This window comes from Callospermophilus lateralis, chromosome 10 (genome assembly GCF_048772815.1).
Source record: "Callospermophilus lateralis isolate mCalLat2 chromosome 10, mCalLat2.hap1, whole genome shotgun sequence".
NCBI classification, from domain to species: Eukaryota; Metazoa; Chordata; class Mammalia; order Rodentia; family Sciuridae; genus Callospermophilus; species Callospermophilus lateralis.
This window is the reverse complement of record NC_135314.1, coordinates 44,467,884-45,429,782: the sequence shown is the minus strand read 5'-3', so window position 1 is coordinate 45,429,782 and position 961,899 is coordinate 44,467,884. Positions and strand designations below refer to the sequence as shown.

Here is a 961,899-nt window from a genome sequence, read left to right as displayed (position 1 = left end):
TTGGCCAGCCTTGTGCCTTCCCCAGGACCAAGTCAACAAACTGAGACCAGAGGAGCAGCCGCTCTGGCATGCAGGGTAAAGCTATTTCTGTTTTTTTGCAAGCACGCCATGGGCAGAAGCTATGTTCAGTGGTCCCAAGAATCTAATTTCCCACCTGTCCTATCTGCTGGGCACTGCAACTTGACAAGGGATGGATTGTTGTTCCCATTGTTTTGTTTGTTTGTTTGGTTTGGTTTGGTTTTTTGTTTTTTTCTACATAGAAAATAAAATGTTATAGAGGCCAAAGACTTCATCTTGAATTTTGCTCAGGGCCAAAGGCAATGAATATGAAACTCTTAACTCTGGGAAACAATTTTTGTATCAGTTTTCAGAGTTCCTTCAATGCAAGAATCTTAAAAAGTTTTAGGGCTACAAAATATTATAAACCATTCAAGCCAGTGGTTCTTCATCTAGTTTGGTAAAGAGAACTTTCAGCAATTGGAAAAAAAAAATCCCAGCTTTTTCTACTTTATTCGCAATTTGGGGAGTGAAGGGGACTGTCAGAAATGCATCTGTGGATGTTCTTGTCTGCATCCACTTCCATTCCTTTATTTCTGAACTTTTTCATTTTGTAGAAGGGGAACCATGAGATCCAGAGAGGAGGCTGACTCTTATGAAGACCAAAGCTAGGTGGGGTCCTGATGCACCAGATGTCCGGATTCATAGCCTTTGTAACACAACACATTATGCCCTTCCATTCTTGTTCCTTTTTCGTTGTCTTATTGTCCCCCCTTTTCCTATGATCTCCTCCTTAGTTGCTCTCTCTTTAATTCTCATGTTGTAATTCTTCATAGCCTGTTTCTTTTTTTTGCTTTCCTCATCCCACTCTTCTTTCCTCTTTCTTTCTGCCCTGTGCCTCAGGCACCCACTCCATCGATCAGGCTGAGCTCTGGGACCCTCTGAACAGGTCACCAGCCCCTAATGCATATCATACCTAAAGCAAGGAGAAGATACAGTTGCAGAAATAAGTGGAGAATATACAGTTGCAGAAATAAGTGAAATCAAAAAGAAAATCCTGGCCCTTTCCTCAAGTAGTCAGTTCAGTGCAAATGGATCATTTTGCACTAGACAGGTTAAGAAAAAAATGATGACAGAAAGGTATCAAAACACAGAAAACAATTCTGTAGATGAGTGGCTCTCGAAAGCATGATCCAAAGACCCCCGAGATTTCTGAGAATGCTTCAGGAGGTCCATAAGGTCAAAATTATTTAAAAAATAATACTAAGATGTTATCTACCATTTTCACTGAGTTACCATTTGCACTTAGGTACAAAAACAATGACCGATAAAATCACTGGAGCCTTAGGATATACAGAGGCTGTGACATCAGTGAGGACCATTTTCTTCAATGTCTTACATGAAGCAGTTATTTATTTCATGAAATTTAGAGACCTTATTAAACAGCTTCTTATATTCTATGACAAATACAAAATGGGCATAAAACACATCTATATACTGAAGGATACACGTTGTGTCAAGACAAAGAAGTTATAGAATTGACATTCAAACATTCTATGACTTTTTCATGAAATGTCATCTTTATGTGGAAGAACTGATAAACTATTGTTATTTAAATCTAGATATTTGCAGAGATTTTCTTAGTAGTGAACCAAGTAAGGCTGCCTCTTCAAAGGCAAACCAAGAATACCTTTTTCCTATCATGAATTCAATATCACAATAAAAATTACTGTTAGAAAAGTTATATCTACCATCATCAACTTGGCAGTTTCCAAATACTTAAGATTTTTCTGATTAGCCAGTTCCAGAGACTCAGGAGGCTGAGGCAGGAGGATCACAAGTTTGAGGCAAGCCTCAGAAGTTCAGCAACTTAGTGAGATCCTGTCTGCCTCAGAAGTTCAGCAACTTAGTGAGATCCTGTCTCAAAACGAAAAAGTAAAAAAATAAAAAATAACAAAATAAGAATGTAGTTCAATGGTAAAATGTCCATGGTTAAATCTCCAGTGAAAAAGAAAAAATGCAGATTATATTAGGGCTGATACTGAAATTTGTGACAATTTGAATTTTGGAATGAAATATGCCAACATTTGAAAGATTGACAAAAGTCAGTGAACCAATATTTTCCAAATGGTCAGTACCTAGTGTTGTAACACCACCCATAGGGAAAATATCTACTTAAAATATGTGATGGACTAGTGGATTTTGATATAACTGAATAAAAAATGATCATTAATATGGTTCCAGATTCTAAATACAACTAATCCTTAAAACAGCAACCACATGTCAAGTTTTGATGTAGCAAAGTTTCCACTATTATCTCAAAACACTATTAAAATATTCCACCCTTTCTAACATATTTGTATAAAGCAAAAGTTCCTTCATCTACTTCAACTTAACAACATACTGTTGCAGATTTAATATAACAGAAGATAAGAAAATCTTATGTATTCAATTAAGCCAGGCTTTAAACAGACTTGCAAAAATGTAAAATAATACCACTTTTTCTTTTGGAAATTTTGTGAACTAATGAATATTTTAATTTCTCAGCTTTGACTTCTAACACACTAAATATGAATAGATCTAATTCATGTAAGGAAAAGCCCTTCAGAGTCCTTAATACTTTTAATGCACATAAAAAGGATGTAAGGCCAAAACGTTTGAGCATCACTGCTGCAGACTATTTTGTAAAAAGAAGGCAAAGATAAATCAGAGACAGATGAAGAACTCCTAGAGATCCACTCCAGCCAAGGGAAGAGGGACCAGCGAAGTCTTCACAGAGGACGTTAACAGGAGAGAAGCCCAAACAAAAACAACCTTCAAAAACAAACCCCAAGAAGAGGCAGTGGGGACTGTGGTTGGTGGTTGGTGCCTGCTAAGCAGAGGTTATATATGGAGCCAAGAGCAGGCATTCCATTAGGCACTGCTGAGCTACGATATGTAGAGCGTCACGAGAGAAGCCCCTTTTAAGGTTGGTGCTCAATAAATGTTTGCCGGGTGAAACTCTATGTGAAAGCAATGATTCACCAAGCCATGGATGGATGTAGCTCTGTCTTATCTACTTATCTACATATTCTACAGAATATATGAGAATATTTTGTAAATACAACTAATAGAGGTCAAGAGAAATTAGATGAATGATGCCAAAGTGCAAATCAGAGACAGACTTGGGTCCTGATCAAACTGCTCTTGCCTGGCTCCAAAGTCCGCTTCATAGAACATTTTCTTCTGAAGTCGAGCCCTGGCCAAGATTCCTCTGTCCCAACTTGAGAAGGACACTGAGTAAATAAGGATAAGTCGGACACAAGCTTTGAGACTCATGTGAATACTCATTCCCTGGTAAGAGCAATGAAGATTCAGAGGTGGAACTATCCTGCTCTTATCCTCAGAGCCTCATGAACAAGACCTTCATGGGGGAGAAACCCATCTGACCAAGCCTTAGGGAGCTCAGTTCCACTTTAAGTACAGAGCACAGAGATGGGCCCCACCCAAAGCCGGTGAAGCTTTCCAGAGGGACAAAAGGTTTGCGAGTGATGCAAGAGATGTTCAAAGAATGGGCAGTGATTAAATTCAGAGCACTAATTCATGAATTCAAGGCTCTTGAAGGGCATTGACCCTGTCTTATTTGCCTCTAGATCATTCATCACAGTGTCTGTCACAGGAAAGACTTCCCATAAATGTCTGAGGAGTTGCTCTGAATGCAAGGATAAGGAAGAGAGGGACTGCAAAAACACAATTTTCTTTGCTCTGGTCTGTGACTCCCCACTCTTTCTTTGTCCACCATTAGAGATCTTGACAGTTTTTAGCATAAAAATCTGCCTCCAGAAGACAACCTCTCTTGGACCTGCAAACAAAAGGGAAAAGGTGTCTAGATTTTTGCAGACAAAACCTTGCAGGTATCCAGGATACATGAGATGGCTGGCATTGATGATCAAATGTGTTTCACCTTCACACAGACTCTGTGTCATCTCTGTCTCAGCAAACAAGGGCCATAGGAATTGCACTGGGACCTGACTCATAAGCCAGACTCTGTGAGGAAGGCTACAATCAATACATATGACACAAGTCTGGTACAATGCTCTGGAACTGGGGGAGTATCCACAGAACTGATGCCAATCATTTCCCAAGGTCATGCATCCTTCTCCTCCAGGATGGGTGGACCTGCTCTTTGCCTCCCTCCCTACCTCAACCAGAGCAAGGAGGAGGGCTTCATTAATAGATGATAGCAAGGGGATTGTGATCCCTAAAGAAGGGATATTATGTGGTTCTCTCACCTCCCCTGATATCCAGATAATCAGCACTATCTATCATCTCTAAAATCACCCAAATTTAAGACAATTCCTCTTTGGGGAGTTGGCTGCCAATACAAATGATATCAGAAGAGAATTAATTGTGCCTCAGTGAACTTTAGTTCTATAACTCTCAGAGCAACATAATCAGAACAAATAATGCAAACTTAAGATGCAAGCAGGAATCAATGAGGAGGTGGAGGAATTTCACCAGATTAAGTAGCAAGTCAAACTCCACATTAAAGACTTGAAAAAAGCCTGTCAAACTGGGTCTTCCTAAAGCACCATTCAATAGGGACTCAAAGAGCATGTTGAACAGATATCTTTTGTATACAAAGCGTAAATTGTGGGCAGGCATCATGGTAGTAAAAGAGGAAATGTAGCAGATAGTTATGCAATGTTAAGAGAAATATAAGAAAAGAGGAATCTTACTGGAAAACTCCTGTGAGACTCAGGTAGACTGTGGCCTCCTTCATAGAACCTGCCCATACTGCCCTGACTCAGGCTGAGACCCCTATCATACGATACCCCTTAGATAACCCTATGATAATACATAGAACACATTGTAGTACTCTATTTCCAAAAATTTCTCCCCATTGGACTTCAGTGGTCCCTAAACTCAGGGATTCTGTGGAATTATTTTTGTTTTCCGGGGTTTAAGCCTAGGGCAAGGTTCATGGTAGGAGCTAAGTGCTTTTAGGATTTGTATTTTCAGCAAGATTCAAGTCACAAATTGAAAAATGAATGACTGATGGAAAATAGAGGTAGGCTCAAACAAGGCTGATGTCCCAGGGGCTGCTCTGGCAGTGACCTGCTAGGCTGCTGACTTTTCCCAGAATAATACCGCCTGATGTTAATAAAAGACAAAGGCCCATGGAGACATGGTAAACACTGAGAAAAGACTTTGGTAAGTACAGGAAATAAGGATCGCATTTCCTTTTCAAAGTAACTACCTTTAAAAGCAGGAGGAAACTTTTTTTTTTTTTTTTTTTTTTTTTAGTGTGAGTTTCCAATTTCCCAGAACACAACATGTTGGAAATTAATGGTGGCCTCGACCAGAATACAGATGGCTTCACCTGTCTTTCCATTGTCTGTCCACGTCCTGAAAATGAAAGGAAAAAATCCTTGAGATGAAAGATCACCTAAAACTGCAAATTCAAATCAGCAAGTTTCCAATATTTAAATGGCTTCTTTGGCATCCAAATAAATATTACTAATTAAATTCCTGTAAGCTCACACAAGAAGAGATGATTTTATTCAGATCACAGAAACAATCCATACCACACAGAACACAATGTTTCCCCAATAATATTATGAAAATCTGCCGCCTCTTTGGAAGCCAAAATTAATATTCCTCCTGTTCTCCTGGGTCAGATCTGTAAGGTCACTCCAGCCAGAGCTCTCTCTGAATGTTGAAGGCTACTCAATTAATCTTCTTGTTTACAGAGATTTGAGAGCATTTAAGGAAGGTCAGAAAAATAAAACCAAGCAAAACACAGCTGAATTCCCCACTGTCCTGTGAGTCCTACCTACACTCATTTTCTCTTCCCCCTTTCCCTTGTTTCTTTACTTACTTTTTGTCCCTATATTCTCTTTCTTTTGTTTCTTCTTTCTTCTCTTCCTCTTTCTCCCCCTCTCTCTTTTCCTCTTTATTCTATCTCCATTCTTTTTCTATTATACAGATTTTGACTTTGGGGTAGCATCCAATTGTCTTGTATCTATTGCCTGCATCTTTAGCATCCTTTCTTTTATTTATAGAAGAGTGAAGAGACAGGGATTGTCAGAATTTAGAAATGTGTTCATCAATTTAAGAAAATTAGAGAGCACTGAAAAAATGAAGAGGAAAATCTGATGTGGTTTGGATGTTCAAAAAAAAAAGTCTTTGCCAGGTTGTGTCCATTAAATAGGTTAATACATGTGTTGCACTTAGAACCGTGCCTTACATGAACTGAGTCATCAATGACATTAATTTTGTGGTCCTCATTCTTAACACTAGGCTGGTCAGCTGTCCCCCTGGAGAAAAGCACGATCTCCAGCTAAAAGCAGTGTCTGCACTGAAGTGAGACGGGCCAGATGTAGAATCCTCACACCTGCACTCTGAGCAGCATATGTGCCCCTTACCCAAAGTCACAGGACCAAAGAAGCAACAGGTAATCAAAACTTTTAAAAAAGAAGAAAAACATTTGAAGAAAATCAATACAGGGCTGGGGATGTGGCTCAAGTGGTAGCGTGCTCGCCTGGCGTGCGTGCGGCCCGGGTTCGATTCTCAGCACCACGTACAAACAAAGATGTTGTGTCCGCTGATAACTAAAAAATAAATATCAAAAAATTCTCTCTCTCTCTCTCTCTCTCTCTCTCTCTCTCTCTCCTCTCTCACTCTCTCTTAAAAAAAAAAAAAAGAAAATCAATACAAGTGAGAAGCCACTGACATAACAAATACAAGGATTGGAAACTGAGTTAATCAAGGACACAGACAAGGACGTTTAAGATAAAGATTAATATCTTCAGGATGATTGAAGAGAATTTTACATCCATGAAGAAGCAGTGGCTAGGGCCTTGCTGCTTACAGTAGGGTTTGCAGACCAACAGCTTCCCTGTCATCTTTCCAGGTGATGTTAGCAGCACATACTCTCAGGCCATACCCTTGTCTAAAACAAGACTCATAAGTTATTAGCATGCCCATTTTGATTAGAGGAGCACTAAGGAGCAGGCTCAGCATTTGAAGTATAGATTAAAAAAAAAACTATAGTTAACAAACAGAAATAGATGCCACTGAACTAGTAATTACAGAGTCAAAAGACCTAGTCAACAGAGTCTCCCTGAGTGCTGCATGTAAGTGGATAACAAAACTAAGTGGAGAAAAGAAAGGAAAAAACATTTTTCTTAGCATCTAAACTACCAGTCAAACAAGAAAAATAAGTAATTTCACACTGCAAGGATTCAGAAAAAATGCCACCTTCATACCCTCTAGAAAGCAACAGGTACTGAGTAGATAAAGAAAATGCGGTATATACACACAGTGGAATATTATTCAGCCATAAAGAACAAAACTATGGCATTTGTAGGTAAATGACTGGATCAGGAGACTATCATGCTAAGTGAAATAAGCCAGTCCCGCAAAACCAAAGTTGTTCTCTCTGATATGTGGATGCTGACACACAACAGTGGGAAGAGAGGGAAGAAGAGAAGTTCATTGGATTAGACAAAGGGAAATAAAGGTAAGGTAGGGAAGATGGGAATAGGAAAGACAGTAGAATGAATTAGACATAACTTTCCTATGTTCATATATGAGTTCACTACCAGTGTAACTCCACATCGTGTACAACCACAAGCATGGGAAGTTACACTTCATGTATGTACAATATGTCTCAATGCACTCTACTGTCATGTATATCTGAAAGAACAAATAAAAATATCTTAAAGAAAACATCTATTTATGTTCTTGAAGATATCTGAAAGAATTGTGTGAAGCAAAAAGAAAATATATCAAAAAGTAAAATAGCATAGACAAGAAATGGAAGTGAATAAATGAAGTAGGAAATCTAGATTAGGTTTAAGTCATCTTGTTGCACAGCCTTGATCCCAGATCACGTCTAAATGAAAGGTGTAGAGTGCTGAGACGGAAGAGAAAAGGAAAGAATTACTAAGACTCTAATCTTGTTTAGAAGAAGACAGAATTAGTGAGTCTAATTATAGTATCATGAGCAATAATACCTATTCTAGAAAATAATAATAATAATATGTAATATTAATACTAACTTTAGAAAAAAATCCAACCCCTATTGAAAGATACATATCAATGTTACCTGAGAAGGTAGAGAGAGAGGTGAGGAGAAAGGAGGATATTGTATGGGGACTAGAATTAGGTATTTTTGAGGTGGTCAAAATGTTCTTTACCTTAATTGTTTGTGGAAATTAAATGCTTTTATAAATTTATCAAAATGTATCAATTTATGTTATCAAACCAATACATGTTATTATATACAAACAAAATTATATGCAAACATTGTATTATATACAAACATGTACTATATACAAACAAAATTTCAATAAAGGTGTATTTAAAAATGCATGTCCTATATATAAAGTAATTACCAAAATAATAAAAATTAGATGCACCACTTTCAAAGCACTAGAAGAAGAAAGGAGATGGAGAATCTTGAGTAACAACAAATACAAGTAAAGAGAATAAAAACAACTCAGGATAATAACCAATATTTATTCTGCACTCATTCTTTGTCAGGCAGCTTTTTAGATATTTTATATATAATAAAGCCTTAATCCCTAAGGAAGTCAGTGAATTAAGTACAGATATATATATATATATATATATATATATATTATTTTTTCATTTTGTGAATGAAGAAGCTAAAATCCAAAACTTTATGTAACTTAACCAATATCAAACATCTAGTATGGCACAGCAGAGGTTCCAAGTCAGGTCACATCCACATTCTATCTTACCACTCCTCGTCACAAACAAAAACATAGAATAAAGTAGAGAAACAATTGCAAAAATGTCACTTATCAAAGCAAGAGTTTGTAGTAAATTTTCTTATTATAAGGTCAGAAACTAAGATTTGTTAAAGAAAAATAAAGCTTAAGCTATGTTATTTACAAAAGAAAAGCTTAAAACAAAAAAAAAGTACAAAGAAGTTGAAAATGAAAACATGTAAAAGATCTACCAAGGAAATATTTTTTTTAAATAGCAGGTATTATTAATGTTAATATTAATGTAACAAAGAATTGAAGGTGATGAGTATTTTAAAATTCAAAGATGAATAGTTTAAATTGACAAAAGATACAACTCCACAAGGGAAAATAAAGCTACCATTAAGTTTGTACAGTCATCACAGATTCTAAATATATAAAGAAAAATTATGATTTGGTTAGTAAAAGATTTTTTTTACTTACTTTCTTAGTAATTGATATTTTAGGTAGACCAAAACTAATAAGGATGATTTCTTCCAAATACTTTTTAAAAAGTTGTTAAATTTTCACATAAATACTAGAATCCTGGAAATTAGTCATTTCAAGCTATACTGACCTTATTATATTGTATGGGGACTAGCATTGGGTAGTCCCCATAAGGATATGAATAATTTTTTATATTTTTTTAAAAAATTTTGCATGATGTTAGAGTATATTTTGAAATATACATACATAAAATAAGTATAACTTGTTTCAATTAGGATCCCATTATTGTCGTTGTGCATGATGTGGAGTTACATGGGTCGTGTATTCATATATGCAGATAAGAAAGATAAGTCTGATTCATTCTACTGTCTTTCCTATTCCCATGCCCCCTACCTTCTTTTAATTCCCTGTTGTAAAGTCCAATGAACTTCTGACCTTCCCTTCCCTTGTTGTGTGTTAGCATCAACATATCAGAGAGAACATTCTGCCTTTGGTTTTTTGGGACTGGCTTATTTCACTTAGCATGATATTGTCCAGTTTCATCCATTTGCCAGCAAATTTCATTCTTTTTTATGGCTAAGTAATATTCTATTGTGTATATATACCACATTTTCTTTAGGATCTGAATAATTTTGACTAACAAAATATATATTGCTCCAAACACTCTACATATTCACAAAAATTGACCTTTTATCAGGCAACAACTAATCTTCAGTAATTTCTATAAAGCAAAAATTACATAGGGATCTGAATCTCTGATCTATACTTTATAGTTAGAAATTAAAAACAAAAGGTAGATATCCTCTTCAGAAAAAGATAATCCACTTAGAAATATTAAAATATTCTTTCAAATAACACCTATTTAAATGTCAAAATGAATGACAATGATAACTCTTCTGTCAAATTTTGTGGGTTGTAACCAATGTAGCAAAGTAATCTTGAGAGTAATCAGTATGTTCTGAAATACATTTGCTATTAAACAAGGAATACTCAAGTTAAGTTAACCACACATCTAATTTAAAACATTTTAAAATAAAGGTGAAAATATTTAAACACAACTGAAAAGGAATTACTACATAGACAATAAATATGAATTTTAAAAAATTTAGGGTTATCCAATAACCCTAAAAGTTTTCTTTTTTAATAATCTGGATCAAAACAAAAAGATATAGGGCTTCTAAACTCAAAGGGATTGTCCGAGGTCAGTATAGCTACTAATTTCCAGGATTCTAGTATTTATGTGAAATTTAACAACTTTTTAAAAAGTATTTGGGAGAAATTGGTATCGACAATGAGTTTCTTTAAAATATAATTTTAACACCTTTTAGACATTGGAACTGTACCTGACTTTGGACCAATCACAAAACCAAGCAGAGCCACCAATTATACATATACATATATCACCTTGTTAATATAGACTAGAACAGCCTGTGTGAGGGAACTGTAAAAGGAGAAACTGTATTGTTTTAAAAGACATTAAATTGTATAAAATAACTTGCTCTGTTAAAAACCACAGTGTTTTGATTTAGTACTTAAATGACACTTTTGTAGGGTAAATTATCTCTAAAGTCTAATATATGACTTCAATATAAATAATATTTTATTGTATTAAAGAGTACTATATTGATTTGCCCAAGTTTCGTATCTTAGTAAAGATATTACCTACCTTGGATTTGTACTTTACGATTTAACATGCTGTATCCTGAGCTGGTTATGTTAACTAAAAACATGAAGTCATTACCTGGAAAAACAAAAAGCAAAGGAGTCCCCAGTTCCAAAACAAAAAGTTGTTGCCAATAAGGAGATTTTCAAAATGTTAGGAGAACATTATAAGTTATGCCAGTAAATTTGGAAATCTAAACAAAACCATACGAAAATCTGGGTGCAGTGGTACATGCCTATAATTCCAGCAACACAGGAGACTGAGGCAGCAGGATTGTAAGTTGGAGACCAGCCTCAGCAACTTAGTGAGACTGTGTTTCAAAATAAAAAAAATAAAAATAAAAAGCATTTGGGATGTAACTCAGTGATAAAGCATCCCTGGCTTCAATCCCCAGTAACAAAACAAAACAAAAAAAAAATCGTTACCAATATGGAGATTTTCAAAATGTTAAGAGAATGCTATTTATGTGTTAAGCCAGTAAATTTGGATTTCTAGACAAAATTTCCAACAGAATATCCTGAGATATTATAAAAATAATAATCACAAATCTTTCCTTCAAACTAATACCAGGTGATTTTATGGATTACTTCCCCAAATCTTCAAGGAAATATTCCAAAGTACTTTTGAATGGACAGCTTCCCATTTGATTCTATAATAGTAGAAAATTCTGATATCAAATCATAGAATGTTAGTTCCCAAATCACTCAATTAACTTATAAACACAAATTTTTAAAATACAAAACCAAATTTCTTAATTGTACCTTTAACTTTTAAAAGTGTTAGGTAAATATATAATAGGTAGATAGAGATCAGCGTGAATAACATACATAAATGGATATATCTGAGAGACTATGTGTGTGTGCATTAGCAGTTGGAGAGATCTCAGTAGTAATTTAATCTAATAACCCATTTTAAAGAAATTGATGTTCAAAAATTAGTATTTTTTTACTCAATTGTTACTGCAAGTAAGAGACAATAATTTACCCTCTAACTCAAATACAAACCTTTATTTGTTACTTGAGATGTTCTTTAAAGAAAGTCTTTTATTCCTTCCTTCCCCTCACCTAATACACAGATAACAAATACTCTCTGAATTTTGACTGGATATAGAGAATGAGATGATAGCATGTAGACAGAGGTGCTTTAAGCATAGTTTAAATATGTAAACTTGTGATAACTGAAAGAAACTTAGGTTATTTGGAAGCAACCCAACATTTCACAACAAAGTTAAGGAGAAAAGTCATAATCTTTCTTTGTTAGTGAAAAATATTGGGGTTCCTTAAACCATGGTTCTGAATTTTGAAAGCACTAAAATATTCTTATAGATGTCTTACGAAATCTCCCAAAACTTCTCAGTGTGTATTACCTGTCTCAATTTGTTTCCTATTCTGGTAACCAATAGAGGGAAAAAGAATTTTCTATATCAAGAGATCTTCAGAGGATATGATATACTGAAAAACTATGAGATTCACATCTTATTAAAACCTCTAATGACATAAAAGTAGAAGGAAGTTAAAAACAAAAACAAAAAAAGTTAAGACACACATTCTGTAGAATCAGAGTAATCCTTCCAAGCATTAAGATTAAAAATATGTAGTTCAACACTATTGGTTTTTTCATTCATTAATTCACTGCACAAATGCTTATCTCCTTTGAGATAATTTCTATGATAAGTGCTAAAATATATAACAATTACCAGTGGTCCCGTTCTTTAAAATTTGCTCTCTACTTGGCAAAATACATAAAACAGAATATAAATGATTCCTATGTGCCAAAGTAGATGTGTTCAGCACCTGGTTTTCCTAAAGCAGAATTTGGTCTTTCTCCAGTAATAACTGAAATAGAATTGAATCAGATATGACCCCTCTCCAAAAAAAGCCTACTATTTGATGAGGGGAAGACACACACAAACACACACACACACACACACACACACACACACACACACACAAGAAAGGATGAGAATGGCTTAAGTGGTAGAGCTGTCCAGAACAGGAGGATACTTGTAGCTGGAAAGATGAAGACTTCCTTCAAGAGATTAAAGTTGGCCTCAAAAAATGTGTAGGATTTGCATAAACGGAGATGAAGGAAGTGATTAAAGATGGAACAGTATTTTTTAAAAAGAAAGAAAGGAATAGAAAAAGACAGGGCACATATTTGAAGGGCCATTTTCTCCACTTGAAAGTTATAAGGAGATCAGATAAAAAAATATAATTTGGAACTAGACAGTGGTAGTGAACACCACCTGAACACCAAGCTGATGGAGCAACACTACTGTCCAAACCCATTTGTTTTACTAAAATCAAAATGAATGAAATAAATGCTTATCCTAATATCCGGGTGAAATTTTTTTCTTCAATCAGTTTTCTAAAAGCAACAATAGTTATACCTCTAAATGTTTCATTCTGGGCCAGGTCATCTATCTTGGGCAGTGCCAGCAACTATAAAGCTGCTGATTCTATCCACAGCCTGGAAAGAAGACGGCAATCTTGACATAAATCTTTGGTTTTATTGATCTTCTATGTGCCCAAGGCCCATGTGCCTCTTGACTGGGCAGAGGAAGCTGCTGTCTGGTCCCTATTGAGAGAGAACTACATACTAGGACTTTCTCAGAAAAGAATGATCCAGTTCTGCAGCAAACACCATCTGTTATCAGGGAACAGAACTACTCTGGCAACAGCCTGAGTCTCCTGGAATTTCATCATGCACCACACATTCAACACACACGGACACAACACCAGGTCCAGACATTAAATCAAGCTATGTCCCCTAACCACCAGACATTTTTCCTTTTTATTCATAACTACTTATGGATCCACAAGTTTCATGGCTTTAAATGGAGCAATTAGCTTACAGCCAAAAAAGCTCATTGACAGTATACACACCTTCGGGCAGTGAGCCTTCTCCACCCGCCACCCCACCCCACCAATAGGACCTTGATGCATAAGCCCAGCTTAGCAACCCAGCCTGGCACGTGTTGTTTTATTTTGGCTTGTTTTGTTTTTTGAGTCTAGCCTGTATGACCTTATGCTTTATGTGAACTTACACACACCACTCAGTCCTTATTAAGAGCGTGATAATAATTGTGTCTTTGTTACATAATTGTTGTAAGGATTACATGAGAATAAGCTTGCCACTGTGCTTGGTAAAGTATGTGCCCGTATGGTCAGTCACTGTTATTTAACATATTTTATTAAGCAGCTACTATTTATGAGGTGATAGAAATGACAGAGATACAAGGTATATTAGTAAGGGTTCTGTAGAGGATTAGAACTAACAGGAGGGAGGTATGTGTGTGTGTGTGTGTACACGTGTGTGATTAGAGAAAAGGGTATTTATTAGATTGGTTTACGTGATCAGAAGCTGAATGGTTCCACAACAGCCATCTGGATGAAGGAAGCAGTAGCTGCTCAGTCCAAGGAGCTGGAGCCTCAGAACAAGAAGGATCAATGATGCCACCCCAGTCTTGGACCAAAGGCCTAGAAACTCCCTAGAGAGTCATTGATCCCAGTCTGCTTTGGAGTCTGATGTCCTCAGGTGATCACAGCAGCAATCAAGAAGAATCCATCTCGCATCTGCGGCTGCTTCCTTGTTCTTCCAACATTTTATTGCAACCAAGCCCCAACTTATCAGACTGTGCTGCCCACACTTAGAGAGGGTCTCTGCTTCAGTTTGCTGTCCCACATGCAAATCATTCCTAGACACCCTCACTGAGGCTTTCAGAAGTCTTGTAATCTTAGGCATCTCTTAACCCAATCAAGTTGACCATTCAGATTAACCATCACACAAGGTGTCTCCTGAAACATTTGGGTAGGATCAAGCGTGATAACAGTTTGTACTGGGTGTATCTACGTTCTCTGCCCTACCTGGCATCAGATAATGTGATACGCTTAAATAGCTTTACAGATCAGCATCAATTTGGCCATGTCACAATGTTCTAATCAGGGTGGGGATGGGAAGGACAGCAGTACTGAAAGAGGCTTTAGTTAAGACATAGCTCTCTCTAGAGGCTGACTAGGAATGAAAGAAGCTATATTTAGACCAATTAAACTTTCTTTAAATTAGGTTGACAATTTTGATTTTAAAGGGTAGAAAAGACCCTTGGACTTCCTTCAGATTCATGTCAGAAGAAAGGAAATAAGAGAAATAACAGAGAGGAGTTCTTAGGCAAAGACCCATGAAACAATTACTGAACAGTGTGTTTACAAGGATGTCTCCTCATTTTTATGTAGCATATGTCTTGAAAAGTTTTTGATTTTGTAAGTCCTCTTCACAAGCTCATATCTATGGGTATTTCTATTCATGTGACTTTATAAAGTCACATGTTTCTATTGGGGTTGATAGTGTCCGTTATTAGAATAAATATGACTGATAACACAATGACAGTCAGTGCTGTTCACTGAGCACCTACTGTGTCCCTGAAACATTGTCAGCTTTGCCTTGCCTTGAACAACAGGACGGGAGATGTAAGGAGGCTCATTGCGCACATGAGGAAGCTGAGGGTCATCTTGGTGACGAGACTGGTCCAGAGACACACACACACCCAGTAAAGGACAAAAGTAACTTTTGAAGCTGGACCTGCCAAGCATCACGAATAACATGGAATGGGCTTATAGTTCATGTCTAGAATGTAGCATAGAAACTTCATATGAGCACTTGGGAAATATTGAATTCACTGACAAAAGAATGTTAAGCTGGGAGTTTAATCCTGTTAGACCCAGGAGAATCTTAGAGATCAAATTCAAAATCCTTGTTTCCCAGATTGGAAATTTTGGATCTAGAGATGAAAGATAACTTATTCAAGGCAACAAAATTAAGAAAAAAAAAAAAGCTAATATAAAAATTTAGGTCACCTAAACCCTGCTGTAATGGTTCCTGAAGGACCACTGTCCGACCACGAGTCAGCTGCAGTGACCATGAGACATCTGCCTGGACCTCTCCTTTCTTCCCTGGGCTCTGCTAGGTCTCCTCTCCTGTTCCCAAGCCCCTGAGAGGAGGCTCACCACTTCTGCTCCACCCCTGGTTAGAAGCCCAACATCCATGCCAGAGCAGTCAGAGTTTCCAGGCCTCTGGCTGCAAGGCTGTGTGTGCTGGCTTCTGTGACAGGACCAGTGACAAGCACCTCCTCCCTGACAGTGTCACCTTTGGTCACAAAGGCCCCAGTGGTTATGTTTGTGCCAAGAATCTCACAAAATATTTTTAAACAGGTCTGCCAGCTTTTGCACTGCCCCACCCCCACTAATTATAGGCGGAAACCCAGTCAATGGAAAATATGAGGCTCCAGCTTGTCTTCTCCTTTTCCTTGTCCTTCTTTTTCTCACACTCTGTCCTGCCCAGACCTCCTTTCTCTCCTCTCAGATGTAAAACAAAAAACTTCTGTGCGTGTGTCTGGCCACAAACACAAACACTTGCTCTGTGTGCCTGTGCGTGTGTGTGTGTGTGTGTGTGTGTGAGTGTGTGTTTGCTCGCATGTGTATGAGCAGCAGGGAAACAGTAAACGAATATTCTGCTGTTCTGGGAATAAATTTGCTGGCCTTTTGAAGTGTCAGTCACAGTTTATGACTGTTCCAGCTGCACCTATAAAAGTTCTGACCACTGGAATTTACCTAAGCTTAAGAATCTCAAGATAAATTATAAAGTTTGAAACAGAATCAGTCTGACCAAATTGCAGTGAGTGGCAGGACACCTGAGAGGGCCCGTCTCTGTTGCTCGGTGTGAGATGTCACAAGTCTTAACTTGGATTTGTAATCAATTTGAAGTGACTCCGTTAACAGGATGTGTGTGGGTAAACCCAGAAGACTGCCTTCGACCTTGAAGAGTTGGGTGACAAAATTTACCAAATGTTGTCTGGCCTCCTGACAAGACACCTAACATTCTTCTAGGTTTTCATCTTGCTGGATAAATCTGCCTTTAAGAAAAAAAAAAAAAAAAAGTCAAGAAGTTCTACAATGAGTGAAGCACCATGTTCCACACTTTTCATCGTCTCCTTTGTAATCTTCCCCAAAGCCCAGAGAGGTTACTTAATGCTCTGTCCCAAGTCATGCAGCCCAGGGAGGCAAAGTCAGGCAAGGACCAGGTCTTCACACTTCAAACAGCATGCCACCCCAGGTACATACCTACCTCCAGGCCACTTTCCATATATGAGAATGCACTGGCACCGTGTTCTTAACCTATGTGTCCCCTCTTGTCTCTTCCCATTAAGGGGTTCTTCTGTGGAGAGATATATGGTCCACTTGTTCCACTCAGCAGAGGCCAGCTAAAGAGCTGGAGTTTGGAGGGAGAGCACAAAAAATATGCCAGGTACAAAATGTTTATAACCTTGGTGGTAAAATGTGAATCCCTAAGCAAGCCAGACACCAACTCGAGGAGGTTCTTGGTCAAGGGCCAGATGGGTGCCACAGAAAATTCTTGCCATTTCATATTTAAACTTTTGACCTCATAGATGAGGTCTTGAAATATAATTAAAGGATGGAGTTCATGTCTCAGAGGTTAATAAAGATCTACTTGTTTATTTTTTCACTCTAGTGATTGCTTATTTTAATACCAGGAAATGTGGAATGCAGAATGCCAACCAAAACCAAAAAAAATAAAAATAAAAATATTTTAAAAACCAAGAATCAAACAAACACCAAAGAATTTTGTTTTAAATTAATATTAGTATAGGGTAGATATTGCTTTAGCAATATTAGCAATGAGAAGAGATCATGAAAATGAAAAACATTTAGTTTGTACTTATTTCTAAACTGTGCTGGATATTGGTAAAAAGCAATATAAGTTAATCTTAAATCAATCGATCTTACAATCTAGTGTGGAACATAAATAAGTAAGCAAGCAATTACAGTAGAGTCTCATGATAATAATTATGGCTACCTAGTATGTAGCAGATACCTGGCTAATGCTTTACTTGAGTTATAAACAAAATGTTTTAAGTAGATGTTATGATCACATATTACCACATACTATTATTATTATACAAAAATAAATTAATAAAATAGACTCAGAGACACTTAAAACTTATTTAAATGACACCTAGTGTTGGGTGACACCAGGATATTTAAACCTAATCTGCCTGAATTCAAAGACATGAATTCCTGGCTACATAATACATCATAATATATCTGTCACCATCAGATCCTTGTCTTTCATACAAACCTGAATTTATACAGCAGAAGAATTTAGAGGCAGACATGGTGTCACATGCTTATATTCCCAGCATTTCAGGAGGATGTGGCAGGAGGATCACAAATTCAAAGCCAGTCAGCCTTAGCAAAAGTGAGGTACTAAGCAACTCAATGAGACCCTGTCTTTAAATAAAATACAAACTAGGGCTGGGGATGTGGCTCAGTGGTCAAGTGCCCCTGAGTTCAATTCCCGGTACAAAAAAAAAAAAAAAAAAAAAAAATAGAGATGCTAATAAGACAGAGTTTAGATTGCAATCTAGCTAGGAGCAAAAGTTTTCATTGCCAATTACAGGTTTTCCCTCCTCCCTTCATTCAGTAGGAAGTATATAAATCCAGAATGCATCTCCAGGTCATGCTAACTACAGAGGCATACTTATAGGAAAAGGTGTTTTAGGAGATATATTGAGACCAGTAAAGCTCTTCAGAGCAAAAGAATTGGTGCATGACTATCTTTTGGGGGGAAGAGACACTGACTTTGCTTCAGGTACACTATAGTAAATTTGAGCCACCATATTTTGGGTTCTGTTTAGGTGCAAAGCTAACAGTTCTCCAACTAAAAGAAAGTATCTGGTAAGTCAGATACCTAGTATTTTAAAGTTGACTGATAATTATCCCACCCGTAATAAGTGTGTGAAAAACATGAGATGCAAATGTTTCTAGCAAGAGAAACAATCTATGATGGGTTTAGTCTCTGGAATTTAAACCCAAAGGAGTTTTGCCACTGAGATACATTTCCAGCCTTTTTTTTTTTTTTTTTTGAGAATGTGAGACAGAATCTCATTAAGTTGCTGAGAGTGACCTTGAGTTTGCAATCCTCCTGTCTGGGTCTCCCAAGTTGCTGGGATTACAGGTGTGCATCCCTGGACCTGGCATATAGTCACTTTTTAATTGAATTATAATTAACATACAGTAAGATGCACACATTGTACTTGTTCAATCTCATGAGTCTTGACAATCTTACTCATCTGTTTTACTCACTCTCCCAAACAAAATGTACAATATTTTTATCACCCCCCAAAGTTTCCTTATAATCTTTCCAGAGTTTTCCAGAGAGACAGGGATTTTCTGACTCCCATCCCATCAAAAAAAAAAATAGGGCAGCATTGCGTAGTCATGGGGCACATCAATGTTTAACTTAATAAGAAATTGCAGAACACTTTACATCACTGCTGATACGTTTTGCCTGTTCTTGGACTTTAAAACAATACAATCGATGAGATATATATATTTGCATCTAGTTTCTTTCAGTTAATATGATATTTTTAAGATTCAGTCATATTGTTATATGTAAGAATAGTTCATTATTTTTTATTAGTATTCCATTGAAACAGTAGATCACTTTCCTATTATTGTTTTATGATCCAATGCAATGGACATTTGTAATATTTCTGGATTTTAAGTTTTATTAATAAGACTCCAAGAAACATTGTTGAAGTCTTCTGTGGACTTTTCATATGTTTGGAGTTAAAAAAAAAATAGGGCAGCATTGCGTAGTCATGGGGCACATCAATGTTTAACTTAATAAGAAATTGCAGAACACTTTACAATTGTGCATCACTTCAGACTCCCATCAGCAATGTATGAAAGTTCCAGTTGCTCCGCCTCATCACTGGCATTTAGTGTTTTCAGTCTTCTGGATTATTTTTTAATATCTACAGTTTATCTCCTTGTAGTTCTTATTTTAAACATTAACTTTCTCATATGCTTATTGGCTATCCATATATAGTCTTTTGAGACGTGTTGCTCATTTTTCTGTATATGACAATTTAATTTGTTTTCCAACTGGATTCTAAGTGACAATATTTAGCTACATTTATGCATCTATCATTCCCAGTAAAAGTAGTGATGAGTTTGTCTAGATGGCCCGTTCATGTCTTCCTGCAAATCACTGGGCATGTTTTCTTACATTACCTTATCACTTTCAGTAATGATCTGTACATTTAAAAAAGGGGGAAGAAACGACCATAAAGCCCAGGGCTTAACAGCAGTGTTCCATATGAAACCATTAAACCACTTACTAACCATCTGCTCATGGCAATGAGCCCATTCTGGTTTTATATGGTATATTTTTTTATATATTAAAAAAGGAACAGTCTCAGAGACAGATAATACACATGTGTTAAAATATGATATTCAATCAGCAGCTTACACTTGCTGAGAATGGAGCAAACTAAACTTGCACTCATAGGCCATTACAATTGAAAAGAAACTTTGAGCTCATCCAAGTGAACATACTTAATGTTTTAGAAGAGAAGACTGGGGCCCATAAGCTTAACTACTTTCCAAGTCAAGAACAGAACACAGATAATTTTACTTACAGTACAGTGTTCTCTTTCGTATATTGTCATGCATTTAGAAAAATTGTTCCAGTTTATAGTCAAAATTAGAAGAGAAAGTCTAAACTCAGTAGATATTTAGAAAAAAAAATGTGAAATGGACAAATAAAAACCAACAGAAAGGCTTCTTCGACTCACTGAAAAATTATGGAAGCCAAATTCCCTTCACCTCATTAACCATGTGGCTTTAAATAAATCATTCCATCTTACTATTTTAATATCCTCACCTGAAAATTGGAGTTAAAATAAATACCCTGTTATATTCAGAATCAAAACTAAAGTGTAAATCAGGAGAGCAATTGAAACAGAGGACCTGCTGGTTTCCAGAGCTGAAAGCCCAACGTAGGATTAACAAGGCAGTGGAAGCAAAACCAGATGATTGTTAGAGGCTAGAGATTTTCACTGCACGGGGTAATTGCGTGTGTAAAGTATGACAGGAAATAAAACTGCTTCCAACATTACCCCTGGAAGGTGTGATCCCAAGGAAGGAGGACCACAAAAACGCAGACTGATGTGGATCTAAGCCAGGCCATCCACTGTCTCTAAAATCACCTAAGAACTAAATCCCCAAAGCGCTATTAAAAGATCAGGCTCAGGACCAGGTACACAGGGATGTAATGCCTACATAACTACAGGAGGAAGAGAAACAGAAGCATTCCTGGACTCAGAATGGGCCCCTCTGCCCGACTTTTAAAACTCAAGAAGAAATCCAAAGTGAAGAATGCAGCCAATGAAATCAACAATCAGAACAATGAATTTACTAATTGTGAAATTAAGCTTAAGAGGCAATATGAGGAAAACTTTAAGATAAGAAGGTTAGGGTATTCAAGGAGAAAAAAGGAATAAGTAAAATGGTACAAATATATGAAAAAAAGAATATACAAGAATAGCTGGATATAAAAGTTACATTAATAAATGAACTTAAAGAGAGAGCAGAATATAGGTAAATTGTAAATATGAAAGAACTTTCATAAAAGTATATACATATACTTAATGAGAGTTCCAGAAGAATAGAGAAAACTCAAATAAAATGTCAGAGAGTTTTTCAAACTTAAAGCACAAAATAAATCCTTATAATAAAAAAAATGCTAACACAAATTAATAAAGGCAAATCTATACCATGTCTCATTTTAATAACTTTGCAAAACTTCAAGGATAAAAAGGTGAAATTCAACAAATAGAAAAAATTACACCAACTTCTTTTTTTTTTAGTTCGTTCAGAATCATTTCATTTCTTTATTTAAAAATCAAAACTTTTGAGTAGTTAAAAACAGTTCCAAAAATCTACCCTTAGATTTTATATACAATATTTTTAAAAAGCCAATTAATTTTTTTAAAAAAAAATATTTTATATACAAGACATTTTTAAAAATTATAGACATTCCATGCCACCCAGTTCTTATTTGGATTTAGGATTTATATCAGCTATGTTAAAAGCTATACAATCCCTGAGAAAAAATAAAACAACTCATTCCAAAACATATAGGGAATTAGAGAAGACCTGAAACAATTATGAATGTTTTTCAGGAATGCTGTTAATATATTAACATGTCATATTATTTTATCACTTATTATAGTACCAACAAGTTCCCAAAAATAATATAGTCAATTTAAAGTTCTAAAGGAAACTTGATTCACAATTTGAATTTCCCATTAAACTATCATTATCACTTAAAGTGAGAGTAAAAGATTGGGGATGTATATAGCTGCCTAACATACCCAAGGCCCTAGGTTTGACCTCCAGCATGGCAAAACCAAAAAAGAATTAAAAAAAAAAAAAAAACAGAACCCCCCAAAAGAAGAAGGTAAAATAAGTGAAATAATATGGAGAAAACTCCAACATATATTGATAACTACAAAAAGTGAGCTACAGGGGCTAGGGATGTAGCTCAGTGGTAGAGTATTCACCTAGCATGCACAAGACCCCGAATTTGATCCCAGTACCACACACACACACACACACACACACACACACACACACACTAAAAGGGAAAATATTCACGTCATATACACTATTTTTTAGTATATATAGCAGCTTATATATTACTTTTGTGTATATTTTGCCTTAGAAATCAGGAAAAAGAGCACATTTGTACTTATTTTCCCTAAAACATACATTGGAAGGGAAAAAAATAATAATACAATCGCTCACTTATGCTGGGTGAGTAGGATAGGGGAACATAATACTTTATGAGCATACTTCTTTGAAAATTATTTTGGCATATGTACTCATGTGAATGATCTAAATATTCATAACATAAAATTAAATCAGGAAAATGAGAACAGAAATAGGAAAATCAAAACCAAACAGAAACAACTGCAAATAAACCTGCCTCTTCTGGAAAACATAACCACTGTAACTGAGGGGTGGGGAGCACTATTCAAGTAACAGTTCTGTCCTTTGTTTATATACTTTCCATCCAAGGAGAAAGGTAAGAGCTGCAATAGCACCTTAAATACTTATTGTTTTGTTTTCATAGTGTTTTGAGTGTGATAATACTCAAGGAATTATGTGTGTGTGTGAATATGGGTTATTGGACTGAAGAAAAGATTAATATATGAATATGGTTGGGAGCCAGGACTCTTCTTGGAAGAATAAATACAAATGCAGAATAGCAGGGAGGCAAGGAAAAAACCCATAAGGATTCAATGCAATTGGAAGAACCGGTATAAACTCATGATTCCAAATAGATATCCATTTCCTAGGTCTGTCCACGGAAAGATTATAAAATAATGACACCCCTAAAGCAGTGAACACGCCTATTTCTCAGATCTCAGTTTTAAATACTATTCCCAATAAAGACACCAGTACTCCTTTTTAAAAAAAAAAAAAATAGCTAATTTGAGAACTGGAGCAGGGATCTCATGCCAGAGAGGAAAAAAAAATGCCTTTTGAGACTTGGAAGCATTAACAATACAGAGAAAATACATAGAAACATGCTGAAAAGGGTGCCCATTTTAAGATCTGGACCCATTTGAGTATCAAAATTAATTTTAAAAAAGTTGTGGATTACAACCAATTAAACATGAGACTCCAACTAGTAGAAACTACAGATAGGTAGATAGATAGCTGATAGCAACAAACAACAATGGAACTTGGGTGGAGGGAGGAGTTTTGTGAGGGACAAGATGCAAAATCTAAAGTACAGCATTACAAATGATTTAAAATATAAAAAAGAAAGAAATTGGGAAACTAAATGCTTGCAGCCACGTGATCAAAGCAAATATTACTAATGAAGGGTCAACAGGCATCATGAGCCTTTGGATGTGCTACCCCAAGAAAGATGCCTTTTCATTTATGGAGTACGTAAACCAGAAAGGAAAAATCTGCATTTTTATCACAAGGAAACCTCAGAAAAACACTCACTGATAATCAATATTTAAAATGGCTGGGTTTCCCGTCACGTAATGCACGTTCCTGGGGAACCTGACGCTAAACCATTCGTAGACTACCTGCTTCTGGGTCGGGGTTTCGTTTGTGGCAGAGCAGCTCCCTCGCTACGATCTATTGAAAGTCAGCCCTCGACACAAGAAACGAAAAAAAAAAAAAAAAAGAAATAAAGAACAAAATAAAATTTAAAAAGGCTGGGTTTTATTTTTCAAAATTATTAACGACATGAGAAACAAAGAACAGATGAGTATTAAAGGATAATAAAGAGACATGACAACTAAATGCAATTTGTGGCTTGATTTGTGTCCTGAAGTGAGTCAGTCAGAGCAATCGATTACTCTGGAATAGGATCTGTGTTGTATCAGTGTTAAATTCCTCAAGACATTGATGAAAGTATGGAAGGCTTAAGTGATGGGTCCATTTATTATGCCTCTTTCTTCATAACATTTTAGAATCAAGTGCAGTCAGAATGTTAAATGTCCCTCTTTTCCCACCTTCATCCCTATTCAGTCTGCCTGGTAGGGTCAACATTTCACATTTCCTCATCACAACTCAACTAACTTAGACTTAACTTCATCATCCAGGCATATGCCAATGAGCCAAGGAGGAGAGAGATGATACCAGGATCTACAGTCTGCCATCTGCCCAAATCCAGCTCCATGAAGACTCCTTTATAGAGAGTTAGTCCCTGATTGTGTTTGTGGGAACCAAAACAGCTTTGGATTGAACACACAGGCTAATTAGTAGATTTGGAACCTTAGAAACCTTCATTATATTATAATACCACTTCATCTTCTGAAGCTCAAAAAATGTATAACTCTGTTCATTAATTTATTACAATAAGTGCATCATCTCTACCTTTGAATACTCTCAGGCTATTATTACATGCCCAGAGGTGTCAGGCAGAGGATGACTCGTAATAATATTTTTACTGAAGAGATTACTCTGTATGCACACTTGTGTGCTATTGTGAATGACACTTTCTGTACCTGTGTGCTTGTCTCCTTCAGTAGTGTATGTATGTGCATACAGATGCATGCTGATGCTTACAGATTAAGTTCATGTCTTCCTGCAAGTGTATGGCATCTGTGTGTCCATGTGGGTAAGTACCTCTGCATTAGTATACTACAGTGTGTGCATTTATATAATAAATACTGTTAAGAAAAAAGTGGATGAACAATGTATCTGTTAAGGATCTCTTTCATTCCAAAAATTGTTTCAAGCAAAAAGGAAATTTATTGGCTCATTTAAGTGTCCAGACTTAACTTTCAGTTTTCATTTGGAAAAGGGGGAAAAGGGAAAATGAACAGAATTAATTTAGAATTTTCTGACCTTGTGATGTAAATCTTTTCTTTGGTTACCTGATGTGGTATCCTCCACTAAGCTTCCTATAAGGCTGTTTGTTTGTTTGTTTGTTTGTTTGTTTTGGCTTTTAGCCTCTTTGCTTTCAGACAATTCCTAAGGCAAATAACAAAAGTCAGAGTTTTGGCAGATCAATATATTGGGAACCAGAATTGACCTGGGCATTTCTGCCATCTAGCAAGTGACCTTTCTTCATCTCCTTAACTCTTAGCTTTGTGGCCAATATCTTGACCAAAGGACAATTTGAAACAATAGGCCTCTAGGGATTCAAACTTCCCCAAGCCTTAATTCAATCACCTGCTGCTCTTGGGTCTCTACCTTTGATTACACTAGCTTTAGAATGAGGGAAATATCTGCTTTTCAACAACATATAACTCTTGGGTACTCAACAATCAGATTTCAAGCTACAAGTGCAAAGAACTTTCTTAGCAAAACTGTTATTATCCTATTTTTTATCTTTTACTCTGTTACTTTGGTTTAAATTTTTTATTGAGATTATTTTAGATTCACATGAAATTGTAAGAAATAATGCAAATACATCCCTAAGACGCTTTGCCCAGTTTTCCCAGTGATAACATTTCAAAACACCATAGCATGCTATCCTAACCAGAATATTTACATTGATATTATCTATGGAGCTTAATCATTTTTCCATAATTAATTAAATACAATTTTACTTGTACTTATTTTTGCATGTATTAATTTTGTGTGCATGTGTGTGTGTGTGTTCAATTCTCTTCAATTTACCATGTGTATAGTTTCATGTATTCACCACCACAGAAAATATACTCAATGATTATATCACCAAAGCATGCCTTTGTGTGTATTTTTTATGACACACACCTCCCTCCTGACTATGCTTTCTCCATCCTCATTTCCTAGAAACCATTGATTTTTCCTCTATTCCTGAAATTCTGTCATTTCATAAATGTCATATAAACTCAGTATATAACCTTTTGAAATTATTTTCTCAATGATTCCTTGGAGACACTTTAATGTTGTTGTATGTGTCCCTTGGTGTTTATTCCTTTTTATCGCTGAGTAATAGTCCATGTTTTATATGGTCCTCAGTTTGTTTAACCACCTGCTGAAGAACATCTAAGCTATTTCTATATTGGGGATATTACAAAGAAAGCTTCTCTCAATTTGTATGCAAATTTCAAGGGATTATACATTTTCATTTCTCTGGAATTAATGTTCAAGAGTGCAATTGCTGGGGCATATGACAATTTCCTGTTTGTTTACTTTTAAGTTAAGCATTTTGTTTTTGATCACTCTCCCTACATATGCAATAAGGTCAAAATAAAGAGACCCTGCACCATTTACCCAGTTTCCCACAATGGTAAGATCTTACAAAACAATGATACAATATCATAACCAGGATGTTGACTGACATTGATGTAGTCAAAATACAGAATATTTCCATCATTAAAATGATCTGTTATAGTCCCCTTCAAACTATAGTCACTGTCCTCTAGCCCATTTTTCTCCTTAACCCCCCACAATCAGTGATCTGTTCTTCATTTCTATAATTATGTTATTTCAAGAAAAGCATTTAAGTGGAATCATACAGTTTGTTAACTTGTGGGATTGGCTCTTATTTCTTCACTCAGCATAATTATCTGAAGGTTTATCTAGACTGTTGCATGTATGGAAAGTTTGGTTCATTTTGTAGCTAAGCAGGTTTGATCCAATTTGTTTGACCCTTAACTCATTGAGTGAAGTCTGAGTTGTTTTCCTTTTGGGCCATTTTGAATAAAGCATTTATAAACATTCAGGTGCAATTTTTTGAATGAACGTAAGTATTCAGTTCTCTAGATAAATGCTCAGGAATGCAATTACTAGATCAAATGGTAGTTGCACACTTTATTTTTAAGAAGGTCTCGATTTGTTTTCAAAAGTAGCTATAAAATTTTGCATTTCCCACCAGCAATGTATGCATGATCAAATTTCTTCATATCCTCCAGTATTTAGTATTTTCCCCACTTTTTTATTTTAGCCACTTTTGATAGGGCTATATTGGTATCATAGTTTGATTTTAATTTTCTGAATGGAAATGATGATGAACATTTTTTTATGTGATTAATACATCCTCCTTGATGAAGCATCTGTTCATATCTTTTGCCCATTTTTAATATTTGTTGATTATTCTTAAGTTTTGAAAATTCTGCATACTAGTCCTATATCCAATATGTGGTTTGTAAATGCTTTCTCCTGGTCTGTAGCTTGTTTTTCATCCTTTTAACAGGGTCTTTCACAGATCAAAACTTTTCATTTTCATGAAGCTTTTTATGTCATTTTTTCTTTTTATGGTTAATACTTTTGGTATTAATTTCAAGATTTTTTTTTTGTCTAACTCTGATCTGAAGATTTTCCTTCTACTTTTTCCCTAAAAGTATTATAATCTTATATTTTACACTTAGGTCTGTGACTTGTTTTGACTTAATTTTTGTAGAAGTTCAAAGATTTAGAACAGAATTCAAATTTTTTCCCTACGGATGTCCAATTCTCACATTGAAAATGTTTTAATTCTATCATTGAATTACTTTTACACCTTTGTCAGAAATCAGTTGGGCGTAACTTAGGAAAATCTGTGGAATAGAGCAGAAGCAGTGCTTAGATACAAATTTATAGCATCGAAGGTACATGTTAGAAAAAGAAGAAATAATTTAACTTCCATCTTAGGAAACTTAAAAAATAAAGCAACTTAAATGCAAAGTAAGCAGAAGAAAAACCATCTGAACAGAAATACCTGGAGTTGAAAACTAGAAACAGAGATAATCAGCAAAACTGAAAGGTAGTTCTTGGAAGAAATCAATAAATCGATTGATGAGTGAGCTTTTGCCTCGGTGTACAGAATACCTGACAAGAACAACTTAGAGGAGGAAACATTTCTTTGGGACTCCCAGTTTCAGAGGTCTTAGTTCATAGATGGCTGACTCCATTGCTTTTGGCCCCAGGTGAAGCAGCACATCATCACTGGGGAAGCACCCAGCAGAAGGAAGCTGCTTCCCTGTGGCAGCCAGGAAACAGTGAAAGGAAGAGGCGGAAGGAAAAACAAGCCTCCCAGGGCCCACACCCTCATGACACACTTCCTCCAGCCATGTTCCTCTTTTCCACAGTTACCACCCAGTCACTCCATTCAAACTAGGATGGACTGATTAGGTTACATCCCTCATAAGCCAGTCACTTTACCTATGAACATTCCTGCCTTAACAGGAATGTGGGAGACACCTCATGTTCAACCATAACAATATGCCTCTAGTGAGGCTAAGAAAAGAGAGTGGAAGAGACAGAACACAAATTATTAATATCAGGAAGTAAAGCGAGAGCATCATCACACATGCCATGGACATTGAAAGGATAAATAAAAGGAATCTGAAATGCCGCACATTTCATAGATAACATGAACCAATGCCTTGAAAGATATAATCTACCAATACTCACACAGAGAAAACACAATCTGAATAGGCCCCTATGTATCTAAATAAAAAGTAAAAATAAAGAGACCCTGCACCATTTACCCAGTTTCCCATAATGGTAAGATCTTACAAAACAATGGTTCAATACCATAACCCGGATGTTACGAATAAATAATTAATAGCCTTTCAAAACACAAAGTACCAAGCCCAGATAGCTTCACTGGTAACTGCTATCAACTACTTAAGGAAGAAATTCTATTGATTTCCTAGAGTCTCTTCTAAAAGATAAAAGCAAAGAGAATATTTCTTCACTGATTCTATGAGGCCAACATAAGCTAGATGAGTTTGTTACAATTAAAGGTAACTCCAGACCAATATCACTCATGAACATAAATGCAAAAACACTGAATAAATAATAGCAAATTCCATTCAGTAACACATTAAAACATTTTATACATCATGACCAAGTTGGACTTATTCCAGATATGCAAGACAAATTTAATATTCAAAAAATTTAATGTTATCCATTACATCAAAAAAACTAAAGAAAAATCATGTGATCCTATCAATAGAAATAGAAAAATCATGTGACAAAATCCAGTGGATAATTGTGACAAAAACTCTTAATGAAATAGGAATAAAGGAGAACTTCCTCAACTTCATAAAGATCATCTTAAAAATCATAGTTAATATCATACTTAATGTAAAAAATCAGGCCTTTTCTCTACTCATAACCTTCCAAACAAGACCTAAAAAATGCTGCCTCTCACCCCTGATTTTCAATATTGTATTAGATGTCAGAACCAATTCAGTCAGTCAAGAAAATGAATTAAAATTATACAGACATAAAAGGAAGATTCTTTCATATTCATGTAGAAAATAATAAAAAAAAATTTCAAGATAGACAATTTTAGCAGGACTATAGGACACAAATATATAAAACCATTTGCTCTTCTGTATACCATCAGTGAACAAATAGAATTTGAAAATCAAACACACAGTTCCATGAGTATCTCAAAAAATGCAATACTTTAGTATAAGTCTAATAAAATACATATATAAGAAAAACTATAAAATGCAGATAAAAGAAATCAAAGAAAAAGTAATAAATGGAGAGAAATTCCATGTTCATGGATAGGAAGATTCAATACTTTCAAGATTTGTTTTCTTCCCATCTTGAACTATAGATTCAATGCAATGCCAATTAAAATTCCAGTAGGTTACTTTGTGATGATCAGTGAATTCTTCTAAAGCTATATGGAGAAACAAAAGACCCAGAACAGTCAATATACAAATTGATTAATAGAACAGGACAGAAAGCCAAGAGGAAAAAAAAACACTCAAATATAGTCATTCAATCTTGGAAAAAAAATAATAAAGCAAAGGCAATGCAATCAAGAAAATGCAGTCTTTTCAATGAGTATTGCTTGAAAAACTGGACATTCACATGCAAAAAACAGTGGGAGAGTGGAATACACACAGACTTTGCACTTTCACTAAATTAACCTATCTGCCACTTTGGAAGACAGATTGACACATTTTTACAAAACTAAATATACTCTTACCATCAGATACACCAGCCTCCTTGGTATTTAACCAAATGAGAAGAAAACATATCTACACAAACACCTAAAAATAGAAATGCGTATAATTGCCAAAATTTAGAAGCAATGAAGATATTCTTCAATAGGTGAATGGACAAATAAGTGTGCTACTTCTATACAATTGACTATCTATCATATGGTGTTACCAAGCAATGAACTATCAATTCATGGAAAAATTAAAATCCTTTTGCCAAGTAAAAGAAGACAATAGTGAAAGGCTATATAGAATGATTCCAAATTTATGACAATGCGGAAAATGTTAGAAATATGGAAACATTAAAAACATCAGTGGCTTCCAGGAGTGTAGAAGGAAGAGGGATAAACTGGAAGAGCACAGAGGATTTTTAGTGCAGGATACTATCTAGTATGTGCTATAATGGTAGATACGTGTCATACATCTGTAGAAACACATAGAATGTGGAATTCCAAGATTAAGCCCTAATGTAAACTATGCACTAAAGGTGATAACAATGTGTCAGTTGTTTAAATTGATTAATTGATTACAATGATTAAAACAAATTACTTCACTGGTTTGGGATGATGACAGTGGGGGGAGCTACATATATAAGTGGGGGAAAAGGTATGTGGCAATGTTCCATACTTTCTGCTCAATTTTTTTGTGGACAAATTTGCTCGTAAAAAGTCAGTTGTGTGGGTCTATATCCAGGTTTCTCTATTCTATTTTATTGATCTATGAGTTTATCCCACCACCAATACTACAGTGTATTTTGACTATTGGAACTATAAATGTGTCTTAACATTTGATAGAATCATTATCTCACTATCTTCTTCCTCTTCAAATTGTTTGGGCTAGTTTAGGGGCAATGATTTTCAAAAAAAATTTTAAATAACCTTCTCTCTATATATAAAATATATTTGGGGGTATCAATAGATATTACATTAAAAATTAAATCAATTAGGGAAGACGTGACATCTTCAGTATGGGTCATCCAATCCTTGAACCTGGTACATATTTCTATTTATTTAAATATTATTTAATTTGTTACATCATCATTTTGTGATTTTAAGCATATATATTCTGTACCTATTTTGTTAAATGTATACTTTAGAGTGATCTTAAATAATATTTCATTTTGAATCCATTCAATATTCATTTTCAATATAGAGATATATAATTTATTTTTGTGTTTTAATCTTACATCCAGTAACCTTGCAGTGAAACTGTTCAAAAATTCCTTATGCTTCTCCAAATTTATATCTCCTTCCTCCCCACTTATTAATTCTAGGAATTTGCTTTCTTTCTGCTGCAGTCTGGCTGGGCACAATTCAGGAGCCACTTGTCAAAAGAAACAAACTTTATTTTTAGAACCACACACGCCAAACAAAACAGCTCCTCAGGAAAAACCCTCAGAGCCCAATTGCCACCACCGGCTTCCCACGAGCCTCTCCCTCCTCAGGAAAACCTTCCATAACAGGTATTGTCCTCCATTTAGCACAGCTTTACACATATTAGCCCAATCTGCTGGCGTCATGTTCAAGTTGTTAATGGATTCGACCAAGCTTACAGTGAAGGATGCTTGAGGACCATAGGTTGTTACAGCCTCTTTTAGCTGCTTCACTATTTTGAAATTTAAAGCATGGTGAATTCGCCAATCGGCCTCAAGAGCAGGAGGAGGGGGGGAAGTTGAGAGGCTAGGAGGCATCCCAGTAAAATCAAGAGCAGTCAGGGCATACGTTGATACAATACAAAAATGTAGCCCATGGCTTTTTAAGGAGGAGTTGTTAAATATATCACAATGGAACCATCATGGTGAAGATTTAAAAAGAATAGAAAAGAAAAGCCCAGGAACTCTGCCAGTTGGCACATTGACATTGTGGGCGTTGGTATCTGGTTTGCTTAGTCCAAAGCCTTCAGTTCAGACAAAGATAGAGGAAGAAAGCTTAGAGCAGAAAAAGCCATCAGGGGAAAAGTTACAAAAGGAGACTGCTACTAACAACTTTCTATCACCAGAGGGCGTAAGTGGCCAACCAACAGCACCACCTCTACAGGAGACTGCTACTACACCTTTCTATCACCAGAGGACGTAAATGTCCAACTAACAAGGCCACCTCCATATGCTGGGAGGTCCCCAACCCCCGCAGTTGATAGTTGTGATCCTGAGACAGGATCTCAAGTATTAACATGCCCTGTATTTGAGGCAGGAGGGCAGTGAATTCACCATGCCTTAAATTTCAAAATAGTGAAGCAGCTAAAAGAGGCTGTAACAACCTATGGTCCTCAAGCACCCTTCACTGTAAGCTTGGTCGAATCCATTAACAACTTGAACATGATGCCAGCAGATTGGGCCAATATGTGTAAAGCTGTGCTAAATGGAGGACAATACCTGTTATGGAAGGTTTTCCTGAGGAGGGAGAGGCTCGTGGGAAGCCGGTGGTGGCAGTTGGGCTCTGAGGGTTTTTCCTGAGGAGCTGTTTTGTTTGGCGTGTGTGGTTTTAAAAATAAAGTTCATTTCTTTTGACAAGTGGCTCCTGAATTGTGCCCAGTCAGACTGCGGCATCTTTCTTTTTCTTTCTTCCTTTTTTGCTCTGTTCTTTAGATCTGTTAGGATTTCCTATGTACGTATCATGTCATCTTCAAATAGTGGAAGTTTTATCATAATAAATGTTTGGAAGTATGGAGTATTTTTCTTTCTGCACCAATTAACATATCTTTTAATTTGCCTTTATGATATGATTGCTTTTCAAGTGTTAAATCCAAGTTTCTTATCTGAAATAATTTCCACTTGGTCATAGTAAAAATATATATAGCTAGCTGATAGATGATAGATATGTAGAGTTTGTTAATATTTTGTTCAGAATTTTTATGTCTAAAATTATGAAAGATATCATTCTATAGTTTTATTTTAATTACTCTTTCTTTTTTGTGTATGTGCCATCCTTTGATTTTGATATCAGCGTAATACTAACCTCATAAAGTAAAGTAGAAAGTGCTTCTTCTTCTCTTTTCTCAGGAAAAGATGCATAAAATTGCTGTTAATTCTTTCTAAATATTTGGCATTATTCTACAACAAAATTGTCCTCTTTTCAATTTTTTTTATCACTAGTTTTTTAACTATAAATTAATTTTAAATGATTCCATGGCTATTCAGAGTCTTATTTCATTTTCATTGAATTTTGGTATTGACTGAATGCTTAGGAATTTGTCTAAATGTTTTTAGTTGTTGAATTTGTGAGCTAAAGTTTTTCACGTTATTCCCTTGTTTGCATTTTAATGATTGTAGATCTGTCATGATATCTGCTATTTTATTTCTAATATTAGTGATTTATGTCTAATCTCTTTTTATTTTCATCAGAATTTCTAGGGATTTGCTTTTGGTTTTGTTGACTTTGTCTATCTTTTCCTATTTTACTTTGTTTTCATATTTGATGGTGCTGGGGATTAAATCCAGTACATTGTGCATTCTAGGCAAGTGTTCTAGTACTCGGGGTTTCCTCCAGTCCTCATTTCTTATTTTAAATTTCATTGATTTCTACTTGGTGTCTATTTCCTTCCTCCTGTCATCTTTGTGTTGATTTTACTCTTTTCTTCTAATATCTTGAAATAAGAAATTCAGATTGCTGGTTTGAAATATTTTCCTTATGTGCTAAAAAGAGTTAGCTCAACACCCCTCAACTGCTTAAACTTTACTCACTCTATAAAGCCCTGTTTTGTGATACAGCCTTCACCAACTCTGGGAAATTAAGAGTTTGGAATGTTCCAACTGCTAGGAATGTTTTGAACACTTGAAATCTTAAAACTTATTGTACCTGTTTACCTATATACTTCGTGCAAACAATGAAATGTATGATAAACAACTGTCTTTCCTGGGGCTTTGGAGTTTCAGTGTTATACAGACACTATAGGTCTATGTGACTGATTCACAATAAAAACCTGAGACTCCAAGGCATAGGCAAGATTCCCCAGTAGGCAACACTTCATGCATACTGCCACAATTCACTATGTATCCTGCACAACTCTGCTAAGAGAAGATTCCTGTGCCTGGTTTCCTCCATATTTTGCTCTATTAAACTTTCACTTTATTTTTCCAGGTAACTTTTTACTATAGTGATCCACAACCATAAGTATATAACTTACAAGTTCTATGGTCTCTTCTAATGAGTCACCAAATGAGGAGTCGTCCTGGGGACTCCTAAACACACCTTCTTTCTAAAATAAGAATTTAATGCCACAAATTTGCCTCATATTACTGCTGTATATACATTGTGTGTGAGAGATTTCAATTTAATTTGTTTCTATGCATTTTAAATTTTCTTAAAAATTTCTGACAAATGAAATATTTAGAAGTTTGTTAATTAATTCACATGTTTAGAGATTTTCTTGCTGACTATTTTCTACCTGTTTTTAGCTTGATTCCATGTGGTTAGTGAACACACTTTAGATGATTTTGATTTTTACAATTTGGAGGATCTGGTTTTTTTTATTTATATATGACAGTGGTATGCATTACAATTCTTATTATAAATATAGAACACAATATTTCATATCTCTGGTTGTATAAAAAGTATATTCACACCAATTTGTGTCTTCATACATGTATTTTGGATAATAATGATCATCATGTTCCACCATCATTTCTAACCCCATGTCCCCTCCCTTCCCCTCCAACCCCTCTTCCCTATCTAGAGTTCGTCCATTCCTCCCATGCTCCCTCTCCATATCCCATTATGAATCAGCCTCCTTATATCAAAGAAAACATTTCACATTTGTTTTGGGGGAGATCGATTAACTTCACTTAACATTATCTTCTCTAACTTCATCCATTTACCTGCAAATGCCATGATGTTATTCTCTTTTATTGCTGAGTAATATTCCATTGTGTGTATATGCCACATTTTTTATCCATTCATCTATTGAAGGGCATCTAGGTTGGTTCCAGAGTTTAGCTATTGGAAATTGTGCTGCTATAAACATTGATGTGGCTGTGTCCCTGTAGTATGCTGTTTTTAAGTCCTTTTGGTATAGACTGAGGAGAGGGATAGCTGGGTCAAATGGTGGTTCCATTCCCAATTTTCCAAGAAATCTCCATAGTGCTTTCCATATTGGCTGCACCAATTTGCAGTCCCACCAGAAGTGTAGGAGTGTACCTTCTTCCCCACATTCTCACCAACACTTATTGTTGTTTGTCTTTATAATAGCTGCCATTCTGACTGAAGTGAGATGAAATCTTAGAGTGGTTTTGATTTGCATTTCTCTAATTGCTAACGATGATGAATATTTTTCCATATGTTTGTTGATTGATTGTATATCATCTTCTGAAAAGTGTCTGTTCAGGTCCTTGGCCTATTTAATGATTGGGTTATTTGGATTTTGGTGGGGGTTTGTGAGTGTGTGTGTGTGTGTGTGTGTGTGTGTGTGCGTGTGTTTAACTTTTTCAGTTATTTATATACCCTAGAGAGTAGTGCTCTATCTGAAATGTAAGGGGTAAAGATTTGCTCCCAAGATGTAGGCTCTGTATTCACTTCACTGATTGTTTCTTTTTTTGAGAAGAAACATTTTACTTTGAGTCCATCCCATTTATTGATTCTTGAGTTTCATTTTTGCATCAAAGGAGTCTTATTAAGGAAGTTGAGGCCTAATCCCACATGACGGAGATGAAGACCTACTTTTTCTTCTATTAGGCGCAGGGTCTCTAGTTTTATTCCTAAGTCTTTGATCCATTTTCAATTGAGTTTTGTGCATGGTGAGAGCGTTTTAATTTCATTTTTTTTGCATATGGATTTCCAGTTTTGCCAGCACTATTTGTTGAAAAGGCTATGTTTTATCCAATGCATGTTTTTAGCACATTGGTTTAATATAAGATAATTGTAATTTTGTGGGTTAGTCTCTGTGTCCTCCATTCTGTACCATTGGTCTACCGGTCTGTTTTGGTGCCAATACCATGCTGTTTTTGTTACTATTGCTCTGTAGTATAGTTTAAGGTCTGGTATAGTAATGCCACCTGCTTCACTCTTCCTGCTAAGGAATGCTTTAACTATTCTGGGTCTCTTATTTTTTCAGATAAATTTCATGACTGCTTTTTCTATTTCTATGAGGAATGTCATTGGGATTTTGATCAGAATTGCATTAAATCTGTACAGTGCTTTTGGAAGTATGTCATTTTGATAATATTAATTCTGCTTATCCAAGAGCAATGTAGATCTTTCCATCTTCTAAGGTCTTCTTTGAATTCTTTCTTTAGGTTTCTGTAATCTTCATTATAAAGATCTTTCACCTCTTTCATTAAGTTGTTTCCCAAGGTTTGTTTTTTTTTAAGCTATTATAAATGAAGTAGTTTTCTTTTCTGAGGATTTCTCACTGATATACAGAAATGCCTTTGACTTATGTGTGTTGATTTTATATCCTGCTTCTTTGCTGAATTCATTTACTAGTTTTAGAAGTTTTCTGATGAAACTTTTAGGGTCTTCTAGGTATAGAATCATATAATCATCAAATAGTATCAATTTGAGGGTTTTTTTGTGTATCCCTTTAATTTCTTTTGTATGTCTAATTGCTCTGGCCAGTGTTTCAAGAACTATATTAAATAGAAGTGGTGAAAGAGGGCATCCCTGTCTTATTCCAGTTTTAGAGGGAATTCCTTCAATTTTTCTCCATTTAGAATGATGTTGGCCTGGGGCTTAACATAGATAGCCTTTACGATGTTGAGATATGTTCCTGTTATCCCTAGTTTTTCTAGTATTTTGAACATAAAGGGGTGCTGTATTTTGTCAAATGCTTTTTCTGGGTCTACTAAGATAATCATATGATTCTTATCTTTGAGACTATTGATGTTGAACCAACCTTGCATTGCTGGGTTGAATCCCACTTGATCATGGTGCATGATCTTTTTGATATGTTTTTGTATTCAATTTGCCAGAATTTTATTGAGAATTTTTGCATATATGTTTATTAGAGATATTGATCTGAAGTTTTTTTTTATGTGTCTTTGCCTGGTTTTGGAATTAGGGTGATATTGGCCTCATAGAATGAGTTTGGAAGTGTTCCCTCTTTTTTTATTTCCTGAAATAAATTGAAGAGTATTGGTATTACTTTGTCTTTAAAGGTCTTGTAGAACTTGGCTGTGTATCCATCCGGTCCTGGGCTTTTCTTGGTTGGTAAACTTTTTGATGGTATCTTCTATTTCATCATTTGAAATTGATCTGTTTAAATTGTGTTTATAATGCTGATTCAATTTAGGCAAATTATATGACTCTAGAAATTTGTTGATGCCTTTGATATTTTTTATTTTATTGGAGTACAAGTTTCCAAAATAATATCTAATTATCTTCTTTACTTCTGTAATGTCTGTCATGATATTTCCTTCTTCATCAAGTATATTAGTAATATGAATTTTCTCTCTTTCTTTGTTAACATGGCTAAGGGTCTGTCAATTTAATTTATTTTTTCAAAGAACCAACTTTTCATTCTGTCAATATTTTCAGTTGTTTCTTTTGTTTCAATTTTATTGATTTCATCTCTGATTTTAAATATTTCCTATCTTCTTCTGTTTTTGATGTAGATTTGATCTTCTTTTTCTAGGACTTTAACATGTAATGTTAAGTCATTTATTAGTTGACTTTTTATTCTTTTAAGGAATGAACTCCATGCAATAAACTTTTTTCTTAGAACTGCTTCCATAGTGTCCCAGAGATTTCAATATGCTTTATCTGTGTTCTCATTTACCTCTAATTTTTTTTTTAATCTCTTCCTTGATGTTTTCTGTAATCCCTTGTTCATTCCATAGCATATTATTTAGTTTCAGGTGTTGAGTAGCTTTTATTTATTATTTTATCATGGATTCCTAATTTCATTCTATTATGATCTGACAGAATGCAGGGTAGTATCTCTACATTTTTATATTTGCTAAGAATTGCTTTGTGGCATAGTATATGGTCTATTTTAGAGAATGATCCATGAGTTGCTGAGAAGAAAGTGTGTTCTCTCATTAAAGGATGAAATATTCTATATATGTTGGTTAAAATTCTAAGTTATTGATTGTATTATTGAGTTCTATATATTTTTGTTGTTGTTGTTCAGCTTTTGTTTGGAAGCTCTATCCAGTGATAAAAGAGGTGTGTTAAAGTCACCCAAAATTATTGTGTTGTGGTCTATTTAACTCTTAAACTTGAGAAGAGTTATTTAATGAATGTAGATGCTCCATTGTTTGAGGCATATATATTTATAATTGTTAAGTCTTGTTGGTGCATAATTCTCTTGAACAGTATGAAGTGTCCTTCTTTATCCATTTTGACTGACTTTAGTTTAAAGTCTACTTTATTTGATATGAGAATGGAAACCCCTGTTCCTTCCACAATCCATGTGAGTGGTATGATTTTTACCAACCCTTCACCTTCAGTCTATGGATGTCTTTTCCTATGAGATGAGTCTCTTGAATGCAGCATATTGTTTATTCTTTTTTTCTATTTTTTTAAATCTAAACTGCTGGTTTATGACTTTTGATTGGTGAGTTTAGGCCATTAACATTCAGGGTTATTATTGAGACATGATTTGTATTCTCAGTCATTTTTGTTTATTTTTGGTATTTAACATAACTTTGTTTCTCCTCTGATTATGTTTTCCTTTAGTGTAATCCCTCCCTCTGCTGATTTTCATCATTGTTTTTCATGTCCTCTTTATGGAATATTTTGTTGAGGATGTTTTGTAGTGCAGGCTCTCTAGTTGTAATTTTTTTAACTTTTGTTTATCATGGAAGGTTTTTATTTCATCATCAAATCTAAAGCTTAATTTTGCTAGATATAAGATTCTTGGTTGGCATCCAATTTCTTTCAGAGTTTGGTATATGTTGTTCCATGGTCTCCTGACTTTGAGTGTCTGGGTTGAAAAATCTGCTGAGATTTCCCCTATATGTGATCTGATTCCTCTCTCTTGCAGCTTTTAAGATTTTATCCTTATTCTGAATGCTAGGCATTTTCATTATAATGTGCCTTGGTGTAGATCTGCTTTAATTTTGTACATTTGGTGTCCTATAAGCCTCTTGTATTTGGTTTTCCAATTCATTCTTCATGCTTAGGAAATTTTCTGCTATTATCTTCTTGAAGAGATTGTGCATTCCTTTGGTTTGAAACTCTGTGCCTTCCTCTATCCCTATAACTCTTATATTTGGTCTTTTGATGCTGTCCCATAATTCTTGGATATTTTGTTCATGGTTTCGTACTATCTTCACCGTGTGATCAGCTTTATTTTCCAGATTGCATACTTTGTCTTTTGCTACCTGTATTTGCTCTCTTATCTCTTTGTTGGAGTGATCAATTTTTGCCTGTATTTGCTCATTTAGATCATTCTTTAATTCACAGATCATTTTAATTATGAACCTTCTGAATTCCTTCTCTGACATTTCCTCAACTTTGCTGTCCATGAGTTCTGTTATTGTAGTATCCTGGTTTGTTTGGAACACTTTCCTCCCTTGTTTTTTCATGTTGTCTATCTTTCTTGCAGTGTGGATCTTGTAGTACCCATACAGATTGTCTGTACCTCACCTTGATGTTGGGCTTCCAGATCCTGCTGGTGTCCCTCAATGTATGCTACTGCAACTAAAGGTGGTGGCAGCAATAACCGAGGTAACTCGAGATAATAGTGGCGGTGCCCCAAGATCAATATAATGTTTTATTGAGATGGGGCTGAAAGGGTGAGCCTTACATTCTCTTTGTGATGCCTTCTCTGAGATGCAGCTGCTTGTAGGCCCTGTCTGTTGTCAAAAAGGTAGGGGCTCCTGTGTGGGGAAGGCTATGGCAATGATTGCAGTGTCCCAAGTTGGAAGTGCATTAGGCTTAGGCTCCTGGAGTGGGGAGGGGGGGCGAACTTGGACCTACCCTGAACCTAGGTCCTGCACAAGACAGATTTGGTCTAGGCCTGGACTCCTGCAGTTGTCGGCTGGTCAGAAAAGGCGACCTTGTGCCAGAGGCTGGGCTCTGGTAGATGCTGCCAGTGAAGGGATGGACCCAGGCCTTATTATGAGCCTGGGCCCCACACAGGCCAGTGTGGGTAGATCTGGGCCACCAGCTTGACCCCCCATGGTAGTCTGCTTGTCAGAAGGATCAGTGCTAGGCCAGATGCTAGGCTCTGGTGGGTGTCTGCCCTGCTGGTGAAGGGGCAGACCTGGGTCTACTGTGAGCCTGAGTCCCATGCCGGTTGGTGTGGGCATTCTGGGCTGGGTCTTGGCTCCCGCAGTAGTCTGCTGGTCCTGGAGGATCTAGTTTACACCCCAAAATATGGCAAATCTAGTTGAATATTCTGTAGTCACTTGAAAAAAAGTTTATCCTGCTGATATATGGAAGTTCTTGTATATGTCAATTATATACTATGATTGTGCATTTTACATCTTGTAAATACTTTCTGGTTTTATGAGTTCTATCAGATGCTGAGAGGAATTGTTGAAGTACTGAGCTATAATTGTCTACTTGTCTATTTGTCCTCTATCAGTTTTTGATTATGTATGATCATATATTTTGAGAATCTGTTGTTTGATGTGTACACACTTATAATCATATTTTCTTAGTAAATCAATTCTTTTGTCATTAGGTAATGAAAATTTTTCTCTAGTAATTTTTTTTTGCTATAAAGTCTATGTTCTTAAACATTAATATATACCCACTTTGTTTATTTTTGCTTATATGTTAACTTAGTATATCTTTTCCATTCTTATATATTTAATACACCTAAGTCATTGAATTTGAAGTGGATTTCTTATAAATTGTACATACTTGTGTCATTTTGCTTTGTCCATTCTGCCAATCTCTGCCTTTGGTCTAATCAGAGCAGTTACATTTAGGGTAATTATTGATGAGATAGTACTTAACCCTGATGTCCTATTATTTGTTTTCCATTTTTTTCCTCTTATTTTTGTTCCTTTGTTTCTCTTTTCTTGCCTTACTATGGGCTACACAAGAATTTCCTGTTATTTCATTCTGATTTACATATAGTGTGTTTAAGAGTATTTCTTCATATACATTTTTTAGTGTTTTCTTGGAGTATTATGAAAGCTATATTGGCTTATCACTTTCTACTGACATCAACATTTGAAATTTGGAAAGCTCCCTTCCATGTAGATCCTATTACCTTCTCCACTTTTAAATATAATTGTTCTAAGTGTCAGAGAGTTTCAGACATTTTGTTCTGACCATCTGAATTATGACTTAGGAAAATCATGAAACAGATAGCATTGTGTGTATTTACATTTCTGCTCTTTCTGTTTCTCCTTCTTTCTTCCTAATACTCCACTATTTGTTATCATTTTTCTCTCCACCCACAATAATCTTTAACCAATATTTAAGAATAAGTCTTTCAACAACAAATTATCTTACCATTCCTTCATCAGAGAATATTCTAAATTCTTATTCATTACTAAAATCTATTTTCACCAAATTAGAAAACATGCATTTAATGGTTTTCTTTCAACACTTGAAAAATGCATTGCCTCAACCCTCAGACCTCCATGGTGAAAAATCTATTATCTAATAGATCAGAAATCTATTATCATCCAAATTAGTGTTCTCCTATAAGAACTATTCAATTTCTTTCTGGCTGCTTTCAAGATTCTTCTTTGAGCTGGGGTTTAGATCAATGATAGAGTCCTTACCTAGCATGCCTTGGGTCTGATCCCAGCACTGCAACACACACACACAATGTTTCTTTATCTTTAATTATGATGATTTTTGGTGTGAATTTGAGGATATAATTATTAGCTTTTTATCACTATAATGAAATGCCTGACAGGTTACTGATAAAGTAAAAGGGTTTATTTCGCTAATAATTTTGAGATTAAAAGTCCAAATGGTATAGTGTAGACTCTGGCAGAAGGTCCTATGGCAGACTTCAGGATTGTGTACAGGAAAGTGATCACATCTTGATCCAAATGAAGAAAGAGGGGCTAGCCTTGTTCCTTTTATAACAACACTCATGCAAGAAATCAAGCATTGCAGAATAAATGTTCTTTTTTCTTTTGAGGACAATGGTCCTAATGACAAAACAAACAAAGATTCTTTTCCATAGGCTCTACCTTTGAAAGATTTTAGCACCTCTTAATAAAACCTGAGAACTAAATCTCCAACAAGGTACTCTTGGAAGAGCACCCAAGTCATGCCCAAACTACACCAGAGCCTTTATCCTGTTTGGAGTTTATTAGCTTCTGGAATATTAAGTTCATGTTTCTTGCCAAATTGGGGTATTATTCAGCTGTTATTTCTTTAAATATTTCAATTTCATTATTATCCCTTGGGAACTCCAATAATTCTATTGTCCTCAACTATCCTGTTACTATAAAGCCCACCCCAAAAGTCTCTAACGTCTAATATTCTACTTTTTAGTTGTGTATTTTCTACTTGGTCTTTTTTTTTTTAAAAGAAGAAGAAGAAGAAATTTATTTCTTTGCCGAGGTGTTCTATTTTTTTTTTTCATTTATTTCAAAAGAATTTGTGACTGATTGTTGAGTCACTTTTATGTGGATTCTTTAAAATTCTTGACAGATAATTCCAATATCTGATTCAACTCACTGTCATTATGAGTTGATTATCTTTTCTCATTCAAGTTGTAATTTTATTAATTCTAGGTATGACAAGTGAAATATTATTGAATCTTGGATGTTTTACCTATTATGTTAAAAGAATCTATGTCTTATTTTAATCTTTTCATTATTACTCTGTTTAGATTTAGCATGCTGATAAGTCCTGGTCTTCTATTTGGGACTGTGATCCTAATGAAAGTTTAGTGCTCAGGGACTGTGCAGTGTTATATTTGTCAGTTTGGTTTTTGTGACACTTCTAGGACTTCCACTTGTCCCTGATGGCTTTACCTGAAATGGTGGACCACAGAGGAGCTGCTAGCTGGAGAAGGGAGTCAGAGCTATGGGCACAGAGAGGCTTATTGACTTATTGGTCTTATTGAGGTAGGGTCCAACATTGCTGGAGTAATAGAAAGTGCTTTAAAAGCTGGGCAACAGCAAGGAAATACTAATTAAAACTACATTAAGACTCCATCTCCCACCAGAATTGTAATCATCAATACAAATAATAATAAATGCTGATGAGGATGTGTGCAAAAAGGAACTCTTTTTTAAAATATTTATTTATGTATGTATCTTTAGTTTTAGGTGGATACATTAGTTTGTTTTTATGTGGTGCCAAGGATTGAACCCAGTGCCTCATGCATGCTAGGTGAGCACTGTACCACTGAGCCACCACTCCAGCCCCCAAAAGGAACTCTTTAACACTATTAATGGGAGGGTAAATTAGTATAGCCTCTATGGAAATCAATATGAATATTTCTTAAAAAAAAAAAAACTAAAAGGAGAATCATGATATGGTCCAACTAAACCACTTTTCAGTATTTATCTGAAAGGATTATAGTCAGCAATACTGTAGAGATACATGCACTCCCATTTATATTACAATGCGGTTCACAATAACCAAGTTATAGAATCGCTCTAGGTGCCCACCAACAGATGGATGGATAAAGAAAATGTGGTATATATACACAATATACTCCTTTATTAAATCATAAATAAAACTGACATTATTTCATTTGCAGGAAAATGGATGAAACTCAAGATCATGTTAAAAGAAATAAGTCAAATTCATAAAGACAAATATCATGCTTTCTTTCATATGTGGGAGCTAGAGGGAGGAAGAAAAGGACATCGTGAATCTAGAAGGAAGACTATTAGTATGGAGGAAAAGGAGAAGGAGAGGAAAAAGAAAGTTGATGAGGAATAAAGTTGATCAAATTATATATATATATAATTATATATGTGTGTATATATATAATATATTATTATATATAAGATATTATTTTATTTATTATATATATAAAATAATATCTTACATAATATCTTATATATATATAAAATAATATCTTACATATATATATATACATAATATCGTATATATATATATAAAATAATATCTTGTCCAGATATTATTCTCTTTTCACCAATGGGCCAGGTTTAATCTCAGTTGTTTTCTTTCTTACAGAGCCTTGCTGAGGTCATAGGAAGTAGCAGTAGACTCTAACATCATGATAAGTATTGCATACATCTCAAAAGGGTGGAAAGCTCTCTTTGTCTTTCACCCAACTCAGCTAGTTGTACATTTTGTGACTGATAACTTGTAACATCTCACTTCCTGGAGCATTTCAATACCCACTAAATTATGAACTATAATCAAAACAAGTTAACTACAATAAAAATAGATCTTATGTTAATGAGAGGGCCAACCACAAACTTGAAGTGGAGTAGGTTGAATAGGTGATCCTAGTGATACCGCCAGTTACTGGTGACTAGTCCTGCTTTCCCACATGTTGAAGTTTGAACATTAGAGAAGCAGGCCGAGGCAAGCATATGAAGCAGGGTTTATTTTAAAAGGGTAACACAGACTTCTCCCTTGAGGGAGAAGGGGACCATGGCTGGTATCCTAAGAGGTGAGGTGTTCTGCCCTTTTTATATATCCTAGGATTCCTTTGTTCTCCTGTATTTTCCCCCTTATCTTTCTCCTTCCTGCATACGTGATTAGGTCCAGGAATGCTCAGTGGGGTGGCCAAAGGGTGGGAAACAGGTGGGCTGAAGGGGAAGGGCTGGGTGGAGCAGCCAAGGACACTTTAACAACCTTATAGCTCCCAGTAGGGAGGGGAAATTCCTGGGAGAGGTTACCTTGGCATCAGGTTGGAGCAGGGGCAGGTTCTTGATAGGATCCCTCAGGGGACAGTCTCCAACTTCCCAGACTCACTCAAATTGGCCTCTGAGATCCGACCTGACTCGACTTACCTATCTACACTGACTGCCTTTCTAACTCTGGCTTCACTAGAAGTCCCAAAATTAGCCTAAGAGCCTCATCAACCTCACCCTTGAAATGAACGAACAGAAACTTTTTGTTTTTCCATCTTAGGTCACTCAGTCAAAACTCAAATTACCAGAAGAAAGGGCTTCTTTGCCTTTATTTACCAGGGACCCATTTTTTAGCCAAAAGAAAACAGAGTTCAACAGAGCAGACAAAGGGGATTGAAGGGAAGGGAAGGGGGATGAGAAAAGGAAAAACTGTGGAATGAATCTGACATAGCATTCCTATGTACAAATAGGAATATACCACAGTGAATCTCACCATTGGGTACATCCACAAGAAATTAATTTTAAAAAATAATTATAGGTAAATGGAAGAAAGATCAAAGAGGGAAGGGAGAAGGAGGTGAGGAAAGGGAAGCAGAAGGAGAGGTACTGGATTCTGAACGTGTTATATTACATGCTTTTACAAATATGTCAAAATGGATTCTACTGTCATGTATAACTAAAAAGAAACAATAAAAAAATAAGGCAGAGCTCATTGATTCATATGGTTTTCGAGATTGCACAGAATGTAGAAGAAATAATGTCCCCAAATATCTTCCCAGTACTCCTTTAATTCCTCAACTGCACAAGTTTTTCCATTTTGTCTATGTCACCACTATTGTAAATCATGCCTTCAAATTTTCATGCCCAAAATAATGTATTCTTTTAACTGAACAGTTGTAAAAATTCTTTATATTGTACATGATAGAAATTCAAGCTAGTTCAAGCATACAAATAGAAGCATTAACTTTATGTAACAAAGAATTACAAAGCAAAACCTCAAACAGAGGAAGATCTACAGGTTCAAATGTGATTGGAACTCAGCCTCTCCTCCCTATTTCTCACCTCTCCCTGATTGATCTTTAATCTGCCATATAATATTTGGCTCCTTATCATACTTCTTATCACAAGATTCTTTATGACCTTGTACTTCCATAGCTCCATCTCCTGTGTTACTTCAGAGCCTAACAAATTACACTTCTGATATCCTCCAAACGTGCTTCACCTGGAGCATGTTGCTCACTCACCCTCTTGGACTACTAATTCCTCTGACACCTTCCTCTTCCTGAAGCTGGAACAGTTTCCCCTTCTTCAGTGACTATTGTTGAAATTATTATTTATTCTGCATGCAATTTATAAAAATGTCTTCATTTGCACTTAGATATTGTTCTAAGAACACCATATCAGTAACAGCTAATGTGTAAGAATATGACATCTGGAGCCAACTCATCAAGGTTTGAATCCCAGCTACATAACTCTGGCTATGTCAAATTCTTTAACCACCCTGTGCCTCAATTTCTTTATCCATAAAATTGAAATTAAAATATTACCTATCTCACAGCTTTTTTTTTTTTATTAAGGCTTTAAGTGAGCCAGTATCAAGAACTCAGAACTGTGCTAGTACATAGAAGTGCTGTCATTGAGACCTCCATATAATTTAGAGTCAGGACTATCCCAAAATCCTCACAACAATCCTGTGAATGAGATACATTATTGTCCATATTCTAGACATTAGGAAACTTAAATATGAGGATGTTAGGTAACAAAATCACAGAGTTAATAAGTGATGGCACCAGAAATGATCCTTATCTGCCCTGGGACCCCTACTGATTATTGGAGTCCCAGTGCTTAGAAATGCAAAACTAGAGATATTTCTAAAAAGTACATAGTCTGAAGGAGACTTTTTTTGAGTCTGAAGCTGCTAGATTATGCTTGCAAATGTGTCTCTGTGCGTTTGGGACTTTCTCAATGCTTCTTAGCATGCCTTCTAGTTAAAATATTGGAGGTCCATTCCATCAATTCAGCCTGAACAGGGTAAGTATAAATTGTCCTTCAGTTCCCTATTTTCAGGGATAAAGACTGAGTGTTATTGTAAGTTAGTCACATCCTGGGTAAATCATCTCCATAGACAACCTACCACTTTCTCAAGTATCCCCCAAAAGCTCAAGTGTGAGACAATGCAAGGATGTACAAAGGATATATTTTTTTTTTAATTATGAAGGATGTAGCCTAATCCACTGAGGGATTAACTGGGTGGTAAGTACAGGCAGGTAAGGTATAGCTGGTAACTGGGAGCATGCCTTTGGGAATTGTATTTTTGCCCCTGGTGAATGGATCTCTCTCTCTCTCTCTCTCTCTCTCTCTCTCTCTCTCTCTCTCTCTCTCTCTCTCTCTCTTTCTCTCTCCCCCCTTCCTGGTTTCCGTATTCTGAGCTGCTTTTCTCTAGTACTCCCATTTGCCATAATGTTCTGCCTCATCTCTGACCCAGAGCTCTGAAGTAGGCCTACTATGGACAGAACCTCTGAAATTGTGAACCCCAAATAAACTTTTTCTCCTGATGGTATTTTTAGTGGGCCCCATAAAGGGTTAGATGAAGTTATAAATATCAACGATGCCTGGTTTAGTGTTTGGTGCCATCTGATAAAAACCAACTAATTTTTTAAATTTCTACCTGATGATTATTTTGTAGGTTGAGGCCAAACTACAGTGTAGAGATTCCCTAAGTCCCCATTCCACCCCTTAATCACACAAAAGGGAATGCATTGACAAATTTGTCAATAATGGCTTCAAGGAATGCAAAACGTAGGGTAACACAAAATGCAGAGGAAGAATGCAGAAGTCCAGAAAAAAGTCTTGAAATACATATATTCTTATGTTAACATACATGTAAAAATATGAATTGTGTTTCAGAAATGAAAACTCTGCCCTGTTGTTATCTATCAACAGATCATTTTCTCTTGATGTTTTATTTAATTTTGTGTTTCAGTGAGAAGTTTGTCCACAGTTGTTAACACCTTTTTTTTTTTCTTTTGATATTGGGAACTGAACTCTGGAGCAGTTCACCATTGAGCTACATCCCCAGACTTTTATTTATTTATTTATTTTAAGACAGGGTCTTTCTAAATTAAGTTGCCAAGGCTGGCCTTGAACTTCTAATCATTCTGCCTCATTCTCCCAAGTTTCTTGAGATTACAGGCATGCACAACCATGCTCAGGACTGTAAACACTTTCTATCCTGGTCCAGTAGTGAAACAGCCTGTTTGAAGAACTTGCAGGAGGTGATGGGGTTAGAAAAACAAGGCCACAGATTGTGTAAAAGAAAAAAAGCAATCATGGCTCTATAGAAAGCACATCCTTTTGTACATGCCTTCTTATTATAATCTCTGATGATTTCTGTTATTTTTATTGCTTTGTGTCTAGACAAAATAAAATTGCTAGAGGTTTACAAAATGATTTCCAATCCAAAAATCTTCTTTTTCATGTTACAGCCCAGAGGGGATATTTTCCTCTTTAATGATTTAGACCTGAAGAGACTGGGTACCAATGTGAATGCAAGCAAGCATTTCATGACTGAAACATATATCATATACTGGCAGCATAAACAGGAATGAGCCCAGGGCCTCAAATGCCACTCTGTATGAAACATTTTGGATTCACTCACTGATTCCCAAGGAAGATTTTCTTACTCAGCCTATGCCATGTTCCCAGCAACTCCCCAATCCTAATGGGCCTTAGAGAGCTTAGAGAAAACATGATAGATGTGATGTCAAGCCATTAATTTAGTAATGCTTCAAGGGGGAAGCAAGAGTGATTAATTCTTACACTTCAGAAATTATTATCCCAGAGGGTGGGGGGGAACCTCAAGATGCAGTTGGAAGAGGAGAAAAAAAAAATCTCAGACACTGGGGATTATATATCATCTTCAATATTCACATAGCAGCATTGATGCTTTCCAAAGTTTGGCCATCATTTTGATTAGTAGTTTGAGACATATAGCCCCATAGGAATAGGTGTGAACAAGAAGGAAAACTGGAAACCTGCCTTGCTGCAGGACGACTTATGCAAACTGTTCATCTGTCAGCAGTGAGGGATCGTCTCAAGCACTCCAATTAGCATCGTCTGTGACCTTATCGTGTTCAAAACCAACACAGTCCTTGTCATGGGAATCCCATGTAATTCTTGACCTCAAGGAGCTTATAAACAAGCAGGAGAATTAGCGCATGTATATAAATAATTATGAGGCAAAGGGAAATGATGCAATCAGAGAGAGAGAGGGAGAGAGAGACAGACAGAAAGAGAGAGAGATTACTTCAACTGGGAGAGAGCCTGGAAATGCTTTTCATTCATTTACTCAGGATTTACTGAGGCCTGTGTCTGTTTCTTGGGCCTGGTACTTTACCTGAAAGGAGTTAGATACAGATGAGGAAGAAAGAGAACAAATGGGAAAATACCTCTGATCATACTATAATGAGAGTAGACATGAAGTGCTCTAAAAATGAGTGAAAAATGAGTGAACAAACTAAAAGTGGCAGCAGCGATGTCTAGGATAAATAAGAAAAAGTGACAGTAGGTATGTCCTCACACAAGAGGAAAGTGGCGGGGTGGGGAGGGAACACCACTGCAAACAGAAGAAACAGCACATACAAAGGCAGGAGGCTGAAAGGCCAGGGTAAAGCAGAGCAGTGGGAGAGTTCTTAGAGCCAAATCCTGGATGGTATCAGAAATGTCATTCATATCTACTTGCATATCATTACGAATTTCATGAACACCAGCTTCAGGGGGAATTTTACTCCTCATAGCTAGCACCCACCAACCCTATTGGAAGGACCATCCTCACATGGTCAGAATCTGTTTTCCTGCAGAAAAATAAGAGCCTGCCTGGTACTTCCCATCCTCCCATCCCCACCCTTGCCCCTGCTGGGGAATTTGGGAGTGATGGGTGAGGAGTATGAATGCTCTAGGTCTTCCGCACCCAAGGGGGAACCTCTCTGTGAGCCGATCAATAGTCCCCAAGGCTCTCCTATGAAGATGAACCTGAATTGCCCTCCAGTCCCTGTCTTGATACTGTGCTGTCTCTGAGCCTCCTCTTCTGAGTCACACCTCCCTACTTCCCTTCCTTGGAACACAAGGCCCTAAGACTCCATTTCACAAGGGACCCCGACCTCAGCAGGGAGCATTAAGGTTTTAGAAAGAAGAAAAAATGGGAGCTAAACTAGAAGAAGGCAAAAAGATACTAAGCACTGAGAGATCTCTTCCTCTAGTCAATTGGTAGCATTGAAAGAGAAATTCTGGCCTAAGGATACACTTAATTTTTAAACTTTTAATTTAGTATCAAGGAACAATATAACAAACTCCCAGGCACAATTTCATTTGAAAGATAATTTAGTTAGGTCAAATATATATTTAAAATTTGATAGATGGATGAGGGATAATACACATGTTAAATCTCTCACTTTGGTATCCAATTTTTTTAGTATCCTTCTGTATGACTTGGCCTTGACAGAAAGAGCTATACCTTTATTTTCAGGAAAAAAAGTAAAGCTGCCTGTATTCCAAGATCATTTTCTGCCTCCAATAGGGGCTTTTCTCACTCTTTGTATTTTGCCCCCTCCTTTCTCAGTTTAATGAAGACCTAAGTGATTTTATATCAATTTTGGTGGTGGTTTGGTGGAGAACAGTTAACAGAGTTGACTAATAGACAAAAACTGTCTTCCCTGGGCAAATGCCACTTCAGGAGAGGCCTAATGGAAAATATATTTAATTCCAAAACTTTTTTTAAAAAATAAACCAGCAAATCTGTTAGAGAAGCCTTAGAAATCCTGTTATGATATTTCTGTTACATAATCTTTTAATTTTCCCCTAATTTGTCAAATGAATCTTTTTCCTATCACTTCATTTTCTTGCTAGGTTCTTGACTTTAAGAATTCCCGCAGTAATTAACTGTTCCCTACAACTCAGATCAAGAAAAAAAGAAATTTTTTTAGATACCTCCCAGAGGAATAAGATTAGCTCTGCCTCACATATTTAATCCCAATATCCTTGTAACTGTTCTACAAAACATATCTGATTATCAGATTTACTGAATTAATGAATTGCCTTTTCATTCGTTGAGTTCACACAGGATAGATATACCTCGGCATCTCACAGAAACAAGGGGTCTGCAATAACGTCTTTCTACCAACCAGTGGGCCATGAAATTAAATTCTACTGTCATTGATCTAGAAATTCAGTGTGCATGAAAAGAACCCCTGCCCTCCAACCAAGACTTATTGAGGCTTAGTCAGTTTTCCGTAATTATAACAAATACCTGAAGAAGTCAACTTATAATGAGAAAAGGTTCGCTTTGGCTCACAGTTCTAGAGGTTTCAGTCAATGATCATTTGGCCTCATGGCTTTTGGGAAAATCCTCACATCATGGTGAGAGCATGTAGTGGAACAAAATTTCTCATTGCCAGGAAACAAAAGAGAAAGAGGAAGGGACCAGTGTCCCACAATCCCCTTTAAGGTTATGTCACCTTTTCAAAGTTCCATAAGTTCCCAAGAATGTCAGCCTGGGACCTAACCTTTAACACATGGGCCTTTAGGAAATATTTAAGATCTAAGCCATAACAGGACTTTTTCTTAGTTTCCCCAACTTCTTGGCCCCATGCTATGCCGCTTATCTAAGATCTCAAAAGTCCACTGAGATCGTTCTTGACAATCTCATTTCCAGGAGTTGTTCCCCCTCACTGAGGCCCTGCACTCTGGTTCTGCCTTTCTCTTAATTTAGGGCAGTACCTTCCAGCTGCTGGGTATTCCCTTCCCTTTCCCCTCTGATTTAGCTTTCCCTTTCTGACCCTTTCTGATCCTTTTCCCTTTCTGATCCTCAAACCCAAACTTGTCTCCTGCCACTGCAGTCCATGTTGCTGGGATCCAACTAGATGCAAGAACTTTATATTGTTTCCATTATAACAAAAATGAGTTTTATTGTTTGGATATATAATCTAGGAAAATGTTTAATAACAATAACAAAGATACTATTCCATGCAGTGTTCAAATATTTTCCCACTTTAGAGATTAAGAAACTGAAATGTAGAGAGTCCAAGTAAACTGTCACAAATGCTAAATAAGTGACACAATCAAAACTGAATCCAAACATCAATTTCCAATATCTGTCATCTTTTCCTCTTACACTGGACCACAAAATATATAAATCCTAATCTTATTATTTAGAAGAATATGTTCTTAGACTTACAGTCCTTATTTTCCACTAGTGTTGTGAAATACACAAGTCACTCTCCCATGCAGATGAGATGAAAAGTTGGGTCTGGAATAGATAAATATACTGCAATTCTTGCAATAGAGTGCTATGTGGTTAGCAATTTGATTGCATTAGTACTAAAAATAAAATATTTGGGGGGACAGTCCTTTGGTGTTCTTAAAACTGAAACATCATGTTTACCATTCAGGATGTTTTTCTTAGTATAATGCTTTAAAAAAAATACACAAGCACTGATTAAAAATAGACTTCAACCAATGAAGTTACACAGTTAAATAAACTCTCTATGAGTATATTTTTTGCTTATATAGATAAATCAGATCTTCCAGGGTAGCAGAGTTTCATCTGGTCATTTTCCAGAGATAATAATAAATATTCCAATCACCTGAAAGAGATAGTTTTCTTCACCCAGAATAAGCATTACTCTCAAAAAGCCAATCACACTTTAACACAGAATACAACACTATGGTCCTTTCATATTGTACCATTATTATATTGCTCTGAGCATATCATGCCCCTTCTCAAAACCATCCAGTGGCTCTCTGTTCCTATAGAAATCCAAATATTCTGTCATTTAAGTTTCTTCCCAGTCTTATTAACTAGCTTTTCCAAATGTCTTCCCCACTGCCTGCATCTTAAGACCATTGCTCTCTTCTAAACACAAGAGTTCCACTCTGTCTTTGCTCATACTCTCTTCACCTGGGTAACCTCTTCTTCTTTGCCATAATTACATAATTAAAACGTACCTGTCCTTCAAGGTTCAGCTCAAATTCCTTCTTGTCCATGATGCCCCATCTAATCTCTGCAGCTCTGAATTTGCTGTGACACTTGGCTTATCTCTTTCTTATAGCACAGATTGGAGTCTACTGTGTATTTATTCATTTAAGTTCACATCATCTCTCTCCTTTTTCCTCTCCCTCCCCTATTAATTTCTTGAGGAGATGAACTGATTTGAGAGGTCAATATTTATTTATTTGTTTACTTATAAAATATTTTCTATATATCTATCCTGTGCTTACATCTCTATAGGAAACACAGATACCACTAAAATATTCATATCTGATCATTAGATAGAAAAATGAGACATGAAAATAGTCAAGTTCCTGTCTAAGTCCCACTACTGGGTATAGTTCAAATGCTGTAAATGGCACTCATCTTTCAAAGACCTCGTCATTTCAACAAACCCAGCTTTCTCCTCTAAATGAAAGTCACTTATTTTAATGACATCCTTGTGGAAACTTTGGCTCTAGTCGGTAGCCATCTTTGAATCACAACCCAGCTACTGGTTTCAAAGGGTGATTCAACCAGTAGCCCCAGGCAGAAATGTCAATGTCACAGTGCCCTTCCTCAATTTGAAAGAGTAGGTATCAGGGGATTCCTGTGCCACTGCAGTGCCTAAATTGAGCTGGTGAAAAACATATTCTCAATATACATAAGCCAGTCCCTGGAGGCAGCTGTCACCCCCAAATTCAGCAGAGTTTGGCTTTGGTGACAGTCTGCTTCTTAGTAAGTCAACAAATTGTTCTTCCACCTAGGGTGAAAATATGAAAAGTAAAGAGAATATTTAATGTCATAGAAAGCCAGATCATATAAAGAGTCTGCATGATATTTAGTCCAACCTTGCCTTTTTTTTTTTTTATAGGCAGAATAACCAACAGTAAGAAACGTTTTGGAACAAGGTCACAAAGAAAGTTAGTGTCAGTGTCAGAAGCTTCCCTACAACTGATACCCTCATTCTCAGTCTCAGGGATTTCTCACTGTTCGTCAGCTTGCATATGTCAGTACTTCCTCTATATTGTTCCCATAAAGAAGGTTTTATTTTCATAAATCTCAGATACAATTAAGCCCTATGCTCAAGTCATTATTTTCTGATTCAAATTGGCCTTGTTCTTTGCTTGGATTTAAGCTTTATATACTGTACTTATGCTTTCTTTCTTTCTTTCTTTCTTTTCTTATCCTTCTCCCTCTTCTGAACAGGACTCATGTAATTGTGAAGTCATTGAAAGAGATCGGTAGTGTCAAAGTATTCACTTTTGCTTTACAAAAATATCTGGAGAATAAACCGTAGGTGAACAGCAAGGTCAGTGTCTGGTTATAAATGATGACAGGAGCTGGGGGAAGTGGTGCATATCTGTAATTCCAAAAATTTGGGAGGCTAAGACAGGAGGATCACACATTTGAGGACAATCTTAGCAACTTAGCAAGACCCTGCCTCAAAATTAAAATGTAAAATTGCTGGGAATGTGATTTAGTTTTAAAGTACTCCTGGGTTCAATCCCCAGTAGGGAAAAAAAAAAAAAAGAGGTGGTGACAGGAACCAGGCCTCCTCTGCTTGTTTTAGCCATCTCCTTTAGCAGGGCTTTGGGCTGAGACCAGAGTTTTAGCACCAGCTTGGCTCATGAGTCACCATTCAGCTCAGACATGTAGCTCTCTGGACCTTAGTTTCTTCATCTGTAAAATAAGTTTCCCCCAGCCTTAGCAGATCACATGTTATAATATGGTACTTTATCAAAATTCCTGAAGGGACTATTTTCTGTTTTGTAGCACACTTTTCTTCAAGCATCATTGAATTCTTTTTCACTAGGGATTATGAAGTATGCCCCAGGCAACTGACATACAGGGTGAATAAACAGTCAGACGTCCTGGATGTGAGCATCAACGCTGATACCTGCTAGCCTAGAATTTACATGACTGCTCCTGAACTCTGTTTGCTCATTTGTAGACAAAACATCTTCCTCTTTTCCCTTCATTCAAAAGATACTTATTGAAAACCTATAATGAAATAGGGTTGGTGTGAGGTTTTCAAGATGAGGTTTTCTAAGCTATCTATAAATTATGCAACATTGTACAGATGGAAAATAGTATCAAGACTTTTATCTACCTCTGAATTAAAACTTTTTATATGTCTAGCAGAACTAAATGACTCAAAAGGAGATAAAACACATATTGAGATACTAGAAAATAACTATAGCCAAAAGGGAGAATTGACAGAAAAATTTATCATGGGTAACAATGGTGTCTCCCACACATTGAAAAAAAAAAATACATTGAACTTTTCATCATGGGTTTTCACCATTGATCCACCTTTGACTTTCTGATATGAATTTTATGATGTAGGATACTTTCTCAAATCACAAAGATTAAGTCATTTTTACTCTTCAATGTGTATGGCCTCTTAAGGATTTAATCATCAGAAAGCTGAATTCACTTCAACACCGGTTTATGGAGCACCTATTGGTTCAGAAACAAACTTCTCAAGTTGGTGGCAACAACCCAGAAAGATGCCAAGGTTGGAGGAAGGAAAGTTAATTCTTATGTCAGAATCAAAATTATTAAGAGATGCTTAGGTTTTGTGTCTGGTTTTATATTTGACATTCAGCATCCTGAGGAATTAAACAGACCTGCAGCAATAGGGATGGCTCACTGTGCAGGACAGTTTCACGGTCTGCTGGGTTTTGCACCAACACTTCACTGTGTTTGAAAACCTGAGCCGAGAGCTCCCAGAAAAAACTATATTCCCTTCTACCACCAGAGGGTCCCATCACCAGATAACAGGGCAGAGAACTGATGATATCCCAGGAAAAGGGTAAGATAGGAAACCTGCTTGCACCTCCCCACTTGGAGATGGAAACAGAAGCTGTGAGCACCTTGTCCGTGCCTCCTGTGTGTTTTCAGTTTTCTCCCTCATCGGTAACAATGGTGTCTCCCACGCATTGGGTGCTACATTACATGTTACTGGTTTAAGCCTCCCCAAATCCTGGGAAGTAGCTAATATTGCTATTCTTGTGTTACAAATATGGAAACTGAGGCTAAGCATGGTTAAACAATTGGCTCAAATCGTGCAACTGGAAAGGAACTTTTGTCTCAAGATCAAAATTCTTAGCTTCCCTGTTAACTGCATAACTCAAGCAGCTTTTCACTTATTGTCATGGGCTTGGAGGTGGGTCTAAGGAATGCGATGACTGTGCTACATGAGAATCCATCTTGTGAAACCCTGTGTCTGGGGACATAAGTGAGAAGAGAGGAAAGATGTGGGAGAGGATAAGAGAGAGGGAGCAGAGGAGCCCAGTTACATCCCCAAACTGCTCTGGCTGGCTTGCACTTCAGTTATTCCCCGATTCTGTGAATCATATCTAGAGCTGTGATGTGATCCAGATAAAGTGACAGTGGGTTCAAGCTACAACCTCTCTCAGTTCAATAATTGAGACAAGTCACAGGAAGAACAAAAGACCCATGGAGGGAGTGCCCAGGGCCAAACAGGCCTTAGAAGCCTCCTAGGAAATAAGGAATAGTTGCCAAACCCTAGGCAAAGTTGCCTGAAAAGCTTCCCCAGAGGTAGAGAGGGGGAATTATACTGAGGACTACACAGTGTCTTTGTAGGCTCATCACCCAATTCAGTCCCCAGGGACTGGTGCCCAAATGATGAGGAAAGAAAACACCCTGAATGGGGTGTTTTTACCCAAGGTCTCTTTAAGGCTTTGGGAGTCAGGGGTCCTAACACTATGGGATCAGTGTATCATACCAGGTGCAAGTGTAGCAGAAAAGATTGTCCCCATTTCAGAAGACATCTGTGGGGTTAGCACCAGGACCAGGGTGGCACCAGCTGTAGCTGCCAACAGAGCAGTTTTCTTACTAGTGAGAAGAATGCCATTATGATCCCGCTGATAGATGCCAGGAGACTATGCTGCCACAGGGAGTGAATCCAAGGCCTCAGGTAATATACTGAGAGTAAGAGAAGACGGCGTCCTTGGTATAACCCTCAGGGCACCATCCATAAGGGACACCGGTAGCAGGAACAGTGATCAAATTGTCAGTAAGACAGGTACTTGGGCAACCAAGATTGAAGAGGCTTACTTGCTGATCCATGAGATGTTCCTGTTGGCAGGGGAAAGGGATTGAGAGAGGAGTAGAGGTAACATATTTCACTAATTTCTTTCATTTCTAGGGAGAGAGAAAAGTGCATTTAATTTTCATGAAATTTAATTCATTTTCATTAAAATCCATTTCTTTTCTTCATCACAGTGAAAACATACAGGAGAAGACAATATTAATAAGGAACATGCTCTTCAATTCCTGAGTTTCATATAGAGAGAGTAGGTCCCCAGGAGCCATAGTGATAGATTTCAAGTCACAGTCCCCAGTGGGAAGAGCTTGCCTGGCTCTCTGAGAATGGAATGCTGTGTCTTGAAGTAGTGGATTCATGGCCTGGTTCCAGTAGATTCTTGAGGTGAGCTTATTAGGGAATGGCTGTTTATAAAGAAAATTCCATAGCAACCTAGCACTGCATTAGTGAACTTGAACTTTTGATACCATACCAGCTCTAATATTTTGTAGTTTGTTAAAAAGTAAAAGAAAAAAAAAACGAAAGAAAAAAGAAAAAGAAAGAAAAACCTGGAATGGAAAGGAGATAACAGAATGATCTCCTTTCTGAGGAGCCATCTGGATCAGGATAAGCTTCACCTATTTCCCTGGCTTTCAGGACATGACAACAAAATAATTTTGCATTCTCTCTTAATAACTTAGTATTCAAAACAACAGTTTTGCTCCAACTGAAAAATCTGTGGCCTCTCCGTATGACTTCACGGCCATACCCCCTTGCGAAATTGCATCCTTTTCACTACACAAAGGGAAAGCACCAGAGAGGTCTCCAGATTTCTCTGCAGCCTCCACATCTCTGAGCGATGTCATGAATTTCTTTCATGCGATTGTCACTAAAGCCTTTGTTCTATCCTTTGGGTTAAGTATTGTCTTCACACTGAGGTAACAGCCACTTTCCTAAACATTAGGAATCCACTGAATGTCTAATACCCTCTCATATATTTACCTTCCCGGATAGTTTCACAACAAGGTACTGAAAATTTTGGACAGTGCCAGGGACAAGGTATATCTGAGCCTTGACATTGCCACAGGATTGTGGTAGAATGGGTGATGGTTGCTTCCTTCTTCCAGAAGATGCAACAAAGAATACAAACCTGAGGACCCAGCCAGCCAATTCTGGCATCACTATGCTGTTTCTTTCTGAATTTTTCTGCCCAAATGACTAAGCCTGATAGCGTATACAACCCTGTGTAAGTAACCCTGGGGAATAGACCTAGGAGAGGACTTTCTCGATCACAGGGTGTATATATATATACTTCACTTGCCCACAGACAGTTCTCCAGAATGGCTCACCAGCTTACACTCCCAGCAGGGCACAAAGATTCTCATTTCCCCACATCTGTGCCAACAATGGTACCATCTGACTTTCTAGTTTTTACAAATCTGATGGGTGTAAAATGAGTCTCATTGTGGTTTTAATTTATATCTCTCTGATTATTTTCAATGTTGGGGATCCCTTGGTGGATATGTAAGTCTTTTGGATTTCCCCCTCCACCCCCCACGAATTGCCTGTTCAGGTTCTTTGCCAGTTTCTCTCTTTCTCTTGTTTATTTGCAGGAATTGCTTAATTACTCTAGATATTAATCCCTTGTCAGTTTTAAATGTTGTAATTATCTTCTCCCAGTCTGTCACCCATCTGTTACCTTTTATCTACAGTGCCCTTCATTGAACAAAAATTCTTAATTTTTACATAGTCAGATCCATGTATTTTTCCTACTATAGTTTTAATTTTGTATATACTGTTCAAGAAATAATTTCCCATCCAGAAGTCACCAAGGTGTTCTCATTAGTTTATAATTTATCTTTACATTTATATTATTATTACATTTTATGTATGAATGTTAATCCATTAGAAAATTTATCAAATTTCATTTTCTGCATTTATTAAGCCAGTTATGCCAATACTATAGGCTAAAAAATGTTTCTTTCCTGATCTATCAATGAATGTTATATCAAAGAACATTATATAACTTATAACCCAAACTGGGAAAGACTTGGAAGAACAAAAGTACATTATTTGTAATTTCACAAAGTCAATAGGCATAAAGTAGAAGTTTCTCAGACAAACTGAAAAAAAAACCACCTCAATTTTGCATATTATTTCACATGGGACTGTGTATGGCTCGTCAATCTATCCATTGTTCTGTTTGTGTGTGTGGCATGTCACTTTTTCTTATGGTTTTGTAATATTATAAGGTAGGGAAAAATATTTCCTTTTCCTTGGACTTTGTTTCTCAAAATATATTTCAGAGCTCATGTTATAAGTTTCACTGTAAAATATTTTACTGGAATTTCCTGAACTCTTTATTTATTTAATTTGGGAAAATTTGACATTTATAAAATGGAAAATTGTCAGTTGTTATATCCCTGAACATAGTTTAGCTCCTCTTTCTTTCTTCTTCTTCCTCCTTTTTTTTTCTTTAGATGAGGGGTTACTGTGTTGCTCAGGCTGTCCTTAAACTTATGACCCTTCCACTTCGACCTCCTGACTAACTGGGATTTCAGGTGCACACCACCAGACTTGGCAAAACATCTTTTATCTCTACCTTAACTCAGATCTTTTGAGAGAGATGTTAATTTATTTATATCTTAGGGTTGGTATTGGTATATTATGAATGATGAATATAGTCTACTTATATATCACTGGTGAAAAGGACACTGTTGTATGTTGTAAGATGATTTTTTTATACAGAACTGCTCATGCTGTTCTGCATCAAATAATATAGAAAATAGTATAGAAAACAATGGTAGATTCCATAAATTATTGTTATTTGAAACTGTCCCCTGATATTGATACTTCACTATTGTTTTATTGTTGTATAGGTTATGTTCTCCATTATTAGGCTAACTAGTAGTAGTGAGATAAGCTTTCTTTTCTTATCTGAAATATATCTAAAGTTTCTTCTTTTAAAAAGATGCTGGCTAAAAGTTTCTCATAATGACCTTCAACTAATAAATAAGATTCTCTACTTGATTTTGTGGAAAATTATATTTAAAAAAGAAATTCAATATTATTTAATAATTTTTCTACCCCTAATAAATTAAGCATATGATTTGTTTAATTAGTGAATTAATACTGTTAATTTGATAGATTTTTTCTGACAAGAGGCCCAGGTCCATCCCGTTACCAGCAGACATCCGCCAGGGCCCAGCCTCTGGCACAGGAATACCCCTTCCAACCAGCAGACTACTGCGGAGGTCAGGCCCCGCCCAGATCTGCCCTCACCTACTTGCGCAGGATCCAGCTCAGTGAGGGTCCAAGTTCGCCTTCCCAACCTGGGATCCCAAGCATAACTCACTTCATCTTGGTGCATTGCAGTCATTGCCATAGCCTTCCCCCGACAGTAGCCCCTACCTTTTTGACAACAGATAGGGCCTACAAGCAGCTGCAACTCAGAGCAGGTATGACAAAGAGAGTGTAAGGCCCACCCTTTCAGACCCAACTCTGTAAGAAATTGCTTCCATCTTGTGGCATCTCCACTATTCTCTCAAGTTACCTCAACTATTGCTGCCAACACCTTTAGTTGTTGTAACATACATTTAGAGACACCAGCAGGGTCTGGAATCCCAATATCAGGGTGAGGTACAGATAATCTGCATGGGTACTACAAGATCCACACTGCAAGAAAAGAAGACACATAGACAACATGAAAAAGGAAGGGAGGAAAGTGCCCCAAATAAAACAGGATTCTACAATAACAGAACTCATGGACAGCAAAGTTGAGGAAATGTCAGAAAAGGAGTTCAGAAGGTCCATAATTAAAATGATCTGTGAATTTAAAGAATGGCCTAAATGAGCAAATACAGACAAAAATTGATCACTCCAACAAAGAGATAAGAGAGCAAATACAGGTAGCAAAAGATTACTTCAAGAAAGAGATAGATTCTGAAAAAAAAAGTCAGAAATCCTTGAAATGAAGGATAGAATAAACCAAATCAAAAACTGAATAGAAAACATAACCAGCAGACTAGATCACTTGGAAGAAAGAACATCAGATAATGAAGACAAAGTATACAATCTGGGAAATAAAGTTGATCACACAGTGTTTTGAACAACCAATAAAAAAAAAAAAGAAAAAAAAAAAAGAAACCATGAACAGAACATCCAAGAATTATGGGACAGCATCAAAAGACCAAATCTAAGAGATACAGGGATAGAGGAAGGCACAGAGTTTCAAACCAAAGGAATGCACAATCTCTTCAAGGAGATAATAGCAGAAAATTTCCTAAGCATGAAGAATGAATTGGAAAATCAAATGCAAGAGGCTTATAGGACACCAAATGTACAAAATTACAGCAGATCTACACCAAGGCACATTATAATGAAAATGCCTAGCATACAGAATAAAGATAAAATCTCAAGCAGCAAAAGAGAGGAATCAGATCACATATAGGAGGAGACCAATTAATATCTTAGCAGATTTTTCAACCCAGACCCTCAAAGCCAGGAGATCATGGAACAACATATACCAAGCTCTGAAAGAAAATGGATACCAACCAAGAATCTTATATCCAGCAAAACTAAGCTTTAGATTTGATGATGAAATAAAAGCTTTCCATGATAAACAAAAGTTAAAAGAATTTACAACTAGAAAACCTGCACTACAGAACATCCTCAGAAAAATTCCACAAAGAGGAAATGAAAAACAATATTGGTAGATTTTCTGATATGAAAACCTCCCTGTATTACCTAGATTAGCTATATATGAGTGTAATGTGTACTGTTTTATAGGTAAAAATTGTTGCAAATTGTAATCTAATGATTCCCTTAAGATTTTCACATGTACATTCATAAATAAAAATTTTCCTATCATTTTCATTCAGTCTAAAATAAATGTTGCACTAACCTCAGAAAATTATTGGGTACCTTGACCTCTTTTATCATTTCATTGTCTAGAACAATTTTTATAAGAAAAGAATTGTTCAGCTCTTAAAAGATTTGTTTTCTTTCACTGCATTTCTTAGAAGTCACTTGTAAAATATCCAGGCCCAGAATTTGGAAGGGTGGTGGTAGGTGTAAAGTTGAGGAGTTTACTAATAACTATTTCAGTTTCTTTTATAATTTTAGACATTTCAATCTTTATATTTCTTCTGATTTGGGGATATTGTTTAAAAACTGGTCTATTCTATCTAGGTTTATCATTTTATAGATTCTATGAAGAGCATTTGCTGTCTTTATAATCTCCATTATACATATAGTTATGCTAGAAAATTCTATATTACATCTACTTTAGATTACACTTTCATTCTGTATTTTGCTTATTTTCATCTTTTTCTCTTTTATTCCTTGATCAATACTACCAGTAATATCAGATATCTTTATATTTTATTCATCTTTCCAAAGAATTCACATTTATTTGCTCATTCTCATAGATAATCATTGTTCCTTATTTCATTAATCTTATTTTCTCATTATTGTCTTCTTCCTCATTTGTCTGGAATAGTATTATACTGTTGCTGTTTTTTTTTTACATTCTTCAGTGGAAAGATCATTTTCTTTATATTCTTATAGATACACTTAAAGCACCAAATTTTCTTCTAAATTCTGTTGTTTTAACCTTTTATGTCTTGTCAGAACACATAGTTTTCAAGGAAGAAGAAGAAAACATTTCAAGCTTTGTCTATTATTTTATTTTATTCTATAAGAGTTCTGTGAGTTATTGTTTTATGTATTTGATATACTTACTGAAAATAAATGCTTATGACTATTACATATTGTTGGTATACTGTTTATGTTACCAATATATTATATCTGTCTCTTCATAATGATGATTTATCTATTTCTAATTTAGTTCACTTTGAAATTCATGTTCTGACTTACTATTCAATCATCTTAGTCTAGCATCTTTTATATCTTTATTTTTAATATTCCTGCATACTTTTGAATTAAGTATCTTATATGATAGCATAGGAGTAGATCTTATTTTTAATCCAGTCTGAAAGGAATTGCTTTTGATTGGTGAGTATAATCCATTTAGATTTACTGTAAAAACTTCTTTGCTAGAACTTATTTATACCTGTGTTCAAGACTTCTATTTGTTTCCTCCTTTTCCTCCCAGTATTCATTTCATTGGATAGAACAAATTTTCTTCTGGTTGTTTGGAGATTATTCATTCTATTATTAATATTCTAGGGTTATTCTTTTTTTCCCCCATTTATATAAATATCTTTTTTAAAAAATTTTTTTCATCTTTCATACATTTGATTCATGTGAGTTATGCTTTTCCATTTTTACCCCAAATACAAATTGCAGAATCACATCAGTTATACATTCACAATGTTTACATAATGCCATATTAGTGACTGTTAATTATTAAGACACATACCTACATTTAAATCATCAGTGTTTAAAAAGCTAATCAATATCTGAGTCTTTTTCTCAACCAGAGCAGTGCTCTCATGTACGTTGTATCTCCCGCTGTAGTTCAACAAGCCTTGGGATCATTAATATCTATAGAAAAGAATATTCTACACCTTTTTTTCATAAAAGAACAATAACTTTGCTATTTTCTTAGTTGTCTCCAATATCCATTCTCCCTCCTTCCTATAGCACCAGAGCTCCTGGATTTAAGTTTAGCTCACAACCACCCAAAGACTAAATTTCCAACCTCCACTGCAGCATGACCAAATTCTGGTCAAAGATATGGGAGGAAAGATGTGTTCAATTACTGGAAAATTTCCTAAAGAGAAGAAGCATGACCTTTCTTTTCCTCTTCCTTCATCCAACTGCTGAAGCATGTGTGGTTAGGAGACATTCTAGACCATAAATGAGAGCAACACTTTTAAGATGGAAGACTTCCAAAATACAAGCGTTCAGGATTCTTGGCAATTCGTGACCACACTATCCCTAGACCATCTACCAATTAATTCGCATGTGAGAGAGAAACATCTCGTCCCATGGATATGTATTTTCTACTGCTTCTATAAAAAAAAATTACCATAATCCTAGTGGTTCAAAGGAACTTACATTTATTTTCACAGTTTTGGAGGTCAGAATTCATGAAGACTGGGTGTAGACAGGACTGTATTCCTCCTGGTGGGCCCTGGTGAAGCAGCTGCCTTCCTGCCTTTCTCAGAAAGAAGTTGCCTGCATTCCTTGGGTCAGGACCCCTTCCTTGCATCCTTTCAATCTCCACTTCCCTCCTTCTGCCTCCTTTTCTGATTAACACTCTCTTCCTTCCCTCTCAAAGGATCCTTGTGATTACATTGGGCTCACTTAGAGAGCCCATGGTATTTTTCCCATCTTAAAAAGTGCAACTTCATCACACCTGCCATGTAAGCTAACAAATCGAGGTTCCAGAATTTAGGCTGTGGGTGATGCAGTCTACCAATCACACCTAGTTTAAAACACTGTTATTTTGCATCTTATACATAACTAGACCTGAATTGTAGTGGATCAAGTAAATTAATTCAATCTTCTTCTGCTTATATGTTTTTGTGAAGTCTGTATGAGCAGCAGCAAAATGAAATCTATCCCATTCCTAGAGATGATCAGAGTGGTGATCTGTTGCCCCTTCCTCATGCTTGTAGGAGAAGTTGTCCACTCCATTGGCACAGGAAGGAGCAGGAAGGATTGAAGCCAATCCCTCCCTTCTCTTCTTCTCATTTGGGCAAATGGCCTACATTTTATTTTTAGTAAATTTAATTGGGAATAATGATTGGAGGAATGTGGAAGTGAATTTGGCTTTACCCCAAAGTCAAATTATCTAATCCAGATTAATTAGGAAATTAAGATTTCTGATTCAAGAAACTATAAAAATTTATATGAGGAAGAAGTTCAATTGATATCTCTATGATGGTGTTGCCAGATAAAATAAAGACCCTGGTTAAATTTGAATATAAATTTACGTGAGTGTTCTTTTAGTTTGGTTTTTGCTTGGTTTTGAATTCGTCTTTTGCAAAATCTGGCAAAAAAAAAAAAAAAAGCTATTCAGAAACCCAAATTGTCATCTCATCCAGTTCCTTCATTTTATGATGAGGAAATTGAAATAGATGATGAAATAATATCTCTCATATCTAGAGAATGAAACCCAAGCCTTGATCTTCTGACTCCTTTTCTTAGGGGAAGCCAGAGAATGTCAGGAGTATTCAGATAAAAGAGCAGAGGAAAGGAAACTCCTCTGACTACTACTCCTTGACCTAATTATGTAAAAATATCTTCCTCAAATTTAGAACCCAGCTTCCAAGTCATTTGTGAAGCCCTGTACTGCATTGCCTTTCTGCTGTTCTTCCTAAACTCATTAACCCATTAATTAAGATTGCATGGACCTGGCTCAGGAAAAGCCTATTGAGTTGCCTTTGTCTGTTCCACAATAAATGACAGCACAGAAGACAGGTTGGCATTAATTATGTTAAAGACCTATTCCTCTGTATTGATGTTAGTTCACATGGAAAGTTTTACAACATTGACATTCTATACTGTTTATTCCCTGCTCTTTTTATCAGAAGCAGCAGCATCATAAAACATTGCACCTTTAAATGAACCACATTTCCAGGTGCCTGTTTTTGGCTGTGGAAGTCACATCTCACCCACTGATTTTTTTTTTAACCCCCTTTAACTAATTTAAATTTCAATAACAAGGTATCATTTTCTCTGGCTCCCTTAGAGCAGGATAGCAAACATTATCATATTAACAATTTCAGAGTAGACAAAGAAGCTCAATTTTCATTGAACCTCTTCCCAAAGTGTTCACTTAACCTAAAATAAATTTTCACTTCCAACCCACTAAATCACTTTTTTCTTTTTTATTGAAAACACTTATTCAATTTCACCTTCAATAGGAAATAGACCATGACTGGGGATAGGGAGAATGCTTGGTGTTTTCATTAAAATGCTTATCATAATCTGCTCTGCAGGAAAGCTATTTATGCAACTGCCTGCTTCACCTGCTGGATTGAGTGCGCCTTGAGGGCAGGGGTCATCTTTTACTCTAGCACATACAGAATTCATAAAGAACTATCACTTATTGAGCACTTCACTGTTTACCAAGACAAATGATCATGCTAACTACCATTTATTGGGCTTGTACTTCAGGCAATATGCTCAACACCTTATCCCAGTATATCACCACAATGATGCTATGATGAGAAATATCACCACACCCAATTTACAGGGGGAGGGGACAGGTAAAATACAAACAGCTTGAAATTGCTAGAGGGACATGGGACTCTAGATCTCTTCATTAAGTGTCTATTGCTTTCTTAACAGTTGAGTATAATAATGAAGCTCTCATTATCCTTTTTTGTCCCCTGGATATTGCCAAGGAACACATAAGCAATGCATGCTATGCCAAGGAGAGTGGAAAATGACCCTTTCAACCTAGAGAAGAGAGAGTTAAAAGACATCTCTGATGACTTGATTATCTGGCCTTTTGCTTTTCTTCCACACTTGTAAACAATGTCAGGAATGCCTAACTGTCTACCTCATGCACCAGGATTACGTGGCCAATAGAGCATTGGATTTGGGGTCACAAAATTTGCAGCCCTGATGCTGTTCTCCTGGCAACCACACTTTAATTTCCCCATCTGTAAAGTCATGGGATTGAATTATGTAATCAAAGTCTCCTTCCAGCTGTATCTCCCTCTGATTCACTAGAATACAAGTTTCCTGAGAAAACCCAGGATGTGGCATATATTAAACCCTCAACAATAAATGCTTAATGAAATAATGAATAAACGAGAAAAATTACCTCTATGTCAGTTCTCAGGAATCAGAAATAAGGTGTTCCTTTACTTGGAGGCATGAGGGATGCAAGCTCACTGCTCACAATGTTAGCACTTTTAAGCCTTCCAACACTTCCATCTGGCCCTGATTTTCCATTTTCCCAATTTGGAACAACTTTTCCCATCCATTGGAATCACTTCCTTTCTTATGTTTACAAAACATATGATTTGGGGATTTTACATAATTCATCCAAAACACAGACTAAACTCAAATTGAGTCCAAATACCATCCACCAAGAAGCATGGAAGATTGCAGTGGATATATGATTCTGTAAGCCTTTGAAAACCTAGTGAGGAACTTCAACTCGACAATATTTTTAATCACAATAATATTGCCCCTGATGGCTTGTCTTGCATGCACCATGCATGTGTATCTATTTCTACACAGACTTTATAGTGTTTTGATTCATTATAGCCTGGTTGTTCAAGTGAATGTAGAAAAATGAGATTTTTTGCATAGTTCTGATTTTCTATTTATATACCTTAGTATTCCAGATGTAAATTTTTAGAACAGCTGCATCCTCAAGACAAAAAACATTTTATTCGTTGCTTATAGACATTCTGAATACTGGTGGGGTATTTTGATTTCTTTTGGCAGGGTCCCAGTAGGCCGAGTAGATCAGGGTGAGTGGACATCTAATTATTTACAATAGTCATCTTGAGATATAAATGTAGTGGAAGTCACAGGAGTCATCAGTAAAATATACTTTTATTTTAGGTTGGTCAAAGCAAAAGGAAAGTGTTGATTGGGGATTTTTTTCCTAGTGCTTTCCCACCTTCACTGTATAATTAAAGAGTTATATAACAATTCATGCCAAGTAGTTTTCTAAACACCTTACATATTTTAATTCATCTAATACTCATAACACTTTCATCAGTTCATATTACTTATAAAGAATCAAAAGCCTAGTGAAGTAAAGTCCTTTTTTAAAGTTTTTCAGCCACCAAAGTGGCCTAAATCAGTTTAAACACAGACCCCCTACCATAGCATATTGCCTCTGGAATGCTGGTTGTTAGTATTTGGTGGTTTCCTTGTGGACCTCTTTGCCCTGCATCTTGCAATCCCCATAATCCAACCCATTCTTTGACAGCATGATCTCTCAATAGTGAAAATTTTGCCATGTCATTCCCCAGCTCCTGATTCATCAGTATCTCTTATCCATCCTCCCATATGAAGTGATGCAGCCTCTTCCTGCTTCTCCAACATTCCACAACTCTGCCCCAATCTCTCCTTTCTACCTAATTTCCTAAATCTCTCTCTCCACAAATCTTCTGTTCCAGCTAAATTTAGATCCTAGTTGCTCTTGTAATCTAATTGCTCCATCCCTGAACATACCTACCTTAACAAGAGTTTTGGGGAATACCTCATATTCAATCCATAACGCCATCTGTGAGTCACAGAATCATACTATGGGAAAATGCTAGAAATAAGTAAGATATTTATTCCTGTTGACAAATAACTTTGCATTAATAAATGAACAGAAACAAAGGACCACACAGTGTTAATAATTAGTAGGAAAGATTACAGGGTGATTTTAGTTTGTTTAATGCTTGTTTGGGCTCCCAAATTTTCTTTGATGATCCAGTACTACTTTTAGAAACAGGGAAAAAAAGAAAAAGAATTTTCACTGAATGAAATTCCTAGTTACCCTGTTTCCCAAGCTCTTCCTTTTAGGATCTCTACAGGTTTGCCTCCCCCAGTGAGCACCATTTTTGCTCTGCTCCCTTATCTAATACCCACATCCTCTTAAGCATCATTTACACTCACTAGGTCAATTTCCTTTCCCTCAGACAAGTGAAATAAATTAACACTATCAATAGGAGTTAATAAGTTAAAAGGGTTAAGTGTTCCAGGATCCTACAACAGGATTATAGTCCTGGTGACTACCAATAAGCCATGAAGGGACAGGCGAGACCAGAGAAGACCTGAAGTCACTTTCCAGGATGCTTTTTGTGAATTAATGACCTTACTCTGTCCTGGAGCAAATAATTAGTCCTAAGGTATAAAATGGAAAGTTACAGCTGAATAACAAAGTCCTAGTTTACCCCTATGTCCCTCTCTTAACCACATTTACTCACCTACTCATTATATCCAGGATGAGGAAAGAGGTCTTAAAGAGATAGATAAAGTATTGTGATGTCCATGTCTCACTTTGCTGGGGGGGTAATGTACAGTAATGCCCAAGGACTCTATTCAAACAGACCTGATGTTTTTATTTGTTTTGTTTTATTTAGTACAACTTAAGTTTCAGATGGACTTTCCCCATGCCAAATCCCTTTTTCATACCCATTTCAGTTTGGTTATTTGTTTGTTTAATGCAGAGTTTATTTAATCCAGAGTTCATAAATACTGAAATCCATTGTTCTTGTAGCAAGTACAGTCTCTTATAACAAAGAGTAGATCCAAATTAATAATTCCATTACTGGGCTGAGGAAGTAGCTCAGTGGTAAAAGCACTGGCCCTGCACAGACATGGGTTCTATCCCCAACACCACCAAAAGAAAAAATTGAGAGAACTCCATTACTTTAGAGCCTCCCAAGGAATCCTCACACCCACAACAGAGTAAAAGTTAAAATTCTTGTCTTAAAAGGACATGGAATACCTATTAATTTCTCATTGAGATCTTCCACCATTGAGTTAACAGAATTTGAGTTCTGATCTGTATTTCAGAAACCCAGGCCAGGGTTATGTCTCAATTAATGATTCTCAATCTTGGCTGCATAATGGAATCACCTGTAAAGCTTCAACTATTACTAATGCCCTAAGAGATTTTGATTTAATTGGTCTGGGATGTGGCCTGAGCATAAAGTGTTTATAAGATCATCAGGTATTTCCAATATGCAGCTAAAGTTGAAAACCACTGCTCATAGTGTGCTCCCTTTTCCTAATGACCAACTGCCGACAGGCAAGGTTTCATTGACAATGAACAGAGGAATAGAAGATGCCCACAGTGTTCATCCCAGCCTTTTTTCCCCTGACTCATATGCATGCAGATACACACTTAGCCTAACTATTATTTAACCGATGGCTGCTGACTCCATGTAAAGCAAGTTTCCTTAAACATTTTCTCAAAGGGACAGATAGTAAATATTTTGGATTTTTCATGCCACATAGACTCAATACAGAGTCAGAGTCCTAAAGAGAGATGAGTGGTCTATAGCAATTACTCAACTCTGCCATTAAAGAATGAAAAAAAAAAACATAAAAATATGTGATCAACATGCCTGGTTGTATTCCAATAAAACATTATTTCTAAGTATAGGCTCTTTCCTTATAGACTCAGGTTTGCTCACCGCCAATGCAGAGTTCTAAAGGATATAAGGCAGTTACTACATCTTTTAAATTGGAGCTACAGTGTTTCTAATGGCAGTGGTCTTTAGAATTCCATTACAGTTGTCTACATGTATTTACTGAGAGAAGGAAATACTGTTGCTACAGAATGGACTTCCCTTGCCTGCTGCTGCTGCTGCTATTGAATAAAGCCGCTCTCTCAGGTCAGAAGTCACGGTTGTTTTCCAAGAGCTTATATCCACAAATGTTTAGTCCTGCTCTGCTATTTCAACAGGTGGGAATCTGTCCCTGTAGACACCTTGAGCTCCTTCTCTGTAGCAATATTGCATCACCTGGCACTTTCCAGGTTGTTGTATTACATGCTCCATTCAAACTCTTTTACATCCACTAGAGCTGTGATGATCACTGTTCAGATGTTAAGATAAAAAGCTGAGACTCAACACATATTATAAGGCAGAAAATAAACTTGAACCTGGATCCTGTGACATCACCAAAGTGTGTTGCTGCAGGGAAAACTGCATGTGAATTCAAACAGCGCTATATTCAAATTCACTTGGTAGTTTTTTTAATCTTGAGCAAGTTATTCAACCTCTCAGAATTTTTATTCCCTTAACTACTAAAATATGACTAACAGCAAATACTTAGTTTGGGGATTATTTTGAGAGCTACAGATAAAATATGAATAGTGTTCCAGGCACTAGTAAGTGCTCAACAGTGGCAGCTGCCCCCACCACTACTATTAAAACTGCTGCTGCTGTTTATGAACTTTCTGTTTTGCACTTCTTCCATTCACTACTACATGCTTCATTGTACTTGGCATAATACTGTTAATTCAGTAAGTAAGTGCCCCATTAATGCTGAGTAAATTTAATTAGTTAGCTAATGAGATGGTCATATAGGTCTGTATCTGAAAGGTCCTTCTACCCTAGGCCTTTAAAAACTAATGAAAATTGTTATACAAAATACATGTATGAAGATGTGAGGGGGGAAAAAAAGAATAGAATTACCCTAGATTAGGTAGAGAGAAGTGATGGGAGGGGAGGGGAGGCATTGGGGAGATAGGAAGGATAGTAGAATGAAACAGACATTATTATTACTGTGTGTATATATATGTGACTTCATGACCAATGTGATTCTGCAACCTGTATACTCAGAAAAATGAAAAATTATATCCCATCTGATTCAAATGTATGATATGTCAAGGTCATTGTATTGTCATATGTAACTAAAACAAATTAAAAAAAAGAAAATATGCCAAAGGTAAAAAAAGAAAAATTGATGATTCCTTTTTAGAAAGATAACTCGTAATTAGAATTTGTTTCTCAACCCAAAGTGATTCTCCTTAGGCAAGTGGACTTGCCCAGAAACACTTCTATAAACAACCTTAAAGAAAAGAATAGCCAGGAATAGTGCTACATACCTGCAGTCACAGCTACTCCAGAGGTTGAGGCAGGAGAATTTCTTGGATCCAGGAGTTTGAGAACAATCACAAAAAAGTCCATCTAAAAATAATAATAATAATAGAAAAAGGAAAAACCTCTGGGTGATTTATTAATTTACTAATAGAATTATTATCAACTAAATATCAATGTAATCAAAGTTGCCGGCAGGATTTTACAGATTGGTAGATGTTTAACTTTGGCTGCATAATCAGTAAAAATGATAACTTTCTCCTGAACTAAAATTTTTCCTGGAAGACACCCCAAAACACCCCTGAAGAGCTTTGGAGTGGTCAAGAATTCAGCCTTAGAGTGATTTAGCTCATTCAAGTTCCCATACACCTCTCATCTGCTCCACTAGGAAATCAATGAATTGAATAATTAAAACATACTGAGTATGTATCATGCTTTACTGGGCACTGAGGTGATGAAAGAAGCAAAAAACATGGTCCATGGGTCACAGCAGTTTGCGGTCTAATGAATAAAAACAAATGGAAAATTCTGAAACAGACTTTAAAATATGCTGTCATTAAAAGGGAGCCATGTAGGTTGGGATAGGCAGAGAAAGCTCTGGAGGGTAAATTGCCAGATGCAGATTTCTAGTGGCCAATGTACTTTACTGAGAACAAGAGGCTGAGCAGGCATTGGGAGGGGAGGCTGGTAATAGGTAAAAGAAGATGAAGCTTTACCAAATAGCTCAAAAGGAGGTCTGAAGTACAAGTTTGTGAAGGGTTCTGCTCCATGAAGTCATGCAGAGATTCACCCTGTCTTTTAACTCTCCTCTCCTCTATGTTATTGCCATCCTCAGAATACAGCCAGAGGATGAGTGCTAAGAGAGAAATGATCACAGGAGGAAGGGTTTTATGGGCTCTGCCAGGAAGCTGGCACATCACTTCTATTCTTGTTTCATTGGTCATAACTTATTCATGCTGTCACCTTTAACTACAAGGAAGCCTTAAAATTTAGTTTATCTATACACTTAAGAAAGAGAAAATGACTCAGTATTAAAAAAAAACATTAGCAACCTTTACTACAGGGAACCATTTTGATTATTGACAAACTTCGGGTGGCTCTTTTTTAAATATATTGATAAAGGCAAAACACAAAGTTCTATCCAGTGACTGCACCAAACTCAAAATACAGGCTATGTAGTTTAATCTTCTTTGTCCCATCTGGAAGTATCTTCCTATGGTCCAGTGACCTCTGAGCTACATGTAATGAATGATGGTGGGATAAGAATTACCAAAATAGAAATACCTACTAAGAATAGGGAAGAATGAGAGACACACTGAAGTATGTGGTCCATTTCAATTCCTAAGCTCCTCTAAGAAGGTATTTTGAATGTCACCTACTAAAGGAATGTGTGTGTGTGTGTGTGTGTGTGTGTGTGTGTGTGTGTGTACCAATTGACTGGATGCTGGTACTGCTCTTGCCCATTTGTTTCTATAGCCCCTGGAGGGTCTTCTTTGTCCACTATCCTCTGTGGCCACATCTCAGATGAATGTTTGTATTCTTTTAGTGCAGTCCAAATTTCCTGCCAAGTTCCTGTAATGCAATATGAATGCCCAAAAGAAATAGAAAGTCATTTCAATACTTGATCATGATTTCCTTAACAATAAAATGCACTAGAAAATTCGGTATATTTGTGACCAATTTGTTCTTATCAGTTCCTCAAGCAACTACTCACACTCAAAGTTTTTCTAGATGAAAATACACATGAGCATCAGTGAGCATAAAAATGGGGAGAATTAACATAAATATATGTTTATATTTGCATATAAATATAGACATATATTTGCATTTAAAAGTGATCAATAAGAAACATAAATACAGAGAACAAGGGAAAATAGAGTGAGTAGAGACAGAGGTGACAGCCAGATTTTCAATGTATGCCTATTAATAATGTCTGAATATTTGGACCACATAAATGTATTACTGTTTCCAAAAATTAAGAGCCATTAAAATGAAAACCTGGTACTCACATGTATTCAACTATCCTATCTTCCTTTGGCTTTTCGCAGCATCTGTTTTTCATAGGCTTCACATTCAATGTCTGTTTTCACCGAATTCTACCCAGGTGAAGGTGTTGGCAGATTTAACCACGGTCAAGAGTCAAATGGAAAGATTCATTCCTGGATCCTCAGCCTAATGGTGTAACCCTTCTCTGCTCTCAGGGGAGGGTTGGCAGTAACTAATCGTAGAGCCATGGCACCTGAAACGGTTATTACAGCAGAGACAACTTTGAGAAAGAACTGAATATAAAGAGTGGGTTATGATATCCCTTGGCATACAAAAAGAAAGGGGGGGAGGGGTTTAAAAGTAGCATCTGAGTAAGTAGAAGGAACCGGGAAGGACTTATTAGATCACTATGCCACTGTGATTCCAACCCAGTCAAAGGTCAGACTAAATCTTTAGTTCATATTTGGCCACCAAAGATGCAGCAAGAAACTACATAACACAATTTTTTCTTTTAGTTTCATCAGTATAAGGTAGAATCTAAAATTAGACTTTAGACTAATCATCTATAGTAGAACTCCAAGAATTTCAAAGCACAGTCTTAAAAAGACAGTATCACCTTGTTCTATATGGTTCCAGAGAACAGAGCTGAAATTTTAGGTGAAAGTTCCAAAGATAAATTTTGTCCCAAGCTAAGGTTTTAACCTAATTTTCCATGGATGTGATGGACTCCTTTTCCATTTTGAGGAGGGAATGACATAGAGGCATGAAGGTCCACTAGTTGGAGGTGCTGTGGGAGCCATTGTGACTACATGATCACTAAGTCCATTTCAACCTTGAGGCCCTATGACTCATGCCTTGTAGGTGACGCTGGCTCTCTTTCCCCTCTTCCCGTCCTTTCTGTGCCTCTATTTGAATACCAGTCCACAGGACATGGCGTGGACCAAATGGTAAGTGGTACATAAACACAAGCATTACCTCTAAAACCACAACTGCAGGGGACAGTGGCATGTGGAAGAAAGAAATTTTGTTATGCTTTTAACATACCTAAGGGGACAGACTAAAGGCCCATATTTCATTCTTCATTTTGAAGATTCAAAAGCCATAAGAAATAGTGTGTTAGTCAGCTCTGAGTTGCTGTAAACAAAATACCTGACAAGAACAAATTAGAATAGGAAAAGGTTATTTGGGCTTATAGTTTCAGAGGTCTTAGTCCATGGCCAGTGAACTCCATGCTCTGGGACTGAGTTGAGACAGAATATCATGACAGAAAGGCACCACAGAGAAAACTGCTCATCTCTCTTAAGCAGCTAGAAACTGTGAAGCTGAGATAATGAGAGGAAAGGACTGGAGAGAAGTCAAAGCCTTTCAGGGCATGCCCCCAGTGACGTACTTCCTCCAATTAGGTCACACCTCCCAGTAGTCCACTTAGCCATCAATCCGTTAATCCATCAAATGGATTAATATACGAATGAGGTCAGAACCCTCATGATCCAATCAGTGCTTAAAAATCCCTACCTCTGAACACATGAGACTTTGGGAAATATTTCAGATCAAAACCATAACAAATATTAATAGCTAATATTTATTGAGTTCTTTCCATATATTGCCAGGTGCATTGAAGTGTTTTCTATGTATTAAGTCATTCAATCCTCTTGAAAGAGGTAGGCTTTGAGCAATTCCTTAAAAAGTAAACAAGACACTGGCAGTTCAATAAAGTGAGCAGGTAGAAAATAGTGCCTGATTTCAGGTTCTGGGTGAAGCCAGCACTAGCTCAGAGTAAGGTTCTAATAATACCCTCAAATCTTCTATTGTTGTGGAGAAATCTGGTAGAAATATTCCTCAAATGAAGAGTCATGTTTCATAAAACTCCTTGGGGTAGTCATTCATCACCATGCAGCTCCCAGGGGAGTGGAGTGAGCAGATTTTCTTTAAAGTTGTGGAGTTTACAGAGGCATTGGGAGAGGTTCGTTATTAAGTATTCTGTTCTATAGCTACAGTTGTTAAACCTTCGGGGATAAACTTAAAAACTTTTGTTGTGGTTGTTGAGCATAAAGATAAATCGACTGAGCCAATCAGTTTGGCAAAACTCTTCACAGTTCAAGAATTCATAACTAGGAATTGCAAATAACTTCACACCACAAACTCCTAAGGAAGAGTTTATATACTAACAGCAAAGAAGATAAAGACAGAGGATACAAGACAGGCATCCTGGGTTTATGTCCAAGTTTTGCAACATGTGAGTTTACAGCTTTTGGACACAGTCCCCAATCCTCACACTCAGCAAGGCTATGGGGACCAATGTGGAGAGGCATAGCCTTTATCCCTCTTCAAGAAAGGTCTTGAGGCCCCCAACCGCTGGGATTGCTGTCACAAACAGCCTTCAGCTGTCAACCTTTCAGGGGTGGCCTCAGATGCAGAACTCCCTGGTCTAAGGTAACTTTCCTCCTCATGTGACACATGTCCAAGAACTGATGGAGGCAGGGCTTCAGGGCTGTACAGACCTGGCTACTACAAAATGGGAAGATTCTAATGGACCTCTCTATCTCCAGAGCTCCTGTGTTGTTGGCCAAAGCTACCAGCAAACAGAATTCCCATATTGCAGTTCCACATCTCTCTATGCACTCTTCTTTACCTGCCTCCTGCTTCCTATAGGCGTGGCCCTGATGGTAAAATCCCTCCCTAGTAGTCATCCTGTAAGGTGATCTCTGTATCAGCTTCTCTTCTAGATAAACCAGCCTTTCATAGGTCATGAATCACTGAGCTAGGACTTACCTGCACCAACTTTCTTTTTTTTTTTAATGTTTATTTATTTTTTTGTTTTTAGTTGCACACAATGCCTTTATTTATATGTGGTGCTGAGGCTCGAACCCAAGGCCTCGCACATGCTAGGCGAGCGCTCTACCACTGAGCCCCAACTCCAGCCCCGTGCACCAACTTTCAATAAAACAAAGTTTAGGTATGTACAGAGGGACCTCAAACAAAGTAATTTACCTATAGATCTCAGTTCCCCATCTAAAAAATAGGGACACTGCAGACAAGTGCTCTTCATTTCTGTAAATCTATATGCTATATAGAATCTGTCCAGTGGCCTGGCAGAACAGGCACCCATTTCTCACTTAGTGTGAATCTAGGAACAGGAAAATTCACCCTGATTAAAATATTACCATTCAAGCTCAGCTCTCTGGTCCCTACAGCATCCTACTTCTGCTCCATGATTAAACTTCACATCTTCCCATCTTCACAGCAAGTATATAAAAAAGTCCCTGTGAAATTTACAGACATATTACTTCTATTCATTAAAACAGTCTTTGGAGTAAAAAAGAAAAAGAAAAACATACTATCCTGGCATCTGTAGAAGTGCTGTAAATGTGGAAAACAAATATCTCTGAGTTAGGTATCTGTATCAGGGCAGCCTGAGTACATGAGGAAGGGTGCTACATACTTAGTACTCTTCAATCTAAACCTTCCTTTTCTTAAACCAGAATCCTGTGGGCTGAGGAGTGCTGTGGAGCCAGTTCTAGAACTTAGAAGACCTAATCCTAACCCAAAGGCTTCAACAACCAGCTGTGCCACATGAGGCAACTTGTGCACAGCAAGCTGAACTAGCTAAATTAATCTTCAGGAAAAAAAATTGATATTTTAGCAATTTGCCTGTTTTGCTCCAAAGAATATTGGGAAGATTAAGCAAATACAAAAACACTTTGATAAGAAAAACAGCAGCACATACATATAATGCAATGGGTCATTTCTGTATTTCCAGTCTTCACAGTCAGAAGATTCCTAGTGTACGAGCTCATCTTAAGTATTGCTTAAAACAAAGGTGCCTATGGTCTGTCTTTTCCCCCACCTCTGGCTCCAAAATTCAAATGCTAAGACCTAGCACCCTAATGACGGTAAAACTAGGTGAGGCCTTTGAGAAGTGATCGGATCCTGAGGATGGGGTCCTTGTGAACAGGATTGAAAACCTTATCTAAAATTCCCAGGGGAATTATCCCCTTCCACTAAGACAGTGACTGGAGGCAGAGTCCATGAAGAATGGGGCCTCCCCAGTGAGTCTGCCATTGCCTTCATCTGGATGAATATGACTTATTGTATTCTGTGATAGCAGCTCAAACAGATTGAGGGTCAAATTTCCATAGGAAAAAGTTCATTTGGGAGCATGGAAGGTCGGTATTTTATATTTGTTGCGATTTCTATAGCTCACGTGTCGCTGTACTTGAAGGAAGGAAGGAATGCATGTCCCTTCTTGGGAAGATTTGGTGTATTATATTATTAATATTCCCCCAAATTAATTTTTGATTTTAATGTGATTTCAGTTAAAATTCCAACTTCATTTTACAATGTGAAATAATTTGGGGGACTTATGTGTTCAGATTAGAGAGGTACAATTATTTAAATACATGATACTGGGGGAAAAATATAGATACGGATAAATAAAATAGAGAAGAAAGTTCAAAGACAAATTAAGTACATGTAATAATTTTGTACACTAAAAATGAGGCAGGTTTCATTTTTAAAATTCATCCATCTCTACACTTATATATGAATTTCTATAGATATACCTCAATAATTTTAGGATAGGCATTTTAATGTAAAGGAGAAACAAAGGATTGAAGAGTTAAATAAATAGTATACAGCAATTATTTAACTATTTTGGGAAATAAAAATCTGGATATTACACTTCTCCCAAACTGTGAAATAAATTATGTTTAATTAACCCTTTAAAAATATGGTTGATATTGGGCTGGGGGTATAGCTCAGTTGGTAGAGCGCTTGTCTCACAAGCACAAGGCCCTGGGTTTAATTTCCAGCACCAAAAATAAATAAATAAATGAAATGGTTTATATCTATATGATATTTGGATGAAGAAGACAGATACTATCTAGTAAAATATGTAAATATTGAATCCAACAACAAAACCAATTGATAAACTAAATCAGATTGAAGCATAAGTTATAGCAGGTATTTACTACTAATAATCAAAAGAAAAAAGACAAATATTTCAATAGAAAAATGGCCTATGGCTAACTTTTACATATATCACATTCATTCTATTCAACAATTTTTAAAGTCATTTTAATTAATAAGTATTCATTTTTATTAATTTATTATTTATATATGACAGCAGAATACATTACATATAGAGCACATTTTTCATATCTCTGGTTGTATACATTCATACCAATTCATGTCTTCATACATATACTTTGGATAACAATGTCCATCACATTCCACCATCATTTCTAACCCCATGCCGCCTCCCTTCCTTTCCCACCCCTCTACCCTATCTAGAGTTCATCTATTCCTCCCATACTCCACCTCCCTACCCCACTATGACCAAGCATCCTTATATCAGAGAAAACATGCAGCATTTTTTTTGTTTGTTTGGTTTTTTTTCGGGGCGGGTGGATTGGCTAACTTCACTTAACATTATCTTCTCTAATTCCATCCATTTACCTGCAAATGCCATGATGTTATTCTCTTTTATTGCTGAGTAATGTTCCATTTTTGTGTATATATGCCACATTTGTTATCCATTCATCTATTGAAGGGCATCTAGGTTGGTTCCACAGTTTAGCTATTGGGAATTGTGCTGCTAATAAACATTTATGTGGCTGTGTCCCTATAGTATGCTGTTTTAAAGTCCCTTGGGGTATAGACCTGGGAGAAGGATAGCTGGATCAAATGGTGGTTCCATTCCCAGATTTCCAAAAATCTTCATACTGCTTTTAATAATCTTCATACTTCATACTTCATACAATTTGCAGTCCCACCAGCAGTGTATGAGTGTACCTTCTTCCCTACATCCTCACCAACACTTATTGTTGTTTGTATTCTTTATAGCTGCCATTCTGACTGGAGTGAGATGAAACCTTAGAGTAGTTTTGATTTACATTTTTCTAATTGCTAGAGATGATGAACATTTTTTCATATATTTTTTCATTGATTTTTGTATCATCTTCTGAGAAGTGTCTATTTAGGTCTTTAGCCTATTTATTGACTGAGTTATTTGTTTTGTTTGTTTGTTTGTTTGGTGCTTAGCTTTTTGAGTTCTTTATATACCCTAGAGATTAGTGTCTATTTGATGTGGGAGGGGTAAAGATTTCCTCCCAAGATGTAGGCTCTCTATTCACCTCACAGATTGTTTCTTTTGCTGAGAAAAAACTTTTTAGTTTGAGTCCATCCCATTTATTAATTTTTTATGTTAATTCTTGTGCCATCGGAGTTGTATTAAGGAAGTTAGGGCCTAATTCCATATGATGGAGATTAGGACCTACTTTTTTTTCTATTAGACACAAGGTCTCCGGTTTTAGTCCTAAGTCCTTGATACATTTTGAGTTGAGTTTTGTTCTTGGTGAGAGATAGGAGTGTAATTTCATTTTGTTCATGTGGATTTTCAGTTTTCCCAGCACCATTTGTTGAAGAGGCTATGTTTTCTCCAATGCATGTCATTGGCACCTTTGTCTAATATAAGAGAACTGTAGTTTTGTGGGTTAGTTTCTGTGTCCTCTGTCCTGTACCATGGGTCTACTGATCTGTTTTGGTGCCAATACCATGCAGTTTTTGTTACTATTGCTTTGTAGTATAGTTTAAGTTCTGGTATAGTGATACCACCTGCTTCACTCTTCCTGCTAAAAATTGCTTTAACTATTCTGGGTCTCTCATTTTTCCAAATAAATTTCATGACTGCTTTTTCTGTTTCTATGAGGAATGCCATTGGGATTTTGATCAGAATTGCATTAAATCTGTACAGTCTTTTAGTAGTATGGTCATTTTGATAATATTGATTCTGTCTATCCAAAAGCAAGTTAGATCTTTTCATCTTCTAAGGTCTTCTTTGATTTCTTTCTTTAGGGTTCTGTAATTTTCATTATATAGAACTTTTACCTCTTTCATTAAGTTGATTACCAATTTTTTTAGGCTATTATAAATGGAGTAGTTTTCCTCATTTCCTTTTTTCAGGATTTGTCACTGATATACAGAAATTTTGATTTAAGGGTGTTGATTTTATAACCTGCTATATTGCTGAATTCATTTACTAGTTTGATGCAGTCTGGCTGGGCACAATTCAGGAGCCACTTGTCAAAAGAAACAAACTTTATTTTTAGAACACACACACCGCACCACACAGCTCTTCAGGAATTCCCTCAGAGCCCAACTGCCACCACTGGCTTCCCACAAGCCTCTCTACCTCCCACTGGGTTGTGTGGGCGGAGTCAAAAAAGTCTCCCAATGAGCAGCACCGTGGTCTGAAAGGGTGGGGAAACAGCCCAATGAGCATCACCGCAGAGGAGCCAATCAGCTGCCAGCTAGAAGTTTGCTGGGGCCGCTGTGAGCCAATCATCAGCTGGCAGCTGGAAGTTTGCTGGTGCCCCTTCGGCTTTGGCTCTCAACACTAGTTCTAGAAGTTTTCTGGTGGAACTTTTTAGGTCTTCTAGGTATAGAATCATATCAGCAAATAGTGCCAATTTGAGTTCTTCTTTTCCTAAGTGTATCTCTTTAATTTCTTTGTCTGTCTAATTGCTCTGGCCAGTGTTTCCAGACTATGTTAAATAGAAGTGGTGAAAGAGGGCATCTCTGTCTTGTTCCAGTTTTTAGAGGGAATGCCTTCAATTTTTCTCCATTTAGAATGATGTTTTCCTGGGGCTTAGCATAGATAGCCTTTATGATGTTGAGATATGTTCCTGTTATCCCTAGTTTTTCTAGTGTTTTGAACATGAAGGGGTGCTATATTTTATCAAATGTTTTTTCTGCATCTATTGAGATGATCATCTGATTGTAATCTGTAAGTCTATTAATGTGATGAATTACAATTATTGATTTCTGTATGTTGAACCAACTTTCCATCCCTGGGATGAATCCCACTTGATTGTGGTGCATGATCTTTTTGATATGTTTTTGTATTTGATTTGCCAGAATTTTATTGAGAATTTTTGCACCTATGTTCATTAGAGATATTGGTCTGAAGTTTTCTTTTTTTGATATGTCTGTGCCTGGTTTTGGAATCAGGGTGATATTGGCCTCATAGAATGAGTTTGGAAGTGCTTCCTCTTTTTTCTATTTTCTGAAATAAATTGAAGAGTATTAGTATTAGTTTGTCTTTAAAGGTCTTGTAGAACTCGCCTGTGTATCCATCCAGTCCTGGGCCTTTTTTAGTTGGTAGACTTCTGATGGCATCTTCTATTTTGTCGCTTGAATTAATTTGTTTAAATTGTATATTTCATGCTGATTCAATTTGGGCAAATTATATGACTCTAGAAATTTGCTGATGCCTTCAATATTTTCTATTTTTATTGGAGTAACAAATTTTCAAAATAATTTATAATTATCTTCTTTATTTCTGCAGTGTCTGTTATAATTTTTTTCTTTTTCATCACGTATGTTAGTAATATGAGTTTTCTCTCTCCATCTCTTTATTAGCATGGCTAAGGGTTTGTCAATTTTATTCATTTTTTTCAAAGAACCAACTTTTTGTTCTGTCAATATTTTCAGTTGTTTCTTTTGTTTCAATTTCATTGCTTTCAGCTCTGATTTTAATTATTCCTTTCCTCTACTGCTTTTGGTGTAGATTTATTCTTTTTCTAGGACTTTGAGATGTAATTTTAAGTCATTTATTTGTTGACTTTTTCTTCTTTTAAGGAATGAACTCCATGCAATAAACTTTCCTCTTAGAACTGCTTTCATAGTGTCCCAGAGATTTCAGTGTATTGTATCTGTGTTCTCATTCATCTCTAAAGATTTTTTAATCTCCTCCTTAAGGTATTCTTCAATCCAATGCTCATTCAGTAGCACTATTTAGTCTCCTGGTGTTGGAGTAGCTTTTTATTTCTTATTTTATCATTGATTTCTAATTTCATTCTATTATGATCTGATAGAATGCAGGGTAGTATCTCTACTTTTTTGTATTTGCTAAGAATTGCTTTGTGGCATAATATATGGTCTATTTTAGAGAAGGATCCATGTGCTGCTGAGAAGAAAGTGCAATCTTTTGTTGAAGGATAAAATATTATATATATATATATATATATATATATATATATATATATATATATCAGTTAAGTCTAAGTTATTGATAATATTATTGAGTTCTATAGTTTATTTGTTCAGCTTTGTTTGGAAGATGTATCTAATAATGAAAGAGGTGTGTTAAAGTCACCCAAAATTATTGTGTTTTGGTCTATTTGACTCTTGAACTTGAGAAGAGTTTATTTGATGAATGTAGATGCTCCCTTGTTTGGTTCATATATATTTATAGTTATTAAGTCTTGTTGGTGTATGGTTCCATTGAGCAGTATGTAGTGTCCTTCTTTATCCCTTTTGATTGACTTCAGCTTGAAGTCTACTTTATTTGATATGAGGATGGAAACCCCTGCTTGCTTCCACAGTTCATGTGAGTGGTATGATTTTTCCCAACACTTCACATTCAGTCTATGGATTTCTTTTTCTATGAGTCTCTTAGGGGCAGCATATTATTGGTTTTTTTTTTTAATCCAATCTACTGGTCTATGTCTTTTGATTGGTGATTTTAAGCCATTAACATTCACGGTTATTATTGAGACATGATTTGTATTCCCAGCCATTTTGTTTATTTTGGTATTTAATGTGACTTGGTTTCTCCTCTGATTAGACTTTCCTTTAGTGTAATCCCTCCCTCTGCTTATTTTCATCATTGGTTTTTATTTCCTCTTCATAGAATATGTTGCTGAGAATGTTCTGTAGTACAGACTTTCTAGTTGTAAATTCTTTTGTCATTTGTTTATCATGGAAGGTTTTTATTTCATCATCAAATCTAAAGCTTAATTTTGCTAGATATAAGATTCTTGGTTGACATCCATTTTCTTTCAGAGCTTGGTATATGCTGTTCCATGATCCCCTGGCTTTGAGGATCTGGGTTGAAAATTCTGCTGAGATACAAATTGGTTTCCCCCTATATGTGATCTGATTCCTCTCTCTTGTGGCTTTTAAGATTCTACCTTTATTCTTATGCCAGGCTTTTTCATTATAAAGTGCCTTGGTGTAGATTTGTTGAAATTTTGCACATTTGGTGTCCTATAAGCCTCTTGGTTTTGGTTTTCCAATTTATTTTTCATGCTTGGTAAATTTTCTGATATTATCTCATTGAAGAGATTGTGCATTCCTTTGGTTTGAAACTCTGTGCCTTCCTCTATTCCTGTAACTCTTATATTTGGTCTTTTGATGCTGTCCCATAATTCTTGGATGTTCTGTTCATGGTTTCTTACTATCTACACTGTGTGATCAACTTTATTTCCCAGATTGTATACTTTGTCTTCATTATCTGATGTTCTTTCTTACAAATGATCTAGTGTGTTGATTATGTTTTCTATTCAGTTTTTTATTTGGTTTATTGTATCCTTCATTTCAAGGATTTCTGACTTTTTTTTCAGAGTCTTTATCTCTTTCTTGAAGTAATCTTTTGCTACCTATATTTGCTCTTTTATCTCTTTGTTGGAGTGATCAATTTTTGCCATTTTGGTCATTTTTTAATTCACAGATTATTTTAATTATGAACCTCTGAACTTGTTCTCTGACATTCCCTCAACTTCTCTATCCATGGGTTCTGTTATTGTAGTATCCTGGTTTGTTTGGGGCACTTTCCTCCCTTGTTTTTTCACATTGTTTATGTGTCTTTCTTTCTTGCAGTCTGGATCTGAGATATTACAGTTTCTTCCCTATATTTTTGCAGTACCCATGCAGATTGTCTGTATCTCACCTTGATGGGCCTCCAGGCCCAGTTAGTGTCCCTCAATGTATGCTATTGCATCTAAAGGTGGTGGTGGCAATAGCCAAGGTAACTAGAGATAATAGTTAAGGGCCCCAAGATGGAAGCAATGTCTCACAGAGATGGGGCTGAAAGGGTGGACCTCACACTCTCTTTGAGATGCCTGCTCTGAGATGCAGATTGGTAGGGGTGTTCCTGTGCTGGAAGCTGGGATCTGGTGGGTGCCTGCCTGTGAAGGGATGGACTCTGGCCTACTGTGAAACTGGGTCCCACGCAGGTTCAAATGGGTGGTTCTGGGCTGGGCCTGACTTCCTGCGGTAGTCTGCTGGTCAGCAGGGGCAGTCCTGGGACAGAGGCTGAGCTCCTGCGGGTGTCTGCAGGTGGAGAGATGGACCCAGACCTACTGTGAGCCTGGGTCTCATGCAGGTCCATGTGGGTGAATCTGGGCTGGGCCTGACCTAAGGACTCATTTTTTTATCGAACAGATAAGTGTGTTGTTTTTTTCTTTTTCCATTGTAATATGTGAATTTGGCTTGGGTAACAGGAAATATTCAGCTGATGGGAGAATACTTTGGTATAACCAAAGCCTTAACTTGTATCTTCTAGGTTATTTGAGTTGCAAATCCAACTGGTAGAAATTTATCCTAAATGGATAAGCATAACAGCAGGAAACACATGTGTGAAAGATTGTTCATGACAGAATGATAACTAGTGGAATTAGAAATAATCTAAATATCCAAGAAAGTAAAGAAAAGTCTGGAGGAATAATATGTAAGCCCTCAATCTATTTCTAATGCATCCACAAAATGGAATTTTATAGACATTTAAAGTGTTTAGTGAATTTAAATGCTATTGTTTCTTGCCAGACATTTTTCTAACTGCTTTTCATGTGCTACCTCACAAAATTCTATGAAGTATGTATCATTTACCATCCTCCATGAGGAAACCAGGGCAATGAAGTGAGTTTGACTTGTGTTCTTAAATGTAGCAGGATGGATGAAGTACATAGTCAAGCAATCTGGCTCCCAGACATGTTCCTAACTACTATGCAAGTCCACATTGTGGTGGAGAAGGAAGTGCTGTAAGGAAGTGCTTTGCTCACTTCAGAATAGCATCTTTTCTGTGCCACTTATCCTAGGTAGGGTATAAGCACTCCAATAAATTAATAGTGCTCAGATTCCAGCAGCTGCCCTTCACTCACAGAAGTCCAGGATCCTTAGCTTTCCCTCACCTACACCCTGTCCAATTCAACAGCCCATCAGTGATCTCCACCTTCAAAGTAGGTAACAAATCTTTCTTCTTCCCCTGCTCCCTCCCCAGAACAAGCGACCTCTTACACTCACCTGAACAACCCCAACACCTCCCTAACTAGTTTCACTACCTTTTTCTTGGCTTCAATGATTTTTTCCATGCAGCAGTAAAACAGATTTGTATTTTAATGTAATTTAGACCGTATCACCCTCTTTCCCAAAACCATCTAGTGTCTTCACCCAAGTTCTTTACCATGACCTATAAAAGCCTAGAATGCTCTGGACCCTTCCTACCTTTCTAAATCATGAAATACTTATTATACTTGTTTTGTATGTTCCAGCCATAATGGCCTGCTTTATGTTTCCCAAACAACCCAACCTCCTTCCCACGTGGGGCCTTTATATAACTAATCACTCTTTCTTGCCCTAGCCTCCTCAAAACTGGTTCCTTCTGGTATTTCTAGCTGCACTTTACATTCTATGTCCTTACAAAGAACTTTCCTTAACACCCAATTTAAAATGTACTCTGTGGGAAACTCAAATTACTAAAATCTGTAATGAAAAACGGAATATCATGACAGATACTACTGATGCATAGAAGATAATTAGAAACTATTGTGAAAGTTTATACTTTAATAAAACAGAAAATCTCAATGACACCAACAAATTTCTAGAAAATATGATCTGCCCAAACTGAACCAGGAGAATACACACAATTCAAGCATATCAATTTTAAGCAATGCAATAGAAGACACCATCAAAAGCCTACCAACCAAGAAAATCCCAGGACCAGATGGATTCTTAGCCGAGTTCTACAATACCTTCAAAGAAGAATTAATACCAATACTCCTCAATTATTCCATGAAATAGAAAAGGAGGAAACCCTTCCAAACTTATTCTATGAGGCTAGTATCACACTTATACCTAAGCCAGACAAAAACACAACAACAACAACAAAAACTTCAGACCAATATCCCTGATGAAAATAGATACAAAAATTCTCAATAAAATTCTGGCAAATCGCATACAGAAACATGTTTTAAAAAGAGTGCAGGGGCTGGGGTTGTGGCTCAGTGATAGAGCACTTGCCTAGCATGTGTGAAGTACAAGATTCGTTGCTCAGCACCACATATAAATAAATTTTTTTAAAAAAATAAAGGTCCATTGACAACTAAAAAATATTTTCAAAAAGATAGTGCACCATGATCAAGTGGGGTTCATCCCAGGGATGCAAGGTTGGTTCAATATATGGAAATCAATAAATGTCGGTCATCACATCAATAGACTTAAGCATAAAAATCATATGATGGTCTCAATAGATGCAGAAAAAACATTTGATAAAATACAACACCATTTCATGTTCAGAAAACTAGAAAAACTAGGGACAGTAGGAACATACCTCAACATTGTAAAATCTATAGATGGATATGCCCAAGGCCAACATTATTCTAAATAGAGAAAAATTGGAAGCATTTCCTCTAAGAACTGGAACAAGGCAAAAATGCCCTCTCTCTCCACTATTATTCAACATAGTACTTGAAACTCTAGCCAGAGCAATTAGACAAGACAAAAGAAGTTAAAGGGATAAGAATAGGAAAAGAAGAACTCAAACTATCACTATTTGCCAACAACATGATTCTTTACTTAGAAGATTCAAAGAACTCCAGTAGAAAACTTCTAGAATTAATGAATGAATTCAGAAAAGTAACAGAATATATAATCAATGCCAATAAATCAAATGCATTTCTATACATCATTGATGAACTCCCAGAAAGAGAAATTAGGAAAATTAGCCCCTTCTTTATAGCCTCAAAAAATCAATCAATCAATCAATAAAATACTTGAGAATCAATCTAACAAAAGAGGAGAAATACCTATACAATGAAAACTACAGAACAATAAAGAAACACATGGAAGAAGACCTTAGAAGATGGAAAGATCTCCCATGTTCTTGGATAGGATGAATTGATATTTCAAAATGACCATATTATCAAAAGCATTATACAGATTTAATGCAAATCCAATTAAAATCCCAACAACATTCCTCATAGAAATAGAAAAAGCAATCATAATAATCAATTTCAGGAGAAAAAGTATTTGATAATTACCTACATTGTTTTCTGATCAAATTTTGTAATAAAATATGGAATAGGAATAGATGGATACACCACTTGGACTTCTGATCCTTTGTATGCGTCTTTTCCTCTCTTCCAGCAGTTCTTAGAAAATTCTGTTTGTCCATGGTATTCTGGGTCTTTTTCTACTTATTGTGATAGCCACTTTCAATATGAAAAATCAAGTTCTTTGCGTCTCAGCTATTTAAAGAATATATATATTGCTATTAATTTGTTTCTCCCTGTTTAGTGTGGTCTTTCTTTCTGGAACTCCTAGTTGTTGGAGCTTATCATTTGGCCTTTTCCATTTTCTCTCTTATTGACTACCTTATTATGATTTAATTCTAATTTCCTGGTTAATTCCTTAATTTAATATACCAACTATTCTTTAGTCATTTTTTACCATATTATCAATTTTTCAAAAGCTCTTCTGTCCTCTAATTGTTTTGTTTTTAAATACATGAAACACCATATTCTTATTATTGAGAGGATCTATTTTCTCTTATCTCTGTGAAGATATTATTTATAACTTTTAAAGTGACTTCTTTCATTATTTTCTTCAAGTTCCTATTTGTTATTTTATTTTAGTTATTTAGTCTGCTTTGTGACAAGCTTTTGCTGTTTTCCTTTTTTCTTAAAATTGTCCATTTCTTTCCTTTTCCAATATTTCTATTAGTCTAAGGCTTTTTTTCCTGTTACTGTTTAACAGTTCCTTATATATTAAGGAGATTATCTCTCTGCTTTAGGCAATTATTTTACAACTAAATAATATTTTTTTAATTTGAATATCCAGACATTTTTTAATTAACATGTGTTTAATATAGTAATCATTTTATTTTGGAGATTTTGGTAAGACTTAGGACAATCTTCCATAATATGTAATTGCATTTTATAAAATTTATGTTTTTTAAAACTTTAATGGTTTCTTTCTCTCTCTCTCTCTCTCTCTCTCTCTCTCTCATTTATATTATTAGTGTATCTTGAATTAATTTTGGTGTAAAAAGTGAGGTAAATATTCTACTTCATTTATTTCTTAAATGGCTAGGCACATGCCCTAATATAATTTCTTGAAAAGTTCACATTTATAATGTCACTGGTATCAGTTAGGGTTTCATTGGGTTGGATATCTTAGAAACCTGGTCAAAGTTGGTGAATCAAATAGACTGTGCTCTACATTTAAACAGGATTGGAGAACTAAATTCCTGGACTAGGTTTTGTGATACCATTAACATTCCAGTCTCTTTCCAACCTCGTCTCCTTATTTCTTTATTCTTATTATTTCCTCATGTTGCATAAAGGCTGATTGACCCCTCACCTAAAACCTCCTATTCAGACAAGAAGATGTTGGAGAAAAAAAAGAAGAGAAAGAAGAAAAATGTAGTGGAAAAAGATGGTGTCAGTGGTAACAAGGATGGATATTCAGCGCCTTTAAAACAAAGAAATGTTATTTCCAAATCCCCAGTAGACAGCTACTTATATCTTTGTGGAAATTTGTATTTTATGGATTATATTTACTACTAGAAAATCTTTAAAGCTGCACATATTGCTAACCCGAACAAACATCAGCGTTCAATTAATAAAAGAGAAAGAATAGATTTTTAGATACGTAGCTTACAGATGGGTTTTAAATTGTTACAAGTATGTAAGATGGATGCCTACTGCATTCAATTATTCATGAGTTAGTAATTCAGAATATTTTATAAAACTGGGAGAGCATGTGAGAGTTAATTGTACTTAAAAAGGAAGAAAAAATCAACAAACAAGGTAACTACCAACTCCAGGGAAAACAAAGGAATGTACAAAAATGTATGTTTTGTCTCAATAATAACAATAATAATAATGCTGTCTTGCTTTTATAGTTATAATGTTAAAAAAAAGAAATCTTTCTGATCTTACGAGATAAAAATCACAATTTCAAATGTAGCCTTTAAAGGTTTCACTTTTCCATTCTTGGTCATCTTCTGGGATACAGGCTACAATCCATCCTGAACTTCACTGAGAAGACTAGAAAGAAGAATATTGACACTCTGTATTTAAGTGGACATCACATTAATTAGGATGACTCTTAAGCCTAACTTTTCCCTACAGTATCCTGGGCAAGTGGCTTTTTTGCTTCTCTTTGAACATATTCACTGACAGGGGGCTCACCACACTTGATGCTGACAGTTCATTCAATTTCTGGACCTCTCTAATCACTGCCAAATGATTCTTAGAATCAGGTTTAAAGTTGACCTATTTTGATTTATTCATTTCTTTCTACTTCCTTAAGTTCTATAGAACACACCGCATTCCTCTTAAGGAATAGTAATCAATTATCTAATACTCTTGTTAACCTACCAACTTACTCTCCTCCTTACTTAAATTCTTCAGATCCTCTGACCATTTTCCAATGAGATAATTTTATACTCCAGTGATAGTTTGGACATCTTATTTTGAATGAACTTCATCTGGTTAATGTCCCTATTAAAATATGGTACCAACACATTGTCAGACAGAATGAGAAGAAAATGTGAAAAGCCAAGGTTTCACATTACATTAGGAGCCACCCTGTGATATGAATGCTTCCTTATGGGTCCCTTGGTGGATCTTTCTGACAAGAGATAAAATTGTTGACTTTTATAAAAAAAAAAACTGTGCATTCCACCCTATAAGCCTTCACCAAGCACATTTCCCCATCCACTCACAATAATATTTTCAAAATTCCAAAGTGTAGACTTTAAGTTGGAAGGAACAAGATCTGAGTGCACCATCTTCTTTTTTAGGAGTCAAAACGAATTATAAACTAAGATACTTTACCACAATCCTAAATATCAAATGACCCCAGGATGAAATCACTTTCCCATACCCCATCCTAGTCCCAAGGAAAAGATATCCAAATTTGCTGGATTCAAACAGCCAGGAGCTGTTTCTGATCTGCAGTTTCTGTGAGTGTTCTTTTCCTCCGTGTCTACTCATTTCTGTTCTTTGTACTCATTTAGAACACACTAATGGAAGTAGCCTGCCACGTGGCTTTCCTTTTTGCCACTCTTGCTCAGGAAATGTGATTAAAGAACTTGGAGTGGGCTATTTTATGCACAAATATTCAGACAGTCTCTTAGCAATAAATGGCTGTCGCTTCTATTATCTGTCTGGCTCTGAGTTCTATTATCTGTTGTGAATTGGTGCAGGGCTCTGTAAAACAGTTTTTAGGCAGCCTCATTACTTCCTTCCACACCTTCTGCTCCATCTGAGAGTGCTGCTGCTGTGATTGCTGGGTAATGTTTGCCATTAGACAAGGCACATAAAAGAATCAAGCTATGACTAATTCACTTGATGGCTGTGTGCCCTGTGTCATGCTCATTAACACATCTCGACTCCGTTATTAAAGAGAATCACAGAGCAGACCTCAGCAGCTCACATTTATACTATAGGCTGCTTTATTTTTCCATCAGAGCCACGTTCTTATTGCTGACTCGTCCTAAGCACCCTTACTTTCAACCCCAGACGGATTTCCTCCTACCACCCTTATCAAGTATTTCATTTGATAAATGCTTATGAAAATCTGTTCCAAGAGCAGCCTTTACATTATCTAAAAATGGGGATTTATGGTCTCACCAAATCAGTCAATCAGCTAATCATCTGAAAAGTCATTCAGAAATACTCTTAGAAGTTCAAAGAGGGAAAACAATAAAAATAACACCTTGAAATATTTGCCAAATATAACCATTATTTCATTTGAGATTCACAGTAACCCTGTATGGAAGGTTGCATAAATAGTACTCTACTCTTAGCTTTAACATTAAATCATACTTCAGAGGAGCTTATCTACAATGCTCAGCAAAATACAAAGGAATAGAATTATTTCTGTTTAGAGTTCTCAAACTTAGTGACTGAAGTAGTAGCAAAAATAGAGAGAGACGGAAAGACATACAGAGACAGAGAGAAAGAGACAGAGAGAGACAGTCAATCTTTTCCTTAGTACTGACTCATATCTGATCTAAGGCTGCAGAGGTATGAAATGGACTTAGCTGCCTGAGCTGCATTGATCTTTACCTCCAACTACAAAATCTTAAGTCCTGACACTTTGAAGTTTTTATGGTAATGATTAAAGTTGTTCACTACTGTGTAGATACCCTCTGCTTCTGAGTACATGGACGATTGCACTTATCTACCTGTCAAAGTTGGGCATGGCTGTGGCTTGATATGACTATGAAATATGAGTGGAAGCTCTTTTTAAAATTTATTTATTTGTTATAATTTCTTATATGAGACAGCAGAATGCATTTCAACTGATAGTACACAAATGGAGCACAATTTTTCATTTCTTTGGTTGTACACAATGTAGAGTCACATCATTTATGTCTTCATACATGCATCTAGGGAAATGATGTTCATCTCATTCCACCATCTTTCCTGCCCCCATTCCACCTCCCTTACACTCCCTCCCCTTTGCCTTATCTTCCTCTATTTCTCCCATGCTCCCCACCCCACCCCCATTATGGATCAGCATCCACTTATCAGAGAAAACATTCAGCCTTTGGATTTTTAAGATTGGTTTACTTCACTTAGCATTATATTCTCCAACTCCATCCATTTACCTGCAAATGCCATGATTTTATTCTCTTTAATGCTGAGTAATATTTCATTGTGTATATATACCACAATTTCTTTATCATTCATCTATTGAAGGGCACCTATGTTGGCTCCACAGTTTAGCTGTTGAGAATTGAACTGCTATTTATGTGGCTGTGTCACTGTAGTATGCTGTTTTTAAATACTTTGGGTATAAACCAAGGAGTGGGATAGCTGGTTCAAATGGTGGTTCCATTTCAAATTTTTTAAGGAATCTCCATACTGCCTTCCATAATGATTGCATCAATTTGCAGACCCACCACCAATGTATGAGTGTGCCTTCTTCACCACATGCTCAACAACACTATTTTTTGTATTCTTGAGAGCTGTCATTCTGACTGGAGTGAGAGGAAATCTTAGAGTACTTTTGACTTGCATTTCTCAAAATGCTAGAGATGTTGAACATTTTTTTCAAATATTTGTTGATCAATTGTTTATCTTCTGAGAAGTGTTGTTCAGCCCATTTATTGATTAGTTATTTATTTTGGGGATGTTAAGGTTTTTTAGTTTTTTTATAAATCCTGAAGATTGGTGGTCTATCTGGTGTACATGTGGTAAAAATTTGCTCCCAAGATGTAGGCTCTCTATTCACCTCACTTATTATTTCTTTTTCTGAGAAGAAGCTTTTCAGTTTGAATCCATCCCATTTATTGATTCTTGATTTTATTTCTTGTGCTTTGGGAGTCTTAAGTGGAAGCTTTAACTGCAGATGCAGAAAAGAAATGTAGACACAGGTTGACTGGATAAAAAAGAAATCCCTGAGCTTAAAGTCAAAAGTTCAAGTCCACTCAAGGACATGAGTTCTGTCAGATGCCATGTAGTTGTTGCCAAGATTTGTCACTACACAAAGAAAACCATCTGGTGAAGACAGTATATTTTGAAATATAATTTATGCTTTGTTCATCAATGCATGCATCCTGGTTCAATGTTGTGCCCAATATCAGGCTACCTCCTCTTAATTTACACCAAAGTACTTTATGAGAAAGCTAAATCCCTTGAATTCAAATCTCACATTTTTAATTATCTGTGACATCACTTCTCTAAACATTTTTTTCATCTTTAAAATGTAAAAAAAAAAAATTCTTGGCTACATTGGCCTTTAAGAGATCTATTTTTATAAAATACATAGAAGTACATAAATGGTACTCATAACAGGGACTAATAGCATTCAAACATGAAGAATTGAACTTGACAGTTGACCGATCCCACCAGGAAGTATGCATGTCATGCTTGAGAGCAGCATAAATGACCTCTTTACAAAATAAGTGGTTTGGGAAGATTCACAAAGGTGAGTTATACATGTTCCAGAGTAATAAACGAGATATATACGTATAATTTTTATTTTCAAGCAACATAAATTTGATTTGAACTAGTTTGAAAGAGACTGAGGCAGAGATTGAAATATAATGGTAATTGGTTCTCCCAAACAAAACAGGAGTTGAGTTGGTGAACCCTGAGAGAAGAGGGAGGAGGCTAGACTGAAACAGCTAGAATCAGGGACTAGAACATGAGCACACACCTCTCTCTTCCCATATCTTTTTCTTTTACACTGTTTTGTTTTGTATGTATCACTTTCCTTTCCTCCTACTGCAAATTAGCCTTTTCCCAATAATAAGAAAGATTGCTGTCAATAATTCTTAAATATTTCCATCAAAAGACAAAGACACTCTTTTTCAATTAAATTTCAAGGAGTACTAAGAAGAATTCTGAGTAATTCTGAATGACCATTTAGGAACGTACCTCTAGACCAATAAACTGTTTTTCCAAGGTGAAGAAAAACACTCTGATTGGCCTATGTATAATATGTTCCATAAATGGAACAATAAACTGTGGCCAAGGTGGGATCCACATCATAAAAAAATCATAGTAGTCTAATTAAAACCAACTGGTCATAATGAAAGAAGAAACAGAAAAGAAGTGTAAAGGTTAGAAAATAGTGAGATGTCTTCATCAGGTAGTACCTTACAGTGAAACCACTGAGAAAAACATTAATAATGAAAACAAACTTCACACTCCGGTAGGAGAGGGAATACATGTTATTTTTATCACATGTTCAATGGTAAAATTTAGCCACGTACTGTTTTTTTATAATTTTCTTTTTTTATAATTTTTTTAGTTGTAGATGGAAACAATACCTTTATTTTATTTATTTATTTATTTATTTTTTGTGGTGCTGAGGCTTGAACCCAGGGCCTCACACATGCTAGATAAGTGCTAAACCACTGAGCTACCCCCACAGCCCCAGTACTTTTAATTATTTGAATGATTTTCCAGAAAGGCAGACTGCCTGGACCAACTGGATGTTTTCTTGTCCATTATCTCTCCTATTATAGGGCACCACTCATTTAACTCAATTATAGGGACACTTCCATAAACTATAAGCCTTCAAACTATATTTCTCAGAATCCCCTTTGTTATATGTATCCAGGTTTCTATCTGCCAATAAGAAATCACATGAGATCTCAGAAGGCAAAGTGATTGAATGATCAGGCAGCCATATAAGTGGCCAGAGGCAAGTTACATAGCATACCAAGAGAGTTAATTGGGAAATATCTCTGAGACACATAGTAGCAATTTCCTGGTGAATTTTTTGCTCATTACAGGGTCTCATGCTGTCTTTCTGATATTTTGATATACCATTCCTGATCTTTCCTTTCCCAGGCAATCCCTATCATCTAAATTAAACTTCATTATTTCTCTTCTAACAAATAGCATTGTAGTAGTTATTCAGTTAGATGCAGGTACAGAGATGCTAGCCTGGTTGACTATAAAGCACTTTCAAAAGACATGAATACAGGTGGGGCAGGGAAAAAGAGAGAGAGAGGGAGAAGAAAGAGAAGGAGGAGGAAGAGGAGGAGGAGGAGGAGGAGGAGGAGGAGGAGGAGGAGGAGGAGGAGAAGGAGGAGGAGAACTGACTGAATCCCCTAAGAAGTAATGTAGCAAGTCCCAAGGTCCTACAAGAGAGGGCATATTTTCCTATAAAATGTTTGAGATTTGTTTCCCTTTGTTATAAAGAATATAAGTAGAACAATTGGTGAAATTTGGATAATATTTTTCAGATTAAATAATATTATATCCAAGTTAAGTTCCTGATTTTGATCATTTTATCTTGGTTATGTCAAAGAATATTCTTGTTTTTAGAATGCACACATTGAAGTTGATAGGATTTGCAACTTACCATGAGATGATTCAAAGAGACTGAATGGATAAAAAAAAAGGCAAGAAGAAAGAAGGAGGGAGAGAGGGAAGGAATAAAAAAAAGAAGCAGGAAGGGAGAGAGGGAAGAAAGAAGGGAGGTAGAAAAAGAAGTTAATGTGTTAACTACTTGGAGAAATATGAATAAAGAATAATCAGAAATGAGTTGTACTATTTTGCAAATAATAAGTCTAATAGTATTTCAAAGTAAAATGTTAGAAACTTCCATTTCCAGAAGATAGAATCAATGTTCTTTTTCTTATTCTGCCTGCCAAGTGCAACTAAGACCTCTGGACATTATGCATAAAACAAACATCTCCTCTGACAGAAGATGGTAGAAAGAACTTAGGACCCAAGAGACAATGCAGTGGTAAGTTCTCTAGGTTTTCTTTTTGTCTGGTATAATTCAGCTATTATGGCGTAGAAGATGAAAACCCAGAAATGCCAAAGGACACAGACAAAAATAAATTTAAAAAGCCCCACTAAAGCTTCCTATAGCTAGCCACAGGGTCTGGAACAGGAGAACTTAGTAAGACAGAATACTTTTATAGTAACCAATCTAAGCCACCTATTTTTCATATTACAAAACAAATATATAAATAAAAATTCTACTGCCCCATTTCTCCCACATGAGACCAAGTGTGGAACCTAGATTTCCAACCTCATCTGGCTAAATAAGGTACCTCAACTCCTTGCATGAGTAGTTGCTGAAAAGGCCAACTCAGGAGCTAGAACATGTCTTCCATCCCCTTAGTGTCAGCCAAAACTACAGGGGGAACCTGGTCTTCCACACCAGCTAAAAATAAATGAAGCACCACTCTCACTTTTCTCAGAAGTCAGATTGCTAGAGGAAAACCTGAGAGAATTTTTACCACTGCCCATTAGTTTAGAGACCATCATCTTTATCACCACTGCTCAATTGAGTGAGTAGAGGACACATCCCAATCAGTACCAATGCACTCTTGACTCTCCCAGTCAAACAGATATTTACCAAGGCTCCCCAAAAGAGAGGTGGATATGGATCTCTTGAATCAACCCAGCTAGAGGGAGGAATCAACCATTTTGTGTGTCAATGGAGACTGATGGGTAACAAAGTAGTACCCTTCCATTCCCCACCCTCAAAAGTGGTGTCACAAAAAGCAAGTTAAAACAGGAAATTTGTGTATGATCCAGTTTCTCATAACCTTCACTCCCAAAGTGTCCAGATTTAAATAGTAAAAACAAACAAAAATATACACTCAACACCAAGTATCAGATGATATCAAACTGAATTAAAAAGACAATCAATAAATACAACATGAAAATGACAGTAGTATTAGAATCATCTGATAAATATTATGAAGTAAAATGTGTTTCAATGAACAATTATGAACAGAGTTGAAGCAAATGAAAAAAGAAAAAGTCCCAGCATAGAAATAAAAGTTCTTGGCAAGAAATTGAAAGTATTTAAAAAGAACCAAATTAAACTATTAGAACTTAAAAATATAATAACTGAAACTTAAAAAAAGAAGAAAAACAATGATGGGTTCAATAGTATGATGGAGGGTTCATATGAATTGTTGAACTTTAAGGACAATAGAAATTACCCATGCTGAACAACAAAGAAAGAACAGACTGAGGATATGAGCAAAAGATCTAAAATTGTTGCAACTGGACTACTAGAATAAAAGGAATAAAAGAGTGGGACAAAAAAATACTTGAAGAAATAGTACCTGAAAATCCCCCAATATGGAAAAATATATAAATGTATTCAAGAAACTGAATAAATTTCAATGAAATTTATTCATATCACACAAAGACACATAATAGTAAAGTTTTGTAAACTGAATATACAGAAAAAAATCTTGTAAACAGTGAAAATTAATAAAGCCCTACCTACATAGGAGGGAAAAATTCAAATAACAGTGGGCTTTTCATCAGAAATCATGAAGGTCAGAAGGAATTAGCACAACATTTTCAAATGCTTAAAGAGAAGAGTTTCCAGTTCAGAATTTAACACCAATGAAAAATATTTTTTCAGGAATGAAAGGAAATAAGACATTCTCAGATGCAGGAAAATTAAAAGAATTTGTCACCAAAAAAACCAATCATAGCAGAATGACTAAATAAGTTCTCTTAACAGAAAAGAAATGATTGAAAGGGAATCTTGGAACATCAGAAATGAAGAAAACACATGGTAAGCAAAACTATGGGTAAATAGAATAGTTTTTTTCACCTAGAGTTTTCTAAACCATGTTAGATGGTTGAAGAAAATGTTGCAATACTATCTAATGTAGACCTAGACATATGTAAAAGAACATATATTTTAAAAATGTATCGCAAATAGGGAGGGTGACTAAATGTAAAGGAAGGTAAATGAAATGGTAAAATGATGATACCAGTAAACAGTGATAAATTATGTCTATATAGTATAAAACATATACCAACCACCAAAACAGCTAAATAAAGTGTTAGCACTAAAAAAAAAAAAAAGCTTAAGAAAAGTCAAAATGGAATTCTAAACAAAATTCAAGAAATCCATAGAATGGCAGGAATAAAAAAAATAGAATAAACTAAAATGCAAAATGGAAAATTTAATCTTGAGATTAATAGTTACATTAAATATAAGTACTCTAAATACATTGATTTTTTTTAAAAAAAGGCAGAGATTGACAGAGAAAAGAAGACACTGAAAAGAACTGCTCTACTGATGTTGTCTTACCATCTGTGTACATTAATCAAGACTCTGATATTAGAGAAATGACACATGATCAATGGTTAGAGAACATTAAACAGACTCACAAACATATCTAAGTGATTTTTTACAAAAATGCAAAAGCAATCAAATGAAGGAAAGGTATCCCTTTCAACAAGTATTGCTGGAGTAATTGGACATTCCTAGACAACAAGCAAACCTCAATTTCATTTTTACATCTCCTATAAAAATGAACTCAAAATAAATAATGGACTTAGTACAAAGTTTAAAACTATGAAACTTTTACCAATAAATGTAATAAGAGTAAGCCTTGAATATCTTGGGCTAGGTAAGAGTTCTTAGAACTGAAGCTAAAGGTATAATCTATAAAAATGATACAAGTGAAAATCAAAATCACAAACTTTTGCTCCACAAAAGACCCTATTAAGGGGAGGACAGAACAAGCCACAAACTAGGAAAAAATTGCAACTATGTATATAACAAAGGAGTAATATCTATAAATAAAAACCCTTACAACTCAACTATAAAAATAAACCCATGAAACTATGTCCAACATCATTGGCCACAGAGAAATCGAAATTGATGTCAAAATGAGTTAGTATACACACCTATCAGAATGGCTAAAATAAAGAATAGTGGCAACATCAAATGTTAATGATAATGCTGAGAGACTGAATCATTCACACATTGCTCTGGTAATGTAAAACAGTACGGCCATTCTAAAAAACCATTTGACAATTTAAAAAAGAAATCTAGGCATGCAACTACTCTACAACCCAATAATTAATTGCACTCCTGGGCATTTTTCCCGAAGAGATGAAGACTTACATTCATACAAAAACCTGTACACCAATGTTTATGGCACTATATTATTTTGCTGGTGCTGCCGATTCACAAAGGACCACAGCTGGGTGGCTTAAACAATGGAAATTTATTGTCTTGGTTTTGGAAGCTGTAAATCTAAGATCAAGGTTCCAGTAGGTTGCTTCCTTCTGAGGGTTATGAGAGAAAGTCTGCTCCTCGTCTCTCACCTCACAGCTGTTGGTTTATTAGCAAACCTTAGTACTCCGTGGCTTATAGAAGCACTGCCCCTACCTCTAGCTTCATTTTCACATGGTGTACTCTATGTGTTTATGTCTGTCTTCAAATTTGACCTTTTTTTTTAATAAGAACACTAGTCAGGTTGCATTAGGGTCCATCCCAATGACCTCAATTCACTTGCAAAGAGCAAATAAGGTAACTGGAGGTTCAGACTTCAACATATGAAGTTTAGGGAACATGATTTAACCCATTAAAAACATCTTTATTTGTAATAGCCCATAACTGGAAACAACCCAGATGTCTCTCAATAGGTTAATGTTTAAGCAGACTAGGTACATCAATATCATGGATTATTAGTTACTAATAAGAAGGAAAAATTATTGATATATGCAAATACCTGGATGGATTTTCAGGAAGTCACACTAATTGTAAAACTCCAATTCCAAAATGTTATATGCTACATGATTCCATTTATATAAACATTCTTGACAAGACATATTTGTAGAAATAGAACATAGATAGTGGTCACAGGGCTGAGGAGGAGGGGGGATGTGAGGAAAATTGGATATAGTTAAAAGGGCAACACAGGGGGTCCCGGTGGTAGTGAAGTGCTCTGTACCTTCATGGGATCAAACTCAATAACTTGATTGTAATATTATACTAGAGTTTTCCAAGATGCTAACATAAGTAAAAACTGTATAAAAAGCACCCAAGATCTCTCCATATTATTTCTTACAACTGCATGTCAATTTTAAATTATCTGAAGATAAAAATTTAAATAAATAAAATGTTTCAAAAAAAAGTTCATGCTGTTTTTCCCAGATTTAATAGTTATATATGATAAAAGCAGAAGACTTAGCAAACAGTATAATACATGGAGAAATATTTTAAAAATCATTTTTATTCTAACATAAAGTTGGGCTATTAATTCTAAACAGCAATGAAGTTACAATAAATATGTGACATAAGTAACATCTGAGATCACCTTAAAATGTAGGTAAGGTTGAGTCAAACATACTCTTGCTACCATCTTCCTTTCAAATGTGCTGTGAAAATTCAGTCTCCTCCAGCTCTCTTTTCATACCTGGAGGTAGGAGCCACGATCCCTCTGTTTCTGAAATCCTGCAGTAGTTGCATCAGTTCCATTAATGGATCATTTACCAGTTCCGCTCACAGCAAATCCAGTGACATGGCACTCCTCCCCTTCCCCGACACTCTATTTTCTTGAGATGTGTGTGTATATGTATGCTTTACAAATGATCAATGGAAAGTGGCTGAGGAGAGCACTGTATCACACCAGCAAAAATACATTCAGATTGAACACCAGACTTCTTTCTTTCTTAGAAGCCCTTGGATTCTTCCACAACTAGGTATTGTCACTATCTGCTTTTCTCCCAAGTTCTTCAGTCCTTTAATTTCTCATGCTTTTCTATCCCTCCCCTAACATTCCTCCCCACACAACCAAATTTATGATCATAATTTATTCAAAGAAGTGTTGCCTTTTTGTGATGTTGTTATCTTAGCTCCTAATAGCCCATGATCTCTAAGCAATACCTTTCCACTAAAAGGTGTCAAGAATTTTTCTAAACCAAGACATTCTCTTCCTTAAAAGAAGTTATTATGCCATTTGTTAGGAAAGTCAATTTGTTTCTCATACTATACACTTTCTACTAGAAGTACATGCTCTCAGTAGATACAGCTGGTCCTGTGTCATGGAGACATACCTAAAGACAGAAGTAATTAATTATCCTGATCTGTTTTTATTTTTATTAATTATCCTGAATGTTTTTTTTTCTGAAACATTTCCAATATTGGTCTCTTTGAAACTGGTCTCATTTTGGGAAAAGAGGGCATCTCAACAATCATTATATGAAAAATATAATAGGTAAGGATATATGTGACTATAATTCCCCCTTTTCTCTAGTTAATCAAGCCCTAGCATTGCTTAGCAGTATTAGGCCAAATCTCCAAGGACTGATCATGGTGGCGGTTATGGCCTGAATTTCGTCTCACCCAGAATGCACACATCAGTCTTAAGCCCCACTACTTCAGAATGTGACTGTATTTGGAGACAAAATCTTTAAAAAGTCGTCAAGTTAGGATAAATCCATTTGGGTAGGCTTTTATCCAGTGTAACTAAAATCCTTATAAAAAGAGATGTGGAAACAGACACACATAAAGAAAATACCATGTGAAGAGAGAGAAAGAAGTCAGCCATTTACAAGCCAAGAAGAGATCTCAGAAGAAGCCAACCTTGCCAACCTCCCCCTAGACCCTGGGATTCTGAGGAAAAACTTTTTGTTCTTAAAACCAACTAATTTGTGATACTTTCCCATGGAAATCCTAGTAAATTAATACATCGGGTCCAGTCAACCATGCAAATTTGTCTTTTCTTTGCATGTGACCCAGTTAAGGAAAATTGGATATAAGGGAAAGTCTTTCTAGACTTTAAAAAGTCTTCTGTTTTTCCTTAAATGTTATTCTATAAACTTTGGAACTTCAGCTACCATCTTGAAAACACAAAGGAAAGAACAAAAGTTCAGAGTCATTGATCTTAATCTTTGCAATTAACGGTTTATGGATCCAATCCCCAAACTGCTAATCTCTAGATATCTTACTTTTTAATAAATCTCAATAATAAATAATAAATCTCAATTGTTGGAGTTGAGTCTCACAGGTAGATTCTCATCTGCAGCCAAAAGCATCAAAAAATGTTACATCTCCAAACATTCAGTTTTCACATGAAGTCAGTCCACTTGTTTGCCTAGAATTTGGAAGACTCACTTTAAGACACAATATTAGTATAGCAATAAAAAAAATGAATTTCATTCCATCAGAATGGTGGAGGGAAATGGACTGAATTACACTAGGAAAAAAAAAATATTGCAAGGTATCTAAAGTCATCTGGTAGTCATCCCCCTGCCCCATCTGGGCATGTCAATTCCTTCATTCAAGAGACATTTATCACTAGGAAAAAAAAAATATTGCAAGGTATCTAAAGTCATCTGGTAGTCATCCCCCTGCCCCATCTGGGCATGTCAATTCCTTCATTCAAGAGACATTTATGAGTATCACCTATGCACCTGGCACTACTTCCATTTCCACTGAAAGGGAAATCGAGCCTTGAACTGAATCCAGTCAATATTTTAGCAAGGCTCAATCCACTGAGGAGTAGAGACACAATCCTGCCCTGTTTTGGGGGGCTCCAAGAGCAACCACGCACTTTCCCTTTCATCTTCTGCCCCCACACCAGGTAGAGAGTCCTGCTCTTATAATATCTGACAATGCCTGAAAAAAACATCAAATGTCATGGTCACTTGTAGTCACAGAGGGACTGTGCCATTGGGAGATGCTGCTCCAGAGAGCAGCCCACTGGCACAGGCCACCCTCTGGAGGGTAATCACAGCTGGCACCAGGGAGGCATAGTCACTTGCCCCTCTCCCTTAGTCTTGTAGCTCCAGAGGTGGGAGAACAGGAACAACAGCTGACACAATGGGTGACAAGTTAAGTCATCTCTCTGAACCATGCAATTCATAAGGGGAGTGAGGTGGGACAAGGAAAATAAGACCTTTTTTTTTTTTTTTTTTTGTCTTTTATATTCTTGTTTTTGTGAAGAGAGCCAAGAAATCATTATTTTCCTTCCAGGTGCCCAATAACTGAAAAGCCACTTTTGAGGGCACCAACACTGCCATCTCAGTATTGTTGTTGCCTCACCGAAGGGTGGATAGGGACTGGCAGTTAGACCCTGTTTTAATTGGCCTCCTCCTGGAAGCGAAAGAGCCAAACGTTTGTGGGATGTTTATTCGAGCCAGTTTCAAAGTAATAAAAGTGCATCTTTGATACACAGAGTTTATGTCCTTCATAAAAATGCTAATTACAATCTTTGCTGAGAGGAGTGGCAAGAATGCTTTCCCCCTTCGGCTTTTTAATGTGAATATGGTTGTACTATGTAGATAACCTTGTATTCACTAAAAAGGGACAACATTAAGTCCTCTCACAGCCTTGCAAACCCCACTCCAAGGTTTCTACCTCAGTGCTTCTGGGAGCATTCAAACTCTTTTCATGGAAAACTGGAAAGCAATGTATTTGTTTCTTAAAAAAAAAAAAAAAAAAAAAAAAAAAAAAAAAAAAAAAAACTCTTAATACAAATACACAGGGGGAGCTCACAATATTTTTTTCCTTCAATAGGTATGTTTTTCCAAGGTCAATTTAGAGGTTCTTCCTATTTGGCTGAGAAAAACTGGAGCCCCAATAACTAACAGCGTTCACAGCCCTCTCTGTGGCTTGGAAACCTTCCTCAACTACAGATGCTACAAGAAGCTGCTGATGTTTTTCCAGGGCCCCACTGTTTGCTTCTCTTGCTACAGAGAAGGAAGACAGAGTGATGAGTGAGGTTTTATTTGTCCTGGGGGATGACTCATTCAGCAAGAGTTTCCGACCCAGAATTCTAGCCTTTCTTTGCTCTATTCATACCACCCTACCCCCATCCCCTTTGATTTTTCTGTCCTCAGGCAGGTTTCCATTCACCCTCTCCTGTCATCTTCTCCCTCAAATCTCAAAATATAACAAGACTTTTCTTTAGAAAGTCAGCCTTCCCACAATTGCACTCAATTTACTCTGGGAACTTGTTTAAAGGGCAGGGGTTTTGAAACATGATCAACAAAATAATCAGTTCTGGATTACATTAAATAGCATCCTTCCAGACTGAGCCAAGCCTTAAGAGGGAAAACAGCTCCCTTCCATCCCTCCTGCCATGAATGGGACTCTGTGTCTCAAAAACTTTTTATTGAATATTTCCCGAAATGATGTCTGTCTTTCCAGAGGGAGAATATGCAGTCTTTCTCAGAACTCAGACCCATCTTGGGTCCAAATGCACTCAGGTGTTGCTCAATAGTTCAGGCTACTCTCTGAAGCGGCGCAGTATCTCTACAGCAAGCACGCTGCATTCTCAGGAAGGCTGGGGATTTTCTTCTAAAAAGGGTCAGGTGAGAGGACATATGAAGGAATCAAAGTACAGCGGCCTAACAGAACAAAACATCGAACAACTAGCGAAGTCTGATTACAGGCTTGCAAATACTAGACATCAGATATTGAAATTCGCACTTATAAAATGATTTCCTTATATCCTTTCCTTACTATAACATGGACAAGATTCAGTTCCTTAGAACTGAATCATTCTTAGAACTTGCTTTTCCCATCTGAAAATTGGACAAAAGAACGAAGGAATAGCAAAGAGTAATGTTCTGAAGATGGCTGTTGCCCAGCTTCATAATGCATTGCTTTTTATTCTAGGTCACACAATAAATACCCGTATGGAAAATCTCTCTTCTGCGTGTTCTAAGTCCAGCATAATCCAGTAAGGACACAGGATTCCAGGTTAATATAGGCTTCTGAGGACTGTGGCTTTAAGGAGGCAAGAGCAACAAGGACTGAGTATTAGGGAAAACAGGACTTTACCTCAAGGAAGATTGCTGTAATCATGAGGTTTAGGACAAGGATAGTGTCATGTAACCCATGACACAGCCAGATCAATCAGAATGGAATGCTATATTATCCCAGAGAAAGGCCACCTGATGGCAGTGATAAGGGGGCAGAGAAAAAGCCTGCTGTGAAAGGTTTCAGGGGCAGGGGTCTCCCTAGATGTGTCAACATCTGCGTTAATCTAGACGTCTCTTCAATTAGTCAAGTGAAGAATGGCTGGATGTAGTGAGGTCAAGAGAGAAACCTCACTGCAGATCCCTCCACAGCCTGGTGTGAGGGACAAGCACAAAACCATGTGAATGACGGATGAGTGAATGCAGTCAAACTTTGCTTAATGACAGGGAAACCCTCTGAGAAATGCATCCTTAGGTGATTTTATCACTGTATGGGCATCAGAGAGCCCACTTTCATGAACTAACAAGGCTCCGATATGATCGTATGTATCATAAGATACAGAATCTTGTGATACTTAAGTAGGTGATATAATCCTGTAGCCCATCATTGACCATATGTCATCATGCAGCACATGACTGAAAATAGATGACATGAAATGGACAGGTAATGATGAGGAATTTGAGAAGAAAAGTGACAGTCAGATAAATGAATATGGCGATGACCAGAAGACAGACAGAACTGTGACTTCCCCTGGTTTTTGCCCTATGGTCACACTAAAAGCATTATTTTATTTTTTATCTATCAATATGATTGATTGATTGATTGATTGATGGACATCTTTCCCCATGAGAACAGATACAAATTCATCTGTCTTGACCACTTCAGTATCCCCAGTACATGGATGTCTGACATGTCATAGATATCCAATCAGTACAGCACAGGCATTGAATGAATGAGCATATTGATAATGAATGTGTAACCTGTAAAGAAGCCTAGAGCAATAGTAGCAGGGATATCAGAGGTGTACCCACACCAGTCATCTTGAGGTGTTAAAATCAACATCATTTGGAAACACGTCAGACTTGGAGCATGGGTCGGGGTGCAAAGGTCACAGCTTTAGTAATTATGTGTCTAGGAGAATGATGCAGGTTTGGGTTGGGATGGGAGACCACATTCTCAGGAGCAAGAACAGGTTCAGGTTCAGAAGGAGATGAGGTTGGTTTTGGTTCTATTAAGTTGGGATAGGGATGGGAATCCTGTTCAAGTGGTCCAGAAGAAAATATTTTTTAAAAAAATAAATAAGAGGTACAGAAGATGTGAAAATACAGAGCTGACATTCAGAAAACAGGAAAAAGTTAAAGAGAAATTTTTCACCTGTGGAGGGGTGTAGTTAAAGCACTGGGCAAGGTTGAGCTTGTCCAGGAGGGAAGGTAAAGAAGAAAAATCAAACAAGGCAGGGCCTTAAGAAAGTGTCTGAAGTTTGGGAACCAATTCTTGATCTCCTGATCCAGTTATCTGATCTCCCATGCATCCAGCTGACCCAAAAAACAATGCAGATCCTTGTCCTGCCTAGGGACATGAGTCCTTTAAATGCATACCGCATGCCAGCCACTAACTACAATCACCAGTTCTTGCATCAACCACTAACAGCTTCTGAGTGGCTTAGAGATTGCCACTTGAGGCTGCATATTGCAAACTTATTTTTCCCACTGATGCCATTTAGTTTCTGATGATGTTATTAAAATGAAAGGATTTTTTTAATGAGCTGGGAGGGAATCCACTTAACCAAATTGTTCATAAAAGGAATAAAACACATCAAGACTGCTTTGCGCCAATCCACCAATATAGGATCCTGCCGTTGCAAGAACCTTCTTATATAAATATTTACAAGGAGAGTAAAAAAGGAAAGTGGTTTGGGGAGCCACCAGATGGAATAATACAAGAACAAACTTGAACACAGTCAAAATGGGCTTCTCCAACAACAGGCAAAGAAGAATCTCCCAGTGCCTGGGAGTGAGAAAGAAAGAATATGAAGTTAAAAGACAAGCGGCTTCTAGCCAAGCTTTTCTGGGGAATTCATTTCAGCTAATCTCTAAAAACTGGGTTTTTATTTTTGTTAAATCTTTAAAAACTAGTTTGCAATTAACTCCCTAATAATATTTATGAGTTAATTCATTATCCATCATCTCTCCACCAATAACAATCTTTTCTCTCTTCCAAAGTCTTTCAAAAGATGCAGTTTAGGAACTTGGGAGTCATTTAGAAAGAAAGAAGTCACCTCCAGGTTGTCTTCCCCAGCCTCCCTGGCTGGTCCTTCAAGTTTCATTTCTGAGGTTGCAGAGTTTATATTGCCACACAAGAGCCTATGTGAGCAGTTTCCATTTCTTCATCTGCCTTGAGTAGAATAATGACAAATAAAGGAGTTTGACCCAATATGTCTATTATATAATGTTTTTCAACTCTTCTCCTGCCCTCCCTTCCCCTCTCACTGGCTCCCCTATGCAAACCTTTACCCACTCAGAGCACATTGGAAGCGAACTTGGCTTCCAATGCATTTTGCAAATAAACCACAAAATAACATGATTGTAAAAATGTTAGCTGCAACAGTAATAAATAAGCAAATAAATAAGTGTGTAACCACAGAGCCTTGTCTGGCTCCTCAGCTCTCTGACCACAGCAGCCCTCTGCTGTCTATCCTCACAAGGGAGTGAGTGAGGAGGCCCAGGAAGCAGGAAGATACCTCTTCCTTGCAGGGATCTCACAGGTGAGATTTGCAAAGAGATCGATCTTCCTCTCATTGTAAGGCAGAAAGTTCTGTGTGGGAGCTACTGAATGATGAGAATAGTGTCGTGGGAGAGGTAGGCATCTTTCACCTTGGTTTCAGAGTCTTCTGTGGTTTGTGAACACCTAACAGAGGCAGCCCCTGAGCCTGCATTGCATACATGGGCCATCTCATTTTCCTCTTTGGCAATCCTGAGAAGTGGGCATGATTAGTCCCAGTTTGCAGATGAAGAAACTGAAGCCCATCAAAAAAAACAAACAGCATAAGGACTACAGCAATTTCCAGATGCTATGAAATCTCCATAATGATTGGAGTGGGAGAGAGACACTGTGATTCCCCTTCCCGGGGCCGCTACTTTTAAGCCTGGCTGTTAAGATGTTCCCATTTCTTAAGGTTTGGGAATTAAAACACCAAAGCCTAAATGCCAAACTTGCCAGTTGTTTTACTTATTATTCTTTAAAATCCTAATGGTCCCACACTTCTCTTCACCAGAAGACTGCTGTAGCTGGTAGAATTTTCCCAAGGGTACAGCTAGTACAGGCCAATCCAAGACCAAATGAGAAATTAAAAGCTGGGCATGGAGCTGAATAATAGAATGCAAATTTTTCAATTCAGGGCCAGTATTCAGCAATATTTTACACCCCACGATAGGGCTAAAACATTAAAAATTGAAAAAGCCACTAATGTTTAAAATGTACAGAACCAGCAACCTAATAGGCCCTTTGGACAGTGCCCCGTGTCACATAGCCCTAGAGGACCGTATTCACTACATTGTCTGTCTAGATAGTGCTCTTTCCCCAGGATTGCATAGTATACATAAACTGCAGAACCCTTCAGGACAGACAGCCTCTCTTCAGGAAAGTACAAGATAATAAACAAACAAGGAAAACAAAATGGCCTCAATTTATCAACCAAGTGAGAGGGACAGATGCACAGGCAAAGGATGACTGGGTAGTTGTAAGTGCTATGCATGGATTACAATAAAACCACTGCTCAGTTTACCAAGCATGCTCACATTTGTTTATGTCTTTGGTTGCTTGGGTTGAGTAAGGTCACTATCCCCATTTTCACTGGCTGGGTTGAGTAAGGTCACTATCCCTGTTTTCCAAATGGGGAGACAGAGGCTTAGAGAAAGGACTTGGCTTTTCTAAAATCTCCTGCTCTTTTACATAGAAGCCAAGACCAATGCCCAAGTTCCTCACTTCCACCTCAGAGCTCAGCCCCTGCCACTGACTGCCACGCTGGAAATGCTGTAGAAGAGGCTTCCGTGGGGAGCTTCCAAGTGCCAGATATGAGAGGGAGCAGTGGAAAGCCACAGTCAGGGGAGAAGGAAAAGAAACCTGAGAAATGTGAGCGCTGTAGAGATGATGAGGAGACTGGAAGAGTCAGGCACACAACTTTATTGAAAGTCAAACCAAGTTATTCCTTCTCCAGGACACAGCATTCCAAATGCTAAAGGTCTATGGCTTTAATACAAATTTTATTTAATTCACTTGGCATGGGACTCTTTCTAAAAGCATTATGCATTTGTCTATCTTCTAAAACAAAGCATAAAGAAGACAATTTAGTCTTTTGGTGGGAGAACTAGAGGCTGTCACTTTCTTCACTGAATTCTACTATATGATGCCATTCTAGAGGACTCTAAATTTAAAGAACCAGTTGACTCCACACTCAACTCAGGTTGCTGTGATTTTTTAGTTGGGGGGGGGGCTCTGGTAGAGTTTTTTTTTTTTTTCTTTTCTTTTCTTTTCTACCTCCTCTCTTACCGAGACACCAATCTGTTCTTTTCTCCATTTTCAGTAAGCCTGCCTATAGTAGCCCCTTTTCCCACTCTTAAAATGCTATTGTGGGTCTCATATTTACCAATAGGGAGCCTCTTTTATTGGCAGCTTGTGTAAACTAGAATTAATCAAGCTGAGTATAGGGCCACAGTCCATTGGCAAGTGATGTAAACTTTGGTGTGTGAAGCTGGAGCCCTTCTTATATCCTTGGCTCATTCGCTAGGTTGATTTGGGCTTTTTTTGGTGGGTGACCTTTAAGATCTAACTCAAATAAAACCTCTCTGGAGAAGCACCTATGAACTTCCAGCAGACGCTGGGGACAGAGAGGGAACTGTCTTCCTTGGGTTTATTGCAATGAAACTTTAAAGACAGATATAAATCATTTGTCTTGCTATCTGTTCCCCAACCAGGGCTTTGTCAATAATATCCATATAAATGTTATCCTCAAATGAAATTCACCCTAGGAGAAGGAGCAAATGGGAGAAAGAGAAAGGAGAGAAAGTTGGTGGGAAATAAAGTTAGATAAGAAGGTGGGGAACGGGGAGAAGAAGAAAGAAGAGAAGACACATTGTCCCTTAGCCTTGTCCATTTTCCCAAAGTAGCAGCAGCACAAAGTCAAAGTCCATTTCTGGGAATTCCTTCGCCTTTTGCTAGATTCTATCTAGAATCTAACTACTGTAAAAGCTGCCATCAGAACTAGGACAGGGGGACAAGAGCAGGAGAGAGGGACCAGACCAAACAGGGCACATGGGTGAATTGCCCTCCCAACCCCACGCCATGACCACCAGAAAAGACACCAAGAAGCAAGTGGCCACTGCCTGGAGGCTGCAGGGTGGAGGGAGCGGCCCAGCTGGCAGGAGACAATGCTCTCCTGTGGTTGCGGGCTCTGCCCTTTCCTGCTCCAGGCAGCTCGGCTCCATGGCGCTGAGCTTGTCCTGGGGTGAACCCTTCCAAGGCCCTCCTGCTTTTAGACAGGTATTCAAATGAATGAATGTTTTATTTTAAAAGACTTTGTTTAAAAATATGGTCTCAGAACATTCTCTGTTTCTCTCCCTCTCACTCACCAATGCCAGTATGAGAAGACTGTAGGCCAGTGCGAAATCAACACCATCAAAGCAATTAAACGTTGGTTGGACTCCCAATATATGCCCCATGAATATCCCTGTTTTGGAACTTTCCACAATTTGTCTTCTTTTAAACTTGTTGTTGAGTACCTCGAAATGCTCCACAGGACATGGATTGTGATACATCAGAGCATCGTGTCAATGTGTGCAGGGTGGCACTGGCACATGGAGTGTCTGCCCCATTAAGCTCTTAAGGTTTCAATTGATAAGGCTGCCAAGGTGGGTGCTGTAGTTTTGGCCTTTCCAGGACCTATTTTCTCATATTTAGGCAACAACATGTCACTTTTTTCTTTAGGGAACTGCCTGCCCTTTCTCAATCCATACCACTTATGAAGAACTGCCCTGGCTCTTCTAAGCATCAGCAGTACAGTTACCCAGGCTGGGCCTGTGGCCATAAATAGTCACAGTTGCCACCATGATTGAGTAATAGACAGGCACATGCCTATTTCAGTCCAGAGTCAATCCTGAGGTTTTTGCCAAAATTACTTGGAGGCACAAAACAAAACTTTGGATGAAATTTACTGAACTGATAGGATAAACCTGAAGCTGCTGAGAGGCAACAATGAAAAGCGATGCCTAATAAAGAAATCAACGTGGGAGAAATCATAGCTGATAGAAGAGAAGTATTGTTCTGATTTTTTTTACTTGATACCTGTTGCAATTGTTCAATCATGTGCCTGAAATGTGTTGGTTTTATTTGTTTTGTTTTGTTTTTTACCTATTTGAGTTGGATTTCTCAGAATTGCAACCCAGAGTCCCAAGTAATACAGATACAGAAAATAAATGCAATTTTAAATTCCTGCTTTTATAATGTTTTATAGGTTGCTAACACTGTCATATGCGCCATCTCTTTTAAACATCAAAAAGTGGCCATTATCATGCTCCCTTTTTACTATATTAGACAGTGGAGGTAAACTAATTTACCCAAACTCTGGTGGTGAGTAGGTCCCTGAGACAGAAGACAAATCCTGCAGTCCTGCTCTCAATTCAGTGGCATTCATCCTTAATTCGGGGATTTTACAATCATATACAGGAGACAAGCTGAGTCCAAGTATAAAGTTAAACAATACAAAACCAGGCAGTTCGTACGATGGTGAGATATACCTAATGAGGCAGCAGCATTAGTTTGCCAGTGAAATTGATGGCCCTTTAGAGTAAATGATTTGTGCATTCAGAGGGAAAAGCATGCTGAGGCTTGGCCAGCATTAGGAAAGCATGTGTTGTTCAGTTTCCTAGAGGATTTTAAGGCATCTTGGCATGTTAGAGCTGGAAAGTCTTTTAAAATTTTTCTAGTCCAATCCCATCTTTTTGTAAGGAAAGGAAACAAGACTGTAAGAGAAAAGGGCTTGTTATAATTATTGATCACTCATTGGTTATCTATTAAGCGCCAGGCTCTGTTTATGTACAAACAACATTGCCAATGCTCACGGCCACATTGCAAGATAAATATTATTATCTCTAATTTTAAGATTTGGAAAATAAAACTCAAAGTTTCTTCCCTTGGTTCCTTTGTATAAGCCAGGCTCTTGTTTCAATTGTCCTTTCTTTACTTATACAAATGAGGAGCACCTACTCATTCATAAAACAACCCTGATTACCTCTTTCATAGACTTGTTTGCCCTTTACCCTTCTCTCTCTCTCTCTCTCTCTCTCTCTCTCTCTCTCTCTCTCTCTCGCCACTCAAGTCCCCAGACTATGAGTTCCTGGAGGTTAGATACTGTGTTTTATTTGACTTTGTGTATCCAGTGCCTAAGGAAAAAAAAAATGACACCAAAGAAGATGAGAGGAGAGAGAGAAAGTCAAGAAAATATGGAGGACCACAGACTTAGACTTAGGGAAATATCCAAAGTTATAAGGCAGAGAAAGAACAGGCTGTGAAAGAACAGAAGGCCAGGCTGGAAGTGTAGGAGAATGAGAGAAATCTTGAGTCAGAAGAAAGATAGGCAATGCTGAAGAGGGGTACAAGATAATGGTACTGGAGCAAAGTTTGGGTAATGGATAAACATACTGGTTTCGCAATCTGCTGGAAATTCTCAGAAGAAATTCTCAGAGGATTCAGAATTATTGAGAGAAATGCTTTTCTCTGCAATCAATCTGGAGGCTCTATGAAGTTGAGCAATGGTACAATTATACTTCTGTATCTAGTTTGCCTAAATGATCTAGGTTGAAAGACCCTCATAGATTCTAGTTTCCATCTTCAGAGCACGAACTGGTTTTTGCAATTTAGCTGTCATTGGGGAAAAACCAGCACAGTGATGATGAAGCACATTTTATATGTCAAGGACATTAGGATCCAAAATCAAAGCACAGACTGAATGGATAAAGAAGGTTCACAAGCACTTAAACTCACAGATAAGAGCTTCTTAATGGAATACTTTAAAACATCTAATTAATTAGGAACTATATCCCTGATTTTGGTTCTTGCAGTCCGGGAGTCAAACCAAGCCATTTTATAGAATGTATCCTAATGCCACTATCAGAGACCCAGACCTGGGTAGATTGGCCTGGGTTCTGTCCCCAGAAGGCGGGAGGAGCATCTATAAGAAGGCCAAAGTTCTCACTTCAGCACCTCTGTTTACCAGATGTGTGTTGGTTGGACAAGATATTTTCCCCTCTGGGAGATTCATTTTCCTTATCTGCAAAGTGGGTAGGTTGGTGTGGGGAATTTAATAAGCTATTGGCTTGAAAATTTCTTTGTAAACTCTAATATGCTATGCCAACACTGCAAATCGCTCGTGCAACAGACATCCTCTTGTTACCAGTAAAGACAAATCATCAACATAGTTCCCACGTTTGCAACCCCAGCCCATATATCCAATTCTTCTTTACTTTTTTTCTGAGTCTTAGGACTCACGATCTCAGTATAAGTATCTCCTAAAATAGGGACTTTATTTTGTATCCTTTCGTTACCTATTTATTGAAGAACCATGATATATTAAATGCTATTCTAGGTACTAGAGATATAAAGGGGACAACAACTGCTGGGAGCCACAGCCAATTAATATGATGCATGGCATTTTTGATTGAAAGGTGATGCCAGCTAGCCATTGAGATGATATGATTATGTTAAAAATTACATTCATATGGATACCGGACTCCTGCTGCGGGACTCCTGGAGAGTTCCCATTGGTTGGGAAAGTACAGTAGGAGGGAATTCCGGGGAGGCGCTTGCGCTGGAGTTCCGGAAAGGAGCAGCAGAACGCCGTGTGGGTGGATCGGGAAGCTTCCCGGGCGGACGTGTTATTGGCGGTTCTTTCAAATAAAGTTTGTTCCTGTTTGAGTGGCTCGTGATCTTGTGCCCAGCCAGACAGCGGCAACTGGTGGCCCTGTACGGGGAGCGCCTGAAGCTTGGAGGTGAGTAAAATTGCTCGCCCCTGAGGGAAGGCGACAGAATGGGTGACCATTTCAAAAAACAATGTGTTCTTCTTTTGATTTATTTTGTTTTTGTTTCAAGCTGCCTATCCCTAGAATTTTCTCAGGCAAACTGGGAAAAATGGTTGGCTCAAGGCTTGAAGTTGTTTGGCCCGGAGAAAGAGAAAATTGATACAACTATTCTTTGCTCCGTTTTTGTTTCATTCTGTTTCGGGTTTGTTTTATGCTACCTAACTGGGTTGCGTTACCTTTATAGTAGATTAGAAACTAGTAAAAAACAAACCGAAAAACTGTTAAGTAAATTGTTAGAGGTCCAAACTGTGGTAGAAAACATGTCAGGTCAAGCAAAAGAGAAGGTCTCTCCAGCTAGTCAGACAGAGGAAAATTTGAAGAAAGAAAGCTTAGAGGAAAAACGACCATCAGTTGGGGAGTTACAACAGGAGGCTGCTACTAACTCCGTTCTATCACCAGAGGGCGTAAGAGCTGAGCGGCCCTCAATTCCTGTAGTTAATGCACAAAATCCTAAGGCAAGATCCCAAAGACTAGCATGCCCTGTACTTGAGCAGGCAGGAGGGCAACGAATTCATCGCGCTCTAGATTTCAAAACAGTAAAGCAATTAAAAGAGGCTGTAACAACCTATGGCCCGCAAGCACCCTTCACCATAAGCATGGTTGAATCTATTACCAACTTAGACATGACACCAGCAGATTGGGCTAACATGTGTCGATCTGTGCTAAATGGAGGACAATATTTGTTATGGAAGGTTGCCAATGAGGAATTCTGCATGGAGACAGCTAGGCGAAATACAGCAGCCGGTTACCCTCAAAGAAATCTGGAGATGTTGTTAGGAAAGGGACCTTATGAGGGTCAACGGCAACAAATTGAATATGATCCTGGTGTATACGCACAAATTGCTGCAGATGCAGTTAGGGCATGGAAAACTTTACAGGGGCATGGAGATTTACAAGGACAGTTATCTAAGGTAATACAAGGAACTAACGAACCTTACGCTGAATTTGTAGATAGGCTTATTCAGACAGCTTCTAGGATATTTGGAGATGTAGAACAAGCAATGCCATTTATAAAACAACTGGCTTATGACCAAGCAAATCGTTGCTGCAGAGAGGTCATTAGACCATGGAAACATGAAGATTTAAACACATATATTAAATTATGTAGAGACATTAATGAACAAGGACAAGTCTTAGCAGCAGTACAACAGGCTTTAGATGCCAGGCCAAAAACATGCTACAATTGTGATCAGACAGGACATTTTAAAAGGAATTGTCCCATAGGAGGAGGGTTTAACAAAGCTAGGTATCAAAGAAATAGAATACCAGGTATTTGCCCACGATGCCGTAGAGGGAGACATTGGGCTAATGAATGCCGTTCTCAAACTACCATAGAGGGCACTCCGTTATCAAAAAACGGACAAGGATCAAGTGTTTACCCACGATATCGTGGAGAAAGGCATCAGGCTCCATTGCCAAAAAACGGACTGGAGGGCCCAATGCTCCGGGGCCCAAAACCACAAATATACGGGGCAATGGAGGAACCCAACAGCACCATCAAGGTAGTGCCCAGGACACATTATCCATTAAATCCCTCATCAGACAAACTAGAGGGAGCGCAGGGCTGGACATCTGCGCCTCCGCAAGAGCAGTACTAACTCCAGAGATGGGAATTCAAATTATTCCCACAGGAGTAAAAGGACCTCTTCCCCAAGGAACGGTAGGCTTATTATTGGGACGCAGTTCTTCCACACTAAAAGGACTTATGATAAGTCCCGGGGTAATTGATCCCGATTATGAAGGTGAAATAAAAATTATAGCTAGTTCTCCAAGAGGCATATCAGTTATCTCACCAGGGGATAGAATAGCACAGTTACTAATAATACCCAGCCTACATGATAAATTTTCTAGTCGTACTGTAGAAAGAGGTACCAGGGGATTGGGCTCCACAGGTGTAGATTGGGCTATGCTGTCTTTAAATTTAGATTCTCGCCCCATGCTAAAACTAAATATTCAAGGATACGACTTTAATGGGCTACTGGACACAGGTGCAGACCTTAGCATCATATCTAGTCAGGAATGGCCAAAACATTGGCCATTACAACAAGCCACTCAAACGCTTCGAGGCCTAGGAGTGGCTACTAATCCCCATAGAAGTGCAATGGTATTAGATTGGAAGGATCCTGAAGGATGTGAGGGAACTATACAGCCATATGTATTGGATCATCTTCCTATAAATTTATGGGGACGAGATGTCCTAGATCAATTAGGTTTAACGTTAACAAATAACATCAATCCTAATGCGCCCACTACTAGGGCTAAACAAGGTTTTAAAAAAGAAAAAAGATTAGGAAAACAAGGACAAAATATAGCAGCACCAATTCAAATAGATCAAGGAACAGACAGACATGGGTTGGATTTTCAGAAAGGGCCACTGAGACAATAAAAATTACTTGGAAATCAGAAAGACCAGTGTGGGTTCCTCAGTGGCCCCTGACTAAAGAAAAGATACAAGTAGCCCATGATCTGGTTAAACAACAATTAGCGAAAGGACATATACAACCTTCCATATCTCCCCATAATACTCCCATTTTTGTTATTAAAAAGAAATCTGGTAAATGGAGATTATTACAAGATTTAAGAGCCATTAATAATGAGATGGTTATTATGGGACCTGCTCAATCAGGGATTCCCCAATTGTCTGCTTTACCAAAAACCTGGTATGTTTTAGCTATAGATATTAAAGATTGTTTTTTTTTCAATTCCTATTCATCCTGAGGATAGTCCACATTTTGCATTTACTATCCCTGCACTAAATCATGAAGGTCCTGATCAGAGATATGAATGGAAAGTACTCCCTCAGGGGATGGCTAATAGTCCAACTATGTGTCAAATTTATGTTAACAAAGCAATCCAACCACTTAGAAATCAAAATCCTGAACTACAAATATTTCACTATATGGATGATGTATTATTGGCACATAAAGATAAAAACATATTGCTGGAATGTTATGCCACACTTACAAACTTATTAAAAAATTATAATCTAGAGATAACAATAGATAAAGTACAATTAAATCTTCCAATTAATTATCTAGGAGTCCTGTTATCCTCAACCATGGTCCGTCCACCAAAAATTCAAATACGAGTAGATCAACTCAAATCACTTAATGACTTTCAAAAGTTATTGGGAGACATAAATTAGATAAGGCCTTATCTAGGCATACCAACAGGAGAGCTAGGACCTTTATTTGATATCCTAAAAGGTCCATCAGATCCAAATTCACCCCGCATGCTAACGCCTGAAGCAAGAAAGGCATTAAAAATCATTGAAACATATATGGAAAATATGCACTTGGATAAAATTGATATAAGTTTGCCTTTATTATTTATTGTACTACCAACAAAAAATATTCCTACAGGAGTATTTTGGCAAGAAGGTCCATTATTGTGGATACATTTATCTTATTCTCCTAATACTATTCTTACTAGATATCCTGAGGCTGTAGGACAATTAATACTCAAAGGAATAAAAGCAGCAAAGGGAGTGTTTGGGATTTCTCCCAATAAAATTATTACTCCATATACTATGGATCAAATTGATGAGTTAGCCAATGAGTTAAATACTTGGGCAATAATCATGTGTAAATCTAATGTTTCATTTGATAATCACTTGCCATCTAATCCTTTGTTGTCTTTTTGGTCTAAGCATCCTGTAGTTTTTCCAAAAATGACAAGAAAGACCCCTATCATGAATGCTCCAAATATATTCACTGATGGGTCAAATAATGGTACAGCAGCAGTAGTTACCCCTGATCAAACTTTTACATTTTTAGTACCCAAACAATCAGCTCAAAAGGTAGAGCTTAATGCAGTATTACAAGCTTTTATGATGTTTAAAGATTCTGTATTTAATTTATTTTCTGATAGTCAATATGTAGTTAATGCTATAGTATCCCTTGAAGATGCAGGTAGGATTTCCCCTTCTTCTACTGTTTTCTCTTTGTTTTCCACTATACAAAGTCTAATCTGGGACAGAAAAGATCCATTCTTTATAGGACATATCAGGGCACATACAGGATTGCCTGGAGCCCTTAGTTTAGGCAATGAATTAGCAGATAAATCTACACATGACATACATATTTTCTCCACAATAGAAGAAGCTATAAATTTTCATAAAAGGTTTCATGTCAATGCTAATACTTTACAAAAACGTTTTAAAATAACTAAAGAACAAGCCAGACATATAATAAAACAATGTCAAAATTGTGTGACATTTTTACCACAAGTTAATCTTGGAGTCAATCCTAGAGGACTGATACCTAACCATATTTGGCAGATGGACGTCACACACTTGCCAAAATTTGAAAAATTAAAATATTTGCATGTTACAGTTGATACTTCTTCTGGATTTTTGATGGGCTCCCTTCATGCCGGAGAAAAAACTAAAGATGTTATAGCTCATTGCTTACAAAATTTTGCCACTGTGGGCGTTCCAAAACAGTTAAAAACAGATAACGGTCCCGGTTATGCTTCTACCTCTTTTAAACAATTCTGCTCATCATTTGGCATTACTCACATAACAGAAATTCCATACAATCCACAGGGACAAGGCATAGTTGAAAGAGCTCATCAAACTATTAAAATGTACTTATTAAAACAAAAGGAGGGAATTGGAAAGGGGTATATATCCCCCAAAGATAAACTTAAAATAACCCTCTTTACTCTAAACTTTTTAAATTTGGATTCATCAGGACTTAGTGCTGCGGAAAGGCATATGTATCCAAAAAATGTGCATAAGCCTAAAGTTCTTTGGAAAGATATTCTAACAGGACAATGGAAAGGTCCTGACCCAGTAATTGTCTGGAGTCGGGGCTCTGTTTGCGTGTTTCCACAGGGAGAACAGCAGCCGATTTGGATTCCAGAAAGACTAACTAAAACGATTTCTACAGATCAAAAAGAAGATAATTTGACTCAAATCCATAACAGCTGATATCCAGAACTCCAGCTTGGCCATTCTTACATCTGCGACTGATTAACCAGGATGCTTTTTTCAATATCTATTTTATTATTGCATTTTTCCATATCATAGGTTCTATTTTATTTTTGAGCTCATACAGACCTAGGTTGATGTTTTTCTGATCAGTTTTATTTTTTAACTGTGGAGTTTTTAACATTGCAATGGAGATTTCACCTAGGTGAAACTACAAGGCCTTTACTATTGTCTTATGTGTTGTATGTTATATGTGCACACTTCTGTTTTGTGTTATGTGTCTATATGTGCGTATGTCCATAGATCATATATGAGGAGTGCTCAAAAAAAAAAAAAAAAAAAAAAAAAAAAAAAATGGATCCAAGTACTTTTTATTATTCACGTCATTTTAATGGTTTAATTTAAATTGGGTAAACAGCTGTTAAAAATTATTTTAATATGTGTACAAATAAGCAGGTTAACAAATCTGTTTGTTTATTTTCATCTTTCCTTTTCATTATATTTAATAATTCTGTTCAAGATAATGTAAATTGTTCTAAAAAAAAAAAAAAAAATGTTTTCTTAGTACCTGTTAAAATGTTACATTTTTTTTCTTTTTCTCTTTAACATCATTGTCAGAATTCTTATTTTTCATCCCAGTGCCGGTGAAGACAAAGATGAAACCAAACTACAACTTCTTCGATAATTATCACAACAAACTGTATAAACTGATATATCAATGATCTTGGGAGGAAATGGACATATTGATAGATTCCTCCACTTTGAACTGCTTACAAAACTTGCCTGGACTATGTATCACTTGTATGCACTGTGATCTATCCGTTGATACAACAAATTATGGTAATGCTGGCGTATCTTTGCTGATGTGTCACCAGTGATGCAATTTTCCCTAGGAGTCGTCAATTGATGTGGTGTTGTGGCATTTCTGTATCCTCCTCCCTTCTACTAGTGATGGTCTAATTTTGGGGGCCAACAGAGGTGAGGCAAAGAACCTCACCCCCCCACTGGCACCAAGGCCAAATCTGGGGGCCAACAGAGGTGAGGCAAAGAACCTCACCCCCCCACTGGTGCATAGGCCTATCCACAATTATGGCTATTTGCTGGACCGGTAGTCAGTGACGGGTATGATCCAATTGCAATGGTATCAACCTAAGACAGGAGGCTGACGCCTAAAGGTCAGTTTTCCAATGACGGGTAAGAACCATATGTTGAATTGGACAAACCTAACAGGCACGGTCCCTAGCCACATTACTTGCTTCTTAATTAAACAGAAGGGGGGAGATGCTGGGAGCCACAGCCAATTAATATGATGCATGGCATTTTTGATTGAAAGGTGATGCCAGCTAGCCATTGAGATGATATGATTATGTTAAAAATTACATTCATATGGATACCGGACTCCTGCTGCGGGACTCCTGGAGAGTTCCCATTGGTTGGGAAAGTACAGTAGGAGGGAATTCCGGGGAGGCGCTTGCGCTGGAGTTCCGGAAAGGAGCAGCAGAACGCCGTGTGGGTGGATCGGGAAGCTTCCCGGGCGGACGTGTTATTGGCGGTTCTTTCAAATAAAGTTTGTTCCTGTTTGAGTGGCTCGTGATCTTGTGCCCAGCCAGAATAACAATGACCTTACATTCCTATGTCCTATGTTTGACACGAACTAACTATTTAATCTTTTTTAAAAGTTTTATTTGCTCATTTACTCTTTTTAACATCACAATGAGACATGTTACCTCATGTCACAGATGAGAACACTAGGACTTTAAAAGTTTTGAAAACTTGCCCAAAAATCACACAATAGCTTAGTAGTAAAAGCAGAGACTAGGACTGGCCATATTGCCTGACGCTAAATCCTGCACATGTGACCACTGTGCTCTCCTGCCACAACAGGCATGGTCATTGCTCTAGCAGAGTTTACAGACTAACCAAGGATGCAGGTAGAGCAACATACCACCAGAATAATCACTGTCATGGGAAGGCCCTGGAAATGGCAACTCCTCCAGAGAACAGAAACTTGGAAACACGTTGACCCTCACCTGGGAGCCAGAAACTGGTGTACAAGACAATTTGTACATCTAACTCTATGCCTTAAATACTTAAATATTTTCCTCTGAAATATTTACAGTTGTTCAGATATAATCATAATACTACTCCCTCACATTTATATAAGACTTGATGACCTGTTTGCAAGATATTGAATATGCACGGTCTCATTTGATCCTCCCAGCAGTGATCTGAGATGGGTGGATCTGAGACATTCCCATTTTACACAGGAGGAAACTGAGGCGCTGAGAGAGAGGGCTACTGGCCCTGATGAACCCACTTGGTGGATGGCAGATCAGACTAGTGCCCAAGCCTTGCTAATGTCTAAGTTCAAAACATGTCATCTAGCTTCTTTGTCAAAAGCTCTGAGAAATTGAATTACTTCTCTGGTCAAACCTACAGTTGTTTTACAAAACACCTCAAAGTAGGGTTTGATGTTCTGATTTCAACAAATGTATACCTTTTTTTTTCTTTCAAATACAAGAACTTTGCATATATAGTCATGGCTTTTGTGATTTCTATCCAAGCACTTTCAGGTTCAGAGTTTTGAGAATTTTGTACTCTCAGGATTTCTTAGCCATTGACTTTGATCGCCCCTGACCTTGTCTAATGTGATCATCTAATGTGATCATTTTGGTCCTTTTAAACATTTCTGGTCACAGTTCATATCACTTCTGGAGGCCTGGCACAGGCAATGCCCTTCAGTATCAGAAGCATACCATATTTATTTCCCAGGGCAAAGAGAGCCCTCCAAGCAGATTCTTCTGTGGGTCCAAGCTTAAGACTAGCATTAGGATATGAAATTGATTTTCAAGCATCTTGAAAAAGAGTCCTCAGAGACTTTGAACACATTTTCCTTGCAGACTGTAACCAATATGGTTTTAAATATTAGAAAGTGTTTTTATTTCTACCTTCTCACCTTCTTTCCCTTCTTCACCAAAAGGCACCCAGTCATCTACCCAGGGGAAACTCTAGGCAAGCAGTGACTTTTATGGTAATTGGCACTTGAGAAGGGACAAAAATTATAACAGACATGTATTTGTCTCAGTGGTCATGAGTGATAAGAAGGTGAGGAATGACTGGATTTTATACAAAGGCTCAAGAACTCACAAAGCTATTAATTTATGGCCCATTCCTTCTAACTGTTATCAAGGGTTGTTCATACAACCAAACATCTTCAAGTTTGATTTCAGTCACTCCTACGTATACTGGAGGATTTCTAGAAATACCTAAACTGAACTATATATACCTCTTCTTGAAATGCATTGTGATCTATTTTATCAACCTCCACATTTGATTATGTGATCTGACAAGTGTGAGTATCTTTTCAGTAGCAGCAGAGCAGAAATCCAGTTCAACCTATGAAGCCCTGGGCATGTGATGATCACTAGGAGTAGGGCAGGTTGAACCAGGACCACAGTGAGAATACACATCTTGAGAACTCAAGGGTATCAGGCAAGTCACTGGACATCCCTACTGTGCAAGCCACTAAATCCCTCCACCATCCTCCGGGTTATCCTTTCAAAAATACAGCTCTGATCATGACACTCCACAGCTTGAAAATCACCTTCCTACCTTACTCCCTCATAGTCCATGTTCTTCCCTGTCTCCAGGCTATTGTCCATGCTAGGCCGTCTACCTGGAATGTTCCTCTCTGGTTTCTTTTTCCCTGGTGAACTCCTACCTCCTATTCTCTGACAAGTACAAATATTACCTCCTCTGAGAAATCTTCCCTGACTGCAGGTTTGGTTCATTGTTCCTTCCTGTGTTCCCTTAGCAATTTGTACAAACCCCTAGGGTAGCATTAAGTGTGCTGCATTACAATGTTTTTCCAGGTCTGTCTCTGCTATAGTTCAGATCTCGAATTTCTCCCAAAGGCCTGTGTATTAAAGGCTTGGTTCTCAGCCTGACACTGCTGCAAAGCACTGGAACCATTAAGAGGTGAGGTGAAGTCTGGTGGGAGGTCTCAGGTCACTCTGGGAGTGTCCTTGAATGAGACTGTGGGAAGCCAGTCTTCCTCTCTTTCTGCCTCTGTTTCCCAGCCACCAAGAGGTGAGTCGCTTTCTTGTCATGCACTCTCACTATGACACAATGCCTTGCCATAGGCCGAAAAGCTACAACCCAACTGACCATGGACTGAAACCTTGAGTCAATAAATCTTTCCTTTTTCAAGTTGATTTATCTCAGGTATTTGTTACTATAATAGAAAGTTGATTGATAGCTTCTCTTTCACTAATTAGACTGGAATCATGCTGATACAGCCTCAAAGTCTGACACAATGACTGACAGAGAGCAGGCAGTTAAACATTTGACTAAACAAAAAAAAAAATAGAGAAAAAAGGGAAAGAAAGGAGGAAAAGAAGGGAGGGATAAAAAGAAGATGGGAGGGAGAGAGGGAGAAAAGGAAGGAAGGAAAGAAGGAACTGATTAAGAAGTAATGGAAGAAAGGGAAGGAGATTTTTCCAAATGACCACCCCATATGAAACAGGAATAATCTCTCCTCCCCCTCCACATGTATGGAGAATCCATATTTATTTCACAGTCTCTCAATTAAGTTACTTATTTGGATCTAATAAGACATTTATTGACTCTTGGTTTTCTATTGATTCTGAAGAGGCCCCTAGGAAGATTTAATAAGTGTAGAAAAGATAAATAAGTGTACAGGTAATAAACTCTAGATTACATAAGCAAACATTACTTAATTACATTCCTATTAATATACTGACTCTGTAATGAATTTTTGAGGCATTTAATTATCAATTTGACAAGATAATCTAGGAGTAGTTAATGATTATACCAGTAAATTGTTTTAAAAAATCACTGACAATTATTAAGTCTCGTAACAGACATCAAATTAACTTGCTAGAGCTGTCTGGTTAAATAGACAGCAGTTAATTATGAGGTACTTACACATGCCTCAAATTTTAATATCCAAGTCTTTTTAAGAGTGAAGTGTCAAAGGTGTTGTGTAAGGGAGCAGTTTACCCATGGAGAATACTCAGGCTCCATACGGTGTGATCACTGGACAAGCAGGAGCATGATCCTAGCCTAGTTTGTCCCACTTTTCGTGGTGAAACAGGAAGATGGAGCTCCAATAACAAGACAAGTGATTCGGGATTGTGGACTATTTGACTTATCTTTTTCAGAGGGAACCATGAGACATGACCAGACCATATAAGCTTAGGGTAATATTCACTATCTCATGTGCATTGATTACAGGCCTGACACTGTGCAAGGTGCATTGTATAGCTTATCTCTTCAAATCGTTGAAAGATAAATAATCCCACACCTATATGCAGGTTCTCCTTGGAATGCTACTTAAAGAGAGAGAACAAGAAATCTCACATACCAGGCCACTGAGGTACTTCATCAGAGCTTAGAACAGTAGCTGACAGCTGCTGGCCACACTGGCTATAGCAAGACAGAGAGAAGCCATCTCTACTTTCTAGGGGCCCAGTGTACCTGTGTTTCAGCCTTTCATCCACCAGACTATGTGGGTCCACAGGATTCCCTACCTGTCTTCTGGGATGGGCCAGTTTTCATCCAGTAAACAGTAGAAAGGAGGAACAGTTCTAGATTTGACACTTTTCCCGGAGACCGCCTTATCCATTCCACACATTCTATCATCATTTTTATATGACTTACTCTTCTTCAACAAAATCCAGGTTTCTTAGGTCCCGTTCCTCTCTGCTGGTTCTCACAGTGCGGAGTACCACAGCTGCTGGCACAAAATAAACATTTTAAAACTTATTTCTTCAGCCAAACTGAATTAAGTTGAATTGGACTGGATTAAGTCCTACGGGACTGAATTGGACAGAACCAGGTTGAACTGGACTTTAAAAGGAGGAAGAAAACATGTTAGAACTTACATTGCTTTTAGGCCAACGTATTTTCAGTGATAGCGAAGCAGTTCACTGTTCATGGATCCTGTATCCAGACTGCCCAGCTTCAAACCTCTGCTTTACCACCTCCAGCTCTGCGATTCGGTACGCTGCTCGAGCTTCCTGTGCCTCCCTGAGTAAAGCAAGGAGAATGCAGCACCCACTGTGCAGGGTTGCTCGGAAGAGTACTTTCAGTGAATTCACTTTATACAGCCCACTGAAATAGTGCCTGGCACAAAGAACAGACTACCTAAGTGTTTCTAAAGTAATATTTGAGGATTAAAGTGATCCCTTTGTATCATTTGCTCTTTATATGTGACAACTCAGATCACATCTGCCAAAGGACTAGACCCATTTATCCAATAAGAAAACAGGATCATAAAAACAAATGAAGAACAAGAATCAAGCCTAAGTGGACATACGTGGCTGTAAGACTTGGGCTGAGTTTTGTCTTTTCAAAGCATGTTTCAGCTCAGGGTGCCTTTTCCTTATGATATCACTGGAGGTTTTAATATATGGTCTGGAGACACTGTATGCTGTTGGTTGTTGTGCTGCAGGAGTGAAGTAAAGTCGGATTGTACTTGGTATTATTGGAATAGCTTGTTCTTACCCACGACTCACCAAAGAAAAGGACTCTAGCCTGGATTAAGTTGAAATATCTGTGAGGTGTTACGATCAAATTCACCTGAGTAGGGAAGGTACAAAGCCTGAATTCTAGCCCTGGCTCACACTCTAACATTTATGGTAGTAGCAATGAATATTTAAGTATGACTTTAATTCCAGCAACTCAGGAGGTCAAGGCAGGAAGATGGCAAGTTTCAGGGCAGCCTCAGCAACTTAATGAAACCCTCAGCAACTTAGAAAGACCCTGTGTCAAAATAAAAAGAACTGGGTTCAATTCCCTGTACCAAAACAACAGTAGATTGTAAGTAAATTTTATTGAGAGCTTACTCTATGTCATATGTTGTATTTGTATCATTTCAACCTCAAAACAAACCTTAGGCATAAATTCTTTATTATCATATTTTCAGGAAACTGAGGCATGGTGTGAGTAAGTGGCTTATTCAGGGTCAGACTGCTGGCAGGTCTTGTAATACATCCTACTGAGCTCAAAGACACTATCTAACTTCAAACATCTAGAGTCCAAAGAGCTCTTTCCAAATCCTCACTACTCTGAATGGTGATTCTGCAGTTCCAGGCAACAGTAAGTCAAACCCCAGCCATTTCACAGTCTCCTAGAACACCAGAGTTGAAAACCTCATAAGCTGTTGCACAATGTGGGGCTTATAATCATTAAAAGAATGAAACAAATGAAAAGTTGGCAAAAGATAAAACACCCAAATCCTCCCCAGTTCATCAATTTTTTGTATGCATTTGCTATGTTTATAATTAGGAGGCTCATTCCATTTTGTATTTTTTCTTCTTCACTTAATATACTATCATGAACATGATTCCTTATTGCTATCATTCATAATTATCATCCTTCTTGACTGTATAAACAATCAGTAATAACTAACAAATGATATTGGTCCAAAACATCACAATAAAATGAGTACCTGGTTGCTAAGTAATTAAGGTGTTCTTAGTTGTTTTCTACTATATTCAATGCTGCAATGAACATCTCTGCCATGAGACATGGCCATACCATATAAGCTTAGGATAATATTCACTATCTCATGTGCACTAATTACAGGCCAGACACTGTGCAAGGTGCATTGTATAGCTTATCTCTTCAAATGGTCAAAAGATAAATAATCCCACACCTATATGTAGGTTCTCCTTGGAATGCTTACTTAAAGAGAGATGCTTCCACTGTGTGTCTTCTGCAGAAGACAAGGCCAAGTCAAAGGATATCTCTATGCTTGTGGCTCTTGCACTTTGTAAAAAGTATTACACTGTTAAAATCTCAGGATATTGAATACAGTGTTGGGTTCTATATTTTGAGTGGATATGTCTGGTTTGCCAAGGTGAATAAGCAATAATTTCAAGAGGCCTTGGAAACTGAATTGTGGGTGCCTGGCTCTTAGGCAAAGGTTATCTACTGGCAAGGGGGAAAGAATCTGTGAGAAATGCCTGCAAAACAGACTACAGGAATAAGGAAAGACCATACAAGAATATTAAAAAGACTAAACCCTCAGATTAGAACTCAGAAGATATTAAAAAACAGTTCTCTTGGATCTCTCTTTGATATCTTAATCTAATTACACTTCAATGTCAGCTAATCAGAAAATTTGATAAAAGCTGAGAATCATATAAACACATATATTTTAACTTAAGACATTCATTGCCGCAGCAAAAGGTCCTGAGTTTTACTCCACCAGTAGGGCCAACGCCTTTCTTTAAGTATGGATTTTCTCTTTCCAGAATTTCATCTAATTTTTCTTGAATAAAATACTCCATAGTGCATCTTCTATTATTTCTACTTTCAAGTGGTTGGGTTTTTTGTTTGTTTGCTTGCTTGCTTGCTTGCTTTCCTTGTGTTTGTATTAGGGAAGAAATTTTTTTAAACTTGCAGAATTTGTTTAGAGTTCAATCTTTGTATTACTCTTTTGCAGTTGTCTAATCCACAAACTAATTTTAGAGCATCTTTTCATCAACTCATCCTCCATTGAGCCTTTCTGAGGAAATGAACTTAGTTTTATGGAAATAGTACTTTTTATTTTCACATTAATATTTCAAATGCTCACAGTATTTAAATATATAATTATATTAACTAATATAAGTGGCATGATAGGTTTCGGGGGAACTCAACTTGTGCCCCTTCGCAGGAACACAATTCAACTCATGGGAGAAACAAGCAGCAGAACATAGAGAGCAGCCTGCCACCCATGAGAACTCATTACTGATGGGCATCAATAGAATATTTTACAAAGAGAACGAAGGACTTCCGTTGGTTAAGTGAAGTTAAATCTACTGAACAAATTGGGCACTCCTCAAAATGGAAAAGGAGAAACTGAGAGCTAAATCCTTGTACTCTGAAATTCACCCAGTATTTATCTGTTGTCTCTACGTCAATAAGGGGTTCATTCCAGGTGAAATATGCTGGAAGATTCGAGAGGATCTTGAACTGAGAGCACCAGCAAAAGGTCCTGAGTTTTACTCCAAGCTTTACTTCAAACTCACTGATGTTAGGGAAACACTTCTATTCACTTGGCTTAGGTTCCTTGTTTGTAAAATGAGACAATTTGACTAGGAAATGTCTAAGGTTTGTTTACAGTTTCAAAAACAGAGTCTGTTGTCCTCATTTTCTTGGCCTTTTCCCCTTCCGTCCACCACAGGGGTTGACCACTAGGGGTCAGGCTTTTTACATTACTCCTCTTAAGAACTCAAGTCTTGGAATTTTTTTTTAACTGGGAGGAAACAGGCGAGGTCTTCCAGCCAGGCAAGTAGTGCCACATCTAAACTCTTTCAACATGTGAGATTCTGTTATATTCTTAAAGATTTCTAAGAAACAGAGGTTTCATAACCCTCTTTTCCAGGAGGTTCCTAACCTAGATTCCTCCAAAGTAATTTCAATCTATCTCTTACCGCAGTGTCTCTGCAGAAGCTGTTAATCACTATTATCCTCTGGTAAGATATGCATTCTTCTGAGCAAGAACCAGCTAATGTCTTAGTTTCTTTCTTTTTTTCTTCTTTTTTAAAAATGTAGTGCTAGGGTTGAACCCAGGGCCTCATGCATGCTAGGCAAGTGCTTAACCACAGAACATTCTCCCCAGCCCCTGTTAACTAGGGTTCCAGGAACAAGTGAGGATAATAAGCCTCCAACTTAAGTAACTAACTGAAAATCACATAACCAGTGAAAGACTAGGCCAGGATCAAAACTAGATCTTACATAAAATCCCAAAGCCATGCACTCACCACAAAGGTACACTGTCTCTGGAGTGGTGCCCCTCCCAGTGTCTGCCCAAGAGGGAGAACCAGTCAAGGAATGGGAGCTGGGGAGGAGGACTGTAGGACTGCTGAGATGCAATGGATCCATAGCTGCCTTGGTCACCCGGACCACTGTTGGTAATCGGTTAAAGTCACCTCAAGAAGCCCTTGGCATCTCTCAGTGCAGGCTTCAATATGAAGTGGCAAAAGTTGAAGCTTTGTAGAGGAAGCAGGAGGCAGTGAACTCCAAAGTAGCAACTCACACATGTAGTGCCGTATTGGATCAGAACTTGGGAAACTCATGAGCTCCACCCTAACCCGATAACAGCTGCAAATGTTTATTTTATTTCTCTAACATCTGGCCGGTCCCTGTGTAAACAGAATGAAGGCTCAGCATGGGGAAAAGGCTCCGAATGGCCCACTTCTCAGTCTCTTAAGGGTACAGTGAACTGCGACAGAGTCTGGGTTAGGAGATTCTTTTCAATTTCATGGAGATTTAGGCAGCAGTTTCCAATGTCGGTCTGTTTTCTGTTGCTTTAACTGAATGTTACAGGATGGTTAATTTATAAAGAAAATAAACTTATTTCTTACAAAGTCCAAGGTCAAGGGTCCACACGTGGTAAGAGCCCTTTTGCTGGTGAGGACGCTGCAGAGTTACAAAGTGGCACAGGCCATCACATAATGAGACAAATCAGGCTGCTAGTTTGGGTCTCTCTTCCTCTTCTTATGAATCCACAAGTGCAATCATGTGGGTCTCATCCTCACAACTTCATCTACCCTAATTATCTCCCAAGTACCCACCTCCAAATACCATTAACACATGACTTTAGGGATTATTTCAATATGGATTTTAGAGGCAGCAAACATCTAGACCTATGAGCATTTACCTATGAGTCTCCATGCCATTGTACATAAGGCAGTGAACAAAATGTAAGTTTAGGTCATAATAAGACTTCTGGATTGAAGATTGGATGAGTCAGTTGCCAATCAGGGCTCTATCAATAACTGATCAGGAAACTTTGGGAAAACTATTCTTTCTAGGTCTTATTTCATCTTTTGGGTTGTAAGATGGCTGATTCTTCTTTAAGGTTTTATCAATCTTAACTCTTCAGTTTTGGGGCATAATTCTAATACTTACCACATTACTATGTTTATTCAACAATAATATTGATATTGATATGATATTCCTAGCCACTGCCTCTTCCTTTGTTTACAAGATACTTCAAAGATTTCAGTCCCTCCAAATATTTTATGTCAAATAAATTTCACATTTGTCTCTCTCCTAAGGAACATGTTAGGACTAACATTGTTGTTAAAGACAGAATTCAATCTATCCACTATTGCTTCTGTTCAAATAGCTAATTAATGAAGCAAAGTCTTCTCCTTACTCAAAGTTATACAGAAATCTAGGTGTTTGATGAGCCAGATTTTTAATGTGAAGCATTTGACTTTGATATGCAAATATACCTTAATTTTTTTTTTACTTTCATTTCCCCCCCCCAAAAAAAAAAGTGGTTCCAGCGTAAACACAGGTCTTGTTTGAAATAAATATACTATTATCCTTGATAAGTAAAATGCAAACAAAATAATGTATCATGAATTTACAAATATACCTTGAATAATAAAGAATGTTGACTCAGTTTGGTAGGCAATGAATGACATTAGAAATTGAGTTAATTCAAAAAGTTACTCTTTGTAAATCATTAAGTAGGCCTCAAGAATAAGGTAAGATTCTGAACTTTATGTCAGTTCCCTGGGCTGCATTTCTCCTCTTTAACTCCTGTTTCTTTACTATATAATGTTTTAGGTTGAAGTTATGAAATAAATTAATATAAGGGGAATGAGAAAAGTACAGGCAAGAAGACCTCATGGTCTGAATTCACCTTATTTGGGGATGCTATTTAGAAAGAATTTCCCAGAGTGAGGATATTTCTTTCAAGAAAACCCCACTCTTCTTTCTCTGGGAGTTCCAGTTGGCCCCTTTTCCAAGATGGCTGAGGATGTTGGGTCCTGCTCCAATCCAGCAGAGGGCGCTCTTGGAGCAGATTTGGTGATGATTGTGGTTAAACTCTGGGAGGACAACCTCTGCCTCCTTCACCAGAGGGCTGCCTGAATGTTATCTGAATCCTAGGCTGACCTAAAAGACAGCTAGTTGGTCCTTCTTGCATCACCTTCCAAAATCTTGCTAGTGATTCGGTTAAACTCTGATGCAAACCCTGTTTTTCAGTTCTACCTTCTGTGTCTCCTATTGAGGAAGAAAAGGACTAACTGATCCTCAAAAAATATAAATGAAATAAGATATGTGATATCCAGGCAATTGCAAGTAAAGCTAATGAAGACTAAGAAATCAGGAAAAGGTTAGACAAAGTAATGTGCCAGAGTGAGCCAAATCTGCTTAAGCAAAGTCACTCTCAACCTCTCCTTACCTTCTCATCCACAAGAGAATTCATAATTTTCTTTTTTTTTTTTTTAATGTGGTGGCCGATATTATGGACAGAGCCCAGATACAGACACAAAATGGACATTGTGCTAGGAATGGGTAGCGCAGATCCACAAAAGTCTGAGCCCAAGAATGATGTAATCAAAGCTTAGCAACTGGGTTGCCTAGCAAGATTTATCCATTGCAACTCAGGGACCAAGCACTGACTTGTAGGAAAATAAAAGAAAGAAAATTTTTAAATGAGCACCAAAGAGCAGTGGAGATCTGAGCTCCAACCCTGACTCCAAGACTTCTTGCACTGTCTTTGGTCAAGTCCTTTAGTCAAGTCTCTTTTAGCCTCAGTTTCTGTATCTATTGGGTGACAGAGCTGAACTATAGGATCTGTCAGATTCATTTCATATTTTGTATACAGAGTTATGAGTTTCTGGCATTGTAGAAATTATAAATTAATGTTTCCTTAGGGGATCCATGTAAGGCAGATCGAGGATAGCTGATCCTTTAGTCACTATTCAGTGAATAGATGTGAACTTCAGAGGGGAGAAGGGCGTGCTTAAGAGACTTCTAGCCACATCCTCTTCCAATCTCTATATGCCATTCAGCCATCAGCAGCATGCAGGGGCGGTGTCCATTTTTCAGCTGGTTTATGCTTCCAAGATGGAATGATGGAGCTTAATCAGCCAATCGATGTAGACTTTGCCTTTTCTGCAAATAGAAGAAAAGCACTAAGGATAAACTTCAAAACTCAACTACTCTCCCCTATTATTTAGTAAATGCTGAGACACAGATCTCAAGACCACATAGTAATTGGTAGAATAAACTTGGATTCTGGTGTCTTTATAGGCTAAATGTAACTCCTACCCAATAACCTCCTTATTCACTAATCCCCATAACCTTAACAGGAGTATTTAAATTTTCTTCTCCCAATTATCTTTGGGTCCTTACGCTGCTTAGAGATAATCACAATCCCTTCAAACCCGTTCATGCAAAACTGCACCTCAAATACAGGAGCATTAAGTCAGTAGTTTCAAAGGAAGCTACTTTCACCCATGGTGCCCTGAAACCTGGATCTTTTGTTTCTGCTGAGGTTTTGGGAGGGCTTCTGTCAGTTTGTTCACTATTCATAAGTAGATTCATTGCTACACTTCCTGCTCTGATTTAGGTCCAGCTGATTCTTTGTTTACTCATTTACTTATATATGTAAACCTACTTTACCAATATTTGAAGTTTATAACAAAAATCACACATAAAAAAAATCACACATTGGGTTTTTAAACCCAACTATAAAACAGGAGCATAGATACAAATATTCTGAAACTTCAAGAAATCAGTACAAACAAGAAGGTAACCAAATTAAAAAAAAAAAAAAAAAAAAAAAAAAAAACTTGATATTTTCTTTTTACTATGTGAATTCACTGAGAAATTATCTATGTGAGCTTATGTGAGTTTTTACTTAAGGCCATTAAGTAACTTAGTAGATGCTATTCTGACAACACTATTATGTCAAAGAAACTTCTCCATGCCAATCTTACAGCAACTTTACTACATACTGAAACCGTACTTCCCAGTTGTACTTCCAAGGCATAATTCTGAGGCATCCAAGCCACTAGCCTGGTTGGTATAAGGCCTCCTGGAGATCCAATGTAAGATAAGGGGGGATCTGAAAATCTGAGGAACCATGAATAAGCATGAACCTCCAACAGTCTTTTCAAATTCAAGCTGTCTCAGTTGGACTAGGAAGTGAAGAGCAGACAAGTCTAGACAGAGGTTGCTGGCCAGGCCCTGAGATGGAGATGTGCTGTGCTGTGGCCTAAATAAAAATCTTTGCGCTCTGAATACCCAAGAAGTCCTTCAGACCTGCCTGAGATATTGAGATAGGTCAGGCTTCTTCCCTGAGGATCAAGTTTGTTGGATGTCTTTCTGTTCTAACAAAGCAGTAACCTCATTCCCACCTCTTCCCCCCAACCAACCATGTGCGTGTACATGTGCACAAACACATACCACACACACACACACACACACACACACACATCATTTTCTTGTGCTTTTTACTGCAGAATTAGAACATATTAGAGCTGTTCCTGGATTAATCTAGGTACTTAACAGAGATGGAAACCAAACCTCAGCAGAAAGCTATTTGCTTAGCGGGTGACAGACCCCAGCTCATTTCTGTCCCTCAATCAGACATGTCTCACTGGAACACACTGTGTATCCTGCCTCAGCCTGTACCACCAGTTCCACTGGTCTCTCATGGCCCTCAAGGGAATCCCAACAGCCCAGTCTGGCATCACAGCCCTCCACCACATCTCTACCTCCATGTTCCCCCTCTTGACTGCTAGCCACTGACTTTCTCAGATACCCTGGCTTCCATTCAGACAGACCAGACTCATTCCCACGTCCTGGAGACAGATTCCCCTGCCCATCTAGTTTCTATATCATAGTTTCTATGATGCTGTTCTCAGTAAACTGGAGTGTCCAGAAACAGCCTGTAAACTAGTCTCCCACACCATCCACATGTGCTTATCCACAAAGTCAAAAACAGACTCACAGCTTATTTTCATTCTTAATAATATTTTTGTGCAATTAGCAAGTCTTGAAGCCTCTCAGCCCCCTCCTGAATGATAGGAATGGCAAATAAACACATTTTATAGGGGAGATGAAGGAAGTGAGACCCAATGCCAAGAAAGGGCACATGATTCATCCCCAGCAAGCAGTGAGTCAGAGGGGAAGATGACCCAGGCTTCCTGACCCTGGAGTTGGTGACCCATTCACAAGGCCAGGCAACTTGCCTACTGTTATTTCCAAATGCTGGACATCTTCTTTCAAAACCCTATACTCACAGCAACAGGCTGGCTTTTGTAAAAGAGAAAGGGTCCTTGTCTTTCCTAACTTCTGATCAGAACGGAGACTGTTAACTACATATTTTATAATAAAGGAAATGTGAGCTTTCCAAGTTGTGGCCTCCTCCTTAGGCAACTATGTAAACACAGGTAATCCTGGAAAGTTGAACTGCCAAAACAATTGACCAAGGCTGAAAGTGAGTACTTTATCCCATAGGCCAGGTTCTGACCTCTTTTGGTGTTGGAAGCCCATTTCTCATGTCTAGAGGCAATTCTACTAGTTGGGAGCTGGAAGAATGGGAGGGGCTGTCATAAACTACTTCTTGTTGAGCCAGGGCATTTTGAAATCCTGGAAAGACTTGTCAAAAAGAAAGTGGCAATAGGTCTTTCTACAGTCCTTCCCCACAGAAAAGGAAGAGGAACAAATGGGAGACTGCCTCCAGAAGGGTGCTGAGAGGGGTAGGGCCCACCCCAGGGAACCGGGTAAAAAAGTTCTTAAATGCTCTTCAAGGGAGTTCACTACATTTACCAAGCTCCTACTAAGGTGCCATGTCCCTGGGTAAAGATCCTCAGTAAGGTAACCATATTCTATATCATCTAAACCAAATACTTCAGAATGAAAGAGGGAGCGATTAATTGTTACAACAGGACAAAAGGTATAAACTGGGAAGGCCAGTCAAGATAGACGATGACAGTGGCCTTTGTCATCAAAGTTGAGGTCATCAAAGATTCTCTATCCACAGAGAAGAATCCATTATATAGAAAGGCCAAAACAGGCACAAACATGGCACAGCCCAAGACTGGTTGGTTATGAAAAAGTCCCTAGGGAGAGTTGAAGGAAAAAGAGATCACGTTGAGAAAGAGGAGTTGGCATTTGAGCTGAGCTTTAAAGGATACAAAGGATTTAAATGTGTGACAAGAAGCCAAGTAGAGACCATTGGATCCAGATCATTTAAAGATTCTTTTAAAGAAAGCGTAACCAAGGCCCCTTTTGTGTCAGTAAAGACCTCTGTGGGGCAGAGAGGTTTGGGGGTTGGTCCATTAATGGCTACAACTGAAGGCTTGGTGGACCACGGAGAGGTGGGCAAGAAGGGAGCTCAAGCCAGGCTGGGCTTGGTTTTAATTGGCTAGAAGGCACCAGGGGCAAGTTGCCCTCCATTCATAACTGTGGTTGCACCTTGGGTTTTCCCTGTCCTGGAACCCACATCTCAGAGGCTTTGCTAGTCCCACCAGGCCACCACCTTCCCTCCCTGGAGCAAGGGAGTCCCATTTGAGGAACTGCACCACCTACAGCTTCTGGTTTCAAGACCCAGCACTTTCTCTGACCATTGGAGAAGTGGGTTTGGACATGAGGAGAAGTGTCTTTTGGGCAATCCAACAGGGCCAGCAAACTTGAGGGGGGTGGATTGTAGGGGCTCTCCCCTTGGTGAACAGTCATCCTTTGAAGCTCCCTGGTGAGACCACTCCTATACCTGCGATTAGGACTAAACACAAGTCCAGAGTCACTTTGGACCTTGGGACTTTGAGAAATGAAGGTCAAGTTGGCCAGGGAAAGACTTTCTATTTAGGGAGGGCCGCATTATTTTTTAGGTAGGCCAGGAAGGTGTTGTTATGGTGAACACTTAAGGGATAATGGAACTAAAGAGCAAAGAAATAAGTGACTCACGCAAGGTCACATAGCAAGTGACAGCTGTGACTTGAACTCAAATCTGTGCAAGACAGGCCTGTAGTCATACAGCAGCCTCCCAGCTTGCCTTCAGAAAGGAGTAGGAGGCAAAGAGGAAGGGAAGAGGAGGGGGAGGAGGTGGAGCTAGCAAGGAGAAGAGAGGGAGGGATGGATTAGGAGGAAAGGCGAAACCCTTCACTCTGGGTGAAGGAACAAACCGAGAATTTTTCCCTTCGCCCCACTCCCTTATTTCCTCCCTGACCCAAGAAAATGGGTCTGAGGCTGTGCGGTAGGGAAGCGCTGCCGGGTAACGTCTTTCCAGAGGCGCGAGCGTGGCCCTGCGGGGTTGCTGGGCCTTTCAAAGGCCACTTGTAAACTCTGATGCGGCGCAGAGGCGGCCGGGAGGAGCTGGGGCCCGGGCCAGGAGGAGGGGATGGCCTGCCTTTGGTGACTAGAAATCAAAGCAGCCAACCTTGGGCTTTTTCTTCCCTTCACACTGAGGCACTTTTATTGGTGAGATGAAGGGAGGCAGAGCGGGCCTACAGTCCTCGCTTTGCTTTTGGAGGTTAATGACCCAGTTAGCAGCTCTTGGCTGCGTTTCCGACATTTTGCAGACATCAAGCCCCGCGTCTCTGCCAAGTACATTCTGTTCCCTGGAGCTCATCCAATGCATCTCAGATTACTATGTAATGCGACAAAGAGGGAGAGGTGGCTGGGAGGGACGGCAGAGAGCGGGGCGGGGTGAGCACGCGGGAGGGGAGAGGGCGGGACGCAGGAGCCTTCGGGCGGGGAAGGGGATGCCACTCTAAATTTAGCTGCCCTCTTGGGAACGCATCCCTCAAGGTGCTTATTTACTGCACAAGAGTGATCGCAAAGTGAAGGTATGGCGGGCCCTCTCCAGGAATCCTGCGGTGCTGAGAGCGGTGCCCGGGACCGGGAGGGGAAGGATGGGGGTGGGGAGGAGATCGCTGGAGACTCCTGGCGGGAAGGGCAGGGAGGTGGAATTCGAAAGGGGCGGGGTTAGGGTTCAGCCCCGCCCCCCGATCCTTCCCCCACCCCCTGCGCCAGCTCCGGCGGCGCTGCTGCCTGCGCGCTAATTATAGACGTGAATGGAAAGCAGCGGCTTTTGAATGATCGCGTGCTCGTGCTGCCTTAGGAGTCTGAGGAGCAGGTGCGCTACCCCGCTACATACAGAATGGTTCATTTAAAAGCCCTCTGTCACGAACGCACTCTTACTGATAAACACGAATCCTTCTCGCTCTGTCCTACCACCCGTGATGGATTCTAGAATTGGTCTTGAGCCTGAGAACTCAGGACAGAGACAAGATGACTATGTCCACCTCTTTCACCTCCATCCTTAGAAATCTCTTACTGGATGAGAAGAGCCCCAGGTCTTTTCTTGCTGTTCGAAGGTAATAGCTTGTTATACAAGTGGAGAAACTAAGGCTGAAAAATGTCCTGGGACATGTCTATGAGGCAGTGCAGAGCTAAAATGAAGCACCAGTCTTTGCCTCTCCATTAATATTATGATGTTGGATTTTGAAGCAAGACTAGGTTTCAACACCATGAACTTCTAAGCATGGACCTTTGGCATATAAAGATCCCCTTTCTCTCATGGTTCGGTACCTGCCTGCTCATGCTTCCTACCACTCCCACACAGAGAACTTGCTAAGGCTTGGCAGATTCTCATTGATAAGTTTTATATTTCCAAGTCTAGAAACTGGGTAAGGCTAAAGACTATGCCCATTTTTTCCCTTCAGTTATGTGTGAATAATCTGCTGTGCCCTTTTGTCAGCAATACCCTTCTATGAGGAACTGTAGAGTGAGCAAAACCCAAACTTTTCTTCCCTGTTAGCATCTTCATGCACCTTGTGCTCAAGTTAGCTAAAACTTTTCATGAACATGGTGGCTTAATCCGGTCTGTAAATGCACAGTGAAAAAGCCATATGCCCATTTTACTGAGTCCCTCTAGACATAACTTGGAGGGAGGGAGGTGCTTGTTTACAATCATTTGCTGATGAGTATTGAAATTGGGAACCAAAACCAGGGCTCCTACCTCATCCTGAGCGGAGTTCAGCACTCATGCTTTGGTTTGTAAATCATGAATCTGCTTACTCATAAAGAGGGATCTTTGTAAGGATCCAGATATCTACACTGTGGCTGCAGGTTTCCTAGACAATAGGTTAAATTGGGCATAGACAGCTTCCTTCTTATCTGTATGGAAGGCTCCAAACTCAGTCATTGAGTCAGATTTTAGATAACAAAGCCAGTCCTACTCACACCTGGACCAATCATCACCTCACCTTTGCTGATCACTCTGGACTCTGCGCTTTGCCTGTGACCCCAGTGGCTATCACTATAACATCAAGATTTCTACCTGTGAATATGGATAAAGAAGCAGCATCAAATACCATGATAAAAGAGAAGTGGAAAGGAAATAATCATGAAGGATATTTTAATTGTTTTTTTTTTTATTATTGCTTCTTTGAAACAAGGACTGTGTCTCACTCTTCCTGTATACACAAGGTTCATCCCAATCCACTAAACATAAAAGGCACAGAAAAATATTCAAAAATCACAACTCTCACATGCTGCAGAAAGGTGTACATCCCTTGGCTGGGACTTGTTAGTCTCTCTGATAACAAAGATGAGTAATTAAGAATACCAGCTTGCTTCTACCAGTCCAGCCTCAGAGCTGATGGTTGTAAAATAGTGACAAGTTACTTAATCTCTCATCTGCAAAATGGACATGATTATACCTCATCAAGATAGTTCAGAGGAGTGCTAAGTAAGGAAAGGAGAAGAATACTCACATGGTGAATGAATGTCTGTCTCTACAATCAGACTACCTAACTTGGCATATGAATTCAACCTTTTGATTCACATAAGCTGTTAAAACTCTATATTCCTCAGTTTCTTCATGTATAAAGTCAGGATAATATTACTACATATTCTATAATATTGTTGTGTGAATTAAGTGAGTTAATAAATATAAATGGCTAAAAATGCACAGATTTTAAGTAGCCATCATTTCTTTTAGAAGTGAATGAAAAGTGAACAATGTAATATGTAGAAATTTCCTAGCATAATGCCTAACAGAGTCAGTGCTTGGTCAAATAATCTTTGTATTATTTTCTTATTTGTAGGATAGATTTATAATAATTCCCCTCACACAGGATTGTTCTAGGATTAAATTAGAAACTATATATGAACACTTTATGGATCTATATACTATCTGTTCAAAATTCCGCTATTAACTTTAGTTTTAAGCCACTGATTCAATGAACATTACTCTGTGTTCACAGTGCCTAACTGGTCCTATTTGAAATAGAGGTGAAAAAAAATATATCCACACCTTCAAGGTGGGGTTAAGTAGGTAAGGGTGTATGATAAATACACACACACACACACAAAAATTATGTAACACCAGGCAAAGGGTGATGAACACTGGTTAGTACAATACAGGAAAAGCCACAAGCATCAGACAAGAGTAAGCAGATACGCCCAGCTGGGGGTAGGGAAGATATTCAGGAGTGATTGAGGGTAAAGGAGCATGAACAGAGCCTGGAAGAAGTAGCAGGATTTTGACATGTGGAAACAGAGGTGAGAGAAATTCCTGTAAAGAGATCAACAAGAGCACACCTATGAACAGAAAGGGAGTATTCAAAAAAGTGCAAGTTTCCAGCATTCAGAGAACAGCCCCAGCAGAGAAGGGGCAGAAGCAGAGTGAGACTACAGACCAGGGAGATGGGCAAAGAGCCTAGGTACCCCAGAAGCCAAGGCCAGCCCAGGAGGGCCACTTGATTCCCTCTGATGACAAGGAGGGCAGCTGTGCTGACAACCTTGGGATGATGATTCACGCTCAAACTGCAGAATCTCACGTATTTGAGGTGGAGAGAGTGGAGGAAAGGCTCCCTGAAGCCAGAAGTAAAGCCACAGGAACTAGGTGGCCCAACAGCACCCCTCCACGTTAGTAATTATTATTTACTTTCATGTGTCATCCTTTACATAGGTTTATAAGCTCCATGTGAGTTGGAAATGGAAGTTCCTCCCTCCTTTTACATACCACAGTGACTGGCCCATAGTAGGACCTGACATAAATGCAGAGAGCAAATGGACACTCCCTTGACCCCAAGGCTAAAAGGACCTCCAGAGAATTCTCCAAGGGGTTTCTTCTACTTTTAACTTCAGCAAACAGATGGTTCCAGAGCAATAGAGAAAGAGTTTAAATTTCACTAAACAGGAGACCAGGACTTGTTTCATGACCCCTCAACTGTATTTATTTTTTGAAAATTAGAAAGACCTGGGGAAGGAAAAAAAATGAAACCTAGAGCCAAAATAAAATTCCTCCTATAATTCTTCATCTCTTAGTTATTTGAATAGCCATTTTCTGGTTTTAGTCTTCCTCTTCTAGGAAAAAAATGCAAAAGAAAAGAAGGAAGGAAGAGAAGAAAAGAAACTTGCTCAAGAGAACTGTTGAGTTTAGGCAACTGGTTTTATTGTCTTCTAAAGGCCTCTATGACCTGGAACCCTTCCCAGTTCCAGTTGGGAAGCAGAAAAGAAATCCAACTGGTTTCAGTGGTTGAGGATTTAGGGCAAGCAGCTGATAGAAGCACTGCCCACTGTCCTGTCCTGACCTTTTAAAAAGATCAGTGTCATTGCTTTTCTTCTGTACTTGGGAAGGCAATTTGGGGCTGCTTGTGAAACAGGGGCAAAAAAACATAGGGAGGGAGAGAAACAGAACCCACAGTGATTGAGCTCAACTCTTTAGTGTTATTAATTGAAAAAGAAAGGAGAAAGAGAAAAAGAAATGACTTATCCAAAGTCACCAGGCTCATAAGTGATGAAGGGCAGGACCCAAGACTTATAATTTCAAGTTTAGTGCTCTTTTCATATTCCATGATTCTTAACTTTAATGGAAAATTCATTTTTTTCATTTATTGTTTTCCTGAAAATGAGGTAACTTTGAGAGAAGTGAACCTGGGTTTGAATCCCAGTTCTACTGTACACTACCTTTTTAACTTTGAGTCAGAACCCAGATCTTCTATAACTATAGAAGTCATAACTATAGCCAGTATTACCGAGCACCTATTTTGTGCCAAGCTCAGAAAAGTTAAGAAATTGGCCCAAGGCAGTACAAGTTACAAGTGGCAGAGCCAGAGTTTGAACTCAAGTTTGTCTTATTCTAAATAAAATTCCCTAAAATTTCCAGTGTAGCACACTGCTTCTATATGCCTTAGCTTTCTTGTCTATAAAAATACAGGGTTATTTTTAAGAATGTTGTATAAAGCATCGAACATAGCACTAGACATACAGTAGATGTTCTATAAACAGTAGCTAATATTACTTTGAATGCATTGTGTTATACCTTATATCTTACCATTTTGATTATATTACTCACAAATATTAGCTATTATCATCATCACACTCATTAGCCCTCCCACCCAGGCTCAAGGAAGGGGTTGTATTCCAAACATGGAATATCCAAGCAGAACAATTCTGCAAGGCAGGATGGGGACCCAACATGCTCACTAGTGCTGGAAAGCTGAGCCAGACAGGTCAGATATGACAAGAGCAGCCCCGTCCACTCACAAATCCAGGTATAGGAGCCTTATGGATTGTCCTAACTAGGGGCCAGAGTACAGAGATTTGGGGTTGGCAATGCCTACGTTGGGCAGGCTACAACTTCTGAAAGACCAATTCACAGGAGCAGATTCCAGGCTACCATGTCTGGCAAAAGAAAGACCAGGCTTTAGCTAGGAAGAAAAAGAACATAAAAACCATAAAATCCAGTTGGAAGGAATAGAGATTTACACTGGATCTAGGACTTCTGAACATGACAAATGAGTCTCTTCTCCTACTATGATTATAAAAGCCAATAATACCATGAAAAGTCGCTGATGGATATATTCACTTGGAGTGAAAATACAAAAATACATTCATGGAAATGATCTCACCAATTTCAGGACAGTGGGTTTCAAGGTAGAAGATGGGAGGAAACAAGGGAGAGGAAGAGGAAATGCAAGGTGGGGGCTTAACTATGTGTGTCATGTTTAATTTCTTTTAAGAAACCAGAGATCTAAGGCAAATAAGGAAAAATGTCAGCATCTGTTAATTCTGATGGCGAGTACATGACATCTGTTATATCCTTTCTGTATGATTACATATTTAATAATTTAAAATAAAAACAAAGTGGTAAATAGATTTAAAAGCTAATAAATTTTGTTAATATGTATTGGTATGGAAAATCTGGGCATTTTATGAATAACAACATAAGAGGATAATGACTTTTAAATTGTGTGATGTTGGCTAGCTGATGTGATAGTTCCTAATTATAGCAACAGGTTTTACTCCCATGAGAATTTATAAAGGATGTTTACAGTAGGTTTGCACGCTGGCAGCCCATGTGTGTGTGTTGGGAGAATTTATGGAGTAGTCACATCACGTCATTTAGCCAACTATTTCAAATGATGACCTGGCTGGTCAGAAATTTACATTTTAAAAGATGAATCAGGGTCTGGAATTCTTGTATGGAAAAGAAAGCCTAAAAAGACTTTTGAACAATCCAAGCTAAGTTACTAGTTCCTCAGTCTAAAATTTGTGGATGGAAGACCAGCAAGGATATAGAACTGAGCATCACCATCAAACATTGGATGTCATTGACATTTATAGTACACTGTCCAGTGATAGCAGGATACTCATTCTTTTCATAGAGAACATTCACGAAGATAAACCATATTCTGGGCCATAAAAGTTATGGATGTCTCCCTGGTCTCCCATCAAACAGAGTCCTTCATAACCTCACTCAGAAACAAGTTTCATTTTACATAATATTTGGACACTATCTTGAGACTCTGGCCACAACATGATGGGAGAGAAGGCAGAATTGTCACATGATGGGCAACATCCGTTAATAATAGCTGGGGCCAAACCATTTGGGAAGAAACAGAAAAGCTATAAAGTTACAAGGGCCCAGGACACAGCAGTCTGGAACCATCTAGTTCAGAGGTAAATAGCTAACAAGCCTAGAAATGCCCATGGGTTTCTTGTACTCATATTTGCAGTGACTTAGTAGAAAGAGCAAAGAGTCAGCTAAAAAGGGTTTGGCTTGTCTCTGCCACTAATCCACAATGGGTTGTGAACCAGTCCCTTTCATTTCCCCTTTCTGGGGACTAACTTCCTCTTGGACTGTAGTGACTAGATCATCAAACTGATTTCTACTTCTACCTTTCTGACACTATTTTTATGTTTACTCTAATTCCCCTAGGTCTTCAAGGAAAGGATTAATTCTTGGTAATCTTCCTATGAAAAGGCAGGAGATGGTATGGGACCTTAGAGGGCATATTTGCTTACATGGACTGGAATATTTTCCCCACAGTGCTGGATATGCTCAGACATATCCCGAAGGGTTCCACAAGGACATATTTACAAATAGCTTCCAAAAAGCAGTCAAATAGCAAAATAAGCCTTGCAAGAGAAATTCTGTATACCAGACAATTTAATTCTGAACAATAGACCACATGAGGGTGTATAAATAACTAATTATGCTGGACAACATGAACAGCTTTTTTGGATGATTGCAAAATTGGGGAGGAAGGAAATGTGATGGGTATTTATATATTTGGGCTTCAGTCAAAGATTTCATATTCACTCTTAAGCAATTTGACTTGCAAAATTAGCTCAGACTAGAACATGGTCAAACAACTTGAAACTGGCGGAAAGTCTGCTACCCCAGGGGAATGGTTTGTGTCCAGGCATCTGGGGAATGGAATGGAGTCTTGGATGTGTTTTCCTGCAGTCTCTACTGCATGTTTGTTGGGTGGTACCTTGGTCCTCGCAAGAACCTACAAAAAGAAGTAGAGGCAATTCAGGAGCATTTGTAATCAGGGTTTCAATAGGAATTCCAGCTCACCTTGTTATCACACAAGCAAAGACTGCTGAACACCAATTCTGCATTTTTTCTAGATCTCCGCTGTGTTGTCAATACTATGTCATGGCGACAGAGACTGAATCGCTGCAAGGTACATGGGCCTACCTTACCCACTGGTACATCTTGACACTGCCTCTGCCTTTGGTAGCTACAATGAGGTGCTCAAAAATATTTGTTGGGCCAATGAATTATTGAATTAAGTGAATAACAAACAGCCCTCACCAAAATAAAATCCTTGGCCTAAAGGATGGTTTAAAACTGCTAAATTTATTCTAGTAAAGAGAAGGCTTCATTATGCACTATCTCTGATGTACCAAAGGCTCTGTGAGCACAGAGGGGACAGAGTTAATTAATTCTGACCGTAGGGATTGGCAAGCGTCTTTCCTTCTGCTTCAGAGACTCTTCACATGCATTTCTCCATTCTTGCTCACTGCCTAAATCCCGTTAGTGATTGGTACTGGCAAAAATAGCCATGAATCAGACTGACATGGTGGCTCATAGTCCATTGCAAGAGTAGACTTTAAACAAACACATAAATACTAATAGTGAGTTGTGCTATATATGTTCGAGGAAAAGAATATGCGCTAAGGTAGAAGGATGCAAGGGTGGGGAGGAAAGGATATGATTTACATCTATGAAGTTAGGGAAGGCTATTCTGGAAATCATGTTTCTAAGATGACTAGGATCTGGGTGTGATACCTGGGATGTGTAGTAAGTATTTTAAAGTTGTTTAGCAAATAAATGAATTAGTCTTTACATAGGAAGGGTGAACTGAGCAGAATCTCGAACTCAACATTTTAACAAAGAAATTTGAACAGGATTTTGACCAAGAATTATGGGAGAAGGCAATAAACCTCCGATTTGTACCTGGAAGGGTGGAGCAGTGAGCAGAGACTGCAAGCACAGCCAAAGGAGGAAGAACTTGACATGGAAATAGCAGAGGTTGGTGAGGACATCTGGTGTTTGAGATTGCTGAAGTGACACTAATGGAAAGATTCATCAGAAAGAGATCAGGACGATAACATAGATTTAAGTAGCATCTGCCCAGAGAAAGCATCTGGAGTTGGTGAGCCAACTCAGAGTACCAAGAATGCCTTTGGACCAACACCTTCCTTTTTTCCCTATGCAGTAACTCAAACAATGGTGCCAGAGAAGGATTTCAGAATGATCCAACTTCTGGAACCCTCTACCTGACTCCTTTGCCAGACGTGGGTGGTAGAGGCATGCTCTGCCTATCATTGGATATCTGTCACACACATAAGCATTTACTCTTGGCTCCTGGAAAAATCACCTCTCCACTTTGAAGACTTTCTTGACTATGTCTCCTCCAGCTGTGCTCCCAACCATACATGAACTTCAGGCTTGCCCCCTTTAACTATCTCCCACTCACACCCAAAGTGGCCAAAGGTATCCTGGATATACTGAATCTCAAGTCGCCATTAAGGAAATGAGGGAAAACATATCCCGTGCAGAGCTAGAAAAGAATTCTCCTAAATGTAGAAAACTCAGCTTTGACTGATAGAAAAATTGCACTGAACTTAACTAATGAGGGAACCACAAGTGCCAGACAGGTATGAAAGATTTCTCAACGTGCAGGGTACCCCGGGGTTAGTGGGCCATGGTGAGCCATAGACCATTGTTTCTCACCAGTCATTTAGAGTCAGGAGTGGGAATGGCTGAGTCCAGAGTGAAATAGCCATGCTCAGCTCTTAGTTTTTCCTTGAAAGAGAAAAACAAAGGCAGGATAACAACAAAACCAGCTGTTTCCTTCAGGAACCCTGTTGCAGCAGAATGGCTCCTCTCAGATAAGCCAAGAATGGAGCTTTTAAATTACTACCAACAAGAACAAAGGGTCAGAAGTTCCTAGAATTACTTCCTCCTTGAGTCCAAGAAGCACAGGGGCAGCACAGTGTCTGATGTGAAATGCAAAGTGATTTTTAGCCCTGACCCACACACTTAATTCCTTTGCAGTACTTGACAACTTCAGGAGATGAAGGCGGATCCTGCCCTAATGGCTAACAATCAGGACAAATCTTTTGTTCTTTAAATACCCCAAAGGGTTTAGCTTGAGCTTATGTTACTGTAAGGCAGTCGGTTCTAGGCTAAGACCATGGCACTCGCCTTGACCTCTAGAAGATGCTCACGGTTCTCTTCTCCATTGCAAAGTTACTTTCCTTGTCTTTGATGTTGATAGTCTTCTCTCTCCCATGGGAGGCAGCAAAATGTGCTGAGAAAAGGCCTGAGTTCAAAACTTGCTCTGCCACTGATAAAGTCTCTCAGGGCCTTGGTTGTAAGTGTCAAAACCAGGGGGTGATTCTTGGCTGAGAAATCTCAAGTTGTTCTGAGGAGTAGATGATTAAACCTGTTGGGTAATTTTCTTCAACCTCCAATGTGCTCTGTTTTCCTTTACGGTCATGAAGTATCAGCAAGAGGCTGTTACTTCCCTTACGGGCAGCTTTCCATTAGTCTCTGTCTCAATCTACCATGGAACTAACAAAGAAATACATCTGTGGAGCACAAGACAATCAATGCCTTCAGTATGTAAAAGCTGCTTCTGCTGTTCATATTAGAACAAATAAACAAGAAAGGAAAGTAGATTTATTTCCCCCATTAATAGTTCCTAACAAAGCACAGCCAAACAGATGCAGACAGTTGGATCAACCACCCTTGCCCAGAATGTTCTCCACATTAAGAGAGTTCATTAGGCTGCAGAGGAACTTGAGACCAGATGTTTTGGGGCTTAATCCATTTCCCAGTTAGGTGACACCCACTAGGTCACCTCACTTTCCACAATGTCCTAATAATTTTTAACTAAATCAACAATAACAACCTACGAAAAGACTTATTAAGTGAGGTAGTAACTATAGAATTGTCACTTGGTGGGTCCCCAAGCATATCTGGGTTTTCTCCTTCCTCCAGGGGCAGAGAAATGAAATAATATCTAAGGTTTAGGTAGCATTTATAATATAGTCACTGTTCTAAGAACTTTAGTTACATTGACTCATTTAGTCTTCACAACAACTCTGTGAGGAAGAATAACGTTGCCAATCCCACGTGACCTCAGTGAGATTCAGGACCCACCAGGACAGCCCAGGCAGTCTGACTCAGAAGCTGAGTGCTCACCCACCAGGCTGCAGTGTGGCCTGTGACTATGGATCCTAATCCACGTGGTCCTTCCGGCTTTATATTCAGAGGTTTAGCACAGAGTTTTTTCTCCCCTTATTAATACGAAATGACTTCCTAGTACATATATACTCTAATTCAGTTTTTAATATCACAAAAGTACTTTTCCTGTCATTTGCGATGATTCAGCTTATGACAAGCTTGTTAATTAAATGTTAGGTGTTTTTTTTTTTTTTTTAACCTCCACTTAAATGTCCCTTGGAATGTTCCCACACATCAGGCAGTTATTTATGATTTGAGGGATAGTAACATCTGTGTAAACTGAGGTTAGAATAACAATGATTGAATGGATTTAAGTGACTAGGTAATGGGGGAAACCAACAAATAATTGGGTATTTACAACAGAAGGTCAGGTGCAATTTCTGAGAGGGCTCAGTCAGGTCCGTTCCAGAAGCCTTTATTCAGTCTTTTCTTTCCCCCAAACCAACCCACTATGGAGCAGGAAAGGAAAGACCAGGTCTACATTTGCTTATGAAAAAAGTTCTGATCTGATCTACCCTGGCACTTCAAAAGATGCTATTGTCTACAGAATTAAATCAACCTTGGTTGGGCCTAGGAGTCCTCCACCTTTGTCTGGCTCCAAACCATTTCCCCATTACTCTCTTCCACCCAACTCATCTTCTTGCTCTTCCCCCAAAACATTGAGCTCTTCATTGCTCAGGTGGGGCCCTCCCCCTGTGATTCTGCCTCAGGTCTAGTGAATTTTCAGGCTTCTATTTAAACTATACCTTCCCTACATGTATGTCCTAGGTCCTACCAGTTCAAATTTGATATTTTTCTTCCCTATGTTTCCCATTACACAAACTATAACTTCTACTTTAAAGCTGATCCCTGATCATCTTGCATTAAATTAATATAAGTGCCTATTGTTCCACCAGAGTGCACTCCCAACTGGCATGGTGAAGGTCACATTCATCTCTGAGCAGTCCTTCATTAACACAATTCCTGGCAAGAGAAAGCTTTCAATAAATTTTGGTTTATGTGGATTGAGCTTCTTAAACAGCAGAATTAAATTATTTGTGACTTTGCTTCCACCTGCAAGTCCACTCCTAACAACTAAAGCAGCCAGTGAACTCTTCTCAAAGCAACCTTAGGAGAGTACACACATCAATCTCTGAGAGCCAGAGGGAGAACTCAACCTTAAGTATATTTGAAGATGTATTTAACTAAAGAAAAGAGTCATTCCACCAGAAAGCATGACTGTGATTTCTCCTATTATCCAGAGTATGAATAAGAATTATCATAATGATAAATTAGTGTCAGGAGTCATTTATTTTTAGAAAAGACAATTAATAAGGCACAATGAAATATTATTTATAGAATGTCATTCAGGCATTCTTTACTCATACTCCCTAATAGTAATTAACTTTATGGCACTTTATAGTTGGTAAATCAATTTGTAATTTCATCTTTATATCAACACAGAGAAGCTCATTGCCAATTTACAGTTAAAAGAACTGAGGTTTAGGCAAGCAAAGACACAACAAACTATTAGGAACTAGAGATGAATCTCAAACCAGGATCCCTGACTGTGTCCTGGGTTCTCCTCTCCCAGCATTGCCAAAGGTTTCTGGAGCCTCCTGAAGGTAAGTCCTGCATGCATATCTGTGCTGCCCCAACATTCTTGAGTGTTCTTTATATGTCTCAGTGCCAAGGAATCATTCACCAATGCAATTCATTTTGCAGAAGCCTCTAGACCTCTCATGACCCTTCAGAGACTTGCTTTGGATTATTTTATCCGTATCCCTGCTTTCAAGAAATAACCTATATCCCAACTCTCTAAACCTCTCCTTCTTTTCCCTATTTCTGCTCAATAAACTGTCCTATTTTTATAAAACGAAATTAGGCCTATAACTAGACTCAGAGATGGGACTGTTGTAAATGAGCTGAGTCTCTTGCTACTATAGGAGAGCATTAACTGATACTCTAAGCTCCCCAGTGCCTAGAACAGAGCTTGGCACAGGAAATTTGCTCAGTATACAGTTGCCATTGAGATAAGTAATAAAACCGGAAATAATAATAAGCAAAACCAATAAAAACCAGAGCAAGAATTATTGAGAGTTGTTGCCCTAAAGTGGGTGGGAAGGGGGAAAATTAGAATGCTGCTGCCTCTGTTGCTTCCTTCTGCAGTATTTGGCTTTTGGTGGAGTCAGCCTCATCTAACTGAAGGCTTTGCTCAGCCTTCCTTCATGAATATTGTCCCCCATCATACCTGAAAACCACCCCATGGGAAGCACAAAGACACCGTGTCTACACCTGTTTTAACCACGTATGTACCACTTTAATAAAAGTTTAAGCACTTAATGTTTTGTTAATCAGTTTATGTTCTTTGTAACTTGTGGAATCTGGATTGCAATAGCAAAGAACCAGATGCTTCTGGCAGGAGCCCTTCCTTCCATTCTTCCTGTATCCTAGAATGATGATGGCAAAAATGGAAGAAATAAGCAAACAAATGCTAGCAGAAGGATACATTCCCTTTTCACACGGTCAACACTGTTTCCTTCAGGTGATTACCTGGACCTACTCCCTGACCTGTTCTCAGAGTACACAGCAGCCCCAAACCACTGCCCATGTCCTCCTGTCCAAATTGAGTTTCAGGTATCCTGAGCCCTAGAAGGCAGCACTGTCCTCTGCAAAGAGTGCAGGGAAAGTCCCTCCAGGCTGGCCAAACAGGACATTACATGTGACATTGACTGGCCTGACCACTAATGCCGATAGGGAAGACATGTCATACTGGAAATGAGATGATTCCAGCAAAAGTTCAACGTCAGTGTCTGAGTGTGAAGTGAAAGAAAAAGAAGTCAAAGGACAGTGGGTGGAAGTGAGGAGGACTGTGCTCTGTCCTGCTGCCAGCTGGCTGTGAGTCCCTGAAGGAACCGTTTGTTTGTACCAAAGGCTGATCCCCCATGAGTGGAAGATAAAACCCTGCCTGGCCAACTCCACAGTGTTGTCATGAGGATTGAAGGAGATCTTCAGTGTGACAAGTTTTAAAAACTCAAAAGTTCTGTACATCTTAAAAGATTTTTAATGTCAAATGTTGGGTTAGAAAGAGAAGTAGAAATTGGCTTTTCTACCTGGTCTGGAACTTGGAGTCATAAAACAGCTAACCCTGCAGCTTTGGGGAGAAATCCTGGCCTCCTGCCTCTTGTCCCAGTTGTTTCAATCCAGCACGTTACTCTAGAATAGAATGCATCATATACATGTCAACTGTAGAATCAAACCCAGAGGGACCCGTTGCCACTCTGCTGCCTCCTCCCTGCCCCTGGACATGGAAGATGAGTGTGCTGACTATGAAACCCAGGACATCTCTCAGGTCTGAGCTTCAGAGTCAGACAGAAAATAGACTTTCAAGACCCACAGTGTCTGGGAGGTTCCATGGCATTTAGCTGAATCCCAACAGCCCTGTGTGACAGGTGCTGTCACCCCATTTCCAAGATGAGGCCTGATGTTAGGAGAGATGAGTGAGTTACTCAAGTCTACAGGATTCCAAGGCCTGAGCTCCTGGGCCCCATGGCCACTGGACATGGGATAAGGAAACCCACCTACAAAGTGCCACGCTGGGCTGGGCCAGTGGGGATCAACAGACCCAAATCCCCACTCTCCATAAAGCACTTACTCTCCAGGGACATTTCAGAGGCTTCTGGGAGGGGCATTCTTAACCCAGTAAAAGTGGTGCTGGCAGCTTGGAAGGTAAATTTGACAGATTTTTACCTTCTCAGATAGTTTCCTGGCTTCTCCACTGCAGGTGCTCTTACATGGGACTGTTATACCCATGACAAATCTCAAGACCTCTCCATGCAAAGAACCCTCTCCAGGTGGCACACCCACCTCAGCCTCTCTCAGGCTCAGTAGGCACACCTGAACAGGTTCCCAACCAACCAAGGATCCTCCAAAGGCATCTGGACTCCCTACAGACATCCAGGGACATAAGTGGTTCTAAAAGGGATCACCTCTTGATCTTTGGTCAGGTGGGATTCAGAAGAAAGGGCTGGCATACGAGGAGTTGGGCAGTTACTGTGTTCTCTGAGACACTGTAGTCCAGAACAGATGACAGTTGCTGTAGGGGCTCCTTTTTCCAGGAATTTCACTGTATCTCTGGACCTGGAGCCAAGACTAGGATTCCAGGTGGGACATGCTTTTCTCTGCCAGTTATAGGGGCGGGATGTTCCTCAGGCATCTCTACCTCTCACAGATAGCTGTGCATGAGGACAACCCATAGGCTCTTCAGCTCCCACTCTGGGCTGCAGGGTTCCTCATAGCTGCTCATAGCCTCCTCTGGACTCTGACCACAACCTGGGGCTTCGAGGTCTGGGCTCTGGCAAGTCAGGCACTGTGGCTCTATAAGCCTCAGGGCCACAGGCCAGGCTGATCCTGTAAGGAAACACCAAGTCTAGGCCCATTTTCTCCAGCCAGGCACTGTTGGGGAGAGTCTCGAGGAGCCTGGAAGTAATGGGTGGCCAGATCAGGGCTGCACGAGGCACATAGGCAGAACCTACTGCTGAGACCCCTTTTGTGGTGGTCTCTTTGAGAAAATAAGGAACAGGTATCTTCTCCTGGTCTCTGACAGCAGGCTGGAAGGATCTAGATCCGTATTCTGAAGGGGCAACTGGATACAGCCAGGACAGGCAGGGACCCTTACTGGGCCTGTACACACAGACCATGGCAGAGCTCTCTGGGTCTATAATCTGCCCTATCAGCCCCTCAGCAGGCTGGGGGCCAGAGGGTTGTAGCATAATAAGGAACAGTTAGAGAATTTCAGATCTCAGGATCCAAGGTGCCCTAGATAGAGGGTTTGGGGCACAACCTGGCTTGGAGATGGCTCAGGAAAAAAAAAAATTGTAGATCTTGTAGCAGCCAGGGAGAGGGAAAAGATTGGGTAACCCCCGCAACATAACTGGGCTTGGATGGCCACATTGTTTAGAAAGAAGCCCATGAGTCTCTTGTTCTGAGCTTCCCTGAGTCAGGTAGAAGAGCCACTTCTGAGCAGAGTCCTAATAAATTCTTCTCATAAAATCTAGGAATCCACAGGTAAAAGGGCCAGGCTGTGGAGTGTGGTTTAGAGCCCCTAGACTGGCCAGATTAGGAGGCCTAAAACTTTCAACTCTCATAAACTCTACCTCCAAGCCACTTTCCCTGAAGCCTTGTGGCTGGACTGGTCAGGAGAACAAAAGTCTAGGCAACGGGAGAAGACTGCCAGCCAGGTGCTGTCAGAAGCCTCCCAGGCGCGTCCTGGGCAGAAAGCGGGGCATGGTCAGCCTGTTGGGGAACAAGTGGGTAGATTCAGGCAGTAATCAGGCCCAGAGAAAAAAAGAAAGGCACTTCTTGGTTGACTTTGTACTAGCAAGAAGGCAGGACACCATTCCAAGAGAATTTGTAAAGGCAGGTCCCCAAGCAAAGCAGGAATGGGATGGGGCCCTGGTTCTAAGTGCAGAGAGATAAGATTGGGCCCTGGATCAAAGCGACCCAGCACTGCATCTTGGCTTCAGTACCCGAACCAAAAAAGCAAGTCAGCAGCTAGGCTGACTTGGTGCTAATTACCTGGAGCTACTGACCTAAAACGTCTTAAATTCTTACTAACAGTTTCTTTAATAAAAATAAGATGTACCCACTGCAGAGCCAAAGGCAAGGCCAAACCTTTTCAGGGCTCAGAGAGAATCTAATACGAGTTACCAAAAGGAAGCATAGCAAGCCAGGAGGGTCCCTGTAGAGCCCCAACTCCTTCTCTACTTCCCTGTTTGACTTTTAATAAAACCTACTACCTCCCTGAGCCTCAGTCACTTGTGTGTGGAATAAGGGTGTTGGATCCCAGCAGTCAGCCACCCTGCAGCGTGTGAAGCCCAGGGTTCCAAGAAGGGGCCTCATAGACCCTACTGGGGGCAGATGGGAGAGAAGCCAAGAAAGGGAGAGCAGAACCTCAACCCACAGCCGCCTGGAGCAGTTCTATTTTAGGTTAAGTATGTTGGGTTTCTATATAAGATTTTATTTGGAAGCACAACAAGAAAAGGAAAGGAATGAGGGAGAAAACAGAGTAAAGGAAAGGAAGAATAAAAGACAGGAGTGTCGAGCTAGATACCTCTGCACTCTGTTCCAGGCTGCTGCTTCCTCATTCACCCTGACACTATCCTGCCACATTCTCAAGAGCCACTTCAGTTCCTCACTGTCATCCTCTCAGGGAAGAATCCATACATAAGCCCAGGAAAAGCCACCGCTTAGATCTCATTTCCCAGCTCTGAAGAGTGCTGGCTTGCAGAGAAGGTAATTGGGGAGGGTTTTGTGGGCTGAGCAGGAGGAGACCTGAAGCCCTGAGCTGTAAATCAGGCTCAGAGGTTTGGATTCCCTGCAGCTTGACCTTCAGATGCCCCCTAGCCTCCAGAAACCTTCACACTCACTCCCAGGCATAGGGAAACATGCCCAGCTTCCAGGCTGCCCCTGGAAGCCGGGCCCACTTGGAGGAGCTGTTTTGATTTTTCAGGAAACACTGTTCCTAGCCAAAGTGTCCCTCCCAAGAACAACACAGGCAGGGATTTTCTACGTGCTTGGGGGAATGAAGGCTTTGAGAGGCCTTTTGCCATTCCCAGGCCAGAGAGACCCACAGATAACATCCATACCTGAAATAGTACACGTGGTTCATAATTCTCTTTTTGTTCGAAATGCCTCCCACCCTTGCCAAACTCTGGGCTTTCTGGCATATTTTAGACAGTCTTGCTCTACCATGACCCTCCCTGTGTGGTACATCTCTCAATCCCCAGCTTTCAAGTCCAGGAATTCCACAAGGGCTCAGAGACACTAGGAATCCAGAGGAACTGAGTATTTCCTTTGTACACACACTCGATCCAGGGAGAGTGCTCGCCCCTCACATAAGAGGCAGGTTTGTTGAAACTACCTAACAGCCTAGGGTAGCAGAAGAGCACTGGACAAGGAGTCAGGAGAGAATTCCCTAGACCCGCCCCCTCCACTTAGGCTTGAAGGAGTCACTTCCTCTTTCCAGGTTTGTTCCTCTTCTGTAAAAATGAGCACTTTCTTCCATTCAATGAATCCACATTTGTCACAGGGCCACTCTCTGGTGACATGGCTCTTCCAGAACCAAGGTCAGAGCTCAAAGCAACACAGGAAGTTGGCATTGCACAAATTACTCTGGAGATCACTATGGTATCTGATGTCAACATCAGTTTTACCTCTGGTGGCACTGTCTGAAGAAATAAACCAGACACATCCTCGACCCTCTGAAATCTCAGCAACACGAAAGAGAGTGAGGCCAAGGGCAGCCCCCTTATGAGGTGTTCTGACCATGGTTATACCCAGCCCCTTGGGGGACACAGAGAGGTGTCTCCCAGGAGAGGTGATATCTAAGTTCAATTTTAAAGGCTGAGCACTTCTTTGACAGACAAAATGGGGAAGGAAGAATGTGGAGAGGTGAGAGTCGGAGGAATTTCAAGAAATTCCCCAATGACAAGAGGTTGTGGGATGAGAAGGGAAGGGGAAGTGAGAGATTAAGTAAATGATGCCTCTAGGGGCCTGTGTATGTCAGGCTATGGGGTTTAGATTTATTCTTTCCTGAACAAAATGAGGAACCACTGAAATGCAGGGGAATAACATAATCACATAAATCATTTATGTTTTAAGAAGCTTCATTCTGGCTGTCTTGCAGGGCATGGTGTCATGAGGAAAAAAAAAAGAGAGAGAGAGAGAGAGCAGAGAGAACACTCAGGAAGCAAGAAGCAAGAGGTGACAGTGGCCCAAATTGTGTCAAGCACAATGAAGAAGAAGGAATTGAAATCAAAGGATATAGTAAGGGCTGTTACTGAATGAGCATTTTCCATTTCTAACTTTCTAGGACTCTGCAGCTAAAGAAATCTTCCGCACGCATCTCACCTCCCATTTTTACCCACCCTCCTCCCACACACTGTGAAGTCTGGCTGGCCCCTCCCACTCCTCCGCTGCTCCTGTGAGGCTTAGATAATAGGTGTGGCAGCAGGCCCACGCATTCCCGCCATCTTCTCCACCAGCACGTTCTGCTGCCTGAGCAGTTGGCCGCCGCCATGAGTGTTAATTGGAGAGACATCTGAAGTGACCAGACTGGTTACGCTGCCGCCATGATAGACACACTCCATCTGCTCCAACCAGGCGCCTTTCAGCACACACGAGCCCGGCCTGATTCCTTGTGCCCAGGACTTGTTAGAAGTTAGACTCCGAGAAGTTAGATTCATAGGCTTTTCAACGGAAAACTGCCTCAGAGAACACTGAGTCCACACCCTCTGGTTTGATGAGGAGGAAAAAAAGGCCAAGTCTCGCCCAGGATTCAGAGAGCATGGCCAGGCCTCCTGAGCTGGTCCTCTGCCCTTGGCAGGTTGATTGGATGTAAAGCTGGGAGGACACCCATACAGTTTCCTGCACGGGTTTTTCTCAAAACTTTCTGCTAACTACTAAGTGGCTGTGACTTGACTTTAGGACAACATTCGTCATTGAGCCTATCAATTTCTGGAAATTTTTAATTCAATTTATTGTATTATTGTAGCCTGGAGCATGGGGTTGAGTTCTTTGTCTCGCAAATTCGAGGAATGAAATCCATAGACACAAAGGTGAGAGCAAGGTATCAGAATTTATTAGAGTAACAGAAAGAAAGCAGAGCTCCCAAAGGGAAGGGCTCAAGAGAGGGATACCCAGAGTGGCTGTTGTCTAGGGGGTTATATAGATTTGCACCGTTAAGGGGGCTAGCCCCTTACCCAATGCTGGGTAAGGCAGTCTGTATGCACAGCTCTTCGTGTGGTCCAATCAGGTTACAGCGCCTTTTTTTTTTTTTTTTTTTTTGGTGGGGACCTGGGTACCAGGCAGTAGATGTATCACTAGCAGTTCTTTTTTTTTTTTTTTTTTTGCCTCCCACTCTCTGCTTACACAGAAGTTGGCCTGACCTTGATGAGGTCTGGCTCGTGTCTGTAGTTTCTCAGCCCTGCTACGCAGAGAAACCTGACCTCAAAGGAGTCCAAGTTTCCTGCCCATTCGTTTTAACCATTTCTCCTGCCTCATTATCTAGCAGAAGGGACTTTGGAAATCATCTGGTCCAGTAGTTTTCTCATTGGTATTTTGTTATTTGTTTTGTTTTGCTTTAAGTGAGAGAAAGCCTTAATCAGTTGATGAAACTGAGTCTTAGAAAAGGGAGCACTTGGACATTCATGGAAAAATGAGTAAATACCAAAGTGTGACTAGAACAAAACCCTCTAACCTCCACATGCACATTTTATCATGTTCTTCACAACAATCCCCATTGCTATCTACTCCCTGGCTCTAATTGGTAGGGACAGAGGTGAGTAGAGGCTAGCTCAGAGATCCATAACAAATAAGCAATGGATATATATCTTTCTCATTTCAAGCCCTAAAATCTTTCAGTAGACTCTTAAAATTACCTGATTGTGGTATGATGTAATTATTAATGCACCACCTACAAAATCCCATGTTTACTTTGAATATGGTCTTGTGTGCCTATTTTACAGAAGAATTAGAGAAAAGAGAAATAAAGTCCCATGCAGTCAATGAGTGTCAGGGCCCAGAGGCAGCTGTCTCAGTCAATGTTTGGATGCCCATCTTGGACCGAAGACCACTGGATCTTATAGGAATTGTTCATGCTGGGTCAGCTCCCTCTGGGGACTAAATTCCAGTGATGAATAATAACATGAAACCCCTTGTTGCTAAGCTGCAGCATTAACAAACAACATGGAAACTTCCTTGATTGTAGTGCATCAACAAGGGAGATGGAAGTCATTAAAGAGACCAGTCTGGGACTCTAATTAACTAAGAGCAAAAGCATCATGAAGAACTAGCAGCTAAAGAGGAGAGCCATCCTTCTGACAACCCCAGACAGCCTCATCTTGTTTTCCTCTACTTCCCCAGATTCTTAGAAGGTAGATGTATTTGGGCCAGCCATGCCAAAGGATGCAGGCAAAAAAGTCAGCAAGGTTTTATGATGAGATACCAGGCAACCAGGCAGCACATTCTAAAAGAAACCTGGTCATCTGTAGGCTAGAGGCAGATCTTCCACCTAGAGGAGAGAGGGAGAGCGAGGCCCTTGAAGATGTGGTAAGCATGGCTTTTCATGGAGCAAGGTTCCGAAGGCATTCTAATGTAGCCTGTTTTTTTATTATGTGGATCGAGCCACTTGACAATGACAGTTGCCTGATTCTTGGAAGCAATGAACAACTTTCCTATGACAATGATAGTGATAAAAATAAAAAGCATTGCAGCAATGTTTATTAGCATCAATATTATACTAAAATCACCATTATAACTTTATAGACAGGTAACACATAAAAACAGCTTTTGTTCTGCAACATCCCTTACTGATTATTATCACAACTGCTTTTCAGAAAATTCAAAAGAGATAGGAGGGGCAGGAATGATGGTTACACCCAATTTACAGAAGAAACTGAGACCAAGACACTACAAGTGGATTGTCTAAATTGCATGATGATAGTGGTTGAGCAGCCAGGATTTGGAGAGGGAGAGTGGAGGAGGAAAATTTAATAATTTAGACCTGCTAAGTCCCAATGAGGAAAGATGCTGAGTTTTCTTTGGAAAATATGAATGATAGGGGCTGGGGATGTGGCTTAAGCGGTAGCGCGCTCGCCTGGCATGTGCGGGGTGCTGGGTTTGATCCCCAGCACCATATAAAAATAAAATAAAGATGTTGTGTCCACCGAAAACTAAAAAATAAATATTAAAAATTCTCTCTCTCTCTCTCTCTCTCTCTCTAAAAAAAAATATGAATGATAGTTCATCCTTCTGGACTATGAAATTGAAAAGCTAGTCTACTTGATTGGGAGTCAGAACCCAAGAAATCCAGGTGTGGATGTGTAATGTAACTTAAAAGGGACACTCTGAAGAATAAAAGCTCCTGGGCTGTGAGTATGAGGTAGACAAAATTCATAGTTGCCTTGGTCATGGCTACATGACAGAAGCTACAGAACTGATAAAGAATTAATAAGTGGCGTGTACACACACACACCTCTAGCAAAGCTCTTAAGGCCATGCTTGCATCTTTCCCATGTCTCTCCCCTGCTCTTCCTCTGATGTGAGCTCCTTGATGTCCAACACTATGTCTTTTCCTTCCTTGTATCCTTGATCCCAGCCACACAGTAGTTGCTCCATATTTGTGGAATGAATGTATGAGTAAATAAATAGGCGAGTGCAGTGGGAGGCCATTGACTGACAATTCATTGAGCATCATTTCTAACTGAAGTAACCTGCTTCCCCATGCTGAGAAATTTACTTCCATGTATCTTTCTTTACTAGGGCACTCATGTTTACTGTCTTGGAAAGTTTAATGAGACCCTTAAGAATATGGAGTGTGGATGATAAGAGGTTAAATAATAGTATAAGCCCCAAAGACATACTTAATAAATCCACCCCCCACCCCCCACCACTGCCAAAGCTCCCATTAGGCTGGCAGCATCACTAACCTGATGAAAACCAGCCACCTGAAATGATGCCCACACACCTGTTCCAGCCCACCCGGATTCATATACACAACTTCCTTCTGGTTCTGGGACCTCACTCAAAAGACCATTTGATTTAATTCAAATACCCAAAAGATAGCATTTGTTTTAAATTCAAAGGCACACTAGGCATCTACATGTGCAGAGCCCAATGTTAGACATCAAGGGGGTAAGACAATTAATTTGATTGGTCCTTGTTGTCAAGGACCTTATAATATTAAGGATACTATAGTATCCAGCAAATAAAAACAGGCTCTATTTTGTGTGTGTGTGTGTGGTGTTGGGGATGGAACCCAGAGAATCACATTTGCTAGTTAAGCACTCTACCACTAAGCTCTATCCCCAGTCCCCCATATCAGGCAAATAAATAAATCAATGCTAATTAGCAGGTATTCATTTGCTATTGCAGTTTTAACAAATTACTACAAAGTTAGTGCCTTAAAATAACACAAAATGATCACCACACTATTCTGGAGGAGAGGAGTCTACAGCAGGGTCTGCAGGGATATGTTCCTTCCAGAGGCTCTCAGAATCTCTTTCCTTGTCTTTCTCAGCTCCTCAAGATAGTCCTTGACCTCCAGCTCCTTCCTTTGTCTTCAAAACCAGCAGTGTAGCATCTTCTCTCCCTCTCTGACCTTCTGCCTCCCTCTGTTAAGGACATTCCTGATTGCATGGGCCCATCTGGGTAATGCAAGGTTATTTCCTCATTTCAAGGTCCTTAACCTAATTGCCTCTGCAGAACTAACCTTTTGCTATGTAAGGTAACATATTTGCAGGTTCAGGGTATTAGGATATGGGTAATATTGGATGTCATTATTTTGATTACCACACAAGGGACCAATTAGGAGCTTTGGGAACACTAAAAAAGTCAGAGTGAATTCCAGCAAGAGGCCTGGGGACTAAGAACGGTGTCACAAGAAAGCAGCATTTGGACTGATCTTGCATAATAGGTCAGATTTTGACTGACAAGAAGGCAGAGGGCTCAGGAACAGATAATATAGTGTGAGAGTAAAATAAGATATTTGTGAGTGTGTGAGAGGGAGGCATCAGGAGAAGAGGCAAATGATATTGTCTGCACTGGAGAAGACCATAAATGTCATGTGAAACTGAGTTTCCTACACAGAGAGAGAATCCAAACATATTGAGGACTATTGCACATTCTTAAAAATCATTTTACCAACAGTACACCTGATGTACAAGAGAGAAAATGAGGGCAGGATGAACAGTTTGAAATTGTTACAGAAGCCAGACCAGTAGATAAGGATCCAAACCACAATGAGGCTGGGAAGAAGGAAAGACTTAGAAACTGAAGATGTAAATTTGTCAGGCTTTAGTAGATAATTTTATATAGGTGAGAAACCTTAAAAAGAAATGAGAAACTAGAGATATAAATGCAATAACTTGAATTGATGTTCTAACATCAATTGCTAATTAGATAAACAATTAGCCAAAATGTGTGTAGGGAAAGGACAGTTTGGAAAGAGAGTGAATAAGTTTACTTTAGGATATTGGTTGGATCTAAGCTATCTCTGGGGCACCCAGGTGGAAATGCCAACACATAGATAGAATTTTAGAGCCTTAGAGGACCAACTTTCAGATGTATCTTAACAGAGAGATCAGAACTCTTTATCTAACAGTCATCTGTTTTTTCTTTCCTTCCTTCCTTCCTTCCTTCCTTCCTTCCTTCCTTCCTTCCTTCAGACTGAAAAGAAGTAGTATAAGAGGACCTGCTACTATCCCCACCCCATTAGACATGGCATTGCTACATTTTAAATGAGGGAGCCTGTGCAGGTGCTGCCTTCAGAGAAGCAAAAGCAGAACTCCTGAGATCAAAGATAGCCAGTGTGGGACTCAGGCCTATGAACAGAGTCCAGAAGAGTTAGCAAGAAAATAAACCTTAACAGAAGCTGGCCTTGCTCTTCTTTCTATGTGTGTGTTCAGTTAAACTCTCCTTGGACTTTCCTGCCTCCATGATTTATGGACTCTCCTTCCACTTAGATTATTCTTTCCTCCTCTCCATCATGGCTCAGCTCAAATGTTACCTCCTCTGAAAAGAGTTCTGTGGTTCACCTCCAAGGAAATAACTCTTTTCCTTACTATTGTTTATATTTCTTTTGTAATTATCTGCACTAGTATTTATTACTTATTACTTTGCATTATAATCATCTTTATATTTAAGGTTCTTCCCTCACCAAACTCAGTTTTCTTGAGGACCCTGACTGCATAATTTCTTTTAGCACCTTACAAAATGACTTCTACACTGTCAGTGTTCCACAAATTCAGATGAATGGGTACAAAACTTCAGGGTGCATTTGTGCTGTTCTCTTCCTTCTCTCCTACCCTTTAATAGATTTGTGTGTGTGTGTGTGTGTGTGTGTGTGTGTTTTAAAGCAGGATTAACTCTTAGAAAACTCCCATAGTATCTCTCATAGTTACTTTCTGAATAACCAAAAACTCAATTGTTGTTGGACTCAGTCATATGACTTATGACTTAGAGCAGAGATACTTAGAATAATGAGGTTTGGGTTATGCTTATGTTGGACAGATGTGCCACAGGAGCTTAAGGACCACTCAACCTTGGCTCAGAGGTGAGAGAAGAGATGCTCCTTGGACCCCGGAGAGAAGAGGATCTAGGCCACAGCAGGAAAAATCTTGGTTAACTGAACAGATGTGAATTCTGATTAAGGAGAAAACCGACATAGGCCAGAGGGTACAGCAGAGGAAGTCTCCAGACCGGGATGCAGGGCCTAGGTTGATTTCGAATTAGCTCTGTTACCAAATTTTCCCCTCACTGCCTCGTTCTTATCCTTCTAGTTTCAGTCCAGATGTCACCTGCTCAGAGTGGCCTTCAGGGACCACCCACACAATGAAAGTACACTGCCATTCCATATTTTATTTGTTATGACACCAGTGTAGTACATGAAATCATTTCCATGTTTGGTTGTTACTTCCTGATTTTGGGCAAGAACTCTGCCTATCTGGTTCCTATCAGGTGCCCCATAATTTGTGCTTGCCATATTGTTGGTACTCAATATTGTTGAGATTGGATAATAAGAAGAGATGGTCTCTAAGAAAGTTCTGTGTCTTCTAATTGTACAACATTTCATTCTGTATATCTCTGATGTCCTTGGAAAGTCTGAGATAAAATATGAATTTAAGGCCCCATCGTGAATGTAATGGATTACTCTTTAGTACACTGTAGTGGTTGACCTAATCAGTTCTCATGCTTTTTAAAATAGTATCAATCATATCCCTTGTTTTTGTCAAAGCCTGAAATTAACAGCTTATTTTCTAGCTTAACCCCACAACTACTTATGGGGGAAAGTAGTAGTATTCTTTTTTCATAAGGGAGGAAATTTGTAAGCTTAGTGGGTTAAGGGTTTTTTCCCAGAACTTTACAACTGGACTTGAGAGAGGCAGTGCTCAACTCCAGGTCTAGGGATCCCAAGTCCTATGCTTTTCCATTATGATTTATACATTGCTCCCTAGACATAATAAAGGCAAATCTCTGTATTTTATGAGAGACACTGTTTGAGAAGCCAGTTTTCCAGTCTATAGTTGTTAAGTCTTTCATACTGGCATAAACAGATGGGTTCATTGGGTCATTTAATTTTGTTCTCTGACAATGCAAGATTAGGCCAACTCTGTCAAAATATTGGGCAATGAGATCAAGGGACTTTGATCTCAGAAAGAGGGAATGTTAGAGTTTAAGATTGCAGAGAAACCAGATATCACGAACATTTTTGTTTTAATCCCAAGAGAGAGAACACCAAGGTCCAGAAGAGGAAGTAACTTCCCAATTCTCCTGACTCTAGGTCATTTGGGCATACTCAACATCTCTTGAAGACAAGGGGCAATCAGAAGTCAGTCTTCTTCGAAAGGAGTGAGCCAGGACTGCATTTCCTATAACCCAGTAGGTAAAGCCTGAATTGAGAGGCAATAGAAAGAAGAGCACCCTTGCTTGTGGAGTAGGTAGAGTGAGATTCTGTGTTTCTTAGAGCAAACTCCATGGCAAAGATGCTCTCAGGAGCCTGGGAAACTAAAACTTCCATCCCTTGAAGAGTGAGTGTGATACCTGAGGGTGTCTGCTCCTAATCATGATCAGGTGGGCCGGAGGTAGGCCTGACCTTTGTCACCTGTACACTCAGGAAGAGTCTGAAGAGCACCCGCAGGTAAACCTGAGAGGTGCACCCTTGGGGGAAATCATCTCAACGGCCCCAGATCTGAATAGCCTCTAAAGGATACAAGGTACAGAAGGTTTTCTCTGGACTCACTGAAAAAAAAAAAGGTAGACATTAACTCTTATCCATAATTTTTTTCAATTGCAGAATATTCAGGACAGCCAGGGAAATTAAAAGTGATTTACTGTGTGACAGACACTTGTAATTTGGAACCCTATTGTTTATCTCTACTTCTAGAGAAGCAGACTGCTTTATCAATAAAGCAAGGAAAGGGTGTTTTCTGATAATTTGACATTAAACAGTACTTTCTGTAGTAGGAATTAAGATACTGTGCAAATAACCACATTTTATGCTTTCTTTAATGTTTTTATGTCACCCCATCACTCCACCCTGCAGACAATTCTTAAGGGAAAAAAACAGGGACTCCTTTATTCATTCACCAGCTAATGATCAAGACTTAACTTGAAGCTAGGAGCTGTGCTAGGTACTGGAAATGTGAAAATTTTGGGCAGAAGGGAAAGATGGAGACTCAGGACTAGGACATGATTTGCCAAGAAGCAGGAAGTTCTTAAGTGGGGAAATTGGAACTCAAACCCAGCTCTGCCATGTGGCTTTGGGCTCTTCACTCATATACCCATGCCTTAACACCCTTCTCTCCCTTCTCTCCTGCCTCCCTGTCTCTCTTCTTTTCTTCTCCTGATTTACATATTGCTAAATGATGAAATTATACAGTACATAATTCCACAGCAACTCTGCTGCTTAAAAAAAATTTGGGAATGGAGTAATTAGGCAGAAAGGATTCTCAATTAGGCAGTGGATTCTGTTTCTAAAGCAGTAAATGGGGAAGAGATTTTTTTTTTTTTTTAACTGTCTCTTGAATATATTGCCATGAAATAATCGTGGCCTAGGAGAAAGCAACATAGCTCGGACCTGGAACTCTGGACAGGTCCTGAAATGCTATTCTGCATCTTAGTTTTCTGCCTAGTTTTAAATGACGGGGTTCGGAACCTGATGCCCCAAAGTATGGCACATTGTTATGCTGAGTATTTTGAATTGAAAGAGGCTGGAAGGGTCTCAGGAGCAAAGTCATTCAGATCTTCTCTTGTCCTTCTGTTTCTTATCCTTCATTCTTCCACTGAAGCGATTCATGGAAACTGTAATTTCTCTTCCAGTGGATCATAGAATCTGGAACCCCTCTCCTCTAAAGTCAGCCATGAATCCTAGAAATGCTCTCTGGGCTCCCTTCTCCTTTGAAGACCCTCACATGGCTAGTATCCTGCCCCATATCCAGGAGGAAGGAATGCCATACAGAGACCAAAAGTTGGATATTCAGGCCTTTCTGTTTCTGCGTCTGTCAGCTACCATTAAGCCATATCCTGTTGTTCAATCGCTTTTCTACACAGGTAATCCCAGAAGTAGACAGTTTTCCCTGGGGTATTTGGGTCTCCATTTCTGAAGGCTTCCATGACATGTAAAACTTTGATGAAACACACTTATTACTATACTTTTCTCCTACAGAGTCCTTTAGATTTCAAAAGCAGCCTCCCACTGTAGGATCTCTATCAGCAAGGTGGTGGGCAGCAAAGACAACTGCTTTATTCCCAGTTACCTTCTCTAGTTTTCTTTGTTTATTTTAAGACAGGAAATGTGACAAAAGAGAGTGTGATTTTTTTTTTTTTTTTAAACTGGGCTCAAGTCCTCTGTATTTTAAAAGTCAAATGAACTGTACTCAACCCATTTCAGAAAGGGTTTTTGATTACAATTGTAGGGTTTGCTGTTCTGAAGGTACGCAGTCCTAGAATTTCCTGAATAAGAATAAGTTATGCTTGTTTCCTTTTCTCCTCCTTCTCTTCCTTCCTTCTTTCCTTCCTTCCCTCCCTCCCTCCCTCTTTCCTACCTTCCTCTTTCTCTCTTGCTTTCTTCCTCCTTCCCTCCTTTCCTCCCTCCCCTCTTTTCTTTTCTCCTTTCTCTTTTTCTCCTCTTCTTCTTTCCCCTTCTCCCACTTTCTCCTTCTACTTCTCTTTCTCCTTCATGTCGGCTGCAAATATTTTCTCTTCCTGGGTACATAGGTAGAATTCCTTGAGAGAACGGCTGCTCTTTAATGGGGAAAATGCTTTAATCAGCATTTTGGCTACTATATAAGGACGGGGCCAAGGCTCATTCTAGAAGTGTGAATTAAGCCCTTGAAAAGATAAATTACTTTACATAATAACATGCACTGGTCTCTTCCTCACACTGAGATTTCTATTTGCACTTGAAGAGATTTCTGGTGTCCTGGGAAGGTTGAAAGGGTAAGTGCTTTGGTGATAGGATTGGAGAAAGAACTATTTTTAGAGAGGGAGGCATTTGGGAGAAGAAGCCTCCAGTAAGGTACTCCCTCGGAGGGTGGATGCCCATAAGCTACAATATCAGTGAAGTCTGAGATATGTCTTTTAAGTAATTTCCTATTCTATGTCTCTTCATTATCCAAATCTTAGAGTCTTGCATAACAGCCCATGTCAGTGGAGCAAGAGGAAGTGAGCAGATCAGGAGAAGGTGTTGATTCTGTGATCCTAATGAAGAGGTGTGCAAAGATGATGTCCTTTGCCAGAACTGGGGACAAGGAAGACAAGAGTGACTGGAGAGAAGTTAGAATAGATCTCTAGAGAGTTAAATGCCAACTGGAAAGCAGAAAAGGTCATCTTTCTCTAAAATCTTTCAAAGTACTGGATCTCTTGCAGTATAATGGAAAGGGAGTGTAATATTGTATTTGGATATAGCAGTTAGAGTGACAGCTTAGAAGACTAAAGTTATAGGGCCAACTGGACCCATGAAGATCCTCTGACTCTGTTCCAAATTTGGATAAAGTTCACAGCATCTGATAGGTATTACCTAAAGAGGTTTTTTTCCCAGGCTCCTCTGTGCTGGGAAGCAGCAGAAAATGATGGAAAATAAATAGGGTTTCCAGGGCTGGTCCTGAATTCCTGACACAGCACCTCCAAGGTGGGTAACATTGCAGAATATCCCTCTCTGATCCTTAGTGGGTTAGGGAATGTTGAGTAATCTCGCCCCATGGAATAATAGTGCATGAGAGGAGGTAACGGTTTGAATTGTTTAGGATGTTGTAGGAGGTAAATGAAAGATGAATTCCTTTATTTAAGAAGGAATGTTTTTGGTGTCTAATTGAGAAAGAGTTGCCATAAAGAGAAGGGAGCAGATTTACAAAACTTACCTCTTCTGTGTGGCATCAGAGGATGTAACTAGAATCAGTGGGTAGAAATGATAAGTTTATTGTTGCTCCACAAAAACAGTGGGGGTGTGGGGAGCAGTAACTGTGGAGCTCAACAGAATGTGAGTTCCTTGTCACTCGAGATAATCAAGCAATGACTAAACAACTCTTTGGAAGACAAGCTTTAGTGGGAATTCCAGATGTCCATAAAAGCAAAGCAATTAAATCTCTTAGGTCTTTTCCTGAGGTGAAATTTTACACTTCTGAATGTTCTCCCTTTTCTTTGGCAGCAAGAAGGAAAACCCAACAAATATTACTTTATTTGCAAAGAATTGTCTCTGACCAAAGGAAAATAAGCCAAGATGTATTAACTTTAAAGATCCTGACTTTCCTCCAGCAGAGGTATTATGTATTACATAAACACAAATAGCTTTGTATTCTACCGCTAGGCTGTGAGTTCTAGGGAATTGTTAGAGAAAATCGTAGGTTGAGTTTAGATTGAATGAAAAAGAATGGGTCTCATGGTCCCTTAGATCTTCTCATGCAAAATAAAAATCTTAAAGGGTTGTAAAACTCTTCACAATGGGATAACATTTTTGCCAGTGTTTGATTTTCTGCGTTGTCCTTTGGAAGATAAGACATTTCTTCAGTGTGGGCACTAGTAGGAGGTCATTGCTTCTCCCAAATTCTGCATATTGTGGGATGGACTATGCCTTTGCCTTACGGGCTAGTAGAATCTGCCAACTGTCTTTAATGGGTAAGCACCACAAAATTAAATGGATTTCATGCCCGACTTTAAAATGTAAAGCTCGGCCAACCCTTTGAGGTTGATGTATCTTAATATTTGCAAGGAAAGCAGAGGTTTTCCTATGAAATCTTGGCAAGATTCAGTCAGACTAAAGTCACTCTAAGCACATGACGTGAAAATCAATGACAAAAGGATCTCATGGGTACTTAGGCATTGTTTTATAATTTTGCTAATTAAAAATGTATAATGTGCAATTTTGTAATTGGTTACATGACTGCCTCAGGAAGGAATCGAAGAATCCACATGAAAGAAACAAGAGCATTAGATATTGTCTATGGTTTAAGGGAAAAGATCTAACCCAATGGTTTAAGGAAATAAGTACTGTAACTTCTTTTCTAAGTTTGATGTAAAGCCAACCCTCTGTATAACACAGATGTGCTTTGGTGCATGTGAGTGGAAGGCCAGAAATTTGCAGTGGAGAAACCTGAGGAAGTGCTATCATTTGGATATGCTTGGGGGTCCCTCCAGGGTCCATGTGTTGGGAACTTGATTCCTGGAGTGGTGGTACTGGGTCTTGGTAGCACTTTCAAGAGGTGAGGCTTAGTAGGAGTTCCTTGGACCATTGATAGCATTCCCTTGAAGGATTAAGGTAGTTCTCCTGTGACCACTTGGTAGTTCTTGTAAGAAGGTGGTTATAAAAGGAGCACGTCTGGCCCCTTCTCTCTCCATGCCCTAGTTCGAAGTGTAGCACCTGACCTCTACAGCACTCCTACCATCTGCATTGGGCACTCACCACAGGCCAAAACAGTGCACTTGGAACCACCAAACCTGTGAGTTACATAAACCTACACACACACACACACACACACACACACACACAGAGCGGGGGGGGGCGGGGATAAGACAAATCTACTATACAAGTAATAAATTGTAAAATTATTAAATTGTGCTGTTCAGGAAACTGGAGAATACAACTGAAATATGAATGAGCTGTGGGGCAGAATTTTAGGCTGTCAGGTCAAGGTTGCTCCCTTTCTGCTCTTGAAAAATACAGGACAACAGAACGTTTCAAGGACACGGAACAAGCATCAGGCTGTATTGCATTTTTCAAGTATAAAATGTGTGAATGCCGTGGACATAGGATCCATTTCCATAATTCATAATGCTCAGGACAAAAGCTAAGGAGGCAGCTTGAGTCCTAGCTGAACTCGGACCTCTCAGAGGGGAGACTCCAGCCTCCTTTAAAGCTCTCATTTGCAGAAGCACTTACAGATCCCTCACCAGACCCACTGCTATCAGCCCAGCTATGCCCAGCAAAATGACTGCACTGAACTGTGTAGAGGTTGTGCTCTTGGAAAGTAATGTAGAAACTCCTTGAATAAAGAGAGCCAAGGAGCAATAGATCACTTCCTGTGTTCATTTCACAGGGAAAGGCAATATTTCAAGGAAGTAGATGTTTTACATCTACACAGTTTCCACTTAGCCTCTGACCTACTGTTAACTGTAAATCTGATGACTACCCAGCCATCAGCTTCCAAGATAGCTTCTCTGTCTCTGAATAAAGCAATGGTAGTAATGTGAATTGTTGGGAAATTGAAGTGATGGAGGAAGGAAGGGTATGGTTGTGTGTGTGCACAGGTGTGGATGTGCATACCTCCTGGAGCTCTCGGTATATAGTGATCATTTCTTCTTGGTGCCTCTACCATCACAAATTATGGCTTAGGAATCAGTTATAAAAACAACATTATTTTAGAATGCTGTTCATTTTAATGTTGGATTTCAATCTTGTTTCTAGCCACCAACAGGCTAAGTGACCTTGCCCAATCCATCAAACACATCTGAGTCTCCCTTTCTTGTAGAGTATTTATTCCACAAAGACACATACAGCACCCACTCAGAACAGGCTGTGTGCTAGCTGCCTTGAGGATGAGGAAAAGAAGAAAGAAATAAAGATAAACAAAACACAGTTCTTTCCATCAAGTTCTTTAGTAGACTACTTAATTCTTAAAACTCTTCTCACTTGGCTTCTATCTCTTAGCTTATATGGTATCATTTTCTTTCTTGTGACCAGGTCCTGCATAGCCCCATCCCCAGTTTCATCTTTGCTTTATACACAAAAGCATACTCAAACCCTCAGCTTCGCATGTCACCTTCTATATTCTCATTTACAGAACCACAAAGACACATCCTGCTTACAGTCCCTGACATTTTTTATTTAAATCCCAATAGAATCATTCATCTCACTTAATAGAGCTATCACATTTATCATTTTACTTTTATTTTTGTCCTTTCATTAACGACCATCTCTCCTGCTTGACTAAAACTTCCACATGGGCAAAGCTCATGTCTGCTCTCTCTGTAATCTATTTGCTGAATCTAGTATGCTGCCTGATATACAGTAGGCACTCAACATTAGTTATGTGAGTGAATTGATAAATATTAGGTTTGTACTCTGCTCTTTTCCAGTGTATTTTTCCTAGGAATTATTTAGCTCAATTGCCTTTCTTCATAGATGGGAAATCTTAGCTCCCAAAGGAAAAAACAATTATTCAGGAATATATTCTATGTTAGATGCTGAAGAATAACTAACTAAACACCAGGATACCTGTCTCCAGGAAAGGAACCCAGGGCTGTTTCATGCCATTCTTTTTCCATTTGGGGTGTCATTGAAATATAGTTGAAATACCTCAGGCAATAACAATGTGGGAAACAACAACAACAAAGCGGGGGTGGGGCAGGAGAAGTTTTTTTTTTCACAAAAATTTGATAAAGTAACTATATACTATCTCAGTTTCCAGAGATAGCTTTCCCTCCAGATGTCTCCCACTTATAGTTGGGAGTGCCGAAGAAGAAACTGATGTGGACTCACAAAGCAGAGGGTCAGTAAAAGCCACAACTCATGCACCTTGTTCTTTTGTTTCTTTCTCTTACTCCTCCATCCATGAGTGATTCCTGAAACTGCAACTGCAGGAATCTCCCTGCTTCCTCTCAACATTGTGAGAAAATCAGGATGGAGTCAAGGTTCCCGTCCTCAAAGTTTCCTGTCTGCACAATGCTGTCACTGGTTTCCTGAAGAAGGATAGGAAGCCTCTCCTCCCTCCTCCATGTTTTAAGTCCTCTGTAATCTGTGCTTAGTCTCACAGAGGCTTGTGCAGAACAAACAGATCTTATCGGCCTCAAACCCTTCTTTGCACCTAAGCCCCAAACCAGCACCCCTGATAACCCGAATCATCTTTCCCAGGACAAAGCACCAACCAAAGTCTATAAATGAGTATTGGTGGGGATGGGGCTTGGGGAGAAAGAAGTGTTGTCTACATTGTTTCAGACTAGACTCCAGCCATCAGGAACATCTTTTTTATTAGTCACTGGGCTGAGGCAGCTAGAAAATTCAGATTCACCGACAATAAAGCTGACACCAGTGTTCTTCTGCCTCATAACAAAGACATTTTTACTGGATTCAAAGTGTCCCAGGGGAAGTTACCTCTTATCTTGCAGGGCTTCCTTTTTATCGTTTTGCATCTTGCACTGAGTGCAGTCCATTAGGCTTGTCATGGAGGCTTCCACAACTCATGTTTAATGTTTATAGCACATTCTGTGGATTAACTCAAATTGACATCGCCTTGACATCAAAATGAACACTTGGAGGGTTGGTTAGTTTTATATGTCAAGTTGACTGGGCTAAGGAGTGCCCAGATAGTTGCTAAAAAATTTTTCCTGGTTGTGTCTGTGAGTGCATGCAATCGTTTGGGTGCATCCCCTCCAAAGTTCAGTTATGGCCAATGCAGTAGTATTAAGAGGTGGGGCCTTTAAGGAATGATTAGGCCATGAGGGATCTGCCCCCATCCATGGGATTAGGTGCCCTCAAAAAAGGGCTTAATAGAAGGGATTCATCCCCTTTGTACCCTTCTGCCTTCTTCCGTGTGAGTACACAGCATTCCTATGCTCTGGAAGGCACAGTGTTCAAGGTGCCATTTTGAAAGCAGAGAGCAGTCAGACTCTGAAACTTAATCCTCAGCTTTCCTGCCTGTGGAACAGTGAGAAACAAATTTCTGTCTTTATAATTTACCAAGACTATGGCATTTTGTTATGGAAGCACAAAATGAATTCAGGATGTTTCTGGGAGAGAGCAGTATTTAAATCAGTAGACTAAGGAGTATCCACCTTCCCCATTGTGGTTGGGCATGTTCCAGTTTGTTGAGGGCTTGAATAGAAATAAAATGAAAAGGAAGAATAAGGGAAATTTTTCTATCTTTTTGAACTGGAACATCTATGTTCTGCCCTTAGACACGAGAGCTTCTGATTCTTGGGTCTTTAGACACAAATTCAATTACACTACAGGATTTTCTGGTTCTCTAACTTTCAGACAACAGATGGTAGGACTTCTCGGCCTCCACAATCATGTGAACTAATTCATGTGTGTGTGTGTGTGTGTGTGTGTGTGTGTGTGTGTGTGTGTATTGGTTCTGTTCTCTGGAGAACCCTGAGTAATTTATGCTTGGCTAGAAATCATGCCAGACTGAAGGATGGTGAAATAGAACAAAGCCCTACTTGGTCTCTTGTAGTAAGATCCTGGTGGCTAAATGGAGTTTTTCTACTCTTTTCTCCACCTTTTAATTTACCCTTTTATTTACTCATTCATGAGGATTTTGGCTAGGATTTGAGATACAAAAACCCAACGTTGGCCTCAAGATATACACATAACCCAGTTATATTGAACATATGACAACAGAAAGCATCTAGCCTCTAGCATAGTACAAGCTGCAAACTGGCCATTAGGGTATCAGACAGAGAAGCAGGTAGAACCCACATGTTGGGGAACACAAGTCAACTCTAAGAAGATCTGAAATTAAGATGGAAATGCCAAAGCAAGATAAAAAATGGACAATAGAGGCCTGGAAATTGGGAGTGGGCAAAAAGATGGCTTAGCAGGACTAGACGTTGGGCAAAACCACCTATGTGTATTTGGTTTTAAATAGAAGCAATCCAGGAGAAAGGAAAGAGTGTGCATGAAGATTGGAACATGTATAGCACAAGTGGACTCCCAGAGAGAGTTGGGCTGGCATAATCAGCAAACCAGTGGAAGCAGCTCAGACCTGTGATGGGCCTTGAAGACCACTTTGCTGCCTTGAATTTGATGTGGTGCTAGTTTTATAATGCCCGATTTATTTGGTTTTATGGCGTATCTAAGTAATTTATTGAAAGCAATTATGAGCAGATCCCTGGACTCCACCAATTCTCCCTATTGTCTGAGGACTCCCAATGCTGCAGATAGAGAAGGCAGGCAAAGAGAGCTACACTGAGAACTACGGATGTGGTGGGGAAGTGGAAACCAAGCCGACATTTGGTGTGTTGTAGCATTCCCAGCTCTGGTTTAACACAAGCGATGTGTTTCACTCACAAACTGGCACTGAGAGCTCATTTACATTTAAATAAGAGGCTTGTTAATGCCAGCAGGAGGACGCTGTCAATGCCAAGCCTGGTTCAGGATTCCTGCCAAGGAGTTTCTAAGAGCATCGCTCTAGGAAACTCCCCCAGAAGAGAAGCAAGCATGCCTTCTCATTAAGACAGCTCCGCCACAGTGACATTTGCCTCAGAGCGGCAAGCCTTTGGCTGGGCTAGAAGCAAGTTGTTGAGTCTTGGAAAGTTAGCTGTTGCCAAGACAGTCGTTTAGTTCAATTTGGCTCCACGCACACTCAGAGACCACCTGGCACGTGGTGCCCTGGTTGGGAGTATGGCTAATTCCTGCCCTCTGGCACCTCCCAGGCATGTTGGCAGGACCAGGTGTTCCTAAGAAGCATGTGCAGAAGATCATGCTACAATATGAAGAGTCAAGGTCAGACAACTCTTACCATTGAAAGACTCTCCCTCATGCAAACAGAAACACGTTGGTCTTAAGCGAATTGTGCAGTCACATGCCTACAGATGCCAAGCAGGGAACATGCATGAGTGAAGTGGCTATTTATAAAACCCTCAGAAGTTGCTGGGATTGGGGTAACCTGGAAGGTACCTGTCTAGTCCAAAAGAGTAACCCCTACTCGGCAAGAACTGAGCTTGGATTTTATAAATATGGATCATGTCCTAAGTTGCTTGAAGATTAATGAGGCAGACAGACATTAAACAAGGCTGACAACACAGTTTATAAGTGCCAACCCAGGGAAGTAAAAAGCACTGTAGAAGCACGTGGAAGTAATAGAGGCATATAACCCAGCATCTAAGAAACACAAAGGAACTGAGGTATTAGTTCAACCTGAAGGACGAGCAGAGGTTATTCAGAGAAGGATGGGTGAAAAGAAAGGGAAGAGCCAGGACAAAAGCTTTGAAGCAAGAGAGAACAAAGTCATTTGAGAAGTTAAGGAAATTTTGATGGAAGGAACTTAGAGTTCAGGGTAGGGAAAGGATGGAGAGGTAAGCAAGACTAGGCCCAGTAGGGTTTTCTAAGCCACTGAAAGCATTTGAACTTTAGCCTCAGAGCAATGAGGTTAAGCAGAGGAGTGACAAGGTCAGGACTGATGCTAGAAGCATTCTCTAAAGGTAACATAAGCCAATGCTGATGCAGGAAGCGGCTTGGTAGATAAGGAAGCTTGCAGGACTTGAAGTCAGACAGCCATAGGCTCTGGCTCTAGCCCCACAGCTCTGTGAACACGGGCAGTCTTCATTTGCCTATAAAATGGTGAAAATGTATATGGGCATTCGTGAACTACTGGGAGAAGGGAACTGTCATTCCTGCTGATTGTCTGGGAAAACAGTCAATTGTTATTTAAACCTTCTTGTCAGGGTTTTTGACACCATGTATCAGAATTCTTAAGAACACATATTCTCTTGGACATTGCAATTACGTTTATAATATTTAGCCTAAGGAAAAAGTGAAGGATGTATGCTAATATTTAGCTACAACAGTGTTCAATGTAGTGTTGTTTATAAGAGTCAGAAAATGTGGGGGAAGGATTTAAGTCTTGGCCAGCTAGATATACTCAGTTTTTTTTTTTCTTTATCCTGCTGAGGTCATTTTTTTTCTGTTTACTAATTTTTTTAAAAAAATGTTCTAATTAATTATACATGACAGTAGAATGCATTTCAACACAAATGAAGCAAAACTTCTCTTTCCTCTGGCTGTACATGGTGCCGAGTCACACCAATAGTGTAATCATACAAGTTTATAGGGTAATAATGTCCATCTCATTCCACCATCCTTCCCATCCTCTCCCTTCCCTTCACTCCGCTCTGCCCAATCTTAAGTTCCTTTATTCTTCCCTATGCCACCCCCACATCTGCTTATCAGAACCGCTGAGGTCATTTTGACCTATACTATTCAAGTAAGATTGAGTCAGCCCCACAACTTATGTACAGTGAAAACCTTATGACCCAAATCCCAATTCTCCTAGTTGCCTCTGCCTGCAAATTCTTTTTAATTCTCCATCCATATTCTGGCCCTTCTCTGGCCATCCCTTTTTTTGCAATAAGCCTTCCTACTTAATACTGCCCAGCCCAAATACCCTTCAGTCCCCCAGGTACCTGGACATAGGCAGGGAATATGGTCAGCTTTTCCTGAGAGTTTGGGCAATGGAGGGGTTGACATCCTAGCAGACAAACATCTTGCTTTGTGCCTCCTTGCTCCTCTCTTTCTGTCTAATTTGCTCTTATTTTTAAGGATTTCTTCATTTCTTCTTCTTCTTCCTCCTCCTCCTCCTCCTCCTCCTCTTCCTCTTCTTCTTCCTCTTCCTCCCTCCCCCCCCCCCCTCCTCCTCCTCCTCCTTCTTCTTCTTCTTCTTCTCTTCCTTTGAGATTCTAGGGATTGAACCGAGCACCTCATGCAAGCTGGGCAAGCACTCTACTACTAAGATATACTCCTAGCCCCTAGGATTTCTCATTCATTGTCTGCTCTTTGGCTACCCATACCTAAGCTATTTACTCTTCTTCATATTTTCACAAATTTATGCGGTTCACTCTTCTCAGTCCCCACTCAAGCCTAACCAAAGACTCATGAACAGGTTCCACTCAGGGTCTTACCTATTAACAGCACAAAAATGTCAACATGTTTTAAGATTCCACTGCTTCCCTTGCTCCCACAATGGTCTCAGTAATTGGAAGGAAACAGTACGTGGCTTTATTTCCTTATTCATGTGACATGTCAATCTCCTCCCATTTTCGAAAGCAAAAGAGGAATGATAATGCTGGTACTCCCCTTGGAAATAATCTCAAAGTCCATAAATTGGGCACAATATAAACCATGTACAGCTATGCAACAGAGCACAATGAAGCAAATAAGAAGATGTTGTAGGTATGTTCAGGATATGGTTAAAGGAGAATGTTCAGCATATATGATTATGTGGAAAGTGAAAACAGAAAATAATATACCACAATGTAATTTAAGTGTTTTCTTTTTAAAATTTTGCTGCAGTAGCAGTACTAGGGATGAAACCCAGGTTCTCACACAGGCTAAGCCAAGTGCTCTACCACTGAGCTACATCTTTAGCACACTCACCATTTTAACCATTTAAACATGTATATTCACTTACATGCATGCAGGAAAAACCCCAGAAAAAAAATGGTATCGCTGGCTATGTCTAAAGCAATGGCTGTCAATGAAAGTAATACTTTTCCCCTAGGGGGCATTTGGCAATGTCTAGTTTCCCATGTTTGATTGCTCCAAATGAGGGCAGATGTACTAATGGCATCTAGTGGGTAGAGGCCAGGGATGCTGCTAACCATCTGATAATACACAGTATAGCCTGAACAACAAAGCATTATCCAACTCCAAATTCAATACTGTCAAGGTTGAGAAATCCTGCTCTTGATGATGGGTTCATGGAATACTAAAACTTTCTTTGTGCTTGTTTGTACTTTGTATTTTTTTCCACAATGAGCATATAGATTTTGTGTAATCTTTTTTAAAAACACATTAAGAGAGCCCTTCTGAAAAAGAGCTAGAGAAAATGCCTATATATTTGCCACAAAATAACTCATGAAAAAGTACTTTAGCACAGTGTCTTAGGTCCCTTGCCACCACATTCCCTTTCTCTAAACACTGTCCTTTTAATTGAGGATCCAATACCCCAGATGTGGCATATGACACTCTCACTGACTATGCTACTAGTTATGCTGCCTAACATGGTCCAAGCCTTTTGGGCATTGTTGTCCTGTCGTAAACTCAGTGAATCTGATGTTATCTGATTGTCACATATGTGGTCCCCTGAAGCATCTTTTCAGAACCAAAGAGGTAGAACAGGTGTCTAGCTAGAGGAGACAGGTTGCCTGGCACATCTAGAGTTCCAGGCTACTGAGCCTCCATTCATAGAGATCTTGTTCATTGTCTCAAAAAACCTTTGCTAGAGAATGGTTCTTGTGGTCATCAAAATGTGTTTGCTAGGAAGCTTAATCACTTGAAGAAGTAGTTTATAGCCCCCACAGACTCATCAGCTGTGAACATTAGCCCTAATTAGTAGCTGAAAATAGTGATGATTTAGCAGAGCCTCTGCATTTGATGGCTGTGGTTTTTGGGCCACCAATCACAGTTGAAAAGAAAAGGAGACCGTTTCTGCCATGTAATGGATTCTTCTTCCTAATTCCCAGGGAGCTGAAAGGTCTTGTGGAGGATGGCTTTTCCTTTGACCCTAAAACTGCTGGAAACTCGGAGGTTAGAGAAATGACTCACAGCATGAGAAAAATGAATCCCACAGTTGGTAGGGGCTTTGGTTGATTTTCCAAGGGGATCTCTGTGTGTGCCTCCTTATGAATACTCTAGCTTCCAACAACTAAAGGAGCTATTGCTCTCAGAGAAGGAAATTGTTCCCCTTTGTCCAGGGATAGTAGACTTTCTCTGAAAATAACAGGAGACAATTGACCCCTGATGCCATCAGATAGACTGGGGGAAAGAAGAAGCTGACATTGCTTACTGTTCAAAACAAAGCCTAATGGTAGAAACTTAATTACAGCTAGAAGGAGTCAGGTAAGACAGTCACACCTCCCAAAGTTCTAGAAAGAGATAGTGGAGAAAATATCAATACTCCACTCAGTCCAAAAGACTTAAATCAAGACAACTTTTGTTATCCATCATCTGCCATGGGTGGTGGGAGAAGGGCCCCATCTTGTCTCCCAGAGGCACTGTTGATGATTTAGCAGAGCCTCCGCATTTGATGACTATGTGTTTTTGTTTGTTTGTTTGTTTGTTTGTTTGTTTTTGCTGTACCCTCCATTTCCAATCCTGGAATTCAGCCCCAGAGCTTTGGTTCTGCTCATTTTTCTTTCTAAAGGAAGTCATTCCAAGTCATGTCTCCAGTGATCTAGTGTACGTGGAACAAGGCTCCGAATCCCTCTACTCTATGCAAACACTACTCATTTCCCCAAGGACAGAACTAAGAAGAATAGTCTCCAGGGAGGCAGAAGAAACTGTTGCTAGCTCACAGGTGTGAGGACTTGTTTTTGAAGGAACAGAGCTCCTGAAGAAGTGGTGCATTCACGTCCAGCCTAGACCCTGTGGTTGGGGGCGTCCTGGTGATGCTGCAGATATCAGCATAGACAGGGAAAGTGTTGGCTCCTCACTCATAGACCTAGGAAAGGTCCTTTCTGACTTGGATTGCAGTATTATTTATTTATTTATTTTGAGAATAACTCAGAACAACACAATCAAAAAAAAAAAAAACTTTTGTTAAACTTAAGGGCACTCTTGGGAGTTTGGTTTCCCCCCCCACCTCTCTCTTCTACTTTTCTTTGTCTTAAGTGGTTATGATGTGAGGAAGTCATTCTGTCCAGAATGTGAAGTGTAACAACAGCTTGGAACTTTTCCACTGTACTGAGGCGAGGGAAAAAAAAAAGCCGGAGGAAGTAATATTAGTCAGTATTTAGTCACACTTGAGAACAATGGGATAGTTTAGGTTGGCTTGACATCACACATTTTCAACTCATTATGGCCAAGATGAAGCCCTTTCAGTTGAGAAATTTCATCCTGTGTTTGAAGGGATTCAAGTCTTCCTTCTAGCTTCCCCCATTAGTTTAAGAATATAAAATCGTTCTTCACAGTCCACAAGGGAAAAAAGATTTTGCATACAAACTAAGAGGAGTTAGGACAAGAAAACAACAGAGTGGAAAATATCTCAGAGACCACAAAGAACAAGTCCAAACTGGCCACTCTTCCTCTCCTCCTGGAGAGTTGTCATTGACTTCCCTTTGCTCTACAACTATACCTCTGTCTCTATTTTCTTTAGGGAGCACTCCAGAAAGAGAGGACTTCTAGTCCTTACCATCCCATACAGAAGCCCTCATTTATCTAATTGTCCATTTAGCTCATATTTATTCAGGCCAGTTCTATGCCTAGTACATGCATACAGGGGAGAGTATACCAACCCACCTAAATGGAAGCTGAGTAGAATTTTAGTTTTAGTTTCATATATCTATCCTAGCATATATGCTGTTCAAAGTTGCATAGGAATACATCAGAGTGACATACATCAGAGATTTCCTGGAAGGGGTAACTTGTGGGCTGGGTCTTTGAATATGTAGTGTCAAAGATGAACAAAGCAGACAGCACATTTTTTAAAATTATTTTCCCCAGTAACTGCTGATGGCAGGGGAAAAGAGCTGAGCTTTTTTCCCATTTGTGCAGAGATGACTGGGCATTTTAGAGCCATATTGAGGGAGTAGAGATGGGGAGTGAGTGAGGGCTCAGGCATGGTCAGAAAAGTGAAAAATTACAATAAGTGGCTGACTGTGTCTGCTAACTGCTAGAATCAAATTTGGGATACTGTTTTTTCATAGAGACTGGAGACCAAGGCCCTATTCTTCCTCCTTCCTGATGATTACATTTAGAAGAAATGGCTTTTGGGGAGTCTGAGAAATATGCCTAAGTTTTAGGAAAAAAAATAGATAATAGATGTCAGAGAAAGGATTTATGTAAATACTTGAGGAGGGAGTCAGGGACCTATTGTCAGGTCTTGGCTAGAACCAATGGTAAATTCTTTTTTCAGCCAGGGGCTTTTCTAGTCAGGAGCTCAAATGTGAGCTACATTGTCCCCGGGATGCCGCCTTAGGCTACCAGAAGTCACATGGGGGTTAGTCAAGTCTTCAGTGAAGGGTTCAGACAGTCATTGTGTGGCAATAGTTCTTGCAGAGTTCTCAAGCAGTGCCAATCAAGAAGGGAAAGGAGCAGACTCAACACAGAGCAGTTAACTACAAAGGCGCACTCTGTTTGAGAGTGGAATGTGGTTTCATGGCGGGTGTGTTGGGGAGAAGTGGGAATAAAAAAAAGCCAGAAAGGTAACCTGAAGACAGCAAAGTCATGCTAAGGAATTTTTACTGTGTCCTAGGGATAACAGAGACAAGGCAAAGGTTCAGTTCAGGAGGATAGTGAGGCCAACTTGTGGCTGGGAATGCCAGGCTGGTTACGGTGGAGAATGGTTTAGAGGTGGTGGTGAAGGGTGAGTTCAGAAAGACTGAGACAGGAAGATGAGTGAGAACTCTGTGGAATGTTTTCCCAGAGTAGTAGAAGAATGAACAAGGGCAGGGTGGATCAAGTGAGGGAGATGGGTATGAAGGAGAAAGAAGGTCAGGATGCAGGAATGAGAGAGGGGGATCTGGGGTAAAATCGAGGCTTTGGTGCTGGGTGACACAATAAATACATAGACTTATTTGACATAACCATCTTAGTTCTGCTTCTTCCTTCATATTTACTGGGATGATTCCCTTTATTAGAGAATTGGTATGGAGGAAGGCTCTTTGATCTGAATTTAAGGATTTTGCTTGTGGGACTTTATGTAAAATTATCTACCATTGTTGGTGTTACGTCATAAGGAAGGAATGAGAATTTTTTTGACTTCCTGAGCAAAATAGCCAGACAGAAAGAAACGAACTTGGGAGAAGTTGAAGGAGAATCAATTTAATTCCATTGGATAATCACTTATTTAGGGTTGATATTGTGCTTGTCTGCACTAGATACTCTGGGTAGAGGGGGCCTAAATTATAGAAATAATTTCCTTTCTGGAGGAATCTTGGTAATAGTTTGGGTAGGCAGATGTACACAGCCAAGGAATGGTAAGGTGATCATTCGCACTGCAGTCAGAAAATGCAAGAAGGAGTGATCAATTTCAAGAAAGAAAAAAAGTGAAAACTTCACAAAGAAAGGTCCTTATAAAAGATTCCAGAGGCAGAGAGTGTGGGTAGAGATAGAAAGACAATCTATAATTGCATGATCCACATTAAGAGCATTGCTCCCCATCTTCCAGTCATTCTCATCTACATTCACTAAAGGATTTGTTTTTAAGATTTTGCACAAACAAACAAAACCAAGAAGTAGTCCTAGGGCTTCTCTTATAGTGATCATTAAGAAAATATTGAGCCCTTAATTCTGTACTGAAGTATGAAATGGAAGTACAAGGGGAAATTTCTTCCATTGCCTTCTTTTAAAACTCTTTATTATCAATTTCTTGATGAACATATAGAACTTATTATGATGTATAATAATAAAATGGCTGGCAAGAAAACCATAGCCCAACTAAAGAGAGAAGAGTATTAACAATACCATTGAAGCTCCCATATGACTTTTACCAACCATCCCTTCTTCTAACTTCCCCAGGATATGTTTGTGTGTGTGTGTTTTTTGAAACAATGTACTTTTATTTTTAAGTTTTCTATAAATGATGTCATATCACTATATTTTTCTGTTTTTCCCACTTGATATTATGTTTCTAATAATTTGCTATGTATATATTTACATATATATGTATATAGTAAATAGGTTTTTTTTCTTTGAGATGGGGTCTCCTTATATTGCCCAGGTGGGTCTTGAACTCTTGGTCTCAAATGATTCTCCTGCCTCAGTGTCCTGAGGAACAGGACTATAGGTATGTACCACCATACCTGGCATATTGATTTATTCAACTATAGTTGAATATAACATTCTCTTGTGGGAATATTCTATAGTTTATTCAGCAGTACTCTGTGGGTACACTTCAGTTTTGCACTTTTATAAACAATGGAGCTATGTACATCATAGTACATATCTTTGCATGTGGACAAGAGCAGACTCACTAGTTCTTATAGTTTGGATCTGGAATGTCTCCTAAAGTTTCCCTAAGGACTTGCTCCCTGAGTGGCACTACTGGGAAATGGTGAAATCTCTTAAGAGATGGGACCTAGTGGAGGATTCAGGTCAACCTGGGCATACCCTCAAAGGAGATTGTGTGATCCTGGTCTCTTATTTTCTCTTTCCTTGTTTCCTGGATTTCATTAAGTGAAGAGCTTGCCCACCATGTGCTCCTCATTATGACGTGCTGCCTTGCTGCAGGCCCAAAGTAGCAGGGCCAACTAGTCATAGATTGGAACCTCCCCCCTCAACCTGCTAGCCCAAATAAATATTTTCTCTTTAAAGGTTGATTATCTCAGGTATTTTTTTATTAAAAGAAAGCTAATACACTATGCTAATAAGACTAGTACATCATTATCTTTACTAGATAATATTAAATTATTTTTCAAAGTGATTTTTAACAATTTACACTCTCTTTCTGTATATAAATACCTATTGCTCTATATCATCTCCAATACTTGGCATTATCAGACTTTTCGAATATGCTGATATGGTTGGTATCAAATGCTAACTCATGTTAATTTTAATTATCATTACCATAATAACCAGCTTAATTCTTTCATTGTCAATTGACCATGTATATTACTTTTTCCATGAAATGTCTGCTCTTGTGCCCATTTTTCTATTGAATTTTCTTTTCCTTAGGAATTTATTTTTTAATATTCTGGATCGTAATCCTTTGTCATTATTATATCTGGCATATAGCTTTTCCCAGATTGAAACTATTATGAGTCTTTTCATTAACTAAATTTATTACTTTTAATGGAGCTTAAATTGTTCATTCTTTTAGTTATAGCTTTTGTGGTTTGTATTTTCTTCAAGAAATATTTTGTAATCTTAAAAGTCATAAACATTTTAAAAATAGGCTTTAAAGATTTGTTAACATGAGGTAAGCATTAATTATTACTTTTCCATATTAAAAAATTATCTCAAAATCTATTCTTTTCACAATATTATTTATCAAATTACCATAAATGAATGATTTTGTTTAAGGATTCTCTGTCATGGTCCATGTATATTTTTATCTTTTAAAAATGCAGATAATATATTGTTTAAATGACCTTAACTTCATAGAAAATCTTATTTAATAGAGATAATTATTCTTCTTTGTTGTTCAAAAACATCTTGAGTATTTTTATATTTGCTTTTCTATGTCCCTTTTACAATTAGCTTGTTTATGAAAAATTCTGGTGAGTCATATGAGAATTCCATTAAATCTCTGACTCAATTTAGGGAAAATTTACATTATTGTGATACTATTTTCCTTTTTTTGAACATGATATATATTTCCATTTATTCAGATCTTCTTTAATGTCTTTCAGTAAAGTTTTATTTTCTTTTAAAAAATGTTTTAGGCAATCTACATTTTTTGTTGCTATTATATATGGTTTATTAAAAAACTGTTTCAAACTGTGACTGTTGTCTACATATTAACATACCCAAATGGATTGTGTGGGGTATAGTGTTATGTCTAGCAAACTTGCTGAACTCTTTGATAGTGTGCTATTATTTTGAGTTTGTGTAAAATTTTCTATAGTTGTATCATCTATAATTAATGGATATTTGTCTTCTTGCATTCCAATTTTTGTTTTACTCATGTTATCTATTATAGCTATAGTGAAGACCAACTAGAGTCTTCACTATAAAGCTGAATAGAAGTAGTTAAAATGGAATTAAAAGTATAAAGTCATTCAGTTATTTATGATGAGTGTAGAAAACATCTTGTTTATGATTTGCAGTAATTATTTCTTATATGTGACCATTTGGGATGATTTATATAGAAAATCTTTATTCAGTTAAAGTTTCTATTCCTAGTTTGTTAAGTTATATATGCCTTATTTTAACATTCTTTTCGTTATGGACCTACTGAGATACTACCATACTACCAGGATTTTTCTGTCCTCCTCAACCCCCCTGGTGCTGAGGATCAAACCCAGGGCTTCATGCATGATAAGCATGTGTTCCACTACTGACTTATATCCCCAGCCTAAGAATTTTCTGTTTTGTCCTGTGACTTACATAGACTTTAATGTTCAGTTACTTCGAAGTTTATGCTAGAACTGGGCAGAACTGAGTCAGGAGCCAGGACTCAAGATCCAGTCTTGTCATTAATTTGTGTCCTTGGGAAAGTATCTTCTTATCTCTGAGACTTGATACTCCTTCATAAGACTGAGTAAATTGTCTATAAAGACCCTTCTATTTCTCATATTCCATAAATAAGAACGAATGAATGCATGTGTAGTGTTAGACTGCAGAGAGCTGAAGGGGAGATGGCAAAGAACATAAAATGAGTGGTGGAGAAAAACAGGGGAAGGGAAGACAAGATTACATCTTCGATGTCCTTTTTGTTTACAACTTTCTGGTAATAAATTATGAATATCCTGAGTCTCAGTGATTTACCTGCTGTTTGTTCAAAAATACATCTTGTATCTGGCCGCATTTTTCAGAGTCCTCCCATCTGGAGTTCTCAGATGTTCTAGCATTTGTACGCTGAGACATGCTACTAAAAAGATAAAGCTTGAGGCCTAGGTGGGAAAGAGAAGGGGTACTTTTTTCCCGATATTCACAAAAGGAGATACACATATGCTTTTGTTCTAGTTCTTTCTAGGGTTTAATGAATGGAGTGTCTTGATTCTCCTAAAGACCTGCTACTTGAAAAAGTGAAAAAAGTATTTATTAAATGAATGGAATTCTTGGCTTATTAACATTCTCTTACTAGCATAATCTTCATCTACAAAACAAAGGTAAAATTTTCAGAGAACTATCGAAAATGTTGTAAGGGCAAAGTTTTGAAAAAGGTGAGTTACTCTCCTCTGGTCTGATTCTTACTTTTCTTTCCAGGTAAGGATTTGTACTCATATCTATCAGCCCACCTAGAATCTAGATTCCTTGAAAGTAGAAACTGTTTTATATCTGTATCCCTCAACATGCCTAGTGCATAGTAGGTTTTCAATGTTTAACAAGTATGCCAGGTACAGATGTAATACAAGTGTAAAAAGTCAGCCAATTGCTGATGAGGATGGAAACTTCCACCCCCAGCAACCACTCACTTGGATCCAGCTTTAAAAGGGAGAAGTTATTTATTTGCAGGGTTCAGACTGAGAGTGGTGAAGTGATTTGAGAACACGTCAGACCTCAGCTCAGCTGTGCTCCCAGGGAAGAGTGGGGCTTTCACACTCTGTGGCTTCATGCTTGCTTCAAGAGACATTCTGGTTCTCTGAGGACCATATGGAAAGCAAATGATGTAAAAAATGAATCACAGTAAGGGGTTACAAGAAAAAGAAACAGAGATTATCTGACTCAAAAAGAATTCCACACATAGGCAAGTGAATGTAATAAGAAGTTTATTGGATTTCTAAATATAATCAAGTCATTGCCGATCTTTTACAGAAAAAAAATACGATTTCAAATTTATTCTTATAGAGCACTGGAAAAACTTAATTGGTAGAAAAAAACTGATAGAAAGTAAATAAAATCATGTTTTAATATAGTTGAATAATGTATAAATACAAAAGAAAATACCCAAATCACTTGCTTATAATAGGCTTTATTCTCTTATTTTCATAAGGAATCATGTGTGCTATTCTGGATGTGTTAGTGATGGTTCATGACGTAGTGAATAAATGCAACTTTCTCAAAATAAAGTAACAAACAGACACCTGCATTTTAGGAATACCATGGCTCTGTCAAAATCACATATGTGAAAATAAAATCATATTTCTGTGTGTCTTTCTCTGAAGCCAGGGAGGCTATTCAATGTCTCTCAGCACCTGCTCTTGGTAGTTACATTCAGCATACAGAAGGCCTGGCTTCTTCCTGACTCCTCCTTGTACTTCATCTATTCACTTTCAAACATCTTTTAACCTTTAAATAAAACTATCACTTCTTCTCCCCCAACTCAGTTTTACCAAATGGAAGTAAACGGGGGCAAGCTATGGAAGACAGATCCCATGCCACTGCGGTCAGACACGATTCTGTATTCCACAGAAGGAGCCCCTTACATAACTAGGGGGTGAGTGGAGGATCATCAGATTGAGATCTAAAGCAAGGCCATGATGTGGTCTTTTCCAGATCATTTGTTTCTTTCCAAGGAGAAAGACATCTGCAATCCAGTGCCTTTATGACATTACAGAGAGATTTCTGAACTCTTCTAGGACTCAAATGTGATTATCCCCCAAATTAAAAATGACTAGGGTTGAAATTGGATAAAGTAAAAACAGAAAAGGAACATCAACAGGAAGGATGACATTTTTAGTGAAGAGTATCACCTTTCTCCAAAGAATTGACCAGTCACCTGACACAATGGTTACTAAAAAAGGTTGTCATACTCCTGAAATTATTAAACAGTGCTCTGTTTTGCACACAGAGCATAAGGGGCTCCTTATGTGGAAAACAGAAGGGTGGCTGACAGCAATGGCACACTGGATCTGTCTTCCAGAGCTTGTCCCCCTTTAATTCCATTTGATGAAACTGGATGGGGTGGGAGAAAACTTTGGGACCATCAGGACATCAATAGCCTCCTTGGAGAAAGACTAAGTGGACATATCACACTTCCCTCAAACAGAGGCATATTCAAAGTGTCTATGGAGCCAACTGACTTAGAAGGAAAGGGAGCGGCTTGGCAAGTGTAATCTGCCAGCTGGTTGAGTCAGACGACACATTGAGAACAATCTTTTTTGGAATCATGTCCTCCCTTCAACCCTTCTACAGTCGTGTACTGTCTGTCTGCCTCATCCTATCTACCTGGACCCTCTCCTGCTGCCAACACTGGTTAGAATCCATTCTTCTGAGCTATGTTGTTGTTTTAGTAACAATATCAATAGTTCTTCTGACGCTGACAGAACTATGGAAACAAAAGCCATCAAATAGCATGCACTACTATCTTTAGGAGTCAGAGTAAAAATGCTCTAAGAATCTGGCGGAGACATTTGGACCCCTGAGCCTCCAATTCCCACAGCCAAGACTTTTCTTTAGTTTTCTCCGGTAGCCTGAGAGATAAAAGAAGAAGAAACATGCTGACACTCTAAATCCACCAATGCTTAGTTTATAAAACACACAGATGACACATATCCTAATGCAAACCTGGATCCATTAATTCATTTAAATGTCTTTTTTTCCTGACTGAATCTTCCAACTCCACAGAGCAAGTACAGGAAACCTCAACAATATGCCACCATTCTTGGGATATAAATAAAAAGTGGCTGTATCAGCAAGGAACACTCTGGGAATGCGCTTGCAGCCCATTCTATGGTAGCCACTCAAGGGGATATTGGATGTAAGTGACTTTCTCCCATTTGGTGTGGTTTCCATTCTCAGTACCTACTCCTTCTGATGGTATGCTTTTGAAGGCTGAGCAGTACGACTCTGGGTACCGTGTGTACATACATATGTAGGAATAACGTTTATGTTTCTCAGAATAGGCACTTTTTGAAGGCAGTAAATCTAAAAGTAAAGTTAATAGAGCCTATATTTAGTGCTCCTCTTCTCACTTTGCTGATGTGTATGCTGAACAGAAGATCACAGATTTGAGTTAGTCTCGCAAAGAGGCCGGAGTCGGCAAGTGGCTATATTCAGAGCTGGGGAAGTCTTGCCAACTCTACTCTAGCTGTTAAGATGCAGATTTGGAGAAGGTGCAGTCATTTTCTCAAAGGTGATGGCACAGAAAGAGAAGAGCCTGTGACGAAGCCATGAAATAAAGGCTTGGTTATGTGGCATGGAGAAAACTACTGTCTTCTGGCTAAGCATCTCCCTGACACATCTAACTTCTCCCTTTCCTTTCCTTTTGTTTTTAAAATACATCTCATAATTGCACATATTCCCATGATTAGCAGTAGAGAAAGAGAGGCCCCAAATCTGTTGGAGTAATGATAAAGGTGTAGGTTAAAAGAAAAAGCAAAACAAAAACCAAAATAATTCCCTGCATCAAGAATATGCAAATATTCAATACTATATCCAGCTGTCAAAGTTTTACATCTGAGTCTAAATTTTCACTTAAGGCACATTATACCACACGATCATCTTATTCATGCTAAAGAATCAGACAATCATGTGTCATCTTTAATTCTATTTGCTCTTTGATGTGTTTCCTGAAAAAGAATGAAGACATAATTCAGGTTTTTAGAGGGGAAATATTCTAACTGTGTTTAATGAGGAAATAATTCTTGGATAATTTGCTCATCAGCTTTCCCAAGGGAATAAATGGGTAGTAAAAGGAAGAAAGTCATTTAATAATGATTTTGCTACTACTTCACTATAAAATATTGATAAGATTTAGTTTCTGGGGTCCTACATATCTTTCATCATGGATTCATTGCAGTTCAGTCTTTTTACTTGAGTGAGATGGATGGCATGATCCATGCTGGCTCAATTGGCTACATAGTGGGAGGTCTGAGGTACTAAAGCTTTTTAGGCACAGTAACCCTGATTTGTTGATGCAGCTGACATCCTTCTAGCAACTCAGCAGAAAGTACACAGGGTTAGTGAAGTGCACATGCTGCCCAAATATCAACTCCCTTTTATTATTTGGTGGTGAGAATATGAAGTCATTTCTCTTGTTTGCATTTAAGTTATGAAAATCCCCTTTCTTCTCTGAGGCTGTGTCTGAGGGAATGGAACATGTTAGGTAGATACATCATATCCTGACTATGTTAGCCTCCAATTTCTGTTTTGCAATTACTAAGGGAGCATCACAGTCACCCAAACAGAAAACAGAGATGAGACAGAACTGGATTTTCCTTTCCCTTTATATTTAAGTCTCCCCCAAGACAGACCAAAGGGAAAAAAAAAAAGAGAAATATGTCTAGGAAAAGCTAGCTTTTCCCATTTTGCATTTTCTAAAGTAGTTCAGAAATTGAGTTAAATAATTGGGTGAGGAAAGATATTCAGGCTGAATATTTACTCCCTTCTGATGGAGGAAATGGATTTAGGAAAGCAACCATTCTTCCTGTGTCTCAGTATGAAGCAAAGCAGGCACCATACAAAATGGCTACACAATGCATAGATAATAATGGCCCAAGAATAGTTCTTTACCCTTTTCTTGACAGATAGAAATATATAAAGAGGGAATCAAGCAAGAGAGATAAATACCTTAGTTTCCACCCCCACCTCAAATTGCTTTGGCATATTTTAAGAGATAAATGGATCCATACAAAATTTAAATAGGTTTTTCTTTTCTTTTTTTGTCAGCTACAAAAATGGGTCAGGACTTGGAATTATCAATTTCCTGGCCTGAAAAACCCAAGTGTTTTAAAATAAGATTTCTCTTTTGGGGGAATTAGCTTTCTTGGAAGGGGTGTGTGTGTGTGTGTGTGTGTGTGTGTGTGTGTGTATTTTAAAGACAACACGATTGTGTACTTCTTAAATTGGGGAGAACTATAGAGGATGTAAGAAAAATTTTTTTCATTAGTTTTTTTTTCTTTACATTATGTAAAGATAAGTCAGGGTTTGTAGCTGATTTGTAAAGAAATCTGAAAAAAAGAGTGGCTTTTCTTTTTTTTTCTTTTTTTAAATAAAGAGCTGCTTTTTCATATTTGCTTCTTTGTTGTCTTTCATTCCCTCTACTAAGATGTCACATTTCTGCCTGAGTCTTTACTCAGGTGTACTCACCTAGATAATTCTGAAGGGTGTTCAATTGTTGCTTCTGTTAATCTATCCCTAGGGCAGAGCACTTCATCTATGTCCCAACACTTCTACTCTATCAGCCATGACATTCATCACACCTCACAGGAAGACAGGTGCTTTTGAATGTGACTTCTCAGCCCAGGCCTCCCCCAACTCTACTTGTGCTGCTGGTGTCTCCTGTACTTCTCGGGTAGAAAGACTGGGCAGGGGTGAGAGGCCATTTGTTGCTTAACTTGGCTCTCCTTGATCCCAGAGAGTAAGCACATGAATGGTGAGACTGCCTTAACAGATGGAGCTAGACTCTAGGAGGGAAATGCCAAGGAAAAGATCAAAAGTTTCCTAGATTTAATATAGGAGATCTAATGTAGAGAAAGAATATTTTTCTTTCAGTCAATTCACAGGTTACAATTTAGGGCACGCAGCTGGAAGAAAGAGAGGAAATAAAAAGCCAAAGAGTACACCCCACAAGGCACATCATCTTCCTAAGGGATGCATGCAGCTCAAGAGGAAGAAGGCCCATTTGTTGAAATGCTATAAGAGCAACTTCTGGAATGTACACGGAGGCCTCCAAGAAGGTTATTCAGAAAGAACATAGTACCAAGCTCCTTGTGATAAGGACATATCAATCATAAAGCTACAACAGCCTGGGAAGTCCAGTGTATCAAATGGCAAAGCCTAAGTCTTAGAAATGCCATTGGTCCCATAGCATTTGTTCAGACATTTCAAGGCCATGGGCTGGTGGGATCACAAATGTCTGTCATGACAACCTGACGGGTTCTCATATTGTGTGGATTTAAAAATGAATACACATTGTTTACCTATAGCAGTTTCTGCCTGGGCAGGTCATACATCATGATCCACAGCAGACAGGCTGTCTTAAGGATGAAATCACCTCTGCATGTCACTGAGTTGTAAATGATATTGTCTCAGCTGATGTTCTGAACCTGGCAGTTCTAGAGAGGTTTTCACTTCATGTGATATAAACTCTGGGGAAATCTGTGGCCATGCGCTTCTCTGCCAGTGGCCTTTCCCTCATTCCCATCTTCATCACAATCAGAGATGACACAGAAGGTGTGTGTGTGTCTGTGTGTGTGTTCTAAATGACCCCACACAGCATGGCACACATTGGATTTGCCACTGATAGCTACATGGCCTCTGGGAACATCCCTGAATTATTTCTAAAAGGGAGAGCAGCAGTCTATGAGCAGTATGTACACTGTCCCCTGACAGAGTACTGGCAAGACCTATCTGCCACTTATCAGCTACCTAGTTTTTAGCAAGCCACATAAAGATTTTGAACCTCAGATTTCTCCTCTAAAATAAGGTTATTAATAACCTTCCTCTTAGGGCTGTTTCATGTATGAAGGCAGTTAATAAATAACTTAAATACTAATTATCAAGAATTAGTATTTTAAACCTCAGAAAGCCACTCCCAGGTGCTGCCCAGGAAGGCTGAGGGCAGACTCCTCTTATAGGGGATCTCTAATGTAAAGTTGGGATAGAGGAAGTCATAGTCCTTGTCCTCCTAGAATCTAAAGAATATTAATTCAACTAAATAGTAATCCAGGGCAATAAGAAAGAATATATTTTTCTACATAAAACGATAGCATAACATAACCCCATCTCCCCAGAATGATATCCTTTTGCACAGAACTAATCAGAAATAATGAATTTTCTATAATTCCATTACCTTTTGCATGTGATTTTTTCCTTGTTAAGAGTTTAAGATTGCACACTGACATTTCCCAACATTTTTAAGGTCATCAGCAGCAGATCAGATAAATGGAATGTATTGTTCACAGGTTAGTTACTGGAGAAGGGCATGAAGCTATATAACAGCTCTCAGAACAGTCTGTCATTTGAATAAGAAAATAAAACCAACAAAAATCTCGTAGATGCTAATACCTGACCCTCAGACAATACTCTGAACTATTTTAGAGACATTTAAAGATTTTTATAATCTTCAACTAAAAAGTAATGCTTCGTTTAAAAACAAAACAAATACAATGCAAGGAAAGTGGAGGAAGCAGCAACACTTTACTAAATAATGATGCAGGTTTATTTTGTGGCACCAAGAACATAAGATGCAAAGTTTGGTTCTGTTTAAAGTCAGGGGGTGCCTAGAAGGAAGGAGGAAATGGAAGACCCCAGGGGTAATGAGTTCCTTGACAGAGGTGCTGTTTAATCAGAGATAGGATTAGCACCAGGACTCTCCTATTGTGCCTTAAATACTCTTCCTTCAACTTCAAATCAAATTGGTTAATCAACTCAAGATTTCTAATCAAATTACAATTCTCATCAGATTTCATGTCCTCCATGAAGCTTTCCAGATGCCACTGGAAGGATTGACTCTCCTGCCACACCCTCTTCTATGGGTGGGTTCAGGTTGAACCTGTTTGATCTTATTGTGGGTGACTTGAATTGAAGTCACTCAGGGGCCGATTCTTTTACAGTGATTAGGCAACGATTATTAAAGTGAGAAGATGAATGAGGGATAAAGACTAAACTTGAGAGGAATTATGGATCCCTAAAGATAGGAGAAGGGATTGTCTTGGTCTGAAGGGCAACATCCCTAAGCATAAACATTTGAGCATGGAACAAAGGGAAGTGAATCTCAATGAAAAAAAGAAAAAAGAAAAAAGAAAAAAAATTCAGGAAATATTTATGTAGAATTTAAAAGTGCCCCAAACTCCTCTCAATCACTATGAGAGCATACACAAGAAATGTCCTGGTCTTGAGAAGACAGGGTTGAAGGGAAAAGGCTGAAGAGACTTTATGAATTGACCGCATGGGACTCTCAGGGATGGCACATGCATTAGATTATTTCCTACTTTCAGAACGGCTTTGATTTCGTCAGCATCAAAAATTGTACCCTCTGGGTGATTCCAATTCCATTTGCTTTTAAACCTAAACATAGTGTTTTCATATAACCTGACCCAGGATGATTGCTAAGTTTCACCAAATAGATTGAAAGAGAATTAGGAAATATTTTGGAGTTCTGCTGATCAAAGGAGGAGCAGAAGAGTAGTGGGAGTTGATGTTGTATTAATAAATGAGGAATAGTTGAGAATTGGTGATATTAGACCTAAAGAGACAAAGATTTAGCCATTAGATTTTGGTCTGTAGTTTGGTTTTGTGTAGCTCCAGAGGTAGAATGGACTGCTGTAAGTAGTACTCCATACTGGACAGTCTAAGAAGATTTGGGATGGGAATTAGGAAAATAGCAGAGGAGAGTCAGATATTCACAAAGTCCATGATTCTCTTTATTTAGGTACAACATTGGTGTCTGGGGTTGACTGGAACTCTCCATACTAGTGTAACATGAGATAACATGGCGACCCTTGCCTCATTCTTAGTAGAACATTCTACTCTTAGGGTTGAGAACTGAATTTCAAAGCTACATTTGGTAATAAGATGATTAAATGCACTTGTGGCTCTTCTACAAGATGGCTAGGGAATGCCTATTAGAGCTAGATGAATAAGGTTTTCTCTTGTCACTCTTCAAATGGATGAATATCTTGGAAAATTTAACTAAGCCATACAGTAGGAAAGGCTTACTGCAAGTAAAGTATTACAAAGGAATTAGCTGCAGGGTGTTCTTTCTCTAGTATATATAAATATTGGAGAATATTGACTTTTGCTCTTAAGAAAGGCTAGAAGTAGAGTTATTTATTACCGTGGTTGGAGACTGTTATAAATTAGACAACAATCAGAAAATAAAGAGCAAAGGTTTTAGAAATTTCTTTATAACTTCAATCATTGGAATAAAAATCTATCTTTCACAGAGCTCTTCACAAAATAAGCCATATGCATGCTGGCTAACTAAAATAGAGCCTACAACTTACTGCAAATGAAATAGGAAAGTTAAATAGAGAAAGGAATTAGGATTTTTTTTTTTCCTGTAGTGAAGAAACATGCCTCTGATTCATGTTCCAACAAAAAATCTGGTGCTGACCCATCCCCTGAAAATATTGTGATTCAATTATTAAGATTTAATAGTACAGTTATAGGCTAAGTGCTGATATGTGTTAAAATTTTGGAAAGATGATAGTTCTTCCTTCCCAAAAGGAAAATTATGAAGTTTCAATAGAATACAATACAATCATATGCTACCAGCAAGACCATAATTATTTTGTGGTCAAAATGATTTTGGATTTAAAAACAAAATCTTAACCTAGACTTACAAAGATTACTTGGCATAAAGTGTAGAAAATTAGACCAGTCATAAATGAATTTACCGAGATTCTGTTATCAAGAGTCTTATAAAATTCCTTAAAATACAGCTGAAAGCCTCTATTACCTCATCTCACTCTATGAATAAACAAATCCTGAAATGTATGTCCCTGTAAAGAAAGATTTCTGGATGACATATATTTTCTGGTACCCTTCCTCCCTTAATCTAATCATGATTCCATAAGGATCAGAATGCATTGACTTAATTTATGAAAAGCTCAAATAGGGCAGCATTAGTAGGCAAAAGGAAGGAAGGAGTGAGGAATGTAGGGAAAAGGGTAAGGTAGGAAGGAGAGATTAAGAATTCTCACCAATCACAGCAGCTTTGGTCAGATTATCTTTTAAAGGTTTTGGCAAAGCTCTGCTAACCCTCATGAGAAGAGTTCCCTTCTGACCATATCTGTCTAGTAATTAACTTGACCTGAAATGTTCATGGTTGCACCACTTTTGTGGTTTTCTCAGAACCAGGATTCTCAAATTGTTCTGTTCGCTAGTAAGTAAAACAATTGACAAAGTTAAGGCAATTTTTATAAACGGATATGCTGAATGGATGGGAAGGCTCAATTTCAAATCCCTTGTCTTGATTATTCAACTACAACCAGAATAAGTCAAATCATGAACACTAACAGCATCCAATATGTCACCTTCTGGTGTAAGAATATTTTCAAAATTTAGGGACCCATGAGGTCCTTTCAAAAGGAGGGAAGAAATACTATTAGACTACATTAAGATAAAAGTTCAGACTTCTTTAAATTTTTAGAATTTTTAATTTAAATTTTTTTTGTTAAGTATAGATCTTTGAGATTTGGGGATTATTATTTGTTATTGACTCTGGTGAATTATCTACAGTAGTGTAAATACATTATTTAAAAGTAAGGCACAAGCATAGGTTGCTTTTGGATTGTCTCCCATGAAAGTGCACCAAAAGAGCTATCCCAGGAAATGGACTTAAGGCACATTTTGCAGAGGTATCTTTTTCAGTTTGCTGGTTTCCTACAGATGGTTAAAGTAGGGGTATGGGATATGCTGTCATATTTCATTCATAACACACATGTACTGTAGCTCTAGGCAACAGATGGACAATCGCTTGTTTAAACTACAAATGTGAAATACTAAGGTAGAATAGCAATATTTCTAGAAATGTATATGGAAAAAAATGCCTTTCCAAGCCAAGAGGAATGGTGAGAGGCTGTGAGGTTACATCAGTGTTTCCCTGATCTCCCTAGCAGCTGCCATAATTTCCCCAACACCCTTCAAAACTTGAAAATGGAAGGATCAGGGGGCAGCCGACACAGATTTGACAAGAGAAGCCCAAACCATATCAAATAGAAATAACACTGTTATTCCTGACTGGTTCACATTAATAGGATTTTTACTAACTAGGAAAATGGTGGGAAGTTATGTTTTCAGAGCCCTGTCTATATTCTATCAACTCTTTAGTGTATCCTCATTGAAAAAGCACTCTCTTTCTTCCTCTGGACCCAAATACAAAATAGTTGTTTAATGTAAAGTTTCAGATTCTTTAAACACCACTATAAACATCTTTGTAGAATCTTTCACAGAAAACAGTTAGTGTTGACAAGTCTACCTTATTAATCAGCATATTCTCCATGAAGTAATTTTGATCACAGCAGTTGCACCCACAAAAACAATATGTTAATGATAAGGAAAAAAACCCCACATCTTTAAGTTGCAAAGATGTCAGCATTTCACAACCTTGACCTTATGTTGAGACACATGACTTATTTTTGTATTTTAAAGGTGATCTGCTTCCAAACAGACTCCACATTGAGTCCGTTTGAGCTGGGAATCCAAAAAAATTAAGAATCTTATTTTGGTCTTGGGGTAAAGGTCAGTGGCACAGTGCCTGACCAGCATGCACAAAGCCCTGGGTTCAATCCTCAGAACTGCAAAAAAAGAAAAAAAAATGTCTTATTTTGAAATGGTCTATAGAGGCCAAGGAGTAGTGGGATTTCTTTCCTTTTCCATGTGTCCATTTTATACAGAAATACCAAACATTAGTGCTTTTGATATTTTTTAAAACTAGTATAATTTTACAAACTTTTTCCTATAGGCTATGATTTTTTTTCTATTACTTATGTATTTAAATGATATCAAGACAATACATCAAAAGACAATAAGTATACTTAAGATAATATGATTTTTTAACTCTCTCTTATAGGCAAGATTTCATGTAACTAAAACAGTAAAGAGTGACTTGACATTGTTTAAATCAAATGATTAATAGAAAGACAAGAAAGTAATAGAAATCATATATTTAAGAAGTCCTAAAATAAAATATGATAGGATCCTTTCCTTATTAGACATTGTGAAAGAAAAAATCTAAATCTAAATACTTTTGTATATGTCTGTGTGCACATTCATTTTTATAAAAGTATAAGTCTATATTAAAAAGAGATTTACTTTAAAAATCTTTGGTAAAGACACTCTGAGGTTATGTGATAAGAATGCACTATAAAGATCATAAGCAAGCAAATTTCTGCTGGCAGTGCCACAGTGGTGGGCCTGTGACAGTATCATCTTAAAACTTTCTTTTGGCATGTAAACATTTGGTTAAATAAGAACTTAAATTTAACAAGTAGGATGTTATTGCATTTTGATAGTATAAATATTTCATAATTTCTTCCCCTTTTGGCAAAATTTCTAATAATATGACTGCATTTCCAGAGATAAAAACTTTCCCTCAATACATTGGACTCTTTGCTTTTGGCCTAAAGACAATTTCTCCGAAGTATTTCAGAGTAAACGTGAATGAATCACCTTAAGCAGGCTATATTAGCACCCCAATTGTCTAATAGTCAATGCTAAAGGCATCAGTACACGCTGGCCTTTAATTTAGAGCACAGGAATTCTTGAGACATTTTATCGTAAATTCACATGTCAGCCCTAAGTGGATCTCATTATATTTCACATTATGAGAAATATAAGATCCAAGATAAGAGAAGGAAGGTAAGAACAGTACAGTGGTCAAAGGAAGCTCTTGCAATTTATAACTTTGGTGGTTCTAACACAAAACCATTTGCTGATAAAAGAAAATAAGCCACAGATTAATTTATATGAGCTGTAGTGACCACAAGTTGAACAATATCTTATTTTTTTAAAAATCACTTTTATGATGATTCGTATTCAAGTAAAACAAACTTGACAAGAATTCCTGAGGCATAGGTTGTAGTTTAAAACATGAATAAAATAATTTCTCATTTGTGTTCTGGATGTTAAAAATTAAAATTTTTTAAAATTCAAGGTAGACAACCTTCACTTTCATGGTTATGAAAAGATATTTGTGGAATAAAGGAAGGGAACACAGGGATTCATTATATTATTATTATTTATACCTTCTTGTATATTTAAAATACTCCATAATTTAAAAGTATATACTCATGGGGAGATACGAAGAAAGGTTTAAGAAATCTCATCCCAAAATACTTAATTAGTTTACAAGATGGCAACTTGCCATTGCTAAGCTAGGTGTCTTTCCTTAAATGAAACATGCTAGAACTTAATAAATATGGTTCTGCAGTTGGCAAGCAAATGTTTCACTGGCTAATAAGAGTTTGAATAAAGATTCTAGGCAGAGATTCTGCATATTTTTAGCTCAGAAAGACAATTTTTTTCAGTGATTGTCTTTGCAAGTGTGGTATAAATGTCACATTGATGATATGAAAATGTCTCCTGCAGCATGTAATTTGAGTTGCAGAAGGATTATGAGAATAATAAAACTGTGCTTTCACAATTCTTTTCAAGATTTCCTCTATTTTTTTTTTAATGTAAACTAAACAAAGCCACACAACTTCATTTTTGTGTGCTCCGATTTGCAATTGGTGGCACAAAAACAGACCTGGGTCTAGGAGGTTACCAAAAAACAAACAAACAAACAACAACAAAAAAAAAAAAAAAAAAATGAGAGAGGAAGAGAAAAAAAAAAAAAGCGTTTGAACAGTTTTTTATGGGTATCTTCCTCTAGAGAAAATGTCGATTTTGGTGGCTGTGTTCAGTTATTGGAAAAAAAAATACTATTTCTTAGGTGAAAAGCAGGATGGTATTGGAAATATTACAAATGCAAGTTTGTCTGTATTGGATCTAGGTAGGGTAAAAAAGAAAAATCTTAAGACAGTATTGTGGGATAATAATGGACTTTTCAAACATACCCCACAAATGCTGTGTGTGGCATGTTCTTCCTGTACTTTCTTCAGAAAATGACTGAAGCTTGGTTCTGTTTCCCCACTCATTAGCTATTGGCCGATAACTGTTTTCAAATGAGCCTTGACCAATAGTCACTACAGATTTTAAATTTGGATGGTTGAAAATTAAATTTGTTTTAATTGACATATTTTACAAGTTAAATTGTTTACAGCCTAACATAGAAATTGTGTATTTTTTTCTCCAAGGGACACGAGTAGTGAACAGAAAAAAATACACTTTCCAAGACATAACAAAATCATGGCTAAACTTTAGAGTCACATGCAATGTGGAAGTAGTAGGATGAAGACTTCTGAAAGCACCTGTGAGTTGGCAGAGTGACCCAGGAAAAACTGTGTGACAGCAAATACCACTCTAAAAAAAGCCATTCAACCAGATGAAAAGTGAGACAAACATAGGGATTAAAAGTTACAGGAATGCAGAAGTGAATGGGATGGAGTATAATCTGTGCAAAAATGTGGAAGTACTTGGAACAAAGGCCCATCGAGGCCCTACATGATTAAATGTGAAATGTGTATTTGGTAAGAACATTAAAAAAAAAAAACAAAAACTCATCATCTATGTGTTTCTACAGAAAGTTTAACAGCAAATGAATCACGGAGACCATCCCATAATTTGATTGCCTTGCCCCCATTTTCCTAATTTTTTTCCTTATCTCTTTCTGTGTTTCATTCTTCGCAGCGCCGTGCACTAAGCTGTTAACAGACCACTGAATCTACAGGTCGGTGCTCGCCTTGGCGGTTAACACTCTGATGCGCGTAGAATTGCAGGTCTTACAGAGGATGTGTCCATCCAAGGGGTAGCAGCCTTGGTTGTCTCCTTCAGATAAGAGACCACCACAATCCTAGGAAAAGCAAGACACATGGACATAACATAAATGAAAATGTAAGGACATTCATGAAACCCAATTCTTTTAGTGTTCTATTCAAGACCTCCAAGACCTGGCGTCTCACAACCTCTCCGGCTTCATGTAATACTGACCCACTCTGTCACTTCCCTCAGTTTATAACACAGTGTACCTTAAATTAAACTGGATAAGAGGTGGGGGACATGAGTACAGATGAAGTGAAATGACCTTTTTGAAGTCACTGACTATAAAATCCAAGTATAAAAAGGGAAGAGCTATGGATTTCAGCACCCAGCTAGAAGTTTACTCCCCAAACAACAAGAAGAGTATAAAATTAGAGCCTTAATTCATCTTTACCCTTTATCTCAGTTTAAGAATCTCAAAAGGAATACATAGCTGCAGGTGTGTATGTTTTTGGCTAATTCTGAGCAAAAGCTAATCGAGAGATTCCTGCCAAGCAGAAGAGCCACCAACAGTTCAATTATATTCAATTGTAGTAAGAAAATAAAATATTGGAGCAATAGTTTGTTGTCCTTTCTAATGCAGAGAACAGGGTGTAGAAGGATAAATGTTAGACTGGGATACAGTTCTATCACTGCCTTCTCCCTGCACATAGGCCCACTCCACTCTGAAAATAATTCCTACATTTTCTACATTACCAAGGTGCCAAGAGGGTCAAAGTGAGTAATGGTTGTGTATGTATTCTGAAAAAATTTAAAGAGCTACAAACTATTATGTTACTGTTGACAGCCCCTCTGAGAGTTTACTTTGGAAAGTGTTATGTAGCAGTTAAATGCTAGCCCTTGACTCTGGAGGATATGGAAATTTGTTTGGAAAGTACATTCAGAAAAGTTCACATAGTGGTGTGTGCCCTTGCAAACTTAAGAAGAAGACACAGAGGCTGCACACCTTGCCTCTGCTGTCCACCACAGTGGCAAGGAGGCTATGGGGCTCATGTCTACAAGAGATGAATAATGAAATTCAAGTTTAAAGAGGGCATGGCCCAGAACACACCAGCAGCCACAGTTATGTTCCACAGGAAGTGGGGCTTTGCCAAAAAGAACAAGTGGATGGACATACTGCCATTCTACAGGCTTTTAGGAAACTGGGTAAAGGAAATAGAGCCTCTTTATCATAGTAAAAAGAAGGATTTTTCATGGGTGGCATGGTTTGAAGCCTTTAATGAGCTATGGTCTATAATCATCTGCACATCTTAAAGCACCCTGTGTGCCTGGAATCTTAAAGCCAATGGAGACTGGCAGAGCAGCCAGTGCAGCCTCTGCGCTTTGCACATGGGAAATGGGAGGAGCAGAGGGAAGTGGTCTGTCCAGTGTGACACAGAATTCCTGGCAGGACTAGGACAATGGCTGGCTCTCTTCTAATTCAGTGTTCTTTCTGTTTTATTTCTAAAAATTTCTCTGCATTTTAAAGCAAACCTAATTTGTACAGCTGCCATTTATTCTGAGGAGGAAGGTACATTTGATGCAACTCTTAGTGCAAAAGCCAAGAACATCTAAAAGGCAAAGCCTACTGGTGTGTACATCAAGAATGTGAGGAATGTCGGGAAGCTCTTCTCTGAGCCTCAGTTTCTCCATCTGTAAAGTAATTCTAAAGTATCAGTTCTTAGGAGTCATAATTCAGGCCATGTTAAAGATAATGGATGGCTGTTGTTGTTCTCTTTACTTCCCCAGTCATAAAACCTTGTTTGAAAGCTGTTAGTTTTTTATTATCTCTTCTCATGTTAAGGATGAAGAGAGGCTTGAAACTTGGGCTCAAGGGCAAAACAAAGCACACTGCATAAAACAGATGGTCAGTTTCTGCCAGGGCAGTGAGTGGAATGAATGCAGTCCCCGAGAGCCAGGGTGGTCCTCAGAGCCCTGCCAGCTGGTGTCCTGGGGAGATCTTGTAGCCAGACTAGACAACCAATCTCATGTGGATGTGAGAATAAGAAAGCCCATTATTATCTATCCCAGATAGAAGAAGGGACTAAGTGCCAATCTCTGCAGAGCTACTAGTAAATAAAAAAAAAAAAAAAAAAACTGTGGCAAAGAAGTGGATCCAGGTAAAACTAAGATAAGAAAATGTTTTAAAATTGCTATCGGAATGTGGTAGCCTTTCAATATTCAAATTATAGGACTTGCTGCATTTTGCTGTATTAATGGCTACCTGACCCTTAGGCCTCAACCTACTTCCTCTGAGAAGATTCTCTTGTAACTTCAGCCTGGATTGCAGGTTAGCTTTATGTATTACCACACTACCTGTCATCTTTAGCAGTTGTCTGACCTCTTGTTTTTAAGTGCCTAGTCAATGCTTGCTGATAAATAAATGAATCTCCATGACCTCAAACAAGAAGCTCCAACCCTTCTGAAATAAATGACTTCTTATCCTTTTCAGTGGGTAACAATGGCATCTCTACCCTATAGAAGTAGTTAACCAAAGCCATTAGAGTCAACGTGGAACAGTCATAAAATAATAATGATTCCATTTCTCACTAATTAAATAATTAACAATTTACAATGTCCTTTAATATACAGTTTTGTATTTCAGTCTCACAGTCATATTTGGGATAGTTATGAATTTGAGCCCTTGGACAAGTGGAAAAATTGGGACTCAAAGTGGTAAGGTAACTTAGCCAATGTCATTTGTATTATATGCCAGTATCAGATCTAAAACCCAAGTCTGATAATACAGGCTTCAAAGTATTTCCAGATTTAATAATTGCTACATTTATGAACACTCAGCTCTGATAGGCCTTTTAAAGCCTGTCACACCACTGCAGGGTGTGCGGCGCCCACCACAGACCTCACAGCGGTAGCAGTGCACGTGGAAGTCACGATCCAGAGCCACAATACGAACAGTCTCCTCCTGGCCAGGGGCAGGCATGATAGGCTCCTTGCACACAGAACATCGAGGGGCAAATTTCCTGAAAATGGAGAGATCATTCTGTTTAGATACTAAGCGTAGATCCTGATCAAAAGTGAGACACAGAAGGAAAAACAAAAGATGAAAGTCTGGATTTGGGATGCCTGCTCTGCATTTCCTGTGTGACCACAGCGAGTCACTCTACTTCTCTGGGTCTGCTTTCTCCACTGTAAAATGAGAAAGTTAGACTGTTGAGGTCCCACTGGATGGTACATACTGTGACATTTGATGAGGTAGAAGAGTGAGTGTGGGATTACTTTGCAAGAAGGGCAGACTCCTGACATAAGCCCTAGGCTAAACAGGGGGAAGCAGGTCCCAACAGGCCCAATCTTGGCTTTGACTTTGGCTTCTAGACATTTTTTAATGTATTCATTAAGCCCTGGACAAATATTCTGAAATTGGTATCTTTGCCTCCTTTCCAATCATTAGAACCTCTTTCTTGGAAATGAGTCTTAAATTCCAACAACCAACACAAGAAATCTTATAGATAGCCCTTCAAAATAGCAGAGGCTAGTGAATTGAAATACACATTGCATCAAACATAAAATGACCAAATCTGCATTCTCTACATTCTGGTTTTGTGAAAATTTTGTTTGAAAAGTTGAAGAGCTGTCAGTTCATTGCACTTAAAAGGATTTTAGCACAATTAAAGGCTATGCATATATAAACACACACACACACACACACACATATACATATATGTTTAATAAACATATACATACATATACATTTGCATATATTTTTGAGACTTTTGGTGAAATAATTTCAATATTTCTTAATTTCTTAATATGACCTATTGTCCCCAATACTTTTTCCCCCTCATAACAGATTATAGGCTGCAAATATAGGTCACTCACCCATCTGTATTTCTGGAAATCTGGGGTGGCATTTATAAGGTGTGAAATGAGATATGATTTGAAATGGACCTGTATAAGAACTGAAGAGATTTTTTAAAAAGAAAAAGAAACTGGGCAACTCGATTTTTTCATGGTAATCGTTTCAAGATTAATGATGTTAAAATTTATCTATTTGTAATGAGACTTAAAAGGAAATAATGATAGTAATCTAATACTTTGCAGAGCACTTTATGGTTGTCAAGGCATTTTTACATACATTATACTCTATATGTACATATTAATTTTCCTGGCAGCACCCAAAAGGCATCTGTATGGCTGCAATCTAAATAAATATGAATTAAGCAGGAGATCAATTGATTGCTATGAAAGAAAAATTAAAAGGATCATGGTAGAACTGCAGTAGTAATCAGAGTTATTATAATTGGTATTTTATGTAAGAAGCTTATACCGTGGCAAAAATATTGCTTTGGACTACCTGATTATTTTTGAATCTGGGTCATCAGTAGTGAAAAAAGCAGACTTCTGATATCCACTGCAGAATTTCTTTTCCCCAAACCCATTGGGACTATAAACTCTGTAAGTGCAGAAATGTGTTTTGCTTATTATTTTATCTATTAGCGTCCCCCAACTTCATAAGCAGAATTATTTACTCTTCCAGGATACATTTTTTTTAATCCAAATTATCTTATTTTTGTAGTAATTATGTACACCTCTTTGGGGGTCATCACTAATCTGTGAGTTCCAAAGGATGTGACTTTGCTCTGTCTCTGACTACCAAGACTGGTCCAGAAAGATGAAATCTGATTTAATGAAGTATCGGCCATATTTCTCTATAAGAAAGATGTTATTTAGCTTTTATGTTCAATTTTCTTTGAAAAGACATAAACTGTACTCTTTGTTGTGCTCAGTAATGATTCTTTTCTACCATTTGGCCTCATTTCCATGATGGGCAATAACAAAGTGAAGAGAGAGAGGAGATACTCCACAAAGTTCCTGGGCTGGCAATTTTAGAAGAGCTCAAAATTCCTGGTGGTGTCTCTCAAGGCTAAGTTCACTGAGTGAACAATAACCATAATAATAAAAATAAACTTGATGAGAACCCTTTTGATGATTGTAGCTGCCATTCATCGAATGCTCATCACATGCCAAGTTCTGTTATGTACTTCATCTACTTAATATTACTTTCTATTGACAGTAACATTATGAGATAGTCCTTTTATCATTTCTACTCTACAGTCAAGACAGCAATGATCATTTCTCATATTCAACATATTTCTGGCTATCAGCAAGTGGATGCTGATTAAACAAACAAATGGGTCAGTGTGATATCCCTACTAAGAAATCAAAGAGAGTGGAACAAAGCTCAATGCTCTTGAGTCTGTTTTCTGGGTTCCCTCACTGCACTGATGCTGGAAATATAGAAAAAAAAAAAGGAGGGGAGATCCTAGCCCCCTGAGAGGGAGTCCTATATATTCCTATATTTGTTCTATTAATATGGGTGTATATGTATGTATATGTATGTGTGTGTGTCTTAGTTTTTTCGTTGCTGTGCCTAAAAGGATCTGACCAGAACGACAGTAGTAGAGGAAGAGTTTATTTGAGAGCTTATGGTTCAGAGGTCTTAGTCCACAGAAGGCTGGCTGTTCCTCAGGGCTCAAGGTGAGGCTGAACATCATGGTGAAGTTTGTGGCAGATGGAAGCAGCTCACATCATGGTGATCAATAAGCAGAGAGACAAAAGTCCACTCTTCAGATACAAATATATACCCAAAGCCATGCCCCAATTCCCACCTCTTCCAGCCACACCCTACCAATTCAGGGATATAACCCAATCATTTCTTCTTCAAAGTTTCTTGCATTGTCTCACATGTGAACTTCTGGGGGATACCTCACATCCAAACCATAACAGTGTGTGTGTGTGTGTGTGTGTGTGTAATCTAACTCATTTCAAAAATAATTTAAGGTGGGTGCTGTAAAACTTGATACATATATATGTATGTTTCACTACAAATCAGGCAGTGAGTGGTAGGTACTATCTAGTGCAGACTTCGGAAACTTGTCCAAATACAGAGAGGAAGGTATGAATTCCAACGTGGGGATAGGAGGGGTGAGATCAGAGAACTCTTCTTAGAATTAATGGTAATTGGATTTGGGCTGTAAGGATGGCCATGTTGGTGAAATGGGAAAGTGTGTGTGTGTGTGTGTGTGTGTGTGTGTGTGTATGTGTGTGTGTGTTGATGTGAGTTAAGTTGGTTTGCCAGGGAACTGAGTTCACAGTTGTCATCTGAATTGACACCTGTGAAAGAGTTCATGCCCAAAGGGATGGGGACATAAGCCAACTTTGACCAGAGATGTTATATAGAGAGTGCCCATTAGCAAGGCCTCAAGATTCTGCACTTTGAATGACAAGCTTCTGAGATACCACTTTTGAGGCCTTGCCAGTAGACATCCCCTGCATTCCCTGTCAGGAATTTCCTTGCTTCCTGCTGAATTCACTCTTCAAATTCTGCTTCCCTGAAGCCTGCTGGTCCCAGAGCCACTCCCTGTCTTCTGTCTCCCTGTGTTTGTCTCATGGCGCTGCCTTTCTGCCCTGCAGTACTGTTATGCTGCACACTCTGCCCTCCTCTTGGCAAGCTCCTGGCCCACAGGGACTTCTCTCTGTGTATGTCTGGGCAATTTCTCCCTCGTAACTCTTTCCTTCAGCCCTTAACACAGTACTTGGCACACAGAGGGTTCTCTGCAAGTACAAGTTGAACTGAATTGAAATGTTTTCTAAAAGTCCACAAAGGGAGATCCATTAGAAGGATCAAAAATACTCCCCCTCCTCTGGCCCAAATCTCTCTGAAGGAAGCAACTATGTTCCTGGTCCACCTCTCCTTGGCCTCACAGTGCCCACCTGGTGCTGGAGACTTCTAGCTGCTTTATGCTCTAGTACTTTCAAGGCTCAGAAGAAAGTGTTTTGGAAAATGTTCTCTAGTTTTCCCTCTTGTAAATGGGGAAAATATCAAAAAGACTCCACTCCCCCCATACAAACCTGCAATTATTCAGACAATATTATTTAAAGAAAGAATTTATATTTTAATATACTGAATTCGTGTGGAGGGGGGATAGCTGGGGTTTCAGTTTTTCTTCAGCTGATCAAATCTGGTTTTCTGAAGCTTTCAGACCCACCCACTTACGCCACCAGTCGCAAGTCTCTAATTATGCTCCCCACCACTGGAAATGAAAGATAAATGGCATAGATATAAACTTACATTTGTCAGAATTGATTTCCTGTTTTAATTGAGGGGTGTAATACATCAGTCTTTTCCAGCAACAGAAACATGTGTGCTCTGATTATATCTATCAGTCTTTCTTGGATTAGGGTAAGTCTAAGAAAGGAACGAAACAGTGACAGAAATACACTCCCCATTGGTATCTTTTCACTTCCCTTAAATAGATGCAGGTTTTTTTTTTCCATGTGTAATTACGAGCTAAAAATATCAATAACGTGAAGTACAATTTATGCTGTGACTGCCCTTTAAAAGCAAACCCTTCCTTGTCTAATTCAGGTTGAGAATTTCTGCCTCTGGGTTCTTCATTTTTTTTTTTTTTTAATTCATTCAGCCTTATATCTTTTGGTGAGGTTTTCACTTTCTCTGCTACTTGGAAAGTAGTCAGGAAACTCATTTTTAAAATATGAGGCAAAGGTCCCCAAACTGCTTGTGGAAAGTACCTCCTGGCTGTTGACAATCAACAGTGGTGAAAATGAACCCACAAGACTGAATATTTGAAGGCCATAAAACAGACACCCAGCGGCGAGCAGTGTGAGCCAGTCTCTCGGACAGCCTCACCAGCCCTCCGCAATGCCATGCCCGGATCTTCAGAGCCAAGTATGAAAAAAGTCCGTATCTCCCATCAGCAAGAGGCAGCAATAGCTTTCGTAAGGATCTCAAAGACATGGAACGCATGTGATCAATTAACCCCCTAACAAACTGGCCAAATCAATCTCAGTAAAATACAAAATGGTATGATTTTCTCAGAAACCCCAGCTATCATAGAGGAAAGAGGGACCTACAAATGAGACAAATGAGGAAGGGGGGACTTATTTTTCCAGGCCCATAACTTAGCAGCCATGATCTTGAGGTTCCACTTTCTAACCCTCCTCAAAAGGCCCACAAGATTGCACTGATCAATTTCATCATGAAAACATCCTAGGAAGAGAAGATCTTGGTCGGAGAAGAGGTTAGGGAAAGCCACCAACATGCTGGCAGTGGAATGGTATGGGCATGGTATGAAAGAGGCTTGCATTAGTGAGGGGGATGCCTGTCCTGTGTGTCTGGCCACAATAACCTCCCACCTGTACAGTGGTGGGGATGTAGATGCTCTCACAGTTGAGAGGCTTTTCTAAGGTTTCATCTACAGACCAAATTGAAGATCTCAGAGAAGTAATTTGCCCAACGTCACACCACTTGTTCTTGTTTAGGCCAGGATCTTGCCTCTTTCTAATATGTACACTTTGTGGTAGAGTCTACTTTTTCACAACAAGAGCCACATAAAGACAGCATGGACAGGCCCCAGAGAAACCTTGAAACAGAGGCCTGAATGGCTGGCCACATAGGTTACCTGATATTCATTCTTGCATTAGATGAGAGGGTGAGGAAACATGCTCCTTACAGGTCTTACTAAATCCCTAGAGTCTACAGCTCTGAGAGAGAAGAATGTGCAGCCCAGATGGCGGGAAGTAGGAACAGAGGACTAGCAGGTTGATGGGGGGAGTGGGGTGCCTACTTGTGGAAGTCCTCAATGCAGTGAATGAGTCCGCCAGCATCCACGGTGAATGGGATGCCATCCAAACTGCGGTGGCACATCACACAGGTGAAGCAGTGAGGATGATAGGCCTTCCCGGTGGCACGGAGAATCCTCTCCATGATGGGCTTGGAACACACATTGCACTGCTCCAGAGTATTCTGAGGAGACAAAGATACTGATGTTAGGGTGGGGCTGGGAGAGCTCTATATGAATGTTTTTAAAACATACTGGCTCACTACGTTTTTAAAACATACTGGCTCACTTGCTTATCATTATATTCTGAGAAAGGCAGAGTGCATCTTTATTACAGAGAGAAGAAAACACAATTAGATGGATCAGTGACTTTTCTAAGGTCATCCAGGTAGTGGGCAGCAGATCCACATTTAGACCACAGGCTTTCTGAATCCTACCTTATTCCACTACAGCAAGGGGGATAGCAAACTTTTTTGTGAACTAAATATTTCTGGTTTTGTCATAACAACAGAATTTTGTAGTTCAAAAGCAACTAGAGACAGCACCTAAACAAGTGAGCATGGTTATGTTCCAGTAAAACTTTATTTACAAAAACAGGTGGTGGGCTAGAGGTGGCCCATGGTTGTAGCTAGATCATGGAACCATAATACACAGGCACTCCACCTGCAAAATGCTTTACTGTTACTTTTAAAATGTGGTTCATTATCAAAGACTTGCAACAGGTATATCAAGGCTCCTTACTTTTTAGAGAGTGGTCTGTCTGATGAATGAGACAGTCACACTGGCTACAAAACCCAAATCAGAGCAATGAGGCTTCCAGTCACTTAAGACTTTAATTCAAACACCCTCTCCAAGTTTAAGGTTCATGAACTCAAGATAGAAATGTTGAAAGTAGTGGGTGGGAATTAACAAATTCAATTAATCCGGCTTTAAAAATATGCTGAGGTTTAAAAATACACACCACCTTTAAAACATCCCATTTAGTGAGTCAGCACTCAGAAGATCAACTGTTAACTTTCCATCTTCCCCCAGAATCCTGTGCTTTCACCAAATAGTCGTTTCACGTGTAATATTTTTTTATTCCAATGGAACTATCTGGATGAATCAATGGAATCTGGAATACACATAGGGTGTGGATACCATTAGAAACATGCAGAACCGGATGGGATGTGGAAATTGAGGAACTGCCCTCTTACCATAAGAATCTTTAAATGACTGTGAGGCAAGACATGATTGTATGAAGGTCATTAGTGTCCTGATACCTCCAGGTCAGAGGGCTTCCTAGAAGACCCTACTTGGAATGAACTGCTTCTTTCTCTTTCTTTCCTGAATACTTTTTATCCATTTTGCTTCCATACTTACTGTGTGAACTTTTAAAACACGTTTGTGCACATGTCTAAATCTTCTACTAGACTGCAATTTCATGAAAGGAAAGGGACTATGTCTTAAAAATATTTATCTGTCCCATATTTCACACAGAGTATCACTGCCTGGAATTAAGATAAGTCAGGATGAACATGTGCAGAAAGAATGAATGAAGGAATATTGTTTCACTCCACCCTGGCAGCACAGTGCTGCCCCACTCTCCCAGCTCTGGGATCTATCCCAAGATGAATTGGTAAATCCATCATCATCCTCCCGTCAGAGCTGCGGTTGCCCGAGCTTCTGAAATTGCTTGGTACGCCTCTGGCCACAGTCTAAACTCATGGAAACTATTAACCTATTTTTTCCCCCATTTTGAAGTGGTAAAATTAAAATAGCAGAAGAGCATAGGATGAGAGTCTGGAGCTGATGATGGTCTGGAGAAGGAGGGTTCTGTTTCTTTTCTATACTGGAGATCTGAGCTAATGTGGCTAGAAATTGTCTTCCCAGAGCTTGTGTTTGTTTTGCTTCTCTGTGGTTTTTTTTTTTTTTTTTTTTTTTTTTTTTAAATCTAGCTCTATAATGGAGTTGAACAAACCAGAAAATGCTTGATCAGAATATGTTTTTGTTTACACTGAGGCTTGGCTGCAAGATTCAGCTCATTTACTCAAAACCAGTGGCAATATATAAGGCTTAATGGTTTCTAAGGAAAAACTTTATGGCCTATAGAAGCTCTGCTCAAAGCACAGGTAATCTGAACATTTATGCTACATAGGAAAATAAGTGCAAAATATGTCTAAAATCTGCCTATCACAAAAGTTCGCCCATATCAGAAAATGAAAGTTCTAGGAAAACAGTAATCACACAGATTGGGCTAGTAAATAATGGGGCCAGTGAATGATCATACACTAACCTTCATTAGACACCTTCTTCTACTCTGTTTCTCTTTTTCAGTCTCCAGCTACCCACTAGTAAGTACCCTTAGGCAACTTTTCTGAGAGAAAAGGTAGAATCTCTCATGGTGTCAGGAAGGGAAGCACAAGAGTTCCTACAGTCCAGGCTGCCATCTCACAGGTGAGCAAACACACCTGGAGAACCGATCAGCTGGATCTGAGTCATGGAGCTCATGAGTTGTAGGGGGGAGTGGTATCCTAGTGTCCACTAATTCCAGTACGTCAGTGGTACCCTGACTTCCAATAATTCAGAGAGAGGTCTGACAAATTCATGAGGTACCCACAAAGGAAGAGAGCTGGTGGATGAAAAACATGAATTGTCCTGACTTTGTCCACATACATTGGTATGATCTCTTGGGTATAAAATTCTTTTCTCTAGAGCTTAGTTTTCTCAATGGTAAAATGATGATCAATTCCAACTCTGCAATTTTAATTGCTGTTATTTATTACTATTAACAACACAGGAAAACAGTAAACGTTTCCATTATCAGAGATGTACTAGAAACAACTACATAATTCCTTAATAGAGGTTGGGGGATGGGGGTTATCTGTTAGAAACCTGGGCTATGTTACCTTGACAATGTCTTTCCACTAATAATTTCAGAAATTGCTAATGATAGAATTTCTAGGACCACAAAGAACACCTTCTTATACATGGTTGTTTTCTAGAAAAATTTTAATAGAATAATTAGAAAGGAGATATCTCTTACATATGTCTATTCAAAGCAATCTTGTATGTGGAACAGGGTGCCACGTTTGATAGATGGGAAGTTAAGATGAAACTGCACACACTCCAGCTTAAGGACCTTCAAAATCAGCAGAGGGCTTTGTGACCTTCATTGAGCCCTTTCCTTATGGACTCCACTTTCCAGCTGCCACACTGAGCTGTTTGGCACATTTTTAATAAACAAAATTCTTCTATAAGCTAAGACTAGCTCATTTCCTTTGCCTAGAGAATGTCTTCTCATTCCTCAAACATGAAACTCAAATGTCATCTCTTCTTACAAAAAAAAAAAAAAAAAAGAAAAGAAAAGAAAAACTAAAACCAAAAACAAAACTTTCCTAATTCTCCTTCTGTTATATTACAAATAAAACAAGTCACTTTCTCCACTTACGACTGATTTTATGGTGCTTCTCCTATGGCACCTCCAGGTTCCCTCCCCCATGAAACCACATTCTGAAGTTGTGTAGATTCTGAAACAGATATTTCTGTACAGAAGTTATTGAGGAGTGTCCTTGTAATCACTATCTGTGGGAAAGTACAGAAGAACCTGGGTGGAGAGGGAAAAACTGACAGCTGGGATTGCCAGGAAGAAATGTCATTCAATGGAGCTAGAGGGTAGGGCCTTTATATCCCTGCATCTACTAATCAGAACATACAGGTTATTCCCAATAAGGAAGTGTGATGCTGGGTGATGTGGTTCCCTTCGATTGGGGATAATTCTCATGGAGGGACCCAGCTATGAATGAAACCTGTCAATGCTGCCACCAGCTGGGAGAATGACAGTCTCATAAAGAAGCATCTGGAGCTGGGTGTAGTGGCACATTCTTATAACTAGCAGTTCAAGGGGCTGAGGCAGGAGGATTGCAAGTTCAAAGCCAGCCTCAGCAAAAGCGAGGTACTAAGCAACTCAGTGAGACTCTGTCTCTAAATAAAATATAAAAAAGGGCTGGGGGTGTGGCTCAGTGGTTGAGTGCCCTGAGTTCAATCTCTGGTAACCCCCCCTAAAAAAAAAAAAAATCAAGAGTAGTATCTGGGCAGCATACTATATCATCACATCATCCACAACAGTAACCAGCCTTGCCCAGAGCCTACATAGTAAGGAATTGGTAATCAGCTGCATAAGGCCTTATTGCCTAAGCTAAATAAAGAATCTAGATTTCATTCTTTTTGTAACAGGCACTGTTTGAATTTTTTTTTTTTTTTTACAGAAATGTTTTAGGCAGTTATTCCAGTGAAGGTATGGTTAAAGTGAAATGATTTAAGAGTAGCAGAGAAGAAGCAAGAAATTAGTCGTTAAAAGGCACAACTTTTCTGAAATGATGGCGATGCATTTGCAAGAAAAAAAAAATTTAAGGAAAAAATAAAAAGAAGATCACAAACAAACCTTGAACACAAAACTCGCAAATGCAACTGTTTTTAAATTAGAGATACAATCTGGTTGTAGCTTTTCTATCCTTGGATGTTGTATAAATAACTTTCCTAATTCACAGGCAGAAGAACTGGAAGAATCATATGAATATAAATGAAGCATATAGGCAACATAAACATAAACTACTAGTGAGATGATAAAGAAGATAGGACTATTACTATAATTAATATATTACAGAAGTATATATGTGACCAATGTTGAGTATTTTCAATGAGGAAACATAGTATCTGAAATTCAGAAGACTCTAAAGTAATTATTGCCATTTAGATATGCTAAATTTTTATTTCATAAAACTAAAAGGTGATCTTATATTCATTCAGTTTTTTTTTAAGGTAAAAAAGTAGTATTGTGAAATAGGATCTTGGAACAACAAGGGTAATATCTCATGTTTTAGATATAGTTTTAGTATTGGGATAATAAGAAAAAAAGAGGGAGAGTTAGAAAATATGAGATCTTGAAAAGTTCTATAAGATTGATGTAGTCCAGGAGTTTATAACTCTCCTCATGACTCCCTCTGAAGCTTTTGCTTAAAGAAACAGTTCGTCAAGGAAGCGCATCTAAAGGAGGTCAAACTCATTTTGGGCTGGAGAGTGTGAAAGGGTGCAGCCTGGAGGAGGATTTGCATTGCATAGTTTGAAAACCATGAGTCTTAATTCCAGACTCAAGAAAATGAGACAAAGATAGCAAATACAACTGGTGTAGATTGAGGGTTAGAATACATGCCTCCTAATTCCCTGTCCAGTAGAGAACACTTCTGTTAGATCACACTATATCTGTTCTATATTTCAGTAGACATAACTCCACATTGCAAATAGAAGGCACTCTGGCTTACCACTTGCGAGTTACATATAAAGTAAAGACAGAAGGCATGTCAAGATCTTGAGTTTGTCTCCCAGATGCCTATAGTATAAGATATAAAACTCATTATGGGATCCCCAGCATCTACAACAGTGTGCTTGCATAAAACTGATGCTCCCTACATTTTGGTTAAATGATAAAGTAATGAACTCTGGATGAGTACTTTACATACAATATAATTATTCTGAGTAGCCATAAAAAACAATTCTCCAGTTCAAAGATTCTCATCCGGCAAGCTAAGACACAGTATGGTTCAAGTGAGTTCCAGGGGTACCATATCTGGAAGGGTTAGGAGGGGCCAGAGGTTTCCAGAACCCCTGTGTGGTCACCTTTGATCAGGAGAAGCTTCATTCATTTACTCCTGTGTGCTGAATGAATACCATCATTTTCTACAGGAACCATGATATGAAAAAAACCTGGGAGGTGCAGATCTAGTGCTGGTATTCCCCTCAGAATGGCAATAGGGTTTTGTAAAGAAAGAATAGAACTATGACTCAGCAAATGTCTCTTGAAATGCCACGGTAATTACTTAAATTCAGATAATTATATTACCTAACTTCATTATGTAATATAAACTGATTCTATATTTTGATTCTGAAAATCAAGAAGACCTCTCAAATGATGGCAGTAATTTTGAGTTTCCATTGCAGATGAAGACATCATTTTATCTTGGTGGTTCTCCTAGTGAGCCTGGAGTACAACACCCTCCACACCTCTGCCTCCCTGTGAAGCATGCATTTCTTGAAACAAGTTTTTCTGCTCTTTGGAAATGCCTTCCACCTATATCTATATCTTAATCAAAATCTATATTGGTATGGTATCTGTGTCTAATAGTGTTTCAAAATAGACTGAAAAAAATAGTAGCAAATTTAATGTTTTCCTATCTCTATGACTATAATTTTCTAATCAGAATCAAAATTCCTCATTTACAGATGAAAATTCTAATCTTACTAGATAGGAAAATTGTAAAAAAAAAAAATGACAAAAACCCATCTGTTAGATAGCATCAAGTACTTAAAATTTATGTTCTTTTGGCATTATGATTCCCCTTCCTCACAAAAATGACAGCTATGAAACACCTGAAAAAATATACTCTGCATGCATAATAAGAATTATAATGCATTTTGCTGTCATTTATTTAAAAAATAAAATCAATTAAAAAATAAAAAATAAATTAAAAAAAAGAATTTCAACTTGTACTTTTCTTTCCAAGTATAACTTTTTGTATCCAATGCCTAAATTCTTTTTCAACAAACTTTTCATAAGCTTCTCTGAGAGCAGATCTGACTCCCCATTTATTCTAACATTGCAGAAAACCTGGAGAGTTCAGCAAAGTGTTGAAGTTCCTGGTAGGTTTGGAGGAAGAGAAGACAACCCACCATTCCCGACCTTAGAGGTTGCCAATGTAATGGGAGAGGTCAACACATATATGAAGAACTGATTCCAGGCAAAGGACATAAGAAATGGCTATTAGAGAGGGATGAGTTACATGTGATGGTAACCCAGAGGAGAGAGTAATTACTTATGAATGGTTAAACAGTGGGCAGTGTGGTAGTGGTTTATGACTCTAGGAATCTTTCTAGGTGGGATTTGAGTTGGCACTTGAAACAAACTTATTTTAACATTCTTTGGAATTAATGTGGCTATCACAAGACCTTTATTATCTAAACTTCTTTTAGCAAAATCACAGATAGTCCTGGACTGAAACTAAATTCCTTTCTCAGGTAGGATATTGTAACAAATCTGTGTTAGGGCAGCATCAGTGAAGGGGAACTTAACATTGAGCATTCGAGTGTCAACAGACAAGATGAAAGTAAAAATATTAACAGAGTTTAGAAAAAAATTTACATGATTAAATGAATACATAGACTAGCTTTAAAAATAAGACATATCCCCTAAAATCATAAGGGGTGGGGGACAAAGGAAAGGACAAAAAGATTAGAACCATTAGGCTATTTTATTTAATTTTGCCAAAAACCACAAATCACATTCTTCACAAAGTAAATTTTGCCCCATTGTTTTCTTAAACCCTAGGGTTGGAATTGCAATCTGAGCTTCAGTAATTCAGAAAAAAAAAGTCTCAAATGAAGGACATTCAGTTTATCTGTTCTTAAGGTTTGAAGAGGTGACATTTTAACTTAAAAACTTGTAAGCCAGGTGGCATGCTAGGTCTTCCAAAGCACTGTTTTTTTTTTTTTTTTTTTGAATGTCTCATAATCCTTGAGAAATAAAGGGAGGTGAGACTTGATGATTATGCACCAACTCTTCATGCCAGGGGCAAATTAAAAGATCACAGAATTCCATTGAGACTATTGTGAGAGGAGCAGAAAAAAAAAAAAAAAATAGAATTCCTTTCCTTCCAAGCCAAGTCAAGTCAGAGAAATGCCTTTACAACATCTTCCAAGTATAGTCTTGTTAGAACTTATTCACTTGAGACTACAGCAGAAGATCTGTGATAAACAATAAGTGACTTAGTGATGAATTCAGGAGATCTGGGTTTGAAAGTCTTGACTTTCTGGCCTTTGGTTTTATCATCTCCTGACCAAGATGGGAAACATCTACAATGCAGTGTTGTAAGAATTAAGTGAGATTCACATATATTGAAGCGAGTTCCCAGTGCTTGGCTATATAATGTTATTTTTTCTGTAATTCGTCTTACAAATTCTAAGGGCTAGGAAATATATATTTAATTAACTGGAATTTTCTGGTCATTTAGTGGAATGACCTAATCACATCTAAGTATATTCTTCCACTTTCTCCTTTACAATTAATTCTCTTTTGTTTTATATCTCTCTCTTCTTTAAAAAAATATAGATTATCTGAGGAATTTTGTATGGGATGCTCTGGGATAACTAGGCAATGCAGCAGGAAATGGGCTGCTTCTTACTGAAGACACTTTCTCCTTGGTTCCTTAAGAGTTTTGTGGAAAGGCTGTTCCATGTATTAATAAAGGTATTATTATACCCGGAAATCATATATTTCTTGGGAAAAGTAATTTGTAATCCCTTATATGCCCAAAACAAAAACTGAAATCTTGACTGGATAGAGTCAAAGTTCACCAAGTATACTCAAACAGGACCTGAATCTCCACACCCATCTGGTGTATGTGTAGAATGGCAGAATTTTTACCTTGGTATATGCCACATATCTATAATCATGGTCAGGATTTGAGCCTATATTCTCTAAAAAACACTGTGTGTTTGTGTGTGTGTGTGTGCGTGTGTTTTAATTTTTTGCTTCATACTTTCTTTTCAATTAATAAGTTTCTCCCCATCTTTGTATCTAGGTGCATATATTGGCGATAACACTGAATGCAGTTATTAATCGTTAGTATGCTGCTGATCTATAGCTTTTCATAATACATAGTTGATTTGGCTTGAAAATTTTGCTTCAATCATCTTTTATAGACCTCAACCTTCTATACTAGGACACTGACTTCAGGGAAGTGGATTTGCCCAATGCATCCAATTGGGTAAAAATCTGGGCCAAGACTGGGAAGTCACAGTTTATTCAGTAGTCTTTTCCCAACCTCCTGACTGGATTCTTCTTGTAGTACCAAAGCTTCTCTTTGATATCTGGCCTTTGTTAACAACAAGAATATGACAAAATTAACGTAATTATTTATATCACTAATAAAAAATCATAAAGCTGAGTATACTGCATCGTGTGGACTTTGCTACCATCAAAATAAGACTCTTGCACACTGAAAATATGGAGGCCCTCTGGGCAGAACTCAGAGGAGATAATCCTACCCTCAAGCTGCATAGGATGATGCTTGGGTCTAGGTCTCTGAATTCTTTCTATTGGCAACCTGTAAACAGAAGTTATTAATAGGCACTCAGACCAGTTCCATTGAGGCAGTCACTTTCCAGAAAAGCTTAAAAACACACATCCCACTACTTGAGTACCAATGTTCTCATCTATAGAATGGATACTAGGCTTTCTTCCTTATCTACCTCCCAGACTGTGAGAATTACACAAGATAAGGAATGTAAGAAGCACTCTTTAAGAAGGCAAAGAGACATAAACATTGTTATAAAGCTTCTTTCTCTGGGAAGAATTTGCTGTTGGAAATGAGAACTGTCTTGAATCACAAGCCTTGTGAATAATCAACTGAACCTACTTTCTAATACTTTCAGTCCTGAAAAGAAACAATTATCAGATACACACATAGGTACACATAATCCTTCTCCTATTGAGACTGGAAAAAGATAGATTTTTAAATTTTAATTTTGTCATTTTGTTTTCAACAAAATTTTTTTCTTTATATTATTCTTGGTTTATGTACCTGTATCACCTAATAAAGTGGTGGACAATTACATATTATCCATTTAGAGTGCATACAGGGAAGTCACAGAATGTGTAGTTTGTGGCATTTTGTGGCAGATGCACTTGGCAGGTCCCCCCCTCGCCCCCACTCCCCTGGCTTTTTTTTTTTTTTTTTTTAACTGTGATCCTTCCTGTACCTATGAAACACCGTCCTGACAGTCCTCAGTCTTAGGTGTAGAGTGGACGGGAGGCCTTGATGGGAGAAAGACCTCTCTTTGGATCACAAAACTATTTGAAACTAACATTGCTGAAATAGATGTTTATGGAGACCCTGCCTGGTTCAGTGACAAAGAGAGAGGAAAGGCTCTACTCTGGTCTTGCCAAGGCCAGCTACCAGCTGTGAGGCCATGCACAGTGAGCCCCTCTGGACCTATGTTTTTTGCCTTTAAAAGAAGGAACTTAAGTTAATAGATCTCTTGACACAGATTGAAGTCTGAACAAAAGCCTCAATGGCACAACGTTCCTTTTCTCCTTCACAACTTCATCCCCAGTTCGCAGAACAATGCCTGCCACATAGAAGGATCTCCATTAAGTCAATGAATGGATGATCATTTGGGAATCCTCCAGAGATTCCTCTTACCTGTAGGACTTATTCCTGTTCGTAAAACCCGTATTTCATCACCATCTTCAGCCTTCTATCACTGCCTTATTTATGAGTCTCATCTTTTGAGCCACACTCTACCCTGTCTGTTGCTCAGAGTCCTTAACACTACGTATTATCACTTCATAGCACTTTGCTGCTGCTTTGATTCTGTTTCTCTCTCACCAGTCTGTTCAATACACCACCCCATTCCCTGCCTTTGGAATAGTACTCAGACAGACTATGCACTCAGTAAGTGTTTGTTGCAGGAAAACAAAACAAAGCAAAACAAAACATATCAAGTGGCATTAAATAAACTAACACAATAGGTGTCTTCCAATTCTAGGGTTCTTTGACTTCATATCAGCATTAGCACATTTTTCAAAAAAATTAGTGCTACAGATTTTCTTAAGAGTATGTGATCTGAGATCTCACACCACACAGCAGGAAGGACAATGCTCCTTTTACTTACAGCATTTGTCTACCCCATGTGCCAGACCTATCCAGGAGAAAATTGAGAAGCTGAGCTTAAGTGATGGTGCTTTCAGCTCTGTGTATACATAGTAATGACTGCCTGCCTGCACATTTCAGATCAGAATTAAACCACTATGAATCATCCATTAGATTCAAGATCTGCAAGCAGAGACTAGAAATGTTCCCAATACCATTCTGCTCACAAGTCAGTTTGCTTCAGAGTTGTCTGAAACTCAGCCCTGCCAAGATGTTTATTTTCTACCTGGTTTATGAATTGCAATTACTTCCTAAATTATAGCAAGCCACAAGTGGTCTGAGCCAAACAATGAGGGTCACAGAAGGTTTCTCCTTGTACTCCTGGGCATGACAGAAAAGCTCTTTGAATCAAACTTGATCTTCTTTCAAAAGAAAAGGAAAACTTGAAGCCTGTAACTCCTGGGAGTGGCAAAGAGAACAGCCAGAGGGCCATGAGCTAACTTCAATTCTCTAGAGATCAGTTGAACAGATTTGGCAATCATTTGGCTTCTGTTGAAAACAAGGCCTTCTAATTATACCTCTGCCAATAAAGACAAAAGACAGCACGGCTCAGAAAGGTCATGATGACATGCTAATATCATGACTGTGGCCTGGTAGTATCCTTCTGAGTAGGGTGCTGTTGATTCATTTGTCACATACCCATCCTGGAGCCCATTCATGAGAAAGGAATCTCATAAAGAGCTCAACAGGGATCTGGAGAAGTGATTTGCTTCTTCCCTTAAATTGAATCTTGGTTGCAATATTTTCTGACACTAGAAATAAAGTAATTCCATGTTTTCCTTCCTCTTTCCACACCCCCCACCACACCAAGAATGGTTTAGAAAAACTAGGTAAGGAAGGTACAGACAACGGATAGTCTTTTCTATTCTATAACTGCTGAGAACAAAGGAGACAGAAAATACAGATGTTTGTGCCTTACTGCTGCAGACGTGTGGTGGACTAACTCAGAGTCTCTGGAATGCAAATTTTCTTTCACAGTTTAGCAGTCTTTTTTGGATTTCAGCACAGTGAACTAACACTTTCCTGGATTCCAAGACCTCCAGAGAACCAGATGGATGAGAGGAATTGGGAAAAAGAACCCACACTGCTTGAAAAAGGTATGATTTTCTCACTCTGCATTCAGCCAAAAAGCTCTGAAAATTAGAAGAGTGAAATCACTTTTGGTTTGTTCAAATGCATGCCATGCTAGAGTTGTTTGTGGTGAGGAAAAAAGAAAAAAAAAAAAAAAACCCAGTGTGATTTGATGATTTGGAGTCTGTGTTCAGTTTAAGCGAGGAAGAAAACTTTCACAGAGATGATATGTTTACTATCAAAGGCAGGAAAGGATGTGCATGGCACAGATTACTCGAGAGGATCATTCTATTGCCTGTCTTCCAAAGTCAGCGACTGTCTCCCAATGCCAAACATTTTAGCTTGACATTCACGGCCCTTCAGGATATCCTCTCACCTTCCCTTTCCAGGCACCTCCCCCACCATCCCACGCCCAACTCAGTCTTCATTTGGATCCAACTCAGTGGATCCAAACTTTGTAACACTCCGTGTTCCTTTTCTTGCAAGACTTTCCATCCACTCTTTGGCTACTTAAGTACTTTTTATTTTTTTTTATTTTTTGGTACCAGGGATTGAACTCAGGGGCACAGGACCACTGGGCCACATCCCCAGCCCTATTTTGTATTTTTATTTAGAGACAGGGTCTCACTGAGTTGCTTAATATCTTGCTTTCTCTGAGGCTGGCTTTGAACTTGTGATTCTCCTGCCTCAGCCTCCTGAGCCGCTGGGATTAATATTTTTCTTCTTGATTAGTTAGTTAAATGCCTCAACTTTTAGGGCATAATGTTTGTGAACGTTACCTCCTTTATTGATCATCATCCCACTCTGTTTTTCCACAGCACTGTTCGACCTTCTTTATGGCAGGGACCTGCACAGATCGCTAATCTAATGCCATGACAAATTGCAAAGTCCAAAGATGACCACACCAAAATGTATCCTTATTCCACAATGGACTAAAAATAGTCCATCAGCAAGAGCTGGGTCCTAAGACCACTGCCTGACCAATGGGATGCTGTCTTAGTGATGTTCTATGACTCACAAAATGTATGGTTTTCTCTTGAAAAACATAACTTTGGAGCCCTGAGTTGCCATGTGACTATTTGGGCTATCCCTGAGCTACCATGTTGCACAGATCACATGCTAATAGAGGGTGATAACTGGAAGTCCCACTTGCTCCACACAAGCTATTGAAGTATTTCTGGCTATGTGTAGGTGAACAAGCCTTTGAGAGACCTCAGTCCAGAAACATCCTGAGAGACACCATGCTAGAGTTGCCTAGTTGGGATGCTATCAGATTCCTGAAAAGTGGAAGATAATAAACGATGATTGTTCCTTCAGCTGCTAAGTTTTGAAGTGATTATAAGGCTATAGTAATAAAAATATACATACCACTTATATATAGTAGAAGTTGTCTACTGAATAAATGTTTGAATGAATGCTTGAATGACTATTAAAGTTTGAACACAGACACATGAAATTAATGCAACTTCATGAAGCTAGTTAGGTTTATTCAAAATGCTAGGACATATTGAGCAACAATAATGACCAAATTCTAGAGGAAAAACTAAAAATAGAGGTTCCTCTTTAGTACAGGGGCAGTGAGCTTCTAAATAGTGCAAACTATTGTTTATTCCATGAGAATACAATGGTACAGGAATATATGTATATAATTAATTTTCTTCAAAAGTATCCACCACTATTATTCACATCTGTAGATTCGAAAAGACAGTAGCTTTCTTTTGTGTGGCTGGCAATGAGGGCAAATTATTTCTTTAATTGTATAGTCAAAGAAATTGTGAAGAGGCTAGAGTGTCACATAGAATCATGGAGAAATGTCACAGTGGGTAGGATCTTAGGTGCTTCTGTCCCAGTTATCTGATCCACGAATTCTCTTGAATATTTTTAGCCACTTAGAGGTTTGTCCAGCCATTGAACAAACCTGCTTATAGCAGGTCCAGGGACAGTGGACTCTCTTGGAAGGTATCAATTCCATTGGTAAATTTTAGAGCACTATAACTAGCCCAAGTTTCTGCCCTCTCCAGACAAATCAGTTGCTTCTTCTATGTAACAATCCTAGTGACTGTTGAAGCTTTTAGATTCTTTTTTTTTTTTTTAAACTGGGTAGCCATCTGGACTCTTTCCATCATTCCTTATGGGATATTTCTGTCCTTTTGTCCTATAACCACTCTCCTCTATGCATGTTCTAATTTGTCCAGGTTCTCTTCAACATGTGGGGCCCAGTGTAGTGTACTCTTGGCCCCATAGCCAGTGTGTTTCTGGTGTACTCCTTCCTATGGGAATGCAGGAAAAGACTGCATTTACTTTTCTATGGTCCCTGATATTATTATTGTTTTGATTGATCATGAGATCAAACTGTATCCTCTAAAAGACCTTTAAAAAATAAGTAACTATCAGATTAGGACAGGTATCATGTTCAAATAGTTATTAAAAAAATAAGATTTGACTTGTCCCTCTTAGATTATCTTGTTGGATTTGGCTCACTATTCCATATAATTAAACAATGATATTTTACATATTACAAAATCTCTTTTGTCCTTTACCTCAAACCAGTAAGTTCAGGTTAGATAAACTTCATAGCTAGAGTCTTGCCACTGTTAAAATATGTCTTATGTCAGAGGTAGCACCGACTTTCTTTCTCCTAAATCCCATCAAGTACCAAGTCCTATTAATTTTTCTCACTAAATATTTTAATTCCATTTGTTATTGCCTGTCTTTACCATTTTAGTCCATCACTTCTCACTAAGATAATCACAACCATCCCCAATTGGTCGTTCAGCCTCTCCATTTCTCTGGACTTCATATTGACCTGCCTTAACACAGCAAACACATTAGATACACTGAAACATCTACAAGAATCAAAGATTTAGTTTAAGAATTAATAACTCCTAGATCTGTTCAGTTAGTAGCTCTGGGGTCGAAGCTCAGACACCTGTAACTTTAAAAAAGTTAAACTTTAAAAAAGTTCTCTGTGCCAGAGCCCCAGAAAACTCAAGATTGGCTGACAGACTATGCAGCTTGATAAATCCGCCATGGATATCGGAAAGACTGTTTTTTCAAGAAGTCAGATGCCTTTTTATTCCTTCTGGGAAACTTACATTGTCTTCTGCTGGAGACAGGAAGAAGGGAGGAGAAAGGAAGAAGGGAACTGATATTTGTAGCACTAGATACCTATTCAGTACTAAGCTAGGCTTAGCTCCTTCATGAAATGAACCCATTTATTTCTTAAAACACATCCAGGATGATGATATTGCTACTATTTTTAAGACAAACCTGAAGCATGGAATTTTAAAAATGATTCATATGTATGCAGATTCACAAGTTGGTAGGTAGGAATTAAACAAAGGTCTGAGTGACTCCTAGGACCAAGGGGTTAACAAAACAAGCATTTCTTAATCAAAAGGAAAATACTGCACCCAATATGAACATATAAAATGATAAATTTATACGTATTTTAAGTGTTCTTACAGGCTTCTTAATTAAGGATCACATTGCTAAGAATTAAAAAGCTATGGTGTACTAAAAAGAACATTGGAATTGGTGCCAGGAAATGAGATACTAATCCTTGAAACCTCACCAATTTCCCAGAGTAGTATACCTTGACAATTGTTTCCCTTCTTTCTGAGGAGCCTCTGAAATATAGCTAAGGATATGGTTGAATGGAATGATATAGATTCCTCAGCCTTCCTTGCAGTTATGGGACTTTAATGAGGGTGGAATGAAGTGTCCTCAGAGGCAAGGAGAAGGACCTCAGCCCTCTGGAATGCAGAAGCAGGCAGCTATTTCCACTCAATGGAAGCCACATGCTGAGAGTGGCAGAGAAGCCCAGCAGGGGGCTGGTCCCTTCCCCCTAGTGTCCTGGATCACCCATTTCCTTCAGTGAGAAAGAAATGGACATTGTCTTATTTACTGTCTGTTTTCTATCACTCCAGCTGAACCTAATCCCAATTACCTTATTCACTTTATGATCTGAGTCAAATTATTCTCTGTGCCTTGCTTTTCTTACTTGTGTAATACTTTGGACAAAGTGGTACCTAAGATCCATTTGAGATCTCACATTCCCTATGATTGAATGACGTGCTGCCAATAAAACAGGCACAATATATCTCCTTCTTTGCCTAGAACTTACAAATGGATCTCCCTCTGTCTACATGAGGAAGCCAGCTCTCTCAAGTGGGAACAACTTTCACAATTTAAGGCTGCTAGACAGCCATTTTCCCATCTACCTGTATTCTAGCCAAATCAGATTACTTGCAGTTCTCTGAACATATACTATACTTTTCCCTCTGGGAGCTTCTCTCCATGTTACTTGTCTCACTTAGATCTCTGAGCATTCTAGTCAGAAGTGCCCTCTTTGAAGCCTTTCCCCAGTAAGGCCGCCACAAACACAACTGTATTCTCTCTACATTCAAGAAACTTTTGCAGGTAGAGTCTTGTGGCCTTCGTTACTCATGTTTCAGTTTTGTGTATATGTTATCTCCGCCATATTTTGAGTTCCTTGGAATGAGACCAAGTCTTAGTTCCTCTTCTGAACCCCTACCTAGCACAGTATCTGGCAGGAATGGTAGGCATTCAATAAGTGTTCTTTGACTAATGAGTGATAAAATGCGACTACAAATGCAAAAGAATTGACTTTGCTGAGGTTAACAATGTGGATCCTCATCTGGTTTAGGCGAGGCTGGACTTCATGGAGAAAAGTAGGTTTAGAAGACAAAGGGATAGTCTGGAAGTTAGGGGCAGTAATTATAGCCATTTTCTTATCTGAACCAAACGAGCAACAATAATAAGTACTTTGTAGTCAGTCAGCATCTCTCTCAGGTGAGCTCTCAGTCCATCACAGATAAAATCTCCTTCACCTTGTGTGTGAATCAGCTTGTCCCAAGGTCAGAGTCTGCCTTTGGCAGAAGCAACAGACTCAAGAGCTCCCAATTCTCATGTTAGTGCCCCAAGTTCCAGAGCACACTGTCTCTGTTAATAGTGTTCTCCTTGTCAAGGGCACAAGAGGTATACACTGGAGAAGAATTGTGAAAGAAATTGGCTGCGAGACCTGTTTTGAAATGCTTCTCACATAGTCAGATTTGATCAAGGACAGCAAATCACAGATACCAAACAGTATCTGAAGAGGGCCCCATTCCAAATTTCTAGACAAATGTCCCTTACACATGAAAAGTTACTGGTTTTATTTGTTTATTTTTGTAACTCAGTAATCCTCCTTCCAGTCCACTGAATTTTTAATCTCTTTCAAGTTTTTCCACCTGCTTCTACTGACAGGGATATGACTGCCCTGTGATTTTCGAATTTGGGGCTATCTGGACCCTGACCACTGTATCAAGAGACATTTCTCCATACAGAGGTTCTTTCTCACAATGCAGTACAGAATGTGGTCACTCAATAAACATTCTTAGTATGTATGCCCACCTTGATTCTTTACTGGAAAATAATATGTGCCAGGCCTTTAGAATATAATTTTCTGGATCTAATCACATCTTGTTAAGATATAAGGTCATAGTAAAAAGTCTTAGACCCTGTAAATGTGAAAATGAAGTTCACACTTTATTTCAGAAGTGCTCAAGTTCATGTTTAAAGTTTTGCACTTCAGTAAACATTATAGGAACTAATTTTGATGTTATAAGGGGAAGTAGTAAAAATAAAAATGCCCATGGAATTACCTTTATTGGGTCCATACTTATGTGCCATGAAGTTTACATGCATTACCCAATATCTTCAAAACATGTTATGTTAAAAATATGTTATGTTAAAAAGTCATGTTAAAAATAACATGACTATACCCAATTATGGAGGGGTTAAATGATTTGCTCAGAGTTGCTCAAATTGGCATGTAGCTGAGTGAATATTAAATAACTAGTCTTTGTCCTTTTTAGGTCCATGTGCCTTCCACTCACTCTACTGCAAAGACAATGTCCAAAGAGATGGACAGTAAATACAGTTGATAGTTCTCTAATTCAATTTTGCTTAGAGTTGGAATTTTGAATTTACCACTATATCTGGGTAAATATGCTAATCTCTAAATTTCCTTGTTACCTAAAATGATATTATCAGCTTAAGAGAAGCTACAAAAATATCCTTCATTGTTGAATTCTCTCCAGTCTTTTAAATAAGGGATGGAGAGAGAAATAGTAAATTCATAATGTAGTTTTGAAGCATGATAAAAAGTATGAAAAAGTACGCTATTCATGGCTAGCTTTGCAGATTATTTGTATTCTACAAACTTGAAAAATACAGGAAATTTTAAGACCTAGCACTTTTTATGGAAGTCCTTCTTATAGTATGCTCTTCAGACGACATTCCTTCCTTAGGTTCTAAGTCTATACAAGGAAGTGTGGGGTGGATGAGAAAGAGGGATCAGAGACATCATATGAAGTAATCTGATGCTTTGGATACTCCGTCACAGAGATACACAAGACAGGGACTATGGGAACAGCTGAGGAAGATGAGGTGTTTGGAGCCCAAAGGAGCAATTTCCTGAAGGATGACAGGATGTTGAAGATGAAAAACCTGGCAGGACCATCTAGTCCAACCAAGTAATGGTACTGATGAAAGAAGCTGAGACCGGTTTCAAAGTGGCAAGTTACACTATTAAAACAGAACAGCAGAGCTTTCATTTGAACCCAAATCTCTTGATTCTCAGGCCAAGGCTCTTCCCACTTCCACATGACACTATTAGAAATGGTAGAGGAATAAATTACTATTAAAGAAGCAAAGGGGCATACTCAATGCACTAGGGTGGTGTTAGGGACCTGCATGGCCAATAGTCTGAGGTCCTTGTTACTGACAAGTAGCAATATTTGGATTTGACCCAAATATTCAGTACTTGTATTCCCACGTTTCTCACTTACATAAATTCATGACAAAATAAAAAAGAGAAGAATGGATAAACTAATTATAGTATATTTGTAAAATGTGGTATATTCATGGAATACTCAACAACAAAAAGAAACAGATGGCTGATACAAAAACATGGAGAAGTGGATGAATCTCAAAATCTGCACATTGAAACAAGCCAGATACAAAATATAAATATGGTATAATTCTACCCTTATCTGAATTAAAAGAACTATGGTAAAAGAAGTCAGGAAGTAATTGCCTATGAGGGTGGCAGGTGGACTGGATTGGAAAGTGTTATAAAGGAACTTTCTGGAAGGATATATACAATTGTCCAATCTCATCAAACTGACTACTCATGATCTAGGTATTTTATTACATATAAATTATGGATTAAATGAAAAAGAGAAAAATGTAAGAAGAAAACAAAACAATATTTAAGAAGCATTAATAATATAACTCATTTAACTAATATAAATGTGTTCGCTAGGAAAGGGTTTAAGACTTTGCAGACAAATAAATGAAAATTTTGCTTTTTATTTTTTATTTTTTTAAAGAAAAAAAGGGACATCATTATAAAGGGCCTGATCTCTTTCCTTACCACTTTAAATACTTCAGTTTTGTTTCTTTGAGTACTGTGGATGGAACCCGAGTACTCACACCTGCTAAATGAGTGGTTTACCACAATGACATACATCCCATCTTCTCCTTGCAACTTTAAAAAACTACTAATCATAACAACCTTTTTTTTAACATAAGGGAATTATAGTCTTTCACTCAATGATTTACACTGGATAGTTAGGAAAACAGATTCAGAAGGTGCAGGTTTATCATTAAAAGAGACTGGAGTAGAATATGGCTGTCCAAGTTTTCAGTATCAGATCTTCTTACTGCACCACACTGCCTCGTGGCTTGGGAGATGCTGTCTACCTAGTCCTTTAGACATCCAGCTTCATAAAGCACTGTGACTGAAAATATCAAAGGCATAAAGGTATAAGTAATGTGGAGTCTTTTTCTAAGGTGTCTTCCATGTGACTGACAAAAAGACTTCACAAAGATTGCGACTTTTATGACAGGCTGGTCTCAGTGAAGAGCTTACAGCATGACCCCAGGCCTGATGCTTTTCCAACTCTCTGGCCATGCCAGGGACACTCTGATGGCCCACACAGCTCCTAGCAACTCTTGTGTTGGTACCAGAAAGGAAGAAGGGCAAGTCCCAAAGACAGCACCATTTTCCTAAGTGGTTCAGATGCCTGCAACAGCAGGTCACTCCACCGTTAGTGCAGAACAAGCCTGAGCTTGCTTTGGAGACTGGAGGGAGCCAGAAACAAGGCTGGAGATGGAGAAGAATGCTACTGGATTTCAGAGCAGGCTGGGATACAACCACTGGCATGCCCAATTTCATAGCACCCACAAACTGCTTCACTGGCAACTTCTTCATCTGTAAAGTGAGAATAGTAATGGCCTATATGTGGTTGAGACAAATAAAGGGGAGGGTCTAAGCTGAGGTTCAGCCCTCTACAAGTGCAAGGATTCACTGTGACAAGAGATGGCATCACATATTCCTAAAGCTTGGAAATCACTCCAGGACTATATTTTGTATTTTCAATGTCTGGTCCTCTAGGCCTAAGAAGATGTGGTTGCATGTAGGTAAAACACAGGTTCCAGCCTTCCTAACTGTCCTTTGAAATCACAAAGACTAGTTTCTGAATAGATAAGGAGTATGACAAGAAACAGATAAGGAGTATGACAAGAAATCTCACTGAAAATCTCACCAAACAATTGACCTTGCGTTTTTTTTGTTTTGGTACTGGGGATTGAACCCAGAGGTACTTAACCATTGAACTACATCTCCAGTCCTTTTATTTATTCATTATTTTTTTAAATTAATTTTTATTGTTGGTTGTTCAAAACATTACATAGTTCTTGATATATCATATTTCACACTTTGATTCAAGTGGGATATGAACTCCCATTTTTACCCCGTATACAGATTGCAGAATCACATCAGTTGCACAACCATTGATTTACATATTGCCATACTAGTGTCTGTTGTATTCTGCTGCCTTTCTATTCATTATTTTTTGAGACAGGGTCTCACTAAGTTACTGAGGCTGGTTTTGAATTTGGGATCCTCCTGCTTCAGCTCTCTGAACTGCTGGGTAACAGAAGTGCACCATCACACCCCCAGCTTAATCTGGGAGTTTTTAGAATACAAGTGAATAAAAAAACAGCAGTTTCGGGGGAAAAAAAAATCCACTTCATTCTAATGATAAATCTGTCTTGGGTATTCTAGGAAGTAGGACTAGAGTAACACCATTTACCCTACATTAATTTGATGGGCACATTTTTATATCTTATAAGTAAAGTAGCAATTTATAATTTTCTTTATGTGGGTAGTAAAACTAAAGTTCAGAAAAATTAAGTAACTTTTGATGAGTTGTGTGACATTTAAATGCTGAAGCTGCTTTTTGTACTCAGGCCTGTCTGACTCAACACTATGGTCCACACCCTCTCCCTCCTCTGCCTTGCTGTTTACTCAAATAAATAACCCCTTCAGCAGATGTGTTAGCTCAGTCTTGCAATGATTACCACATTTGCTGCTAGTACTAGGAGTAATGTGCAAGTGCTTGTGGGCTCTAAATAGAATAAACACCAGTTATTCTTGTTTGCATCATAAGGGAACTGTGGGTCTTGAAATCTAACCTAGAGTAACAATTGAGGCTTGCAGTGAGCTTTTAGATATTTAGATAAGACTCTATTAAAGCATCCATAAAAGCATTTCCCTGTTCATATACCAGAGTATCAGCCAGTTTCAGAGTTTAAAGAGATGTTGAGTAGCCCAAATGCTTTTCCCCATTGGTAGGTACAGTCATGTTCTCTTTTTTTCCATAAGAATTTTAAGGCAAGAGAGGAAATGCCCTTGGTGAATCTCACAAGGAGACAAGAGTGTGAAAGTTACCATGGTAAATTGTGACTCCTCTCCCGACTTCCACTTCCAGGGTCTCAGAATTTGTATTTCAAATTTGCAAATGGGAAATGAGAACCACTGTATGAAATGGAACCACTTCCATCCTAAGGCTGTACATTTTCAGGGACCAAAGTTCTTTCTAGATTATTTTGAGAGAAAAAGACAGCGAGGGACCACAGGCTAAATAAACCAAGCTTTTTTATACAAAGCCAGCTACATCAAATGGTAGGACCACCATGGCCTTAGGGGAAAGAACATGCATTGAGGAGTTTCATAAAGTGCATATCATGACTCTCTCCATTATTCAGAAGATAATTCATGTCACCAAGTCCTTTATCCTCCTAGGAGTCTTTTTTCATCTGTAAAATGTAGATCAGAATACATCTGAGAACTGGTAATAGAGTTAGAACACTAAAGTGAAAAATTAAACACTTATTGTTGTACTAGAACAATATTAAATGATATTTTCAACAATAGAATTGTAATATAATAAAGTATTTTGTAAGCCATAAAATGCCAGGCAAATACTGGCCATCATTTGAGATTTTTATTAATTGAAGTTAGTTGACAAAACAAGACTCGGAATATAAACCACTAGGGACAGTGTTTTTAATAACATCAGTCTGCATATGTGGAGTTTGCACAGGGCAACCTATGGCCCCAAGCTCTTCCACACTTTCCCACACCAGATGCTGAGGGAGGGAGACAGCCTTCTAAGGCTCCTGAATTGCCTAAGGCTAAAAGGACACACTGCCAGGATTCAGATCCAGATCTTGTAAAACCAAGGCGCGGGCTTCTCTTCATTTCATTAGCACTTCGCCTCCTGTTTTCTGACTCTTAGGCAATGATCCCTTTCCATTTCCCAACGTATCTTTGTTAAGTTTCTCTTTCCCAAAGTAATGACGATATTTAGAAAGACCTCAAAGGGGGAAAATACTTTGGAAAGCAAGGCTGCAGGCTAAGAAAAAGCAAACCAGCCACTGAACTTGAAATAGGGGCCATTTCAAGATTTATAATAAAAGATGTAGACACAGTTATTCGGAGTTCCTCTGTTGGTTGTGAGGATGACTGTTGTTCTTTCTCTGAACCCAAAGCAATCCCTATTCAGCTATGAACACAAGGCACGGAGCCTCTCGATTGGCAGTGAAAGCAGCAACACTGGAAATGAAGCGGGCATCCCTTGAGCCAGACAGTTCAGTGTCACAAAACGGAGTAAAATCATGTTTTTACGAAAAAAAAAAATGGTGATGATACTCACAGTACCTTCGTTAAGAACACTTCACACCCCTAATTCATTCACTGATCATAAATAAGGCAAATGTTGGCCTCTTCATGTAAATAATAAGGATTTAGATAGGATCCTGAGTAGCCTGTTCAGCTATGAGGGTTTATGATTTTATGTCACAGGAACAAAAAAGTTAGGCAATCAAGCATAGCTATAAAACCCAGGAATTGAGTCTCATGAACCCAATGTCATTTGTGAGAAGATATTGAAATTCTAACTGTGTAATTAGAAATATTTTAATTTCTATTCATTCGGGCTTCACTGAAAGTAACACAAAACATTTATGGAATATTAGAAAGCAATAAGGAAGAGGGACCAATTAAATGTCTTATGAAAACCTAGGAGGTACATCTAATAGAATTAAGCAGCTCATGGAAATCAAACTAGAATATTCCTACATGAGTTCATTCATGCATTGAGCCCCTATTGTGTGCAAAGCATAATTATAAGCCCTGCAGGGACAAAGTGAAGATCAAGATTATGGATACCGCCCTTGTCAAGTTGCTCACATAGAAACAATGAGAGAGAACTCCTTACAGGATTGGAAAGTTGACAACACTGAAAACTCATGTGACACCAAGCACTTATTATATAAGTCTTGGGCAAATAGGACAGCTTTAAGACTGGCATCAATTATTGCCACAGAGATAAAAACACACAGGAATGTTCCCTGTTTGCCCTCTTACAAGCCTATAGACTAAAGATAATAATCTTTTATTTTATGCTTAAAGAGACAACATCAAAGAATTTTAAGGCTCAAGATGTGAGGAAGTCAAAGCTTACACAAAAAGAAATCAAAACAGTAGGTTGGCAGTAGATACATCTTTCTTTATCTTCTTCGTCTCCTTTAAAGAAAATAAAAATAAACATTTTCTGGAGTTTTGAAAAATCTAACATGACCCTACAGTACTGAAAATAAGTAGTATATGAAATTTATGTGAAATAAAAGGCAATACTGCTTGTAAGTACTTGTCATAAATCCTGGAAGACAGATGTTCATAAGACATGTACTAAAGCCCTTGCCTACTCATGGAAAACACAAAGAAATTCATAGTAACAAGGTACACGTGAGAAAATTTATAATGGTTTCCCTTCAGCATAAACTATTGTTCCTTTCATGTGAAGATGGGGCAGAAGGTTTGTGTTTCATTACAGAATTGCTACATTGTTGGTGGACACATTCTGACACAGGTGAGTGTGAGTGCAGCCATCCTGTCCACAGGATGCACCTCTATCCATACCAACCTGGCACATTTAATCACCTTAACAGGGGTCCTTTGCTGTGGCTACTGCCGGTAGCCACTGGATGCTTCTTGTCCTGTTTATCACTAGCCTAATACCTGATTCTCTAATAGGGTCAGGACCCTGTGAATTATTACATCTAACACTGGATTAAATTCGCCTTCTTGTGGGCTAGTTTAAGAATGAGAATAATGGATATGTGTTCGTAATCAAAATGAGAATAGTCAGTGAGACAAATACAATGAAATAGGTAGGAGTTAGCTTCCTCATACATTCTTCCCAGGACTCTTGGCAAGGCAATTCTTCTCTTAAGGCTTGGTTGCCTCATCTGTAAGCAGGGAAACCTGAAATGAGTTGTCACTCTCTTTGAAATGTAATACTCATTCATCTCTGATTTGTGGTGACACATTTCCATCTGTTAGCATGGATTTTCACTGATCACCCAAATACACTTACTGGGTGTCCTGGATGCTATGGCAAGATCTAGGATATTATTATCTGGTTTATGGAAAAATGAAACCTAAGAACATTCATTCACTGGGGAACTGAACAAGTTGTGGAACATAGGGATTCTGTGAATCCTGTGCTAGGCACTGGGGTTATAACAACCAAGACAAACTGGTATCCTCCACTGCAAGAGTTCACCACCCAGTTGTAGGAAACTAAGAGACTAAATAAGTAAATTAAAATTTTCGGTAGTGTGTTATGGTTTGTTGGTAAAAGGTCTCCTAGGATTAGACAAGAAAGCAAGTAGATAGATCCCTTGATTGATAAAGGTTAATAGAACCATATCTGAATCACTGAGAAAATTATCCAAGTTGAACCCCAAGGAACCAGGCTCAAATAGTTCACGCTAACATTCAAGTTAGCACCAGATCAAAGGCCTAGATTGGAAAATCAAAATCAAAACCAAAAATCAAACAAAACCAAAATATTCCAAAAAAAAAAAAAAAGGCAAAAATCAAATTCCTGAAATCATGGACAAAACCTAGGTTTGATGAAGAGTGAAGATACAAATTGCAACACTGATAGCACCTTTCTATATTATATGTTCCTGCCATTTGATATCACAAAAACATGCATTGTCAGTCTGGCAAGAGAATGAACCGTGCCTTGAGAAAGATAACAACCGAGACTTAGTGTAGGGATCAAATAGAAAAGGTTACAGAATTTGACTGTGCAGGATTTTGGTTTTAATAATGGAAACTTGGTCTTGCTCTTCCTGAAGGAGGGCAAAGAAACTTCCGACAAAATAAGTATACTTTCAATAGTAATGCGACCAGTGTTACATCAACAGATCTATGAAATATGCCTTATAAGATACATGTAAAAAACACATTTTTCTCTTCTAAATGAAGAGAATGAAGACCTGTAAATAGTCTATACTACAAGAATTAACAGTGCCTGCTGGGACATCCTTGAATGGATAGATTAAACAGGCTGACACTTTCTTGGGCTTTTGGGGATTCATTTAATTCTTGGTGGTTCGTGGTCATAGACAGGACTCTAGAGAAAATAAACAACTTTGGGGCTGACTAAAGGGGCAAAGTGGCTGGATTTGGAAGTGAAGACATTTTGCTGAGTGAAATCTTTCATCAGATAAACTGCCAAGCTCCAGCAGCCCTTCAAGAACCGAGAAACATGTTCAAACCCGTTTTGCCTGCAGACAGAGGGATGCTAATTGCTTTACCCAGATTCTCTTGAACCTTCTTGCATGTAGCAGCATAAAAATAGCCAAGCTGTGTACACTGCCTCTAGGATCCAACCCTCCACCTGTGGGAAGGGATTCATGTTTCAACGCTGTCTCATTGCCACAGGTTTGCTTTGGAGCCTAATTACCAACTAAGTTTGATGACAACATAACTGGCTCCAGGGGTTGCTTGTTCCTACCAAACAAAACAAAAAACAAATTCCTGAAGCAAGACCTGAAATGTGCCACTGGGAATACAGAACCAGTGATGCAATCCCAAACCGGGGCTGGTCTCCTCCTTATCTCTGCATCAGCAGCTTCCTTGAAGAGCCTGTCTCCATCGTGGACCAGCTTTGACAAATATTTACTGACAAATGACTATTATTTTAATAATTATAATCATTTGCCATCATTTGTTGATTTACAGCCAACGAACATGTTCATAGACGCTATCTCACTTGATGGCCACAACTCTGTAGGGAAAGCACATAGAGCAAGGCTCATTAACTGATTTAAATGGGGTAAAAGTTTATATTGCTGGCAAGTGGTAAAACTGGGAGCAAGAGATCGAGTGTTATCAACCTGTCACATGCATTCTCTTCTAGTTGGCCAGAAAGAAGGCAGGCTCACAACTGTTAGAAAGCCACGTGGGGTAGTTCAGAGACAAAAGAATAAGGAGTCCCTCCCTCAGTCTTCCTAGGAATTCAGGGTATTCCCTGGGCTGCCTCTGAAGAGTGCATTACCCACAGTGGAGCTGAACTTGACAATTCACATGTTTAATACAGAAATGACTATTCTGTAAAATGGTAGTCCCCAGACCCTGAATGACCACCCACATAATTGGAACACATAATAAAGGGAGCTCCTTTGTTGGGTGGGATTTTTTTCAAAATACTATTGGTTCAGAAAATAGTAAAGGGTATATTGCATTAACTTTTGATTGCTGCTTAACAATCTTAGTGGCTTAACATAACACACATCTACTATCCTGCATTCCTGAGGGTCTGGGCATGGCTTCACTGGGTCCTATGATCAGTCTCACAGGCAGCAGTCAAGGTGATGACTGAGAGAGGCACTGTTGTCTGAGGATTAACTGGGGAAGTCTCTGTTTCCAAGCTCATTCAGATTGTTGGCAGAACTCATTTCCTTATGTGCATATAATTCAGGGTCCAGACTTTTGGCTGGCTGTCAGCTATAGGCATTTTTGATCCTAAAGGCCAGTCACAGTTTCTCACCTCATGGGCTTCTCCCACCCGACTCCCAAGTAGACTCTTTTTTGGTTTGTAGAGATGGACCCTTATGTAATATAATGTAACCACAATTAGGTCATATCCTGATACCTTTGCCTTCTTCTATTGATTTGAAGCAAATGACAGACTCACCCAGTACTCAAGGAGGAGGGAATTATACAAAGGTATAAACACCAGGAGGTAGAATTATTTGGGTTTGCCCAAGAGCCTGTCCTCCATAACTGTCAATGTAGAAAACTCAAGGTCCTTCTCCCCTTGCCTTTCCAGTGTTTTAGAATAAATATTACACCTTTTGGTGGCTCAGTGATAGAGCACTTGCCTAGCATGTGTGAGGCACTGGGTTCAATTCTAAGCACCACATATAAATAAATAAAGTCCACTGACAACTAAAAATAAATATTAAAAAAATATTATGCCATCCATCAGGAAACACATATTTAGTACCATATTTATGAGATCCTCCTTTATTTTTCTGAGGGGAAGTGGTAGTAATGCATATCTAGGTAGTGAGGGCTTATTAGAATAGATGACCTGCAGTAGTCTTCTTTTTTTTATCTTTATTTTTATATGTTTATTTTTATGTGCTGAGGACAGAACCCAGGGCCCCATATGTGTGAGGCAAGCGCTCTACCACTGAGCTACAACCCCAGCCCTGAAGTAGTCTTCTTTATAATACATGTCAAGGTCCATGAAGCTTTATTTATCTCATGTTTAAAGAAAGTGTGGCTAATTTATCATGGAGGGAGAGTTTGGATTGAGAGTCATTAGACATGGGTTCTCATCTGGTTCTTCAATGGATTAGCTGTGTGATCTTAAGCGAGGTACATCCAGAATTTCCAGTTCTCAAATTAAGTTGAAGGAAAAACTATGAATATTGAGAGATCTATCTGACCTGGGTCTCTATTCTATCAATTAGTATATATCTAACACTAAAAAGGTGGGCAATCAGGCTCTCAGGGTTATCTTCTGTGGAATTCCCTATTTGGAAAGTGTGCCCTGGTCAGATGGTGAAGAGAGGGGATGTACCCATGTACCCATATAGATACCAAAAATGTTACTTTAAATCCAGGCAGGTGGGATGGGAATAAGACCTGCTCAGACTGAAAAGATTCAGGAATCTCAGCAATTGTTGAGATTTTTTTTTTTAGTAGGGAACTCCCTTGTCTATTGATGGCTGGAACCGAAATGTTTTGAGCACTAATCCTTGATTTTGCCCTCAGATAGGTGTTTAACTATGTTCGTGATCCTTTGAGTCTTTGCAGATTTCTCGCCTCACAGCTACAGTGGCGTTGCAATGTCTTCCAACTCTGATGATTTGGATCATAATCCATTAAAATATGAAGCTCTTGCCTGACAAAATCTCCTGGTAGATTCTGGAGAGCACAACAATAGAGAAATCTTAGTGTCTACCTACAGATTACTTTTATAATTCAGGGCACAGATATTTGTTGCAAATATTACTCAGCTTATTTTTCCACGAGTCTATTAAATACCTTAGAGTCTATTAAGTACCTATAATTTTGACATTCCACAAAATTTTCATATTTCCAATTCCCAGTGAATGATTTGTGAAGTAACTGTCAGTTTGACAACAATCCAGGATAACTACAGAATAGGTTCCTGGAGTCTGCAAAGAACTTGGCCCATAATACTGGGCTTCTTATATAATAAGACAGATCTACATGTTAGTTTTAGCATCACTGATTTTGATAAGTAGATGTAGATGTACAGACCTCTGGAGTTTGCTCAGTGTATTAGAATTTGCCCAGAAACATACCCTTCTCCCCTATTTACCAAGCATGTTTATCAGGAAGGGGGGTACTTTGAAAAATAATATCTAGATACCAGGAGTTGTATAAACTCTAATTTTTATTTTATAAGTTTAAATCATTAAAAGTGAGTTCCTCATTCCTATATTCTGTATAATCAATGCAATCCCTTACTTGTCTTTTAATCATCAAACTATACCCAGAAGTCAGGGCAAGCAAGAGTTACTTTAATTTATAGAAGTGACAAGCTTTAAGGCACTTCTCATGGTGAGTCACATGGTGAGTAACTAGCACAGCTAGGGTGAGAATTCAGGTCACCCAACTGCCAAGCATGAACTTTCTCAAGCCACGATACGGGTTCAGATAGTAGATCCAGGTGTCAATGCTACCACTTTTAGTCACATGTACTTGAATTTTTCATTTCACCGCTTTGAGCTTCTGTTTTCTTAGTAGTAACAAGCAGATGGGAATACTGGAGGTTTGCAACTAACATAGTAGTTCCAGAGATCAACAGGGAAAAGGCATGATGTTAGGTATTCAACTAGAAATTGCTAACTTATAGAACAGTTACCACTGGTGTTCTGGGGGCCGGCATAGAGGTTTTGGGAAGGAAATGGGAGACTCCTACCAGACAGAAAGGGTGAAGATAGTGTGCAAGTGGAGCAAAGCTCCAGGGGTTAACTGGATCTACACCAAGTGGATATATGAAAAGCTTCTGTGGATGAGTCAGTGAGACAAGGACCATGATTTTGGTGCTCTGTCAAAGATTGAAAGGTAGGGTGATTAGGAGGTAGGGAGAGAGGGTGAAGAGAATGCAGCCCTGTTTCCATGTGACACAACAATGAGGGAATTCCGGGAGGGTTCTACAAATTGGCATTAACATGTGATTATTGTGCCTAGAAAAGGGGAATCCCATTTGTTTCTAATTCAGAATCTTCTACATGATGGGCAGTATGGAGAGCAGAGACACAATCAACATATGGTTCTTTTCTTCAAAATTTCGCTATGTAGTAGGAGAAAAAGATGAACATGTAGATGCTTTGAGAAAAATGGAATATTAGATAATAATATCATATACACAACACACACATACATATATATACATATATATATACACACACATAATATACTAAAAACATTTTTAATAATAAGAAAAACTGAAAATCATCAAGTGTTAACAGGGGACAAGCCCTGTGTTGAGTGTGTTACATGTACCATCGCATTTAATCCCTACAACAACCTAAGGAGATACCAATTTCCCTTATTTCCTGAGGACCAGTGTGTTCTGAGAACCTGTACAGGTCACATGACTGGAAAGGAAGGGGCTGAGATTCTAATTCCAGCCCAGGCTGATTGGCTCTGGAGCTGAGATCCTCATCCCTTTATCATCCAGCACTTTCTTTTACTTTCTTTTTTCTAGACTATTCTTTTTTTTAAAAATTTCTTTTTTATTTCTTACATGACAATAGTGGAATGCATTACAATCATATTTTTCTATAGCACTTATGACCTTCCAATATGCTATGACACGAAATATTTTGTTTATCATTTGCTGGCTAAAGTGTAAGCTCTGCTAGAGCAGGGGCATTTGTTTTGTTCACTGCAGCATCCTCACAACTAGAGTGGTGCCTAGAACATAGTATGTGCTTGGTAATTTCTGTTGGCTGGATAAATGAATAAATGCTAACAGATCATTTTTTCCTGTTGTCTCATCGTTAGAGAAAAAAAAATAGGTCAGGTGGAAATATTCAGGAGAGGGATGAGATGCACTATAAAAAGGTAGATAGAAAGGAAGGTTAGAGAATGGAAAGAGTTATCCAGATAAAGAAAGATGGAAAAGCAGGTGGTTGGGTAGCAGATGGGAGGAACAGGGGTTGTACATGGGTCAGTGAAGGGGATGATGAGAGATTTACAGTCCACATTCCACTAGGCACTCAGCTCAGAAAGCTCTGAATTCACTCATGTGATGCTCTATTACATAGTTGAGGAAAGGAATCTCCCCGACCCACCACTTGGCTCCTGACATGGTCTCCTACTGCTGGATTGCAGGATTCCCAGCAGCCCCCCTCCTTGGTGAGCTGTGGGAATGTTGGCCAGCTTCAAATACTACTTCCTTTTGTACTGCAAATGGCTTGCCAGTCTGAACATAAGTCATTAATTGTCTTTTACCCAGTATAGTACTGAGTAGACTTCCTTCCTAGGTTTCTACTTTGCTATGCAGAATAACCATATGATGGAAGTCATCAAGTTTTTTTCTAAGTTGCTGTTATTTTGTCTGAACTATTTATATTAGCAGACATACAAATGTATGGGGTCATAGGCTGTGCAATAGGAAACTGTCTTACTGTAACATGTCTGGGTCATGATAATGTGAGTGCCACAACTCTTCTAGCCTTGCTTCCAAAGAACCGACCGTCTTTTCAACAAATGGTGCCAGGCAAACTGGATATCCATAGCCTATCTCTCACCCTGTACAAAAACCAACTCAAAATGGATCAAATACCTTCACAAACCACCTGAAAATTCCAAACTATTAGTGGAAAACACAGGGAATACACTACATGATAGAGGTATAGGCAATGATTTTCTAAACAGAACTCCAATAGCTCAGGAAAAAAAAAAGTAAGAATCAACAAATGGGATGGGATTAACTAAAAAGCTTCTGCACAGCAAAGGAAACAATTGACAGTCCACAGAACGGGAGAAAATCTTTTCTAGCTCTTCATCTGACAGAGGATTAATATCCAGAATATATAAAGGACCAAAAAATGGGACATCAAAGGAAGAAGAAATGCATTAAATACATGGGCAAATGATCTGAACAGACACTTCCAAAAGAAGCACAAGTAGCCAATAAATATATTAAAAAAATGCTCAACATCTTTATCCATCAGGGAAAACTTCACTGAGATTCTATCTCGCTCCAGTAGAAGACTATTATCAAAAAATACAAAAATAACAACTGATGCAGGGAGAGAGGGTCAGTGACACAAGGTGGGTGTGGGGAGGTGTAAACTAGCATGTCCACTATGGAAAACAGTATGGAAGTTCCTCAAGAAACTAAGTATAGACCCACCATCTGATTCAGCTATACCATTGCTGAGTGAACAGCCAAAGGAAAAGACATCAGCATACAAAAGATACACCTGCATACTTATCTTTATTATGGCATGATTCACTATAGTGAAGTTATGAAAGCTTAGGTGCCTGCCAACAGATGAATGTATAGAGAAAATGAGGTTAATATATATGTGTATGTGTATGTATGTGTATATGAAGGTACATATGTACATGTGTGTATATACATATATACATGTGTGTGCATAGATGTGTATATGTGTGTATACATATACACATATACACAGTGGGATACTATTCAACCATAAGAAAGAGTGAATCATTTGCTGGAAAATAGAATAAGAGGTCATCAAGTTAAGCTAAATAAGCAAGACACAGAAAGGTAAGTATTATATGTTTTCTCTTTTATGTGGGAATAAAAATAAGTAAATAAAAAATAACCCCAAAACAGAAGAATAACTCCTAGGGAAGAAGAAGGGAACTGGGAGGAGGAGGGAGGGAGGATAAGAAAAAAGAGGGTAGTAGTGAAGGTGGGTATGATTAAAATATGACCTATTTGTAATGCTTTGAGCAACTAATAAATTTCTGATGTTTAGAAAAATATGATCCATGCACACATGGAAATGTCTCAGTAGAACCCACTAATTTATACAGTTAACATGAGTTAATATTTATAATAAAAATCAAGTTGTAAAAATTTCATTTATAGTATCGTTGGAATATTATGCATTCATGAATAAGTATAACTGAAGCCATCTAAAAATGTTAAATGAACAAAATACAATGAAAGTGGGGGAAAAAAACAATGCTGGGCTGGATTCCAGATCTAGTGTATAAGTTTTTTCACTATGAAAAACAGTATGGAGATTTCTCAAGAAACTAAGTATAGACCCACCATCTGATTCAGCTATACCACTATTTTTCACTCACTCCTATGATTCAGGAGAGTTGCATCTAAATTTTGGTTTACTCATTTGAAAATGAAGATGATATGGATGGGCTGGTAGTGGCCAGACATCATGTCAATTTTAATATCCCATTCTGTTAATATTTAAATTCTTTGGATCTCCTGAACAATCCATTTCTTTTCAACAGGCTCAGTCAAGGGAACTGCTTGCACTAGCTTTCAACATACAGTTTCTGCTATTTATTCATTCAACTTACTCAGTAAGTATTCTTCGAACAGCTACGTTGCCTGAAGAATTGCCCTAAATTTGATCTGGAAGAGACAATATGAGATATGACAAAACCCTACCATTATCATTCAATTTAGTATCTGGTATTACAGAATTCAAAATAACAACAAAGTAAAAACATAAGTCAGAAAGCGATTGAGGCTGTGTATGGTGGCACACACCTGCAATCCTAGCTACTTGGGGGTCTGTGGAGGGAGGAGTGCAACCTGAGGCAACTTAGCAAGACTCTTGTCTCAAAAAAATATTTTAAAAATGGGATGGGGATGTAGCTCTGCAGAAGAACACATATCTGGGTTTGATCCCCATTAATGGAGGGAAAACTAAAGGGATTGAGGAAGACATAAGAAAGGGATGGCAATGAGAAAGGGAGTCCACAGGAGAAGACTCTTTCTTTCCTCCAGGACTATTAGGGCAAAACCTTTTCCCAGGAAGGGAGATTTGAAGTGGGTCTCAAAGAATAGGACACAGCTGGTGGTGGGTGGTAAAGAGGATGGAATTCTGGGAATTCCAGAGAAGGTGAGTTAAGACAGGATGATGAAAGACTTATTGCTAAGGGAGTAGGGTGTGGGAAACAGAGTCTGCAGTCAGGCCACAGTGGGGCTAGAGTGTACTCTACCCTATCTAGATACTTCTTGATAGATAACACTATGTGTTTTGAACACTAAGTCACATTCCATTTTGTCAACAGTCTTCTACTGAGTGAAATATCTATCCCAAGACATACTGACCATGCAGTACTAATCATAGGGTAGAACTTTCCAGATGAAACCTTGGATTAATTATTGCTGGAAGATAATGGAACAAGAATCCACATGAGGATGGCATGGTTGCTTGTAAGTACACTTGCAGAAACCAAAGCATATTTTGTTAGCTCCCCTATCCAAACCAAACCTAAATTGGATCCATTTGCAAAAAGGTAAAAACCTTCAGTGTATAAGAAAACATGAGCTGTTCTCTCTCCAGAGGTAACCTGTCTACTGGAGAGTCTGGAAGTGCTTGCAAGTGTACCGTTCTCACCAGGCAGTCCTCTGGCAGCTGCTCCTGATCCAAAATAAGTGAGAGGCTATAGAGTACAAGCTGTACTCTACATAGAGCTGCACATAAAGACCCAGGGGAGGGGAGGGTGAGAGGAGAGGCTGAGGGGGCGGAGAGAGGAAAGAAAGGCTAGGTATGATTATGTCACCAGGTATCCTTGGCAACCAGAAAACATCTTGTACATTCTGTTGAGAGTTCAGCAGCACATGGAAGGAAAACGTGCCCTACTTCTTTCTATCAACCTCAACAGCATGAGAACAGGACATCTCTAAGCCTTAGTCAAGGCAGGAGCCGAGATTTCCAAGGTCCCTAAATCTTAAGCATTTGGCAAAGATAAATAAATAAATAAGATACATATAAGTTGGAGAGAGAAAGAGACAGAGGTGAGTGTGAGTCTGTGTGTGTGTTTGGGGGAGTGTGTGTGTGTGTGTGTGTAGGCATGTGTGTTTGTGTTTATGAGAAGGGGTACCGCAGTGTGGTGGTAAAAGAAGCTTCCACGGTACAGAAGTTCAGAAGGAGGTATTGTGAGGCTTTGAGGTTAACTAGTTCTAAAGGTAGCACCCAATCAACTCAAGGGTTGGGTGGATATCTTGCAAGGAAAAGGCTCAACTCAAGTAGCTCACACTTTGTAGAGTCAGGACACATGTGTTTGAAGTGTGAATCTAATGAACACAACTTGCTATATACTCAGCTTGTCAGGCCACAGGATTCTGGGAGATAAAAAGCAATGAAGTTTATGTGTCCTTGCTCCAAAAGATGAAAGAGACATCTGGAAAACTTGCCTGTCCAGCCTGGGATCCAGAATAGCTTTAGTTGATAGCCTCCCTTGCTGCCTTTGTCATAGATACCCAGAAAAAAACAAGCAAGGCTTCCTTATACTGCTGAGGAATTTGGGAAGCCCAATAACAACGATCATGTTTGGATGTCCACTACTAAGCATGCCAGTGGCCAAGCAGTTACAACTAATTTAGAGCTAATACTTGAATGGAACTTATAATGAACCAGGAACCATTCTACGTGAGATCTATGTATATACATATGTATATATTTGCAGATGTATATATATATATGCATATGTGTTAATGAGTATACATGAATATGTATGTATTTGTATACACACATACTAGAATTTTAATTTAATTCTTACACTGACTCTGTTATAGGAACTCTTAGTATCCTTGTTGTAGATAAGAATACTAAAACACACAAAAAAGGCAGCAGTTTGCCAAGACCTGCCATCTACGCAGTGGCAGAACTGCAATTTGAAATAATCCTGTTTAGGCTGGAAACAAGGAGGCCAAATTGCCATGCATGAAGAAAAAAATGTACTTTCACACACATGTGAGCTCCAGTATGAGCATGCATATATGTGCATGAGTGCACACTCATGCACACACTCAGAGAAAGGCTGCATCTATACAGAGATGAGACTGAGAACACAAAGGTGGCATAAATGGCCACCACTTATGACTTCACCATAAGACAAACACCAAGATATTACTAATTACCACTAGCGTTGTTATGTGCTTGTGTAGTTCATAAAGAACTTCTAAAATCAGACATGCACATAGAATGCGCACAGAGAATTCTGTTTATGGGGTATCAAACCAGAAGCAGAAGTGATTAATGTTTTCTGTTAAGGATGCAGCTGCTCCTGGTGACTTAGGATGAATTTCTGCCAATCCATAATAGCAACTCAATTCTCAGATGTCCCCTGTCCTCTCATTCCCAATACCACTACTCTCCCCGACATTAGGCTTCTAAAGCCTAGTACGCCATCATCACCTTTGCCTTTGAAGGCTAAATGTATGGAGACTGGGAGGTTTCATTTTGGAACTCAGACGAAGCTAGATAAATGTGTTAAAGATGACACTGGACATAAGATCCTTAGAAATGATTCTGACAGAATTCAGAATAAGCACGTCCACTGATTCCACATCTGTGGTGACACAGCTGACATGCTCTTCAGCAGGAAATAGCCACTCTCTCCTCTATGCCAGGTTCACAGTCTTACATGTGGCTCAAGGAAAGCCAGAGGTTTTTGAGGCCTGTACTAAGCCTCGCAGCTCAGAGCCGAATTCAAAGAAACACCTTCTAAACTCCAACTGCAATTCCCAGACCCCTGGAAGGGGCTACCACTCTAGGTCAGCACCCTCCACTATGATTCGCTGCAATATGGAATACTTCTTCACTGTCCGGTGTGGTAGTCACAAGCAACATGTGAGTGAAATGTGGATTGAAATGAGTCTTAAGTGTGAAGGCTGAATTTCAAATTTTATTTACCTTTCATTAGTGGCTAGTGACTACCATATTGGGCAGATGTTTCTAGATCATCTAGACCAGAATCCTCATTTTATTCCCACCAGGTACCACCTCCTTCAAACCTGTCAGCAAAGGAGCGAATGTACTTTCAGAGCAAAACACAGGGCTACTTACTGCTGAGAAGTCTTACATCCAGTCTCACGGTAGTCACAATTATGATATGACCCTTGTGATTGTTATTCTGGCCCTCCTTCCACTTAAAAACACATTTCTGAGATGAAAGTGTGACACAAATAGATTGCTGTGAGTCAAATCATGACCATTAACCTCCTATTTCCCTCTTAAAATTAATGACTTTGGTAGTAGAGTATGCTTAAGATCAAATGGGTTTGCAAGCCGGCAACAGTAGCAACAAGAAAAGTCAGCCACAGAGATCAGACAGATATACACAGGCAAGAATATAAAAGTTTAAGACTGACAAATAACAGGATTGGCAAGTTGAAGACATAATTTGAGGATCACATGTTAAAAATAACTATTAATAGCATAAACTTTTTGGACTAATAAAAATCATGTTAAAAATCCCACTAGAATCTTTAACAACAGACCACTAGAATTCTACATCTTCCTTCTGTTATTCTCTGAATTTATTTTAACTTCAGTTGTTCTTCGTCTTTCTATTCTAAAGCAGTTATAGATTGTCATAAAATCCAAAAGTATTCTAGAGTCATGGGAATGTAAAAAAACCTCAGCAAAACAAAACATTTTAATTTGTTTTACTTGTTCTTTTTTTATTAACATTTACAACATAGAAGTTGTGTTTGTTTTTTCCTACCCCCCCCCCCCCACAAATCTGTACCCAATAAAAAATGTTTCCAAACCGGGATGCCAAGTTTCCATCCAAATACCATTTTGTTTAATATCCCTGGGTGAACCCTCCCTAAAACAACGATTTGCACTGAAGCTTGGTGTACTTGCTTTTACAAACAGCAAGATAAACCCACTGCAGCCCTCTGAGCCCCCAACCCTACACAGCATTAGGAAGGGATCCTTCAGAGGACAAAGGCCCAGTTCTGCACAGTCAGTGGCCTCTCTGTCTCTGGCACGAGGGATCAGAAGTTGCTTTCTGATCCTGAAAACATTTATTTTCATTTATTCCTTTGAGAAGGGCCGAGATGGGGGCTGAGGATAAGGCTCAGTGGTAAAGCACTTGACTAGCATGTGTGAGGCCCTGGGCTTGAACCCCCAAGCATCAGAAACAAAGAAAAAAGGAAAGATAAAAAAAGAAAAAGGAAGGCTGAGAAGTTTCACACCTCTTTGCCCTATTACCTTGATTGCTATCTTGGCTTCTTCCTCTGTGGCTCACATATTGGCAGGAATTCTAAATAGGGTTCTTGGAAGGAAGTAATTGAATCAGGAAATGTGCAAGTCTATCTCCAAAGAAAAAGCAATGTCATGCATCCCATGACCAGCCTTTTGTAAGGGACTGCTCCCCTCCCCAGAAAGCTACCCTAGTATCAAGTTTACAGTTTTCTGAATATAAAAAAAACAAAACAAAAATCTATGAAGGGGGATTTACTTTGGAGGGATTTCATGCTGACATAAGAAAGAATTTCCTGTACATATGGTCCCCAATTTTAGACACAATGCATTCCTGGAAATTGTATCATAAAGCAGATCACCAGAAGGGAAAGCTGTGATTTTGCCTGCTTCTTTCATTCAACAAACATCTACTGAATGCCCACTGTATCCCAGGCACAATGACAAGTTCTGCCCAGTTCCTATAAAAGGGCCTAAAAAATGATCCATGCACCTGAACCGTTAAGGTCACAAGAACAGAAATCAGAGCTTATGAGTCTGTGTCGAATGAGCAGCCCAGCACAATGAACAAGAGTAGAATCCTATAGTACCCAAAATGGTGACAGAGATGTCTTATTTCTGCCTTATTTTCTGCTAAGGCTGAATCTTGAAAGCCTCTAAAAGACCCCTGTGTGAAAGTCTTGGTGGTGCTATTTGGAGGTGGTGGAATTTTCAGAGGTGGGTCTAGTGGGAGGCTTACAGGTCATTGGTGGTGTGCCCCCAAGTAGAAGTGTGGGTCTCTGGCCTTTCCACTTTCTCTCTTGCTTCCTAGTTACAAGATGAGCTAGTTACGCTCTCACCATGAAATGCTGCCTTGCCAAAGACCCCAAAGAAACAGAGCCAAGCCAGCATGGACTGGAACCTCCAAAACCGTGAACCAGAATAAACCTTTTCTCTTTATAAGTGAACATTTCAAGCATTTTGTTATAGTGAGGGAAAGCTGACTAATATACTTCCCAAGCAGACTCCAAGCATCCTGTCAACATGTGCAATGTACCACTTGGCAACCCGTTATCCCCACAGAATTTCAGTGCTCTCTTCAATATACTGCTCCTACTCTCTCTTGATCCTTTTCTTTTGGAGTTTATCTCAGATCCTTGTGAGGCCTCCAGTCTCCAAATCTAGGCTTTCTTCTCCTAGCCCAAGTAGATGGCCTCAGTTTTTTGTATCCGAGAAGACAGTGTTCATATGCCACATTCCCCAGTATTTTTCTACTTCACCTCAAATAGTCCTTATCATCATTTCATGCCTGTGTGTTCCTTCTGTTTCAGAAAAGGAAGTGGACTCAATCATTTCCAAAATAAATTGGTCAACTGTTAATGACCCTTTCAATAACAAAGCCAATGCTAAAATCTATGAGAGTTCTTTATTACATTCTGAGACTTTAGGAAGAGCAGAAAATAGTCATTTCTCTACATACCAGAGATAAATGAGACATCGGGGAGCAGACAGCATTGTAGGGGGATGGTAGTGTCCTTCTTACAGATAAAATTATCCTACATTAAAAGGATCCCATAGATCACAACTTATTAGGCAAGATAAAAAATGTATTAATGCCCCAAAGTTACTTAAAGATGTTTTCTGCAAACTCAATGGTTAAAAATAGAGAAAAGGGTAAATAATGGAGTTTACCATGAGTAGAAATATTATGTAAATATAAAAAGCCGAGTTCTGAGAGAATATTTCTAAGAGCACATGGGAAATTGTCTCTGGGAATAAAATAAGTTTGGAATAAAAACAGACTCATAGAATAATCAAGTTGTACCTAAGTATGTAAATACATGTCTAAGAAGTAGATTAGCAGGTTAGTTATTTTAAATGTTTATAGTGAATGATGAATAAATTACAAGTGATCTGAAATTTCTTTATCCTTTCAGGGGTATGTTTTCTGCAAAAATAATTTTAAAAATATTTAAAACAATGAACTTCAGTGTTGGAATCACCTGGGGAATTTTCGAAATACTAATGACTGGTCCCACTCCAGATAGTCTGATTTCAGTGGTCAGGGTTTGCTGCCAGAGTAACAGAGCTTTAAAAGCCACCCAGATAATTCTATCTAGCTATCACTAAGAACTGCTGCTTTTAAAACATATTTCATTTCAACTAAGTTCCTTCTTTAACTTAAATGTATACTTTCAAGAGAGTGTGACTTGCATTGTAACTGAAAGTCACATTCATTAGAATTCTCGCAACTAAAATCTGAAAGAAAAAAATAAGTCTACAGAGAAAAATGGAAGAAAAAGATGGTTATTATAACCGAACATTAAATTTAGGCTTGTGGTTTCTGGTAGTCAGGGCAAAGATGAAAATAATGTGAAATTAAAAAAAAAGAAAGATAATGTCTGTTAAGGAAGCCTAGAACTAAATTCTAGTAGGAGATTATCATGCATGTTTAAAAAATTACATTGACTTGGTGAAACACATTTTCAGTTTCATAGAAACCTTTTCTCTCTTCTCCCTCTTTGTTTCTTTTCTTTTGGGACCTAAGGATTGAACCCTAGGCATGCACTGAACCACTAAGCTACAGCCCCAACCCCTAGAGACACATTTCGTGCATAAGTTTCTTATGCTGACTTCTTATAAAAGTCAAAGAAAATATTAAGTTTTGATTTTGTGAAAGTATTTTGGGGTGAATTCAGCTAAGTGGACTAGGTGATAATATATTTAATTACAACAAAAAGGATTATTCAGGAATGCTGAAAACAAAAGCTTACACTTTTTCCCCCACTGAACATCCATGTATCTGCAACACAGAATTTAAATTCTTAAGTTTAGCACTTTCTGATATATAGAAAAGACAGATTTCGGAAATTAAGTCAGGGATACACTGGGGTGAGGAGGAGTGAGGAGCAGCAAACACAAACAGAAATATGATAATTCACATCTGCAAATATGAAAGTAGGTTTTTGGGGAAGAATACTTGATGTGAACTTTTGGGAACTGTTTTCCTCCTGTTATACCAAAGGATGCTCACAGACAAAAAAATAAAAAATAAAAAGAAACATACACTTAACTTTTCAGTGATGACTTTTGAAAACTATAAATATTTGACGTGAAATTTTTAGGTTGTGTCTCCTCTGGTCTTTGCTCAACACCCACATGCGTGTTAATAGACACAAACACACAACCAGCAAGTATAGTAAAACATTTACAAGGGGGATTTTTTTTTTTTTTTTTACTTTTAACACATAAAAGTAATGATTTATTGCCAACAGCACTTAATGTGATGAATTTAGAAATGTGATTACCACACTTCCTTGGAAGAATCTGGTCAAAACAAAACTAACCCTATTACACAACAGTGAAAACAGCTCCAGAGCTGTGTGGACCATTTAATGTGTAGCTGAAATCATAAATGCTGTGTAAATTCTGAAACCCCTGACCTGTGTCAAGTGGGACACTAGCTTCTCTTTCAGATGACAGACCCGAAACTGTTTCCCCCAGGATGATATCTCTAGGCTTGCAGCATAGAAGCTGCTTCATGCGCAGATGTGGTCACACCAAGATCATGCTCACATACCTTTCCGTTGACTAACAGACATGGGTCTGCCATTCAAGATTCTCCAGGAACCAGTCCTGAATACCCTTTCTGCCTCAATTGCTTACTTCTGTCCTTTGCATGTCCACCCCACTGGTTGAATGACTACCACCCATGTATCGATCTTCCCTACCTCTTAACCCTTGATTGACTCTTTATTCTCCCTGTTCCTTCCCATCTAATAACACCTAATAAAGAACCTACTCGGTTTTAAAGAGCTGGCTCCCACTTCTTCCTCAAAGTATTCCCTGATTACCTAGTTGGAGGAAATTTCTTCCTCATCCAATTTATATTTCTATTGTAACTCCCTTTGAAGTCAACTTTTCTTTTATTTGTAATGTACTTAAATTTTTTCCTTCCTCTTGTAAACTTCCAGAGGGTAGGTTCATGTTGTGTGGTTGCTGTAGTTCCTACAGCAAGGCACAGAAGGTATTCAGGTTATTATTTAAAAGTCCTTGGAAATTTAAGGCCCACTTAATCAAATGGAGTCATACAGGAATAACAGATGGCAAAACTTCTTAAGTTATATATACACACTTACACAGGTGTAACACATTCACAAACACATACACATTACAACTCTTCAAAGATAAGGAGGAAGAAAAAAACTGAATCTCAGGACAAGTATCAGACCCTTTATTTTTGAGACTAGTCATTTTTTCCACTCTGACAACCCCAGCTGAACTGAAAACAGATCGAACCATAAAAGGCTGGGAGGAAAGCTGATGCAATATTATGTGTTTATAGAGAGTCAGGTGCTTCAGGTATAATCCAATAGGAACAATTCTGCAAGGGAAAGACCTACCCTCCTTTTTTTTATTTGAAGAAACTGAGCCTCAAGGAGGTTAAACAATTTTATTTGTACAAGACCACATTGCTCAAAACAATAAAGTGGGATTTAAATCCTGGGCTACAGAACTATAAAACCTAGACTCTTCCACTCTCCTAATCTTCCTCTCATATATACATAGTTAAGAATTTAGCTGCAGATTAATGAAAGCTTGATTCTCATAGTACTGTATACCTTTGCAGGGCTTTAGAGGAACCCCTGTTCAGTTGACCTGCAAACATGAAACCCTGGCAATTGCTAGGAGACTCCAGGGAGGAAATAACTTGAGAGAAAAATACCAGTGGAAACGATTACAGCATACATAAGAGATTGAAATTATTACAATGAGGAGACATTAGTCTGATAGACTAATCACAAAGTATACGAGTTACAAACAAACATTAGTAGCTATATGAGAAGAATGAAAAAAATCATTGATTAGAGGTTGCAATAGAATTTGGAAAACCATGAACTTGCTCTCGTGTCTTGAGCAAGTCATTTCTCTCACTGGGTGGTTGTTTGAGCTTGTTTGCTTCAAATAGGGGTTGATTATATAGGATTTCCAATGCCCTCTTTAGTTCTAACATTCTTTAAGTCCAAGGCTAATTGGTTGACCTACAATAAGCCTCTCACTAGTTATGAAGAAAGATTCTGCTCATGCCTGCACTCTGGACATTATTTGATGTGCATCAAATGATAATTCATACCATCTTCCCAAAGATGTTTTTCCTAAAAAACAAACAAACAAACAAACAAAAAATAGTGGCAATCCTTTGGAGATGCTCAGTTAAAACTCCAAAAGAACAAAACTAAAAACTATTCCATAGGTGTTTAAGGTAATTTCCTCCCTGTTTTCCTTTGCGGTGAGTTCAGACATCACCTTATGCTGTAGTAAGTTTCTTCTCTTCAGAAGAAACTTTGGAATTTCGAGCTCTGAGACAAACATAGGGTCTGGTTTTCCATTTCTGTTTTGTATACGAAGTGAAGTTGCAACCCTTTTAAATTCAAGCAGAACTGCTCCCCATACCACAGACCACAAGAATTCTGCCAGGGCTGGGTTTTATTTTGGGGTGGAGAGGAGCAGTAGCAGCAAAAAGACTTGTAAAATGGAAGAAGGTGTGATATTCTTTAGAAAAGGGATGGACTGCCAGGAGCAGGAAGGATGAGAAGACTTGGCAGCCTATTGGAAACAGCTGCAGAAGAGGCATCCAGTGTGTTGTATTAATTTGTACATCTCTATACTACAGAGCTAAGTGCTTTCACAGCCCTTTTGAAATCTGAAAATGGATTTTCCATTCATCCAGAACTATGCATTGGCTCAAACTAGCTCTTGTTCAGAGAGGTCATCCAGCAGGTCGTTGCCCATTGTACATGGGAGTCAGCAAGTGCTGCTGAAGATCTGTAGAACTGCTTCACATCCTACTCCAACACACTGGTCTGGCTGCCAGTGCCTAAAACACAGGGCATTCATATAAGCTATCAAGAAAAAAAAAAATGAACCCATTTGCCCTGAAAATTTTGCATTGGCTTCTATATAAGTTCATTTTAAACCTATTTGAAATCAGTTCTCTCTTTTCAAGTTCCTCCTCTTCATTATTTACAATAATGGTTTCCATGCAACAATCAAAAAGACAAAGGAATGACAGGGTACACTGCTTAGCCTTGAGAAGAAAAAAAAGAATAAAAAAAAATAGTTTTCCTTTACCAATTCTTATCAGTGTTTTATAAGTAATTCGGGTTGCAATATGTCTATTAGGTACTTAGTTCTGTGATAAATGTCGGGGATTATTTGAGATTTTTATAGCATATAGGAAGACAAGGTTAGTTATTTCATGCAACTTGGTCTTGGCTTCCCAAATACTTTCAAGTTCTGTTTACTTCCTGGCAAGTAAATAAAAACATTATTTTTGACACTGAATCTAAATGACAGAGGACTTCAGAAAACAGGGACAGCAACTAAGAGATATCTCAGGAAATATTTCATTAAGAGAATGGATTCGAATGTATTATATTCAGAGGGAGGTATTTACCTGCCCTACTTAAGAAGTGGAAATGGGAAGATCTGAAGGCAGTATCTCAGGCTTAGATAATGAGAATAAAATAAATAAATGATCACGAGATAGAAAAGTACCTATAGAGCATTTTATACTTTATTACAGTTTCTGACTTATTTCATTTGAAAAAAAAGGTTCAAAATGGCAGGAAAATTTACTCAGTTGAAAAAGAGCTAAACTAAACTTTAAAAAGGGTTTGGGATGTAGCTCTCCAGTAGTCTGCTTGCCTAGCACGTGTGCATTTAATCCAGAGCACTAGAAAAACAACCTACATGTGCATGCGTGTACACACACAAACACATGCACAAACCTAAACTAGAGGGAAAAAATGACATAAACATGATGTACTTTCACTTTTCTCCCTATAAAATTTGGATTTTCTCTGAATAGAATGAAAATAAAACAAGAGATTTGTTGATGCAAACACCCTCAGTAATGAAATCTGCTTTCCTGTGTCCTACAGGATACTGCCTGCAGCCCAACACTGCTTGAGGTAGAGAAAGCAGCTAGTCTACTCTGAATAGTTGCCAAGGGAACAGCCAGTGCTTTATGACATTATGGTCAGATGAGGGGGAAGCGGACTGACCCTGTAACAATGCCAGGAGAAGCCAGCTGCTTGGAAAATCACAATGATTATCCAAAGACTTCTTTCAAAACACACACACAACAACAGAAGAGCCAAATGAACATATATGACCATGAAAATAAAATTTTGTTTTTTCTAACATGTCTACTGTGCAGTTCTGGCCTAGGCATAAAAGTCAATTACTGCTGCTGTTTTTTTTTTTTTTTTAATAGTAAGATTCCCCTGTTATTTTGTCTGATTCGGATATATAATCTCAAGTCCAGACTTATTTTAACCAACATCAGCCAGAAAGGAAATGAGTCTAAGTTGAAGTGCTTTAAAAGCGAATGTCTACCTGGTTCTCCAGTCCTTAATCATCTTGCTCTCTTCACAGAATACTCTGGGGGATAGATACAAAACCTGGAACATCTAATTGAGCCTGTATTGTATCACTGTGTTCAATGCAGTGGCAGAAAGTTATCCAGGTGGTCGAGGAGCTGGCTTTGATATAGGAGATAGGGCTGGCTTTGGAACTAAATCCAAACAGCATAATAAGGCTTTGTGATCCATATGGTAAATATCAGAGTGAAGTGTGAGGGGCACTAAATTCTCATCAATCCAACGAGTAAGTACTTATTTAGTGCTTGGATCCTAACAGGTGTTCAATGCATGTTAGCTGAAGAGAATAATGAGGACTTATTAAGGTGTTAGTCTGTGTGAGGAACTAGGTTGACTGCTTGACATGTGTTTCCTCACTTATTCATCAGTTAGCTCAGGAAGGAGGACATGTTGTCATCATCCCCATTTAATAGACAGAATACTGAGTCTTGGAGGGGGGAACTTGCCCAATGTCCCCCAGCTCATGGGCAGAGACATCTTTTGGGCCCTGCTTTCAACTACTCTGAGAGATGGTCTCTCCAGGCTGAGAGAGAAACAATGCAGGGCCTCACTTTCCACACTAAGTAACAGAGGAAGCACATTGGTTTCTGTCTTCTTGGAGATGATGCAGTAGTCTGCATTTAAATCTCTCTCTCTCCCTCTCTCTCTCTCTCTCTCTCTCTCTCTCTCTGTGTGTGTGTGTGTGTGTGAACTGAAGAATAGACAGATAACTCACCCAAGCCAGAATGGATCTGCTACCACATGAGAGGGAAGAATGCTGAGGGGAACAACAGAAAAATTCTAAACCTACTTGACCTGGAGGAAGTCATTTAGTTTATTTGGGAAGGAATACATGGAATCTAAGTGAGGCGGCAGTTGGATAGAACTTCAATTATTAGAAATAAATAGAAAGGCTTAATGCTCTAACCCAGATCAATTTCCAGAGGAGTGTGGGCTATAGCATCTTCAAGGATGTAAAAAAGGGGAGGAGAGATTTATTTACTCCCAGGATTCTAATGATCTTCACCTTTACTTGTTTTTATCTTTCAAATTTTTTTTTTGATGTTGTAGATGGACACAATACCTCTATTTTATTTATTTATTTATTTATTTATTTATTTATTCATTTTATTTAATGTGGTGCTGAGGATTGAACCCAGTGCCCCACACATGCTAGGCAAGTGCTCTACCACTGAGCTACAGCCCCGGGCCCTCACCTCTACTTCTGAATTGAGCTAGTGCTAGGAAATGATAATGGTGAAGTGAAGTAAAAATTTTCCCAACATAATGTAGTTGTTTTGACTCTGACACTATCTTAATGTAGATTTGAGGGCAACACTCTCACCTATTAAAATGAGAAAGTTGAACCAGATGATCCCTTAGCCAAAGGCCCTTGAGCATCTCCTAACAGGACACTGGGATGCACTGCCCAGGACAAATTAAATGAATGCTTTGTTAACCAAATCCCTATAGAGAAGAATTTCCTTTACAACAAGGTGTATTTGTTCAAGTAGGTCTTAATGCAACAGCATTAACCTTGTAAAGTCTGGCAATGCTGAAAGACCAGAGTACAGGCTTTGTATGGTGTCTAGAGTTATCAAGGCAAGAATTTAATAATGCACATAGAAAAGGGCCTAGAACTCTGCCCGCCAAATAGTGGACATTCATTTGAAGAGTCACTCAGCATGAATGAACGAACACATGAGTATTGATTAAGAATTTGTACTCTGGAGACACAATCTAGAATGAAATTTTATTATCACTTATTAGTTTTTCGATTTATGGTAACCAACTTTTCAATTCTGATATTAATTAGACAAGAAGAATAATTGTCCTGGGTATTCAAATTGATTATATTATGCTACGTGCATGTATTAATGTGCCTCAATGAAACACACTACTTTGTATAAATATTATGCACCAATTAAAAAAAGAAAAGGAAGAAAAAAAGAACATGGTTGACCATTACTTATGCAATTGTGGCCAGCTTTAATTCGATTAATGCAAAGAGTACACTTGGAAGGTTCAGATATAAAATACATTTGAGATAAAAAAATCATATTCTCTACTCATTATATTCAACTCCCCCAATGCGAGAAGCATGTCATTATTTCTTTGATTATTATGACATTCAAAATCTTTTCATAAGAAAGAATGGCAAATGTACTGATTTATCATGATTAAATAAGATCATACATGCAAAATTCTTAGCACAATCACAGCAAAGAATGAAATGATAGTATTGAGAAACCTAGATGGGCTTGTGAGATTGAATACATGGATGGATGTTCCTGGAATTAAATAGCCAGTTTTGTATGCCTCACACTGGAGGCTAGTATGTTCATGCATATAAGAATATGTGTAGGGCATAATTTTGATTATTCAAATATCTTTATTTTTTATGCAGTGCTGGAGGTTGAACCCAGACCTTTAGTGCATGCTAGGCAAGAATTCAACCACTGAGCTATACACCTCAGCATAAAAAGATCATTTTCTAACTCAGTTTGTGAATTCTGTATGTGTCTTTAAGCTCTAAGTGCTACAGCTATTGCTAGGACTGGCTTACAAATTGGGGAAAACAATAGAAAACTTCACACTAAAAAACTGAGTGCTTCAGAAGCTATGTTCTGTTCATAATTACCTATCTGCATAATTACCCTTACTACTTTGGGTTTACTCTCCTCCCCTTTCCCTATTTTCATTAATTGATACTTTTAAAAGACAGGATAAAGGACACAAAAATGAGGACAGAAACTAGGCACAGTGGTGCACACATGTAATCCCAGCTACTTAGGAGATTAAGGCAGGAGGACTGCAAGTTCAAGGCTAGCCACAAGAACTTAGTGGGATGCTGTCTCAAACTAAAAAAAAAAAAAAAAAAAAAAAAAAAAAAAAAAAAAAAGCTGGGGATGAAGCTCAGTGGTAGACTGCTGGCCTAGTAAGTGCAAGGCTCTAGGTGGCGGGGGCAGGAGTTAATCCCTAGTATCATATGTGCACACAGAAAATGTAAACATTTTTTCTCTAATCAAACCTGTACCTAGTATGTTAAATATATGAGTAAAATATATTGGATGCAATATACCAAAAAAGTAGAGAAAATATAATTAGTTTTTGTGTATGGGGGAGAAACTTAAAAAATTACCCATGAAAAGGGTAAAAGTGTCACTCTAGGGTTAGTCCCTTGAATTATTTAATAATCACATCTACAAAAAGCACAGTAATCTACCTCATCAGTGAAGATTTTGGAAAGTATTTATTTGGTTTTTAAAATATAATCTTTAGAAAATCCTCAATATGCACAAGAGGAGGGGAAAAATAAACACAGATGCGAAAGAAACAAACTGAATTGTGCTTTTTTGGGGTCCTCCTAGTCATTTTTGCAAATGCCTTCAAAGTATGCATTTAGATCTTTTTATGTTCTGATTACATTCATCATTAAAACATTGGGTAAAATCCACCACAGCTACCATTGTGGAATTGGAGGTTTATGCTAGTTGCACAAAGTATGCTTTCAGAAGTCTCTGGTTGCATGAAGACTGCTATTTGCCCACTGGCATTGTAAGCACCACACAGAGGAAAAAACAGAGTAGCCAGGATTCTCTAGATTGTATTTTATTCCCTGCCTAGATCATATCTGTATAAATTACATTTGATTTTGAAAAGCAAAATCAAATCTCATATATTACCAGAGTTCAACATGTCCCTTTTCTGGGCTTCAGTTTTCTCATCCACAAGTGGGAGTTTGGACCCAGGAACCCGTAGGGGGTTAACATCGTGAATGGCGCTAAGACTAATTCTTCTAGGGTGAAAGAACCAGATATCACCAGCAATTGATATAAAACAAGGTCATGGGTTTCTTCCTAATACAAAGAGTTCTCATTGAACAAGGCTTAAGACTACATTGATGTTAGATAATAAAAACAGTGTGAATGATGATGTTAAGTAAAATTTATTGAGCACTTAAAAGGTATAGGATGCTGCATTATTTCACTTATGTTGGGGTTACTATTATACAGAAAGGAAAAGCATTTATCCAACTAGGAAGTAAGAGCCATGACTGAAGCCCAAATCTCCAGATTCTGGTTCTTAGTTACTATTTACACTGTGGATACTTATTTATTTAGTTATTTTAAAAAAATTTTTTTAGTTGTCATTGGACACAGTATCTTTATTTTATTTATTTATTCTTTTTGATGCTGAAGATTGAACCCAATGCCTCACACACGCTAGGTGAGTGCTCTATTGTTGACCCACAACCCAGCCCTACACTGTAATATTTAAAGGTCCATATCAAATGATATCTTCTTCAATATGCTTTTATTGATTTTTCTAATTATGATTTCTTTCTCTACTCTTTCTCTCTTTTTTTTTTAAATACAGCACTTGGTCATAGTCTGTCTTTCAAGCTCCTTAATATAATTGATTTCTCCTTTGCCTTTCAGTTCCTAAGTACCTATTATTATAACAGGTTCTCAGCTGATGTTTTGAGATACGAATATCCTCAAGCTCTATCATGACACAACCTGAAAGATGTTGTATGGGTAAATCCACATAGGTACAGTCATCTGATCCTTGACAAAGGCACTAAAAACATGTTGGAGAAAAACAGCTTTTGAACAAATGGTCCTGGCAAAACTGAATACCTAACTGCAGAAGAATGAAACGAGACTCTTATCTCTCACCTTGCCCAAAAGTCAACTCAAAATGGATCAAAATTTCTGGCCTAGGTATTAGGCCAGAAACTTTGCAACTGTTAGAAGAAAATGGAAGGTCAACACTCCAACACAGACTCACAGACAACTTTTACAATAGGATTCCTAAAGCTCAGAAAATAATAATGATTAATAAATAGGATGGCATCAAATTTAAAAGTTTCTCCATAGCAAAGGAAACAAGAGCATGAAGACAATCTTTGAAAGCTACTTTTCCAACAGAATATCAATATCCAGGATATAAATAACTGAAAAAACTTACTACCAAAAAGAAAAAAAATCAAATAATCCAATCAATGAATGGGCAAATGAACTAAATAGATACTTGTCAGATATAAGTAACCAACAAATATTTGAAAAAAATGCTCATCATCTTTATCAATCAAGGAAATACAAATCAAAGCAATACTGAGATTTTATCTCACTCCATTAAGAATGACATCCATGAAGAATTGCAAACAATAATAAATTCTGGTGAGGATGTGAGGGAAAGGCAACACTTGTATACCATTGGTGGGATTGTAAATCACTGTGAAAATCAGTATGGTAGTTCCTCAGAAGACTAGACATGGAACTCAGTATTTATCCTAAAGAATTAAAGTCAGCATATTAGTGAAAACAACAGTCAAAACAACCAACAGAAACAGATTCCAAAAGACAGATGCTGGAAGTATTGAATAGGAAATTTAAAATACTGTGATTAATGTTAAAGATTCTAGTGGAAAAGGAAGAAAACATGTGATCAGCAGAGACACAGAGACTGTCATGTGAGAGTATGTCTAATTCTCTGTGAGAAGACTAAAGTGGAAATGATAGAGATGAAAAACATAGTAATAGAGAAGAAGATACCTTATGAACATTAGTAAACTTGAAGGTGGGTCCATAGATATCAAGTAAACTTGAACATAAGAGTGTGTGCATGCATACACACACACACACACACACACACACACACACACACACCGTAAAAACAGAAAAGAGAAAAATATGTGAAGAGGGAGTTAAAGACTATAACAGAAAACCCAAGAACGGTGGAACAATATCAAGCATCATGTATATTTACAAGACACTAATTATAAATAAAGCAAATTAAAACTATAACTACATAGATCAGTAAAGTAGAGGCAAGGGAATAGGAGGAGAGAGAAGGGGAGGGAAATTACTGGACACTGAATTAGAACAAATTACATTTCATGCTTTTATAATTTTGTAAAAATAAATTCTAATGTTAGGTATGACTAAAAAGAACCAATTAAAAAAAAAAAGCCTGACATCTTCCTGATTCCCTATTTTACCATTTCCCACCATGATGCCAGTGGGCCCTCACCTGAACAGATATTAGAATTGAACAGATATTAGCTTCATAATCTTAATGTCCATAGCTGTGAGCTAGCTTTTAACTAGCTTCTAAACTTTTAAGCTTCTTTCCTTCTGAAGCCTCAGATATTGTGTTATAGCAACACAAGACTAACAGAGTGCTAAAAAAGTCTAAATAAATAAACAATTTTTTCCTTATTTATAACTGATCTAAAAGCAGTTCAAAGCAAAATTGACAACAATTTGTTATGTATTCACAGCATATCTATAAGTAAAAATAATGATAAGAAGAGTATAAAGGTTGGCAAGATTAGGAACACACTATTGTAAGGTCCTGAGACTACTCAGAAAGTGGCATAATACAACATGAAAATACATATTGATTAGTAAAGAATGTATATTGTTAATCAAAGAACAACATTAACATTAAAATTCTGGGCATAAATAATACATTGTGCAAATAAAATGGAAATATGAAAAACAAAATCTAAAGAAAGGTAGAAAGAGAAAAATAGAACAGATGGAAAAGTAACAAAAGCCACTGAGGTGGTGAATTTTAATCCAACTATATAAGTAATCCATTTAAAATATATACATTATAGAATGTAAACAAAAGGTTGGTAAAGAAAGCTGTATCAATCTCATTTAGAGTTAAGAAAAAGAATATTTTTATGGTCAAAGAGACACGTTTTATAAAGATGAAAGGAACAATTTTAGGGTCAGGAAAACATAGAAATCCTAAGTGTGTGCACTTAACAGTAAAGCTTCAAAAGACATTAACATAAACAAAGTCAACCACACAGCTGAACAGCAAATAGTGAATCTAAATATACACTGGGGGTTGAGTCCTCTTTGCTCAGTAACTAACAGAAAAAGGAGAGAAAAATCAATAAAGATAGAGAAGATGTGTACAATGCTATCATCCAATTTAACCTGATATATATAGAATACTCTATCCAACAACAGGAGAAAGGCATAGAGTATTCACCAACATAAATGACATTCTGGGACATAAGACAAATCATAACAAGTTTAAACAAACTGAAGTTATACAAAGTATGTTCACTGGCCACAAAGAAATATTCCAGAAGTCACTATCAGAAAGGTATAAAAAATATCCACATATTTGGAAACTAAGCAATATATTTCTAAATAACTCAGGGATCTAAAGGGAAATATTTTGAATAAAATGAAAATATAAAAATGAAAAAATGTAAATATAAAATGCAAAAATGTATAGGATGTAGCTTAATCAGAGCTTATTGACTGAATGTTTATATTAGAAAAGACAAAAGATCTTAAATCAACAATTGAAACTTTAACCTCAAGGAAATATAAAGATAAGAAGAAGGAAAAAAAACCTAACTAAACCTGCTGCAAGCAAAAGGAATGAAATAATAAAACACAGAAATCTGTAGTTGAGAGCTGAAAACAGGAGAGAAAAATCAATGGAACTGAAAGCTGATTCTTGAGGCAAAACATCCACAAAATGGAAATACTCCATCCAGACTGACCCAGGGGAAAGAGAAATAAGACAGTCGTGGTGAATATCATGAATGAGAGAAGAAACACTGTCATAGTAGTTACAGACTTAAAATGATAATAAGGAAATACTGTAAACCACCACCATTCCTATAAATTTCAGTCTTTAGGATGAAATGGATCAATTTCTTGAGGAATATGAACTGTCAAAATGTTCTTAAGAATAAATCAAATTTGTACATAAAAGTCTTCTGATAAAGAAAACTCCAGGTCCAGATGACTTCACAGGCAAATTCTACAAACATTGAAAGAATAATGCTGATTCCACATCAATTCTTCCAGAACAATGAAAGAAGAGAGAAGACATGTCCCCCTTTTTTGGGAGATCAGCATTTCCCTGATATCAAACCAACAAAACAAATTGCCAAAAAAGGAACCTATGGACCAGTAGCCCTATCATAGATGCAAAACTCTGTAACAAACGACCAGCAAATTAAATCCAACAATATTGAAAACAATTAGTACAACAACACAATTAGGGCTTATTTTGGTAAAGATATAATGATATAATATTAAAGAGTAGTGAATGCCTTCTACCATACTAATAATCTGTTGAAGAAAGTATCATTAGTGTATTAATTGATGCTGAAAAGCATTTGACAAAATTCAATCCACTTTTAGGATTAAATCGCTCAGAAAAATTGAAATATAAGGGAGCTTCCTCAACTCCATAAACAGCATTATTAAGATCATAGGATACAGGATCAATGTATAAAGATCAAGCTTTTCTCTATATGGTAACAATGAACAGTTAGGAAATTGAAAATATATATAAAAGTAGCATTTATAAAGGCACCCCAACTATGAAATAACTCATTAAGTATCTTTGTAAATATACACAAAATTTCTTTGTGGACAACTGTGAAACAATGATTACAGAAATTAAAAATCTAAGTAAATATAATACAAATATTTTTGTATATATTTTTGAAACAAATAATATATTAATGAATTGGAAGACTCAATATTATTACTTTTTTGGAGGACTGGGAAATTATTTGAAGACTTGGTATTATTAATATGTCACTTCTCCTCAGAGTGATCCATAGATTTCAGCACAATTCCAATCAAAATCCCAGCAGGATTTTTTGCAAAAACTGATTAAAAAATTCATATGAAAAACAAAGTAACTAGAACAGTCAAAATAATCTTGAAAAAGGAACACATTATACAGCCTGTTTTTCAGATTTACTACAAAACTCTTATCATCCACACAGGGAGCGAACTGGAGAATAGACACACATATTGATTGAAGGAACAGGACAGGGAATCCTGAAATAGACCTTTGTATCATGATCTAGATCATTTATATGGTTGAGAGAATGAAAGAATGATAACCCACATAAATTTAATTAATTTACAATAAAATGGTGTTGAAGCAATTGGGCATCAACATTAAAAAAGAAAGAAAGAAAAAAGTGAAACACTGATCCATATATTGTTCACCTTATATAAAGATTAACTTGAAATGAGCAAAGACCAAAACAGAAAACTTCTAGAAGAAAATTAGTGAACTATGACTATATCTAAAATCTTACAAGAGCCTCAAAAACATAACAGGAAAAAAGAAAGCTGCCTAAAAAAAACATCTACAACAAAAGTAGATAAATGAATACGTTGTGTTAAAAGCAGGAATGGTGGCCTTCTTGGGTACAGAAGAGACAGGGTTGGGGTGAAGGAGGCTTCCTCCTGTGTTACTGCTAGTATTAACTTCTCTTCTCAGGGTGGTGGTCTAAAAGCACTTACTTTGTGATAATTTAGCCAAGTTTCATCAATATGTGAATGTGCCTGTATTTAATATATTACACATAAGACCATTATTTTAACAGAAACACAATGGGTGTCATCCCATTTTTGAGTCCTGGTTCTTCACATAAAAGGAGATTCAACTAGACCATCCTAGTTCCTTGCTTTGAGAAAAGTTGGGAGCCTATTGAATACTTCTTAGAATGTAATTTTGTTGGTCTACTGTTATGTGCCTGGAATTGATAGTTTGCATTTCTATCACTGATTTTGTAAGTTAGAATGAAGAATTAAAATTCTTCATAAAAGTAATATGATCCCTAAATAGGCCCCTAAAAGGGACTACAAAGTTGTAATCGAGAAGCACTGTTCTCCCTAGGTTATCTCTGACCTCATCTCCTACTACTCTCTAGTTTGTTCCCTTCTCTTCAGCTACTACTACTACTATTACTACTCTTTAAGATCCTCCAACATTGAAGGAACATTCCCTTATGGCTTTTAAGTCATTGCATAAAGATGGTCTTCTCAAAGAAAGTCTACCCTGATGGTTCTGTTGCAAAGTGCAACCTTCATCTTTGCTATGCTTATATTTGTTTCTATAGCATGTATCACCATCTAATATGTTATACTGTTTGCTTTTGTATTATGTTGATTTTTTGTTATTATTTTATGTCTTCTCCCCTCTAGAAATGAGAGGATCTTAAAGGCAGGGGTTTCTGCTTGTATTGTTCTCTGTTACATCCAAAGACTCTAGAGTAGCTGCTGATTGAACTGAATGAATAATTGTGACATGACATTTTATTATAAATAATAAAAATAAAAATTTTAAAGAAAATAAAGATTTCTGAGTATACAAAGGAAGGTCATATATTATCTTATCATATAAATATCCACTGCTTTTCCATTAAAAAATCTGTTTTGAATAAGTCTTTGAAAAATCTATCATATTAAGTCTTATTTAATGATTAAACTGGTATAACAGAACTCTGTAGATAAGTGCAGAAACTAGGTCCTTCTTAAAAGGTACACAGAAAGAAACATTGAAAAGAAAGCCCTCAGGCTACTACTTTGACCATTTAGAGTCATTATTTTGCTCTTATTTCAGAGAGAATGAAAGAATGAGTGCCACAGCTATATCTTTTCTTTTTCCCTTTTTAGATCCAAAATATGAAACTGGGAAAAAGCAAGCTCATTTCAGAAGAGCCTGGAAATAAAATATCAATACTCTCCTACATGATAAAGTAATATGCTAAAATAAAAACATATTTAATTACTGCAGCTACTGCTGAAACTAGCAATCTTTTAACATTATAACGAAGGGCAATAGATACTCAGATAATTCTTTACATTTTTGTACAACATGATTCTATTCTCAAAAGGTAAAAACAGTCATTTTCCATCCATTTCCATCCTAGTCAGGACGTCAATGTGTGCATTATTACTCTCATTGAAAAAGAGAAGAAAGAACTGAAGGTTAGAAGTTAAAAGGAGCCAACCAAGGTTGCCCAGCAGGGAATGGCAAAGTGGGGAAAAGTATTCACAGTAGGCGTCAAGACACTAAGGATCTGGTATTAGCTGGCTGAATGTCTACATAGATGCTCTCTCCACTAACAGAATTGAAAGTTTGTATCAAATCAGCTCCTCACAACTGTGGACAGCATATTCCTGTTGGCCCTTTGAGTTAGCAAAGTCTTCATATGAACACATCATCTATGTATTCAATTAAGTAGCAGATAATAAATAAGTAATTCTGCACCATAATAATAAACAAACAAGCTCTGAGCATTGCTTATAGATGAGTACCACAAGTTTCCAAATATATGTTGAAGTTATTATCAGGAATACAATTCATATTGCTAGGAATATATGATGGAATTCATGACAATACTGTTAGTATCTTATGCATATCAACAGATATGAACCATATAGTTTGTATTACATGGGTGTTTGCAATAAAATAAGAACTTACTTAATCTCTAAAGGCTCTTCCAATTTGAAAAGTCTAAGCTACAGAGCCTGGGACAGATCTCTTTATGACAAATCTGAGTTCTGTCTCCCTTAGGAGTTTTTTTTTTTTTTTTTTTTTTTTTTTTGGAGTTTTTGAATACGTCTTTTTAGCCTCAGGAGCCACTGCTTCATCTCAAGCTCAAAGCCTAAGATGAAATGCAGGTAAAAACTGAGCTACTCTGCCTGATCAACATTTGTGATTGGCACAGAGGAAGGAGACTTAGGATACCCGGGAGCCCTGCCCTCCAGGCTGCTTCTCCCCACCCACACTATTCTCCAAGGAACTCATAGGTCACTGTGGAGCAGTTTCAAAATGGGATAAAACTCATATAACTTCCAATTCACTGATTAGAAAAACATGAATAACCCAATCCCTGCAAATGGACAAATAATGGGAATAAGGAAGGTGGTTACTTAACATAGGAAATGATGTTAAACTCACTAAAAATCCTTTAAAATGCAAATTAAAACATGAAATCCTGTTTTTAGACAACCTTTTTGGCAAACATTTAAAAGATGGAACATGCTCAAGGTTAGTGAAAGTATGGGGACTCAGATGATCTTATACAAGAATGAATCAAGGCCCTCTTTTGAGAGGGCTGTTTTGGTAGGTATCAAATGGAAGTGTGCATGTATTTTTGATTCTGCAAGTCTATCCCAGATATCTATCTTGTAGAAAGTGTCAAAACTTCATGAAGATAATTGCACAAAGATATTTGCCTTTAATGGCAAAAAATAGAAAACAATGAATACATATAAATTATTATCAATAGGGAACTGACTGAGGGAGTTATGGATTGTACATCCTACAGAATTCTGTGACACCATTAAAATTTAAGACTAAAACCCATATGCACTATCATTCTGAGAAAGATACCAGACCTATACATTGTTGGGGAAAAATGTAAAAAGAAGATGCAGAATGATATGTATCTCACTGTGTGCACATAATCTGCATATATTTATTTTCATGGTGTATAAAAAATTCCAGAAGTAGATACACAGACCTTTTTAACAGTGCCTTTGTCTAGGAAGAGGTCTTGAGAAGAATTTTACTCTTTATTTTAGAAACTTCTATAAAATTTGGTTTGAGTTGGAAGATGAATTACTTTTGTGATAAGAAAATTAAAAGAAAAGAACACTGTAGTGTATCATCTGTCTTTAGACATATAAGTTGTTCAAATAAGGAATCTTAAGCCTGAATATATTAAGCTCAAGACCCTGGGTCTGTTCCCCACTGATACATATACACCTCTTTGCTAGTAAAGCCTATAAAATTAAGATAGCCAGGCACACTTTATGGGAAGTTAAGCACTTATACATTCTGAAGACAGAAAACATGAAATAGTTCTAATAATGAACAGAAGGATTACAACTATAAAAAAGGATTTAGTGGCATTAATAAAGAACTTCCCTTAAAACAGCAAGTCACTGTTAAAATAATTAATTGAGCAAAGAGTACATGGAAAGGGAAATCAGTCAATGGAGAAGCCTGGAGGTTTGCAGTGGCCTGCATGTCTTGCCTCAACGACTCATGCAAAAAATATCTCTGTGAAAAAGTGGATCAGCATACAAGTCCATAAAAAGAGAGCTTTAAATTTTAAGTGGTTTTGTATCTACTGTGAATATAAAGGTTAAATGGGTATTATAAGAGCAATAATTCTTTCTGATTAAATTTTTATCCAAAGATGGAGTAAAATGTTCAAAGGGAAGTACAGACTCTGTCAACAGTTACTGGAGATGCTGTGAGAGTTAAAATCAAACTGACTGAGCAGGGGCTTTTATTTATTTATTTTTTTAAAGCAAAAGGTGATGTTGTAAAATTGGAACCTTATTGCTGAGGCAGACTGAGTGAAAACCTGTTAAAAGGCAGTTGACTAATTCTGGATTATTTTTATTATTGCAAAGACTTGGCTTACACTGAAGAGGAAAGAAGCAAAACAACCCCACACACATGTAGCTGAACTGGCAATTAAATAATTATTCATCACAAATAGTTAATCACCCTGTTAAGTGAAGAGGGTGGAACCCAAACTGCAGCTGTATTTTAAGATACTGAGCATGAAAATTCACTCGCAAGTGACAGAGTTCATAAAATCTAAACATAAAATCTAGACAGAAGCTTCATAGAATTCAAAACCTCCCTTCTCTTAGGCATTCATTCCCTTAATTCTAGTCAACATCTTCGCAGCTCAGGCTCCCTAATTTGTCATGAGTGCCTGACCATGTCAACATGTGGTCACATTAAGGTCTCACTAAAGTGTTGCCTGACACGAGGTATTACATATCATCAATTTCTCCCACCTCCCTGAGTAGTATTGCAAAGCAACCACATTTTGAGTAGTATCTCAAAGCAATCAAACAGCCAAGTGTTTTATGTACACTTTAGATGTACATAAAAGAACTGGATCCTGTCCAGGGCAAAGCAATGAAGATGAACATAGGGAGAAAGCTGCAAAGCTGACCTGTGAGGGAAGAGAAAATGAACTTGGATGTTTAGCCTGGAGAGAAAACTGTTGATGGGAGAACTGAGATTTATCTTCAAATGTCCAGGACAGAGAGCAGACATTATTTTGTTCCTGGAGGGAGCAAGATTTATGAGTTCCACTGGCTACTGTATGAGAAAGCATGTTATGCAGCATCAAGAGAGCTGGTCCTAGAGACTGATTAAACTCAAGTTGGAGTTCTCTCTAATATCTATTCTAAATGGACAGGCTGCCCAAGCTCTCTAGGTCTGTTTTCCCCTTTACTGAATAGGATGCATCAGAGTACCTATCCCAAGGGATGAAATGCACCTCATAAGTATTCAATGACTTCTTAAAATGATCACTGTTACTTGTAGTTTATGTGTAATGCAAACGTTAAATGCTAACCACAGAAACACAATGTATGAACGATATAAAATGCTCTTTCTGAGTACTTGTGTCAGGCCCTACCCTGGAGTTCTCTTGAAAGTTTATTCCTCAAGAATGAGATATTCTCATTCTCCTCATGAAGAAGGTAGATGGTCTGAGGAAGTTAATCAACTTGTCCAAGTTCACAGATGTTTTCACCATAGAGTTCAGCTTGAGCTTAATGCTTCTTGACCTCAAAACATTTTTTCCCTCTAGAAGGAGCTCTAGGAAATAGAAATCAAGATATGTCATAGGTCTTTCTCTCAAAAGCTGCTCTTATAGAGAATATAAGATATACACACATAAATGCACAAGCATGTAAATTAAGATAACCTATGTCATAAAATAAGAGAGAGATGACTTCCAACTTAGGAGATAAAGGGGAACTTTAGGGATAAGATGGCAATGGAACTGGTTGTATAAAATTCAGACAAAAAGATGTGGATGGGCATTTTAATGCCTGGCAAAGCAGAGGTCAGGAAGAGATGGGACTTCTCAGGGAACACAAAGCAGGTCATGATGGTTGGAGTATAGGATGTGTGAAATGAGGTGAGACTGAATGATGCAGGTCAGAGGCAAGGCTTTGATCTCTCCAATATGTCTGTATCTAGAAGATTTCATAATGTTAATCTGTGGGCCACAGTTAATCTATAGGAACACTCACTCTTTAAGCCTCAGAGACAGACTGGACTGGAATAACTTCAAAATGCTTTACCACCACCTTCAATTATCAATTACACTCTTTTCTACAGGATGCACCGTTATCCTTGACCTGTAAATTACACTGAGGAAGAACATTCTGACGGCTCGACCTAGGCTTTCTGGCAAACCCAAAACTAAGACAGACTTCATATCCTGTGGGTTTTGCACCCCCTGCCTTGTCAAGTCACCAAAGCTCTCAGTCACTAGTCTGGAGTTCGGGGTTGTTTGGGTTTCCATGACAACTGGTTAAAGACAAACCATCCAACAGTTATTCTGTTCCTTGGGGAAAAATAAATTACCCAATTCATTGTTAGAGGTGGGAGTTTTGAGCTCCAATTTTAAAATTAGTTCATTTTAGAAGATGAAAAAGGCCATTTCAGTGAGGAGAAAAGAAGAGGAAGTCTAAGAGATCTGGTTCAATCCGAAGGGATATTTTCAACATTATAAAGAAGGGAGAACTATAATGAGATCCGTGTAGAAAAGTGGAAGGTACCCTGACCTGGGAACAAGAAGGATCTAATCTAGACCTGTTTTTTTTTTTTTTTTTTTTGAAAACTTTGTCAGAAATCTGTTAAGATGGAATCAGTTAGTAGAAGAAAGGACTGGAAATGGAGCTCCAAATCCAAAGCGTCTTTCACTAAGTCATGTGGGGGGACATACACAGCTGGGCTCACATCTGGGACAGGAAAAACCTTTCCCTTCTCAGGTTGTGTTTTTAGCTCAGCTGTGTTTAGCTCAGGCTCATCTTACAATTTAGCTCTAGGAAACAATGAGGAGAGCCGGAGAGATGTGGAACACATGGTGTGTGGCTAAAAACCACAACGCTTAGGGAAAAGGTTCTGCCATCCACTTACTCATGAAGCTGCTTCCCTATCCCCCCTACTGCCAAAGATCTTTCAGGAAAAGCCTGTGATGGATGAGTGGTGTAAGAAGTAATAAAATGGCTGAACTTTCTTTTACTTTTGGGAGAAAGGCCAACAAGCTCAGCAAGGCCGGCGTTCTTCATGGCCCACCTCTCACACACATCTGGCATCACGCTTCTCCCTCAATCTCAGCTCTAACCGCATGAGCCTTCTTTCAGTTCCTAGGTCAGCAGGCCACCCTGTCTGAGATGTCTAAACTCCTACACGCTCCCCGAAGCTCAGTAGAGTCCCACTTCCTCAGCAGAGTCTGCCCTGACCCCTCCAGTCTAGGTCAAGTTCCTTTGTTCTACTTCTCCTGGGACAATGCCCCCCCCCCTTTTTTTTTTTTTTAAAGATTCTGTCCATTTCCTTATTAGAAGAGAAACTTCCAGGGATCAGGCACTAGTCTGCTTTTGCTGACCACTGAACTCCCAGCTTTCATCTGAGCTTTTTTGTTGAATAACTGAACAAATATATATTTTTTAATCTCTCTATAATAAAAGGTAATACCCAATAGTCAATGTGGAAGAATTAGATGTTAAATTATCCAGCTGGGGGAAACTAGATCTATTTATTGGTCATGAATTCAAATGAGATCATTATAGAAAATATAAAAAAAGAGACAAAAAGAATTATATAGAGAAAGATAAATAAGACATGAAATCTGATTTGGAAAATTCCAGGAAGGTATACCCATTCAAATTGAGCTCTGATGATGGTGGTGGTGAAGGAGAAGGAGAGAGGGAGAGGAAGAAGAAAAGGAGAAGAGGAGGAGGAGGAAGATGAGGAAGGGGAACATCAGCTACATGTGCATCTAACCACTTCCTCTTCTTTTTGGGCACATAGTATGGACATATTTCCAAGTCTTCCTTGGAACTACAGCCAAGTGACTAGTCCCAGCCAATGAAGTATCACTAAAGGAACACTGTGTTATGCTTCCAAGTATGGCCAGCAGTCATTACCACCACCACCTCACTAGCTTTTGGATGCTCTCTCTTCCCTCATCTGCCAGATGCAGAGAATATAGCCCAGGCCACCTGGGCTCTGGAGAATGGTGGAGTCAGTGGTGAAGCAAGCCCATGTCCCTGCATTCCCAAGTAGAAAGCAGCTGCTCGACACTCACTCAATGGCATATTATCAGAACGAATCAACTTCTATTGTGTTAAAGCACTGAGCTTTGGAGGTTTGTTTGCTATAGCAATTAACAATATTTGCCCAAATAATATGTAAGACATTAAGGAAATCACACACACACACACGCACGCACGCACGCACGCACGCATACTTATGTAGATTCATAATTGAGCTACCTTTCCTCTTAACACTTTCAGTAAGCAAAAGGATATGTAAGTATAAGGGTAGGTCTGATGAATTAAATCTACTTCCAGCATAGCTGTTCACCCAGTTCTGCTATTCCATTGCTGCTGTGGTCTTAGAACTACAGGTTGGGACTGGATCTCATTTCTGCTTTGTATAGCTCTTTTCCAATGTGGAAGGCAATTCTTGCCATAGCCAGGTTGTCAACAGCCTTGACCTAAGACCTTCTTTAGTGAAAATAAAGGAGGATCCCTTTAGGTATGCTTCTGAGCATATATTAACGGTTATCAAGTGCTTTCTTGAGAAGAATCCCAAAGCCATGGCTTTTTCAATGAATCATTTTTCTAACACAAAAAAGTTGTTTTGAAAAAGGTCACTCTCTTTTATCGCCCCTCCTTGTCCTCTAATATGAGTTCAGCTAAAAATAAATTGGGAGCAAGAGAGTGGTAGGACACGATGACAAAGTTACTTAATCTGCAGTTGTGGAAAATGCCAGAAAATTTGAGAGAATTCACCTTTTATGCTAGTGGTAATTGGGGACTGGGGAGTTATTTTCTTCCTAAATGAGCCATTGAAAGTTAGCCTTTTATGTCATATTTGATTACTAAATTATTTGAAGTAATAATAAATGTCAATGTCTGTGCCTCACTTTTAGAGATTCTGATTTTATTGTTATGGGTTGGGATCTGGCCATCAGAATTAAAAAAAAATCTGGTGTAGATGCAGTCAGAATAGAAACAGCGAGACACACCTCAATGTAACTACCAATATCAATATAAATTATCCATGTATAAATAATATACCTCAGAGAATAAACTCTAATATGCTTATGAAGATAGCTCCTAAAATCAAGCTGAATTCATTGCCTGAAGAAAACTATCTTTTCTTGCCATGATTTCTGCCCATTCAAGTCTATAAAGTTGGAGGCTCACGAGGAGTCTCAGTGAGAAAGGGCTGGCTGGAGGTCATACATAAACAAGTCACTTTATTACACAGAAGACCCAAGCCCCTTTCAGGTACAGAGATGTGAGTTGCATGAGGGCTGAGATGACCATACCATTTCCAGCTCTGTCCCAACACTGACAATACTGGCCCCAGGAGCTTAGGCTATAACTCCTAAAGTTTCTCTCACTGACAGTGTTATGGTTTAGATATGAGGTGTCCCCCAAAAGCTCATGCGTGAGACAATGCAAGAAAGTTTGGAGGTGAAATGATTGGGTTAGGAGTACCTTAACCTAATCTGTGTGTTGATCCATTGATAGGGATTAACTGGGTGGTTAACTGCAAGCAGGTAGGGTGTGGCTGGAAAAGGTGGGTCATTAGGGGTGTGCCTTTGGAGTATATATTTTGTCCCTGGTCTGCGATGTGTCTCTCTCTCTGCTTCCTGATTGCCATGTCCTGAGCTGCTTTCCTCCTCCACACTCTTGGGCCATGATATTCTGCCTCACCTTTGATCCAGAGCAAGGGAGTTAGCCATCTATGGAATGAGACCTCTGAAACCATAAGAACCAAAATAAACTTTTCCTCCTCTAGAATTGCTCGTCAGGTCTTTTGATCACAGTAGTGAAAAAGCTGACTACAAGAGACAGTAAACACAACCAAATGAAAGGCTAGAAAAACTGCTCACATACCTATATGTGAAGAGGACGTCCCTCAAGAAGACTTGAATACCCCTTTGCTTAATTAATAAGGTGCATATGCCCCATACATGTAGGCTTCACATCAAGGGTAGACGGGCAGCTACTCTTGCTTCAGAACATTAGTGAAACGATTGGTTAGATCCATGATTGAGCTGCAGTTTCTCCACTAGCACAATGAGAAAGGAAGGTTCAACTTGGGTATCTTTAAAATCTCTTTGTTCTATCAAAAGAAACTTCTCTCTGCCTCTAAAGCTGTCTGCCAGCTGCTCAGAGTTGCTTAAAGCTAACAGACACCACAGCTGGGCTTCCTGTGATGTGGACCAGTGCCCACCAGAGGGACTAGAGGCACACTCACTTGCAGTCCCCAGTCCTGACTACTTCTCTGTGGAAGATTCAAGACTCTGCCACTTCTGTTTTTCTCTAAGAATCTTCCATCGCACCAAATGTAGAGGATGTTTAAGACTACACTTAGCATCATCTTTGCCCTACACTATCCATACAGATGATACTCGGATGCAGTGCTTCAGGAAATCCCAAAGGTCTAATTATCAGGGTGGGTGGCTGAGCACAGAAACCCACTTCAATTTTACTTTCTTTCCTCCAGAGTTCAATATGTATTATGAATGGGGACGAAAAGGAACCAGTTAACCTCAGCTATTCTTCCTTGCTTTTTGCCGTTTCTGCTTTGCCTCACAGTCAGCCAGGTTTACTTACTCCTCAAAGAAATCACTGGGCTTTTAGATGTATCGCATGGATAAGGTAGTTCTGCCAGCTAACAGCAGCTCTTGGAAAGCAGAGGGAAGGAATGATTCTAAAATGCAGTCAGTGCAGGCTTGACTTCTTGCCCCCAAACTTTAACAAGTGGTTCGTGGGAACCTTGGATAGAAAGGCAGGATTCAGGTCCCCACTTCTCACCAGCAGCCAAATGCTTAGTGCAATGTGAAGTGAAGAAAGTGAGTTTCATCAGGTGGGAGGAGAGGGAGACATTATAGCACTGCCTGCTCATGCTGAATCCATCTGATTTTTGTCTGAAACTAGGGAAGATGGAAAACAATTCTCAAAGGGGGAATCACTGCAGGTGTTCTACTTTTTCCTGAATAAGGAAAGGGCATAAGATTGTTATTTCTGAAGGGCATAAGATTTTTATCCCTTATGCTGTCCAAAAATTTGATAATAGGATACGCATGATTAGACTGCACATAGAGCTGGGGTGAGGAAACAGAGTAGGGGAGAAGGCAGTGGAAAGAGAGCCTGGAATAGGAGCAAAACTAGGGTACTTGATTGGTTTAGAAGACCATAGGGTTTGTCTTGTCTTCGTGCCAACATCACTAGAGCTGATCCATTCAGTATACACTAAAAAGCATCTCATCTCGGTGTCAGATTATGGCAGGGGATTAGTAGCCTTCTCAGTACTACAGGAGGATATAAATTTTCCCTGTCCTCAAGGAGTGGGATGCAGTCAAGCAAAACCAGAATCCACTTAAAAATGACAGGTGCTATGAAGGTGTGGTCCCCTGCTTAAGGGCAGTCTCCTAGGCAACAGCTCAGCCAGGTGGGCCCAGCTTTCCTGATTCCTAGTGCGAGATACTTTCATACATATCATATCAGACATGTTATAGTAACTGTTACAAAAAAAAAAAAAAAAAACCACCACTATGGATGAAGTAACGTATTAGGTAAAAAAAGCAACTGGGGTTAGAGTAGCCAGGGATGTGGAGGATCATCAAAGTCTGCTGGGATGGAGTCAGCAAGGATGACAGCAGCCACAGAAACTGAGAAGGGGCTGAGAGGGCTGATGACACAACACTTGAAAGTCAGCAGACCCTGATTCATTCCAGTCTACATGATTACAGGAGAGATGGAGAGAACCTACAAGAAAATAGAAGACTGCTGGAAAGATTCAGAGGAAATGACTAAAAGTTTTAGAAGTGAGGGGCTGTGCAGAAGGGTTATAGAAAATGAAACCATTTAGCCAGTACAAGACCCTTTACCCCAGACACTCCTTTAGCTTAAGTGTAGGGCTTCCGGGTCAATGATGTCATCTTTGTTCACTTCAACCCCTCTGTCTAGAAACGTATTAAGTGATTACTATGTAGAATGCGAAGGGGAATAAGATCCCATTCCTGACCTTAGAGAGAACCAGTGTTTAATGGGCTGCAGGAGAAATAGATAATTTAAATACAAACGTCTAAATGCTGTGATGGGGTCAAGCAGGAGATTCTATCACAGAATGCTGGGTATGGTAAAGAATCACTTTCATTCTTGAGGAAAAACTGATATCTGAGGCTGGAAGGAGGATAATTCTTGGCTAGTGATGGAGATGAAAGTAAGGAAGTTACATATTCCATGAAGGGAAAGTATTTACTTGCCCAGTGCCAGAAGAAAGAGATAGTCTCCCCACTTCAGAAGTGTGTGAGTACACACATGTGCATGTGTGTATGTGTGTGTGTGGTTATAGCCTTTTTATATGCTACTTGAGGAGTATAAAATTTTTCTTCAAGGTGATGAAGTCATTCAAAGAACTCTGAAGGAATGTGCCAAATAAATGATGAAGCAGAAGTATAACATCTGAAGTTGATTAATGAGTGGATGAGAGGAGAAATGGAAAAAGGGCAGAAGTCCAGGACAGCTCCCATGCCTCTAATCAGAGCACCTAGGAAGTGCCATTTACCGAACAGGAACACAGAGCGGAAAGGTTTAAAAGGGGGGAATCCTGGCTTCCAAGTGCAGCGTCACACCGTGAACCTACAAGCTTATTTAGGAAGGACTGTCTGGGAAGCTGATATTCATAGTCTGGAGCCCAGAGAGAGATCTGGGCTGCAGATCTTGGCCACAGAGTTTTCAGCACACAGATGATATTTGTAGTCATGGGAGCAGATGAAATCACTCAGCAGTGCAGAATGAGACCAGATGAGGGATTAGGGCAAAACTCAGTAAAACACCAAGTTCAAGGAATGAAGAAAGGAAGGGAAATCTATTAAAAAGAGTGGGAAGTTGTGAATGTGGTGGTAGGAAGAAGACCCAGAGTATACGGTATTACAGAAGCCAAATGAAGAAAATGTGTCAAGATAGTGTCAACATCTTTAAAGGCTTTAGAGGGATGAAGAATAGAAAGGACTGAAAAGGCTTCAGTGCGTTCAGAACCCAAAGCGGTCACTGGAAATGAGGAGCGGGGTGTAAGTGCAGCCATGGGACAGAAACCAGATCACATGGAGCTGAACTGTGGGTTGGAGGTGAGAGAGCAGAGAGAACAAAGCTCCGTGTGTGTGTGTGTGTGTGTGTGTGTGTGTGTGAGAGAGAGAGAGAGAGAGAGAGAGAGAGAGAAAGTGACAAAGGGGGAGAGATAGAGTTGTGGAGTTGTGCAAGGGCTTTTCATTTTCATTTTTATTTCTCTATGTATTAATGATTAATTGACTTTTAGCAACTAAAACAAGCATTTTTATTTTAAATACACAAATGTCATTCTTTAATGAATTAAACATTAAATTTTCTGATAACTGTAGATTCACCTGAAGTTGCAAGAAATCATGCAGAGATCCACAAACTTTTTATCCATTTTCCCCCAAGGATGAAGCTATACATGTATAGTATGAAATTATGACAAAGAATATTATATCGATACAATCTTACTCAGATCTTCCAGTTATACTTCTACTCATTAGTCCATGTGTCTATGTGTATGCACATGTACATGTGTGTATTTAATTTTATGGCAATTTTATCACCTATAATGGATGGGTGTGTCTGCTACCACAACTAAGATACAGAGCAGGTGCAGCCCACAATGATCTCTCTATTTCTCTTTTGTAATTGCATCTACTTCTCACCCCTAATGCCTGTAGCATAGAGTTCCCTGCTTCCCATCCCTATCTCTGGACAATCACTAATCTGTTCACCATTTCTATAATGTCATTTCAAGAACAATATACAGAGAGTCACACAGTATGTAACCTTTCCCCTCACTATAGTACTCTTTGGAGAAGTTGTTGCATATATCAATAACCCTTCCTTTTTATTGGTAAACAGTATTATAGGGTAAGAATGTACCACAGTTTAATCATTCACTTGCTGAAAGATATCATTTTCCAGGTTGGGGCTATCATAAATACAGCCACTATGAACAGATATCTGAGTGAACACAAGCCTCCATCTCTCTGGGATAAAAACCTAGGAGTGCGATAGATGAATTATATGCTACTTGTAAGTCTAGCTGTAAAGGAGACTCCCAAATTCCTATCCAGAGTGGTTGTACTATTTTGTATTCCTCCAGCAAAGTATGAGTGATCCAGTATCTCCACATCCTCTCCAGCACTGATGTTTAGCATGATTAGCTATTAGGGAAATGCAAATTAAAACTGTGATGAGATACCACTACATACCTACAAAATGGCTAAGATAAAAAATGGTAACAATGCCGGCAAGGTTTCTATTTGAGATATATCAGCATACTCAAAAAGGATGGGAGGAAATGAGAGTGACTAAAAAGAAAATGAAGGAATTTATAAGGAACCAAGAAAAACTGGACCCTTTAGGGGTCATGAAAAGAGAACAAGATAGCAAAGGAAACTGAAAATTAGATAAAATATAAAATCAGGAGTCTGGGGGTGGTAAGAAAGTTGGGATGAAAGCTTTTAAGGATGCAATGACCATCCCTCACTAAGATATCCCATTGAATAAACACTGATCTAGAATCATGGTTCCTGTAATATGGAAGTCACTGATGCCAATGTGGTCAATAGAGGAGTGGAGGAGACAGGGGCCAGGCAAAAGGAAAGGCAGAATGCCAGATGAGAAAATGAGGCAGCATTTCTAATAACTGATTTTTTAGCCTTTTGCTGTAAAGAAATCAATAGCTACAGGCAGCTGTGGAACCAATAGAGGAAAATAAGGACCACTGCTAAAATATAACCTGATGCTGTTGAGAAGAATCCAATTCAGAGGGAAAGGCAGAAGGTGTAAGATAAAGGATGAATAATCCATGAAGTAATGGTCCTGAGAAGATGATGAGAGAATGAGATCACAGCATATATTTTGACCAACTAGCATTTGATAATCTAACAGATCATATTTGATAGCAGAATTTGAGGGAGTTTCTTCTGGTAGCTTCCATTTCTATTATGAAGAATGAGGCAAGAATATCTCTTGAGAAGGAGGCAGTGGGGATGAGGGTAATTAGAAATCAGGATAGATCACATATGTATGAAACACTCGAGAGCAGAATGTAGGGGTGCAAAGTGGAATCAAGGCCTAGATCCGGTTTAGTCACAACTTTTAATGATATCCTTGTGCTTAGCTATGTGTTTTCTCTAGCAACCTTCAACTGCTTTGGCAACCAAAAGAAGTGGTTGGGTTCGTTGAGACTGAAATATTGCCAGAGAAGTGTAACAGGACAGAGGGGACAAAGATTGAGGGAAGACATTATAATAAAAATTCTGATGGAATATTTATATCTATTTGACAGAGAAGGTATGATCTCAGAGATCCATTAGGAGGCAAGAACTGTGTTAGGCACTTAAACCCCAATGAACTCAGTCAGTCTTTCTGATAATCCAACATGATAAGTACCTCCTTTTATCAGCCTCCTTTAATGGACAAGAAATCCTTGCTTTAAAGATCCAAAGAATCCTGATCCCTGCCATTTCATTTCATAAAGTAGAAAGTGGCAGGGTCTACATTCAAACAGATGTCTCTTCAATTTAAATGTTGAGCTTTATATAACATTTTGTGGCTTTCTGTATGTGGAGACTGAGCCAAATGGCAAGGATGGTCCTGAACGTCAAGAGATATTGAGTTTGGATTTTTGGATTTTGATGTTTCTGATACATATTTGCGATTGCCAATAATGTCAAGTTCACTTTAACTGAAAAAGGGATAGACTGGCATCACTAGATAATTTCTATCCAGCACAAATGAATAACTATGATCCTTTCCCAAGAAGGTAAGATATTGTGGGGGGTTGGTGCTCAGTATGTCATGGATGCTTGTACAAAGAGGTCCTTTCCCTTTGTTTCACTTTCATGCTGTCTTTCCAGGTCACCCTCTCCACCCCACAGTCAATGACAAATGGGCTCTGCATAGCGTCTCTGAGGAGTACCGGTCTGGTTTCTGCTCCCTTCCTTTCAGTGACAGGATGCTGGGTACCCTTTACATGCCCACCTTCCTGTTTTACATAAGGGAGAAACTGAAAACCTGTTTTATTCTCCCCCTGGGTTCTGTCCAACAGATACACACAAGACCCCTCTAACCTCCCTCTTGCCCACAAACTGTCCAGTGCTTGCAGTCTGGGTCCAGAGGGCCTTTCAGAATCTAAATCTATGATCTAAATGTAACTGGACAAGGAGATTGCTCAATCCCCTCTGAGAGTGTGATCCATTGCCTAACAGAAGAATGCGTCTCCTCCATTACTGGAATCAGCTGCCCAGTACTGGGGTTACTGGAAAGAGCTGTTGCGATGGGACTCTTGATTAAATATGTGACTTTTCCTGGAGTCCTCTGAAAGGGACTTGGGCTCTATCTGATAAAGACATGAATCAGAAACAATGTGTGATAAGGAAGGTAGAAGGTGGTTTTGAGGTGGGATGGCTGGGGAGTCAGCTATTTATTGCTGTGACCAAAAGATCTGACAAGAACAATTAGAAGAGGAAAAGTTTATCTTGGCTCATGGTATCAGAAGTCTCAGTCACAATCTCAGTACACAGTCCCATTGCTCTGGGCCTGAGGTGAGGCAGAACAACATAGCAGAAGGGCCTGGTGGAGGAAAAAGCTCAGGACATGGCACCAAGAAGCCGAGAGAGTTCTGCTCACCAGGGACAGCATCTAAACTCCAGAGGCATGCCCCTAGTGACCCACCTCCTCTAGTTACATCCTACCTGCCTTTAGTTACCACCCCTTTAATCTCTACCAGTAGATGAACTCACTGACTGGATTATAGATGTCATTATCTAATCATTTCACCTCAGGATCTTCTTGCATTGTCTCACACATTAGCTTTCCGGGGATGCGTCATATCTAAATCATAACAGGAGTGATATTGGTGAGATTAGGAAGGTTTTTTTTTTTTAGGTTAGAAGGGAGGAAATAAGGAGGACGAGTAGACTTTTATTAAAGTCTACTTTAATGAGTGTGAGCTTGGACTTCTGCATGACCATGCCACTGGCTGCAGGGCCTTGTGGAGCCTAGTAGCCTGAGATTGACTTTGTTCCCTCACTGCAATGCCATTCACTTGGGAATGTCACCCTCTTCTGAAGTCCCATTGCTCTCAGTCCTGAGGATGAATTTGGACACAAAGTGAGCCTTCTGTTGAAAGTGCTTCAAGGGGTTCCATTTGCTGCTTCAGCTCTGACCCTCCCCAGGCTGCTTGTCCTCACATTATTGCAGATTCACTCTGCTTAACAGAGAGACTTCAATGCTCTAAAGAAACACTGCTCAGAGCTTCTAGAAACTCACAGGTTTGATTTCAAATCTACCAAAAAAGTCCTTGAATATGGTCGACACCTCTGATATGGGTACATAAATCAGAACTCTCTGTCCTCCCAAACCATTTACAAATATATCCTATCCAGGAAAAAAAAACTAAGAAGTGACAGAAACTGACTTACAGATGTTCTGGTCTAAGTGACAAGGTTTTTAGCCATAATACCTTGCATTTAGATCCTCTGACTCCTCTGAATTTTATATATGTCTATGTTTATACACACACACACACACACACACACACACTCACACACACTCTCAAATTTAGTTTGGAAATGTTTAATAAAATGAAAAGCACCAAATAGCTATTATCATTCTTTAACTCAACAATTGATGAACTCCACTTACACCAAGAATGCTAAAGATGTAATGAGCGAATGAGTTACTTCTGGAATGAGATGAAACACATAGTTTAAAAACAATAGAAAATGATGAACATCATCCATTTTCTTTCACTTCTACTTAAAATTGACTGGAGAGAATAAGGCCTAGTACAACACCACCTCATCTTACTCCACTTCAATTAGATGTGTTATACAATTATTCTTCAACTTTAAAGCACATCAGATATCTCAGACTCTTCTTGTTTTGTTGCTACACCTGTTTGTTTTTAAAATGAAGTTCCATATGTCCCATTAAGTCCATTTCTTCATTTAAGAGAATGGAAATTCTACTTTCCACACTAGAAATATATAGTCATGCTAGATCAATCCAGAAGTAGTCAGGATAAGGAGAGGCATACCAGGACAGACAACAAAAAGATGAATGATCTAGAACTTAGTCTGAACAGGAGAAGATTCAGATGGACTTGAGAACTTAAGGTTGTCAAGTGGAAGATGTATTAGCAGTCTTCTCAGGATCATGAGTGGATATTGTAAGGAAATAAACTTCTGTCCAAAACAAGAAATAACTTTATAACTTTTAGAGAATCCAACAAAGGAAAATTTGCTTTGAGAGCTAGCAAATTTCCCATCACTGGAACTACATGATTTTTTTTTTTAAACAACTATAATGATAAATCCATTGCAAAATCACTTTGCAAAATCTGTTGCAAAAAGACCCTTGAAGAATGAGTAAGCACCCCTCTGTTTCTATTGTACATTGTTCACTTGGTTATATGACACAAAATGAAAGAGAACTGCTTATTCCAAGATCCACCCATAGAAAGTCAACCAAATGGCAAAAGTAATGAGCTTAAAGGAACTTTTCACATTCTAATCTGCATTGTCTAATCCATGCCAACAGCCCCACACTGATAGTGATCATCCTGTTTCTCTCATACCTTCCTGATTATCTTTTTCTTTTTCTTTTTTTTTTTTTTTTTTTTTTTTGGCACTGGGAAATGAACCCATAGCACTATATGACTGAGCTACATCCCCAGACCTTTTCATTTTTTACTTTGAAACAGGTCATCTCACTAAGTTGCTGAGTCTGGCCTTGAACTTGCTATCTTCTTGCCTGGGCCTCCCAAATCACTGGATTTATAGGCATGTGCCACTGTGCCTGCTCCCTTCCTGGTTTTCTGCTATCAACTGTGCTTAATGAAATAACTCATTGCCCATAAAGTCTGCTTTGCAGTTTATTTCTACTTATCAAAAGAATTTGCAACATGAAGTTTTTCCAACATCCCTATCTCTTGATCACATTATCATCATGCACTTTTTCAGAAGGGGAGGTGGTAAACTACTTCAAACTGGATGAATTTCTATAAGTGCAGTAACATCCCTCAGTTTTTAAAGGGCATCTTTTTTTTTTTTTTAAGTTGTCATTTGAATTCAAACTCTTTGGAAAACATGCATAATAATCTTAATGATCCCATTGAGTAGTTTAAATTCAAATTGTGTAGCATTTGAAATACCATACTGGCAGCACTTTCCATAAATTACTCTCAAATTCAATACATCTCTAGACACACACACACACACACACACACACACACACACACACTCTGTTACAAGTACCATATTCAAAAATCTTTAAATTACAGTATCTTGTCTCACTTAAATTTTCACTTGGTTGGTATATTAGTGCTATAGTGTCTGTTTATAAATTTCTAATTTTTCTAAAAAAATAACTTTTTTGGCAGACATACATTTTTATATCCTCTCAGAGTAAATGGAACTCTCCTTTCTGGTAGGGTTTCTGGCTTGGGCATGAATGTGTGCTTACAAATGTGTGTCTTGATGTTCAAACCTGATTTACGCACTTACCTTTCAATTCACTGAATACACTAGCACTTTTAGGAAATAATAGGAGGCTGAATCAAAAGTCAACTCCTACTGGCGAGACTACTCCCTAGAGTCTTTATGATGAGCTCTAATCCACAGCAGAATTGGATTGATTACAACTCAGGAATTTAATGATTAAAGGAATGAAAATCCTCTTGGACATAAAAGATCCCATTTTCACTTCATATCTTGTATCTTTCAGAAACAGTATTTGTTCACCAAGCTTACCAGGAAGATTTTAGAAGTGGGGAAATGTACATAAATGAGCTATGAAGTATTCAAATTATAATATGTGACCCCCAAAAAGGTAATATAGAATGAAGGCTTCCTGCAGTAGAACTCCAAGCCTGTGCAACTCACAAGCCTAATCACAACTTCATCAAGGAAAAATTCCTCCATGAACTTGACAATAGGGACATTCTTTGCTTTTGAATTGTACTGACACCCATCCCTCTCTGCTAGAAAACTGCTGCATGTTTGATTCCACTTAGAACATCAATGAAACAGTAAAGATAAGATACTTGGAAATAATTAGAATCTTTGAGACTGATTAAAGACTTTTTGATGTATTAACAGCTCCTACTGAATGTAACAATTCACTGACTTAAGAGTTCCTCCAAAGACAATCTTCTAAACTGCAAAACCTGGTTGGACACAGTTGGTTAAAAGAGACTTTCATAGTGTTGAGTAACTTAGTATTTCACAATTGTTGCAGCATGAAGTTATTTACTTTCCTTGAAAATAATTTTAAAGAGCTAATTCAAATCTGTAACTTAAAGTCTGTTATGCCTATGGACCAACATAAAACTTCTCCAGTGCTCTAAAAGCCAGAGGGTAAAATGACCAGCATCATCAACAAATATTAACATAATACTAGTGGAGTTTGAAGCCTATGCAAGGAGCCCCAGAGAATGCATGGGGGCACAGGACATGGTAAGACACAATCTGTTTGGGAAGATGGGACCCTGGCAGGCTTAGATAAGCTGCAAGAAAATTAGCCCCCATCTTGCATACCCTAATCCAAACTTTCCCAAATAGAAAATTCCCTTTATGTTATTTATTCTAGATTTCCATCTATCTGTTTGGCTGTTGATCTCATTCCATCTTTGAGTGATTGGTGATTCTTTAAAAAAAAAAATTGCCCCCCCAAGTGCCCATTAATATGAAGTAATGCTTAGGCAGGCAATTGAAGTGCAGAGTTCAGAAAACTAGATTCATGGTCAGAAAAATGCATGTCAGCGCCCTGTGTTTCAGTGTTTTACTGAGAATCACTTCTTTCACATCTAATCTAGAAATGACACCTGCCTTGTAGAATTGTGAACATCAAATGAAAAAAAGTACTTTGGGCACATGCATGTAAGATATTATTATGTTAAGCGATTGGTACAGGTGTTAACTGCTAAAGGATGTATAATTAATGTAGCTAAGAAACAGGTAGATTATTAAATAAAGTTGCCAACACCGGGGCTCAGAAAATGATACCCTGTAGTAAGGTGCTTTGGCACTCTGAGTACTTTGAACTCAAAAGACTGGAAGGCTCGAAACCCACATCTGCCTGACCTTCTCCTGCCTTCCTGCTTCTTCTCCCCACAGGGAAGGGCTTTCTCTGCTTTCCTTATCTGACTAAACACAGAAGGAAAACAATTGTCAGGAGTCCCTTCCTGGAGAATCTCATCAACAAGGGAAGATTAATGGTATTGCAGGAGAGAAGACTGAAAGTCAACAATGGCCCCCATAGACTTTACCACAGACTCTACCCCCTTTTCTTCTAAAGGCCCATTCATTTTCCCTCAAATCACTTACTCTCCCATAAATGGCCTACATCCCTCTCCATTCTCCCTTAAAAAAGTATGAATGCGTCTAGATCTGAGCTTTTGGATACTCACTTTTCTTTCTTGTGATGCCCCCATATGCTTAATAAATTTGTATGCCATTTCTCCTGTTAATCTGTCTACTGTCAGTTTATTTCATAGACTCAATTAGCAATCCTTCAGAGGGTAGAGAGCCATTGTTTTTCTCCTCTACACTTAATATTATTCAACAGTAATTGGGAGCTAAGTTATTCTTTCCCCAAAATATCAAATAATAAACAGGTTATTATAGGATTTAGGAAATTTACAAGGTTCTTTTACTTGGAAAAACTGCACCCTCACTGGGTCTGGATTACTAATCTGCAAAAAAGGACCTTGGATTAGAGGATCTTCAAGGTTTCTTTCTAGTTTTGATGGCATGAAGTTTGGCTTCTGCTCAATTCTACCAACAAATGATCTTGAACTGTCTAGAGATGCCGTGTGTGTGTGTGTGTGTGTGTGTGTGTGTGTGTGTGTGTGGTGTTTAAGCCCCTATAAGGTTTAAAGTATCCACTTATCAGCAAAGGAATGACAAGATCAATGTGGCTCTTGTTTTCTTGAGGTTTTAAGACAAAGAAATTTGGTCTCTATATTAAATTCCATTATCATCTAAGGAAGACTCTCATTGAAGCAAAAATAGTGTAAACCAGAACATATCTTTTACCTCTTCTACCCTCCTCTTTCCTGCAGAATAATACATATATAATGAAGGCTTGATAAATCCCTAATGACCAGGCTGATTTATTTTCCTTTCATCCTGGGAGTTTTAATGCAATTTAACCTGGAAAACAATCATTTAGAAATTGAAATCATTCTCATTCTTTCTTTTCACCCTATCAAATCCAACTCCACCTTGGGAGTCTTGTTCAAATACTACTTCCTCTGGGAGGTCTTTCTTGAGGCTGGTTTGCAGTACAGAACATGTCCTATTCTCTGAGCCCTGACCACTGCCTGAGTCTCTCTGACAAAAAAAAGTCAGGTGACTTTGGCTTGTACTGTATTTGTCTGCATGTGGACCCCTTCCCAGTCATGCAAGGGCTCTGTGAGAGCATGGACCAAGTTCCATGCTGCTCTGTAACCCCACAGTACTGAGCACAGTCCTGTGCAACTGGAATGTGCTCATTCAATGTCTCTTACAATTGGCAGATAGTCCATTCTTCATTTAAAAATATTCAAAAAGCATATGCTTAGCTGCTCACTTTCCCCAAGGTGCCACAGATAGCAATCCCCACCTTTTCCCGGATCCTCCTCCATAAGAACTGAGTTGCCCTTGAGGGAAATCTGACAGCACAATTTCACAAAAACAACTTTCTTCATCTTATTTTACTTTGAACTTAATTAATAGTAATGCTTAACCTGCCACGTCTTAATTACATTGGCAAGTTGGTGAGGTTTATTGATCCATGCATGAGGAGTTAATTCCAAAAGAGACTTGACAGAAAGCACTTTCTGGGAGAACACATCGTTATTCCAGCAGCTTTGCTGGAATGACCCCCAGATGCTGCCCAGCCAGACTCAGGCCAGTTTGGCTCCCTGCCACTTGTGCCAATTTCCTAATGAATTAATAGGAATGTGCAATAACTTTCTGTAAAAACAAAGTCTCTCTCTTTTTCTTAAAAACAAGATGAGACCTAGCAGGTAAAATGTATCCTTAAAGGAGAATATACAATGTCTTAAACACTGATAGGGCCTTACTGAATGTTCAGCAAAATTCCTTAAAGGCAATAGAATATTCAATACATACTTGTTAAGTAACTAAGTGTTTGGCTTCTATACCTAGAAAAAGGGGATATTCTAAACAATACTCCACCAACTAATAATTATGCACTCACAGATCTATGGTTAAAAGATTTAATTAATCGTTAGGTATGTTTCCTAAATCCATCCATAGAAACCATAACCCTCCATCTGATAGTATTTGGAAATGCAGTCCTTGGGAGATAATTAGGTTTAGATGAGGTTGGTAGTCATTGGTGTCCTTATAAGAAGAGATCTAAAGAGTATGCTACTCATCATCCATCTCACCCACCTTACCATGAGAGGACATAGTGACAAGGAGGCCTTCTACAAAACAGAATCAGCACTCACACCAGAACTCTATCATGCTGGCTCCCTGCTCTTAGATTTCCAGCCTCTGGCACTATTAGAGAATAAATATGTTGTTGAAGTCATCCAGTCTAGGTATTTTGTTTAACTGACAAATATATTTATTAAAAAAAAAAGAACCAACAAATGTCCTAACTACTCCTTATGCTGAGCAGTATTACTTTGGGTATTATTTGGGGGAAATGCAGAGTAACATTTGGGGATAGACAGGGAAAAGAGAAATGAAGAACAACAGAAAAAAAAAAAGTGAGCTGTTTTCCCTAAGGAGCTCATAGTCCATACAAGGGTGAGATTATCTATCTATATGAGTTAGTATGAGATTGAAGAAGAGAGGAAATATGAACACAAAATGGATAGACAGAAGTCCTAGAAACACAAAGAAGGAAGTACATGCAGTCAGCTAGAAGGAGCTACAGAAGGACTCTCAAAACCAAGGTAACCAAGCTGAACCTTGAAGCTGTGAAAAGGCGCTTTGCTGATTAAAACAAAAGCCTTACCCGAGCACAGGTCCTCTTTTTTTTTTTTTCGTTGTTGTTGTAGTAAATGGACACAATACATTTTTATGTATTTATTTTTATGTGGTGCTGAGGATCAAACCCAGTGCCTCACACATGTGAGGCAAGCACTCTACCACTGAGCTACGACCTCAGCCTAGCACAGGCACTCTTTTAGCAAGAATTCATTTAAAAGCAAGGTAAAAGCTAAGGACTGGAGCCCAGGAGTCCAAAGTTCTGCTTTAATCTTTATTGTCCAAAGTCTGCAACTTTCTAAACCTTGATTTTGTTAATTTATAAAGAATGATGATAATGTTCCCATTTATCTCTGGGGGGTGGTTAAAAATAAATATGTGGCATTAGGACTTCCTGGCTGAAGATCCTGAATTCCCTTCCCATAGTATTTTTCTTTGAGGCCCAACACATGTAGTACTTTAAACTTTGTGGAAAAACTATTTGTATATGTGTTATGCTTTATAATAGAATTTATTTAGAATGTTTTCCTTAACTGGAGTAAAAATAATAAAAGCTCACTTTTTTAAGGAATACATTTTAGAAGGTTTATGTCTCATGAGCCGTATTAATTTAAATTGCCTCAAATGTCTGTTAGCATTATCCAAAAGCTCATAAAGTAAAAATAACTTCTCTGGAAGAGGTTTCTTATCTTTCAAAAGTAGCTGATACAGTTTAAAATCTCATCACATTTGGGTGTTTGTGATTTTTAGGTTGCTTAAAAAGTCCTCAATGTATCCATCTAATTGTGACATTCTAAGCAAGAGTCCCCTTCTTTGGATCTCATTTTCTCTCCTGTAAAAGTAGGAGGCTGAATTACTAAATAATATCTAACTTAACAAAAAAAATTCTTTGAAGATATTCAATAACAGGCCCTTGTCCCTGTGAGGTGTTCTAAAAGGGAACCTGCCTTACTGTAATGGTGACGTCAGTCTATGCTGGCATACCCTATTCTGCAGCGGAGTGGACTGAAGAATAAATCTGGGAAGTAGACTTCATTTATTTATTTACTTTTTTGTTTAGTTAAGCAGTGGTGGGAGGGAATCAGCATGTCATGTTCAAAGTCATCAGGAAATCAGAAAACTTTCACTCAAACTCCTTGGGAACTTTCGTGTGCAAGGAGAGTGTGGTTTTGACCTTGAGTACAGCAGCTCTTATGATAATTCTATGGCTGGAAGCTAGACAGCTGGCTTCATTCTCACATCTTTCCCCTCAATCTTTATATTTACATTTCAGCAATGACTTTGCTCATAGATTCCTGGAGCCAAGTTTTTCTCTTCCCTTCTAACTCTCACATAGAATTTCAAGTCCAAAGTGCACCAAAGGGCAAGTAAAGGGCACACTAACCAAACACTGAGAGGAGACACTGGTATGGACAAGTAGAACCAGGTCACCTTCACACTCTCCTAACTGTGAAAGCAATGACAGGCTCACCTACCATGATAAGCACTACAGAAAAGACAAAGAAGAATCAAATGTGACCCCCCACACACACACTCTTTGAGGGGTTTAGAACAGTAAAGGAATGTGTTGAGGACTCCAAAGACTCTCTAATACCAGTTATAATGAGGTTAAAAATTAGGAAAGAAGCGGAAATAAAAGCCTTGCAGATTCAAGGAAGCCTCCTTCTAGTTGGGGAAGTTCCAGAAAGCTTTTGAAAGCTGGAATTGTTCAAGATTTTTAAAGGTTGGAGATGGGAGAAGACATGAGGCAGATAATAGTCTAGACATGGACAGAGAAGCCTTAGACACATCCATGTTCAGGAGAAGAGAATCCATGGTGGGCAAGCAGTATAAAAGGAACATAGAGGAAAGAGATGGGAGATAAGGGGGGGAAAGTGTTTTGGGGTCACTTCTTGAATGAGCTGGGCTGGAAGTATAGATATATAGGTATTTAAATCTGAATGTGAATAAGACTCCCACTCCAACCATATCCCAGAACTGTGAAAGGCACAGCGTTTCTATCCTCTTGTGCAGCCATTCTAGGAAAAGTTCAGAATTTTATTATTTTAACGAGGACTTCAGGGTGATTCCAAAGCAGGTGACCTCTGACACGTTTTAAGAAAACCAAGCTTCCAGAGTCTCATCATTTGTCATCCCCCAGACTCCATGAGCTCTGAAACCAGCAGCATGTTCTTTGGTGATTCAAGTCAGGGAAAATTCTCCTTTGCAGATTTTTGCACATGTGTCCTTTCAGGATAGGTCCCAGTGCACTTACTTACTGCTCAAAGCCCTTACCATGACTGTTGCTCATCCCTGTTCTCTCTGAATCTTCATGTAACTATATAATCATGAGAAACAGTACTTACATTTTATGCATGGGGAAACTGAAGCTAAGAGAAATGGGTGGAAACAGAATAGTAACTGATCAAGCTGGGTGTGGTTTTAATTTCCATAGTCTATTTTTAAAATTATCTGTTGCCTTATAGCAAACCCCTGAACATCTTACCTAGAATCCTTGAGCTTACTTTCAAGTTATTTGTAAGATTGATTTTCTAGCATAAACACACACACACACACACACACACACACACACACACACACCCTCTGCCATTGAAAGGACATATAAAGCTATAGACATTTCTGAGGGTATGGGGAAGTCAGAAGATCCCCCTAACACAGCTTCTAAGCTATAGTTGGCTAATTATAATTCCTTTATCCATTAAGAGACCTAAGATAAATATGAAAGAAAATAAGGAATAGGCTCCTTCCCTATTTTCTTTCCATCCTTTTATCTCTAAAGTAGGAAGTTTACTGAACCACTGCCAACAATTCACTCAGCCTAATGAAGTGTATAAGTAATGGGATTAAATAATCTTAAACCATTATTACAGTGGCTTGATGCTGACATTCATCCAAACTCTGCAAACATCGAGTGGTGAGTTCATGCTTGATTTTAAAAATAAACAAACTGGGGCAGTGGCAAGGTTCTAGCATAAAGTTTCAGAGGCATTTAACCTGGAAATCTGAGACCCTTCATTCTGGCTAGGACTGAGGCAAACACTGTCCTACTTCTACACTCTCCAACCCAAATCCACTAAATCCAACATTTTCTAGGGATGTCTCTTAGGACCTGGAGCCACATATGGTTAAAATTCTTTGTGTTGGTCCCAAAGAAAGCAGCTCTTTGAAGACATCATCAAGGCTCATGGTTTCTATTCCTGCCTCTGCCATTAATAAACCGTATAACCTCAGGCAAATCAGTCAGCTTTCTTGGGCTTTAGCTTTCTCAGCTATAAAATGACGTTATTGAATTTCTAAGGTTCCTTCTGGTCTTTAGAAAGCATTCTAATTCTATGGCAACAGAAGTGAATATAGTTTGGGATAGGAACGAGGAGGAAAATGCTATGTTCAGGTAGGTCTCTTGGTTGTTCTGGGAAATCTACTTTCAGGTCTGTGCTTCCTTTCCTTGCCAGTAAGTGCTGCCTTGGAGCTTGCAGGGATGTTCTGAGCAGTCACCAAGATCAGCGAAGGGCTGGGGGTTATTCAGGGAAAGGGGATAAATTAGACCCATTGCAAAGGACAGTGCAGTAAATATTCATCCCCCCACTAAAATTATTGTTGCTCTTGTAGAATAACAGGGTGATATATAAATGACCAAAAATAAGACAGTTTCCAAAGGATGCTCAATCCCCAGATCATTCTGTACATGAGTTAATTACTTTTGCAAAGTTCTATAACATTCTTCACTTAGATTATTTATATCTTTAAAGTTTTAGCTAGATATTTTGTAATTTTTGTTGCTTCTGTATAAGGATATTTTTCCTATTATATATTCTAAACCTAAACTTGTAATTTTTATTTTATCAGATTGTTAAGCTTTCCTTATTTACTCTTTAGATTTTTCAGATTTTCTAGAAAAATAATCATATCACATATAAATATTTATACATCCTACTGTTAAAATGTTGAATGAAAAGTATCAGAAAATATGAATGAGATACAGTGCCATTTGTTTAAAATTAAGGAACACTATATGTGAACAATACTATATAAAGTTTAGAGTTCTGTATCAAAAATATAAAGAAATGCATGGATAATAACTTCTTAAATAAAAAACAAATTTAGAATAGTGGTTATATCTGTATAGGAATTTTGGAAATGTGATCATAAAATAGAACCCAGAGGACTTCAACTGAGTTCCTTATGTTTTATTTCTTAAATTGGATGACAGGTACAATATGACCTTTATCATATTCTTCTCTGTAGAAACATAACTAATAAGCAGAAATACACACACACATATATTTAACTTTTTCCTTGTTTCCCAATTTACATTAAAGATTAGAACATGAAGAACATTAATAAACAGGAGAGGCTGTGCATACCTAGACCTAGGGGGAAGGAAGGCTGGCCACGACTTTATTTTTTTGTCTTCTCCTGCCAGATATATATATCTCTTTTTTCCTTCTATTTTACATAGAGCTTGTTTTGTGTCATCATAGTTGTTTTCTTTTTTAAAATAAAAATGTGTAATAAATTTTATAAAATGTACTTTCAATGAAAAGCATCTATGGAAATGAAAAGTTTTTGTTTTCCAATTTGATATACCAATATAACTAGTTAAAGTTTCCTACTATTGTCCTAACATTGTAATTATGGAAGACCTTGGAATGCTTTATTATGTGGTATCCAATCGACTAATGTTTCATCTGGGATCTCTGCATTTGTGAAAGTGAGATTAACATAGTGTTTTCTTTTGGGGGTGACCTAAGTTAGGTATTACCACCAGGATCAGGCTGGTTTTATAAAATGATTTGGGAACCTTCTCTCTTGCTAGGCTCTGAAAGCTGAACTAGCACAGGAATCATTTGTTCTTTGAAGATATGAAAAATCCTGTTAGTGAAATTTCCTGGGTCTTTCTCAGGTAGCAGTTCTGACTTTCATCCATGTTTATGAGGTTAGATGAGTTTTTATCCCTGCATATTTCAGATTTGCAGAGAAAAGAGTCTCTTCTATAAGAATTTAAATGTAATGATTTAAAAATATTCTCTAGACTTTTACTAAGAGCTTCTTTTTAATTGTAATTTTCTGTAACTTTTGCTTTTCACTTTTTTATTTTTACCACATTTATTTTATTACTCTTTTCAAAAAATCATCTTTTAGACCTAAAAATTCTAGTGATTTTTTCATTTATGGATAATTTTTCACTTAGCAAATTCCTTCTTTCTTTAGGTTGCTTTTTGTGTAATTTTCTTAGGTTAATTTGTATGTACTCCTTGTTCCAGCTAGTGATCATGGCATTGCCTGGAATTCAACTTGACTACATCGCCCTTTTCACCAGGCAGGGTTATCCTCATCCCTACTTTTCGACAACTCCTTAAACTGAAAGGGGGTTTATATATTTGTCCCATTATATATCTTGTTGTTTTACTGAACTGATCTGTAACTCTGTTAGCCAATGTAGGAGCTATCTACAATTTTCTCTTAGGCTTTTATATGATAAATGTTTTTCTAATTCTTCTGTGGTCCTTTTGTAAAGAAGATATAATTTCTTTAGCTGCAGAGATCAACTGACTTTGATTATATCAATCTTATTAATTTTATTCAGCCCCTAGAATTGATTGGTCAAAGCCTGAAAGAAGTATGTCAAAGTTTTATAAGATATGCCTTTACCATTTTCATCTCATATTTTATCAATGTTTTCTAGTATAAATTTCAAGGTACTAATTTTTAATGTTGGGCTTGTCCCCATTGGGTACAATATAGTCATTAATAAAATACAGTTCTTAGGTCTAGCTGGTAATTTTGATAATTTTGTCCTAAACGGTATTGTGTCTGTTTTTCATATTATAGATATTTGATATTTTGTTTTGAAAACTATTCTTTTAAGGATAATATTAATAATATTGAATTCTAATATATCTTTTTTATTTTCTATGTTTTTTATGAGTAGTTTTATTGGCTCAATGCTTGTCAAATAAGGGTTCTTATTTTATCTGGATCTCCTGCACAGCATATTTGATTAACTTGTTCATTTGATAGAATATTTCTTTGAGTGACTCTTCCTGAAAGGGTATGTAGGTAATACATGTTCTTTTTGGATGTCCATGGAATATTTAAGAGACTATTTTTGAGCAATGTTTGATGAAATATCCTGTAACAAAACAAATTACTAACTAGTATGTGTGGTATGATTCATAGGATGTGAAAATAAACATGTGGAGATATATCTGTATCTGCATCTGTATCTGTATCTACCTGTATTTGTCTATACTATATCTCTATCTAGCTCCATACATTTAGGTATATAAAAATAGAAAAAGAATATGCAGTTAACTATTCTATTCAGATGAAAAGATAACATACCTTTTTTCTTCTATTTTCTAATGAGCATATAATACTAAAACATTTCTTTTAAATAATTACTACCACAAAATTCATTGTGATTTTAAAACTTTCTCTAAAATGAAGGTGAAGGTACATCTCTAAAATTCAAATTTTGGATTAACCTTTTAAAGAAATTATGAGGAAATAATTAGTAAAAAGGAAACTTAGCAACAACAAATGATATTTCCAGTGATTTTTATTAGGCAAATAGAAAGGGCTGGACTTGGAAATCAAGGCAGGCCAGGGTCAAGTCCTCAATCTGTTATACATGCTCTCTGGAACTGCACAAACTGAGATTTTTTTGAGACTTCGTTACTTGACATGGGAAATGAAAGCAAAAATAATTGTAATTACTTTTTAGGATTACTTGAGAATAACTGTAGTGGTTTAGATATGTGGTATCCCCAAAAGCTCCTGTGTGAGGAGGAGACTACTTTGAGGTGAAATGATTGGGTTATGATAGACTTAACTCAATCATAGGACTAATTCCCTGATAAAGATAGCTGAGTGGTCACTGAAGGCAGGTAGGGTGTGGCTGGAGGAGGTGGGTCATTGGGGGCGTGCCTCAGGGGGAAATATTTTGAGTTGAGTCTGTTTCCTGGTGTGATATCTTGAGCTGCTTTCCTCTACCGTACTCTTCTGCAATGATATGTGGCCTCACCTTGAGCCCTAAGGAATGGAGCCTGCTGTCTGTGGACTGAGACCACTGAAACCCTGAGCATCCAAATAAACTCTTCCTCCTCTATAATTGTTCTTGACAGGTCTTTTAATCACAGAAGCAAAAGAACTAAAACAATTAACATATTTTTTTTAAAAAGTGCTTTGTAAAAGTTAAAGCGTTAAACAAATGTTCATTGTTGTTATTATTTTTATCTCTAAAGGCAGTTTTTGCTTCATAATTTGAGGTGTTTCAGGAAGAGTAATCTGTAAACACTAACAAAGACCGTTTTTCACCTGCCATTCTGCAATACTGGAAGGCATGATGCAAGTGATTATCAGTTAAAATCCTGGAAACGGTAGGTGCTGATGACAGCTGACTGTAGATGTGAGTGTGTGTGTGTTGGGAGGGGGGATGGCAGGATCTTCATGTATTCAGGAAGTTGAACATTAGCTGCAGGCTGGGAGCATGACCAGGCAATAAAGAGTAAGCCGGAAGCACTCTTCCTAGTCTTCATTTTGTCTTTTACTTTATAACCATCAAAGGTGCATTTGTAAAATGAGACTAACAATCTCCCCTCATCTATTTCACATGGCTCTAATATCTACGATAACATGTAATAAAAGATGCTCAGGAGCACTGTAAAATGCTAGATTCTAATGAATGGGAGAGATGATGTTTCAGAAGTTAGTGTGGTTACACCTGGCAAAGGAGTGTTTTGACTTTTTTTTTTCCTTTTTTGAGCCAATTTTTTTCTTCCTGGGAGAGTAATGGTGAGATGAGGATAAAATATCAAGAAGAAAGTGTGTGTGATATGTGGTGTGTATACATATGTGTGTGCTGTGTATGATGCATGCATGTTATATGTTCTATGCATGTTTGTGGTGTGTGGCATGCATGTGGTGTGTATATAGTGTGTGTGTGAGGTATGTGTAATGTGTGTGCTGTGTGAGAGGCATGTGTGTGTGGTATGTGTAAAGCGAGTGGTGTGTGTGATGTATGTGGTGCACATGTGGTGTGTGTGTAGTGTGTAGTGTGTGATGTGAGTGATATGTGGTATGCATGTGGTGTGTGTGTGTGTGTGTGTGTGTGTGTGTGATGTGTGGTGTATGTGTGTGCAGTGTGTGGTTTGTGTATTAATGTGTGTGTAGTGTGAGAGAGATGACAAGACAGAGAAAAACACATCTCATCTTAGAAGATGAGACCAAAGGCAAGCAGTTAAGAAAAGAGAAGGGAAGTTCATGTGGATTTAAAAGATTTAGTCCAAACTCCCAGTTCCTGTTCCAACACCCATATAAGGCACTGGCTACAAGTGCTTTTAAAACATTTTATTAGGAGAACTTGAATTTATAAAGGACAGCTTTCCTGCAGAGATACAAAACCCAACCTTTTACTGGAGGTTGAAAAGTTAGACTGTTTTAACTGCAGCCATTTAGTGACACAAGAGAGTAAAAGTCTGCTGGTGGGCTGGCCACTAATGTGCCAAGTTCATGTACCTCAGAGCTTAGTCTCCTTTGGAGCTGGCCTCCTGTTTCCAGAGGCCCTTTAGTCACTAGGATTTCAGCTCTAATAAAAATGTCTTAACAACTTCCACCTTCAGTGTTAGGAGTTGGACTCCGACCACTCTGTGTAGGAGCCCTGGTTTAGGGGAGACTCCTCGGCTGCCATTTGGTAAACACTTTGGTGAAAACTTTTTATGTGCTTTGTTCTAGGCCAAGGCTCCTTGTCAGTGCTAAGAGGAAAACAACACTGATTGTGTTAAATCTCTGCTTACCAATAAGCTGGTCTCAGGGAGGGCAGAGGACATACAAGGGGGGAGGCATGACTACAGAAATCGACGTAAGCAAAGCGTGAAGCTCTTCTTCTCTTACTTGTTCTCATGTTCCTCCTACTACATCAATTTATTTTGGGATTTCTATCGTAACTACAGCCAGGATACTTCTCCAAACTTAAAAAGGGTTTCTAAATTGGATCACATATTACTAAGGGCAAAAGGTGATGATAGTCATATTATTAATCAGATTAGGCCCTCATATTGGTAAATGGTTTAATGACATACAAAATATCATACTTGTTCTCTCCCTCTCTTTGAGAATAGGAAATATCTTCCTTTAATAAATGTGAGCACTAGTACTCAGAAGATGAATGATTTACTCAAGGTCATACCAAGAGAGTCACCATTACTTAAGTAGATGCTATTTATAACACTTTACTTCCCAAGGAAGTTTGAGTGCTTAATTTTAAATTGTTAATTTTTTCAAAACTTTATGAATGCTTAAAACTAAGCTTTTAAAAAGATGTCAAAGTAGAAAGGCATCTCAGTGACACCAAACTCTAAAAACATCTCATCAATTTTGATAATAATTATAAGAATGTAAATTAAATAACTGTGACATAATGCACTTTTTAAATTGGTTCAAAATAAATATAACTAAACCTCTCCAATAGGGAATAGGATACATTTAATAAGTATCCTATTCCCTATTGGAGAGGGTCTCATTACTGCTGATGGTCCTGTAAACTGGAAAAATCTTTCTAAAGAAATGTAGCAAAGTAAAGCAAAGTCTTCTGAATTGCTCTGCTCTTGATTGGTAAGATAAATTTAAAATTAATCTATGGAAGTAATTTAAAAAATATAAAAATTTTACTCTGTTTCCTGTAAGCCTGTTATTTACAATGCTAAAAGATTGGAAAATTTCTAATATCTTTTGAGTGAGAAATGGTTTTAAAATATAGCATGTAAACATAATATAAACCTAAAGAGATAAAAAGCTAAAAATGAAGATGATTACCAATAAAAAGCTATGTACATATTTATATTAGGTTAACAAATAGGGAATAGAAAATCAAATGTGTGTAGGGAATTACAATGCCATATTGAGTAAAATATATTTAAGTACAGCTATTTGTGCACAAGGATGAAGAATTCAAGAGACCTTAGAAACATATCTGCAATTAATAAACCAAATCTGAAGACATTACTTGTGCATTTTACCTTAAAATAATTTAAATGTTTCATTTAACTATGCTCTTAGATTTAATCCAGTTTTTTTCCAGTTTACAGGATCCTCAGCAGTAATGAGACCACTAGACCTATTCCCTATTGGAGAGGTTTAGTTATATTTATATAATCTTAGTTATATTGATCTTTATCAATAACCAATTTTGGCAGAAATAAATTTAGTTTATATTAGATGGGTTTCATTCCTAGATTCAGTGTCACACATGGGTGGGTGGTCACTACACAGAAATAATTCACTAAGCTACTCAATATGGCATTGTAATTCCCTACACATATTTGATATTCTATTTCCTATTTGTTAACCTAATATAAACAATATACTTATTCTGTCAATGAAAAAAAAATAAACAAAAGAAAGGAATCCTGACTGAAATCCAGGGACTGAGTTTTCTCTGCTTCATAAAGAATGTCTTTTAACTCCTGGTTTCGTACAGTTGTAAAAGAGGCAGTTTTGCTGGATCACACAGAAAGTTCTTCCTGTTCTAAGGCCTTTGGTTCTTTAAAACACACATGTCTAGGACTGTCCTTAAAAAAACCAAAAACAAAAACAAAAAAACAAATTGTTCTGTTTAATTCTTTCTGTTTCCCCAACATCTTTTTAGTTCTAGTGTGCAGCTTATTGGACTTACGCAAATTTAGAAGAAATTAAACTGCTAGTATACCCATCTGAGGGTATGAGTGCTGTGTTGAACTCTGCAATCAATGCTGAACAAAGGTCCCTGGATAAAGCTTAACTGAATTCTGGTAAGAATTAAATTACATTTTAGAGTCACTATGTATAGATTTCATTTAAAAAAAAACTTGATTAAATGTTCTTATGAAGGGGGATATTAAAAAGATGGTAAGGATTTCCATTATTTGAATTCACCCAGTTCTTCCATGTCTGTGATTAAATATCTCCCAGATAGTTTTCCTTGCTATAAGCAGAGTACATTAATATACAACCAAAGCAGAGGGGGTAGTATGCTGAAGACCCTATGCCTCGAAGAGAGATTGAAACCTGAGCCCACTGTAGAAACTCTCCTGATTTTGTCATATTGGCCTTTCTTCGGTCTTATTACACAAGCAAAGCATTAAAAAGTGGGAAGAAGTGTTATGTCTGAGAGCTAAAACAACTTCCTGGTGAATCTCACTGCATAGGTAAGGTTCTCAGGTTCAGAAACAGTGATGAGGATTCAAACGTTTTGGTAAAATTAATCTTAGAATACCATGTATTCCACTACTGTTTCCGGACAAGGCAAAGGGTGTTTTACTAAGATTGCTTCATTTCATCTTCTGTAGTCTTTGGGGGAAATACTGAGCAAATTGAAGCCTTAGAAAGATGAAGTAATTTACACAGGGAGACAAAGTATTAAGTGATGGAAACGAATTCAAACTCACAAGCTCCTCATACTGTTACGTTGTTTTCTGATAATGTATTTAAGAGTTTTGGTTTATAAAGGATGAGAAGAACGGGCGAAGAGGGCTGTCACAAGAAAGTCATTAAAGTGGCCAAGAGTCAACAATGTAGTCAAAAAAGGATGAAACAGAAAAGCTATAAAAACAAAACAAAACAAAAAACCACACACAACCATATGTAATTTCTTAGATTAGGAACAAATGGGACTGGGGTGCCTCTGCAGGCTCTGCTGACATCACTGTCAAAGCTCTTGTAGCAACCAATAATTTCGTAGTGGTGGTTCTAAGTTATTGTCAATGATAGTTCATGTAGTCCACACGAAAAGGCTAGGAAATATACAATGCTTTTTTATTTTCAATGAAGATCCCAAAAGGTGATATTTGAAATATTTGAATGTCCTATAGTGGTAAGCTTTCATTTGCCCTACTTTCTTTTAGATGTCATCGCTCTTTCCAGATCAGCAGGACATTATTGTGTTCATCTTTATGTTTTGGACAAACTAAAACCATGTGGTATTTGCACAAGATATGAGGCTGTGGGTAACTGAATATAGCCATGGCTCTGACACTATGACAGAACATAAGAAGTTACTCTCCCTCTCTCTGTTTCTGTGTTCTCACTTCTAAAGAGATAAATTAGGCAAATAGTCTGAAGATTTTTTTTTTCACCTCTAAAAATATATGGCTTTTTAATGACACTACATGTATTTAAATTGCCTCTGGGAGAAAAATGAAATAAAATTGAGCCTAATAGATGCAAAATGATATGTAATCCTTCATAGTCTTAATCTTGAACTTTTGGAACTGTGCTACAAACCCCAACATTACAATGAGTTAAAGTTACCAGGTTATGGCAAAATACCATCCAGGCCACAAACTCCAATAAACATTGAATTTTGGAAATTTTCCAAAGCTGTGACTCCCAACACCTCACACCAAGGCTTTTTTGATGCTGCAATACCTCGGCATGAAGGGCCAAATCATTACTCTTTTGTGAGTTGCAAAAAAAGTAGTACTTTTATTCACCAACACATGTTAGACAGGCAGATCAAAATCATGCAGAAAGATAGCAAAATAAGGTACTTTAGATTTTTTTAAAAGTTTGTATTTAGTTATCCAATTGTTCTACTAGAGAATAACATAATAGATTAAGTGGCCCTGCAAAAAATCTAAGATAATATGAGTATTTTTCAGCCTCTCAGCTATGTTATTAAAATACAGGTTTTTTTCTTTTAAAAAAGAAAACAATTATTAGCTCAGTCGGTATTACTGTTCATTTCTCTTTAAGGTGCTCTATAATTCAGGGTTTCTCTGCATCATTGAAAAATCTGTTGGATAAGGCTGGTAAGAAATATTCTGGGTAGAAAAGTAGTCCAGAAGTTTGCAAAGATTCCCTAAAAATACTGGCTTTCAAATGCAGGGTGAGATTTACTAGCAAGAGGTAGACTCTGCTACTGGAAAGCCTTCTGATGCTTTCAGGAGGATACCTGCTAGTTTGGCATACATGCCTAAAATCCACAAGTTGGTGAACTTCTCAGCTGAATCACTAAATGAAAAGCAGCCCCACCCCGATGCACATTTCTGACCTCATATGAATGGGGAATACAGGGGGACATCTACAGTATGCCTATTTACATATACACATATATAAACACACACACATTATAACATTGGGTGAGAAATAAAGCTTAGATGGCTACATTTCTGTCTGGAGTGACTGGCATCAGGCCAAAGCACCTGAAGAGCAAAAATGAAAGCACTTACAATGTAGCAGGGCTCACAGTATGCTTTCTTTTCAACAGCATAGAAGGGCTGCCCTCGGAGCTTGTTGTTGCAGATGATGCAGGTGAAACAATCCACATGGAAGACCTGATCCATGGCAGTGCATCCTGTACCTTCCCCAACTACATTTTCCCCACAGCGAGCACAGCGGCCTGAAAGAAAAAGGGGAAGAATTGTTGAGGACAAAGAAGTGCTTTGATCCTTCTGAAGAAGTCATTGTACAGGAGACAGCAGATTTGTATTGTCAGCAGCAGCAAAAGAACCACCGCCACCACCAGTAAAGTCACTTTCATCCTTTGAAAGGCCAGCATGATGGGGATTTTACACGAGTTAATTGACAAAATTGACCAAAGGTCCCAGAGAAAGTGATGGACTAGAACTCAGGTCTCTGATTTTGAGGCCATCATCTGACTCCAGTCACACTTGCATATATAAGAGGGGTATGAGTCAGGATGTTTGGACTAAAAGGCACAATCTACAAAACAGTCCAGGAAAGCTTCTCCTTGGAGAGTCTGTATATACAGGTGGAATGGGAGAGATCTGGATCCACACTTGAACTTCAATTCTTTTCACAAAAGCCCTGGTTGTCAAGCCTCTGCAGTCAGCCCCCAGTGACGGGCACACTACTCTAACTGCAAAAAAGTTCTCTTTCACACTTAATCAGATACTGCTACCCAGTTGTTCTAGGTCTATGTCTTCTGGAGCCTCATAAAACTAGTCTCATCTATTGGACCTGACCATGTAAACACGTACAATTCACCGAGCATGGCCTCAGAGTCTGCTCTTAGTTTGCATATCCCTCACTCTGCAGTGGTTCCACATACTGTGGGGTTTTGAGTCACTTGTGGTCATGGTTGTCATTGTCCATCCAGTGGTCTGCAAAGCTACTGCATTCTTAAATTGATTAAAGGGGCATCTGGTCCATACATGGACACAGAGTTAGGTTTAAGTTTTAAATAATAACAACGAAATATAATTTTGAAACAATTTTGTCAGCAAGAGGCACTGTGCTGGTTGTATGTTCATCTCTATCTGGCTTTGTCATGGGAATTTGGAGCAAGAGGTTGGGTCTGCATCTAGTATGCATCTTTATTCTTTGTCTTTACTAAATTAAAAACAATCCTAACAGGTACTGAGAACACGGGGAATGTCAGCAAGAATTTGCAGTCTTTTCAACAAAACTTGTAGCAAACCTAGTGCTTCTCATGCCAAACATTTCTTCTTGGGGCATCTATGTATTAACTCATATTCACAATCCATGTGTAGATACTGTTATTATTCTCTATGCCTTAGAAAACTAAGGCATGGAGAATGTTTAACATCAAGTCCAAGCAGTCTAGCTTTAGTGCCTATGCTCTTCACCGCTCTGGTAAATTGCCCCCTCCCAGTTCTGTGCACCAAGTTTAACACAGATCCAACACTATGGAGCATTATGGGGACATTTGTCAGAGAAAACTGCTCTCAACACTACATCATTTTGGATTGACAATCATTTCTCACTCAAAAGTGGGAGAGCTAAATGTTTCAACTTGGGAGAAAAGAAGTAAATATACTTCTAGTTCTCTCTGGTTGTATTTGGCCCTAGAAAGCATTTCTTTATATTCTGTTGCAGGATCAGAATGTCTCTGACATAAAGCTCAAACTATCTAAGCAATAAGAACTATCAAATGCTGGCAAGAGTTAAGCTCTTAGAATCTGAGCTATCTCTACTACAGTTGATATTCTTATGAAGTCTCAATATTATATTCCTGACATTTGATAAAAATTTTGTAATAAGCATTGTGTATGGTTTTACAAACCTCTTTCTAAGAATTAACTTGTACCTGTTTTTATTATAAGGTGTAACTTAGAAAGATATCTTTAAATTTTTCTACATTCCCTGTTAACAGTAAGAAAATCACATTATTTTATATGTCACCACGTTCATGGTTATTGTGAAAACAGAAAAACCAAAAACTTAATTGGTTTACTAAAAGTTAAGCATGCTATGTTTGAAAATGAGGCTGAAATTCTGAGCTTCATGCCACCAACTGACAAGATTTCTTTCCAGAAAACATACTGGGCACTTTTAAGGGCCAGTGGGATGACCAATCCATATGACTACTAAAAACACTGAATTCCTATGAAAACTCGAATGTTGTATTACACATTTGTGAAATGCTGGTTGGTAAAATTATTTTTCTACATTATTATTTCCCTTTCTAGAAGTAAAAGGATCATGTAATAAGATATCAGGGACCACCAGGGATCTTGTGGACCACACTTTGTAATAACAGTTTGGGTGGATTAGTAATGATTTTTGGTCATAGCGGTCTGCTAAGCTGTTAAAGCTGGCAGTTTCAGTCTAGGCTATGAATTTCTAAAGTATAATACCTGGAATCCAAGAGCTTCCACCTGCATGATTTGTAGAGAGTTTGATAGCTATCCATGAGAACTGGGTGGTCAGTGTCAATCTCTGATTTAGAAGGAAAGGTCCAGCTGAACAGGTAAGCTTTGAAATTTTCCATGAATTCAACAGACATCAAATGTCTACTCTTTGTCCAGGACCACAGTCAGATTCTGTGTGACATGCAGAAATGGAATTGGCGCTGTCAGCACCTTTTATAGTCACTTTGAGACTTACCTACATCCAACATGCACATGACAAAATATGCCTGTTGGATGTATGTTGTAGAAGAAAGTATTATGAAAATATGGAAGGAAAATCACATTGAGAGGGCTCAGTAACAACAAGCATTTGAATTCAGTCTTAAAGGATGGAATTTTGTCAGGTGGAAATGAAAGAGAAAAAAATATTCTAGATTTTCCAAAGAGATTCTGAATGTTGGTTTACAAGAGGCAAAATTGCTGCAGTGATAGCAAAAGAGGCTTTAGTCTTCTCAGCTCTGAGAGCAGATGGACTATTTCATTAAAAAAAAAAAAAAAAAAGAAAAAAGAAAAAAGAAAAGAATAGAAAAGAAAAAGAACAACAACAAAAAACTTTTCCTTTAGGGTATGTTGAATATTTTTCCAGAGTGGGTCAGGGTAATATGCTCAACCCAGACATGACTCTGGATTTTTCTGCCTCTCATATTTTTCCTATTTTGGGGATAAATTAGGGACACTAGCCTAGAGGGCAGTCAGTCTGGCACCTCAAAATTCACAAGGCACAGAAAAAAGAGTGAAGAACAAAAATTAAAAATAGCTCTACACATCAGCAACACAGAGAAGGTGCCCAAAACGTTCCCTTTTCACATTAACAAGAATTTACAAACTATGCCTTTCAGAGAAGCATTCAGAATGAAAAGACACTCAAGCAAAATGTATTCTTGCCTCTAGAGGGACTTACAATACACATATTAAAAGCACACCATGACTTAAATGCCCACCTTAGACAAGTATCTCTGGACTTTTAAACAAGGAAAAACGAGAAATGGTACCAAACTTCAAGGTATCAGAACATGAAAGAAACACATCAAATGTGTTGATTAGGAGACAGTAAGAGGTTACAACTCAGACTCCAGCCTTCTGTGGGGAGCTTCCTGTGAACATGTAGTACAATAAATCAAAAGAACCAGTGGCAGAGGACAGATAGCCTGCAAATTTTGTTCATGAATAAAGTCCCACAAGCCATGCATGCTGAAAGTATGTGAGTGTGTGTGTGTGTGTGTGTGTGTGTGTGTGTGGCTTTTATGGTCTGGTCTGGGGTGCCAGCCAGGGATTTTTCCTACCCCTCTTTTCCTTTCTACCATTCTGTAACAACCCATCACTGTCTCTTTAGCACTTACTTTCTATCACTGTGCCTACTATCAGGTTTTTTTTCATGGACCATTGCAATGACTTCCTCCTTGTTCTGATGTCTGTGATTTACTTTCTGTTACAAACGGAAAAGCTTTATGGAAGTTTTAATAAGTGAGCTGAATACGGGGGGTAAGATTGAATTCAAACAAGTCATTTTTAGGCAAGTGGAGAATAACATTCTAGGAAAATCATCAGATTGAGCAAGGGAACTAGAGTAGGAGAATATGAGTTTTCATGCTTATTTTCTTTTTTCTTTTTTTTTTTTTTGTAGTTTGCATTCACTTTCTTCACTTGTGCAAATAAACGTTTTTATTTAAAAATGTTTTCCCAATGATCACCACGTGCTTCTTTTGAAATGGGATCAAAGTATCCATAATCATTTTTAGAACTGGTGCCATAATATGGGGATGAGATACTTCCAAATGTGCCCATAATTCAACATTAAAATAAAGTAGTAAATTTATGCCAATATCAAGCCTGGTCACTTTTGTTTTCATATTTTCCTTGCTATTAGACTTATAGAAAATTTGGTTATAAGGAAAACTAATAGTCTACCTCTAAATATTATAATGAATTGAAGCTCTATATGCCAATGTATATATCTATTTTCTCAGTAACCATCTTCTTTAATTCATTCTGAAAAAAAGTCCTTTATAAAAATTTTAATCAACAAGACTATATAAAGGTAGTTTGAAAAGATGGAAAAGTATTCCTAGAAATAAGATGGGCTCCAATTAACTGTACTTATGGCCAAGGAGTTATCTTCCTGGAGCACAGCCTCAATTAAGCTGATTCAGAAATTATCTTCCACTGATGATATGAGAAGACATTAGAACAAATTTGCATCCTTTATGTGACAGTCCCATATGACATTCTCTGAGGGTTTTAATATGATGGCATTTTCTAATCACCTAAGTTTTTATTTCATGGGTCCCTGTAACATTAATGAATGAAATAATTAAACTGCCTATTTTCTAGGACATGGATCCTAAACCTTGTTTGTATATTGCAATCATCTGGGAAACCTTTAAAAAATTACTAAATGCTGTGTTCTGGGTCCAGAGATTCTGATTTCCCAGGTCTAGGATGGTTCAGGAGTGAAAATGATATAAGCATTTCAGATGATTCTAATGTTTGGCCAAATTGAGCCACTGGTCTAAGGGATACCTATTTCTATACTACTTGTCAGAATAAATATTGACAAGATTGCCCAAACAGGTTTCTTCTGCATGCAAAACAGACTGCTCAACCATAAGTTGAAAAAATGGAAGTTTCTATGGCATTATAATATATACAGGTTTTTTTTTTTTCCAACAAGAATAAACACCTTAAGACTGTTGTTAGGTGTTAGTTTAAAGTTTTCAATGGGTCTCCATCCATCCAAAATACATGAACAGAATGAGCTAAATTTTCTTTTAAGATATTTTGCTAGCATTTAGTCAGAGAAACTAGCTCCTTTGTATTAATTAGAACATTCCTACAGAACATGCTTCTTATGTGTTTTCAATGTATTTATCAATGTGATCAATCATATGGAAGAACTGCATGACTTTAAACAACACAGACTCCACAAAGAATGTCCACTGATAGTCATTTAACGTAGGATATCAGATATTGTATCATAGAATAAACTGAGTTTTTACCATTTTCTTGGACTCTATCTTTAAATAGTGTAGCAATATCCAGAATCCCATGGTAAGTGCCATTTGGATCTGTGGATGCTGAAGACCTGATCATTTCTTAAAAGTTAGACTTTAGGACACATCCACTTCATTAAGTTACTGCTTAGATGGTCCTTACAGAGATACCTACAGATTCAACTCATACATGGAGAGGAGGAAAGAGGAGCCTGTGAATGGCTGTTCCCCTCTCTCCTTCGTCTCTCTCTCTCTCTCTCTCTCTCTCTCTCTCTCTCACACACACACACACACACACACACACACACAGAGGAGAGAGAGAGAAGGAGCAAAGACTATAAGAGACTGCTATAGTCCTAGGACTAGTGGTAGATAAGAGACTTTTAGAGACAGGTTATAAAACACTTTAATTCAGAAAAAGATACTAAGTTAAGGTCAAACAAACAAATAAACTAACCCCACACATGCACATGAAAACCAAACCCAAGAAGCTGTCAGGAAGAGAAGTTCTGGAATGGGTGGTAAAGGCCTGAGTGAGAAACTAGAAGAAATGAAGTGAAGGCTGAGCGATCTCCTGAATAAGGGAAGTGATTATGAAATCTGACCATAACATGATTCATTTATAGACATATTTGCTTAGGTTAGATTTTCAGGTAAAGACATACACTGAAAGGGGGAATCCCACACAGGGTGGCCAAAGGAAGCACATTTTATTTGATTTAAATATCTACACTGTGAAGAAGCAAACAACAAAACAATAATAACAACAACAACAACAACAACAACAAAAAACAAAACCAGAAAATTGCTATGTTTTTCTCTGGGCCAGACTCTACCCTAAGCTAATACTCTCTCAGTCCTATTAATGCTTATCTACCATTATTCTTATCTGGTAGATAAGAAACCAAGTCTAAGTTACCTGGCCTAGGTCTCCAGGGAAGAATGCAGTGTGGCTATGATAGGAGACAGGTCTGACCTCTAAAGCCCATTTTCTTAAGCAGCGTATATTTTACTATGAACACATTTTATTATTCAATCATAACTCTGTTATCAGCATTGCTTAGGGACAGGGCCCATTTCCACCCCCTGGGAAAGAAGAAGGATCAGTTCAGCATCCCCAAGCCCCGAATCTCAGAGATTTTAGTGAACATCACTATCTGTGAAGGGCCTTCACAGTGGTCTTAAGTGTGAATATTATTTAAATACTGGCTTTCCATCAGGAAAGCTTTGGGGGAAAATACTGATGCTCACACACTACATCCAGAAACTGATTTAATTTTTCCTAGCTGGAACCCTGAGATAATGATTTTTGGAGGTTCTTGGGTCAATCTCATGCAGTGAATTAGAGAACCACTGTTGTACCGGGGAACTCTGGGCTTGTATGTTCCACAAAGAGTAGTCTTTCCTGCAGTGTCAGAAGACAGTGGTGGCTAGTGCCAAAAGCCCTAACAGAGAACTAACTTAATATCAGGTTGACAGAGGCAGAGATTTGGGCACCATTGATCCTGGTCCTGACCTTCACTAAACTAATCACACACTCACAGTAGTCATGACCATAACTTTTGGAGGACCTTCCATTTTCAGGAAGAGAATCAGAAACAGAACAAAATAAAAACACCACAGGCACCACCAATAAACAAAGAAGAAAGAAATACTGCTTTTCAGTTTGGGATATTATGTTGTGCTCTGTTTAAATAAAGTCAGATATGTCACTGAGGAGAGAAATCATAACTATAAGACTTGCTGTTACTGCCTACTGACCATGAGCAGCCGAAACAAGTTTCCTGAATTTAAAAGACTGGAGTTCCTTGTCTCCAAATCAAGCAGCTGAGTAGGTTCTTTCTCTAGACTGGAGGCTGTATGCTATGTTGAGTCATCCATTCAACTATCTGTCAAACCCTCTATGAATGCACTGACCTAGTCTCCATTCTGTGCCAAATACAGTGGTCACACCTTTTAAAGTCTCTGTAGAAAGGAGATGAAAACAGATCCCTTAACTCCAGCTGTGAAGGTGACATATACAAAGTGCTTGGTAGAAGCCCAATATTGCCTTCCAGCTATAGGAGAAAGAGGACAATCTTCAAAACTAAGAGCCCATAATACACAGGACCAGAAAGATACTTGTCCTAGATTACTCCCTTTCACAACAGTCAATGTGCCAGTTACACAGGGAGCCACATCTCTTGAGACCATTAGGTAAGACTTATATTTATCAATTTATTATTAGTGAAATTCAGTGCTAGGAATCCAGTTCCAATCCTACCAAAATTTGTGGACCCTACAGTGACAATGATAGTCAACATCTACTCAGCGATTGTTGTGTGTTGGTGTAAGTATTTAAATGTATTTCCTCACATAATCCTTCCAAGATTCTATAACTAGGTCCTATTATTAGTTCATTATAGTTGAAGAAAAGGTGGTATAGAGGGATTAGAACCTTGCCCAAGGCCTCGGAAGTCACTACTGAAGCTGCAATTAGGGCCTAGGTAGTGTTGATTTTGGAGCCTACTTCCTGAAAGGTCTGCTTATTAACTTTAGAAATCCAAAATTCCAAAAACATCTGGCCTGGCAGGAAACTTAAATAAAACTCAGAACATCCCTGATAGGAACATTAATATCTCTTTTTGACAAAGCAAGATTTTTTTCAAGTTGATTTACACACACACACACACACACACACACACACACATTCTCATATTCCCACTATTTTGGTGGGGGTGGGTACTGGGGATTGAACCCAGAGACACTGCACCACTAAGTTACGTCTTCAGCACTTATTTTTTTTTTGAGACAGGGCCTCACTAAGTTGCTGATGCCAGCCTAGAATTTGCTATCCTCCTGCCTTAGCCTCCCAACTCACTGGAATCATAGGTGTGCACTACTGATCCTGGCTTGTCATATTCCCACACTTAATACTTAATCTCTTCTTCTATGTTTAACATCTATTCCATGTATGACCCATAAGAAGAAAAAGCAGTACTTACTAGTAGAGTTATAACAGCTGTGGAACAATTATTTTTGAGTTATGATTTGAATTTGCTCCATGGTATGTCTCATGGAAATTTGTATTACCCTCAGTTCCACTTGAAGGTTAAATGTGCCCACTTACTTTTAGCTCTTATGTTAGAAAATCTCCACATTTATTCTGGTTATTTTAAAGTAAACTGAACAATGAGGTGACCCAGGGTGGTTTTTCTAAAGTAACTGTTTTTAAGCACCCAGTGGCAGCATGGTCTTCATCATGATGTTAACAAGAGTTCTTTATACCATTTAAGCATACATTCTTACTCATCCATTGATGTGACACTTCAATGATCCTTGTAGGCAGAAAAGCAAGCGTTACGTTCATCTTCATTTTAGCAATAAAAAAACTGCTAAGATAAAAAGATTTAATGACCAATAGGACCAGTGAGGAGTTCAATATATGATAAAAGATTTTTATCCAAACAACTCAGAAAAAAGAATATGCTCAAAATGAGGTGGAATCCATGTACATAATGTGTAATAAGCATGGCAACATGAAGACATAACTTCTCAGTCTCAAGGACTGTACGAAAATGGTTTACAGATGAAAGAGTATGACTCATTTTATAAAAGGGCTTTAGGTTTTCTCAAGGGTCCCTCTTATCTTCTTGTGTCATAAAAGAAGAATGCAGAAACTAAACTGATCCTTTGGAAAACAGCAATATTGCGCGCACACACACATGCACAAGCACACATACCCTTTTATGTAAAGGAGTCAGTATTTCACTGGCAGTTTCCTCTAATAAGCATATTATCTTTCTGTCTTAGACAAGAAATGTGCTATGGATGGAATGTGTCCTCTCTAAGGTTCAGGTATCCAATGTAATGGTATTAGGAGGTAGGGCCTTGAAGAATTGAGTGGCTTCTCCCTCCTGAATGGATCAATCCCTTACACAGAGGCTCCATGCTACAACATGCTAGCTTGCCTTTCTGCCATCTGCCATGTGAGGATCCAGTGACAAGGCGCCATTCCTGGAAGCAGACAGCACCTTCACTAGACATCAGAACCCTGCTGATGCCCTGTTCTCAAAATCCCTATGCTCAAGGAATGCAAGAAAATAAATTTTTTTTCTTTATAAACTACACAGACTTGGGTATTCTTTAACAGTGTCATGGAAAAAATAAGGCAATGTATGACTACTTAAAGAAAGTCTACCTTATAGTACTTGCCTCCGTGGGGGACACAAATTTACAACATAGACTAAAAAGGAGAACATACAATTTATAACTAACATTATTTCCAGCTATATGAAGATTGAGAGTAATCCATAACATTCAAATAGAACTTCATAATTCTTATATTCTCATTTGAATCTTACAATAACTAATAAATAAATAAGACAATAACATTATGTAAGACTTGAGAAGTAGGTAGCAGATCTTATAATTCAAGCCTCATCTGGTGAGTGATCTTTGAACTAGATCATATTACTTGCACACGTGGTCCTGGACCCAGAGATAGGAAATAGCCTCAATTGACACAACTTCCTTGGGAAGCCAATTAGTCTCTTTTGGGCTTTTCCTTCTGCATTTAGTGCCAAAATGCTCATAATGCACTGTGAAGAGAATTTAAGTCATCTTAGAATGTGTAGAAAATTTAGAAAGGATCTAGTCCCACCTCCTTATTCACAGATGCAAAAACCAAGGCTAAGAGAGAGATTATGCCTTGACTAAGACCCAATAGGAAGCCAACAACAGAGACAACATCTGAATGCAGGCTTTTGAGGGCTTAGTAGAGAGACCTTTCAATCTGCATAAAACTATCTTCCAGGTGTGTTACCTTAAATATTAGTTTCTTTCCACTAGTAGGTGCTGTTGCCTGAGGATATGGATTTTCTTCCTCCAAATAATGGTAAAATTTTATTGTAAATGGAAGTATTGTGTGGGACATCGTCAAGTCTGAGAAGATGACTCCTACATGATTTCAGAACAACATTAAATCCATTACCATCTGAACTAGGACAATCACCTTATTTCTCTCTGAAATCCTTTGTTGTATTCTGGATTTGTACATCTGTTGTATTCTGAAAATCTCAGAAATGACAGAAAGAGGTGAGGTAATAGGTTCTGCAGAGGAATACCTTGGACAAGAAAGACCTGACTCTAATCCTTGTGTGACCATATCTGGTAAAACAAAACAAAACAAAACAAAAAAAACAATTGTTTTACACTTTGGTGTTGTTATTATACTCATTTGATGGGAAGGTTCTACTTTCACTTGATTATTTATTTGTTTAAATAAGTACAAATCACTTAAGTGGGATAAATGATAAATATGTGGACAAAAGAATTTGATTTTGGTCCTATCTGCACAATATAAATGATCTGTGACTTTGGATAAGCTATTTCATCTGTTGGAGCCATATGTGGAATGGGCATTGTAATCTCATTCCTAGGTACTTCAAAGTATTGTTGTTACTACAAAATATAAGACACTCCTCTAAGATGCATGTTTTGTTATAAATATCAATATAAGTCACATGCAAAATATAGCAAAATGTACTTATATATCTGGAACTACCATACAGTGACCACATTCTAAAGAATTTCTATTCCACATCTACAAAGTGGAATGCAGGGCTGATATGAGTAGACAGACTTCGAGGAGATGAGTGTCCTAGAAATACTGGCAGTGTCATTATTCAGTTGGTAGGTGAATGCCATGTCACACATAGTGGACAATGGAGCTCAGAGGGCTACCCACGGGTGTGGAGTCTTAGGATGTCAGGCCATTCCACTGTGCAGCTCAGTGGAGTCCTCCTCGCTAAACTGCTGTCTGCATCTCATTCCATTTCCAGCGCTTGCATAGCAACACTGAGCTTTCTGAGTGCCGAAGTGACGTCTAGGGAACAGTTATTAATATACGTATGTGTGCACACAGTATGTGAAAATATGCAAGATTGAAAGCGATTAGTGTATTACTTTTAGGTAATACTTCCCACCGGGACTATGCTCCTGGAAAAATTCCTCTCCCTCTACAGAAGCTTGCAGAGTCATCTGCTATCACTTACCAGAATGTTTGGGATAAAAATGGTGTCAATTTTAAGGAAACACACGTCTCAATTTTCTTTGTTAACATTTGAATAAAACATGAGGTTTCTACTTTTCCCCCTCTCCTCTTTCATTCAGAGAATAAGTCCCTTCACAATCTTGCTTTGTGTGAGAGAGAAAATAGTTACCCTTCTTTGCCACCTCCAGATTAGCAGAATCACTGAGTTTTTAAGGAGAAAAGTATGAATTCCGTTCTAATGAACTCCATAATTTCTGAGGTACGGAGCAATGCTTTGCCATAGAATATAGTAAGAAATCTCCTTTCTACGCAGAGTCCTGAAAGATCATCAGAGACAGTGGCAGAGGAAAGGCACAGGGAGTGCCAAAGGAATAATTTGACTGGGACTGCAGAAACAATATCTGGACCATACGAGACTCTGAAAAAATCAGAACATTGCCTAGGGAGCCATGCACCTGAGCCGGCCATGTATTCCCTCTGTAGCTCCCTTCCATAAAGTGAATGCCTGGAATCAGTAGTATTTCCAAAGACCAGAATTCAGTTCTTCATTATAAGATAGATTTTTATAAGACAAACACATGGACTAAATATAGAGTCAAGCTAAGAGTCAAGGGAACCTATTCAAGGGGAATTCCTGGGCAGCTCTTCAAGACCCCAAATTCGTTGAAAGGTTATAAAACTTATGGAAATGGACATATTTTATTTATGTCACTGGAATGTTTCTGGGCAATTCCCCTTATACTAAAGTCGTTTTCATATTTAGATAATCATGTTCAGTAAACATACGTAATTTTTACAAGATGACTGGGTTTATCAGGCACTTGGGGCCTGATAACTAGTGAGATAAGTCATGGGCCCTCCCTTATTATGGCTTACAGGGAGCTCCCAGAAACCATGTAAACCCACAGAAAGTGCACAAAAACAGAGAAGCTAGTAATGGGCTTTTGCATCAGCTCCTGCTATGTGATTTTTATTTGATTTTCTTAGGCAAAAGATATCACACAGGGGGAGTGCAAAGTTGAAGGTCTTTAGCAGCGATTTGGACTGCAAACACAGCTTGGCATTATCAGCATTCTGTTAAGTTCAAAGAAGAGATAGTTACAACAAATACAGCTTGCTTTATTCTGAAACAAAACTGTGCACATATTTGTGGCCATACTACTAATTAACCTGTAGATTGTTCCTTTCATCTATTCAGTATGTTTTTCTCCCTCTGGTTACAACATGTTGGGGTTATTTTTTTGCCATCTGGAATATACTCAAACTGTTCTCTTATAGGCACTAGAGAGAGATTGGTACAAATGATTAAGGGATTGGAGAAACTGACTTGTACAGAAAGATTAAAGGAGCTATCTATGTGCATATAACAAGGCTGAAGGATGACTAAGGAGTGTCATGATGACGGCCTATAAATATTTGAAAGGTGTAAACACTGAGGAATAATTTAGCTCGGTGCAGGTGGTACAACTGGGAGTGATGGTGTATCTTAAAGAAAAGGGAAGATCTTTCTAAAGAAAAATTTAAATGCTTAAGATCCTACGTATGGGTTAGAGCAAAATGGAACATGAAGGGCAATATCAAGAGCAATAGAACGAGAGCTAGAAGATTTTCTAGGTAACATTTTTTTCTAGGTAACCTTGGGAAGGTCACTTCACTTCCATGGGCCTTAGTTCCCTCTTTCATAAATGAATGTGTGAACCAAAGGAGATATGTAGATTTTTTTCAGTGTGCTATGATGCACCCTAAGGACTTTGAAAATCCTGCTAAATTGCTAGGGAATAGGAAGAAGAGTAGAGAAGAGCAGAAAACCCCTTCACCAGTCTCATCTCTATATTATTAGTTCCCTCAGAATAACTTCTGAGGAATTTACCAACTCAAAGAAATTTACTGATTTAAAAATTTGAAAACATATATTAGAGATTGGTTTTAAATCCTTTCTATTCAAAAACATCCTGACAAGACAGAACAATCACTAAAGATATGTGTTCATAAAATATTTACGGAGTGGCTACTATGTGCCAACAAAGAAGACAGGGCAGTGAGAGGGAAGTGCCTGTTGCTCTCCCAGAAGTCATATCCTAAATGCAACTCTACTGCAGGATTGCCCCAAATTCACAAATGACTAGAGAAATAACTCATGTCACTCCTAATAAGATTGAACATAATTACTTCAATTTAACATTTATTGAGTACCTATCAGTCTTAAAAGACTCATGATAATAAGAGGGCCAATATTCATATTAAACAAAAATCAAATGCCTACTATGCATCAGGCACTGTGAGTTAAACTAGGATATGAAGATGAGTGAGACCTGGAATCTGCCTCCCCTGAACACATGGACACATGTAATTATATATAACATAAAGAAGGCTATGGACAGATTCATACAAAAGATGCCATTGGAGTCATATAAAAAAATGAATTCTTTCTAGAAATGGGATTGGGTTGGGGAAGGCTGCTCATCAGATCAAACTTTAGAAGAGAGATGGTGGAATCAAACTATGAAAACCAAAAACATTTTACCCAAGTAGAGAAGCAGGAAGGGAAAAGCTCTCTAAGTTAAGGCAAGGGTGAAAACAAACAGAAGTGAAATTGCATGCCTCCTGAAAACCTAGGGGCAGGTTGGCTGATTGGTCATAGTGATGCAGTTGAGAGTTAATATGCTCTGCATTTAGCAGTGGGGTGCCTGGATCACCTCTCCAGCTCATCTGTAATACACACTGACTGGAGCTTGACTGTTTGATGGCCTGACTGCTTTTCCCGACTGTTCTGCTACTCTCAAGTATGTCTGTCCACCTCCTCAACCCAACCCCGACACAATGTACCATGAAACACGGCCTCCATTTCATCCCAAATGCCTCTTGGGTGTGTTGACGCAACCAGTCAACACCCAGATCCCATCTTCAGTCTCATCTGCTAACAGAGTCAGCTGTAGTTGATTCCAAACCTGCTCATGCCATTTGAACTTGCTATTCCACCATTAATTACACAGATTAATTAAAAACAGAGAACCTAACATGTTAAGGCCCCAACGCCTCAAAACAAAAGAGTGAAGATGTTATTTTCTTAAAATAAATTCTAAACAGAATGTGCTTTGAAAGAGTTCCATAAAGATTTTTTCACCAATGAAAAAAAACGTAAATTGTTTAATGAGGTACAGATAAGCAAACTATAAAATATTAGCACACACAAAAAAGCATAAACTTCCAAAGTGTTCTGTTCTCACTTTGTTTCAGAAATGTCTTTAAGCTTATTCTCCTTTAAAGAAACCCAACTGAGGGGCTGGGGCTGTGGCTCAGTGGTAGAGTGCTCGCCTGGCACATGTGAGGCGCTGGGTTCGATCCTCAACACAACATAAAAATAAATAAATAAATAAAGATAGTATGTCCAACTACAACTCAAAAAAAAAAAAAAATTAAAGAAACCCAACTGAAATGTGTAGAGGATCCAGAATTTGCATACCAAACCTGAGGTTAAAAGCCCCCACCCAAGTATGCAGTGGTGATACCTCAAAACTATTGGTAAAAATACACTTTTTGTTATTTAGTAAAACTAACTTTATTGAGGTATAATCTACATGCAATAAATAAGAACAATTTTAATAAATGTGTAGGTTGTTCTTGTAACTACCACTATGATCAAATTCTAGAATATTTCTGGTACCCTAAAAAGTTTCCCTGCGTTCCAGTATAGTCATTCCTCCCCAAACCGTAGCCTAAGAAAACCACTGCCTGTTTTCTATCAGTATAGATTAGTTTTTTTTTCTTCCCTAGGATTTTATAAAACTGGAATTTCATACTATACTATTTTGGGGGGAGAGGATGCCTCTGGTTCTTTTGGCTGAGCCTTGTGTCCTAAAGGTCTTTCCATGTTGTTGTTCATATTATTGGTCCATTTCCTTATCACCGATGACTCACATTTTTATTATATAAATAGGAAACAATTCATTTATATTGATGGATATTGGGGTAGTTGCCAGCTTTTGACCATTACAAATAAAGCTGTTGTGAATTTCTGTGTCTAAATCTGTATGAGTAACATTTCACTTGATTTGGGTCAACTTAGGAAGGGAATTTCTGTCTTTTATGTTGCAGGTGTGATTAATTTTTGATGATGCTACCGAACTGTTTCCTAGAGTGGCTGCACTATTTTACATCCTTACCAGCAGTGTAGGAGAATTCCAGGTGCTACACCTTCTAGTTAATAGTTGGCATTATCAGGGTCTTACTCTCAGCCATTGTAATTGATGTGGAGGTACCTCATGGGGTTCTCTGAAGAACTAAAGATATTGAGTGCTTTTTATTTGCTTATTGGTTATTTGTATATATTCTTTAGAGAAGGGTCTGTTTGAATCTTTTGCCTGTATTTAATTTGTCTTCTTTCTACTCTTATTAAGTCATAAAAATTATGTCTGTATTCTGGATATAAGATTTTTGTCAGATACATACTGTTATCCAAACTTTCTCCCCATATGTGGCTTGATATTTCATTTATAATTATGTCTTTTGAAAAACAAGTTTTAGAATATTTATGAACTCTATCATTTTTTTCCTTTATGGATTTTCTTGTATATCCTTTAAGAAGCCTTTGCCTAACCTGAAGTCATAAGCATTTTCCATTTTCTTGTGTATGTTTTTCAGCTTTAGAGTTTACATTTAGCTTTTTTGATCCAAAATATAAACAAGGCCTTTACAATGAAAACTACAAAACTTTGCTGAGAGAAGTTAAAGAAAATCTAATCAAAAAAGAGATGTACCATGTTCATATGTTGGAAGACAATATTGTTAAAGTGTCAATTCTCCTCAAGTTGATTTATTTGAGCAACATCATCTTGGTGGGTTTTATGGGCAAAAATTAATAAGCTTATTCTAAAATCTATATGGACATGCAAAAAGATGTAGCATATTCCAATAATTTTGAAAAAAGAAGAACAAATTTTGAGGAGTTAATCTAAGGGATGTCAAGATTTGCTCTAAAACAACAGTAATCAAAAAAGTGGGGGGCTGGGATTGTGGTTCAGTGGTAGAGCACTCTGCCTGGCATGCTCGAGGCTCTAGGTTCGATCCTCAGCACCATATAAAAATAAAAGAAAAGATTAACATTAAACAGAGACATGAGGTGGGACGGAAAGGGAGAGAAAAGGGAAATTGCATGGAAATGGAGGGAGACCCTCATTGTTATACAAAATTACATATAAGAGGTTGTGAGGGGAATGGGAAAATAAACAAGGAGAGAAATGAATTACAGTAGATGGGGTAGAGAGAGAAGATGGGAGGGGAGGGGAGGGGGGATAATAGAGGATAGGAAAGGTAGCAGAATACAACAGTTACTATTAGGGCATTATGTAAAAATGTGGATGTGTAACCGATGTGATTCTGCAATCTGTATTTGGGGTAAAAATGGGAGTTCATAACCCACTTGAATCTAATGTATGAAATATGATATGTCAAGAGCTTTGTAATGTTTTGAACAACCAATAAAAAAATAAAATAAAATAAATAAATAAATAAAATAAAGGTATTGTGTCTAACAAAAAAATAAATAAATAAATCTTTTTTAAAAATGGGGTAATTGATAGCTACAAGCATGTGATAAAAAGATAGTTTTAAAATTAAATTATGTAATAGATCTCTCTCAAAGATTCCCAAATTCAAAATACCTCTTGATTAGTTCAGTGGACTCAAGTACATTGAATAAGATTCTGTATTTCATAAACTACATGGTTTTAAATTAAATAACATGTTTGGGAAAACATCATGCTTCCTTTAATTATTTTCTCTCTGAAGATATTAAAAACCAGTGCTTTGATTTTTTTTTTTTAGGGTGAAATATCCTTATGCCTTTTAATTTATTTTCCCCAGAAGAGCATTTGGGTATATTTTAGGAAATGATTGTTTTGCCTCAAGTTTGTTTCTTTGCTAAGGGTAATAATTGTGCATGGTCATGAAAACTGGGAAATAGGCAGAGGATCAACAGACAGTTTTTATCAAGAAATCAGTGTTAAGCAGACACACACACACAAAAAAACCCACATTATTTTTCTTGGTGGAGTAAAGATGACAATCATTTTTGCAACTTACAAAAATTAAATTAAAAAATACTTCATTATGATGAAGTCACCTCTCCTGGATCACTCCAGAAAGGCATGGATTTTACAGCCTGCTGAGCACATCCAATAAGTTTAACTGTGCGATCATAACCTGAAGACAAAAGACTTCTAAATGGTCCTTTCCTTATGATTTCAGGCTTATTTTTCATTTCTTACCATTTACTGTGCTTAAAATATTTAAAGTAAGTTATGAGGCCCTAAATTATATGTACTCCTTATAAAACAGTGTTCTTCACTAACAAGTGAATGTAATTTTTCTAGCACTGCTGAATAAAATATTCATAATGGATTAATTTGAAAGGATAGAGACACAATTAAACGTAATTTCTCTTTATTAAAATTGATGTAGGATATTGGGCTTGGTTAGGCATGCTGAATAGAAAATATGAATGTAGCAGAGCATAAAACATATTGCTTTCTTGCAGGCCTAAAACGTAGGAAAGAGTTCAATCTAAAGTCCACAGGTGGATGCATTTACTCATTGGTGTTATTATGAGCAAAGTAAAGCTCAGAACCCATTAGGCAACATAGTCTCTACTGCAAAAGTAACATTTAGCAAACTAGAACCCCAGAATAATTGACTTGATGATGTCTGCCTTACTACCTACATTAGCTCTCATATTGAGAACCTGGACTCTTGCTGACATAATGAGGCTGTTAGTACATGTAGGATACATTTTGCCTTGGATAAACATGGATAACAGTACTGTAGGTTTCTATAGATAGTCAGATTGAGAAGAAAAAAAGCATTTTTAAAAAATAACTCTGTAGTATCAACGAACTCAAGACAATGATGACCAATGGAAAATAGTCAAGAGGACATTTCCCCTCAAGAAATGCAGTACTCATAATACCTAAGAAATAACATTCAGAGATATTGTAAAATGGTGCTACTGACACAGTCAAACTGTGTTATTTTCATGCAAGCATAAGGGCTCCTTCCAAATCTGGGCTTTAAGTGTAGGCTGACTATAACCAAAAGATTCTGGTGTTTAGCAGGTTCACAGGTAACAATGGCTACATCCACATAGAGCTGGCTTATCAAGGATCTTTGTAAGGTAATAAATCCCATTTTCAGTTTTACAGTTTCTCCATGAATAAACCAACTTTTAAGAACTTCTTACCACCTCTCTTTGGTTTCCCCAGAATTTTATCACCCAAGAAATCAAAAGTCTCCTGTTTAAGAACTATAGAATGTGATCCTCTACAACTTCTAAGAACTAGCAGAGACTGTGGATTGGTTTCCTACCTGCCTCATGGTTTCTACCCTCTCTCAGTTATCCTCCTTTTTTTTTTTTTTAAAGAGAGAGAGAGAGAGAGAGAGAGAGAGAGAGAGAGAGAGAGAGAGGGAGAGAGAGAGAGAGGGAGTTAGTTTTAATATTTATGTTTTTAGTTTTCGGCGGACACAACATCTTTGAATGTGGTGCTGAGGATCGAACCCAGACCGCATGCATGCCAGGCGAGCACGCTACCGCTTGAGCCACATCCCCAGCCCAGTTATCCTACATTTTTAATGCTCTGCAATTCATTTTTTCCAGTCACATTTTATTATTCAAAGCATGTGAAGCCTTTCTTTATATCCCCAAAGCATATGTAATTTCTCATCTCTTCATGTTATTGAGAGATTTTCACTCTACTCAGGCATTTATATTAATTCAGTTTATGTTAAAGACATTTATAAAATTCTCTAATCCCACCTGTAAGATTTTGAGGAACATTTATAACAGAAAATGTTCATTTATGTATTTTATGGGGATCCCAATCAATGCCTGATATCCCAAATCAGTATACATGGTAGCAGGCCATCAATTTTTCAAGATTCAGAAGATTTTTCAAGAAAGGAGCTTGATAATTATTCCACCGAATGTGCTCATAGCACTAGTTGAAAGGTACATTGTTAATTGGTTTATGGGAATTATGCCTTGTGTATGTCAAATGAAGGAATAAAATAAATGTAACTTTCACAACAAAAGTCAAATATATATATAGCACCAGGGACCCAATTAAATGTTCAAAATTTAGAATTAGGGGATACCAGAAAGTTTGGCAGTAGCAAGTAAGAGACTATTTACACTGATGAAAAGCAGCCCTATGTTCTATCAAGTGACTATATCTGAAAATAGGGATCCATTGCAAATATATAAGGATCACAGTAAATTACAGAGTTTTCACTTTGCCACTGGGGTAGAATACAATTCTCCATATAGTCTTCTAAATCATATTACTCTGTTTAAAGAACAACTAGGAGTAAGTTTTCCAAAATCATCTTATATGCTTTTATAGCTTGGCTCTTTGTCACTTACCAGTGTGTGACCTTGTACAAATCACCCAACCTATCTGCCCATAAGCTGCTTCACCAGTATAGTAAGGGTATAATAGTATCTTCTTAATTAGAGTCACTGTGGGAATTATCCAAATTAATATGTGTAAAATATTACCTGTACTGTGGGAATTATATAAGTTCATACATAAATTTGCATACAAAGCATATAGATCAACACATACAATGCACATATTTGTGGATTGGCTAAGAACTAGCACGTCCATAAGTGCTGTCTTTATTGTTATTGTTATTGCTAAGGAACCTACGGATTCGCTACATGGCCAGTTCTCATCATCTGCAAATAACACTTCTGGGAACTCATTCGCTGTAACATTTTATTTCCTAATGATGACAGTCAGCCTTCTGGATTAAGATACTGAACTAAACACAAATGCATTCTAGAACTATGCTGGGGGGAGGTAAACTAAACATATAGCAAATACAACAAAGAATGATAAAAAGTGTATAGCAGAAAAATAGAGAACATATGAGGGAGAAGGAAGTTATAAAAACCAAGATATTTCAATATATGTCTGTAATACAGGAAGCAGAAGAGAGCAAGGTGGTTAGGTGGAATATGCCATATCCTGGAATAAGGTAGAACAAAGCTCAGAAGAAGGTAAAAAGAAAGGCTATCGTGTAGCTCATTTAAGCAGCATAGATTCAAAAATGGGCATTCAAATATGATGATTAGAATTACAGTCTGGGTAATTGGAAAAGGTGGTCTAAGGCCTCCATGGTTCCCTACCTGGGGATACTGCCTCACTTCCTAAGTCTACTAAACATATAAGAAGTCCATCCCTGAAACATTCATCAATCAACCCTAGCCTAAGTCATCCCAAACTGCATCTGATGAAGAAATGATGTCTGACATTAAAACTGCTTAAGACCTGAATAGCCACCTCCTCCACATCACAGCTGAGGCCAAGTGGGGAAGGGGACACAGCCTCAGCAATTCCTAGGATCTCTTTCAGAAGAGTGCAAAAGAGTGATCAGGAAGGAGGAGTTCTGAAATTAACCCACAAGAAGTACAATCTGGTCTGTTAAACTGGGCACCATGGTTGGCAGGCCCATAGGTATACCCAGAAGGACTCTTGGGTAAAATACAGGCTTGTAGAATCCTTGGGCCAGAAGAGGCAACATCAACAAGACTTGTTTCTTAGTGATGAGCCAGGACTGGAATCCATCTCCCGTCTCTCATGGGATGCAGGAACCTCTTCACTCTTTCACTTGCAACTCCCCTCCCTGTTCCCTCATACATTTCTTTTTCTTATTTCTATCATTTGTTGTTGTTTTTTTTTTAAATCTTTCACAATGAAGAAACTAAGAAAACATAAATCACATACCACCTGATCATTGATCTCTTTACATTTTCTTAGAATTTCTGGAAATATTTTTACATACTTTTTCTTGATAATTGATTGTAGATGGGCAGATGGACAGAATGCATTTATTTTATTCATTTTCATGTGGTGCTAAGGATCAAACCCAGTGCCTCACATATGCTAGACAAATGCTCTGCCACTAAGCTATAGCCCTAGCCCTTACAGAAGTTTGATCACATTAAAAACACAAATTTATTTCCCCCCCTAATAGAATATTTTTCCCCCAAACTTAAATTCATCAAATATTGTCTTTTAATGCAATCTCATTATTTGGGGTCTATAATATTTTATATAACACATCTTCTAATTTTAGTCATTTAGACTTTTTTGTTTGTGAGTGTGGGGAGCCACCTGTGAAAAACACATGAGGATCTTTTCTTGGCATGTAGCCAGGGAGATTTTAGGTTTAAACTTGGGAACTATCTGTAGCTCTCCCATGCAATAGATTGCCCAGGGCACATGACCTTTATCTTCTGCAAGATCTCTCATGGTCGCTCCCGAGATGGGCATAACCCACTGGGAACTGGACAGTCCATCTGTAACCTTTTTTGGAGAAGAATATTCTATGGAAGTTCTTTGATGTCCCCCGATATAAATAAAGTAGGTGCGGACTCCATTTTGCCATAGTATAGAAGCTCGATCTCTGTGATTGGCTAACCTGTCCCACCCCCACTTTTTGAAAATATTTTCTGTGTCCTGTGTTTTTTTTCGTTGTGCTATTTTTCTTAGCTTTTATTTCTCAGCCAGCCCATTCCACTGAGGGGAACTCCATTTCCACTGCCTGTGTGGGATGTGGGTGAGACCTGAGTGAACATTTTCATAAACAAAACTTTTTCAAATTTATATTTATTTAGAATAAATATAAATATATTATAAATATATATATATATATAATATAAATATATATAAATATACACAGTACTTTCAAATGACACATAAAACTTGTACATCTTTATGGGACACCATGTGGTATTTGGATAGATGTGCACAATGTTCAAATCAGGGTAAATTTTATCTCATAAACCATAAGTCTTTCCTTTAGATGAAATCAATCAAAATAATTTCAACTGACATTTCTGAAATATATAGTACATCATCATTACTTGTAGTCACTTTGTGATAGAATACCAGAATGTCTTTTTCCTATCTAGCTATGACTTAGTACCCATAACCAATCTTTCTGCAAACTTTCCTCCCCTTTACTTTCCCTAGATTTTGGCAATCACCATTCTACTCTCAATTTGTATGAGATCAACTTTTATACGTTCCACCTGTATGAGATCAGGTGGCACTCACATTTCTGTGAAATACTTTACTTAAAATAATAACATCTAGGTCCATCCATGTTGTAGCGATATGTCCGAATAGTATTCCACTTACATACATACAAGTACCAACTCCATCTATCTACCTACCATATATATAGGTGGTATCGTATATATATATACACATACCATATATATATACATATAGTGGAGTACGTAACACATTATCATTCTTTATTCACTAGTTGACAGACACTTAGCTTGTTTCCATTTCTTGGCTATTGTGAATAGTGCTGCAATTAACCTGGGACCATAGCTGTCTCTTATACATATTGATTGCATTTTTGGGGGGGTATCTACCCAGTAGTGCGAGTGCTGGAACATTTGGTAGTTATGTTTTTTTGGAAAGAAAAATTCATAATATTTTCCATAATAGCTATATTAGTTTACATTCTCAACAAAGTGTTCAATCCTTTTCTTCACATCCTCATCATCATTTTTAACCTTTTGTCTTTTTTTACAATAGACATTCTCACTATAGTGCTGTGATATCTCATTGTGGTTTTGATATGTTTTTCCCTAATGATGAGTAATATTGAGCATTTTTCATGTACTGTTGGCCATTTGTGTATACTCCTTTGAGGGGAACAAAGTGTTATACATTATAATGTCTGACTACAAAATATACTACAAAACTGTAAAAATCAAACAACCTATTATTGGCATAAAAATGAACACATGGACCAATCAAAAAGAATAGAGATACTAGAAGTATAACTACACATCTACAGCTAACTGATCTTTGATGAAAATGCTAAGAACATACATTGGAAAAAAAATGACTATCTTTTCAATAAGTGCTCCTGGTAATATTGGATATTCACATGCAGAGGCAAATAAATCCCAAACTCTCATCAGTTACAAAATCAACTAAAAATTGATTAAAGACTTAAATGTAAAATCAGAAAATATGAAGGTTCTGGAAGAAAACATTAGGGAAACACTTCAGCATATTGAAATGGACAAGGATTTTTTTTAGATATGACTCCAAAGCACAGGAAGAAAAAGCAAAACCAGTCAGCTTTACATCAAATAAAAAAGTGACATCACAGCAAAGGAAATAACCAATGGAGTAAAAACAAGATCTAGAGAAAATATTTTCAAACAATACATCTGACAAGGGGTTAATATTCAGAATGTGTTAGGAACTCAGATCAATAGTAAAGTACAAACAACCAAATTTGTAAATATGTGCAACAGATCTAAAAAGACATTTCTCAAAGGAAGTATATATAATACAATTCTTCCAATTCATGAACATGGGATGTTTTTCCATTTTTTAGCAACTCTTTGATTTCTTTTTCATCAACGTTTCATAGTTTTTAGTTGTAGATATCTTTTACTTCTTTATTTAAATTTATTTAGAGCTAATTAATTGATTAATTGATGATTTATTAGAAAAGCATTGCTTTCTTTTTTTAAAAAACAGAGAGAGAGAGAGAGAGAGAGAGAGAGAGAGAGAGAGAGAGAGAGAATTTTTTTAACATTTAATTTTTTAGTTTTCGGCGAACACAACATCTTTGTTTGTATGTGGTGCTGAGGATCGAACCTGGGCCGTACGCATGCCAGGCGAGTACGCTACCACTTGAGCCACATCCCCAGTCCCAAGCATTGCTTTCTTGATTTCCTTCTTCTGGATACTTCATTATGGGCATATAGAAATGATACTGGTTTTATATGCTGATTTGGTATTCTGCAACTTTGCTAAACTTGTTTATTATTTTAATAGGTTTTTGATATCTTTGGGTTCTATGGAAGATCATGTCATCTTCAAAGAGTGACAATTTGGCTTCCTCCTCTTCAATTTGGATAACGTTTGCTTCCTTCTCTTGCCTAATTGATCTGGCTAGGACTTTCAGTACTATGTTGAATAAAAGTGTCAAAAGTGGACAGCTTTATCTTATTCCAGATCAGAGAGAAAAAGCCTTCAGTGTTTCCTCCTTCAGCATGATGTTAGCTATTGTTTAATTATATGAGGATTTTATTATGCTCTGATATATTCCTTCTATACCAAATTTGTTCAGATTTTTTTATCATTAAGAGATGTTGAATTTTAACAAACTTTTTTTCTGTATTTGTTGATATGATATGAATTTTTTCCTTCATTCTGCAGACATAGTGAATCAAATTTGGTGGTTTTTGTAAGATGAAACGTCCTTGCACATCTATGAGGAATCATACGTGATCAAGGTGAATAGTCTTTTCAATATGCTGTTGGATTTAGTTGCTAGAATTTTGCTAAGGATTTACCAAGGATACTGGACTGTACTTGTGTCCTTATCTGGTTTTGTGATTTCAGTAATGTTTGCCTTGTATAGCCAGTTTGGAAGAATTTTATGTTCTTGAATATTTTGGAACAATTTAAGAAGAATTGGTATTAGTTCTTCTTTAAGTGTTTGGTAGAATTTTACAGCAATCTCATCTGCTTCTGGGATTTTTTTTGAATGGAAATTTTTGTAATTATTCATTCTCATTACTAGTTATGAGTCTGTTAAGGTTTTTCTATTCCATCATGATTTAAACTTGATAGGATGTGGGTGTCCAGGAGTTTGTCCATTTCTTTTAGGTTAGCATAATAATCTTTAATGATCATTTGTCTGTCTATGGTGTCAGTTTTACCATATTATTTTCATTTCTGAGTTTATTTATTTGGGTAGTCTCTATTATTTTCAACTGTTTGTCTATTTCATTTGTTTTTCATGAACCAGTCTTCAATTCATTGATCTTTGTAATGTTTGTTTATAGTGTCTAGTTCATTTACTTAATTTCTAAATCTATATTAATTCTTCCCTTGTACTAATTTTGGTTTGGTTTGTTCTTGTTTTTCTAGTTCTCCAAGGAATGGTGATGCATTGTTTATCTGAGAACTTTCTATTTTCTTCACGTGGTACTGATTGCTGCAAATGTCCCTCTTAGTGCTACTTTTTCTGTATTCCAGAGGTTTGGCTATACTGTATACATTTCCATTGTCTTCATGGAAGGGTTAAATTTCCTTCTTAACTTCTTCCTTGATCCATTGATTGTTCAGAAGTAAGTTGTTTAATTTCCATGTGTTTGTATAGTTTCCAAAGTTTTTCTTGTTATTGACTTCTAGTTTTATTGCATTGTGGTCAAAAAGGAAAATTGGTAACATTTCAATATTTTAGAAATATTTGTTAAGACTAGTTTTGTGGCCTACCCATATGATCCATCCTGGAGAATGTTCCATGTGCTGTTAAGAAGAATGCATATTCTGCAGCTGTTGGATGGAATGTTCTGCAGACGTTTGTTAGGTCCATTTGGTGTACAGTACAGTTTAACTCTGCTGTTTCTTTGTTGATTTTATTATTTGGATGATCTGTCCATAGCTGAAAGTGAGTTTTAAAGCCCTCTACAATTACTGTAGTGGAATCTGTCTTTCCTATTAGGTCTATCAATTGTCACGTTTTATATTTAAATACTCCAATACTGAGTGTAGATATTATGTACTAAAAACTCAAACTCAGGGCCTTATGCACGCTAATCAAGTGCTATGCCACTGAGCCATACCTCCAATACTTATAGTATTTAAATTTTCTTTTTGCTGAATTGACCCCTTTATTAGTATGACCTGTGTAATAAAATGACTTTCTTTGTTTCTTTTTCTGTTTTTGATTTAAAGTCTATTATATCTGATATAAGTATATCTACTACTGCTTTCTTTGGACTCAATTTTCATGGAGTATTTTACTATATCCCTTCACTTTCAATCTATATATGTTCTTGGAGGTGAAGTGAGTTTCTTATAAGCAGCATATAGTTGGGTCCAATTATCCATTCAATTACTTTGAAGTAAAGAATTTAACTGTTCAATTACTTTGAAGTAAAGAATTTAACTGATTTATAATTAAGATAATTGTTGATAGGGAGAGTCTTTCTATTCCTGAAAATTTATATTTAAATACTTCTCTATCTATTATCTATCTATCTATCTATCTCTCCATCCATCCATCCATCTATTCATTTATCCATTTCTCTGGTTTGAAAGGTATCACTTAAAGTTAAGAAATATTCCCAGATAGTTTTCTAGAAATGCTGGGCTAATTTGCACTCTGAGCAGCTGCAAATGAGAGTAGTTTCTTTCATTAAATCTGTGCTAATTTATAAGTAAAAAGTAGATCTCAGTTGTTTTAATTTTCATTTCATATTAGTATAAAATTTACTTTAATTATGCATTTGTATTTCCCTCTTTAGAAATAGCTTATATTTCTTATCGTTTTTTTTTTGCATTTTTGCCTGAAAAGGTTCATATGAATATTAATCCTTTGCATATCATGTTTATTGAAAATATAATTCCCATTTATTGGTTTCTTAATTTTGTCTCAGATAATCACATATGGTTAATTTTTGTTGTCAAATTTATTGACAATATCTTTGTGATTTTTTCCTTATTGCTTTATAAATGTAAAGCATGAAGAGAATCTTTTCTCAATATTACATTATTATTTATATTTCACCTTGTTTTGTAAGGTTGTTAACTTTTTAAATACTGGATTCTTTAATTTGATTGGGTTTTGCATATTGTTCATGTTTAATGTATTCCTTTTTTGATGATCCACAGGCATCATTTTTAAAATAGTTTAAATGTTCAGGAGAAGTTTGTGGCTGGTCTTCTTTACCCCTCCTAATTGATCCACTGGAGGAACCACCCGTGAATTAGTTGAGGGTCTTCACTTTGTATGGAGCCAGGGAGATTGAGATTTGGCATTGGGAACTATTTTGTAGCTCCTCCCATTCAATGGATTGTCCAATGCATGTTACCTCTATCTCTGCTCTTTTAGGAAGACCGCTCTTGTAGCTCTGGAATTAGGCATAACCTATTGGAAACTGGACAGCCCACCTTCTACTTTATTTGGCAAAGAACATTCCATGGAAAACCTATGATATTTTCCCATATAAATAAAGTAAGTGTGGGTTCCATTACTTTCTCTTTTCAGCGTGGAAGCTCAATCCTTAAGATAGGGTAGTCCATCCTGCCCCCAGTTTTTAAAATTACTTTCTATGTCCTGTGGTTTTTTTCAACATTTTCTCTTTCTTAGCTTTTATTCTGCAGCCAGCCCATTCCACCCAGAGGGACCTCCATTCTATCACCTGTGCAGGCTGCAGGTGAGAATCCACTCTCTCTATTCTGCCTAGATGAACTACCTCTTCCAAATGGGCTTTCCCTCTCTCATAATATTTTACCTTTGTTGTGATTGTTTGATGAGTCATCTGGCCACTCCCATGTTTACTTTTGCTGCCTGGAGACTTTAACACTTGTTTAAACACACAACCACTTCATGCCATTGGTTTGTAATTCTATGGCATATTGTTGTGGAAAATTTGGCAGTGCCTTTTCTTCATATCTTTAAATGTATTATTGCATTTCACATTCTGAAACTGGATCATAATAAAGGTGACTTGATCTGGCTAATTCATTTAAGTATTTTGTCATTTATACTTATAAAAGAGCTAATGTTGATATAATTAGGACTGCTCTTCTGAAAGATTAATCAAGCTAATTAATTGCCTGAAATAAACACAGAGCAACCTTTGAGGAACAAGGACAGGAAAACTCAAGGCTATTGGGTCAGTGCAGGATGCAATGATATAGGCAGATAAGGCATAACTAGAAGAATCAGACTTAATAGTATGTTTTAACATCTGGAGATGAATCAGGTAAACTATCTGTTTAAAAATAATTCTATTCATGATCCATAAAGATTTGAACTATTCTGAACTGAATCACACATGTATAATTTTCAAGGGTGAAATAACTGACTGCTAGGTTCACATGTAGAGAATGGCTCTGGAATTCAGGGCATGGGGTGACACTGAGTGGCTCCAATTTCAAGAAGGGCTCAATACCCTCAGGCTCTTGACCATATGCTCCCCAAACTTATGAGTGTTCCTCCTGGACTCTTTACAAACTTAGCAAATGTATCCTTTCCATTGAAGTCTCTGGGATAGATGACTATCTTCACAGGTCATCTAATCCATGCACCTGCCTTTAGGCAGGCCTGCTCTTAAAACCACCCAGACAGATGGTTCTTTGCTGTTCTCAAAATTCCCCAGGGAAGAAGCTTCCACAGGCTTCTACAATATTTCATTCCTATGTCTCCGAGTCACCCCTAGGACACTGAATCCTAAGCATTTAGTTAATAGCAGGTGGCAATGAGACAACTCTTTGTCTCTCCCTGAGGAATTGGAAGTTGGCCAAATTAGCCATGGGGCAATTGCCAAAGTGTACAGGAACCCCAATGCTGCTCTGAGCTTTACAAATATCAAGTTAAGTGAGGGTATTTAGTGTTCCCAGCTGACAAAATACCAAATTCAGCAATGAGCTGGACAAGTTTCATAATGCTTAGTCAAGAATTTGCATTTAGGTAATAAATTTCAAGGCTAAGCCCATTCATTTGATTTAAAAAAATTAAAAACAGAAAGACAAAAATGCCTTGGAAATAAGTTTCTAGATAATTCTTAGATGGAAGAACAAATGAATCATTAAACATTTTAATGAAAGAAAAATATCATCAGAACTTTTGTGATACAGATAAATTCACAAAGGAGTATCTACAAACTAAAATGCTTTAACAAAATGAAATAAATAAATGAACCTTCAGATTAAGATCCTGCAAAAATGAATGAGTAGTCTAAATCAAAGTAGGTAATACAGATTAATAAGGTTAGACATTAAAATTATGAGACAAAACTGCAAGTTTATACACACACATACACACACACACACAAGAAATTTTAAGAAAAAAGGGGGGAAAAGTTAAAGTAAAAAGGGAGATGTAAAGACAAAAGAGATATTTTGAAAATTATAAGTGAGCAATATGCCTGCAACATGCTAATAGCTAAAAGTGTTGATGAAATGTATGATTTTATTCCAGCAAAATGTAAACTAATGGATTCCAATAGAAGTAACCCTCCTCAAAAACAAAAGAAAAAAGAAAAAGCAATCTAATAATTGCTGAAAAATGTAACCAGTGAGAAATAAAAACAAACTAAAACATTGAACAATAGCAAGAAAAAGTGAAATTAAATTGGAATAAAGTTATCAAGGAAGGAAAAATCACAATTGTTAAAGGTTATGAAATAATTTGAATAAGCAGAGAGAATAATATGTTAAAGAGGAGAAGCTTAATTTTTGGTGGGGGAGTACTGGGGATTGAACTCAGGGACATTCAACCACTGAGCCACATCCCCAGCCCTATTTTGTATTGTATTTAGAGACAGGGTCTCACCGAGTTGCTTAGTGCCTCGCTAAGTTGCTGAGGCTGGCTTTGAACTCTCAATTCTCCTGTTTCAGCCTCTCAAGCTGCTGGGATTACAGGCATGTGCCACCATGCCAGAAGAGAAGCTTAATTTTTTAAAATGGATTTTAGCACAGATCTATAAGCAACATGAGATAGTAAATTGTATTTTTACACAAGCTTTTGTGTCTTTATTGAAGCATGCTATCATGTGTATGTACATATGAACATACATGTACACAGTTTTGATGAAGAAAAGCAAAATTCCTGAGACAGAGAATTCTTAATTCCAAACACAGTCACTCCATAAGACAGAAAGTGAGGAAGTTGCTTTTAGTCTATACCCATATACAGTCATAAATGAGAGTTGATGAAAATTTAGACTACTGTTCAAATATTTACCCTACAGAAACAAAAGTCAAGCCCTCTGTGGACATGACCTCCACAGGAAAAGCTCAAAAAACAGTTCCAGAACTTTCTAACTGTTGGACTTCCTTACTTTGATACCCATTACCAAAGTAGTGCTGGTCCAGCTTTTCTGTCTGGCCCAAGTAAGAGAAAATTAATTACCTCTATGGTGGGATAATAGAATGAAGAAGATAAGAAAAGACTCTTCTAACTCTAGCAGTTTATAGTTTAAAGAACATTTCACAGCTATTATTCATCTTGATCAAAACCCCAACACTATAGGGGGCTTTTTTAGCTTCATTTGATGAAAAAATATGAACAGGAAGTTTAAGAAAAATTTACTTTTTCTCTCTTTAATAGGATTTTCTTTTATAACCACTATTAGTCAATCTAATTGCCATAGCATTAATATAGCAAAGCAGTTCATAGAAGAAGGAACTCTGGATTGCAAATGCAAGTGTTCCTTTAAGACTATCAAAACACATGCCTTCATATTCTTCTTAGTTAGATCTTAAAATAACTATTCATTTTTGAATTGCATCTGACCTGGTTCTCATAGTTGGAGATAAACGTTTCCATTTGTGGACCATGTTTGTTTTTCAATTCAGAAAGATCCTATGCTGTGATGAACCTATCCTTTCCTATAGATAGTATCAGTCATAAGATTTCTTAATTTCTTTTAGTCTTCTGTGTTGCTTTCTCCTGCTCAATTCTGGGACTCCTGATTTAAATAGTCTCACAAAACAAACCTGTTTCATAAGACTAACATGAGGGGGTGAGGAAGCAGGTGGGCCATTTTTTCCTGCTGATCTCTTTTCTTTACCCATATATGCTTTAACACATTTACTTTTCCCCTCATCTTCTTTCCCTTGCTCCTTTTTTATTTTTTCTTCCAGCAATTCTCTGTGAATTAAAGGAAGGAAAGAAAGGAAGAAAGGGAGGGAAGGAGAAAGGAACATAGGAACAGAGGAAAGAAGAAAGAAGGATGGATGTATTGGATGGGAGTGACCAATGTCAAGAAAGATTATGGCTGGGCTTCTAATAATTTATGGCCTTCGATGCACTATCAAAAAGATTAGGTTACTTGGGAATTAGCCAATTTGTTCTAGCTAATCTAGAACCTTCAATGGTAGTCAAGTCAAAATGACCTATAGTGAAATATCAGCATAGTGGAAATATTAGTAACATTAAAAACCTATAGGCAAGGGGACTGGGGTTGTGGTTCAGCTGTAGAGTACTTGCCTAGCACGTGTGAGGTGCTGGGTTGAATCCTTGGCACGACATAAAAATAAATAAAGAAAATAAAGGTATTGTGTCTGACTACAATTAAAAAAGAAAATATTATTTTTTAAAAAAACCTGCAGTCAAATCTGAAATTTATCTTTAGTTAAAGATCAGAATTCACAGCAAAAGTTTGGTCTTTTAACAAAGAAAATGATTGGGGCTCCCACACATGTATACCATTGTGATCTCTCACAGATCACTGAACATTTTTCCAGAACAGCACTGTAGAAGGCATCCAAAAGATGACCATGTCCTAATATTTGATTCCTATGAATAAGTTACTGTACACAACAACAGAGACTTGACAGATATAATTAAAGATCTTGAGATGGGGAGATTATCTGAAATGATCTAAGTAGGCTAATCCAATCACTTTAATTCCCCTTAAAAACTAGAGAATTTTCCCAGCGTTGGTCAGAGGAAATTGTTTCTATGAAAAAATAATCAGAGATGCTATGTTGGGGGGCTCTGTAGAAAGAAAGAGAATAAAGTCAAGGAATGTAGGAAGCCTCCATCATAAAAAAGAAAAGGCGGGCGGGGGATGTGGCTCAAGCGGTAGCGTGCTCGCCTGGCATGCATGCGGTGGGGGTTCGATCCTCAGTACCACATACAAACAAAGATGTTGTGTCCGCCGAAAACTAAAAAATAAATGTTAAAAAATTCTCTCTCCCTCTCTCTCTCTCAATAAATAAATAAATAAATAAATAAATAAAATAAAAATTTAAAAAAGGCAAGGAGGATCCCATCCTAGAACCTGTAGAAAGGAATGCAATTGCTGACATCTTGCTTTTAGCCCAAGAAGACTGATGATGGACTTCAATTTACAACATAGCAAGATAACAAATGTGTATAGCTTTAAGTCCCAGGTTTGTGGTCATCTGGTATAGCAGCAATAGGAAACTAATAGAAATATTATAAACCAATATGGATACAATCCTTTACAGTGATAAAATTCCATGATGCAAATCATATTACACCAATTTGAGCATCAAGAAGGTGGGAGGAGGCCTAAGGTATTCCTTTTTTGCCCACACAACCTGTTCTGTCCCCATTTGAAAGATGATTTAAACTAAGGTTACAGATGATAAATTCAACCACGGTTCCTTACTAATTTCCGGCTATTCTCCTTTGGTGGTTTCCCAGTTAAAAGTGAGCACAGCACTCCCCATCCCTGTTTTATGGGAAACACATTCTAAGAATTCCAGTGGATGCCTGAACCCACAGATATTACCAAGTCTTATCATATAATGCTTTTTCCATCCAAACTTATTACTCATGGTGGCATAATTTTTTCAGTTTAAGAATGAATTCCTTTTTTGAAATTTTAAAATTTGTTTTAATTAGTTATATATGATAGCAGAATGTATTTATGCATTTTAATATATCATACATAGATGGGATAAGATTTATCTCATTCCTGTCAGAATGGCAATCATCAAGAATGAGTTCTTTATTTATTCACATTTTTCATGGATATTAGATTTGTTCTTACTACAGATTTTTTAGCAATGTTAGCACATACTTTTTTTTTTATTTCCATATGTCAAGAATTTCTACCTTTTAACTTAAAGGAAGCACTTTACAACTTCCTGTTTACCATGTCTGAATTTCCAATATCATTACTTTTCATTAAGAAAAATAGGGTTAACCAAACTCAAACACTTTATTAGTGCAACAATAGATCTGGTCATTAAGACTGCTGCCAAGTGACTAACCAGCAAGTACCAATGTGGTCATAGCAGTGAGTATACTGGACAAAGGGGAGACTCATATTCTAGTGGGGGGCATGACATTGTGAGATTTCATCACACTAACAATGTGTAATTTGATATTTATATATTGCATATTTCTAGAATTTTCCATGTAATACTTCTGAGTCACAGTTGACTGAAAGTAACTGAAACTGTGTTAAACAACATAGTGGATAAGAAGAGACTACTATACTAAGATATTTTATCTTGGGATAATTTACTCAATTCATAACTACCAAACACTTGGTAAATAAGCAATGCAAAAAAGGAAACAATATGTTTAAGGTTAATGGAAAGAACCAGTGTTAGCCTGTGCACTGCCACATAGTGGCTGCGGCTTAAATTCCGGTTTGTCTCAGGATATCATTTTCTTCATCAGAAAAAAAATGACAAAAAGCATGAGATGACTTCCAAGGTACTTTCCACTCTAAACACATATGAATTCTTAAGTAGGCATCAGGACCTTCAATCATTTTCTGCTTGAAGGTGCAAGCAGCAGAAACAACAGATGTATGCACGTGCACCCAAAGATTTTCTGAGAATCTGCTTATATTTTGCAAGTGAAAAGTAATCTTTAAATCTATATGCACATATATCTGCACTTTTAAATCTGATGGTTCTCCTTCAGTTGAATCTGGTGGATTCTTCGCATAGTAGTATTCCCATAGAATTGCTGATATGCAAAAATCCAAATGCATACACAACACACCAAAAACACAGTTGACTTGATTTGAATTTCTGCATACCTAGACACTTCCTGTTTTGAACCATGAGAAAAAGATAGCAATATCATCTTTCTTACCCCACAAATCCCTCTACATCTGCTATCATGAAATTTCTAGCCAGGTTTATACTCAGTGAAGTGACTTTATAAAATTATTCAGGCTATTAGAAGAGTTAAATGGCAACAGAAGTAATTACCCCTTGTTTTTTATAAGCCACTAATATATCTTTGCCCACTACAATAGAAATTATTTAAAAGCAGTCAAGAATTTTCCATTTTGAATAAGAAAACATCCCAAAGACCCTTTCTATGACATGAAATTGTGCATAAAATTTCTATCACATAAAATTGTGCATTGCTGGGTCTCAGATATTCTATCTCCATGCATAACCCCCATCACTTCTCCCTCCACTCACCATCACTTTTGGTCTCACAGAAGATTTGTTATGAAGTCGGCAACATGTTTTACTGTGCCGGACACGCCAAGCTTTCTTACCCTCCGTTCATTTGCAAATATTGATTGTTCTAAATGCAACATCTTTTTTTTTTTTTTTTAAATCTCTCTCTTTACTAGGGGAAAATTTCATTCCTTCTTGAAGACTTGGCTCAGATATCAATATTTAATCTACCATTTTCCTCGATGGGCCCCAGACATTCTTTCTTATAGTCATATGTACACAGTTCCTTTATTATATTTATAACTTAGAAAGAAATTAGTGTGTGTGTGTGTATGTGTGTGTGTATTTTAATTCTCAATTCTCTATTAGTCTGTGAATTTCTTTGGGGTAAAGACCTTCAAATTCCTTCATGGTCCCTTTATTTTTTTCCCAGAAAATATTATAACAACTCTGTTTCACCTCACGTATGTTTTTGATGGACAGAGGGTAAAGGTTCTCCATAATACTCACTTAACAAACACACCAAATAATACTCCAATCTACTGTGTCATTACTAGACATACTGACTCACTATGGAAGAAAGAGAACAGAAAATCTAGGAGATAATTCTTTTGCTGGTTTTCACCATCTCTGCTATTTGTTCTATTATCAAAGGAATAGAAATTGAAAACAGACATACAAAAAGCTATGTAACCCACAAAACTACTATTATGAAAATGATGAATTGCTACTTAACTAGACCAAAATGAATAGGTGAAAACTGGAAAAATATAATGAACTTGTCCTCTCTTGACCAAAGGATGTGCTATGGGATCCCAGGCAAATTAATCACTCTTTTCCCTTTAACTTCTATTCCTCTACAACCATTCAATAAAACACAGTACATTCTACTGTTTTGTGGAATAAATAAGAAAACTGCCTAACATCAAAAGTTAGAAGATGCAAGTTCTGCATGAAGATATGTCATAAAGGAGCTGTGATCTTGTGTACATTGTTGCCACTCCATGGTTTTATTTTCTTATCTGTGCCATGTGAGAAGATTGAACTTGATGAGTAATTCTCAACCGATTTTTCCTTTCCATCACAACAGGGAAATATGCCATACTCAGCTAAATTTTCTCAGAGTGATGGTATTTTCTCAGTGGTGGTGGGTTTAAAGTGGTATCAGTATTCAGAATCCCAGGGTATGCACAAGGTAGGTGTGTGTGGGTGTATGGGTTTGTCTAGCGATAAAGTTCCCGTGGGTGATTCAATCTTCATGCTGAGAACCAAGAAACTCAGGGTCCCTTCAGACCCAACAGTCTATGATGTCATAATTCCATGTATCAGTAGAGACAATGGCACAGAAAGGATAGTAGTCTAAGATGGAGACTGAGTGCAAAATAAAGTAGTTACTTGAGAGAAGTGTCCTCAATGCAAATATTTCATTGTTCAGTAAAGAGAAACAGAGACTTGATTTAAAAAGATGGAGGTTGTGCCTCTTAAAAATCTGTGTGACCTTGGACAAAGTCTCAACTGTCCAAAGACTTAATTCTTCTGTAAAATCCAGATAAGAATAACTGCCTGCTGGGAGGATGAAGCATGGTCAGGGGTCAAAGTGTTCAACTTGAGGCTCAGCTCAGAGTCAGCATTCAGCAAAAGGCTGTCAGCATTCAGGAGGTTAACTTGTACCACATGTACAAAGATGAATGAGAAAATCCCTGCTTAAGGCTTAGGGTTCCATTTATGATATAAAATGTCAGATAACTCCACCCCAGTCTGGACTGTCTAAGAACTTCTGTGAATGAAGTGAATAGCAAATTTTAATATGTTTTTATAATTACTCAAGGACCCAAGAAGAATTAGTTTATACTTTAACACCTTAACTAGAAGTTACAGAAGAACTAACCTAACCTATGGTCAACATTTGAGATTGGTTTCAAGTTTATACCCTTAAAAAGTCCAATTAACTTACGTCATGATGTTCTGATACTCTTGATACTGCAACAATGTGATGAACAATTATTGAACACTGTGTGCGAAGCACTGTTGTAAGTAACATACCAGAAACACTGCTATAATCATAGCTACTACACAATGTGTAAACCTGTACAAATGGAGGTAAAATTTGCTCCCTGGAGCAGAGTGAAAACTCAATTCCAAGTAGCCAAGGCCCAGATCTCAAGCTTAGGGCTTCTCATGAATGGTGGGTAAGAAAAGAATCCCTAGACAAGCTGATAGGAAATCTTAATGCTAGACCTGGGGGTCTCTGAAAAAATGATTTCCTTGTTGGTGGAAGTTTTCATGTCCAAAACTAAGGAGTTGGGATTAAACCTAAGGTCCTCTTCTGTGAATTTCTGATTCAAACTAGCTTTCAAACGACAAGGATTGGAGTCTGTGGAAGAGCCCTCACCCCCATCTCTCTCTTGATTTTTACTGTTTTAGCTGCTGCTTTCTTTTTTTTTGTTGTTGTTTTTTCCTGGCATGTGTTATGTTGGCAACACAAACTATTGTGTATAGATCCATGTGTTTATAAATGTTTATGCTGCTCTATTTATTTCCTTTCTTAAAAAAGAAATAATTTATAAAACAAAAGAATGCAATGGAAACAAAATTAGGCAGACCAGGTTTTGCCAAGAGGGACATCACAATCACAGCTATTCACCAGGCCACTTCTACCTACCCTGCTGTATCATTTACTATCCTCTTTTGCTGCTTAATTTTTCCCTGTGACACACCACTATCTGACACACTCAATATTTTACTTATTTACATGGTATCTTTCTCTCATTTCTAGAATATAAGGCCCATAATGGAGGTTTGCACTAATGCCTAGAATAGCACATGCACACAGCGGGTGCTCAATAAATACTGATGAATAAAACTAAACTGCTTTCCAACAGGACGGATCTTAGACTGATGGCATCATCACTACTGAACTTCTGTTTTTTTTTTTTTCATCTTACTTAATGATAGTTATTCACCCAAGATAGAAGCCCAAGGATAAGCCTTAACCTATCCCTCCCACTCTTCCCTGGTGCCCCCTCTGCAGTCCCTCCAAACAACATGACTGCCTTTCATCAGGCCATGGTCCTTTTAGATTAGTGCCAAGGAAGTCTCCCACATCCTCTCTGTTCCCTCCACACCTTCTCCCTTCAGGACCCAGAATCATCTTTAGTCAGTAACTTGTCCTTTTTCTGTTTAAACCCCTCATGGATGCTTAGGGTCTTCAGAAAGGCCCTAGACTCTTAGTAGAAAATACAAAGTGATTTTGATCTGGCCATGATCTTCCTTTGATTCTCCTTTCTCCTTCCCATACCCTATTCTTCAGTTGTGCTATACTTTTTCCAATTCTCTGTTGGCTCTATTTCAACTGAACTGTTTGTGATGCTCTTGAGTTCATGGTTTACCTAGAAAATTCTATTAACATTCAGCCCCAACATCATCTATATGAAAAAAACGCTTCTCTACTTTTTCAATCCTAGTACGTCATTGAAAGTTTTTTTTTCCTTCCATGGTATCAGTAAATTCCAATAATACATTTACATACTATAATTGAATAATTTGTAATCACTTCTCTATTTTGTAGTCTAATGTTTAATGGAAGAACCTGACACAGTGCTTGGCACATAGTAGGCCTTCAATAACTATTGGATACATAAATGAATGAAGGAATAAAGAACACCAGAGACAGTTCCCATCTATAAATCCTTAGCCTTCTCATTTAAAGAACATTTACACATAAAATCAGATCCCCAGTCCTTACCAATGACCCCAAACCTAGAATTCTTCTAGTCTTACCTAAATAAATCTTGTGACCTGTCTAGGGTTTCTCTTGACCTCCAAAGAGAATGCAAAGCTGAGCTCATTCCTTCTACTGGTGTCTTCTTATGGGATCTCCAAATGAAAGTCCATCTTAAGGTCATCAGTGAGAATATGGCCATTGCACCAAATTTGGATCACAATTAGATGCACACACTTGAATTGTATTTCCTTGATATGCCAGAGAAGATCCAGAAGCAAGGCACCCCCATGTCAACTGTTACCAGAGATGCTGAGCACTACACGATCCAGAACAGTAGGATGTGGGATGAACTGTTCCCAGGATTGCTTCAGAGGCACAAGGAAAGTTTTCTTTAGAAGTAGGGTGTCACAACAGCTGCCTGAAGACACCACACATCCAAAATTAGGAGTGGGAACTAAGTCGAAGAATCAGTTAATCAGTGTCTTGCTTCCTGAACCACCTTAATGAAATAAAATGCCAGAATTCACAGATACATTGACACTCCTGCTGATGGCCTAAAATAGCATCAACTTCCGACTGAGCGAGCCAATTGCTAGCTATTGCCTTGAACTCTTTTGCCTGATGAGATGTCAATGGGCTGACCTTATTTTCAAGATGAGTTCCTTTCTCCTTGTTCTCTTTCATTTCCATCTTGGCAGTGAGACTAGACCTGATTTTTCTAAGATTCACCAGATTAGAAGACAGCACTATGATAGATTGTTAAAAATCAAAAGTAACTATTTCCATGTGTTAAAGAAGACATCACTGGATTGGGACAAAGTATGGGGAGAAGGGAGTTTCTGAGCAAAAACACTGCTAAAATTACAATGACCAGGTCCAATCAAGCTCAAGAAGGAACACAGGAATGGAAATACACATGTCAAGTGCTATTAACAAAAAGAGTATTGCCTTCAGCAATTGGAGTAAGTGGACAAGGTAGGCACTATTACCCTTGTAGAAAAGCCTTGAAGACCCTGGCCCTGTAGATATCCAGCATAGTATAAACACAGCAATAACATATCTGGATTTTTTTCTGCTGTCTGGTCAATGGTGTGACCATTCAATCAGTAGAAATCACATCACTCCTTTAAAAAAAAAATTCCCAAAGAGAAGTAGAGGGAGCAATGGAATAGGATTTGGCAGAAAAGTCATGCAATAAGCATAGATCTTAAAAATCTAATTTTTTGCTAAGCCTCAGTTATCTAACTTTCTGTAAACTATAGTTGTGGGTATTCTGTATGTAGGGGTTAAGGCCCAGGCTCAGTTCTGGGTTCAAATTGTAATTCCAATTGCTATACCCTTAGAAAATTACTTAATTTCTCCTTGCATTAGTTTTTTCATCTGTACCTACTTCATAGGGTTATGGTCAAGACACATGATTAAGGCAAGTGAAATTCATGATATTTTGTAAATGTTCAATACATGCTACTCTTATTTTAAACAGAACTAATAGTGTCAGTTTTTAACATAAAATCATAATGGAGAAACTTATTGTAAAATAAAGATCTTGATGGAATGGCATTAAGGGAAGTTTTAAAATCCACAAATTTTAGTTCCTCATTTTGAATGTTAGAGAGGCAGAAAAATGCAAGGTAAGAAAAAAGTGGTCTTTTTAATTTTTTTTTCCAGTGATCTTACAGTGTAAAAGATAAACACGGAAACATGTATGAGAGTAATAAAGGCCTTAACAGCTACGGATAAAATACAACAGGGAGGGCTGGGGTTGTGGCTCAGTGGTAGAGTGCTTGCCTGGCATGTGTAAGGCATTGGGTTCGAATCTCAGAACCACATAAAAAATAAATAAATAAAACAAAGGTTTTGTGTCCATTTATAACTAAAAAATATTTTTTAAAAAATGCAATAGTGATACAAGTGAGAAAAAAATTGGAAACTGTTCTCTAAAGGGTAGTTTACAGTGTCTTGGAAATTGTTCTCCAAGGGGTTGGTTGGTGTCTTTTTATTAGTTCAAAATATTTTTTAAAGCAACATTCACAAGCCAAATAGATCATATATATTGTCCTAGAATCCAGAAGGGCAAAGTCTTCACTGTTTTCATTAATCACATCAGTACCCCCAGGTCATTGAGGTTCATTCAAGAAAGCAGCAATTCCACCCTGACCCCAGGTTTCTGTTGGTTTGCTATTCCCCTGATCCGTATCACCTGGCAAACTAACACTGAGAGCAAATGTTCAATAGAGAGGTTAATTTCTGACTGCCCTTTAATTGTTCAATGGAGATCAAGGTAGGTTTCTGAATGATTGGGGCAATGATGACTGATGGGCCCAAAACTCTAAGATTGGAATGTTTTAACCAAGGCAGAAAAAAGACAATTTCGGATGACTATTCACAAACAAAAAATTAACTAGGTTTTTGTACTACCTACAATTCTCAGCTTAGTAGAAATGGACTCTTTGTTCTATTGAAAAACACTCCGTATTGATTATGCTGACGCTGACAGTAAAGCTTTGTGGTGGCTTATTTTCTTTAATTTTTTCTTTATATCTCTGATGAGAAAGTAGGTTATGATTCATCCAGTACAATCTGAGTCAAAATTCATTTTGTCTTTTTTCAATTAGATCTTTTGCCTTCCACATTAAAAAGCAAGAGTACTTTGCTCAGCAAATGAGAACATTGTGGTATATCTTGGTGTGTTGCTTTCTCACACACAATGACTGAAAAACACTTTTTATATTCTCTAATGATATTGCAATAACAAAAGAACATCATAAGAACACACAAAGTGTTAATTCAAATAGAGACAAACATAACCATTAAGGATTCAGAGAAATGTTTATTATATACTAATCATATATGGCATAAATCAAACCAGATGTTGCCTGGGGAGGAAATACTAACATCTCTTACAGTTTTGGTCTTCTGTATATAATTTAGGAAAGATTTACACATATATTTCTCTCTCTCTCCCTCATATACTAGGGATCAAAGTCAGGAGTTCACATTTGCTGATCAAGTGCTCTTCCACTGAGCTACATCCCCAGCCCTGGATTTATCTCTTAACCTCTCTTTGGATAAGTTAGTTTTTCTGGCAAAAGAATCCTAATCTGAAGACTGCTAAAAGAATGGTTTTCAATAATATGTAAAAAAAAAAAAAAGTTCCAAGAATACCACAAAGATCAAATGTCACCAATGTCACAGAGAGAAGACACAAGGATATATACTTGGGTTTCTTGATTCCAAGTCCAGTGCTCATTTCACTATGCCATCTATCAACAGATGAATTATTCATTTTTATGATAGGGTTGTAACATCTACACTAAATACCATTGGCACATTAATGGGTACCAATATTAATATCACTTACCTATGCCAAGTACCATTAGTGAACAACATTATTGACCCAGGAAATCCTTAAATAGAGTATTGCTATACATCCAACACTAGAGCCTGGCATTCTTTATTTTTATTAACTGGCACTCAAAGCTGCTTTCAATGCAGTGAACTTCCTCATAAACCCCAGGAAGCAGGGAACAGTACCAAGCAGAACATAAAAAGGTCCAGGAAATATAATTCCTTTTTTTTTTTTTTTCTGCCAATTCTTCTTTGGGACTCTGAAGCAAGTAGTATTGTAATTTTACATGGAGGAGCTGTTTTTCCAATCCATATACATTATAGTATATATAGAGGACAAAACACTGAAAGTGTTTGAGGCAAAAAAAAAAAAAATTAGGGGCAAAAGGATAATAAAAGATTATATAGTTTCATCTCCTAATATGAGAGATAAGACCCAGGAAAAAGGAGTTGCCCTAAGATGTCACAGTGAATCAGTGGGACCTGTGAGGCCCTGAGGGCCTCTGAAGGCCGACACAGGGTCTTTGTACTATCTCACTGCCTAGAATGATGATCTGAAGACTCCATGTATCCAAAAAATGTCTATTTTGTACAACATTCTCAACAGGTAATATCGGGGACCTCATTCCTACCATGTTTTCCCATCATTCTGTCTTGCTAAATGATACACACATTTCTCAATATTTTAAACTTTAACTGGTTCATAAATGAACACTTTAAATTTAAAAAGTATTTAATCCAATATCTTTCAGGGAATAAAGCAATTACTATTTAAGTCACAAAACCAAATTATGTACATTATTGACATGTATGAAGACTAAAGTAGATTTAAAAATTAATTGATTTAAAAAATATCTAGAAAATAATAGTATGGGTAGTTTTTATGCATTGTAAGAATTATGAAAGTGCCTTTGAGGACTGAAGAATGGGGAGCTCTCAAGCTAAATGACTTGTAGGTGCCTCTAACTTTGTCATGATTATAAGGCTGGACAGGAGAGTAAGGGAAACTCAATAGAGGTTAAAAGCTCATTTCCATCACTCATGCCCAAGGCATCTTCTTCTTCAGCAAGTTACCCCTGTGCAGTGTTGCTGTAATCTCTTACTGAATTTTAACAAATGATGTTTAGTGCCATGTAGGAGTGGGGTCAGGTCCAGAACTCATACAAAGTGAAGGATGACAGAGAATCAAATGAGGACTGAGAACAGAGCCATGCAGTACTGCAGTGAATCTGAAATTTAATGCAGCATGATAAACATCAGAATCACGATCAGGGGGAGAATCGGGATACAATCATTAACTGGGAGCAGCTTCTGGGAATTCCTGTTTTAGGGGCTTTGGCTACTGGTTTGCTTGTTTTTCTTTCAAAGCATTGATCTATCTTTTTGGGAACAGAACTATAGGCAGTGTGCAACAACTCTGTCTTTATGTTGTAGGATTCAGATGGGAACCCTTTAGCATTTCCCACTGCACAGGTCAGTCAGTGCTGTGGCAGAATCCCCTAAACCTGGATGGAGAGGAATGAATTTTTCTAGCACCAATTGTGAAATTTGTTCCGCATCAAAGCCCTTGGCACTAAAGGACTTAAAAAATGGCTTCGCTCCTTGGCCACTGCACTGCTTCATGTCCATCATCTCCCAAAATACACACTACAATGATTGGTGTATAGTAGGCACTCAGTAAATATTTGTAGATGAATGAATCTGCTCAATTAAAAGTACAACAGATGCCTACCAAGTAGAACTCCACAGATGTTCAAACAATGGCTTTGCTGACAGTCAATTAATTATGCCTCTGACAATTCTAATGTCACTTCAAAGTCTGGAAGGAGATAATCATCTGTGTGCTTTAGAGAAAGTGCAGGTTGTGGGAAGGAAGGGTGGTTTGGAGGGGAAAGTGCAGGTTGTGGGAAGGAAGGGTGGTTTGGAGGGGAAAAGAGTTAAGTTCTCGGTTAAGTGCGTTTAGATCAGAAAATGCCTAATTAGCACTTGTAGGCTCAGGTCTCAGCTCTGTTCACATCTCAGTACATAATCCTACACAACACACTAACTGAAACCTTTTTACCTTATACAATGCATGCACCACCAGTGCTTTCTCTCCCAGAATTTCAAATTTGTTTCCACAGTTAACAATCAATGAATGTTCAATTATGCAGTAGGAGTTTCATTTCTTCTTTTGTTTTCTTTAAAAAAAAAAAAAAACTCTTTTCTGATTGTTTTAGTTGTAGTTGGACACACTACTTTTATTTTACTTTGATGTGGTGCTAAGGATCGAACCCAGTGACTTTCATATGAGAGGCGAGCACTCTACTACCACTGAGCCATAACCCCAGCCCTCATTTTAACTTTCCATTCTTCTGATTAAGACATGGTGATCAAATGTAACTGGATGAGTGGATAGCTACTGTTTGTATCAAGACTGTATAAAACACCATATGTGGGAGTTGTGGGTGGTGGTTCATGGCCTAGAAGGGGTCAAATTCAAGTGGGTGAGCTTTCAGGACTGGTTGCTATGGACAACTCACATAAATATGGGGAGAAAGTCTTTCTTTTAGTGTGATACCCTGTTCATTTGACCCCATTCTATTAGAATGGGAGAAAACTGCAGCATTAAGAGACTGTCTTTGGAATCAAGATTTACAAACCAAATTCAAAGTAGGGAAAAATGTGATCTAGTACTTAAAAATAAAGTCTCAATCATGTAACCATTCCATCTACCAAATCAATCCCTAAATTTTTTTGAAGACATGCAAAAAGAGATCTAATCCAAGGGTGTTAATCTAATTTTAACTTAAGTTCAATGAATGTAGCAATCATATTCTATTCTGCTGTATATAGATTCTCCAATGCTCCCTTAAGTGATTAAAAACTAGGAGGAAGATTGCCTAGCATGTACAAAGCTCTGGGTTCAATCGCCATTGAGAGCGAGAGCGAGAGCAAGAGAGAGAGAGAGAGAGAGAGAGAGAGAGAGAGAGAGAAGGAGAGAGAGAGAGAGAGAGAGAGAGAGTGTGTGTGTGAGAGAGAGAGAGAGAGAGAGGGAGTGAGAGAGAGAGAGAGAGAGAGAGAGAGAGAGAGAGAGAGAGAGAAAGTGTGTCCCAGGGATAAATTCATGAGTCTGTCACTAACTAGTAACTTGTGATCCTTTAAAACTTATTTTCATCTTCTCAGGGGTTTTTCCTAGTCTCCAAGATCCCCACCAGCTCTAACACTTTATGATCTATAAAGTGATACATAAATTCCTGTTAAATAAATGAAGTACTTCCTCTCTGCATTTTAGTATATACCAGGTCCTGTCACAAGGAATGGGAATGTCTGCTCACGATTTTCATATAGTAGTTCATGAATCCATTAGCCCTATGAAACGTCCTGTGTGGCCAGGTGTTGTTCAAGGAACAGGGATGGGGATGATACAGAGAACTAAAGTAATTGCTTCTCTTCTTCAGGCTTGCATTCTAGTAGAGAAGATGGTAAGTATTAAAAGTATATACACTTGATGGAGACTGTGAGAAAAATGATATTGGAATCTCTTTGTTTTATTTGTATTTGAAAATTATGAAGTTTGGGGAAATAGATATACATAGGCACTAACAAGTTATTGATATTGTTTTATTACTTTTAAGGGCAATGTGTTCTTACCAAGTTTGAATAAAGTGTATTCAGGTCTGAATCTACAAAAATAACAGACCCAGCCTACTTCTTCACCTTTGTAAATAGCCCTCTCATCCTCTTTCTACCATCAGACTAATTTCTATTCTTTATTCAGAAAGAAAATTATAGCTGTAGTTTTCAAAATACTCCCACAGGTATATGACCTTGAATGACTCATTTGGGCTTTAATTTTCTGGAAAATAAAAAGTTATCTGAGATAACTTTTAAATTCTTCTTTACTACTAAAGTCTAGGATCCCATCAATGCTTAAAAACATACTAGCCAAATTAATTAAAAATTTACGTGTGCTAGGATGGAGTACATAAAATGGTCAGGATTATTATTTATTTAGTGCTGTAAACATATACTACTCTAAGCAAACATTTTACCAGAAGTGACCACCGCAAAAGGAAACATACCTAATATATCTCATTAACTACAAAACATTCTATTCCTATGACCGACAGATACCTTAAGAAGTTGGAGAGAAACAAAACCAGGAAAACCACTTTCCCCCCCAAATCAATACAACCTTTTCTTTAAACCACTCATTTTCTAATTTTTCTTCCATTGTGGCCTTGAGGGTTTTAATTAATTAGGTCATTTATCTGTGAAAACACGATTCTTAAGGCCTCAGATTCAATCTGTACTGAAGACAGCTCCCCACCTGGAGTCATTTCCCAGTTTGTAATTGACAGAAACACGTTGGAAATCATTTTCTTGTCACATAACAATAAAAACAATGAAGTACAAATTACTTAGCACCTCTCAGTTAAGACCCTCCAAGCACTTTTCAAAGCAATCACATTGTTCCTTGTACAAAATAAAACACTAAAATACAGAGTATGTCAACTGATCTATCTTAAGGTCTATGATCAATCTGGCAACATGATGTAGAGAGATCAGAATTTGAAGTCAGTAGGCCTGGGATACAGTACAATTCTGCTACTTACTGGCTCAATGACATGTGGGGGAAGTGGGGGTTCCTGGGGAGTAGAGAGCCTCTTAATCACTCAGACCTTGGGTCTCTTCGTATGCCAAATGGGGACAAATATACTGTCTGCTTGTTTTGAAGGGCTGCCATCTAGCTCAAATGACATGAAAAACATAAAATAACTTTGAAAGCATCATATATTAGCTCTAACAATGACAACTGGGGTATGAGGGATAGGACTAAAAATTAGATAAAGAGGCTGACTCCCAAGCCACTTAGATGCCTAAGTCACAGAATATCAGAGTTACACAGTAGCTGTGAAATATAATCTTATCATTCATTGGTTGTTTCAGTACCTTCCACTATCTTCACCAAGAAAGGGTTATTGGGTTTTGGCACAGATTTTTCCAAGGACTTTGTTTTGTCTATTAAAAAAAAAAAAAGTCCTTTCAATATTCTGAATGGAAATTTGCCAACTCCCTCTTCCCATGCCTACGTTGCTAATTTTGGAACCACAAATATTAAGTCAAATTCCTTTTACCTATGGCAGTCTTCCAATAATAATCAAGCAGGGCTTGAAGCTTCCTCCTTTTATAATATCTTCAACTGTACCTCAAATGATAGCTCCTCATTTCAGTATCTTTGTCAAAGTGTTCTAGACATGCACACTTGTCAACTAGTCCAACTAGTAAAGGGAGGAAATGCACTTTTGTCCCTTTTGTTATGGAAAGTCTGTTTCTATTCATGAATGTCCTTTGAGCTTCCATTTTCATTTCCATTAAGAAAATAATGTGCACCAAGTATGGTGAGTTGGGATTTCCATTAAAGTAATGATAGCACATTCCTATTCACTCCTTTCTTCTCTTGAGCCTTTGCATGTGTCAATGTCTCTGATGCCTCCTGTCTTCTTCTTCCATCCAGCTTCCCTCTGGAAGAGTAAAACCTAGCTCTACTAGAACAATCTCCTGGATTTATGCAAAAAAACAAAAACAAAAACAAAAACAAAACTCAATATTCCCCACTAACAATGCTCAGAGATAAACAAATTCTCTTAGGTAAATGCCAAGTTCTGTGAAGAGAATTTACCTAGTGCTGCTCTGAAAGCATAGTGATTCTTCAAATAGCTCACTAAACAATTTTAAGACTCACACACTTCATTTTTTTTTTTTTTACAAGAAGGAACAAGACAACACCATATAAACAATGCCAAGATAATTATGGCTTCATGCTTAAAAATATGCTGTCAGATATTTTCAGTCCATCCTCAGATTATTATAACATCCACTTCCAGAGACACTGTATTCCAACAGTGTTGTTTTCAGCCTTGGGTTACACAAACCTAGTTTAGTCTCAGCCAGAATACTGCTAATGAAAATCATGCCATGGTCACGGGCATATTCACACGGGAGCTTTTACATACAAACATGCTTCTCCTTAAAGATGAATGAAAGCACAGATGTTAGAAGCTCTGTGTCAACATGGAAAACTCGGGTAATTTTAAAGAGATGTCTCAAGGTTAGTGAGAGATGATCACAGCTTTCTTTATATTTCCCCCTCAAAACTGCCTGGAAAAGATAAGCTTCAGAGCTGGCAACTAGCAATGTAGGCTTCCCCATTTTCTAGCAGTGATACCCATTCATTTTAATAGCTAATTAAAAAAATTTTCCTCTCTTCTTCTTTAAAATTCTAAACTTGCCCTAAATTATAATAAGTTATAGTTCATTACCACTCGTTCATTCTAAGCATCTATCACTAGAACTGAGAATCTCTTCAAGTATAAACATAGTTTTCTAAGAAAATAGGTTGAACCAAGATGTAAGCACTTGAGCCAAGTCCTGTGGCCTTGCTACAAATCAACTGGACTAAAGGCCCAGTGCCTGTTCACTCAGAGAAGAGTTTCCCCTACCTCCAACTTCCTTCTGTGTTTCCTCTCTGCCAACTACAGGGCAGAGTTTAGAGCCCCCCTTAGTGACACCCTTGTCAATGTAAAGAAATCTAGAAAACCAAAAGAGATATCTGAGTAGATAGTAAATGTGAGCAACATAGAGACTTTATCTTTCCTTGGAAGACAGGGCTCAACCAATTGCTCTACCATGGTTCACCCTCTGTCGCATTTACCTAATGATGTAGTAGATAATGTTCTCAACTTATAATGAAGATGCACAGGGAATTACATGGAAACACTAATACTAGCACCATTTCAAAAGAAATCACTTAAATATAGATCCTGCTGAGATGCACTTGAGGGTTCTTGCTTGTGATATTTTAATAAGCACTGATTTGACAAAAAAGGATGACTTATGATTCTCAGTGATTTGCCTTTCCCCAGTCAACTACAGTGAGCTAACAAGGTTGATGAGGTAGCTTTGTGGGTGCTATCTCCCTAAGGTACATATCAGAGCTATGGCAAAAAGCCTTTTTAAGTGTGCTCTCACGTAATTCGAGATGTTAAAGACAGGTGAAATAATCATCGGAGCCACTGAAGTCCAGAATACAAAACATAGCCTAGGGTATAAGTGGTCCTTTTGACTCTCCCTTGAAGAAGGAAAAGGAGGATATGATATCCAAAGAGTCAATTGTGGATGGTTTGAGCTGACAGCTTTAGCCTTCCTATAATGTTAAAGAATCAGAATAAAAAAGAAATCATAAGTGAGTTCAAATCCTGAAATCATCAGCTACCTAACCTTGAACAATTCATTGAGCCTCTCTGAATCTCTGTTTCCTTATCAGCAAATGAAGACAAAATTGCTAGATCTGTTAGTCCCAGCAGCTGGGACTGGGCTTTTTAAAAAATTTTTTATTTGTTTTAATTAGTTACACATGACAGTACAATGACCTTGACATATCATACATTTGAATCAGATGGGATATAATTTCTCATTTTTCTGAGTGTACAGGTCGCAGAATCACATTGGTCATGTAGTCACTTACATACACACAGCAATAATAATATCTCTTTTATTCGGCTGTCCTTCCTTTCCCCCCTTCCCTTCCCCCTCCCCTCCCATCACTTCTCTCTACCCAATCTAATGTGACCCACTTCTTTTAAACTGTGGAGTTTTAGGTAAATACCAGCCAGTGTCATCACCCTGCCATGATCCTCATCTCACCAAGAACGGGAACACATGTGTCTGGTAAGGAAATAGGTATATGGAAAAGGGGATTTTAAAGACTCACTGTAGTCATTAAGAAAGCAAGTTTAGAAGATCATAGGAATGTCACTCTATCCACACAAGGATTAATTCTTAAGATAATTAATATGTGACAGATTTCAATACATTTTGGGGGAAGGGGAGTGTCCTTGTAAGTCCATGCTTACGGCATCTTGGGTTTTAACTTGAGGTGAGTCCACTTTCTTCACATTTATCTCTACCTCGCTCTACATATCCCTCTCTATCTCTATTTCAAAGATGGTTGTAGACATAATGACTGACACTCTACCCTATATTACAACACAAAACTCCTAAAAACAAGGATATTTTCTTACATAACTGCAATACACTTTTCATTATGAACTAAAGAAATAAAAATTGAAGTGTTTTCCAAAATACAGTTTATATTAAAAATCCTCTAACTTTGCCCCAAATCCTTTATAGGTTTTTGTTGTTGTTGTTCATACAGAATCCATCAAGACTCATGCTTGCATTTCAGCGGCATGTTTCTTTGGTCTCTTTTTATCTAGAACAGTCTTTGTCTACATTGACAACTTTATTTTTTTTCATTGTAGATGGACATAATAGCTTTATTATATTTATTCTATGTGGTACTGAGGATCAAACCTAGTGCCTCACACATGCTAGGCAAGCACTCCACTGCTGAGCTACAGCCCCAGCCCATACAGACAACTTTGAAAAACTCATGACAGTTTTCTTAAACAATGTCCCATTGTCTGAGTTTTTAACATGTCCTAACGGCTGGATGGCAGTTTCATACTTCAGGAAGACCTCTACACAGGTGATGTGTATGGCACATGGCACTCTGCCCTATACGGGTGATGCTAACTTTCATCACTTGGATTTAGATAGTTTCCAGTAGCCCTCTCCACTGTAAAGGTACCTTTTCTCTTATGTACTTAAATCATCTGTGAGGTGATTTTTTTGAAACCCCTCCCAATTCTATTAATCATACCATAATTATAATATTCTTCAAATACAAGTAAAAATGATTACAAGTAATAAGAGGCTCCCTAAGGAAAAAAAATAGCAATATATTTATGAATCATGCCACTTACGGGGGAAAAAACCAGTGCCACAGAAAGTAAGGGACATGACCAGAGGGAGCCTACTCTACTGACACCACTTATAAGTAATTCCCACTGACTCCCTGAAGCAGCTAGTGTAGATAGTGATAGATCCAGCTACTATACAGTAGTCTAGCTAGAGATCTTTGACCTGAAAGCACACAACAAGCTTCAACAAATCAGCTCCTGTTTCAATGAAAACTCCAGTATTAAATAAAAATGATGGATTAAAAAAATTAGGCAATGGGACTTGGTTGGGGTTGGGATGGTATTGTAAGGGAGAAGCTTTTTTTTTTTTTTTTTTTTTTAAAAGGGTGGTGCTTGGTTGGCAATGCTATTTTCAGCCCAAAATAGGCCTAATGTGAAATTCAGATAGAGAGCAAAGGGGGAGTTTATCCATGTCTGTTGGGTCAAGTCCTCCTGGCCCAAACACAATGCTAAGTAATCTTCCTTCTCTTGTCTTCAGACAGATGTATCAGACATAGAGAACATCTCTTCCATCCTTATGTGGCACCTAAGTCACACTCAACGCAGAGTTGACATCCACACTGAAGTCCCATCTTTGTGAGTCTTTCCCACCTGTCCCAGGAGCCTGTGAATCCCCTGAGGGAACAGCTTCTGCACGTGTGTTGCACTATGGCCTAGCAAAGTGGAAGGCACAGAGACATTTCATGGGAAGCATTTAAAGAGTGGAACAGTAAATAATGGTTCTGTTAAAATGTCCTTTGCCTCCGAACTTTAAGTTGCCAGTAAAAGTAGAGTGGGTATTCCACTCAGGCACTCTGGCTGGGAGTCCATGGTCTTAACCACTACGGATGGGACAGACCCCCTGGTATGCATCTCAGCAATATGCAACGACTTGTTACAGACTATAAAGTCCTTAGCCTTCAGCCAGGGTTTGAAAGCCTTTTACAGATCAGTCCTGATCTATTTCACCAATGTTTTCCCTCAAAATTTGCTACTTCCCACATGGGCCTTTCACTCCAGTAGTTTTCTTCCTTAGTATTCAAAAATTCCTCTCATCAAAAATGAGTTTACTTCTCTCCTATCTTCCTACTTTCTAGCTTAATTCTAAAGACTAGCTTGATTTTAAAGACTGAGTTGTTAGACTCAGAGGCTAACAACTTCACAAACACCTTTGCACTCCTGCTTCTGGATGTTTCCTCTTCTTTTTCTGAATCCTCCAACAACATTGGCTGCATTTTAATTGAATCAACTGTCATTTTCTGTCTTGTGTTATAATAAAACACCACAACTCTGCACAGATCCTATTAGGCTTTAAGTACTTTTTATTTTAAAAAATTTTTCCACTTTTTTTTTCTTGTTGTTGGTGCACTATACCTGTTCATAATGATGTGATTTGTTGTTGTTCATACAATAGAACAATATAATTTGGCCAATAAGTACTCTCAGTACTTCCCCTTTCCTTCCCACCTCCCACCTCTTGGTCCCTTTCAGCTACTGATCTCTGTTTTTTATGAGATCAACACCTGCCTTTCTTTTCCTTTTTTTCTCTTTAGTTTCTAAATGTGAGAGAAAACATATTACCCTTGGTCTACTGAGTCTGACTTACTTAACATGATGATCTCTAGGTTCTACTCGTTTTCCTGCAAATGACATAATTTCATTTTTCTTCATGGCTGAGAGAAATTCTATTGTGTATATATACCACCTTTCCTTTATCCATTCATCTGTTGATGGACACCTAGGCTGGCTCCATAGTTTGGCTATTGTAAATTGTCTAAGCATATTTTAAAGGTTAAGACTCATGTCTGCTCCCAGCATTACCCTGGAGGGTGTATGTCTTTGGATGTTTTCCACAAAAGTACATTCTCCTTCATCAATCCTGACTCAAATTATATTTTGTTTATTTTGTGTTCTTAGAAGAGAGTATCTATCCCTTATTTTCCATCTATCTGAAGCTAGGCTCCTCATAAACCTTTTTCTTTTGGGGGACTGGGGACTGAACCAATGGGTGCTTAACCACTGAGCCACATCTCCACCCCTTTTTTAATTTTTTATTTTGAGACAGGGTATCACTAAGCTGCTAGGGCCTCCATAAATTGCTGAGGCAGGCTCTGAACTTGTGATCCTCCTGCCTCAGCTTCCTGAGTCACATGCGCCTTGGCATCTGGCTTCATAAATTCTTTTTTAAATGTGCAGCTTGGCTAACTCTCCCCTTCTCCTATACTGTCTATTTTAAAGATGCAGGCCTTGATCCTGGATTCTAATAGAGTCCTGCTTCAACTATTAGCTGCAAAATACTTAATATTTCTGCACCTTAATTTTCTAATCTGGAAATGATAACAGCATCTACTTCCCAGGGTTGTTTTTCTGTAAGGATGAAATAAAGTTAATTTCTGTGAAGTACATAAAATAGTGCTGCTGTATCATAAACACTCAATAATAAGTTAGCCATCTTTCTTTTTTTAAAATTTTCCCTCATGGTTAGTAATCTCCATTTGGCAATGATTATTTACCAGTTAGTGACACATGTTCTACTGTTGCTAAGAACTTAAATTTAAATCAAGCATTATTGATGGGTTTTTAATGGGCATATCTTATTTTCTTAAATAAACTGCAAGCCTCAAGAGCATTGGAGAACTTTGACTACTGAGCATATCCTACATGCCAAGAACTTGGCTAAGTGCTTTCTATAAATATTTCATTCATTACTCACAATAACAGTATAAGATAGATATTATTCCCATATTATAGATAAAACAAAAATAAATGTTTAGAGAGTAAAAAATTTGCTCAAGTTTTCTAAGCTAGTACATAGTAGAGCTATGACAGTTCCTGAACACAGAGGTAGTAATTTTTATCTGTTACCCAGAATGTTCAACAAGTCTTCATTAATATAGTCACTGTCCATGTTCAATTTTCTTCATTGCTATTTATTTCATTGCTATGATATTTGAAGCATATACACTTGGAAGTCAGTTTTTCATTTTTAATCTATTCAAATTCAGAGACCTTATTTTTCATTTTTAACATGCTTTGTTTTTTTAAAAGTTTATATCCAATTGCAGTATATACCTTCCTCCCACTGTCATGACAAGAGCATGATAGACTTTTAATATATTTTCATATAACTGGAGACCTCCTTTGGCTTTTTGTTGTGCTTCACTCTTATCCATGCATTTGTGCCAATCTCCATCAATTAATGTTCATCTTTATTGCTATGCTTCTTTGGATTCATAACTGATTCTCTAGTGAATTTACTAGTTTTGAAAGAAAAGCTAGAGAATATTTGCTGTACATGTTTGATTTACCAAGATGGGAAATGGGGCTCCGGCAGATGAGGGGAAGGCTCTTAGTGCTTAGCCAGCCATGGGCACAGAGGGACTAGAAGCAGACTTCTGTATTCCCACTCATGTGCTCTTCGGCTAAGCTGCACTGCCACCTGCATACAAATAAAGGCCATGTTTTTCACATCCCAGTTCCTCCCACTCCATTCACTATGTGGCTTTGGGCCAGTGCCCTTAGTTTACCTTTCATTACATATTCCCAAATAGGAAGCAAGGGGGAAGACAGGAAAATAGGAAATATTTGAAGAAGCAAAAGCCCTCTGCAATTTTCCCACCTTTGAGCCTTTACTCAAATTGCACCCTAAATGGTCTTTCTCCACATGTCCTTAAAGCAACTACTCAAAAAGCGGTCCTCAGATGGGTGTTTGACTAAGAAATGTTTGTCATCCTGGGGTGAGACAAGCAAAGAAACAGAGAATGAGTGTTTAAAACCTCCTATAACAGCTTGTGTAATTTTTTTTAATCTCTCAAATTTAATAAAATTTGGTTTTTCACACTGTATTTTTTGGTATTTTATATTTTTAATTTATTTTCCTAGTAATTAATTTTGATTATATGCTGCAAAAACATTGGTCTCCAATAGATGAGAAGGAAAACAGTCTTTACCATAGAAAATTTGAGACATTGGTTTGAAAGGTCCAGGTTCAAGTGCCACCAATTCTTTTATAAAACATTCCTGATGTTCCTGATTGAGCTTTTAAAATTTGTAACATCTGACCTTAGCCTTCTTATGGCTATTACCACTTCTTAACTAGACTAGTAATTATCTGCATGTTTGTCTTAATGCTTTTGAACCATTACAACCACTCTGACAAATTATGTGTCCATGGTACCTTGTAATTGGCATATAATTCATAATTTTGTATTCTACTAATGGACTGGAAGAATTAACTATTCTTAGTTATTTGCAGTTTTAAGGAAGGAGGAAGTTAAAAATACAAAGGGAACATCGTCACCTAAATTTGGACAAGGAAAAGATTTGAGAGTATGGAGTTGAGATCATACTCAGTTCCACATTCTATACGTGTCTCTTAGAACAGTGAGAAACTTGAATGTACACAGAAATCTGATTTGTTTTCCCTAATGGATAGCTAACAAATGGTCAAAAGTTAAATCTTAAAATCATATTTATGGGCTATGGATGTAGCTCAATGGTAGAGTGCTTGTCTAGCATGCACAAGACCCTGAGTTAGATTCCAAGCACTGGCTTCAATAAAGAAATAAAGTGTGTCTCAAGAAACTGAGAACCAAGGCAATTATAGTTCAAATTAAGTAGTTTCCCATTTATGATAGTATCTAACACAATCCTCACAATTAATCAGTGATGAGTGCATACACATCAACTCTCATGTATCCAGACTCAAATACTTTATCAGCAAAGATGATGACACTATTTAGTAAGAAAAGTGGAATAGGACATTTACTTTAGAAGTCATCGCTAAACCCCACCTACCAAAGTATTCATCCGCAGGTGGATTTTCCATGTCATACAGCATCTTTTTGGTTAGGTGCTCGAGCTCATCTTCTGGGCGGAATGAAGGAGGCATAGATGGAGGCCCCATAGGCCCTGTGTGTCCACCCTGAAAGGCAGAAAGGATACAGCCCCTTTAGGTGAAGTCTAGAATCAACCAAGGTAATTAGTGTGTGCACTTGGGAGGAAAACCACTAGCTTTGCTTGTTTGGAGACTTAGGGCATTAATTATTTGTGTGATGTCTAAGTAAGACATTCTTATTCAACATATGTGAGAATGTTCTCTATAATAATTTTCCATTTTTTGAAATGTATAGAGAAGTCTTTGATGTTGGGCCCAACATTACCCTGGAATTTTATTTCACTGTTGAAATATTTGGATTGGAGACTGGAAAGATGTAAAGAAACTCTGGCCTGCATCAGGTAACAAAAAAATACAACTGGGTGATCTGAAGAATCATCAATTTCCTCATTGTGAGATAGGAAATTGAGTCCCCAAAAGAACAAGATAGGGCTCTTTATGGTAACATCAGCACAAGGGACCAGCCCCCAGACTCATTCTTTGACTTGATAAACATTAATGGCAGATCTAGGCTCCTCTGAAATGCAAATATTACCTGCCCAATACAGTTAGTATGTGGGCTAGTGACTTCTTTAACCCGCACATTTATTCTTTTGCTTATTTGTTTAACCACTTATTCTTACAATGTCTATTTTGTGTAATATCTGCAAGCAGTAGGGAATTTCCAAGATAGAGTAGGCACAGTGCTTGCCTGGAGATGACTGGACTCAAGTGGGAGGGAGAAACAGCACACATGACTAATGATAAGAAGCAGAGTACATTGTTGGGCATATACATAGATATGAACATTGGATGAGTGACTTTCCAGTATTAATAGACTTTAAATTGTGCATGTGCTATCTACTTCTAGGAAAATTATTTGGAAATACTCAGATAAGTATATAAAATTATATGACCAAGACTGATGACAGGAGCTATATTTGAGAGGGGAACAAAAAGTAACAATGTAACTAACCATTAAATGGATCACATAAAGGATCATTTTAGATACAAATCTCTATGTACAAACTTGTGAAGATGACAACAGCATCTTAGCAAATTCAATTGCGTAATAGGATGGCTAAGTGAAACCCCATTTTTGTGAAGTGAGTATAATTTGTCTAATTACAGATCTATACAGAGACATGAAAAAAAATCTGAAAGGGCATATTGTTAAAGGTTCCCCCAATCCCTGGTGTGAAATTCTAGGGGAGTTTTAATTGCTATATTTATTTATTTTACAGTATGTAGTTCTACTTTTGCAATTCATGAAGTAGAACTTTTGTTTAATTACTATGATGGCTTGAAGTGATAAGATTTGCTGGATACCACCAAAATCATGCAAAATGCTCCCAACCCAGGTCAAGTGGGGAATTCTGACTAGCAAAGGTTCAGAGTTACAAGCAACCTGTGTGAGTACGAAGAAGTACAAGTGGTTCAGTGTTTCAGTCTGGAGGGTGGGAAGAGAGGAAGAGGGGGCTCACTGCTGCCTTGGCACACTGAAGTGTTTAGAGCTTCTCAAGGACTGTGAGCCCATAGGTGAGACCAGGAACAACTCTCAAAATCTGCTGAGCTACTCCTCTTTTGGTCAAAAAAAAAAAAAAATGGTATTCATGAAAACACAGAGAATTTGCTTAAGACTCTAAGTAGTTCACAAACTACAAGGAATGTATCTGGATGTTCTCAGGAACATCCAGAACAGAAGAAACTCTGATAAGGGTTTTTATTAGAGGGATGATATAATCAAATATAGAAAGTTCTGTCCTGGGTGTAGAGTGAATAGTAAGGCTCTGAGACCAGATCCAGATGGGAATTTGCAGTCAGAGTAAAGGGTATATTACATGGCTTATCATTATAGCTGGAAAGAGACTTGGCTATAACACACCTTAGAGTCCTTAGGTAGTCTTACGAATCTCATATAACTTCAGGTTCCCTTCTGTGCCAAGAGTTTACCAATGCACCCCACAGTGTTTGTGAGAAATAAACTGGGATAGCCTGCATCTCATGCAATAGAGGGCTTAGCTACTTTTAGATTGTTGCAATGAAGGGGCACGCCTTGAATCTTGAGAGGGCATTATCCCAGTTCAGGAAGCAAAGCTGAAAACTTGGACATGAAAGTGACCAGTGACCAGGCTTGCAATAAAGGGAGAACTGCAACCCCAAATATGGTGTCATCTCTATCAAAATGCCATGGCTCCCTCCTCCCCCACCCCTAATCAAACACTGCTTCCTATAGAACAATTCTGGAAAAGTACAAAATATTACCTCTAATAACAATGGTGCTGACTGTTTTAATTAAGTCAACAATTATTACAGAGCACCTCATAATTTCTGCTTCCAGACTAAGGGGAGATCCACAAGGAATGGACACAATATATTATTGTCAAAGACATATATGTCATTGTCTTTCAATAGTAACAGGAAGGTGAACATGTCATCTATAAATCTAAGCCAGAAATTCAGATTCTACCCCTTAGTACATACATTTCAAGTGGAAGTCAAATTTTAAAGTATTTTCTTTGTCAGTGTTTTACAGATTAAAAAGAAAAATGCACCATTCCTTTGATTCTCAGAATATTCCTTCTTATTTCTTTGCTGTACGTTTTCTGAAATAATAAACTTGAAAAGGCTTTTTATTTTTTAGATTCTACTTTGGTATACAGATGCCGTTCTGACTTATGATGGGGAATGTTCTGAAAAATCCGCTGTAAGTTGAAAACACCGAAAGTCAAAGATGCCTTTAATGTAGCTAACTGAGCCTCACAGCTCAGTCTCACAGCTCAACCTCACAGGGAACTGCAGAGTGCCGGCATTTAACCCCGTGACCAGTGGCTGAGTGGGAGCTGTAGCTTGTCACCTTTGCCTGGAATCTTCAGAGAGCATCCCACTGCTTATCGGCAGCCCAGAAAAAGATCAAAATTCCAAATATGAAGCTGTGGTTTCTACTGAACACATACCACCTTTACACCACAAAAAGTAGAGAAATTCTAAGTAGACCCAGGGGAGGCTAGAGACCACCTGTAATATTAATCATGGATTACTGGTATTTCTGTGAGGAAAGGCCTCAAAAGATCATTTCTTAGTGCTTTTGAACTTTATTTGTCTATTGGACTCCCTTCCTCCATTACCTATCGCTTAATACTTACCACCTGGGGATAAATATTGGGAAAAATACAAGATCTTGTCTTGTACAAGAGTTGTTTCTCACACCAAGAAAGATGGCCTAGGCCTTTCAGTATTCAATCCTCACAGGAGTAATCTAGTCTTTGCCTCATTTGGATAAACAGACTCCCCTCCAATTTCTCTCCTCTAGTTGTGTTCAGGATTATCATGTCCTAAGAAAATGAACAACTCTGCCAGCTTATCGATTAGTAAACAACTTTTAGTGTCGTGGATAAGCAATAAAGCACACTTGAAAATTGTGGAGGGGCACTGGAAAGGGATGATTTGCATTATTTTCTTCTATATTCCGTCAAGAGCCAAAGTGTGAGTAGTAGCAGCAAAATATTCTCTGTGGCATGATAATTCCTCACTTGTTCATGTCCCTTTTCCAGGTTCCTACTTTCACATGCATACACTCTCAAATGCATAAATGGCAGCCATGTATGGTATGAGATCCTGTTTTAAGGATGAGGAAATTGAGGCTCAAAAAGATAAGTAAGTGACCCTGTGTGAGGTACCATTGCTGAGAAGTGGCAGAACCCTGAATGAAATTGGGGTTTGCCAAGTGGGGCATATTTCTGTGGCACTGCAAGGCCTTAGGGTTCAGATGCCATTATTTGCATCTTGTTCTTGGAGGGCCACTGCTCAACAGATCTTGTGAAAAAATATAAACAAATCCTTTCGTCTTTTCTTCTAAGAAAAAGACATTCGAGTACTGATATTAATCACTAGTATATATGTTCTTTGAAATATCTGGACCCCTTAGTAAAAACAAAATAATATTATATAATCCACAGGTGAGTTAACAAGTAACAGATTTCTGAGGACTCCTTCAAAATTTTCTTAACGTTTTCTTCCTAAGAGATTGCCAGGATCCAAGAACTGGTAATAAAAAAAAAATATATTAAGAGTTTCTACCTCTAACAAAACACAGTTTAAGAAGAAAAGGGCGTGAAAAAAGAGAATTACAAAAACATTTGTAAGCACTAAGACACAGGAATAGATTCCTGTGTGCTATGAGATGGGAAAAGCAAAGGGAGGGGAAAGGAAGGAGAAAAGATAGAAAGTGATGTCCAAAACAGTTATTATAAAGGATCATACATATCAGCAAAGCTGTTAGGAAAACAGAGGAGAAGCAGAACTAGGATAGAGTATGGAATGTGGACTTTGATCAATGTCAAGACTGTGTTTTAGGTTATAGAAGATCATTAGAAGATTTTGAAATGGTGGTTGCCTTTAGCAAAGAAGCAGACTGGCAAATATCTTCCAACACCAAGGCCATTTAAAAATGCAACCAGACATTGTGGTATTACTCAGCAATTGAATGGCTAACAGACTTAAAATGGTCTCTGAATATGTACTTCGTATGGCAGATACTTCTGAACTGAACACAACTTCTTTCCTCTCCTTTCTGGGCATGCAGCTAGACTACAGCTTCCCTTCCCTATTGCAATTAGAGGTGGCCATGTGAGGCACAAGAAGGAGGGAGCTTGGGCCCCAAGTTACCACAAGGAGGGAAGCCATCCACTCACCAGGTGACCTGCCTTAAACTATTTCATGGGGGAGACTGAAAATAAACATGCTCAGAAGCTAATGAGTGAAAGACATGGAAAAGTGATTTTTATTTTCTATATATGTTTCTATATTTTCTTTTTTCTACATTTTTTTTCTTAGATACAAAACATTCAAGTAGCTACAACCAATTCTTTGCCATTCCTTCTTCCTTGCTACAAACCTAGGAGATTGTCATTCAAAGAAATACTTAATATAATGCCCAATTTGCAGTCACATGCGGGACTGTGTTAATGGGAAATAATTTCTACAAAAATAAAAATATGTACATGGATGGAATCCTTGGTGAACAAAGAAATTCCACCAGATTAAAAATAACGTGAATAGCAATACCCATCATATTTCTACAACACTTTCTGGTGTTTGAAGTGTTTTATGCATTCTTACATAGGATGTAAGTGATTTGTGTGTTTCTACATGGTTACAGAAGACCTGACTATTGAGAATCACTTTCATCTTACTTTTGCCTTTAACTTGCCCAGTGACTTTGATCAAATCACTTCCATTTCCTGGGCCTCAGTTTCTTCACTGTGTAAAATGATATTTTCAAAGAGTTCTTTGATTCTACTCTATCATATTTGTATGCCCATAATCTGCAGAGCACATATCATTACTGAACTTTAGAGTAAAATCACAGATATTTATATTCATGGATACTTTGTAGTCTATAAAAACAGACACACTGAGTAAGTGGAAACCTCATTATTATAGAGATTTCCATTTACAAGGGGATGTAAGTCACTTGTCAGCATCTTCTGAAACACCCAGAACTTCATTCAGCATTCTGAATCTGAGTAAGCCGCGGGCAGTTCACGGGGTTTCTGCAGCCCACTGAACTTTCGCTACACTTGTCTTATGAAATCAAGAACATACAAAGGTTAGCCACCTGATGCTACCATGCTCTTCCTTTGGTGGAGAAGCAAAAATCCCATTAAACTTTCTAAAAAAAAAAAAAAAAAAAGGAAGCCTGGTAAACAGCCAAGACTCCCAGAATACCTCACCACCTTGAATCTGTCACAACTCTTTCAACATATGTGCTAAAGGATCCATTATAAAATGGCTACCCCACACCTGTGGCCAGCCCAGTTACTCTGACAGTGGCCTTGTTGGGGGTCACTTTTTCTTACTGTTGATTTCTTAGTTCTATAGTGCTAGATAACTTGAACTTACTGCAAATCTGAACCTTACCAGAAAAATACCACCGAAATAGATAACATGAAGAAAAGGCAGCCAAAATATTCAGGAAGATTACATGATAATGAATACTCTACCACTCTGGGTACCAGAGATGCTCATTTTTCTTGTCCATTTGTAATGATGTACAAGAGGTTCCTTCTCTCAGAGGGAAAATGACTTCAATTACATGTTCTTGAAAAAAGAAGCATTGAAATTATCTTCTTTTCAAAAGGTAGAATTAGCCCCATTTTAGAGCTGAAAGCCTGCCAGAAAAAAATATATATTTCTGATATTTTCGTTCTCCCCACCGCCCATTTAGCTGTGTCAAGTTTGCAGTTTGCAATTTTCTGTGGCTGCTTCTACGTTCTCTCACTGACTATCATACTCTAATCTCAACGTCTCACTGTGTAAATGGGAAAAGCATCCCTTCTGGCCAACACAGATGATTTGATGGACACCTGTTCTGTTTCAGGTTAAAAGGCGTGAGCCTCAGAGAAGTCAGTCAGCAGGTAGGAAAAAGAGAGAACTGCCTGTTTGCTAACAGCACATAAATTCATATTCGTCACAGCCTTATAGGGGCAGGAAAGCATGCTTTTGGTTCTTCTGTTCAGAAATTCCATTTTCAGGAAAGATGGATGGTATGCACACGAAGAGGAAGACTCAGAAATTAAAAAGTTCGAGTCTAGCTGTGAAACCCATTCCCAGTCAGCCTTCCACTTTCAAAAGCTTGATTTTCTTATAACCTCTAAGGGTCTCATCTTCCTTTTCTCATGTCATGCTTGATGGTTCGAAATCTTCTTTCTTAAGCCAAATTTGCAGTAATGGGCAAGGACTGAGGATTCTGAATTTCAGCAAGATGGAGGTGCCAAGAAGTTACTGACTTTTGACTGAGGGGCCTTTGTATTTGCACAACAAGGCCTTATGGTGCTCTAGGCTGGGCTGAAGGGAGGCAGACTCTCTTCACACCTACCTCTCCATCTCTATAGGTCAAGGTAGCTTCAAGAGTGCTGGGGCTTGGAGTATGCCAGCTCTTAGTCCTCCTGTCTAGATACTCTTTATGTTATTATTAAGGATCTGCTTTTCTATTATTGATTTTCTCATATATAAGCTAAAGGATAATAATATCTAATTCATATTCAGAAGCATTGTAAAATATTAAACACCAAATAAACGGCAATTGTAATTACCAGGAGGGACTGGTAGAAACCACTAACAAAGGTGATTTTCTTTTTGAAAGTGGAATATTTGCAGAATAGGTTCTCTCCAGCAACTCTCCAATTTCCTATCTGCTGATAAAGTACTTCAGTGTAGCATGCCTGAGTTTCACATTAATCCATGCTCTAGCGAGTGATGTAATCTCTCTGAGTACTTTCAACGATAAATCTTGAAATACATGACATTTGGTGAATGTATGCTTTGCGGGCCCTTCAAATTGTTCACCTTTCTACATCCTAGCCTTTGGCACCAAAACATAAAGTAATGACGTAAGCCCCATGGCCATTCAGAGCAGAGCAGCCTCCCTCGTGCTTCCTTGTCTGGATGAGCTCCAGGCAGACAAGGCACAAGGACTGATGTTACCTGTCCTGGTAGACAAGAAGCAGGAAAGGGGAGAAGCAGGATCCCCAGATCTTCAAGGTCCGAGATAATCCTCTTGCTGACCTGATTCACAGTACTTACTTTCCTGCTTCCTGCTCTGAACCTCCAAGGGGTCCTCCTTAAAGAGAAAGCAGGTTGCTTCTGTAGAGTAAGAAGATCTTTCTCAACTAGCTCTATGGGAGGCTAAAAGAAGCTGTTTTAAGAATACTGTGGCTAAACTCATTAATTAGGCTTTATGCATGTTATGTAAAAGGGATTTGATGTTAACAAAGGTAGGTGAGTTACAAGATGCTGCTCCCATTGGTTGGCTTCAACTCAACCAGAGCAATGATATAAATGTTTGACAAATGCAATGAACTTGTTTGCTTTCAAACTAAGCCATGTTTTAGTGTTTGCTGCTCTCCACTAGTATCTGGCAGTGACTTTCCCTGGGAAGATGCTCCATCTTTATTTGGTTGTCTGGAACAATGCAAGGGCTAGCTGTGCCAATGCTGGGAAGAAAGATGTCATCACTCATTGTTCCATATAAAAGCTCTGCATCCCATTAACAAAGGGCTCTGAAAAAACACTTTTCAGAAAAAAATGTAGTGCTTCCCATAGTGTTTCCAGCCTGGACTATGGTTCAATACCCGTCTGTTAAAAATGTTGGTTTCCCAGTCCCTTATTACAAACTATTTAGATTGTCTCTTAATTTTTGCTATTAGGATGTTAAGAAAACAGGAGCATATTAAAATAGTACATCCGATAATTTCAAATGTAGAAAAATTTATCTGTAAGAGTGCCTATATGTGAGTATAAAAAATCAGATACTAGAAGGAAATATACCAAAATGTTAATGAAGCTTATGTCAGGATGGTGGGATTATGAGTAATTTATTTTTTCTTTATAAGATTTTTAAATGATTTAAATAGAACATAGTAAAAAGTGGATGCTCACAGAAAATAACAAGCACACTTTTGAAAACACAAGGTTCTTAGTATTTCTAGCATGATGCCAGGAGAGAATGGAGAACCCAAAGTGCAAATGAATTGAAAAAAATGAAGGCACCTAGATTTTCAGTCTATATGCACAGAAATACTTTCCTACTGTACAAGCTGTTTCTATCTAGTGGGATTGACAGATGCCTGAACATGACACAAGACACTGAAATAACATGCAAATCAATTTTCAGTTTTAATATGCAAATATGATGCTTGGCACATCACTTTCCATGGCTGAGGTAAATTTCTGTTTTTGAGATTTTCGTGGGAAATGCACACCAGCAAACAAATGGTTAACTCCCCATAAATCACCTAACACAAGGTGGTTTTCATTTGAGTCAAAGGGGTTCTTGCTCAGAGACTCAAGACATCTAAAATGCAAAGAAAGGGCATGTGTTTTGTTCAATAATAATGCCACCCTCAGCTAACAAGTCTACCCTCTGACAGACACACTGACCACACTGGATTTCTAGACCTGGGCAGGGAAGCAGGCAAGGTGACTAAGTGAGAATAACAGAAAAGGGACTTTTTGTTTAACCTGTGAAAATCAAATCAAAGTAGCTCAACATGGTGGGAAGTTCAGTATCCAGCTACAGGCAAAGAGGAAGCAGTCCAAAGTCCTTATTTATTCAAGCAGTGCAGCAAACTGCAGCCTTTGGTTAGATCTAGATTAAATTATCCACAAATACTAGTAATTAATTGGGTGTTAAGGCACTCATCAAAATGAATGAGATGCATCTAGTTTAAGAAATTTGTAATCCAGTCAGGAAATCAAGGCATACGAGGGAGAAGTAAAGGAACAAAGTGAAAAAACAAATGTGAATAATAATCAGAACAACTAAGATGCTTGTGTCCATGTTCTGGGTTCTCCTCGCTAATGTTCAAATCCTATGTCCACTACTCACAAATCATGTGACTCAGGGCAAGATTTTATTTCACTAAGTGTTAGTTGCTTCAATCACAAAATGGGATCAATAGGATTTATCTCATGAGTTAAATGGGATGGTCCATGTACCCTATTTATTTCAATGCTGATTTAGAAATTAATTTTATCCTTAAAGATATATCCTGCTGTATGAATCTTATGCAAATATATCACCAAATGATATGGATTCAGAGGAGAGAGAAGTCCTGATGGGCTGACTATACCAAAACATGTCAAAATGATAAGGGGCTTGAATCAGGACTTGGAGGAGGGGTAGAATTTACAGAGGAGCTGCTGGGCTTGGTGGTATGTGTCTGTATCTCTGTTGCTCAGGAGGTTAAGGCAGGAACATTGCAAGTTCAACACCAGCCTCAGGAACTTAGTGAGGTCTTAAACAACTTAGCAAGACCTGTCTCAAAATAAAAAAATAAATAAATAAAATAAAGTAAAATGGCTGGGGATATGGCTCAGTGGTTAAGTACATTGGGTTTAACTTTCTTCTGCAAAAAAAAAAAAAAAAAAAAAAAAAAAAAAAAAAAAAATTCAGAGGCACTAAAACAGCTTTCTAGTCCATCACAGAATTTAAAACCTTTCACATTTCTTTGCTCCTTTAGAGTCTACAAGGAGCTCAATGCAATACTCACAAATACTAGATTATTTACAGTATAATAAACTCCAAAGCATGATATTATTGTTTATTTTTCTTTCTTCTCTCTCTTTTTTTGGTACAAAGAAACAAACCAAGCTAGTGGCTTGTTAAGCAACTATATGTCAAATGACTTAGCCAAAATCGAAGTGGCAGAGCCAGGAGTTAAACACGAGTCTTCTGATCCAAGCTCAGTGTTTTTCTACTAATTTACAGATGCCTCTATATATTCATTTAGAAATATGAAACTTACATGATCTATCATAAAGGTTAATCAAGGCAGTCAACCTCACTGATTAAAGCGTGATGCTAATTATATCAGAGGTTGGAGACTAACGTGGCCCTTTTACTTTCACAAACACTGATTGTGGTGTAATGGAGAAAGTGTGGGCTTTGGGGGCAGAACAACCTGGTTCAACATTTTACAAGTTTTAAAAAACTTAGCATTAGAGTCTTCACATAAAGGGGTGGGGTGGGGGCGGTCAGGCAGGTGAGAGAGGATGGATGGCTTTGTTTCAGAGCCATTGTGAGCAACACCTGAGGTGGTACATGACCCATGCTGGATTTAACAGTGGCTCATGATTATTTGTATTAAATGATCACAAGCAGCCTGTCAGGTCTGAGCTGTGGTTGTCTTTCAAATGTGTTAGGAAAGTGGATGAGAGAACATAAATGACTTAGTATCATTCGTCAGCACTGAAGCAGAGGGGAAGAAAGATCTTTCTCCAAAATCGGATCTAATGACTAGCAACATTTATTATTTCAAATCAATCATAAACACAATTAAAATCATACTATTCCTATTAAAGGACTTTCTTATGGTTTTTCACAAATTCTGACAGGGGGAAATGCATTAGTGTTTCATTTATATATTTATTGATTTATACTTTATGAAAATGAAAATAATAAAGGTACACTGAGTGTTTATTAGGTGCCAAGCAATGTTCAAAACATTTTACATTAATCAACTCATTTAATTACCTGATCGGCCTTATCAGGTAGTTACTGTACTGATTTTACAAATGAGAAAACAGATGTATGAAGATCATCTTGATAGTAAGTAGAGAATCTGCAATTTCAATCCAAAACATCATGTTTGACCACAACTCAAATGCATTTTTTTCCAGTGATATTTTACAGCTTACCTACTTATTTTTAGAGAATTTAATCATATTCTGCCAAATCTTGAACCATCAAAGGAAATTTTCTTAAAGACAAGTACAACTTTCATGATCTATTTCCTCTGTGCTCAAAGATGGCAACCAAGGATGGAAGGAGCACCCCAGGACACCCTGATGCAGATGGTATGAGACAAAACATTGAGACATATGTCCATTTTTTATGTCTCCACTGATTCAGCAAAATTGTAGAATGTTCTTCAAAAGACTATTTCCTTTATCAATCTCAGACACAAACTGGAGGGTTAAGGTTAATTCTTGAAATGGTAAAATAAAATAATGAAGAGTACTGTCCCTGGAGGTGGGCAAAGGAAAAACAAGTAACAGGCATTCATATTCTTTCATACAGAAACACTAAAAGACGGTGCAGTTTACCAGGGACCCAAGGGATACATTTTTCTTCTGGGTTCTGGGCTAACCAGGAATAAAAGACTAAGACCATATTCTATAAGAACTAAGGACTCTTTAAAATGTGGAGGCAGCTATAGAACCCTTTCACTATGTGGATTATCGGAAACAGAAACCAGTGGAGTGAGAAAACAGAGACAAGAAGAGGAACTGAGTTATTCAAGGTCATCTAGAAAATGATGGGTAAAATCAAGAAAGCTCAGATCAAGAAAGCAAGTCTAATTCAAAACTAGTTTAATCCTGTTTCCACCGTGGAAGCCTCACTCAGAACAGTGACGCATTCTGGATGTTCTGTAAAGTATGCTCATTCTTGGCAAAAAATGTTGGGAGCCCAAATCTACATTTATGCAGCCTTCTGAGATCCTGAGATGGAAGTTGCTATAAAGTGAAAATCACTGCTGTTATTCTCGGCGAGCCTGCACAGACTGACAACAGCTGGCACAAACAGATGTGGCCCACAGAGAATTCTTCAGGCAGTGCTGGGGCCATCTCTGTTCAAGTTTCCTTTTCCTCGACTAACAATGGGTGTTTCTCTTCATTCTATGAAGCCCCCATGGGTTTCTTGTTACACAGGTGAGTTCAAAGCTCTAAGAATCAGATGGGCCTCAATCTGTCCTCTGCCCTTTTGTTTCAGTGACTATTTCCTAGTAACGTGACTTTGAAAGAAAAATACCTCATATATGGAGAGAATTTTCTTCATCAGAGGCCTTATACAATGCTGGGAGTTGCAATAATTATATTTATGGAGCTACTACTCTCTTCATGTACTAATCTCCTTTAACCTTTGAAGTAAGTCAAAAGGATGAGAACTTTTGCTACTGCACTTTGCAGATGAGGACATTGTGATCACAGAGATGCTAAATAACATGCTCAAGGTCACGGAGCTGGTATGAGAAGGAGCTAGGATTTATCCCCAACCACACTGATTCTACAATCTGCTTCCCAACTTCATGGAGACTAGGAAGGACAGGATCCAAGGTGTCACTTCCATCAGAATTAAATGCATTTGATGTAATTAAGTATTGTAAATATGCAGAATTATTATTATAATACCACCATAAAGATCATCAAAAACTTTATGTGTTTCACCACCTCCATAATTCTACCTAGCTTAGTAACAACTGGAAAGCAAGTTATTACTGGTTTTATCCTTTTTCTAATCAAGAAATATAATGCAGTGACCCGGGTCATTCAGCAGCACTTTAACCCTCCTGACAATGCTTAATATCAGGGACTCAGATGCTAATGTTTCTTGACTATAAAGAGAGGCTTTTGGAGAAAAGCAAGTAACTGATGTTATAGTACATCAAGCATGTGAAGGATCACATTGTTTCACTTATACGATGCAACCCAGCAAGCCTCTAATCGACACTAAACTAAATATAACCAAGGTGATGGTTGTCAAGAACACATTCATCCCAAGTGCTTTCACTGAGTGCTTTCACTAAGTGCTATGGTGAAAAAACTAATGAGATATATGATCTCTAGGAGATACAGTAGGAAATACTAGACATAGATAGAACAATGCAAAACAATCGTGTGTTCTCAGAACACAGAGAGAGGGGAGATATTGCAGTTGTGTACTGAAAAGGACGCACACAAGAGAAGGTGGTCTTTGAACTAGATCTTGTACAAAGGTAGAATTTGGACATATAGAAAAGGAGCAAAAATGGCATCTTTGGTGAAGACTTGAAGAGGCATGCACAATCAAGGTGGCAGCATCTTTCCTTTCAGGCCCACAGCTCTTAGCTGCCTCCACGTTCCTTTTCGTTTGACTCATCATGCTTTGAATAAAGAAGTCTGTAATATTTAGTGTAGGTGAGGGAACTGTCTGCTCCTATAGTCAATACAGACATGAGGCGGCCCAGGGCCATGGTCAGCAGATCATTCCAGGAGCCTGGCACAGAAGGTCAGCTGCTCCAGACTCAGGCAGACGTTACTCGCTGAAATGAATGCTTCTTGTTGCTAATCTCAATAAGTGATTACTTTAATGAGAGGCTGAAGAAAATGAGGCTTCAAGTGATTGTAGTGGTTTCTGATAGCAACAACTCAATGCTCAGAGGAAGGCCAGGGTGGAGAATATAGGGTGTCCTGGGATTTTGCTGCATGGGCTATTCTGCTGTATGAGGGGTAACAAGAACAATGGAAGTTGGGTTTCTTTTCTAGTCTTCTGAGTGTTCCAGAGAGTGATAAAAAGTATTTTTCATGTGCTGTCTTTACGTAAGAGCTTAGCTGTGAGCTTCCAGGAGTATTCCCTGTCCACTCCTTAGGCGCCCGTGTCAGGGGGGACAAGGCACCATTATGCAGTGCCAACATTATCATAAAAGCCAGACTGAAAGAACTCAATGTGCTTTACTGACTCTGTGATTTAATAATTATAAATAGCAATTAGAAGTCAAGAATTTCTTTTTCTTTTTTTTTTCCCCAACAAGAAAAATACATAGAACCTGAGGACAGAGCTGTCTGGCCATTATTGAGTTCTAGGTTCCTCTTTGTCTATATAGCATTTAGCAAACTGGCAATCATATCACCTCTCTCGGCCCAGCTTCCTGAAATGTGTTTAATCATCTCCAACCTCCTCATGTACATATTTCTTGCAAAAAGCTCAGAAGCAGGAGAAGTAATAGGACTCAAGTATTGGGGGAATAGCAAATATGCCTAAAGGGAACTCTCAAATCAATTGACATCCTCATCTTCATCATCTTTATTTATCATCATTACAGTTAAAATTTATTGAGACAGGTCCTATTCCATATAATTCAGATGGAACTCACTGCCCTGCAACTGGATGTGATGGTTACCCTTATCTCTCTCCTTCACAAAGAGGAAATTAAAGAACAAAAGTGTAAGCAGAACACTCAGGGCATGGGCTAGATTTCCATGACTCCCATAGTCCATGGTCTTAACCCCTGTGCCACATGGAGTATGACAAGTGTGACATTGTCTTTATCTGTTTTCCTTTCTCTACCTTCCAAACTTTGGGTTATGTTATTATATTTCACTCATAACTAAAAATGAAAATCTGTTAATCCAAATTGTATTTACCAAGCAGGCACAAGGCGCCAGGGTGGCAGATACTGCATTAGTCAGCACTTTGATTATAAAGGTAAGGACAAACTTAGAAATGCAAAATACCGCATGACACATATTTTAAAATGACATCAGGTGCAGCTGAAGTTGTTTCTCTCCAGGAAAAAAAAACACACACACACACACACAAAAAAAACGTATACAAGTGTCTCAAAGGTGGATACCAAGGGTCTTAGATGAAGACACAAACAGTGATACAAGGTAACTATAATAGCCTATTTAAAACATACAGGCTTGGGACCAAATAAATGTTCTAAGAACTACATTTTGTTAGCTGCCTTCTACAAAGAAGAAATGGAGGCTCCGGAAGTTAAGTAGTTAGCTATAGTCATAACAGGTAATGCAGGTAGAGCAAGATTCAAATCCAGGTCTGCCTGACACTTACCTCTGTATTCATACTCAGCAACTACCTCTAGAAGAGGGAGAATGGTGTAGAAGAGGAGAACACCTCCATTGTTCTTTCATTCTACCTGGTTCTGACTACAGGGGTTTGGGTAAGTATTTATAGAATGTATCTAAATTTTACACAGCTATTTATCATCCTTTAGAATGTGTTATTGCTTGTGCTTGAAGGGAACACAGAAATTAGGCCAACCTCTCCATTCCAACTTGTAGATTAAAGAAACATTGAACAATTTTTTTGGAACATTAGAAAAATTACAGGTAAAACTGGGAAATAAAAGCAAACTTCTCAAACAAATGAAACTGCATATTGTTTTTCATTTCAACAGACACTTCAGGCTAGCATTATTATGGCAAACTTAGAAGTTTATAGACTTAGGTTTACCAATTTTAATTTTTGAAGAAAAAACAGCAAGAAGATCAAATGATGAGTTAAGATGTCATGCATTTTAGCAAAGCACTGGACTCAGAAACCAATGGACTGGGATTGGAGCCCCCGATGTCCACTATTCTAGTCATATGCCCTAGCACATGTCACCCAATCTCTATCTCACTGGCCTACTTTGGACCACAGTAGGTTTGAAGATGACTAGCCCTTGGGATCATCATGAAAATCTTTAAGAGTTTGCTAAATGTACATATTGACAATAACTTTAATGGAAGACACTGCCCATGATGGAATACGTTTACCTTGTGATCAAAGCCGAGGGAATAGACACAGTGATTTCACAGGTCAGAGAAGCATAATAGACTTTAAAACCCTATTCAGCCTTAGAAGAAATGGAGGTTCCATTTCTTTCTAAGGTAACTCTCTGAGCCAAAAAATGAGCTCAACTCTTGATGCACCATCATGTGTTAACCAGATCAACAGTCCTATTATTTCTCTCATGTTTCCTTGGAAAAAATAGCCAACCTCTCACCAACAGCCACTACAGTGAGCTATATGACTTTGAGAAGCCACTTCACTTTTCCAAGTCTCAATATCCCCCCAGTGAAGGGTATTAATTGCCACCCTGAGGACCTCAGAGACACTTTGTAGGGAAGGAGTGAATAATGAATTGCAAAAATGCTCTGAAAACAATAAAGTGTCAAACAAAGACCACAGATAGCCAAGACCTCCCCTTTAAGCCATTGTGAGAAGGACTTTGTCATCTGCAAATACAATTGATTACATAAGGACAAACTAATCAAGTTTTCCTGCCAAGATTTGTTGCCCTTGGTGATATAAAAGCATTTTGGCCAGAGAGGAAATTTCGTCATTTTCTTTTGACTTTGGTTCTGACTTTTGCAAGATGTATGCCTGGGATTCAGAACAGAACTCTTGATCTTGACTGCCAGTTCACAACCGGGAGTAGTGACTTGACCACAGTCTAAGCAAGAATGGATCTGCTGACCACCAAAACTAGGTATCAGGCAGACCTACTGTTGAAATCTTCCCAACCCTGAGGCACTACAGACAAGCAAGCCCTCCAGCAAGGCAGGCAGCGGAAGTGCTCTATGTGCAAACCATGAGCCAGGCATTGTGATAGAGAAAGAGTGATACAGACTGCCAGCTGTGGTAACCACATCTCTTCCTCCTGTTAGGTCTGTGCACATCCCTGGTGAGGCCAGCAATCTTAGCCTCAGTTTAGAGATCAGTTAACTGATGTGCAATAGTGAAAGTAATAGAGCTAGGACTGTAATCTAGGTTTAGCTTTGAAATGTATGCTTTTTCTCAGATGAACACAAGTGCCTGCCCTCCAGGAGCTCACAATCTAGTGGGGAAGGCAGAAAGGCAACTCAATAGACTGTGAGCTCCTTGAGGGCAAGGACCATTTGTTATTATGTCTTGCATCTTCACCAAGCATGATATCAGCCATGCAAAAAGGCGCTCATTGAGTGTTTGCTGGATGGAGGAGCCATGATAAGATGGTTTCCTCTATAAAATACAAATATTGCTTCTCTGTCCTCACAAACCTTTTCTGGTTCCTCTTTATCAATACCCAGAGCAGAACGTAGAAAGCACTTTCAATCCTCTCTTCACACTCTCGTATGCCATGATCCCCCTCCACATCCTCTGTGCACTACCTCAATCTTCCAAATACAGTGGCATCCTCCAACACACCTTGCTGAATACCTTGGGGTGTTCAACAAATGTTTATTGAGTGAACCAACAAATCCTAGGAGGGATCTATTTCCACTGTGTCTGAGGTATGAACATAAGGCCTATGAACATCAAGGGTAGATCTATAGCTGTAGGCATCTAGAAGGCTTCACAGAAGACAAGGCGATTGATTTGAGCTGCTTAACTCTAAAATCTCAAAGACTGGATGACATTGTGTAAAAAAAAAAAAATCCAATCCTCTTTTACATTAATTAGACAAATGACATCAGAACAAAACATTGTTCTTTAAATCAGAATATAAGCTATGCCAAATTCTATCTGCTCATAAAGGATATGGGTTCCAGCCAAAAGTCCATCATATAGATTATTGTTTTTCTTCTCCCAAGTACTTAGGGAAATTAAGTCTTCTTTGGCATGCAGGGCCTCTCAGCAAGGTCATGGGTTCTTCTGCAGTGGTGCCTGGGGCAGTTAAGGTAAGACTTCAGCCATCCTTGAAGATAAGAGAGCTGTGCTTGGCCTAGATGGCATGGGAGTATTTAGAGTTTTGGCGGAGAAATCATAAAGGGTCAGTAAGAATGTTAGGATACCCCAAAGCTAGCTCTCTTACCCTTGAACCCAGCAACAGACTAGACCACAGTATATGGGAGGAGGTGGCAGGAGATCTTTTGTACTGTGAGAACTCAGGCATCGCTCAGTTTGCTCACGTGTAAAATGCACTAGATAATTTCCCATAACTGGGAAATGGGAAATGAGAGAGCATGAAGAGAAAAGATGAGTTGTAACTAAGTACAGGAGATTGAAAACTCAGAGCCTGACTCAAGTTCTCAATCAATACCTGTAACTACATATATGCCAGGTTCCCTCACTTTTCCCCAAGTCTCTCTTAACCTCTGCCTAATATCTGTTTGAAGAATATAAAAACAGCTCTCACATACTTAGTGTTGAAGTTATGCCTCCCCCTTTTCTTTTTCTTGTTTTCTTTTTCAATTTTTTGGTACTTCCTGCAAGTGCCACACAGATAAGAAATAGTGGAGGTGAAGCTTTAAGCGGCTGTACGCTTGTTGAGTCCTTGCTTTAGGGTGATTTTTTCCCACGGTCATCCTCAGGGTTTTCCCCATTTTCTTCCTCGGTTTGCCCACCTTCTGTCTATACCACAGGTTTTAAATCCGGGCTGCCCAGCAGAATCACATGGGACGCTGAAAACACATCAAAGTGCCTCCCCAATAAGACCAATTAATTAGTTCAGCATCTTTGAGGTGAGGCCCAGGAAATGAGTTGGTTAGAAGGCTCCTCAGATATGTCTGAAGGGCAAATGGGAACAAGAACAACTGCTAGTTAAACATGGGACGTCATATGGTATATTCACTTTCTTTTATACTTTCTGGCATTTATTTGGAGAGTGGTTCTTCTACCCAGTGTCCATGCTGCCTATTAGATTTCTCCCCAGAAACATAACCATAATATTTTCAGGAGAAAGTGTAGGGGTGAGTTGGAGGAACCAACCTGTGTGTAACAGAGCCTAGATTTTCTGTGCATTCTATTTGTCATCACTGTCTTGATAAACCTGTGGCTACATTGAACAAAACAAGCACTTTGGCAGGATTTATCTTCATATTGCATGATATTATCAATAATAATAAAGTTACATTTATGGGTCACTTACGTGTAGGGCAAGAGGCTAAATATTTCATGTAGATTATTAAATTTAATAATACGAAATCCCTGTGAGGTGAGGCAAATATGTCTCCATTATCCAGATGAGAAAATTTAGGATTAGGAAGGGGAACCATGTGTGACAGCATTCTGGCCCAAGGCTTCCTGACCCCAAGTCTCCACTCGGACACAGTAGACACAGCGCTCCCAGGCTTCATCATGTGCAGGGAACACAAGGCTCTCCATATGTGGTGGATGTCATTGTCAAGAAAGGGATAAGCCAGATGTTATTTTGCTTAAGTAGAGAAGTAGTCTGCGTGAAGATGAGAATGTGGGCAACCTAGGGTACATTGCCTCTACTGGGGCATAAGGTTGTATTGAAGCAGACGGCTTGACAGCCCTGGAGGGCATGGTGTGGCCTGCTCAGTTGCATTCATACATTCAAGGGTGTTCTCTCAGGCTGGTAAGTGTAAGCATTAGTTTCCTGACCTCAAATGGAGTGTTGTGTGGACACAAGGCATAAACTGATTATGCTGTTCTCAGACCTAAAATTGCCTAATGATCCCACTTAGATAATCACGATGAGGTGGCTGGACTCCTTCTTTGACCAAACTCGGGCACTAAACTTTGTTCTCAATCTTATCTTTCACTTTCACAACCTTACTCTTCCAAACCAATCTACTCATTAGTCTCAACACTAACTTGGAGACCATTTCTCACTTCAAGGTCATTGCTCATACTGTGCCCTATGCTCTGAACATCGAGATAGACATTCCCTAGCATCCTTGGTAGTGTCAGTTCTGCTAGTCTTCAAATCCTCTTCTGAATGTCCTGTTCCTTAATACTTTGAGCTCATTGAAAACTTTTTTTTTCTTTTGCTCCCTCAAATCATGGCAGAGTGATTAAGAGCACATACACAAGGGCTCAATGCCTGATCCCACTACTATTACTGTGTTACCTTGGGCAGATTACTTACCCTCTTTGTGCTTCAGCATTCTTATTGCGAAATGGAGATAATTTTAGGACTCACAATTCCAAGGGCTATGAGGATGATGTGGATTAGCACAGCACATGGAACAGTGCTTGACTTACAAGTACTTTATAAATAAGTAGATACTTATCTCCAAGGCATCAGTTACTAACTAGCCAGCAGAGTAGTTACATTGCTTTTGTACTTTGTAGGGGCACTTAGGAATTTGTTTCATTAATGGCTTCCATACTTCCCATAGCATGCACCCAACACCTAACCAGAGAAGGCAACCTGCAAATACTCACCGAACTGAACTGTGCTGAACTATCAATATGATAACATTCCTGTGATTTCTCAGAGGGGGCACCAAAGAAAGTGCCTTTGGCTAAGTTTGAGCACCTTTGATATCCTATATCATGCTCCCAGTAACACATAAGAGAGAACTAGTAAAACGGAAATTTTGTTTTCATTTCAGTGTTGTATAATTTTGATTTCATATTAACATGCCTCAGGGAATAAAATATGTATTTACATAAAAATTTCTGGTAATGGCATCTTGAAAAGCAATTAAATGAAACAGATTCCATTTGCTGAGGGCTCTGTTTATAACACTAGGTGTGTGACAGCGTCCTGATGTGAGACCTGGACAGTCTTCATCATGAGCCATCAGTGAGAGCCCTGGCTCTCCTTCAGCTTCTGGGGTATAGAGACATCCTCAGAACACAGAAGAACCCGTTCCACATTAGACACCCTGACAGAACTCCAAGGGCAGGGTGAGCAAAAGTGTTTTATAATGTGAGAAACTTTTCCAGCTTTCTACCTGCCCTCCTGCCCCAAATATTCTGTAGAGAATTTATCAAGAAAGGACCGGGTGGAAATTTTAGAAATCATGTATGTTAAGTTAGTGTTTCTCAACATGCTGCTCATGGACCCCGGGGGTGCCCATGATATCTATCTAGTGAAATTTTAGGAGTTGTTTTTAAACTTTCAAAAGGCTAAAAATATACAAGAATTCACCTGAAATTCAACTGTTCATTGATAGAATGTCAAATCAGTACAGCAGGATGGGTTATGTCACTCTCCATAGATCTGATTGGCCAATACCTAACTTGAAAAAAGAAATGTACATTTACTTAATAAATCCGACTTGGCTGCAGAAACTTTGGCACTAGGGGTTCCAATTCCAAAAATTATATGAGGTTCTTTTATTGATGAAAAGACCCAGCCTGAGATTGAAATGGCACAACTCAGGTTCCCTGACTTCGAGTCTCGTGTCCCTTCAATTCTACTATAGCTGACTGGAAGGTCAGCGCAAGGATGTTTTTGTGTAAGGCTGATGTCATAGACGCAATGGCTTTGTATCTGAGGAGTGAGACTTTGGGCCCCTCCCACTGTGCACTGACACTGGCTTTTCTGTTAACATAAGCTGCAAATATATGGACCTAGAAACCCACAGTCATGCACACAATCTCCCCACCCCCAATACAACTCTGTTTTTTTTTTTTTTTAATTTACCACTCATTTGAAACAAATTTCAAGGGATTTCCCACAGTTGAGGCCCTGTGCCTTTCTGTCAGAATAGGAAAAAATAAGGGTTTATAGTCAAAAACCCAGGCAGGCGAGGCAGATGGACACAGAGGCTCATACAAACTGTTTCCCTAGGAAACCAGGCAAAAAAGCAGGATCTTACCCAAATATAGAACTGGCAGTCAAAATGTGGAAATAGAAACTTTGAGTTGTGGATGGGTGGGACACCCCAATAGTCCATCCCTGCAAACCACATACAGGAGGCGAAATCAGAGTTTGGGCACGTTTCACAGGGTGAATCCACTAAGCCTTAGAGGACATGCATTTTCTCAATGATAATTCCAGGAAAAGAAGTACACACAGTATTTCTGTGAGTCTCCTGAGTCATTTATGAGAAAGGGAAAGGGAAAGAAACGAGACTCACAACAGCGAGAAGCCAAGTCCGAGGCCTGCAGTCTGACTCATGGTCAAATGGAGAACCCGGCTTGTGCATTTGCATAGACTAGACATCCCTTTATCTCATTACCGTATGTCTAAGTAATAAGAAAATAGGCCTTAGAGGGTTCCTGGGCTACAGAGTCTGTAACATCATGATGACTTAAGATCCACTTTGTACAGCTTCTCACTGACTCACTCCTACCCACATGGGCTTTAGATTAAAAAACGAATGCTAGCTTTCCTTTGCACTTTATGATCCTGTGTCACTTATACCTTATTCACATTTGTAGCCATTCTGTTTTAAAATAAAGGAAAACACAGAGGGGCCTGAGAATAGAAAGTGACTATTGCCAGCCACACCTGTATTCTGCTGCCAAGTTTGACATACATGGCCCTCTTTTCTTTTAGGCATTAGGGCCTTAAGGGCTGCTCTTTCCTGGCTGATGTGTATGTGCCAAATCTGTCTCCCATGATGGACAAAGACTGCATGTGGTGATTGGGCTCCTGTTTCAGTAAAATACACGGCATTTCATTTGGATTTCAAAGTGATTATTGACTAACTCGAGTATTTAGTACAACTTAGAAATTTGCATGGGTGTTTATTCTGCTTGCAAAGTGAGCTACAATAAGGGAAAATAGAAACTTTATTTTTTTTTTCCAACCACCCAGCCTAATCTAACTCCTGAAGTGCCTGCTCTTTCTTCCCTCAAGCCCTGTGCATTGCCAAAGTACCCATAACAAATGTCACTGCATGTTGCTTGCCTGGCCAAGCAGCAACCCTGACAGGCACCTGGACAATCAGGACAGGAACAGCCTACACAAGAATTAACGAGACTGGAAAAGTACGAAGGGAGAGCTGCATGGTGTGCTTGTGCGTGCACTGACACATAATGCTAATAAAGGCAAGAAGATGGAACAGCAAGGCTTCTCCTCCTAAAAATCACACAATCTGCATTACCATTGGATTCAGAAGTCAGTGATTTCTTGAGTATGCATCATGAATTTAAATTTGGAAACAATTTTTTCCTTGCGTGACATTTCTTGCTTTGCTATTAATACAGCAAATTCCCAGAAGACAGAAAAGAAAGAAGATAGAAATAGAAAACCTGAATTCACATCTTGGCCTGGCTCTAGTAACTAGCTATGTAACCTTGAGTAGGTCTCCAGGCCTCAGTTTTGCTATCTGAAAAAAAAAAAAAAAAAAAAAAAGAAAGAAAAGGAAGATATAATACTCAGTTTTGCTATCTGTGGAAAAAAAAGAAAGAAAAGAAAAAAGAAAAGGAAGATATAATACTCACTTATTTTATTAACATTGGGTGAGTATGGTAAAGACTAAGTCAGACTATTCTCAGTCATTGAACACATTTTATTGAGTTTTTCCTCCTTGCCAGGCACTGTTCAAGGAACTGACCATAGAGCAATGAACACAATGAAGTCTCACCCCTTATAGAAATTAAATTTGTGTATGAGTGCAAGAGGGCATGTGTGTATATATGTGTGTGTTAGAGACTAGCACAATACACACACTACACAGGTGCCCACATATATAAGATTCCCCTGAACACAGCATCAGGATAGTGATGAGTAATACAGAAATATATGCAAAAGAACTTTGTAAATAGCAAAAGAACATATAAGTTGAAAGTATTTGTTAATGTTATCATATTAATGTTCAAGACATAAAATTTTTATAGTTATAATGTCTACTTCCTTCCTTCCTCCCTCCCTTCCTTCTTTCTTTCCTTGAATGTTAGTTAAGAGCATGCTTTGAAAACTGCATGGGTGTGCAGTTCCATAATGGAATAAAATAAATTGGAAATAGATCCTGCTTAGGGAGCTTAGATCCTGCATGGGGTCTTACAAGATGGCATAAAGATAAGGCATTAAATATACTACTATTGCCCATGTACAATGTAACAAAAGATACCATATACATTCTTGGACAAAGACACCATTTTCCATTTGAGAAAGGAAGGCTTATAGAGGGGGGTGGAAATGCAGAACCTGGGGTAGAGGAGACTGTGCCAGGCAGAAAGGAAGAAGAAAGCAAAGACAGCATACCCTAAGTAGGACCGGTGACACTGAATGGTTCCCAGGGTACAAAAGGGAAATGTACCTGGGGAGATGGAAGAGGGGATCTGCCAGATGCCCCAAGGTGGAGCTACATTCTTACTTATGTCTTAGCTACACAGATTGCAACAGGACATCCTCCCTAGGGAGGATCTTGCCCTCCAGTTTTGGTCTTAACCACAGTCGAACAAGATTTGCGCATTCTTAATGAGACATTCCCCAATTTTGAAGATTTTGGTAACTCTCATAGAAGCTGATATTGGGTAACAATGCATGCTGGTCCTTTCAAAGATACTAAGTAAAGCAAGTAAAAGCACTTCATCTATTACATGTACAGCTTGTCACTTGGTAAATAACAGAAGTTTAGAGAAGCTGAGGCCTTTCAAACAAACTTTAGCAAATTATTATTACTTTTCTTTTTGCTGTTAAGAGTCTGAATACTTCATTGTCATTTTCTGCTGCTGACCTGGGGGTAAGGTAGGTTAAGTCAGGAAATGTTCTCCCACAACGGCAGGCATCTGAAATATGAAGTTAGAGAAGTAAGTTATGCTTTTTGGCTTTCTTTCAAATACCCTTCTTATTATGAAGGGTGTGAACTGGAAATAAAGATGTCTTCTTTCATTTGAAAGATTGTGAGCATTCTTGCTTGATAGTCCAAATAAATGGATGAAAGCTGCCAACCGTATGTGGCTTCAAATCAGCTTGTTCTTAAAGTCACAGAGAACTGAGACAATCTGAAGCAATCCAATTTAGAAGCATTTCTCTAATTGTTACAATTTAAGAACAAAATCCTAGCAGAGGGTGAGGGGTAAGTAAGAGCCCACAGTCAAAGCCTACATTTCCAGATTTCCTGAGTTAAAAAAGAAAAGGAAGATGATGAAGGAGGAGGAGGAAGAGAAGGGGAGGGCTCTGCAGCCACAATTTTAGCAGAGCTCTTTGTATGCAAAATAGTAATTGAAAACAAAAGCCAGAATAAAGCATGTTTTTCCTCTGATGGGTATTCCTTTGGGCCCCTTTTAATGCTTATTGACTCCTATTCACCAATAATGCTAATGACCATTAGTTATTTCTTCCTCAAAGAGGAGATTGGAACCAATAAACATTAGAAGGTGGTGGGAAGACTGTTGTGAGAGGCAGCTCAGTGACAGCAGAGATGACAGCTGACAGCCTGAGGGGAAATGAGAGAAAAATTACTGAATTTAAGCAAAGCATAATAATAGATGGTCATGGCAATGACCTTGAGTCATCCTGAGGTTTCAAGTGCACACAAAGTTCTCCTTAAAAAGAACAGAAAGGGGCAATGCATTTGATTAAGATTCATACTCAAAGCCATTACAATTGTTTATTATTATTAATTTTGTCTCTGATGGAGAAAGGAACTTTGAGTTTTATGGGAAAGTCAGGTGTAAGGGGCAAAGTGACTATACAGAGCATCCAGGGGACACATTCATGAGTACATGCAAATGACCCAGGTGACTAAGTGTGTTTTCAACAATAATCACAGACACACACAGACACACACACACACACACACACATACTTGCGCAGCTTGTACACAGAGAAATAGACAATATTCAAAGTGTTGGCTAATTAAAGCAAAATCATGGCAAAGACCAAAATTAAAATGCTCATTTGTAGGGTTAAAAGTTAGAGACAAAAGAAATGCCAATGTCATGATTTTTAAAATAGATGAAAGAAGGTGACAAGGTGACTCCTATTATATTCTTGACAGCAAAAAAAAAAAAAAAAATGAGTGAACATCCTGTAGGGTGGGCTCTCCAAGGTGCCTCCAAGGTTAGTAGTTGGCCCACAGTCACAAGGCCTATTGGTGAAGGGAGTCCAGGTCCACTGAGTTCTGAGGCCACATTCCTTCTTCTGCCTGGTTACTTCATCCTTAATCAGAAGGATCTCTTTTTTAGTGGTGCTGGGAATTGAACCCAGGGCCTTATGCAAGCAAGGCAAGCACTTTACCAACTGAGCTATAACCCCAGCCCATTTACTCAGAAGCTTTTCTACCAAGGCCTCATGATTTCCACAAGTTTGCCAGCAACTTTCCATATTTTCTCATTCAATCCTTCCAACCAATCTGCAAAACCAAGAGATCACTACTCCCTATTCTTCCCATGAAAAAAATAAGTTTTTAGAAATGTTGTTACCTATCTATATCAGCAGATTTAAAACCCAATTTCTCACATTTATGTCTAGACTTCTTTTTGTGTATCTTTTTCTTTTTTTTCCCCAAAGACTCAGTCTAACCTACTTATTTCTCTTTTTACCTGTAAGTGCAAATTCTAGGTCTTATTCATCTGCATATCCCTCATCATATCTAAAATAGTGCATGGGACATAGTGGGTGCACAGAAAATATTCACAGCTAAATATATGTATGTATAGGGTGTGTGTGTGTGTGTGTGTGTGTGTGTGTGTGTATATATATATGTACATGTGTGCGTATATATGAGAAGCTTCTGATTAATGGACTAGGGCTATAGCTCAATTGGTAGAGTGCTTGCCTTGCTTGCACAAGGCCCTGGGTTCAATCCCTAGCACCACCAAAAAAAAGAGAAGCTTCTGATTAAGGATGAAGTGTGTGTGTGTGTGTGTGTGTGTGTGATAATATCACACACACATACACATCAAATGTAAAGAGCATAAAGTTTAGAATGAGAAAGACTAGGATCATGTCTCTTTCCTGCCATTTCTCAGCTATGAATCTTTGAGCAATTCCTCATAACCTTCACGATTTTTCTGCTTACTAGGAAGGCAGAAGTATACAAGGTATTCTAGGCCTAGGAAATAATCGATACTTGATACTTCATTGGTTAGGTTACAATCCAATTGATTTCTCCACATTCTTTTGGTGACCCATTCAGAAATGCTTTAGAAAGAGTTTAACAAGATGCTTATCCTATAAAAATAAATCTGAGATTTATATACATACATATATAGAGACATTTATATATAGACTCATATAAACATATATATCTTTATACCAAATGTAATGTCCCCTCAAGGGAAGAAGAGATTAGTTTGTCACACTATGTCACACTAACATTTGAGCATTCCTAACCACTCCTTCATTCATTCACTTGGCATTGAAGAAGGCCAATTGCAAGTAATGGAAACTGAGGTTTCAGATAAGAGGCCTTTTGTTGATATTAGAACCCAACTATAAAACTATGTGTTAAGGGCTGGGGTTGTGGCTCAATGGCAGAGCACTTGCCTCATACATGTGAGGCACTGGGTTCAATCCTCAGCATCACATAAAAGTAGATAAACAAAATAAAGTATTGTGTCCTTGTATAACTAAAGAAATATTTTTAAAAAGCCTATGTGTTAAGAGTTACAAAGAAAAAAAGTACTTAAAGCTCTGTTTCTTGGATCATTTCAAGGAGCAATTAATCTTCCATTTGTTTGGATGGGAATGCAGATGAAAGGTTGGCAATTTCTTATGTAAATCAAATCACTCTGGCCATATTTAGAATATTCCAGTGTTATAACTTGTTTCAGCATTTCAGAGTCCTCTGCTACCTCCACAAAATGTCACACCTCATTCCCAGATTTTCTGTCCTCTAGTGAAACATATCACCTAGATGTGTGTGAGGGGGAAGAGGCACACATTTGGACACATCCAGTAGTTCCTGCTGTACTCCCATGACATTCTTCAGGCTGAAGAATGGCCCTGTATGAAAGCTGCTTCATACAAAAACTTCTTTTTATGTGACTTTAAACTGAATTTAACTAACACGCAATGGCAGAGCAGCTCACAGAATGACCTCTTCCCCATCTCCCATTTCCCAGCAGAAGCTCTGATAAGCCATCTACAGCATAGCCACGGGAAGATTTAAAAATAGCTTTTCAGGCAACTCATCTTCATGCAACTCAACTGGATTCAACAAGTATATATCAACAGCTTTCCACCTTATTTAACTCCTTTGTAGAATAAGGGAGTATCTCTCTTGACAGATAATCAGAAATTGAGAATCAGATTTATGATGTACACAAAGCTACAGATGAATCAGATCTTAAATGAAAAGACCCTTAATGATTTTGAAGATAAGGGTATCAAGCCACTTTTACTTAGTATCTATTATGTAGAGCATAAAAAGATGAAGAAAATGATAGATTCTAAAAATAGCATCATATTGTCAATAAAATTGGCCAGGGCCTCTGCATCAGGGCTTCATGGGCTATAAGAGGCGTGTTGACCAGGGCTGCAGTCTCAGATAACCTGAGTTTTACATGGGGAAGGATCTGCTTTGTTGTTTACAAATCTGTTCCAACTTTCAGTTCTTGCAGGCTGCAAGACTGAGGGCTTTGGTCTCTCGCTTGCTACTAGCTATCCTCAGCAACTTAGCCCATGGATGTCTCTACAGGTCAGCTCACAACAAGCAGCCTGTTTCTTGAAAGGCAATGAGGAGGCGAATCCCTTCACAGGATAAATGTTACATCTTATATAACGCAATTGCATGCAAGTAATAAAGTACACTGGTGACCCTTGCTGTTTCTTTGTGTCAGAGCAAGTCACAGGCCCTTCCTGCACTCCAGGAGAGGGCTCACACACCCTGGATAACATGGGCCTAAGTGGGGGGACACCTAGGAGTCTGCTGGCTTTAATATCATTTTCTGCCTTCTGCTTAAACGTTTATGAGGACACATTGGACATAAAGAAGAGCAGAGGAGATTTCATTTTCTGAAGGATAAGGGACTTCAAGTGTTGATACAGACTTTACCTTCTTGGTTTGTTTAAAACAGTGTGGATTTTTTACATTTGTCAAGGACAAAGACATATGATAAAGAATAGAGAAAACACTTTTGTTTCCTTTTTTTTTTTTCTCCAAAATCCTTAAAAATATAACTCCTATAACAGGGTTAGAAAACAGGTTTTTGTTTTTCTCTTTTTGAGACAAATTCATCCTATTCTGAAGTTGAACCCTGTCCTCAACTTCAGTGTTAATGTCCATGTGTGTCCTTGATTCACCTACCTACCTACCTATCTGCCTGCCTAAGAGGTGGAGACACCCAGAGTAGACAACTGAAAATGTGTGAAAGTTGGTATAAGCTGTTCTTTTTTTTAGGTGTACTTAGCTAGCTATTTTGATAACTTGGTGTTTTGTTGCAGAAAGGCAAAGGAAGGTTCTGTTTAGATCATTCCATGAACATATAGTTCTTCAAGGATTGAGTTCCTCTTTAAAATACCATATTTTCCTCTACTATAGCCACAGACAAACTCTAATTTGGAGCCTAATAATCTTACGTCTAACACTTGTATTCTTTAATCAAAAAGGAGGTTCCAATGAACCAAACTTAAAACTGGCTTTCAAAATAAGGAATAAAAGATCGTAGAAATGAACATATTTTTTTAAAAAAGAAATAAAAACTGAAAGTGAAGAATTCAGAATTCAGAATACATAATTCCAGGATGTTTTCTATAACAAGGTCAGGCTTCAACACTTTTGAGGAGAGTGCATATGCCTCTTCTGATGCATATGAAAGAGGTTAATATATGCCTCCGTAGTGCAAAGAGGCAATCAGGGCTTGCTGAGAACTTCAGATTCATTAAATGTTGTACTTGAAATAATGTTTGATTATCTCCTAGCCCCATCCCTACAATTCCAGTAGGACATGTACACTTAATGGTGGAAGTTGAACTGGTGGCTATCACCACCAGTTTATATTTTGTCATTTATATACAGAGGATATAAATCACTCAGAAGGAAGAAACTTGAAGCTGTTTCTCCAATTTTCTAGGCCCTATTCATAGTCATTTGTTTCTGTTTCTGTCCCTTTCTTTTCTTTCCTTCTCTTCTTCTTTCTTTCTTTTTTTGTGCTTACTTTTTATTGGTTACATTTTGAACAGATAAGGAGGTCAATTAATGAGAATGGAGATCCTAGCACCTGTCCAGATCTTGCCACAGCCACCCAACCCCACTCCCTCAGCAAAGGCTTCTTAGTACCTCACAGACCACAAAGCCTTGACACATTACCAAATCTCTACAAATGAGTCCAATCAGTACTATAAGTCTGAAATGATTTTTTTCATTGTTCAATTCTTCCATCTTTCCACCTACCATAGAACGGAACTCCTCTTCTTCTTTATAAATATAAATATAACTAAGCCTAAAGCTGGTGTATAGAAATCGCTTTAAAATATTTCTGGATTATTCCTATAGCCTCATATTGTGATTATTCTAAATAGCCCAGGATCTGAATGGCACCATTTTGCCAATGACTTGGATAATGAATGCAATATTAATACTCCATTTGCATGCTTCTAATTTCAAAGTCAGCCTGCATCGTCAGGGATTACAAACTTTGAAGTAATAAATGCATCACAGTTTCTGAAGGCTCCATCACTTGTTCTTCTGTATGGTCTTTCCATGAAGTAGAAAGAGCACAGACTTTGAAGTCAGAGATGCCTAAGGTTCAAAGCCTAGCTTTGCTCCCATCCCCATGCAAGGTATGGAATACTTCTAAGTTTCAAATTCAACATTATGAAATGAAATGGTACTCTACACCTAGCAGGGTGGTTATGAAGAGAAAATGAGAAATTGTGTAAGAAGAAGCCTGGCCTGGTATTTGTTGCAAGTAAGTACTTATTATATGGTATTTTTCCTTCCATACTTTCAATAATAGCATAGCATTTAGTTAATTCAGCTAGTTAGGGCACAATAGTGTTAACAAAACCAACTGAGGTTTACAAATGAAAAGTTTCCTAATCTAAATTATACTGTGGTATGTTCGAAGATTTAAATGCATGATTGTGTACCCAAGGCAGGCTGGAGAAGGGAGGAAAGCCAAGTCATTCTCACTACGAATGGAAAGTAAGAGGAGAGAAGGGAAAGGAATTGAGCATAAAATGGTGAAAATCTGCTCTAGGTTTGCTCTGGGTTCAGTGTACAGTGTGAAGCTCTGGATTTAGTCCCCAGCACTGCAACAAAACAAACCACAAAACACAAAGGTGAAAATTTACCCTATGTGTTTGCAAAAATGAAGTTGACAACATTGAGTTGAAGAACAGGAAGAGGAAATATTAATAGAAACTTCATAGATATGGACTTCTTCGTTTCAAAACTGAGTTATAAAGTTTCTAGCCATACTCTTTGTAAAACTGCTACACTTCTAGGGTACCAGGCTCTGTTAGTCAGCTTTGCATTCCTGTGATCAAAATATCTGACAAAAACAACTTTAAGGAAGAAAATTTTCTTTTGGCCTCACAGTTTCAGAGGTTCAGACATGGCTGGCTGGCTTATTGCTCTGGGCATGAGATGAGGCAGAACTTTATGGTAGAAGGGTGTGATAAAGGAAAGGTACTCAGCTGCTCAGCTCATGATAGCTAGGAAGGGGAGAGAGAGACACACACACACAGACAGAGAAAACCAGGGACAAGACATAATCTGCAAGGGTGTGTCCTCAGTAACCTACTTCCTCCTGCCATGCCCCACCTGCCTAAGATAGTCCATTCAAATTGTTCATGCCTTAAGAGGATTAATTTGCTGTTCATAATTTAATCATTTCACTCTGAATATTTCTGTACATGAGCTTGAGGGACATTAAAGATCCAAACCATAATACTGGGGTACTATATGACCAGTAACCAGGTATCACTGGTTATAAAAAGGGGCCATTCAATATGTGGGAGGGTTGTTAGATGATTTCAGCAAACCAAGAGCTCAATAAGACATTCCAGGTAATTGTTGTGTTTTGGCATATCCACTGAACACCATGTGGCTACCATGGATAGAGAATTTTTTTTAAAAAATATTTTTTAGTTGTACATGGATGCAGTATCTTTATTTTGTTTATTTAATTTATGTGGTGCTGAGGATTGAACCCAGCTCCTCACACATGGGAGCCAAGCGCTTTACCGCTGAGCCACACCCCAACCACCAATTGGGAATGTTTTTCCCTACACTGTTCAGAATGAAATGCAGAATACCCAAGGGGTACATTTTATCAGACATCTTCTGAAGACACTGAATATTAGTCAATCTTCTTTGAAGGCAAGAGAAAAAAAATATAAAACTGGTTAACACAAAAGTTAAATAAGGAAGTTGCAAACTTTCCTCAAGAGACTGTGTTGGTCCTGTTTACATTCTAGATGGCTACTTTTCAGTCATTCTACCAAGAACCCACCCTCTTCCGGTTTTAGCAAGGCATGCTAAGTTTTCACTTCCTGTCTTTAAAATTAAGCAAGGACAACTTGGTCCATATTCTCTATGCCAGGAGGCTCAGAAAGGTCCACAGAATCCAGAATCTCTTCTAAGGAGAAAAAGAATGGCCGTGATCCATGGGTTCCTTATCTATGAATCCTGCCAAGTATCCCCCGAATCCTTGATGTTTTCAAGCCCCAGACCCCCCAAAAATGAGTTTAAGTATTATTGATATAGCTGATACTAATTCTAAATAAGCAAGAATAGAGAGAGTGTTGTGTCCATTAATTACAGTCTTCAAATGGCAAAAACATTATATTTAGTAATGTACACTAATGTTGAAGTAGGTGAACAGTATCTATCTTCTTTTAACACTATTTTTTTACAGGTTTCTTGTTTGTTTTCCCCCATGGAGAGCACTCACAGGACCATGTAAGTTGGCAAACTCACAGGGACCCTTGGAGTGAAGAGAGGGCAATTCTTTATCATAAATTTGCCTGGCTCACATTGAACTTCTCCTAGCTAGAAAGAAACTTTCTTATACTTGAACTTCCACAACTTTTTTTTTTTTTAATTTGTATCCCTTAGAAGCATATTCATCATATCCAATGAAGTTATTTATAAGTTATTTCCTTTACTTGAACAGATAGGCCACATTGCATCCACATTAGTGTGCCAAATGGGACTTCAGACAACTTGGGGATTCTCGGTATGTAAGTACCGAGTAGAAGCAGAGCAAAATAAAACAAAATATTTTTAAAAACATTAGTTTCATTCCACAGATATAGAAATTTGAAGTTCAATTTTACATAGTAAAGTAGAAAGTGATTCATATATTTTGTTGACTCAATTCCTCCAGTTCCTCTCCTACAGGGTCCAGATCTTTAGAAGAAAAAATACGCTATTGTTTTAGCAGCTGCTTCAGGAGCAACTCTAGAATGTGTTGTCAAAGCAGTGGAGAGAAGGCAACAAACTGTGGAAACAGGCAAGTCAAACTCAGCAAAGTGCCAGTCTTTAGAGGAGTGGCTGGGAAGGGCAAGGATGGCCGTTCCATTCCTGCCTGCAGGGGCCCCTCCACCCAGGCACAGGGAATAAGGTCAGCAACAAATGGAAATAAACTGGTGCAGTAAAATCACCTTCTCTCACCCCAGCTGTGAAGAAGGGATAAACATAAAGAGTATTCTTATTCAGGTCCTTTAACCCTTCCTATCTCCACCCAATAACAAATTATAAATAAAAAAAAAATGTGCCATAAGCAAAAGAAAACTAGAGTCTAGAAGACAATGCACGGAACTTAAGTGGGTGAGTCCCAGGGAATGATAGGATGCGTGCATCCTCGACTTTTTTCCACATCAGTCTGCATTTGGTGATTTTCTAAAACAACCCTTTTAACAATCAAAAAGTGAAAGACATTAATGCTCATCATCAACAGAATTTGGACAACGCCTACCGTTTGTGAGTACTACGAAAGATTGTAAACCTGAGTCTTGCCTTCCAGGAAAGCAAATAGCTTCCTTATTTCTGCACCACCCAGTTTTTAAGATTCTTGTAAGGTCATTGCAGACTCACTCAGTCCCTAGACACATCAACTGAGAGCACAAAAGCATTCCCAATGCAAAAATCAAGATTAATGGAGGATTTTCAAGCACCTGTATCTAAACAGTGATTGGTACAGAATATCTTCTCACTCTTCAGTAACAGCATTACTGGAGAGCACTGAAAAATACTTATTTTCTTCATAATTAGGTATCCTACAAATGCAGTAAATGATGTAAAAAAAAAAGAGCACAATGTTCAGAGCTGTCATTTTCAGATTAAACACTTAGTCAACAATGCATTGGAGTACGACCTGGTGTTAAAGCCATTTGGGGCCTGATGGCTTGCTTCTATACTTTCATGAAGTCAGCAGCCTATCAATAATTTACCTAAAGCAGACTTGCTGCATTCAGGACAGAATGGGTCAACCTCTCTACAGCCGTTACCTTCCAAAATGCAAGTAAAGAACAGCAGACAATTAAATAGAACTCCTTCCCAAAAAAGGTATGCAACTGCCTCTCTCGATTCTTATAAATCATGATTTTGGGAGCAAAGTGGGGAGCAATGGGACAGACACTTAATACTAACAAAAATGGGTCTCTTTATATTATGTCAAGACATGCTCTTCCTATTACCACAGAGAGGAAAAGGGGATTGAAACGACTTAGCCAAATAGACTTGTGGTCTTCACAAAGAACATGGCTGATTTTTAAAATTTCATTAAATACTGAAATACAATAAGCTAAAGGGAAATCCTGATGATTTTGCTGAAATATCTATATGTCAACTCTTTATACATTTTACCTTGATTGCAAAGGGACTCATGAAACAAGGGATAAGGGGTACTAGGACAAAATAATTATTCCTTGTCAATTTATTAAGTGAAAGAGTCAACTCAAGTCCAATGGAGGTAGTTTGCATGACTACAAACTATTTCTCTTAGGTTTTCAATGTGCAGTGTTGGGAAAATAACTATCATTCAAGGTAGATTTTGATAATTGCTGTAAAGGAGGCAGAGCCATCTTAGAATGCGTGGCACTTGACTGAAGAGTTAAAAATTGGAATGACTTTAAGAGGCAGAGAGAACAAGCCAGAAAGAGCTAAACTGCATAAACAAATATGTGGAGAAGGTACAATTTATGTGGAATATGTGGGAGGAACTGAAATTGGCCTATTAGGTTAGAAACCTGTAACTAACATGAAGCAGCAGTGAGAACCAAGGCCAATAAGGCAATGGAAGAAAATGATGGAAACCTTAGGGTGGCAATGGGGACAGCATTAATCATGGTACTGAGCAAAACAAAAAGTCTGTGGCCAATGCAATGTGACAGTTCAGAATCTCTTGACTTCATTTTGTCACACCCCCACCCCTACGAGCTATCCAGTTTGAAGGCAAAGAAGGCTACGTCTAAAAATAAATGTAATCTTCAAATATGCTTGTGGCCAAAGCTTAGCACCAACCACATGTGTTGAATCCAATAGCAAAATTATAAAGGGGAAGAGGAAGTAACGTGTGTGCCAATAAGGAGGTGAGTTTAGTTCAACATGAGATCCCGTCTCAAAAATGCCCCCATCTGGAATTAGTTCAAACCCCAACCACTGGCCCGAAGTAGCCTTGAGTAACTGCGAACACACAGAACCAAAAGGGTAGGCAGTCTGTTGGCTTCAGGGATAAACACCTAGGTTTGCATCCTGAATATCTTATTAACATTTCCCATCTCTGTGACTGTTGGCACAGCCTTTCCTTACTCAGAGGCTTCCTTTTCCAATCTGCAAACAAGGATTTTGAAGATTCAGGGCATGTTTTTCAACTTTAATAATCTGTCTTTAAGTGTTGCATGCTCTTGAGTAGGTAAGATTCTCATCACCAGTCTCAGGGTGGACATACCATTCGAAATGTCCTCTTCCGTGTCACAATCCTGTTGTTTCTGCTCGGTGTCAAATGGCTCCCATTCCCTACTGCTTCCCTTTGCAATTTTCCTAAAAGTAAACTTCCATGTTCTCTTTCTCCACAGGTCTATAAACTGCTTTAAGATTCTGCTGGACTCATGTTTGTATTCTACAGAGCTCCTAGCCCAAATCTTACGAACAGTGGTCACTCAATAAATATTTGTGGAATGAAAGAATGAATAAAATGCCAGTTTTTGACTGAGGTCTAGGTTTTATTCACACACACAAAAAAAAATTTTCCAGAAAAATCTTGGAGGAAGTAGTAACAATAAATATCAAGGAAGAACATCGCTGCTCGTGTTATTTTTACATTTGGATATTTCCAAGGATATTTGCAGGAGGGAAAAAGAAAAAGACGATTGTCCAATGGAAAAAAACGGCAAATCATTCAGTAATCTTGAACGGTGCCAGATTGTAATTTCTAGCTAAAGGCTTTATTCACAGATTCATGCATCAGAGAGAAGTATGAAGCCTGAGGACCTATCGTCCAATCTTGCCTTTATGCTCAAATACCTATTAAGAAACAGACAGCATTTTGGCTGTTTGAATGCTACTGCAAAGTCTTGAATTAGAGCCCTTTAGCACTAAAACTTACTTGTTTGGAAGCAATTACACATACTGCACTTCTTAAGGCTTACAAATCTTTACCACCTGAAAAGTTAAAGAGTTCCTGGAGAAACCCCATTGCAGAGGTGGCTTAACACTTACTTATGGAATTTGCTTTACACACCTACCAACACCCATTCTGCATGTCATATGGTGGGTGTGAACTAAATGAATTACTATTGTACATTGTTCATGTTACAGGCATAAAATTATAAGCGCTTCAATCTTCAGAGTAAAAAAAAAAAAAAAAAAAAAAACAACCCCAACCCCACCAGGAAATAGAAAAAAAAATCTAATTTAACACATCATCTTTAAGAATAAATGAGGTTACAAATCTACATTTGGAAGAACAGAATCTAGTCCATATGTACCAGATACCATTTTTTTTTTTCAAACTTAAACTCCGGATTCCAAAATGTATACTCTTTCTCTATACTGAGGTAACAGCTTGTCAGAGAAATGTGGCAAGCAACAGCAGGACTAGCACAGCAGATGGGGCGTATTTTTATACCGGCTTTAAGTGATAATGTGAGTTTACATAGGGTCATCCTAAATATTGTTTAAGTGCATGAAATGACTCGAGTCACTGTCTAACCTTGAGTAGGCTGTTTTGCTTTCGGTTCTCAGTCTCAATTTGTTGCCGTCAAGGCTTCGTCAAGAGAAGTCTATCTTTTCTTTGAAATAGGAGCCGCACAAATTTCTATGATCTTCTCTTTTCAGATTCTTGCACACATTTTACGCAGACATTAAAAATAAATATCAAAACTACTTTCATGAACACTGGTCTGCCCATAGGTTACAAATGGTATGTATTCCAAGAGGGGAGGAAAATAAAAGTGTTAGGTGGTGAGGATGGGAATCTTTTATCCTAATCTCAGCTCTTCTAAGTGACTCCAGAGTATCTCTGAGCTGCTGTTTCCACATCTGGAAGATGTCAAAAGGGAACTCCTGTAAAACACTGATCAAGGCTTTGAGGGTTCTTGTCTTCCCCTCTTGTGGCACAGCCTATTTTACTTGCTGCTAAAATGGACAGGTTTTGATAACCTCTAACTCCAACTTCAAAAGATTGCATGGGTTATAATCAGCACAATTTCCTTTTAGTTCATTCACAAAGAAGAATACATATCATCTTAAGAAAATATTGTGGAAGCCTTGAGAGAGTGATCACTCCTATCAATGCCTTTCCTGTGCAGGCATCCTCCAGGGGCGAAGTCCCAGACTCTAGAAACAGTGGCTTCTCCAGGTATCTCCCATGGGGAGTGATGTATTGGAAGAGAGCAGGTGGAGGTTTTGAGATTCCAGCATGATACTGGGTACTGTTTCCTTTGTGAATCTCCTCTGTCCTCTTCCAATCTAACGCAAACAGAATGTGAGCATGCAGAGGTCAGGGATTTTATTATTTTGTTCAACACTGAATCCCAGTTGTCTAGAAGAGTGAGTGGCATATAGTAGGTACTCAAAAAATATTTACTGAATGACTAGCAAATGACAAGTCCATTTAAACACACCCCTTTCCCTCTTCCCTGCTTAAAAAAAAATCATTATTCTAAAGAGAATATGCTCTGTTTCCTCTACAAGGATATACCATGTGCAGAATTAGGTATCATCTAAGTTTAGACTGGACTTTTAAGTTTGAATGAGGCAGAGTGCCTAAGAGTATGCCATTCAGACTCACAGTCCCCTTTTCTCTCCATTTAGCCACTCTGTCCCAATCAAACCTACAAATCCAGAGGCCCAGGTCTCTTATTTGAACAAGGGCAACGCTGTGTGAACATTTCTGGTCCTTCAAGTTCCACTTGAAGGAGTGGAATGATAAAACAATACTTTGGAGAGTCACTGGATTTAAATGAGATCAAGTCATAACTTAGGAAGCAGAGAAGTAAGAACTTGTTCTTAGGTCTCTTGACTACAAATATGAATATGTGATTGGCTTCCTACGTTATAAAACACTACAGAAATACTAATAGTTACTAACATCATAATTCTTGAGTTATAGGCTTCTTGAGTCAGCACACAATTAACTTATTCATCTAATTATGAATGAATTGGCCAGTACTTGATAATAGTGTCTGGCATAGTCGGCATTCTGAGCTTGAATGGCTGGACAGATGAATAAAATCATGAAATCTTAAAAGGGATAAATGGAAATGACTGCATTTTTTCTAGAACATTAATTATAGACAGGATGGATCAGCACCTGACAAATAAAGGCAGAGGCTAAGATAAAACCATGTCCTAAAGGCAAAATTTACTACAATGCAAATTTATAATTCCCCACATGTTCAACAAAAATGATCCATGTTACAAAGGAAAAGACAAATTGGCATATATATATATATATATATATATATATATATATATATATATATTTAAACATATTTAGGAAAAAAGGAATATGATAATATGTTTAGAGATGAAATTTCCAATATTATAATAAAGCAATAACTACTTAAGAGAGAATTATGTAAAAAGTTGAAAAGTCATTTGTCAGAACCCATGTTTTTCCTTTATGCTGAAATTCTACCCTTTAGATTGTATGAAAGTTTTACATTTTCTAGAAGTTGACCATGTTTTACATGCTATGTTGCAATGAATGTCTGTAGCATGAACAGAAATGGGGCAGGTACTATATATACAATAAGTTTCTACACTGAATTCCAATAAACTGAAATAGAGGTCAAAAGGGACACATGGCAGCAAAATCCAAATTTGAGAAGGATGCGTTTAGGAAAGATAAGCAACAGTACACAACAACCCTTAATCATAATCACCTTAGTATCCTAAAAATCTAGACAGTGGTTCATTACAGATGTGGGGAGGGAGGGTATACAAGCCTCTCTGGGGCTTAATGCACTGGGTGTGTGTGTGTGGGGGTGTCACACACTTTAATGATGGGCAGTGGGTGCCAGGTGTGGTCATGTCCTGCCATGCAGGGGACACTGCTACCCAGTGAGGCACTGTCACACAGTTTCTTGCCCTCAATGCCAGCAATACACGTCAAAAAACAACAACAACAAAAAACCAGACTACACACTTACTCCCCCAGTTTTCTCTACATTTTATCCCTGGCAACATTACTTTACCTATCACATGAAAAAACAACGGTCACAAAGATAACTACTATAGAACACAAAACAGAAGATACTGTAATTTTCAAAATTATTTAGGTATCTTATTGTTTCACTTGAGGTTTGAGAGAAGGAGCCAGTGTATCTCCTCTATTTCTCCATCTCTGTTTCTCTATCTCTCACTCACACACCTCTCTAATGGTTAAAAAATCATGGTTAAGGTGAGTATAATTTTTACAAATTATTTTTAGCAGGCCACTGAGTGACAGTGTTAGAATACACAAGATGTAACTTCAGAGTTGTTTGAGTAGAGGCAAAGATCCTTTGATAGAGAAATAGGTCAATTGAAATATCATGTGTGATTTTTGTTTCTTCCTTCCTTCAAACAAGGCTATGGGACAGCTTCTAGTTTTTATACATGAACAGCATATCACCATGAGTAATAGATAAATCTTCACAGAGCTTCATCTCTAACAGGGGTGCTATGACATACATTAAATAAATTTAATATGGAAAAGATTAAAACTTCTTTTAAAGGTGTAGGATAAACAATTTAGAGGGAGGCAATCATTTCATCTCAAGGATCTGAAAAGGCTCACAGGTAACACCTGAAACAAAATGCTCCTGCTCTACCCTTACTGTGGCTCCTTGTCATGGCCTTGTGTTCTAAACAAACACACAGGACATAGATCATGCTGCAGGTTTAAGTAGTAATATGCTTGATACAAAAGTGAGGGGGAGAAGAACAACACCATGTTTGAAAGAGTTTATCTTTCATTGATTAGGTACAAGGAGATTTTGAGGGTAAAAGATGAAACTGCCTATGGAAACATTTCATTTACCTAACAGCTTGAAATATTTACTATAGATTATCTGTTATATAACTCCCCCCCCCCTTCTTGAGTTTATGTTCTGAAAGTAAAGGAAACTTAAAGCCTAAATGCCAGGGGTACCAGAGCCCTTTAATGAGATCCAAGACACCTGCACAGCAAGTGATCCTAGGACACCCAGCCACAGACAGCTGAGGTACAAGGCAAGTTCACACTGATTTTCATTCCCCCTCTAGTTTGCAGTGTTTCTCCCCTGCCCCCGGGCTTCCCCCATTTTTTCCAGGGGACTTGTACTGGCTCTGTTCTGTTTGGTGACACTTTGTCAATGAGATACATTCCATTCAGTTCAGAAGTTCATTAAATTCAGATAACACACCATTCTTGTAAGCTGACTGATGTTTATTAATGTAACATGCGACACAAATAATACAGCAGGGAATCTGAGCTTTCCTTTGCATCATTCAGGCATCTAGAATAATACAGTTCATCTGCAATTCATCAGGGGCTTATAATATTATTTACATATTTAAAGATTTCTTGAAAGTCACATGCCTTTGAGAAATTCAGGAATGTGTGCACAAAGATAAATCACATATAAGCAATGTGCTGATTCACTCATCCCTAAATAGCTTTAATTTTTATGCCTGCATTATGAGGGGATGAAGAAGAAAAGGGATAGAGGAGAGACAACCAAAAGATCTTTATGTAATTAAGCTTTGGGTATTGAATACCATGTTTGAGATTATTAACAAAGACAATAATATTAACCTTTACATTTAAATAGTAAGTGCAATTTTCAAAGCATGTCCTTCTGTTTGTTATCTCATTAAGCTGGGTTTTTCTCCAGTGCTTTTCTGAGGAATGAAAACAAACACAAATTAAACAAATACTATCTACCTGGCTTCCATCGCTCACATAGCCTGGCCAGCAGGAAGGATTTTCAAGTGTACAGAATGAAAGAACTGAAAAAGAAGTGCGTGATGCACAGGACCCCTCTGGCTCCTTGAGTTTCAATAATGGTTTGTGTCAATTGAATCCATTCAGATAATAACCAGCTCAACGATGCTACAGAACTTCAGGAATAAAAGGGCTAGCAAGTTTAATTCCAGAAACATTGATGAAATGTCTCCTTTTCCCTTAAGAAGCTTATGGTTTAGGAAGAAATAAACAAGCAAGATGTCTGCGTAACTGAGAGAAATGATTCAAATATTTTTATTGTCTCCATTGAGAATGGAGTGAACAATTTCCCTTTCTCTCCCTTCTCTCTTTCTAGCTACACTAATAACAGGTGTTGAAATGTCAGTGTGTGTGCATGTATATTGCAAAAATAGTCAAAACTTTTACTTAAGATTTGTTAAAAAAAAAGTTTAAGCTCTCACTTAGCATTAGAATATTCTTTTTATCCCCCCAAAACTGCTATCTATAATGTGAATGAAAAAGAAATAAAGAGTTCTTTAAGAAAAATGAGCTCTCCTCAAATTAGTCTTTTAGACCTATTTCAGGACAGGAATATCATGTATTCACTGAGGAGACATAAAATTGGGGAAAGAGATAATAATCCTGTGATTAGTAGCCTTAGAAGCATCTCACAATTCCTGAGAACAGAGGCAGGTAAGAAGTTTGAGAATGGAATCAAACAAACAAACAAACAAAAAACCATGCAGACAAATGCACAAACATGACTGAGCTATATACAATTCCATTTCAATTACATCCTAATATTTTGTTTTTGTGCTGTTGATTGAACCCAGGACCTTGCACATGGTACTCAAGTGCTCTGCCATTCATCCATGTCCCCAGCCCTCATGTGACTGTTTTAAAAGATGCAAACAATGTTGGCCAGAAGACACTGGATCCTATTATAAGCTATGGAAAAGCTATGGATAAGCAGTGAAGAATAAAGGGGAAATGGATTGAAACAATAAGGAATAAAAGTCAGAGGCAAATGAATTGCAAAATCTTTTCTAGTTCTCAAACTGTGTTCTGTGTGTATGTGCAGGGGAAGAGATTGTGTGGTACAGGACTCAGACTACAAGCAGACCAACAATATAAAGAAGCCTGGTGGCAAGAATTCTTTCCAGGCTGTGAGATGGAGCAGAAACTTGTAGCAATCCATAGGAAATGAAGAACTTCTTTGCTTCACTAGGGCTTTAGCCCCAGGCTACCAACTTGCCTACTTGCCTGCCAGACGCCTATTTTGTATCCATCTAACATGGGAAAATAACTGTAGAAACCTTTTTTTTTTTTTGAAAAAATGAATGGCAAATGAATGTATCAAAGGCACTTGAAGTCCTCTGTTAGCAACCTGTGAGCAACACAAATAACCACATGTGATAGCTTACTTGATGATTACACAGATTCAGGGGCAAAGATTTGTAACCTGTTTTACAGATGACAAACTGAGGTTCTGAAAGAAGATGTAACCTGTAAAGATTGCACTGCTCGGAATCTACTCAGTCCAGGACTCCTGACTTTGATTCAAATGCTGTACCCACTGTGTCATGTTCTAATCACTCATGTTCACTGATCATTAAGTCCTTATGAGACAGAGAAATACATCATACATAACCCAATCTAATGCTAAAGAAAAAAGTACAACCACTACAAATGAAGTTTTCTTATACCATTAAATGACCCATCAAGATACACTACTATTTGTTAACATTTACTATGAATCTAGAATCTATCTGGAAACAAAGTTCAGATGCAGGGTAGGATGCCAGGTCTGTGGTTGCCAGGAGTACCTTGTTTTTCCTGAAAGGACATTAAAAATCTCTAAGTCACTCCATCATTATTTCACTAAATCCACTCTGCAACTTTCAAACCTAAATATTGTGTGGAAATGGGGCCCCAGAGGATCATCAAACAACTCTTCTGCCTTCAAGGCAAACATAATTAACCTAAAACACCAGGCTGCCGGTCCAGCAATAAAGCCAACAGAAAGAATCAGGCTGTGGCACCCGAAGTCCTGAGGGATGTTAAGATAATCCCCAATGAATGCCCAGTTTCCCGACTCTGGAGGGAAATGAGCGAATACTGCCCCAAATAGGAGTCACTAAAAAGGCAAAAATACGTATGGATGAGGCTGGGGTTGTAGCTCAGTGGTAGAGTGCCTGCCTTGTGTGCAAGTGTGAGGCACTGGGTTCGATCCTCAGCACCACATAAAAAATAAATTAAGTAAAGATATTGCGTCCACCTACAACTAAAAAAATATATATGTTAAAAAAAGTGTGCTTAAAAATACATATGTCTGTCATAACCATATCTTTATTCTTAGTCCATAGATAATGTCTAAGGTTCCTGAATACAAGGACAGAAAACATGCATTTTTCTTTTCCCAAAACATAAAGCTATGCAAATGCCAGGAAAATACAGCTAAGAGTGTCCTGTATGAAGTGGGACTGAGTGGAGATAGGAGGAGCACAGAAGGGAGGATGTTTGTTTTACGCTGATTAGTTCTATTAGCTTGTTAAGCTGGTGGCATGTATTACTTTAATTAGAAAATAAGGTGGAGAAGTATGAAACATTTATCCATGTTTAAATGACAAGAACATTGGTTTCTCATTTATCACCACTGTCACTGTGTTGATTAATAAACAAATACTTCAGATAACCCTGAGGCAGTCAAGGAGTCTGTAGGTTAATGGGGACATCAGGATTACACACATCGAAGCTGGACTGTTATACATTTTTTATGTGGCACTTTTCAGGTTACAGAAACCAGTCTCACAAGGATGTTAAGAGTGGGCCAATAAATTGCTATTGGTATGGAAAAAAGAACTGTACCTCTATCTGGAGGAATCTATGAAGGTCGCAAACATGTGGTATTCTTTGGTTTAGCCAACTTGGATTTGTTTGTAAGGCATTTTTTAACAGATGACAACTTTATTAGAAGCAGAGGAATGAATGCAATGGGTCATTATGTGTGAGGATCAGCTCTTCAGTTGGATTCAGTAAACAGTAGGGACCACGAAGGAAACTGGGAGCAAAGACTGGTAAGGTTAAAAAAAATATATTTGAGTATTAGGCTCTAGAGTACAGACCTGTTCCTATAGTTGTAGGAAGCTGTTCAAAGATAAATTAATGAGTAACAAAGTGACAAACCCAAAATGAAAAGAGCATATAAAATGTAAGAAAACTAGTGGTAAAGCTAAATTTACACCAGCCTGTGATCAATGATTTATAATATCGAGGAGAGCCAAGTACAGCAAATAATGTAAAGGCAAAAAAAAAAATTAAAGTTGTAATGATAGTCACACAATCCCTTGCCATTCTAATATTATTTCTCATCCAGATCAAAGTAAAACAACTGTAATACATTCCTTTTACTCTCTGCTTTTGAATATCCACACCTTGACAGTTCTTGGGCACTTACGAATCCCTATGGTATTAGGGAGAAAGTGCACACTGGAGGAGGAAGAGGAAGATATAATTGGATTTAGATACGATATCCTCAGACAACTTTAAACCTCCAAACAATTCAGCAATTAATAAAATACCTGAAGACTTGCAAAATATTCATGGACACAGTCCAACATGGACTGTAATTGAAAAGCCCTGTGAGAAAGTAGGGATCCAGTGTTATTTTCAAAGGAGGTAACAGAATCTCCCTTTTGAGAGCTATAGAAAGAGTGGTTGGCTAGAAGCAGGATTATGTAGTAGTAGAAAGACAAGTGATACTGGAAAGCTTGGGCTGGAATTCTCACTTCCCAACTGATTGGTCAGGTGACACTGTCTCCTCATCTATCCCACCGATAGAGTGTTGTAAACCTCCAGGGGCGACTTCAGGTGAATGAGCAATGCCAAAGTATTCTACACTATTATTTTGTCAAGTGGGGAGATTTCACAGGACCTTCATTCCATATGGAGAAAATGAGTGTGACTGCTCATGATCACACGTCTAGACAGTAGGGAGGTTAAGACCAAGGGCTCCAGGATCCCTCCAGATTTAAGCACCAGAAATGGTTCACCTGTCACTAGTACAATAAGGACACTGTCTGATGTCATTTGCTATAATTTGGGAAAAACTGAAGCTTCGTCTCAAGGCCTTGGCAGGTGAGCAAAAAGGTTGTTGCTGTTTTTTCCAACACTTTGTTTTTAAATGTAATTGTTTGTTTGCCTTTTTTGAGTCCACACAATCTGTTCTTTGATTTGGGATCTCAAACAGTTTGCTATTGCTTCACGGTTTTGAAGATCGGTTTTTAAAAAATGAAACCAACTTGCTGTCACAGACTGTGAGCTCTATGGCAGCCAATATTTGCAGGCATAGCAAGTGGAGGGAGGTCTTCCAGCCTGTCTTCAGGACCCTTACTTTGAGTCTTGGCAGAGCTTGTGTGTTCCTGGGCAGGGGTCTTTCTCTTAAAATTCAAAGTGCTTACTAAATGTAAGATTTTTCATTGCTTGCAATTTGCACCAGGGAACACTAAAGTCATTGTTAAAAGTTGAATACAAGCTGGGCATGGTAGCAAATGCCTGTAATCCCAGCTACTAGGGAGGCTAAGGCAGGAGGATTGCAAGTTCAAGGTCAACCTTGGAAACTTGGCAAGACCCTGTGTCAAAGTGACAAAAATTTTAAGTGGCTACAAATGAAGCTTAATGGTAGAGTGCTTGCCTAGCATATATAAGGCCCTGGGTTCAATTCCAATTATCACAAGGGGTAAAGAAAAAACTGAATGAAAGAGATTTCATCTGAAAATTTTAAAACAATGTTGGCATAATCCAATTTATATAAACTTGCAGATGGATTAGTTTTCCTTAATGCCTAGTAGATATCATCTCCTATCCTTTGAGAAGGACTCATTAGAACTACTAGAATTTTAGAATCTCAAGGTTAAAAGCAACCTCCATGGTAATCTATTCAACCACAGCTCTATTCCATTTAAGGAAAGATCCTCAATGAGATGTCCCAGCCTCTCCGTGGATGGTAACCACACTGTTTTCAAAAGCAATGGCATTTTGTTTTGGAGAGCCAGAGTTTGGATTTCTCATCATTGAGTGAATCTATGCTTCTTCCATGTTCCTTATCCACATCATTATTCCATTGTGACATTTATTAAATAATCTTATTAACTGTACCTGTGTCTTCTGTCTTATTCATTTTATAAAACCCATTTCATGCTTCATTTCTTTCTCAAAGTAGACCAGGATCATTCTACCCTTCTCTTATGTTTCTTTCTGATAGGACTTTACCTGCCAAACTCAGAGCTCGTTTCTAGGTGCTGCTAGGAAAGAGACCTTGTTTTCTAGGCATCTTCTTATTTTGTAGTTAAAAACAAAGCAAAACAAGACAGGGGTGTATTTTAGACCCACATTGATATTCAACTGATAGAAGAACGTGCAAAGGGTCAGTTCACACTAAAGAAGTGCATCATGGCCTTTACTGCAAAGAAACCACGAGCCTAAGAGTAGTTCACTGTGCACCTTCTGTTGTTAGCTGACTCCCCAATGATATGCATGCCTGTGGATGATATATAATTTATACCATTTTCTTTTACATGTATATACTTTTTTCATATAAATTCTGTAATTTATATAATTACCCTTTTACAGGATACTGGCCCAACCTTAGAAAGTTCCTGGACTACATATTCTTTTGGTTCATCACCTGAGTATGATTGGAATTGTTTCTTCTCTCTCTGCTGGATCTACCTTCCTCATTCCTGACTCACTGAAGTACAGCAGGTTGGAGTATTGGGGATTTATTTGTGAAGGGATTCTTACACTTGAAGATGCAGACTCTGTAATCTTCAACGGCACATCCAGGAGGAGACTTACAAGCTACTGAGGACTGTGCAGAAACTCAGCAGGACTGAGAAATATTGATGGACTCATCATTTTTGCTGAGTGCAATGCCTAAGCACACATTATTTGGAGAAAATTGTGGAAAATTGTTCCATTTGGTTTTGCCATTGATTTGTGGAGACTGTGGAGTATATGTCAGTACACACACAACTCAGCCAGAAAGAGTTTCATCATCTGCATTTTAAGGATGTTGTTGATTTTTTCACAAAAAATGTGGGATCTTGAAGTAAAATGTGGTTAAATTAGCAAGATATAGCATTTTTTAAGGCATGTTAACGAACATAAACAAACAATCTCCAGAACTCTTTACCTCCCTGTTTGCTCATTTTCCACTCCAGAAATGTCCTTTTCTTTATACTCCCTATTAGGGGCATTGATTGCCCAAACTCAGCTGGCAAGACCTAATCAGCACTATTTTCCTTTGGAACCTCCTTACAACTCCTAATGGATGACATTCCTCCTCATGGTACTTAATACACTTGGCCTTCTATACCCATTTGTGTACTAGCGCAAATCAATTTTTACATGAATAATTTTTTTCCAAGTTCCAGGTATAAAGGGGTCCTCAGGAACTCTTTTTTGGTTTTTTTTTTTTTATTTACAAAGTTTAAAACTAAGAACACGGACATTGTATATAGCAAACAGCTCACAGAGGTCAGGCGATACTGGCAGGTAAACCCTCATTCCATGCTACCACCAAGCAATGGCAGCTATGGCAGATCACTCTATCAGTTCTAGTTACCAGGGTTAAGCACAAATGTTAGAGCACAACCAATTAAACACTGGTTGATTTTACCTCTAAGACCCATGAACAGATATTATCTAATCTACTGATTCAAGTTTGTCATTTTTTATTTAATCAAAAAGGAAATGGAAGGTCAAAATGCAAAGAAGCAAAAACTAACACAGCAAATAAATTTACCTCACAAATCTAGTGACTGAACACTGTACACATAACCTTCATTGGGCACATTAAAGAAGGTGCATGAGAAATGCCCATGAATGCACACTCAAAAGTAAAGTGAATTTAGTAAAAGTATGTATGCATTTGGCTGGGAGTATAGCTCAGTGGCAGAGCATTCACCTAGCTTGCAGGAGACCCTGGGTGGGATCCCTCACACAGCAAAAAATGCATCCAAATAAATAAAAAATAAATAAGAACAACGTGTGTGTGTGTGTGTGTGCAAACTTTCACTTGCCTTTTACCATGAGTCTTCTGCTTTAATTTGGACTATCTCTTAGGGAGGAATGACTATAGTTCAAGAGTTTCTTTGTAATTCATCTGTTTGGAACTCAGGAATTCATCCTCTCATAAAAACAGTGCTATAACTGGATGTTAGGTTCACAGGCTAATCCAAATATTCTATTAAATCCATAATTATGTCAAACAAAATAAAGACATGGTATGACAAGTTCAAGAGAAAAGTGATGATAATAAAAATAATAACTAAAAATTACAGAGACAGAAACTGCTCTAAGAACTTCTCATGTGCTCATTTAATCCTTATGACAAAAGCCTAATTTATATTCCTTTTCATAGATGATGCACAGAGAGGTTAGAAGAGGTCCAGAGCTAATAAATGAAGCCGCAAGATCACAACTATAACAGTGGATTTCAAAGCCCATCTCCTAACCTCTGTGCTTTATTTCTTCTTGCTAAGAAAAAATATACTGAAAGCTCACCTTCTCACTTGCTAAGGCAAAAGTAGACGGCAGAATCAGTCCTTCTGCTGAAAGGGCAGAAGGAAAAGGGGACATTTTTACACCAGTGTTAGAGATTTCTATGGCCTAAGAACTGAGGCCAAAATTAAGGCTTTGAGGGTCACAAATCTTGAACATTTGGGACTAAAAATTTGGAAAGAAGACTGAGCATGCATATGTAGAAGAAGCATCTGGACAGTGCTCTATAGGGGATGCAAGATGGAGACCAATGGTTACCAGCACTGTGAATATTGGGATCCCACTGTCTTCCCTCAATAGCAGGGGGCATTTAAACAGGTTCTCCTTCTGGAGAACAATCAGTTGTAGAGGGGGATATGGGCAATGGAGAAGGGGAAAAATAAGACAAAGTAGAGAAATCTCCATGGAAAGTTGAGAGTCTTCCAACAGCCTAGCGAAGGCAGCCATATGTCTGTAAGGGGAAAGTGCAGCCCACTGTTGCTTTAGCTAACAGCACGTTCAATAATGTCAGGTGCAAAAGCAAATGTATTGGCAATGTATGAAAGAAGACAGGTTCCTATAGTACAAAGTCAAAGGCCCTTTTCTCCTGTATTTCAGACCAATTACAAATTGCAAGGAGTATGTGTAGACTTAGGCCAGGGAGGTTTGACTCCAGGGAACTGTTCTGTGGCTTTAGAGTGAGCTGTAGGGTCAGGTCAGTTTTACTGTTTACAAACAGTGGAACCCTGAACAAGACTTTTTTCCTTAATAAAATGGGGGAAATGGTTACAACCAATCTCTACCGTATAGGTCAAAGATACAAAGGATTTAATGGTATTTCATAAACTATGATACCGTATTAGCTGCCAAATTTTATTTTCTGATACAGTCGAATCTTCTAGAAAATTGTTTGTAAACTTGAACATATCTCAGAATTGTCTAAAAGAATTAGACATTTCAACTCTACACTATCCAGAATTCAAAGTAGACAGACAACCCCTCTTCAAGGCCTACCCCTCTGTAGCCTCTGTCACCAGGAGCAGGATTTGCCGATGTGCATGTCCATCTCACGTCCACCTCCAATAACACACTAGGAACTACAGGAACATAGGCTGTGCTATCATTGTCTCAATATCCTGGCATCTGACAGAAATTACTAAAGTGCATTATATCCTAGGAATGAGCTGATTGAGGGAGAGTGGTAATTATGTGAATATTTTATCCAACATCTTTTAGCCAACGTAATTGCATATGTGTGTTTCTTTTGGATTGTTCTGAATTTTACTATGAGTTCCAGAATGACATGTGGTATAAAATGAAAATATCATTGGGGACAATATAAATTTTTATTATTCTCCTTTAGGGATTAATAAGTTTTCATAGACAAGCAATCATTTGCCATAAAGAGACAAATAGGAAGTGTTATAGAGTTTGTGGACCATTCCATCTCCCTGAAAGTACTCAACTCTGCTGCATAGAGATCAACTACAGACAACACCCAAACAAATGAGCATAAATGAGTTCTAATACACATTATTTACAAACACATTAGTGGATTAAATTTGGCCCAGGGCCACCATATGCTGATCTTGTTCTAGATATATAACATGAAGCCCCCTTTCTCCCATTTCTAATAATTCTAAGTTGCTCATATCACGTGAAATATTAAGTGTCAAATACCCTATAGCTCGATGACCAGTCTCAAAATGTAGTCAAACATTTCAACACCTGTGAAAATGCTTGTGCCTCCTTATTTCCAATAGCACTCGGTATTCATCCATTAAAAGCCAATGACAAGGACAGAATGTAATAGAAAAGGCAAGCAGTACTGCTAATGCATACATCCTTTAGCTGTGAGAGACAGAAGCCTTGGTCTTACACAGAGAGAAGCATTCAACATTAGCAGCAGCGATGTTGTTCCTGCTTCATGCTTGTACTATCTGACACAGAATGAATACACAGCAAACATGCTTGAAAGAGCCGATGAGTGGACGTGATTCCAGTTCATGAGGTCTTTCTCACTATGGACAGAGTTTTTGATAATGACGCCCCATCAAGCAGCTTTACAGGCTTTTTAACTCTATTATGGACCCACAACATTTTTTCTGTTGTTTTCTCTCCAATATTAAACTGTTAATGTCTAAATGATTCTGTACTGAGGATGTAGCAGAATGTCTGCAATGTACAGAGCATAAATGTTTATAGGATGAATGGACGGAGGGGTGCCAAGCACCAGACAGAGTGTGCCACTGAGTGATAAATCTACCCTTATCTGAATCATATCAGGAGAAGGGAATTCCAGAGAGAGATATACAGATATGAATATTAAATAGCTTCAGTGCTATCGAAAAGGAACGGGGTGGAAGCCTGGTTAACAAATGTGCCCTATGGCTAAGGCGAATTCCCTCCAAAGGACTTCATCAAAGCTTCCTGTTTCTTTTTATTTTATTTTATTTTATTTTTTATTGGTTGTTCAAAACATTACAAAGCTCTTGACATATCACATTTCATACATTAGATTCAAGTGGGTTATGAACTCCCATTTTTACCCCAAATAGAGATCGCAGAATCACATCGGTTACACATCCACATTTTTACATAATGCCATATTAGTAACTGTTGTATTCTGCTACCTTTCCTGTGTGTTTCAATAGTTCCTCATTTATTATGGTACTTAATTTAAGAAAGAGAATTCTTTTAGTACACATTTATCTCTATTCCTTGATTATGAACCTCTCAAAGACAGGAATCAGTCGACTCAGGAATTACTGTTGATTCTTCTCTCTGTCTCTCGGACTCCACTTCATTTCTTCTGTGGCTAATTGCAAGTCTTGATATAGTAAAGACCTCCATAACTATTTGAGGATGAAAGGATTTGGGATGCTGGACAAAGGAATGTATATACTTTGCTATCACTTCAGGATTACAAAGAGGGTTTTTATCTAGGTCACAATTTCTGCTGTGCTTATCACTTCCCACAGGGCACTGGGTTTTACTGCAGGAGCTATAAGTTCTATTATGGTCTGCTTAGACTCCTTTGGAGAGGCTGAGATGAGGACTGAAACTAAAGAAGCATTAGATCTCACAGGGCCATGGCTGTAACCCAAATGCTAGAATGCTAGACTCTCTACTCTGGCAAACAGTCCAAGACCCTTCCTCCAAGGGAAAAAAAAAATAAAACATATATATATATATATATATATGTGTGTGTGTGTGTGTGTGTGTGTGTGTAAGTATTTATACTGTAATAACAATCTGGGTTAAGCATCATCCTTTACTTATAAATGGCACGATCAGTGCATGATGCACTAGAAACTTAAAGCTATTTTAACTTTAGGGTTTTGAGAAATGTAAAATTAATTAGTCTATTGCTATTGATTGTTTTTTTGTATCTGAGATTTCTTTTGTTGCCTTGACTTAAGATATGGAATAACCTTGGTACAAATAGAACATTTGTGCCATTAAACTGAAAATAACAATGAAAGTAACATTTTGACCAGATTACGCAGCGATAAAAACATTTTGTAGCAAACACTTCATATAAAGAATTAAAGAACCAAAAAAACACTCTTTTCCCCTTCTGAAGCATTAAAGAAAAGAGGGAAGACCTTTTCAGAGAGAAAGAAAAAAAAAATATTTTTGACATGTGCATCTTAGCTTGGTTACAAGAGCTAAGAAACCAACACAACCTAGCAACATGCTGGCCCAAACTGGCCAACAATAAAATAGAAAGGGGAAAAAATAAACCCTCAGTGCCAGATCCACCTCAAGTGGAAATTTTCTTGATGCTTGAGCACTAGAGTCAACACAAAACTCTGGAGAAATTCCCCAGCCTCAAGAATACTTGGAAAAAAATACCCAAATGAGACTATAATATAGTTAAAAAAATGGTACCATGTTAAAAAAAAAAAAAAGAGATTCAAGAGGTGAGAGGACTGGGGAGAACAACAGAAGCAAAGAAGGAGGGAAAGGGCAGCAATGGCCAGAGGAGATATCTCAATGGGAGCAGAGTCCAGGCCTACAACTGAAGAGCTCCTGATTCCCTTTGGTGATTATTCATTATCTAAAAGAAAAGCCTTATAAACTGGTCAGGAACACTAAGTGGGATCTAACTTCCCAGCATGATTTGGCATCAGGTAAACCCCTGTGAGCTACCCTGGATGCTCAGGAGCCTGGGTTTTTCAACTCCAGTGTGGGAGGAAGGAATGGGCTTCGGTGACCCATGCTGATGGTCAAAAATGCTCACCATCCTTTCTGTAGCCTGCAAAGCCTGAAGGGACACATGGAGAACTCAGTTTTTTCAGGTGAAGTCTAACCTCAAGTCAGTTACATCATGTTCTTAGATCAATTACTATTATAATGCAGAGCACCAATTTACTAATAAAATATGAGGAAAACAATTTCTTATATATATAGTATTATTGTCTACAAAGAAAGCCCTTTCTCTGCCAGGCATGGTGGTGCATGCCTGTAATTCCAGGGGCTTGGGAGGCTGAGGGCAGGAGGATTGCTAGTTAATAGCCAGCTTCATCAAAAGCAAGGCACTAAGCAACTCAGTGAGACCCTGAGAGGACTGGGGATATGGCTCAGTGGTCTGAGTGCCTCTGAGTTCAATCCCTGGTACCCACCCTCCCGCCCTTGACAAAAAGCCTTCTCTCATTGAGCACAACCTTTGCCCTCACAATAGCATCGTAAAGAAGGTCTACAATAATTATTTCAGACATAAAAATCAAAACAGTGAGGTTCAGCAATGCCAAATGACTTAACCGAAGTCCTATCTTTGACCGCGAGCTCTATGTGAGGCCACATTATACAGCTGCCTTCACCTAGTGTGGCCTCATCTTTAATTATGAAAGAGTAATGTTTTTTTTTGAGGAGGGAAAAAATATGCTCAGATATTGAAGGCAAAGAAGAGAAAGATGAGGCCAGGACAACAGGCCATATCAGGGGAATAACCGGTAGTGACCGTTTTCTTAGAGGAATGTGCTTGAGGAAAGCTCCAGTGCTCAGATGGTCTTTGTTAAGCTCATGTGGCCAGGGTGGGTGTGATGTCTGTTCCGAGGTCCCCATAATAACCAGCACTAATGTGAATGCCCTCCCTGTCTCAGAGCCCCACCTTTTTTGTTGTCATTTAAGGGTACCCAAGGGGAGACAGTGGGGGATGGCAGGGAAAAGTTTCTCCTAACCTTGGAAGGGCATCAGTACCAGCTGTGTCCTGAGGTGTAAACATCCTAAATCAAACAAAACCCAAGAGAGAGCAAGAGAGAGGAGCAAGTGAATCAAGGCTCCTGTTTACCGTTGTTCCTGGCAAATATTTTGTTACCAATGAAAGATCCATTCATGAAGTCCTATCTCCCAATTAACAAGCCCTTTCCACCACAGAGCACAACAGAAGCCCTTCGCAGATCCAGCCAGATCCCCTGATGCAGTAAGGACTGTGTGTGGACCACTGCTGGCATCTGCAGGTAGGCCATGTCCTGCACAGGTTGGGCCCCCAGCATATTGCAGTGGGGGCAGGAGCATGAGGAATCCACTGTGCTCATCCCCGTTTTCTTCTGACAGTGAGGGTGATTCAGAATAGAAGTTGAACAGTCTGAAATAGGAATTCCAATTGCGTAAGAGAAAAGGTGAGTGAATGAAAGAAAGTAAATATTGGTTGAACATCTGTTATGAGCCTGGCATCAGGTCAGACACTAACAATGTTATCTCATGTAATAAATGCCAGCATTTTGCTTGGCACATATTATGCACAGTGAGGCTCAAGTGACCCCACTAGATACAAATGTGCAGGAAGGGCCAAAGAGATTTGCACTGATTTAAAAAACAGTGCTGAGTCTTTTATGGCTTCCTAATGATTTGTTGGGCTTATGCATATAACCCTGAGTACAATGTGATATAAAGAGAACTATATTTTAATTTCAGTTCAGAAACTTTTTGGTATTCTGTCAAATGGGGGCATTTGGCCAAATAAGATAAGATTCTATTTATTTATTTATTTATTTATTTATTTATTTATTTATTTATTTATTATATTGGGGTTAACTACCTAGGAATGCTTTAACACAGAGCTACGTTCACAACCATTTAAATATTTTATTTTGAGATAGTGTCTCATTAAGTCGCTGAGGCTGGCCTTGAACTTGTGATCCTCCTGCCTCAGCCTCTTGAGTAGTTGGGATTATAGGTATATACCACTGGGTCAGGCTTTCTAAGCAAGACAACAGATCTGGTTAATATTCCAGTTCTGCAGAACTCTAGGAACTTCTTCTATCTAAATTCAGCAAGGTAACAGATACCCAGGGTAAACCTACATGAACATAACTTCCCAGGTAATCTTACTTCAATAGGCTTCAGTTGCCTCATTCATAAAAAGAAGATTCTAAAAACTCTGTCTAAATATATTCACAAGTTTTCCAGCAGGATCACATGAGTTTATAGTACATTTTAAACAAAGAATTATTTTGCAAATGTTATTAGTGTTCTTGTTCCCCCAAGGGCTGTCTCGAAGTATTCCTGATCATTCACTGGCAGCCAAAATTGTCTCAATAAACGAACTCTAGGTATGAGTCTGTATATGGTATAACTGGCTTCAGGTGACCAATCAAGGTTAGTACCAATTATCCTTGGCTTTCCCAGCATAACACCACATAATATTCATATGATATTTATTCCTGCCAACAAACTTTTCATATAGGGAAAGGATTTTTCTCTAATTTATAGGTGAGTGCAAGTACACAATGTCAAAATCAAAAGAATATCTTGGACATGATTTAGTTTTACTTCTTTGTTTAAATTTAGAATAATAAACAAAGTCTTTTCAAATATGAAAAAATTTTAATTGGTTATTTCTTAGCATAGATCAATGTACATTGATTCTTTGTATTTATAGTTTTGTATGATTGTTCTTTTTTATTGTTTTTTGGGGAAAAGTTTTTTATTGGTTCTTTTTAGTAATACATGATAGTAGAATGCATTTTGATAAATTATATAAGATATATATATCTTATTCTAATTAGGATCCCATTCTTGTGGGTGGCAAAATGGTGGGATTCACTTAGGTATTTTCATATATGCACATTGGAAAATTATGTTAGATTTATTCAACTGTCTTTCCTATTCCTATCTCCCTCCCTTCCTTTCATTCATCTTTGTCTAATCTATTGAACTTTTCTTCTTCTTCTCTCCCCCTTTATTGTGGTTTAGCTTTCACATATCAGCAAAAACATGTGACCTTTGGTGTTTTGGGACTGGCTTATTTCACTTAGCTTGATAGTCTCCAGATCCCTCCATTTACTGGCAAATGTCATAAAGTGATTCTTCTTTATAAACAAGTCTTGGGAGATATGGGCACAGGAGACTAAGCTGTAAAGGTAAGTTTGGTACTTGACTTATACATAATAGTTAGATACTTGCATTTTCCTGCAAATTTTACTAAATTTTACATTCATTCATCTGATATAAATTAGTTAAATCCCCATTTAAACATTTCTTTTTCTTTTTCAGTTTTTTAGGATTGATATATGGCAAACAGGATAAGGTAAACTTTATAATTCTTTCAGAGTAATTGAAGCATACCCAAATTTTCTTCTAAATGCACTATACTTTTATAAATATTTTCCTCTAAATAAGAAATGAAAGGCTAAGTATACTTCTCTGGACTTATTCATGAACACACAGAACCACAGGCAAAACTGGTGTTTGAAAGGATCCACGTTCCACGCTACAGCTCCTATTAAGCACCTGTCCCCTAATGAAGAGTGACTGATGAAACCACATCTGATGTTGAGCCTTGTATGTCCTACTAGGGATGAGGACAATACTCTGAATACATAGCTCTCAAAACTGTATTAGTGAAGAATTGTTAAAGGACTGGTGATGGGCACACAAATGAAGAAGAGATGGAAGGGATTTGTAGGTATGGATTTCAAGGTACCTAAAGAAAGCCATATAAGAAAGGCTGCCCCCTTCCTTCTGCCTGCCTGCTGCCCTCCTTTCATTCTTTTCTTCATTGTATTTTAGGTAGAAAAAGAGTTCCAGAACTTGGAAGCAGAACCAGGGTTCAGAGGTAATGGCAAAGAGCTCTCAGCTGTTCGTAAATGCGATGACTTGCTTTGGAAGTTAGTAAATGTCACACTGCTGGGAACAAGTGAAGCTTGTGACCGAGTACATACTATCTGCCAGAACTGGGCTAAGTGTTTTCATATGATTTTTTTTCATTTACTCTTTACGATTCTTTGCTCATTAAATGTATACTATTTTGCAAACAAGATGGCTGAATTTTTGAGAGACTTGGTAAACTCAATGTCACACAGATAACAGAAAGCAAAGTCAAGCTCAGTCCTACCTGATCTTAAATTGTATGCAAAAAGAAATCCTTTTTTTTTTTCCTTTTTTTTCCTCTGAAACTTGCACCAACCTATAACCTACCTTATAGTGGACGCTTCCCACAAATACAAGGTTCAGAAGAACTGGTTGTCCTTTTATTGAGTTAATGAATCTTTCAATAGTTGGTCCTTTCCTCTTAGTGGAGATTCCTTTTTGTGATCTTCCTCTCTTATAAAAAAACACTTCTCTTGGATTCCATATTATCCAACATCATCTTGCAGTGTTCAGTTCCAAACCCTATTTTAGAACACCCCCCACTTTAAAAAAAATGTGAATGAAAAGTAAAATCATTGCAGGAAGAGGAGAGATCTATTGCTAGGGTACATATCAGCAATGTTGAGAATACTTTTCTTTGTGACACTGAAGAATCTCCAAATCCAGGGGTTCTTCTAATCTGAAGAGAGCAACACGTCTCAGCTCGAGTTATTTCAGTCTGTTCTCAGAGTCTAGAGTTCTCCTGAGCTCTACTAAGGTGCTCAAAATCCTTATTTGGCTATATCTTCCCATAAGATGGTACCTACTAATCAAAGTTTCTTTAGTTTCTCCACTAGAACCCTTCGTTCCAGCTGTCCCTGTTATGTCTGGATTCCAATCTTGTAAAGTATATTTTCACTTCTCCTGCCTTGGCTCTTTTCATTCCTCCAAACGATAATGAAACTTTTCTTCTACCTGAATTCTTCTTATTAAAGTCTAGCTTGGATTCTTCCTCCTTTCAGAATTCCTTTGAAACATAGAATAAGCTTATTTCTTTATCCTTTCGTAAAATATCAAGACTATGAGAACTTTAAGAGAAGATATAATCTAATTTCTCTTTCCCAGTACTAATATTGCCTAAAAGTTAAATATTTCATGGCTATTGCATGATGATGTTTATATTTTCATTAAAATCCCTCTATCATAACCAGCTAGGTATTCTGTCTTCCTTTAAATAGTAAGGACTTTCTCTCTTTCTACATTGGTATTATTTTCTGTTTTTAGACATTGTTATATGGGTTATCACTGGTTTCTTCCCAATAGACTGTGTGTTACTAAAGGCAAAGAATCCAATTGTTTTCTATAAGTTCCAACACAATGCTCTGCACATAGAAGTCATTTCGTAAAAAAGTATTGCATCTATTTCCTGCAAAAGCATGAAGTACTTAAAAGAGATGGCTTCAAAGCATCCCATGGTCTGCCAGAATCCCAAACTGTATAGTATAGGGCAGGCGGCATCACATCTATACTCCCAGGCTGCTTATATACTCCATCCCAAAATGTATTTGAGGACATTTGATTTTCTTTTGGATGAATCCACAATTAAGAGATACATCATTTTTTAAGGGGGGGGGGTCTTTTTCTTTTTTAAGTTGAGTTAGGATTTTTGATACATCTTTTTTTAAAATATAAGGATATCAGGGAGCTTCACAGAGGTTCATTCTCAGAATTTTTTTACAGTTTATATTAAACAATGTGATATTATCTGTCTCCGTCATCCTGGGATGTTGTTCCCAATTGGTGAACCCTAGGTTCAGTACATATTTGAATCTCATAGCATAAAAAAGGTCAAGAAATGTCAGTCTTGGAGCCTAAAATGGCCCAGTGTCAGGATAAATAGAAGAGTAAAAAATAAACTGACTCCAGTAAAGTCAATTGTCTAATATTTGCCACAACCTTGCTGCATTGGCCCTAGGTCCACCTTCAAGCTCTGAAAATTTATTTGCTCTTCTGTAAAATGTCTTGGCTATTCACTGAAAATTCTAAAGGAAAAAGGGCATTTGTCTTCAAAATATCGCTTCTATCCATTCTCAATTCTCCAAATTCCTTCTTTTCATACCCAGGCTTATAGATTTGAAGGTAGGTTTTATGCCATCTAGCACCCCAAGCTCAGTATTTCCTTCCTGCTGTTGACCCTTGAGCTGAAGCTGCTGTTAACACCTCACTACAAGCCTGAAGGATGAAGCCAGCACACTTTGAATCCTTAACACTGAAAGGTCAGTCTGCTGAAGAGCGACTTTACCAAACACCACATGAGGACATTTATTCCATTTCTTAGTCCGACACTGTGTGTGGCTGCAGGAAAGTTGTTGACTACTAAACGTTAACCAAACATCCTATTTTTAGAAGAATATTTAGCTCCATCTTTATAGTGTCTGGACTTGTAACTAGCCATTTCTCTAACATTAAGCTGAGCCACACAAGAAAATTACTACAGTGATAATATTTCCAGGGCACAGTGAGTCACTCTAAAATGTCTAAAATGGGAAATAAATAATTTGTGAGGATTTGTTGGCATAATGAGAAGGAGGGCACTCTACTATGGGTGTTCGGTAGTAATCCTCAGGGTTTAACCCCGGGGGAAATGCTCGACCCTAAGAAAGTGGAGAGGTTAGCTTTATTTTAAATACTATTTTAGGGTTATGAATAAGGAAGTAAGAATGGGCAGATGCCAGTATCACCAATAATTATCAAGCCGAACTGCTGTAAGTAGCAAGAATGCGGTTTGCTTCTGATGGGAACAGGCACACTTTGGAAGAAGAATGATCCGAGTCACTCCACCAGCTAGGAAAGAGGCTGAGAACCAAAGCTCTCTGAATTCAAATCCCAGGCCACACAGAAAAAAAAGGGGTTTCTATCAAAACAGGCCTAATGTCACTGCTATTAGGGGAGGCTGCCTGGTCCCCATGTGATTTAACAGAACTCTTGTGTCTGCACTTCCTCCATCTGAAAACCTTCCTTTTGCTCCCAACTTTACCTGAGAGTGGGGGAAAGAAAATTAAAACAAAACATGCAAAGTGTTTACAAAGGCAATGGTAATATACCTGTCTTCCTTGTGGCCAACACTATTTTGATCGAACCTAAGCTTCTTTAAAGATCATTCTCCAACAAACATTTCTCTACAATTTTGGTCTTTTCATAGGTGAAGCAAAAGGAAAGGATAAAAGAAATGAAACCCAAAACACTATTTACTCTCCCAGCAGAGCAGCATGGTGTAAACAAAAATAATAGTTATGCTACCAGATTCTGAACCCTCATGGTGCTGCTACAGAAAATAATTTTAATGGTGAGCCAAAGAGTCTTGCAAAACACACAACGAAGCCATAATAAAATGGGATACTTATCCTGTTGCTGTGATTAGACCACTTCCATTCAATAATGGTAACTAATGACTTGTTTTTCCTTCGGTATTAGGAGCCCTATTACTGTGCTGAACATAACATACCTCATTTTGTTTTCCTAACTATGCTTGTTTCTCTCTCTCTGATGAATGCAATTCGATATTTATGAAATCACATAAAAATACTGTATAATCCTCCCCATTACCCCTTCCCAAATTGTATAAAATTATTTAGAGGACAATAGAATAATGTACACTCCAATGCATGCATCTTTTCCTCTAACCACTTCCAGCAGATCATCCCCCACCCCGCTTTTTCACTCTCTCTGGCTGGAGAACACACTGTACTTTGGAGATAATTGACTGTGGAATATGATGATGTTTATTCAAAAACAGGTCACACCGACTGCAATTTGAGAGTCTTCCTTTATCCTCTTACTTATTCTCATCCAAAGAAAATGCATAGTACTGTTTCCCACAAATCAGAAATGTGGAATCTTAATTACTTCCTTAGACTTAACCTGCTGAGAAAAATCCACTGCAAATGTGTCCTTATCCCCGAAGATTGTGGCGGTTCGGGAAACTCACCCTAGATTATTCATTTAGAATGAATTGCCATGAGAACAAGTGTGTGTTCATACCATTTTAACAGGATGTTCTACTATTTCTAAAAGAGCACATTATGGCATTAGATTTTATTTTCTCAGAAATATTACAAGTGCATAGTAACTATTCCTATCTGGGAAGCTGTGATGGGAAAGAAAACATGAGTTGTCAATAATATTTGTCATGGTATGAAAAAGAAGATCTTGAGGTCAAACTTTTACTACCATCTGCTGCCAGCTACTATCTTATTAAGAAATTCATTAAAGGAAAAAATGGAATCATCAAAAAGAAAAAGGTGGTAATCAATGAGAAGTGTGTTCCATGCAAATAAACTTCTGTTATAAGCAACATATCCATATTGTATAGGTTAGATTTTCATCCTTTAAGGTGACTTTCCTGGGATGTCATTGGGGCTTTAAGTCCTCAATCTATAAAATTATTCAACTTTCACTTCTAAGTGTAGGCCAGGCACTGGGTAGAGCAGGTGAGGCTGTGGGCATATTGTACCAACAAAGAAGCCACCTGGCTTTATTCACAGGTAACTTTTCAACACAGAATTCTTGATCCAGCCTAGGTCTCTTTTCTGTATGTCACAAAATTTTATTTTTTTTGTCACCCTGATAAATGACATCCCTCCAACACTGAACCCAAATCAGCAATTAGAATTTACTTTGACAAATGTTTACTGAATGCTTATTGTGCCATTTGGTAGATGCTAAGTTAAGAAATAAATGTTCACTCTTTCAACTGAAGAACACATCATTCCCCCACACCCTAGGACATCTCATTTCTCACTGTACCAAATTACAAATTACAGAACTTCTGGATTTCAATGTTTCGGGAATGGTATATGGAGTGCTGATTGGTTGAGGCAATCCTCCTCTCAACATATGGAGCATAGCCCCGTATAGACTCAAGTAGCATCATCTATATTTCCCTTTTACATGCATATGCAGGTCTTGTCTGGTTCAGAATGCCCTGTTAGAGCATGTCAAAATAATCTGACAAAGCCTGTTCTCAACTTGTTTGTGGGGAAAGAAGAACCAAACGTACTGGTAACCCCTCTTGAGAACAAGCTGTGTTATGAGAGTTATGTTGTACAAGTCAAAAAAAAGGGGGTTTAGAAATGCATCCAAATTTTTAGTATTTGTCTAGATAGAACACAAGCTTTCTCAACAGCTTTCACTGATACCCAAAAAAAGCATACCACCAAACAGAACCTTCCTCAAAACCTGAATATGAGATTAGAGGCTTTGGACAGCTTAAAGAAGTTACAAAGCTACTTCTTCTCCTTCCAGATGTTATTTAACACAATATATATACTTTAAATATGGGAATCCATAATGTTTGCAACTAGCAATAAGAATGATTTCAATCCCACAACTTTTCAGATGCGTCTTGGAGTAGGACGATGGAGTGACTGAGAACAAGAACCAGATGATGGGCTGGGAAATGTCTTCTGGTCTCGTCCCTATTCTATCCTCCACACCAAGCAGACCTGGAGGAAATGCTTCCATGTATTAGTTTCCTCACATGTTTCTTCTCCCATTGAAACCTTTTAGGGAAGAATTATCTTCCCCACTTCTGCATGAACAGCATCTGAGACAGGGCTAGGTACACAGCTTGCGCTCAATAGGTGTCTGTGGAACCAGTGAGAAAAACAGGGCTTTGACCCATATTCTATAACTCCCCTCCAATGCTAAACTTTAGATTGGCCAAGAAAACACTAGCATGGTCGCTTGAGTGGCTGAGAAAAGGAATGAAAGAAAGATTTGATTCCTGAGTCTGAGACACTAGTCCTTCCTTTTTATTAAGATTTATGTAATTGCACATTGTAGGAAATATTTTCATTCAGTCTTCTGTACAGATCCCCTTAAAACACATGTCTTGTGCTGAACTAGACTGACTGAAGTGGATAGTTCAGTTATGGTCTAAGCAAAGTACACAGTAAATCTGATAGTTCAATGGGAGACAGAATAGGCCACGTCAGGAACAAGACAACAAAAATGAGATCAAAAAGTTAAAAGCCGTTAAATTAACTTCCATGACCCAACTCAAAAAAGTAAAAGGAAGAGCTCTACGTTATATAACATACAGAAGAACTATCCGTCAGAGATGGACCTGGGAAAAATAGCTCAATAAATAACTATATGAATGATATACCAACGCATTTTTCAATTATATCCCTGCTATTTTACTTGTAAATTGTATGACTGCATTACCTGCATTTGTCAAGAATGATGGATTCTTTTTGTTGGCATGCTACTCTTCACCCTATCTGATTTTATTTTAATATATCCATGCCATTAGAATAAGCTATCTGGAGAACATCACCATGGGGAGCAAAATTATGTGAAATCTAAAGTGTTTCAAATGAGAGTATTCATTCACTGTAAATAGAGGAGCAGCTTTTGTATAGTCTTGCCTATTATTACTTCTAAAAACTCAGTATACAGATAGTATAATGGAGAGTTGTGTTAATACTGCTCACAGAGCTGTTATCTGCCACCATTAAACCTGACGATGACAGTTACGTCACCATTACGTTTTGTCCTCATATTATAGTAAGAAAAGTCATGGAAGCCACAACAAAATCAATACAAGAGAATTTTCATGTTATGAGCAAAGAATTGTATTTTAGCAGTGCAGTGGGAGGTGACCTACTGAATTTTGTTTAGAACGGTTGGTGCCTACGTATCAGCCGTCGTGGGTATTTCACTAATGCAGTTCCCTGCCCTCAGGTGCTCACAATCCAGTATGTTGGTGACGACATATCTTATTTGCAAAGAGTAAAAGAACCAACAGATCTTTAGGACTAGGAAAAATTATGCAACAACAGCATTTAAATATCCTTATTAGTTCTGCTGCCAGGTCACAGTAGATGATGCTGGCTCAACCACTTGCCTCACATTTCATGTAAGTGACACACTTTGTTAGACACTTTCTCTGGGCTAAGGAGAGCTCAGAAGGTCAGGCATAGACGGACTTGTAGAGAAGAAGAGTCATAAAAATAAGCACACAAAATAGAGAAGCAAATGGGATTCAAAGACAGCAGGAACTACTGTGGAGGGAAACTGAGGTCGAGGGAGAGAGAAGGAACAAGTCAAAGCAGAGTTGCAAAGGAACTATCAAATATCCACCCATTCATCCATGAGTGGGATCACTGAAGCGTGAGGTCTCAGTGGAAAAGTTACCTGGAGCCCATTTCTGGTGAAGGGGAAAGGATAATTTCATTTAGATGTTGTCACAGAAAGTAACTGTGGCTGCCTAGAACAGCAGTATGATTGGATGTTCTGAGACATAATCTTGAAAAATAAAAATGGCAGAAAACTCTGGAGGCCATACTGCTACAACACTGAGGTGATTACCAAACCCTGAATTTAAAAGGTATTTTGTTTGCTTTGCCACCACCTTGGGCAAGTAACCAAACAGAACAATACATGTTACCAATGTAGAATATGTCCAGTAGAAGTGCCACTATAGGCAGTACCAGCCCCGTGGAATGACTTTCCCTCTACCCAGTTTCCCCAGTCCCATCCCAGCCAGCCTTTAGGCCATATTAAATGCCACTTCCTTATAAAGGATTCCCTGAACATTCAGTTGAAGTGAACCCTAAATCATCAGGTCATCCAATAGATTTTGTCATTGGCCACTTTGGCTACCCATTTGTTCTACCTTGTATTGTCAATATTATCCCCACATGTCATTCTCACATGGGGTCCAGAATACAGTATATACTAAATCAATATTTGAGTAAGAGAGAGGTGCGAGGAGGGAAGGAGGGAATAAGTGAAGGAATTATTATTTCTAAACAAGCACTTTGGGAAGAGTAGAAGAAATACTTTTAAATGTGGGTTGAGAAAGAAAGAAAAGAAGCTCAGAGGCCCTCATGTGCATCTGCTCCTTCTAAGGAAGGTCCAATGAGGGGCCCAAACAATGTGTCACTTTTCACTTTCCACTCTAACTGTCCCTTTGTCACATGTTTATGTGGGGGATGTCAAGGGAATTTGGAAACTTGGTTAGGGGAAGTTGAGTTCAGTGGAATATTTTTACAAGGTTTGCAGTCACCATGGTGCATACTTATGTCATTGCCAGTGGTCACTGCATAGGAAGGAGCTCCTTGAATACCTCTAAAGGCACTGTGCCCACTACCCTCCTAGCTCAATGGTGTGGGAGCCAGAAGTCATGACAGGAACATATCCTACAACATTCAGCAGGGGAATGATGCTGGTGGAGGAGAGAAGCAGGCACAAAGGATATGGAAACACAAATACAATCTGCTGAAAATTCTACCAACAGACAGATGTGTAAAAGTACACACCCAGAGAACTACTTGGTGCACAAGGAGACATTACCTCTTATCAGGACTGTGCTCGATAACATACTGGAAACAATTACAAATGCACCACTGATTTAATTTCTTTTTTTGATGTGAATTGCACGGAGCAGAATTTATCAGCTTAAGAACCTGCACTAGGGCTGGGGATGTGGCTCAAGCGGTAGCGCGCTCGCCTGGCATGCGTGCGGCCCGGGTTCAATCCTCAGCACCACGTACAAACAAAGATGTTGTGTCTGCCAATAACTAAAAAATAAATATTAAAAACTTCTCTCTCTCTCTCTCTCTCTCTCTCTCTCTCTCTCTCTCTCTCTCTCCTCTCTCACACTCTCTCTTTAAAAAAAAAAAAAAAGAACCTGCACTAATAGTAAGTTTTTTTAACAGTTCACAAATAAAGGGAACTTGATGGATATTTTCCCAAGTTTGATAATCACCTTATATTTTATGTTTCATTACAAATAAAAAGTTATGCAAAATGAAGGAAGTTTCCCAAACTTTTAATATCAGTACTAATAAATTTCCATCAACCATGCTAGAGACTTTCTACTTTCTTTATAGAAAATAATAAAAATTAGGTTGTATGGAGAGGTGATAAACAAATACACAGTCGCAAAATTTACCCCCCAAAATCAGGCATTGAATTAATAAAAATTCTGTTGTTTTTTTTTTTTTTTTGATTTTGTGATTTTTTGAGGCCTTTTATGACTTTATTATTAGAGGGTGGTCCATTTGCTTTTCTCATTAGAAATGAGTATTCATTTTCTTTTATAATTGCTGTGGGCTAAATTATGCACCCCCTACTTTAATAGGTAATTAAGTTAAAAGGAAATCACTAGGGAAGACCCTAATTCAATATGATGGGGAAGATACAGCAAGAAAGCAGTCACCTATGAGCCAAGGAGAGAGAGAGAGCATGAGCTAAGGAGAGAGAGGAGGGCCTTAGCAGAAACCAGCTCTGCCAGCAACTTAATCTCAAAACTTCCCAGCCTCCAGAACCATGAGAAAATAAATGGCTGTTTCTTAAGTCACTGGGTCCGTGAAGCTTTGCTATAGAATCTCTAGCAAATTATTACAATAATTGTTCATAATCTGGCATTTTAAAAACAAGTTCTCAAAGTTATAAACTTCATAGTTATAGGTACACATAAACACACAAACACACACACACACACTTATAAATTAATCACACAGTATTATATTTAGTGTATCAACTATAGTAGCTAAAGTCAGTGTGGCTTCATCAGAAATCCTTACTTTTTACATATCTTATCACTGAGCAAGTATTTTGGATTGATTTTACATGTCCTTCTTTGTAAATGGTCTCCTGCTTTATACATTAGTAACTGCCAAGTGCTTCACAGAATTGAATCATTTAATACAAATATTTACTTGGCTTCTGAGTTACATGAAACCCTATCATCATAGAGTCACCGTCTGCAGATTCCTGTCAGATGGAATATTAAAGAATTCCATATCAGCTTGAGCCTTTCATTCAGTTTCCTGATTACTGATTTTCCTATCCTTCAGCTTACATGTGCAGCAATTCCAAGGAGGTGTTCCATAAGCAAAAATGTTGGGAACTGTGATTTCTCCCATGTTCCGTATATCCCATATTGTTTTGTTTCATGGTCAAGGGGTGAGGATGCCTTGATCAATGATGTGTGTGAAATCATGCAGTAACTTGCCTTCTCTGAAATGTGTCATCATCTGAATATGGGACAATTGTTCTTTCTCTAATCATTTCCATGTGTTCTTTTTGAGGATCGGATGAAATGCTGGATACAAAAATATGTTACTTTAAAATGTTCCCTGTTATTTGATTAAAGGCAATACCCATCAACATGGGCATATAATTATTTTCAATCTTCCCAAATTAGAGGTTTCAGAGTTGTTTTAAAGTCCAGCATAGGCTATGAGACTTTGGATAGTCATTGTCTTAGCTTTAAATTTCATGTGAATGGGAAGGATGGCTTGTTAGAAAAGTGGAAGCAGCATATTTATTTAATCTCTGATAGTATATAAACCAAAGAATTTCTTATCACTGAGCAAGTATTTTGGGTTGATTAAGAAAGTTATGGGTCAGTAGGGCTTTGTTATCAGTTAATACTGAGAATACAATGGTAGACTTTTGTTAATAGACAATGCTAACAGCAAGAATAAGGGGATATGGAAATCAACGACTTCCTCTTCATGTAACAGCCTTTTGCTAACAGACAGGCCCTTGCAATAGAAATCAACCTGGGGAAGGAGAAGAAAGGGGAAGAAAGGAAGCAAATGAACAAATGTCAGCATGCTTATGCTTGCATCTCTGAAGAACCTGGTCCTAGAGCCCCAGAACTGTCACAGAAGGCTCACCAGTCCAGGACTATTCATGTGACCAGGTTTACACTTCCTTGGTTTCCCCAAATAAGGCTCTCCAAACAAACATGGCCCAGGCTCACTCACTGGGCATTTTCCCTCCAGTAATGAAACTCCATGTTCTGTCCAAAGGTTTCAGAAATGACAGGTTTGGGGGTATTTATTCATTTATTTAATTTTCTCTCAGGCCAGATCTGTTTTGCATCAATGGGAAATGTGATTAGTAAATGGAACATTCATTTTGTTCGACTCATTCTAAAATTCAGGTGTAAATGGCCTGGATGTTACAGCATATTTTAACACTTCCATTTCCTTTACCCTTTTACAATCTCTTCTGTGATGACATAAAATTTTCACACTAATGTACAAAATAGTGTTATACTCCTGGTATTTGGCAAGAAGTTCACATGATTGAGTAAAATCCTATTGCTCTCAAAAACCTGATCATTGCTAGTTTTGCTAGTCTTTCCTTCTCAGTTGGAGATCTTGTGTTTATGCAGTCAACTGGGACTTAGGAGGACTATACCTTATCCTGTGTCTCAGAGGTCAGTGGTGCTTTCCTCTCTGAGGTTCAGCATTATGGACTATTCTCTCTCTCATTCTTAATTCCATTTCACAGACCACCAATCATACACTTAGTCTGCCAGTTGATTCATATCTGCCTGGCAAGGACACACTGGAAGATGAAAACCGAGAGAGGGTCTGAAGCGTTCTATTAGAAAATGTCTAGGAAGATCTCATGCAGACACAGTAATACAATAGCCTCATGTTACTATGGAACATGAGCAGCTTAGCATCCAGGACCTGGTCAAGATCAGCAGACAACTAGAATTAAGGTTTAAAGGTGGTTTGTTGCACATCAGTGAGGATTTTTGTTAACATTCTTTTATGAAGAGGCACTGTCATAGGTAAAAACGGGAGGGCAAATAGTCTTCGGTGAGTAACCTAATATTTCTCTGTTTCCTACCAATGTGAACAATCATGATTGAGATAGAACCTGCACATATATTTTTTTTTTGAGGGTGGACTACATGAGGCAATTCTTGTGAAGTTATCACACAGAGAAATCATAACATATCTTGGGTGTTCTCTAAGACTCACACTTGACTTCTTTTAATACTTGACTTTGCTTATATTTATAAAAGTTCAGAATACAAAGAATTTCTGGATCAGGAAAACTACTTCATCTCTCCATGTGTCAGTTTATCTGATAAATGAAAATTATAATAAAATCTAGTTGAAAGTTGTAATGGGAAAATAGAACCGAACCAGGGAAAGAGCCTAGCATAATACTAACAAAAATAACCAGTATTGTCAGGCTATTAACCAACAGAACTCTAAAGCATTTAACAAGACCCTCTATCATTTAAATTTTTAGTCCCAGTCTCTGGCTTAAACCCTTCAAAGTATAAGGATGATCCTTCATGTAGATGTGGAATTTTATCATCAAAAATGACCTCTACACCTGTCATCACACTTGAGGCCAGAGTTTTTCTTATAGTTTGGAATTCAAACTCAAGTAGACACCACATGGGTTAAAGGGAAGCCTGGGAAGCTTCAGTGGCAGAAGATGGGTGAGGTGTGGAATATAAAACTTGAGGAAATCATACATGAAATGAATGTCACATATGAAGCACACCAGGACTATATATCCTTTCCCACACAGCCAAAGCCATGTCACAGCAGTGCCAAGATACATGAACAAGCTGTGTTCAGAGGGTGATTGTGAGAACAACACCTGCTCATTTACTAAGCACTTGCACAGCATCTAACAATCCAGGCAAATTCCTGCTCTTCTGACATATTCTAGGGGAAATGAACAAAGAACAAATGATTCAAATATATAACATGTTAGGTGATCAAAAATTTTGAAGGAAAGTAAAAGAGTATAGGAGAATGGAGACTTCAAGGTACAAAAGCACATGAGGCAGAGTGGTCAGGAAGCCTTCTCCAGCTAAATAATATTCAGATGAAGTCTTACAGAAAGGGAGGAAATGAGCCATATGCATATCTGGTTGTTCCAAGCAGGAGGTACAGAAATGCAAAGTCCCTGAAATACTGGAATGTCTGATTGCAGACTGGCTGGAGCAGAGTGGAAGGAAATGGGAATGTGAGTTCAGAGAGTAGATGTGTAGACAGGGAGCCAGGTTCTGGAAGCCCAGCGCCGACATTTTCTCAAGGGAAGAGTTTGAATGGGATCGTGAAATAATATGACATATACAGGACTGCTCTGCAATGGAAACAAGATGAAGAGAGACTAGGGTGGCAGCAGCAGAGCAAGATAGGGTGGGGCTTGCTCAGAGCATGAGTGGCAGAATTGGTAGAAGGAAAGAGATTTTAGATATATTTTAAAGGAAATATGGAAGCATTCGCTGTGTGAAATACCAGAGTCAAGAATGAGTTCAGGGATTGGGCCTGAGCTCCAGGAAGAACAGAATCACCATTTTTGGAAAGAACAATAACTGTATGTAAGAGGAAAAGTGCGGGGAGACTGGGAGGTAACGTCTCCATTACTGACCACGGATGATGAAAGAAGCTTCATTGGGCTGGATGAAGCAAAGGCAAAGCCTCTCAAACTGACCACAGCAAAAGAAAAAGGACTACAATAATGCAGGCTGGAAAATTAACTTCAGTTCTGGAAACAGATTGCATCTAAATGAAGATGAACTTATTGGTAAAGTGAACTAGGATCTGAAGGGTAGAAGAGATCAAGAACATACCTGGAAAAAAAATAGATTTTTTTTTTCTATTTAAAGTCCCACAGAACTTGTGGATTCATGTCAATTTAATAAATGCTATTTCACATAATGACTGATTGACTGATTCATTCATTCTGGAATGCTTAATACACAAAAGACATTATGTTAGGCATACAAAAATTGAAATGAAAATAAATTTGGTTTCTACTCTCGAAGAACACACATTTTCACTTGGGTAGACATACAACATGATTAAAATTAACTGGGGTGGGAAATATGTAGCAGAATTAGGACTCTCATACAAGTGCAGATAGGAAATGTAGTGTTATAAACTATGTTGCTCCTTTGGAAAGCAGTCTAAGTTCTATGCAATAAAGTATTATTCAAAAAGAAAAAGAAAAAGAAATGAAGTACTCATACATACTACAAGATGGGTGAAACTTGGGAAACATTAGGCAGTGAAGAATCCAATCACATATGACAATATATTGTCTGATTTGAAATGCCCCAAACTCGTAAATATATAGATTAAAAAAGTAGTTGATTAGTGGTTACCTACACTTGGAGGGTTTGGAGAAAATGGAAAGTGATTGCTAATGGATATGGGTTTTTTTTTCTGGAGTGAGGAAATTGTGATGATGGTTACACAATTCTTCTAATATCCTAAAATAAAATTTAACTGTATACTTTTAAAAGGATAAATTCTATGATGATCAATGATAACAATAAAAATACTACTCATTAAAAGTATCTAATATTATACATATTATCATAAAAGAATGAAAATGTACATAAGAAATCCAGAGAAAAGATAAATTAATAATAAAGGGATTTGGTGAACAGCTAAGCTTCTCTAAGAGGTTCATACCAGAGTTAAATAGGAGTTTGCCAGGCTTAGAGAAACAGGAAGGAGAAAATATCCTTCAAGAAGCAGGCTAGTTTTTAATTTTGGTTGCTACTTCTTTCCTTTCTGAAAACTGCACTAACTATTGCTATACAATCCAGCCTAAGATCTACTGGATAAGAAAGAATAGTTGAAGGATATCCAAATAATTTTGAAGAAAATTTAAGTTTTGCAAAAGTTCTTTCCATATTTTTGATGTGGGGCCAGAAAACTTTTCCTGGGGAAGGGTATGTAGGTTGTGTTTTGAGCTTTGTATGTCACATAGTTTCTGTGGAACCTTCTCAGCTCACTGCTGCACTGTGACAGTAGCTAAAGATAATGCCTAGATCACTGACTATGGCTGTCTCCTACCAAGTATCATTTATAAGACTAAGTAGTAGCAGGTGAGATTTAGCAGGACCATAATTTGCCTGGTTCAGTTCCATATTTCCAGGATGCCTTCCTGAAATCCTCTCCAATTCTCACTTTCCTGTCCTTGCAGACACCACTAGTATCAGTTGCCTTCTGGATAAACTGCTTTATTAACATTTGTGTCCTTTGGTTGGGATGGATTGCAGGATTAAAACAGGGTTTCCATATACCCTGTGCTCTACTTTCTATCTGACATATTCCACAAAGGCCCATGTATTAAATGCTAGTTCTCCAGTACCATTGGGAAGTGGTGGAAACTTTAAGAAGGGCCTAGTGAGAGGTCATTAGGTCCTGGACAGAGGGCCTGCCCTGGGACTGAGGTACCTCAGTCTCTTCCTCCTCTCCATTTCATAGTTCAGTCCTGAGGTGATCAACTTTGTTTCTCCATAGGCTCCCTGCCACAATGTACTTCCTTACCACAAGTTCAAAAGAAGTGGGCCTTTCCTCATAAGTTGATTACCTTAGGTATTTGTTATTAGAATGCTAACGAACACACTATTGACAGTACTTATATCCAAATTCAACTTAAAGACTACGTCAAACAAAGAATAGCTAATAGATTCATAACAAGTACAACCAGTGCACTTATATCTTGTTCTTTCATTTCATAATAATTCCTATATGTACACTAAAAAATAAAGACAGTATCTATATTTGAGGACTTATAAATATGCCAAATATTAATAAAGACTGAATAAAATGGTGCCTATGAACTTGAATTTGGATTTATAGTTTCACGTCCTTATTTCTTAATGTAACATTTACTAAATCTTTGATTTTGAATAATATTAAATAAATATTTTGATCCAGAAACATAACTCTAATTTTCTTATTTTCTAAACTTGGCTGGGCAAAAGGGGTAGTGAATGTCTGGCCAACTATACAGTGAGTGAACACATGTAAACAGAGACAGGAACAGAGGCAAGTCGCAGAGCAGAGGAACACCGGGGTGGTCTTAGTGAGAACCTAAGTTCTCATCCTCCCTTGGGCATTAGGAGGTGGTGAGATCCTAGAAAAGTTGCCTCTTGAACATATGGTAGAGTTTTCACCATATCAAAGTACTTGGTGAATTTTGTATACGATTATAAAAGTGTTCTATGTTGTTATTATACATTTCAAAATGTTATTTTAAGTAAGCAACCTTCTGAAACAAACCGATCTGTATTTTCTAAAGAACATTCCTTGAATTCCAAGATGAACTAGAATAAATACCATATTATTTGCTAAGACTCTTTGTAAAAGTTGGATTTTCCATCTTTCACAAAACCAAAGGGCTAAAATCACAATCAAATCTTTGTTTCTGGGACAATGACATTTTTGGACTTGTACCAGTTGAAAATATTTTGATGTCTGCTACAGGAAACTTTCTAAGATACTGCATGCAAAGTATGTCAAAGATTTTCTCTTCATCACTGACACTATATACTAATAATGGTCAAATTTCTGTTTACTGGAGATGAGAACAACTATATCCTCTCATCTGAAATAGGACAGTATGAATGTCTGCAGCTGGGCAACAAGGAAATAAGATTCCTCAAGGGAACAATCAGTAAGTAAGGTAGTTGTTTTACGATGAAAATGGAATAAAACAAAGACCAAACTGATAAGTTGAAGTGAGTTCTCTCACTCTGTAAAAATTTAAAAAATTACCAGAATCTTCTGTTAAAATTATTTATTTAAAATTTCAAATACAAGGGGAAACTGGGATGTTTCTTAACCTCCAAATATGAAAAATATCAGACAAATAAATAATATTTACAGACATTTCTTAGTGTACTGGGATATCTATCCTGATGATAACATTTAAAATCAGTAGGGAGAGATTATGGAATAAGTCAATATCTTAGAGAACCTAAGAAAAAATTTTTCATAGGAGTAACTGTGAGATAGAACAAGAAACATTAGAATAGGAGCCATTTTCTACTATCAAGAGTCCTTACAAAAACGAATATGGAGTTATGTACAAAGCTAAGAGAAAAGATCATTTTGGCAGCTGGGCGTGGTGGCCCACGCCTGTAATCCCCAGCAGCTTGGGAGGCTGAGGCAGGAGGATAGTTAATTCAAAGCCAGCCTCAGCAAAAGCCAGGCACGAAACAAGTGAGACCCTGTCTCTAAATAAAATACAAAATAAGGCTGGGGATGTGGCTCAGAGGTCTGAGTGCCCCGAGTTCAATCCCTAGTTACACCCTCCCCCACCCCGACACACACACACACACACACAAAGATCATTTTGGCAATATTAATATTCTACTTTTTAAAGGCCATTTACTATTCATTTCACTTGTCCTAGACTATTCTTAAGCAATACTGAGAAGAACTGTGTGGTATAGAAAGAAGAGTTTGTTTCCTACTCAAATGTTCCACTTACCAATTATATATCTTTTTACGTTTCACAGCTATTCAGGCCTCAATTTTTTTTTCATCTAAGGGTATATTACCTAGTGATATTGCATGTTGTTTATATGTCTGACAATTTTTGTAGGTTAGTCTATGGATATGGAGAATAGAGGATCTTATTTTTTCTAGTTTGCAAATTTAAAAAATACCATTTCTTCAGTTAGGAAGTAAATATTTTAAATATAGGAAGTTAATTAATGGAGAGACAGTTATTCATAAAGAAAATAAAGATAAATTGTTTGCAGATGAAATGATCAGGTAGAAGAAGAGACTAAGAAATCATAAAGAAGCTAATAGAAGTATTAAGTTCAACAAGGGCACACGATGCAGATCAACATGCAAAAATTCATCTGTATTTCTCCATAATAATAATATTTTTTTTGCAAAGCAAAATTTTAAGGTACCATTTATAAGAGCATCCAAAAATATTAAATGCTTAAGGCAATTTTAAAAATTACAAAATTTTAATACATCATTGAAAGAAATTAATGAAGACCTAAGTAAACTACAGATATACCATATGCGTGAGTTGGCAAACAATGTTGTTAAGTTATAAGCTGTTTTCAATTTGATCTAGATTCAACACAAACCCGATCAAAATCACCACAGGCTATTTTACAGAAAAAAATAAGCTAATGACAAAATTTATGTGGAAATGAAAAGGACTTAGAACAAAGTTCTCTTCTGAAAGAGAATAAAGATAATGTACTTTTGTTGCCTGATTTCAAAATGTACAGAAAAGTGAGTGATCGAGATAGTGTGACATTGACTTATGGAGATATATATATATCTGATGAAATGGGAAAGTCCACACAGACACACACAATTAACTTTTGTCAAAGGTATCTAGGTGATCAAAGAGAGAATAGAAGTATTCCATCCAATTACATTAGGGAAAAATAAAATAAAAGAACAATTGGGGAAAAAATGAATTTTGACACTTATTCCAAATCAGGCACTCAATTAACTTGAAGTGAATCACAAACTTAAATTTACATTTTTTAAACATATAAGAAAAGAAGAGAATAAAACTTTGGTACCTCACATAGGCAAATATCTTAAGAAATACAAAGTACAAACTATTGAAGACAAAGTGTTAAATTGACCTTCACCAAAATTAAAAATGCCTGCTCCTTCAAAACCAAAATAATGACAATGAAAAGATAAGTTACAGATGAAGAAAAAATATTGCCAATGCATTTGTCTAAGGACTCTTATTCAGAATATAGAAAGTACTCCTATAAATATCATAAGAAGAAAAAATATTTTAAAAATGGGGAAAATATGAATGGCCAATACATGTATGAAAGATGTTCCACATAATTATTCAAAAGGTAAATGTAAATGTGCACCACAATGAGATGCAATCATATAACATGAAAATGGCTAAAAGACTGATAATACCAGGTACTATTAGAATCAGGGAAAAACTAACTGAACCTGATCCCAGTCTTCTCTCATACATACTGATAAGATGTAAAATGGTGTGTTGTGGCTTTTATTGTATGTTTTTTGTTTGTTTGTTTTTCCTTTGTTTGTTTTTGTGGTGCTGTGGATTGAACACAGGGACCTGAGCTGGCTAGGCAAGTAATTCATATATCCCTAGCCCTCCATCCTTATATTTATGCTATAGTTTGGATAGGTGATGTTCCCAAAACCTCATGTGTGAGACATTGCAGGAAATTTCAGAGGTGAACTCATTGTGTTATGAGAGACTTAACTTGATCAGTGCATTAATTCACAAATAGAGATTAACTGGGTAGTAACTGTAAGTAGGTAGGTATATATTTTGTTCCTGGTCTGCAGTCTTTTTCTCTCTCTTATTGCTTCCTGGTGCTATGTCCTGAGCTACTTTCCTCTACCACACTCTTTCACCATGGTGTTCTGCCTCATCTCAGACCCAGAGCAATGGGATTGGTCATCTATGGACTGAGACTTCTGTAATTGTGAACCCTCAAATAAGCTTTTCGTCCTTTAAATGTTTATTGTCAGGTTTTTTGGTCACAGTGGAAAAAAAGTTGACTAAAACTATTTAATTCAGGAAAAATGAAAGTATGTATATACAAAGATTTGTACATAAATGTTCAGAAAAATTTTACTTATGACTCAAAGTGGGAAAAGATAATCCCCTCATACAGGTGAATTGTCAAGAAAGGGTAGTGTATCCATACAATGGAACACTGCTTAGCAATAAAAATGAACTCTTGATACACACGATGTGAACACATCTCAAGTATAGTGAGTTGAAAAAAAAAAAACAGAAGCAAGATGTATGTTATAGGATTCCACTTAAACGAAATTCTAGAATAGCAAAAGAAAAAAAAAGACAAAGAAAAAAGAAAAGAATCTGCATTGTTGGAAAACAAGAACGGTTGCCTGGGGTTAAAGGTAGAAGGAATTTACCATAAGGCACAAGAGAGTTCTGTGTGGTAGTTTAAATCTTCCATGCCTTGATTATAATGATAGTTACACAGATGCATACCTTTGCCCCAAGTTATTCAATTAAAATGGGCACCTTTTATTGCATGAAATCAAATCTTAATAATATGAATCAACTAATTCTATGAACATAGAAGGGGAGGGGACAGAAAGTGAAAAAGATTCTGTGTATGTATGAAAACTAATCTAGCTACTTTGAGTATTGAGCAGATTTGTGTTTTTGCTGAACAACCTAGTATTACTTATTTTAGGATGGCAAAGGAAATTTCTCTCAGCATATTCATTAAGGATGTACTGGGGCTGGGATTGTGGCTCGGAGGGACAGTGTTCACCTCACATTCATGAGGCACTGGATTCGATGCTCAGCACCACACTAAAAAAATAAATAAAATAAAGATATTGTGTCCACCCATAACTAAAAAAAATACTTATTAAAACCAGAATGTATTAATATGTCAATAATGTCTTAATAGTAATATTCTTGTTTAGTGAATATACTTAAAGGAATTTAAGCATCAAATAATAATAATAAATAGTAGTAGTAGTAGTATTTGAGCTAAAATAATAAAAACTAATAATAATTCTCTGTATCAGTTACTCTGAGGGACACAAAGGTTTCAGATACTATCTAAAACTTGGAGTTAAATTGACTCTGGGGAATATATTGGTGGAGAATGGTTACATAAATGATGGTAGTATAATAAGAGTATAAAAACTTCCAAAAAAAGAAGAAGAAATAATGTGCAACTTGATTTTAAGAAGAGGAGAAGTCTTCATGAGAAAGATTAACACTTTACCTGGGACTTCATGGGTCACATTTGAATATGCAAATATTTTCTTCACTTGGGGGAGGACTGAGAAAGAATACCAAGAAAGAGAGCTTAGTGTGCAAAGCTATAGAGAGAACTAACAAAAAACAAAACTTATCAACTGGAAGCCTAGATGCTCAAAGGGGGAGATAAAACTGGAAAGCCAGTAGGGGTTTCAGTGTATTCCTTGTATGTCAATGTAACTGGAGACAGCTTCTTGAAGTTTCTGAAAAGGGTAATTAATGCTAAGGGGAGCACCAGTAATACAACTAATTAATCTGACACTAGGTATAAGATAAATGGGGGTGAAGAGTGGCTAGAAGAAGAGATACTTGATAAGAAGCCATCCCAAAAGCATGGGTGAGAAATGAGAACTGAATTCAATAGGGAGTGGAAAAGAGAATTAGATTTTAGACATGGTGGAAACAAAAAGCATTTGGGGATTAATCTCATGTGTATAACAGTGAAGAGGAGATCCAGATCTAAAACTCATCCTCGCCTCCAACCTAAATCTCATCTTCATTAAGCTTACTTCCATGTCTACTTGTGTCATGACCATACCAGAGCCACATCCAATGGTGCTGATATGGAGCTCCCGCCACCCAAATACTCAAAAATACTAAGATCCAGGGGATTGCAAAGGAAAAACCATAAGGACTATCTTTGGAAGTCCTGATTTGGAATTGTGGCTCTCCCAGGAATTTAACATGTGACCTTAAGTGGATAATCTCATCCCTGAGCTTTTGAATCTTCATCAGTAATAGAAATAAAATCTTCTGCCTATGTTTAATATTCACAGACATTTAGGAGGTACACTAACTGAAAAGTTCTGTCCAAAAGGAATTACAAAATATTGTCACCGACCTCCTTGAGCCATGTCTTCCATTCTCATCTTCACACATGTTCAGATATTGGCAACTGACATGAGGTGTGGGTACATTTATATGTATATCCACATGTGTGTGTGTGTGTGTGTGTGTGTGTGTGTGTGTGTGTGTTTGTATCTCCATCCCTATTGCAAAATATTTAGCACAGGGAATGCTATCAAGAAGGTTCTCTTTAAAATGCCAGCAATGTCTTTTCAGTGCACCCAATATACAAGTTATTATAAGAAACTTAAGCACCCTGATGTTACTGGAATGTCTGAAATGGTACTATATCAACACTCCCAAATATAGGTGTCTCTTCAATACTGACCCTCACAGTTCCTCTTCTCTGAACCATTAAATATTCCTCAAACATCAAATCTAAATGAAAAGAAATGATCTATTCTCACTTTTGAGGAGAAATATTTTATGCTAGACGGAGAGATGGTTTGAGGACCTTTAAGGTCTCAGTATTCTGAAGGATGCCTTCAAGGAAATTTCAATAATAGATGATTTTAGAATTTAACATAACCTCCATAGGTAGGATAAATTCACCAACTTCTGTAGTGTGAGCAGAACACTGCTTTCATGTACTACATGGCAAATATCTGCTCCTGTAACATAGCTGAGGTTGACCTAGATTCCGTTTTAAGATAAGAAAAAGGGTCTTAAGGTGCTTTGCTACTGTGGGCTTGGAATCATGACTGGTCAATAGGTTCTGGCTCTGGCACTTTTAAGCTAAGCCACCTTCTCTGAATATTGAAGAAACTACATAACTTACCTCACAAAGATGTGAAAATAATGCATGGGACAAAAATCCGGTGAATAACACAGAAGCATGGAATTAATATATTAGCTTTTCTAACTCAGCAGAGAGAAAAGATTCCACTGTATCTTTAAGAGGATTTCCAGCCAGAAGGCAACATTTTTCCCTTATAAAGACTTGCTTATAACAACATTTTTCAAGGAACTCAGCTCAGATGGTACAGGAAACACATTATGGCCTACTGCACCATGCAAATTCACTGCTCAGCACATTATGGGAACACAGATATAATCCTGGTCCCCTAAGCCTTGTAGGTTCTGATTTTATCTTTCTTCCTTTTTCTCTCTCCCCCATTCCCTTCTTCTTTCTCTTCTTTTGTATGCACTACAATGTAAGAACAGTAAAGCAGCTTATCTCCAATATATCATTTTTTTATTTTTCTTCAGTGGGTTTAATGCCAAATTCCCCAGAAATTTGCAATTTTATAAAGTATCACTGTTTCCAGATATAAAGGTAACTTTTCCATCAGTGACCAAAAAAAAAAAAAAAAAATAGAAATAAATAAAAGACAGTGGAAAAGCTAATAGCCCTAACTTGGCAATTATTTAGCCCTTGGAAATTTCCAAGCCCTTTTGCAATTATTAATTAATTAGTGAAGATGACGTTCCCACTTTACTGAGGTTGAAAGCAAATAAAGAGGTCTAAAAGTTTTCCTCAAATTGAAAGTGGAATATCAAGGAAGAACTCACGCAAGTAGTTACATCATTAAGCCAAATAGAGTCAAGATGTAGAAAATAAGGTCAACTGTGCCCAGGTGCAGTAGAACAAAGGAATGTTCTCCTCAAGACCAACTGGGAAAAAGCCCACTCCTCCATCAGACCAGGCACCCACAACACACACAGAATATATCTTGTAGCTGTATCAGTCCCTTTCTCCCTTTCCCAAAGCACAGACAGATGGCTAAATGTCAACCTCTAGCCACTCCCCTTAATAATCACAGCGAAAAGTACATAATCTGATTCTCATTTTTAAAATGCTCAATTGAATATGATGTGAAAACACGACACTGTTGAAAAACAAATATTTAAAAAATTTAAAAAGTGATATGAAATCCGCCGATTTCCAAAATCTGTAATAGTGTAATAGATCATCTTGAATAACTACTTTACTCACATAGTAAACAAAATGAAGTTGCATGATTTCTGGTGAGTAGTTAATAAAAATTCATTCCATCACCCAAAGCAGGATGATGAAACAGATTTAATGTTAAGGATGTGGCTGGACTCAAGTTCTTAGATTCAGGCTTTACAATGAACTCGGATTCTTTTTCCTCTGTTGTTTCTGAATGTTTAACAGGACTAGCCTGAGGATTCAATGTGGTAACTGGTAAACAGAGCACTTGAAGATTGGCTCAATCAAGGATTCCCTCCAAGTAGATGGGAAGCTTTTACTATCTCCAATGTAAGGTTCCCCAAGTGGGATAACAGCACCCTCAGAGACTGTCTCTTTTCCTTTTGATTATCATCCTTTGAGTCAGGTTGTCTTGGCCAAGGCAAAATTGCTTACCTATTAGAACTTAAATGGTTCTACCCACTGCTCCAACTAACTATTTTATTTTATTGTAATCTTGACTTATTGCAGTTGCAAAAAAAAAAACCAGTGAGGTAAAGTTCAATAATCTTAATTTATCTAAACTGGTTTCTTTCTGGGGCAGGGGGGACTAATGTAAATCTACTATCATGTTAACAAACGCAAGTCATACAGATTGTCTATTTTAGATAAGCCTGCTTTAAAAAACAAACACAAAACCCATTTAATAACATTTATCATCATAAAGAGACAATGTTTTAAAATCACGTAACATTTTAACTTGGAATCTTGATATTGGACAATGATCATGGCTGTTCCACTTTGTATAATGGTTATGCATGATGTTGACAGATTCCTCCAAGCCCTTCACAGGTCCCATCTAGGAAGGTCTATAGTTCTCTAAGGAACCTGATATTCACTTAGAAAACTATTAATAGAGCAGAAACTTACATGTGAGAAGAATGGTTTAGTAGATACCCTGAAGGAAATTTTTGTTATGAGGTTGAGTATGAGAATGGATCTGTCTGGAAATTGACAATCTTGTCAAAACTATGGAAAGGAATGAAATATAGATACATAATCCAACCTTCCATCCAACACATCCCCTCAGTTACGATTCAGCTGTAGACTAATGGAAGGCTTTCAAATTCCTGATACCTCACAGTTCTAACTGAAAGGAAAGGCTGGAAGCGAGCTCAGTTTCTTCGCTTCACCATTTCCAGTAATTCTCATTGGTTCCTCTGTCATGGTGGGAGTAAAAAATATGGTGTTGGTTTAGTACTAATAGAAAATCCCTGTTGTTGTCAGTGGGATGTTGAGTATTATGCCTTATGTAGAAAGAGGAAGAAATTGAATGTACTGACTAAAAAGGTCAAAGAGCAGAAGATAACTAGTATTCATAAAGGATTTTTAAGCATTGCTTCGTGGGTTAAAGGGTGAAAAGTGAGATTTTTCTTGGAGGATCAGTCATGTGAATAAACAAGGGGCAACAGACCAGTCCTACTGTGCTGCGACTTCTCTGAGCAAACTCTGAGGTTGTCTGCCTTGCTGAAATCCTTTTGGCCTCGGCCATCTCCTGAGTCCTTGGCCACTTGTTCTACCCCTGCAACCACTGTGGAGCCAACACATGGGCACAGCCCAATAGCAGCTCACCTCAAACCTACCCTGCACACTTCCCACTTAAAGATCTGGGAATGTTCTCTATCTGCTAAAGTGTAAGATGATGCATGCTTATTTAATATGTAAGCAAATGAAACTTGTGTGAGGAAATTCCTGCTCCAAAGAGGGTTGCTTTGATGAACAGGAAGATAATTTTCTCTTTCTTTGCAAAAACAGATTTTCCTGAGATACTATGGTTGATGTGGCTTTTTGGGAGATGATCCTTTAAGAATGAGCAATTGGTTGCACCTGCTACTACACAGTAGCCCCACTGATGACATATTTGCATATAAAATCTCTCTCCTTCCTACTTTACTCTCATCCCTGGGATTGTATTTGCTAATGAAACAACAGAGTAGCCTGTGCACTTTGGCCATCAGCTTTGCTTTCTGGTGAAGGTGTTCTAAGTGAGGCCCACCTTTCCCCCATCACTGTGTTCATGAATTTCTTACCTTTGGCTGCAGTGGTGGCGAGGGGGCTGATACGGGATCTGTGATATAGGTCTTCTTGGAACCAGGGCCTGGATACATCCCAGCGGTGTTCTGGGTCCCCATCACAGGAGGAGTGTACCCTTGTTCTCGCTTCCAGGTGTTTGGGTGACCTTGCAGACCATAGGCAGGATCAGAGTCATTTCTGCCCCCATAGGCAGACCCTCCTCCATAATAGGGTTCATAATAGCGTCCTTGGTTGGGGGCATAGCCATACCCAGGCTCGGGTTGAGGTCCTGGTGGTGGAACGTATGCATAATCTGTGCCTCCCCGGCTTGAAGGAGGTGGACACTGCCCAGAGGCAGGGCCTGGCTGAGTGTTATAGCCATGGGACCCTGGGCCATAAATCTGTCCAGATGAAAGGCCACCCATGTAATGAGGGCTAGGCTGGGCTGACTTCACTTGCACATTGAAGGTAGGCCTTGAAGGGGTGGATGCCGTGGTGTAGGAGGCTGGGACTGGCTGAGGCTGGGGTTTGAGTGTTCCAATTGGAGTCACAGGGATGGGGCCAGCCTGGGGTGCAGGCTGTGGCTTCGTTGCAGACTTTTTGGTTGCTGTAAGAGGAGGTTGGTTTGGGATGACCATTCTCTTGTGTCCTGTGACAGGAGTGGAGACTGGAGGAGAGGCTGTTGTACTAGTAGAGCCCTAAAGAAAGAGAGGGAGGGAGGGAGGGAGGGAGTGTGTGGGGGAAGGGAGTGTGTGGGGGGAGGGGGGGAGAGAGAGAGAAAGAGAAGAAAGAATTGCAAAGATTATCACCAATGAAACAGAATAAAAATCTATAAATTAACAAATATTAATAACTTATTGCTATTTATGATTTAAGATGTGTAATACACATAAGGCATGGTCCTACCCTCAAAGAGACTAATGCAAAGATCAGTTGTGATTCTCTGCACTACCGGTAAACAATTAAAAAAGGAAATCAAGGAGATAAGTCCATTTATAATAGCATAAAAATTAAGAAAACACCCAGGAATAAACTTAATATGGTAAATTACATATGTATATACTATAAACTATAAAACATTGTTGAAATTATGTATTCATAAACTGAGAGACTTAATGTGCCAAAAATGTCCTTACTAACTACAATTATATATAGATTCTTTATAATCACTATCAAAATCCCAATAACATTTTTATAGAAATAGAAAAAAAATTCTAAAATTCAAATGGAGCCATAAAAGATCATGAATTGCCAAATCAATATTGAGAATCAAGAATGAAGCTGAATGAACTACAATTCAAATATAGCACAAAACTACAAGAATCTAAACATTGTGATACTGATACAAAGACAGACAGACCAGGAATACACACTAGGGAAAGTGCAATCTCTTAAATAGGAATCGAGGAAACTGGATATCCATGAGCAAAGAAATGAAAGTGGACCCTTACACCATCAACTAGAAATTGATTAAAGACTTAAAGATGCAAAAGACTTAAGACCTGAAACTAAAAAGATCTAAAGGAAAACACAGAGGTGTAAAGCATCATTGGTTGCGGCAACAATTTCATGGATATGACGTCAATAAACATGGCAGCACGGACAATGGAAACAGAAATAAACCAATAGGGCTATATAAACTAAAAAAGTTCTCTGACACAGCTAAGGAAAAAAATCAACAGAGAGAAAAAGCAAACTACAAAATGGTAGAGAATAGTGCAAATCACATATCCAATAAGGGGTTAATAGTCAAACTACATTCATCATGAGTTCATTCACAAGACATTAATTAGAAAACACAACTATGGTTAAATGGCAGAAAGATCAGTAGAGGAAAGGGAGTAGAGGGTGTGGGAAGAGGGGAAGGGAGGGAAAGGTACTGGAGACTGAATTAGAACAAGATGTATCCATGCTTTTATAATTATATCTAAATGGATTCTACTATTATGCATAACTAAAAGGAACCAATGAAATGTTTCCCCATAGCAGTCAGGATACCTATTAATAAAAATGAAACAAAAGTAATATTGGACAGTAAGTTGGAACTCTTGCACACAACTGGTGGGAATGCAAAGTTATGCAGCCACTAATAGAAAATAATTTGGAGGTTCCTCAGAAAATTAACATAGAAATTTCCCTTAGAAATATTTACTCAATACAGTTGAAATCAAGATCTCTAAGAGATATCAGCACTCCTTGTTCACTGAAGCACTAGTCATAATGGCCATTAATAGTTAAATAGATAAAATGTGTCATACATATACAATGGAATACTATTCAGCCTTTAAAAAGATGGAAACTCTACAATATGCAAGAACATAGATTTACTTTGAGAGCATTAGAATAAGAAAAATGCCTCATTCACAGAGAGACAAATACTATATGATTCCACTATATGAAGTATCAAAGACAGTCAAACCCATAGAATCAAGGGGTGGATGGTAGTTGCCATGTGTTAGGGAGAGATTGAAAGTGGAGTTTTAGTCAAGAAATTTTACTCAAGTAACATGAATTAGCTCTAGAGGTCTGATGTTTGATTTTTGCCTCTGGTCAACAATGATACATCATACAGTTCAAATTTTGTTCAAGTAGCAAGACAAGAATGTATGCTATTATCCTGACTTGAGCAAATGCAAATCTGAGTGCTTGCACCAGGAAAAAGATGAGCCACAAGAGGTGCATCTGGCCTGTTCTTGTGTTCTGGCCACACCGACCCTCCTTCAGACACACATTCAACAGTCACTATGTGTCAGCTCCTCTACCACATTATCAAGTTCTCTGGGACAGGGAGACATCTACTATTCATCCAAACATACTAGTCACCTTCCCTAACCTCACAGAGTTCGACATATTGAAGATGCTTGGAAAATGACTAATAGAAAAAAATGCCATATTAAAAAGTTCTGAGTCTCAAAAAATTACATATATGTGTATTTATAGATGAGCATAATATTTAAATGTGCTTGATTTTCAAAATGAAAATGTTAAATCGTGATAGAAATTCAAGAATTCTTACAAAAATAAAAATTAAATGTCAAAAATATATGCTTGGAAACACCAGATAATCCAAGTAAAAAAGGTTCACTATGTGAATCTTTAATTCAATTAACTGAATATGCGGACCAATAAGTGTTGCTAGGTTTTTTTTGACCTTAAGAAATATAAATAAACAATTCCTGGTCTTCACCCCTTCCACATCCAATGAGGTAAAATATATGTAAAACCTCAAGGGGAAAAATACGTATAAATATAGGTATTTATATATATATTAAAATACACAATTTTTAAACACATAGATATGATCTGTAAAATATTCAAAAACATACCAGAATAGATACAACAGAATTTATAGCAGAGTTGAGGAAAATCTTCTCATCCCCCCCCAAGAACTTTAGTAAGCAGATATTCCTAGAAGCAGGCAATGGCTCCTGAAACAGTGGTCTGATGCCTTCACTCAAAGCCTTTAGGAACGGAGTGTGTGTGTGTGTGTGTGTGTGTGCATGCGCGTGCTGTGTTCAACAGAAAAGAGAGAAATTTGTCCAAAGAGTTGATTCTGAGGAGTAAGATCTACATTAATTCTTTTCTGGGTACTTGCAAACACGACTGGCTTTACTTTCCAAACTGTGGCTCTGAATATCCATTGTGGGGCAGACTTTAGAGCTGCAGTAGTTAGGATGTCTGTCTCAGTGCAGTTGCTCAGTCACTGTCTCCATTTATAGCTGGGAAATATGAACTCTGGGTTTTTGATGATCTTGAGTCATCAAAGAAAGCAAAGTTTTCCCTCTTTCATTCAATTTTATCTCTGGGGAAAAAAATTTATAGCTTATGTGGTTGAATAGAAAAATCTACCCTTAATTTTTTTTCTAGGTTCAAATTGTTTTTTTCATGCCCTTTGTTACAGAAGGTCAGATTCTTATCTGGTACTTCTTTAGGAATGTCTTAAGCATATGCATGTGTGTGTGTGTGTGTGTGTGTGTGTGTACACACACATATACATATGCACATATATTTTATATATATGTGTATATGTGTGTTATATATATATATATATAAAATACACACACAGAGAATGAACTGCTTACTAAAGGAAAACTACATACATTTCTATTGGGTTCTATCGAGACCACCTTCAGGCAGAAGGGAGAGAATAATCCACCAAGCTAGCATTACCCAGCCTGCTTAAATTATAAGTAAAGGACAAGTTTGCCCCATAAAACGATAATATAAAAAAATGAAAAGGAGGAAAACTATTCAGTAGCCTAGAACTTAACAGACAACTAAATCTAGAATTATAAGGTCACTAGGAAATTACAGATGGGACACATGGTTTGTGGAAAAGATAGCTCTTAAGACTCAGGACTCCCCACCCCAGTAATGATGCACTCAAACTATGTCTTCTCAAGTAGTTTACTTATTCATGCTTATTTAGGTGCAGAATAGCCAGGAGGGACAGGGCGCTTATCCATGGATGACAGAGCTAGAGCTGTCATCTCCTCTAGGTTCAAGAATACAAGGGAAAGAGCAGTTATGTCAACCAAAGAACAGAATTCTGAAGAGGAGACCACTCAAGAGAGGACTAGGGGCCCTCTTTGGCAGGCAGGTAGAAAGGTTAGAATCAGCCAGCCACAGGAAGATATGTAGCACAAGACGCTTCTGGTATCTCTCAAGGGGCCCTATTTTCATCTTGGGTTTGGTAAAAATGTATTTTGTCCCCTAATAATTCAATGTGGATGATGCCTCTTCAATCATCATGATAATAAAAAGTCCCTATTTTTTCCCAAACTCCCTGTGATTAGTAGGTACTTTCCTCTCCAGTCTTGAACCACTGGAAATGGAATGTTCACTAAGTGACCCTGAGATTTTTTTTTTTCCAACACTATAGCTGGACCAACCTAAATCACCAGAAAGCTATACATCTATATCAAATTGAATTGGATATAATGACAAGACAATTTTCTAGTCTTTCTGTGAAATTGCTGCTAATGACAACAGTCAACATGTCATCCTGTATCCTGTGACTAACAATCCCTTTCATCTGTCTCAGGACCCCTTCTCAAGGATCAAGTTCACAATGTGAAGCACTTGCTATATTATGAAGTTCTCAATTTTCTATCTCTAGACTTCATCTGTATTGTGAATCATAGGCAGAAATATTTAATTGTCTATTCCATGTGTCTCGTTGGATGTCTCATATGCTTTTCAGACTTCAGAAATTAAATTATGATCATCTTCCCTGAATTCTGCTTTTGTCTGATGCTCTTATCCACCCAGTTGCTACTCAAATTATAACAAAGGAAGTCATTCCTGTGCCTCTCCTGCCCTTCCCATTCCAGCACTAAATCATAACTCTTAAATATGTCCATATTTCACCTTTCCCACTACTGCAACTCAGATGATACCAACTGCAAGATAACACAATTTTCATGGGAAATTTTCCAATAGCATCCAAACTGGTCTCTGAGTGTTTCCTCTTGTTTCCCATCAATGAAACCCTCCTTCTATAGCCAGAGTGATGTCTCTGGAATGTACATCTAATCACATTATTTTCCCATTTAAAAGTCTTTAACCTTTGGGTGGCATGATAGACTCAAATCTACCTCTGCTGCCTCTCCTTGAGAATGTCAGGTTATCTAAATAGGATCTTCATTCCAATTCAGTTTGCCATACTCTCTCACTTCTCAGAGATAACTAGGGACTGGTCGCTTTTATTCAAGATGCTTTCCCAATGGCTTTGAACTATCATAGCACATAGTAGGCATTTCAGAAATGTTTGATGAATGAATGAAAGATAGTCTTCCAAGAAGAAATGCATTCCTCTTGACAGATTATAACCAACCATACAAAATTTGAACTACCTAATTTCCCTTATTGACTTGATAATTAAGAAACTGTGATAAATTTGATGCAAGCTTAATTACAGTAATGACATTAGTTTCCTCCTTTCTCTAAATAGTTTAATGAATTTATTTCTGGAATTTATTAATACTATTCTCTTTCCAAGAAGCATTTGAGATGTTTATTTTCATTTTAATGGTCAACTGAAAAGTTCTCCTTGATGATTATTCAAGTCCCCTCAGGCAAGAGCTATGGGGACATATTTTAAATACACTTAGCAAGATAGCAAAGGAACTATTGCATTTTAAAATACTTTTTTTAAATCACAGGTAGTGACTGAAATAAAACACCCTTTGAATTAACAAACAGGTAATCAAAGTACCTCAAACTCCAGAAACACAATCCAAACTATTTATTAAGTAAAAATTTATTGAAAGTCAGCCCTATTCAGGTACTGAACTAGTTACTAGAGGCACAAGACGACAAAGGAAATCAAAGTTAATGCATTTAGAAAATTATTATTTAATATTTTATGAAAAATTCCATAAGATGAGCAAAAATGATTTCAACTTGGGAAATTTTCTAAAGTAACAGCAGGTGAGAATACACAAAAGCTCAAAACTCCTACATCATATATTGGTTCCAGGTAACTAATGACACCTGGAAGATGTCAAATCATAATGTAAATATTAAAGGAAAAAACACAGAATGTAGGTTCAACTGGTTATATAATACAATCAAAGCTACCTACAGCAATACATCCAGCGAATGAGAAGTAGGCAAAATACGGTTGATTTGTTAGAAGGTTAAAAGTATTTCAGTTTCAATTATTTTTTCATGACAATCATTTCAGGTTATTTGAAGAAACTTGATGAATATTTAAGTTGGAGTTATTCACTTTGGTTATTGCAATAGCAGGAAACAAAGTAAAACACCTATATTGGTTAATTATAAAAGTATATATTAATAGCAACAAACATTTATATAGCAGTTTCTGCATGTAAACACTTTGTGTTGAATGTATTTTATCCTCACAACTACTCTTGAGACAGGAAATATTATTGCCCCTATTTTCCAGAGAAAAATGGTGAAGCCCATACAGATGAATTGCCTATGGTTTCCAACTAGCAGGTTGCGAATTCAGGATTCAAACCCAAGTAGTCTGGCCCCATGTCATGGTTTTAAAGATCATTCTACCTCTCTCAGGTAACAAAAGAGTCAGAGCAAATGTATAAAAGCATAAAAGACCTTTTCGGTCTATCTATAATTTTCCTATTGATCAAGATATGGATATAGAAAAAAACATTTACTTCCTAGAAAAAATACCAACCAAATAAATGGGGCTACATACAGCAAATAATACTCAGTGTCCATATCCGAGAAACAATGGAGTGACATTGACTGTGAAACCTGAGGAGCACATACTCTGCTCAATGGCAGCTGAATGCTATTCATGGAACACGGATCCAATATTCCTATTCTGACTTCAAGGTTTTGCTGAAGATTTTTGTTTTGTGAGAACACTAGAAAGCCAAAGCATTTCTGCAGGTCAAATGTAAGGCAGGAGATGCACTTTACAAATATATTTGTAAAACCCCTGGGCTTGAATCCTGGATTTGCAACCATAGACAATTCATCTCTCTGGGCTTCACCATCTTCCTCTGGAAAATAGGGACAATAATATTTGCTATCTGAAAAGTAGTTGTGAGAATAAAATACATTCAACACAAAGTGTTTACATAAAGTAAATGCTATATCAGTCACAGTGAGGCTAACCAGTGTAATAAAGAACTGCTACGCACTAGAATTCCAGAGACCCAAAGAGTATAGGAACTCAACCGATTTAGGTAGTTTGATCTTGTATCCTGCTACTTGACTAAATTTGTTTATCAGCTCTAGAAGTCTTCGGTTGGAGTTTTGGGGTCTTCTAAATATAGAATCATGTCATTGGCAAACAGGGGTAATATGACCTCTTCTTTTCCTATTTGTATTCCTTTAATTTCCTTCTCTTGCCGGACTGCTCTGTCTAGAGTTTCAAGGACTATGCTGAGTGGGAGTGGTGAGAGTACACAGACTTGCCTTGCTCCTTCCTGTCTTTAGAGGAAATGCTCTCAGTTTTTCTCTGTTCGTTATGATAATGGCCTTGGATTTGTCCTATATGGCCTTTACAATATTGAGGTAAGTTCCATCTATCTCTAGTTTTTCTAGTGTTTTAAATATGAATAGGTGCTATACGTGGCCAAATGCTTTTTGGGTATCTATTGATATAATCATGTGATTCTTGTCCTTAATTCTATATATGTGGTTAATTACATTTATCGGTTTCCATATGTTGAACCAATCTTGCTTCCCTGGATGAAATCCATTCGATCAAGCTGCACTATCTTTTAAAAAATGTTTTTGTATGCAGTTTGCCAATATTTTATTAAGATATCTGCACCTATATTCAGCAAGGATACTGGCTTGAAGTTTTCTTTTCTTGATTGATCTTTGTCTGGTTTTATCCACAGAGTGATACTAGCTTCATAGAATGAATTGGGTGGTGTTCCCTCCCCTCCTTTTCTATTATACTTCACTCGTGAAGGCAGTTATCAAGAATACAAATAATAAGTGTTGGTGAGAATGTGGAGAAAAAGGTACACTCACACATTGTTGATGGAACTATAAATTGGTGAAAGCAATTTGGAAGGAGGTATGGAGATTCCTCAAAAAACTAACTCAGCAGCCATATCAACAGTTAAGCAGCATAATTCATAATACTGAAGATATATAAACCAAACTAGATGCCTTTCAATAGATAATAAAATTTCTGCATCTGTACAATTAAAGACAAATGCAAGCACAGATTACCTGCTTCACTTATAATGCAACACCTCTTTGACTATTTAATTCATAATTTCTTTCTAGCACTGAACAGGAAAATGACTTAATTTTGCTTTCTTGGACATCCTTGATAATCACCTCCAATGCTTTGGGTTCAGTACCACAACTCCTTTCCTTACCCACTTTGGGCATTCATGCTATCTATTCCAAAGATGACCCCATGAGCTGGAAAACAACCTATTAGATATAGAGTACAGTCTGCACCCTTTTCAAATCTGACTTCATGACAGCATAGGTTAAGCTTTTAAAATACAGATTATTATAGACACACCCACTCAAGAGACTAAAATCTGGAAATCTGAAAAGGTTAAGAAAATGATTCTCATCAAAAGCAGAGTTCAAAACCAGATTTTGGTTCTGTTGTTAAAGCAGAAGAGGGAATCTTTCCTGGAGCATGGGCTTTGAGTGATCGGAGTGGATTTCAAAGGAGAATTTCATTAAATTTAGAAACTAATTTATTCTTTTTCTTTAAAATATTATGGTAAATCTGTCCATGGGTTGATTTAGTGATACGTATTCAGAAAACTAAGAAATTCTATACTTTTAAACTAATAATCTCATTTCTAAGAATTTAAACTAAGGAATTGACCACAGATGGCGTAAATGTTTAGTTTCAAGGATCATGCATTGTAATTTGTAGAAGTGAAGGATTATGGGGAATTTACATAGTTCAGTAAATGAGGATTATTTAAATAAATTATTCTGGTATAATCACATAATGGAAAGCTATGGAGCCATTAAAAACCATTCTGTGAAATTATTTAAAAAACATCAATAATTCCTTTCCTTACCACAAATACCAGAAATTCCATGTCTGGGCATACTGCTAAAGAACTGAAAGCAAGGACATAGATATTTGTACAGTCATGTTCACATATTCGCATTATTTGTAGTAGCCCAAAGGAAGAAGCTACAGCATTCACTGATGAATAAGTGGATAAATAAAATGGGAGCCAGGCATACATGCAACAAAATACTATTCAGCATCAAAAAAGAAGTGAATTCTGACCCAGTTATAACAAGGAGGAATCTAGAAGACATGCAAAATGAAATGACCCAGTAACAAAGGTACAAAATTGTATGAATGCAATTACATAAGGTACCTAGAGTTGTCAAATTGGTAAAGACAGAAAGCAGAATGCAGCTGCCAGGACTGAAGTGGAAGAACAGGGAGTAATGTAATGGGGTGACATTTCTATTTGGGAAGATACATCTGTAGACATGGATCCTGGTGATCAATGCACAACAGTGTAAATGTACTCAACAATACTGAACTGTATATTAAGAGAAATTGCAATGGGAAATTCTAGGTTATGCATATTTTATCCCTGGAAAATAAAAATAAACAACAATAAATAACATGTCAACCATCTCATGTCTTAAAATCAGGTTAGGAAACTGTTTCATGTCTGTTCATCAACAAATGCACCATCTGTCTCTCACACAACATATGCATACATATGTAGCTAAAAGGATTTATTCCTGGACTGGTCACAGTGGTTTTTTTTTAAGTAGGGTATTTTTGGGGTATTCTGTATACTTCCCCATTTCCCAAACTTCCTACCATAACCACATATTCCTTTTGAAATCAAAGGGAGAAATAAATAACATGTCATATCTATACATTTTTATGTACAACATAAATATATATAAATGTATAATTATATATCCTCCATAATACAAATTTCTTATAAATATATAAATTAATACATATTTAAAATAAAGTTTAAGAAACACTTACATTATTTTACAAACCAAACACCAAAAAAAAATAATTATAGTATTCTAATTTCCATGGCCACATACATAGGAAAAAAAGGAAGAAACAGCCAAAAATTAAAAGTGGTTTAAAAGTATTGTTAAAAGGCTAAAATTTTGCACTGGGCGATACATTTAAGGAAAAAAAAATTGTTTTCATCATCCTCTTCTTCTTCTTTTTTTTCATATTTTTCACATTAAAGACAGAAGTCCAATCACAAATGGTAATTAGAAACTGGTGATGAGTCTCAAATATTACTCTCAAAATAAAAACACACAATTTTCATGGGTGCCACTGAGCTTAAAACATCACATGCTTGATGGGCACGTGAACCCCTCACCACACACACACACACACACACACACACACACACACACACACACACACGAGCCTTCCATGGGGCTCTCCTCAGACAGCCACAGGTCTCAAAATCTTCTGTGCATCACATCAGCACTTGCTCATTTCACAGTGCTGTGCTCTGCAAACACACACCACTGCTAGTGACGGGCTATTCTTAATAACTTCTGAGGCAGAAATAGCAGAAACAGTATGGTCTGATGTGGCACTCCAGAGCGGGTTTTGTCTTAGAAGCCTTTCCGTTTAATTAATTCTCACAACACTTCTGAAGGGGTATAAAATACTGTGAAGACAAGCGGTTCCCTGGACAACTGAAGACACCAATGCCAGTATGTCAAGTTGTTTTCTCAGAAATAAAAATCAAGTCAAGTGGGAGCACTTAGATGCTACCTTGAAATTCTTCCCTTCCTATTCCCCAACTATTAAACAGAGAAGCAATAATCCAGGTGAGGCCCTGCACTTCCATGTTCATAAAACTAGCCTGTCATCTTGCTGAGCCAAGAGAGCTAGCATTTCAAGGAGTGCCTCCCCCGCCCCCAGATAACTTTCAAATGAGATGATATGTCATCAGTTTTGAACTTGAGAGGTCTCCAAGGTTTTTGTTTATATAAATACACATATAGTATAGTACACTGAGTTCCTAGCATGCATGTGTCTGGAACTGGATAAAATGCCATTGTGATGAGGGTTAATTCGATCTGAGCTTATTCTGTAACCTAGGAATGTAGTAAGAAAGGACCTATTTCCATGGCAAGCAATCTGCTTCCCTGAATCATCCCCTAAAGGGCCCCGCACTTTTCTCCAATCAGACCAAGGGTTTAGTGAAAAATTCCAAGAGCTGAACCCCTTAGCTGAGAAATAACAAAACCCAATCCTGTGAGAACAGTACAAATGCACTTTGACATGACCAGTAGCAGTGAACACTAGATAATTCTTTTGGTGGGTAAGTTTTCAATGATGGGCTATTAAAATGCTCTCAAATTAGGTTATGTATCTTAAGGGAAAAAATAGAAGATGGTTAAGAAAATCATGACATACTATCTAGTGAAATGTCATGCAGTTGAAAATTAAGGGAGCATGTATTCCAAATAATGGTCTATGAAGAAAAATAAAATAGGAGTGCCTATGTATATGGACAAAAATTGTAAACCATTTATGTTTTAAGGTTGGTAGATACCTCTAAGATTTAGCAATGTGATTGGATGATACAAATATGCTTATACTATAGTGTTTCTACTTGATTTTGTGATTCCATCTACTAATTACTAATCAGTAGTTCCAGTTATCACTCTTAGCTTATTGGTACTCTAATCCAGTCCACTATCATTGCTGACCTAAGTTACTGAAATAAACAAATAAGAAAACACATTTATATGAACATTTGTTAAACAAACTGATCTCTTATTGTCCTCCAGTACATACTGTAGACTGCAACCAGAATGTTTCTAAAACTGAATTCTGAATCTTGCATTCTTTCATTAAAATTTCTCAAGGTCCTCATTGCTGTTAGGATGAAGTTCAGATTCCTTCATAGCAAAACTTCTGTTCATTCTCACCAGCCTCCTCTCTTACCTCCCTCCATGTGGAATTCATAGTCCCAGCCCTTCTGTGCTTACCCTGACTTGAATCCTTTCCAATCTGCTTCTGTCTCCCACCTCCTACCGAGAATTCATCCTTCAGATTTCAAATGAAATGACACCTCTTCAGGGAAGCCAGCCTTGATCCTCCAAGACAGGTAAGGTCCCTGCACTAATAGTTGGTACCCCTTTTACGATAGCCCTCATCCATTCTTTTGCATTTATTCCTTCAGCATTCACTATCTTCCCCATTATGTTAGATGTGTTAAGAGCTTTGTCTTTCTAGTTCAACATTCTAACTTTTCTAGGCCCAACACACAGATTTTCCTTAACCTATGTTCTTTAAAAGATGAAAGTTATTTCAATAGCATGTTATGGTCAAATTCCACGAGAGAATAAGTATTTGGCAAATAATAATGGCAGGAGTTGACTAAGTTATAAATGTCTCATACTCTTCTTTATCAGTTTTGTGAAGTTGAACCGTAAACCCATGCATCTAAGAAATATTTGGGATGAACAGTCAATCTAATATTAAAATATTAGATTGAGTTTTTGCATTTTGGGTTTCTTAGCTGTAGGTAACAGGAAATGTGGTGAGTCTGGTGAGCAATTTTGGTTTATAATCAACTGCTCTTATAGAACAGATCCTTCCAGTCTCTCACTGCTACTCCAAAGCCATTAAAAGACAGATGAATAAAACCGCACAATTCCCCCCCCCCCCCCGGAAATCTCTGTGTCCTGTAGGGGTCTCTCCTTTGGAAATGTATATCAGTGGTGAGAATTAAAATGTGAACATCTTGGAGACAAGAGTGTGAGAGTTAATTATTTTCAAAGGAATTTTAAAGAAGAAAAAGATGACTGATTTGTGCATAATTAAAACATATAACATTCTTTACAGAATCATGGAATACTAGAGCTGAAAGAAACATGAAGGTCGTACATTTCCATCTTCTCAAGGAAACAGGCTCAGATAAGATTTGCCCAAAGCAGTAAGGCTTTGAAAGTGAGGACTAGAGCCACCATTCTAGAATTTGTTCCTACCATTCCACCAGAATGACCAGGTTTACTAACAAGTCACAAAAAGGCAACAGACCCTGTTTTGTTTTTCAACCAAAATGGACCTCAGTGCATAGATATTGGGAGGCCAAGATGGACATCACTAGCCAGGTTTGAAGGGACAGGTTGGGCTGTGTTTTCATACAGGAGTTTCCAAAATAGTAGTGGAATTCAGTAAGGGAAGCCACGTGTGTGAGTAAGTGGCTATATTTGCTTCAGTGGAAACAAACAGACCCCCGTTCACATATTTCCAAAGGAATTTGGGTGATGGAAAGCAAATAAAAGAGGAATAGGTGATATATTACAGTCCTCAGAGAATTCCACGTGCAAAGCTTGCTAAAACCTGTATAAAATACTGAAAGGACACCATGTTTACAGCTCATTGGGCTCATAGCAGAGTCACTGGATGCTTATTCAGTTTTTTTTCCCTTTGCAGAAACATGCTCATTTAAAAATGATCACTGTATTATTATGATTTGAATACATGTCAAGCGCATTATATATAAGGGGAAAAAGTTTTTCTCCTAACATATTTGTTCTCAGAAATGGAGGCTGTTTGTCCACTTATTGTAGATGGATAAAAGGGCTGAATCATAGAAGGGTATAATTTCTAAGGAGAGAGCACTTTGCCACAGAGTGGGAGGAAGGGTAGAAAATGTTTTCATAAAGAGTGACTATTAGGGACAAATAAGAGCTCTATTCACCAAACCTGTACACATCCCTTTATCCTTGTAAAACAAGCTATGAAAGCACATAATGACTAACTGCAGCAAAATTACTCACATTCTAACTTTGCATAATCGCTAAAATGGTTCTGGTTTTTTAGCCCTCCCCCTTCAACAATTCTGCACTCTTAAATTTTTTTTTTTTCAACCACAGCACAAATGGTTATAGCAAACGAGTGTACCAGGCACATCTGCTGTTCCAGAAAGAATTCACTCTCCTGTGCCAAATCCACGTCTATCGGAAGAAATAAAAATAAATTGCGAGCAGGTTCAGCAAATGCCCGGATAAATCCCACAGTGACCACACGGGGTAGATTTCATTTCTCTAGTAGCTGTGGCCTGAAAGGGTGAGGGGAAGGAGGAGTGATCTGGAAGCCAGGGTTGCTCTCAGCCCTGTCTTTCTCACTCAATATGAGTCTATAGTTAAGGTAGTAGCTCCTTTCTCTATTTTCTGGGTAACTATTTGAAAAAGAGGATTGTATTCGTAGCCTCAGAGAAGGGAAGGGCGATTGCTACATGTTTTGTGGTATACGAACAGTCTTCTTAAAAACAGTAGAGGCAGGAGCAATGACGGTTTGAACTCTCCCCCAAACACCCCTTGCTATTTATATTTTTGAAACTTTTCTGGTGAGAGTCTGTTTGATATTTTTGATCATGCAGTGAAGTAAAAGTCCTAGAACTTGGGGGTGTTCAGGGATCTAACACTTTCTCTTTGCTAGGTCGCCAGTGTCAGCTGGAAGTTTGAGTCCTGACCATGGTCAGAGTGATCAGGCTCCATGGGAGGGACTTAGGGCTTGGCCAGGAGCAGGGGACCAGCATCACTGCAGAAGTCTTTATCTTCAGGGACACACAGCAGGTGAAGTCCAATCACTGAACGTGGAAGAAGCAAAATGAAGACCTAGCTTATCCTTTCCCCTAGCAAACAACAGCAAATTCAAACACAGATACTCTTTGGGACATTATTTCAAATTGGAACAAGGCCTGAAAATATTTGGCTTGAAGAAATTCACTTTTATTATTGTTTGGGTCTCGATTTCCTCTTTATAAAATGAAAGGATTTGACTGCACTAATTCAAAGATTCCTGGTAACTGAAGGTATCTAAGAGTGCCTTTGATCTCAGATAAGCTCTGATACCCGAGATTCTTTGGAATGGCATGAAATGAGACCCTTGTCATTCTGACACTGTTTTCAAGATTTATTTTTACAATTCTCATGATCTATATATGTTATAGTATGCTAAATCCTAATGCTATAGTGTCACAAGGAAATCAAATGATCTAAACTTGCACTTAGGGCACGATTGAAGCCAATATGTCCATATGAAGAACCAAACCAAAACTATGGGTGGTGACATGAGTACAAGGAACATTGGTATTTTGCTTTTGTCTTCTGTCATTTTCTTTTATAAAATGAGCACATATTCTTACATTGAAAACAAAATAGCTTGATTTACAAAGAAAATCAATCACACCTTCAAATGTCTTCTCCCTTTCAGTCAGCTCACTGTATTTCCCCCAACGACCCCAAAACAAAGAAATGTGTTAGTTAATTGGCTCTAAATGTATGACTTTAGAATTTATTTTTGAAAATGATGTCATTCATATAGTCATCTACAATTTAATGACCATCTCCTAAATACCAGGAATTTTGCCAGTTACAGGGTGAAAAGTTACCATTCCTGGCCTCAGTGACTTAATAAAGTGTAGCCAGGGAAACAGGCAGGAAACCAGTGGAAACTACTCAGATTCCCAGAAGTCTGACAATCCTTACTTGGAACACAGTGATTCCCCTGCAACCTATTTATTTTTGTAAACACTGAGCTGAGTTCCAACCAATCAAACAACACTAGCCTAGGAGGTAGGAGACCAGAGTGTTTCACTCCATTCTGAATTAGTGAAGAATTTTAGACAGCTTCCTATGTTTGTGACTTAGAAACTTACCCTTCAAGATGCTGGCTAAAGATGCTTTTCATACTTTACTTGGACAGCTGAGTTCAGGCATCTTCCCCCAGCCTGCCCTTCCATGAATCTCAGATAAATGTAATCACCTGGGATATTCTTACACATTTTAGAGTCTGAACAACATTGTTCTAAATTACATAACTCAAAAGTAGGGACCATGTTCTGATATTATTCTTTTTTTAGCTTTAGAAGTGGATAGCACAAAAACTAAACCAAAGTAGGGCATCAAAACATCACTGAGCAATGAATGAATGAATAATTCAATGAATGACTATATTCAAGTATGAAGTTATTCCCCGTTTTTTAAAAATTGATTTTATTTTTTAAATACCCGACAGCAGAATGCATTACAATTCTTATTACACATATAGAGCACAATTTTTCATATCTTTGTATATAAAGTATGTTCATATCAATTCCTGTCTTTATACATGTACCATTTTCTTGATTTACTTCATATCTTGTGCGTGCGTGTGTGTGTGTGTGCGTGTGTGTGTGAGAGAGAGTGTAAGTGTCTATTGTGTATGATTCTCTGTGGTTTCAAGGATTACTAGCATTATATAAATACAAGAACATGATATATGGCCTCAGCCACAGCATTATTTGGTGAGAAAAGTGGAAAGAAGAAAAAGATGAAACAATCAGTATAAATGATCCTAAACCTTAGAACTGTATCTTAGTTATTCATTCTAAATTTCCTTGTTCAATATCTTAGCAATAAAAATCATCATCATCATCATCATCACAAAAATAAGCCCGGGGCTGGGGATATAGCTCAGATGGTATAGTGTTTGCCTCACATGCACAAGGCCCTGGATTCAATCCCCAGCACAAACAAACAAACAAGCAAGACAAGCACAGTGGTGCACACCTATAATCCCAGGGGCTCTGGAGGTTGAGACAGGAGGATTGTAAGTTAAAAGCCAGCCTCAGCAAAAGTAAGGCACTAAACAACTTAGTGAGACCCTGTCTCTGAATAAAATACAAAATAGGGTTCGGGGTGTGGCTCAGTGGTTGAGTGCCCCTGAATTGAATCCCCAGTACCCTCCAATAAATAATAATAATAATAATAATAATAATAATAGCAGCAAAACATACAATTTCCTGCAAGTCCCATCCTCAGACAGTAGGAACTAAACTATTCAAAATATTTTTATAATAAAAATATATTTTAATTTTGACTGTTTTATTCCTGTGACTCATGACATTTTAATAATGTCAGTCACTGTTAAGAACTGTGACTGAGGTCAGGTGTGGAGAAGCACAATCATAATCTCAACTACTGTGGAGACTGAGGCAGGAGGATGGCAAGTTTGAGGCCATCAGAGCAACTTAAGGAGACCCTGTCTCCAAATAAAATAAACAGCCCAGACATGGTGGTGCACTCTCATTGGCTCAAGAGGCTGAGGCAGGAGGATTGCCAGCTCGAGGCCAGCTTCAGCAATTGAGTGAGGCCCAAAGCAACTTAGTGAGACCCTAGCTCTAAACAAACAAATTTAAAAGGGCTGGGACTGTGATTCAGTGGTTAAGCACCCCTGGGTTAAAAAAAAAAAAAAAAGCTGTGAATGAGAGCTAAGCAAGCTTCCATGTCAGATACATTTTCTTCATTAAAATAAAAACATTTTTGTTATAGAAAATATGGGAAATACTAATTTTTAAATAAAACCCTTAATTCAAAACTTTACTGATAGCAATTTTAAATTTTAATAACTTTATCTGCAATCTATTTTTTTCTATTTACTTACATGTATATTTGTGTGTATGGAGTATTTGGGCACCATATGTGTGTGTGTGGTTGGAATGGGTATAGTGTTTAAATGTGCACTGTCTTTACATACAGTTTTATATCTTATTTTAAATTTAACATTACATCACAGATCCAAAAAAATTAAAAATCTGCTAAAAAAGTAGAGTGTGGTACCCAAGAAGTCAATTTGCTTTAATAAACATGAACACTCCAGTGCAACAATGTCTTACTTATCGTACATATTTAATTTAAAAATTAAGACCAGAATGCAACACATGTAGATTTTTGTACTGGCCCATGTGAAGAGATTATGCTATAATCTCTTCACAAAAAGTTTGTTTCTGATGAGAAGAATTTGAGGAGATAAAACAGCATATGAAAATGCCATACATGCACTTCTCTCAAAATGCAAACTCCCACCTACTCGCTTCTCATGCACAGCAGGTAATCTTTTTTCAATCAGCCACATAAAATACATTAAATCAGAGCCATACCACATACCCCACTGTCAAATGCTCTGATATTGAATACCAACAGCCTTGTTGTCTCAGGAAAGTTAATATTTGAGTCAGAGCATTGAAGAGTAGTCATTCATTGTAGTTATTATCATTATTATTATTATCATCATCACATTTCTTGTACATCTGTAACAGTACATTGGAGGAAGCTAATGGTAGAAGGGCAGATCAGGTTGTATTATGGAAATATTGCGTAACCATATGCTTATTTAGAGTATAAAAGAGTCAGTGTAGAAGTTAGTGCTGTCATTCAGGCAGGAAATGAGGAGGCCTTAATAGGACACAGAGCTTGAAAGGAAGACACTCCAGGAGAGTGAACCATGGAGCTCACAGTTGTAGAAATGTTTCAGCAAGTCTTTACTAAAATATTTTACTTTGTACAGTATTTCCGCACATGAATGGTATGGAGCAAATAAATTCCACTAGTGTGGCTGAACTGATGGAAACCAAGAAAATATATGTGAAATGGTGTTTATTAGAAATATCCTCTGGAAAGCAGTATGGAGATTGCTTGGAAAACTTGGAATGGAACCACCATTTGAACCCAGCTATCCCACTCCTCAGTTTAAATTAGAAACAGCATACTACAGGGACACAGCTGTATCAATATTTATAGCAGCGCAATTCACAGTAGCTAAATTATAGAACCAACCTAGTTGCCCTTCAGTGGATGTATGCATAGGGAAACTTTGGAATATATACCCAATGGAACATTACTCAGCTTTAGAAGAGAAAAAAATCATGACATTTGTAGGTAAATGGATGGAGTTAGAGAAATATCATGCTAAGTAAAGTAAGCCAATCCCAAAAAACCAAAGACCAAATGTTTTCTTTGATATGAGGATCTTGACTCATAATGGGGATTGTAGGGGAGGGAGCATGGGAGGAATGGAGAACCTTAGACAGGGCAAAGGGGAGGGAGGGGAAAGGAGGGGAGAAGAGGGTAGGAATAATGGTGAGATGAGTTAGACATGATTATCCTAAGTACATGTATGAAAACACAAATGGAATGAAAACACTTTGTGTACAATTAGTGTCTTGAAAAATTGTGCTCTATATGTGTAATATGAAATAAACTACATTCTGCCATCATGTATAACAAATTAGAATAAATTTTAAAAGATGCCAAATAATCATGAAAATAGGGATACCAGTAAAATAGAGCAGGGGGATCAAGGGGAGAAAAGAGCAGATGAAAGGGGATATGCTGGGTAATGAAATTGATCAAATTATGCGCATGTATGAATATGTGACAATGGAGCCTACTATTCCATGTAATTCTAACACATGAATAAAAACTTTAAAAAGAAAAAGAAATATCCTAAACAAAATTGACGAGGAGAAATCATGGGATAATTCCATGTTAAAACTAAAAGACTAGAATCTGGTAGTCAAATTGGATGATGTTCTTCACATTTAGTGGTCTATAGATCGTTGAGAGGATGACTTGTTTCTTTCATTTAAGGAAACACAATCACCACAGTGTTCATGCATATATCTGAACAAAGGGTCTAGACAATTTTGTGGAGAAGCATTAACATATGTTTTCATGTGACCTGAGTAATTTTTACTCTGGCCTCAAAGATAACTTTGACTCCTATTCTGAAAGCTATCATCTAGCTGAGGAAATTCCCATATTAACCCTGAGTGGGAAGGCGCTATCTCAGAGAACACTACAAATATCTAAAATGATAACGTATTTTAATACATATACTGATTAGTTTTGTTTAGTTTATCTAAAACTGGGGATTTGAGAAGAGAACATTAATTTGGACTGATTAAGGCAGGCATTTAAACTGATGTCTGAATCTAGACTCTGGCTCCCAAGTTTTTGTGAGTGACATTTCTCTTCACTACATACCTGAAATAAGACCGCAAAAATTAGACCAGGACAAACTGTGAAGGGTAACATCTGCCTTTAATTTTAGTTGACAATTAATCTGATACAATTAAGGGACAAATATTAGAGCAAAAGAAGGGCAGGGGAGGGACACACAGAGCTGAAAATAAAAATACATTATGGGGAGAGCAATTACTTTCTGAAGAGAGGGAACTGCTATTTCATTAAGAGTAAGGGCACACACACCTCATACGCAAATTACTTCTGTTTAGCTGGGGGTGGGGGGAGTGGGTAACATTTTCAAAAAGTCTTAAAAGGCAGTTTGCAAAATGTTATTTTCCCAAAGCCCTGTTGTCATAGTTGTATACACTATTCTGTACCCATAGATGATCTCAGTTTAAGAGAGAATATTTTTAAACATCAAAGTTTTTTTTGTTTTGTTTTTGTAGTGCAATTTAAAATTCTTTCCTCACAGGACAGCTATGGGAATTTAATTATCATGTTAACACATTGTGAAAATTAAAACAACATCAAGGATGCCACAGAAACAGAAGCATGACCTTCCATTCATTAAGAACCAACCCAGTCCAGTGTACTGCATGCTTGGAATTATCATTGTTTGTGTTGTTTCAGGTTTTTAAAGAGTTAGAGGAGGGTGGGAGCCCAAAGCAAGTGGGTTCATTATTCCCTAAACCTCTTAAAGATTGAGCTCACTGAAAAAAAACAAGAAAACTATTTCATTTTAAAGGAAAAATAAATAATACTAGATCCTACAAGACTCCTTACTGATACAAAGCTATGAGTATGCTGCATCTGGCCCATGATCTCTTAATCTAAATTCAAAATTCCACAGACACAAAGCACATAACCACTTTAGGAAAGGCTGTTTCAAAACACACTGCCTTTTAATTAGCCTATTATACAAAAATTATGGTAATTTCTTAATAAAGTTATGGAAACAGACCACATTATTAATTGTATTGCAACTATAATATTTAATTAAAGATGCATTATGTTGATAGAATTTAGCATCTGGCACTCCGGTTTTGCAGACCATATAGGGTATCAACATGGAAATAAACTATCAGGATAAATGCCCTTTTGTGCTGCAGGCTTCAGGAGAGTTGACTTTCCTTACAACACCACCAAAGTCTACTCTATTTTGTTGGAAATGTCTAGGGTGAAAGGAGAAACTTAGAGGTAATTATCACATGCTGTATTTCCCAGGGTTCTGCAGGTTCATTTCTCTTTAACAGACTTTTCCATAAGTGTGCATAGTGAAATGTGTGCTGTTTTGTGGACCCTTCACACACAATCAACTGTTGGTAATTTCCAAAACACTCTAATGACTTTTATTAGCTCAACACCAAGCTGTCTTCTGTATACTTCCCCAAACTTTCCAGATTCCTTTCTAATGTCAATTAAACATAGTCACTGTGGATTAATGAGACCTATTTAGGAGCAATTCATAATTTACTGCACTCCTACTGTTCCCTGCAGGGCTTTTTTTTTCTCCCACTAAACCATAATCATATCTCATTACCTTTGCTTCATGACTATGTTTTGGTTTAAATTTTGTCTTTGGCATTTAGTTAAGAAAAATACTCTTCATAATATGTATAGAACCTTTCCCTCTCAAATATATCAAATCAGAATGTCTACAAAGTAAAAACACTGCAGGTGACTTAAATTTAGATAGCTAAACTCAAAAACAACAATAAAAACAATACCATAGAAGGTTTTGCTCCTCTCTGTGATGGAAGTGATTTCATGCTTCTATGAAAACTGAAACAGACCTGCATACAGCCACTTGGTTAGGTAGCGATTACCTTCTCCACTTAAAAGCAGACTGCAGAAATCTTTACTCTTCATTCTGTCCCAAGGAGACCCTCTGCAAAATAACACTAATCTTTCATCTCAAGATGCTGCCAAAGACTATACTCTAAAATACCTTGAAGACAGATGAATACGGTGTTATCTAAAGTACTGCTCACTCTCTTCACATACATATGTATAGAAACATACATATATGCGTACCTGCATTCACATACCTTTTATATACTTTAATAAAACAAAGAATATTGGAAATTATGATATAAAATGAGTACAGTTATGTGTTTTCCATTCCCTCCTTCCCCATGAAATACCCTTAGAAATATAGGCTGATCTCTAGGCAGGATTTTCAATTATAAACGGTTTTGACCTTTTCACCTTCAGAATTTTAAAACCTGGATTTGTAGCCTAGGGGCAAAGTGGGACCTATATCTACACTTGAGGACTAAAAGAACAACCCCCGAGCCTCCCATGTGACTCCATTCAGTGAGAGAAAGGAACTTTCTGTCTCTTCCCTTCCTCACTGGGGGGCAGTGCTCTCAGAGTCTGGAGAGTCTCATTCAGTTGCCAAGGAAGTGGTTCAACTCACAGGTCAGCTTCCAAAGGAGGCAGGAGGAGAAAACCACGTAAAATAACCTGACATCACCAAAAATAAAATGATTAGGCTTAGGGGTGGAAAAAAATGTAAAAGGAAACAGGTTAAGATAATGAATTTTAACAACCTGAAAAAACCTGTCTTTAAAAAAGAAAAAATAGGCCTTAAAATACTAAAGGCAAAAATCAGGAAAGGTGGGACATGCTTTTTTTTTTTTTTTTTTTTTTTTTTTTTTTTTTATCTTTTATTGATTTTATTTTTTTTAAATACATGACAGCAGTGGAATGCATTATAATTCTTATTACACATATAGAGCATAATTTTCATATCTTTGTATATAAAGTATGTTCATACCAATTATGCCTTTATACATGTACTTTTTTGAATTACAATTCTTAATACACATATATACCACAATTTTTCATCTCTGTTTGTATATAACGTATGTTGACACCCAATTCAAGTCTTCATACATGAACTTTGTATAATGATGTCCATTACATTCCACCATCCTTGCTATTTTTATTATTTCCTGACTTCTACTGATTTTTCTGTTAGTTGTTCTTCCTTTTCTAGGTCCTTGAGATGTAATGTTAGATTATTTATTTGGTATCTTTTTATTCTTTTAATATATGAGTTCAATGCTATGACCATAACTCACATGAATCAAATGTATGAAAGATAAAAAAAATATAAAAATAAAAAATTAAAAAAAAAAACCAGTAACTCCTTAAAAAAAGTAAAAAAATAAAAACAAACAAAACCCTTCTCAATGAAAAAAAAAAAAAAAGTTTTTTGAGTTCTTTGTATATCCTGGATATTAATGCCCTGTCTGAGGAGCAGGTGTCAAAGGGACATGCTTTTTAAAACTCTGAAGGCTGAGGCAGGAGGATTGCTGGAGCACAGGAGTCTGAGGCCAGCCTGAACAGCAGAGTGAGAAAGAACCCCATCTCAAACAATAAGTAAGTAAGTAAATAAATAAATAAACTTAAAGGGAAGTAGTTCAATAAGCTCTACCATTCTAATCGAGGGTTCTAAACTCTGACTGAGGGTTCTCTGCACAATTATAAAACAGATTATGCCATGTAATTTATTTCTTCATTTGTTCCTTTAAGTTGCCCAGTGAAATGGAGGTTCTTAGAGAAGATCAAACTCCATGTTATTTAGTAGTCCTCAGTGGAAAAGGGATTAAGAAAAAAAGAAAGAAAGGGAGAAAAGAAAAAAAAAGTTCTAAATTCTTGAAGAACTGATGCTTCATTTCAACTATATGAACAACTTTAGTCCAAGTTTTTGAAAGTGTTGTAGAAAGGTCACATAAATGAAATTTTACAGGGAGGGGGAAACTTATATGATAGAAGGTACCTAAAACATCTTCATCGGTTCAAATATTAAAAAGGAGGTTTCCATACTACTTTACTTCTCATCTGGGGCTGAGAATTAGTACGGAAAGTGTTGAAAAATCAAGACCCAAATATAGAAAAAAATTTTAAAAAGCAAGGGAACATTATTCATGTAGAAATGAATAATTTTGTTATAATATGGGGAATGAGCCATACCAATAAATAAAAAAGCATAATTTAAACAGAAAATGTCCTTTGATTGTGTAAAGTTATGGCCTGTTTCCCTCCTCCTCCTCCTCCCTCTTCTCTCTCTCTCTCTCTCTCTCTCTCTCTCTCTCTCTCTCTCTCTCTCACACACACACACACACACACTTTAAAATGATAAACAGATTTAACTTTTTTCCCCTAATTTTAAACTGGAAAGAGTAACTTACTTTTTAAAGAAAAACCCTCTAATTTTTTTTTTTTTCTTATCAGAGAACCTCTTTGTCAGTTTTAACAGCAGATTAATCACTTTCGCAACCCACTGGAGAAGTTTTCTGGAAAGCATAGCAGCAGGCAAGTGTAAATGACAGTATTACTTTTCCTGCAGCTCAGCCGCCTACAAATTCTCTCTCATCCATGACTCAGCATGAGGTAAAAGGAGCTAATGAAAAGGGCCATGTTTCCTTTTAAAAATTGTGAACTTTTCTTTTAGTGTGCAGAACTGTTAGAAAAAAAATTCCCCAAAATACTTGACAGAAAAGTGAAACAAAATGAATGAATGCTCATTACTTATATACCTAGAAATTTCTTCTAAGCAATGCTAAAAATAGGATTGTTGTCTGCCCCCCAAACTCAAGGCCTAACACTGTAATCATCTAGGGATTTAGTACAAACATTTCTATTTTACATTTGCAGGACTAGGGAAGGAGGGAGAAGGGATAGAACTATTGCTTTGCTGAAACCAAGTGTTAGGAGGAAAAGAAACAAAACATCCAACTTTGTGGTCAAGAGAAGGGACTTGTCCTGGGGCTTTCCCTCCTTGTAAAATACCACTTGATTTGATTGTGTAAACAGCTATCTAGAGGTAGTCAGCTTCCTAGGGAGGCATTACAGAGGCAGGAGAATTATATTTTATGTTTTCTTCTACAGAAGGAAAGTTGTGGTCATTCTGCTGGAAAAATGTATGTGCACCAGTGAGACAGTCACATTATAAACATATTTACTAAGCTCAGTCTTTGCTAGACTGTGCTAATAAATGTGAGGCAGCAGGAACTGTTAGCTTCACAAGATGTTCAAGGTCAATCAATGTCCCTCATGATACTTATAATGGGTAGAGTAAGTACAATCATTTGGGAGAAGCAGATAGTGAGGGAGCATTTATAGGGTGCAAAGTGTGGGACTTAGGACATGCAAGGACAAAGACACAGGAGAACACAGCAAGGACATCTAAACTAAATTAGACCAGAAAAGGCTGCTGAACATTCTAAAGGGAAATGAGATCTATGTTGAGACGTGGCAATAAAGGGCTGGGGGCATGAACAATGTCCCAGGCAGAGACTAATATATGACTGGGGGCAGCTGTGTGCTTTTGGGAAGCTGAGAAGTGGCATTCTTTGGCCTTAGCGTGGAGCACCAAAGAAGCGGGGTAAGAGAAAAAGCCAAAGAGGCTCACATCTGAAGGGAAGCACTATGACCTCCTATATTACATGTGGAAATAAACAGAAAAAGGGTTATTTGTCCAAGCTCACACAGCATGCAAGTGAGATTCAAACTCATTTCTATTTCCTGTTTCCTTAATCACTGTTAAAGGGATGGGCTAAAGAGATAGATGTTAAACAGGGGAGTAATATAGTCAGATTTGCATTTTACGTACAGCTTGATGGACAGATTGGGGTAGTGGGTGAGTGAATGGCTAAGAGGAATCCGATTAGAAGAGTCTCACCCATTGTACGTGAGAGTGATGGTGATCTGAAATCATCTACTATCAGTGGAGAGGGAAAGAAGTAGGAAGATTTGTCAAACATTTAGGAGATAAGATTGATAAGAAGGGATAGAAGAGTCTATACAAATCCTGTCCGAACTTCTGGTGTGTGAAACTGGTTAGATAGTGGCACCATTTAACAAGGAAAACACAGAACAACAAATTCTGGGGAAAATCTGATGAATTTAATTTGGACATATTAAGGCTGTGATTTCTATGGCATATCCAAATGCACCCAGCCAATAAGTAGTTAAAAGAATCTGAATCTAAAGGGCAGGAAAGCTTGGTGGAATAATCTATATAATGATATGGCAAACTGGGAGTTAGTGCCATAGCTACAAACCAAATGAGAGAAGTGGAACAAGAATAGGCTCTAGGAAAGGTACCCCAATATCTTCACTCAAGAAAAATAATACGTAAGGAGAGGCAACGAAGAACTAAGGAGATTCCTAAAATGGAATTGTTCAGAAAGGGGGTCAGAAAACCAAAAGAGCATGGTGTGCAATAATCCTGAAACTTTGGCAAGATGGCTTGAGGGAGCCACAGGTCTGCACAGGGGCAGGGATATCTCGTGAAAATCTAGATAAAGCCTACTGAGAGATGAGTAAAGGAGTGGCCTGAAGAACTGAATCACCTGAATCACAGACTTTAAGTTGGAAAAGAAATACACATGAGGACTGTGGAAAAACAGAAACAAAGGTAAGAGGAGACAAATGTTCACACAGTAGGAGTTGCAGGAGAGAGAAAGGTAGAAAAATATGGGGTCGTGACTGGGGTGAAGGCTAAGTTTATGATTGTGGAATTAAATTACAGTCAAGTAATGATAAGATCCAGGGATTTGGAGACTTCAAATGAATGGAAATGAGAATCACAAAAAATGAGAGGGCAAAGGATTGAGAGGCCAGTGAGTTGGACCATGAACTCTCCCACCAAGACCTAAAGACCAGGGTTTGCCAGCAGAGAGGGAGGCCTTTGCCCAGTGGTTAATAACTGAAGGCCAGAACCAGATCATGTGGAGAGAACAGCATTTTAGTTAAATGTCTTTAACCTCCAAGCAGAATGTAAACATAACAGGAGATCGCAACTGTGGTTAAGAGCACAGGCGGGATGACAGTCAACTCTGCAGTTTGCATCTTAGCAGGAACACAAAAGATTTATTTGACAAACAACAGTTCTATGCCCAAGGCAGGTGGGCCAAGCCTCTGGGTTTCCTAGCATGCCAGAGGTAGAGTGCCTCTTTGTCCACAGTTACTGGCCTTGCAAACACTAATCTAGGTGTGGTTGCAAAGCCATGTGATTAAAGCCCAAAACAAATCAGTTGACTTTAGGGAAGGCAGATTATTCTAGATTCCTGGGGTGGGCATGATTCAGTTCAAAGGCCTTCAGAAAGGAGCTGAGGATTCTTTAAAAGGGAAGAAATTCTGCCTGTGGATAGCAGCCTCAGCCCCTGCCTGCCCTTCCCAGTAAAAGTCATATCACCTAATCAGTCCGCACAACCATGTGAGCTACTTCCTTGCAATTAGTCTCTTTTCTATTGCAACTACTCTCTTAAAATATATCTCCTGCGGGTTCTGATTCTCTGGCAAAACCTTCCATAGGCGTTATCAAACAGGCTGATTTTTAACTTAGGTTAGAACACAAATCATTCATAAGGCTTGTCCATGTTGTTGTAAGACTAACATGTGGATCGCTCTTGCTGCATAATGATTTCCACCCTAACAAGAATGGAAGGTTGCTTGTGAAGAGACATGCCCTCTACCATGAGCAGAGGACACTAGGACTGCATGATCCTACCAGGCTTTCAACAAAATGGGGATTTCTTCTACCCCTTCAAGGTTTCAGTCATCCCACAAGGAGAAGAGAAGCAGTTATACAACATAGAAAGCTACCAAAAATATCTGTATAGACAATGAAGTAATTAAAGACAAGATGTTTTGGGTTATCCTTTGTAAAATTTGGAAACAAGCGATCTATTGAGAAAAATAGAAATGTTTTGGGTTATCCTTTGTAAAATTTGGAAACAAGCGATCTATTGAGAAAAATTTCAATAGCATCATCCTCATGGAAAGTATGACAAGAGGGTAGTACCTTTGGTAAAATTGCTCTTGGGGCCTAATTCAGTTTGGCACAATAGTACTATGGTTTACATAAACAAGGGTTTAACCTGAGCTCTTAACTCACTGTGGTTTTTAAAATATCATGAGATTAAGAAATATTAATAAAGTTATATATATATATATATATATATATATATATATATCCAAATGTACTAAAATTTATTCATATATGTATGTATATATGTATATGTGTGTGTGTATGTAGATATGTATGTGTGTGTGTGTGTGTGTGTGTGTGTGTATGAACACCAAATTACTGTTTTTCCATTTTTTATGTGATAATTTGAGTTTAATCTTCCCTCATTGACCCAGAGATATGATGAGCATGTATGATCTTTCTGTGCTAAGATACTTAGGACAAAACAAAGGATTTAATATCCCAGCATGACATCCTTATTCTACACATAATAACTGAAGTTCCAAGGTGGCCTGATAACTTTTATAGAGTCACAGAGATTGGATAGGGCTGGTTCTAGAATGCAGGTTTACCATCTTTTTCCCAGTATTTTTTCTACTACACAGTGCTGGGTAACAAAGTTTTTAAACACACACACACCTCCATATTCCTAGCTCTCCCCACCCTTAGCAAAAACCCCAGGGATGCTTTTGGCAGGATTCAGAGGCTGCTTTGGCAACCCTAAGCACATTCCTGGAATCCATGTGCAAATGCTGGTCAGCAGAGCCTGCTTCATTCCCTTTTCGGTATTACTCACTCCTTAAAGGTTAAGTGTATGTGAATTATCATAAGTTTATTTTTACTCTTGATCACCCCCTTTTTTGGTAAGTGATCACTGACTACCAAGCACAGGAAATACATTTCACTGAATGATTTTCTAAAATCAAAACTCCATCTGGGCTGGAACAGAGACAGGTTTAGGGATGATCATTTATAACATTAATACCAGCTATACTAAGCCACTGAAAAATGCTCAGAGTGGGGAAAAGACCTCCACCTTTTCCTGAAAATACTTCCAATGCTGAATCTTGGCTACTCTGCAGGCCAGGGTGCTGCCTGCAATTACAGCAGAGGCAGCTGGTGATCAGGTCCTGATTTGGTGCACTACAGAGGGCCAAGGGCCAGAAGAGGAACCAAATTAGAATGTAGGCCTTCCATAGCACATGTCCTAATTGTGGTCTCACTTGGGCATATCAAATTGAAAAAAAAAAAAGGAAAAGGTCAGAGGGTGAACTGGTAAAGTCACTCTCTTTAAAGTGAGAAACAATACTTACCCTTGAGATATTCTTAATTCAAAAATCTGCCCCTTTTTTCTCTGGATTAAATCAATATTGTAAAACAACAGCATTACATGAACTGATGGTGAAAATATTCAAATAAAAGAAGCAGAAGTATAGCAGGGATGGTCCTGTAAAGGGGGAAGCAAACCCATACCCACAGCAGACATTCAGAGAGATGGGGAAATAAATTACATGAGCCCTGGCTGGAGAAATCCAATCAGTGAAGATCTTCCAGGTAAGTTAAAAGAAGGGAAGGGAAGAGGAGGAAAGTGACAGGGAAGTGAGGGGAGGGAAGAGAACCTTAACAGCTGCTCAACTTGAACCAGACTGGTGCCCAAACATTCTCTCTGCAGGGTAGTGGAAAAGGAGAGGCCACCATTTGTTAAACACTGAAATTCATGTTAAAGTGCATAGTTATATCTTTGTTTTGAGATAATTTCAAGCACTGGATCAATGATATATGATGCAAGGAGATCAAATCCTTTAAGAATATCTCATTTTTCTAGCAAACTCTATTTAAGATCTAGCTTTAACAATTTCTGCTGTGATAGATGGTGCGTAATAAAAAGACACAAAGAAAGAGAGAAGGAGGAAAGGGAGAAGAAGGAGGGGGAAGGAGAGAGGAGATGTAGGGAGGAAGGAGAAAGAGTACAGAGGGTAAAGGAGACAGGAAGAAACTTGATCACAATTTTTAATCTGCGTTTGTAAGTATTTATTGCTAAAGGGTGTTTTTTCCTTTGTTGAATACATTGCACGAGTGTTTCACTATACACATATAATTATATAAATGAATTAAAATATATGTGCCATAGTTTTGATCTGGAAAGTCCCCCAAATGCCCATGTGTTAAAAGCTTGGCCGCCCACCTCCGGTGCTATTAGGAGGTGGCAGCACCCTTAGGAGCTGAGGCCTAGTAAGAGGAAGTTAGGTCATTGGGGGTCGGGGAGTACCCTGGAAGGAGATATTGGGACCTTGATCCTTTTCCGTCTCTTCTGCTTTCCAGCTGCTATGAGATGATCAGCTTTCTCCACCACTGTGCTCCCTACATCACATGGTCTCCTTGCCACAGGTCCAAAGCTCAAGGCCAACTGACTATGGACTGAAACTACCAAAATTTGGAGCCAAAATAAGTCTTTCCTCCTTACAAAGTTGATTATTTGGGGGATTTTGTCACAGTGACAGCTAAAACAATACATAGAATATCATATATACATTTATAAAAATACATAAATTATAATACATATATAATGCAAAAGCAAAGTAGGCACATTATGGAAACTTTAGAGATATACAGAGAAGTGTAGAAAGAAGCCCATCTCAAATCTCAGAAATAACCACTATCAATGTGTATTTCCCTTTAGATTTTCAAAAATATGCATAAGTTCTTATGTGGGTATGAAAATATATACCCAATTCGGATAATATATAGATTTATAGCTAAGAGAAAAATATATTAGATGTGAAGAAACTAGGGTGTTATTTCTCATTTCATTTAAGAGAAAATCAGATGAGAAGAATTTGGAACTCTCAGGGAAATAAAAACAGAATTAGGATTTTAAAATTCAAGACCCTAAAACTATATATATGGAATAGCAAAGATAGACCCAGATTAAGTCTTACATAGCTAGAATCAGAGAGAAGGAATATGAGATAGCTGATCACAAGAATAACAGTGCTGTCTTACGTGAGATTACTTTATGACTTCACAACTCAGCATTGTAGCCAATATTACTGTCGTTTCATCTTTACCAAAGAGAAATGAAGCTCCATGATAACTACACTGATTAAGGACTCCAACCCAGTATGTGTTGGAGTCAGTACTTGAATGAATATCTTATGTTTATTCATTTTATTCATTTCTGGGGATTTAACTTAGAGCCTGTACTAAACCATACCTTTAGCCCCTGAATGAATATCTTAAAATAAATTATTTTATAGGTGGAAAACCTAACATGGAATGTGTAATGTTTTCTGAAGATGCATCATTCTTCCCCATTTTGAACGAATTATGCTTCTGGAAATCTGCTCAAGGGTGATGAAGACAGTCATGGAACCATCACCCACCAGATAAGGGCAGCCCCCATCTTCTCCCTCACTCCCATCATTTCAGACAGGACTTTTTTTTTTTTTTCAAAATGACAATACTACTGATGTTAGAACTTCAAATTCAGATTCATTATTTTTGTTTTTGTTTTCTGTGATACAGAAGTCAGACCTTGAGACACTGTCATATCAAAAAAATAAGCACTGACCTGCAAATGTGGAATTCTGTCCCCAAAACTCATCATCACATAATAGTCCTACAAATTAACCAACCATTTCTTCTAGCTTTCCCTTTACCACCCACTTCCATAAAATGGATAATAAGGAAGGTGAAGAAAGGTGATGTTTGACGTGCCTGGCACTTGCCTTACACAGAAGGAAGTGACTCCAACACTCTTCCAGTCGGCCATTTGCCTTCACAGGAGGGAGCTGAGGACCATTCCCAGAGTCCTTCCCCCGAAGCTGGTGCCACCAGGCTGAGCCCTGGCTATACCATTTCAGTTCTGTCTAACTTCTAGGTATTATTTTAAAAACCTGACAAATCAGGTTGAAACAAAGCAAATTCTTGGCCTATCAGAAGCCTGTGATGATCCAAAGTCTGTCAAAGACCTGAGACCCGTCCTGAACCAAGAATGGACTGAAATCAATGGCCTAAAGTGAAATATGAATCAGCCAAGTAGCCTGAGCCTCAGGGATTTTGCTGTTTTGTTTTCTTTTTCTTCTTCTTCTTCATCTTCCCCCCCCCCCCCCCGGGGAGTGGGGAGTAAAATAGATGAGAATGATCCTGAATGGAATTAAGGCAACAACTGGTGAGAACCCATTTCTCAGCATCTTTCAATCAAGAAGTCCACATCATCAGCAATACTAATTTAATAAAACAGAGTGACAGTGCTATAATTGGATTGCCATTCTAGCTAGTGGGTTTCCAGGGTAACCGTGTTCTCACCACAAATAAAATCCACCTAGAAGCAAAAAGACTAAGGGTTTGGGAAGAGTAAGAATCAAATGAGAGGTCAAGAATTTAGGCTGAGGAGAGCTATTCCAAAAGCATATTAGTTCCAGTGGACAGGATTCAAAATCACAGCCCTGACACGCAGAAGCTGCGTGATTTCAGAAAAACCATTTAACTTCTCCAGACTCTGCTTCTTCATCTATAAAATGAACATAATAAGGTACCTGTCTCCCAGGGTCGTTACAAGAATAAAACAGGGAACTTAACAGTAATTGGTACATTTTAAACTCCGACAAAATGTTAAGAACAACGACAATAACACAAGTCCAATTATGACAGATGTCCTTAAATCGAGATATTCAGAAGCTTGCAAAACTAGAAAAATAAGTTTTGTTTATTTTTAATTTATAATCCTGAAAGCTTTTGGGAAAAAAAAAAAAAAAAAACCTAAAATGTCTTTTAAAACCATGTTGTCTTACAGCGGTGCTCTTGTTATTACTGACTCCACAGTCCTGACTTCTGGGAACACGCTGTCATGTCAGAGGCAATTCAGCAAGTCCTAATTGAGGAGGGCCACGGCTTTTCAGGCCACAAATTAAGGATGGGGAAATTGTCCTTGCTTAGGGTGTAACAGCTAACTGGAATGTTTCATAGCCATAAATACAGCAGGCCCATTTAGCACATTTTCCCTTAGGGAAAGACTCATCTGCTGAAAAAGTAGCCTTTATGAAGAAAAAGGGGAATGCTCCCTTTGAATAAAAAGAGGATCAGAGGACAAAAATGATGTCCTTAAAAGATCATGTAGTTTATGAATTTTAAGAAGGCGGATGTCTTTTGGAATATCTGTTACTATTAGAAAAGTTATCTGAAGTCGAATAAGCATTCCTTTCCACGGCAAGATCCGCCCCCACCACACCAGCAATTAAGCTGGCAAAGGGGAAGGACAACGAATACAGACCTGTGCTCACACTCAAAAAAACCACAACTTTTAGGTACCAAAGAGCAAAGCAGCAAGAAAGATAAAAGTTTGAGAGCAAGAACACACACGCACAAAAAAAGTTTCTGTTGTCCTAAGATTAAATGCTGAGGCAGGAAGAGATACTATTCTTGAATCAAGTGAGAAAAGATGGTAAAGTGCGATATTAAAATGCAGCACACTGGAATAAGTTTGCCTCTATAAAAACTGTTATGTTCTGTATGTGATTTAAATTAATGCCTATATTTGTGGGAGATAAAATTAAAATGAAGATAAATGCTGCCAGCATATAGCGTGTTCGCTGGAGCAATAAATAAGGCAGTGAAAGGTATTTTACATTTCAGTCACATCTATCCAGACAGGGAGTTCAAAGCACTTGAGGAACATTTGTTAATTAAATGCTATAATAGATTTGTGAGGGACCCAGACGGTTATTATATGTGTTTTTCAAAAAGAGACAGGGAGGTTAAGGAATTCAGGGTCCTCTGGATGTTGCTGAGGACGCCCAGGGTACTGAAGATGTGCTTTCTAGCTAGTTCTGGCACTTTCTCTGCCTGACTGTAGGGCCTAGAGACAGCTCTCCTGTACTGCCACATAACAGACCTCAGACATCTCTGTTCATTAAGTACCAAAGTGGCAGGCAAGGCTATGGGTTTCCCTGGGGAGAAGGGCAATGATGTTGAGACACATTAAGAACACATGTCTCCTTTCCCCTCCTATGTTGCAAAAGTGTCCCATGAAAGACTGAATACTGTCACAGCATTTAACCCCAGGTCGATGACTTGTCTAACATATTATTAGTGTTGCCCTCTTTTCAGAAGAAGATCTCCAATTTTGTCCTCCACCTGTCCTCTTGAACCCTCCTCAGCAGAATGTCACCAGCTGATTGTTGTCCTCCTACCTTGTTACTCCTGTGTCCTACAAACCCAAGGAATAAGAACAATGTTCAAGGCTCTGCTTCACAAGCAGTCAGGTTAACTCAAAAAGTACAATCAAATGAGACTGAGCATGCACTGATAATTGTATATTACTCATTGATGACTGTGGTCACTGTGTTCTTCTAGTTGTATAAATATTAGAAATTTTCCAACTTTGAAAATTTAAACAAGTCAAGAGGAGGCAGATCCACGGAAACCCTGGCACCCTTGGCAGCCCCCTTTCCTGGGACAATCCCTATCTACTGAACTATTGGATAAGTCATTGTCTTAGCTCAGAGAGGACCCCTATGTTCTGCAGATGAGGCAGCAGGAGAAGCACAGCAGTCACCTTTTCTGCAGATCATTCTAGGCTGTTCCAGGTGGAACTTTAGGAAGCCTTAAGAATCACCTAAACCATTCTTCTTTTTTGGAGAACAGATTCTCAACTATATTTGTTTCCTCCTTTTACAATTAAAAAAAGAAAAAGAGCATTCCAGGGCATGGGATAGAGCACAGTGGTAGATTACTGCCTAGAATCGACAAGGCACTGGGCTTGACTCTAAGGAGGAAAAAGGCATTCAATCCATACAGTTTGAGAAACATGTGAATGCAAGAGAAGCAGAGTCCCTGTTCTGCCTTCTTTATTCAGGGTAGCCTACCTCTTTGGCCTTGGTTTCTCAGCTGCGTAATGATGATCTTGATCATATCCACTTCATCAGGACTAAAGGACACTGCCCGTGAAAAGCTTGAGTACCAGTGCCTGGTACACAGTAAATATTCCATGACTGCTAACCATTATTAGTAGTATTACAAATGTTGCTGCAGTCATTATGCTATTCTCCAAATACTTCAGCTCTCTGCTTTCTGACACCATTATGGCTAAGGAGAGTCACGTGAATAATGGTGTCTAATGGGCTGTGAGCCTAAGTGACGAGCATTACATTCAGACCAATGCAAACAACTGCCAGTTCAAGATCCTCAGTGCTCTTTCACTCTGGGATGGGGAACAACAGTGTTTGAAAGGGTGACTTTTGGGGCTGGGGATGTGGCTCAAGCGGTAGCGTGCTTGCCTGGCATGCGTGCGGCCCGGGTTCGATCCTTAGCACCACATACAAACAAAGACGTTGTGTCCGGCGAAAACTAAAAAATAAAATATTAAAATTTCTCTCTCTCTCTCTCTCTCTTTAAAAAAGAAAAAAAAAAAAAAAAAGAAAGGGTGACTTTTCCATCAAACTGCAAAGGCTTCTTTTGAATCTATGATGGACAAGCAGCACAAACAAGGAAAAAAAAAAGTTTGCTTTAAGCACTGAGATTTGGGGATTACTTGTTTCTACAGTGTTACCTGTACTATGTGGATGGATACTTCCTATTTACGTTTAATACATGCTTGCTCTTCTATTATTCAATTTCATCTTCACAATTCAGATAAGAGGATAGGGCATGTGTATTTAGTGGACACAAATTCCATTCCAACTGAGTGCAACATTTATTGAATGAACTTAGGGAAGGTCATATTGATATAGTTTCAAGTTAAGTTCTTCAGATTTTTGTTAAAGCCAAATTATTTTTTCAGTGTACTCTACTCATATTCAAAACCTTAGAGACAGTCCCTTAACCCTGATAATGTACTGACCAACAGTTACATCTACCTAAATATTAATGAAATCACTAACACTTTCTGAGTGCTCACTAAATATGTCATCCAATCCAAGATTCTACTGATTATAAAATGTACCATTAGCTATTATACCATTAAAAACAAAAATTACTGCCTTTTAAATCATGACATAGTGCTTTTTATTAATTTTATTATTATATACTTGTTGAAAGAAATGACTTAAAATTATTTACCCATAGCATACTTTACCCTCCTGCGGGGCTGACAAATTTATAAGCAAAGTAAATTGAAGGATTCCTAGCATTCCTAAAATTTTGTCACATTTAGACTTCATCCCTTTGAATCATTTTTTTTCCCCTGAAAATCATGACATCTATGTGTTCCTCCAAAATATACTGTCCTCTGCACCAGCAAGAATAATGACAAAAGTGAGGTCTGTTATTGTCAATGGGATTTTCTCCCATGCTACTGATCCCCATAGTCAGCAAGTTTTGATGAGCATGAGCAGACCAGGACAACTACAACATGACTGCCACCTGACTGACAATATTAATCAGAAATGTTAACATCTGTAAATCAATATGGGTTTTAGAATTCATGAAGTATAACTAAAGGAGAGAGAGAGTACTCTACTGATCTATGTGCAGCTCTGATTACTCCTCACAACTGTATGAGGTAGGCACTGTGTTTTTATGATCGGCATTCTCATGACTTCTTTGAAGTAAGGAACTGAAGCATGGGAAGATTAAGACATTCTCTGGATGTTATGCAGCTAGCAAGTAGAGGATACAGAGGATCCCAGCTAAGGAGTCTGGCATCTTTAATGTAGCTGCTCTTAGCAATTGGGCAGCAAGCCTTCTCCTAAGAGCAATTAGTTCAGCTTTTTATTCTTTTTTTTTTTTTTTTTTTAAAGCAGGGGAGAGTGAGGACAAAAGAATTGCAAACCAAAGAAAGTGCATCATCATTTAAGTCTCCAGTTTTCACATTGGCATGTTTACTTTGTTTAGAGAAAACCAAAGAGAAGGTTGACTCCAATACTACTGCCAGCCCATTTTTCAAATACATGAATGAGTTAGTAGACTCTGTGTGTGTGTGTGTGTGTGTGTGTGTGTGTGTGTGTGTGTGTACACCTAGAAAGAAGTACTGTTCTTTTTTTTGAAAGTATGGAAGATATGTACTGGGAGCATAGTCCATAACAGCTATACCCACCAAAACATACATGCAGTAAAAAAAGGCTTTATTATGGCTGGGGTTGTGGTTCAACAGTAGAGCGCTCGCCTAGCATGTGCGAGGTGTTGGGATAAATAAATAAAATAAAGGTATTGTGTCTGACTGCAAATAAAACAAATATTATTAAAAAGGCTTTATTACTTTTTGTACCCATATTGGTGCCTATGTTTATACATGGACATTATCTTTGTAAAGAAAAAAAATAACACTACTAAACATTTGAAGGCCAAAGTGTGCTTGATCCTCATGGAGCATGAAATTAGACTTAATCTGTGCCCAGAAGGGGAAACCTCATGAACAAGTATAACAATTGATTTTTTTTTTAGCAGTTCTTTATCTCTTTTTTAAAGGACAGTTAGCACAACTGAACAATTACTTAGGAGGTACAATACAAAGCTTTGAGCATAGCTCTTTATTCACTTATCAAATGAGTATAATAATTTGCTATAATTCTCCCTCCTGATTATATACAGTAGCTATTTCATTCCCTAAATAATATCTTGCACTTTTTTTAAGAAGTTGTTTAAATTGCTTAGGAGGAGAATATTAGGCTCAATTTCTTTGAAGGGTAATATAGTGGGAGTGACTGTATAATTATCTCTACCGGGCTTTCACCCACCATACAATGGCGTCTACTGTATCTATTGCTTTCCTGTTGAGAACTCCAGCTAATCCTACTAACTAGCACACAGGAGAATGAGGCAGGCAGATTTTATTTTTAACTTGGGACTGAGAGAATAGGAGAAAGAAATACTAGGACTGAGCAAATCCGTTGTACTTGCAATTTTTATTTTAAGGCATCTCAGATACATGTGCTACCACTAGTTATGGCCGTTATCTGTGCTTCAGTGTTCTACCTGGTACTCTATTATGCCTACCAGTAGCTGTCCGTTAAGCCACTCCACAGCTCAGTATTTTCTGCTTGATGATTACTAATCTATTCTGGATGGGGAGCTTTATTTTAAATTGATGTGGATTTTATTCTTTAAATGCCATGCACTCCAAACGCTTCTTCATATATACTAACTTTAAAGAGAAAAAAAATTTCAATGACTTACAGCAGAAAGTTTAACACAAGCCTTAACCAATACATCAGGAATTCTCCTCTCCAAAGTTGTTCGATAGTCTATGTGTCTTCCTCATACAAAAATAGAGAACTTCAGGGTGGGTCAGGGCAATCTCATGTGGGGGACCAAAGATTGACACAATGCCTGGAACTCTGGAACTCTCACTTTTCTCCTGCCCCAAATTATAAATAAAACATTCTACTAACTTCACACAGAAGCTAGAATTTACAAGTTCAAACAAACTATGTTATACTCCTGAATTAGTGAGGATGTCAGATTGCTACCACTCAAAAACAACTCCTAGGAAACAGAAGTCACCATTCATTTACAAATTAATTACCACTAAGGTTAACTCAAAGTTACCTAGGGTTGGAATAAAAATCAGGAGGAAAGAACATGAGATTTCTAAACATTTTAAAGTTAGATGAAGCTAATGGTTGTACTACTCTATAAATACATTACAAATCACTGAATTGGAAAAAAGCAAAATTTGTTTGCCAAATATCCCTCTTCAGTAACACACCATCAGTATTTTCAAGTATGCCTTGAGTTATTAATTCCTATATTTAGCCTTTAGAGCCACACTGCCTTGGTTCAAAGACTAGATATGCACACTGACTACCTTGGTGAGTTACACCTCTCTGGGCCATAATTTACACATCGGTAAAATGACAGCCTTGTCCCTGAGTTGTTATGAGAATCAAATGAATTAACACAGAGAATTGAGATAGTAAGCTTCTTAAGAAAGGTAAGTTATCATTTAGTATGTTTGTTAATTATATTTTTTAAATAGGAAACAGAATTTGACCTAAAATCCTGGCTAGAACATTACTATCTGGGACAATGGTGATAACACCCTCCAAGTTTTCTTTCAGAATCCAGGGCCTCTCCCCTCAAAAAATATCAAGAGTCATCTCTGTAAAACACACCTCTAATTTCCTCTCACAAACCTCAAGAATGCACCAGTTTTCATCCTTCAGACTACCTTCTTCCCCCAGATTCCTACAGGACTAGGTATACAACAAAGTAAGTCTACTGTTCTGAATCCATGTATACATTGCCCCTCCACTGTTGCCAATGTATTTGCTCAAATACATTCTTTCTCTGTTCTACTTACTCCTTCTTCAAGGATTTCAAATTCCTCATGCAGCTGAAATTACCACTCTTTTATGCACATCTTACTCTTAAAATTGCAATTCTTCTTAGACTAAATGTGGCTCCTTGTGTGACCTAACTGTAAATGTCACATCTGCCCGCTGGTCTCCTCCTTCTTTGTGACCTCATAGCAGGACATATCCATCTCGGCTGAAGCATGCTTGGATAGACTCCTCCCTGCAGGCTCCACAGCAACCATTCTTTCCATGCTGTGCCATGTGGTAAGAGAACAATGAGTGGCTGCGCATAGCTTGTATCTCACCAGAAAAACTCTCCCTTCTCTATTTTCTACATTCCATCAACCTTTCAAATACCTACAGTTGTCTCCAAAACCCATTTAGAGATGAACACTTTTCAAAAACCTCCCAAGTTTCCCAAGACTAGGTGTGCTTTGTCTTACCCATGTGTTCCCAAGGTACCTCATGACCCTGAATACCTATGGGTTGACATCTCCCTCCTAGATGCATGGCTTATAATACCATATGGAAAACTGTCTGTTAATGGACCTCTTCTGACAGGTTAGGTTTTGTAAAACTGCTATCAATTTCTATAAACATAGGACCTATAATGTTTCTGGCACATGGCAAATGCTGAATAAATATTTGTTAAGTGAATATATTGAAATCACTTTTAAAAATAATTTGAGATGGTGCATTAAAAGATAAGCTAATTATATCTCAAAAAAGTTATTTTAAAAAACCCAAGTTACCTGACTACCTTTTTCACTGTACCTTAACCTCTCAGATGCTTATGGGTCTGTTGTAGAAAGTTGTAACTACAAGATGCTCAATTATGTTTGTGAAAATTTAGTGAAAATGAAATATTATTCAAAATTCAGAGTGAACTGCAAGTTGAACCAATTAACAGGAAGCTCTTCAGTAGGTAAATTGATAAAGATATCACAGTTCATAGTTTAGAAAATCATCTATTTTAAAATTCCCATTTTACAAATAAGAAATGGGGTCCAGTAAAAAATGTGAATTAAGATGTGAATTAGCCAGCATGCCAAAAGCATGCCCTCTCCCTAATTAATATAATTTAATGGCATCATATAGATTTTTGTCATTGATGCAGTCAGATGTGGGCTTATAAGTAAGGACAAGGCCCTGAACTAATTTTTGCTGCAGAAAGCCCTTATTGGAAATAAATAGATCACCAACTTTTTTCATGATCAGATTAAATAGGTGTTGATATGCATGACAAGAAGAATACATAAATTCTTGGCTTTTTATGCATCACTATTTGATGGGCTATTTCAAGACAGAATTGATATTTCTAAGCAGCTGATGTCAAGAGAGCCAATACCAAAGAACCACAGAAGTGGAAATAAATCACTAGTGATTTGTTTTCTGGAACAATTCCATCCAGTATGAAAAGTTACCACTTTCCAGTATTGGAAATTTCCACTTAGAAGGTTTTAAGATTTAAAAAACCCTCTAAAACTGATACCTAGGAGTAGGTATGTGGCTCAACTAGATATTACTAGCACTACATGACATTAGAAAACTAGGGGGAAATCTTTTCATATCCTCAGTCTTCAGTATACTCCTCTGAAAAGGAGGATGGAAACAATCTATGGGTTGACATGTCCCTCCTAGATGCATGAATTTCTCTATAGCATCTAAAAAAACAAGCTTCTACATTGTGGTAAAGAATGCTCAACTTACTGGGTGCAATGATGCATAGCCTGTAATCCCAGTGGCTCAGGAGGCTGAGGCAGAGGATTGCAAGTTCAAGGCTAGCATCAGTAATTTAGGGAAACCCTAAGCAACTTAGCGAGACCTTGTCTCAAAATAAAAAAAAAAAAAAAAGGATTGGGGATGTTGCTTAGTCATTAAGCACCCATGGATTCTATACCTGATGGGAGGGAAGGAGCTCAAATACTTTGCTCCTGAGGAAAAAAAATCTAGCATCTGCTCTCTGAATCCAAAGTCACAGGTATCTACTCCCTCTCCAGAGGACCCAAGATGGGTATTCCCATGGCTTATCTCAACTCATCCCAGTTCCTTTAAAGACCAGAGCTCCTTTCTGCATTGCAAGACTTGTAGTATTATACTGCAAGTGCAAGTTCTCAACTTGACCTTGAGGTATTCACTTCAGCAGTCAACTCCTCAGAGGAACCTGGCATGACCTTCTTAGCAAACATCATGCCAGACATCTCCTGAGGCTCATTCTGTCCTGTTTCACTCTGAGTTTATTTGCTAGATTACATCTTCCCATTTCCTCAATCTCCATTCATTAAAGTTAAGTCAGATAAAGAGCATTGTGTGCCTGAATTCATGCCTCATTCCTAGGACTCACAGTTCACATCACATAGTAGGACTCAATTAGTGGTGTGAAAAATGAAGAGAGAAAACAAGTTGAGCTGGGCTTGTTGGTGCATGCCTATAATTCCAGCAACTCAGGAGGCTAAGGCAGGAGGATCTCAAGTTCAAGGCTAGCCTCAGAAACTTAGTGAGGCCCTAAGCAACTTGGTGAGACCCCTGTCTCACAATAAAAAATAAAAAGGGATAGAGATATAGCTAAGTGGTTAGCACCCCAATTTCAATCCCTGGTAACAAAAAAAAAAAAAAAAAAAAGAAAGAAAGAAAAGAAAACTTAGATGTTCCAGTTATGTAATCTCTGGCAACTCATTCAGTCTCTATTTTTTCAAAGACCAGAAATCCTAAGTATATTCTGCTTCATAATGCAGAAGTCAATGACATTAGAGACAGATGCTTTACAAACTATAAACCTGGCATTCAGTCAATGATAATAACAGTAACTTTGTAAGACCTACTATGTCACCAATGCTTTTCTAAGAACTTCATACATCTTATGTGATGTCTCTGTACAGGAAATGCATAACTGCTTTTTGTTTTGTTTACCACTTAAGAAATAACTGGTGCTAGTTAATCTATGACACAGTGGTTTGTTTTTCAATTACAAGATGCACTCCAATCTTAAAGAAATTGAATTGTAAAAACACAGATGCTTCATACAATAGAAATACTACAATATGATACATTTAATGCTCCTAAGAATCTCATGAGATAAATATTATCACCAAGCCCACTTTAAAGATGTAGAAATTGAGACACAGTGAGGTTAGCTTCTTCAAGGTTATACAACAAGCTTTAAGGATGATGAAAAAACATTTAACAGGGTCTCATAAAGCTTTACAGCATCAATTCTCAAAAACCCATAAATGCTAAGAGTTAGGTTTGTGTCTCTAAATGATACAATTCAACCAGGAAATTTTCCTCATTGAAGTGTATGGTGTTCTGAGCTCTAACAATTCTTACAGCATAAGTATTATGAAAATCAAAGATAGCAGTTTTAAACAATGAACTTCAAGTTTTTATAATTTGCATCCTCTTTGCATTTATATAACTCAGTTTGTACCAGGCCAATTTGCACTCATTGGGATTTTGCTTTTAAGTTTTCCTAATCCTTTTTTATCTGTTCTCTGTACTCATAAAGATACGATAAGCTCTTCTGGAGATGACAGTCTATTTGTTTTTCGATCTCCTTTCTCTCCTTTTCTACTGTCTCAGGCTTGCTCTGAGCTTATGGGCATTAAATAAATGTTGCTGACTAATCATACCCCACAACACCATATATAAAAAGACATGACTCAGACATGCCGTTATTGTGAGTTTTTCAGTAGGGTTACTAGCAATCTTGGTGTAATTTGTGCAGTGAGAGAATATGGTTTCTTCCACTGAGCAGAAACATCCAGTGGAGGTAGGGAGGTGACAGGGATCAAAAGCAACGTGCACAGCACATTTTGGAGATGTGACTATGATTTCACCAAGACATGATCGTCCAACAGAGAGCTTGGACTGATCCGAGCAGATATTTTATTTAAAAATCTGAGTTTTATAATGAGGTGAGGTGAAATAGCTAATAAAGCTAGGATGACACCTCTGAAAGGATAGCACAGTCTCTACTCATGCTCATTTTCAAAAAACATAATTTTGTGTATAAAATCACCTCTAATCTCAGAAGAGTTGTTTGCCAAGTCCTGCTCTCACATGTGAAAATCAAGGCCTGTGACATATCGAATCACCTGGGAAATTCTCACATACTTAGCAATCATGGCATAAGCCTTGTTATATTGTCTTATAATCTTGCCAGGGAGGAGTGAAAAGAAACACAAGCATGTAATTTTCTAATTTTTCCCCATCAAAGACGTTAGATAATTGAGAGCTACTGAGAATATAAATTTAAACCTTGCTAATCCATGTTCTCATCAAATAAAAATTCCTATTAATTACACCAGAAAACCATGCTTCCCCACATATGTGTTAAGAACGAAACACTGTTCCCAAATCCCTCTGCTCCGAGGTCTGGGTGATGCTCCACAGTCAACCACACCATCTCTTTGAGGTAGATAGAGATCATATGCCTGTCCTGGCACCACCTACAAGAGTTTGAAAGTTTTGCAATGAAAAAACTTTCATACATTTTCTAATGGTAAATGTTTATAAAAACAACCATGAGGCCTAGTAGAAGTTCCATTTCAGTCAAAAATAGTCAATGTTTTTTTCATGATTTCAGTATCAAATGTGTTTTATTCTATTTGGTTTAGCATAATAAGATACAATATGCATTTGACAATATATTTATGAACCAACATAAATCCTATTGGGGATTTTTAAAAACTGCTAGCAATATCAGTTTGGAATGGATAGAAACAGAATGACAAGTAATCAAAGCCCTAATAATATCTCACAAATGTTTTGTAATGTGCTCATTGCTGTGTTAATCCTACTTATCAGAAACTTGCAGAAAATGTGTTGGCAGAATATATTCTGCTAATTCATATATATATATATATATATATATATATATATATATATATATATATATACACACACACACACACACACACACACACACACACACACATATATATATACATATATATACACACTTTGAAAGAATGTTTGTGTTTGAACAGGAGTTTGCTCATCATGTCCTTATAGATGTGTTTATGTCTGAAGAGGTGTGTTCACATCCTCATAGGTGTGTTGTGTATGAAGGATGATGTTCATCCATGTGTACCCACAGTGAAGAAGTGTCAGGAGAGCCAGATTCTTGTGCTAAGACTACAGTACATAAGCTTCCAATAAACCACTCTAGATAATGGTTTTATCATCCATAAAGGGAAAACAAAAAACCTTGTTGTGATACTCCTTAAAGAGTCATTCAAAAATAAATATTGCTTGAAATGCATACCTTTCATAATGACCTTTATTAATCATGGTCCTATGGGAAGATGCTCATTTTAAAATGCTAACTAACTTGCCAAGAGATTAAAGCATCCCTTTCAATGTTGGGATCAGCCAAAATAACTATGTTACAATTCACTTTAAATTTTGTTAAGTAGACACAAAACACTGCAGTGTGGTGTTCTACTGTCACCCAAGCAGGCCTGAATAAACTTTGTATAAATCTGAAGATTAGATACACACTCCCTTCCATAAATAAAGAATGCAAGACAGCTACTGAATGGTTTTATAGATAAACAGTTTTAAAGCCAGAATGCAAACTAGTAAAACGTGGATCTAGAGGGCACTGAGAGGAAGAGCTCTCTAAGCTAAGGCACTTGTTAACTTGCAAATATTTGGGGAGAAGTCAAAGCCTGAAATATCTGGTTCACTCTGACATAATAAGCTCTCCCTGCTCCCTACCATTGTGACTATTCACATCTGCTCAGCAACAACCACCACCTACCTGCACTACTTGCCCCACTTCTACATATATTGTCATATACCCTGCACACTACAGTCCTATTTTAATTATATATGCTTAGCCTTCTGGAATCTCCTTGCCTTTAGGAGAAATCTAGTCATTCCATCATCATCCCATCCATAAAACCAAACAGCTATTCCAGAAAGGAGGCTAGATCCCTAAATTAGACCTTGAATTGCCATCATAAAATGAAGACAGGAAGTTCATTTCCTACTTCTCAGTTGTTCCATATAGAAGGATGATCCCTGGAGAAACAGTTGTGACATCTGTCTATGCCTCCCCCTCACTCCTCAAAGGAGAAGCGGTGGTTTAATAGATTAGAGAAGCTAGGGAAAACCACACGGCAGGCAGATCTGCCTTAGACCCCTTCACCATTTAAACCTGTTGCCCGCAAGATCATGCTTCTCTGCTTCTTCAAACTCCAAACTGACATAGGGCAGCCTCTTACTAGTAGAGGACTGCAAGTGACATTGCTGGCCTCTATCACTAGGGCAAGCCCCTCCATTACAGGTATAGCAGTCATGCTTTCCCTTGGCCCAAAGCTGCCATCTGTCATTTAGTGTGCTTTTTGTCAGTCACAGGGCTGATACCCTGGGCTCATCTGTCTGATGCATCCTGCATTTCTTACTGGCTTCTGCATGTGAGTAGAGAAGAGGGGTTCTACTTATTGCTTCCCCTGAAGTCACAGCAGTTAAAACTCTGGTACCCTTGTGGTCTTGTTTTACCCATAGACAGACTCTCTGCTAACCTTTAATTTGAAGTGACTTGTGATGTTCTTGCTTTTTGATTTTTGTTTGTTTGTTTGTAGGACTGGATTTATATAGATTTACAGAAAGCAGAAAAATGCTATGCTGAACTGATCATCTGGTTTCAGGTTGAGTCTCAGAGCTTCACCACAATCTTTTCCTACATATTGTGTCACATACCAGGGGCCCACCTGAATGCTGCTGGCTCCTCATCACCCATGCCTTTATTGACACATGACACTCCTCTCTACTTTTTTTTTTAAAGAGAGAGAGAGAGAGAGAGAGAGAGAGAGAATTTTTTTAAAAATATTTTTTAGTGTTTAGCGGACACAACATCTTTGTTTGTACGTGGTGCGAGGATCGAACCCGGGCCGCATGCACACCAGGCAAGCACGCTACCACTTGAGCCATATCCCCAGCCCATCCTCTCTACTTTTGAGGGGAGTTAAGCTATGCAGAATGATTGCTTTCCTCTGGTTAGTCCCTTCTGTTTCTATAGATGTGTACAGATGTACTCATCCTTTCTCTAGGAATCAAGGGAATATAAATGCACTCATCCTTTTTCCAGGAATCCAGGGAGACATGTCTAATCTCTATGCTAAGCAAACACTTCCACTCATGTTCTTGCCTGCAGTCCCAGCTACCTTCTGCAGAGCTTTGCACTCTGAGCCACATCCCTCTCCTTACTCACTAGAATCTCCCACTCCACAAATACCTTCTCCTGAGCACGTCTCACTTTTCCCTAGGGACAAATGTAGTGAGAAATTAACTTTGGTCCTCCTCTTATCTTAATCTACTTTCCTCTCTTGTTTAGGAAAAAAAAACATATTGAAAAGATGGAAAACCTGAACTTAGAGATAAAAACTAAACTTATATGAAATTCCATTGCTGGTTAAAGTGATGTCAAAAACTCTATCTAATTCTCCTGAAGGCATCTTGAGCATGCTGATTTGAAGACTACATCTTCAAACTTTTCTGCTTAGCTTAGTTTAAGAAATCCATAATGACAGAGGAGCACATAAAATGTTGAGTCTCTCCCACACCCACAACTCTGTTTAGGCAAAGAGCCTCAAAAACTTGTTCTAATAAATACATTGCCACAGTGGTGTAACAGGTATTTCTGAACTTTGGCCACAACTAATTGGATTGGAGATTAAACCAAAACCTGACCAGATACCCATGAGTTGTGCTGGGGGAAGAATTCCTTCCCAATTTGTACTGGAGAAGAACCAGCTAAAATACAGGCCTACTGCTTCGGGCGTTTGAGTTCAAGAGAAAGAACTGGGAGAAGGAGGGATTGGAGCAAAAGTCAGAGAAGTAGGAAGAAGCCTTGAGGCAGCATAGGATAGAGGATCATGAATATCCTGATGTCCAGAAGAAGAAGAAAGAGAAAGAATCTCCAAGGAGCAGCAATAGTAAACAGAAGGAAAAACTGAGGGAAGCTATGTCCTTGTCTAACACCAGACAAGGAAACACTGTACGTTTATTTATTAAGTTTTGACAAAATTAGCTACTGTTGTGTCTTCAACAATATTTCAAGTCTTTATGAAGCCAGGCTGTCCAGATGCTGACATAGTTTCTGTACTTCTTTTTTCTTCTTTGTCTGCTTCCCATAAATTCTCATCATCCAAAGTCATCTAAGGTAACTTTAAGCCTGACTTGGCTTTGCAACCTGAAAGGACCTAACTAAAAGCGACCTGAGAAACAATTTCTTTATTCTAAAAGAACGAAGGAAGACAAACATGATTCTGAACCCACTGGTATATTATGGTTTTAAAAATGACTACACCTATTAATGGGACAAATAAAAAATAGAAGGATAGGGGTGAGAGCTTGTGTCTCTTGCTTGCAATGTACAACATATTGTCTGTGATTTTAGAACTATTGTGACGATGGTCTCCTGTAATGTCTAATTCATAAAAAGCTATTCAGACTACCTCTATTCTCTCATGTACTCAGATTTTCAGTGGTACCTCTTAATTACCTTCAATGTGACCATCTGGAAAAGGCAGAAAGAGTCAGGATGGCTTGAAAGTGGACTTTACTCTCTGGACTTTCATACCATATAATCACTACTGAGAATTCAGTTATACATTTTAAAGCCCAATTATGTAGAACACTTGCATCTTAACAAAGAATAAGCAAAAAATCTTTTTTTAGTGCATTTCTACATTTGCATTTTTAATCATGGTAGATGTTTTTATTGCATTAAGTACCTTGTTCTATCTCAGTGAAGAGTGGTGGTTGTTTTAAATAAACAAAACTATTACAAGAATACCCTACCTTCTTTCACAGTAAGTGCCTCTATCCAAACCACAGTACCATGGAAAATAACCTCCCCAACATTTACTTTCCTGGCCACAAGTGTCTGTTTAAAGAAGAGTCTGGATTGGTCTAAACAACACATCCCCAAGTAGCTAAGGGGAAGCCTTTAAGTCCAGGTTGATACCATGAGCTAATGTGAAGATTCTAACATTTGAGACAGAGTAATTCCAGTTACTCGTGTACACAAAGATAAGTGAAGAAGCTCATCTTAATATTGTTTATAATAAGGAAAAGCTGAATCCCATCAATACAAAAGAATAAGTAATGGTACACTTTTTAAAGGAATGCTATATAAATGTTAAAAAAATATATATGGAAAATTCCTTTTTACTAACACAAAAACAGAGGAAAAGAGTAAATAAGAAAAGTATGTGATACCCTTTTTATATTGACAAGTGATTGAGAAGATGTACAACAGAGAATAAGATGGTCATTTTGAGTTGGAGGGACCTAGGTGCTGTTGAGGAAGACTTTTAACTTTCACTCCATATGCTTGTGTGTATGTGTGTGTGTGTATGTGTGCACGTGCATGCGCGTGTGCTTGCGTGCAATGCATGCACATGTGTGCCAGGGATTGAACCCAGGGGCACTTAACCACCGATCTACATCACCAGATCCAGCTGAGGCTGGCTTTGAACTCACAATCGTTCTGCCTCAGCCACTAGAGCTACTGGAATTACAGGGGTGCACCATTGTGCCCAGTTCACTCCATATACTTCTGACTGGAATCAGTTGTGAAGATAATTTATTCACATTCTACATGCATAATAAAGTGCATTACTGAAGTGAAAGAAGAGTGCCTTTGATGTGCTCCAGGGTACCACCCAGGTTTGAATGGTGAGCCTGCACAGAGCAGTGAGATAACTATTGGATTCCAAATCAACAGGATCAGGCATGAGGCCCAGCTCTACCACTTCAAAGGCAGGACTTGGTACAACTCACTCAACCTATGTATAACCCTAGGTTGATAATTTCTGGCCAGGAAAACTCACAGACTTGATGGGACAATGAACATAAAGTGACTCTGCAAATTGATGACCCTATGGTAATATCAATAATAAAACTATTGCTCATATTACTTGACTTCCCAAACTTGTCTGGAGAAAAAATGCTAAGTTTATGACAATCAATCATTTGTTTTCAATTCCTCCTTTTGAGTCATGCTATTATATCTTCTCTGTCTCCTTTTACTAAGGTCTGAAATTAAAACAAACATCAAATTGAGGCCGTAGGATTTTATTTTATCTGTCACATACTGCTGTCATTAAACATACTTGAAATGAGTGGGTTTAGTTCAAATAAAACTGCTTCTTTCCCAAACTCAACAAACATGAAGTAGGGGAAAGGAAGCTTGCACTTGAATTGCATTCAGAAGAGCTACACATTACATTTTGAGGAGAAGATCCATCTGGCAGGCTGACATAGCAATGAGTTTTTTTTAATTGTTAGGTCAGGCAAATTACAGATCCAGGCTGTCAATTCTTTCCTGGAGATTTTATTTTGTCATTGGTAGCTCATTAAAAAAAATCTGCTAGTTATTCTGTGTAAGAAAACCAACTTCCTTCCTTCTTAGGTCTTAGGTAAGCATGTGGCAACCCAGTTGAAGCAACAACTGAGCTCCAACTATGGTGGAATTCTGCTTGGTAGAAATTCAAGAATGAATATATCCCAAATCCTGTACAATAGGAGAGAGAAGCTATTACCCTAAATGATACTCATAAGAATCAACAATATTGGTATGTTTGATTTTCTCTCTGTTTTATAAAGTTCCTTACCAAATCTTAATTTTTGTGTTTTTATCTCATTGGCTGAAGTAGAAAGAGCAACAGTTCGTCAGGCTACCCTGCAAAGGGCTGAGTGCACATTATATCTGTGCATGGATCTGTGTACATACTGCGGAGACCTCCACACTGAGCCCAAATCACCCTTCTCTCAATTTAATTTCTATTGCTATCATTTCCATGCACAATAGATTCTGTGGCTTCCCTTTCTCATTAGAACCTGCACTTTCAAATTTCCATGTCTTCACTTAGTAACAGTTTTCACTTCTAGAATGTCTCTCTTCTAAAGTTTATCATGTTTTTATTACATTTCACATAAAAATCTGTGGAATAAGTAAAGCCTCCTAACCTTATCTGCAGTAGGTATTTCCCTGATTTTTTTTAAAAAATTAAGGACAGTAGTATAACATATTTGTAAGTATAACATGCTGGAGAATTTGCTAGGGTGGAAAAGAACCTTAGTCATGATCTAGTGTAACACCATATAGAAGATGAACCAGATGTTCATGGAAGTGAAATGAGTGATTTGCCAAAGTCAAATAATTGTTGGGAGAGGAGGGTGAGGAATGCTCTTCTGACATTTAGTCCAGTGTTTTTTTCTACACCATGCTGTTTCCTTACATTTTTGAGTAACGGCTGGGACGTGCACTGACAAGCTCAGTAGATTAGTAAGCATGGGATGGAATTTCATTAAAGAGAGTGGTAAAAAAAAATCAAGGCTGTTTATTAAAATGAATTTATTTCTTTGCCATTGACTGCCTACCAAGACAAAGCTCAAAATAATGTATACCTAGATGTCCAGTGGATCTCTTTTGCTTTTTACAATGAAGAAAATATTTGCTCCGAAGCTCTGTAAAAGTCAATGGCTACTGTAAATTTCTATACCAAAGTGAGCTTTATAAGCAACTTAAAGTTATAAATAGTCATGCATGCTTGATACCAACAGGGGATTAGTCCAGGACCCCTAAAGATATCAAAACCTGTGGATGCTCAGTCGTTATTTAAAATGTCACAGTATTTACATATAAACTAGGTACATCCTTCCCTATATTTTAAATCATTTCTAGGTTGTTTATAAGGCATCCTAAAATGTAAATGATATGTAAATAGTTGTTATACTATTTTGTTTAGAGAATATTGACAAAATACAAGTCTGTACATGTAAAATACAGATGCAATTTTTTTAAGAAAATATTTTCAATGTGCAGTTGGTTGAATCCACACATACACAACACATGAACACAAAGGGCATTTTAGATAATGATGGAAAAGTGGATTTTACAAGATTAAAAAATGTTTCAAATTTCCATTTAATTCTCATGCAATAAAAAGAAGAAAGATTTATTTAGGACTAACGAGTGCACCAAGATTCTAACTTGGAATGGGAATTACACTTATACTCAGAAGAGGACTTTGGTCTGGAGAAGGATGCTGCTTGAAATCCAGGCTATGTAGGTAGCACTTATTACAGGACATGAGCAAATGATTTCTCAGCCTGTTTCTTCATTTCCAAGATATGGACAAGAATCCCCATCTTCAGGCCTTATGGTGGAACTTCAGTACTAACAGATACATGAAGATACTTCATAAACTCTATGACAGTAGGTAAATGCACTGAATTATTATCAAGAAAGAGGGCAGGCCCTTAAAGGACCTCTAGGTCAGCCAGGCTCAGAAATGTTTCATGGTTCCTGTTTCAGGAGCATTGAACTTCCAATTCTGGGAAAGGAGGAGACGCAGAAGAGAATAGTCTTCAATTTCTGAACATCCAGTAACTAAAGTATATGTGAATAGACCTAAATAATCTACACAGCTCCAGTGAGACCTAATGGAAAGGACTGTAACTCAAATATGCAGAGGAAATGACTTGGTATGGATCAAAGAGTAGGTTACTCTAAGAGTCAGGACTGGAAACCAGGTCTGCAGGATCCTACTTGAGGATTCTTCCTTTTACAATTTATTTTGCAGAAGGCTATGGAACAAAAGGAGAAACACATGAATAAACTGACACTACAATGTTGCAGATCACTGGGTAGCGACTTGAGGTGACACTAAGTTCGGTGAAGTATGGAGTGAATGCTGAAGGACCATTTTCCCCTCATTATTTGCACAGTGAAAGACCCCTTAGTGGTTGCATAGCAGAGAGAAAACAGTGCTTCAGTGACCCTGGACACATATAGGAAGGGAAGTATACCCGCACCTATTAGGATGCAGCTAGGTGCTAGATGTCTTCGATGCATTCTTTTTTATAATTCTAGTCATGTTAAAAAGTAAATATGCTTATTTCTGTTTTACCCAAGAGAAGATTAGAGTCTAGAGAAATGAAATATCCTCCAGCACTCCCAAGGCTGCTAAGTGGTAGAACCAGAATCTAGGTCCAGACACCAGCGTAAGAACAAAGGCTCTTTCTGTTTGCTGATGGTCAGCCCCATTCCATGTGGTAGCCCAGCAGATGGAAGGGTCTGGGGCCTCGGAATTAGAAGGTAAGGAAAGCTGCTGTGGTCAGCTGGCATTCAAAGAAGAAAGTCGTTTGGGGAACAGTGTGACATTCACATTTTCTGAAGTGAGTTTATGTGAGGTAAGTGTTTTTTTATTTTCTCAAATGAAAATCGGAGGATTCTGGTTTACCTTTTCTAAAGTAAACATATTTCTCTTGTGGTAAAAGAATAATAAAATTTGCATCAATATAAATATAGCAGAGTGGGTGAGGAGTCAGAATGACTTGGACAGAGGGGCTAAAGTGAGGCCTTGTTTCCAGGGGTGAGTGAACAGTTGATTCCACTCACTCCCGTGGAAGTGAGCAACAACACCTCCTCAGTGGCTTTCTTTCCTAGACACAGTGCTATATACTCTAGCTCCAGGTCTCCTGTACCTGCAGATCTTACGACACCATCATCTTTAACCCATAAATGTCAAATTATATTACTGACTTATCATCATAACGTCTCAAGTCTTTCTCACTTAGTGCATATTTCACATATCATTTGACACTCTAATGAGATCCTGAACAGGTTACATTACATATACATCTGATAGAGTATTGAGGACTCAATTTTCACCATCATTGAACAGCTTTATGCAATACACATACTCAAAAATGTATGAATAATCAGGTGCTTGAGATCATGACAGTGGGCCAATGATGAGCTGAATGCTGAGCCATATGTCATCAAAAGGGATTATCCCCCTTCTACCTAAGATCCCAGTCCCGTGTGCTTGGTGGAAAGAGGCACTGGAAATAAACTAGTTAAACTCCTACATGCCATAGCCAGGGAGCCCAGGGCACAAACTGAGGCAAAAACATGTTCAAAGTCACAGAAGTAGAGAGGGGTACAGAAAGACATTAGAATCCAGATATTTTTGTTTCTGAATCTCTACAATACTTTCCTATCCTTCATTTGAGACAAAAATTCAAGATCTTTGTATTATGAAAAACTCATTTATCCCTTTGTATTCATAAAAGAACAAAAGTTTTGCTGCTCAGACCACAGCAGAGTCATGCACACAGTAGTCAAAAATATAATCAAACATAATTAATGTAACCCATTATCCTTTGTACTCATCCTTTGATCTTTAGAAAATAGGCATTTTGGTTCTGATTTTATTTAGAATAGAAAGTGGGAGGTAAAAATGGCAAAATAACTATAGTCTGGTAGTCCTGGTAACTCTATTCACTAAATTTTTCAATAAGAATGTTGAAGGTTTGATTTTTTCCTCATTTGTCCTCATTTGTTCAGCAATCATCTGCTGAGTGCATAACCTATATCAAGTACCAAGTGTTTGATGCAACGGGAAATACAGAAATGGAAGTACACACAAACATGCTCTCTACAATTAACAAGTTTCTAGTCTAGCATAGGAAATAGAATTCACACAGTTCACCATAATTGCAATAGAGTATAGAATGTGACAAGTGCCAGGAAAAAAAAAATGTGTGCATCAACTCAAATGAGATGGAAGGCAGATTCCAAGGTAAAAGGGGAAGGGAGATGCTGTGAGTAGACAGTGAGAGGAATCAGAAGTAGATGATATAAAGAGGGAAAAGAGCCAAGCCCGGTAGCATACACCTGTAATCCCAGTGGCTCAGGAGGCTGAGAGAGTAGGATCACGAGTTCAAAGCCAGCCTCAGGAAAAGTGAGGCACTAAGCAACTCAGTGAGACCCTGGCTCTAAATAAAATACAAAAATAGGGCTGAGGAAGTGGCTCAGTGGTCGAATAACCCTGGTTTCAATCATTGGTACCAGAGAGAGAGAGAGAGAGAAGAAAAAAGAGAGAAGACTGGGAAGGTGGGAAGTTCTAGTGCCCACTGTAGAGGACTGCAAACGAATGGTAAAAACCAGTGCTTCAGTGACCCTGCACACATACAGGAAGGGAAGTAAACCTGCACCTATTAGGATGCTGCTCAGTGCTAGATGTCAGAAGTCAGAGGATTACATATAAAGACACGAGAATTAGTCTTGATAATTCTGTTATGCATTCGTTTAACTAGAATTAAGGAGTCACTTCTTTGTGGTAAGAACAACGATGATCCTTACTTCCAGCTATTTTGAAATTATCCATACAATATTGTTAACAATATTCACCTGACTGTGTGATGGAATACCAGAATGTATTTTTTCTATGTAACTATAATTTTGTACCTGTTAAACAAATCTGTCCCTATCCCATCCCCAGGCACCATGCCCTCCCTAGCCTTGGGCAGCACCTGTTCTACTCTCTGTGTCTATGATATCAGTTCTTTATATTCCACATGAGTGAGATCACACACAGCATGAATATTTGTCTTTCTGTGCCTGGTTTATTTCATATTAAATAATGTCCTCCAGGTGCATCCATGTTTTCACAAATTACAAGATTTCATTCGTTTTATAGCTGAATAGTATTTCATTGTATATATGCCATATTTTCTTTATCCATTCTTCTAACTGTGGGCATTGAGAATGAGTCTATATTTTAGTTATTGTGAATAGTGCTGCAATAAACATGGGAATACAGAAATCTCAAGCCCCAAATACCAGAAGTGCCTAACTTTGCATAGGTTTCTCAGAAACCTGTGATCTTGGGAAAAACTACATGGAAGCAACTTAATCACAGTGTGGTCAATTTGTGTAAGAATGAAAACGGACCAAAACATTAAAAAAAAATAGAAGAAAAACAATACAGAGGTGAGAAGATTAGGCTCAAATTTATCTTTATAATGATGTAATATTTTCTGGATAAAAACATGTAAGACTAGAACATTTTTGATAATTTTAGTGGCTCTTTTATTATTAATCATTAAATAATTATTGGTCATTTACTATGTGACAGACACTGTGCTAAATGCTTAACTCATCCAATCTTTCCCTAACCCTGTGAAGCAGAAAACATCACTTCCTTCCTTTCAAAAGAAGAAAACAAAAACTAGCCAATATGGAACTAGAATTTAACTGCAGACAGTGTAACTCCAGAGCTTCCAGTTGCTACATTTGTGACCTCCATACCTTGACAAAAGCAAAGCAAAGCAATTGGGAACAAAGAGCTCAGAAGACTGATGAGAACAGTTTCTGTCAAGGCCACCTCTATCAAACACTAAATCTGATGGTTCAATTTTTAATTCTCATTATAGTTGACCCAACAGTACAGATAACAGGATCACTCACTCTCTCTTGAAGTACATTTTCCACTTTGATTCCAGGAATTATTCTTCTTTGGTTCTCTTTCTACCTCAAGAATTCTCCTTTGGTTCTCCTCCTATAGATCCCCCTCTCTCTACCTTGGGCAAGAAATCTTTTAATAATTTGGGCTGGGGTTGTGGCTCAGCAATAGAGTGCTCGCCTAGCATGAATGAGGCACTGGGTTCCATCCTCAGCACCACACAAAAATAAATCAATAAAAATAAAGGCATCGTGTCCACCTACAACTAAAAAATATTTTTTAAAAAGAGTTCCTGTTTCTGTCCATGGCACAGAAATATTGGCCCTAGGTTTAATCCATTGCCTTAGGTGATGTCACATCATCTCAAAGTTTTAAAGTATCTACTGACTCCTAAATCTATATCAAGTCTAGACATTGCCCTTGAACCCAGACTCAAATATACAATTATTTACTAAGCTAACTTCCTGGAACTCTTAACAGATAACTCAACGATAACAGACCCAAAACCAAACCAAATTTTTGATGATCTTTTTTCCCTTTCCCTCAAAATAACGAAAATGGAAATGTAACTATTTCTCTCACTATCTCCTGATATCTCAGTAAATGGTGTCTCCATTCTTCTCATTGCTCAGGGATAAAAATCTGAGTCATCTTTGACTCCCTTTTTTTTTTTTTCTCCTATTCTTCATCTAATCTATTTACACAAATTAATGATTTTACCATAAAAATACATGTAGAACCACATACTTCCTATTACTTTCTTCAATACCTACTATACCTAGTGAGTCCAATCAATTCATATGTTCAGTTAGTCAAGATTATCACCACAGGGGTTGCAGTTGTAGCTCAGTGGTAGAGTGCTTGCCTTATGTGTGGGAGGCACTGGATTTGATCCTCAGCACCACATTAAAAAAAAAAAAAAGTCTTGTGCCCATATACAAGTAAAAACATATTTAAAAAAAAATTATCACCACATGGTCTATTCTGCACCAAGCTGCCTTAGAGACCCTTATTGTAAATCTGATTATATGACTCTGTGCTTTCTGTCTCCTTCCAAGTATGCGTCTGAGTTCCATGTGATGAATAGGGTCACTTTCATTTCTATGCCATTTCCTTTTCTCATTTTCCTTAGGATCAATCACCTGGCTGTAGCCTACCTTGGCTACATTACTCTTTCTTAAAAATACTAGTTGCCAGGCATGGTTTTCTCTCATGGATGCTAACACGTTAGTGTTTCCCTCCATCTGAAATGCTCACATAGCTACATGGCTAACTCCCTCAATTTTTACTTATTTATTTATTTATTTTTGGTAGTATTGGAGATTGAACCCTCCCTCCCTCCCTCCCTCCCTCTCTCCCTCCCTCAACTATATCCTCAACCCTTTTTATTTTTTATTTTGAGACAGGTCTGGCTAAGTTGCAGAGACGGGCCTTGTACTTGTGATCCTCCTGCATCAAACTCCCACATAGCTGGAATGAAAGGCCTGTGCCACCACATGCAGCTCATTCCCTCATTCCCTCCCATTCTTGGTGTCTTTGATCAAATACCATTGTCTCATAAGACTTTCACAAACTACTGGATATAAAACAGCAACCTCCACTTGACTCCAACCAGCCCTCTGTTTCTCTCTACCTTTTATCTTGCCTCATTTTTCTCTGTAAAATTTAATTGGATTTAAATTACCTGTTAAACTTGTTTACCTGTTTGTTTACTTGTTATCACTCCCCTACAGGAATATGAGCTCTTAAGGAAATATTCTGTTTTATTAATAGCTGCACCCTCATTCTCTAGAAAACAGCTTGCCACTCAAAAAGGGTCCAATAAATATGTCATAATAACAAACAAATGACTCCTCTGGTTACTCTTATTGAAGTTCTAGAAATAAGACTCTACTTTAAGAATTTAATAGCATAAAAAGTAATGTAGCAGTGTAAGCACTTCTAAAAGTGGTTTGTTGATTTAGAATCAAAGTAAAATATTATATGTCACCATAGATTTGGATTGTGAGTCATAGACTATTAAACTTGGGAGGCAGCTGTGCTGGACTAGAAAGAGAGTAACTGGAGTCAGGTGACGATGGCTGTAGCCCTGGCAGCGCCACCAAACTGCTGTGTGACTTCAGAGAACCAGCCTCTTGCTAGAGGGTTCTCCTACTTCTGTGATCTGCTATAAATTCTATGACCATTCATTCAAAAGATACTCTTCCTGGGTTTGTTTACAGGACATATTTCACTGTTGTCAACTCTATTTGCAAGTTAAGAAAGAAATCACATTTGAAATTCTGTGGCATTTCTGAAAAATTATGTCACATCATTAACACATAAAGTAGGGAGTAGAAGAAGGTTCTTCCTCTTCATGCACCACAGTGGGTGTTAGATAATATCAACTACAACATAGAAGGAACAAGTATTCAGGATGTTAAACTCTTTCAGAAAAACATTTTTTTAAAGCATCAAATTCACACATGAAAAACAACTTGTAGTTTTCCTCAGAATGTACTCATTCTCCATTTTTGATATACAGTCTCACAGATGCATGAGATGCGAAATTCTGTTTTCTCATAAGTAGTAGAGGTGACCTTTAAAAATACACCCCCTTGTTTTATTCTCCAGCCTGTAATCCCATGAAGATCAAAGCCAGCTTGCTATTCTGCATTAACATTTCTGTGATCAGATACAGTGTGGGCTCCACGATTCTATCTGTGTCAAGACATTTCACACAAATGACTCACTAGGTAGAAGCTCAGGCACTGAACACCACTCTGACACCATCTCCTCTGGGTTGATTCCACCTCAGTAGTGTTATAAACGAACATCCTGTTTAGCTGCTTTCCTCTGCAACATAACTGTGTAATTGGAACTGACTGAACAATAAATCTCTATTTCCCTGTTCCATCAGAAGAATCTTTCAATTTAGTAGGTTCCATCTATTCGTCAGCTCCTCTGCATTACAAGTCATTCTTGAACAGGTACACAAGTTAATGGCCCACTCTTACATTAAAGGCACAGGAAGCATAGCCAATCCTTTCATTAGACTTCATAAATCTATTTCTTAGGGACCCCCAAAGAAAACTGGGTGTCGCTTTTGTGCTGAATATATGAGTTCGTCCACATGTTCATTTGTGTTATATTAACTTCAAGAAACAAAAACTCAATGTGCTATCATTCTAAGGAATAAGTATCTCTTTGTCCTCCCCCAACTGTTGCCAGGGTCCAGTTTTCAAAATCTGAGACAACTCTTCCATATGAAGATTGTATGGTTTAGATATGTTAGATATGAACCCCAAGGGTTCACCTATTGGAAGCTTGGTCCCCAATACAGTAATGTTAAAAGGTGATGGGAACTTAAGTATAATATCATTAGGTATTGAGGAAATGCCCCTGGAGGGGATTAAGATAGGTTTCCTAGGATTCCAGATATGCTTGAACATCTTATCTCGCCACATGCTTTCTCTTTGTAAATGCCCCCTCCATATCTGAATTTTCGGGATGGACCTAATCTCATCATACAAGTCCTTAAAATCAAAGAACTCTTCCTAGCTGTAGTCAGATGGAGACATGACTAGGAAACAAAGGTCAGCCAGATACAATGTTGCTGGCTTTAAAGATAGAAGAGTACATGAGCCAAGAAATATGAAAAGCTGCAAAAGGTAAGGATAGTGATTCTGCTCTAGATTTTCCAGAAAACAGAGCAGCTCTGCTCATACCTTTGTTTTGATCCAGTTGACACCTGGACTAAACTTCTGACCTACAGAACTCTAAGGTAAAAAAAAAAAAATAGTCTTGTTTTAAATGACTAAGTTTGTGGTACTTGGTTAAAGCAATAATGCACCACTAATCTTTTGACCAAGTCCCCTCCCAGCCTCTGAGCTTTACTCATGTTTTGTAACCATCTAATGTTCCTGGTAAAATCCTTTCTGTACCTGCCATAAAGCTTTCCAGATGATATTTAAATCATCAATAAGTGACTGCCCTCACAACCCCAGTTTCCACCATAATGCTCACACTTTGAATTTAGTCAATTCTGGGTTGCTAGCTCCCTATCACTGGTGCAATAGACCTCCTGCAGAAATCAATGCAGTACTTCTATAAATATATGTTCAGTAAATGATTCTCAGAAAATATTAAAATATAATAATTTAGAAAAATATTAAATATTAGCACTAGAAACAGCTTTAGAAATTTTCAAGTAAAACCCTTCATTTGAGAGACAGGGAAACAGAAGCCCAGAGATATGAAAGACCCATGGATGCAATGGAATAATCTTTCATTTGGTTGATATTCAAACTATTTGCTCTAGCTTCTCCAGATTTTCAAGGACCTCCAAGACGGTATCAGATCTTTGTAACTTGGACTTTTACAATTCCTCACTTCTCATAACCTATTTCTAAGACAAATGTAACTGCTAATGGTTTCCTGAAGTGGTTTATGCTAGCCATCTCTGCCCCCAGATCACTATGACCCATACTATTGCATGCCCAAAGTTGACTGGTAAATAAAGGACAGTCCAAATGGAAAATTCTGTCTTTGGCCAAAAATGATTCTTTGTAGTATTATGCTTCCAATCTAAAATGTCCCCCAAAGGCTTATACGTTAAAGGCTTATTTACCAATGTAGCAATGTTCAGAAGTGGGGCTTTTGGGGAAGTAATTGCACCATGAGGGCACTGGCCTGATAGGGGATTAGTCCATTGATGAATTCATAATCTCAGTGAACTATAGGGAAGTGGCAGAAACTATAGGATATGGAGTCTAGTTGAAGGAGTGGGCTAGTGGAGGTAGACCCCTGGGGACTTTATCTTGTCCCTGGTTCCTTCTCTGCCTTTCTTGATTTCATGACTGATATGGGATGAGCAGCTTTCCTTTGCTACACCCTTCTGCCATCATGTTTCTGCCTTGGAACCAGCCAATCTCATTCTGAAACATCTAGAACTGATCAACAAAATAAACCTTTCCTCCCCTATATTAATTTTTTCCATGTATTTTTACAATGACAAAAAGTTGGGTTAACACAAATATCCACCAGATTGTCTCCTCATACCAATGGCACACCAGCCAATATAACTCCACATGAATCCTTCTCCTCTATATTTTATATTAGTGTATATCATATTTTCCTGACTAAAACATAAGGTCCATAAGAGAAGATTCATTTTTATAGCCTTAAGACTAACATAACATACATTCCATATATGCCTGTTAGTTGGAGAAAGGCTAAAATATTTTTTTAAAAAGTATTTGTATACATTGCATATTGCATTAGCAGCTTATTTTATTATTAAATATCATTTTAGAAAAGATCATTTGAGCACTCTTTATGGGTTCATACTTTAGGCATTACTTCTCTTTGTAGAAATATATACAGTTTTTAGTGAAAATGTACTATGTACATTTTGAAAAAATGTACACTTTGAAAAAGAACTATGAGGCATGCATAAGATTGAAATCTTTGTAATGAAAAACCTGAATTCCTTCTGTAAAGCAACAAGATCCCCAAGGCTCATAAGGGGACACTTGGCCAAGAGATATTTCAACACCTAATAATGTTTGGAAATATAAAAAAGCACTTTCATTTATAACATCTATTATAAAATACAACATTATGAATTGGGCAACAGAGAAACCCTGAGAGCCATTAGCCAAGTAGGTATGACAATTTCCTGCCAGCGTACCCCATGTTGCTTAGAGGAAGGACTCCTGGAAATGGACTTGCCTTGGACATTTTACAGAGACATTGCATGTAAGGTGACCTTGCTCAAGGACCAGGGCGGATCCAGGTTTAGGGCGGATCAGGGTTTAGGGCTCTCCTTGGGTTTAGGGCGGTTCCAGGTTTAAGGTATACCCTGCTGGGAATAGGGCGTATCCTGCTGCCTCAGGCATGCCCGCTCCTGGAGTTCCCGTTGAGTTCTCGTGGGATTCAGAGAGTTTTGGGGATCCAGAACGTGGAACTTGGCAGAGAACGTGGATTTCCCCAGACTGTGTTTGTAGAGGGCCGGTATGAGATCGGGAATAAAGAATTGCTGTTTGTATCTACAGGCTGTGAGTGGCTTGTGATTTTGTGCCCAGCCAGACTGCGGCAGGACACTTGGCCAAGAGATATTTCAACACCTAATAATGTTTGGAAATATAAAAAAGCACTTTCATTTAAAACATCTATTATAAAATACAACATTATGAATTGGGCAACAGAGAAACCCTGTCTCCATTCTGGAAATGAGATAGTCATTTCTTGTCATGCTCTTGTATGCCTCACCAACTCCAACCAACAGCCTGTCTAGTCAATATATCAGTAAACTGAAGCCTGTAAGTACAGACCAGTTAATACTTGCTTTACTAAAATTTCAATTACAAAAAAATGAATGAGTATTAAGGCCATGACAACTATGTGTAGTATCCAAAGACTTGTTTGATTTTCCAGTGTTACATGGCTATCAACTGCATTATTTATTACTCTGTTCTACCACAAATTACACTTTTTTTTAAGTTATCACAAATGGCTGTTTGTAAGAGGAATTTTGTTTACAAAAATCATGGAGCAGATCAAATGGGGTTTCTGATAAGATTCTGATAAAGTTTTCCACTAAAGTTTGCTTTTGTAAAGCAAAGATCAATTTTTTTTTTCTTACCATGAAATTACTGCATCATCTGAGAACTACAGGAATGGATATCCTCATGACCAGTGTTCAAATCAGTGGTATTAATATGATAATAGGAAATCACATACAATTTTCTAAAAAAAGTAGAAATTAGTGTTCAGCACTCTGGTGGTTTGGATCTGAAATGTCTCCCAAAGATTGATATTTTGAAGATTTAATCCCTAATGCAGCAATGTTTATAAGTGGAGAATTTGAGAAGTGGTAGGATTATGAGAGAGTTAACCTCATTGATGGATTATCCATGAGGAATTCATAGCTGAATGAACAATTGGAAGAGAGTGGTGAAATGTAGTTTGAGGAAGCACATCACTGGGATTATGCTCTGGGAAAGCTATTTCTTGTCCCCATGCCCCATCCTCAGTTTCCTTGCCACCATGAGTTTAACAGTTTTGTTCCTCATGCCCTTCCACCATGTTCTCTCTCACCACATTCCCATAAACAATGGACTCAGCTGATTATGGGCTGAAACCTCTGAGACCATGAGCCAAAATAAATCTTTCCTCCTTCATATGTTATTTTCTCAGATATTTTGTCACAGCAATGAGAAACTAACACAGGCACTAAATGTTTTAACACATACCAAATAAAATCTTTTTATTGACATAAATTGAAGAATAAGGACAAAGAATAGATGTGTGAACCTGCAGCCATTTATTATTTATTACCCACTTTGAAAAAGAACTATGAGGCATGCGTAAGATTGAAATCTTTGTTTGTAATGAAAAACCCCATTAACTTGTGAAGAGAGGGAAACAGGTAACATTGAAGGACTCAGTGTTACTCAGTCTAAGGAAAACTGAGTTTGCATTTACCAGGTTTATCACTCTTTTTCTGCATCTCAGATGCAACAAAGTACCATGGTACAACTTTTAGACTAAAGCCAGAATTCACTGATAGTCAGACTCTAAGTTGCCCAAAATAGATAAAAATATTATCATTATTACTTTTTAGCTGTAGTTGGACACAATATCTTTATGTATTTTTATATGGTGCTGAGTATCGGACCCAGTGCCTCACACGTGCTAGGCAAGTAATCTATACCGCTGAGCCACAACCTCAGCCCTGATAAAATTATTATTTTTTTAAAAAAGAACACTGTTTGCTGGTCTCTGAGTTATCAGTCAAGCCAATATCCATTTATCCCATCAGACAGAGGCTCTTTGGCACAAGGAGAAAAGATATATATAGGCAGAAGCCCCACAGTGTTAAGTTCCCATCCATTCATTTTTTTTTCTTAGAGCTTCTAAAAATATATATATTATGGAGCTTTAATATACAAGGAAGATGATGTATTCCAGAAGTTAAATCAAAAAAGAAAAACAGGAGTTGATAATAAGTAAAATAAAATAAAAAAAAGAAAAAAGCATAAGCTTCTCTTCAACTATCCACCAACTTTTGGCTTACATGGCAAACTGCTTTTTATTGGCAGATCTCACAATTATTCTCATAAATTTGAAACCTCTAGAAATATCAAATATAATTCCAGACTAACAGTGGGGTACCTATTGTTACCAAATCACTGGGTCAAATAATTTCTTTTCTTGTCATTATTGTGGGAGACTTGGTTTCTTCTCAATTGGGTCTGAGCCCTTGTGCCAAGCAACTGTTGGTGATTATTCAACTGGATCATGGAAAGAGGCCAATTTAATACTAGAGCTCCTTAGAGCTGCCTGATGCCGACACCCGCTGCTTCCTGATGGGATTCACTATTCATGAACTATGTAACGAGAGGGGTGTGCCTTAACAATGTGAAGGCCAAGTCAGTTTCCCACCCAGGCACTGCTGTCCTCTGTAAGACTGGGGAACTGAATCCAGATGACCTCCAAGGACTCTCACTTTGGAGTGCTGGAACAGAGGAAAGTTGAAATGTATAGCTTTCCAAAGAGGCCTCTTTCATGACTACCATCTAAGCCCTCTCCCAGTTTCTGCCTTGGTCTCCTTCCTACCTTTTAGATCCAAATCAAATCTACCCTGATCCTTCTGGAATAGCACACACAGTGGCTGACAATTTTTATACTCATGGCCCTCTTCCTTTTCTGTCTTGTCTTTCCTCTTCTTCATTCCAAGGATTTCTAAATTTATTATCCTTATATTCAATGCAGAAAAATAAAGCAGGAGCCTAATTAAAAGTTTTAACCAATTCATGGATAAAAAGAGAGTAAGCACTTCAATTCCTACACAATGATCATTTGCTCAACTCCCTGAATCCATGAATTGTGATCTCCTCAAAACATATACCTCAAGAGATTGTGAAAGGGAGTGGAACACACTGGGGTTGATTCAACTTTTAAGGTGTTAGGTGGACCAAGCTGTGTGTCTTCCTCAAGGAATGGAATTTTCATGGAATGTTTTCTGTAAGAGTTCGAGGGGCTCTGGAATCCAAATCCTTGGTTTAGAAAGGGAAATACTGGAACAATACATATTAGTAGCATGCCCACTTAAAACCAAGTAGCAAGTTAAAAGCAGAATCAGAATTTGCCTGCTTTCTACCACATTGTCTTCTGGTTCTTTTAGTCTCTCATTTTCTTTTAGATGGGCTTTGACCCATAGAAATAGAGCATAGGATCAGCGGGAGAGTACTGTGGCTGATCTCACATAACAGTGGCTTCCTTCCCACGGTAGATTGTAAAATGATCAGTAGACCTTTCCTGAGTGTTCCAACATAAGACATGGGGATTTAGCACAGTACAATGGAGTAGTCCTCATAACCTAGAGAAGGAGAGGCATTAAGGTTGACTCTGGGCTGAACAAGAAGATGCTCAGCTTTGCTTCAGAGGCATAACTCCATATTTCAACCAGAACTGCTCCACCTTAGCCATTTTATACAACAAACTTCCCACTGAAAGTTCATTTGAACAGAGTTCCTAGCTATGGAAGATCACTTAAAATGTCTGAAATATGTTGAGGTTTGGAAAACGGAATGAATTCTGTGGTACACATTTAGTGAGAATTAAGGCAAGTAATTTCACATGTCTGAGCCACAATTTTATCAAATATCAGATGAATTAACAATGAATTGACAATAAATTCATACATAGTTTGTAATAAGAGAGAGATGAGCTTTGCACGCAGTAAAACACTTACAAATCATGAATATTAGCCCATGATACTGCTGTGGACATGTCCAGCAGCTTTATTAAAAAGCAATGCCAGGGCTGGGCTTATGGCTCAGTGGTAGAGTGCTTGCCTAGCATGTGTGAGGCACTGGGTTCGATTCTCAGTACTGAATATAAATAAATGAATAATAAAAAAGAGGTCTATCAATATCTAAAAAAAATATTTTTAAAAAAGAAGCAATGCCAGACCAAAAATTAATGACCCTATAGGGCCTAGTCACTTGTGACTGGTATGATTTTACCTTGAGTGTACTCAGGACTTTGGAGTCCCTTCTCGATGGGTTTCAGATGAGTTACTGGCACTGAGGTATTTGTACTGAGGACAGATAGATAGCGGGATTACAGAGAAATTTAATATTGTGCGTGTTTGCTGTTTGTTGCCTGAGATTCCTGGTACTGAGTCATCACTGTGTATATAAAGCAGACAGGAAGGCAGAGGAGGGAATGAATTTGCAGAAACATAACTACCTGCCTTCCTTTCCAGGCTTATCTCATGACACTTGCCCTACATTTCCTGAGTTTCAATCAGCTGAACACTTCCAGTTCCTAATATATCTGCTTAAATGCCATCTTGGAAAAGCCTCCTCTGATCTCTCCCTGAGGGTACTGGGCACCTTATTCTGTGAATCTATAGAGCCTTTTTCATACATTCTTATCACACATTTATAATATATCATGGGTCTATACATCTGCTTCTTATAATAGAATTCCATTATGGGGTCAGAAAAAGTGAAACTGTGAACCTCTTGATTTGAATCTGCATTGTCTTGCATATAGTAAGGAGTTAACAATTACTGCTCCAATAAGAAGTATATCATTAAATGAATAAATAAGCTTCATAATTGATACAAGCATACACACAGTATACTGGGTTTCTTTAACTGGTAAAAATCCCAGTACAGGGGCTGGGGTTGTAGCTCACTGGTAGAGCACTTGCTTAGCACATGTGAGGCACAAGGGTTCAATCCTCAGCACCACGTAAAAATAAATGAATAAATAAATTAAATAAAGGTATTGTGTCTACCCACAACTAAAATATTTTAAAAAGTTGGCTCTTTAAAAAAAATCCTAATACAAATTAATTAGTTGATTGTAGAGACTACCAGAAGGAGTATCAGATAGCTAAATGGCAAAACAAGAATAAATACCCTCTTGATTTCATTAGTTTTTAGATATCTGCTCTTATCTCCTATTTTCTTTTTCTTTTTTTAACTTATCTTTTCTTACTCAGCTGTTTTCCCTGAATTTCTCCAGATTCCCATAAGTTTTACTAAATTAAAGGCAAAATCATTATGATCACCATAAACCCTACAGGGTACCAATGAAATATTAAGTTATTGGTTTTCTCAGGGCTTCCTAGAATTGTTTCTGGGGCACGCCCAGAACAGATCCAGCACTCTAATAGGCAACACTAAACCTACATATGACTCTTCTTTATTCAGGTTGCTGTCTAGTGCAGGCCTATCCATGTTCTCTAGGAGAGATACGGAAGTGAGGATGAGAATATTGATGGCTAAGAGAATGGTCTGGATGAGACTTGACAGAACATGGATGTGACATAGAAACAAGCTGGCAGAAGGGTTAAAAGTTGGATTCCAGAAATAAAACACCTAAACTTAATCTGAATTTTGACACTTCTGAGCTAGTTTGACCTTGGGCAAGTTATTGAACATCTCTGTGCCTTGCTTTTGTCATCTGCCAAAATGTGAATAACTAACTATCTCACAGTGTCATTAAGAGAATTAAGTGAACTTTAATTTAGAAATTACATGTTTAGCATATAATAAGTATTCAACAAAAGGAAACAAATACAAATTATTATAATATGAAAAACTGACACAATATAAGATAATACAATACAATGACAGGTTGTACTTTCCAACAATGGTCACAACAGTATTTCTGGAATACTTGCTTGAACCTTGCATGTAGAATCTTGCTATTATCACCATCAAAAGGTAGAGTCTAATCTTTTGATCTTAAACTTGGGTTGGCCTTTGTTACTATCTCAACCAATAGTGTATGGTGAAATAACTTTATATATGACATCTAAAACTAGGTCATAAAAATGTACACATGACCACCTTGCTCTCATATGATCCTTGATCTTGGAGTTAAGCCTCCATATAATTGGGTACCCTAGTGGTCTGTGGAAAGACTCACGTGGAGAGAAACCAAGATCCTTAAAGGTGGGACCTGCCAATGATGAGTCATGCTTTTGAAAATGAATCTTCTGCAACCAAGTAAGCCACCTGAGCTGATTTCATAGACTAGAAATAAGCTGGCCTCATGAAGCAATTAAAAAAATTGCAGATTTGTAAGTGAAGTAAACAATAGGAAGTTTGGGGTAGCTTGTCATGTAATAATAGATGACTGATACAGATGTAGAAACATATGCAATTATATTTAAAATTATATTTATGTGAACTGGTTTACTGCTCATTCCCTTTAGATTCTATTCTTCTCAGAATATACCATCTGCCTCTTGTTGGTGCCTTGATTTAATACAACTACCTGGTACTACAAGAAGACTGATATTTACACCACATCACTGTAGACAGTGAGTCTAACCTCAACCTCTTCTGTGGTAGGAGGATTCCTAAGATGCCCTCTTCTGGCCTGCCCACCCTTGCATAATACTCTTTCCCCAAGCCTGTGCTAATAATCCTGGTTACTTACTACTAACTAAAATAATATGCTAAATAGAATGCGATGTCATTTCAGTGTTTAGGTTACAAATGATTAGGGCTTCCATCCTGTGAACAGATCTACCTATATTGCCTTCTCCTCTTCCGTGCTTTGATGTAATGAACTACTGGGTTCGAGAGGTCCATATGACAAGGGAGAGAGAGCAGTCTCTGGCCAACAGCCAGCTAAAAATTACAGCCCTTAATTCAATAGCCTGAAAAAAAAAACTCCAAAAACCTGATAAGAGCCACCTGAACATGGAAGCAGATTCTTCTCCAGTCAAGCCTCTAGATGACAGCACAGACTCTGGACCAATATCCTGACAGTCTTGTGGATCGTGAAATGGATGGTGATGCTCAGCTGTGTCCAGATTCCTGACTCACAATCAACTATGAGGAAATGTCCCTTTAAGCTGCAAAGTTTTAAAGGAACATTTTGTATTAAAAAAGAGAACTAGCATTTCTTCATATGAATTATAAGGGAGAGTCTCTGAAAATCACTGGAGAGTAACTCACCCAAAACATGAAAGCCTCTCCAACTCACAATCCCTGAAACTCTCAATGAATCTATTCTGGGGGATAAATGAAAGGATAGTATTTGTATAAACAGAAACACAAGCCCAGAGAAAAGCCAAAGGTCCAGTGAAGAGCAGCCATGTCCTACAGAAATGGCAAAGAGAAAATTTCCTGCATCAGAATGAAATGCAAACATCAGTAACACATGAGGCAAGAAAGGGAAAAATCTTACCAAATAGAATAAGGTCAATGGCAATACTTGATGCAGATCTCCTCCACAAGATGAGGAACAGTGTGCAAAAGTTGCTTTATAATTCTAAGATCACAGACCCTGAGGGTGAAAGGAATGAGAAAGAACTAGCACCCTTTGCAAATGGGGACTTGAGGCTTAGAGAGGACACCTGACTGACTCACAACCTGTTGGTGGCACAGCTCGGAAGAGAATCCATTGTTCTTGGCTTAATTCAGTCCTCTTTCTAATGTCAAATGCCAAAAACCTGAGGAAGGCATCTCAGACAAAATAACAACTCATTTATTTCATTCTTCATAAAATGTGATTTATAGGGTATCTTACATAAAAGGATTTTAGGAGAAAAATTAATAATACATGTATATGTGTCTGAACACATCTCACTGTATGAAAGAGCTTAGATGCATAAATGATAAATGATAAGCTTCTGACTGTTTACTTTAAAAAGCAGGAGATTAGGAGATAAAGCAACTTTGGAAAGCAATGAAAGGATTCTGTGCAACAGGAGAGTAGTTTATAATGTACTATTTCCTCACTGAAAACAGAAAAGACAATATTTACTGTAGCTGAGCAGGGGAAAGATGTGCCTATCATAAAATAGATTATGTTTAACATGATATTTTCATCTGATAACTGGGATGAGTATGAAAAATAATATTTGTATAGCACTTCATCATTTACAAAGCACTTTGATGCAAAGTATGTCATTTATTTCTTGCAACACCATATATGGTAATCAAAGGAGACATTAATTTCATGGAAAAAGAAAATAAGGTTCAGAGAGATAAAATAACTGACATTCATATTTCCAAAAAGAATAGAGCCTGAAATTGGAGTTCTAGCTCTCTAAATATAAATGCTGAGACAGGAATTATAAATGATAATATACTATATAATTGCTAAGAAAGATTTGGAGTATTCCTCCTATACAAAAATGATCATACCATAAATTTATATAATGTTTCTTGGTTAATTAACAAATATTAAAAAAATTAAAACTATAAAAAAAGAAGAGCAAGAGAAAATTATTCCCTATTTAAAAAAAATAAATAAAGGCATATTCCAGATTTGTCTGAGTTCAATGTAGTCATGGAAAGACACTTCTCTGAGTTAATTTCCTCTAGAAAATGAGGACATAAACCTAGTGTCTGTTGTTAACTCTAGAGCAAGCCTTAGTGTGAGAGAATGGAGGAAGGGATTGCTTGATTGACAAGAAGTTTTGAAGGATTCTCAAAGTGTGGTCTACATAATAGCATCATTTGGTAATTTCTTTCAAATAGAAATTACTGAATTCCACTCCAGACCTACTGAATCAGCAATGGGGTGGAGCCCAGCAATCCAGCTTAGCTTTCTTCCAGGGCATTCCAATGAATAGTAACTATTGCGTTACTGCTTTACTCTCTGTGCAGGTGAGGAATCAGAACAATTTATATCAATAAGCCAGTGATAGGCTTGTTAAATTATGACAAACTCATAATCTATGAGTCACAAGTTTTGTTTTTTTTTCATGGAACTGTGTGTTCACTTGTCAGGATTATCTTGTAATTCACAGAAATAGATGATGACAATTTGTGCATCTGTCCTATGATAGGACGAGATTGGTTATGGCTCTAGCTCTGGCTTTTGAGTTCATACATAAGAAACCACTGATATAAGCAAAGGGACTGGGAAAAGGCCAAGGACAACTAGATTGCTCTTGAAAATTATAAGTCATACCCAGCTAAATGAGATAATCCATTTCAGACACTAGATGAAACACCACACACCAAATTTATAAATTGATCTTTTAATATAAAAGTAATAACTCAGACAATTTAAAAATAAGCAACCTGCTCCCAATAAGATCTGCAAATGCTTATAGTGCTGACTATATGCCAAACATTGTTTCAAGTGTTTTACACATGGTATCTCATTACGAATGACTATTTAAACTATTAGTGTCCTCATTCCAATACTAGGAGATAGAAACTATAAGTATCTTCATCATAGATGCAAGAAAGCTGAGACACAAAGACTTTTTGGGACTTAACCCACGTGACATTTGAATCCAAAGTAGTCTGGTCCTAGAATCCATTATTTCAATTACTACAATTCAGTGACTCCTCAATAACCTTAAACTCTGAAGTTAGCTGCAGAACATCCTGAACATGATAAATTTGAGTTTAAAGTATTTTGAACATCACAAACTTGGCCCTTCAATTTGCAGCTATTTCCCTCTGGTTGTTTATAAGGACTCCTATCAACTTCAACCAGTCTAAAACACCTCTAGAGAAATAGCAAAAGGACAAAAAGAATATTAATACAGTCTTTCTTTAACATAAGGCAAGAGTCATACCAACTCAAAGCTACCATGAGCATGAAAAATCATTTAATTATGTAAGTCTAATTTATAACATTAAAACCACCCCTAGATATTTTTGCCAACCATGAATGCTCTGGACGTCTTAAGACTTCTTAACAAACTGCATATAAATTTAATTAAGCTGCTACTCTTGTTTGTTTTTAAACAATGTCATTTTCTTTAAAGGCTGAGGAAGTCAAATCTCCTTCTGTTGAGCCTCAGTATTTGATCCATAGCTCTTCCCAGTGTTCATCAGAGTTTTATTGATATTCATAAGGACCATGTTCCAAGGTAATTGAGGGTCCTCTAATGAAGCATCTACACCAGCCATCAAGGTAGAGTGTAAAGCCATGATTGAGACAAAGTAGTTTGCCTTAAGATAGAAATAGTCAACTGGGGGTCTTGAAAAGATGGAGGTATTCCATTCTTCCTTCTAAGTTTTACAGCAAGGAATAGAAAATTCCAAGAACAAGAGATCTTAGAATTCTGTAACCAACAATGAAGATATTATGAAATTCCTAGCAACATTTATACTGATTCTACCATCTGTTGCCTGAATTCCTTTCTAGCATTATTACCAAAATTCATTTGATCAAGATGATGGGGGTGACAGCAACAGTATTAATAGAGTTTATTATGTACAAGATAGTGTGTATTCATACATTAAACACATATCCATTATTCCATGTGAGGTTTATGTCAACTCTGTAGTGTGTTATTAACTCAGAATACTGAGGTTTAAAGAGTTTAAATAACTCACTTGGTTAATGCCAGAATGTCATTTAAAGTGCCCCCCAATGAAAGAAAACTTGCCATATCCCAAGACAACCTCACTGAACTCCAACTGCCATTACTGTTAGAAAAATATTAACTTTATATCACTGTTGTCTTCCTCAGCAACATCTAATATTGGTCTTGGTTCTGCTCTGTTAAGTTCATACTTTCAGCAAACGACTTCTCCCAAGTAAGGAAGGCAAAGAGGGACCACCAGCTCCTCCTATTATCCAGGCAGGTTTCTTCCTCTTCCTGTTTAATTAGCATCCTAAACAGACATCCTTACTGGGATCTACACTCAGTATTATATTTGCTAGTTTGCATTTTCCCCCAATAGACTATAGACTTCTTTCAGGTAGGGGTCATCACCAATGTCATCTGTGTATTACAGAGACACTGTTCAACACATAGCTTTTCTATTTATTTCATTAATATTTTAGTTCAGATATAATTCATATACCATAAATTCTATGCATTATAAATGTGCACTTCAGTGACTCATAATATGTTCAATAATTGTGCAACCAATATCACTACCTAATTACAGAATATTTTCATCATTCCCAAAAGAAATCTGGTAACCAAAATTAGTGGCTCCATTCTCCCCTCTCCACAGCCAATGGTAAATAATAAAATCTTTCTGTCTATGGATTTGCCTATTCATATAAATGAGGTAATAAAACATGTGGCCCTTTGTGTCTGGTTTCTTTCACAGAATATGTTTTGAGGTTTTGTCCATGTTAAAGCACACATCAGTGTATCATTTCCTTTTAAGGCTTGATAATATTAAATTTTATAAATATACATTTTGTTCATCCGTTAATCATTTGGTGGATATTTAGATACAACTCTTTGGCTATTATGAATAACTTTGCTATGTACAATTATGTAATGAAGTTTTTGTGGCCATGTTTTAATTTTTTTGGATAGATACATAGTAATAGAATTATTTGATCATGTATGAACTACATTTAATGTTCTGTAGAGCTGCCAAACTGCAGTCAAAATGTTACACCATTTTATAATCTACCAGCAGTGTATGATCATTTTAGTTTCTCTACCTCATTGCCAACACGTTATTGTATGGGTTTTTTGTTATTATTATAGCTATTTTAGAGGATGTAAAGTGGTATTTCATTGAGGTTTTGATTTGCATTTCCCTGATGATTAATAGTGTCAAGCATCTTTTCCTAGGCTATTAACCACTTGAATTTTTTTGAGAAATATCTATTCAGATCTGTTGTCCATTTTTAATTGGGTTAATTGCTCTTTATCACAACCATCTTAATATATTGTAGATACAATTCCTGTATCAAATATATGACTTAAAAAATATATTCTCACACTCCATAGGTTTCTTATTTACTTTCTTGATGGTGTCAGTATAGAACTGCTTAAATTTGATGAAGTCCAATTTATCTATTTTTTTTCCTTTGTGTTTCCCATGTCTATGAAACCACTGATTAATACAAGGTCATGAACATTATTAGTCCTATGATTTCTACTAATAGTTTTGTAGTTGTAACTTTTGTATTTGTGTCATTGACCCATTGTAAATTAATTTTCAAATGTGACATGCAGAAGGGGTCCAACTTCACTATTTTGCATATATATACCCAGTTGTTCCACCAACACTTCCTATTTTCAGTGTCTTGACACCCTATTGAAAATCAGTTGACCACAAATATAATGTTTTTTTCTGGCCTCCCAAATTTATTCCATCAATCAATATGTGTATCTCATTCCAATAGCACATTCCTTGATTCCTGTAACAAGTGATTACATTTCAAAATCAGGCAGTGTGAGTTTTGTAGTTTTCCTCATCTTTTTTCAGATTTATTTTGGGTCCCTTGAATGTCCATCTGAATTTAAGATCTATTTATCAATTCCTACCAAAAAGTCAGCTGGGATTCTGATAGGGATTGTTTAGAATCTATTTATCTAAATAGGATGCATGCCAATTAACATAGTAAATCTTCCAAGCAATGAACACTTTGATGCAGTCAGGGCTACCTTAATATAGCTCTCAAATCAACAGAGGTTTTATGCTTTAATAGTCAATGGAAAAAAGAAAAAATGAGCAGATAACCAGTAAATAAGAGTGGGAATCCAACTACTACTGAAAATACTTATACAATGTTCACCTTCTTGAATCCCACTTCCCTTCTCAACAAGCCACCTTTCATAAATCACAGTTTTTAAGATAGAGCTCAGTCTCTTTTGTCATATTATTACCCACGAATTCTCTTGTTTCTTTACCCTTTTTCCATGACCAACAGTGGTAGAAAGGTGATGAGCATGAATGATACTTCTCTATACACATTATTCCTTCAGAAGGTACTTCAGGAAACTTGTTTTAGCAGAGCTGCACACACACACCACCCTGATTCCCAATCTGCCCCAACCTCCTACTGTTTCTGAGATCTGATCCACAAGTGACTATAAAATAGGTTTTCCCATAATCAGAAGTTAAACAACATAATTTTAGCAATTAGACCAGTTGATGAGAAAAGAAGCTTTAACATTAGTATTACATAGAATATTAAGGCATCTGGGATGCTGTTTAAAAACTGTTTCCTGGCTTTGACTGCCTTCTAAGGATCAAGTTAGCATAAAGTGGCCATTTGGGAAATAAAATATCACCCTTTGTCAGCTGGGTGGTAGAGCGAGCACAGAAGATACTGGGTATTACTAAGAAGCTTAGCACCCCTTGCAGGATGCAAGATGTATCAATATCTTTGCAGAGTGGTACATCATCGATATGGAATTAGAAAGAGTTCAAGACACTTCAAAAATGTTTTGGATTATGGGCTCACACATCTGACCATAAGCAATTCAAGCTCTATAAAATAACCTAGATCAAAGGATCAGAATATCCTATTCTTTAGTTCACTTTAGATCTTATAATTTATTAATGCCAGCAGAATATGTCACTTTAATGGATCCGTTGTTTACCATCAATATACACAAAGAATCCATTTAGAATTCTATTCTGTCTCTTACAAAAAATAAGTTTACATATCTTTAAAGATGTCGTTGGGTACATAAATGTATATAAAGTTAATTTTCATTCAAAAAGCATGGTTTAGACTTAGGAAATTAGTTAAATTTTGAAATGGCTTATAATTGATATATATTGGTTTTATTTCAAACACTGGGTCAGGAAGTATTAGAAAAAGCTCTGTAAAGAAAGGAAGAGATAGATCTTGGAGACTTCCTTTAACCAAGCAGAGCTTCCTTGTAGTCAAAGCAAAAGAAGCATATAATAATTCTATTTAGTGCGCTATATGTGCAAAAAGAATTATAATGCATTCTACTGTTATATATATAATAAATGATTCTACACAGTGTTTATTTTATTTTTTAAATTAAGAATATGTCAACATATCTGCTAGGTTTTTTTTTTGTCTCCTATCAGTGAATCCAAGAAATTTATCATATTGATAATTTTAAGGAACAGTAACATAATGGTTCTCTTTAGAAGTATAGGAGAAAAAAACTTGATGTTTATATCTATGTTATCCCAATAATAGAGAATAAGGATAGTATTGGATTAGGACAACATCAACATCATCTCATCAACAAAGTACATTGGCTTCTAGTGATAAAAAACGATCTAGGGGTTAAAGCTAGACATTTTAGATGAATCAGGTGCTACTATTAGTTCGCCCTTGCAAAAAAATCATCCACCGCAACTGTAGTTAACTTTTTTATTAGTGGAAATACATGTTTATTAAAGAAATGCCAGAATTTTTTTGTCATGTGCTTTAACTGCATGTCAATACCAGATTTAATTTCTAGCATATTTCTAAAGCAGAAATGTTCAGAATTTATGACAACTTTAATTTATTTATTCAGCAAACATAAATTTGCGTGCCTCTTATGTGCCAGGAAACAAATGATAATCTTGCCTCAGGGATCTCATAGTCTGGTATTTATTACAATTATTTCTTTGGTATTCTGACTTAAGCAATTTTACAATTTATTTTGTCTCTACTGGGTATATTCTGTGAGATCAATTGTCGAGAGATTTTGTTTTACATTGGACTAATTTGTGATTCAGTATGATGAAACACAAGTCAATCCCCTTCTGTGACACTGGCCCTCATAAAGTCAACATGGCTTAGGTACATTAGACTATAAGTTCCAAAATGCACAAGTGACTCAGTTGCATTTCCACACGAGAACTATAGCCATTGGATCAATAGCAGCACATGCCCGATTTAGATCTTTTATTTCAACACAGTCCAGGCTATGGTTTCAAAAGAAAATAGCTATTTTCCAATTATGAAATATAGTGAACTGAATTTTTAGTTTTGTAATTAATATATCCACTGAAAGACAATGTTTGGTTTTCCTGGTAATTTTTTCCTGCTTTGAATAGAACTTGAACAGTTAAACCCCAATATGATGTTTTGCATGAAGGGCTGACCAGTTACTCCCCATGCCAAATGCTGATAAGCAGAATTAGTTATTAAATATCTCCAATCTTAAGTCTGAAGAGATCATCATTTTCAAAATTAAGCTTCAGTTTGATTATAAAGCATATAAAGAAACATGTATCAAAATGGACAACACAATTACTATAGATTATCAGAGACATGGCTTTTTTTCTATTAAAACATAATAATCTTGTGCATTTTCCATAGCTGAGTCAAATCATCTTGAGAAAAAGAAATGTAGCTGTATTTGTAGTCTGTTGCTTATTTGCTTTTTAAACTAGAAAATAAAAGAAAAAGAAAAAAAGGACCATGGGGTTTTCAGGGCTAAGGCTACTACCAAAATAGTATTTAAACAGTGGGAGAGGAAAAAAGAAATAGGAAAGCCAGTCTTGACAAGAACGCTCTTTAATTTTGCAAATGTGATGTGTGCTTTTGCCTGGACATAGGGCTAATTATTTCCACTAAGATGCTGCTATAAAATAGAAACACTCAAGAGGCAGCTTTGTGCATTTCTTTGTAAACCAATGCCTGGATTGAGTGATTCAGTGTAATATAACAGAATCATCTCTGAGCCAAGGACCCATCAAAGTCCAGTAAACAAACCACAGTGAAAGGCTACCGCAGGGACCACGGCTGAGGTACCACAGAAGGCACCCTCCTCCTTGGCTTTAGGAGAGCAAGGGCTCCATGTCACTTTTCAGCAACTATGTGCTCAGTTGCCTCTCCAGTCACTGCTGGGAGCTAATATCTCCTCAAAACAGGGACATGTGAAAAAAAGACATTTTTGTGCAATTGTTTTGTTGGTATGCAATGCAAGGTAAATTTTGGGAGGCTAAATTTCTACTAAAAATATTATATTAAATGGCACTCAAAATAAAATTTAGGGGCTGGGGGATGTAGCTCAGTGGGGAAGCACTTGCCTAGCATGAATGAGGCCCTGGGTTCAATTCCCAGCACCAGGAAAAAACAACAACAAAAAAACAACGAAAAAAGTTTAAAAGCTAACTTGGATTATGCTGGTCACATAAGACATGAACACAAACATCATCCTTTTAAAAAGAAAGAAGAGGAATAAACAGTATTGAGATGCAATTATTTGTAGTCTGAAAATTAACTGTCCATCATCAAGCCTATAGCATGCAACTGTGAGTCAGCCAACCACTCCTCCACCCCGGCCTCATTGTTATTTAACTGTGGAGGTCTCCTGGCAGGTAGAGACTAACTCAAAATAATGCAGATGCTATAAACTTGGGCATTGCAAAGAATTAGATCCCTTTTTCTCTTAAAGTGGTATTCTTCACATGTTATTTTACTGTGTTCCAGTTAACATCTTACATATTAACATCTTAAAAAATGAGGTTTCTGGCATTTTTCAACTTTTAATATAGCACTCAAACAAAGTTATAGTAAACAGGTATACAGACAAAATTGTAGTAAACAGATATACAGACAAACCCATTTCTCTACAAACCATGTAAATTCTTTTATTCTATTCTCTTCTTCCACACAGAAATATCTATTTCCTCTCTCAATTCTCAAAAAGGCTGATTAAAAATCAGTGAGGTCCCCTGTCTGCAAGGACAGCCTGTGTCTTGTCACACAGCACCCGCCTGTTACAGTTTTCATTCCTCAGTAGCCTGAATGGTCTTAATGTGAATTTAAAATTTTTAATTACTAACTAATCTGCCCTGGAGCTGTTCATGATTTTTGCAAGCTAAAACACAGAGCACAAGAGAAGGAGAAGATCCATGGCACCACAAGTCTCCACCCTGATTACACTGCATCCAAACCCGCGGGCCACATGATTCCTAATAAAAAGCTTTCAATAGGACACATAACCCCTGAAGAAGTTTCTCAGGCTGCCTAATAGATTACTGCTCTGTGGAAGGCACCTCCTGTGGGAGCACTGGGATTGCAATTGCACATGTATCCACGTGACCACACAGCATTTTAAGTACTCAGTTTCCAAACAGACCAAGAAGTTACAATCATTTTTACATGCTTTAAGTGATGAAGTTAAATATATCACTTACAGGATAAACAGCCTCTGAAATGATCAGCTCAAAACTTCAAAGACCTGAATCTTGAAAGCAAACTCCAGACACATGCAAATAACCCCAAAATGAAATGGGAAGGATTGCATAGGCTGTTCCTATGAACCAACAACTTCTTGCAGCCCCAGAACAATATTGTATCTCTGTGAAAGGGAGATGGATGGTACTAACCATGCCCATGGTAGAAATACAGTAGTGAAAAAGAATCTCAGACTGGTAGTGTGGCCAAGTTCATATGGAGCTCTTTCTAGAGAGGTGATTCCATGGAATTGAAAAGACAGTGTACTTGTGTTGGCACACTTTCAGTCAAAGCTCCTGTCTTTATCATTACAATGTCTCCATTTTTTTTTTCAAATTAATTGAAGAGGGAAATCTCAGTTGTTTTCTCTATCCAACTCAGAGAGTCTTCATTTTTTGAGCAGGGGGCGGGGGGTGGTGGCGGGGTTGGGTACTGGGGATTGAACCCAGGAGTGCTTAACCACTGAGCCACATCCTCCAGTTCTTTTTTATATTTTACTTAGAGACAGGGCCTCACTAAGTTGCTTAGTTAGGGCCTTCTCAGTTGAAGAGGCTGGATTTGATCTCATAATCACTCTACCTCAGCCTCCTGAACTGGTGGATTGGAGGCATGTGCCATGTGCCCAGTTAAAGCCTTCACATTTGATAGCATACATTTGGGGTTTTTGTCATACAACAACCAATATTCTGACATCAAGTGGATGTCCTACAACTCAATCCAATTCTGACACTATGTACCTGCAGTTACTGTATACCCTATGGGTTAAAGGCTCACCTCACACACTGCCCCCACTTTACACATCAACCCAAACAATGATCCACCAAGTTACTACCCACATTTCTATTGAACTTAGCAACAAAATGGAGGTATTCAAAATCAGGTTTGATAATTTGCTGCAATGGCTCAGGACAACACTCCTTTAAACTTACCTGTGTATTAAAAAAGATAAAAGGTCCATATGAATGGGTGGATGAAGAGTACACAGAACTAGGCCTGGAAGGTCCTAAGTGCAGATGCTTCTGTCCTGGTGGAGTGAGTTGAAGGGTGCCACCTTCCTGCCATATGCATATGTTCACTGACAGGGGACCTATCTGAACTCTCTCTTATGGAATTTTTACAGAATTTTCTTCACAGAGGCATGATCAATCATTAATCAACCTCCCAGGGTCTCCTCCCCGCAGGATAAAGGGTGGGAGCTCAAAATACCAGGCTTCCACTCAAAGCTTTGTCTTCCCATCTAGGACCCCTCAAGATTCACCTCATTATGACAAGGGATGTGTCTATCACCCAGGAAATTCCAAGAGGGTTAGGAGCTCTAGGTTAGAAAACAGGGTCAAAAACAACCACATCCAAATGTCTCAAATCTGTTCTTCTAAAACTACTAGCTAATATGCACATTTTTAAATGCTGAAAGAGTTTAGTTTCTACTACTACTGAGGTACATTAATTGTATAACTTTGTTCATATATGCATCATGAATATATATTTATGGAAATCATGCAAAGTTTGCTGAAGGTTTTATCCCCAAATTCACTGTGTCCAGAAACACATTTGCTATCCCCAATAAATTTCTCCTCCTTAATGTGACATCAGTAACTACAGGTACATAGTGTCAGAATTGGATTGAATTATAGACATTCACTGGGTGTCATCAAGAATTGGCTGATGTATGAAACAAAAAACAAAGAAAAAACAAACCAAAAGCTACTAGGTACTAAGTATACTTGATTTTTTCTCATATGATGTTTTCCTTTAGACTTTTATACTCCACACTGAATAATTCAGTTAGTACAATAGCAAAGAAACATTATTCAACATCCCTGTACTTTCTTATTCCTATTACTCTGGTACCTTGATTCCAATGTGCTTCCTGTAACACATACAGCTATGTGAGTGCAAAAGTTTCCTGCTCCATGCAACCCTTGCAGAAACTAAAAATGTAGAAGGTACAGTGTTGACATTACCATTTTTTTTTATCTCTGAACAGTTTTGTACTGAGTCACATGATAACATAAGTGTAAGTGAGGCCCTTTTGTGTCACTCTGGATTATTTATGTATTTCTCTATTCTATAAGATTAGGAATTACTCTAGACTAAGGACTAACTCTTCTATCTCCAATACCTAATCCATGTTAGGTAACTCAATGTTCATTAAGCAAATTACTGGATGAACAGATGAATATGTAGAATTAGGCTACATTGCCTAAATAAACATATGGATGAATAAGTGAACAGAACTCAATATGGAAAATCTGAGGGTGGGAAAGGTCCCTTTAGAAAATGGAGGGAAATGCTTCAGTAAAAACCTATTTTCAAAAGCTCAGGCACTTCTTCACAGTTACTATGTGAGTAGAGTTCCCTGAAACATCTTACTGAACAAATATACCACATATACACAATCCCCCCCTAGATCCATGAGTCAAAGCAGCTTCACAAAGGTGATTCAGAGGTAGATTTGGGAAAACATATAACACATGCTTGACTCACGAGAAATCAGAGACTTACTAGCTTACTTGAGGTGATCAGGTGACTCACTAGGTTTTGAATTTGAAATTTGCTTTGGCTCAAAAACAGAAACTTCAAAGTTGTAGGTTAATAGTCTATGTTTCTAGGATTTTTCAAATACCTTTTAATTACAACAGCACAGTCTACTGTAGACATAATCTCCCTTTGTCACGTACATTTAATATTTTAAGCATGTGATTATTGTTCTCACAGTGTATAATTATATTCACCAATAAATACTAACACATCTAATTCAGTTCCATCAGAGTGAATATAATTCAGAAGGATGAGATCTATCTTCTAATTAACTCTTTCTTCCCTATATTGGAATAATTAAAAATAATAGGATGGATCATCCTTTAAATTCGGAATGGAACAGGCAGATTATAAGTAGATTTTGCCTCAATTATGGATATAGTCAACTTAGTGTTAATCATAATTATTTTGTTAAACCTTCTGAATGTTTTTTTCTTTATGGGAAAGCCATACTCAAGGGAAACTGTCACTTACATGACTAATTTCAATGATAAAATATGAAAGATATAAATATGCCTGATATCTTCAATCTGGTTTTAAAACTGAAAGCCAAACACAGGCCTAAATTTAAGGTCCAATTGGGCTCATACAGTGTAGTAAAAAACAAGCTACTTATCTCTTGGGCCTTCATTTCCTCATCCATGAAATAAGCACACCATTTATATATCAGAGTTCTCTGTATCTCACCCAAGTGAGAGTCTATGTGAAAGTGCTTCACAATCAGTCAACTGCTGTCCAAATAATAACAGTGATTCTGAGTTTGTGTGCACAGTACGATTGCTCAAACAATAACATCACTGCTGAATAAACCCATTAAAATGTAATGGTTTATGGGAGGCATGTGTAGACATCACCTTAAAGAATGAAAGCTACACTAAGTGAAAACCTCATGGCATAATCTTATCCATATATAACCCTCTAGATTTTAAGACTTTGGAGCGAGAAGATGAAAGCAAAATCCCACTAAAATAATAAGACAGGAATGCATAGAAGCATTCGGGCATAATGTGACTGAGATCAGTGGCAAAGACAGTCTTGCTGCCATAAGAAACTAGACTAAAGGTATTTCATCAGGTGGAAATGGAGAGTTGATGAATATCATCAAATCATAAAGCATGGGCCTACTGGAAAAAAATTTCTCAAACCTGGGTCCATCTTCCTGCAGAATTGGCCTTGTTTGCTATGTTCCTTTTGTGTCACTTAGTGAATTTGAGCTTTCGCCTAGTTGATCACCTTCAAGTATTCCCTATCACCTACAAATGAATCTGTCTTCCAAACTATCCTATAGTCTGCTGTAGGAAACCATCCAGCCCCCACAACACTTCAAGCCTCCAATGTTTTATTTCACAACTCCGAATGCTTATCCTTATCTGAAGGCAGCCTTGGCCACCCCATCCTGGGTCAGTAAAAATCTATTTTCTAAGGTTCTTCTTCCTTCTTGTTTAAAAAACCAATGCCATTCATCCTTCCAGTAACATGGAAAACTTCTGATGAGAATTTTCAGATTTTCCACCTTTGAAAGCATAAATTGCTCTCTTCCTTGTGCTTTAGAGTATGAACCACAGTTTACCTTACATAATACTAGGGGCTACTGAAAGTTGACAACCGAGTCATATATGTCTCTCTCTTTCCTGTTCCTGTGAGTTCCCACAAAAGACCACAATGCCAGCTATATACCAACAGCTCAGTCTATGTTCGTAGAAATGAAGGACACTTTTACTACTAACAGGACTGGAAGAGCCACAAGCAAAGATAGGTAAGGAAGAGCTAATCTCCAGTATGTTTTGCCTTGTGCCCCCACATATCTGACAATTCCATTATCTGTGTAGAAAAGGTAATGGGAATGTGTCTAAAGAGAACAGAACTGCAACCTTATGTGCAGTTAAGTATTAGCATGACTGACAGCAGAGACGCAGGACTGCTTTTTAATTCATGAAAGGAATCATTGTTAATACAGCAGCTGCCGCTCAAGAATTGGAGTGGGACTCAGAGTGGTGTACACACTGTCACTTAGTCAAGCATACCTCACAAAAGAGTCCAACAACACAGTGACAAAAATACTTGTCCAATCATATGCATCTAGAGTTTTGATGGCTGTCTTCTAAGGACTTAGCCACAAAACAGATCTGTCATGACCCTCAGAGAAGAAGAGAATGATAACTAGGTTTGGAAGAGAAGCTTTCAAAATGCAAATAATAAACCAAGATGTAGGAAAAATAACCCAATTCCAAAGTAAGCAAAAATAGCAAAGAAAAAAAATATTAACAAGGCACCATTTGCACTTAAAAAAATAAACAGAATAATTACTATCATCTAATTCTGGTGAATTTGAGAAGAAAGTGATATATTCAAATGGCTGGTGCCAATATTAACTAGTCCCAACCTTCAGAAGGAAACTAAAGAATCTAGTCATTCTCCTCCATGTGGGAATCCCAGTGTTAGAACTCTGAGGCAGAGAAATAGCTCCAAAAAAATAAAAATACACATGAACAAGTCCCTTGTAGCTTTGCTCATAACAAAAATGGAAACCACCTCAATGTCCCACACAAGAAATTTCTTATAAAAGAACTCCTCATGATAAGTCAGATTTATAGAGACTGTATAACATATAATATCCATACTGAAAACCAGAAAACAGAGCAATGGCATAAAAAGAGACTCACTTTTCAACAATATTTTTGAATAACATTATCGTGTTATTTTAAAGGAAATTACTAATAAAATCACCTTAAGAAGTTTCTGCCCGTTCATTAGCACATATTGGCATGAAGTAAAAACCCAGCTTAGATTATTGACTCTAAGAAGATCAAAGAAGAATGACAGAGTCAAAGGAAGTAGCTTGATCTATGAGAGGGAGAAGAACACCTGCAGGTAGCCACGTGGAGTGACCACAAGGGCAGCACTCACCGGTGGAGGCCGGGGCTTGTAAGGGGAACTGCACTCGAGGTCAGCGAGGATGCTGGTCAAAGAGTCTATCTCTGCATCCAGGCTGGAGCGCCTCTCCTCAAGGGTCTTGCCTCCAGGATTTCCCTGCTAGAAAAAAACAAGCACATTAAAAATAAATAATTTTCCATGGATAGCCTTATGAGTTCAAATCAATCAAGCTTGCACTCTGTTTTTCCAAGTTGTTTTTTTCCTGACACTATCATGCATTTTTTTAATTCTTAAAGATTTTCATTAAATCTCATTGAGCTAAGGTAGAATTATCCCTTTTGACAGAAAAGAAAAACTAAAAAAAAATTTTTTTTCCTAAGACCGTATGATTATTTTAGACATAATATTATCCTTGCACCTAAGAGGCAGACCAATTGAGGAGCTATCTCAGGCTCTCTGCACTCAGAAACTAGAGTGTAGAATGATATTTTATTGGAGTAGCAATGGGCAAGAAAGAGAGAATCACTGTCCAGAAGAAAAAAATCAGCACTTGAAGACATGAGGGCACGAAAGAGTTTGGGTATCTGGGGTCAGCAAGGCCCAGGAATGCACCTAAAACATGAACTAAAAGAGACCATACAGGCTCTGGCGATGGGCTGCTGAGGAAGAAGTCACAGTGAGCACTAAGGATGGTTGGGGATCTCTTGATTTTATGCATCAGTACTCCCAGATAGCTGCACTCAGTATCAATAGGATGAGAGATGGGGCAATAACACTGCCACAGGACATTGCCAAGAACTGTGATCTGGTTTGGGAAAAACAAGTAAAGAGTATGCCTAAACTTTAAGGCAAGGATATATGAAGTGAGGTAAACCCATGATTTGGAAGCAAGACAAGATAAAAAAATCTTTTAAGTTGACAATGTAATAATGATCATCTATGCCTGATGCACATCTAACAGTCAGTCCATCACTCAAAGTGCATCTTTAGAATCCCAGGAGAAATAAAACAATAGGCAGTTATTATCATCTAATGAATCTAAAAGGACTTATTGAAGGACGACAAATGTCAGGATAGTGTTTAATGCCAGCAAGAGCCTAGAAAAGGCATTAGCCAAGCATATAGAATATCCTCAGTAACAACAACAAAAATCTGGTGCCCTGGCAGGCTACCATTAAACCTCACAATGCTTGAAGTAAATAGGTTGTTTGAGAGAATATGTGACATCAGGCATAATGCATAATAGCATTGCCTATTAAGAACACTAGTTCCTTTTTTACTAGTACACTGCTTACCAAGCCAGCTTCCCCGAGTCCTGGAATTTATTAATTTATTTGTCTGTGTAAAAGCAACTTAATGGGATCTGATGCATCTGTAAACCTGTTATGAATTCAGCCAGGAATGAATCCCTCCTGGACCTGATAATATCAGCTCTCTATGAAGTTGTAGCCGTAGAACAAGACCTGGATTGCCACTTGCCTCCTAAGCTAATTGGGTGTCCCTGTTTCTAAGACTTATTGAAATATGAGTATCTCTTATCATATGGCCTAAGTAGCCATCTTGTGATTTTTCTAAGTCTCTGTATATATCGTTACCAGCTGCTACATTCTTCTATCACCTCAATAATATGTGGTATCATCTAAGCACTAAGCTTCTTGGGCACTTGTCTATTGATGATTAATCTCTCCCTAAGAGGTAATGGAAGTTTCCTGAGGGCAAGGACTTTGTCTGGTTTGGTCCTCATTGCTTCCCCCGAATCTTGCTCAGGGACCTGACCCACGTAAGTGTTCAATGAGTATTTGGGGGTCAATACTTTAACAAATAATGATTTTGCCATTGGTCCAGCCATAAACCTTTATCTTTTTTATTTATTTTTTTTTTGAGAGAGAGAGAGAGAGAGAGAGAGAGAATTTTTTTTAATATTTATATTTTAGTTTTTGGCGGACACAACATCTTTATTTGTATGTGGTGCTGAGGATCGAACCTGGGCCACACGCATGCCAGGCGAGCACGCTACCGCTTGAGCCACATCCCCAGCCCAATAAACCTTTATCTTATCAACATCTTTGGATTAAATGCAGCTTGAGATATAATAAGAAGCAGTGAGGCTCGAGTGTCTTATATAAAAAGGGAGCCAAAAAGTCTCAGTGTGTATGCACACGTGTGTGTGTGTGCATGCCGGTGTGAATATGTATGTCAGCCTGGATAACACAAAGTTCATGTTGGGCTTGTGAAATAAAAAGATTTTCCTCAGCACCCTTTCCTCAGCCAAAAATGTAAAAAATGTTTTTAAAAAATGGCACTTTAATAGTATGGTTGTGTTTTTCTCAGAGTCTGAGTTTTCAGTCTAACTAAGTTTTAAGGCCAGTGGCTCTTTGTCCTAGAGGTTTTCAAGGAGCTAATCCCTCTACTCAATGTTAGAATCTGTAAACAAGTCTGGATGGCACCTGGCAAAATGCCAGAGGGAGTGGTTTGTGAAGTAAGGTCATCTAGCCATTAAGTGTGGAGATTTGTTATTGGGTGACTGCTGTATCTAGTTTATGTAAATTAAGAGAAGCTGTGTGGAATGTATAAATACCTCTGTTGTCCTAAAATAAAGGGCTCCTACTCCTGCTGTATCAACGTACAAGTTTTTCGTCAACCCCCCCCCCCCCCAGGAGTTATTTTGCTACAGCCGGACTGCAGCAACTCAAGGTAATTCCATCTTTATCCCAAAGGGCATTAATAACTATGAAACACCATGGAATTATAAAAATAAAGCCCCTTTAACATTTAAAATGCAAGTAAACACACTGATCAATGGGTCCCAGAAAAGCAAGACACTGGGAAGACAAATTAGAAGCAGTTGAATTTGATTTTCTTGGTTGTGGACGTAAAATATTATCATAAATTTGAATTCAAAAAATAAATTTCTGAGTACACACAGATAGCACACTATGTTGGCCAAGACAGTGGACTAGAGTCTGTTACAGTTTTCCCTGGACCACAGTTTCTTCATCTGCAAAATGAAGAGAACATTACCTGCCCTGCCCACACCAGAGGGATGTTACAAGATTCAGATAAGAAAATGGATGGGAAAATACTCTATAAATTGTAATGTGCCATAATTATGATGATTTTCATAAATGGCATTAATTGTAGCAACTAGTGACTATAAATTTATAGGAATAATATAGCTATTGTTAATTATTCTTCTTCTTAAGGGAAGCATCATCCATTAAGTGTTCCCTAGGGGTATCAGCAAAGAGACAGGATATAATCAGGACTTAAACATCTGTACTTGACTGTAGTAGAAAGTATATCAACTGCCCATGCTCTAAGTCCATGGGATATCTAACCACAGAGATTCAAAAGTCACAGAATTACCCTGAGCTATACAATGAAACAAGTAATTATGGCATGCAACCAGTCCATGCTTGTAAGATTTCAACTGATTTCCAGCCTCCTTCTCCTCCTTTCCCTCTAAACTGGACTCGCTGCCCATTTTCAGTTTCTCATATTAGGTTGATGCAATTTATTAACAAGTTCCAGCCTAGTGCTCTGGAATTTTCAGCAACCCCCCCACCCCCGGCTGCTCCATCTGACTTTATAAAAATAGCTTTGCTTCTACATTTTAATCACCATTATGAAGAAGAATAGGACTCTTTCTCACATTCTTCAAATAACTGAAGTCCTACCCAAGTTCCAGCCCCAACCCTTCTCTTCGTATTCTCATCTACTGTCTATGTACCTTTAGATTTACGGGCTGTCTTGTTGTTCTTAGTACTTTATACTTGTTCCCAGCAGCCATAGTCTTATAACCAACTACCAGAATTCTACAGATGTACCAACATCTTCCTCTTATCTTACTGTCTCTGCAGCTCTGCCAGTCACCTGATGGGTAAATTACCTGAAGGAGGCGAAGTAAGAACAAAGAAGACTGTGCTACTTACTGTCTACTCTTTCTTCTAGGTAATCACACAGACTCTAATAAGGTGGTCGACATAATCCTAACAATTCTCGTGCTCTTCAAACATAACTAGAAATAGCCCATTGTCTAAGTCAGGATTCTATCAACAAACAAACTAAATGCCTGTATCAAAAGTTAGCATGTAGGACATGTATTTTGAAGATGAGTTCCAAGTTGTAGTAAGGGAATTCAGAATTAAACAGAGGAGAGAAAAGACAACTGAAAGATGTGGCCATTCTGGTATACAATGGTATTATAAAGGTAATATAGATTGATTACCAGTAATAAGGCATGAAAGAATATTTGTATTTATTATTCATTCTTCATATTCAAACATGTTAAAAAATAATCTCACAGAAAAGTTGAATGAGCAGGAAGTAAGTTTCACACACATACCCTTCACTCAGATTCACCAACAGCCAACAATACTTGCCATACTTTGCTATAGTTGCTGTTTATCTACATAAATTCTATTTGTTGTTATAATTAAATCATTTGTAAAATGTTCTAGAAACCTCCCCTCTCTGCCTGTGCACATCTTAGCTTAAAAATCCTAAAAATTCCTAATTTTTTTCATTCCATTATTCCATCCAAGAAATTTAATGTAGGTACAGTAATATCTAATACGTATGCATTGTCGAATTTCACCAGTGGTCCTGGTAATCTTTTCATCTATGAACATTAACTTCCATTCAAAATAGAACCAAAGATCACACACTGAAGTGACATATCTTTGTAGTCTAATTTAGCACAGTCTCTTAGCTTACCTTTGTTTTCCACAAAATAAGTATTGAATAAATGTTAGTTACATAGTCATTACTTTGACCACAGTCTCAAAATTAATGCTTTGATTGATATCAATCGAGAATATAGTTTTATTATAACTCTTTTGGTCAAAAGTAAAAGTGATGAGGGGCTTCAGTAAACGGGGTTCCTATGCATCTTAACATGTACAGTGATGCCAGGAATCAACTTTGAATATCATTAAGCCTTGATGAGTGCTCTCAAGCAGTAGTGTATACTGAAGAATCTACAAGGCTTGATTTATCAGTCACTTTCTGATTCTGTGAGTCTGGGGTGAGGCCCCCAAACTTTCATTCTCAGATGATACTGATGACGCTGGTCTGAGGACTATGCTTTGTGAACAACTGTTCTAAGTGGATTTCTAATAAAATGAACCTTTGAGAGAGAAAGAGGGCAGGGACAGAGAGGGAGGGAGGGAGGGAGGGGGGGGAGAGAATAAGTGAACATATAATTTTGTCTTCAAACTAATCGTGTTATGTCATATTATTAATGATGTCATGAAAATACCAATAGATACATCCAAATAATGGGTAAGCAAGATCTGCACAAAAAATAATAATGGATACAGTATGATTAGTATTTATTATAATTCCCATGATATATAATATAACCAGCCTTTTCACATTATTTCTGATACTGTTGAGACAGGTGGCATACATCAATGAGGATTATAGCAAATATGATCTACTTACCTAGTAGAAAGGCCACTTTATTGAATGAGACTCAACATGTTGAAAATTGGGGACAAAATACCTTAATTCATGTTAAGATGTGTATCTTTTCCCCACTTATTTAGATGAAGTGCTCACCTTTCCAAAAACCTGCTTATTATATCTCATCAAATGTACCCTCTCTTTCAGGACATTACTAATAATCCTACTGATTGGATAACCTAACACTTCCTTTTAAAAAAAAAATATGTTTTTTAGTTGTAGGTGGATAGAATACCTCGATTTTACTTCTATGTGGTGCTGAGGATCAAACCTAGTGCCTCACACATGCTAGGTGAGTGCTCCACCACTGATCCACAACCCCAGCCCATAACCTGGGCTGGGGGTCTTCTTTGCCTATCCCTCTGCAATACCAGTGATCACAGCGTGACTCTCATCATTCATTTGTATGAATGGCTTCTCTCTCACACTGTTTTTTTGTCTAAGTCGTATGCAGTCTAAAGAATGCCTGCTCCCCAACTTCGTAGAATTAACAGAGTAGTGGTTGACATTGCTGGCCCTTTGTGACTAGTAATATCTAATATACTATATTCTTTGAGATTTGTTGTCATTACATGTTGAAGAGACAGAAATTTAAAAATAAAAGTAATTCCCTTTCCTAAGAAGCTAACAGCAATACAATTCAACATTTTTAATGTGCAAACAACATCAAACTCAAGTCTCCTGATTGTCCAAGGTCATCAACTGCACAAGTTAAGGGCAGTGGGAAAAGGTGCCTCAAAAAGCCAACTGTGGAGTAAACATGGTAGCATTCATAATAGAGGAAGCATCTTCAAGATTTGATGTGAAATCACAGCTTGTCAACTGGGAATATAGCACTGAAATAAATAAATCAATAAATATTTTTTATATAAATGAAGAAGGAAACATCCGAAGGTAGAATTGTTCGTAGGTCTGGTATACTTACAGCAAAAATCATCAAGACAGAACCTGCACCCCAGGCTTGGGAAAGCTTCAATTCCTCTTTTTCCTTCTCAATCCTAACACTCATAAAATTGATAATATTTGGCCCACTCACATTTTCTTTAAAGGAAATAGCCTTATATCCTGCCCTTATTGCTCAAAGATCCATATTTTGGATCATGAGACTGTACTTCAGAACACTGAGGCTCACAGAACCAAGGTTGGGCACCTGAGCAAAGGTCCATAAGCATGTTAGTAAACCTAACCTTTGGTCTGTGACAAGAAGATAAGATAGGCAAATAATCCTCCTCCTCTTATAAATCTGAAATGAGAAACACGTAACAAAACTGCCATAGGGATGAGCTATGGCCATGACCAACTGAACAGAGGATGTGCATGGCTAATTATTAACAATCAAAACATACAAGGAAATAGAGACCCTGTCATTAGAGAGTGGAGAATAGTGGATGTGCAAATAATTTTTTTAAAGAATTGACAATGAGAAGAGGATGAAGAGAAAGGGAGAGAGAAAAACTGAATGGAAGGAAAGAAAGATGATAAGCATTCAGTCACAGATGTGCCTCTGACCTTGATGCCAGATTTCAATCATAGGATCCTTAAGGTTCACTCCAATAATCAGAGATGCTCCAGGGGCCATTATTTTACAAAATCAGCCTACTGGAGCCACCAGCACATGGCCACTCCTTCACAGGGAGGACATGAGGAAGCCAGGTCTACCAACAAACTTTCTGTCACCTTCCCTTTGGGAAACTCAGCTGTTACCCCTGTAAAATGAGGGGCAGTAACCTTAAAGATCGTCTTTTATTTTTTAACCACCAATAATGCTCAAATCTATAATGACATTCCATAACTTGCCTGCCACTATCTTTGCTGCCCACCATCAATAGGACCAAACTCACCAGAGTGAGATCAAGTCAGCATTTAAGCCAAATGGGTTAAAGTGGTTTATATTGAGTATATGGACACAAGCAGTCTCATTGTTCACTGCTCTATTCAGAAAAGAAAGCAAAATCTAACCAACAGAGGTTAAAAAAAAAAATTACTTTTTCATTTTATTTACCTACTTATGAATTATTTCTAACAAATTGCAACCTTTATAAAACAAATATTAAACTATATTCTTAAAGGCCTCTTGCAATTAAAACACAGGTTAAGTTGAATGAGAATAGCTATATAATAATACATAACAATACATATTTATCAATCTCTCCATCAATAAAATAAGAACCATAAACATAACCACCCCAGACATTATTTGACAGTAGGATATATAATTAGCACCCTCTTTTAAGCAGCAGAGACATCTGATATCCAGAACCTCATTATTTGAAATAGGTAAAAAGCTGCTTTGAGTCAAGTACCAGTAGAGGAAGCCTAGGTTTCTACCCACAGGGTCCTCCCTACCTTGCCCAGTAATGTACCTTGAAGCATGCCTGTAAAAGAGAGCTTGAGGACAACTGCTGTGAATGATCTACATCAAGTTTAGAGGATGAAATTGGTGTCTGAGAGCCACCTGGCCAATCAGTCCACACATAGGAAAAGTATATATGTGTGTATGTACACACACACCACACACACTATATCTATATCTATCTATATCTATATATGTAGAGAGAGAGAGACACATCCCCATAAAATCAACAGGAGTCATCAGTGTTTCCCTAGGAATCCTTTATATAACGCAATTACCAAGAAAAAATACAATTAGTAGATATGAGTTTTAAAAGATAGAGAAAAGATACCTTGTTTTTTTCATTAAGGAAAGTTTCATATCTGGGGGAGTCAAGAATATGCACAATAATTGAACATATAAATTAAACAGTTACTAAAATATTTTTCATCCTTACTGCACTGTGCAGTAGAAAATAAAACATGACAGGTAATTTTGCTATTGACTTTATTTTAAAACTTCAAGGAAGATAGTTTTCTTGTTTTGCATTTTGATAACACAGGTCTAATGAGCTGGAGTATGATACATTATTTTAAAAGCCACTTTACACATTTCCCAACATTTGGAATCTTAGTAGTTTGGCATTAACTTTATATATTAGCTCATCATTCTCAAAGCTTTTCTCCTTTGAACCCTTTCAATGACCCTTCAAAATGTTATTACCCAAGTAGTAAAGCAAGAACAAGTGTTGAGTTCCTATACCAAGCATTCCGTGTCGTATAGCCAGAGCTGTAACACTAAGGAAATGCCATCCAAGTGGATGGTGGGTGAGGAATTCCTGTAAACATCTATGGCTCTGCTTCTATGTATCAAGCACCATTGATCAGGATGTGCAGATAAAGTATGCTGGGAAAGTGATTATAAATGATTAGCACAGAGAAAGGAAGTCAGGCTCATGAGGTAATAGAACTAAAGACATTATTTACCTTGTCTGAGATAATAGTTCACTGAAGGTTCAGAAAGAGGAGTAAAACCTTGACACCTTATACTCTAAAACATCTTCTTCAAAGTAATATCTTGTAGACTACTTTAACTGGCTGCTTTAAGAACCCATGAAATAAAAAGTTACTCTCACTCCTTCTTCCAGATGAAAAAACCTATGGAAGAGAGGAAACACGACACTGTCCACAGACTTCCAGTCTCACTGGTGAGACTAAACCAAAAAACTACTGCAGAAGGAAAGAGCCCATCTTAAAGCCTTTTCAGAATGCAATATATATAAGTAGTACAGAAATTCCAGGAAGGGGGAAATCAGAATGCCTTAGATACAAAGACACTGGAGACAAGAAGGGCCTCTGCTCCCATCTGTGCCAAAAGGAAACAAAGGACCAGAAAGCTTAAGTGATTTACAAATGATTAAACAGCCAAGTGATGACCATGGGACACTGAGTTCTGTATCAATGCTTCCTAGCCCCAGTCCTCCTACTCAAAATGTGCTGTCAGTGTAAGAACATAGTGTAGTAATTTTCCTAAGAAACTTAAACATGGGTCAAAGTCAGAATATTTAGGAGTGCTGACCCAGAAATGTGATGCTTGTTACCTGCCAGTGTAATCCCAGAACCCTCTGTGGTAGACAGGGAGGAGGGTATGTAAGTAGAGGGAATAGACAAGCAGTTTCCTCAGTGTTTTGCCCCAGCTTTGCCACAGGTGACCAGGGTAACCCTGGGTACATCACTCTCCCTCTCTGAGCCTCTCAACAGCAAAATAAGAGGTTTGGACTTGGTCTCTTCATTTTCATCCCATATAAAAAGTACTGTTATTCTAACACATTCACATAAATGCAACCTATCTGATATTAACAAAGAACTTGAAGTATTTATAGTTTTGTTTTTGAGTTTTTCTTTTTCCTACTTCTAACCCCTTACTGGAACCAAATTACTCTATTTCTGTTTAGTTTCAACATTATTTTTATTATTGAAAAGACAGAACCCATACAACAGAAACTAATAGGATAGAATCTGACATACTCATTTCAAAAATAGGGCTATTGGTAACAATTTTGTAGAGGAAACATATACTGTTTTGAAAGCCACTAGCTGGTTAGTGGAAATGGAAATAGAGGTGAGAGTGACAGCATTTGAGCAAGAAGTCAGGAGAAGAATCCTCAAAATATAAGCTATGCCTAATCATGAAGGCTTAGAATGGGAGAGATATGGGAGGAATTATCTAAAACCCCAGTAATCATATTTTTTTGGTACGAAAAGATGCATCAGATCCATTATGAGCATCCTCAATTTGAGCATCATTTTCTCTTGGCCAAATTTCCTGTTTCAAGGCAGTTCTGGTAAAGATCCTACAAGCCAGCAGCATTTCTAGCCAGGTAAACAGTCTACCACACTGGGCCTGGGACAGTCACCTTGGGGACCTGGGAGGGGCCCTTAGCTCCTTCTGCACTGCCACTGTTAGTAAAGGAATGCTTAACTTTAGGAAAGCACTTTCACAAGCACCTCACTGCATTTGCCCAGCATTCCTAGAGATTGGTAAGAGTTATTCTTCTTGTTTAACAAAAGAGGAAAACAAAGATCAGAAAGAAAGAGAGACTCTTCTAGGGTCACTCATGTAGGAAATAAAAAAATTATAATTTGGGACCCAAACATTGTGTTCCAAAGCTCTTGCACTTGCTTGACATCCAGCTGAAAATGAAGAAGGGGAACAGTCCTGCCTGTAAGCTCAAACCGAGATTATAAGAGCGCATTAGGTTACCAAGAATTAGGTCATGGCTGTAACTATAATTAAAAAGGCAAGATCCAACATTTTCTTTCATCTTCTACTTCCCCATTTGGGATAGTTTTATTCACTTTTCCATAAATATTTATCAAATATTAAGAGTACAGGAACCAGAAGTTCAGGGAAGAAAGGAAGGAAGGGAGAAAGGGAGGAAGGAAGGAAGGGAGGGAGGAAAGAGAAGGGAAGGAAGGAGGGACTGAGAGAAAGGGAAATCAGTAATTCTCTGCCCTCCAAGTGAATACAGCTGCATTAGAGGCACTAGTTTATCCACAAATGGCCACATTAAAAGACAAAATACATGTGGGTAAATATATGAAGCACATGATGTTAGAGAAAAAAGAGAGGAAGAAGAAAGAGCAGCTAAATAGAGAAATTGGAGAGAGTGAGCTGCATGGGTGCAGTGTCAGTTGAGAAGGCCTTGGATGGAGAAAAAAAATATTTAAGAAATTTACTATATGAGCATAAAGACGGAGAGGATTTCCACACCGCCTGAGAGCACTTGGCAAACACAAGTGTTCTCTGAGGTACAAATAAGAGTAAGTGCAGACTCAGATGGTCAGCTATGATCAGACCATTCAGGTGTGCAGACCCTAGGCATAGAAGGAGGTGGCTCTGGTCCAAGGTACAGATCTCTAAAGGATAAACACAGTCACCGTGACGAAGGAGAGAGTGGGCAGGGGTAATTGTATCTTGGGACTTAGTGTTGATGTGGGAACAAACACAGGGTATGAATCACATATATTTTAAGCAGTGCACAGACAATTTACATTAACACTCTCAGCAGGAATTCCTATTTTTATAACAAAGGTTGCCATTGATAAAAAGCGAGTATAGAAACATATCAGAAAACTATTGATCTCACATGATCAGGAATACGTGTGATTTCCACAACATGAGGAACAAGCATGGCTAGATCACACAAACATCTCCACCTTTGAACACAAAATTATAAATTAACAGACTGCAGTGACTAGTCTGTCACTTCACTAGATAGAGGCTGAAAAAAGTCTAAAGAATGCAAGGAATGATGTTGTCTCAACCTCACTGTTTTTGTCCCAACTTAAAAATCCTCTCTCTCCTCCAAAATGCTGCTCATGCCCAATTGCAATCTTTCCTGACAAATATTTCCTTTTGCACTGGCTGTGGAGAGTCAAGTGACAATCAAAGTTTTGCTATTCACCTAGGGTCAGTTCACTCCCCAGTCTATATAAAAGAAACAAGATGCACAATAAAGGAATAACAAAATGCTAAATTGTCCCTTCCATCTTTCCTTCCCCACCTCTCCACCATTTTTACATGAATGCTTTACTTAAAATGTGTCATACTTAAACCAGGTCTGGAGGCTCTACAGCCATATTCAAATGTTTTCAGTGTTGCAAAGCTTTCCACCTGTGTTTCAAACTCAAAAGTGAAATGTAGGCCCTACTAGATTTAAACAGAAAGGATTTAAACAAGCATGAGGTTTGACCAAGTCATATAATGTACTTTCAGATTCTGCTTATGAAACAGGGGAATGTAAAACCAGCTCCAAAACGGCATCTTTAAGACCAGGTGAAATCAAGAACTGGCATTTAAATGTCCATTAGAATGTTAAGCAGGCAGCAGCCCTTCTGTAAATGTTCACTGGTGGTATGTTCCCTAAAATAGAGGATTATAAGATCATACCAGGTGATTTTGAGGAGACCCTAATAATATGAAATGCAAAGTTTGTCTCAGAGTTGCTCTAGATTTCAGTAGCCAAAGGAAGTTCTTATAATAAGGCAAAGCTGGGGTAGCAAAGGGAAGCTGAGCATCCTCTGGAGATAGAAGCATCTCAGATGCCCATTAAAGGGGGGCAGTCTTAGCTTTTACCCTCTTGATTTAACAGTTTAAACACATGAAGGCAGGGTCTACTCATCTGCATTTAATAAACCTTCTGTGCCTTCCTCAATTCTTTTCCATAATAAATTTAAAATCTGCTGGCCTAAAATTTGGCTGCCTGTTGTTAATTCAAGTGCTAACAACAACTGGAACAATTTAATTAAAATCCCACAACTCTGAACACATTTAAGAATTCTTTAGTAATGTGTTCTAACCCAGTTCCCAGGGACAGGGAAAATACTTCTCTCTCATTCGACAGTTCTGTGTTCTCACCCACAGTGCCAGAAAAGCAAACACAATCTACTTCACTTCTCCTCATTTGTAGAAATGGCAAAGATGTTTACCACCTCCAAGGGGTGCTGTGAGTTTCCATTTATTGGTGTTTATAAATCTACTGAGTGTTCTAATAAATCAACTATAAGTTGGTATTATTCATAGCACCCTGTTGGAGCTTAATACATATTCAATTAAAAAACAATGACAACAATACAGCAGTATCCACAAATCAGCATTAATTATACCAATGCATTATTCTCACCCTACTCCCTCAATTTTATCAAAGAAGAGCTGCTTATGTATGTTGACTGTATGTACACCCTCTCTCCTTAAAGAGGAACAATATTGCTGTTATCAACATTTCCTCTAGTAATGTTCACATCATCCTTGCCTCAGAGTTTCTGATTTTTTGTAGGATTTTCCTGTTTGATAAACACTAAGTCAGGAAGCAAATTCATCTCCCCTGAAGAAAGTCAGAATCCTGCAAAGCATCCTGAACCCTTCCCTTTTCCAGGACCCTTCCTTTCCAAATAGCCCTTCCCCACATTCATGGGAAGAACTTCAGTTCAGGCTTTGTCTGCCCCCATGGACTCCTGAGGTTGACCCCAATCCCTGCTACCACTGCCTCTTTTGTTTGGTCATGTCCCACTCTAGTAAAACAACCCTAAATGCAGATCACATCATGTTCACCAGGATAAGTCCCTCTGTTGTTTGCTGATGATAACTTATACGTCTCTGGACTAGGAAAATCCCCCACAAAAGTCATCATAAGTCCAGAAGAGAAGTCATTCATTGATTGGAATTGATGGAATGGATGTTAGACAGGGAGAATTTCGCCAAGGAGAGACAATCAGGCAGAAAGAACAGCTAAAGGAAAGGGTTCCAGTGCTACACGTCTGTCTACCTAACTCTGGCTTCAGTTTCTCCATAGAGCATCAGTCTGGTGCTGGACAAAGCCACATCGCCACTCCCACCCCTGCCTTCCCCACCCACTGTCTCGCTGAAGCACCAGAACATATCTTGCTAAACTACATTTTGCTGACTCCAGTCTCCTGTTCTACATGAGGCCGTGACATGCATAGCTGAGGTTGAGGAATCTGTGCTTAGTTGGTTTGAGGTTTCATCAAGAGAAAAAGGGGAAACTTATGTGATTTCACTGAGTAACTATTTTCACTACAAAAAAAATTCCCATATTTATTTTTCCTCTTTTCTGAAATGGCACTAAGGAAACACATGCCAGACTGCCACGAACAGGGACTGTACTTTCCAAACAGTAGCAAGGACTAAAAATAGAAAAGCCTGATTTGCTCAAGATGTATATAACTTCCTCCCCAATTTCCTTCCCAACACCCTGACACAGAGAACAGAAGTGGTACACGTTGAACCCTTTGCATGCTTACAGCAACATCAAAATCATCCAAAAAGGTGATACATATGATACACTTAGCATGGTCTACTCCCAGAGAATTCCTAAAGCAGAGACAAAGAATGATTCAATCAATCAATCAATGCACAAATATCAACCAAATAGCTACTCTACCTTCTTACAATGGAATAAGGACTATGGGTGACACAGGAATATTGAGTAGTGATCCAAACTTTAGGCAATGGCTAAAAGGGAATCTAACAAGAAGATAATGTAAAGAGTACAGGTTAAGAAATCCAGAAACCTCTAATTGTGGTTGGGGTACAGCTCTCCTAGTAACTATGTCACCCTGAATTGTTTACTCAAGAAATTTAGGCTCCAGTTTCTTAACCACAAGAATGATTGCCTGGATAAGGAGTACTCAAATCTAAGCCTCTATGATTAGTGAAATTAAATAATTTTTCAGAGGTCTCCAACATGCTATTTTGTGATTCTTATTTTATGAAAATCAGTCTGGTGACAAGATTGATGTACATGAAATAATTTCATCATTCCACATAGAGGCATATATTAAGTGGCAGGAAAAATCAAAGAGCATTAAATGATTTATCTATCAACTGATTCATAGTAGACTTCACTGTGAACTAGATATTGCTGGGTATACCATATTCATTATCTTATTAATTCTCAAAATAAACTTCTATGAAACGGATATTAATATTCTCATTTAGAATGCAGAGTTAGGAAATGTATTGGTAAGAAACAGAACAGGACTTCTTAGAACTAAACCTTGGTCTCACGTTGCTGTACCACATGACTCAGTCAAAAGAGTAAGGATGCAGACAAAGACAAGGAAGAGCCAGTGGAAGGCTGGCCCACATGAGGAAGAACGTGGCAACTGACTTAGGGCTGTTTAAAAATGAATGAATACTTATCAGTTAAGAGATAAGGATGCTTCAGACAGCAAGGAAGAAACAGGAAAATTAACTCTACATATAGAACTGACAAGGAGACATCCTCCAAAGAGCAAAAAGATTATATAGGGAAGAGACTGGGAGATAAGTTATGTTGTGCAGGGTGAGATAGGTCATGGAGGTCTGAAAACTCAACCAAGAGAAGAAATTTAATGTGGTAGGCAATAAACATCCATAAGGAAAAATAACAATTTTGAATTATTAATTGGTTAAGGATATGCAGCTGGAATGTAAAAAATGATAGAATTAAGGCCATGAGTCATCCGTGATCTGGAGAAGGAAGGAGCTCAGATGATGGGCAAGAAAACAGACTGAAGCAAACCTGAGAGGGATTTTCAAGCCAAAAAGTCCTTTTGGTGAATATACTCAAAAAGAAAGTCATATCAACACTGAGCACAGAATTTATACTTTGTGACACCAGAAAATATGCTGGTACTTCTAACTGAAGAAGAGGATGAGTAGCATTTGGGACACACTGAACTGGCTTTCCCTGTGGAACTAGCCTATGGATAGGGATTATGGTTCCTATCAAAGGACAAAACCATGCCAAGAGTCATAGCTAATTCCAGTTATCAGATCAACAAAGGTTAGAATTCTGAATTCTCCCAAGAGAAGCCAGAAGGGTACAGGGAGAACTAAAGTGGACACCTATATGTAAGGACAGGAAGAAAAAAAAAGGAGATCTAGTTAAAGGGTAGGGGGTGGGGATATAATCAGATGCAGGAGAGGAATCCAGGAAGCTCAGTACAGTGAATATCAAAAGAGGAAGAAGAGACTCTGAGAATATGGCGGCATAGGATGGAACAGAAGTCTGTCTCCCCACCCAGACAACCACTGCATTCCATTGCACTGCCATAGCCTCTGTGATGTGACTATTTTGGAACGCGGGAGTTAATTGAAAGCTTCCACCTTCCAGAGGAAAGTCTTAGATGGTAAACTGGTTCATTTAGGTCAATTTCAGCTCTTGGAACTGTAGCAGCCATCCATCCCCCATCCCTCAGTCCCTTGGCAGGCAACAGTTCCTGTGTTCCTGGAGCAGCCTGCATATATCCCACAGGAGTCAGGGTGGGCAAAAAAGAACCTTGTCTTCCAAATATCAGGGATCTATGTTCTGACCATTGGCCATTGCTTCTCATCAAAGATGTGAAGAAAAAGAGGCAGCTGTCAATATTTTGCCCATCTCACTCTAACTGACATGATTTCCAGGGGACTTAAGCAGTCACCCCCTTTCTTTTTTCCCGGCATCTTTCACTTTTTCCTGTTTGGGAACCAAACACTGATGACTAAGACATTCAGAACGAATTGCATATCTGGAAGAAATGACAGTTACCACACATATCCAGGGAAAGGCAGAGGCTCAGAAAATACCTAAAACATTAAATTTCCACCTATGGTTGCTTCTTGGCATGGGGGTGGGGGGATAGGGGTGGGATCAAGAAAAACAAAAAGCAGCAAAGCCTACAAAAAGGGAAAAATCTGATTTCCAGATTTACCTCCTGATTAGTTATAAATGTACTTTTTTTTCAATGACAACAACGATCATTAACATACAAAAACAAAAGAGAGTATGGCCAATTCAGAGCAAAAAATTAAAATAAATGGACAGCACCTGTCCCCCAAAAAAGACTTGATAGTAATCTACTTGACAAAGACTTTAAAACTACTATCCTAAAGATGCTAAAAAAAACTAAAGAAAGGGACTTTTTAAAGTATTAATAAAAGGAAAATATTAACAAAGAGAAAGAAAACTTAAAAAGAAATCCCCAAAATTCTGGGAGTGAACAGTACAGTTAATGATAAACAATTTCACTAGAGGAATTCAAAATAGATTTGAGCACATAGAAGAAAGAGTCAGGGTACTTGAAAATAAATCAATGCAAAATATCAAGTCTCAGAAATAAAGAAAAGGGATGAGAAGGTAGCTCAGTTGGCAGAGCACTGGCCTTGCATACAAAAAGTTCTGGGTTCAATCCACAGCACCACATATAATAATTAAATAAATGTGTTTAAAAATGATAAAAAAGCAAAAACAAAAAAGAAAAAAAAAATCTCCAAAAACACAAAAGGCTACCCCCCCCCCCAAAAAAAAGGAAAGAAATAGGAAGAAAAGACTGAGGACAACCAAATGGTACCAAAGGTACCTATGGGACAGTGGAAGTACATGAAGCAGACCAACATATGTACTGTCGGATTTCAGAAGGATGAGAAAAAGAAAAGATGAGTAGAAAGAATATTTGGGGGGGGGGGGGGGAAATGGACAAAGCCATCCCAAGAAGCTTGAAGTTGAGATAATAAGAGACAAATACTGAGATACCTCAAAAACTGTTGAAAGAATGAAAAAGAATATTTTTTGTATTTTTTTGTTTATTCTAATTAGTTATACATGATAGCAGAATGCATTTCGATTCATTATAAACAAATGGAGCACAACTTTTCATTTCTCTGGTTATATACACTGTAGAGTGGCAGCACACGTGCAGTCATACACGAACATAGAGTAACGGTGTTCATCTCATTCCACCATCATTCCTGCCCCCATGAAGGCAAAGAAATTTGAAAGCAGTGAGAGAGTATATTTACTCATCACATATAGGGGAGCTTCAATCAGATTATCTTCAGATTTCTCATCAGAAATTTAAGAGGTTAGAAGAAAGTGGGTTGATATATTCAAAGTGAAAAAAAAAAAAAGAAAAAGAAAAACCTGTCACTGGGAACTGTGGTGCACGCCTGTAATTCCAGCAACTCAGGAGGCTGAGACAGGAGGATCTTGAGTTCAAAGCCAGCCTCAGCAAAAGTGAGATACTAAGCAACTCAGTGAGACCCTGTCTGTAAATAAATTACAAAGTAGGGCTGGGGATGTGGCTCAGTGGTTGAGTGCTCTGAGTTCAATCCCTGGTACCCCCTCCCCCAAAAAACTGTCAACAAATAATCCTACACCAGATTTTTTTAAAAAATGTCCTTCAGCTGGTTGCAGAGGAACACCTGTAAACCCAGGGACTCAGGAGGCTGAGGATGGCAAATTCGAGGCTAGCCTTAGCAACTTAGCAAGACCCTGAGCAACATGGCGAAATCCTGCCTCAAAATAAAAGAAATTTTAAAAGGGGGGGGGGGGGCTAGGGATGTTGCTCAGTGGTTAAAGACCCCTGGTTTTAATCCCTGGGACCAAATAAATAAATAAAAAGTCCTTTAAATGTCGGAAGAAATTATGACATTTCCCCCCAGAACAGAAGAAAGATCAAAGAGATTGTTCCAACTAGACCTTTCCTGTAAGAAATGCTAATAAGATCTCTGAAAGATGAAATGAAAGGTCACCAGATACTAACTGAAAGACCTTCAAAGAAATAAACTTGTCAGACTGCTTGTGGTGGTGCACACCTATCCTAGGTACTCAAAAGGCCAAGGCAGGACGATGGCAAGTTCAAGGCCAGCCTGGGCAACTAGCAAGACCCTCTCTCTAAAGAAAACTTTATAAAGGAATGTAGCTCAGGAGTAGAGTGCTTGTCTAGCATGTGTGAAACCCTCAATCCTAGTATTGCAAAGCAAGAAAGAAAAAGAAAGGAAGGAAGAGAGGGAGAGAGGGAGGGAAGGAAGGAAGGAGGGAGGGAGGGAGGGAGAGAAAGCAAACAAGCTGGAGGGAAAGGTACATCTCACTAAGGGTACATATGTGGACAATTATAAAAGTATTACTGTAACAATCATGTGTAGTTTTTTGTTTGTTTTCTATACCACTTAAAAGATTAAAATATTTTTAAAATTAATATTGTGTACATGTACAAATATGTAATAAATTCCATCGTTACATACATCTATAATGCACCAATAAAAATATGAAAAGAAAAAATAAATAAATAAGTAGTCTGAAAGCTAATTATTGTGGCAAATGAAGGAATTTCTTTCCCCAAATAACACAAGAACATCCTCCTTTAGCTAAATATAGTTGATCCTGACTTTCAGATGAATCAGTCACTGAATGTTGAGAGGAATAGTGGGGTAGACACAGTATAGAACTGCGGACTCCTATAAATACAGCTTAAAAACCCAAAGGAAAAAATTACTAAGTGCAAAAAAAAAAAATGAGAATGGAATCATATTTCTCACCTCCAAGTACTTACTGGTAAATTATAATAAAAGATAGTTCAAAATCATTGTAGAATATTAAGGCAAGTGAAATTTGGTTCTACAATTCTACTTGTAGCCAAACTTAATATATAAGAAAATATAAGTCATTTCTATTACTTGCATAGCCATCAATAAAATTACTTAATGAAGTACTGTGGTAGAAAAAAAAATGAACATAAAAGGAAAAAATCTCCATGATAATACCAGAAAAAGAAAACAAAAAAGTATAATGAAGTAAAAGCTATGACTGAACTATTACTAATGTGGTTGTACAACTTAGCATGAGAACTTTCTTAAAAGAAAGGTGTTCAAGGCAGACATGATGGTACACAACTGTAATCCCAGTTACTCAGGAGGCAGACACAGAAGGATCATACATTTGAGGCAAGCCTCTGCAACTTAGTGAGATCCCATCTCAGAATTTCAAAAAAAAATAACAAGTGCTCAAGGGAAAAGTGCCCAAGGTTCAATCTCCAACCCTATACCCCCCAAAAAGTTACTACAAAGTTGAAAATATTATAACATACTCAACAAATATTTTTTATTGGAGCTTTATCGTTTAACATAGCAGTTGAGTTCATCCCAACAAACTCATACATGCATGGAAATTGATTTCAGTTCACGATTCCCTCTTTTCCCTCCCTTCTCTCATTCTACTCTATTGTTTTAATAATATTTGAGGTGAGAAAGGGAGAACACCACCACTCAGTCTCAACTGTTGGGTATTGGGAATGGGGGTATATATGCAGATCATCACCTTTCCTTGATAAAGTAACATGTAAAAACATTTATTTATTTATTTATTTATTTATTTATTTATCTTGCATTACTTTTTATAAGTTAAAACATGCATTACTTTTTCATAAGTAAAAAAAAAATTAAATAAACATATTTCTATCTTGATGTAACCACTAAAAACTTCCAAGGATTCAAAGTCATCTGCAGTTTCACTTTAGTTGGGCAAAGGAAAGTTTCTGTAATACACAAGTGCAGAAAATTACTTCCTACCCAGAAACTGAGAAGCTAAAGCAGAGCTAACCTCACTGTTATCCCAGTGTACAACAGGATTTCCCCATGAGACATTCTTTGTATAATGATTAATCTTTCACCACAGAAAGCAAGAATGCGTCCTAGATTACTTTAAGGTAATTGGGTTGATAAAGTTGGGCGTGTATGTATACACATAATCCACTATCACTCACAGAATGTTCTACCATGTTCAATAAATCATTTTTGAAAAATAAGGAAAAGGGGCTAGGGGCATAGCTCAGTGGTAGAGGGCTTGCCTAACATACCTAAGGTCCTGGGTTCAGTCCCCAACACTGCAGAAGAAGGAAAGAGGAGGAAGAAGAGTGGAGGAAACAGTGGGGCAATGGGAAGATGAAAGAGAAGGAAGAGAAGAAGAAGAAATAAGTTTAAAATTCTAAATGAAACACTGGAACACCCCCCTGATTGACTCTAGACCTACTATTGTCAGAGAGAAAGACATTTTGACAAGTACAGACGCCAAAATTTCCCTCTCTTCTCCTCTGACTACCCAGAGGATGATTCAGAGTAAAAAGCAAACAGGAAAACTTTGACATTCACTTCTAGGAAGTCACACTGGGCAGAGCCAGGAGCATACCAGCAAACCCGTCAGGCCTTGCTAAACACACGCTGACCTACATACACGAACCATAAAAGTAGAAGATCATCACAAATGCAAGCTGTTGCTCTCGCTGCTGTTGCTGCCACTGTTGCTGCCAGGATCACAAACTACAAATCCACTAGTGCTTGCTCATCCAAAAGGAGCCAGGTGAAGGGCCATGGAGAAATACGCGACTTAATCATTCTTTTGGTATGTTCTTGTGGGTCAAGATGTCCTTGCATTCTCAATGCAAGAAAGCAGAAGCACCTCAGAGAGCATTCGATCTTTTGTTGACCACTTTTTGTTCTTGCTCGGGCAACAGGTCTCTGCCTTGAATTCTAGCTGCAATCACCTGGATCTCCTTTTATACCCAGCTTTGTCCTTCTTCACCACATTGCCAGCCAGTAGAAGAAATGCTGTCTATGAAAAGATTTGTCCAAATCACACAAAGCCAATCCAGCTTGCCTCTTTCTGTGCATTTCTGAATAAAAGTGACCATGGCTCTGGGCTTGAGTTCTTACTTGTTCAGAAATGTGTAAAATAGGTAAGTAGAAATGTATTCTGAAATTGATTGAAATATATTAGAAATGATTATAAGCCACCATTCACCATACACATCCATGAACTTCAAATTGGTTCCACAAGAACAGGACTGAATTGGCTTTAAAACTTTGGGAGGCTGCCTTTAAAATAAATTATGTCAGAGGATTCTCTTCCTTTTTCTTTTCTTTTCTTTTTTCCACTAATTCTGGTCATAGCTTATGTTACTCTGTTCCCACCTTGTTCTTAGAAAAATCACCTTCTTTCTGAACCTTTATTGATCAATTCCTTGAGGTACATAGTACCCATCTCTCTCCCTCCTGGTTGGACCTTTCCTTTGACTGTGCATCATTATTCAGGAAGATGGGAAGAAGATCAGTATAAGGAAATCTTAAAAGGACAAATTTCAGTCTCATAAGAAGAGAAATTTAATATTTTTAATAACCACTGAGGGACAAAAATATCCGGTTTTCTGAGGTAGACAGACGGAAGCAACCATCCTGCCTCAGAGGCTGGACGAGGAGAAATGAAAACCAAAATTATATAACAGTGGAGAGCAGATGATTGAAGCAAGCTTCAGGGCAGGTCAAAACAGGAGAGGAAGAGTTGTGAGTCATTAACTGGACACCATGGAGAAAGCGCAGCAAAACCGTCCCCTGAAAGTGAAGCCATCCTGTGTCTCCAAGGATCTCAGGTAAGTCCCCAAGGATCTCACGAAGTCAATCAGGCAACTCAGAATTGTTTGCATGGGGCTTCCTGCCAGTATGATACATTTTGTTTTATGGTATGTTAATAGCATCACCTGGCACCTAACAACAGACTGGAGATGTCACCCTTATATTTAAAATAATAACAAACACGGGCATTAAATTGTAAGTACGTTCAGAACAAAAGTAAATTCCACAGCTGAATGTTCAAGGCCTCTCACACTGATTTTGTGATTTCCTTTCTCTGTGTTTTTATTCTTATTGGAAGGAAGGAAGGAAGGAAGGCAAGAAGGCAGAAAGAAAACCACTCCCCTCATCTGAAAATTATGGCCCTATCTAACCATCAAAGATCAGCTGAACTGAAATTGTTTCCAAGAACCTACTTTCATTTCTCCAATCATAGTTAATTTATTTCCCCTACCAATAATACAGAACTTAAATTGTGCTTCTAATCAAAGCATCATAACCGAGGCACAATTTGCCATGTCTTTATTTAAAAATGTGTGTGTGTGTGTGTGTGTGTGTGTGTGTGTGTGTTCTTTAAGCGTTGATTCTAGGTACTATCCATCTCCTATTCCTCAGCATTATCAATCCTGTAAGAGTCATTCATAAACATTTTGTAAAATAGAAAAAAAAAACATTGTAACAATAGACAGGGACTTGAATGTGGGATCTCTGAATTTCTTATAAACCTGAAATTCTCTGAGACATTCTCCCCCTGTGTAACTCTCCTAAGTAATACCTGTCCAAGGTCTGGCTGAAAATAACAAAAAAATTGTCAACTTTGGCATGGAAACCAACAGAGGCTAACTCAGTCCTAAATTGAAGAGTTAGGGTCCCAAACTTTTGAGGTCAAATTCAAAGGCTAGGAGCCCTAGCATTGGTATTTATATCTGGAAGGTATTGAATTTACACTGAAAGAATTAAGAACAAATGAATGAATAAAGTGAATGCTAAAGGATCACTCAAACCTCATGGACATAGAGGCCAAAATTGCTCCTGACAAAAAAGCAAACCAAAAAATATCTTGTTTTTCAAGATTCATCTTTTCCCCAAAAAATAAGAACCCTCAAAACAAAAATAAACACTTATTTGGCCTTTGCAAAAGGAAAAAAAAATGTGTATAGCATATAGAAAATAATGTGTTGCCAGACGTGGTGGCGCATACCTGTAATCCCACAGGCTCAGGAGACTGAAGTGAGAGGATCACAAATTCAAGGCCAGCCTCAGGAATTTTAGCAAGGCCCTAAGCAACTTCATGAGATCCTGTCTCAAAATTTAAAAGTGGGAGGAGTGTGGCGGGGATGAAGCTAAGGGGTAAAGCACCCCTGTGTTAAATTTTGAAAAACAAATCAGAGTGTCAAGCAAAACTCCAGTAGCACCTATTCTTTCCAGATAAAAGCATGTATCCCTCCTACTCTGAATCTCAGAGCCTAACAGATTGAAAGAGAACTAAAGCAAAACCAAGTATAGGGACCATCTGGTACAAAGGTCAAGGCCAAATCCAGTAAAAACTGAAACTAGAAGGTCTTCACTTCCTTGGTTCTTAGTTTCCCCAAGGCCAAAAAAAAAAAAAAAAAAAAGGTGGGGGGGGGGGATGAATTCATTCAGTTAGTACTTAAAAGGGCCATATCTAGATGCTTGGTGTCAGGGTTGGACTAAATGATCTGAAGGTCCCTTTCAGCCCTGAATCTCTTATAATTCTCACAGTCACATTTAGTAGACATACTTTTGGCTCTGAGCTGAAAATATGGTTGGAAACATAAACAGTGTTGCACATAAAAACACACATCCACCAGCTATAATCTGGACTTGGCAACAGGAGGTTTCACCAGAACCGAGAGAAAAAGGTGCAAAATTTTCTCCCATGATACATCACTCCATACTATATCACAGCTCATATCTAAAGGTGGGGTGAGCATGCCCAGAGCCACTGGCACACCCAAGTCACCACTACACAAGGGAAGGGCATGTCCATTTTCTTTCTTAACTTGCCAACAAGTTTCCATACGAAGAGTCTCAAAAATAACACTCTCCCTACCAGATTTGTCCTTTCCATTTGGCAAACCCTACGCTATTTTTTATCTTCCTCCCTTCTGTTTTACACAGAACATAAGCCAACATGGCAACAGGCTTTTTGTTTATTTCCTTCCTCTTCAAAAACAAAGCCATGGCTTGAGTACATTCCTCTGAACAAAGTCCACACAGAAAGAGACTTTTTGTCATTTTATGAAAGCCCCATGAACAGGACAAGGATGCCCACTTTCACCACTTCTATTCAACACAGAACTGAAAGTCCTAGCCAGAGCAATTAGGCAAGAGAAAGAATTTAAAAACATCCTAATTGGGAAAAAACGAAGTCAAATTGCCCCTGTTTGCAGACAGTATGATCACATATAGAGAAAATCCTAAATACTCCACAAAAACTATTAGAATTTACTTAAAAATTCAGTAACATCACAAGAGGCAAAATCAACATACAAAAACAGTGATTTTCTTAATATGGCAAAAGCAAACTATCTGAAAAAGATATCCCACTTATAAAAGTCAAAAATAAAATAAAATACCTAGGAACAAATTTTAACCAAGGAGGTAAAAGAGTTCTACAATGAAAACTATGACATATTGATGTAATAAATTAAAGAAGACTATACAAATAAATAGGAAGACATCCTCTATTCATGAATTGAATGATTTTTTTTGGTGGAACTCACTGGCAAAGCCATAATATATTTCTTGGTATTATTAGTTTCACATGGTAATATTTACTAGAACATCAAAATATCTGTTTATCCATTTCAACTTAACAATTTCAAATTTATTTGTGTCTTTTCATTATGAAAAGTAGATATATTTATAGGTATATTACCTTTTTGTAATTATGAGGAAACTGGGTCTACATGTGACCTGCTTAAAATCATTCAACTAGAAATAAGATGCTCAACTAATTTTCAAAAGCAAGCCTCTCTCATTAAGTCAACCTTTAGAGAAGTAAAAATTTAAAATGCAACAGAATAGTTTTCATAACAATTCAGAAGAGAAAAATGAATAAGTGAATTTTTAAATCATGCATATTTAACAACATTCAAAGAATCATCACCAACAAAATAAGAGCAAAGATACATAAAAAGCAAACTCAGGTTTTTATGATTTTTTATTAAAGATACCTATGTAAGAAAACTCAAACATATTATTTTTATTTATAAAGGTTCTGCTGCATAAAATACATATGAATTCTGTAGAATTCTTGTTATTACTGGTATCAGATCTTTGTAATAGCTGACAACAAAATAAAAATGCAGGATATATATATATATATATATATATATATATATATATGCACATGTATACATGTGTGTATATATATACACATGCAAAAAAATTGTAATAGCATTGAAAAGAATTGGAACTTACTGATTATAACTGGAACTTACTAATTTCAATGGATCAATGCTATTTAAAGTTTCTTCCATTTACATTGATTACATGAAAATATACTCCCTAAGAAATCCCTATGGTCTATTCCCTGCTCTTCTCCTTCAAGGGTCTAAGTGTCACCTTCGGAGTAGGACCTTATTGACCATATACACACTATAGAAAGCCACATCCCCTTCCCTCTTTCCCTTGGCAGGTTGTTCACTCAACGTATATCACAGTGTATATAATTTGTTCACGTTTACTAGTCTACCAACTTGTAAATTCCAGAAGGAAAGCTGTCTTTATTTTCAATTATAGATTTTCTAGTACTTAAATAATGCCCAAATAGGAACACAAAATATTTCTGGAATGAATGAATCATTTCTTCCTTTATCTCCCCCAACCAGAAATTTGAAAGAACCCAAGACCACAGATGAAACCATATAAACAGCTCTTTTCTATGGCTTTTCCTCCTTGATACTTCTTACAAGAAAATTCAGACATATGGACATGTGGACTAAGTATCAGAAATGACCATGCACCCAACAGTTATCAATTCACAGCTAATCTTATTCTCACCCATGTTGTCATTCAGAAATTTTCTACTCTTATTATTTTGAAGCAAATATCAGACACTGTTACATTACATCCCCCAATACTTCAGATCTTTCTCTAAAAGACAGGACTCTTAATTTTTTCTTCAATATATCTATACTAATATCACCACACCTAAGAACAAAACAGTAATTCTATGATTTTATTAATTATCTGTCCTTATGTAAATATTTGGATTAAATGATATATCACTCACCTGTCCCCTATGATCGCAGTCTGCAACCTACTTTGAGTGTCACTTCGATGTTCAGCCGTGAGTTTCTTTTCAATCTACACACACTAGAGTACAACACCTATGTATATATGCATCCCTAAAATTACCCACAAGAGAAAACCTAAGGTTTTTTTGTTGTTACTTTGTTAGAAGGATGTTGCTGACCAACTTGGATCCACAGTGACCAAAAAGATCCTTAAAATATCAGACTTACTCATTGAAATGCAATGTTTGTGGATAGAGGGGGTGGGGGAGGCAATAAAGAAGGCCCAGCTCTGTGTTCCTGGGATAACAAGAAAATGTAGACTTCTCAAACAGCATTCCTAAAAAATTGCTTTGGGTTTTGAGACAAAATTAGTAGTTAAAAGGATTTTCAGGGCTTCAAAGTGTAAGCCAGCAGAAATCTGAGAAGCTTGAGTTGGGCATTTTGCATTAAAGTGCCTTGGTTCCTTGTAAGTTGCAAAGCCCTCTATAGGCTCTGGATAAATGTTTATCTACCACAGAAACAATTACTGAATTCATGAGCTTCCTTCTAGTGCATGAGTGCAATCACAGCTCCTACCTGCACTTTGAAAGCACCATCATCAAGGGGTGGTGGAGGAGGAAAATTTCCAGAGCCAGATGGAAGGGCACCAGGATCATCTAGAGGTGGAGGTGGTGGTGGGAGAAAGTCACCTGCAGAAAGGAAACACACACACACAATGTTAAAAGGGATGCAATTTCATAATACTCTTTAAAATATATATTTGCTGACATTTTACTCTTTCATAATTGGCTTTGACACATAATTTTTTGCCTTGTATACAATTATTCCCTATCTTAGCTCTCCTCAGTTTAATTAATAGCCTTAACTTTCAGAGGGAGGACAAGATTTGATATTTAGAAGTGGCATAAAAGCTAGTCTAGAGGGGTCAAGTACATTTAGCAAGAGCAGGGGATGTGCTTGGTTTGGGGGATGAGGTTACTAAATTATATAAGACATGGAGCTTGCCCTCAGTAAATTTTTAATCAAGTACAAGAGGGAAAAAATGTATACAAGTAAGAATGATACAAGATACAATTTATGAAGAGTATAAATAAACTTCTGAAAAATAACATAAAATAAAACTTATATCCAAGTGGAGGAACAAGGGAGGCTGACTGGATCCTATAATTGCCCTGCACCTTGTGGGTGTAGACAGCAAGTACACTCTAGGCAGAAAGGGGGATATAGACATACAAGGAAAAAAAAATCAGGGCATAGAGAATAAAAAGTAAGGTATAATCTACCAAAACCACAGGAATATAAAATAGTGTTACTGGGTGATAAAAATTAGAAAAGTGATGAATAACTAAGTGGGATACAGATGGAGCAGAGTGTCAATTTTATCATGCACCCAAGGAATTCTGAGGCAGGAACACTTGGTTACAATATGATTTACTAAAGTTTAAGTATATGCAGAACAGATGAGGAGAAATTGGAATAAGAAACATCTGATTTAGAAAATACAATCCAAGAAGGAAGTAATGAGGCTCAGGAGACCAAGAAATCCATCTCTGACCAACAAGAATGGTGGTGGTTGAAACACCAGATCTCATCTGTAAAATTTGAGGTACAAACATATATCCAAGAGCTGTATGGCTCATAGTATAGAATCTCTTAAAATAGATTTTGGAAAAAAAATTTTTTACTGGGAAAACAGAAATTTCCTTTTTAAACAGTCTTTCTATTTTTTCTCTTCCTTTTAAAAATAATGTTTTTGATGTGTTGGGGAAGTATTCTCCTCTATTTATAGATGAGTAGCATATCCTTGCATTTCAGCTTTTCAACATTTAGCTGTAGGGCAGCAGTCTCCATCATTAAAATGAGTTGCTTTTGTATAGTAGCAAAGTATCTCAACTTAGGCATTTGGAGAAAGAGTCTAAGAATGGTAAAAGGGACACCATGGAATGAGTGAGTTTGGTTGTTCTGACACCCCTCTGAAATTGTTCACTTGGCCTTCATTAGCTTTATAAACAACACTGTTAGAATTTGAAGAGTAGCTAACAGCTGCCAAGTCTAACACCCAGTGAAATTCGGTCATCTCCAGAGTACTAGTCTCTGACCATGCACCAGGCAACGTACTAAGATAACTTTCATACACTACCTCTCATTCACAGGACACTCCCCACTACAGGAATGGTTCCCAAAGTTCAGAACTCATCAGGATCTATGAAAAGTCTTGTTAAAATACAGATTGCTGAATGTCCTCTTATAATTCATCAGGTTCTGCTATGTTATACAGAATCATCACACCATCAGATAATATCAAAACTAAAAAAAAAAAAAAAAAATCCTGGAGATCGTATTATAAAAAGAAAAACAAAGGTCAATAAAAGTCACATGAATAGTCCAAAATGTAATAGCAAATTATGTGTTGGAATGAAAAGTACAACTGCCCGTCTCTGAGGTCCCTTCTTTGCCCTATTTTTGTAATAGGACATAAATATTGTGAAGCACAGATTGATGATAGTCTTGGGAGGGTGAAAAGGAAAAGAGAATGTACTTTTCAAAAAGAAATAAATTGAAAACAACAGTGATCATAATTCTAGGCAACATAGATAAATTTTTAAAATCCCTAATGATAACCTCATAATAATTATCTTCTTTAATTGGATCCGTTATTAAGTCAGACAGAAGTTTTCTGCTCTTCAAGCTCAACTGCCAAAGACTTCTTATCATACCTTTTAAAAACTCACATTTTTAAAAGACATGGAAGAAAGGGTAAATAACTAGGAAACTGATACAAAATGAAAGAGGGAGAGAAAATGGGTTCTTTGGAAGAAAGCGTGAACTACTGGAGATAGCTCGAGTCTTTCTATCAATGATGCTTTTCTATTTTTATCTCCATTTTTATTTCCTGCTAACTATAAAATAAATTGTTGATTTTGATAGTACTAATTTCCTAACAGACAATGCCATTTAAAAGAGGGACTAAAATTAAGATTAGTGATGACAAAGAAATGAAAAATGTTTGAGGTGATAGAAATGCTAATTATCCTATTTTGATCTTTCACACACATATGTATGTGTGTGAAAAACTCTTAACTATCTTAAATCAAACTGTTATGAGAATTCTAACTTATAGCTCAAGATTTTAATAGACAAGTGTTATTTGTGTAATGATGTGTATAGATATATGTATGTACTATCAGGAAGAAACTTTGGAATAGATTCCCAAGAAACTGACAATGGCAACTTGCCTCTAAGAAGCTGAATTTTGCAACTGAGGAATAACAGTGGAAGGAAAATACAAACTTTTAACTTGTCAATTATTTTATTCATTTGTACTTTTTTCCCCTCCTACTGAGCCAAAGGGGAGCGCAGCACCTTGTCTTTTGCCCTTGAAGGGATCTAAAACTTGCATTTCAAGCTTGGCCCCCAGCATTCTCGGATAAGAGACAACCCTGAGTTCCTTGGTACAGCAGTTCAATTCTCCTTTGTAGTTTTCAAATGACACAAACACACAAAACAGAGACTTTCAGTACCTAGAAATGTGTTATTTCTAAATGTTCAGCCGATAAAGTTTTCAAACCCACCAGGAAATGCTGTAATATGACAAAGGCTAAAAGAATAATTGACGATAAGTGCCATTTTATCCATCACTTCTCAGCCTTCTCAACCCATTGACTCCAATGGTTGTAACTAAAAATATGAAAAAAATTGCTCTGATTTAACCAGTTTGTTGTATCTATTAAGAGACAAAGTCCTTTCAATGCTCTTTTCCCAACCCACTTCTGTTGGTTTCCCTGACAAGGGAGAGGTTTGCTAATCCAATTGTTCCAGACACTACTGTAAGAACCTCAGTTGTATTTCACTTTTATCTTTTGAGACAGAGCCCCCCGCTATGTTGCCCACCTTGGCCTTGAACTTATGATCCTCGTGCCTCAGCCTCCTTAGTAGTTTTGATTATAGGCATGCACCACTGTGCCCTGCAGATCTGTTTAAGAAGTACCCAGAAAGGGCTCTTTCTTATACTTCTTCAGACCTATGCAGCATCCGGTTCCCAGGAAAGCCAAGCCAGCTATTGTTGGGAATATTTTTGTTGACCCCAAATAGGTAGATAGATCCTTTAGGGATGCAGCTCACTGAGCATAGAAGCTTCCAAGATATAGTGGTGAGAAGAAGAGATGGGATAAAACATCTCTCTGTTCCTAAAGCCAAAACCTGCATACCATCTCAGTACAACCACAGATCTCTGTCCCAGAGGGAGATCAACAATCACAGAGCTATTAATAAAGCAGTGCCTAGATTTCCCTTTTACTCCTGTTCTTTGAGTGTGCAGTTACTGTGAGTGTTCTCTAGGAGAAATGCTCATTATCAGGGAAAGGCTGGGCATTCCTGGTTACCTGTCCTCACTGCCACCAAAACAGCAGCTCACACCCCTTAAGCAATGCACCCTCCGATGAACTAGAAGCTTTGTGACCTTTACATTTAGTTTTCATACATACATCTTTAGAAATTCCAAACTTTCATTATATATGACTATGTATTAGGAGAAGTAACCTTTCTATCATTCTTCCATTTTTATTCCTACTGTTTATCTAAAAAATAAATTGTTGATTCTGATAGTACTTAATTTCTAATAGGCAATGACATTTAAAAAGGACCAAGATTAAAAATAATGATAACAAAGAAATGAGGTGATAAGCTAATTATCCTATTTTTGCTCTTTCCTACACATGGACATGTACAAAACATCACATTGTATATTACTATAAATTTGTATTATTATGTCAATTAAATATAATAAATAATTTTTAAAATAGTGATGAAACACAGAATTGATGATGGTATAGGGAAATCAGAACTCATATATTCCTAGCTAGAGCCCAAGTAATATTAGATAGAACTTTCTTCAAGAAAACTTGCCAGAGGGTATCAAATCCTCAAAAATGTTTATGGATTTAACTCAACAATACCACTTTTAATAAATTATTGTACAAAGAAATAACTGAAAATTTTGCACAGAAGCATGTTATGGAAGCTTCATCACAAGACAATATAATAGAAAAATCAGAATGCTCATCAATATGGGATTTGTTAAAAAATATATTGCATTTGATTACACACTGGATAATTACGTAGTCATCCAAAGAATGAAGTTCATCTACATTTGTCACCTGTTTATTCACTGAGTACCTTTTATGTGACAGGTATAATTCAAGACACTGGAGGAGAAAAGAACAAATAAAAATTAATTAATCAATCAATAAAACAGAAAGTGTTGCCCCCAATTACACCATAGCAGGAGGAAAAGGATGATTAAAAATAAATAAATAAAATATACTGAATATCAAATGGTGATGAGCACCATAAAGAATTCAAAACAAGGAAGGGAGACAGAACTGCTAGGGTGGTAGTAGGATGTTGCAATTTTAAAGAAAAGTGTTGAGAAATGCCTCACTAAAGTGGTATTTGGGCAAAGACTTAAATCTAGTGAGGGAGTGAGTCATGGAGTATCTGGGGGAAGAACATGAAAAACTGATGTATTATCAAGTGAGGAAAAAGTGGGCTATTGAATAGTTTATAATATGGACCCAAATTTCTATAAACCTTTATATTAAGAGAGATTGTCTATCACTTATGGTATAATAAATGTTGTTTTGAATTGCTTCTCCTTTGACTTAATTACTATACAATAAATGTGAATTACAGCCAGGCATTATTTTTTAAGAATCAAAAGGAAGATACTTTGAAATGAATTGCAGAATCTAGGCAAACCCAGTGTTTAATTTAATGCATCACTATATTTACCCAAGCCAAAATTTAATGTGCTGTCATCTTTCTAAATAACTTAGCTTGAAATGCTCTTTGAGATTCTCAAATTAAAAGCAAGAATTATTATCTTTAAAGTGGATGACGTCTCTGATTTAAATCGGACAATTTCACTCCATTTTTCGCTCACACAAAATCTCTGGGACTTCACTGAGTTCAACAGTTCTCTTCAATGCAGAAGGGAATTAAATGTACAAAGGGGAAACACCTTATTGTATCACATCTATGTATACTGTATTTCTCTATCACACAGTGCTTTCCATTTATTGGATAACAGATTCAATGTCTCAGTCAAAAACATTGAATGTATTTCAAAAAACACAAAGGGAGGGGAAAAAAAAGGAGAAAAGTCTGGTTCCGAAAATGGACTAGAACCAAGTAGCAAAACATAGTAACTGCTATTCAAACAACAAATCACTTCATATTTTTGGACTTCCCAAAATGAGCATTCAAAATGGATAAGGCAATGTGTTGAGCCTGATGCATCAATCCTGTAACAGCTACTGAGATAGCATCAGCCCCCGTAAAAAAAGTGAAATTCTCCTCATTTAAAAACAATGAATTAAAAATTTAAAAATTCATGTTGCGGACAGAACAAAAGGCAAGATCCCAGAGACATAAACTCAAACAAAACATAATTTACCACTCAAAAAAGAAGCTGCCAAAGAAATACCAGTGTCCTGACAGAATCTTCTGAAAATATCCCTTTGATTTAGAGACAGGATATCACCTGGTGGGGTCCATTGAGGACAGAAGCTTACTTCCCTTCAAAGATGGCCTGGAGCTAGAGGTTGTGTGGTTTCACAATGAAGCATTGTAAATGGGTAATTTAACTTATTTCAATCCCTGCTGTAGAAGGCTGTAGAGTGAGCCATCCTCATCCAAAGATGGATGTTGTCTAATGACAACACATTGCTTCTCCCTGCTTTAGCTCTAGGATAGCAGATATTCTGCTCTTAGTTTAATTGTATAGCTCTTGGTTTCTCCTGCTAGACTATCATCTTTGACATCAGGTTTCTTATTGTGCTGATGCCTACCTGGAACACATAGAACACATAGGAGATGTTCAGCATATACTAACAATATTATCATTATAAATTATTAGAAACAAAAATATATATAAATATGAATTATATATGAATTAAACTCTGATAGAATGAAAACATGCACTTTTTCTATAGTTAATTGGTCCCCTTTCCTGTTATTGACATAGAGTAGTACTAAAGACCCATCAGAACTAAATTACTGGTGGTTCATAGATATTCCATGAAGCTCATGTGGTTTATAGGTATTTTATGAAGCTGTTAGCTGGACAGGTAATAATATCAGTCTTAAAGTGTCTATCTAGTTGACTTTTGTTGTTGTTTGTGAGTTTGCAAATTATCTTACAGAGAGCATGGTTTCAAAGTACAGTAAATAAGTCCTCATCCCCAAGTTACCGTGTGATGAGGCAGGGGGGCACCCCAATCTCCAGAAACATGGTATCCACTTCCAATGTCTTGGATCTTTCTTTAGCAATGGAGAACCTGATAGATTTAATAGTATCTACATCCCACAGGGTATCTATAAACTACTCCAAATTCTTCAGGAATTTTTGAACTAGCTCTCAACTTCTGAAGTAGAGATGGGAATGAAGATGGTACAGAAACACAAGGGAGGGGAAGTGAGATACATGAACCCAATCTCAAAATGTTGAGGTTGAGGTGTTGAAACCATATGACATTAAACAGAAAGTATACAGCACAACTTTCTAGGACATTGTCTTCTACCACATACACCCAGGCCCCACTCTAAAATTCCTCAATCAGAGGCTCTGTCTAATTTGGAAATTAGACACAGTATCTTATAAAACTCTCTGGATGCTTCTGATGTGCAATCTGATTAAGCATCATTGACTACTGTGATAAACAAAGACTGAACAAGTACCCAAGATTACCAATAACTAAGGAGGCATGACAACTATATGCACCCTGTGATTCTGGACAGGATTCCAGAAGAGTAGAGAGATATTAGTAGGACAATTGATAAAATGTGAATTAGTTTTATATGTTAGTAAGTAATATTGCATGAGTGTTAATTAGTAGAGTTGGTAACTCTACTATGGTTATATAAGAGGTCAACATTTAGGGAAACTGGGCAAACATTAAATGAAAATTCAATGTTTCTGTAAAATCTGAAATAATTTCAAAACGAAAAGTTGAAATTTATTTCAAAATGTTAAAGAAAAATAAGTCATTGAACTAGTCCAATTACTTCATTTTATAGATGGGGAAATTCTTCACCAGTGACGTAAACTGGAAAATAGAAACCTATTATGACCCCAAATCTCCTCACTTGTAGTTGAAGACACATTTATCTCAGTATGTGGCACTTTTAGTATGAGACACCAAGACCTCTTGGGGATGATGAGGAAAACTGCTCTACCTCTATAACTTCAGAAGGCTGAGAAGAAGAGAAGAGATTCTTACTTTTTAGGAGATTTGCCACCTATGAGCAGTAATTCACATAATATCTTCAACAAAATCTAAGGTGAATGCAGCATGGGTAGGCCAGAAATCAGAGCTCAATGATCAGCAGCAATAAGATCCCACAAAACTTCCTAATCCCTTAGTTTTGAGGCCTATTCCCCTGCTTCCAGAAAATTCCCCAGGGCTAGAATAGCTACCTGAGGCTAGGGACCTTCTGTGATTTCTCCAGACTTCATCTTTTATGCACTTTGAATTCTTCTTGCTGCGAAATGCTTGTTACTATTTATATAAAATGATGCCAACCATTACTCACTCTCCTTCAACCCTGCCATTTATTTCATCAAGTCTGAAGCTTAGCAAATGCATAAATGCTTTAAAAATAATCAAATAGAGACACTCATTTCATTTCAAGGTGGTTGTTTTTTGGCATGTATTTTTTCCCCCACAGGAATAGTGGAGCTGACAGGTACTTGCTCTAAAAATTTACTTCACCACCTGCTAGCTGAAATATTGCTTTCATGGATTTATATTGTATTAAAAGGTCACTGGCTGTTTAAGTCTTAAACAGTTTTAATCATTCTAAAAGTCTCTTAACAGTAAGAAAAGGAAGCTCAGAACAAACAGCAGCAGGGACTCTAATTAAAAGGGCCAATTCATCTAATTTTATTTGGGGTTAATTATTCAGGATTCACTCTTTGATGTGTAAGGAATAGCAATTAGTAATTTTAGTGATTTGAGAATCATTGGAGGTGTAATCAGTTAAAATGAGTGAGTGTTTACAACACAAGATGGTGAATTAGTCTCTCTCAGCTGGAGAACAGGAACATTAGGCTCCAAGAGATCAAGGCTAAGGACTTCAGACCCTACTGATAATAGTCACTTCAAAATAAAACACATGTCAACAGCCATCTAGCACTCTGTTTACTCTTAGCTAAGGCAAGTCACAGAAGCTTCTAGATTTTACTGTCTTTAACCAGATCTTCATTTTTGCTGCTGTCCCCAGCCACTTTCCTCTATTTGGCTCCTGCCACCATGGTAACCGTAAATGTGTTACATCAAAAAAGCAATTCTAAATGGATATACCATCTATAAGCAACATAAGACCAGGAGTTGTCGTGGAGCTCATTGATTGCATGTCTGTATTTACTGACATGTTGGCTGAGCATCTCCAACTGAACTATATACCCTCTGCTCAAAACTGAATTCAGATATGCTAACCCACCACAGATCTGATGATCTCTTGCATCCTCTGTTTTTCTATGTATCTTCTCACAATTCTCACAATCAAAAAGACTGAAAATGTCTTTCTTTTTGTCCCAATCATCTACACTGAATACAAAAAGGCCATAATAAATTATACCACTTTTTCCAATTCTTTTACCTGTTCTTCATCTCCACTGCCACTAAAATACTTTATACATACATTCCTTATATCTAAAGAAATAGCTGAAGTGTGTCTCTGTTATTCCTAACCTTTCTAAAATGCTTCCTAGTCCTTTTCCAAGCCCCTTATACACTGTTGCCAAATTAAAAATTTCAATGACTCTCCACCCACCGCCTTCTAAATAGTCAAAATAATCTTGAAAAAGAACAGAATTGGAGGACTCCTGTTTCCTGATTTCACAACTTATCACAAAACTACAGTAATCAAAACAATGTGGTACTGGAATAAGGACAGCTATCCAGACCACTGAAATAGCAAATATAAACCCTCCCATATGCAATTATACTGAAGTTTTAGAGAATTATTTTTGAGGAATACTGGAGGCCCATAAAGGACCTGCTTGGTACTTTTGAGATTTGACAGGATCTTATTTTGGATGGAAGGAATCCGATAACTGAATGAGTTTCCTATGAGGAAGTAGAAACCTAACAAGTTCTTTTCCCCATTACTGATCTGACCAGTATGCATCTTTCAAAATAACTGCTGTAAACAGTAGCTCTCAAAGTTTTAAATTCATAATATTTACCTTTTCTTGACACATAACATCAGTACATATTTATGGGTTGTAGTATAACAATTTGATAAATATATACAGTGTACAATGACCAAATCAGGTTAGTTAGGATTTCCATCTTCTAAAACATTAATAATTTCTATGTGCTCAGAAACTTCATTTTGAAATATATCATGGGTGGTTGTAAACTATAGTTACCCTACCATTCTATGAAACTCTAGGGACTAATTTCTCCTTTCTAGCTGTGGTTTGGTGTTCCTTATTGACCCTCTTCCCAGCCTGACTTCATGATCCTTCATTTCATTCTACTCTTCTATGAAACTGACTTCTTCTTCTTCTTCTTCTTTTTTTTTTTTTTTTTGGCTTCCCCAAGTGAGTGAAAATGTGGTATTTATCATTCTGTGACTCATTTATTTTACTTAATGTAATGACTTAGAGTTCTATCCATCTTGCTACAGATGGTAGTATTTATTCTTTTCCACAACAGAGTATTATTCTATTATATATATAATAGAATAATATATATGTTTTCTTTATCTATTCATCCATTAATGAACACCTTGGTTGATTCTATCTCAGCAATTGTGAACAAAGCTGTATTAAACATGGGAATACAGGTATCTCTTTGATATAATTGCTTTTTTTCCGGTGGATATATACTCGGTAGCAATAGATAAATCAAATAGTAATTCTATGTTTAGTTTTTTGAGGAATCTCCATACTGTTATTTCCATAGTGGCTGTATTAATTTACATTCCTAATGGCAATATGTAAAAATTCACATTTTTTTCTAAATCTTTATTGCCATTTCATTCATTCTTTCATTTTTGTTTTTTGATAGTTATTTTAATGGGGGCAAGTTGATATTTATTTCATTGTGGTTTTGATTTTGCATTTCCCTGATGATTAGTGATATTGTGTATTTTTTCATGTACTTGTTGGCCATTGTGCGCATTTTTTTTAAAAAAATGTATATTCAGATCATTTTCCCCATTTAAACTGGATTATTTACATTTTTGTTATTCAAGTTCCTTGTATATTCTGGATATTAATCACTTCCAGGTAAGTAGTTTGCAAATATTTTCTTATTCTACTGGTTGTCTCTTCACTCTGTTGCTTCCTTTGCTGTGCAGAAGCTTCTTAATTTGATATAATCCCTTTTGTCTATTTTTGCTTTTGTTGCCTGAGCTTTTGGGATCTTGTCCAAAAAAAAAAAATCTTTGTATGCATGTAATCTAGTATTATCCCTATGTTTTCTCTAGTAGTTTCAATATTTCAGGTCTTACGTGCTGGTTATTAATCCATATTGTATTGATTTTTTCTTGTGATAAAAGGTTAAGAATCTAGTCTGTGTATCCAGTTTTCCTAGCACCACTTACTGAAGAGCCTATCTTTTCTCCAACATATGTTCTTTACATCTTAATAAAAAATCATTTTGCTGTGTGTGCATGGAGTGAATTCTGAGCTCTGTATTCTATTTCATTGGTCTACACGGTGGTTTTTATGACTTTACTTGCTGCTTTGGTTACTATGGCTCTGAGGTATGCTTTCATGCCTCCAGCCATTGTTTTTCCTCAGGATGCTTTGGCTATTCTGGGACTTTTGTGGGTCCATGTGAATGTTTGAGATTTTTGCTTTTTATTTCCATGAAGAATAAGTTTGGAATTTGGAAGGAGGTTGTATTGAATCTGTAGATTGCTTAGGATAGTGTGGTATTTTACTAATATAAGTACTTCCAATCTTCGGATATGACTATCTTCCCCTTTTTGTGTGTCCTTATGATTATTATTTCATTGGAGTTTTATAATTTTCATTGTAGAGGTCTTCCATTTCCTTATTTAAATTTATTCCTAGATAAATAATGTTTTTGTAGTTGAATGAATAGGATTGCTTTCTTGGTTTCTTTTTCAAGAAAGCTCACTCTTGCTAAGCCATAAACCCAGTAATCCGCCAGGCTACTTACCCTGGTGTCTTGGGCCCTAATGTTCTCTTGCCTTTCTCTCCATCTGGACTTCATTCCCCACTGATTTTTCATATCTAAACCCAAGTTTTTTGGGGAGGTCCACGCATCTGCCACTCTACACATCTGTACTTGGTTTTCCCCAAGGCTACTTCTAGCCCTATATAGTGTTTTGAAAGTATCTATCATAGTGTATCCTGTGGGAAATGCGTGAGCCATTGACTTCACTGCACTACGCTCCTCGAGGGCACACATCATGTATGATTCTCACTCAAACCCAACAGCACCTCTTCCAATCAATGTCAAGAATCGAGATGAAGACGAGTTGAGAAAAATATTTGCTAAGTAAATGGACACATGGGTTCTTGATAATATAACACACTGAATCCTAACCAAATAAATAAGTCTTTAAAGGAAGAACTTGAGAAACAATTTCAAAATGTGTGTATGTCGGGGAGGAGAGAGAGTGAAAGACTAAAAATAGAGACCCCAGGAGATGATCTCTACCAAAGGAGTACCTCTTTATATATCCAAGTCACAGTCAGATGATATATATATATATATATATATATATATATATATATATATATATAAAACAGCCTAATGATTTTAAAAGATATCACTTCTAGTCACACCTGAACCATTTACTAGCTTTATGAACTTGGGCAAATCATAGAATTTCTGAGTTTCAATTTCTTTGTAAAATGAGAATAATAGCACTGATCTTTTACCCACCCAGGGTTGCACAGACCAAGATAATAATGTCCTGCATGAATATAAATTATTTTCTATTGTGAGTTGATCCTCTGTGTAACTTAATTGTAACTCTTTCATAAACATTTAGAAATGCAAATATAAAATGTAGTAGATATTTACTGAGTATGTGATATACTCAACATGTTTTTTTCTTATTCATTTATTTATTTTGTTGAAGCTTTAAAGCTACACACAGTAGTTGGACTCATCCCAACAAACTCATAGATGCTTGGAAACTGATTTCAGTTCATGATCCCAGCCTTTCCCTCCTATCCTCCCTCACCTCTCCCCTCTCCCCTTCTCCTTCCTCTACTCTACTATATTTCCTTTTGCTCATCAATTAATTTGTATTTGATTTGTTCTTTCTGTTTTTCTACCTTTCCATCCCCCTCTCCTTTATTTTATTCTAGCTCCTGCTTATGAGAGAAACATTCATCCTTTGAATTTCTGAGTTCGGCTACTCAATATAGTTCTTACACCACCATGTTTGCAAAGAGTTGAGGGTCAAGGCAAAACGAGAGAAAAAGCAAAAGAGCATAACTAACAAAATAGCCAAACGAAGTCCTAGCAGCCAAATAAACAAACAGTATGTTCTCCCGGAATGTTTAGAGATCTTGGAGAGCAACCATGTACAGAGCCCTGAAGCGGTTCTAACTTGCCACATCAAGCTTCTGCAACTGATTCACCCAGCCTTGTCCTGGGTCAGAAGGATGGCTAGGTCACTTTTTTTTTTTTTTCTTAATGGACAAACTGTTCTTGAACAATTTATAAGACATAAACAAGCTATTGTGACATACAAATTAAAGAGACTAGTTTTGTCCTCAAAATCCAGTGACATAGCCAAGCAAAAACAAACAATCACAACCAGGCAATCAGATGAGCAAACATACCCCAGGGCCCTTTGCTTAGTTTGCAAGGGTTTTTCTTTGCCCCATACCCCCACATCTAAAAGAGTTAAGTCCCACATCAACAGGAAGGCTTAAGAGGCCTAAAAAATCCACTGGATGCTCTGTCAATAAAGAATTCAAGTTAAAATAAAAAAGTTCAAAAAGTAAGAGTTCTCTAGAAAAATCAGGTTTTGTCCCTAAGGAGGCTCTCCAAGAAAAATGTCATTCCTTGTATTTCATTCACTTTGCTTCCTTCATTTCCTCAGATTAGGAGGCTGTGATGGAAGACAATCCCAAATTGCAAAGACTGGTGACATGTTCTGGGCAGAAGTTCAGGCACCTTGCTATTTTAGTAGACCTGATCTGCCTGCCCAGAGTCATAATTTAGCTGAGTGAAGAACCCATTCCCTCCTCCTGCTTCATTTGGCCAGCTGCCACTGAAGGTCTTTCATTTCTGAGCGCAATAGATTTATTGCCCCCTTGTACTCCTCCAATGATAGTTCCAGTCCTCTGAGTTTCAAGTTCAGTGAGCTCAGCCTTGGCATTCAAGGATTTCCTTATGTCTCATCCTTAAGAGCATTTGTCCTGGGCCCATTTGCCAAGGACATGGTGGCAGTTTCCTTCCTGGCACTTGAGTCTGTGATATTATGCTGATTGCTATAAAGAGACCCATCCTATCAGTGGAGCTACCTCTCCAAGTCCTACTGGCACTTCCTTGGCTTAGCTGAAAATAATGGTACAACTTCATAAATTCACAGAATAATCAGCTCAGAAGTAAACTAGAACAGAAGAGGAGGGTTCACCAGTCCAAAGGGCAGTAAACGCTGACCAATGGACCAAATGCATTCACCTTCTCTTGTAACTAAAGTTTAATTAGAACACAGCCGTGGTCATTCATTTACTTATGTCTATGTCTATTTTCATGTTCCAATGACCAAATGGAGTGGTTGTGACAAGCGCGTGGCCTTCAAAGCCAAAGATAATTACTTTGGGGACTTACAGAAAAGTTTGGTGAACCTGATATAGTCCACAAAATCATTACACAGATAAGAAATTAAGCTTCAGTAAGTCTATGCATTGTTCTTAGGGAGTAAGAAAATTTTTTGAAGAAAAGTGCCTTGAGTAATGTTGAGCATTCAGTGCTATACACAGTAAGTACTAGTTCTCTCTAGTATTTGACAGGAAATCTTACATTCCTGTCATTTGGAACTGTGTGGAAATGTTTTTTTTTTTTTTTCCAAAGACAACATTGTCATCCTTGAGGAATTCATTTTCTAAAAGGGAGAACAGATATATAAACAAATACTTTCAACATAACATCATGTTTGTTAGTTTTCTACTGTTATTGAAGCAAATTGCCACAAACATCATTGTTTAAAAACAATGCCAATTTATTATCTTACAATTCTATAATTCAGAAGTCTGTCATGTGTATCAGTGGAATGAAATCACATCTGCAGGGAAGACTTCCTTTCTGGTGTTTCTACAAGAATCTCTTTCCTTGCCATACTCAGCTTCTTAAGGTAGTCCTCATTCCTTGGCTTGTGGCCCCATCCCCCATTTTCAAAGAGAGACAAAGCCTCACTGAGTTTGTTTCTCATCTCTCCAGACTCCCTCCCTCTCTCCCACTTCTACTTTTAAGATGCTTGTGATAACACTGCCCACCCGCTATACTCCAGGATAATCTCCCTACCCTTGGTTGGCTGACTCACAGCCTTAATTCCACCTGTTCAATAAATCTCTCCCTCCCATGTACCTAACATGTTTACAGGCTGCAGAGATTAGGGCACAGCATCTTTGCAGGCCATTATTATGCCTGCTACAAAGTGTCATAAAGGAAGGAAGTCTTTACAAAGTGCTAGAAGGTTCAGAGGAGGAAGAATTCATCAGTGTGGGGCAAGTGCAGAGAAGAGGAAAAAGCTCTCTATTCATGTCTGTTGTGTCTGGAACACCCCATAATTTTATAAGAAACTCTTCATACTTCAGCATATTTATCTAAATTTAAGCCTATTCCTTAAAATAGTTTCATTTTGTACTAAACATATTGTTCTTTTCTTTTTATAACTATCATCTTCCTACCACATTTAGGGGGAAAAATCTCTATTAGATATTAGGTTGAGGAATTTCAGGAAGCAAGTTTGACTTAGTATTTTAACTAAGCTGGTTACGAACTCTCCCCATGGGATTGCTCTTCTTAGCTCCACTTTGTGGATAAGGAAAATAAGACTCAAAAAGATTAGGAGGCTGTCCATGGTGGCCTACACCAGAGCTAAGGCCTGGAGAAAGCGCATGTCTTTGAACCTTATAAAGAGAACTACAAATGCTAGTCCAGGGCTCATGTGATGATTTACATAGCAAGACCTTAAAAAGAAAGGTGATATAATCTATTATATTGAAAAACATGAATGTCAGGCTTTAGCAAAAAAGGGTAGTGCTCTACACAGCATATGCCTGAGATGACAGAAATCATTTGAAATTTATTTAGCACTTCAGACAAAAATATAACTGATGTTAAAAGAAAGTTATGAGCCTCTGCTGTTACGATACGCAAAGAAAAATTAAATATTGTTTGGAAAATTGTGAAAGTTTCACAGAAACATATTAACAGAGGCATATCTCTAGAGTATAACTTCATTTACAAATCCTCAGGCTTAACCATGAAAACACAATAAAAATTACCTAATTTGAAAATCTGAGAGTGCCAAGTAACTGGAAGCGTTCAAGTAGAGGCAAGAAGATTACTTCACATGAATATTATAAAAGAGATTCAAGCTTTATATATGCAAAGAACCCATTTAATGGCCTGAAAAGGCCCTTTCAACACCAATGGTTTATGATTCTGTGACTCAAAGTGCAAGAGCCAATTAATGGCTATAAGAGACTCAGAATTATTTTAAATGCGAATAGTCAGAAAATACCCCCAGATGCCATGACAGAAAAGTTGCCCTAACTGCAACAGGCACTTACTGGATTTTAACATAAAAAAAAAAATAATAATAATTCTCTAGGCAAGATCAGGAAAAGGGCAACCTGAAATGTAGACAGTTTCAATAACTGACCCTGACTCCCACATCTTGCTGCCACATTGAAAACTGAACTTTTCATATTCAGAAATTCCAAAAGAATGACATTCTAACTGCTATGGCCATAATTCTCCCCAGGTCAAATGAATGTTCACATAGCAGTCTAAAGGGGAGTACCTAGAATTTGAACTCTTGCAAATTCCCCCAGGAATCCCTAAACTTGCTGCATGGAAGTTGACTTACAGGGTGTGCAAAGGCCTTGTAGGAAAGTCTGTAAACAAGTGAGAATTGTCTGACCCCACCATTGTTAACTCAGATGGACATGATGCAATGATCTTTCTGAAATGAAAGGTGTACACATTTCCACCCTTTACAATAAAAACCAAATAGAATACCAAATTACCAAGACGGAAAATTCCCACTGTAAACAACCAGAGCTATGCAGAAGAGAAAAACAAGACATCTAGTCACAGGAGCTCCAAGCCCTCCTATTAAAAGAAAATATACACACATTCCCACGCAGAACCCTTTCCTTCTGAATAGAGCTAAAGGTGCAGGAAATAGTTTGATAGAGACATTATATTACTTAGACAAAACTGAACTAGATTATCTGTTTGTTTATTAGCTTATGGCTTTAGGCACATTGTTCTAAACTAAGAGCTCTTGACATGAGCCGACACACACATTCTTTGGAATGAAGGCTTTTGTGATAGTATTTTATGGTACTTAGGCTCTTGAAAAGGCTTGTGAAAGCAGCCACACAGGAGGATTAAACCCAATCTTTGGGGCCACCTCATTAAGAGGGTCCGGTTTATTTCACACAGACTGAGCTAGGACATGTGAGCTTTTCTGCACATACCAAATGGCCCCAACTTATTCTTGTGGGATTTCTCATATTAACCCCCCACCCACTCGTCTTAGTCACATGCCAAATACCAGATCCTGGGTGTCAATGGATGAAAATGAAATTGAGTACTCTAGAAATGGAATCCAACTAGGTTTCATTTCTGTCTGAACATTCTCCTGGTTTTATTTCCATTTAAATCTTGGTTAGGGACATTCTTAAAATAATGTTCCCAGAGCTTATCACACCATGATTCCATATTATACTAATTCAGTAGAAGATTACCACATCCACTTGGGTACTAGTTTTCTGTTTTGTCTTTTTTTCCTCTGAAATTAGACCAGTCTGTGTAAATCAGTCTCACCTTAAGCTTTCCTAATTTTTAAAGACTGTGTATCTCAATTTATACCAAACCAATATGGGTATAAATATGGAAAGACCACACATTTTTAGAAAGAACTCCCCAACAACTCATCCAAGTACTTAACAGCTATTGTTTCTCTGATATTTAAGGTATGGAACTATAGAGTGCCTCTTAATCCTATCATTAATGAAACAGGTATAATAAGTATTGATATATCCTTTTAGTCAATAAGGGTATGTTGATTAATGCCCACATAATCATTTAAAACCTTGGTACCTCAATGTTTCATCAATTGTCAATGTTTTAAAGGAAAGATTCTTTGCATTCAAACTTATAGAAACCAATGAGGCACACTTCAATACTTCATCTTTTTTTTTTCTAAATCACTTTTAGAATTATTTAGACCAACAATGTACAGTAGAAAATTTTCAATTTTGAAAATGTTCTGTACTGTCCCAATATTTGCCATAAATGGCTATTGATCAATTAAAATGTAGCCAGTGAATGACAGGCTAACTTTTATTATTTTATTAAATTTTAATTGATTTAGAAACAAATTCAAGTAGTCATACATGGTGACTACCATATAAGATCTCACAGATTTAGTCATGTTACATATATATGATAATTCATTCCAACCCATTCCCCAAAAATAATTCTGCTATAAAAGCCAGAGATCCAACTTCATCTCTTTTTAAAGAATTCAATAAAAAAATAAACTTGATAAAGATTTTAGATTAAAAACTACAGGAATGGGGCTGTAGCTCATCAGAAGTGCACTTCCTGGCATGCATGAGGCACTGGGTTCGATTCTCAGCACCACATATAAAAAAAAAATCAAATAAATAAATAAAAATCTATCAACAAATTAAAAATACATGAAAAAAAAACTGCAAACATAATTATATAAATATATTTCCTTTTGCTTAAATAGAATAATGTCTTTTACTTAAATAGAAAAATGTCTCTGGGGTAAAGAACCAGGCCTACTTACTCTAAAAGCCCCAAATCAAATACTGTTGTAGAACCCATTTAATACAAGGGACAGTAATTACGACAATTTTCTTGGTATAAAGTGTAATAATGTAAGGAAAAAAGTAACACATTAAAAAGCCCCAGGTGCCAGTGTTGGCCCTGTATGGGTGTCCTAAGGACCAAAATACGTGAAAGCTGCAAAGGTAGCTCAGGAGAGCCTGGTACAGAACAGGCGATGAACAAAGCTGGCTAAATTTCCATTCTCAATGCCACCCAAAGGGAGAACACCCAAAGGGGCTGTAGAGGTGGGACCAGTTCTTCTCAAGCCCTGGCGTTGCCACGACTAGACAGCAAAACAACATTTAATACAATTAAATAAGGCATATTGGACCCCTATGCATCCTCTTTCTTTTTTAAAATTATTGCAAAGATGGCCAAGAAAATATTAAAAGAGACTTGCACAGGAAGTATCAGACATGAAAGGAACAAAACATACACGCATACATACTAAACACACAGCAACAGAGATAGCACAAATTAATGAGTAAATGTAAGCATATTCATTAAGTGGAATTGGAAAAACTGATTACTCATTTAAAAATCAATTTAGATCTTCACCTTTGACAAAATGAGTTCCAGTTTGATTAAAAGTTGAATAATTTGAAAACGAATTGAAACTAACTTGTATATGTGTTTAAATTAGAAGAAACTTAAAAATAAACACCCCCGAAAATAATACTCACACACACACATGATATATAAAGCATGTATAAATTGTTCAAACATGCTAACACAACAATACACAAAGAATTAGAAAGAAAAGATTGAACAAAAAAATAATATGCCTGTGAGAAGCAAGACAGGGTGAAATTGAAGGGTGTGGAAATGGAAGAAAACCCAAAGATGACAGTAAATAGCTCTAATACATTGTACCCAATTATATTACTTTGTTTCTGTTTGTCATCTGAAACATAATGATGACAATTACAATAAAAATGATTATAGTAAAAACAATACATTTTTACAGTTAGTTTTAAAAACTTAAAAAATGAAATATTTAAAGAGAATTTAGCACAGTGACTGACTATATGTACCAAATATGTAACTGTTTTGTGAATATATGAGAAAAAAATGTTGCCACATTAAAGGTTCGAGAAAAATATATTCTTATAAAATTAGCACTTATTTTCCAGGTGCTTTGGTACAAGCTTATAATCCCAGTGGCTCAGAAGGCTGAAGGAGGATCACAAATTTGAAGCCAGCCTCAGTAATTTAGCAAGACCCTGTCCTTAAGGAACAAATTTAAAAGGGGTGGAGATGTGGCTCAGTGGTTGAACACCTCTGAGTTCAATTCCTTGTACCTGCCCCCACCCACTGCAAAAAAACAAAAAAACAAAAAAACAAAAAAAAACCCAACTTCATTATGAGACATATATGAAAATATAATATGTTCAATAAAGAACATAGCTATTTAAGTCTGGCTCAAAAAATGAAAGTTATAAATTAAAAATATCTGCTAAACTGCAACGTGTGTTGGTGCACACCTGTAATCTCATTAACTTGGAAGGCTGAGGCGGAAGCATCACAAGTTCAAGGCCAGCTTCAGCAGCTGCACAAGATCCTGCCTCAAATTTAAAAAATGTAAAAACTGAGGGATGTAACTTAGTGGTAAAGTGCCCCTGCATTCAACTCCCAGTACTTCCCCAAAATAATAATATTATTATATGGGTCCTTTTATATAAAGTTCAAAACAGACAAAACTAATCTAAGCTCTCAGAAATCATGGCTTTTGCGGGAGAAAGGGAAGAGTCTGGATGACTGATGAATTTATGTTTCTTAGTATGAGATGAGTGTGTTTTACACATACTGTATAGTTATAACGTGCATATTTCTATGTTTATTTCACAAAAGGTTTTTAGAAAATATTGAAATTGTAACAATTATCAAATGATGAGAGTATATTTTATATTTTCTTTAATCAAATGTCCTGTTTTGCCTTTATACTTCTATATTTTTGTGCTTTTATTAGTGCATTATTGTTGAACATAATAGTGAGGTTCATAGATGCAGAGAACATAATCTGCTCCATTTCAATTCCAGTAATTCCCCTTTTATAATTGTTTTAAAAGGACTATGAGAAGTAAGGAATGAGAGGCAGCTCATCAAAATTTCTTGGGTTGCAAGGAAGGTCATCTAGTAAAACCACAAACTGACCTTTGGACATCTTGGCATTCTCAGAAGTCACTAGGCTAAGGCTAAAAAATGCTCTAATGGAAGTGAGGATCAAGTGGGAGAGAGGAGGGGAGGAAAAGGGGAAAACTGGGGAATGAGGTTATCCACATTTTCCTACGGGCATGTATGAATCGACCACAGTTCATTCCAATTTTATATATAACTATAATATACCAATTTAAAAAAATCAATCAATAAATACAAGGAAGACCAGTAGAATAGAGGAAGGCAGTCAGGGGAAGGAAGGAGGAGAGGGGAAAAGGAAGTGGTGGGCATGGAGATGAAACAAACTATGCTAGTATCATCTACAACTATAGTGCACTAATCAGAAATTTTTAAAACACTCTAATGGGAACAAGCTCACATTTCCTAAGGTAACTCATTCTGTCCTCCTGTCACTTTGTCATGAACTGCTTTCATACCTTGAACGGAAGCTGGTCTCTTCTTGAGTTCTGGTTTACTTCTGTTCTTTGGAGTCCTGCAAAGCTTACTCTGGGACCCCTGGTTAGCATCTTTCTAATGTCACATCATAAGAGATCTTTGTAAGATACATCTCTCCATCTTTCCTGGCCTTCCCCATTGACCACATTTCTTTTACAGTGAAGTGGCCAGAACTGACCACCATGTATTATAGTTGAAGTGCAACTGGGAGAAAGGAAACTTAGACATGAGGCTAAACTCCATTCCATTAACAGACACTCCGAGCTCTATATTGCTCATATCAACCTCACCCAAAGAAAATATAACTAAGCTATTCCAATACCACCGACTGGCTCTTTATCATCTTAATAATGTTACTTATTTACAACACTTCACCAATGTTCCTTCAAAGTATAGATGTGAAGAAATAAACCTATATATGTGGCTTCAGAAATTAAGTACACATTTCCTGAACTGTTACCCTGTTTTATAAGTCCTAAATGAAGAAGCTGAAGTTCTACTCTCTTGCCCTAGGAATAAAATCAATGGTGATCATGAGGACAAAGGACTAAGGAAAATGCTGCTCCAACACTAACCAGACCTGGAATATGTCAAGGTTTTTGCAAGTAACAAAATTTAGTTTTCAAGTTCTATCCTCTCCAGGAAGAAATATTTAATCACATGATCAGTCATTTAAAGTTATCAGGGGTTGAAGGTATAGTTCAGTGATTAAGTATTTAGCTAGCATGTGTGAGGCCGAATCTCCAGGTCTGCTATATTAATAAATAAATCTTCAAAGGGCAAAGCAGAGAGAATATTTAAGGAGTATATTATTCAATATTTCTATATAGCATGAATAAAGCTGAATTTAAAGTGGACATGCCACCCTCAAGTGTACATTGTAAGAAGACCTCTGAATAGTCTTGATATCTGTACTCCAGACTCAGTAAGCCTAAGATTTTAAGATCCTTTTCTTATGGATTTTATCCAGACTAAAACAACAAGAAAATCTGACATATCCAAAAGTTGGTGTTAGTTTTGATGAATAGAAAGATGTCTGTAAATTAAAGAAGCAATTGTTCATTTTCTAAAAAAAAATTTGTCATAATGATTAAAAAAAAATAAAGGTAGAAATTTTACATAATGTTCGAGTTTACTCAATGTACAGGAAACAAAACTGTCAATCATCTCTTCAAACCATTTCCTTGAAGTACACATTCCAATTTCAAGCCAAATTTGCACAAACTTAAGATACATGAGACACTATTTACTGAGACAAAACATGGACCTATAACCAGGACATTATCTTGATCTCAAAATGAGCAATCTCTAATGCATTAACCAATATATTATTACTAAGAGGAAAATAAGAATGCCTTGAGTCTAATTCTATTAATCAGAACCAGATATTAAGGGCCAGAACTAAGTTAGCTATGAAATGATATGAAACCCAAGCTCTTCTTCGGTGTCCCATTAGACTAGATAAGCCCCCATGATAATGGTTTCAAGAAATTTCTTTTCCATGGTTTTAATTTTAAAAAGTGAAAGCATGTATAAAAGAATCATTTTGAGAAACGGTAGTGCTAACAAAGCAGGCTTCCTGGAAAGTCAACACTGAAGAGGAAACGTGTACTGAGCACTGGGAATCGGAACCAGCACATGAATTCTTCTCCCTCTCTCCATCCCATTAGCAGACTCTTTTGAGACACAAAAGTTAGGGAAGGCATTGTGAAGATGTGCTGTGATACCGAAGCCATCAGTTTCATCTGCAAAACTAACCTGGGGTCTCTCTCAACCAAAAAAGTCACTTACAGCTTAAACTTTTTTCCAATGAAATCTCATACCACACTCCAAAGCAAAGCATAATTCCAGAAAAAAAGAGGGAAAAAAAAAAAGATAGCATGGCATTCTTCCATAAAACATATATTTCCTAATATGGTATTTGTTGTCAAGAAAAATGTTTTATATTCACTTCTCAAAGATTTAGATCTATAGTAGGAATTAAATAATATGATATCTGAGATTATCTTCAAAATAATTTAAGATAAAGGAACAGAACAAGTGTATAGGAACTTGTATAGGAACAAAACTGGCCATAAGTCAATCATTGCTGAAGCTGGTAATATATTCATGGAAGTGCATTAAAGAGTCCTTCTTACTTTTGTATGTGTTTGAAAATTTCCATAGCAAACTTTAAAAAACTTAAAAAGTTGAAAAAAATTATACAAATATGTCATACATGTATTTTATATATTTACATATATGTGTATGTATATATATTTTTTAAACAATACTTTAATTTCACATTTATTTTTATGTGGTGCTGAGGATTGAACCCAGGTTCTCACATGTACGAGGCAAGTGCTCTACCACTGAGCCACAACCCCAGCCCCTATGTGTATATATTTTAAGTTTTGATAGCAACCCTTTCTACCCTGGGGCTGAGAAAGGTAAAACAGCTTCACTGTGTTCATCTCATTTCTCAGTTAAAATGCACTGCCCTTATCTTGCTTCATAAAATTAAAAAATAAACAATTCTTCAGAAAGAAGAAAAAGTCTACCTTCATGCTAGTTTCAGCCAATATGTTTAATGTTTCATGTGGGTTGGAAGCACCTTAAATCCCTGCTGATTCTTTTACACACATATACAACTCAACCCATATCCAAGTTCTCTTTCAATTATCTCTTCAGAAGCTTAAAAGTGCCTAGTGGATGCATAACTAATAGTTCCATTGTGGTTCAAACTGGAAACTGTTTGCACTGGAGATATAGCTTGTGAAGGCTGAGGTAACTGTGCAAGTACAATATTGACATTTGCCTAAGGAAATAAACCAAAAATACTTTATCTGCTGATCCACATATCAGCCCATGGTTTAATATCAGTATACTACACATTACTATTAATAAGACCATCACTATTTGTATAGCATCAATTCAGGGAATTCAAAGGATAAAGGATAATACTGCTCAGATTTTAATTCTCAACTCATACCCCTGAGGAGTACAAGTGTTGGGAGAATTGATACTTAAGCAATGTGATTTCCAACATAGGAGCATGTCACTGGTTTGGATCCATCATAGTGTGAACATATAGATATGATTTTTAGTAGGGAAGCCACACCTAGACAAATTCTAGTATTTTAAAATGGCTTTTCCTCTCCTTATAAGGCAAGATAGAATTAGATTTGCACTCAAATGTCCCTGTATCTCAGAGTGCTATTTGTCTATGTACAAGAAACTCTAGAAAATTACCTTGGCTAAGTGTACACCAAGAGGGCTAGTTTAGAAAGCGGAGGATGAGGGGTAGGAAAAGATATTAATGCCATAGGATCAACACCGGGCATTATTCAAATATGTCTTTTGCCAGAAATCCCAGGGGCAGTATTGTCCTGGCTCAATGAGAAGACTTCGGCACACTCTGAGGAAGCCGGCTGCATTGTTTTTTTTTTAAAAAAAATCAGAACCAAATTCGGAGATGATTTCACTACTCCAGGCATCCCACCCAGGTGCACTCAGAATATTCCCTGAGAAAATAAAATTCTAATGGTTTTCAAAAGATTGTCTTCTAGATGTAAAATTCTGTGACTCTTAAATAAAATCCCACTGTGGATATCAAACAGTAATCCCAGAGTTTATGAGGAGTTAACACAATTACTAAGGCCACCTAGTCTACTGAGAGGACTAACTCCAACACTGATTAGTTTACCTCTAGCCCTTTCCTCAAAAGATTGAGGGTGTAATTTAAAGCCACATCCTCTCTACAGCAATCTTAATGATAATGGCAGACTATTATCATGTCATACCATATACCTGTCATCCTTGGACTCTTTAGAGGTTTTCCTCCTCCTCTCAGAATTCAACAAGGACTTTCTAATGCCTTGGCTCCCTCTGGTGAGCTTACTTATTTGCTCAGGGCACCCACATTCTAACTCAGAAGACAAAGTTGGTTCAACCTCTGTGTCCAAAAGAATTGCAAAGTTTCTTTGAAAAATCATTAAGTGATTTATGCTTTTAGGCAAGTCTACAGATATCAATCCTCATCCTGACTCCCTTACCCAAATGAATTAACCAAAATTAACCAAGCTCTCAAGTCAACACAAGCCATGTCTTCTAATAATCCTTTGCCAACTTCTTCAATCAAATTATTTCCTTTTATTTTATTGCATTCACAATGTAACATATCTGTCTCTCTTAAAGCAGAGTCACTTTATAAATTATAATCATACCTACTTAAATGTAAGCTCCCTTATGGCCCTGTAACAGTTACTCAGACATTTTTGACCATGTCTAGAATAAGAAATGCATTTTATGCCAAGATCAAACACATTAACAAACACAATCATGTGTGCATGAACACAAACACACAAGCTAAAAAGTTTCTCCAAATAGTACTTATCTTAACTACATGAGAAGTGTTCTTTTTGTGTGTCATATCACAACCCACTAATTTGATGCATAACATATTCATTGGCTGTGATTCACCTTGGTAACATTTCCTGAAGTACATAGCAAAGGGTCTCTTACATATTGTGAATAAATGCCAAATGAATGAATGAATGAATGAATGAGGGAGCCATTCAATAAAAACAGATTTGCATTTACTTTTTCACAACCACATTTGCCAGATATAGTCTTCTTTGTTTCCTGAGTAAAAAGACATCTTGGAAAATATCATTATTCCCTTTACAGTTTAATCAGAAGAAATAATCTTCAGGTCCACAGTAGGTCATATTCATTTTTTCCCCTAAATTTTTTACCAACATTGCCCCTCCCATTCTCCAATCAATATTATCAGGAAAGAGTTAATTTAAAACAAAGACCCGCTATTACTGTTTTTCTGCCATATTCTATGTTTTGCATACAGCAAGTGATAATAAAATTCCATTAAATCAAGTCTCATATATCAATTACTCACCATTGAAGAAAACCAAGGATTTGGCCACTCTTCTTCTGAATGTGTTTTACTCATTCTAAACATCGATTAAGTTCTATTACCAGGGATGTAAGTAAAGTCTAGTCTTCAGTTTCAAGAAAATCATTCTCTGGGGTGTGTGTAGATTCCATTTTACAAGAAACTTTTAAGAGGCATTTTTAGGAACAGAAGACAATATATATGCTCAGCACATTCTTTTTTTTGCCCTCTTTGTGCTTGTCATGTTCACACTTTGCTACTCCCTAAATGTTAATAATTGTGGTCTTAAGATACCATCAGTTTCCCAACTAAAAACTTTATCTCTATAAACTGCCATAAAACTATCTACCTTGACAAAGTAGCACCTATGTTATATATTAAATGTATTTCACTCTAACTATCCCTAAAACCTTGATTCTATTCTTGCTTAGATCTTGGAAAGACAAACTTAAAAACAGGTATTAGCAATTTCTGTCATCACACTTGTAAAAACGATGTTTATCTAATGCTCATAATTAAGGGATGCTGATTTTCCAATAGCCTATCATCAATATTTTCTAAAACACAGGACAAGTAGTTAGCTAATCCTTGTATATGATGCATAAAAACTGAAATTGTTTTCAAATAATACAAAGAAAGATTTTATGACTGAGCAGGAAAGTTTTAGCAATTAGTTTATCTCAAACTGTAAATTTCAAAAGTTCACAACAGAGAAATCCTTAAAAATTAAGTCCTAAAACATATCAAAAAGATATATGGGAAACTGATTGAGAAAAGTCACTGAGGAATATAAGAGCCTATGATGCCATCTCCCAAGGAGAATGGCAGTGACTTTGGGTTTACATTGGTAGCTTATGCTTACCTACAGCATTGCTGAGCAGCTGACAGTAGAGGCTAAATGGCTAACTGCCTGGGCTTGTATCCTAATGGTCACCTGCCAGCTACATCACCTTGGACAAGTTAGGCAACATTTCTGTGGCTCACTCCCTCATACATGAAGTGGGGATAATAAGATCACCTGCCTTACAAAACTTTTAATGCAACCAAATTAAATGAATGCAAATTATGCAAAACAGTACCTGGAGTATATTAAGCATTAGAAAAGGGAAGACCTTATTCAAAAAATCCTGAATTCATACTACCCAAGATAGAAACATAGGGAATGGGAAGAACCTGTTATGGTGGAACAAAGATGGAATTTCAGGCTAAGATGTGAGTAGAATCTCTGCAGCACTACTTGCTATATTTGTGACCCAAAGTTAAACAGTCCCATCTCCTCATCTATAGAATATGAAGAAACATAACAGAAGTACCTGTAAATTGTGGCAGAAATGCAGAAGGAAATCAAAACAAATTTCAGCAGAGGAATCATGGAAGGCTTAGGAGAGAAGTTACTACTTTGATAAATACTAGAATGGATATGTAGAATTAAAAATGTTGAAAGTTTCTTCTAGATAGAGGCCACCATTTCAGTAAAAATAAAAGAAAGGAAAAGATGGTGTGTCTTCAGAAAGCAACACAGTCTAACCTGGGCAGCATAAAGGGTGTAAAGTGAAGCCCATGAACTCAAGCATATCCAATCAACAAAAGGTCACAGTTTCCTGACTACACGAAGTCTTCTTCCCATAGGCATTATAGATACATTCAAGATTACAGTAGAGCATTATCAGGATCAGGTAAATACTACAGAGGAAACAGAGAAGAGAGTATTTGAAGAGCCATGGCTTGGAGAGAAGGAGTTTCAGAGTCCATTAAGAATCTCAACTAGGCAAAAGCCAAAGGGATAGAGGAGGCATAAGCCATGAAAAACAGAAATAATGTAGAAGAGGTTGGATGTCAACATCTGAGGAAGATGGAAGAGTCAAAGACGAACAACACGACTGGACAGTATAAGAACTACATTGGAGAAAGAAACATCTCCTCAGTAAGTGCTGCTAGACAAATCAGATTGTAGCCCTGTTCTACACCCAAAAGAAACTAGACCTTTTTTTTTTTTCCTCATTAAAAAAAAAATCCATCACCAACAGATTTAAAAAAAAAAAAAAAAAAACTTATTAAATGTAAAACTAGAAATTGTGAAGCCACCAGAAAAAAAAATAGGGGAAATTGCTTCAGAACATGGGCTTAGACAAGTTGTTGAAGATATGACCCCCTAAAACACAGGACAAATAAATGAGAAATAGAATTATACCAAACTAAAAATCTTCTATACAGAAACATTAACAATGAACAGAGTAAAGAGACAACATAGGAAATAGGGGAAAATATTTGCAAACTCTTCATCTGACAAGGCATTAATTTCCAGAATGTATAAGAAAGTGAATTCAACAGAAAAGTAAAATCTAATTTAAAAAAAATGGACCTGAGTAGACATTTCTCAGAAGAGTATATATAAATGGCCAACAAGTATATGAAAAAATGCTCATTAGCACTTATTATCAGAAAAATGAAAACCAAAACCACAATGAGTTATTATCTCTCCTCAGAATAGCTATTATCAAAAAGATTAAAAAATGAACTATTCTGGTGAGGATATGGAGACTGAGGAATTCTCCTACATTATTGGTGGATATATAAACTAATAGAGTCATCATGAAAAACAGCACAGAGGTACCTAGAAAACCAAAAATAGAAGCACCAAATCATCTAGTAATTCTACTACTGGGCATATACCCAAAGGCACTGAAATCATATGTTTAAAAGAGACATCTGCACTCACATGTTTATTATAGCCCTGTTCATCACAATAGACAAAATATGGAATCCACCTAAGTGTCCATCAAAGGATGAATGGATAAAGAAAATGTGGTACCTGTACACAATGGAATAATTTTCAACCATAAGAAAAGGAAAAAATTCTGTCATTACAGCCACATGGAAAGAACTGAAAGACACTATGTTAATTGATATCGTCATGCACAGAAAGACAAACACACATATTCCCACTTACATGTGGAAGCTCAAAAATTGATCTCACAGAAGTTGAGAGTAGAATGGTGGTTACTAGAGCCTGAAAAGGTTGGGGAGGGGAATGATCTGGAGAGGGAATGTCTAAGAGAACAGGTGTAAAGTTGGATAATGACGGTTAACAACTACCGGAAAACTTCTAAATAGCTAGTAGGATTTTAAATATTCACAACACAAAGAAATAACTCATGCCTAAGATGAGAAATATGCCAATCATCCTGATATGATCATTATAATCATATAATTAAAATACTGAAATGTCACAATGCATCCTATATGTAATTTCTATGTGTTGACTGTAATAAATATGTGTGAGTGTGAGTGAGTGTGTGTGTGTGTGTGTGCGCGCGCGAGCCCGCATATGTGTGTATGAGAAGGGAGAGTGGGAATCAAACCCATGGCCTTGTGCATGCTGGTCAAGCCCTCTACCACTGAGTTACACCTCCAACCACAAAAAAAAAAAAAAAAAAAAAATACAATTATTATAAAAGAAACAGGTGCAGGGGGAGGTGGAACAAAGAAACCTAAAGACCACAGAGAGATGGGTCTACCTAAGAAGGAATCTTACACAACCAACCCCAACTTACTTCTTGCAGGATACTTCACACAAGAGAGCCACGCTTATGTGTGGCTGTGTGGGATGACTTGACCTCAGAAGTGAATGTGGAATTTTGGATTAAGAAGGACCAGAATTGGGTGGGTGGGGGAGTACTAAAGAGAGTTGTAAGACATTTATTTTTTTTCTCTTTCCATATTGTTTATTGGTACATTATAGTTGTATATAATGATGGGATTTGTTGTTACCTACTCATAAAATAGAACAATGTAATTTGCCCCATATCACTCCCCAATACAACCCCTCCCCTCCCCTCCAATCACCCTCTAAGAGATTTAAAGAATGAATAAGGAATACAAAACAGGTGTGCATCCTAGGACACAGAACACCTCCATCTGAATAAGACAAGGAAAGTCCAGGCTGTGGTCTCCATCCAACAACATGAACCATTTCCATTATATAATATGGTCACTTTATCCTTCAGGGGGTAAAACAGGGTCAATAAACAAACCCTTCAACATCAGCCATTATCCACTCAAGACTCTGAAGATGGGGGCAAAAGAAGCAGAGACGATATTTACTTACAATATCCAGAAGTAAGGAGTGGATGTACATTGTCCAAGGTCCTTTTCTTATTTGTTTTTCCTTTCCAATACATGTCATTTGGGAAAGGAAAGGACTCTATCACCCCTCAACACCATCAAAAATGAATAATAAACTCTTAAAGAATTGTCAAGCATCTTAGCTGACAATGTTTAATGAGCAGGCAATAGCCTGATTTATCATGCAGCAAGTGAGGTCTTTTGGGGGAAGAGAAGAACCAGGAGGTGGTAGGGATCCCTCAGCCAAACAAGCAGCTCAGATCCCAAATGCTAACTATTTTTAAAGCCATTCTACACAATCAGACGATCTGCCCCTAAACAACACATAATATATGCTTGGCTTACAGCAGCAGAAGAACAGGGAGTGATAGTCCCTGATAACAGTAAGGAAATTAACTAATGCTAAAAAAGCATCTCTTCTTGATGTCAAGACTTAAAAGTATTACACTGAGTGCTCCTGGACCCTCTTGAAGAGGGTCACAGACAAGCGGAATTGGCTTTAGAGAAAGGTATATGGAAGGCTCAGAGAGATCTGAAACCAGATGATAAGAATAATCCTGGAACACATGTTGCTTGTCAAAGAAAAAGCTCAAGGGCGATGATGTGTGATCCAGCTCCTTCCTGTTCCTCGGAGTCTCATCTCACTCACCTCACTTGCTCAGTGCTCCGCCTTCTTCACTGTCACATTCTGAACCATGCCAAATACCCAACAAAACTACATTACATGAGTGTTGGTAAGGATGTGGGGGAAAAGGCACACTCATACATTGCTGGGGGGACTGCAAGTTGGCACAACCAACCTGGAAAGTATTATGGAGATTCCTTAAAAAAAAAAAAAAAAACCTTAAATGGAAACACCCAGCTATCCCACTCCTTGGTCTATACCCAAAGGACTTAAAAACAGCATACTACAGTGATGCAGCCACATCAATATTTATAGCAGCACAATTTACAATTGCCAAACTGTGGAACCAACCTAGATGCCCTTATATAGATGAATGGATAAAGAAACTGTAGTATATATACACAATGGAATATTACTCAGCATTAAAAGAGAATAAAATTATGGCATTTGCTGATAAATGGATGAAGTTGGAGAATATCATGCTAAGTGAAGTAAGCCAAACCCAGAAAAACAAAGGCTGAATGTTTTCTCTGATAAGCGGATGCTAATCCATAATGGAGGGTAGGGGCAGGCATGGAATGATTAGGGCAAAGAGGAGAGAGGGGATGAGAGGGATATGGGAGCAGGGAAGATGGTGGAATGAGATGGAAATCATTACCCTAGGTACATGATGATTGCATGAATGGTATGACCCTATCTCATGTACAATCAGAGAAGTGAAAAATGGTGCTCCATTTGTGTGCAATGAATCAAAGAACGTTCTGTTGTCATGTGTAACTGATTAGAACAAACAAAAAATAAATTTAAAAAATTACATTTAAAAAATGACAGTCCTCAAAACAACTCCAGACTTTCCATTCCTTGACCATGTCATGTTTCCCTCTTGCCTCTGGTTCCTGCATAGATTATTCTCTGAATATTCCTACCCTTTTACCTTGTCCATTAACCTTTAGCATCCTCAATATACAGCTGTATCAAAAAACACAGACAGATCAGCTAGCTGTAATTATTAAATATCATAATAGCTCCTCTGCTCTGCCTTCACAGCACTTGACGAGGTTTATAACTAAATATTTGCTTGAGCATTTGAACAACGCCTATGTTCCCAACAAAATTGGAGGCTCCAAGAAACCAAAGGCCATGCTTATTTTGCTCACAATTGTGTTCCCAGAGCCTGGGAGGGTTCCTAGGATATGGCTATCACACAATAAATACAGGGAATATTAACAAATAAAAGAAAGTAAGATCACTAAGACACCAGCCTTGTTTTAACGCACAAAATCTGCTGAGCAGGTTATAGGACTGACGCTCTATAACTCTGATCCCATGCACCATTTGGCCAGAAAAAGACCTTTTTTCTCTTATGAGACTTTATTCCTAGTCATTTTGAGAAACAGTCAACTTACCATGTAGGAAACAGAAGCAAAAACCAGGAGCTACATCACTACCGCCACCTTAGCAACAATGAAGTCACATGACACCATGTGCTGGGATGGCCTGCACAAAACCAGGACCCTAAAGCTTTACTGCAATATGCAGTCTTTATAGAAATAATTTTCCAAAACCTAGTGAAGTTGAGAACGAAAATGTGCCATGATCAAGCACACAACTCCTGGCCACCAACCCTGCCAGTCCTTCACAATACTTCCAGGAAGATGTTCAACATAGCTGTGTTCACAGAAGCTAGGATTTGGAGGTACATGGCTACTTCGTTTTGAGGTATATCCCTAAGCACATAAATCAGTAAGATCCAATGGAGGGGCTGGGATTGTGATTCAGCAGTAGAGTGCTCACCTAGCACATGTGAGGCCCTGGGTTCGATCCTCAGCACCATATAAGAATGAAAGAAAGATAATGTGTCCAACTACAACTAAAAAATAATGCATATAAAAAAAAAAAAAAGATCCAATGGGCACACTGGAACACTCTGCTGTGCTAGACACAGTAACATCCAGAAGGGCTGCAAGGTGAATGGATGTTTAAGGGACTGTGCTCTTTGCTGATCATACAGACAAATGGAAGTTGGTATTAAACTGCTTAATCTCATTAGTCATGGCTGAGCAGGGGTTCCCATTCTGTGGACAGGGAGTGTATTGGAGATACTCCAGAGGCCCTGACCCCTCACTGAGTATTATTTATGGGTGTGATTAAATATATCTTCTTGATATTTGACCAATATGTAAGGGTATATAATTGTTTTCTGATCTGTATTTTTTTAAAAAAGGTTAATACTAATGGCTTTGAACTTTCAAATTAGACAAAAACACACACAGTATCTGATATCAAATAAATCCCCTGTAAATGTGATCTATGTATTACAATTAAGTAATACGAATTTTATTTACTTGAGACAACAAGACTATTCTAGGGGAAAAAAAAAAAGAAAATAAGAGGGGAAAAGGAGTCATAGGACCAGATCTACTGCACATTACCCATATCTTTAAGCAAAAGAACAAGGAGGCCAACAGTGAGATGTAGACAAACATTCTGATTTTGAATTCTGCCCCAGCTTCTCGCTCACCATCTTAGATTCTTTGTGCTTCAATTTTCCAATCTATAAAACACAGAATATTCTAGTCCCTGCCTCATAGAGTTTACTGTGAAGATTACTGTATCCGAATACATTTAAAGAACTTGGAACAGAGTAGCATGTGGGATGTGGCTGATAAATGTTAGGTATGACTATTATGTAAATTACAACAATATTATATATTTCTAAAGATTCCTGTATATCTACAGATTATTCTAAGTACATCTTAGTAGGAACCAACAGGGTAGAAGAGAAATTGGAATAAGGAGTGAGAAAGAGGCAAAGAAAAATAATGAAAGAAAATAAAATCCAAAATAAGAAAGAAGATCCTCAAGAAGCAATTATAAGACTGTACCATGCTTTAGGTCTGATAGTTAACTCAGGTCAGTGGATCTGAGGTATGAAAGAGGAAAGAATAGAGATGCTCATGGAGTCCATAAGTGCAGTAGAGTAAAACACTCATGCTCCTGATTCTGAAGATCCCAGAACTACAGTGACTACCACCTCCTATGCTTTCAACCTCTTTCAGAATTCCCAATATGCACTAAATGAACTTTCATTTGACTGGTGTTAGTGTTTGTTTGTTTGTTTGTTTGCACTATTTTATCATCTTTGACTAAGAAAGCCCCTCAAGTGTGGAAAAACAAAAATTCAGACTTGCTCTGTGTTGCCTCAGAAGGCAAAATATTTAAGAAGACAGAATCCAATGTAAAGAGACACATTTTCAACACTTAGTTCTGCCCAGTAAACAAATAGGCTTCAGGAGTCATGAGTCACTCATCACTGTGAATGCAAAGCTGGGTTTATACAACCATGTATCCAGAAAGCAAGCTCTAGCTGGGAGGCTGAACAAGTTAAGATCCAAGGTTTTTCAAGAATGCATGCTGCCAGGATTCACTAAGATTTTTATGAAAATGAAAAGTCCAGGAAATAGTGAAAAATGCATTTTTGATACCAATGCTGGAGGGGAACACCAGCATTGCCACACAGACCCTTACCTCGTCCCAGTTGTAACATATGCAACAGAAATTTCAGGAGGTAAGATTTCTCCACAGTCTACCACCAAAGTCTACTGAAAGTCTCAGGCAAAATTAACAGAAATCACCCTTTTGATGTGACCACATATTCAGGACTACACCAGTTGCCTTACCAAATGTCAATGTATCTGTCTTACTTCAAAACTTCATTAATATTTACAGAGTATCTATCATGCATCAGCTTTCACATAAGCCATCTCTAGTAATCCTCCTTCCACTGCAAGGAAATGACAATGTGACCTCCATTATAAATCCAATATTAAAAAAGCTCAAAGAGGGAAGAGTCTGTCCAAATTTCCAAACTTCGTAAATACAGGATCACAACTTGAACTCAAGACACCTGCTAACAAATGTTATAATCTATTCACAACCATGTCACATTGTAAAGGAATAATGAGAAACCAAATCCTATGACACTCTTCTTAGGATTCTATATAATCTAGTCTCAGATATCTAGACTCCTTTTAAATCTTGAGTCAACCACCTACAAACTCAACCTGTTTATGACATTGAATGATTTGAGGATGAACCATCTCTAGTCTACTCTCCTATGTGGTCCAGGTTCAGGAATTCTTCTTTACAACATAGTACCAGCCATGAGAATTTGATACAAACAAATGAGAGTCAACGGGAGTAAATGCAATAGAGACAAGTCTTGATTCCAAACCAGGAGACCATGTTCTTATCCCTACTCTATGGCCATACTGCTATGGGGGCCTGGGAAGGTCACTTTTGCTTTGGAATTTATTTCCTCTCTGTAAAACCTAGCGGTTCTCAACTCTGGTTTCACAGAAACATATGAAAAACATCATAAAGTAGTGATGGGCAAACCCACTGCCCATCTCCAAAGGATGAAGCTTAGCATTTATATTTTATAAAATCTTTGCCAAAATATAGCCAGAGTTGATGGCATATATGAACTCTGAAGTTTTTCTCAAGAAAACGTAAGGTTCTCTCTACCTGAAAGAATAAATGAATTAGGCTACTCAGGCCATAATTCCCATATTAGACTTTCTGACAAAGTCAGGTACCACACATTCAGGTTGGTATGGCTATAGACACACGTCAGACTTCCAAAATTCCCAATGCTTCAGAAAACATCTTTAATTAAAACAGTCATCAAAGGAGAGATACCATCTGCTCTTCCACTGTTCCTGTGGTCACCAGCACCTGCTTTTAAGAAAACAGCTGTGAACATGAGAAATAATAGCAGTTCTATAGTAATAGCAACATTTCTAGAAAGCTTAGAAGAATTGGAGCTAAGTAGGACATGGAAAAAAAATGTAGCCACAAAAAACAATAACTGTCCCATTATGCTCTAAACAACTTTGCCCTACTGCCAGATTAAAAACAGCAAACAAGGGGCTTTTGAAGAAGGCAGAAGCCGAGGTGGGGCTTGGAGAATGGGAAGGAAGACAGTACACCAATGAGTAGATGACAAGTCTTGGAATGAGTACAACATTTCAATCAGTCAGTGAGAAATTCAGGACTCTCAGGAAATGAAGTCAGAAGAGCAGAGGGGGGCTAAAGTTTTTCTAAAAATAAATGAAGATAAGTAAAAACAAGAATCAACAACAAAGATGAAAACCCATGAAAGCTTTTAGATGGCATTATAAAACCTATCAATTCAAAAGATAGAGAAGTTAAATATCACACACTGTCACAACAGGCCTCAGGATGCTTTTCAATGCATAATGCCGAGATGAACTATGGTTGATGATCTGACCCCAACAGGTCCCCTGAAACAGAGTCTAGAGAGCAACAGAAAGAGACAAACACAAGAAAAACTGAAAGTCACCTGCTACTTTCACCAGTTCATAAAAGCCATGTGAGATGTGAGCTACGAAATGTGGCCTAACCTGCATGCTCCATTCAAATGATGGGCAACACTAGCATACATATTAAGGGGAACTGCTTCTAGTCATTTTAGTGAAGCCCCATGAGCCTTGAGCTAAGCATTGTGGACAGGACTTTTCAGAAATTATTAAGTTCAAAACACATGTGTAAGGCCACTGCCTTGGAGCAGATAAGAAAGCTGTTCTTACTGAAAAATAAGAGCATGAGGTACAAAAGTGGCAGACGACACCCCTCCTTGCCAAATGGGACATGGCAGAAGTAAATTAAATAATTCATCATGAGAGAAGCCTTTAAGGATGACAAAACTGATAGCAAATCATAATATGTTCAAAGGACAAGAAATTCTTATCTCTTTACCCCACCGTGCAGTAAGTGTGTATGTGAACGTGTGTGTGTGTGGTTTTACATCACTTAAGCTTATATCCATTTATTTTCTCATAGGCTATCTTCCTTTCTGTGCATAGGACCAAATCCAGGAGGTCAAGAACTTTGATCCTTGCTTGTTTTCAGCCCTTGAATAGTGCATTATGGGCTGGGGTTGTGGTTCAGCAGTAGAGCACTTGCCTAGCACATGTGAGGCACTGGGTTTGATCCTCAACACCACATAAAAATAAAGTCATTACATCCATCTACTGTTAAAAATATTTTTAAAAAATAGTGCATTATGCATGATGACTTCTCAAACATTGCCTGAATCAATGAATGGACAGATGAATAAATAAATATTACATTTCCTCACTGTATGCAAGTATCTTTCCTTTCATAAGATCCTGAGGACACTTTAGTCCAGATATGTCTTCCTAATTAATCTATAATCAAAGGGACATAAATAATTTTTCTTTCCAATTTAGAAATATAGTGCATAGCTCAAGTTATAAGACTGTTGGGTCCATAAGTGCATAAGTTTTAATTTCTCAAACTTTACCAACGTATTTTTTAATCCTTTCAATGCATACATGAATAGATACAAGGCCATACACTCAGATTATCTGTATTTTCAGAAAAACATACAGTTCAACCATAAGAATGCTTTGCAGAACAAAATATATCATCCTTGTGGTTTTATGCATTTAAATTAGTTATTCTATTCAAAAGAAGTGAAAAATGACTGAATTCCAAAGAAGAAATTTCCAGGTTGGAACATTTTAATGAAGGAAGGAAAAACACAGATTCTGAGCAGGTTTCAGGCAGACTCAAAGGCGTATTTGAAAATTATGCACTGTATTTGCAGAGTGAAGCATCTCTACTTAAAGTACATTCTTTATACACATGCTGACAAAATTAAGGGCACACCATCCTTTGCTGAATGAGAGCTTATTAAAAGTGCTAGTGTGAGCCATTTCCTTTTGTTCCCTGGAGAAAAGCTAAGGCATGAAAAAAATACTTTGTTAATGAATCATATTAAGCCTGAAAATTTAAAATTTTAAGTCAGGAAGATTGATAAATTCAGGTTCGGGTGGCAACATAGTTCTTTCCTGTCATGCACATGGTAGAGCTATAACAGGAACACTTGTTTCCATCTTAAGGATTTGTAAGGATTGATACAACACCGAGATCTGGCATTGCTAATTAGGAATGTCAGCAAAAGAAGTTCTGAAGCTTTTGGAGTCAAAATAGCAAGAAAGGTACATGCGACTCATCCTCCCATTTTCTCTTAGCCAGAGGGTGAGATCATCACAGCTCTTTGTACTTGTTCAGCACTTTAAATTTCCAATATTTTTTTACCTAATATGCCATTTGAAATGACATACCTGCAGGTCAACATTTTCCATCCCCATTTGATAAATAGAGAAACTGAGGTTCAATAAGAAACATGACCTCTCTCATGTCATGGAACTTGCAAGGGATGAAGTCAGGCCTCAAAAACAGGATAGCACAGTCATTTTTCACTACACAATGTGGCATTACTTTGCAGTTTCACCATGCAGGCAAGTTCACCTGTCCTGCATTATTTTCAATCATGAACAAGAATAGTCATTTTGCTGTGGTGGAGAGTGGCAAATGAATGAACCATTACACGAAGCTGACCTACGCAAGTGGTTTCTTCTTATTTTTGCAAGCATTATGTGTTCAGTTGTGTAAAGGTGTTAGTCATAAAACTACAAGAATGACATTTAAGTAATAAAAATCAAGTTCTGAGAGGAAAGATCACAAATATGTCTTCACTAATATGGCTTGTCTGTCGCCTTGATCCTGTCTCTTTTGGAACAGAAGAAAAATTTGTATTGCATAGAGTTCTTTGTATCACCTCTAAATATGCTTTTACAAATAAACACATAAACTTTTTAAGCAAACAGACACAGAACCCAATTAGCTGCTCTGACTTATCCACACTATTCTCCTTCTTTACAAAGCCAGGTAACATTCTCAGGCAAGGCATTACACAAGTTGGCAGATTACCACAATGATGGAGTTATATAAAAAAAATGGATAGATAGTTTGCTTCTTAGGTTTAGAAATTCTTCACAATGAAGGTTGAATTTACGGCCACATAACTATCTAACAAGAAAGCCAAAAAAACCTATTTCAGGAAATACAGCGGTCACACCTCACTTGGCCTCAAACAACAGACTTAAGAAAGTATGTTTTTGCCTGGGAAAAACATAGTTGAGTCCAGGCTGTGCATCTGTCCTGTTAATATGTATACAATGTTGGTTTTTGCAATAAGCCATCTGGTAGCTAAGCACTGCTATCTAAATATCTGATTCTAGCAAGACAGATAAGGGAGAAAAGACCAAGGGAGAATGGTAGTGTGGACAGTTGCAAGTAGGGATTGAGATGCCCAATCATGGATGACAAGGAGAAAGAGTAGTGAACATAACTTCGCAGAGTGTCTCTGAGCCCTGACATCAGCCCTCACAACTCCCACTGTCCTTAGATTAGGACCCAATGATTCATCCCCATCTACCCATTCACCACGTAAACTGTAAACTATATCTTCCCTAACATTGTTACCATCCGTGAAAAGTCAGATTCACTGAAGATCCAGATAGAATACATTTTCAGGAAGCCTTGCCTAATGTCCCTGATCAGAAAAGTAATATCTTATCTCTCTTTCTCTTTCTCAACTGTTCCCAAAAGGCACTGCCTAGAACTCTATTTTAAGTCATTTCCCATATTTTAAATGCCCACATGGAATTAGTAGTTTTTTTTTTATAATGAATATCATATCATGTCTTGTTTGTCTCTTAAAAACTTCAAATCATCTGTATCCGAGGATGGAATAGAAATTTTCAGTAACATTCCATTAAGTTGAATTCAAATACTTAAAAGGCTCCTTCTAGTACAGACCATTGGAGATTTTTTTGTGTTCAACTCACTTAGTCATTTGTTCATTCATTCAGTAAACAGCTATTACTAAGCACCTAGTGCCTGCCGAGCATTGTGCTAGACCCCTGACACACAATGATCCCCCAGGAAGTTTATAGCTGGGTTGGGATTTAGGCAAGTGATCAAACAATTACACACAACTGCAGTTAGAAACCATAATGAGAAGCGGGAAGCTTTGGGGATGTGAGGACACTCTACCCAACTATAACATGGCACTTTCCAGGGACCAAACATCAGATCACAGACAACTGTGATTTAAAGGAGCATAAAGGCTGCTAAATGATGATAAGTGCCAATCTACTGTAGCTTCATTTTTATTAGAAATTCAAGGAATATTACAAAAGAAGTAGATATTCAATTCTAACCTCCATTCAGGCTTCCTAATTATCTTCTGTTATATTCTGATACACTCCCACATTTGATGATGAAAGATTGGAGCTATCCTCCATCTGAATTCAACACCTGGTCTGGAGCATACTAACGGTTGACTCTGAACTCACCCATATGTGAAAGACTGGCCATGACCTCTGCAGTGTCAACCACACAGGGTCAGCATGTAAGAATTCAATGACAGTAAAGTGTAAATGGACTTTGAAAAGTGAATATCATTTGTACACGAAACAGCATCAACTCAAATATCTAACATTTATGGATTACATATAGAGAGACATATAAATGCATTCATGTACATGCGCACACACTCACACAGATAAAAAGAGAGAGTTGAGTTAGGTGAGTTTCTCCTTACGATTTCATTTCTGAATCACAGCAAGTTGTCAGTCTGTTACCCTTCATTAGATAAAATTTTCTGTGCTAGTAGAAGATGACAGGCCAGGGAGGTAAGGAAATATAGAAGCTGTTCTACTGGACTCTTTCTCACATCTGTAATAAACACAGGACTGAAGTTCAACCCAGAGGTCTAGTGGGCCCACTAGATGAGGACACTAATTAACACAACCTCTGGTAAAACTAGTGTCAGCAGTGAGTACCAGGAAAAATTCCATGCCTTTAATGAGACCATGAATTGACATCTAAGGGAAATGGCAGCATAATTTTTACTTAATGTTTTGTCAGCAGTCATACAAGAATGAGACTTATGCAACTGAAACAGCATATTTACATCATGTTTCCTATATAAAGAAAGTTGATGCAAAATCCTAGACTGCGTGTCTCTTCTCTGTCAATCACAGAGGACTATAAGAAAATCCTAGAAGGAAATGCTGCTACTTTATAAGTAGCAGTAAGATCATTTATTAATGATAACATTTAGTAAGTGCTTACTAAGTACCAGGCACTATTAAAAGAATTTTAAATATAATACCTAACCTTCACAACAACGAAGGAAGCAGAAACTGCTATTATCCTCTTGTTGACAGAAGCAGACTGAGGGTCAGATTCGTTTACTAACTTATTTAATATTACACAGATAGAATTTTTCAAGCACACTGAATAGCTGCCTTTTATCCAGCCTTCTGCTATGAGATAAGGAGAGGTGGAGAAGGGGAAATGTCCAAAGGAAAGACATCCCTGAACCAGAAATGAACCTTACACAGGTTTGACCTAAAGAACTTGAAGAGATGCTAAGACATGAACATAAATTACTATAATTCAAGGTAGAAATTTTTAAGTGCCACCAAAAATGCATAATTAGGTTCCATCTCTGTGTATGGCAGTGGAAGTGGGAGAGTGAAGATAAGATGAATTCTGGGCATAATAAATTACAGAATTGAGATGAATAATTCCATTCTGCCAACTTGACTACAAGCTAGTTGGGACTTTAGTCCTTTAGGACAAGTCGTCAGCCTATGCATTCTCTTGAATTTGTTTTCCCTCTGGTTAAGCCAGTAACAAAGCCCAAACTAACTTGACATGAAGCTTCCAAGGACAGGTACTGTATCTGTGCTGTATCCTCAGTGCCTTGAATGGGGTCTGGTATATGGAGGTGCCAAGACTTCAAGAGTTAGGAACTGAATGAGTGAATGTGCTCATTAATTGAAAAGTAAGCAAAAAAAAAAAAAAAAAATGAATACAGAAACATTAAACCAGGCATACATCATTAAGAAACACAGACTATGCTGCCATTCCTACTGCTGAAGCCCTTGACCTCAGGTGTAACTTTGCAAACACGGGTGCCAAGGGACTTTTGCTAGATAGCAGGTGGAAGTTCTGTTAACCGAGACCACACTGGGGACCTAGCTGGGCCATGATTTCAAGAATACCAAGAGGCAAAACATGAACTTTTATTTTATTCCTCACCATGGCAGGAAACGCAGAGTAAACCACAAACACTGTATTCTCTAGAACTTTCTGAAGAACTATAAAATAACTCATTTGCAGAAGTCGTTGATTTTGTACATGGGGACTGTTTTGTGAGATTGAGGAAGCAAATGATGGTTAACTTCCTGGAGTGAGTCATGGCTGTAACCCCCTTTGACTATATTAATAGAGCAGGGGGAAAATTTCCAGGAAACATCAATTACCACAACTACCAAAATAGAAAAGTTGGCTGGTGACTTAATCGCCAAACAGGGAGGGCTATCTTCATCAGAAAAAGAAAACAACAAATCAAACTAATACAGTTAGAAACGAGTTAACAGTGTCCTTGCAGAGTTTGCAGAAATATCTTTTTTTGTAACTGAATGACCATACATACTCTGCGCTAATTATAATTGACCCAGAGTTTTAATGATACAATGAGTCCTCTCAGAAATAGCAGAATCACTACATGATTGATTCCTTTATTCATTACTTCAAAGCTTAAATTAATAGGTAATTTAATGGGCACCTACTACATGTGAGATTCATATTCCTAAGAAATGAGGAACCAGATAAGAAAGCAACAACTACAATAAATGTCAGCTCTGTGCTCACTGTTGTAGCTAATTCTCTTCACCTCGTTTGTAGATTATGTGATATTAGGGCCTAGATATTCATTCTGTTGTGTAGGAACAGGAACTCAGGAAGTACGAAAACCTTAGGTCCAATAAATCTAAAAACTTCACAGAGATTTTAGTCCTACTTTAAAGATATCCCATGTCTGCCACCACAGCTTCACCACTTCACAGATGGAAAGTTAATCCAAGATTGAGGTTTTTTATTAGTCACAGGAATAGAAGCAGTTCCCCCAGTTGTACCACTGTGACTCTGGACAAGAATGACAACTGATCTCTTCCTGTTTGCTCACTTAAAATCCACTACCATGCTCTGCTGCCTGACCACAGGGACACTGCATAATCCACCTAAAAGAATATTTATCTGAGCAATCTAGTCGGATCCTTGGAGATCTGCCTCCATTGCCTACTTGAATTCAATGGTTGAGTCTGAGAATACAGCCTGTGCATCCCATCTCCACCAAACTACCTACAAAAAAATCTTGTAACCTAACCAGTTCCAAACATGCTTCCTGGCACCCAGGTTCTGCACCACAACTATCACATTCACTGCAGAATGAAATCTAATTAGAACAAAACTATGGCAAGTACCAGTTCATGGAATCTGATAATAAGCATGATGTCAATCTTCTTCAATATGTCTGTCACACAAAGTTATAGCCAGGAAGACCTACGCTATGTTCTCTAACAGAAAATCACTGTGACCAGTGATATGGCAAGAGTTGAATAAATTCTGATAAGTCCACTTCAAGAACTTAATGATGCATAAATTATTTTAAAACATTAAGTGAAAAAACAATAAAATTATGTTAATCCCTGATTACATACCATAAAAGTATAGACACATAAAGACTGAAAGGATATAGAGAAAATGGAGGTTGATGAGAGATAGGATGTGGTCTTATTTTTAAAAATATTTTGTTGTAAAAAAATATATATATATTTTGTTGTAGATGTATGCAATACCTTTATTTAATTTATTTATTCTTATGTGGTGCTGAAGATCAAACCCCAAGCTTCATAGGTGCTCGGCAAGCACTCTACCACTGAGTCACAACCCTAGTGTTTTTTTTTTTTTTAATGTATTTATGTGTGTGTGTGTGTGTGTGTGTGTGTTATCTCAGACAGTTATCTCTGCACATATTTAAATGTACAGAAAACCTTCAAGTTTACTTAAAGTCCATAAAGAAAAAAATTTCAAGATTGACATAATTGAAACATGAAAAAACTTAAAGTGCATAGCAAATGATCCTCACATCAGGACCTTTTTGCTCTTGGAGGATAAATAGGCATCACTCACTTTGGAACAGAAGCTCCAAGACCCTCCCAGGCCCTCCAAGACTGAAGCCTCTAGAAGCATGTGTCCAAGGCTCATTTAGCAGAAGCTTCAAGTTGTTCGGATCAAATATCATCATCTTAATTTCCAATTATCATCATGCAAACAGATGTATAAATGGCTCAATGCGGTAAGGTCCTTAATTTTAAGCAATTTGTGTCTTTAACTCTCACTATGGCCCCAGGTTCCAGGCTGGCAGTCTTTTCTCTTTCCCTCTCTGATCCCTCTGATCATGCCTACTGCACCTAGGAGACAGCAGTGCCTGGGGCCCTGTGTGCCTCATGCCATAATCCCATCACATTCACATGCTCTATTCGAATGACCTACCCACCCCATAACCTGCCCCACTCTGCTGCTCACCACACAAGACCCTCCTCATCGTCATTCCCCAGCCAGTATATTCCTACCTACAAAACTCACCTATTTTTGCCTATTCAGGTCTATAATACATATTCTTTCTCAAAATCCCTTCTAAACTAAAAGACTGTTCCTTCCAGTAAGTACTTTTGATTGGTTCTTTATTTTTAAAATCTCAACAGAAATATTTTGAGCTTTTCAAATCAACAATTCCAGATTTTAAGGTACTGTTTTGTTTTGTTTTTTCCCTAAGACAATTAGCAGTACTGGAAAAATATAGTATCCTAAGTAAACACATGCTTGAAGGAAAATTAATTATACATAGAAGATATCAAAATTAAACAAGTTATTTATGAAACAAATGTGAGCACATTTCTCAAGTAATATCTCTTTGGTCCATTGCTGGGAAGAGAAAGGAGGGTCTAAGGATTGTCGAGACTGGGAAGCAAGGACCTGGTTCTGCATACTGACCTCCCAATCACTAGTAACAGCTTTTCTCTCGGCCTCAGTTTCTTTATCTGGAGTGAAACATATTAAAAAAAGAAGATGGACTGGTACATCAGCCATCTTCAATGAAGCACCTATCCTCCCTTGAGCCAGCAGCAGAAGCCCTGCTATTCCAGTCCTGGTACAACCACTTTAAAGACAATGATGCTAGTGATGTCACCTCTGGATATTTCAGCTTAATCACCTGTAAAATGGCAAGAATAACTCCTGCCATTTACATATCAAAGAGTCCTAAAGATCCAATAAAATAATGGCTGTAGATGTTTGCTGTGAATATAACATACCATGTACTATTAAAGGATTTTATTGGCTCCTGCCCCTGTTAATGTCAGGGACATTAAACAGGTTTGAGACAGAGGAAGAATGAGAATTCAATCTGTGGGAATGTCGCTCTAAAAGAGACCTGTGGCAAGGAGCAGGTCAGGGAACGAACTTGGAGAGAACAATAAACCTTTCTGTCTCAATACAACAAGAAAACTGTAGAGAACTGGATATTTGAGTGGGCTGTGTAAATGCCTGGAGCCTACCGAAGCAAAGGTGCAAAATGGAAGAAAAATTATAGGCTTGGTGTCCTTAGATTGATTCTGATTGTTGTGCTGATTTACCTTCTTGGACTTCTCATTCAAAACTCATTCAGGTTTAGAAAGTGGCATCTCAAAGAACATCTCCAACATCCTCAATAATATATAGAATTTCCATGGTTTACAAGTGAGATCAAGTTATACAATGCCCTTTTTCCTTTATTCCAGGCAAGGAAAAAGTTGTAATAACACTTTATATTGATACAAGCATGTGTCTCCTGGCAGCAAGTCACACTCTATGATATTATTTAATGAAACCTCACCTTACCACTGGGCAGCAAGCAATTAGTCATTATTAAGGAGTTAGGTTAGTTAGAAAGAAAACTATAAAATATAGGAAAACTTGGGAGGAAAAAAGTCCAATCTGATAAACTCAAAAGGGTCAAACTCATACTTAAAGGAGGCAATTAAGACTACATTCTTCTACTACTTAAAACAGATCATCTGCCTGTAGCATCCCATATTTGAATCTTTCCATCCCTCAAAGCCTAGCGAAAATGCTTCCTCCTGCTAAATCAGGATGGACTTGAGCCCCAAGTCTCTCAGTCAGATTAAATTATCCTTTCCCGAGATTTTAAAAAATTTAATGCAACCCTAACTGTAGTGTTTCACAAATTCTGTCTTTTCTTGAAAGTAGTCTTATATATCTATTTGGTAATTTCCTCTATCAAATGGAGGTATCTGAAGTTAGGAACTAACTACCTTTTCTTCATTCTTTTGAGAACATTTGTTCCTGACACAGCCCCTGAAGGAAGGAAGAACTTCATCACTGTTCTTTTTCTAGAACTAAATCTTAGTAATAGAGATTAGATGATTTTCAGAGGCCCTTGCAGCTATAAAATCCAAGAGTGGAGAACCAGGAGGAATTTATGACATTATCTAATTCAATCCTGCCACTAACTAAAAAAGGATTCCACCAAGCCTCAAGAACCCAGCCCAAGCGATCTAGCCACCCTATGACACCTATGTAAACTAACAATCCAGCTTATTTCCCCTAAATTCTAAGCCAGAACAGGACATTGGGATACATGTACTTGACAGATGACAATAAAACATTTAGCTACAATAATTACTACTTTGATACCATGGCACTGACTAAGGACTCTTCTCCATGAAAATCATCTAAGGTGAGTGCTGACTGTGTTTCTCTACTGGTAGAAAGCAATTCATTAATGGGTCATAAAATCAATTTGGTTGATCTTCAAAAGAATTTTTATAAATAAAGTACATTAGAAAAATACCAGTGTGGGTAAGAAGAGTTTCTTTTGTACTTAATATAAATGTGCATATGTGTATAAATATATGCAAATGTCAAAGTAAAATTTCTGTCATTTTTATAAAAAAGTTTGAAAGTCACAGTGATAACTATTAACAGCTATAGAACTGACGTTACATACTTCACAAACAGATTAACAAGCAGCGAAGGCAAAGTAGGCTGCTAACACTAGCAATATCAGCTCTGGACTATACAGTCCTGTTCCTGCAAGGAGCAATCCAGATCCCCACTGGAAAGTCCAGGCACAAAGACTCCCAGTTCCTGTTTAAGGAGACAAAATTTCTTTCGTCCCTGCTTAGCCTCTTACCCCTTTGCCTCTTTTCTCCTCTTTCTGAGATAAGTTTAAAAAGAGAGAAAAAAAGGAAGAGAGAAAGGGAGGAAGGCAGTCAAAAGAAAGGCTGCACATTTTCAGAGATTTTTTTGTTGTTGTTCTTTCTCTTTTTTTCTTGCTCCTAAAGGTTGAAACCGAGACCAACCTAGAGGAGCTGACATATATGACAGTCCTGTTCCTGAGCACTTTCAGCAGACTTTCAGAATATTTTTCTTTCTACTTCCCTGGCTGAATGGCTGGGTTGGAGTAATTTTCTTCCTCCTGGGGTTGGTTGCTAAGAGACACTCTATTACTTCTCTTTCTCTTATGACCCGATTACTGTGATCAGCAAAGACGGCATGCAGACAACATCCTGACATGGCTCAGACGAGATCGCTGGGCCCAGTTACAAAATGATGGACTTTCTTAACCCTCTCAAAACCATCAGACCAAGATTTTCTAACCTGTTGTTCATACAGAGTCAAAGGATTTCCACAACTTTCTTTAAAATGGTGGCTCTGATGGATCAACTGTATCATTACAATAGCTGATATGCATGCTGAAATAATTTCAATAAGAGCTCTATGTCTCTTCCTTATTCTTAATATTTTTTTTAAATGTTCCACAGATAACTAAGCAGACCTAAGCTTATTCCAGATTCATCTCCATCCTGGAAAAGGACAGATTAGTAAAGGAACACTTAAATTCCTTTGTGGCCACAGATCCCAACTGCTGTCTTTTCCCTGCCATACAGATCCCATTCTGTCTTTCCCTAACCCTACGTAGCTATGGACAGAGCACCTTAAACATCCTGGGTGCCCAGTGGTGCTAACTGAAGGAAGATATAAATGGGTCCTTCATGTCAGCTCTCCATCCCTTATGGCTCCTAGGCAACCCTCCCACTCACACTTCTGGAAAAGCAAATAGAAAAGGTTACAGGTTCCTTTGTAAAGGTTCTAATAGCCTCAAAAGACAATAGAAATTTAATCAGCAAAACAACAAAAGTAAATGTGCAAGACAGTAACAAAGATTCTGGATCTGAATTTCCAGTATCATCATGGTTGATATTTCACTCATATTACTTGGAAGAGCAGTCAGACATTCATTTATTTATTCTACCATTTGCTCCATTGCAAGGTCAGCTTGGAAGAACTTTTCAAACTCTCCTGACCACAAGGCAGGTTCACATATGATCATATACAAAGACATCAGGCTTCTCTGATTCCACTCCTGATGGTTATCTACCCTCTTATTATTAGAATTTCATTCTTTCAGCTTAAGGTTCTGGTTTCTCTTAAAAATAATGTCCTCCTGGCAATGTTTCACTTTGACATATTTTTATCAAAGATTTAGACTTCCCTCCTTCTGATGGCTAGATAGATACATATAGATATTGATAGATATCTGCATTTCAGTATGTGCACATTTAAAAATATTTCTTGTATAGACTTTGGAAATCAGCCCATAAACATAGGAGAATAGTCATCAATATGGATACAAAGATGGTTAATGTCAAATCAAAGATTCATTATTTACTAGCCACAATATCTTGGGTAACTTACTCATTATTTGTCTGAGCCCAATTTCATTATTTGAAAGGAGAAATGGTAGTACCATATTTCAAATACTGCTATAAAAATGAGACACAAGATGCCTATATACAAGATAGTAGAGTACAATGATATTCAGAACGAATTGGGTGCTAGTTCCCTCATGAACTTTGTGCACGTCAGAACATGAACAAATACTTTGCTTGGGTGTAGGGGGAAAAATGTGTGAGAATATCAGCCTAAGATGGGATAGTTGAAACAGCACAGGGTCAGCAGGGGAACAACTGAGGGTGCACAGAATGGGGAGCCTATGACCCATTTCACAACCACAATTCACCATCGTTCATGGGAACAAGTTGACTCCATGCCTTCCAGGAGTAACCAATTTTACGCAATTTCTGTAGCTGAATCATCATTTCATACAATTTTAGAGGAAGGAAATAAAGAGACTCTGTTCCATCAAATTGTTTTTCACTTGGGGAAACTAACCCCACTAGTTCCATGACTTACATAGGCCCCAAGTGTGCAGAGAAGTAGCCTTTCCATTCAGCCACACGTCCCTCTGGTAGCTCTTGTCATGTTCTTGGTGCCTTTGTGATTGGCTGCCACCTCCTTCCTAGTGCAGTTAAAGTAAAATTACCTTTATCCTGATAGTCAGTTTAAAGGGGAATGAGAAAAGGCGTACCAATGAGCAGTCTGAGATTATGTGCAGAATAAAGTCAAACTGTAGGATCAGATGCTAGCTATTAACCAGGAATCATAGCTCTTTATACTCGGCCTGCGAAACAAATAACAGGTGACCCTTGAGTGGGGTTTATGCTTCCAGCTCACAAGGTACCCAGCTTCTAATTGCAAGCCTCCAGCCCTTCTTGCCTGATTCCAGCTTTGTTCTTCCTCCACTACCAATAAAATGCCCAACTAACACACTGGTCTATTATCAACAACCATACATCCTGGTAGCTGTTCCAGGAATGACAATTTCTGGGTGTCCCCAAAATGGGCACAGGTTCTGTCTAAGATGTCTTCAATCTTGAGCTCATTCTATTGCTGGTGAGAGGCAATAATTACTGATGGAAATTCAGTCTAAAACTGACATCATTCCCACGCAGGTTAATTTCATCTGGGTTATATTCAACATAAAGAAAATGACATGTGATTAAACTGCTCAGGAAACTTGAAATTTACCACTAGTAAAATATGATGTCTCAAAAAGTCCAAAAAGTCTCAAAAAAAAAATTAAGTATAGGTACTTAAGGACACTATGACTTAGCTCTCTGAAAAAAAAATTTAAAAAAAGTCAAGGAACTTGAGGGAGAGAAAAAGAAACTCTTAATTATGAAATGGTTCAATGAATTGAAAGGAAAATTCTGAAATAAATAAAAATCTATATTTTAAAAAAGTCTGAATCCAGGGTAAAAGAGGGGGTGCTCAAAGTCATCAATGAAGGTATAGAAGTGTTTCTGATTACTTTGCAGTTGGCCTTATCTACCAGAATTTGAGTTATGCCTCTGCCTTCTCAGGGTGCCACAGAAAGATTTTCAGAAGTTTAGGGTGATGATCTCACCGGTGCTTCTGCTCCAGATGTCTACAGATATTGAATCACTAGCATCCATTACTCTAACTGCATGTTCTTTACATTCTGAGTGGAACACATCATATAATAAATCAGGAAGATAAGTTTAAGAGTGCAATGACTGCTGCCTGCCATTTCGTCACCTCAATGGTGTAGCTTGAGTTTTAAGAGCTTTGCTTACTTTTTCAATTATCCTATCCTTCAGGCATGCTACAACCAGACAGTTGTGGCATGAAACTGGGAAACCAAGATAACAAGTCACTGGTATAGTCACAGAGTGAGGTAGAACAGAAGAGGCTGATGCCTAATGGATAAGACATCAGCCTTTGAATAAATCTGCTTCCTGAAAATTCCCTGGGTGTCCAGCCTCTTCTGTCCTATTTCAAGGGATGTAACAGATTATTCTACTTAAAAACAAAGAATAAAAATTGAAGAGCTGGAAGACAATTGAAGCTCATGAACAAGATAAGCCAGAGCAAGTTGTTCAAATAACAACAAAAAATAATCACATAGGTAATTCTGATAGTGTTCTTAATAATCTTATTTCACCTATTACTCATTCTGAACTCCAGCTTTCCCAATTGTTTCCTTAAAATTTGGACCAGGGTTCTAAGAACTACAACTTATTTATTCAGTTATAAACCCTATTTATCCTAATGGAGCTACCTAATCTAATCACAGGAACTATTTAAACTCATTTTTTTGACCTTGTTACCCTAAGAGATCCCATATTATTTTCTATAAATAGTAAAGAAAATTGTATTTTTTTATACAAAAAAAAAAGATACATCATAAAAATAGTCAACCACTGGGGCTGGGGTTGTGGCTCAGTGGTAGAGGACTCAACTAGCATGTGTGAGGCGCTAGGTTCAATCCTCAGCACCACATTAAAAAAAAAATGAATAAAATAAAGGTATTGTGTCCAACTACAACTAAAAAATATATATTAAAAAAAATTTTAAATAGTCAACCACAATGATACCACACTGAGCAGTCCTCTGGGTAAGCCCAAACAAGCCACATGGAGGATGTAGAGGTGATTCTTGGCACCTGCACACTCACAAAGAAATTTTCTGAGTTTGCCATTCTCCATCTGCATTCTAGAGCATTCTGTGTCATTCTGGGTCCTCGAATTGAGGGGTTTCCAGGACAAGGGAGAGTAAATCATTGAAGTTTGGGAGATCCTACAATGGAACCATCCAGTTTAAAGGAATGAGGAGTCCATGTGGGGATATAACAATTCTGAAAGGCTTAAGGGGTAAGAGAAATTAGACATGTTCTTTGCCACCTGCAATGGCAGAACTGGACCAAAGGTAGATCTGGAGAACAGCATATTTCACTTAAATGTGAGGAAATACTTTGAGTCTAAACAAAACATGGGTAAAGCTATAAATAAAATATGCCTCACCTCTATCAAGCAGTCAAGCCAAAGTAAATCTAAGATTGCTGAAGAGGATATATCTGCACTCAGGGAACTACTGCTATTTGGTCTTTTGTCCTTTAAGTGAGATTGAGAGTCATTATTTTGCTTTAATTGTTACTGTTAGAATATAGTGCCCACATGTCTTATTAAATTTATGCATAGACATTTTAAAGTTTCTTCTCTCAGCAAAAGGGACTTTCTCCCGCTGTATTTTTTGAAGTGTTGTTACATTTATGAATATCAGTTTTCACAAATTTAATCTGAACTGTGCCACCTTAATAAAACTCCTAATCATGACTTACCCACCCAATAATCAACGAGAATTTCCTGTGTCTTGACCATGTGGTGAACTGAATGGTGAAAAGCACAGGGCCACAAGTTCTCAAAGTCAGGGTAGTTGACAAGGTAACTCCAGTGTTGCCTCACTGAAATGAGTACCTGCCTTATGTTTGTCTGATTGCTTTTCGTTGTTCCTTTCCCAGAGATTTATAACTCAGAAGTGGAGACAGGAAGGTCCCATTTGATGAGTACTGGGTGACAATCATCAAGATGTGATCAGATTGTTAAGGGCTTTGGTTTTGCTTTGTTTCTTTTTTAGAGGGCAGGCGCTTGCAATTTTAAGTACTAACTAAATTACATGTAGAAATTATATATTGATAAGACTAAAAAGGTAGAATTCAAATCAGATTAAAGATAAACTCCAAAAATCACAACTGTCCAGAGTCAAAAAGTACCATTTCTATTGGTTACACTAGAAATACCGAATAAGCCTGAAAAACAACTTCTTAGAGATGGTGGGACTCATACATCAGTAATGGGGTGGGCCTACCTAAATGTCATTTTTTAGAACTGTGCCACTCAGAAACACCTCTTTTGTGGATAATTCTGTAGATCACCAGGTGATTCTTTACAAAGGGAGGGCAGAGGATCACCATTGACAGTTAAGGCCTCAGCAACATAACACTGGCTATATTCCAGGAAGCTTATAGATTGTCAGCCCTGGAGTAGAGGAAAAATACAGTAAGGGACTGCACAACCTTTTCCATGTTAGCCGGGTCCTCAAGGAAAAAAGTCTATGGGTTTCAATGCTGGCTCTAGGAAGAGTTCTAGTTCTCAGATGTACACATGAGGGAGAAAGCCCAGAACTAACTGCTGGATGAAGACAGAGAAAATGGAGCACCCTCATTTTTGAGCTTCATAGAGATCATGATTCTATCTAGCTCTGTAAGAAACAGCTGTATTGGAAAAGGCACACATCTAGGGTTGTTAGTACTTCTTGCACTTTTTTTTCTTCTTTACCAGAAAATTCAGTAGTCACAGTCCTACCTCTCCCCCAGGACATTTAGTTCAATGAGAAAATTTTGCAAAGTTTGGGAATGTTGGGAAAACTGGCAGGAGGAAGAACCTAACAAAACCATTTCATCAAGGAAAAACTTGTGGCTTAGGGTGTTAAACAGTTCCACCAAAGACACAGAAGAAAAAGGTAAGTATACAAAATACTCAAAGACCCCGGTGAATGTCAAAGATCCAAGTACTAGGATATGCTAACACTAGAAAACAACCTATTTTTAGTGTGCGAGTTTGTTTTTGAGAATCATCATGCCATTGAACCAATGTTTTCCTATTATGGTTTTTTCCATTCCTCAGCAATTACTGATAATGATTGGCCAAAATATGCTCAACTAAAGGGAACATTGATAGGTAGTAAGGTTGTGACAACCTGTTTGGGGAAAGGTCCACCTCTACCCTTCAGGCAGACAGAGGAAGAGAAAGATAAATGGGGAATAAAACGGTAAATGCATTGGTCAAGGCCAGAGTAAAAACTGGTATCAGCCCCAAGAGAAAAATGCAGAAGTTGTAACTCTCAGCACTTATTGTAAACCACCAGCCATTCTCACTTCCCCTGACAACAGAGGTGACTTTTGCCAGTGAGGGAAGAACTAGTTTCATAAACAATTATCAGAATAAGAAATAAGGGTGGAGTGCTAGGGGACCAAAACCATGGTGGATTGCTTTTTAACTATATGATCAATGGATTTGTCCCTTCAGCATTCTATCAGACCAGTTCATACTAAACTCGAGTCAGCAATTATTGATTGCATCAATGTAGTTGAATCTCTGATTCAGAAATACAAAAAGCTTAAGATGGAGAGAGATAAACTTGACCTGAAGAGTTAACTTTCAAAATATATAGCATGCTATAAGAGCCAACAAATGAGCTGGGCAGAAAAGCAAAAGGAGATTTACTAGAGTTATTAATTGCCATATTATCAATATTATCATTATATAACACAGTAGCATGCGGGGAGCATTAAATGGTGTATTTTACAAAGAGTTTCTGGCCAACTGGGTGAGGCAATGGCCTCCTTGAATCAAAACCTATTGCTCCTTAAAGCTTGCATAGCTGCCTTGATTAAACACAGCAGCAGGCTCCAGTTGAAGGGACAATTCTTTTTTTCCAAGGGAGGTAGAACAGAGTAATTGCCAGATGTTTGCAATTTTAGCTATAAAAAGATGGCTGCTTTCCATTCCTGAGTATGTTGGATCTTTTTTTTCTTTCTACCCAAGCTATTGTGGTTCACTAAAATAGGCCACTGCACTGATGAATCATCATTCAAAACGGCAATAATGGAAGCAGAACAAATATGACATTTTAAATTCACATATAAGAGAAATAAATTAAAATGTACAGGTAATAGTTATATGCTAAGCAACAGAAAAATGCTGCAGTCTCAAAAACTCAATTTTGATTCAGAAGAGTTATGCTTAGATCTCCTCCTGACTACTTTCTTCCTATAGGACTAGGTGCAAGTAACTTCCTTGCCAAGGCTTAATCCCTTCAACTGTAAAATGGGGATTAGTATCCCCACCTGGCCTCCCTTACACCAGGAAGAACTCATGCCCTATTTATCTCCATGTCCTACCTTGCACATGTGCAGCCCAGAGATGTGCAAATATTTGTTGTATGAAAAGGGAGGGAAAATATATACAAGTGTTTAGAAGACATATAATGATATATCATGATAGAACTGTGTGTAGACACTATACAGTATATTGTAAGTACACGGTATTTTCTGATATAATTATTAGAACCATCCCCATTGCCACAACCAAATATTCTGTTATCTCTTCCAATTCTGTCTACTAAATTTAGTAAAAAGAGAATAGAAACCTGTTCTTTATTTAAGCAGCACCAATATAACTGGCTTGGGAGACTGGTGTCCCCTTAGGCAAGGGGTGTTATCTTTCTTAATGAGTGACATAAGAATCTCTTTGAGGGTTTGATGACATATGAATCCTTTTCCTGGAAAAGACATACACATGGGCCAAGTCTGAATACAATTTCAGGAGATGGGCTAAATTTCAAGTATAAATCCCATAAATGAAGAAGACCCATGATAAAACCCCTAAATAAACTAATTTTTCTGCTATTATGTAGTTAATATCCCTCACTTTGTCATTTGATATTTAGAAAAATTAAAGATTTAAAAAATAAATGACTAGTTATTAGCCTACTTCATATAATGTTCATCTACATTGTTAACTGCAAATAAAGTTCAATAATAAAAATATTACTTCTCAAAAAGATACTATAAACTCAAATCCTTCATATTTCCACCTTGACACAGCTGAAGTAAAATAGATCTCTTTGCAAGAAAGATGTTATGAAAATTCAAAAACTAGACAGATTGATATGTCATAATTCTAGCAAGAACAAACATTAGGCAAACCAGTCCTGAAAAGTCAAGCAACAAATACATTATCATAGTACAATAGAAGCATAAAACAAAGATAATCTTTTAAATTGGCAATATGAACTATATTTGGGCACTTATGATTTTAAAATCTGTGGATTAAAAAAAAAAACTACAAATTATGACTCCCAGAGGCAAAGTTGGTGTTTTAATTTTAATCACAACAACAACAACAACAACAACAATGATAGCAGTATCCATTGATCTATTCATTATTTTGGGCCAGGTGCTATGCCAATCTTATCACTTCATTTAACATTCAAAATAATTCTTTGAGATATACATCTCTTACTTTAAAAGTGAGTAAAAATGGAAAGAGCTTAGGTAGGCACTCAACCTGGTGGGGCAAGGTTCCCAGAGAAATTAAAGGGTGAAATCAATCAAAATTTGAACACAGAACTCTCTGGTGCCAGAGTCTACATGCTCAACTGCTGCCTCCCCTGATTCTCTCCTCTTTGCAATCTTCCAGTGTTATCTTGGCCCCAAATAACACTTCCGTCTGACTCCTCTGATGGAGTTAACCCTAGAATTACTTCAAATAGAGGCTTTAATTAAAGCTCTATAGTGTGAGTTAAATGATCATCTTCATATGCAAAGTTCCTAATGAAAATGTAAACTTCTTCAGGACTAAAATTTGCTTCTAATTTTTGTTAACTATTATATATAACCTTGTTCAATAAAATATCATGAGATGCATCTGAGTTGGCCCCAATAAAGTCACCAAAGTTAAGTGTAGAGGTTGAGATATGGAAAAGCAAAATCTGTCTACCAGGGACCCTATCAGCTGGGCATGAACGACACTTCATCCTCCTTTTCAATGGTGACATTTCTAGGTACACATAATATTACTTAAATGTTTCTTTTCCAGCAACTAACTATTATAGAGAAAGCACTAAATAAAACTGGAATAATTGTAACATATATGAGCAGATCAATAACAAAAAATAACTCCAAATTAAAATATCATTTTAAGGTCAATAAACTTGTCAGTGATAACTAAAAAAGTTTAAGCAATAAGATATAACAGACTTGCATTAATAGAAATATAAAGTGCTTATTCCATATGTTTTCTGAAATGTTACCTTGGTAGTGACTTCTTGAGATCACAATGGCTGACTTATATTTTCATATATCATGTGCATCCATGAACAGATGAATCCTAAATAACTTTCAAACATTACTTAGATTGCTAATTTTCAAACAGCTCTGAATGGCAACCACTGGGGGAAATACTACAGAGAATTTTTTCTTTCTTTTATTAAAAAAAAAATTAAGTGAGATTCAGTGTAATGTTGAGATAAAGCTACAGACTTGGATCAGGAGATAGGCTCAAATTACAGCTTTCCTCTGTGCTAGATTTTCACACTGTGTACATTAAACCCTCTACAGATGGAAGGGTGATGACATCTTTTACAGTGTGACTGGAAAGATTAGGTAAACAGTAAAGCAAAATGGACTTCAGATGCAAGAGAGACTAATAAATCCATAAAAACGTTTTTCAAATCCTTCAGACACTGTTGCACCAGAGAAATTGTTTAGTTAAAACTCAAAATCAATGATTAGGGGCTGAGGTTGTAGCTCAGGGGTAGAACACTTGCCTAGCATGTGTGAGCCTGTGTGGGTTTGATCCTGGGTGCTGCAAAAAAAAAATAATAATAATAATGTTTTTTTTTTATTATATAGGATTTAGATTACATTACCAAAACATAAGGGAAAATATTAAAACTTAGTTAAAAGTGGCTTCTCTGTTTATTAGCCTCACGGTGGATCCTCTGAATCTCAGATTTTTATTTGTGTCTTGGAACCATGATAATGTAGGAACTATAATGAAATTACAGGACACATTGGTGATTGAACTGGATATGTGAGAAAGTGCTCTGAAATTATTCACATGTATGCACATGTACACATACATATTTACAGTTACAAGCTGTGATAAATATTTCATAATAAAATCCTTATTTCATTGCTTCCTGTTTTCTCAGGGTCACCCCAAAGTGTGGAGAAGTAAGAAACAGAACAACAACGAAAAAAATGTTTAAGTTGGCTCCATCTCAAATTCTTCAGGGTGTTGTGTTTGACTAGGTAAAAAGGATGACCTGAGATCGTTTCAAGAGAATACTTTATTCCTCTTCATTTGTCTTAGCATTTATAATGTACAGAAACATTTCATTCTAAAGCACAAGAGATAACTGAGGAGAGATGGCAACGATACTTAGAGCCAGGACTACAAGGACGGTGCCTCTTGCCCATACTCCTAGATAAGTATTTCCTTGTTTGTGGGTCCTTCCTCTCCAGCTACCCCACTTCCTGGAGCTATTCCTAGAGGTGCACATGAGAATGTTTGGATCTACCCAGAGTGAAGTCATCCTACTCCCCCTGCAGAGCTACTCCCAGGAGAACACAAGCACTCCTTGAGGACATTAGCAAAGAGCTGCTGAATCACAAGGGTCACAATGGACTCCGTTCTTGGCTTTTGTGCATGCTGTTCCTATTGCTTGGCATGTCAAGCTGTCCACTGCCCTTTTCTGACCAACAACTCATTCTCCAAGACTCAAATCAGACATCCCTTCTCAACAAAATTCTCCCCAGTTCTTCTCATAAAACATCCTTCATTATCTATTTTGGTGCTAAATTTTCATGATGCATGAGCAGTGCCTGTTATGTGTCTATCTTGACCAGCAGACCAGCTATTCTGTTTGAAGACAACATATAAAACAATGCAGAGAACAAGTCATAAGAGAGAATGATGGAAGGGCAAAGTGCTGGGAGCCCCGGGGCACCAAATCCCAGGGATTTGCACTCATCCATCCTAGGTGCTGTCCTTGGCTGTCTAGTCTCTGACTGAAGTAATTTAAAGGAAGGATAATAAAAAACACCATACTTTTGATTTTTTTTTTTTTAACAGTTCTCTTCTTAGGTCAATCACTGTTTTAGGCTATAATTTCTTTATATGGTATATTTGCCCACAGGCTCAGGTGTCAGATTTATTTTTATAATATCCACAATGCATTCATTTATAGATGATTTACTTAGACCTGCCATGACCCAAATTGACTGAGATTTCAGGCATCACTACCTGAAGTAACACAAAAGCAAGTGCTCTACAATACAGAAAACTGAACATCTTGTGAGACACTCTGGAAGAATTGATCTTTTATTGTTCTTGTTTTAAATATTCTTTCTTCTGTTTTTTGTTTTTTTTTGGATCCTAAATAAAAGTCTTTTGGACAACATGTGTAAACAAATGATGTCTGAGATGAAAGCTCAGAGGGAAAAGTATAGCAACGTGAGACTGTTGTGAGTCCCTGAATCTCTACATTGTACACTTGTAGAACTATCAAAAGAAAACTGTTCTTTCAGAGAGAGAGAACACCCAGAGGACCTAGAGAAGGTTCACAGAGCACTGAGCACTGGTCCTTGGAGTGAATGAAGTAAAACAGTAGTGACCAAATTTGGGTTAAGCATCAATCAGAGGACCTGGGAGTGTTGTTTTGTTCTGTTTTGTTTTAATGCATATTTGTTAAGTCCACGCACTGAGATTCTGATTCTGAAGGACTGAGATGATATTTAGGACCTGTATTTTGTTTTTTTAACATTCCCCAAGTTTTTCTGAAGTCTGGTTAGCTTGGAGAACCACTGAGAGAAGCTGTACATTATAGCAGTGATCTTAAAATATATAAGCAATTGAAGTTGCACAAAAGATGGTACTTTAAGAAATCTGCATGTATTTCATTATCTTGCTGTTATTAAAATTTTTATTTTGAAACATAGACTCATAGAAAGTTCCAAAAATAGTACAGAACCCCATGTATAGTTTACTCTGGTTCTATAGCTATAGTGCATCATCAAAACCAGAAAACTGACCCTGTTACATTACTGTGAACTGGACTTCTGGCATTGACATGGTTGTGTATATAGCTCTAAACAATTTGATCCCATGTATAGGTTCATGTAATTATCACCCCAGTCAAGATACAGACCTGTTCCACCACCACCAAAGTCTCCTGTTGCTTTCTCTTGATATGAATGCTCACTTGCTATCCCACTCCTCCATCTCTGTTCTTTAACAATCACTCATCTGTTCTCTAACTCTAAAGTTCTGTCATCTCAAGAATATCCTATACATGAAATTATACAACATAACAACCATTCAAGATGGATTGTCTTCTGTTCAGCTGAATGCTATCAAGATCATTGCAGGTTTGCATATGTAACAACAGTTCTTTCCTTCTTTATTGGTGAATACTATCATTCCATTCTGAGAACACACCACCAGATTTAAACACTTGCCCACCGGAAGACATTTAAGTTGTTTCCAATGTTTTGTCATTATAGAAAAATAGTTGCTATAAACATTCACGTAAAGGTTTTCATGGAAACATAATTTTTCATTTCTCTGGGTTAAATGCCAATGAGTACAACTGCTGAGTCATATGGATAGTACATGTTTACTTTTGTTAAAAAATGGCAAAATTTTCCAAAGTGGCAATACCAATTACACGTTCCTATCAGCAGTGTAAGAAATGGTTCCTCCTCACCTATCCAGCATATGGTATAACTTTTTATATTTTAGCTGTCCTAATAGCTGTGGTGGAATTTCACTGTGGCAGTATTTCACTGTGGCTTTCTATATTCTAATAAAAAACAAATGAAACTAAGCTCTGACCAGAACTAAAATATCCAGTGAACTACTACAATATACATTTATATACTTTAACATAAAGACAAATAAAGAAGGTCTCATGACACAAATCGGCATAAATCACTCACTGCTTTTGAAACCATGTAGGGGTTAAGAATCCATCATCTTAAGAATTCATAAACTCACAGGCTACTAAATGAATGAGATTTCTGTCAAAAGTACATTAATTTCTTTTTCTAACACATCTCATCTACTCTGTGTAGGTATATTTCTTCTATCACTGTATTCTCCAAATAAGTTACCCAAAATGCATCTGTGACAGGACAGTGGCCATCATGGAAGAAATCCACAGGTTCAAGGCTCGGCTTTACAACTTATTGTTCAGAAATACCAAACAAGCCACTTGGCCTTACTGAGTCTCTAAACTGGAACAATAACCCCTCCCAGCACATAAGGATTCTCTGTTTTAAAACAGCATTCCTAGACAAAGTTCTAGCACCTTCTAGAAATAAAATCAGTGAATTAACTATTCTCATTTAGGAAACAAAGATTTAACATACCAGTTTCAGAATTCTATAGTTTATGATACCGAGGCATTATGATTCTATCACCATTATTAGGAGTTCATAATATTTATCATTATTTATAGAAACCAGTATCAATAATAATATATTTATATTAGCACATGTTTATTAGAATTGTAGAATTTGTTTTATAACTCAGAATAATTATTAGCAAAAGTATGCATGAGTTTGCATATGGATTTCCAGTTTTCCCAGCACCATTTGTCGAAGAGGCTATCTTTTCTCCAATGCATGTTTTTGGAACCTTTGTCTAATACAAGATAATTGAAATTTTGTGGATTAGTCACTGTATCCTCTATTCTGTACCATTGGTCTACCAGTCTGTTTTGGTGCCAATACCATGCTGTTTTTGTTATTATTGCTCTGTAGTATAGTTTAAAGTCTGGTATAGTGATGCCACCTGTTTCACAATTCCTGCTACAGATTGCTTGCTATTCAGGGTCTCTTATTTTTCCAGATGAATTTCATGATTGTTTTTTATATTTCTAAGAGGAATGCCATTTGAATTTTGATTGGAATTGCATTAAATCTTTATAGAGGTTTTGGAAGTATGGTCATTTTGATAATGTTAATTCTGCCTATCCAAGAGCAAGGTAGATCTTTCCATCTTCTAAGGTCTTCTTTGACTTCTTTCTTTAGGATTCTGTAATTTTCATTATATAGATCTTTTACCTCTTTCATTAAGTTGATTCCCAAGCATTTTTTTTTTTTGAGGCTATTGTAAATGGGGTAGTTTCCCTCTTTTCCCTTTCAGAGGATTTGTCACTGATAAAAAGAAATGCCTTTCATTTATGAGTGTTGATTTTATAGCCTGCTACTTTGCTAAATTCATTTACTAGTCTAGAAGTTTCTGGTGAAATTTTTACTGTCTTCTAGGCATATAATCATATCATCAGCAAATAGTGCCAATTTGAGTTCTTCTTTTCCTATGTGTATCCCTTTAATTTCTTTCATCTGTCTAATTGCTCTGGCCAGTGTTTCAAGAACTATGTTAAATAGAAGTGGTAAAAGAGGACATCCTGTCTTGTTCCAGTTTTTAGAGGGAATGCCTTCAATTTCTTTTTTTCCCTTTAGAATGGTATTGGCCTAGGGCTTAACATAGATAGCTTTTATGATGTTGAGATATGTTCCTATTATCCCTAATTTTTCCAGTGTTTTGAACATAAAGGTGTGCTGTATTGAGTCAAATGCTTTTTCTGCACCTATTCAGATGAACATATGATTCTTATCTTTAAGTCTATCAATGTGATGAATTACATTTATTGATTTCCGTATGTTGAACCCCTATCTCTCACCATGCATAAAACTCAACACAGGAATAACTTAGGAATAAAACCAGAGACCCTGCATCTAATAGAAGAAAGAGTAGGCCCTAATCTCCATCATGTTGGATTAGGCCCCAAATTCCTTGCTAGACTCCTGTGGCACAAGAATTAAAATCAAAAATCAATAAATGTGATGGATTCAAACTAAAAAGTTTCTTCTCAACAAAAGAAACAATCTGTGAGGTGAATAGAGAGCCTACATCTTGGCAGCAAATCTTTACTCTTCACATATCAGATAGAGCACTAATCTCTAGGGTATATAAAGAACTCAAAAAGCTAAGCATCAAAAAAACAAATAACACAATCAATAAATGGGCCAAGGACCTGAACAGACACTTCTCAAATGATATATAATCAATTAACAGATATATGAAAAAATGTTCATCATCACTAGCAACTAAAGAAATGCAAATTAAAACCACTCTAAGATTTCATCTCACTCTACTCAGAATGGCAGCTATTATGAAGAGAAACAACAATAAGTGATGGTCAGGATGTCGGGGAAAAGGTACACTCACTCATACAATGCTGGTGGGACTGCAAATTGGTGCAGCCAAGTGGAAAGCAGTATGGATACTTCTTGGAAAATTGGGAATGGAATCAAATTTGACCCAGCTATCCCTCTTCTCAGTCTAGACCCAAAGGACTTAAAAACAGCATACTACAGGGACACAGCCACATCAATGTTTATAGCAGCACAATTCAACTGTGGAACCAACCTAGATGCCCTTCAATAGATGAATGTATTTAAAAAATGTGGTATATATACACAGTGGAATATTACTCAGCAATAAAAGTGAATAAAATCATGGCATTAGCAGGTAAATGGATAGTTAGATCTAAGATAATGCTAAGTGAAGGTAGCCAATCCCCTAAAAACAAATGTTGAATGTTTTCTTTGATGTAAGGAAGCTGACTCATAGTGGGATAGGGAGAGGAACCATGGGAGGAATAGACAACCCTAGATAGGGCAGAGGGGTTGGACGGGAAGAGAGGGAGAATGGGGTTATAAATGAAGTAGAATGTGATGATCATTATTATCCAAAGTACATGTATAAAGACACAAATTGGTGTGAATATAATTTGTATACAACCAGAGATATGAAAAATTGTGCTCTAGATGTGTAATAAGAATTGTAATGTATTCTGCTGCTCATATATAAATGAAAATAAACAAATAAATAAATAAATAAATGAAGTTATATGCAAAGGGAAAAAAAATATGTAAAAGTTTATAAAATGCTTTTATTGAACAAACAATATTTTATCATTTGATCAATATTACTTATTATTAATAACAATATAAGCCAGGTTTATTATAGAAAGAAATACAGTCCATGAGGTCAAGGATTAGTTTCTGTTTTGCTAAACTGCCATTACTTCAACCCTAGAAGAGTGTCTGGCACCAAATCTATTTTACATAAATGACTATTGAATAAGCATACAATAGGAAATTCCTTAGGGCTGTAAGGTATTTTATGTTTCAAAGACATTTTCAAACATATCATTATATTTGATTCTTAAAACAATCATAAAGGTAATTAATACTGCCAATTAATTTATAAATTAAGGAGACATTTGTGGAATAGAAGAGTATCATACCCAAGGTCAAATGCTAAAACTGATAATGTAAATGGCCAGACCACCAAGCCAGTGCTGCATCATGGAGCTTCTGAATCTGATAAGGCCTATGACATTCTGGCATGATTTTACAGCATCCCAAGAACTAGAAGTTATTTTCTCTGCAAGAAGATGCAATGTAACGATCAAATTAATACAATTAATATCTGATCCTTTAATAAATGAACAGCTTGTCCTTTTACCCCCTGAGGACCTGAAAATTAAAACCCATATATTGCACTCCATAGTGATAGATTAGGCCCAAGATGTTACTCTGATCCAAAAAAAAGGGCATGCCAGTCAAACCCGCGTCTCATTAGAGACTCATTGTGACTGTCCTCCTGGTACACTATGCATAATTATAACTACCATCAGAGACACTGCGACCTCTCATTTGTGACTGCTCACAATTTAACAAGACTGTCAGGACTACAAAAATAAGATGGATCCCATTTGTATCTCCAAAGTCATAGGCAAGTGTCACCTTGCATGGGAACAAGGACTATAAGACTCCAGAGAGCACACGGTGAGTCTAAATATTTAGATATTGCCATGTTCTCCCACTGACGACTTCAGGTGTAAATGGAAAGAGATTTCCTTAACAAGAAAGCAAAACAGCACCAAACTGGCCTATGCATTTGAGACAGAAATAGTGAGTAAACTCCATTCTAAGTGATTGCTTTAAACATATTGCCACAGTGACCATCCCTCTCTCTTACATGCTACCCCTCTGCTAAACAAAACAAATCAGAACACATGACTTTACATCACTATTGACTAACTCTCCACCAAGTATCAGTAACCTAGTAATTGTCAATCTGAGGATCCAAATGTCAATCTTGCCTTAGCCAGTGGTAGTGATACAGTGAAAAGAGTACACTTGGGAAACCTGGGTTCTGGACCCAGTTCAACTCCAACCTCTTGGGTAACCTCAGGAAAGCCTCTGCCTGCCATCTCAGTGTATGTCTTCACATCTGGCAAAGGGAAGAACTAAACTGGACAACTTTCACGCTCTTTTTCTGGTTCAACTACTCAAAGACTTCACAATTAGCACAGGAACAATGGCCCAAGCATGAAAGTATAAAGAAAATAAGATCAGCTGTCAGCTCCATCATGGGGACTCCCATCACTTATGTTGTATCAACATTTTGTTATAAGCACTGTGCCAGTGATCTATAACTATTTCTTCTCCATGGAATAAATTAATAACCTCAGGGTAGCAGAAAGCATAGCAAGTTCTGGTAAACTAAATTCCAGCCTTGGACTCCTTTTTAATAAAATTTCTCTTGCCTCTCCTGGTCTATCTTTAAAAGCTTAGACAGAATAAGGTGAGCAAAGCTGGAAACAGAGGCCTAATTTTTATCATACAGAAATGTACAAGGTAATTTGTAGGAATAGTTTATGAAAAGGATCACCATTTTGAAATTAATTTCAAGGAGGAATCATAGAATAATAAAACAATGGAATTAAAAAGGACATGGCCCAACCAAGAGGAGTCCTTGAAAATCAGCTCAGAGTTCTAGATACTCTTTTACTACCTCCATCATACTTTAATAAGCTACTTTATTTTGGATATTCCACCAGTCAGTGAAATGGCGCCAATACCTGTTCTATGTACCCCAGAGAGCTACAGTAAAAATTCTCTTCTGAAAATTAAAAGAATGAAATGAAAGTGCTCAAGAAATTAGAAAGGATTGTATCAATATAAAGGGATTCAACTGAAAGCATCATCTTCACCTGGGACCTGATAAATTCACTTTTCAAAAATCTAACACAATATTTTTTAAAAGGTATTTCAGAGATTTAAAAAAAAAAAATCAATTCTAGCTAGGTGTGGTGACACGTCTATACTCCCAGAGACTCAGAAGGCTGAGACAGGAGGATTGCAAGCTCAATTCCACCCTTGGAAGCTTAGCAAGGACCTCAGCAACTTAGTGAGACCCTGTCTTAAAATAAAAAATAAAAAGACTAAAGAATGTAGCTCAATGGTAAAGTGTCCTGGGTTCAACAGTCATTACAAAAAAGAAAAGAATAAAGAAAATTGTCCATCCTAGGCCATAAGACAACTCCAAGTTTACAAACTTGCAAACATTACAAATCACTCTAGATTAGTATCTATTATAATGATGTAGTTTTTCAAAATCTCCAAAATTCAATCAACCAAACTATTAAAAGAAACAGTAAGAAAGAGTGGGAAGAGAGAGAGTAATTGAGATTCTAATTCCTAGAGTGATTGAAGTATAGGAAAACTCACAAACTTTACTATCTATCAAAAACAAAAGAAGAAATATATACTGTTATACCATCAAAAGTTTAATAAGACTTTGGTTTTGTTTTGTCTTGTTGCTGTTATGTTGTTGTTCTTTAAAAGCAAAGAAAGAACCCAGATTTCAGGATAAATCATATTAAATGGTGGTGCAGAAGAATATTGCTCTTTAAAGAATATGCATGTTTTCCTCATCAGTACAGAATAGAGGAACTGATGAAACAAAATCATAAATACAAACCAAAATAATTTCACAGAAAATGATACTGACAACTGACAGTATAAAATCTGTAAGAAGATAAAACAAAAATAGCCACAGATACCGACAGACAGGTAAGTGGACAAGCTCATAGTATTAGAGACAGAAAGGCATTTGGAAATGTTGAAGTATTTGAAGACAGCTGAGGAAACACAAATCTTTACAAAAATTAATGAAAAGTAGGAGAACAATGGAAGTAAAATAAAAGATCCTAAGGTGTAAAGAGCTACTAACTGGGAAAAAGCATACCCCACTTTTAAGTGTACCAAAGCCCTTTAGAAAAAGGTTATTAGCAGAATATCTTATAAAAGAAAATTACAACATACAGGTATCACATAAATATAAGTTGATGTGGAAAATGTGGGTACTTTTATACTTTCACAGTTAGAATTTAAGAACGAGAAAGCAGACCCGAGAGGCTACAGGCATAATATCAAGGCGAGAAATGTAATTGGTACTGTGAAGGGAGCAGTGGTTAATCAACTGCTGGACTGCAAAGCTCCAAGAAGGGGCAGAGTAAGATAAATGGAAATGCAAGTCGTGGGTTGAAGCTGCTCACAGGAAGACACAGATCACAGCTCCATTTCAAAAATTTACCAGCCGTGAATGACAGAGACATCACCTCCCCTCGTTAAGCTTCCATTTCTTTATGGGGAAAAACAGGCTTCATAGGGTTAGGATGAAAAGGGAATAATATAATCATGGAAGAGCTTAGTGCCTGGTATATACTACATGCTATAAAGGTGAAAGAATAAAAGTAGGTGTGATAACAAAAGTCAAAGAAATGTGACAGTCACTGCAAGACTTGGTATTCAGAATAAAGTCTAAAGGAGCATGGTATGTGTCTCTCATCTTCCTATCTCATATGTGTATGTATTGGCCTACTTAATACAGAACCTGCAGTGCATAGCCTAACTCTCCGGCATGACATCAACTATCATGCCTGCTAAGACTTCTTCACATTGCCTCCAACTTACTCTTTAACTGACCATGTCTGTATTCCTATTAGAAGGAAGTCCTTTGAGTTATCTCCAAAGTTAGGAGACAAAGTAGCAATGTCAAGGAGTAATTAGAATAGGAAAATGTTGAGAAAACAAATGAGGAAGCCAACACATGGCTCCTCCTGTCCCCGTGAGAGCAATCCTCTTCCAGATCCCATTTCCAAGCCCCACAATCACTAAAGAATGATGGGTCAAAGAAAACCAATTCCACTAAGACCCTGATTAGTTGCAAAAAAAAAAAAAAAAAAAAATGCAGTCTCCTTCAAGGGCAATAAAACTTCAAGCACTGCTATGGAGAACAGAAGAGTGCTGTGGGCTTCATTTGCTGTTTTTCCAGAGCAAGTCTCTAAAGGTCTGGTCACCTTTTCTGGGGAAAGGACATCCAAAGATCCATAGCCACAGCTTCAGCCAAGCTGATGTATGACCCTCCCTACACTCTTCCTAGGCATTTGGCCACCTCACACAAGCTAGACGTCTAGACATCTCAACCCGGCTTCTGACATCAGTCCTAAAACACTAACAGACTAGCAAAGTATTTACTGGGAGTCGGAGAGAAATAGGAAGAAAAGAGAAAGACTAAACATTAACGCAGAACATGGAAAAGTCTTGGGAAATATTTCTAAACCAAACATGCCAAAATGTTATCCAAGAAGTAATGAAAAAAATCATGGAAGGGCTAAGATAATCTTTTTAAAAGGTGAGATGTGGTGGAAAATAGGGACAGAGCAGCTGACTCTCCTTCCACCACCTCTTCTTTCTCAGTTTCTAGAAGCTGTGTATTAGTTATAAATCATGGTTTCATAGGTTTGAACGAGCTACTGATATTGACTGGCAAAAATATGGTACTACTTCAACCAAGAATTACAGCAGCATTTGCACTGCCTGTACAGTTTAACACAAGAGTGTGTGTACCCACACATGTGGTGCTCACTTCAGGCAGACCTTCACACCCCACTCAGTGTAAACTGAAGGTATGATTATTAAAAAACCCTGAATCTAAGGCTTCAGTCAGAATTGCCTGTGAGCTTTAGCAAGTGAGAACAGAGCTCTGAAGACAACTTCATCCTCCAGCAGCATAAGGCAGCAGAAAGAGCCGAAGACAGGAAAATAATTCCAGGCACTCAATTAGATTCACTTCATATGGGTTTCTCATCAGACTATTGCTTAGCAACAATTTGGAGCAAATGATCAATGGTAATGGGGACCATTAGATGGTGGACACATCCCCACGAGACAGTGGGCTGAGATAGAGGATAAGGTAGCACAAGGACCCTAAGCTTTGAATAAAGAAGCCATATTTGAATAAAGAAGCCATATCCATAGACATATAACCCTTGTGAAGGCTTATTCTCTTTGTTTCCAAAAAAGGAATTGAGCCAGGTAATTACTGGAGGCTCATTACCCTTTGATAGTCCAAAAACTATGCTAAACACATTGTGAATTAATTTACAAGCTACCTTTTGGCCACAGAACAATATACTATAAATCACTTCCATTATACTGAATTTTCCCATGGTGGACACTCAAATCTGAAATGCCAGCACTTACCCTCACCTCCAGGTTGCTTGTATGGGTTGTACTTGGGTTTTGGAGCCACTACGGGTGCAAACTTCTTGGGTGGCTGTTGTGTAGATACTGAAATACTGGGGGTCCCAAAAGAATGGGTGGTCTCCATCCGTGCAGGCACATGGCCAAGGGGCTCACCAGTGCTTTTGGGTGGCAGCCAAGATGGATGAGACATTATTGGAATCTGTAATAAAAAAGAAATAAACACAGTTTTTAAAGAAGCATGAAAGTGAAGGTGGCATACCTCACTTCACGGTTATTTCATCTTAATCCATGCCTAAGGACCTTAAATAAAGCTCTCTGGAAAAAAAAAATTAAGAAAGAAATAAGAAAGGTGAAGGAATATGGAAAAAAAGGAAAAACATGGGAGGAAGAGATATCATCAGAAAGAGGAGAAGGAGAGTAGAAGGGGGAGAAAGGTTGGGAGAAAAGGAGAACAAGAAGAAGACAGTCCCTCATGCTTGAATATCTCCTCTCCAGTAATTATTTATTTCAGTAACCCATACTCTTGGAAAAGTAGATATGAAAAAAAAAAAAATGGTTCCTAACACGAAGAAGTTTCTTTGTAAGAAATTGGGGGGAAAGTTTCAAATTTTATAAATAATCTATTAAAACAATTATTAGACCAATTAAATTGTGATACCTAAATGAGGCAATGTTACCTAAGTGTGGTTTTAAAATGTGTGGCTGGGAGGCAGAAAAAGATAAGATCCTTCTTGCCTGGACCACAGCCGGCAAGACCTCACTGAGGACAGCCACCCAGCTGGGCCCTGAATGCTGACTAGAGGCTGAGCCTGAACAATGGCAGGAAAGTCACACAGGCAGAAAAATACCAGCACTTGGTTTCATGTGACTGGAGGGGAAAGAAAAGAAAGTAACTAGAAGAACCAAAACATATGACAGAACCAAAGTGAGAAGACATTACGTTTATCCTTCAGGCATTAAGGAAACAATAAAAGCTTATTTGGGGAAGAGGGGCATGACAGATGTCTGATAGAACCCTTTAAAATAAGTCCCCTCAAAGAGCAGTTCTGCTTCCTACCAAAAACTACTTGGAGAGGACAAGGCAGGGGACACTGGTTGCCAGAATGCCTGGAACAATTACTGGCATTTAGTAGCAAACTAATAGAATATTCCCCATCTGTAATGCACAGGTCAGCCCTGAACAACAAAGAGATGTCCATTAAGAGCTACGCTGAGCACACACTATGTTGGAAATTAAGGAAAAAACCTAACTTTACGTGGGGAACAACCAGCCCAGCCTGGATGTTGCTCTGATCATATTATATACACTATATGAAAAAGGGAAAGCGAAGTCTCCTCTGCCAGGATCAGCCAACCACTCCTCCATGCAGCCTGCCAAGGAGGGCTCTCCAAGGCTGATTACAAGAGCTCTCTAGCATGGGAGGCCCGGAAGGTAACATGTACCCACTCCCAGCCCTAACCCACCTAGTAATTTATTAATTGAACTGAATTAATTAAGAGGACTACATGATTACCTCCAGATGTCTGTAAAGAGAAAGAGCAAAGAAAATGCAGGAAGAAAAAAAGGCCTCAGCACATGACATAACAGTAGAGAAATAGGGTAGAGGAGGAGAGTTGGGACACAGTGAAGCCCTAGAATTGACATCAGTGCATACCGAGGATGACCGGCATGACTCTGAACCCTCTCCAAGGCACCTCCATTACTGAAAAACTGAGATTTAAAAGATCTTCTCTGTCAACCAGTGAAACAATACTAAAGTGTTATATGCTGTTAGCTGCTGTTTAAAATGGGGGAAAGGAATGCTTCTGTTCCCGTAGAAGGTCACTGAAAATTATATGACCATCTTACCAGGAGGAAAACATCTGGAGGTGGAATTTTGCCAGGAGAGTAGGATAACATGACCCAACAAGGAATACTCTGATTGGGAATCATGACACATGTCATTGAAGCCAGTGACCACACTGGTCTTTCCCTCTGGTACAGAGCCCTTCTTTTCTTTTTCTATACTTCTTTATGTGCATGTATATATGCATACTTAAACTGCAAGTTCCTTGAAAGCTAGGAACCATATATTTTATACAATTACTAAACCACCATTAAGGTGTAATATAAAACCAATATAGAGAAACGACCAATAAATGTCAGTTACACTCTAGAAATCTGCACATTTGGAATCATTTGAGCAAAGCAAAATTAAGTACCAAATCAAGCCCATGTGTCAGGTTGAGAAACACTGTGTGTGTGTGTGTGTGTGTGTGTGTGTGTATGCGCACGCATGCATATGCATGCATTAGGGATTGAGCCCAGGGCCTTGTACATGCTAGGCAAGTGCTCTACCACTGTATATCCCCCACCCCAAGGAATACCAGGGGTATTTTTTGTTTGTTTTTAACCAAGTGTCAGTCTTCTACCAAATGGGGACAAAAGTAACTATTTTGCTTGCAACATCTCTAATGGGAATGTAAGTGAAGAGTAAATGAGATCCAAAAATGTTCAAGTTTTAATGCACCATATAAATCTGTAGTATATATTTTAATTGTATGCTTTTAAAAATAGGTTAATATCATACTTATAACTTCTCTGTAAAACAAAGATGCACATATCCAGAGCAATCCTATGTTACTTATTGAATGTGTCACACTGGCCTTTCCAGTACTATAGACAAAAAGAAACAGCAGCTTCCAAGAGAATATATTTTTAAAAAGAAGATAAACCTTAAGAATCAGTATGCAAACCATTGCCTCCATAGTTGCTTCAATTAGCCCAGCACCAAGAATTACACTGGCACTGCCTTCTGTGAGGAGGCACTTGAGGCTCCACCTCTGCCTCAGATGTTTGCAGATGCCCTTTACAGCATCTTCTCTTGCCATTCTCCTCCACATCAACAGTGAGCCAGAGACACGAGTCCCAAATGTTGTAATAAACTTTCATGACTCTGAACACTTGTTCCAGCCCTTAAACAGAATATTAGCAATGCTGTCTCCCTCTCTTTACTTTGCTTCAGTTCAAATATCTCTGACTCTGTGATTATTTCCCTAACTTGCCCCAATAGGAATAGCTTAATCCCTTTTCTGTGCTCTTCTAGTACTTTGGGGGTTTTGTTTGTTTGTTTTGTTTTTTTAACTTATAATAGTCCACAAGGAAGCAATTTATTTACTACCCTATCATCCCCAAATTAGCTGGAAACTCTTGCACAGTCGCACTATACCAGCACAATGCCTGGCCAACAAGCCATTATAAGAATATCTTATGCAGAAGAGACTGAACGAATGAATACAGTTCTCCCTCAGTCACAAATACCTGTCTAGAATTTCTAGCTCTCTGCCATAGGGGATAGAATCATCTCACTTCCGTATCTCTGGATTTGGTGGTGTAATGGATCATGTTGATAGATTTCCAGATATTGAACCATCTTTGCATTCCTAGAATAAATCCTTCAAAGTCACATTTTTGGTGTTTTGAAACACTGATGAATTAACTATGTGTTAAAAATTGTTGTACATATACTTATAAGAAGATCGTTTTGTAGTATTTTTATTTCTGTTCATTTTACTTTTTATTAGGTTTTGATATGGGGGTTCAATAAACTATTCTAGACAATGAAACAGGATAATAATGACCTTGGAATTATCTGATCTTTAAAGGTTCATCAAGATTCAGTGTACAGTCATTTAAATATGAGAATATGACATCTTTTTAATAACAAATAATAATCATGTTTCTAATAACTTCTACAATGGCATCAGTCTTTTACTTCTTCTAAGGTGATTTTTCAGTCTTAGTTTTCAGGAAATTCATCCATTTCCAGAAACAAGCTACCTCTCAGTTAAAAATGAGTTCTCCTTGACTACACATCACTTGGCTGCAAAGAATTACTTCCTCCATGTCCTTAAAGATATAAGCCACCCACTGTGTCCTTCATTTCATATGTGTGCCATGTTTCTACAGGTGGACAGTGCCTGGCACCCTTCTGTTACACATTCATCATATGGTACTCTGCCTGATTGTGTGCCTGCATCCCCAAGTGAATTCTAGAATCCTTGACAGCAAAGGTGATTATTGTTTGCAATCCTAGAGTCTAGTACATGATAGGTACTCAATAAAAATAATCTACTAATTTCCTAAAGAAATGAGTTTATATGTTTATCAGTGGAGCTCCAGATGAATCAGAATTTCACTCTTTACTTGAGTAACTTAACGTCTGTCTGAGAAAGATATATTTGTATGTGTGGAATGTAATGAATGAGAAAGAGAGTAATATAGAAAACATATGGGAAATGCTGGTGTTTGTTACAGGAGCTAGCACAGGCATGGCAGAGGTAGTCCTTATCCAGAACTTCTAAAACAGAGGATCTGAAAAGTAAGTGGAGCAATAAGAACAATGACTGGCAATAACTATACAGGAACAAAGCAAGGCACGTCTGAGGGTCAGGGACAGATCAGCTGTCCTAAAAAGAAGAAGGTGGGAAAGAATAGTTAGGGAATGATCTGAAAGAGAAAATGAGTTTCGTTTTAAAGGTCTCATGTAAAGACATATGCAGCTAGAACTTTTAACTTTAAACAGGAATCTAATGAGAGTAAAAACCACATGTAAAAAAAAAATTAGTCCATGTGGGATGGACCCACGGAAGTTAATAAATACAGTCATATAGATGCAGAGTTCCTCTGGCCCCAGTTCTAGTCTCAGCTATTCCAGAGTGATGTTTAATAAGGGAAGACACTCATGAGCAAATTGGTCATCTGTAAAGTTCCAAACAACTGATATTCTACAGTATTTTTCTTCTTTGAAGTCGTTATATGGCCCTTCCATTTGATAAATGGATTTAGAGAAACCTGAAAAGTTTAACGAATGGATGAACAAGCAAGTCAATTGGGGCTACTCGGCAACTCAGAGAGACCCAAGGTAAACACAACGAAAAACAGAGGTAAGAGCTGGTTTTGATAGACCAAAACTTACCCTGCTCTTACTTCCTCTGGTTCTAGATGGGTTTCACTCTAGGCTTATAATCATCACGAAAGCAAGAAGTGAAAGGGAAGATCCCCATAGAGGATCTAAATATATACCACCCCATCATAAGAGAGGAAAACAAGAGCAATGGCCCTCCTCCAATCAAGATGCCTACTGTGAAGGGAGGCTCAGAGCCGTGGCACCCTGAGCACCAATTTTCCAGGTAATGTGCTAATGAAAGGCAATTAATAATTTTTGCTTATTACCTTTTCTCTGTTGCTCCTCTGTCATGGCCTTCTAATTATCCAGGAGGCACACAAAAGCCACACATTGACAACAAACAGCAACTATGCATTTAAGATTTGCTTTCTGTGAAGTGATCATCTAATGGCCACTCAGTCATCCCACCACCATATGAGGTAGCATTATGATTATCCACATTTAGCAAGGCAAGAAAGCAAAGCTGGGGGCTGGGGATGTTGCTAAGTAGTAATGCTTGCCTAGTATGCAGAAGGCCTTGGGTTTAATCCCCAGTACCACATGCATGTGCATGGGCACACGTACACACACACACACACACACACACACACACGCAAAATAAGGTTGGAAGGCTCTAAGTGGTTAAATGACTTGTTCAAGGAAACAATTAATAAATTGCAACTAACATTTAAACACATATTTTTCTACCCCAAATCCACGGTCTCTAGCAGCAGCAGATTTGCTTTATTATCTCCACTCCTACCGCTTGGATTCTACTAGCTGTGATGTGTTCCCTGTTCTGTTCCCTCAAACCTAACCACAGTGAGCCACACTTTAACAAACTGATGAAGCCAACAGTCAATAGACCCCATTCATCAAGGCACCACAGAATGAGAATGACTAAAAAATGCCATAGGATGACCAAGCCCTTCTCTATGGGCAGGAAAACTTAGGGCCACAGGTAAAATGACAGTTAATACTAGCAAAGCCATTATGCCTCTCTAAAGGTGTCATATGATGCAAGCTTGCTATCTGTCATTCACAAAAGCAGAACTAACTAGTGTTTGGTCATATTGTTTTTTCTCTTTTCCCTCCCAAGTCAATATTCTACTCTATAAGCATTTATATAGGCCACCCAAATTTAAAAAGCACAAACCATTATATGGTGTAACATCAGTCCTATAAGCTTCAAACAGTCATTTTTAAAAGCTGCACACTAAACTCATATAAGATCTGTACACATATATTATTTATTAATTTGTGTGCCAAGGAATGAACCCAAGCCTTGTGCATGGTAGGCAAGCACTGTTACCACTGAGCTACATCCCCAGATTCTTTATGAATACATTCTGATTCAAGGATTGAGAATGATTGACTTAAAGCATTTATATTGATCTCTAAATGAAATACATTAGTCTCTAGATCTTCCTTGGTGACTAACTCAAGGCCTGGCTCTCGGTCAGTACTGACTGAACAAATCAATGGTATTGAGGGAAGAAGCTGAAATTAACACCACCATTTTGGCAGCAGAAGAACTGGAAGGGTGAGGAGCTGTGACTTAAACACAGGAGCAGCTGAGGGCAGATTTAACATTCATGTCCCTCAGCCACATTTTCTTCATTTAAACGAGCAGTAGTTATATTTTAAATAACACTTTTCTAAATCTTCGAAAGTTTCTCTTTCTCTGTATGTAAAAGTCAATACCTTCCTGGACTTTCAAAACTGCTTTCTTAATCATCTATTAAAATAGGACAATGTGCATTCTTCTCTAGGGTACATCCTTTTCTACCTACTGGTATTGGCTGGAGGATTCAGCAGCTCCAGAATTCAGACCCATCTTCCTGTCTTAGCTCAGCCATGAGCATATAATGTAACTCCTGCTCTGAGTTGTGGTGTATCCTTCTCTAGAAATGTGGTGTCTAGATTAGATGAGCACTAATGACAAACCTGCTCACACGCTTTTACAACTGTATGAAAGATTCTGACTTTAGAACTAGCTAATAGCATCAAGCAAAAGCCCGGCCTGGAGATTTCTAATCATGTATAATTCTTTTAGCTCATCAGGGAGGAAGAACGACTCTTTTTTCTTTTTCTTTTTTTCTTGTTGTGTCACCCGTTTCCCTGACTCTTCAACCCTCCCCACTGTAGGAGGGAGTCTTGGATGGATCTCAGAGATTACCAAGGTATCAATCAAGATTTATTATTCACAAGTAAATAAGCACTTTAGGCAAACCTTTTTCTAAACGGCGTAGGTAAGTCCCTACCAATGTAATTACGAAGCAGATATGCTGTGGCATGTGATGGAAGCGTGGGAAGACAGTGCTGAAGAATAAGGCAGGCTGAAAATTACACACAATTGTTAGTTGAGCAGCAAATGTAATCACCCTTTCTCTGAAGCACTGGGTCAGATAGAGCCGGAAGGGCAAAACAGGACCTGCCATGGGCTGAAAATGTCAATGTATTCACTCAACTTCTCTTTACAGACAGCTTTGGCCCAACACTGGCTAAATGCCCCACTCTCTGCATGGACAGCTGGCATTGCTCAGAAGGGGTAATGAGAGAACAACTCTAAGAAATGCCAAACCTTTATATAGGCTCTGAGAGACACTCGGAAAACTGGAAACAGCACTAGACTTAGATAGAGAGGGCTTGGGTGCAATTTCTTGCTCAATCACTAATGGGCTCAATGACTTTAGTTCCCTGACCTCCTTGAATCTCGGTGCCTTTCCCCATCTGTAAACTAAAGATTAGATACCTGCTACCATTCCTTCCAACTCCTGTGTTCCATAATTCCCCCATAAATCCATAAACTAAGTAGGTTGAGGTTCCTTATCAATGGAGAGGAGTGTGGAAAGAGCAGGAATTGACACATTTGACCTGTCTTGCACAGTTAGTACCCAGAGAAACGAATTCTAACAGTGTACTCCCTGTTCCTGGCAACACTGTGGGTGACAAGAAAAGACCAAATACATTGGATGATCCCTAAAGAACCAAAAAGCAGCAAAGAGAAGTACCAGTCCAGACAAGTAGTTGTCTTTGATAAAAAAGTGCGACGGGATGGAGACATGCCCCTACACTGCACTTTCACTTCAGATTCACAATGTCACTGCAAAAGGAAACAATCAACCCTGACAGGGAAACAATAGCACTGGAAGACCAGGACTCTCCAGAGAAGGCTAAGGAGAGAGTGGAACGAATACTCACTAACTGGCCTTTTGTTTGCCACAATTTCTATTAGTCATGGAAAAAACCAGACATGGTTGACAAGCGCCCAGATAGGTTATTGAGGAGGCAAAAGGTCACTGAGAGTCCCAGTGAGGAGAAACCTTAGGAACTGATGCATTTCTTGTACTTTGAGTGCAATGTTCAAAATAACATGTCGAGAAGCTTACCGAATATATCGGAGCAGTGAAAACACATCAGAGACTGCGTTCAAACTCAGTTTTTCTGCCTACCAGTAGCTTTCGCAGTGGGTGAGTTTTACTAAGCAAGTAAAAACACTCCTTGTGGCTGGATGGACAGGATGAAGTAGATGAAAGGCATTGAAATGGACAGAGGAGTAAAGAATCTGTCAAAAGAGTCAGCACCCTTGCCATTGAAAATCAGAATGGAAGATGGGTGACCCCAGCCTTATATCTTATGGCAACTGTTCTACTGGCCAAGTGAGCAAGAAAACATTCACTCTCTCTGGATCTCAATTTCCCCAGCTCTAATAAACATTTAGCAAGATGATCTCCAAAATCTCCTCCCATGACAATAATTTATGTTCTGTAATGGTATGACTTCTCTCAAGTGCCCTGAATTGGGAGGAGGGGGGAGCTCTTGGGCTGGGGTTGTGGCTCAGTGGTAAAGCACTTTCCTAGCACATGTGAGGCACTGGGTTTGATCCCCAGCACCACATTAAAAAATAAAAATAAAAAAATAAAGGTATTGTGTCCATCTACAACTAAATTTAAAAAAAAAAAAATCACTCTTAAGGACGTTTCTCAATTCTCTAATTCTAGCAACAGACTGCTTTTCTGTACAAGGCCAGGAGAGAGGGGCAAACAATGGCATAAGCTCTTCTAAGCTCAGTAAATCTACTTCTGAAAGTGGAAATCTGGATTTATAAAGATGACATGCTGGCTGCCTAACACATAAAGGTTTTGCCCCTCCAAAAGAATGAGAAAGTGATGATGGGAAAAATCAACAATCTAATCTCCGAGGAAGCCGTAGTGGTTATCTGGAATCTTCTCTTCCTAACCCTACCAATAAGTGGGTAGGTCTGCAAGTTAATTGCTGCTCACTCATCTGGTTCCCCTGACAGCTTGTTCAAACTTGTATTAACCACATAAACACTGTTTTAGTTATCTGTTTACATGTCTGCTGTGCCCATTAGACAAACCATGGAAGTTTACTAGCACTTGAGGGATGTTTTAATTACTCTTAATTTTTTAATAATTTTGTTTGTATTTTTCCTTTATTGCAAATTCACTTTGATATAACAGTAAAAATAAAGAGGATAGCAGAAAATTTTCTATCTTACATGTAACTGGAAAAAGTAGAAACAATTTGTTTTTCAATGAAGATGAAGCCACTGCCGATGAATCTCAGGCCAATTTTACTCCTGGCCATAATGTGTGTTTCTGTGTTGCTGTGTTTATTCAGCCCATACCATTACATGGAGTCAACTAAGAGTGTTCACAGATACAAGATTTGGTCTGAATCACTACACATGAGCCTTTTGAACATTATAGTGCTCACAAAACTGTCACCTGTCAACTGTGCTGTTCATAACCTGTGTCACAACCATTGTGTGTAAATCATCTCAGAGCTTTTGCATTGAGTTTGAACATCATAATTTGAGTTGATATTATTGAATTCAGATATTATTATTATAAATTAAAATTTCCAGTTTAATCTGTGTCTCTAATTACTTGTCACCTTTAATTATTAGCAAGTGCTAGTAAATTTGTCACCTGTTAAAAAGTGAAATCAACTTCATCCTATTGTCAAAATATAAGAATATTGGTAAGTTAAATTTTTAAGTGCTCAGATAATGAAAAAATAAAGCGAGGATGAGGGAAATACAAATTTTCAACCTTCAAGAACCACAAGTTAGTTCTAGAAAATGAAGACCATCAAATTCATACATTATATGCTTTGAAATAATAACTGTTTAACACCAATCCAAAAACCTAAAGAAATTATTTCTCAGTGTTTGAAATGGTATGAAAAAAGACAAACTTCTCATTAGAATGTATTATAAATTTGAATTATGTAAGAAAGGCTGTTTTTGCAATTTCACATTTAATAGAAAAAAAATAATAGGAACCATTTTCAACTGGTGACCTTTTTCTTAAATCATGTTGGAAATTGTTCCACTTTTATTTCAAGATTTTGAAACAGAGACAAACTTTGGTGAGGTACTAACCAATGGCAGATGAGTAAAAATGAACCAGGCTGTTTCAGATCACTTTCAGAATCATACCAGAGGATGCCTATTCCCTTTTAAATTTCTCTTGATGAGAGTATAGTGTTGTGACTTCTGCATTTTTATCAACCACTGGCCACTATGCAATTAAAGAAAAACCCAAAATGCATAAAGTATATTTTCAATTAGCTAATATTCTGGAGGAAATACACACACACACACACACACACACACACACACACACACACACTCGCACATACGTACAGACTTTAGAAATTTTTAAGCTAGTTACTCAACATTCACCAAAACAGAAATTTGACATCCTTGAAATCGAGTTGCAAAATTGTTATTGAAGGTATTTCTTCTAATGTGATGTTCAGGCTGATGTTCACCCACCACCTGAGAGTTCACTTGCACAAGTTCAATGTCAAGGACATAAGGCAGCCCTCCTAAGGCAGCCCCTTTCATAGCAGGAAAGTGATTACTGCTGGAGAGTTCAATATAGCCAAAACCCGTTTTCCCACAGAGTCCACCTATCTGCCCTGTCTTTGCGTTCAGCAATCACAAACCTCAATACACAATCATCCTTCAGATATTTAAGGCAATTTATTTGTTTCCTATTTAATTTATGTCCTTCTGTGTTTCAAGTTTCATCAGTTCGGTTCTTCGCTTTGTATTTCCCCACTATCCTTTTAGCTGTAGAACAATAACAACATTCTAAATCCCAAACCAGTAGCTTTCAAAGTTTTCTTTGATTAAAAAAAGTTTCTTCATGTCAAATCCAAAACAATATCCTAAGTATAAAATAAACAAATTGATAAAACCCATTATTTGGGCGTTTAAATCTTTTTACATTGGCAGACTACACTTCAGTCGGGGAGAAGCATAAGATGAATTCCCCTAGACTTTGAGCCAGGTAGAAAACCCAGTGTCCTGAAATAATATCACAGCACTGATGGTGAACAAAGGACAAAGATGACATTTTTTTCTCAGCTTTATTTTCCTTAGTCCCTTAATACAGGGTCTAACCCATCCTCAGCGCTCAGCAAGTGATTATATATAAAAAAGAAAGTAACCTTAATAATTTGGTGAGAGTTATAAAGAGCTCAAACGGCGACAAACTCTGGCAATTCCAAAGTTAAAATGGGGGGAAGGGAAGTGTCCAAATGGACCTATTAGGGTGTAAGAATAAAGGTGAAAGGGATTACTGGTAATTATTTCACATTTCTGAGTAAGGAGTAAAGGGAATAATTTTAATAACATTTCAATCACTGCTTTCCATGGTTCCTTATAACTAGGGTAACCATACATCCAATTTATCCCTGCTGCTTTGGTATAATTATTACCAATGCCCTTGTCCACAAGTGCATCAGTTTGGATGATAGTGTCCATAGTCACCCATTTACAACACCTTGGTAATGAAGTTCTGGTCACTTGGTGCCAGTGAATCCTTAAAGAGTCAGTCCCTCCCCCAAAGGTTCCAGACTTTGAATCTGTGACAGTAGTTGCTCAGAGGTCAGAGCACACAACACAAAAGAGCGGAGGAAGCTCTGGGGGCTTCCCTGCTGTAGAATAATGTGCCCCCAGTAAGGAGGAAAGAATGGATTAAAAAAAACAAAAAAGATTGTGCTGAAACAAAAGAAAGCAAGATATGGCAGAAATCTAACAGAAGCTGTTATCAACTCACCTACGCCTCAACGTTCTCCCGAAGAAAGGAATGTCACCTTTGATGATAAAATCAGACTATATACTTCAATTACATCTCTACCACCTCTGTGCTCCCCTGTCCCCACCCAAATGAATAGTACTGGTAACTTCACAATATCTATTTTATTACAAAGTAAAAGAACGATAAGTTAACCTGATTCTTAATTTGGAAGAGGAAAAAAAAATGTGCCCAAATTTATCCACTAGAATGAAAGGGTAAAGCTGAAGGAGATTACTAACAATTATTTCACATTTAGAAATAAGGGTTATGTAAGAGTTAAAAAAGTCAGAAAAAAAATCAATACAGGCTCATTGGTCACATCTCCATTTAATATATTTTAAATAAAGTAGTTTACATTGATTTCCATTGCAAATTCTACATGTGCATTAAAGGATAGGGAGGGGAAGTGTAGGGAGGAGACACGGGATGGAAAGTTAGCTACAGAACTCCCCCCAGACATGGGAAGCATTGTTATAATATTCCACATATCCCTCTTGTACTTTCCAAGATATTTGAAACCAAAACAGCTTAGAATACACTCCCAGGTCAGCTCAGGGTCTTCCCTCCTTATGGCATTTTTCTGATAAATAGGAATTCCCCATAGGGGAAATTGTTCTGTTATATAATTAATTACACTAACTAGTGAAGACCTAATAGAAGACAATTGTTACTCCAGCCTCATGGGAGTTTCTATTACATCCCTAGCTGTACAGAGGACACTCCCACGTGTGAAGGTCATAACATTTACTGTGCTGGGAATGGTGAATCAGTACTCAAATTTGCCCTATCAACTAAGAGGCTGCCTTGCACATGGGGTTTGATTGCAAAAGACATCCTTCAAAACACATGCAGTGTCTTTGAGATTTGGGAGGCAATCGTAAGATGGAGGCCATCTTTCCGCTGCTCTGGCCTGTTTGGAAGCATGGCTGGGTGGGAGAGGATAGCTGGGGTTTCTGCATCCATGTTCTCATATTCAGTCTTCAGCTTTGTGTTATTCAGAAGCAGCTGTGATAGAGAGGGAAGCTGGACTCCATGTCTCAGGGTCAGTCCAGTTACCACCTTCCTAATCATGGCTTCTTGATTTCTGGTTCACAAGTAAGTACAGCAGTACATTCTTGAAAGAGGCCTCATGGCTTTCTCTTTCCTAAGTAAATAAAATGGAGTGATTCTCTGTAGTTCTGGGATGAATCCAGATGTAGGCTGCCATAAAGCATAGCATTTATGGGTTACTAGCCACTCAGCCTATAGTCTGCTTTATATAGTCTTTCCAATAATTTCAAAGCAACTAATACCCTATATTAAATATCTTCTGCTTGAAATCTCTAGTTATTTGTTTTCCATAGTGAACCCTATTTAAAAAAACTACTCAATATTTGCCACATGAACCTCAGATAGAGTAATAATCTCCAGGATATATAAAGAACCAGAGGATGCCTATTCCCTTTTAAATTTCTCTTGATGAGAGTATAGTGTGTGACTTCTGCATTTTTATCAACCACTGGCCACTACGCAATTAAAGAAAAACCCAACACCAAGAAACAAATAACCCAATCAATAAATGGGCTAAGGAACTGAATAGACGATTCACAGAAGAAATAAAATTAATCAACAAATATAGGAAAAAATGTTCAACATCTGTAGCAATTAAAGAAATTGCAAATCAAAACTACTCTAATATTTCATCTCACCATAGTCAGAATGGCAATTATCAACAATAAATGTTGACAACGATGATGTTGGGAAAAAGGTTCACTCATACATTGCTGGTGGGATTGCAAATTGGTGCAATCAGTATGGAAAGGAGTATGGAGATTCCTGAGAAAAGTTGGAATGGAACCACATTTTACCCAGCTATCTCACTTCTTGGTTTATACCCAAAGGACTTAAAAAATCAGCATATTACAGTGATACAGCTACATCAATGCTTATAGCAGCTCAATTCACAATAGCTAAACTGTGGAACCAACCTAGATGCCCTTCAACAGATAAATGGATTTTTTTTAAATGTGATATATATATATATATATATATATATATATATATATATATATATATATATGATGAACTATTACTCAGCCTTAAAGAACAATGAAATTATGGCATCTGCTGGTTAACGGATGGAGCTGGAGAATATCATGCTAAGTGAAATAAGCCAATCCCAAAAAACTAAACGCCAAATGTTTTCTCTGATGTTCGGATATTAAATCACAATGGTTGGTGGTCCTAAGGAAGATAAAGTTACTCTAGGGAGAGGGGAGTAAAGGGAGGGGTGGGTTATGGGGATAGGAAGAATACGAGAATGAATCAGACATTATTCCATGTACATATGTAACTATTCAGCCAGTCTGAATCTACATCACGTACAACCAAAAGAATGAGAAATTATACTCTATTATATATGATGTCTCAAAGGGTATTCTACTGTCATGTATAACCAATTAAAACAAATTTAAAATTTTTTTAAAAACTACTCAAAATTCTTACAATTTAGTTTTCCAGTGGGCAATTATGTGATGTTTTATCAACAAAAAATAAATTCAAATCATTCATTGTGCAAATAAATCCTGACTGTGCCATCAGGACTGCCTGAGTTCTCTAGCCGTCACTGCAGAGAAGAGCCATGCCAGGGCCAGCACAGAAGGAAGAGGTAGGCTCAACTCTGAATGGACTCCCTGGTGCAGAGGAAGACAGTGGCAGCCTGAGAAATCTAATCTCAGCATTCTGCCCCCAGCTCTATCATTCCCTGGCCATGACTTCCAATCAAGAAGAGGTCTATGCATGAAAGTCCCTTTATCTCTGACATTCCACAACTCTGAGTCTTGGTGCTCATGAGGGAATTTACTTGGATTCAAGTCCTAACAAAACTTCCTAAATTCTTCTGTTCACTAAAACTGAAGGTCAAGACACAAAGGTCACACAACACTGAGACCTGTGATAGTTAAAAAAGGAATAGGACTCAGTAACCCATAAATGCTATGCTTTATTGCAGCCTCATCTGGACAATCTCAGGGAAGAAACTCTAATACGGTGGCTGTAGAGGTTAAAAAGACCAGAGAAGAAGTAATTTTTTCAGGGTCTCTGTCTTCTTTGAAAATGTTTGCCTTGGTGTTTGAACGAAGTGCAACATATAAGGTACTGTCCTCTCTTAAAGATAACTGTCCTCTCAGACCAATTGATGGAGGAAAAAAAATATTTGGAAAATGCAGTCATGCCGAGATCGCACAAGAAAAAAAAAATCACTAATTTATTGATGTCTCAGATTAAAAAAAATCCTGAAACTCATACAATAGACCAAGTAATGTTTCTAATCACAACTCTGACACCAGTTCCAACCGCAGCCAGAGGTCAGGGCCTGTTGGTTCTCAGGGACCTTGATTTCTTCATCTGTATAATGGAGATAATAATCCCTGCCCTGTTTGCCACCCAGGGATATGACAACCAAGGGAAATGATAGATATGAGAGTATCTTGTAAATATCAAGGTGCCCCAAATGCAAAGGACAAAAATTATTAATAAAGGAATTTCAAAGGCTCACTATAAATGGTACCTGTTAAGCCTGGAAGACAACAGGAAATATAAATATAACAAGTTATTTTATAATTTTATAACCTGGGGAAAGAAATGATGATCAGAATTGTGACAAACAATGATGTCCAAAAGAGAAGAGAAACCAGCTTGGCTCTGTCGTAACCGTATCAGTTCCTGTAGCACACACAAGAATGGAAAGATTGTAGGGAGGGGCAGGGGCAGACATTTCAACTGTGGCACACCAAGGACCTGGGGACACAACCCCAAGAGAATTGCACTTCTACCTCGTAATAATAACTTCACAGCACGTGTCCTCTAAGAATTTTTATGTGGCTTATGCAAGTTTCTCAGTTCTATCTCTTGGAACATAGAAAATAGCCATCATAATTTAGGGAGGAAACAATATAGCCAGTTCTTTGATACAGGCTACCTCTGGGTTTGCTCTTCTGGATGGACAGAAATGCAAGGTAGATGTCACCCACAGCTACATTTCAGGATCCAAAGGGCCCAGGCAGGTTCACATAATATTCACACAATCACTACCTTAAAAAATTTCCAAGAGGAAGGAGAGAGGTACTGAGCACAAACAAAACTGCTCAGATTGACAAAGACCGAGAAGGAGTCCCCAGCAAGCAGCCAGTCAGGGAGACAGGTACAAACTGAAACAAAAGAAACTGAATGTTAAGTCCCAGGGCCTTGGACACAAAGGTGAATGGAAACCTAGGATTTATGAATCAAAATGGCAACTTCTTGATCTGTATCAGGCTAGAGATATCATACGGCACTAAGATGCCAGGAACAGGGAGGTCAAATAAGAGGGAAAAGTTAACCCTGCCTTTAATTCATACAAAAGGAGACCTCAGTAGCAAGCACATGTACCAAACCCACACGTGTACCAAACCCAAACAACTTCAGTTTTAGTTAGGAAAATGCAACTTATAAACCACCACAAAATGCTACTTTTTCACAATTTACCATAAAATTTAAAAGATTTATAAAACTCTCTTTGGGAATGGCTATGCAGGGAAACTGACACAATGACGTAATTCTCCTCTATTTATTGGATATGTCACATACAATCTACTGATGTTTTTGTCTACAGCACTAGAGCCGAGAACCTGTGACAGAAGCCATCTGGACCACAAGACGAAAACCAAACTGCTTGGCCCTTACAGAAAAAGCTTCAGGACTCCAAGTCTAAACTGCCAGTAAAAGTTACTGTTCCAGTTACTGGAAGTATAACAGATCTCTCCTCCTTAAGCCTTTGCCACTTTTTAACCAATTTTTATCAGAACTTATTTTAGTATATATCTTCACGATGTAACCATTTCATTAATACTTATAAATTATCCCAATGCCAGGAGAATAATCCCTTCGTTTTTTGTTTGTTTGTTTGTTTTGTTTTTTAAACCAGGAATCAACCCAGGTACGCTTAACCACCAAGCCACATCCCCAGCTCTTTTTAATTTTTATTTTGAAACAGGGTCTCACTAAGGTGCTTACGCCTCACTAAATTACTGAGGCTGGCCACAAACTTGGCATGCTCCTGCCTCAGCCTCCTGAGCCACTGGGATTACAGGCATGCACCACCACTCCTGGCCAGCTGGTTCCTTTATTGCACATTACATTCTGTGTACAGTTTTGTTTCAGGGTGAGATCTGTTAGTGCAATGGTCTCCATCTGTCCCATCATCGAGACTTTCCCTCTTCTATTAGAGTCATCTTACAACATGCTTTAACATCTGGGCACGCTGTTCCCTGTTCCTCATTATTCTTGTTCGAATTTTTCTTAGCTAGTTTGCCTGTTTATTAATCAAAAAAATTTTTGAAATTTTGTTGTTGCTAAAATTCAAGAGCAATTGACTTGAGAGTTGTGCCAAGATTATGTAAAATGTAGGAGTAAATGGCCACTTAACAACCTCTATGTTTCCATTTAGGAAACATGTGTGTCTCTTAATTTATTCAAAGGGTCCTTCATATGAGTCAAAAAAGTACAAGAATCACTGTTCCAATCCCTCCAGAATTTGCATTAAAATGCTTACTGTTTGACTGTGAATAGAATCCTGAAAATTGTAAAATATTCACTTTCAAATGAGATATTAAAAAATATAACTAGACACGTGGACACAAAGTTAGAGAAAGTTATAGAAATATCCCATATAGAAAACAAATCATGGGTTGAGGCAATAGCTCAGTTACAGAGCACTTGCCTGGCATATGTGAGGCACTGGGTTTGATCCTTAGCATCACATAAAAAAACTAAACAAATAAAGGCATGTTTTCTATCTACAACTATAAAAAAAATTTTTAAAAATAAAATCATGAGGGCTTGGGAGGTTGGTCACTAGTAGGGTACTTGCAAAGCATGCACAAGCCCCTGGGTTCAATCCCAGCAGCAACAAAGATGAGAACAATAACAACAAAAGACAAGGAAAGAAAAAGTAAATGCAAATAACAACAAAAACAAAAAAAATGTTAACCTCTGACCCAGAATTCTCACTACCACCCCCAGCCATCATCTTTAATTAGTTTCTGAAAAACTAAGGAATATTTAGGAACAAAAATTTTTATCACTGAATTTTCAAATAATAGAATATCTGAATAACAAAGATATGCAAAACCACTAAATGAAATATCACAGATTAAAACTGTGAGCATTCAAGAAAAGGCATAGATACAGAAAATGCTTACTGTATAATATTGACACATAGTACTATGGGTAATTGATGCTAACAGCTAAAAACTGGAAAGGCATATAAAAAATGACAGATTATAGATGCATATGGGTGGTAGATTTATGGGTGACATTTTTTCATGTAAATGTTCGAAATGTGATACAATGTTGCAAGTTTATTTATACAATCAGAAATAAGAGGGCATCTATTCTTAGGTGCCTACCAGATCGAAAATTTGTAATGTCTTTGTTAACAAGGGTGGGAAAATGAAATGAAGAGATGTGAAAGGTCTTTTCTAAGATCTGCAGAACAGGTCACAGACAGAACTGTGACTACAAACCAGGTCTCCAGACTTGAGACAGTGTATTTATTCTTTCCTATAGAGCATTTCATATCCTCATTTTTCTAAGGGCAAATTAACTGTGGGGTCATTAAAATGTTTTCGTAAATGATACACAAGTAATTAAAAATAACAATGCTCCATTATCTAAGATAGCAACTACTTTTAAAATCTCACAAATGCTTTGATGTGTTAGAGTCTGAATTCCACTGTTCTTTAAATATGGCTGCTCTGCTCAGCAGAGGGATGGGCTTCTCTACAAAAGTCTTTTGTTTTGGTTTGGTTTATTTATTTTTAGAAACAGTTCTTTCATCATAATTTCAGTATTAAGTTGAACATTAACATAAAATAAAAGTAAACTTCAGCTTGGGTGTTCACTTTAAAACCTGAAAAAGTCTCAACATGTAGTATTATCACTCTTAGGGGAAAATCTGTATGAAAGGCAGAAGCTAATGAGAAATAGTTCCTTGACTTTTTCACTGCAATTTGACAATAAAAGTAGCACAAAAGGGGTATGTACCTGTATACTCAATGGATGACTGTAATTAGTGTCTAATGTTCTGTGATACCTAAAGATAACTTGGGAGCCCACATCTATTCTGATTTTCTTCGAATTCTGAGCAGTTGTAATTAGGTCCCAAAGGAGGTAATATTTAGAAAGGAACAATCTAAAAGAAATCATCAAATAAAAGATAGTCAAGAAAAAAATGGGTAGTAAGGCAGAAAGATTATATGTGTGCATGTGCACGTGCACATGTAAGATTTAAGGATTTTGTATCAAAGGTACACTTTTTCAAGTATCTGAGCATTCACCTCCAACAACTGGTGAGATAGTTTCCTACTACTTAATATGCTATAAATTTTGCTTCCTGATTCCTAGGGTTTTGTTAATACTGAAATAGCAATCATCCCCTATACCTTTTATTTATTTACTTATTTTTGGTTTGCCTTTTGAAAACAAGACTAAATCCTGTATTCCCTTAAAATATTTTTCAAATCACGATAAGATAATAGTTGGAAGACTGGGAGATGGAATGAGGCATAAAGCAAGTAAACTTTGAGATACAAAAGAATCGCCTCAGCAGACAGAAAGAATTTGGAGTTAAACACATAATGAAAGATAGGTACACTGGCAACCTCATGAATCTCCCCCAGGCTAATCTTTCCTTCTCCTCTGTTCCTAATACACACTTTGTGCCTATAATGCCGGAAGTGTCTCATGTTCCTGTAAAAGTGTGAGTCTCCTGCACGAGATGCACAGCTCCTCAAGACCAGGAACACCACCTTAATCATCTTTTCCAGTCACAAAGCTTCTTAAACAGTGCCTGGCTAAAGAGGACAGAGAAACTCAAATATTTGCTGAATTAAACATATGCTCTTTGGAGTGATGGAGGGAGCGAGAGAGGGAGGGCTGAAGGGGGGAGCCAGGGAGGGAGGGCTGAAGGAGGGAGCCAGGGAGGGGGGGGAGAGAGAGAGAGAGAGAGAGAGAGAGAGAGAGAGAGAGAGAGAGAGAGAGAGAAATTCTGCAGAGATAGGCTACTTATTTTTATCTAGATAGCTTTCCATACCACAAATATGGCAACATAAGAACCATTCTTATCCTCTTTGTGGAATTTATTAGTGTCTGTTTCTTAAGTAAGTTTGGAAAGCACAGCAAGCCTTTCAACTGTGTGGCCACACTCAGCACTTTAGCCCTGGGGTCCTTACACTGCCAGTGCTGCTGGCCCTTTCCCTCTCAGTTCTGTCACAGGGAGGGTGTGACTACACCACATCTTCCTCCCACACCCTTTCCCTTGCTTATGCAATCATCCCACAAGTCCTGTGTTACTACAAAGTTTTTGTCTGAAAATAGACTTTTAGAATTCATAAATAACTCTAGGAGAAGATAAAACAGAAAGGTTCCATAGAAAGGATACATCTAATTCTCTGTGGGAAAGTGAGGGGGTCACAGGGAAATAATTCTTTCTTACTTGAGATGGATGGATAGGAAGAAATGAGAGAAGGTTCCCAGAAGGAATCACAATTAAATAGGGTCACAGGAGATTGTACTGTCCAAAATAAGCAAGCAGCTAGATTCTCAAAGTAAATAGGAGTAGGTATGTGTGGCCACCCCAAGGACAGTCAAAATCTTGGACAGAAAAACTTGGGAATAGTCTGAAGAGATCTTTCAGTTACTCCAAAACCATCTACCTTGACCTATAGGGTAAACCTTTCCAAGGGGAGAGCAGCACGGTGTGCCAGGAAGGGCATGCTTCGATCTCTGGAAAAGCTGCTGGGATTTCTGAAACTTTGTCTTCTCCATATCTTAACAACTTAAGATAGTTTGAGTCTCTTAGTAGGTATCTGAGTCACTGAAGCAATTTTATTTGTTAAGTGATACAATTCCTATAATGCCTGTGTTTCTATACATGCACATGCACATGAAGACAGTGAACAGACTTTGAAAATACATTTACAACAAATATGTCAGAGGGATTATATATATATAATCCCAAATAAGACAGAACTCATAAACCAAGTAGATTATATGGACAAGCGGCTATGAACTTATACTTCATGGGGGGAAAAAACTGGATAAAAGAACCTTCCTAAAGAGAAATAAGAATTAAAACAACAGCATACCACTTTGAACATGTTGAATATCATATTAGCAAAAATTAAACATTGAATAATAATAGTTATTTCTTTCTCTGGGTTGGGAGATACAAGCAAAACGCTCTGCTAAGTAAGAACACTTTGCTAGTTGATGGTGTAAATGACTAATGACTCTTTGGAAATGCAATGCTAGTAATTATTTCAAGACTCAAATGTAAATTTCATTTGACCCAAACATCCGGCTCCTGAGAATTTATATTAAATATAAATCTAATGGAAATAAAATTTCAAAAACAGTATTGTACAATAAATTTTAAAGTTAGAATATAAAGCAACACTGAAATTTTTTTCCATATTTTTATGGGTGCATTATAGTTGTACCTAATGGAGGATCTGTTGTTACCTATTGGTATATGCACAAAATATAACATTATAATTTGGTCTATATTCCTCTTTCCTTCCCCTCTTCCCTACCCCAGTCCCTTTCCTCTACTGATCTCCCTAAAATTTTCATGAGATTTCCACACCTTTCTTTCCCTTTATCCTGTCTAGCTTCCACATATGAGAGAAAAAAATGTGGCTCTTGACATTTTGAGTTTGACTTATTTAATATAATGGTCTCAAGTTCCATCTATTTTCCTGTGGATGACATAATTTTATTTTTCTTTTTAACTGAAGAAAACTCCATTGTGTGTAAATACCACATTTTCTTTATGCATTCACCTGCTGATGGACATGTAGGTTGGTTCTATAGTTTGGCTATTATGAATTGTGCTGCTATAAAAATGGGTATGCATACATCACTGTAGTATGATATTTCTTTAGGATAAGACTGAGGAATGGTATATTTGGATCATATGGTGATTCCGTGCCTAGTCTTTTGAGGAACCTCCACACCAATTCCCATTAGTGATTGTACTAATATATAATCCCATTAACAGTGGAAAAGTGTTCCTTTTTCTCCACATCTTCTCTTGTTATTTGTATTCTTGATGAAAGCCATTCTCAGTGGCATGAGACAAAATCTCAGAGCAGTTTTGATGTGCATTTCCCTATTGGCTAACAATGTTGAATTTTTTTTCATATATTTGTTGGCCATTTGTATTTCTTCTTTTTTAGTGTCTATTTAATTCATTTGCCCATTTATTAACTGAATTATTTTTCTGGTTCACCATTGAAATTTAAAGATTGAGTTAAGTGTAAGTTGTAAAGCACAAGTTCTACAACTTTATGATTGAAACAATGTAAAACTATATACATATTTGACCAAGAACTGGCTAAAAGGGAAAAAAGGAAGTATCAGATGATGTGTTGAGCCCAGAAACTGAGATTCTAGGTGACAATGTTCCCCACTCTTTTTTGAAATTTTACATGACTGCTGAATTAATACCATATAATAAAAAGTTTCACAGGAATTGTGACCATATTTGTGTCACATCATGCTCAGGAAGTAGAAAGCAGAGAACACTGAAGACGATATTAAGAAAATAAAACCCATTTAAAAGGATTTTGTGTATTACTAGGACCTACATTCAATAGGACAAAATGAACTTACTAAATTTTCTACAGTACACAGAAGAATGTCTTCTGTGACTGGTGTCATCTTTGGTTATATCTAGGAACAAACTTACCACAACAGGGTAAAAAGAGTGTAATTCAAGCTAGAATAGAATGGAACTGGATTTCAAAAATAGAATTCTCATAAAATTTTGATGAGTGACAAAAAAATCAGTAATTTCATCCCAAAAACTGAACAGAAAAAAAAATAATGCAAAAAGTAGAAACTAAATGCCACTATGCCTCATTGAAAGCACCATGCAGGTGCCATCTATAAACTGGGGCTTGTGCAGACTCGGACAGAGAGGACCCTCTCTGACCTTCATTCTCTGAGAGGCAGTGGGACCCTATGTCCCTAGAGGGTTTTAAGTGTCAGTAGGCACAACAAGGTCATCACTATTGACAGACTGAGAGTCCAAGAGGCATCCATCTCAGAGGTTGGCAGAATGCACATTTTAAAGAAGGAGAGAAACAGGGAGGGCCCAGGAAGGCCAAAGCCTGCACTCTCTAAGGAGGAGTTAACATTCCTAATGACCTCTAGGAAAAACTCTCCCCAAAATGCTATAACAAAAATAAAAAATAAAAATAAGAAGACAAAGAAAAGCAATGAGGCTGTAATTAGAATCATACATGTGAACACCTAAAACACACAGTAGCGTTTTGGGTACTAAGGAGGATAAAAAAGAGTGTATATAAATCCAAAGGAGCTTAGAGTTTATACTGAGAGAAGAACCAAACAAAGACTCTTTTTAAAGAGGTTTCTCATCCATTATTCATAGTTAAAGAGCGAACACCAATTTTGTGAGATAGACAGGACAGACATTATTATTAATCTCATTGTATAGACTTGGAATTTGATGCTAAGAGAAAATCACTCAATCAATCAATCAATCACACAAATAGCAAATAACAAAGCCTGGTCTCAAAGCACATAGATCTACTGATTGCTACACAAATAGGATTTGCACTCTACTGTGAGCCCCTCCCTTTCATCCAGGTGACCTAGATGAGCACATGATTGGAACAATTAAAAAGGCTATCTGGGAAAATGGAACTTGCCATAAATGACAGACTCTTGAAGGAACAGAGTAAGAAGGGCATTCTTTTCTCTCTCTTCGGAAGTGCCCTGAGCCATCTCTCTACTGCTATACTTTTTATATACTCTGGTCAAGTTCCCAACTTGACCTTTCCTCCAAACTCCAGCCTCGAACATCTCAGGCTCTGCAACTCATTTGCAATACTCTAAAAACTGAAAAACTCCAAACTCTCAATCTACCCTCTACCCACATAAAAGTCATTTAGTCAGTATTAACCTATTTCAATAAATAGCCCCTGTCAAAAATTACCCCCAAATCAGAAAGGTGGCTGCTGGCTCCTACGTGCCAGGGTGAGGTATAGGTGTTGGTCCTTTCTCTCCCTCTATATTGAACCTCGTCTGACATCTCCATTGAGAACCTTCTAAGACAAAGAGGTGCTGGCCACAGAGAAGTGGAATACTCCCATGCTCCCTGACCATAAAGCTATTTTTGTAACACTAAAACACTGTATTACTAATAATTCCACCTTAGTTATGAAGGAGATGAGTGTTCCGTAATGCTTCTTGAGTACAGAAAGGGGAAGGAGGAATGAAAGTGGAGTGGGAGAAGGGGGAAAAAAGGAGACATGAAGACAGGAAGGAAGAGAAAAAATGAGAGTCAGTAACAGAAGCAAAGGCCAGAAAGGGGCATTTTAAAATTTAATTTAGAAATTATGTGCTTTGTGCCTGATTTGGGGTTTATTTGCATTGCTGTCACGTGATCTCAGCTACATATGTCTTTAATCACAGGACCATCTGGGACTTATGTCACTTCTCTCTGGACCTCTACTACCCATTTATGAAAGGAGAATCATTGTGTCACAGAGTCTGACAAAGGCAGACTGGAGTACTTCAAAGGGTATGCCGGTTAAAACAAGACTTCACGTCAGAGTGCAGAGCCAAGTCCCTGAACTCACTGACCTCGGGCAATTCAACTGCTGCAGTTATGACTCAGTTTCCTAAATATTGAGGCTAAGGTGGAAATATTAAATGAAATGACATAAGTAAGGTGCTTACAAGAGTCCTGTACATGGCATCATGTAATCACTCAATAAGTCATCCATATTATCAGTAGATAAACGATTCTTTCCCCCATGGAGGAACACAATCTTCTGGGGAGGAAAAAAATATCTGAACCTAAATATAGAGAATTGTGCAAACAATTTCAGAAGACTCATGGACCACTAACCCTTAACTTAATAACCCTTAAACCATGTAATCTCTAAAATCCTTCCTCTTGCAAAAGCCTATGACGTGAGCTGCATCGAAAGAGCAATGAGGAATTTCTCTTGGCTACAAAAAATGTAAACAGGCCAACTACCCTCAGGATACCTGTGGCTTCCTTTAGACTGGCAGGAATTTGTCAATAGAATACAAGCAACATACGAAGGCCACAAGACCAAAAGAAACAAAACAAAGAAAAATGGTCTCCAAAACAGCAGTACACAGGGTCCTGCAGAGGCAAACAAATGGTCCAGAACAGGGCCTGTTTCCTCCTAATGTGATAAGACACAGAGTGGGCTTTGCCATGAAAATGCCATCTCATATCAAGTGCCCAAGGAACAACATGTGTAAGTACAACTTAGAAAGGCTTATTTTTTTCATGCTTCTAATAATTTAAAAAACTATAGCAGGGAAAAAAAAATAAAACAAAAAACATCTATGCTTTTCCTACAAACTTCAATTAACAAAGAGCAACAGGCAGAGCAGTACGAGGAGAAAGTTTTTGGGAGTTAGGTGTTTTTGACTGTATACCTGCCCCTGCATTCCCAACCCGGGTGACCTCATAGCATTAATTATCGATTTTTTCTTCAAGTCATTTCACTCACCTTTCAAAAACAGCAGCATCTCTGAAAAAGTCCAAATAAGTTCATAATCTCCATAATCTGCTCCCAATTGTATTTCTAAATACATCTCCAAGAATAACCCCTAGAGGCCCTTCTCCACAGACCTAATATTCTACTTCAATTTTTCAAACACAGCCATGACTTCTTGCAATGAAGCTAAGCTCATTCTCTAAGCTCACATAGTACACCATTTATTTCAGGGATGAACCCCTGCTATGATTTGGACATATCTCGAATGTCCCCCAAGACTTCATATGCTGAAATTTAATCTCCATTGTGAGGTATTAAGGGGCGGAAATTTAACCCAATGATGGTGCATTAGAGGCAGGGACTCCAGGAAGTGGTAAGAATTAGAAGAAGTCTCAGAGTGGGACCCTCATATTTGAATTCTGATGGCTTTAAAAGAAGAAGACCCATAAAGATAAGAGACAGAAACAGACAAATGTGTTCTCTGTCTCCTGCCATATGATGTCTTGTGCAGCCTTGGGATTCTGCCAGCAATAAGGTCAGCAGATGTACTCCCTGGAACTCCCCAAAACTGTGAGCTACATAAACTTTTTTCTTTAAGATACCCTGCCTTGGGTATTTCATTATAGCAACAAAAAGCTTATTAATACAACTTCTTTCCATTTACCACCAATCAAAAACCTGTTCATTGTGCAACAACATGAATGCACCTTGAAAACATTATGCTAAATAAAAGAATCCAGTAGCCAGTGACCACATATCATATGATTCCACTTATATAAAATTGTTCAGAATAGGCAACTACACAAAATAAAAAGCAGATTAGTAGCTACTTAGGACAAATGAAAAGAGAATTGGGGAAAGTAAAGAGAACTGCCTGTGAGTGTGGGGTTTGCTTTGACGTAATAAATTTATAATTCTAAAGTGATGACCATACAACTCTGTGAATATAAAACCACTGAATTGTATGCTCAAATTGAGTTAATTAATCAAATTCTATCTCAATAAAGCTGTCACTGAGGGAAAAAGTTTGCCCCACCAAAGAAGCTCTTTATATGTCATATAAATCAATTCTCTCATCCTGTCAGAATGAAATACTTCAACCAAGTCCCCCTAGAATGGTATTTGTACCTATGGTTAAAATGATTGGCAGTATAATTACTTTTGCTTCTTCCCTTGTCCACCTCCCCAACTATGTGGTGTTTTTAAGAAAAAAACAAGCTTGTCATACATTTCCATACTCAGGCCTCCCACAACCATTAAGTGCCTTTGTGCAAGTTAGAAGAAAAAAAAATAGACCTAATTTTGGCCTGGCACACGGAAAGCAGAATTTTTCCCTACTTTCCCTCAAGCCAAGACAAAACTTAAAAAACTGTAAGCAGCATCCCTGCCTTTACCCATTCCCTTCTCACCTCCAACGGTCCAATGAAGTATTACATGGAATGCACACCATAAGTAAGAAATGCATGAGGGAAGAAAATGATAGGACTGAAATCATTTCTTATAAGACACTCTCAAATTCTAGCAGAAAATTCAAGGCATACATACACACACACATACACCAATTTTTTTTTAACCAGGTGTTTATTTTCATCCTAGTTAACAATGACATAAAGTGTTTTTCTTACTAATTGGATTCAAGGAGCGAGCTTGTGTGTACATATGAAATACAGTGAATTATTTTAACATATTTAGGTAACAAGGAAAAATGAGACATTTTTCTTATATCGATTTACAATGAGCAAAAAAAATCATGGTGCCACTAATGCTCACCATTTATGGGGGGTGGGGAAATATACAGAAAGGAATTTTGTCATCCAGTCAGTTTTTAAAAAGTGCTTCCTCCTCTCAACATTCACAACACATGAGCTGGCCCTGCTCACTTTCTGCTTAGGTGAGAGTACCTATATCTAAGCCTGCTCTCCTGTGCATACCTTCACCTGGCTACCTCTACTTCTCTGGAGAATGATATCTTCCCCCACAAGTGAGGGCAAAAAGAAACAGTGTCTAAAATTCCTGCAACACTTTGTGCCCTTCCTTTGTGGCACCAATCACAACCAGAGCTACGTAACTATTTGCAAAAGTCTAGGGGAGCACCTGATCATGTTCCAGCTTTCATAATTATACTATCCACACTTCCAAGGAAGTGCCTGATATCAGGTGATGGGGCAGCTGTTGATTAATAATGAATACCCCCTTCACAGAATTAGGACCCTGAAAGCAGGGATTGAGCCTAATCCATTTTGGTATTCTCTATGGTACCTGGTTCAGTATCTAACAGGTACACATACCATATAATTCACATAGAGATGATTTAATAAATTCCAAGATTGAATAAATTGCAAGGTTATTTAATGGGGATTAGAAAGACTACTCATGGCATATTCACGGAAAATAAAGACACTAAATGAGTTAATAGTTAAAGGCCGCCCTCTGAGAAAATCAGTCCCCAAATGAATCCTCAAGATAGCACCATGCAGAGAAGGAAGTCATGTGTCAGATTTCTAAAACATCTGTAGCCTGATTTATGTCAGTTTCCCAGGGTGCCAAGAGTTAATTTTCTCCTAATTTCAACAGGTGTGATTCTTTCCCAGATGCAACTGATCTGCAAATCTTCTGTTGTTCCTTCAGAGCCCAAGAAAACCAAGTCTTTAGAAATGCAATTTAAAAAAAGCAGAGCAAAATGAGGCAGAAGCAGTCAGGAGACATCAGCAGAGTTATCCAGCCATGAGAAAAAAATCAGGGTCCTCATATTATGTAGAAAACAAACAGGCCACAACTTGAAACATGTTTCTCCTGGGGAGAGACTTGTCCAGATTCATGCCAGAGCAGCCTCCTAAAATGCCCTTCCCAGCCCTGCCTGCATGGGGCAATGTGAAAAGCCATCCTGCCAAACTCGGTTTTGGTAGAGCCAATGGCAGGCCTCCCTAAGGAGTTCAAAGAATTAGAAAGATGGGCAGAAAACAAACTGCACATAAAGCAAGACACGACTGCCTGCCACACCCTGAGCCAGACACTGGCGTACACATTCCACTATAGAAAATCTACAATTAAAATGCTGGGAATCTAATCGTGGAGAAAAATAACAGCACCAACTGAATGCCTAAAGAGCAAATTGATTGTCATGATGCTGGCTTTATGTTGTTAGTAACATGACACAACTGGATTGCTAGAGACTTACCCACATCTATCTAGCTGCTATCACTGGGGCACAAGAGGTTTGAATTCCAGCCCCACCACTTCTGGTTCTATAGCCTTGGGAAACTGACATGAGTTCCCTGTACTTCTCTGTGTCCATGTCTGTGAAATGAAGGTTACTGATAATAATAATCAGTGACTGAGCCTGTAAGGACCAAAATTGCCTGACAAAAATCATACATGCCACAACAGAAGGACCTTACACTCCACCTGCATCTGATTCTTTTACAAAGAGTAATACTCGGGCTTAGGTAAGGAAGGGGATATGCCTACAAACTATAGTAAATCACCTGTGGATCCAGGTGACCTCCAGAACTGCTGATTCACCACGGTTGGAGCTGTGAATTGACACACCAGAGCTGCTGTCAGAATTCAGCGAATTAATAGATATAAAGGACTTAAAATAATACCTGGTCAAAAGCAGCAGTGTATGTTTGCCATTACTGACAATAAAAACCTTATGCATAGGGTGCCTTGTGGTTCACAAAGCCTTTTCATATCCATCTTCACATTTAGTATACCACCACCAGGGGCTGACAAGACAGGTATCATAACCTTGCAAGCCCAAATGAAGAAACTGGGGCAAGTGTAGTTCCACGAAATTCCTCAACATTTCCAGAGTTCTACTGCTATTTCAAAGAAGTGCAGCCCCAAACCCATGTCATCTATCACTGAATTCAGTGTACCTCCATTCATGTGATTCTACACCACAGATATGCCTAGCACCAGACTAACCTGTTCATGGGGAACTTAAATAAGGGGACTCTCCTATGATGGATCTATGCAACCCTTCTACCTGTGGCAAGAAACTCAGAGGCATGATAATTTTGTTCTTGTACAACTGGATTAATCCAGCAGAAAGGACAGCTTCCTTTGACCTAACCTTTCTGTCTATGCAGAGAGACAGACCCCTCTTGCTTAGACAGTGGCAATGGAGAAAAAATATAGACTGACACTAGGGTGGGGAGTAATCATACGATGACAGATAATTAAGCAATGTCCCACAATTGGTTGGTGATAAGCCAGTCCTTCTTCTGGTGAAAAATTTTAGATACTACTTTGATAAAGTGACAGAATCTGTGATAAGACAGAGATAAAGTGGAACATGATCCTCTACTTCACACATCTTTTCCTTTAAAGTGAATTATTTCTCAAGCGATCAGTTTGGAAGGATTGGCCTGAGGTACATAAGGCCAGGGACAACCACGTTGCTACAGAGGATCTTCTTACCTTGAGGATAAAGAGCTCCCAATCACAGGCTTTTATCTATTATCCATCTATCCATCCATGTATCTACTATCTAAAAAAAAAAAAAATAGTTAACTCCTTTCTTCATCACAGTGCATAACAGGAAAAGGACCCGTAAGTGAAGGCCTTGGTTTTAGCTCTGGTCTTCTCACTAACTAGGAGAGAGATTTGGAAAGATTACTAAAGCCTGCTGCTGCTCAGTTTCCTCATCTGCCAAGTGACGTCCTGAGAAAGATCTCTAAGGACTCTCCCAGCTTAATAAAAAGGTAAAATTCCAAATAAACAGGGAAAAAATGCCGTGGTGGTCAAGCCAACTGTTTCCCAATAGTTAAAAGGTTGTTTCCTCCACAAGTTCTGGTTTCAAATGCAAGAAAATGTCAAAGTTTTAAAAACATCCATCCTTGGACCTTCAATGGTGAAAAAGCCTACCACCAAAAGCCAACAAGACTTGCTTTAAATCAAGCTGTTTTCAGGAACGACTCTCTAAGTTTAAGCTCCAATTCACAAAATCGGTTTGGCTGATATAATGCTATCTTTATTTTTTTTTTCCTTCAATGATTAGGGCTCTAAAAGGTCCCCCCCCATCAACATTTCATCTGAAAATTGCTTGATCCTTAAGTAAACCTGTAATTTCTCCTGTGGAGAACAGAGGGCAGATGGAGGTCTACGATTTAGTCCAAATAACTGCATATTTCACACAAGATCATTACAAGATGACAGATGTGAATCTTACGAATTTTAACAATAAAATCGTGCTATCCAAAGAATGTTCCACAGAGCAGGAGTCTGGGAAATCATCCACAAAATGGTTCCATTATAAGATAAATTGAACAAAACTGGAATTTAACATAACAGAAATGAAAGTTGTGGTTGTTGTTTTTACCTGTAAGACTTCTCAGAGTTAAACTTTCTGAGCATGCATGGAGACTCCAGAAAATGGGTGGACACAATACCAAGGCATTCCCAAAGTGACCTGATCATCTGTGGAGCTAGTGTTCCACAAAGCACGTCTCTGCAGATGCTGCCAGGAATATGACAACTGATTATAAAAAAGACATCGCTTTATACCTGACACCATCCCTCCCCATAAAAGTTAAGTTCTACAATCCAATTAGGAGCTTGCATGTTTGACTCTATTTTTATCTACACCAGATTTATATATTAACTAGTATGTTTAACACTATTTTTATCTACACCAGATCTGTCTTTTAATAGATGTGACAATAATCAACCAAAAGCTTTGACACTCAAAGGGATTTCTATTTCTTGAGATTTTCTGGGATGTAAAAGGGACCTCATTCCAGAAGGACTGGGCTCTCCCTCTGCTACTAATATACCCTGTGATATTAGGCAATGAATGCCAAGGGGAATTTCTTCTCCATCTCTCTCTCTCTCTTTCTCCCCCTCCCTCTAATTATTTTTCAGATTCACACAGAATCAATTTTTCTTTATGGCAAAGGACAACAAGACAATACCAGGCAGAGAGCTAGGAAAGGAAGGAGAAATGATGCCGCCCCTATGTAACTGAAAGACTCTGCAGTACAGGTTCGTGTTTGTCTTGAGGCCTCAGTTTTCTCAAATACATAATAAGATAATTAGATTTCATGCTTTTACATGTTGTGATTCGATGACTTCTGGGGATGGCTCACCATTATCTCTAAAGACAATTCCAAGATAGAGTTACACAGAAAGATGACAAAACAGGAGTTTCCAATGCTCATGGCCCCACAATAACATCCATTTGAACAACTATCCACTTAGTTGTGAAACTACATGTGCAAGAACTAAGGATTCCAGGTGAAAGATCACAAAATAAGACAAGATGCTTAGAAGAGGGTAGGAAGGACATTTCACATTACCTGGGTCACCCCTCTCCATAACACAGGCAACCCAGTACTGAGAAAGGTAACCCCCAGATGAGAAGAAGAAGCTGAGCATCCACTTCTCTGTGGATCCCAGCACCAGATCCACCCTAAAGCAAAATCAGTATCTGGAAGAAACATCAGCACTGCCACGTTCACTGAAGCACTATTCACAATAGCCAAGATACAGAGTCAACCCAACCAATGACTAGATTAAGGAAATGCAGTGTATATTCAATGGAATATTGTTCGATCTTAAAAAAGAAGAAAATTCTCCCATTTTGGACACCACGAAGAAACTTGGAGGGTATTATGTTCAGTGAAATAAGCCAGGCACAGACAGACAAATGCCATGTGATCTACCTCATTTATATGTGGGGTCTACAAGAGTTGAACTTATGGAAGCAGAGAGTAGAATGGAGGTTACAGGGGCTGGAGGTACAAGAATGAGAGACACTGATCAAAGGGTAAAAGATTCATTGAGGCAAAATGAGTTACTTCTGGAGAACTGATGTACAGTATGTTAACCACAGTTAATACTGATGGTACACTTGAAATTGTGCCAGAAGAGTAGATCTCAAACACACAAATAAAGTAACTCTGTAAGATGATGGATATGGTAATTAGCTTTATCATCATAATGATTTCACACTGCAAATGTATATCGAAATATGTTGCACTCCTTAGATAAACACAACTTTTATTTTCCAGATATGACATAATAAAGCTGAAAATTTTAAAAATAAAATTTAAATTGAAAAAAATTTTAATAACTTTTTGCAGACCAAAAAAAAAAAAAAGAAAGCCATTTTCAATGGTTTGAGCAATGGCAGCAACTTCAGAGCAAGCACTGCCTGTGTTTATTCCCTGCCCCAGCAGCCTGCAGCCTGAATAACTCCACCACTTGCACGTACATGTTCTAAGGTATTGGCTAACTCTCCAGTCTTGCTGTTTTGCAACCATCGCATGTAATATTTGGCCAGCAACATGTACATTACAGTGCTTCATCAGGTCACTTGCTAAAAGTGACAGTAAATTTCAAACCACCTAAACACAGCAGAGAGCTTAAGTGGGACAGCCAGGGTTTGAAACACACTTGCCAGGCACCACTGGGCTGCTGGTGGCATCCCTCCTTGTCACAATGACCCTCAACATTTCCCGATATACTGCCCAGCATATAATTTATTCCAGGAAATTCCTGACTACACCCGCCCAGATTTATTTTTAAAGGCAGAGAACAAGAGTGCTTTAATATTGGCTCCTTGGAAAATGAAGAGATAAGGAGAGAAAAGTGAGATTCAGATATATTTTAAACACTAAACATACTCATATTACCTTGAAAACTCACAAGAGAGAAAGAAAATAAATAAATAAAAGCTCTCTCTTAGCCTTCCATGTAATTTTTTTAATATTTATTTTTTAGTTTTAGGTGGACAGAATATATTTATTTTATTTTTATGTGGTGCTGAGGATCAAACCCAGTGCCTCACATGTGCGAGGCAAGTGCTCTGCTACTGAGCCGCAACCCCAGTCTTTCCATGTAATCTTCTAAGAGGAATCTTTAGAAGAATTTTTTTTTGGGGGGGGGCAGTGCTGCGTATTGAATCCAGGGGCACCTAACCACTGAGCTACACCCCCAGCCCCTTTTATTTTTTATTTTAAGACAGGGTCTCACTAAGTTGATGAGGCTGATCTCAAACTTATGATCCTCCTGCCTCAGCCTCCTGAGTCCCTGGGATTCTAATCCTACAATCATTCAGCATTTCCTGCCTTTGTCCTCCTATTCTTCCTCCCTCTGAACTGGACAGAACAGTAAGCCCCTGTTAAGAGAGATTTTGAAACGTGCCAGGGAGCTTGCTCCTTGGTTCACTTTATATATAGGACATGGAGGCAATAAGGTCTTGCTCACTCTTCACTGGTGTTAGAACCTGGGCTCAACTACAACAGCAGCTCTCCAAAGGGAAACATGAAGAAAGCCAGTGCAACTCAAACACTTCACAGCCCGGGATGTCTTTTCCCCTTTACTGCCAAATTTCTGTCAAAGTCTATCCCTTGGTTCAGGTACAAGATCAAAGTTAAGACAATTATATAAATAAGGATCACACAGACTCTAGTAAAGATAAGACACAGATAGGAGAAGGATTCCAGGCAGGAAATAATGCAAGCCAAGGTCAAATGTGAAATAAAGACCTTCAAATGCAGAAAAATATATTTAATATAGGGAAGAATGGAGATGGGTAACATTAAGTAGCTATAAACTATATAGCAGGGTATTGCACATTTTCCAGGACTAACTCTGAATTGTAGGAGGTTGTTCCTGGTTGTTCCCTCCAATGGATAAGAGGAAAATGGACTGCATAGAGTTCATGTAACTTGCCCAAGCAAATAAAACTGGTTTCAAACTGAACCAGAGCTACTCTGGTTAGTCTGCTTGACCATCACATTCTACTGCTTCTGCGGAAGACTCTTCCTGCCCAAGAAGAAACAGAGGGCATTTGTAAAAAGGGCCCCAAAAGTAAAGCATCTATACCAGTAAGAATGAACCTCACAGCCTGGGATCTGAGCCTGCCCCCATAGAAACATTAAAGTTCTGGAGTAGGGGAGAGACAGACACAATACACTGATCAGGCTGCACTGTTTCTAACTTACCTCCCTTCTTCAAATTGGATCCTACATATTCTTCACCAAAGCAGCGAAGTTGAACTTCTGGTTGTACTGCTAATTTGTGAGTGACAGAAATGTGGTTGGTACCTTGACTGTTGGCATTAGAAATGCTGATCCTGCTCCTTGAAAGGCCCACAGGCATTTTCCTTCCAGAAAAGGTTAAAGACCTTTTTAGCAAAGGACTGGGTAGGAAAATCGAACTTGAATGGTGAAAGAGCATCTTGTGGCCAATCTTAATGACACTTAATTCTCAGATGAGGAATTCTGTAGTAAACAACCTCTTGATTCTGTGCAAAACATTTTTAATTTCATGCCCTGCTAATCACACAGCTGTTAGATTTCTCTTCCCATCAGTTGTAAAAAAATAAATAGATAATAATTGTAATAATAATTTCAGAAACAGTTGGGCCTCAAACAAAATTTGAGCCCTAATGAATTTTCCCATCTGGAATTAATAATGTAGTAGATGGTGAAATTGCCTGGATTCAGTTGATGTAAACTTATCTTACATTATTATAAGTATCAAAATGTAAGTCTCTGAACATCAAAAGCTTCTGATGAGCCGGCCACAGAATATAGTCCACATTGCAATCTCAGATAAGCCCAGCACCTGATGTTTTATTCCAACAGATTTTAACAGCTTCTTTCGTTCACTGTGACCCTCTCTGCCCTCAGCCACAAAAGGCACTATACACACAGAAGCACTGCTGCACATGGTCCTAAGAGGCTGATGACCCAGACCCTTTCAACACTGGGGAAACCCAGGGCTGATGCTGCACACACGTTAATCAATACAGTGGAATTTTTTTTAAAAAGGTGGGGGGTGCTATTGCTGATACCCCTAAATCAAAACAAGAGCTGAGAAATAAAGTGAGAGATTTTAAAACATTTGGAGGCCAGGAAAAGAGGGAAGTCCAAAGGAGGCTGGTAGTGTTGGGGAGCCTACTGGGCAGAAGAGAGAGGTCTAAGGACCAGTGAAGCAAACTCCAGACAAGAAGTAGCCAAAGGGGCTGGGGTTATAGCTCAGTTGGTAAAGGCTTGCCTAGCATGTGTGAGGCACTGAGCTCGATCCTCAGCACCACATAAAAATAAAAGTATTGTGTCCATCTACTATTTAAAAAAAAAAGTAGTCAAAGGAACATCCTGCAAAGAATTGAGTAAAGTGCAAAGGAAATAAAATAAGCATGGTCACATGGACCTGAATATCAGCAGAGAGTCTTCAAAAGAGATATTCTCATATTTGTATGTATCACTTTCCCTAGAACCTCTGTTCTAAAACAGTAGGAAATTCTCAAATACTGACATACTCTTCCTTCACTGGCAAGTTCCTACCCAGAAGTTCATCTGCTGAAACCTATCAGTCTTAAAAGTGTGTTCAAATACCAGCTCCTTCAGTAAGCCCTTCCCACACCCCATTCACCTGCAGGTTCCCCCAGTCTGCTACCCTTACCTCTCCTTTGTCGCCTAGTACTTTTGCTTTATATCACTGATAATTCATTTCATTGAAATGAATGAATCTTGGCCTCCAATGATAAAGGAAGTACCCATAGCCCTATTTTATGCATTGGTGTTAGGACTGGGCTTTGTAGAGTAGGTACTTGAGGCATGAATGCACTTTCTTAAAATCTGGAAGATACTTTCTTTATATGATATTCTTGTTATAGAAAACTAAATTTTAAGGATTTATAAATTTACCCATAACAATCACCCTACAAGCCCTTGTAAATCGTAACCTCTCTTGATGTCTCAAGTTTCCTCAAGTTCACATGAGAAGTTCAGAATATGATTGTAATACTCAAAATCATTATCATAGTCTGCAGGAGAAAATTTACAGTGTAAATGTAATATTGTTCTGACCTGAGCTCACAAGCACTGGTATGAGACTCATTTCCAGGAACCTAAAAGAGATTTCCTGAAATCTCAACATCACCACCTACCTCTCCACCTATCAATGAAAACTTTGATGCCTCATCATTAATGATAAAGTGAGTCAAACTGCATAAAAACAAACAAAACACCAACAATAATTTACTAGGAATACCATTGCATCTGTATAGGGCTTGATATATCTGCTAATTCATTTGATTTTTTTTTTCCATGAGTCTTGGCAGTAGAAAAAAATAGAATAAGTATTTCAGAGATGAGATCACTCAAAGTCCCTAAGATATGGTTTGCTCAAGAACACAGAGCTAGAAAGAGGCTAGGACAGGATGTGATGAAGAGTTTGAGATTTCTTATCCAGATTTTGGGTCATTTTTACAAAGCTGATTTTCTTATCTAAGTGATTACCAGACACAAGAAGGAAGAAGGGCAGTAAAAGGGGAAAGGAAAGAATAGGCCATCCAGCTAGCTGGACAAAAGAGAGAGAGGAAGAAAGAGAGAAACAAGGGAGGGAATCAAGGAAAGAAGGAAGAAGGGGAAGGAAGGAAGGAAGGAAGCTTCACTTTGAGTTAAAACAGTAAAACAGCTAGTTAAATTTCCTGGAAAACAGGGGTCTTGACCTGTATTTTACAAGAGCACTAATCACAGTGAGCCCACAAATTGAGAGTTTCTGCGTCATCTGGGAGCGCAAGAGAAATGCGAATCCTCCCACGCTGCCTCAGACCTACTGAACCATAACCTCTGAGGGTGGGATTCCCCAGGTGGTTCCAATGCATGCCAAGTTCAAAAAGTGTGGGTGGAAAGTTAAAACAAAACCTAGGCAACTAGCAAGAAGGTAACAGACGTACACCAAAGAGGGAGAAAGTGACATTAACACTGAACCCACATCAGCAGAGAAGGCATAGAAGATGTGCTCAAGAGGAGGACTCCTGTGAGGGAGTGGGTCTAAACAGTTCAGTGAGGTCACACAGGGGAGACAGTGCAGCAACGTAAGCACATGGATGGACACTGAAGCTACCTGCACCCAGCGTGAGTCTGCAGGGCAGGAGGAGGAGGAGACAGAAGGAGCAAGAGTATCATCATAGATTCAGGCCTAGCATTGCAGACACCTTCACAGGCTTTCGAGAGTACTTCATTTCCTTCCTGGGGGATCACAAGTGCAGCAGACAGATAAGGAAAGGAACAAAGCAAATGTCCAAGATGTCAAACAACATGAGTGAGACACCTGGGATTCACTATCCTTATCCATAAGAGATGAATAATCCTGATGCAGGCGGATTGTTGAGGGACTAAATGAGGTAATCCAAGATGGCAGTTCCTCACACCCTACCCTGCCCGAAGGAGGCACTCCATACAGTCCAACACAGGGTGAAAGAATGCCAAGGATACCACAGATAAATTATTGCTCTTAAAAGTGTTTCCTCCTGATATGTTCTCAGGGCTGCAGACTAGGGGACTTCTTGTGGTTGGTAACTATCATTCTTAGGCACATTCCATTTCAAAACCGAGGCTCCTTCACTTCCTGCTTCTCGCTTTTACTTTGTCAGAGGGGCTGCAGGTCCTCGGGTTTATAATCTTAGGCACAGCTTTCTTTCTAAATGACACATAACAATTTCAGTAGGCAAATGTGCTCTAACTTCTTTCAGAATGGGACTTTTGGCTGCCCTGAGAATGGATCTAATTCTGCCCTAAGGTGACCTGTGTTTAGAAGAAACACAACTTGTTGGAAAGTGAACACAAAATCTGCCCAGCTGGTTAGCTGAAGTGCATCTTCTAGAGTGTTTTTCTTAATTTCTTTCCTTCCTTCCTTCCTTCCTTCCTTCCTTCCTTCCTTCCTTCCTTCCTTCCTTCCTTCCTTCCTTCCTTCCTTCAGTCCTCCTTTCTTTTTGTTTTGATACTAGAGATTGAACCCAGGAGCACTTAACCACTGAGCAACATCTCTAGCCCTTTTTAATTTTTTTTTTTTTTTTTTAAATTTTCAGACAGGGTTTTGCTAAATTGTTGAGGCTGGCTTTGAACTTGCAATCCTCCTGCCTCAACCTCCAGAGCCGCTGGGATTACAGTCATGGACAGTGGTGCCAGACTCCTAGAGTGTTTTCTAAGGGATGTTGACCAGAGTTGCTCAAAGGAAAAAAACTCTCAAGGTCAGCATCAGAGTAAACAAGAAGACTGCTTTCCCACAGGACTTCCTAAAAGACTGAGCATGCTAATGCATGCTGTCAGCACTAAGAGGGCGCCAAAGGATACAGCATTTTCCAGCTTATGTGGCTGCTCTGTCTAGAGTGGAACCCTCATGGACTAATACTTATGGATGATGCATTAAAAACAGATGAGCTAAAGCATGATAAGGGTAAGGAGGTCTCTTCAATTTGCCCAGAGTTGAACTCCTGCAAGATATGAAAAGGCTTCTGCTATGCTTTCATCTTCCCATTCAGGACCTTCCTCGCGGTTTCCTCTCCTTGCACCACAAGCACCTTCCCTTCCCCATTCATTATTACGCACTGTTTGGGATAAGATTTGCTAAATGAAACAGCACTAGATGCGTACTTCTCCCACTGTTTACTCCCTTCCCTTAGAAAGAGTCTACATTCATCAAAATCTCATAATGTTAAGGCTAACCCAACTGTCACTGCCACCCCCCTGGTGAATCTTTCCTTCTTAAGTCCCTGTTTTCCATCCCAGTTAGAAGTAATTTGTGTGCTAACTCAACTTCACCAGTTGATTCACTCTCCCTAAAGCTTTCACACCTACCATCTTGTTTAGTCTCCCAAAACACAAGAAGGCAGAACAAAAGGTGCCATTAATTATGATGATTGTGCAGAGACAATATTGCTTAGTAGTTCAGAGAGTAGTTGCTGGAGAAAAAGTATCTGCGTTCAAATCCTGGTTTATCTGTCATGAACCATGCGACCTTGGGTAAACTATATAACATTACTGGTTCTCAATTTCTCACCTGTGAAATGGTGATAATTACAGTAACTTCCTCAAAGTTTGGTTGTAAGAATCGAGCTAATGATGAAAATACTGAGAAAAGTGTCGAACTCAGTAACCATGTAGTAAAAGTACCAGGAAGTTTAAAAGTGGCCATACCAGAATTTTCCAGAATGTCATCATTTTTTTCCTCAATATGCTATCTTCCATAAATCATTTTATCTATTCTCTGAATATTTATCAAACTCATAGATGACCCAAATGTGACTCCAGGTCCCAAGAAACAGGCAAAAAGACAGTCAAACTCCTGAATTCAAGGACTTTAAACACTAACAAGGAAGGGAGAAAAGGCAAAAAGAAATCAAAACAAACAATTGAGCTAACATGCTGGGTTTTGGTTTGTTCTGACTGTCGTACCTCTAGCCAAATAATCCATTATACTGTTCTACTTTGAACAAAACTATACACAGAATATTTTCTGTTTCATTTGTAACTGTGTTTTTAGAGTTCAACATTTGTTTACAATATTTTGCCTGATTTCACCAATTTCTTCAAGCAGCGAACAAGGAATCACTCCTGGATTTTGTATAAATATTCGATATACATGGATTTTGGTTTAGCCCCCTCCCATAAACTCAGGTACATCCCTAGTGGCTGATGTATGACTTAGGGAAAGAATACTGCTGACTTGGCACTCAGCTGCTATATCTGAAATCAGTTTTTATGAGATTTGTTACTAGAGAATTTCACTCCAAGAAAGTGTTCAGTGTCATTCACAGAAGAACAGCATTCTCTTCTTTATGGATTTCAGCTATTGAAAGAGTTAAATCAAACTGATCCCACAGTTTGATTGCTGAGGAACTTTAAATATGATACTTTGGCATCTGGCAAAATAGCCAGAGTCTCTATCCCATTTTTTTATTCATTGTAAAATATTTTCTACAATTTTATTTTGTTATATTGATACTTACAGGCTTTGGGAGAGTATAGTAATACTCTTTTTTTCCCTTGGACCATTTGTCATTCTTACAATTTCTGCCTTGATGTATAATGCACAACTTTTTCCTTTTCGAGTATCCACCATATCTGGGGATATACACAGGGATACACCATGCAAAGTGGATCTCAGGATAGTGTGCTTATGGGGAAGAAGGGAGACACCAGAGAGTGGAAGTTCACGAATGAATTAAGATTTCAAATTGCAGGTGTCCACCCTCCTCTCCAAACTGGTTGAAACTCATTTTCATATAATACTAAAGTGCATATAGTTGACCAGAAGCAGATGAAAGACCTGCCAAAGCTTCTGTACTTTCCTGTCTCTACTTGTTCTAAATAATGGTCTTTAATGAACTGAAAATCTGCTAAGCTGTAAAGTCTATGAAAGCTAAAATGATAGGAAGGACAGATTAAAATCAAATTCAGATGAGGTCCCAGTAACTCTTGGCTCAAATTTCATTATGGAGAATCCTGACCACTAGAAGAACTCCCACAGAAGCCAGAACAGCCATGACCATCAGTACCACCACCCACAGAAAAGTTGCAGGAAACCATCCAGAGAGTGAGAGAAGGCAGGCTCTGGATCAACAAGGACGGTGGTGACCAACTACCATCAGGCCCGGCAGTGGAACCTTTTGTTTAAATGAAATAGTACAAAATACTCTAACTTTTATCAAATCAATAGCAGAATTGTTGGGCTTGCCCAGAGCCCTCACTGCCCCGCTGCACACACCCCATCATTGGAGGCTTCTCTGTGGCTTCTTAAAGCGCAAGTTTACAAATTCTCTGACCTAATCTAATTTCACACTTAATAACTCTTCAGAAGAAACTGAGGCACAGAGATTAAGTGTGGTCCATGGACAGACAGCTAGTAAAAAACACAACCATAAATTTTCTTAAAAGAAACTGTGTTGCCTTTTCCCAAATATATAATATCTGTGTCCTAAAATTCAGTCCTTTGAGAAGAATAAAGGAGTTGATATAATGAATGTGCCAAGTCAAACTCAAAAGCACATCCAAGGTCAGAGTGGGCACTACCAAATACAGACAGCTAAATGATACCCTGGGAAACCCAGCTCAGAGAAACACAAAACGTCCATTCTATAAGTCAAAGTTTCATGTGATGGTTCTGCAATGAAAACAGCAAAATTACAGTAGAGATTTTTTTTAAGCTACTATACATAAATGTGTCAGGCACAAAATCAAACCACTCTAAAATGATGAGAAATCCATTCAGTTTTAAGCACAGAAAAACATAGCAGCATTTGTGTGAGGTGTGGGAGACACGTAACCTAAATGTGCTCCTTGGGTTAGTAACTTGAACTAAGAATTCAACAAAAAAGTGTGAGAAGCCTACCAGAGAGAGCGTTGAGCAAAAAAACATTGTGAGACACGTTTGATATAATAGTCATATGATTAACAAACTGTCACATCAAACTTTTCTGCAACGTGGGAACACTTTGACACTTCATATTTTTAAAACTGACATTTTGATTCATTACTGTAAATAGTACTTTGGGTTAAATATTGTGACAAGGAACAGATCATATATACAAGTACATATATATGCACTCTATATATTATATGTGTATATTTTTTCTAGCTAGTACATTTTATAATATATGAAACCTTTTCCAGCATTAACAGTTTGGGCCAGTATGTAAACAGGCTATTTCACTCCTCAAGTACCCCTTTCTTTTGAAAGAAGGCAGATGGACCTCATTCCACAGAAAGTCTATGATGCAGAAGGATTTGAAGAGTAATGGGATGAGTTCTAAAGAGATTCTGAATAAGTTTATAAACTCCCAGCAAGAAATTTTATAAAGATCATTTTAACTTACTACACTTGAGCTCCCAAAACCATTGTCCCAAACAGACATAAAATGCCCCCTTTTGTCTTCCAGGTGCTCCAAATCTACCTGGGAAACAGACACACATGTAAGAAATTCTAAAGACAAGCAGATATGTTCCAAGCAAGAAAGGTGCCAAGAGGGGCTTTCTTTGCTTTTTACTTCTTTGTTTCCTTTTGCTTCTTTCTTTTTTCTTTTGAACTATTTATAGTAAATAACATGTTCCCAGAACCACCACTGCACAGCAAAGTGATTCAATTGAATTAAGCAAACCATGGGTATCAATCAAAGCTGAAGAAATTTAGGAAGTGTACGAGATGCTCAGATTCCCAAGACAAACGTTCTTCTCAAAGGAAGTACATAGTGTTTGACTCTCATCTACTACCAACTGATACAATTTTCTAACTTTTTGCTTTACCTGAAACTCTAAAATAAAACATAAAACATCTAGCCCTTCCTCAAATAATAATTTTTCTCTTTGTTAATTCCAAAGTTATTATGTACTTCCAAATTGTGAAAACTATGAATAGACCATCATCTGAACACATACACGCACACTTGAGCGCACACGCACTCACACACTCACACACACACACACACACATATAAATAGATCCACATGCATATTTGTCTTTGGTATTCAACTTTCTATCTGGACACCATACCATTATTATTCAACTCATCCTCCTTCTTAAACACCTGGAAAGATACAAAAAGGAAACAACATGAGATCTATAAATAACAAGATATAATACTTACTACAGATCAGCTTTGCCTCTGCACTGAAATTTAAATGAGGCAATGGTGTTCTGAGTACATACAGCAAGAAAGAAGGCTGGTCCACACTTGTGATTTTTTTTTCAGAAAACATACAAATGTTATCAAACTCACTGAATCCTATAGAATTTAGGAAAGCATCATGGGCATTCTCTAATCAATATGGAAAATATTGAGAAAAACTTACAAAAACAGAAATATTCAAAAATATGGATTTTAGTGGTAACATTCAAAAATCCCTTCATCTGCAAGGGGAAACACTGGGAATGATATTGGCCAATTATACATTATATTGTATACATGTATGAATAGGTAACAAATCCCACTATTATGAACAAATAGAATGCATCAATAAAAAATATAGAAAAAAATTCTGCATCCTTTTTCATAATCAAAAAAAAAATGGTGAGTTTGTTCTTCACTCAGTCAAGTCATCTAGGACAGACAGCCCTTTCTTTCCTCCATATTCTGTCAGTACCCCAATTTGTTAAATGTTAAAGGACTCTTGCAAACTATTTCAAAGCTTATTTCAAATTTAAAAAGAAAGAAAGGCAGTATTTCCACCTCCCCCCCCCCTTGGCTTACTGGAAAACTAAATCAGCTAAAGTGTTGCCCAAAGCATAATAAATTACTGTTTGAACCCTAGGCCTTATAATTATTTCCCCAAACACTTAAGGGGATATGTTACAACCCAAAAAGGCTGGAGACTTCTTGCTAGGAGCCTGAACCACTTGCAAGGAATAAGGCCCCTTTGGTACATCCTGCAGAGGAGCAAAAGTAAAATTACAATATTTGTAGACAGAACATCTAGACCCAAATCAATTCTCTAGTACATATTACTGGAGGTGAATTTGAACAGGTCACCTGACTTCCATATTTTCACTGCAAAATGAGGATAATAAAAGCATATTGAGTTTTATGGAAATTAAATAAGAACATACAAAATCTTAACAATCTACATTGGTGAGAACACTTAATTAGACAACTTTCACCAGCAATTAATAACAATTTTTGAGAGGTCATCTGTAATCCAAATAAGTTCAACTCAGCTAAAATTTACTAGATGCTCAATCTTTGTGTTTAGGTCTCTGCCATGTGCCATGATTGATAGACAAAAAGGAAGGGAAAAAAGGAAGGAGGAAGATTCTTCTGTCTTCTAGGACATTATGGAGAAAATAGCATTTCACATATGAATTCTTAGAATACTTACCATTATATAAAAAAATATAAAAATAATAGTAATAAAGTATGGTACTGACAATGAATGGCTATACTGGGAGTTTTAAGTGAGCTCTTATGTGACAGAAAGAAAGCATTCAGAGCAACAGAGAGCATGACATTATCTTCCCTGCCCTGCAAGCATTCACTGGACCTGTGGGATCTGATGGAAGAGTTCTGCCTAGAAAGGCATTGCAAATGGGCACTGAGAGCTGACTGGCACCTCGGGCACTTACTGGGTGTCTTACTCCTTGTGTTAGCCGTTTTGTGTAGTGCTCTAACAGAATTCATGAGACCGGATCATTTATAAAATGTCCATGAACTCCAAGAGCACAGTACTGGCATCTGGCCAGGGTCCCGGTGCCACATCATCCCATGGTAGAAGGTGAAAGGTAAGAGAGGAAGAAAGCAAGAGGAGGCCAAACTCTTCTTTATAATAAGTCTGTTTTTGAGATAACTCATGCACTTCCCCAACAACAGCATTGTACAATCGTGAGGGCAGAACCTTCGCAACCCAGTCCCCTCTGATCAGGCTCTACTTCCCAACTTTTGCATTGGAGGTTAAGATTCCAAAACGTGAACTTTGGGGGACACAGAAACATACCATTCCCCCTCACATCCTCATTCCTTATTCTGTGCTGGATTACTCTTCCTTTCCTCATTTTCTATTCCTGGGAACAGCATAATCCTTGGGCCTGATCCAGTCACAGCCTTCATGGCTAAGAGGGCACTCAGGCATGGGTCAGTGTAATAGAGTAGGAATAGCACCAGGCTAAGAATCAGGAGATCTGGGTTCCTGTCCCTGCCTTGCTTCTATTTCAGTCTGTGACCTTGAGCAAATCACATCCACTCAATGGACCACAGAATCCTCACACATCCAGTGAGAGTTAGGACATTTAACAGCCCTTCTTGCTCCTAAATGTTCCATGTCTGCATCCTACCGTTTCCCAGTAACAACTGAGGGCTCACCAGTCACACAGATCCTGAGGAGACTCTGACATGACCACATCAACGGTTTCTATTGTGGGGAAGGTCAGGGACTCCTTCAGAAAATAGCTGATCTAAACAGAGCCCAGAGAGTGTCATGGCAACACTGCTCGCAAGCTGCCAGAGGTAGGGAGGAGAAGCAGCCAGTACGTGTGTGCAGCTGCCACATTTCAGAGCAGCACTCAAACCTCGTTAATATCAACTTGCTTAATACCCAGTCCCATAGATCATAAGCTATTTTTACTGTGTATTTAACAGATTTGTGGATCATCTTCCCTGCCAACTCTTTTATGGTCCAGTCCAAAGGACTGTGGCATGGGAGAGCCTTCAAGACTTAGGCCACCAGGTTTAACTCAGGAGACGGAAGAAGGGAAAGCAGCAAAAGAAATAGAAGAAAAGTTAATAGGAGGGGGAAGAAAAAAGAATCTCATAGGGGTCAAGCCTAGCTAGGAAAGGGAAGAGAGTAAGATATAAAAAGAGTAAGTGAGATCCAATACTAATAATAGGGACCCAAGTCCCAGATCTCCAGAGATTCAGAGATGCATGTATGGAGAAGAGGGTTGGGGAGTTGAGTACCCTGTTTACCCAGGTGACCACAGGCCTCAATATGGATCATAATCTCTGCCTGTTTTCACTAGTCTCCACCTTCTAAGCCTCTCAAAATACTCCTACATGCCATTCTACAGAGACCTGAACCAAGTTTCTAGGAGAGAAGGATCTATCCACTATATTGAGTTTTACCAAGCTTACAGGTAAGAGTTTTGTTAAATATCCTCTTTACAAAAACTGGTCTCTCTCATACAGGAATGGGAATCCTAGCTTTTGACAGTTGACCAAGCTAAACTCTGGCAAACTACCCAGCACAGGGCCTGTCACATAGTAGACAGCCAGTGAGTGTCTGCTGACTTCCATCTGCTTAATACAGCACCAGAACCACCTGGACCACATTATTACTAATGGTCTTCATGACAAACAGAGTACAGCCAAGATCCGCTGGTAGGGAGAGACTCAAGCACCAATCATCTCTCTAATGTTTTATCAGATACGAGCACCATTCTCAGACCTGCCACTAATTAGGTAAGTAGGGTAAGTCACTTCTTCTCTGGGAGGGCGGCTGGACTACACAGTGTTTTTAAGTCCCTTTCCAGTTCTGAAGGTCTACAAGCTTATATGTCACATTTCTATTTCAGAATAAGCAATAAACAGAGGAAAAAACTGTTGAAGAACATGGACATGTGCTCCTTCATTGAACACTGTGCTCAGAGCATTGTGCCAGAGAAATCAGAGCAACGAAAAATGAAAAGGTGACAATACAAAATAAAATTCGAGCCAGGTGCACAGGAAACACCTATAGTCTTGGTATTGGGGACATTAAAATAGAAGAATCATTTGTGCCCAGAAGTTGGAAGACAGTCTGGGCAACATAGTAAGAACAAATGTAAAAAAGAAAAAGGAAAAGGAAACGAAAAAGAAAGAAAGCCAAGACTGGATTCAGAAACAAGCTTGGCAGAGAAGATTTCCCTTGGAGGAAGGTAATGCTGGTCTTTCAGACAAGGAATCAAGGACCATAAAAACATCAAGGAGGGAAATGCATAACATATAAGTTGGCTTTCTGTAGCAGAAGGGTCCTCAATCCTGGGATAGATGAGTCTCTTACAAATCCCATATCTTGAAAAACTTTAATACTCCATGTTTCATACAGTAAAGATTAGAGCAATGTCTACCCCACCCACCCACCATTGGCATACCCTATGGGTAGTAAGAGGAGCACTGACATAGGAATAGGCAGTAGGGTTCTGGGCCTTGCTCTGTCACTGCTATTCAATTGGCAGGTTCAGCTAAGTGACTTATCTGCCTGAGGACAAGAGATTTTGTAGAACTCTAGCCAGAGATCTTGAGACTTCTTGAGAACCATCTGTCCACAGATCACATGCTACAGATGAAAAGACTGAAGTCCACCAGAAATGAAGTGATTTTTCTCAAGTACACAATTCAGTGAACTATGCCTAGTTCTCTAGTCATGCCTGATATCCTCCTGTTTCTGGGTCCTGCCTCAAATAGATTCTCTCTTACCTTCTGCAGATTTATTCTTCAACTCCAGGTAATGTCTTATCAAAACCTATGTAAATATGTTTCAAAGCCAATTCCAGTCACTGGTTCTATAAGAAACCTCCATGAAGAAAGAGTTTTCCAAATTCTCTTGCTCCCCAAGTGCATTATTAGCTCACACATTATACTGGGTCCTGACTGACCCTGGATCAGACTCACAGCCACATACCTGCCAGCTCCCTCCTTCAACTTCTCAGCAAGCTAAATTGATTGTAGGCCCTAAGTAAAAGCTTATGAAGTCAGCTTGTTACAGAACCTTGGTTTTCTGACACTCAGCCAGGAACCTTCTCAAACATATCCTATTGCACTGGGTGCGGTGGCACACTCCTATAATCCCAGTAACTCGGGAGGCTGAGGCAAGAGGATCGCGAGTTCAAACCCAGCCTCAGCAAAAGTGAGGCACTAAGCAACTCAGTGAGACCCTATCTCTAAATAAAATACAAAATAGGGCTGAGGATGTGGCTCAGTGGCTGAGTGATCTGTTGTTCAATCCCCAGTAACCCCCACCAAAAAAAAAAAAAAAAAAAAATCATTTTGCCTCTGATCATTCCAAAAAAAAAAAACCAACAAATCATTTCAAGTCATTTCAATCACCTTCAAATCCATCAAGCTTTTCATCAGACTGACCAAATACACAGAAAAAGAGAAGGGATGTAAAGAAAAAAAAAAAGATGAACAAAGGGGATGGACTACAAATTGGATAAACAGCCATGCCCGTGAACTAAGGAGCACTGGCATCATCATTCCAATTTTACAAGAAAGATATATGCACATGGAGCTTCAGTGGTGGGCGGCACAGAGTTCCTGATGAAGCAAAGAGCTCCTAGTTCTTCTTTCTCTTAGGATTCTGCTTTTACCAATGCATAGATGGACTCTAACTTCAGCTGGACAGGCCCATTCTGTCCACTACAGAAGAAAAGAGACATCTGGAAGAAAGACCCACAGTAGTTACTAATAGCAAAGGCTTTATACTGAGTAGACACTCATGTGGGAATGTCTGAGTACAAGCACAGTAGAAAGATTTATGAGGCAGAGCTGTGGAACTCTAGAGGCAACCCAAGGCACACATCAGATAGGAATTTTGTTAAAAAAAAAATCTCTCCAAACACATGAAGACTGAGATGCCAGCACACGTAGCGATGGCCCCAGCCAGAAAGCAAAGGCATATTGGCACCACTGTAATTTGTCCATCCACCAATATGCTTCCCAAAAAACACCCATATGCTTTCTTTTAGCTTCCATATGCTTTTTGAGCAAGGAAACTAAAATATTTCATTAGTTTTGAGTAATTAATAATTACTTATTTCACAATAGTCACCCTCATTAAAAAACGAAAATAACTGATTAAGCTGCAGGATCCTGGCTTTCAGCTCAAGCTCCTTTTAATTTTTTTTTTTTTTTATTAATTCTTCCCCTTTAGGAATTGAGTAATAGAGTAAAACAGCCAGTGTTGAAATATTCACACTATGGGGAAGGCAGAGTTATCATACACACAGCCCAGCATTCCTCTTGCCTGAGACACTGTGATTTAATAAAAAGAACATGGACTTTGGGATAGGAAAGACTTGGAATCCAATCAGGTTTGACCCCTTGTGAATAGTACTTCTGAGGAAATGAAGGGCGTTGAAAAGATAAAGCCTGCTGGATCCCTTCAAGCTGGTCCTTGGTTATTCCCTGGGAGTGATTCCCAGGGTTCCCTGCTGCTATCTGAAGGTCTGGGTACTGCATGCCCCAAGAATGCAGGCAGAGTGCCAGTCATTGTCAGCAGGTCGTGGCCAAGATCCTTGAAATTGGTCTCAGGCCTACAGGAATGCTTCTTAGACTCTAATGAGCATGTGAACTACCTGGGGATCTTGTTAAAACACAGATTCTAACTCAGGATGTCTGGAGTATGGCCCGAGATCTGCATTTCTAACAAGCTCCAAAATGCTATTGATGTCCATGGTCCTAAGACAGAACTGTGAGAAGCAAAAGCCTAAGAACTGTCATGATGAGGTTAGGAAACAAATTCTGTAAAAAATAAGATAATTGTTTCTGTCTCATTGGGCTTTGATAAGGATTACTAAATAAAGTGGACAATGTGTTCCCTCTTTTCTGTCTCTGTGACCAATGTACCTGAGAGGAACAATTTAGAAGAGGAAAGGTTTATTTTGGCTCATGGTTTCAGATTCAATCCAGGGTCAGCCAGTTACATTGATTTGGACCTGAGGTGAGACAGCACATCATGGTGGAAGGCATGGAAGAGCAAAGCTGATTACCTCCTGGCAACCTGTCCACCAGGAAGCAGAGAGAAGACTGGGGTTGGGGGAGAAGATAAACCCTTCTAAGATTCACACCCCAGTTTCCTTCCTCTAACTAGGTTCCAACTCCCAGTAATTCATTCAGCCATCAATAGATCAAACCACTTAAAGTCCTCATAATCCCATCATTTCCATTTCCCAAAAACCCCACCAGAAAACACGTAAGACTTTGGAAGCATTCTAGAACCTCACCATGACAGGCAATAATACCTCTGTGTACTGAACAGCACAAAGGTATTTAATTAATCCTCACAATCACTTGATCAATACGATATGATTTCCATTTTACAAACAACAAAGCTGAGACCCCCCCCAAGTTATCATAAACATTGTGTTAGGCCATATAGGTAATAACGGTGGGTTCCAAATCCAGGTATATCAGCCTATCAGTGACAGTATGTCACAACGGAAGTCAGAAACTGTAAGTCAGTATTATTGTAGTGCTGACATGAAGTCTGGTTCTTGTTCTATCATTACTCCCAGGGAGTCATTAAACTGCTTCCTGAATTTTGGTTATACCCCCATCAGACTCCACTTCCCCATCTGTAAGGTGAGGTGTTGTCCCTGACAAGCTCTGAGGCTTCTGCCATCCCCAACACTGATTTTCACTCTCCCGACTCCCACGTGTGCTCCAAGAGGGTCACCAGCACTAAGTTTTAGCTTTCCACATGTGGCAGTCATTACAATTTGGCAGAATCCACATTCTAGCTGCTCACATCTGCATTTGTGCTGATGTAGGCATGGTCAGAAATCTATCTATCCCACGCTCAATATAACAGGAAAAAAACAACAACAGATTCCCCAGAGCCCTGAAATTCCAATTCCGTCAACAACTCCAAGTATGATCAGGGCACTAAGATCCCAATTATCCTTTGTCTACTCATCCCACTTACTGAGGCAACTAACCTGATGGAACTTTGAAAAATAAGGAGAAACTATGAGTTGTTTATAGTGCATTTATATAACTGTTCGACGTTTTTTTTGTTGTTTTTTTTTTTTTAATTTGGCCTTAAGGTTTGGATAAGAATTTAATTACTGAATTATCATATAAGTGATTCAGAAAGTGTGATCTTGTCCCTCACCAAACTCCCACAGCACACAATCACTGTATTCCTCTGGGGCCCATTTACCATTTTCTACCAGAGATTTCCATGGTTTATGAACTTGCTTCATCGTCCTTATTCATATTCAGTGTTATCTCTGAAGACAGTCACGTATTTTGGAGCAGATCTAGATTTAAACTCAAACTTTGCACTTTATTAACTGTACAACTCTGAACAATTATTCAACCTGAGTTTGGTTTCCTTGCACAAAAAAAAAGGGAGGAAATAACTTTCCATTTTATAAACTTAAATAAAATAATGTAAGGTATTAAAAGTAACTAACATTAGCAGATTCTGGGTTCAAAGTGCATTTGAGTGAAAGAATGAATTAATGAATGAATCAGTAAGATTTTCTGTATGAAAATATCACTTAACAGTTGACAACGTGTAAATGTCCCGAGTCATTCTAAGTCAGACTGAGAACCAGAGCAGAAGAATAGGTGAACTGTGGGAAAAATCCAACAGCTAAAGGAAATGGGAGCCAACCACATGTCATCTCAGACTTCCCACGGAGAAAACATTTTTTGCCTACCCTAGAACTCACGTATGGCCTTCAGAGTTAGCTATAAAACTCCTGGAATTGTAGCTAGTATTCTTCGCAGATACACTGGGGTTTTTGTTGTTTTTTTTTTTTAAGATAATTCACAGGTTCATCTGAGTATCCCAAACTTCCATAATGTTCCCCCTACCCCAAACACAAGTGTGTGTAGGCATGTGTACACACACATACACACACACAGAAATTACAAACTACTGCCTTAGGCAAGCAGGAAGGAGCCTATCAACTGGAAGGCAAAAGTTTATTTACTAACAAGTCTGATGGAAGCAAAAATGGGCAATAGAAGCTCTAATGAGAACCACACTACTTCTAATTCACACACTCTTCCAATTCAAGACATGGCATGGTTGCAACCTTGCTATGAGGGCTTAAAGGCATCTGAGACTCATGACAATCAGAGCTTGGATGACCTTTGACATCCTCTCCTCCACCCACCAACACCCAAACCACAAATGGAGAAAGTGAGGCAAAGAGAAAGGCCAGGCCTTCACTGAAGTCACAGCAAATTAATTAAAGCCGGGTTTTGAACCTTAGACTCTGTACCACGTGGTTCATATTATGTGTTCAGATCCAGTAATCTTTATCTTATGAATAATTACTATTCTTTTCTCTGGACCTTGAAGTCCCATGAAAATAAGGGTTTAGTTTTGATAACAATTTACCAGCTACTCCTCAGCCCAAGGCAACAAGAAGGTGTGAAAAGTGTGATGCAGTACTATAATCCTGGGTGGCCCCAACAACTGGAAATACTGGCCCTGAATTCCATGTCAGTGTGTAGGTCTTAATCTCCTGTCTTCTTGTATATCAATCTCTCATCTGTCTTCTTTTTATTAATGTTTCCAAAGACGTGCAGTCCACAGCCATCTGACAGTTCATCCTCAGCTTCATATAATACATTGGAACAGAAAAGGACAGGAGGAAGGTGGTGGAGATGTTTGTGAGGTCAGAGACAAATAACCTCCTAGAGGAAGGTCTACAAGGGGACCCACATTCTACTAATCAACACAGAGTGCAAAAGCCAGCCCCAAATCTCTGTGCCTCAGCTGTATGGAATGAATGAAGATGCTTCAAGTCCATTTATGTTTCAAAGGACATCTCACATTAACCTTGAGATTGGTTTTGTCTGAAAGACATGACCCTTTAAATATTGGGAAGAGAAAGAACAATTTAAAGGAAGAGATTTCTCAACTGAAGCAAAGATACAATTATGAAGTGATAAGAAGAAACCACAGCCCAGGACTGGCAACCACCCCTTAGACAAATTGGATTCCCGCCCTGATCCCAAAATCTCCACCTCTGAAATGGAAAAATTGGTTAGATTGAGTCTTGAAGTCCCCTCTGGCTTTAATATTTTGACACTTCTTTATAGGTCCAATTATTCACCCTAGAATAGTTAAACAATAGAAGAGGAACCCCCTCCCCCTAATAGTGTTAACAGCAGTGTTGGTACCAGGTCCTCTAAAAACAAGGCCTAGAGTAATATCATAGAGAGGGAAAGGTGAGTTTATTCTCCTTTCTAGCTTGAAATTAGCTGGCGCTGGAACTAGAGGACAACCAGGGTATGAACAACAAATGAAGGGACATATACACTTCAAATCACTAACTGCTTGTGTAGTACTTCAAAGAAGTAAAACTTAAACAGAAGAATGTTTTCACACAGAGCCCAGGAATAGTCATTGGATTTTGGAAACGTGGCAGCAGAGGGGAGAAGGGACTGACAAGGAAATAAAATAATAGAGAATAGAACATTTAACTAGAAGAAATGCCATGGTCAAGTGGATCAGCTCTGTATATTGTTAGATGCTGAAACAGACAGGGAGGATGACCCGCCAAGGAGACCATCACTGACAACAGGGCTTAGATTAAAAGCAGCTTCTCAGGGTTTCTGACACATAAAACATTGATTCAATCTCAAAAACAATGAGATTCTATCCAAGGTAACTAAAGAGGTAAGTTCATTTCTAACTACTGCCCCTGCCTTCCCTTCAAAATAAATTAAGAAATAAATAATTGTCTTTAAGGCAGACTAGGGCTGTTTCCCCAAAACTATAATAAACAATTCACTCTGGCAATCTAGAGAGGCACATGAGAATTAATAGCTATTATTCATCCTTGTTAATGAATCACCCTGTGGAAATAAGGGGAAAATCATCAGTCTAGAGGAGTCCAGAAGACTGTCCTTGTTCTAGAACAGATCTTGCCTATTAAAGAACATGAGGTATCAACTCTAAATAGTAAACAGGGTATACCATTTCAGATTCCATGGAGTACAGCTTTAAATAGCTTTGGTTTGGAAATGGGATAGGGAACACAAACGACGCAGTTAGTAGATCAACACTGAAAACAGAGAAAAACAATGATTATACTCATTAAGTGGTTACCTGTTGACACCTCTACTGTCAGGTCTAATGATTTATTTAAACAGTTATTGTTTCTTCATGACTGCCACTGATGCCATTAATTACCAGCAGAACATTTACCTCCCTACCTTTCTCAGCCTATTTGAGAAGTTTCTATCCTTCCTTCCTGACCAGCTCCTACCTCCAAAAGGTACATTCGAGATTCATGGGAAGATAGATAAATGGGTGAGTGGGGGGTTGACCAGACAGACAAAATTCCTCTCTTTCAAGCAGATTTTGGAATATTTCATGGCTTGCTTAAGACACCTTTTGTAGTTTCAAGATGGATTTCAGTGGAGAAAGGGGATAGAGTTAACCATTTTTCAAAGTTTATCCTATTCATATTTAACAGCTAGCATCTGGAAGAAGGTTCTGCATTTTCTAAATGAACAAGCTCTGCCTGTGAGAGCCATCAAAACTGTGAACAGAGATGCCTACAGGACATTCTTTTCTGATATATTTGTCTGTGAAAATAATACATTGAAAAGGAGTTTTTGCAGGGACATTTTGTGGATTACACTGAGACTAAAAGATTGGGGCAAAATATTCTTTAATTTTTGTCTATACCTCTTTCTTAATAATACTCTCTTTTGTAGGCATGAGTGAATAAAAAATCTAAAACCACAAGTGGGTCCTGTGTCTGATTTAATTATAGAAGTATCCCAGTCCATACACCATCCACCTGTTTATATATGGTATATACTTTTTAAAAAATACATAATGAATGTTAGCTTTGAAAATTGTATTAACTTAACACCATAATTTCCACTCGATTCCAAATTGCTAAGTCCTACAATTGGGGAAAACCATTTATGAGGAAAAACCAACCAACCTCAGATTTTCCAAAGGCCTATGCAACTAAACTCATATATTTGCAGTTCAAGGTCATGGAATGATATATATCCAAGACATGAACAACATATTAAGGAGAAATAATCTTTACAGAACATGAAATGATGATATCACATCTTCCACCAAGTTCATTCTAACACAACTACATTAAGGAACATCCTGTTCTAAAAAAATTATGTTCACTAGGAGGTGCAGCTATCAGCAGGTTAGCTGCAAGAGAAAAAAATATCACACTGTAAATCATACAACTATAACACTTCTTTAAAAATGATTTCCTGACACTGATCTCCATTTCTTGGCAAACTCAGGATCAATGTATTCATCTGCCAAAGGCCTACCTCCTTGCATGGGTCCCCAGTAAAGTAGTATGCAATTTAATGGGTCCTGGGCTTCAAAAGACTTTAACTCATAATCTGTGTGCTTGGGATTTTATTGCTGTTGTTATTGAAACATTGGATTATATTTTTTTGAGATGATTTGTTGGGCAGATATCATATTCTTTGGTCCCGTCAGAGACAGGTAATTATGACATCGTAATATTGTGAAAAATACATTTGATGAAGGGCGAGAAGACTAAGTGAAAAGTTCTCCTGCCACATACTAACTGCAGATGCCATAAAACAATGAGAACATTCTAGTACACAACATATTTCACATAATTAAATACTCATTGAATCTGAATCTTTTATACTGTCCAGATAATCGTGCTTTTAGTATTGAACCTTAAGATGTAGGAATTTTTTTAAAAAATTAATTAGGAAGACATAAATGGAAGGCAGGTCACTGTCTTGGACATCAACCTTGTGCATTATTGGCCCAGATGCCTCTGAGTCTTTGTTTTCTGAGCAAGAAGTCACCATGCCTCTCTTACCTCAAGCAGGTGACTCTTGGAGCAGACAGCAGACAGGAGGTTCAGCCAACCGAAGTGCTAGTGCCTGTCAATGAAGTAGGCAGAAGTTACTCTTGAGCTCTAAGTTTATTTCTCTTCATCAATAATCATAACCTCTCATATCTGCACAGCAGTTTCTTGTTGTGCAAAACATTTCCACATTCATTTTATCATTTCACACCACAGCAACTGATGAAGAAACACAAAGGGATTATTCTATTCTAAATGAGGGAACAAGAAGGGACAGAAAGGAGGAAACAAACATCTCTCACATAATTAACTTCACAAATAGTATGTGAAATGGCCTTTACTGCACAACATTTACAGATATGGAAACTTAAGTTCAGAAAAAGTGAGTTAATTTATCCACCACTGCACTTAGAACATGGCAGAGTGGGAATTTGAAACCAAGGGTTCTGCTTGCTGGTTCAGTGATCTATCTTTTCCAAAAATCTTAGCTTCTACTATGTTATGTGGATGGGAAAATCCAAACAACTCATTGATTTGGTCCATAAGGCTTGGTATAGCACTGAGCATCAATGTCCTCACACGTAAATTAGGTTTATAATATGTAATTCACAGGCGAAATTGTCCTGTGTTAAACTTTTTCTGGAAAGTTTTCCTCCATTATTCCTTATCTATAAAGGTAGTATAAAAAAATGATGACATTTTTCCAATGTTTATATGATTAAAATATAATGTTATAAGCACACGATGATGGAAATTGTCTCTGAGTTGGGTATTTCTTGAATTCATGCACGCCTAGTGTTTTTAAACATATCATATTTCCGTCAATTTCACATGACCTCACCTAACAACAAAAAGCACAAAGATTTTTTTTGTTCTGAAAGACAAAACATCCAAAACAAACAAACAAACAAATCAAATCAAATGTCCCCTCAACCCCCAAAAAGCAAGAGTCACAGCTTCAGGTGAAAGACCCACTGATGAATCACACATTATTTTAATATTTGTGCCTATAACTATGCCTTAGGTTCAGAGATGGAGATTCCAACAGAATGGTAAGAACAAAGTTGAACAGATCAATTTATTGAAAAGCATAAGACCTCTGGGAGGTTTTATTAAAATGTCCAATTTTTCTAAAGTATTTATGATTAAGAAAAGAATATGTTTGATAAGATGTCCTGTCAGAAACTCATAATCTGGTACCAGAAGCTAAACAGTAATCATCTTTTAACATTATATTTTATTTTATAGTTTGGTAAATATTGCATATGGTCCTTATGAATCAAATCATCCTTACTATGTAACACCAATGAATACCCCAATTGTACATCTGTGGTCCAACCAGAAGGTGACACATTACTAAGCTGAGACAGAAGGAGGGATCGAAGCAGGGTTACCATAACCACTTTCTCAGATCTCCCCAGTGAAGTTTCACAGATGCAACATCTCAGGCAAAGTGTCAAAACACAAGTCATAAAACAACAAGAGTCTGCACCAGTGAGTTTCTATGAAGAAGCCTCCATCAATAAATCACATCTTAAGTAGGGAAAATGCTCAAGTCTCCCAGCAATGAACTTCTTCACATGGTTTCAGCCTCATGTGTCCTCAGTAGCTCCTGGGTATTTCATAATGTGATAAAATTCTCCATAACCCATAAAAACATCTGGAACAATTGGCAAATCCCAATCTATCCTCTCAGAAATGAAGTCAGATATCCTCAGCTGCCTCTGTACACTACAGGACTGCTGACCAGACCTGGCATGGCTGCAGCCCTTGTCAGCTTCTAACCTTCCTGTCCAAGGAAAATATTCTCACCTCCAGAAGTGATGTCAGCCAAAAATAATCAAACTTGCAAAAGTTCAACCTATTAATTGGAACCCATGCAAAGCAAAACTCATGAAACCTTAGTTGAGACTGCTAGGGGATTATTAATAATATCTGTTGTATTTTATAAAACAAAGGGCATAATACATGAAGCTCAGACAAAAGAGAGAAGCAAGAGAAATGACAGGCAGTAAAGAAAAAGGAGAAAGGAAATGAAGAACATGGTAAGTGTAGAAAGCAGAGAGACCTGTTTTTCACAAACCATGGTATCTTGAATCGATCACCACACCCCATGAAAGACAAATTTTCTGCAGCATAACCTTTAGCCTGATGATCCTCATATAATGAACAAAAGGTCTAAGTGGCATTAGACATAAAGATAACTCACAATGTGTGATATTATGTAAGTGCTGTAATATAGCTGAGCAATAAGACAGAGCCCTGTAAAAACTTCCATTACAGCCAATAAACTGGCAGCTTCTAACTCTGCTATCTCAGATGTTCTTCCTTGATGGGGTATTAATATGAATACAATAGTGGGGTGGAAAATGAAGGACCTGTGTACTGGTTTTAGCCCTAAAATTCCCAAATATTTTGAATCTAAGTTGTATGAAATGTACATTTTAGTATTTCGCTCATCGTAGGTCTTGACCATGGTTATCCCTAAACCACGGTGGAAAATCCAAGAATTATTTTGTCTAAGCTTTTGTGCATTTTCCTTTGTTTCCCATGGCAGCCCAAGTAGTAGCAGGAGAATTACTTAGTCTAAGATTTGTTTAAATTAGATAGTGCCATAATTTTAAACCTGGAAGTCTGACCCCACAGAAGCAAATGAAATTTTAGGCTAATAAACAAGCAAATATTAGGTTAATACACACGCATTATAAGAAAATATGGAATGTCCTCCACTCCAGTCCTCAAATCCCAAAGGAAGAACATTTTTAAATACACTCTCTCACCTGCCACCCAAAGATACTTATCGAGAATACAACATATTCCATAGCTTATAAATGATTTGGTTGTCTCATTAAAGTAATGTTTGTCAGTATTTAATTGCTTCCCTCCCTGATTTTAATTTTCTCACCTGTCAGCATCGATCAGAGGCACTGAAATCATCTGACACACTGGCTGATTGTGTTAAAATTAATCAGATTTTTAACACGTAAATTGCTTTGGCCTAAAGGTAATGTTCAACTTCTTAATGTGATATTTATAAGGGTTATATCAATGGAACTTATAATCTAGAAATTAAATGAGAGACTTCAGGAATCCCAAGTGGAAAGATAAGTTCATGGCCCAACTTCAACATTGAACCTTAAAAGATGTGTGTGTGTCTGTGTTTTTGTGTGTGTGTTTGTGTGTGTGTGTGTGAGAGAGAGAGAGACAGTGAGAGAGAGAGAGAAAGAGAAACAAATATGTATTTATGCGCCATCACCAAGTACTCACTGAGCAATATTACAGTGCCTTCTAACATGCACTTTGGGGTAATCAGAGAAGAGTAAGACGTGAAACTAAAAAGGTTTCAGAGCTGGGGATGAGGCTCAAGTGGTAACGTGCTCACCTGGCATGCATGGGGCACTGGGTTCGATCCTCAGCAACACATAAAAATAAAATAAAGATGTTGTGTCACCCGAAAACTAAAAAATAAATATTAAAAAATCCTCTCCCCCCCTCTCTCTTTCTCTCTCAAAAAATAAATAAATAAAAAGAAAATAAAAATAAAAAGGTTTCAAACTCAAAAAGCTTGTACAACCAGGTAAGAATTAATTAAGTTGAACTCACCTTGACAAAGTAGCTGCCAATCTGGTCACTCAAAAGTTACATCTTATATCAACAATAGTTACCAACTATATACATGCCCTTTCTCACAGAAAAATGATGTAATTCTTCACTGCAACCCAGTGAGGTACAATTAGTGTTATTACTAGTAGTAATAAGAATCTTCTTGTTTAATGAAAAACTATGCCGAGGCACAGAGAAGCAAAAGGACATTTTTCCTAGACACCTGGTTAAGCATAGACCTGGTCTTATTAAAAAAAAAAAAAAAAAAAAAACGTAAAGCCAGATAACACAGCATGATCACTTTGAAAAAATTAACTGCAAACTTCCCACATAAAATTATTCAGTGTTAATTCTTGTGCTAATATCTATCAGAAACAGCACTTAAGATACTCAGGAAAACCTCAAGCACTACACATTTTTACAAGAATTATATGAGCCCTAGCATCATGAGATTATTTTTATGCATTTACGTTTGTATTCCTACTTGGAAATGTAGAATATTCATTAATGTAATAACTGGGTCCCCGCAGTGAGCCCATACTACCACCACATCTATCTTGAGAAGTTATTCTGCTGATCCTAAAGCACCTAAATTGAGCAGAAGAATGGGAGATTTGGGATGCACACAATGGGTGGGGTTGGCTGAGAGTAACAAACACAATTTAGAGGTTGTTTCTTACAAAAACAGCCTGTAACAAAACATAACCAAACCCCAGTGAGTTTCCTGTCTTTCTCATAGACTTGGAGCCCCTACTCAACCTTAATAGTCTCCTGTGATGTGAAGTTTTTCCAGATCCAAAAATGTTTGATGAAGCAATTTTCTTAAGACCACCATAATATCCAGTTATACAGACCACTAAAATTACCACATTGATTTATCACTTTTATTTGATTGTGCATCTTTAAGAGAGGTGCCTTGACTAATAGATTCTTGAATTATAACTCCAAGTTCAAAATTTAGTCCTTTAGTAGTTCCTTAAAAAAAAAAAGGTGATTGAATGAGACACATGAACAAGGCATTCCCTGTACCCTCTATAACACCTAGACCAACGAATACCTGATGAGATGTGTTTAGTCAATTGTTTGTTGAACTGAAACTAATCAAACATTTAATTTTTAAAAAATATACAACTAAATTATTCCAAAATTTATTAGGTGAGATATTCAATGAGGAGCAAAGCAACCTGAGCCAACCATTAACCCTTTCAGAGACATAAGAAAGACCTAAACAGTTTAGAAATTTCATGTAGAGGAAAATGGTATCAACCAAGAAAATAATGTTTTACATAAAAATAAAAAATAAAGTTATACATAAAAATAGAAAGAAAACAAATTTAGAGATGATGAGGATTTTTACAGAAGTACAGGTATTGCTAAAATCCAGAAAGGGAGAGAAAGAGGAAGAAAGAGGGGGAGGGACTCTTGAAACAATGAATTTTAAGCACCAACTACATGTATATTTTAAAAAGGTGGAGGATGGGAAGCTGTGGCTGTGGCTTAGTGGTACAGCACTTGCCTCACATGTATGAGGCACTGGGTTCAATGCTCAGCACCACATAAAAATAGATGAATAAAGATATTGTGTCTATCTACAACTAAAAAGAAAAAGAAAAAAGAAGAAAAGGGGGAAGAAGGAAAAGAGAAAAGGGAAGGGAAGGGAAGGGAAGGGAAGGGAAGGGAAGGAAGGAAGGAAGGAAGGAAGGAAGGAAGGAAGGAAGGAAGGGAGGGAGGGAGGGAATCACTGGAATCACTAGATACACCAAACAAAAATCCGTCCCTCCAGATAAGTAACACTGATAGTGGTTACCAGGTTTGGCAAGGAAGGGGTGTGGGTAGGAAAATGGGCACATACATGTAGCTCAAAAGTTACAAAGTAGCAAATCATAGGATGAACAAGTAGAAATGTAATGTAAAACCTGGACTATAATTAATAATGATACACTATGTTTGGGATTTTTGTTAAATGGGTAGACTGTAACTGTTTTTGTCCCAAGAGGGAAAAATAGATGACTGTGAGATGATGGAAATGTTAATTTGTCCCTCTATAGCAACCATCTTACTATACATGCATCTCATCCTGTTGTATACTTTAAATATACACAAAAAATACAAAAAAAGAAAACAAACTGCATTCAAAAAAATTAAAAATAAATTTTAAAAAGTAATTTTACTAACCATATTATGTTTCAGCAACTGGGTAAAACAATCTACATACATTTATCCTGAAAAATATCCTTGGAAGTCATTATGATGTCCACTTTGAATCTGGGGAAACTGAGGCTTAGAAAGATGAATTGAACTCATCCAGTTCACATATGTCTAATAAACGTGGTACTAAAAATCATAACCCAGCCTGCAGACCAGACCTTCTTACTGTTTCCACTATGGGCTTGAAAGAGGCCCAGATAATTGGATGACATGGTAAAAATCAAGAAAATGATGTAGAAATGGTGAAAGCACAAAGGTTATGACCATCCATGGCTTTTCCTTCGATATAAGTAGCAAGGCCAAGTCTGAAGGAGGAGAGAAAGCAGATGGGGGAATTCATGCTCTCTTCAAGTATTTGAGGACATCTCATGTGTGAGCCATACTGTACTCTTCCAAAATATGCAATATTAGAAATAATGAGGTTGGAATGATGGAAAGTTCAGTTTCAGGGCCATACAAAGAAAAAAAATTTAAATGAAGCTGTCCACCAACTGCCTCACAGAGAGCTGGAAGTGTTCACGTTGAGGCCAAACAGCCATCTGTCAGACAAGGCACATGTGATATCTGGCAGTGGGAGGGAGTGTGCAGAAAAAGATGGGCATTGGTATTCTGTGTTTCAGAGTTTAGCAGCACAGTAGTGGGAGAGAGACAACAGCTCAGATCTCTAGACAAAAATCTGAAGGATGCCCTCCAAAGAAAAGAACACTGGGTAAAATCCATTCAACACCTCCTCGGGGCTTCTATGATTCACTAAGCGTGAGACAGTCCCAACCTTCGGAAGCCTAAACAAGACAGGAAACACATTTGAGGGGTTCAGTCAGCTACCACTAGACTTACACACTGCTAGAAAAGACCACACTTAACAGAGAATGAAGAAGAGGACAAAATGGTTTGCAGGAAACATCAATTTTGTAGAAAGAAAAAGTCATTAGAGTTCTAGGACTAGCACTGCTAATTCACACGGGTAAATTAAAGGTTAAATGGGATTGTTCCTCGGGGGAGTCAAGAAAGACATGGATGAAGGATCAGGAAGAAGCTAATAAAACCAAACTCAAAAAGATCACAGGTGGAGAAGGCAAGTGAAAGCTGAGTGAGAAGAAAGAAAAGACGGGGTCTTGCAGAAGAATATCCAACTTGTTTGAAAATAAGAGAACAATACAGTCGAGGTTCTGCAAGCCTTTCACACGTTACCAGATTTGCTCACAAATGTTCACACATAGAGGCCCCCACAACCCTAGCTCCCCCAGAATACCACTCTAAAATGGAAGAGAGGTGTTAAAGGGAACATATGACATCTGGGTCCAATTCTATTGCCTTTCTCAGCCTTCTTCATTACAATTTCAGAGTGTGACTAGTTTTACTAAAGAAAACAGATCCCCCCACCAAATATTAACCATAACCAAAAGCAAAGGTAAGAGACATACTTATTGGGCAAACTCCCTCCTGAAGGATAGGGAAAAAGGGGGTGAGAAAGAAGAAGGGGGAAGAGAATAACGGACAGGGGTGTCCAGGGAAACGACATGTAGGGATATGAAAATGATAGCAGTATGTAGAACTTTCTTTCCTACAATTTTACCTAATTTAATCTAGAAAAAAAAATGGTCCCTTCAACCCAAACTCATGGACTCTTTTTTCCCCCCTACAGATAAAACCTGAGTTTTATCCAGAAAATGAACAAGGAGTCACGGGATCCTGTCACTTTCCTCAGGCTTGGCAAAGAAAATACCTGTTCTGTTTAGAACTACTCTGGTTGCCACTGCAAAGCAGAAGAGAGCAGAGTAAATGAAGAGCAGGGAAACTGTAAAAAGTGGCAGTTTGAAAAAAAAAATAGAATTAATCCTAAATCAGTCAATACGTATGTACATTTGTCATCATCATCTTCGAGAAAGAAGTTTGGAGGCCAGGTGTGGTGGCACACAACTCTAAACCCAGCAGCTCAGGAGGCTGAGGCAGGAGGATTGCAAGTTCAAAGCCAGCCTCAGCAATACAGTGAGGCCCTCAACAACTCAACAAGACCCTGTCTCAAAATAAAATGTAAAAAAGGATTGGGGATGTTGCTCAGTGGTTAAGCACCCTTGGGCTCAGTCCCTTGTAGAAAAGAAAGAAAGAAAGAGACATAAGAAGAGAAAAAAGGAAAGGAAAGAAAAGAAGTTTGGAAATATTTACCTTGAAATTCCTGAAAATGAACCAGGAATCAAAGGAGTAAATAAATAAATAAAAAGAGGAATTCACTAGCAACTGGGTTCTTGCCCAGCTTTGTCACTATTCATGCCGCCACCCTAAGCAGGTCTCCTTCCACTCTCCTCTCCTGTATAATAAAAAGACTGGGTTGTTTTTATCAATTTTAACATCTTTGTTGAGATATCATTAGCATACAAAAGTTACAGATATTTATTTTATATGACCTGATGTTTTGATATAACTACACGTGGATTGATCACTTCTATATAATTGCCAATTTTTGGTTATTTTATTGTTGCATCATAATTATACATAAATAGGATTCATTATACCTTACTCATACATGCACATCAATAATCTCATGGTGTGCATGCATGCAGTGGGGAGATTCAAGATCTGTTATCAAACTTCACATATTCAGTAGTTTAACTATCATTTACTCTATGCTGTACATCTTCCCAGTGCCCTTCCGTCCAGCCCCTGAACACCATTATCCTATACTCTGTTTCTAAGATTGACTATTTAGATTCCATATGAAAGAAAGATAGTGCAGTATTTTTCTCTTCCATGCTTATTTCACTTAACATAATGTCCTACATCTCCAACCATGTTGTTTCAAGTGTCAGAATTTTCATCTTTTTTAAAGTTGAACAATATCCCAAAGTGTGTTTTGTAGGTGAGTGTGTGTATGTGCACATACCACTACAACATGTGAATAGATAAAGAACATATAGTTTATATACACAATGGGATAGTATTCAGCCATAAAATCTTGCCATTGATGACAACCTGGATGAACCTAAAGTTTACTGATGCTAAGTGAAATAAGTCAGGCACAGAAAGACAAAGACTGCATTATCTCACTCACTCTTAGATGGAATTTTTTAAAGTAGATTTCATAAACATAGTGGAGCAGCAGTTGCCAGAGGCTGGAGACAGCAGAGAGGAGAGAAGCTGGGGAGAGTTTGGTCAATAGGCACAAAGTTATAGTGAGGAGAAATAAGTGCTGGTATGCTCTCTACAACAGGGTGAGTCAAGTCGATAATGATGTGTTTGTTATATATTTTGAAGTATTTTGAATGCTTTAGTTTACCCTTTTGAATGCTTCACCCCAAAGAGAAGATAAATGTTTGAAATGATAGAAATGCTAATTATCCTGATTTGATCATTACACATTATACATGTGTCAAAATACCACAATGTGCCCCCTAAATTTGTACAATCCTTATGTGTCAATTAAAAAAATAAAACAAACCCAAAAGGTCCTGGGTTCTATCAGTGGCTTCTAATGTGTGATCCATACATGTGTCAGGGTCCTCAAAACCTTTCCAGAAATCTACCAGTTCAAAACTATTTTTATCATAATGCTAAGACGCAATGAGGTTTTCACACAGTATTGACTGACATTTCTGCTAATGATACAAAGACAATTGTGGGTAAAACTGTTGGAGTTTTGATATGAATCAAGGCAGCAACACCAAACTGAAGTGGTAGTCATTGTATTTCTCACAACAGAACACATACAGTTAAGCTGGACAGAGAGCCAGTTTCACTTAAACCATCCCAATGCATTGAAAAAATATTAATAGTTATACTCTATGTATATATAATATGTCAAAATACATTCTACTGTCATGTATAACTAAAAAAGAAGAAACACAAAATAAAAAAATAACAGTATTAAATCTCTATCTTTGAATACAAATCTTCTTAAAATTCTGTATGCGGAAATGGAAAGTATCCATGAAGTACCTCGGCTAAATATCAAACTACAATAGTTATTTCCAAGAAATGCTGGACTTGACAGCTGCTAACTAGCCAATCCTTCCAGGGAACATCATTTTACTTGAAACAATGACTGACAAATTACAGTTGTTTAAACTTAGGTTTTGCCAGACATTTTCTTACAAATAAACCATGAAAGCCTATCATTTAGAGGAAAACAACTAACAGGATTTGTTGCCAATAATAAGATTCAAGTTTTAGAGTGAAAATTATAATTTTGAAAACCTCACATATATTAAGGTGTACTTAACATCTTCCTAATACATCAAATACTTTCTTGACGAAATTGGAGGTAAAATTAATGAAAATTATCTTTTTTTCTCATTATAGAATAAAATACATCAATGTATGGAAGATCTGCAGAACTCAGTGAACCTTTATCTTCCAAATGACCAATCCACAATGCTACAAAATCAAAAGAAGAGAGCCAACCAAACTGAAAATTAGACCAATGGATTGAATACAACAGAGATTAAATGTGACTTCAAATTCCACACTGGAATTAACCTTTATAAGCTACACATTTTTTTTTTTTAGTCATTGTCAAAACTGTCAAATTTTGGTATAATATCTAAAAAGAAAATCCACAATTACCTCCCTTTTTCCTTTTTTCCTAACCAGATAGTTAGGCGAGGCTGGATTTCTTTATGAACTTAAATCAAAAATATGTATCCTAACTCATTAAATTCAGAATCCAGATAAGACTTTTCTCACTGATTTTGTTTTCAAAAATGTACATATATATTTTCATATATAGGTATTTTTCATTAAGATATCTTTGATTTCTACTAAGTTCCAATATGGCATATGCCAATAGTCATAAATAAATAAAACCCATTTTTAAGAAACGAATCTAGTGATATAACCATTGAGCTACACAGGATTTATGCCCCCTCTCCGCCCATCAGTAACTTTCAGTTCTAAAACCCTGAAGATGGAGTGGGCTCCGCTCTACTTTCACATCCTTCTACCTGTTCATCATTATGGAACCATCATTCCAGGGAGCCTCTGGAAACACTGAAATACTTGTATGACTTCACCAGGAGTAGATCACAGGTTAGTTTAAAAAAAAAAAAAAAATTCATCGGTGCCTTCCGTAGGGTAAGCAGTGGTTAACAGGGCACCTGGATCAGAATTACTATTTAGGATTACTACTCTTGATGAAGATGCAAAATCTCTCTGAGCCTTTTAATATACAATGAGAATGTCAGTGAGACTACTTCATAAAAAATTGTGTAGACCTGATGAAATAATTTATTAAAGAGTTTACTATGCACACTCGCTAGCTAGCATATATTAAGCCCTCAGTAAATCTTTTAACCATTGATATTGTAACTATGATGTTTCTTACCTGCCAAAAAGTATATGTTCAAGGCAAAACAAAGGCAGTCTAAGTGAATATTCTCAGAAACTCAAAATCTATCTCAGTTGCCAATTCATTTAGTGAGATGACAAAAGGGAAGGAAAATTACCCAAGAGTGTTGTTGGCTTCTCACCTCAAGAGCAGAACAATCAGTCTATGGCCAGAAATGAAATCACAGTTATAAGCATGACCCAGCAACTATGCAAGTTCCTAAACTTTAGGTGACAAAATGGGCAAGTAGTGCAGACCCAACATGGTTCTCAGCACTGTGTTGACAAGACAGAGGATGACAAGGAAGTGAGGAATCAAACCAGTTTCCTGATTAGATAAGATTTTTTCCCCCTTTGGGCAAAAAAAAAAAGTCATATTTTATTTTATCCTTTTACCTCACTGAAACTCTAGAAGTAGAAAAAGTTCAGTGTGCTGGTGCACACCTATAATCCCAGCTACTCAGGAGGTTGAGGCAGGAGGATCTCAAGTTCAAGGCCCTTAGTTACTTCGGCAACTAAGCAAGGCCCTGTCTAAACAAAAATAACACCACCAACAAAAAGATCTAAAAGGAATGTGGTTGGGGGAAAAATAGGATGCTTGTCAATCTGAGGTCAGAGCCAAAGAAAAAAGGATGTTCTCATATTACTAAGAATAGATTACAAGCAGGACAGAGGGAAGAAGCCCCTTGAAAAATTCCTTTAAATTAGAAATCTATCCTGAGGAACAGACATATGCACACTTACGTACAATTTCTTTATAAATATATTGAGTTAATCATTAATTACAGTGGCAAGGCCCGATTTCACTTTTAATGGAAAAAGCAGAATGCCCCTTTATTTCACTCCATTTCATCAACTTTAAGTATAACCACTTCAAAGCGGCAATACCTTCAAAGTATGATAAGACTTTAATGGATGATTTAATAGAATGATGTAAGTTATACTTCCAGCATAATGTATAGAAACCATCATGCCCCCTTAACAGCACTTGGATCTTCAATCAGGAAATTCAATTTTAGCTGCAAAACTATGTTTTGGCAAAAGTGCAATTGAACTCAGTGTACTTGTCACATTTCTAAATATACTCCGGTCACCATGACAACAAGGGAGACTGATGGATTGCTTAAAAGAGTACGGTATATTTAATTGTCAGCATTTTAAACTGACTCAGAAAAATGCTGTGTGATAGGTCTACTCACCATGGTTACTGCCGGCTGAGTCCATAATAATAAAAAGGTTCACATACGCACATTACCGACGTGCGCACAAAGAACGTAAAAGTCGGAAGGCCTGATATTTCTAACCATGCCAAACGCCAAACTTAAGGCTTTAGAAAAGATTTGTTCTCATTAAGTTGCCTCTCAAAAACCTCTCTCCCAGCACGGTCGGATGAATCCCAGGCTCTACATCTACATTCAGGGCCACTAGAACAAATCCTAAATCAGCTCCAGTACCTGATTCCTTCTCCTGGGTGAAAGATAAGAAAAATTTGAGGGTATTTTCTTCAGAAACGGATCTGAAATAGAACATGAGAGAGAACTCTTTGTTCTTTCTTTTCATATAGTCACACTTCCAAATGATAACCTACTAGGAGCCAATCATTTCCTTAACCAACACTTCCTGCTCAAAGATCTTCCACAGTTTAGTGACAGAGATGAAAAAGTCATCCCTCAAGGAGCTAGTGTCCTAAGACAAGAGGAAAACAAAAAGATAAACAAATAACCCATTAAGGAAAAAGAAATAATCAAAATGAAATGATCCAGTAAATCATTTTATTTATTATACACAATACCCAGCATGTAGCAAGCACTCAGGAAATCTTCATCATGATTATTAAAACTAAACTATCTCTCACCAAAACAGTTTGCAATGTATATAAATCATGCATCCAGAGAAACTTTATTACTAGACAGAATATAAAACAACATCATGGGCAAGGGATGGAATGCAGGAGGGTGTGCCACTTTAGTCAAAGATTAGAAAGACATCGAATAATATGACATTTGAGCTAATGCTTACATCACAACTCCAAGCCCATATAGTATAAAGACAGAGGCAGGTCAGGTGGGGACAAGCGTGATTTACAACCTGGGCCAAAGGTAGGCCAGTGTGTCTATAGCTTACTGAGTAACTAAAGTGATGAGGGTGTGAGATAACCCATCTCATAGGGCTTTGCAGGCCACAGAAAGATCTTTTTGATGTTTCTAGTCACCACAGAAGCCTTTGTGTGATTGGGGATGGAGGGGAGTGTATGTTGGATATGATCCAATGAACAATTTTAGATCTTACCTTGTGGTGTAGAGAAGGGTCACAAGGGGAAAGAGAAAAAGTGTGGAGACCAGGGTCAAGGTAATGAACTGCAATTTGGATTGAGGTAGATGTAAAAGAGGGGAGCAAAAGCATGTACTCTTGAGCATAAAGGTGGCAAAAATCAATGGACTGAGGCTCCATAACATTGCCGAGAACAGATCCTTGACTCAGCAGGTCTGGGCAGGGTGTAGGATATGCTGTTTCTAGCAAGCACCCAGGTGATGCTGCTGCTCTGTGAATCACACCTTGAGAACCAGGTCTCCAGGGAAGTATGGAGAAAGAAACACAACTAGAGCCAGAGGGGAGAGTTTGGCTTAGGGTAAAAGGTAGAATACAGGAAAAAAAGGAAAAAATTCATAAGATGTAGCAAAAAGAAACAACCCAATACTTGAAGACAAATAATCTATAAGTGGAAAAAAAAAAAAAGACGGTGGTATTGATTTTGAGCTCTTTTTAATGACATTGTTCACTATATAGATAGAACTTCATAGTTTCTATCTATCTAATATTAACCAATATTTCATGTAGTCACTGCCTACCCGTAGGGCCAGGGAAAATAATTATGGTTACAGATAATAATAACAAGAATCACAGTAGCCATTTATTGGAGAACTTGTTCTCTGCTGGGCACATTACAACATGTGCCATCTTCAAGTCTGACAATAACGTACTTTATTTCATTTAACAAACGACAAGCTGAATGCTCAGAGACATTATATAGCTCACCCAAAAGCACTTCTGCTTCTATTGGATTCAAACCCAGGGATGAACCCCAAATTCCATGATCTTCTCTTACCTTCTGTTTAAGAAGTTGTAGGAGAATAAGATGTATACTTGGGGCACTCATTCTTAATGTCAGGGTCCCCTTCTAATGTAGGCCTCAAGTCTACAACTGTGAAAGCTTTATCCACACAGTCTAGGAACATGGGAGTGAAGCAGTCTAAGTGAGAAGGCTAGTCTACAGCAGAGACATGGTTCATTTGTATCCACAGAAAACAAACGTGGCTTAAGTGCTTCACAGACGTTCACTGAGCTCACACTCAGACTCCCATCTCTGTACTCCTAGTACAGTGCTTTTCCATAGCACCATGTTTACCTTTGATTTTATTCTGGTTTTCCTTTGCAAGTTTTCAACCCAGAAAGTAACTGGCTCTCTGCACTAGCAATGTGTTTGGCGTGAGAATGAGAGAAAGAGGCCCTCATTGTGAAGATGCATGGGGAACGGTAATAGATATTGACAAGGCATCAGCAGATAAGAAAGATGAGCTTAGACATTTCCCCAACCCAGGAAGTGGGTAAGAAATGAGCCACAAGATCTTCCTTCTAGTCACCCACAATGTGCTTTCCCAAGATGATTCACAGGTATGGCTCCACAGACCCGACAAAGAGGACCATCTCAGGAAGATGAAAGGATGTTTTTATGCCTGCTCTCTTTTTCTTCTTCTTCTTCTTTTTTTTTTTTTTTATTTGTTCCTTCTCGAGTAATAACTATTAATTGTGCTATGTGGGCAGTACAGAGATGAGTCTACCGGGAAGCCAGTACAAATCCATCAAGCACTTTTAGCCCAAGCTTTTTAGAAGCAATTGCTTACCACATTTTCACTGCTCTTTTTCTCACAGCTAGGATCAAAGTGGATTTTACCACACAATCACTCCATGCCCTTCTCCCCTATCTCTGAATTGAAGACAGAGGAGGATTATGGGCCTGTCACCAGAAAAATCAGACATGTGAAAAAACCTATTCATTTAGTATTTATAAAGACTAAGTACTGGGCCCTAAGGTAGGTACCCTACATGCATTAACAGATGACAACTCTATAAGGCAGATATTGTCCACATTGGACAGATGAAGAGATGAATGCTCAGAGAAGAGGAAGTACTTGTCTAGAGTCATACAACTAGAAAACAGCAGAGCCAGGAAATGAACACCTAGGTCTTCTGACTCCAAGGCCAGCGCTGTCTTTTGCCATTACACAGGTACCCTGTATACTTCTGGGAGCACCCACAATCTTCCTTTCAGTTCTACAGGAAAACCAAAGCTTCAAATATTACCTGGAAGTGAGGCTTTATATGAGCAGGAACAAATAGCAATAATGTCATGGTAGATTCTCTGATGGTTGCCCCTGACCAAGATGACATGAGATATAAGTGGTCTCAGAGATCACTGTGAGTCTGCCATGACAATTCTGGAATCACAGAGGCTCTTCAATTTGCTCTTACCAAATAACATCACACAAAGTCTGCACTCACGCCCAGCCCCAGGTCAGGCAATTGAAGGAGGACAAACCAAGAAAGCACACCCTAATGGCAGACTGAGAGCCTATCAACCATGTGTTCACAAAGTGCCTGGCTCATTATAAAGTTGAATAAAATAAAATAATTAAAGGAAAATTAATTTAGTCCAAGATTAAACTTGCCCTTTCATTATTATTCCCACATCCTCATATAGGTAGATGTTGAAAAGAATCAAATAATAAGAAAGAGAAGAAGAATCCAGTTTTGAGGCTTTAAGATATAATATCTGAGCCAAGGGGAAGATTAATATATGTAAGCAGCATCCTTCCCTGTCTCCCTTACCCAGAGGGGCATGAGGTTAAGCATTTCCAAAGATTCTTTATCATAAGCTGAGCTGACAGGCACACCTGATGAGAATGGTAATTAAATCAACGAGTAAATAAACACTTAGCTCAATGTTCTCTATTTTTGGTGGCTGTCTTTAGAAAATGAGTTGCCTTATAAGGGTGGATTTCTCTTTTCCAACAATAAACAATAAAGGGTAGCTTCTCAAAATTTTTTTTTCTTTTTTAAAAGTTTCTTGCTTTTCAACAAGTGCTCGCTAGTTAACCACCTTCTATACGTATGTGTGTGGTCTGAAAGAAAATGGATGGTACAAAAAGAAAAACACAATCCCTATTATCAAAAAGCTCAAAGTTTAATACCTAAGGCCAAGCACAAAATGTTGTGATTTTTTTTAAGTCAGCAAGTTATGTTCTCAATTATGAAAATACCAAATGTCAGATTCGTCTCCAGTCCAAGCAATAATATGAAATGAGCCAATTCTTCTGAATCAGGCTATTTTTTAATGAAAATTATGACTGCTGAAGCTTTTCCTTTTAATGCCAATATTATTAGAACTCAGATGAGAACACAAGGTCAATTTACTATGTTCCATATTCTTCCCAGACTCTAACCCAGCACTATCCAATAGAAATATAATGCAAACCACATATGCAATTTTAAATTTTCTAGTAGCCACACTTTAAAAGATAGTAAAAAGAAATTTATTTGATAAATATATCCAAAATATTATCCTTTCAACATGTGGCACTAGCCATATTTCAAGAGCTCAATAGCTATTTATGGCTGGTACTATCATACCAAACAGCACATCACCAACCACTCTTCCACCTTCACCTAGGCTGTGAACAGGGCAAAACATTTGTTTGAGACAAATTTTATAATAGTTAACAAAATGTAGGTATTCCCTCAGGCAGACACACTGCTCCCAATAATGTAGCATTATTCCTAATGCTACACCTTGGGATCAAAAATTATAGGACACCATGAAGGCAAATGCCAGAGGGAGAAATGGCTCCATCCCATAGGTAAGAATGAGCAAACCAAGAATTACCCTCAAAACAGTTGCAGCCTGCCCACTGTACCCACCGGAATATCCTTTCACTAATACCATCTCATTTAGGACTTGAGATTCTACCCTCAAACCTTTTGTGGCTTGAAACAGGTTCCTTTTCTAGCTCTAGTCACCAAAACTTCCTCTTGCCAACCCTTCTGTGCATCCTCTGAGAATAGCACAGAATAGGAAAAACTCAAAACAAATGCACAATGCATCAATGCATGAAGCTACTGAGGGGGAAAAAAAGAGCTGAGAAACCCTCTCTTTTCCAACCTTCTGGTTTGGGTGCAGAGGTAAGGAAACTTCTGTGCCCTTATCAGATTTATATATATATATATATATATATATAATATATATATATATATATATAATATATATATATACATACACATACATACATACACACACACACACATACACACACACACACATACACACACACACACACACACACACACACTCCCTCTACCACATTTCATCACTTTGTCCTGTCTAAAGAATTTTGCCTGATGGGTAAATGGTTGACCTTTATTAGTATCATTGTCAGAAGTCAGTATGAAGGACAGGTGGGGTCCACCCCTCAATCCTCCCTGCCTTTTCTCATGTCTTTCTTTTCTTTGGAAATTTAGTTTCTGACACAGGTACCAATCCCTGTGCTGTGTGCTGGATAAGCATGCACAAACCCAGCACTGCGACATGACTCATCCCTCAGGTGGGCCAGGACTGAGAATGGAGGGCAGGGTCTAGCAAGCCCCAGCACAGTCCTCAGATGCTATCCATAGGTCCTAATTGAGATATGGGACCCACACACTTTGGGAGTTTGAGCTTTCCCTCATAATAAAGTTAGAAATTTGAAGACTAATCAGTAAGTTGCAATGGTGTCAGAGTCCCAGATAACTGGTCTTCCTTGCAAACATAAAACAAAACTGGCCACCATCAAGTTTAGCATACCATAATTCATATTGAACTCATGCACTCTCTGATACGAATGCTCAAGAAAGACACTTCACTTCACCTCTGTAGTAGTGTGCCCAGAAAGCTATGACCCCACCATAATCGTGAGAAAGCATACGGACACTGGAACTGAGAAACATGCTGCAAAATACCTCATCATGACATTTCAGAAGTGTCAAAGTCATGAAAAACAAGAGGCAAGTCACAGTCAAGAGGAGGCTATGAAGATGTGATTACTAAATGCAAAGTAGTATCCTGAACAGCATTCCGGAACGGAAAAATGATACAGTGAAAAATGAGGGAAATTTGAATAGTTTCACTAGTCAAGTTATACCGTGCCATTTTCTTAGTTTTAATAAGCATACTTCGGTTGGGTGACATTAGTGGAAGCTAGGGGAGAGTATATAGGAAATCTCCAACTAGTTTATAACTCCCAGCATCAACAGGTGAACATTCCTGGGGGATGAACAGCCCCACGCTACTTCCAGCCAAACCAAAACTCCATCACGAAAAGAGCTGATGACACTGAACTACAATAGAAGACATTATATAAAGTGACATGGCAAGTTTTGAGGCTCTTATAATAAATTAAAAGCATTTCAAATGCACTTGATCAGGTTTTTTTTTTTTTGTTTTAAAGCTCACTGGCAACAAGAAATGAGCTGAATTAAACAGTCTTTTTTAATAAGATAAAATAAAACAAAAATCATGCAAAAGGCCAAACTTGCCAAAAAAGAAATTGGTGACTAAAAAACAAACAAAAAAATTTCCATTAATTGTTGAAATTTTTAATTTTACATTTGGATGGACATTATATAAAGAATCATCTTCCCAAACCTCATTTGAAGGTTTCAAAGATGACACTGGCCCTGTTTTACTGAACAAAAGGGAGCCTCTACCTGTGCTCCTGAGAAGGAAAGACACAATGATGGGTTTCTGGAGATGCAGTGTGCCTGGACTTCTTAGTATCCACCTTGAGAGTTTGGGAAGCTATGGTAACCTAACCTGGGGGAAATCCTTTTCAAAGAACTGTGGTAATTTTATTTATTTCAGATTTTTCCATCAGAATTCAGTTTTTCCTCGTCTCAGTTTATCGAACTCACCAAATCAACCAAAGACCACAGAATAAATAAAAGCAAATTCCAACCATTTTCCACACACAGCAAGGTGGGTGGGTAGAATAAGAGCTAAAACCATCCCAGCTGAGTCTACAAGCTGAAGTCTTCTACCAAACATTAGGGAACGTTCCACTTCATTTCCGAACCCACAGCACTCTAGCAAAAATATCTACATATTCACCACATTTTTTTTTTTTTTTGGTTAATACTAGTTTTAGAAAAATGTTTTCCCTTCAGTGAAGGTACTGAGTGTCATAGAAACCATGTCATGGAGCCCAACTTTTCAGATGAGGAAATGGTGAACCAAAAAAATAAATGGAATCATCCTCGTTAGCTCCTTCCTATCAGAAACCCTCCTGAGCATTCCTTGAGGTACTCAGACCTTAAATTAAAAAGTCAGGTCCAAAATAATTTCAAAAAAAAAAAAAAATAGTACTGTGAGCAAAGTACTATGTAAATAGCAGGGATGCAAAGATAGATAAATGAGAAGGATCTTCCTGGCCAGAAGCAGCTTAGGAACCAGCTCCGCCCTCCTTGGAGGGCAATGGGAGAGTTTTCTTGGAGAAGGCTCTACCCTGAGGATGCTGTTTTCCCTACAGCCTCCCTGTGTGTGTCTGCCTGTCCTCCCACACTCCAGATATGCAAGTCCAAAGACAGTGCTGGCATTTTTCTAATTGCCGCTTGATGCCTACAGATCATTACTCCACTAGCACATGCCCTCACTGTCCTCCTACCTCCTACCTCCTTCACTTCTCCATTGAGACTTTCAGTCCCTGAGGCCCTCTTTACTCCCTGTGCACCAAGCCCCTTGTGGCTTCTCTGTTTTCCCAGTTTAAGGTGGCAATCCCATGAAGAGCACATTAAGATAACATTTTGGGTATCACTTTGGTACTTGACCTGCCCTGACTTTCCCCGACATTGGATTCACACAACAATATGCTTCCCTAACCCTCACCCCTACTGACTGCTGGACTGTATAACACACTAAATATCACTTTAATGAGCTAAGATAACACTAATGCAAAAATAACTTTAATAACAATCCTTTTAATTTACAGTGTAGAGTTAATGAAGCATTCCTTACGCATTACCTCATTTTGATGCTCAGAAGATGAGTTTAAATTAGGACCCACAGAAATGATGCCCATTTAACAGAAAGAGAAGCCAAGTTGCAGAGATGGGAAGTAACCTTTGTCAAAGCCTCACAGGAAACTTTTGGCACTGCTGGAACCACATCTCCTCATACCTGGTACAACTTGCCTTTCATTATACCACATATCCAAAGCTCAAACGACACATTCATAATGGCAAGACAAATCTTTAATTGACACCTGATATTATACCTGCATTTTCAGTAGACTTAGAGAGGGAGAGAAACATTCAGAAAGAGACACTTCTCCAACTGATTCTGGTAGAGACGATTAGCAGAAATATCTTGCAAAGAACGTGGGTGTCCTGGAAGACTCATCGTCGTCATCATTATAATTTCTAATCATGCTGTGTGGGCAGGTGTCCGTGTGGAAGAAACACCATTGGCACCCAGATTAGCAATTTCATCGGGAGACTAGAAAGGAAGTCTGCAATTCTTAGACCTCAGAGCCTATATCACAGATTTCTCCTCAGGGATCAGCAAATACACAGTCTGTGCCTTCGCAAGGATTGTTGGGCCTGCCAAGGGAGGTAATCAAATATCAAGTCCACCTAAAAATGCATGCTAAAGCAAGGTACAGGAGGCTCCCTGGGAACCCGGAAATAGCACTGGCTGCAGACAGAGAAAGCTGGAATGGCAGTCCCACGTTACATCTCTAACTCATCAGTGTCTTTGAATGAATCATTTGCCTTCTTTGCATTTTTGTTTTTGCTCTCGTCTGAAAATTGAGTTTTTGAACTAAAACTGTTTTCCAGTGAGACACAGGAGGAAGTCAAGAGGAAACATGGCCAACTGCAGAATTTTAGGCTTCTCCTGTCTCTGCATGTACAGATCTGTCTTGATCGTTTTCCATGCTGGATTTGGGACTCTCTGCAAGATTGAGTTAAAGTGTTCAAGGTCTTGGAAATCATGAGCATTAGATGATCTCTGCTATGCTGTCAGTTCTAACATTCTGATTCTACTGAAATATTGTTTTCACGTGGGTTATTCTTTCGGAAAGACCAGCCAGGTTTATTTAACAAAAATTAGTGGGATTTAAAAATATATCTGTTAATACCATGCCCTGAAAGTGTAATGTGAAGCTTGTCTAATATTATCTTATGCTTCCACATTCATAGAGAGAGAGAAAACATCCAAAGAAGAGTGAAAGGAGGGAATCAGCCCCGGGTTCCATAATATTCTATTATGGGTTTTATTTATTCATACAAAAATATTTTCTTTTTTTTTTTTTAATGTTTACCAGTTTCTTACATAGGCTATTACAAGAGGTACAGGTGAAGAAATTCACAGGATGAAGTAGGGAAAAGGGCAAAAAGTCCCCAGGCCCTCTCCAGGGTGCCACCCCATAGGAGCCTATTTATATTAATTAAAAGTAGAAATAAAAATATATGCATTGGGAGTCAAGTTCAAACAATAAGAAACATAATAAAACACATGTAAGCAAAGCAAATGGTATTACTAAAGATTTAAACAGAAAATAGAGAATTACAAAATGAAAGAGCCAACAAATTCAATATCTGCTTTATTTAATAAACTTTTGCTAAACCAATCAAAAAGAGGAGAGGATACAGAAATACTGCACAAAACCACAAAAATTGTATAAGGTGAAAACAACCATAAATGTGGAGGAAACTAAAGTAATCCAAACAAAGTGTTTAGTTCTGTACAAATTAATTTGAAATGGGTGACTTTATTAAAAAATTTTACCAAAGGTGGCCAAAGAGGAGACATGAAAGAAATCTGAAGAAATGTAGAAAGTTTTCAAAGAGCAAAGATTGCTACCTCTCAAAAAAAAAAAAAAAAAAAAAAAGGCACAAGGTCAAGGCAGTTTCACAGAGAAATCCTACCATATTTTTAAGGAATAGGTTATATAAATGCTAGTCAAACTATTTCCAAAGTTAAGTAAACAGAAGATCTCCCTCATTATTACATGTATGATTTAAGCATAACAATGATGCTAAACTTGAAAATGCTAATAAATTACATACTACCCAGAGAGAAAATTTTCACATCCATTCATTTATGAAACTTAATGGGAAAATCATTAATAAATTATTGACCTCTAGATTCCATCAAAATGAAAAATATAATTGTTTTTCATATATTTTTTTAATTTTTTACATGGCTATAGAGTATATTTTGAAATATTATACATACATAGACTAAATATAACTTGTTCCAATTAGGATCAAGTTATACTTATTCTATGTATGTATAATATTTGTCTCATCCAATGAATTTCTTTTTTTAATTTTTAAAATTTGTTCTAATTAGTTATACATGATAGTACAATGCTCTTTGACACAGAGTCCATAAATGAAGTATAACATCTCATTCTTCTGGTTATACATGATGTAGAGTTACACAGGTCATGTAAGCCTATATGTACACACAGTAATAATGTCTAACTCTACTATCATTTCTTCCTCCATACCCCCTCTCCCAGTCCAATGAACTTCTAATCTTCATCTCCCTTGTTGTAGGTTAGCATCATCATATCACAGAGAACATTCTGCCTTTGTTTTTGTGGGACTGGCTTATTTCACTTAGCATGATAGACTCTAGTTCCATCCATTTACTGCCAAATGTCATAATTTTATTCTTCTTTATAACTCAGTAATATTCCATTGCATATGTACTCCGCATTTTCTTTATCCAGTCATCTGTTTATTGTTCAGCACCTAGGTTATTTCCATAGCTTGGCTATTATGAATTGAGCTACTATAAACATACATCATTTTAGTATGCTAATTTTAAGTTCTTAGGATATAAACTGAGGAGGGTCAAATGGTGGTCAAATGGTGGTTCCATTCCAAGTTTTCTAAGGAATCTCCATACGGTTTTCCAGAGTGGTTACACTGATTTGCAGTCCCACCGGCAATATATAAGTGAACTTTTTCCCCATATCCTCGCCAACATTTGTTGCTGCTTATATTCTTGATAATTGCCATTCTGACTGGGGTAACATGGAATTGGTGTAGCTTTGATTTGTATAGCACGTTTTACTGACATGATATTATTTTTGAAATTTTTATTTACCTATTATCACCAAATTTACAAAACAAAAGAAAAAGTAAACTTTTTTTTTTTTTTAGAATGGATGATAGTTTCTAAAAAAGACAGAAAATCACTTAACCTCAATTTAAAAAATTTAAAGTATTCTCAAAATAAGTATGGACATTTATTAATATATGGATATTTACATATATATATATATATATATATATATATAATATATATAAAATCTCAAACCAAAGCCAACATCACAATTAATAAGCATTCTCATCAAAGTCAGAAACAAGACAATACTCACTGTTATTTAATATTTACTCTTATGAGGAAATTAATACCTTTAGAAGAAAGCTGAGTTATAAAAAATTAAAAAAAATAAAATTAAAAAGAAAAATATAAATTTAACATATTGGCAAGTGATATGATAATTTAACTAGATACCCAAAGGAATCTATCTAAAATTTATCCAAATGAGAGAATTCAATAAAGTGGCTGAGTAGAAGAATCAACATACTAAATTCAAGACCCTACATAAACACACACATACAATTGAATGGTGTAAGAAATAATTTCAACTAGAGACAGCAGAAAATATTTAGAAAGATAAACATGTAAAAAACATGCATGGCTATATAAATGTTCTTGGGGACAAAAAAAAAAAAAAAAAAGATGACTTCAGGACAGGGGATGTAGCTCAGTGGCAGAGCTCTTGACAAGCATTTGCAAAGTCCTGGATTTCATCCCCAGAAATGAACAAAAAAAAAAAAAAAACTTCAACAAATGGAAAAAGAATTAACATGTTACAATGCATAATGCATAATGTTAAGGAGTAAAGTTAGAGCAATTCCCATAAAAATGCCAACAGAATATTGGTTTTAGAAATAGGCAAGTTCAAATGAGATTGATCAAATTATGTTATGTGCATATATGAAATGGCATAATGAATCCCACTATTATGTATAATTATAATGCATCAATTAAAAATAAATAAATAAGTTCATTCTAAAGTTCATGGAAAAATCTACAAAGCACTAAAAGTCAAAAAACTTCCTGAATAAGAACTAGATAATGGTACATGAAGTGACAGATTAATGGAACAGAAAGTCCAAAAATAGGTACAAACCCTTAACTATTAAAGTATTTAATTAAGTACTAATGAATTCAACATACAATAGAGGTAGCTTTTTAAATCTAGCTGGAAAAGATGGACTCCTCAATATAGAATATTTGTAAAGGTAGAAACAATAAAACAATCAAAAGAGATTCCTTCCTCACATTTTTTATCAAAATAAAATTGTAAAATTTCAATGAACTAGAGATGAGAGAGAAAGAGTGAAATTGGAAAGTTTTTGTTTTTAAATAATCAAAACATGGTAAAGGTACTCCTGAGTATCACATAATATCCCAAATCAAAATATCAAGGAAAGCAGGGAAGGAGGGAGGGAAGGAGGGAGGGAAGGAGGGAGGGAAGGAGGGAGGGAAGGAGGGAGGGAAGGAAAGAGGGAGGGAAGGAGGGAGGGAGGGAGGGAAGGAGGGAGGGAGGGAGGGAAGGAGGACATTCCATAGAAGAGAGATCAGTGAAATAAAGAAAGAGGACTGAGAGGAATTGAGGAGGGCCAGGTAAAGGGAAGAAGAGTGGAATGAATTTGAACAAATTTTCCTGTGCTCATATATGAGTATGCCACAGTGAAGCTCACCTTTATGTATATCCACAAGGCACTAATTAAAAAAAAACTATAAATAAATAGAATAAAGAGCAGTAGAGTAGAGGGAATGGAAGAGAAAGGAGGGAAAGGAAAGGGGAGCAAATTATATTCCATGCTTGTATAATTATGTCAAAATGAAACCTAATATTATGTAGAACTAAAATGAGCTAATAAAAAATTAATAATATGTAACAACCTTACAAATTTAAAAACAATTGAATAGAAAAAAACTTTTAGTCAGCAGGGAAAAAAAAGACAAATGCAAAATGCTGAGATATTGTAACCATTATCACTGACTATAGTTAATTGAACTTTTTATTTTTTTGGTGGTACTGGAGATCAAATACAGAGCCTTATGCATGCTAGACCCTGAATTTCTTAACTGTAATAAGTTGATAGGCAAAATTCCAACAATTCAGTAGAAAAAGAAGTAAAAGGCAATTTGCAAATGGAATTACAATAACTTTAAAAATCACTTATAGTAACAGAAATGAAAATTAAAACTAACAAGACAAACCTTGTGGGACTTGTAATCCCACAGAGATTCAGAAGGCTGAGGTACGAGGATTGCAAGTTCAAGCCCACTCTCAGCAACATAGTGAGATCTGTCTCAAATTTAAAAAAATGAAAAAATAAATAAATAAGGCTGAGGATATGGGGGGAGGCGACAATAAGACCATAAGACATCAGACATGGGATAGACTGATACTGAAATGATCATCCAGATTCGATTACATGAAAAAGATGCCAAGTGATGTGTGTAATATTCTCTCTGTATAAATATTCCACATATACTAAATTTAAAGGAATATATTATATTAGCATACACAAATATATATTATACCCCACTTATTTCTGAAAGGGTATGTTAGAAACTGATAATGGTGTTTGCTGCTAAGTGAAAGAAGCAGAGATCATAAGGGAGAGATTCATGGTCTTTGTATCCTTTTGAATTTTGTATAATAATTTTGTGTAACTTATTCAAATTAAATTTCAGTTTTCTTTAAAGAAACACTAGATAAGCTGACTGTGGTGACACACACCTATAATCCCAGGACTCGGGAGGCTGAGGCAGGAGGATTGCAAGTTTGAGTCCAACCTCAGCAATTTAGCAAGGCCCTAGGCAACTTAGTGATACCCTGTCTCAAATTTTTAAAAATTAAAGAGGGGTGGATTGGGTTGGGGATATGACTCAATAGGTAGGTGCTCCTGGGTTCAATCCCTGGTACTAAAAGAAAAAAGAAAAGAAAGGCTGGATAAATAACAGATCAATGAGATTGAGAGACTCAGAGGAGGGCAGCCAGGCCACGGCCTGTCCTTCCAACTCTACCATCAAACATTTTATCAGAATGGGCAGAACCAAGATGCCAGGGGTGCCCCTCTAGTTCCTTTATCAGGCTGACTTTTTGAAACTTCTTTATTCCTTCAACACATCAGTTTCTTTAGAAAGCTAAAACTTAAGAGGTTGCTGGGAAAATTTGCTAAGAAAGCAGAAAGGAAAGCCCCTAGCCCCTGCCCAGCAAGGAATCAGTGTTCAGTAAATGTCACTCCTTCTACCTCAAGGACTCCCAGGACAAGGAGGACAGTGATGATAAGACGATGCTTTGCTCAGCCATACCCACTCCAGCCTCAGCTTCCCATCCCATTGCCACAACACCCCAGGTCCCCATGAAGCAAAAGCTGGCTAAATAATCACACTCTCTAAATTCAGGCCAAAGATGACTGGCAAGCATCTACGCTACAGAAGTGAGTGGAAGCCCCATGCAGCCAAGTGGCTGGATGAAGGGGTGGATATTCAAATCCACTGACTCCCTAACAATTTTTCACAACATTTCATGTGTCAGCAAGGAATGGGCACCTTTTCCTCAATTTCATTGACTTACTCTTTATTGACTGATTGATTGATTGATTGAATGATTTTGAGGTACTACAGATAGTGTATTCTACCACGGAGCAACATCCCAACCCCTTTTTAAAAATTCTAAGACGGGTATTGAACGTAGAAGCACCTAACTAATGAGTCACATGAAATTGGTGACGCTGGCCTCCATTTTAGCAACCTCCCACCTCCGCCTCCTGAGTTGATAGGATTACAGTTGTACACCATGGTGCCCAGTTGGCTACTCATTTTTTTAAATTTACCTTCTTTTACCTCCAAAGCAACTACATACAGTACACCCATCCCTGTCTCTCTTTGCAATTTTTTTTTTTTTTTTGGTAACAAGGATTGAACCCAGGGGCACTCAACCACTGAGCCACATCCTCAGCCATTTTTTTTTTTTTTTTGTATTTTATTTAGAGAGAGGGTTTCACTGAGTTGCTTAAAACCTCACTAAGTTGCTTAAGACCTCACTAAGTTACTAAGGCTGGCTTTGAACTTGTGATCCCCCTACCTCAACCTCCTAAACTGTTGGGATTACGGGCAAGAGCCACGGCGCCCAGCCGCTCTCTCCTTGTGATTACAGAGAATCACAGAATATACATCACCTGCTGTACATTTCCACAGACATCAGAGGACAAAATGATCCTTCTTGCAGTATACAGAAAGGCCACATCTGCCATCTTCCAGAGAGGAGAGAAGAAAACTTTAATGAAAACTCTCCGCTACCAAACACATGAAGCCCCTTCCTCTAGAATCCGGTGGCTTACAAGAGAGGTTAAAGGCAAAACCCATCCTCAGAGCGCTGGTTGGTGTTGTGGTGAGGATTTTGTGTGTTTGTTTGTTTTGTTTTATTTTTTTTTTCTTTCTTTCTGTTTTTGCTACCTGAGAAAGATTCTGTTATGGTTGCTATCAATTCTCATTTAAAGAAATAAGGACAATGGTATTAATAATGAAACAAAAGTACTCCTTTTTACTCTCTGTGGTCTGCAAGAAGTTTCACATTTCACTCAGATCAGAACTGCATGTCTTACTGATGTGAAAGTGTGTGGTTTTGCAATAGCCAAGTTCTTCTAATATTTAACTTTCTGTTGTTTCTTACTTGCAATTTACAGTAAAAGAATCCCAATTTTTCCCCTTTGTCAAAATCAGTCCATTTTCAAAACAACCGGCTACCTCCACATGGCACATTTCACAAAAATCATATGGGCATGGGGTTAGTTAGACCCAATTTATAGGGTTACACAATTCCCAACCATGAAAGAGATTGCACAAATGTTATCTTCAGAATCCATAGGACATAATTTTTCTGGACAAGCACAGAAGCAAGCCAAGTCCTGTGTTTGCCTATCACCCCTTTCTGCCCCTGACTCCCTCAATTTTCCTTTTTGGCTAAATTTAAACAGAAAAATCAGTGATCATCCACAAGAGAAAATCATCACCATCAGCATCGCCTTCACCATGATCTTTACCTTGGTTATGGGGCTCATCTTGAAAGCTTTTTCGTAGGTACTTAATCATCCTATCAAGCTTTTGAAATAGATGTGGCAAAATTGACTCCACTTCACTAAGTGTAGGCTCAGAGAAAGCAAGTGATTTGCTCAAGCACCCATAGCAATAAGCATGTGGGCAGTCCTCAATCCAAGTTTTATCATTCCTTAGGGGGGCTGCTCCTTTTACCCTCCACTCTGCCTATAAAGAGCAGCCTGGATTCCTGTTGGTCTCCTACACCAATGGCTCTTAGCTGCTTCATCATAACACCTGTGACTCCATCAGCAATGGTGACAGTCGGCACACACTCTATGGCACCACTGTTGGTATTGAGGTTGGTTTTCAGTTGTTTGGTGACAGGGCCATAACGGTAGTGAAGTATTTTCATGATCACCAATGCCCATCAATTATCAGATGTGTCGCAAGCCATTTGTTACCAGTAATAGTTGAAGTCCTCAAGCACCAAATGATTTGCTTTTCTTAAGAAACTAGTGCTCTTTCAAAGCTACTGCTATGTCATTGTCACATGCTCCCATTTTTCTCAAGAATGGGAGCAAGAGGCAGAGTCCCAGGTAATTCTTCCACCTGATCACAGCCTGCCTTCCCCTTCTCATAGCCCACAGTACACTGTCACAGGAAAGTGATCCATAGTGTCTTGGTTGAATAAAGGTGGAGTACTACTTCTATAGACGGTGAGGACAAAGTGACAGACAAGGTAGCTTTCCTAGAAAGAAAAGAGAATATCTGATTTCTGTGTAGACTGGCTAAACCTCTACCTCAGTCCTGAATTTGTTCTGTAGATTGATATTTGAATTAAAAAAAAAAAAAAAAAAAACTTAAAATGCCCCAGTTGTCATCCCCAGAAGTGTCACTGATACCTATGACTACAGAGGGAATGAGTACGGTACCCATTACCAAAATCTTAAACACAAACACACACACACACACACACACACACACACACAGGAACAGAATGAATCCAGTCTAATACTTCAGGTGACCAAAATAGCCCACAATCCATTCAATGCATATCCAGACAATTTATAACATCCAAAAGAAAATCAGTAGCACTCCACAGTTAATAGTCATGTCAAATGTCACAGTTACCAACTATCTCATGGGACCGAGTATGTATTGTGTCTCCCTCATTAGATGGTAAGGTCCCAGTGGTGAAGAACCTATTATTCATTCAAATGAATGTTTACTGAGAACTTTATGTACCAGGTACTGATTTAGAAGGTGAAGATACAGAAAAGAACTAAAAAAGATGAAGCTCCTATACCCAGGAGCTTCTTTCCGAGGGATGAATGTAGAAAATTCACAAACAGGGAAGTGCATGCAGAGTTTGCAGGAAACAATAAATGCTTTAAAGAAAATAAAACACAGTATAGGTGATAGGGAGTGGGTAGGAGGGAAACAGATGTTTTCTACATGATTCCAGCTCTAACCATATATTTGGAACTTTCAAAAAATACTCATGCTTGGGTCCAAACTAAATATTTCCAGATACTCTGAGCTTCAGTGTCCTCATCTGTAAAATGGGGTACTAATAATAATGGATACCTGTTTGGGTTATTGTGAAAATCAAATGACATATGTAAAGTACAGAAGAATGCCTAGCATACAGAAAGGGCTCAGAGTTTGCCGTCATTCATGGCAAACCAGGAGTATAACGTCAATACTTGGTCATTCAATTTAGTGTTCTTTTCGTAGTGCCATGCCACAACTAAAGTTCACAGTTTAAAAATATGCACAGAAGATGTAACGGGAAGAGATGCAAGCCAAGTCTGGTCTTCAGGTGCATTCTGTTTGCCATGCAGGGTGGACTTTTAACTATATGTCTGAACCAAAGGTAATGTTTCTAAATGAAACTATCAGTTGCATTTTTCCCTTTCATGCATAAGTATCTCTCATAACTTTTTTTTAAATATGTGTCTGCCAAAATTTTAAAAACCAAAGATTTTACACAAAATCTGGCAACAATGCACCCCATGTGGCTATCTAGAACTGGCGTGCCCAGGTGGCATCTGCCTCTCTTGGAGAGGATGCCCTCTCCAGTTTCCCAGGTTCCTCACCATGCCCTGCAGCTCTTTCCCCAAACATGAGCTCATACTGTGGCCAAGGACCAGCTGAATTTTATCTGAACGCTTGCACTATTACCTAAAGAGAAAAGAGTAGAGAGAAAAACAAAATGTTTCCTATACCCAAGGTTCTTAAATGAGAAAAGGTTAAGCTGGATAAAGGGCTTTGTGTTTCAAGAAGACTTTCCTGGCTCTGTAGGCGAATGACCGCGTCCTGGATACTGAATGGGGAGCTTTGCAAACACCAGCTCTTTCAATCCCACAATTCTGTGAGGCACTTGCCATTATCACCATTCTCAAGGATGAGGAAACTGAAGCTTGAAATGGATAAGCAACAGCCTTCAGTCACACACACAATGAACAATAAAGTCACAAGCAGAAACAGAACTGCCTGACTCCAAAGCTGAAACTCCTTCCACAATGCCACACTCCCGCCACCCAGAGAGCTATGTAATGTAATTGCACCACAGTGGAGAACAACAAGGAGATGGGAAAATGCTTTGTAAAGACCGATATCCATTTTAAATACCATATGCCTCTCCCTGGCCAAGATACTCTATTCATGCAAGACCTCTATCCCAATAATATCAAGCAGCTGTGCCTTTCAGACTTTGAGAAACCTTCAGATTACACCACAAACCCTGCTCCTTGTTTCTTTTATCCTGCATAATGCCAGCTCTACTCTTTCTTACATCGACAGATGAACTGATTACAGAAAGAAAAAGCATCAATATGTGTGTGTGTTTGTGTGTGTGTGTGTGTGTGTGTGTGTGTGTGCGCGTGCATGCGGTGCCCGTGATTGTGTGTATTATGTTGGGAAAGATCAAAACCAGTGGCTGAAATGGAAGACGGGGCCCAGTATGGCTCATCTCAAATATTCACTCCTTACTGAAGCCTCCCTCTCACTCTGCCAGAATGAACTGCCTCCACATTCTAATACAGGTTGTTGGTACCTTGTTCAGATTTCTATATCACATAATTTTTATGTGTTGTGTGTCACTGTGTCCACCAAAATGCAACATTCATTGAGAGAAACATACATTCTGATGGTCACCTTTATGTCCCCACTACAAGCCACCCCCACCTGCCATGCTGAGCACAAGAATGGCGTAAACTCAGATACTCAGTGAAAGGATTGTTGAGTGGAGGGCTGCAGAATAAGGATGAGTTCAAAGTAAGAATCACCACCTTCTAATAATATTTCTTTACTTAAATGTATATATAGTTAATATGCAGTAATTTCAGAGCGAGGCATTGTGGGAATGCAGTTTTTATTTTTTTTTCTTTTTTTTTTTTACTACTTGAACTTCAAAGAACTCAAGATCTACTGGGAGAGACAAAGGCACATAAATAATCCTAATGGAAGAAAAATAAAAGCCAAGTTTCCTGAGGGAGAAAAACCAAAAAACAAAACAAAACAAAAAAAAAGTTCTGGAAACGGAGAGAAATGTGCAAGCTATGAAATTCTTGGTATTGTGCTATAATCTTTAAGTGGTCAATTAAAATATTTCTCCTCAAATAAATACACAATTTCTTTCTTGGATAATTTACTGACATTTCTTCTTTTGAAGTTGCTGACATTTAACTATCAGAAGAGCTATTAAGAAAGGTCTCAGTCAAAATGGGGAATTCAACTATTTTTTTCTTTAAAGGAAGTTTAAGAGAAAGCATCTTTGTATTTCAGCAATTTGGAAGAGCTTGACTTTTTTGACAATATAACTGCAAAGGAACTTGAGTCAAAACACATGAGAAAAGAAAAGATGTTCAAGATATTTCAAGTCTACAATTATTTGCTGAACACATGCTAAGTGCCAGGAAATATGTTAAGCTCTCCAGGGAAACAGAGCTCAGCCTTTATTTGGGGTAACAGTGGGTTACTGGTCCTGGAGAAGACATTAAGATACAACTTTATGACATGCAGTTAGAACAGGCATGGTCAAATAGCTAAAAGAGTCAAAGGAGAGACAGATTATGTAAATTAGGGACCTTATTAATAAATGTGGCATAGTACTCTAAAAAAAAAACACTGAATTGAGTAATTCAGCATTTGCATTATACTCCTAGTTCTGCCAATAATTTGGTGACAGAACCCAAGTAACTAACAGTCTATCTTCTAGGTTTTAATATTTCCCCATCACTAAAAAGGAGACTTAGACTATATAGCCCTTCCAATGGTCACTGTCTACTCAAGTAGCCATTAAACTACCCTCTGAACTGGAGTTATATCAAAAGAATGAAGATTTTCTGTTGTGTCATTTGAATCCATTTGCCTTCTTAGATGTTTGCCAACAAAGAGATTCAAAAGCAATAAATCTAGTAGCAACTAAGAACTGGATATTTTCATTATGATCTGCACAACTATAATTTACAGACTAAATTACATGCCATTTCATCATAAAGGCTGTATTAGTGCTACAATATCAACAGGGGACATATGAAGGCTATCAGGTAAGGGTGGATTTCTACCAGGGCTCCCCTTCCATTCTATGTTGCTGAAGGAACAGGGTAACTACCATTACCAGGGTAACAGGTCCTGCTACCATTAGTTGATACTGGTCCTATTCGTGAGAAAAGCGAGAACCCTATTTTCCATTTCAAATAGTTCCCATATATCCTCCTGAAGTCATGCTCCTTTTCAAATATTTATCATGTAAATTATTATTGGCCACCCCCACCTGCCATGCTGAGCACAAGAATGGCATAAACTCAGATACTCAGTGAAAGGATTGTTGAGTGGAGGGCTGCAGAATAAGGATGAGTTCAAGGTAAGAATGACCATCTTCTAATAATATTTCAGAGCGAGGCATTGTGGGAATGCAGTTTTGATTTTTATTATTGGCCAAAGTTACCTTACAAAATCTCAATCTCCAGGGAGAACACTGGGAATGTATTTTTAATAGCTGGTGATTCTGAAGATTAGGTGAACAAGGGAACTCCTATTAGAGAATATCCGATCTATTCATTATTCACCACAAATGTCATGTCTTTGGTCCCTTTTGTGGATTTTTTCTGCCTAAAATGTGCTTCTTCTATCTCTTGCTGGTAACATATACTTACCTATCTTTCAGGATCCAATTCAAGTACCACTGGATTCCCCTATCCTCCATACTCTACTCTTGCTACAAAACAACCCACAATTCTTTATACTTTCTTAAAATATATAAATTATATGCATGTATTTTCTACATCCCCTAGTAGACTACAAGCTCTAGAAGAAGGGGTCTGCTTTGTTCAGTTTTTAGTTCATTCATTCAACATACATTTATCAGATACTTATCACATGCTCAGTGCTACAAAGAATAAGAGGAAGTCCACTATTATCATGGACATTCCTGTACAACTGCTGCACACCAGCCAAATCCAACTCACTGCATGTTTTTGTAAATGAAATTTTATTGGAACATATCCACACTCAATTGCTTACATACGGTCTATGGCAAATTTGGGCCTTTTATATATTGTCTGAGAGCACAGCAAGAAGCTGGGACAGAGATCATGGACAATAAAACCTAAAATATTTAAGCATATGGTCCTTTATAGAAAAAGTTTGCTGATCCCTGCTCTAGTATGCCCCTCCCACATAGCAAAGTTCAGGGTACACAGTAGGTAGTTAGATGCTTAACAGAACAAAATAAAGATTGAAAGTAAGAATAAAATCACGTAAGTCCTAAGACAGAGCCTCTTTTACCAATTTCTCTCTTCATTCTTAATTATGCCAGAATGAATTCCCACCCAGAATAGAAAAGCTACAGTTTAGCATGATAAAAAGGGAGGGAGCAAGCTTTTAAACCTTTGGAAAATTTAAGAACTAAAGAATTTTGCTGTGATTTCAAAAGTCATTACTATTTCAGGCTCAGTTGTGATTGTAACAGCTGGCCTGGCAAATATATTACAATAGCTTTCTTTCCTGGCTTTTGGAGAGTATTAATGATTGGGGAGGATGACTGTATTTCGCTGAATTGTTTACCTTCCTATAATGTATCTTGTAGAGGAGACCTTTGTGTCTTGGGTCAGGTTGACTCATGAGACTCTCGTTAAAGACAAACACACAGCAGCATAGGAGAAAGTCCCATTCCACCAAATGCCAAAGTGATGTTCGTAAATTCAAACTTTTCTCGGTATCCAGGAAGTTCTCTTCTTTATCACATCCATATGAAAACTCTCTCATCTCCCAAGAAGAGGATGAAAACTATGCTATTTGTAGGTTCCTCTTTGGAAGGTGCGTTTCTATAAAGTTTCAAGTGGAGAGGTAATACACAGCTGAGGTTTTACAAGTCTGAAAGATTTCTGGGAGGTTTACTACAGAGAATAACTCTTTCAAAGTCAACAAATCCTTTTTCCACAAAAGCTGTGCCACTCACTAGCCAACTTCCATGTAAAGCTGGGCAAAGCATTTACCCTCTCTGGGCATCGGCATCTTAACTATGAAAGGGGAATAAGAATCGCATTGCAAGGTTGACAAGAGAATTAAAATAGATAAAGTGCAAAGCACTTTTCTCAGAGTTAGGAGTAAATTGGCTTTCAGAATGATTGGTTCCTTTCCTTCTATTGTGTCCAACACCAAATTCTACACAGCTCCCCTGCACCACAAAATACCTTCGCTCTCATGTATTTAACCTCTTTGAAATGTCACAATGTTTTTTCTTAACAAATTGGGGACATGGCATTTGTACAACTTTGACTTTTTCTTAGTTTGAGCTCAAGAAAATTATTTTCTTTATCTGTGTTCTGGTGACTAGTGCCTGGCAAATTATTAGCTGAAATAATCTTCGCCAAATGCATTACATTAAGAACACGCTGGTGAGCACCATAAATAGGATAATCAGGGCAGTTTTGAATATCCCTCCTGATTTTCAAGTAGAATATAAATGGCTAAGTTTCATTCATCTTCACCTTTCAGTTCCCATGACCTCAGGCCCCTGTTATCCTCTAAGTAAAATGCAACAAAGAAATTCATAAGCTCCCACCAAAATCACCTCCATTCACTCTAAAGATAGATGGTTAACACAGGCTTATGTAGATTTGGACAGGTGAATGAACATACGCAGGTGACAAATGAAGGTAGAGAGATACAAATGAGAGAGGTAGGTAACGACAGCCAGAGATGACAGAGGTAATTAAGGATGGCCAGAGATGGTTAGACGCCTGTCTGAATGAACAAGCCAGAGGATGGACAGCTGTACAGACAGGCAGGTATGGACAAACAGAAGGATGGAACTCAGGCAGATGTAGAAGACAATATGCTAAGCAGGTATACAGAAATGCAAAAAGGTAGGAAAGAACAATCCACAGGCTAAAATACTAGAAAATCCTTCCTACTTCCCCTTACATTTTCATTTTTAAAAAATATTTGAAGGTCTCTCTTCATCATTATATCATCATATTCAAAAAATGTGTAACTATAGAATTACATATATGCCCAGCAACAGAAAATAAACCCATTGGGCAAAAAAAATCTAGTCATCCTTCTAAAAAGAGAAAATAAAAATTCTTCCAGAAAGCATAAGGCAACTTATCTAATATAGCATACTCATGAGACTAAATAATTTTTCAGTATTTCTCTAAGTAATGTTATATTAATCAAGATAACTGGAGCTAATGCTTTTCTATGGTCAAAATTGTCTCTAAGTTAACAACTCTATATGTGTAACTTTAACTATTAGGATGAAATGAAATAGTTCAAATAAATTCTTCTAGTTAAAAAAAAAAAAAAGCAAGTTCCCTTCTTGTTAAAAAAAAAAAAAAAAAAAAAGCAAGTTCCCTTCTTGTAAGCAGCTATCAATCAATAATGGAAAAGCAGTCAGATATATTATAATGCAATGTTACACAATGATCACTATTTATATTTTGAAAAGTGTCCAATGACATGAAAAGATGTTTAAAATAGGACGATATATAAGAAAAACAATAAAACCAAATATATATTATATATATATGAAACACGACTCTCTTTTAAAAAGATAGTTGTACATTTTAACTTGAACAGTAGTGTCTCTGAATGATAAACTCAAGACTGTTTTAATTTTCTTCATACTTTTGTGCATTTTAATTTTCTCATGAGTCTACATAGCTCATTGTTGAAAAAGACAGATTTTTTTTTAAAGGGAAAAGATAAGTCCCTGGCCAAGATAACAAATAGATACTTTCCTGTTTGCTAAGTATTTTCCACGTGCATAAATTCATTGATCCACTCAGTAGTCTAAAGTGACAGGTTTGATGATGATCACCATCAATGGCTGAGCAGTCAAGCTCATAGACAAAGTGTGACAGAGGCAGGCCTAACTCAAGGTTTCCAGGTTCCCTATTATCTTGTTTACAATGTCCATTCACTTTGCTCAGAGAAAGAGTTTCATTCTTTGTTTTTTTCTCAAAGGGCACCAAAACTGTTTCACTTCCCTCCCACCCCCAAGTTCCAACACCCCGTTTCAAAACCCAAACCTGCACATGGAGCTCCCTGGGCCCCTGAGCACCTCACCTCTGCTCAAGAACTTCAAATTTTCTTACTGTTGTTACTTTCATGAATTCCTAAGTCCTATTATCCTGATAGGACTTTGGACTACCCAGAGGACGTCCCAGCTCTGTGTTTAAAAAAGACATAGTCTGACTTAGAAAGGGAATCAGAGACCAAGATTCAAAACCTGCTTGAGACAACAGCACACTGAGGGAGAGTTAGAGTCAGCATCGAGGAAGCCACGCTGCTCAGATCGAGCAGCTCTCGAGATGACTCACCAGGACTGCTGTGATGCTTTCCTGTCCCCTTCACCAGACAGGTTTTTCCATTAGAGCTTACTGAGACTGTGCTCACCAGCAAGACAGTAAGATCAATTCTCTAGTTTTAAAATATGGAAGATATGACTGCAAAGTTATAACAAGGTCTCCACACAGAAAGCAAAATAAATAAATAAATAAATAAAGTCCAGGGTGAGCCCAACACTGGGAGAAAGAAAACTGGCCCCCTTCCTCTTCAGCCAGTGAGCAAACTCACCCATCTATCTCTTCTGGAATTTTCACTAAAGAGTTAACTGATTTTGACAAACTCTAGTGCATCAATAAAGGTGTGAGTCAGATTAATTGTACAGAGAATTTTTACAGAACAGGGCTATGCACGCTTAGGGCCTGGGGGCAAAAAGAGAAGTTGGGTCTTGATGAAAACACTGAAGTTTATAGAATAAGGCTTTCATGATCCTCACCTTCAGTGTGCTGAGCTAAGAACTCCTGCCATTGGCCTCCTCCTCCCATGGAAACTTCTAGAACAAGACCCAAGGTACATACATATAAGAACAATGAAAGTGCTGCTGGGTGGGATAAATAGTGGTTATGGGAATGAGCCTGGGTTATAAAAGAAGAAAATGGCCAGGACTCTGAGCTTTAGTTCCCAGCAACCTCATCTAGCTTCCTCTCCAGCTGAGACCACACCCTTTTTTTGACCTTCTCACTCTTTCTATGTCCTGAGTGTCTTTCTCTGATACCAATGCATTATAAGTCGTTTAAAAAGTTTTCACTCTAAGCATTATACACTCTAACTAAACTGATAGCAACAGATTTTGAGAAAGAGTGCCCATCAAAATCCTGAGAAGAATTTCAATATGTAACTGTATGGGTCTCAATTCTAATAACACCTCCCTAACTGAATTGTATCCCCAAACTTCAATGAGAAGTAGTGATCAATGGTGTGATCATCAGCATGGACACTTAGACAACCTAAAGAAAGTCATGAAAGACCAGGCTAGCGTCCCCAAGAGGATCAAGTGGTTGGTGGCCTATATTCATAGTGGATTCAGAGTGGCCAGCATGGCAGAGCGGTGTCTACTCTGGACAAGAAAACAGAAAGCTGCCCCCAAGAGAAGAACAGTATGATCAGTTAAAGATCTCTAGAAAAGAGGATCCACAAAAGAGCCCTGGGGTGAGGCACACTGGAAAATTTAGGCAGGATTTGGGTTTGAAAGGAAGGATCTGCCAGGGTATTCAACTCAGGAAAGCTCATCAGTCAATTAATCCATATGATATATTATCTTGAAAGGAAAGATAATAGGCAGGTCAAAGCAGATGACCTATCCTCTATAAATTACCTTCAATATTGTTCAAACAACATGAGGCTCCAAAGAAATCATGAATGAGAGGAAATTTGTCAAAGGTGTATAATCCATCAGTTAGGCTACTAAATTTCTAATCTTTGAAGCCAAAGTAAAGCAGAGAGCTTAACTAAGTACATCTACTTGATTTCTTCGAATGCCAAACCAAATCCAACTCAGTTGGCCCTGTGAATCTCTATAAATAAATTCTACTGTTTCACTTGGAGATGAAATCCCCAACATGGAAATAAGGATTACGCTGGCCAATGAAACCTAACTCAAGCTTCCTTGGATAATGATCTTCAACTTTGTTTACTGTTTTCTCATCTGTAAAATGGAACAATATGTTTTAATTGGTGACTGAGGCAGATGTTCAATAAAGTTAACTTCAATAATGAGATGCTTATCTCTAATTGCTAATTAAACCATTGACTCATATTTTTCAAAACCTAACAGGCATTCCTTTGTTTTCCATAAACCCATAGAGTTCATAATTTGCACCATTAATCCATTCAACTTTCAATTTGCAAAAGTCCCTTCTGCTTTCTCCAAAATCCCAAAATCTATTTATCTATTACAGTTAGATCCTCCTACCTATGGTATCATTGTGGAAATTATGCCTTCTCCCCTTGGATTTCTTTATCCTGTGACATTGTCTAAAAAAGATATCTGGGAGGAAGTTATTCACACGTTGTGTCCAGAGTTTGGCGCTGAGGGGTGGGTGGCTATTACTTCTGCGAGCAGCTGATTCTTACACCATGGGCCTTGATGGCATTACACAAGATCTGTTTACTCAAGTCTAAGTCATCTAAGTGCATCCTTCAATTGGAGTTGCATAAGTAGATTAACCAGACTGAATTGCAGACTAAATTACATCATTCCCTGCTCGGAAAATTGTCCTCACTTTTACAAATTGGCTCTATTCTACCCTTCCAGCCTCCCATTTTTCCCCCTAAAGAAACTATGTTGCGATTTGGAGAGAGTTGGGGAGGGGCCTAGCACTAGCAGAACATCTCCTTCATCCCTTGCAATTTTCCTTTCTGCTGGCCTCCCTCTACTCCCTTGTCCACAGGAGAGGCAGTAGTGAGTTACCCAATTACTGAGTTTAGAGAAGGAACTGGGCATGTGCAATTCAATCCCTTCTTCCCAGGCTTACTACCTAATCCGGGCTGGGAATTTTACAGGCACAGTCCCATGTGGGAGAGGAGTTATAGGAGATGAAGAGGGTAAACTGACTCAGGATTCTCAGTTAGCAAGCCTACTGAGCTAAGAGACCCAAATTGGCCCATTAACGACCTAGACATTATCTCCATCTGACTGGCTCCTGCATTTGTTTCAACTGGTTTCTAAATGAGTGCAAAAGAAGAGGCATCAGAACAGCAAATGGAACTGGGAATGAGGTTTGGTAGCCAAGGCAAAGGCTCAATTCAATTTCAATTAGGCTCTCAAGCCCCGACATATCCTGTGCTCTAACTACGCTGCATGTTCACTCCCTTGCCCTGGTACATCCATACTTCTACTTTCACTCATGCCCATAGATGGGTCTGCAACTGTATTTCCAAACCCTTACCCATCCCCATCCTAACCCCTGCCTTCTCATATGCAACCAACCTCTGGGATCTCTCCATTCCTGAAATTCTCACTGTTCATTCTCTCTCTCAAGCTTTTGGCCTTTATCACTATAATTACACAGATCTTTTTAAGTCAATGTCTATGAGACTCTGAGCTCCTGAACTATCAAGAACTGTGAGCCCCATTCATCTCCAAATCCTCCTTCCCATCCGTCCCACACTGGTCCAAGTTAACATGAGAACTTATTAATGTACCAGGCCTGAAACTAAGACCATTACATTTATCATCTTGTTAAATGTTTTCCTAGGAAGTAGGTACAGACATCAATCTCTAGACAGAACAGGGTCCATGCCCAAAATGGCTCATCATTCTGAGCACACCTTGCTGTTTTGGGGTGTAGCTATGGAGACTTACACACTTGAGGCAGTGAGCAGAGGAAGATGGAAAGGAGGCTCAGGGAGGCTGAGTTCAGTTCAAAACAGTGTTCCATCTTCACCTGCACTGCTTGTATGTTTCAAGAGAAAAAGAACTCTCACTTAAAAAATAATCATCATAATCATAAAAACAGGAAGATGGGGAGAATACACATCCAAATGGCCATTGTTCCACAAAGGGCCCAATTGTTCAATGTGAATAGGTCTCCCCATCCTCAATCCTTGCTCTGAAAACAGAGGTCTGGATGACTGTGGTTTTGTCACCAGATGAATAACAAGCCCCGAGGATTGCTAGAATTACAAGGCCCAGACCAGATCCACTCAAATGTAGCTGGAAGCTTTCTAGTAACTCTAACCGTGCATGGGGAATGAGCTGCTCAGAGAAGTGAGTCACTTACTGGAATCTGTGCTGCCTACATTACTCAGCTGATATTAATACACCCACTTGTTCATTAAAGTTTAATTGGAGTTCATGTGAATTGGTTTCACCGGATACTTAATCAAAGAGAACTGTTTGTGTATGAACTGTTCACATGCAAAGCTAGAAAGCACAGCTCCCCTCCTGCCTCAATGCACAACCACTGGCTGGTCTTTTAACTCTGTTGACACAATAAGTTAGTCAGAGAGGGTGGAACAATGACCTTGAAGGAAGGGAGCCTGAGCCTGTCCACATTAAAACCCAAAACAAGAGTAAGTGACAAATCTTTTGTGAGGCACCAGCCACTGGGCCAGGGCTCAAATGCCACCTCCTAAACAGGAGCTTGTTCCTTCTAGTTCCTCTCTGGAGTTCATTATCAAAGCAGATCTCCTTTTTTCCCTGGGCACCTGTCTTGCAGCCGTATATCTTTATTTTTAAAATGGGTGGATAAGGAAATTAACCATCATTCAACATAATCACACATTTCTCTTGTGCTGACAAGCAAACCATGAACACAATCCCAAACGCCTATTTATACAATCAGGCCTGTCAGTACCCTGTTATTTCTTATCGGATATCTCACTAATCAACATTTCAGGAAGTATAAATTTTTAAAGCTCCTTAAAAAGGTTGTGCATAAAGTGAGGGGGAAAATATATTTCAAGTTTGGTGGTTCAGGTTGTATTATCAATTTTTCCTTAATCATACTCATCATTGTTACCTATGTATGATTTCTTTGCTGAAAACAAATCAAGAGGAGTTAAAAACTTGGCAATATATACTATTTTGATTCCCTAAAGCAACCTTCGAAAACTGTAGATTGAAGGAGAATCTACTTTTTTATAACAGTTTTATTAAGATATAATTGATATGCAATACAATTCACCCATTTAAAATCGAAGTTCATTTTTTTTCATGTATTCACAAAGCTATACAACTATCACCACAATCTAATTTAAGACCATTTTCAGCATCCCCAAAAGAAACCCATACCCATTAGCAATCACTCCCTATCCTCCCCCAACCAACCCTGCCAGAAACCACCAATCTACTTTCTGTCTCGATAGACTTCGCAGAATGGCCTACTGTGGATTTTTCATATAAATGGTATCACATAATATGTGGTCTTTTGTGACCAGCTTCTTTCACTTAGCATAATGTTTTCAAGGTTTGTCTATATTGTAGCATGTATCAGTACTTTCCTCCTTCCTATTATTGAACAATATTCCATTTTAAGGATATACATCATTTTGCCCATCCATCAAGCAATCTACTTTTTAAAAATGAAACAACTTCCCATCTACCAAAAACACAGTAAGTTACTTAGCTCTTTCTTTTGCTTATCCTTTCCAGGATCCATTCATGAAATTATGCCACTACACATGTGAGGGAAGGAAGGGCTGTGCTGGGGACCTCTCAAATGTGGGAGATGGCAGAACTGTTCTACACATGAAGCTCATTAGGATGGTTCATGAGGACATCATTTCAGCTTACGAAGATCTCTCTCACTGATGTGATATGGATGGATTGTGGGTTCTCTAAGGGAGAAGCTGTGGCCACAGAGCTCTAAATGGGCAAGTCTGGCATGCACCGAAGCAGCAGCACTCAGAGCCATCTTTCTGCACAGGGAAACTTTTCCTCCTTCTCAGCTTCTTAAGACCACGAAACCCAACTACTTAGCAATAAGCATCTACTAGTGTCATGCACCACCATGGTGAATAATACATGACATCTGCCCTCTAGGACCTCAAAATCTAGCACAAGAGACACAAGGAGCAAGTCAATGATAATTAAACATAATTGAGGATGTAAGAAACTCAGAGAAAGGAATGGCCCATTTCCTGCCATGTTGGTTATTTCATTTCTGTATGATTTAGATATGAGATGCTCCCCAAAAGCTCATTTGTGAAACAATGCAAGAAAGTTTAGAGGTGAAATGGTTGGGTTCTAAGAGCCTTAACTTAATCAGTGCATTAATCCATTGGCATGGCTTAAGTGGACAGTAACTCCAGACAGGCAGGGTGTGAGGGGAAGAGGTAGGTCACTGCTCACCAGAGATCCCTCTGCTTCCTGATTGTTATGTTCTAAGCTGCTCATGGACCCAGAGCAATAGAATTGGCCATCTATGGACCGAGACCTCTGAAACCATAAGCCAAATAAACTTTTCCTCCTCTAACTGTTCTTGTCAGTTCTTTTGTTGACAGTGACAAAAAAAATCTGACTAAAACAATTTCTAAACCATATTTGAAATGTGAAGCTAAATATTACATGGCAAAGGTAGATGCTGCATATACTCTTATGAGCATAGAGAATCCACAGCTAAACATCCTGCAAAAAAATACAAATTGATCAATATCTGCAACATTAATCACACAAATATCATTACCAGATGATGTAGAACTTAAAGGAAACCATCAAAGATGGAAAGTCAAGGGGTCAAGAGGGCCATCTATGGTCAACTACAGAAACACGTGCTACTGCCTCCTTCTAAAGCAGGCTTTTCATGACATTGTCAACAAAGAACCCATGTACAGCCGAAGGAAGGAAATTGGTTTCCAAAACACGTGTCATCTAACCCACACCCGGGCATACGACACTAACAACACAGCACTGGGCTTATTTGGTGCCATGTGTCCAAGGGGACTCAAAGTCACTTGCCAAAGAAAATGCAATCCTTTCTGCCTCCCAAGCAAGCATAGTGCAGACTCCACATCATTAAGAAGCTCTAGACCATCTTCCATCTTCTGTTCTGTACTCTGAGGACACACCCTGGCTCTCAGATAAAGGCACTTTGGTGTCAGAACTAGATACTTAAGTCATGCTTCATTTTGTTTTGTTTTGTTTTTTTTTGGTGTGTAGAGATACAGACCTCCTTGGATCCAACTCATGAAACAGATTAGCCTTTCATGCAAACCAAAAATTATTAATATGCTTAATGAGAACTTCTTTCACTTAAAATTTCTACCAGCATGAAACCCTCTGTAATGTACCCATCCAGTTTTTACATCAATACAAGTGCTCCTCTTTAAATTCATATAGCAAGTTTGCATATCCTGTTTCCTAATTACCTCATGCAAAAAAAAAAAAAAAAAAAGGAATTTTGCCTTCACCTCTCTTGTTCATTAAAGCAAGTTTCAGGAAATACTTTGACATTTGATTTTTGAAAAACACATGCTGATTTAACAGAAAGTCTTAGAGATTCACTGCTGTTTATACTTAGGGAGAAACAAGTTAACATAAAATTATAGCTGTTTTTAACCAATCTATTTGAAGAAGGAAATATAAGGAAGCATTTTTAAAATAAATTGCAATTCTGTATAACCTGGGTAGCAGTTGCTAAGAATGATCTCATAACACTCAAATCAGGGTGATGAAGCAGAAAATAACTCAGAGTCAAATGTACAGGTTTGCATCCATCATTGCTTTACGGAAATGAACCTCTCTGAACCTGCTACACTTACAACCCTGGAAGAGAAATAATGATCAGCCCTGCCTTGCTCACTCATAGGGATGCTCTAAGACACCCAGAAGAAAATGTATATTGAAGTGCTTTGAAAACCACAAAGCCCCATACACAATGTAAGGAATCATCTTAATGTCCTTCCCTATAAAGACATTTTTTAATGACATGAATGCTTACCATTGTCTTTCTGTTTCTATTTTGAATAGACTGAAGAAATGCCCCAAAATCAACACTATAAAATCCAGGAATCTATGCATATACACATACACATTTTCTCTCTCTCTCTCTCTCTCTCTCTCTCTCTCTCTCTCTCTCTCTCTCTCACACACACACACACACACACAAAAAAAAAAAAAAAAAGATAATTGCTGTTTTAGGACAATAGGGCCTACAAAGCATAAGATCCTAAAGAATCCCTCCATTTTAGAACTCACCTCAGTAAACATGTCTTTAAAATTAAGTTATCTTCTGTGCATTCCTACTCTTTGAAAGTGAGTGAAATACATAAGCTAAAGCATATTACCTTTGAAGAAGTAAAATACCAAAATCTACAGAAAGGGTCCAAAGAAGAAGTAATCTCAATAGAGAAATGCTTTCTTGAAAGAAGAAAAACAGGAGACGGCTTTGAGGACAGGTACCAGGTATGTGTAGACTAAGGAAAGACAGAACATGCTTGAAAGATACAGAAAAAATACCACTCTAAGGCCAGCAAAGACCCTTGGTAACCACCTAGCAACTTTCCCTAGGGAGTTTATCAAGGATGCAGGTATGTTCTCTTCTCCTTGCATACTCTATAGCAGTTGAAGTTTACTTTCCCAACCACCTTGCAGAGACAGACAGGTCAAAGGCAAAAAAAAAAAAAAAAAACCCTTCTTGTTCTCTGTTCTTGAGTGAATGGACAGGGATCCTACATGGTCCTAAACTTCACTTTGCACCTATCCTTCCTCATCATAAAAGTAGAATAGAACAGTAACAGCCAACATCAGCCAGAGCTTGCCACATTTTAACCTATTAAATCCTCAATAATCCTCTGAGGTAGGTCCAGTTTACAGATGAGGAAATTGAGGCACAAAGAGAAAAGACTGTTTGGCCAGGTCCTATGATATTATTTGGCATCATGGATTTAAACACAGGCAATGTGCTTTGGTGGCTGAACCTAACCTACACGTAAAACTGCCTATGCACAGAACCCTTCCCAAGATGGGCTAAACATCCACAAAACCAGGCACTTTGGGAAGATCTTACACACATTTTCAAATTTGTTCTCACAATGACATTGAGAGGAAAATTTTATTATCCCCAATTCAAGGGAAGACACTGGAATTCTAAGAGGGGATTTAACTGAGGCTTTTGTGAACACCAAGAAGAGCATTTCAGGGTCTGAAAATCCATCCAGTTGCAAGCTCAATGCTCTTTAATATAGGGGTTCTGCTACCCTCCAGCCATCATTACACTGTCTTCTTACCCAGCCTTTCCTTCATTTATTTTGCCAGGTAGCGGGGGTATCAGAGCAGTTGTACTATTTACCAGTTTTGTGACTTGGGCAAGTTACTCTGTGCCTGAGGTTCCTCATCTAAACAATGAGAACAGTACTGCAGCTAATTCATAGGAGTTTTATAAAAATTAAATGAGATGATGCATCTAAGACACAACAAACAGTGACTGGCATATAACAAATGGTGCACAAATGTTTATTCAATGAATAATTGAGTGAAACATGGAAATTAAATTACATAAGAAAAATTCCTATCCTATAATAGCCACTCAAAAAGAAAAACATGATTAATTTATTATTAATATCCTCTCCAACAGTCTAAACGCAAATTGAGTCTTAGGACCCAATCCAGTTTAACCTATAAACCCCTCAGAGGCCAGCACAGACTCTTGCATATTGGAGATGTTCAGAGTCAATGATTACAAGAGCTTTCCCTGAACATACCTTAGAATGAAAATTTGATTCTAAAATAACTTCTCTCAAACTTTAGGAGCTTCAATTGTCCATTTTCACACAAATTTTTATCTTCAATTTGAAAATTATTACCCATAATTGAAGACTCAAACATACTTAAAAAGGCTCCATTTAAAGTTCTTATTTATTTCTGATACATTTCTCAAGAAGTAAAGAAGAAAAGTGATTTCCCAATATCCACACTTTTAAATCTTATCTTTATTTTCTCTATAAAGACTGACACATTACTTATAAAATCATTTATAGTGCACCAGGTCCAGATGGTAATCACAAGTACTTTCTGAGTCAGTCACTAGGGAGAAGAGAGAGATTTTAAAGACAAAGGATGGAGGACATTTGGTGTCAAGAGAAAATCCAGTGGCAGAACTACTTCAACTCAGACACTAAAGGAAAAAAACACAAGAGTACATAATTAAGGGGTTTTTTTTAGGGGGGGATGATGTATATGTGTGTGTATATGCATAAACATAAATGCATATGTGTGTGTGTGTATATATGCATAAAGATAAATGTGTGTGTGCATAAAGCATATACGTATGTGCAGATGTGTGGGTATGGGTGTATGTATACAAGCTGATGGGAAAAGCCCAGGATAAAACCCCTCTACCACAGGGCAGGAGAAAGTACCCACACCAGGAGTTGAGGAGAAGGGTGTGAAGGGTCCCCATGCAGCCATGGGACTGGAGGCTGGAAGACTAGTTCTTGTAGCCCAGCTCTACCATTAAACTGCCTACATGAAAGAGTCATTTCAACGAGTCATTTCAACTCAGTTTTCTATTTCTAAGAACAGAGAACTCAGAACTGATGTGAGATTTAAGCAACAGCAGAGATCTGAAATTGTTTTGGAAATGTCTGTACAAACACAAAGGGACATTACCACTCATTTATTCTAATGCCTAGGAAAGCGACTTTTTGTCTGAGCCAACGTGCCTCAAGTGGAATCTATTCCCATCACAGCCTGCTTTCAGTGGGGGGAAGAAGGGATGCGGACGATTTTCCAGAGAGGCAATGCTTTCTAATTTCTCTATTATTTCCAAAACAAAAAAGCAAAATCTTTTTCCCTCCTTTTGTTTTTCCAAATAAAAATAAATTATAACCCTAACTTGCTAATAAATGCAGGCTGGAGCTGTCCTTAAGTAAAAGCTTTTGATAACAAATTGCCTGTACTAACTGCTATTTTACTGCTGAATTTTTTATTGTTGCTTAAGCACAGCAATTATGCTAATAAGCCTGGGAGGATGGTACATCGAGTATTGAATCTGACAGATAAAATACTCAATAAAATGCTAATCTCACCTGAAAATTGGAATCAGACAGCCTTATTAGTATTTATGGATATGGCATCTTAAACATGTTTTTTTAAAAATGAATATATATGAAATCAATGTTGTCTCCTAATACAGCCTGCCATTTCTAGGCCCCTATGTGCTTTAAATTCAAGATGACGATTACTCATTGCCTTCACTTTGCTTCTTGCCAGAGAAACAAGAGCTTATTGGCCATCTCTACCACATAAAGAATCAAGCACTAAGATGACTTTTTTTTTTTTTTTTTTTTTTGCCTTCATCTACCTCCCTCTCTCGCTCAGTATCCACCACCCTTTCCTCCCCGCTAAAAAAAGAGGGGGGTTGGGGGGAAGGTAAGAACTGTCTGTCAGAGCAGAAAGAGAAGGCAGATTTGACAGCAACAAGAACCATTTGTCAAACCATCTGGCTTCTCTCTTCACCTGACAGGAGGGAAGAGTGATGTGTCAGAAAGAGCAGAGAATTGAGAATCCAAAGAGTTGGCTTCTAGTCTTGCTAGTCTTGATTTCTGCCGTTTCCTCAATGTATGACCTTGCCACACCTCAGTTTCTTAAATAGTGACCTTCTGGAGCCCAGTGATTAAGTGCTAAGAGAAGTGTGTCTTCATGAGTTGCATTTCAAAAGGAGGGCTCAAGCCCCAGGGTCTCTGAAGAACTGAATACTAGAAGCTAAGGTAGATGTGAGGCTGGTGGGAACCTGAGATATTTCAACCTGTGCTTTGATTTGCATGAGCACCCTCTCACTGATTATGTTCAATATTTATTTGAAATGGTACAGGCTGAAATTAGGGAACTCTGACAGCAGGCCAAACCTACCTGCTAGCTATCCTTGAAACTTAAAATGGCTTTTTTTTTTTTTTTTTTTTAAATATCAATACATTTACTTGGGAGGGACAAAAAAGTCAGTTGCCCATTTTAAATGACAGAAAGTCATGAAATCTAAATACTGCAATATTACTTACAAAAATAAAAATGTTCCCTCTATTTATTTCTATACCAACACCATAGAGCAGTAAGAGAGAAAATAATTGCCATAAATAAGGAAACTGAGGACCCGAGAGGATTCTTTTCATCCATGCAGAATAAGTGGGTTCCCGGGTCAGGAGAAGCAGTTTTGCCTTCTGACTAATTCCAGCACGTGGCCCCTCACATCACAGGGTCCTCTGGGTCACAAGTGTGTTGACTCAATCAAAACCCAAATAATGGGCTGGGATATAGCTCAGTTGGTAGAGTTCTTGCCCTGCATGCACAAAGCCCTGGGTTCAATCTCTAGCACCACAAATATATATTTTATATACACACACACACACACACACACACACCCAAGGAACAAGTTACAACTGAACAAGGACAGGAGGTAGTGGTGCCTCTGCACCTGCAGCCACACTCACCAAAAGGACTTCTCCCACCCCTTCAAGGATTCAGAGAGCTGACAACCTTCTGAGGAGATTTTTGTCTTCCTCTGTCAAAGTCCTAGGCTGAGGGAAATCAGGCTCACATTGAATTGGACATATTGTGACACAGCTCTCACAGGCTCAGTTCTCAGGATTCCAACTCACTCCAAGGCCCCTGGAAAGTCACTTCCCTCTATGGGCTTCCCTCACTCCATTTCCTCTTCTGAACCGGTGGGTCTTTTCAAAACCTAAGAAGTTCCCTCGTGCCACTAGCAATAGGGAGGAAAAAAATGCTCCAAAAATACATAGAGCTCGGGACAACTTACAGAGGGACTTTACAAGCCTTGGTCCCATTAACCCTAAGCTCACACAGTCAGAGTTTCTTATTATCATGGAAAAACAAAGGCCTAGAAATTAAAAAATCCTCCCGGGACAACACAGTGAACTAGGAAATCTGTCTTATTAAAGTGACGCATCTTTCAGAGCTGACAAGGGCAGGAGTTCTGGTGCTTTGCACAAGGCAGGACAGAATCAAGCAGTCAGTAGATTCTAGAGTCACTAACCACAATATTCTAAGACCCACACACCCACACACACACCCACAAAAGGAGAAGATGCTGGCCTTGCTGTAATGTTAAACATGTGCACAACTCACACAAGCTGACCAATTCACCACCCTGCCTACTGCTTTGCAAATGTAGAAATGGAATCCAAATCCTTTATCTTTATTATACTACAACCAACACTGCAATTTGCAAAGCACTGTCAAAACAAATTTATCACATAAAAATCATGATCCTCCAGTTAGAGGGAATAAACTGAGGCACTAAGAAGTAGACTCACTTGCCCATTCCACACAGGTCTCTAGAAACAAGGCCAGAACCCACACTCAGGCCCTCTGACTTTCCAGACTTGTTTTCTCTCCTAATTGGGCCACTTCTGAATTGCCAGTATTACCATTTTTTAGTCAACAACCAGAGCTGAAAGTCAGCTCTGAACTGAGACATCTTCCAACAGAGGAACGATTCGAGTCATACTTCGAGGAATAATTTCTGGGAAAGCAGAGGAGGTGATGCTATCAAACAGAGAAACTCAAAACTCCTACTCACTACCTGCTTGGGAGGGCAGGAAATGGGGCTGAGGCCCTTTCTCTACATGTTCCCCCTGACCATTTCTGTCACTTGCAGTCATTACCAAACTTAGCAATGTGATCAAATGAAAGATGTTTCCCAGCTATATGGTCTTGGGTAAGTCCTCAGACTCCTTGGCCCTGTCACCAGTACACTCATGCACACATGCACAGATACATATACAGATGAACATTTACACATGCACTCCCAACCGTCCCTTCATTCTACTTAGTGGGATGGTTTCTACAGAGAGCATCCACCCTTCTCCCCTTACAGAATATCTAAGACACTGTGTCCCACGCTTTGACTCAACCCACCCACCTCTGCCTTGGTCCTCCTGGATCTCATTCTGTTTCTTTTGCCTATTCTTCCTGGCAGCTTCTTGTCCCCAGCCCCACTTACCACTGCCCTAGATTAGGCATGGTCACTACCACCAAAGGCAAGCATTAATTCATCAATTCCTCACCAGCCTCAGCCTTTCTCTTCCTACCATATCATTTCTGGATAAAATACTGCCTTCTCTCCAACACCTCCTCATCTGCAGGCTATGAGAACACCCTCAACCACTTTTCTACACATGCTGTGGCTCATGCCTTCATAAAATCAATGTTTCTGTACCAGGGTCTACTCCGTGGGTCTGGTTTCTAAAGAGAAACCAGGATCCAAGAAAGCAATTTGGCCATAGAGGATAACTTCAGTCAACACCTCCGAGGACCGCTTCTCCAGTAAGCATACCCATGACTTCAGAGCAGCCGGCTCTTTGGAGCAGTGCTGATGTGCATTGGGGCCTTTACATGCTCTAATCTTTATACCTTGGCATGCAAAGTATACTTAACTCCAAATTAAAGCCATTTAAACTGGGGCTCAGTGAGGTTTAATAACTCATTCTTACTGAAGTAATATAAATCATTCAAATTCAAGCAGCTAGCCATAGAAGTTGGGTTCACAGCAAGTACCTGTAACTTTGCTGGAATACTCCGTTGTTGAAAAGTACCAGGTCCTCTACCAGATGTTTCTCCTAAAGGAGCTAAATTGATTTGCCTAACAACCTTCCCTAATAATTATCAGTGTTTCCATTTTACAAATCTGGAAGATAAAGTTCCATGTCATACATGTCTCTCTTAGATTTAGAACTGGGAACCAAGCATCCTTGGATTGCTTTTTCTCTTTCCTCTGCTGCGCACATCCTCTTTTTACCTAAGTTCTCTGAAACAATTTAAATACAAAGGATTTTTATCTGTATGAGTCACTGGACGCAATACTCATCTGCAAGTCAGGAAAAGGTGTTTCACAAGCAGCCATCAAGTTAAGAACCCAACAGCGTTGGTGGGCAGTAGATTTATGGAGTACATCATACGAACAGGCTGACCCTGGACTGTTCCCAAAGGTCAGTATCATAAACAAAGCTGAATCTTCACTTAGTCTCACAAGTGCAGCACCTTAGCATCTCTGCCTTCCTTGTAACAGGGGCAACTGCAAAGTCTTCTTCAAGATCAATAATCAAAGCCAGAAATTCGGAGGTCGTCATGTAACCACTTCCTGTAATGCTAACCTTTTCAGATAGGGCAAGGGTTGATACTCTAGGAACTTGAGAGCTGGAAAAGAGATGGCACATTCTGACCCAACTTCTCTGGGAATGTCACCAGCATCTTAAGCAGGCACCCCCTCTCCTTCTGCCTAGAGAAAAATAGGATTAAAGAGGAGCTGGGGAAAAGCTGAGAGCTACTCATACAAGCTGGGCTCCTGAGCCCGGTTCCCAGAGGCCCTTCTGGTTCCCTGGGTTAGTTGCACTTAACCTTCCATAGCACAGGCCTTCTCAGTAATTCAATTTAACAGTGACAGAGTGCCTGAAAGGCCAGCCACTGAGCCAGGCTGTGAAAACTCAGAGGTATCCTCTGATCAGAGCCCAGAAACAGACACCAGCCATCAAAACACACACACTGTGTGTGTGTGTGTGTGTGTGTGTGTGTGTGTGTGTGAAAGTGCTGCTCAAAGTACAAACTGCATGGTAGGGATGAGACAGGAGAGAGAAGCTCATTCCAAATGGAAAAGCTGATGTTTCTGAGAAGGTGGAATTTGAACTGGGCATGAAGCAAGCTGCCTATCAGAGAGGGCCGTTCAGGAAGGATGGCCCTCCCGTAGGGTGAGAGGTATGAACATGGGGGTAACAGGAAGGAGTCGGGGAGGAGGTGTGAAGGCTGCCTGAAGTCAGAGGTGCAAGGCCTCTGAGCAAGCACATCACCTGGGTCAGGGTCACCTGGAAGTAAAGAAAACACACTAGAGGTCACATGACAGAAATTCTGAGCTCACTGCTCTCGGGGGCACCTCCTACACTTCCAGCAGTCCAGACAGGCAAACTCAAATGCAAGCCAACTTCCTATATCACCCCTGCATATAGGACAAGAAACTACACAAGACATGGGTCTCTCATAGGCCACCACGGCCTTGTGAGGCTGAACAATGATATCACAACCTCCAGTGTTAAAGACTAGGAAGCAGGGGCCCAATAAATGTTTTTTGATGGGGTCCTGACAATTCAAAGACAAGAGTAGGTGGCCAGAGCCTGCTTTTCCAAGGGCCTCTAGCATCAGGTAAATGCCTGGTTACTGAGACTAAGCTAAGGCAAGAGATAAAACATGAAGAAAAAAAAAAATGAGGAGGAGGAGAATAGAAGAAAAAGGAGGAAGAAGAAAAAGAAGAAAGGGGGAAGGTAGACAGTAAGGGAGGAAGGGGGAGGGAAGGGACTAGATGGGAAGGGGACAGAAGACAAAGGTAAAGGAGGAAATGGTGAAGGAGGCAGATAAATAAGAAGGAAAAGGAGGAACAATAAAAAGAAACAAAGGACACATAGATGTTCATAGCAGCACAATTCACAATAGCTAGACTGTGGAACCAACCCAGATGCCCTTCAATAGATGAATGGATAAAAAAAAAAAAAAAAAAAAAAAATATGTGGCATTTATACACAATAGAGTATTACTCTGCACTAAAAAATGACAAAATCATGGAATTTGCAGGGAAATGGATGGTATTAGAGCAGATTATGCTAAGTGAAGCTAGCCAATCCCTAAAAAACAAATACCAAATGTCTTCTTTGATATAATGAGAGCAAGTAAGAACAGAGCAGGGAAGAAGAGCAGGAGAAAAAGATAAACATTAAACAGAGACATGAGGTGGGAGGGAAAGGAAGAGAAAAGGGAAATTGCATGGAAATGGAAGGAGACCCTCATTGTTATACAAAATTACATATAAGAGGTTGTGAGGGGAATGGGGAAAAAAACAAGGAGAGAAATGAATTACAGTAGATGGGGTAGAGAGAGAAGATGGGAGGGGAGGGGAGGAGGGATAGTAGAGGATAGGAAAGGTAGCAGAATACAACAGTCACTAGTATGGCATTATGTAAAAATGTGGATGTGTAACCTATGTGATTCTGCAATCTGTATTTGGGGTAAAAATGGGAGTTCATAACTCACTTGAATCTAATGTATGAAATATGTTAAGAGCTTTGTAATGTTTTGAACAACCAATAAAAAAAACAAATAACAAAAAATTTAAAAAAAGAAATAATTGAAAAAAAAAGAAAGAAAGGAAGGAAAAGAAAGAAAAGTCTTAAGTCTATGGTAAGAAGAGGGTAGAAGCAGTACAGGTACCCCACTGTCTGTGGCTATAAGGACAATGATATGTAGGTCAACAGGGTACTGAAGCTCCGAGAAACTGTTCCAACATTGGTAGTTGTGATATTTTATGAAAGAACAAAAGAAAAAAAATTGAATAAATAAATTTTGAAGTTTTTTTTAACCAAAAAATATCTATTATAGATATGTAAGTATTGGAAAAAAAGTAGACAAATACCAAAATTATTAATGATGACTACTAATTCATGGGAGAAAAAATAATGGGGGACTGGGTGGGGTTCAGCAAGTTGCAAAATGCTTACAAATTCTCCCCCCTCCCTGCAACTTCCTCTTTGCAACACAGCTTTGGAGCTTTTTGCCACCAAGATGCACACTCTTTCTTCATCCACATTACTAATAAGTGCATGTTTATTCATGTACCCATAAATCCATCCAGTTTACATGTTTTCACCTGATCCAAAACCATGTAAAAGATTTTTAAATGCTTTACTAAATTTCTTCCTACTAATAATAATTATGGCAACATTTATTAAATATTTATTATACGCAGGTTTTTGCTTTGAGCATTTCCCATACGTTATTTCATTTGGGCTCCACGGAGGAATCCTTTGAGAGTCCCATGATTAGCCAGAGAAGGAAGCTGAGTCACAAAAATTAAACAACTTAGCAAAGGTCATGTGGCTACAAAACTGACAACCTTGGATTTCATTCCAGATGATCCATCTCCAAAGCCTGCACCCTCTAGACTATGTCTGTGATATTTCAATCCAACAGCTCGTTAACCCAAACAAAAAGGGAAATGGCTAAGTGACCCTGCCCTGGCTCCTGGTGAACACTACTTCCTTTCATCCAATCATAAATCATCTGTCTACTAAGCCATCCTAGAACCATACCAGGAATCACAATGAAGTCAGCAGATTCTAGACTCCGGATACCTGTTTTTTTTTTGATAACTGATATCTATTTTCTCATCTCCTCACTTCTGGCATTTCTGCTGATTTCCAGGTTTCCTCAAAATTACTGGCAGCAGTTCCCAGTCAGAAGTTCTAAATCCTGAGATGCAGTGCGTGTGGCACACAAGCTCTGCAATCATCTCAGCAAAGTGAAGGGCTCCCCCACCACCTCCTCACACATCAAGGGCATGCATAGGTTCCTTCTCAGTGATGTCGATTCCACCTTTTGTGGACCAACCCGCTCCACTGGACAGAGATGCCTGACAGGCAAAAAAGCAGCCAGGCAGCTCTGCTTTCTCTGTTTTTTGGGCCATTACATCACCCTCCCCAGGTTACAAAAATGGTAGGCATACCCACAAAAGGACTCCCTCTTCTGGAGAGCATTCTAATCCCACCCATGCCCAGGAGGTAACTGAAAATGGAAGGCCATGATTGGCTGCCAATGACGTCATGGCTCTATAGGCTGATTAAACTCTTAATTAATCAAATGACTCTTTAGTTCTACACCTAACTCCACAGACAAATAACCACAAAGAGAAACAACACAGGGTGAAGGTAGTAAGAAAACATAGCTTCTGGCTCAGGTAGAAGAGAAAAACCATTTGCTGGAGTTACCTGTCATTAAGTACGATCCGGTCACCAGGTGGGGACATACAGTTCTCTGTATTAAATTAGAGGAATGATTCAAAGGGGACCAGTTTCAGCTGACAAGAGCAAGAAGAAAATCAATTTCAGGTTGCCAGGACAACTAGACTTTTCCTGCAAGAATAAATTTGATACAGCCCTAAAATCTGACAACTAAATGTTGCTTCGCATTACATCACATCCCTAAAACGTGTGTTGAACCAGTGAGATAATCAAGCCTGCTAATTACTTTCTACAACACCCCTAAGATATAGAATTGATGGTCTTGGCTCTGGTCTGATTTTCCTCTAGCAACTCTACTCACCATCTCACTTTTATAGTGAATGAGATTGTATGCTTCCTAAAATGAAGCTGAAGGCACATCATTGTCAGTTAGTCCTTGAGCCCGAGAAAAAGGAAGGTGACCATCTTTTAATATAAGTTCCCTAATGGTTTAGATCTATACCCATGTTCTCTGTCATATAATTCACTGGCTACACAGGGTTACGGAGAAGTCCAAAGTCATTCAATTGTATTTAACATGATGTTGGCTCTAAAGTGACCTTGGAGAAAACTCTTTTTTAACCAGAGGCAAATCTGAGACATAGGTGAGCAACTGCTCAAGGTCAGTAAAACTGGGCAGCCTCAGAGTCAGGACTGGAATTCAGCTCTGTAAATAACAACTTCTATGTCATTTTCTTAAATAGCCATCATCATTTCACCTCTGCCTTAGAGACTGAGAACTGAAGTTAAGTCCACTTGATTTCCTTCTAACCCACATGAGACAATAGCCTCAAATGACCTTATCCCAGGAGGTCAGAGCCCTGAACCCAGATCCAATAATATCTAGTGAGATGAGCCTTCTCTATGCATTTACATTCTCGGAAGACTGAATATCAACTTATCTCCAGGGGCTATTAAAAACAAGAACAGCTCATAAATCACTGGAAAGCACTTTGCAAATGTAAAGTAATACAAAAATGCTAAGCATCAATACTATAAGTGTTCCAGGCTGAGGCAGTTCCCTGGAGAGAATGAGGAGCTCACAGGGGCCAGGAAATATCACAAGGCCTCTGCCATGGTCCACTGAGAAGATGCAAAGGCCATGCCTCTCTCCAACTTCACTCTCCTTTCTCAAGTTGCTCCCAAATTCTCAAAAAAGTCTAAAGTCTCGAGATCTTGTTATAACATATTGTACTATGATGGACATGCAAAAAATAATTTAAAAAGACACCGAGAAGACATTTTAATCCAACAGCTCTGTGTACATCCCTAGACCATGCACATGAAAGCAATGTCAAGCTGTCCCTACACAAGTAAACCTGGAAAAATGATGAACCTATTAGAATTCACCTGTCAGTGAATTCAGTCTTGAGAATCATTTCAGAAACTGAGAGGTCAGAAGCATGTGACACACATGGAAGGTTGCTGCTACAGGCACCACCACAGAAAGAAGTGAGGACAGAGCTCTCCCTCCAGCCCTGCACACGGACCTCAGTCCTCAGCCGTGCACAAGGTAAACAGAGATGGGCAGGAGAAGAAACCAAGGGTGAAGAGAGCATAAACAAAATCAAAGGCTGCTGTCAGAGAGATCTCATTTCTAACCTGATCCTGCCATTACAGGCTATGTGACTTTGGAGAAGTTATTTAAACCTCTCTAATCCATCCATAACTCACCTATCCAATATGAATAACTAGTAGCTACTAGATGGGCTGGCTTTAAGGATTACATGAAATGAGATATTGAAAGTACAGGTGTAGGGCCTGACACAGAATGTGTGTGAAAATAAATGCAAATTATCATGCTAATGATGCATGGCTCTAAAGAGGGGCAAAGGGCTAGAAACCAGCATGAAACAAAGACACAAGGTAAAGTGTGAAGTTAGAGATCTATGTCCTGAGAAAGAAAAAGAAAATATTTTCTGCCACAAGCACTGCCTTGCTTTTTTGCTAAGGCGTAATCACTGGCCCTAATTTAGGGTGGATCACAATAGCCCATGGATGGTCAGGCACCTGCAAACCTCAAGCTTTAGTAGAAATCCGAGGAGAGTATCATCCAACTACTTGGTCAATAGAGAGGTCAGGTCTCTGCATTTGAACCACTGAAATCTAGGACTCAGTGTCAAATGTGGCTCGTTTCTCTTTTCAAAATAAGAAACTAGTTTTCAGAGGAGGAAAATGTTCTCCCAGTCCCTCATTCATTTAACAAATTTCAACCACACTAACATGGTCCATGTCACCTAGGAAAACTAAGAAATGGGTAAAATAACTCAGTAAAGAAAAAGTTCTATTAAGCCTATTATCAAATTCATTTATTTATTATTAATTAGTGTTAAGGAAATTCTATTAAGTCCAGTCCAAATAAAGAGACACAAGACTTCAGAGAAAAGACAGAAGTCCCGTTGAGTTCAATATGCTGAGGCATCTGGGTCATCAGGCCTGGCCTTTAGTTCACATCCATTTCTTCAGATGGGTCCGGATAATGCAGCAGTGCTGGATTCAGGCCACTAGCCACTTCGGGTTCTCTGATTCACAGCATAGGCACGAGCGTACCACCCCATGCCCGGAGCAAGAGAGCAGGGAGGGCATAGGTATGAAGGTGGGTCCCGCCAGGGGCAGCCTCATCTGCACCATTAACATGCAAGAAGCACAGGCAGACACAATAGGAGTAAAGAAGAGAACAAGAGGAAAACACGGGTGTCTTGGTAAAAGCAAGAGAGAAAGCAGTGTTGAGTCAGGTTACTCAGAGGGAAAAGAGAGAGAGAGAGAGAGAGAGAGAGAGAGAAGGAAGAAAGGTCTCAATGAAAAAGCTATTGTGTTCTGTTTATCTCTTTAAAGATACTTCTGTCATATCATTTTTAAAAATCATACTTCTGTTAAATCCTTCAAACATTAACTCTAGCAGACTTTGTTCTGTTCACTGACCAGCACCTGTAAAAGTACCTGAAATACAATAGGTGTCCAATAAATATTTACTGATTGAATGAATAATGGCCAGTTAGAGTGGAATCTCATGACTAAGAAGAAAAAGGCTTTTAAAGTCACCAAGGAGAATAGCAAGATTCTATGTACACTTCTACTTGCTTTAACGAGGCAGATGACGCAGGTGAAAATATAGTGGGTGACTCCTGGTGGCCGGCTGTCATTTATTCATCAAATTTGAATCAAACTGACCTGAAACCCAGGACAAAGGAAAGGCAAGCAATTTGCTTGATAAAGTTCCAAGAGGAAAATCAAGGCCTCTCTGGGAACAGACAGAGAATCTTCGGAGAAGCACCCTGTACAGCCAAATGAGGTTCTACTCCGAAACCAATAATACGAAGCCAGAAGGGCCCTGGCCAGTCCACTATGTCCTTTGGGAAAAGGTGCTAACATCTACCTCTTAAACTACCATGTGCCCTGGAACTAAAAGAGGTCACCACTGATTTCTTTAAGGACACAGTATTCTGGAAAGGCATCAGAATCTGGGAAGGACTGACTTTAAGCTCTTCTAGGCTTGCCTGTCACTCTCCATGGTGATCCTGCAGTCAGACTCCTAATACCAATGCAAGGATTAATTCCTAGAGAATTCAGAAAGTAAACATTTCCCCATAATGAGAAAAATACGGTGACTTGGAGGTAAAAGTATTCTTTACAAAGTGATGATAGGAATCAGTCTCAACCAATTCACTCCTCTACCATAAGCTCTCTCAGAAGTTCCTATAGCCTGCAAGGTCGGCACTTCTTTCTGTGGCTGTGCCTAATCTTGAAAGGCCGTTATTATTTATTACATATGAAGCACTTTCTATCTGCAGAGTGCTTTGGAATCGGTTTTTATTAGTTACTCAGCATTCTTAAATCTAAACACAGCTAAAGCCCTGGTGGAGGGCAGCAAAGCCCATGATTCACTTACTCATCACACTTGATGGGTCCACATTCTTCCCCCAATGACTGGACGAGTTGAATAGGAACAGAGAGAGCAGCAAGATGAAAAATCCAATTCAACTGAACTCTCTTTTTCTGAGGCCACCTGGCACTGGGCTGGGTGTTTGGAGTTACAGGAGGAGGATATACAGAAATACATATTTACCACTGCTCCTGACCTCCCAGAACTTATAGTCTTGGGCTATCGGAGAAGACCTTTGTGGTCCCCTTTGTGGTTCTAAGAAAGTATAAATAGATTTTAAGAATCATGTGCAGGAACACAGAACATGTTCCTATATGACTCAAAACTTAAGGAATTATGTAGATATAATTCCGGGACCAAAAATGGAATCAAAGGGAAAGAATACAGAATGAGCTTACTTCCCCAATTTATAATTTCCAGAATTAAGTTACGAAGCCCTAAATCACAGAAGGAGAAATTTTAAGGCAAATGAGAGTCAATAATTGAGAGAGAAAGAATGCACAGAGTGCCAACCCACGAAACTTGCTCTAAAGAAAATATACATTTCAGAGAAAGGTTTAGTTTTCATAATGCCATTTAATGATTTTACAAACAACTATTGATGGAAGTCACAAATAATCTATAAATATCTCTAAATACTGAATGTTACAGCCTCTGGACCAATAACTCTTCACTAAAATATATCTCGTGTGATAGATGAGAACTTACTAACTGCATAAATATCAGAAAAGAGACTGAAGGTCGAGAGGGGAGATGGGGATTTAATTAAGTTTTGAAGTTCTTTCCAGGCCTCAGTTCATGGTTCACTTCTACAGATCAAACATTAAATGTTCAAGGCATATTAGTTGTTTGTTGCCTTCAATAAGTGAAAGTACACATGCATATGTGAGCAGTCAGCAAGCAAAAATCTTCAATCCTGTTACCTATCTGGGTACACAAGTTGATAACTCAGCTGTGAAAGTTAACTAACATCACCCCACTAATCGCCAGGAGTGATTCATCAAATACTATGACCCACATGACTCCCAACTCATTAAAACACCACCCTCTACCATGTTCTGGCTGTGTGTATGGGATGAGGGCTGAGTGTGTCTTGATCCTGCTTTACCAGCTAAGCTGTAGCTTCAAAAATCAGGACACAAGCATAAAAGTACTGGACGATCTCTGTTGTGCCACCTCTTTACCATGTGACACTGGATGGTCTCTTCACTTTATTTGAGCATCACTCCACTCATTAGTAAAATGAGGGTAATGTGCCTTAGCCTGCCACCCTCATGGGCCTGTTATAAGGATCTGATGAGTTAATGAGTGTGAAAGGGGTTAGTCCACTGCAAAGCCTTCAGAAGCCTACGTCACCTATCTTACTCCCCAAAGGATTAGTCATGGTCAATAAATTATTACTGTTTATACGATTGGCCTTTCCTGTGGTTTTTCTTATAATAGCAAGAAGCATTTGTAACTATTAAAATTTATGTTTTTCACTGAAGCAGAAGATACATTGCTTTCAGTGTCCCTAAATCTCCCCAGAACCACTTGTAGAGTCTGCTACAGAACCCCCGAATCCTGGTTTAGAATCCTGATTTATTTTCAGTTCCACTCCTGACCCATAGACTCCACCATGTCATAGTGTGCAGTTTCCTATTCCTACACACACATGAACCTCTGTAGTACAAAGGGCTCACAGAGAATTCAAAGTGAAGATGAATGCCACACATAGAAGCAAATACTGGGCCAAAGTTAGAACTAGGCTGGGAATGGGGCAGAATGCCACACTCAAAAATCTACTTCTAATTATGGTGAGCAGGTACCCACCAGGGGGGATCTTGTGTTATACAGAGGGTAATGGTGTGCTCAGAATTTTGTGCAAGCTGACTAGCTCAATATCACTCAGGATATCAAAACAAGCTGGAAGTACATTAAATTCAGGCTTTATGAGCTAGAAGAGGACATGAAGAACCACTAGCACCTCCACTGGTCAGAAACAGAAATCAAGGACCCCAACCACAAAGCCTGTTCCATCAGTCTAGGGCAAGTATGTGGCATAGCTGCCATTGGAACACAGATCTCCTAGCCCACCTCTCTCTGGAGGAACCCCTCTGCTTACAAGAACTCATCTCCCTCCTTCTCTTTCCAAGACTCGTGGCTGTGCTGTGGTCAGCTTCCAGCAAAGGGGAATCTGAAGCAAGTTAAGGCAGAGCCTGAGAGGCTAGCTGGCTCTTCATCCTCAGCATGCAGGAAGGGGACTCATGGGTGCTGCTACACTACCATGTCTTCCTCAGAGAAGTGACTTTCCAGTCACTCACTGTGCACAAGCTAGGGACACAAGCTGCCCTCAATACATGCAAGCCCAAGGACCAGGATACTTTGTCAAGGAATAAGGAACCTCCCTTTATCTCAGCAGAGAAGGGAAATGGGAGACGTGGACTTTGACTAGAACCTTCTTCAAAAGGAGTGGAAAATTACAAACTTCTGTAACAAGACTGTTGTAGTCTGTTGACAATAGTCTGCAGAACCCAGACAAAAAGGAGCGTTTAAAATCATGCCTTGTCTCCTAGAGTAAAAAGGACTGCAGTCCACTCCAGGACCAGAGTTTTGTAATTCTATTTCTTTTTAACATCTGTGACAGCCAAGTGACTCATCCAATTACTGACTGGGAAACCAACACCTCAGTTTTACATCCCTAGTTCTGTATCTACAGGTGTGAGGAAGCTGTGGGATCTGCCTCCTGCTGGCCCCACTTCTCCCACAGAGAAGGCTGAATGTGTCATGGAAGCAGACAACTAACAAGGCCATTAAAAAGCTGCATTTGCTAACTGGACACCTGTTCCTGCAACTATGTATTGGACATATCCCCACTGTTTCTCCAGGAACAAGGACAAGTGGAGGAGGAAGAGCATGAAGATACAGGAAATGCATTCATCACTACCCTGAGCAAGAAATCACCTGCCTAGCAAAGGGTAATAATGCATCCAAAACATACTTAAGGAAATCACAAAGAAAAATTCAAGATCAGGATATATCTTTAAAAGTTCAAACCACAGAATGCATTGGGAAGAATCAGAAAATACTTTCTGCAGGGAACTCCACAGGAACTGGAAAATCTCGGGCAAAATTAGAACCAAAGAAAACAGAAACAGTAGAGATCTTGGAGATCATCAAATCCAACCCACTACTTTGCCATTGAAAAATACAGGCCAGGAAGAGAGAGAGAGAAGAGTTTCACAGTTGGATAGCAGTCGAATTGGAGAGAAAATCCATGTCTGCTGACTGTAAGAATAATTTTTTAGTCCACACCCATGCTAGCATGGACTTGAACACTTATTCCAAATTAAACCGACATGTGACTAAAAAGAAAAAAGAAAATAAACTGTTCCTTGTGGCAGACACTTGGAACATTGGCTTCTTTCTGGAAACTTCACAGTTCATGTTCTGCATAACATGGAAATCAATGAGGGTCCTGTTTTGTCAGTTGCGTATGCACATTTCTGAGGAATGCATTGTATGTCTGGCATTCTCCCTCAACTGCCTCTCCTGTTCCTCTTTTTGCCATATATGGCACTGAGCTCCAAAGTCTGGGTCACAGAATTCAGGCCTCGGTATGAATGCAATCTGCTTTCTGAGCTGTTTGTCTTTACTGGAAACCCACTGAATCCATCTAGGAAACATTTACTAAAATGCAAAAGGCAGGGAGAAATTGATTCACACCCTGAACTTGGAAAGGAAAAGACAAATTTCTGTTGCTCACCCAAAGGTATTTGAACCAGATTTTGAGACGATGGCAAGTTTAATGAACGTAGGCGGCTTTCTTTCTCTAAATTGTCTGTGTGTGTGTGTGTGCGCGCGCGCACGTGCACGTATTTGGGGACAAGGCTTGTTCTAACATAAGTATAAGAAAGAAAAAACTGAGACCAAAAAAAACACAAGAAGTAAGCAGTAAGCCTATCAGAACACAGATTGGGCATTTGTCTTTTTTGATATGTCTTTTTATGATATAATTATTTCTTCATGTGGTGTCTGACTTTAAAACTTTTGGAAATTGCGTTTCAGAAGCAGAAAATCTCTTTGAAATATCCCTGCAATTGTCATCCCAAGTTAAAACAAACTTATTCAGTATCTATAATTGTAAATGATATTATTTTAAAGGAATCTTAGAGAATTCATTGTTCACACTCCCCAGATGTGTGACTTAGAATGATCTGAGCAGAAAGGGTTAGCTATTAGGCCCCAAGAATAGAAATAACTTGCCCAACAGCACATAACAAACAAGGAGAGTGGAGGACTCATGATTTCAACAAGAAACATATAAAATCTAAAAAGGAGGCAGAAGGAGTAGCATAGATACATTGTGGTATCCACAGCAAAAAAAGGAAAACAGCTACCTGCTAACTCTAACCGTGTATAGTACTCGCTATAGCACATGGTCACCCACAGGCTAGCTTTAATGTTCCAAGAACGTACTTTTTGTCTTCTTATGGGGACTAAGGATGGGCAAGGATCACATCCTATGTTTGAAAAACCCCTGGAGGCAGGGGATCCAAATTAGAATCTTAGATCCATCAATTCTGTGAAGTAGAACCCTTAGCAATTATTTATCTGCTGTACATCTTTAGTCATTCTTCTGCATAGTGGGCATAATCGTTTCTACCTTATAAAGAAGTTGAAACGATTAAATTGGCTTTTTGTAAAGTATCCACCTAGCAGTGTTTGATATATAAGCAAGCACTTGATAAATTGTACGTGTTAATAGCATTCATAATTCCTGAAGGAGAATGAATGGTTGGTGCAATGGCATGAGCCAGTGAGCCTAAGCTTCCCATTCCCACAGTTTTCCTCAACCTAACTATGAACTTGGGCAGACACATAAAATCTCATTGAGTCTCTTTAGCTTCAGAATTGTTGTGAGGCACAAATGAAATCTCCCTTGGGAAAAACGTCTTCAGAAACTGTCCTGCAGTGTGAACATATAAAATATGATTACAAAGGTCAGAACCTTTTGAGGGAACAGCAGAGTGACAGATGAATGCTATACTGAATGAATTCCAGAGGGGGAAGGTGCTGTACCTTCCTCTTACGGAGCAAACTTGGCACTTAAAAAACTTTTCTTAAAGATAGTTTGAATGCCAGGTTCTTCTTCTCATAGAGGTTCCTAAGCACGCGCCCTTATCCCAGAGCCCTAATATGGGGCAAGACTTTCCTAAGACTGCAGCTCCCCTGCTCAGGGCAATGTGATGCATAGTAATGATGGGCTACATCCAGCTGCCCAGAGGATGACCAGAAGGCACCCTGCTGAGAAGAATCACCCAAAGTGAGCAAGCATAAAGAAAAGCCCATGTCCTGTCACCATCAAAGGTCAAGTCTTCTTGATCTGTACACGTGCCACTTTCTTAGCCTTCAAAGACAAAGGGAGAGGCCCAAGACTTAAAGAAAATAGATGCATATCATCAGGGTTTCCACAAGACCTTGAAGCACCTACAATACTGTGGTTTTCAAAGTGGGTTCCATGGAGACAGCATTCCCAAGGGACAACTTGGCCCTGGATGGAAGCCTACTCAATCTTCGTGAGGGATTTAAAAAAAGATTTCACAAAAGAAAAGCATCTAAAAATACTGAGGCCCAAAGTATTTGCCATCCAAGATCACACAGCCAGTAAGTGCCTGCAGGAAAAAAAAGCCCAAAAATAAGGGCCTTGGGAGAAACAGGCAGAAGAGGGTAAGAAAGCAGGAGAGAACACATGTGACAGAGAGTCAGCCCAGGCCTCAGAGGCTGGGAATCCCTAGAAGGAGGAGGTACTGCAGGACAGGAACTAGGTCCCTGACTCCTCTCCAGCACACTCACCTCTGGGTCTCACCCAGACACACTACTGCTAAGGAAAGGCCCTCCTACTCAGTGGCTGGACCCTGAAGGAGAGGGGCAAAGCAGAAAGGAGGAGAGCATGCACCAATCCTCTGGCACCTCTGTTGCCTGGGTGGCACCTCAGGCAACGATCTCTCTTGAGCAACAATGTGCTTCAGCTTTATTCCTCATTCTTCCTATCTGCCAAACAGGGACAAGTGGACCCTATCAGCTCAGAACTAGCATGGCCAAAGGGCGGGGGGGGCAGGGGGGGGATTCTTTAATCTGCCCAGTAACAACAATAGAAAGTGCTAAAAAAGTGAGTCAAGAAATATTTCTGGAAGAGCCACTCGGCTGGAATGCTTGGACAGCCACCCGCGTGGCAGCAACTCAATCTGCCGGGGTCTTCTAGAACACGCATAAGCCTGGGCTTTAAAAAAGGACTCCATGGCTCCAGAGGCAGCCAAATAAATAAATAAACACACAGAAATCTCTCTGTGAGTCATGGAAGCTATTAGTGAGAAAGTTACATTCTCAATAAGAACTTGATTTCATTCTCCCTCTCCCTCTCTCCCTCTCTTTCTCTCTCTGCCGGTTCACATCTTCTCCCCAGCCGCTTTTGGTAGTGAGCAGTTTGTTATGTATCCAAGGGAAGCATCGCAGTCTCCGCACTGCACAGCCGATCCATCTAAAAAACATATCATCTGTCTGTGCGGCAGAAAGCCCAGTTGGAATAAGCAAGTTCTGTGCGTTCAACTAGAAAACACTTCTTGTTCTCGCTGTCAAAATAATTCTGTATTAAACTTCTGGGATATGTGACTAATGTGCTTGGAACCTTTTGGAGAGACTGGTTTATTTATTTTAGGGAGGGGAGTGCTGCTGCTGCTGGTGGGGGTGGTGATAGAGAAAGAGGAGGAGGAGGAGGAGGAGGAAGAGAAAGGGAGGGGAGAAAGGACAGGAAGAACATGCGCATGGTCGCTCCTAGGAACCTTGCTGCCAGGCTTCATTATCAGAAGCTCGAGAAGGAGCCAAGTCAGGAAAGAATGGAAAAGAAAAGATAGGCAGTGCACGCTCCCCAGAGTTAAGGTTGCCTAACAGTTCCTAAAAAGACTCTGAAATGTAAGAAGTAAAAGCAAAACAAAATACATACCCCAGAGTGATCCTATCACAGCCCTTCTCCAAAACCTTACTGTATGTAACAGCTCCCCACTGCCTGTAAGGGGGAAAAAAAAAAAAAAAAAAAACCCAAATGTTCCAGGAGGGCCCTAGAGACTTCTAAGATTGGAGACAGATGTCTCACCTCCTCGCACCTTCCAAACTCAGCCTGCCGCTCCCAATTTCTGTACATATTTTCATGCCTCTGCTATTCCCTTTGGCTTGAAGAGGCATCTCTCTCTCTGCCTTGTTTAGGAAAGTCCTAGCCCCCTTGCAAGCCTAGAACACCCCCCTACACACCCAGCAAAGCCCTCACTGGTGGGACAAACAGAACACTGCACCCTCCCACAGAGTTCTAACTCAAGCACTGATCACTTCACAACCTGAGAGCAGGTCCTGTCAGCTCTCAACACACCTATTTACCCATCTCTGTCTGCCCTCTCTCACCTCCCCAGAATCCAGTTTCCCCTTGGCACCCACAGGGTGAGCACCCACACAAACTGGAGCTCTTCACAATCTCGGCTTCCCCTAAAGCTACTCTGAGGCCTGCACACATGGGGACTCGCAAACGCATGCCCCCAGGTGAATGTGTGTGCCCTCCACTGCAAAGCATGATTAGCAGCAAAAACAAGAACTACTTAAAAAGCTGGAAAGTCTGCAGAATGAAAAGGCCAGAAATCGGATTCATGCTAAGCCTCTGGAGTCAGCTCCCAAAACCTGCCCTGGTCTCTTCTCCAAATCTAGTTATACTGTTCAATTCTCTTCTCCTGCTTTGAGTCAGAAAGCAAGTGGAAGGCAGGGGAACTAACCAGGAAGGTGGCAGGAGCAGAAGGCCACCACTGGGAAACGGATGAGGTGGTCAGGTCCATACGTCATGCTTATAATCTGGCAAATAATTGCAGGTTGAAATCATCTGCTTAATTTGTGTTCCATTTTACTTTATTTCTCCCCAGTCAATTACTTGTGTGCGCGCGCGCGCGCGTGTGTGTGTGTGTGTGTGTGTGTGTGTGTGATAGAGAGAGAGAGAGAGAGACAGAGAGACAGAGAGAGAGAAGGAGGGAGGGAAGGAGGGAGGGAGTGAAAGAAGGAAGGAAGGAACAGAGAAAGGGAGGGGAGGGAGGAAGCAAGGAGAGAGGCAGGGGTGACCAGGACTGTAGGGACAGTAAGTGGGCCTGCTGCTGCTGGTAGGCTGTGGCAGCCTTCCCCTCTGAACTTTCTGTCCAGGGTTACTTGGCAAAGACAGTTTCAGAAAACAATTTTCACTTTCTTTTTCCAAACCCCACCTCCCTCCCCCACCTCATTTAAAAATCAGCTCCAACCTCCTAAAGAGGAAAAGGAAAACTGAGACCCAATTCACTTGGCATTTTATACCACTTAAGGAAATTCTGTTTCCCTCAAATTCTGCAGCTCTCTTCTCCCTGTCTTCTCTCTGCCCTTCTTCAACTTGGAAGTGGTCCTCTGCCCTCAGACACAGCCTTCCTCCCAAACCCCACCCCTCACTTACATAAACACACACACACCCCCTAATGTTTGTTCTCTGTCTCCATCTTTCTCTCATACATACAAACAATGCTTGTTCCCTTTATCCTTGCCTTACTTGGAAGGTAATTAATGCCTATAAGGAGTACCTCCTTCATTTGTTCATTGACTTAATCTTTTTTACAATTAGGCATAATAAGCATCTATTAATTGACAACCTACTCTCTATTAGCTTATATTCTAGGAAGAGAGATGCAACTACCCCATCACAAACCTTACAGCAATGTCATGGTGATAAGCACAAGACAAGCTACAGCTTGTCACCTGGCTTGGAAAAGGTTTGCCCATTAAGGCACCTGGCACACAGAGCCCCGCCCATAAGCCATTCTACTAAAGGAATGAATATTTGGATACATCAAGAATGAAATGGACAAAAGATGACTTTAAGAACAATTGAAGGACAAATAAGATTTGGGCAGGCAGAAATGTGAGGTCAACAATGGCTCAGAGAGGTGAGGGTCAGAGCTGCATAAAGGCAGGCAAATGAGAGAAACTTCTCAGGATTGACCAGATGTCTAGTACAAGAAGGAAGCTATCAGAGATGGGTTAGAAAAAAATATTTCTTTAAGAAAATGAATAGAGCACTTTCTGTGTGAAGGATTGTCAGCTAATCACTGTTTACGCCTTTTACAAATATTAACTTGTTTAATCTCCGTGACCCTATTTCAAGTTGGATATAGTGACACTTTCCTATAATTCCAGCAACAGGAGGCTGAGGCAGGAGGATCTCAATTTAGAGGCCAGCCTGGGTGACTTAGCAAGACCCTGTCTCAAAATAAAAAAAAGACTCAAGATGTAGGTCAGTGGTAGAGTGCCCCTGGGTTCGATCCCAAGTTTAAAAAAAAAAAAAGAACCTATTTCCATTGCACAGATAAGGGTAACCAGAGCACAGGGAAGTGTGCTGCAGGGCACACAGGTGAGGTGCTAGTCAGTAGTGGAGCAGTCTGGCTGCAGTGTGGCTCTTATGTGCGACCTTAGTACATCCCCATAGTTTGTAGCTGTCTGGAAAGACAGCTCAGAGAACTTTAAACACCAGATGGAGGAGTCCATGCTTTGTCCTACATGCAAAGAAAGCAACTCAAGGTGCTGAGAGAATCACAGGGTCAGACTGAAGGAGAATGAATAATTTGGCATTTGTGTTTAAAACCAGTTGTGGCTGGTGAATGGATTAGAGACTAGGTGATGAATCAACTCCAACGTCACCCCTACCCTCCGCCTCGTCACACGCTTATAAGTCACTGCTTCATTGTTATGTACGTAGTCCAACAGGATATGCAGTCATTTTTTTTCTGTGTATATTCAGACTCTAAAATTTGAATTTTTTATTGGAATAGTTTGTTCCCATCTGGTTTCCGGGCCAAGGATTCCATGGAATCTGCCACGGGGGGGACAGCATGGCTGCAGTCAGCAGTGAATGGCCTCTTAGTCTGGCTGGAACGCTCCAAGAGGCAGCATTGTACACGTACTGAATAGTCACAAAAATAGCTCAGCTAAAGGACACAGAAAAAACCTGCACTCTTTAGAACTGACGTGTTTTTCCCTTTCTCCCTTTGCCTCTGCTTCCATGACCTAGTAAGGAGCTATCACTGGGGAAGGCGAGCGGCACTGAAGGGCTTCGAGAGACATGGGCTCCGTGAAGACTGTCACTTTATTTTAATGTGATCTTTGCAAGTTCTAGACCTCAGTTTTCCTATCTGTAAAATGAGAGGCTGATTCTCACCTAGATTGAGTTTTGCAGTGTGTGTATATCTATGTGAGATGGGAGGGTATTTAACAATGTACAAGGGAAATGAAATCGATTTCCATGCATGTGTGATTTTGTCGGGATGAACCCAAATAGTATATTCAACCATAAAGCACTAATAAAAGTGCATTTTGATTAATAAATGCATTTTGATTGAGATAGATTTTTTTTTAATCTGGAATCCTTTAACAATGTTATATAAAGTAGAGCTGAGAACTAGGTTACAGAGGGTGAGTTAAGACTTAAAAACCCAGGGTCATATAGGAAAATCAACTTCCGAAAATGAAATGTCACAGTAGTTACCTGTGAGTGGTAGGATTACAGGTGAAGTTCATTTTCTTTTTATACATGCCCACGGGTTCTAATCTTATACATGAGCACATATTACTTTTACTATTAAAAAAATCATATATTTAAACATTGATTTGATTGTTAATTTATTTTATTAATACTCTGAATCATGGTTGCAGAAAATATCGAGAGGGGCAAGGAGCTCATTGGCATGTGAGATTCAGTCTTCTCATTTTTGTAAACGATGAACAGTGTGGGCCCTGTGCTGCTCTGGTCCCCAAGGGCACATGCCTCCTCCTTGGTGTATCTACGTCCCCAACAGAGAGCCCTAGGGCAGGCAGAAGCAGTATCTTACGGTACCTGTCAACCCTAACACCTAGGTACAGTGCCTGCCATTTTTAATACTTAGTTGATGTTTCCTAAATCCAAAACAATCAAAGAATCACTACAGTGGCAAATGCAAATAATCAAATGTACCTAAAAAATTGGTTCTAATTGTGAAGATTATATAGATAGATAGATTATATAGATATATAGAGAGAGATTATATATATTTTAAATATTACCAGTTTTAAAGAAAATTATATTTTATAATATCTGCAGCTATTAAAAAGAAGACAGATGTGTATATATATTGACATAAAATTTTTTCAAGTCATGTTGCTGGTGAAAAGGTGCATCATAGAAAAACCTGCCGTTATTCACATAAGTCATAATGTAATTCATGTACATGCTGAGATGTGTGGGCATATATGTATATATACAGTATACAGAGAACAAGAGCTAAAAAGAGTCTAAAAGGTATTTTCCAAAACTTTAACAATAATTATTACCACAGAATGGATTTGAGGGTTTTTTTATTTTATTCTTTATACTTATAAGTGAAGTTGAAATTCTGTTTAGTACTTAGAACACATTTTTTAAAATAATAGAACCATTTAAAAATAAAAGAGGTCAGGTGATGGCGCACGCCTGTAATCCCAATGGCTCGAGAGGGTAAGGCAGAAGGATCAAAAGTCAGCCTCAGCATAAGTGAGGTGCTAAGCAACTCAATGAGACCCTGCCTCTAAATAAAGTACAAAATAGGGCTGAGGATGTGGCTCAATGGTCAAGTACCCCTGAGTTCCAAATTCCCAGCAGCACCCCTAAAATTAAAAAATAGGGAAAAAAATAAAATAGAATAAGAGAAAACCTAAAAATAAGAAATAAAGGAGGAAAGTAAGGGAGAAAGAAAATCAGAGCACCCACTAGTCCCATGCACTTGGCCAAACATGTTTTATAGGTACACATTTTACTGCCCACTCACCCTGGCCATGGCTGGTTTAAATGAAATGCACTGTGGGAGGAAAATCCCCTGTTCCTTAAAATCACCCCATCTCCTTTTTTCCTAATTTAGCTGACATACTCATTACATTTAAGGTCCATAGACACTAGGGTCTGAAGGCCATACAGGCTTTGGGGATTTCCCATAAAAAGGACCCCTGGGACACTCTTGGGAGAACAAATCTCACCAGAAACAGAGTGTTCCCTACCTTCCCACACCCACCCCAAGGCCTGTGCCTGGTCCCTCCCAGCCCGGCACCAGAACACTACTCCATCAACACTGCCTTTTTGGTCTTTGGTTCCACAAAGTTTGACAGCAATGTCATTGCCCTGACACAGCTGTTGTAGAGGCACTAGTCACTAAAAAAAAGACAATGAAGCACCTTGTAAATATTAAGCGCTTAATCCTAGTGCAGCCACGAGGTCCTTCCTGGAGCTGGAGCAAGATGACAGAACCTATTTTGGTTCGGCTTCAGTGATAGTAATAATTATCATAAAATAATACTTAAAACAACCCCTCTACAGGACACAATGGCCTTTCCACAGTTATTGCAAAGAAGTGAATTCCTTTCTCTAAGCACAGGACACCCCACATTATCATGTATTGCTAAACTGGGACAGGTTTGAGTAATAATAGGTAGACATACTGGAGACGATTTTCATGTTTTTAAAAAAACACTGGTCTACATTTTTCCAAAGTTTCTGTGGGAGAATTTATTGCTTTTTTACTTAAAAAAGAAAAAGAGGGTCATTTTTAAAAAGACATGACCAGCACCATAAATAAGGCAGGCTCTCCCTTGGCAGAAGTTTAGACCTGAGCCTCCATCACCGGTGAGCCTGCAGGGGTTGTGCTGTAACTAGGTCACCGGATTTCACTCCCTCACAGTGGACCTTTCCAAATGTTCACCAAAGCCACCAGGAGCTCAGGAGGTTAACTCTGCACAACCCTGCTGAGATGAACTAAAAGTAACACATTTATTCAAAAAAAAATATTTATGGAATGTTTCCCATATTCTTGGCACAGCAAGAGCTGCCAAAATTAAAAGGAGGCAGCCGCACCCTCCAGAAGCTTACAGTAGTAGAAGGGGAGGAATCAGACACATGCATAAATAAGAATAGCTAGAGGTACAATGTGATGAGTTCTAAAAGTGTTCCCGCTCAAAGCACAGTGGCAGTTCTAGGAAGGGGAAGATTATTTCTGGCTGTTGGAATGATGGAGGGCTTCAGGACAGAGTTAATGCTGTGGTAGAATGAGATCACAGAACAAAGGAAGGATGGGGCAGATCCCAGGTCAGAGCACAGTTCACCTGGCTGGAGCCCAGAAACAGCAAAGAGTCGCCTTAATTCTGGAGAGTAAGACTAGTGTCCGGTATGCAGAGGACTACAGGGAGCAGACAGGAGACCCAGGGGTGTTTCCAAAGGCAGAAAGCCTGTATCTGCCCGCCGTGCACCTCAGTGATGGTCTCTGGGTAAGCCATTCTTTTCTACATATGAGAGAATTAAAGTGATAAACAAAAAGTAAAGAAATTATAAACAAATAACCAAGCTAGGGTAAGCAAGCCAGGGTATGTTCTAGAGTAAAATTAGTGGTAGTGACTGTTGGAAAATAAACCCCTTCAGAGTCAAAAATTTGGTGGAGGGAGGGAGAGAATGGATTAATAGGGAAGATGACAAAAGCCACGAATCTCTTGGCCTTCAGTGACCCAATCCAAGGTGGCTCATTTCCTTCCTCTGAGGCCACTAAATTCAACATCTATGTCCATTCCTTTAACACTCTTTCCACAAGCTTAGCCATCTCAAAAACACCATGAATGCTCTTCATAAGTACATCTTATCCTTCAACAAAATGACATGATAAAATTGAAGGCCCAAAGGAGTCAAAGAAAACTATACCACAGCAAAAGAACTAAGGAGTGAAAGCTTTCTGACCCTAAAGTAGGTGTCCTTCTCCCTAGAAGGACAGTGGCATCCCTGTAGAATTTTTTTTAAAGGCCGATACCCAGGGCCCTACTTCAGTCCATTCAAATCAGAATTTGTAGTTGGACAGCCTAGGCATGGTTATGAATGAAAAGCTCCCAGGTGGTTTTAATGTGCAGTCAGTGTTGGGAGTCACCGTTGGCAGTTTGGATGCTTCACAGGGAAGCAAGAAGCTATCAAAGAACTAACTGTTCGGTTAAAACATCACAGTGACCCGAATCAGAAACCAGCTTCTTTTCAAGGTCTCTTTGCCTGGTTGGGGAGGGCAGGGTGGGCTTTTTGTAATGAGGACATCTGGGTCCCAGAGGCCTGTCAGTAGATGACACAGGAGCCTCATGAATGTCAGACTCGAGTCGAGGACCCATTGGTGATAAGGGCCGGCCTTGGCCTGCACCATGTTCTACTCACCATTGTAATGGCACAGGGGGCAGGAAGAGCACACATAACTCCATTTCAGAGCTGTGGGAGTGTGGGGGTAACCAGGACACAAGCTTTACAAGGAGGCAAACCAGCCACTGAAATCATGGCTCTGCTACTTTCTAAGTGAACCTAAGCAGGTCCACTAACCTCTCTGAGCCCATTTCCTCATTTACAAGGTAGGAATTAGTATATTCTATTTTTTCTTCTAAGATTAGGAAGAATTGTGTGTATAGTCTAGGTGCTCAACAAACAACAATGAATACTACAATTTTTGAGCAAATAAACCAATTCAAAGGTCTTTTAAATGGCATGCCATGACCAAACCATGAACAAAAAACAAAAAACAAAAATGGTGTTTGAAAACCAATTTCATTGCCCATAAACCTGGAAGAAGTATTAATGACACTTCCAATGTCAACTAGTAGCCAGTTCTTTAAACCTATATATCGATGTGTTTCCCTCAGTCGTGTCTCTTAGCAAATTCAAACTGGCTTGGCCTTCTCAAGTCATGGAGTGTTGCCTTTCCTTTCCTCAGTCCTGATTATCAAGCAGCAGATTATCAAGCAAGGCTGAATAAGAAATCTCAGGAGATGATGTGGTCATCCCCTCACTGTGCAGGTGAGAGAGAACACAAAGACTTGCCCAGTTCGAGAAGGCAATCAATATTAATTAAACCTACAAGTCATTAGCTGTCAGAATAAAACTAGGCCCACAATGCTAATTAGTGAGTTTAACACCTCTTCTTCTCATAAGACAGGCGGGATGGAAATAAAATGCCTTGCTCTGTGAGTATCAGGGGCAGTTCTAGAGCCAGGATTATAAGCCAGGTCTGTGTGATTTGGAGCGCTAGCAGGGAGTTTAGAAAAGGGGTCAGATGGTCCGTCTCCACCCCTACCTCATAACCTTGGATAACGAATGCTCATCCTTTCTGTAAGCCACCTGTTCCCTTCGTCTAAGGGGTCGATACTCTGACTTCATCAAAAATTACAGGAGAATTAGTGAGTGGGGACCATGAAAACAATTTTTAAACATGTTCATGGTAGGTAAGTTTGAGAGACTGTTCCAGGGTGTCCCTGCAACACCATTTACGCACTTGTACCTACCTACACAAAGGTATAAAGATGCATAGATAGGCACTGGGTAAATTCTTCTATTTAGGCCAAGTGCCACATACTGAATGTTAAATCAATATTAAGCCAAAGCTGTGGCTAGAGTCTACCATCATCTGAACTTCTCTGAGAAAATAATAAGTATGAAATTTCTTTGTGTTGAAGATAACTTATCATTGATGTCGCCATACATGATTTTAGTAGTTTTCTGATCAAGAAATATGAAGAAAACAATGCAATACATTCCTTTTTTATCTTCAGAACATGTGGAATTATTTTCTTCTTTATCTTTCACAGTACTGAGGATTAAATCCAAGGCCTCACACCTGTTAGACAAGTGCCCTGCCACTTTAGCTACATCCCCAACCCTTATTTAATTTGATTTTGAGATAAAGTCTCACTAAATTGTCAAGACTGGCCTCAAACTTGTAATCCTCCTACCTCAGCCTCCTAGGTAGCTGGGATTACAGGTGCTCACCATTGTGCCTGGCAGAAAATGTACCATTCTTAAGTCTTTTCTTGAAAGATTCATGGCCTTCAGTAATTCAAACAGCTAAAATTTAAAAACAGTTCCAAATGATCATCCTATTTAATGTTATAAATGCATTCATTGAAGAATCCTATAATTATGATATAATCTAATCTTATAATAATGCTCTGATTTCAATTTATATTTTTATAAACATTTGTTAGCTAAGAAAGGATATGATGTTCTTCCCAAAGTCACCTACCTAATGTATTCTATTGCCTAAGATTTAACTAATCTAATAGTTACATAAACTCTCAATTTCTAATATGAACTCGATTAATTTCTAATTATTTAACTATTTCTCTAATTGCTTAGCTACTGAAAGTTATTAACAAATTGTTTTATCCATAAAATTAATAGATTTCACAATCACCATTAAATGCTATAACATTTTATTTATGATATTTGCCTTAATATGCTAACTGACTGGTGGAATCAGAGCAAAAAGCACTTTATGAAGACTATTCACTCCAAGTCACATGTCAAATGCTTAACTATATTTACAAGTATATATCTTGATATTAACAATAAGTCTGAAACATGTTTGCTCATAGTACTGTTTTTATATTGATATTACAGTAGCCAATGTGATAATTAAATCATTGATCATGTAAACACAATGATACTGTATACAAATTCAGAGATGCCCAAAATATTAATGAGGTAGGTACTGGCTACTTTACCCTTCCAAAATCTAAAGCCAAAGTCTAAGTCTTTGGGTCAAATATTAAAGCAAAATAACAAAATCTAGGCATCCTTCAATATGGGTACCTAATTTTAAGAAGACATGTCTAGATTTTTAATGTCAGCATGGAAAATACAAAATGGGGCAAAAACTAGAAATTTCAACACATATGTAACAAAAGCCTCCTATGAATTTGATACCATACTAAGTAAGACATCTAAAAAATTTAGTCTAGCATGAAGACAAATACGTATGCAGCTAACCTTCACAGTGTTCAGAAAGGTTTGTACAGAGGTTGTAGCGGGGGTGCAGGGAGATCAGAAAATCTTCACAGGACACTGAAGCCCAACATGGAGGTGACCCGCCCAGAATCTATGAAGAGATTAGAGAAAGGGTAATGTTCTGACATGATGTGGCAGGAGGTAAAGGGAACACACAGATGTCAAGGATATCTGGTCCTAGCTTTGAGTTTCAGTTCTGTGACCTTGAGGGTAACAGAAGTCTGAGCCTAAGTCTCCTATCTATAGCAGCACCTATACATTATACCAGGCAGTTAGCAGAAGCACCCCCCCCAGAATCTTCAGCCGAGTGGTATTTGGTATCCTCTCTGCTCCTTCCCTGGATGAATCCACACAGAAGAGGAGCTCAGCCAACTAGAGTAGTACCTGCCGTATGAAAGGTTTACAGCCTCATGGCAAAGCAACCAAGATGCCTTCTTCATCACCATGGAGGCATGTCAATAAGCCATGACAGGAATAGTACCGAGACAAGCTACACTACCATTAAAGTACTCCCTTGGCCTAAGGGTAGGAGAAGTCTGGATATGAGGATTCATCTGTGTTTATACAGAGGGAAGGGACACTGTGGTAACAGCAAGCACAAGATAGAAGGCTTCCAGGGGTCTGAGTATCTAGATATCAGTTTCATGGCCATATTCTGGGAACAGCTGCTCTGGGGGAGTCACACATGCCCTATCTTTCACTGGAGGACCTGAGAGCATTCCCTGAAGGCACTCTTTCCTCTGTCTGGTGAGCATGGAGTTATAGGTGCCTAAAGAGGAAGATGCCTGTAGAATAGGGAATGTTCTTCAGATTCTTCGAATTCTTCGCCTGTTTCTTCCTTCACTGTGCAATGACTCAAATCAGTGCCATTTCGACAGCATCTGCAGCAGAGCAGTGACACCATCAAGGCAATTAATGAAAACCTCTTGCTCGAAGATATACATGAGAGTGGCACTGAGTTAATCATGGGCTGCCTGATGTGTCAGACTTATGCAAGTCAGCTTCCTCCCCAGCTCCCCATTGAAACCCGGAATTGCTGTTTTATAAAGGGGGTAGGGGTTTCCAGGCCCAAAGTAATGAAGACCAGATGCAAACTGTGCTGATCACACAATAAAGTGGAAGCAAATCACAGACAGTTCCAAATCACCATAGGTAACCCCTACTGAACTGGTAAAATCTTACTGAATTCTTTCTGCCCATATAAGGGCAGCTTCATCTGTTTTGGCTCTCACCTTTCTTTTGTAGTTTTGGAACACATCATAAGTACAGTTGAATTTCTTGAGAAAAAGTGGGCAGATCCCTTTCTAGTTCAATGTCTAGTCACTGAAATTTATCAGGCATTTCAGAAGACACCATGTTCACGAATGACCCTTAGCAAGACCCTGAAAGTACAAAGGTGAGTTGAGATAGAATCATTGACTGACCTAACTCAACTTTTACATAATACAATGTAGCATTAAGTAATGATTAACTATCAAGTGTTGCATTACATAAATACTATAAATATTAGTTTTATTGTTAGAAAGGCAAGAAGTCCTTAAAACAGGGAACTGGTTTAAAAAGCAAATCCCAGCTGGGAATTTGGGTGCAGTGGCATGTGCCTATAATCTCTGCTATTTGAGCGACAGAGGCAGAAGGATCGCAAGTTCTAGACCAGTCTGAGAAAGGTGAGACTCCATCTTCAAAAAGCACCAGAAGCACAAAAGAGCAGTCCCTAGTGTACACACACAGAATAATAATATTGACTCTCATGTGGTTTTGGATAATAGGATTACAGGCAATCTTGATTTTATTCCTTTTGTATTTGTGATTTCCCAATTTTTTCTACAACAAAAATTAATTGCATGTGTATTTCAAAAATTACATCAATAAAATTAATTTGAATATAAAGCACAGTATATTCCAGTCTTGGAAATTCCGAGTAAAAGAAAGAGGAAAAAACAGCTTCAGAATTTTGAGCTCCCAAAGAGCTCCTGTATTCAACCAAGACACTTGACATTCCAGTCCTTCACTAGAAGGAGGGGTGTGCGTGTGACTACATGTGTGTGCCTGAGCACATATTCACAGTGAGAAACACTATTCTAAAACATAGGATCCTTCACAGACTCCTAGTTGGGATGGGAGTATATGCAGGGAAGACCAGATAATTTCTAGCAATTAGGCTGTCATCTCTAAGAGCAGCTAAAAATGAAGAACATCAGAATGGATGCTGGTCAGGAAAACTCTCCTAGCCTAAAAGAGTTAGAGGAGGGAGAAAACCACAAGTGGAATCCAACAGAAGTTCTAAACCACAAAAGCAGAAAGCAGCATTCCCAATAGCAGGCATCAGCTCTGGAATGAACTGCTTCTCCCAAGGACAATTCTTTGTACCCATTCCTGAGTTACAAGCAGCAAAGATTAAATCATTTATTTAATAATGATTCACAATTAAGCCTTACAACTCTAAGAATGCCAGGAAGTTACACATGCAATTCTTTGCAAACATGCTTATCTAATTTTTTAGATTAAAAGGAAGAATCTGTTAAAAACATCTCCATTTGGGGGTGGGAACCAAACAACAAACACTGCAATAAGCTAAATGAGAGCTGGCAACTTCGATCTTGGAAATACTTCATATACACCTACTATAGGTCAGGCACTGTGGTAGGTATTTGGACCACATTAATGAGAAAAACAGGCACAGTCTCTGCCTTCATAGAGCTTAACTTTGGAAGAATTTACAAGTAAAAAATAAAATCAAAAAGTAGATGTGCTGAGGTTGTAGATCAGTGGTAGAGCACTTGCCTAGCATATGTAAGGGAGGTACTGGCTTTGATTCTCAGAACACATTAATTAATTAATTAATTAAAGTATTGTGTCCATCTATAACTAAATATTATATATATATATATATATATATATATATATATATATATATATTTACATATATAAATATATAGTAAAAGTAGATGTGGATTTTAGTACGAGAGGTTGCAGTAATGTAGCCCTAACAAACTTGACTCAGCAGATCAATGTATGAAAGCTGCCAATGGGTGTTAGGGGTAGGTGATCAAATACATTTGAGAAATTCACACTGAGAACTCTGAGGAGTGCTTCTGCAAAGAAACAGACCTAAATTTGCTTAAGTGGGCATTCTCCAAATGTTTATCCGCAAGAAAAATAAATAAAAATTTTTAAAAATCTCCCTTTTCAAGGAATTCTTACCAAAAAAAACTCAGAGGGATTAATATGGCTGTGTCATTAATATTAAATTATCATCAGGGAAAGTTTATTGTGCTTCTATAAAAACCTGAACTTTCAACTTTGATTCTGAAAGTTGAACGGTTATTTATTTTGGGATTTTGCATTCTCCATTATCTGGGAGAAAGAGACTTTGATCTGTTTTCCAACTTGCCAGAGAATGGCAGATGTGTAAAGCAAAACACCCACCCAGCAATCTGCTACCAAACCCCAAAACTTCCTAAGGCCGAGTCTCACCCACCTATGAGTGGCACACTCCCTGAAACAGGCAGCATGCAGGAGAGGGTCCAGGGAGGCAGCAGCAAGTGACCAGCAGTTAGACAACAACAGCGTTACTGGGTACTCACTGAAGTGAGTGCAGCCAAGTTCCACATGGAGAGGAGGGTGGCCACAGGTCTGAGAAAAAGGGATCTTCTGTAAACACCTTTTCTGTTTTAATCTGCTGTCAGTCATTCTCTAGCCAGGACCTCGTTTTCCTCTCACCTCCTGTACCCCTGTGCACCATCATTCAACCTCCTTCACACTAGTCATGGTGCAGGTAGAAAGCTAACCTGGATCTCTGACAATAGGGGCAATGACGGTTCCACAGCACTGAAACCTGAGAGGGTCATCTGGAAAAAGACAAAATGAGTCCATTTGTCTCCTCATACACCGAAGAGACTGCAAATGAATCAGATCTACATGTGAAAGATGAACCTATACAGGCACTGGAAAATAAAGGAGTGAGCAAAGGTATTGGGAAACCACGACCACAATCCAAAACCAATAAATGAATCTTAAATTTGTTTATATAAATACAAAATGTTTACGTCAAGAAAATAGAAAAAAAAAATCACTAATCAAAAGACATAACAAATTAAAGGAAACAATTTTTTACATATTCCATCAACTAAAGACTAATATGCGTAATTTCTGGACACTTTGAGAGGAAAAAAATCCAACAGGAAAAACAAAATGGGTAAAAGACATGAACAAACAATTCACAAAAGATATAATAAAATTAATAAATATGATCTTTCAACATAGAGAAGTTTTTGATTTTATTCATCATAGGATATGAAAGACAAATTCATATTACGCTGAAATTTCATGTCTCCCCCATCAGATTGGTAACAACTTAAAAACTTGATAGACACCATGAGTGAAGATGCTGGTAGGACATTCCCATGGAGAGTAATTGGCAGGAAAGAAAAACTGACTATTTCCCCTTGGAAGATTTCCTGGCTCTTCCCATTGAAGAGGCCCATTAGTGATGGCCACACTATAGCAATGAGTGCCGCTAGCATGCAGATACTGGTCTTTTATACCCTTCTCTACTAACAAACATGAAGATATAGTGAAAAATGGTTGCTTTCACAAGAGAAACAAAGATTAAAAAAAAAAAAAAAAAAAGATGAAACTAAACTGGGCGCAGTGGCACACACTTATAATCCCAGCAGCTCAAGAGGCTTAGGCAGGAGGATTGAAAGTTCACAGCCAGCCTCAGCAACTTAGGGAGTCCCTAAGCAACATAGTGAGACCCTGTCTCAAAAAGAAATTAAAAAGGGCTGGGAATGTGGCTGAGTGATTGAGTGCCCCTGGGTTCAATCCCTGGTTATCAAAAAAAAAAAAAAGATGAAACTAGAACAAACATTTATCCAAGCAGTTCAATAAGCTCTAAAAATAACAACAAAAATCATGGGGCATGTCCCAAACCACTTAAAGGGACTCCCACCAGCCAAATCAGGAACATTTTAAGCCATTCAAACTATTACAATGCAGTAATAAATTATGAAAGTTTGAAATAGAAATCTGAAAGCCCATATCATATCAGAGAGAGGGGCAGGTGGAGAAGGGAAGTCCTTCCTGGAGTAGAATCCTGAATGATAAATGTGAAAAGAGTGGTAATGATGGAAAATTCTAATTTTGCAAGCATCATGATATAGATTGCTTCAAGCAAGAATTTAGAGGAAAATTTTGATGAGAAGCAAGAATAAAGTATCTCCCCAGAGATAAATAATAAATAATTGCAAAGGAAAGAATAATAACTTTACAGTGGAGAAATTGGACATCTTGACAGGGTGCTCAAAACTAACATCACCAATAAGGAGCAGATGGACATGGTGAGCTTCCCGATGTGACACTCGAGGAGGACACACATTATCTATGTAGTGTTCCCTTGGGGGATGCATAATTGAATCTAAACATGAAAAAGCAACAGAAATACAAAATGAGGACGATCACATTGTTTAAAAGGGGAAATACTATATTTTGCAAAATGTCAATGCCACAGAAGATATAGAATGCTGTGGAAATATTCCAGATTAAAGGAGACAAAAGAGACGTGTCAACTACATGCCAACCTGATCCTAGGCTGGATTATGTACTGAAGAGGGGGAAATGCCATCAAGATCATACCTGGGACTGCAGAGCACACACAGAAAATGAAAGAACTGAGGATATAGAGAGACCATGCCTATTTTCCTCATTCTTAGGAAATATACACTGCACTGAGGGGTAGAGTGCCGTGACCGACACAACCTACTCCCAAATCTAAAAATAAAAAATCACATACACACTCATGAAATCACGGGGGTTGGGGGGGCGGGTAGATGATTATAAAGTTAATGGGATAAAATGTTAACAGATGAATCTGAATAAAAGATATGGGTGTGATTTGGACTATGCTTACTTCAAAACTTTCTTATAGATCTAAAATCACTTATAATTAAGGTTAGAGAAAAAACGACTACCAAGAAAGAGAAGGAAAAACGTAGCAATTGAGAATTAGCTCATTTTATAGTAGGATTTGTAGACAGTAAATTTAGCCCAGGCTATTTTATTACATATACTATTTAGGTATGTGTACACACGCGCACACACACACACACACACACACACACACACAAACATTTTTCAGAACTAAAGAATTTCATACATTTTAATTTCTTAGCATGGAGAAAGATTTTCTACTTTCTTCTTCTAATCTCCTGGGGGTAGACAACATGTCCAAGACCACAGTGAATTTGTAAGTAGAGCTACCTTTACAAGATTTGTAGGTCAATTCTAGCCTCTGAAATTTCAGTTCACTATGTTTGTAACCCGAGTACTATTCCCCGTCTAGAAAGAGCAAGTTTAGAGTTGGAAGATGAGCTATATCTAACAACATAATAGCTAGCATAAATTTTTAAAAATCTATTAGCAGTGGCCTTTGGGGTTAAATACTGTATTACCAAACCGATTGAAGGGAAAAGGGAGCTCTCTCCCTTGTCAAAATATGGATCAGGTCACATGTGCTGCCTCCCACTACACACCTGAACTTCCTGCAGAAGAAAAACACCAAATGAATCAGACCTCTAAGTCTCCTTCTTGGGTAAGTTTGGAGAGAGAAAAAAAAGAAAAAGAAAAAGAAAAATATGAAGGTTAGACATTATGAGGTCAAGAACCATCAAATGAATGGAACCTGAAGTTTAAACAGAAACAGGTAAAATATCAGGGAAGGCAGTAAAGCCCTCAGTCTTCTGATTCCATAACAGGCTGTGCTGACTGAATACATATATAATTAAAAGTTATACTGCAGCTGAATACTAGGTATTGTTCCCTTCCAAAAAGCATTAAAATATAAAGGTCAGTTAGCTTAAATGGTATTTTATTGCACATACTTTTAAAAGACCTTGAACAATTAAAGCAATGAAATATATTCCCTGCTATCATTTTTAAACATTCTTAGAAGCACAAAAAAGAAGGCAGAGCCCCATGTAAAAAAAATGTTAACCCATACTATCCCTTGGCTCAACATTTATTTCAAGGTTCAAAAGCCTTTTCAATAGTTTCCATGGCATTCATGTTGTTTGGGTAAATTTCTGGGTCAACATCCAGAAGTTTCCACTTGGGTGTCAGGGAGGGATAACCCAAAACTACAGCCCATCAAGCAAGATACTAAGATACTATCAAAGAAATACATCAAAAATCAAAACTAGATCAATGTTCTCCACTCTGAGGAGTATTAATATAAGACTAAAGCACAGATCCCAGCCACTGAATTTGTGATTCAAATGAGCAATTTAGGGACAGCATTTTTAAAATAATCTTCTGGAGATTTTAATAGGTGACCAAGCTTGCAAAACATTGGATTTAAAAGACTCTAAATTCCTTTGCAGTCCCTAAGTTCTAGGAAAAGCTTCTATCCTCTGCTGCTTTAGTGTCCTTAGGATGACATCATCCTATTTGTTGCCATTGTTCAATTTTCAAAATAATACAATAGCAAAAATAACAAACTAATCTATGGGAAAAAAGCATTAATACATTGTAAAATACTCTGCATATGTGCATATTAGTTACATCATCTTCTATATAGTATATAAAACCATTCCTTGGCTTTTCAAAGGTATTCCTCTTCTTCAAACTAATCTGCAATAGGTTAAAGCTCTAAAAATAGTTTCAACCTTGTTTTCCACCAATGGACGTGGTAACTAGTATCTTGAGTATTGGTTGGTATTATACACAGTATCACAGATCTCAGACAAGGAAGACTTCTCCAGAAGCCACCTGCAAGCTTGCAATCTTCAGGCACAAAGAGCACCTTTCCCCATTTCACAGATGAGCAAGGAGGCTCAGAAAAGTCAAGTGATTTGTGCTCAGTCATACTCAAACCTCCACACTCAATATATCAGGCTTTTAAGGCTAGACTGAATAGATTTCTTGTTCTGGTTTCTCTGGTTTCCTTGAGACAACCAGAGTCCTCTCTCCAGGCCTGATTTCACCAATCTCTAGCAAAAGAGGCTGAGTTCCTATAACTTCTAGTCAGAGGCTGGAGAATAAAAGAAAAGCTTTAGACATCAGTAATTCATTAAGTCACTTAATTGATTAGTAACTTGGAGCAAGATATTTCGTATGACCAAGCTTCCACTTCCCCATCTACAAAGACTAATTTTATGCCAATTGAGGAATTCAATTGATTCATTTAAATAAGTATGTGCCCCTACTTTATGTCTTGTCTACATCAGATGCTACTGACACAGCAGGTAGATTCAAGGCTCCTGCTCCCTGGGGCTCCCAGGTTTTAACCACTTCCTGGGAAAACTTAGGTCCTGAGTAGCAAATGTCAGAAGTGAAAAGAATTTTTAAGATTTCATGCCTCATTTAGAGACTACTTAAATGAAGAATATGTGGGAAATCAGCAGAGAGTTCTGGCAAGAGAAATGGCATACAATTGGTATATAATCTATGAAGAGGAAAAGAATCCCTATAATTAAATTTCAAAACACTGAGCTTGGGATAGGAGAAAGGGCAGAGGATGTTAATCACAAACAAATTAGTGAAATAAATTGCAGGCTGTCTGCTTCCTAAAGGCTTCTGAAAGTTATTGAGGCTGATGATTACAAGGGTTGATGGGTCACCATTCCTACTTAAAGGTCAGAAAAATGAAAAAGACACCTAGAAATATCTGCCTGCTCCCAAAGCCCTCAGGAACCATGGATTTAGAGTTAATGAAAAAGAAATGGTAGAGATCATCTTGTTCAATAATCTTATTTCATAGATAAAGGAAGAGACAGGGATAAAGAAACTGCCCATGACAACAAACAATTAAGATGCAGGTAGAACTTCCAAGGGACATTCTAAGTCATTTCTCCACTAGAAATCCCTCACATCATTTCACACTATTTTATGGTAACAGCTGATAAATAAAAATGAAAAACATTAAAAATATATCTCTACAATTACAGTCAAGAAACAGAAACCTTTTCATTTTCCTAATCAAATAAGATGTAATGGGCTAGGGCTTTGGCTCAGTGGTAGAGTGCTTGTCTAGCATGCTGGAGGTCCTGGGCTCAATTCCCAGCACTGCAATAGATAAAGGAAAAAAAAGTCATGGACAAATAACAATAAAGTTAGCAAATATATTTTCTATTTTTTTTAAAAGCAGGCTACACCCAAAAACAAAATTGTTTTTGATCAAAATAAAAATATGAGAGTAGGAGAAGGAACCACACTGTTATTCTATTATCAAGTGTGTTTTGCAGGTTTTATTCCATGGGTGGCACAATGTTGCAAGCCAGCTCCTGGAGGAAGGTAAAAGGTAGCAGTAGACCACAGGTGGCCAAAGGAAGAGTGGCATTCATGGCACTTGCTCTCTGAATGGCTCTGGGCCAAAACCTTTGATGAACAGAATGATAAGAGAACTCCCTCTTGCCCACAAAATGTTTAAAGTCAAATGAGGCAGAATCATTCTAACAATTTACCGTAATTCAAGCCTTAAGTGCTGGGTACAAAGAAGAGGACAAATATCATCATTAGCCACAGGCCAAAGATGAGAGATCAAGTTGTCCCTAGCACAGTCTTCCAGTGGAGCCCAGACTGACAGTGAGGAAATCAGGGGCAGCAATTAACCTCCCTCCCCAGGGAACTCAGCCAGGGGCCCACAAACGCTCTCTGATCTCTGTCAGCTGAGTTTTCTGAAGATACTGAATATGACCAAGCTGAACACCGTACATCCAAACATGCTCTCCCTGCTCGGAACCATCTCCACCTTTCTCAGTGCAAGTCGGTAAACAGCAGTTGATTACATACTGCATTCAAAGCCCTGGCCTAGGTGGGTGAGAGGAAGAACAGACTGGTAGTAGGTGAGACAATGGAGAGAAGGGAGCAGGGATAAGCAAAGGAAAGACAGTGGAACAAATATGACATAATTTTCCCAGTACATATATGAAAAAAAAAAAAAAAACCACAGGGAATCCCACCATCATGTACATCCCTAAGAATGGGACCGTAACCAGAATAAGACATATTCCATGCTTGTATAATTATATTAGAATGGATTCTGCTGTCACATATAACTAAAAAGAACCAATTTAAAAAATAAAAAAATTTTAAGAAAAAAAAAAAAAGCCCTATGTGAGAACTTCTGAGGAAGAAAGAAAATCGTTAGGCAGGTTCCAGGCCCTGAAAGCACTCGGGGCCCAGTGAGGAAGTACAGTCATTCATCCACCCTGCATTCACTCAGCTGGCACGTACTGAGAATTTCCTACGTTCCTGGTACTGATGCACAGGCTGACTTCAGAACAGAACAGGACACGGCCAAGTTCACAGTCCAGGCCATAAGATAAATACGATACGGTGGGCACACCACATAGTGTGGTTAAGTCAAAGGAGAGGTGCTTCCAAAGGGTGGTTTCCTCAGAGGAGACAGGGGTGGTCAGCAAGGGTGGCATGGAAGGAGCACCTGCACAACTAATAACCACGCTTCTGACCCAAGGAAAATGAACTAGTGTTTAATAGAGACATGTGCTACACAGGAAGAGTCCCTCGGGAGGATTCTGAGCAAAGCCTGGGCCCTGAGGGAATTCTACAATATCCTCTAATTGCTGTGATGAATCACAGACCAACCAGTCAATGGGATTTAAGAGAAACCTTAGAGATGGGTACTCGAAGGTCCCACGTGTGGTTAGTTAGCAGAAGTTGGACTGGAACCCAAAATTCAGAGGACTAAACCTCTGCCTCTCCCCAGGCCATCCATGTGCTGAACACCCCCCCAGCTAAACCACGCTGCCTAGAGCCAGTTTAGCAGAAGGCTCAGAGAAGGTGGAAGAAGTTCCCACCTCCACACAGTGAGGGGGCTTTTCATTACTGGGTGAGGCAGCAGGTTCGCTTTTAAACACTCCCAAGTCAAAAGCCAGTCTCAGCCTTCCAACAGCTGTACACAAGAAGACGTGGGCCTGAACTCACAGGAGCATCAGCATAAGCACTCTGCTTGACCCCCGCCCCTTTCTATAGTGGGGAAGCTGAAGTATCCCATTGGGTCATATCCCGTCTAGTCACATTCAACACCACCTGAACTCAAGGTCTAGTTCCTCCGCCTCAGTGCTGCCAGCCTTGTGCCTGTGGTCTCATTTAGCACAGCCCACATTATTTGCAAATTCAACAGTGATAGACCCCAAGACAGCAAGCGACGATCATGTGTATCGCAGAGACAGCTCATAAGAAATCCAGACATAAAGGAACTCTTCCTACAAATTTGTAAAGGTCCTTCTCAGATCTGACTTTCTGCCACACCACCCCCAGGACTCTGGAGGTTCACTCTCTAATTAAACTGCCCCATCACGCTATTTTCCTACTGGTAGCCAATAGCAAAGATGGGAGAAGACGGCCGATTTCTTGTGAGTCCCGAAGATTCCCTTTATGAGTCATGAGAAACTGAAATAATGCAGGGGTCGAGGAGCAGTGTGGCTTTAGGAAAAAGCCTCAGTTTTAAACCAGTTTCCACCGAGTTGTTCTATAATGTGGCATAACTCATGAAGACAGAAAAAAATTAAGTTTTTAAAGTTGATGCAAAAAAAAAAAAACAAAAACAAAAAAAGACGGGGAGGAGTTTTTGTTAGGCTGTGTCAATTGTCGCTGTGGCATTTCTTGTTAGGATTTTTCTTACTGTCATTTTTTTGTTACATTAATTATAGTTTGATCAGTGTAGGAGCTATTTTGAATCTATGGGACTTTCCTAACCAGATTGTTTTGGCATTTTAAAGTCACTCACATTCGGGGCCTAAACAATATGGCAAGTATCTTTCTTCCCTCTCTCCTTTATTCTCAAATTCTAAACAAAGGAACCATCTGTTCTGTCTCTAAAAACACCAGCCCTTGTTTTCGTTTTTCCATTAATAATAATGCCTCAAACTTATATAATATCATTCTCCAACTTGCTTATTAAAGGATTTTGTAGACAGTACCTCATTCATCTTCCACATTATCCCCTATAAACTGAGGAGAAAGGGAGACTATTTGCCAATTTTCAGTTTAATAAATAATCACTGGGTATTTCATGAATTTGGTATGAATGATTGCATGTTAGCCTCGGGTGGGACCTTGGCGGTCTCCTACCCCAAGTCTGGCTCCTACATAAGTAAGAGACTCAGAAAGGAGAAGTGATTTTATGTTCTTTGTGTACTTGGCTCTCTATTCCTGACTGTAAGCAGGAGGGTACAAACTGCATCTTGCACATATAAAAATCTCTGGTACCTCATGTGTAAAAGTGCTCAATTAAATGTATGTTGAGTGAACAAAAATGCTTGTGCACAGATAATTACACAGGTGGCTGTGGCCACGCCAGGATCAGAGCTCAGTTCTTCTGCCTTCCTATTCAGTGTGTTGGTATTTCGTTTTATTTTTATTATTTTTCTAATATCACGTTAACCTGAATGCAAAAAGAATCAAATAGAGACACCATAAAAAAAAAAAGGGGTTGGGGGGGAGGGAATGAGAAGCAAGCCCAAACTAGAAATATAAAATTTGGTGATGAAATCCAATAGGAATCCTCAAGTTAGGCGACTGTCAATGCTAAACCTTAACCCCTGTGAAGGCAGACTCTACAATTGCTGGGCATTCTTCATGTGTTCCATCTATTGGGGTATTTGGCGGAGCTGTTCCTTAAACATTATCCTGCTGGAAAAAATGATCTGTCTAAATGCCAAAGGACAGCATGTCTCTGTAACACCCATTAGCCCAATAAGAGTGCATCTTCTACCCTGCCATTTAACCTCATCACTCACTGTAACTTGAGAGGCCTCGTCAGGATCATGAAATCCACCAGCCCAAAGTTTTCCAGTGAGCAGAGAGGTCAGTGGAATGGAGACCTTTTTTCCATGTGCCTAGCTAGAAATTAGCAGCTCATTCGGCAAGTTTTTCTTATTTTCAGAATGTCCTATTCCCTACTGCCAATCCTTGAAGTTGTCGGGAAAATTAATGGTTCTAGAAAAACAAGTTAAATTTGAGAGTCTGACATCTGAATCGCTTCTTTAGTAGTAATTCTAACAAAGTCAATAACTCTCTAAAGATTCTTCAAAAATAAGCTGTCCATGTAGATAAAAAGCTGAAGGTGCTAGGAGTGAAAGACCATTTTTTTTTATTATTAGTTTGGGGTACATGGGATCAAATCCAGGACCTCGTGCATGCTAGTACCACTGAGCTACACTTCCCCAAACCCAAGAAAACTTTAAGTAGAAGAAAACACAAAAATATTACAAGCATATTATAATATCATGTCACATCAAGTAGATGTCACATCACAACAGTTACATACATGAGATGGAAACAAATGAGTTTCAAAACTTCAAAATAAATCAACATAAATAAACCTTCAAACAATTCTGATAACTTTTTTTTTTCCAAGGGGAGAGGTAGGTGGAGACAGTGAGAGAAGAGAAAAGCAAGGGCATTAGGGCTTAAGTCTCTAAGATAGCATGTCAGATGCGGTCACAGGAGACTGCTATTGGTGCATGGGATGGTCCCAGCACTCCACAGAGCATTTATACCAGGCCATGCAGTATCAGCTGGAAAAATGTACAGTATGTACATTAGGGCAGACAGCTGCAGAGAAGCCTACATAGAGAACAGTCACAGCAGGCTGGATTCTCACTAGATCAGTAGTCCCTTCTGCACCACCACCCTCTCCTAAAGCAACAGGCTTCTCACTATCCTATGTTGTTTTTGCAGGAACTACAAGGAACATTCACCTTCTCTCTACACCTCCTGGATGAAACTTGGCCCTTTTCATACATATGGACATTCTTGCTGTCATGCGATTTCCAAAAATATCACTTTGAACTTTGCAAATATGCCTCATAATCTAACATCCTAACATTTTACATTTAAAAATAAAAAGGGTCTTATATTTAAGAACATAGAAAAGATCCACTCAATGTTACCTAACGGACCTCAATCTCCAAATCTCTTTCAGAGGATTCTCTTTCATAAAGCCCCTGGGGAGGTCCATTCACTGAGTATTTATGTGATCTCAGATTATGTGGCTGCTCATGTCTGCAAAGGTGGGATGGCCTGCACACGGAGTTCTCAGTCCTTGCCATTTTCCTCCTGCCAAAACTATGTCTGAGGGAAGAAGCCCAAAGAATGCAGATGTTTCATCTAACCTGAGCAGCCCTACTCACTGGCTGCTAAATACAATTTGATAGTTAAGACTGTACTTTACCAAATGAGTTCCATCAAAGAATGTTGTTCTAAATATGCTAACCATGTAATTAAAGTTGGATGATTTTGGGAAAGGCTCTATCACTGTGGACATCAGTTTCCTTTTCTACAAAATAAAGCAGTCCAACAAGTAATCACTAGATTCCCTCTGGCTCAGAAATGCTGTGCCCAACATGAAGCTGCTACTGCCAAATGGTCTGACATCTCCCATAGAGTTTATTTGACTCCATCCCACCCTCTATCGCTTATGCACCAAAACACACACACACACACACACACACACACACACACTCTCTCTCTCTCTCTCTTTCTTCTTCTTTCTCTCTCTCTCTCTCTCTCTCTCTCTCTCTCTCTCTCTCTCCCCTATTATCCATTCAACAATCTTGCTAGGCAATTTGCAAGTAATTCCTACCCACATTTCACCTTACTAGGTCTTTGCTTTAAATATGGTACCCAAAAGATTTTTCAATGAAAGAAAAATGACACACACATACACCATTAACAAACAAGCCCCACCTTGAGATGATCTCTGTGAGGTCCAGCAGTCTCTTCACAGTCCCAGGCCACAGAAGCAACCATCTGCCATCTCCATTGTCCCAGGAGAAGGTCAACCAGAGTTCCTGCTCTTCAAGTCCAGGCTCTACTGCTTACTCTCTTGGACCTCAAACACCTCATTTTGCTTCTCTGGGCCTCACTTTCCCTAACTGTAAGGTGAGGTAATTGAGATGCCATGAATCTAAAATACCTACCAGTTTTGACATTCCACCCAAGAGCTCTGGAATTGCATTAAATGTAAATGCAAACCCTCACCCAAGACCTCTAGCTGATATTGGCGTTTGCCTACTGACAGACAAAAGTGACTTTTTGCATGATGTTGCATAATCAATAATAATAGCACATCAATAGGGGCTAATACTTCTAATTTGTTTTGTTTATTTGTTTATTTTCAGGCTAAGGAAGTTGCAGGTATCACCTGCCAATGGCCTTTGGAAATCCCACTGCCCTTTTTTTTTTTTTTTAACAATAGGCCCCAAGCTCAGAAACTAAAAAGGTAAAAATAGAAAACACACAATAAAAATATGGAGCCTGAAGTATTGAGAAAATGATTTAGGGACAGTAATACCATATCTCCCAATAAACCTTTCTTTAAAACCAATAATGATAGTAAGAAAGGGTAATATAAAGCAAAAGTAAAATTAAGCCCAGAAAAAGACTCATTTGCCTGGAATCCCTTTCAGCCGTGTAATCGACACAGACAGCAAAGACCCATAATATTCATGTTTCTATTTGCTACCCTCAACTGACATGGTTGGCCGTTTGTTTTGTTTTAAATAAAATGGGGAAGCAACAAATATATTAAATTCGTCTGCAAAAAACCCACATTTGCATGTGGAAAACAAATAAGTGGGTGCCTGAATGGGTGATTAGGCATGCAATTGCCCATCTGCACGGGCCGAGTGTCCCTGCAGGTGCGCGCTGTGCAGGAGCAGAGCATCCGCACAGCAGCCCTCCATGCCTCCACCATAGAGGGCTACAGGTGGGAGGAAGCCAAAATCCTTAGCCCCTGGACTTGTTCTGCACCACCTAGAGCTATGGTCTCAGCTCCTGATCCACCATCCTTTGCATCTTAAAGCTGAAAAACAGGAATATTTTTTAGCATCTTGTTCATTAGGTTTCTGTGAATTCTTTAAATCATAAAGGCATCCTTGATGCATGCTTAATCTTCAATGCATACTTAACCAATATCTGTTGTTTCAACTGTTTTATTGGCATGTGTGACCTCTCCTACAGTCTTCACTCCAGCTCCACCAGACTCCTCTTCCTGACATGCATGAGTCAAGCACACTTCAGGTTCAAGGTCTTTGCAACCACTTTTACTCAGCCTGAAGCACTCTTCCTCCCACCCCACTCCAGGTCTCTCGTTGCTCCCTTACTTCATTCAGGTCTTAGCTCACATGTACTCTTATCAGCAAGACCTTCTAAGACCAACGACTCAAAATCTGTGCCCTCTTAAACCTTTGTACTTTTAACTTCCTTTATTTTTCTTCTTTTAATAAAGCTCTTATATTTAATCAATTTGTCAGATCTTGTTTACAGTTGCTTCTATTCCTAAAATAGTGTCTACTATATAGTAGGTACTCAATAAAGAGTTGATAAATTAATGAGTTGTCATTATTTTTATTTGCAAACCACTATACCAGGGATCTCTTATGGAATAGGGCAGGATTCACATCCTTGATGAGCTTCTATGATCCTCTAAAGAAGGAAGACTGAAAATCTGTTTATATGGCAGAGGGAAGGGGCCTGAATGCTCTAGAGGATGCATAAGCAAAGCACACTAATAGAACAGAAAAAAGCAAATTAATGGGGGTAGGGGTTAGAGACAGCCTAAATAACAGAATTCTAGCCAAGCACAGTGATAACATCTGTAATCCCAGTGTCTCAGGAGGCCAAGTTTCAAGGATCGCAAGTTCAAGGCTAGCTTCGACAATTTAGGGAGGCCCGAAGCGATTTAGTGAGAACTTGTCTCAAAATAAAAAGGGCTTGGGGATGTGGCTCAGTGGTTAAGTGCCCCTAGTCAATCTCCTGTACCCCACCCCCCAAAAAAAAGAACAAGAACATAATTCTATGAACTTTCTTGAAAAGAAACACAGAAATCATCTTCAAAAATATATTCATACAAAAAAAGTACTAAGACATTCTAAGTTAAGCTCTTTTCTTTCTTGCATCAATAATGCTAACAGCAATAGAAGATCACCTCAGATTAAGTCAGCATGTCTATGTGCCAAGTCTATGGAAAAAGGAAGAATCATTTTCCTCCACGAAGTCTTCATTTTAAAAGGGAAATTATTTAAATGCATACAAAAATTCTCTTCAGAAAATTTTAGACCCTCAAGACAGGGAACACATCATACAGGTTTCTGTTATGGTTTAGATATGAGGCATCCCCCAAAAGCTCATGATGAGATTAGGAGATCTGTGACCTAATCAGTGAATTAATCCATTTGTTGGACAGTAATTTGCAAGGACTACTGTGCTGGGTGGTAACACGGGAAGGTGGGGAATGGCTGAAGAAAGCACATCACTGTGGGCATGCCTTTGGGGTTTATATCTTGTCTCCCTGGCTCCTCCCTCTCTCCCTCTGCAGCAAACTGCCATGAGGTAAGCAGTTTTCCTTCACCACACCCTTCCACCAATGATGCTCTTCCTCTCCTCATCCCAGAGCAACAGAATCAGCCAACCATGGACTAAACCTCTAAAACAGTGAACCCCAAATTAAATTTTCCCTCCTCCGAGTTTTTTGTTGGGTATTTTGCCCACAGCAACAAAAAGCTGACTTTGGAGTCCAACTTCATATTCCTTCTACCTAAATACCAGCAATGATGGAGAACTTTGATTCCCTAAAAAGCACATTCCATCTGTGACTTGCTTCATTTTAAAAATTGTTTCTCATACTATCTTTCTGTTGCTTCCACCCACTCCTCCCAGAATTCATTCTGAGGTCACAAAGAACTGAGTTTTGTCCCTTCCATGTCCACAAGACCACCTCTCCTCCCTCCTCCAGCCCTTTCTCTTTTCCATACCAATGGCTTCTAGTTCCTTCTTTACCCCTCTGGTTTCTAGTGCCTATACTCCTCCTGAATTATTTCTTGCCTCCCCTTCTCTCCCCTTCTACCACTTTCCCATGATCTGATCCTGAGCTGACCTACTACTCAGGCAATCTGACTCTTTATTGAGAGCCAAGAATTCTGTCTGAGGTTGGAAGAAGGGTGCAAGGAGTCTGATGGATTCATGGGATAAGATTGATCTAAGCAAGACTCTTGCAAGGTTATCTACCTTTTTGACCTTGACCTTCAACTGAAATTACTGACATAATTTAGAACAGGGCAGATAGTTCCTTGGATGGCAAAGAGCTGACAATCATCCCCTGAGCCCACTGTACCTCAAAGACATACAGATTTGAGGAAATACAGTAAGTCATAAACCTTCTTATCCTTCTTACCCAGCTTCTCGCCTCCCACAGCCAGCCTATTTGGGTAAATGTGTGATTAGAATATGTAGATTTTAACCAGTCTCTGTATCTAAGAATTGTGTTTTGGACTCCGACTTTCCATGTAACCATGGTCAAGACACTAACAGTCAGTAAATCAAAATGTCCCAGAAGGAAAACAGATCTTTTGATCATCTGGTCTAAAAAGACCTCTTGAAGGCCTTTATTTCACTCCTTCACCCACAAACTTAGCAGACATCAACTCTAAATGATCCTGACTCAATTAGCATGCAGCCTCAGAATCCTTCTCAACAGAGTACCACAAGGAGCTATTGCCAGTACACCTCTGAGCCATGTGAAATGAAATTCAAAGCATGTATTTCTCAGATGAAGAAAACTGAAACCCAAGGATAAACCTTGACCTGTCCATACTTCATAGCTTTAGGAGCAAATCTTAAAGTACATAGGCCCCTTCCCTTGTTCCCCTAAATCACTTTCCCTCCCCTAACTCCCATTTTCTGTGAATATTCCTTGGAGTATAAAGTGGTAGCTTGCTATCATTTTAAATTGGGTGAGGGACAACTAAAAGGTTTCCAACAAGGGGCAGTGAGGAATAGGTGCATCTGAGAGGGCCTGGAGAAGGAGACTACCTGGAGGAGCCAAGTTAGGGGTGCATTCCAAGGACAAGAAAGAATCATGTGCGGAGTAGAAATAGTGCAATAACTACAAAGATACCATGGAAGGTAGCAGTGGGGGAGGGGGAGTGGAGAAGACAAGATGGGGGGGGGGGGTAACCCAGGACTTTATAAAGTTTTAAGTGGTAATATTTTAAAAGTTAACTTAAAGAACTTAAGACTCAAAATGGGGGGGGTGGGGCGGAAAGGTAAGAAAGGAGTGGAAGGAAAAGTAGAGAATATATCTCCATTCTCCATGTGGAAAAAAGCCTTGGCTATAAACGGATTACAGGAACACTTTCATTATGTAAAAGCCTATTTTGTTTTCATGTCATTCTTAGATGACATCATAGAGTGGCTATAGCTGTCTCATACCTTATTATAAATAAAACACTAGCTTCATCATAGAACGAGCCAAGGCCTCAGATTTAAAAGGAAAATATTAGATCATTTTTAATAACTGATATAATTCAAGCCAGTCTCCACTGAAGCAGGACGAGGTGATGTCATCCTCAAGAAGTCCAAGGAGAAACCAAGGAGGGTCAGAGCCGGGCAGATTCGGCAACATGCCACCACAGATGGAAAAGTCACTGGCAGCACCTGTGTAGGGCTGGACCCCTGGACAAGACTGTCTGACCACAGAAACCAACACACTCTTTTAGTGGGATGCCCAAAAGACCTCCATGAAACAGTTTGTGAATTTTTTTTCTTTTACCCAGAGCTACTTTATTTCCAAATATCAGAAAACATGAACATCTTATGATGTTTGAATTTATGCCCTGGGAGTCATTGAGCTGAATTACAAATGTTAAGGCTTTTAGTTATTCAAAAAAACATGAAATCTGGGGTGGGTGATATGCAAATGATTCAAGTCTCTACTCCGCCAAGGGGACAGTGCAAAGTGGAGATACTGAGACAACAACCTGACAAAGAAAAGAACAAAAGAGTGTTTTTCAGCAAAGTTAGTGACAGGCAACCAAGAGACATGCACCTTCTTCACATGAAGTCCCATGCTCAACAGGCACTCTCTATATGTTTTGCTGCTTTGTGAGCACAAAAGACTCAGCTAGCCACTTTTTGCCCTGTGTGTTTTTTTTTTTTTTTTTAAGATATATAAACAGGTTCGAAAACTGATTAAGTGACTTAAAATTGTGCAGCTAATATGCCGACTTCCTGCTCTAAGTGCTGTTTGTCATGTTGCCTTCATTCAAAGATTCTATTTCTTACTAGACTTTCAGTGAAAATGAAATAATGGAGCTGGGCACAGTGACACATGCCTGTAATCCCAGCAGCTCAGGATGCTGAGGCAGGAATATCAAAATTTCAAAGTTGGCTTCAGCAACTTAGCAAGGCTCTAAGCAACTTAGCAAGACCCTGTCTCAAAATAAAATATAAAAAGGGCTATGGATATGGCTCAGTTGTTAAGCATCCCTGGGTTCAATCCCGGAAGGAAGGAAGGAAGGAAGGAAGGAAGGAAGGGAGGGAGGGAGGGAGGGAGGGAGGGAGGGAGGGAGGGAGGGAAAGAAAGACTTTGAATGCACCGAAAGTATAAAAACTATTTGGAGTTGAAAGATGTCAGAGTAGTGAGTAGTATTGTATCTGGACAGTGAGATTTTTAATGACCAAAGTTGTGCATTCTTCATTTTGGCTGTAAGGCTACTAATAGCTTGACCATGATTTTTAAGTTTTCCATTTCCATTATTTTTTTTTAAGAATATAAAGGTGGACTCTTAGGGAACCTGTCATTTTCCATAAAATGAATTCCTGAGCCTGGTTTTATAAAAAGACTATTTTGGTGGGGGCAAGAGACGGATGCCCTGGAAAAGAAACTTTCTGCAGACAGAAGGTATTGGCGGAGGTTTTATGTCTGATCCCGTCAGCCTCACAGCAATGCTGTATATCATTTGTCTGTTCCTAATACAAATATTATTCATAGTTGTGCAGACACACTGTCTGAGCCAAGTAACACTGATTTATGCAACTTTTCAGGACACAGCATGACCCAACAGGAGAACCAGATCCCTGAAGTATAATGAAAGGGACATCAAGGCTCAAGATGGCATATTTTGACCTATTTTTCCCTAATCTGTTTCTGGGACAGGAAAGGGAATGAGAAAGGAAGCAAACTCATGCCTAAAGGTTGGGCAGACTCGTTCCGAAGCAATGTGGTGGGGTGGAAGGGGAAACACTGAGAGGGATCTGAGGAATACTCCCTTTGCTACCTACTGGCTCTGTGGCCCTGGAGAGTCCTCGCCTCTCCAACTCTTAGTGTCTCACCTATACAGCAAAGGGCTCAAGCAAAAACTTTCAAGTATCTCCACCAAACAATTCTAACTGCCAAGGAAAGTAAAAACATATTAGGTAGGGGAGCACAGCATTAATTGAAAACTTGTGTTTTCTCTCTGAAAAGTCATGCCCATTTTGTATTGTATAAATACATTTATATTATGGTTTTTAAATGGAATTTTCCCCCACAAAAAGTGTTCAAGTAACTTTGACCCACAGAGGTATGCTAAGTTAATAAAGTAGCTCCAGGTAACTTCTACTCTCACCTTACCACATCCCTTGCAGAATGGATTATCTGGCAGGCAGCCCTAAGACAGTCCCCTGTAACTCTACCTCTAGGTCGTCATGCCCTTCTGCAACCTCTCCCTTTGGCTATGCACTGGATGTAGTGAAACACTTGTAGCCAAGAGAACAAGGCAGAGAAAAATGTAGCCAAGATTAGGTTATAAAAGGTCTGTGGCTTGCAACTTCAGACTATTCTTGCTCATTAATGTAAGGGAAGCCAGCTATCATGTGGCTGATGCCCTACAGACATGGCAAGGAACCGAAGCCCTTAATCCAACTATCTCTAGGGAACTAATCCTGCCCACAATCATATAAGTAAGCTTAGTAGTGAATGTTCCCTCATTTGAGCCTTAAAATGAGACTACAGGTCCAACAACAGCTGGATAGCAACCGCCTGAGAAACCCTGAGGCACCCATCTAAGCTGCTCCCACATTCCTGACCTATAGAAACCATGAGACAATAAATGTTCCTTGTTTCAAGGAGATGTGTGTGGGCAAATTTTTTTTTATACAACAATAGATAACTAATATAGCATCAAAGTTGGAAACATCTAGTCCTGGGATCCTTTAATAGCTCCCTACGAACTCCACCATTTTTCATGAGACCTAAGTAGATCCTAGGAGATTCAATATCAGGAACTCTTAAAAGAAACCTTGTCCCTAAGAATGTAGACTGTGACATATACTCAGTCATTCTCTGCCCATATGGACATGACCGTGGATATAATTTCACTGCCTCAAAAAGTCTGCAAGACACTTTCTATAGCAGCACATGGGTGGGCAATGAGCTAAAAATTGAAGCACGCACAGAGGTGAGATGCTCCTGAACTTTCTAACCATTCTTTCATATCACCAACATGTTTTGAACCTGTCCAGACCCAGTGGGCCAGTGGCAGTCCCTCCCTGCCAGCCACCTGAGCTTGAGCCATAAAGCTTCAGTTCCTAGATCAGATCCCTTCATCCTAGAAACCTTCCAAAGTATCCCCAATCCTTTCTACTCTCCCAATCCTACATCGAGGCTTTGTGAGATCTGAAGCTATGACCCACTTCCCTAGATCTTTCCAAGTATCTAGCATATGGCCTAAAACACAGCTAGTGATTAATAAATGTGTGTTGTGACCAATATCCTCCTCATGTATATGACTTTCTTGTGTGTGTGTCTTTCTCCCCAACTACAAGAGTCTTAGGATCAGGGACTATACCTAATTCACCATGGTGTCCAAAAGATTTTGAGGTTCACTACCCTCCAGACAAACCCTGGAATCAGGGCAGAAAACAAGCACATACTTTATGAACCACGGGTAGATATGTGGCAGTAACTACGAAGGAACCTCCATCTACTTAGGTATCAGAGCCCTTCTGTCACATAGTAACCCAATGAGGGAGAACATGAGAACCCTTCTAATCTCCTAGGGCCATTCCCAAAGTAGAATAGAGGTATCTGCACTGAAATATAAGAATATGGAAGTAACAAGAAGGACAAAAAAAGAGCTAGCTTTACTGTTTATTTTCATGAATGGTGAACACACTTCCTGCAAAAAGTTAGTGAAGAGCCACAGATTCTTGGAGACTAGGTGGGTCACTGCTCAAACCCAGGGAGTCTTCTTATTTAAACTTGGAAGCAAATAGAAAAAAAGCAATAAAATCTGGCTAAACAGATGGTCACAAATACCCAGAAACACCTGACCAAGTATTTGTAGAGAGCCAAGACATTCACCTCTGTCGGAAGTGACCAATGTTTTGCTTCCGGCAGAAACTAATACCTGATACTTCTCAGGACCAAAGAGAAAATATTAAAACTGAAAGCCCTTGGCAACAGTCAACAATTGTACCTAGGGATCAACAGAGGGAAATAATTCCCTTCCTGACTCCCACTGGGCCAGTCATGCCTGGAGCAGAAGGTGTGATTATCTAACCAAACGAAGCAAGAGTCAAACAACTAGACATTGCTTCTCTGGGATCTCAAGCACTGTGCATCCTTGGTCTCTGGATCCACCTCCTTCAATCTCCCACTGCCCTCAGGCAAAAACAAATGTGAAAGTCTTTACAATACATAATTATATTTCAACTTTAATTATCATTATCAAACAAGGCTCCAGATCTAACTGCTTTTCAAGACTGAGGATGAGTTAGTGCCCATCCAATCTTGAGGAAGACAGGGTATTGGGATGGGAAGACAGGGTACAAGGAGCATGTGGCTATGCACCAGAAGCAATGCTGGGTAGTTGACTTATCATCTTATTTTTCTTTACATTTAAGATGAATCTTTAAAGAAAAATCTGTGATAATATATCACATCCAGACCACACTTCATCATTTAGTAGACAGTTGAGCATCTATGAACACACCTGCTCTAAACATCACGAGAAGCAGACAAGCAATGATTACCACCTCTGATTCTGAGACAGGGAAAACGAGAGCAGAGAGATTGTTCTTTACCCCATCCCACCAGTGTCTGCCCTTATAGGCACTCACAGACTTCCTAAGCCATAACGGTCCCCAAAGTCTCTTCCTGTTCAGTCATTCATTTCACTCTCACAAAACCAAGCGGTCCAGCCTCACTTGTGCTCGCGTCCTATGACTGATTAACAGAGACTCAGCCAATGCCTGGTAGAACACCCTCAGGAAAAGGGACACTCTACCTGTGGATTTATTCCTTCTATCCATGAAGATGCATGTGCACCTGTTATGTACCAAGCACCCCACTCAATTACAAGGATACACACGTGAACAAGAAATGCCGTCCCTCTACTGCCTGGGTTCTTCAAGCCCATGGTCATGTGTACCCCGGTGTCCTGCCTTTTCACGGAATCATTCCTGCATTTGGTGGGACACCATTTCTGGTCCTCTCAGCATCCTCACGTAGAGCTCAGCAGGCTAATGTCCCTTTCAGAAGGTGAGCATGAACTACAACTTGATACACCCTGGAGGGCCCTGACGGGGGTAAACAGGAATAAAGAATGTCCATGGTTGTCCGCATACAACCTCTCCTCCTCTTAGTAGTACCTGGATATTCCTTGAGGAGCTGCTTGTTCTCCATTGCTTCGTGGCCACGAGGTTCAGATAGGATTGTCTCAAAATTCAATTCATACTCTACTTCATACATGCCAATTAAAGCAGTCCCATCAGCTTGGCCTGTTACTGGTTCAGCACTCTACAGTAATCCTGTGAGAATATGGTAAAGAAGGCTCTCTTTCCCTCAGATAGGAAGGAGGATGCCGATAACCTGGGCTAAAGCAGGCAAATAACTCGTGACCATGAGGTACAACATCCTGAGGATGAAGCCGACACACACAAAAGCCAGCAGAACAAGAATGCAGAGAAACAGCAGCCCTGCTCAAGCTGAGCCTGAAGTCTACCTTAGCTCTGGATTAGCCAGTTTCCAGGTGTTCTAAGTTTGCAGGATCATCCATCTACCATGTTCTAGATACCATATTCCCCTTAATATAGTCTGAAGCTGCACTGGCATTTTAGAAGACAAAAGGCCCAAAACCAGCTTACCAACCAAAAAAAAAACAAACACCACCAAAAGAAAAAAAAAAAACAACCCTCTGGGTGTTTTCTGGCTTGCTTCTGTTAAAGCAATCTCTCCCAGTCTGTCATTACACACTTGAGTTCTTTAAATCTAAGGGCCAGGCTTCATATACATCACAATTTAATTTTAAACACTGAGAAAACTTAACAGGTGGAGCAGCTAACACAGATTCCCATTTCATGCTTAAACCGATGCTAGCGGGACCATGTTTGAGATTTTAACAGACTACAATGTTAAAGAGTCAACGTCAAAGAGCTCCAGCCTTTTATGTTATGTAGATCAGCAGGCCCATGGAAAGTCAGTTGCACATTCATTAAAAAGACAGAGTGACAAAATGCCAACTACAAATTCAGCCACACTTTTAAATGAAGTTACATTTTATCAATCACAACAGCATCTGCTCTGTTTTGAAAAAACTACACCACAAACATGGTGAAGCATATTATTTACGCACTATAATGCCAATGCTTGGGCACAGAGGGTTTGGCCCTCAACATGGAAACCACAGAACTAGAATCCTAAGCGGAAGCCTTAGCCAGAATTCCCCAACTATTTCCCTCAGCTTTCACCACGGCTCAGGTGATTGATCGTCTTTGCCATGTTCATTTTTTTTTTTTTTTAAAAGAATGTGATGATCTGCTCTACCCACTAAACACAGATGTTCCAAGTTGCAAGGGAAAGATAACCTTACCTGGTGGCCCTTTTCCTTTCTTGGTGAGCACCAAGAGTCACAGTCAGGGCCATGACAATGGAACCCCTCCAAGCTCATTAACATAAAGGCTCATCCCCTCTGCTAAGCAAAGCTAGCCTCCCCTACCTCAAAAAGTTGTGAAAGTAAAGTGAGGTCCCAAAAGACAGCACACCTTACAAAGGAATAAAGGAATGAACAGAGACAGTAATATTGCTTTCTTTCCTCACATATGCTCATATCGCTGTTGCCTGACATTTTCATTTTGGTCTCTCAATTTCAAGAACACTTCTTTTCATGCCAAAAGAGAAAGAAAGAAGCAATACAATTACTGGCAACCTAAAATCGCCACTACTCCAAATTTTCCTCCAAATTCTCCACATGCCACCTTCCAAGAGCCGAGTCTTGCCTTTGCTTTGCCACACATTTTATTAGCATTATTATATCTTGTCTGTTGCCAACAAAATCAATTTTTTAACAGAAGGACATCTTGGTCTTCTCTGTTTCTGAATCCGAGTTACTGGTACCCAAGCTTTACATGAAAACCACGGAATTTTAAAATTCATTAAATCATGCACATTGAAAGAGAAATGTCTCGTTTTCTGTGTAGGACTTACCAACTGAGGAAAAATATCTTCCCTCCAATGATTGCACAGTGGAAAAAGCACTGGACTGAGAATCAACGGACTGGATTCTGGCTTCACTTCCAATTCCGAGTCTCCGTGTCCCACCTGTGGAAAATGAGAGGAGTGTTTACACATCCCCAGGGTGTTACTGCTTCTGAATTCCCCAGGTGTATAAAGCCTGATTGACCACAGCGACAACACCAGGCTTGAAGTGCACCACTCTCGTGGCCTACCTCTACGCCTCCTAAACTCAGATCAGTTGCTAGCACTTTCCATTTTACTATTTTCTCTCAGAATGTTGAGGAAAAAGAAGGGTGGTTCTTCAGCGTTCATATCTCAAATCTCTTGGAAAAAGAGTTTCATCCCAATAATGGCAATGAAAGAAACAGATCTATCAGACACATTTTAGACAAGGAAAAAAAAAAATAACTGAAGTATGCCAAATAAAAAGAAAGAAATATGAGTTGGAAACAAGTTTCTAACTCTGCAACCTCATGACATCTCTAAACTTTAGTCTTCTTGCCTGAAAAATGAGAGCTAGTGAGCCAAAGAGAGCTGGAAAATCTCAACACCTCTTGGTAAGTTCTCATTACAGGTTTTATTTCATTAAGAACTATTACTTCTTTTTTAAGAACTATGCAGTGTATATTCCAGCACACAAGTATTCCAGGGCAGGGGCCTGCTGTAAAACTTCTCCTTTGTGTTCAAAAGGGAAATTCAAATACTAGAAAATCTATCACCCCCATTCTTATTGCTGTGATTGGAAACATTTACCTCGTACAGTTGCTTCATGTATAACATCTCATTCAGTCTTCAAATCCCTGTTATATATTCAAAGTTGGGAAAGAGCTTAAAAATGGTACACCTCAACTCTTCCAACTACCAGGAAGAGAACCTAGGAGCTAGGGTAGGGTGGCCATTCAGAGCCCACCATGGATGGCAGGCGGTCTGGGGCTGGATCCAGTGGATCTGGTTACCGCCCTCTTACTTTGAGAGACGACATGAATTAATCAGGCCTTTGATCATATGATGATCAAGTAAGTCTTGGAGCAAAACCAAGACTTATATACCCAGGCCTCTGAACACCTGCATCAACGTTCTCCCAGTACACACCAGGGGCAGAAAGAAATAAAATAAGGAAAATGAAGTTTAATCAAGCAATGATTTTCCTCAACACTGGTGGTCTTCAAGAATATCAGAAGTCTCAAGATTATTTCCACTGAGAGGCACAATTTCGAATTTGCTGGGGAATGGATTTTTAGGAGGCCAAACTTAGACAGTACAATCTCATAGAAAACAAAAAGACAATCCCCCATCTCCCAAGCCCCGTGAAACCAGTTTCTTGCAGAGAGAGAATAAAATCAGAACAGTTTCTACAATAGCAGCAAAAGACACCCGACTTCCCAGATTTCTAAACTTCACAGAATGGAATAGCTCTCCACCCTTGGCCCTCGGGAAGTTCCATTCACATACTCTACGCCTTCCCTCCATGTACCAACAAAAGCCGTCTCCCTTTTCCATAGTCAACTTCTTTTAATATTTTTTTTTCTTCTTTTCCATAAAGAGAACAAGCAGCTTTGCTAAAGAACCGCTGTGAAATGATTGAAGTTCCCATGCAAACAAACCATTAGCAGAGTTCAAATGCAATTTAAATTACCAGTTGTTAAAGTGCTCCTCAATTTCGCGGTAAGTTTCCAAGGAGAATTACATGCTATATACTATTTAATTGGTTGTTTTCTATTTTTTAACATCCATTTATCCCCCCCACCCTTACATTTCAGAAGTGTCTATAAAAGCTTCCCTTTAAAAAATTATACATTGTTGAATAGATTAAATCTAAAGATTGAAAAGTATCAGAGAAACAGCTGCAGGATTACGCAGCTCCGCAGAAATTGATGGTTTTGACACCAGAAAACATGCAGAATTTTAAAAGCTTAGGAATCACCTAGCAGGGCCCTCACTCTTTACGAATGAAGACACCGAGGTCCTGAAAGCGAAAGGAAGAGCTGGCCTCAAGTCCTCTCTACAGTCAGTGTCAGATCCAAGATGCGACCCATGGCTACTAACTTCCAGCCCCCTGCCACCTCTTCCACATGGTGGCCCATAAATCACAGAAAATGGCAAGAAATAGTCAGTGAATTTCTTTTTCCACTATTTTCTTAAGAAAGTTGAAACCCTTTTTAAATATACTCTTGACCACTAAGGTGGAGATGGGCAATGGCAAATTCTCTCAGAAAAAAGAGTAAAGACTGATGAATGAGTAGAGCCAAATGAGCTCAGAGTAGACATGTCATGAGCAGAGACACTTGGCAGGAAAAGTCAAGATGTTTATCCATATTTATTAAGCAAGTGATGGGTCATGAGACTGCAGGTTTCCACTGCCTTATCTGCCCTGAATTAGAGGCTGCCCTGGAGGAAGAGGAAAAAGGATCAACGAAGTAAAGGCAGGACTTGTCACAACTGTAAATAAAAGGGGTTTCTAGAAGCCATCAGGAACACACTTTGAAGTTCAAGACTTTAATGCTGGACTTGCATAAATGATTTTTAACCTCTCAGAGCCCAAGCCTCTGCACTTGCAGTACAGGGCTCATAACATCTGCCAGTCTGAGGGCAGTGCCCAGTTCCTACAATTTCATATTCCTCATGCCCAACACAGAGGCTGCACCCAAGACACTGATTCATGCTCACCTCCTTCAAAGACTTCTACAATTTCTCAAAGCTATGCTTCTGATTTATTTGTTCTCAAACTGAGTATTACAAGTCATTTATGTTCTATTAGATACCACGTGTCCCCTGAAAGTAAATTCATTTATGTTGTCATTTAAAACATAATATAATACACAAAGACAAACTTCTATCTTGGTATTTTCCTTCAAATGCAAACTTATTGAAAACATTATTTAGAAATGGCTTCCAATCCAGTTTTTGAAACACACACTCTAAAAATTTCAATTTCTCGATCAATATTTCATTTAAACTTTCAATCAACCTTTTGAGAAAATATCCCCCAAATTGCACACTGATCAAAGTGAAGATCAGGGAGATAAGCACCTGTTCAAGGTTTGGGGGCTAGTTGGTAATAAAGCTGGAATCTGAACACAGGTCTTCAAAAAAAAAAAAAAAAATCAAGCTCCATGACACAGGTTTTATTAATTGCAGTTACAGTTATGATATGGACAGTTATTCTGAAGACAAAAACATATGCAAAAAAAAAACAAAAAAACATTTTCACATTTTAAGATCTTTGGGATAAAAATATTGGCCACATTTTCCAAATAAGTAAAAGGTTTCACCTTAGAAGCATGCAAATCCACCCTGAATTCCACCTTGCTGTTATGTTCTTAAGCGAATTTAAAAGCTCAGAGACTTGGCACTAAGCAGACTTCTAGTATGTGGGAAACAGACTTGGGAAAGGTTAGGAATGAGCTAATATCAGTCCAATTCAAAAGCAGAATTCAAATGGCTGGGCTCATGATCAAATACATCATGGTTAGTAAGCCTAGAGTGGGCCCCAAAACCCCTCTGGAGTAACTGCTAACTGACATAATGGCAAGTTCCCTGCCCTCATCAGCAGATGTGTCTAACACCTCCCGTCCTTGATTAAGCAGTATGTGGACACAGCAGGTAGAGCTGCTGAGCTTGACATGCTAGAGTTCTCCAAGACCTCATAACATCACTGGGGATTGCTGGCCCACGAGACAGGATGAAAAGACAACAAAGGTACAAGTCCACCCCGTGTCTTATTCAGGGTCTAGAAGTTCTTGGCAGACGATGTGACTTCTAAACTGAGCCTGAACACTCAAGAGGATCTTCATATATGAAGAGGAAGAAAATAGACTTAGGGGACACAATGTGCAAGAGCCTTGAGGAGGAGGAGTTCAGGGTGTTCTCAGGGACAGTGACTAATCTGGGGAGGCCAGTGGAAGAGGACTGAAGGGATGTGGCAGGGCGGGAGGCTGGAAAGGATGCTGTAGCCAGGACATGGAGGACTTCGTGTCCTGGGATAAAGCATTTGGACTGTGAGACTCCTCAGGAGCCACGTTTTGGGAAATGATGTAAGAGAAGGTTAAATGGTAGAGTCATCACCTTAAGAAATAAACCCCCTTTCCTAGCCAGCCTCCAAGCAAAGCAAGGGTGGGATGTCTGGAGAGAGCTTCTGAAGGGCCCACCTCCCCAGAAGGGAAGGTGGCTCCTAAAGCTGCCCCTAACCCACTCCGCCACTGATCCTGTCCTCTAAGTCTGGAACTCTCACACACAGACAAGTGGAAGACTCTAGAAAGAAATCAAATTTGTTTCAACTAAGACCACAACTGTGCTTTTGGGGATCTGCCAGCACTAGCCAGCTCAACTCAGGAAAAAGTCTAGGGCCCGTCTCCCTCTATCTTCCAAGAAGTAGGAGCCAGCATCTGTACAACTTGTCCTGTATGTGTCTCAAGATCCAAATTAGAGAGCTCCTAGTGAGGCCTAGCACATGACTAGAACCCCCACCCAGCAGTGAGCCTATCCCAATGCCAACGGTTAGACCGTATGGAATCTCTGTTCTTTAAAGGTGCCTGAGAGCAGTTCCCATATGTCCAAGGCCCTAGGAAGACGCGATACTCTCCTTCCCTTAAGCAAGTCCCCATTTTGGAGAGAGGAGACATAAAGTTGAAGAGGACAAATGCCAAGGAAGAACAGATAAAAAAGCAAATTCTCATAACACACTATGACATGGGGTAATCCTTTATACACATTTGATGGCTGAAGAAATTCAGGTTCACATAAGTTAACTGACAGCTAGAAAACATCACCACAAGATCTAAATCTAGATCCCATATCCATATGCACCAGACATTTATACTCTATTGCCTCACAACTGCGGTGTGAGTTAGCAGAACAGGGAAATCACATTTAGTGCAAGGGATTGGAGGGTGTGGGAGCAGATGGGGACTGGGCTGACTTTCTTCAGAAGACAGCATCTATGCAGAAGTCTATAGGATGAGCCAGAGTTCTGCAGGGTAGAGATGAGAGAGGTCATCTCAGACTAACAGAACATCTTGAGTTAAAGCGTGGAGGTAAGAAAATATAGGGTATTCTCTAAGAGAGGCAGGGAATGTATCTGATGTAAGGATGAGTGAGCAGGGCCATCAATGAAGTCCACGGTGGACAGGTATTAGTATTCAGTCATGAGAGATTCTTGATACTAGGAACAGGGAATCTTTGCTGAAGGTCATTAAATACTAGGAAAAAAATATATTTCAAAGTAGATCTGTGGCAATGGTCAATTCTACTTGGGATCTCTGCTCCAGTGCTAGGGCTAAGAAAATAGCCTCACAGGACCCAGGTAAGGATCTTGAATAATGGGCCCTGGGGTTTTTGGGGGGTTTTTTTGTTTTGTTTTGTTTTGTTTTGTTTTGGGGGGGGGGGTCAAGGGACAAAGGAAAACTGTTCTTGGCTTTGACTTTGAGTAAGAAAGTCAACACCTATTTCATGGACCCTGACCTTGAGAAAAGTTGTTGGGGCTCCTTAATTCCAAGCCCCCATCAGGGCCCAAGTTCCTCCAGTTGGTGAACACAGCATGGAAAATGGGATGGAAATCCCAGAATCAAAGGAACTGCACTCCACTCTTGGATTTTCCCTTATTAGCTATGGAATCTCGAGCAGAGTGCTTCCTTTTAACATGGGCACTGTCTGCTAGTTTGTAAAATGGAGACAATATTAATACTCAGAGCGCTAGGTTCTTGTGAGAAGGGCTCAGCTGCAAGACTGAATACAGGGACTGTATTTCTACATGCGAGCCGGCATGTTTAGAATAGGTGCCCCTCCTCCTGAAAGCTGCCGTGTTGATAGAGGTACTATAACAACTGTCCAATTCTCCCAGAGAAGTGGTCTAAATCTGGAGTTGTCAACAATTTTTTCCCCTGTTGAAAATTGAGCTGTATTCCCCAGACAAGTCATTACATCTTTTTGTGCCAAATTGTTTTCATCTTTTAAATGACCCAGTAATCCCACTTTGGGCAATATACATAAGGGAATAATCCAAAAGGAAAAAAGAAGGCAATTTGTTCAGAGATGTTATTCATAGTGCTATTTCTAGCTCTTTATATATCCCTCTATTATAGCACTTATCTCACTGTGCTGTAATTATCCACTCCCCTTCCATACGCCTCCAAATTATCTTTGAATCAATCCCCAGCACCTAGCACAATGCCTGGCATACAGTAAGAACTCAATAAATGTTTGTTGACTGAATGGATAACATGAAGGAAGTTTTAAAAAGAAACTCAAGTGAGCAAAAACAAAAGAGATGAAGTTAAATTGATTTTTTTTTTTTTTTTTTTTGAGAAACCCTTGTAACTTAACACTGTAAACTATTTGAAGACTGTGTGGAAGAAGCCTTGGGAATGATTTTTAGATTATTTTGTTTATGATCTCTGAGGATCTCTAGGCTTAAGCCAATTGTAGTACAAGGAACAACCAAGGGCATGAGGTCACATGCAGGGTGGCTTTGTCCTGGTGGCTAAAGTGCAGGGCTACTTAGGAGTCCTGAATTCTAGATTCAGCCACTACAGTGACCAATTTGCCAAACTTCTCTGAGACCAGTTTCTACACTAAAAAAAAATGGAATATTTTCAGGAAAGCCCAGACCATTAAAAGGAACCACAAGCCAGGTACGGGGACACATGCCTTTAATCCCAGCAACTTATAAGGCTGAGACAGGAGGATCACAAATTGGAGGCCAGCTTGGACAACTTGGCAAAACTCTCTCTCAAAATCAAATTTTTTAAAAGAGTTGAGAGTGGTTTCTGATAGAGCCCTCCCTGGGTTCAATCTCCAGTACTGCAAAAGAAAAGGAATTAAGGGAGCTGAGAAGGGCCAGCAAGTAGAAATTCAAATGCAAATGAAGGCTGGGAAGTGGGAGGTGCCCTACTCAACCACAGTCCTCTAGCCTTGGTAATGTGTTGAAGCCCTGAGGAGCTCCCACCAAGCCTCCCTGGCCCATCCCAGGGGGCAGGGGGCAGAGATAGAAGTTTCTACAGAGATTTTGAGTGGGGCTGTAGAAAAGAGGACAGGCCAAGAAACAAATAAGAGCTGGGGATATAGCTCAGGATGGACTATGTGCTTAGCACACACTAGTCCCTGTGTTCAATCCCCAGCTGCGCACAAAAAAAAAAAGAAAGAGGAATATGTTAAATAAGTCCCATAAAGTCAACATCACTCAAAAAGTTCCACATTCTTGGTGGGAAAGAATGCTTTATAAAAATACCCAGGGAGAGCAAAGGAAGCGGCACATTCTGCAGGGCTCATTTGGGGGTATTCCAACAGCTCTTAGCCAGGAAGTCAAGTAGGAGGCCACTGCCCTCCATTCCTAGGCCAGAAGCTCAGGGTTAGACACCAAAGCAGGGAGCACAGACACACTCCTGGGTCCCAGAATTCTAGCCGCTCATCTGAGCAACCCCAACTGCACGTGCTTCCACTTCCATTTGGGTCAATTCAGCTTACCATTTCTCTGGAGAAAATCACAATTGACAATCACTCCAAAACATGTCATGAACCTATCTGCTTCTCTCCTGCCTGGTTGCTAGAGCCCTCCTCAAAGTAAACCACCTCTCATCAGCATTTTGTACCAGTCCCCTACTAGCCTTCTTACTTCTGCTCTTGCCCTTTCCTTACAATGCAACTGCCCCTATAAAATATAACACAGATGGTCCCCCTGGACTCAGGTCTCTACCTAACATCCAGTAGCTCCTACTGGCTCTGCTCTCCTGATTCTCCCCCTGCAGCCTTTGACCTGCTGCCACAGCCACACACTGACTCCCAGTTCACAGATCTGCACTGATGGACTGTCCACCATTGGAATGTCCTCCCCCTGTGTTTGCAGGGCAGACTCCTTATCACTCAGATCTCAACTTAAACACCATCTACAGCACTCCACACTTACCATCCTATGCCCTTTGTGAATTCTCCTTCTGGATTGCTGATCATAACCTCTTAATTCTCTCTTCATTTCTTATCTGCCCTCCCCACACCACCACCTTTCTAAAGTGTAAGTTCCAAGGGATCATCGGTTTGTGCATTTAATTTTTCACTCTAAAGCCTCTTCTGGGACACTGCCTAGAATGGTATGAGGCACAGAAGTGGGACACAATAAAGATTTAATGAAATTAGATGAATACATGGCACAGACAGGAAAAACATGACAGATGACCTCAAGGAAAGTAGCCCATGCTGTGGCTGACATCTTGGGATGATATCTTGACCAGGATCAGTAAGCAGGAACAGAATCTTGGAAAGTTCTCTCATTTCTCCAGGATTTGGTTTTCTCACAAAAGAAATGAGGGGAACAGCACCTGTCTTGCAGGAGTGTCAGCAGAATCAGAGGTCAACCTGAGGGGTGTTTAATGGAGGGCTCTGAGCAGTCTGAGTGTTCACTGTCATCAGCAGCAACCTCATCCTCCGGGTGAGATCAGTGAGCCTCAGAAAAGAGCAGGGCACTGCCCAAACGAAACATGTCCTAGCCTGCCTCTGCCCACCACACTGCAGACGGGATAGGACACACAACTGCATACCATGCCATTTATTTACATTGAATGCTTTTTTGGAAGAAGGCAGACTAAGTACCTGACAAATGGTGCATCTAGTTCATAATTTTTCTTAATGTAAAAAAGTGGGGAAGAGAGAGTTAAGTAAGAAGAACAAGAGTTAAAAAGAAGAACGAACATAAATCTCACACCATTTGTGAAAGGCAGGATTCAAATCTGGCTCTGAGCGACCCAGAGGCCAATACAAAACCAAGCAAAATACCTGTATATAGCTCTTAGGAACACTGAGTTTATTGAAATGTCACAGCAATGTGTGAGGAGTTGTCACTATCCGGCTGAGCAGCACCCTGTTTTGACACTCGCTCACTAGCAAGGGTCTAATAGCTGCTTACTCCTGAGCACATGCATTTGGAAGTCAAACTGCTTGGGCTCAAATGCCAAGTCACTAGTGACTGTGACTGTGGGCAACTTAGCTGCTCAAAGCCATAGTTATCTTCCTATAAAATGCATACGTCTTACCTCCTATAAGATGCAGCTTAAAAATAGTAATAATAAATAGATAGACAAATATGGCATATACATACAGTGAATATTTATTTATTCAACCTTATTAAAAGGAGAAATTCTGACACATGCTATAACAGGATGGACTTTGAGGACATTACGGTTAGTGAAGTAAACCAGGCATGCATGCATGCACGTACACACACACACATACACACACACAATTGTTTGATTCCACTTAGATGAGGTCCTTAGAAGAGTCACACAGACAGAATACAGAGTTCTGATTGCCAGGGGCACAGGGATATGGGGCTTGTTGATTGTGTGTACAGAGGTTCAGTTTTACAGGATGAAAAGTTCTGGAAATTGATTACACAAGCAAAGTGAATGTGCCTAACACCACACAACAGTAAATTAGAAACAGGATGCTCCATTTTACTTTAAATGTATTTCATCAAAATTTAAACTAAAATAATAATAGAACCCACTCTTAGACAGCTATGGAGGTGATTTAATAAGCATTTAGTATATAGCCCAGTGATGGGCACCCAGCAAGCAAGCAATTGTGCCAGTTGTCCCTATTACCTGCATTAGTACACACATTGGTACTACCAGCGCTGACCTCCTAGTGGCCCTGTCCTCAGCACCACAGCACAAAGTGCCCCCAAACCTCCATTGTTCAAGGCAGTTTTGTTCCACCTCATAAGCAGAGCTTATATCATCTATGGCAGCCTCAGATGGGCAGAGGAGGAGACAGGTTGTGCACAGGGCCTTAGGAATCCCATGCAAGTTCTTTCCAGATGCAAAGCAGCCTAGAGAGCAGCTTCCCCTCCTTTCAACATTGGCCAGAACTAATCCAGGACTCAGCACACTTCACTGTTCTATGACCGGTGCCACAGAATGCCACTGGCATCAAAGTGCTTCCACCAACACAGCTAATATCTAATATCTGCTTGCTCCTGAGCCCATGCATTTGGAAGTCAAACTGCTTGGGTTCAGCCTTGGAGAAAAAGGAACCAAGTTGATCCGAAACTGAGCTCACCACAAAGAGCTGCTCATCATGTAAAATCAGAGTGGGAGAGGACATCATAGGGCACTGCCTTCTTAGTCTTGGTCCTCCTTTGTTCACATCAGAACAGGCTAAATTAGTGCACAGGTGGTCTGTGTGTGTATGATGCACAAGTGTGTTTAAAATCTAGTCCAAATCAGGGGTCATCTTTGAAAGGGAATAATACTCCAGAATTCTCAAAATCTGAAGTTTTATTAGCAGTAGGGGCTTAGATGGAAAGCCCTGCTCGATTTCTTTCAAGGCCTATGCATAATTTTCACTGCCACAGATGAAACAGAAATAAAAGTCTACACTATTCAGTTCTGCCTTTTGGACAAGCTGTCATCTCCTTTGGGGAAAGAAAAGACAGGCAGCAAGGGAGATGAGAAGGTCACATTAAACAACACTGACAAAAGAAGAAAAAGTTAAACAGAAACCAAAGAAGAAAAAAGAGTAAAATTTAATGGTGGAATGTGATGGACATTATTATCCAAAGTACATGTATGAAGACATGAATTGGTGTGAATATACTTTGTGTACAACCAGAGGTATGAAAAGTTGTGCTCTATATGTGTAATAAGAATTGTAATGCATTCTGCTGTCATGCATAAATTAAAAATAATAATAATTTAAAAAATTAAAAAACAAAGGCAGAAACAAATTCAGACATCTAAGCCCATATCACCAATGAAAAGAGGTTTGAACTAAGAGAAGTAGGCTCTAGTCCTCAATTTCTCACCAACTAGATCAGTAAGTGTGAATAAGTCTAGCATCTCTCAATTTCCTCATCTGTAAATGGGCATCCTCCTCTGCCTTGTCTGGACAACAGCTTAGTCTGGTGGAAGAACAATGAATTGGGAGGTCTGGGTTCCAGTCCCACCTAATTAGCCATGGGTCTCTGGGGAAAGTTCGCCAGGCTCCCTGGGCTGCTCCGCCCCTTATCACATTGTAAAATAAGACAGATGGACCAAGAACCTCTCAGCCTCCTTCCAACTCTGACAACCTATCAAATCTACACAATGCCTCACATGCAAGGCGTTCATTCCAGACCCTGAATACCACACAAATGCTACACACATTGTGAATTCTCTCCATTCCAACCCTAACTGTTTTTCAACATAAAACCACCCCTTCTGATTGTGTCTACAAACATCTCTTGCCTGGATGCTCTAGCCCTGGTGATCAGACACACAACACTTCCAAGTTACCTTTCTACCCAACTTAAGCCAGGCCTTCGGTGGAAGGAAATATCCGTCACATGTTTTTTTTTAAATACAAATCAAACTTTTCCTCAGGCAGATCCCTTTTCTTAGTCCCACTGTGAGAAGTACTCTCCTGGGAAAGCAGCTGTCCACACCCCAAATTAAAACAGCCGGCATTCCCAGCCATATCTCCCATCACCATGCAAGCCAGCCCTGAGTCCCAGGCAGAAACACCACGCTCTCTGGCAGCAATGCTGTACTCACGCGAGGAGGTCAGGCCCCACGGGCTGCTGCCTTCTGCTGTCCCTCACTCCCTCTCCCAGGCCCTCAGTCCCAGAACAGGACACAGCCAGGAGGTGGTCCCGAAGCCTGAGGGGAGCAGAACTGAGACATTCTCTCCTCAACCTCCAGAACAAGGGGCAGAGGAATGGAGGGGGCAGGGCAGGGCAGGGGGAGGGGGGCGACTTTGTTTCTGGAAACAAGAATTCAAATCCTGCTTCTCCTCAACCCTGAGTCACCACCTTCTCTTCCAATAGATCAGTGTGGTGGGTAAACATTTCCAAATATGGAGAAGCAGGCTAGAGGATGTCAGAAAAATCACCCTTCTCTCCTCTGGCATTTGAAGAACATGCCCCACTGAAGACAGACTTCCTTACTTAGAGTGAATTATTAACCCCCACAGAAGGGGGGTCTCAACAATTCCATACACCGTCCTGCCACAGGAGAAAGCCTCCAAGGAAGTGACTGGTTTGAGGGCTTTAAATTCACCTTAGGAATGGGACCATCCAAAATGCAACAATATGAAATAAATTTACTCCTCCAGGGAAGGAGGCAGCATTTTCAGTGATGCCCCTGAGCTGGTTGCCAGGAACCTAGTCCACGGTACATAGGGCACTGAAAGGAGCTGTTGCAGGACCTATCCCTGACTCTCTTGGGAATTCAGAAGAGTATGAGTTCTTCACGGAGCAGACAGCAGGCTTGAGGTTGCAGAATAAAACCAGACTATCAACAGAACCTTGTTGTCGTTGGACAGAGAACTGTGAGTTGCCCAGGTTCATTCTGACCTTGAGGTCCCATGAAGTGTTCTAGGAGTAAGCTGAACCAGTTGAAGCCAGTCAGGAATGGATCTCATCTAAAAATGACTCCAGAGTGAAGAGAAAGAATGAGAAAGAGGGAAGGAGGGAGAGGGGAGTGGGGGGGAGGGGCGAGGAGAAACGGACGTGTGAGGAAGCAGGGGTCTACCCAGAGAGGGGAACCCAACTATCATTCCTTGGCTTCCCCATGGCTCTCTGGCTTGGGGTGATCTTGCTCTACTCTTGGTTGTAAAGGCTTCCTCAGGCCCAGATGGACCATTTTTCAGCATCCTTTCCCTTTTCCTGGCTCTTAGACCTGCAGGGGTTCTCACCCCAGGGAGTCTTCAATCCACAAACAGCACTGGGCAGGGAGTGAGGGGACCTAAGCCCTAAACCCCAGAAGTCACTCATCCTGACATTGTCCCAGTCAGTTCTTCCCTTGTGGCTTACAGGTATTCATCCACAAATTGGGTAGATATCCCCAAATTATCCAGCTATCTGCTCTTAAAGCAGTTTCTAGTTGTTCTATCTAAATTGTCATCACACACACTAATTTGATTACTTGTTTTATATTTTAACAAGTAGATCACACACAAATATATCTCACTTATCGCATGTTTAACAAATTAACAAATACAAGTGACCATTAAGATAGGTAAGGAAACTGGGTCAAAGAACCTTCCACCACACGCCAAAAGTACACAAATACTCGTACAGAAATAATACTAGACACTGCAACCCTCCCAGGGGGCCTAGGAGGTAGGTGGAAGACAGTAAAGGAATGCTCTTCGTTCTCCCAGGAATCCTGAGTTCCTCCCAATATAAGGAGCATATTCTACAGAAAATAGTTGCATAGCACCTGGAAGCTCTAAAACCCAAGATCCAAGGGGTGAGTCACAGGGATGGATATAAAAACCAGAATGAAAGACTCTACATTTACCCTCCATTTTGCAAACATTTGGAGTCCAGTTTCCACATCTACAAAGGGACTCTTCACTTTCCTTCAGATATGTGTGCCTCTCTTCCTCCTGGCCCAATGCTTCTGGCCAGATGCCTGTTTATGAATCCCCCCATGGTATCCCTGAGGTCTCTGTGAGGCAGAGATCATTATCTCCTGCAGCTGCTAATTCCATCTTTCCACCAGAACGTTCTTCCTTATATGGAGCCAAAATCTGGTTCCCTGGCCTTCAACCTCCTGCTCCTCGTTCTGCCTCTTAGGACCATATGTCAACCAATGCTTGTCTCATTGGTTTGGAATTTTCGTAGGTGAATACGTATACAGAAACAAAGCTCTCCCAGATTTTAGCCCTCAATCACTCCTGCTGTTCTCCTGACCACACCACACTGCTGACTCCTCTTGCATTTGCTGCCAACTTGAAATACAGTCTTTTTGGGGTTTTCCAATGTGTTACTGCATTCAGCATTCGTCCTGCTAGCCACGTGCACTCGTGAGATATATTCTGTAAAATCCAGTCGCATGTACTAGTGAGAAAGCTAAATAAGATTGACCTTCGAGAACAGTCGTTCACCTACCTCTACCATGGCATCTACAGTGCCATGATCCCACCTTTAGTGGATGCAGCTCAGGGATGAAGATCCCATTCCCACCTCCCCACTACTGCACTCCAGAGCTGCCAGACCTAAAACTGTCCACGGGATACAAAGGTGTTCCAAAGACAAAACAGTAAGAGAGAAATGAGAGACCTGTAGGAAAAGAGGTCTTGCCAACATGATTCTCAGGATCCGAAAGTAAAGAAGCAGGGTCAATTTGCTAATCACAGGGTTGGAAGCCTGTGATCTCTGACGACTCTAGCACAATTCTGGACCTCAGTATTTTTTTTTTTTTTAACAAAAGGGGGGAAACGTTCCTTTCATCCACTATTCTAACACAGTATTTGAATTCGACGTTCATGTAGTAAAAACAATGCCTGACACTAATAGTATGCTTTCCCTTGCATTAAATGCTTTCCCACACAGTCTCATTTAATTCTCACTGACAACTGCCTTTAGGGATAGTATCAGGAACACTGAGGATCAGAGAAGTTAAGTATACTCTCAAGGTCACACCAACAGGAAGAGGTGAAAAGAACACACAGGAAAAAAGAGCTTGGGTTTACCAGCTGGACTACTTGAGATTCAAGTTCCAATTCTGCTCCACACCATTTGACCTCTGGCTAACTGTTTAACTTTTCTCAACCTCAGTTTGTACACCTGAAAATTAGAGATTAAAAGAGCGACTCTTCCTCCCCCTCAGAGTGGTTATAAGGATCAAATGAGATAATGAGAGAGAAAGCCCTGTGGAAAAGGGTAAGGCATTATAAAAGTGTAAGGGATTATTGTGTGATTACTTGTAAATGACTGTGCATTCCATTACAAATACAAAAAACAGTGAGGTCATTCACAAGACAAAGAAACATGAAGGCTCTGGGAATTACAGGAGAATGATCTGAAGTTCGGCAGGGTTATATCTACATGATGCTCACTCTTGCACTTCAAAGCTCAGCAGCAGCTGTCAGATTTTCAAACTCCAAGTCACATATAGCTACAGGACAGCTCAAGACAAAAATCTCCCCTTTCAGCTAAAAGCAAACGCTGGGCCAAAAAGAGGTAATAGAGATGGACATTTGGAAGACCCCCTGAGATTCTCAATTCCGGAAACGTGGCCTTCCATGTTTTCCTTGGAGAAGCTGTTAAAAACACAGGCTCCAGTCTCTCTGAAATAAGCCCATGGGGAAATAAATGTACAGTAAATAGCTATTTACCAGAGAACACAAGGAAGCGCCCAAGCATGAATTAATCAAGGGCACAAGATATTTCAAGCTGCAGATACCAAAATGATAGTAATCTCCAATCCATTAAGCTTCCCAGCCCAGTTCATGGAGGTTCAATCTGGAATTTTGGCATCCCAGGCAGCAGGCAGCAGGCTGAGCCGCAGATGAGGCTCATTTACGTACCAGAGGTCTTGCGGGAGATCACCTGGGCCAGGGGTTCCCAAGGAGCCCTGAGAGTACAAAAAGGCTGTTCTGGCTTCCTTCAGGCCTCTCCTAAAGCGCTAGTTGTCAAGAATCTCTTCAATCCCTGCAAAGAGCCAAGTCACTGCTGTCATTTATGGAAAGCGGGATCTTCCCCAGAAATTCATTCCCAAGGCTGAGGAGCACACAGCTCAATGATGACTGTTTTCTGGTTTGCATTTTATCATTTGCTTCCATGTGCTGAACATACAAGAAAGGCACTACATTAATTTATTGCAGAGATATGTGCCTACTATGTGTATGCACTTGGATCCCCAGGGATACTCCAGCAAAAAGGTCTGTGAGATGCACATAACTTCAAAGAGCTCACAGACCTCCTGCAAGATGGAGACTGACTGTGATGGAGGACAAGATGTGGAGAACCCCTTGAGTTCTGTGACTTCCCTCCCAGTGGCCAGTTACTATGGGGATAGGTATTAAAAGAGGGCAGGGCAGGAACAGAGGGAAAGGATCAGAGGGAACCCAGGCAGTGAGAAGCTATGTCCATGGAAAAAAAAAAAAAAAAAGGCTCGAGCCAAGTTCTAAGGATGGTGGGCCACTAGTGAGAGAGGTGCAGATGGCTGCCGAAACAGAGGATGCTAGAAACATGAACTGAAATTTAATATTGTGGGCTGAGGTGACTGTACTCTATCTCTAAAAGCAGAGTATTGAGAATCAAAACTCTGATCACACCACTGATGAAGTTAAAAAATAATGAACTACTCACTGCCAAATAATAGCAGTAATAATTACAATTTAATGAATGTTTACTCAACATATACTATCTCATTTAATCCCCTCTGAGCTGTGCAGTCTGATAACCATATCACAGATAAGGATGAAGCTTAAAGAAAAGGAAAAGTATGTAAGTTCCAAAAACAGTAAGTGCGAGAGCCCAGAACTAACTAACCCACAGTACAAACTCAACCCCTTACAATTCTAGACTATCATCTGTCTTCTTCCCCTTGATCAGATTCTGCCCATTTTATTTGTATGAGATGAAATCCTCTTCCCATAACTAACATGCATAATAAACATATATAACAAACATAACTGTCTCCAAAAATAATTGACAAAACTTATTTGCTGATGTCTTCCCTCCAGGTCCTCATCATCAGGAACTCTGACTTGGTTCTCAGCAACATGCACACAGTGGACACGTAATAGTTGCACATATTTACATGGACAATGTCTTTGGAAATTAGGGCAGTAAAATAACGCAATACCGGCTATAATTTCAACACATTTTTGCACAGAAATTGAACCAATCTCAGCAAGGTTCCCAGGGTCCAAATGGAAGACACAGCCAGGTTGACAGATGCAGGTCAATGACCTTGCACATGGGGTCGCCTGCAGGTTGTGCAGCTATTCAGAACCTGAACCTCCCACTGGTCCACCAATGGTCTCAGATGGAACTCGACAAAACAAACTTTTCCTTAGAAAAGAAAAAAGATGGAAACTTGAGATAAAGGAGATGCTTCTAACAAAATGCCACAGAGTTAAAGGAGGAATTCTAGGCTGGGGGAATCTCAGCCCGAGGACCAGGCACAGCCTGTGGCTTGTGTCAAGCGACTCTATCTTAATAAAAAGAGGTACTGGGCAACCACAATGGTTTTGATTTTTTTTTTTCCTACCAGCAAAATTTTTCCTTCTCAGCTGTTTAGCATTCCCCTTTTCCCCTCCACTTCTCACCTCTTTTGGCACCCCAACCCCAAGGCTACTCCTGGAGTCTCTCAGGCTCAGGGTAGCGTGACTTGAAAACCATCAGCCTTCTATGCTCTTCAAAGTACCTTGGGCTCCAATTCCAGTAACTCCAAGGTCTGCAATGTACCTGCTTAACAGCAGCTCTACACTGTTACCTGTGAGACAGGCAATGTGGATAGGTTGTAGCAGAGAAGAGGGAGGTCTCCAATTAGAAAATCTAGATTACAGTCTATTTATGACCTACATTCTCTCAAGCAATTTATTTAATCTCTCTAAACCCATTTTCTCACTTGTAAAAGAGAAGATATTATTGGTTATCTACCCCAAAAGGCTTCTATGAGAATTAACCAGTTTAGTAAACTGGTTAGCAGATTGCTACAATACATGCTACATTATGATCACCCATCTATAAATATATTTTAGCTTGCATATGGAAAGGCAGGTAGGGCAAAGATGCTCAGCTAGCAACAGAAGCCCATTTCTTTGTTCTCTTGCTCTTCTGGATGTGTTCAACCTGAACAAACAGCATGAACAGCCACAAAGAATTACTGAGAGCAACACATTTTGCATCCCAAAGTCTTACAGTTTGTGTCTGGAATCTCTGGAATAACAACAAATGGAGGAACAGAAGAAGGTGAAAAAAGAGTTTGAGAAAAAAATCACTGTTCGAGGTCATCAGCATCCCCACTCCCAGCTTCCATGCAACTAGCTGCGTGGCTTCAGAAATCCCTTCTGTTCTCTGACCTTCAACTTCCTTATCTGTAAAATCAGGATGAGAACAATTCCATCTTCCATCTCACCAAGATATTGTACAGAGCATATTTCACAGATACAAAATCTCTTGCTGATACAATGAGCTCTGCACCCCTTGGGGGTGCTCTGTGATTGGGGTGTGGTCAGTGGTGTTCTCACTGACCTATCCTTTATCTGAAGATGGTCCCACCAATTACCAGCCATAAACATCCAGATCACCATAAGAATATTTGTACATTTCTTTGTAGTTAACGATGCTTTTCCTATGCCTCACCTATTTGAATGTTTATTATCAGATATAATCAAGGTACTCATTTTACAAATTTTATAGTAAGTGGCTGAGCTGGAAGCCACATGCCAGCCTTTGGCTCCAGAGCCTCTGCACGCTCTCCCCCATAGCAGGGTGTAATTTAAGCCTGCTCTAAAGGTGCCGTGCTGGCCAGAGGCAAGCTCACCACATGACCCTGGGCAAATCACTTTCCTTCTCTGAACCAGTTTCTCCATCCACAGAAAGCAAGTTCTAAGTCACCCTGCACATTCATATACCCTTTCTCTCCCACCTCAAAGACTTGAGAAATGCCACCCTAGAGAGAAACTAACAAGGAAATGTCTCGCATGCTATATATGATTGCTCAGTTCATCACTGAGCTTCCCCTTCCAACCTCCAAAGCCCATGTGAAAAGAAGGAAGAAGAACTGACCCTGATGTCAAAAGGCCACCACGACCCTACAGGACAGCACCAGGGACACTGTGAAGCAGCCATCTCCATGCAGACCAGCAAGCCGCTCCCAAGAACAACTGCAGTCATGGTCACAGCGCATGAACCTTGTCAGCAAATTGCTGGTTTGATTGGCAATTAATAATAAGCTCAAGATGCAAGAGCACTAATGTGAACACAGTTTTCCCCTGCATGCTTCCTGGCCTAGGAGCTCCACAAGGAAGATCCATGGAAGAATCCTCTGTCCTTCAAGATTCTTAGGACATTGCTTCTCTACAGCTGACACCTAACTACAATAATCTTAACGGGATATGCAGACAGTATCTGCCACCATGCCCTCTCTGTGTGTTCTTCAAAAGTCCAAAAGCTGACTGCCAGGATTTTCAAGACCACAGGATCCTAGATCTTACAAAACCCAGGTATCAAGCAGTCCAACTCCTATAAACCAAAGATTAACTGGAGCATTCACTCATTCAAAAACATAATTGAAGGGAGAAGGAGAACTCATAATTGATGGTACATGGCGATTACATAAGGCTAGGTTTGTATCTCCAGGACCCTGCTCCAATTCTGAAGTGGCTTACCAATGGCAACAAAGTAAATCCAGGGACTTTATTTAATAGTTCAGGTTTCTTCACTACCCACACCCAACTTATTCCCATCATAAACCCCTCCCCCTACCACTCGGCACACATTGTCTGCTTTACTCAGACTGAACTCTTAGTTCATGCTGTCCCCTTTGTTTGACCTGCTACTTCTCCACCCCAAAAAACAAATATCCATACTGCAAACATATTCCAAGGCCTATTAGTAGTTCTTAGCAGGAGAGAAATTGCCCTTTGGAGAAAAGCAGTTACTTATCTGTATGTCTCATGTATCCCTGGCCACAGCCTCTAAATGCCAATGTGGTGGTCTGGCTTCCAGGGACTGAGACAACAAAAAATTATCTGTCACACTTTCAAATGCCCTTAAAAAGATGGTACTACCTCTAATGGAGATTCACTAGAACACAGTCACCCTACATAAAATGCCCTGATTCTCAGCCTGGTTAGAAGAAGGTGGAGATGAAGCTAAATCGTCCTGCTACTATTTTGACTAGCAATCTATAGCATGGAGTGGTAAGAGTCAAAAAGCCACTCCATGTGGCAGTCCAGTGCCCAGTCCCCAACTTGGGTTGATGAGGCAAGTGGCAGAGGTTTCAGCAGGGGCTTCCTAATCCTATCTTCCTTCTGCCTAGATCAAGGCTATGGACTTAATCCTGACTCCCACTGCTCCAGCCTATTTTGTTAGCACCTCTTTCCCTGAATCATTCCCTTTCCACTTAAATTACATGGACTGCCTTTCCTAGACTTATTCCTGATACAGGAGGAGAAAAAAATGAACCCATTAATAATCATCCATCCATTCCTCTATTTCTCATCTGCCCCAAACCCATGTCTGTCTGTACCTATTTAAGACCTTCTCTCCTGCCTCTGTGGGAAAAAAAAAAAAAAAAAAAAAATCTCACTTGACTATAATGAGACAAACGGACCTAGAACTCTCAAAGTGAAATAATTAATAGGTTACTAAGCTAATCCTAATTGCACAAACTAGTTTATAGTCCGCGGAAACTCTAATCCACATATAATGAAGCACCGTATAGCCTAAGGACTGACATTTTCCTGAGAATTCCTAGCTTGGCATCTTTGTTTTCCAGATTTGCACCTCAAAGGCATTGCTTGCTTCATGTTTGACCCATCTCACTCTGCATAGCCCACAACATAGGACTCCAGAAAAGTCTGTTCCCCTCTCGGTTCTTCTTAGCCAAAAAGGGGCTTGGCACACTGTGGATTTTAAACATACCCCCAGCAGTATGTCCAGCCTGACATGCTCTTATGGAATTCAGCCACTGCAGTGAGATGTGGACTCTATTTCCCCTTCCCTGGAAACAACGGACTACAACGCAGAGATCCAGCTTCTACCTGACATCTGCTAGCACTCACTCTTGCACTTTCTTTCCCGTTCTCTCTGCCTCTATCTCTCTCCCTCTCTCCCACCCTTTTAAGGTTTGCTCTTGGAAACCAGCCACCAAGCAATGAGAAAGTTACGTTGAACTCTAAGCCACTTGGAGAGACCACACAGAGATGTTCTGACATGGATACCATCTCAGCTGATGTGTGAGTGAGCATTCAGATGCCTCTAGCACCCATTTTCAAGTCTTCCAGCCTTATAGAGAGAAGCCATCCTGCTTAGCTCTGTTCAAACTTCTGACCCAGAAAATGCGTGACCGTAATAAATGGTTGTTATATGCTAGGGAGGTTGGGGGTAATTTGTTACACAGCAAAGAAAAACTGGAACAAGTCCATCCCTTTGTTTCTACCTTTCTGTTATCACCCAGACCTACCTTCCTTAACTGATGACCATGTTCTTCATGGACACTAGTTTCTCCAGGCTGCCAGGGGCAGGCAGAAAGGCGTTGCGGATTCTGTGACAATAACAACTTGGGAGGCAGCACAGTTAATGGAGAAAACAAAGAGACAGATATAAACAGACCAAACAGCCTTGGTCTGCTCTGTGCCTACTCAGAAAATGTGAGGAGGAATGTTATCTCCGTAGGTCTCTGTTTGCTCATCTGTAAGATAGGTATGACAATGACTGATTGTTGAAGGGCTTGTGAAGATGAGATGAGAGAATGGCTAAGGGTCACTCCATCTGGTGCCTGCAACATCAGATACTAAACTACATCCACCATTGAACCCCGGGGCTGACCTGGGGGCTTCCAACTGCAAGCTCAATTCTGTAAAGAACACAGTTTCTCTGCTTTCTTACTCACCGTAGAGCCCAAGGCCTCATACACAGGAGGTGGTTAGAAAATACTAAGCAGAGGCCAAAAGCTTTATCATCTCAGGGTACAAGGTACTGTGGTTAAGAGTGTGGTCCCTGGAATCTCTGGCCTGGGTCCATTTCCCCAACTCCATCAGTGCTCACTGGTGGCCTGAGGCAAGTTACCTAATCTCCTTGTGCGTGTTTCCTTACATGTAGGATAGGGACAGCAATAACATCTTCCTCCTAGGAAACACTAGGAATAGGCAGCTAAGACAGTGAATACATGCAGTAATAGCTAAGCACCACCAAGTGTGTCAACCTGGGAACAATCTTAGGACATAGGTTTAGATCCTATTTTGCACATGAGGAAATGTAGAGAGATTAGAAAACTGGCCCATAGTCAGATGTCTCTTAAGGAAGGGGAAGAGGCAGAACCAAAATGCAACTCCACGGCCTTCTCCCCAAATCTGGAACTCTCTGCACTTCAGCATTCTTCTTCCCCATATGCACATCTAATGGAAAAATGTATTTAACTGGAATGGGGAAAAAAAGCAGCCCAGACATAACGGGGTTGTACCTTGGGAGATTTCTGGGCATCACAGGATGATAAGGCCAATGTCATAAGCCCTGCCTTTCAGCACAGTCAGCTCCTGTGGGTAAAATTAGCTCAGCTCTGCTCCAGTGCTGCCTGAAGCCCCAAGGCAAAACTCACCCCGGGCAAAGCACGACCTCACTTGACCCTCATTCTCAGGAAGGGTCCCCCATGCACCTCATTAGGACCTGAGATGACTCATTGTGCTTCTTCCTTCTCGGGCTACTGAGGTCACCTCTCTGTTATCCACAAAGGCTGCTCCAGATCCGAAGGAGAGGGAAAGAAGCAAACACAAGCAACCATTCTGCATTCCTTTCCTCCAAGGTGGCTCAGGCAGGGACTGGGGTGCCTGCCTGCTGTGCCAGCTGTATGCTGGGGGAACGAGGCTTTCCTGAGTTATATAACCCAGCTTAGGGACAAACGACAGACTCTAGCCCAAAGGGACATGTGACATCACCCTCATTTTACTCTGGTGATGATGGCATTGAGCAGAGGGGCAGGCCTACTTGATATCCTGGTATCCCGTAGAGCCCAGCACACTAAGGATGGCCATTAAAGACTCCTCTGTTCCCTCCCACCTCAATACCACCAGTCTAGAAGGCCAGGCTCAAGGGCCACCTCTCCAGGACCCTCCCTGTTCCCACCCTGCCAGACTGGAATTTCCATCACAGCTCCCACAATGCTTTCTCTTTACTCTTTATTGTTTCACATTTATTTGTTCAACAAATAACTCCCAAATGCCTATTTTGCGCTTGAGGACATAGAAATAAAAAGAATAATTCCTGCCCTCTAGGAAAGGCAGCCAAGTTCAACAAACAGCCTAACATGGAAGAAGTGGAGGTAACAGGGGTTAGAGGGGGTATGAGAACAAAGTCTTGAAAGGTACATGGGACCCTGATTGGGAGGGCAGGGGGCGGTGCTCCAGATGAGGAAAAAGTATTAAGTCATGGAGGCTACGGAGAATCCAGATACATTCCAGGGGCACATGGATTAGTGAAATGAGAATGGGACAATGCAGAGGCCAGATCACCCCCTGCCTTGTCCCATCTCTGTCTTTTGGTTCATGCAAAAGATTTTGGATTTTACCCTTAACAAAGAAATCACTGAAGGGTTTCAAAGATATGCACGCGACATAAACAGATTTGCACATTCGGAATCTCAGTTTGGAAGAACAGAGAATGCAAAAGATAGGGAAAGACTAAGGGGAAAAGGTGGCTGAGAATTGTGGGGACCTTTCAGGAAAGAGATGCAGAGTGCCTGAACTGAGGAGGGGTGGTAATGGTCAAGGAAGGATGAGCAGGAGCCATTGCCATGGTTGACTCAGGAGTTTCTGAGGGATGCAAAGGTGAGGGAAAAAGACTTCATTTTCAGGCTTTGGTGACTAGGCATGTGACAATGCCCAAAGGCATGCTGGTCTCAGGTAAGCAGGAGTATCCAAAATGCAGTTACACAAATATGAGTCGGGAGCTCCAAACCAGGTAGTCAGAAACCATGAGAAGAGCTCAAACACATAAAGATGACTGAAGATACAGCTCTGCCTTCCTTCATCCACGATGAGCAAGAGCCAGCAAAGAGATTTCGAGGAGAGGCCAGAAAGGAAAGAGACAAATGAAGGATGCCCAAGTAGCCAGGGTGGTGAAGAGCAATAGTATCACACAGGCCGAAAGGGGCAGGGCTAGCGAGAAAAGCTGTGGCCTCACAGACCTGCTGAAAGCAGGTTCCCTCCCACTGAAAGGGGTTAAGAAGCCAAAAGAGCCGGGGTGGTGGTGCACACCTATGATCCCAGTGGCACCAGAGGCTGAGGCAGCAGGATCATGAGTTCAAAGCCAGCCTCAGCAACTTATCAAGGCACTAAGCAACGCAGCAAGACCCTGTCTCTAAATAAAATTAAAACGGTTGGGGTTGTGGCTCAGCGCTTAAGCACCCCTGGGTTCAAACCCCACTGCCAAAAAAAAGAAAAAATTAAAAAAGAAAATGAGGACCCAAGATCTAAAGCAAAGCATAGGAGCAAAGAGGGCTGACACCTCATCAGAGCAGGGCAAATACACAGGCTCTTACTTCCTCTACCACTCAGAGAGCTTCTCCACCAGTCTGTCCACGAGAGGGACAACGCAAGCCATGCCCATAACTGTTAATTAGTCACATTTTTTTAAAAAGGAAGGGAAGAAATTCTTTTTAATATGTTTTATTTTAACCCAATATATCCAAAATATCATGTCAATAAGTTATTAACATAAGAAAATTAATGATCTTTTTTGCACTATGCTTTTTTGAAAGGTTGTGAGAATTTTACACTGAAAGTACACATCAACTTGAACTAGCCACAGTTTAAATTCAACTGTCCCGTATTGTTCTGATTTAACATTGATGACTCAGGGCTCATCATGGTGCGTGGCATGCTATATATTTTTTAATGTGATAAAATGATTGATGAAATTGTGCAATAAAGAATGAGTGCAAGACTGGATGGATACACTGTCACTTCATCAAGAAACTTGGTGAATTCTCTGTAGCTTCTTTCCTTCTATCGACTATATTTTAAGCTTCTAATGTTGAGTTATAAGCAAAATATTAATGTAGCTCAATATTAATAGTATAACTTCCATTCTTCCCCTTCAAAAATCACAAAATGTCAATTTCTAAACTTTTTTAGGGCAAAATAATTCTGTCAAACACTAATCAGAAGAACTACCATTCAAATAGATCTCATGCAGGATGTTTTACTTCTGAGTGAGCCTCAGTTCTCCATCCATAAAATGGTATACAACTCCAACTCTGCATGTCTCATAGGCTCAGTGCAAAACTCAAATAGTGAAAACACAAAAGCACTTCGCAGAAATAAGGACCCAGACATATTCCCTTACAATAAATATACACCATACAGCTTATGATGTTATAAACTTTAATCAGGTCTGCAGAGCTGAGTTTCGAACCCCATTGATCAGAATCCAAATCTTTTCCTGTTCCCTTGTTTGTGACTCCAGCTGTTTTTAAAAACTACCCACTGACCAATCCAGCCAGATAAAACTATGAATGCAAAGGTTGTAGAGTATAATGCCAGGAAAACCTTAAAAATAAACTCAGCTGCAAGTGTCATTTAACCCAAGTTCTATTCTGCTAGCAAAAGAAAGGTTATCGTTCCACTTGGTATTCCTCAGCCGCATATTTTCCACAGTTGGTGAGACTTGTGGCAGAGCAGTCATTCGCATTCAGTCTCTACCAGGCTGCTCATATGCTCATGTCACCCTCTGTACCTGCTTACATAGGAGAGAGGTCAGAGCTCTAACCTTCCAGGTCTATAAGAAAAACTGAACGCACTGACATACCATGTCATGTAAGGGCAACGGCAGACAGGGCCAGTTTACAAAAATTTGTTGTTGTTTAACAAACATTACATTTTCTATACAGGCAATTTTCTTTCTTTCTTTTTTTTTTTTTTTAAATGTTCAACACCTCTAGCAATTAGATGGATACAATATCTCTTTTACATTTATGTGGTGCTGAGGATCGAACCCAGTGCCTTGTGCATGCTAGGCGAGCACTCTACCACTGAGACACAACCCCAGCCCCTACACAGGCAATTTTCTACACACTTTACAAATAGTAATTCATGTCACCTTCACAACAACCCTGTGAAGCAGCTACCATTATCACCGTTTCCATTTTATAGATGAGGAACCCAAGGCACAGGTAGACACAGCTGTGACATAGCTCCCCAGCTGCCAAGCTGTGCAGCTGGCCTCTTGGGCTCTGCTAAGAAGCCATAACAGAACAGCAGATTGAATGGAGTACAGGTGCTGGCACGGACCTGAGGCATGGCAGGCCTGAGGTTGGGTGGGCTTGCCCAAGGTGTAGCTCCAGAACCCCCAGTGAGCATGCTCGATTCACCAACTTCAAACTCTGGCTTCCCCAGAAGTGGGGAGGAAATGGAAGTAAACCAAACTTGAAAGGGATAAGTGCTAACCAATTACATTATTATTATTTTTCCAAACTCTAATTAACATAAGTTTGGACCAACAGCATTAGTACTTTTCCAAACCCTAATGAGCATAAGTTTGGACCAATAGCTTTGAACCAAGTGCTATATAAATTCCCTACACTAGCACAATCTATTAGTTTTCCTCTTGCCCTGGGGGAGTTCTTTCTCAATGCACTTGAATAAATCCTACTCTTATACTCAATCATCCTGGTCTCTGGATTTCATTCTTTGAATTCACAAGAATCCAGAAAGAATGCCAGGTACAGTGGTGCACGCCTGTAATCCCAGCAGCATGGGAGGCTGAGGTAGGAGGATCGTGAGTTCAAAGCCAGCTTCAGCAACTTAGCAAGGCCCTAAGTACCTCAGAAAGACCCTGCCCCTAAATAAAATATAAAAAGGGGCTGGGAATGTGGCTCAGTGGTTAAGTGCCCTTGGGTTCAATCCCCAGTACCAAAAAAACAGCCAGAAAGAAGAAATCAATGGTGAGCTGCTGAGGTCTGCAGCAACCCTGGAGGGCACAGACCATCATTAAGAGCTGCAACACTTCTTGGCTGCAGAGACTGGCAGCTTATGCAGACCCCACTGCCAGCAGAAGCCCTGGATCATCTCAAAACTCTGGTTTCAGCTAGATAGTACATCACCAGGAACTGACTCCAGGATTCATTCTCAAGATCTGTGTTCATCGCCATGCTCTGTTGCCTCTCAGCTGGTATTGTTTCCCTGGGTTTTATTTGTGGGGAGGCAGGATGAGCAGAACACCAAAGTATTAATGTACAGTAAGAAATATGAAGGGCACACAGACCAACAACTATCCCCAGCACAATCAGCACATTCTTTCCCTAAAATAGTCACAGGATAGGCCAAATCTTAACCAGGAACCATGTTACTGATTTACTCCAAGAAAGCCCTGTCACAAGACTGGCAAGATGCAGATCCATGTGATCAGCAGATTGTCTCCGCCATCACTATGGGGCTGTATCAAGAGAGTGAAAGTCAAGTCTCAGGGACAGAGAGGAGACTGAAACCGTCTTGCACGAAGTGTTGGAAAGCCCTGGAACCAAGCGAGGTCCCCTCTTCCCTAAACACTGGCAATGCTTGGAACATAAACTTCTCATCCCACTTTGCAGAAATGGCTACTGACACCTCCCGTGTGTGTTACCAGTTGGATTGCTATGCAGGAAAAAGACCTTGTTCCTCACAGATACCTTGTAAATGGATAGGATGAAAAGGCGAAGTGGTTTTAGGTGTGGAACATTCAATCTTTAGAGTCTGACATCTGAGCTCAAATCCTATTCCTGCCACTTGTGTGACTTTGTGATCACTTGTGTCACTTCAACATGCACAGTTCTGCTTTTCTAATCCATAAAATGAATGAAGGATAAAAATTCCTACTTCATGCAGTTGCTGGAAGATTAGAGAAAAATTTTACAAATTGCCAAACACTGGTGCATGGTAACCATTATTTAAAATAAAAATAAAAACGGCCTCACCCTCCTCCTTGGATCTTTTCCCTACCCTGAGGGAAGGTATAAATGGATGCACCGCTCTTCCTCCTTCTCCCCTGCTCTGTTAGGGGTTACCACTGTGCTTATAATCACTTGAGTACAAAATCCTAAAAGCCCCAACCTCTCAGCCACGTGTCCTGTACTATTTCACACATTGATGCCCTTGCCTGCGACTCCCCTGCTTCCTAGGAAGTTTTTTTTTTGTTTTTGTTTTTGTTTTTGCCACCAACCTCTTATTCATATTCCAAAACCTAACTCCAACATCACCAACCCCATGAAACCTTTTCAAACATGTCCTTTTGTGCTTTATGTGCACAATAATTATGGCAATGATGACATTATAAGACAGTTGAATAACCACAGGCAAGAATGACACTCACCAGAACACAAAGATATGGCAACACTGGTCAGCAAGGCCTGTCAGTTTTTCCTTACCCATTGTAAATGTTTCTGCTTTGGGACACCCAAGTGTCCTAACACCATCCCAGCTTTCTCAGCCCTTTCCTTGGGACCCTTAGCCTCCCCACAATCCAGGAATGAAAAGGTTCTCCCTGGCAGAGCTGGTGCCCTTTCTGTCCAGGATGTTATAAACATTTAAATATCATCTCTGCCTAGAGAGACAATTCATCTATTAAACTAAATGTTAATTACTGGGCAAGATGCTCCTTGAGATCCAGAAGCATATGACTCTCCAGTTCCAGAACACTCAGCACACAGAAGGTCCTAGAAAATGCTAAATGGATTGGGTGCCACCTCTGCCTAATCCTCTGCAGTCACAGCCTGACACACCATGGGCCTGCAAAAGCGTTTGCTCACCACTGACCTGGCTGCCCCATTGTGTAAAACTGCATCAGACCCAGTTTGATTCCTATGTCTCCCAGTCACTCTGTTGATCTCCCCGACTCCTCAACCCTGCTGCCCTCAACTCTGAAGACACAACCTAAAGGCTAGCTCTCTGCTCCACAATTCCAAAGATCCTCTTATGCCCTCAATCAAAGCCTAACTCTCTCTAGACTGGCATCAGGGGTCTTCATTCTTGACCTCATTCAAAGAATAAGGAAATAACCAAAGCAAACAACTGTTTGCTCAAAGCACAAAAGAGAGCAGATATATATATAAGTTTCTTCCTCAAAAGTTAATCAAAGCTGAAGAAAACAGTATCTTTATAACTGACTGGGGTTTAAAAATGATTGAACATCAAATTGATCTGCTTCTTCTTCCTTCATCAGCTAGTGAAATGGGAAGAACAGGGATTACTTTCTTCCATGTTAATAATGACAGGGAGGTGACTTGCTCAAGCCACTGCTTAGTTCATATTATGGCCCTGGCTAAATTCTAACCCCAAGAATTCAATCTGGGGCTGTTTAGTTTCAGCTCAGTTCAATGCACATTCTTACGGACTAGGGTGTAAAGACAAAGTGTGCAACACTGTCACTCTCTACCTCCAAAGCTATTGTGTTCTCTTGCTTAACATGATTCACTTTGAAATATGTATATGTTAACTTGTTTCTTGTTTATCTTGCCTTCTAGACTTCAAAAAGCATGAGGTCACAGACCTTGCCTGTCTCCTTCCTCACTATTCCCAGCACCTAGAAAAGAGCATGGCACCACTGACCCCTGCCAACACTAACCCCCTCCACTCTCAGTTCCCAGCAGCCTAACCACAGACAAGTAATTAAACCTCTCTAAGCCTCAATCTCCCATCCTTAAAACCCAAAGGATGATACCCACCTCCTAATGCATTCTGGAGCAGTAAGAGTATAAACCAGTGGTCTACACAATGAGCCCTCAACACACACCTGGTTTTCCCTCTCTCCACCAGTCCCCAGCTGGGTTTCCTTTATCTCCTACCACCCCAAATTGCTCCTTCTCCTATCAATCATCTCTCCTTGTCTGCAGCTCCTAAGGCCACAAATATGCCCTTCTTCACCTCTGAATGTCAGCCACCCCCCCCCACACACACACACACACCTTTCAGAGGCAGATGTCTACAAAGAGCAGAGCTCACAGCTGGAGCCAACCAAATTCTCATGTCTGCCAAGCTCTGACCTACTTCCCAGCAGACTGAAGCAGGTGATGCTGGTACTGATTCAGCAGGTCCTTTTTTTTATTTTATTTTTTTATTCCCAAGTCATCTTGGACATAGGACATAACACCTAATCTTGGAGTTGTGAAACTCAGAGCAAAAGTGTCCACAAAGCCCAGCCCATCAGATGTAACCCTTTGATTTTATAGATATGGAATCTGTGTTCCAGATAATGGAAACATCTTAGGCCAAAATTAACTCCCAAACTCCCCAAACAGCAGAAACAACAGCATGGCCCCAATTATACCCTTCCGACCACTCTCCCTCATCTCAGAAATTGTTCCTTATGTTTCAGAATCTAAACTCTTCCTGACCCCATTTCAGGCAAACATTTTCTCTCCATCATTAAATGTACCACACATCTCTCATATGATGAAAATTTTCTCTAATTTCCATCCTCATGAGGTTCAGTTTACACACAGTGAAATAAAATTGCAAACACTCTGAATTATAAGAAACCATATAAGCAGAGAATAATGGACAAGCAGGGAGGTATGGATTCTAGACTTAATTCTGCTATTAACTGATTCTATGACCTTGAGTGACCCCTTCTTCTCAGGTTAAAATTGAACTATTAGACCACATCACCTCAGAGCTTTATATTCTGAATCTGTGTATCTCATCATCACTTCAATGCAATATTATAACACATTATCCAAAATAAAAATTAGACAGTGAATAAATAAGCTCAGGATCTTTCCATAGTGCAACTGGGTGGGTGTGTGCGTGTGTCACATCTTAGTGTGACCAGTGTTCATCAATGAATGGTTAACCTTTTCAAAGACAAGGATCCCATTTTCCCATAAGTATGTCATGTAGATCTCATAAGTAGCCATATATTAAGTGTTGCTAAACTGGTAAAGTTTCATAATGCAATGCTGTAGGGTGTCAATAAACCACTACAACAGCCTCTTCAATATATCAAAACTTATGCTTCCCATGACTATAGATTTCTTCAGAGCAGTCCATTTATTCTAATAGCCTGCCATTCCTTAAATCCGCTCCTGATATATCCTGTGTAGGAGCGGTTGTAGATCTTGTGGAATATTGCAAATGGGAACATCTTTTTGCTTTTTAAAGATGAATTTGATTTTTCCAAAAGTCATTGAAAACAATTCCAGTGAATAAAGATGGTGATCCAGGTGGAGGCAATCAGGCTGAATAATTCTCAGCCAAAAAAAATCATTACATGAAGTTTGTGGTGATAAGAGCATCGTGGGCCTAAGTCAGAGTATCCACTGAACCCTCCTTTAAAGCAGAGGTGGATTTCTAGGCAGACCCAAGTTTGCAATAAGTCACAATGTCTCTGCTGCCAAGAAAACTCATTGTGCTGATTCAGAGGTGGGACTCTCCTCCCCACTCCTGCTGTTCCTTTCAAAAAGAAAAAAATAAATAGATATTTTTTCCTTTTATGGTCCTAGAGATGGAACCCAGAGACTTGCTCATGCTGGGCAAGTGCTCTATCACTAAGGTACCCCCTGAGTCTCTGAGAAAATGTTTTTAAATGAGAAATGCCAGATCATACTTACTAAAACTCAACACAAATGAATTCAGTGAAATACATCTCAAAGATGATGACACAGGCATCCAAGATTTGTTCCCCTACAAAGTACTCACATGAAATACTGTAATGACAAAGGCTTCAGGCATGAAGACATTCAAAGCAATGTTATTTATAAGAGGAGACAATTCACAACAACCCTTACCAACAACATATAAATGGCTAAACTTTTAAATATAGTACATAAACTCCATGGAATAGGAAGAGTGGCCATTAAATACATGGGAATTATAAAATAATCTAGAGATCGGCTAACTTCACTTAGCATTATCTTCTCCATTTACCTGCAAATGCCATGATTTTATTCTCTTTTATTGTTGAGTAATATTCCATTGTGTAACCCCCCCCCAAGGAAAAAAACAAATGGCGAATGTTTTCTCTTGATATAAGGTGACCGACTCATAATTGGGTAGGGAGAGGGAGAATGGGAGGAATTGATGAACTCTAGATAGGGCAGAGGGGTGGGAGGGCAAGGGAGGGGGCAGGGGGTTAGCAATGATGGAAGAATGTGATGGACATTATCCAAAGTACATTTATGAAGACATGAATTGGTGTGAACATACTTTATATACAAACAGATATGAAAAATTGTTCTATATGTGTAATAAGAACTGTGATGCATCCCACTCTCGTGTATTTAAAAAATAAAACCAATAAAAAAATCTTTAAATAAAATAATCTAGAAATGTTCATGAATATTCAGTGGAAGAAAATAGCCTATAAGGACAAGTGTAAAAGGAAATTGGTGGATAATATTTTAATAATATATTATTGTCTTTCTTGGAATAATAATAATGGCATCAACACTCAAGAGCTCCAGAAGTTCTCTTCCATAACAGCCCGAAAATATGGAGACAGAGGGTTAAATAAAAGAAAATAATCCAAAACTCCATGGGGAAAAGCCTGCACAAGAAATCATGGCCCAAGTACAAAAAAAAAAAAAAAAAAACTAGTCCAAAAGAGTAGAAAAGGTGGATGGCACTTGAAGAAACACAATCAACTCCAAGCAGACAAGAAAATAAAAGACAGAGGAATATAATAGAAAAGGCTTTATCTTCTTCTCCCAAAAAAAGAAATAGAACCTCAAACTCCCCTACCAAAAATGAAAATAAATAGCAGTCAACAAGAAGCTCATCGCAGAAATAAAACAAATGAAAACCTGCAATCATCCTGAAGCTCTAAAGGAAAATTAGATCTCGATGGGAAGGGAAAGTTTTGTCCCCTGTGAGTGGCTTAAAGGTGGTGACCTCAGAACCCTAGAAAAGGAAATGAAACCACAGCACATGACTTAGCCCTGCTCTGGGCCTTTTATTGAGCAATATTTACCTAGAAATCAGAGTGTAAATGTTATTGATTGTTTCAAACTTTTGCAATCAAACCACAGAGATGATTGAGCTAGAATTATAAAACTATCTACATATACATAAATGCATGTGTCCATTTAAGTCCTGGAGATGCGAAAGGGAACCTAAAACATTGCTGACAAGTTGAAGGGTAAGGTGGAGGGGAAACAAAAAAAGTGGAAGCAAACACCAAACAGGGAGGGGAAGGTGAAGATACTGTCAAAAGCTGATATGGCATGAAACTGAAATCTATGCAAATAATAAACTTAAAAAGGAAACAGACAAAGAGCATAAATATAGTGATTTAACACTCAAAGACAAATGGAATACAAACAAACTACTCCTCGCCTATCATAAAACTAAGTCAACACACACATCTAAAACTAATAACTCAAGAAGTAAAGATAGGAACATATTATTTAGAGATGTGACAGTAACCACCAGAACAAAAAAAACCAAAAATGGTACAAGTGATTGATTGTTGAGAATGGGAGCACAATGGGAAGAGAGGGAACAAGAAATCCTTATTTTATTATAAACACTTTATCATATTATTTTATTTTCTACTATGAGCAGTATCATAGCATAGTCTAAAATTTTAAAAGGAGTAATTATTTCAAGCTATAGGAATAACTACAAATAGCATGACCCAGAAAAGTCAAATGTGAAGGGGTTTTCTTGGGAAAACCATTACAAAATGTCACTCTCTTGGAGATAACCAAATGACATCAAAGTCCCCTTTTAAGTCATTTGGCCCTGGTTTAAGAACTTCCCCCTTCCCCTCTTCCCAAGCTCTTTAACTCTCTCCATACATCCTCCTATAAAATTTTGAACACACTGCCCTTCCACTCTATTTGCTGGCTGCAAAACAACCAGCAGTCCCTAATAAAAACTTGAAAATGCAAAGAATCCCAGAGGAAAGCCCAAAATCAACAGACAACATAGTTGGCACAGGGCTGTGACCCAGAAGCACCAAGGCCTAAGGGTTAGAGCTATATTTAGCAGACAACAAGGACTCCAGTTCCCTGGAAAGGAGGTAATTACAGGAGGCAGATTCAGGCCTGAGGTAGTGAAGTCTCCATGATCTGTGGCTCCAGTAATCCCAACCTGCACCTGAATGAGGAGACAAGCAGCCACAGTCTGGCATCTATTCCTAAGCCACCCTTCCTTCTCCTCTCAGGTTTCTAAAGCCAGGCAAATGCCAGTTATCAGCCTGATCCCTTCTTTTTTTTTCAGTCACTTAAGATCCATATACAGGACACCCACAATGTGCCAGGCACTGTGCTCAGAGTTATTGGGAGGGTAGAGGTAACCTGAACCTGACCTCAGGAAGCCCACGGTGGAGATGGGTGTAAACTAACACATAGCATGATATAAAATGTGATGTGCATCATAGGCAGGGGCAGGGAATTGCTGCCTGCTGGAGTACCTGGGATGTGAAGGAAGGTGGCTTTCTAAAAGGTGGAAATTACATGAGCAAAGCCATAATGTCAGCCAACAGAAGAGAAGAGTATCCACTGTAGATGGAATAGAGACAGGCAGAGAAAACCCAGATTACCAACTCAGGGGTGCTTCACCACTGAGCTCTATTCTCAGCCTTTTACTTTGAGGCAGAATCTAAGTTGCGCAGGCTGACCTTGAATTTGTGATCCTCCTGGACTTCAGGCATACACCACAATGCCCAGCCCCTGTGTGGATTCTCCCATCCTATAACCCTTATTCTACAGGGTAAGAATATTTCCCCTCCATTTTACAGATGAAAAATCTACAACTAAGGGAGAAGAAACTTGACTTCCTGAAGGTCAATAACTATAAAAGAACAGAGCACAAGTGTAAAACCAGGCCCCTTTGGCTCTAATACGGAAGTCATTTTACTCCTTTGCCACCAGAAGGAGTGGGAAAGGCAGGAGTCTTTGCAAACAGAGCTAAAAAGATGAGTCAAAGGCCATGTGTGAGCATTTCTCAAAGCTGAGAGCAGCACTCTCAAGGACTTCATTTTTAGGGATTTCCAAAATTTCCCACTACATGTGTAGCTATGTTTAATAGCTCTCTCTCATAATCCCCAACACCCTAGTTGTCACCATGTTAACATCTGAAGCCTTTTAAGACCCCAGTGCTGACACTGTGTTCCCCTTTATCTAGGTGGATCCACATTCAAGTTAGCCCTGTCCAGCCTCTCCTTCAGGCTAACTCCTCCTCATCCTTGGAGGTCGACTCTCCTGCAACACAGTGAAGAGACTGCAAATGCTTATTGAATTAGAAAAGGCACTGCTGCTCCTTCTCTTACCATCAGGAAGAAAGAAAAAAAAAAAAAGAAAAGTGGTATAACAGACCCACTATTAACTTGAAGAAGCCAAGAGACTCACTCTTCAACTCCTTATCATTTAAGGATCTGCACCTGGAGGCCCATTCAGTGTATGATCTGATGACACCCTCCAACAATCTAAAGAAGTGCCACACAGCCTTCAAAGCCCAGTTCAAACCTAATATTAAAAAGGTCTCATAGAACACAGACCTCGTATAAGCTTCCGAGGCACATATGGTTTCCCTTTCCCTGATACTCTCTGGCATTGGATAGTTTATTCTCTTTCATCAGGACCATGTCCTCCGTCCCCTACTGGACTTTCCCTGTGAAAAAGTTCTCCTGTTTGGGACACCCCACAGAAAACAGCACAGTGCATGGCAGGCACTAAAGAAGCCATAACAGCTCAGCTCTGGGAGAAGGGGGTGGGGAAGTCATAAAAAGTCAAATATTTCAGTGCCTTATGAATGCCCTTCTATACATTTTTACCTAACATACATTTTATTGCTCCATGCCTGGATCATCCAATTACATTCACAACATCCTGGAATCCCTGATATATTAGAATCCCAGAGAAACTATAATGGCCAATCACATGTGCCACCTGAGTTTCCTACCAAGAGGTGCCACAATCCTGCCAATGATCGGCATTGGCAATCAATCTTTTACCACTTGATGCAGTTACTCCATATTTTGGCATCTCTCACCACATGTCCTTATGTATTGGGTTCAATTTGTCTCCATGGGCTTTTTGGTTAAATACCTAGAAGTGGCGGGTGAAGCAGGTGAGAGGGATAAGCACAAAACCAGCCAGAGAAGCATGGTCTCCTGACTATTGGAATCAAGCAAAACTGAGTTCACATTCCGGCTCGCCAATTGGAGAAGTCACTAAACCTCCCCAACTTCCTGCCTCATGGCCACACAGCCTTGGATATTTACAGAAATGTCCCTCAGCATTTCAGGATAAAGGGAAATCACGCAGGCAGAATGCCTGGCACAGTAAGCACTCAATAAATGGCAGACATCATGGTAATGAGTTCAATTCCTGTTTCCCATCCCAGTCTGCCACGTAACTAGAGGGCTAATCACGTCCTTGGCCTCTCTGCAAGCCCATCCATAGGTTGTCTTTGAAAAGCCTCAGTCAACATCTCATTCTCTTGCCACTGACTGGGCACAGCTGGAAGCAAGAAGGTTCCCAGTTATAACCCTAACACTGAGGAGACAGTAAGAAATAGGGAGAACACAGCTTTTTCCTCTGTCTCTAAGGGTGCTGTTTACCACTCTGCAAAGGTGAAGGAAGACACCAAATGCCATGACACCCTGGATTTAGTTTCTGTCCTCTAAAACCCTAGCTACCAGGTCACTGGAAGCATTTTGATATGTCAGGCTCAAAGTACCAAGGACAAGGATGCCACATCATCACAGTTCTACTTCTAATCTGACCATGCAGGCTGAGAGCAGCTCAGGTGTGAACTGTATACTCAGGCAGATGGCATACGACCTAGTCCTGACTTTGCTATTTAAATCAATGTGATCTTGGGTGGCTCACTGACCTATTTGGTCCTCATTTTTTTTTTAAATCTGTACAACAGGATATCAGCCTAGACTGTTGGTTCTTTAACCAGTCATGGCCCAATAGAAACGCTGAGGGTATTTTTCTAAATTCATGACAAACCCTATTTCTCAGAGATTCCAACTCAAAACAAGGGTTGGGACTGAGCCAGTATATATAGTTTTAGTCAGCTTTTTCACTGTTGTGACTAAAAGATCTGACCAGAACAATTTTAGGAGAAAAAGTTTATTTGAGGGCTCGCAGTTTCAGGGGTCTCAGTCCATAAAAGGCTGGCTCCATTCCTCAGGTGGAAGAGTATGCGGAGAACACTCACATGATGATCAGAAAGCAAAGAGAGTGGTCTCCACTTATCAGATACAAATATATACCCCAAAGCCACGCCCCCAGCTCCCACCTCCTCCAGCCACACCTTACCACTTAAGTTACCACTCAGCTAATCCTTATCAGGAAATTAAATCTCCGATTGGGTTAAGTTTCTCACAACCCAATCATTTCTCCCCTGAACCTTCTTGCACTGTCTCGCACGTGAGCTTTTGGGGGACACTTCACATTCAAACCATAACATACATATACTTTTTTTTTAATTTCTGTAATTCTGGTGGTTAACAATTGCTGGCCTTATACATCCCTATGTCCCTTTCAGTCAATATTATCATGCCTCATATGGGAGAACATGCGCCAAGAGCTTGGCACAGGGCCTAACACACAGCAGGTGCTAATTAAATGTTTGCTCCTTCCACCATCACATCCACCCCCAGACAAAAGCAATGGTAGCCAAACAGGTTCCACTAGGCAAGATGGCAGCTGGTACCACAAGTGAAACATATTGTGCCGGCTTCTCAGATCGATTCCTAAACGAATACCCAGTCCATTCACAGGAAGCTCCCAGCAATGGAAAGACAGAGTCGTGATACCCATAAATAAGTGTATGCGCAATAGAGAGATGAGCTGTAGAGTACTGCTTCCCCAAAATATAATGTGCAGGAAAACCACCTGAAGAATGTGTTGAGATGCAGATTTTAAGCCAGGCACAGTACAGTACACCTGTACTCCCAGCAGCTCAGGAGACTGAGGCAGAAGGATTATGAGTTCAAAGGCAGCCAGCCTCAGCAAAAGCAAGGTGCTAAACAACTCAGTGAGACCCTGTCTCTAAATAAAATACAAAAAAGGGCTGGGGATGTGGCTCAGTGGTAAAGTACCTCTGAATTCAATCCCCCGTACCAAAAAAGAAAAAGAAACCAAGATGCAGATTTTGGTGTGGGGCTATAATTCTGCATTTTTATAAGTCCCAGGTGATACTAATGTTGCTGGTCCAAGAGACAAACCTAAAGTGCCTAAATTCTGAATGTAGGCATTTTGTAGGAGTCAACTTGGAGCCTGAGAACAAATGCTGAGAACCTACTAAGCATCACTCAGGGAAATGTACTGGACTAGAAAGAGATGAGGGAGGAGGAGGAGGAGCAAAAAAAAAAAAAAAAAAAAAAGAAAGAAAGAAAAGAAAAGAAAAAAAAGAAAAAAAGAAAGAGAAAAGAGATGTCTCAGCAAATATTCACAATAAAACATGTTTAGAGTCAATATCTTAGCCAAGATGCCATGGCCATCCCAGGAAGCTATTAATTATAATTCAGTAGCCTAAAAGAGAAAACCATGAGGAACTGCAATGAGGTAGATAAATTACAGAGAACAATTACAAAATAGTATGTGCAAGAGGCTAGAACCAGGTCAGCAAAACTCTATTTGTACAATCTACTAGCCAAAAGGAATCTTTTTATTTTATTTTTTTTTATTTTAAGGCAGAAGAAGAAAGAGAAGGAAGAATAAGAAGAAACAGAGAACTTGAAACCTTATATGCCTAAAATATTTACTAATTGGTCCTTTACAGAAGATGTTTGCCAACCCTTGGGGTGGAAAGACAGAGATACACATACAATTAAATTTCACATTGGTTATTGCAAGTGGCTACAGGTGGTTTTTATTTTCTTCCTTGTGTATTTCCAGATGTTCCCAACTTTCTCCAATGACCACAAGTTACTCTTGAAATTAAAAGTAAAAATAGTTCTTGACCTTTGTGCAAGCAATTTAAATCCTCATACTCTATCTTAGAAAATAATGAGTCACTGAAAAAGAAATGTATAAAATGGGTGTTCAACACAGTGCTCTTTAAAGTGGTGAAAAATAGAATCATGGTGTATTCTTAAGAAGGACTAATATACTAATCATCAAAAATTACATGTAGGAAGACTTCTTAGTACCATGACAAGATATAAAACTATACTAACAGTAAGATTTCAAGACAGCACAATGTAAATGCATAAAAAATAAAGAGGAACTACTCATTAGAGTATTAAAAACATAACAGTGCTCATCTCTAAAAAGTGAACTTATGAGTGACGCTCATTTTCTTCTTTATATGGCTCTGTATTTTTGAAATTTTCTATTATAAGCATGTGCTTACTCTTATTACAGAAAACACCACACATCATAAAACTAGGGCTTGTTTTTGGCCTGCAGTTCTTCCTGAGGAAGTCAGAGGAGACTCAAGTCAGGGAAGACGTCTATGTTGTACTTTGACAAGAATGAAGAGGAAGGGCCCTGGGACCAGCAAAGGAGCATGTGCTAAGACATAAAGTCATGCAGGACAGCGGGACCAGCAACTCACTCTGGGGAGCTGAAGCAGGGATGTGACTGGCAGGGGCAGAGGAGAAAATCCTGAAAACCAAGGCAAGGTCAAGGTCAGACAACGGTGGGGCTAAGATGTGCACCACGAAGCACCTGATCCACAGCCCGCAGGAGAAGGCAGGAGACCAGCTGAGAAGCGAAGAAGAGTTTCCCCAGATGTAGATGGGAGCCTAGACACAGATCCCTTGTGGGGCAGAGCCAGAAAATAACTGGTAATTAAGAGTCTTCCACCCATGTCCATTCATAAAATGGTTCTCTGTTATTTTCTTCTGACAAGGCTGTATGTATATTTTGTGTCTGGAAATAAAATTAGTTGATAAATCAAACCAACATATTCTTATCGTCCGAGGATCACTAACAAACCAATCTGACTTCCTCCTAAAAGCAGAATCAACCAACCCTCTAGGTTATTTCACAAGTAACTTCTGATTGTGAAGCCCAGATGTCACGCAAAGATGAGACCGAAGATGCCATTGTCAATCATGGACCCCAGGCAGGATGACCCTGAGTAGAAGAGGAGGAAGAGGAAGAAGAAAGTGTCACCCAAGGGAGCAGAAGCAAGATGCTGAAAACTAGTGTGGTCTCACTAGCTATGAGTTAAGAAGGGGCCACGCTGTCACTTCTCACAGCCAGCGGTCACAATCTTGGAGGAGACAAGAGGCAACAGAGAGACTGTACTAAAGTCCACTCGTGGCTGGATTCCTAGCAGGACAAGAAAAGGGGTTCCAGTAAACTATAAGGAATGCTGTTGGCAGGAGACACACAGATCTCTCAAGAGGGCTTTAAATGGAAATATGAGAGCAAGAGAAGAAACTCTAAGTGCAGAAAATGTACTGGCCAAAAAAAGTGTGTCCCACTTTTTTCAGACACCCTGAAGGGGAGGGGCTCCAGAATCACAGGAAACCAAGGGAGAGAAGGTCTGGCCAGACTCCCAAGTCCCCTGGGTGGGTCCAAGGCAGGAAATGAACTGCACAGCTGAGCGCAGGGGACTGGGAGGAGGCCACAGAGCTATGAGGGAGTCTGCCCCAGAGGTGTGCACATGAGGCAGGCAGAGATGCTCCATCAAAAAGACAGGATTCAACACAAAAAGAGACCATCAGGCAAGATTCAGTGCTTGGTTTTCAGGGGTGGCAAATTCAAAACCCCTTGGGGTGGCATGCTTCTATGACTAATAGAGAATGCGGACGATGGTGGCTATATTGATGCTACCTCTATGCTTTCAAAATCAATCTCTCTCTCTCTCTCTCTCTCTCTCTCTCTCTCTTCTCTCTCTCCCCCTCCATTCTCCTCCTCCTCTCCCACCCCTGCCCCCTCTCTCTCAAACATGCCTGCATGTCCACAGCACCACCAATCTGCAATGTTGATGGGCTCTCTAAACTTCTCTGCTACGGGACACTTCTCCCCACGTTATCCACAGATACCATCCTGCCTCATTTGGTTTGCCTGTCAGTTTCTGGTGCTGACCACAACCTCCTAGACAGCCCAAACAATGCTTTCTTCGTTTGTCTCCATTCTCTGGAATGGCAGAGAACAAGTATGGAGTCACAGGTACCCTCTACTGCTCCACAAGGTGGCTGTGGGTCTGCTTTTGTAAAAAGCAGAACATCTCTTAGAATCTCACTCTGACTAACCAACAACGTGACCCAAGGTTAAGGGAACCAGAGGAAAATGATTGTTAGAGGTTTAATTCCAACTGAGGAAGAAGGATTGGATACCGTGGTCAGAAGACAGATACTGGGGGAATGAAATGGTATTTTCTTGAGGTGTGATCTGAAGAAAGGAGGATTCCAAGACCTTGGGAAAGCACACCACACACTGGCAGTCACATACTACCAGTGTCCCTGTCCTAACCGTGGCAGCAGCCATCAAAGTCCTCCCCAAGGAAGGCCTTCCACAGTTCTCTGGACAGCTCCATCTCTCCATCCCTCATTCCTCTCCAGTTCTTCAGTGCATTCCTGTCGTATGAACACTGTGAACTTGTCTAGTACTTTATGCCATGAAGTACCTTCCCACAGCCAAGTTCTTTAATCCTCAATCCAGAGAGAGGAGATAACATCATTTAATCATACATCATCACCCCATTTTATAGATGAAGAAGCACAGGCTCAAGCAAGATCTCATGTTTATTTTCCACAGAGCCTCCAACTTCTAGCCAGGCCTTCTCCAGCTCCTAAGACCATCATGGAAAACAGAGCAATCATATCCAGTGCCCTTCTAGTCCAAGTTCTTTTTTGTTTGTTTGTTTGTTTGTTTTCCACACAAATTTCCCAAGCCTTGTATTTGTTCCAATAAACTCTAGCCTTCTCCTTCTGTTCTATCACCCTGGAAGCTGCTCATGCATAAGAGGGTGGAACCACTTCTTTTATAGTGATTGTGAGCAGAGCCCCTCTCACAGAATGCACACTGAGGGCAGGTGCCTTCCCAGCCTTTTACCTGTAGCCCTGGAGGTAAGACTGTCTTTGCTGCCAGATGAGAAACTAAAAAAATAATGACTGGCAATCTGACCAGTTGAAGCCCATTTTCTGAGACCACTACAACAGAAGGCCACCTCTGGTCCAAACAAGACCTGAGTGCAAAGCACTGGTCAATAAGTGTGGGTTAGTTGGGCAAAACAATATAATTGACCCTGAAAAATAAGACTTCAACCAGATCAGGCCAAGCTGGTACCACCTAGTTACACTCTCAAGTAGAACTAAAAGTACTGTTCTGAATGGTGGCAATTCACTTGCAGTCTGCAAGTCAGAACTTTGGACTCTGGCTAATCTGACAGGCTGTGTGACTCCAGGCAAGTCCTCTCCACCAATCTGCTGCATCTCATCTTCCCATTTCTTGCTTTTTAAAAAGGGAAAAGAGAGGGGGTAGGGGGAAACAGCTAGACATTTTCAGTGGATCTCAGCAATGGCAGTGCCCGTGAGATGGTTAGAAATGCAAATCCATGGTCCCCACCTGATCTACTGTACCAGAGCCTTCAGGACAGAGCCCAGCAACCCCGCCAGAATGAGCCTGATGCTCCTTCAAGTTTGAGAACCACTCAGCTGGACCACTTCTATGATCTTTCTGGCTCTACCACTCTAAGCACCTTAAGCTTCTGTAATTCAGCATCCGGGAACCCCTCCCTATCTTGGCACTCTGACTTGTATCTGGCATGAACCTAAGTCAGCTGGCCAGCTCATGTGGTCATGTCTGACGCTTCCTCCTGTGACTAATACAGGGGGCCCTAGACATAGGCAATTTCCGGCCCTGCACTTCTTTTCTCCATCTACCATCTCTGCAGTACACATTTTGTCACTGTATTAAAAAAAAAAAAAAGTTAAAACATTAGCAAGGACAATCAAACATAAACACGTTGGCATCCTGGCGCTACCTTTTTTAAAAACAAATTAATTTTATTAGATGTTGTTTTATAAATCTCAACTAAACATTAACTACCTTTTCATTAGACTTTCTTACTTTCTAGATAGAAAACACATATTCTGTTCTAAACCAGATATGAGGGACTATGGAGTTCCTGGTACCAGAGAAGATAGTTGTTAAACATTCTAGCACTATTTTTTTAAAAGTTGGAAAGGTGGTTTATCACTGAGGGAAGTCAGTGAGGAACTGCCCATACGTCTGAGAACTGGGTCTTTCTAAGCCCGGTGATCTCTTTATAGTACAAACCCATCTGAGTGAATAAGAGAACATTTGTTTGTATGCCAGGTGAGAAACTTATAAACAAAACAGACATTCCTTGCTTGGTCCTCATCTGTTTAAAAAAAAAAAAAGAAAAAAGTCAAACCTAATAAGTATAAAAACACATCCCAAAGGTACTATTTTCTTTGTGTTCACTGCTGCAACTCTGACATGGAGTCTGAACCTTCACTGTGGAATGAATGGATGAATGAGTGCACGCAGGGTTGGGGCTGGGAGATGCAGAGCTGAACAAGTTAAACTCCTACTCTAAAAGAATGAAGGTTGAAGAGAGGCACGTCCAACCTGTCCATCCATCCAGTCAACCACTGTACACTACATGTCTGCCAAATTCCAGGCAGGAATGAATGTTCTATAAAAATCAAAAGCCAAAACTAAGACAGGCAAATTGGTAACTACAAAAGAAGAAGTACAGCACTCAGGGTCAAGCGTGCAGTACAGATAAAGGACAGGGAGGCCCTTAAAGAGGAAGCCATGGCTCCCTGCTTAACGTGGGTGGACAGAAAGCCAAGCTTGCTTCATGGAGGAGATGTATTATAACGCTGTACCTTGAAGGTCGGCTTGGATTCAAACAGGTGATGAGGAATCCAAATGGAGGAAATGCTGGGAAAATGGTGAGAGTGAAGAAAAGTGATGGAGATGAGCTTCCAAAAGTCAGCTGGCCCTGCTGGACAGGACCAGAAGTGCAGGATAAGAAAGCCATGCACAGCAGGTACATGGATAGAGCTGGAGAAGATAATGCTAAGTGAAGTTAGCCAATCCCAAAAAGCCAAATGCCAATGTTTTCTCTGATTTAAGGAGGCTGATTCATAGCGGGGTTGGAAGGGGAAGCATGGGAGGAATAGATGAACTCTAGATAGGGCAAAAGGGAGGGAGCGGAAGGGAGGGGACAAGGGAGTAAAAAAGATGGTGGAATGAGATGAACATCATTACCCTAAGCACATGTATGAACAAGAGTGATGTGACTCTACTTCATACACAACCAGAGAAGTGAAAAATTGTGCTCTACATGTGTACTATGTATTGTAATGTATTTTGCTGTCATATATAACAAATTATGATAAAAATTAAATAAACTTTAAAAAAGAAAGAAAGAAAGAAAGAAAGAAAGAAAGAAAGAAAGAAAGAAAGAAAGAAAGAAAGAAAGAAAGAAAGCCAGCCATGCACAGGACTTTCAGCCTCTGCCTGGCCCTCAGCTCCTTGAGGCAGGTTCCCTGCTGGGGACATCCCATCTGTCTTGCTCCCTCCACATACTCAGAATGGAGATGGGCACCTGTGGCTCATCCGGCTCCTGGCTCCTGTGCCATCCTGGCTCCTTCATCCACACATCCCACTGGGTACCAGTGCCTGTCTCAGGCTTCATTGTACTTGCTGTGCCATGTCTTTACACTTCTGTTTTCTGTAATTTATAAAACACATGCTGCCCACGAGTTTGTATTTTTAATTCCTGTAAGAAGTTTCAGGATCCAATTTGTGTGAAAGTCAAAATACAACATAATGTTGTATTGTATGATAAAAGCATCCAAGAATATAAACAGTATATATCCTGCTTATCAGAAACTCAGATACTGGTTCCCCTTGTAAAGATCACACATTTTCTCATCAATGTCTCATTTTAGTTTTGCATTGACATGTCCCAGACTTCCTAAAGTAAGTCCTAAGGAAATTTTCCTAACTTTCAAGGCTTCTCTTTTAAACATTTATTGAGAACCTACTATGTTCCTGACTGTGTTAAACATAAACATTTCAGCTCACTTAAAGTTCAGGAGGTAAAACTGTGCACTATATTGAGGGTTAATCCTCTAAGGTATTGCTGATCAATGAACCCACTTTATAGATAACGAAAACTGAGGGAAATTGTGGAAGACCTTGGATCCAAACCCCGATTTCTGAAAGTTCTTGACTATTACTTGCTCATTCAACAGAGAACTATCAAGGATCTCCAAGATCTGTTGCTGGCCTTCTCGAGCATTGTCATTACACTTTGCAAGGGGCAGGGGAGACAGTCAGTTTCCTCCCTTGAAAACAAGGAGGCTGGACTGTAGCAGTTTTTAAGTCCTGCTTTGCAAAAGATCCTTTGGGGAAGAAAAACAAGGACAGAAAGAAAAATGGGTCCCATTCATTCCACTCCACATTGCAGTCTCTCTTTTAATCATTCTGCATTACAGGTGGTAACAGACTTTCCTACAAAGAATCCTTCTCTGAACAGTAAGGAAAATGAAAGTACTAGAACCACTCTTCAGCAGGGAGCTATGAGGACTAAATGCAATGTGGTACCCTGTACTGGATCCTGGAACAGAAAGAGGAAGTTGATGGAAAAACTGGTGGCATCTAAACAGACACTGGAGGGAATTCACAGGAATGTTCCAATGTTAGTTTCTTAGTTTTGATAAATGTGCCATGGTGACATAAGACATTCAAAATGAAGGACACTGGGCGAGGGGTTTATGGAAGTTCTCTGGGTAATCTTTACAAATTTTCTGTGCACCTAAAATTATTCCAAAAATAAAAATTTATTAGAAAAGACAAAAATAACCAAAAACCTACCACTTTATGACTCAATGAGGATAACACACTTTATGAACACATATCATGTGTGAGGCTTTGTATGTATGAATTCACTTATTCCTCACGATGAGATACATAATTTTCTTATCCCCATTTTGTGGATGAGGTAACAGAGGCTTAAAGAGACTTAGTAACAAGTGCAAGTAATATCTGCATTAAATGTTTTTTTAGTTGTCATTGACCTTTATTTTATTTATTTGTATGTGGTGCTGAGAATCGAACCCAGTGCCTCACACATGCTAGGCAAGTACTCTTCCACTGAGCCCCCGCTCCAGCCCTGCATTAAATATTAATGCAGAATTAAGGTACAAATCCAGGCACTGTAACACCAGAATCCATGCCCTTAAGCACTGCATATTCAGACCAAAGCTTTCAAAATGTTTCTGGAAATTTCTAAGCAGGCTGTCTATGGAGACACCTTAAAAGTTAACCAGAAAGACTGAAAGACAAATATTATCTTTAATACAAAGAGGAAGCAAAAGGATTCTAAGGCAAATGCCTAAATTCTGAAAATCTCTACTGCAAAACCAAACCTCACTGCCATTGCCAATAGCCCATCAGAATCTGAACACAACGCTGGACTTGTCCTCCGCATGTCTCCAGCACATCAATCCTCCAGACTTGCACTACTAGCCTACCTCATGGCCCGGTCTGCCCTTTGACAATTGTCCAGCGACAGCTCTTCATCCCTAAAGCATCAGTTCAGGTGGATGGTGAAATTAAACATGGAGGCTGATTTTTTTCAAGGCCTGTGAAATAAGCTTATGCTTTGCACTGGACCAGTTGTGCCAGACACTCAAGCATCCATACCAACAACCCAACAGTGTCTTGTCTTATTTGGGGGGATAAAGAAATGTTCCTCTCTGAACTATAAAGTACCTCATGAACTATGGTTTCATCAAGTGTCAAAAAGAAAGCATTTCAGTAAGCTTTTTGCCTCCACCATGGGGCACACTGAGGGCAAGATTTGGTCTCACCCAGTGAATAATATTTTTTTGAATATTTATTCAATAAAAAAAAGTGTTCTGAAGTACAGATGGTCCCTTGGAAAGATCTGCTGCTGGACAGATCAACAACCCCCACCACCTGCCCACCATTAGAGCCGTTTGTTTTGAGAAGGTGCCCAAGTGGACACCATCCATGGGCAGGGCCAGAAAGGAACATGAGATAAGGAATAATGAGCTATCCAGCTGGGAAATGGGACAGGAAAACTCACAGCAGTAACAGTAGAGATAAAAGAGAGGTAAGCTTGGGTGGCCGAAGAGAAGATGTGACTACAAAGCAAGAGGCAATGTGAAGAACATGAACCCAAAAGGAGTCATATTGTCGGAGAACCAGCATTCATGGAATGCCTGCCTACCTCGTGTGGGCATGGAGCTAAGCTCACTGTATGAGTTTCCTCATGTTGTTAGGTACTAAAATGTACGTCTGTTCAACAAGCCAGGCTCTCTTCAGCGTCTGTTGACTTAGTAAATATTTAAACTCAACAATTTCTAGTTGAAAGGCCCTGAGAGTACACCCAGTCTAATACTAACATTTTGATGGATAAACTGCTACTCAGACGGGAAAACTCATATCCAAAATGGAATCAGAAATAAAACCAGGTCTCTTTACTTCTTTGCCTGTGCCCCTTTTCAGACACAGGAAACAGGCACGTACGGCTGAGACTCTGAAAGAACACAGCTTGATGCCCAGTCCCCAGGGTATGGTGGGCCAAATTTATACATTATCCTCTGTCTTGTCTAACACATCCCATCTTTTTGCAACTGGAGAGAATACCAGCCACATTATTTTAAATGAAGCATAAAAATGAAAAATATAAAAGAGTAGCCTGGCTTGGGTGAAAATGATGATACAGTTGGATAAGAATAAAAAATAAAGACACAGAGGGATTTAAGACAGTATGGGAAGCTAGGGTGGAAGAAAAGGCAGAGTACATGGTGAATGGCAGGGTACAAAGAAGAAGCTGTCCAGGAAGGAGCCAAGACTCCTAAAAGATTTTGTGGTTCAAAAGCAGAGGAATCAGAAGGCCCTCTGGAAGAATATCAATGATAGCTTCTATAGATGGGCAGTCACTCAGGTGGAACAAAACCTAAAACCTAGAGTTCCACAACAAAAAGTCATCTGCCTCCCACCTCTTCAGATTCAGGCTGTAACAAAACAGGTTTAAGTTACAGCAATGTGTCAGGGTGTGTCCACCCAATCAGCCTTGTCAGAATTTTACTGTTGTTCACTCCCGGTGATTCTGAGGCCACCCTCCATGCTGCTCTGTTACACAAGGTCACCTCTTCTCCAGGAGGAAGGCCTGCCCAGACTTCCTAGCTGCACCAGCCATGTGTCCTTGTATCTCAAATCTCCCACTTTGCCTGCCTTTCAAGCAAAAAAGAACTTCTGACTCTGTGTCACTGTTACAAGGGTTAATGTCCACACACCCCTCCTCAGCTGTGAGAGGCTGATACGCAGAATCCATGGGCCACAGTGACTTTTCCCAAAGCATGTCTGATCACTAAAGGAAAGCCTTAAACTCTGGGAAACACTGTCTCATGGAACATCATGCTTCCAGACAGCCCTCCCATGGGAGACCCTGAGTTTACTTAAGAGCATAGACCTTGTCAAAATCACTGGCATCCACCACATCCAGCCAAGGGCCCTGCACACCGTGGGCCATAGGTGTTGTATGAAGAAAATAAAACCAGTCATCTCATTTAGACAAGACAATGAAACCAAACATGTCAAGATGACCTGTACTTCTTCCCCAGTGCTTAAAACAATGCCTCACACAGAGAAAGTGCTCATTTATCTTGAAAAATAGAATGGAATGGAATGGAACAGAAACAGAAGTTTCTCAGCTCTACCTCAAGCCTAAAGTTCCCATAGCATGACAACTCCTGCCTCTTCTCCTCTTCCTTCATCCAAGTTGGATGTCAACAAGAAGAAAATGAAACAAGTCAGAAAAGGAAAGTCATGGGAAAACCAAAGGCCCTTTGGGGTAAGATGGGGGAAGTGTGTGCACAAACGAATGGGGATAAACAAGACCTGTCTGTATCTAATTTAGACTTAATAAGATAGTTTGCTGAATGTTAATTAAATACTCAGTGGTTGTTACTAACTGTGGTGATTAACTTAATTTTGAATTAAATAAGCAATAAATGCTTAACTGAAGTTCTATTAAATTTTACCCAGCAAGTGAGGAATATGAGGCTCTTAATTGACTTTAAACAAGATAGTTATGGCAAGTTAGTTGAATTTTTATTACCTGAAGATAACTGCCTTATTAAATCTAAATTGACTATTTTATGTTGTAGGGAAGTATGTCATCTGTCCCCCATCTACCAAAACATATTCAAAAAAGTTCACAACTGGTCCAAGCTACTTGGATTGGGGTTCTTTTGTTTTCTGGTCCTGTTTTAGTATTCTTTGTTTATTTAAGAATGAATGTACATTAAAGCACCAGAGAGACCTAGGAAGGGATATACTTCAGAAGACCCATGACCATATTTTCTAAACCAAAAATCAGAACTCAGCGTGGACGCAGTTTGAGGATTTGTTTAACATCACAAAACTGAAACTTCCAGGTTATCTCCGTGAAATCATTACTGTTGGAATAAACAGCTCGGCTGCTGAACAAGCTGTATGACCCCAGGTAATTAACCTGACTTTTCTAGGCCTCAGGTGTAAAATGAGATTGGATTAGAGATCCTGACTCCATTCATTTATATTGTTCTTCATCATATGTACAGCCACTAGAGTACTGCCTGCATACAGTAGGTGCTCAATAACCACTGAGTGAACTGATGAATGCTATGAATAACATGCAGGCAACTCAAAACACTCACCATTTTTAGACCTTTCTTACCAAGCTTCTCCAGCCTAGAACATTTCTAAATATTGTCTTTTAACAAATGACACAAGAAGAAATACAAGCCCTAAGCCACTACTTGGGATCTTTTTTTCATTTTCTAAAGAAATGAAGATTAAAACAATAATGAAATATCACTTCTTACATATTAATTTAATTGCTAAGACAAATGCAAGTTATAAAATTAAATCGTGGTGAAGATACAGAGAAACAAGTTGATTCATACACTGCAAATGACTCTGCAAATTAGTAGTCTAGTTTCTGGAGGCTGAATGGCAACTGACATGAAAAGCAACAGAAATGTGGGACTTCTGTGCCTGAAATTCTCCTCTTAAAAAAAAAAAAAAATCTGAAAACATAACCAGTCTATCAGCACTTATTTAAGGTCTACTATGGATCACAGTCAATAGAGAAATGAAAGTTAAAAGAGCTCAGGCATCTGACTAAATGGTGGTTGAGACAGAGAACCCATCCAAGAGAACAGGAATAACATATTTCGGTGGCCCCACATGGCAGGCTCTGGTGCTTTACTACACTGACCGCAGAATTCCTCCCATGGTCATGTCACATGAAAGGCACACTTCTCCCCTTTTACAGATGAGGAACCAGAAGTTCACAAGGGTTAATCACCGGTACAAGGTTATAGAGGTGATGTGTGGAAAAGCTATGGTTTGAACCTAAACCTTACTCCCAAAGCATCCGTGCAGTTCTACTACATTCCTGGGAGATAAACACATAATACATGAGACAAAATGGTTGGGGGAAAGTGAAGTGCCAAAGAAGTAACTGCCTGTAGGAAATAATTTAGAAGGGAATAAAAGTTATGGCCCATGGATGTTTGTTACTGCATTTTTAAACATATTGAATTGCATTTGATCTTTTTAAAAGTGAAACTATCCTAGTGCCTATAAGGATAATGCCTACACTAGGGCTATTGATTTTAACAAATCTTTAGTCACATAAAATAAAAACATAAGACAAAAACAGGGAAGAATTTTTTAATAACATTAAATATACACAAAAATTCACATGTCAAAAAACTGGACATACATTTTTAGGGAGTTAAGATCAGAGTGATGCCTTAAGTGTTCATCAAGGGACAAAGAAATGAAGAAAATGTGGTATATGTGCACAATAGGTTTATCCAGTCATTTAAAAAATAAAATTATGTCATTGGTAGGAAAATAGATGGAACTTGAGAACACTATATTAAGCAAAAATAAGCCAAACTCAGAAGGTCAAGGGTCACGGGCTTTCTCTCATATGTGGAAGCTAGAGAGGAAAAAGGAAAAGAAATGTGTGGGGATTTCATGAAAATTGAAGGGAGATTAAATAGACCAGGAGAAGGAGGGGAAGAGAGGAGGGGATGGATCGGGGAAATACTGGGCAATGATAATTGCCAAATTCTATTGTTATACTATGTGCAGGTAAGAATATATAACAAATCCCACCATTATGTACAATAATAATGCACCAATACAAAATGTGGAAAAAAGACTAGAGTCATGGCCATATAAAATATCAGAAGAGGTATTTGGGTAAAAGGGTTTTGATTTTTCTTTTTAATGAAGTTGAATAAATGTATTCTAAATTAATTCTTTTGCATTGTCTTTTGGTAACAGTCTAATTAATGTTTGGAAGTGTTCGATCTTTTTATTACTAAATATGTTCTTCAAACCCAAGTTGTCATTTTTACATTTTTATTATTCATTCATTCACATGTCCACTCAATAAACACTAATTAAATTCTTACCACATGTCAGGAACTGCAATAGAGGCTGAAGATATGAATATGAACAAAAAGCTAGAGTGACTTGGAGACCTGCACAGGCCAGGAACAGGAAGAATCTGGCATTGCACCAACAGAAAACTTAAGTCCTGGCTCAGTGTCTACCTTGGGTCCTGGGCAAGGCTTTTACCATCTCTCAGCCTCAAGGTCCGGACAAGTCGGACTTAGATAACAAAATATACCTCACAGGACCAATGTGGGGAAAACACAAGGTTAACTATAAAAAATGGTAACTGGAAGAAAGGGCCATACTATAATGGTAGGTTCCATTTTGATCAGGATCATGGAAGCTATTCTAGGTCAGAGATCTCCCTGGTGAGATCTACCTGTCACCAAACAGTTGTTCCCTCACACTACTGCATGACACAACCCACCATTCCCAGAACCCAGTCATCCACTTTGCCTCTAGTCCAATGGGCTCAAATAACCTTGATAAGCCAAAAGAACAGGTGGCCCCAGATAAGACTGCTATAAATATATTTTCACAGGAATTAAAAATAAATTTGAAATAAAAGGTCAGGGTTAATAGGCCTCAAAGACCTTCTAGATCAGTCTTCAACAAAAGCCTGAATTTTCACTGTAACATTCCAATCAGTCACTGCTTGACTATCCCTAGTGATCAGAGGTTCCATATCTCCAATAAGAGCCCATCCCATGCAGAATTAGAGGTTTCGTGAAATCTATGTAAGATCAAAAGTGTGTTGAGTTCTCTCAAAAGCCATGCCTTCTGTCACCCCTCTAAAACTCTGAGCAGAGAATGGGATCACCTCAGGGTTATGCCAGGACCAGGCTGCGGACTCTGCATGTGTCACCTTCTAGAGGCCTGAGTTTCCTCTTATGTAAAATGAGAATATTGAGTGACTTCTATTCTATCTATGAATTATCTCTCAGATCCATTGCCTCAGCCCTAATTCAGCTTTGCTTTATCTTTGGCCTAGGTTTATTACAGTCCCTCAAAAAAAAGTGGGGACTGGGAAAAAAGTGCCATACTATATTGGTGGGTTCAATCCACCCAGCACACCACAATCAGATGTTCTCCTGAAACACAGGTTCAGTCCTCTCAGTGCCCTAGTGGATGCTACTTTCAGTGAGAAGCCTCAATCAAGGCCTTTGTCCACCCATCTCCAGAGCCTCTCTGCTCTGCAATGCATTCCCCAAAATTTCAATTTTCCAAGGCACCAGGCACTTCTTACTTCCATGTCTCTGATCAAGTCATTTCCCCAACATAAATATCCTCTCCTCCTCTAGCCCACCAAATGCCCACTCATCCTTCAAGGCCCAATCAAATAACAATCGCTTTATCTCTGCAGTTTCTCCAGGTCCCTGAGTTAGTCACCATCCATTCAGAGCCATCAGACATTTTTGCACATACTTCTACATACTGGTCACATTACTTATCTGACCTCCCAGAATCAGGAACCATACTGCATTCAAGTTTCCATCCCCAAGACTCGCGCTGGAGCCTGCACTCATTCATTCACAGGTGCACCTGAGATATGCTATCCAACGAATGAATATAAAAGTGTGTCACAGTGATGGACAAATGTATCCTTAGGGTTCTGTCCAACTGTCAATACTAATAATTCTCCAAGTGAGGCTGCTAAGCTATGACCAAGGAGAAAGATGTCTAGGGTGGAAATGAGCAGCTATCGGAACGCTGACCTACCTTTCACCTTAGTCTATGAAAAGGTGCCACTTAACCTACCTGGTCACTGCAAAGTTTACCTTTCCCATGAGTGACAGAATACCCACCCTCTGGGTGCCAACTCCTTACCATAGTTCCTGAAAATGATTAGTTTTCATACCAAACAAAACAGAAGCTCTAAACGGCAACTGAGTTGTTTTTCCTGGGAACTAAACAAAACCTGTCTTCAGTGGAAATTCATTAGAAAGAATAAGTGTAGGTGACTCCGGGGACATGCTGGCACTGAATACAGAATAGCACTGGACTTCCACAGTTATCGTTAAGAAGTTGTTATCAAGATGGACCACTGTATGGAAAATTATAGATTCAGAAACACAGCTACAATACACACAAGGACAGAGAATCAATCTCATTTCTTATCTATTATTAGACAGGGATGCCCTATGGCTCCTTGGTCTAAGCCTCCCATCCTTTGAGGTCTCAGCTGAGACTAAGCACTTCCAATGAGCTTCTTCTGCACATGATCTGGCAGGTACACACAGGCCACCAGGGCTTCATGTGCACCTCACCCATGGTATTTATTTACATTCTGCATACATATTAACATGTTTTACCTGCCCTAGTAAATGTCTACAATCGTGGCACTACCTTCAAACATCCTAGAACTTTTACTTTTATAAATGTAGTTCATTCAATAGACATTTCTTGAGGTCATTTTTGAAGTCCTTAATTTAGGCCTAGCCTTGGGTTCACTTAAAATGTCTCACTCAATATTCACAAATGAATAGGGTGGCCACACAGTTTATCCTCCAAACCAAAACACCTCTGAAAAAGGAAGGGGAAAGTATGGATGCTAGTTAAATAAGCTAGAATACAGACATAAACAGAGGTTTCACTGGGTCAACCAGAAAGTAAGGCCACTCTAGCCATGAAGCATGTACTGTTGCTTCAGACATTTTTATATGTAAGGAAATTGAGGATAAAAATCCTCTAACATACTAAATGTTCTCTTAAAAATGCCAATGAATGGCATGTATACTGGTGCTGGCCTGTAATCCCAACTCCAGAGACTGAGGTAGGAGGATCACAAGTTCAAAGCCAGCTTCAGCATCTTAGCAACACCCTGTCTCAACATAAAAAAATAAAAGGGGCTGGGGATGTACTTCAGGGATAGAGTGTCCCTGGGTTCAATCTCCAGCAGCACTGACAATAGCTATAGCAAGAGTCCACAGCAAGAGTAGTAGAGTCCAAAGCACACTTCTATGAGGTCAGGGACCCTGGCCTGTCCCAATCCCCTTGCTTACCTGCCCCATGAAAAGTTCCCACACACATATCTATGGAAGACCTGGCTCATCCCTCAGCACTAGCTTTCCATTTGAGCTACTGGGGGTTTTACTGCCATGATGTGAGTCTACTGCACAAGCAACTCCTGCAGCAGAGGAGAGTAGAAGGAAATCCCATAGGACCAAAAAATGCAAATACAACACAAATAAACCTAAGAGAGAATGGGATGGTCATGGTGGAAAGAGGGACACTGCACAGCTATTCACTGGTGACAAACTCTTGCACAGCCTGGAAATGCCTGTGAATGTCTGTGGCTCTCATCCCCCGTTTTGGAACAAACTAGTTTCAACTATGGTGCCCTCCTTAATAAGGCATTAAAAGGAGTAAACCAGAAAACCAAATAGTGACCCCTCTGCTACATGGCACAGCTAAGATTTGAACCTGGAGTTGTCTGGATCTAAATCCCATGACCTCCTTCAGTAGAAAAAGGAGTCATTGTTGTGTGCCAGATGTCATACTGAACACTCAGGAGGGGCCACAAGTACACACTACACGACCATTTATAAAGCTCCATCAAGGGGAATTTCTCTGGTTTTCACAGTGTGTTATGATCTCTCTTTGAAGGCAACTAAGGCTTAGGGATGTTCCAGAACTTAAGATCACAGAGCTCATGAGTGACTCAAACACAGGACTTGGTTTTCCATAGACCAAAAACTATCTGGTACTGCAAAAATGATAGGTGAAACCCACACCTTCAGACTCTGTGTCACACACCTGGTTCTCAGTTTTGCCTTCTGTTATGTTTTAGATATTAGGGTGTCCCCCAAAAGCGCATGTGTGAGACTATGCAAAAAGATTTAGCGGACAAATGATTGGGTTATGAGAGCCTTAACCCAACCAGTGGATTAATCCTCTGATGGGATTAACTGGGTGGCGGCTGGACGTGGTGGGTGTGGCTAGAGGAAGTGGGTCTTTGTGGGTATGCCTTAGGGTATGTATTTTGTATCTGGCAAGTGGAGCCCCTCTCTTTGCTTTCTGATCATATGAACAGCTTCCCTCCACCACACTCTTCCACCATGATGTTCTACCTCACCTTGAGCCACAAGGAATGGAGCCGGCCTTCTATGGATTGAGACCTCTGAAACTGTGAGCCCCAAAATAAACTTCTCCTCCTCTACAATTGTTCTGGTCAGATATTTTATTCACAGCAACAACAACAACAACAACAAAAAGCTGACTAAAACACTTTCAAAAGCCTTGGTCACAGGCAGCTACTAGTTCTACTAATTAGTGTTAATGAAATAATAACTCTTTCTTGCAGGGTGTGGTGGCATACACCTGTGGTCTCACCACTTAGGAGGCTGAGGCAGGAGAATCACAAATTCAAAGCCAGTCTCAGAAACTTAGAGAGACCCTGCCTCAAAATAAAAACTAAAAAGGGCTGGGGATGTAGTTCAGTGGTAAAGAATACCTGGGTTCAATCCCCAGTACTAAAAAAAAAAAAAAAAAAAATTCTCACACCTCTGCATAGGGCTTACTGAAGATGTGCATATCAATAATTTCTTGCTCATTTGCAGAAGTTAAGAAGCAGGAGAGGAGTTTTAGAGACAGGAGTCCGAGTCTCATTCTGCCACTGAAGGCCTCGTGGGAAGGTTTCTTCACCCCTGAACACTTGCCCACTCTCTGTGAAGCAAGACTGATCTTGCCAACACAATGAGTTGCAATTGGGAATTAAGTAATAAAAATGATCGTAAAATGCATTTGCCACATAAAAAGTGCTATGAAGGCTATGAAATACTAATGGGCTCTGCAAGATGGGTTGTGATGAGCAGGTTTAAGAGGGAAGGAAAAGATAGGAGGCTCTGCCTGTAATGCATCTAAGACTGTCATCCTGAAAATTTTCAGGCCAGCAAAAATAAAGGGAGAATGGTGGGAAGTGGGCAGGGAGCATCACCTATAAGAAACCATGGAGCTAGCACAGATCCAGTAGCTTGGTTCCTGTAAGCAAGAGGCAGGCATCAATGTCAATGACACAATAACCAGATAACACAGATAATAACCAGGCAATAACACAAATAGCCAGAACCATCTTAATCACATTGTTTTCAAAGTGTGAAGTGAAAGGCCCAAGCCTGAGACACAATGATCTCCCAGTTATATCCCCTCCCGGAATCCTCCAAAGCAAAGCCCTTGGAAGGTAGGGGATATGTCAAGTACACAAGAAACTGAGAATGAAAAGCACCTTGGAAACAGGGCTGGTCTGGGAATGAGGATCAAATGTGACTAACTAAATCTGTTCCTTTCTTTAGGTCTCAGTTTCCTTCTCTGTATAATAAGGGATTGGGTCATTGTAACCACCAAGGAACCAGGCCATACTTGTAAAGCAGGAACTGGTTACCTATTTGGGGTTCCTCCTACTGACTACAAGCTTTGATGTCCATAAAATAGTTTTTTTGTAGCCAGGTCTGATAAACTGGAGAAAAAAAAAAAAGATAATAGTAGAACTAAGCTAGTTCATATTATTATAATAACAGTTTCTGGAATCTGTTTTTCCTTCTCTCTACTCTGCTGATGTGGTACAGGACTATCTCCCTGTCCTGGAGATTTCAGCAATCTCTAAACTGCCTCTGGCCTTGACCTGCTATCATTCTGTTCCCAGAGCTCTCTGAAACACAGATCCAACAAAGTCTTCCTTTGCTCAAAAAGTAATAAAATCTCTTCCCCTCCCCACCTCTTGTCATGATCTTTACTTCAGCCTATAAGCCCTTGACCATCTAACCCTCCCTAGCCAGCCACACCCTTCACATGATCTCCAAACAGTTTTTTATTCCCTAAAAAATTCTAGTCCTCAAGCCTATGCATATATATCAAGCTTTCTCCTGCCTGGAAAGCTCTTCCAACCCTATCTATCATGAGAACCCATACCTACTCCTCAAAATCCAACCCAAATGTCCTCTTTTCCATAAGTATTCACCAAATCTTCCAGATGGTCAGTCACTCCTTTCTAATGTGCCCATTAGCCCTTTGCTCATTACTAAGGCCTTAGCACAGTCTATTTCAGTCTCTCTCCTATGTTAGAATAAAGATCCTTGAAGACAAAGCCTGTCTTTGTTTTCCTTATAAGCCAGGATCCAGCACTTCTGCCTGACATACGGTAGTCACTCAGTACACATGTAATGAATTTCATACAAGAGATGGAGCTGTGTGTGATCACACTCATAGGTGGAGTAAAAGAAGAAGGACTCTGGAAATCGCTTCATGGCACAGAGAGGATTTTGATCTTGATATCAAAGGATCATAGGTTTACAACAGGCTGAAGATCCAGGAAGGGAGAACAGCACAAGCAAAGACCTGGATTATGAGAACAGAATAATAAGACTGCCTGGCTGAAGGAAGGAAAAGCAAAAGGCCAGTTGCACATTCAGTTTTTCTTAACATAGCTGATCTCACACCCTCAATACCACACTCCCAGTCCCCCAGTCTTCATCCCACTGGTAGCACTGCCCAATGCCACCTGTGGCAGCTACAGCACCGGTGATTCTCCATCCAGTCCTGGATCTCTGTAGGCTCAAGGTTCTAGGCAGTAAAATCATGGTCCCCTTTGCCATGATTGCTATCCTGTGGTGGCAGTGAACCATTAGGCCACTCCCTCTCTTCCCATAGCAAATACTTCCAGAGCACTTATCACATGCCAGGCACTCTTCTGGGCACTGGGATATCACCAGTAATAAAGCAGACATCTTTGCAATCCTCAAGAAACTTATCTAAAAGTAGAGGGGAGATAGGAAAGCAAACATTTAAGGTGAAGTGGTGATTCATGTTTATATAATATCAACAGACATTGTTCATTAATGAATAGCTACTAAACATCTACAAGGCATCAGAGATGAGAAGGAGTCAAAGATAAAGACAAAGTATTATTTATATCACCAGGTGCCATTCCTAGAGTCTACCTCCTCTCCCCCAAAGAATAAGCAACTCACTCATCCATTTATCAATGAGTCACCAAAATGCAAATGACCCACCTGAGGCAGGTAGGTAAAAAGAAGGACTAGAGCTGATCCCTTGAGTCCAGAGCCAGAAAGCTTCTTGGAGGAAGGGATCCAAAAGGAGGGATTTGGTTCAACTCCAGAGTTGTTGCAGGAGCCATAAACCAAGGGTAATGACACAGATTGAGACCCCCCACCACTTTTTTTTATAGCCCCAACTGTCTCTCTATTGGATACATCAAATCCTTATCCCTGCATTGGACTGGGTGGGAAAGTAGGCACTTTTGAGAGAAGCAGATGATTTGCTGCAGAGGCTCAGTCCTCCCAATTAGGTTTGAAGAGAGACAAGACCCAAAGATAGAAGGCATGGTGGCAGCTTAAGAGAGAAGGAGATGAGAAAGAGAAGCCACTCATCCAGAGAAATCCTCAATTGTGATCCCACCAAGCCCCAAGGAGTGTGTGCTGAATTAAGTCCTGGAGAACACTGAAAAACGGTATCAATTTGAACTTTTCCTGCTATGGGCACAGAAAGGAGTGGTGAAGAGGCTAGCGACCAAGCACGAGTTGGAAACTTGGCAGTGTTACTTAGTTGTGCAACCTTATCTTACCAAATTCATTTTCTCACCAGCAAAATGAGATTGATAATCATCATAGAAGTCCATTTTTTGTTACTATAACTTAATACCTGAAGCTGGTATAGTTGATAAAGAAAACAGGTTTACCTAGCTCACAGTTCTGGAGACTCAAGGGCATAGTGCCAGCATCAGCTCAGCTCTGGTAAAGGTCTCATGGAAAATGATACCGAAATAGTGAGAACATATGGGGGGACAGAGATGACATCAGCAAACAGGAAACCAAAGAGTGATTCAAATCAGGCTGGCTCTTTCACACATTCTTAGGAAAACTAACAGGATTCCAAAGGACCACCTTAATCTCTCCCAAGGTAAACCTTTAATGACCTGAGGACCTCCCACCTCCATCACATGAACTCTTGGGGGACAAACCACATCCAAAGCATAACACTCATAAAACCTACCTCAATGAATTAATATGGTAACTAATAATCACACAGCAAGCACTCAAAATGTCTAAAAGTATATACTATCATTAAACATGATAAGAAGATAAACATTTTCCAACTTCAATTTTACAGTTTACCTGCTTCAACACATTAATGCCCCAGCCACCCGTCCACCCTCCAATCTCATCTCAGTGACCTGAATTAGTAATGCACCAGTCATGTCCTCTGGGCCGCCGGGCAGGCAGGGCAATTCCCACTACACACTTCCATTCCTCTACCCTCCCATGCCCTCACATTCTCTGCCTCATAAGCACCTTCACGTCAATGGGTTTCTACCCAGATCCTAGCTTACTGCACCATTTTACCTCCTGCTTCCTCACCTCTAGCAAGTTTCTTCCAGCAAGTTTCTTCCACCAAAGCGTAGCATTCCAAAACTATATTCCAGGAAAAGTCCCCACCCACCAATGCACATACCTGAATGAGGGCCTAATTACTACCCTGGGTCAAAGTCTCAAGTTCATTCATCCAGCTATATTACTGGATCCAGCAAGTGTTACTATGCCTCCTACATTACCATCAAATACTTAATCCCACATCGATAGTTCCAGAGCTCCTGTCTAGCCTTATTCTGTGAATCCCAAGCCTTTAGAGAATCAGCTAATGGCTCCTATAACCTATGAGATAAATGTAAACATTTCTTTTAGCAAAAATTAAGAGTCCTCCCATTTCTCCATTTCCCACCGCTCTTCATGCTGGTCATTAAAACACAGCCTAGAAAAATCAACCATGCTACCTTTGCCTCGTAGGAATCTCACCTGCCATTCTTCTACTTTGACAGTTCCCACTGAGTCCTAGAGATTTGGTTCAGACAGTTCTCCCTCTATGAAGGCTTCCCTGAGTTTGGTGCAGAGCAGCCAAAACATACTGACAGCACCTGATACACTGAGATCCCCCACTCCACCACATACGCCCTCCCCTATGCTCCTCAAGGTCAAGGACCATGCCCTCCTCATCTCTATACCCAGGGCCTACCCAGTTCTGGTACACAGTAAGCAAAGTCAGGAAGTGTGTGCTCTGTACACTGCTCTTTCTAGGTAAAATCTGTACATCTCCAGCCTTCGTTCTTACCATGTTACCTACCAGTTTCCATTTCACTGTCCTTGTTCTATTTAATACAGCAGATCTCTGGGTGAAGAGGGCTTCCCAACCCTTATAAGCTATACATTGTCCTTGGCCAAAACCCCCTCAACATTCCAGCACCTTGAGCCTTCATTCTGAAATCAAACCTAATCACATTCTTTCCCCATTCCCAATTAACCCATGTTAATTGCGCAGCAGAATGAAGCCACATATTACCACCAAGAATCACAAGTTTGAGATCGAAATTTTGAGCACATTCCTAATTGGCTAGATAACCTTGGAGAAGAGTTAAAATGGAAGTGGCTATGTCACCAGGCTTAATTCTCAGAGAATCTTGGAGATTCAAATGGAATAGATGATGTTAAAGTGTTTTCTAAAGTGCAAAGTACTATACATCATAAAGGACATGATTAACAAATTTTATCAGATTTCAATCATTGACTGTAAGATGTGTCATTATCAACCTAGAATGAAAAAAAAAAAAACTGTTGAACTATTTCACATCCGTGATTATAAGACAACAAGATTTAGTATTAAAATGTGGAAAAGTGTGTCTTAGAATTAATTTAATACAATTTATCTTAATAAAAACAGGATTCTGCTATAAATGTTTCATATTTGTCAGTAGCACATAATAGGTACTCAGTAACATGTCAATTAAATGAACAAACACCCAATGATAATATTCTTAACCAAATTATCACCTCTCACTGAAACTGGGCAGCAGGAGGCTTCCCAATGTGAGAAATCCCCTCTCATTCATGTTCCAGCCTGCTGGAAACCCTCAAATGACGGCTTCGAGTCATATCCAAACTCAACAGCTTGGCATTTTTAAAGTCCTTCATAATCAAGTCTCCTCTCCCACCCATCATTTCCTGGAATTGTCTCCTCTCTTGAAGGCATCACCTCTCCACTAGAATGTGACTCCAAGAGGGATCCCACTCATTCCCATCATAACAATCAGCTCAGAGGCTTAGCTTCTCCTTCCTCTCCCTACCACCAAGGCCAAGGCTAAGCCTATGCTATTTACAGGGTGCCTGACCCCGAGGGACTGTCTGACCCAGAGGCCCCAAATATGTACCTCTACCATTCAAATAGCTACTCCCGTCTACAGACTCTACATTCTAAACTAGGAAGGCTTGAGCACTGGGGTTAAGGGCTGCCTTGCAAGCATCAGATGCGAGATACATAATCTCTTCTTTAACTGGTCCTGGTGCTGGCAGAAGTTCTGCAAGGAGGAGGATTTTGACGGAATAGAGAGAACTCTACTGAGTATTCTGTACCCCCATGGCGGTCCACCTTTACTCAGCTCTAGGGCTGACACTCAACTCTACATGTTTCCCTACCACCGATAAGAGTGAGGCAAAGTGAGAATGGGAGAGAGGGTTAGCTCTTTCTAAAGACACCCCCATCCACTTCCCTTCCTTCCTCTAGAGATTTTCTTAAAATGCACACGTGCAGAAAGAGGAAAAGCAGTAAGTCACTAACACATTTGTGACAATTCATTTTATTGGAGAGGCAAGATATCCAGAAAAGGGGATGGGGGATCAAAAGAATAAGGTGATTGAAACAATGTTAAGTGAGTTTGACTGAGGAAAGTAGCTCAGAGATAACCCTGAGTTCTTGCTAATCCTTTCGTGTTGGAGGGAAAGTGGAGGAATCCTCCTAAGGAAAGGAAAGTAGAGTTTTCTTGGGACCCTGAATCCCAAAGACTCTACTCTGCCCAAGAATCCAGGTACCATTCCACGGAGAAGTTCATCTCAGGTCATACCCGTCCCTATTCCAAGCTTCATGCCCCCATTTACAGTTCATCTTTATTTCCCACCCTTTATTCAGTCTTCTCTGATCTGCACTTGCCTCGCTGAAACGCCCTTCCTCCATGGCTGGTTGACTTCAGAAAATTCCCCATCCTTCAAAAGCAACAATCAAGCACAGCCCCCTCCAAAGGCTATTTCCTTAAAACTCTTATCCTTATATTTCCCCTCAGCACTTAACATTTCCTATTGGGTCAGGTTTGGCTTCTCCACTCAGTTGAGTGCTCCCTGAGGGTAAGATCTGGGCCCAACACACCAGCAAAGTGCCTGACACACAGTGGGGACTCTAGAAATGCTTACAGAACCGGAAGTAGGAGTCCTGAGCCACCTACTTTATTTATGACTCCATCTCTAAAGAACGACTTCGGGAAAGACCCTCCAGTCTTGGCCTCGGTTGCTCTAACTCTGAAATGGGAGGACTTGAATGACTGGGTCTCTAGGCCCTTTCCACTGTGACAACTGAGATTCCGCGAAAGCTCTAAGCGGCTAGGCGTGGCCCCGCCCCCTGGGCGCCCAGAAAGCCCGGGCAGGGGGCGCGCAAAGACTCCAACCCCGCCCAACCCCCGATCGAGGCTTCCCCCAAAACTCTGGGTCCCCCTCCCCCACGGTGTGCACCCGGTGATTGGGCCGCGGTCGGCACTTCCGCACCGCGGGCCTGGCGGCCGGGGAAGGGCACTCTGCACCCCGCGCTCCTGCCACCCCAGAGGCGCTCTCGCCCGGGGCGGGCTGGGGGTTCCTGAAGCGCCCGCGGGCGGAGGGTGAGGGGGAAGGAAGGAGGATTTGCAACAATACCTCAGGGAGGAGGCAGACGGGGCAGCGGCAGCAGCGGCGGCTGGAGGCGGAGGCAGAGGCGGAGGAGGAGGTGCCCGGGCACTCCCCCTCCCATTGTCCCCAGCCCGGGACAGGCCCGGCCCCACGCCCCGCACCGGTCCGGGCGAGCACGCCGCCCGCTCCCAGCGCCCCGCGTCCCGGGCCGTGCAGCCAGCCCTTACCTTGCAGCGCTCGGCTCTCCCCGATCGCTAAGCTACTTATCCCGGGAAAGCTCGCGCGGGGCCCGGGAACGAACCCACAGACAAAAAGTGAAACTTCGGCAGGGCTGGAGCGGCTGCTGGTTGGTGCCTTTCCCCCTCCTTCCTCCCCACCGTCCCCACCCCCTCCCCTCGGTCTCCCGTGCGGTGCCCTGAGCGCTGGAGGCTGACGTCAGGGGCCTGAATTCCTGACTTTGCCTGCACGCATTTGTCCATGTAAGGTATGGGAAGGCGTGTGCCCGCGGGCCGCAGCGCAGCGCTCGCCCGGCGGGGGAGGGGGCGCACGCAGTGGGCAGTGACTTTGCCAAAAGGTGGGCGCACAGAGGGCATTGCATTTCCTGGGAGGAAGAGGAGGAGACGTGGGAATGTAGGGAACTTGCAAAGGAGGAAGGGAAAGAAGGAGGTGTGGAGGCTTGCCTCCACTGGAGGAAGAGGTAGGAGGAAGCGGCCGAGTTGAGGGGCTGCTAGAGAAGTGGGGCAACTTGAGTCTCCTATGACGGTGCCAAATTAGGGGACTGAGCCTGAGCTAAAGTATTCCCTTCGACAGACCTCCTCCTGAGCCCCACCCCGGATTCCCAGCAAGACTCAAAACTTACAGGATGTTCAAACTGGCAGAGACAAACTTTCAACCCATTCACTTCACCCGTGAGAATGCTGAAACTTGCAGAAAATAAATGATTTGCACAGAGCCTACGCTCAACAGATCTAGGAGCGGACCTGAGTCCCTGCCTCCCCTCAGGATTGATTCCAGCCCGCAGGCAGGGTCCTGACTGCCTCCTAACCCCTGAGCTGTGAACCAGGTTAGATATCAGACTAGGCAGGAGGACCACCCAGTGAATTGACTTTATATTTCACTTCCAGAACTAGTTCTGGGAAGGTTCTGGTTGACAGTGAGCCCTGAGGAACAGAGACAATCAGTTGCTTCAGGGTAACTTCCCCTGTACTGTGTTGAAAGAAGTGAACCCCAGGAGTTAAACAACTACAGCTTGCTCTGTACTCACAGCTTGGGGGGGGGGGGGAAGTATGCGAACTGGGTGGACTGGTTTGAATAAAGACAAGCCTGTTCTTGGAAGGTTCAAGTCGGATTTTTTTTTTTCTCTGACGTTTGAAAATGTGAGCAAAGGTGAGAACTACCATTTACTGTATCCAGGGGTTATTTCCTGGAAAGCACTCCAAACCTGTGACTTCCTTTCCTTGTGTTTCTATCCTATTCATATCTAAATGAATAATCCCTCACTGCAACATATCATAAAAACACTCTTTCATCTGTCTTATTACATCTTCAAGTGAGTTGGATAGGATTAATTGTAGTCCATCTTCTACCTTTAAGGCAAAAACTCAGGTAAAGGATTTGCCAAGCACAAAATAACCAAGCAAGACCTGAACTCAACTGCCCCCCCCCATCCAGGTCACCTGATTCTGTGCTCTTTCCATGCCATCTTCCTGGCCTTTACCTCCAGCAGGACCTAATTCCACTCATACATGGTGAGAGTACACATTTGAGTTAATAAAGCACAAAAATTCCTAAACATGGTTTGAGGTTAGATTTTGATGGAATTCTTTGAAGCAAGAATTAAGGAAATAAATGTAAAAACCATAGGCTGTTGGACTCATTTATTGAGCATTTCTTTTGTGAAGTCTTTGAATTCAGATATTTCTGGGTTTAAATTATTTAACCTCTGTGTTCCTCTCAATTTTCTCATCTATACATACAAAAATGTGAATCTGGAGGCAGAGAAAGATGACTGAGAATACCCACCCAGAGCCTCTCACTCCTGAGATGGCCCACATCCTCACTTGAATGGGTATTTCCTGCTTTATCCCCAAAGGGTCTCTCTTGAAATTGCCCTATTTCTTCCTTAAATGAGTATCTCTTTCCTAAATAAACCTCTTTCTATGGCAGGAGGCTGGGAGTGGAGATACCCACCCATTCCACATGATAATGAACTATTTTTCTTTTTACTTCTAACATGATTTTTAAAAATGGGAAAGATGAGCTCTTAAAAAGATTTTGTTCTGAGATTTTAAAAATACCAAATCCTATCACAACACAATTCACTTATTCTATCAAACATTTCAGCAAACCCACATCCTGAGTACTACTATTTAGTATGAAAAAAATCCCAGTATCACAGGAGGTAAGAATGGATTCACCCAATTCTCATCAGCTATAACGGGACTTGACCTGCATTTCCCCACCCACCCACCCCTCTTTCTCCCACTTATAAAGAATAATAGAGTTCTAATGAGGATTAATAAAATTTAATAAGGTATAATTAGTCATTCATTTCCTCTATCATGCACATTATAAGAGTGCTGTTTTGGACCCAGAAATGCTACTAATTATGTTGAAACTGTTGCATGGGTGTGTTGGGGAACATCACTGTGTTTCTCCTCCTGAAATATTTATGAATTTCTTAGGTAGGCATGGTGTTAGCATGATATTACATAATGTTAGTCACAAAAGATAATTTCCATTTATGAGGCCTTCACAGGCGTATAAGTGACAACATCATCAGTTGGATGCTTGGTGAACCGCATGTACTACTAACCCAAACCAACATCTCATTCTTGTTTGCTATTCTGGTTTCTTTTGCCCTGTCACTTTTTTTCAACATCCTATTAACACTTGCTGTATGCAGGGGTTTGGACCAGAAGGGAAGACTGTAAATTTTCAGACTCAGTACTCTCTAGTACTGCTGGTTTATCTGTTTAGAGAATAAAAAATGCACCATCTCAGGTGGGGTGGGGTCCCATGGTCCAAGGATGAAACACTGCTCTTTTCAAGACCAAAAGTAGCAATCTCATTAGTGTGTTGATGGCACAAAAGATTTTTAGGCAGGCTGGGCTGTGTTTCCACCAATCTGTTGTAGCCACTAACAATTCTTCATACAAGGATCTTTGTGCAGTTCATGCAGTTACAGGGCTGGGGACCTGCCAGCCTGATCCAGGGCAGCCACTGTAGACCTGAGGTCCTGGTTCTTGTGAATCCACCCGAAAGAATTTGAGGGAAACACAGTAGTAAGTGAAAAGTTTAAGAGAGTGAAAGGAAAGAGTAACGTATAGCATGGGAAGTGCAAGGACCCCCTGGAAGAGAGGATGGTGTGGTGCTCATAGAGTTGAAGTTTTTAAGGAAATGAAGTCCCCTGTTCTTGCCTCAATTTTCCTGACCCTTTGATTGTTTCTTATCCTTAGGCTACCTCTCAGTAAACTTCCTTTTTGAGGATCTCAATGTCCTGGTTGACAGAGTGATTTGGTGGCTGTGGCATAGTTGTGGTGATAAGGGAGGGTTCTGGTGTCTTGGTTGCAAGAGATAATGAGGATCTGGTCTGAAAACAGTAGTGTCCCTTGAGGGGTTATGACCAACTAGAGCTGGGGGAGGTCTTGACATACCAGACCCCACTTTCCTGTTGCTCATCTGTTTTTAGATAGGGGTTCCCAGGATTTTAGGTAATTGTTCCCTCAAGGGATTATAAATTTATCTACAGATTGGGGAGGATTGGACATACTAGCTCTCATTCCCAAATGCTTGCCAGTTTAGACAAGATTCTCTACTGTTTCAGTTTTATAACTCCTGGATTTTTCTTGGTGCGTAAGCCTAATGTCTGCCATCTGTCCTAACCTATCTAATAATGTAATTCCTTTTTTTTTTTAGAGTGCATATAATATGCCAGGCTATTCTAGGAATTTTTCATATGCAATTCACTTCATAAATTGGCATTATTTCTCCATTAAATCCATGATGAAACTAAAGCCTGGGGAGGCTAAGTAACTTACTGTTAATACAAAGCTAATACTTGGGTAAGCTGGGGGTCCACCCTGAGCCCAGGTAGCCTGGTTCCTCACTTACCCACTGCTTCCACATATGCTTTATCCATAATTAGACAGTAACTCCCACCCACACCAGAAGCTGAACCAGTGCCCCCCCCCAAGTTTGAACTTCCAAACCTAGGAGCTAAATAAACCTCTTCTCTTTATAGGTAGCATAAGTTAGGTATTTCATTGTAGTGTCAAAAAGCTGACTAATACAGTCATATTTTTCTAGGAAGAACTAGGCACACAAGACAGTTTTAATATTTTATATGTCCTGTTATGTAGTCAAGTGTAGTTCTTTTTCCAAGGCCATGGATGATGCTGACTCTATCCCAGCTGGATAAGCATTAGTCCTTCAAAAAGAGGTAAAAACTTGATAGGGTAAACAGCAACGGTAGGCTTTGTGTAAAAGCAGCATTAAAGATAATGAAGAAGTTTACAAAAAGTCTGTTTACTCTCCATTCTTCATACCTCACAATACAATGAGGAGAAATAATCTCAATGTAAAAACAGAATACATCATCAGACTTCCTAAGTAAATTTTTTCTTCCTTTATTGGTACTAGATCTTTTCTAAAGGGAAAAAAAAATCACAACCTACTTTTATCATTGGCATAGCAGATTCAAACCAATGTGCCCAAATGATTACTTTTATCTGCCCCGTGGGTTTCTGCACAGTTTTACCTAGTTTCCACTGACTGGCTACAGAGATATCACTATTTGCATTTTGCAAATTTTGCAGGATTAGATATCCACATATATTTTTGCCCATTCCAACTCAGCTCCTGCTTCCAGTCTGCTGACTTGTGAGTTCAAGTAAACCGAGGACCTAGAAGAAATACAACCATCCCTGGGAACTAATAAACCTTCAGAGGTCACACAGTACAGAGTGACAGTGGAGTCCAGTCTGTGGTAGCAAGGATACTAGAAGAACTTTAATCTTACTTGGTTCATGATCACTGTGAAGACTGACAGTCCATATCAACTTTTTGTTCTCACAAGTATATACTATGAACCTATTAACTGTACTAGGCTTGTGTATAGTGTTGAGAAAATAGATGTAGGCCTCATTTTACATGCTAACACAAAGATACATAATACCAGCTTGGGAGGGTGGGGTCTGTTGAGATAAGTTAGCTGAGACTTCCCAATCAACTGTGGGTGGACTGAATCCACTGCTTCAGCTACAAGCCTCTTTTGATGATGATGAGCCTAGAGATCCATGCACCCTAGGGCCTATTGGAGAACACAGACCTGGGGCTCACAGTTTTATTTTCGCACAACATCAGCAGGATGATGTCCAAGGATTTGATGGATGCAGCCAATCCTCACTTACTGGCCCCACTGGTCCCTCTAGGAACTGCACAGAATTGTATTGTTGCTAAGGAGTGTCTGCTAGTTCTTGGGGATCTATGAATAGGCTTAGGATGCACTCTGCCTCATTCATGGCTGGAATCCAGTGTCATCTATTCATTAGGCATCACAGCAGATCTCAGGGCAGTTTTAGATGTATGGAGAGAAGTTCATGATAGATAGATAGATAGATAGATAGATAGATAGATAGATAGATAGATAGATCTCTTTCTCTTTTAACATTTATATACAGATAAATTAAAGTACAACCAAACTGTAGATATATTTATACACACTACACACACAAATAGAGTTTAACTGCAGTATAATTATTTGTAGTTTTGGGGGGGAGGTTAAAAAAAAAAACAGAGGTGCTTTACCACTGAGTCAAATCCCAAGCCCTTTTTAATTTTTATTTTGAAACAGGGTCTTGCTGAGTTGCTCAGGGCTTCACTATGAGACAATGGCTGGCTTCGAACTTGCAATCCTGTTGCCTCAGCCTCCTAGTTCTCTGGGATTGCAAATGTGCCACCATGCCCAGTTAAATATAATTTCATAACATAAAATTCATTCATTTTAATCACACACATAGTTTTAGTAAACATAGTATAATTATTGAGTTGTGTAATCACCACTGCATTCTAATACTAGTGCAGTCCTATCAACCCAAAAAGAAACCTTGCAACCATTTATAGTCATTCCCATCTCCACCTAAAAAGTGGCTATCCTTGACATTTCATACAAATAAAGCATTCAATGTGTGGATTTACATGTCTGATTTCTTTTACTTAGCAAGTTTTCGGGGTTCATCTATGTTGGAACATGATATATTCATACTTTTTTTTTTACTTTTTATGATCAATTAATATTCCATTGTGTTAATATGCCATATTCTGTTCATTCATTCATCAGCTACTGGATATTTGGATTATTTTCATTTGGGGGCTATTATGGATGTTGCTGCTATGAACACTCATATATTATTTTCTTATTATATGATATTTAAAAGCAGAAAAATAGCTGTATAAAAATGAAGCTGAGCTGGGTGCAGTGGCACAAGCCTGTAATCCCAGTGGCTTGGGAGGTTGAAGCAAGAGGATAGAGTTCAAAGCCAGCCTTAGCAATGATGAGGCACTAAGCAACTCAATGAGACCCTGTCTCTAAATAATATACAAAATAGGGCTGGGGGTGTGGCTCAGTGCTCCAGTGCCCCTTAGTTCAATACCCGGTACCAAAAAAAAAAAAAAAAAAAAAAGAAGAAGCTAAAGCCAGGTTCTGTGGTTCATGCTTGCAATCCTAGTGTCTTTGGAACCTAAGGCAAGATGATCACAAGTTCAAAGTCAGCCTCAGCAATTTAGCGAGGCCCTAAGCAATTTAGTGAGACTCTATCTCAAAATAAAAAATAAAAAGGGGTGGGGATGTGGCTCGGTGATTAAGTACCCCTGGATTCAATTCCTGATACCAAAAAAATTGCAGTTGAATTTGGGAGTTCTAAGACATAAAAGGAGTTGTCTTTAAGTGGTAAGATTATTTATTTTTATTTATTTTTGTTTATCTAATTAAAAAAAATTTATAATGTATCATTTTTGTTTCCTTTTTATCTCTAATAAGACAAAGACAATAAATTAAACCAAAATAACCCCCAAATATTTGGAAGATATAATCCCTCACTTGCTATTTGAATCTTCTCAGTAATCCATGACAGATGGTTTGGAGTAGGATATTATCTTTAAGTATTTAATGAGATTTTTACCCTTCTTTCTAACTCTGACCCTTTACTCACCTAGATAACTAAGACAGTCTTTGTTAATGCATTCCCAGAAGTGATGGGGCAGACCTCAAATTGAATGATATTAGCTTTCTTTTACTTTGCAGAACACACTTAATTTTCTTACAAGTTCCCAATTGAGGGTAATTTCTAAATTTTTCTTTTTTTTTTTTTTGGATCTGCAGAACAGCCTTTAGTTAAGAATCATCAATCTGAGTGTGGCTCAAAGTTGAATTCACTGAAGTCCTTTGTCCACCCCTCTGTTTCTACTTGTTAGACACTAGTCTATGTAGTTACCACCTAGGGCTACTCTTTGATTTCTCTATCTTCCTTTCTCCTCTCTCCAATCAATTGTCCAGTCTGCCCAATTCTACCCTAAATCCTCTCTCTCCTCTATCTGCTGCTTTGAGGGTAGGTTCTCAGTACAGTGGAGTCCCAACATTTTTGTATTTAACATTCACAAATTAAATTGTGAGAAGAAAGAATAATAATTTAAATGCAACTGGTGGTCCTCTCTACCTAGGTTCATTTATTTATTTGTGTATTTATTTTTATTTTTTCAATACTGGTTTTTGAATTCAGGGACATTCTACCACTAAGCTCCTTTGCCCAGGTTGACCTTGAACTTGCAATCCTCCTATGTCAACCTTCTGAGTAGCTGGATTTACCACCACACGGTTTCCACCAAGGCTGTTGTGAGTAGAGATCTGCTTTAGTTTTCACAATCTGTTCACAGTGTATTTTCTCACATAGCTAATGTTTAAGGGCACTCACATTTTATTTGACATGCCACCAGTTAAAAGACAGCTGATGGGCTGGAGCTGTGGCTCAGTGGCAGAGCGCTTACCTAGCATGTGTGAGGCACTGGGTTTTATTCTCAGTACCATATATAAATAAATGAATAAAATAAAGATTCATCAACATCTAAAAAATATTTTTTAAAATATTTTTTTAAAAAGCCAGCTTCCATTCCTCATCCAATGAACAACAAAAGTGAAGTCTCAAAAGTGAAGGAAAATGGGGTTATGTTGCTCTCTGTGTTAGTCAATTTTTAATTTCTGTGACAAATGCCTGAGAAAATTAATTTAAAGGAGGAAAGATTTCTTTTGGATTATGGTTTCAGAGGTTTTAGTCTATGGCAACTTTGGCCTGAAGCTCAGTTCATGGCAAACAGGAAGCAGGGGGTGAGGTGGCAGAATCAAGAAATACCCTTCCAGGGCTTGCTCCTAGTGACCCTCTTCCTTCAACCAGGCCACACTTCCTAAAGTTTCCCCAAGTCCCACTAATACCATCAGCTATAAACCCATCAAGGGGTCTGAGTCCTCATGATCCAATCACTTCTCAAAAACCTACCTCTGAACACTGTTACATAGGGGACCAAGCCTTTAACACATAAGTGAGCCTTTGGGGGACATTTCAGATCCAAGCCACAATAGCCTCCAAAATAATGCCTTCAACGTGTTTTTCCAGGATGATTCCATGCACAAAGCTCTACTGTAGGCTTTCATTTCAATTGCACACTGCAATGTATATTCACCAGGAAAATTCCAATGGGGTTCATATAAACAATATAAGCACAAAGCTAAAATAACAAACTTTAATTAAAATATAATACATCATGAAAAGTAGGACAGCAATTCATGTTTGCATCCTTAAAATGGCTTTGTGAACCAAAAGGCCTAGTATTTTCACCTTCCATTTGAACCCTGCAAAGTAGCAGTCAGGTGTATGTATTACTTCATTTGTCAGGTTGACTCCCGGAGCATTATATCACCTTAATGTCTCACCTTTCCATCTGGACACCCTCTCACACCAGATCCCCAAGTTATAGGCTGCATCCTATAACTTGAGGACTGTTGGAGAGGCTGGGTACAAGATCTAGCTTCCTCTCAGCAAATGAGTTTATTAAACGCGTCTTTGCCTGCGACACACAGTGCAGCAACAAAGCAGGGGAAGAACTGGAAACCTTCAGGATTTCTTAAACAAAAATATAAGCAGCATGGTGGCATTCGTACATTCCAAGAAGAACTGGCCACATTTCTTTAGGTTTCCTATGGATATGTGCTACTCAACCATATGATTATATAGGGAGGATGCTCAAGCTAGGAGGCAGGGGACAACATGATTCTGCTGGTAAAGGTGTGATCCTGGATAAGTCATCTCTTTTTCCTGAGCATTAGTTTACTCTGTCACCTTACATTCATCCATTCTTCCACTAGGAGATCTTAATCCCTATTCCATCTTCCTCTCTCTCTTTAGAGCATGGATGGGATCAAATGATGAATGGAGGGATGGGGATGTAGCTCAGTGGTAGAGTTCTTGCCTAAAAGGCCCAAGGCCCTAGTTCAACCCCTAGTATAGCATAAAATTATGACAATGGTGGTAGTGGTGGTAGTGGTGGTCATGATGTATGTAAAAGTATATTGAATACTGTAACATGCACATGCATGGAACAATCAGTATTGAAGTTCATGATTATAATGTTGCTTTTCCAATTTCTATTCAACCATCCACTCATCTCAGAGTCAACCCCTATTATTCTCTCTTGGGTCTACCTGACCCTTAATCTGTCAATCTATTGATAAGAATGCAACTACTATCAGCCATGGTTGTGCACACCTGTAATCCCAGTGATTCTGTTGTTGGCTCAAGCAAGAGGATTATAAGTTTGAGACCAGCCTGGGCAACGTAGTGAGACCCTGTCTCAAAATAAAATACAAAAATGCTCAGAGGTAAAATGCTCCTGGGTTCAACCCCCCATACCCCCTCAAAAAAAATGGACTTACTAAATCACAAAGTGACCCAAATTTAATATTATGAGCCTTGAGTTCTCCAAGTAGAGTGTGGATCCATTTCCAGTGTCATGCTCTTAAAATTGCTAAACTTTCTAAATGCCCTGAGTGCTTTTCCTTAAGGAAGAAAAGTGGTTGCTGCATTGGGATGATGACTGAATCCCCAATTAAATTCTTTAAAGCACATGGCTTTGACATTTCATTTCTACCTCTGATTACATTTAAAGGATTATGCTTGATCACTGTGGCAGATGTAAGAAGAAACAGATTTGATTTTGTTTCCTTCTATTTTATGATGACTAATTATTACAGTTCAAAAAATTATCTAAATTGCAACATCTCCCATTACATGTGTCCCGCTTAATCAAAAGGCAAGTAACACTCACTAGGGAAAATAATAAAGAAAATCAAGACCTTTGGGCAGTTAGTATTTTTTGTTGTTGACACTAACTTATGGCTTCAGAGTTGACTATGAAGTGAGAAAGTTTCAAAATCATTTTGTCCTACTAGAAAATAAGTCTGAAGTCAGGAATCCTCCCCGCCCCGCTCCAGGGCCCAGTACTTTCAATCTTAAATCAAAGTCACTATTGATAATCTGGTGATAGAGTTTTTATGTGTTAAATAGGGTGACTGTACATTCAAATCTCCTTGGAGATCTCCACTCTGCCTTTTGCCTCAGGCTTATTATGAATAACCTTGCCTTCCACCCTCAAAAGTGGCTCAATTTAAGTGGTCACATTTTTGTTTAGGAAGTCTGATGGCACAAGACTTCCTCAAAGTGGACCATTTGTGTTCCTATTAATGCGGACGCCTCCCAGACAGGATACTTGAAGTAGTCATGAATCCTGCTCTAAAAGAATGAAGGGTCCATTAAACCTCATATAATTTACAGAGTATAAAGTTATTGTGTTAGAAAGTCCTATGAGTGTTTAGAGTGAGGAAAAATTTACATTTAATTATTCTTTTATTCTTTCTCCAATATTTCAAGTACCTACCATAAATCAGGTAATTGACTAAAGACCAGCGATGGATCAGGGAATAAGACAGGGCTAAGGACTTTGTGACACACAAGTTGAGGATATAGACAAGTGTATATTCAATACTATAGAGAGTGGTATCTGTTAAGATGAGGATGAGTCAGAGCATTCTGGGAGCCTATGGGAGGTGCACCCAGGTCTTAGGGAGTGGGAGGGCAGACAAGATTTGCTGAAAGAAGCAATAGGTAAAATGAGACCTAAAGGAAGAGTAGGTGTGTGTTAGGTAAAGAAATGTAGGGCGATGAGGAGTGCTCCAGGCAAAGGATGCATCACATGCAAAGACAGAATTGTGATGTACTGGTAGGATGAGGAAATTAAAAATAGTTCATTGTGGCTTCAGCACAGAATGTGTAGAAAATAAAATGAGCTTAGCAGGGAGGAGGCAATAGAACTGACGAAATTTGGTTCAACGTAGTAAGGAGAAGATTATTTAGAGAAAGGAACAAAGAAAAGCATTAGGGTGTGGCAGGTATCTGTCCTGACTGGACCTTATCCAAAGCCCACAAAGGACTCTCAAGCAAGAGATGGGCTTCCCAGAGACCTGTTTTCAGGATATTTGTTCTAAGCAATGGTGTTGGCAGTGTGTCCTACAACTGGTTTATCCTAATCTATCTCATTACCTGATGGTCAACCTGCATGTATATACACGTTGGTAACTTTTAGAAATCTACTGAATCAGATTCTCTGATTTGATGGAAGAAACTCTGGGTCTCTGGACAAGGCTTATGCCCAACAGAACACTGTGTAATCCTTTCTTTCCCCATAGACTTCTATTTCTGATTTCTCAGAGCTAGAAAATTCAGTTTTAGCCAACAGACCTGCACAGGATGGAAGCCTAAAGAAACCACGAATTAAACTAGAAATGGAATATGCCTCTGGGACTGGATTTGATCAGGATCCAAGTGGACAGGGTGGAATCAAAGGTTCACCATATCAAGGTAGCAGATGATTACTTATTTGAGGAAAAGTAAGCAGAGAAAATGACCACTCTGAGGTCTATTTAAAATATACTTAATGTACCAGGCAGGGTTCTTAGTTGTGAGAAGTTAATTGGACTCTGACAACATGAACAGAGAACAAATTTGAAAGCCGGAAACAAATATATTAAAACAATGTTGAGTAGCTATTAAAGTCTACTTGGAGACTAAAGACTGGTTCAGGGACTGTACACTAGGAATGAAGCTATTTAACTGGTTCATCGGTGACAGGGTTGTTCTTCCAACATCCCCAACATTGGGTGTTGCCTCTGAAACTGCCACCATGATGCCTCTGGAAGCTGGAGGTGGTCAGTTCTGCATGGCTTCCCTGAACTACTTGTTTTTGTTAATGCCTGAAGCAGCAACATCTGACTGGCAGTGCCTGCTCCATGTGCCCTAATTGCAAGGAAGGCTGAGAAATTAAGTCTCTGGCAGTCACAGAGAAAGGTTGCCTGTATGTGTCAGGCAACCTTTGCCTCATAGAATGGAAGATTTTCCAAACAGAGTAATGGGGAGAGGGCAGGAAACTCAGATGTTGAGATAAAAAAGAATAATAAGTGTCCATTACACTACAGAGCAAGGGAAAAGAGAATGTTATTCTAGAGATACCAAGGGAGAGAAACCTTCTAAAGGATTATTTTGGAGGACCCAGAAGAAAATGATAAAGTACTTTTTGGTGTTCTCAATAAGCTGAAAGGCACTACCTTTTAGAAATAAGAATATAAATAATAAAAAAAAAAGTCTGTCATGGAAAAAAAAAAAAACAATAGGATACCTAACATGGGAAATGGATTAAATGGAAAAGTATTTTAGAAAATGAAATGTGCAATCACAGAATTAATATCCACTTTGGTGGCAAGAACTAAAAGCAGAAAAGACCTGGAAAAGTTTTATCTATAATATCAAAGATAAAATTTAGAATTTCTTCTAGATTGTAAAGTCCAAAGAGATTAAACAAAAAGAGAAAATGATTTATGTAAGATAGGGGCCAGAGGTTCAACCTCAGAATTACCGAAGGACTATGGTAAGAAAACAGGATAATTGCTTATAAATGTGATGTTTGAAGATATTGTGGGAAAACTTTCCAGGGCTGCAGAGTTTACCTGAGTGCACAAGCAGAAAGCTCTGCTGCATTCAAGGCAAAATCAGACAAGTAATTCGCTCTTAGACACCTCAGGTTGGAATGTTTGAAGCAGACTAATGAAGCAAAACGAAAACCCCACAAATCCTTTCAGCATCCAGGTGGCAAAAGTAGTTGACCCTAAAAGAAATCAAGATATCTGTGTCTATGGCCTCAGTTTTTCCAGCAATGAAAAAGCAGCAAAAGTAAATAAAGCAATATCTATATAGATTTTGGGGAGAAAGGTTGTGAACAAGCTAATTTGTTCTACACATGTGATAGCCACAAAAGTATCATTTACGTATGAAAAAAAAAAAAAAAATATCCCAAAGCCTTTCTTCTTCTTGTGTTCTGTGGACTAGCAGTATCAGCACCACCTACGAGTTTGTTAGGCAGAACCTCCAGCCCACCTTAGATCTCCAGATCAGAACTACCCGTTAGCCAGAATCCCGGATGATTCCTGTATGCCTTGCAGTATGAGGACTACTGGTTTAAAGACATGCTTTATGAACCAAGATTGGAATCAAAATTAAGAACTCAGGAAAGGGGAAGTGATGGTATGGATGATTGGCAAATAGCTCTGTGAACTGTCAAAGACTCTACTTGTCAGGAGGTCTGTAAAGAAAACATGTTCACTAGGCAGGATCACCCATGAGAACACAGGCAGGAGAAGCCTCTGGAAGAACAGAAGAGGCTGGTCCCCTCACAACAGCAGCTGGGAAAAGTCTCCCTTTAATTTCTTCCATTGTGCCTTTTTGTCACTTACGAGAATAATCTTATAACTGGACATCAAGTTCTCCTGAAGGATTCGTCACAAACATAAGGGTTAACATAGGTTTTAAAAAAAAAAGATTAGGTGCAATTGGAACAATGTTTTTTAGAAAAACCAAGATATCTGAGTCTAAGGAGAAAAATACTGCAAAGAAATTTTTTTAAAAACTTATTGAGGGAAAAAAAGTTATTTCTTTTGAAAACTCTGTTTTTCAAGTTTTCTAGAATGAGTGGATTATTGTAGATTATCAAGATAAACTTAAATTTTACAAAAGCTTTCTATCATGATGAGAACCTAAACAAGCAGGCAAACCATAACCTGCTTGTACTATCTCCCCTAAGCCTTCTAGAATTGTCCCTCCCCGTCCCCCTTCCTGCACCCTATGTGCTGCGAAATCTGCTTCTTGCTTTCCCACTCAAGGTTTTTACTTACAAGAATATCCGCCTCCCGGGCCACTGGAAATGAATGTGGATGCAAACCCAGCTCCGCTGATACATTCTCAATTCTCCATGAGGACTTCCCTGAAATCTAGGACTATTGCTATTCTAACCCTGTCCAACTCCCTGTAGGTCTCTTCAAGTCTTTAATTTGCATTAGTACTATTACTAATAGTAGGAACAATAGTAGTAGTAGCAGCAGTGATACTTCACTGTTTTAATGTCTTTACTGTATCCCCAGCACCTCAAGGCTTTTTGGCATTTTGAAAGCACCTCGGTTATAGTAAGCATCAATAAAGGATGGATAAGTGGATGATTAGTAATTTGCCCTAGGGTTTGAGGTAGATCCAAAAGAGAATGGAACCTCATGTCATTTCTTCTTTTTTCTCTTGCCAGCTGGGAAGCATTGCTATGCATTTGGTTAGAATGACAAGTTTGTGATTTAAGTATCAATAGCTTTGTAGAAAATAGATATCTTGAGAAAACACTTAAGCGTTCCTTTAACAAACAAAACACCAAAGGGCATGTCGTCTTTATTGGAACCAGCTTACTATCCTACCTTGGGCAACTTGCTTCCTCAGCTCCAGAGAACTGTGCGCTCTAAAATTAGAAGAAATGAGTTTGGATTAAGAACTCTCTAAAGCCCCTTCCAAAACTAGCCCTCTCTAATTCTAAAATGATGATAAAGCCAAGGGACTTTGGGTTTCAGGGACTTGAGTTGTTGTGTTTCAAATATTATGTCAAAAAACCATAATTATTGTCAAAGCTTAGCTATTTACAGAGTGCTCAATCTGATTCTTGGCTCTCACATCATCCATCTCCTATCATGTTATTTTTTTTTTTCTTCCTAGAACAACTTCAAACCAAGGGCTTCCTCTGTGATCTGTTTGCCTTCTCAAGTTGAGGGCAGCTTTCTACAGCCACAGCTGTCCCCAATTAACCTTTCTCTTAGCTACTGGTACTTCATGCACTAGTTCTAAATTAAGCAGGTGCCACTTTCTTAACAATGCATATCTCCAGCTCCAGTTAAACGACCAACTTTTTTTATTTTTTGGTACTGGAGATTGAACCCACGGTGCTGAACCACTGAGCCACATCTCTAGCCATTTTTATATATTTTATTTAGAGACAGGGTCTTGCTGAGTTGCTTAGGGACATGCTAAGATGGTGAGGCTCACCTTGAATTCATGTTCCTCCTGCCTCAGCCTCCTGAGCTGCTGTGATTACAGGCATGCACCACCATACCCAGCTAAACCACCAACTTTTAAGACATCTATTCAGTGGAAATTTTATTGATAATTTAATAGCTATATGATATTATACTTATAAACTGTTTATAATGCGTATCATATAATCTACCACATCACAGAGGACTAACATTTATATCCAATTTTATAGTTTATGGATGATTTCCATATATGTATGGAAATATGAAATTCATTCAATGATTGTTGAGTTGACTTTCTAATGTGTTGTAGTTAAAAAATCTCAAAAGAGACTTACTCCTGACATTTTGTTGAGGTCAATACCACTGTGTTAGTTTTCAGTTGCTAGGACAAAATACCTGTGCACAGCAATTTTGAGGTGGAAAGATTTATTTGGGGGGCTGGGGATGTGGCTCAAGCGGTAGCGCACTCGCCTGGCATGCGTGCGGCCCGGGTTCGATCCTCAGCACCACATACAAACAAAGATGTTATATCCGCCAATAACTAAAAAATAAATATTAAAAATTCTCTCTTTCTCCTCTCTCACTCTTCTCTCTCACTCTCTCTTTAAAAAAAAAAAAAAAAAAAAAAAGATTTATTTGGGCTCACAGTTTCAGGTTTCAGTTCATGGTCTGCCAGGTCCATTGTTTTGGGCCGCCGGAGGTGAGGCAGAATATTATAGCAGAAGGGTATGATGGAGAAAAGATGCTCAGCTCATGACAGCCGGAAAGTAGAGAGTAAGAGAGGGAGGACAGGACTCACCCTCAGTGACCTACTTCCTTCAAGCAGGTCCCACTTTCAACAGTTTCTACCACCTCACAATAATGCCACCAAACTATGAATCTATCAATGGTTTAATCCACTGATGAGGTTAGTACTGTCATGACCCAATCACTTCCCAAAAGCCCCACTTTTGCTTTGGGGACCAACCTTTGACCCATGAGCCTTTCGGGGGACATTCCAGATCTGACCACAGCAACCACTGAATTCAATAACTAGCACTAATGCATAGTCATTCTACATTTTTCATTTAACTTTAGGCAATCACTTTGTGTATTCATGTATTTCTTCAACTGCCCAAGGACAAATCTAAGTTTTCTTTCTCTGTGATGCCTTTTTGGATCTCCACCTCTTTGGTCAGAAATGTCTCCCTGCTCTGCCCTCCCCCTGAAAACTGACCATAGCACTTTTCCTATACCTATTTTATTAGATTTTTATATGATTTTATTTTAAAAAATCTTATTACATTTTTTCCTGTTCATATTTTATTTCTTCTGTTTCTTGCATCTCGACCCTAGGCAGACTGAATCTGAACCTAAGGAGCACCCATGAAGTTGGTCCACTGCAGATTCAACCAAATGCGGATTGAATAACAAAAAATTGTGTCTATACTGAACATGTACAAACTTTTTCTTGTCATTAGTTCCTAAACAATGCAGTAAATAGTATTTACATCATATTAGTATTATAAGTAATTTAGAGATGATTTACAGTACGTAGGAGGCATAGGTAGGTAATATGCTCATGACATCTAAATAACAGACTTAAGCATCCATGAATTCTGATATCTGGGGGAATTTTCAAACCAATCCCCTGTGGATCTCAAGGGAAGACTAGAATTATTAAAAAGGCTCATAGTTCCTATGTAAAACCAGGGACATTTATGCCAAGGGAAAGAATGACATGCTTACGTTACATGTCCCTTGAGAGAGAGAGAGTAAAGCATAGAGGTTAAGCTTAGGTTCTGGTCACACCTCAGCTCTGCCCTCATAAGTTAGGCCTTGGTAAGTCACTTAACCACTGTGAACTTAATGTGTAAATGGGGATATAACAATACCTGCCTTATAGGATTTGTGACCTTAAATGAGACAACATATATAAGTGCTAGGAGTGCTTGGAGCTTAAAATATGATTTAAGTTAATAAATCCAAGCCCTCTGTGGTCTTTACAAAGTATTTGTACTAATACATGAATTACAACATTATTACGTATTTATAAAAACTGGCCACTTTCTTTCCTCAGTGGCAAACTTTTCAAAGTATTTTTGTTTGTTTGTTTGCTTTGTTTTTTGAGACTGGGCCTTGCTATATTGCCCAGGATGGCCTTAAACTCTTGGACTCCTGCCTCAGCCTTAAGAGCCACTGAAATTACAGGCCTGTGCCACTTTGCCCAGCAAGGCCAGTACATTTATAAAGATTTCATTGTCCCAATTATGTCATTGCATGAGTTGAACAACCCCTAAAAGAGGAACTGTCATGGGTCCCAGTGAAATGGACAACTGGAATCCTCAGAGACTGAGGCCAAGCAGCCAAGCAAGTGCTTAGGCAACAGATGAGGATCCAATGAGCAGGAGATTAGGCTTTATGGGGGCAAAGTTGAGGGAAGGACTTGGATTTATCTTCTCTTTCTTTATGACTTACATGTATTTTGATTTCCAACATGCATTTTTCACATTCTACTCCCTGTTTAAATATGAGGGACTAAAAAAGGCAAATGTTATCTTTAAACAAAAAGTGGCATTAGTGAGTGCATTAGTGCATTTGCAAAGATGGTCACAATAAATTCACCTATTCCAGAATGCACACACCCTTGCAATGTGATTTTGCTCTTCTTTTCATAAAGATGTGGAATCTGCTTATCCACCTTTTGAATCTGAGCCATCCTCGTGACTTGCTTTGAACAACAGAAGAATATGGCAGAACTGACATTTTTCCAACTTCTGAGTGTAGATTTTAAGAAATCTTACAGCTTCTACTCTAAAGGTCTCTTGTATGTAACCCAACTACCATGGGAAAAAAAACTGAGCTAGCTTGCTGTTTGCTGAAGACACATGACATCACCAATCAGACCAGTCTAAACTGGTCTGACCAGTCTATTGACTGTAACTGCATGTGCTCCAAGGCAAATTAAGTTTATCAGAATGACCACCTAGCTGAGCCCAGCCCAAATTGTTAAACCAGAGGATTGTGAGCTAAAAAATGATTATTTCGGGCCCCTGAATTTTGGACCAGTTTGTTACATAGCCAAGGCTGATTGAAACACATAGTACATGTCATTGAAAGTCCTTTAGTTCAGTGAAGGTATTTGAACTATTAACAAGCTTTATGGCCTTTTTAAAGGGGGTTTAAAATGAAAGTGAACACAAGTTTGTGAGCACAAGCTCATCTGGAGAAAATATGTAACAAGTGGTTCTAAGGGATAGTTTCCACTGAACAGACACTGACTTTTTGTGGAGACGAGGCAACTATATACTCAAGACTTGTAATGAATCTGCTTTTCAATATAATTCATTACAATCTTTACATTTAGAGCTCGTTTATACTTTACCAAATACTTTAAACTATAATATCTCTTATGGTTTGGAGTAAAAAAAAAAAAAAAATGTTAGAGTTGACCAGGGCCATGAATTCAGAGGTTTTCAAACTCAGCATCATAGAATTAAAAACGACCAGAGATCTGTCACCCCCAATCTTCTATGTTATCTATTTTAAAATATTGAAGACTCAATTAGGAGTTCATTTGAAGAAAAGGTTCAGTGACTACAAATGTGTGAAATGACACAGACAGAAACTCAAGTAAATTAATGCACCACCCTCTCTGCAAAAAAACTGTTGTACAGCTCCATTATAATCTCCATTTCTCATATATGAGGAACCTGGGCTCAGTTGCTTGGGATCACTCAACCTGGAAAAGCTCTCACACAGGCTTAGTGATCCTAGATCTTTCCTCCTTGCCAAAGATGTTTGGGAACTTGTAACTTTGTTAAGGTTTGGCCACAGGTAGATTACACACGGTATTCACAATTGCTCATTTATTGTCATTATCACCATTAACTGAGATTTTTAGAGTGAAAATGGCCTATATTTTGATATTCTTGTATAATTCCCCAGAAGAAGATTTGAGGGAAAAGAGTTCAGTTCCTTCACTGGAGTTCAAAAGGACGATGACTTAGTACCCTTTAACTACTTAGTCTGTGTCATCCATGCAAACTCTCATCCCTCAAGAAGTCCTTGGGGAAAGGAAGATGGTATCTAACTCACAAAACTCACCAGGCTGACAAATGCACTTCTCCATTTGGATCAGATCCCATTTCCCACTTGCCAATAAAAGGATTAGGACTACTTGCTTTCTCTGGCCCCATTTCCATGGAATCAAAAAATTAGTATCTAAGTGCCAGGTTAATGTGTGTTAAGGAATCTCTTTCAATAGCAGAGAATCCCTATCTCTGTGAGTTGTATTTTTGAAGTTTTTCTTTTCTTTTCACATGCATACTTGGTAGGAGTACAAGGTGTTAGGATGTAGACCTTTATTTATTCCTAGGGTGTTTTGGGCATAAGCAGGAACTGCTGTGAGAGCTTCCCTCACACATGAGCGTCACAGACACCTCTCCAGGGTGCGAGCAGAGACCCACTCAGCCTTTACTGAGAAGATAGCAGCCTGCAAGGTGGGGCTGGAGGTGACAAGAAAGGTGATGGGAGACAGCTGAGAGCGGCACAGGGTTAGATATCCTGAGATGCCTTTCTAGCTCAAATCCCAGCTCAGGGTATAATGTCAGGCAGACATGGTTCTCCCCAGCCTCTGGTATCTCCACTCTAGAAAGAAGCTCTTGGGTTGCAAATGGCTAAGGAACCTCATAAGGAACCTCATAAGGCCTGCACATGATCATATAATTGCATTCACTAGTTGGTGTGAACTTGGACCTTTTTTCTGCCTATAGATCATCTTGGACTAGTTTCATCTATTTTGGGCTATGCATTTATGAGTTAACTACCTTGTAGAAGATCCTAGTTGAGCAGTCCCAGAAAAGGAACATATTTTGCTTTTTGCAAAAGTTTATTTCTTGAAAATATTCTGAATTGGAAAAAAAAATCTGAATCAGGAAAACAAAAAAAAGGCTATGGAGAGATTATCTGCTCATCACCAAGAATGGGATTTATTGTTCCTCACAATCTAAAATAGATTTAGCTTTCAGAACTCAGACTCAAGGAGAGCTGAGGAAATGCTAGACTCAAACATCCCACGGGTTGCAACCTGAGACTCCCAACCTGAGACTTTGATGAGTCCAAAGTCAGCAGAAAGAAAAAGAAAGAGCCAGATAAGACCACTGGTCTCCCGGACTTAGAAAGCATTTTCATTCAATTCCTTGCCAGGGCCAGGAATCCCTTCCACAACAACCCTGACAAATGATTGCTCCCTCTTTGTTTCAACTTTTCCAGCAACTGGAAATTTACTGCTTTGATGTAGCGACCTCATTCTTGGACAGCAATTAGGTAGAAAGTTATACCATGATTGTTGTCCTCCATAACTGAGCAAAGAATGTGTTTTGATCATTCTCTTGTGTCAAGCTTTCTAAGGGAGAAAGCATCTCTCTTCAGGATTTCTGGCACAAGCAACAAAAACAGACTGGTTGTTTCATGTGAATGGAGACTATAACAAAGTGATATTGGAGCTCACGGAGGAGAATGAAAGGATGAGTTTAGACAAGATATAAGATCTACATTCAAGGTCCCGTGTCAGCAACAGTCTGGCCTATGCTCTGAGTTGCAAATGTTTTCTCCATCTATGCCTCATCTACTAAAGATTCAGAGTCCTGGGGGCAAGTATGGGAATGGGCAAGCTCAAGGAGCTGTGAGCTCTAGGCTAAGTGAACTCACAATACAAGTCCCTTCTTTTTCTAAAGGGATGACCATAAAGACTTTGTCAATGAACACTCTGAGTACAGACCTATAGCTTGCTGTTTTATACTCTAATAATGCCTCGCTCAGACTGTGTCCATTCCCTGCTTCCAGAATAAATCATTATCCTCCAGAAGACTGTTTTGTAAAGGTGAACAAATAAATTCTACTATCAAATCCAGTTGTATCTTCCAGCCTATTAATGCCATGTATGGCTTTATGCTCCTATAACCTGCACTAAAACATATCAGGATCACTTAATGAACTTTTTAATTGGCTCTTTAAAACAGTAGTGCAATCAGCCTCCTCATTTGATTCATGCACAAAAATCTCCAGACAGGCTGGAAGGGAAAATGTGAATCACAGTTTAAATAGATGCTTTTCATTCACTCCATAAGACAAACAGATGTATTAGTTAGAACATACTTTAGGGCATGTTACGTATTTACATGGAAGAAAGTGAACAAACTATCATCTCACCAGAGGCAATGAAGATTTGATCTCTGACCCCAGAAACAAGATGGCATTACATCTTGTTTCAAAAAAAAAAAAAATGCCTAGTTCTGAGAACAATGAAACCAGGGACTGAGAACAGAGCTCTGAGAGTCTGAGCAGAACACAGAAGTGATCTCTGAAGTTAGGTAACAGAAGAATATTGTTTAAGTGTACATAAGAACTAGACCACAGTCTTGGATATGTGGGGAAAAGCACTGTAACATAGATACATATGAAGAAATCCAGTAGTCACAGAGATAAGACTTTTTAAAAAGGTCTTCAATAACACAATTATGCTCTTAGTTGCCCAGAAAATTTGGGCTGAGAATAGAGGCAGATTTCCTACTATGCATGGCATTACACTAAGTATTATGGTATTACAGTAAGTATTATGGACATGGTAAAGAAGAGTTCCTATCCAGTAGGAGATAACATTTGAAGGGATCACATGGGTGCAGGCACAAATTTAATAAAACATAACCTATTTCTATTTTGACATTATTATTTTCTTATCTGAAAGATGAAAAGAACATTTTTTTCCTTAGAATGAGGATTATGTGATCCATTCCTTGACCAACTTTGGTATCCATCTCCACCCACATGGAGTAGTTACTTGTATGGAGGTCTTATCTTATTGGACTTCAGGCATGAGAGAAAGGACTGTGCTTCATGCCCCTTTCCCCGCACACCCTATAATGCTCACCTAGAACCTTAGTACAGAATATTTTCACTGTGTGCATACTGGATGAATGAATTGTGAAACAGAATAAGGAAGACATAGGGCCCCTTCTAGTCCAGGAATATTTTTTTCCAGGTTGCTTTAAACAAGGCTATATAAACTTGGCAAATAAATTTGTTTTTCTGGGGCTTCCTTGTAAGATGAAGGGAAGGGCATTGGCTAGATAAGGGATGCTAACTAGGTTTCAATTTACATACCTACTTGGTTGACTTTTATGGGCTCTATGTGTAGATTCTCTCTTTGGCCAGATGTACACTCCAGGTATGGACAGGAAGGATCCGGCCTGGTAGAAAAGAAATTGGACATTTTGAAGTTTCTGAGCATATGAAAAATCCATATGCCCTACTCACCTATAGATTGTTGTATCTACACTGCTTCATAGAATGAAGGATAGGGAACTTTTGAAAGAACAACATTAACAGAAAGCAAAAGGTGTGAGTCATTGCCTGACCTTGCTTATAGATATAGACTTACCCTCCAGGTAGTTCCCTGGAAAAGGCATGTTTATCAAGTGTGCAGGTGGAGCCAAGCAGAAGGGGTTGCTGTGTGCCTGGATATTCAAAGGCAGGCTCTTGGAACCTGATGCACTGATTGATAAGAATGACCTATGCTGCTTGTTTTAGATACTGATTTCTGAGTCCTACCCTGAAATAGATGATTCATAATCTTGAGACTGGAGCTTGGGAGAAATACTTATGCTCAAAAATTTTCCAAGATGATTCTGACATGAAGCCAGGATTGGAAAGCACTGTTTTTGATGGCTGATTCATAGTCCAAAAGTGTCTGAAAAGGGTGAAACAAACAATATCAAATGCCAGAAACAAATGTAAATTCCTCAACTTTACAAGAACAAGAATTGGGAAAACCTAGGCTGACAGAAGCATGTGTAATAAAACTGCAGTATGTAGTGAACTATAAACTCATGATGTACCAACCCTGACACAGACACAGCCTCCCAAAACAGCTTTAGCAGTATTAGGTTGAATGCATACAGATGTAATTTCTAGAGCAAGAGAGAACAGCCTGTCCTAATCTGTACACTCAGGAGTTCTTGATTTAATAGTAGCAATTATTATTTTTAGTAGTAATATATAGTAGCAGTGGTAGTAGCAATCGTTTTTTATGTAGCACTTTATCATTTATAAATTCTTTATAGTCAACATTTATTTTCCCTAAATAAAAACTTCAATTTAGCTGTGTTGGTGAGCTATAGATTGTTGAGGTACCACAACTCAAACCTAGGTCGTCTGTTTTCCCACATCCACTGTCCTGTCTGGTAGTTTGGAGAATTAATTTATAGGCTAGCAGAGTAAGACAGTTGAAATCTGTGTCATCAGAAGAACTAGTCACTTACCCTAAAGCAGACTTAAGGCCTTACCCATTGTCTCCAAAGGCCTGGTGGCTTTTCTGTGGGAAGAGAGAACAGATTTGTTACGGGAGGTCTCAGAGGGCAGAACGTGACCAATGGTGAAAGTCCTTGGCCCACACCCAAGATATTTCTTTTTAACTTTTTATTTATTTACACATTTATTTTATGTGGTGCTGAGGATTGAACCTAGTACCTTACAAGTGCCAGGCAAGCTCTGTACCACTGAGCCACAACCTCAGTCCAAGATATTTCTTAACAAAGTTCTCTACAAAGTAAGCTGCCTTCAGGCAGAGTCTGGAAAACTATTTACCAGGAATGCATAACAGAGAAATTTTGGATAGGTTACCTCAAAGGTCCTAGAAGGGATTGAGTTGTGAAAGATCACCTAAGTTATATTCTGATGGTCAGGGTTGTTGGAACTGCAGGTCTGGAGGCAGGGAGTGTGGAGGAACATGGTAATCTCAGGCATGGGGAAGCTCATCTCTGTATCCAAGTAACCAAGAGTCTCACCGTTTTGCCCGCTGACTGTGCTGGAGAACCTGATGCCCTAGCTGAGCTAGCACATGGAGAGCAACCTGATGCCCTTTATGCTTTTGGGAACCACAGCCTCGCTCCTTTTACGTTTATTTTGTGAGCCTGATTTAGTCATAGAACCACAGATTCCCAGACTTTAGGGCACTTAAAGGCTGTTTGGTCCAACTGGCTACATTACAGATTGAGAGACAATGAACAATGTGACTTTAATGACAAACATCATGTCATTAAATATTGAAGTTGGGAGGGAATCTGAAGCCTTAGTCCACCTGGTCACTCCCCTTCATTTTCCTGAGGAGTAATTGGTTAAAATCACAGAGTAAGGGATGGGGCTGCCCCTGGTCTCTCCGTGTTGTGTTCCAAGGGTTACACCTTTCACCTCCTGTTTTCCACTGAGGATCTGTTTGTCTCCTTCTGTTCCCTAGGGAAAGTACCCTTTGCCTCAGGAGCTCACAGAGGGCCAGCTGTCAGGCGCAGTGCCATCTTCTCCAAGAGCAGGGCCTTTCGCGGGGGGGGGGGGGGGCAGCCAGGCTCTCTGTGGCTCTGTGTAAAGAATTGTGTGGGCTCAAGCACAGTGTAGGTGTCTGATAAGCTGTGACTTAAGATCACTGAGGTTTTCAAGTGAAGACAATAAAGATTATTTGGGGGTGGTTCTGCATGTTAATCCCACTGTGGGTTATTTTCATATATGTATTGTGTGCTTGAGACCAGAGTTAGTTTTATGGGTGAAAAATATAATTTAGAGTAGAATAAGGTTTATCCATATAGTAGTGGGAAAAAAAAATAATGCGATGAAGACAAATGGCATTTGGTGATTTTCTTCTCTTTTCTCCCTTTTCTCTTCTTTCTCTCTTTTTCTTCCCCAGTCCTTCCCTTCTTAAATTCTTTCCTTTTCTCATGAATTTTCCAACTCAAGGCTGCACGTGTCCATCAACTGAAGAATGAATGTCTTCGCTTTAGGTGCTAGGATATATAGCTCTAATTCAAGGACGCTCTATTCCACCTTTCAGCTTCTTTGCCTGTCTCAGAACACAACTGGGCCCTCAGACACTGTTACTTTGTGAAAATCAACACTCAAAGCCAGCGCAAAACCCTCCTTAAGTGTGACTAACACATTCATTTATTCTGAGTTATTATCTCTGCAAGGCCTAGCGTTTGCAGTAACAAACACCAGAGGTTACCAAAGGTCTGTCCTGACGGTTTCAAAATTCTTCTTTGTGATTGCTCACCACTCTTTGAAAAATTTTTCTTTCTCCACTGGAATTTTCCACAGAGTACCCCAAAGGTGAATTTTCCTAGTGAGAAAATACAAATAGCCCATTTATAGATTTAAAGATATATGTATTTGTACATATGTGTGTGTGTGTGATTATTTATATATATATATATATATATATCATGATTATTTGATTATGTGATTATTTTATATATATATATCATGATTCTGTGTGCCATTTTTAGTAGGAAAAACTTCCCAAACTAAAAGACCCAACTTTTCACATTTATTTGCCCTAGGATATTAATTTCTAGGGAGAAAAACCTTTTTTTTTTTTTTTTCTCCAAATGTACTCAAGGGAAAAAAAATAGTTTGGAAACTAGTAATGTCATTTTATGAGAAAAAAAGAATGAATGTGAAAGCAGGGTCCTCCTTGGGCCAAAGACCTGGCATTTCTATTTCCTTTCCTTACTGCATAGGTTCTTGGACCTACCATTTACAGGCAAGTGGCCTTACTCAGGGAGATGTTGCTATATACCCCTTAAGTTGGTTGTAAGGAAAAAATTAGTTACTGGATCTGAAGCATGGTAGGATGGCTTCCCTGGGACCAGAGGAGCTGAAACATAGATCTGGAGGCTAGACCTAGGTAACAGTGTGTGTTTCAGGACAGTTAGAGGACAGGGCATCTGATCTGGTTGTGGCTATGGCAGAGAGCAAGAGGGCAGCAAGGGACCAAGGCTGGCCTGACCTGCTCACTAAGAAATTGAGGAACATCAGGCTACCTGGAGATTATCATAAAGTTGGGATTTTCAGTTGTCAAATGAAGACAAGGAATTCACAGCTGAAAGTGTGGAGGAGTGTCCAACATTAGTTCAGAAATGAAACCAAATAACAAATACCAGGACTAGAAAGAACATCAGTCTGAAGGATAGGTGATCTCCTTTGTGGGTGAGTAATTTACTTTCTCTAAAGTTCATTTGTCCTGATGCTTAACAAAAGAAGTGGGGCTAGATTGCTAGGTTTCCTTCTCTGGCTAAAATGTTCAGTGATTTCTGATTTGTGAGCATTCTCCTTAATGTTTAACAGGAAAGAAAAGATTATGCTGAATTTCAATTTAAGAGAGAGAGAGGGGGCTGGGATTGTGGCTCAGGGGTAGAGCACTTGCCTAGCATGGGCAGGACCCGGGTTCGATCCTCAGCACCACATAAAAATAAAGGCATTGTGTCCATCTACACCTAAAAAAAATAAGTATTTAAAGAGAGAGAGAGAGAAAGGAGAGAGAGAGAGAGAGAAAGGGAAGCCTTATGATTTAGTACAACTGGTGAGCTATGCACACCATTTCTAGTAATTCCTGGCAAATGTTTTCTTGCAGAAGCAGCTTGCTTACCCTTTATGGAATATTTGCAGAAAAGGGGTACAGATTGTAAGCAGGAAGACACAATATTCCTGTCTCCCTGACAGAAATATCTGTCAGGAAGATGTTGAAAATCTTTGAATGTCTGATAAGAAAAGGAAAAAAGGGAAATGGCATTTGAAGCTAATTTTATTCATTCAGTAAATATATGTCAAGTGCATATTGTAAGCACTCTGTGCACCTGGTCCATGTGAATTCTACTTGATTTGGGCCCTCAAAAAGTCAGTCTAGTGTAGGAGAAAGGCATATGATTAAAAAATACCCTGCTTTGCAAGACTTAATGAAATAAGAACTGGAGAAAGGACAGGTTCATCCCAACTGGGCAAATTAGGTAGGATTTCACACAGAGTGATGTGAGCTGCCCTTGAAAGATGAGTAAGGATTTGATAGATGGAGAATGGGGAAAGGGGGCATTCCAGGCTGAGACAATGAGATGAATAAAGGGTTATAAGTGGGAAAGCCAGGGTATTTTCAGGGGACAAAGGCAAGCCATGGAACTGAAACACAGAAACATGGGAGAGCTCAGAGAAGTTACCATAAGAGTAGAATTCGTTTGTTCTTCAGGCATTTTAATAATAATTAAATTTCCATATCATTCTTATGAGAGAATTTAACCCAATATTAATTAGAGGGACAAAGAACCGTAAATAAGACTCTGGAGAAGATGACACCAGTATTTAATAGTCCGGCAAGGTATGATTTGCTGGTCGGGAAAGTCAGATGGGAATAATAATATTTTCAAGAAGTGGATCTTCTTTTTCATTCTTTTGCTTATTAACTGTAAGAAATCTATTGTAGCTGCCAGGATACTCAACTGGGAAGTCATGGAGTGTGGTGACATACTCAGACAAGTCATTTGATGTCTTCTGGGTCACATAGTAAGTGACCTGGAGTGGCTGACATGTGATTTTCAAAAACAAAGATTCTAGGCTAGGGTTGGAGCTCAGTATGTGAGTGTGTAGAACACTTCTCTAGCAAGTACAGAGGCCTGAGTTTAATCCCCAACACATATACACAACACAAACACACACATAATCCTGTGGTCACTTATTCAAAGCTAACCATGCTCTCTTACAAACAGGACTCTGTGATCTTTGGACCAATCAGTTGACCTTCTGATGTCCTATCTTCCACAGAAAAAGTGTGGCAATGCTACAGCACCCTGAATCACTGGGGTTGGAGGTGTCACAGTCGGAATGTGAGGCCCACTGGCACAAACCTCAGACTGACTGAATGTCTTCCTGTAGGCCTGCCCTCCTCATTCTTAAACTTATGATAGCGCTATCTACATGATGGGCTTGCACAAGAAGTAAACAATGTCATAAAGCTTTTCACAAGGCTACAAAAATGTAAGTGAGTATGTGTAATTGTTGAAAAATTAGCACTGCTTGCAACATTTACTAAACATACAGATGGAAGGTATTCAGTCAAAATACAAGTTGTATAGTCCAATCACATACATTGAGCACAAAAATTTACTTACAGGGTAACAATCAGAAAAAAAAAATGTAGGAAAATGAACATTAATGGAAGATTGGAAAAAAGGTTAGATTATTCTCCAAGGATTTTTTAGAGAATAAAAACTATAAAACACAAGCTGGGCACTGTGGGCACTGGGCACAGGTCTAGCTTAACACAAATCACTGAAATCTCAGGTTGAAAGATGTCTTGAAATTTTCCCTTCTTTGTAGAAGCAAATATCATTGGCCAGGCCAGTCAGTCCCCCAAGGAGATCCAATCTCCCTTGAGGCAGATCACAAGTTTGAAAGTTTGCTCATAGTCTTTTCCCTTAGAAATTCAAAAATAGAAGAGTCCTTGGAGTCCATCTGAGCCCAGCCCAGCGAGTGCTGAAGTACCTCCCACAATCCAGGGAAGGACATGAACCTCCTGTCCTCTTCCTTAATATATCCTCATGGATTTGCCAGCACTCCAAGGGAAAACCTGTGCCATTATTGAGGAGGTCTTGTTGTCTAGTGTCTCTTTCTTTGCTGTGTCCTAGTTCTGTGCTTCTGGCTCCTTCTATGATCTTTGGTCCAATTAACTGACCTTTTGGATTCTTTTTTTTTTTTTTGTAGTTGTAGGCGGACATAATACCTTTATTGATTTTTATGTGGTGCTGGGAATTGAACCCAGTGCCTCATATGTGCTAGGCAAGCGCTCTACCACTGAGCCATAGCCCCAGCCCAAGGGAATCTTAGTTTTTCCAAGCAAGTCTCACCTACCTTTGATTTGTTCACCCTTTGGATATACAGAAATGCAAATTTATCTCTTTTTTTCAGCTAATTATTTCCAGTTTCTTCAGACATTCCCTTCCCACCATGGGGCCCTGCTCATAACATCTAGCTAAAATGCCTCTCTCCTGACCTTTCCTACTTGAATCTACCATTCATGGACACCTGAATGACATGTCCCTTCTCCAAGTCACTTTCCTAACCCCACGTAGAATCATCAGTCCTTCTTTACTCAAGACTGGATTTGCCTCCATTCTCTACCCTCAGGATTCTTCTGCCTTGCCTATCTCTCTGCACCCATATATCAAAGAAAAAGTCACATTTTCTTCTCTTTGACTTATATTTTGGGGTATGTTGAAATTATCACTCATTTTCAATTTGGAGAATTTATGACATTCACAATGTTCCAGCCATGGCTAATTACTCTACTTAATATTTATATCCTTGATTGGGATATTGGAAAAGAAACATCATTCCCTGACTTATCACTACAAGAAAATTAGGCCAGATGGCAGATATTATATGAGAGGTCATTTGCTTGTCAGGAGCACAAATATGAAGACTTTAAGCTCAGCAGATTGACCATTTTGAATCTTGTTTAACTTCTCTGCTCCTCATTTTGCTTTACTTCTTAAATGAGAATAATAATATTCTCCAAACAGGGTTGTTTTTGAGGGTCAGATGAAACACAGATGTGTCAGTGCCTGGCTCACAGGAGCTGCTCTATAACTGTGAGACAAAGCCAAGTAAAGTGGAATTAGAATTCAGCATGACCCCTAAAATTAGAGTAGTTGACATGAATGTGTGGGATTATGCTTAATTGAGGAAAAAATGAGTTATCTGACAGAAGAACAGTAAATAACTATTATACAAGATAGGGGATGACTACTTATGCTCAAAATAAATATCAGAGTACCATATAAACATCAGAAGGTATTAGGTGGAGAATGCAAAAATTAGAAATTACCGTAAGTTCAATAATATTCAGTGATACATTATTATCAAACTTCCTCAGGTCTTGTTCACAGTTTGTTTCAGTCAGCTTTTTCACTGCTGTGACTGAAAGACCCAACCAGAACAACTGTAGAGGAGGAAAAGTTTATTTAAGGGCTTGCGGTTTCAGAGGTCTCAGTCCTTGGACAGCATGAATCCATTCCTTGGGGTCTCTAGGTGAGGCTGAACAACAGGGCAGAGAGAAGCGGCTCACATGAGGATCCAGAAGCAAAGATACTCTACTTGTCAGATACAGATATATACCCCAAAGCCACATCCCCAATTCCCACCTCCTCCAGCCACACCTCACCACTTCAGTTACTACAAACCCCTATCGGGGATTAATTCACTGATGGGTTAAGACTCCTAATCACTTGTCCTCTGAACCTTCTTGCATTGTCTCACACATGAGCTTTTGGGGGACACCTCACATCCAAACATAACACAGCTCTTTGTCTCCACACTATAACTGTGTACCATTAGCAAAACTTTATGTATTGGAGTCCAGGTATTCTTGTGTACAAAATACAGAAATTTGGAAGATGTGATCTCAAAGATCCCATCCAGCTGTAAAATTCTGATCTATAGCCACAGCTTTTTGTTTGTTTGTTTAAATTCTATTCTAAGACAGGCTCACTAAGTTGCTGAGGCTGGTCTGGAATTTACAATTCTCCTGCCTCAGGCTCCTGAATAATTGGGATTACAAGTGTGAACCGCTGTGCTTAGTATGATCTATAGTTTTTCACTGTAAAACTTTTTCTCTTTCTCTCTCTCTTTAAGGAGACTTCACTTGTGGCAAAAAAAAAAAAAAAAAAAAAAAAAAAAAAAAAAAAAAGAAGTGAGTTCAAGCCTAGGGACATTATCAAAAACCATGGAAATCTTGATGATGAACAATTAAGCAGAGGGTTGTAACTTTGGTGTTTCAGTCAACTTCACATGGTTTACTGTAAAACCCCCTCCATAAAATACTCTTGCATCAAAGCAACAGCAAAACCCACTATACTTATGAAGAAATGCAATGAGCATTGGTAAGTGACATGGGAAATCTGTCTCAAACCTGGCCATCCGGCCTAAGGAAGGATATTACGGTATGGTGTATGGGGGTGTGTGAATAGCTTTTTACCACTTCTACTGAAAGCACAGCCAAAGCAAACTGACTTTAATTACATAAGAAGGTCTTTTCAAAGGCTAGAAATGTGTATTGTGTAAATAGTTACTAAAGAGAGCTTGGGAAACCAGATCTTTAAGAACAGAGTAAGAGCTTGGGAGATGTCTTGGTGAAGGTCTTCCCAGCCTATTGGCCCTCCAGCACAATCTTTATGGTGGGCTTTAAGCACTTTCTGACTCCATATGTTGACCTGCTTCTACTTCCTCTCACTTTCACTCAATATTACTAGGGAGTGTGACTCAGAGTCAAATGGGCAAGCAAGATTCCTAGTTGCTCAGTGTTTTACTATTAGCAGTTAGATGACGCTTTGCATGGTAATGGACTTTAAAAGGCATTTTATTAACTGTTCCTTGCAATTATTTTGAAGATATATGAAAATGCTGACACCAGACAGATAAAAGCAAAGCCAAAGATGGCACTGTATCTTCCTTATTCCATGTTACCAAATAAGTGGTATCCAGTCCTCAAGCACCTTCACTTAATGAGAAATGGGTGTGCATGAGGGTGTAAGAGGCAGGGAAAACAGTAGTGTACACTCTTGAGAATTTTACTGTGCATACTTCAGGGATAGAAAAAGAACACAGAAAGTCCAGGTGATGCTTGAAACATTTGAGATCATTTGAATAATTGTGATAGAAGTCACATGGCCTGTAACCTCTGTCAAGGTTCATGAACTGGGTACTTTAGGAATATGTCTATCACATTCTTCCTTGAAAAATCTAGAATGACTTGAAGTGGTATTCAGAGAATTAGGTTCTAGTCCTGGCAATATCATGAGCTTGCTATGGGACCTTGGGCAGAATTCTTCCTGGCTCAGGGACTGGGTTTCCTTTTCTCTTCTGAGACAAGTCTGAAGGTGTTAGGGAGAAGGGACTGAGAACCATTTGTGGGTGGACAGCTTCTTTCTACTGTGTGTCAGAGAATGACATCAGGCAACGATGGACATGTGAACACATGAGCAGATGCTTTACAAGTGAGTCTCATAGCTTCTGAAGGATTGCAGGTATTTGTATCTTCAGAATAATTAGGCCATGATCAGGACAACGATGCCACAGCACTGGGTATTCTGCAGACGTCTGTTACAGAAATGCATTCTTGTACCAGCTAAGATTAGGCTCAGCTGTAAGCAACAAAGATCTAAAAATAATGGCTTGGATAAGACAGAAATTTCTTTCTTTACTACTGTGGTCTCAAAAAGATGTCTTTGTCTTAAACCCTAAGATATGTAATATGTTAGTATATATGGGAAAGTGAAATTAAGGAGGAAGATGGATTTAAAATGACTAATAAACTGGCTTTAAAAATAGAGAGATTATCCTAAATTATTGAGTAGGCTTAATATAATCCCGAGGGTCCTTAAAAGTGAAAAAGAATCAGAAGAGAGAACCAGAGTGGTGGCAGCACCAGGATTGGCTTGACACTATTGGCTTTGAAGATGGCAGAAGAAGGCCAAGATTCAAGGAATGTGGGCAGCCAGCTTCTAGAAGCTGGGAAAAACCAAGAAAACAGATTTTCCTCAACATCCTCCAGAAAAGAATGCACCCTGCTGAAATTTTGATCTTAGCCCAGTGAGATCCCCAGTCAGACTATGTTGTACACAACTGCAAGATTAAAAACACACTGTGTTGGGTTAAGCCTCTATGTTTGTGGTAATTTGTCAGAGCAGCAATAAGAAACTAATATAATCACATGAAAGACATGGGAGGCAGGCAGCCTGAGGTAGACCCACAGATCAGGGGCCCTGACTTTTCCTCCTTTATTGACCTACTGTGTGGTTACCATTCACAAGGTCACCTCAAGGACCAAGACTGTTGGAGCTTCAGACATTACCTCTGCAGTGTGAGTCAAAGAAAGGAAAAAGAGAAGCTTTCCTTCTGAAGAGAGTTCTGGAAGTCCCACAAATTCCTGATGACTTCAGACTGCCAGGACTTGTGTGTGGGCATATCAAGCTGCAAGGAAGAATAGAAAGTTTGTGTGTTATTGACTGATTTGGGGCACAGCCAAAAATCAGGGCAGTTACAGAAGAGGGGAGACTGGATAATGGATAGATACCAGCATACTCTGGTACAATAAGGACAAACTCCTCTTTTCCTTTCTCTCAAAAAGATTTTTAAGGATCTGAGTTGTCGTCTTCAAGTTTGCTCTAGATGAAGTGAAAAAGTAAGTTAAGTCTCAGTGTCATTTGCTCATTAGTCAGCCCATTCTTCATGGCCTCTCACACACTCTGGCCCCCCCTCCATTTCGCTACCTTCTGGAGCTCATGTTCTCTAGCTCTATTGCACTGTCCTTGCTCAGGCAGAAGCTCATCACCTCTTGTCTGGATTCTTTCTGAGGCATTTGGTGCTCTGTTGATGTAGACAGAGTAGGTGCAATTATCCTGTGTCCTTCAGAAGAGGAAAATGAAGTTTAGGGTAGTGAGATGACTTGTCCAAGGTCACAGATGGGAAATAGCAAGGTAGCAAAAGGTGCTTGGCTGAGTATTGGCACAATTTCACTAGAGTCCTTGTCCATTGTTAGCCAGGCCTTTGGATGTAAAATGAATTTTCGTATCATATTCTGGGATTTGTTTTCTAATTTATCAAAAAACTGAGGTTATTTACAATCTGTAATCTAGAGTGCTAAGCACGGAGGATGGGGTGGAGAAGAAGAGACAGAAAACAAGGGTAAGGCTGCCTATAAGGAGATTGTCCTCACCTCAGGATCTGGCTTAACGCCATCACCACGTTTTCCATTTCTATGTTCCCAGGGTAGAAAAGTCAGAATTGTCTTTTATTCTTCCCTCTCTTACCATTTTTAAAATTTGTTCTCTCACAATCTAGGTATTGCCAAATCCTATGATTTATAGATCAGCAATACCTCTTCTCCCATTTCATTCTTGCTATTCCCACTGCCAGTGAAAGCTTTTTTGTTTTTTATTTTTATAGTGGTCCAAGGGTCTACCCTCCTTCTGTCTATCCCTCCTTCCTTATTCTTATCTTGTTGCCTAACTCATCTCTCTAAAATGTAGCTGATGTCCCACCACCCAGAAAGCTTTAGTGGCTCCTGCACTACTCAGGAACACAGCCCATGCCCTGCCATTCCCTGCCTGCTGCCCATGTGCACGCGCTGCCCTTTAGATGCAGTTCCCTTCTGCTATCACCATTCAAGATCCCAATCATCCACAACCTTCAGTATTGAGAACAATGGTTCTTATCCACCAATGTTTCTTTGATAGCCTTTCCCGATGTACCTAAGCTGGAGAAAATACCCCTCATCCCCAAGACCTCCTAGAATTTTACTATTCTTGTTGTAATTGAATGTTGTTTGCATAATTACAGCTAAAGTCTGCTTCCACCAATTCTTGGTATAAGTTCCACAGAGACATTGACTGTCTTTTTTTCTCACTATTGCATGAGTAGGTCAGAGTGCCTGGTGCAATTATAGGCATTTAGTAAATATTTGCTGAATAAATGGATGAATTATCAATTGGATTACTTTTCTTGGTTGCTTCATTATTTCAATTTCACTTAAATATTTTAGTTGATTTTTTAAAAAATTTTAAACAACTAAGCATTCTCTTTATCAAAGAGCTCACTCTAGCAGAGGCAAGATGTTGGACTACCTAAATATTCCAAAGCCAAGTTTGCTCTAGGCAAAGGAAGACAAATGTTTCCTAAATGTATAATGTGTAATTCCCCATAACATTTAGTTCACTTGTTGTTAATTTCCTGAATGCATGATATGCCCAGGGTATCAAACTCTAGCCAGAAATACATCCAGTGAAATATATTTATATCTATCTGTTTATCTAATTTTAATACATAACATATGGAGAAAGAAAATGAGATTGAGGTTCCTCATTTCCCATCTCCTTACCCCCACTCCCAAACTAACCAATCAACAAATAAATAAGCAAAGTCATTCTGATTAAGAAGTTCGTGTGGAAAGGGGCTCCACATGTTTTGAAAAAGCTGCCTAAGGGATTCCAATAGTAATGCCTTCTTATCCCACTACTTCTGTCCCTGTCCCTGATGAGGAACACGACATTCACTTTCTGTCTTGTATTAAAGTTATTAGTGGGCAAATATTTTTCTGCCCATCCAGACTCAACTCTTAAAGGTCTGGACTTTATAAAGCTCATCTCTGCATCCTACTCACACCCCTGTCCTTTCAGGAAGTGCACAACAAATGAACTAAATGACATGGAGAATTATACTCTGTAAATTTAGGAAACATTGCTGTCTTCCTTTGCCTTAGAGCAAACTTGGCTTTGGAATATTTAGGCGGTCCCACCCTTTGCCTGTTAGAAAAAGTTCTTTTAATAAAGAGAATGCTTAGTTATTAAAAAAAAAAGTTTCAAAGTAAGGGCCAAACCTTTCAAAAGGCAAGCAGATGGGCCCTGCAGGTAGCATTCACTGACTAACTAGGATGCTTTCAAGTGCCCGAGCTAAAATTGGTGCTAGGGGCTAATGTCTTGCTTGTCTTGCCTCATTAGAAAGTCTTTCTCTTTCTAAGATGTGTTTCAGGGAAAGAAGAAAGAGAAATGAGGGGGTGAGAAAAAAAAAAAAAAAAAAAAAACCAGCTGCTAGGTTGCCACTGGAGGGAAGCTGTGTCTAAAGATGAATGTAGTTGGAGACTGGACTGATCCGTATCACCTTTCATCTCTTTATTACTACTCCATGCTCCAATGTCAAGCATCAAGCTTCATTTCCTATTAGGATCCTTCCAAAGAAAGGAACTTGCTCTCTCTCTCTCTCTCTCTCTCTCTCTCTCTTTCTTTTTCCCCCTCAGCTTCCAAAGGCATTTTGATCTCTTTAGTTAGGACTAGCTGAGCAGGGCGTGACCTCCCTCCCCTCCTGCTGCTCTGAGGAGGAACGGGCAGGTGACCTGCCTTACAGCAGGAGTGGGGAAGTGCTTTGCCCAAATTAGCATCACAGAGAGAGTTCTGAGCCTTGCCTTCTGGCATCAGAGTCTGGTTCTGGCTCTCAGTGGCAGTCTGGAGCTGGTGTTGTGGGGGTGCAGGAAAGAGGTAGAAATCGCATTGTAGTTTTAAACTACCATTTTACACTCAGAGAGATGGTGGAGAGAGGGTGAGAAAACTGTAAAAAGTGCAACAAAGAGTAGATCTTCCCAAATCCACATAGAGAGACATTTCTGGAAGCCATGGTGCTGTGCCAACTTGAGGTTTGGGAAGAAACACTGTTACTGATTTTCCTCAAAATGGATGAGTGAGAATTTATCCCATGCACTTGGACAAAGCATAATGGTAATCTTTCTGCTTCTTACTATTGAAAGAACACCATTCTGAGTTGCTTGGCAGTTGGTGCACTGATATCAATGGCACTGGCACTGGACTCCATGAATTACTGGCCACCTGGACCTTCCTCTTTTGAGTCACTGACAGGATACATCTTGTTTAAAACTGTGGCTTAAACTCCAGCTAGTGGAGAAGTACAGATCATGTCTTATTAACAACAGATATCTCCTCCTTGAGGAGAGATGCCTAGGGACAGGAGCATGGGTTCCTGTCTCAGTAAACCATGGTCGCTCCTCAACCTCACCCAGTCACTGAAATGACTTCTAATAGCAGATGCTGGGTCAGGGAGATATGTATACATCACACATGTGTGTACCACCCAGAAGGAGCACCCCTCCAGCTGAGGAAGACACAGGAGCTCTAAGGAAAACAAAGGACCCTCAGAAGAACTTAGGACGATCCTCTACCTCATCTGTGGATATCCACGTAGATAAGGAAAAAAGAAAAGAGCTGGACATGGAGACTTAAAAAAATTTGTCAAGTAGAAGAGAGAATACACTGCGTTCAAGATGCAGAGAAGGCACTTTCTTGGAAAAGGCTTATTAGTGAGCCCAGGTCTGCAGGCACTCATGGTATTCAGTTATTTTGCATATAGCTATGGCACCTAGAGCCACCTCCTGCACAGGTAAATGACATCAGGTACAGTGGGATGCAGGCTGCTTTCACCAAACAAAAGCTGACTCTCTGAGCACTTGATCTTCATGCAGCAGGATAGAGTCAGGTGCTCAGGTGCAAGACTTTTCAAATACAAGGAGCTGAGTACCATGTGACTCGCCAACCATTCCCCCTCGGTGTTTGTCAGGAGCAAATGTCCTTCCCACCTCAACTTGGCTGCCCCAGCCTCTGTTTTAAGTTCACTCCCATCTGATATCAGTTATTTAAAACCAAGTTAATTTTCATTGTTGACCCTTTTCCAAAGGATTTACCCACTCAGACTCAGCATTCGGTTGGAGTAAAAGGAATTAGGGCGTCCATCACTAAGGAGGAGGGCTGCTTATGCTAACTTGAGCATTGCACCATATGACGTAGTTGCCCACTCAGATAATATCACATGAAAGAATGATCCCTTTGTTCATCAGTTTTATAACTGTTGTCATCAGATTTTGGTGTGGGCCTCTGAAGAGGGAGCCTGAATCCCAGGTGCTACTGTGGGGATTTGAGTCAGGATGTCTACCGTGGGTTCCAGAATCTACATACTTTTGAAAGCTTTCTGGATATTTCTGATCATCAATCAATAAGAGTCACTGGTCTATCCCCGCCCCCCAAACACACCTTAAAGCTACATTCACACACTTTTCATAATAGCCAAAAGGTGGAAAACAACTTGAATGTCCATCTCTGGACATTGTTTAAACAAATCGTGCATCCAATTGAATGTTTTTCAGCTATAAAAGGGAATGGAGTGCTGATATGTACTAGAACATGATGAAATTTTGAAAAGTCTATGCTAAGAAGCCAGACACAAAAGGTCGCATGTTGAATGATTCCATACGTAGGAAATAGCTGAGGTAAATCACAGAGATGGATAGCAGATTGGTGATTACCAGGGGCTGCAGGGTGGGTTCATGGGGAGTAAAACTTAGTAGGTATGGGGTTTCCTTTGGGGGAACTTCAAATGTTTTGGAACTAGACAGAGCTAATGGTTGTGCAATGTAATGAATGCACCTAGATGCCACTAGGTTGTTCATGGTAAAGCAGCTAATTCTGTGTTATGTGAGTTTCACATTGACAGCTTCATATGGTCTTTATAGATCAGTGGATGGTGGATACACACATACACACACACACACACACATACACACATTTGCACACAAACACAAAGTGCACATTCCACCTCTCACTTAAGTGTTGTTCTAAGGGGATGCTTTTGTCATTTAAATGTGTAATTTTATTTTCAAGAAGTTAGTAATTTCTTTCATTGAAATTATACCCAGGATATTTTTTTAACCAATACAGTGGTTTGGTAACATGAAGAAAGTTGTTTTGTGCATGTATGTGTGCATGGTCTCAAGCATACCTGGAGCCCTGGTGATGTCATTCTGGGATATGAAGAAGGCTCTGTGGACTATGTCTGCTCAGCACCCAATGAGGTGCCTAGAGGTGAGCTCCATGAGGTGCCTAGACTTTAAGGAAAGAAAGGGAAGGACACTCAGACCCTGCTGCAGAAGGAACTGAATTGTACCTACAGGTACTCCTTTTTGCCAGAACTCACCAAGCTCAATGGAGATCCTTGGCTTCCTTATGTCAGGAAGGTCTATCTGTATCCCATTGCTGTGGTAAAAAATTACCACAAAGTTTGTGGCTTCAAACAATACAAAAATTATTTTCTCAATTGTCAGAAGGTCAGAAGTCTAAAGTAGGTTTGCAGGGCTATGTTTCTTCTGGAGCACAAAGAAGAGTCTGCTTGCCTAGAACTTCTAAAGGTTGTCCCCATTCCTTGGCTTCTGGCTCCACCTCAGTCAGACTTCTACTGCTATAGTCACACCAATTTTTTTACTTTTCGGCTTTTCTCCTTTTTTGTAAGAACACACTGGCTGCACTGGACCCAATTTAGGATGACCTCCCAATCTCAGAATTCTTAGCTGAGTCACATCTGCAGCTTCTTTTGTAAGGTAACATAGACACAGGATTTTGGAGATGGGAACACAGGCAGCTATGGGAACCATTATTTTGCTTACCACAGAAGGGGAAGCATAGGAAAACCTAATATAAAGGTGTCCTTCTGCTTTCACCCAAGCCTTTTCATCCTCAGAATACAGCTACTGTGATTGTCACTGTGTAGCCTTTGCCACGCCTTAACTCAATGTCATCTTCAAACCCTTTTCCTCTGCCTTCTCAACCTTTATTTTAGTCAAGAGCAAAGTCCTATTAAATAAAGAATAGCTGGGCATGGTGGCGCACACCTGTAATCCCAGCAATTTGGGAGATTGCAGAAGGAAGATGACAAGTTTAAGGCCAGCCTCATCAACTTAAAGAGAGACCCCATCTCAAAACAACAAACAAAAGGAAAAAAGGAATTTCTCTTTTCTCCCAGTCCTTTTTCTCAAAAGCACATAATACTATATCAGTTAGTATAAGATTGCTAATCAGAGACCCCAAATAAACATGTTTGAATATAGATAGAAGCATCTTTCTATTTTTTGAAAATGTCCTAAGGAACACAGTCCAGAGTTAATGTGGTGTCCTATTCTACAAAATGCTCAAAAACAGATTTCTGTAAATCTTGTTTCTCTGCTATCCCTGGTGTATGGGCCTTACTCTCTTGTCCAAGATGGTAACTAAACTTCTCACCATCACCAGAGCATTACAGAGACGATGGTAATAGAAGAGACAAAACATCACATTCATTAACTTTTTCCCCCCCTTTTGTACTGGGGATTGACCCCTAGGGTGTATTACACTGAACTACATTCCTGGCCCTTTTTATTTTTAGTTTTTCATTTGAGACGCAATCTCACCAAGTTTCCCAGGTTGGCCTCAAACTCGGGATCCTCCTGCCTTGGCCTTCCGAGTCCCTGGGATTACAGGCGTGTGTCACTGTGCTCAACAACATGCCTTATCTTTCAGCAGGGTTTTACCAGGAGCTGCTGCACACAGTTCTGCTTATACTCTGCTGGCCAAATGTATTGTGTGGTCAGCCAAGATCACAAGAAATACATAACCAGTGCCATATTTATTTAAAGTGTAGGTCCTCGTTTCATTGAAATAAATGAGATCACCTGCTAGATCCTCTGCATACCTTACAGCTACAGACACGCTTAGTTGATTTTAACAGTTGAATGGTATTCCGTTGCATGGATGTGCAGTTATTGAAATCATTGTTGGTCATTTTCGATAATCTTTTTTTTCCTCCCTTTTATCTTCTGCTACAACTAGTTCCACAGCAAACATCCCTGCCGGTGTCTCCCGTGGACTGTGCAAATGGTGGTTTACTGTTGTCCATTAGCCTAGCCTCAGCTTCTCAGAGGTCAGAGCTGAGGTGCAGGAATTTATTATTGTATTTTATTAGAGAATCCCATTTCAGGCAATAGGAGTAAACAAAGCAGCGAAGGAGGGAATGTCAGTCTAATACTTGTTAGTAAGCTGGTCCTTGTTAAGTGATACTGATTTCTAGTATCTGGCTTCAGTGTCACAAAGTGCCCTTCACCAGTGGCCTCTGCCACATGCTACCATCACCTTCACACAGGTCTATCTTGTTTCTGGCCTGGACGATTACAATAGCCTCTTACAGATGCCCAAGTTCCCATGCCTTCCTCTTTCCATTCCATCCTTGTGGATGTTACCAGAGGGAGTTTATAAGACAACAGCTTGGTGTCTGTGATTCTCCACCCAGTAATAGCCATCCATCACTGGTGCAATGACCTCCAAACTGCTTAGCCTCAAGTTCAAGGCCCTTGTTAGCTATGATGGAATCCTTACTTGCTTTACCAGCATGACACCCTCTGGCACACTCCTGCAATCCTCATGCATTTGGATCCCAGTGAGAACTTAGTATACTAGGCATTCCTGACATTGGAACTTATTTTATGCCTGTCATAGGTGTGCATATCAAAATCTTGTTCATCTTCCAACGCCCAACACAATGACCACTTTCAACTGGAGCTTGAAGGGTAGAATCAGTAGGAAATCCAAGAGAGAGAGAGTGCTGGGGCCATCCCAAGGCAGACAGAGAGTTTACTCAATAGCTACTTCAAGACCCTCTTACCTTGTCACCTAGTAGCGTGCTTCCTACCCAACCCAGCTTCTTATCTTCCCCCTCGTTTTTTTAAGCACACTTCTAGGTCTTGTTCCTCATTCTTTGTTTAGGTCAAAGACACAGAACCAAGAACAGATTTAATATGCTAGAAATTAATGTGTACTATTTCAGACTAAACCTAATAAAAATAATTCTTGTGAATACTGTAATTTACATTAAAGAAACCACATTACTAAGTTTTTGTCTTCAGTAGGCTTTGTCATCTAAACAACTGTGGTTCTAGTTTTCTCAATAGACCAGCTCAAAAGATAGATTTGAAAGGCTTTACATCCTGGGAAATAAATGATTTATATTTTCTGGACGTTTTCTTGGGAACAGCTTCAATGATTATACAGATTGACCAGTGTACTGCAGACATTGTGTAGCACAGAGAATAATGCATAAGGTCATGTCACCAGTGAGCTCACACTGGCCAGGAAAACAGATGCATGAGTAGAAGTCAAGTGCAAGAGGGCAACGTGTACCACAGGACTAAGTGGGTGAGCAAAGGGATAGGGAGTGACACCTGGACAGGGCTTAGGAAAGACTGACAGGTGGGCTGAGTCAAAGAGAATTCTCATGCCAAATATTCATGCATCTGTTTCTTGACCCATTATTGAATCACTCACCATTGTTTCTTCATATAGCAGATTTTTGCTAAGAACTGCAATAGACATTTTTGGTTGATCCAGCTTTTATACTATCTCTTCTTATTCCTTATTCCTTCAAAACACGGGTGGCCATCTGAATTAAACCTAGCTGAGAAGATAAAAGGGTAAAATGGATCTGGGGAGCCTGAAAAACATTTTGATTTTTCTGCCAGAGATGCCACCATTTTCCTTCCTTGTTCCTTTTCACTAGATTGTACATAGGATGGTTGGAGCTGGAGCAGCCCAAATGTATCCATGGAGAAAAAGCCCCAATCATTTTAATAGATTTTCAGTGGCTGTATGAGGCCTCTGAACTGGCACCAGCAATTGTCCACTTCTGAATATTTTATGTGAAAAAATAAAAACTCCCATTTATGAAGCCACTCTAGTGCAGGTTTCTATGACTTGCAACTGAAAGAACAAATTTGGAAGTGTGCTTTTGGCCAGGGCTTTTGTTTAGTGATCTCTTAATAAAGTTGTCTGTTGCAAATAATTTTAAAAAGAAAAACTCACTACAAAGGGACAGGTGATAAAAATCTCTTCAGTTACTCCTCTTCACTCAATGAATGAGGCACTAAGATTTATAACTGGGAGACTGGGACAAGAGTTATAGGTGTCTGGCCCCCTGTCTCAGCACCATCATATATTTCTTTAATGAAGTGTGAGACCAGAGCTCCATAAATTCACATAGTAGCAGACGCGGGCAGGCGCTCGTCAGCGGAGCTATTCAGGGAGCCCAGCATCACTCTTTGCGTATTAGAGAAGTTCACAGCCAGTTAAAAATAGGCTTGGAGAGAAGTCGCTTTTAGACCACAGCTCATTTTGGATTTCTCTGGAGCCCCATTCTGGGGCACAATGTATTTCCTTTTTCCCTTCATTCTAGCAAGATCACCCAGGCGCTTCAGAGACAATAGATATTCAGTTATCTTTAGTTCTGTTGTGCCCTGAAAGCGGAACTTGGAGGAAACATCAGTAACCCCTTGGGCACGTGGAGTGTTACAGCTCTTCAATAAATGCTAACACCATGAGCCTTTACTATGGCCCAACCCCTGTGCTTTAAATTCTCAAAACAACCCTATGAGAAAAATACTATTAATAACCTTATATCTCTGGTGAGGAACCAAAGAGTCAGAGCAGATAAACAACTTCTTTGATGTCACATAGCTAGTAAGTAGCAGCCTAGGGATTTGAACCAAGGTCTGTCTGATTCCCAGGAGAGCCTGTTTCCTTAGCCTCCATTCATTGCAAGATCACACAGAGTTTTCTGCATCATTCTGACCCTCAGAGTGATTCAGTGAAAAAGGCTACCAGGTAGGGAGGCTACCCCAGTTTATAGATGAGAAAACAGAGAATCAGAAAACTGCAATGATTCTCCAAGTTCAACTAGACCACAAACACCAGAAATGAACTTGAACTGGGTCTTCTGATTTTTGGTTCTGTGCTCTTCCAGGATAAGCTGAGTGCTCAGACCATTGAGCTGTTAAAGAACATGCTGATTTTTTTTTTCTTTTTTTAAATTGATTTCAGGGATTCAACAGCAGACCCTGAATCAAGGAACCAATTAGCCCCAGAACTACTCTGGTTTATTCAGGGTCTTTTAGAGACAAGTTCTTACCTTGTACATCTATAGAATAATATTTGGTACTTGCACTTAGAACCCTCAATATAATATTGTTTCACTGTTAACCTATCAGTCCTTCAAATAACGGGAGCTGAGAGTGAGCTGGAGGGGATAGATGTCTTTAATGGGAGCTCTGCCAAGTTAGCTGATAAAGCTAATATAATATCTCTTTGAACATTTAATTTATCCAGTGACAAGGAAGCTGAGAATTAGCTTATAAGAGTTGAGTGTAGGTATTGTACATGTGAATATTTTTTTAAACACCTGATTTCTGAAAAATAAAAGTGGTCTGCCCACATTTTCAAGCACAGTGGTAATCAAAAGAGAGCTCTATGGAGGTAATAATACCTTGTATTTTAAATAATGCTTGTCTTTGAAGAGCTCAAAGCACTCTATAATCATTTCCTTATTATGATTCTCAAAACTTCCTGGGTCAAAAAGTTACAAAGTTTAGATCTTAACAGTCTGGCCTCAGTTTCCTTTAGGGGAATCAGTGTCAGAAGACAATGTAGGTAGCATCTCTGTTGGTCCTCCCACCCCCATTCCTGCCACTGTTATCCTGCTACCCTCCTTGGCTTCTTATTTTTTATAGATATAACTGGTTAGTCTCATGATATAGAATCACAGAATGAATACACACACACACACATATATTAAAATATATATATATATTTTTTAGTTGTCAATGGATCCTTATTATTTATATGCACCTGCTTTGGGGTGGCCCATCTCTCCTTGAACTGTAGACTCCAGGTGCCAGTCCAGGGCTCTCGGCTACCACTGGGTTGCTTTTCTCTTAGATGTCACTTTTAAAATGTAAGTCCCAAAGGCAGATGCACAGCCATGGGCTCATGCTGGGAGGGGGGCTGTAATACACCTGATAAGACAGAGTAGTCTTTCCTTTTTAGAGGTGGGAGACTCATATTACCTGGAAACATTTGACTAGACCAGGCAAGGCAGAGAGAAATGAGTAGAATTAGTATGTGCCATTTTTACCTAGTCCCAAAACAGTTCTTCACCTCAACCAGGTCATGAAGAAAACTGTAAGTACAAACATACACAGGTATTTATACAGCTTACTGCCTTCCAGTGAGCTCAAAGCACGCATATATAATTATATGTGTGTGTGTGTGTGTGTGTGTGTGTGTGTGTGTGTGTGTGTATAATTTTATTAGTCCTCTTAGGTGGACTCATTTTATATGAGAAAATCAAGACACAGAATAAACTCATTCTGACTCAACTCATGGCCCCAGTCGGTGGCTTTGGCATTAGAGTTTTTGCATTAACTTTTGCTTCAGGAGCAAGACCTTGGAAGTTGAGATCAGAAGCTTTAGACTTCCATCAGACTGCACTCTTGGGTAAATGCTTCATCCTCTGAGACTCAGTTTCCCCACATGGTAACTAGATAGAGGAGGGATACTGGTCATTTTCTCTCTACAGCTCCTTTCTCTGTACTGGAAGTGATGGGTGACAAGATTGAAAGGAGCAGAGCTGATCCCAGAGCAGCCCAGCTGAGTGGAGTTGGCTACCCTCATTTCAGCCTTTGGGGAGTGTGCACTGGGCACCCTTAAGTGATAGTTTTGTTGAGAGTCTTGGCCAGAGTAAATACCAAAAGTTGGGGGTATTTCTCTGTTTCCATAGAGAAATCCAAGTTCCAACTGCTATGTAATCCTGGGGCTGAAAATGAGAATGGGTGGGTATGTTTATGTGGGTGTGGGAGGAGGGGTGTGCAGGGGATTGTATGTGTTGAATGGTGTGTAATGGGCCTGAGCTTCAGGCCAGGGGGATGCTGGAGTGACTGTGCTATAGTGACCTCATGGAGGCATGGTAGAAGAAAGATGAGGGCCTGACTCTGTTAGGGATCCTAGGATAACTTGAGTGTTAGTGATAGTTTTAAGCTATTTTTGCTTTATTTCCCTTTCATTTTCTCAACATACCTCATTGAAAGTTGCCCCTGACATTGCTCTAAGAAAGATACACAAATGGCCAATAAGCACATGAAAAGATGCTTACTAGTCACTAAGAAAATGCAAATCAAAACCATAATGTGATACAACATTCCACTCACTAGAATGGCTATAATGACAAACAACAAATAAACAAACACCAGAAAATACCAAGTGTGGGCAAAGATGTGGAGAAAATGGAACTTCATATATTGGTAGTAGGAATGTAAAATTATTCAGCCACGCAGAAACCTTTTGGTAGTTCCTCAAAAAGTTAAACATAGAATTACTGTATGACCCAGCAATTCCACCCCTAAATGGGTACCCCAAAGAACTAAAAACAAAAAACCAAATAGATAATTGTACACCAATGTTCATGGCAATGTTATTCACAAGTCAAAAGATGGAAGAAACCAAATGTCCATCAGTGAATGAGTAGGCAAATTGTGGTATATACATAGAACAGAAAATTATTCAGCCATTAAAAATGAAAAGAAGTAGTCACTTCAGAATCATGTTTTAGATTAGATGATTGGAATTAGAAATAAGGAAGAGACAGGGTACAAGTTCTGCCCATAATATAGGTAAAGTTCAGGGCAAGTGTATAAAATGAGGTCCCTTGACCTGGAGCTCACCCATTCTTCCCACCCCTGGTTGCTCCTGTCTTGTAAGGGCCTCACCAGAACACCTGTGGGCACCAGCCTCATGACCATGATCCAATCACAGCCCAGTCCTCTGCCACCCCTCCCTGCTTCCTGGACATAGCTGCCCCTTGACCCAGTTATTTACACACTGGCATCATATTTTGTTTTCTACAGGCCAGACTCAGTAAAGCAAGGTCCTAGGAGGGGATCTAGTACCATGTGGGCAGATCATTCTGGAATCCTGGGTGATGTGACCTTGAAGTTGAACTTGGCTCTGCATGGGGTGGGTTCCCCCTAGGCCCAGTGGATTCCTTGCCCTGTGGGGAAGGGAACACCTGGAGGAGACTGTGGGGCCTCCAGTGTGCAAGGGCCTGAGCCATTATAGACTGAAAAAATAAAAATAAAAAGCTAGAAGGGGCAGTGATTTATTGTGCCAGGTCATTTCAGGGCACCGTTTACCATCTAATCCTGATTACAGTCTGAGAAAGTATTACTTGCCCCATTTTACAGGTGAGATTCATGAAATTGAAGTGACCTGTCACAGTGAGTAAGTGATTCTAAAGTTTGTAGTCTTTGCAAAAGCTGTTCTTCTTCAGGACAACTGGAGAAAGCACCAGAAAATACCAAGGATGCTTCTGCCCAGAGGTGGTGCTACTTGCCCTTGGCAGTCCGTCAAGCCACGTAGCACACGCAGTAGTAGGCTTTTCTTTTCCTGTTTGCTGGTAACATGGAGAGTTTTCTGCAGGTTTCCTCCACTGCTCTGCTCAAGGGCCACCCAGAACACGTTGTATGGTGTTCACAGCAGTGCAGGTTGACAATCTGACAGTGAGTCACGGCACAGCCACATCTGTCTGGGACCACACAACCTTCTGTCTAAACACTTCCACTCGGCACAGCTGTGCGAAAGGCACCCTTGAGTTCTCCAGTAAACAAGGCAGGATGGTTGCCTTGGTGTCTTTCCATCCCTCTCAGTCTCTTAGGAGATTATCACAGTCCAGAGCTGAGAAGCCTCCAAGCAACACAGTGAGATAAATTAAGCCAGAACTCTTCTTGGTTAATTTCCTTGCTAAAGTTTCTTACTCTCTAAATTGGGCCTTGGTTTCCTTGTTTGGAAAAACGACATGAGGTAATAGCTTCATCCGATGAAGGCTTTTTAAGTGTGTTATTATTAATGCTTTTTAAATAATGACAGTTGTTCAAGTTTGGAAGGGTAGAATGTGTTACCTGGGATATAGCGAGCTCCCCCAAACTGTGGATTTTAAACAGATGACGAAAGACTTGGCAGAATATATGGAAGATTTAAGAATTAGATGATCTCTTAAGAACATTTTAGCCTTGTGACTAAATTATAAATATTCTTCCCTGAAAAAGAAGACAAATGTGTTGAGAAGATAGGTTGTGTGGTTGGGCTATGCTAAAGGAATGAAGTAGAGAAGAAGTTGCTTCTGGTAGGGGGATTATATGCAGCTTCATGGGAGAAATGGCACTTGAATCTTTACTTGGAAAACATGGGAAGTATCTGTTTGCTAGCATGCTCCTGTACTTTTTAAACAAAAGTGTTACATAATAGGCATTAATACAGTTCATTGAATATTCTGGGCCTGCATCTCCTGGACACATGATAGGAGTTCATTTCCTGGCCACCTGTGGATGGGGCCAATGAACTGTGAGCAGAGTGACATCTGCCATTTCTAGGCTAACATTTTATTATCATTGTAAAATCCTTTGGAGCTCTCTCTTCTCTCTTCTCATTCTCATCAGTGTTTCATCTTGTGGCTGATCCATCAAATCAAGTCTCAAATTGATGGCCATCATGATGTGAAGTTGAACTCCCAACTGCCAAACAGTAGATGTGTAATGAGTTAGGAGTAAGCCTCTGTTATTTTAAGGTACTGTAACATTGGGTTTGTGTGTTATAGCAGCATAACTTAATCTGTTCTAACTGATTTAAAAAACAGGGTTAGGGTTCTACTTTAGGGTTGTTAAGATTGTATTGGTTTGCAAAGAAAGGTTTCCTTAGGAAAAATTAGAGGCAGGAAGAACAGTTAGAAAAAGGGAAACCCAAGAGACAATGAGTAAATGAGATAGGGCAGTGACCAGGAAGATAGAGCTGGAGATACAAATGCACTGACTTCCAAAGAAACTTCAGAAAAGGAGGCAATATAGGACTGGAAAACAATTAGATTGATCTGCAGACACACTTTTGACTACTTTCATTCAGTGTCTCACTGAATGGTGCAACAGACACGATTACCTGAAAATATCTCTGGGAATTAATTCCTGGTTGTCAGGACACTGGGACAATTACCTTTTTAGGACCAAAGACTGCCTCTTTTCTCAGCAGGAGGAGTTGCAACCCAATTCAGCTTCTTTCTTTCTTTTTATTTTATTTTAAATTTTGAGACAGAGTCTTTTTATGTTGTATAGATTGGCCTTGAACTCCTGGCTCAAATGATTCTCCTGCATCAGTTCTGAGTACAGGAACTTCAAGCACATGCCACTCTCCTGACTCCACATTTAGCTTCTGATGGGATCTGGTAGGAGTCTTTTTTTCTTAGATAGGAGGGTTATTCCTTGATACAGCTTTCTATGATCCTCAAAGTTTGCACATATCATGTAATTGCCTTTCCTATATAGTTCTTATAAACATTTGAACCCACTAGCACATGTAGGGCAAAGAGTCTGGTATCCATTCAATCCACCATTGCATACATAAATATGTTCTGATGCATGACTTTGAAAAAGGGAGCAGGGCACAATGGTACCCACCTACTGAGGAGGCTGAGGCAAGAAGATTGCAAATTTGAGGCTAGCCTTAGCAACTTAGCAAGAAGTTGCCTCCAAATAAAATAAAAAGGACTGAGTTGTAGCTCAGTGATAGACCATTACCTAGCAAGCCAAGACCCTAGGTTCAAGACTCAGTACCTTAAAAAAATAAATAAATAGAATTAAAAAAAAATTAAAAGTGCGCACAGGCATACAACAGGATGCTCTGGCTTTAGTATGACTTTTCATGGCAAAGTTAGAGATTGGTCCATGTGTCTCTTACTGCTAAGCTTTACTCTTTAACTTTTCCTTCAAAATCCTGTTCTGTAACCTATGCTGTGTCCTAAGCTTTGTTGCTTCCTGCATGAAACATGTCACAACAAGAGGACGGATCATGTACAACAACCATGGGTGCAGAATTGTTGTTCCCTCTTCAGACTACTGAGATTGAAGAACAGGCATACAGAAAACCAGACAGGTGAACTCTGCACTGAGGGTCAACAGGAAGGCAGAGAATACCCAGAATCAAAGTAAAACCAGTGCCTAACCTGAGAACCTACCATCCTCCAGGAGAGGCATTCCACCCTTAAAGAAACTGATTGAATTCAATAAAACACCATCTTAAAAAATTGATAATACAATCACACTTTTTTCAAAATGAGTTCTCAGCACATTTCCATTATTCAGCTCTAGCTACTGAGATCCTTAAAGATTTCTCTACGGCTCACAGGGCATATACAGCTTACCTGTAAGTTGGGTCCAGGGGTTTTTGAGTGGGTTCTCTGAGGTTTAGGGGACACTTGCTGGATAATGTTTTATCCAGCAATAAAACTTTCCCCCATAATATATCTGAAGCATGGTATATGTGTTTTAAAAATAACAAAACACTCTAATAATTAAAATACAGTATGGTACTTTTGTTTCAGTGTTTAGATGGCATATTGGTGCTTGAAGAAAATGGAAGAGATTGGAAGAGACCTCTGTAGAACTTCTCACAGCAACTTCTGGGTGTTTTCAAGGACTTTGGGTGGCTGATGAAATGAGTTCTTTGTAATGTCTAATTTCATTAGAAAATGAAAGTCTTCCTTTGCTTTTCACTTGAGGTATCATTAGCACCACTCTTAGGGTTGTCAGTCTGAGAGAGTGGTTGAGGTCTCATGTCAGAATTGATGAGAGAGAAGAAGAGATGAGAGATTTTCCTGTAGGGAATGGAAAAGAGGTGGGGAAGAGCATGTGTTTGTATTTGGAAAAGAGAAATTGCTGAAGGGGAGTTACCTATTGGTAGGTGGTGAAAGAAAGGTTTTGGTTATTGCAAGATCCCTAAGGGGAACGAAGGCTCCGGTGATAGATGGCCCCAGGGCCTGCCATTTTGGTCTCTATCAGAGGGTGAACCAGAAGTCTTGTGTGCCAAAGGTATGAGAACATACCTTTGTTTTTTGGTAGCCACAGCAGCAGCATGGTGTTAGAGGCTGGAAGTGGAGCCATCTTATGTTCTTGTCCTGATTTTTTGCTTCAGTTGACTGTGTAATTAGTGTCTGTTACATTTCAGGTGCTTATGAATTTTTATATCTAATCTAGCCTTTAGGTCGACCTACTGTGTCCCATGGTTGTTTTGTTTCTCCTTTCTAAAGAGCACAGTGTCTCATGGTAAATGGGTTTCCTAATACTGAAGCCAGGATTAGGTTGACTTATTCACCCTGTCACCATCCATACTGGACCTTAAAGGCTTCCCACAAGTTCAAGGCCTCTTCCTTCTTTTCTTTCCTTCTGATTTGGGGGATCCAACCAGAGTCCCACACATACTAAACAGATACCCCACCACTGAGTTACATCACTACACTATTTCCAGGGTCTGGTCTGCTAATTGTACACTGGACCAATTGAGAATGCTTATTCTTTGAGGGCAAAGTAGCTCAGGAAAGAAAAGGAAAGGAAAGTGGAAAGTGCACAGGCCATGGGCTTACTTCCAAATAGCCCATTAAAGATCTCATCCCAGTTTGCTGTACTCAGGTAGGGGTGCAGAGAGGTCAGGGGTGTCCTACCCTTGGAGTGTCTTACACGGAGGGAATTGTCAGAAAGGAGGGTAAGGAAGAGGTCCTCACCTTCTAATAGACATGTGGTAGGGAAATTGATTCTATCTCACAATTGTTTTCCCAATTCCACTGGGATAACATTCCTCTAAAGTCAGAGTTAGTGAAGCGAGCTTCTTAATTCTACTGAGAAAGGAATGATCAAATACTAATTAAAAAATTGTTCTGGTGTATATCTGGTTTCAGCTTATAGAAATATAAAACATATTTATTAATTTTATTTAAAATATAATAAATTATCTCTGCATGGCCAGTTCTTTTTTTTTTTTTTTTTTTGCATATTGTAAAACCAAGCAACAAAGTTCCTCTAAACTGAAATAGATTGCAGCCTTGGCATGATCAATAAAAGAAACTTGACCACAAATTGTCCTCAAGTTGTTAGAGCATAAACCTGAACCGATATTCTGTGTCAGTTGCAATTTTCTTTTATTTATCCATCAGCATCCTCTCCAACTAAATATAAGCATGTGTGAAAAACAGTTATGGATATGGGAAGGCATTGGTGTCTCTAGAATTATTAAGAATCGTTAAACTGTAAAATATCAGTATTCAAAAGTTCTGATTTCTCCCGTGAGGTACTTTTCATATTTTATTTTGATAACTGAATGCAAATGAGACTCAGTAAAACCTTCTCACCTGTGTCCTTTGCATGCTTGTACAACTGCATCTGTTTATAAAAGACTATTAACAAATACGCAGCCCAGTTTAGATTTATACAAATCAACTACATTTGGGGAGTTATGAAAATTTTTTGAAGGTTAAAAACAAGGCCATCTTTAATTGTAGTTCTGGTAATTTAATATTTCTATAATTATTATGCTTTGTAACCATTTGTTGGTGTGTTCAATGTCAAGATCTCCAAACTAAGAATGCAGAATTTGAATCCTGCTCTACCTCTGATTTGCTCTTGGATCTGGAGCAGAGACCATTCCTGTTGGCCTTGGTAAAATTGGGATATGCATCCTTTCTGGGCTTGGCTTACTAGTTTGCAGAGGATCTTAGATGTTGGAATAGATGAGACTTTTCAAACATGAAGCTATGAAGATGACTATGTTTCAGAGTCCAGGAGAACAAGGAGGTACATCTGCTTTGTGTCCTAGGAGAGGCATAGACACTAAGAGCTAGTGGGAAAAGTTAATTGTGGTATTACTCTTTTAGTCATTGTCATTATGTCCTATCTATGACTGCAGTTAATAGTCAGCCTCTATTAGGTGCCTCACATATCTTGTATATATTTAATTAGACAAGTGCTGAGCACCAACTTTGCACCATGCACTGTTACATAGGATAGGAAATTAGATAATAAGTGTTCTTAGAGCACACAAGTAGTTTTGATGAAAGGCAGAATGCAAAGAGGCTTTTTTTTTTTTTTTTTTTTTTTAAATGGTGTTGGGGACTGAACCAGGGCCTTGTGCACGAAAGGTAAGCATTCTACCAACTGAGCTATGTCCCCAGCCCTCAAAGAGGCTTTTTTTTGTTGGGGAGATTAATTCCCATTTCAGAGGGCCTAGAGGGATGCTCTTAGGAAATGTGGGATTTTAGCAGGTCCTTAAGAGTCAGATACTAGTGTCTGTGAGGTATGTCTTGGATGAATGGATAGAAGAACCGCCTTCAGTAGCATGGTTGGCCGAATCTGGCCCTGGCTATGACTTCCTTCTTCAGATATGGAGGTCAGGGTTAAGCAGAGGACCAGCAAAAGGTCAGTGCTGAGCTGGTGTCCTAGAGGGAACTAATTAAGCAAAGTAATGGTTTGTTTCCAAGTATGGTTGGCTGGATCAGACTCTAGAACAAAGAGAGGGTGTCCACCTTCTCTAAGACCGTGGCCAGGTCATTTGCCTTCTTTCCTTGTCACTACACTGATCAGGCAAATATGATCTAGCTTAGAGGCTTATGAGCAGCCTGCCACCTGGGAGGTCTCTGGAATTGACTGCCAAGTCACAAAAATAAAACAACTTCCTGAAATCATGCAGGGATAATAATGACTATCATATGAGATTTGAGGTTGGGGAGAGTGTCATAGGGAGCAGCCATCATTGTCTTATCCGGGATGACTGAACCTGAACATGAACACTCCGCAAATAAAGAAAAGAGTGATTAAGCAAAGATGATTACCTGTTGTGTCAAGGAAAGCTTCCTGGGGGTACTTTTCTTTGAGAAGGTTATTGATTTTTATAGACAGCTAGAATGTTAGGGTTTTTGGGGGGGGAAGAGAGACTGCTAATGTTTAGTCTGTGATTATTGATGGCATGCTAATCAGTTGAGGAAAATGAGGTTGATTGGCCCAAAGGTTTAGCATGCAAATCTCATTGTACAATAACAGACAGTGGGTGGGCCAGCCCCCGAGTCACTGCTACACAATTTTCAAGTAGCCATTGCTTCCTGTTTTAGTAGAGGCAATGTCTGAGGAGCAGGCAGGCAGAGGTCTGAGGGTGCAATGATTGCAGGAGTCCCTAACAGCACCTCCAGGAGGGTCCCATGCCCATAGCCTCATCCACTGTGGGACTGATTTATCTGATTTTGCTGTTATTGGCATCATTTGGCTGAAAGTCACATTGGCATGAAACTTTATGTTTCATAAGTGTGTAAAACACCTTGATGTATTCGGATTTTGATCAGTTTGTAAGAGAGAGAAATGCTGCTAACCTCAAAGTAGGGAATGTGAGAATAATGGAGAAATCAGGAGTAGGCAAAGCCTCCTTTTGCTGTGTAGCTGGGCCCCAGGCTATCAGGGAAATTTGCTGCTGTTCTGGAAACAGATTCATGACCTCTGGCCATGCGCTCACAGGAAGCTCCGCTGTTGCTCTTCTTGTCTCTCTGGCATCCCTAAGCCTCAGTGAGTCCTGTCCCTAGCACTTCTTCCTAAAGTGGCTACGCCCATCCTTGCTCTGATTCTTCCTAACTGTGGCTTCTCCTGTCTGGTGGCTTCAGCTCAACCACGGCCTGAGTGTCTCTACCATATTTTTTCTCCCACGTGTGTTCAAAAAGAAGCTGTGCGACACAGGGGTGTCTGGGGCAGGACCAGTTTCAGAACCAAGTGGATAGCAGTCAAACAGAACCCTTTGCTCAGAAGTGCTCTGCACTTGGTTTATTCTTTTCTTCTGGGAAAACTTCTCAGTCTACATACTGTCCTCACTGAAACTGGCATGTGTTATGCCTCCACAAAAGCACACATTACACTGTAATATTTACATGGGAGTATTTGTCTCTTTTCTCTAATACATTCTTAGCTCCTTAAACTAGAAGCAAATCTGAATCATTTCTGTGTTCCTGGCACCTAGCATCATATACTATTCATCATATAGTAGGTGCTCACTAAATACCTGTAGAATAAAAATAAAGGCCCAGAGTTTGTTGGTAGTGCTGGGAGTGAAATCAGAGTCTCCACTCTCTTTCCATCTTGGGTTTAAACAAGTCCATCAAGGTATAAAAATGGGTTTTCAACTAATAGTCTAATAGGGATCTTCTTTTTTTTTTCTCTTGAAAGGGGTTTATAGACCAACAAAATTACACTGCTGCTCAAGTCTTCCTTGAGAATCTAACTAAGTTCAGGTGAGCTCTGAGTTTCCAGCTGAATAGGTTCTGCCCACAGGGTGGTGAGGGCTCAACAAGACCAAAAGAAATTTACCTCTGAAGTGACCACTGGCGCATAGATTGCAAGCAGCAGAACTCAGGGAAGAAGAAGGTAAAAGGGAAATCACAGCTTGAGAAAACCAGAAAGGGAAAGGAGGTTATGGAATAGAGAAAGAGGTCATTTTCTTCTTTCAAGTTTCTGCCTCAGTTCTGTTATGCAATGGTGCAATCCAGGGAAGGTCAGTTAACCTCAATGAAACTCATGCATCATAAGGTAATGATATCTCTATTGTCCATCTCATGGTTTCTTAATAGGATCAAATTTGAAAGCACTTATAAAAGTGCTTTGTAAAATTGTAACATATGATCCTCACATAGAAGTCTGTTATTACTACATGTATTTATCACATACCTGACTTTCCATGAAACTTGTCCACTGAGTTTTGGCCAAGCTCAAACATCCCAATAGAATATTGATACCTCGGGTAAAAATATAGGTTTTGTCAATAACACCAGAAGTACTTTCATTGACCTGAACATATGGGTTATAGGAGGGCCTTATTGCTGTCTCTAGGGGGCAAGGATTATCAGTATTGGTCTTTGCCTCTTTTAGAAGTTTTCTACTGCTCTAACTTTTCTCCACCAACTAACTTTCAATTCCTGACCTCCCTCATGCTACAGACCAGGCACAAAGGGCACTGAAGTGACTGGTCTTGTGGGAAAAATCAAGAGTCAACACAAATAATTATAAGCCAAGGCAGACCATAAAGAAGTGACAACTGTAGTCTTTGACAGTGTGCGAGAGGAGAGATGACGTCTCCCTAGGAGGCTGTGGAAAGACTCTCGAAGTCTATCTCTGGGTCTTGTGGTTTTTGGACCCAGTCCCTTTGATAAGGAAACAGGCCTCCCAAGTCTTCCAGATCTTATGGGCCAGAGCAGAGAATGTTTCTTCAACAATCTTTCCTCTGGGAGCCTTTGAACGCTGCTGGATGGCCTCGGTCTTTGCTTTGCAAGGGGAAGTTTGAGCTCATTGGCCTCCTAGAATCTTATTGGGTAGCCCCTAGGCAGTCCCTTTAGATTCTCCCTTTTCTCATCTGGAAAATGGATGCAATAATACTTACTTCAAAGGAATTTTGTAACATTTAATTGATGTTTGCAAAACCTTCTGAGATCTACAGATGAAAGACCTTGGAAGAGAACACAACACAGTTATTAGAGAGAAGTTAAGGCCTTCATCAGCCTTTGGAGGCTCTCTGTTTGTTCAACCTGTACCTTCTTTGGGGGTCACTTGACTGCATTTCCAGGTGAAAAGTATTCTCACGGGTTCTTGTTTTCCTAGTAGTCACCCTCCTGAACTTTCTCAGTTCAACACCATCCCTACACCTCCTTTCTCTTTGTTTTTTTCTTTTTTTTCCCCAGTTTTAAGGAAATGGACTTGTCTTTTTCACACCTGTTTAGTGTCCATCCTGATTGACCCTGGACCATGTTGTGAGAGATAAGAATCAGATCCTTTAGTAAGAAGTCTCTTGACTTCTTATTCTTTGAACTATGGCTACCTTGGATATCAGTAGCTTCTCAGCATTCTAGAAAACATATCTCCCTTGCCTGGAATCTGACATTATTCAGCAATTTATTCTGAAAGTGAGATGAAGATTCTCTAGTGGGAAGTGTGGAACACCATCATATCTGATTGTTTCCTTTGGTCCTATCATTGATTGGGATTCGTTAACTTTTCCTTTCTTTGGATCCCTCAAACTATAAAACAGGGGTAGTAATCCTTGAATTAATTTTCTCAAAAAGTTATCCCGAGGAATTAATGAGGTCTTGTTAATGAAAACACTTTGTAAACTCTAAATGATGTAGACACAGATGTGAAGTATAAGATTATTTGATCTATGATGCAAAAATCAATAAATCTACTCTATGCTTACAGATAGATTTGGAGTGTTAGAGGTCGCATCATAACATCAGCCTTCACCCCCATTTCCAAGGTTGTTGAAAGGATCTCATTTGCAAACTTCTTGCCTGTCCATCATCTGGCCTCTGAACACCTGCAGCAGAGGGGAACTCACTACCACCGATGCAGTCTGTTTCATGTTGGGAAGCTTCTCATTGTTAAAAAAAAAAAAAAAAAAAAAAAAAAAAATCCTTCCTATTGCTGAGATGATATCAGTCCCTCTGTAGCCTCCAGAATCAGTCTGCAATTTTTGTTCCTGGCTCCCCACCAAAAAACTATCAAATTCTCTTCCCCTATGATGCTTCTTTGCATTTGTGAAATCATGAATTATGTCTTTCCTAGGTTCTCATGCACTCAGTTTCCAGATCTTTTATGATTCCAGAAGTAGAACCAGTGATTTGTCTAACTAATGGGGGAAGCAAAGGCTTTAGGTCCAGCAGCAGAGCAAGCAGAAGAGATTGGATCCCTGTGTACTCGAGGTTACAAAGCACAGCATAGAAAGGTCATTTTTGACAGCAGGCCAGTCAGCCCAATGCCTAGCACTATCCATGCCTCCACGCAATTGGAGCTAAATGTTAAATAAATATTGTGAATGAATAGTGCAGCAAAAGATTTGCTGTCTATAATAGATACATAATAGATATATATTTTTTATTCCTCCAGTACATTGTAGTTTTGAAAATATCTTTGAACATTTTTTTTTCCAGCTGCCATTCACTCTGGAGGGTCAGGAGAGTCTTTAGTTTATTCTACAACACTGAGATGTGCTGAATTCCACTGAGGTTCTGCCTCATTTTAGGTGGACAGGACAAAGTAGAAGATGAGGGTGGATTGGAATGTGGGTGAGATAGTGTCACCTAAGGTCTCTCCCACTGCTATTTGCAACACTGTCTTATACCCAGTCTCCTGGTGACAAACTTCTGGCCTGAAACAAAAGTGAAGTCCCAAAGAACTAAAAAATGAGAGTGAGTCACAGATCCAAGTGGAAGACACCTGGGATGTCATCCAGTCTAGCCCAGCACCTGATAACTAATATTTTCAACACCATATTCTGATCTGGTTACTATTTCTGGGAAGCTGCAATGTGCCAGGCACTTACTAGATGATTTTACATAGACTCTCTCACTTACTCCTCTCTTCCGCACAGTGGGAAAGGTATGACAGTTCCCCAGAGTCAAGGGAGAGAGACTCGACATCCACAAAACTGATGAATAATTAATGTTCTCCTCATCTTCCAAGGAGTCACTTTTTTTTTGGCAGGGGGGCGGGGTACCGAGGATTGAACTCAGGGGTACTTGACCACTTAGCCACATTCCCAGCCTTATTCTGTATTTTATTTAGAGACAGGGCCTGACTCATTTGCTTAGAATCTGGGTTTTGCTGAGGCTGACTTTGAACTTGCGATTCTTCTGTCTCAGCCTCCAAAGATGCTGAGATTAAAGGCATATGCCACCCAACTAAGGAGTCATGGTTGATTCCTTAATGCCTATGAAACTCTCATCCATGAACCCTAAACTCATTCCTCTAAATCTGTGGAGTTATTGCAGGAGATTTCTGTAACAATCTGTGTACTCAGGAGTGTCTGGGGATAGACAAAATGGGCACATTTTATTCCTTTGCACTTTTATTTCTCAGGTGTATGTGGATGCTATTGTGATTAATTCAATATAATTTTTAAAACCATGCTCTAAAACTATGGTGCTTTTTGTCACCAAATATTTTATTAATCATTGGAATTTTTAATTTCTATACTTTACTTTTTGAATAGTTTTAGGTTTAGAGAAAAGTGGGCAGGAGGTGTAGAGAGTTCCCCTGTACCTTCCTGTTCTCCCTTTTTTGATTACCCCACTATTAACTTCTTGCTTTGATTGATGTATTTGTTACAGATTATGAGTCCATATTGATAAGTGATTATCCACTAGAGCCTATGGTCCACAATAGGGTTTACTCTTTGTGTTTTAACAAATGTGGAATGACTTACATCCACTATTACAGTGTCATTCAGAATAATTAGTGCTCCACTAATTCATTGCTCCCTCTTTTCTCCTAAATTACTTATCTTTTTACTGTATCCATAGTTTGCCTTTTTCAGAATGTCGTATAATCAGAATCAAGCAGTATGTAACATTTTTAGGTTGGCTTTTTTTTTTTTCATTTAGCAATATGTATTTAATGTACCTTTGTGTTCCTTTATGGATTGGTAGTTCATTTCTTTTTGTTGTTGCAAAGTATTTCATTGTATGGATATGGCATATTTTTTAAGTCCATTCTCCTATTGAAGGACATCTTGGTTACTTCAAGTTTAAGCCATTACATATAAGGCTGCTATAAACATCTACATGCAGGCTTTGTGTGGATACAAATTTTCAAGTTATTTGAGTAAATACCAAGGAATGTCTCTGCTAGACAGTATGATAAGAGTTGTTCTTGTTTGTAAGAATTTGCTAAACTGTCTTCCAAAGTGTCTGTTCCACTTTGCGTTCCCACCAACAAGAGTTCCTGTTGGTTTACACCTTCATCAACATTTGCTGTTGTCAGTCTTTTGAGTTTTCTCTCTCTTAATACGTGGATAGTGATGTCACATTGTTTTTCTTAATTTGCAATTCCCCGGTGACATGTTATCCTGGTTCCTTTTCTCTGCTTATTTGCAATCAGTGTCTTCTTTTGGGAGATGTCTGTTCAGATCATCCCCCCATTTAAAAAATTTTTTTTTCTTGTCGAGTTTTAAGAGCTTCTTATATATTAGATTTCAGTCCTTTATTAAATGTGTGTGTTATGAGCATTTCTTCCAATCTGTGGGTCTGCCTTTTCATTCTTTTAACAGTGTCTTTCACATTTTAATGAAGTCCAACTTATCAATTCACGGATTGTGCTTTGGGCATTGTTTTTAAGAAGTCGTCATCAAATCCACAGTCTTCAAGATATTCCCATATTTTATCTTCTAGGAGTTTTAGTTTTCTGTTATATGTTTAGGTTTGTGGCCCATTTTGAGTTAATTTGGAGGGGTAGGTGCAGGATCTGTATCTAGATTCACTTATTTTTTTTTTTTTTTTTTTTTTGCATGAAGATATCCAGTTCTGGCTCCATTTGTTAAAAGATAATCCTTTCTTCAATGAATTGCCTTCACTCCTTTTCCTACACCAATGTTGTTCTATTTCTGGACTTTGTGTTCTGTTTCCTTTATTAATTTTTTTAGAAACAAGTTGTTGATATCCACAAAATAACTTGCTGGGATTTGATTTTGATTTTCTTGAATCTACAGATCAAGTTGGGAAGAGTTGATATCTTGCCAATATTGAGTTTTCCTATCTATGTACATAGAATCTCTCTCCATTTATTTAGATATACTTTGCTTTCTTTTATCAGAGTTCTGAAGTTTCCTCATAGAAGTCGGGCATATATTTCATTAGATTTTTAATTGGTTTTGGGGGAGAGGAGTTCTAATGTAAATGACCATTGGAATTATGAATAGTATTAAGTGGAAGGTCACTGATATTTTTCGGGTTAAAATGTATTTCTTATAATCCAAGAAATGAGACACAGCTAGCTCACGTGGTACTGGACATTAGTAACTAGTGGTAGGGCTCTGAGCGCCTGCTGCCAGGATGAGTCTAATGGTGTTATTGTGGCAATGCCATGGTACACTGAAAGGAGAAATGCCATTTGCAGATCAGAGTTTAAGAAGGAAATAACTTTTCCCAGCTCAAAGGGCTTTAAACTCTTTTCCTTGCCACACTTGCAACAGACAAAAGGTGCACCACAAAGTAACAGCCTGTAACAGAGTGAGAGCTGCAGCACCCTCGAGTCATTCTTCTTCTGTAGAAGAGGAAATAACTCACCTGGCTCTTGGGATAAAGACAAGAATTCTTACCCTAACTCACAAGCCTGGCATGCTCTGCCTTTATCAGTCTCTGAAGCCACCTGCCGGCTCGCTCCTCTGCTCAGCACATTGGCCTTAGACTTTCTTTGCTGCATTTCTTCCATAGGGCCCTTGCATATGCAATGTCATTCCCCATTCCACTTGGTATGAGTGAGACAATACTGTTGGGTGAACATCCACCCACATCAAGTATCTATATATTTCATAATATAGGTTGACTATCCCTTATCTGTAAAGGAAGCCACAAACTCTGTTTCCACTACTCTGGAAATGGAGTCTGTGGCTTCCTTTTTAGAATCCTATCTTAGTGAGGCTTATAGCAGTATATATATGAAAAAAATACACACACACACACACACACACACACACACACACACACATATATATGTTGAACACAATACTTTTGTTTTATTTATTTTTATATGGTGCTAAGGATTGAACCCAGAGCCTTACGGATGCTAGGTGAGCACTCTACCGCTAAGCCACAACCCCAGCCCCCACTAATTTAATTTTAAAAGTTTTTTTAGCAAACATCTATTCAGCGTCTATGGTGTGCCACACATTGTGTTCAATGAGAACCTCGGCCATAGGCTCCACCCTGGAAGGCAGGCATTGCAGTGTGGGAAGGCTGCTTATCTATTTCACACCAAAGCTGAATGGTCAGGGGTAGAGTCACAGAGGGGGCTATAAACTGTTGGCTCAGGGCCCAATCCAGCTTGCCAGTTCTTGTTTTCTGTTTTGTTTGTGTGGTCATTCTGAAACGTCTTGGCCTGGAGGCTTAGGCGGCTCCCGTACAGTTTGTTCCCTCAGTCTCCTGCCACTCCCTACTGTCTCATACCTGGTTTGGAATTTCTTGTGCTTCCACTGCCTGCCTGGCCCCTAAGTGCATCCAGTTTCTGACCCTGGATTGGGTCCAGTCCTCTCTGGAGTCAGTAGCTGGCCAGAGATAGGGACTGCTTTTTAAATTTATGTTCTGTTCAAGGAACTGTGGGAATCCCATGGTTGGGTCCTACAAGGCCCTACTGTGAGAGAACTCACAGTGCAGCCAATGAAGTGACATGTACAGAAATGTCCAGAATACTCTGTCCCGGAGAGTTTACAAAGCAGCTGTGAGAAGGGATTGCAGCACGTGCTCTGACTCCCATGTCTGTGGCTCATGTTCATGGCACAGAGGAGAAACGGGAGAAGGTGAGGCTAAATGGGCCATGTAAGCCCTCAGCTGGTCCTCTCTCCTGAAATTAACTGTGACCCAGGTTCTGTATGACTCTTGGCAAATGACTGCAACTTCACCTCTTTGGATCTCAGCTTCTACAACTGTAGACTGGAGGTGATGTTAGGGGGCAACAAAATTGTCGTGAGGAACGTGCTTAGCATAATGCTTCATTTAGAAGACATGACCAATTGATGTTGAACCTGAATCTTGCTTTATAGGGGTTTCTGTAGGGACTGTTGCAGAAAGCTTTGGTCCACCTTTCATAGGAAGTGTGAGTAGGGAATGGGGCAGTCCTCGTCCCTGCCCGGCCATCAGCTGTACAGAACATTCTGTGCTGACAGCAGGCCTGGCTATGTGACCTCATCTCCCTCTTGGCTGTTCCCACTGGCAAGCCATGAATAGCAAGAGACACCCTCCATAATGCTGAGACCTTTTCCCAAAGAGCCTGTGGGGAGAATAATCTGTGTCTAGGCAGAGCCTGACCGTCTTCTGGAGCCAATTTTGCTGCAGATACAGAGAACCTAATTGTTTCATGTTCTTCAGGTCCCTCCTGTTGGTGCCCACTTAAATTCTTCCTTGTCATAATGAGTGAAATGCTTCAAAGAGTGGCATTAGGCAGTCTCATCCATCAGAGGAGTACCAAGAGTGGCAGATTTACAGATTCTGAGAGCTTCAGAGCAGGAAGGCATGGGGAGCTTATTTGTCCAACTGCCTCATGTTAACACTGCAGATAACTCCATGAGACACAGCTGGGAGGGATCTGGATCTTCTACTTTTGATGGCTTCTGCCCTGACACCATCTTGCCTTTTGTGTATGGAAAGAGACATTCAGCATGAATTGTGTGTGTGTGTGTGTGTGTGTGTGTGTGTGTGTGTGTTTCCACGAGTGTGCATTATGGCAAGTGATAGAATATCAAATTAAGCCAGAAAAAGTGAGTGCGTACGTGGGGGAGTGTGATTTACTAGCTGTGTGACGGAGTCCTCTGGAGAACATCTGACTTTGGCAGTGTTCTTATAATTTAGTTTTGATCCTTCTATCTTCTTTAGTCCCTCTTCCTTAATATTATCTCCTCATTCTAAGACTTTTTTTCCTCTCACAATGGCCTCCAGAAGTTTCTAGAGCTAAGCCCTTTCAGGATTATGTCCAATGGGGCAGTAGGGAAGTTTTCTCTCTTCCAACCTTCTCTGTAAACACCCAACGCCCACTCTGATTAGGCATCTGGTGTCTTGTGCCCTCTTGTGAGCCAATCACAGGCTGGAGATGGCACTGTGCTGAAAGATGTAGGCCTGGGCCCCGTGCTCCATCTCAGGCCTGGGGCTGGGGCCCTTTCACACTCTGTGGACTGAATGTGGGTGTTTCTAGGTAGGGAGAATGAAGTTTTGTGGGCAAAAACTTTAAAAATGTCCTCTGTACTTCCCCAGTACTTCTATATTTGATTCTAAAGTTCTTTGTGTCACATCTTCCATCTCCCCAAATTAGTGAGTGCTACTTGTGCCCAGAACTGAGAGGTGACCGAGAAGAGACTGGAGCACTTCCCTGGGCAAAGTAGAGATCCTGGGTTTAGGGATCGTGACCCCTGCCACTGCTACTCAGCTCACCCAGGCCTTGTTCTGTATGTGCTTCTATTTTTTTAAAAAAACTGAAGCAAACAAGCAAAACACATCAGCCTAATCATTCAGATTGCTAAGTCTGACTAAGCACATGGCATGTAGCGATACGGGGAGATGGTTTGGTATTTGGGAATAGGTGACTCCCAGGAGCATCAGTTTATCATCTTCTAAAAATTAGGAAATATCCATAGTACTTGCACAGAACTAACCATTTCTAAAGCACTTTCATGACAGTTATTTTACAGTTTGGATGAAGGCAGAGTACAGTTTGGATAAAGGCAGAGTATTGCCATTCCATAGATAGAAAAGCACAGCTCAGATGATGGAGCAATTAAAGTAATAATAACAAAGTCTATTAGTTCTATCCATTTTGCTGCAAATGACAGAATGTCATTCAGAATAATATTCCAAACTGCAAACTGCAATGTTTCTATATGAATGTGAATTAATTGTGTAAATGTATGTAATGACCCTGCAAACTAATAATATGAAGGTGAGTGAGAGAAGATTAAGAGGGTTGGGAGTTAGTAGGGAGGAGTTAATAAGGAATAGGGTAAAGAATGGGACAGTCAAAGGAACATTTGCTTGTTTGCTTTTTTTTTTTTTTTTTGGTATGGGGGATTGAAACCAGTGATGCTTTACTCTTAAGCTACATCCTTGTAGCCTTTTTTATGTATGTAGGTATGTATGTATTTATTTATTTGAGATAGGGTTTCAAACACTTGCTGAGGATCTTGGTAAATTGTTGAATCTGAACTTGAACTTGAGATCCTCCTGTTTCACCCTTCCAAATTGCTGGGATTACAGGTATGTAATTACACACACACCTGACAAATGTTTGCTTTTAGACATTTGAATTTTTAAGAATGTATTCATGTCCTATTTATGTAATTTAAATATTAGAGTATAAAATAACACAATGTTTTTATTAAAACATTTTTAAAAATTAGGAATTTTTTATTGGAGTCAGGATAGGGCTAATTGGCTAAGCCCCACTGGGTTCAAGCTCTGGTATTAAAAAAAAAAAAAAAAGACTTTTATTGGAAGCTGAGTTTAGGGGAACTAATTCTGACTCCTTTCAGAATTTTCTAATTATAACAAATATCGACCAAATGCTACTCAGAACCAGATAGCCTTTGACACTTTGATAAATTTGTAGATCCTTAGAACTTTAATGCCAGAAGGAATCTAGATGTCATTAATATCCACCCACAGAGAAGCAGACCATAGAGGACCAAGGTCTAGTTACCATCCTGATTCTTTTCCAGAAAATCTGTGGAGAGTCAGGTCAGGACTTCATACCTGGGACTTCATCTCTCAGTGCCCAGATTTTATGTCTGTTATATGGGGACATAGAACTGATATTTCCTTTCCTGCTTTCTTATGAGAATCAAATCTGCCAGTGATTATAAAATTACCAGCGAGCTATCAAACATGATAAAAATGCTAGGGTGATGTCATTGCTCTTGTTTCTCTCTTTCTGAGCCTTGCAATGCTGAAGTGATTTGCTCAAGGACAAACAGCCGCAAGACATCATAGGTGAGACTAGTCATGGCAGCACTTTGCAATAAGGCCCATATGTCATGGTTTACAAATTGTGAACTTGTCCATTTTCCCTGGTAGGCAGCATTTTGTGGACAGAGGCCAGACCCTAGCTGTCTTCCACCCAGTTCTGCATAAATCTATCAGGCCTTCGGGGGATGTGAACTATGTATGAAACTTCCTGGCCTCTACTGACCCTTCTTTAGGTAAAGAACACAAATTTGATTGCTGTGATTTTAAGATCTAAGTCAACAGCACTCATCATCTCTAACCAAAGGAGCTACTCCCCCTAATCCAGCAAAACTTGGGAAACTGGATGAGATGCTGGGATCAGCCAGTCCTTTCATGTGGGGGGAATGAAGAGGTTTTTGTAGGAACCTTGACTATGATGTCCTTGGCTGATGTGGGCTTGGAAGTAATAACACCTTGTGCGTGTGTAGCCTCTTGCTTCTGAGGAGCTCAAAGGACTTCCCAGACATTATCTCACTGTTTCTCACCATCTTCTTTGGAGGGTGGCTGAGGACAGCTCTCATTATTCCCTGGCACACCCCACAACAATGGGTTAATAGGTTTTCCCACAACCATCTGGTGGCAGAGTCAGGACCAGGACCGAGGCCACCAGACTTCTGGCCTTCCAGCCTGCTCATTGCCTCATGCAGCTTTCAGGATCGATTATCTGTCACATGAGGATGAGAAGATTTACTGTCATTGTTATAATGGCTGGAGACCATTTGCTGGGGAGCCCTGGGAAAGGAGACTCTCTCCTATTCCAGGCTCTCGAAGTTGCTGATGTATGAACTGATTAGAGAGAAAATTTTGAGCATGACTCATCCTATAGAGGAATCTGGCAATGAATCAAGGGACATTTAAGGATGTCAGGGTGAAATGTGTTGGGGGCACTGGAAGCCTAGTGTAGTGGCCTTAATTAATCTGGTCTGTCATGGGCTCTGGGTTTTGTGCCTCACTAATGCAACATCTGAGACTTTAGTTGGGCCATTCAATTCACTCCTTGATTATTTCCTAAATGAAAAAATTAACATTATGAAAGCCAGGACAATGACTGGACTTGCAGTTAGGAAACCTGGGTTTCATTCAAGCATTACGTATTCTGGTCCCATGTGCTATTAGAAAAATTACCTAATCTCTTTTCTTCAATTTCCCCATTCATGAAAATGGGCAATTCCAGCCTCATCACTTTGTTATGTAGAACAAATAAGAGACTATTTAAACCATGTGTTTATGAATATTTGGGACTCTTGATAGAGCTGGGGCATACCCAAAGCCATAATATTTTGGGGAGATCAACTTTAGCAAAGTTTTTGCAAAAATTAACTTTATATTAAAATAAACACAGATTTATTATAAACTAGCATGCTAAAATTGAATAACTTTTAAAGAAAAAACTTTTAAAGAGAAGTTTCACCTTACCCCGGCGGGGAGGGGACTTGATTCATCCTCTACTTCCAAATTCTAACCCGGTAGAATTTCACATTTTCCCACCTTTGGGTACCATTAGAAGTGTTAGGTGGAGACAAGTGAGAAGTGTTTGCCTAATTATCCATTTCTTATGGGGCATGGTGGTGCACATCTGGGATCTCAGCCACTTAGGAGGCTGAGGCAGGAGGATTGTAAGTTTGAGGCCATCCTGGGTAATTAGGAAAGACCCTGTCTCCAAATTAAAAAAGACTAGGGAGTAGATCAGTGGCAGAGCACCCTCAGGTTTAATCACCACTAACACACCCACATACACACACAAATTCCATTCCTTTGATTTTTTTTTTCAGTTATAATCCTGCATAAATTTTAGTCATTTACATAGTATTAGCTCATATTCCTGTAGCAATGGCTTCATTATTTTTTTTAGATTTTCATATCTTCAGGTTATAGAGTGTCTATAAATAATTATGTCTATATAATAAATGTTTATGTGGAGAATGATTCTGCATCACCAGAAAAACCACTGTTGAAAATCTGGACCTTTATGTATACAATGGCAGATTTGTATATTAAATACTCTAGTGCTTTTACTATCAATCATCTCCAGATTTGTTTGTTTGTTTATTTTTAGAAATAAATAGAATATAAATTATAAGGAAACAAATTCTGAGTGGGGTGTGGCGGGACACACCTGTAATCCCAGCTACTCAGGAAGCAAGTTTGAAGTCAACCTGGGCAATTTAGCAAGACCCCGTGTCAAAATAAAATAAAAATGGCTAGGTATGAAGTTCAGTGACAAAGTACTTGGGTAGTATGTGAGAGGTTCTGGGTTCAAGCTCTAGCACTACAATTTAAATTGAACAAATAAAAAGTAATAAAACTAAATAAAAAATTAAGCTCCTTCCAAGGTGAGGCCTGAGGCAAGCTTGAAAAGGATCCTGGGTTTGCCTTGGGCTTTTGAGCTACATATTAGATATCTTCTGTTTAAGAAGATTATAGCCACTCAGGGATCCTCTGTTCTTCCCACCACATCCTCCAATGAAGATCTTTCCCAGTCTGTCATTCTACAGGCATCCATCCCTCTACTCCAGGCCTGGTAAGAATACACTACTGGTCATATCCCCACTCTATTCCCATCACCACCTCTGCTATACACGATTGGTGACCTGACACTGATGGATGTGGGCACTTCCTGAAGACAAATGCTTGTCAAATATTTTTGCTCAAATATTCATGATACCAGGAAAGTATAGGATTTGGAGGTAGAGAGAGCATTGTATTAGTCAGCTCTCTGCTGCTGTGAGGAAATACCTGAGTTAATCAACTTATAAGGAGGAAACATTTATTTTGGCTTTACAGTTTTGGAAGCTTAAATCTATGGTCACTTGACCCTGTTGTTTTGGGCCTGTGGAGAGGCAGAACATCATGATAGAGAGTGCATGGTGAAGTACAACCCCTCACTCACCTCATGTTGGTTGGCAGGGAGTGAGCAAAAAGAGGGAGGAAGGGGTGGGGATTTCAGCTACCCTTAAGGGGAACACCTCTAGTGATCTAATTTCTTTCTGCTAGACCTCACCTCCTATGATTTTTACCACCTCCCAATAGCGCCACTGTTTTAGTTAGCTTTGTGTTGTTGTTGACCAAAAGTTTATTTTGGCTCATGGTTTCAGAGGTTCAGTCCATGGTCAACCTACTCCATTGCTTTGGGCCTGAGATGAGGCAGAGCTTCATGGCAGAGAAAAACAGCTCAGGATGTGACAGGAAGGAAAAAGGGGGGGGGGGGGCAGGGAGAGGTGTGTGTGTGTGTGTGTGTGTGGGGGGGGTCTGTTCACCAGAGACAAAATATAAACCCCAAAGGCATGTTCCCCCAGCGATCTTTAGCCACACTCTACCTACCTATGGTTTCCACCCAGTTAATTCACATCAGTGGACTAACCCATTGATTCGGTTATAGATCTCATAATCTAATCATTTCAATCAGAGCATTCTTGTATTGTCTTCCACGTGACCTTTGGGGACACCTCATGTCAAACCCTAACAACCACCATAGGGACCAAGTCTCTAACACATGGCCTTTGAAGCACTTTTGAGATCCAAACCATAACAAGCATCTGTGGCTTCTCCCACCCTGACACCATCCCTGAGAGCTAAGGGGCTGTGATCTGTTCTGAAGATCAGGAACTGGGGGAGATGAACCAGGTCTAGAAGCAGGCACTGTGCCATGTGCACAGGGAATTTTAATGTCTCAGGTATGCAGATTTTAGTTTGCAAGGTGTGCATGTTCATGTGGCCCCACCGATGCAGAGAGGCCAGAGCTAGGCTCCCTTAGGCACAGGGCCTAGAGCAGGGAAGGAGACAGTTGCCTGATTTTACTGTTATCTGGCAACACTTGTGCCTAGAAAGACTGCCCTTGTTATCAGAACTATCCTGACCTCTGTCCCCTTCTGCCATAGACTACTCTGCAGTATAGAAGCTGGAGATGGTCATACAGACCACCTGTTCAACGTCTTGTTTTAAAGATGGAAATATCAAGGACTAGAGAGGCAATTAACTTGTCTGAGTCCCTTAAATTGTACTCTGAAAAAAACCTCCAAGGATGGGGTTAGAATAAGAAGAGAGAGATTTACAACCTGATGGTGTAGTCGGATCCACTGGGTTTAATACATCTTTAGTCAGAAATTCCTAGAGGTTAGTGATGAACAAGGTGTGAGAAATGAAAGTGAGGAGAAAAGAAAAATTATAACTGACTTTCACTGTTAGCAAAAGTATTTTCCCCCCTTGGATATATTGTATTCACTCAAATGTGCTATTGCACAGTAGAGATAAAAATTAATAGCTTTGTTTCCTGTGATCTCTTTATCAGCCAAAGTACAGGGCTACAGCTCTCAGTTATTTTAATGGAAAAACTGAAGTCGTATTATCAGGTGATAAGGCCTTGTCAGGCGTTATTTTATTCTCTTATCTTTCTTGTTCAAGGTTAGGTGTTGGAGCCCTGACGGATGAGCTGGGCTACCGGGACTGTGATGTTCCTTGAGCCTTGATCTTACTCCGCCCTTCAAGATAACCGAGGCTGGTGAGAGAGGCCTCCAGGGCCAGCTGATTCAGAGCACAGATGCAAACAAAGAGTTTGATGGCTGGGGTCCTGATCTCAGGAGAGGTAGGTAACCTGGGGAGTTTTGCAGACTCAGTCACATGGCCCAGGTCACCTGCACTGCAGAACCTTTCCCGAGGACTCCAGGAAAGTTTATTTGGCAAGCACTAGCTGGTGATCTTGATGTTCCTCGTGTTGTGTTTGATAGGGAGGGAAAGATGAGTCACGCCAGTCCCCGCTGCCCTTGGGAAGCTCACAGCGAAAGGGTTGCAGGCTTGATCACAAGGGAAGGAGGCTTAGTCACATCCTCCTCCTTTGGGCTTCCAGAGTACATTGTGCCTATCTGTACTCTGGCCTGTATCTTGTCACAGCGGGTGGTCATTTATCTGTCTGTGAAACTGTCCCCCTTATTAGCATGCTGGCCCCTTAGGCTGAGATGAGGCCTTAGATGTGGCCTCACATCTGTCTTCACCACCGTTGAAACATAATCAATATTTGTGAACTACATTAATGTGCAAGTAAATTCTTTCATTCGCTCATTTGTCACCCCATGTCTGTGGCATTTTTGCTGGAGAACGCTACCTCTAATCAGGCCTGCTGCTGATTTCGGAGGTTTGCTGTGAGGGTCGGCATGCATCATGAAACAGGACAAAGGAAGCTTCTGCCTCAGCTCTCTTGTCACTCACACAAAGGCCACCAGCTTCTCGTCCTTCATCCACACTAGTGGTGCCTCAGGACTGGCTTTGGGCCAAGAGAAACCCCTTTGATGTGGTGAAGTGAGTGCTGACCCCCAGTGAGACAGGCTCTGAATGCTCCATTTCTACAGGGTTACTTCCTATCTCTGAGCCTCAGTTACTTCCTCTGGGAAATGGGCATAATAAAACTCTTATCTCACAAGGTTGTTGAGATAATTATATAAAAATGGGTGTGGATGGTAAAAACTGCCCAAAGAAAAGAGAAGAATAGCATTAGGAAATAGGAAGTCTCCCTCTTCATCCCACCCAGTCCCCCTCATGTACTTTGAGAAAAGGCTTCCAACCCAGGTATGCCCTGCCTTCCTCTGTATGAGGAAAATTCTATAGTTTTTAGGTTGCAGAGACTATGGAGGATAGATTGGAAAGCGCTGGGACCTGCTCCCTAAACTGTTATCATAACATAGCATCTACAGTTCACTAAGGACCCCTGAGTAGCCCAAGAAAGTATGCACCCCAGTGTAGGCTTCCTTGGGGGTGATTTGATGACTCTTGATAGTCAATGAAAGTCCTCCAGGCCTGTTAGACTCAGCCCCGGGAGAAGTTCATTCCCATTTTAAAATCAAGAGATAGACTTAAGTGCCCGCCGATAACTAAAAAATAAATATTAAAATTTCTCTCTCTCTCTCTCTCTCTCTCTCTCTCTCTCTCTCTACCTCTCTCTCTCTTAAAAAAAAAAAGAGATAGACTTAAGCAAGGCAAGTATAGGAAGCTATTCAGATAGAAGAGAGTACTGTCAAAACACAACTCCAGAATCTTCTTACTCCTGCTGGGATGAAATTGAAGTAATGATGGTGTCTTATTTCAGTTGTTGTGGGTCAGGGCCCTGGAGCCTGGGACCCTGAAATGACTCTGTAGGAGTGACTTTGCACAAGTCATTGACCTCTTCAGGTATTCAGGCACTTGTCTGTCAAATGAGCAGGCCGATTAATTACCAAGGTTCTTGCCAACTTTGACTTTTTTTTTTTTTTTATTCTATTGTATTCTGCTGTTTTATGTCCTTTGGAAGAGCTAAGGTGCATTTAGAAGCAGGTAGCCCTTGTTCCATGATGCCCCTAGTGCATCTCTGGATGACCTAGCCCTGTCTTCACATGGGGCTCTACCTGAGTATTTGCAGGGCCTGGGGAGTCAGCAGCAGCCAACCTACTGTACCCTCCTTCTGCCCTGTGTTGGCTTCTGTCCTTCCTGGGTTTAGGCTGCTGAATATCGGACCAGAATGTCCTTGTGCAGCTCAGCCATGACTCACTGATCTTTCAATGCCAACTCCAATGAACCCTCTTTTATGAAGCCTTCCCAGAATCCCTTCCAGAAGATTCTATCTTTCCCCTGGACTCTCCTGGCACCTTCCTGTCACTGTCTAATGGCCCTTAACTCTCTGTAATTCACCATATCCTCTTTTCGCTTCTTTACTGGGTTTTGATGGGGGTGGGGCAGGACAAAGATTCTGGCTTCTCCCAGATGCTGGGCAGGGGTTTTCACATGGCAGCCACTCAACAAATAGGAATCAGTGACCTGAGGAATTTGAGATGGAGATTTAAAGTAGATATGGATTAAGACTGTACGGATCTAACAAATACATTTCTTTGATCTCCTTGTGCTTGATTAATGATGCCTAACCAGGGATCCCTGGAGTTTAGGAATCTGTTTAGGTAGTAATGGGTGAAGGAGGGATTAGCTCTAATGACTTTGGTCCTAAGTGGCAAAAGCCCAACTGGAATAGGAGAAAAGAAACAAGAGGAGGGTATTATTGGGGCAGAATTCGTTTTGGGATGGACAGTCTAGGGTCTGGGGCTCCCAGTTCTCAGTTTTGCTTCCTTCTGAGTGGGTCCCCCTCTTGGGCTCACCTGTCACAGTGGCAGCATGGCTGGTAACAACCCCAGGGAAAGTAAAAAACAAAACAAAACAAAAAATTTTCTCTACTTTTTCAAAAGAGTGCTAGGCTTATCTCTGAAAGTTAACAGTCCTTGTAGCCAAAAGGGAAGTCTGCTCCAATTGACCTTGGTCTCAGGCTCTTTCCCAAAGCTGGGTGAGGTCAAGGAATTAGAAGGAGGGGTGAGGTTCCTAACAGGACAAGGAGGCACTGCCATCAGGGAAAGGGGAGTTTGCTCATGGCAAAACCAATAGGACTTGTCTTCAAATATTTTCAGTGTTTCGAGAAGCTTAACAGAAAGAAGGCTGGGAGTGGGGCACATGCCTGTAATCCCAGCGACTCAGGAGGCTGAGGCAGGAGGATCTCAAGTTCAAAGCCAGCCTCAGCAATTTAGTGAGAACCTGTTTCAACATAAAAAATAAAAAGGGCTAGGGATGTGGCTTAGGGGTTAAATTCCTCTTCAATTTCCAATACCAAACCAAACCAAACCAAACAACAACAACAACAACAAAACAAAAACAAAAACAAAACTTAACAGAAATAGCCCATTTACTAATGTGAAAGCTCTTATGGCTAATGAATATGCCAAGTTCCTTTGCTTTTGTCTGAAATTCTGTTAGCTCAATTTGGCAACATTGAATATCTCTTGCTGACCAACTGACCAGCAGATGTTTGCATCCTAAAGGATAGAAAGGGAAATTAATTTCCAGCATACCCCATTTAACTCTGCTGATTTATTATAATTTTAATTTCTATGAATTTTTCTTGCAACATATGTTACATCATCTACTGTATCATTATATCATACATAGTTCTCCTGGGATTAAAGTGCCAGTATATGTTCTAGCCCATGAAAACTGAATAAACTTGACTATTCTTCTGTCAGCCAATGATCATGACTGCCCTCGTGGCAAAGGGCTCTCGGCCAATGAGTTCTTCACTGACGTTGGACAACTGAGAGTCTTTGGCAACTTGTGTTTTTTCCTCTGTGAGTCCTCTCTTTCTTGCACATATTTTATGCTCTGGTCAACAGCTTTGCCCTCTGTACCTTGCAAAAGGCATATAATTATAAGTATTGGAGGAAGATAAAAAAAGAAAGTTGAGTAACTTTCTGGAACTTAAAGCAAAAAACTATGCCTTCAAAGAAAGAGTCCAAAGTCAAGATGTAGAAATTAGGCATTTGTAAAAGTCATGGACCTTAGGAAGGTCTAGGTAAGCACCCCTGAGCCAGCTGGGTAAATGGGTAATTACAGGTAGGAGAAGCCATGGTCAAGGCAACTAATAGTTTTAGGGCTTTGGAAGGATCCAGAAAGTCCATTGCCCAGAAGAACCAGAGCCTGGGAATAACTCCTTGTTAGGCTGAGCTATCACAGTTGACTTTCCAACTTTGAGGATTTGTAAATGTTAAAGAGAAATTTTTTTAACTGCTTTATGTAATCATCAAAGTGCCTTAAGGAGGGAAAAATGAATAGCTCCTTTGTCTTGGGTCCCTAACTTTTAAGGAACTCACTGTCTTTTCAGGTTTTGTTTCTTCTGTTCATTCTGATTAATCTCAAACATCATCCTGTGTGATGGACTCTGTATCTAAGTAAGAACAGGGGTCCAGAGACCAAGGCCACTCCCTAGTTATACCTGCCTGGGGACAGATGGTGGGTTGGGAGGTGCCACCTAAGGCCTGCAGGGTTGGGTACCTTTACTCCACTATCTAGTTGTGTCAGGATGAGCTGGGAGAGTTTGTGAAAAAGCTAATTCTTCGAGGTTCTCTCCAGACTTAGGCAATTAGATGCTCTGGAAGTGGGCCCAGGAATCTGCCTTTCAGCAAATGCCCTCAGGTGATTCCTAGATACTCCCAAGTTTGAGGATCACTGATCAAAGGTTCCAAAGCTGCATCATGATCGGCTCTGCAGAAGAGGCCCTGACTGTAGGCCCAGCACTCTCTCTGACACCGGAGCTACAAGAGCTTCTGATGTTCTAGGAGATTCAGGAGGGTGAGTTGGGGAGCTTCAAGGAGAGAGGGTTTGTTTTCAGTTCTTCCTGCAATTTGAGGGGCCCTGTTGCCTCTTTTATGTATTTATTTTTAAATTTTTTTTTTTTTTTAGTTGTTGCTGTACCTTTATTATTTATTTATTTGTATGTGGTGCTGAGGATCAAACCCACCTGCTAGGCAAGCGCTCTACCACTGACCCAGTCCCCCTCCCCCCGCCCCGTTGCCTCTTTGGGGACTGGATGTAAAGGAACTAGGCAAATGGTTCTTGCTGGCCTGTCAGGCACCATAATATTTGAATGAATCTGTCTTGAAACAGTGTTACTCTCTCAATTCCCTGATCACTTGACGGTTAAGAACACTTCCATCAACTCCTCTCTCCTCTAGTCTCCAGAACTTCATGTAACCGGTGAACAGATTATAAGCTTTCTTCTACTGTTTTCTCATCTCAAATAAACTGCAGGTTGCTAAGAACCACAGTGATCCCTACTACTGATATTAAAATGAGAAGAATCAGTTCTTCTGCTTGTTTTTAAAATAAGATAGCGCCTTCCTGATAGTTCAGATAACATTTATCTCAATTTAAGTTGGCATGAATTGTCTATTTCATTCTGTGGTGACTTCTTTTAGCATTTTAAATTGATTCCTTTGAGATAGTCTAGGACATCCCATTATCACCAGAGGTTATTTTCTAAAACTTTATTTTTCATTTATAAATGGTCCATAGTTTTCCAAATTACTTATAAAGATTAAATAAATGAATGCAATAGATTTTTTAACAATCAGATTGCATATACACACACACACACACACACACACACACACACACACACACACATATATGACATTTGATGAGGTTCAGGACAGAGAGCCAATCTGTCCACATGTTGTGTGACTTGAACAAGAAAGACATCTGCCTCTTCTGGGCCTCAGTTTCTCTCTCTGTACAATAAGAGGGTAAGACAGGTGATGGCTGTAGACCTCTCCATCTCTGAAAGTTTCCAGGTATAGCACCAACGGGTTACAAAATGTCCCACAGTGTAGGAGGGAACAGACATGTCATGATTTCGTTCCAGTTTAATCTGTTTCATATTTAGTATAGTCCAACCTGTGATAGGTCCTCCGTGGAACGCAGATGACTCATTTCCTGTCCTAAGTGTGTCTTCTCTGAGGTGTGGAACAGATCCTTCCTTCAGATATGGAGCCAAAAAGGGGGTCGAGTCAATGGGCCTCTGGGCAAATACTTCTTTTATCTGTGTCAAATTAAACATGATAAACTGGGTGCAGTGGTGCACACCTGTAATCCCAGAGACCTGGGAGGCTGAGGCAGGAGGATTGCAAGTTTGAGGCCTGTCTTGGTGACTTAATGAAGTCCTTAGCAACTTAGTGAGTCCTGACTCAAAATTAAAAAAATTAAAAGGACTGGGATGTGGCTCAGTGATAAAGTGCCCCTGGGTTCAATCCCCAGGACCCCCTCCTTCAATTAAACCCAGTAATAAATGCTCATGTACACGCATGTGCGCGTGCACACACACACACACACACACACAAGGTCATTTAAGGACTAGGGTCATTTACAGGCTTAGATATTTACTGAAAAGTGTGCCCATCAAGTTTTCATAAACAATAACATTTTAAACATAGCAGAGTAGTTGCAAATGGTAATGATGATTAGATTCTATTAAGATGACAAGTGCCTTTTGCTAAGTAATTTTTGATGGATGACAAATTCCAGTGTAAAACTTCCCCTTCTTCCAGGAAGCCTCCCCTGACTGCTGCTGGACGCTGTCACCTTTGTTCATCTCCCTCCCTTTTGAATTGCACTCTACTTGTATCAGTAAGTTCAAAAATACATTCAAGTCCACTGACTTGCTAAATGTTAGATCAGAAGAGAACTTTGAATGTCAAAAGCTCTTCATGTCACCTTTAATTTTGTTATTCATTCATTTGATTGCTAATCCATTCATTTAATAACTGTTCAGTTAAGGCGACACGTTAAGCATTGCACTGGACACAGACTTATAGCAAAAACAAGGCATAAAATGTTCCCGCTCCTCATGGAATTTCCACTTTACGTGACAGACCATAAAGGAGCAAACATTTTATGTGATAATTTATTAGGCTGACAGAATGTGGAAATGCCGGTCAAGAAGGGTGAACTGAGAAGGTTTCCACGAGGAGACGAAATATAAAATGGTATCTCAAGAGTGAGAAGGAGCTCGTCAGGGCAAGTGTTTAGGGTGAAGAGAACAAGTAACTGGTGGAGATTCCATGGTGTGGAAGAGTTGGGATACTTTAATGATGTCAGGATGAGAGAGGGATAAAGGAAGGGCCCAGGAGGTGCAGGTGTAAGACAACACAGAATGGGGGTTTTATTCTGAATTCAGAAGGAAGTCACTGAATGGTAGAAAACAGGAGTAAATGATCTTTAAGAAGAACCCTTTGACTGATTTTTTGGGGAAATGAAGATGAGCAAAAAAGCAGAAAAGCAAGAAAACAAACAAACAAACAAACACCCCAAATCAAACAGTGCTCTAGGTGACAGTTAATGGGACTATTTTATGCAGGGTTATTGTGGTGTGATGCAGGGAAGCAGTTCATGATAAATTTTATAAAAGGGATATACAATACTTGTTTGTGGATTGGACAAAGAGGTTGAGATATAGGAAGGAATCAAGGGTAGTTCTTTCTGTTTCTGCTCAGTAACTGGGTGGAAGGTTACTTATTCAGAGGGGATGATGGGGGGAATATAGTACAGCTTTGGGAGGAAATCTAAGAAACTTGGATAAGTAGTAAGTTTCATCTTATTATGTCATCAAGTAGAGATTCGGGGTAGGACACTGATTCTTCTTGAAAAATCCCTGGTGGTTGCAGAGGTATTAGCTTTATCTCCTGAACTAGAGCAGAATTAGAAGGCAGGTGTGGTCTGTTTCACATCTGGTCTCCTTTCTAGGGCTTTGGGTGGGAGGCACGTAACACAGTTTCTATATTCTCACGTTCGGGAATTACATAGGTCTGGAGTGTTGAAAGTGCTGTATTGGCTCACAAGACCTAATGGTTAAACTTTCAGAAAGGTTGTGAACTGATTGTTAAATCATACTAGAATTCGAAATACTTACTTATCTGCAGCATTTAGCAAACTATGAAAATCAGAGCTTATTTTTTTCCCTTCAGAGAGCCAGGTTACCAGAATACTTATAGGATGGCCTAGAGTCGCTGACTCAAATGCCCTTTGGGGAAATGAAAACAGCATTTATAAGTGATTTGCCCAGGTCCAGAAATATCAAAGCATGCTGTTTCCTAGCTAAGTAAGTACTTAAATTTGCATTTCAGATTTCTCAATAACATATATATGTAATATATATGTGTGTGTGTGTGTGTGTGTGTGTGTGTGTATTACATATAGTCTATATTTTATAATGTGATATATGACAAAATCTTCAGTTCCCCCAACAAAATTGAGAAGTTTTTTTTTTTTTTTTTAATTGGAAAGTGACTATGGAGCCAGTACAATGATGTATACGTGTAATTCCAGCTACTTGGGAGGCTGAGGCAGGGGGATCACAAGTTGGAAGCCATCCTGGAGAACCCTGTCTCAAAATAAAAACATAAAAAAGGATTGGAGATATAGTTCCAAAGAAAAGTGCCCCCTGGGTTTAATACCCAGTACTGGGGGGCAGGGAAGCCATGAGGGAGATTTTCCCTGAATTCAGATAGTCTGCCTCAAGATAAGCCAGACTTTCACATCTAATTAGGGGAGTATCACCTCCCCTCTAGAAAAGCAGAACTCTAAGATGTTAGCTGCCATCGTCCGGATTCTAGCCCAGTGTTGCTAGTTCTTATGCTTTTCCAAGAGAAGCCAGAAAATTGAATTTTAATGAGAAAATTCCCAGCTCTTAAATGTTGACTTAAAAAAATCTGAAAAAGCATCATGGGCCAAATAAAACATTTATACAGGCTTCATTGGGCTCAAGGGCCACCACTTTCCAACTCTATGGAAAGGTTCTTGTTCATGATTGACTATTTGGGAGAGGGGTTGAGCCCACAGAATGTGGTGAAAAACTACTTTCCTGCCAATCCTGGCACATGGGAGCCACATCAAATTTATTTGATAAATAAAACTTTTTTAGGTGACATATGCTGTAGTCAAGCATGGGGGAGTCATACACACCAGTTATTGTGTTTTCCTCACTTGACTATGGGCTTTGCTAAGGCAAGAGCCGTCCCTAGGCATCTAGGTGTCCTCCTGCCATGTAGTAAAGAGGATGGACGTAAAATAGAACCTTGTATGAAAGGAGCCTTAGAGATGTTGTCCAGTCTCTTGAGAAGCTGATGCTGAAAGAGAAATCATTTTCCCTTGGCCTCCATGGGTGACTTAGTGCAGAGCTGGGATGGGAACTGATTGATCTGAGGGCTGGAGGAGATCTCTGCTGCTCAAGAAATATTTGCCGAATTAAGAAGTACATAAAAGGGTGAAAGAAGAATCAATGAATGCGTAACCGAGTGAACACAACCTGAAATGACCACTTGGTTTACAGAGTACATGTTAAAGCAAGAATCTTATGAGCTGGCATGTTCTCCCTCATTTGTGGAAACTAAAAAGCCAATCCCATAGAAGAATGGAATAGAACAATGGTCACTGGAGTGTGGGATAGGAGGGAAAATGCACAGAAAGAAGCCTGATAAGGGGCAACAAAGCATAGTTAGATAGAAAGAATTAGTTCTGGTTTTCCATAGCACAACAGGTAACTATTAGCCATGGCAATCTATGATATATTCCAAAATAATTAGAAGAGTTTGAAGATTCCCAACACATAAAAGTGATTAATGATTGAGGAGATGGATTTGTGCTTATTACACTGATTTGATCATTACATATTGTAGACATGTATCAAATTACTGCATTGTACCCCATAAAGAGGTTTCTTCTGCTCACTGCCATGTTTCCTTAAGTGTGTGCCTTATCCACTCTGGTCCTTGGCTTTCTTATCTATAAACATCTTGTCTCTTGGTGGAGTTTCAGGTAATGTAAACTATGGCAAGAGTCAAAATTATTGAGTGCCATGTATCAGGCATTGGGCTAAATGCATTACATGGATTTTGTAATTAGTGCTTACAATAGTTGTCAGAAGTGTGTACTGTTTGTATCACCTCCATTTCAAAGATGAAGAAACCCATGTTCAATAATGTAACTTGCTTGTCCAACTTCACCCAACTTGTAAGTAAATAATAGACAGAATTTGAATCGTAGGCATTTTACTCTGAAATTATAACAGTAATGTAAGTCCTTTGAAAAACATAAAAGGTTGGATAAATCTATCATATTATAAGGATACTTTTGGGAGGCTCAGGGGTGTGGCATTCCTAGGACTCTTGAAAAGAATAATGCTCTGAGTTAAGCCTTTTTTTTTTTTTCTGTGTTTCATAACATAGAATCGACATTATAATATATTTGAGGGTTAGATTAAGTGACATTTGAGGGGCCAGAGACCTAGCTCCTGATCCTGTAACCTCTTTGGATAGGCTTGAGCAGATCCTTGCAGGCTTTCCATATATACAATAAGTGGGAACACCTCCCAAATGTTCTCTTCTGATGTTCCAGTGTTCTGTGGGACATTTAACAATCTAACATACTTCAGGAGTCCTTTTGGTTGCAAATGATAGCAACCTAACTCAAAGTAGCCCAAATGAAAGAGCAGATTTTGTAGCTCAGTGAAAAAAAAAAAAAGTCTAAGAGTCTTTCTTTAGGCTTGACTATATTCTGGGGCTCATCTAATATCATCAGGTTTCCTTCTGTGTCAACTGCACAGCTACCTATGTGGCTCACATTCCACCAAACAAGCAAACTAGATGGGGAAAAAGAATCATCTTTCTTGAAAGCAGAAAATCCCTGGGAAAAAACTGAATTGGTCCAACTTTGGTAACATTTACCCGCGAACCCTTCTTTAAGCCAAAGGTATAATGATGGGCCAATCTGTGTGCCTCTTTGGCAATGAGGAAAGGGTTTGTCTTGTGCAAAACCCAGGAATGGGTTTTCCACAGAATAGCAGCTTTCTGGATGACAGAAAAAGAGATGAGGCCAGACAATGGAAGCCAACTCCAACCAGCTTTACCTTTTACTTGGAAGAGAGACTGGCAGAAGGAGCGCCTAAGGTGTGAATCTATAGCTCAAAATCACAAGCTGGGTTGTTGGACTTCAGTATTACAAGCAAGTCATGTTTACATAAAGTTTTGTTTCACCTTCAGGGACATTTGGACTCCAGCAATGGCATTGCTGAATGTCATGGAGTCATTATTTTGCCTTATAATTACAGTTCTTTACAGCGGTGATTGCAGCACAGGTAATAAATAAAATAACAAATGAGCAGGATTTGAGAAAAGTTTGCCAGAGCTGTGTTGATTTATGAGGAACCAACCAATTAAACAAGTTGGTTAAAACTTTTGATTGAACTCAACATCTCTGGCTTGTATAGGAGAGGGTGACTATACCCTTTAGCTGGCAAAGGAAGTAAAGTGTGCTAATCAGCAGTAGGAAAAGGAACAGAAGGCAAAGGACCATGAAATATCCACCAGCAAGTTGCAATGTGGAGGCCTGTCTTGGGCTGTGACCCCTACGGAATTAAAGAACTGGAAAGTTCTTTCTCCTTACATGACAATAATACTCTAAGTATAGACACTTTTTAAAGACCACCCACACTCAAAAGTATCTACATTTACAGTTTGGATATGCACAGATTGTTACAGATGAAGGGATTTTTTAGACATTACCTAATCCAGTTCTTTTAGTTCACAGATGAATAAACTGAGACCCAGAGAGGGCAAAGAACTTGGTTAAGTTTGTGCTGCAAAAAAGTCATTGAACCAGAACTCAAACCCAAGGTTGCTCCTTCCTCACTTTCCAAGTTCTCATCCCTGTGTGGCAAGACCCCATTGGTTTTCCCCTAAGGACTCTAATAAATGTTTTGAATTATGGAAGCTTTTCCCATTAGGAAACTGCATTTAATTTAATCTTTGGGGGGAAGTGTAGAACAGAGAAATAAGACATGGCTGTTGCAATACCTTAGACTTAAATACCCTGCAATTCTCATTTCTCCAAGCTAAAGGAAAGGAGAAATAGCCTGAGGTTCCTTAGCATTAGAAAATCAAAAGTTAGTTTATGAGTCCTTAAAAGGGATGAGAAAATATAAATTAAGTTCACTCTCCTGAGAGTACTTATGTTTAGGCAACACTAAATGAGTGCTAAAGGATCTAGATTCTACTTGGATCTGGGTCTTGATGGATAATCTTAGGCAAGATATTCTCTCTGGGCTGATCTCTTCATTTATAAGTTTAGTTGATACTTGAGGCTCTGGTCAGTCTTACATTTTAGGGGTAGCCTTTAAAAAGTGTCTATACTTAGAGTATTATTGCATGTAAGGAGAAAGAACTTTCTGCATGGAAGGTGGCCTGTTTAAAGCCTACATGCTTTTGCAAATTAAGTACTTCCCTTACTTATGTGGTCCAAGGAACAAGAACAGGCCTAAGAGTCAAGATGTTCTTGTGTTTCCTTTTGCACTATGACATTGGCAAGTCTGATTTTGCACAAGTCTTTTAAAAATCATACCTAAAATGAGATTAACACTTGCCCATGTTTGCGTATAGGGCTGTTGCAGAAGTCTAAAGGCATGGAAAGGCTTTGTGATATGGAGACTCTTTTCTATATGTAACTTAATATTGAGTTTGTCCTTGGTGATCAAGATCAATGTCAAAACAGTCTATGGGATCCGTCAAAAGTGACTAAGATGACACTGAGGGAACAGAAATTTCTTTTTTTGCAAGATTATTTGGTTTTCCTAGTAATAATCCAGGTTGAAAGGGAGCCTAATCAGATGTTCAGGTGTATTCCTTTGCCTGGGATAGCCCTATCTGCAATGGCCATCTTGGTGTGATTATTAATAATACATGTTTTTGTACTTTAAAGTATCTCTGTTTGGCAATAAATTATATTGCTACTCTAAGCTTAATGATCATTCTGTCCAAACTTTTCATTTTACATATTAGGAATTGAAGAGAAATGACTTTCCAAATCCTCTCAGTCTGCCCAGAGTCTGGACTTGCAAGCCCCTCCTCTTTGTACCTGGGAAGGAAGGAGAGGGAATTATGGAGGGTCAGGGAGAGCGAATGGCTGCCTTTGTTTGCTGTCCAGCTTCTTGAAGGAGCCCCCTACCCAGCTCCGTCCACATTTCCCAGAAAATGATCAGCAATCATGTGGATGCCAGTGACCACAAGAGATCTGGGGATGGCAAGCATTACAGGAACCTGGAAAAGGAAGCGATTTTTTCTCTTCTGTACCCAGAAGAACAAGCCCAGAGGGAGAAATACTGCCTATTAATAACTAGCCCTTATTTAGAGACAGTTTGTTGTTGCTGTTCATAAAGCGCCTTCACAGCCATGAACTCTCCCTGCTTTTGGAAGTGACTGTGGAAGCCTGGTCATTTCCACTACAGAGATGAGAGGACTGAGCTGTCTGGGCAGCTCACTTGCTTTAAGCTTCTCTCCTAGTGTCCAAGGTGGGGTTAGAGATTCATCTCAGGGCTTCTTCCCCAGCCTCCTTATACTTCTTGCTTCCTACAGGTTCTGCCCTTAGGCATCCTCAGGGCAGAAACCTCATTATAATAAGGTATTTTTGGTATTCAAGTAACTAAATCCTCTTGGATAGAACCCAAAGCTGGTCTACCTTAATATCCTGAATTTGGCTCTGTGGTAAGTAGTGTTAGAACACAGTTCATGATCAACTGTGGGTTTTGTTCTACGAACATCATCCTTGAATGAATGAAGGAGTACGTGGGTAGAGAATAGGGTATCTTATCAGGAAATAAGAGTTTTTTTTCTTTAAAATAGTTGCTGGGGTCTTGGGGAACAAGGGGCAGTTTCACTACAGTATTTGACTGTGCTGTGCTGGCCTGATCATTTGCAGAATCGCCATTTCAGAAAGATCTGCATTGTCCGAGATCGAAATTCTTCATTGGGAATTCGAGGCATCCCGGACTCATAAGAACTCAGTTCAACAAGATACACAGTTCCAACCATCATTGGTCTGCGCTCAGCTCTGCAACTGTGCAGGGCAAAAGCTTTAGTGGGCAAGAGGCAGGGGATCCTGAGTAGGGTCCCAAGTCTGTAACCAACTCTCATGATGATAGAAAAGTCACTTTTCTTTTTAGGGGGTTTGGCTTTTTCAATTGTCAAATGTTCAAGTGGCATTGATCATTGTGCTTTAAACTTCTAAAATGGTTGATTTTTTTTTTTTTTTTTCCTTTCTGAGAAGGTGATGGGAATCTAACATGTATACACACTGAAATAAATAGGGCTGGAGACTCAGCCCCTGTATTTATCCACTGTGTGGCCAAAAAGGCCACTATGTGCTCTGCAGTGAGGAAAGGATCGGATAAATTCCTCTCAACCCCAAACACTGGGAGTCCAAGGACCAGCAAGGGCTTAGTGGTGGATAACTACCTGAGGAGTTGCAGAGAGCCTGGAACTCAAGATGTAGAACTGGATAGACAAGGAAAAAGGGATTTGATGGGTTGCAGGACAGTTGTCTCTTTTGAGCTCACTCAACATTGTACATTCAGGCATTTACACAAGGATCTTTCAGGAAGCACTGATTAAACTATGGTAGAACTCAGGAGGATATAAAGAGAAAGGGAAGACCATGTGCATCTCAAGGAGCTCATCATCTGCTGGAGGAAACAGGCAGGTAAACAAATCATTGAAATTGCAAAATAGGGAGGCTGTAAGAGAGGTGCATACAAATGTTGAGGAGAGGAGGAAGAAATGGTGATTCATTTTTCCCCTTAAGGAGGGGAGGAAAGCCTACTTAGGGTGGGGCCCTGCAGGATGAGTTCTTTTCTCTGGAAAGGAACTATCTAGGAGGAGGAACCCGTACTAAGTGGATGCCTAAGTGGGCTTGGTGTATTTGGGAGAGAGGGGAAGAGCTGGTGGGAATCTGGTCTTGGGAGGTACTGAATAGGGCTCAGCTGAGAAGTTAGGTACCGCCTAACTGGGAAAGGCTTTGAATACAATGAAAAGAATCTGGACTCCAGGCAATTAGATCTCCATCTTCCAGATGAGGAAACAGGCTCAGAGAAGTCCGACCTTTGCTGAAGCCACACACAGGGATAAGATAACCGCAGGGCCATCCAGAATCCAGAGATGGGTGCTCTTTTTGCTACCCTGTGCTGCCTCCAGCAGGCCTGAGCTGCAGCAGGCCTTGCGTGGGAAAGGCCTCTGGGCTGTTTATCCTGCTCCTGTGGGGCTGGCTCTGGCAGGGAATGGAAGTGGGTGGGGTGGGGGCTGCGGAGGGGAGGAGGGGCCTGACAACAAGGGCTACATTCAAGGCCTGCACTGGAGCCGGGCGAGGAGAATGGAAAGCTACAGTCTGTTGGAGCCGTCCAGCCTTGGCAAGTCATCCGGGGCCTTATAAGGAAATGTTGTTCTCTCCCAGCCAGTGGGGCTGGGATGGAGCCCTGTGCCCACAGGACAGAGCTGCCCTTGTGGCGGTAGGCTTGGGGGTGCCACCCGCCCCTCCGCTGTGATCAGGAGCTCTCAATGGGCCACTTCTGCAGGCTCAGCATTCCTTCTCAGCCCTTGTGCATGCAGCCCCTACCCCTCCATGCCTGCCCACTCCCCAGTGCCCTGGGGTGATTGGAGGAAAAGAAAAAAACAAAACAAAACAAAGACTTGGCCAGGTCCCAGGCCTCATTGCTGTCTAATGCCGAATTGCCCAGAAAACAGATTCAATCAAATTCTTTCTCTTTTCTCTGGAGGATGCATGAGTAAGGGGATTCCTCTGGCCTTTTTCCCTATGCTGTACGCTCATCTGCCCTCCTTGGCACCACAGAGCTCACAGCCCCTGGCCTGTCTAGTGTACAAAGGCAGGATGCTGAGACAACAGTGGGAAGGAGAGGCCTCATGCTTGTAGCTTTTTCCACCTCCCAGGGGGAGAGCACGAGCCATTGGAACACTCACAGGAGAAGGGTAAGGCTCCTCAGATTCCTCACCTGTGCCAGGAAGGCCAGAGGGTCTGTGAGACTGAGAAGCAGGCAGAGGAAAAACACTGCCTGCCCAGAAAGCGACAGAGCAAGCTCCTTGGGAAAGAACAGTAAGCATTAGTCAGCTCCTGGAAGGAAGGCCTTTGGCCAGTGTGCAATGAGGGGTGATTTCAAGTATTGACACCTAACTCCCTGGACTGGAGATGGAGAAGAAGCAGAAAAGATACTTAGTGTGTCCTTTTGCTTTGATTGTTCATAGACTCAAAGACACATGAGACCCTGGAGCTGCAAGGAAACAGGACAACCTGTGTAGCTCTTCGCTTAAAGCCGAAATCTTCCAATGAGCTTGGTAGAACTTCAGCCAGCCTGTGCAACTCCAGTGACTGAAATCTTCATCCCTTAAGCCAGTTCATCCCATATCAACAGGTCGCCCTAGTGTGTCAGTCATTATGGAGCACCCTGAGGGTACAGAAAGGAGGTTGCCATGGGAACAGGAGGAAACTCCTGTTGGCAAAGGAGTTCACCATCCAGAGCAAAGATATGAGCAGCACACAGAGATTGAAATGCAAAGAAGGTTATGAGCCCTAAGAAAAACACAGAGGAAATACTCTCTGAGCTGAGAGGAGGCAGAAATTCCTCTTGACTAGGTGTCCAGTGCAATAGGTGAGTAAAGGTTTTCGTAGAAGAAGAGATGACTTTGAGGGTGAAGAAAAGCAGAGAGGGCTGGGGGAGAAGTGGGAGATGAGTTTTAAGGGGAAAGAGTAGCATGAGTAAGTTTGTGCTGGTAAAAAAAAAAAAAAAATTGGGGGAGCTTGCTTGGTGCCTGCAGGGAGATGGGCATGGCTGGGTATGTGCAACTGGGGGAGGAGGTGAGGAAATCAGGGTTGGAAAATGGGTGAGACTATATTTTAGGGTGCTGAATACCCAAGGGAAGAGAAGTTTCAAGAGATAGGTAGCTGGGAACCACTACAAGCTTTTGAGTATGAGAGAGGTCTGACCAGTGTTGGGATTGGGGCAGTGTGATCTGGTGGCAGGCACAGGAAGAATCATAAGGAGTGAGGTCCTCTTCTTCAATTCTGTGAAGTCAAGACAGCTCCGGGGCCGGAGATCTGGCTCTCCAGCTGGTCCCTAAGAACCTGGGTGTTCAAACACTTGCTGGGTCCTTTAAGATGCTATTGAAACAACCAGTGGCATTGCTGGAGAGGACAAGGACTGACCACTTTGGTTCATTTCTCTTTTCACTTTGAGGCTTTTTTTTTTTTTAAAAAAAACACAAGTTATTAAGTTATTTTGTTCAGATGCGGTTAAGAAACGGAATCTTTTGTCTTTTTTGATGGGAGGTTACTAAACAGCACTCAGGATTGAAAGAAAAGACCCTTTGATGCCATCTCATCTAAGAGAGCCTGAGCTTTGTGAAACGTCCTCTGATCTTACAACTGCACTTGTCTCACGCCCACTGATAACAGAGCAATAGACTTCCTGCACTTCCCTTTGGATACCTTTTGGATACCCTTTGGCAGGTTAACTTCTTGCCCTTAAGGAAAATCCAAGATGTTCCAGAGTACAACAGTGATGTCCCCTCAGTATTCTGGACCTCTCCCATCTCCCAGCACAGACAGCTTGGCCAGCAGGATTGTGAAGGACTTGAGTTTGAACCTCATGTCTTCCCCCTGCTTCATGGCCACAGAAGGTGCACTTGAGGAGGCAATACTGTGAATCTTAGTGGCAAACATTGCTTGCCACCAACCTTTTCTTCCTCCACTATGCAGATATGGATTTTGGGCCACAGAGATATAGTTCCAGTCCTGGAGGAACTGGTCCCTGTCCCTCTACTAAGTTATGATTACACTTCATTTTGAATTGGTGTTAGATGGTAATGAATTTATTTTAAAAGGAATATGTGGGCATTTCATAATGAGATGTTATCTTAATTCTAAAGAGTGAATTTTAAACAATCAACTTATACGATGGCTAGGATCCCATTATGTGGAGCAAATGTCTTTGTGATAACTCTCTTAATTTTTATCACCACTACCTAGACTGTCAGCTAGCTAGCCACAGTCTTCCATTCAGGGAAATGTCATCAGTAAATGTCTTCTATAGCTTTTCATTTTATTAATTATTATTAATTTATTATTATTATAATTTATTATTATTAATTTATTATTATTATCATTTATTATTCTCCCAATATTCAGTTTGGTAGTGAGTAGCTTAAAAACTCAAAAAGCAGAAAGAGAATTCAATGTGTCTTACCCCTTCCCTAACCATCTTGATGTCCTCCCCAAAGTAGCCCACGTTGCTGTTTCCTCGTGTGCCCTTCTCTGTGATGATTTTATGGAAAACAATTATTATGGACTTTCCTCATTTAGCAGACAGAGCTCACACAGAAAGAAGCAGAGCTGTCCAATCAGAATTGTCTAGAGGTGGTTGTTCTCCCAGCTTACCTACTCAAGGTGTCAAATTGGATTCTAGATGTCAGAAAGACCTCACTTGGTCCAGGTGTCCATAAAACAATACATGACCTCTTTAGCCTGACCCTTTATGGATATTGCTTGAGGAGGCCTGAGCTCATTCTTTGGAATGAGACCTGAACACTACACCTTGTATAATCTCATAGAAAATGAATCAAACAGGGACTGTACTGTGAGTTCCAGTGACAGCTATGAACAATTTTTTTTTTGGGGGGGAGGGGGTGGGGATGTTTGCATGTAGGTAGCTAGAGGGAAAGTCCCAGAAGTATTTGCATCCTGTCCTTCCAACCAGATTTCTTTGGTTCCTCACGGACTCATTGGGACTGTACTGTCTATTAGTTCTTCTAGACTCTAATTTACTGACCAGGGAGATATTTAGTCTGTGCTTGCTCATCTGGGATGGGCAGACCCATGACTCCTGCAGCCACTTCTCACCATGCCCTCCTCCCTCACTAATAATGCTTGGACCTCTGCCTTGCTCACGGATGGTGCTGGTGCACTCCTGCCCACTGATCATGCCGAAGCTGCATTTTCTCAGTGAGGATCAGAATTTATCAGTTCTGGCAGTTCTGGTCTCCACATGCTGGTTGCTGGGAAGTATTTGAAAACTTCTTTAGTGGGAAGAGTCTCTTTTTGATTAGAGTCCAAACTGAAATGCTAACTTCTATTTGTGAGTACCATGACAGATCCAGCATGGTGTCATTATCAAATATCTCACAAGTAACAGCAGCTTGGAACATTATTGTTTAGTCACCCCTTCCCCAGTATTGGGTGGGTTTCACTTACAGAAGAATCTACATGGTAAGTGAGAGAGGAACAACTCAGTATAAACAGAACTAAAAACATCTCAATAGTGACAAATGTATAAAATCTAGTTGGGTGGAGAGACAAATGCAGATAAACAGCTGGATGAGAAAATAGGATAGAACCTACCAAAATACAGAAGGATGATATAAAAGATTATAGTAGCTGGACATGGTGGTGCCACACCTGTAATTCCATTGACTCCAGAGGCTGAGGCAGGAGGATTACAAGTGTGAGGCCAGTCTGGATAACTTAGCAAGACCCTCAGCAACTTAGCAAGACCGTGTCTCAAAAAATAAAAAAGGCTGGGGATATAACTCAGGGATAGCACAACCCTGAGTTCAATCCTTAGTACCAAAAAAATTATAGTAAGAAAAAGTTACCTATGGATCTTGTATCTTTATCTTTAATATTTGTAAAAATTTTCCATGGTTCCTTTTATTTTCTTGTCCATACACATTTGTCCATAGACAATGCGTATTTTTACATAGCAGTGATCATAACACAAATATTATTTAGGGTTCTGTGTTTTCACTTAATATTATATGCATTTGCCATATTGCTCCAATCTTTATTTTATGACTGCAGAAATACCATTGTGGTGATTCACAATAAGTTTTTTGCCTTCTACCTATTGCTGGAATTTTATGTCTCCAGCTGCTTAGCATTATGGATAATTTTGTAAAGAACATCTTAGGATATTTAACTTCATGCATTTGTTGATTTCTTTAGGATCAAATTCAAGGAGGGAACTGACTTGGCTAAAGGGTAGGGACCTCTTTATGGGGAGCAACATTTTCTCTGGCATAAAGCCAACTGTGTTGGGCAGAGACCAAGCCTCATACTGATCTTATTGGCTTGGTGACTCTAAGCCAGTAACTAGAATGTCACCTGGCAACTGAGCAGAAAAGCAGAGGTTTTCTAGGTTTTGATGGAAGCTGTTCTTGTACAAGTTCTCTGCTGGTGACAGCAGAATGTACATGGGGTGCTGTGGGGCATTCCAGGGATCTGCCCAGTTTGCAGAGATTATTTAATTTGTAATTGCATGTAAGGGCTTCTGAACCAAAAACTGGGAGCAAAAGCAGACCCAGGTTGGGGTCCCAGTTTTTGTGTTGTGGCTGTAGGGGTGAAGCTTGCATGGGGTGAAATGGTGTGAGTCACTGTACTCAGTGTAGAGTGCCATGGCCTTCCTCAGTGACACTACACATGGGCACAGCCTTTGTGCAGATGTCTAATTATGTGCAGCACAGATGTCATCGAGGCCCTTGGAGATCTGATTAAACTTGACCCAATCCAGTGCCAAGCCTTGTGAGAACCTTGAATCCACAGCACAATTACCATGAACCACATGTCATCACAGTCTCACTCTTCTGTCCCACACCCATTTGAAGGACAAAGCCCAGTTGCTTCCCTGATCTTTCCCCAAATCCCCATGTACTCAGACCTTTGTGAGTTTGGTAACTTTGCCAAAAACTGGGGGCCATAAGCAGAGTCTCACCATAGACCCTTTTTGCTCTCTTTTCTCATCTCTCAATCTGTTCCCTTAGCAACAGGTAACCAATGTCCCCTGCCCTCCTCAGAACAGTTCTCCCAACTCCAGGCCTTTTCTGGGCCCATCCACATATTTCTTCTGGGTGAATACAAATCACCCCCTGAAAAGAATTTTAATGGATAATCTTTTTTCATTTCCCTTTTTATTAGTAATTTTTTTACTAGAGCATTATAATTATGCATGGTATTTGGGTTCATTTTGACATGTAATAACACATGCAAGCAATTTTATTTCAATTCCCATCCCCCTTTCCCTTGCCTCCCCTCTCTCCCTATTCTCTCTCCTTTCTTCTATTGATCTTCCTTTCACTTCCTTCTTCCTTTCTTTATTTCTTTTTTAAAAAATTGTTTTTAGTTGTAGGTGGACACAATAACATTTTATTTATTTATATAGTGGGACTGAAGATCCAACCCAGTGCCTCACATGTGCTAGGTGAGCACTCCACCATGGAGCCACAATCCCAGTCCCCCTTTCTCTCTCTCTCTCTTTCTTCCCTTTCTTCCTCCATCCCTCCCTCCCTTCCTTCCTTCCTCCTTCTGACTAACCACTGAGACATATCCTCAGCCCCTTTTTACCTTTTTTTATTTTTTATTTTGAGACAGGATCTTGCTAAGTTGTTTAGGGCCTTGCTAAGTTTCTGAGGCTGGTCTTAAACTTGAAATCCTCTTGCCTCAGCCTCCCAAGTCACTGGGATTACAGTGTGTGCTACTTTCCCTGACTATTTATTTTTGATTAGTATTTTTTAGGTATACATACAGGTGAAATTATTTTTGGTAAATTTAAATATGTGTATAACCAGCTACTGTTAAACTCATTCCATATTTCTACCCCTTTCTCTTTCTTCCCTCCCTCTTGTTCTTGTCCTTCTCTATCAATAACCATGTCATTACAGGTACGTAAGCAAGCAGTTGACCCTGCTAGGCCAGCTCTGGGAGCCTCACTAAACTCTGTACCTTGAAAGGGTTAATTTTTCTTTTTTTTTTTTAATGAGATGAAGTTCTTAGGATGAAGAGCTGTTTACATGGCACTTTCAGAGGTAATATTTTATTCAGGTCTCTAGGAGCCCTAACAGGTAGTTAGTTGGAAGGTGCTGTGATTTGGATATTTTTGTCCTTCAAAATTCATCTCTTGAAACCCACTCCCTGGCATGAGGGCACTGGGAGGTCATGACCTTGAGAGTCGTCATGATTTGGTCACTGGGACAGAGCTCTTATGAATACGGTAATGTCCTTATCAAAGAGGCCCCAGAGACTCTCTCACCCTCTTTCTGCCACATGAGGATACAATGAGAAGTTGGCACTTTCAACCTGGGATGATCCTCATCAGATTCTGAGTGTTCTAGGATCCTGATCTTGTACTTCAGCCTCCAGATCTGTGAGCAGCACAACTTAATGTATTTATAACATATGGATGTTTGTTACAGCTGTCAGACTGGATTAAGACAATAATATACCAGCTTAGTATTGAGGAAACTGAGGCCTACAGAAGGGGAAGAACCTGCTTAGCTGATCACTGATGAGCTGGAATTGCTACTTAGATCTCTACTCGGTAGAGTGCATGATTCTATTGCACGTGACCCTGCCAGGCCAGCTCTGGGAGCCTCACTAAACTCTGTACCTTGAAAGGGTTAATTTTTCAGGTATAGTGATGCATACCTGTAATTCCAGAGACTCCTGAGGCTGATGCAGGAGGATTATAAATTTGAGGCCAGCATGGGCAACTTAGCAAGACTGTCTCAAAAAATAAAAAGGGCTGGGGATATAATTTAGGGGTAAAGCCACCCTGAGTTCAATCCTTAATGTGTGTGTGTGTGTGTGTGTGTGTGTGTGTGTATGTGTGCGTATACAACACAGATATGTATATATAGGTGTGAATATATATGTGTGTGTATATATACCTCCGTGTGTGTGTGTGTGTGTGTGTGTGTGTGTGTGTATACTAATTTTGCATTATGTGAATTTCATTTTAATTTACAGGAAAAGAAACAAACAGGTGTGACTTTACTCTTCTGACCCTCTGCTCTGTACTGGCTTGCATGGCTACAAGTCATGATGTTCCCTCATTGGACAGAGAATGAACAAGTGCCATTCTTTGTTCTGTCACCTGCTAGCTGTGTGACTTTGGACCATTTATGCCTCTCTGTGGACTCAGACTCCTGATCTGCAAGAAGAGGAGACTGTCCTGATTTTTTCCAAAGTCCCTTCTAGGAAATCTTCTGGGATCTTGAGAGCAGAAAGAGGGATGGATCTAGTGAGGGAAGGGAGGCACTCTCTTTGCTTCTTTTGAAACTTTCTCTTCTCAACTAGTGGACAGTAGTGACTTTTAATTTTCTGTCCCCAGGTACCAGGTATTTCTGTCCCCAGGCACCAGGTATTCACACAGATAATAGCTCTTATCCTGGCTGGCACCACAGGGGCTCCCACCACACCTCATTGAGCAATGTAAGACCCTTGGTAATCCTGTTAAGTTGCTGGGGCAGTGAGTCATTTCAATACCACCCAAACACCTTCCTGTGGCATCCCTGGAGAGAGAGACACTCCAGCCAGATCATTGTGACTTGACCTGAAGCAGCATTTTAAACATTGCAGCTTTTAGTCAGGTTGCGACTTAGAAGCCCATCATGCCTAAATCAATTGTAAAAAGAGATCAAGGTGTGCTCATTCATTCACTCATGTCTTTCCTGTGCCTTTAGATCCCAGGGACTGTGCTGCGCTTTAGGAAGACATATGTTAGAGGAATTCACTTTCCACTGGGAGAGGCAGCCTCAGACAGAAGCTGAAGGTACTATTACAAGGCAGTAAAATGAAAGGATAAGGTAGGAAAATGGGCAGTGGAGAACCACTGACTCTGGAAGTAAACAGAGAAGGTCAGGGAGGATCAAGGAAGGTGACACTAAAGCTGGGTTTTCAGGGATAAATCCGGGGCTCCAGTGTCTGCTGGGCTACCTCATGCTCTGATCATGCTCTTTTAGGAAGAAACAGCTTCAGGACCCATAACCCATGACCTGTGAAGCCAGGGTTTTCAGCATGAGCCCCTCAGCTGGGCTGAGCTCTTGGGGCACCTCCCAGGCGAGTGGGCCAGATGCCTTAGGGGCAGATGGCCACCTTTCTTCCTTCTTGTTTTAGCCACGTTTGAGCAATATTTCCCTACATTTCAGTGCTGCAAACACCACTTTTGAGATCTTTGCTGGATCTGCATAACACCTGGACTGTAATTGACTTAATATTCTCTTTAAATTGATTCCCTTTTTAATTTAGTTTTACCTGAATAATAGTATCTGGGAAATCATGGTTTTGATATGATAATTATATTTTTCCTAATGTACTCTAAAATAAACATATAGCTATTTCAATAAAAATATTTGCACACTTGCCACCCCAAATATTTGTATGTCACCACTGGTGTGCACTGCATATTGGGGGAAATACTGATGGAGTAGAGCAATCCCTCTATGCTTCTGCCCCTGCCTTTGCTCTGAACTCCTATTCTGCCCCTGGAATAAGATTTTCCAGGTTCATTAATCATTGATTTTTGTTTGTTTGTTTGTTTTGTTTTCAAACCTGCCAATCTCTTTCTTACCTCAAGGCCTTTGCTCTGGATGTCACCTCTGCCAGGAACACTTCCCCCCAATCTTCTCTCCTGTCTTTCCGGACATTAAAGTCTTAGATATTTCCTCCTAAGGGAAACAATCAGTACACCCCACTCCACCCTGCTCTCCTCAGTCCCTCCTTGTTTCAGCCTCTTTAAATACTTTATAAGATTTAACATGGTTTATTTACTGATTTATCCATCGTTCCTCTTACCTTTATTAAACCATAAATTCCCTAAAAGCAGAGATCTTACCTATCGTATTTACCTCCATTGACCTAGTGATTAGCATAGGGCCTGGCACAGAATCCAACCTCCATAAGTATATACTAAGTGAATATAATTAAAATAAATAGATAAAGTTTTAAAAAGACACATAGGATACTAGTCAAACAAGGATTAAAATAAAATTTCATTAGCTGCTTGGTATTTCTTAATATGCATCTGATAAATTGTTGGAGAAGGCAACCTGGAGATGAGATCACTCTGGGGTCTCAACTCCACCCCTGAATTATTAGCTTCTTGTCCTGCAATGCACAGGTTTCCTGACTTATATACCCAGCAATAGAGGCAAAAGATAAAATGACAGGCCAGACCTACCTGTAGAAACAGACATTGGGGCCACTTACAGCAAAGAAGTAACAGGGAAGGAGCAGAGAGGCCAAGGACCCACTCATCCAGCACGGGGCCACAAGCAGCCTCAGAAGCCCAAAGAGCTCACCTAAAGGGAGCATGAGGTCCAGAGGCCATCTGCTTCCACCAGTCAGATTGGCTCCTTCTCTTCCTCTTTGGGATGAGATAAAATTAAAAGGTATTGAAAATCCAATCCACAGCTGAAAATGGGAAATAAGAAGGAAGTTGGAAGTCCTCTTACTTATGGAACTATGAAGAGGGGTAGACATAGGTTTTTCTTCTATAAATATCTGTCCACAAAAGAAATTTAAGGTGATGGAAGAAGCCAACATCCCCTAACCCCCTCTCTCCAGAAACACGTTTGTCATGGATTCTGTGATATACCTCCTGACCTCCTTCAGAACCAAGGAATTCATTCATGCCACTCATAACTAAATTAGATTCTTCCCAGAAATTGTCCTAGGCTGCCACACTTACTCTGGGGACAGTTCACATTAGATGACTAAAGGAAAGGGGGTGCAAAGGTTTGATCCTTTTACCTTAATCCAGAACAATTCTGAAGGGCTAAACCAGCTCCAGACCACCTACATTGTGTCAATCTCTCCTGCTGCCCAAACCTGCTTTCTTCATGTTTCCCCAAACTCCATGCTTACAAAGCAGCATCCCAGAGTCTATTTCCCAGGAAGTCCTAAGACAACATGTGTTAAACCCCAATTGGCTGTGTCCTCCTTAACCCATTGCCATATTGCCTAAGAGAGAGCCAATATCTCACCAAAGCATTTTCCTAGATTTGATTCTTGAACTTGCAGTTGAGACAAATCATATTCATATAAATGATTGCTGGTGCTCATGAAAGTATGGTGGATCTTTTCCTGAAAATACTCAAGATAGATAGCTGTGCACAGTGGCATGTGCCTGTAGTCCCAGCTATTCAGGAGGCTGAGGCAGGAGGATTGCTTGAGACCAGGAGGTCAAGGCAACGTAGACTCTATTAAACCAAAAGCAACAACCAAAACTACACTGAAAAATTAAGGTTAAAATTAAAAGAAGGCAATACAAATAGCTAAAGTAAAGTAATATTTGGAAAGTGGTTGATATCTCCCCATTTTGCTCCATGTAAAGCATTGGACCCTGTGCGCATGTGACTTCATCTGCTCCTGTCCCATTGACCTTCAGCTTGCTCAGGACAGATCGCTGGCAGATGCTACGTTTAGGTAGCTCCTACTACTTCTGGCTTTCTCAGAAACCCCCTCTCCATCACAAAAGGGCAAGGTTGTGGTGTTGGTGGCCACCATACCCACTGCAGGGAAGCTGTACTAGAGTAGCTCCCAGGCCTGGGACTGATTGGTAAGACATGCCAGCTTTTCTCCTATCACCAGGTGATGATGACTCAAATCCTCCTTCCCTAGTAGTTGCCCTGAGGAGCTAGGTGATGCTACCTAGAAATTTAGGCAAGTGAATTCTTTCCAGGGTGAATTCTAAACAATGGGAGACACGGGGTGGAAGGGAGGTAATGTTTTAGCCTCAGATTCTCTGTGGCCCCTTCTGTTCCCAACAATGGGCTGTTCTACACAGCAGAGGTTCCCTCAGGCCTCTGCAGCCAGTCACAGTTTCTAGTGGTGCTGGGGACAGTATGACATTTACCTTTTACATTTTTTTTTCTTTTACTCTCTTTCCTGCTGTCCTGGCTTATGACTCCAGAAAGAGAACATTGGCATGGAAGCTTTTCTTCAAGAAACGTCCCCTAGATAACCCAGGTAAGGACACAGATATTAACTTATTTGATTGGTATTCACAAAACATCATATTACTGGGTGAGTGTGTGTGTGTTGGGGGAGTGAGTGTGTGTGTGTGTGTAGGGAGGTGAGTGTGTAGGGGTGGATGGGTGGAGGCAAGAATTACTACTGTCATTTTATAATTAATTCAACCAGAGGAAAAATAAACTGCCCAAGGCCAAAGCTGCGTAGTTAAGTGGTAGATCAGGGCTCAGTCCATGTGTTCTGCTCTAAATTGTATATTTTCCTTACCCTTCAATGTATGTGTCCATAGAGAGGTAACAGCAAGAACTAGTTAACTCTTTCCCTGTAAAGGTAGCATTTGGGGGTGAGGGTGGCGCACAGTAATTACTAGAAAGAAAACTGAAAAAGCTCCTGAAAAGAGGAAGAGGAATTCAGATGACAGCGCCATCGACACTTCTGGAGCCCTCTTTTCCCCCAATTCACTTTCCATACTTTCACAAACATGTGCTTTGAGTATTGGTGAAAGTAAAGAGAATGCCATCATATGCCGTGGTTTCCGAGGTCAGCCGTAACAAATCACGACAAACAGGGTAGCTTAAAACAACCAAGATGTGTTTTCTCATAGTTCTGGAGGCTGGAAGTCTTAGGTCAGGTGTGGGTGGCCATGCTTCCCCCAGAGGCTCTAGGGGAGGCTCTCTTCCTTGCCTTTCCCAGCTTTTGGTGGTTGTGGGCGACCCTTGATTGACTGGCCGCCTCTGTATGTGAAGACTTTGCATGGCCTCCTTCTCTGGGGGCATTATCTCTCCTTGCTTTTCTCCCGCAGGAAATACTTGTAATGGTGTTAGAGCCTCCTCATTTCATTTAGGGAGGCCTCTCTATATCAAGAGGCATAGCTTAATTACAGCTACACAAGTCCTTTTTCCAAAAAGGTAACATAAAAATTCCAGGCACTGAGACTGGGTATATTTGGGTGGCTATTATTCAACCTACTACACTATAATAAGGGCCATGCCTGGAAATGTTATTGTGTCCTTCAGCATGCTTAAGAGTGTTCCTTGATGTTAGATCATTTGTCTTACTCCCTGGTGGAGAGGAGGAGTGGCCTGCGTGCTGAGGCAGCTGAAGCCAACTTTCTGCTTAAGCAGCCGTGAGCTAACAGGGCACCTGAGCAGAACTGACCCTGCCTTATCCTCCAGCCCTAGGCAGAGAGAGGGTCTCTCTGATTGTTGTCTTAGCCGGTGACATGATTCCCCTACTTCTGGGGCCACAGAGGATCCCAGGCTGTCTGCTCTTGACAATCACCCTGATCCAGGATTTATATTTTGCAAAACTATCTCATGGCAAGTTTTAGAGGAAAGAATCCTCCTAATCACAAATATTTGCAGTACTTGACCTGGTTGCACTTTGGCCAATGATGTTGAAAACAGTCACTTGCAGCACTGAGGTCCCCTGTTGTCAGGCCTGTTTGAACAGTTCACCGGCAGTACTGTCTTCTAGGCCTCTTGTGGAGATTACTGAGGTGCTGAAAGAGAAAAGAGAACAAGATGTGCCTGAGGGCCAGACGCCATGCAAAGAAAGTCTTAGCAAATACCAGCTTCCTTCTTTTATTTATTCTTAGGCTGCTGCTTCTGCATTTCCTCAGGGGCTACACTTATTTATATTAATTATCATCTTTCCCTCAAATTCCCCACCCAATTCCCAACCTCTTGCTTCCAGCAGTTAATATCACTTCTAATTTCTCGAGAATTGAGGCCCTTTAGAAAATCCACTCAGTCCAGGCCTCACCCGACTTCTGCTCCCTTCCTGAATACCCACCACCCTTTTCCCTCCTTCTTGGCTTACTCAGAGCTAAGACTTTGTTGGCATGGAGGTTAGCCTTTCTCATGTCCTTATCAGTCATTCACCTCCTCCACTTTTCATAGTAGTTCTATTGAGATAGCATTGACTGGTGTAAAACTCATCTCTTGAGATGTAAAATAGGATTTTTAGTATATCACTAATGTTTGCCTTGATTACCACTTTAGAATGGAGTATTTTCATCATAACAAAAAGAAGCCCCCACACTCTTTCCTTCTCCTTTCCCACCCCCACCAACTTCTTTACAAGAACCATTTATCTACCTTCTATCTCTGTGGTTTTTCCTATTCTGAACATTTCTTACAAAAGGACTCATATAATAAGAGGTGTTTGTGGCTGGCTTCTTTCACTTAGCATGGTGTTTTCAAGGTTTATTTGTATTGTAGCTATCTTCTATTTTCTTGTATATATATGGATATATATGTAGGATTGGAATTGCTGGGTTATATGGAAATTGTATTTACCATTTTGAAAAACCATCAAACTGTTTCCCCAAGTGTTTTCATTTTATGGACTTACTGGCAATGCATGGGGGGTCCTAATTTCTCTACATTCTCACCAATATTTGTTATTACCTGTATTTTTTCATTGTACCCATTCTAGTGGGTTTGAGATGATATAACACTGTGTTTCTGATTTGCATTTTGCTAATGGCCAATGATGCTGAACATCTTTTCATATGGTTATTAGCTATCTGTCTGTCTTTTTAAGAGAAATACCTATTCAGATGCTTTGCCCATTTAAAAATTGGTTCATTTGTCTTTTTTATTATTGAGTTGTATTTTTAAAAATATATATTCTGGATACTAGGGCCTTACTAGATTTATAATTTGCAAATGTTTTCTCCTATGTCTATGGATTGTCTTTTTCACTTTCACAATTATTATTTTAGTTTACCTTATTTTCACTTCAATTTTCTTGTGCTTCTAAAAGCACAGAGGTGTTTCAGTTTTGATAAAGTTCAATTTACTTATTTGCTTTCTTGTTGCTTATGATTTTGGGATCCTGTCAAGGAAACCAATGCCTAATCTGAGATCATGAAGATCACTCTGTTTTCTTCCTAGGGTATTGCTCTTAAATTTAGGCTTGCAATCCATTTTGAGATGATTTTTGTATATGATATCAATAAGGAGTTCAAATTCATTTCTTCATATGTGGATATCAAGTTGTCCCTGTGTCAACTGTTGAAAAATCTATTTTTTTCCCTGTTGTGTTGTCCTGACATCCTGGTCAAAAGTCCACTGGCCATAAGTGCAGAGATTTATTTCTGGATTTTCAATTTTACTCCATTGATCTATTTGTCTGTTTATGCCAGTACATACAGTCTTGATCACTGTGACTTTGAAGCAAGTTTTAAGGTCAGTACATTGCGAGTCCTCCAACTTTGTTTTTTTCAAGATAGTTTTGCTTATTCCAGGCCCCTTGTATTTCATATGAATTTTATGATCAAATGCCAATTTCTGTGAAAAAGCTGACTGAGATTTGGAGATTGCAAGGGACCTATACATCAGTTTGGGGAATATTACCATTTTCTTACTTAGTCTTTCAACCTATGCTCGTGGAATCTCTGTCCATTTCCTTGATTTCTTTTAACAATGTTGTAGATTTCTGTGTACAATTCTTGTACTTCTTTTTAAAAAGAATTTTTAAATTCTTTTTAAATATTAATATTTAATTCTATTTAAATATTCCTAAGTATTTTACTCTTCTTGATGTTATCATAAATTAAATTCTTTTCTTAATTATATTTTGGATTGTTCATTATTGGTATATAGAAATACAACTGATTTTTATGTTGATTTTTTTAGCCTTGCAAACTTGCTGAATTTATTGTTAATCCTAATAGGTTTTTGTTGAATTATTTAGGATAGTTTCTATATACAAGATCATGTCATCTATAAGTAGAGACACTTAGAGATGACATGATCTTGTCATGCCTTTTATTAGGGTGAGGAGGTTCTCTTCTATTCATGGCTTTTTGAATGTTTTTATTTTTGGATTTTTAAAATCATGAAATAAAGTTGAATTTTGTAAAAATCTTTTCTGTCTACATTAAAACGATCACTTTCCCTTTATTCTATTAACATGATTTTCAAATGTTGAAACCACTCTGCATCCCTGGAACAAATTCCACTTGGTCTTGATGTATAATCTTTTGAGGGGGTAGGATGCTGAGAATTGAACGCAGGGGCATTCCACCACTGAGCCACATTCCCCAGCCCTATTTTGTATTTTATTTAGAGACAGGGTCTCACTGAGTTGCTTAGTACCTTGCTTTTGCTAAGGCTGGCTCAGCCTCCCAAGGGATTACAGGCGTGTGCCACTGCACCGGGATGATATATGATCTTTTCTGTATGTTTTTGAAGCCCCCACTTTCTTGGCTAATTTATTTTCTTTAGCTTGTAAACATGCTTTCTTTCATAGTACCAGAGAAACAACTTGGACTAAGCAACTTCTCGTTCTTCTTCCATTTGTATTTAAGCTATGGAAAGGTTGCCCTCTTTTTACCCTAATATCAATTAATCACTTAACAAATGGAAGCTCCTTTGGCTGATATGTGTAGGATTTTCCAACTGTCAAAGTCCATGGACACTTTTTAGCCCTTTCTTTATTGGCTTTTTGTAGCATTCTAGTTTACCACTTCCTTCCTCTTTGAAATACCCAAATCTCTAGTTTTCTTTATGTCTTTTTTTATTATAGTTTACTATTCTCCTTTAAGGATATTTTTTCCCTTACCGTCAAATACTGGTGTCCTTGTAAGGTTCTATCTTTGGTGTACTTCTCTTATTCTATGCTGTCTGGGAAATGTCATGGTCTCTTATAGTTTTTACTACCCCCTGTATGCTGAGGAGTACTATCTGTTGCCTTTCATCATATCCAACCAGGTATATCCAACCGCCTCCTGACCCTCACTACTTGAAAATCCCTTAGGCTTCTCAAATACAAGATGTCAAAACAAAACTTTGAAGTTCCTTATCCTGCAAGTTGGTTCTTCCTCCAGCTTGATGCAAATCTTTGAAACTTAGAAAAATGTAAACAGCTTCCTAGATGAGGTGAGAATTGCCTCACCTTATGAAGAAAGTTTGGCAGTTCTGTATTTTCATTGAAATAAGATGCAGGGTAGCAGAAAATAATAACTTATTTTACCTCACAGGCCGAGAGATTTCATTCTTCAGGAAGAGATAAGACTGGACATAGCTGAATATATTCCAAGGCAGGTTAAGGAAAGTATAACAAAAGAAAGAGAGAAAGAAGTGGGTGGAAAGAGAGAGAAAAAAAGAAGAAGAGGAAGAGGAAGAAGGAGGGGAAGGGGAAGGGAGGGGGAGGGCAGGAGGAGGGGTGGGGGAGGGGAAGGGGAGGGGAGGAGGAGGGGAGGGGGAGGGGGAGGGCAGGAGGAGGGGAGGGGGAGGAGGGGCACATTAAAATCCAAGGGAAGATAAGCTTGATTCTGTCAGGGAAGGAAGCAAATGGGAGTGTGGATACTTCACAGAGATCTTGACCTCAGAACTGCTGCAGAAAGGTGAGTGGGACTTAGAAAAGTGGGGTAGGGTGTTAGAGAGTTGGCTGAACTGTTATGGGAGATAGAACCAGTGTGTAGGGAGGAGCACATGGTTTGGCATGTCTGGTAAGAGATGAGGAAAATAACAGGTGTTGAGGTGGAGGCCAGAATTTGAAGTGTCTTAAATGTCATAAGGGGGGAATTTGAGATTTATTTTGTAGACAGGTAAAACTCTGTGGGGCAGTAAATCAGGGTACTGACAGGGTGCAAAGCCGAATTTTAAGAACACTCCAGGAGTCCTGTGTGCCTAGTGCCTGCATGCCAATAGCTGTCCTCAGGAGATCGCCTGTCTGGAAGATATGATTCTTATGCTTAAAAATAAGAAAACTATGAGGCCACACTGGGCACTAAGCTGCCAGAGTTCAGCCATCTCAGCAGAGGAGTCTCCACACCCTCTGGCACTGTCCTTTGCTAAAACTGAAATGTATGTCACAATGTCTTGAAACAGAAGGGAAAAAAATACATTAAACAAACAGGAAAAACACACACAACACAAAGTAAAACCCACCAACAGTCATATGGCAGGTGTACAGCTCGTTCCCACTCCAAAGGCCTCCCCAGCCCCACTTCCTGGAACGTTGCTGAAGCTGGACTAGAACATATAGTGAGGGGTTTCCTCAGGGTATAGAATTCAAAATTCCTTCTGTACTTCATGACCTGTTCCAGGGATCCCTCTTTCCATTGCTCTCTCCCTTGTGTTCACAACTCAAATATCTATGAAATGCTCATAGTCTCCTCCAGGCGGCCTGTGAAATCCCCAGGGCCTGTGCTCTTTCATGGTTCTTTTCATGGTGCACAGCACAGAACCTTGGGTGTCTAGTTCCTCAGGGTAGTCATCCTCAAGATGTGCCCAGCCTGGGAGGATGGAAAGAGCAATGGTTTGAGAGTGTGAAGAAAATATTAGAATTTCAATTTATGCTTACTTTGAACCCCAATTATTAAAAAAAATAAGCTTTGTTATTCTTTCAAGTGTTGATTAACAGGTATATATACTTAGAAAGTATTAAAAAAATAAGTATACTGAGTGAATGCTCAAAATTCTTTTATTGATGGGATTTGATAAGAAAATATTTGGGGATCATTGCTTTACAGTTGTATTAGTGATCATTGCTTAAAAAGCTAAATAGCTCTAAATAGAATTAGTTGCCTGAGAAAAATTTAGGGTTTTTGTTTGTTTGTTTATTCTTACTAACAAAAATATACAAATACCAACATTGCCTTCTGTGTGCAAGGCTGTGTGTGAGGCTTTGTGGGTTTGTATTGATATAGGACTCTTAAGAAGTTTTAACCCCACATGATCACATGATACAACAGTAGAATTTGAGCAAGGAACATATGGTGAAGTGGATACTCTTTTTTTATTATGCATTTTTTTTCTTTTTTTTAATATTTAATTTTTAGTTGTAGTTGGACACAATACCTCTATTTCATTTATTTATTTTTATGTGGTGAGGATCAAACCCAGGGCCTCACATGTGCGAAACAAGCACTCTACCACTGAGCCATAACCCCAGCCCTTAATATGCAAATTTAAAAAATGTGTTCTTCTTAGTTATACATGACAGCAGAATCTCTTTTGATATATTTATACGAGCATGGAATATATCTTATTCTAATTAGGATCCCATCATGGACATACATATTGGTGAGATTCACTGTGGTGTCTCCATTTATGTACATAAGAAAGTTAGCTCAGATGCATTCCACTGTCTTTCCTATTCTTATCTCCCCATCCCTTCTCTTTATTCTCCTTTGTTTAATCCACTGAATTTCTATTTCTCCTACCTTCCATCTTGTTGGGGGTTAGCATCCAATATATCAGAGAAAACATTTGACCATTGTTTTTTTGGGATTGGCTTATTTCACTTAACGTAGTAGTTCCCAGATCCATCCATTTATCTGTGGATATCATAAAATCATTCTTCTTTATGGCTGAGTAATTAATATTCCATTGTGTATACATACCACAATTTATTAATCCTTTCATCTGTTGATGGGCATCTAGGTAGGTTCCATAGCTTAGCTATTGTGAATTGTACTGCTATAAACATTGATGTGGCTGTGTCACTGTAGTGTGCTGATTTTAACTCCTTTGGATATATACTGAGGAGTAGGATAACTGGGTAAAATGGTGGTTCTTTTCCTAGTTTTTGAGAAATCTCCATACTGCTTTCCAGAGTGATTGTACTAATTTGCAGTCTTATCAACAAGGTATAATTGTACCTTTCCCTCTCATCCTCACCAATATTTACTGTTTCTTGTATTTTTGATAATTGCCATTCTGGCTAGAGTAAGGTGAACTCTCAGTGTAGTTATAATTTGCATGAAATGGATATTCTTTGTGTCTTCTGGGAATGAAATTTGGGTACCACTTTTCTGAAGGACATTTAAACAAACATACCAAAGACCTTTAAAAAGATTTATATCTTTGATCTAGCAAGTCTACTTCTAAACATTTTAAAAGGTTAATTAAAGATTTGTGCAGATAATTAACTACAAGAATTATTATCAAATCATTATTAATATTGAAAAATCAGAAACAACCAAATGCCCAATAATGTGGGAGTCCTTATATAATGTGTTACATCTATGTATTATAACAAGCCAAACATTAAAACTTGATATGTAGATGTATGTTTAGTTACATTGAAAGATGTTTAAAACATGTTAAATTAAAATGGGTTATATATTATTACATAATATAGAATGATTCTATTTACATTTATCCATATGGAAAAATATTGGGGTACAGTATGCTAAGATTTTTTTTACTTTTAAATTGCTATACTGTACAGTAATTTTAGAAATGCATGTATTCCTGCAACCACCACAACACTGAGACAGTTCCATCACCAAAAAACTAAAAAAAAAGAGGTGATGGAATTGTCTTACTACTCCTAGTTCAAATTAGTCCTGATAAGCTCTCTGTTGCTATTGTTTTGCCCTTTCTAGAATGTCATATAAGAGGGAACATACAATATGTAACTTTTAAAAGCTAACTTCTTTCATGCAGCTTAGTGTCTTTGAGAAAAGTCCAGTAACAGGTCCAATAGATTTATCCCATCATATGGCTGCACCATGGATGTTCAATCATTCTCTGTAGAAGAAAATTTGAGATGTTTCACTTTGGGGGTACTATAAACAGAACTATTATCAACATTTATGATAGATATGTGGGTCGTATGGAAAGTGTATGTTTCACTATATAAGAATCTACCAAACTATTTGGAGAATATTTTTCCTTCTTGTTTTCCTACCAGAAATGCAGGAGAGAGTGCCAGTTGCTCTGTATTCTTGCCAGCATTCGATATTGTCAATATTTTAAAATAATTTTATTTTAACCAATCAAATATGTATGTAGTGGGATCTCATTGTGTTTTTCAATTTCATTTCCTAGAGATTAATGATATTGAACATCTATTGTTATACTTTTTTTGCCATCTGTAGATCCTCTATAATCAAGTGTTCATTCATGTCTTTGTACATTTTGTGTGTGTGTGCACGCGCACACGCACGTGCGCACATGGTGCTGGGGATTGAACCCAGGGCCTTGTGCATGTGAGGCAAGCACTCTACCAACTGAGCTATATCCTCAGCCCGTGTCTTTGTACATTTAAAAAAAATTAGATTTTATTTTTCCTAACTGTTAAGTTTTGAGAGTTCTTTATATGTTCTACACATAAGAAAGTTGTCTGATATCTCATTTGCCACTATATCTCCTGATCTTTAACTTATAGTTTTATTCTCTTAATAGTATCTTTCATACAGAAAAGAATTTTAATTTTGATGAAATTTGATTGATTATTTTTGTCTTTTATGCATTGTGTCTTTAGTCTTATATCTAAGAAATCTTTGCCTAAACCTAGGTTATAAAAATTTATCTTATTTCTTCATCTAAAAGTTTTAAAACTTTTCATATTACATTTAAATCAATGAAAAAAAATATATATATATATATATTATATTAGAGTCATATATATTAGAGTCAGGGTCTTGCTAGGCTGCTTAGGATCCAGCTAAGTTGCTGGCTTTGAACTCACATCCTGGCTCAGCCTCTCAAGCTGCTGGGATTACAGGTCTGCATCATTGTACCTGGCTCAATGACCTATTTTGAGTTAATTTTTTAATGTGAGGCTTAGGTTGAAGTGACTAATATATTTTCATATAGCTATCCAATGACCCGACTACATTTCTTTGAAAATAAAGAGTTGCTTTTATATCTCTGTAAAAAAAAAAAAAAAAATCAATTGACCCGGCATATGTGAATCTACTTCTGAGCTCTCTATTCAGTTCCAGTGATTTCAGTGTTTATCTATTTGCCAAAACTACACAGTCTTCATACTTTAGAGTAGGTCTTGAACCAGGTAGGATGAATCTTTAACCTTTATTCTTCTACAAATTTGTTTTGACTATTTTAGTTTCTTTGCCTTTCCATAAAAACTTCATAATCATCTTCATATAGTTTGAGGATTTTGATTAGAATCTCATTAATTCTATGAGTCAATTTGTAAAGAATTGCCATCTTAACAAGCCCAAGTCTTCTAATCCACAAATATGGTATGTCTATCCATTTATACTTATTTTAACAAAATTTATTTTTTAAGTTATTTACTCATTTTGAATGTTTTCTATTTTTAAAACATATTGCTGTCTTTACTTTAAAAGTTGAAGTAGACAACAGTGTGGGGAAGAATAGAGTTGAAGAATTGAACTAGAGATTAAGATACCCATCCTGGTGATCTAGGGGCAGACCCAGCTGCAAGTGGGGTGAAGAATTCTAGATGATGCATGTGAAGAGTATGGTAATCAATGACGGATGGTCAAGATCAGGAAGGACCAGGGAAAGATAGTGGTTCCAGTGGAAAATCTTTCAATGATGAGATAATGTCACATGTTGATCTGGGCAATAAGCAGGATCCTAACTACTTGGATTAAACATTATGATATGAATATGAGTTATTTCTTAAAAGCTCCTGTGTTGGGCTGGGGATGTGGCTCAAGTGGTAGCGCGCTCGCCTAGCATGCGTGAGGAACTGGGTTCGATTCTCAGCACCATGTAAAAATAAAATAAAGATATTGTGTCCACCTAAAACCCAAAACATAAATATTTTAAAAAGCTCCTGTGTTAATGCAGGAAGTAAAAATGATTAAATTGTGAGAGCTGTGACCTATCAGTGGATTAATCCACTTGATGAAATAATAATTTGCAAGGATTACTGGGTGGTAACTATGGGAAGATGGGGCATGGCTAGAGGAATTGGATCACTGCAGGCATACCTTGGGATTTATATTTTATCCCTGGCACCTTGATCTCTCTCTCTCTTGCTACCTGGCTACCCGAGGTGAGCAGCACTCCTTAGCCATGCCCTTCCACCATGATATTCTGCCTCACCTTGGACCCAGAATGATAGAGATGACTATGGAATGAACCTTTGAAACTGTTGGCCAAAATAATTTTTTCCTCCTTTACATTGTTCTGGTTAAGTTTTTTTGGTCACAGCAATGAAAAGCTAACTAACATAGAGGGATACAGCTAGTCTCTTTGGTAGTACAGTAGCAAGAGTCTCATAATGGAGTTACACTAAATTCTGGTTTTTTGGAGACTCTAGATCTAAACCTCTGAAATTCTACTTAACTAAGTCCTGTATTGGTCCTAGGAATGGCACAGTTATGAGCCTGAAGGTGGAATTCAAATGGCCTCAGTTGTGAGAAGAGGAGGAATGTTGGGGTAGGAGCCAGGTGAAGCATTGCTCTTTTGTTCATTTATTTACCCAACATTTACACATGAAAGGCATTATTCCTATTATTGCTATAGTCCCCAAATGAGCCAGGGAGTATGCTGACACACGCTTGAACACACCCACCCATTCACACACGCATGTGCTCATGTGCATAAACATGGTTGGTTGCACTGGAGAAATGGTAAGCACTGGCCAAACGCCAGCTGGGAAACCCACAGTGACACTGAGCCTTGGGCACTGGGAGCCCCATGGATCGGTTCACATGGTAGCCGCTAACATCAAAGACCAGCAGAATTATTCCAGAACTGGGACAAAGGGTATCTGAACCTTGAGGCCTTGTGAAACCAGAATAAAATTGATGCATTTTCTTAGAATTGAAAAAAATTTTAGGTGGCATTTGTAAAGCAGAACCTAGGAACACAGTGAATTGACCAGAGAGGGGAAAGAGACCTATTTAAAAAAAAAAAAAAAAAGAAAAAGAAAAAAGTAGTTCTGTATTTAGTTAGCAGCATGAGTGGGGTTATATTATTTTCCAACAAATGGGGGCTTAACACCTTTTTTTTTTTTCAGCAAAAATGACAGCCAGTCTTTTGAACTTGAATTTGCTTATTATAATTTCTTATCAGAAACCATCACTCTCTGTGTATTGATTTCTAGCCAATGATTAACCAGATGTGACTTTACAGCCTTGATCATAGCTGGGGAACTCACTCAACAGAGAGAAGCCTGCTACTTGTTGAACAAAACAGGTATTTCTGGACCCCTTTGGCCTCAGGCAAGTATTTTTCCATCCAGGTGACACAAGAAGTCTCAAACACAGATCTCCAGAGGACCCCTGAACATAAGATTGTGCTGACCACCTAGAAGCATGAGATGATCCAGACCTGAGTGGAAATTAACTCAACATCAAAATTGTGAAATCAGCTACTTTCTTTGAAGGATTGAAATTCAGAATCTATATCCCCATATAATAGGATTATAATATGAATAATGGTATTTACTTGTGCTTACAATTTACGAAAATAAAATTTTTGTTTTGTTTTGTGGTAGTAGGCATGGCAATTCTGGCACACACTGCCACTGAACACTACCCTCAAAGCTTTGTTATTTTTTATTTTGATATGGGATCTCGCTAAATTGTCCAGACAGGCCTGAAACTGGTGATCCTCCTGCCTCAGTCTCCTGAGTCATTGGGATTGTGGTGTTGTTTGGAATTACAAAATTTTTTTTTACATCCATAATCATGACAGTTTTTTTTCCTATATGATTCCGTTTATATGAAATTCAAACATAAATACAAATAAGCTGTATTGTTCAGAAATGCATACTTGGGTGGTAAACTGCAAAACAAGTCAAGGAAATAATCACAATAGTGTCAAGAGAATGGTGATGCCTAGAGGAAAAGAACCAGTGGGCGAGAGGAGGGGAGACTGCGGAGGGAGTGATCCTGGCCAAATTCTATTGTTATATTGTGTGCATGCATAAATATGTAACAACAGATTCCACTGTTATGTACAACTATAATTCACCAATCAAAAAACCTGGAAAAAAAGAAAGATGGTAAGACAGAAAGGAGGTCTCATTGGGAAAGGGCACATGCAGGCCTTCTGCGGTCTGGCTGTGTTCCATTTCTTAGTGTCAGTGGGGCTTACATGGGTTTCATTTGCAATAAGCTGTACATTTATGATAATTTTGTACATGAGTACATGTTTTTTTTTCACACACAACAAAGAGCCAAGAAAAGAAAAGGAATTAAGTTACTTTATGTTATTACAACCAGTATTGGTTATTAGTTATTACAATTCTAGGGTAGAGATGACTCAGAGCTATGAAATATATAATGTGTGACTTCCTTGATGGGAATTTAGGTAATTATGCATTGATTTTTCATATCATTTATGTTTAAAGAGATCTATGTACCTATACAATTCCAGTCTGAAAAAACCGAGAAATTTACTCAATGCATCTGACAGTTAATGTCAGAACTTGTCTGTAACTTTTCTGACTCCATATCAAAAGCTCTTGAGTTGTGATACCAATATTTCTTTCTCAGCTTTAAAACCTGCATGTATGTCTTTATTTCAAGTGGAACTGAATTGGTTATCTTTGCTAATTATGGAACTGTCTGTTAATTTTTAAGCTTGATTAAAAAATGGCTCTGTAATAGTTTTAAAAAAGGCTGGATTTACTTAGTATTGTCATTTAAGCCATTGGGAAAGATGTCCCTGATTTTCTAGCAACAAAAACACCTTGAGAAATTAGAATTTTTTAGATAGAGGATGAAATTCCATTGTAATATTTTTGTATACCAAATATATTGTGTTCACTGTGAAACATTTTTAAAAATTTCGAAGAGTTACAGAAATAAAATCACCCATTTTCTAACCTTAAAGTATAAGCACTGTAACATTTCGATGTCTTTAATCTATGTTTGTATGGGTGTTTACAAAATCAACATTCTGAAAATGCTATTTTGAAACTTACTTTTTAAACTTAACATTAATTCTTCATAACACAATTTATAAGGTACATATAACATGGTATAGAGAATGTATCATTTTTTAAGCCAATTTCCTTTTGTTGGCTGTTTTTCTTTTTCCTATATGCTGCTATTATAAACATCTTTGTAAATTAATCTCTATGTACACCCATTATTTTCTCCTTTGAATAAATTCCTAGAAGCCAAATCATTGGATCTGTGTCAAAGGGTATGTAAACTGGAAAGGCTTGATAATATCTGTCAAATTGTCTTTCAGAGATTTTCTCAATTTATGTGTTTCCCCAGCCATGCCAATTTGAGATATTCTAATTTAAATATAAAATATTACAGATTTTTTAAAATTTTAACCTTTAGTCCTTCAAGTAAAAGTCCTTTCATTCTTCAAGTAAAATTGTGTATTATCTCTCTTCCAGGAATCTCCATGATTCAAACATGAGTTGGAGGGTGTAGAAGTCTCACATGTGTGCACATGTTTAAAAATTTTCACTTAAAAACATGAAGGAAATCCACTATTCAAAGGGAAGAGAAAAGATTTTGTCTGTTAACACTACAGTTCTCAATGGAATTACTTATTTTCCTTAACTAATGCCCCATTAGGTGTTCTAAGCACATTCATGTATTGTTAAAGTACCTAACAATCATTCATAAAGAGATGGAAAGTCAAACAAGCTCAGTGTATCAATTTGCCCAATTCAACAAACTCCTTGGCAATCTACTTACAAGACCCTATGGGGGACAGCCGTCAAGAAAAGGTTAGACAGCCCATTAGCTTATGAAAAGGGCTGTCGATGCAATCATAATCTATTTGCCTGCATTTCTCTGACATTTTTTTTTCCTGAGGTTATGGTGATAGAAAGCCATTTCCCACATTCATGCTCAGGCACTTAGCAGCTCAATGGAGAGGTTAAATCTCAATAAAACAAATATTGCTATCATGCAAATCTTTCTGTGACTGAAAGAATAGTAGGACCCCGGTGGACTTACATTTATTTGAAAAAAACATTTTTTAAAAAAATTATAAAATCCTAACAAAACAAAATAATTGGTACAAAGATTTTTATAAAATCCTAACAAAACAAAATAATTGGAACAAAGCTTTGGCCTACATAACTGTTGAGATTTGACTTATTTGTGGTAGCTTGATTAACAAAGCTACCAGAAAGAAATCTTCTTTGATTAAAACATTAGCCAGGAGGAAAGACGTTTACAGGAAGTATGGACTTGTCTTTATTATTCCAGAACTTTGGAGGGTAGAATTGCGAAGGTCAGTGGGTAGAAACAGCAAAAAGTCTGATTTTAGATAGCCTAAAGGAACACATTTCTAATAATCATAGTTGTGGTAGAAAGAACTGCTTTTCTAATAAGAGTTCAAGCTATCCCTGGAGACCCTGTTAGGAATTCTGAGGAGACATTTCCTTTATCTTGGGGTCCAGAGTCTGTGATTTCATGGAAGATCACATGGACAGAGTTGTGGTAGGATGTGCCACCAAAGGAGTGAAACAATCAAGAGCCAGAGAAAATCCCAAGTTATTGTTTTCCAAATGGTTTAGTTGCTTCTGGATATTAAAATTGCCAAATATGGCTCACAGGAGTGAGGGACCCTCATCAGTTGAGTTAGGATAAAATGTCAGGTTAGATTGTTCTCCCCAAGTCTCATAGATATCTATTTCTTTCTTCTAAAAAGTTCATTGGGAGCCAGATAGTTCCCTCAGGTCAGCTTCCTTTCAATCAGTGACATGAGGATCCAGTGTACTTTAATTTGCACCTCACTGTTATAACATGACTTCTAGGGTCTCATAACTGGAGAAGACAGAATTTGGAAAATTCACATCCACTTTTCTATGCTTCCACTTATGCCACTTCAATCTATGACTATTGGCTAGAATTAGTCATATGCTCCACTCTGATTGCAAAGGACAGTGGGAAATGTAGTCTTCCTGTGTATCCACAAACCCAGAGGATTATTTTTGTCCAAGGGCTCATAAGTTTTCTACCCTCACAGAATAAATTGCACCATCAGTTGCAAAAAGTTTGTTTTGTCTGGAAAGTCAGGGTATATGTATCCTTGTTCCTCTATACTCTGTCTCTTGATGCTACCTTTTTTTGGGGGGGACAGGTTTAAGAAAGGTGATTTCAGGGCTGTGGATGTGGCTCAGTGGTAAAGCACTGGCCAAGCATGAGTGAGGCCCTGAGTTCAATCTCCTGCACTGCAAAAAAAAAAAAAAAAAAAAAAAAAAAAAAGTGATTTCTAAGCCTCAAGTCTAGTTATAACATTTTTCTGACTTTCAGCTCTAGATTCTTTAGTCCAGGCCCCCTTAACATTGGTCAACTAGGGATGTTGCTACTAAGTACCATAAATGTGTCATCTCATAGTTCTGGAGGCCAGAACCATGAAATTGAAGTGTTAGTAGGGTTGGGTCCTTCAAAGAGCTCTGAAGGGGATAATCGGTTCCAGGCTTTTTTCCCTAGCTTGTAGTGGTTTGATGACAATCTTTGATGTCCCTCAGCTTGAAAGATCTCTCTGATCTCTGCCTTTATGTTCACGTGAAGTATTTTCTGTATGTTTCTCTGTCAGTGTTCAAATCTTTCCTTTTTATAAAGATACCATATATCAGATGAGAGGCCACTCTAATTAACTTGATTACTCAGTATCGATCCTATCCCCAAATAAGGCCACATTCTGAGGCACTAAGGGTTAGATTTTAGTATATTTTTTAGGAGAACACAATTCAACGTACAATGACCAGCAGCTTGACTCCCAAATGCTCCCACATTATTTGCTAACCAGTGACATTCTGCTTTGAATGTGGATCAGGGCCATGTCTAGTCAGTGAGAAGGAGGCAGAGGTGATGAGGCAGGCAGTCAATAGACCCTAAGAGACAAGTCCAGCTCCTGTTCTGACTCCAAAGGCCAGGGAACAAGTGAGTAGTTGTTTGCATGGTGAGTTGCCATGGGGAAAAGTCCCACATCCCCTCTGCCTGCCACAGTGGATTTCCTCATGACAATTGCTTATGAGGATCTGTTTTCTCTGGTGACAGGAATGTAGTTAGACATGTTGGTGGGTATATGGGACACCAAGGAGATGTCTTGGTCAGAGAGGCAAGAGACCTGGGTTTAGATCTGCATTTCCTTTTTGCGCTTCTCAGGGGGTTGGACTGGTGAACTTTGAAATTCTATTCTGGTTTGAGCCTCTGTTAGACAGTTAATCTATAGGATTTTTTGGGTTCTTAATCTATTGCAGAATTATGTTGGTGTAGGGAAACAAGGGCAGAGATTATGGCCCTGTATGCACTGAGGCTCAGACCCCAGAAAACAGCTTGACTTCAGTCTCTCTCTATATATCCTCTATCTATCTACCTACCTACCTACCTACCTATCATCTATCTCATTCTCTTATACACACACACACACACACACACACACACACACAGCTTTGCTTTTTCATTGGGGGAGGGAGATATTTTTAATAGCAGGTTTTCTACTCTCTCTTTTTTCCTGGAAAAAGATGAAATCATCCATTTATTTTGGACCAATTATAAGCACTAGAAAGCACAGGAGGAACAGAAAGCTTGATCACAAATAAATATACACTTGGGGAGAAGGGGAAGGAGGAAACTGTTATTGATTGGCCTTGTAAAATCTGCTGCTGAATCGATAGCAATTTCTGGAAATGCCAGACATTTATTTTGTGTGGCTTGAACAGCGGAGATAATAATAAATGTACTTATGAAGTGGGTCTCCCGACACAATTTCTCTGAGCCCCTTCTAACAACACACATGCACACCAGGTATGATAGCTGTGAAAACCATAGTGAATATACTTCAGATTTAAACCCCAAACTGAGTGGACTACTTGCCAACCTCTCCTCTATGCTGCCTGTGGCATTTGAATACATCTGTCTACTAGAGAAGCAGACAGTTCATCTGCATGAAGAGGTGGGAGACATGTTCTTCTTAGTTGTGGAAGGACAGGCCTGGGCTTGCTTTGAGGCTCAAGAAAGAATATCAGACACTGAAACTACCAAACCCTGCCTGGCCACTCCTCTCACAACTGCGCCTCTCAGAGTTCTATTTACTTCATCCTTATGTGGGTGCTCCTCACCACCACCCTTCATCTTTAGGTAGTCCCCTCTCCTCTTGGCATAATCTGTTCCTTTTGCAAGGTCACATTGCAGACTTGCCAGGGCCACTGAGCCTGAGAAAAGACTTGGTGGTGCTTTGGGAATAGAGAAAACTGTTCAATGTGATTCAGCATAGTAAAAATAGCTACCATTTATGGAGCACCTATTATGTGTTACATGATTTACTTACTACATCATTTATTCCTCACATCAACCCTTTGAGTTATTATTTTTCAACCCCCCCTTTTTTTAAAAAAAAAAAAGGAAACTGAGGCTATATCAAAGTTGAGTAAGTTACCTGAAATCATGCAGCTATTATGAGAGTGAGCTAGATTTGACCTCGACTGATTTATATTCTGCATTCTTTCTACTCTGTTTTTGCCTGCTTGGGTGTAACTGGATTGGTATAAGGTAAAGTTATAGCACACAGAGACTCCTGAACACCTGGTGTAGAGATGTGGACACTACAGTTGTAAGACTGAAATGAGTGAAGTTTATTTGAAAGTGAAGATGGTATAATCATAATCTAGTTTTAGGGGAAATCACTTTGGTGTGTGTGTTTAAGGTGAGTTGATTCAGGGAAGCAAGCAGGCTAGAAAACCATATAAAAGAATACAGAAGCAGTAACGGTGGGAAGAAAAGAGAATCAGCTAAAGAGAGGACATTGGAATCACCAGGAAGTGGCTCTTGACGGTCAGAATGGAAAGCCTGCCCCTTCCTCCTCACTATTTCTTGTCTTCACCTCTGCTCCCTTTGCTTGCCACTTTACTTTTTCCTGTTCTGTGATGGTGGAAAGAGTCCCTGGAGAGTAGCCATTCCCTGCCTGGGCCTGTCTATGCAAAGACAACCTTAATGATGTTGTTAGATACCGATGCCTGCTGAGCTGGGAATAGATAGAGATCACTTTTGCATTCTGCTTCCTTAATATATCTCCATTTAGGAGACTCTGAACTACTAATTTAGATGGTGAGAAAAGGTGTTATTTCTGTAAATCAGTGGATTTTTGTTTCTCTGGCTGTGTCCCATCTCTGCATAATTAATCCGTAGTTTTCTGAGACAATCTTCATGACTTTGAAAGCCAGAGAAAGACTTTCCCTTGAGATCTGGCTTAGTGCTGAGAGTAGTGTTTCCCTTCAACTACTCAAGGATCCAGATCTCTTTAGATACTAAGTCAAATTCTGCTCGCAGAATTTGACTTCAAATGGAAAGTCCTGAAAAATCGCTCCTGAAATACCTAAAGATGGGAAGTCAAAGAGACTTTTTTGGATGGACTATCCTGTAGGAATCATGTGAATTAATTCTTTACGTGTTTTTTTTTTTTTAATGCACATATTGTGTATCATTTCCTGCACCAGGGTCTATTGAGGAGGCCGAGAAGAATCATTCTGGGCTTTATTCATCAAGGAGCTCATAACCTAGAAATGAGTAGCAAGTCCAAACAGAAAACTTTTAGGTTGCAACCATTCTATCTCAGCTAATCACTACAAAATTTCTGTTCATAAATAACTTCTCACACACAGTATGCAGCCCATACCACAGAAGTGCCACAGGAGAGTTCAAGGAGAAGTAGAAAAGATAGGTTGCAGTATTTGAGTGGTTCTTGGATGGAAAGAAAAAAATTGAAATTATGGGGTATTCCAGGTATAAAAATAACAAAAGCAAAATGAGGTAGCAGGAAAGCCCAGAGAGTTTCCAGAGCATTCTAGAAAGGAACAAGTGCAAGTTCACTGAGACTCCAGGGTTCTGTGGAAAGGAGGAGAAAAAAAATGAAGAGGAGAGTTATAGTTAGATAGTGGAGACATTAAATACCAGGCAGATGTATTTCATATTATTCTAGCATCGGTCAAACCTCACAAGAATTCTACAGAAAAAAAATAATGTGGTCTTTCAGTATTTTAAAGTGGAATACTATTTTATCTGCAAGGAGAGGACACTGGGGTAAGAGGTTTGGTCATAATATCACTTCAAAAGTTCAGTGGAAACTTATGCTTCTATATAGATGAAATATACACAATTTTCTCTATTCTTCCTGCCAAGTACAACTAAAACCCCTGGATATCAGGTATAAGACAAATATAAGGATATTTTTTTTTAAAGAGAGAGTGAGAGAGAGAGAGAGAGAGAGAGAGAATTTTTTTTAATATTTTTTTTTTAGTTATCGGCGGACACAACATATTTGTTTGTACGTGGTGCTGAGAATCGAACCCGGGCCGCACGCATGCCAGGCGCGCGTGCTACCACTTGAGCCACATCCCCAGCCCTATAAGGATATTTTGACAGGTCAAGGGAAGGGGGAAGACTAGCTAGGTCCCTAACCTCACGACACAAGTAACAACTTAATTAATTAAGAATTCTCTCAATTTTTTCTCAGTAGACCTCCCTTAGAAGAATGGTAACAACTAAAAATGTGTATGGGTACAGATGGACAAACAAGCAAATAAAACAACAACAATGACAACAAAAATCTTACCAGAAGGTCAGGAAATGAGTAGCAAGTCCAAACAGAAAACTTTTAGGTTGCAACCATTCTATCTCAGCTAAACACTACAAAATACACAAACCTTTCTCTGCACATGCCAGCAAAAGTCAACTACAAAGTCTAGACTTCTACTCTCTGCATGGTGTCATTAGGTGCCCCCAGATCTTTCCATTTACTGGCATGGTGTCAGAGAAAGTTGAGGAGGGGGCTGGTATTTTCATTTCTGCAGCGTTGTAATGAAGCATGCTTCCCTGCAGCTATGATAAGTGAAGACCATGTGGACAGCATGGAATTCCATTTGTACCTTGAAGTAATGAAGCACTTACACCTCACCCCACAAGAGAGTCAGAATTTTATCACTCTGTGGTAATAAGGCCATATTTTCCTATTAGCAATGGGGGCAAGCAATGAAATGTTCCCATCCTACTAGACAGGAGGTATTTGTGTAGGCCCACTGGCGAGCAAGAACTCCCACTCCTGCCCAGTAATACTGAGGAGTCACCCTTCAACTGTCAACAAAAAATGAATATAGAACCTGGATTTCTACTTCTATCTGGAAATAATGAGGTTCACTTTTTTTTCCTAACAGAACAGTGTCAAAAACTTTTAGCTGAAAACTTTCCAAACTTGGTAAGACAGAGCCACAAACCTGAGTAAACCTCTCACAGGATAAACTCAAAGAAATTCATACCATGACATATCATAGCCAAATTTCTAACAACTAGAGACAAAATCATTTGAAAGCAACCAGAAAGAAATGATATCCTTCCTATAGAAGAAGAATAGTATAAATTACAGCAGATTTCTCACCACAAACCATGTAGGCCAGAAGAAAGTGGCACAATGTTTTTCAAGTTCGGACAGCAAAGAACTAAGAATCAATCGAGAATCCTATATCCAGTCAACTATCCTCAGGAGTGAAGGGAGATTGGGACATTCTCAGATGTAGGAAACCAAGAGGGGTTGTCACCAGCAGGCCAGGCTGCCCTTAGAAGAATTTCCAAGAGATATTCTGTAAATAGAAAGGAAGGATAAATGAAGAAATTGCAAAATGGAGATGGAAGAAAAAAAAAACACATTAAACAAAAATAGAAAAAAACTAAAATATCTTTCCTTTTACTTTTGTGTCTTCTAGATTGTGCTTGATGGTTGTAACAAAGCACAACACTTTCTAATTTGATCCTGAACATATGTAGAGAACACATCTAAGGCAATTATATTAAAATGGGGGAGGATAAAGAAAAGAAAAGGTAGGTAAGTTTTCTGTATTTCACACAAATTGGTAATATGATGATACCAGTCGATTGTGACAGGTATATGTAATATAATTCCTATAACAACCAATTAAAAAACTTTCAAAGTGATACATTCAAGAACACTATAGATAAATTTAAATGAAATTCTTCAAAATGTTCAAGTAGTATTTTTGAAAGGTAGGAAAAAAAAATAGTAAAAAACAAAACAAACAAACAAACCAAAAAAAAAAAAACCAAGCACAAACAAACCAAAAAGAAAAAGGAAATCAAGAAATAAGAAAATGTCAGACAAATCCTAGCATATCAAAATTACATTAAATATTAATAATCTAAATATACCAATTAAAAGAGATTGACAAAATAGATTTAAAAATATGACTCTACATACGCTGTCTGAAAGAAATTCACCTCAAATATAAGGATTTGAAAGTAAAGGGATAGAAAAAGGCTCATCTTGCAGATGCATATAAAGAAAGCACAAATGGCTATCTTAATATCAAATAAAATAGATTTCAGAGCAAAGAAAATTACCAAAACAGTGAAGGACATTATATCATGATAAAGGAATATTTTATTAGTCAGCCTTTTTTTTTTTTTTTTTTTTTTTCTGCTGTGACTGAAAGTCTTGAGAAGAACAATTTTAGAGGAGGAAAAGTTTATTTGGTGGACTCACAGCTTCAGAGGTCTCAGTCCATAGATAGCCAGCTCTATTCCCTGGGGCTCGAGGTGAGGCAGGACATCATGGGGAACAGTGTGGCAGAAGGAAGCAGACTTTACTCTCTCTCTAATATAAAATATATACCCCAAAGGCTCCAGCCACACACCCTACCTGTTTTCAATCCCACTCAGCTAACCCCATAAGGGGATTAATTCACTGATTTTCTTAAGGCTCTCATAACCCGATCACTTCTCCCCTAAACCTTTTCGCATTGTCTCACACATGACTTTTGGGTACACCACACATCCAAACCATAACAAGGGGTAACTATCAAGAAAATAAAGCAATTCAAAGTGTGAATTTACTACAAAACAATGATGCAAATTATGCTGAATAAGAACTGATAGAAGAAATAGACAAATCTATATTTATATTTGTAGATGTATTTTTTACATACAATTTAAACTAGACAGAAAATAAAGTATAGAGGGACTCAATCTCATCACCAATCAGCAGAATACAATTCACATTTATTGAATACTATACCCAACAAAAACTACATATTCTCTTCAAGCACCACAGAATATAAGTCAAGATTGACCATATCCTGGGCCATAAAGCTAACCTCAAAAATTAACATAGTTGGCCAGATGCAGTGATGCATGGTAATCCTAGAAGTTTCAAAGGCTGAAGCAGGAAGATCACAAGTTCAAGGCTAGCATCAGCAACTTGGTGAGGCTCTAAGAAATTTAGTGAGACCCTGTCTTGAAATAAAAAATAAAAAGAGATGAAGATATGGCTCAGTGGTTAAATTCCCCTGGTTCAAACCCTAGTACAAAAAAAAAAAAAAAAAATTAAATAGTTGAAATTATATAGGTTGTATTCTCTGACCACAATGAAATCAAACTAGAAATTAATAACAGAAGGACAATAGGAAAATCTTCAAACATTAAGAAACCAAACAATATAATTTAAATAATCCATGGGTCAAGGAATAAGTCTAATGGGAGATCAAACTGAAGTGAATGAATAAATTCATTGAAGTGAGTGAAATGCAGTGAACTGCATGAAATTGAGTAAACATTTCAATCTTGTGGGACACAGCAAGATGCAGGGGGTGATTTACAGTACTAAATGCTTACATTAGTAAAAAAATCTCCTGTTAATCTTGTAAGTTCCTGCATCAAAAAACAAATAAAACACAGCAAAGTAAAAACAAATTCAAAGTAAGCTAAAGGAAAGAAACAAAAAAGATAACAGAAACTGGTTACAAAGAAAACCAAAACACAATAGAAAAAAAATCAATGCAACAAGGAAAAAATGCTTCTTTAAAAAGGTCAAAATAATTAACCAATTTCTATCAAGATGGTAAAAGGAGAAGGACAACCAACTGATCAATATCAAAAATGAAGCCAACAATATCACTACAGACCCTCCATTATTTAAAGGATAATAAAGGGATACTATGTATAACTGTAAACACAAAAATTTGGCAGCTTGGATGAAATTTATCAACCCCTCAAAAAACATAAACTACAGCAACTTACTCAAAGTAAAATAGGTAATTTGAAGAGTCCTATCATCATTAAGGAAATTGAATTAATAATTTAAAAGCTCCCCTGAAAGAATTCACTGAAGAATTCTATCAAACATTTAAAGAAGAATTAACATCAAGACTATATATCCCCTAGAAAATAGAAGAGGTGGGAACAATACCCAGTTCATTTTATGAAAGTAATACTGCCCTGATTCTAAAACCAGATAAAGAGAGTACAGGTAAAGAAAACTGTAAATATTCCTCATGCAGATAGATGCAAAACACTTAAAAAACAGAATGTAACCAAATAGAAGAAATTATCAAATAGAATTCAGCAATTATAAATGAAATTCTGCACAATGACCAAATAGATTTTATTTTAAGGATGCAAGGCTAGTTAAATATTCGTGTGCTGATTTTAAAAAATCAGTGTCAATCCACTATAGTAACAGTATAAGGAAGAAAAACACATACTCACATGAGTGAATGTAGAAAAAGCATTGGACAAAATTCAACATTCATTCATGATAAAAATTCTCAGGAAACCTAAGACTTTAAGAGAACTCTCAACTTGATAAACAGTATTTTTACAAAAACCCTACAGCTAAGATTATGTTTAATCATGAAAGACTGAGTCCTTTCTTCCTAAGATCAGGAAGGTTGCAAGAATGTTCACTGTCGCCATTCTAATTGACACAGAATTAGGAGTTCTAGCCAGTGCAATTAGGGAAGAAAAGGGAATGCAAGGCAAAAAGATCAAAAAGTAGCAAATAAAATTGCCTTGATTGTAGACAATATGCTTGCTATACAGAAAATTACCAGTAATCTACCAAATAACCTCTTAGAACTAATAACTGAGTGCAGCAAGTTTTCAGTATTCAAAATAAACACACACAAATCAATTTAATTTCTGGTATTGAGCCTGGTATTGAGTATGACAGGGCTCAAATCAGGGTATTGGCAGATCAGGATTTTTTTCTGATTGCTTTGAGAAGAGAATAATATTCCCTGTCTACAGTCTCTTTTACCAGATAAACCAACATAGTCTCTGGTTCCAGGGAAAAGGCTGTGGAAATTTTTGAAGAGCCATTATTCTGCCCACCACTATGTTGAAGATATCAATTTTCCCCAAACTGATATCTGAATTTATCACATATTCTCTCAAGATTCAATTACATGCAATTATTTTTGGTAAGTATCAAACAAAATTATTCTAAAATTTGTATGGGAACACAAAGAAACTTGAAGAGCTAGAATAATTTTGAAAAAGAAGAATAAAGTGGGAGGAACCTGTCCACCTGAGTCTACAATATAGCCATAATAATCTAGACTATGTAGTATTTGTAGACAGATACACATATAAATTAACGGAACAGAATAGAAATCACAGAAACTCAAACATATATGCCTGTCTATTCTTTAAAAAGTAGCAAATACAATTCAATGGGATAAAGATAGCCTTTGGTTCTGGAGTAACTGGACGTTCATAGGCAAAAACCAAACACATAAGTACCACAACCTCCATCTAAGTTTTAAACGTTATACAAAAATTGACTCAAAATGGACAAAGAGTTTAAATGTAAAATAAAAAATAAAAACACATCCAGAAAAAATTATAGGAAGGGAATCTTCAGGAACTAAGGTTAAGCAAATAGTTCTTCCCTTTGCCACCCAAAGCATAATCCATTGAAAAATGATAAGTAAGAACTTTATCATGATTTTAAAATTTAAAAAAAATTTCTTGGTGAAAGGCAAGATTAAAAGACAAAACTGAATTGATTGAGAAGAAAACATTTGCAAATCACATATCTAACAAGGAACTCATGTCTATAATATATAGAGAACTTTCAAAATTCAACACTTAAAAAACCAAACAATCCAATTTGAAATCAACAAAAGACATGGAAAAGAAATTCCACAAAAAAGGTATGTGTGGATGGCAAATAAACACATGGGAAAAATGTTCAACATCATCAATGGTTGGAGAAATGTAAATTAAAAATATGAGCTATCACATTTATACATACCTATCAGAATGGCTGAAAAAAAGTGGCAACCCCATGTGCTGCCATATATGCAGAGAAACTGGATCAGTCTTACATTGCTGATGAGATATAAACAGTACAACCTCCCTGGAACGCAGTGTGATAATATCTTTAAAAACAAAAGTAGAAGAAGGAAATATGCACCTACCTTACATGCAAGCATGTACCCCTAAGCATTTATTTCAGAGAACATGAATGTTCATAGCAGCCTCATACGGTGTCAGGAAATTCACAATAGCCCAAAACTGAAAACAACTCAGGTGTCTTCAAGGGGTGAATAAACTGTGGTACTTTAATTCATGAAATAGTACTTAGCAATAAAAAGGAACCACCTATTGACACATATCCTAGATGAAACTTTATCCTGAGAGGGAAAAGCTAATCCCAAAAAAGTTTTTTTCTGATATGATTCCACTTATATTTTTGAATTGCCAAAATTATAGGAAGTTCAGAATAGTGGTTGACAGGATAAAGGAGGGTAAGGGACAAGAGATAAGTGGATGTGGCCACAAGGGGGTCCCACTGGAGGCTCCTGGTGATGGAGATCTTCTCATCCTGATTACATTATTGACAATATATTGTTTACAGTTTTGTAAGATGTTAACATTGGGGGAAATTTGGTAAAGGCTACAAGGGATCTCTTTGTATTATTTCTTGCAACCACATATAAATCTATGAATATGACCTCAAAATGAGAAGTTTTGATTTAAATAGTAGTTCCCAAGAGACTCAAATGAGGATGGTGACGACAGATCTGGGCAAGTGCTCCCGAGGAGGCAGTGATGGAGAAAGGCCCTGAGGAGAGAAAGAAGTGCAAGAGCTGTTTGAGTGACTCTTACTCCTCCACCTGGGTCCAGATACCTGTGGCTGATTAGAGTTGTTAATTGGCTCTGGATGACAGTATCTCTCTTCTTTGCTCATTTGCTCTGATAAAAAGAATGGTGAGGGACTTCTCCATCTAGTGTCCACTGATGACCTGGAGTACCGTGCTGTTCTTATCTATTTCAGTGACTTCTGCAGGCAAAGCGAAGAGACAGTCATAAAAGACTTGGAGGGACTGAACCGCCTTCTCATTGGTGGTAGTGTCAAAGTTTGCTGAAGCTACACAAAGGAATTTTCAAAAAACCCTCCAAGATGTGAGGGAGGCAAAGTGTAGGCAGAAGGGGCATGAATTAGATATGAGCTTTCCTGTTAAGCCCATAGGATTAATAAAGAGAAGGAATAAGAAGGGAGGCGATGCCGGGATTCTGGAGGGAAGGCAGGTTGGCTCTTTTTCTTTTCTCTTCCTTCATGTCCATGTGCATGCTCACACCCACACCCACACCCAGACTCCCTCAGTCCCCTGAATTGGGGAGTGAGGTTTTGCAGAGATGATAGCTTTGATGTCATCCTTTTCCTCCTTCTCCTGGGGTTTCTTACCCTGATGCTTAGGAGCAGGCTGTATTGGAAGATGAGCATCCCTGGGAAGGCCTAGAATAGGGGGAATCAAGAAGGATTGGTTCTGCTTTCAGCCTATTGCCCAGGCAAGAGGAGGTCGATGTGTTCTTGTGGTCCCACTAAATAAGAATTTGATGGAGGTTTGGGGCCAGGGCCCAAGCCCAGGCACTAAGTTGCTCCTCTGCCTGACCTTGCCCTGCATAGCTTCTGCAACCAGGGGCCATGGCAATTGGCTTGCAGCTTTTAATCCTGGACCATTATTGAAAACCTAGACAAGAGAAAGAGGGAGAGACGGGGAAGAAGCAGAGAGAGAAAGTGTGGGGGGAGAATAGAGAATATGGTGACTTCATTTTTTTATCTTTCAACCATACCTGACTACTGTTCCTTGAACTTGCCAGAAAGTTCCACTTCAAGGCCTTTGCCCATGCTGTTTCTTCTGCTGACTACCCCCGTCCCTTATAGCCACATAGTTTCTCTCTCCATATGTCATATTTTAAATCAAGTTGTCCTGGAACATCCTATGTGAATTGCACCCCTTCAATACTCTTATCCATTTCTCTATTTTTCAAAGCACATGCAACTCTCTAACACAACCTCTATTTTACTCTTTCCCCCTATTTATTGTCTGAGCTCCTCAACAAGAATATGAAGGCAGGACTTTTTATCTGTTTCATTCACCACTGAATGTATCTACAAGAGAGCCTGGTGTATGGTAGGCAGTTAATACATTTTTGATAAATGAATGAATGAACTAGGACAGTGAATAAAATTCTTTCTGGGGCTAGATAAGGTATATGCACGTGTAATACATATCAGAGTCCTATAAATTAAATATCTTGTTTCACTGATTGATTACTATTGTTCAATATATTTGAAGATAAATATATTAAATGTCTATGCTTTTCAAAGTCTATAGCTTTGAAAAGATTTCTGGACTGCAGTTTGAAGAGCTGGGGTCAGTTCTGGCTTCTTTGAAATACCTCTGACAGGGAAAAAGCATTTCGTCTTCCTGTTTTGAAATCTGTGTTTATGAAATGGATATAATGTTCCCCGTGTTCCTCACAGGATTATCATGAGAATTAAATAAAACATTGGATGTGGAAGTGTGAAAACTCAAAGGCAAATCACTCAAATCTTTGTCAGGAAGGAACACTGTTATTAATGTCTGATTCTCACAGGGTGAAAGAATTCAGAAAGTGATCCTACTTTCCTCATGGTGACAGAAATACATAATATACAAGAGAGGCCAGCTTCTGTAGGCCTTAATCCCCGTGATATACTGGGAGGTCCTCTGAGAAACTTATCTTATGAAACCTGAGTGCTCTTTGGAGCTTATCAGGAGTGTTTCATGAGGGGAAAGGAGAGCAGAGGCCAGCTATGTCATGGAATATTCCTTCCTTTCTTCCATTCGCCCAGGCTCTGGTGCATTTCTTGCTGTGTGTTATTGACAGAGGAAATGCTGATTCATGGGTCTGAGTTACAGGAAACCTTGTTTCCTGGTGAAGAAACAAGCCTGCCAGTACTGCCAGCATCCTCCTCTGCCAGGTCCTGCCACATGTCCTGCTTCTGGGCCTGGACCCAGACTGACTGAAGGGGTAGGGCCAACTCAAGCTTAACCAGTGAGGTCACTTTCCCCCATGAACTGAATAAGCTCAGCTCCTCATGGGGCCTCTCTAGGGCCCAGCTCTGACCGCAGGATATCTTTCTAGCCCATCTCCCCCTGTTCCCCTCTCGCCCCCTGTACTACACTTGACTACTCCCAATTCTTCATGAACACCTTGTATTTTCCAGTCTCTGTGCCTTGGCTCGTGATGTTCCCTGCCTGGCCTGGCCCCTGACCCAGTGTCGGCTCGTTGAAATCCTACTCGGGCTTTGGTTTTGCGCAGCTGCTACTTGCTATGTGAAGCCTGCTCAGTTTCCTTCTATTTCTTCATATTCTTCTTAGTCGGGGCATTTTCCTGTATTTATAGAAGTAGACCAAATTATCTGATAAACTTCCATGGATCCTCATCCAGCTTCAACAATGATCCTTAAATAATCCTCGATCCCTCCTTCTCTGAGCTCCTCTGCTAACACGTATGTTTGGTGCTTAAGCCATTTTGTCTGAATTCGATGGGAAGAATATTATCAGTGGATATACGGTGCTCTCTCTATCCTCCTCTCTGAGGCTCAAGAAGTGCAGTGAGCATTTCACAGGGCAGTGGCAAACTGAGGTCCAATTTTTCTGAAAGGCCTCCCAGTCCGATGAGAAGGGGTGGATAATATACACGTAACAGGAATGGGATGCTGGATGTCAGGTACTCCAGGAGTTCAGGTTAAATGGTTAGGAAGTGGTGTTGAACGGATAAATTAATCTTCTATCCAATTGGTTTTTAGTAAGAGGACTCCTTTAGTTTGGCACTGAGCAGTCTGCTGGTCTTGTATGCCATCTTATCTGACATCCACATGCTGAAGAAGAAGATATCTGATTTATATGGAGAAAAAAGTCATCTCATTACAAACATCAGTATGAGATCTTTGTAATGTGATCACACCTCATTATAAGGATCATCACAAAAAGTTTCAATGGATAAACATTCTCAAACATTTCCTATGTTATTGATACTAATAAAGAGTAGAGAGTAGGTATTCTACATTGACGGATCTAAATGCTCTGGAGTTAAATTTTACTAGAAGGTGAGAAGGGAACTTAAGGGAGTCTGAAGTCCTGTGTCTGGAAGCGACTGTGCATTGGATGGCTTGGGAAGAAGGAAAGTAGAGGAGGAGGTTGGAAGACAAAGCAAGAAATAAAAAGCCTGTCCTGGGAGAATAGCAGTGTTTCATCTCGATCCAGACTCAGCTCAACCCTAGACCTTTGAGGCACAGCCAGGGTCATCTGGAGGTAGTCTGAGGTGCCTTAATCTTACCATATCACTATGGGAGGGAGGGTCTGGTCACCAGCCAAGAACTAAAGCTGTTTCCAGTGTGGAGTGGGGGTGGGGAGGATGGAAGGCTTATGTGGCTTTTCCTCTTAAATTGGAGTGAAAACACAATTTCAGAAAAAAAAAAAGAGTGGGCTGTGAACAGGTCTCTGCCAGGAACTCTGCCAGCCCCTGTTCCTCATCTCATTTACAGAATGGTGGCCACTCAACACCCGAGTCACAGGGAGGGTCTGAGCTTCACCAAAGGGATGGACGGGAGAGTGATTTGCAACCTGTGAAGTGCCTCCTTAAATCCAGATTGTCCTTATTATTAGGAGCATTCTAGGGAAACCCGATGACAGTAGAGGAGATTAAGACAGGAGGCAAAGGATTGTTAACAGAGGAGACCTGGGTAAGGAGAAAGCTGGGGAGACTCCTGGAACTTTTGTCCCTTCCCCACATCCATCATCTTCTATTTTTACCCCTGTGGAGATTAGCAAAAAAAAAAAAAAAAAAAGAGAGAGAATTAAAGGGGAAACTTTTCCCATGTGCCAGTTTTAGGGGAGGCCTGTCAAGGGGTGGGCATGTGGGAGGATTGGGACAGAGAGAAGGGCTTTGCATTCTGAGGTGGTCTGCAGTTATGAAAAGAGAAAAATGAATAGAATTTGTGGGTCCTGTGGAGCAGGGGGGCAGGATTTAAGGCTTAACAGGCAGAAAGATGGGCAATATCCCTGGATTGGTCTGTGGGGAGTCCTTTCAAGCCTAGGACTGGTAAAAGGATACTCAAGACACTGTAGACAGGTTTCTGTGACAGCAGATGATGGTTTGTTCTCTAAATCCCTGAGAATAAGTTTCCTCCAGAGGAAGAACACCCCTCCTCCCACCCCACCATGCACACCTATTTATTTGCTTACCAAAGTCTTTCTTCAAGGGGATTAGAAAGGCAAGCATGGCCGGCACCAAGTAAGCATTACACACTCCGTGTATCCTCAGCACAGCAAGCTCTGGTGCTGGTCACCTGGGATCACAAACAGGGTGCAAACTGTCACAATGCTTCCACCTCAGCAAAGGTGTGGGGCTCAGAACCTTCCCAACCAAGAAGGAAAACCAGGGCGTCTTTTTCCGCCTGTAAAGATTTCATTCTTGTGTACTCTGCTTCAGGATGTTTCCAAGCCAGAGCAGAGGCATTCTGGGAGTGGAAGGGGGGCATGTCCTTGAGGGCCTGGGAGATTTCCATCCAAAAGCTCAGGTGAGGGCCTTGGCCTTGGAGATTGCATTACCAAGAGGGAGCTGGCAGGGAGGGAACCCTGGGTTGGGCTGAGCTGATCTCATTAGTGCTAGGTTAATCCTGAGGTTAATATATATTCGTGAGACTTTTATGTTTCCTGGCATATTGTTTCTTCCTTTTTTTTTTTTCCTTCTCCATTGCTGGGGATTGAACACAGGGACTTATGCATGCTAAGCACATGCTCTACCACTGAGCTTCATCCCCAACCCTTCTTTTCATTCTTAAACTGAGTGCTGCTCTGTAGATTGGGCATGGATTTAGCTGTATTCCCATTGAAAAGCAGGGCCAGTTTATGTACCAAATTCTGAGTTCTCCCCTGGAAAGAGTTTTGTTCAGAGTTTGGGTCAGATGATCAGGCCCAGAGGAAGTACAGAACAAAAATGAAGGGTCCTTGATTGCGTGCCTGGAAATGCTGAACAAACCATTCTCTGGACAGAGAACCCTAATTCTTAGTGTTTGCCGAGTTCTGTGGTAAAAATACTCCCACTGTGGCTGTTTGCAAGCTACCAACATAATGGCACTGAATGAACTGGGAGAAGGTGCCCAGGATTAGCTCTGGTGAGGACACAAAGGCCACAGCACACCACCAGCCAGCAGTCAAAACAGGCACACACACTGGAACTCACTTAGAGGAGCAGAAGGAGTTGGAACTCAGATGAGGAGATAGGTAAGTGTGGGTGTGGGTGTGGGAAGTGTCAACAGCAAACCAGGACAGGGCAGGCGGAAACCAGCATCAACCTGGCTATAATTAATGGTCATCCTAAGAAATCACAATGAATATTCAGACCCGGAGTCTGATCCATTCTACGGTCAGGCCAGGGGGAGCCTGGTGTGAGTCATTTTCCTAGATGGGCCAGACTGGTAGTAAATTTTCATTCCTGGGAGGACCCACAGATTTGTAGGAATGAGGTCATTGGGTAGATTATGAAATCAGGGATTCTGGATCAGGAATGAGACAAGGTACTGGATGCAGAGTTTAATTCAGAAAACGATGAACTTGATGTTGGTTCCCCTGACTCTTTGCCCTCCAACTAAAGGCAAAGTCACAGAGACCATGCCTGGAGTGGAGTATGAAGTTGGGATATACTTAGATGTCAGTCAGTCAGGATATCAATGACGAACTCCTTGTTGGGACTTCTTAGGAAGGACCTAGGTAGGATGACTGTCTGGATGACTATGGTGATCTGTGTCTTTTTGTTTGTTTGTTTGTTATCATTAATATGTATTTTTGGTATCGGGGACTGAAACCAGGGGTGCTTAACCACTGAGCAGCATCCTCAGCCCTTTCTTGTATTTTATTTAGAGACAGGATCTCGCTGAGTTGCTGAGTTGACTTTGAACTCGAGATCCTCCTGCCTCAGCCTCCTGAGCCCCTGGGATTGATTATAGGGGTGCTCCACTGAGCCCGGTTCTCTGTGCTTTATATGAATATGGTATCTATAGTGATTTAAAACACATACTCCATGAAATCTACTTTGGGGAAATACACACTTGTACCTAATTAATACATTGCTTATGACCAAACATCATTCTGAGGCAGAAGTGAGGCTGGTGGCAGCTGAATACACTGTAAGGTATGCAGGCTGAATGAAGGCGGAGCTGGGTAGAAGACAAAGCTGCCTTAGGTATTGGAAGAGA

At 38.7% G+C, this 961,899-nt stretch overlaps 1 protein-coding gene and 2 long non-coding RNA genes across 7 annotated transcripts; 2 read left to right on the top strand and 1 right to left on the bottom strand.

Annotated features, from left to right (window-relative positions):
• Positions 1-183,272: 183,272 nt before the first annotated feature.
• On the bottom strand, positions 183,273-833,371 carry Lpp (LIM domain containing preferred translocation partner in lipoma). Of its 4 annotated transcripts, none has more exons than XM_076868851.2 (12): positions 833,265-833,371; positions 770,505-770,618; positions 668,042-668,105; positions 612,603-612,804; positions 544,258-544,370; positions 517,429-517,554; positions 433,612-434,292; positions 351,764-351,890; positions 296,676-296,845; positions 205,415-205,593; positions 199,669-199,789; positions 183,273-196,863 (listed from the first exon to the last, which is right to left on the bottom strand). In XM_076868851.2, exons 4-12 carry the CDS (start codon positions 612,793-612,795, stop codon positions 196,735-196,737), a joined length of 1,839 nt encoding a protein of 612 aa, XP_076724966.2. In that variant the 5' UTR covers positions 612,796-612,804; positions 668,042-668,105; positions 770,505-770,618; positions 833,265-833,371; the 3' UTR covers positions 183,273-196,734. The 4 variants fall into 4 exon arrangements, with proteins under 4 accessions (XP_076724966.2, XP_076724969.2, XP_076724967.2 ...); XM_076868854.2 differs by having other exon boundaries at positions 517,429-517,551; XM_076868852.2 differs by lacking the exon at positions 833,265-833,371 and adding an exon at positions 833,065-833,134.
• On the top strand, positions 441,493-448,835 carry LOC143408520 (uncharacterized). Of its 2 annotated transcripts, XR_013092494.1 has the most exons (5): positions 441,493-441,607; positions 443,206-443,380; positions 445,922-446,163; positions 447,941-448,096; positions 448,506-448,835. It is a non-coding gene; the product is annotated as an uncharacterized LOC143408520 (long non-coding RNA). The 2 variants fall into 2 exon arrangements; XR_013092493.1 differs by lacking the exon at positions 443,206-443,380.
• An 84,628-nt stretch (positions 833,372-917,999) lies between the features above and the next one.
• Positions 918,000-942,670, top strand: LOC143408484 (uncharacterized). Its single transcript, XR_013092491.1, has 3 exons — positions 918,000-918,078; positions 928,845-928,900; positions 940,835-942,670. It is a non-coding gene; the product is annotated as an uncharacterized LOC143408484 (long non-coding RNA).
• The last annotated feature ends 19,229 nt before the right edge of the window (positions 942,671-961,899 follow it).

Excerpts from the sequence above, each read along its gene's own strand:
- Lpp (XM_076868851.2), bottom strand. The coding sequence starts at position 612,795 with ATGTCTCATCCATCTTGGCTGCCACCCAAAAGCACTGGTGAGCCCCTT. Across the intron at positions 434,293-517,428 it reads ACAAGCCCCGGCCTCCACCG|GGCTCTACTAGTACAACAGC; the intron begins GTGAGTGCTGCC and ends CTCTTTCTTTAG. Across the intron at positions 205,594-296,675 it reads ACTGTGAGCCCTGCTACATT|AATACTCTGGAGCAGTGCAA; the intron begins GTAAGTGCTTTC and ends TTGTCTCCTCAG.